Here is a 1,084,131-nt window from a genome sequence, read left to right as displayed (position 1 = left end):
TGTCCGAATTTACTTGCAGCTTTGCAAAGCTTGGGGGAATTGCGTTTCCAGGGAGAGGCTGTATAGTGAAAAGACTCTGGAACTGGCAAAAGCTGTGATTTCCAGACATGGATCCATTTGACTTCTTAAAGGACACGACACGACACCAACCAATCAACCAACCACCAGGTCGTCAAGAAAAGAAATCAAATCAATGCAAAATAATAATAATAATAGTAAATAACTAAATAAAACAAATGAATAAAATAAATATATCTCTTTTAATGAAAACAATTTCTGAACATAAAGTTCGAGTTCTTTCACACATTTCTAGATATAGACGTTTAATCTGATTTAAAGTATTAATAAAAAATTAACAAATTATTAAAATTAAAAACTAATAAATTAGTAAAAATTAGTAAATTTGTAAAATTATTACAATTAAGGAAAGGAAATCGTTTTTTTAGTGACCATGCCTAAGTTTTCGAAGATACATTTTAGTTCAAGAACTAAAAGAGGTTTAAAAGTATTCTGTTATAACTACAATAATAATTTATTCTACTCTTTAGTTAAATAACATCTCTGTCATTTTTTAACACTGAGACATACATATAATTAGTCTTAGCCACATAACATTAACAATAGCTTTTGAGAAATTTTAGAGGGATATTTACTTTCACACATGCACACACAGACACAAAATAAATAAGTAAAATTTTCAGATTTACCACCGAAATTTTACAGCTAGCCATTTCATAGAAAAGCAGAAAAATCTATCTTTGCAGTAATTTAAAAAACAAATAAATCAGTGATTAAAAATATAAACAGGAATATTTCTGAAACATCAAAAATCAGACTCAGCTACTCCATTTATTGAAATTAGGACAATATTTATCATAATTATCCTCACACATTCTATATTGATAAAAATCATGTCTCTTATTTACATGGGCTTCTATCAGTGGAACTTTATATCAGTATGGGGTTTTATAAATGTGAATTTTTACAAATGTGGACTGTTATCAGTGTGGGCTTTTATTCAGATGAGCTTTCATTGGTGTGGATATTGACGTGGGTAGTTACCATAGTAGGTTTTTTTTCCCGTGGGCTTTAGTCACGTAAGCTTTTATCCAGTGAACTTTTATTGAAGAACCGTTATTTGATATATGCTTTAAATCTAATTATGTTTTTATGCCTAAACATAAATTGTTTGTTTTCAGTGCACAAAGAATAATTCTATCTGACATATATTTCAATAATATCATTTTATACATACTTTGTATTAATAATATCGTACGTGGTGACATATGAAATCTTGGTCTGTGGTCTGGAAAAACTAAAAATAATCTTCTCATTAGTAATGTAGCATTATATAATTTATAAAAGCGACAGTTGCAAATCATATCGAATTAACATTAAGAAATGAAACTTTCATATGCTCATGAGCTGTGCTGAGATAAAGTATGAAGCATTTTATGTATTTCAACTTACATTACCTTTTTTAATATGTTTTTATGAGAAGCATCGAATTTTACGTGTAGACATAATCAAGAATAATTTTATCACACACACACACACACACACACAAAAAAAAAAAAAAAAAAAAAAAAAAAAAAAAAAAACATACTTCCTATTTATCTTCAGATATTACTTCCTCCTTTTTTTTAAATGCCATCTAGAAATTCGAAAGACATATTTGCAGAAAAATGGGCTTAAAATGTTTTTAAATTGTTAAACACTTGTGCCGAGGTTATGAATTCTGAATTTGAGATACGTTAAATTCAAAGGAAAGTTCTTTAAATGGCAAAACAAGGGTATTCATGTAAACACAAAACTCTGAGAAATTTTGGGTTTTCCAAAATTTGTTTTCCTTCTCTCTTTTTCATAAATATTTAAGACTCATGTCCCAAACCGCTTGTACTTTACATATATATTCACAATAAAATGCCACGAAATGTTTGCAGGGTAATTAAATGATTAGGTTTTGAAATTATTGCTCTTTCTATGTTTGATAACATAAACGAATAGTACGCTGGCAGAAAATTTATACAGGGTGTTTCAGCAAATTGGTTGCAAACTTTCAGGAGAGATAGATTACACCTAGACGATGAAAAATCACATAGCAATACACGGTCGGAAACGCTGTCTTGGCGCGGTAGTGACGACACAGAACAGAAAAAAAAAAAAAAAAAAAAAGGCCACGAACAACGTGATAAAACATGTTTTATTACGTTTAGCACAGCAGAAACCAATAAATAAAAACAAAAACAGACAACGATCGTCATTAAAGAAGGTGTTCGAAATTAGACCCCGGACCGTGATGCAGGCTTCTTATCTTCTGCGCATGGAAGATCTGTATCACGCATGAAAGATGCATGACGCACAGTTCCTACATCACGGTCCGGGTTGTAATTTCGAACACCTTCTTTGATGACGATCCTCTGTTTTTGTTCTTATTTCTTGAATTCCGCTGCCTTATTGTATTACAAATATTTTTTCACCCTCTTCGTGTCCTTCCTTTTTTCATGTTTTGTATCGGCATTACCGAGGGTAGAAAGCGTTTCCGACCCCATGCATTGCTATATGTGTTTCCCTCATCTAGGTGTACTCCATCTCTCCTGAAAGATTGTAATTTATTTGTTGAAACACCCTGTATATAGATGTAAGTTTGTATTGCTATACTCAGTACAACTGAGGACCAGAAGTACAAGTTAAATTTCACTTCATACAAATATTGACATTCTCTGTAACATTAATAAACTGCATAGTCTTTTTTTTTTTTTTTCAAACACATGCTCTACGTCATGAACTCCGAAGGCAAAGAAACTCGAAACATAAGGTAAAAACAGTCTAAAAAGGTTAATAAAGCATGCTTAAAAATCTCAAAAAAAAAAAAAAAAAAAAAAAAAAAAAAAAAAAAGCAGGTTTTTTTTTTTTTCACAGGAATCATAGATCAGTTCAATAAACGAGGAGAATACGTTACCTCATTCTTACTAGGTACTATTAATATGGCTACAGTGTTAAAATACATTGCATTAACTAAAACTTAGGTCTTCTTTCTCTGAAGCAAAACGGAAAATTGGGACTAAAATTTTATATAACAGAGTTACTCAAAATGTAGTCGCCAAAATCAGAATGAAAATCTATGGGCTAAATTAAAGATGATAAATAAAGAGCGACAAACGCTTATTTTATGAGTTGCACGACGATTGATGCTAATGACAGCATGACAAGGAAGATGGTTGCTGTAGATATGCAGAAACACATGGGTGGTGAATAGAAATATACAGTGCTTTCCTACTACATCGAATAAAGCAAATAAGGTTTTATTAATTTAATGCATTACCGAACAGAAAAGATACCAGTCTTAGTCATGCAAGAAGTATAGATGTGTACCTCAGGAACAGCCACATAAGGGCAGCTCTCTTTGAGGTAGGATGCATGACTTTCTACTTAAAAAAGATTATATTTATATGCGTTTCAGTTGTGGATGAAAAACTGGTAATTTCAAGGTCTTTCACCGTAGAATGTAGTTTAGACAAAAATATCCCGACAATGCCGCATTCCAAGCGGTCCACCCAGGTTCACGTCAGATGCTTCTGTCGAGCTGTGGAAGCACATCATAGGCGGCATGATGCTTGCCATAAGTTAGAATGGTAAACCCAGTCTCAATATATTAACTCAATATATATCTAACGCACAGCAAATGATTATTCACTCTCTATTTGGAGCTTTTGCAATTGGGATAACCTTATAACCTTTTCCCCTGCCATACATAATACTGAATATCTTCGGCAAAGTTAACAGTATAATGCTAACTACACAAAACGAGCAGTAATCCTATATTGACTTCTAACACGCTAGTCGCAGTTGAGCCTTATAATAAACCATTTGCAGATTTCAGCATGATAATAACTCTTATAACATTCATCGTTGAACGTTAGTTCCAATACCATCGTCTAGAGCAGGGGTTCTTAACCGGTGGTACGCAAGAGAAAAATAGGTGGTACGCAAAGAAGCAAAGTATTTTTATCTATTAAATTCAAAAATTAAACCCCAGCAACCTAATTCAGTTTTTTCTCTAACACTCGTAAATTTATGTGATCTGAGCTTTGTTCAAGAGTGGGGGTGATAGTATTACTTTGTAATGGTGGTACTAAAGGTTTTCAGTTTTTGTTTAGATGGTACGCGTTAGTCAAAAGATTGAAACCGCTGGTCTAGAGTCATCATCAAATAAGTATCGGCTCGGAGGTGTCTTGTGGCACCATCGATAAAATCTATATCCAGTCCTATTTCCCGTCACCAGTGCTTCCTTAACAACACTGGTGACAGGACTGGCTTCGCTTGGCTTTTGGAACACGAATAAGGAGCAATTATCGATAACAAAGCTGTGCTTCTAATTGCATTTCAGCATCAACATAAAGCTGCAGCATATTTTATTCGGTAGATAGATTGGTCGAAGTAACTGTCTTGCATGATTTTTGCTATTTTCCTTTATGAATCCTTGGATTTTTTTTTGATGAACCGGTCATTGACAGCAAATTCGTTTCGTGCATGGAATTCTCCACCGCCCATGCATGCGACGTATGTGTACTGAGCAATCTTACCTGCTGAAATATGCCTTGTCTGTAATTAAGATGGAAGCTGTTATTCTACTGCACTCTTCTGCTAGTTCCTTTTAGCAAAAGCAACCCTCGGTGGGCAATAATCAGGCTGCAATAGCTCTACACGCTGCTCAGTGTATGTTTTCCAATAATTCGAATTCAGGATCCCTTAAACGATGGTTTGGGGAAGATCGACACTAGTAGCTGATTGATGGTGTAATGATAGGTAGAATATCTTTTGCATGACAACGCAACATATCTTCTGTCACAGAGGTCTATGCCGTTCCTCCTCGATTCATGGCACGTCTACCAAAGTAACAGGTTTCATATAATGTTGGAAGCAGCATGCAAACATCTGGGAATTTAGAAAAACCTTTTGGGTAGTGTTAACGTACAGGAGCGCAGCGACTGGATGATTACAATCAGCAACTCCATATACTAGGTAGATATTTCTTTATTGCGCACTCGTGAAATTGAATATATTTGTGGGAAATTCCCAAAAGACGGTTTTCTGTGTGGCCATTCTGACGAGTTGCATCAATAACTCCTTCTGTAACGTTACAGTTGTGTTTCACCCTGAAAATTTTAAAGTACGAAAGTTTATCAGTTTATAATTTCATAGTGATATGCTGACTAAAATGCATAATAACTGATGATATTTGTCAAAAAAATTAACGAATTGCAAGATTGTGATAAACTTTAAAATGCTTTTGCGTTACTTCATGGTTATATCAATCACACTTTTAACTCTGATTTCATAAAATAATTCTTTTAATTTGTGACTTAAATCCATGCTACTCGAAAAGTTTTCAGATATCTCATGAAATATAAACTTTGTACGTTTTTGCATATTAATTTATAATGAGTTCTAAGAGGCTCAAATATAAAAATAAAATGCTGCATGGAACATTGCAGCCTTCTTAATGAAACTTTAAAGTTCGACTTATGAAACCAAAAACAATATTTTCAGTTTACTTTGTTAAATTGTAGGGTTTTTCTTAATTTGCATAACAAATTTAATTTTCGTATTCTCAACTTCTCAAACTTCCCCTCACATTCTCTCGCCAGGATGTAAGTTTAAAGTTAAGTGAAGTGCTATTTAAACGTGTTATTATCTCAGTTTGTTCAGAGCGTGTTTCATGGAGGCCCTCATAGTGACCACCAGATATCCAAAGCCTTCCATCGTACTTCCAGGAGCCAGTGGAGTCTGCGATGTCGATGGAGCTAACTCAGCTGCACCTTCGTTGTCAGCCATGCGTTCAGAAAAATTCGGATCCAAAGCTTTCCATCATACTTCCAGGATCCAAAGATACACCAGATATCCAAAGCCTTCCATCGTACTTCCAGGAGCCAGTGGGGTCTGCGATGTCGATGGAGCTAACTCAGCTGCACCTTCGTTGTTAGCCATGAGTTCAGAAAAATTCGGGCGCCGCTTATAAGATCCATCTCTACTTGTCCACATACACTAACTTAGATCCTACAATGAACCTGGCGAATTATCGCACAGACGTGAATTAAATACCAGCACAGAAGAAGGGTGCAAAATAACCCTTTATTGAAACAAACTACTAATTTAACAGAAAGCACGGACTTTCAGCGTTACAAAAACACCGTTCACTTACGGCGGTAACTAAACGTAGACTATAATATAAATCAAATCTGAAAAATAAACGAGTGCAAGAACGCACTTCAAAATTACTCCTAAAAGATGGACTCGCACAAATCTAACCGGCGTGATACTAAACTGATAAGGCTAAGAGGCTTACTAGCGTGACCGCGAAATAGCAACGAAACGTGCGCTAGGCTAGCGAAACACGCTCTGAATAAACTGAGATAATCACACGTTTAAATAGCACTTCACTTAACTTTAAATTTACATTCTGGCGAGAGAATGTGAGGGGAAGTTTGAGAAGTTGAGAATAGGAAAACTTAAAATAATTTTTTTATGCAAATTAAAGAAAAACCTACAATATAAGATATCTGTTTCGGATGATACGTAAATTAATTGCACATTTTTTATTTGTTTTTGACTTTATTGTACGAAGTAAAGGAAATAGTGTAATATCATATTTTATCATATTTCGGGTATCATATTTCAACAGAAATATTCATTTTGGCAGTTCCAGAATTCATCAAGACAATTTTTTTGAGTAACGTCTGTACGTATGGACAGAAAACTGTACTCCTTTTTTTCCCAAACGGACTGTAAGTATAGATTCAAAAGGGGTCGTGATGTCTGTACGCAGTCGCGACACTTAGCCGACAAGACACTTAACCGACACCAGTTAGCCGACAGTACATTTAGCCGAAACGGGAACTTAGCCGACATGGACACTTAGCCGACAGGATATTTAGCCGACAGGGACACTTAGCCGACAAGGACATTTAGCCGAAAATGAGTCTTGCTCTTCCCAATGCTTTCAGATTTCTAATGCTTTCATTTATCATTACTACTTTGTTCAACACATCATGCTACATTTATTCCCGTGTAAAGTCTTTTCGCTCTTCCCACTAATGAAATTTCCTTTTCCTGTCAGGAAGTAGGATAATTCACCCTACACCTCGGCACACTGGAACTATTTTTTTTTCTGAAATGTTATTTACACTTTATTGATCGTATATTTATTAATCTGGGATAGGTCTCCTGCCCAGGAATTTGACTCCCGTACGACAAGAATTGAATGGGATATTTAATTTCAAAATCTGAAATTTTTTATGTCATTTTCAATTTGCCTTGAGGAATCGATTAATTAAGTTAGAATAGTTTGAGGAAATAAGTTTAAAGCAAATGCAGCAAAACATGTGTATAATTTAATTGGCCGTACAAGAAACTCATGTGATGTCTACGTCAGACGTTTTTAAAAAAGAAAGATAATATAATAGGTTTATTTTAGTTAGGAGCTCTGTCAGATCTTATAATGGCATAAGCAAATTAACGCTCTAACGCATTTAAAATGCAATTAGAATTCATCCCGGTTAAGCTCACTATAAGCTTTAAGTGTCTCCTATCTTCAAACTTTCTGTACGATTAGGAAGAATTAAAAATTAGCTTGTAATTTTTTTCTTTAAGTACAAAAACCAAGTTACCAGGAAATTAATTGCCAATTAACTAAGAACGACAATGACCCTTCTTATTCATTTTGGTTAAATTCTTCCTAGGATTAGTGGAGATTAACTGATTTTAAGACAATTCCAGTTAATTTTAGGACAATGTTTCGGAATTTTTAGAAGTAGTAGATGTGAATGTACTTCTGTTGGCAGAAAGGTTTCCTCTTGGAAATACAGAATTTAACACCATTTTTAATAGTGATATATTAGTAAAATTTCAGCAATAAAAATCTAGATAGACATTATTTTGATTCTGTAAATATGATAAGAAATATTCCAAATTATTTTATATCGCATCATTATGATGGGTCACCCATTGAATAGAACCAAATATAATTGTGTAATATATACGTGAAGATGATTAAAATTGACGATTATCTGTATGGCAAAAGTCGGTGAAAATTCAAAAGAATTGGTTGTTCTGCATTTTGCAACATATTTCCTTCAACACGTAGGAGGAAATGGAGTGATGGTTAAGTTTCGCAAATTAAGAATAATGTAATTTCAAAATGCAAGGCTGAACTGAAAATGCTATCCTATAAAAAAAACATCAATAAAACCGGTAAATATTATTAATTACCTACGAATAAAATCTACATATTTTTTCTCTCAAACATGTTTTCTAAAAACGAACAATGAAATATTTTTAAATTGAAAGTTAGACTTTTATGTATTTCCTAGAATTCTGCAAAGTATTTATAGAAAAATATTTAAGTTCTAGCAGGACACGAATGAATAATCGTTCGCATGAAAATTTGTCAGTTTCCATCATGTATAATTTACCTACAGTACTCTGCATATTACGATGTTAATTTTTGATGCCATTTCATAGATCAACAGAGTAAAAAAGAATGGATGATTCAAAATTAATAATATATTTACAATTGTTAATCTGAAACTTATTATATTCTTGTCATCGATTTATTCAGTATAAACAACAAATTTGACACTATTGAACTTGAACCATTTCCCGAGAATTAATAGGCGTTAAAAATAAAATAACATACCTGAAATCATATAAATAAAATTACCAGAAGAAAAGAACATTTATATTTAGTTTTTAGCGTTGAATTGTTAAAGTGGTACTTTTATACAGTGAAAATGCTAGGTAATTTTATGAATTGAAAAATTTTTTAAAATCTACCTAAAATCAAATTAAGTAAACTATCGAATAGAAAGTAAGATTAAGTTTATTCGGGAATCGAACTAGGCTCTTTCTACTACATTTCTTCATTCTTAATTCATGTGCTAACTCTCTTTTTTGAGGCTTGATACAAAATTTCGTATATTTTGATATTTTTCTGCTATGCAGTCACAGATAAAATTTATAAAGAATGTATTTTGAAACAGGATAGTGGTCTTTGTAATAGCAAAACTTCAGATAACAATCTAACACCTTCAAGACTTTATCATTAAAATTTAAAAATATTTAAAATATATTTGAAAACTAAAGCATTTATATATTAGAAAGAAACTGCAACCTGATCTTGAGGTGCAGATTACAGTTGAACAGTTTAAAACAATCTTAAGCCAAATATTTTTGAAAAGCCTGCAATTTTAGAAATGAGTCTTCAGAAAATTTAAAGATATGGAACATAAAAACGTATGTATGAACATCAGCTGTTGAAAATTGCAAAGAAAAATATTTAAACAGAGATGTCCTATGACAGTATTTATTCTTAAATTAACACTACATTATTAATAATATCCTAAATAACTGAATATTTTATTTATTAAATAAGAAGGTGATTTACCTTCTTATTTAATAAATAAAAAATTCAGTTTTTTAGGACAAATTACTGGACATTTTATTAGGTCTGTTGTGCAAGAGGTTTGTAAAAGTATTTCCCTCAAATGGCTGTACTTCCTGTTTTCAACGACGGCGATATCCGCAAACTGTAAAACATAAAACAGCTTGAATGTGTTTTCATTTAGATGTATTAGCAAAATTAGCAAAATATCGCTTTAAACCAAATATTTTAAGTACTGTAAACTATTTTTCTGTGCTTTTTTGAAAGTTTAATCACGAATGCGTAATACCAATGTGCGGTGATAAATTAATGTACCCTTTTAAATAGGTATCTTGACTGTAACTCAGCCTTTAATTCTTAACCAATAAAGGCATTTGTTTACAGTACAATTATTATGCACAGCTAACCATTAACCATCTTTGTATTTGTAGCACATTCGTTAGAATGTGTTGCATAGATGAGGAAAAAACAACAATTTTCTGAATATAGAAACAATATATATGATCACTTGTGTTAAAGTTTAATAGCAGAAATCAAAAGTACAACATTGGTTTCCTTTTTGCTCCTAAATAAAGCAAATTTCAGAAAACTGAAAATATATATATTCCTTCACAATATTGGAATAACGATGTTCTCTGATCTATGTGGTCATCTAAACTAACTCTATAGCTGTGAGTATAAGAGAATGTTCTTCACTTTTCTTTAAATACTTACTGATAGCAAAATAAAAACTAACACATTTATTATTTTATCACTATTTTCTACATAAAATTTCAAACAGATATTCTAATGGAAAAGTACATTTTTTTTGGCAAGAGAATTTGGGTATATTCTACAAAATAAAAACGCAAAAATAAATATTTTTAAAATTAACTTGCTCATAGTTTTAGAGAACCTTTACACAAATCATTGACATGAATAGTTTCATGACATGAATAGTCCTAACATGTTCATGATTTGAAGAAAGATGTAATTAAATTTTCTAACAACTGTCTGGCAATAAATGTACAATCAAAAAGTGGAAGGAAAACTGAATGGATTGCTTGATGTCCTTCAAGTGCAATGGTTAGCACACTGAGTCAGCAAACTTGAAGGCATCTTTAATTTCATGTCCACAGACACCTTGGCTTAGTTGACGCAACACTGATTAAGCTTGTAGAGTTCCACTCCATGATTAACTTAGAATCTTGATCCCTATTGTCAGGGGACATATCGCCCCGTTTATATAACGACCTCGCAGTTCGCATATTTCACAAGTGCACATCTGTGTAGCCACCGAGGGAGTGGCTTCTAGGAAGGACCAATAGCCATCCAGTAATATTTCTGTCATCTCACATGAACTTTCGCGTGCTTTAAGATTTAAGCAAGATGATTGCAAGATAGTTGAAAATATTTTGCCACGCAGTTTTCTGTACAGTATAATTAAAGCACTGTCGATTTCTTCTGAAAACGTTCATTGTGAAGTTAGATAAAGTATAAGCAGTTGTGAAGATTTCACTACCTGGCTGAAAGAATTTATGCGAAATATTACTTAATAAATGATAAATAAGAGGAAGAAAGAAATATGTGAGAAACATCTGAACGCAAATGCTATCTTTGCGTAAAACTATGCATATAAGAAACATATTTACATCAATTATATACGTAAATAGAAGTCTGCACTTTTTATTGCAATCTATATGAAAAAGATGTTCTAGAATAATAGCCAATGCAGAATTTTATTCAAAATGAACTTTACTAATTTTCATTCATATACATTTAGTGTGTTAAATTTCACATTTAAGAACTGTTCACTCTTAAATGTACTGTCTACACAAGAAATACTCATCAAACAGAATGAATTTATTTTATTCACAACGAATATATTTAATTTAATCACCTACAACTTTTAATGTTACAATTAATGTTACAATAGTTAATGTTACAATATAATCAGATCATGCACAATATGTAATCTGAATCTTACACTTTAAAAATCAAAATGCAAACATTGAAATAAGAAAATACTAGATTCATTGTAACACTTCCAGTCTTTCTCACCTCAATTAAAAAAAAATCTATAGACTTGAATTACCTTAATCCACAGGTGTTAGTAAATGGATAATATTCGAGGCTGATTGTAGCTTGAGTCATTTTCTCGATGTAAAGAGCTTTGAACATCAATTAAAATATTGTCAGGGGACATATCGCCTCGTGTTAAAAATCGCGAAAGTGAAATTTCAGCGATTAATTAAACTCAGAAAACAAAAGCATTACGAAATTTTCTACTGTTACGCCATACATTTATAAATGCGAAACAAATGTAGATTAAAACGTAAACAACATACGCTCACATGCACGAAGATTTAGCGTCACAAGAAGCTCATTGGTCCATTTTCGAAACACCTCCCTCAATGGCTACACTGATGTACACTTGTGAAATATGCTCGCGGTCCGCAAGTGTTCTCAACTCATTTTTGTTTCTGTGGCTCTCAGCTCAGTCCGAGAAAATAACAAAATGTTGTGACTGTGAAAATATAACTAAAGGCAGCCTATTTTGTATAAAACGTGTGACCAGACACTTCAGAATTTGAAGAAATTAGAGAAAAGGTTCATGATATCAGATTTACAAAAGATAAGCTTCAGGTTTTCTGCCCTTTACTCAACAGAGCTTGAGGAACTCCATCCCTTTAACGGATGGAGTTAATAGATATTCATTGTGATTCACCTCAAAAGCAAAATCCTACTGAAGTGGTATCTTCGAATTTTACAAATACTTACCTGCGTGACTGCACAAAGCGGCAAGGTTGCATCATATAGGATTTCCAAGTTCGGTAGTTCTTATTAGTATGAGCAACTTTTGTCACTTATGAAAATGAGGAAATCTCCAGCGAGATCCACGTTATCTAACCTCTGCTTTGAAAATAGCTAATATGAGCTGCATGCCTCCAAGCTTTCGAAACCTATATACAAGAAAAAGATGTTACATGTTGGGAAAAAACAAGAAGTATACATGCACTATCCGAATTTTCTTATGGTCTTTTCATGTTTTAAAAGGTATTAGGTAAAATTTTAAAATTTTGTCACTTGTTAGATCTATTATCAAGCATAAATTAACTTTTATAGCTTAAGGCCCTAACTGTTGTGCACTGATGACCATTTGACTAACTTGAAGTATTGAATTTGATATGCCTGATGTGAATAACAATAAATTAAAAGGAAAATTTAAACAAATATTTCTATTTGACATGGCTTTGTATAAAAATATTTCCAATGGGGATTCAGAAACAGAAAATATGAATTTAAAATTTAAAATAACTTAATGATGGAGAGATTCACAACTGCTAAAGTCGAACAAGCTTCATCTAAATTTTAACGAAATTCGCTAATAATTCCATTAGCAAAAAATGCCCTAGCCGAATCAAGAAGCACTCGCCATATGGCCTAGGAAATAACGTCAAGGTAATATAGCTGCCAAAGCCGTTTCTAACATTCAAGAACTCTTTTCTTATATACACATATTTCATTTACACCCTGGTGAGAATGAGCGAAACGTAGAGGTACTAGTCTAGCTTAGTTAATAAGATAACGAGTTACATAAAAGTTACAAGCTAACTGGCTCTGGCTTTCTCCTTATAGTCACCCTTAAAGTTGGGTGGATGTAAAAAAAATTAAAATCATTAATATCATTTGTTACTGTGATGTAATGACTAGTACATCCAGATGGCAATTAAAAAGTCTGAGATTCGATCCTGGGGTAAACCACGGTTTATTGTTTTAGAATACCGGCTCACAAAAATAAATTAAAAAAATATGAAAAGAAAGGTTAAAAATCCAGAGTTTAAGTTAACTAACCCATCTGATTATTATTTAGACCTATATTAAAACTTCTCTTTACCGTTAGAATTCACCAAGGTGCAAATGAGTTAAGACCTTTTAAGGGCAGATTTCTTGAAAGTTTTAAATTTATAGCTTTGGCAAGCATGCTCGCTATTTGTATTTTCTCTCGCCCGGCTGTGCTGAGTTAGTATTCTGACATTAACGATTTTGCTACCGGAAGTTAAATCGCACAGTTAGAAGTTTTAGACAACGTTCAGATAAGTCAGTTATACTGCAGTCATCCGTTATGAATCCACTTTAATTCAAATTTTAGTTTGTTGTCTACTACCCAGCAGTGGTGGAGTTAGTTTAATTTGCACGCACAAGTTGTACATTTTGATAAATTCAAGCTTTAAATTAAAGTGCTGTTTAAAACTTTCTTTAGACTTTATATTACTTTCAAAGACAGAGTGGTAATTTGCCTCTCAGTCTAAGTAGAGTTTAAAAGATTTTACACAGTTTGATTTACACAGGAGATAATCCCACAAACTAATGCAACAAAAACTAATGAGCGTTAAAATAATGCAACAAAATTCATAAAACGTTAAAATGATACAACAAAAAGAAATCCTTTTGAAAACAACAATGCATAAGGCCACAAGAAAAGACTTATTAACTAAAAAGCAGGTAAAATATTTTATAATTGTAGCAATAAATTTTATTTTAAATTCCTGTTACTCTAATCTAAAATTATTAAAGGGATTGTTTCAATTACCCAGAGCAAAAGTATATAAGCAATACTTTTCATTTTAAAGTCATTTAGTATAACAACAAGTAAAAGCATATTATTGCACTCAGTTCTGATATAAAAAGACGAAATTCCTAGGATATTTATTGCAGTTAGTTTTCTTTTTCTATTTTGTGAGCCATACACTACCCTCAGTCAAAATGTTATTTTTATATATTTTCTAGAGTAAATGATGTTTTCCCGAATTGCGTTGAATTGAGTTTGTGTCCACTAGCCATTGATGAGCGCATACCCTACAGTATTGTCTCTATAAATCTTTAAGAAAACAGTAAGCCGTACAAATTCTGACTAAAATTACAAGAAAAAAACTAAAACTTACTCTCAGTACTTTCTACAAATCGAAAATCGTTTCCCCAGTGTCTTTTAGTAATCAGGGTTTTGGATTTTCTATTTTCTTTGCACTTGTTTCTTACGTCCGCAGGTTTCCGTAAAGATTTACTTCTGGCAAATAGCCAAGAATACTAAGCCGTTTCTGTAAAACTATCAACGAAAACATTGGGGAAGAATTGTGAAGTCTCGGTGTTAATCAACGGAGCTATTTCAGAAGTTCTTTTATTCAATCCAAAATTGTCAAAATGCATCTTTTAAAATAATGGAAAAACACACAAAAAAAAAGACCAACGAAGGTTCTTATTAATAAAAATTCCAATCAGAATAATGAAATTATAAACTTTGCAATTGAAAAAGTATTTAAAGTTCATTTTTACGTTCATTTTGTAATGCAAAACGTTTAATTTTTATGCTATGTTTTGATTAATACTTTGAGGAATAAGTGGTAAATGAATACAGTTACGTTTTTGTACATAGATATACTATGATTATGATGCAGTTGTATGTGTAATCGCTTTACTTTATCTGTAATGCATCGCGAAACAAATTTTAAGAGAAAGTTATGCCGAAAAATTAAGAATACGGGAGGAAGTGTAAATAGGTATCTCGGTAATCCGGCGAGAAATCGCCAAAGAGTCGCCAAATTTGGCGACATTTTGGTCCGGCCCTTGTAATATGTATTGAAATTGAAGAAATGTAATTGACAACTATGTTAGGTGTAACCATAATTCCACCCTCGTATTGCTTTCCAGTAATTTCGAGAATAAGAAAGTGCTAGAAATATCTCGGCGGCCGGATGAAAACTATTTAAGGCCGCATAGAAAGCACCTACTATCAGTTGTTTAGTTATTGTTGTGAGTTGTTAGGGCCGCGTGAACTGAGATAGTCCGAGTTAGCTTTGTCTTTAGATGCGCTTTGCATTACGTGGTGTTTAGTAGTTTGATGCGTAACTACTGATTGCACCCTGTGATACTGTGAACTTCTGTTCGAGTATTTCTGTGAGAAAATTCCAGAACTTGAAGTTTTTATTCTGATAAAATAAATTTTATTAACCTATCGTTGAACCTGTGTGCATTCAATCTATTACGAACCCGTACGCACACAATAATACATTCCAGCAGTTTCTTCATATTCTTATAAAAACAATCAAACGTTTGTGTTAATAAAAATTAACATTTTAAAAAACAAACGTTTTTCTAAAAATTAATATACAATTAAATATTATTATTAATAATTATTATTGATTTTATTATTAATAATTAAATGCATATAATTAAAGATCCTTTTTCAAAACCACGCACATTAACTATGTATATATAAGGTTTTTAAATCAGAATTACACTCGTATTTAAAAAAAAAAGTTGCATTAATCAAGAAAACCTAAACATAGTTAAGTTTCAAAACTTTTTGAATAAAGATAATCAAACATTTTTCTTCTTCATTTCTATATATTTCTTAAAATAATTTTTGGCAAAAATACATGCGTAACGAGAAAGAATGACATAAGGTTTCTGTGATATATGTGATACTATGACAATAAAAAAAATTAAAAAAAAATAAAATTAAATAAAAAAAAAAAAAAAAAAAAAAAAAAAAAAACTTTATACACCGTCTTTACAAAAGTCCTTAAAGGCCTTTGTTCCTCAGTCGTTCGATATAGACATATAATCCTAGTTGCAAAAATGCTTTAAATCGTAGTAAGGCGAATACGAGCCAGTTTTCTTCAGAAAAACCTCAATGCAACCCTTCTCTGAAGCAAATAGCAGTAGTGTTCTTTGCCATATTATCAGATAACTTAAACTAACCTACATATTTTCTGGTGATAGTGTTTTATTTTATTTTTTAATTCATGCCATATGTTCGCAAATAGGTTTACATTCCATGGCATAACATCAGTCCTTTTCGTTCGAACCAGCTTATCCATACACACCATTTTGTTCATGGTACCATCTATTCGAAAAACGTGGCGAACGCCATACTACGGAAATACACTCTACAATGTAAGATTATCACTCCCATCTTTAATGGTTTTCCTGGTGCATTTTGATTATATTATGAGCACTGAAGGTCGGCCAAAAAACTACTTCCCATCAACCCAAAACATATTTCATATTGTTTCACCATTCTAGAGTACAGTTATAACTATAATAACATATTCATTATATCTTCGAATCGTTTACAACATGGCACTCTTTGGGGCAGATGACTGCGCATTTATTATGCATATTTTAAAAACCGCATATTTCTTAGACTTCAAGAGTACCCCTTTTCATTCAACTGTGTAGATTGAAATGTTTCATCGCTACAAGACAAATTTTACATTCAAGAGCCTTGGCGGATAAAACTGTTTTTTCTCTGATTTCAGATAAGCATTCCTTTCTCGATGTTATTTTAGAAGGATTTCCCTACATTCGAAACAAAGTTTCTTCAGCAACATCCAATATATTTGACACGGTTTAGATTAATAAATCCATATCTGTGCATTGTTAAAATAGCTTGTAATTCAGGGGCATTGCAATTTTTTCGTCTACTTTTTTTTCTGTGTAATTTACGTAATGACAGTAATCATTTATTAAGAAATTTCAGATCAGAGAGGATTACATGTTTTACAAAACTTTTTATTTAAAAAAAGGAGGCGCGACTTCTTTCTCCTTCTAGAGCACTTTTGGGAATAATTCATTATGGCACAAATACACGACAACAGGTGGTGATGATACTTACAAAATCAATAAAGTATAATCCTAAGAGGCGAATAATAGGAAATTAAACAGACATTATTCTTAAATTTACGTAAAATGGTTTTACTCTGTATTTTTAAAATAGATTGAAAATACTTTCATTCAGTTCATTTACTCCAAAAAGATAACTAACAAATTTCAATATTTGCATCATTAACATCGTGACACACGTCATAAGGATTTCAGTTTTGGTCAATGCTCTGACAATCTGGAATGAAATGTTTTTGTAATGCACTGTAATTGTTTGTACAAGTATCTCTTTGAGCTGGTCACGAATATCAGTTCTTTCACTGCATATCTCATTTCCAAAGGAAGTAATTTAGGGGTGGAAGTACTATCAGGAATTCTTGCGAGCCATGAACTAGTTACATTTTTGCCAATCAACAGTTCTGAAAGTAAACAGTTCTACTTGTATCGTACATGATACGAATAATGGAGTTATGCTCCATTTTCTTAAAAAAGGTTTGCTACTCAGCATTTTTCTTTCCATGTTCTCAATTTAAGAGAACAAAAAGAACTGAACTAGATGTTGACTAAGGAAAGGAAAACAGGAAAGAGCGGCAAAGCTGTAGCAAATTTAGTGTTAACCCGGGTGAACCACCAGGAGGCCTGCTACATTACACCCCGTGTTAAAGAAAGCGTACGGTACTAGAGCAGGTATCCATAGCGAGCTTTTTAATTTCTACTTATCCCAACGGGCTATCTTTCTACTGTCTTTGATAGTGAAAACAAAGCCATTGTTATAGCTATTCAACAAATGTCGATTTTTAGCCACTCTTTTGTAAAGGCCGTCATATTATCAGATTCCAAAAGTGCGCTTCAGGCTCTTCTGAATAATCAAAAGAGTTCCAAAAGAATCTTACACTGTAGTCCTTTCCTTAAGACACTGGCACACAGAATTTTTTTCCAATGGCTTCACTGTGGAATTATGGGTAACAAAAAAGCTGATACATTGGCTAATTAAGAAACTTTGATAAAGCAACTTATTTATCGACAGCTTTCTTTTAATATGATTCATATACATCTATCTGGACATGGCTGTTTGCGAGACCATCTTTACAGAATTGGAGTGGTGGATTCCCCAAATTGTGTTTTGTGTGACTTCAATCAACCTATGAGTTTTGAACATTTTGTAGAGACATTAGGTTATTTCGAAGCAGGAGGCATGAAAAACGAGCAGTGCCTTCACCGGGACTTGAACCACGTACCTCTCGAATATGCTGACCATTACATCACGAAGGCACTCTAAGTAGTAGTAGCATAATAAAAGCCCACTGGACGAAAGCGCACGTGACAAAAGTCCACAAAAAAGACCCCACTGCGATAATTGCCCACGCGACTAATACCAACACCGACACAGATAAAAGCCCGCATTGATAAAAGTTCACGTAGATATAAGCGCACGCTGATAAAAGCCCACACTGACAAAAACCCACACCGATATATATGCTACGTTTAAAATTAATATTGTTCCCCTTTTTTCTTCAGCTTCACAAAGCAGATTCATGAATAAAGATAAAATAAAAAATAAATTAAATTAATAACAAATAATTGAACAATTAATTTAAATAGCGGAACGCATTTCATTTTGGGGTCTGGCTGAATTAAAATCCTATATGTACACTGGTGTGCAAAAATTAAGGACGAAGTTGAAAAATTAGCATATCAGCTGAACGAAGAGGTAGAGCGGACAGAACGACCAATTAGGAGATTAAGTAAAGTAATGTACGGTAGCACATGCGCAGATATGCAGGTAGGCGTAATGGGGGACTGTCTGAGTAGTATAAAGCATGTTGTCGGTGTAAGACCAGTATTTCTGGCAAAGAGATTGCACGCCCTATAGCAGTTTAAATCACACCGAGTTGCTGCCTCAGCGAGAAATAGCGAATAATCAATCTGTTAGACGACATCTGGATGCTTTTACCCGAGGTCGAATCACTGGGAAGTTGGAGGAAGGCCGCAGTGTGGCAAGTGTGGTTGCAGAGTTCGGAACTGCTCACAGCATCGTTTCATGACTTTGGAGACAATTTCAAACTACAGGAACAGCTATCCGGGGTTTAGTAGTGGTCGTCCACGAGGAACCACACCCGCAGATGACCGGTATATTGCCTTACAGGCCAGAAGGAACAGGCGACAGACAGCGGGAGAAATCGCTAGACACACGACACAGGCGACTGGACGACCGATATCGTGTTTTATCGTGGCCAGAAGACTGCACGGTGGTGGTCTGTTTGCACGACGCCCTATACGGTGTGTACCTCTAACGCCTGCCACTTTTTCAATAACGCTTCTTTTTATCCCTCTGATTTCTCTTTTAGTAAGTGTTGCTTACATTACTCATGTCCTTACGTATTGGGGATCTTACGGTATTAAATGTGTTGATTTGGAAAGCTTTTGTACAAAGTTATATTGAAAAAACCGTCTCGTCCTTAATTTTTGCACACGAGTGTATATACAACAGAGAGTCAATCAAAATAATACAATTAAAAACATATACATGTAAGTGTAACTTTGTTTTTATATTTACGTGACAAATGGAAGTGCCGTCGTATAAGTCCGACAAAGGGAGGTGAAAGAGAAATACTGGCCACACTGCTTCTTTTAATTCTACAAAATTATAAGGAGTATAAAATGTATGTAAATTTTCATCATATACAGAGAGTAATTTAAGACTGCAGAAAATTTTGAATATAATGAATTTAATATGGAGAATTAAAGCCGAACTTTTATTTCAACGAAAAAAAAGTAAAAGTACCGTATTCTATTATGATTAAGAAAACATTTGTGTGCGCTATCACAAATACTGTTTTAATGGTGAGTTAAAAGCACAGTTTCAAATAATCTAGTTAAATTTTGACAACTTGGATTTTACATAAATTAATTTCTTTCTCACTTGAAATTTCCTTTTTAATCATAATAATTATCACTCATAAAATTTTTCAGGAAGTCATAGCTATTTTGGATTTCTTGAAAATGTGTGCTGTTTTTAAGTGGGCAATCATCTTGTGGGCTTTTGTCATGCAATTTTCTAACTGGCCGCTGGCTATTCAGGCGGAAAACCATTGCGTTCCTTTTCTTTTGCCCCCAGCTGTGTGAAAAAGCAGTTAAAGAGAGGGGAGCCTTGTTTAATTACTTTATCCCCTATCGAACCTGGGGTGCCAAAGACGGCTTCAGAAGCATGGAGGTAGGAATGGTTACTTCCTACCTCCATGTTCAGAAGGGAGGGGGTGGCAGGAGAGAAATTAAAGGTTGGTCAGGAATAAATTAAAGAGAATTTTAAATGTTTTTTGTTACTTACTAGAAAATAACAATATCTGGAATTCCGCTTATAACTGAAGTTAACCCTTATATTGCATTTCTTTAGTCTAGTTCTTGAATAACGTTTTATCTAAGGATTTAGTTAGAATTTCAATTATTTTAAAAATTTCAATAACTGTTAAACGAAAAGAATTAAATATTTCTTAACCATTTTTAAAGATATAATTCACTGTTTTTGCAGTAAAACTGCAGAGTGGAAAAATATGCTAGTTCCTGATTCGATAGTGTCTCTAGTGTCTCTAACAACTTCTTGATGAATTAATTAAACATGTCTGTTATATCGAAGCAAAACCATTATTTAAAAGTAAAACTACTGAACTATTTTTTTAAAAAATTAAATTATTACATATATTAAAATTTACGTAAAAGTAATATTTTTCATTTTAACTTTCATATGGTTGAAAAGGCAACTATATGAAAGTTAAAATGAAAAATATGAAACCATATAAAAGTTAAATTATTCGAATAATTTTAGTAACGAAGGTTTCTGAACTCAAGAATAAGAGGGTTTAAGAACCATGAGCCCAACGTTGTAAGAAAAGTAATCTTGCACATTAAAAGTAACTTTTATTTCAATAAAAAATATTATGTTACTCGATTAACTGTAAACGCTTAAAAAACAGTTCATTTTAATTTACTGTAATTATTTATATACAAAAACTTTCAATGAAGCAAATTTAAACAGCATTTAGAAACTGAATTTCACTGCAACACTTCTTTTGTGGGTCTTATGCCGTTATTACATGCTGAATATTATTTCGCCTAGATTAAGAAAAAGAAACACATAACACGTAGAAATTTATTATTTAGAAAAACTATGAAATTAAGGTCATTTTCTGCACCTCGAAATACATTGTTTTTCCTATACGATTTTCGTATTCTGACAGCACAGAAATAGTGGCCACATAACTTGTAGGAGATATTTCTTATAAGCCTCGTGTGTTGGCGATCAAGTAGAAAAAAATGCATAATTATGGAGTTACGTTTTGAATAATTTTTTCCCTTATTGAATGAGTTCAAAAGTTTCTAATATTTTGTTTTCTAGCATGAAATGTTTCACCAGTTTTTAAGGTTCTTTCCTAAGAATAATTCATTAAGCGGAAGTTAGTAAGAATAAGTAAGGTATACTTCAAATTTGATCTTTTAGGTTCATTAGGTCTGGTTACCAAATAAACGTTTTTGAATTCAATATCAAATTTTAAACATAATTTTCTTTTAATTTGTGTCTTAACCTTTATTTTCAAAAACATGCACGTAATCCATCATGTAAGTTTAATATAACAAAAATTAGTATAAGAGAAGTGTGACAAATTAAATTATCTGTGCATTCAGTCACTATTAAAAACTAATTCTGTCTAGACTTTGGGTCCTCAATCAGGAAATAGCAATAACGGGAATTTCACAGTTTCAAGAATAATTTAGTCAACCTTTTCTTTACGTATTAAGTATTTAGATTTAGTTTATGAATATAAAAAAGCACTTTTGTTCAAATTTTGGTATTTACCAACATGTTTTATACTTGTTTAATTTAGATTAAAAATAATCCATATTTAAACAAACGCATATGTAGTTTTCAAGTTTTGGGAAGGAGAAGTTGAATGATCTTTTAGCAATGGTGAATAGGGCACATGAGGGAAAAACTGTTGAGAATCACTGGTCTGGACTGAGCCAACTTGAATTAAATATAGAATGTTATACTTTACGGATCTTTAGTTCTTACTGTAGAGTCATTATGTTGTTTTTTTATGCGGGAGACATGAAAAATAAGCAATGTCCTCTTCGAGACTAGAACCTGTATCTCCCGAATATGAGCCGATTGTACTAACCGTTACACCACAAAGGCATTCTGGAAGGAGGGAGGAAATACCTTATATGCTCCCCCTTTTAAAGACGACTGGGTGTTAGGGGACCCAGTCGTCAAATCTTGGTGTAGAAGAGTCATCATCCACCCTTTTTTTTTTTAGTTCAGGTATCATGCTGGAGACGTGAAAAATGAGCAATGCGCTCGCCGGGACTCTAAATTGAATCTCTTGAATACGCGTCGAGTGTGCTAACCATTACACCACGAACACATGCTGGAAGGAGGGAGAAACTACTATCCTGTTATGTATTATTTCAGCATATGCTATCAATTTTACTTTCCACTTCGTCACCCGAATGTAAATAAGTTAATAAGTAAACATGTTTAGGACGCAAATGAGTTAAGGGTATTTAAGGCGAAGCTTTTGCGATTGAAAGGGAATGCGAGAATTGGCTACGTCGACTTCTGCTGTCAGGGTTTAGCCATTTGCGACCGTTGCATTAAGTGCGTCACTAAGTTAATTGTCTGAGAAAGCCTGTTAGACTAATCTTGAATTCCTCTATTTAATTTATTACCTTGAAATGTTAAACTTATTAGTTGTGCTGATACTTTAGCAACTCAATATTTTATTGATTGAGTTGTTAAAATATCAACACAACAATTTAATTACTGTTGTATGATTGTACTGATACTTTAGCAACTCATTCGTCAATACTGAGTAGCTAAAGTATCAGCACATCTATACAACAATATTTAAATGTAAGCACTAAAATTCAGAATGTAAAATGCATAAATATGCAGAAAAGTAAGCTTTGTAAACAATTTTATAATGCTAACTTAATTTTGATAGTAAACACTGATGTAAACAGATCATGTTTGCAAACACGCCCTAAAAGAACCTCATCTACACCACGCCTTTATCTACTGCAATATGTAATGTCCTGAAACATGATGCCTGTACGCATTACAATAAATAACGCCATAAAACATGCACCTGTACAGCTATGTATCGCTATATAGTATATCATGTAATGTAATCCATTTTACTTTATCTAATTTAACCCCCGGCGGTGGCAGAACTTGCAGTGTTGTCTGGAGTCAAAATTTCATTATGAGTCGAAGACGTCAGAAGGTTGTTTTTCTAGTCAGTGTGTAGAGCTAATGTCTGCTTACTTCAGGTAAATACTAGATATCCCCTTCACTTCTACGTAACATAACACCACAAGCAGTGGTCTATATGTTAAGCACAAGGTGTACTCTTGTAAATAGTTCTCTTGGATAAAAAGTTTCAACCGTTATCCTTATTCTGTTGTTACTGAACATTAAGTTGATTAGGGAGTTTGGTTTGGTGTAAGTGAGCACGGCAAAGCCTCGAGGGCTATATGCCTGAGGAGAGAGATGACTTCATGGAAGACTTTCTAAGAGAAACTGGCTCGTATATATGGTACACATGGGGAAACCCATGAAATTCTCCATACAATCAGCCCATTTGAGAGACTCGTACCTCAGACCGAAGTACTAGTGTTTAGTTATTAACTATTTTTAAGGTAATATGGCTTAGATTATGCTTTTTTTGAGGTAATATGGTCGTCAATAGATATAATTCACTATGATTATTTTCTAATGGATAATGGAATTAATTTAATCTAATGCCAATTAGAGAACGACTATTTACAATAGGGAGATTTAAAAGCACTATAATTAAGTAATTAAGAACACTGTAATTTTTCCTTCAAACCAGCTTTTATATAAAATTAGCTGCTTTCTGTGTATTTTTCATGTTATATAACTAATATCCATACGTCTTGAACAAATACACAGCAAATGCAAGACAAATTATTAAAAAATTACAATTTGAAACATTAATACTAATTTTCTATTACTATACTATACATAATACTATTAATGAATGATGAATTTATATAATATGTATACTTAGAATCTAAATACGGTGAACTTTGAATCTGATGATTCTATAAATATATATTTATGTAGTTACAACATTTTATTAGATGTAATTATATGCACAGTTCTTTGTAATCTTCACAATCTCTAATAAAATGCTACATATTTATTACTATAGTTTGAGGTGATTAAATTTAAGTAGATATCTTGACTTTAAGAGTTGTTCCGTTATCCCCCCCCCAAAAAAATAAATTAAATTAAAATTAAAAACACTATTCCAAATTGCTGTAGATGAAATATTAAGAGGTTACATTTGGAATTCATTTTCTGACAGGGTGTCAGCTGACAGTTTAAATTTATTCAGAAATCTAAAAGAAAATACCTTTAGAAAATCGCCAAATTATAATTGTTACATTCAAAAAACTTTTCAGTGAGAAATATGTTTAAACTTTGATAATAAGCTCAGTCTAAAGTAAAGAATAAATATCTCTTAGCCAAGTTTTCATTGTGCTTAACTGTTCTAATATTCCTAAACTAAAAAGGAACTAAAGGACAAATTAAAAAGAAAGAAAATAAAATTCAAGTTTTTTAAATTAAAAAGTTACTAGTTTTAATAATGAAACATAATTATATTTAATCTCAGCTATATTACCTTAAAAATAGCATGTGAGAAACGCCACAATGATATTTTTCATTTTCATATACACATACCAAAGTTAAATAAGTAAATAAATAATAAAATGCAATTTCAGATTTATTATGGAAACGTTATAGCTAATCACTTAATCAGAAAGTTCGCTTTCAACCTAATAAATTAAACAAATAAAGTAGTGATAAAATATGCAAACAGACATGTATTTGAGACATTAAAATTCAGATTTGAATACTCCATTTATTATAATTAAAATTATAAATACAAGGTTTAGTAATAAAAAGAACATAAGGACTTATGATTATGTGCGCTTTTATCAGTGTGGGCTTTCATCAGCATGGGCTTATATCTCTGTGGGCTTTTATCAATGTGGGCTTTTATCAGTGTGGGCTTTTATCAATGTGCGCTTTCATCGCTGTGGGTATTTGTCGCGTAGTCAATTATCATAGTGGGCTTTTGTCGCGTGCGCTTTCGTCCAGTGGGCTTTAGTCTGGGAACCGCAATAAACTGAAAAGACGCATTTAGGGAAACTGGCTTTTCAACAGCATACCTTAGGGGAAGGGAAGGAAAAAACATTGTATTCTCGACCTTTTCGGGCGGTTGTGGACATTTGAATGAAAGAAAGTCTCAGAAGTTTTAGCCTTCAAAGGATTAAATAAGAAAATTTCATCCATTCAGATCACCAGATCACAAAAATTTCAAGAAAACTTCAAGAAATTCCGATAAGCATTCTGCACAGAATATAAATTTAGCATATTGCACCTAAACTTAATGCATTTGTAATCAGAACAGATAGTAATATTAACTGAATTAAGAAATATAATAATTATCAATAGAACTGCTAATGTAGCATAACATTAATAAGGAACATTTTATTTTGCTCAAAACATTCTTAAAGATATTAAAATGAATAAATAAATAAAGGGACTAAGTATATATTACGAAACCTGTTTTTTGGCTATAATTCATCACAGACATCACTTTATCCCTCATGCAGAATACTAGAATGCCATAAATTTTATTTATCACAATACTATTTCATTTCGCTTTGCAAGCGTCATAAAAATAGGACAATGGGAAAACATTTTCTGTGGTCTCTTGATAGTCTGCTTTTAGATCCTTTGTATTACTCGACAACAATGATCACGCTTTTTTGTTTTCTACCAAGTGTCTGTTCTCGCTATACAAAGGTTTGTTTAAGTGGGAATCCATACGAAAGAATCCTTTCAGCGGAAAGAGTTCGCAAGGTGACATAAGTAGGATGATTTTAAAATTGTTTATTACTAAGGAGCAATGATTTTCTCGTTTGGATTTTTATGGTAAAATGCTTCATCTTCATATCATAATGTAAAGTATAACTAATTAGTTAAAAGAAAAACACTTAAAAGATAATAAAAGGAAAATAAAGAGGAAACCGAACGAGGGAAAGATTATATACATGTTTGGATATGAAAACGTACATTGTTTTAAAGTTTGTTTGAGACAGCTTAAGGATTAATATTGAAATTAAATAACGGTAAACGCACACCAGGGATTTTTTAGCAATTGATATTATTTAAAAGTAAGTAGCATAGCAGTAGTAAGAAAATATATAAAATTACATTAGCACGTGCGTTAACTGATATGAAATTATTAACCACGACTTATTTATCTGTTTTCTTGCTGTGATCAAGGAAACAGGTACACAAGTGTTGCTTAGTAATTTGTTATCAGTAAATTACGTTCTTTTGAGCCATAGATTAGTCTCTCAAAAAGCAGTTTAAATATTAGACAATAAATAAGATTAAAATTTAGACAATCGTATGCGTAGATACCGACCATCTACCGCATGATCAAATTGCTGACAAAGAAGGCAGAATTGCTGATTAATAATAGCAGAGGAAGAACATAGAAGATGCACGGATTTGTGCTCAATTGCTATCTTAATTGATCGCATAAATTTACATCAATGAAACACATGGAGAGTTTACTATTCTTTCTTAACACCATGACACTAAAAATGGATCCATTAACACACTAATTCCAGGCATGCATACTCATGATCTGGCAACAATGCTACTTATCTCGTACCTCTTCTTCCACGAACTGTTAATGAGTATGCAGTGTACTTCTATATTCGGATTGTCGGATATTGTTGCATGGGACATATTTGACTCATATTGTTGCATGTTTATTTTCAAAGAATTCGCAAGTGCATCATCGCAATCATTATATTTCGTATGAGAAGAGTAACAAAATACGAATTAATAGAATATGCAAATATCAGTGATTCAAACTGGGAAGCTTTTTTAAGAAACAATTCGCTTTCTGATGGATATTGCACACATTTTTAGTTTATTTCTTTACAATAACGCACAGCGTTCGCATTATTTTACGAATAAACAAATTTAAGGTTAGGTCTTCTTTTATAACGTTTTTTACAATTCTTACTCCAAGCGCCCAGTATATGTAAATAACACATATTTGTAGGAGAACATTTGCAGTTGCTAATATAAATCGAGCAGACAAATACAAGTATACTTGTAGCTGGCGTTCAGTGCCAGAATGCTGTTACAATTTTTCCCGTAGTTGTCAGTCAACGTAATCACAAACAAAACGAATTTTGTTTCTAGAAATGATTTCTCCTAGAATTAGTTTAGGAACAGGTTTCTAGTTACGAAAGTGTTAAAGTGATATTTTTTGCTATCGTGCTACAATAATGTCAGTCATTGACTTTATTGTACCAATTTTGAGTCTTAAAATGTCAGTTAAATTTTTTGAGTCAGTTAGAAAGAAAGGAAGATCATGGAGCTCCTGACTTAAGTTTAGTAATATCAACTCTACTGCTTTACAGACCTTCTACTTCAGGATCTCGGTGCTAAGCACGTAACATAATTATGTGAAGTTACCAAATCAAATATTTTTGAAAAAATACTTTCGATGAGATGTTGAGGGAACCCTGTTGCTACTGATGGATCTGATAGCATTTTAAAGCCCCCATGCAAATGCCCACATTTTAAAGCCAAGTATGCAATGTAAAGATCAGCATTTAAAGGCATTCATTAAAAAGCAGTGTATCTAATCGACGCCTTAAACGTCATTTAGGCTTTGTGCATTTTTTATAATGCAATTTTAAAAATGATAAGCACTACTGATTGGAGGAGGGCGAGGTAATGATGTATAAAAACGTGCTAATTGATATAAAACGGGCAATATTTTCCCAGTGATGAGGCTATAATATTAAATTTTGCATTTGCGATTTTTTTGCACTGTACTACACAAAAAATGCTTCATTAAATTTTCTAATTGTTATATTAATTTTATACAATAGACATGGTGCTCTTAAAAACACTTTCCTGATATAAGAACCAATAGCAGCATATCCGCTAAACCAATCGAAAAGAAATTTCATATGTTTTTAAAGATATGCGCTTGAGATTGTGATGATTTAAAACAATGGAGCTGTCACAGTTAAGGTTACAATGAAGAAATTTCGAAATTTTCGAACTGCAGCTCTCACTTTTTCTTGCGGAAATTTATCAGCGCTCTGAAAAACTACAAATGTCCTTGGAACGATACAAGTATAACGGAAATTGCGGATGTAATACATTTGCAAAGAAGAGCATTGCAAAGGACTAATGACAATACAAGAGAAGAGAGGGCAGAGAAGAAATACTTTGAACACGGTGTTTTGTGATTGTTACTTCTACAATGTATCCCTGGGAATTACGCAAAGTGCAAAAGTGCATCAGTGCACCTCTCTGTGTTGTTACTGATCATTTACAATGCGATTTGCAAATGTTTTACGCCGGTAATTTTTCATACGTGTATCGTTACAACGTCATTATGGTTTCTCAATGAACTGATCGATTTGCTCAAGAAAAGCAGGTGTTGCCATTCGAAAATTTCGAATTTATTCCTTTAAAATGTGACCGCGAGAGCTTTATTGTTTTAAATAATCTCAATCTCGAAAGCGCATCTTCAAATAACAATCTCTGAAATTTTATTTTGAATGTTTAAGCAGATAGGTCTATAGAGTCAATATATGGGAGAAGTATTTTACGACACTGTATTTAAAATTTTCATTATACATTTTCGAAGTAGTTTATTTTCATTAAATTCTATTAATGAAAAAACAATTCTTAGAATTGTTATTTCATTAATAGAAAAAAATAACAATATAAACAAATAACAAATATTATAAAACAAATAACAATTCTATGAATATTGTTATATTTATTATTCTTATTACTATGAATTGTTCTATTCACAGTGTCTGTAATATTTACCTACTTTTGCTGCCGCTTGCCTCCGAATTCTTCGCAGTTTTACTAAAACAATGCTATAGATTAACAGGGTTAAATATTAGAATAACACTGTAACGGATATGATCTGTTTATTTGTGGAAGTCAAGAATTAATAAACGTCTCTTGTTTTGGTCATCTCATTTTATTCGGTATTTCAGTTTTGGGGAATTAAAAGGAATAAGTTGCATCAGCATCAGTCTAATACATCAGCCTACTAAGAAATAAGTAAAATTAAAAATGATAACGTAACTAATACTGAAAAATGGCCCTTTTTTTTTTTTTTTTTTTTTTTTAGCTAAACCATACAAGAGATGCAGTTTGTGTCACTACATGGAATATAATAAAAGAAAACATTTAACCTTCTTATACGCAGGGAAAGACACACAATCCCCATTCAGCATATAAGCGATGATTGCATCCGTTAATTGTTTCACAGATGTCTCTTTTGCATAAACACATATTAGAGTGTTCCTGTAATCTTTCCTACCATACTCTACAATGAGTGGTGGTCTACAAGGTCTCTAACATCACAAGGGATACTTACTTGCACGCGGAGAACAAAGTCCCCTTTCGCCTTCAACAGCATTTTTAACCCTAAACGGCGTTAGCGCAGAAGAGCTATTAATTTCGTTTTGTCATTTTGTGACGTTTCACTTTCCAAATTGTTGCCACTAAATATTAGAGCCCTGTATTATATTTAAAGAAATTAAATAATGAAGAATCTGCATAAATTTATGTATGTTTTTCGCATAACAAAGTTATCTAGAGCCATCAAATTTTGAATAACGTACGTCTCTCCCGAATATGGGCATAAAGAAGCCCAAATTTGGAATTTGAAATTTGTTTTATTATCTATTTCATATTTTGTCAAACATTAAAGAATTTTTAGATTAACAAACCTAACGATTTGAAAGCGAGCAAAGGCAACACTGTATAAAAAAATTATCTCCACCGCGCGAGACTGTATCGGAAATTCTAAAGATATGCTCTTTTTAAATTATCTTGCGATATTTCTGTTGAATTGAATTTTATGGTTTAAGTGCGAAGAACATGACATTTAATAAATAAAGGTAACACACAAAACGGTAAAAAAAAATCCCCTTTGGGGTTAATATAAAATCTTAAACTTTTTGTTTTTTTATGGTGATGTGTTTTTTTTTTCTTTACTTTTAGGCGAAGCTGTTTCAGAAAAAAATGATAACATTTCTAAATAACAATGAAACTAATTTTTAAATTATATAAACTACTGTTTAAACTGTAAATATATAAAATATAGATGTTTTATGAAAAATCTTGTCGCCACAAGTAATATGTTATCATAAACTGAAAGAAGTTCAGGTTTAAAAATAATGGAGTAGAGTAAATTATTTTAATTATTCTGTTATGAAAGGACACACTGTAACCATAGTGAAATGAAATGAAACAAATATTCAAAATTGCTTCCTTCACGATTTCAGCGTTCGATGTGGATGCGATAAATGACACTGCAGACATTAAATGATAGTCGTGTTCTGACCAAACATTTCCCAGCGTTATTGTAGAGGTTTCTACTGCATCTCAATGGCACCGATTTCAAAGAATTTGTAGAGATGAGCTATTTCCTTTATCGAAAGGCGGGCAGTTGCTGTTTAGCATTGGCTACTTCTTCAATGAGAGGACAAACAATTTACATCCATGCCCTCTCCGGGATTCGAACCCGTGTTCTTCGATATCGCAGTTGGCTACCCTAACCGAACACCCTTTCAAGCATGGTGAGAGATTTCTTCCACAGTTCCATTTGAAATCCTTTTTTATCCCCTTCTTCGCAGCACACACAACTCCTATCTCTTCAAATTTAGTAATAATCTTTTTGCATATCCTCTCTTGATATAAGCTGTTTCGTAAAACTTTCAAGCTTCGTCATTCTCCTAATAAAATTACTACCATTCTGATAAAAATACTTGATCAATAAATAGGTCGATCTTTCTTCGCTAAAGGCATGGCGAAGAACACTTTTACGACATTTACCACTGGTTTTTTAAAACACTCCAAGTTCTGTGATGTCTCTTATATTGCATGAAAAGTGCTGTCTGCCAGACGAAATTTGAACTACTAATTTTCATTACAATTTCTCCCCATGGTCTATATAAGGAATATACTAAGTTTGAACAAAATAAGTCTCCCAGATCGGGCTCTGTGTAAGTTTAAGTAGGGTAACTTTAATTATAACCATCCTGTATATAAAATGTTATTATACATTAACATAAAGTTTTAAAATTTTATAACACCTTACAATAAAAAGCAATGCAAAAAAAGAGTTATTTGTGAGTAAATATGGCGATATGCGCCCCAGAACTATGCGCTGATATAATAATTCCATGCGTCATGTGACGCAGATGACAAAATGGTCATGTCTTCAGTTAAGAAGGCTTGTTTTACTTTTGGTTAGCTCGTTTAAGTATTGCAAGCAGATGCATTTTCCAGAGACTGAGCTTAAGCTGTTGTTGCAAAATTTTCAAAATTGTAGGATATGAAATCTCACCTGGTTTCGTTTTTGATTTGTTTGGATGTCGATCGGAACACATTTAGTTTGTTCTTGGGTTATGCGAAGTAATCCAGGACTCATTTTTCTTAATCATTCCATACAATAAAATTGCGGTACCATTTGTCTAAATATTTCCTTCTAATAAATGATTTTACGAGGGTTCATTGAAATTTCGTTTCAAAAATTAGTCAGAAAACCTTTAGTCAGAAACATTTTCACGTATTCAAGAATAAATTCCTTAGTTTATACCTAAGTTAAAAAAATTCTCCCATGATTTCATTTATAGTACATTTTTTGTGTACCATGAACTTCTTTTATGGCAGCCTGCAAGATATGCGTGTGCATAATATACAATGCAATAATATACACACATATGCGTGTCTGCATATGTGTGTGTATATATATGCATATACACAAGCGTATTCGAAAAACAATAACACAAAATAGATGAACAGAAGATGTATTGCTGTAAAAGGGAAATTTCCTAGTTTTGAAAAGAATACATTTGTATTTTTTCATTGTATAAGAAAGAAATTGTTAAGTTAACAGAGCTAAATTTGGAGCAAATTACATTCTTCATGAAGAACAATATGTGAATATATTTATTAAAAATCTACAATGTGTTTCTTTTGTATTACAATAGCTTATCTTAAAACATAAATTTGGAAGTAGGCTTAAAGATGATATATTTAAGTGTGATAATTCATTGCCTGATCATGTATTTGGCATTATGCTGTTGTAATCGCTATCGTTACAAATAAAATAAGGGATTTGTAATTGTGAAACGTTGGAGTTACGAACATTTGTTTAACGAATGATATTTGATACAATTTCGTTAATATGTTATTAATATGTTTCGTAAACACATAATTCGTATAGAAAAAATGTGAATATTATATCACAGGGGCTATTATTTTGAGCATAAAATTCAACTGAAAATTTACTGAACATTTATGTTGTTATAAATAAGAACTATAATGCCCATTGCGAAATTTACTTTTCATTGAATTTGAGAATTATTATTATTTTTCCAGTTGTAAATGTTATATAACTAAAACTGTCACAAAAAAAATCTTCTTATCTATTTGTAATAACAAATTAAGGGGCAGATTTAAGACCAAATATACTTTCGAAATCAGGCATCAACAAACTGGGTATTTAATTTAGTAAAGAACCTACTTTTAGTTTTTAAAATACAAAATGCATTAATTAAAACCCAAAGTACAAATTAGCACATTCATTCTCAGGGGATAAAAAGATTGTTTTGCTCGTTTTTTATCTAATGTTTTAAGAATGTGGTAATAGAGATCCCTGAAAGGCAAATGTGCAAAATGAATTTCCGGAGAAAATGGCGAAAGGAATTAATTATCCTGAAACGTAATGAAGAATAATTACATCCCATTAGTGTGTTAGGATTCTAAAAGGTAGATGTAAATTCCCATAATACATGCATCACGGAGTTTAATTACCTGCAAGCATGAAATATGTGAAATCTATCTGATGAAATAAGAATATTTCATCTCATTCATATTTATAGATAATTAAACTACCTAATGCATATGGAACAAGGAAATCAGATTGTAATTCAACTGACTGCTGTCACACGGATTCGTGCTTTAGCGGTATCTGTCTAAAGTTTGCCACGTCGAAATCCTTCAGGCCATTTTAACTTGCAATATTTTTCTAAATCACGTTGAGCTGCAAATATTGAACTGTTTCGTATCATTAATACATCATAAATAATTCTAAATAAAATTCGTAGTATTTTAGGGATAGTATTTACAAATATTAGCGCATAGATGGGTTATTTTATATATACAGGGAAACCCCAGTTTACGAATTTAATTCCTTCCTGAAGGCTAGATTAATAGAAAGATAATAATCAAAGTCATGATTCACAATCATCGAATGATATATGTAAGAAAAGTAAAGAATATGCAAAAGATTAAATTAGCACTGTAAAATTAATTTTAATTATCTGTTCTAAAAATAGTAATCTCTCTGCGCTGCATCATTTCGAGATTAATTCATGTCATATGCCTCTTACATAATTTGATGCTATAAAAGGAACTAAAACTCAAACAGCCAATAGCAATTTTACAGCAGTATTAATTATCGAATAAAAATGCATCGAGATCCAAAATTAACTTGGTCTGAATTAAGATTTCACCCTTAAGGCATTTGCTTTCTACGCTTTGGCCTAGCTGGACTATAGTCTGTCAGCTCCTTGTTTCTTACTACAAATTTATCAAAAATGTAAATTTTTGGAAGGCATAAATAATGTGCCAACTTGTTTGTGGCTGCAACATATTTTCTGAAAGAAATGTTGAATTAAATATACCTCGACTGCCAAATTTCTTATTCATTGTGGATTGGAGTTTCAACATCTCTAAGCCATCAAAATTCTTGCTGTTCATTACGGATTCAGCTGCTTGTATTCAACTAACAAAATCTATTACACACACACACACACACACACACACACATATATATATATATCATTTGATGGTTGCGAATCATGACTTTGATTGTATATATATTATTGATTTGATTATAAATATATACATATAGTACTGTATCTCACTGCACATATTTGTATTTCAGTTCTTTAATTGGAAAATTAAACAATGGTATTTAATCACATGAGCTTGTATAACAATTTGATACCTAATGAGAAATATATTGCCAAGGAATGGTACTTTCTAGAATCTGCTTAAATTTTAAGTTACCTACAATGCACTAAACCAAATTTAAAAACAAAACTAGAAGAAACCCTAATTTTCAGGAAGAGAAACACTATTAACAAGCAAGCAAAAAGAATAAGGGACTTGAAAATTAGAAACGTAATATAGAGTTCAAATTTAGCATACTTGCTATTCCCTTAAAGCTCGCTTATCACTGATAGTAACACCATGCAGCTTATTATGACACGTATACGCATAGATGTTTTGCATGGAAGAAAGGATGAATCCTAGAATATAATGTAGTGAAGAAATAATAATATACAAACACAGTGTCGACCACCTCTTTACAATACTTTGAATGTTACCTATATCTCTCAGAATATAAATGAGACATCAATATAAAATATAATAAACTTAATAATACCCAAAATACAATAAATTATATTATAACAAAACGGACTTTAAAACATTTAGAAGTCTCAACCCACAGTTCGGGAATTAAGGAAATATCTCATAGCGTAAAATATTTTATTCTGCATCTCACTTTTAGTGCAATATAATCTCCCACAGACTTTATATAAATAAAATCTATAACATAATAGGTATTTATACTATATGTAGTTCTCGACGTAAAAAAGATTAATAATTAACTTTCGTACTGTAAAAATTCCATCTCTGTGAATAAGTATGAATATACTCCCACTCATATACATGTAATTATAAGTATCTATTTATTAAATAACTAATTTAATGAAACTAAATTCCTATAGAAAAATATCATTTACCTATATATATATATATATTAATAATTTGTTATTACAAAAGGATTTTCATATATCATCTCCAAGGAACATAAATTAAATTAGAGCGATGAATTATTGGAATAAATCTGAGTCAGTGTTTTAGGCATAAGTTATTTAGATTTCTATTGTAGAAAAAATACTTTAAAAACTGTATAGAAATACTATTTTGAACCATAAAAATTCTGAATAGTAAAATTAAAAAGCAAAATTTAGAATACCAAAAAGGTAGCTATTGTTATTAAGAGTACATTATATAATATAAAAATGTCACTTCATGCTGAGCATTTCCTGTATTTATAATACCAAATGAAATTTATATAGTGCAGTATTTAGCAAATATAAATAAATCTTTTACACAGCCTTATACATACACAGTTAAAATTACTATCATTGTAATTTAAGCGGATATTAGCATATATAGTCACATTTGTTTACAAACAATTTTATTTACGTTAATATTTATACAAACAAATAAATTTAGTGCAGAAACTTGTAACTACCATTTCCGCAGTATAACTAATGAAAGAAAATAATGTTTAAATATTAATATAACTATATGTGAAAGCGATGCTAAAACAGTGCCCTTACAAGACTCATGATTCGAAAAACTTTGGTTTTAGTTGTCTTGTAAAAACTTTCAATTACTTCTGCAAAATTCATACCCACATAAAAATTACTACATCTATATCAATTGATTATACAGTGAAACTTTGCTAAAACAATTAACTCCATAATTCCAGATAATCCCAGTTTCTTGTAGCCCTACAAAACTATCAGTGATTTTAAGTACTGTTATTTAATTATGTTCCTGACAAATGCGTCACTGTCAGAGGTGGTCATTTAAGAAAATAATCACTATTATGAGGTTTCACTTAACGTAATTTTTTCCAAATAAATAATTCATTTTGTATACTCCCAAGACCAGCACATTTAATATTACATAAACGCTACCAATTATTCACAAATCTGTTTCTATTTCAAAAGCAATTTATGAAAAAACAATTTGAAATTTTCTTCATCAAACTAATAATTATGAAAATGAAAATATGCATAAAAATGATTATATGTGTTTTAACAAAATAGCACAAAATACTTAATGTAACAATGTGGTTCTAGTCTCATACTTGTAAAGAAAAATAGACCAGAAAGTAAAAACAATGTAAGCTACTACGATAATCTAAATTTTCACACAATTTTAGTAAAGGAAAAAAGATTCCTTAGCTTGTATGTCTTGTCTACCTCATTCAAAAAGTAATAAACACATTAAATATTTCAATGTTTACTTCACCTTACCTTTTTTGTTCGCGAAATATAATTAGCAAAATTTTTAAAACAGAAAAAAAAAAAAAAAAAAAAAAACATTCTTTCTGCTCAGCCACATTACAGTAGTCGAAAAATTGAAAAGTGATTCATGCAAGATCATTTTAAGTGAGGTATATTCAAACTTATTAGTACATAATTTTCAAATGATAAAGCATCTACATGAAAGAGCTAAAAAGTATTTCTAAACTGTAATCAAAAAACAAATTTTCAAAAATACAATTTCAGTAGAATGCAAAAACTATATTTGTGCATCTGATGTAAACACACTGAGCCAAATTATCAAGTCTGAAATTATCACTTTTCAGTCTTTAAGCACATTGCTTTATAAGATAAAAGTAAAGATGGAAAACCAGAGCACAGAAACTCTATTTCAGAACTAGTCAACTATCAGCAAAGTTCTCTGAAATATTAGACACGATTACATGTGCATGGCTTTAGAGTTATTTGCTTTCATATTCACAGGCAGAGCTGGTATTTTATTATTTACTATTAATGGCCCACCAGCAGCCGAGCGGTAAAGTCGCTGAACACTGGTAGTTCGGTCCGAGGTTCGAATCCCGCAAACGGGCTGGCTGCATGGGTGTTTTCGTGGTTTTCCTCATGTGTAACGTGTATACGAGCCAGTTTCCCTTAGAAAGTTCTCCACGAAAGGCATCCCTCCTCTTAGGCAGATAGCCCTAGTGTGCTTTGCCATAATTAAATACACCACTAAACCTTATTTACTATTAATATCGAAACAGTAAAACATAGTAAAATTTGCAATATATTAAATCATATTAAATTATTTATTGCATTACTACAGCCTACTATCTACCACGATCAGAACACAAACATCGCATAACAACATTAACAGAACGGCGCAATATTGCTAGTTTGGGAAATTTCTTCTCATGGAGTAGCGGGGGAGGGAGGGGAATTTTTTTCCTCACGTTAGCGTTAATACGGAGAAAAATAGTTTCGCGATTGTGAATGAACGTGGTCGCCTTAAAGAGATGATGGTTGATACCGGTGTTTATTTGTAATATCAGAAATGTAAGTACGTATGTGTGTTTATTCAGAGAACCAACTCGTAGCAAAAACCACCTCCATAAGATGAACGCCTCTGAAAGAAACCAGTATTTCTGAAAACATAAGTATATTTTGGTATTGAACCTTCCCTCTGTAAGGCGACCATTCACAAAGAAAATTCTGCGAGTGTGGCTGGTCGCATTAAAGACATCCATTTCGTAGATGAAACCTCTCTAAGATGACCGCCGCTAAAAGATAAACGTGTTTCTGAGAACGTAAGTATATATTGGTATAGAGCAAAATCTCTGTAAGGCGACCACTTGCAAAGATGCTTTTTTATTTGCGGCTGGTCGCCTTAGAGAGACCTCGTTGTGTTGGGTGTGTATGATTACTGTTATTGTTTCCGACAGAAGTTTTTTAAAAATCAAATAAATAAGCATATTTAGTGAAACCCTCTCTAAAACGACCACCTGCGTTTCCAGGTTAATCTGATGGTCTTAAAGAGATCATATTTTTATTCTATTAATTTTATTGTTTACAAGAAGTCTATTAACCCTTTGCGGCATGGTGGGTCAATATATGTCCCACCTAATTAATATTTATTTTCTCAGTTAGCAATTTCCGTTAGAAATTTTCTAATCTTTTAAAAATAATCTATTTTAGTTATTATTTTTCTCAGTAGATGTTACTACTATACCAGGGCTTAAGTTTATAAGCAAAAAATATTCAAAACAGGATCACAAGAGTGATATCCATGCATCTCGCATTTTTCAATACTTTAAAAATTTTGGTATACAATTTATGATATGTATGATTCTTTTTAATATTCAAAGGTATTTTATTTTCAAAAATCTTAATTGGATTCAATATTTTATAACATTAATTTTGCACTTGAAATAAGTGGGTTAAAAATTGCCCCACCACACACTTGAGTTTCTGCTCAATAGATGGCAGTACTCACGATTATTTTTCTTTTCTTTTTTGCATCTACTTTTTTTCGTGATTGCGCGCGCTTTTACATTCATTGTATGCTCTGATGTGCTAAAATGTCTAGAAAAAAATTAACAACTCAGGAAGCTTTGGATCTTTTTGCTGAATTGCCATCCGATTGCGACTCAAATGCTTCAGATATCAGTTCTGATTGAGGTGAAATTGAAATCCAGGAGAGAATAACTGAGGTTGAAGTTATTGCTGAAGAAGAAAGGGAATTATATAATTTGTTTCGCTTTTTAAAGACACAGACCCATCTATGCATGTGGCTGCCATCTATGCATGCGGCATTGTAAATATGAATTGAAAGTATCTACCCAAAAATTTAAAAGACAAATTTATGTCAAGAGAATATATAGACTTTTCAGTTAGCGATGATTCAATTTATTGCATAAAATGGAAGGATAAAAGATCCGTTTCTATCCTGTCTTGCTTGGAAAAGGCAATTGAAATGAAAGAAATTAATAGAAAAGAACTAGATGGAAAGACAAAAAAGTACTGTGCCCAAACAGCATTATTTCATACAATAAGAATATGGGATATGTCGACTGATTGATCAACTGAAAGGACTATATGGAATAAACCGCAAAAGCAAGAAATGGTGGCACATGATTTTTTTTTTTTTTTACTTTTTAGATGCGAGTATAATAAACGCATTTATTCTATTTAAGTTTGTTCGCGAACCAGATCATGATGTAAAAACAATGAAAGATTTTCTTCTCTCAGTTATAGAAGGTCTAATGGCACTTGCAGGCAAGAAAGAGCTGAAAAGAAAACTTAAATAGAAATACCCAGTTCAAATAAAAACTAAAAACCCGTTCGTACAACCAGAAAAGAGACTAAAAAATGCAAGTCACACGCCAAAGAGAACGAGCAGGAGAAGATGTGCATATTGCAGCACATCGAAAGAAGAACGACGAACATTTTGGATGTGTGAAACATGTGAAGTGCCTCTATGCTTACAAAAGAATGAAACAACATGTTTTTCAAAGTTTCATGAAAAATGACTTTTTTCAATTTTAATCATATATAAATGTTTTTGAATCAAGGGCCAATTTTCATATTTTATGTAGTATCATATGTACGAGTATCAAATTTTAATCTTAAAATAATATTCAAGAAAACATTTTCTTTTGTTCCTAAAATTTAAAAATATTAAATATATATATGCAAAATGTGCATATGCAGAATTTTACAAGTCATGCATATATACAATAAGTACAAAATGCATTTTAGTGTGTTTATAATGAATATTTTAGAATGCATGCTTTATTTTGTTTATTTATTCCACATATGATTTTTTTTCCCTGCTATACACCAATATGCTATAAGACATGCGCTAGTTGCATGGTGGGACAAACGGTATCCCACCTTTTCCCATAAAAAATTAAAGCGCAGAAATTTTTTCAAGCCTTAAAGGCACTTAAGTAAATCCATCTGACTTATTCTAAGGCATTTTTTTAAAGATTAAAATATATTTTAAATATGCGTGTCGCAAAGGGTTAACGTCAGTTAGAAAATTAGCATAAACCCATATAAACCAACAGAGGGTTTATTATATTGATACCAGTAAGAAAACCAGTAAAAGTCAATATAAACCAATACAAACCAGCAAAAAGTTCTGACATTGATGTTGGTTGTATGGGTATCAATTGATACCAGTAACAAAAACCCACAGAGATCAATAGAAACCAGTAAAAGTTAGTAGAGACTAATAAAAATTCTATAGTTATCAGAAGAAAGTTTTACTGGTTTCTATGGAGCATTTTGAAACCAGTAAGAAAAACTCACAGAAAAAGTCAATAGAAACCCATAAAAAGTTTTACTGGTTTCTATGGGGCATTTTTAGCAGGCCAGACACACTATCAAACAGAAAATAATTTAGGAAAATCTAATTTAACTTGACTGTACCGATATAAAAGCCAGAGTAGATGATATAAATAGAAACTGACTAGGAAATGAAATATTATAAAAATTCGAAGCTACATTTCACAAAATCATCATGTAACTAACTATAGAGTCATCTGTCCATCTTTTCTTTCTAAGTGCTACTTGACACTGCGTGAGACTCGTTGGGTCTCGATTTGCCTCAAAATTTGCACAATATGATTTACTGTTGCCTATGTTTAAGATGTTTCTAAAGTGAGAGATGGCTTTGTCATTGAACATGGTTGTGCTATAACTTGTTACTGCTTTACCAGGTGAAAATTCCTTGTGCTTTGTTCTAAAAAAAATGTGGATCAAATAATTAGGGGCATTTTTCTTTCTTCTAGGGAGAGAGTATAAATGATATATGAATGTTCTGTAAAGTAATGTATGTAAATGTCCGAAAGTTATATAAATTTCTGGTAAGGACATTTTTCATGTGAGATCTCTATCTAGAATGTTATTTGAGAGGAAACGTAATTCACGCAAAGGGTTAACGTCAGTTAATCTATTTTAAAAACAGTGTTTGTCTTATCTTAAATGTTTATAAATCTTTTATTGGAAAGCAAATGTAATTTACTTATTACCTAATTTATAGTCACTATTTTAATTATAATCACAGTACTATCGAGCAAGACCATTTTACATCCATAGCAACTTTCAAAATTTGTATTCATGTTAAAAATGTTGCTTAATGGAGTTATCGTAAAATTTTTGGACCGTTTCTTTTATGTTACGGAACTCTAACATTGTTACACAATCCATTCGGCTTCGAAAATGTTACTACTGAGTGAAGCATAAAATATTTAATATATCTTGCACTCGTCTTGCTCATAATTGTTCTCAGAGTGTTTCTACTCATCAAAATGTATTTTAATTTAAAATTTTATTTCATATGTATTTGTTTATAAAATTTTTATTAATTAAGCAATAAACGCGTCTGTTAAGATCTTAATCCTTATTTTCATTTTTAGTTACACATCTCAAAGTGATATGAATTAAAATACATTTTTGTAATTAGTAAAATATATTTATTATGCTATAAATTACACGCTAATTAACAATCGTTAGAGTTTTTCATGTTTTCTAGCTTTATTTAAGCTACATATTAAAAATTTTCTTATTAATTAAAAGACGAATCGGAACAATATATTTGTATTTTCCCAGAATTCTCGTGTTTTTACATTTCAGAATAGGATGCAATGAAATATTCCATCGTGTGATACTGCCATTTTCGTCTTAAACGAGAAATATTCTTGAAACGTCAATTCTAATTTATCATATAAAACTTCTGCGATGAAGAGACATGACTGTTTTCATCACCCTGTAGGTAAAACCTTGGTTGAGGGAAAACGTTTAGCAACAGTGTTTGCCGTACCATTAAAAACAATCTCCATTCTATCCGTTATACTAATATTTTGGCTTTTACCATTACTCTCTCGCTGAGCATGCCATTTTATCTACGCGAGCGTCGAAAAATTCAGAAAGGATTCTCGAAGGGTGTCAGTACCAATATTTATCAACGAAAACTTTGATAAATGTATTGCGAAGCTTATTCCTCTAGGTTTTTCTTGACTACCCTTATCCATTGAATAATTTTGCTCTAGACAACAATATTCTGATCGCATTTCACCATTACGGGGCAAACTTTCAGTTCTTTCACTAATGGAATACTTCTGTTATATTTAAGGAAAACAATATTTTTTTTGGAAATTTATCACAGCTGTTTTCATTTCTGTTTTAGATCTCATTAAATCATAACACAGCCCTTGCCTAAGGGAAACGATAAGGAATTAAGCAAGGAATAGTATCTAGTCTATTTCATTAGATTTTCTATAAGAGATACAGCAGCAAAATGCAGTGAATGAGCGAAACATATGTAAAGATACTTTCTCACATTCATTTGCTAGATACGTGGGTTTAAATAAACACATCGAACAGGATTTCAATAGTTCGTGTTACATCCTTCTTTATCTGTAAATTCTGAATAATGGACCTTTAGTCATCTGAAAAAAATCAAGTTACATTTATACAAAGTATCAATACACATACTAGTACATAAACAAAGTAGGAATACGTGTACAAAGTATATAAAGTAACTAGGATTGATTGATTTAGCTTTGAAGGAGGTATTCACTGAAAACATAAAAACCTGCCTTGGAAAGATTAGCGCCTGAAAAGAACTGAAATAATTTGTGAATAGTGTTCCCGAGTGTATGCTCTCGGTTGCTAAAACTAACAGTATATTAGTTACAGTTTAGTCATGCTTGAAGCTGCAATGATGTCGGGGGGGGGGGGAACTGGAACTTTCAGTTTTTGCTTATAACAAGCTTTTACTTAAATTCATTTCTCTGCCTATTTTTTGACAACTTGTTTGGGTAAAATATTAAAATTAATTTCTGGTTCCCTTCTACAAAGATGATTTTATTAGATAAATGCAAAATACACTAAGATTATCTAATCGTATCTAAGGTCAGGATGCTTTTGTGGAGCACTCTCTAAGAGAAATTGGCTCCTACGGACGTTACACATGGGTAAAACCATGAAAATACCTATGCAACCAAGCTATCGATCGAGAATTTATCTTGCTTTGAGCTACTAGCGTTTAGGATTTTACACGCTCATCCACTAGTTAAACCTCTCTTTAATAAACTCATTATTCTTGAAATTTTTCACATATATCCATTTACGATGATAAAGCAAAGCATCAAAGCTTTCCACTTTTCGAAATTCAATGTAGATGTTTTAATAAAAGCCCAATTTGTATCACTTATATCCTTGTTTAGCAGTGAAGAATTGCAGTATTTCGAATTTTACACCATCAGGTAGATCAAAGTCTACCATTTAAAAATATTGAGAATTCCTGAAGGAATAGCCCAAATTTTGGTTCCATTTGGAAATCATTATAAAGCTGTTGATTGTTAACACTGATGAATTTTTAATTCAAAGTATTTAATGCCGCATTGTTAGCAGACATGTGACTCTGAGTAGTGCGATCGAATTTCTAAATCCAACACAAATTTAATTGAACTGAATGTATATTTATTTACTCGAAAGCATCGGAAGAACTTGGAGAAATGCGTCACGCTTACTCCGTTTTTGCGCTGGGATCCACCAGAGGGCGTCGGTTATGACAACTAACTCTTAGGAGTTTAACCCGGTTTCCATCGCAGGCGAATGGGGTGTCTGTATAGTCATGGATTTCCTCATGTGTGAGGTAAATACGAATTACATTAAATTTTAAAATTCTCTACGAAGGCATCGCTTCTCTTATGCAAATAGATTTCCTGTATTTTGTCATATTCGAATAACCATGGCCTTTGCTGCGCTGATTATAAAGAATAATTGTTCTGCTTTGCGAGGCCCTCGAGCCTACTAAAAAATATAAGAAAAGCTTATAAAAAATTTTCTTTAACCAGTTCAGCGTCCTACGAAACTGAAATATTTTTTTTCCCGTTCAGAGAGAAAGTTTCTGCATCTGAAACTTGTCCTTAAAAATATTCCTTCCCGCTCTTTCACCAGCTGTCAAACACAATAGAAAATCCACTTTTCGTCTCTCTACCCATGACGAAAAATTATTTTATATTTTTTAATCTTTTATCTGAAAATTAGAAAAGATGGTTCCCTAAAAGCATGCTGCTAACTCTTTCAAGACTAAAACCGCCCGCGACGTCCTTTCATTCAAACGACTTACGGCCGCCCGAACTGCCGAGATTGCATGCTTTGTTTCTACCCTCACCCTAAAGTACACAATAGTCTAACGTTTTCTAAAACGCATTGTATCAGTTCATATTTATTATAGACAGTCTTTTTGTAAAAGGATTCTTTTGTGACCCCTTGCCTTTATTCTTTTTTGACCCCCTTTGTGACCCCTTTCGTTAAAAATGATTTAATATATTCTAAGAGTTAACGGTTGCTTTTATTCTAGGAACTAGAAACGATATCATTTGAAAATTTCACACCTCTTTGTTCGTTACTGAAGGGCGGGGGGGGGGGGAGCAATTACTGTGAATCTGCAACGGAATTGCGGGAATTTAGTATTTTAAAGCAAAATGCTGAATGAAGGCCTTGGCCATTTAACAACGTTAAATAAGAAGTAATATCACTCCAACATGAACTGAAGGAGAGGCCGGAAATGCATTCCTATTTCCCGTCTTTATAAGTGGACTCACCCGTGATACGAACTCTTTATAGAGAGAGAGCTTTGCCAATTAAGCCTTCAATCACCTCATTTCATTTTTGTTGCATTCAGCGGGTTGCAAAACACGAATCTATGAGTGTCCCTTGGAGGTAAAGATCGAAGCCACATTTAACTCCAATGACTGTATGACGTTGCAACGTCTGGTGACATTTTTCATATAGCGTCTCTCGCGAGGAAAAAGTGAAGTGATTAAATATGCAGCTTAATCAAATGTACTAAAATGGGAAATGAAATATTTTTTAATCTGTCATTATAATCTTGATCATATGGAACTGAAATTAAAATTATTGATTCTCATAAAAAATTATATTATGGGATAATTTCAGGAACAAAAATAGTGTTAACATAAAACGATATCAAGATACAATAACACGCCGAACAAATATTAATTAGAAGTCAAACAACATAAATCAGCGTTTTATTTTCACAGAACTAGTTTCGATGGTTTTACCGAACCATTATTCTCCACTGCAAAAGCACAAACGAACGAGATAAGATATAATGATTAGATAAGATAAGAAAGCCTGGACTGGAGATAAGCCACTGGCGCCATCTGTCGATGAAACCAGACATAAATCATAATTTTTTTAAAGGCTGAAGGCAAAGATGGATTAGAATTAGGGTCGTTAACTAGAACAGAAAGATTTTTTTTTAATGTGAAATGCCTCTAGAAAATCCAGTTCACCAATGGAAGTTGTTTTTTTTAATAGTTTTGGCAGCAAAAAAAATTGAAAGTGTGATTTTTGGACCAACAATCTTGGGCAACAGAAGACTTCTGTATTTTCTTTTTTCTAACATATGCCTCATGTTCCTTAACGATAAATTTTAACGCTTTATTAGTTTGGCCAATGTAAATTAAGCTCCTCCAAACTATCCCTTGATGAAGAATTAAATTATTTAAAAGCAATAGCTATTGACAGGGGCTTTTCACCCAACATTATTAACCAAGCAATTAAAAAATTCTCATCTCAACACACCAAAGGACACACTCTTTGTTTTAGAAAATATAAAAATAAAATAAATAAAAATTCTGTTGTCATTCACTTCTTTCCATCAATTAGCTATAAAGTTGCACGCATTTTGCAGAAATTTAACTTTCGGGTCGTTTATTCTCCCATCAATAAAATTCCGGGTTCCATACTCAATGACCCTACTCCGGATATGAATTCCTGGGGTATTTACAGGATTCGTTGCCAGTGTGGCTTAATTTACATCATGTATTTTTAATCATGTATTCTTAGCCAAACTAAAATTTAGCGTTAAGGAACATGAGGCATATGTTAGAAAAAAGAAAATACACAAGTCTTCTGTTGTCCAAGAATGTTGGCCAAAAAATCACACTTTCAATTTTTCTGCTGCCAAAATTATTAAAAAAACATCTTCCATTTGCACACTAGATTTTCTAGAGGCATTTCACATCTTTCTGTTCTAGTTAACGACCCTAATTCTAATCCATCTTTGCCTTCAGCCTTTAAAGAAATTATGCTTTAGTTCTGGTTTCATCAACAGATGGCGCCAGTGGCTTATCTCTAGTTCAGGCGTTCTTATCTAATCATTATATCTCATCTCGTTCATTTGCGCTTTTGCAGCGGAGGATGATGTTTCCGTAAAACCATCGAAACTAATCCTGTGAAATTTGAAAATATAACGCTGATTTTTGTTGTTTGACTTCTAAATTAATATAAAACGATATATAAGAAGTGATATAAACGAAAGATAGATATATCCGAAATTAATGTTCTCTTTTCCAGCAACCTGAGCTACAATGCTATAAATGTACTGATTTCGAGTATATTTGTTATTCTTTTCATCACTTCTTTCCCGTACATCCTGAAAACAAGAGTGATATTATTCAGTTCATGTACATTTTTCTTTAAGAATTTTGATTTAAAAATCCGCCTTTATTACTAGCCCAACCACGATTTTATTTTTAGTCCCATATGATCAGTAATATTAGAACTAAACTTATTTTTCATTTAGTGCATTTGTCTAGACCAATGTACTTGGAAATGTTTTATAAATATATTTTATACTATTTTGTGAATATATAAATGTTCATTGTCATATTTTCTATCCAAGTATGTACAAATTTCATAAGATTTTATGAAAAGTACTACTAAAAAATCTGCTTATTGGTTGTAAGCAATTATCAATTACTGTGAATCTGCAACGGAATTGCGGGAATTTAGTATTTTAAAGCAAAATGCTGAATGAAGGCCTTGGCCATTTAACAACGTTAAATAAGAAGTAATATCACTCCAACATGAACTGAAGGAGAGGCCGGAAATGCATTCCTATTTCCCGTCTTTATAAGTGGACTCACCCGTGATACGAACTCTTTATAGAGAGAGAGCTTTGCCAATTAAGCCTTCAATCACCTCATTTCATTTTTGTTGCATTTAGCGGGTTGCAAAACACGAATCTATGAGTGTCCCTTGGAGGTAAAGATCGAAGCCACATTTAACTCCAATGACTGTATGACGTTGCAACGTCTGGTGACATTTTTCATATAGCGTCTCTCGCGAGGAAACAGTGAAGTGATTAAATATGCAGCTTAATCAAATGTACTAAAATGGGAAATGAAATATTTTTTAATCTGTCATTATAATCTTGATCATATGGAACCGAAATTAAAATTATTGATTCTCATAAAAAATTATATTATGGGATAATTTCAGGAACAAAAATAGTGTTAACATAAAACGATATCAAGATACAATAACACGCCGAACAAATATTAATTAGAAGTCAAACAACATAAATCAGCGTTTTATTTTCACAGAACTAGTTTCGATGGTTTTACCGAACCATTATTCTCCACTGCAAAAGCACAAACGAACGAGATAAGATATAATGATTAGATAAGATAAGAAAGCCTGGAATAGAGATAAGCCACTGGCGCCATCTGTCGATGAAACCAGACATAAATCATAATTTTTTTAAAGGCTGAAGGCAAAGATGGATTAGAATTAGGGTCGTTAACTAGAACAGAAAGATTTTTTTTTAATGTGAAATGCCTCTAGAAAATCCAGTTCACCAATGGAAGTTGTTTTTTTTAATAGTTTTGGCAGCAAAAAAAAATTGAAAGTGTGATTTTTGGACCAACAATCTTGGGCAACAGAAGACTTCTGTATTTTCTTTTTTCTAACATATGCCTCATGTTCCTTAACGATAAATTTTAACGCTTTATTAGTTTGGCCAATGTAAATTAAGCTCCTCCAAACTATCCCTTGATGAAGAATTAAATTATTTAAAAGCAATAGCTATTGACAGGGGCTTTTCACCCAACATTATTAACCAAGCAATTAAAAAATTCTCATCTCAACACACCAAAGGACACACTCTTTGTTTTAGAAAATATAAAAATAAAATAAATAAAAATTCTGTTGTCATTCACTTCTTTCCATCAATTAGCTATAAAGTTGCACGCATTTTGCAGAAATTTAACTTTCGGGTCGTTTATTCTCCCATCAATAAAATTCCGGGTTCCATACTCAATGACCCTACTCCGGATATGAATTCCTGGGGTATTTACAGGATTCGTTGCCAGTGTGGCTTAATTTACATCATGTATTTTTAATCATGTATTCTTAGCCAAACTAAAATTTAGCGTTAAGGAACATGAGGCATATGTTAGAAAAAAGAAAATACAGAAGTCTTCTGTTGTCCAAGAATGTTGGCCAAAAAATCACACTTTCAATTTTTCTGCTGCCAAAATTATTAAAAAAACATCTTCCATTTGTAAACTAGATTTTCTAGAGGCATTTCACATCTTTCTGTTCTAGTTAACGACCCTAATTCTAATCCATCTTTGCCTTCAGCCTTTAAAGAAATTATGCTTTAGTTCTGGTTTCATCAACAGATGGCGCCAGTGGCTTATCTCTAGTTCAGGCGTTCTTATCTAATCATTATATCTCATCTCGTTCATTTGCGCTTTTGCAGCGGAGGATGATGTTTCCGTAAAACCATCGAAACTAATCCTGTGAAAATTTGAAAATATAACGCTGATTTTTGTTGTTTGACTTCTAAATTAATATAAAACGATATATAAGAAGTGATATAAACGAAAGATAGATATATCCGAAATTAATGTTCTCTTTTCCAGCAACCTGAGCTACAATGCTATAAATGTACTCATTTCGAGTATATTTGTTATTCTTTTCATCACTTCTTTCCCGTACATCCTGAAAACAAGAGTGATATTATTCAGTTCATGTACATTTTTCTTTAAGAATTTTGATTTAAAAATCCGCCTTTATTACTAGCCCAACCACGATTTTATTTTTAGTCCCATATGATCAGTAATATTAGAACTAAATTTATTTTTCATTTAGTGCATTTGTCTAGACCAATGTACTTGGAAATGTTTTATAAATATATTTTATACTATTTTGTGAATATATAAATGTTCATTGTCATATTTTCTATCCAAGTATGTACAAATTTCATAAGATTTTATGAAAAGTACTACTAAAAAATCTGCTTATTGGTTGTAAGCAATTATCAATTACTGTGAATCTGCAACGGAATTGCGGGAATTTAGTATTTTAGAGCAAAATGCTGAATGAAGGCCTTGGCCATTTAACAACGTTAAATAAGAAGTAATATCACTCCAACATGAACTGAAGGAGAGGCCGGAAATGCATTCCTATTTCCCGTCTTTATAAGTGGACTCACCCGTGATACGAACTCTTTATAGAGAGAGAGCTTTGCCAATTAAGCCTTCAATCACCTCATTTCATTTTTGTTGCATTCAGCGGGTTGCAAAACACGAATCTATGAGTGTCCCTTGGAGGTAAAGATCGAAGCCACATTTAACTCCAATGACTGTATGACGTTGCAACGTCTGGTGACATTTTTCATATAGCGTCTCTCGCGAGGAAACAGTGAAGTGATTAAATATGCAGCTTAATCAAATGTACTAAAATGGGAAATGAAATATTTTTTAATCTGTCATTATAATCTTGATCATATGGAACTGAAATTAAAATTATTGATTCTCATAAAAAATTATATTATGGGATAATTTCAGGAACAAAAATAGTGTTAACATAAAACGATATCAAGATACAATAACACGCCGAACAAATATTAATTAGAAGTCAAACAACATAAATCAGCGTTTTATTTTCACAGAACTAGTTTCGATGGTTTTACCGAACCATTATTCTCCACTGCAAAAGCACAAACGAACGAGATAAGATATAATGATTAGATAAGATAAGAAAGCCTGGACTGGAGATAAGCCACTGGCGCCATCTGTCGATGAAACCAGACATAAAGCATAATTTTTTTAAAGGCTGAAGGCAAAGATGGATTAGAATTAGGGTCGTTAACTAGAACAGAAAGATTTTTTTTAATGTGAAATGCCTCTAGAAAATCCAGTTCACCAATGGAAGTTGTTTTTTTTAATAGTTTTGGCAGCAAAAAAAATTGAAAGTGTGATTTTTGGACCAACAATCTTGGGCAGCAGAAGACTTCTGTATTTTCTTTTTTCTAACATATGCCTCATGTTCCTTAACGATAAATTTTAACGCTTTATTAGTTTGGCCAATGTAAATTAAGCTCCTCCAAACTATCCCTTGATGAAGAATTAAATTATTTAAAAGCAATAGCTATTGACAGGGGCTTTTCACCCAACATTATTAACCAAGCAATTAAAAAATTCTCATCTCAACACACCAAAGGACACACTCTTTGTTTTAGAAAATATAAAAATAAATAAATAAAAATTCTGTTGTCATTCACTTCTTTCCATCAATTAGCTATAAAGTTGCACGCATTTTGCAGAAATTTAACTTTCGGGTCGTTTATTCTCCCATCAATAAAATTCCGGGTTCCATACTCAATGACCCTACTCCGGATATGAATTCCTGGGGTATTTACAGGATTCGTTGCCAGTGTGGCTTAATTTACATCATGTATTTTTAATCATGTATTCTTAGCCAAACTAAAATTTAGCGTTAAGGAACATGAGGCATATGTTAGAAAAAAGAAAATACAGAAGTCTTCTGTTGTCCAGGAATGTTGGCCAAAAAATCACTCTTTCAATTTTTCTGCTGCCAAAATTATTAAAAAAACATCTTCCATTTGTAAACTAGATTTTCTAGAGGCATTTCACATCTTTCTGTTCTAGTTAACGACCCTAATTCTAATCCATCTTTGCCTTCAGCCTTTAAAGAAATTATGCTTTAGTTCTGGTTTCATCAACAGATGGCGCCAGTGGCTTATCTCTAGTTCAGGCGTTCTTATCTAATCATTATATCTCATCTCGTTCATTTGCGCTTTTGCAGCGGAGGATGATGTTTCCGTAAAACCATCGAAACTAATCCTGTGAAAATTTGAAAATATAACGCTGATTTTTGTTGTTTGACTTCTAAATTAATATAAAACGATATATAAGAAGTGATATAAACGAAAGATAGATATATCCGAAATTAATGTTCTCTTTTCCAGCAACCTGAGCTACAATGCTATAAATGTACTCATTTCGAGTATATTTGTTATTCTTTTCATCACTTCTTTCCCGTACATCCTGAAAACAAGAGTGATATTATTCAGTTCATGTACATTTTTCTTTAAGAATTTTGATTTAAAAATCCGCCTTTATTACTAGCCCAACCACGATTTTATTTTTAGTCCCATATGATCAGTAATATTAGAACTAAACTTATTTTTCATTTAGTGCATTTGTCTAGACCAATGTACTTGGAAATGTTTTATAAATATATTTTATACTATTTTGTGAATATATAAATGTTCATTGTCATATTTTCTATCCAAGTATGTACAAATTTCATAAGATTTTATGAAAAGTACTACTAAAAAATCTGCTTATTGGTTCTAAGCAATTATCAATTTCTTCTAGGAAATTTGGAACCTTGAATATACAGACATTTATAAATTGTTAAAACCGAAATTCATTGCCAAGAAATAATGTGCACTTTTGTTTATAATATGTGATGGATCGAGTCACACGTAATTGTTTGTTTTTGAGCGAAATATTAAATATTAATTCAGAGATAAAAATGCAGGTGTAGATTACACTGGTGATACACTTAATCAAAAGAAATCAAGAAAAAATGTGCACATTTTTTTGTAACATGTGACGTAACGAGTCATACGTAATTGCTTGTTTTTCAGTGAAATATTCAATATTAATTCAGAGATAAAAGGGCAAGTGTAGATTACACTGGTGATAAACTTAATTTTAAAAAGTGTGGAAATTAGTAGCAAAAATCTGAGTAAGCAATTTTTTTTTTCTTTTTGTGAATCAACTAAATTTAACGTGCTTAATTTTTGTTAAGACTTTCTTTAATCTTCCCAACAAAAATACATTTTTTCTTAGGCGACTAAAATAGGAATAGCAATATATCTGAAAGGCGAAAATACAAATATATTTATAAGAAACAAATGATTAATGCCTGCACCATGTAAGGTAATTTTTTCAAGAGTAAAATTTTGCACTTCTTTCATAATGAAAAATACATCTCGAACATTTTAGATTAGGCGTAAAACAGTTGGCTGCTTCCAGAAGAAATTTATATCTTTGTATAGGGTGTTCGAATATGAATGATATGATTTTATAATGAAATAAAATTTAAAAAAATATTTCAGATACAACCAAATTTTTAAATTTTGAAGTAAACTTACATTATGTTCATTATATTATGACATTATGTTCTGAATTAAACAGTATTTAAATGTTACACATGCGCGGATTCGAGGAACCCAATTTCCGATGAACGTGTGCTGTTACCTCGGGATGCAACATCCTGTGTTTATTCTTGATGCTTCAAGGATTCGCGGTTAATTCTCAACGATTTATTTGAAATAATTCCCCAAAATGTAATCTAAAGGAGTTATTGCAACTTCTACTAAGCTAGTTAACAGTTGTATTTCGTGAAATTATTTTTTCACCAAATATTTTCTGAAAAACGTCGATAATCACTTTAGCAGTGTGACATGTGGCACAAGCTTTTTGGAACCACATGTCTAACAAGTCAATGTCGTGTAAGTTTGACCCAAAAATTTATTATCATTTGGTATCGCTCGCTAGTAACTGTAGCTACATCTCCCTCGTTTTGATAAAAAAATTTAAAAAAAAAAAAAAAAAAAAAAAAAAAAAAAAGGATCCGGTGATGTTTCCCTGCCAAAACCCACAGAATACAATGATTTTTTCCGAATGCAAGAGCTTCTCGTGCATTTATGATGGATTGTTTTTCGCACCAAAAATGATAATTATGTTTGTTAGCGTATCTACTCAAATAGAAACTAACTTTATATGAGAAGATAATTGTTTGCTCAAAACTAACCTTCTTGAATCATGTATTTTAGCCATGATGCATTATCAAAGGTTATTGAACACAAATGGAAACTAGCGATAGTGATAACATTATTGCCATTTCGTTTAAGATCATGTCATTCTTACTTGAATACATTTAATAAGCTGCAGTAAAGTATTTTCTGTTAACCATATGGAGAAAAAACATTTTAGAGTATTTAGCTAATTAAAATAAAAAATATACTGCAGTTATTAATATTATGTTTAATAAAGCACCATTCATGTACTTTTGCGAGATACTTGGCGTATTTTGTAATACCCAGTAGTCGTGAGTTACTATTAAACAACTATAACGATCTGTATACTATACTACTATTAACTTATGAAGCCAGGGGTGTATTTCGAAGCAAGAAACATAAACAATCAGGGAAGCCCTAGCCGAGATTCGAAACCCGGGCCTTCTAATTCTAGCTGAAAGTACTTCTCATTAATTATAGTACGGAAACAAGCGGTAAGCAAGGAGAAAATTCTTTACAAAATAGAATATTTTGAGGTACGTAATATTTCTGGTAAAGAATAGTAGTTAGGATTGTCTATAACTTAAATTCACTTTTCCCAAATCACCAGCAATATGTAAGACGTCTAACTGTTACAATGGTGATTAAGATAGAAATTTTGAAATTACAATCAACTTCGTATTTACCAGGTAATACCGAGGATAAAGGCCAGCTTAATTCAGAACACTGATTACGTAAGCGCAGTTAAAGTAATTTAAGAAAGAGAATAAACCCATATCATACTGATCACAAAAGTACTATTACAATTTATCTCAATTTTTCAGCAGTTTCGTCTGTAGAATAAGTTCATTTAGCTACGCAAGTTAAAACAACATTTAAAAAAGGAAAGACATAACAATAACATCATAAAAATGAACAAATTAAAGTAAAAATGACATTAAAGATAACTATTTTTAAGAGACCTCGGGTAAAATAAAATAGCCGATTTGAATTTGCTTTTTATCCTATAGTGCTTGTATATCCGAAATTATGTGCAATTAAATTGCATATAACGCGTAAATTATTATAATAAAAAATTATGAAATATAATCTTCTAACACTGATTTTTATTGTATTTCCCCCCTTTTTTTTGGTATTTTTAGAAGACAGTTTTGTTTTACGCTGATGGTTTGTAAAAGTATCTTTCCCATCGTTCCGCACTAAAAATAAATCTCACAATTTCCCCTTTCAAAAGCAATAGTCTGGTAAAACTGTCCCTGGTTAATCAGAAGTTTGCTGTAGATCAGCAGTATATGTCTGCATCTAACATATTCCATTGCTCAAAATTATCAGATATTACTATATCGCAGAAGCGAGCGCTTGTATATCCAGCATCACATTTCAAAGAACTGTATTTCCAAGTAACCCATTCTCTAACGAATCACTGCAGGATATAGAACAACAGATCAGCGTACCGCCCTTTCGTTGCTGAGTGATTTATCTGAGCAGTCATGTTACAATTAAGATAAATTAGATTTTCGCTGCAAGAATTCCCTTTCATTGCAATACAAAAGAGAACCAGAATAGCTAGAGGAAACAAATATAACTCAGGAAAAAATAGTAACAAATGAAAGATGTGGGATGGAAAAAAATAAATAGGAAACATCCATTGACATACATTAAGCACATTTTACATGTACTTCTGAAGATCTGTCCAGTAATATTTAATGTTAGTATAATTTTTCCTTAAAATTATAAGCATTTAAATTTATATATACAACTCAGCTTAAGATAATGAAAAAGTAAGTGCTGTAACAAATGAATATCTTCGGCAACGCGCTCTACCGACGATAGAGAGAAAATACTCAATTCAACGCACGCGAGCTGCAGAAGTGAGATGTGATTGTTTGAACTCACGCTCTGAACTTTAAAAAATATTTTATGTAATTCCATTTTATAGTTTTATCGTTTTCCTGTATGTTGTTGTTAGGTGTTAATAAAACGTCATTTAAAATTAATTCTTAAAATGCTAATTGATTCTTTTAAGGATTAATACAAAGAAAATTGGCTCCCAACTCGCGGCAGCAGTATGGAGTTGCAGAACGCGTTGAATTTTCTTTTGTTTCAGGATACTTCATACAGATGTTGTGATATCCACTTTATTGTCTTACATGAAAGGAATGGATCTTCTTACCCCAGAGATACATTGATAATATCTACACCGATGTGTATGATTAAGATAAGTAATCTTGACTTAAAACTAATGAATAATATTTGATTATTTATAGTATTAGAATTTTAATTGATACTAAGTTTTGTAAAATGTGTGAATTGTAAGTATTGTGAACCAGTAGTGTTTATTTACAGTTATTGCAAAGTTGATTTCTTTTGTATGACCCTAAGTGCTTAAAATTATCAACGATATCTAAGGACTGAAGGACGAATTTAAATACATTTAAAATTTAAACAAGTATAAAATTAGAATATTAGCTTTTAACAGCCATAGTGTGAACTTTAACTGGGACATTATACGACTGTGTTTAAATTTCGCAAAAGATAAAATGTTCCTTTTGGGTAGGGGGAGAAAAGAAGGTTTAAATCTTCTTGCCCTTGAACTAGATTTTGTCGTGGCAGACAACCTAAAAGTGGTACAATTAAAGGACCTCATAACGAAATCCGATAATTATGATGAAAAATCGGTGAAACATATGTTAACTAATATAATAGAAGAAAGACTTGAGAACAAGGAAGAACGTATTGCTCAAGAAAAACCTGCTAAGGAAGAGAAATTAGCCAAAGAAAAAGAAGACTTGAGACTTCAATTTGAAGTTCAGAAGACACCCCTCTCCACTACAGATGACAGGTGACGGAGGACGGGAATGGCTGATGTTTAACAAAGGTAAACAGGTCCCGCGCCATAGTGTGAACTTTAACTGGGATATTATAATTATATAAATATGTCTCCTTGATTCTAGTTTGTAAAGAATTTCCCCCTATCTAGTGGCAGCAACTGAGGTTGAAAAAAACCAGTTGGGATCTTGAGAGAATTTTACCTAAATATGATCCTAAGGATAATGACATGATCGTTACCAACAGAAATTGGAAATTTAATTGCTCGTGAGCCGGAAGAGGAATCAAGAGATTACTAAAAGATGAAGGAAATGCTTCGAAATAGATATAAGCTTACCGCTGATAAATTCCGACAACTGTTCGCTCTACATCGGAAGAAACTTAAAAAGTACTTGACGTGATTTCTACTTGAAACTGACCAGTTATTTTGAAAATTGACTTAGAGAATTAAACATTACAAAATTTGATGATTTGAAGTAGCTCATTATAACTGGCCAAATGAAAAAGAGAGTTTCTCAAGAAATAAGAGATAACTTTTTGGACATTTGGCGGAACTTAAACTCGCCTCTCTCCTGCAGAATTAGCAGAAAAGTTGGACACTTACGATTGTTTAAATAATAATCAAAGCAAAGTTGCAATCTCACCAACTCGAAAGAAAACTTCCAATTCGGAAGGTGGTATTCCAAAATCCGCACCAACGAAGAAGACATATACCAATGTAACAGATAAACCAACCCTCTCTTGCTATGGTTGTGGCGAAAGTTGGATTTACTAAATCAAAATGCCCAGATTGTCAGCACTCCACGAGTTCAGCCTCAGTTCGTTTTGACAATATTTATATACAAAAGTTAGGCAACACTAAGACAACTGCAGTGATGAATATCTCCATCAATGGAGTATATGGCACAGCTTGTTCGGATAGTGAAGCAAGTCATTCAATCGCTGGCAAAAAACTGTACCAAATCTTAAAAGAAGATGGGGTAAAGTTCGAGAAATCCTCTTGCCTTATTTGTCTCGATGATGGCAGCCAAACGACGAAATATGTTTACACAACTTGTGTGAAACTTGGCCTTGAAGGACGGACCTTCCCTTTGACACTGATAGCTCTGCCTGATGCTACAGGTAATCGAACACTGCCTAGAGAAAACTTCCTAAAAAAAGCTGGAGTAGTTCTAAATATTCGTTAGCAAAAGTGGTTTTTTGGTGACAATCCAAATAAATACTTTCCATTTGCTGAAAGAGATCAATCCTGTGACATGTTAACAAATCCTTGCCTACTACGTCCAGACGAAGGTGAAAATCTAACTGTAGAGCAGCGAAAACGATTGAATACTTTATTAGAAAAATGCGAAACTACTTTCCCTCCGGCGGAATAACCAACTCCTTACATCAAGCACCGAATTATACAGGTGACTCACCTAAAATGGCTACAACCTCTTATAGACTTTCTCCAGCAAGAAAGAAGATTTTGAAGAAAGAAATCGATGCACTTCTTGCATCAGGTATAATAGAAGTGTGCGATTCACCATACGCAGATCCGTTGTTTTAGTTCCCAAGCCGAACGGTGACTTTCGATTATGTATTGACTACAGGAAACTGAATTCTGTGAATAAGTCTTATCCATACCCACTGCCTCGTATGGATGAACTTCTTCATAATGCAAAGCAAACTAGATATATGTCTATCATATACTTACAATCAGGGTATCACCAATTTAAGATGTACCCTCCAGACAAAGACAAAAATGCCTTTGTATGTCATTTTGGAGTCTACAGATTCACAAGGATGCCTTTTGGATTGAATGCGGCACCAGCTACTTTCCAAAGATTAATGGATATCTTCCGTAATGGATTAAAAGTCAACACTCTTACTTATCTCGATGATATTATTGTTATGTCTTCTACTTTTGAGGAGCATCTCGAAGACTTGCGCTTAGTGTTTGATCGACTATTAAAATTCAAGCTTCATGCTAATCGAAACAAATGTCATTTTGCTTGTTCTAAAGTGAAATATCTTGGACATTATATCACAAATTCTAGAATTCAAATAGACCCTGCCAAAGTCATTCAAAAAATTACTGCATCAAAGAATGTGAAGCAAGTACAGAGTGTCCCTCAGACTTGCAGCTGGTATCGACGCTACATTCCTAATTTTGCAGAGATCTCAAGACCATTGAGTAATCTCACGAAGAAGTTATCCACTTGGAGACTAAGAGAGGACATTCCTAAGAATGCTGCGTAAAAGAACCAACAAGACAATTCTTCCTCTGGCTACTCACCGAGACGTCTTCGTAGCCAGGGGGGGGGAAGACAAATGAATATCATCGGCAACGCGCTCTACCGACGATATAGAGAAAATACTCAGCTCAACGCACGCGAGCTGCAGAAGTGAGATGTGATTGTTTGAACTCACACTCTGAACTTTAAAAACTATTTTATGTAATTCAATTTTACAGTTTTATCGTTTACCTGTATGTTGTTGTTAGGGGTTAATGAAACGTCATTTAAAATTAACTCCTAAAATGTTAATTGATTCTTTTAAGAATTAATAGATAGCTTATTATCCAGAATTACCTAATGCTAATGAAAATATTGTATAATTTTATATTGTTGCGTGCGTACGGGTTCGTAATAGAATGAATGCAAAAGTCCGAAAAAAATTAATGAAATTTATTCTTATCACAAGAAATATAACAGAAATGCTGGATTTTACCTCAAAGATATTCGTACAATATCACGAAATATAATCAGTAGCTATATTTTAACCTACTAAAACTTTAAAAGCGCAGAGAAAGCTAATTAGATCAATAAAAATTACTGCAGTTAAGTAAACAACAACTAATAAACAAATGAGCTCAGATGTTCTCTCTCTGGTGGTTTTTTATATAGCTTTTTAAATCGGCCGCGCGAGACAGTTCTAGCAATTTCTGGAAAGCAAAAAGAGTAGAATTACGTTTACAGCTAACATAGTAGTCAATTACATAATTACATTTATTCAAATTAAATATCAGTTACAAAGATAAACTTTTATTCACTGGTAAATGCGCGTGTTTTTGTATTTTTAATTTTCCGACGTCGTTTTCTCTTAAAATTTGTCACGCTCTGCATTGCATGGGGAAATAAAACAATTTTAATTATAATTCTACTAAAAATGTCTAACTAAATACTAAGTTTGTAACAATATATTTGAGAGAATGAAATGAAATATTTGGAATATATATCAGTCAGAAGTAAGAATTTATCAAACAGCAAGGCTGAGTTCAAAAACTGTATTAACCAAAATCTTGGAAATCATATCTGAGAAGTATATTAAAGCAAAAATGAAGTAAAAATTAAATTGCCATTCAGTAGTCGTCAAGCGTAGACTGTCAGTGGTGTTTGCTGTATTTTTTTATCTCGCCAAACTAGTGGTCTTGCTATTTATAGAAATTTGATAAGTGTAGTAGATTGTCAGGATATTAAAAAAAAGTTCTTGTTTAATGCACTAATAAAATGTTCTAAGACTACTTTATAGATAGATGAAGAATTTACTGTAGATATAGATGTTCTTATTATTATGACAGGCGATTTCAATGTTGACCTCAAACGAAATGAAAAGGCATTTGATTTTATGAAATAAATATCCAAGTACACCTAACAATTCATTTATTGATTTAACATTTACTAGGAATATAACTGAGACATCCTAAATGTGTCTTACTTTTGATATCATCGATTACTTTTACGTAGCATCATTTTGAATAAATAAATATTTTTAAAAAAATTCTGAAAGGTTTCAGATTTTAAATTACGTCCAAAGAGGCGGTTTTTTTTAACATTTTGTTTGTTACCTTTAATTATTAAATATAACGTTCTTCGCACTTAAACCGTAAAATTCCATTTAAGAGCAATATCACAAAATAGTTTTAAATTGAGCATATCTTTAGAATTTCCGATACGCAGTCAAACGCGCTGGAGAGAAAAATGTTTTTTCTGTATAACTGCGCCATTGCTCGCTTTGAAACCCTTTTAATCCTTTGAATATTTTTAATTAACAAACTCAATATTGAGTTTGTTAATGAAAAATTCGTTAAAGATTTACAAAATATGAAACCGATAATAAAACAAATTCCAAATTTCAAATTTGGGCTTCCACATGCCCATATTCGCAGTAGAATTACGTCATTCAAAATTCGATGGCTCTATGTACCGTTGTTTTATCACAATGAGAGAAATATACAAACATTTATGCAAATTTTTCGTTATTTAATTTTTTCAAATATAATGCAGGACTCTAACATTTGGTGGCAACAGTTTGAAAAGTAAAACGGACATTTATAGTGAACCAACGCAAAACTAAAACAATAGTCCTTCAGGGATAAAACAATAGTCCTTCCCTTTGGACTAAAAATAAAAAATAAAATAAAATATACGTTGTATGTAAGATCTTTTGTTTGTTTTATTTGCTCTATGACATCCTCGCACTTCCGTTAATAATCCTACGCATTTAAACACCAGCAACTCTGTAAACTAAAACAGAGAACCTACCGTCATTTTTTTTACCTCATTCTTTAATTAATTGATTCACAGCAATTTTAAGGCCATTAATGATATTTATTTAATTAAGTATTCTTCAATTTTTCTCACTCACATTCTCCTTCTCTGTCTCATAGATAGATAATGCCAAAGTTCCATTTCGAGCTTTCCTGTTAAATACTTTTTTCCGCTTTACATTACCCAAAACATTTCAAAATGGCGCGAGCGGAGGTAAAAGTTAGTGTCTTTTCTGTATTTATTGGACGTTAATTGGTTTAATTTTGATCAATTTTGTATTAATTTTGGTTAAAATTATTACCACTTTTAAAGTGCTTTTATTTCTAAGTATTATGTTTGCTTTTATAATTTTAATATTTGAATTTTACCAGGTTTAGGACCATGTATCTAGCATTTGAATTGACATTATTGATTTTAATTAAATTTTCAAAACTGTGTTGAAGTCTAAAGGCATAGGATATGGGTTTACGAGTGTTCTGAAGAAAAAATCAATAATAAAATTCGTCCAAAATTTTTTTGAAACTAATCATAAATTAACGAAACTTTTTTTGATATCGATTATTTAACGAGACTGAATTGTTACTATGATACCGCCCATTTTCTTGAAGAACTGCAGTCTCAGAAGAATTAATTTTTAATATATCATTTATTATTTCTTACTGCTGCGTGCGTACGTATTCGTAACAGATTGAATGCACAAGTCTAATACTAAGTTAATAAAATTTATTTTATTCAAAAGAAATATTTCAAAAGCCTGGAATTTTCCACAGAAATATTCGTATAAGTATCACATATTATAATCAATAGTTACATTTCAAACTACTAACAACGTTAACGACAACGCAATGCAAAGCGTATTTAAAGAGAATGCTAACTCAGATATTTTAGCTCGTGCGGAAATAACACCTCGCAAAATCAATAACTAAGCAAACTGGACTCATATGTTCTCTCTCTTGCCTTTTATAGTTTTCAACCAGCCGCGAGATATTTCTACTAGTTTCTGATTTTCGAGATTACTGGAAAGCAACAACAGTGTAAAATTACGGTTACAAATAACATAGTGGTCAATTACACTTATTCAATTTCATTACAAATTACCGAGATACCCATTTACTCAACGTTAAATGCACGTGACCCTGTATTCTTAGTTTTTCCGGCATAGCTTCGCCTTAAAAATTTGTCTCTCGCTACATTGCACAGAAAAATACAACAATTTTAATTATAATTCTACTAAAATTACCTATCTAAATGCAAAATTCGTAAAATTATTGTTATTTAAATTTAGCTACAGGCCGGAAAGCTTTTTAACATCTGCTTATTTTGCAAGGTTCCGGCTCTATGTGTTGCATTTAGCATTTAACATGATAAGCTTACATGATACGCATATTGTTCGTAATCTATTTACCCAATAAAGATATATTTTAAATAATATAGAAAAAGAAGGGGGATAATGACTGAATTTTATATAGCACTTTAATGAATTTTATATCAACACCCTTCAATATGATCACCATTACTTGTTCGGAGAATATAAAGCGTGTTCGATTTCTCTCCTGAGGTTATTAAGTACTTGCGGAATCACAGTAGCTACTTCTATAGTGATTCAATTTTTTAAATCATCGATGCTTCGAATCTCTTCAACATAAGCTCAGTTCCCCCACCAAAAAAGAAGTCTAGTGGTGTGACGTCTGGATAAAGAAGGGGGACGCATGAAATTGATCCAACTCTAACAACCCAACGATCTGAGAATGTTTCATCAAGGGGCACGTATACATGTGCAACCGTATAAGGGGCCCCTCATTCTGCTGGAAAAAAAAACATTTGGACGCATGTCTTCTAACTACGGTGCCGAAAACAATCTTAGCATGTCGAAGTAATCATCCGAATTAACAGATGATTCCGAGGAAGAAAGGAACCAATCACTTTGTAATGAGTTAGTACGCCTCAAACGCTTACAAAAAACGGGTTTTCTAATACATAAATCCTACGATTCTGAGTTATAATATGAACATGGATCCGATCATCTTGAATTCTGGTGAGTATTCTGTCATCTAGCTTTTGCTTGGTTTGATCTACGGTTCCCAACATGAAGAAAAATGTCAGGAATTTATTCAAGACTCCTTTACCGTACACTGAGGCCATTAGGAAAAGGATCTATGATTTAAAAATGGATCACCTCACTAAGTTCACAAGTGCGTTTAGAACTAGGGATGATTCCGAAGAAAGTCTTCGTGAAAAAAGCAAATCTTGAAAAAGAAATTGAATATTTTGCAATTTTACTTAAAGAACGTGAAAAGAAAACTAAAAACATAAATGAATCTTCTAAATCCATCGCTGAAAATAGTAAGGATGAAAAAGATGATAAAAATATTCCCTCAACTTCAAAGACATTAAAAACTAAGAAAAAACGTACTGTCAACAGATAGCGAAGGTTTTATTTCCCTTCGTAACTCTGTAAAACTTCCAATTACGGACAGTTCTCCAAAGGAAGCCCCTCAGGTTAACAAATTCTTCACTTTAAATAATGATGACCAAATGAAAGAAGAAACTTCAGACACTCAAAATTCTTAAATTAAAAACAACATGTTCCTCCTATTGTTCTCGATGATTTCACCGGGGACTGGGATGAGCTAAAAGCCGAAATCGAAAGTAACGGTATCACCCATTACTTAGGAAATATGAAAGGAGAAACTTTAACTGTTAGAATCTACGATTCTAATCACTTTACATTTATCAGAAGCTTACTGCAACAGCGTGGAATCCAATACCACACTTTTAAACCAAATCATGAAAACCCATTAAAAGCGGTTATCAAAAAACTTCCCAAGAATTCAAATACTGAATTAATCAAGCAGGAACTGCAACAAAATGGAATTCCTGTCCTTAAAGTTCGACAACTCACCACAGTAAAAGACGGCAATACATTGAAACTTCCACTTTTTCAAGTTGAATGCAAACGAAGTATTGAATGCAAAAAAGTCTATGATATTAAGAAATTAAGAGGATTAGACATTTTTATCGCCTCTTACAAATTAAAAAAGGGCCCCGTACAATGTCATAAATGCCAGCGTTATGGCCATACGAGGGAATTATGCCATTATACTACGAACCTTCGCTATCTGTTCGCATGAAATGTGCAAAGCCTCACGAAACTTACACCTATACTCAAAAGAAAGAGGACATCAAACCTGCATGCTGTGCCCTTTGTGGAGAAAACCCCGTATCGATTTATAAAGGTTGTGTAAAACACCCTAATAACATTCAAAAATTCATCGCTGCAGCAAAAGCCACAAAAGCAGAAGAAGAACGCAATAGATTTCAATATAAAGCTACTGACTTCCCCACCCTTTCAAAGGAACCAATTAAATCAGCTTGGACAACAAATAACTTAAACACTGATAGCGAAAAGGAAACTTCAGTCTTTTTATGGATTAAAACTCACATAAATAAGGCTAAAAAATTCAAAAAAAAATATTCAAAACAGCAAAATTATTGATGAGTAAAATCAAAGTAGCCATAGCCGCTTTTGACTATTTTACGAATATTGATTTGGAATTCTAGTCTAATTAGCTACAATTCCACAACTGTAACTTTGTAGTTTCACTCATTTAATCATCATCTTGTATATAGCGGCACTTCAACTTGTAGTTAGTACATACTTTATTTACTCAAGAATTTTCCACTCTGGACTTAGTGTTTTTCTATTTCGTACTCTGAGTACCGAATTGGTTCTCAGAAGCTACGCCTACAAGTTTTTTCATTTTTCATTTAAATATTATTGTATAAATAGTGCATCTTGTCTCATCTGTTTCATTGTGTAAATAGTGTCAATCTCATAGCTATGGACTAAGTTTTAAAGGAATATACATAAATTTATTACATTCTGAGTGTTTTTATCGTTAAATTAAGAACTTTTAATGAACTTTGCTGATTTTGATGTCGACCAACCAGGTGCCTTCTCAAGATCACATAACTTCTCTTCTGACTGCTTCCACGCCAGCGTAGCGCAAGCTACGCTGGCGTGGATCACATAAGATCACCTTATAAGAAATAGATTAACCCAAATAGATTTTCTCCCTCGTCTGAGGCGTTCCCGGCTGTCACCTTGACATCCGGAGGAGTAGGGACGACTTGCAGAAATTTAACAGTGGTTGCCTATTGCAGCGTGTATAATTGTCAAGAAAAAGCTGGTTGTAGCACTTCATTTCACAAATTAGAATTTCTACATATTTTTATTTTTGAAATTGAGATTGATTTTTAAAAATTTAGCATATTTATCAAGCATAATTAACGTTCCAAATAATTATAAAGCTATTACATGCTTTCAGGGCTGGATATTTTTTCAACTTTTCCAATGCTGTAAGGAAATTTGTAACTACTTGTTTTAGAAAATAATATTTTAAATCTGAACTATTAAAAAATTTCAAATTTCAAAGCAATTTTTATGCTTTTTATTGGTAAGTAAAAATACTAAAATATTTAAAAACGAATTTTTGAAAGTTTTGTTTAAAATTCTAAATTGTACTGCCTTTTTAAAATTATAGATGAGCATTATAGCACAATTTCTATAAAGGAATTTTGTTTCAATTATATTTCATAATACATCATAGTGATAAACACTTTTGACTCTTTAATAACTTTTATACATTTAATTCTAATATTAAAATTGTATTTAACCGTAATAATTAATTTTGCTTGTATTTTATAGTGATTATTTTTTTAAATTTATTTTTAGTTCTGCATAAGTTTTTTTTATTTACTGTTAATTTAATTTATTAGCCCAATGGGGCGGTAGCCTAGAAAAGCTGCTAGTTTCGAAGCGGCATTTTGCGCTGTTTTACTGTAAATGTCCGTGTCTCCTTGCAAATTGTTGTTACCAAATATTATCGCCCTGGATTATATGTAAAGAAGTTAAATAATGAGGAATCTGCATGAATACATGTATGTTTCTCGCACTGTGACAAAAACGACAGTATTTAGAGCCATCAAATTTTGAATAATGTAATCCTCCACCCGAACATGGGCATCTGGACGGCCAAATTTCGAATTTGTTTTAATCTATTTCGTATTTTGTTAAACTTTAACGAATTTTTTATTAACAAACTCAACGAGTTCAGAGCGAGCACTGAACGGAAAATAACAGTTTTATCTCCAGTGCGGAAATTCTAAAGATATGCTGTTTTCAAATGCATGTGGTTTACGGGCGAAGAACAGGATATTCAATAAATATAGAGAACACACAAAACGTTAAAAAAAGGTTCCTTTTGGGCGTAATATAAAATCTGAGTGATTCTAGATTTTATTTTATCTTTTTTTTCCCTTCATTACACTCAGAAAATTTTATGCTCTGAATTTTATAAATTACTAAAATAATTAATCCACTTTAATATTAATAAGTTAATGATGATATAATCAAATAAATGATTGTTTTGTAATGTTATTATAGTTTTGAAAATCACTGCCTGAAAATGGTCATTAAATTTTAAAAAAAATGATCAGATCTTGTTTAATTTTACCTTATTTATTTCAAAGCATCTCGTACTATCAATCTTATTTAATTTTACATTATTTGTACGCAAAATTAAGTTCATAAATTCTGTGCTTAGAGTTTTTACCGTTTTACCAAAGTAAAGATGTTTGTACAAGAATTACGCACGAAAAATTGCGCGAAATGCAGTAAAAAGTGCTTTAATGAGATATATTAAATCCTATTTGTAAAAAACTGTGGCTTTCATAATCTCATCGCTATACAACGTATCACATTTAATAATTAAAAAGAGTTAATGATATACAAACGCCATAGGTTTTCAATGTTAAAGTAAACATGTTCGTCCCTACTCTTTCTTGCTGACATGTCGGTGACGCGGGCCCCGCCCACTGGGTTAGTCTATCTCTTATAAGGTCCATGAGCGCAAGCCGAAGAACATCTTTCGTTCTTATTTTACATACTCATGAACTCTCATTTGAACTTTCGCCTCGTGCGATGATGTACTAGAAGTACATCTTTGTTTCTTTTAAAACCAAGCAAATGTTTAAATGGTTATAATTTTCAGGATACTGGTTAGAACTCTTTGTAGTTAATGCCAGCTGTAAAGTTAAGATCTAAGGTCCACAAATCCTACAGTTAGTTTGATTAACCTCTCCTCAAACATGAAATGTTGCTTCCTTACTGAATAAGATTTTCTGAAGAAATTTTTCATAAGTACTGATACTGTCAAGAAAGTCTATAGAAATTTTTCATAAGTACTGATACTGTCAAGAATGTCTATAGAAATTTTTCATAAGTACTGATACTGTCAAGAATGTTCATAGAAATTTTTCATAAGTACTGATACTGTCAAGAATGTCTATAGAAATTTTTCATAAGTACTGATACTGTCAAGAATGTCTATAGAAAGTTGCTTACGAACGACCCGATCAATGAGTTGTATTTGTTGAAGAATTTGCAATTTATGCGCAGTTAGATTCAACGTTCATGAACAACAAACAGTCCACCTGGGAATACCTGCTTGCAGGCTGGAATGGTAAATGGATTTACTGGGATTGCACGCAAACACATCTCGAATAGAGAAAACATTTTCATCACTGACGCTTGGCCTACTTGTACTTCCTCCGCGCAAAACAGAGCGGGTCTCACGAAACTGTTTAAACTACCTTTTAATTAACTGTTCTTTTAGTACAGGCTTATTAAATTTATGTCGGAATCGCCTCTAAACTGTTTTCGGAAATTTCGTTTCCCACAACTAGAGAACGCGCATTGTTTTTTCAATGCGTGACGTCATTTTGCCTGTAAACAAACAAGTTACCTATTGTCATTCCTAAAAATCAGAACAAAAACTAAAGATTATATCAGTATAAACTACTTCCTATTATTTTGTAGAATTACGTTTCGATTTAATTTTTTTATCCAGCGATTAAATTACGGAGGCCTCGTACAAATAGACAGATTTATAAATATAGCTGTACTAGTATCTAGTACAATTTATATAGTGAACTTTATTCTGTTAACGAAAAATAAATTTTTTAAGCAAAAATAATTCACTGTCTTGCTGTATAATATTTAGCAGATGAATTCTGGAGATTTATAGATTGAGAATCTAAAAAGAGTGTATTTATTTTTAAAATCAGAATTATCAGTATTTTGAAATAAGAAACGAGATGGTCCAAAATTCATAGTAATAACTACTTCACATTAAGGCACGAGATATCCGAATGAATCATACTATTCTCATACTTCTGTTTCTTAAGCTTCGTTTTAGCAGTACTCTGATATTTTGGTCAAGAAAAAGTTTAAAAATTATCTCCTCTTTTATTAACTAACTAGACTGGCTCATAAAGTTGAACGAACGGTTAAAACCAGTTCTTTTACGATTCATGGTGTCAAGTAAAGTTTATAACATGATGTCAGATAAGAACATGCAAGGTAAAATTTTGCTTTTAGTAAATTATCACATTTATTAATTTTTCGCATCGGTGTACTAGATTTTAATTTATTACGACTAATACAGTCTAAAATTGAATTTTAAATAATTTACTTTCAGTTACACTCCGGAAAGTTTTAATTTTTGGGAGCCCATTACTCAGCTTTAGTAATCTTAATTATTGAGCATTTATATTTAGTTCCTATTTGATTTGGTGCCAAATACCGAAGCTGATACTGGTTTTCTAGCAGCTCAGAACCGATCTGTTTCATAAATGTTGTAGGAGTCATGTCCCAATGTTTTTCTGAAGTTTAATCAAATTGGAATTTCTTAGAGACTAGTGATAGAGGACTACAAATCACGTATTTTGAATTTCGACCGTATTTTGAATTATTTTAATTTTTACTGCCGTTAATTGACCTTTGGTTTTTGTTACCTGAGTCGTTCTAAATAATCGTTTTTCCATCACTTCGACAATGAAGTATGCATGGTAAGATAAATACTGTTTTGCTTTCCATTATTTAGAGTGAGAGGGTAGGAAAGTTGTAACTAATTAGGGTACGGATGAATGTTTAAGGATGTCACTATGAATGTCAAGTTTGTAGGAAAGATATGTGTCTGGTCAAACTTAAAGATCAATCAGATGGCTATGATTCGGTTTGTCGCGAGAAAGGTGCCCGAAATTGGCGTTCATACGGACACCATCCAGGGCATGTGGAACCGTATTAAGCGCGTGTTTCGCAAGCGGGATCTTTGGAAGTCATCAGATGATATTTTGCATTCCTACTTTGTGGAGTTTATGTCACGTCGCCAGTACCGGCATCACGAGAAGTTGGATCAATTCTGGGACTACATGATTTGCATTATGTATCTGCAGTAGCTACCGAAGCCGACGATGAGACGTAGCCAAGAAGACACCGGGACGTTTTCGGCATTGTTTTGGATGACAGGCATCTTGGAAGCACCGCTTCTTGGCACCATTCTTGGTATCATAAAAATAGTCAAAATTATCAAGAGATTGTAAATTTTTACCTTAAATTATTCATTTAGAGGCTCAGAAATAAAGTTCAGATTTCGCTTGTCATATCACTAATCTCTTGAAGAATTTATTGCGAGAAATTTAACATCACATTTTTTATTCTTTCTATACTTTTATTAGTACTCTTATGTGCCTTTTTGTTCACTACAATAATTATTTTACTATCCATTGTATTTTTGCTTTTGGTTTTGAATTTTGATCTAGTTTTATTCTTTAAGATTGAATATTTGCTGTTTCGGAAAGAATATCATTTTAGAAATCAATTTTTATAAATGTTTCAGCTATATAAACTTTTCATTTATCACAGCTTTCAGCGCATATTTAAGGCTTTTTATGAACTTACTATTTTTCAAATACTAAATTTGAAAACCCTGATATTTTCTACATAATTCAAAACTTGATGTTATATACTATATAAATATCCAGTTTTGTAATGATGTAAAAATTATTATAGTTTTGGAAGCAAGGAAGTTAAAAACAAATTTCTCGCTCATCGTAATCAAACCACGGTTTTTTCAAATGCTAACTGGGTGTACACTGCTGGCCATTAAAATTGCAACACTGTGAAGGAAAGCAAATGCAAAAAAGATATTTATTGTACGTAAAACTGTACGGCATGAAGTTCAAATTGATCAAATTTGTAAGCAGTCTGAGGATTTACAGGTGTGCGAAATTAGTAAAAACAGCTGCCAGCCCTGGAAGAAATTCTCATCGGCTAATTTTATGTTACCAATATCTTGCATTTTAATATTAATTTTCCTTGGAGGAATCAAATCATGCGTGATTTTCGGTACTACTAATAGGTCTAAATGTCTCGCATAATTTTTATATTTATTGCTAATGCATGCCGAAACTCCCGATCGAATTGTAAACAAGGAAATCATTTAATCGGGAAATTACGATGTCTACCTTATCTGAGTGCAGTAAGAATCTATTGGCACAATCTCTACTTGTAAAGGAAGCTTACCCATACTATAATTAATAAAGCAGATAACGGTGCTTAAAAGAAAATTTTTTTATTTGTTTACCCTTGTTTCTCTAAAGCAGAGCATTACCGCTGTTAGACAGAAAGTCTGGCGCTAGGCGAGAAAGGACACTGGAACTACTCGCATTTTTTTCACTCGCTTTCGATGATTTATTTACTACCGGAAAATGGATTATCACGTGGTGTCTTTTCCCACGTACAGAACACGAAACTTTAGATTTGCAGTTTTTAACAGAATAAGCCTCTTACATCGGCAAAGAATACCCTTAAAACATTTTTCGACGTTTTATAATTGTTGCGAGATTTTTGAAAGCTGTTCACACTTTCGGTAAGGGACTTTCCGCGAGATGTGAAAAATAAATCTGCTTCTTTTGACATCTGTTGAGGCGGAAACCAACTTTCAGCTTCCCTTACAGATATATGGGCTGAAGTTTCTCGATATAATTTCTCGATATAATGTCTCAAACATTGTCTGATATTATTAACTGCTCCAAAGTTTCAAAATCAGACACTTTCCCCAATTTTAAGTAATATTCAAAATTTGTCGTTAATCGCGACACGAACTGCACATGGGACTCATTTAGGCATTGAGCCTTTTTTAAATTCTCTAAAACAAGAAGTGTGTTGTGGTGTAAGTTCGAATTCTTTTAGAACAATAGCTTTTACTTTTTCATAGCCACTTATATCGTCATCTCTAATATACACGATAATGTTCGAAGCCCGTTCCCCTAACAAGTTTAACAATATTTCCGCTTTAGATTCCTCAGGCATATACTTTTAACAAAGGAATCTAAGGAATCGGAATTTTCTCCTTTTGTTTCGGTTTAATCATTATTATCAATTTTGCTTTCAGCTCGTAATCCAGCAATTTTCAGTTCTGTTTTACATGTCTCCAATTTAATTTGTTTTAACTGTAATACTTTAGTTTGTTCAGATTTACAATGCTCTACTATTGAATTATCCAACTCTACGACCGAATCTGGATCATATTTAGAAGCTTCACTACATTTAATTGCTAGATTTAAATCTGCAACAGTTATCTTTTCACCTAATTCTATATTTAGTTCTAAAGCTAGTAGCTTTAAATCTTTTTTGAGTGCACCTTTTATCAACATTATACTCTTAATAAAATAAAACAAGATAACAAGATAATAAAGTAATTATTCTTTAAAATACACTCTTAACAGAGTACATATATACTATAAATTTTCTCAAAACTTTTACACAGTATCTCAATAATAAAATAGCATTTTATTTTTAAATCGAAACTGCTGACTTCCTTATTTCTTGTAATCCATAGCTCTCCGGCTCGACGAACCACAACTGTTATGCGCATATTCAAAATAGATTCAAAATGATATACGCGATAATATTCGAAGCACGTTTCCCTACCAAGTTTAACAATATTTCTGTTTTAGATTTATCAGGTTGTCAAATAGTAAATGGCTTAAATTAAATTGGGTTAGAGTAGAGAGAAGGGTACCCCTTGTATTATCGCGAAGTTGTTTCATTTATGGTAGCCTGAGTAGTTGAATGTTACGGAAACCCTATTATGACGTAATCGGTTGTATGATTGCGATAAATTCGTAAGGGATAGTGGTGTGTGTGTTGTTTGTTCTGTGGTTTAGACCGTAAAATGGCTGAATGTGGTAAGATTAATTTGAAGTTACTGTACGATTTGGAAAGAAAGGGGAAAAGAGCATTACTTGACCTGGTGTGTAAATGAAGGTTTATTTAGTAGCCATTATTAGATGCCCTGCTTGTAGGAAGGAAATGCGTATGGTCAAACGTCGGAAATGCGTACGGTCGGAAAGTCGCTACGGAGGAAATTTTTTACTCTTATTTTGTAAATTTAAGTGGCGATGCCAGTATACAGATTCTAGTTCAGATAATTTAAGGAAGTTTTTGGATGCTGTTAAGGAATTTTGCTTGACTAAAGGCATGTTAATTTGTAAATAAGGTAAGTGGATTTTTTTCTTTTGTGTAGCGCAAAGATGAATTTCCTTTCTTATGTTATTTCATTGTTTGATTTAAAATGTAGTTTATTGAGATTGCATTTTTTTGTTGGCTGCTCCTTTGACTTCTTAAGTGAATATAGTTCGATATGTGCATGGACCAAGTCAAGAGCGTGCGCAATGCCAAGTTTGTTCAATTCTCTGATGTTTTTTTAAGGGAAAATAGGTCGATGTGTACATGGATACCGAGTTCGTGCAATTCTTTGTCTGGCAAAAATCGGCGCTACACAATCCAAGATAACAAGTCAAAGAATTACACAAACTTGGTATCCATGTACCGCCAAAAATCGCCAATTTTCGCCAAAGGGTACCCGTAAATATATTTTTACCTTAAACTGATAGATTAAAACAGGAAGGCAATCTATCTAACGAAAGATACGTTTTTTGGAAAATTTTCGAAAAAATACATACACATATTCACGTTTTCACAGGGAAAATCACGAAAATGCTAACGCGGCCAGCCTTTTCAGCATGCTTCGACCACCGGTCAAGATACCAGTTTTCATTTATCATGTTAGCTACTGATAAGGGCTTCAGATGAAGAGAATATTTCTCTTTCAAAATCAAAATCTATAAAAACGCAATATAATGTGAAAAATATTGTATTTCCATTTGAAAACAAACTTTAATCCAAAAGAAACTAAGTTATGTTAGGATACTTTGAATGCAGAAAAGCACAAGAGGGCTGCCTACAGGGATTTCTTCGCGACACAGAATCATGAAAAACATCCCTGCAGCCAGCTTTTTCTCGTGGGATCAAATTTGGATCGAACTGCCAGTATTCAGTAGTCACTGGCGAGGCTGAAATTAAAATCACAAGTATGAAGAGTACAGTCAAAACCTGCTATAACGTTCCTGAAAGGACAAAAATGTTTTTCAGTGGTCGTTATATCCAATCTAAATTATCTCACAAAAACCAAATTTAAATGATGACTAAAGAAAAAACTGATTAACAATGTTAGAACTAACAAAAAAAAAAAAAAAAAAAAAAAAAGAGGAATAGTATAAAATATATTTAAAAATCGTACTAAAATTTAAATGCAACTATTATTATGCGTTGTTATTAAATTTGTTGTCCGTTCTTTTCCAGTCTCTCCACAGCATCAAATTCATTGCACTTTGTTTGAACCATTTCTCCAGACACTGGCAGATTAAAGCCTCTTTGAATGAAGAAACAATTCAGCAATACTTTTTCATATCCCTACGCTCTAGCTTTCTCACCTTTTTTCTGAGACTCATTTTTTCATGAGCGGAGATTATAAGTTTTTTTATATGATACTAAATATAGATCTGCATTGCATAAACTGTATTTCTGAAGATAAAGATTTGAATGCATCCATTTTGCATTTTGCGAACAATGTTCACCTTATCATCAATGCAGAAATTTTTGCCTTATACATCTAGCCATGCGAATAAATTTTTGATACAAAAGCAGTATGCAGAGAAATTGATCAAAGAATATATCAGAGATCTGCTTTTCTGAAAAAGATGTAAAAGGAAGAACATTTCGTCGCCTTCATGTCTGATCCAATGTCCAGTGAGAACTCAATCATTTTTCCCAGAGTATGTGTTTTTGCAACACAAAAACTCAATAGCCTATGTAAAGAATGTCTTGTATTGCGAAAGACAATTGAATACGAAATCCATATTCGGAGGGTAGATCTTGGACAGCATTCATCCTCAAATAAAATAAGCCGATAAAGGTGAAAACCTTTCACTCCCTAAATGAAGAATGAAGTGTAAAACCCTAAAAGTGGTAAGATTCACTACTTTCTTTTTGCACTGAATAGCGGAAATTTCAAAACTTCCAATCATGGAATCAATCTTGAATGGAGTTCTGTCTGGCAGCTTAGTAAAAGAATCTGAATGAAAACAGAAAACACATTTATGCTTTTGGTTTAGTTATCACTTACGCAATATGGCGTCCTAAGATATGCTTATTATATCCTCGTTCTCCTAAAGTTATCTGTCACACCTGTCTATCGTAGCTACTACCACTTTTCTCTATGTTTAGAACATAGAGAAAAGTGGTAGTGAATATAAAATCCTTATATCAAATTTTTATACTCTTGGAGATTCTCTATAAGAGTATTAGTGTATAGTATTAAGCGTGTGCCAAAGTGAATGACATTAAAAGTTTCGTTCGACTGTATGACTCTGTTTATGAATGGAGTAGAAACAGTGAAAACAAAACATTGGAGTTTCGATGAAAAATTATGAAAAATTGGGAACGAAATATAACTGAATATATACAGACAAGAAAGAGACTACAAAATGTATAACTCTCAAAATTTCTGAAATATATAAGATAATAATTTCAACTTAAGCTTTTTTTAAAAGAAAACTAAAGAAAATTTGTAATTAGAAAATAACAATTCGTTTAAAAAAGCATTAAAAAAGAGCATTTTTAAGTGTTAAAGGCACAATTTTTTAATTAACCTTAAAGACGATAGTGTTTGTTCCCAACATATACCAAGGACTATATGAAAATTAATTTAAACTGGCGAAAGTTCGTTAAAGAGTTCAATAAACTCGAGCAAGGTATTAGATATCCTCATTATTGCCTCATTATTAATGTTTGGGATCAAAATGACTTCGTGTGTTCAAATTGCACTACAAGGAGCATTTGTGTAATAACTGATCTACTGAAGAAACGACTACAAGAATTGTGAAAGTACGAATTTAGAGTGTATGATTTAATTCTTCCGAACCCAGATGTAAATATTAATTACAATCAACTGAAATTTTGTGAACTTATAGTAAATTCTACATTAAGAAAATAAAGACTAGAAATTTTACAGCAGCAGTGTTGTAACCAGGGCTTCGAACCGGAACTGAACGGAAAACCAGAAAAAGCCGTTATATTGGTCGGAACGAAAACCGGAACTGAACCAGAAAAAATATCGGTTATTTCGGTTGGATATATCTTCAGCCATTTTGTTACTGTAACCAACTTATCAATATTTTCTAATTTAACGTCATACTGCTTCTCGATTTCCTGTTTTGATGTTCAATAGTGCTTTTCTGTTTCAGTTTCGCATGAATCTATTTGCAGAAGGCAGATTTAATTCATTTGAATAAACTAGAAGTATAGATGATTTTTTAAGAAAAATCATCTGAAAAATCATCTACTGATGTTTGTATGTACCAGGGGTTCTCAACCGGTGGTAAGCAAGAGAAAAATATGCGGTACGCAAAGAAGCAAAGTATTTTTAACTATTTAATTTAAAAATTAAAACCCCAACATCCTGATTGAGTCTTTTTCTAACACTCGTAAATTTATGCGATATGAGCTTTGTTAAAGAATGGTGGTGGAAGTAGTACTTTGTAGTGGTGGTACTTAAGGTTTTCAGTTTTTGCTTAGATGGTAAGCGTTAGTCAAAAGGTTGAGAACCGCTGGTATAGACTGTTTAGATAGACAAACAGCTGCTCAGCTGGAATTGTCTAGTGTGGCTCCGCTTTATGAAAGAAAGGGATTGCGATGTACGCGTAATAATACCAGTCTCTAATCGGTCAGGAGACGTAAAAAGGCTAGCGACAGTCAGTATTAATTCATAGAGAGTAATTACAATGGTCAACTAAAATTAAATAATTCAATTTTGCTTTTCACGTCACAAACAAAAAGTAGAGGCTGTAAAGAATATTTGGAACAAATTACAATTTTGGAAAAATCCATTTTAATCATAAACGAGGAAACACAATCTTCTACTGAAAGCGACGAAAATGAAGACGATTTAGAGATTTTTTTTAAAAGTAAAGCATTGGCAATAAAAACACATAGCAACATCGGCAATAACAAACATTCCCTATTTCTACCGAGATTAACTTTAACTTTGAACTCATTTTAAGAATAATTTTGACAATGTACGAAGGATGGATATAAAACATAATATTTTAGGTTTCTGGGAAGAGAATGAAATTACCTATCCGCACTTGTATAAGATTGCAATAGTGGTTTTGGCAGCTTCAGCTATACAAGTTGGCGTTGAAAGGCCGTTTTCAGGTTTGAAATGTATTCTCCCAGACAACAGAAGTAATCTCAGTGAAATCACATTAGAAGATATACTAATAATTAGCGGCAATTTTCTTATGTTAAATAAATAAATAAACATATTTTTTACACAATTATTGCAAGGCCAAGTATACGATGTGAGCGGCAACCTATCTTAGAGATACATTTTGAGGCAAATATCACAGAAACTGTCCAATACTTCTGAGAAAATATATACGATTCTTTATCAATAATTATAATAGTATTCTTAAGATTATGGTTCTGTAAAACATACCAAATAATCATATGTGTAATACTGTTTATATTTCTTCCAGTATGCCTAATTTTAAGATTAAATAAAAATATTTTGTGTGTTAAATTAAACACTTGCGCTTTAATTTTTATTATTACAGCAAAATTCTGCTCGTGTAAAACACATGTTAATTTCATTTGAATTATCAGTTTCTAATGGTGTAATTTGTCATAAAGTTCTGATTCGGCGTTTATTTTTTAAAGAGTTTTAAATGATTCATCACATTCGCAAATGCTAACACCATTTCCTCATTTCTTTTCTAGACAGCCAGTAATGTATAGCAAATTAATTCAACTAATGGTAGAGCAAGTGTTTCTAACTTTAAAGTTACTATTATTTGAATTTTTTAAATTTTATTCTACAACGGTAGTTTAAGATTAAATCAAATATTTTAAAACAAATTCAAATCAATGAAGATACTTCTGACGGTCTGACGCAAAGAGTTAAAATGGCGAAGAAAATACTTTAAATAAATGATCGATAGTAGTGAGATGGTTGATTTACTTAAGTGTTCTAACTGTTTTAGAAACGAAAGAAATGTAAAAGCAAAAGAGTCAAGTAGACTGATGTGATTAGACGGTTATTTTAATGAACGTAGCATGTTTATGAAATTAATATTAAAGAAAACAATATCTAGTATGGGGTACTTGTAATTTTTTATTTACATTTCAGGTTACTATTTTGCATTAAAAATACTGTTGATTTACAGCATATCAGAAATTTATTAATGGTTAATTTTTTGTACGCGTATTTCCTTCTACATCATTCAATACTTACCGTTAGAGTTTACTAGTAATTTTTTTAATGTACGGATATACTGCCTTCCTTCTTCAATATTTTTCTTTGGGTCATTCAATTGCGAATTGGATTAAGATGAATAAAGTGACAAAGCGTGCTTTTATTGCCATAATACGTATATGAAGATTGCAGGTAATTCTCGGCCCACCAGCGGGCAAGCGGTAAAGTCATTGAACACTGGTAGTTTGGTCTGAGGTTCGATTCCTGCGAACAGGTTGACGGAATAGGCTTTTTCGTATTTTTTACATGTGCAACGTATATACAAACCAATTTCCTTTAAAACGTCCTCCACGAAGGCATTCCTCCCCTTAGGTAGATAGCCTCGAGGCTTTTCCGTAATCACATAAACCACAGCAAACAGGTAATTCTCACCCAATTGCATGCAGAGTTCCCATTTACCAGGAAGATTTTAAATGGTGCAGCAAACTATTCTTTATGATTACTGTGACTCATAGTCAGTTACTATTTCCGTTCGCATTGTCAACTACGCAAGTTCTCTTTCATGTTACCGAAAAGAGCATAATACGATGCATTAGTTCCTGCCACATTACCATACGTTGGTATTTCTGCAAGGAAGCTTGTGGAACATCAACTAAGCACAAAATTTAACGCATTTTCAAATTGTTATACAGTATCATTATCACTTTTCTTCTATCAGTATTCGTTTCATGTAGTACTTCATCGCATATAATTAATTTATATTTCCTCTTTAAACTGGTTATTACTTTATATTTAATAAAGATATAGACAACAATAGTGTTACTTAGTGGCATTTTAAAGTAGTCATCACCGAGATTATTGATGAGGAATTTAAGACGAAACTCAGCCTCATACACCAAGCTCTCAATTTCAAGTAGTGGACTTTCTTCCTGTTGCAGACTGTTTGCTCTAAATAATTCAAACATTTTCGAAGTTTTGAATTTCAAAACATTTACCACATATTGATCTATTAATAAATGGATAACTTATAAAGTTAAAATTGAATTACTAATGTCAGGTTAAATATTTAGTGCTGATTAATATTAGACTGAGATCACTTCATTCTTCTAATACTATCGGGTACAAAATGAAAGTGCATATTAAATTTGAAAGAATTAAAAACAAGTCTTATGTTCATCTGAACATTGATAATTTCACTAATCAATGTCCTAAATTCGCAGACTTAAAAAAAAAAACTGTAATTGTCTAAAAGTGTTTTCTGGGAACTTATCAGGTATAAGTTAAACTAAAAGGCAATAAAATAATCGCAAAGGGATTTTTCTGAGAAACGAAGATTTTTTTTTAAAATGCTACTGTTACTTAATATTTATTTCAAAAGTCAGAATATTTATTTTATTTTCCGATTGCTAACTATGGATGATAAATTTCTATCAGAACTATAAGAATCGTTTTATCAGAACTGAGAGGTTAGATGAATTTTGTGACACTTTTGAGCCGGATATCTCACATAGTGTATTTGACTGAATCTCTTATAAAACCATAGTGAATTATTTCGTCTAATTTGTTTTCAAAGAAAAACTTCAAATTTATTTCGGCAATAATTTTACTGAAATTAATCTAGAATCATCTATATTATTTATTCGCAAAAATGGAATAAAATTTTGCAAACACAAAATAGAAATTTTGATGTTAAATTGTTAAATAGTTTTCCTTTTATTAATTTAATGATATGGTTTCGTCAGAGTTAGTAATGTTCAAAAAAGCAGGACTCTTGGCAGTAGATTTTTGATTAGGCTAGGTAAATTCATTAAAGCAAAGTACACGAGGGCTATCTGATCTGCCTGAGGGGATCGTTACTATGTTGAGGATTTTTAAGGGACCATACTCATATTGACGTACGTTTGGAGAAAATCATGAACATATGCACGCAGCCAACCCTTTTGAACCCGGTTGAATTGCCATCACTCAGCAATAATCTTTGAACAAAATGCTTCGGTAAGACGTTTGTTAAGCTTCCTTGCTCCTCCTCTTCCTCTGAAACCATCACGATATAGAATTTCTCATTTTTAATTGTTCTCCAAATGGTGTTTCTGTAAAATGGTTATTTCTAAAGAATCTGTTAAGTTCTGTTCTAATGGTTTAAAAATAAAGACTCATTTTTAGGTTAATCGTCTTTCATTTGCTTATTTATTAAGTATATTTGAAATTTTCGTAAAATAAAATTTTCAAGAAAATGTAGAAGATTTATTTAAATTAAGACATTGAGATGAGCAAGATAATTCTTTAGTGTAGTGGTTGCAAACTGACGGTCTGCAGGCAGCATGCCGCCCCGAGGCGATTTTACATGGCCCGCGAATAAATTTATGTACTTCAATATCTCTATGTGTTCTTGCATTCAAAATTCTCTCAATAATAGTTAAATTACCAGTTCCATTCCAAATCATATTACCTTATACCATAATGCTTCCACCATCATGCTTTGCAGGTGGACATACATTTTTAGGATTTAGATTTGTTTCATTTTTTCTCCAAACAGTTTTGTTGCTATCAGATACCAAGAAGCAACATTTACTTTCAGCAGTGAAAATAGACTTTTCCGAAATTCGGAAGGCTTCTTTATATATTATTTTGCAAAATAAAGCCTTTTCTTACGATTCGTTTCACATATATACGGTTTTTTTTATTACACTCCTAAAACGCTAGTATCCAAATTTATGTAGGTAATTTCTTACTGCTCGAGGTGTAACACAAACACCTGATATTTCTACACTACTAATAAAAATGAAAATTCAGTCTTTCTGCTTTCTCTTGCTGTAAGAACTTTCGACCGCTTGTCCTCTTTCCGTCTTCGATACCAGCTGATATATATTTATTTATCACAGAATAAACAGTTGATAAATTTAATCTTAAAATTTTTATTTTTCGATAAATGTAGCCATTATTTCTTAAATTTACAATTCTATCACGCATTACTAAAGTCAAATGATTTTGCTTTCCCCACATTTCAAAATACTAAATTTATAATAAAAGAAGGAATTGGAACTGATAAGACTAATAACACGTTTTGAAACAAACTGCGTTTCTTTTTCTTTCACTTTCAGTATTTGAAGTCAAGTTTTAAGCTTTTTTATTGGTTGTTCAAATGCATGTTTGTCCTTGAAAGTTCGCATCATTTCGTTTCTCGGCGTTGTGACAAGATTCCGTGATAATTATTTTTTCTTTATTTTATTTTTCTTTATTAATTTATTTATCAAATGCATAAAAAGTATAAAACATACGCCCAGATGAGCAGCGCCCACGACTTGTCCAGAATCACACAAGCACATAAAGGTGTGACAGTCAGATTAAAACGAAGCAAATGAGCGCCAAGATAGTCTAAACTCAGCCACAGCTGTAGCACAAGGAGAGTCTGAGACACAATCGGCTTTTAATAGCATCCTCCATGACTAATTTTCAGTAGCACTAACAGCAGCATTGCGAAAGGATTTTTTATAAATCCTAATAAAGTTTAGCAGAGTGAAGACATAGGTCTTTGAAAGACCTTTGGAGAATATGCGTACCTTTTTTTGCCAAAAGGTCCAGCATCTCATTTCCTCAAAGGCCACAATGTGATGGCACCCACTGGAAAGCAGCCCTCGTCTAAAGTCTGCTCAACAGCTCCCTGCAGCTGACACTAGCACTGTATTTTCTTAGGTTACTTGCTAAGGCCTCAAGAGCACAACTTTTTTGCTTATTACATAAGCTAATTTGAACTAGTTATTATGTAAGAATTTAATTTTATTTACACAATTTGCAGTAAAATTTTGTACAAATCTGTATTGTTCAAATATATTTTTCCTTCATTGTACATGTGACCACGCCTTTTGTACCACAATTGAAATTTTATGTTTAAAGTATTTTTCTTATGATTTTTGATGTGCAACACTGAAACTTCAGGTACATCTTGTAGTTGCAATATAAAAGTCATTTTGCCAAGTTGCTTAAAAGTAGTTTGTTTATTTTGATCTTTAAACTATGCATATTTATTTCTAAAACATATACTTCATTTATATTGCGACCCGAAGTAAACTGAAATTTAGTTTACTTTTAGTTTCCAAAGTCATCATCTAGTATTGTGCTTTGTCCTATGAATTAACACTTGCATTAATTTCAAATTTTCTTTATCTTCAACATTTGAAAATTCGTATGCCGAAAGAAATAGATACCCCATGGAAGACATTTTAAGGAAAACTGCCTCTTATTTACATATCATATGGGAAAACCACGAAAACGCTCATGCAGCTAGCCCGTTTACCGAGACTCGAATTTCGGACCGATTTGTTCGGTTAGGCTACATTGTAGCAAAATAAATAAAAATTTTCCTAATCTTTCAGAAAGTTTATCTGCAATTTCAAAGAGTTCCGTTAGATAGTAAACCATTATTTCGTTACTTTGCATAATGTTTCCCTTCCTTTCTGAACTAAAACGAACTATTCAGTTTTCTTTCATAGCTTTGAAAAGGACTTTGCTCCGTCTCGACTTCCCACAGGAATAGAATAATTTTTATTTAAAACCCCGATCTTCAAAGCTGATTTTCCTAACTTGTCAATTTCTATATTGTAGTTCAAAATTTTGGTTTGCTTCTAATTCCAATAAAGCTAAGAAAAAGTAATTTCGCTCACCTTGTTTTCGCTGAATCTGAGAAAATTTTAATTACCACAGACCCACTGGTCTTGTGTCCATAATCATCTGTGACAGGATATGTGCATTGAGAACACAAAGGTTAGTGGAACATATAACGTTTCATTCATCTTTACTTTAAACATAAGGAAAATGGAGTTATTTAGAGTCTAATATGGAGGATAAGCATTTTTGAAAGCATGGAAAAAGTTTAGACATGTATCTTATACTTCAGGGAAGAACGTGGAAACTTTTATCGAAACAGAATAAAATATTTACGAATTTGAAATATTGTTTCAAGCTAACATTTGTCAAATCGCATAGTGAGATTTTTAAAAACGCTGACATGAATAATAAGCTAAAATTAGTTGGGTGGCATACGTTATAGATGAACAGAAACAAAGTTATACCCCAGACATAAAACAAGAATGGTGATAAAAATATTAAATTCTATTTTAAATGCATCATTGCATTAAAGAGCTTCGAATATTTAAAATCAGAATGATGGGTTTTAATATGATATTTACTACTGCAATTATACCATGAATAAATAATTGGCAACTGCTGAATAAAAAGCAATTGACTTGTTTAAAAATCAAATACATCAAGATAAGAAATTAGCGTTAGAACAGGACGAAGGAATTAAAATAACATTGTCATTGCTTAGCTGAATCATAAATACCTAGATTTATTTGATCTATTTGAACATATATTTTAATTGATGAGATTAAAATAGTGCGTGCAAATATCATAAAATAAAGCACTAAGCTATGCGCATTTTCAGTAAATTTTTTAAATTAAATTCGCACATGCAAATATCAGTTGCTCAAGTTGCAGTTATTTGACTTGCTCTATGATAACAGAACTAATATAAGAAACCATCTTTTGCCACTTAAAAGAATTTCTATCTATCCTCCAAAACTGAGAGAATTTCCCTACTCAAATTTGCTGGGTAATTTAAATATGTTTTTCCTTTCAATGAAAACTGACAAATAGCTAAAAATTAAATTACTTCATGATAGAAACTTTCATAATGATAAATAAAAAATAAGCTGAAACACAAGTGGAACGTTCAAGTAATATTGTTATAATATTTAATTTAACTGATTACAAACGAACTGCATTTACATTTCAACACGGATATTGTGAATGCAGGTATTGAAGTTTTCTAAGTAGCATACTTCCTAAATCAATACTATTTAATACTCGATTAATATTGTTAACTAGAGTTATTTATAACAAGTACTTTAAAGCAGAATAAAATTATCTTCTAATATATGGACATGAATTCGAAATTTTCAAGCAATTTAAGAACTATTCCCTAGAATATTCAATTAAAGTTGATTCAAATGCATAGTTTTACATCCTCAAACACAAGAAATAAATTACTTTTGCTGTGCGGGTATTTTTAAATATCAGGTAATCTCACCATCAGTTCATGCACTGAATTAATTGAAACAATGAGGATTCGAATGAGAAAAAATTAATGATTACACCTTCCAGATTTCGTCTCCAGTTCATTTGGCAGTGTTTCTATCAAATTAATTGCATAGTTAGAAATGAATGGTGATGAAATGGCCAAAATTGACATCAATTTTGGCAGTAATAATTTTTTTTTAAATTAGATTTATTGATCAGATAATCTTTATTTTCTACTGAAATTAAATTACAGTTTAAAGAAGGATTAGATTTGATCCTTTACAATTACATTTAGAAAGATTATTTATTATATTTTAAAACTGAATGACATTAGTTTATTAATAGACCACTGTTTCTTTTCTGCGTAATATATCTAAACCATAGTTTGCAATTCTCTTGGAACCGCAGTATTTCTAAACTGATTTCTACTGGCTATCGCATTTACGTGCTGTTGGACGACTTCGGGAAATATCACATTTAGAGTTTCAAAAACCAGTTTTCTTGCAAAATTCTAAAAAGTCGCGAAGTTGGCAAGAAATGGCCTAATATTGCCAAAACTGGGGGCAAAATGTTTCTCTAAGGTCCGCCAGGAGAATTTTTGCCTCATCTCGTGATCCAACTGAGCCGTTTTTATAATCTGTTGTAAACTTTGTTGAATTCAGTTGTTGGTTTGCTAATCTATATTAAAAGTTATTGAATTCAGAATCGCAAGATCTACTATTCTGTTCAAGATATAAGTACTTATGTGCAAAACATATGGCCACAAATATACACTCTATCATTATAATCCTAAACGTAGAAATTAAACACTTAAATAAATGAAACAATACCCACGCAACAATGTACAGAAGCAAAATTGCAATCAAAAGAATTCAGATATTTACAAAAAACAACAATGTTTTTTGTTGCTCTTATTTGCAAGAAAAACAAAATGTAGGCTTGCATTTAACGTCAAATGAGAATATATTACATTAGATTATTAAATAAATTTTTTGTCAAATTAGCCGAATTTAAATATCTAGAGACTGTTACATAAAGTAAAGATTTTACATTAAACGTACAGTAAACTTTTTATTCAGTTATGTTGTTTAGTAATAAAACGCAATTCAACACTTAACTGCATTTGAAAGTTTTCTGCTTGGAATATACAAGAAGTATCAGAAATGTAGCTACGTGTTGAAATATACGAAATATGTTGCTATATGTTGCTGTATGATGCGGCTGATGCTGTATGGCAGAATGATAACTAGTATATCCAAGATATCAACTGAGTATGCATGTTCAAGTTGAAGAGCAGTCGATCGCATACTAGACTGATAATAAGCCTGTGGGAATCGAAAGCTGTGATTATATTGCAGATTTGTTGCTGGTGATTGAGAGAAAATGTAGGAAACGACTCCCTGAACATCTCTGAAGTTGCTAAATTTTTATGTCAGTTTCAACTTGCCTTGAGCGATCGTTTTATTAATTTAGAATAATTCGAGGAAATAAGTTTAAATGAAATGCAGCAAAAAGTGTGTATAATTTAAGAGGCCGTAAAAGGAATTCATTAGGAGTCCACATCAGAATTTTTACAATTAAACTATGAAGCAAAAGTAAGTATGAGTAATCCTAGCAATCAGTCAACAAAAGTCTCCCAATCATTTGGATTGATTAGAATTGTTCCTAGTTCTCGATAAGCTCTATTCTGTATCGTTATTTTGATGAAAAGGCTTAAATGATGAACATAAGTCTTACCTTTCGTACTCTCCAGAGGAAGCCATCTGTCTTCAGTATCGTACTTTATCAGATATTCAGATTACGACTACTTCTCCCTAAGTGTCATAAGACGAAAGTTGCTAAGCGGCTTAGAATATATAACTTCCTGATAGATTACTACTTGTGTTTATCCATTTGATATGTGGCAAAGTCACGAAATTAGTCGTTTCATCTGGTTTATAACTTGTGTTAGTTATTATTTTTTAGATCAGTATAGACACATGTCTTGCTTTTTGCCTTTTGAAGAAGCATTGGATAAATTCCTACCAGTTCAAATTGGCACAACAATGTTTCTATTCAATTTTTGTAAATTTCAACAATTTACATACCAGCTTCATTAACATGTCGCCAGTATTATTTTTGATGTCTAACATTAGCAGTACAAGTATGTTGTTAACTTTGTTTAATGGAAATAAAAATTTTGTATCAGCCTTTCTTGGATGAGGCTGAGCTATGGTATATAATATTTGACTGAAAAAATGACGCTAGCATAGGTAAAATATGAAGCTAATTTTCCGTGTACATTTCCACAAAACTGATTTTTTATAGTTCCTGTGCTTGTCAGACAAATAAACGTATTTACTGAAAGAAACTTTTGTCAAAATTTTCGTAAAACGTAATTAGCCGTACTTTGGAAGTACATATCTACTGACAAGAGACATTTATTAATTTCTTAATTAAAATCCACAGTTATTATGAATCAGGTATAATATCAGACAGGTTAGATAAATTTAACTGAGCTAGGGAAGATGGCATTTAAATGTTAATATGCATACACTCATGCACATATTATTTACTCGTTTCTTATGTTTTTATGTACAGGCTCATGTAGTTTTTTACAAACCCCTTTAAGTATTAAATATTGATTTAATTAAATAAAGTACTTCGTAATAGAGATATTTCACATTATTAGTTTAGTTATGGCAGATCTGACTAGGCAAGAGAAAAATTTCCTTTCCAAAAGAAAAAGAACTTATTTATTTTCACCAAGAAAATGATATCAGAACTCTGTTTTTTAATAACAAAAAGCAGTTTATTCGAGAAGGGACTATCTTTCGCTCCAATCTTTCCTGATATTGCCGACATATATGTTTTTAACTTTTCGATGACACGTTTCCGGCAGACTATAGGTTATATTGAAAAATAAAAAGACTGAATTCAATTTTCCGACTTTTCCGATATGACTTTTTTCTGTAAAATAAAAAATACTATTTATTATTAAATTTCATCTTAATTGTAACTATTTACATGATTTTCAATACTTTTAACGCTTTCCTATTTTATACTATTAAAATCATTTGCTTAAAAAGTGAATCATCACTTGTATTTCATTTGTTCTTCACTGGGTAATTCTAAGTTACTGTTGAAAGTGAAGAATCTTAAGAACTAGTAAGCGAATAATCGCTTGAGTTCGTGTGACAGGAAACAACAAGATGGAAGGGTAAAAGAACCCTTTATTATTCAAAATAAGCTTTGACAGAACTCCGTCTTGGAGATGTACAATAAAGCCGATACTTGGTCTTGAACTTAAGAAACTAAGAATTAAACTAAACTAATCTTAACTAAAGAGATATAGCCGAAGCTATCAAAATTCTAACAGAGTTAACCCATTAACGTTAATAGACTGCGAAGCTAACAAGGGCCTAAAGTATGGCCGAGCGTAATAATTGCTTACGAGAGAGTAGTCTAAAAAGGCGGGCGGGTGCAGCCAGAATACCTGGTATCTCTCTAAGACCGGAGAACTTCGCGGTTAAATACCGCTCTTCCGCATTATGTATTCAGACGTGATTCTAAAACTACGTTCTAGCCGGAAGTGGTAAGTTGAAGTTAAGAACCGATAGGAAAGGAAATTTAACTCAAAATTTAACTGTTAATAAAATTAACATAATCCTTATAAACTAAGAGTCATGTATTACCGTCAATAAAAAATATTTTTTTTCCTTATCTCAACATTATCTTATCTTATTTAGTCTTATCTGAACATTCTGCTTTAAAAATTTACTCCTTGTTTTCATCAAAGAATTTTCATCAAAGAATATATATTACTTTTAAATAAAGGATAATTTGCATTTACTATTTAGAAATAAATGCAAAAGTTATCCTTTATTTGCAGGATTCTTTCCTACTTTAACTACACAACTGCATATTTCAGGTCTTGCGTCTAGTTCTAGTTTAAGTATCTAGTTCAACTAGAGCTAGAAACAGCAAAGTAATATAAATTTTTCAGATAAATAAACTCATATAAAACAATTGGAAAATAAGAAAGGCTTAGATAGATTACACTGGGGAACAGCTATTTCGTTGTCTTAGGTCTGTCACGTGTTTTTGACTAAACTTTGGCCTTTTGAGTCCGAAAATAACCTCAGATTTTGTCAATCACGTAAACCTTTTTAGCTACAAGATATCCCCTCTTTATCTCAAAAGTCATACAAAATATGCATATAAAGGAAAATAAAGGGAAAACTTACCAAATATACTGCTTACAAAGAACAATTTTATTCATACAAAAGCTATATATGTATGGTTATTGCAGATTAAGTTCTGTTCCGACAAATAATTTTATGCACTGAAATAATGCGCTCTCGTAACATCTTTAAAAATATAAATATCACTATTTTGTAAAGAATCTTATTGGAAACATTTTAAATGTCCTGATTTTATAAGTTGAATAGAAAATTTGTTCTTGCCTTGAAACTTGTACTCGTATCTTGTTTCAAATGTCAAAACTGCCTCAGTGTTTTTTGCTAGAGATTTTCGAATACAGAGTTTATTTCACTCAGGGAGTTTCCTAAAATCTGCATCAAAATTCTACTGATTCGCTGGCTTTTGGGCATAATTCTGGGATTTTCAAGGGAAGTTTAACTTGAAAAGTTTTTTTACCAAACGATAAAAATACATATTAAGGTACAAATTTTCCCTTATGGAGTATTCTGGAGTATTTAATCTATGGACATTCACGTTTGATGCTCCAACAATAGTCAGCCGTCATATATACATCCCATCTACCTTGGTACAGTGCCTTCATAACCTTCAACACTTGGAGGAATCGCTCAATTTGCTCATCACTGACTACACCAATATTCTCCGGGACCTTTTCAAGATGGCTATGTAAAGAATGCGATCTGATGTTCATTTTGCAACCAAGCATTCTGAAGGTTCCAAAAGTTGTTGAACAATTTCGCTGTAATTCTGTGTTCGTGCATTTCCAAGAAACGTTTTGGTGATATTTTTCAATGTCACCCGAGCATTCTTTTGAAGATCTATCATTATTCAATGAAACATCTTCAAAATTCTTAGTTTACATTAGTTTGCTGGCAAATATTTCCTTGCTTTGAGTGACTAGCTAGGGCAAGCCAAGGTTTGAGATAGGTTTTTTATTGTGAATTGTGTTCGCTTTACTTCGTGTCAACTGGCTGTTATTCTAATGCAAATTAGCGAAGTTCTGCTAATTTTTAGCTTGCTTAACAATCAAGGACTTTCGTGTCTTAAAAAATATACTTTTTCGGCTTTAATTTATCTTGTGCTACTATATAAGAAATGAGACGGAAGGCAAAGTCTTTCGACAGTCTTTCTTGGTTTCTAATCAGTTATCAGGTAATTTAAACTTAATAGCGCAATCCTTGATTTTAAATACTAAAATATTCTGAATATTACTTTGTTTCTCTTTCAAAGTCCTGGAAATTGTTATTATGATTATATTAACAGCGATTCGAAATTCAGGAGGTAAAGAAGATACTATTGCGATAATTTTTCTTTTTTTTTTTTTTTGTGTTGAAAATTTACGGCAAGCCTTTGCAAAAATTCTGCCGTAATCCTATGTTTATCGAATTTTACATCACGCTTGAAAATCGCTAAATTATTGGTAACCATATTCGCTCGTTTTGTCTCCAGTTCATTCGTAATAGTGGGCAATACCTATAATGGGCTAAATCCCGCCCTTTGAAAAAAAAAAAAAAACAGGGGGGGGATCAAATGAAGAAGATAGATATCTCTCTACCGTATCTGCAAATGATGTATATATCGCAGTTTTGATACTATATTGCGAATAGTGTATAATATGTAATGCCATGCAGTTACCATTTCAAATAAATTGGTAAAAATGACCGGAATGATTAAATTCAGTGTCCCATTCTGCGTCCTTTGCTAGGTGGAACATAATAAATACAACATACTATTCTGGTGGTGGGGGTGTATTTAATTATGGCAAAGCACACAAGCGCTATCTGCCTACGGGGAGGGATGCTTTCGTGGAGGACTTTCTAAGGGAAACTGGCTCGTATACACGTTACACATGGGGAAAACCACGAGAACACGCATGCAGCCAGCCCGTTCGCGGGATTCGAACCTCGGACCGAACTATCAGTGTTCAGCGACTTTACCGCTCGGCCACTGGTGGGCCAACATACTGTTCTTGTTGATAACCTTCATTGTACAACAAAAGGAGCAGTTAAGAATTAATCAGAGGTACATTGTTGCATGATCAGAGCCAGTACGAGAACAGTAATTACACATAGCAATATTAATAAACAGTCAGTGTTAATTATATTGTGCACAGTATAATTTAGAATGTGCCTTTAACAGTATAAAAGTTCGAAAACACGTATGCAAAAGAAAGAAATTAAATTTTGATAGTGAAACAAATGTAACATCCTTTGTAGTCGAACAAAAAGAATGAACTGTAGCTATATTAAATTTTCGAATCGGAAACAGGAATAATCAGTCATGCCTTAGTCGGTATTCAAACCACGAGTCTTCCGACTGCTCGCCAGCTATACTACCATACAGATCCACTGGGAATGGAGGCATAGTCGACCAAATCCAGGTGAGGGTGAATTATTCTCGACCGCAATTTAGTTGGACACTGTAGAGTTATTAAAATTTCCTGCAACGAGAAACGTAAGAAAGCTGCTGTGGTGTCACCGAGATTCAGACCACGGATCATCGGATTGCCAGTCGAATGTGCTACCAATTACATAACAAGGATATACAGGTAAGGAGATAATTAATTTTATTATTAGAAGGTGAAATTTCAGAGTAAATAAGGAAAATTCCAACCTTTTTCTTGAAAGCCTTTAGTAAGAATAAAGTTTTTGCAAATACGGAAAAAAAGAAATTATGGTTTTTAAAGAATGATCATTGTAAATTCACATATGTAATAGGATAGTTGACAGAATATGAGTGACAAAGATAATATAAAAAGGAGGAGAAAATTTTCAGTAAGTAACTAATATTATAGAAAAATCAAACTACAGATTGGTATCCTGTAGATTGTGTCAATAAAATAAAACAGACTGTTAATGCAGCCGTGATGGAGATCTTTCTAATTATTGAATTTTTTTTCTTTTCTAATGAATTGTAACAATAAAAATCAAAACCAGATAATCAAATTTAAAAAGAATTATGCATTCTTCAGTCTTACTTGGGCCTTAAATACATTTTAAACCTGACATTTTATACAACACAAGGACACCAATTATGACAATAAAAATTATTCGAGGGAAATGAAAATATAGCTTCTATCACTAAGCATTTAATTGAACCTTTAACACTCATTACATCGACCTCAGCTGATGTCGATATTACACCTTCTTTACATATATTAATGTGAATTAACATTGTCTACAGAAAATGTGTATTTTTTAAATACTTCCGATTAAATGATGCTTTTGGCTTCACAGGTATTTTAAACATATATAAATAAAATGACTTATTCATTCATTCTAATTATTGTATTTATTAAAAAAAATTCTCTTTTGAAACTATTTTAAATTTTACAACTTTATTTAATTTTATTTATTTAAATATAGTTATGATAAATACAAATAAAAATGTATATTCTTTTTTAGTCTTATAAATAAACAAGTTTCATGTTAAACTTCCCTTACAAATCACATAATTATGCCCAAAAGCCAAGGATTCATTAGAATTTTGGGGCAGATTTGAAGAAACTCCCTGAGTAAAATAAACTCTGTATTCGAAAATCTCTAGTAAAAAAAACACTGATGCAGTTTTGACATTTGAAACAAGACACGAGTACAAGTTTCAAGACAAGAACAAATTTTCTATTCAACTTATAAAATCGGGACATTTAGAATGTTTTCAATAAGATTCTTTACAAAATAGTGATATTTATATTTTTAAAGATGTTATGAGAGCGCATTATTTCGGTGTATAATTCATTGGTTATAAATATAAAAATGCTCTTAAAGAAATTGAAATAATGCTGAAAGCTGCAAATTGAAGACTCACTACATTTATGTAACCGCCGCATTATTTTTTAAATACATTACTAAATTATCAACATAACTAAGTACATATACTGAATATTTTAATTTACATGTTTCAAATACACAGTCTTTACATTAAAAATTACGTTTTCAACTAGCTCCAAAATCTCGGTGATGTGTGTTCAAACTAAAATTGTAGGCCTATATTAGTTTTTAAAACAAAATAGTAAAAAAAAAAAAAATAATAATAATGAATTGAATGTAATAACCTTTGTGTAGATTTCTTCAGTACTTGTGTTGCTTATTATATAAGTTATATTAATATTGTTACGTTATTTTCTTCCTTCACGTTCGTACGGAGTTTGTAGATTTGGAGTGAATAACGACGACACTTGATGAAGTATCGAAACACACTTTATTTAGTCAATATTAATCAGGACAGCTCCAAAGTCACTTTTTACAGTCGTCGAAGAACTACAATACACACGCTGTAACAATCAGCAATACAGCCTCCAGGTTATCAGGCTATAACTGTAGAGACAGCTTCCCTGTAAAACAACAGAGTACAGCTCCCGACTCTGCTCGGTCTTTCTCGGAACTCCACGTACTCTCTAGACTCTCCACGCTACAACTCGCGATGCCCTCGACGACACACAGAGCAGAGTTCCAGACTCTTCGGTTCAGTCGTTTCCGGAGCTCAACACGCTCTCTCGACGATGCATTAACCGCGATACACTAAGAGACTCTTTCGGTCAACGACCCACTCGGCACTCGCTGACCGACTGTCAACTCGATTGACTCCGCACGGATTAACTCGAGACACTAACTATCATGTACTGACTCCCTGCGTACTAGCAGGGTTTCTATAGTTTTTGGCTTGTGTTCGAGAACATTCTGGGCTAAACCGGTAAGAATTCGCTCCAGAAGTTTCTCGACCCGTCCATGGCATATCGCCGATTTTGTCGCCAAATGGACGATTTCTTGCTAAATGTGGCAACCGTACCTTCCCTTGTCATTTTATGGCAACCCTAAACTTGCTTTGCAGGGAAGCTATCTTACCGTGCGTGGACATTTCGTAACAATATATTTGTAGAAATATAGTCAATCTGTCAAGAACTCATTCGTGTTAGTTAAGTTAGGAAGTAAAATTTTCGTTTCATGCAGGAAATTTCACATACTTCTTTTTGCACATAAAAAGTTGAAAAGAAATTAAAATTGATGTAACCATACTTATAAGAGAAATTAGAAAACCAGTTTTCTATCAGTAACGTGGTAAACACTGAGAATCTTGTCTCTCTTTTGTTAAAATTATTAAGCTTCTTAATGATGTGTGCTTTCAACTTTGCGTATTTTAATGAAGGCAACTCTAAGGTTTGTATAAACTAAAATGCAGCTTCTTATGTTAAATCTCTAATACGGTTCTACTCTTAGAAACCAGAATATGTAAATAATATGAAGTTTAAATGCGGACAAAAAGCTTAATTTTGGGAGACTCGACTGACAACCCCAGGTCTCAAGCGAAGGTTGTTTGCTATTGTCTTGCCTTTAGCTCTGATGTTACCAGCTGCTGAGATGATTTCTAATGAAAAATTAAGTTAAAATTAAATGGTGAACTGGCAGAATCAGGCTTTAAATTTAAACTTTGATTTGTGAATAATTTGAATCACTACTTCTATACAGTCGCAAGTAGCAAAAGGTAATTTCACAGATTGTTTTAGTTCTGTAACTTCAAGCTAAATTTCTGCGCTGTAATTGCTTAGCGTTTTGGTTTTGAAAGGTAAGATGAAACGATAATTCATACGGCAACTTAAAAGGTTTGCAGTTATGTTCAGAATAATCTTTATTGAGTTACCTTACAATATAAATGCAAAAATCTATATAATGAAAAAGTTTTAACACTGAAAATAAATGCATACAATTTTGCATATTCAGACTTTAATGCCATAATTACGTTTCAGAATGCCATAAAATATAGTAACAGCCTAAAATGTAACTTATGATCAATATGTTAAGTTAACATTAAATTTAATATAAAAATTTTAATTGACTTAACTTTAACTTTCTGATTAAGCGTAAACTATTATCACATGTAAATAGTCTTCCTTGTGAAGTATTTCTTTGAAGAAATCATAAAAGTATATAAAACTGAAAGTAAATTATAAAGTTTTATAAAGTTTTGTTTTTTTCATAACATTCTGTACTTGCTTATATTCTTATCTAAATAAGATTTTATTAGATAATAATTTCCACTTCCAAGCAAATCTCCGTTTCACTACTGAAATTTAAAAACCTCAGTACTGTGTATTATAATTTTTGCTTTGAATGTCCGAAACACACTTTTGTAGGGAATTTCGATATACGACGATCATCCAAAAAATAGAGACCGTTAATTATACAAAATAGAAAACACAATATTTATTAGAAACAACAATTTTATTCATACCTGAAGCTTCCTTTTATTCTCTATGTAATCATCACCTTCATTTAAACGTTTTTCGTATCTATTCACCGAGCTTCAGAATTTCTTATACTCTTCTACCGCCAGACCTAAAGACTTCAATGAGCAATAGAATCTTGCAAGACATGCGTGTAACTCTCGAAGAATTGCATATTGAATTTCCACCATTTCACATTCTTTGTTTGGTGAAATTGCGTCACAATATTTCAACTGCAACAAAATATGCGCACGATGGGTTCCGTGGCAACTGAGTGATTAACACAAAACTCAGAGAATGGGCTCCGAGTTGACATTCTTATCATGATATCACGCAAATGAAGACGCCTTTCTTGATCGAATTGTGACTGATGATGAAACCTGAGTGTCTCATATCATCCCAGAGAGTTAGGGCCAGACACTTGAGTGGCATCATGCCGCGTCACTTTAAAAATAGAAAATTGAAACAAACACTCTCAATACGAACGGTCATAGCAACCTTTTTTGGGATAACCTTTAATGGTCTTCTTTTGGTGTATTTAATGCCAAAAGGCATTACGATCAATGCAAATTGTCACTGTGAGACTCTAAGAACGACGAGCCATCCAAAACAAGAGAGGAGGAATGCCTTTTGGAAGAATTGTGCTTCTTCACGATAATATCCATCCTTCTAAAGTTGCTGCAACTCAATAATTCCTAGATCGATTCGCATGGAAAATTTTTTTATTAAACACCGGACCTTGCTTCTAGCGATTTTTCCCTTTTCCCTAAGATGAAAGAGTTTCTGGGGGGGGTAACGTTTTGGAAGGGATGAAGAGTTGGATAATATAGTGACCACCTGGCTTAATGAACCGGTGGCAGAAGCGTATAAGCATGGGAATTCTGAAGCTGGGTGACCAGATAAGACATCTTTTGAAATGTACGAGATGATTATATGGATGAGTGAGTGAAGTTTCAGGTTGGTGTTGTTGCCTTGTCCATGAATGTCATGGAAGTCTCAAGATGGTTGGACTTGAGCACCCCGTGGAGTGGTTCCAGGATCTCCTACCACTCTCCTCTACCACCAAACCACAGGAAAGGACTTTCGGCTCGTTATATATTTAGCGTGTCCCCCTGTCACAAAGACTATGCATTTGTAAACATCCCTGCCTTCTACGGGATTCGAACCCGTGTCCTTCGCTACTGCAGCTGGCTGCCCTAACCGTTACACCGTCTCTGCGACTGAAGCGTCAGAAGCAGAATTGTTTTCTTCAACATATATTATACTTTTCATTTTCTATAACTAAATTATCTTTATTTTCTGGATGACAGTTGTACATCTATCTCCGTTTCAACTCATTCAATTAACTTGTGATTTCCAACAAAACCACTAGTAAATCCTGGAGGGTTCTGATCTACTCAAGAACGTATAAGAGAAATTAGAAAGTCATGTATAATTACAAGTCATGTATAATAAAAATTATACATGACTGCTTACAAGCTCATCTAATTATATTTCTAGTGACTGTATGTTTTATAATGGTAAACAGCAAATACTAATTATTTTCAATAATAATACCACGCAAAACTATTGGAAAGTTCAGGTCTAATGACAATAAATAGAATATCTAAGGATTGTAACATATAAAATAATCTTCCATTAGAAGACTATTACGAACTACAGTTTTTAGAGAGAGCTCGATTTGTAAAATTTTATTAATGAGTTTCAAGGATCCCCATTTCACATAAATTAGAGTAAACCCCAATTTATATGAAATTAAAGCTATCATTGCTAATTCCTTATTTTTGCTGTTGCAATGTAACAATCAAATGATGGATTTAGAAATATATTCTTAAATTCAAGTCAGGTAAAATGCACGGTGCAATTTTTAATATTAAACTATCAAGGAAATATTCATACTGGTTACCGAACTCAGACTGAGGAGGAAGTTAACAACGTGTCACATAAAACTGCGAAATTAGCAGTTTTGCTGTCTCTTCTCAGAAGAGGTGTTTGAAGTCAAAAATTTTCAAAAAATGGTGATTTGGGATTTTTGAATTTTCAAACTCTCTGCACTTTTAGCTTTGTAAAAATACAATACTTCAATCTCTATGAAAATTATAACTCTAAAAAAACTACTTTTACTTTATCATTGAATGCTTTAAATGACGATTTTTACATAAAAATTGCGTTTTTATCGAAACGTGATTTTTTTATACTCGGTGTACCTTTTCTCAGGAACTACTGCTCCCAGATATGTAAAATTTGTATGGCTTATTTATTATCTTTTCCAATATTTACTGAAATGAGCTTTTTGTGATAGTTTATCATAAAAAGAAAAAACAGTTTCACAACTTTTTTGTGAGTAAATTGCTAAATTTTACTATGCTTATACAATATTCTATAAATCACTCTACAATTCAAAATGTTTCAAAAGCTTATTTCAGTATAATGATAATGGGTGTACTTTAATTAGACAAAAAAATTCAAGCTTGTATCTACAGCAGATTTTGAGATAAGGTATCAAAAATGGGGAATTGAACATTGTAGGTGCAGGAGTTTCATTGCAAAATTTCAGTGCAAAAATGCTGCAGAGAATCAAGGCATTAATTTTGTCTTTTTGTGGTGTAGCAACCAAGGTATCATTCTAACAGTCTTGAAATCTCGACTTCGTGTCCAAATAAAAAGAAAACCGATTTTCTAAGATAACCTGTATAAAGAATTATCGCATTCTCGCGTGCTTTCTCTTGTTATCTAGCATTTGAAGAAAAGTCATTAACTCCTTTCATTGACTTTTCCAGTTTCCAACTCCGAGAAATTCTAATATTTCTACATGTGGTTTGAATCGTATTGAGTTATGTACAGAAGCTTTAGAAGCCATTTTGGAGAGTGTCTGACCTTAGGATACCTCACGTCCAAAACTTAGCGTTTGAAAGTAAGTCTCCTTCCTCATATTTGATTAGTCACTGAGTTCCTTCTTCCCTTTCACATGACATCGGATTTGTTATCATTATCCAAACAGGATCTCGATTTTATTAATTCCAATAAGATCAGTTAAATTTGAGCCATATTGATCTATGTTGCCTATAAATCACAACCATCGCCTCCTCCAACTCCTTCCCCACCACCCAACATTGATGACTGTATAAACATGTGAAAATAGCTGACTGGCTTGCACTATCAGATCTTACGTTTACTCAGTTACATCTTGCACTGGCAGATCTATTAGGCGTAAATAACGATTATTCCCTACCGCTGAATTCATCGCACACTTTTCCCGAGTCTTCAAGACACGTTAATAATCTCATTTAATTAATACATAGCTTTGATTACTCTGCAGTGAGTTTACAATCCTTTGCAAATTGGGATTGAGACTGAACATTTGAACGAAACTAGTTTCAGTTTTATGCACTAAAGCATCATTTAACACTAACCCGTGTTTCAAATGTAACAAATATAAACACGTGTTCGCGACTCAGAAAAAACTGCGTAAGGGAACACGTTTAAAACACGGGGCTTCAGTGCTACAATGACGAATTAGTAGCAAAATATGAATCATAGCTTTAACTAGATCTAAACATCCTACGTAATTTGCATATCTATTTTCATCCTTTTGTCTAGGAATCCTATTCCTTTCCGCATTGTTTTTATTTGGACTCGTCTTGAATAGATTTGTAGAATTGCATTATGTTAATTTATTTTAATGAAATGGAGAAATATATTGTTTTTATTTTAATTTTATTCTTTTGCACTGTAGTTTTACAGGGAATGTTTTTCTTCCTCATTACTTGACTTTGTGATGTAATTGAAAGTATGCGTGGTTAACGATCAGAATGTCAGAAGTTTGAAATCAGACGACAGCATCACTGATTTCTAATATTCTCTGTTTAAAAAATACCTAATCATTCTAATGCAATTCGTACTAGACTAGGAGTACATATCTTAAACATATTTGTGGAAAAAAGTATTCATTACAATAAATTATATTAAATTAAATTTTTACTTTAACTAAATTAATTAAAAACAAAATTTAGGTACTTAAAATCATTATTAATATTTTTGATGAACCCTAAACAACCTTTCTCTACTCGAAAACAAATATAGATATCATCCAAGAAACATTATAATAAATTAAATGCGTTCATTTAGTTATTTATCATGTGTGAAAAAGCATACTTCTATTAAGTGTGCGAAAATATATTTTTGAAAAACTTTTGAACTTCTTTTAAGAGGTCTTTTATTTCAAGTCATTTTACAATAATTATACATAAAAATCTATTGAAGTGCTACTTCAAAGCTTTAAACACATATCTTCTCCAGAAAAATTATTTGTATTTTTCGTTCTAAGCACGTACTTTGGAATAATGAATGGAATGTAGTTCCATTGGTAAAAAAAAAAAATAAATTTAGTATTTAAATATAATAGAATAAAAGAAAATTTATGAGTATCTTAAAGAAGCAAAAAGTTCAACATAATGAAAATTTAAGTTGTGTGAAATGTTTTCTTAGAGATATGAGAGACTATGATTTATGTTTCTTATAAATGACATTTCTATTAGATCTTTGGAATACTTAATATACTGCTGTCTTGTCTTTGAAGTGGCAATATGGCGTTTCCTAAAACTGCTCATGTTCAAATTTGGATTCCTTTCGTAATTTTGTAGTGAAATGAATTTGTTTTAGGTGTTAATCTAAAGGCAATTTTAATCGAGTAATTTAAGCTTTAGGCTAGCTATGATAAGGCTTATCTTCAGCCAATTTTCTTATGGTATGGACCATAGCTTCTCAATGAAGGGAGGGCAAAAAATCATTGGAGGCTTCAAAAAAGGTTTAAAATTTTGTATTTTAGATACAAAAATGATATAAGATGACGAAAGATACAAGAACAACAAAAGATTTAAAATTTTCGAGTGTGGCGCAGACCCCACGAAGCCATGGACCCAAGTTGTCAACAAGGCACTGTTCAAGCTGGTGGTGGTTCCATAATGGTCTGGGCTGTTTTTACATGGCATGGACTCGGTCCTCTGGCACAACTGAATCGATCATTGACTGGAAATGGATACCTTCAGCTACTTGGAGATCACTTACAGCCATTCATGGACTTCACGTACTCAAACAATGATGGGGTTTTTATGGATGACAATGCGCCATGTCACCGGGCCACAATTGTTCGCGATTGGTTAGAAGAACATTCTGGACAATTCCAGCGAATGATCTGGCCACCTAAATCGCCCGACATGAATCCCATCGAACATTTATGGAACATCATCGAGAGGTCAGTTCGTGCCAAAACCCTGCACCGTCAACACTTTCACAATTATGGACGTCTATAGAGGCAGCATGGCTCAATATTCCTGCAGGGGACTTCCAACGACTTGTTGAGTCCATGTCATGTCGAGTTGCTGCACTTCGCCGGGCAAACGGAGGACCGACAAAATATTAGGAGGTATCTCATGACTTTTGTCACTTCAGTGTATGTTCCATACTCATTATTATTCGCATCGCACTTTTAAGGGAATTCAGATCTCATTCAAATCAAATGAGGACACGAGTATATCATTTATTAATAAAAAGTCATTCTTATTTTAAAATAAGATCTTTAACTAAAAGTATCCGTATTAGCATGTTTCAAATTTTCTAACATTGTGTTTTCACTTAACAGACGTAATAACGAGGTTTTGTCTTAGCAAAATCTATCGGAAGCGATAAAATTTCAAAATCAAGCTAAAGACTATAAGTATCATGCTTTGTTAGCTTTTGTAAAGTGCTGTACCCTAAAGTTGAAGTACAAGTTTTCTTAGTAAACAATTTGAAACGATTTCTAAAAAGCATTTAATCTTAGGAGTAAAGCATTACATTTTTTCCTTTTTAATTTTTAAGATATTGAATATAAAATTTCTGAATTTTTTCTACATTGAAATATTTTTAATTTAAAAGAAAACTAATCATTTAATATAAATTGGCAACTTTTCAAATAGAAGTTGTAGGAATAATGAATAAACTGGTTCTAGAATTTCTAAGAAACATCGAAATTGATAGAAAGACAATTTTTAATTTCATTCTGAAATATTAAATTCCTTTTGTCGAAGAAAATGCATTTCGACATAATCATAAGTATATCAAATTTATGTTTTTATAATATGTACATGGGTTCGTAATGTAATAAATTTATACCTTCTTGCTTGCTCAGACACTTTGTAAGGTAGTTCTCCCGCCTTCTTAGCATGCCTTCGAAATGTAGTGGTCAGCATGCTAGATGCGTATTCGAGAGGTCCGTAGTTCGAGTCCCAGCGAGGACATTTCTCAATTTTTATCTCTCCTGCTTTCAAACTAATCCTAATGTCTCTACAGTGGCGCCCAAACTAAAAGGTGGTGAATGATGATTCTTCACCACCAGGATTTGGCGATTGGATCCCCTAAACCCGAGTCATCTTGTAAAGGAGGAAGTATATAAGGTATTTCTCCTGTCTCCTTAGCATGCCTTCGTGGTATCCAGTCGAGGGCATTGCTCATGTTTCACCTCTCCTGCTTTCAAACTAAACCTAATGTCTCTACAAATTTAATGTAGAAAACCACACAAAAAATACAAATACAGTGCAAGAAAATGGGCGACATGTTATATCTTTTTTACGTTATATCTCCTGTTTGCCGTCTCTAACAGGTATAATTCAAATATAATCAGATTTTACATTATAGTGATTTATTGGTAGACGATTATTTATGCCTATTACCATATATGTGGCCAACCAGCGGCCGAGCGGTAAAGTCGCTGAACACTGGTAGTTCGGTCCGAGGTTCGAATCCCGCGAACGAGCTGGCTGTATGGGTGGTTTCGTGGTTTTCTCCATGTGTAAGGTGTGTACGAGCCAGTTTCCCTTAGAAAAATCCTCCACGAAGGCATCCCTTCCTTTAGGCAGATAGCCCTCAAGGCTTTGCCACAATCACGTACACACACACACACACACACATATATATGTATGCTGCGTATAAGATAAAAAATATCTCCAATCTATTACACACAAACACACATACGCACACACACACACACACACACATATATATGTATATGTAGAATCGGCTTTTACTGTCTAATAATATGATGTCTGTAAACTTTCTTCTTTTGTGGCTGTCTAGGGGCTAATAAACTAGTCCAATTTACAAATAACTTGAATATTTAATGGAAACATGAATAGTTGCTAGAAACTACAAAATGATTACATGTGTAGAAGGATGAATTTACATAGATGATATTTACAGATAAAGAGAATCGACCGTCTTTTACATGTAAACATCTTTCAGTCGCATCATCGTCTTAATTGCGGAATCGTCCGACTTCTATCATCGGAAAAGTAAAAGATTTATTCTCACAGCTTGTCGTGTCATCCGATTATAATGAACGATGCCATCCCACAACTGCTCGGCCTATTCTGACAGAATGCGGCCTCGCTTTCTCGTAGTAATACCATCAACATCTAGGGATCTGAAAAATAAAATTTAAAAAAAAATTAGTATTGAGGGAAAAGTCGTCTTAAATGGTTTATTTCAGCCATCTTCTCTCATCATGTTAACATCTTCAGAAATAATGACTTTATATCTACTGTAATGCACTTTCAGTGTTCGATCATCTGTAACAGTCTACCTGAATGCATGTATTTCACAAACACGTCTTCTTTGATGTTGTCTGGAAAAATCCGTCTGGATTCGTCTTCGTATTTACGTCTTCTTAAACATCGTCTGAATACTTCTTCTGAATACATCTTAGATATCTTCAAGATTCGTCATTCGAATAAGTCTTCTCAAAATCGTCTTCTTTAAGCCGTCTTCCTTCATACATTTCATCCTTAGACATCATCTTCAGTCTTCTTAAATTAGTTCACGTCTTTAAAACAATAGTCCATTAGTCAAATCGGGAAAAGTCTAAATCAGAAATCATAAAAATCGGTAATTCATTATGAAAGATCGTCTGTCCATGGTTTCAGGTATTCAGCACAGGTACTAGTCTTGAAAGATGCTTCGGTAAAACCAACCTTCTCCACGTCGTATGTGTCATTAGGTGTCACCTTGGTGAATTTGTATGGACCTAAAAACTTGGATTTTAGCTTTATACCTGGCCCTAGTTGAGTGCGTTTAATAGCTACCATATCATTGATCTTGCATTTACGAGGGAATTTTCGACTTCGATTGTAAGTCTTTCTACTCTCTTCCTGGATCTTTCTGCTTTTTTGGATACAAATACAGTGCAAGAAAACGTACGTGGATTCTCTAGATTCGATAAAGTTCTTCTGGATTTCAGCTTCTATCAGTTCTTTGATCTTCCTGTCTTTATCTTCGTACCAAACAAAAGCTCGAAAGGTGTCGAATTGATACTCCTCTGAAAAGTCGAATTAATTATGTGTTGGATGTCATTTACGTGTTTGTACCATTTCGTAGGGTCATCTATAGCCAACTTAGATATGACCGATACGATAGTGGAATTCAACCGCTTTACTTGTCCATTGGCTCTTGGATATTTTTAGAAGATGTTTTGGAACAATCTACGGCTTTGTGTCCAAACAAATCGCATTTAAAACACTTAAATCCTTTACTCTTATTGTTACACGAATTAGATTTATGATCTAAACTTCCACAAATATAACACCTTGGTTCTTTAATCTTACTAGGTATAGTGTTTTATTTTTTGTGTGAGTACTTGAATAACCCTTATGTTTCGTATCTGGAACGCGAATTTTCTCATAGATTTTTAATTTCTCTTTGAATTCAGGAATAGTTTTACACCCATACGAAACAATTTTGTTACTACTCTGATCTGGTATCCCATTGATTACATAATCACGAATTGATGAATCATCAACAGAACCGCGATTGGCTATTTCACGCATGGCAATTAAATATTAGGAAAGTGATTCACCAGGTTTTAAGTGTCGTTTCTGTAATAAATTATGAAGTTGTGCACTGTTTATTTTAGAACCAAATACAGATAAAAGATTTTCTTTTAATTTGTCCCATGATATTATACCTTTCAAAGACCTAATAAATATTTTAGCAGAAGCAATTTTTTAGCAAACATAATTTTCTGTAATTCCGATAACTTAAATAATTTAAAAAGATTCTTCTAAATCACCAATGAAGGATTCAACTGGATATGTATCAGTGCCATTAAATTCAGAAACAGTTTCTAAGATATCACGAAAATGTAGGGAAATATTGCTAGGCATTATAATGTTTTCATCCACTGAGTTATTTATGGGAGGTCATTCTGACCGAACAGAATTAACATCAGCATTTTTATCAGAATCAAGAACACTTTCGTTTTCAGATAATTCATCATCGTCATCACTTTCGGATTTTAGAAGCTTAAAATCACACAGACTATCCAATATTAAATAACAGTTTTTATCAGAATTTGAATCATAATTAAGACGTAACAAATTACACACAGAAATAAAGCCATTTGCAGTAAGAGTTGTAAGTAATTTTTGTTTTGTTTCTTCAATATTAAAATCAGATGGAAAACCACAAACGTTACGCAATCTCGCTCTATTTTTTCGATCACCCAAAATTCCAGACACAATTGGATGTAAAAGTTTAATTGACTTAGTAAGCCGAGTCCTTAAAGAATTTGAAATTCCAGGAATAGAATTTAAGGTAGTCATCTTAATTCACAGTATTGTAGAACACTATTCTTAGAAGTAACAATGTGGAAATAATCGAAACAAAACTTACTTCTTTTCTTTTGTACATATTCCCCCCTTTCAAAAAATGGCCCATTGCTAGCATTTTTTTATTTATAGCTCTCTTAGGATATGCCCCTAATATCCTAAGAGAGCTATAAACTTTGAAATACTTTATTAAAGAACTTGATTTCATGCTTTTTAAATTAAGCTCCTAATTGAGTTATAATTAGTATTATTAATTAATTAGCACGCCACATTGCGTTACAAGCTTTTGCTTTGAGCTTAAATAAATTGCTTTCTTCACCTTCTTAATTGCGTTCCTTCCATCTGGATGGCCTGATAACGATGCATCGTGTAATTCATTTAAATTACATAATTCTAGAAATGCTGGGAATACCAGCAAGGTTTTTGCATCTTTTTCTTTATTGTTATTGTAAATCAAACGGTCACTGACATCTTTATAATTATTTCTCTGTTTCTCACTTTTGTCATATCGACGTATTCAAAAGTGCCGTGATCTTTTAAGTAAGTATCAATATCTTTTAAGCTTCAGATTCCCGTTCAACTCAGTATTTTATCTTATCTTGTGAATCTAAATCTTTAATTAACAAAGCACTTCTTATTTCCTTTCATTTATCATCCATTTTTGCATACGTCATCGGATCAGCTATATCTATAAATTATACCCCTGCAAGTATAATGTTCACCTTATCGACCTTGGAGATAGGTTTTGTGCAGAAGAGAGATGAGCAGTCACGGCTATGATCCACATACATTTTTACCGACACTTTGAGAAAATGTACACTGAATTACTGAACGGCTTGTATGCCCCCTAATGGTTCAAGTAACTGTGTCTAATCTATCCCGCACAAGTACTCTTTTTATTGCGAAATCAGACGCAGTCTGCAGATATGTCCATTTTACCTTTCGGGTTCCAAAATTTCAATACTAATACTTGAATCTAAGCAACCATCTCAAATCTATGTTTATCTTCGCTAACCAACTAATTCATCCGCCTCTGCTACTGCATGTGGTAATTTGTAACTCAAGTGACGAAGATCTTTAGTCACAAATTTCTATTTTGATGAGTCACTTTTAAACTTGCTTCTTAAAATAGTGTAATAAATTCTTGCACATCCTCAAATTGCCCATCAATTGTGTTATTAGTTACAACTGCGTATGGTCAGGTAACGTTGATCTTCCTCACAATTATATCTTTTGACTGCTCCAACATAGAAAATCTCCACAGAAACCACACAGCAATCTTAGAAATGTATACACTCTAGAGACTTTGTGATGAACGCCCCCTTCGGCGCATTATCAGGCAGTACATATCTGCAAATATCCAGCAATTATATGCAACTTGGCAATATTTACAGTCTGCCTAATATTGCGAATGATTTTATTAATTATTGGTATCAGTTAATTTGGATATTCGGTTATGTTACTTAATTTCCTGTAGTCAACAGCGAAACGCCATGATTTATAGTCTGGAAAAAGATAAATTATTATTATTCCACATCTGTGGTACTGCAGAGGTGCAAGCCTAGCCTGTACTTATATTACTTTAAAACCTGGCTTATTTTGTGATCAATAATTTTAATATTTCAACTTTACAGCTGCCTTCTGCTAATCCCAAGCTAGGCGCAGAAGAAAACAACTTCAAAGGCCTTCCACAAAACTCAGAATTGAGCCCCTATCATCAGAACGTATGGTTGCTTTATCGATACTCGCATAGCATCTACTGTATATCTGAATCCTTGTATTGGGACTGTTAGTATTTCTCTAGCTTGACATTCCTCTAGCTTGCAACCTGAGTTAAAATAAAACTAACTCTATCTCCAGATATACTTTAACGATACAAGCTGGATTCTACTGTGTTGCTTTAAATTGCTTTGAAACATCAACTCCTAGCATTAAGCACTCTTACAAATGATTTACAAATGTATTCAGTAAATATAAACTCGGATAAAGGATGAAAATAAATATTTCATAACACGTCAACCTGATGGTTCTACAAAACTTTAAAATATATCTGGAAACAACTTCCGCAGCTTGTATGAAATTCGGAACAAATGCTTAAGTGAGATCAAAATATCAAAATGCAAAGCAACATACGCTCACTCGGGTCTGGATTGGCTCTCAGTAGTTTGATGAAGCAGCGGCGATTAACGAAGTTAAAGCCGATAATACAGTTTAGTAGCAAGGAGGTATAATGAAGTAACTGGCCAACAGTAACTGCGAAAGGCACTCTCTCGAATTGTAAAACTTGTTGCTTTTATATATTAACTAAATTATTTTTATTTTGGCGAGAGTAGACAAAAGTAAAACTGGCAGTAAGGGAATAAAAGACAATTGTATCAATTAACAACAACAAAAAAAAAAACACTACCCATTTAAAATTCCTAATTATACTTTTATTTATTGATCGCTATTACAGTCGTATTTACGGTTTGCAGAATTTGTACATCTTTTGAATTTTCCATCCTAATTTTCAACATATACTTTCCGCTTGTCTTTATATAATTGATTGCATTATTGTCATAAACACATTTCGGATTCAGTAATTCAAATAATTTAATTCACTCAGATGTTTTGTGTGAACTGAATAAAAATGATAATATAAAAGAAATATTAATTATAAAAAGATTTTGCGATAATTTAACTCAAGCACATACAATTGAGTAAACACTGGCTGAAGTTGGGGACAGTGGTTGAAATATGAAATATAGTTTTCATATAAGAGTATAGTTTCATATAAGAGTTATGTATTAGCAAAGCTCAAGATATACATGAACAAGATGGAAGCAAGTATACATGGTAACCTAAACAAAGCAATTCTTCATTTTGGCAAAGTATTATATCACAGGCAATCACCGCATCAAAGCAATCATTGATTGTGACTGAAACATGAACCACCTAATAATACGTCGAAAATTAGACAGCTTGGGAAACACCCTTTTAGATGATACATAAGGATGAATGAGTATAATAACGCATAAAGAAAAGTCAGAATCTATTGCATTGCTGTATTTCCTTATACAAGTCAGCTATATAGCCTTAAGCGAATATCTTACTTCTTAATATTAAATATATATACGAAATGAGTAACAATAAATTATATTTTTCCATTCTTTTCATTTTCTTCTCATGGTGGCAGGAATACTTTACCTCTTCTTGTCTTTTGACAAATGAAATTATTTTCCATTTTTAATTAACATTACTACTTAATTGATACGAAATAAGCGTTTAACAGTAACATTTGGGTAACGTACTTGTAAAACAGGATTTATATGTACTGCTACTCTTTCTAAATGTTTCTTAGTGTTAAATTAGCATGTATCTAGCACTAAAAACATTTAAAGTCATTTTGATCTTCAATGTTTCAATGAATAAGATGAGAAAGGTCTGTGAAAAATAATTTATTGTCTTCCCTTCCTTGCAAACACACTACGAAATTTCTGCACAGGTCAAGAGTTCAAATGCATAGCTTGTTCTCGTATCTTTCCAAGAAAGGTGATATTCGAAATCTCTAACATTTCTTTCAAAGAAACAGGAAAATTCAGAGAATAACAGAGAATCAATGGCACACATCCAAAAATGAAATAAGATTAGAAGTAAATCGTCACGCAATACGAAGGAAACTCATTTTTCAAAATAAAGTTTTAATGTTTTTGAAAAATGAAGTTGAGCTCTCTATTATGGAACTTTCCCAGAATCTTATGTATATGTATATATATGAGAGGACTATTTGAAATACTTCATATCCATCTGGCAAAGTTATTGTATGTATTATTACGGTTATTGAACTCTAAAAGAAATTTATTATTAAATCTTGTCTGATACTTCAAAAATGGTTTATTATGTTTTAAGTATAACTGCTTTTCAAATGATATTTTTTAAATAAGACTTCTAAATTATTTAGAATAAATTTATTGAATATAAAAGAAGTGATTTAAACAGGTGCATATAGTAAGATGACGCAATGATAAAAATCAATCTTTGCATCTGAAGATTGAATAAAAAATAATGATAACGTAAATACTGTGCGACCTTGCATAATGTACATAATGTGTTTGAAGACGGGGCTAGATTCGAGGAACATTGTGTCCCATGGGTTAGTAGAGTTACAATTATAATATACTTTCATCCTGGTCCGAAATAGTTTATTATACTAAAAATCAGAGATTATTCCTTGATATACAAATAGCGTTTGATTGCTGAAAATTAGGCTTCGCTGAATAATAAGTGTTATACTGCTGGTCATTAAAAGTTTACACCGTGAAAAAACGCGATTCGCGGAATTGTATCCATTTAAAAAATACGTTAAAATGGAAGGATATTTTTATTTCAGTTTCGGGTAATTCTGCGGTACGGAACATGCAAAACAAAAAACAATACTCTGAGTATCCCTCCGTGCCAGCAATAGCAGTTTTTATATGGAGTCAACTTTGAATGATATTTTGAGATACTGCAGTCCGTACGGCTTCAGTTATATGCGGAGTACACCTGTCGTAGAAGCTGGTGGATATTAACGGAGTTGTCTCACTGATTCCGTTGAAATTTCATTCAATGAGGGATCTGAGCAAAGCTAAACTGAAACATTTTGTGTATTCAGGAAACGAAGAGTTTGTGAGCAACATGCGCTCTATCATTGTCCTGTTGGAAGGTGAGTTAGTTAAGGCCCCGAAGATACGGCACAGGCCTTGAGATTAAAACATCTGTAGTATAACGATAGCTAATTGCAGTACCAATTATGTAAACTATGTAGACCAGATATGTCAACGAGATATTTATCCAGTTGCGACTATCAAAAATGCATACTTCACCTTGGTGCCAATGCAACAAGTACATCCATCATGACGCTACAAGAAAAAGCGAAATTCGTTTGTAAAAAATGATGTGATGCCATGGATCGTTACAAGTTTTGTGTTCTAGCATCAAGGGAAGCCGAAGTAATAGTCATTTTGCTGACAATCTGAGACTTTGTTGACATATCGTCCTACTGTATTCTGATACTGGTTTCTGTGCAATATATCCAGTTTCCGGACCTAAGGTATGTGATGCGGTTTATAATCTCTAACATCGATGCGGACAAGCGAAATTCGTTTCGATGCGGACAAGCGCATCGGTTTCTGTCATTTAAACACTGGGGAATGGGGGTCGTTAGGATTCTGCATCTTTCTCTGTATGAATCCTCTAGATGCATCGCGTGCAAATTTTCAGTCTTTGAATTTCGACCAATGCAAGTAACTGTTTTGCTGTAGGATAATTGCCAATTATGGTGGACTACGATTTTCCAGCGATCGAATTATGAGAAGTGCTGGTACAGATTCCTTCTACACGAGACGTAACATGATCTCCAACTCAAAAACAATGAATAATTCAGAAGTCAAACAACAAAAATCAGCGTTATATTTTCAAAATTTTCACAGGACTAGTTTCGATGGTTTCACCGAACCACCATCCTCAGCTGCAAAACCGCAAATGAACAATGTTGTTTATTACTTACTTGGTTACCGCAAATGTTGTTTGACTTCTGAATTAGTATTTATTCGGCGTGCTATTGTGTCTTAATTAACAATGAATAAATTCAATCTGCGGAAGTTAAATTGGTATTTAATTTTGCCTTTTTGTATTGCTTTGAGATATCGTTACTCTTGCCTTTTATGTGTGCATGACGAAAATTGCTAATCATTTCCACGTGCCACTGCCTTATAATTGTAAAGTAAATTTCGGGTTTGCTGGATGCTTCTATCTTGTAGCAATTTTAATAGCTAAAAGCACACATTTTCATTATATTTTATTTTCTAATCTTTAGCCGCTGATAACGATTATTAGTTTCTTATTTTTTGATATTATGCTTAGTAATAATTGTGATGATTTCATTAAAAATCAAAGGAATTAAATGTGTAAAAATTTAAGACATATTCGTCGTTTAAATAAACCTGTCTTCTAAAAACGAATATATAGCATTAAGAAATAATTGCTTATTCTAAATAATATTTTAAAAAGAGTTTTAGGGAATTCAAGCCATGGGTTTTTTTTTTGAATTATTTGATGTTAAAGACTTTTTGCATTTTTTAAATGTATTTCCATGCTGTTTTATTATTTTTCTTATTCATAATCTCTTAGAACTTTCTCCAAGACAGCATCTTTCTCAAGCAGATCTGTTTACGATTTAGAAAAGAATCAGGCAACTGCAGGCAAAATATGAATTCCTTTATTGAATGGAATAATTTTATTACCACTTTTATTTTCTTTTTTGTGATTTAAATGCAGTTAAAAATTGAGTATAATAAATCTCACTAGAAATTTAAAGTCAAATCTGACTCAAAATAAAATATTTAGGTTAAAACAACGAAAAACAATTAAAATAAATAAATTTTTGTTCTTTAAAATTATTCATGTTTATTACAGAATTCTTAAACAATCACAAAAATTAACCAAGTAAGTAATAAATAATTAATACAATTAGGAAAGCTTAATTGATAATCAAATATTTTCTAGCAAACTGCAATTAATATCTTTTGATTAATTGTTTTATAAAGAATTACATAATTTAAAATAAAATTCAGAAGTAAGATAAGCGTTTGTTCAGACGCATCAAGTTTTATAACTAGTGTTTATAAAAAAATAATGTATATAAAATGCAAGGTTGGACTTTATTAGCTCTTTAACTGCATCTGTTTAATCTGCACTGGTACGGACAAAATTTTGTCTTACTCGACAAGTGCACTAAGGGGTCGGTGGACTTTAAAAATTATTTTTTTAAGTTTTTGTGTTTTCAATAAGAAATTTTTTTTGTATGAATATATATTATAAGATAAGTTTATAAAATATATATTCAAAATTTCAATTGATTTTAAATTACAAATTTTTAATACATGTAATTAACTATTTTAATTTAAGATTTAAAATGCTCCCTGCGCTCCAATTTTCAATATATTTTCCTAATTTTTGGTTTAAATTACTTATAAGGCTTGACAGAAGTATTTATTGCATATCCTTTACGGAATATGATGGATATGATATTTTTAAAAATGATTTTTGCGAACTTAAACCAATTTCGAAAAGTTGTTTAAACATCATCACAAGTTGAAACTTCTTAGTAACCTCATATCCAAAAAGGCATACACAGATCTACTATAACATATAACAAGGTAGTTTGTTCCAAATATCATTCATTTTTAACTAAAAATGAGACGCATGCAACATTTTCAAAACATACCAACTGCGAAAAAATTTGTTTTCAGAAAAATGAATTTGAAGATTTTCTTAAGACTTAACCTATAATACACGGTCAAGAGGAACAGCAAATAAATTTTAAATATGAATTTGTAAACATTTTTATTCTCATAATATTAAATATGACAAAAATAAACATATCGCAATTTGCTATGTGATTCGAAGTTATAGGTAGAAACAATTTATGCATTATATTCAATGAAACTTTAAAAATTTCCCCACACCATATGTTTAACCTTCATTAGTTACATTCATATTAGCGTTTAGTGCTTTACAATATTTTTTATTATCTTTTTTCCAAGCAGGTAAACTTCTCTTTTTGATTTCGTTCAAGCGACACTGATCACGCTTTTTTTGCAACGAGTAGAGAAAACAAGTTGTTTCCTCCTATTATACGCTTATAGGATTTACATACCCAAAGTGAAATTCATTAATAGTTGAGAACGCTGACTTTTCTAGCCTTTTTTAGAAATATGTAGAGACATTAGGTATTTTTTGAAACAGGAGACATGAAACATGAGCAGTGCCCTCGCCGAGATTCAAATAACAGACCTCTCGAGTACACACCGAATGTGCTGACCACTACACCACGAAGGAATGCTAAGAAGGCGGGAGAAATGCCATATATACTTCACCTTTTAAAGGGCGATTTAGGGGACACAATCGCCAAATCTTGGTGGTGAAGAATCATCATTCACCACCTTTAAGTTCGGCCACCACTGTAGAGAACAATAGGTTATTTTGAAAGAGAAATCATGAATGCCCTCGCCGAACTCGAACTACGGAGCTCTCGAATACACGCCGAGTGTGCTAACCACTACACCACGAAGGCATGCTAAGATAGCGGGAGGAATACTTTATAAGTAAACACGTCTTTCATTATAACTTCAGTAAATAACTGTTGAAATACATTTTTGTTTTTACATTTTCTCCAAAATTTAAAGGGCGAAGTTTATGTTATTTATACATTTTACATGCTTCGTTGAAAAATAGAATATTTGAATTCGTTTTTTTTTTTTTGCATACGATGCAGTTAAGTATATGCAATATTAGGAGCGTAAAAACCAAATTCAATATTTTTGTTGATTTTTAGCAATTTTAAAGTCCACGACGGCCCACAGAAGTTTAATCTCTGAGAACAAAGAGGACTAAATGGTTTATTGAAATTTAAGTGTTAAACTATATCGTAATTTCATCTGCCGCTATTCACAGGTTTTCGTAGCTCAAATATTCAAATAAATACAATTCAAATTAACTTTCTTCGATTGACCAGCTCGGCTGCAGCTAACGTCAATTCCAGTCTCATAGGCGAAGTTACCAAAGACGCAAAATGGTTACAAGCTTATTTTCATTCTGCTGGATGCTTCTGACGGAAGAAGTAGAAGATATGTAAATCATCTTCATCACCTTCCTGATGCTTTCCTTCCGTAAATATAACTACTTCACGTAAACCGTTAAGGACATAAATAATGCAGCTCATTCTCGTTTTCATTTTTCCAAATACCAGCTTCGTATGCCACGTAGATGACGGATACACCAGTATTTAAAAACAGACAGGCAAATATCATCCTACGCCCACCATTTTATATACTGCACAATTTTCATGAAGTTTTTAACACTGCTGTTGCATTCGAAATGTAGGGAATTAATGAATAACTGCGACAGTTACAGATGCCACTACACAGATGAAAACATAACGCTATGCATTACACATTTTACAATAAGTCTACGCGACACTTACTTCATTTACATAACATCACATGTGCATACAAATCATCACATACTGCTTGTAATAGCCCCCTCGTTTTTGATAGAGGTGTAAAAACTATGCTCTGAAACACGCGTTTAGGGTTGTGCAATATAGTTCTTTGCAAGTTTCTTAACATAGAGCAGATATATTACGCAGTACAATTACGCATCGAATTTGGTACATTAATAATTGCGGATTACACTACACAGATAGGAAAAGGACGTTGTAAATTACACGTTTTACAGTTGTACTTATATTTTACATAATTGTTTTCTGATATTAAAATATAAATAAATCATTATATAACAGAAGAAATTTCAATTCAGATGTTCTTTCTGATGTGAACAGGAACATCTTGATGTTTGGAACGGGTTTAAATCTAGTATTGAACTAAACATATATGACAAACCAAATTATCATGTTATGAAAATCATGGGAAATAATTTAGTCAATGAAGGAATAATTATGTGAGTAGGTTTACTACCTTTCAGTATATCACATAGTCTCAAAAATGGGAAATGTTTTATACCAGTACTATATACATGTGGATTTCCTTAGCTAGTTTAAATTTTCTATACTAGTTTGAGAAACTGGCAGATATTGTTTACAAGAATAGATTAGAATACCTTAGGTAGTTTATTGCATGCTGTAAAATATTACATGAAGTTGAAACTTCGAGCTAATCCAGCTAAACTATGCGAATACAAATATTTAATAAGAACTTTTGCAGCGATATTTCTGTAACTTGGCATTACGAATGCAGGTAGGAAGTTTGAGGAAATTTATCATTTTGTTAAAGGTTAAAATAGTAATTACTGATGGTTCTATGATGCCATAAGCACAGAATATAATGTAGGAAATTCGCGTATAATCAGGAATTATCTTGTATTAATTTTGATAAGCACTCCGTTTCTCAAGCAAATAAACGTTAAGTTTCGTATTAAAACTGGACAGTAAAGCGACTTTGGCTGAAGCAGATTTTGAATGAAATCTATTGATTTTGCGGACAGTGAGATATAGTACTTTGAGCTAATCAATTTTGAGAGGTGACTTATTCAAGATTAAAATGCAAATTAGTCAAATAATATTTTTTTTGGGGGGGTGGAGGGAAGAATTCTCAAAAAGAGCAACCTATGTTCCCCTCAGAATCGATATGACATTTATTTCAAATCTGGGCCATTCTAATTTGCCTTTTTGCCTACTTATACACATTTTACATTGATGTCTTTATGTTTCAGTGTGGTTTTAATGAACTACTCACAGAAGTGTAATGCTGACAAAATGAAATGAAGGAATGAAAAATTAGAGCCGGATGCTCATTTTTCTCTAATTACATTTTGGTAACGAAGTCATATATGCTACTTATTTTAAGACATATGAAAGGTTTTATTAATAATTGATACTTGTTTTGTTATCTTTTTTCAAAAATGAGCTTTTCAAAGCTCACCATCTAATTGAAACGATAGAAAGGGCCCTTAAATTCTGCTTTAAAGGTTCACACAATTTTGGGAAGTTCTGCGTTGTTCGAAAGAGGCGTCTAACATGGCGTCATAAGTTTTTAAGAAGATTTGTAGCGAGAAGGCAACAACGGAGATGTGAGATTAAGATGGCTGACGTGATTGCAAAATTGAAACTCTGTAGAAGTATTGATATTTATTTATTTTGTAGAAAACAATTATGAATTCCTTAGTATGTATGGCTGTAACTGATAGCGAGAAAGCTGCATCGACAAAATGAACATGAATGGGCATCGTGAGCACAACGTTCTAGTATAAATAGTATCCAGTTTGTGGGGGGTGTTTCGAAATTTCATGCATACCTATTATTGAGATAGTCAGGTGTGCAAACTTTCATCAAAGATCGGAATAAAACTGTAGATTTGCATGAATTACTCCCATACAAACAAACAAACAAATGTACATTCTTCTTTGCGTATATAGAGAATTTTAGCAAATACAGACAGTGTAATTTCACGGATCATTCTAATAATAATTGAAATGAAAGCTTTTAAATCGCTGAGTTTTTTTATGAAAAGTTCGTTAAATTAGAGTAAAATATGTTTATATTAAAAGGGTGAATCACGTGAGGTGGTTTTTTAGAACTGTTATAAGAGGGCATTCTTCCTGTTGTTTTGAAAGTTAAGTGTGTCAGATTTCATTAAAGCTAGGAATAAAAGTGTAGATCTGTATGAAAATCAAAGGCACGAATTCTCTTTTCATGGAAATTCTATTTCAAATTTGAAAATTTTGTCACGACCATTTCTATTCTGCATAACATAAATTTAATATTAGAATGTAACAGTACGCTGCTAATTACCATTATATTATGTAACTAGTGCATAGTATGTGGCGTAAGAATTTAGTAATTTTAATAAAGTTGCCTGTATTTAAATTACGAACACGTTGTTAAGGCGTTGAGTAAGTAATCTGTTAGCACATTTACAAAAATTACGAATTAAAATTAACGTAAATTATTTATTAAGAGGAAAGAAATACTACTGGATTGAAAACCTCAGAAATATAATACGAATTAGTAAGTTAAGTGTTCAAAAGACACATAAACTAACTAAATCTTTTCAAACAAATCCTCAGTTCTATCTTTTAGGCAGCATGCCTGCTATAGGAATATTTCAGGGGGAAACGGATGGTAGAAATGGTAGAATGGCAGAAGGAGCTCCAATGGCTTAAATGGCGTCCAGTTTGTGTTATCTCACCAATTTTATATCTTTTGGCTGATTTCTCCCAAGTTTACAGTTTCATTAAGAAAAACGCTAAATACTTCTAAAAGTATTTTAATTTATGTCGAGCAGATACATAATTAAAAATAAAATAAAGACCAAATTTATTTAGATGTTCACTTATTGCTTTTAAATTGATCAGTTTCCTATAGATTCGTTAAATTCAAAAGATAAACCAAGTATCTTATCTTTTTCTGAATGGCAACAGTCTGAGAGCTATTTAAGCGTAAGGTAACGTGGACGATAAAATGAAGACCTTACGTTTTGCGCAGTAGCAAGAACTGTCATTCATAGTAGAATGAATTCATAGTTCAATATTTATGGTAGAACAATGTGACATATATCGACTTCAAAATTTTTAAAATTCTACTGAGGTAATTTCTAAGATAAGAACCACGATAAATTATAAACATGAATTTTAAATTTCAGACTAAAAATACAGGAGTTTCATGTCTGGTCTTTACAAGGTGTTTGTTATAAGAAAGATGCCCAAGTTATATGTTCGAGGATGAATACTAAAGTTCAATAATGGCGGATGATTACGATGCTGCCAATTATTTTTTCAAAGATTATCAGGTATAAAAAGTGTAATGGATTTCGTGGCTAAGAGAGCGGATTATTTTTCATTCCTGCTATTAGCAGTCACTTCCTTGAAGCGGGGGAGATAATTGTGCGACTCAAACTCACAGCTCAGCAGTGGGAGTATGTTATGATGTAGCAAAGGTTACTATGGGAACCAACAATACAACAACCAAGTTCCTTTTCCGTTCGTAGTGGTGGGGGTTGGGTGGGGATGGAGTTGGGGGAAGCTCACAGACCTGCGCGTGAGCTGCCAGTTCAGAAGGAAGTGTCTCTCACTCACAGCAGACGCATAGCTGTGGGATGCGGGCAGATCCGCGTCCACGCCGTCTGCAGAGATATTCCTCCAGCAGCGGTCTTTGTTGTGTTTTTGTGCTTTTTGCCTCTGCGAGTAAGTTTGGATTATTGCATAAACTGAAGCAGCATCCAGCCTAAACGGCTGAAAAGAAGAAAACTGAAATTGGCTGTCCAATAATCTGCTGCAGGGAATATTGGTGAGTAGCTATTTGGACATCAGGAATTTTTTATTTGTGGTTTCAGATCTGAGTGCTTTTAAGACAGTGTTGTTTTGTCAGTTTTCTTTAATAGCTTCAACTTTTTTCCATTTCTAGATATGCTTGCCGTAATTTACTATAGAATGAATTATACGCTTTTATTTACATTTGTGAATAACAAATATGATGATATTACATATTATAGCTTCAAATTTGGTTGCAGTTGCCTTGATTTTATTTTAGGGCACATGACTAATACTGTCATGTAGGAACAATAATTAAAAGCTATTTTTTTGTATCTTTATTGCAAATAATACGATACCGATGTATAAGAATTCGATAAATAATTTAACATTAATTACGAAAACTGCCGATATTAAATCGCATTAATTTTATGTTATTAGATATTGCTTATGAAACGCTTATAGAATGCTCTTTTTGTAAAACTCCGGATAAATAAGCCACACAATGAACAAATTATCTTTAATGGTCTTAAAATTTAGTCATATTTTGTCTAAATTACTGAAATATTTCTTAGATTTTATGAAACTCTCCTTTTCCTTTAATGTATGCTATCAGATGCTAAAATTAAAAATTGTTTGAAAAATTTCGGAATTAGCTTTAATGTTTTCCTGTCTGCTGCAAGAGAAATATGCAGTTCACAGACACACTTTAAAAAGACCAATCAATTTACTAAGCTAATTATTTTAGTCCAATATGAAAGTTTCTTAAATAATTAAAAAACAGTACAATAAATTATTTTAAAATTACTACCCTTGGTATGCAAAACTATTAAGTACAAGACTTACATTATCAAATTTTTGCATTTTATATTTAATAGGGGGAAAAGTGTTTAACATTTTATAAGCCGCCATTTATTACTTCCATGAAACTGAATAAAATGTTGAAGCCAAAGCATTTTAATGAGAATAATGCATGTTTTCTAAACAAATTACTGCAGTATTTGAAAAGTATCCCCATGAATCATGCATATTCACAGTAACTAACATTTGTTCATATTATATTTCATGGATTATAATAACTGATCTGTAACCGTTTATGTGACTCATCATATCTGATCTGTGAGTCATCATGTGATCTGTGACCGTTCATGTGAATCATTATGATTCTGTAACTGTTCATATATTTATACAAAATATTACTCTGTATTTAAACTGTTTTACTCTTCAAAGACTACAAATGAAACACTAAGCAAAATACTTAAGGTAAAGAAGAAATAGTGACTAATAATAAATACAGAGTTTCGGTGCATTTAAGATATTTATATATTCTATATGGAGGAAAAGGAAATTCCCATTTTACACGCATGATCTAATTTTTCATCTAAAAGCAGAATACACATTATGATTTTTTTACGTTATTAATTTATTTAAGGAAAGATATTCTCGCACCGCAATTGAATTACTGTGTGATAAGACATACAAATTAAATAGTTAATTCAGTATTTTTAATACAGCGTTTTCTTTTTTTTTCTTTCCTAGTCAGTAGTTTGGTTTTAATTTTTATAGCATTTTTAAAATTTAAATTATAAGATGTTAGTTTAAACGGTCACTCAGTATTATTCTGCTTCTAGAAATTAATTCTTTCATTCGCGTTTTTCATTTTTGATTTGAAAGATCAAAAATAATTTTATTGCATATTCAAATGTTAGTGCAAAATGCAAGTTCTGTAATTTTCTTTAAATGCAAGCGAACAAAGTGCTTTGAGAAATAGTATATGCAAAGCTGCTATTATGTTTTATTTAAATAGTGGCAAATAAGCAGTATCTGTTCTAATTGAAATTTACCCTAGGGGCAATTAACATTTGATTAGCGTCTATAGTAGAATTTTATGTTTTTCCTAACGGGTAAAAAATTATGAAGTTCGAAAATGTGAATATATCGATTCTTCCTTTTTTTTTCATATTTTAAATCTCATTGGAATTTCTTTTATTCTTCTGAATTCGACATTCATTACTTAAGTTGCAGTACACAGTACGCACTTAAAATAGCAAACTAATATTTTCATAGTCTAGCTCTATAAAAATTATTTTGATGTTATTACTTATATCGTTAGCACTATTCCAGAATAGCGGATTGATATTTTTAACTACTTGCAGACATTTTCTTGTTGTTGTTGGAAATTTTATCTTATGCCAAAAAGGAAAAAGATTCCTACTGATGCATATACAGGAATTGTTATTTAGAAGATGTTACTTGACTTGAAAACAAAATCAACAGCAAATCTGTGAAGTACTTGAAGTAAAAATTCACAATTTTGGCGTGGTGGCAGATGGTAGGTCATTGAAAGTCAATATGTATACGTTGGAATCTGTATGTACTGAGAAACATTTAATATACTCAATTTCGACATTTTGAAGAGACCGAACAAATTATTGTTTAAATTTTACGTTTTTTGTATTTATAGGCGTTATGGTTATGCAATCAATAACACCTATGCATTAGTAAGGTTTACCACTTGTTATGCTGTTGCTACATATGCTGGAAGCTAGGCAGTAACTTTGTCGCGATGAAAATTTCCGCTATTAATTTCGCGAATTTTATGGTGTTTTCTAAGATTTGCCAAATAAGAGGTTTTTCCGCGAATGATGAATAAATCTGTAAATTTCTTATTTTCTAATATTATTTTGTACTTTCTATCAATTCTGTTTCCAAAATCAAACTAGAAAAAATAATTTTGAATTACTTTAAGTTCTGCTGGCCTTCTAGAAAAAAGTAGTTTTCTGGAGTTATATAAAGTCGCTTTTTGAAAATGTCGGAAGAAAAATTTTCATTGCAAAAAAATCTTTTTTTTTTAAAAGCGTATTACTTAATAAAAAATTCTGAAGTGAACAATACATGATTTCCTTCTTCGGCTTATTAAATTCTACGCATGTTTTGCTGAATTTCATTTACACTTTTTCCCTTGAATTTCATTAGAGATTCAAGGAAGGATTCTCATTCAATTAATTCAGTTTTAACTTCGCAGCAAGAAAAAATACGTAAAAACTCAAAATATCTTCAGCAAAAATTCTAAAATACAGAAAAACATGAAACGCCAAATACAGTAAAAAACAGTTTTTACAATTAAAATTAGAGTTCCTACGTAATAACAAGTAATTCGGCCGGCGGGCAAAAACACATTTTTTGGTGCACAAAAGGGAAAGTAGCCACCCAGACGGTATAATAATGGTTAGAGGAGCCTGACCTGCGAAACCGAAGGGTACGGGCTCAAATCCCGGAGAAGGCATAGAAGTAAATTTGTCTGTCCCTTCAATAGAAGGTAACGGTGTCCGCCTATTAGTTGCCTCCACAATAAAATGGCCACCACTTCTTGCCTTAGTTGTGGCTAATGCCGTCAAAGGCAAAGCTCGCAATTGAAAAAACAAAAAATGAATGGAAAGTTTACTTTTGGTCCCACTCGGCAAAAAGACACTGAAGTTGGTGCACAAACTGAGTTAATTTACTATTCTACTGAGAGTTTCAAATGTAAACAAATGGCGGCTTTGTTAGGCTCAGTACCACTTAAACAACTTTTAAATTGCTGATAATTCTACAACTCTTGCATGAAGATTAACTAAAGGCATAAAACCCTTAACCGGAACGTAAGAACAATATAATTTAATCACTTGTAAAGCAAAAATGTTCAACCAACATATCAGAACAAAAAACTGAGCTAACAGAGTGAGTATACATACGTTTGGTGCGCCTGATTGCAACCCAAAACGGAGGCGCACAACTGCATGTTATAGCAGTCCTATACGCAAAATTTCAACTTTGTGAGTCTACTCGTTTTTGAGTTCTGCGAGATACATACATACGTAGTTACGGACAGACATCACGAAACAAAAGTCTTCTGAATCCATTTTACAGTCCGCTTTGGGAAAAAGAGTCCTTTGTTCTGTCCATACGTAGATACGTCTTGAAAAATCATCATTCAAATGGATTCGACAGCTGTCAAAATGGATAGTTTCGTTGAAATATAGTAGCCGAAATTTTTCGCGAGTACAATGCCTTCTTTTCTTACAAAGAAGCGAAAAAATATGTATGCGAGGAGGTGTCGTTTAATGAAATGATAATCTTAATCTATAATAACAGTGGTAAACATATTTCCAGAATCTGACTGGTTTATAAATGCAGATTTCATGTAAAAATGTGAAGTACGATAATTATTTAACTGCGTATTAATTGTGTGCTCTGCAACTTCGTTTCTGATTTACATCTCCACACGAAGTATTGATATAAATTCTCAATAGCAAAACTATTAAAGAGGAAGTTTCACGAATTTTTTCTGATTATTTGATGGGCATGTGGAGAATTTTATTTTTTTATTGCAATGAAATTATTTCCTTGTTTTATATATATAATACATAATTCAGTTTTAAAAATGCAGTAGATCGTGAAATACTCAACGGTACTAGTTCTCGAAAAAACAGAATTCATTACTCACATTTAAAATTTGATTAACTTAATGTCACTAATATTTAGGAATAATTTAACATAATAAATATTTTTCATACTCATTATTGAATTATTATGCCAGAAAATGTCTTCGTTCTCCCATTTTTAATTTTTATTTATAATAAAATCACTAAAACTATTTATTAGGCAATGTACATCGTTTTATATAACAAAAATACAAAAAACTGTTATCTTGTTGCCCCACTTTTGAAAATGTTCCGACTTCAAACTCATATTGCTTATCATTATATTAAACAGTAACGGCAGATGCCTTTGTGAGAAAATATTATAAATCAGACTAATGTTATTCATATTATCTGTATTTTAGAAGGAAACTACCAACAGTTTTGAATAGCCATTTCATTCATCTTGTCCGTGTTCCTAGACTTTCCATTCTAATCTGAATTGAAATTTGAGCCAACGTAGACTTTATTTTTAGGCCTGATTTTGTATTCGTTCCCATTTGTTATTCAATAAGGTTATGTTTTTTTGTTATGCAACATGTATAAATATATATATATGATAGCTTTTATAAGAAAAAACTTTAAATATTAAAAACAAATCTGAAAGGATTTAGATTTTAGCGTCGCAGCAGAAATAAAAGTTTTTTATGCTTTCAGATTACCAGACTGCTCTTGAATTCACTATTGGTAACAATTTTTTTTTGTGTATGTCATTTTATCTTTATGATTAAGCATTCAAATGCATGGTTTGTTGAAGATGTATCCGCATGTCAGCTGTCCTTCTGGAATGCAGTGTAGTGTTTCTATATGACTGAAAAATTTTGCAACCATTTAAAATGGGAAATACTATTTCCTAGCCAGTTACTGCTGTGTTCTAGCATTCAATTAAACGCATTTCCATAACACAAAAATAACATAAACTCTTCAAGGTCTTTGTGTTCAGCACAATGGAATTCCAAATAAATAATTGTTTTTTTTTTTTCTTTAACACTTGTTAAAAAAGATTTTAGAATGAAGCAAAACCTCAAGAGCTAAGAATAAGTTTAAGATACTCATGCAGAAGAGTTAAATACATAACTGGTAAAAAAACATTCAATATCATTGTTTATGGTTAAGAGTTTACAGTTTGCCTCCCTTTCCAAACCAAATACAGTCATTCTGCTGAACATGCGGAAAAAAAAATCTGTTTTCTTAATTATAAGATTTATTCTTCACAATACCTTTTCTTTACTCAAGAGCTCAATCACTTGACATCGTCTGCTATTAATCGAAACTTTTGTTCAGCGTTTATAGATATTTTTTCCCTTCTTTCTTTCGCGAAAAATATTCATTTGGTAAAAATAATCAACTTAATATTGTAGTCATTTGCTTTTGGCCGTGAGGAACATCCTTAGCAGTTTGTTCCCAAAATTTTTATTTGTTCAAACTACGTCATGTTACGGTACGCTGTTACGAATATATCATCTCCTCGGTTTTGTCGAGTGTTGACCTTGACCGAAACATAAGGTTTTCATTCATTTTCCTCACGTTTAATCTGGTCTCAAAGTGTTTTTACTTAGGACAAGTGATCTTTTATTTATCTTTCAAATTTAATCAAACTGCAATTGCCTAACGAACGAGGGATTTTAAGACAATAAATGTATTTCTTACAATTTTAATTTCAATTTAATTTTTAATAATACATCTAATTGATATCAATTAAAATCTATACAGCGTTATTGTAACATAAAGACATTTCCGGCTTAATATATTCTGGACTCAGCACACTACAGACTGATTTTATCAATACATTTGAGTTTTATGTTTTCTATATATATTTTCTGTATTATCAGTTCTAAAATTGCTCGAACCTTCAAAGGTTGAATGAATCAAGTAAAATCAAATTAATTAAGTGAAAACATCATTATTCTTTTTGCTTCGCTAAAGGCAAGAAAAGTTAAAATAAGAAATAATAATAATAATGATGATGATGATGATGATGCAATACGTTTTATGGTATTTCGGATTTTATTTACTATATATCAAAAAAGTATTTTTATCATTTTTATTTAAAAATTTTAAAATATTATATGCATCTTTCTTCTGAATTTGTACAACTACCATTAACAAATACTGTACGAATTATGGCTTAATTATTCTTTAAGAATTGATAATGCTTTTTTTAAATACGGCTACTCCTGTAATGTAAAAACATAATGTGTAATGTAAAAACAAACGGGGGCTCGCATTTACTTCTTTGCCTCAATTTAAAAAATATCTTGGCATTTCTCTCGTATAATCACAATTTTAGCTTTAGATTTTCCCACATTCATAAAAATTCGACTGTTTAAGTTAATGTTACTAATACCAATTACCTTCGTCTAAAATTGCAAAATTTTAGTATCTCTACTCGGAATTTCTTTTCTGATTTCTTTTCACTGAATGCATGATGCAACGCTCAGTTTATCTTTCGCCTTTTTCCTTGATGTTTCTTATTCATTTGACTTACCGCTCCACTCGACATTTCCGGCCTTAAGGAAGTTTTGAACAAAAGAAATCTTTACGAGTTGCCATCGAAATTAATAGGTTTTTATGTGAAATCTAAGCCAATCTAGAGTTTGTTTTTGTGCCTAATTTTGTATTCGTTCACATTTGTTATTCAATAGCGTTCTATTTGTTTTTTATGCGTATATATATATCTGTGATCGCTTTTAAGAAGAGAACATAAATATTTTAAAAAAAGAAAAGAAAAGAAAGTCTGAAAAGGATTCAGATTTTACCAATTCCAGTTTACCAATCTGCTCTTGGAATCACCCCTGCTAAATTTTTTTGGTCATTGTAGCTTTATTATTAAGCATCACTTTCTTCGTACTAACGCCACATAAAATTCAAGAGTTAAATCACAAAATATTTAAAAATACTTTATCTATCGAATTCCTGATAGAGCGTTGCCATACATTGTTCTATGTTTGCTCTGTTATTTCTTTAAAACCTAGTAGGTCGAGCTGCCAAACGCTTAAAACAGTTACTATAAAAAGGAAGAAAAATACAAGGATTTTAATGGGTTTAGCTGGTGTAATTTCATAAAATTATTTACTATTTCTAATTAGACATCTCATGACTTAAATGCGATTTTATTTTAAGGAATTTTATTTAATGTATTAAAATAAGGCAAAAATATTTTTAATACACGATTTGCAAACATATAAGAATAAAGAAACTGAGATCACTGAGCCGAGTAACAGAGTGGGTATATATATATATGTCATAATAAAATCACAAGAAAAAGCCGGAGCAATGTCGATGCTTGCTTAGATCCATATTGAAGAAGAATTTTGATTGCGTAGTATTTAAAGAACTTGGCAGTCGAAGCAGTTTTAATTCCATTTTTATTTCCAATTGGTATTTGTGGCCACAATCACTTGGCACTCTAGCCGTGCCTTTCCACAGAAGATTTACATTTTTGATATTGTTGGGATAGAAAGCAAGCCAGCGAAATCACATCTTAGCACAGTAGCGAGCAAAAGCTGAAGTGCGTCGTTATGAAAGATGGAAGCACGCGAAGAGAAAAGTTTTGGTTTACAAGGTCAGTTTCAGTTCTTAATTATTACGTCATCAGAGTTGCGCGGGCCATAGAGTGATCTAGAAATGACGCAATGCAGAGAAGTTATTACGATTTTAGAATAAAGAGGAAGAATTAATGTTTTTAGTTATTCTGATTCATATAATTTTATCTTACATATTCCCCCCTTCAAAAAGAAAAAGGCGTAGCGACAGAGAAGCCTTTTTAAAGAGAAAGAGTTAAAGCACTAGCAAATAAAAAAGAAAAACATAAATCATAAAATTTTGATTCTATAAAAGTATAATTTATAAATATCAATTTTTTTAAAATAAATTTTTAATTTTTAGAGTCCTATTGAATTTTTCAACATTTCAGTCCAAAAGTCTTTTTGTTTGAGAGTTCACATAATCATAATTCTTCAGGGAAGGTTCTTGTTATTGCAGAATATCACAAAATAAACTTTTACATAATTATTACTTATAATCAAATGTAATGCACATAAATATTTATGATACTTATATCCATACTGATAAATTATAATTTAACATCATATAATAATAGGATTAAGATTTTCAGAATTTATGGTTTCACCGTTATCATCTTTCATTTACAATTCCTGATTTTACCAAACTGGAAGCCTCGCAATACTTCTAAACAAACATATCCATCAATAGGGCTGTCCTCTTGAGCTAACCAGTGTGTTTGTTCTCTGCACTAGTGGCCCAGGGTGCCTAGGCAGTTACTTGAAAAGGCCTCCGTTCCTTGCATAAGGTAACTGGCCTTTGAGAACTGCACTAATATATTCCACATTAAAAAATATAATATTATTAATATAAAAAAATTACACACACTCATAAAATGAGAGCCTCCAACATTATCTTGCATGAAGAGGGTAACAGGAACAACTGTACAGAGGTAATTACAGGCCTCTGTTGAAGGAACCCAGTACTTTCTCGACATACACTATACTTAACATACAATCACTCATAAATTTAACATGCATTTACCATAATTTCATATTACGTTTCTGTAATAATTTCACTTATTTTTTATACCTACTTCATTTTTAGAATAATTATAAAATTTGTATTAAAAATTCTCAACAAAATTTCAAAAACATAAAAACTTATCTTAATATCCTTCCCTATGAATAATTTAAATAGCTTAAAATTAATTACTTAATTTGCTTACACATAATTATGAAAAATTAATGAACAAGAATTTCAGATTTTCTGAAAACAAATTGCAGAAATTTTAACCAAAGGTGAAATATAAACTATAGAATCCGCAACACATTAAATAATTTAGTTACTGAGCTAGATTCACACGAATGTAATAATTTTTGAGCTGTTGAAAAAGCGGAAGTGCAAATAATTTTCTGTCGCACATACTTGCAAACACTAACTCAGATCGACCTTGAACCCGCTGTAATGCTTAATTCCTAAACGGTAATTCACTGATGATTTCTTTTTCACTAGGTATTCGAACTTCTCAATTTATCGAGAGATTACTTTCAATCTGTAAACACTACGCGTGATTATTTTTTGAAGCACTTGCAAAACACCACAGCAGAAGAATGATCTGTTATTTTTCAAACACTGAAAAAACAAACTTTATGATTCACTTCTTTCACATTATCTTGGATTTATCACAAAACGATGATTTAAAGAGCTGAATCAAATTTTCCATTGAGGTTTCAGGCTGCAGGAAACTATCCTGCCGGCTTAATTGTAATAATAAAAGCAAAGGAAATGACGGAACGCTGTAGATGCGTGATTAGACCCATATTGAAGAAGATTTTGATTGCGTAGTATGCTAGTAATGCTAACTTGGTAACATCTAAAGAACTTGGCAGTCGAGGCAGTTTTAATTCCATTTTTATTTCCAATTGATATTTGTGGCCACAATCACTTGGCACTCTAGTCGTGCCTTTCCACAGAAGATTTACATTTTTGATATTGTTGAGATAGAAAGCAAGCCAGCGAAATTACATCTTAAGAATAGTAGTAGCAGAGGGCAAAAGCTGAAGTGCGTAGTTATGAAAGAAGGAAGCACGCGAAGAGAAAAGTTTTGGTTTACAATTCGGTGATTGGTTGTCAAGAGGCATCTGGTATAAACGGTTACGTAAGATCGCATGACTAATTTGAATGACGCAATGCAGATAAGTTATTACGATTTTAGAATAGAGAGGAAGAATTAATGTTTATAGTTATATTATAATTCTGATTCATACATTTTTATATTACATATATATATTAGGAAGCCAATATAGCGAAAGTAAGCTTCGCAATAACAAAGATAACGACTTCTTTTATTATTGCGAATTAAATCATGCTTAATCCATTCTGGAATTTATTCGAGGAAATAAGTGTTTAAGATTTACTTCATAATTTTCAATACAGACATCTTGAGTTTAAATGTATTTTTGCCTTGTCACGAAGTTAGAACTGAATTAATTGAATGAGAAATACTCAATCGTCTGTTTTTGTTGTTTTACTTTGCAATTTCTTTTATACATCGTTTCAGATTTATGATAGTATTTGAATAGAACATGTGGCAACAATTAGATAATTCTTAAGATGATATATATTTTGTGCATTCTGAATTAAAAAATGAATGAAATGTAACGCTGTTAAGTGAACCTAGGGCCAGAGTGTCGCTATGGTAAACAAATATGATGCATTTAAAAATTCTATTGTGGTTTATGCGCTATCGACGAAGTAGATTTTATTCAATCCAATAAGTTTAAATGAAATGCAAGAAAAAATGGGTATAATTTAATATTTCGTACAAGGAAGTCATGTGGTGCACACATCAGATTTTTATTTATTGAAGAACTCCTTTTTTATTTCCTGAAATCTGAATATGAGTTATTTCTTTCACTATGTTCATTACTTTTATTGATTCAACCCTTATTCCTTATACTTTTTAATGAGACGTAAGAGCGTATGTTTAAAAATATGTTACGAATAAAACCTTCACATCACTTTTATGCAAAACGACAACCCTAGGTTCACGTTTTTTACTGCAACAGTCAGAAAACTGTAATACACAATAAAAATTCATGTATATGCATCACATGACGACGTCAGCTCCACAGTTCAGAATAAACTTATTAAGCTTGGCTTCCTGCTACAATGAATCATATTGATTATGGCTTTTATGGAGTTTTCTCGGGATTAAATTATGACGTCAGATTATACATAATAATAAGAATATATGTAATGCAATCGATTAAATAACATTTCAGCTCTTAAAATAGTATTATTTTTAAATCCAAATTTCAAATTTGGTCTTTCAGATGTCCATATTCGCAGTCATGGACGTAATAAGAGAGAGACTAACCCCGTGGGCGGGGCGCGCGTCACCGACATGTCGGCAAGAAAGAGTAGGGACGATCTGGTTTACTTTAACACAGAAACCTATGGCGTTTGTATCACATAACTCATTTTAATTATTAAATGTGATACGTTGTATATTGATGAGATTATGAAAGCCACAGTTTTTTCCAAATAGGATTTAATATAGCTCATTAAAGGACATTTTACTGCATTTCGCGCAATTTTTCACTCGTAATTTTATGTACAAACATCTTTACTTTAGTAAAACGGTAAAAACACTAAGCACAAAATTTATGAATTTAATTTTGCGTACAAATAATGTAAAATTAAATCAGACTGATAGTACGTGATGCTTTGAAATAAATAAGGTAGAATTAAACAAGATCTCATCATTTTTTTTAATTTAATGACCCTTTTCAGGCAGTGATTTTCAAAACTATAATAACATTACAAAACAATCATTTATTTGATTATACCATCATTAACTTATTAACATTAAAGTGGAATACTTATTTCAGTAATTTATAAAATTCGGAGCATAAAATTTTCTGAGTGTAATGAAGGAAAAAAAATAAAATCTAGAAGCACTCAGATTTTATATTACGTCCAAAAGAAACCTTTTTTTAACGTTTTGTGTGTTATCTATATTTATTGAATATCATGTTCTTCGCCCGTAAACCACATGCATTTGAAAACAGCATATCTTTAGAATTTCCGCACTGGAGATAAAACTGTTATTTTCCGTACAGTGCTCGCTCTGAACTCGTTGAGTTTGTTTATCAAAGTTAACAAAATATGAAATCAAGTTTAACAAAATATGTAATGGATTAAAACAAATTTGAAATTCGGCCGTCCGTTCGGGTGGAGGATTACATTATTCAAAATTTGATAGCTTTAGATACTGTCCTTTTTGTCACAGTGTGAGAAACATACATGTATTCATGCAGATTCTTCATTATTTAATTTCTTTACATATAATACAGGGCTATAATATTTGGTAACAACAATTTGCAAGAGAAACGGACATTTATAGTAAAACAGCGCAAAATGCCGCTTCGAAACTAACAGCCTTTCTAGACTACCGCGCCTTTGGGCTAATAAATTAAATTAACAGTAAATAAAAAAATCTTATGCAGAACTAAAAATAAATAAAAAAATAATCACTATAAAATACAAGCAAAATTCATGCAAAATTCATTATTATGGTTAAATACAATTTTAATATTAGAAAAGTGTTTATCACTAGATGTATTATGAAATATAATCGAAACAAAATTCCTTTATAGAAATTGTGTTATAATACTCATCTATAATTTTAAAAAGGCAGCATAATTTAGAATTTTAAACAAAACTTTCAAAAATTCATTTTTAAATATTTTAGTATTTTTTACTTACCAATAAAAAGCATAAAATTTGCTTGTTTGAAATTTTCTATTAGTTCAGATTTAAAATATTTTCTAAAACAAGTAGTTACAAATTTCCTTACAGCATAGGAAAAGATAAAAAAATATCCAGCCCTGAAAGCATGTAATAGCTTTATAATTATTTGGAACGTTAATTATGCTTGATAAATATGCTAAATTTTTAAAAATCAATCTCAATTTCAAAAATAAAAATATGTAGAAATTCTAATTTGTGAAATGAAGCGCTACAACCAGCTTTTTCTTGAACACACTGCATTAGGCAACCACTGTTAAATTTCTGCAAGTCGTCCGTACTCCTCCCGATGTGATCAAGGTGACAGCCGGGAACGCCTCAGACGAGGGAGAAAATCCATTTGGGTTAGTCTATTTCTTATAAGGTCCATGTTCGCAGTAGGATTACGTCATTCAAAATTGGATGACTCTAGGTATCGTTGTTTTATCACAATGCGAGAAACATAGTACATACATTTATGAAGATTCTTCATTATTTAAGTTCTTCAAATATAATACAGGGCGATAGTATTTGGTGGCAACGATTTCAAAAGTGATACAGCCTTTTAAAATGTTCAACGCAAAATCGCAAAACGAAAAACAGCAGTTCTTCAGGGACAAAGGTCGTTTGAACTAATAAGATAAAAAATAGTTAAGATAAAAATGCAAACTTTAATTTGTCCATTAATTGTCCATTTTATTTGAGTACTTCTCGTTTTTGACATTAAATAGTAACTGCTTAAAATAAATAGACATTTGAAAATTAATTCACCCCCATTGGTTCTTGAATCATCATCATACTTACATAATATAATGGCTCAGCTAACGAAGATTTCAAATTTAGGAAACGAAATTTATTATCAGCCAATGACGACAAATCTTAGCTACTCCAATTAGTATACAGTTGAACTCACTTTAAATTAATTTTACCGAATTAAAGATTTTTCTAAAATTTTAGCTCCTTTACCCAAATTTTGGTCTTGCTAAATTGTGCATTAAACTCAGAAACAGGATAGTTTAGAAATTTTTCTGTTTCTCGGGGCAACAACCTCCTGAAGAAGATACTACGAAAACTGTAAAATTGCCTTTTTTCCAAATTTTTACTTTAGTATTTCACCTTTCTCAATTTTACGTAGTAGCATTTCGCAATGCTGTAATCGTTTTTCGTTTTTTTTGTCCTACTTTTTTATGTGGCTGTATTTTGAATTATGGAGTGATTAATCTTGTTTTAAGTGCAAATTCTTTTGTTCGTGAAACATGAAGAAATTCACAAAGCATGGTATGTTTTAGAAACTTAAATACCATATTTTACAGTGTTACCTATAATGCATTGCAGATTTACCTGTAAAAATTCCTCTTAAACTCTAACACTATCATTGCATTATTTTTGCATGTTTTTCAAAATTTAATGAGCAAGCGTTAATTCAAGTGTAATGAAAATAGTTTTCCCTGAACCCGAAATCTAAGCAGGATTAAATTTTGATTTGATACGTTGACGCGGTTCGCCGACGTCACGGTTTTATCCAATCAATTATAATTTACAAATATTATTACCATGAATGTTCTTACTACGTAGACAAATAAAATTCTTGAATTGCTCTCATCAAAGTTAAAACGATTTAGAAAAGGAAGCATTTTTAATAACACAGTTCTTTTACACTTCTTTCTTTTAAAAAAAAAAATATGTTAACATGTTTTGAACGTAACATTAACAGACTTACTATAGCCTAAGTAAGTACTATAGCCTAAGTAAAGCAACTAGTTAACACAGTGCTTTTAATCAAATTGAGAATATTGCACATAATCAAATATAATTTATATTAATCAAGTATCGTTTTTATCTACACTAAAAATAATCGTAAAAGGGTAAAACGTAGGTTTTGTAGCATGCCAACGTTAAAGATAAGTTTGTTATGTTGTGTTTTATCTAACAGAAAATCACAAAATCGCAAAAAAATATATATATAAAAAATCTGGTGTGTACACCACATAACTTCCTGGTACGGAATATTAAATTGTACGCATTTTTTCCTGCATATAATTTAAACTTATTGAATTGAATTAAATCTACTTCGCCGCTAGCTCATAAACCACAAAAGAATATAAATGGGCTTTTGAAAATTCACTACAATTATTTACCATAGCAATACTCTGGTGCTAGGTTCACTTCACAGTGTTACATCTCATTCATTTTATAACACAGAATGAATATATATATATATATATATATACTATATATCATCTGGAAAATTATCGAATCGTTGCCACATGTTCTATTCAAATACTATAATAAATTTAAAACTATGCATAAAAGAAATTAAAGAAATAAAGAATAAACAGTTTTTTACAGATGATTGAGCGCTGCTTACCTAACGCGCATGCACTACTCGTAAACATTCTTCTTGTCCGAAACGTATGTACGTACAGATGCCACGAAAAAAAATCTCTTCTGAATCCATTTTAAATCAGTTTTATAATTTGTTTGGGGGAAAAAAGAAGTCCTTTATTCTGTCCTTACGCACAGAAGTCACACAAAAACATCGTTAAATTGCATTTGAAGCCGTCAAAATGGATATCTTCTTTGAAATATGATACCCAAAATTTTTCGCGATTACAGTACATCCTTTTTACTTCGTACAAGGAAGTACTAATAAATAACAAAGAATCTTTGCAATATTCTTGTCTGATGCTTATCGTACTTTAATTTGCTCAGATTTAGTTTTTGAACTATTTATGACAAGTAGTTAAATGTATTTATCAGCTGCATTTCTTTCAATAACAATAAGAGATAGTTACGATTTATAATGTTTTGTAATGTAACAAATACATAATAAACTGCATGCTTTTCTAAAATAATATAATTGGAAAATTGGAACTAATGAATTAAATTTAAGCTATATATTTTATTACAATTTTCGTGGAAAATGAAGCTTTCAAATTTACGGGACATATTCATATGCATTACTTTTCTATATAGTTTTTCTAGTAACTAGACTAAAGTTTATTATATTTAGTCATAGAATTTAATATAACATTAAATTCTAAGATATTTAAGTGTGCTTTTTTAATTTCTGCATCAAAAAAAAAAAAAAAAAAAGGAATTTGATTATTCTTAAAAATCAGGGTTTTTTCAATGATAATGAAATTGTAATAAATGAAACAGGACATTCAAATACATAAAATTTCTCAATAATGGATTTTGATTCTCTGACAGTATTATATATATATATATATATATATATAAATTGATAAAAACAAACAGAAATGAATTGTTTAGAAATAATTAGCCTTTTTAAATTATCCGCGTCCCTAAGATGCCTTCAATTCTAAATCGAATCTCGTTTTCGTGTTATTTATGTAATAAAAATTCTGCCCCTGAGATTCAAGAAAAATTATAAACGACTTCCCTCAAATTATAATGGTGTTTCATATTAGCTGCCTTATCTTAAATTAAGCTATCTTGTTATTAGTTATGATTTTTTCAAAGATTTCTGTATTTTAGAATGAAATATCTATACGGGATTCCCAGCCATATTTATTTCATGACAAGACTTAAACCTTATGCAGTTGTAAAATAAAGAGTTAATTTTAAACTGTTAAATTAAGCAGAATTTGAAGGGAAATACTTTCTGGAGGACCATACCTCACACAAAAAGTCTTCCTGTACTGGTTTCCTATTGTTTCAACACATGGCAATCCAAAAGCACACATCAGTTACCCCCCTAAATTAAAGACAGCCAGCTAATCATTCGAACGAAAATTTCATTCTAAATCCTCGGCCTTAGCCAGAGCCTCGGCCAGAGCTCAATGCTAATTATTTTCTCCTATACATGAGTCTGGCACACCAAAATTAATTTAATTGTAATTAAACTGTTCTGATTTGCATAAAGACTTATTAATTCTCTCTAATCTCTTTCGCGTTCTGTGATGACACCTGTAAAACTGTTAAAACGAAATTTAGGTAAAATTTAAAAAATTCCGCATTATGCAACATTTATTTGCGAAATACTGATTTGGAAATTATTGGAAACAGAAAATTAGTAATATGTGAATAAGCTTTTAAAGGCATTGTAATAGAAATGGAGATTTATTTACATTGCATTTAGGCAATGAGTAACCGAGAAATTATTTTTAAATAATTTACTTTATTTGGATTCCGATATCGAAGGTCATTTTCTTAGTAATGTATAGGGCAACACATTTACAGATTTATCCTAGTATACACAGCGCACTTTTTTTGAATGCATGAATAGGCACAAACGTTTTCAAAACAAATTTTAACAAAACATTTTAACTAAATTCAAGGGTGTAATAAAGTACATTTGTATGGAAAGTAGGATTTTTTTAAAACAAAAGACATAGAATATTAGGACGCAAAGTATTATGTATTCAAAAGCTTGGTAGATTAGTTTAAATCACAGAAGTGATCTAATTATTTAGAGTATGATTAAAAAAATGACTAGCAAGTCATCTTAATTAATCATTATTCAATTAGCTCATTTCTTTAAATAAATTCCCCCAGTTTAAACTTATGTGTGAGATTATTTAATCAGTGTTGGATTAGCTGACAAGTAAAGTATTATTAGTTTAAAGAAGTTACGTTTCGTTATTTTAATATGGCAAAACATACAAGGGCCTAAAAGGAAGGATGCCATCATAAAGAATATCGTGGAGTGTAAAGGTACACGTAGGGAAACACACGAAAACTAATCAGCCAGCCAGCTATTTATTCGGGATTGAACGCGAGTTGAACTTCAAATATCCAGCGTTGCCCAACAGTGGCCGAGCGGTTAAAACCGCTGAACACTGGTAGTTCGATCTGGGGTTTGAAACCCGTCGAACGGGCTGGCTGCATAGCCGCGTTTTCGTGGCTTTCCCCATATGTAACGTGGATACGAGCCAGTTTGCCTCAAAAAGACCTCCACGGAGCATCCTTGCCTTTCAGTGTAGTGCCTAAGGATGGAGCACGTAAAAAGGAAAATATATATATATATATTCAGAGGTGCTGGATATATATATATTCAGAGGTGCTGGATAGCCGTTTAAAAGAATACCATACTCATTAAAATAATTACTTTAAAATTAATAACGCATTTATTAAGCTTTAAATTAGTTATTAAATTTTTGAATCTACCAAAAAATATTATTATAAAATTATACGGTACTTTTCCGTTTCGCCGGCGCGAATCTCGCCAAGCAGACTTTGTTGGCGACAACACACAGTATACACATAAAAAATGTTAACAAAATGTTAGTTCTAAGAATTTTTTATTTTATAGGCATAAACATTTTAATATCCTTTAAAATTTTGGAAAAATCCAATAAATAAAGACAATAAATTTGTAAAAATACATTAGTTTAAGAATTTATTATGCTTTCATGGTTCAACATGCTGATGCCAGTTCATATCACGTGACCCCAAGTGATCTCATCTCACGTAAACTACGATACAAAAATCTAATTATCTCAGCAATTATCTACATTAATTCTAAGTTAAATCTTAATTTGGAAGTTTAAATGCAAGAATTATTTCAATTCGTACGAATAGCTTACTCAGAAATTATGTAAAACCGCAGTGCTTTACTTCGCTAGTGCATTCTCATTAGAATTGATGATTTTAACCCTTGACTTTGCCTTTTCTATATTTTCGCCTTCCGGTGAGCGGTGTGATTACATTCTAATTGACTTAATTACCGCGAATAGCCTTAGGGCGTAAAATTGTACTATCTGGTAAAAATTTTATGTAATTGTATGCCAGTAATGAAAGAACCAATCAATCTGATAAGAAATGGCTGCGACTTGTTTTGAAAATAAGGCACAAAAGTTTACCAGTGAGGATATTCCTTTTGGCATTGGTTGTACCATTATTGGCGGCTTTATCACCTGCGCCGGCAAAAATACCAATTATACTCATATATACCTCAGCTTTTACGCTCATATACCTCTTACCTCAATATTTCAGTTCTCTCATCAAATTATGATTTCTGTCAGATTGTGTTTTGAAGGTAATAAGAGTTGGATGTTTTTCATTTTCTGATAGTTGCGCATTTTTCAATCTTCCTCCTACACGTAACACCTTGTCAGTCGATACTTCCTAAGCATTTCTAATAAAAGTTGTCAGATATCGGTAAATTTGAGAGACGTGCGGCGTTTACTAAACCAGTTCGATTTTGAACGAGCAGAACTGGTGTCCTTTCTTTACATAAGCCTGATGTATTTTATTCTCCTTTTATGGTATAAAAATTACTCAGTTTGGGAAAAATCTTCAGTTTAGCATAATGCAATGCACGATATCAGTGCTAATCCATGCCTGCGAAAATTGTATTGATAGCATCGAATTATCTTGGATATTATATTGACTGCGTTTTATGCATCTGATTGACAAATCTTGGGATATACGCCACGTCCCATCCTATGCTTTAAGAATGTTCGTTTATAGGAAACTTGGATTGTTGTTTCTGAAGCAAAGTCAATTAAAATTTATGTCGGGTTTTAACGAAAGTTTCCCGCCACCGCAAATATCGACTGCGTAAACAGTTCGCGTTGGCATCTATAATCATGTCTTGTCAAACGATGTTTGGAATTTGGAAGAAAAAGACTTGCTTTAGAACACTTGTGAAATTTGTAAAACACTATCGTTATCATTAAGTGCTGGGTGTCTGAGTTATCGCGCTAACAGATTTGAACCACCATTTACTTCCAGTTCTGTTGCAAAATGTTGGCTACAGAATGTCACCAAATAATGTATACAACTATATGTACTAATGTTGTATCATATGATACTGTGAGGGTTTGGTACCCAAAGTTCAAAAACAAGAACTATGACATTCAAGAAGCAGACTGCACTGGCCTGCCTACTGATGTTGATGAGGCCTACCTGCGAGAACTTGCGGAAGGAGATCAGTATGCAACTACTCTAGAGCTTGCTAAGAAGTTAGATGTTAGCACCATGTCCATTAGTCGCGCTTTGCATCGCATAAACTTGACGTGCAAGTTCAATCGCTGGGTACCGCATGAGCTGCACAAACAGATAAGTACAGACTTGTTCTGGCCTGCAAAAATCTGCTCGAATATCAACGCAAGGACAAAATTATGGACCGGATCGTCATTCGTCTTAAAACGTAGATTTAATTCAACGACACAAACCGAAAAGATGTCCACAAAGGTAAAACCTTCGGCAGTAAGGTGCTCAGTGATATGCTAATCCGTCTTGACTTTGCTATCAAGGAAAAACGTTGAAGTGGATTCCGGCGCAAAAAGGTAATGTTCCATCAAGATAATGCAAGACCACCATGTGTCTACATTCACCGGCTGGACTCTGTACGGACTCAATTCGGATCTTTTGCCAGACCCACCATATAGCCCCGACATCGCTCCTTCGGACTTCTGCTTTTTTTTACATCTGCAGATACATCTTTCTAGTGCCATCTTTCATTCTGCACAGGACGTCCGAAATGAGGTTGATCTGTTTTTGGACTCACGGCTACCAGGTTTCTGGGCCGAAGGGTTTGAAAAACTACCAAAGCATTGACAGAAAATCATAAATTTGCATGATGATTCCTACTCGTACTAAATGTACTACTTTCATGTTTTTTTCCTAACTTTATTAAGAATGTTGTTTATAAATGATCTTTCTGTGATATTTTTGATTTGTTTGTGATATGTGTCACAAACAATAATCACTTAACACATGAACTGTAGTCCTTCACTTTTATTTCATTACACTAATTATAAATAAAATGTCAGCGAGGCGAAATAATTGATTCACAATAAGCGAGCCATTCTACATGGCTGCCACAAACACAATTCTATCAATCAATTATCTTGTTGCCACACATAAAGTTCAAAACTAAAGGAAGAAAAGCAAAAGAAATTTACGCTGTTTGCAACAATAAAATGAAGCAAACGATACTCACATAAACATCCTGAACCTCGTTGAAATCCCAGGGGATTTAAACAGTTGGAGCATTTTGAAACTTCTTAGTCTGTAATAAAAGATAAACATAAGAAAAATTATACAAAATATTATATGGGAAGCAGTTCATAGTTTTTAGTCTGAATAGGAAGAGGACTCAATTTCACGAGTGGTCGTTTTATGACACCATGACCAGTTTTAATACTAACAACTCTGACTCTATGATCTGAGCACGGATGAACAGCAATTATTCTCCCTAACTTCCATTTAAGAGGCGGAAGATTGTCTTCTTTGATGAAGACTAAGTGATTGACTTCTAAATTGTTTTGACTTTTTTGCCATTTAGGTCTTTGCTGAAGCTGAGACAGGTATTCTCGACTCCATCTTTTCCAGAAGTGCTGAAAAATAAACTGTCTCACATGCCATCTGTCAAGGTGATTGAAGGAACTATAATTTAGGTCTGGTTCAGGTATGGCAGTTAAAGACGTTCCTATTAGGAAATGACCAGGTGTTAATGCAGTTAAATCATTTGGATCAGCCGATGTTGGACACAATGGTCTAGAGTTGAGACAAGCCTCAACCTGCGCTGTCAAGGTCTGAAATTCCGGATAGGTCAGCACAGTATCACCAACAGTCCTTTTTAGATGTAATTTCATTGACGTTACTGCCGATTCCCATAGTCCACCAAAATGGGGAGATGATGGCGGGTTGAATATTCATTTTATTTTCTCTAAAGGCAAAAATTTGTGAATTTCTTGATTTTGCTTACATTGCAAAAAACATTTTCTGATTTCTTTGTCTGCACCTTTAAAGTTAGTACCGCAGTCACTATAAATCTCAAATGGTTTCCCTCTTCTTGCAATAAACCGTTTCAATGCACTTAAAAATGCCTTTGTTGACAAATCTTCTACCACTTCAAGATGTACTGCCTTGATTACAAAACACACAAATAAGCATACGTAACATTTAAATGATTTTTGTCCACGTCCTGCACGATGTTTAATCATGAACGGTCCAGAAAAATTTATTCCAGTTCGATGAAATGGTCGCGATTGTGTTACTCTAGATTTCGGTAAATCAGCCATTATTTGACTTGAAGTTTTAGCTCTAAGTTTGCAACACGTGATACAAGATCTTACTACTTTTCGGATAGCAGATCTAGCAGCTATGATCCAAAATTGCTGTCTAATTAAAGATAGAAGAAGTTCTGGTGCTGCATGCAGATATTTGACATGAAAGTGTCTAATTATGATTTCTGTCAGATTGTGTTTTGAAGGTAATAAGATTGGATGTTTTTCATTTTCTGATAGTTGCGCATTTTTCAGTCTTCCTCCTATACGTAACACTTTGTTGTCATCTAAAACTGGACACAAGGCTAAGAAGGTTGCTGTTTGTAGGTAAGTACTTTATCAACTCCAAACATTAAATTTCTTTAAGAAAGTGAAATCGCTGTATTATTCGGACAATACAGAAAGTTTCAGCTCGAATTTCATTACTAGATAAAAAAAATAAAAAAAAACATATTTCTTTCTATATATTCTACTTTAGAATTCGATATGAATCTTAATATCCAAGCAAATATGCGTTGTAACTTTGGAAATGAAGATATATTTGATATAATAGCAAGTTCCTGTACAGGTTCAGAAACTACAAATGAGACTGTTTTACGTGCATCTGGTAATGCCTCTTCATATATAAGAATATTTTTAGACAAGGCAATCTCACTGCATTTTAACCAAGAAGAACCATTCCACCACAATTGATGAGATAATAGTTCTGCAGGAAATAACCCACGTGAAGCATTTAATCAGCTGGATTTTCTTTTCCATCAACATGACTCCAGTTCTCAGGTGGTAAGATGTATTGTATTTCAGAAACTCTATTGGATACGAATACTTGCCATTTTTTAGGATCTGACCTTGGCCATGACAACACGATTTGTGAATCACTCCAAGTTTGCACTAAATCAAAATCTATAATTAATGCAGCTTTTACAGACTGAATCAAGCGTGTCAATAACACTGCTTCACATAATTCCAGTCTTGGAATCGTAATAGATTTTAATGGTGCTACACGAGTTTAACTGTTACAAGTTTAACATTAATGTCAGAGTCATTGCAAGTTTTGACATAAATAACTGCTGCATAACCCCTTTCAGACGCATCACAAAATCCGTGAAGTTCACATCGAAAATAATCAGGTAGCAGAATTTTCCTAGGTATATTCATAGAATTCAAAAGTTTAACTTCTCTACATAGATTTCTTCAATTTCGATCAATCTCTTCTGTTGCAGGATCATCCCATGACAATTATAATTTCCATAATTGCTGAAGGATCATTTTAGCGAGAATTAACAAACGGAGCTAGCCACCCCAATGGATCGAATAGCTTTGCTACGAATGACAAAATAATCCTTTTAGTCGGAACACTTTGATACTCTATTACACCGACATTACATTTGAATTCATCATTGTCCGGATGCCATTCCAATCCCAGAACTTTCAATGTTTTGTCTTCTATTATACGATGAATATTGTCGCTATCTGTGTTTGTTAAGCCAGAGGTTTTTAACAATGACGGTTCATTTGTAGACCATTTGTGAAGCTCAAAGCCACCCCTTTTTAGCAGTTGTTGCAATTCGTCTATCAATGCAATACCTTCCAAACTATCTTCTACACCAGTTAACATACCATCAATATAAAAATCTCTTAAAACTATATTCTTTGCCTTTGAAAAGTTCAATCCTTCATCAATCGCTAACTGACTCAAAACTTTGGTTGCAAGATATGGGGCAGCTGCAGTTCCATACGTAACTGTTTTCAAACGACAAACTTGTATTTGCTTATACGGGCTATCTCTCCATAATATTCTCTGAAAATCTCTGTCTTTTTCATGAAGCTTTATCTGTCTGTACATCATTTTAATATCAGCGGTTATTGCAATGTTATGAAGTCTAAATTTTAGTAAAATAAAGTTATCTTATATTTTTGGGCCTATCATTAGCGTATCATTTAAAGAAACATCTGTGGTTGTTTTAGCACTCGCATCGAAAACAACTCTCAATTTTGTTGTAAAGCTAGAGTTCTTCAACACGAAGTGATGTGGGATATAATAGTGTATGTTCTCTAATTCATAATCTGTGTCTGGCACTAATTCTACGTGTTCTAGGGAAAAGTACTCTTTCATAAACTGAATATACTGGTTGTAAATTTCTTTCATAGATAACAGCCTCTTCTTCAAGTATTGAAATCTTCTGTGCGCCATTTCACGGGAGTCCCTAGAATATCTCTATTATATTTGAATGGTAATGCAACTGAATAACGACCTGATGTGTCTCTAAAATACGAGTTTTTAAAATGTTCTTCACAAAGTTTTTCTTCATTTGTTAAAAGTTGTACATTTGGAAACTTTTCTAACACCTAGAAAGAATTTACTAACACATCTGTGTTTGTATTCAAATGATTTACATATACTGGCTCAAAATTTGTAGATTCAAAATTTTTAGTACCCGAAATTATCCATCCCAACCTCGAATTTAGAGAAAATGGTAGATCAGGACCACGTTTGACAATTTTTCCCGTCATTAAATGCAGAAATACATTTACTCCAAATAAAATGTCAACTGGTTGTGACTTTTAAAATAATGGATCAGCTAATTGTAAATCACTAAAGTTATCGAAGATGATTGATGGCAAAGATACATAGGGAATGTTATCTGTCACCTTGTCCAGTACAAATGCTGATGTTGATACACGAATATCACTTTTAAAATGAGAAGTGAATACTAAATCGACTTCCCCATTACTTATAGTATTAAAGTCTCCTAGACATGATACAGAAATGAAATTATCTTTCACTCGTAATCCTAATTTCTTCACACAATCCCTTGAAATAAATTATCTCTGAGATCTAGTGTCACATAAACATCTACACTTCACAAATTGTTGTTCAGAATTTTGAACTTTTATTAAAGCAGTACACAATAAAATGTGACTGGTTTGATTACTTTTTGCATTCGAATCATAATGAGAGGCACAAACTGTGGCTGAAACATCCTTGGGACTCGTTAATTCATCTCTTTTAGAGATAGATTGCGTAGGCGGAGATATACTGTTTAACTGAGTTTTATTCTTTGAATTATTTACAATGGGCAAAATACTGTGATGCTTCTTAAAGCAATGTTGACATGTATTTAAACTCTTGCATTTTTTGAGCAAGTGCAGAACATTATTCTTATTTTGAAACACAGATTTAGGTACCTTATTACTTGCTAACTCTGCTATTTTGAAGTGTTCTTGCATAGTGTTTTAGGAATTCACTTTAAGTTGTAAGTTTTGGAATATCATTACATTTTAACTGACGTTCCCACCATAATTTTTGTAGAAGTGTCTAATTTTGGCAAAATTAAATAAGTGTCACCAAAATTATTAATTGTTTGATTCAATACTTCTAAAGAACGAATTTCTTCATTAATACTATCAACTAAATTTAAAATAGCAAATGCTGATTCATTTTGAATAGTTGGTAAGCTTAGAAAATGTTTAATATATGCACAAATTTGTTCTCTCTTATTTGAATATCTTTCGTCTAACAGATTCTATGCTATTTCAAAATTACAATCCGAAATTTGAATGGTTTGAATAATGCGATATGCTTCACCTTTCAACGAAGCCTTCAAATACTGCAATTTTTGAGCATTAGATAAATTTGTATTATTTATTACACAAGCACTGAAAAGATCTTTAAAAGCTATCCATTCTGTAATATTACTACCAAAAGTCGGTAATGTTAACTTGGGTAATTTAATATTGTCAAGAACCTGTTTTGAAATTACACTATTAGAATTATTTTTACTATTTTGATTTTTTAATATTTTTTCACCTTTAAATTTCCACAAATAAATTTTATCTGTGTACTCCTGAACATTCTCTATTTCGTTTTCTAATTCTTTAGTATCTGTAATTAAACTTCCGATTTCAGAATCAAGCTTCCTTAACTCAGTTTCTTTTTGTTTCAATAATTCGACACATTCCTCTAGTTCTATTAAATTAATTTCATCTGCAGTTAAAATAGTTTCGATTTTCCTTACATAATTAGTAAAACTCCTGCGTAAAACAGCTCTTTTTGTTTTAAAAGTTATAAGTTCACTCATAATTGATCAAATCAAAAACAGAAATTGTTCTCAAATCACTTAACACTATTATTAAAATGAAATCGAAATATTTCTATGCTGTATTACAACATTTTTCTTAAAATCAGTTATAAACGAATTTTTAGTAGAATATAAATGTTCAAAATCCACTTACCTCACAAAGTGGAGTAAGTTTTCACCAACCATATGCATATTTGCGTTGTTACAATGCGCTTAGAACAGTCACTATCTTCACTAGCACTCCGGCTCGACGGACCAATAATAAATGATCTTTACTTAATATATTTCACAAACAATAATCACTTAACACATGGACTCTATTCCTACACTTTTATTTCATTACACTAATTATAAATAATATGTCAGCGATGCGAAATAATTGATACACAATAAGCGAGCCATTCTACATGGCTGTCACAAACACAATTCTATCAATCAATTACCTTGTTGCCACACATAAAGTTCAAAACTGAAGAAAGAAAAACAAAAGAAATTTACGCTGTTTGCAACAATAAAACGAAGCAAACGATACTCACATAAACAGTTGTATAGCGGAAAACTTTCTATAGAACCAGATATTTAACATTTTGTATTGCTAAGATTTTATAATTCCAGGTATCGATAAATACAGTATAAAGTTCGTAATAGTAAATACATTGTGATAATATTGTTAATAAACGAAATTGTCTTACTTAATGTATTACTTTGTGAGATAATAAAAATTGCAGATTTTAACGCGGACAATTTCTATGAAAAATATAGTTTAGTTGAATATCACCTGAAAGGCTAAAGTAACAGCAAACTTATAGTTTATTAGTAGGAAATGTTCTTTTATCCTGTTAAAAAATTGCAAAACAATAAACAATAGCCTCATAATAACTATAATGCTAAATTTGAGAGAATGCTTTCAAAAATGAAAGTTCTTTGGACAGCTACTAGACATAGATTCAAATTTGATACAGTAGAAGCAGAACTTCCAATTTGTGCAAAAATACAAACAAGGTGGTGATGATGCTATAGTAAGTTTGAAACATGATTATTTGCTACAATGTATAACAAGTTTGACTGGCGAAGCTGTTAACGGAGCAGCTTAAAATGACAAGAGGTACTGGTAAACATGCTTTCTTTGGGTGAGCAACAAGGAAATAGAAATATTTTCTTTATATTATCCTTGTTATTTTTAAGAAACAATATTTTATGATGCAGTAGATTTACTGTAAATAAATTCAGTCAATGGCGTAGCATATTCGTAAGACAAAGGCAGGGCATTCTTTTTTTTTATTTTAGAACTATGGAAACTCTTGTTATCAGAAATAGAAATACGTAAAGTTGTAATGTTTTAAAAATACAGGAGATAAGAGAAGAATAGTAATGAACTCGCTTTAGTTTGCGAACTCTCAATTAAATATATGAAGAAAGAAGGACTGTTTAAATTTTAAGATTCTTGTTAGAGGTTAAGCATATTGTTCATTCTGTTTATGTAACAAATTTCTTTTAAAAAAATGTAATGGCTTCAAGAATGAAAAAGAGTTTTATTAACATTTTTTAAACAACAATGACATTTGTTTGCCTTTGAAATTGTCTGTAGTTGAGTGTTATGGAGCCATTGCTTTGAGCTACAATGCCATTCATCAGGCGTGCAACCAACTATGTGTTAGCATTGGTTTAGGCATCAGACCTTAAATTTATATTTTATGTTGTTGGAAAAATAAGCAGTCCTTATTGTGTCACACTTCAAATTACTAAAACAATTGTTACTCAACAAATAGGGCGATTTAAAAACAGTAAATATACAAGTATTTCTTTACAATTATAACTTTATTTAGTTTTAATAACAAATCTAATTGGTACTATTTATGATATATCAAGTTGTCAGTTCTATGAAAATTTGTACTTTTTACAGTTAATAAAGGATGTTACTAACATCAGATATTATGTGTTAGCATTGGTTTAGGCCTCAGACCTTAAATTTATATTTTATGTTGTAGGAAAAATAAACAGTCCTTATATCTTTGCCATTCTGTGTCACACTTCAAATTACTATAACAATTGTTACTCAACAAATAGGGCGATTTAAAAACAGTAAATATACAAGTATTTTTTTAACAATTATAACTTTATTTTATTTTAATAACAAATGAAATTGGTACTATTTATGATATATCAAGTTGTCAGTTCTATGAAAATTTGTACTTTTTATAGATAATAAAGGGTGTTCCTAACACCAGATATTAAGCATTCTGGTACATAAGAAACGTTTTATTTTACCTAAAGGTTTTAATGTTAAAAACATTTGAATTTTTTCGTTTGAAATTACCCATGAAGTAACCGTTCTCAGTTGTTGCATAACCCCGAGATAAAATTTCTCTGCGTAAATTTAAATTTCCGGGTTTATAAACAGCGTTATCTGCAATCAAACAGCACTAATCCCGCATTCTAACATGGCGTATTCTAAGAAATATTTTCAGTATAAATCAATCGAATAAAGTACGCATTGAAAAATTGCTTAAAATAAAATAAGTTTGCTTTACAGATCCCGAAAATGTTACTTCAGGTTTAAAAACTGGTATTCAGATAATTTATCTTACCACCTACACGGTATAGTGGTTAAGGGAGCCGATTGCGATACCAAAGGGCCCGAGTTCGAATCCCGGAGAAGGCAAGGCTGTAACCTTCATATAAGGAGGCAAAGGTAGCCCACCTATTATTATGGCTCCTGCATAATACAGTGAACGCTAGTTTTTCTAGCCTAAGTAGTGGCCAAGTCGAAGTCGCCTGAAGGCTCGCTATTGGAGGGGAAAATATTTTCATCTCAGTTTTAAAAATATGTGTTACTTAAAATTTAATAGAAGTATAAACTAAAGTAGCAAGTAAATTAAATGCTTCTTTTATAGTTATGCAATAAGGAAGAAAAATAATTTTCTTGTTAGATGAAATAATCTTAGTTTTGGTAGCAAAGCAATAGATGATAAAAGTTTCAAAAGTGATATTTTCTTTCAGCTATTATGGAATTTTGTAGTCAAGGTACAGAAAAGAAAACAAACTGAAAAAAAATTAAAATTTAGCGTCAATTTAGAGGGTCTGTTAAGGTTTTTTATGATCTCATTGAACTCGCAGTTTACATCATAGTTATCTGCTCTTAAATCACACCCGCTGACAGAATTTTTTTGACTTTTTTACTTTCGGATAGGGCGTTAAGTGATACGATTAATACAAATTAAAATTCTGAAAAGAAAATCTACATAACCAGAATGAAAATACTTTAAGCAGACAAACAATGAACCTTAACGCTTCAATCTTGATACAAGTAAATGACCAGATGCCTGAAGCAGAGGGCAAAGATACAAATATGGAAAAATATAATAATGCGATTGATTTCTTTAGCATTTAAAATCCATTTAAAGATATTAATGCTGGTAGCACCTACAGGTTTAAAAGTGTTGTTTCATATGAAAACATGAATAATCATAGCGCATTAAGAGGTGCAACGGATGAAGGAAACGTACTTAAAGAACCTGAAGACGTTTTTGGGGGCAAATCTGTGGGCTTAAGCCGAGTTTTTAAGTGTGGCCTTTAAAAAATCTGAATGCTTGTGCAATAAGATGTCAAAAGAAGAAGGGCGTTTAAATGTGCCATAATTTTGTTTTTATTTTTTCGGTCTTTTCTCAGTTTTTCGTATTAGTGTTTAGTTTTCGTAACAGGATGACCATCAAAACTTTTTTTGTCTTTATAACTTTATAATTAAACATTGTTTTCTTCGTACTTGCATCACATTCAACAGCAAAATCACAAAACCTTTAAAACGGTATAAGTTTAAATTCCTAATACAGTGTTATGTATTACCATTAATTTATTCCCAGTCTTTTTCAGTTCATCGTATCAATGTTCAGTTTTCTTAAGATGAATTGCACACCTGTTTTTGCCTTTTTATTATTACCTTGTTGTCCTTTCAACTTTATTTATTAAAGATCACTTTACTGGCACTTACACTGCTTAATATTCAACTGGCAGAATCACAGAATATTTAAACAGCGGTATACATTAGAATTCTTCATAGAGTAGGAACACAAAATTCTTCTAATTAAAGTGGAAGTCTTCATAACACTTCTGAAACCAATTTTCTACTATGTCTTTCGGTTCAATTAACTTTTTCAACCCTTTAGGTTTTTTAAAAGCATTCTACAAAACTTGGCAGGTTTGTACATCACAAAACCAGAAGAACATGAAATATGATGAAGTGCTGGAATTCAATTTTGGGCCGGAAATATGGAAAGAATGACCTGCATCCGTAATTATTATCATATAAAAGCACTCTTGACTTATCTAAACAAAGTCTAGATTCAAAAGGAACGGTACTTATCATGTTCGAAAACCTCTCGTGCACTTATCTGCCTTTATTTTAATTATCGACAGAGTCTCTTCTTGGTGAAGAATCTTCTTACTTTTTTTGTAAAAGATTCCGGCTTGTTTTTCTGTTCAGTGTCTTCTCAAGAACAACCGGAAATTTAAGTGCCATTCGAACATTTCAAAAGAAAATGTGTTGCGTTTTTCGTTCTTGATCACTTTGCATATTTTCCTTGGAAATGTTTCATAGCTTATTCAAGAACATCATAAATATGCGATATTGAATAAGTCACAATTTTTATACTATAATACATCGTCAATCAAGGAATGTATATATAAAAATATCCAGCTACTGGAAAGAGACCATGTGATAAAACTCTTCGTTTATTTCAAGTCTAAAAGCCAGAACACAAACTGAACTTGCACTTTTCTTATAGTATGAGGTTAGATTCTGTAGCCTCCGTAATTGAAATAATTAAAAATTCAAATCTTTAAAACTTGAAATAATGTAATATTTACGAAAAATGTTTCATATTTGAAATACATATTCAGATTGATCTTCCTACATATGATTATAAATACTGTAATATTGTAAAGGTATATAAACTGTTTTTCATTAATTGCAGAAAAAACATCAATGAATGTTATTTCCTTTATTCAGAGACAGAACCTAATAAGTAAAAACAATTTTTTATTAGAAAAAACTTTAATACCTCATTTTAAACTTTCAAAGAATTTTGTTTTTATTTTAGGCCCTGTTCATATTTTAACAATGTTTGCTACCTAATAAAAATTGAATAAAGAGCTGAATTGCCTTTGTGATTCCAAAATTGCCTCAGTAGAGTAAAAATAAAACAGAGGTAGCTTATTTCAAATAATGCACATTTTGTGAGCGGACAAAAGAAAAAGATATCTGTGTCGTACATAAAAACATTTCAAATAAATATCCATGCTATTTTTCACTGAGCACTAAAAAAGGTGTACGAAGGAAACTTTTATGTCGATAAAATATTGGAAAACATCAGCTGTAAACAAAAATAGTCAGGTAGTAGGCGATTCCATTTTCCTCGTACATAAAAGCGCATACAAACGTAATAATTTTCAAAAGATATCAATTCATAGATATAGTTAACTAAGCTAAGAAAACAGAAGAACTGCTCTGAAACTGTAAAGTTGCTTAACTAATTTAAGTAATACATTTAAATCATAGTGATTTCGAAACTGCTTATGTGCTATTCAAGATTAATCATGTTTAGCTCATTCAGTTAAGTAATTTTCATATATGTACGCTAAATACAAGGTTGTTATTGCGATTTTGATTGTCACATTGGCGTGTTTCTCTTCTATTCTATTTTTCATATGTTAATTGTCTAGATGCGATAAGATAGCTTCACCGCAAGGGGGATTTAGGGTTGCCAGAAAATGTCAAGGGAAAAAAAATCAGGGATGCCATATTTGGGGCGAAATCGCCCATTTGGCGGTATTTGGCGATAAAATTGTCTATATGCCATAGAAGGATGAAGAACCTTCTACATCGAATTCTTACCGGTTTCTCTTAGAATGTTCTCGAAGGCAGGTCGAAAGCTATATAAACACTGCTGGTACGCGTAGTAGCAGCGTGGCCTTCGAGAAAGGCCATGGTATCAGTCAGTCAGTGTGTCGTTTAGCGAGTTGATCGTTAGTCTAGTGTCGAGTTGGTCGTCGAGAGTATCGCGAGTGTATCGTCGAGTGAATTGCGAGTTGTAGTGTGGAGAGTCTCGAGAGTACGTTCAGTTACGAGAACAACGGAACATAGTCGGGAGCTGTACTCTGGTGCTTTGCGTGAAGCTTTCTTCACCGTTAAAGCCTGATAGTCTGAAGACTGTCAAGACTATCGTCTCAAAAATGCGTAGAGTTCCGAGAACGACCGAACTGAGTCGGGAGCTGTGCTTTGCCGTGAAGGTTTCTTCACCGTTATAGCCTGTTAGCCAGAAGGCTGTGTTGCTGATTTTTCTAGAGTGTTTGTCGTAGTTTTCGACGACTGTAAACGTGTTTTTATAGTAATATTTGTTAATAAATTGCATTTTGATTCTACATTAAGTGTTGTCGTCAATTACTCCGAATCCACGAACACGTACAAAAACGCAACAATATGAAATTTTATAATCATTGCATACTCTGTGCATATTCTTAAGCATATAGCATAGTTTTCTAAATATGGGTACCTTTTTTTTGGATTATTGTTGCGATTATTTTATAATAAAATATTTTCATAGAATAAAATATACTTGGTAAAATGGAACTCGAAGCAAAGAAAAGTATTAAGAATCCTACATTTTCTCATGGTTATGCGAGCAGCATAAAAACATTCCTGAATACCTAACTTTTTATGGAAGTAGTGATATTTCAACTCGTTTTGAAGCAAAAATAAAATTCTGCATAAAACTGAATTTTTGTTCTCCTAAAGCCTTTATGTGTTTAAAAATTCATAAACATATACTGCGAAAAGGAAAAGGAGATATTCCATTTAAGCTCGGAAAATATATAAAAATAAATGTTATCAATAAAACCATACTGAAATGAAATTAAAAATCGATACTCATATGCTAGACAAAAATTTGAAAATGAATTAAAATTGCTTTTCGTCCATTTAATCATTTTGGGGGGGTATGAATATTTTTGTCTACAAATATTTAATTTGATGAATACAACTAGAATATAGAAACTTGCTAAAGTGATATTTTTGAAGATGGCTTTAATAAATTAAAATTTTCTCGCGTAATATGTATGCGATTTTCTTACTATGAAATGTAGTATGCCTGACATACGCTAGAAACACCAAATTACATTCCTAGTACCAGGAGTGTTTAATACTACTTAAACCTAATACACGTATACGTAATAAATTTTTCAAATGATTTACGCAGTTTTTTATGTAGTGTCTCTCTTTCGATGGGCTTGAAATTAATTAGACTAATTAGACTTGTCACCAGAAAATATGCACAAGAAAGTATGTTTCATGAAATCACCATAGCTTTGAAATCATTTTGGCACCCTGTCTTTCATGTCATTATCACCACTTTAACGTGAACTGTATAGTTCTGCTTTCATTGCTGAAGCACACACAAAATTCGCCTTTATCTAAATCTGGTGAACGTGGTAAATAGAAGAGAAACTAAAGACCGCATTGCTAAACAGAAATCTCGAAAATCTTATTCCTGCATATGGATGCTATTTTAAGGGTTGTCATGGGTGCTGTGTTTCTCTGAGTTTGCGATACTATAGTGTTATTCAACGAAAGCAATACTTTCCAGCAATTTCAGAGTTCCTTACGGAACGTTATGAATGGTGCACGAAATTTGTCCCTCGTAGTAGACTGTTTGCTTTGTAGCAGCTAGAATTTTCACGCGTCTGGTGCCGTCTATAACACTAGAAGAAACTCCAGGTAGCCATCAGGGAAGATTGGTGTTCCCAACTTTGAGAGTAACGTCAGCTTCCAGGTGACCGTGTCCAATCCAGAAAATACACAAGAAAGGAAACATATACAGAACTGTGTTTACCATGATGACCATTACCATGACCTTTATACTCTGACAAGTTTGAGTAAACTTTAACAGATGTTGTTGTGCTAATATACGGCAAATACGAAATGAGTAATGCTCCTTTTCATCTAAAAACTGTCTAGGCAAGGTCATCAGAGCAGACTTCTATGTTGTGAACTTAACGGTTTCGGGAAGATCCACCGCGCAGCCATATCATATGCATGATGCCAGTCATTTCCATGATACATAATATCCACACCTAACTTCCTATATCCTTTCCTACAACATACGCAGTATGGTGCTAAATCTTTTAAAATATCTGTCATTGGTCTGAGAATACCTTTTTCATTTAGTTCGTATTCTGTGTTTCCTTAGAACGTCAAAATATTGATTACTATTCATAGTCCTTAAAGTCCTGAGCACTGTGCACTACTGCGTCACACGTGTGCCGTAATTACTAACAATTTACAATGTTTCATAACTTTGACAATACAGTCTAAATAAAAATTTTATTAAAGCTTTAAAATTTTAAAATTAAATTAAAATTTCTTTCATTCATTTTCTCATAATTCCCTTCTTAAGGTAATCAAATGCAACAATTTTGTTCAACATCAATAAATGTAATAATTGTTATGACAATCTCTACTTAAAAATTCTTGGCAAGACAAATAAGACTTCTTGTCTCTTTCTCCCTATATTCTGTAGCTCTTCGCATATGAATGTAGTACACATTTATTTCAATAGTTTTAATTTTTGTATCACTTTACTACGTCATTGCATAAAATATTTATATATCTAAAAATTAATGAGAACGCATGCTATCATTTCATGTTTTCTGAAATTTATTTATATTTTCACTGCTCGGTTGACATCAACTGTATCTTTTTCTAAAACGTAACTGAATTTAATATATTCTATAATTTACTGTCGAAATTTTTTATTAGTTATAAATAAATAATATTTTAATAATTACTTCTTATTGATATACACTGAAGAGCCAAAACATTATGAACACCTACGCAATAACGCATTGAGCGATCTTTGTTTTTCAAAACAGCTGCAACTCACTTTGGCATGGATGCAACAAGTTCTTGGTAGATGACTGGAGACAGATTATACCAATTTCTAAGCAGCGATCACGCAAATTCGAGATATTCCAACATGGTGGTGCTGGAGACTGAGCTGTCGCTCATAACATCCCAAATGTGTACTATCAGGTTAAGATCTGACTAGTTAGGTGGACAGGGCTTTAATTGGAATTCATCCTTATGCTTCTCGAACCACCTCAATACGATTCGAGCCTTGTGACATGGGGAGTTGTCCTGCTGGAATATTCCATTTCCAGTTGGGAACAGACAGAAGGGTGTAACTGATCCGAAGTTGTGTTCAGATAGTCCTCAGCTTTCATGACCTGTTATACCACAACTAAGTATCCCAGATCCGCCCATGAGAACTTCGTCCAAAGCATAATATCGCCACCACCAGCCTGTGTAGGACCTGCTGTATAAGGGTGAGAGCAACTATTCTCCTGGAAGACCCTAACACGACCATGGACGTGATGAGAAATCGCGATTCATCCGACCAGGCAACTGTCTTCGACTTATACATGTTTCAGTCCCAATGCTCCCGGGCCTACTGTAGGTGTAGTTGACAAAAACTCTTGGTCAACAGAGGCAAACGAGTTCGACGTCTGCTGCGCAGTTCCATATTCAACTGTGTCCGCTGAACTGTGTGCTCTGAAACACTTGCGCTTGAACCTGCATTGTATTGGGCTGTCAATTAAACCACTGTTTGGTGGCGCCGATTTTGGTGTACCAAGACGGACGATCTCCAACGTCTTTTTTTTATGGCGCGTGAACGTCCAAAACCTTGGCGTCAACAGCTAGTTTCACCGTCATTTATCGACTTTTCATAAATACTAACAATTGCAGACCGTGAACAACTTACCAGTCGTGCGGTTTCAGAGATACTCGTTCCGAGTCTTTGAGCCATTACAATATGCCCTCTATCAAATTCGCTTAGATCAGCAGTCTTTCCCATCACTCGCAAAAGTAAGTGCAAGAATGATTCCGTAGCTTCTCTAGCAGCAATTAAATACCATTCCCACTTAATCACGTCATCTAGACTAGTTCATTGAGAAATGTGGTAATGGTCATAATGTTTTGTCTCGTCAGTGTATAAGACTAAGAGATTTATAGTATATTTATAATTTTTTATAGGCTGTATTTCTCCGACTCTAGAAGAAAACTGGATTTTTTGGGGTTCCTCTTATCCAATACAAAGGCACTCCGTTCTTGTACTTATCATATTTATTCCGTAACTTCGTTTATGCAATGCAAATTTCTGACACAGAGGCGTACATATAATCTTTGAATTCAGTCGTACGACAAGATGAAGAGTTCGATAGAATTCTTTTCCCCAGTTAATTTTTCCTATTTCTATATTAGAGTTGATAAAATTTGAACCTGAAAAGACTTCATTGCTGTTTATAAGCAGAATTCAAAGAACGCTGGATTCTAGTCATATGCTGGTTATTTATAACTTCTGGCTTAACTTGGCTTCCTCTCGCTGTTAAATCTTATCCCCTTCAGATGAGTTACCGCGTTACAAAATGAACTTAAGTTACGGGCTGAACTTCAGTTAATGTGGACAGAGATAAAAAGCAACTAAAGAGTTTTTGCTACTTAATTGTAGAATCTAAGTTATTGTTAACTGTCCACAACTACTTGCGGGGTTCTAATCAACACAAAATATATTTAAATTACAAGAACGCATTTAAAATTACGGAGAACACTAGCGCTGCCAATCCATTTTTTCTAAATATCGATTGCATTGCTTATTAGAATATAACCTAATTTGCAGGCTTGCCACTGTCGATATAAAAATAAGAACAGCAAAAAATAATTAATATTAAAGTAAGTAATTAATTAAATAAATACTTATGGAGGTTACAATGGGTAAGCCAAATTCATTATGGAGGTGCTAAGATCTGTAAATAAATGTATAAAAATGCAGTTATTTCCATTAATGAATTGCAGTTATTTCCATTAATGAATTGCAGTTATTTCCATCAAATGAGAAAGTTCATTTGATATTCAAAGTTCTAATGCTGAAGTTTTGAGATTAAGTTTGCTATATGCTTTATAAATCCATCTAGAAAAATTAGTCCTTCCTTATTAAAAAAACATTTAAATAATGTTTCATTTTAATTAAATTTTTTTTTCATATTTGTTTTCCAAAATGACCTTCAGAGAACTTATATCTCAATGATCTATGTGTCTTAATTAATAAACTGTAAACTAATTCTTAGTTACTTATTTTTCGTTATATAATAAAACTCATTATATAAATAAATCAAATGAAATTTAATTTCACAATTTAACATATGCATACAGTAAATCCGCCACCCACACGGGATAATGGTTAGCAACGCTGGCTGCCGTACCGGAGGTCCCGAGTTCGAATCCCGGATAAGGCATGAATGTTTGTAAATCTATAATGTCTGCGCGGCATAGGGGCACTCTAAATATACGTCGAGCAGAAAGTCCTCTCGAGAGGTTGAAGGTAGGAGAAGAGGGGTAGGAGACTCTCGGACCCGTCAGCCCGGCTGCTGTCCTTCAAACTTTTGGTCGGAACTGAGCAAAGTCGAACTGTTCCCTGCGTGGTCCCCCGGAGAGCAAGATTGTTCATGTCTTGCCAATGACATGTGCAATCTTGCTCTCCTTGCGACGATGGATTTCGTGGGCTTGTGCTGATGTTACCTTCAGACAAGTGAGATAAGTAACAACAACAACGTGCAGTAAATCCTCTTCTGTAAGGATTCTAAGGTAACCTCTAAAAGGGATAATTTATGAAAGTATAAACGAATATAATCACTGAATGTCACTTATTTAGGTGAGTACTTCTGTAGCATACAGAAATTGTATGGCGTATGGATGTTCTTATTAGGGTTAAAAGAATTATATTTTGTGCAGTTTTTCATGTTTGATTGTACATCGAACCATTGAATGACAGGGGACACAGTAGGAAAAAATATAGCAGATTACATGTCTTACCTAACAAAATAAAAATACACTAAATTTCTGAACATAGTTGACCCATACGGTTTAGATGAAGTAGAATATACTGGATGCTGCAAGTTAGGGAAAATTTTACTCCTCCGACTTCATAATTGTGTTTTCTCGAAACTTTCAGAATTTCTTCAACATAGACTGCCAAATATAACCATCTTTGCTCGAAAATATTCCCCAGGGTCAGCCAAGAGAGTTTCTACTTGTGTCTCGTTTTCTAAATTGGTTGTTTTCTCAATTTAAACATCGATCGATTCAGAATTGCAAGAACTATGAGGCGTATTCGGAAACTAAGTACCGTTTTGAAACAAAAAATAGTAAAACAATTTTTCGAATCCAATTTTATTTTTACATGAAAATACATGTCTTAAATTATTTTTCAACATAGTTTCCGCCAATGATCAAACACTTGTCATAGCGGGTGACCAGTTTTTGTATACTATCGTCAAAGAAACTTCCCACCAGTTTCTATAACCACGACTCCACAGCATTTTTCGTGTCATCGTCAGATTCAAAGCGCTTGCCACCAAGCTCGCGCTTCATGTGCAGGAACATGTGATAGTCGGACGGCGCCAAGTCCGGGCTGTACGGCGGGTGATCGAACTGGTCCCAATGAAACTGTCGAATTAACGATTGAGTGACACCAGCAGTATGGGGCCGAGCATTGTCATGGAGCAATAAAATTCCTTTACTGAGCATTCCTCTTCGTTTGTTTTGAATGGCACGCCTTAGTTTTGTTAAAGTCTCACAGTATCGTGCCGCATTAATGGTTTCATCTCTGGGAAGAAATTCAGTAAGCAAAACGCCTTTCCTATCCCAGAAGACAGTGCACATGATTTTTTGTGATGACATTGTCACTTTGAACTTTTGTTTTTTTCGGAGAATAAGTGTCTCTCCACTCCATCGATTGTTGTTTCGATTCTGGTGTGAAATGACACACCCAAGTTTCATCACCTGTCACAATTTGGTTTAAAAAGTTTTCTCCCTCATCACTGTACCGCGTGAGAAATGTCAGGGCACTACCAAGTCGCTTTGTTTTGTGAACATCAGTGAGCATTTTTAGAACCCACCGGGAACACAGTTTGCGATAATTCAAGCGGTCAGACACAATTTCGAACAAAACAGTACGTGAAATTTCTGGAAATGCCTCTGACAGAGTTGTCATTGTGAAGCGTCTGTTTTCATGAATTGCTTCATCAACTTTCCTTACCAAATCATCGGTGACAACAGAAGGCCGACCACTCCGAGCCTCGGCGTGGACATTTGTTCGACCTGCATTAAACATTCTTACCCACTTTCTCACCATTCCATCACTTATCGCGTATTTACCGTAAACCTCTGTCACTTGACGATAAATTTCGGCCGATTTAACATTCCTGGCGTTCAAAAATTTAATCACGGCACGAATCTCACAGTCAGCGGAAGAACTAATTGTCTTAAACATTTTGAATGTGCATAGCAGTATGAAAACACAACACAGAGCAACCAAAATGGCGACAATGGAAAGTCAGTGAACAAGAAAGACTAGTGCGCATGCGCGGGACGTCTACCACAGCGCTGCGACGGCGCTAGAATGAAACGGTACTTAGTTTCCGAATACGCTACGTATAATTTTATACACGGGATAAACATTTATAAGCGTAATAGAAGGCAATAAAAATTAATGACGCTAATAATTTCCCGAACTATTCAACAAACAATTGTAAAAATTGCTTGTTCGTAAGTCATCGAAACAAACAATCGTAAACATCGAAATTCTTCATGATTTCAAGCTGTTAAACAATTATTTGATTTATATATTTACCATACTTTGATATATAATGCCATAATAATTCAATTCTTGAAAACATTATGACGTTACATCTTGTAGTTAAATAGCTATCTTATTATCTTATTAAGGGATCAATTGAAATAACAGATGGACATATAGCGGGCACATTAAATGTTTCATAATTGACCAATTATATAATATTAGATTGTAATAGTTATGTGTAATTACACATTCAGATAAATAACTTTGGAAAGCTTCGTATACATTTAATTTATGTAACCTAAATCTCGCATTAAATTTCTCCTGTTACCAGCTTAGAATTATATACGAGACCTTTTGCTCACAAAATACGGTGTTTAATGATAACAATTATGAGATTTATTTTAAATGTAATTCATAAAAGACTATATTGTGTTCCCAAATGATACATTACGATATTAGAAGATTTTACATATTGGAACTCAATGATTTGCTACGACTTAAGACATATGGATATAATATGGAGACAATTTTATTTGCCTTACCCTAGAATAACTTTATTACAGTTTAAATCAGTTGTGCATTACTTCTCGACCAAAGTGAAAAAATATACCAGTTGCATTTGTTGAGGCCGAAAGATCATACTGCATTTATGTATTAGATGGAAAGGTGGTTTAAAAAATTCGGGTACGGTAGATATGGAAAGTTGGCATCAATTCATTTCCAATGAGAGTTTTCATTTGTCATTTTAAGTGATGCAGTTCATAACTTTATAGATGTTTTCGAAGTAAGAAACAAACATGAAACATCAAAATCAGAACAACGGGATCTCCCAATTACTAGCGAGAGGTACAGTTCATAAGTGCGCGAAGAAAAAATGCCACATTTCCTAATAAATGTAACGACAGAGATTCAAAAAACAAAGTGCAACGATTTGTCAAAGTATATATACAAAATTTCATAACAGTGGAAATAAAATATAGGTGTTTTAATAATATAAATAGTTTTAAATACCATACAAATTCAACTCAAGGTAAATCTTTAATTTATGGTTCTTTATGATTGCTTTAGAGAGTTTTGAATTCACCTGAAACTAGTTTCTTTTCACACATATCATCACTGTAAATCTATTTTGTCAATGGAAGCAGAGATTATAGAACACAGATCATCAGTATTTGCTGATGGTGGCTATATTTTGTAAAGCCTTATATGAATAAAGCTAACCCATTATGATGAAAGTCAGGCAGTTGTGCCATGTTAACCAAAACTCTTATCCAATCTCTTCGGTAGAAAAACGGGTACAAAATTATTCAATGGCATCTTTGTTTCATTCAAAATACCTTAAAAAGAATCCAAACATTTCCAGTTTTAGATGTATATCGATGGAATTAACAATAAAGGGTGTCCCAAAATTCACGCAAGAAGTAATTTTGATAAAAAAAACACAGGTTTATAATTAAAGATTTTAATTATTTATTGATTCGTGAAGTATACAGTATATGATTTATACGCAGCGGTTCTCAACCTTTTGACTAATGCGTACCATCTAAACAAAAATTGAAAATCTTTAGTACCACCACTACAAAGTACTATTACCACCAACATTCTTGAATAAAACTCAGATCGCATAAATTTACGAGTGTTAGAGAAAAAAACTCAATCCAGATATTGGGGTTTTAATTTTTGAATTTAATAGTTAAAAATACTTTGCTTCTTTGCGTACCATCTATTTTTCTCTTGTGTACCACCAGTGGTACGCGTACGACCGGTTGAGAAACCCTAATTTATAGAGTTCCTCACTTTTATCTTGCTGACTGAAATGTCGAGGAAACTAGTGAACTATTAAGCGAAAAATTGCTTGGTTTAAAGAACAGAAAGTGTAAACTCAAGAAGGGTTAATTACTCTTAATTCACTCAAAATAAGATTAGCAGTCGGCACCTTTCTTCGGGTGTACAGCAAATCCTCCTCCTCTTGCGCTTAAACTCAAAAGTAACAAATAAGAACTAACTAACTACTAAGAGATTTAGCCGAAGCTAACACAGTTCTAAAGTAGTTGGCCTGTAATCTTAAATAAGCCGGCGAACTGTCAAGAGGCACGAAATACGGCCGAGCGCAACAATAGCTTAGAGAGACGTAGCCCAAAGGCAAACGCATTCTACTCGGGAATCCTAACTCTATGACGAAGTGAATTGGAACTTGATTTTAATATTATTTTCCTCATTTGCATTCAACGCGATTCTAAACACTCATTCTGGTAGGGAGTTGTAAGTTGAAAGAGATAAGACACAAAAGGTTTATTAAATTAAAATAACTTTATAAAATTAAAATACGCCTTATAGGTTATGTATGAAATAGCGTATCGGGTAAATGGCCTTCACGGCTTTGCTGCACATAAACACTTTTGTTGAAGTTTTTCATGACCGCTTTGCAAAAATATGGTTAAATTACGTTGATACAGCACTTAGTTTCGTCCTTTAAGACGTGAGTGGTCGTGGTGGCATAAACCTTACACTTCAGAAAAACCTAAAAATATCCAGCGGCTTTAATTGCATGATCTCGGCGGTCAGCTCTAATCACGAAAACGGGAATCTACGTTCAAACAGGCAATGACTCAGGCAGTTTCTCGGGTTGTATGACATATGGAAGCGTCTTGTTGAAACCCCATGTCGTCCGCATCCATATCTTGCAATCTGGAGACAATCAAGTGGATTATCTTGTCGCTATTGCGAGCATCATTAACTGTTATTATCTGACCAAAGAAGAATGCAATGATGCCTCAGTCCCCAAATCCGCAACTGTAAGCACCATTTAACTGTTATTGTCTGACCAGCCGCATTATCGAAGAAAAAACGGTCCAATGATACCTCCAGCCCCAAATACGCAACAAGCAGTGATACGTTGTGAACGCATTTTTTTCTCATCAATTACTCGTGTTTTTCTCTCATCAATTACTAGTTTCAAAATCAAAGTGAAAATGAGTCTCACCGCTAAAGATGATTTTGTTCGAAAAATCAGCATCCACTTGTTGTTATTCCATAACTCACTAAACAAACTTTCTTCTTTGTGCGTGATAAGTACGCTTCAGTTGTCGAGTAAACTGAACTTTGCAAGCATGAAGATGCATATCTTCCTTGAGAATACACTGTAGAGAGCTTTCTGAAATGTCTAATTCTTGACCACAGTGCCACATTGATGTGCTCGGACTCTCAGCAACACTCTTGCAAATGTTGTGTTGAACTACTTGTTGAAGAACGGTGAGAGTGTTTAAGATCACTAACTGATCCAGTCTCTCTAAATTTTTTAATTGATCTCTTCAAAGTTGATGAAGTTATGAGTGCTGATGAATCATTATTCCGACCATATTCTGTACGAAAATTGCGAACTATAGCTACCAAGCCTTCGTCATTTTTAAAATGTTACTCAACAATAAAAACGCATTGTTCGTTCATGTGGCGCTGCATTTTTAATAACCCTGTCAGTCCTGCTGTTCCTTCTAATTGCCTTTGGAAACATCTGCGAATCCTGAATGAGAGCAGAGAGCTTACTGAAACTATGCTCGTGTGTGCGTGAAGAAGATACGACAAAGATGAGAAGGATTAAATTTACGTTTTATTTCTCACAACGTAGAGCCGTTTCCGCACTTCAACCTACAAAAACCAGCACTTATATTCTAAAACGTAGAAAATAAGAAGTAAAACTAAACTAAATAAGAACTAAGATACTTTACAAAGACTAGTAACGTGAAGATTGACCATTTAACTCCCCGTATGTAGTAAGCAGAATGCAGGAAACCACAATACGTCTTCAAGTATCAGCGAGAATTATGTTCTGGCTTTAAAGGCAGACATAAACTGGCTGAAAAGCACGTGCGTGGTAAGGCAGCGAAGAAACTCACTCTCTCTAACTCTTTTGGCTAAAAGTCATATCTTAAATACTTAAAAGTTTACTAGCTCATTTGCATAAACAAATCTAATCGCGCTTATTCTGGCCGGAAGTGGAAAATAAGAGAGGATAGCAAAGTTTTAAAATAAAATAAAAGTTAGTAAAACAGTCCTCTAAAAAACAGCTAAACCTTTGGTTCTAAACTAAGACTTCAAAATGAAATCTCTGTTTTTTTTTTACTTGCCAGAATATCAGTTTCTGGCAGAAACAGTATCTAAATCAAAGGGAAAAAGTTTTCAAACTAGCCAAACATACTTTGGGTTTGAAGAATTTTAATTTAAGCATAAGCATAAAATTGAATATTGTGTTATAGCTGTCATCAGAAAGGAGAAACAATAAAAAAGAGGAGTTTGTATTTTTAATAGTACATAATACAGCAAACAGTTCATAGTGTAATTATTAGTAAGAATAAGTTAATTGTTGATTTCTGTGCTTGAAACAATTTTCTGTCCCTGAATTCTATCACATTCGTTTTTTCCTGCACACAGAAACTTCGGTATCAAAGGTGACAACTGCAATTCCACTTCTTATTCAAAAACATTTTCACTAAAAGCACGTCATTAATACTATGATGATCTAGTAGCTTTGATTGACTAGTACAGGAGGAGCACACATCCTAGAAATTGAGGATGTTGAAACTCTGAGGAAAATATCACAGATACTGTATAATTGGGCCATAGAATCGAATAATATCAGAGTATTATAATTAAGCACTTTGCTTATGGCCGTTCTCGCTAGTATAGATAATCTTTTTAAGACATTATTTTTCAGCGCTGCAGCAAATGAAAAATATGAATTTAACCGGTGTTTTGACTTAGACCTAAAACTACTGGAATTTTAATTGAGCCAAAATAAAGCATTATTCTGGTCACACTAATAATGAATTTGCAACTAAATTACCATTAACGAATGTTAAGAAAGACAAAAGAAATTTTACTTCATTTATATGAAGTAGAACATTATATATCTCAAATTAAAAATAAATGCACAGAGATATGGACATTCCTTCTAATTCCAATAACTGAATACATTAAAGCTCTAGTTTGTATCTTTAAATACTAAAGAAGTTTAAAAGATGTTTAGACAAAGTGATCGCATAACATTCTACTGTTCAACTTAAAAGGTTTGCTTTATTTGTCGAGGGAAATCTGCACAAGGGAAGGGATGCCTTCGTGGAGAATTTTCTAAGGGAAACTGGCTCGCGTACACGTTACACATGGGTAAAACTACAAAAACGCTCATGCAGCCAACCTTTTTGCGGAAATCGAACCTTGGACCAAACTATCAGCGGTCAGCGACTTTACCGCTAGGCCACTGGTGGGCTTCAACTTAAAAGGAATAACTCTTCAAATACTTCACACAATTTTTGTTTTAGTGATAAAAACCTAGCTCGCATTTTTTTCTACGTATTCGGATATTATTATTTTTTGGCGGGTTGGTAATGAATATCTGTATTTTCTTGTTGAAAGAGTTAGTTGAATTAAAATTTCATTTATATTTGCTAACACTAATGACACTTTGCGAGGATGCAATACATTATAGACACTGATGGGAAAACTGTAAATATTAAACGAAGCTTCTTTGGCTTTCGTTATATAAATGCAGCCTCCTTTTCCCGTTAACAATCTAATTCTGTATATTATGTAGTTTAGTTACGAAAACAAGTTGCAGTCTGTCCAGTGGGTGCGTCATTCAGTGCATTATAAACAATGCCTGGTAATAAACATATAATTCTAAATAATAAATGTTGTCATCTGCTCATGTGACTTATAGCAGACCACACGGTTGCGATAAATATTTTGACACGGAAGCGAAATGGTTTCGTTTTTTAGAGTTTCTGTGTTATAGAGTATGTTTCTGAGTTATGTTGTATTATTTTTTAGTCGTGTGAAATACAGTAAACTCCCGATTAATCAGGGGCAGATTGACCTGGTTGCCGATAAACAGAATCTGATAAAAAAAAAAGTTCGTTTATTGGGGAAGAATGGCAAAATTGCCATCAGAATAAACAAATATTGCTAACTTTTAGTATTCTTATGAAAAAGCTTTCGCTGAGCGTCGCAAGTTACCAATCTGCTCTTCGTTCCATTCCTCCTAACACTTTTTCTTTTTTTGTTGTCTTTATAGCTTTATTATTGAACATCACTTTTTTTACTTACGTTAAACAACGAAACCACAAAAAATTTTAAAAGCAGCATAGAAAAACTGCATTTTAATAGCGGCATATGCTAAGAATGTGCTGCTCTTGCATATGTAAAATATTTTATATATGCTGCATTTTAAAAGCAGCATATGTTTATATTTAGTATTCCAGATACATTGCTAAGTGTTGGCATATATTTTTTCCGTCTTTTCTCAGTTTATTACGTCAATGTTCAGTTTTCTTAATAAGATGGCTTACAAAACTTTTTTTTTGTCTTTTTATTATTGCCTTTTTGCGTATTGAATATTATTTATTAAATATCACGTGCTTCGCACTTACGCCACATAGCAATCAACATCAAAATCACAAAATATTTAAAAACAGTATATTTTTAGAATTCCCGATAGAGTGTTAAGCATTGGCGCACATATATACATATATGTAATGATAGCAGAAATTTTGGAAGTACTATGCGCAGAAATACTAATTGCGTAGATACTTGATGCTTAGAGCGTCCATCCATTTTTGAAGAAGAAGCAGTTGAGCCGGATTAAATTCTTTTTTATTTATTTAAATTCTCATTTTGTGGCCACAATTCACTTGGCACTCTACTCGTGCCTATTAAAGAACATTTACAATTTTGATACTATTGCCATAGAAGAGAATTTAGCAGCGCGCACATGATTGCAGATTGCGTCTGGCCAAGATAGATGAAGGATTTTTATGACAGACAGATGAAGTTTCCTAATGAAATAAAAAATAAAAGAGGTTATAGTGAATTAAATTTAGAAGTTTGCTGTCATATTTTTTATATTACATATATATATATTTTATATTATCTATATTACATCTTTAAAAATAAATTATCCGCTTGCGACGCCACATAGCAATCAACATCAAAATCACAAAATATTTGAAAACAACATATTTTTAGAATTTCCGATAGAGCGTTAAGCATTGACATATATATATATATATATTATCTATATTATTTCATTAAAAACTATCCGCTTGCGCAGCTAACTCCCCCTGAAACAGTTAGCATAAAAATGTATATAATTATTTCAATGGACGTTAGCACATTTTTATTTATATCAATTATATTAAAAATTAGAGCGTTTAGTGCTTTTAAATAATTGCTTAATTTCTTACTCAGTAACGTTATAGATTAAATTTGAAAGTTAAATATCTTAGGCGTTACTGAATAGCAGCACACTGCTTTCAAATAACCCGAACTTGTTAATTAAAATGGAAAGATATCTTACATTTTTCTGAACGCAAAAGGAGACAAAAATATTTTACTTGGAACAGTGATGCCATTGCTCGCTTTCAAATTGCTGAGTTTTTAATCAAAAATTTATTAAATGTGTACAAAATATGAAATAAATTTTAAAAAATTCGAAATTCAAAATTCGGGCTTCTAGGCGCATATGCTCGGGTTTTCAAAATGTCGTGTCTCTTGTTGCCATCATTTCTCCACAATGCGAGGAACATACATACATACAGATTCTTTAAAAGTAATAAGTTTCTCTAAAAATAATGCATGGTTTATTTAAAAGTAATACATTTAAGTTTCTTTAAAGCATTACGTTTAAGTTTCTATAAAAAATAATACATAGTGATAATATTTGGTGGCAGCAATTTAAAATGTGTTTCGCATAAAAATTGAGTTTCGAGATTAATAGGACCTCTGGCTCTAAAAAAGTACATAAGTATGTAAGTTTATTTAAACATGGCAAAGTTTGTAGGTACTATCTTCTTTGCATCTTGATGGTTATAAATGCTAAGCTCGCGTTCCAATTACGCACCGCAGTGTGTGCAAACAAACCTAACTCCCATTACAAATTTACGCCTTACAGAATCGCTCGTTATTTGAGAAGAAAGAGTGGCTTAATTTCCGCCAAAAGTTTAAATAGAGGGAAGACTTTCTACAATAATGTAGTTCATATTCGTATAACACATGGGAAAACCATGAAACCCAACTATACAGATAGCCTTTAGGAAAGGATCAATTATTAGCTTTCAGAGAACTTGAGCTGTCCGTTAGTGGGGCTAAAGGAAAAGACGCAGGGACAAGGAAGCAATTGGTGCTACACTATTTAGGGTTTAACTATTCAAATAATTTTGCTCTATTGTTGCTTTTTTAGTTACTTAGAAGAGCAGAACAAGAATATATTGAGTGACAAGAAGACTCTTTGCAAGGGAAAGTCACGAATCTTAAAAAAAGAAATCTCTGCCCTGAAGCAAAGCAGTTATAAACAACTATTATACGTGAATTTGAACTTATGATATTGCTGAATTTCTCTTGTAGATGCTGTTTTTAATGCCATTTATAGGATACTTTCTTGATTTGCAATAATATTTGTATTCCCGTTACATAATGCTACATGCTTTTTGTTGTTAAATATTGATTTAATTTACGCAACTAAGTAAACTTATTCTTGAGATCAAATGGTTTAAAATTAAAGGTAATTTTATTATCTATTACTTATAATGTCATTATTTTAGTTATTCTTTTTTTTTTTGCTTTAAACTACCTCCAGATTAACCATGGTTTTGTTTTAACCGCGTACGTCATTTCCAGTGTATCCCCGGTTAACTGGAAGTCTACTGTATTACACATGTGCTCAAAAATTAAGGATGAGACGGAGAAATTAGCATAAATGCGTAGCAAGGCAAAATGAACGGACCGTAAAACTAAACAGAAGGTAGTCTTACAACAGGTACAATAGGCATGCACTTATATGACACGTGACGTAGAGGGAAAAGTATCGAAAGGGTATAAAGCACATAGGTGGTGTACGCTCAGCAAAGGGGTTAAAATCTTTTGCATGGTGTACAGTAATTTTAACGATGTTGAATTCTTATTATTGTGTTATATGGCCAATTGGTAATCCAGGAGACTTCATCTGGAAGACTTTACATGAGATGGCGCCATTGGAAAATGGAAAAATGTCAAAGTGTGATAAATGTGGCAGAGGAATTCAAGATCGCTCACAGGATCGTTTCACGAGCCTGAAGAGCATTTGAAACGGCAAGAAAGCTCCGCAGTGGTCGTTCATAAGCAACAATTGTGGTGGAAGACCGCTGTATTGTCCTACAGGCAAGAAGAAGTAGGCGCGACACCGAGGGAGAAATAGCAAGGCACTTGCAGCACACTAGTGGACGTCCGATGTCACATTTTACCATGAATAAGAGGCTTCACAAATGTGGTCTTTATCCACAAAGACTAGTGCAGTGTCTGCCGTTAACGCCTGCTCGTCGGAGACACCAATTTCTATGGTGGCGTGAACACAAGAACTGCCATTAGTAGAAGTTGGGTCCAGTGCTCTTTACGGGCGAACAGTCGATTTAGTTTCAAGAGCAGTTCTACGTATACACATCTGAACAGAGAAGGGAACACGAAATCCCCTTTCCAACATTGTCGAAAAGGTCCGTTTTAGTCCGTGCCAGAGTTATCATTTGAGGTGGTTTCATGTTTGATAGCCGAAGTGACCTTAACATTTTCCAAGGCTATTCAGTTACTGATGTCTGCAATTTTACCGTAGTTCTTTGCTTCACGCGTTTCTGCTTAGGGTATTTTGGATCCGACCTTCCTCTTCATGGTCAGCAATGCTACAACTCATCGTACAAAATGCTTCAAATCATCGTAGCCGTTTCAGAACTCTTGGAAAGTGAAGACATTCAGTGCATGGATTGGCCTGCAAGCTTCGAGGTTATAAATCCCGTAGAATACATATGAGACCTCCTCGGGAGATGCCTGGCCTCGTGACAACTACTCCACGGCTGAAATTTGCGCTACCAGAGGAAAGAGTCGCGATGTCTCAATTGCTCCTTGACAACCTTGTTCTCAGCATGAACAGACGAAATTCCTAGATTCCATTCAGGAGTGATCATTTACTCTTTTAAAGACTGGATTTTTCTTGCCAAAACGCATGTCACATGGACTTTTCTGTCTTCTGTTGTGCTCGGGGCTACTTTTTTTTTAATAAATTAAGACCTTATTTGGATGGTTTTGATCACTTGTCCCATACCTTCATATTCTGAGATTTTGTAGTATGTTTAGGTCGATGTGGAACATTTCTGCTTGACGTTATATTCGAAAAACCTTCTCTTTCTTAAATTTTCCACACCATTGTATTAATTAGTACACAGTACTCTAGTATGTTTATTTCGAAAGACTGAGCTATAAACAATATGCATAAACTGAAATAGTCTATCTATCTTGATTTAATAATAATCCTTAGAAATTTTCCTTTATTTTGGATTGTCTTGTTTAATAAACTCACTTCTCAGGATTTTAAACGTCTTGGTTTCTTTTTTCATTTACACATGTATAGTTAGGAGGAGAAAGAGCACTTAATTCACGTAATAAAAATTTGATTTGGAATTTTTATTTGTTTCTTTTTTGTACGTGTAGCAAGGGCGCCAGTTAGCATAGCATTCTTGCTGCACATAAAGAAACAAAAATCACATTGCCATCTAACGCTTCAAATGGCAAATATTTTGTATCTCCTCTTTTTTTTTCTTAAATCTTAAATTAAAACATACCTGAGTAAAAATTGCAGCAGCATTGATATTAATGAATTTTAATACAAGGCATTTTATTCACAAATGAAATTTACTTTAATTTGGCATACTATCTTACGCATAAGATGTCTAATAACGTCTGGTTGTGGGTAATGTGTATTTTTCAGTGAAAAAAAAGTATGCATTTCTGAAGATATGAATTATGTTTAACTTTTTGTCTTACATTTTCGTATTTAGGATGTATACGCATATATTTATTTAATTATAAAATAGAAAGCAAAGGTTAAAAATATCCTCTTTCTAAAATCATTTATATTTATTCAATTTTACTGAACAATTTAGACACAAGAATTAATTTCAAACGAGAAAATAAAAAATATTCATACTGTACCTTTTATTAAACGTATTCAATTATACATTACACAATTTTTCTCTTTTAAATTTAAGCCACTATCATAATTTTAAACTTCACTATCATAACTTAAATTGCTTTTAATTTGTTTTGGCAATTATTTTAACTTTATTTTCTTCCTAATACGTATGACGAATACGAGCAGCCAACATGAAGCCAGTGAGATATGTGTAAAGATATAACACCCAAACATGCTGCTTTTTATAAATAGTTAAATACCATATGCTATTATTGGAAACGAAAAGAAAACAAAGGGCGACAGAGCATATGGCAGTTCAAGGCATTAGAGAGCAGCTGTAAGCCTCAATTACAGCTCTGCACTTTCCAGCGCTGTCCGATAAACTCACTGCACTTGGCTCAACTACCAAAAATATTATTACGCGGGTAATGAGATGTCTTCCATAAGTCGGAGTGTACTTAAGCTAGGGACCATCTTTATATTACTAAATGCTGAAGCAAAAATAGCTCTGTCAACACCTTCGTAACAGAACTCAGGTATATTAGGTTCAGACTAAGTTGTGGAGGAAATGGGCGAAAGATATAGGACAGAAAACTGTGGATACTAAGTTCTCAGAAAATAAGAATCAAAAAGAGAAGAGTATACTATATTCTGCACAATAAACGCAGAAAAATCTGTCCTATAAGAAGACGTAAGAGAATACAGTATTCTACACTTTAAACACAAAACATTCTGTAGCATAACGGGTGCGCATTCTGTTAGCATTTATAGTGAGAAGTACAGATTACTTTGTTACTCTTTCATTTATATTGTAAGTTCTGTTATACTGTAAAGCTGTGCAATAAAAATTCATAAATTTATGTATGTAAGCTAATTTATCCAGAATAAATATTTTCCGTTTATTAAGGTTAAACTAGTCTCAGTCAGATTTATTGAGCACCTTGAAGGGAACCTCTTCGAAGTTCCCTTCAAGGTGATTAACATTCTGAGTTGGTGAATTCTGTGTCTTGGCAAAACCGGAAACATTGTCCATCGGAAGGAAAAATATGTTGCAAAATTTGTGCGCAAGTGGTAAAAGGTAATAAATGCATTGCTAGTATTTCTGATAATTAAGCATTTGTTTACGTGTTGTAACAATCCAAGTTTTTTTAAATTTTATTTATGATTAGTTACCGGAGGTATCGACCAGTTTATTGGCAACATTGATAGCTCAAAAGAGCATTTAGAATTGAAATATTTACTTAAGAGTTAATCAGAATTAATCCTATAATATTCTCATATGAATCCTCAATGCCTATAACCATTATGCCCTATATAAAATGATCTCACATATGACACCATCTATTTATTTGAAGGATGCAAAATTATACAAGGAAAAAAGAACTTTCATAAATGACAGCTCCACATGCATAAGATTAATCATATTAACGATATTGCATAAGGTTATTACAGTGACACTTTGTACAAAGAAAATCTTGCATTACGAACAGCTTCAAACATAATATATTATGGCGAAGTTGGATTTTAATTTCTGCTTAGGTATCTCGTAAATACTGAAAATGCATTTTCCGTTGGCTAAACAGAGACAACGGAAAATGCATCAATCAAGTGAACGAATTTCGTAATATCTTTCATTTATTCTTCCGAAAAAAAGGTCGATTCTTGTTGAAACTATTAAGGACCTTCTGATGAAGTAAGAAATATCTAGGCCTCATCCAAGTACTGAAAGTCCAACAAATTTGAGGTGAAAAAATTTTGGCAGATCTCTTCAGCACAGTGCCATACATTTTTGTAAGCCGATTGCAGTGATGAGGGAAAAACTAACCAGCTTAGACTCCTAAAAGGCAGATGTGGAAGAGGTTCAAAGACAATTCAGTTTGATACATCAAATGGGGATATGTGTGGCACTAAACTAAGCTGAAACCCTATTTCAATGTCAACATTCATGGTGTATGTAAATATTTTTAAAGAGATAAATAAATACATTTCTAGCTTTTTTAACATTTGCAGGGTTTCTAATATTCTCTGAAACTCATTTATGATATTTTACGATTTTGAGCCAAGCCTGAGAACGTATTAAATTTATATTAATCTATCTGAAATATCTCCCACAAAAATAGAATAAACTTCGCATAATAAAAACTATCCATCCTGGTACGTATAATGTTCATTATGTTAGGCAAGACTTTAATTAAATGACTAAGTATCCCATTTGCAAGTATTAAATAATTTTTTGAACATAAAACTCCATGGAAAAATCATAAGCAGTGTTCCCATACTTTAAAATATCATGCTCTTCATTTTTGACAGTTTAGATTTTCAAGAATCATTTAAAAAATCAAAAATCATCAAATGATGAAAAGAAATCAGATGGACACCGCCTCAAAAGCTGCCAAGGCTAAATACTAGGAGTTCGACTTTAAAAAATGGGCTGGCTGCATCATTGGTTACCATGGTTTTCCCTTGTGGGGGCCAATTTCCCTTAGAAAGACCTTCACGAAGTATCCCTTTCTTTACTTAGATACGACTTGTATGCTTTAGCATATCCAAATAACTTAACCGTTTAATCTTTTAGTCGTATCCCTGTGTTCATAGATACGACTTAAAAATTTTCATTTTTGCTCACGAACAGAAAAATTACAAAAGTTGTCTTCTTTCATTTCACATAGAGTTGTGAGTTAATCCTATTTCTGCATTTCAATTTTAATTGAATTTTTAGTCACTGCGAAAAGCGAAAGAAATAACCCTCATTTCATATGTTCAGCAACGTATTGCAAATCCTGCTTGTGCATAAGAATGCGTAAGTATTTTAACTCCAAGTGTAACGTGTCTTATTGTTTCGTAGAACCAAATGCTATACCTCTAGGCAACTTGAAGCAAAATATGTTTGACTAAACATTTAAATAGATTTTACGATTGTGCTGAAATAAGTTTGTTAGCCGCCGGCAATGAATCTGTAAATTGTCAGGAATTTTAGATTAATTCCAGACAGGGATCGAATAATAGACAATAAACACGACACTGAGACATTAGAATGAATGCTGCGAATGCATTTCTGATTCATTGTGTATCAAGAACTGCTGAATTGTAATCCGTCGATAGTTCCGGCACTTGTTTCTACTGAATGCCTTTACAGTTAAAATGTTAAAAGTAATAGAAGTGGTGTTAAATCACTATCATATTGTTTACGCATTTGGCCACGCTGAGTTCCTTTATATATACTGTTACTAAGGGATACATCTTCCACTCCGCGTCACGAATGTTGAAGTTAAGAAATATGTTATAAATGAAATTGTTAAGGTGAATTTAATATAAGAACTGTTCAAACATACAAAACTAGATGTAAATTTTCATACTCTTTTTCGAGTATTACTTGCAAATATTTTTTTTTGTTTTATTTCGGAGACCCACAGATGAATATTATTCCTCTTAAGAGTTGATATAATTAATATTTTAATACAGATTTAATATAAGGTACAACTTTTATTAAATTTTAATCGTACGTAGCAAAAAATAAATAAGCTCATTTACGAAATTTTGAGCTACCAATAATGTATTTGTCAGAGCATATATTTCATATATTTATTTATATGTAAGCATGTGTTTTTCATAGTTGAAAATTAACAAAAATAAATAGGAACCTGATTGACCGCTGAGGATTTACAATCGGTGATGAAGATAATTTCTCTTCAAGGTTAAAAACTAGTTCAGAATAGAAACGTCATCAAATAACAAGCTAGAATTAAGAAATATAAAGGTTTATAATTATTTACATACAAATATATGTGTTTTTATTTATGCGTCGAAGAAAAATTTAATAAATAAGAGGAAGAGACTAACATGACATTATTTACTGTCAAGTCTGGTCTCGCATGAAAAGTTTTGTCTGAAAACATATAGAGTCTTCATAATTAATTTATTTTTTATTTCATTAAAGTAATTTATTTAAGGATTAATTAATCATGTAAGAATTATTTGAAACAATTTTCAGTCTGAAAACTGAATATTTACTTTCCAATATATTGCGTAACCAACAAAAATGTGTTGCAAGTAATGACTTCAGATAACAGGAAATAAATATAAATTTGAATTTTTTTCCTTCAAGAAATTATTATGTATATTACGTGTTACTTTTTATATATGCACTGATAACTTTAGAAAGCACAATTTTAAATTTATTTAAAATAACTTCTTACGAATATAAAATTTTTAGTTCAAAGGGGCTTTGTCCCAGAAGGACTGTTGTTTTCGTTTTGCGATTCGGCGTTGAACGTTTTAAAAGGCTGTGTCACTTTTCAAACCATTGCCACCAAATACTATCGCCCTGTATTATATCTGAAGAAATTAAATAATGAAGAATCTGCATAAATGTATATATGCATTGTGAAAAAATATCGGTACCAGAGCCATTTAATTTTGAATGACGTAATCCTACTGCGGATATGGGCATCTGAAAGCCCAAATTTGAAATTTGGGATTTTTTTTATTATCGATTTCTTACTTTGTAAAACTTTAACGAATTTTTGATTAACAAACTCAACGATTTAAAAGCAAGCAATGGCAACACTTAAATCGAATTTGCAAATGAAACTCAAATATAAAGCCATAATGTTGTTTTATTTGAACTTGTTAAAAGAACTGCTATTAATTAGATAGCAGCTAACCTAGCTAGCATTTGAAAACAATTGATATTTGGGCAATATTATTTTGCAATGTTCATAAAACTAGATATTTCAATATTCCTTAATTTTGCATGGTATAGTTAATTTTGCATGGTATAGTTAAAGAATAAAGAGAAGCACAATGAAAAGATTAAAATATCTTATGTCTTTCGTGCCCAGGTAGGACGAAAAAAGTTATTAATCAAAAGAACTACTTAAAATTCAGTTCTTGTTTGCAATCTGAGTAATTTTAAAAAACAGTATCGCATTATTTAAATCAACACGGCTGGCCACTTAAAGGATAGGATCTCTGGGAATGAATTGTCGGATCTTAAGATGAAGTATGGTATTCTATGAAATGCAGTGAAAGTGCTTTTATTTGATTCAGTCTCTCACGAAGATTATTTGCATATGTTTTTTTCGTGGATGATGTCGTTCTTAACAGACTGATATTACATGTTCATCAAATTCAACTATTTCTTTGAAAATCTGCATACAATGGTCGTTATATGATCTACGCCGTTTGCTTCAGAGATTTAAAAAATCTGATGTGTACACCACATGACTTCCTTGCACGGAATATTAAATTAGACGCACTTTTCTTGAATTTAATTTGAATTGATTGGATTGAATTAAATCTACTTCGTCGACAGCGCATAAACCACAATAGAATAAATGCACTCTTTAAAATTCACTATATTTCTTTACTATAACGACACTCTGAATGCACGAAATTTATATCATTTGAAGAATTATCGTTGCCACATGTTCTATTCAAATACTATAATAAAGCTAAAACGATGTATGAAAAAAATTAAGCAAACAAAACAGAAAAGAAACAGTTTTTCACACACGATTCAGTATTTCTCATTCAATGAATTCAGTTCCCACTTCGTGACAAAGCAAAAATACATATCTATATTAAAAATTTGGAAGTAAATCTTAAATACTTATTTTCTCGAAAAATTCCAGAAAGGATTAAGCATGATTTAATTCGCAATAATAAATGAAGGCGTTATTTTTGATGTTGAGAAGCTTAGTCTCTCTAGTTTGACAACAAATCTACTATTCTGCTGTTTCAAATGTAAACAAATATGTCCGTCATGTTATTTAAAACTTAACCGCACTTAAACAGCTTTTAAATTGTTGATAATTGTACAAATATTGCTTCCAGAATTACGAAAGGCATAAAAACATTAACCGGAAGATAAAAACAACATAATTCAATCATTTTTAAAGAAAAAAATATACAATTTACAAACATATAAGAGTAAAGAAACTGAGATCACTGAGCCGGGTAACAGAGTGGATATATATATAAATATATTTATATACGTTTGGTGCGGCCGATTGCAACCAAAATACAAGGTGCACATCTACATGTTATAGCAGTCCTATATACAAAATTTTAACGTTCTGAGGCTACTCGTTTTTGAGTTATGCGAGATACGTACGTACGTTCGTACAGACGCCACGAAAAATTCTCTTCAGAATTAAAAGCAGTTTTATAATTTTTTTGGAGGAAAAGAGTCTTTTATTCTGTCCTTACGTACAGATATCGTGCAGAATTGCTTGAAACTTTTCGCGATTACAATACTTCCTTTTTACTTCGTACAAGGAAGTAAAAAGGAGCAGATTTTTTTAAAAAATCTTTCTCTTCTTATTACATCTAATAAATGAAATTGGAAGCCTCTTAAGATTCTTATCTTTTTTTCACAGCAGGTAGAGCACCACTTCACATTACGAATCATGCACAAGACGAATTAAATCGTTGATTTCCAGGATGGCTCATGGTATGAATAGACCTATCAAATGCCAGATAAGAAGTTTTTATCTTATCTTTTTCCTTTGAGCTTTTATCAAAACTGATGATTATGGTAAAGCTAATTTTTATATCTTTGGCCACCTCAATGAGAGAATAATAGAAGCAGTTTCGAATATTGACACAAGTAATAGCAGCTGTTGAAGTGTATCCCAGCTGGTAGAATACTTAGCGACGCTGACTTCCGTACTGATCTGGCCGGGTTCGAATACAAAATACATGGTGAGTCGAATATACTTTTGAGTCGCTAGTGTACAGGAAGAGGAATGTGAGACCCCAGGGATATCAAAATTCGGGCAGAGAAAATAACAAGTTCAGGTGATACCTTATGTATCTACCGGAATGCCCAGGTGCTGGCCCTGCTTCTACCTGTGCCTGTTAATGCTACACATAAGAAAATTATTAATATTGTCCGTGGTTATTTTGAACCATTTAAATATTTCATGCATATAATAGGCGCTTCACAGAGACGTTATGAGTTTTCGGAGACCTTCCATATCTGAATGTCATATACTGCACAGAATAGCTCAATATTATTGCATACATTTCATATTTTTGCTCGGATCACTTACTTTCGCTTCAAAATATACATCAACTTCTGTAGAACCAGAAGCTGAATTGAAGAAATCGGAAACGTGTAGATTCTTGACTCAGCATCATTTTCGTCTCTGTTCGGATTCAGACGGATTTTGTTGAAGTGCTTACAATTTTCATGCGATCAAAATTATTAAGTTATTCATATAGAAATAATTCAGAAATAAACTAAACGTTTGCTGAATGCTTTTTGTCAAACTTGTTTCGAAATCGGAGAAAATAAACTTTTTAAATTTATACTTTATATTACGAAAAATGCATTGTCGATCTGAAGATTTGCTAAAACAGAAAAACTATATTAGGATAGTTAAGCAAGCGAGTAGAATTATTTCCTTTAAGTATATTAAAAATGAATAAATGAATTGCTGCCATCACCTTAAAGCTTCCCATCCTACATTTCTCACATAAAAAATAGCTTTCTATGAAAACCTGGTTCAAAAAAACCTTGTTTCAAATACGTAGAAAGCTAATACATCGCCTGTCAAGAATTCAAATCAGAAGAAGAGGGCGGCATCCTGCCTTGTAAATGGAAAGGGAAATATTTATAAACAAATACAAATTTCATGTTTCTTCTCACGACAGTTATAAACAGCTTCAGACGCGGTTTGTGTAAATAAAAAGAGAACAAAAAACGCTCGCATACGTAGGAAAACGTTCATCCAATTTTGTTCATGACATATTGGATGCCTTCCAACGTTTGTCGTCGATTTTTTAACTAGACAAATATAGGAGCTCTTAAATCGAAATCAAGAATTCCAGCACTTGTTTTTTGTATGGGATATGTAAGCATCCCTTTATTCCGTCGTGTAGTTAAAAGAGAATAGTGCTGTAAGTAAAAGGTTTTCTTCTTCTTAATAACAAAGATAAAAATATTTATTTTAGATTGTTATTGTCAAGAGTGCATTACGTCGTAAATGGGTATTAAGTTTTTTGGAAACATGAAAAGGATTGCAATTACGAAAACAGGGGTTGTACTAAATGATATATTCTGTACCAATAAGTTATAGGTAACGATATATTCTGTATCAGTATATTCTATATTAATATGAAGTTAGATTTCATAGTTTTCAAAAGCGTGACTTCTTTAAACGTAAAAATGCCAAAACATGAATCTGCATCATTTTAAACATTTTTGTAATTGGAAGTATCAGTCAATGGTTGCTAAAAGAAAATGCCTGGTACATACAATAAATATCGAAATATCCCGTGTCTAATGAAACATTGATTATAATTTTTTTCAATATTCTCACTGAAATTAAAAATCACCTAAGATATAGATAAATATAACCTCACAGATGAATAAAATAGTCATTGCGTAAAACATACAAATAGTGTTTTTGCGGTCTATATCATGCCAGTTAAATGGCTAATGTAGAATATTCTGTTGATTTTCAGGCCGGGTTACTGTTACGAACTGTAGATTACTGTTTGTAGATTACTGTTACGAAATGTTCAGCCGCGGTAAGATAGCTTCCCCGCAAGGCGGGTTTATGATTGCCAGAAAATGGCAAAGGAAGACAGAGTTGCCATGTTTGGCGCAAAATCGCCCGTTTGGCGACAAAATTGGCGATATACTGTAGACGGATGGAGAACGTTCTAGAATGAATTTTTATCGGTTTGGCCTAGAATGTTCTCGAAGGCAGGTAAAACGTTATATAAACCCTCCCTGTACGCGAAGTAGCAGACTATTGCCCAGTTGGTAGTCTAGTGTCGAGGTGTCTCGTCAGTGTATCTCGAGTTGGTGCATCGAGAGTGCGCATCGTTTTAGCTATCGAGTATATCGTCGAGTGCAACGCGAGTTGTAGCGTGGAGAGTACGTTGAGTTCCTAGAACGACCGAACCGAGTCGGGAGCGTTAGTTTAGTGCTTTACCATCAAGCTGTCTTCACCGTTATAGCCTGATAGCCTGAAGGCTATGTTGCTGACGCTTTTAGCGTTTTTGTCGTAGTTTTTCGACGACTGTAAACGTGTTGTTGGAGCTGTCCTGAGTAATACTGGCTAATAAATTGTTGGTTCATTCTTCATCAAATGTTGTCGTTAAGCACTCCGAATCCCAGAACTCGTAGAAACGAAACAATACACAGAACTGTACTTTATTGTTTCCGAAACTTCTAGATCAGTGGCGTAGCTATAGACAAACAAGATTGGGCTATACTTAAGAGTCCACGCATTTTAAGAGACCATAACTTTTTGACTTTTGAATATTCGAAAAGTAATAATAAATTAATAAATTGGTTGCTGAATCTATCCTTGATATTTAATATTTAGTGATTTAATTTTAAATTCTGTGAATAAATTATGCTGTTAGTTATAAAGAATTTTTAGCCCAAAGGAGCGTTAGACCAGAAAGGCTATTAGTCTCGAAACGGAATTTTGCGTCGGTTCGCTATAAACGGCGTATCGCATTTTAAATTTTTGCCACCAAATTATCGCCTTGTATTATATTTAAAGAAATTAAATAATGAAGAATCTGCGTGAATGTATGTATGTTTCTCGCATTGTGAAATAACAATGGTACCTAGAGCCATCAGATTTTAAATAACGTAATCCTTCGCCCGGAAGCTCGAATTTTGAATTTCGAATTTGTTCTATTGACTATTTTGTAAAACTTTAACGAATTTTTTCATTAACACTATCAACGATTTCAAAGCGAGCAATGGCAATACTGTAGGGGAAAAAAATTGTGTCTAGCGATCGAGACTGTCTATCGGAAATTCTAAAGATATGCTGTTTTTAAATATTTTTAGCCTAAAGGGACATTAGCCCGAATGTTCTCAAAACGTGTATTGTGTGTCAATGAAAAAAAAAAACACGCCGCTTTGAGCGTAATATAATATAAAAATCTTTCAGCTTTTTTGTTTTTTAATATCTTCTTTTTATATAATGTAAAAATTTGAAAAACAATAAGAAAAAATTGAATTTTACAGCAGCCTATATCATTTGCTTTTAATTCCAGTGCTGCGTAATGAATCCTTTTCTTTGATACGAATTTGCTCGTTCGCAATACAGCAGCATTTTCATCAAATCCGCATGAGCAGTCTGACCAAAATTAACCAGTTTTGTTAAAAAAATTACTATCACGAACTAAATACATTCATTCTGGTTAGAATGCGCATGCGCATTTGATGCCAGGGTCGATCAGAGCAGTTACGTACCCCCCTCCTATAGTAGTTGTACTTAGTTCTGCAAACTATTATGAACTGCTTTATTAGTTGTTGTTTGGAAAAAAATTGAATATAAGAAATATTAAAAGAATTTATAAAATTCTGTACATATTATTAGTTAATATGGATAAGAAAAAATAAAAGAGTGGGTCACAAAAACGAAAAGGAAAGAAAGAATAGGCTGAACAAATTTAAAAAAAGCTCGCAAAATGAGACTACTTTATTATTAAAACATCATAACCAGAAAAGGATTCTTTAGTAGGCATCGTCTCTGACAGTAAGCTTAAACCTCCTGAACAAAAACTGTCGCTTCATTCGAGACAATTGATTTTCTTTGTAATGCTTGTGACGCTGCATTAATAAAAGAGAAAACTTTTTCCGTCAAAATTGTTAAGAATAAAACTTTAAGATTCCATTTTTAAAATTCGTTTGCAGTCTATTTTTCTTGCGCTTTCTTAAAGTTAATATAATTTCATTTAATGCTTTCAAAATCTCAAAGTATCTTATCTTAATTGCTATCAAAGTTGATAATCGCTCAGCCCACCTCGAATGAGTTAGAATTTTAACAATACTATCAGTGTCTCCAGAAGAAAATAAACTCCAGCTTTTTAAACTTTCTCCGAAATATGAAGAATTTCGAAATATTTACGTACCTCTCTTAGACCTTGCATTGCATCATTGCACGTGCTCGCCTCTAAAAATTCAGAACTTGTTCTCACACTAGATGAGCAACTGCCGTGTCACTACTAACTTGAAAGCTGCCCTCTAAAGAGAAATCCAAACGAAAGTATACAGCTTTTTTGTTTTGCTTTCATTTGAAGTTCAGGTGTGTGCAACGCTAAATCCAGCTTTTTCATCTGCTTCTCAGGGACCTCTATCTTCGTCATATAGGTAGGGGGTACTTAAAAACTTAAAAGAACACAGTTTAAGTTTAAACATGTAAATATAGTTCAGCAGGACATTCAAGGGCCCTGTAAGCCTTCGGGCTCATATGCTTATTTACGCCACTGACTAGGGATAACTAGTTTTATTTATACGTGCTTCGCCTTGCCAGGTTCATGCAATACACGGCCAATGCACCCTCAGAACAGTTCTGGGTAGAACCCCCTTCCCTTAGAGAACATTGACATCAATCGCCATACGGCGACGCTGGTCGTGTAAATGCTACCTGCCAGTCGCTCGGGCTGCCCGTCCCAGAGGGACATTACCCAGCGTACCCGGGACGCTACCTCCGGCCAACTAGAGCCACTTCGCTCTAGGACATGCCAGACCTACGGGCCAGCTAATAAGTGACTTATTAGCTGGCCGGGGGGGGCTCCTGAAACACTAGGTTCATAAATTTTATACCCCCCGTGACTGAGACTGCTAGGTACAGATCCTAGCCAGTAGCTTCGCAGAGTTCTCTACGTCAACCCACGGGGGACTAGGGATAAGTCTTACTTAGCCTCTGCGATGCTCAACCCCATGCCAGCGACAGACGCAATTCTGCTATCCTAGATCTGATAGAAATGTAGCTCTGATAAAAATATGTCGACGCATTCTAATGTTGCTATCAGCAGGGGAGATAATTCACAACATTTCATAGAGATTATATTAAACGGAAGTTCTTAGAAGATTCTTCAAATTTATTTGAAAATTAAATAATTATAGGCAGTTATTCAGTTTAAAGACCAATTTATTCCATAGAAACTGTAGGAACGAATATATTTTTAACATCTTTTGATTTCAAATTCTTTTATTAATTAATTTTGATTATATTTCATTATCATTGTTAGTTTGGGAGCAATAATTCTTTATTTTCTGTTATTTTATTAGGTCATTTTGTATTTGATTTGAACTCTGATGCTTATAGGAAAACTAAATTTCTGTAAAACAATATTTATTTTTATCCACTTTCTCAACTGTAACACAAAAAAAATGAGATGTCCGTCCGAAAACGAAATAAAATTTTTTTCATCACTCAATCAATTAAAATTATTTCTCACCTATACATTTATAAATATTACTCTGATTTTTGTTAAATTATCTTTATTTCATTTGCTAAGTAATTCTTCAAGGCAGAAATGTGCAGTAACTCAACATTTCACGATGCAAGTTTCTGCTGCGAAAGAATGAAATTTATTTCTTTATAAATAGCATGAGGATTAAAGCATTTCACAGATTTAAAATGTATAGAAGAAAAGAGAAAAGCGAACTTTGGTTAAAAAGATCTCATTGAAAACAACATCAGGAAAGGACATTCTATAGAAAGATAATCATCACAAGAACTGTCTCAGGGCAAAGAGAAATAACGATCAAAGGAACTGACAGCATGGAAAATCGATACGTTGAATTCCCGGCATTCTTTTAAAGATGCCCCTTTTTATTATTTTTAACATGACTAGTATTTTTCCATAGACTCGAGTGATGCACATTACGTTTTTGAAACTGGCAACCCGCCAGAGAAGAAATCGAACCCTTTTCCACCCTTTAAACAACCATTAACTAGCTTCATTCGTAACCGCACAATGGGCGGAAATAATATGTTTACAGGACATATTAGTTGATGCAGTGCTCGAGCTTTTAATAATCAGGGCTTTACGCGCATTATTATTATGCTGGATTACTCACTTTCTTCAGTATTTTGATTTGAAACTGAATAATGTATAACGATGAACAAAAAATCTTTCTCATTGTAATATCTTATATAATGAAAACTTGTTGTAGCTTAAGGATCATTATGACGTTAGATGGCCGTTTGATCCGTATTACTACCAACTGAATTTAGTCAGATAAAACTTATGGTGCAGAGTAATTTTCAGGGACAGTTTTAGTTTATTTGAATAGAAGCTTGGTGAAACACTATTCATATTTACGGTCCGGGTCGTAATCCAGAGACGCTCAGGATTTCCCCAAAAAATTTTAAAACATTAGATTAGGCATTAGAGCTTCATAATCTCACTTTAACGATAGGCCATTTCATTATTCAGTATACTTTATGCAAAAGATGTAGAAATAATAGAAATATGAAGAAGTTCACTGATTTTAACTTAAAAATTTAAATTAGCTAAATGTGAACCCTAGATTAGCCTTAAGTTGAAAAATTGTATACGCATTTCACGAGAATATTTAACATGTTTCGGTTCTTGAATGAATTGAAATGTTCTAAAATTATCCAGCCATGAAAGAAACTGCCATCAACGAGAAAATGAAAAGAAGAATCCCAGCAAGGAAATCATCACTAAGGGAAAAAAAAGATTGGTACAGAAAACGCATCTTCAAAATCAAATCTAGAAACAGCGAAAGAAGAAATAGAAACGTACGAAGCTCCACAATTGCCGAAAAGATCGAAAGAACAACTAAAAATATCCCACCAAATAAATTCTCTTATGTAAGCGAAAAAATGAAGAAATTTCCAATTAACTACGACATCTTGCAGACTTTTCCAGTAAAAGGAAAGGAATTATGCCTGAATAGTAGGAAAAGAAATCGAATCACTGAAGCGAAACAGAAATTGGGAAATCTTTCTAAAGGGGAGGGAAAAAAATCTTTCTAAAGGGAAGAAAGTTGTAACACCCACATGGACCTTTGGAAACAAACTATGATGCTGGCATAAAAATAAAAGTAAAGCTCATTCAACAGCAAAACATTAATAATTGATCATCATTAAGATGAAACTTTTGAGAATCAGTTGTAAAATGCATCCAATTAAAAACAGCATGAACAACTGTTATTCGAAACAAAATACACCTGAAAGTTAGGTATGTGATGGTTCGAAAATCTTAACCAAACTCCATTTCCCGCACCCCCACATAGACAAGAGACATCAGTCTATGTGTCTTGTTTATATTAGAAGGTATTTCTTCCGCCTTCTTAGCATGCTTTCATGGTGCGGTGATCTGCACGCTGGACGCGTATTTCTGAGGTCCGTAATTCGATTCCTGGTGATTCGACTGGCGTTGCTCATTTTCCATCGCTTCTGCTTCCAAAAAAATACTTAATGTCTCTCCAGTGGCACCCGAACTAAAAAGGGTGGTGGATGATGATTCTCCACACTCAGGATTTGGCGATTGTGTCCCCTAAAACTCCAGTCGCCTTTTAAAAGGGGAAGTATATAAGGCATTTCTCCCGCCTTCTTAGCATGCCTTCGTGGTGTGGTAGTCTGCACACTGGGCGCGTATTCCAGAGGTTCGAGGTTCGATTCCCAGCAAGGGCGTTGCCCATTTTTCATTTCTCCTGCTTCCAAAAAATACCTAATATATCTACAATATGACTGATGTAGATCTCTATTTTTTGATGTAGATCCCATTAGTGGCCAATAAGATAACACCATTGAACATTGTCAGTTCAACCCGTGTTCCAGTGTCGGAGGATGAGCTGGCTGCATGCTCTTTTTCGGAAATATATCTATGTGTAATACGTATGTGAATCGGTTTCATTCAAAATTTCTCCCCGAAAAGATCCCTTCTGTGCTTTGTAATTAAAACAATCCAACCCAATCTCTATTTTTTGGACTTTTCAGTCAATTAAACCTTTACCATGTTTCAGAATTCGTTTCCTCTTTGAACGGCTTTCGATTTCAGGCTAACTGGCTGCCTGCATGGGTTTTTTCTTTGTTTCCGTTATGTGTAACGTGGATACGAGTCAGTTTCACTTAAAACGCGCTGCAGAGATCCCTTCACTTAAGCAGATAGCTCTCGTGTGTTGCGTCACAAGCAAAGGACTAAAAAAGCTAATAAATTTCTTACATGTACAACTCAGATTAAGCAAGTCATTAAATATATTGCGATAATGCATTTATGACTAGTATTTTAAATACTACAGAATTCAAACAAATGAATAACAAACAACAACAATTTATAATTTGTTTATTCGCGTATCTTGCTAAAGGCCTTGCAAAATAGTTAAAATCCAAAAGAAATCAATTAAAATACATTGGATTTTACAAAATTAAAAAAGTTCATAGATAGAATTATACTTACGCACTAAATGAAACAGGATAGTATTCAAAACTGCATAATCTTTGAATAAAATAAACCGAAGTACATATTGAAATTAATCAGAAATTACGGCTAATACAAGAATATTTACAATGCAGTAGATTAATATAAATAGGCCATCATTAGAATACAATAAACAAGGATACATAAAACAGAACAGAACTGTGCAGTCAGTAGTGAAAAGGTTCTCAGAAGAATAAAAAAAGAAACAAAGAGTTTCTTTCGTTTAAAATTATAGGTAAATTTGACTGTCACGTACTGCTTTCTTTCGGCTTTTTTAGTAAAAGCTGGTAAAATGAAGACAATAATAAAAGAAACAGTGTAGGACTTTATATAAGAACTAAATTAGATTTATGTAATAGTAATGTAAACTTATTCTTTTCTGACTACAGGCGCTATTAGACAGCAATTGTTTTTCCTTGGCCAAAGATATCGAAGATGGATTTTATGAAATGTTACCGTAAAAGTATTGCTTTACATTACCTAATTATAAATTTCTAATCTTTTGGATATTACAGATGACATGAACAAATATATTTATTTATAATATACCTGATATTTAAATCATACACTGTTTTAGAGCCTTCCCAGGCATTGAAAGAACATATGACTTAAATATTAGGATTTATATACTCTACGTCACCCACAGGCATTTCAATAACATTACAAGAACCAACATTTTAAAATATATATGAGACAAATTATTAGAGTAGCCATAGTATTTGCACACCATAATATCGGACTTGTTAACATTTAGTGCATGACACATAAATCACCTTCTAATTTACTATGATTGCCTTCGCTTTAAATTTAGAAATGACAATGCATCTTGCTTTTTTACATTGAGAATTTATTCATTTGAAATACACTTGGTGGTTATGTGTAACAGATTTATTCAACAGCTTCTCATGCACTCGTATCTGTGTGCAACAGATTTGATAAAATCAGATATTTTCTGAGCAACACAGAGGAGATCATAACAGAAACTTGCAGATTCATAATCAAAATTGCAATGAAAACTGCCTACAGACTACCAGTTTATATGACGCTATGTCAAACATACTGCTTAATTTTCATTTTAATGTACTGACACTTCTTTTGTGTCATTAGAACAGAACGCTATAAAAGAGTATTTATTAAAATCGCTGACGATTAGCAGTAAGCAAGATAAATGATTTATTCTGAATACCCTTATTAAGTGAAATTACCAGTATTATATGTATCGCCTTTTCCAACCAATGGGGTAATGTTTTTCAATCTTTAATGTTGGCCTTTGAGAAGAGCAATGCTAATAATAGCTTTAATTATTTTTCAAAATATCTTGGAATTCTATTTGGCAAAATTGAACTGTTGTTCAGTCGTTCTTTGCCTAAATTTAATAATGTAATCCCTATATCATAAAATTATTTTATTTTTAAAAACTTTTTAAGCTCATTCGTGAATCACCATGTTCTGTGTCTTCATGTGTTCTATGTTTTTGACAGTTTATTTGAATCAAAAAGAGTTAACGAATCACTATGAATTTATGTGAATGTGCTTGGAATAATTATTAACCGTACACCCTTGAAGAAAGGATTTTTAGCATGAGTATTAATTAGTACTTAAGTTTTAATTTTACTTAAGCATAAATTAGTACATCAATTAACTACAAATGTTAAGATCTCAATTGGTTTAAATAACAAACATTTCCAACTTGTAATATAAAATTTCCATTAAATTCAATTATAACAAAGAGTAAAAATGTTTTAAATTATTATTAAATGAAAGACACAAATGCATGAAAGAAGACGTTATTGTTTCCATTATGTTCGAAAAACTCCGTTCTCAAACTTCACTGAGCAAATATTGGGTTATGACATAATATGAATTGTCGGCCGAAGAATAACGGTGTCAGAACTGATCTAGTCTTTACTTTGAAGTCACAATTATCTGTTAAGTCAAAACTAGAATAAAGTTTCCTTAATAGCAGGATCTACTAACAAAACAAAGATGTAACTAATTTTAAAATATGTTGAAAATTAAAGTATGTGAAACTTGACGTTGGTTCCAGAGTCAGAACCAATTTTAAAATATGCTGAAATGTTGACATTTGAAGTCACGTCAGATTCTTGGTGAAATTTTATTTTCTGTTAACTATTTTGTTTTTTTCGTTCTGTTCCTTAAAGTCATGTATTTCCAAATTGAAAATGAGTATTCATTTTCATGAGTACCGAAAATGAAACAAGAGAACCGGTTTACGAGGGAAGCATATAAAAAGTGTTTTTTAGATAACAGATATTACAAATCTGTTACCTAAAAATCTCTGATCAAATCAAAAAGGATTTAATTATTTAAGTATAATTTCTCTCTATCTTGAGTAGTTAAGAACTCAAAAAACTAAAGAACTCTTGTCAAACATCTTTCAGATTGCTTTTAATGTTGTTTATGTACCTTTGTGAAGACAATCATATCTGGGAAAATGGAAATCTTCTGCCAGTCATCACGTCATGAGATTTTCCATTTACCTTCTAAATCATTACAATATATTATTTATCAAAATAATTAACCAAGTCATTAAAAAGGTACGAAGTTCAAATTTTACAATTATTTTTAATACTGTCTATAAATAATGGATGGCAGCAAGATTGATTGAATTTCTTTTAACTTAAGCTTAAATTATCACTTGAGTTTATATATTTCTTTGATTATCATTTATTAAACGTAACTTTATACATATCTGTAATATGTCAAAACATAATTCAGTAGTTAGAGAACAAATAACAGAAATTAATATACTTCACCATCTATGGAAGAAATTAAATTCTATAACCATTCTAATTATGCTATGAAATAATTTTAAATAATTTTAAATGAAATGCTGCTACTAATCAAGAAATCAGATTTGCCGACATCCTACTCAAATTAAACATATAACGCATTTATTAGTTTTTCTTATCTCCGCATCCTCTGATCCTCATCTAAATTTTTAAGCAGACTTCCTCTCTAAAAGCATGATTTGCATTTAAATAGCATTTCTTCTTATATCAACATCGAACTAAAAATAAATTCAAGAATTTCAATGACTTCCATAATAAAAATAGCATTTGAGTACTTCCGGATTTAATTTTGAATCTGGTGCCCTCAGGCGAAATGAAATGCGACCATCAGCGTTTTCGATTTGAAGATGTTTTTCCTTCGTTATTATTTGGCCCTAAAATAGAAGTTCAGACGTATATTTTTTTGAAGGTGGAAAGTTCTCAGTTCTCGATAGATAAAAGAGGCAGATTTCGAATAAATAATCAAGAGGTGAAATTACTAGTGAAATAAATTGCCAACTGAACACCAAATACTAAAAGAACCTAGATTACAGATTGAAAGTTACAGATAAAAATGTGAAATATTTTAGTTATAGGACATAACTGTACATACGAGGACTAAGAGAAGGTAAAGCGGGATTTCCAAATAACTGGAAAATACGGTTGACTAGATTTCGTCTGTGTGGAATGCAATGTAATTGAGGAGTCATTTCAGGTTTCCTCTTGTCAGAGGTATATCAATTTTACACAGCTTTCCTGGTGCGTGACTTAGCAAAGACTACCAAAAGCCATGACACGTTAAATAAATAAACCAAGGGCGGTACATAGAATTTAAATTCTCTGTCCACCATAACTTAGTTGTTTTTTAATCCAAAAAGATATTTATTACGTGAATATGGTATGTTGTATGCGAATCAAAAGCCTTTATTTTATAAACTAAGAGCAATTTTTTATTAGCAAGTATACTCTGTAGTGAGTAAATTCGAGATATTTCTTTCAAAGTGTTGTTTTCATTTTAACACATGAACATTGAATGTTTTGTTTTTATTTTAATTTTACATGGGCATGATTCACACTAAAAGGGAAAATGGTGCTGGCAAATATATATGCCTTCGGAAGAACATGTAATGAACAGAAAATTTACATTAATCTTCTGGAACTTTTATTTTGGTAGTTTTTCAGTCTACAAAATTTGAGTGAAACTTTTTCAGATTGTGAAAGTTATTTTAAATGAATTTTTCACTTTAATTTTAGATTTTCTAAACCTGAAAACTGACAAAAACTTATATCTTTGCAATGTAAAATGGGTGATCAAATCACTGAAACTGATTGCATTCACCATGAGAAACATTTAATAGTATATGGTATAAGGAAAAGGTAGCTGATCACATTTTTATCTTGTGGTTTAGTACATATAGTTGATTATTAGAAGGTGTAGGTTTCGACTCCGGCCGGGAATTTTTCAATACTCGAGCTTACAAATCTTAATAACTGTACAGCAATGCCCGAAACAATCCTAGCGGTCGAGCTGTATGTATGCATTCAAATAGTAACTGTCATGACACTTTATGTACACAGACATACTTCTTGAAATACCATACAGTTAAAATTATATATATTAGAAGACAAAGCGGAAATCTAGAAAGTGTGACGGTCATTTTTTAAATTATGTTAAGAAAATACCATACACTTACTGCCTTTTGGAGAAGTTTAGCTTTTGGGAGCCAAACCCTGGCCGCTTGGAGAGTAATGTGTAATGGACCTTGCCCTCATCACCAGTTTTGTTTGACTGACTGGGCCATGCCTCCACTCCATTTAGTTATCTTATAATTGGAAGGGTGGAGCTAATGAATTAAAATCTAAGTAGTTGTAATGAGCATTGCGTCGAGCTGTGAACTGCAAAGTTTCCGGTTTGATATCCAGTGAAGGCACGGTTGATTTTTCACAATACCTGCTCACTGATACCTAACGATTTTAAAATAAGGATTAAGAGATTGTTTGAAACGTAAATTAAATAAAATTTCGAAATCGAACTATATCACTAGTTTGGTAAATTGTTGACAGTCAGTCAGTTCTTATTTATAGATTTATAGTGTATGATTTCACAGTTTGTAAAACACCGATATTTCTGGACGCAGATTTTTCTCAGTAGTAGAAACAGTAACTCATGGTTCAGTTGTAATCATAAATCTGCTCTGGTTGTATACAAATATGAGTAGACCTATCGATAATGTTTAAACGAATTTTCAATCACAGAAGTAATCTATAACCTGAATATCATCTTGAAGGTTGTACACTTTCATCCGAATTAATTTAGTGAGAAGTGAACACAAAGCCCTAATGCAACGCTCACAGATGAGCTACATTATATCTGTAGGAATTTCTCCATTCTCAGAGTAGAATATGATTTTTGTCCTAGCCCTCTGGACATCTTTCACTATGTCTATGGGGTCTTTTCTAAGAAGTAGCTTGTAACAGTACGTTTCATGTAGCCAGCTGCGTTCAAGCGCCGTTGCGAAATCTGATCCTTCAGCAGGCACTCCAAGGATGTAATAATATTAAATTAGAATTCCAAGGGAACTATATGCCATGTCGAAATCATTCCCAATCCAATTTCCATAGAAGAGATTATTAAGGAACACTTGAACGTCGATGGCATAGGGTAGAGCTCGATCTTGTTGCAGTATTGCTGATTTTTCTAGTCTTGTCAAATGCAGTTGCCGAATGAACCAGTCTTGAAACATGGAGACATATGCGTTCTGTTTGACAACTTTTTCAAAGAAATATAAATTAATCAAAAAACTAGCCACATTGTCTGCCCACAAAATAATACAAAATGATGTGTGGCAGATGTTGTTGAATTGCTTGTTGCTCTCTGTGTGCTTTTGTGACTCATCTTAATAATTAGTTGCGCAGTTTCGCCCTAATTTTGAAGGAGATGGTTCCGGAGGACAGGTCCGAAAGTTTCTCACTCCTCTTCACACCAACAATCTCTTGAGAGGACCTTTGGCTCGGTGTATATTGTCAGTTCTCTCATGCCACATACAGACACTAAAATTTACAAACATTAATTTTTTTCTAAGAGATTTTAACCCTGGCCCTTCGGTACGGCAATCAGCGTCACTTTTCGTTCTGGACTAATTTTCTTCATAATAATGAGAACGTTGAATTTCTTCGTAATAATGAGTTTTCTTTAAAGCAAAACAAAACATTTCTGCTAAGGATATTGAAATTCATTTAAAATGAAAATGCTATTCCTTGCCTGAACAATTTCAAATGGTTGGAAGAGGAACGTGCAAGCAATTTTTCAAGAGGGTATGGTTAAATGGTTCAGTACAAATCTATTTTCTTTACGTTTTGCAGTTTCAATCATGAAATCATCAGCTTATCTGATTTCTTTCATTAAGATTTTTCTGAAAATTTACTGCATGATGTCTGGACTACGCCTACATGCTGTTCTCCTCTAACATATCTGCCACCAGACTGCAACACAGACGCTTCCTGCATTTAAATTTCCTTTTCCGGGAGAAAAGGATAAAATAATATCAGGTTTAGGAGCAGAATCATTGAATCTTTGCGAAAACCGTTTCTAGTTATTTTCTGTGCTTTTTCTTTCGCTATCGTGCACCTAATTATTGGTCGACTTGTGTGTTATAGACATTTGTACCAATCATCCTGTACCTCACCAACCACTCTGAAATCAACAGAAACAGAGAATAAAAAATAAATTTAGGCAAGAAACAGAGACAGATAATCCGTAACCGATGTTAACATCAGGCATCCTATTCATCAGAAGAGACAGTACGATGTATTAAGACTATCATGTTCCCCTTCAAGCTGAAATAGTAATAAAAGATGTGCTATAATTGGATCTGATTTCCAGCGAAGGTTTTTTTTAATATACTGCACTCAATACTCTTTGTATTATTTTAATCAATGAAAAATAAAAAAATAAAAGAAATAAAATAACAGAGACTTAATGGTAGTCAAACTCAAAGTCGATCGCTATAAGCCGAATTACTCTTATTTGGATTCCACGGAATTGAAGTTTTTTCATATTTGTGACACACACTAAAAATAATGAGAAATTAGCCGACAGGTTATTAAAAAAAAGATAAAATTTGAAAATTTTATCTACTCAAATAGTCTAATTCCTTCAGAAGTACAAATTATTTTAATTGACGCTATTTAGTTCGCAGAGAAATGGAAGATAAATAAATTAAAACAAACCTAAGTGTTTTTCCCTATACTTTTCGCTCTGTTTCCTTCTCTCTGTCTTTGTATTATTTTATATTTCATGCTCTAGGAAATAAGATCTCGGTGAGAAAAAACGAAAATTCGAAATCTAATCATCTACTGAAAACTGTTAAAGAAAACGCAATTTTTTTACATTCTTTCAATTACCTACGAAGAATAAAGAAAGAAAATAAACCGAAATTTTCCCCTTAGGATAAGAATACATTATTTTACTAGTCACGAAAGAGAAGTCCTTTCACACACGATATTTCTCATCATGATAATTATTCTTATCTTTGTCTAATTTGTTAACACGAAAGAAATTGGACAACATGATTATATTTTAATTAAATTCTTCCATTCTTATACATGCAGTTTTTAAAAGCTTATTTTAATATTATAGAATGTAAAGGAAAAATTAAGAAAGCTGAATAAAAATCGGGGTAACAGGAGCGTAATCTGTGACTATTAAATAAGCATTGGGTACCTTCAGGTTTCCCTTTATTTTGCGTTTTAATGATTCTTGCTTCTTGAATGATTCTAAAATCGTTGTTTCAACTTTAAAAAAATATAACATGTCCTTATTTGATTCTTGATTCCCCTTATGCATTCTACAGTACATTTGTATTAATTTTAGAAACTTTTAACGTTTCAGTTCAACAAACCTAACTTTTTTATGACATATAATTAGATCCTCTCAGAAATTTTTAACAATGTTTTGCCACCAAACTTATTTTCAGAAATTTTGGTCCGTCCATGGATATGCTGAACTAAATTTGTTTTTCACATTTTTTCTTCGAGTTCTGCATACAGAACTCTAAGAACAAGTACTGCATACAGAACTCTAAGAACAAGTACTGCATACAGAGCTCGAAGAATTGTTAGCGCTGCCGGTCCCTAATTACGTGTGGGGAGGGTACCTAGGCGAGTTACCCTCCCCACACCTAATTAGGGATCGGCAGCGCTAACAATACATCTCTGGGGGCTTCCGGCCAAACGTACCCGTCGGGCAACCGAGCTGTCGGGGATCTACCCGTTGGACTATTGAGTTGTTGGACAATAGAGTGTGTGGTGTCCTAATGTGTCTTTCTCAACAGTTCAAGCCACCTCAAGGAGTGCTTGATAAATCAATGACATTCTACGACAAATCACATTTTGGTATGGGCAGCTTCTCCCAGGGGTAAATTTTTCAGCAGTGGAATGTCACTTCTCATACTGCTGTAGCAACGCAAACATTTTTTCGCAGATAAAAATGTACCTCTTCTTCCTTGGCCTGTTAGATAAGTTGATTTACACAGCATTCAAAATGTGCGGACTATGGTCAAATAAAGGGATATTGTATGATAATCACAAACATTTACTGTGTGTAAATAGCTTTCTATAAAATGTAAATTATTTCTGGGCCTATGTTAATACAGCTTTGGGGACTATTAATTCAACACCACTGTGCATACAGAAGACAATACAAGCTAAAGATGGGCACACAAAACGCTAACTATATCGGAGTTCATAATGTAAATTGCTTTGAAATGCTGGTCATTTGTTCCGTATTGCCTATTTAACAAACCTTGGAAAAATCAAAACTGTAGCCACATTCCTTCTGTGCATGTTGTTTTTTTAAGAACAGAAGTGCATCTGATGGTCTTCGTCAAGTAAGACAGGCGACAGGTGAATGCAGGGCCCGGACACCCGGACGGCTTAATATGACAAATCGGGTGTCGTCCGGTACCCGCACCTATTTAGAACAACACAACCCTGGCGACTTCCTGAGAGGGCTGAATCGGGAATATATTAATGGAGAATATGTGGTATTGACGTGGCCAAACAAGGGCGTGTGCATATATATGCTTCAGTATACAATTAATAAAAAGTTTCATACACAGGTAGATTGGTGGTATAGGTACATTGGATACATATGTATATTGGTCTAAGTGGTTAATGAGATAGGCAAACAATAAACACTTATACATTAAAAGAAATGAAACGTTGACGCAACTGGCGCAATAATGCAGAAGATGACAATTAATGAATACACGTAATCGTGTGTCATCCTATATGACTATACATAAACTACTAGAAATTATATGCATAAACACATACGAATGATGGCGATAAATGAAAACACATAATCATACATTATTCTACTGGACTATACACACATCAATAAAAATGATACATACACGCATATACGTTGACAGAAATGATACTCTGAAAATGAAAATTGTGTATCAGTGTGCACGATGACAATTAATGGTTACACATATTCGTGTATTACCTTACTTGGCTATACATATATATTAGTACAAATGATACACTTAAACACTTATACATTAATGGAAATGAAATACTGAAAATGGCACTTATACATTATACGATAGATGAAAACCAAGGTCAAGTTAGACAGCGATTATCAAAGGTACGAATATTACAATTTTCAGCCCTGATATTTGTTTATTTGTAAAAATATGCTGGTTGCTTTTAGAGGTGGCCTTATGTGGGAGATGATTGTCGAAAGAGAGTTTTCTGGAATAGGCTTATATCCACGACGGCTTGATTATAAAAAGAGGAAAAGTATGGAGTAAGAGAATTCAATACATTATTTCAAAATTTGTAACGTATTTTCCAGACGGCAATATTATGTAATTTACCAAAGCAACAAACGTATTTTCCTCATTTTCAGTGGCAACAATTCCGTTGACAAAATATTTGCAGTTTGAGTTTCATTTTTAATAATAAATTTCCACAACATATCCATTTATAATCTTCAAATATCATCACGTAAAAATAAAGCATAAAAACGAAATCATAATTATGATTGCAACAAAACCATGATGGATTGAAAATGATGCTGAATTCCCTGTATTAAAAATGAAATTTTAATAGGCATATTTTCTCTATTTAAAAATGCATTTTTGCAAGTTTGCCTTTCTGATAAAAAGATATGATCTTTGCAGGCATTATATGTATATGAGCGTGAGTAATCTGTGAAATTTACCCAACACTTTCTTGAAGATTTAGTAATAATATTACTATTATTATATCCATCCATTTTGTATTATTTCAAATTGATTATACGTTATGCTGTTGATAATAATCACATTTATGTTTCATTATTAATTTTTATTGTGGCAACCCTTCTTTGTGTAAATTAAACTTTAATATAAATCTGTGAAAGATGTTTATTCTGTATGAATTGCAACCGATACTAAACGTATAGTTAGAATCTAGTGATCAGTTGAACTTACTAACAATGTTTCTTCTCACTAAAGCAAAGTTGTGCATAGCATTTCTGCTGGCATCGGTGTGGATAGCTAGAACTGCATCCGTGTACAATTTATACTTCATGGTGGATATCTGTCTTGATAATGTAACTTCAATTATACTTGGTCAAGCGTTTAATTCAACTGGCATGATGAAAGCTTTTAGAAATGAATGGGAACAAGGTCCTAAGAACTGTACTATATCTTTGATTGCTCAAAAGCATGATGGAATTGTTATTAATGTTCAGTCTTTAAACTTTCAAGAAGGCTGCGAGAAGAACAAGTACTTACAATTCACCGATGGCGATGAAACAGTGAAACTCTGTGAATCGCATAACAGATCAATAAATAAAAGCGCGCTTACTTCAATATTTTACAAAAATGCAGTAAATATCAGCTATAACACAGGAGATGGAGATGCACGACCTGAATTTAGGTTTGTATTTACTGCATTTAAAAAAGGTCCATGTACTGACAGATACTCGTTCAGATGCTCTCTGGGCACGTGCATTTATAAGCAATTAGTATGTGACTCTAGAAACAACTGTGGTGACAATTCTGATGAGGAGATAGAAACGTTTATGTCTCGCTGTATGATGGTTAGGCAATCAACCTGGATGTGGTTGGCAATGGTCATGTTTCTGCCTTTCGTTTTGGTCGGCTGTGCGTTAGGTATGTGCGTTTTTCTTAAAAGAAGGAAGACAATGCGTTTTCATCATATAGGTTCGGTGCACAGACAATCAAGAACTTGTCATGAAGTTAGTTCTCCGTCGCTTTTGCAGTCTTCGCAAACAGCACCCCTAACGCAACAGGAAAAGTCATCTCCAAGTGCACCGTCTTCTTCAAGCTCTAGGGTACCGTTAGATAATAGAAATTCCTTCCAAACCACAATTCATCCAACCTTGCTGATTCCTGTAATTGAAAGCTCTAAATCATTTTAGTAATATCTGTTTTTATAAGTCCATCTAATCTCATTTTATTAATATTTTAGGAAGAAATACTGTTATTCTTTTCAAGTAAAATAATTGTTCTTATATAAGATCAATACAAAATTGCATGTGAAACTTTGAATTATTCGATCAAAATGCAAATTATTTGTTACAATTGCTCTAAAATGTTTGAACTCAAGTTTGTTTCTAAGTCTGCCAACTGTAATTACTCGAGTACTTATCACATTTCTCACAATTATGTGAGAAATTCGTCGACTATAGTGTCCTCCAAAACTGAAGTTAGTATTGAAAATATTTCAAGAACTTTTGTAGACTAAAGGCAAAGTTTGTGAAGCAAATGAATTCATATATTAAGAGAATCCTTATGTAAACCTTTATGATATTTCATACCTTATGTTCTTATATAGGAAATTCTGTGTTAAACTTATTAAAATATGGGATAATGTTTAATGTTCATGAGAAATCTTTAAATAAACTTTACGATATTCCATTCTTTAGCTTCTTATGTAAAGTATTATGTGTTCATCTTGTTAAAATATAAGATAATGTTTAACGCTCCTGAGCAATTATGACTTTTGATAGCATGCTAATTGATCCAGTCAACTCTTTATCTTACGGAGCATTTCCGGGAATGACGTCTAAGGCTAACTTAAAGTCACGAATAATCCAAAGACAGTTAGAAAATACACTAATGTGTAATTTATATTATTATTATTATTAATATAAATTATTATTACTATTATTAATTAACAGAAAAATACTAGTAAAAAATGTCCTGTATTTTCAAGAAATTTAATCTCGACAATAACTTTATTTGGATGCATAATTTTAGAAATATTAAAAAAAAGAGTAATTTTAGAATCATTACACAATAACCTATACTTTTTAGTGAAGCTGATTAATCTGCAGTCCGGTTCAGTTCCCTGAAAATCGAGACTTAAAAAATAACAGCACTTGTAAATATTTTCTGCTAAATATTGCGCATAAACTAAGACATTTTAACATTTTTTAAGGTAGTTATTGAAATTTCTGTGAGATTTCTTTTAAGAAGCTTTATTGTATTTAGTTCTTGGATTAAGAAATCAATGCCGTAATTTGCATCAGGTAATCACGTTGCACTGCTTTAATTAAAAATCTAAGACATCAAAACATACTGTACGTTAAATCACGTTACTTCCTATCCACTGACCTGCTAAGCAAGATGTATATTCGAAAATCAGATTCTGCAGGGTAAAAATATAACAAATATCTTTTTCTTAAAATCTTGGTAGCAATTTATTAAAAAATAGCTGGGATTTTATGCGTTTTTAACATGTGTTAGAAATCCATATGTTTAAATATCATAAAAAGGTTTATCACAGTTACTAACTGGTTAACTAGCCCAATACAAATATGCCAATTCCATCATTAATTTCTTGATAAACGGGAACACGTAAACAGAAAATTAGGAAATGTGAGAATTTATTTTTAAAACGTATTTAATATTCAATACTTTTAGTTTAGATGCATCACTTTTTACAGGAATGTTTCAGTGGCTAGCACTGTTTATGCTTTCTAAGACAATGTACTCAATGTATGCCTACGCTAACGAACTCCAGACAATTTGCCGCATTGCGCTGAGTGATTTTACGTTTTCCGCATACAAAGAAGCAATATTTTAATCATGTTTTCGATGCCACTGCAGCAGTTGTTGGCAGAAAAATCACTGTCTGTGTTCTTTTATTCTGAGAGCACAAAAGTTTTAATGATTCTGTACTCCACCTTTGGCATCACTTCAAAAACTTAATACCGCACGCCATTATTTTTTACTGCAGGGACAATTAAAAGCAAAGGGATTCATGCATAAAAACACTATCTTTTCTTCTCTTTTTTTGAAAATATGTAAAATACGGAACATTTGCTACGATTACTCACACACGCACAAATATATATATAAGGATATATATATATATATATATATATATGGATATATACATATATATGGATATATATAATTAAGTAACAAATAATTAAAAATTTAATGCTTTCTATTAAGAAACAAGAAAAACACACATAGTCATGCAAGAAAGAAATACCCCAATAAAAAATATAACGCAATAAATTCAAGGGTTTTATGAAGTGGAAACTATTTTTTAATTAATTAAATTTAAGATTTAGTTTAATTCGAAATTAAAATTCAGAAAAGTGAAAACTGTGTAATGCAACATTATACTAAGTAAATAAAGGCTGATTTGACGTATTTCGTTATCAAGGATGAACAGTTTATTTCAGATACGTCTTCCTTCATATCATAAATAAAAAAACGTAATGAGGCTATGTTTCTAATTGGATGTAAAGTAGTTCAAAGCGCGAAATTTCAAAAAAATTTAAAAACAAAGCAAATTTTAAAAACAACTAAAAGGTAATAATCTATACTATTCAAATTTGTGCGCATCTGTCTGTTTGCTTGTTTGTGGCATTATCTCCTCCGGAGCGGCGGAGAGTTGAATTTCACGAGAGGAACGCCCACGGATTGCAAAAATTTCGACCATTTTCATCTTCGTGCAACTTTAAATTGCGGAGGTATTAATTAACTCTGAAAACACTAATTTTCGACCTGATTTTTCTGAGTGGCAACAATTTCGCGCGTTGGAGATCAAAATCTGCTTTACTTCGAAAAGTGTTCCCACTGCTTGCTTTCAAAACGTAGAGTTTGTTAATAAAATATTTGTAAGTTTTACAGAATATGACATAATAATTTAAAAAAAGTGTCAGGGCTTTCAGATTATTACATAAAGTCATATTCTGACGTTGAAGAGAGCACTCGATTACATGTTACATCATTGTATGTCGAAAAACCTTTCATTAATATCAGCATTTTAAATAAATAGCTGCTGTTGGCAGCTATTTATTTAAAATGCCTGAAGTGTTTCTATACATTTGCTTTTCAAAGGTACATAGAGCTTATAAATTTTCCTTTGGCCGCTGCCCGCTCATATAGCGGGCTTGCTCGCTAGTTTATATAAAAGACATGCATGGGTACGTGTTTAGCATTTACGTGTTTGTTTGTAATTCCTGTTGCTCATTCAAAATTACTAAATTTAGTACATACTTAATTATATGTTTTGATTATTCCTGCTTTAACGCATAATTAATTTAAAATATTTGGAACTTAAAGACTGAGTTCCTTTATTTTTTTTTATGCTAAAGTGTTTGATTCCTGTAACAGAGCACTGACATTAACTAACAGCATCGAAACCGCTTTTTTAAAAGATAGAAATTTTATTAATAACCGTATTGCTATTGATATCTCACTCTTTTGTACTTATAAACTATCTTGTACTCATAAAAATATATGCAATGGCTATGCAGCTTCTAGAACATATTTCAGAAATTGTTATTTCAAATTTAAATTAAATTTGTGTATGGATTCCGGGGGATACGATTAATTATTGAGAAATGTAAACATTATGGACCTTATAATCATGAATTTTCTTCGAAATTTTTGTTTGGGAAAAGTGATATGAAATACATGACTTCAAGTCAGCATTTCTCAAAATTGGAATGCTGCAGTTCATGTTATGATTCATTTATTCCTTAAGGTATTACTAATCTAAAGACCTTACATAAATCTACTGTTAATAACCTACGGTTTCTTTCTTCTAACCGTCTAACACCATACTGATGGTTCGGGGATGAATTGAACTGTTTTGGCCCAAGGCCGAAGACGTTGGCTTCCGGAGTATCTTAGCAAATAAATGCAATTACTTCCGCAACATCGTTAAGAAAACTCTGAGCGTTATGAATGATTAAAAATGCACCCTAACAATAGTTTTGCATTACAAACAATTTAAGTAGGACCTGTTATAAACAAATTCAAATCAAACATTATCTATGTTTCTACTCGCTGCCTTCCTCATCCACAAGGAAAGGATCAGCATCACCAAAAAGATTTTGAATGATTTCTTTCCTGGCCCATACTGCGAGCTGTGTAGGCATTTGTTAGGGATAATTTTGCATAACTTTTGCAGAAGTTGACCTACACAAATACACTCTTTTGAAAAAAAAATCGAAGCACCAAGAAGCACTTTTGCGATCGTGATGAAATTTGGTATGCAAAACCATATTGACCGAACATGCAAATGATCAAAGTTTCAAGGCAAATGAACAGCGATTGGGATGGTAGCGGTATTTCTAGTGTACAGTTCGCAAAATATAAAAACCGGTAACAGAGACGGAAAATTTATCCTTTTTTTTTTTTCTGCCATTGTGATTCCGTAAAGACGCAACTAAAGATGCCATTACGACGATATCGAAGACCTTACAGACAACTAACCGATTTCGAACGTGGTCCCATTGTAAGGTTGCGTTAAGCTGGGTAGTCATACCGAGCAATAGACCGCCACCTGCAGTGTACAGACATTGCTGTGCAAAGATGTTGGTAGCAATTTGCTACAAGGAAATTGCCGACGAAATGAAGGCTCCGGAAGGCCAAGGAGCACAAACGCGAGGCAAGATAGGATGATTGTTCGCCAGGCCAGAACCGCTCTAACGGTATCATTGTCGACTATTCAACGCACTACAGCCACGTCTATGCCTCCCGTGGTACCATCCACTATCTCACGGCGCTTGTCTGAGGCGGGTTACGCTCACAGAGGCCTTTAAGACGTTTGCCTTTGAACCCACATTACAGTAGTGAACTCGGATGTCCACTACTGTGTTTCTCATTTATGAATCAAGTTCTCAGACTTCTCTTAATAATTTGGTTATAACAGTAATATTAATTTTAAAGGATAAAAAATATTAAACTCATTATCAATAATCTAGGCAGAAGAAAAGTTAAATATAATCGTTTCTTTTTGCAGTGGAAAAAAACAAGTATGCTGACAGAACTACTAGTAGAGTCGCAAATGAATCGGTTTACTCTTTGTGACCATGAAAAGAAATCGAAGGTTCTGAGTTCGCTTAACATGTTTTGACGTTTCGATCTATAAATGTCACTGACTTTTATCACAACTATAATGTCACCAAATTTAATTGTCTTCATTTAAGAGTTTACTAGTTATACTCCAGTTTGGTTCTTTTATAAACTTTAGTACTTAAGCTTACTAAACAGCGCAAGAAATCTTGAGAAAAAAAATAAATGAAAATTTTTAAAAATATGAAGGCTTTCAGATTTTACATTCCGCCCAAAAGGGCGTTTTAACGTTCTGTGTTATTATTTATTTATTAAGTATCACATTCTTCGCATTTAAAAAATAAAATTCAATTTAACAGCAGTATCGCAAAATAATTTCAAAATGAGCATATCTTTAGAATTACCAATAAACAGTCTCGCGCTCTGGAGATAAAAATTATTTTTTTCCGTACAGTGTTGCCATTGCTCTCCTTTAAATCGTTGAGTTCCTTGATCAAAAATTCGTTAAAATTTTATAAAATATGAAATAGATAATAAAACAAATTCCAAATTCGAGCTTCCAGATGCCCATATTCGGGTGGAAAGGCACGTTACTCAAAATTGGATGTCTCTAGGTACCGTAGTTTTATCACAATGCGAGAAACATACATAATGTTTATGCAGATTCTTCATTATTTAATTTCTTTTAATATAACACAGGGCTCTAATATTTGGTGGCAACAATTTGAAAAGTGAACCGACATTTATAGTGAAAATACCAACACGAAATTAAGAGCCCCTCTGGACTAACGCTATCAGGTTCAGTGTTCCTCCTTACTTGCTTTGGGAACATTAAATGACCTGACTCGGAACAGGGAGCTTACTAAAGCTATGTTCAATCAATGTGGGAAGTAAACAAGATACACAGGAAGGGTATACGAAACCCTTTATTTTTCTCTCTTTACAATGATTTTCGGACTTCGGAATACAGAGACCAACCACTTGTGGTCTGAACGTAAGAATATAAAATATTAACTAAACTCTAACTAAACTAACTTTGGATTAATAAACAAGTGCCTACTTGAAGATTGGCCGTATATTAACAGAAAGACCGTATGTAGTACAGAGAACTGTTAACACTACGATACGTTTAAAATTATCAAGAGGATTAAACCTCTGGCCTTGAAGGCAACCAGAAACCGAGTAAAACTGCTATGGCAAGCGGCCTGCTCCTAATCACTCCTTCCTCTCTCTTGCTTGGCAAAAAGCCAGAACTTAAGTACTTGGCGTTCGCAAGACAAATTTGCATAAATAAGTTAAAGCTTTTAATTCTGGCCGGAAGTAGAAAATAAGAAGTGATAGTAAAGATTTAAAATAAAATAAACGTTAGGAAAACTTAAGATCCTTACATACTTCCCGCCAGAGTTAATTAGTTTGAAACTGAGGTCTAAAACGACCTTGTTGAAAACTTTTAGCTTTAGAATCTAACGCGAGGCCAATCTTTTACAAACATTTCTCACTAGAAACTAGAAATTTTAAAAAAAGTCGTTTTTTACATTATCATTTCCATGGACAATTACTTTTCATCTGTACTGCATCTAAACAGGAGTTCTTAGTTGAGATCTGGTTCCTTCCAGAGATCTGGAAGCAAAACAAGTTTAATGAAATGTTACACAATTAAATGGAAAGTAACATGAAAACTTATATTTCTCTTAACATTCTTATTTCATTCATGACTTTATTTAATTCTCTCCCCGTGCTCTCTGACATGTGTTGTAAAAGAAAACACCAAACACGAACGTGTTTATGTACAAGTGTTCAACACTACCGCCTGCAATCAAAACACTAACGTGTTAAAATTCAACATAACAAGACCTCATAACACACCTTATATTCATCTCTAAACCCTGAGGTACTATTCTGAAAGTGGCTAACTCTGAAGTGTAGCGTCAGAGAGCCTAACTACATTCATTCAACCTTTAACACATATTCACAATAATTTTCTCTTTTTACAGTCACACGAATAAGTTAAAATTTTTTGGCATTAATTTCACTTTTAACATATCACAGTATTTCTTAACATTTAAAATAACAGTTCACATTGTATATAAGAACATATTAACATGCCGTTAATTTTACGCATTTTAAAACATACATTAGTAGTACATTGCTAACTTCAATTCTTTTCCAAGCAAGTGCCAATTCTTCTACATTGAAATACTACATTTCAAAAGTCTTTCAGACTAAAACTTCTTTCTTGCCAGAATCTTTTAAATAAAATTTTATACAATAACTTTTACAATATTCAAGTATTTACACATTCCTATTAGACATTAATTTTAGTTTTACTCGCGAGGAATTGAAAAACATAATACCAAAATAGGTAACAACTCATTTCTCGCTTTATTGGCGATAAAAGTAGACCTCACATGAGGTAAAACGTCTTGAATTCTGCCACTTGCATTAAGAATGAAAGATTAACTTAAGGTTGCAAAGTAACATAAAATTTTACTTATCTTTGTGATATTCGGACATTCTTTTTTCTGCCCAGTCCTGGAAGGTAGCAAAGACTAGCGTTTGGTTTATCTTCCTTCTTGTGCGGGTTCGCCCTTCAGTTCCTTCCTCTATGAGCTTTCTTTTCCTTCCAGTTCGGACACCCTTGAAGACCTTCTTTTTAGCCTCTGCCTGTGGTCTTGGCCGTTAGATGGCAGCTGGTTTTGGTGGAACCGGGAGACTTCTCTCTCGTTCCTGCTTGGATCTCGTTGCTGGCTGTTCAAATTTTCCTTGTTTCATTGCCTCCGCAGCTGGTGTTCCTTCAGCAATTCGTCGACATTTGCTGCGTAGACTCCTGTCCGATGGGTAGATCTTCCGTTTGGGAGCCGGGTTATAGTTGCCGTTATTTCTCCTGGCTCTCTTTGCATTCGTCGTACTTCCCTCTTCTCCATTCTGGGGGTGGTCGTGCGCTCTCTTTTCTAGTCGGTGGAACGGCTTCTTTTTCTTGTTACCTTCAATTTTCCAACGGGGAAACTTTCTTTTCAATTGCTCCTGCCTCCTAATGGCTTGCCCTTGTGATTGTCGTTGTTCCACCTCTGGAGTTTGTGCCTGCAGTGCCTGCCGTGCCGGATCCTGCAAAAGATCTTTAAATATTTGCATTTTATTACGTTCATAGAATGGTTTTATCTGGTCAATGTCTGCGGAGCATGTTTCACCATTCCTGGCTTTTAACACCACTACAGCCTGAGTTATTTTTTCTATGACATATGGTCCTTCAAATCGTGGAAAAAAATTTGGCGGTTTTATCTTCTGGTGCTGAAGAAAGTGAATGCTTAATTTTTAATACTTCATCTCCTACTTTATAAGTTACGCCCCGTCGTTTCATATCGTAATAAGTTTCTATTTTCTCTGTGCTACTTCAGTGTTCTTTTTTGCTTCTTTAATTAATTTTTCTATATCACCCATTTTAAATTCTGGGGCTGTTTGTTGAACATAAAATAATTTATCTAACGGCGTTATAATCTTTCTGCCTAAAAATGACTCAGCAGGAGTTTTGCAGTCCTGGCGAAAGCTAATTCATTGACATAGTTATCCCAGCTTTTACGAAAATTTTTAACATAACTACGGATAATTTTCACTATATTTCTATTGACCCGTTCCGCTATATTTGATTGCGGCAGATACGGGACCATTTTTAAATGACGTATGCCCAGTTTTTGGCACATGTCTTCAAATATATTACTTAGAAATTGAGGACCATTATCCGATATATTTTTTGGGGCGCCCCGTATTTTAAAATATATTTATTTAAAATAGAATCAGTAACTAATTTCGCGGAGGCTCCTTTTAAGGGAACAATTTCGGTCCACTTACTAAAATGATCAACCATAACAAGGAGATACCGACTTTTATTTAACTGACTTTTTGGGTAAGGGCCCAATAAATCGATGCCAATTATTTCATTTGGAAATTCGGATTTAATGCTATTTAGAAACCCGTCGGGCGGAAATTAATATAATTAACTGCTTGACATATAGGGCAGGACTGGACATACGCCCTTCTTAACTTTTGCAGTTCAGGAAAATAGACTGCTTCGCGTATGCGTTGGATAGTTTTTCGAATACCAGCATGAGAAGCTAAAGGGCAGTCGTGTAACTCCTGCAGGATATTTAATCTAAGACTAGCTGGGATAACAGGTCGAAATTCTTTGTTGGAATTTGTACTTTTTGTATAAAATAATAGACCATCTATTAGTTCGTAATGGGCCGCGCTATTTCTTATCGCCACAATATCTTGGTGGCTAAAATTTTCAGGATCCTTTAAATACTCATAAATGTTTTTAAATTCAGGATCCTTACCCAGTTCGGTTATTACAGTTTCTCGGGAATTTATTGTACATGCTGTGAGCATTGCCACCTTTACAGTATTACCTTCTTCATCTATTTTTATTCTGGATAGGGCATCTGCTACGATATTTTCCTTTCCGGGGGTGTGCTTGATTACCAGATTATACTCTTGTAACTTGAGTGCCCATCTTATTAACCTTGGGGATAAGTTTTTCCCTGAGTACAATCTAGTTACCGCCGCATGATCAGAATACACTGTTATTGGCGCCCTTCCAAAATAGACTCGGAACTTTTGCACTGCTAACAGAACTGCAAGTGCCTCTCTCTCGGTCGCGGAATAATTTCTTTGTGTTTGATTTAAAGTTCGACTAAAAAATGCCACGGGCTGCTGATTTTGCGAAAGTACCGCTCCTACCGCATAATCCGAAGCATCCGCTGAAATTTCTAAATTCTCATCCTTTTCAGGAAATTTCAAAACAGGGGCTTGCGTTAATGCTTGCTTTAATTTTTCGAAAGCACTATTAGCTTCGGCCGTCCACGAGAATCTTGCCTTTTTCCTTTTTAATTTTAACAATGGCTCAGCAATAGCTGCAAAATCTTTTATAAAGGACCTATAATATGAACAAAGTCCTAGAAAAGAAGAGAGCTTCTTCGCCGTATTTGGCGGCGGATACTTTTGCACAGCGATTATTTTTGATTCGTCTGTCTCGATTCCTTTCTGAGATATTTTGTAACCTAAGTATTTTAATTCAGAGACTGCAAATTTGCACTTTTCGACATTAACTTTTAGACCGGCCTCATTTAATAATGAAAACACCTGTCTTAAATCCTGTACATGTTGGTCCAGATTATCACTAGTAATAATGATATCGTCTAAATAGATAAATGTGGACTTTTCAAGAACAGGCCTTAGCACAATGTCCATACATCGCTGAAATGTTGCCGGTGCCCCTGAAATGCCAAACGGCATACGCAGGAATGCATAAGTGCCAGACTTGGTTATAAAAGCAGTCTTAGGCACATCTTCCGTTCTAACCCCTATTTGAAAATAACCAGTCGTTAAGTCTAAAGTCGTCATGTATTTGGTAGAAGTTATGTTCCTTAGAATTTCTTCAATAATAGGTAACGGATATACCGGATATACCGGATATTTAGTCAGGGAGTTTAATTTACGATAGTCAATCGCAAAACGCCACCTTTTTGGATGTGTTACTGGATAGTCATTGGTTTTCTTACATAAAACAACCGGGCTAGCATAACTACTTGATATGGGCGTTATGATCTTTTTACGAAACATGTCTCTAATGTGCCACTCTATAATTTTTTCTTTATTCTTATCATATCGGTATGGTTTGTGGCGAACTGGCAGTGAATCTCCGGTGTCGATACTATGGTTAGTAACTTGAGTAGATCCTGGAATATCACTAAATAACGAAGCAAACTCACTTAACACTTGTCGGATTTTTTGTTGCTCTTCCTTAGGCAGGTGGTCAAGGTTTAACATTGGTGGTTCTGTTTTTTCTTCTCAAACTGGTTTCATCATCAGCTTAAGGGACGCTTCGTTAAAATCCAGCGTTGCTTCTTTCTCTGAAAGAAAATCTATCCCTAAGATGATATGTGCTTGCAAATTCTTTACTATAAAAAACATAATCTTTACTTGTTCGTCCTTGATACGAACGTATAGCGGTAATTTACCTATGCACTTGCATCTTTCTCCCTGCGCAGCTAACACTGTCGTATTATCCGAATTATATATGCGGTATTTACGAAAATACTTCCTAAAAAAATCTTCTCCCACACAGGAACACTGCGCGCCTGTATCCAGGAGTGCGGTGGCTGGGATGTTATTCACCAACACTTCAATCTTTGGAAGAGTCAAATTTTTCACCATCACTGTATTTAACTTGAAGGAAGAGGGGTTTTCTTGGCCTTCGGTTTTCCGCACCCTCCCGTCAGCAGAAATCCGTTTTAGTTTAAATCTTGTTTTTTCCTTTCCGTGCTTTCCTTCTTTTTCCACTGGGCTTCAGACTTTTTTCCTGGATTACTATTGAACTGTCGACGTTCGCCGGTTGTTTTTGGATACTCGGGTTTCCTTGCCCACTGATTCGCTTTGCTTCCGTAGCCGTGTTCTTGACTTTGCTGAGGTCTTAGCGCACCAAATTGGTTTCGTTGTTCATACTGCCGTCATCTTTCAATGTCCGCCGTTCTTCTACTTTCAAACTGGATTGCTTGCTAGCTCAAATAACTTTTCCAGTGTAGTCGGATTCCTTAATTCAATAAAGTCTTGTACTTAGGGAAGTAACTTCGGCAAAATCACTTGAATTATCTCAGGATCCGGACGGTTTCCATACAAGAGTTTGAAGACGTGAATTTTTCTTAAAATAAAGCTTGAGGCAGTCTTGAAATTTTCGTAAGTATAGGTGGGACTTCCCACTTGACCCAAGAGGCTTCTGCCGATACGATACATTTGAACCAATTAAGTGCTTGGCCCCTCAAAGCGCTGGTAGCTAAGGTGACTTTCTGGAACTCATGCACGGGATACAGCATGAAGTGGTCCTCCAATTTTTCCAAAAAACTGGTTACCGGTCAGTTTCCATTAAATGTTGCTTCTGGTTTTATCGATGCGCGCATGGTCTGGACGATGTAACCAAATCCTTCCAGGGCGGCAGCTGGCATTTCTGGATTCTGAGCCGCTTCTGCAGGCAGCACAGGTTCTTCTTGAAACTCGGCCATGGTTATTCTTCTTCGTCGGGCGCCACTATCAGGTTCAGTGTTCCTCCTTACTTGCTTTGGGAACATTAAATGACCTGACTCGGAACAGGGAGCTTACTAAAGCTATGTTCAATAAATGTGGGAAGTAGACAAGATACACAGGAAGGGTATACGAAACCCTTTATTTTTCTCTCTTTACAATGATTTCCGGACTTCGGAATACAGAGACCAACCACTTGTGGTCTGAACGTAAGGATATAAAAATATTAACTAAATTCTAACTAAACTAACTTTGGATTAATAAACAAGGGTCTTTTTGAAGATTGGCCGTATATTAACAGAAAGGCCGTATGTAGTACAGAGAACTGTTAACACTACGATACGCTTAAAATTATCAAGAGGATTAAACCTCTGGCCTTGAAAGCAACCAGCAACCGAGTAAAACTGCTATGGCAAGCGGCCTGCTCCTAATCACTCCTTCCTCTCTCTTGCTTGGCAAAAAGCCACAGCTTAAGTACTTGGCGTTCGCAAGACAAATTTGCATAAATAAGTTAAAGCTTTTAATTCTGGCCGGAAGTAGAAAATAAGAAGTGATAGTAAAGATTTAAAATAAAATAAACGTTAGTAAAACTTAAGATCCTTACAACGCCCTTTGGGCTAATAAAAATCATTTAAAATAATTTTTGGCCTAAGATGAAAAAATTATTAATTTCCTATTCTTCCTAGCACAAGAGTTCAGAAATAAACCATATGTGAAATATGGGGGGGGACCTATGTACGTTTCAGATATCACGTTGTATTTTTGTTTGTTTCTCAGAAATTATTTGGTAAAGTACTATTTAAACAAATCGAAATACGAAATATGACTAATAAAAATCATTCAGAATGAAAACTCTCTATGCGAGGGAGTTGATTGTTGCTTTGTACAACATTTATTAACATTTTATTCGCTCAAACGAAAAGGTGGTTATTGGCTCTGATTGCTGTACGGAAGGGCCCGGGTTCAAATCCCGAAGAAGGCATGGATGTATTTTGTCCGTCCCTTTATAGGGGGCAACGATGCGCACATAATAGGTTGCCTCCATAATAAGGAAACCACCGCTTCCAGCCAATACCTGTAAACGGCTAGAGCGGACAATTTACTTATATATTGATTTCAGAGTTGCTTTTAATAAATGAGCTTACTAATGTATCTGCTAAACTGCCAAAAATGTATCTGAGAAGTAAAAGTTAGAGAAATGGTGAAGTTGCTATCCTTTTGTGCTAATGTCGGTTTTAAGCGGAAAAGTACTTTTTTTTTACTTCCTTGTACGAAGTAAAAAGGAAGTATTGTAATCGCGAAAAGTTTCAGGCAGCATGTTTCAACGAAAATATCCATTTTGACTGCTATCGAATGCAATTTAACGATGTTTTTGCGTGATATCTGCACGTAAGGACAGAATAAAAGACTCTTTTCCTCCAAAAAATTATAAAACTGCTTTAAAATTAATTCTGAAGAGAATTTTTCGTGGCGTCTGTACGAAGTACGTATCTCGCATAACTCAAAAACGAGTGGCCTCCAAACGTTGAAATTTTGTATATAGGACTGCTATAAGATGTAGATGTGCACCTCGTATGGTTGCAATCGGCCGCACCAAACGTATATAAATATATTTATATATATATCCCCTCTGTTACCCGGCCCAGTTATCTCAGTTTCTTTACTCTTATATGTTTGTAAATTGTACATTTTTTGCTTTAAAAATGATTGAATTATGTTTTTCTTATCTTCCGGTTAAGGTTTTTATGCCTTTAGTAAATCTGTATGCAATATTTTTAGAATTATCAACAATTTTAAAGTTCTTTAAGTGACGCTAAGCCTTTTTTTGATGGCGGCCATTGATTGTTTACATTTGAAACAGCAGAATAGTGGATTTGTTGCCAATCTAGAGAAACTTAGCTTCGCAACAACAAAGATAACGCCTTCATTTATTATTGCGAATTAAATCATGCTTAATCCTTTCTGGAATTTTTTCGAGGAAATAAGTGTTTAAAATTTACTTCGTAGTTTTTAATACAGATATTTTGAATTTTTATGTATTTTTGCCTTGTCGCGAAGTGAGAACTGAACTAATTGAATTAGAAATACTCAATCGTCTGTGAAAAACTGTTTTTTTTTTTTTTTTTTTAATTTTGTTTGCTTAAATGATATAAATTTTGTGCATTCTGAGTTATAATATGAACGAAATATAATACTGTTAAGTGTACCTAGCGCCAGAGTGTCGCTAGTGAATAAATAAACAAATAGAGTGAATTTTAGAGAATGCATTTATTCTATTGTGGTTTATGCGCTGTCGGCGAAATAGATTTCATTCAATCCAATAAGTTTAAATGAAATGCAAGAAAAAATGCGTATAATTTAATATTCCGTACAAGGAAGTCATGTGGTGTACACATCAGATTGTTTTTTTTTTTTTTTTTTTCTTTTCTTCTTTTTCGGTGACGAATATTTGAAAAGGGTTCTTGGAGAATAAACTGAATTGTGTTTGAGAGAATTGCAATACTAGAAATTATGATGCACTACCATTGTTTAAAGGTTTAAAGTAATCTTATTAAAAGTTCTGTAATCCATTGATGTAATAGTAAAGATATAAATAATGTATACCTACTACATAATTTTTCTGAAATTGTCCTATTTGCATTCTGCTATCCTACATTATAAATAAAACCATGTGTTTACGAAAAATGCTGTAAAAACTTTATAAGATATTTTCGCTCTCCTTATCACTTACAATTCGTAATTTAATTCGCAAGTCCGGTTAGAAATTGGAAGGTCAGGAGTTCGAATCTCGGCGGAAGCATAGCTGATTGCTACGCCTTTCTGGCTCCCAAAACTCCCAAACTGGTCTACAGTGGATTTTCAACGGTGGGGTGGAGGAGAATTCGTCATCAGCAGGGGGGGGGGGCTTGGCGATCGGGTCCCGGCCTCCGCAGTCACGTTTTAAATGGGAAAGAATGTAAGGTAAAGGTAAAGGTAAAAGTATGGGGGACACCAGCGATGTACCATAGGTCAACTGGTAATGCCTTCCCATACTAACTCTTTGGAAAAAAAGGGGGTGTAATTGCAAGTTTTATAAGAATTTGCATAGACTGAAGCTTTTTAAAAGGTCCTCGGTTTGCCTATTATGGTACATCGTGCAATTCCACAGTACGCCCCGCATCCAGTATTTACTAAAATAATGGTGTAGGGCATAAGTAGATTACAAAATAGTCGGAATACAATTTGAGATTCACAAGATAAATGGAACATCTAATTTGGTGCAACGAAAATAGGAGATAAACATAATTAATAAACAAATAAACATAATGAGATAATTATAATTAGTACTGGCAACACAATGTTAAAATGAATTGTTATAATAATGCTAAAGAGGTGGGTGTCCATGGGTTATTTCAAATATATTGGTTTATTGCAGTTTATCAATAAACCAATATATTTGATTTATCAAGTATCAAGCGCTATATTTGAAGTTGTGCGATACACCCGAGTAATGCAAAGAGTTGAATTTAAACATTTGATCTGTCTAACTGTCATTGGTTGTGCCCAAATTCCGGCTTCGTAATTTACCATTTTTGAGATGAATGTTTTTAGAAGAATACGTGTTATATGGGGTGATTAGCAGTCGAGAGATCCGGAGTTCGAATTCAGCGTTGCACATTTTGCGTGTTTTCTCCTTCGACAAGCATAATGACTGCAGTTTAAATGTGTGCATAAAAAGAATTAATTGATTAACATTCTAAAGCAAGTTTTATCTTTACTGGAATTATAGCATTAATTTAAAAAATCTCAAATTTCCTTTTTTATAATAAGGATGGTTTTTATTCACAAATCGAATAGTTATCAAAACTTCCATTCTCGACTTCTGAAAATTTCTTCCCGTGTGATAATGCGTAAGTCAGCCACTGGGCCTCTTATCATTGAGATAAGTCAGCTAGACAGTACTTGCTTACATCTCGTATTAATATATGTATTTTTTCAACAGAACGCTTCTAGTGTTCTCTCTACAACTCCCTCTACTACCAGAACGCGCCATTAAAATCTTAAAACTATGAAACTCAAAATTAATTTGAATTCAAAATTCAAAATTTTTATTTGGAAATCATCTTCATCAAGCGACGTCCCCTTTCTGGAATCTATCTGAAAATTAATCCGCATTATGTCATCTTATCCTTCTGTACTGCGGATGGCTCTCATCCAATCGTAGAACTCAAAATTTAGTTATCCTTCTTATAGACACCAGGTCTACATGCTTGAGACGAAATGAAAATCGGACAGCTGCAGTCTGAAATCTAATGGAATGCTGTCTCAGAAGACAGCTTATGGCATTACGCATAGATGATGAAGATAACCCTAATTTATAATAATAAAGCAAATTTCCATTTGAAAAATATTAAACGTTTCGTTTATGGAAGATACATTCACATACATTATCTCGTATATTGAGCATGTGAGTGTCTTGCTGTGGGTGCATGCGAGTGGGAATGTGTGTTTTCATGAGCCATTTCCTTCAAAATGTTCTTTTATTCTTATCACAGAAAAAAAACTTAAAGTATTTATCACTAATAAATTATGATTTTGCTTTCACCTTATACAGGGTGTTTCCAAACTAATGGAAGATAGTATACACCAAAGCAAGCACATTTCATCATAAAATACATGGTTGAACCTTAAAGCGTTTAGGTTCTGTAAGACGCCTTTTGTTTCTCCTTTGATCAGTAGGAATCTAGTACATTACGCATGTAAGATGCCCTACTAAAAAGAGATTTGAATCAGAGGGTCCTGGTCAGCTGAGGCCCAGATGATGGATCCATATTAAGCAATCAAATCATTTGCCTGGGAAATATTGCTCGAATACTGCATGCTTGGGGATTAAATAGAGCTAACATTTCATCATGCTGAAACCTCATTTCACGGTGAATGTCTGATGGTGCATTCTTCATCAAGCGACGTAAAATGGAGTACGTCTTTCTTCTAGATGTTCAATTGTAGATACGCTGTAGGTCAGAGAATGGGCTAATCTCTTAACATGCGGTCATGTATCCTTTGATAAAATGTGTTTATTTTGGAATGTTCATTCACCTATTCTATTAGTTTTAAATACCCTGTATAGATAGATATCTGACTGATACGATTGAACGGAAATGAAGAAGCAGATAGACGATACTGAAAATTTGTTTCCGTAACTAAGGTAATTAGAATAGGATATATTCAAATGACATTTTAAAAATTTGATAGCGATACATAAGTAGATACATAATCATAAATTTAGGCAGATTCCATTTTGAGGTATAAAATTCTGCCTTTATTTCTCTGGCAAAAGGTATAAAATGGCAAACAGAAAAAAAAAAATCAGAATAATATGCGTAACGTCATAAGACTGGATTAGATATAATGTTTTTCCTTCTCTAATTATTTTAGTAAAATATATATGAAAACCTCACGAACGTGATTAATTACGTAAATCCATCGTTCGTTAGTAGTTTAGTCATTCTTTTCCCTCTAACGATGAGCGATGCCAACACATACTCATTAATGAACCGTTTTGAGAACGCTACCCTTAAAATTAATTAAGGACACAAGAATTAAGTTAAACTTACAGAATAGATTGGAAACGAATTTATTTTATTTACTGGTGCCATAACAAGGGACCGTGATTATACGTAGTTATCTGTGTGTTTTCAGATGTTTGTCACTGTGTTTCAGTCACTGCAAGTTTTCTTGATGAAACTCTTCGTCACATATTGCGTAAGTTATTGCATTGCAGCCGAATACTTAATATATGTCACATAAATTTTTTATTAATTAAATTAACGAAGTAAATCTTTATAAAATTATAGTTATATTATGGATTTTATCAAATATATATATTATCGAAACTGCAATCAAAAACAAATTATTGAAACTATTCGTTGTTTTATATCTCTAAATTGTTACATCTTTATGCAATATCTGAAACGCCGTTGTTATGATGCTTTGTAAAACAAAGTTTGTTTACTACACGACTGATGACAGCTCTCAAATTGATATTTTTCCAGATCATATAGATGATTATTTAACGAAGTGCAGCATGACGTAGAATGAATACTGGGAAGCTAAACAATAAAAATATCTGAAATGAAAATATAACACGTAAAATTAGACACCATTAAATAATTTCTCTTTAAACAAAAGCAACTTAATTACTTAAACATACAAACATTGGTAATATTTTACTGCTTTAATAAAAAAATAGATGGACTAATCAAATACAATTCAGAGAGCGTGCATCACAGCTACTGATTTGTCGCAGTAGATCCAATCTTGCTTTATGCATTGCCATACGGGTCTAACGTCGGAGTTTCGGTATGCACTGAGGTCGAATACGAATCTCGCTCGCATCTGGTCCGCATGTCTCACACTCGGTTCGGTAACATTAATTATAGACGAGTTAAGACATGTGATTGTTTCACATCTTCAGGGACATTCCACAGCCGTCTTCCAAAAGCACAGTCTGCGACTACAAATCGCACCACGCATCCAGAACTTTCTCAACTCACATAAGGCTGCCGCTTTCACCTGACTGTTTCTCAGATGAATAGATCTGATCTACGGCATTAACGCACGCCGGCCTAACAAAGACCATCAAAAGCTGCAACAAATAAATCTCAAAATGCCAAACATTTCTTCAACTCTATACCACGCGTATGGAAGCGATTATTATTGCTTTAAGACACCCACACTTTTCACTGATCACAAGCAACCTCCTTGTCCAACTTACTCAAAATTTTAATGATTTCTGCGTTGTAAAGAATATGTAAAATAAACTTATGTGTATTGTAAATAATCCTTAAAATGATATCGTAATTTTAATGACCACCCGTGACGGAATATTGGCTTTGATAAAAATAAAATTTAATTTTCGGCTTCCAAACATTTTTAAAGGAATTAATTTTAGTTCCTGTTATCAAAAAAGCGTAATTTCTGGATTCATCGCCATTACTTACAAACACATACATATTTATTAATAAATAAACATACAGGGAGGATTCATGTATAGATTTTTTATGCTGAATAATTTATCACAAATTTGTGAAATACAATATTCAGTCATTCCTCCAAAGAACGATCTGAACATCAGCATTCGCAATAGTTTTTCCCTGCTTCGTTTGCATGACATAATTTAAAATTCTTTAACTGTACTGTCGTGGACAGAAAACATTATTCGAGTTACAAAAATATTATGTTTTTATAGACTTCCCTAACACATTAACATATTAAAATCAAAAACAATACAAATGAAGACTTTATATTAAACTCCTGAATAAATCAAAATCGTAAAAACAACCTTGTATTTAGCGTAAGTATATTGAAACACTCAATCGATTTCGAGGGAAGCTAAAGGTCCCTCCTCATCAGCAGAAAGAAATACCTAGAAAGAAGAAAAATAAAGGGGAAGGAGTCTCAGAAAGACGTGGTACTTATCAGCACTGCACGTGGTTATAACCAGATTTTTAATCAGAGTTATACTGGCCGCCTACTTTTACTGAGCCAGGCTATCTGATCAAACATGAACACAAAGGACAAGAAAATTAGCGAAGTTAAAAATAGGGAGCGAGTGGCAACTGAACCTTCACGCTCAAAATCTGAACTTCGAATAATCAGTGGTTCCAATAATCCAACGCCTATTTTCTCGACATTTTCTGTCAAGGAATCCTCAGATTTAGAAATAAGCCTCAAGCCAAAATCTCTACATAACATCATTATGCATAAGAATATCATTTTGTAATACCCAAAATGTTTGACGAAATTTGTATTTTCGTTAGCATGTTTATTTTTCATTCTTTTCCTGATCGCAAATGAAATTTAAATATGAACACAAAAATCAATTTGAATGTTCATCAAAACAACAATACTAGTCAATTGATTTTATTTATAACAGGTTTACAAGTACGCAGAATTTTTGCGTTTTCCATAATACTGAAGTGCGAAAGTTTCATATACGAATGTTTCTAATTTAAGGATCAGTTACAGAATTCAGATACCTACTATCCAATAGCCACGTTCCATAAAAGAATCCAGTATTTCCAACAGATAATTAATTTATTGGAGAAGTGTTCTACCGAACACTTCTTAATAATATTTATCATGTTATTAAATTTAATCATTTCATTGCTTACATTACAAAATTTCAATCAGTTTTAATTCAAAAACCGAAATTCTTTACAGTGTTTTTGCGTAACATGTAAAACATCTTATATATTAATTTATATTTTTATTTACAAAATTTGGAGAATGAATATCTTCTCTTAGTGTAATTTAAAAGGATAAATCCAACGATGGTAGGGTATTAAATCCAAGATGCATGGTTTTGCAATTTTTTTTTCTTAAAAAGACTTTAATTAGCTTTACTTGTGATTAGAAACCATGCTTCAAATCTAAAACCAGCCGGCCTTTGTATGTAAATGCAATTACTGGTCAAGAGCTATTCAGAAAATCCGATATGCTTGCTTTGAACATTTATGCAATAACTCCTTGATTTCCAGTTAACAAAGAAACTAAAGCAAAATAGAAGTCTCGATAAAACTGCACTTTTAAGGTTATTATGTTTGCTCTTTACAAAACAGAAAACATGATTCATTTTGAAAAGAGGCTTATTAGTGCTCCTTTCGAAGAGTTCATTTCGGATCTTTCCGGATGTAATTAACTATCTGTTTTATCTTGAAAAAGATTAAAAAACAATGTTAATAGAAGTATTCAAATACAGCCTGATTTACAATATTACCAATTCTATGGGGTTTTTTTTTGCATAATGGAAATTCATTTTTATGTGGTTATATATTAATTATACTGCTAAGTGATAGTTTGAGAATATTAGTTGTTGCCGAAAAAAATAACTTACATTTTCTTTATATCTTGCATATTTCTTCATATCAAATAATTAAAATGATTAATGAAACAGAAGTAATAATATACTATTTATGTAAAGAATAGACAAACTTATACGAAACTTTCCTTTTTAATTGAAGAAAAAAAAAAGTACGAAACATCTTTATAAAGGAAATATAATTTAGTAAGTATTAATTAATAACCTTTTAAAACATCAAAGTAATGAGAAAGAATGTGTCATTTTACTCGAAATTCGGGTTTTTAAGTGAGTTCATTAATGCATTTAGAAGTTTTCAAATTTAAACCTTTAGAAAGTTACATAATTTTTATTTTACACATTAATTTGGAAAGCTTCTTTAAATACATCAGGTTTTAAAAGTAAAATCTGGTGATTTTAAATTATGAAATTTCCTTTTTTTATGTCAAGGTATAAATAGTTAACGTTACGATACAGATATTGCATATAAGATAAACATTCCAGCAGGTTGCATCTAAAAACACATTTCCTCCATTTATGAATATAAAGAAATTAATAGTATAGATTTTAGTAAAAAAAGAGGTGCAGTGGGGGAAAAACATGTTTCCAAAAAAGCAGAAATATGTGTTTTATTCCAAAGAAAATTAAATGAAGTTGGAGAAGTAACAATTGGATTTTTAAAAGTACCCTCAAAAAATATTTTTTTTAAACTAATGTGTCTGAGGCTATTCACAAAGGAATGACAAATTAAATTTTCGTTGTCCAAAGAAAAAGGTTTTGATTCAAAAATTTTTAAACAAGATAAAATATCCACATGTAATGCAGGGACGAGCAGAAGAATACAAATGTGTGTTAATACATGCGGATCCCAAAGGAAACTTGAAAAGAACATATTGTCGCGTTATTTTCTGACACCAGTTGTTACGTTATTTTCTTCCTTCACGTTCGTGCGGAGTTCGTGTAGATTTGCAGTGAATAACGACGACAGCATTTGATGGAATATCGAAACACACTTTAGTTAGCCAATATTAATCAGAGCAGCTCCAAAGTAACGCTTTACAGTCGTCGAAGATCTACTATAAACTCGCTGGAAGAATCAGCGACACAGCCTTCCAAACTGTCAGGCTATAACGGTGGAGACTGCTTCACTGCAAAGCACCAGAGTACAGCTTCCGACTCTTCTCGGTCGTTCTCGGAACTCCACGTACTTTTGAGACTCTCCACGCTGCAATTCGCGATGCACTCGACGACACACAGAGCACAGCTCCCGACTCTTCGGCTCAGTCGTTCCCGGAGCTCAACGCACTCTCTTGACGCTATACACTAAGAGACTCTTTCGATGCACTCGACGACCCACTCGGCACTCGCTGCCCGGCTGTCAGCTCGATCGACTCCGCACGAACTGACTAACACGAGACACACTAACTCTCCGCGTACCAGCAGGGTTTATATAGCTTTTGGCTGGTGTTCGAGAACATTTTGGGCTAAACCGATAAGAATTCGTTCCAGAAGGTTCTCCATCTCTCCATTGGCATATCTCCATTTTTGTCGCCAAATGGGCGATTTCTTACCAAATGTGGTAACCCTGCCTTCCTCTGTCATTTTATGGCAAGCCTAAGCCTGCTTTGAGGAGAAGCTATCTTACCGCACCTGTATATTTCGTAACAATATATTGATGTTAAAACGGAATCCATATGCAAACTGTTTAAGCACTGATAAACCATGCAGAACAAATTGACGGAAACGTGTTATCATCATTTTCAACACCTGCTGCCTAAATAACTTAGCTATGTTTGTTACCAAAAAAATAAGGTGTTAAGTCTGATCTGTGCAATTAACTATCAATATAATAAATAATGAATGATGATGTTAAGTATGAATAAAATACTTAACATCAAATAAACAGACACAAAATTAAATGCTTCAAATTTATTCTATTTCAGCACTTGTGAGTGCTTAAGTTAAAAATGTATAAATATAATATTACCAGAAAACTGAACCTGGTTTCAGTACAAAGCTTCCTTTCACAAAGGATATAAATTCAAAAATTTATATGGAATCTAGGCAGCGAGTACAAGTTTTCTTATACCACTAGAGAACTTTGAACACACTCTGAACAAGTAGGAGTTAATCTCTGTCTGGAGTATTCCCAGCAAGAATAGACTTTTCTTCGATTGACAGGAGAACAGAAACAGGCAGAACTTTCACACTCCTATTAGTAAAATTCAACATTTTATAGTAAAAGCTGTTTGCTCAAAATCTACATAAATTCTGGAATGATCTAACCTCACGGCAAAAAGAGGCAGAAAGGAAAGACTTAAATAACATTTCGTTAGTAAACCTTAAGCATAAATGACACGTTCTTAGAAATTCGTTTGCTGGGTGGAAGTTTTCTACAAAGGTGTTTTTTAATAATACAATATTTAATACAAAGATTTTCTTACTAATACAATATTTAATAGAAAAATGTAAATTTTTGTTTACAGGATATTATTGTAAACTCTGTAATAATTACAATATCGCTATTTAGTACAATCTTTAGCCGATTGGATGTGTTTAGGTGAGCGATTGACAAGAGAATAAATAGCACGGGCAATATACCGGGTGTTTATAAAGTTTCGGACCCATTTTGATGTTTAATAACTCATAAAATAATGAAGATATAAACAAACTTATGGCATTTATTGATAGAATAACTTATATATTTTCCTTTTCAGGTTTGAATATCTTTACTTTTGTAAATATCGTCTGCGCATGTGGTTAATTTCAGATCATTTCATTTTCCAGTCTAAATATCTGTACTTTTTTAAATATCGTTTGCTTATTAATTGCATTTTTCTCTCTTTTGTCTTTTGAAGAATCCTTTCATCTTTCTGGCATTGTTAATCGCCATAATGTGCGCATATGGGGATCTGAAAACCCCCGTGAATACCGTGAGGCACAAAGGGATTCTCCAAAGGTTAATGTGTGGTGTGGACTAATGCACGACCGAATCATTGGGCCTTTCTTTTTTACAGAAAAGACGGTCTCATCAGTCGTATACTTAGACATGTTGGAAAACTTCGTATTTCCACAACTAGAAGAGCTTCAGCTACATATCTTTTTGCAACAAGATGGTGCACCACCTCATTGGGGTACCATCGTTCGTAGTTCTTTTAAATGACCATTTTACAGGAAGATGGATTGGGCGAGAAGGTCCAATTCCTTGGCCACCCAGATCACCTGATATAACGCCGCTGGACTTTTTCCTTTGGGGATTTGTAAAGAACAACGTTTACAGGAGGAGAGTGTCGAGCATTGATGACCTAAAAGCCATAATTACAACCGCAATAGCCTCTGTGTATGCCGACATGCTTGCCGGTACCTGGCGTGAAATTGAATATCGACTTGATATTCTTCATGCGACGAAGGGGGCACACGTGGAAGTTGATTGACAAGGGTCATGATACTTTTTGAGACTATATAACTATTTATGTTATTAATTTTAATCTATCTTTATTATTTTATGAGTTATTAAACTTCAAAATGGGTCCGGGACTTTATAAACACCCTGTATTTTATCTGAGCGAACTTTATGCACCGTCTAATTGAAATTCCTCGGCATCTAGTAACCTCATTTCGCACTGAAATATACCCAACTGTAATCTTCAAAGATCGCACGTTATAGTATTACTTTACTATCAGCCTCAAAATGATAGAAGTTTTAACAATCGAATCGTCCTTACTTCTTTTGTCTGTTTCATATGTCATAACGTTTCAACTCGAAAGATCTTGTGCATACGTTATGGAAGTTTGGATCATCACGAATGATGCGATGGACTGATCGACTGTAAATATGAGTATCGTAGCAGTCGTTTTGTGTTATTGTAGTGAAAATAATATTAAGAAGAGCTATATGTATTTAAAATATTTGTATGTAGTAAAAATACTTATATATTTTAATTTCTTGTGTAATGAAAAATGTGTTAATTTCATTAGGCTATGAGAAATACCTATTATAATTATTCCGGTGTATAAGTAATAACCAAATTTTGAATATCAATTTTATCAGCGATGAAATTATAACAGTGATTAAGAGTACATCACGTTGTTTCCGCAATAACCCGAATGATAGGGATAAAATATGTGACCTACAGAGGATAGCAAATTAAGTACTTACCCCAGACGTTGTGATAGTTGAAGAAGAAAATACAAGTTATTCATCCATAATTCACTCTATTTATCTTTCCTATCAAAAATTTTATTGCTGAGCTCACACAAATAAAACAACAAAATTAAATAATCAGATCATAACTATAGTCCTACTATAAATACAGAGCGTCCATTCGTTTATCGATACACTACAGAGCACTATCCATTTGCATCACTTTCAATAAATCACGAAATATCTGGAATCGAAGATATATGTAGACCAGGAATATACTTATCTTGAAAATTCTTTTGATTTTGAAGCTTCCACCAGTGAATTAATTTGGAGCAGTCACCACGTGGTGATAGACAATGGATGAGTCTTAAATTGCACGAAACGAGGTCGTAGGTGAAGAGACAGTCAGTGAAGTGACAGGCCGAAGCCCGTCCTTCACCCTTGAACTCCCAGCAGCAAAGAGAAAGAAACCGGTCCAACAACTGCCACCAAGGGCATGGACGAAACGATGACGATTCTTGAAGCGATAGTTTGATGATAGATGCCGGCTTGCTAGCACAGTTATGATACCCTGTTTTCCCGTATCACATTCTCCAACGCTCGACAATCTTTTTGCCAGCATCAAGCAATAATGGACACCAGTCAAAAGTACCCCAAACTGATGACGTCGATCTTTGTCATCTTAATCTATTTATACATTTTTAGACGGCTCATACACCTGTCACCTTATGAATTCTTATCTGGCAATGAAGCATACAGGTTCCACTTCTTTACTTAACACAAAATTTTCAGACTTCACCTTTACTTTTACCTGACGCTTTGTTGCAAAGATACCGATATTATGTCGAACAATTCCCCATATTTTGATAAAAGCATACAAATAATATCTGTCCGAAGCTAAGGATCAATATCTTTCATACCTGACATTTCAATAATATTAGATCTACAAGCGGTGTTAAATACAGTTCATCCGGTTTCTTATTCAATGGTTTAATACAAAGTTCGTAGCAGTCATCGTTTAGCTACTTTATTTATTGTCAGAGATTATTTTTGAAGCAGAGAAAATTTTATTGAATATATGGTAGTCGTTTTAGTTCATCAACCTTGTTTGCAGCAGTTATAAATAATTTATACAGATATGTTTTATGGAATTGCATTGTCTCAATAATATATGCAAATGTGAAATGAAAAAATTTAATAATATTTAAAACTATATAATCTGTTAAACGTGGTTTTAGTATAGAACTTTGATGTTCTGGAATCATTTAGTTTATTATAAGGAAATCAAAATTAAGCTTATTGAAAATACAGACTTAAAACTTTCTGATATAACATTAAGAAACAATTAAATTAATTCAACTGAAGGAAATGCATCATTTAGCTTGGGCAAAGCACATTAAAAATATCAATAAAAAGCTCGAAAATTCTAATAAACGCGTTTTAAATTTAAATTGTTCCTTGAGAAGAAATCACAGGAACATGAAACATTTTTATTTATTCATAAAAAGGGCATTTTTATTCTTTGAATAATCAAAGTTTCCATTATCACGAAGTTTTCAGCACAATGTTTCTGAAGTATTTCAGAGATGTTACACACTGTTCTTTCGATGTGTTAAAATAATTTCCAGCTAAAAAAATAACAAAAATAAACTAAATTTAGACAAAACTACTAAGTTGTCTTTTGCTTAAATTTCAGTAATCATGTCTTAGTAGAATGTTAAGTGAAGTAGATACGTGACTACTTTGAACGAGACGTAATTATCCTAAAACATAATTTGCTGATTAGGAAAGCAGATCAAAATAAAGTGGTTAAAAAGACAGTTGAACGCCATTACTGAAATTAACATCTAATATATGCTGAATTAGTCTTGTTCCTATCAATAACTGAAGTTCAAATTCCGTAAAAATAATTTTTCTTCTTCCCCGCCATGGTTGTCTCGCTTTTATGATGAAACCCATTTTAAGGGGTTTATTATTTTTTTATTCTTATTTTCTTATCAATTTCGAAAGTCTGTGTCGTACACATTACACATACATATTTTCATCATACATTTTTATGCCCTTTATTATTATTTTTAGACTGTCATTATTATTTGTAGACTTAAAAATTAATCCTAAAACTTTCTTTATGAAGAACATATTTTATCGAAATTGTTCTTAAAGAGCTTTTGATGGTAAAAAGCATTCTTAGCTGAAATTTACAATTATTTTTAGACCGTTACATTATGTTGACACACATGCAGCATAAATGTAAGAGAAAATTCTACCTTTCAATTTCTAATAGTCACTTATATGTCCCTTTTAATTTAATTATTTATCCTATCTAAAGCAAAAAATAATAATATATTTGTAATAAATCTTTCTGAAGTCTATCATTTTGAAATTAATTCACATCATGTAACTATTGTGCAATGCCGATAATGAAATTGTTTTATCTCATTAAATCAACAATGGTAAATCTGTACTATGTTGAGAAATTATTTAACTTCATTACACTTTATTTATACGTCTGTCGTGTAATATTCGCTTTTCTCATGCGTACTCATATAGCTGACATCCTGTCTGCCGCTTCTCTTCTCCAATTATTGTAACGCTATTACTATCTCATCGTGTGCTTGCAATTATGCAGTACTGGTCGCACAACAAGCACCTGTTTAGGCTGCGTATATTTGAATACTGTGTCAACCATAAATAAGTTAGCAACCATTTATGGCGTGTTCTTCATTGCATCCATCCCCTTGTCATCATCATCTACAACAGACTCAAAATTTCAGCGCATAATACATCACGTACTAGATTTGGCAATTAAGAATTCTCTAAGAAGTCAATAGCTTTTCAATGAGTAATAATTTACATACCCTCCAGCTAACTCCACGGGAGATATCTGTTGCATTTGGCGCTCGGTTAAGTGAAGAGAGATAATGAATAACAGAGATTCATTCTCTTCACAAACAGGGTCATGTACAGTTTCAAAGGTATTATCAAGTTTCATTTGGTATGAGAAATGTATAAAGATAATTAGGCACTTATTATCATCAAACTACTTCAAAAAAGCTGTTACAAAAGAGATTTCATATGTATTACGTTAACGCATAGAATCCTGAGATTACCACAGTTGATAATCTGTGTTTCAAAAGTACGAAAAAACTATCTTTAACCTTTTTATGGGGTCTCCAAGAAGTACTTTGTGAAATGTATTGAAAATACCTTTACGTAATCCAGTAATCTCAAAACGATCGAGGAAGCGGATATACGTAATGCTTGCAATTGCTTGTGTGAATGGAAAAGTACGCTAGAGCTATCTGCCTTAGGGAAGAGATGCCTTCGTAGAGAACTTTCTAACTAGTGTAGAAATATCAGGTTTTCTTTCAAGCCTTGAGACAAGTCCATTTCTTCCAATCCATCGCCCTGGAAGTCAACTCACAAATGATTCTTCGGAAGGTAGAATAGTTCCTATCTTCTTGAAACAAGATTTGCAAATTTGTGTCTTAATTTTTTCTTGCTAGATTTGAATAAAAAAAATATATTCATCCTATTCATTTATCCATATCAGTACCTATTGAAATATGTACTAATTTTAACACACACGAAAAAACATTTCATGATTGGATTATAATGGAATACGGTATTTAGCAAAGGTAAGGTTCACTAAATTTCAGCAAAAAAGATCCCAAGTAATCACGATTAAAACGAATATATGGAATTCTTTGCTGAATATAAATTCAACAGATATTAATAATTACTAAGCTTCTGCAGCAGCAAAAAATATCTTTATTACGGAGCATATTACAAGAACAATAACTAAAGTTTACATACGTATGTAGAAAATACTTACAGAAAGTACTTGAAAAGCAGACACTAAACGGTTACATATGCAGCAATACATCAACATCGTTGAGACCACGAGGCATGTTCAAAAACGCTTGGAGTGATGTACATCTCTTGGATAACGTCCTAAGTGCCTAGTGCCTATATTGATCTTGTAAAGCAACTAGATACTCATATATGCTTACGTTAAGCTTTCTCTGTAAACAATAATTCAGTAAATTGAAACTGGCGGATCGGGCAGGTTTATTTAATGTACCTATTGCCTTTGGTGGAGAAGGTCGCTTAATGGTCTACCTGCTTCTGTGCGTGAATAACAAAAATGCTAAGCCTGTTAAAATATGCCAAGACTTCATTATATATAAATCACATGCTTCGATGAATACCAGGAGGAACATTTCCACCAACATGAGTAAGTTATGTTAGAAGAAACCAAAAGTATCCACTGGTACGAAATGTCGATAGTAAGAAGTAAGGTACGACAAAGTAATAACCGACAATAATATAACGCACAATAACGAAGCGTAATATCGAAGGGTTCTTGATATTTAATCAGTACAATGGCAGAGGGATTGTCTATCACCCAGCTATACGGTTTCAGTAAATTTGGGATCCTGACATTTCGTTGTTGCATTTCCTTCTTGTACAGAACGTCAGTAATAAATATGCGATTTCTGATTGTTTGTTCCAGAGTCCATTGGACGAACGCTGACCGTGGAGAAAAACCTCCTGGTGCAAAGGTCTGCAAATACTGTGCCTGATAATGATACCATTCTTGTAGCCAAATGTTCTGTACAGACAAGCTCATAGAGTTAATTTCATTTGTGACATGTTTCAGATTTATCCTCGATCAGCAAGCACTTAAAACTTCTAGTGTTCACTGAACTTGGGAGTACATAGTCTGTTTCTGCGACTATGATGAAACAGTCTTCTATGATCGCTATCTTGGAATGTGGTTTATCGGATCACGCCGATTTGGATGTAACTTCAGAAACAGGCACTACTGCCATCTTCGAATTTAATTTTCTCTTCATACGAAAACAGCATGTTGTTAAATCCTCGTTATAAAAGTGCAAAATCTTGTAACTCTAAAATAAGGCTTCTCATCTTCACACATTTTATTTTTCCGCAGTCCTTGCAGTCCTCTTTTGACAACATGGTTTCAACAGTCTTTAATCATTTACATCTTGAATTTGCATATGCAGCCCTGCATAGCATGGTATGGGAAATGATAGCTTTTCTGCAACGGGCAGGTAACTAGCCTTCGAATCCTTTTGTTGCCGATCTTCAACACATAAACTGCATACTTCTCGACATATGTTCAACAGATATTTTTTGCTTGTCCTCAGACACAGAACGAACCTTAAAGCTTTTGGCGACTTTATTCTGGGACACTCTGTAAATAGATGCTAAGAATCTACACGTTACTATACAACTTCATCATGATCATTAGATTTTATTTTGGATATAATAGGTAAAGTACATAAAAAGTGGAATGAGAAACTTTAGAATCGATTTTTGTATGTTGTTATGACACTTATAGTATGTTACTACGAAGTACGTATACATTTACGTTTGCAATGATTAATTTTATTACATACATATGCCAGCCATTGCTATAATACTAAAGGTAAAAAGTCTTATGCGTTATTGATTGGCAGCAATGTATTTTTAGTTTTTGATTTTTATTTTTCCTGTGATGATTTTATAGTTAGCTGAAAACAATACTCTTCTTTGAAGAGTTATTAAAAAGAGCACTGAAACATTTCAACACTGTTGAGTTTATTGAAAAGCAATTCTCACTTTTAGTCATCTTGCAAATTTCGATTGATGGCATTACCATGGCAACCTCGTTTATTTAGCAATATGAATTTCGTTAAAACATACCAAATATATAAGATGGAGTAAGCGGTTTCAGAAGGCAGATTTAAGAGCATAATTCAATTTAACATTATGATAACCGAGGATGGAATGCATCGAATAGCCGTTTACGTAAAGAGGTGATTTAGTAGACCGTAACCCATAATGGGGCAGGAGAACATCGCCATAATACCTGCTCGCTTCAGGAATCATTATATCAGTCATAAATGGGCCATATCCAATCCAAGGGAAAACCAGATGCATAATTTCATCGGTTTTTGCTTCGAAGGGGCAAGTAGTAAGGTAATCTCCAGAATTGCCGAAAACTGCAGTATTGTGGCTTGTACGTAAGAGTGTCATTTATAAAACTAAATGCTGTGAACGTGATTATTTTAACAGAGGCTTATAGAATGTCGTCACTTATTTTTATAACAGATCATAACTTCGTAATATCAATTCATACAACACATATATCATATAGTTTTCGATTATTTATGACAACAGGCTGTAAGTAACATTTAAAAGATAAAAAGAGAGGCAAAGAAGAGTATAGGTATGTAATCCAGGTTTTGAAGGATTTTTAGGTGTAAGGTTTCTAAAACATAATTTCTGCTTTGCGTCAGTTGATTTCAAAGATCTAAGAAAAAAAATTCTAAAAATTCTGATTTAGCAAATCCAAGATCCTTTCGTCGAGAATCCTAGGAAAGATAATTAAATCCCTTAAAAAATAAAATTATTAGTACGCTAAAATCACAAATAGGGAATTTTCAGGTATTGTTTGTTCTGCAGCTACTTTATTAGTACTTAAAAGGAAGACTGACCACAGAAACCACAGAAAAGCTAAAAACAACATCGAATTGCATTTCAGGAGAAAGACCCATATTATGCAACTGTTTTCAATTGATTTAGAAAGTTTCATCGTTGGGGGAAAAAAAAAACTACGAAAATGTGAGGACTATACTGTGTCTGCGACAACACAAGAAAAAGACAGCGTCATCAAGCACAATTAAATAACAGTGTGCAATTAACAATTACATAGATACACTTAAATATTTTTATTTGCATTCTGTCTGTACGTCTACCAACATTCTCACTTTTCATCTAGATCACTATAGATTTGAATCCCATGTCTAAATGCTACATTTATAAGAATTATTCGTGTTTCAACTTAGATAATTTTAATGAGCTAAAACATGGCATAGCATATTTGTTAGAATATTATAGGCTCATATTTATGTATAAATAATTATTCATTTTTAATGCCTTCACCATTCACACAGTCATCAGATCCCTCCTTATTCATTATCTAGATCATCATATACATAGACACGAGCATTATACATCGCACGCTCTTACAATGTCGTCTCCAACACAGTTATGAAATTAACATGAAAAAGAATTTACATCCTTTTTGCTATTTTCACCTACACATGTTTTGCTTATTATTTTTTAAAGTTTCATTCTGTGCTGAAAAGAAAAAATGCATAGTTTCTGAGGTACGAGAATTTTTGTGCAGAGTTCATAACGGGACATTTTTAAATAAATTCAAGTTTAAGTTTTTTATGCGTTTTTCAATAAGCATCAGCTGTGCCAGATTCATGACTGAATTGAAGGTGAGATATATGCTTAATGTTATGCAGAAGTTTTCATGAAACGTCACATCGTTATCACAATAGGAAAAGACTCAAATTATGGATTGGTTCAGAATCTACTACTGATTGCATTCTTACAGCTAATATAACAACAGACTCATCTCCGCTTTTATCGATTTGCATGATATTCTGTTTAGAAGCAATCTGGTTCTTGCAAGGATTACGCTTAACCACATAAAGTAGCGAATGAATTACCAGAATAAAAAACAAAATTTCGATAGTTTCTTACGGCAACTGAATTGAATGACACTTCGACAGTCTTGATTTATTTCGAGCTCAGAGCTGATTGACAGTAAATGAGTATCTCTATCTATGTCTGTTTTTCTAGCCGACGGTGTATCTCCGTCAAAGATCCATAAAATCGTAGGAATTTTTCTAACAATAAAACCTCTATGTACGTTCCAGCCTTGAAAATGAAATAGATGTCTTCCTCTTTTTGAACCGGAAAACCAATAAATCAAGACAGATTTCTAAACTCCAAATCTACGATGCTAAGAATAAAAAATATCGCAGTTGAAAGATATATTTTAAAAATCCTCTTGTTTTTGTTAGATCTGAACTCTCTAATAGAATGGTAACATCACTGATTAAATTATCTTACTTATCTACACTGCTAGAAGGTATAATAAAGTGGTAACATTGTTGTTAGTTTCTGAAAGATTGTAATTTTCTCCTTAGTTTTTAGTTGTGATTTTGCAGTAGTTTTCTAGTAGATATTGATAGAACTTGTATATACTATAAAGAGTCAAATTTGGAACTTTGCATACACTGTAACCCGAACTAGTTGGAATAAGCTTGGAACCATGTGTATAATGTATGGTATTGTTAACATCCTCTATTAAATATAATAATATTACAAATATTCATCTTAAAAATTATCAGCTAAATATTATAAATGAAGTATACTTTAGTTCACATCAGTTAGAAGTATTGTTAAAAATACAATGAGCATTTAAATTGCAGAGAAATTCCTTTTTCTGTTTTTAAGTTGCTCACTCTACCAAGCAATTAAAGACACATAAAATCTGAAATATAAATTAAACCAAGTGGCGAAATAATAAGATTTAAGCAAATGTCAAAATAGTTAAGATCTAGCTTAATTTAAAGTCGAGGTCAAGATTAAAAAAGATTTCATATGTCACTTTGAGGCAACTCTATGTTGTACAAAGTGGTTCATAATTCCTTGTGGGATTACACCGATAAATTTAAAAGAGATGTTTGATATATGCAACCTTGCTTACTCGACAGACAGCCGATGGTCACTCTTATATTTTGCATTGCACAGGCAGCCAGTGTCTCTTAATTTGTTGAACCAAGCACGAATTCTCTTGCTTGTGAAATGCTTCTTTTTAATAGTTCATAATGCATTTCCAGCGCGCTATCATAACCAACTGGTGTTTAGCAAATTTTATATACTGAAAGACTTGTATTCAACAGTGAATGTATTGATTGGATTATACAGCCACCTAGAAGCTAAACTAGCAATTAGGCTACAGGTCTGAATGAAGTAAAAATTTGAAAATCCTTTTTATTTATTGTTAAGCACCTTTTTTCTTTATTTACATTACAGGTTATCCCAAATGAGTTTTCGGGCTTATGATTTATGTAAATGAGGTAGAAACGAGTATTTAAGCTGAAGTTTGGGTCACTTCAGTAGGAGAGCGGGTTCTGCAATTTCAGCCCCATTGTTGCTGCTAGTCTAAGCTTACTAGCCGTACTTCTAAGTGCCTCCTAGTATACGCCGGTGACCAACTCCGTTAGTCGATTTATATTTTCTGTTTTTGAGTTAAAGCCCAAGTGGAAGTTTACTGTACATCCGAATAAGGGCCACAGTTCTTAGTATTCTAGCTTACAAGCAACTCTTGTTTATCTAGGGTACTACAAAATCATAAACTCATATGCGTACTACGGGGCGAATGAGAAATTTGATTACTCAGTACCGTACCTTTTATAGGATACATTAAATCTTATTTTGGTTATAGTAAATTTGAAAAAAAAAATCTTTTTCCTCCTGTAGCTTCCCATTTTGTTGAAGTCTCTCAAATGAGGCACAGATGTCTGATATATCAGCAAAAGTACATACACTGAGTGTTTGTTAGATATCCTTAAAAAACCTCAAATAATTTGTAGAGTCACTTCATTTATCAATGCAGGAGAAGCGAAAAATGTGCATGTTCTCGCTGGGATTTGAATACCAGACCTCTCGATTCTAGCTGGACGTGTTATGCCATTACGCCCCCAATGCACGCGGAAAGAAGGGATAAAATAACTTACAAAGTACCCCTGGGGAATAAGGGCACCCATACGCCAAATTCTGCTCGTGAACGAATTATCGGGCACTACCTTTTAGGTCGGGCGCCATTTGTAGAATGATTAGGTTATATTGATGCAACAAATGTGAAATATGTGCAATGTTCGGGATTCGAACACTGGACCACCGGACCGCCAGTCGCAGGTGTTTACATCTCGAAGACACGCGGAAAAGAAGACATAGTACCTTATAAATTTGCTTCTGTTTTACAAATTTTCTGATACAAAATTGTGTATTAGTTGCATAGTTTATTTGTTGTGATTTTTTTAACTCTTTCCCGGAATTATGTACAATGAGTGTTATTATTACGTAATTTTCCCCATGTGTATTTCCAAGTTTATAAGCTGTATTCATGGTTCCATTAAATCCTAAACCCATGTTCCTAAATCCGTGAAACTGTTTCAATAATATGCATCGTCGGTATATAATCCAAAATTTATTTAAATGACAAGACGTAAAATATGCTCTTTGAAACAAACCTCTGTGTGTATATATGGCGCTAAAATTTATAAGCAATTATGTATTCTGTTTTACTTTAAAATTAAGTTTTCACAATAATCAGACGCTGCTCTGTGCTTTTTACAGATAACTAGCCGGATACGTGTTAATAATTTATTAATTAATAATTTAATTAGCGTTTGGTGTTTTTTGGTAGCATAAACTGGTATTCAAACATCTAACAGACTTCGAGCGATTTATCCCTCATTTGAAGATGAGAAAGACTTGAAGACCGGACTCAAAAAGGCTACAAAATAAGCTTATTTAATTTAATATTAAACTAAAATTAATTTATTTAACCAGAACCCTGATCATAAAATGCACGCCTTGTGCTTAACAAAGTCAACCAACTACTTGTCGCGAATACTTGTGGGGATAATTTAAAAGTAACAGTCAAATTCAAATTTAAACTCAATCTAGTATTCGAAGCTTGCATAATTTATTTAACGCGAAGTTGGCTCAAAACATTTACCGACGTAACAATATTGGGGAACTATAATGCAAAGCGGAAGACTTATGATCTGAACTAGCGAAACCTACGTTACCTCAAGTGGCAGAAACACGGTCTGTTTTACAATCCAAAACTCTCACCATAAATACTCTTATTTTAATAATTCTTAATTTGAATTCTGCTAGGGAAACGGACAGTAGAAGTGACAGTAAAGATCTTAATCGTAATAAGTGGTTAGATTAACGTAACGGAATATTAGAAATTCATACGGAAATTTTTCAGATTTAATTACGTTTAGTCTATCAGTCTATTCTATTACCTTGTCATATTCCGTAAGCTTTTTTCTTTAACCCTTTTGATGATATTTGATGATATACTTCAGATTTCGCTGTACAGGTAGAGAGAAAAAAGAATTTCACTACAGAAATTATATATAGTATATATATATATAGAGAGAGAGTATATGATGATGATGATGTTTGCTGCAGAATTGACTATTCTGTCCTTTAGAATCAAATTCTTCAGTTAAAAAAATAAATAAAAATATAATGAAATAAGAAAGGAAAAGAAACAATTGATATTTGAATTAATATCAGTACTGCCAATATATGATGAAACATATATTTATGACAATAACGTACCAAAAGTATATTTAAGAGTATCCGAAGAAAGGAAATAAGCTGATCCATATTTCAGTTTTTTGTATTTCATTGTTAAGTGATAAGATGTTTTACGCACTGAAAAATAAAATGACATATCCAAAATAATGTTAATAAATCGCAAATAAACTATGTTTACAACGAAGGTTTCTTTTTTACTCACAAAACAACAACAACAACAAAAAAAAAAAAAAAAAAAAAAAAAAAAAAAAAACTACACAACAGAATTTTCTGAAAACTTTTTTGTTTTGGTACATCAGACATTTAATGCTATGCAGTTTTCAAACTTTATTTCCTCCTTGAAGTTATAAGACGTGTGCATCATCATAACGGTGAGAGTAGAGAATTAACAAATGCATTAATTCATGAACCTTTACAAATATAAAATTAGTTAAATTCGTACAAAGTATAAGATAATTGAAAAACCAATTAGAAGTTCAAATTTCGGATTTCTGTGCATATTTTTGCATGCAGGAGTACTGGTGTTTAACATACACTGGTGTGCAAAAATTAAGGACGAAGTCGAAAAATTAGCATATCAGCTGAACGAAGAGGCAGAGCGAACAGAAAGCCCAATCAGGAGATTAAGTAAGGTGGTGTACGGTAGCACATGCGCAGATATGCAGGTAGACGTAATGGGGGAGTGTCTGAGTAGTATAAAGCATGTTGTCGGTGTAAGATCAGTATTTCTGGCAAAGAGATTGCACGCCGTATAGCAGTTAAAATCACAAAGAGTTGCTGCCTCAGCAAGAAATGGCAAATAATCAATCTGTTAGACAACATCTGGATGCTTTTACCCGAGGCCGAATCATTGGGAAGTTGGAGGAAGGCCGCAGTGTGACAAGTGCGGCTGCAGAGTTCGGAATAATTGCTCACAGCATCGTTTCACGACTTTAGAGACAATTTCAAACTACAGGAACAGCTATCCGGGGGTTTAGTAGTGACCGGTATATTGCCTTACAGGCCAGAAGAAACAGGCGGCAGACAGCGGCAGAAATCGCTAGACACACGACACAGGCGACTGGACGACCGATATCGCGTTTTACCGTGGCCAGAAGACTGCACGGTGGTGGTCTGTTTGCACGACGCCCTGTACGGTGTGTACCTCTAACGCCTGAAGGCGTTCTCTGTGGTGCCGGGAACACCGGAATCGGAGAGACAATGAATGGGGACGAGTACTCTTTACAGATGAAAACAGATTCAGTCTGAGTAGCGATTCTCATCGCATACTCATCTGGAGAGAGCGGGGAAGCCGCAATGATCCCTCGAACATCATTGAAAGGGACAGGTATGGAGATGGCGGTGTTCTCGTTTGGGGAGGCATCATGCTTGGTAGTCGTACAGACCTTCACATCTTCGACGCAGGTTCAGTCAACGGGACCCGTTATTGTAACGAGATTCTTCTTCCATATGTGCGTCTTTTTAGAGGCGCTATGAGTCCGCAGTTCCTTTTCATGGACGACAATGCACCATGTCATCGCACAGTAGCTGCCGAACAGCTCTTAGAGAGTGAGGATATTGAACGTATGGATTGGCCGGCAGGATCTCCGGATCTCAATCCCATCGAGCATGTATGGGATTTTCTAGGCAGACGCTTGGCAGCTCGTACCTTAACACCAGTAACGATTCCGGAGCTTCGATTGGCGCTGCAAGACGAATGGGCAGCAATGCCTCAACAACTCATTGACACCCTCATTCTCAGCATGGGCAGACGCTGTGAAACCTGCCTAGCAGTCAGGGGAGATCATATCCCCTATTAAAGACCGGATGTTTCTTGCTGGACACCCATCACAGGGATGTTTCGGCCTTCAGTCGCATTGCGCTCTATGCTACTTTTTCAATAAAGCTTCTTTTTATCCCTCTGATTCTTTTTATCCCTCTGATTTCTCTTTTAGTAAGTGTTGCTTACATTACTCATGTCGTTACGTACTGGGGATCTTACGGTATTAAATGTGTTGATTTGGAAAGCTTTTGTACAAAGTTATATTGAAAAAACCGTCTCGTCCTTAATTTTTGCACACCAGTGTATAGCTCAAGTTCCGAGGTTTTTCCGCAACGTGACGAATCCACGTACTCAACCCCTAGCCTCAACTTGTGACAGAGTTTTTAAGGCCGTTAAATATTAGGAGTTCAACAAGGTTTCAATCCTAGGCTAACGGGTTGCTTGCATGTTTGGGTTTACATGTTTTTTCCATGCGTAACGTGAGTACTAGGTTAGCGTCCTTTAGAAAGGTCTCCACGAAGGCATCCCTCCTCTTAGACAAATAGCCGTTGTGTGCTTATCCATGATCATTCAACGTAACCTAACTACATGCTCACTCACAGATCCTTCACTTTTTGATGATAGATATTACACTTTAGAGACATTAGGTATACTTTGGAAGCAGAAGTGAAAAATGAGCAACGCCCTCACCGGGAATCTAACCACCGACCTCTGGAATACGCGCCCAGAATGCTGACCACTACACTACAAAGGCACGCCAAGAAAGCGGGAGAAATACCTTATATACTTCCCCTTTTAAAAGGCGACTGGAGATTAGGGGCCCTAATCGCTAAATCCTGGGTGTGGAGAATCATCATCCACCATCATTTTAGTTCGGGCTCCACTGAAGGGACGTTAGGTATTTTTTGGAAGCAGGAGTGATGAAAAATAAGTAACGCCCTCGCCGGGAATCGAACCTCGTACCTGTGGAATCCACGCCCAGCGTGCTGACTAATACACTTCGAAGGCTGGAGAAATACTTTATAATACTTACTGTTTCCTAATAAAATAAATAAAGTTTTGGCAAAAATCTCACATTGTTTTGTGCCTTTTTATAGCTAAGTAAATTCCGATAAACATTTTAAAATCATCTATGCATCGAAATGCAAATATATGTTGAATTTAAAAAGATAACCTTTTTTCTATATTACCTGTATATTTTTTATTTTGTTTCAGCGGTTTATGAAGTGTAATATTTCAGCAAAAGCCAGAGCGAAAAAACACTTCTTATCTAGAAAGAGCCGAAACGAACTTCGCTCCTCTTATAAAGCGCAAAACATCCGGAACCATCCTCAATCGCATCAGATTAATGATCCTGATCCGCACTTTCTGCGATAATACCGCGTTATTGATCGCAATGTTCAGACCCTGCGCTGGTGCATCTATTTGTGCATCCCCCTTCCAACAGGCGCATACACCTTGCTTATGCAGATCAGTGAAAGGGGCTATTCAGCAAAGGGGAATCCATTCCTCTTTAGGCAATGCTTTATTAGCTTGCCTACAGCTAAAACGAGGATTTCGCTCTTTGCGGCTTGTTTAGGCACTTGCGGATTAACTGGGATCCGGGTCTACAAGTTTGGTCCGCTTCATTGGAATGCAAGATTGGTCTTCGCATTAAACTGGAAATTAGGCAAATCATATTTGCCTTAAGGGAGCTCTTACGTAAAGGAGATGCGAATAATTTCTGGAATGCCTGTAAAAGATCTTTTATAAACGACAGTGACAAACACTGTATCAGAGCTCTCCGTTAAGAAACTGTAATACAAAATATAATTGTGAATTTTTTTAAGATCAAACGCTATTTATTAACATATTTTAACACAAATACTATATTGGAGTTTTTAACCTTACTCGCACAATTAAATATATGTCACAAAATGCATTGACATTTAATACACACCTATTCATACAGCATCCCATCAAATTATAAGTTTATTTTAAATCAAATCTTTGTTCTTCTGACTAAATATATGTAATACTGAGTTTAGTATGGAAATTTGTAGCCCAAAGGTGCGTTAGCTCAGAAGTGTTTAAGTCTCAAAATGGAATTTTGCGCTGAATCACTTTTGAAATTGCTGTCACCAAATATTATCTCCCTGTTTTGTTTTTAAAGAAATTACATAATGAAGAATTTATCTCTTGAATGAAGAATTTGTCGGACCTCTGGAATGCACGCCCGGCGTGCAGACCACCACACCACGAAGGCATGCCAAGAAAGCGAGAGAAATACCTTATGTACTACCCCTTTTAAAAGGCGACTTGGGTTTTAGGGGGGTGTGGAGAATTATCATCCACCACCATTATAGTTCGGGCTCCATTGTAGAGATATTAGGATTTTTTTTTTTGGAAGCAAGACGGATTGAAAAATGAGTAACGCCTTCGCCGGGAATCGAACCACGGACCTCTGGAATGCGCCCAGCGTGTAGACCACCACACAACGAGGGCATGCTAAGAAGGCGGGAGAAATACTTTATAAAATAAAGTTTTTAATTTATTGCCAGCCTCGCATCTTACTGGAGCCTTTTCTTTCTCTGAAAATTTTTTGTAGTACTGTTCGTCTGGGGGTAGCTAGTACTTGTATTTCTTCTCAAACAGCTCCACCACTCAAAGTATACTGACGATATTTCTCATTCTTGGCTTTAGAACTTCATTAACAGTTCAACTATTTCCGTCCTTTACGTACATTCACAATGTATTATGTCACACGTATATTACTTAAATTCACAGTGTCACAATGTACCTTTACGTTTGTTAACTTTTTTCTGTGCATTATCTTAATCTGTAGATTCACACTTCAATATCTAAAAATCAGTCTCGTTTCAGGAAGCATATGTTTACTTTCAAAAAGTTCACTTTCATTTTCTTTTTTCTTCTTTTATTTATTTTAAGAACTCAAAAGTTTCGAGAATTTTTTATAAAGATTGATAAAGCGTTTTAACGCAAATTATATTTTAAACTTGAAGTTTTAAAATCCGTTATTACTTTAAACTGCAATTTATTACACAAATTCCCCTTCCAGAAATGTGTAGGAAACTCATTATGTACGTAGAACGCATACGTAGATTATGCTTTACTGATCCTTGAGGCAATAAAATGTGTTCCCGATCACATGATTAGTCATGTTACATAACTATAGAGTAGCAAACTAACTAAGAATAAGCAAAACAAAGAAATATTCAAAAATTGCTTGAATACATTTAATAACAAAGATCGTCAAGTCAAGTGAGAAAACGCAACAACAATATATGGGAATTTTTAATGAGAAGTTTATAACTCTTCAAGGAACATTCAATAATATATGATATATACAACATCAAAGTGAACGATGCTTTTCTTCACCTCTAAAATCTATATTTATTAGGGAAACGCATTATTTTTTGTTTCGTCTGCGGAAACATATATATCAAAGAAGAAGTTTTGTTATTTTATATGCTTAGATGTCACTTTCTATGAATAATTAAGAAATAAGACTAACAAATATTTAAAAATTATATTCAGAAGCTAGATCAGAACATTTTATGACATGTACAGATACATTTTATGAGTCAACACTTGCATCACACAGTGGTCAAAAGAGTGCACACCCAAGGCGCGTTTTCATTCATATTATAATTTTGGCTCCATTAATACCGATACTCATTAATTAATTTATACTAACTAATTAATTACTCATTAATACTAACGATAATAATAATAATAATAATCACGATACTCATTAATTAAATAAAGTGTTATCGACGTATGTGGAGCATAACCACACACAGGCAGAGAAAATTTCTTTTTTCAGGAAACCTTATGTTTTACCATGAAAATCCATATTTGTAGTTTATGGGCAATTTAGAACAGTTAAAATAACGAAAAGTTAAAAAATAAGATAAACAATATGATTAATTAAAAAAATCTGATGTGTACACCCCATGACTTCCTTGTACGGAATATTAAATTATACGCATTTGTTTCTTGCATTTCTTTTAAACTTATTGGATTTAATTAAATCTACTTCGCCGACAGCGCATAAACCACAATAGAATAAAGGAATTCTTTAAAATTCACTCTATTTGTTTAACATAGCGACACACTGGCACAAATCGTTGCCACATGTTCTTTTCAAATACTATTATAAAGCTAGAACGATGTAAAAAATAAATTAAGCAAACAAAACAAAAAAGGAACAGTTTTTCACAGACGATTGAGTATTTCTCATTCAATTAATTCAGTTTTCACTTCGCGACAAGACAAAAATACATAAAAGCTCAAAATATCTGTATTCAAAATTACTAATTATTAAAAATTAAGTAAATCTTAAACACTTATTTCCTCGAAAAAATTCCAGAAAGGATTAAGCATGATTTAATTCGCAATAATAAATGAAGGCGTTATTTTTGTTGTTGCGAAGCTTAGTGTCTCTCGATTGGCAACAAATCTACAATTCTGCTGTTTCAAATGTAAACAAATATGTCCGCCATGTTATTTAAAACTTAACCGCACTTAAACAGCTTTTAAATTGTTGATAATTGTACAAATATTGCTTCCAGAATTACGAAAGGCATAAAAACCTTAACCGGAAGATAAGAACAACATAATTCAATAATTTTTAAAGCAAAAAATGTACAATTTACAAACATATAAAAGTAAAGAAACTGAGATCACTGTGCCGAGTAACAGAGAGGATATACTTTATATAAATATAGTATTTATATACGTTTGGTGCGGCCGATTGCAACCAAAATACGAGGTGCATATCTAAATGTTATAGCAGTCCTATATACAAAATTCCAACATTCTGAGGCTACTCGTTTTTCAGTTATGCGAGATACGTACGTACGTACATACGTTCGTACAGACGCCACAAAAATTCTCTTCAGAATTCATTTTAAAGCAGTTTTATAATTTTTTTGGAGGAAACGAGTCTTTTATTCTGTCCTTATGTACAGATATCACGCAAAAACATCGTTAAATTGCATTCGATAGCGGTCAAAATAGATATTTTCGTTGAAAAATGCTGCCTGAAACTTTTCGCGATTACAATACTTCCTTCTTACTTCGTACAAGGAAGTAAAAACAGTACGAAGAGAAACTTTTATCAGATCTGCGTTCGCTTTCTCTTGTTTTTTAATTAATACCAAAATTGAAATTCGTTGGTATTAAAACGCTTCACATTGAGATTTACCACAGTGAAAACGCATTTGGAAATCATATATGCTCTCTGGTATACCGTAATATTTCGAATTCAAGCCGCAGTAGGATTTTAAAACTGGGAAATTAAAAAAAAAAAAAAAAAAAGATTAAAAAAACTGAAAGGTTTTAGATTTTAAATTACGTCTAAAGAGGCGTTTTTTAACGTTTTGTGTGCTATCTTTATTTATTAAATATCATGTTACGTACTCAAACTATAAAATTCAGTTCAACAGTAGTATCGCAAATTGATTTTAAAATGAACATATCTCTAGAATTTTCGATACTGAGTCTCGCGCGCTGGAGATAAAAATATTTTTTTTTTCTACAATGTTGCCTTTGCTCGCTTTGAAATCGTTTAGTATTTTTAATCAAAATTTCGTTGAATTGTTACAAAATCTGAAATTGATAATAAAACAAATTTAAAATTCAAATTAGGGCTTCCACATACCCATATTCGATGGAAGATTACGTTATTCAAATTTTGACGGCTCTAGGTACCGTTGGCATATTTCACAAGCGCACATCTGTGTAGCCACCGAGGGAGTGGCTTCTAGGATGGACCAATGAGCATCCAGTAATATTTCTGTCATGTCACATGACCTTTCGCGTGCTTTAAGATTTAAGCAAGATGGTTGAATATATTCTGCCACGCAAATTTCTGTAAAAAATTATTAAAGCATCGTCGATTGCTTCTGAAACTTTTCATTGCGAAGTTAGATCAAATATAGACAATTATGAAGATTTCACTGCCTGGTTGAAATAAATACAAACACATGTTGGATACTTCGCAAAATTATCGATGTGAAATATTGCTTAATAAGTGGTAAATAAGATAAAGAAAAAAATATGTGATAAACATCTGAGCGCAAATGCAATCTTTACATAAAACTATGGGTATGTGAAAAATATTTAAACCAGTTATATATGTAATAGAAGTCAGCACTTTTTATTGCAGTCTATATGAAAAAGATGTTCTATAATAATAATCAATGCAGAATTTTATTCAAAGTGAAATTTACTAATTTGCATTCGTATACATTTAGTGTGTTACATTTCACATTTAATAACTGCTCACTCTTAAGAGCACTGTCTACACAAGAAATGCTCATCAAGCAGAGTGAATTTATCTTATTCACAACGAGTATATTCAACTTATTTACCTATAACTTTTAATTTTAACAATGGATATAATCAGATCATATGTATTCTGAATCTTACACTTTAAAAATCAAAAGAATGCAAACACTGAAATAAGAAAACACTAGATTCATTGTAACCCTTTCAGTCATTTTCATCTCAATTAAAAAAATATACACTTGGAGTCTCTTAATCCACATAATATGCCGTGAACATCAATCCAAATATTAATGCGTGATAAAAATTTCGAAAGTGAAATGTCAGCGATTAATTAAGCTCAGAAAAAAGCACTGCAAAATTTCTACTATTACTCCATATATTTATCACTGCGAAACAAATGCAAATTAAAACATAAACAACATATGCTCACATGCACGAAGACTTAGCATCACAAGAGGAATAGCTGCTCATTGGGTCCATTTTCGAAACTCTTCCCTCAGTGGCTGCGCTGATGTGCACTTGTGAAATATGCGTACCGTTGTTTTACCACAGTGCGAAAAACATGCATACAATTTATGCAGATTTTTCATTATTTAATTTCTTTAAAAATAAGACAGAGCGATAATATACGGTGGCAACGATTTGAAAAGTGATACAGCCTTTTAAAGTTTTCGACGCAAAATGCCAAAACGAAATTAATAGTATCCTTCAGGGCGAATTGCTACATTGAACTAATAAAAATAATTTTTAACAAGTATTGAAAAATACCTACTATAAATCATTCGGATTTTTAAGACACGATTGTTGGAGAGCGATCGATCAGCAAAAATTAGTTATTAAGATAATTGTTTTAAATTTTAGCTCCATTCTAATTTGACGTCATAAAAAATATGAATAAACGTGCTGCTTGAATTTAAATTAATACGGATAAAAGCTTAAAATCTGCAGAATCACATCATACGAAAGACAGTTGCAACATTTTGAGTTTTTAGCTCTAATCACACGAAATTTTTCTGTGCTCCGTTATTCCGAAACAAAAGAGTTAAAAATCAAATCATATTACAATTTATATATAAAGAAGATTATATACTGTATTAAAATTACATATTACAGGTAATTCAAAACTATAGGGAATGTGTTTTGTATTTCATCAGAGTAAACAAACTAATAGAGTAAGTAAAATTAGAAGAAAATATAGAGAAAGGTACAGATAAAATAAGAATTGTTTAAAAATGAAAAAGTAAACTAAAATGAGGACGTTGATCCATATTTCCCTAATGACCGAAGACAAAGAAATAATACCGTTTTAATTGCGCAAATGAAAGGCTGAAATACAATTTCTAGAATATTTTAACTATTTTCTTAACATATTGCGACGCAAAATAATTAAATTTTAATTAATAAAATAATTAGTTAAAAATATTTTAATTTGAATTAATTTTACCCGAATTTACATGAAATAATATAACTTGAAATTTTTCGGTGCTCTCATTTGCACATTTGACAAAGAGTGAAGCATTATTTTTCTTATTGCATACTTTTAAATATTTTTTTTAAAATATCAGCGCAATCTTAAAATATTCCATTGAATACTTTTTATAATACGTCAAAACGTCATATGATATTTCTTCAGTTTTTAAACAAAAGTTCAAAATTCTATTATTCAGGTTTGTGAGAAAGGATATCTTGAACAATTTAACAAGATTTCATAAGGTAATTTCGCTCTCCTTCCAACATACTCTCGTAGCATACTCTGTGCGTATCTGAGTGGTCCAGATTCGGGTCCCGGCAATGGTATTGGTCATCTTTCATGTCTCCTGCTTCCTCTAACTGTAACACCTAATAACTCTTACAGTGACGCTCGAACTGGAAAGTGTGAGAAAGGTGATTCGCCACCAGGATTTGGCGATGAGTCTCCTGATCCCCAATCGCCCTTTAAAAGAAGGAATTATATAAAGTACTTTCTCCCTCCTTTGAGCATGCCTTCGTGGTGTAATGATAGCACACTCGCCGCGCATTTCAGAGGTCCAGGTTCGAGTTCCAGCGTGGACATTACTCATTTTTCATATCTCCTGCTTCAAAAATACCTATAATGACTCTATGGATATATAACCTGAGATTTACAATTGTTGTTTGGATATGCTAATCCAGTGCACCACAAAAGTACGTAGATGATTATGTTATAAGATAATGCAGGGACTTTACATACTTGGATTAACAGTTAAAATTTATTGCATGTATAGAAATATAATACATTACATAAAATCTATTTTTTCTCAGCCTATGAGTCGTTTCTGTATATTTAGTGTGTCCACAAAATTTTAGATTTGCTTTTTTAAAGGAATTCATTCAAATCTGCCAGCATTAAATGACACCATTTTATTATGATACCTCAATTTGCTTTTCCCAAGCATTATCTGCTTATGAGCAGAACTTTCTAGACCGGATTTTCTGTGCAAATTTTGCTTTGATCTATTGAATATCATCTGGCGTTAATTCCAGAGCTAAACAAAGAAGAACAAGAAAAGATTGTTGTAAAGCATAAAAATAGCAATGAAACATCTAGAATATTGTGTTAAGTTTAAGGGAAATAAGCATTAACACAAAACGCTGCATTTCATAGGTATGCACGATTTCGAGATAGACGCGAAAATGTTGATGATGTATCCTTGAGTAAAAGCCTTTCTCACTACCGGTAAAGACACTTTTTACAAAATATTCATGAAAGATCTTTAAAAAAAGAAAAAAAATTCGTTGCATTCAGCATTCGTTTCATCTGTTAATTGGCTGCAGGCTAAGAAGACTGAATTTCTGCATGTTCTGCTTTGATCCAAACAGAGGCCATTAACTCTTTGAAAACCAATGTTTTCGCTAACCTGTACACATAAATTACCAAACCGCCAGAAAAGGTTTTCGACAGTCACAGTAATTTCCTCCCCTCCCCATCCATTAACGCACAAAGAAGAGTGAAGATTTCAAATGTCATCCTGTCTATTTCCTAACAAATAAAGATAAGAAACCACAAATAAATCCTTTTAGGACAAGCTGTCTGCAATAAACTGATACAATGCATTTGGGAAAACTGCACCTGCTACTGCATACCTTAGGAAAAAGAAGAAAACATCATCGGAATTTTAGCCGTTTTGGGTGGTTGTGGTTGTTTGAATGAAAGGCTGTCTGGGGCGTTATGGTCTTCAAAGAGTTAATCCTGACTTTTTCAATTAAATTGTAACCTGAGATGAAATTTGGTTTTATACTTATAACTTTGGGACAAAACGACAGTCATGCTCGATCTAGTAATAGGCTGAGAGGAACATCGAACTTCTGCATGTCATACTTTCATAAAAAAAGGACACATTAATCCTGGCTTTTTCAATTAAATTGTAACTTGAGATGAAAATGACAGTCATGCTCCAGCTAGTAATTGGCGGAGAAGAACATCGAATTTTTGCATGTCATGCTTTCATAAAAACAGGTCACATTAATCCTGGCTTTTTCAATTAAATTGTAACTTGAGATTTGGTGTTCTGCTTGTAACTTTGTAACATGATGAGTCATGCTCAAGTTGGTAACAGGCTGAGAAGAATATCGAATTTCTGCATGTTATGCTTTCATTCAAACGGAAAACATTAATCCTAAGTTTTCAAATAAATTGTAACTTGAGCTGAGATTTGGTGGTCTGATTATAACCTTGTGACAAAATGGCAGCAATGCTCGAGCTAAGTTCACACCTGCCACAGAAACTATGGTTTCATAAACTTTAAGTGATGAAGCTATTTCTGTAGAAAGGTATAATTCCACAGGAAATTTATTCCTTTGGGACGACAGTGAACTTCATTTTTCATATAATGGACAAATTTCTAGCAGAAAAATTTGTTAGAATTCTTGCCCATTTCTCTTATTGCCAAACTTTCTTAATGCAAAATCTCATCTCCAAGATCATCAAGAAATTTTAATAACTGAAGAGGAAGACTCATTGAAGAGGTTTTTCAGAAAACCATAAGCAGTGATTTAAACAGTATTTTAAAAGTTGAATTGTAAGAAGGAATGAAGCAGATATATGAATGTACTAAAATTTGTCTAGAGGTACAAGGAATGTACATTAAAAATTAACAAGTACGAATATTATTTTCTTCACTTTCGATTTTCTACGAACTTAGTTCTAAACCTTTGGAAACTCACTATCAGGGGTGACTTTATATTTTCAGTATTTTTAATATGCATATGTTTTTTAAGAGTTTATTTTCATTCTGGAAAGGAATGGTACTGTTTTGCTTTTTTTTCCTAAATAAAATAAATAATAATTATAATTAAAAATTAAATAAATATATATAATAAAAATGATAGCGAAATAAAACATAAATTTACGAAGGCCTCTATGTTCAGGAAGTTATGATTCTTTATTTTATTCAGAAAATAATAAACATTAACTGTTCTTCCGTTTCGACTCATAAACTCCAAAACAAAATGTTTTACACAAAGGGATTTTTTTCTTCTTTTCTTTTAGTAATGAAATATCTTGCTAAAAGGAAGAAAAATGAAAAGAGCAAGAAAAAGATCTCTGGTTTTCATTTTAACCCTAAAAAAAGAAAAACAGAGCAACACAATTCTTTACTGTTATTTAGGGCATTTGAAAGACATTTTTGTAGCCTATTTTCTTTTACAAACGGCATGGCAGCTGAGAACAAATAAACATAACTGACAAACACTTTATTAGTTAACCGATTTAAAACTTAAATATTTTCGTGCTTTCAAGTGTTTGAACCAGACATTTTACTCTGAATTAAGCTGAGAATTGAATCATTTTAGTCTTTGCAGCTTGAAACGGAGTGAAATTATAGTCTCGTTTATACGAAATAGAACAGGAGATTTATGGTATAAATTTTCTTATTCTTATTTACAAATATATGTAATTATTAAAATATGTTAATATGGTAAATAACAATGTTGATTCATTTCAATATAAAGCAGAGAATGAAAATAGAAGGGCAAAAAAATTTTAAGATTTTTGTTTTTAATGAAAGAAAAGAAAACTTTACGAAACCAGTTTAAACAAAAGGAAAAAGAGAAATACACTGGATTTTAGAACAAGAAGAATAAATATATAATCGATAAATTTTTGCGTAGATGATAAATAAACTTTTACATATAGAAGTCTCAAAATATGCATTTAAGTTTTAATATTTCGCGATAGTTTACAAAATTTTACATTTAATGTTTTTTCAAATTAAAAAAAATTCTTATATGACCAACACATGATCTTCCGCCAGTTTCATGTTAACATATGGAACTGGCGGAATAACGAAAGACTTTAAGTAAACTGCCATTTCCGTTATATCGTTTGTAAATGAAATTTATTTGGTTTATAAATTTTATGACTCAGAGTTAATTATGACATTTCTTTGTTATTCCTTTCTCTCATAAAATGGACAGTAATAACTATACCTGCATACTGTAATGAAGTTTTAAAGAACTCTCTCAATTTTTTAACGAACAACAAACTTTTTTAGTCAAAACTTACAGAATAACTGGAAAAACATTTTTAAGCCCGCGTATCGTCTGCGGATATACTTTGCGGATAATCATCTGAGGTAATTTACATTTCTTTGTGGAATTATGTTGGTAGCGTAGCAACGCAAATACATTACAATACGTACACATCCGTTCTTATGCTTTGGTTTGAAAATATTCCATTGATCGTATCCTTAGGTCATGTAGTGTTTCGGATGCACAAATTAATGACGTAAACACAAATTGTTTAAAAGCTACATATTTTTAGAGCACCCGAGAAAGTTGCTCTCTTGTGCTGCGATACATACTTTTCAGTCTTCGCTTAGTTTATGATATCTGTACTCAATTTACTTAATAAAATGACCAAATTAGTATTTATCATTTAAGCTTTATTTATCAAATATCACTTTCCTTACATACAAGTTAGCAACAAAATCACAAAATCTTCAAATCAGGATATCTTTAGAATTCCCAGTATAGCTTTAAATTGTTGGCATACATTACTATTCGCAATATTATTTATATCTTCTATATTATTTCTTTAAACATAATATACAGCTATGACATTTGGTGGCATCATTCTCTTATTTGAAAAGGGATTGGACACAAAAGTGAAATGCACACAGAACTGAGCATTGAGACCAGTATATTTAATTGCTTCATAATGAGAGCTCTTCTTCGTATTGAGCTTATTCGTATTGAGCGTAACCCGATTAAAATGTTAATTAATTACAACAATTCAATGCTTTCACAGCTTTCTATTTATTCTGAGTCTGTGGTCTTTCTCTAGAGCAGGATTTCTCACCTTGGGGGAATTATCCTCTGGAGGGAATTTCACATTTCAGAGAGGAAGGAAGTTAGCTTTTTATTTACCTGCTAAGTGTTTTCAGTTTATGAGTATGAAAAACTACTTTTATTCAAATTTTGGTACTTATTATGATTTCTATATGCTTTTTCGTGCGTAATTTTAAAATGCTTTAAAATGTTATCGGAATTTAATTAAATGTCTCTATGTATTTTCTGAGTTTTGGAAACAAAGGGATAAATGAAACTGGTGAAACATTGTAACCATGGTGAAAGGGGTGCATGGTTAAGAATAGTTTGAGAACCACTGCTCAAGAGGCTGAAAACTCAATTCTTTATTCACTTTCATGAGCATCTGCATTTGATTTTATGGCAGGTCCAGTTTCCAAAAAGTTGTTTTGAGTGTTTTACAAGATTTTTGAAAGATCTCTTTTTTTTTTGAACACGTCATGCCAAGAAACTGAGATGAACATATCTGTCCATCGCAAATGTATTTTCATCCTAGTTTAAAGAGATGAATTACTGCTTGACTTCCAGTTCTAATTAAATAACATTTCGCTTAAGATATATGGAATCAGTCTAAATGTCATCACTTTTTTGCAGCATCTTTGATAACTGTAGTTGATAAGGACACTTTGCATTGGACGGTTCGTGTTCTCTTCACCAGAAGAAATTTGCCTCCGGATTTCATATATCTGTACAAGGAAGGTTTATAGTTCTTCACAGGTACTTTAATACTTGGCCATTTTGGTTGCTCTTCATTTAGTTTTCTTTTTCTTTTTAGCCTAAAGGGGCGATAGTCGGCAAGGGCTATTAATCTGAAAAAGGCATTTTGTTCAGTTTTACTATAAATAACTAATCACTTTTTAAATTGTTGCTACGAAATATTATCGCCCTGTATTATATTTAAAGAAATTAAATAATGAAGAATCTGCATTGAATGTATGTATGTTTCTCGCATTGTGAAAAAACTACTGTATTTAGAGCCATCCAATTTTGAATAACATAATCCTCAACCCGAAAATGGGCACCTGAAAGCCTGAATTTTGAATTTTTTTGTTATCTATTTCATATTTTGTAAAGCTTTATTGAATTTTTAATTAAAAAATTCAACAATATCAGAGCGTGCAATGGCAACACTGTACGGGTTAAAAAGAAACACTTTTATCTCCAGCGCGCGAGACTGTCTATCCGAAATTATAAAGCTATGCTGTTTTTAAATATTTTGCGATATTGCTGTTAAATTGAATTTTATGTGGTTTAAGTAGGAAGAACATGCTATTTAATAAATAAAGGTAACACGGAAAACATCAAAAAAAGTCCGTTTGGGCGTAATAGAAAATCTGAAAGCTTTCTTTTTTTCGGGGGGGGGTTGGTGTGTGTACTTATATGCGATTGAGACAGAAAGTAAATTAGCTCAGTGTTTTATGTGTGACGAAGTTCGCGTGGAGTTCTTAAAAGCAGGAATGAATTCGTTATGCGGTACATTCAGTACGCAAGGGATCACTGTGCCATCTGCAAAGTGAAGGATACTTTTCCCGAAATGCAACTTTTAGAGAGCATATTACAAAACAACTCTGAATAAATCACAGTTTCAGAGTTAATTTATTTTATTATTAGCTATAAATTTTGAGCCTAAACTTGTTTTGTTCCAATTAAAAGTATTTCTTCTTTACAGGAAAAACACACATTACATTTCTCTGCATCTTATCTCTGTCTCAGATGCTAATATTTATCAAAACATTTCAAACATTTTAAGCATTATTGGTACAAAAGAATGTAGAATAATAGAAGTAAAATGATTTTTAATGGTTTAATAATTATGATTCTTTTGTTATTTGAGCTTTCGAAAGGTTTATTTAAGTCTGTCTATAGTGAAAATACCATCTATTGAATTCTTTTGTGGGTTTAGAATATTACAGCATTTCTATTAACTTCATATTTATATATACAGTTAATTCCCAGTGTATTTAAAATTTTAGTCACTGGGATTATACTGAAATTACAGATATTGATAATCATACTACTTCCAAATGTTCAAGATAAAGATGTTAGAGATGAATATGTGTCTTAGTTTTAGAGACAAAGATATGTTTTTATCGCAGATAGAAAAACACTTCTCAAATAGAAAGAGACCCTAGTTAATAAATTTGTAAACGCAAATAAAACGTTTCCGAAGAAAATTAAGTTTTCTAATGTGATAAGTACGTATATAAGAAGAAAGGGAAAACAATGTACTGCTTTATGTTGTTGTTATCAATCTCACTTGTCTGGCAATGGTCAACACAAGCCCAAAAGATTCATTGTGGCAAAGAGTCAAATGCACCTGTCGTTGGCCAAAGCCTTGAGTACCTTACAGGGGACAGCCCGACTTTAGGTCATTTCCTCCCCCATTTCTGAGGGAAAGTATCCCGGCGGATAGGTCCGAGGGTCTCCCAGCGGATAGGTCCGAGGGTCTCCCAGCGCTATCATCAACCTATCATCAACCTCTCAAGAGTACTTTCGGCTTTCCACATATTTAAAGTGTCTCCATGACGCACAGACAATATACTTTTAAAAACATCCATGCCTTTTCTGAGATTCGAACCCGTGCCTTTGGGCAGTCAGAGTCATCAACCACTATCCCAGTTAGACAGCTTATTGCTTTACAAATCCTTAATATTGCCTAAGCGTAAATTCATAAATTTCTCATTCGTTAGGTTATAAAAAACATTCAGGTGATTTATTTTGCTAGGAAATTCATTATTACTGAATGCTAGACCCAAATTCTCAATATCTGTATGTGTGGCTTTGTTGTTATGCCACTCATACAAAAATTAAGAATCAGGGAAAAAAATTCCCCTATTTCGGATAGTCTTTAAATTGACACCACACTGAAAGAAAGATGACATACTTTTATTCCAACTAGATCACATGTGCAAATAAAGATTAAAACAGCCTTTCACATATCTGCGAAGAAAATGTTCAGATTGATTGTAAAAGCTTTGAAAAAAAGAAAGATCAAACAATTTTTTTTTCACTTTTTCGAGATTGAATGAAAAATATAAAAGCCAAGTAGCTTCTAGGTGAAACTAGAAACAGAAACAGTCATAAAGTAAAACTGAAGCTTAGTTCCAAAGGCAGAATAATCCTCCCTTCGGGATTAAGATCTTCATCCTAAAGATCTCTAAGCTGTCATCAGAAACTAAAAATTTATTAATCCGAAGTAAACAAAGAAGAAAAGGAAAAAAGAACTAGCTGAAAGTAATTCTTCTCTAAAAGATTTATTTAGAGTTTCATTTTATGTGAAGGTAAAAGTTAAGTAATTAATTTTATTTATGTGCTTTCAAGCTTATAAACCAAAAGATAAAATTAATTAAAAGCGAAATGCAAAACTATTGCGAAATATAGTTGTAAAGCATTCACCTGGTTAGGTTGCAAGTCTGATAGCTAAAGACAACTAGTCGTGCTGCAAAGCTGGTAGTTATTTCTGTTTTTAAACTTTAAATATAACATAAATGAAGCCAGTTCCAACTTTGTCATTTCAGCGGATAAGGTTTATTTGGTTGTTTACAGCGTTTTTAAAATCCTGAATTTCAAATCTCAGTCCTAGGCTTCATACAAAGACTGTCCGCACATTATTTAGATGATTTTGCAGCTGTGTTTTTTGAAATTATGAATTATCGTCTGCTATTTGATAGTTTTGTTTTCATGCAAAAGGACCGTTTTAAAGAAGCAATTAATGGAATGCTATATTTGTGCTCTTTCCGAAGAAACCTATTCGCACCTATTTATTCAAAAACGCTATGAAGACCGTGGTGTTTCGCTATCTAAAGCTAGACTACGTAATATAGTCAACAAGAACGGAAAAAAAACCCGTCAAAGTCAAGTGGAAAAATTGTTCTAAATACATGTCCTGGGAAAAAACGGATTGTTTCAAACGTGGCAATGATAAAATTCTTAAAGTTTGCAGAAAATCAATAAGTCAAAGGACAGTTACAAAATCATTAAAATGATCAGTATCAACTGCAAACAAAGTGTTTAATGCTGAAGGCGAAAAAATATAATGTGCATCATTTTCCTCCACGACATAACGCCGAACGCAAAACGCGCTGGAGAATTCTTTATGAGAAACATTTACCTCGACTAAAATGAAAAAATTGTGTCATGATATATAAATCTTGAGTGTATTTTAATGACTGCAATCAAAAACGATCCATTTATTATGATCAACTATCTTAAAACATGGTTCTAAGAATCTAAAGAAAATTTCTCAAACGATTTATGATTGTTGCTGGTTTCTCATATGATGTTAAATTAAAAATGAAGAAAGGTGGAGGAAAATGTTAAGATCAACTCAAAATATTATGCGAAACATATTTTATACCCAATTTTTAGATATGAAATTCCTTCTCTTTAGCTATAGTACCATCGATTGGTAGAACTGCATCAAGTCAAAGCAAACAGCCGCACGTTAAAAGCCACTAACAATTTCCTAGAAAATTGGAACGGGAAATACGTATCGAAGCTATACTCTACACCCTTACCTCTACTAAATCTTATGATGTATCACCAAGGGATTTTTGCGCTTGTGAACTTCTAAAGAGCGGATTGTTGAAATGTTGACCTAAAACCCTCGTTAGACTTTGGAAAGCCGTTCAAGAGAAACGGGATAAAATATCTCTTCCAGTATTACAAAAATGCGTTATTGTCTTGGAAATTACTGTGTAGAAAGCTTGTGAAGAAGTGTAGAAGATAAAGGTTATGAATTACAGCATTTAAAGCACAAAAGGTTTAAGTAAAATATTTCTGTAAATAAAATGAAAATTTTCTAAAAAATTATTCAAATAACCTCTGCAGTGATTAACGACTAAATAAAGAAATTTAGAGAAGACTATTTTTGTTGCACTTTTCAGGAACATTCCCCAGCCGTGAAGCGAACACGAAGAATAAAAGATATGGACCTTCCATTTCAATAGCGCAGCAGAGAGTTAACATAAAAAAACGCATTGGTTAAGTTTCTATTCTGACTTTCATTCTAAGCAGAAAGGTATTCAAAACTGATTTCCTTGTTTCTATATCTCAATGTGTAAGAGCAGATAGCTACGGCAAGAAGATTCTGATTTCAGTTCTGGTCTTCGCTTCAAAGGAGTTCCCGATTAAAAGGAAATCTTGAAGGGCAGATGCTGGTGTCCTACAGACGCAAGAGTTTCTGTTGAGAACGCTTACCTTTACATGTGCAGAAAGAATATCAAATAACTCTACAAAATGACTACAAGACTCTACAAAATGGTTCATGAAAAATATTCAAAAGCACGGTTAAAATTTTAAGAATAAAAATCTCAGTAGAAATGTTTGTCATAATATGGTTTATCGGCCTCCCAAGGTAGAATTATTATAGATACACAAAAGGATAGCAGGTATCTAAATTCAATCTTAGGAAGTAGAAAATAAAGACTATTCTAAGCAATTACCATCCAGCAAACTGCATGGAAATGCACAATACCTGCATTGCTGCTGTTATAGGAATGGTCACATACATACACTCTTACTGCTGTTATAGGAATGGTCATATAAACTCTTGCTCCTGTTAACTTAAATACACTTTTGCTGCTGTTAGAGGAATGGTCACATAAACTTCTACTTTCTTTCTTTCCACCGACAGCGAGGCAGCCGGTCCACTGGGTAGTTAGCATATCGGCCAGGTAGCCCCGCTGACGGAAATAACTTGAACAAAAGACACACTTATAAATACATATTGTGCTCAAGACGACTGCTGGGGGCAGTGCAAACAAATGCTGGACGAAGACGATAGTGCATGATGGAAGAAGGGTGCATTGCGGGCGTGAAGAACAATTCCAGTTACATATTTACAGAGTAATGGATAGGTGGTTACAAATACTAAAAGTAATAAGAAGTAAAATACTAGAAAGTAAAACAATGCATAAAATAAAAAAAGGCAAAACAGTGGAAACAATACATAAAATAAGGCAAAATACATAGTTCAAGGTTCATAATTCAAGGTTTACAGTTCAAGAAGATAAATATATACAGGGAATAAGAAAAGCCGAATAAGCTAACTTAAGATAAAATTAGTTCGCTACAGGTACAGAGCATACAGGGGCTGTGCTGGTGACGAGGATGGTGGCTGAGAATTACTCCAGCCTGTCTGAGATTATGCGTGCAATGTTTATGCAATCGCGCATGCGTTTCAATGCATTGCGATTTTTTGAAGTAGCTTCGGCCCATGCATGGGTGTGGTTTGCTACTGGTTGCCTAAGATGATATTTAGCGGTCTCTCTGCAAGCAAACAGATAGTGGTCCGGATCTCCTACCATCCCGCATGAGCAATGCTCGTTTTCGCGTCGTCTGAAGCGATGCAGGTAAGTCATGAAGGGACCATGTCCTGTTAGATACTGAGTGAAGTGAGACGAGCCAGATTTTAGAAGCCGGCAGACTTTTGGAAAAAATCTGTAAACTCTTCTGCCGGTGGTTTCTGTCTCCCACAGATGTTGCCAACGTTTGAGTAATTCTCTCTCGAGCTCAGCTTTTAAGAACGAACCCGGGAGAGGCACGTCAAATTTGCGAACGTGGGGGTCAGTTGCTGCTCTTTTGGCTATTGCATCTGCAATTTCATTACCCAGTATTCCAGTGTGGGCAGGTACCCACTGGAGTTCAGGCCTATAGTATTTAGGTGTTCTTAGTAAGAGTTTTTGTATGGCCCTGACGAGTGGATTTTTACTACATTTGCCTTGGATTGCCTGGAGGCTAGAGGCTAAGTCTGAATATATACTGGAATAGTTATTTTCCAGTGCGTAGACAAGTGCAGCTTTTAATGCAATCAGTTCAGCCTGAAAAACTGAGTTGTGGTGCTTAAGCTTTCTTTCCCAGGTCTTTAAGATCTGGTTCCCAAGTAGAACACAGTATCCGCTACCGGTGCCACATTCTCCTATGGAACCATCGGTGTAGATTGCAGTGGCGTTGAACCACGTTGGTGACCTGCAGTTAATCGAGATATTGAATTCGGCCGGGTGGCAAGGTGGCTCGGGAATGCTTTGCTTATAGTCAGTATAAACATAAGTCCTATCCCATAAACTTATTGTCTCTTTGAGTCGGAGCACTCGCACTATTGCACTCTCGCGCTGAGCTAAGAGATGCAGAGGCGGTAGTCCTGAAATCACGTTTAGAACATTAGTCATAAACTTCTACTGTGACTTCATAGAATACCTATTAACAACGTATGACAAGAAGAAAACAAATTATATTATAACTGGACCACTGAGTTATGCTTAAAAGCCAGATGAAATTAATTAAGCCAGATGAAATCCGTACTCTTTACCAATCAGTCGAAACATTTCTTGAACAATAATTCTGGATTTTGTTTTAATATTAGGATTGGTACTAGTAAAAGATCCAGTCAAGAGACAGTTGTTGTTACCACCGACAGGCACAATCTTGCACGATGAATTTCATAGAATTGTGCTGATGTTACTGTCAGACAAGTGGGATAAGTCATGTCAACAAATATTTGTTTATCTAACAAATAACATTCTATGCATTTCTTACATTAGCAATAAGCAGCCTGATTTTTTTATTTAAATAAAATTTAAGAAGGTATTATCAGTTGAAATAAATTTTTATGCATTTCAATGTTACAAAATTTGAGCATAATCGTAGGGAGGTGTACGTATCTACTGTATTGGAAGAAGATTATTTCTGAATAAGAGTAATTAGAAAAAGTGAAATAAACTTTCGTACGACATCGATTATGAAACCTTCTAAACGGAATAAAGGCTAAAAAGCTTTTCTGCTCTTAGTTAACATCGAAAAGATTGTTCTTAACGCCAGTCAATTTAAGCATATTTTTTTTTTCAAATTCAGCTGAAATAAAGTACATTGTTCCTAGCTCAGTTGCTTTTCAGATAAAGAGTTATAAGGTATTTCTTAGCGTGTCTTCGTGGTGTAGTGATCAACGCACTCGGCGCATATTCGTATCCCGGCGGGGGAGTTGCTCATTTTTCATCTCTCTTGCTTCGAAATAACCTAATGCCTTTACAGAGCGATAAATATTTAATGATCCAAAAATAAAAGTCAAAGAGGTTGAATCTTACAGAAAAGAACATTTAGGATACGATCTTCATCAATAGGAAGATTAATAGAACTTGCGCCCAAAGTGAATGGTTACGTCATATAAACCCATAACATAATGAATATTCTTCAAGCATTTAAACAGTTAATCATCGAAATGTTTAATAATTTTATTTGAAGATACAGTAGACGCAATATTTCCTGTTAAAATTGCTAAAAACAGAATTACGCATGAAATTCCCGGAATAAATAGAAAAAAGTATAGCGCTTAGCGCTTGATTTTATTTGGTAGCATAAACTAATATCAAACTCCTAACAGACTTGAAGCCAATTATCTCTGTATCTGAAGTTTACTACAGAGACTTAAGAAGGTTAAAGTAACTTTTTTATTAAATCAGAACTTGAATATAAAACGCTCTTCTCATGCTTAACAAGATCTACCACACTTGTAAGATGTAGCTTTAGGTAGAAGTCAAATTCAAATTAAAACTTAACCTAGTAGCCGAGGACTTCACAACTTAATTTAAAACTAAGTTGATTCAGAACTTCTCACCGGCGTAACAGTTTCAAAGATAGCAGCTATAACGCAAAACCGAATAATTTCAATTTTATCAGAGCTTGCGGAACATAGTAACGTGCCCTCAAGAGGCAGAAAGATGCTCTATCTTAAAATCCAAAACTCGACTTAAATACTTTCGAACCGATTTACTTCTCCGATGAGGAAACGGAAAGGAGAAACGATATTAAAGGCTGAAATTGTAAATAACTGGTTTACGTAAAATAATAGTAACCACATAAAGTCTTAAGTAAAATATGATGTTTGGACTTCTGGGCATTCGTTGTTAAGCAAGAAATGCTTAAAAAGAAACGTATATTACGTAAATTTTACTACCGAACGAAATTAGTTTTATTAATATAATACTCGGCACACTAAGTTACGCTTAAATAACTTTGACAACTGAAAGGACTGTACAGTTTATTTTCTACTTAAATGTATATTAATTAATATCAATATGCATCAAATAATTTAAGCTTCCCTGTATACTGCTTTAACGTTATACCAATTTCTTCCCTGCAAAATAAACATAAGACATACTCTATTCTCAGAATCTGGAAGGAATTATCTTTTCTTCATATGAATATTCTTCCCTAGTTTAAAATTAATGACACAGCGTTTACTTTTTCACCAAATTAACATTTTTATTTCAGAAATATAAATTTGAGCAGCTAAAAACTTTAAAATATCTGAGCAATAGCTGATTGAAGTGTAAGAGAGGCATTAATTTAAAATTTAAGCTTACATAGAGTGAAGCTTACGTAATCATACATTTTGAGAGCAATTGATATGGATCACTTTCCTTCAAATAGTATAAATATATTGTAATTTTATCTAAAATTAAATCAATTACACTGAATGAAGAAAGAAGATTGATTCTAATTTCTCTCTAATTCCATAGAGTTTTGACATTAACATCTTTAGCACATTTAAATAACCTAATAGCAAAAGGCTACACAGAGATATTTAACGCGAAGTTGTCTCAGACTTAACCGAGGTGTGTTTGAACTGTTCAATTATAATATAAGACAAGGATAGAAACTCTTATCTAAAGTGGCAAACCTAGTAGTGTGACCATGAGTGGCAGAACACGCTCTGTATTAACTATCTCAATACTTCACTTAAATACACTCGAACTAATTTTTGCATTTTGGCGCGAAAACGGAAAAAAACTTTATGTACTGCTGCCATGAATATATAACCCAAGCACTCTGAAGAAAAGAATTTCCGCTGAGGGAAATACAAAAGCCTTATTTTTCTCGCTCGAAGCCTCTCGTATAGTAATTTTTCAAAGATTACTGTACGAATAACACACTAGTTACATTATGCATTTTGGCAAAAAAATCATCTCTAATTTATCTATTAAAATTAATCAACGAGTTTCGGTTTCATAAACCGAGCGATTTAAGCAAATAAACCTATTTTTAGTCATATAGCTATTTGATATTTAAGATATATTTAAATGCAATATTATCTCACATTTTTTTAATATTTGCTTCATTATTGTAGTTTAGAAAAGAAGTGTCTAAAGCCAAAAGTTACATGCCTAGTACAAAAATGCTTATGTTTTTTATAAGATATATATAAGGTTCTTTTAATTTGAAGAAAAAAACCCAGTTATTTTGTATTATGAATCTATACTTCACGTCTCTCTTTCCGTTTTCGCACCAGAATGCAAATTGGTTGCAGAGTACTCAAATGAGGTTTTACATTGTTAAGACAGAGCATGTTTTGCCATTCTTGGTCACACTTTAGATAAGTTTGCTACTTTAGATAAGAGCTCCTATCCTTGCGTTATAGTTGCAGATAGTTCAAATCCACGCCGGTGAACTTCTCAGACAACTTCGCATTAAATATCTCTGTGTGGTTGCTTGCTTTTAGTTTATTTAAATGTAAGCCTTATATTTGACTTACTGATTTTCAGAATTTGGTCATAAATGCTGGTTAATGGTTAGCACCAGGAGTGTCTTCGGTTCATCTTATTTAATTTTAGATAAACTGTCTTTTACTCCCTTCCCAAGTTTCTGTCCACTTAACAATGAATCGTTTATTATCTACATAGAGTTTAACTTGGGAGTTAACCAACGGAGTTAACTTCACAAATACACCATATACTAAATTTTAATTTTTATATCACTAAATAACGTTATGCCAACTAAATCTGAGAGCAAAATCTTTTACTACCAAAATGTTATATATTTTATTATGTATAAAGCAAATAATAAAAATCTGATGTGCACACCACATGACTTCCTTGTACGGAATATTAAATTATACGCATTTATTCTTGCATTTCATTTAAACTTATCGGATTGAATTAAATCTACTTCGTCGATAGTGCATTAACCACAATAGAATAAATGCACTCTGCACTCTTTAAAATTCACTATATTTTTTTACCATAGCTACACTCTGGCGCTAGGTTCACTTAACAGCGTTATATTTCGCTCATATTATTTCAAATACTATAATAAATCTAGAACGATGTGTAAAAGAAATTAAGCAAACAAAACAAAAAAGAAACAGTTTTTCACACACGATTCAGTATTTCTCATTCAATGAATTCAGTTCCCACTTCGTGACAAAGCAAAAATACATAAGAATTCATATCTATATTAAAAATTTGGAAGTAAATCTTAAATACTTTTTTTCTCGAAAAATTCCAGAAAGGATTAAGCATGATTTAATTCGCAATAATAAATGAAGGCGTTATTTTTGATGTTGAGAAGCTTAGTCTCTCTAGTTTGGCAACAAATCTACTATTCTGCTGTTTCAAATGTAAACAAATATGTCCGCCATGTTATTTAAAAATTAGGCTTAACCACACTTAAACAGCATTTTAAATTCTTGATAACTCTACACATATTGCTTGCAAATTTCCTAAAGGCATAAAAACCTTAACCGGAAGATAAGAGCAACATAATTCAATCCTTTTTAAAGCACAAAATGCACGATTAGCAAACATATAAGAGTAAAGAAACTGAGATCACTGAGCCAGGTAACACAATGGATATATATATATATATATATTTATATATGTTTGGTGCGGCCGATTGCAACCAAATTAAAAGGTGCACATCTACATGCTATAACAGTCCTATATACAAAATTTCAACGTTCTGAGGCTACTCGTTTTGGAGTTATGCGAGATACATACGTACGTACGTACGTACAGACACCACGAAAAATTCTCTTCAGAATTGATTTGAAAGCAGTTTTATAATTTTTGTGGAGGAAAAGAGTAATTTATTTTGTCTTTACGTACAAATGTCACGCAAAAACATCGTTAAATTGCATTCGATAGGGGTCAAAATGGATATTTTCGTTGAAATATGCTGCTTGAAACTTTTCGCGATTACAATACTTCCTTTTTACTTCGTACAAGGAAGTAAAAAGGGAACCGTCTTTAAAGCTATTTTTCCTTTGCTGGCTACTTGAGATGAAAGTATCAGAAGTTAGGAATTTTGCTCAAAGAGTGTGAATTCTATATATTTTCAAACTAAATTAACTAATTCAAAATTTTGGAAGCACAGTGAAAAGCAATCAACTATGCAGCCAGTTACGTATGTTACGAAAAATTAATTTGAAAATTATTTTCGTCAAATGATGTAATTCTAATTCCATAATCGTTGATACAGAGGGGTATTGCCTCTAAAGGAATCCAAGAGCCATATTATTTAAATAATGATCAATTACTCGAAAACAAGAGGGGAAAAGCATCAGAATTATACTCTCACAGGATTAACCTATTATTAAATTAATAATTTGCGATTCATTAACATTTTAATGAAACTTCCTACACTGAGAAGAGAATTTATCTTTCAGAATACATACTGGAAGCGAAAGGCTCCCTCTAAATTGCAAAGGATAAAATTCTAATATCATGCACCTCGAGCAGAAAAATGGGAAATTAAAATATACCATCTTAATGTTTCTAGTAGCTTTCAAGTCCGGACATAAAGATTAAAATAATTAACGTTTGCTTCAGTATTGTTTTAACAACATTTGATCCTTGGAGGGTATAAGAAACTTTTCCTATCCTCCGAGCAATACAGAAATCTAAAAATAATTTTAAAAAGTTTAAGAAAAAGTCGAAAGGGTAAAATGCATATTGCATGAAAGACGAAGTTATTTTCTACATTTTAGCTACAAATACGTCAGGTAAAAAATCATCAGTGACAAAATTTATGTTAGTTATTTTTTTTTCATTTAAATGTTATGAAGATATTTTTGATTATAAGCAAGATCTGCAATTTACAACATATTATCACAAATTATTTTTTAATTAAATCTCCTGTTAATACATAATGGCCTGGAAACTTGTAAAACTATTTTTAAATTTATAAAAGATACACAATTTAATATAATGGAATAATTTTTTTACGAAAATAATTCCCAAAGAAGGGAGACGTCTTTTAAAAATACTTGAAGAAAAACTTTAAGGCGAATATTGTTTTAACTTGGGGATAATTTTGCGTCCGTGATAAACATATGCTTTTAAAATCTAATATGCATAAGGTATAGCATATATCTTCAAAACTGCAGAAGTTCGTTAGTCAGTGTAGCATAGGTTTATCGTTCAAAAAATCATTTTCCTCACCTTCATAACAATATTTTGCTAGAGTATATATTTTACACGAGTGCCATAAAACACATAATTCTAACAACATTAATTAGCCTATTGCAGTATCTTAATTTTACTTCTTGCGCCTGCAGTGATTTGCGTCCGAAATAAAACCAATGATTATTATGAACGTTTGTAGTAAATACACTGATGGCCACTTAAACTGCAACATCAGTAACAGTCTGGGGTTTTTACAGAGGTGCAAAATCAATAGAAGCAGCTGCCAGCCCTGGCAACTAAAACGGCCTTTACCAGGCTAGGCATGGAGTCGAACTGGGCTTCGATGACAGAAACGAGAAACTCATTCCATGCTGCTTCAAGTCTATACACTTCATTAACTGTATTAACTGGAGAGGGGTGACGAGCCAGTTTCTCAGCAACCCATGATCAGATATTTTCAATGGAAGACAGATCTGGAGACCTTGCAGCCAGGGCAGCAATCGAATACACTGTGCATCGAGGAAGGTCAGAACACGACGTGCAACATGTGGTCTTGCATTATCTTGCTGAAAGATGGCGTTTGGTAGGTTTCGAAGATAGAGCACAACCCACGGACCTAAGATATCAGAAATATACTGATCTGACCGTTCACATTCCCGTCGATCCGAACTTGAGATGATCGTTCCGTGTACCCAGTCGCTGCATAAAATATCACACCAGGTGCAGGGTCTCTATGCCGATATCGAATGAAAGCAGGCGACGTGTGGTCTTCTTGGAGCCTCCAGACAGGTATACGACCATCAGATTACTGCACGCAGAACCAGGACTGGTTTGAAAAGGCGATTGTGCCACTCCTGTATTCAGCTTTGTCGTTTGGGGCCACCAGATCCCTTTTTCTCTCTATGCTCAATTGTCAAGGAAGCCGAAGTAATGGCCGCCGTGCTGATAATCCACGCTGCGTCGTCGCACTCTACAAGCGGATAATTGGCGTGCTACAAACATTCCCATTTCCTGACTAATGGTCTGTTATGTGGTAGGTACGGTTTTGCAAGGCTGACCTCACAATATGCCTGTCCGCTTGGGCGTTAGTCATGGGAGGGCGTTCAGATCTTGCATGCTGTTCAGTATGACCCTCAGCAACACATTGGTTCCATATTTGTATGACAATGGTTGGATGTCGACCAGTGCGACGGACGATATCATGGAACAATAATCCACACTCTCGATAGGCAACGATCCTGCCTCTATCGAATTACGTCACTTGGTGGTAAACATTTCTTCTTATTCGACGCATAACACAATATTCTCAGAAAACACCGACCTTGCAAAGCGCTTATAAATGAAAAATTCACTACACAACTTTTCTTTTATGCAGTGCTTCAGACGTTTTTCTCCCTCCTGCATCGTTTAAATACGCTGAAATACTATTCATTTGCATATCCCACCCTCTTCTTTCTTTCACGTAATTTTGCAGTTCGTCAGATCATTCCTTCCTGGTGTTGCAATTTTAATGGCCAGCAGTGCACTAATAGTGCTTTTGTTATATAAATATTTGGTTATATTTTTGTTTATAAAGAGAAGCCACGCAAGGAGATTTTTTACATATGTGACTATTTATATCTACGATAATGGTTTTATACATTCCGCTATATTTTTAATAAATTTTAATCGAGAAACGCTTCCTGTAAAATGCTGCTGATCGTAGTGATACACGTAAGCAATTTTATGACTCATTTGCTGCTGTTACGACAGATGTCAGTGACATTTATTATTTAATAACGTAATATCTTTCCATTCGTGATTTCAAAACAACCTTTAATATTCAGAAAACAGTTGGAAATTAAAGAAATAAATTATTCGCTCATATTGCTACACGGCGCCCGCGACATTTTAAAAGACAGTTGTTTTATTTAATCGTTCTGGTAAGTTAATTTTGAATATTTATTTGTATACTCAGCGAACAATTATATATTTTCTTTTTTGAAAAAAATTTCTACTAATACACCGCGTCCTTATGATGTCTTCAGAAAATCATTTTACGTTTTCCGGTACTTAAGCCTTCATGGAGGATGAAAGTAAAAAATATGTTGATTTAATAAACTCCAAAGATGCTGAATAAATTGGAAGAATAATGTGTGATGATAATGATGAAGATTTAGATGAGAATCTTGAAGACGAATACAGAAGGCGAAAAGGAAAATGACATGCGTCAGGAAGATTCAGAGACGGAGGAAGATGATGATGAAGAGGTACAAGACAATATCATTAAAGAAGATAAGCGTGATTATTTTCTTGGTAGAGATAAAGAAACGAAATGAGGTAAAATTTCGGCTACAAGCAGCGTACGTTAGGGAAAAAAACAATTTACTTCGGAAACGTCTAAGAATTATACATGTTGTAAAAATGGCTCAAACTCCTGTAGACCTTTCACCGAGGAAAGGATGTAAGACCATTTAATGTTATTGAATTGAAAGTTTTCATAGCCTTCTTGATTCTAGCCGGAATTTTTCGGAGTTACAGACAAAATTTAGAAGATCTCTAGAATTCAGAGAGAAATGTAGTAGGAAAATTTCGTCTGCTAATGAATACGAAGGGTTTCAGATTTATTCTGTAATGTCCATGATTTGACTATCCAACCACTGGTGTGCAATGATGACAATCAGATACGATTACTCTTATTCGTGAAATTCTACATTTATCAGGCTATTTTGAAGCGGGGGACAATAAACATGAGCACTGCTTTCATTGGGACTCGATCCTGAACCTCTCGAATACACGCCGAATGTGCTACAATTACACCACGAAGGCATGCTGGAAGAACGGAGAAAATATCTTATAAAGTATTTGAAAAACTTGTACAAATTGCAAATAGTGTTATTTTCTGAGAGACAGTGGGATTTATAAGAAGGTCTAATTTTAAGCAAAATATCTCTAGCAACCCTAACAAGTTATTCGATCAAAATTTATGCTATTGTTGATGCTCAAATATTTTACTTATACAATTTAGAAATATAAAGTGGAATGCAGCGGATTAAATTTATCGCATTGGTAACAAACCATCAGACATCGTAAGGAGACATAGCCAATTGTTTATGGATCAGGCCAAACCGTAACTGCATACAACTGGTTCATCAGCATCGAAACATAAACAGCTGAAAACGAAACAGCTCAGCTATATGGAAATAAAATAATAAATCCAAAATTCGTATAGAATCCACCACAAGCCTGGGGAAAGCTGTCAATAGCAGTAGTAAATGTGTCGACTAAGTGCTGTTGGCGAAATCTGCAATCGATATTTTTTAATGCATGTCAGAAGCTTTTGCATTTAGTGTACATCTTCTCTTCTTTCGGGTTCATCACAGGAGGATTCTGATGAGAAGAGTGACGAATGGCACTATTTTCTTATTTGACATAACTGTTACGTCCATGACAAATCGAAACTAAATGTTATTTGCTTCTGTCAGTAATTCGATTAGCAGTATTTACTGTTTGACATCATAGTACATCATATCAAAATTAAAATATCAAGCAGATAAGTAGAGTTTCTTGTTTCACTGTAAACACTGCACTTTTTCTGAAATATTTTTAAAATCGAATTATATATATATATATATATATATCATTATTATTATTATTTATTACAATAATATAAGAAACAAAATATTATTTTTTATTAGGCAAAGTTTCCAAAGTAGTCACAATCAATCGATATCAGTTTGACACATCGCACCCGCTCTCGTTACGAGACGTAGCGAGCCTGCAATATATCATCAGCAAATTTGAAATGAAAATGCATTTAATAATATTTATTCTTTTCAAAACGTTTAGAAGAATGCGTGTTTGCATTTAGCAATTAAAAATGTATATTATTTTACAACTGTTTATATGGGATGAATATCTCTAAGAAGGAAATTTTTCACAGCAAATTATTTATTCTTAAATAATCTCAAACATGGTAGCATGCACTGCGCTTTGGAAATGAGGTTTTTAGGTTCTTTGTTGTCTAATTCAGACATGTCCTATCGAAAATGGGTACTAATTCATGTTGACAATCGTAATTATGAAAGAGCTTGCTGTGGGCCTTTCCCTGTCTGAGCTTTTAACGGAACATCCATTTCCTTGATGCGCTTGTATGACAAGTTAAGTTAGCATCTATACTGAAAGCGTAAAATGGCTAAGCAATAAATTACCTTGTATCTTGGAGGAAAGAGAATGTCTTCAATGTTGTTTCTGTTTCCTATCGACAAAATTCTGAGCCTATCTTCGAATGATATGTACTCAATCTGCAACATATTACGTGTACAGACATTTCCCGAACCATGAAACTTTATCCCACTTGCAATGCCCATTATTTGGGCACTAACTTTATCATGAGGGTAAAAAAACAAAAAATTTTCAGAAAGTTAGTGGGTAAATACTGAAAATTCGAGAAATTTTCGCGACTAGGGATAACACTTTTACTAACGGTTTCGTAGTCTAGGTTTTACATTTTGCGATGATGGATACGGCTTCAAGAAAGAAAACATTAATCTAGATACATAGGTGATATGTAAAACGTTTTGCATTACAACTTTAACTGCAATTTACATTGAAAATATGAAACCTATATTAAATGTTGTATTAAGTAAAGATTACCATTTAACTGCGTAATATCTTTCACATCGTATATACACACATTTTCGCCATTTCACAGCACTTTTTACAGAAAGATGACGTCGTTAGACATGAAATTCCTTTGTTGGGGGAAAAGCCTTGAAATTGACAGTAAAAGACATTTTCCTTTGTATTACACTTTTGTTTTTCTTTCGACCTTTACTCTAAAAGTTCGTCAAATTTTATAAAATAATTTATTTTAAGGTGAATTAATTATATATTTTGAATTTTGGAATACAACCATTTTTGTAGATAGTATAATGGAAAGCAATATAAAAAGATTTAGTTATAAAAATGATTTAACAATTACAGTAAAAATTAAAAATGTAATTTAAAAAATGTTTGATTATTTATTTATTTGACATTTGTGGAAAAGTATCATGGTCTGATATCGATATACCGTACAACATATTAAAAAATTTTCTGTTGTCCTTTTAGACGTTTGTAGTAAGTTAAATTTTCGTTTTTTTTTTTTTTTTTTTTTTTTTTTTTTTTTTTGCTTAGTGACCAATTATTTAATTTTTAGAAACATTTTCTTTTGTTTTTTTGAAAAATAATCATGTTGATGCACCACGACCTTATAATATTATGAAAAACTTTTTCACGTTGTTGTGCGCTTGAAGCTAAACACTGATGGAGAAAAACAATAAAAAATATTTTGATCTATGAAATCCCTCCAAAGATGCTGAATAAATTCAAAGAATATTGTATGGTGATAATGATGAAGATTTAGGAGATAATTTTGAAGATGAATCCGATACAGGAGCGGAAATATGAAGCTATATCGGATTATACGGAACTATCGCTGCTTGTGAACTGACCTTATACGGATTATACGGAACTATCGCTGTGTGATAGGTCTGTCTTGCCCGTTTTTAAAGTGTTGTGGTGTGTCTACAAGATTGCGTTTTATGCTAATTTGGGTTGCCTATTTGCATTCGGTGATGCAGCCTCTACCTCATATATATATTGCATATGTTAATTTCCCTTTTTACATTCGTACCTTTTCTTTCAGCATTCCTTGCTTATGTTTTGAGCACGAGCGTAATTGTATGTGTTTATACCTAATTAATAAACCGGAATAGATATGATAATCAAGGATTATATGTAATAACTTTTTGTTGCTATTAACGCCTAGATCAGCTCAACCAACATCGCCCCAATTCTACTGTAGATTATCTAAGGCATTCGATATTAAGTTACATTATTACTAATAATTACTTTAACATAAAAATATAACTGTAAAAATCTCACCTATCTTGGCTGAACAATCTATAATAGACACTAGATATTACAGTAAGCTGTACCTCAATAATTCAGCAAATTTATTATCTGAAGAATAATTTTATAGAAACGTCCGGTGGCGCAGCAGCAGCACAGGTCCGGGATTCGATTCCGGGCTGGGCAGGTATGACTCAGCCTTTCTTTCTTCGAGTGATGAAAATGAGTACCAAGTTCGCTTGGGGACTAAACACCGAGGGTCCTGCGACAAGCTGACAAATTGTCTAGGGTATATGGTCATGCACTCCGGGGCCCACGGCAAGAAGGCAGATGTCAGGGCACTGCAGGCCATGGCTCAACAAGGGTACTGTGCCATTGAGTTTAATATGACTTCATACGGATTAAAATGCTGAAATTTACATTAAATATGATTTTTTCTATTATAAACGGCATAATGTTGAAATATGTGACAGATACGAAATACGATTAAAATTTTACACATAGCTTTAATCATATATTTCATATTTCTCGCATATATAATTTATTATTAAATAGGTATATTTATTAATAGCCTAATGATATTGTTTAAATGTTCTAAACAAATATAAGTACTAACAGAATTTTAACATAAAACTATCGCATAAAATCTGAAAAATGTCTAGGAAAACTTTTTTTTCTGTTTATTTATTTATTTTGTCACATTCTGTAACTAGATTATTGTGTTGCTCTCAGACATGATGGATTAGGGAAGTATACATCATGTTCACAAACGACCTTGCCTGGCGTTTTATTTTTGCTACTGTCGGTCTCAAGCATATACTCCAAATACAAAATTGTTTTAGATGACGCAAAGTTTTGGCATTTTTGATTTAAAGAAATCAGGTTCGTAAAAATTACGAAATATAACATTTTGCACGTTCGTCCGGTTCTTATACTGTAGGATTCTCTACTGTGTATTTCTCAGTTGAAAGTGAAGAATCCTAAGAACTAGTAAGCGAATAATCGATTGAGTTCGTGTAACAGGAAACAACAAGATGGAAGGGTAAAATAACCCTTTATTATTCCAATCAAGTGTAGCAGAACTCTGTCTTGGAGTTGTACAATAAAGCCGACACTCGGGCTTGAACTTAAGAGACTAAGAATCAAACTAAACTAATCTTAACTAAAGGAGATATAGCCGAAGCTATCAAAATTCTAACCGAGTTAGCTCCTTCACGGTAATTCACTGCGAAGCTATCAAGGGCCTAAAGTACGGCCTAGCGTAATAATAGCTTACGAGAGACGCGTGCTGACTAGAATATCTGGTATCTCCTCTCCCTAAGACAGTAGAACTTCGCGGTTAAGTACCACTCTTACTCATTAGCATTCAAACGTGATTCTAAAACTACGTTCTGGCCGGAAGTCGGAAGCTGAAATCAAGAAGCGATAGAAAAGGAAGTTTAACTCAAAATTTAACTGTTAATAAAATCAATACGTTTAGGAATAAATAATTAGATAAATACGTTTATCTAACTATTTATTCCTTATAATAAATACGTTTAGGAAAATTTTATACGTATTATAAAAGTACAACCCAAAACGTTTTACACCCATATGACACGGAAATATTCGATACTAAGATCTAACATCATATTCAGGGTCATGGCACAAAGTTAAGAGGTAACTATTTGCATTTGTATGCAACTAAAACTAAAATATTAGTTTGAAAAAAGGTGTCTGATGTTAAGAGATTAATTGACTTCCATTTCTATACAGATGATTGCGAAAGGTAATAAGTAATGTAATTTGTTTTCAGAATGGAGATCTTATTCTCAAATCTCAAATCTCTCAATCTTACAGAATTTATATTCTAGGAACATCTGGCAGGCTTTAGTATTGAAGCGTTGAGAAGTCCTTCAGATATGGCAAATTTTGAAATGAATTACCTCGCTCATTGTTTTGTCGTATGGGAATATTACGGACCCGCATTACACTGATAGTCGAGTTTCGGCTACGTCTGATAAAATCCTACGAAGTCCTACGAAGAATAAAATAAATTTTTATCGACTCTTGAAATTAAACAGAAGACAACACTTGGACTTACAAACAAAACTCCGCAACTTGCGCGTAGTATTATTAAGTAACATAACTAGAAATTTCAAATTCAAGGTACCGCAGTCGAAAACTACATAAGTCGGTTTACGTGAGCTGACTCAACATTTATAATGACGCGTTTTAACGTAGGCTGGTGAAATGGCTAAAGCCGGAATAATCACTGGCAGGGATGAGTGGGAAAACGTAAACTACAGGTGACGTTGCCAAAAGTTCTAAAACTTAAACATTTGGAGTCCTCAACTAAATTATTCAACCAAATAATTTGCACCCTGGTGAAAACTACGGAAATGGAGAAGTCACAGTAAAGGTTTAAATCATAATAATTGGTTAATTAATATAAAATATTTTATAAGCACTTTTATGTATTCAAGGTATAGCATTTTCGGAAATTCAACTACAGACGGAAGGAAAGTATAAAGAGTTCGCTTTCGCAATTTTCACAAAATTGATTTCTTTAAATTTAGAAGTCCCAGAACAAGAATTTTTGAGTCATTTAAAACATTTTTGTGATTGGAAGTATAGGGTGTCCCAGAATTCTTTCCCTGATTACAATTATTCATAAGGCATAAAACATGACACATAGACAAATACATTTTATCTTGAATTGCATGTAACATATTCAAGTTTTGGTATATATACTTACTGTTACAGTCCAGAGACAGTTCCAGAACAGTCCAGAGACAATTCTAGACGGCATACCATAGACAGCTACCAGATATTGAAACAATAAGATGTGGTATGCTAATGTGAAGGAAACTGGCAGCGACTGTGATCTCCCTAGAACAGACAGGCTTGGACGTAGTAATTCAGATAGTGAGAGACACCTTCGTGAGAAGCCCCAAGATGTCAGTTCTCAGAGCCACATGTGAGTTGCAGATTCCTAAGACATCAGTGCACCGAATTTTACATAAATATCTTGTTTTCCGAAAAACCCAGATCGGCGTACAAAGTCCAGATCACTCTTTCCCTTACAACCATCGGATTAGAATGTTCGTTATGACTTTGCTGCTGCCATACCTTAATACTTTGCTGCTGTCAGAAATTGAGAAAGAGATTGATTATCTGTAACGTGTCCTTTTCTCAGATGAGGCCACATTTCATCTGAATGATGTTGCCAATCGACCAAATGCTAGAGTCCGAAAATCCCCACGTTATGTTTGAAACCATCAGAGACAACCCTAAGCTAAACGTGTGATGCGATTAATAAAACCATAGGACCTTTTTTATTCAGTGAAAAGACGATTACAGCCAACACCTATCTTGACACATTGCAGTTATTTATTGTGCCACCAGCAGGAATTCCGGACTTAATTTCCACCTCGTTAGAGGTGTGATGCTTCTCTGTCGAAATGAAGCAACTCCAATGATGGAACACAGCAATAACTTTTATTTAAAACTCAAAAATGGCGACATACAAACAAGAAGAGAAAACATATTATAACATTTAAAAATAAATTACATTCTTCGTGCGAGAGTCGCACCAGGCACTCGAGTCTGGTTTCAAATATTGCCATTCACAAATACCTTAATGTTCATCTATTTAAATTATTTAATCTACAAGATTTTAATATTATTTAAAGCTGTTACAACCTCTCCCCCAACGGAGAGACTTTTACCGAAGGGAAAAGTTCTGTAAATTTCGAAAGTTTATAAGCTCGGCTTGCTCGATTGCTTAAAGAGAAAAGGTTATTTCTCTTATAAATTTCTAAATTTCAGGCCAAAAAATTTTAAGTTTTAAACAATACTTTTACACCACATTTAAAAAGAAAGAAATGGAGAACGTTCAAATACATTAGTTGAGCATACATTAAACAATAAAATTAATTCTAAACGTGGTTACATGCACTAAGAGTTACATTACTTAATTCTACTCAGAACATCTACGTTCTTGTGCAAAGATCCTTTGCGATGAATGACCTTAAAATTATAAGGTTGTAATGAGAGTGCCCAGCGCATCAATCTTACATTTGGCGTTGGATTGTAGCCAGACCAAAGGATTATGATCAGTTTGAATCAAGAATTCTTGCTGACCATCCAGATAAAAATGCAGTTTCTTGATAGCGTAGATGATAGCAGCGCACTCCTTTTCAGTAGTACAATAATTCTTTTCAAACTTAGTAAATTTTTTTCTTATATACAAAATAGGATGTTCACGTTGTTCATCATCTAATTGGCATAGTACTATACCCATGCCATTGTCTGAGGCATCGGTTTGTATAATAAACCTTTTATCAAAATCGGGAGCATACAGAATTGGTTTCTTGCATAGCAACTCTTTTAAATTTTTAAAAGCTCTGTCACATATTTCAGACCATTGTATATTTCCTTTTTTTGTTACCCTCTTCAAAGCGTCCGTGAGGGGTGAAGCAATTTCGGAAAATCTCGGTATGTACTGGCGATAATACCCTACCAGTCCTAAGAAAGCACGTACTTCTGTTTTGGTTTTAGGTGTAGGATACTCCTTTACAGCCAGGATCTTTACTTCATCCGGGGTTCGTTGTCCTTGTCCCACAACATGGCCTAGGTATCTCACTTGATCTTGTGCAAATTTACATTTTGATGGTTTTAGTCGTAAATTTGCTTTCTGTATTCTTTCTAGAACAGAAGTTAAATTTTTAAAGTGCTCTTCAAAGTTTTCTGAGTAAATGGCAATGTCATCCAGGTATGGTACAGCGAAACCTTCGCATCCAGCCAGGACTTTAGTCATAACTTTGCTAAAAAAATATGGGGCATTTTTTAATCCAAAGGGTAAACGTAGAGGCCTGAAACTTCCAAAACTAGTTACAAATGTTGCATATCTTTGGGCTCTTTCTGTTAACGGAATTTGCCAGTAGCCTCTAGATAAATCTAATAGGGTAATATATTTTGCTTTTGCTACAGTTTCGATACGTTCTTCAATATTAGGCAAAGGATAGTATTCAGTTTTAGTAACAGCATTGAGTTTACGATAATCAATACAAGGCCGAGGATCCTTTGATGAAGATTCTATCAAAATCATGGGAGATGTATAGTCCGATTCTCCCGGCTCTATAATTTTAAGATCGAGCATTTTCTGTATTTCCTTTTTGAGAATTTCAGTCTGTCGGGGTGACAGTCTGTATGGCTTTATTTGTATTGGTTCGTTATTTAATAGCTCAATATCGTGACAAACTAAGTTTGTTAGTCCAGGATTATTTGAAAAACAACCAGAATATTTCCATAAAATCTTTCGTAAATCTTCTATTTGCTCGGATTTCAACCTTTTCTTGAGTTCATTCTCCTCTATGATGTCCGAGAAATTTAATATACTTGGATTGGAAGGTAAACGAGGAATGTCCATTTCTAAGTCTCCTTCCACTTCAGTTATCATATTAATCATTTCTGGTCTTTTGTAATATGGTTTAAGCATGTTAATGTGATATACTTGATTTGGCTCATTTTGTTCCTCGAAACTTACAATATAATTGGTTTCTGAAATTTTCTGCTCTATTTTTCCAGGTCCTTTCCACTGTACTTCTAGTTTATTTTGACGATTCGTTGATAAAACAAGAACTAAATCTCCTCTAGCAAATTCTCTTTTCACTGCGTTTCGATCGTACCATGTTTTCCTCCGTTGTTGAGCTTCTTTCATGTTTTCCACGGCAAGTTCTTGGCATTTCTTCATTCGATTAATAAGTTCGAAAACGTAACTGACAACATTATTACTTTCTTCAATCGGTTCTAGCCACTGCTCATAAAGTAAAGTGACTGGCGTTCGTAGGTTTTTGCCATGAACTAATTCTGCTGGTGTAAAACCAGTGCTTTCGTGTGTGACTGTTCTGAGAGCAAAAAGAACTGATGGTAGATAATTCTCCCAATCCGAAGTCGCTCCTATACATACGACTCTTAACACCCTTTTTAGCGTTCTATGGAATCGCTCAACGGAATTACGTTGCGGATGATACACAGAGCTTCTTACATGTTTAATGCCGAAACGCTCCAAAAATTCCTCTGTCAAAGCACTGACGAAAGAGGTCCCCTGATCTGTTTGGATCACTTTTGGGAAACCCATACGACTGAAAATCTGTAAGAAAGCATCAATCACAGATAGCGAAGAAATGTCTGTCACCGCTACAGCATCTGGATATTTGGACGACATACACAGAGCTGTAATAATATATTTTTTTCCAGTCTTCGAAATAGGTAGCGGACCAACGGCATCGGCATTTATTTTAGTGAATATTTCGGAAATTACTGGTACTAATGTCATTGGAGCCTTCTTTTTGTCATTTCCTTTTCCAGCGCGCTGACAAGCATCACAGGTTCTTACAAAATCTTCAGTTTCTTTGTAACACCTCGTCCAGTAAAAATATCTAGCAAGTCTGTCTTTGGTCTTTTTGACACCCAAATGACCAGAAGTTCCTTCGTGGCACATCTTTATAATTGACGGCTTGAGTTTTTCAGGTATAACGACAAGCTGTCTTTCAAAGCCCATTTTATCCGTCGTTTTTTTGACTAAAAGTTCTTTTCCTGTCAGACTATAGTTCTCATTTTTGCATGTACCTTCTTTAACTTCTTGGATGATTTTAGACAGTTCCTTATCAGCAAGCTGAAGTTGTGCAATTTCTTCTGAGTCAATTTTTACCAGTTTCATGAGAGCTTCATCTTCCGTATTTTGTTCCGGTAAATTATCTTCTTCTTCAAATACATCTCTGGATGCTTTATTTTCTTCCTTCATCGGTTCCAAGAGCTTCTCTTCAGCTATTTCTCTTTTCCTTTGAGCTCTAGTAGAGACAGCATTAACCTGGTGAGGACAACTATCAGGCTCCTTTCCTTGTTTATTCAACAGTGCAAAAGTTCGATTGCCTAATAAATACCTTCCTTTGTCGAGTTTATTTCTAATAATGGCAGCCTTAGTTATTACTCGCCTAAGATCGCAATTTAGTTCGATCTCAGCCAATGGTAAACAGGTTGGATTCAAGTCTAATGGCTGTTGCACCCACACATTTTCACCTGTCAGCATTTCCGGCGTGATGTATTTGCGACAAACTATATCAATACTAGCACCTGAATCCCTTAATATAGGAATTTTATGACCATTTACGTAACCCATACTAGTATAAGGTAATAGAAATTTATCCTCTGGTTTTGCACTAATTCTGTTAAGATTAGCAGGAGATTCAGTACTATTTTTAAGTTTTGGACATTGGAGCCTTAAATGTTGATAGGACCCACACTGATAGCATTGTGGCGTCTTTCGTTTTTCATATTTACCATCTGGACGTGGACTTCTAGGTCTATGAAACAAGCTTTGCGTATTAAATCCTGATGACATTTTGTTTTCAGTTTTATTTTTATTATCTGAACTCAATTTACCTTGAGTTAGTGCATTGTATCTTTCTTTCTGCCTATCCACTACAGGCTTTTTTTAAAGTTTCCGCAAACGTTTTCATAGGCATCAAGTTTTTCAGCTAATTTTTTAGATGAAATCATCTCTACCCACTCATCAAGAAAATGATCTCGAATTTCAGGAGGAACTCGACGCTTAAGTTGGTCAATCACCATCAAATCTAGCAACTGATCAAAAGTCTTAACTCCTAAACCAGTCACCCATTCCTTGCAATAATTTTCTATTTCATAATTGAAATCCACCCATGTGGATTCGGTACTCTTTTGATGTTTCATAAATTTCTGACTAAACTTTTCCGGGCTTAGTTTAACCGTCTTAACAATAAATTCTTCACGTGTTCATAGTCTTTAGCTTTATCGGAGGGTTCTCTAGCTATTAACTGGGTTACTTCGTAAGGAAGTAGTCCTAGTAAATGAGATACAAATTCTTCTTTATCAATTTTAGCCCATTCTGCTTGCCTTTCAAACAATAGCAAATATAGACTGATATCTCCTTTCTTGTCATCAAATTTCTGCATAAGGTGACGCAGCTCCGTTTTCGGCCGGATCTGTCCGGTATTTTGAGACTTTGTCTCTGCTTCAAGTCTTAATCTCTCTAATTCATACTGTTCTTTCCTTCTCCGCTCTTCCGCTTCCTCCTGTCTCCTACGTTCTTCTCTTTCCCTTTCCTCCCTCTCTTTCCGTTCTTCTCTTTCCTCTCTCTCTTTCCGTTCTTCTCTTTCCTCCCTCTCTTTCCGTTCTTCCCTTTCCTCCCTCATTTTCCGTTCTTCTATTATTGTGTCTAAGACTCCTTTGACGAATACTTCATCATAATCTCTACTTTCAACAATTTTCTGTTTTAAATCGACTATTTTCAAATCTGCAGTCACATGAACTCCCAGTTCAGCCGCGAGATTTTGCAAATCTTCCTTACGAGCTCTTCCTAAGTAAGACATTGTTTCTATGTTTAAAATTAACGAACACTGTTTTCTTTATATTTCCTCAAAATAGCTCAATTCAATTACTTTAATTAATTAATGCAATCAGGAATCACGCAATTAATTGCACTTTGTTAAGTACGTATACCTCAAAAATGAAATATTTAAATTATATGAAGTTCATTCTCTCTACCACATTAATTGTGATTAAAATAAGAATAATAACATAGAGCAATTTATATATCTACCGTCTGCACAACTAAAATGAATATTAAATATAATATCAAATACGGTAATAAAATAAGACAATTTAATATTAACAGGAAATAATAATCTGGTATCGCTAATATTGCGTTCAGTGATGAACTAATAAAATAAAGCAATTCTATATGAACAGGAAGTAATAATCTGGTATCACTAATATTATGTTCAGTGATGAACTAATAAAATAAAAATACGCACGATTATTCGATCTTGGTCGGTGCCTCCAAAATAATTATGACTGTGATGCTTCTCTGGCGAAATGAAGCAACTCCAATGATGGAACACAGCAATAACTTTTATTTAAAACTCAAAAATGGCGACATACAAACAAGAAGAGAAAATATATTATAACATTTAAAAATAAATTACATTCTTCGTGCGAGAGTCGCACGAGGCACTCGAGTCTGGTTTCAAATATTGCCAATCACAAATACCTTAATGTTCATCTATTTAAATTATTTAATCTACAAGATTTTAATATTATTTAAAGCTGTTACAGAGGTTAGATATCCGTGCCCATTTGGATACAACATTTCCGGGAATATGGATCGGGCGTGATGGTCCCATAAACTGGCCTCCGCGATCACTGGACGTAACGACACTGGATGTTTTCTTTTGAGGTTGTGTCAAGGGTCAGATTTACTAAAAACCAATGACCGACATCGCAGCATTATGGCGCAGAATTACTAAAGACATAACATCCATCCCTCATGTAATGTTGAGCAATACATGGATGGAAATGGAGTATTGCTGGATATCCTTCTGGCAACGAAAGGATCACGCGTAGAAATTTATTAATAATGTACACAAAAACATGAATATGTTACATGCAATTCAAGATAAAAAGTACTATTTGTCAATGTATCGTATTTTATGTTTTATGAATTTTTGTAAGGAGGGAAAGAATTCTGGGACATCTTATATATGCCAACCACCAACGATCGTGTAAGGATTATTTTAGAGACGGTGTATATCTGCATTCGTAAAAAACAGTTTAGTCAAAATAATTCGTGAAAAGAAGACGGTCCATATCTTGAACAATTCATATATAGAAGACTTCACCCGTTGTTAACACCTTCGTGTGGAATTCCTGCTTTTAACCTACTTATGAAATTGAAATTTGTAATGCTGTTCTATAAAGCTTTAGCCCATCAGCGGCCGAGCGGTAAAGTCGCTGAACACTGGTAGTTCGGTCCGAGGTTCGAATCCCACGAAAGGGTTGGCTGCATGGGCGTTTTCGTGGTTTTTCCTATGTGTAACGTGTATACGAGCCAGTTCCCTTAGAAAATCCTCCACGAAGGCATCCCTCCCCTTAGGCAGATAGCCCTAGTGTGCTTTGTCATAATTAAATAAACCAAACCATCTATGAAGCTTTAGTTTGTGATCTAGAACTTTTATACTGATTTATGAAATTAAAATTTATTTTTTTGGGAGAAGAATGTTTAGTGATAACAATAATTAATTAAACTAGTTTTCATGATTTAGGTGAACAAATAATTAATACATCATGTTAAAATTCTTTCCACAGTTATCTCAGAATTAGCGAACTGGGGGCCCGTAAATTACAATTTTGTGGCCGACCAACATGCTAACAAAATTTATTATTATTGACCGTGTATTTTACGAATGCGTGTATATTTTCACATAACAAAATTTCGTATATCACTTAGAAGTTACATTATAAAACTTTATGTTCGAGATGTTTTATGTCATATGATTAATATCTGGTGAACCTTTTTGCATGAGCGCCTGCAAAGTTATAATTAACTTCTCATTACATTTGTTGCCTCAAGATTTAAGAACATATTTTTCTTAAAATAGTTAAAAAAAAATTACTTAGTTCGTACGCTAAAAAGTTTCTTGAAAACTGTGGTTCCGTGAAAACATTAACATAAGCAAAATAAGGTCCTAAATACTAATTTAAAACTGGCCTTCCAGGAGTAGAGTCCTTTAGGTATTTGTTGAAGCATGAAAAATGAAAAATTGTCCTCGCTGGGAATCGAACTCCGGACTCCGATCAGCAGCCAGACGTGCTTCCAGTTGTCCCAAAAAGCCACGCGTCAAGTAGGAAAAAAGACCTTACAAAGGATATAGAAGTTACGGCTTCTGATCCCTGTATTTATAGCTTTAAATATTTTATTCCTTCTTGATTTATTTACTAGTTTCCATATATTTAATAGTTCCTATTTCTATTAATCTTCTCATTACATGAAAGGACATAGAATTTTTCACATAAAATACATTTAGCAGGTATACAGTGTTTGTCTTGTACGCTTTTTAAATGCTTAAAACCTATCCGAATATCTCTTAACTTATTCTTTCATCGTAGTAAAAAGAAAATCGTAGGGAAAATCCATCAACACATAACTCTCTCAAAGTGGTATGAAAATTGTCGTTATTCATCATCGTCAGATGGTCTAATATACCAAGAAAAGCTGAGCTTTTCTGTTAAGGCATTTTTCAAGACCCATATCTTTCAGGCTGATAACAAAGAATCTTAAATGGCAGTATTTTTCTGTAAAAGACGGCTCGAGTCTTGAAACTGTCTTATAGGATATATTTCTGCTTATGGTTAACTTATCATAAATGTTTCATCATAATTCCACATATCATGTTCAGAAAGCTTCTTTGAGTAAGCACAGGGCAAACACCATAAAGACAGTTTATTCACTAAACAAAACTACAAACTGACAGAAGTTTATTTTTTTAATGTTGATGACACAGAGCTCAAACATCTAGGACAATCGTTCTTTATCCACACAATATCCCGCTGTTTGAGAAAATCTGTATTGTCATTTTTCGCTTTAAAAATGAACTACTTAAACAGTTCTTTCAGCTAACCAAAAGAAATCAGAAGAAACGTTCTCTGTTGCGGAAAGAACAGCGGGATGCAAAAATAACATTCGCCTTATTTTTTATGAAGTAGTTGCAGAAGAATGTAACTCTAATTTGATTAGTTGTGATATATTTTAATTTTAGAATATTAAAAGATGTTTTAGAGCACACAAAGAATTAGCTATTTATATCTGAGAGAGGATAAAATAAACATTAATGTTTGATACTAATGGAAGGCAGACATAAATGTTGCAAGCATTACTGACTGTTCTGACCTTAAAGTGTCATGTTTTCTATAGTAGAATGCATGTACTACTTGTATTCAATGATATTAATATGGTAATAAACTACTTTTCTTTTCCTTACCCTACATTTCAGTCTTCTATATGTCCTATGAGTGCATACTTTATGCATTAAGCCCTCAAGAACTTTTAAATCATCCCGAACTTGAAAACAAAATAAACGTGCGCTCTGCTTACATTAATTCCGCTAGGTACTCATATCTGGTTATGGTGTCTCACTAATCGTCGCGTGAAGCGAACAGCACACAAGGGCAGCTGAAAGTCGCTACTGTCTGAAGCCATGTGTTTAGTTCAATTAGTTAAGAATCTTTGAGAGAAATGAGCGTATCAAAGATCATGCTTTTGTCGAACTTTGACTAAGCCATGAATAACACGAGTTAAAATTTTGAAAGCATTAAGAAAGTGTATGAGAATCTTTATTTGCATAGCAAAAAATGAAGGAAGGATGGAGGAAAAAAATCAAGAAATAAAGGAAGCCTTTGAACGTTGTTTTGAGGATAACTAAAAGACCTTTTCCTTCTCAGGATTTTAAGATTAATAAACAGATCTTTTAAACGGGTTGGCGTACAATGGAATTTGAAAGAAAACAAAATGACGCTTTCGTCATTGTACGCTCTATTGACAAATTAATGAACATATTTTGTATAGTATAATTGCAATTGCGTATTTACGTAACACAATTACAAAAGTATGTAGAGTCTTCTAGTATGTCTGTAGAGTCATTAGGATTTTTTTTTGAAGCAGGAGATATGAAAAATGAGCAACATCTTCGCTGGGAATCGAATCGATCTCTGGAATACGCGCCCAGCGTGCATACCATCACACTACGAAGGCACGCTAAGAAGGCGAGAGAAATACTTTATATGTTTTCAAATCATACACTGTAGACCCTGAAAAGACTAAGTAGTGAATTCTCGCTAGCTCTTGGATGAATAGATGACTGCAGAAGAAGGTATAAATAACCGTTTTATTTCAACTTAATAGAAAATGCACTCGCTCGGTGCTCACAATTTACCACCACTTGTGGCTAAGTAACTCGAACAGAAGAATTAAAATGTAAAATCGCAGTAAAGTAAGACGGGCTATACGACTAGCTCTTTATTTATCTAGACAACTACATTGGCTGCACACAGCAAAGCGGAACCTAGAATATCAGTATAATCTAAATTGAATGGCCAATTACCAACTATTCACGTACAAGGCTACTTCAAACACGCGGCATAATTTCGGTACTAACTCTCCTGCTACTACTTGTGAAACCACTGCTTAAATACTGATTCTGAACTCACTTCGAAATAGTATACACATCACTAAAATTTCCATTCTGGCAGGAAACTGAAATCGGAAGAGAATTGAAAGTTTCAAAAACTAAAAGTGGTTGTTTAGAATAAAATTCGGTTTTTACAAGTATTTGTAGAAATGCTATTTCGTAAATTAAAAGAAATTTATAGTACGATATATATGCAAACTCTGAACAGAAAAAAGTTTTTTTCCCCTGAAAAGAAAGAATTTTGGGTTAAATGGAGGGTATAACTTTGGTATTAAAATTATTGACACATAATATAAACGCAGTACTCTAAGCAGTATTTCCTACTAATTACAGAATGATTAGGTGATTTAAAAAATTAAAATATGCTTAATAAAATCATGGTATTTTTTGCTTAATAATTTTCCAAACTATCAATATTAAAAAATGAGAGGAGATATTTTTAGAACACCTTTTTCTTGAAAAGGAACAGGGTGTGCTGCCTTTGCAACATTTTTATTTAATCAGGCAAATTATTTTGTGAGTAATTTTGATTGTTTTATAAAATAATTCAACCAACTTTGTATCGGTTTGAACAGATATTAATTTTGAATTCCTGGCTTCCACTAGCGCGTGCTTCTGCTTATGAACATTCAGCTGCACAGCACTTTGCGTGCAGGCATGCATAGGAACCAATAAGATACAAAAATCGATTTGCGTTGCGAAAATTAATGATGCAGAGGGAGGGGTATTGATCAAGTTAGCAAGTTGTTTGGGGTGGATGGAATTATAAATAAATTACCTTAAATGGTCAACAAGCATGCTTTGTATTTTAGCATACAAGATGTAGTTTTGTTCCTTCCAAGAAATGTTTTAAGAAGATGTAGCTTGCTAGTACTTTATTTAAGGATAATGTTAACCATATTTGAAAATCCTGAACTTTTGATGAAATCAAATGGATCATTATTCTTAAAGGAAAAACGTGTGATTAACGTCTCGCTATATGTGAACTGAGAATAAACATTATGAAAATCTCTTATGGTATGGTAACCAAAGCGAAAGTCTACGAAGCTTGACTTAATGAACCTTCAGTTTATAATGCCAAAGTATCTTGCGGAACCCGATTAGGTGACCAATGTCTGAGGTTCAAAGTACAGTGTTCTAGTAGATTTCCTAGGTGCCCATTTCTCTGTTTTATGAAGGAAGAAAAAATCTTGCCCTTTTCTACGCATTAATGTTCCGGCGCATAAAAAGGAAATAGGATTTACTGAAATTCACTTTTTAATTCTATTTTAATACATTTACTAACATTTATAAATGAAAACTTCTTTTACTGGTTAATTTTAAATATATCTAATTTGTGGAATATCTTGTAGGATTAGTTGATCTGTCTTCTTCAATAATTATTTTTTGAAAACAGTTACGGTATTTTTATATGCATCATTAAATAATACAACAATTTATCCTTCACTCTTCACAAATAAATACAGAACTCATCCATGGAGTAGTTATAAGACCGGCCAAACTTAATGAGTTAAAATATAAATACCTAGTGATAGGCCAAAATATATTTTTACTATTAAATATGATTCTAAAAATATTAAAGATGAAAGTTTAAAGCTACGAGAACTGGCTTTGCGTTATTAGCAGTAGATGGTATTTCTCTTGCATCAAATGGGATGAATAGTTCCGCAGTCGAATCACGAAAACAGTTAGACGTAAGAGTAGAATCATAAGGCTGTTTTATGTAATCTATACAGCGCCAAAGCAGAAAGTCTCATGGCGTTAGTGCTACAAGCTGTACTAATTTAAATGATAATTTTAAACTGTAAAATATGAAGAATAATAAAGGGTAACTAAACCCTCCCTATTTGTGTCGTATCTTCTACGATTTCGACAGAGTTTAAAGTAAACTCATTGTTCTACTCAGTACATCAACATGTTTGCCAAAGCTATTAGGCAAAATAGTAGTCCTGATAAAACATCAGTAATAGTTTGTTTCATTATCAACTATTAACAGTACTACTCTGAGATCTTACTTAAAAAAACCAGTTGATTTTATCCAATCTGCTAATATTTTATACTCTAGAAAAGCAAAAATGGGCTGAAATCAATTAATGTTCCAAGTAGTGGCATTTTTATTTTGTATTTATTTTTAATTGCTTATTGTTTATTTATTTATTTCATCATTTATGTTTTGCTAATCTTGCTACTAAAGAAGTGAAAGACATTGGCTATTTCCTCATCCATGAAGCTGTATTGTTAAGAATCTGTCTCTCTTACGTCAAATAATTCTAAGGTCGATGCTCTGCCTCCCTCATCCCATTATTTATCGTCTATTGATCTGGACAGGCCCTGCCACTTGTTCTGGAGGAGGATCGTCTCTTTTGGGAAGCGTAAAATTTCCTGCTAGCCCATGGGATTTGGAGAAGGTGTGGTTAAATGTTACAGTGCGAGTCAGCGAGAAAAATAGGGGTTGTGTTCTGTCTGCTTACCGTGAAGTCAACTCACTGCTACCTAACACACACTTGAACTTCTTAATACACTAACAAAAAGGTACTTATGATTAAATAATCATATCTGTTATTGCTATTTAATTCACTTCTAACAAACTGAAGAACAATCACCTCTTTAAATTTCACAAGAATCTCTATATTCTTTCACTTGCTACTTACTATCTATCATTTTCAAAACCCGACTGAAAGAGCAGCACAAATATAATCCTAACAGTTTGAAAATAATAAACTTCAAATACACTTCTGGTCTGTTCGAAACATAATTAATTTTCTGAGCGTAACGCTTTAGCTTGCAGATGAACTTAATTTAAAACTAAAAAATCGGAATAATCTTAATTTTGATTAATACTAAGCAGGTACCAAAGATATCTCACAGAGGATATCGAGACACGAAAACGAAAAAATAAAAAACACAAGAGAAAATTCATTTTCTGTACATTTTATCGACATTTAAAAATAACTTAGCCTTCTTCCACAGCGAAGTTAATCCATCAAGATCCATTAAGTTTTAGTTGCAAAATTTTTACGGTAAACAACGTGATTCTATGTTCTTCGGATGAGGAATCATTTGTGGAGGATTTTCTGAAGCATGAATTCTGGATTATGGGTGCATTATATCGAAGTTAAAAAAAGAAGGATCAAATCATTCGGTGAGATTCTAATCAATGAGAAAAAAGAGTCAAATGGAAATGGCAGACACACAAGTTATAGTAATACTAATACTAGTGCAATTTTAACAATACTATAATCTTTTCCTTTAAAATAGGACCTTGAATGCCACTGCAACCCCCTCTCGCAATTTGAGAACGTAATTCGTGTCGTCATTACCACAAAGCATTTATCTTCTCCACGTTATTTCAAACTGTAGTTCAAGTCTGCCTTCATTTGCGTGCTTTTCATGAAACAAAACACGCTAAACGGTAAGAAAGTGAAGAGAACAAATCGGCCTTTTTTACGCAGCTGTTGTTTTCATGTTTACGAGTCAAATCGGGAGACTGAAAATAACATCAAAGTTTCTGTTTTAAAATAACAGGATACAGTGTTTTCTAGTCACATATAATTTTTTTAAGGAATCTTTGAGGCAATACCATATAGAGCGAAATCGAGCTGTCATCAGCTGAGAGTCACGTGACGATGGAAATTAAAATAACAAATAACATTTCAAGCATCGATATATTGTTATACAGTATATCCTTGGCGAGCGTTAGTTCCCTGGGTTACGGCATTAACACAGTGCGCATACGGCAAAATCGCGTTTCGCAAAGTTAACTTTCTATGAAAAAATTGGTTAAGTATAGTTCAGATTAAGACAGTATGTATAATTTATAGAAACTTCAAAATTAATTGTAATTAACAGGGGAAAATGAAACAAATGTTAATTGAAAGGATTTCTATTACTACTTAATAAGCAGGTACATGGTACAATTATTTCTTTTAATAGCTGGTGATTTTTGCTTGGTACAATGTCTTTACTCAAATCAGTCAACGTTTCGCAGTTAGGAGTGTAAAGTTTTTCAATACCTCTCATATATAGCCCTCTTCTTTCTTCGTTATTTCAATCTCCATTACAAAATAAAATAGTTCTTAAGACTCTTTTAATAATTAGTGTAACTTTTTGTGCTTAAAAGTTTTTATTTTCTTTACAATTGCTTCTTTTACCTGTCGCATGGTGTTATAAGATCATCCAATTCTTCGTCTGTCATTTCGCGATTATAATTCTGGACTAATTTATTCATTTCTCCTCCTTCGACACCTGACAATTCTTCGCCGTTTATTGTGTTTGCAATTTCTAAGATTTCCTTGTTTTCATTTTCAATCAGTGGAAATAACTTTAACATTGTTGACAACTTCTGGTCAACGCTGATGCCAGCAAGTATTCATTGTTGTTGAATTCACTTGTTCACATGCGACTTTAATTTCTATGCAGTGTTTTATGTTCAACTGCTTTCAAGGTATCTTTAATGCCCTACTTTCCTTCGTCTAGTACTACGTTGATTTTTAAAATGGGGGGGGGAGGTGCGAAGTATTTTATGTTGAATTGCGTCCAGAATGGCATTAGTATGCCATGCTTTCTTTCGTCTAGTACTATATTCATTTTTAAAGTAGGGATGCACCCCCAAGAGAGGTGCGACGGCATGTCGCGGGTGGGCGACGACATAGCGCGGGCCGGGCAAGTGGTATTTCACCGCTGACGCACATCCAGCCAGTCGCGTAACCCCCCCCCGCTCGAGTCTTAATTAGGTATGAATTCAGTCGGTCAGATATCATCTGGACGTCGAGATGTAACCAGAAATCAGTCGATAACATAAGCAATTCAGTTACGAATACATTTGATGTGAAAATAAACTGTTTTGACTTGTTGTTTATTTCTTTTTATTTTCATTATGAATTCGGCAAAAGAATGAAATAATGATGATTTATTAAATATGGTTTTGATACTATACAAAACAATGGTGTCGACAAACAACAATATGTTATTTGTTGCGAAGTATTCAGCAATGATTTCACGAGACCTTCTCGTCTGAAGAGACATTTGTCGACAACACATAGCAAGTTAAAAAAGAAGCCGAAGTAGTTTTCTGCTGCAAATGTGCAAGTTTGAAACGTACGAAACTGGATAATGCCGGATGCTTTGCTCAATCATTTGAAAAAGGGCTCGAAGCTTCGTATCAGTTATCGCTGCTCATTGCTAATGCTGAGAAAAGTCATATTATCGAAGAAAACTCATCAAACCCTATCTACCGAAAGCAGTTGATATTGCTCGTGGATTAGAAAGTAAACAAAAACATTCACAAATACCTATTTCTGATAACCCTGTGAAATATCATATTGATGATATGACCGAAGATATGAAAAATCAGTTATTGTTTGTACTGTGAAAGAATTAAATTTTTTCGCAATAGAGTTAAGACGACATTTTGCAACCTCTGGTAAGCTGCAAAATATTAGCAGCTGTTAGTTTTCGTTCGATACGTACAAAACGAAATAGTTAAGGACAGGTGCTGTTATCTACATAGGTAACGACTAAGCTGCAAAATATTAGAAACTGTTAGTTTTCGTTCGATACGTACAAAACGAAATAGTTAAGGACAGATGCTGTTATCTACATAGGTAACGACTACTTCAAAGCTAATTCATATAAGGACAGCAATCTCTGAATTCTCTTGCAAATAGTATGAAATGTCATGGCGAAAGCTGATAGGCCTATGGTACAGACAGCGCTCCCTCTATTGCTGTATTTCTTGCAGGACTCGTACAGATGATCAGAGGAAAAAATCTCAATCTTACCTCTATTAACTGTGTTCTACATTGTTAAACCTTGGCATCTAAGACAATTCCAAACGAACTTAATATTGCCTTAAATTTACGCATCGAGTGCTTTAAATATTCGACGTTTTACGGTCTTTTTTGAAGATTTGGGAAAATAATATAAAGCACTGTAATTTCATACGAAAGTACGCTGGCTTTCAAAACGAAATACGTTAGCAAGACTATTTTAACTTCAAAATGAAGTGATTAGTTTTTTGAAATTCAAAATTAAACTGAATTGTATGTGGAATTCGGAAAGCCAATTGTTTGAATTGTATTGGCATTATCTGTCAGATATTTTGATTCGTTCAACTCATTGAACTTGAAATAATAAGGCAGAAATTCGAACATACATAATTTATGATCGGGACGCCGTCATAGAATATACTGATAAGTTGCAACTCTGGGCAAGTAAAATTTTAGCCTTCAGTTATTCCTGCTGTACCATTTTATTTGGAATCCTGGAAATAGCAAGCTTTAACAATGTTTTTAAAGATACAGATAATAAGAATAAAATATCAAGACATTTGCAGCACCTCAATCGATGAATTCAAACGTTACTTCAAATCGAGTGATAATGGCATTTATAGATTGCGGAGGACTTGGAAATTAAAAACGATTATGAAGCCAAATATGACTTAAGAAATATGAGAAGATCGGTAGCCAGTTATTTTGGGTAAAATTTCTCAAAGTTTATTCCAGCATAGCAGAGCAAGTACAGCAACTGTATTTGCCGTTTTCGAGCACTTATTTGAGCGAAAGTGCGTTTTCAGCAACTGTAGCTATGAAAATGAATTATAGAAGTAAATTCAATATTACTAGTGAATTACGTTGCACGCTTTCTTCTATTCAGTCAAGAATTGAAAAATCTTGTCAAAAAATATGGAAATTCCTTCGTCTCATTGATTTGTTTTCCTGACCATATCTGTGTCCCTTTGAGGGAAGTTAATAGAGATGAAAAATATTCTAGTTAAAGGTTGAGAGAATTGTGAGAATTTGAAATTTATAATTTTCGATGATTAGTTTCTAGAAGTTCGGGACCGTGTCATGTTTTACAGCCTCTATCTCAAGAGAAAGACAGTCTAACACTGAACTCCGTGAAAATGACTGGAAAATTGTTTACAGAAGTACAGACAGAGTCTGTTATTGAAAATTATGTTAAGATTAATAACGCTCTCGGATAAGCGAGATAAAGACTGCAGTAGATGAGTCTACTCAGATTGTTGTGAATTTAAAGAAGAAAATATTAAATAAACAAGAGTTGCTTTTTCGTTTTGTAAGATCTATCTCTACTTGTCCACATATACTAACTTAGATCCCTACAGTGAACCTGGCAAATACTAGCACAGGCGTGAATTAAATACCGGCACAGAATTGGAGTGCAAAATAACCCTTTATTAACTCAAACTACATTAACAGAAAGCACGGACTTCGTGCGTTACAAAACACCGTTCACTTGCGGCGATAACTAAACGTAGACTATAATATAAATTAAATCAGAAAAATAAAAGAATGCAAGAACGCAATTCAAAATTACTCCTAAGAAATGGACTCACAGAAATCTAACTGGCGTGATACTAAGCTGATAAGGCCAAGAGGCTTACTAGAGCGACCGCGAAATAACAACGAAACGTGCGCTAGGCTAGCGAAACACGCTCTGAATAAACTGAGATAATCACACGTTTAAATAGCACTTCACTTAACTTTAAATTTACATCCTGGCGAGAGAATGTGAGGAAAAGTTTGAGAAGTTGAGAACAGGAAAACTTAAAATAAATTTGTTATGGAAATTAAGAAAAACCCTACGGTTTAATTATTTCACAAGTATTGGAAAATAGCTTGTTAACGGGAAAATTAAATTAGAAGAAAGAAAGGAAGCTTCAGAAGAAAGTTGTATTTACATTTGCTAATATTGTAAACGAACATAGTAGATATGTAGAGTGACAGTTGGTTCAAAAGCCGTACAAGATAGAAAAGAAAGACAAACATATTATTTTGATTTATTCGAAGAAGTGTGCTCCATCTTCTGAAGAGACAAAATCTGGACTGTGGAAGCGGTAGATCCTATTAAATTAAAAACTAAAATTTGAAATATATGAAAAGTTAACAATGGGGTACTTATTGTGGAATGCTCAAAGGAGAAAGACACTGATAATCTTTGCGAAAAAATAAGGGTGAACCCATTATTAATAGACGATCTGCAGACTAAATTACCTATAAAGAAGAAATAAAAAGTAATATTGTATGACAGAGATAGTGAGATGAAATCAGATAATATCGTAAAACGCCCTAGTACGGCGAAACGAGATTTTTAATGAAGAAGTTATTGAATTACTTATTATTCCCAATAAAAGGCGAAAATGGCAGATTGCATTGGGTTGCTTAAGGTTGCATCTGGCAAGGTTTAATGATGGTTTCAAATAATAGTAAAAGAATCTAAGTTTGACTAGATATTTTAAGTGCCAAGGTTTTGGACATCTTCAGTTAAGATATGATAAGCAGCAAACATGTGCTCATTGCTCAGGATCTGGGCATAATCATAAGATCGATTCCGTATGCATTAATTAGAAAAAAGAAATTTGAGGTATAAACTGGTACTTGAAGTTAGTCATTCAAAATAAGATTCTAAATGTGCATGTTTGAACGGAAAGTTGGAACTGTTTATTCGTAGACCGATTATGTTTCGTAAATAAAGTTCTGAACAAGATGTTATGTTTGTTTATGCTATATTATGTTTTGTTAAGTATGCTATAATGTGTTAGTATTATTGTACTGTTAATATCCATTTATTGCTCTGTATAACTTTTAATTGCGAGTTTCCGTTTGTAAAGTTGTACATTTTATTTATTAATGAATACATTTATTGGCGTCCCTAAAAGGTTTTTCATTTATTAAGGAGAGTTTGTGATTACACTTAAATTTAATTTATTGGAATAATTCCAACAAACCCTACATATGCCTTAAGGACCAGGCAGATTGAAATATCAGGCTTATCATATGTGTGTGAAAGTAGCATATTTCTATGCTAAAACCTTAATAAATTATGCTTTTTGTTCCTATTACACCCCATGCTTTAGTACTTTTTTGCAGAGATAAAAATATGCCTAACATGCTTGAATGTTTTTATGATCCCTTGATACATTCATTGGATTAAGGAAGTAGTGTTCGGTGGAAGAAATAAAATCTTTATATTCGAATGCAATATTGGTGGTCTACCGTACTGTGCTCTGGAGCATTATCGAGAATTAGGAGAACTTAAAACCTCAGGCTTTGTTGTTCTAAATAATATTTAACTTCTTTCACGAGAATTTTTAAACCAGTCATTAATGTGGACCATCGCAACGCGGCCGATGATTTGCAACATATCGTAAATTCTCCGCTTTGAACAAATTAAATGGTAACAATTAAGATAACGAGTAAACACATAACAGCTTTTCGCAAATTCGCATTTGGCAAGGATTTACTGTTCAATTTAGTTTTTCTAAGCCATGGTGTGGCACGCTGCTACGGTAGGCATTTTGGAAAGTAACACACAAAATTATATTATGTTATATAATTCTTTATAGCTATTTAAAATTTTCAAAAGTTTCAATAGCGTTTAACTATAAAGAATTCATTTAATATTCGGATATAAAATGAGAGAATACCCCTAGCTACAAAATTAAATAAGAGACAAATTTCAGTTTTAATTTATTCTACATAATGCAAAGCATGAAAAATTTTAATTTTTGACTATTTCAGAAACAATACATTATATTTCAGAAACAATACGCTATCTATTCAGTAAATATTCGTTATCTTCGGTAATATCAATATTCGTTCTTCATTATCAATACGATTTCTTCATGTTTCCGAAACTGCACTTTTAATTTCTCCTTGAGCTTTTATATCTTCCTCGAAAAAAGATGTAAACTGGTTAAAAAAGAAAATTACGAATACACAGGTATTAGAATTTCCATAATAAAGTATCAGAATAAATATGCATTGTATCATTGGTACATTTTTGCTCTAAATGTATCTGATATATAAATTGAACTCATATAAAAAGATTTCATTATAAAAGAAAGAGCAAAGTTTTTGAACGTATAGGAAGAGAGTTTTGGCAGTTAAACTGAGCTTCATAATATTTCCTTGCTCAGCTCTGAGAACTACTTTAGGTATGGCTTTAACCTTTTAGTTAGACGAGTTTGCTCGTGCAATTAGAATAATTGGAAGCTTGATAGGCTTGTGCTTTCTGGATTTCAGAGTTAAATTACTCTACATTATATATTAACTTAAGATCCCGTAGTTCGTGGAAACAGAACAGTAAATACGAGTGTGCAAATTGTTAAGTCGGAAATTTTAATAAAATGGTTATTTAAACCTTCATCTGAATAGGATTCGTTTTATAGGTGATACAATAGGTCGCCTAATTGTATCACAAGGAAGAACAGTTATTTTAGCAAGTATTATTTTCTCTATACTAGTGCCCAACGTAAAGAAAGATGCCTGGAACATTGGCTATTTTTAATTTGGCATCTGCAAGGCTGTAAGTGGGTGGAAAGCCATCAAGCGCCGTTGAAGGATTTGGTTGAAAATCGAACAACATGCGAATATCCATTATGGCAGCCATCATTATCTTCGATGGGATAACTTCAATTTTAACCTTTGTGAAAGGCCTTGAGAACTATTTTCTGTTGCACGTAATGGACAAGCAACTGATGATCGCTACAACTTTCGTTCTGAAAGGACAGGCTTTGTGTGAGCTTAAATTAATCGGGAAACATTTATTCGATGATAGCAGAAGAGAAACATTTAAATTTGATGTATTTAAGGTCGCTGCACGGAAAGCATTTTCCACAGTAAGAGACAGGGTTCGATCGGCGTCAGAGTCGTTCAGAAAGTATCAGGTACGAGGGGGAAAATTTAACAGCGTTAAATTGTATGTTACATCTGTCTCTTGTCCACTAGTCGAAACGCGTCCTTACAGCGAAATCAAAATAGCTAGGTAGAGGGCTACTCGTCCAGATGTCAAACCGGCTTCCATCATCCCAATGATTCTTTTTCCCTTGCATTCTGGCTATCATATTGTCTTTGACGACGATCTAACGACATTCTTAGTGAAGAGGAATTCCTCTGCAATAGCCTCAAGTACAAGCAAAATGCCTCTGCATACACTTTTTATGGGGCAGGAAGAACAATGTTCAACGCGTTCTGGTAGCAGTAGGCAATGCGCAATCTTGTTGTTTCTAATCATGTGCATGTGTTCCGGACACGTATCTTCATGCCAAGTTACGTTACCATCAGATTATTACTTATCGATCTCTCTTCAAGTTTTTGTGCCAGTGAATGAAGCGTGTTTTCTGGGGCCCTAAATCATTTATAGGTTGTTGAGGACTAGATGCAACTGAATGGGCGTTGCTTTGTAAAAACAAAAATTTGCGTGCAAATTTTTCTGATCTTAAATTAGGAAAAAGGAATAAATTAAGCAAAAACAAATTCACATCTGTGAGTTGATGAAGGGCTGCTGCTCTCAAAAAGCTTATCCTTAAATGTTTGGTTGAATTTGTCCTTAAATATTATAAGAAACAGACACACATTTTAAGTGGACTATTTCCCTAAAAGCCGTTTCTTGTTAATTCCCTTTCTCTCTTGTTTCGGGCGCCAAGAAGTGTAATGGAAAAGTTAGAGTTCTCCAGCAGGTGGTTCTCCAACAGATGGTAATCGAGTTGGATCACTTTAACTCTTCTCTTGGGATTGTTTTTCCTGATTAGTTTGAGAAGATATTTCGAGTCGCTCCTCTACGAATGTAAGTTGACGTCAGGAGTATTTGATAGTCAAGTTTAATTCAGAACTAACAAATGGATAAACAGCGAAAATATTGTTAAATTTTCACTAGTTATCCCCCCTTCATTAAATAGTGAAGAAAAATTTAGTATGAACTCACAATTAGTTTCTTTCTGAAATGTGAAAAGAGACTCATAGAGAAAGAAGGAGGGCGATTAGGTAAAGGAGGTGCGAATTGTATGGAGTTGTGACTGAACGGGCTTGTCTTGATTTGATACGGTGAAACATGACAGCCAACTCTTAAATAGCCGTTTGCAGAAGACTAAATATCTGCCTAAACTAATGGGAAGATGAAATAGCTGCCTAAACTGATTGTTGTCCGAATTAAAAATTTATGTATGGAATATATTAATTACATTTTTCTAATGTGCATCAATTAAATTCCAGTTGTACAGTTATTTTTAGAGGGATTACTGGAAACCCGATAAGTAAAAAGAAAGTATTGCCAAAATGTCCAATAAAAGCATTTCTAATTTTTTATTATTTAGTGGCAAGAAAATGACGAATGAAAATTGGGCGGAAAAATACAGAAATTATTTAAAATTCTAAACATTTTTCTTACTAAAGTTGCGTGTGTCCTCGTGCTGTGTAATAATTGAAAAGAAAAAGAAATAATGAAATAAAGTGTTAAATAATGGGAAATTTAAGAGTGATCATATATGCATAATTAACGTAAAATATCCGTCCAAATAACCATGAGGATAGGACAGATAGATGTATTATGTATGCGAGGAGAAATTTTTCAACGTGTAGTAAATTAGAAGATGAATAGGTTTCAAACACTTATAGTTAAAAATTAGCAGTGACGATAAAATTTTAACTAAATTCACTCAATATATTTCCAAATAAATAACGCCTTCAAGTGTTTACCGTTTTAGAAATATAAAATTCTTTAAAATTAATAAATAAATATTATTAAACCTTGTAATAAAATATTAATAAAATGTTTTCATTACATTTTTTACATGTCAGTATAAATATACCTTCCTGTTTAGCAAAATTAATTTTCAAAGCCCTATTAGTACTTTATTATTTTATTCAGCATAAAAATTTTAGTAAACCCATTTTTAAATTCTTATCAGTATCTTTTATTTTTATTACTTAAAAATTCTCATAGAAATAAGAATTAATTCTTACTTTTGTTTCTTCCTAAATGTTCTGGAGCGATATTTTATTCTTGTTTATCAATATTTTTTTGTTCAACTGAATGAATGCTGCCCAAATCAATACCAACGTTAACATTCACATCCGGGCATCTGTGAACTTAGAAGCGGGAGGGAAAATAATCAGTATCATCAAAATTGGAGAAAAATAATTAATGCTTTCAAATTATGTAATATATCTTGTAAAAATGGGTGAGGTATTGAAAAAAGTAAGAACTTCATGTAAATTCAGTACAATAAAGTACTCAACTGATCGGATCATATGTTTACTGCTTTGACTGCGATTCGATTATAATTTTAGAATTGTTAAGCTAACTTAAAAAACCCCGAAGCTTTGTGTTACACATAGCCATATAATTCCATCATCAGTTTGTTAAATTAGTCCTATGCAAGCTTTTTAGTATTTTATGAAAATTTACTTGATTAGCTAAAGTAAATGAAAACAAGATTAAACGTACATAATATTTTTTTTTAATTTGGGTGATTAAGTACAATATTTTTCCATTGGACTGACTGAGAATTTATTGCTGTTCTCTCCTTTACTAGTTCTAGGGCCCAGCAGCGGCCGAGCGGTAAAGACGCTGAATACTGGTAGTTCGGTCTGAGGTTCGCATCCATCGCACTGGCTGGCTGCATGGTCGTTTTCGTGGTTTTCCCCATGTGTAACGTGGATACGAGCCAGTTTCTCTTAGAAAGTCCTCCACGAAGGCATCCCTCCCTTTAGGCAGATAGTCCTCGTGTGATTTGCCCTAATTGAATAATCCCAACCCCTTCCCTTACTAGTTTTTGTTTAATTTGCATGTAGCTTTTATTCTCTTTATGTATGATTGTTAGTAAAATTTAACTAAAAGACTTCTATATTCAGTTTTTCCTTACATCTAATTTTATCGCTTCTTTTTTGAGATTTTCATTTCATTGTTTCCCTTATGTGCATATGAAAGAGTGTTTTTTTTTTCGAAAATTTATGTTCTTTTAAACATAATTAAAACATTTGCCTATAAAGGAAGCTATTGAAATCACTATTATGGTTTTTAAAATTCGGGTGCTTTCATAAAATTCTTATACGTTTCTTTAAGATTTTTGCCTTCCAGTGTAAACTTATAATACTCTTTTCGCCGATTATAGATTTTGTGTGCATTTTTATGTTACTTCTCTTATGATTTTTATGTATTGCATGAAAAAGGTATGCTTTTGTTTTGTACATTTTTTGTTCTGTAGTGTACAGTTAATTCTTTCTCTTATATTTACTGTGCCTTCTTACTCTCAGTCTTTCTGCTCTTACTATAACAATACATTTTCGCTGTGCCTGTAAAATTCTACATTTTATTAGCTAACGTTTTAGTCTCCTGTGTCCCAGTTTTTAATATGATCATCCTAATGCTTTGCAGCAGTCTTTTAAATGAAGAATTGTGCATAAATATTCAAGACAAAAATATGTAACTATAAATTATTATTTAAATTAAAAGCAGAATTTAATTTCTCTTTTTAATTTGGGCACTTTCTCTCTCTATTCTAAAAATAGTAATATATTTTATTAAACTGCCTCATTTCTAGATCAATCCGTACATGAGACTTAATAACGCTAATGTCGTAGCTAATTCGGAACTTAAACGGAAACTTTCTTTTAATAAGCTGCCATATTGGATAACTATGCTCTTTGCTTTTACCCCTGTTCTCGCGAAGACGCTGCTTGATGCTTTTTTTCCTATTGCAATAATATCTACAACGCAACTGTTCTGAAACAGGCACGGTTAGTGTGCCTAGTGAATTGCGGCTGCAAAATATTTAACTACAATAAAAGAGATATGATTTAAATCTGCCTATTGCGTCTGTATGACTTCCAAGTTTCTTCTTCATTCGCTATTTACTTTGCGTTATACCCAAATCATTACATATATATATATGACATTTTTGTTAACAAGCTTCAGATTACTGATAGCTTACGATGAGCATCATTAATGACGATAAATTCACATTTTCATTTGATTTCCCGTGTAAAGAATTAAGTCAGTAGACAGAGATATTTATCGGAAATCTGTAGGAAATATATTGTTTTGTCATATATCAGTGCCTTGAAAAGCTTTCGAAAATCCATTATATCAGACTATTAACAGACATAAGATACAAAGCCTTATAGAGGCAATTTAGACCAAAAGCTTAAAAAAATATAGTACTTGTGCTAACATCAGTGTGATTTTTCGTAAGAGTGAGGTAATTAATCTTAAGGCAGACATCACATTATCTCTTAAAACTTCTTATATAATTTTGCGAAAGTGATGTAATCTATGTTACCTTGTAGTCAAGATTCTGATTAGCATCTACTAATGGACTAGGAATGCCCTTGAATTTGCTAATTAGAATGAAATTTAGCGAGACTGCGTCTACAATTTGCAGTTTTTACATCTAGAGCGCTACAAATTGAGTCAACGAATGAAAATCTAACAAAACTAAGTGAAATCGTTTGAATATTCGTTTTCTGCCCGATACATTCCCTTTCTGTGAGACTATAAACAAAATACCTTAAATGCATTTTGTTAAAGAAGAAAGTATTAAATATAGAGACTAATTCTATCAATCTTAGAAATTTTGACAATACTAAAAACTTTCTGTTGAATTTTTTCCTAAAATAAATAATGAATAATAATAATGAAAATAATTTCTAGAAAAAATTATCATTCCAAATGCGAGTTGCTAATTCGTTCGTTTTAATAGAACACAATTATTCTCTCTCTGAAGGTTTTCAAGAAATTTTAATTTATCTCGTAACTTAGTTAAAAAATTAAGAATTATATTTTATTTTTTATTTTCCCTCCTTTTGTTATAAGCAACTGAAATATAGATTCAGTTAATATGTTAGTGAGCATTATTTTTGTGTTATTAAATGAAATGATGAATTGTATTATTAAGAAACTTCTCACATGTTTAGCTGATGATAAAAGAATATCAACGTATTGGCTTATTTACCATTGAAATAAGACATTACTCTGGCACATGCAACGATAACATTTCGTGTGAGGCAGACAGAAACTCAGAATAAAGGCGCGAGTTCGTAGATCACCCACATATAGGACCACATTATTGGAAAACCACAATAATTTTAGAAAATTATTAGACTTTAGTATAACATATATCATGCAGTCGAATTTGGTTACAACGGAACAACACCTATAATGAGCAAGAATTCATAAAAATTTTAATTTAAAACTATTTTCGGTTCCAAGTTTTCACTGCAGATACGAATAATAAAGATGTAAATGAGCAAATTGGTTTAAATCTGGTTCTGGTTGCAAATAGCCGTGATTTGTTTTCTAACCTGTGTTGTATTATACTAAACAATGAGTAAAATTTCACGCTCCAGCATTTTTAACCAATATGTAAATAAATAACACTATATTACAGTCAATTTATAAAACGCATTTTAAGTTCGTCAAAATAAACGTTAGCATAATTAAAAAAAAGGATTATATTAATGTGTAACATTATATACAAGCATAATTTTGCTTTATCGGTATAGAATACAACTACACAAAAATGCTGTTATTAAATGTACAGGCGCGGTAAGATGGCTTCCCCGCAAAGCAGTTTTAGGGTTGCCATAAAATGACAAGGAAGGCAGGGTTGCCACATTGGGCGACAAAATTGGAGATATACCATGGACGGATGGAGAACCTTCTGGACGAATTCTTACCGGTTTAGTCCAGAATGTTCTCGAACACAAGCCAAAAGCTATATAAACCCTGCTGGTCCGCAGTCAGTTAGTGTGTGTGCCTCGTTTAGCGAGCTGATAGTCAGTCATTGAGCGACTGTCTCGAAGTCTAGCGCCGAGGTGGTCGTCGAGTGCATCGAGAGAGTCTTTTAGTGCGTCGCAAATTAGTGCACCGTCGAGTTTTGTCTTAGACTGAGTCGAGAGCTATACTCTTGTGTATTCGAGTGCATCGTGTGGAGAGTCTCGACAGAACGTGGAGTTTCGAGAACAACCAAGCAGAGTTGGGAGCTGTACTCGGGTGCTTTGCAGTGAAGCTGTCTCCACCGTTATTGCCTGACAGTGTGAAGGCTGTGTCACTGTTTGTTCCAGCGAGTTTATAGTAGATCTCCGACGACTGTAAAAAGTGTTATCGGAGCTGTTCTGATTAACATTGGCTAAGAAAGTGTGTTTCGATACTTCATCAAGTGTCGTCATTATTCACTCCAAATCCACAAACCCCGTGCGAACGTGAACGAAGAAAATTACGCAATAACTGGTGTCAGAAGAAAAGAAAAACGTAACAATACATTTAAAGTGTAGCAATGGATTATTTAGAGCAGGGATTTTTAAACTTTTTTCAGTCGCGACCCCTTTTTATCCCTGCGATTTTTTCACGACCCCCAAAACGCCATATAATTTACAAAAATTTTGTGGGACCTCATAAGTATTGCGAAATTCCAACACACGCGTGAGTGAAACAGTCAATTTTTTCACTTGTACTGTAATATACTATTGCAGGTTTAGGTCATTAACTTTAATTTCTAATATTAAGACATAGAGCAATGTGAAAATTTTGACAGCGTCACGTGCAAAGCATTGAAAATGAACGTTTATATTATAAAAAGAATGCGTCGAAACGTTTTCGTTTTTTTTTTTCTTTGTCTATATTGTCTTATCTTTATCTATCTTCAGACACGTTGTGTAAAAATAGTTGGTAATTGTAAAATTATTATAATTAGTTAAAGAAATATACAAGCTGCTAAAATTTTTAAATTATTAAATTTTTTAATTAAAAAAATTGTCGCGACCCACAGTTTAAAAAACCCTGATTTACATAACAGCAGAACACTAGGGCTCTGTGCCTAAGGATGCCTTCCTGGAGGATTTGATAAGGATAAATGATTTGTATTTTATGTTACACATGGGAACACCTCCTCGCCAGAATTTGAACCCACAGCTGAACCACAGAATTTGAACCACAGACCAGTGTTCAGAGAATTACAACTGAATACATTACCAATAATAACAGCAATGATTTGAGCTCAAAACAGCTATGATGTCATTGTCCCTTGGTTCGTTTTAAAATATTTCGTATGTGTCGTATGATATTATGCAAAGAAAAGGAAAAGTAAATTAATCAAACCATTAAATCGAAACTGGAGTGCCTTAAAAAAACTGGAATGTTCAAATATTACCAACGTAAAAAATAATATCTTCACACCAGTTTCTTCCTTATTCTAAACTTAAAGATAAAAATTCTATAAATATTTAATTCGGTACTTACTAGGGTAAACGGGTTTATCATCAAAGATTCCATTTCGAGAATCCGTCTGATCTTTTGACAAGGCGCCAGTTAAATCTGCAAATATTTGGCTTAAGTAAGATTTTCAGAAGTCTAGAGAACGCTAAATCAGTCTTTTCTAACAGAACTGAAATGGTCATTCCTTCAGTTGACGGTTAACAGTAACTTTATTTAAAGTCAAAATTGCTTTGACATCCACGCACTGAAATTTGGCCATACTAACATAACAAAAATGTTTTTGATGCAAACCAATATTAAACGTTATCTTCATAACTCATTCATTTAGCTCACTATAATATTAAATATGTATAGGAGGTCTAAATATAAGCTGTTCTGATTACAAGATGTTTTTTTTGCTACAATGTGACAAAAATTCGTTATGAATAATAAAAAAGTAAACAATATCAGTGTGCCCTAAGTAATGAAAATAGCAATAAGTAAAATAATTACTGAGAACGTGAAGAATTATAGATGGCAGAAGGATATAATTAATTGAATTACCAGCTGTCCCCTGTCGTCTGGTAAGGGTGAATTTGTGACTAGACAAAGCAGACACTTTCTGGCAGCCATCAGATGAAGCATAGAAGTTACCTTGCTCATGTCGCGCTTCGAGCTAACATACTTGCTACTAATGTGGAATTGCGCTTATGATTGATTCGTCTTTGATTGTGCTGAATGACTCACATATGATGTTTATCTTTATTATTTGTGCATATGTGTTAAGTTAATGTATTTTTAATTTAATTAAAATAATAGATGTAAGACCAGACTTATCATCTTCATCCCTGTGTTTTCACATGTCTCTTTGTGGTGGTGACTCTAGTCTCGACTAAGGTAAGGCGTGACCTAAACATGTTAAAGCTAAAATATGTAATAACCGGTCTGTTCCAATGTAATGTAAAAGTGTAGAAAAATTACAGGCAGTCTAATTGAAAAACAGAAAATTATTTGATGCAATATCTTGAGATTCAGGAAAAAAGGTATTTTTTTTTTCAAAAATAAAGCACGAAGACGTTTATGAGGGTATGAAAAATAAATACAATAATAGGATAACTACTTAATTTTTTTGACACGGATGTTCACATACTTGCTTAACAACAATGGATGCATTTAAATCCAGTAATTTAAAGAAACTCCAGCATCAAAGTTTTTGATTAGCTAATTACTCCAGTATCAAAACTTGTTGACTAACTAATGACTCCAATATAAAAGCTTGCTGATTAGCTAATTACTCCAGGATCAAAACTTAGATGTAAATCAATCTATGTATGACGTACTAATCATACTTAGATAAAAATTAATATAAAAGCTGATTAGCTAATTACTCCAATATCAAAGAGAATTAGGCTTTTGATGTCACTGAGTACCAGCTACAACATGCGATTAACAAACTAGGACTCCGTTTAATAAAATATGCTAAATAATATGTACCTCGTCGAAAGGCGTATATATCTTATTAGAGATTCTTTAAAGCATAAACGCTTTTGCTTTGATATTAAGCAGCTGCTGGTTATAAATGAAACCACTATCTGCAAACCTTTAATGAGCCAACGGAGTACATTCCATGACAAATATGAATCACTGATAATGTGTCAGTGCATGGTACATAAAACCTGGGTGCATGAGACTGCAGTCGAAATAGTTGAAAAGAGATTGTTCTATCGTTTATTCTTTTAAAAATGAAACTATATTAATCATGATAATTACCACGTCCTAAGATTAAGCTTATCTTATCTTATGTAAATCTTATATAAATGTGTTTATAATAATACGCAAAATGACACATTTCTTCTCCTTTAAATAAAAAGTCATCTGAAATGACGAAAGATCAGAAAGTATTATAAGTGAATAGAGTAATCATACTTAGATGTAAATCAAACGTTTTTATATGACATATGTAATCTATGATGTTAAGAACAGGTTTTTCTTAATTACAATAATGTATTCTAATTTGTATTGACTTGTTACATTACCATATTTTTCTTTGTACAAGACGCAGTTTTTCTTTAAAACTTTCGTGTCCAAAATATCGGGACTTCTGGTAAAACGGTAGCACCCGCGCAACCAAGGACGAAAGATAGCGGACAACGCATACGGAGTACATCTTAGAATGTCATGGACTTCTCTTTCTTTGAAAAACAGAAACGCCTGAAATTCCTTTTGAGATTCACAACAATTTTCCCCACCTCCTGTTCATTAATGAACAAAGTAGTGTGAAGGTTTCAAATGCTATCATTTATAGTTCCTAACAAAAGGAGTGTTCTCCTAAGTCTACACTAAATCACCTTTAACCTAAAGATTAGGAACCACAAAAGAACTCTTTTAGGACAAGACTGTCTACAGTAAAAATGAATTCATAATAAGCATTTGTAGAAAAAGCTGTTGTTTACTTTAGGTACACAGATGAGATGGATGGGAATTCCGACTGTGATGACGAGTTGCATATTGAATAAACGATAATTTCAATAACTTTATATAATATTTTTCTCCTATTAATTTGTAATTTAGCAGGTTAATAAAACCGTCAACCACACAATTCGTTATTTTTTTAATTTTCCGGTTACCAAGGCGTATCTGATACCTAAAGGCATTTTATACAAGGGAAATACTGTTATTTAAGAATTGCGTTTTTTGTACTTTAGTTTCACAGTTTGTTAAGCAATTAAGGATTGATTAAATTTTAAAGATAAATTTAAAATCTTAAGCTTTACTAAATGGCAAAACTTTGAGAAGTTCTTATGCATGAGGCACATGAAAGATAAATTTTCTATTTCGCTCAACTTGCAAAGCTGATTGGATGGTATTTTCGATATACAGTAACGTTACATAATATTAGCAGGCCAAAAGTCTTCAAAACATTCTGCGAAGAACTTTTCTTACGTCAAATCCGACATTTTGATCACCAACAAAGACGAAAGCGCTGCGCGGTAGGATTTTTTAAAATTTTTTTTATTAAATGTTAGAGATTGGTGTCCTGCTGTCAGTCGAATCATCAATCAAACCCACACACGTTAACATCGCTTTCCTTGTAAAAACATAAATCTCTGCAAAAGTGAATGATTTACGGATTCAAATCAAATGAAACTCTTTCTTGCAGCGCTTACTCCATTTATTAATTACCGTTATTTTTACGCTGCTGGAAATTGTGTATGGAGTTGAATTCGTAAGTTTAAAAGCCTATAGCTTTTATTCTGTCGATAGATTTCGATCCAATGCCGAAAGGATAAGGAAAGATGTTAGTTTATTTATCATAAATGAAAGTTAGGCGTATAAGCTTTTATAAAAGACGTTACTTAGTTGTTCAGCATACAAAGGGACTAAAGGGAAAATAAGTCCTAGTAATATTTGTTGAAAGTGCGTTTCTGGATTGTTTTTATTTTATTTCTTCTAAAAAAACAAATATCTCATTTAGATACCATAGAGTAGAGATTTTATTTCGTATAAGTGACTTAATGCCTACTTGTATATGCTTTATCCGTACTAGTCAGAAAGAATATTCAGAAAATTACCTCGTAAAATCGATTCATATTCATTTTGAACAATAATTTTAAAATAACATACAGCAGTATTAAAGGAAATACCTGTTCTATTAATTCTGAAGAAGTTTATAAGGTATTTCTCCCGCCTTCTTAGCGCGCGTTCGTGGTGTAGTGGTGTACTCTGAAATACGTGTAGTACTATATGTACATATATATAAGTACTATATGTACATATATAAGTATATGGTGTACTCTGTGACTAGTAGTGTTCGTGGTGTACTCTGAAATACGCTGGGCGCGTATTTCAGAGTTCCGTGGTTCGATTCTAGGCGAAGGCGCTGCTCATTTTTCCTGACTCCTGCTTCCAAAAAAATACCTAATGTCGCTACAAGTTATTAATATTTAAAATATTTTTGGAATTTTTATACCGGATTAGTTGAGAAATAAACCTTCAAATTTTTTTTCAAGGTCAAACCTTAGGAATTTCCATTTACAGGTTTTTACCATCCATAATGGGCTTTAGAATTTTAAACCTATTTTATTTAAAAATGAGTTCATAAAACTGTTACTTAAAACTTCTCTATAAATACGTTTACTTATTGTTATTTCCGAATCGTCGGCAAGTTATTGACACCCAATTTATAAAATTACAGTATTGCAAAAGACTAGTGTTTAGACTAGAAGAGAAACACACTAATGTGACAATCAAAATCGTAAAAACAACCTTGTATTTAGAGTAAGTATATTGAAACACTCAATCGATTTCGAGACAATCAAAATCGTAAAAACAACCTTGTATTTAGCGTAAGTATATTCAAACAATCGATTTCGAGAAGTTCAGATTTTGAGCGTGAAGGTGCAGTTGCCCCTCGCTCCCTATTTTTAACTTCGCCATTTTTCTTGTCTTTTGTTTTACATGTTTGATCAGATAGCCTGGCTCAGTAAAAGTAGGCGGCCAGTGTAACTGTGATTAAAAATCCGGTTATAACCACGTGCAATGCTGATAAGGACCACGTGTTTCTGAGACTCCTTCCTCTTTATTTTTCTTCTTTCTAGGTATTTCTTTCTCCTGATGAGGAGGAATCTTTAGCTGCCCTCGGAATCGATTGAGTGTTTCAATATACTTACGCTAAATACAAGGTTGTTTTTACGATTTTGATAGACTAGTGTTTGCTCACTACTAAACGGGTTACAACGAAATTGAGAATTTTCAAATTTCAGGATCGTTTATTTAGCCACACTAACTTTTAAATTTTTCTGATCTACCTCAAAATTTTCAACTAACAAAATTAAATCCTTTAAACAAAACACTGTATTTTACTCTCAGCTAATCACTGCAAAGGAGCTCTCATCAACCTCAAATGAAAAAAAGAATCACAGTGACTTCCGAAAAATACCAACTTTTACTAAACAGATCAGCGCTAGCTGTAATGAACAACAAGACGATTCTTAACAAGGCAGTTAATTCAACGAATATGAATAGGAGAAGACAAGGTCCTCATTCGCCTCGAGCTACTTTAGAATCGATGGCAATATGCGGTGAAGCAAACGCGCAAAGGTGTGGTAAAACTAATTCTACTTTAACCGCCAGTTAAGTACAAATCATAAATCAGCTATATGATAACTTGCTTTTTGCTATTATTTATATCTTTAAATTTTTATTCTAAGATTCTTATTTATTATTAATATTAGTAAGATTATTATTAATTTATTTTAAAGATTTTTTTCCGCAATTAATAACTTTCTTACTTAAATATTTGGTGAAATGTTACTGTTATTTGAATACTTCTAATGTAACACAATATTAAATTATACTTTAATTTTAAATCTCTGTGTTATTATATTTTCATTAAAAATCATAAATGTAACACTTATATTTATTAAGAAAAAAACGTGTGAAGAGTAGCGAGAACTGAAGTCTGCAGAAGCCTTCGCAGGGGCCACCTTCCCAAATACTAACAGCCTCCGTGACTGCTTGATTTTTAGGTGAAAGGCGCGAGATTTGGTTATTACCTTTCAGCCGGCGGAACCTTTGAAAGAGCAGTCAAACTAAGACATAGGTAGAACTACAGAACTACTTTGCTGTTGCAAGCTGTTATTAATTCGAAATTTAATTAAGATAATTTAGAACTTCCGATTATGTTTTCAAGCTCCCTCGTTGTGCAAAAGAATTCGATAAAATTTTTATTGAGGGTTAACGTTTTTAAAGTGTTTCTCAATAAATTTAGGTTTAAAGATAGGAGTAAATTTGGAATTCCCTTCTGTTTATTTTACTCTTCTCAAAAGAAGGCTTTTAGGATTGTCCTTTTGTGATTAGCATTATTATCATGTGAAAAATTGATAGATATGATGAGGTTTGGTTTTTAGAAATTTTGGACAATCATCAGTTCTTAAAAGTAAGGTAAAGGATCTGCATTGCATAAGAAAACTTCATACTGAGATACTGTAAAATGTTTCTGGCTTCTTTAATAGTCTGGAATTTAAATTTAAAATTCATTTCATGAATTTTGAACAAAATTAATGCTAGCAACTTAAAGATGTGTCTAATATTAAAGAAATAAGAATTAAAAGTTTTATATAAAAAATTCACGTTTTCAAATCATTCAATTCTGATAGCTTCTCTGATGTTGTAGGGGGTTCTGGATCGCATTAGCAGAAGAATTTCAAGGCCTGAAAAGTTTGTGGAAGCCTTATATACACTGGTGTGCAAAAATTAAGGACGAGACGGTTTTTTCAATATAACTTTGTACAAAAGCTTTCCAAATCAACACATTTAATACCGTAGGATCCCCAATACGTAAGGACATGAGTAATGTAAGCAACACTTATTAAAAGAGAAATCAGAGGGATAAAAAGAAGCTTTATTGAAAAAGTAGCATGAAGCGCAATGCGACTGAAGGCCAAAACATCCCTGTGATGGGTGTCCAGCAAGAAACATCCGGTCTTTAATAGGGGATATGATCTCTCCTGACTGCTAGGCAGGTTTCACAGCGTCTGCCCATGCTGAGAATGAGGGTGTCAATGAGTTGTTGAGGCATTTCTGCCCATTCGTCTTGCAGCGCCAATCGAAACTCCGGAATCGTTACTGGTGGTAAGGTACGAGCTGCCAAGCGTCTGCCTAGAAAATCCCATACATGCTCGATGGGATTGAGATCCGCAGATCGTGCCGGCCAATCCATACGTTCAATATCCTCACTCTCTAAGAGCTGTTCGGCAGCTACTGTGCGATGACATGGTGCATTGTCGTCCATGAAAAGGAACTGTGGACCCATAGCGCCTCTCAAAAGACGCACATATGGAAGAAGAATCTCGTTACAATAACGGGTCCCGTTGACTGAACCTGCGTCGAAGATGTGAAGGTCTGTACGACTACCAAGCATGATGCCTCCCCAAACGAGAACACCGCCACCTCCATACCTGTCCCTTTCAATGATGTTGGAGGGATCATTGCGGCTTCCCCGCTCTCTCCAGATGAGTATGCGATGAGAATCGCTACTCAGACTGAATCTGCTTTCATCTGTAAAGAGTACTCGTCCCCATTCATTGTCTCTCCAATTCCGGTGTTCCCGGCTCCACAGAGAACGCCTTCTCCGATGGGCAGGCGTTAGAGGTACACACCGTACAGGGCGTCGTGCAAACAGACCACCACCGTGCAGTCTTCTGGCCACGGTAAAACGCGATATCGGTCGTCCAGTCGCCTGTGTCGTGTGTCTAGCGATTTCTCCCGCTGTCTGCCGCCTGTTTCTTCTGGCCTGTAAGGCAACATACCTGTCAACTGCGGGTGTGTTTCCTTGTGGACGTCCACTAGTAAACCCCCGGATAGCTGTTCCTCTAATTTGAAATTGTCTCCAAAGTCGTGAAACGATGCTGTGAGCAATTCCGAACTCTGCAGCCACACTTGTCACACTGTGGCCTTCCTCCAACTTCCCAATGATTCGACCTCGGGTAAAAGCATCCAGATGTTGTCTAACAGATTGATTATTCGCCATTTCTCGCTGAGGCAGCAACTCGGTGTGATTTTAACTGCTATACGGCGTGCAATCTCTTTGCCAGAAATACTGATCTTACACCGACAACATGCTTTATACTACTCAGACACTCCCCCATTACGTCTACCTGCATATCTGCGCATGTGCTACCGTACATCACCTTACTTAATCTCCTGATTGGTCTTTCTGTCCACTCTGCCTCTTCGTTCAGCTGATATGCTAATTTTTCGACTTCGTCCTTAATTTTTGCACACCAGTGTATTTTCGACTCAATTTTCCTCTGTGGCGTTGTGTCGTTGAAGCTTTCTTCTCCCAATTCAGATTCTTTGATTAACGTTGCCATATTTAAATTATTTTGCGCATGCTTTAGTTTGCATAATTTTCTACTCTGCTCAGATACATGTAACATAAATCCACAGAAGATAGAAAAAAGGTAAAAATAAACCGCTAGGAAAATTTAGAATAACTGTCAAAAATTGAATAATTCAAAACATTTCCAAAGCCTAAATGATCTGAGAATCATTTATTAAAACACTATCCGAATTCTCTTCAGGGATTAATTGAGGTCTACCGACAGTCTCATTATCCGCAGTAATTTCATATAAAACATTTAAAAGCAATGAAAAACGACTAAACGCTTAAATATGGGAATTAATACCTAACAAAAATACGAAAAACAACAAGAACAGAAAAAAGAAAATTTATTTCAACATTTAAGTCTCTTAAAAGCATATTCTTCTTCTATTAAAAACGCCATCTGAAAAATGTTAATGACATTGTTAGCTTTCTACAAAAAAATCACCTAGAACATAGTTATAAGCAAGAAATTAAAAATGAAATTTAAAAAATACATCATTTTGTCCCTGTATTGATTAATTTTTCTCTTGTTCTAAAGTCTCGGAATCTTTTAAAAATTCTACCTGAATATAAGTTATAATTGAGATTTCTTGGCCTTTTTTATATTATAAAATCTGATAAAATGATGACAGAATATTTTACACTATCAAATTTGTAAAAATAAGGACAAAGGTTTTTTTTAACACAATTAACTCGACTAAATTTTGTAGATATTCACCGACCTATCAAAATACTAATTAAGCTGAAAACAATTCCTCTACGTGTCCATAAACAAAAACGACGATTAAAATACAAAATACTTCTAAGCCAGATTAATAGTGTTGCGTGAGTATGGACTTGTAATAGATTGAATGCACGTACGTTCGATGATAGGTTGATAAAATTTATTTTATGGAACAAAACATTTCGGAGTTCTGGAACTTTCTGCAAAAGCAGTCGTACAACGTTTCACAGTATCACAGAGTACAATCAATATTTACACTTCAAACAACTAAAAACGTTAAACACAACGAAATTCAAGTGCATCTAAAGAGCGAAGCTAATCCGCAGATGTTTCAGTACTCCGAAACTCACGCTGAACTGATAACTACAAAAACAACTGGCAATTAAAACATCTGAGAGCAGATGCTCTGTCCGGTTTTATATAGTTTTCACCCAGCCACCGAGGTATTTCTAGTACTTTCTGCTTCGCGAAAATACTTTAAGGCATATGAGGGCCGAATACGGTTAGAGCATCAATTACAATCAATTACAATTATTCAATTACAATATTCATAACAGTTATACAGCGACCGGAACAAAATGTTGCTAAATTGTCGCCAAGTCTGGCGACTTTTGACTATTTGTCACCAAATTAGGCAACAAAAATTAGTCGCTAAAACCGTTGCCAGCTTGGCGATATCTCGCGAAATTAGCGAGATAGCCGTTTACTCAATGTTAAATAGACCCTGCTCCTGTATTCTTACTTTTCCGGCAAGCTTCAGTCCTCTATATATTATAAAGAAAAATACAACAATTCACATATAATTAATTATGTTAAAATGTTCTACCCTATGTGCAAAAGTCGTAACACTGTGTTTTCAGTAAATTATGAGAAGATTACACCGAAAAACCTTGCTCAACACGATTAGTTAATGCTAATTAGTAATCGTGTGCTTAATTAATTTCTTAATTAATTAATTAATCGTGTTTTCGCACGCTGAGCGAAATCGATTTAAACGAATACGGCAAACGATAATATCGTATTCGCTTAAATTGATACTCCAGGGTTGCACAGAGCACAGTTTGAAGGTCATTCATCTGTACTAATATGAAGGTGTCAAACTGAAGCGAATTTTCAAACAATCACAAGAAATTTTCATAAAATTAATGATTCCGCTTTTACTTAATGCGGTATGAAATCCCCTAGGGTTTGACAGAGTATAAGTTTTAATATTAATATAGGTCAATGATATTTATAATATTAATATCAATCAATGATAATCTTAATATAAGTATAGAACAATACCTTAAATCATTGGTCTACTCTATACTAAGGAAAATTGAAGCAAATTTTCAGAAAATCATTAAAAAATTTCGTCAAATTCATGAGTGAAAACAAATCTTAATAATAGGAGAAACAAAGTAATTTTTCTTGTGTAGATGTCGAACATGTAATCAGTGTCTAAGCTCCTTGAACAATCCTTGAACAATTTTTCTGAATAAATCCTTTTCTCAGACTGAAACAAGAGCTTACATATTCATGATTTCGGTTTTGTCTTTTGTATCAGAAAGTTTATTTCGCATTATTATAAAGGAAAAATTTGCATTAAAACATAGTAAAATGAATGAACACATAAAAAACAAAAACATGTTTATGCAATAAATAGTGTTCCTACAAGGCGGCGCATATGTGCTTACAAACGTAATGAAAATGAAATAAGTTCATCGTCCTCGATATTTTAAGAGTTAATATATCTCACAATATTTATACACTAAGCACTCTCAGTAATTATTAGCAGACTGAATAATTCCTATATAGTGATAAACTAGTTTCTTTTTAGATGCAAGTAGTCTAGACTGGAATGTAGTAATCCCTTGATCTTACGATACAAATTGAACCAAGTTTAAGTTTTACAGACGAAAGATGTTTGTTGCCATAAGCAATGCGTTTAAGGCAGCTTTAAAGGGGAAAAGAAGATATAAAGCTTTTTTGTTGGGTAATGTTTTTTTAAATACAAGTTCTGATAATTTTGGAATGTGTTTCAAATTTTTCTGCCATAATCTGTCAAAGTTTGCCAGTCTGTTATTTTTAAAAATACTAAATTTACAAATAAATATACTAAATTAATTAAAATTAGTATACGAGCACAGCAAATTTTCATATATATTTTATTAATATATCCGTCATTTTCTGCTCGCTGAAGTTATAAATGAATATATAATAACATAAATTATCATTGAATTCCGATAAATTCATTTTCAACTGTAACCGAACCATAGTATTTGGCATTATAAATAAATTTGTTTTATTTATTTTGCGTTTCAATAACTACCACTAACCAATTTTATTAAGCATTTATGTAGTCAAAATACAAAAATCTTCGATTTAAATGGTTCAACGCCTGATTTTTCAATTTACAATGATATCAAATCTATGTGCATTCTATGGAAACGATATTTTTCAGAATTTTTATCTTTACCCTAACGAGTAACAAACTGTTACACGTTCTGCGCAGATGAAAAGATCGCTTGAAAGAAAATACAGGATGCTTTTGTTCACCATGGGGAAATATGTAATTGAAAGAAAAGCAATACTTTTCTAAAAATAAGTATGCCTGTTAAATCTTCAACAACTTCCAAGTACACAAAATCTACCGCAATGTATAATATTCAAATATATTACTGTCATTAGTGGAAAACGAAATGAGAACCTTCTTAATGTAACTTCATTTTTCCCGAGAAAAGCTGAACATTTCAAATACAGTGACATATCGGTTTTGCGAATATAATTTGTTCTGAAGATCGTTCGCGGTCCGAAAATTTCTTAAACCTAAACTATTTTTTCCGAATAGGTATTTAGTAAATTTGTCCGTTCTCGGACCGCAGATTATTTAAACTTTATTTGTGCACAGGTACGTAATATAAGACTAATGAAAATTCTTAAATCTTAAGGTAAAAAGCAAAAGCAGATAAAATATGACGAAAACATAGAGAGGATGGTCATAAAAAAATTACCTCGTTAATAGAGGATGCTAATAAAAAATTTAAGGGTTCATATACCTCGATATATGAACCTTTAAAAGCCGTTCAACCAATCGAAATTTCAGATATTTTTATTTGAAGGTTGCTCTTAGTTGTCACAGATACGGTTATAGTGAAAAAATATCGAAATGTTCGAATGGAAACACCCACTTTTTTCCTAGCTGCAATTGATCAGTGCATTGAAAAATCATAATTGGCGTAGAAATGGTAGACGTATGACGAAAATTAACGGCGAAAATACATTTGTAAAAAACACCGTTGTAAAGAACCAATGACAAGACAAGAGAGGAGAGGAGAGTGGGGGAAAAACTTTTCTTGGAATTACAGAAGAACCCCAATCATCCGAACTCCGACTATCCGAATCGCTAGTTATCGGAATCGCTTTCAGAATTTTAGAATTTTTCAGAATCAACTGAAGAAGAGAAGGAAAAATAAGCTCAGGAAAAGGAAAGAACTGTACAGGGGAAGAGAAAGAGACAGGCGAAGATAAGGATGACGTGTTATTTGAGGAATTAAGAAACATTCTTTTGAAAATTCCTGGATGTTCCGCAGTTAGTGCTGAGGATACAGCAGGAATGAATGGTGTGTGATTCGTCATACCCTGGGTTCCAAATTCTAAATGATGATGAACTTATTGAGAGTGTGAGAGAAGAAAGTGTCGAGAAAGAAGATGACCTTAGTGTCGAAGTTTAAGCAGACACGGAACCATCAGTTATACCATCAGTTTCTAGTGAAGCGTTTGCCGGCCTTGAAACTGCGTTGAAGTGGATAGAGCGTCAGCCCGAGTGTGTCCACATGCAACTTTTCACTGCCAAGTGGATGCGCGACTTGAGTGTCCGAAAACGAATGAAGACAGTCAAACAGCTTATTTTGACCGAGATGTTCAACAAGCAATGACTTTCAGCACTTGTAAGTACTGTACAGTACGTTAAATAACAAGCACGTAAAAATGTTACCTTTTCATTTCAATCAATTAAAACCTCTTTTTCCTTAAAAAAACTTTTTTTCTCTCATTTTCAACATACCGTACAGTTTACATACAATACAACATGCAGTACATACAGTACAGTTTAAGGCCGAAAATGGTGGTAATTAATTAAATTGTACATAGACTGTTTCTTCGGAGAAAAATCCAATTATCCGAATGGGGTTCGTGCCCAATTGATTCGGATAACTGGAGTTGTACTGTAAAAGTTTTCAACGTGCTCACCTTCGCAGACGATAATGGGTTGCAAGCGGGAGATTGTTAACAACAATCTTTGTAATTTCGCGTTTTCTTTCAATTCCGAAAATATCACGGATTCGATGTCTACTTCTTAGACTGCAAATAACCGAGAACCAGAATCCACTGGAGTGTGATCGGGGGATCGCGGTAGCCACGGAGAGCGTTATGAACGGAAAATTCCGTACCGAAGGCTGGCTTCCTTATTTATTAATGAAAATTTTTGCCAGCTTTTAATGTATCTGATTTTGGTTTGGATGTATATTGGAAGAAAAGTAATCAAGATACAAAGTTTCATGGATCATGTTTTACATAAAATCAGGAAAATACCTCTTATTCATGACATTCTGAGGAACTTTGAAATTTCAGGGTTAAACCCTTAAATTTCACTCAAGTAACGCTCGGGGGGTGGGAGATGACTCTATCGCTAAAGTGCTGTTACAGCACCTGCCAAACATATAAGAATGCTGTTTTTCAGAATTGAAATATACCATAACATGTGAAGTTATGCGTATTCTCCTGCGATGTTACGTTCGTCACTGTTGTTAACAATCTCCCGTATATAGTGCGTTATCGTCTGCAAAAATGGGTATGTTGAAAACTTGTAATTCCAACAAAAGATTTTTTTTCTCTCCTCTCTTGGCATGTTATTGGCCCTTTTATAATCTTATTTTTTTAAATGGCCAGCCCTCAACCGACTAGATCACTACTAAGACTAGACTAATCGACTAGATCACTACTAAGGCCAGAAATGGAGGCACTTTATTATGGAGGCACCTAGTAGGTGGGCCACCTTTGTCTAGGGGCTCGGACAGTTACAGCTTTGCCTACTCCGGGATTAGAACCAGGGCCCTTTGGTATCTCAGTTAGCTACCCTAACAACTATATCTTCTGGCGATCTTCTTATGAACTTCTTCTTTGCAAATGTTTCACACCGGCAATTAAATTCGTCATACGTGTATCGTTCCAATGCCATTTGCGGTTTTTCAGTGCGTTGAACAATTCGCGCAGGAAGAAAAAATGGGTGTCGCCATTTGAAAATTTCGAAATATTTTCACTGTAACCGTAATCGTGAGTGCTCTATTGTTTTAAATTACCACAATGTCAAAGGCATACCTTCAAATAACACTATCTCAAATTTCATTTCGATTAGTTTAGCGGATAGGCCGGTAAGGGTTCCTATATAGGGGAAGTTTTTTTTATGACCACGCTGTATCATTTTACTGTACTCACAAAGGAAATTTTTATCTTTTCTTTGCCTGTTCGCATCTCTCGAATCCTGGCCCACCAGCGGCCGAGCGGTAAAGTCGCTTAACACTGGTAGTTCGGTCTGAGGTTAGAATCCCGCGAACGGGCTGGCTGCATGGGTGTTTTCGTGGTTTTCGCCATGTGTAACGTGTATACGAGCCAGTTTCCCTTAGAAAGTCCTCCACGAAGAAAGTACTCAATAATTTGCAAAATAAAAGTATTTATACGACAAATATTTTATAAAGTTATATGCTACTTATAGTAGAGTACATAATCAAGAAATGGCTAAATAGTTGAAAATATATTTCTTACTCGTTTATTTCCAAAAACGTTAAGAAAAGACAATTAACTGGAATAAAGAAATAGTAAATCTAATCTATATATAGATATTATTTATAATTACAGTTCATTAAGTAACTTGCGAAAACGCAAATTAAAGAATGGTCTGCAAATTCAAAACTCAAAGTCGGTAGAAGAAGTAAAACGTAAGATCCTTAGAATGTTTGAAGAAATAAATTTTCTGAGAAATTGAATATGAATATCCTCAGGAAGTCCTTTTGAGAATCAGACATCTTGGAGACATCTTTGCATATTCAGGGGAAAATGATTCATACAAGATATGCTCAGTATATTATATTAAGCACACTCCCCAACAACATTAAATTACGAAGTCCTCAAACATGTTAGAATTAAAGTCCTTAGAATATCTTCAGTTTATCCATGGGCACAGTGATGTAAACAGGAATTTCTATGGATATTTTGTGTTAAGAAGTTTAATGGTGAGAACAGACAGTGAAAATTGCTCTCCATAGTCAGTTAATTACACGAAATATTTAATAGTGTATTAAAAATTAGGCTGTGAATGAAAACGTAATGCTAGGTAACACAGAACAGGAACAAGGTGATGATCGGTTGTTTAGATGTATTAGATGTATTATCGGTTGTTTAGATGTATTAGATGTATTAGATGTATTATCGGTTGTTTAGATGTATTAGGTTGTTTAGATGATCGGTTGTTTAGATGTACTTCCGACAGTATGAAATGACGTTCGATTTAATAGTACATAAACAAAGGCATTTGGTAAAATCCTAGTATACGGTACGGCCTTGGCGCGATTTTGAAAATTGTCACCAACACTAAAATGACTCGTTTACTGCTCATCATAATATCGTCAAGTCCCGTGTGTATTGTGTACTAGTATTAAACCAGGCATCTGTATATTAAAAAAAAGGCGTTGGTTTAAGGGTAATGCAAACAGACATTTACTCTATTTAGTAACCTCCTGCACAATATTCAATAAAGAATTCAAAGAATATTTTGATTTCAAAAATTTGCAGGGAATAAGCATTGAAAATTATAAATATTTTATCCTATAAACTTACTGAGAATAAATCGCTAAAAAGGTTACACTAAGAGATCTACTAAAGAGGATTTATTTTGTTACAAGTAACACGTGTTACTTGGGTCCGTGACACTTAGCCGACGAGACGCTTAACCGACACCAGTTAACCGACATGGCCACTTAGCCAACAGGACATTTAGCCGGCACGGACACTTAGCTGATAGGCCATTTAGCCGACACGGACAGTTAGCCGACAGGACATTTAGCCGGCAATGACACTTAGCAGACAGGACATTTAGCCGACAAGTCATTTAGCCGACACGGACAGTTAGCCGACAAGACATTTAGCCGACAATGACACTTAGCAGACAGGAAATTAGCCGACACAGAGAGTTAGCCGTCAGAACATTAGCTGTCCAGAAATTTGTCAACAGGACATTAAGCCGAAAATGACATTTAGCTGACACGTACCCAATAATTATTTAAACTTACTATCAATTACAAAATTTCTCAACTTCTCCATAACTTCAATATTTAAGTCACTTTTTCATCTATCAATAAAATTCATTTTTCGATTCTTAAAGTTTTCATATGAGCTTTTAATTCTTGTGTAACTTAGCATCGTTTTATATATATCGTGCTGTTTGGTATAAAGTGGCCAAATTGAAAAAAGCATTGAAATTTCTCGTCAGGGAATATGAAATAATTTTCGAAAGAAAAAAGGAATTATTTTTATATAAGTACAACGGTCACATAGTTTTACTCAACACATCACTACATTATTTCCCTTATAAAATCGTTTCGCTCCTCCCGCTACGAAATTTCCTTTCCCTGTCATGAAAAATCTGAATAATGCAATAAAAAATTATTCTTATTCTTGAATTATATTTTTTATAGAAACATTGGCGGTGAAGGGTTAGTTTAGCGAATATATTTTATTTTGTTATTAAAAATAATTAAAAAAGAGAATTTTTAAGACAAACAAAGCTTTAAATTATTTGTGACCTCTATTATAGGCAGTTCATGCCACCATTCTTGAGATAAAAATAAACAACTCATATGATGTCATGGTAACTGACCTTTTTTTTTTTTTTTGGTCTCCTCCGCATCTATAGTGATGAAATGTGAAAGTATTAGAAATCTAAAAGCATTGGGAACAGCGAGACTCATTGTTGGTTTAAGGTCCTGCCGGCTAACTGTCCTGCCGGCTAAGTGTCCATGTCGGCTAAGTGTCCGTGTCGGCTAAATGTCCTGTCGGCTAATTGGTGTCGGTTAAGTGTCTCGTCGGCTAAGTGTCGGTTAAGTGTCTCGTCCGCGACCGGTGTTACTTACCATTAATCTGTAGTTAGAATGTTCATTACTTAACTGCAAATATAAATAAATGAAAAATTTATCACATGTTGTGTAACATAATAAATATAATACGTATACTTGCCTAGAAAACCACTATTTGAATGACGCATTTTTCCGAACTGAAAAAAAGAAAAAGGAAAATAAGAATTGTAGCTAAAATTATTTAACACAAAGAATTTTAAAATATTTTCTCAGTAAATCCGTATATCACAGATATATTCAGGGTATCTTTCTAGAAATATGAACAAAATCGATTTCCTGTATTTTTCCCATTTGACGAATACCTGCAGAAAGTTTGAAGTTTATTTTAGCAAACACCGTATTGTTTGCACCTAGCAAATTGGGATAGGTTTTTGTAAGTCCAAAATTGGTGAATTGTTTTTAAAAATTCAAAATCTCAGGATCTACTGCACCTAGGATTACAGGATCTTCATATAAAAGGTATGTTTACCTTTTTATTTGAATCTCAACCCTCTAATTGCAATATTTTCAAAAATAGATTGTTCAGCCTAATAGCATTTTATGCCAACTTATAATGTTGACTCTTTCAACATCCCAGTTGAGTACATGTCTTTACAATTTCTCTAAATTATTTTGAAGCGTCAAAGTGTCGGTCCTTCAGGTTAGGACCTCATTGTACCTATACAAAAGCAGTAATTAAGAGGCTTATTTTTGAACGACTCTATTGTATTTCAATCGAGATACGTTTCGACGACTTCTTACTGCATTTCGACAGTCCTACTAATTACTGTTAAAAGCTGTTTATATGCGTGTTCAGTGTGTTTTTTGTGAGAAATTGTATTTTGTACACTATATACTTTCATTTTGCATACTGTAATGTTTTAATTATCTGTTTTTACTGCTTTTTAAATAACTTGTTCATTAGTTATAGCACTTTTTAGGTCATAATGTTTTACAGTTTACTTTAAGTTTTATTTACGGTTTTTCTTGTAATGTTTCTGTTTTAATTTCAAATGTATGTTTTATTTACTGTAATTCCTTAGTCATGGGTGTAAAGGGTTACCTTCTGCTCACAAACTTTACCTTTAGTAAGAGACCTTTGTCAAACATTCTAATTAAGTGTCTCACTACAATATGTCAATTGCATATTACGGATAAATCTTTCAAAGTATGTCCCGTCAATCAGTGCTTCCAACTGATGGTGATCCTACACATTCACAAAGTATATTAGACGCTTCAAAGCTTCTGGCCTCTGATGTGCCCTAAGCGGAAAAGATTTCTACTTTGTACGATGATATAAGGCAGGTCGCAACAACAAATAAACGCACTAAATACCTACTGCCAACAGATCTTCGTGCTAGACTCTTAGACTCCCTGGCCGCACTTCAGACGCTGGCCTTAGAGGGTCCAGATTATACAGTCAAGCCTGCTAAGATCGATATAAGAGTAAATATTTCAACTACGCTTTGCTGTGAATTGGTTTATCCTCAGTCTTTCTCTACCCCTGCAACCTGTCACACAATTTGCAGGTACCACCCTCCTTGCCAACTGTCTCACAACCGACTTTTGCGGAGGTTCTACGAAATATAAGCAAACCAAGCGTAGTGATCAAATCAAAGTCTAAAAAACCTACTGAAGAACTCAGAAGAGAACTACAAAATAAAGTTCCCTTGGCAGAAATACCAATTACTGTCCAAAAAATTCAGCCAACTCCACAAGGAGAATTGGAGGTATTTTGCCAAACTTCAGACGAGATTAATCAACTACAAGAACATCTGCAAAAAGCAGACATAGACGTAGAGGTCAAAAAGCGACAACGACGACGCCCTAGGATAGCTATACATAATGTCCCAGAAAGCACAAAACCAGAAGAGCTCATCGCAGAACTTAGTTCAACATCAGGAACATCGGCCCACCAATACAAGCCACTCTTCCGATTACGAGAAGGACGTCCTAAAAGAGTTAAGTGGGTCATTGAATGCACGGCCGAAGGTTTCGCAGCAGCCACTAATACCAGACATATTTTTACAGCCTGGCAATCCCACGGAATCACAGAATTCTTTGGTATTAAGAGATGCTATCGCTGCCAAAAATTTGGGCACAGCCAAGACATGTGCAAATCCGCTAAGATCTTCTGTGGCTTATGTTCCGGCTCACATGCAACTAAAGAGTGTACAACAGAACAACCCTCTTGTATCAATTTTGGAGATTCAAACTGCAGATTCGGAACACGACTCAACTTCCAACATCCAGCCTATGCAATCGAATGTACTATCTACCAACAGGTAGTCGATACAATCCGACGAACAACAGAATATTAGAGAGATAAGAGAGATATCTTTCTATAATACTTCTGCAAGTCCGCAAACAACAAACCCCATTACCTCCTTGAATGTCATTAACTTAAAATCATCAGCTCAACACACACCCATAAAATGTTTGCAAATAAATCTTCAGCGAGAGCGTGCCGCAATGTCCCAAACGGCACACTACGCTACAGAAGAAAGGATTGATATAATAATTGGTCAAGAACCATACCACAGACGCGGCAAAATTGTGGGTTTTCACCTTCAATGGGAAACATTTCAAAAAGAGGATTCAGCACAACCGCCTCGAGCTTTTATTACAATCTGCAACCAGGCATGGACACCGATTGTGCTTGCTTTAGAGAGGGATTTTGTGGCTGTCTTACTGGAAATACTTAATCAGACAATAGCGTTAGTATCCATCTACTCCCCTTCTACAGAAGAAGCGGAACATACCATAATATGCATCCAACAGCTAATGCAATCTCATCGTATAGCGAAAATGCTCTTTGCTGGTGATTATAATGCCCATAGCACCACATGGGGCTACGCTGATACGACACCTAAAGGGCGTCATTTCGAAGTAGTTCTCAAGCAACAACTTTATAATTCATAATCAAATAGATGCGCCTCCGACCTTTGATAGGCTCTACTCGCGTGGTTGCCCAGACCTCACAGTTACTAGTCATCAAATGGCAAATTTAATACATGATTGGACAGTAGTTGAGGGACAGAGTCTATCGGATCATAACTATATACGCTATAGTATAGCAAGCAGCACTGCATCTAACATCATCCAAAGATGCAACCTACCAGGGCGGAAGGTCCGCACTTCTATTGTTAGTAACAGACTAACACCTTTCGTTACTCCAATAAGACATGCTGTAAGTAGAGAGACCCTGCAAAATATTACGAAAACATTCTATTAACAATCCAACAATTGTGTGATGAAGATCTCCCAAAGCGTACTACAAAACGAATTACCGCACTCCATTGGTGGAATGGTACATTGCGTACTCAACAGCAAAAATGTCGTGCTCTGCTCCGACGCCTCAAAAAAGAACGTAGGCAGCAACTAAAAACCACAACACTAATGATCTACCAACAAGAGCGAGCGTATTACAAACGCATGATCTTAGATGCAAAAATTAGCAGCTGGAGAAAGTTTTGTACAGAAACATTTTGTACAATTTCTATTGAATCACTGAATTGTAATGAACAAATAAAGTGCAAGTTATACTGTACTGTACATATCTAACAATTGATTTCTTTTCAAGTAAATGTAACATCAGTACTATAATAGGTACTTAAATGACTATACCATATAGTTAAATGTTATTAATAATATATATAGTATTATTACAAATCTGAGTATATATATTAAATCACTGAATACTTGTATCGTATCTTTATACTTCAGTAACTGCAGATAATTATTGCTTTACATGGTCTAAAGAAGCAGTATAATATCACTGTATTGCATCATTACATTATTTATAATATTCAGTGTGCAAGGTAAAACTGTGCAGTACATAATTTATAATTAACAGCTTTCAAGTAAGATGTAGCATCATTGCTGTAATGATTAATTAATGGTATAATTTAAATGTTTATGTCACTTGGCTAGTGAGGTTTATGATATAAATGGTATTTTTATTAATTTGAGCAATAATATTGAAACTTTGAATAATTATATAAATTTTTGTTCTAATAAGCGCATAGAATTGTTGTATTGAATCATTGCATTTGAATAATCGTATAGAATCATAGTATTGAATTATTCATGAGTAATCGTACATCATTGTATTGAATTATTTATTTGTATAGTATTTCCAATGTGCAAGTAAAATTGTACTGTACATATCTTATTATTGAATTGCTCTCTAGTAATATGTAACATCATTTCAGTAATAAGCACCTATATAAAAAATTATATTTTGATGTCAACATGGCAGATATGATTAATAATATGAATAGTATTATCATTAATTTAAGTAATAGTATTGAATCATTGTATATTTATAGTGAATCATTTTTTTAATATTCGCATATAATCATTGTATTTTAGAAATTGTATAGAATTAATGTTTTTATAGTGTATTTATAGTCTAAGTGCAATTATTCATTTAACTGTATTAATATCCAATTTTAATATAACTGTATCTTTAGTAGTAAGCTGTAATATAAAAGTTAACAATGACATTCAGAATAATTAGAGACTTATGTGAGATCTAAGCATTTTTATACTTCTCTACTATAAATTTAAGTTGGCAATGTATGAAATATAAGCATTTGTATGTTCTTCGGTGTTTGTATACTGAGTTTAAATGTTGAATTTTGCATTAGTAAATTCATGTTGACAATGTCGTCACTTATCAATCACAACAGTATAATATAATCATTATGTATGATTATATCTTCTTTATGCATTGAATTGTAAACTTTATATATAACTTGCTAAAATTACTTGCTAGAGTATTGAATTGTAATCTTATGTTTCACTTGCTAAAGTTATGTTCATAACTCATAAATACTGTGTTCACATATATGTAAACATTTTTAATATCTATGTCTTGTAACACTAATCAATGTGCCCTATGAGTGGATCTCGTGTGGCCCTAACGTGGGTCAGCTTTAGATAAGGGTGGACGTGGCTTTAAACCAATTAACCATAATGGTAAAGGGGTGGCGCCTACGTCCTCCGTCACTAAACTAAACTAAACTAAACTAGAAGTGCTATTAGTCTGGAGACGCACTTTTTGTTCGAATCACTTTTAAATTGCTACCACCAAATGTTATCACCAGGTATTATTTTTAAAGAAATTAAAATGAAAAATCTGTAGTATGTATATATATTTACCTCGCCTTGTGGAAGAAGAAGATTAAATTACTGAATAACCAACAAATACTGAATAACGTAGTCCTCCACCCGAACATGTGTGCGTGAAACCCAAATTTTGAATTTCGAACTTGATTTTTATTTATTTCATATTTTGTAAAAATTTAATAAATTTTTGATTAAGAGTCTCAGTGATTCGAAAGCGAACAGTGGCAACGCCGTGAGAAATAAAACATTTTCAATCTTCTGTTGCCATGCGGAAAAATATAAGATCTTTCTATTTTAATTTACAAACTCGGCTATTTAAAAGCATTGTGATGCCACTGGAAATAAAATACTTTTAAACTCGACGAGCTAGCTTGTAGCCATTCAGTAAAGCCTAAACTTTTAAATCTGAAAGCTTAAAAAGGTTCGTAATATGGAATGTTATTAACTAAGAGATTTAAAAGTAGCTCTTGCAATTTAAGAGTACTGTTTCTATATTTTAATATGATTTATTTAAATAAAAATGTATTAAAATGAGATGGTTAATTATAAGTAATAAATACTTTTAAGAAAATTACAGTAGCTGTACTCACTGAAATTATTATATACAATTTCTTTTTTATGATAACAGTTTTAGGAAGCTGGTCGTCTAAGGGGCTGCTTTTAAAGAAACAATTTAGTGAATATAAAAAAGTGTACGGCAACTATTATCATTCTACCTGGAATTCTAAAGATATGCTGCTTTTAAATATTTTATGATTTTGCTGTTGAAGTTTATGTGGCATAAGTACGAAAAACTTGATATTTAATAAAAAAGTTAAAAACACTAAACGTTATTGTTAAAAAGATAAACGACGTTGTGTAGTCCATCTTACCGAGGAATCTAGACCTTGATAAATTGAATAAAGACTTAAAAAATAGAAAATATATGCCAACACTTAACAGTGTATCCAGAATCCTAAACATATGCTGCTTCTAAAAATTTTGAGAATTTTTTTTGTTTAATTTTTTATGGCGTAAGTGTGAAGAAAGCTATTTTTAATAATAAATCTGAAAAGGCAAACAAAAAAGTTATATTAACAAGAGTTTGAGAGCATGAAAAAACTTCAACATTTTGGTGCGACGTTAAAATCTGATTTCTTTCAGATTTTTTTTAGCCCAAAGCGCATTAACCCAGTTATGCTATCAATTTCATTTTAGGACTTTGCGTTGATTCACTTTTCAAACTATTGCTACCAAATATTACAGCCCTGTATTATATTCAAAGAAATTAAATAATGAAGAATCTGCAAATCTGCATAAATGTATCTATGTTTCTTGCATTGTTATAAAACAATGGCACCTACAGCCATCGAATTTTGAATAACATAATCCTCCTGCGAATATGGGCATCTGGAAGCCCCTAATTTGAAAGTTAGAATTTGTTTTATTATCTATTTCATATTTTATAAAACTTTAACGAATTTTTGATTAACAAACTCAAGGATTTCAAAGCGAGCAATGGCAACATTGTACAGAAAACACATTTTTATCTCCAACGCATGAGTCTCCGTATCGGAAATTCTAAAGATATGCTCATTTTAAAATTATTTTGCGATATTGTTGAATTGATATTTATGGTTTAAATGCGAAGAACATGATATTTAATAAGTGACACACAAAACGTTAAAAAAAGCGTCCTTTGGACGTAATATAAAATCTGAAAGCTTTTAGAATTCTTATTATTATTTTTTCGTTATTTTCTCTACGTTCTTCGTTCTCGAACAACCTTCATCTGGATGCAAATTATTTTAAGTTGAAACAGCGAGCGATTTTTTTTTTTTTTTAGTTTGTCGAAAATACTAAGGCAATCATTCAGTATGGTTGCTAAACTTCAAAGGAAGAGCTGTCCGTCTGGCCAGTATGTGGATTAGGTGGGGAAGGGTGTTGAATTAACAATTGAAAGTTAGATTCAGTGTTTCACTGTTTTAAATACTTGTGTTACTAAAACGCTGTAAGTAACTGTTTAGTATTTGTTAAATTTTAGGCGCGCTACAAGACGTAGCTTTTAAAAAACATTTTGTAATGTTTTCTCTCTTGTCTATGGTACTGAAGTTTAGATATACTTATACGTGGTTATAATTACGAAGATTTATTAGAGCAAAAGGAGTCAACAAAAAGTTAAACAGGTGTAATTAGATTGTTAATAAGTTTAACGTTACTCCTAATTTTAAAAATCTAGATATTTTTATAGGAAACTACATATTTACGATTCACCAACCATTATCATGCTAATATTTTCGTAGAACTGTACAGGCGTTATGTTACTAATTTTAGCCTTTATAAATGCAGTCGCTTTTCACTTAATAAGTAGAAAATTAAATATCCGCTCATTTCTGAATAAAAATATAGATCTTAACAAAAGCATTCTCCAAAACAAAAAGCAATTTTCCTTTTTTTTTTTTTTTTTTTTTTTTTTTCAAGCAAAATTAAATTCATCAAATGTATTGAAAAGGAATTCAGTTTTTTGTTTTCCTTAAATTACTGATTTGATATAACGAAAGCTAGAATGTTTTGACTTTTTGCTATTAAAGCATAGTTAAAAAGTTAATTAAAACTTTAGTAAAGAATAAAAAAAGACCTTATTTTCAAGAAAACGTAAGCTATTTTTCTTTTATCATTAAAATATATACTTCAAAGTTTAATTTAAAATTTAAGCGGCACGAAAATTAATTTTTTAAGAAAACCATAAGCTGTTTTTCCTTTAATTTCTAACAATATCCTTTGGAATGTATGTTAATTTTTATTGCCAGTGCCCCTCTTTACGCTATTGAAAAAAATGTTTTTGTTATATAAATAGCAAGCATTTTAATGCCACAGTGCACATTTCTTATAACCAGCTCAATATAATAGGATTTATAAAAATAACAACGATACAACAAGAGCAACAGATTTCCTAAACAAAGTATTTAAACAAATATTTTTATGTTAAATTTTTATTAATGACGAGAATCAGAAAACACTGTATTTTTTAAAGTTTTTAAAGCTTCAGTATTTTTTTTATTACATAAAAGCAACTGCAAGCTTAAAAAAAATTGAAAACAATATTTTGAATATTTTTACCTTCAGTAAACATTCTGGACTTAACGTGTCGAGATTTGCAAGCATAAAATTATCACGCATGATGAAACTCTGAACCTGTTAACAAATTTTAATTTATTAATATTTCGTTCCATTTCATTTATAAAAAATTTTAACAGCATAAATATACTATTAAAGAAGCAAACAAAAATGTTTTAATTTGTAAATACTGGAACAATGTTTTTATATACTTTAATTTCTCACCACTTTATTCTCTTTTTAGGTGTAAACTGGATTTTTTTCGCACTGGTTTATTATCAACGTTTGCTATTTCTCCTTCTGTGTCAATGTAAGTTTTATTCTTAACATTATATTTATAATTTTAGTGTTCTTATCATATAATTACTGCCTATTTCTTCGTACAATTTTCTAGGAATGCATCTGATTTCTACTTAGCTTGTAGATTGTTATTACAGGAATAATTTGAACTGAATTAATTATACTAAAGTAAATTAAATACACTGCTCTTCAAAATAATGGAAAAGATTTTATTTACCAGTCTTAAGTATTCCTCAGTCAAATATATTTTCGCATCTTCTGACTCGATAATTCCTGCGAGCTAAAAAATGTAAAATAAGTGTTACAAACTCTTCGCTGAATTACACTTGTAGATCCATACAACTGTACTTACTAACGAATGCAAACCGTAATTTCTGCCTTTCTGTGTATGCGCTTCTAAACAATTAATAAGCAACAAAAAATAAAGTAGCGAAAAAATAAGTCAAAAATATTAGACATCTTCTAATCCCTGATGAAAAAGCTATAGGAATTTTATATACTGTTATTCAATAAATTCATTTACATAAAGCTATTAATCTTTGAAACTTTTCCTTAATTAAAAAAAAGGTTAAAATATACTGTAAAAATACTGTTATTTCATGAAATAACCAAGAAACCCTGATGTCTATTTTTATGGAATGAGAAATTGCTAAGCGTACCTATCATTAGCTAATCCAATTAAATCAATGCATTTCTGAAATCAAAATAATTCCGCAACGGAAACTAAAGGTATAGCAAGCGCTTTGGAAAGAAAAGTACATTTCTCCGTGAACATCTGTAGCAGTGGGTGGGAATTTTATGTCGGGCTAATAGCCAAGAGGCTAAAGCTACGAAACACTTGTAATTCTCCCAGGGTTGAATGGACTGCTTCCTTGGCATTTTCATTGTTTTTCGTAATGTAGTGCAAATGCAGACCACTTTCCTTTCAATAATCGTTCTTTCATAACTGAATAATCTTACCATTTAATAAATATTTATTAAGTTCTTTATTATGCCAAACTACCCTTTGGAGAAAATTTTAAGGTTGAGAGCTAAGCTCTTAAAAATCATAACAACTCGTTATGGAATTCTGAACTCAATTTAATGTTTCAAGAAAAATTGTCTGTTTATAGGAAGCGAAGACAAATCACAGAAGGAAAAATTCGTTTATCAAAATCGGTTTCTGTTCATAACTATGCATTAACTTGATTTGCATTTTGCGTACATACCAGAAATATGTTAATAATTTTAGTAATCTCAGGAAAAGGATAATATTTTTTAACTTCTACTCATTAATGACAGTAAAATATCTTTTGAAGTAAATTAATAATGAAACAGATCTGAAAGCTATACACTTATTCATTGCAATTAAGTTCATATACATATTAATTCTGCAAATAATTTCGTATCTTAATACAGTATGTTATATTCTTAAAGCAGTATAAAGGATTAATTACTTGATTCATTAAAGAAAAAATAAGTATTGAGTAGCAAAGGTAAAGCACTAAGGCAGAGAAAATCACAGTATTTATTTAAGTCAAAATAATAAGGGAAAATAGATGCCGGAAAGGCATTAAGTTAAGATTCAGATTTGATAAAGAATATAAATATAAAGTATTTTATATCTCAATTAAAATTATCCTTGTTTCTTTCTAGTAGATATTAGTTTCTACATTTTACTTACTTTTAACAAATGATCATAAACTTTTTCTGCTGATTTAACTGAGACTGCATTTGAAGATTTCTGAAAGAAAGATTTATAATTATGATGATAATATTTACATAAAATTTCATACCTATCAGAATGTTTTTAAATCCTCGGCATGATATCGTAGATGTCACGAATACATCCGTTATAATGGAACAAAACATATTTTAGGACATATTACAAGAAAACCGCCAAACCAATCGTTAGGAACAAGGTAATGTAGCTTGTTCCTAAAGATGCATATATGAAATAAGTTTCTCAGAAAATGACTACAGCTGACTATTTATGCTCATCGTAGTCTACTATTAAAAAACTTCCCTTAGTAGTTTTTCCACGTACGTGAAAATTGTAGTAATTAAATTTGGCTCTGGCAGGGCATTAATCTATTCTCAGTAGAAAACAAGTATATGAACTGGCGTCATTTGGGATGTCCGTTTCTGATTGTAGTGCAAACAGAAAGCATCTTTCTACCATCTGCGCAGAATACCCTACCTATGGCAAAGATGTATGGATTTCTTTCTTATTTCATAGCCTTTCGTATCACAGACATTATAATTGTTAAATTTCTCACTCTTTGCCATCTCCTCAGGATGGTTCTATGAAGTTATTGTTTTCGAACAATGCAAGCTATATTGAGCGATGCGACAGCCATTTGATATGTACCCAAATATAAATTCTATCAGTGTTCCCGTGAATGTCAGCATACGTGGAGCAAGTGCGTATATTACGATGGACAATATTTCGAAGGTGATTAAATAATATTTTTTTTACATTAAAAGCATAACTGACCTATAAGCATTTCCGGAGAAACTTTTGAACAAAGAAATATCTTATTGTTCTTTGAAATTGTGTCGTCTCGAAAAAATAACTCAGAGAGTTTCGTACATATAGAAAGCGTCTTCCCGTTTAAGTCATTTGCATACAGAATTATTGTATGCAAACACGTAACCTACAACGAAATGTCTATCTACGTAGTTAGAGGACAGAGGATAGTCTTTGATTCTCGGGATTGTGACAGATGATTATCAGTGAATGAAGAATGCCACTAAAGGTCGAAGACTCCAGAATTTGAAATTTTAAATCCTTTCAGAATCTGAAAATCTCCGGAATTCGTAGAAAGGCATAAACAGGAACAATGAAGATAAACTTCGGGACACGCACATACTTGTGGCTGTTCCAGGTCAAAGTGATAAACAGAAGGTACTGCAGTACGTCAGAAAGATAAAGCCAGCCGTATGAAAGAAATTATTTTCATATGCAGTGATAATTTTAAAAGATAAAACTGCAGTATGCAAAACGATTTCAACATACTGTAAAAACAAACTCTCTCTATTCCTTAACCCACAGTTTCTGCTCGGCAGTTATAGCATGAAGTCCGTTTCAAGGCTTGGATTGATCCTTCGGTGATTCCATACCTTCATTAAAAATATCTGCAGTGCAGAATTTCTTGATGAGCGCAGAGGTACAGAGTTTTTTTTATAGAAGAGTCTTATTTTTGGTTAGACTTAGAGACATCCGCATCTAGAGGTATGTTAGCAACATAGGAAATCCAGCATGCATCTTTCTGAGTATAAGAACGAGCTTTTTTATGTAATATGATTACTAAAAGTAACTAAAAATAATAGACTTTAGTAACCATTTGAGTCCACAAGAAATAGTCAAACTCTTACTGTATTTGTTGCTTTAGTAACAGGGCATCGTAAAATATTATAGTCTAAAAATACAGTTTAAGCAACACATTACCTAAATCTTTTTAGAATATGGATGTTACGTTTATCTTTCCTGTGGCCATAATTTCAACAACTTAATGCGGGTCGAGGAAGAGGATGTCTTAAAGATTATGATATTTCAGAAACTGTCTTATTATAAAAATATTAAACTTCACGTAACCTAACTAAAAGCTTTTTTTATATTGATGTAGAGTTGGAATTTTGCACTTCATTTTCTTACTATATGTATTTTCATATGAATTTACTTAAAGCAACAAACAGTGTCTTAGACAAACTGGCAAAGATTATTTCGACACGTGTATTCATCTTCCTTGTCAATTTTATTCATTGTCACAAGTCTGATTGGTATCAATAATGCAAATGTAATTTAATCAGTCATGACCAGGTTTAGGCATCATTTAAAACTACTACTGATGGGACCCTATTTTCAAAGTATTTATAAAAGCTTGTAAATCTAGAGTTTTCCAGAGGTAATGAGATGAATGGCACACAGCAAATAGCAAATCAGTCCCACACTTCCCATTTTGAACGTGATGGTAAATTTAAAATTATCCTGGTCTTGGGAAGTAGGAACAGTCTAGCCATAACATTCATCAAATCAGCTATCAGCGAAACATGTATGGAGTATGAATGGGTAATATCTTATGTCTCTTAATATGGTCTAACAGTTACCATTCAGCTGGTTGTATCGCACATAATCACTTTTCCATATAAATTTCCAGTATGTTTTATTTTAACAAATCGGCATTCGCTTTATCTTATATTTATGAAGATTAAGTCGTCATTCGCTTTATCTAATATTTATGAAGATTAAATGGGGAACTAATCGAAATATTGTTGAAACACTGCCCTTTTATAAATGAAAGCTGTAAAAATACATTCAATGTGTAGTAGGAATGAAAATCAATATCTGTTACCTTAGATATTACTATGAAAGCTTACTTGTATATCCATTATAGATCGGAATACTCTTGACGGTATCAAAAATCGTTAGTCGTATTTATTGAATAAAAGTTTTAATTCTCACTGATTTTAATTAATTGTTACATACATTAGTTTAAATTCCGCATGGTGCATTAATAATTTTTCATATGTTTTTGGTATGAAGGATTAGGATTTCATTTAGATTATTCACACAATTAGCCAATGAATTAGAAACTTTGAGATTTTCCTTTGAATGCGTACTAGCCCCTTCGCGCCGACTGTCACGTATACGTGCCAGCAACGAACACACTTACCTACCGGCCGACACGCAGGCGTGCCAGAGCATTTTTGCGTTTACTACCGACTGTCACGTATTTGTGCCAGTACCCTGGAACGTTTTTCAAACTATAATTTCTGCCACAAGATGGCACTGTATGTCCATATGGTTTCAGATACATGTACATTAGACCTTCTACTCGAAATGAGAGAAGCATGACTCACATACACGTGTTTTTGATTGTATAAACAAATGGGGAACTAAATGTTTCCGAATGGCGTGATTTATGACGACTCTTTAAATCGCACTTTATTCGCAAGTGGTAGTTGTTTATTGTAAGTAGAAGTTTTATATGCGCTAAAGCGTTGAGTATTTCGGTTTACAGTTCAGTTTTTAGAAAATAATTAGATCTTGTTAGACGTGAATTCTTTCTGTTTTTACCGTTTCAATGTCGAAGCGTCGAAAATGTTTAACAGAGCATGAAATAGCAGAAATGATGTAAAATATTTCAGATATTGATTCTGAAATTCTGATATTCTGATATTGATTCTGAAAGATTAACTGAAAGAAATTTTCCAAAACTTTGTTCAGAAGTGACTGATAAGAAAATGAGACGACGATGCTTCGTTTGTTCACATTCCCGGAAAAATCCTCCAAAACGGCAAATGAGTTATTACGAGTTCAAGGAACGTAACGTAGGACTGTGTGTAGATCCCTGTTTTCAAATTTTTCATACGAAAAGAGAATTTTAAGTAATATATTTAGTTTTCAGATGTATGATGTTAAAAGTCATAAAATGGTGAGTAATTAAAATAAAATGTGTAAAATATGCATTTAAACAAGAAATAAGGTAATTAAAGTATATATATATATATATATAAAATATCTATAAAGCATAAGCCGTTTAAATACTCTATAGAGCATTATTAAACAATGCGTTGATACTTCGGAAATTTCATGGATTTAGGCTTAGTAGCAAAAAAGCCCCCGGCCCTGGAGAGACACTGCCGGCCTCCGCGATAAGCGCGCGTTTCCGCTACCCGGCTCGAAGGGGCTAGGGATGAAGTATGCAATTTTTTTATGATGGGGGTTACGCGTGGTTAGAATGCTAGTATAAGTAAGGTGTAAGAGTGCTTTTCACGGAGAATGAAGTAAAATGAGAAAAAACGGCAAATCTTTCACCATTTGAAAAAGGGCTTATTGTTGGTGTCCGTTTAGCAAGGGCCTTGATTTCGACAAATCTTGACAGCAAATCTCACTGGGTTCTCAAAAGCAACCATATCAAAGGTTTTCAAAAGTTGGAATCATAAACCACAGTTCTTCTCTCGATGAACTTCGAGCAGAAGATGTAACTTTCGAGCACAGTTTTCGAAGAGAGTGATCGGCGTCTACTCCGACGAATTGTACGACAGAACAGGAATTCTACTATGCTTCAATTGACACAGATCATCAACCAAGGCTCTTCCCAACAGATTTCTGCTCGAACCATGCGCAGAGAATTGCAGAGGATAGGAATGCATAGTTGGGTGTCTGTGAGAAAAATCACTCATTTCTACCCGAGATGCAAGAATTCGTTTGCATTGGTGTCGGGAAAGACGACTAGACATCTGAGGATTAGAAACGAGGAATGTGGTCGGATGAATCACGTTGCACATCAGTGGTAATCCAAGTTTCGAATATGTGGTGGTTCATAGTATTACATAAATTTTCAATTAAGGCAATCAATAAAATGTAAATTGATTTAATTAAATATCACAATCTCAGAACTCTCACATCGTCACTGCGTCACATCTTCCATCAACTATCTGAACACACTCAATGGCGCTCTCAGCGCCCTCTAGCGTTACGCGGGTCTTACCACACGCGACACCTTATTTTGCACTGATGGAAGACGTCAAATTTGGCGAGAACCCCATGAAAACATGAATCTATTTTGCCTGACTCGCATTGCGCAAGGGTCTGGTGAGAGTATCATAAATTGGGGCATGTTCTGCTGGCATGGAAGTGGTGGTCTGGTGTTCCTGGAGGTTAAACAAACTGCCACGAAATACCTAGATATACTGGCAGATTAAGTGCGCCTTGCAATGTTGCATTTTTACCCTGATGGTAACGGATACTTCATGGACGATAATGCAACTATACATCATGCCGGAAGTGTTCAAAATTGGTTCGCTGAACATCGGGCTGCTTCCAACATCTTCCCTGGCCACCGCATAGGCCCGGATCTTAACCCCATAGAAAATGTTTGGCATATGGTGGATAGACATATCCGACAGCACTCTCCTCTTCCACCTAATTTACAAGATCTAAAAAGCTGCCTAGCCAATGTAGGGTATTCTCTGGACGTAAATGCACTCTAGAAGCACGTAAACTTGATGCCCAAACGAATCAGAGAAATCATCCGTGCAAAAGGTGGTCCAATAAAATTATGATCTTGGGTTTCTAATTCATTGGCCAGTGTGTGTATATAACTATTATTTCTTAAATTAAATATATATACATAATATCTGGTCTTAAATTGGACGCATAAAATTTAATTTTTTACAGGATGTAAGTTTTTTTTTTTTTTTTTTTTTTTTTTTTTTTTTTTTTGTCATCAAAGTAATCGAAAATTTTGAATAAATATTTTATGCTAACTATTCTGTGCCTACAAAACAGAAACTTATGAGTAACTATCTAGAATTATTCGTAATTATCTTCATCCTTCAAACTATTTAATCTACTTACTCGAAATATTACATTATTGAAATTAAGATTTGGATTCCGGATCAAAAAAGAAATATCCAGATCAGTGCTTTTATTTTGTGAAGGTTAACCGAATTCTGAATTTAAAGGAGTATTGTTTAAAAATGTGTAATGCATTGCGCTAAATATTGAACAAATATTGATTTTACTATCAGTTTCAGCTTCATTTTTCCTCAAGAAAATATGTTGTAAATTATTACTATAATAATTGAATACAAAGCAGCATAGAAAGCAAAGCATTTGTATTACTCGAAAATTATTCAATTAGTGCGTAATGGTCTAACTGACAGTTAGGAATTGCTATAAAGTAATTCATTACATTTAAAATATTTATGTATACAAATAAGAACAATTAAAAATTACTCTGTAATATTATAGGTTTTTTCCCATAGCTTTAAAACCTCTGAAAAGCGTTAGATTCAAAGTCATCAAAGGTAATTGTAATGTAGCAGCCAATTCAAAATATGGCACCAAATATTGCTCTGAAGATTTTCAAGACAGACAGTTGTTCTATTTCGCATTTGATATTCAACATGCATTATTCGAGAGAATGGGGGAACACTTAAATAGATGTATTAGTAGTAATACGTGTATTTAAGTGTTATTAAGTAATAGCTATTAATAACACATATTAATAGCTTTAAAATATATATGTCACGACAATTTGTGACGCATATAAATTTTGAGGGCTTAAATACATACAGTACAGCATCAGGTTTACGCATGAAGGTGATAATTTATGCAACACATGTAGAAATTCAAAAGTTAAATTTTCTAAATATGTATTCTCTATGATGAAAATACATACATTTTTACGTAACATTTTATTTACACTGCTGTTTAACTCTCATATAAACGAAGGTGAACATGTCTTAGCTTCACTTAGGATCAAGCAAGATGTAAATGAAAGCAAATATTAAGAAGTAAACCATTTCATACAATATTCTACAGCCTTTCAGAGTTGTTATTAATTTAAGAATGACAAATTAAAATATCTTACACTCTGCCCTTCACGTGAATCATTCGTAATTTCCAGGTCTTCAGTTTCTTCTCTTAACGCCTGTAAAAAATAAAAATTGTGTAATCTCCAGCAAACTGTATGATCACTCGTTCCAGTGTCATATGTAAATTTGAGCTCCTCTGTTCGGAAATTTTGAAAATTTGGGATTTTTTAAATAAATAAATTTCACATTGGATGAAGCATTTAATACGAATTTGTTTTTTGAATTACTCTAATAAATCTGAAACAATCTAATAACTAATTATAGGCTCTGTAACAATTCTGAAATTCTCTAATAACTAATTACAGGTTGTTTCGAAAATTTTAAAGATGTGTCGTTAATAAATTGTATTAAGTTACAATGAACATAATAATTACCATATAAATTTACCTTAAATTATTTCATTTCTTTAAATCAATATATCGTACATTATGATGCTTAAATTAATCGCCATTAAGTTACATTTTCCTTATTTTAGCCTTCTACTGAATTTTATAATAATGATTACATTTACATGTACCAACATCACTCGCTCCATATCTGGTGTACTTCGAAACCCACATTTTTCACTTTCATTACGATAAAGTTAAATCAACGATGTTGTTCCATTAGAAGAACTACACTCATGTCCATAAATTAAGGATAATGCAAAATCAGGCAAAGGAAGAGTTAAAAGCAAAACAAATTTGACTTATTTGTAAAGCTTATTTATTAAACAAAAGGTGAAAAGCAAAAAAAGATGCTATATGTTTGATATTATTAAAAAAATTAGCGATTTTTGCTCCCTGGAGCAAATTACAAAAAAAAAAAAAACCTATTTACAAAAAAAACAATATTACATGGTTGGTATGATTGTTAATACATTGTATGTCTCCCAGACGATGCCATACAGTCTGTACAACGCCTAGGCATGCTGAGTATCAAATTATCGATCTGATCTTGTGGGTTTTACACCACTCAAAAAGCAATGTTCTCCGAAGTTCCGGTAGACATGTAGGAGGAGGTTGAAGGGCTGCAACTCGTCGGCCACGCATGTCCCACACGTGCTCTACTGGATTCAAGTCCGGTGGGAATGCTGGCCATTCCATACGGGTGATATCCTCCGATTGAAGGCATTCACTTACGATGTTTGCACGGTGAGGACGGGCGTTGTCATCCATAAACACAAATTGTGCGCCCATGGCGCCCCGAAACAAACGTAAATGTTGTTCCAGAATGACGTCCCGTTAGATTTGGCTTGTCATGGTTCCAATTTGAACATGCAGGTCAGTTCTGGAACCCAGAATAATTTCACCCCTAACGAGCACTCCTGCACCACCGTAACAGTGTCGTTCAATGATGTTTTTTTTGGTGGTAACGGGTACCTGGAGCTCTCCATATGAAAGTCTGGCGAGAATCAGACTGCAAGCTAAATCTGGACTCGTCGGAAAACATCACACAAGCTTACTGTTGCAATGTCCACAATGCATTCTCTCTACTCCATGCTAACCGCAGGCGACAGTGAGTTGCAGTAAGTGGAACGCATCTGATAGGTCTACGAGCATATAAACCAATCTGCCCTAAGCGTCTGTACGCGGTCTGCTTTGAAATTGTCGTACCAGTGGCTTAAGAGAACTGACGAGACAGGTCTGAGTCTGTGCTCCGCCTGTTTCGTTTGGCAGTAACTGCCAAATACCGGTCCTCCTTCGACGTTGTAACTCTGGGGCGACCTGTGCTGTAACGTCTAATCACATTACCATCATCTTGGAATCGTTGCCAAAGCCTGGAGATGACACTCTGGGCAATTCCAAGTTCGTATGATACTTCCAGTTGGGTACGCCCACATTCCAGACGGCCGATAATTATACCACGTAAAAAATCATCCAAATGCGTCCGTTGTGTCATAACTATTCGGTTATTGCACTGAAATGCTTATAAAGCGCCTGCGAACAATTTTACTTCTTTGCCTGTATTCCTTATATATCACTCTCTTACACTATCGTCATTGTACCATCGGTGTCATTTGGTTACTTCCTGAAATTTGCATATGATTCTTGAAGATGTGTGTAGTGATTTTACAGGATATATTTATTTTAGAGTTCGATTTCCGCGTGACTCCGAATTATCCTTAATTTATGGACATGAGTGTATATCGGGGTTTAACGATAATTTCTCGCCAAACGCAAATATCGTTTGCGCAGACAGTTCGCGTTGACGTGTTTAATCATATTTTGGCATTTGAAAGAAAGAGATTTACTCTAGAACACTATTGTGAAATTTGTACGAAAAATATCGTTATCACTAAGTATAAGGTATGTGAAATGGAACTATCACGCTACTAGATTAGAACCATCATTTACTTCCATTCTATTGCAAAAAGTCAGCCACAGAATGTCAGAATGTCACTAAATCATGTGTACAGTTTTAGGTACTAATGTTGTATCATATGCAACGGTGAAGGTTTGGTGCCAAAAGTTCAAAAACAAAGACTATGACATTCAAGAACCGTTTGAACCATTGTAAGAAACCTTTTATATCTCAGAGCTTAACACATTAAAATTCAGTGTTAAATTAATACTATTTTAATCTTTAATTTTTTAAGGATTTAAAGAAGAAAGTGTTCATACCTGATTGGAGAACTCTTTAGTCGTTTCCTTTATTCCATTTTGTTTTAATGATTTACAGTACTGAAAGAGGTACACTCAAATTTTAGTTTCAAAATAAAAAGTGCATATATTCTTTACAAATTCTTTCCTCTCTTCCAAAGTACATAATCTTTTAAAAAATTAGACAATTTTATTTTTTGTACACATAAGAAAAACTTGACCCAATAAACGTTTAATAGTCTTTAGTTACATTATTAAATATTAGTCTTATTAAAATACTGAGTAGTTCAAAATCTCTTCTGATCATGCACAAAAATTTACAAATTCGTTGTTCGAAGACTGCTATTTTACATTATTTGAAAATGTTTTTTTATTGGTATGTTATGGAGTTATTGCTATAAGACAGACGATATTCTTATTGAGAATTATTAGATTCTCAAAATATAAAAACATGGCAATAGTGCAGTTTTCTCAAGGCATGAATATTATGAGAGCAAAAATAGTTTAAAACAAATTAGGAAGTTAAAGAAATACCATTGTTTTAAATTTAAATATTGTACGGTTGAAAAAGATAATACAACCTACTCCCATGTTGAGTTACCAAAAAATAAAATTAACTATTCAGTTCAACAAAATAAACACATATATGAATTACGACAAGTGCTGCACAGTAAGAAAAGGTTGATGTTAAGTAAAATATTACAACAAAGTCTTATACGGGTTATACTGGAAATATTGGAAGTTATATATATTATATTGGAAAGCAACTAAATCTCAAACATTGTGACAGTGGCAAAAATAAATTCGCTATTCATTTGAAATAATATGATATATCCGAATGTATGTGAAAAAGAATCTTAAGCTTTAGATACTTCTTCATTAATTAGGAAATGTTTCACTCATAGTTATGGAATTTAAAACTTGGATTTAGGAACTTTCACATACAATTTGAAAATCGTTTACATGGTGAAAAGCTGACGTCCAGACGGTATAGTGTTTAGGAGAGCATACTGCGGTGCCGAAAGGTCCGGGTTCGAATCCCGGAGAAGGATCAATGTTTGTATATGTATAGTGTCTTTGCGGCATGGAGGCACTCTAAATATATGGCGAGCTGAATGTGTGGTTTGGTGGTTCCCAACGGGAAGAGGGTTAGGAGACCATCGGACGCCCTCCCCCAGGTGCTCTTCCTCACAATTAGGGTGGGAAATAGAAGACGAACTTCCTTGAGGCTCTCTCTGGCAACCATTCTTCCATGAAATACATGGACAAGCGAACAACAAAACCTGAAAAAAATTCCAGCGGTAACCGTTGAAGAAACAACATGATTAAAATTAGAATTAAAGAATGCTCAGAAAATCTTCCTGCGTCAGAAATAAAAAAGGAGCCAGAGAATAAAGTCTTTCATACTGAACATAAAATGCGACGCGACATTCTAATTCAACTTATGCGTGGATGAGAAGTAAGAACAACGACAATTAGCAAGACAGTTACAGATGTAAAACATACCATTCTCGAAATGTTTCTCGTAATTAATAACGTAACGTAACCCGGATACATTGCGTCATACGTAATGCATTAAGATAACGTAATACGTAATCTCGTAATCCATGCTCAATAAGATCGAAACCTAAAACTGAGAGTAAGTATTAAGGTAAACGTTTGCTTCAAACAACTGTCATTATTACGATAAATATATTTATAAAAATTCAGTTTCGTAAATTTTAGAACTTAGCAAAATAAATTAAAAGACTGCAGTGTCTCCATACTCGGTTTAATGTGTTTCAATACCACGGATAATAACGAACGCTCTATTTAATATTATATTCATGTAATATGCATAATTAAGATAAACTTTAATTGATAAATTCAGGTCAGTATGGTCTTAGTGACTAATATCTAAGTGCCTAGTTCAGTGACTAATATGAGATGCAATAATAACAATATTTCTTCTTTCTTATACACAAAGGATTCTCATGTCATCACATACTTCGTAGCACGTGTTTCAAAATAGAAGAAAATAGAGGAATTCATAGAATATAAGCAATTTTGCAAATAATGAAACGATAAATTTCAATAAAAGCTAAATGCCTTTTATTATGGCAAGAAGGAAAAATGGCTTTATCAGCAACAATAAGAGATAGATGTGCCTCTGTCTAAGAACTCGTCGTGCTTCCGCCCAGAACATCATGTCCCTTTGTCGAAGGCAACCATTTTCAAATAATTAAACTCCTGAAAATGAAAAAATTCTGGGAAAGGCAAAAACGAATTCCAAAATTTTAAGGCCTTTCCTTGAGAGATGGTGATGCGTTTGTTCCTTTGATTTAGACGCAGAAATGATTGCCGCTCTTTCCACCTTTGCGAAAACCTTTTATTCCTGAAGAGCAGGTAATTATGGCTGATCCATTTCGAAATGAATAGCTTTCATCAAAAATCTGCGCTATCTAAGATATTTTTGTGCTTAATTTAAAATTCTCCAGGGATGTAATGCTCTTGTAAATTACGTTTACAGACACATATCGCTGAAAAAGTTGAAACCTTCAGTTTTTCAGCCTTTTCTCTTCATATAGAAACAGAGACCTGATAATCATTCAATACTCAGCATTTTTGAAAGACTACGAATTTTAAAATGCTTTTTTTGTTCTAGGCAAGCTAACTTTGATAAAATCTTTCCACTGCCCACTCAGTACTGTACGGGCTTATTTTATATGATATGAGAAAGATCGTTCAAACGAATCATTGTGACACATTACTATATTACTGATACTACATTACTATATTGATTATACTACATTAGTGAGCGCCCCAGTGTTAATTTACTTAAATTGTGAGTCCCGCGGTTCAAGCAAGCTGATTCTATCATAAATGTGAAACATGAAGAACAACCACCTCTCATCAGAGCAAAGGTAATGTGCATATCGTTAGACATTTCGCAGGGAACTACCAGGATTTTTCGGTACCAGAATTGCAAGAATGTGAAAGCTATAAGAAAAGAACCTGGATTCAGTAGAATGCACATGCCATATGTCTTCGTGTCATAATTGTGGATGAAACAATTTCCCAATGAACTGGTTTAACATAGAGGTGGCATGTCATGGTCTCTGAAGAGTCTTCATGTTTCCTTTGCTGATTTCATTTACGAGGACATTTTGAAAAATCGTATATAAGAAATTAAACCGACAAAAATAATCTAATTGAAGCACAGTATTCGTGACAACAGAACCTCACGTTTGCGTACCGTATATCAGTGTTTTCCAAAATCTGCATGATCAACTTCAAAAATGCTAAAGACACGAACGTGATATCCTGTGCTATTTAGCCTAGCCAGTTAATGTTGTATTTAATAATATATTAACCAAAGGTACATATCTTGAGTTTAGTTTAAAATATAGCATAATACTTGCCATAATAGCATAAACTGCAAAAACCGAAATTCCAAGAGTAAGCGGGATGTAAACCAGGATTTCATCCGTGCTTAAATTCCAGTTACCGAATGAGCCGTAGAGAACAACGTGGTAGAGAAACTTGCTGTATTCTTCGGGCATATTCAAACTCATGTTGATTGATAACAGATTTGCTGTCTTTCCGGCAATGGGAACACTCGTCTGCAAGGCCGATGACACCTCCACTATGGAGGAATTGAGAAAGGATTGAAAATCTCCATCGCTGGTCTCGCTTTTTCGAGGGAAAAAGATCAGCTCGGTTTTATTGACTGTTTCCGTTGGGGAGGTGAAGAGTTCTACATGTTTGCTTACATCAGTTGGAGAAATGTCCAAATCTAGACTTCTTGTCATTTCCTCATCGTTGCTGTCCTACATATTAAAAAAATATAATTTTTTAGCCTTCTTATTAATATATTATTATATCCTTTAACATTTGTTCAAACTACTGAAAAGATGCAGCTTATTCTGAGAGATAAGGATAGAAACCACATTAAGTCTAACAAAGTTGCTATTTTCCTAGAATTCTGTTAGTCATGCAATAATCAATGAGAAGCCTAAGCGGTGGATGTTCCTACACTCCTATTCTGAATAAATGAAACCTCTCATCTATTGTGGAGCAGCAGCAGGAGGTTGTATAGGGATGCTCATCAGTTGAATGCAATCGTAATTTATGGAATTTTTCTGAATTTAATTAACCTTATCCTTCAGGGAGCAAATTGCACTAAATTTACTCTAGTTTGCTATAAAAAATTATCTTACGCACAGTTTGTTTAATTAATCCCAACTAAGGATGCCTAAAGCTCTTGGAAAGGTGTTATTTCAGAGACCTCTCGAGTGCCCACTTTCATTGTTTCCAAGCACGAAAAACTGGATTTTAAGGAATTGTATAGCACGATTGAGTCCTCCTATTATCTAGGACGGAAGTCTGGGTTTTTAACTGAAACGTTCCGCATGCAACAGGCTTCAGGCACCTATATTTACCTATTTCTTGAACTGAATAGGAATCACGAATAATGCTTCATTAAATACAGAACTCATCATTTTAAAGGTTTTTGTTTTTAGGGAATGCATATTGAATTCTCAATTGAGACGAATTCATGAGACAATTTGAAAAACGAGAAAATTCACATTTTCAAATCTCGAATGTTTATTTTAAGAACACAGATTTAAAACTTGAATTCTTGCTATTCGAATGTTTTGAATCCTTGTCTAAGAAAAGCATTAAACTTTTAGCTCAAATTTTGTAAATATTAGTTTGATCGGTGACCATTTAGAAATGTTCATTTACGACTGTTGCAACTGGAGTGGACCTGCATCAGCAATATTATCTTGTGACGGCCGTCAATGATGTTTTCTTAAATTCCTGTAAATTCAGTGCTCCATATTTAGTGTTTATTTGTATTATATATTGGAATAGTCTCATCACCTGCACACGTTATTTGATTTAAAGACATTCTGAGACATGCAGATACTGGAACTGTAAATATCTTTTGTCAGATCATAGCGATAGAATGAACCTCAAAATTCAAGAGTTTTAATTATGTATTTCATTTCCTAAATTTCGGTTGTACGTATTTTTTAGCATACATAGGCGTATTTTTAAAACATGTGTTCTAAGCTTGGTTTTTAATTAAAGCAGATTCCAAATTTTTCTCGAGGTAAAATCTTTTGATTTTTAAACGTTAAATAATAATAACAACAATAATTAGTAGCAATAATAATAATAATACGAGATTCCAAAGTCCTTAAGGATTCTGAATAGAGAAGAATTCGTTCCATATCTCTATTTGTTTGTCTCATACCTGTCCATATCTCATTAATGAAAATCTTAGGTTGCCTTTTGAAAAACTGACTTAAATTGCAATTTTAAATTAGTTAAATTAGTTTAAAACTAGTCCAATGTCTTACACTTCTATACAACTAATAAAAGATATTAATTGTTCGAATATATAATAATCTAGTTATTACAGGCATTATTTATTTTTGACTTTATTTTATCACTGTTTGACTTCATTTTTACTAAATCTTTATTTACATTAAATAAACTATTGTGCTTCTTTAGAATTTCCTGAGACATGTAAATTAAAAGAAGGGCTTCAATAAGCAGCTGTGATCAATATTTTAAGCTAAAACTTACTTTTGTTTTTAAGCTAAAAAGCTAATAAGCTCATTTGTAGGCTTATTTAAGGCGGACAGAATTTTTATTTATATTAATAAGCATTGGTATCAAATAAAATTATAATTCAATTAAACAAACACTATGATGTGAAATTTGAATAGCAACCTAGTCCTCTTCAAATTTGAAAAATATTAGCTTCAAAAAATGTAACTTACTTAGACAAGAATCGTTGACAGTCGCAATATTACTGATCTGCTTACCAGCGGTATTATTTTATTCTAGTTTAAACTGCTTAATTTATGCAGTTAAATAGTCTCGTATTTCTTCTCTACTATTTCAAAGGCTATGTCGAGCGGTTTCAGAAACTTATATAGCTGGTTAGAGAAGCAGATTAAACAGAACACTGAAAAATTCTTTCGCAGATTATCTGAGAGCATTATCCTTTAACTGCAGTTAAATAAACAAGAACTAATGGATTAAACTGGAAATAGGGCGCAATTTTCACGAAATACTGCCACTCGCAGTCAACACCCGTGACGTTTCGAGTTTATGTTTGAATTTTAATCGGCAGCAAAGTAATTAAGAAACTTATCTGTTAGCCATGCTGTGGAACATACTGAAGCTTTAAGTTTGACGGCAAAAACTTTTGATAATTATGTTTATGTATACAAATGTCGCCTGAAGCTTGAGCACTTTTAGGAAGTAAAGGTAAAATAAAGAATTAGGAAAAAAAGTAGCTAAAGGATGTTATGTTCCAATGGTATCGGTAAAGGAACTTAAGTGAGGGAACCTTATTTATGCTTGGGAATTGTAACAATGAAATACATTTAACAAAAAGAGAGGAAGATATTAGACTATTCAGTAGAAAACAGGACAATTTGTAATAAAATGGCATGTACGATTGTTATCATTGGTGTGTCAGTTGTGCAAGGCAGTGACCTTGAACTTCGGGTAGATCGTATCAACTCTCAGGTCACCGAATACTCTCAAGATGTCACATTTAAGTCGAAATGTCCCGGAATATATTGAGCATATCCTAAAGATCTTGATTTTCAGATGTCCTGAAAACTTCATTATTTAGTATCTCGAGGATGTCATGTTTATATCGCTGTATCTCAAGGTATACGAATGTATCCACTCCTCCAATTGCTTAAGTCCTGAGAAAAGGAAGGCACGAACACTTTGTCTTTACTAAAACCCTATAGGAATAAATCCCAAGGGGTTAGATCTGAGGATCCCCGTGGCCAACAGAGCAAGAGCATTCCGTACGACTCAAAATGGAGATTCAGCGATGGGGTAGACTATCGTTCAGGTACTAGCGTGCGTTTTTATGCCAATATGGTGGAGCACCGTCTTGCTACAGAATAAGGCCGGAAACCACTTTTCTAGTTGAGAGAAAAACCATCCTGAGAGCATGTCTTGGTAAATGCACCCGTTAACCGATTTTTCTACGAGAAAAAGAAAGGGCTCAAAACACAATTGTTGGAAATGGAAACGTTCACGTTTGGTTCCCATGCAAAACATTCACCTTTGGAGAATCATGTTCATGTTTCATTATACCATGTGAATTTCGTGAATAATATAATGGTAGATTATGGCGATTAAAATACAGTACGCTTTTTCTCCTGCATGGACTATGCAGAAAATCTTTCGCTGTTGGCAGATAAAACTTGTATAATCTGTAATTTCAAAATTAATTTGTTTTGGCTTAATAAATCAATCACAGAATTTGTACTATGCTATTCTTTTAGCCCCATTCAACCCTTGTATTAATATGGCTGCAAACACCAGGCAGAACTAAAGTATATGAGTTCGATATGAGTGCACATATTCAGCACGAAAATATAAGTTTCAAAGGAGATCTAACTTATATTGTTCGACATAATTAAGCATATATAGAACAGATAAGATAATTTATATTATATTGAGCAATATAAGGTAACTAACATTTCTATAGCGATTAAGCATATGTTGACAGCACAAATTAAGCACCATTTAGTTCTATATTGCTCGTATAGCTGCCTTCTATCACCCCCTAAAGTTTTGCCCACTTGTTCAGATTCACCCTATATATTAATAATATTAAAACACGATAATATGTTTTTGTACACCATATGTTAGAATGAATTAATTGACAAAATGCATGATATAACAGTTGAGAAGCGGTAATGTTTCATTATCGAAGATTTTAAAGCAAGGCGCTTATTAAAACAATCCAATAGTAGTTCAGAAACTTGATACGACAAGACAGCATACGATTTCATCACTTTTACTGTGCAATATAAGAAACCCTAACAAAGTTAGATTAAAAAATCATAAAGACAAGGTTAAAAAATAGTCCATTTTATGTATTATCTTTATTTATTAAATATCATGTTCTTCGCACTTAAATCATATAAAATTCAGTTCAACAGCAATATTACTAAATATTTAAAAACAGCAAAACAGCCTATCTTTAGAGTTACCGATACACAGTCTCGCGCTCTGGAGATAATAATGTATTTTCTCTACAACGTTGCAATTTCTCGCTTTGAAATTCTTGAGCTCGTTAATAAAAAATTCGTTAAATTTTTACAAATATGAAATCGATAAAAAAAACCCAAGTCCAAATTTCAAATTTGGCTCCCAGATGCATATATTCCCAGTAGGATTACGTTATTCAGAATTGGATGGCTCTAGGTACCGTTGCTTTATCACAATGCGAGAAACATATTTTTGCAGATTCTTCATTATTTAACCTTTTTAAATATAATACAGGGTGATAATATTTGGCGGCAACAATTTAAAAAGTGAAACAACGCTTATAGTGAATCGACGCAAAATTCCAAAACCAAGTTAATAGTCCTTTTGGGTAAATTGCCTATTTGGACTAATAAGAATGGAAAAGAAAATAAATTGTTATATAGAGAAGATGAATTTGATCTGGATATTGGATAACTGGGTTTAATAAATAAAGGTGATGCTACTTAAGAAATCCCTTTTTTTAGAAAATTTATTAGCACAATCGTTTAGATATTTCGAAAAATTTTGCCTTCATCGAACTAAATTGCTCAATTTTATAGAGTTTCTGTCTTTTTGGAAGCAGAAACTGTAGACCCCACGTAGAAAACGAAATAGCGAATTCTTGCTATGTCTTTGAAGAACAAATACTACAGAATAAGGTTTAAATAACCTTTTTATTTGAGCCAAAATAACTAGATGCACGCAGTCGGTGCTCACAGCTCTACTTGTGGCTAAACTTAATTGAACAGAAAATAAAAATGTAAAAATGTAAAAAAAAAAAAAAAAACACAATACATTAAGATGGCTAACGACATTTTCCTTAGTTATCTAACCCCTAAATCGGCTGTACACAGCAAAGCCGAGCCTAGAATATCAGTTTAATCTGAAGGATGTTTAACACCAACTAGAAAGATAATTTCAACACGCAACAAAATCTCGGAACTAACTCTTGAAACGCAGCTTAAATATTGCTTCTGAACACACTTAGATTTTGTATACTACGTCCTTTAAAATTCAAATTCCGGCAGGAAACTGAAATCAGGAGGGAAAGGAAAGTTTAACTAAAAATAATTGGTTAGAATAAAATAAAGTCTTTGCATATTAACAACAGGTAAATATAAAGTAAATTCCGGGAATTGGCGATACTAAGGATTCCTACTAGGTAACGAATATTTACAAGCATGCAGGAGGGAGCATTTTGATTATTAAAAAGGTATCTATAAACCTAGCTTACCATTGTAAAAAAACCACTAATAACACAAAACTGAAAATGCTACGATATTTGTACTATGTACCACATGTGGAAGTCTCTAACATATAAAATTCTTACCTCAAAAGTCACTTGACTGCACAGAGTTTTTTTACTCTGCAAACATATCTCACCATATTGAGATATTGAGATATTGTTTTCTTGGGACACGATGCAATTCAGGGCTTTTACTTTGCGGTGAATGGCGCCCAGACGGTATAGAGGTTAGGAGAGCCTGCTGCGATACCCAAGGGTCCCGGTTCTAATCCCGGAGAAGGGATGGCTGTAATTGTCCATCCCTTCATAGGAGGTAACGGCCTTTACACAGCATTAAGTGCTTTCACAGTAAAATGGCCATCATTTCATTTATAAAATAAGTAATATGGCATAATGTCTCCTTACGATGTTTGTTCCAGTTACTGATATGCTACTGGTCCAAGAATAATGTCCAATGTATCAGTTCAGGTGTTAGAAAACCTGTACTCGTATAGAGGAAGATAAGAGAGGAAGGAAGTTCTGAAGAAATCGTGCTTCAAAATTCCTAAATCATATGCGAGTTCCGGAATTATTTTATTTGAAACAGACTTGGTTTTCAGTTAATTTTCCTTCTCAATTCAAGAAAATAAATGAATTGATTGATGTAACAAAGTTTGATTTGGTACGTTTTTAATCCATTATAATTTTAACATACTTTACACCTGAAAATTTTCTCCTTCTAATGGTTAAATATTTTCAGCTGAAAACATGTACTTACGTCTCCAACTTCCTTTTCCTTTTCAGCTTCGTCAACAACTACGCCAAAGGTATTTAAAAATTCAAAAGGTATTTCATTTTGATCGCCATCAGGAAGTTCACCCCATAAAAGATCTATTTAAATTGAAATTTAATAAAAATCTAAATTAACTATTACATATTCGAGTAAAACATGTGATGAGTGAATCTTAAAATAAAATTACTGAGAGAATTAATAGTGCCGTAACAAAATGGCAAAGAAAAACTCATTTTATTTATAGTACTGTGCATTTGTGAAGAATATCTGAATAAAGAAATCTTTAAAAGTGGTTTATTTATTATCAGTTTTGTACTTTAGAGCTTGTTTATTTTTAAAAAACCTATAAATTTACAGCCCCTAAATTAAGTAATTAACAACAAATTTATCGCGATTGCATTGTTTTTAAAAATTGAACTGCGAATAGAAAAACTAAATGTATTTATTAATTTTTAAAAAATTTTTAGAACTGTGTTACAGACACTACAATAACGCAGGTTTTCGAGCCGATATTCTAACGTCTCAGTAGATCAATTGTCCTTCTGTTAATAAAAACAAGTTTTAAATAGTTTGAGAATTAGAATATTTGAAATTTTTAGAATATTATTTTTGTGGAAATATTTTTGTTCGCGAAGAACAAAAATGGAATCATACTTAGAATCTTTTCTTTGAAATCAGCATAATATGAAAATAATAATAATTATAATTTTTTTACGAATTAAAATTTAGGACGTGTACCTTTTTTGTATTTCCAAAAGATTAAATTTGCGCTCATTTCTAAAAATAGTGCTGTTGTATCATGAATTGAAATAAAGTTGCTTATACATACGGGTAAATTGTTAAATAATTACTAAAATTATTGCAGCTATAGCAACATCACCAGAGGAAAACTTCAATTTGAATAATTCGCTTGCTCAAAAACTATGAATGAAGCAACTAATGGTAAGTTGCAATAAAAATCTGTTCATAACAAATTCAATTGTCATACAACAGAAAATTAGAGTAACAAATGGAGATATGCCATTCGAATCTTCAGATCTCGTGAATCTTGAAAAATATTCAAAATTTCAATTCAAGTTTTTGAACTATTTTCGTCATCCGATTCTTTTCAGTCCTAACATAGGTTTACCATATTTGCTCAAACTAGGTCAATTTTTAGAAAAGAGTCGCAGCAGAAAATAAAACCTACTAAGATAATTAATTACCTATGATTGAAAAAGCTACATAAAGAAGTTGTTAACAAAAACCAAAAATGAGATACAAGAAAATTTTAATAACTCAACATGTCTTACTATTAAAAGTTTATTAGTATGTATTGTTAGTGTGAACTTTATTTAAAACTTTTTCTATTTTTATTTTGAATCACAACCAAAAATTTACTGCAATTTATTACGCTGTTATTTCGCAGTTTAGTAAAGCTTCTACGATTGCTTCAACCATTTTTCCTCTTTCTTCAGACCGTGTAATATTCATTATTAAGAATAGTCTTTAGACCGGTGTTGATGTTCCTGGCAAGCTGAAAATATATTCTGTTATTTGAAAACGATTGGCCAGTGAAATACTTTTATCTTTGAAGTGGCTGAAAATTTGTATCCATTTTTCTTTACAACTTTTATATTTTCGAATTTCATAATTAGTCGATATGCTTAATTATTCGATAATTAATTCGATATGCTTTTGCAATTACTGTTTCATCAAAATGTTTATCCGGGATTTTTGTATTATTTACGACAGTTTAATTAATTTATTTCAGCTGAAGTTTCAATTTCAAACCATGTTAGTTCACTGTTTTGTCTAAATAAAAGTTTCTGCTCCACTAAAACTGTTTAGAAACTACTTTTTTGTTTGCTTCGTTCCAGCCTTTATTCAGAGGGGAATCCAACTACTGGTCAAACGCCTAAAACTTGCTGAATATTGGTGGCTCGTTCTAGGTTTGAGCCCATGCTAACGAGTTGGCTGCACGATTGTTTCCATTTATAACGTGAATTCGAGCAGGTTTGCCTAAGTATCGAGCCTAAGTATTCGAGGAGGTTTGCCACGCAAGCATTCCTCCCCTTAATCAAATAACTATTGTATGCTTTACCTCTACTCAAATAACCTAAACTTTATTCAGAGGAGGAAATTATATTCATTTGGGTTGACCGCTGAGCTTGGGTTTGAAACCGGCATGCAATCAACTATTCTTTTTTTCTGAATTTGGGAGAGCTCTAGACTGTTGGCTTTACTTATAATCAAGCTTAAAGCCGCCATAGCCATAGAATTTTACTCTTCGATTACATCGTAGAAGTAGACGCTAGTCCAAACTAGTGATAAAAGTTTTTCGACAAGTATATAGGAGATTTACTATAACGTGGTGTGAACTAGTGGCTGTAGGAAACATGTAGTTAACTTCGTAGTTAAGTATCTTAGTTAATTTGTTCCCGTTATTGTTTCCAATGAATGATATAAAAGATGTGTTAATGAACATAATTGCCAATGCCCATATATTTATTGATGGTATAAAAGTATTTCAGGGCGAGAAATGTCAAGACAATCATAAAACAGAATCAAATATTTAACAATAAATTCTATATAAAATACTTCAAGTAGATGAAATAAAATAAACAAAAATGAAAACAAATTTTCATAATACTATGGACGGTATTTTAATTCTATTAAGAACTTTCCAGGTTCCCTAAAATATTCTAGTGATGAGTGAAACTGTAGAATGTTAACTTACAATCTTAATTTGACAAATTTAATTTCCTAAAACTCAACCGTGATATTTTATTTTCCGATGTATAGCTGCATATTAAAACAAGTTTCCAAATCTGTTTAAAATGATCAAAAATAATAATTTTCGATTATAAAAAAATGCGATAGTATTCCCTAGTTGCATGCTTTAACTTGAAGGAAATGTCATAAATCGTAAACGGAAAATGTTATAGTGTATTAAAGGCTCTTAATCATAGAAAGTTTTTTAATATCTTGAACACTTCACTGTAAGAAAAGAACGGAACAACTTCAGCAGTTCTACAAGGCATAGAACTATTACATATATCATTTTTATTATAAAATGTTAATAATATGCACAATTTAAAGCTGTCTTACGATCTCTATATCATACAATTTCAGTAAAACTAAACGCAATATTAAGACAAAGTACAGTGTACTGAATAAGTAACTATAAGGGAGAGAACGTTGAGGATAAATAAAAAATGCGAGTTTAACACAAAATTTTATTTAGTTCTAATTACGTACGAAATGATAAGATTTGTGAATCCTATTAAATCATTTTCACTAGCATCAAATTACTGAATAAGAAAGGTCTTAGAAAGTAATGCTCTGTATGATTAGAAAACAACGTTATGGAAAGCAACACAACTACGAAAAAAATCTGAACATTTAAAAGGCCAGTATTAAGTATAACTTATCACGCACCTGGCAATATTTCCCATAAACATTTCATTGGTTTTGCTTGTAGGGTAGGTAAAAATATTATGTTCAGAACAACGAAATATTTTAAGTAGATATTACATGTAAAGGCGAACATATTAAATTCGATGATGCTTTTAATTTACACTCGTAAACTTATGTAAAGAAAGGAAAAGATAAGTTTGCTGGTTTGTTGTCCAAACAATGCTGATTTCAGATTACGTGCTTTGTTTCATTAGATTTCTAACAAAGCTGTATGCAAAAAAAATACACAATGCATTCCAACCCTCCGTTGTTGTAAAAGGTATGCAACAGTGAATGTACGCAACATTTTTAACACTTTCGTTGTTAGTTCTGTTTAAGAAAAATGCTACAAAGCTTCGTCTTCTATGATAGCGTCAAATGTATAAAATTTGTAAGGCCTTAAGTGAGTTAACACTATGTCTTGTAAAGTACCACAGAGACTGAGAAATGGGTCTAAAATACCCTTTTCATATTTAACTGAAATAAAAGTTAACAGAAGTGCACTACTCGTGCTTACGGATAGCCAGTATTTATGCAAATGACAAGTCAAGGATCAAAAGTATTGATTTTTGACTTACAAGCTTAAATTGCGAGAAATATGCAACGCATCTCAAAAGAATCAATTAGAAAAGTTGCCTACAGCAGGCGGGACACGCTCTAATTCTACTCTCTGAAATCTTCCTTTAAATACTACCTCCTTTCTACCTCATTTAAATACATGCGAGCTAGAAATTCACATCCTGACACGAAAATGGAAAACGAGAAGGGCAGGAAAGCAAATTAACATAAAATAACTGGTTAATGAAACTAAATGAAACCTTACAATATTAATCTCAAATTTAAACATTTAATGGGAAATATACAAACCGCACATCATATGCAAGTAAATTTACCTCAAAAGGCAGTCCCTTGTAGCAATACAAGTGCACATAATACAAGTGCATAGCAATATAATTTCTTTCCTAGTTATTAATTACACAGTGCCTTTATGATAAGTGGTTATTGCCACTTGCAAATTAAATGCAAGAAAACTTCAAATGCAACGTTTTCCATGAAGACATTTCTTATTTCGTATTTTTATATTTCCTTTATATGGCCATTAAATACAGTCTGCCATGATCATTTAAAAATAAAGAAATCTGTCGTGGTTCTTTAGACTTAGTATGTATTCTTTAAACTTTTTTACATGCATTCACATGGTTTTCTTTATATTATCCCTGTTTAGTTTTAATTAGCATCAGTTATCTAATCTAAATGTTTTCTTATGTAGAAGAGAATGCATTTATCGTATTTATTCAATTATATTTCACTGCATTGGATAATTCGCGCACATGCAATTTTATCATAATATAAAAATGACCTAATATTCTCTACTATTTGATGCAATTAATATTTAAAATTTTTTCTTGTGTATTTGAAAGCACTTGAACAATTTTGCACTAATATGCATAGCCTTTGGTGTTTCCTTTAAACTAAACAAAGCGAATCAAAACGAAACAGAAGATGGCAAAGAAATATATATTTTTAAACGTTTTGTGAAATTGGGTCATTACCGCTTACCCCTCAAATTCCGCCATCTTTTTGCAGTGAAAAATACTTCAATAGAAATGCTTAAATTACATGAATACGTAAGGTATTTATTTTATTTCATTTTTTTCAAGTTCTTTCTTTTTTCTCCATATATAAAAATGCATAAATTCCAGATTTTTATACGATTTTAATAATTTTATTTTTTACCAGCTGCGTTTACTTCAGTTCAAAACTACGCAATAATATTTAGATCACGTATCGTAAGATTGATTCTTGCATATATTCTCAAAAAATGCCGGAACTGTAGCTAGAGTAATTTGCGTAAATACTCGATCTCGCTCTACTGTTTTTTGTCGTTTCGTTTTCTTATATTTATGTTTTTTTACTGCTCCCATTTTTATTACTGCCTGAATTTTACTAAAGAAAATTTTATAAAGAAATAAATGCACCCAGTTTTAAATATAAGACACTATAGGAAAGAATTACATGATATTTTTTCAGAGCTTGAGAAGTAAACTATTTGGATCTATGTACCTCATATATAAGGTTACTAAACAAGTTATTTTCTCATATTGTAAAACAAATACCTTTGATTCTTACTTACGCGAAATTTCTCAACATGTATCTGATATAACTACCTTTTATTTACTGATTGATTGATTTATTCGAGACGAAAGCACAGACATAAATGTTATTTGATTTTGGAAAGCTGGAGATCTACCAGAATGTTTTCTGACATATTTTAACTCCTTTTAAGCTCAAAATAGCACATTCTAAATCTTTGTTTTAATCATTGCATAAATTAAATATTAATATTAAATTTATTAATTACAACGTGATAAATAAAATATTAATATTTAATTTATTATGATTTAATTTTACATCCTTAATTGCCTAATAGTTAGTGCCTTACTAGACGCATCTTCTGCTCGGCTCTGAATCTTGCTATGCTTTCACGCTTAGACATGATCTCATTCAGGTAACATTTATAAGGAATATAAATTCAGAAAAAGTAATAGGCATTTTACTCTATACTATTACGGAAAAAGTAATAGGGAAAAGTTCAATAATCTGAAACATCAGGGACTTCAGAGATTTCGAATTACGAATTGTATTATGTAAGGATTATGCTAATTTTATTAACAGTTAAACTTTGAGTTAAACTTCCTTTTCTATCGCTTCTTAATTTCAACTTACCTCTTCCGGCCAGAACGAGGCCAACTCCGTTAGAAGTTTGATAGCTTAGGTTACATCTCTTTAGTTAAGATTAGTAGTCTCTTAAGTTAGTAAGTCTTAAGTAGTTAAGTTCAAGCCCGAGTGTCGGCTTTATTGAACAATTCCAAGACGGAGTTCTGTTAAACTTTAATTGGAATAATAAAGGGTTATTTCACTCTTCTCACTAGTTGTTTTCTACCTCACGAACTCAAGCGATTACTTGCTTAGTAGTTCTTAAGATTCTTCACATTCAATTGTAACTTAGAATTACACAATGGAGAATCCTACTAGAATAATCTAAGATATATAAGACTAAAATTGCATAATGCAGAAAAATATTTTTTTTTGCTTCCAAGAATCAAAGAAATTGCATGCAATAACTTTCTCCAACCATATTCCATGAACCATATATATTAATAACTAAATAATTTTGAAATTTGTATTTAAAAATTGCTATAATCTTAAAGCGGTTTTACGTTTGATTGCTGTAAGAGTTTTAAATTTACCGAAAGATGTTCATTTCTCTCCTTCCCGCATTATATAACAGCTCTTCCCTTATTTCCCAATTTTAATTTGCAATAATTGCTAAATATAGGTGGTTTTTTTTAATATCGACATGTACTGGCCATGAAAATTATATTTATAGGATTTCCCCTCAGTCCTGTATTTCTGCTTTTTTCTAGGCATGTAAATACACTTTTGATTTCATAAAATATCTAAAGTTTCATTCATATTAACTCTATTTACAAGAGAACTGCAGGTTTGTCTCTTGAATTACCAAGGCGGGCATGTGATACTAGAGAGTCAATATTTGGACGTTATTAGAGACACGGATTTGCGAACTGACGCATAAGTTAACAATCTGCAACCCAGCAATCTTATCCAAATTTCCTATACCCAAAGGGCACTGCAAATTAGCCTAGAAAGGTGCACATCTTATGTAATTCAAGCTGATTCTGAAGTCAACATTGCCTGTCTGTTTGAAACATTAATATTTATTCTCGATATCACTCAGATCAGACAAGATAAGTGTAATAAATGTTTGTGACATGTAAAGTGTAACTTTCTTGTGCAATTTTAAGGGACGGCGTAAACGTTTCCATTTCAGGATGTCTCTGCAGCCTATATGTAAATTAGAGCTTTATGCGAGTATATAAACATGGGCATCTTGACATGGCCATCTTCACCAGGCATCACTAGCATTCGTGTACTTCCTGAAGGTGTGCAGCAAATACTCTAACGTTAAGAATGGCGGCGTTATTACCAAATGCATCCAACGAGATGTCACTCTTTTCTGGCTACGGAAGACCAACGAGCTGTTACTCTTTTCTGGCTACCGAAGGACAGAAACCGGTAGACAATCATTGGAGAATGTGTACGGAGAAGCATGCCTGTCAAAAACCACTATTGTGAAAAGTTCAGCGCTGGTCACAACTCGACTCATAATGCAAGTCGATCTGCGATGCCCTCCACATCCATTACTGACAACAAGCGGACCACTGATGATGTGATTGGGGTGGAACATCGCATGTTCATCCGTGCTCTCTCAAAGGACCTCTACATAAGGTTCGGTAGCGTACGACGCATTATCTGACATGAGTTAGACTACCGTAAGTTCTGCAGTCAGTGGATACCCTGCGCGTCAGATTCTAAACAAAAATCGAGTAGGATGGCTGTTTGCCTGAAGCATCTGATGTGTTTCAATGTTGAAAGGCAGCACATTCCTTGAGTGCGTTGTTGCAGGCGACGAAAGCTTGCTCCACTAGTGGGAACATGAGTCGAAAGCGTCGACTATGCAGTGGTGCTCTCGTCCCACGACGTTGAAGAGCCAGTCATCTGCTGGAATAGTGATGCTTACCTTGCTCTTTGATTTCCAGGGCCCACTGCTTGAAAGTCTTTGAAAGCTAAGATGGTTCCGGTCGGAGGAGAAGTGCAGCAAGCAGTTTCGGACTTCCTCAAGCAGCAGAAAAAGGAGTTTTACCTAACGGGTATATTCAACCTGGTGAAGCGGTAGGATAATTGCCTAAATGCTCAAGGCGATTTTGCATGACTGGCATACTAAGACTGGACCGTACAGCCTTCTAACGGAAATTCTGAATCGCCCCTTACATAATTTTATTTATCACATACATACATGGTGATGATTTCGGAAATTAACCTTTTGTATACTTTTGAAGACTTATTATTTTTTAATCTTATGCTATGTTAAATTTCCATCTGATGAATTTCATACATGCTAACATCACTTTATTGTTTTACCCTTTAAAAAGCTAAATGCTAGATTTTGCAATGATAAACAGGAACAATAAAACTTCTTTTCGAAAAATAATTTAAAAAATAAAATAAGCTCCCCTTGCAGGCATTTAATAAATTTTTGAGTAACTGATAAAACAGTTACATTACAAAGAACTTTAGAATTTTATATGTATACAAAGTAACACATTTATATTTTATATATTAAGACTTTTGTTAAAAAGTGAGAAATTTTGCAAAGGAATATACATGTGCACTCTAAATTTAAAAATGTATTATTTATTGAGAACACTTTCACACATTGTTAAAACTGAAATCTTCGAGAGCCCAGATATATATGCAAAACAAAAAAACAGACGGGATAAAGCTATAATTTTAATTTGCAATAGTCCCTTAATTTTCTCTATACTTCCTTGTACGAAATAAAGGAAGTATTGTAGGCACGAAAAATTCCGGGTACCAAATTTCAAAGAAAATATCCACTTTGACTTGAATGCAATTTAACAATGGTTTTGCGTGACATCTGTACGTAAGAACAGAATAAAGGAATCTTTGCCTCAAACGAATTATAAAATTGATTTAAAATGGACTCGAAAGAGATTTTTTTTCGTGGCGTCTTTACGTACGTATGTGTGTATCTTTCATAACTCAAAAACGAATAACCTCAGAACGTTGGAATTTTGCATATGCGTCTGCTATAATATGTAGATTAGACCTCCCTTTTTAGTTACAACCGGCAGCACCAAAAGTATATAAAATATATGCATATATATATATATATTGTTTCAAAAGAATAAGGTTAAATTAAATTTAAATAATTCTCTTGCGCCATTGCTGCATCTCTTTTTACGAAAAGAAAATGTTTGTTAAATGCATATATATATATATATATATATATATATATATATATATATACCCAGTCTGTTACTCGGCTTAGTGAGCTCAGTTTCTTTATTATTATATATTTGTAAATTGTGCCGTTTTTGCTTTAAAAATGATTGAATTATGTTGTTCTTATTTTCCGGTTAAGATTTGTATGCCTTTAGTTAACCTGCACACTATAGTTGTAGAATTATCAATAATTTCAAAGTTGTTTAATTGAGGCTAAGCCTAATTTTTTTACCATAAGAGCCACATTTGTTTACATTTGAAACTTAGCAGAATAGTGGATTTGTTGCTAATCTAGAGAAACTAAGCTTTGCAACAGTAATATAACGTCTTCTTTTATTATTGCGAATTAAATTATACTTAATCCATTCTGAAATTATCATTTAAGTTATTAAATTATACCACGTATTGACTCAGCATAGTGTCCACAACAAAGTAAGTCAGTTTCTACGTCTTCAGTGTCTTTTTGCCGAGTGAGACGAAAAGTAAACTTTCAGTTTCGTGCACCGAAGGATCTGCCTTCTTGCCCGCTGGCCAAATTGCTTGTTTTTGCGTAGAAACTTAAATGTAAAAAAAAAAAAAAAAAAAAAACAATTGTTTAACTGTATTTGGTGTGTTATGTTTTTCTATATTTTTTAATTTTTAATGTAGCTAATATGAGTTTTTATGCATTTTTGCCTTTTCGCGGGGTGAGAATGAACTGAATGAGAAATATATCTCTAATGAAATTCAAGGAAATAAATTTAAATGAAATGCAGGAAAAATGCGTATAACTTAACATTCCGTACGTGGAAGTACACATAAGAGTTTTTTAATTTGGTTATTTTCACTTTCTGTCTTAAAAACAGTAACTGATAATAAAAGATCTCTCTAAACTGAGCTCTTCAATATCTCTAACTAAACGCTTCAAAATTTTACATAATATTAATGACTTAAGGTACTTTGGTCACTGTTATTATCGACTTAAGGTACTTTGGTCACTGTTATTATCGACTTAAGGTACTTTAGGTCAATAATGATTTTAAATTTTCCGAATTAAGACTTAAATTAACCTTCAAGATAAAGCTGAACCACCAGTGAATCAGTTTTATTCAGAACGTCAAAGTAAACCCAGCGCACTTCTCTTCCGCTTCTTACATGTCAGCTTGCTGTCGGATGCTGCTTTATATCTTTAATAATTAGATTCTCTAAAAATAAGAAGGGTATGACGGAATTTTCGAACAGTGGTTGTTCCCTTCTAGACGTTTATGTTTAGAGGGGAACAACCACTGTTTACTCTAAACGTTTATGTTTAGAAGCTAGGTTATTATGTTAACCTAAGCGCTTATGTTAGCTCAGTATATGAATCATGCTTTAATAAAGATGATCATCTCTGCAAGTTTACAATTCTGTATTTAGATTAGGAACAAAGCACTGAATATTTATCTTCATCTTCCACGTCAACTTCTATTACTTTTTGCATATATAGAAAGAGATATAAAGCGAGAGAGAGTATCTTTAATTTTTTGGTTTTTCTAAAGATAATATTTAATAAAAAAATTATTCTGCACAGAAGTGTATAATAAATAATGGCAGAAACATGTTTTATTATTTAGAAAAATACTGAAAATGTTCCTAAAACTATTAAAGATCTGATTACATCAGAAGTTATTTGAATTAGATAAATTATGTAAAAATACAATAAAGATGTAAATTATTTTAAGAAATACTCCTACTTAACTAATTTTTAAGTATTTCAGTTAGTTAAACAGCAGCTATAAATTTTCGACAGATGTTAATTCATACCATGAGTGTCATAAATAAAGTAGGTTTTAAATGTGCTAATTTTTTTAAAAATATTTTTGGAAAGCAATGTACTTACTTTTTTAATATTCCGTTCGTGATGTTAGATTGTAATATGAAATCTTAAGATTGCAATTTTTTATGATTTTTTTAGCGTTTGCATTTTGTCTTACAAATCTTAATTAAACATTTATTGATTTTGTGTCCATGTTTTTAGAAACTACAGTACGAGTAACAGTAAATTGCTTTTAGCAGTTCATGTACTAATGCTGCCACCCGCTATGAACTTTGGTTTTAAAAGTAGCTTCCATGTACATGAGCCTAAGCTAGAAATCTGAATTATCGTAGACTTTTGTGTTGCAAGTAAAACCCATCAATCCGAAATTCCTATCGATTGTCTAAAGGCAACGCAATATGGCAGAATATTTTTAAATCAAATTCTGATTATTATCTTGTTTCACAAGGTCTCGTTCTAGACCTTCAAATTTCTCTTCGACTTTCTCTCAGTCCAAATTCTTTATTATTCTTTGGGTATCTTGATATAAGGAGATAGAATTGGGAAAGTAGGAAACAATGGCACATCAAGCGAAACTGGTTGCAAAGAAAACCACAGTAACTGACATAGATTTTAGTAGAAGCGATTTCAGCGATTGAACTTCATTTCTTTCTTCAGCTACGACGGTGTTTCAGCAGCAGCATCATTGAAGAAGCTCAAAAAAGCGATACAGTTCATTTTGTGAGGGAGCATTATAAAAGCTTCAATTCTAAATTTTTATCATGTCTCAGCAGCGATGTTTCGACTTCTACGGACGATTCGAAGAAGGCGATAAGGTTCAGTCTCTGAAAACGTTTTCATTAAAATAAAATCTACGTCAATTAACATTGTTTCTTGTGCATTGTGAGACAGGTTTCGAGAGTTAATACTATTACATCACTTAAAATTTATCTTTTGCAGAATGGCAACAAAAATATTCTTACTTAGACTATTCTAACAGTTGAGTTCTAAATATCCAATAAAGATGTGAGCTTGTTCTATCTCCATTCCATATTTAATTTATAGCCAAACACAGCAGTACTTAAAACCAGCGAAGTGGAATTTTATTACTTTAGGGCCATTTCACTGTAACAGATGTGGTCAGAAGCCATTTTTGACAATAGATCTCTGTTCTCTGAAATGTAAAAGTTTTCGGAAATTTTCAAACAGTGGTTTCCGAAACTTTACTTTAAAAATTGGCTTACGGAATTCGATAATAACAATGATTATTTTAGAAGCACATGTGATTGAATTTATTATTTAACATAAGGTTCATTTTTTATTTCACACGTTGGTCTATTTTCAAATTTACTTTTATAATGAAAGTATGAAAAATCACACATGCATTAAGTAAATACTTTCGAATCCTTTAAATTAGACAATGAAGCTATTCCACGATATTGCTGAATATTGCAGCTGTCTTCATATATTTAAAGAACGTTGCCAAAGCCCTGTGACATTGCGCTTCAGAAATGCCGGGAACTGAACTTGGAAAATATTTACTCTAACATTCGAAGATAAAAGTAATTCCTTTTTTAAAGCAACACAGAAACTCACTACATTTCAATTGCCTTTGCCTCAATTCATGGTTTTATTTTTAGACTTTAGTTTGTGTAGGAATGCTCGCTTTTTTTCTTTTTTTTTCACTTGTTCTCTTTCACTATTATTTATGGCTTGGACTGACAGATTAGTAGACGTAAGAGGTGAAAATGGAGGCATTTCCAACACCTCCTGCAATAGTAATGGTTTTTATTGCACTAACATTTTGCTTCTCTTGTTTTTTTGACAATCCTCAGCCAAAAGAAATAGCACCCTTTTAAACGGTAGTACCCTTTAACGGCTTCACTCTGTTATTTTAAATGATCTGCCAAACTGAATACCTGACCTTTATTGGAAATACAGTCATTTACTTTCCAGAGCCCTTTCAAAAGAATTGGAGGGAATATTTTTTCTTATTCAAACAGTTTTAACTTTTTGTGTTTCCAAATGAGCTATAAACTGAAACATATTCTGAAATGTTCTGTTGTAAACTTTTAAAATAAATCGTGAATTTGTTCATCCTGTAAATACTTTGGTTTGTACGATGCCTTTTTTTATTATGTTTAGCTGAGCCATGAATTTTGCGTTGTTACCTCTATTTTGCTTTTTCTTCACAAAGTCTCGAACTTTACAACGCTTAAGCTTCTTTATTCGAAAGAAAGGTAGGACAAATTTCTTGTAACTTTTTTTTAGCAAGAACAAGCTATCTTCACTTCATTAGAAGCGCAAACTACTTCTAAATGAAAACGAATTTACCAGATTGTTTCGATTAATCATAATTGAATTAAATAAATAAAATATTTTAAACTTTACTAACTATTAAGCTTTACTTAATCGCTTTACAGGTTTTTCTTTGACTCTGTGACATGTTTTCGCTCAGATTATATTGTTATACAAACTAAAACCTTCGTAAAATAATTTTAAAATAGTGAAAATTAAACTGCAACTGATTCCTCGGTGAGCAATAAAACGTCCAGCTGAGCGGTTCCGAATGAGGTCGCTTTTGCTTCTTTGAAGTTCGATTTTTTTTACTCTTTTGGGGTTGATATTTTAAAGGGGTCAGTGAAGATCACGAAGTTGACTAGAGGCACAATCGAAATTCCATTGATTACAAGAAAAATTATTAATAAAATTGATAATTAATTGTTATTGCTAAGAACATAGAGTGAATTAGAGTTTCAGAAAGTTTACTCTGCATCAGGTGAAGACCATCAGTAAAACAAAAAAAGAAGTGTGAACAAAATTAAGAAGAAAGTATTAAGTAAAGTGGCAATTATCAGTCGACGAAGAAGGTGAGTTTCTATTGAAAGGCCCAAAAAATCAATAAATAGAAGAGTCTAATATGAGTAAAAAATATTAAGGATGGAGAATGTCAGATGGACATTTGTGTTTTTCTCTGGGGAATGGAGAACACCTGAGAGAGTTGATGCAGTTGGTAGGATGAGTGAGAACTGAATAGAAGATTTCTGGCAAGGTTTTCGAATATACTTTTGAATTGTGTCTACTTTGAGATCACGATGGATAATTGTTTATCGATTTAAAGTTGTATCATGTAATAAAAAGGAAAGTACATAATGTAAATTTAAGGTTAAAAAGTAACTCAACTTTCAATTTCCATCCCACTCCATCTAACAAAAGATCCTATCGGGACATCTCCGTATAACAAGGTTATGACATCTAGCGACGGTCCCTGCTAGACGGGACTTTTCTGAGATACGAAATTCTGGTAGCACCGGTTTAAACGGGAGGATTCCTAGAAAAAAGAGCCCTACTGGAAGCGTAGTCCCGCTTAGCTACGGAAGCGATATACTGGCTACGCGGGATTCTTTGAAACTTCGCTGAAAATGCTTTAGCTGTAGCTCTGTCCCGCGTAGAGATCAACCAAATAGACGGAGTTCTGCTCGTGAAGGATCACATGATTCGAGTCTGAGCGATAATCGATTACTGTTTGGCGTTCAAATCTTTGTAGTAAGTGAAAATGGTAACCTAGCTACGTGGGTTTACTGGAAATGTGTCTGGGAATGAATAATGAGAATGTATTCTAAAATGTATTCCTGAATTCTTGGGAATGAATTCTGAGAATTGTCTTTTTCGACATCAAGTCCCTCGTAGCCGAAACATAATGTGATTGGAACTTAAGGCAGAAGATGCGGCATGCCCTCCGAAGGATAGCAAATAACCCTTAACGGCCAAACAGGGGCATTTACTTTGGCCGGAATCTTGACCATCTCAATCCTTTCGGAGGAAGAGTGATGATTGAGTCTACTTTCTTCACACCACGCAGGTGTAGAATTGCACAAATAGACTGCTGAAAAGACTGCTTTGCTTCGCATCCAAAGCGAAGGATAGAAATAAGAAGGCGGTTCGTGCATAGTATGCCCCCACAGCCGAGACTGCCAGAGTACTAATCTTAGCCAGTACGTTAAACGACCCAGAGGTGCTTTCCACGAAAGTGAGATAGCCTGCCACGTTCTTAGCTTTTCACTGCTTGTTTCCCTGCCACTCCATGCAAATTACTGTAGGATTTGTACATTTGAAAAAGACAATGACTGGAAATTAACACGTTCACTCTTACTCAACAACTTTATACGAAATGCATGCTGAGCAGAAGAATATTTATTATTCAATTAATAATCAATTTTCAGACTGTTTAAAATAAATGATGACAAATTTACTAATTAATTGATGCAAAAAATTTATGATGAATACTTACCGTGTCAATGACCTTCATTTGTCATATTTGAATTTAAATATTTAGAAACACAGAAAGATTAATAAATAAAAGAATAAATAAATAAAAGTCAGGTTTGAAATGCGCCTGATCAGCTAACATGGACCTACTATTGTGGCCCAAAATAAACAGCTTGATCGGCTAATGCCGGACTTTTCATTAGCTCGTGAATCAAATCGTTTGTTCGTGGAATTCTGCGTAACTGAATATTAATGTATTCAGTTAAATGAAACATTTCATTTTGTTGATATGGAACATCTTTTTGCTCCTTTTTGCTCCAAAACAAACCAGGTACTTATCTACCAAATATTGTTTTTCATTCATTAGTCTACCAAGCTGTTTGTTTAGGGGATTTCACTTAAATGAAGACTGAGCTAATATGTGTTAAGTGATTTTTCCCTTTTGAGACAGCTTGGGTTTCTAGTAGTCAACAGGAAAGTATAGTTTACTCGTTGCTGACCAATTCCATAGATAATCATATATTGGCGACATCAATTTTTTTTAATGTGTTTTTATTGTGGTGTGAAATCTGTGTGTGAAAATAAAGATTTAGTGATTCTTTTTAAGAACAGAAAAGAGGGGCAATTCGTATTTCGCAGTCCCTGTTTCGGATTGTTTTTATCACATTTGCTCGGTGTGACCACCTGTTATAGCATAGTCTTTTAATAGAGAAATGTATTTCACTTTCGATAACATTAGATTCCAAAGAATTCTTATAGCTAAGCGACGGAAGAAAAAAGTATAAATCCTTTCTACTAAATTTGGACAATGGTATTTCAAACTAAATTAAAAAATATGCTGCGCGAAGAACATAACACACTGTTTCAATATACTGTTTAGTTTTAACTTTTAGCACCTAATCCAGTAGACCAATTGTTCTGTCAATGGCGAACAGGAAAAGAGAAATACTTTAATTAGATTTGATTTCTGCGTTATCGTAACTTTAATAATGCTCTAAAAATTTAGCTGGTCGAGTAAGATACTGAATGATGCACCCCTGTGTGAATATATAGATAAGAGGTCAAGAAACACTCTAATACTGACCATCATCTAACAAATCGTACAGTATTAGACTACAGAAATAAGCGTGCATTACAGCAGGTCTCAAATGCAAAATTATTACATTGTACTGTGATTTCTTAACTAAAAATGTGTTCATCCTTTTTACTTTTTTGTAGGAAGTAAAAAGGAAGAATTGTAATCGCGAAAAGTTTCAGGCATTATATTTCAATGCAAATATCCATTTTTACCGATATCAAATGCAATTTAACGATGTTTATGCGTGACATCTGTACCTAAGGACAAAATAAAGGACTCTTTTCCCTCAAAAAATTATAAAACTAATTTAAAATGAATTCTGAAGAGAATTTTTCGTGGCGTCTGTGCGTACGTACGTATCTCGCATAACTCCAAAACGAGTAGCCTCAGAACGTTGAAATTTTGTATATAGGACTGTTATAGCATGTAGATGTGCACCTTGTAATTTGGTTGCAATCGGCCGCACCAAACATATATAAATATATATATATATATCCATTGTGTTACCTGGCTCAGTGATCTCAGTTTCTTTACTCTTATATGTTTGCTAATCGTGCATTTTGTGCTTTAAAAAGGATTGAATTATGTTGTTCTTATCTTCCAGTTAAGGTTTTTTATGCCTTTAGTAAATATGTATGGAATATTTGTAGAATTATCAACAATTTAGAAGTTGTTTAAGTGCGGCTAAGCCTAATTATTTTTTTTATGGTGGCCGTGTTTGTTTACGTTTGAAACTTGGCAGAATAGTGATTTGCTGCCAATCTATAGAAACTAAGCTTCGCAACAACAAAGATAACGCCTCCTTTTATTATTCTGAATTAAATCATGCTTATTCCATTCTGAAATTTATTCGAGGAAATTAGTGTTAAGATTTACTTTGTAATTTTTAATATACATAGTTTGAGTTTTTATGTGTTTTAACCTTGTAGAGAAGTAAGGACTGAATTAATTGAATGAGAAATACTGAAATGTCTGTAAAAATCTGTTTCTTTTCTTTTCTTTTCTTTTCTTTTTTTTTTTTTTTTTTTTTTTTTTGTTGTTGTTGTTGTTTGCTTAATTTCTTTTATACATCGTTTTAGATTTATTATAATATTTGAATAGAACATGTGGCAACGATTAGGTAATTCTTCAGATACAAGTTTTATGCATTGAGTTATAAAATGAATGTAATGTAACGCTGTTAAGGAAACTTAGCGTAGCGCCAGCGTGTCACTATTGTAAACAAATAGTGAATTTTAAAGAGTGCATTCATTCTATTGTGGTTTATGCGCTATCGTCGAAGTAGATTTAATTCAATTCAATGAGTTTAAATTAAATGCCAGAAAAATGCATATAATTTAATATTCCGTACAAGGAAGTCATGTGGTGTACACATCAGATGTTTTCAGTAGTAACTTAAATTAATTCGTCACATAATGTCAGTGATAAATACTATTTTACACTTCCTTTTTTTTATCAAATTCAACAAGGAACTCGAATGCTGCAATGTAGTTCCGACTAGATTTACATCCATTTTCGCAAACATCCATTTTCGCAATGAAAATGTAAGTGAATTTTCCCCAAAATTCTATAGTTGGAATCAGTCTTTCACATCCTTTGTTTAATACTTTTTCTTCCTAGTAAAAAGGTTCAATGCTTGTAAAAATATGCCTGTCAAGCTTGAACTTCTTGTTACGGATGTTGTTGTGGTGTTCTTGTGTTTCATTCTATTTTAAGACTCATAGCGTTCAATAAAAATTTTTTAATGGGAGTAAATAGTTTACATACACACTCGTGTGCAAAATTAAGAGAATTTGCAAATTATGCCTAATTTTACGAAAAGTTTTGAACCAAAGGTATTAATTATACTGTCGAAGAATTTTGCAAGTATTCAGAGTTTTATACGTAGAGTGCAGGTGCTTGTCTGCGGAGCTGTCATTGTATCTTTTCTGTCATTTTGGAAGGGCTATAAGCGCACGAGTGGTTTTCGGCAATTTTTGTGCTCATCCATATCGATAAGACCTGGGGTAGGTCGACCAAGATCCACAGTAACGAATGCGGAATGAGGCACTTTCAGCGCAGAAACAGAGGACAGCTACAGCTTCATAGCTCTCATGTGAGCTATTTGCTGAGGAATCCCAGTTTCACGGTCTACAGTTGCCCGGAAACTTAGGATGAGATAGGGCTGCATGCCAAAAGACTCGCTGTTTGCGTCTCGCTCCCTGCAGCATACAAGAGTTTTAAAGTATTAAATCTTAGTGGAAGTAACATGTGCTGGCTATATAGATATATCACAGTTTTGGAGATTTTTCAAGGGTTTTTGTCTTTTGGCCTCACTTTTGTTTTTCTTTTCCATTTTTTATACGCTGATATACTTATCTCATCCATTTATTAATAGATTTCGTTGATGTTCATATTGCTTTCTTCTCAAAAAGCTTTTACACTTACTTAAAGTTCATCTTGAATTTTTTTTTAAATTTATTTATTTATTTATTTATTTTTTTTTTTTTTTTTACCTACTTTGTCTGCAGTACTCCACCGATTCATATCTTTAACTTTTTCTCTCCATTTATATTTGATATTTTGGCGAATTTTGTATGCATATCCATAATTTTAGTGAAATTATATGAAAATTGTAGTACTTTTTGTATAATGTAACACTAAAGGGATCAGAACGCAAGCATTGCCACTAAAAATAGCATTACGGGATAAGGCCATTTAGCATTCAGGGTTGTGATTCGGGCGACTAATTTGTGCTGCCAAATTTCGAGATAAATCGTGAAAATTCGGAAAGTTTGGGGACCATTTGGCGATATTTTGATGCGAGCTTCGCTTTTGCATTGCGTTGTGTTCAACATTCTTAATACTTCGAAGAGGTACCTACCGATTCTGCTCCGCCATATTCAGAAGAGCTGTGCGAGTACTTTTTTGCGGAAAGTTGCATAATTGTGAAGTGTTTCAAAAATAATTTTCATCAAGCTTTCATCGGTTTTGTGCACTTTTAACCAATTATGAACCCTTACGCTCGGAACACTATTTTATGGAATTCTGAGAAACTATTCTTATTGAGAACGTTTCTTAGTTTTTACAGCTGTTAACTTGTAATCTTTAGAATAAATGAGGAAATGTTAACATAAGCTGTTACAATAGCGAACTTTGTTTAAAACGGACTAACAGTAAGCATTAATGAGCCTTTTAACTGTACATTATGCATATTTGGACTTATCATTTGTTTCTGTTGTGAAGGGTTTACAACCTTCGTTTACAACCTTTTACCTTCGGAATTACGGGCCTCGAAATTTTTTTTATCTGTCTTTGTTAATCCGGCACTGGGTTCGGCCACAATCCCCGATGAATGCTTAACAAGCAAGCATCTGGCTGTAAGATAAATAAAATATCTTAACATAAACATAAAGTAATTAACATAACATAATATACATAAAATAATTAACATAAAGTATTAACATAAACATAACGTCTGTTAATCTTAACATAAACATAACGTCTGGCTGTAAGATAAAAAAAAAGTAAATAAATAAACAAAACAAAAATTAACATAAACATAAAGTAGTTTCTGTAAACACAAATTAAAATAATTGACCTTTTGCTACGACTACTCTTTTAAGTTAGTAAATGAATGACTATACATAGAATTAGGAAAATATATAAATAAAATTGAATAAAAGTGTAATTTAAAGAAGTATTCACTTTTCCCCAAAATAATTATTTCCTAAACTGTAACTTGCAAGACCATAAAAACTAAAGTATCACATAATATCTCAAAAGTAAAACACAGCAATTCTATGGCAGGAAAGGGTGAAAGTCTGCAGAGCAGGCGCCGGTTATTTTTATGGAATTTAGGGAAATTTTCTCTGCCTAAATTTGTAGTTACTAATCTTTTCTAATACTATGATTTCCTGTGATGGGGGGAAAGAAGGGGAAAGATTAGGAACCACAACAACAACAAAAAAAAAAAAAAAAATTCCTGTACTAATTGAATGCATGTTACTATTATACATTTTAATTGATCAGTTTCTTTTAGTGTAATCAATACAATAAGAAAATTGAAAATTATTTATCAAATTGAAGATAATTGTTTTTCGAACTCATTCTGCTGTTTCTCCCGTCATTTCAGCTAAATTGCATTTTAATTAAATTTCAGTTTAGAATGGTTTTACCGTATCAGAACTGGAGAGAGATCGTCAAGATTCACTATTCACTCGGCGTAAACATTTACACTGAAAAGAAGCTAGACAAGGAGTGATCGCGTGTTTGAAGAGAAAGAAATGAAATTGAGACACTTCTTACAAAATCTTTATCATTTGCTCGTAGCACTTATCACGGAACACATTTGCGATATAAACGATTCTCATAACGGAACAATATTAAAGAACAGGGCTTAGAAAGAAGTAAATTCTGTGTCCTACACTCTTTTAATGGAAATAAATCATTTTTATTTCAACCGTTATTGCAAAGCTGACGAAAGAACCGTAAACAGTTTCGGATGATTTGTGCATTTAATTTATCTTAACTTTGTACAACCATAAAATCTTATACGTCCGCGCCAATAAAGTTATGACTGCTGAATTTATTTTCTGGTGTTTTATACCGGCGCTCTTCTCTGCTATTGACTAAATTTCTTGTCTGTATGCTCTAGTCTTTTTTTTTTCCTTCTTTGCTTCAAGCGAATTTCGGCCAGCTGCTGTGACATCTTACTTTGGTGAATTTTGTTTTGCAGTTTAACGAGTTCCTGAGAAGAAAATCGTACTTAATCATCCGCTGGGAGTTCTCGCTCTTCGCTCTAGCTAACAGTTATTTTAAGTTTTATTACCTTTCCCTCTCCAAACCTAATCTGGAATGTTTCGACATTTTTATCTCGGATAGTTTATGTTCTTCCACTTTGCTCTTTACATATTACTCAAACATCCTTCACAAATCTTTAAGAACTTTCCATACTTCTTAGTCTGAAAGCTATCAAATTTTTTATTATTTCGATAGCGACGTCGGTATCCGTCTCTTGGTAACATTACACTCAGAGGTTACATGCCAACAGGACTTTTTGGATTATCGTTTTATAAAATTTGATTTTAATTTTTTTCTACCAATCTTTCTGACAGCCAATAATTCTTGCTCGAAAATCATAAACTGCAAGCACCGAACTGGGATGATAGCTTCAAGGGGAATATTAATGCTAAATTTGATTGTAACAAGGAAAGGATTAATATTTATATACACGTCATGAACACGTGTTTTTAAAAGTCATATTCCTGTATTCTCCTTAAAGAAACAATGAACATCAAACTATGCACGATTGAAAAAAGCAACACTGATTTTGCTTTAAATAAATAAATTTAAACTTTTAATATTTGCTTCACTATCAAATTCTTCGGTTTTATAAACATTAAAAAACACATTTTTTACATTGTACATTATTTGAAGCAGGAGATGTGAAAAATGCGCAGTGCCCTTGACGCGACTTGAGCCTGGACGTCTCGAATACGCGCCGACACCACAAAGGCATGCTGCAAGGAGGGAGAAAATACCCCATATACACCCTTTTAGAGGGCGACTAGGGATTAAGGAACCCAATCGCCAAATCCTGGTGGTAACGAATTATTGTCCATCAGCCTTTTATAGTTCGGGCGCCACTTAGGGTCATTAGGTTACTTTGAAGCAGGAGACATGAAAAATGTGCAATGCCCTCGCCGCGACTCGAACCTGGTCCTCTCGAATACGAGCCGAGTATGCTTCCAGTTACACCATGAAGGCATGCTGGAAGGAAGAAGAAAATACGTATAAATTCTATTTCCGAGATTATAACAATATAACTAAGATTAATTAATATTCTTTTTAGCGTTTATATAAATTCTTAATAATAATAACTAATAAATTTATGACTTCAAACATGGAGATTGCTACCTAATAGGTGAAGTTTTAAGTATTGTTTGTACTGCTGAGCTAATAGTTGATCCCTTGTATCCTTTTAGTTATTGTGAGACCAATGTTTGTCTTGATCTGAAAATTAAAATACCCAAAGGAGAAATATCTCGTGCACAGATCCGCGTAATTGTTTATGAAGCAAGTAAGAAAATGTAGGCTAAAGATTATTGGAAGTATATTTTGGGAGAAATTCCAAGCTTAACAATAGAAGTTGTGCTGGTGCAAGACTCTATAATAATCTTTCAGCTTTTTACCAAGCAATTAAAAGGGGCAAGACTAGTTTTAGGAGAAAACCGGAAGCTATATTTGTAAGTTTTAAATAATTACTCGATCATAATAAAAGTTTAATATAGCTCTCATGCTGTGTAATCGTAGCACTTTCTTGCAGGTTATCTCTGAAAGCAAATTTTTATTTTCAAAACAAATCTATGATTGTAAGCAGCTAGTAAATACTCAGGCTAAGTTTTCAGTTTTAGAGCGGGTTCTCACTCGTTAGGGTGTTAAAAAAATAAAAGTACCCACCCCAGCAAAGTAGATAGCATTATCCTTCGAGTGCCAAATAAATTAATATAATTTTATTTTGCTAAAATACATTACACATTATATTTGGCAATGTCAAGTGGAATGTCATATTTGGAAATGTCTTTATGTAACTCTGGATAGTCCATGAATGGTTTCATATGTGTTGTTCAGAAATATTAATAATAATTTGCACATCTGATGGCTTGGAGTGTGCTACATGCCTGACATTTGCAATAACAACAATTCTTCAATAATTCAGTGCAGTCGAATTCATTTTATAATGTACGATTTTCTGCATTTCTAGGATAGCAAATATTTAGTAGCCCAAAGTAATGACATCTTATAGATATATGGAAAAACTTCGACTCCATGAATAGAATCGAAGTTTTCATATTAATTGATTGGTATATTGTCCCTTACATCATGGATCATGGAAGGAAAACTGGAGCAGAGTAAAAAAAAACAAAAGGTGAATGAGACTTTGTCTTCAGGTAAACAACTAGTTAGGATTTGAAACTACATCTCTTGCTGCAGAGTTATTATATTTCGCCTTTTATATACAATATTTACTCGCATATCCCCCCAGCTTTTAACACAAAGTGCTAAAACCGTTTTAAGTATTTGCGTAATTTTACACATCTTGCGTAATTTTACACATCTTCAAAGCGGTCATGAAGGTGATTGTTGCATCAGGTTCTTCTATTTACAATAAAATTAATGTAAAATTACTTACCTGCTGCATCTTCAGTGTTCTTGACGCCAGGCTTCTAATAATCACGTTTTCCAGTAAGAGTTTCTATTAGAACTAACAGGCCATGTTGTGTTTTACTTATTTATTCAAATAAAAAGCTAATATACACTATTTACAAGGTAGGTGATAATTATTTTAAGACAGTACATTTTAATTCTGAGTCTGAAGTTTCGTCTTTACGCTCCTCAGAGCGGTTCCAATCTAGCCTCGTTCTCAGAACTCAATTACAGAAAAAGTAAAGGAAGAGATGCCCGCCATCTAGTGGTAAGAATGTGACATCCTCCCACCTTTTGATTTTACCTCGATAAGATGGGAAAATCAAAACAAAATTTATCAATAATCAAACAAAAATTCAAGTACAACTTTCACAAATATGAAAAGTCACTAATGCTCTAAAAATTAATACTTACAAAGAAGGATTACACATCTAAATATTTTCTGCATTACATTCATACCATATCCAGATAACATGTTCCAATTGACTACTGTTAGGACAATTAAATTTCTAAAATACTGAAAAGAAACAAAAATTAGTATAGCAATTTAAAAATACGTAACAGGTTTTATAGTTTTACGTCCATATCTAGTTTGATAGTTTATAGCACTGTCACACTTATCGGCAGAGTTCTTTCTGTTCATGGTAAAGTCACTAAACAAGTTAGGTCTTATCACGTTCGAGAGGATAAATACGTTTCACAGGTCTTAGGAGTTCACTCGTTGCAGTTTTCACTTTGACAACACGTACTTCGTTGTCTTTCCCAGGATATATTTCTACAACACGATCTATTGGCCAATCTATTCTGTTCTCGTTGTCGCTGCGGACAAACACAAAGTCATTTTTGTTGATAGTTCGAGTAGATGGTTTAGATGGTTTTTGCACTAGGATAGCTAAATATTCATCACGAAATCTTTTGCGAAAATGTTCTCTTAAGTTCTGCAAGAACATGTATCTTTTTGTCAGATTGATGGTATAGTCTAAGTCTGGTACTCCGAAGTCGTGCACATCTTGTAGTAACATTGAAGGAGTTAGTGCCGTAAGATTATTTGGATCTTCTGAAAGGTACGTAAGAGGTCTTGAGTTAATCACTGATTCGATATCACAAAGTATAGTCAACATTTCCTCGCAAGAGACACAGGACTTTCCGAGAACATTTCTCAACATCTTCTTCACTGTTTGTAACAATCTCTCCCACCAACCGCCCCACCATGAAGCAGTTGGGGGATTAAACTTCCACTGTATTCTCATACTAGTTGAATGACATTCTATTTCTTTCCAATCTATTGATCTTAACAGATTTTCAGTTCCAACAAAATTAGTGCCATTGTCGCTGTAAATAATACTTGGACGACCTCTTCTGGCAATAAATTTCCTTAATCCCAAGATGAACGCATTTGTTGATAAACTTTCTATCAGTTCAAGATGTATCGCGCGATAGACTGCGCAAGTAAAGAGCAAGATCCATGCCTTTTTATCTTTCCTTAAATAAAGAGGACCGGCTACATCGACTCCGGTCACTTCAAACACCAGAGCATCTCGCACTCGATCTTCAGGAAGAGGTGCTGGAACAGTGTCTATATTCTTTGCGCTATATCTTCTACAGCGAACACACTTCATAAGAACTTTAAGTACTGTTTTTCTTCCTCTCAGGACCCAGAATTTCTGTCGAATATTGACTAGTACGAATTGCACACCAGCGTGGGATAGTCGCAACTGGTAATCTGAAATTAACCTATGAACTAAGTCATGATTTGAGAGCAATACAATTGGACAGAGAAAATTTTCTTCTTCCTATCTTCTAGTAATCTTGGTCTTTAACCGAATAAGGCCATCTGAGTCAAAAAAGGTACAAAGGTTTCTAACTTTAAGTTCTTTGCCAAATGCTTCTATCTATATTATCTTGCATATTTTCTTTTCTACGGTTTCTATCTCAGGGACCGTGAGTTCTCCTGATTGTTTAGAATCTGGTCTTCTGCAGTTGTTGATAAATCTGCATATCCAAGCAGTTATTCTTAACATTTTATGGTAAGATGAATATTTCTCAAAAAAATGTTCTACCCTTTGCGTATTTAGTGCAGAAATGACTGATTTCCTTTTTTCTGAATTCACTATTTCGATGTCCGGTATTTCCCTTTGTCTAGGCCATTTTTCCTAATTTTTCTTCAGCCAGTCGGGGCCCTCCCACCATCTAACTACTAAAAGTTGTTTAGCGGTGCAACCTTTTGATAGAAGGTCAGCTGGACTTTTTGTTCCTGCAATATGTTTCCACGTTTTTGGATCCGTCAGTTTCCTAATCTCCCTGACTCTGTTTTCCACAAAGACAGCCCAGCAATCTCTTCCCTTTGAATCTCGTCAAAACTGTTATAGAATCCGTCAAAAAATGCGTTTCTACATTTCGCTATTGTAAACCATTTAAAACAGAAGAGCATAGTCTGGCACCTATCGTGGCAGCTATCAATTCCAGACGAGGGATCGTAATAGATTTCAATGGAGCTACTCTAGACTTCGATGCCAACAGATGAACTTCAACTCCAGAATTCGTCACAGTTCTCAAGAAAACTGCAGCAGCATACGCTTTACTACTGGCATCACAGAATGTGTGAATGCTACAGAACTTCCTATTGTCCTTGCTGGAATGTATCCAACGTAGGAGGGATATTTCTTTTAAGAGAAAAAGCCTTTTATACCAATTCGCAAAATTTTGTTTTGTACTCTCGTCGACTTCAGTATCCCAAGAAATTCCTGTTTTCCATAGGTTCTGCAACAATATTTTAGGATACAAGAGAACAGGACTCACAATTCCAATAGGATCAAATATTTTGTGTGTTACAGCGAGAATTGTTCTCCTCGTTATTATACCCATTTCAATATCTTCTAGCCAATTCAGATTCAAAGTTAAACTATCTTTCTGAGAGTTCCATAACAGACCCAATACGGGTGAAATAGTTTCCTGTTTCAAGTTATCTCCGTTATGTAACCAACCTCGAAGATTAAACTTTCCTTCATACATTATTTCTCGAGATTTTTCGATGAACTGGATCATCTCGGATTCTTTGTCAAAACTGGCAACAACGTTATCTACGTAGAAGCTATGCAAGAGTTTAGCTATCATCTCCGTATCATATGAAGAATTTTTCATGTACTTTTGTAGATGGAATTATATAACAGCTGCCAAAAGGAAAGGACTACTCTTAATCCCAAATACTAGTATGACGAAATATTTTCGTTTTCTTTTGTTCCACATCATCCCACCAGAAAAACCGAAGCCAGTCTCTATCTTGAGGCTTTACACTGATCTGTAAGAAAGCCTTCTCAATGTCTGCTATAGCAGCAAACTTGCCTTCACGAAATCTCAACAAAAGAGAAGGAATTAGTTCTATCAAACTTGGTCCACACTCCAAACACTAATTTAGAGAAGGAGACGATTGTTTCCTCGCAGACGCATCAAACACCGGTCGAATTGGTGTTGAGCCATTTTCTTTGATCACCGGCCTATGTGGCAAATAATGTCCATAGTCAACCGCTATATTTTCTTTAACTTCTTCAATTACTCCTAAGTTACACCAGTCATTAAAAACTGCATTGTATGAAGAAAATAAATTTTGAGATAAAAGTTTCTGGGTGGTAGATTGCAGACGTTTCAAAGCTAAATCTTTGTGGGTTGAGAGTGGTACATGATTCTCCGCCCACGGAAGTGCGACTTCATAACGCCCCTCTTCGTTTAGAGATACAGAATTTTCGAACTGCAATTTTGCTTGCAAATCCCTTTCTTCTCTAGCCTTCTTTGTAACTGGATCTGTTATTCCGATAACATCAAGCCTCCACAGTTCTGACAGCATATGGCATCAGAAATATGTAAAGATAACGAAAGCGTGGAAAAGGAATTTTCTATTTCATAATTGTCAGTGTTCGCTTTCCCCATGACTGTCCACCCAAGTCTTGTACTTCAGCAACTAATCTTCCCCAAGGAAGAACTTCGATTTTACCTGTAAATAAATTTGCAGCAACATCTGGCCCTAACAACAAATGAATCTCTTGGGGGTTCTCCTGGAATAATCTGAAATTTCCATTTTCAAAAACATCACTGACGTAAATTCCTCTTCTTCTAAGTTCCCTAATCCAGTGTATATTTTTGATTTTAGGGACCGAAGAACATATTTTTCTCTCATCCAATACATTGATTTTGCAATTATACCGTTTATCTACGCTACCCAATTTTATTCTATAACGTTTATGTTTTTCCGAAACTTCTATGCCACCGAAAGTCCGTGGGTTACACTTTGTTCACCTAAGCTTCTTAATTGTAACTTTTCTGCTGCATACCTGCTTATGTATGAGTTTTGACTTCCGGTGTCAATTATCGCTCGAACAAATTGGTTATTCCCTCTTCCATATATGCGAACAACTAAAGTTTGCAAATATACTTCTGAACATCCTGCTTGATTTGAAAGTACTTTATTTTCTATCTGTTCGTCTTTTTTAATTTCCGAAACCTCGGCAGAAGGATTTTGTTTATTACACATAATAGTTGCATGTTGTTTTTTACAAATAGAACAAGTTATTTTTGTTCTACAATTTTGCGCCAAATGGTGTGGTTTGAGGCATTTATAGCAAGCACATTTCCTTTTTAAAATGTCCCTTTTTTCATGTAATGATAAGCCGGAAACGAAACTACAGTCATAAATCTTGTGGAATTGATTACAGAAGACGCAGTTCATATTTTCCTCCCTGCATTCGGATTTTGTAAACAAATCTGTAGTGGTCGGAATCTTTGGTTTATTATGTCTAGAGACCATATGCGCTTTTCGTTGCAGGGGGGGGGAAACTGTCTCCGATCGGATACTTTTTGCTGTTGCGAAACCGTTGACCTTGTGCGTTCGCGGGATGAAAGTTCTGCGTGTAAAAATGACATTAAATCTTTTATGTTATAATCGGTGCCAACATTTTGTGTTGTATGAAATTCAAGCGTTAATTCTGAAGGCAATAACTTCAAAATCATCGGACACAGCATAGCGCTGTAAGATTCCGATACAACATCTAACGCTTCCAGACATCTAATCTGTGTTTGTACTTTATCATACAAGTTACAAAATGTTTTTATGTCATTCGCATTTTTTAATGATTCAACATTCAGCAAATTATTCATATGCGCATTAATAAGAATGTCTCTCCTTCGAAAACGGTCGTGTAAGATTTGAATTGCTGAATCGTAATGTTTTGGCGATAACGGAAGTCCCTGAACGCAACTAGCAGCTGTTCTTCCTAAAGATGCTTTCAGGTAATTAAATTTGTCTACTTTGTTCAATGATTCGTTATTATGTATTGAGGACTCAAAACTATTCCAAAAAGTTAGCCATTGACTACTGTTCCCATAAAATACGAGAATCGAAAGTTTTGGTAATTTAACATTAGGTGTATCTTTTATATTTTGCTGAGTGTTCGGTGTATTTAAGTCATGATTAAGTTCCTTAATCCGTTTCTTAAGCCTGAATTTCCATAACGTTATCTTCTCACGATATTGTTCTGTAATTTCGAATTCATTTTCGAATTCATCTACACTCAGAATTGGTTCAACTTCTACATCGGCATTAGATAGTGTTTCGGTTTTAGCATTAAGCTGTTCTAACAATTCTTCGAGCTCATTAATACTACCTTCAGATTTGTTTAATTCACTTTCGATTTTCTTAAATAGTTTTGTAACGGCAGTTCTTAAGATACTTAAGATTTTCTTTTTTAATTTATCTACTTCTGCCATTATCTTTCTTAGATTCAAACACTTACACAAAAAATATACGTCTCATGAAAAAGAAATATTTAACTCTCACTTAGAAAACAAAATTATTCTTCTGCTGAATACTTCAAGAACAAGTATTAAAATCTTCAATTTTAATATTCAGCTTTTGAATTCACTTTATTAGACCTTTTCAAAAAATCTGGCGTCCCTGTTCGGGCGCCATAAAAATGTTGAATCAGGTTCTTCTATTTACAATAAAATTAATGTAAAATTCCTTACCTGCTGCATCTTCAGTGTTCTCGACGCCAGGCTTCTAATACTCACGTTTTCCAGTAAGAGTTTCTATTAGAACTAACAGGCCATCTTGTGTTTTACTTATTTATTCAAATAAAAAGCTAATATACACTATTTACAAGGTAGGTGATAATTATTTTAAGACAGTACATTTTAATTCTGAGTCTGAAGTTTCGTCTTTACGCTCCTCAGAGCGGTTCCAATCAAAGAATCCTTACAGATTCTTTGGTTCCAATCTAGCCTCGTTCTCAGAACTCAATTACAGAAAAAGTAAAGGAAGAGATGCCCGATATCTAGTGGCAAGAATGTGACAGTGATGAAGACGATGATAAAAGCAGTGCTTTGATCTATAGTTTTTTCGCTCCGGTTCAACTAAAAAAATATATCTGTTGAGTTTCAGTTTTCATTCCGCCAAAAATAACGGTTTTCGGTTCTAAATTAATATCATTTTATGCATTATTTGTACTAAATACATGACTCTATCATAAATAAAAAATTTGATTCTATCAATATTTAGAAGGTTTTATTCTTTTTTTAATTGGTACACTATGTGAATTGATACAATTAACCATCATGTACGATACGAGCGGTGAGCAGATAACATATGAAAATTGCCTCTAATTTTTAGTATATGTTCTAATGTGATTTCACTGAGATTACTTCTGTTGTCTCGGAGAATAAATTCCAAACCTAAAAACGCCCTTTCAGCGCTAACTTGTATAGATGAAGATGCTAAAACCACCATTGCAATCTTATACAAGTGCGGATAGGTAATTTCATTCTCTTCCCAGAAACCTAAAATGTTATGTTTTATATCAAGCCTTCGTACATTGTCAAAATCATTTAAAATGAATTCAATGTCAAATCTCGGTAGAAATAGGATATCTATGTGTTTTTATTGCCAATTCTTACTTTTTAAAAAAGTATCTAAATTGTCTTCATTTTGATCGCTTTCAGTAGAAGATTATGTTTCCTCATGTACGATTGAAATGGATTTTTCCAAAAATAGTAATTTGTTCCAAATATGTTGCACAGCCTGTACGTTTTGTGACGTTAAAAGCAAAATTTTACTGTTTACTTATAGTTGACCATTGTACTTACTCTCTATGAATTAATATTGATTGTCACTACCCTTTTTACGTCTCCTGACCAATTAGACAGAGACACGTATTATTACGCCGTACATCACAATCCCTTTCTTTCTTAGAGCGGCGCCTCGCTGGATACTTCCTGCTGAGCAGCTGGTTTGTCTACCTAAACAGTCTATACAAAAATCCGTGGATGATGGCATGCTGTGATGCGAAAAATATTACTCAGACTGATATTTTCTTAAAAAATCATTTACACTTCTAGTTCATTCAACTGAATTAAATCTGCCTTCTACAAATAATTTCATGAGAAACTGAAACAGAAAAGTACTAGTGAACATCAAAACAGGAAATCGAGAAGCAATGTACATGTAATGATGAAAATTATATGGAATATACATATATCTAACGGAATATATAGAATATACATGAAATGATAATATATGGAATGTGCATGTAATGATGATAATTATATTATTCAGGAATGCGGCTGATAAAGCACTGAGGCAATTCATAGCCATATAATTCTCCATATAATAATAACCATATAATAATATATAATATATATTAATATAAGCCATATAAAAAAAATTAATTTTAATATTAGGTGTATAGCTACGGGACAAAGGAGGTGCGCAGTCACTTGTATACTCCCTAAGGAGAGAATGCAAGGAATAATACACATAGTGTGAATTACCGGGTTGAGTACACAACGATGAACATTCGTCTGAATATGTTGTATTCTGCCCAGACTGCAAATATTGTCTTAGATTTTTTTTCTCCTGTCCTCATCTCCGGACTTTTAAAAAGTGCGAATAAATTTCGAATGGAAAAACTCTGAGAAGAAGGAAAGGAACCAACAGAGAATCAAATTAGGATTAATCACAATTAGATTTAGATTCTTTGGGATGTTCCTCCTTTTTATGTAATAACTAAATGTTAAGGAACCTAGTGTACTGCTAAGCGAATAATCGCTTAAGTTCAGTTACAGTAACCTAAAACTCACGAAGGGTTAATTAACCTTTACTGCTCAAAATAAGGATTAACAGATGGCCCCTTTCTCAGGACGTACAACAAAGCATCCACTTGGACTTGAACTCAAAATTATAAGAAATGAAAACTTAACTAATGACTAACTAAAAAGATTTAGACGAAGCTAACACAATTCTAAGTAGTTAGCCCCTAAATATCGAATTAGCTAAAGAAGCTATAAAGGGCCCTTAATATTACAAAGCGTAGTAACAGCTTAGAGAGATGTGACCAAAAGGCAAAAGCGCGCTAGTCAGAATCTCCGATGCTCTCTCCCGAATAAGGAATTTGTAAGCTGAAATTAGGAGAGATAAAAAAGAGCTTTATTTTAAAAATAAGTGTTATAAACTTAGGATTAAACCTTACATCTTCATCGGGTTAAAATTTCACATAGGGCTTATAAATATTTTTAAAGGTTTAAAGGGATTTCAATGAATAATTTGTCAAGTAAAAATTAATTAATTTTATTAGAAACAGAATTTCACTATATTTAACAATTTAAATTTGTTTTCACGATTGAATAAATTCTTTTTTTTTTAATTTAATTTTATTTATTTTCTAAGAGCTGAAAAAGGAGGAGAAATTTTCCTAGTGTTAAAAACACTGAAATTTCTGATACATTATTAAAACGCCAGGATTAAAATTACTTGCCTTAAAACGGGTGCCATATCTTTTCTTGTTTATGTTATAGTAATCATTAGCTTGCTTATCGGACACACACACACATGCACATATCCGACAGGCAATCTGGCAACTTCTGCAGCAGCTAGTTTGTTCCGCAAGCTACGTAGATAAATCCGTCCTTCTCCGTGAGAGAGGATTCCGGCAGATGAGGTTAGGACGCTGCGCAGGAATCTTCTATGATGCAACTCGATGTAATTGAAACAGAAAAGATTATAACCATTTCTTTGTGATGCTATTCTGTTTCCATGATGGACTGAATCTCATTTTCGTCTTACTTCCTTTCATTATGTGCATATCATCCTCACGTTTATTATTTCATTATTAGCTCTAGTATGCCACTACTTTCTTCATGATTAATCCTAACCTCATCCTACATATATATGTAAGATAAAAAAATATGTAAATCAGCTATATAATTTAATTTAGTAATAGTCTCTCAATTTTCTTTCGCTATTCTAAAAATAATAACATTTCTGGACTGCCATTTCTAAGATTAAGCTATACCACAGAGCTTCCGTAACACTTAGGTTGTAGTTAATTCGGAACTTAAACTCTGAAAACTGAACCCTTTCTAACCTAAACCCAAACCTCTCTCTTAACAGACTACCATATTGCATAAATGCGCACTTTAGTTTCTGCCTGTCTTCCGATTAAGACGTTATTTCCTATCATAGCAGTATTAATAGTATTCTCGAATAGGCACAATTAGTCCAAAGTAAATTGTAGCCACAATTGTCAATTGGAATAAAAAAGAATATGTAATATTTCTCGGCTGTTAAGTTTCCTAATCACTACGGACTCAACATTTTAGCATACGATACAATCAAAATTCTTCATCTTCAACATGCCATCTACATTGTTACTACGTCTTTTTCTTATTCTGCGTTTCTACGTCTCAGTGTTCCTACGTCAGTACTTCTAAATATGTCTATATAAATTATGCAATTGAAATAAACTTATTTCTGTTAATTATCAGTTTTCATTAATTTATTCCTCTTAGTTTTAAGGATTTTCAGTCTTACCCTAGAAGGAGTACGGAGGAAGAAAATTAAAATGAAAAATTGATGTATCGAGCTTTACCGACATTTTTCAAGGTTTAAAAAGAAGTTTTCCTATGTTAAAGTGGAAATAAGTCTAACAGTGAAAACAGCTTAAATCTTGAAAAGTTGTATTTTCAAATGAAGGAAAAAGAAACAAAGATTAGTAAAAAACCTTTTTTTTCTAAAAATGTTTTTAACGTTTGTATGCATGTTGAAGAAAAGAACATTTCACAGCTTGATCTTTTTTCTCGCATTTATCGTCCTTTTTCTCAAACTCATGTAAACATAATAAATCGAAGCTCCGTTCCATATTATAATTTTCAATTCCAAAATAACGTAACCGAGGAATGGTTAGTTATTTTGAACGGTGTTTTTTTATTTATCTAGCCCCCAATATGAAAAATAAAACTACTATATAATTGTATATTTGCTAAAAAAAAGTATTCATATGCTCTAAATCTAAATAAGTTGGGGAAAAAAAGGCTCATAATTACGTAGAACAAAATTTGGCGATATATTCTTACTTTCATTGAAATGAAATCATAATATTTTGCTCTTTTTTGCATTTTAACATTTTCTTAGCGCAATGCTAAATATCAATTCCTGGAAGTAATAATATATTATATTTTTACATACGTTATCAAAATTTTCAATTACTAAAATACTACACTGGGATGAATTTTGCCAAAGATTTTGTGATGGACTTCTTATTTCCAGCTTAAAAGTTAGTTAGACATAATATATATAAGTTAAAATTTGAGCATGAATATGAAGTAGTCTCTTAAGTCTTTTTTTATTCTGTTTATCACGCTATTCTCTTCTAAAAATATGTGTATACTAAATCATTCTGAAGAGCATCATTTTTAAGTTAATCACTATATCGTATGGTTTTTATACACTGTGGCAGACATTACTTACATATCGGCAAAATTTAAAATGAAGAATTTTATACAGCAATATGCAAAGTATTCAAAACAAAACTTTTAATTAACCTAGTAAAAAGGTGATAACATATCTTATCATGTCCAAAAAAAGTATAGCTTCACCATTATTTAACTAATATCAATATAGCATATAAACTTTCCTCTTTGTAGGTAATCTGCGGCTTCTCTTCATCTGCAGTCGTAAAATGCTATGACTATGTAAATGTACACTGAGCAACAAAAACAAACAAACCAACCAAAAAAAAGGGGGAGGGAAAAAAGGGGGCAGAGGGACAATTCTATATCTCCCGTTCTATTGAGCCGATTGACGAAATTCAACTTGCGTTTTTCATGTCTCGAAAGCGCGACTTAGTATATGTTTTAGATTTATATACAGTATTATTATAATATAGGTAGTTTGACACAAAATCGGACTTATTCTAAAATGGCATGCCAAATTTCTTTCATATTTCGATTCTACGACTTAAATTATGTCAAACTGCCAAGTTTTGTAATAATCGTACGAGTAGTTTTTAAAAAATTAGCTCTCCAAATTTTACCTCCTCAATGTTAATTGAATTTGATATAGATTTATTAATTTAAATGCGGCAATATAATTTTTTCATAAATTTCTCACAAAAAATGAGAGACTGAATATCTACGCATAATTTGAGTTGTAGAATCGAAATATTGAAAAAAAAATTACATATCATTTCAGAAAAAGTTCGATTTTGTGTCAAAATACCAATGTTAGAACAATTCCATATATAAATCTAATATATATCCTAAGTCGCGCTTTCGAGACATGGAAAACGCAATTTGAATTTTGTCAATCGGCCCAGTAGAACGGGAGATATAGAACTGTCTCTCTCTTTTTTTTTTTTTTTTTTTTTTCTGCGGAGTGAACGCTTATAATAACGGAGCCACTTACACTGGTTTAGTTGTACATGTTTACGTCAGTAGTGCTTTGTCTTTATCAAAGAGCTATTTCAAGCGGTTGTGACCTCATCATTTTTTTCACGCTATCGTCGTCTTCTATATCAGTTTCGAAATTTAATCTAATATTGCAAATTACATATATGTAAGATAAAAAAATATGTAAACCAGTTTTTAGAGATTAGGTAATTTGGAAGCAGGCAAAATGAAAAATGAGCAACCGCCCTCTCCGGGAATCGAACCGCGGACCTCTGGAATACGCGCCCAGCGTGAAGACCACCACACCACGAAGGCATGCCAGAGAGGCGGGAGAAATACTTTATAAGTTTTATAATTTAATTTAGCAGTAGTCTCTTAATTCCTGTTTTTTAATTTGGTTATTTCCTCTTTATTCTAAAAAAAATTGATAACATTTCTGTACTGTGCCATTTTTAGACTAATCTCTGTCGCATGGCTCTTAATTCCTGTTTTTTAATTTGGTTATTTCCTCTTTATTCTAAAAAAAATTGATAACATTTCTGTACTGTGCCATTTTTAGACTAATCTCTGTCGCATGGCTTGCGTAGCGTCGAGAACGTAGCGGATTCGGAACCTGAACTCAAAATTTTGAGAATAAACTTTTCTAACCTAAATCCAAACCTTTCTCTTGGTGAGCTTCCATATTGGATAACTGAACACTTTATCTTCTCTCTGTGTGCAGCGTAGACAGAATCAAAAATGTAAATGTCAAAAAATAGACACAATTAAAGTGCTAAGTGAACTTTATCCACAAATGCCAATTTAAATAAAAGTGGAATTTAATCCGCCTCGACTACCAAGTTTTCTAGTGATTAAGGATTTAACGTTCTACGCAACCAGAATTCTTCCTCTTCAATATGCTCTCTACGTACGTCCAAAATTTTCGGCGTTTCTACGTCTCAGTATTCCTACATCAGTACTTCTAAATTTGTTTTCAGTACATATATAAGTGTCGTTTAATATAATGATAATTTTTTAGACTTCCTAAATTTTTAGATAATTATCCTTTCCGTACAGTCCCGAAACAGTGCATCTTTCTCTGTCAAATTTTTGATTTAATTCATTCATTTCTGCAGTAAGTTTCGCTTGCATTAGTTAGAACGATAAAAAGAGAAATTTAAAATCGTATTCAACTATATATTCCGACTTAGATTTAAACTGACAGCAATCATGTCTTCACAGCCCTTTTATAGCATATACAAGAGATGCGAACTTTAGCTTTTAGGCAAACGTCAATGTTTTCAACTGACTTTCTTTCCTTGTTTCTTCTCTCTAATTTCTAATTTAAAAGTGTAAAAAAAATGTAGAATGTTACGCCTTGAATTTAAGCCAATGGGCGCTTCCTTCTCCTCAAAATGTTAAATTCGGCGAATGTTTTCCTTTAAAATACGTACGTTAAATAATAAACATGTTTATGTTAGAAATCTGTGTTTATTTCATAAATTATTAAGAACTTTTGAAATCTTTGAATGCAAGCGATTGGTGAGTTACCGTACAAAGAATTGCAGTCTACGTAAAGAAAAGTAAATCAAGTCTTTAAACGGCGAAAGATAGTAAAAAGGAAAAAAAAAAAAAAATGTAAAGTCTAAAATGTATTAGAAAAAAATTTTCTCGAATATTTATTCCATTGCTTGCGACTAAATCGAATTAATTAAACTAGAATGCAAAACTGAAATATTTTTTTTTTCACATTCGTTGCCGGTTGGACTCGCAAAATCGCGTGCGCTGAAGTTCTACGCTTGATTATTTTTAACTTTCACACGCTTTTTTAGAGACAATCCCCATCCTTGTTATATTTTAAGCCTCTTTTGAGTGATTACTCTTCCCTTCTAAGAGGCGAAAGCTTCTGTTATCAGCAAGCTACGTCGGATATGCGGCAGATGTCGTGGCGTTCGGTGCTGACATTTCATCTGTTCGTGATTGACGTTCCACATGTCAGGTTTCAAATTTATGCTGAACAGGAATCATGTTGCCCGTCGTTCTCTTTGGTTCCTAAATATTTTCTCCTCTTTATTTCATTTCTTTTAAATTCCAGCTGTGAATGGATATTAATTATAGTGTAATTATATGTCATGGTTTCTAAGCAGTTAGAAATCAGGGGATTCAAAACTGGCTATGCAAAAATGCATTGCATGCAATAATTATTTGCACATGAAAATCAAAAGCAGTACAGATACGGAAGCAAATGATTAATTAATTTATTTTATTAAAACATTTTTAGTTTCTAAAGGTCAATTAAGTTTGTAATTTAAATGAAAGAAAAAACTTGTTGCAATGATGCTTTGATCTATGAAAAATTAACAGCATTTTTCAATCCTAATTTTTTTCTACTACTTAGGCAGAGGTGATTAAAGGTCAATTAATTTTATCATTTAAATGAGAGAAGAAAAAAAAAACCTTTTGTAATGATGCTTTGATCTATGAAAAATTTACGGCATTTTTCAATTCTATTTTTTTTAAGGGGGGAGTACAACCTTCCTGCGTTGTTTCTGTTCTTTAATGTAAATCACTGAATTAGGAATTCCGGTATTTTCTGTATACGGCCATTTGCTTTAAACAAAAAGCTAATTTTTATGTAAGATAAAACTGAAAATGCAGCAAACACTGCTTTATGCTTATTTTTTTAAACATTTTTGCTTTCTAGTTCTGCTTACAAGCATTTTGTCTCTCGTACTTTCGTATTACATTAAACATGCAACAAAATTGTCGAAATTTCTTTTCTTCATTTTAACCTTTTCCTCCACCTTGTTAAAGTTAAAAAATAGCAGCTTTTATGTGTGTCTTACCAATTTTTTCAGTTTCTAACTGTAACACCGAAAAGAAAAAAAGAAATGAAAGGAATTAAAAAAACAGACAGGACGAGCTTTCTTTTTGAAGAAATATTTTCTTTTTACAGAACAGTTTTATGCATGAGAAATATCCCTAGACTTTTTCGGATTCATAACTTCCGAAACACGCAAAATGTCTTTTTCAGAATACAGTCAGACTGCAAGGTTATAAAAAGCTATGCCAACGGTTAAATACTTGATTTAGTTCTTTTAGAATTTTTAAGTGTTCATTAATTAAAAAACTAATCAAATATTTGCCCTTCTGAGATATGCAGCTGGTCAAGAGCATGACTGCGGACTAAATCTTTAATAAAATACAATAATTAATTCTGAAGTTGTAATTAGAAAATATCGATTTTAGGTTGCAACTGATTATGTAGTTTTTGCGGGATTATGAAACACAGTTTACTCTTTCGTCATGGCTGATAAGACTGTTGGTTAGTTGACGACTGGTGCGAAAATCAGAACTTGCGTCATGGTTAAAATATATATATATATATATATATTTTTTTTTTAACCAGAGGAACAGTCATTTAGAAGCACATTTTCCTTAAAACTGTTACAACACTAGAGGATCTAAACGCACCTCACAATTCCTATACACGAAGTTTACATTTAAACAATCGAAAAAGAAGGCGAGGCGAGAGACGTGGTTTATTGTAACAGCAACACGCAAAACGCCAGAAAAAGCCATGCGTACTCTCTTCGATCCTATTTATAGTCAGAAAGTCTTTGTGTTAATCCTGAACAGGGATTGAGCAAAAAATGTCGCATTGCAGAGAAATTGCAGGGAAAAAGTGACGTAATACGTGGCAGGGTGACGCAATGTGTATCTTTGCTGAGGGGTTGCGTTTAATAAAAATTTCTGAATTTGAAGGTCCTGTGTGCCAACTGATTCCAATTAATTTCAATAATTTTGTTTTATATTCTATATTTTACATCTATATTTAGTATATATATATATATATATATATATATATAATTTAGTTAGTAAAGAATATTGATTATATTATCTCCCATATATATATAATACATATATATTTGTATTTTTATATTTCTCTATTGCTTTTTAAAATTCTTCTGGTCTGAAAACGATTAGTTGATATTTTTTTATTACGAAATTTTGGGATTTCACTGGTTTTGATTTTATTTTTTTATGTCTTTGAGAATTAGGTTCTAAATTTCTTACTTTCTCTCTCTCTCTCTCTTTCTCTCTCTCTCTCTCTCTATATATATATATATAATGAGAATAAAACACTTAATGCATTTCATTTTCAACGCGGAACAAACCATTAGAAATAATATCGACAAGTAACTAATAGCATGAAAAGGAATAAAAACAGTAGATACCAAAAACTAAAGAGAAAAAGAAAAACGATTATTTATATCCTTAAGCCATATCGTCTGTCAGCGGGCTAGTGTAACATGAGAAAGAAAGAAATCAGCCCGTTTCTGAATGGATAGTGACATAAATTTACGAGTATAAATACTTCAATGCTTCAATTAACCCATAAAGTTCTAGTTTGTTTACGTGCCCTTAGCTACAAAACTTTAGTGAAGTGTCTAGAGGCTATACGCTGGTCTTCTTGCAACTATAAAATAAAACTCTAAAGAAGGGTTAACCTTTTATTCACTCAAAAAAATATGCTACAGACAAACTACTCTGGGACTTACAGAAAAGTTCCCACTTAGGTTTTAACTTAAGATAGAAAATAAGGAACTAAGCTTACGCAGAAGTTGTACAAAAATAACTGAGTTGGCCCGTAATTAAACCCGTAAATTCCCCGTAATTAAACGGATAATATAGCCTGGAAAATAACAGCCATTTCATTGCTGTTCTTAAAAGAACATTTCTTTAACATGTAAATAGTGTACATAGCAATTTCTGAATATTTCATGTAATTATTTTGAATTATGTGCATATATCTTTTCAATTAGCGCAGTAGTTGGCAAGCCAGCTCCTTCATGACATTAGATTCTCTGCTTTAAGCCACGTGACCGGCTAAACCTGACCACAACCCCGTCTACAGCTCCATCAAGTCTTGGCATTTTTCTCGCAGGAAGCAATGGGCTTCAAAGTTTTTCTCACCTTAGCTTATAACTCACGTGGATAACACAATTTACGAACTTTCTCAGACGTCAGGCCCAATTTGGGATTCACTCAGGAATCTGGAAAGAGCAAGGATAGGAATTCCCCGTTGCATGCCAGAATAATAACAATGGAACCAAAGTATCACAACAGGCACACAAGACTACGACAGAACGTAGTAAGAGAGGCTTTAAGGAATGATATGGCCCGAAGGCAGAACACGCTTTACTGAGAACTTCTAAGCTCTTCTGCGAAGTGACTGAACTTCCCATTAAATACTAGTTCTGCTTCATTTACATAAAAAGCGATCTTGAAATCTCATTTTGGCAGGGAGTTGTAGTTGGAAAACAAGAATTTAAAGGAAAGGGTTTCAAAATTAAACATATCTATTAGAAAATTTAAATAATCCTTACAAACCATAGAAAATTTACCTTAGAAATAGTGCCAGCACACAACCGTTGTCCACCTAGTTATACTCTTAATATGGAAATTTATCTTTTAGGAGCGTCAGCTATGGCTAAGTTCTGGCTAAATGTTTCACCAGTCACATTCCTCAAGCGATGGCCTTAGCACAAAGTACTACCACACATACTCACACACACACTACACATATTTGAATTTTTTAACAGTATTATTGTAGGGTAATGTAAAATTTTATTTACTAAATTTGTCAGAGCTAATTTTATTAGAAGTTATTTGTCTTAATTTGAATTTGAATTTTTGTATATTTATTTTTTTAAACTTCAATTATGTAATTTGAAGAATTGTATGACCATAAATCATGAACAGAAACTTTTGATATTTTTATATAATACTAAAGGTTAATTACCTTGCGTAAGGAACAGAGAATTTTATCTGCTATTGTATTTAAGCATCCCGTAGCTATCAGCAAATAGTTACGCTGATTCGCTTGTAGAGGACCTGCCCATTTTTCATAAAACTTTACTTTGTGATTATTATTGTGTTTTGTTAGTTTCCTGTGTATTAATTTCTAAAGTACATTTAATATGCTCTACGATAAGAAAACGTGGTTTGTTTCATAATCAATGAATAATTAATTTAAATATTTCATGGATATTTAAGATAAACATTTCAGTTTTATGTTGAATACAACAGATTTTTACAAAAGACTTTCACAACAAGAACTGCAAAATTTCCATTATAATATTCAAGCAATAATTTTCAAGAAACTGTGTACGTTTTCACTTATTTTGTGAAAAAATTAGGACCCCCAGATTGAGAACAATTTTTGTAATATTTGGAGAAAACCTTTCATGAACTTTCAAAACATATATTTTTAAAGAAAACGAAGTTAGAAACTTTTAAAAACTGGACTGCACATTTAATTTAGATACTATGTAATATTTTGTAAAATTTCCACATTACATTTCAATGTGGAGTTTTGTATGTTAAGCTGTGTAATGAAAGAAGTAAATGAATCAACGTGATCTGAAACAAACTGATTCTGCGGTGCACCACACAGAGATGAGAAAATCGTGAGTCCGGTCCTCGCAAGTTCTGCACTGTGTCTGTCATCAAAGCCTCTTGATTTTAGGAGGGCTGACGAACCAATGATCTTGTGTTTCCTCTGATATCGTTCCAGATATAACGAATCATAGGATGTAAAAAATTAAGGAGGCGTTGCTAATTTAGTCTGCAGCTCCTTTCCATCGGAACAACACGACAGAATGCTCTTGAACTCTCGACCAGCGAGACCCTCGTTAGCATATACCTCACGTCCCGAGGATTATACTTCACTACTATAATTGTTCTGTGCTGTCCATGAATTATATATAAATGTAAGAGCTTCTCGTAACTGTAATAAATATGTTTTTGAGTTCAGATATACAGTAAGTATTACGCAACCTCACAATTGTACTAATCATTCGTGGAGGCAGAAGCGCTATCTGCTGCCAGTCACCACAATTGAATTACTTCTTTCGTTACACCAGCCTCCTAACGATGACGCGACGAAATATATAAATAATCTTTTTTCATTTGCTGTTTTCATTTTTGGTATATATTGTTTTTGCGTCTTTTCATGCGATTAGTTACTTATCGATATTATTTTTAATTGCTTGCTCCGGGCTGAACATGGATGCATTTAAATGTTTTATTTTTATTTAACATTTACCAACAGCTGTTGCAGCTATCAGCGCATAATTGGATTAGGTTTCGAACTGTTTCATCTGCTATTTGAACTTTATAATTTTTTATGGAATGAAACTTTTAAATCTGGGATATAGTATTAAACGTCTGGTATTTATTGGAATCCAGTTTTTGAGTTTCAAACATTCCATCATTGCATTCATACTTCCGAATGATAGTTGAATGTTACGAAGCTTACGTTAAGGTTACTAGTTTAACATTTTTATGTCATCTCAAATTATCTGCACTTTTGCAAAAAATTTCTGAAGTTCGACCTTACCATGGTAAACTGGATATGACCATTGAACACTGGTTGTCTATCGAGTTTTCGTTTGTCGATAACTGAAAGAGCTCGCTGTATGCAGCTTTCGTAATTTTTTGCATATGTAATGTAGATACGAGCTACATTCCCTTTAAAAAATCTTTCTCTAATGTACCTTCTGCGGAAATTAACCCTCGTTTGATTTACTAGAAATAAATAATCTGTTCTAAACCGCATTTTAGGCCGTTATAAGTTATACAGCAGCTTTGAGTTTGGTTCCACATGAACCAGTTGTTTGTGTATTTTTCGTGACTTTTCCTATCGGTAATGTTAATTCAAAACAATTTTCCTTAACACGTCCTCCACGAAGACATGTTACATAAGACTCGCCTACTTTACAATAATCATTTAATTAACCAACTATTAATTTAGATTCCTAAAGTATAACTTTCCCTAATTTTCCTTTCCGGAATTCCAATTTCACGGTTTCGTTACTGCTTGAATTCCCTACTTTTCATTTACTCAATTGTAAGGACTATCGCATTCCATGTGCGTACTCTCGGAGTTTAAATAATTAGCCAGTCCATTCGGCAGTTAGAAAATCCGTAGTCCGAATCTCGACGATAGACAGCTTTCTTCTCACATTTCTAGATTTTAAAGAACTTTGTTTCCACAATGCCGCAAGGACTAAAACTGTGCTAATTACTTAGTCCCAATTTGGATTTGTTTCGACTACGTATTGTGCTTTTCTTCCGTAAACCTTCAAGTGAGGAAGAATGTACGGAATTATCGTATTTCCTTGCATGTGAATAAGTGGTCAGCATGACTATTTGGCAGCTGGAAGAGCCACGGTTTGAATCTCGTCGAAGACACACTTGATTTCTCACGTTTTCGAATAAACGTAATCGTCTCTACACTAGCATTTAAAATTTTGTGTGCATACAAGATTATATTTTGTTTCTTCTTAAGAGTATGAAAATACAGTGGATTAAAAAAATGAGATAATAAATAGTATTCGCCTAACGAAGTGTGAAAGAACTAAAACGAGTTTCAAGTGAAACAAAAACCGGGAAGGAAAAGCAGAGGTTAATAATTCACAGTAGTTCCCCCCTCCACCGCTGTTAGGCTGCTAAACGCATTATTCACATCATAAACAAAGATTCTGATGCATGAAGAGTTATAACAATTATCGCATTCCACTGTGTAGATTCTTGTTAGCACGTCTAGCCAGGACCAGAAGATCCGTGGTTCGATTCCTTGCTTTATAACATTTCTCGTTACAAAAATTCTAAAGATCTCCGTACATTTGGCTTCCGAACTAAAATGTGGGGACAATAATTCATTATTAACTAGACTAAGTCGAGTGAGTCTGGTGCCTTTTCCCTGTCGCTCTTTAAGCAGGGCATAGTGTAGGGAATTATCGCATTCCCCGTGCGTGGTTTCGGAGCATGACTGGTTAGCCCATCTAAATCGCAATTTCAAGATCTATGGATCGAATCCCGGAGATAGCAGTGTTTGTTTGTCATATTTCCTAGCTTTAATAACCCTAGTAGATTCTACGAAATTACTGCTGTGTTGGAAAGTGCGTTTTGGTGGTACAGTATTACTTACATGTAATTTTAGGAAGCAAGCGCATATTATCGAAATCGATATATAATGAAGTAGCGTTGCAACAGAATAGCATACTAATTAGTACACTGTTAGTTCATCAGTTCCTTTACTTCAAGGAGTTTAAGTTCCATTCTGCTTCGAGAGAAAAAAAAAAATGATAAAGCAACTAAATCAAAGCATTAATATTACTACTCCTACCTTTAAAACAAGCAATCATCTATCCTGATTTAAAATAGTTAGAAATTTTGTGATACTTGCATCCCTACTTATTAATACAGAAAGAAATGAAAACCAAAAACTTAATGCTTAAAAAAGCTAGAAAAATGGTAAGTGCATTTTTATAGCGTTAATTAAGGTAATTAATTATTAATCTACTTTGCAGCTTAGTCTCGGTTATGCTGAAGCTCCTCCTAAAAATCTAAAAAAAAAAGCTGGTGTTTAAAACTTTCGTCCTTTTCTTCAAAGCAGTATAAAAGAAAGTAAATTATCTCACAACAATGCGTAATTAAGATATGCAGTTTCATTAGGAAATAACTAAACTAGTAAATATTTACACACATTTAAATTCTTAATCATGTAAGTTCTTACTTAAATTTTACATTTAAATAATTATTTACGAGTTTTAGTAAACATTCTATAATGGGATTTTATAAATATTTATATGCACATGACGCTGATATAATAAACCTCTAATGTACAGCATGTGTCATCAAACTAATCTTTTCATTTATTATGTATTAAACATACTTTTCAGAACCATTCAAAATACTATCTAAAAGATTTAAATATAGCGTAAGCTTTCAATTATAATCTGCAATTATGGACGAACTATAAATGCCATCTCAAATACTTTAAAACTACAATAAAGCAGAAGCGTTGCAGACATTTCTCGTTAAAAAAAATTAGGAATGTAAAAACTTTTTATAATATTTAGGCCGATTTTCATAATTTAGTGAATACAATACCATATTTAAAGAGGGAAAAACACATTCAGTTTAGTTTGGGCTTTTTGTCTTACGCGCAATTAATACGGATATACATTTTAATTCTTTAGCATATTTTAAGTATAAAAATATAATGCTCTAGCTATATTTAAATATGATTCTCTTTTCTAACACTGACGTTAAAATTCATCAGCATGTTGTGAATGTGGCTCATTTTCTACAAAATCACAATTCTTTATTCGAATTGCTTTTGCATAATTGTGAAATCAAATGGACGTTATATCAAATGTGAAATCAAATGGTTGCCTATGAGAATTATTTACTGAATGTTTGAAATTGAAATTAAGGTAACTATGCAATATTTTCTACAAAGCACTTTCAGCAACTCAACGCAAAGTTAAACTCCTGCACATAGCCCACGAAATATGCAGATTTAGAGGACTGATAACATATTGCGCAATGGATGTATTTTGGAATTCCGACGCGTAATGTCGTTTAATGTTAATGTGGTTTCTTAGTGTGATCAGTATTCAATGGTTATGACTTAAACGCACCATTTAAGTGAAGGGCAAAAGTAGTTCTTAATTGGTAAATTTAAAGATGTGTAAACACAAATGAAGTTGCAGAGACATAGGTTATTTTGAAGCAGGAGACATGAAAAATGAGCAACACCTGCGTCTGGACTCGAACCTCAGACGTCTCGAATACGCGCCGAGTATGTTCACCATTACACCCCGAAGGCATGCTAAGAAGGCTGGAGAAATACCTTATATAACCTTCCTTTTAAAGGGCGATTGGGGATTAGGAGACGCTAATCCCTGGTGGTGGAAAATCATCATCCACCACCTTTTTAGTTCGGGCGCCACTGTAGAGACATTAGGTTATTTCGAAGCAGGAAAGATGAGCAATGTCCTCAGAGACTCGAACCACGGGCCTCTCGAATACGCGCCGAGTGTGCTAACCACTACATCACGAAGGCATGCTAAGAAGGCGGGAGGAATACCTAATAAGGTCATCCAAGCTCTGAATATTCCTTGAAGAGTCATATCAAGACAGCTTTTAAGGAATTAAATTAAGTAGTAGGCAGCCTAGTCAAGGACGGCCAAGAGCAACAATTTGCATCTGACGATATTGATCTGACTGATATTGCATCTGACGCAATATGCGTACTCATCTTCATCACATTTGTGCTTATTCTACACTTTGTGATAGTATTAATTATTAAAGAGATGTAAGCTGCGACATCTTAACAGGAAGCAAGCAAAAGTAGGCATATCTGGTGCACTGAAAAGAAAGCCTGGTAGCAAAGTCAAAAGATAGTGGTGTCCAATGTTAGTTTCAGTTTCGAATCATTGGATAAAGCGTTTTAAAAGTACCTGCACTATTAAGGTTCGCACTTAAAATCATACGATAAGGATTAATTTGGAAATAACGCAGTTTTGAGAAATTTATTATAAGTAGTTTCTATTTTTAAGACAGAAAGGGGAAATATTCATATTAAAATGGAAGGTTCAGAGACTACTGCAAATTAAAATTAGAATATTGTTTTATATGTTTTTTACCCTGCATATATATGTGCATGTGTGTCAGATCGAAATAAACAAAAGTTTTAACTTAAATTTTAAATTTTAAATAAACCCTTGGTTCTCCTTTTTAATTTAGTCATTTCCTTTTCTGTGGTAGAAATTGTAACTTCTTATAGCAAATCGTTGTGAACAGCGTTACTCTAAAATCAATATTTCTCAAATAAGACTTACGTAACGCTAATGACACAGATACTTACATAATACTTCAGCCAATAATAATTTTAAATTTGAAAATTGTTTCATCCAATAATAATTTCAGATCTGCAAGCCGTAACTTAAATTTAACAAATCAGAAAGAAGCTTAACCAAAGCTAAGACATTCTGAACCGTCGCATTTTCGCTTAGCGTACCTCGCTTCCAAGCGTACTTTTTTACTAGACTGCATTTAGATGGGAGCTTCTTAAACTGTGGGTCGCGGACCTGCAGCAGAGGGTGGACAAAAATTTTAGCAGTTTTGATATTTCTTTAACTTACTATATGATAATAATTTTACAATTACCAAATATTTTTACACGATGTATCTGAAAATAGATAAAGATAAGACAATACAAAAAAAGAAAAAAAGAAAACGTTTCGACGCATTCTTTTTGTAATATCAATGTTCATTTTACTTGATTTGCACGTAAAGCTGTTACTTCTTCTACTACTTATTTTAAATTTTCACATTGTTGTTCTATGTCTAAAAATTAAACATTTAAGTTTAAGACCTAAAACTGTAATATTATATTACAGTACAAGTGAAAAAAATTGGCAGTTTCACTCACGCGTGTGTCGGATTTGCGCAATGCTTATGGGGTCCTGGGGGTCGCGAAAAAATCTCAGTGATGAAAAGGGGTCGAGAAAAAATCTCAGTGATGAAAAGGGGTCGCGACTGAAAAAAGCTTAAGAAGCCCTGGTTTAGATATTAAAAGTGTAAAATTCTTTCAAGAACGAACTCGCTCAAGAATGGATTCGTTTAGCGCCCTTTTGTCCGTGATTCATCAGAAATTTTCATCTAGAATTAAAGCATTGTTTTGTCAAGAGAGAAGAAAATTGCCCTTCTGGCCATGATTGCAAGCATCTTCGTCTTCGCTTCCAAATTATTTCATATATCATTATTCATATATCATGTGTATATTGTTACATAAACAAACTAGCACATAGCGTTTTAACTTGTAGAAAATGAGAGAGACCTCGTTATGCTGTTCTCTCACTGAAAACATGTTTTTTATCTGTCAGCAGAAGGAAGGATTATTTTGAATTACTTCCGACTTCTTATTCCTGCAGTATATTCCTTTCTAAATAGCGCAGTCTCGCAGAATATACAAACTCCCTTCTATTGTCAATGAGGAATTCTCAGAGGACATTTAATAATTAACGTATGTCGTTGCTTTCCAAACTTTATAATTTAACGCAGTATTTGATGTTTCTTTTGCTAAAGCAGTTTGCCTAATTTTATCATTCATCGGAGCAATTAAACAAAAGAGGGTTATAGTGTTTTAACCTATTTGGGAGAATTAAAGAATGGATTAGTACAACGCTCGAAACATTTTATTGACGATTCTCTGAAGTCGCCATTGCGTAATAGACCTTTATTCGGCAGTAAAATGGTTCAAAATTTACAGTAATAGATTTACCTATAAGCTACACAAGGTATAGCCTCCCAAAAAATTAAAATGTAGTATAACAGACTTATAAAGGGCCTCATATCTTAAATACCTTAGGGCCTCATCAAGTCTAAATCCGGCCCTGAAAGATTAGATCAGCAAAGTTAATTCGAGAAAATTAAAAATCATTTTATATAAAGGGGGGGGGACTTTTTCTTCGCATATTCTAAATTCTTCAGTGATGGTAAACATGATATTTGATGATTAAATTTTAGACTTAATAAATTCATAAATCAATCAAGTTTTACATAGACGAGAAATTTGCCATCATAAATGCTAGTTTCAACACTATTCTTTTTGTTTATTTTGCATTTAAAGCATCACACATTTACTAAAACGCGTCGTTCTTCCAAATATCATTCATTTTTAACTAAAAATGAGACGCAAGGAGCATTTCCAAGACATACGAAGTGCGAAAAATTTTGTTTTGAGAAAACCGAATTTAAAATTTTTCTTCAAACTTACCTTTAACACATGGTCATGAGAAACAGCAAATTAAATATGAATATGTAAACACTAGATAATACTTTCAAATTATTTAAATTTTTTTAATCTCATAATATTAAACATGAGAAAAACATATCGCAAATTAGTACGTGATTCGAAGTCACAGGTCGAAACAATTTATGCATTATATCCAGTGAAACTTTTAAAATTCACTCGCATCATATGTTTTATCTCTATTTGTTACATTTACATTATCTTTCAATGCTTTAGAATATTTTAACTATTTCTGTTTTTTCCAAGCAGGTAAACTCCTCTTTTTGCTTTGGTTCAAGCGACGATGATCAAGGTTTTTTGCAACGAGTAGGGAAAACAAGTTTGTTTCTTCCTGTTCTACGCATATAACATACACATAACTAAAGTTGAATTCATTAATAGTTGTCAATATTGATATTTCTAGCCTTCGTTTTAGAAATAAACACTTCTTTTGGGCAAATATATAATTATTACATCAGTAAATAACTGTTGAAATACTTTTTTTTTTACATTTTCTCCAAAATTTAAAGGGCAAAATTTACGTTGTTTACACATTTTGAATGCTTGTAATTTCTTTCAAAATTAGAATATTTGAACTCGGTTTTTTGCATACGATGTAGTTACGCATATGGAATATTATGAGAGTAAAAAAAAAACAAATTCGATATTTTGGTTGATTTTTAGTTATTTTAAAGTCCACCGTCCCCTTAATGATGGAAAGGTATAATTGGTAGCTGTGTGTGCATTTTTGCAGTTACCTTTTTTTGGGTGTAACGTAAATCGTCATTTTTTCCCCTTTATAAAGTATTTCACGAAATCTCTATCGTGTTTTACTATTTGTTATAAAAATATTTAATATTTGTATGCTTCGTGAAAAATTATATCAAAAAGAATATTTTTCTGAATAAATACATACATATTTAAATCGTTTCCGTGGCATAAAATATGACCAGATGAAACAAAAATACATCTTTTGTGTTGAAATTTCAAAACATCAGATGTTTAACATTAAATTACGAAAAATAACAAAATACATCATCTGATTTGAAATTTGAGCAAGTTACTGCCATGCCGAAATTTCTTTTATGAATTCTTCCACAGTTTTGACTAAAATCTTTTTGTCCAAAATAGTGAAAAATTCTTTTAGAGAAAAAGTTATAGAGTTTACGGTTTCCTCTTTTAAAATACCATGAATTTTCATCAAATTTCGAAGTAACACATTTTTCTAATTATGTCTTCGAATGGATTACACGTATTAAATCTAGAGATCTTGAAACGAACAAAATAATGCTAAAACTGATTAAAAAATATTAATGATAGAAAAAAACTAAACTCTTAATTTTTCGCATTCAGTTAAAAAGAATTTATAACCTATAACATATTGATGCGAATTTTGCATATGTGTAAATAATTTTAGTAAAATTAAGCGTAAAAGTTTAGTATCTTTTATACAATAAATATAACATGAAATGCTTTAAAAAGCGAAGCTCTGCCGGAAAAATACGATTACAAAGGCTAATGTATTTAACATTGAGGTAAAGGGCTATCTCGCTAAATTGGCGAGATATTGCCATACAGACGATTGTTTTGGAGACCAATTTTTAATCTAATGCGCATGCTGGTGCAAGTTGCGTTTATACTTGATTCTTATCTATGATTCATGTGGTGAGACCAGATTAAAAACAAAAGTTGTTTTCAATATACGAGGAGTGACACACACACAAAAAGAGACTAAGTGTAGCTTGAAAAAAAAGTGGAGTTGGCAACAATTGATTTGGTGACGTCATGCTACACATCTCTTATAAAAGAGATAGACTAACTCAGTGGGCGGGGCGCGCATCACCGACATGTCGGCAAGAAAGAGTAGGGACGATCTGACTTACTTTAACACTGAAACCTATGGCGTTTGTATCACATAATCTTTTTAATTATTAAATGTGATACGTTGTATAGTGATGAGATTATGAAAGCCACAGTTTTTTCCAAATAGAATTTAATATATCTCATTAAAGCGTTTTTTACTGCATTTCGCACATTTTTTCCACGCGTAATTCTTGTACAAACATCTTTACTTTGGTAAAACCGTAAAAACTCTAAGCACAAAATTTATAAACTTAATTTTGCATAAAAATAAAGTAAAGTTAAATAAGATTGATGGTACGTGATGCTTTGAAATAAATAAGGTAAAATTAAACAAGATCTGATAATTTATTATTTTTTTTTAACTTAATGAACATTTTCAGGCAGCGATTTTCAAAACTATAATAACATTAAAAAACGATTATTTATTTGATTATATCATCATTAAATTATTAACATTAAAGTGGATAATTTATTTTAGTAATTTATAATATTCGGAGCATAAACTTTTCTGAGAGTAATGAAGGAAAACAAAAAGATAAAATAAAATCTAGAAGCCCTCAGCTTTTATATTATGCCCAAAAGGAACCTTTTTTAAAAGTTTTGTGCGTTACCTATATTTATTGAATATCATGTTCTTCCCCCGTAAACCAGATACATTTGAAAACAGCATATCTTTAGAATTTCCGCACTAGAGATAAAACTGTTATTTTCCGTACAGTGCTCGCTCTGAACTCGTTGAGTTTCTTAATCAAAAATTAAAGTTTTATAAAATATGAAATAGATTAAAACAAATTCGAAATTCGGCCGTCCAGATGCCGATTTTCGGGTGGAGGATTACATTATTCAAAATTTGATGGCTCTAGATACCGTCGTTTTTGTCACAGTGCGAGAAACATACATGTATTCATGCAGATTCTTCATTATTTAATTTATTTACTATAATACAGAGCGAGAATATTTGGTAACAACAATTTGCAAGGAGACACGGACATTTATAGTAAAACAGGTCAAAATGCCGCTTCGAAACTAACAGCCTTTCTAGGCTACCGCCCCTTTGGGCTAATAAATTAAATTAACAGTAAATAAAAAAAATCTTATGCAGAACTAAAAATAAATTTAAAAAATAATGACTATAAAGTACAAGTAAAATTAATTATTACGGTTAAATACAATTTTAATATTAGAATTAAATGTACAAAAATTTTTAAGGAGTCAAAAGTGTTTATCACTATGATGTATTAAGAAATATAATCGAAATAAAATTCATTTATAGAAATTGTGCTCTAATACTCATCTATAATTTTAAAAAAGCAGCACAACTTGAAATTTTAAAGAAAATTTTCAAAAATTCGTTTTTAAATATTTTAGTATTTTTTACTTATTTACACCAATAAAAAGCATAAAAATTGGAAATTAGTTCAGATTAAAAACATTATTTTCTAAAAGAAGTAGTTACAAATTTCCTTACAGCATATGAAAAGCTAAAAAATATTCAGGCCTGAAAGCATGCAATAGCTTTATAATTATTTGGAACGTTAATTATGCTTGATAAATATGCTAAATTTTTAAAAATCAATCTCAATTTCAAAAATAAAAATATGTAGAAATTCTAATTTGTGAAATGAGGTGCTACAACCAGCTCTTTCTTAACAATAGGCAAATAATGTTAAGTTTCTGACAATCGTCCCTACTCCTCCGAATGTGATCAAGGTGACAGCCGGCAACGCCTCAGACGAGGGAGAAAACCCGTTTGGGTTAATCTATTTCTTATAAGGTCCATGACACACCTCCTCCATGCGGCCAGTTTCAACTTAACCGACCACATCAGTGGGGAGTACTGCGCCACTGAGCGAACACGTGCAACTGCATTCTGCTGGAAAAACATTACTTTGATGGGGCATCCTGCTTATTCACCTGATTTGGCTCCATGCGACTTTTTTTTTTAATTTCCTAAAGTTAAATCTTAAATTAAAGAGAACCCATTTTAACTGAGCTGAAGAGGTTCATGCAAAAACGGAAAATCTCCTGAAGGGCCTTCCAAAATCCTCGTTCCAGGACTGTTACTAGCAATGGCAGCATCGGATGCAGAAATGTGTGAATGCTGAAGGCAACTACTTTGAAGGTGATAATGTCGCGGAAAACTTATTCCGTAAATACAATTATTTATTAAACCAGTGTCTTTTTTTTTTTTTTTTTTTTTCTTTTTGTGTGTGTGTGTGTGTGTGTGTCACACCTTGTATTGTTACGAATTTCCTGCGTATGTAAATAATTTTAGTGAAGCTATATGTGAAATTGTATATATATGTTTTTGTGTGTGTGTGTGCGTAATGTAATAAGAAAGTCTAAAGAAGCAAAGCTTTGGCGGAACAATAAGAATACAGTAGCAAGTCTGTTTAGTTTTCATTAAATGGCTATCTCGCTAAATTTGCAAGATATCGCCAAAACGTCGCCAAATTTTGGTCTAGTTCATGTATAACTGTAATTGGTATTAAAATTGAATAACTGTAATTAATCCCTATATGCAACTGTAATCGTATCCGGCCCTTATATGTAACTTTAACCGTATATGCCTTCTAGAAATGGAATGTAAACTGGTGTGCGAAACTTAAGCAACAATGTAAAAATTTAGCAGATAGCCATGAAATTGCAGAAAAGGAGGTCTGGAGATCAGTACAATGAACACATAAGTCAGTAGAAACGTCATGCGTATGCAAATATCAGGAACGGAATGTCAGAGGCGACGTGAACGTACACAAAACGCATGATGTCGGAGCGCGCAGCTCAACAGTAGAATAAAAGGAAGGACAGAGACGCAATTCGCTGCGAGTGCCGGTGAGTCAGTTCGTGAAATATGGCTAGAAGAAATCACCTGGACGACTTCACACGTGGAAGAATGATCGGAAAGCTGGAGGAGGGGCGTACTGTCACCAGTGTAGCTGCAGAGTTCGGAATCAACAAAAGTGTCGTTTCGTGCGCTTGCTGTTAGAAAGGTTGGTGGTGGCCGCCCGAGGACGACAACTGCAGGGAATGACCGATATATCGTCCTGCAGGCGAAAAGAGGCCGACAGCAGTCAGCAAGCGCCACTGCTCAGCAACTCTGTAGAGCAACGGGGTGACTAGTGTCGCGGTTTACTTTGGCCAGACGCCCTCACAAAGGGGGTCTATTCGCCCGCCGTCCTGAACGCTGCCTCCCGTTGAAAGTTGGCCACCGTTTACAGTGGTGCAGAGAGCACAAAAACTGGACAACTGATCAATGGAGTCGTGTCCTCTTTACGGATGAAAGTCGGTTCAGTACCAGAAGCGATTCTCAACGCGTTTTGATTTGGAGAGAGGTCGGAACCCGGTTTTATCCCAGTAACATCAAGTAAAGACACCGTAACGGTGGTCCTTGTCTGGGGAGGCATTATGCTGATCGGGCGAACTGAGCTCCACGTTTTCGACAGAGGGTCTGTAACCGGTGATCGCTATTGTGAAGAGGTACTCTTTCCCTATGTGCGTCTGTTCCGAGGTGCCATTGGCCCAGACTTAATTTTTATGGATGACAATGCACGGCCACATCGGACTCTTGCTGTTGAGGAGCTACTGGAAAGTGAAGATATCACTCGAATGGATTGGCCAGCGTATTCCCCAAATTTAAATCCCATCGAACATGTGTGGGATGCTTTGGGGAGACGCAGTGCAGCACGCTTACATCCTCCGGAGAAACCCAACAACTCAAACAGATGCTGCTTGAGGAATAGGCACTCCTACCGCAGGAAATGTTATACCAGCTGGTTCTGAGTATGCGGAGACGGTGCGAAGCAACAATTGCAGTGAGGGGAGGGCATATCCCATATTAAGGAACATCTGCTTGTTGTTCTTCCTCTTGGATAGACAATCATGAGTCACGATACTATGCGTTCAATAAAGCTTGTTTTTGTTTGATTCCATACCGTATGCATAGTATTCCTTTTTCAGCTCCGATGCTTTCGTCATCCTCTACGTACATAATATTCTCCTTCATTTCAGTATTTCATATCTCTCAGTTGATTTCTCGTAGAGTTATGGCAAAAAATCCTGCTGTTGCTTAAGTTTTGCACACCAGTGTACTAGAGATTTCTGGGCGGCCAGGGGAAAACTATATAAGGTCGAAGAGAGCATCAGTTCTCAGTTGTTAGTTCAGAGTTGACTTCGGAGTTTTGAGATCTCCGTTCACCTTTTTAGATCCGCTTTGCATTGCATTATGTTTAACGTTCTCAGTAGTTTGAAGTGCAACTACTGCTTATGCTTGGTGATGCTGAGGAGGGCTGTACGAGTCCTGTTGTAAAAAATTCCAGAACTTTAAAATGTTTCTTTTGAGAAAATAAATTTTATGAAGCTATCAACAGCTCTGCGTGCATTTAGTCCATTACGGACCCGTACGCACGCAACAATATTCAATCATTTTTGCAAAGCACGCATCCAAATTTTGACTTAAAAATACTTATTTACGAAAATGGAATTGAAGATGTTTTTCCACCACATTATAGATCGAAATACAAATCAAAACTCATCTTATATTGTTCCCGCAGGATCTGACATACATCAATGGAATTTGTATGATTATTAACTAACCTCCAATAATAAAGAGAGCTCTTATTCATTCTGAAACAGGCAATATTTCTATAGGAAGTAATGAAACTATATTGCTAGATGAAAATGTTTCAGATTAATGCTTATATGATTCAATTACATAATTTATTTTCCAACCAATTATTATTAGCTAAATAATAAAATTTTCTCTTTTTCAAATTGCGATTTTAAATAATTACAAATACGTATGCTTTAAACGACGTATCCACGGATGCTTTGTGAAATAAATTAACCACCTTTGTTTTGTATATAATTATTTCTGTTGTAGAATAAATTAGGGCAGTCATTTTGTCGGAAGAAGAAGCGAATTTCGAAGAGCAGTCACTGAATAAATCAAAAATTTTATTTAATTTTCACGGTCACAAGGACTCGTGCTAGAACTTCACTGATGGGAGGGAAGAAGAAACGAAAACAATATTCTTCTATACAATGATAAAACAATGACAAAAAAAAACTAGTATTTCATAAGTAACTAATATTTCACAAGGACCAAAAACTGAAATTCATAATTAATAACTTTCAAATAATCTTACAAATGCAACGAAGAATTTAAAAATTTTAAAACCAAAACATTTCAAACAAGCAAAACCAATACAATGATAAAACAATGACAAAAAAACTAGTATTTCACAAATAACTAATATTTCACAAGTAGTTACTTTAATAGTAACTAATGTTTCACAAGGACCAAAAACTGAAATTTACTTGTGAAATATTAGTTACTATATTAGTAACTAAATAAACATCATATGATCTACTGTATTATCCCAAGCTATCTAGTGCACTATAAAGCGGCGTCAATTCCAGGCAGGAAAAATCCATGTCTTTGTCGATATAAGTGCGCGAAGTTCTTAATTACTTTTGTGTGTTCTAATTAGTTTTTTTCAACTATGTTTTATAAATTCACTCACGTCTTAATTCATTGGATTACCTGTTTAAAGGTAAAGATTTTGATTTAAAATTTTTCATTCGAGTATTTTTTTTTTTACTTTCGTTTTCAATTCTTTTAATAAAATAGAATTCTCTTTATTTAAGGTTATTCTAATTAGAAATTACTTTATAATTTGCTTGCTTTGAAGAAGGGCCAGAACTTTCGGGTGAATTATTATAAATAAAATACATAGAAACGGTTCATCGTATAATTTTGGATACAGAAAATCAAGGATTATTGTAGAAGAGAGATTTCAATGTTACCCCCCTCCTCTGACGAAGTAGCGTTGAAGTTGATTGAATTCCTCTTCTGTTTTTGTTGATTTTCTTTAAATTTCATTAATTTTTTGAAATGAGGTTTTGCTTGTTTGAAATGTTTTGGTTTTAAAATTTTTAAATTCTTCGTTGCATTTCTAAGATTATTTGAAAGTTATTAATTATGAATTTCAGTTTTTGGTCCTTGTGAAATATTAGTTCTAAACTTCTTAGTTTATGTCTTTAATGATAATTTTTCTGAAGCTTAATGCGCGAAAATAGTAGGCATGTTTATATTTTGTTTTCAAAAGAATTGTTTTGTAATTACTTATCATTAATATATAGTTAATATATTAGTTGTTTCTTTTTTGAAATGTCATTATTCACTTGGTATTGAGAGCTTAAAATAATGTTCCACATACAAAGCAGCTCGATTCACACTTGCTTCAAATTAAGAATTTATCACGTATACTTTTTATCCGTAACTGCGAAAAGTAATAAGGACCAAAGGAAACTGAGATGTCCTAAATATACCTTGAAATATTTGAAAGTTTTAGCGTGACAGCTATAAAAATATTTTGAATATGCTAGCATTAATGATGAACTAATAAGATCTAATGAGCTTGTTAGTGATAAGGACACATCTCTAAAAATGAAAAAAACATAATAACATCTAAACTTCGTTTTAAACATAATCAAAAGCCTCTCATTAAATTTCAGATATAATTAGACATCTAAATCGAAATACCAAGCAGACGGTAAGAATGATTTTTGAAAGTAATACCCTAACAAAATAAAATTGGAAGCTCTCGTTAAACCTTGCAAATTGTTTGATATTCTAGGTATAAGATTAAAAGTTAATTTTAATTTTAGATTCCTTAGTATCATTCCTAACTCGTTCTTTTGTTCGTTTCTCATTCTTAATATTAACTCTAGTTTTAATTTACATGTGATTACAATAAACCCCCTCAACATGAACTCGCTTAAGGCGAATACTCGGATAATATGAACAAAATTTCGGTCCCAGCAGCGATGTATAAAGCTTTTAAAGATTTTGTTATCTGCTGTTCCTTTTGTTTCTCTGCTAGGGCTGCGTTCAGAACTGTTTCGTCCTGTGAAAACATCGCAGAATACAATCATTTTTTAAAACATAGCCAGGACGTTGCTAGACAGTTGCGATCATAGTGCAAAAAAAAAAAAAAAAAAGAACTTCAGTTGCATCATCAGTGAGCAATAAATGAAATTCTGTGCTCAGATGTGCTTTATTATTCTTTAAATGTTAAACTGTAAGCCTGATGTTAAATCATGAATAATTCTAAATTAATCAGGTAAAATTATTTTCCTGTCTGCTTCTTCCAGTGATCACCAGGGTGAGTTAGTTCTTCTGTTCTTTCTAAAACTCGGTAGGATATAACGTGCCAAATGAATAAGTTAAGTTATAAATTAAATTAATTGCATTTACACTACAATATTTACATAGCTTCACGGGACTTCAGCCTTTTGATCAAGGCATTATTAATCTCATGAAGAGGTTTTATTGTAAGCGACTTACGAACGTTGCTGAAATAGAGATGAAAACGCAAACATGAAATGTGTTTATAATTTTAATGAAAGCTATGGCCGCATCCTGGAAATTCGTGTCATCAAAACACATGCAGAACTGTTTTAGAAGAGCCTGGAAACCTAAAGAAAGACGTTAATCCTGTTGACAAGTTAGATGGTGACAATGATATCGCTTCATTTTGACTAACGGAATATTCTGCAAGACGTTGTGAACCCTGGCAGCTTGGGGGAGCTTGTTAGGGCAGAAGACAATGTTGCCGTGTGCGCTGTAGTGGAATTTGATGTGCAAGCAGGTGTGACTGAGGTGCAAGAAATGTCATCAGAAATGAGCGAAGAGGACAATATCATCATCATTCCGCCCATACGTCAAGAAAAGTTACACGTCTTGGACAGTTTAGAACGTTTTGCTGCAGTATCTGAAATGACCGCTAGTTTTACGGAAGCCATGAGTATAATTGGCCGTGAAGTTTCCAGGCATGTTCATTCGTGTCTACGACAGCGCAATATATAGGAATTTTTCACCAGAAACTGATTAGTGGGTACATTTTTTCAAGTTACAGTACAGTAATTAATAAAGTACTCTAGTATTTTCTATTAAGACACACATAATATACTCTAGTGCATGTTTGTATACTGTAAATAATTTAATAAGTAGAAAAAACTACTCATAATAAAATTCGAGTCCCCAGCTAGTACGAATTCTTTTAATACAAACTTTTGTTTTTTCATTCCCTTGAGATTGGTGTTAATGCGATTTACTGTTATCACATATTATACCTTGTTTTATTTCATCTAAAATTCAATACGCAATCAATTAATTAGCAGCTCGTTTAAAAAATGCTTCAGCTAATGAAAAAAATTTACAACTGCTGTATAACTGCGCTTAATATCTAGCCTTTTGCGTGCGAGAAATCTCATAACAACAAAATGTAAAAAGTGGGCGAAGTTCGGGAGAAACGACGTTAGGTGTAGCCGATGTTACCGACAAAACAGTTGAGATGTAACGGATGGCAATTTCCATAGTAGTTCCTTTAAACGTAGCTATATTAAAGTACAACGTTCTTCAATTAATTTAAAGTACAATTTATTACTTTTATCCTTTCCAACATAGGGAAAGAAGGAAACACAGAAGTCTTCTGTTGCTTAACATTGTTGGTCCGAAAATCACACTTTAAATTTTTCTGCTGCCAAAATTGTTCAAAAAACATCTTCCATTGGAGAACTGGATTTTCTAGAGGCATTTCACATTCATAAAAATCTTTCTGTTCTAGTTAACGATCCTAATTCCAATCCAAATTTGCCTCCGGCCTTTAAAGAAATTATGTTTTAGTTCTGGTTTCACCAATAGATGGCGCCACTTGCTCATTCTTGTCCAGGCTTTCTTATCTTATCTAATCATTATTTCCTATCTTGTTCTTTTGCGGTTTTGCAGCTGAGGATGGTGGTTCGGTAAAACCATCGAAACTAGTCCTGTGAAAATTTTGTAAATATAATGCTGATTTTTGTTGTTTGACTTCTGAATTAGTATTTATTCGGCGTGTTATTGTGTCTTAATATTATTGTGTCTTAATTACTAAGGAACTTGCCATCCGTTAGATCTCAACTCTTATCCGGGACACCGAAAGTCGTTGCTCCCGGACATGGCCGCTTTTTCCCATTTATGTTGTTGTTAAGATATCATTAATTTTTAAAATGCTAAATTAAAGGTTGTGTTCTTATTTAGACACTTAAATTAAAAAGCGTCTAAACAGATACGTGACCTTCAATCTTTTTTTCTTCCTTTTACGCTGCACAGATTTTTTGAAATTTTAGATTTTTAAAGGGACGCAAAAATGTAAACAATACGTTTAAACAGCGATTTTTAATTAATAAACAATGTAAAATGTTCAAATCTAATTTTAAAGTATAGATTCACGTTTCATTTTTTTTTAATTTTCTGCTGTTTTATTTGCATCTGGCATCTGTTCCATTACTTATAGTATTTGGGTTGTTGAACGACAACGCTTTATCGTTTGAAAGCTGTTTAGTTTCTTTTCGCGATATCGCTGTAGTTAGGCTCGAACCCACTACCAAAATGAAAAAAAGAGCCGGTCCTGCACTCTACCTCTGCGCTTTCATTTCATCTATTATAAACAGGTTATTATTCTTTACATTCGGCAAAGTTGATTAACGTCTGAGTGGCGTGGAAACCGGCTATCGGTGACGTTGTCAAATGCTCGTTATGAATATTATTTAGTTTAACCTCGATAATAATGTAATTTTTTTGAAGTTTTAGATTTTTTTCTTTGTATATGGCTAATGATCTACCTTGATGCTACACTTCAAGTACCTAAGTCATTTAGAAGTGGTCTAGGTTTTTTGAGTGAGTGATAAAAATGACGTTTACCAGATCTTAATAATTTCCTACGTCATGAGGAAATATCCTGTGTTTTGTAATATTTCTTGTGATAAGAATAAATTTATTAACTTTTTATCGGACTTGTGCTTTCAATCTATAACGAACTCGTACGCATGCAACAATATTGCGTAAGTCGACATCACAAGAGAAATATTTAAAGTTCAGACTTGAGGAAATAGGTTCACCTCTAAGAAATATACCTAAATGTTTATATGTGCTCTGTTTACTAAAGAATAGTATTAAGCTCAACAAGCTTGCCATGCAATATTTTCTGTCTTCTTTCTTTGTTATGGTTAACTCTCGTTCCATCTGTGGGATTCCAGTATCCCGTTTTCTACTCGCGGAAATATGGTCAATTTAGTAATAGCCAATAACATAATTTAGTTATTAACATCCTCTAGTGATAAAATTAGGAATCTCGTATTCGCTTGCAAAATTTCAAAAACGTCTTACAACACTTGCATTCACTAAGCAAAGCGTTTCGTGGTGCGAGGGAGGGCAAAATGAGGTGAATGAAAAGTATAATTAGATGGATGATAATTCTTCACCAGCTGCATAGGATCGATTGCGTCTTCTGTCCTTCGTAGTTGTTCTAAAATACTAGGAATAAATTCTTTAAAAATATTAGACATTATCTCGTTTAATTACAATACGTAAATGTAACGCACTTTAATAACTAAGCATTATTTGCTCATGCAAATAAAATTGTACAGTTGACTATAATATACAAAGCAAAGACTCACGAAAGATAATTAAACTTATTTATTATTACGAGGATAAATATATCATAAAATTCTTTCCGTATCCTTCATAACGATCATTAAAAGAAAATTTTTTATTCGTCTATAAATATATGGCCACAAAGAGAACCAAAACATCATTAAAAACTACGTTCAAACTCTTAAAGAGGATTAGCATTATTATTAGCAGAGATGAAGGGGGAAAAACGTAGATTCCTCTGCGTAATTATAAAAGTTCCTCCGGTTTTCATGTCTTGTAAAGTAATTAAGATTTTGGAGATGGCGTCTATGCTTTCAGATACGTCATTGAATGATTTTTTTTTTTTTTTTCCTTCCATTGGAATTTTATAAGATTGGAGTGAAAAATTGGAAAAGTTTAGAAACCTGCTTTGAAATATAATGACATTCAGTTACCTGAAAGAAGTCAAGCGCTCTTCTGTCATGGTTCTAATATACAACAGCTTATTAGAGAAGAAAGAATTAAATATTAAGTTATTTAAAACATTAAATGAATTTCATGGTAGGTTAAGTATATTCTTGTTAACGGAAAAAACAATAATGTAATTCATTTGCTTAATTATATGTGATTGATAAATTTCATTACTAAAGAAAATATGTGAGACAACTAATTGGCACTTTAAATGTTCATTAAAGAGCGTTTCAGATAAGAATGAGATAATATATTCATTAATAATGAATCATTAAAGACCAACATGAAAATAGCGATTACCTTGTCATTGAAAATCACAGTAGTTTCAGATACCTGTAACCGGATATAAATAAAAAAGCAAATGTCGGAACGAAATTGAATAAAATTTTGTTCCTTCATATGAAGGTCTAACCTTTCTTCTCCGGGTAAAAAATTACCAAATTGAGTAAACGTAAATTAATGAAACTTTCAAAAACGTAATCTTTAGCTGAAAATGAATATAAGGAAGGAGAAACTTTTTTTAAAAAAATTACAGAACATAATGCAAGACAAATCAAAATAACTTTTTTATTCATCTCGTTTGTTAAACGCTTCAAACAGAACTTGTCAAGGGAAAAGTGTTTTGAAGCCTTAAACCAAATTAATCAATGAATTCCAAATTCATGTTTCGTTCCTCTGAGTCATTTGAGACTCAAAACCGCTATTTTATATCAAACCTTCACTTTAAAACAACATTCAAATATTTCTCAGATCTTTTCTCTACATGCATTCGTACTCAAATAAGACCGACAATTATATAAAAAATCTAAATAATAGTAAAAAAATGTTGAAAAAAATATAAAAGGCCTAAAAAGGGGGAAAACAAACTAATTACATAAACTATATTAAATGAAGAAGAAACATTTTACATCAAGAATTAATAAAACAATTTTATTCTTCAAAACTGAAAAATGAGTTGTTCAGACTAATCACATAAAGCTTAAAATAAGGGTGGCTCCAATTACTCGAAAATTAGCATTTTGTGAATTTTAAATTTGGGTCAAAAGTTATTCATAAAAATAAGCTGCTGGAGCGATCTGAGTTAAATTGAAATTTTCTTTTGTAAAAAAGGAAAACAAAAAAATTAAGAAACAAAAGCCATACAAATGAATGCCGATAGGGTTGCCAGAATTTAGACGAACCTTGCTTAGGGGTTTACCAAAAAAGTCAAAGGGGGAAAATGGGATATAAAATGCACTTAACGTAGCAAACGCTGTTACAAAAAAAAAAAAAAAAAAAAAGGATTTTATAACTGAGGTACCTAAAGAAGATTTCTATGTTTAAGCGATTAGTCGATTAGCAAACAAAAGCAACAATTTATAGAATTTTCAACAGTTTGAAAATAGCTCGTAATTTGATAAAACACAAAACTTTTGAAGAAGAGGAAAAAAGGAAATAAATCAGAAAAAAAAAAAAAAAAAAGTCTAAATTGAAGTACATCGAGAAACTTGACATTTCTATCCATCAAGTTGCTCCCAAATTTAAGATATCAAAATATCTAAAATAATAATAATAATAATAATAATAAAGAAAGAAAGAAAGAAAAGAAAGTCGATCAAGAAATTTTGTGAAGAAAAATGCTTTAATATTTATAAGTGATTGGTTTTATGCGGAAGTACGCTGAACTCGTCATAGCCGTTGAATGGTATTTTAAATTTTATGCTAATTTGAACGGCACCGTTAAGTGTTATCATTCAACGTTTCATAACTATGTCCTTTTGCGTTTCAGAATAAAATCTAAGGGAAAATTAGTCAGAAAAGTAATGGTATGGCGTGTCGCAGACTAAGAAAGCTACGATTCTCAACTAATCTTTTTCGAGTTAATGGTTCCGATTATTTAAATCCATGCTATAAAAAAAAAAAAAAAAAAAAAAAGGTTCTTTTCGTCAAACAGCAACCATCAAAGGGAAAATATTTTGTTAGCTACCAGCCATTATCCGAAAGATGTGATCAACTTTTTAATCAAGCGGAAAATTTATTTCTTGTCTAAACCGAATTATATTCCCCCCAACATAACCCAAGACATAAATATCGAAAGGTTTGAAGACATTATTAAAAGTAAACATTCCAGTGGAAAAAAGAGATTTTTCTTTATTAAGGTAAATTTTTACAGAAACGGTCACAGCGCACACAAGATGAGTTAGAGCAAATCTTCGTAAAAGAAGCCAAAAAGGAATTTTCGCAGCAATATAAATGTTCGCATTCAAAACTAATTATATGAATAGCAATCTGATGTCATTTTCAATCTGCATTTATAATTAATTGTTTTAACATTAAAAAATCTCAGATTTGTCTCAGTCTAACGCTCTTTATTTGCTAGTTCGCAATGGAGAATATGCTAATATCCAACATTCAGCGTCAACTCTGTTTTAGAGTTTTCCCCTCAAATAAATCTAGTAACAACTTTTGTAAATAAAGAAAGCAATTTTTTTTTTTTTTACCATTGCTACAGATACAACTTTAAAAATTAAATGTCAAATATATCAGAAGTAAGTATACGTAATTATGAAAAGATATTTCTTAATTACACAATAACTATTTTTTCGATCTGAATAGATACTTTTCCATTTTGCTGAGTGGCAGCGCTAGAAATAACACAAGGAGACAGAAAATAAATAAATTAAATTGATGTAATGTAGTTGCAGTAGCTATATAATTTCAAAATTATTACAAGTAAGAAAACACCTTTCATCACACAGTAGATTTATGTGCATCCAGTTTTCGCTAATAATGTCTGGCCTTCCAACAAAGCGTAGAACACCTACTCTTTTTAACTTTTGACCCGTATTTAGTTTAATGTTTTATACAGATTTCCGATAGTCTCCAGTCCGTGAAAATATTCACCAATGACGTGATTTTTTTCGGGGGTGGGGTCTGTTAAAACGTGTGCCAGTATGTAAATGAAAGACACTTTACAAAGTAATATCATATCTAGATTTAAATTCCTATCGCATTCATGTTATCAATACGACAGCTAAATATATTTTCTAATATAGCTTTTCAGTATGTGAGGTAGCTGCTCCAGTTTCCTCTTGACAGTTGCCATCTTATTTATTTATCAGTTATGAACTAAATTATTATACAATCTAAATTTATGAAATCCTTGATACAGTAAATACCCGCGAGCGCGGTTTGCAAAACCAGATTTCGTATACATCCGTTTTATTACCGATTTCCATTTAATATGGCCAACGCTGTTTATTCATACATGATTCAGCAGTCATTAATCAGCATTTAATACTTACTGACATCAGTTCTGGCCAGAAATTATCAGTAATTTTGAAGGATTTCCATCGAATGAAAATAAAGCGAAAAAAATCGTACAAACTGCAAAAGCAGTGGCCGTCATGTGGTGGTATGCTCGCTTGGTATGCAGTTGCTTGCTCATGCCGCCATTTATTAGTACCAATGATACGTTCAGCAGCGTACGAGTTTCGCATGCCCATGAAGATGATAACGATTTGGAGATTCGATCCCAAGCCTATTAGGTGGCAGTCGAGTATCATACCGCTGTTGAAAAAATGCTCCTGTGCGACAGATTCTGATATTCGAACTGCTTTGTTAAGCGAGCATTTTCAGTTAACTCTTTGAGACTGCTACAGATAATACTGTTAACTGTTGGCTAAGATATGTTGAAAAAGCTTTTGTTTTTATTCTAGTGTCACCGCATGAATTATAAATAAAAATCGAATAAAAAAAATTGCACCAAAATGTACACTAGACAGGGCTAGCATACATAATTCATTCATTTTGAAAAGGCTATATTCTCAAAAGTATTATGCGTACACACATGAAAAAATATATGAAATCAACCACAAATTCATCAAGTTTTTTTGTTTTTTTTCTATTTCCCCAAGTTTCCCGAATCAGTAAGTGGAACGTTGCTTCACCACTGAATATCAGTTTGGTGATGAAATCTTCATCCTCCAATATTTCCTGCATGTTGACGGAAAAATCTAGTAGATGGGTGTAATCCTCCGGCTTTAATTGTTGTAGGAGCTGAATGCAATAAATGCAACCGTTGACGCAAAATCTTCCACACAGTTTTTTTGTGGTATTCCGAACATCTGGTCAATTAACAAGACGAACATCTGGACAACAGTGCTACAAAATGTGTGGAATGAGCCCGATTGTAGTCTGGACGTGTGTTGTGTCACCAAAGGGACACGAGGGTGTATAAACTTGGTGAGTTTGTGGTTCTTTTCATATATCTTCCATGTGTTTACGTGAAATACTTTTGAAAATATAGCCTTTTCAAAACGAATGAATCATTTATGCCAACCCTGTATGTTGATGCATGTATCATTCTACTGAAAATGATTTAGTGTATTTTATAATATGAAGTATATGAAGAAAAATGATTAATAGTGGAAAACGGCTGTTTTATATTATGAAACAGAAAATGAACCAAGTAGCATAATGTCTGAAAAATCAATCAGATTATCAGCATATATTTAATTGATGATAATATGCAATATAATCTCTTAATTATTTGGCTCTTCTAACTATAATTAAGTTTATAAGAGATATAGTTAGCTTAAAGATCTGCAGGGCATGCAACACAAACACAGAGCTAACAACACTGATTAGTTTGATATATCATTTCTTCCAACTCACGTGAATATAAAAGGATTACTTTTCCCGAATGTAAGCCGATTCATGTAGAGTAAATTTTTTAAAGTAATTTTTTTTTTCAAAAATTTACTCAAATTTCAAAACCCATAATATAAGTCGCAATGAAAAAGAAATTCTGTAACGTACAAGCATTGCCGCCATGAGAGCGCAAATGTTGCCAAGCAGGTAAATCGAGTGGAATATTTTTAAATTAAATCCGTAAAGTAAAACCCCAGACGCCAACGACGATAACCTTAACCCTGGTAAACCTATCTGAAGTTAGCACATTTCTTCCATTCATTTGGCTGTCTTGCGTATGATCTGTGGTACCTATGCTAGTCTTATTTCCCACGGCATTTTATTTTTTGCCTGAGCAGGAAGAAAATTTCTAACAACAGCATGGCTGTCTGACATTTCTCCGTAAATGAAAAACAAGTTCGAGAGGAAAAAACATCTTGAATCAGAGGAGAGGCCAAAATCAAAAAACGTAGCACACGGTCGTTTTTCCGTTTACCAGACGCGCAAATTTTGGTAACATAAATTTTCGTTTTGGCCACGACAGCAATATAAACAGTTAAGAAATTAAAACAATCATTTTCATATAATCAATTATTCATTTCACTTAAAACATTTTTGTCATAAACATAAAAAAAATTAAAAACCATAGAAAGTACTATATTTGGCGATTTATCATCTTCGCCCGGTTAACGAAAAAGTACTTACATTTCTAGAACAGCGATCCTCATATAAGCCGATGTAATTTAGCATTAGAGAAAGTTCTAAAAATTCTTGACTTATACGGGAATCTCTTCTCCTTTTAAGCTGAGAAATAAATTTTAATTATCCATGAAGAAAAAGTTTAATGTGTATTTTGAAAATACAGCAGTAATAATAAGCAGAAATAGCAATAAACATAAATATCAAGCAATCTCAATTTGTGGCAATAATTTTTCCTATTCATAACATTAAAATGCAGATACTTTCAAAACCCTTCTCATCTATCTTCCTCCCCCCCTTTTTTTACAACTCAACACAGTGTACAGCTTATTGAGTTTCTTCAGTTTTTAAATACTGTTTTAAAAGTGTTGTATTGAAATGCTATGACATTTTAAGTAGAATATAAAAAGTCATTGGCCCGATATCTAACGATTACTATACACAGTTTCAAATGTCCCAAAGTGTTTGCAACTAGAATAAATTGGCATTGATATTATTCATTAAATATTTTACATATGTTCATAACTCTGACAATCTTTAACCTAATTATTAATATCAAATACAAATCAATAAATTCAACGAAATATGATATATTGCTGAAGTTTTGAAGTTATTGAATTTCAATTTACTACTTCATTTTCGTGATAAATATTTTTTAAAAAAATTTACATTACACCCAAAGGAGCGTTTTCTTAACGTTTTGTGTGTTACCTAAGATTTTGTGTTTCTCTTAATGTTTTGTCTGTTTATTAAATATCATGTTCTTCGCACTTAAACCATAAAATTCAACATGAATATTGGGAAAAAAAAAAAAAAAAAAAGAGGAGGCAAAACGAAATTGGCAAATTGTAGACTAAAAATATTTCAAAAAACTGGAGATAAACATGCTTTTTTTTCGTACAGTGTTGCCATTGCTCGCTTTGAAATCGTTCAGTTTCTTAATAAAAAAATCATAAATGCTTTACAAAATATGAAATAGATAATAAAACAAATTGCAAATTTGGGCTTACGGATGCTCATATTCGTGTGGAAACGTACGTTATTCAAAATTTGATGGCTCTATTTACCTTTCTTTTATCACAATGCGAGAAAAATATATACATTTATGCAGAATCTTCATTATTTAATTTCTTTAAATATAGTACAGGGCTCTAATATTTGGTGGCAACAATTTAAAAAGTGATTCCCTGTTTATAGTGGATCAACGCAGAGTGCCAAAACGAAATTATTAGCCCTTCTGGGCAAATTGCCCCTTTGAGGTAATAATTTCAAATTTCAATATACAAACGGCTTAAAAAATTGCTTGTGTTCGCCATTGGAATGAAAAATTTAATAAAAACAAGCATAAAGAATAACATTTTTTTTTTTTAAATTTAAATTACTTTTAGATATCGTCCATTACACTTTTAAAGACATGTTAATGCACTTGACTCAATTATATAATTTAGGCAAAGCTATCTGCTTAGGCAGCATCACAGTCTGAGAATGTGACAAAGATGGAATTAAAAAATCTCATAACCTTTTCCTCAATTTCTCAAGGAAACTTCATAGTTTCTAAATTATCCACATTGCCCAGTTTCAACTTTTGGTACAATTGCCTACTTTTTGGGTATTTTTGAGTCTACATACAATAAAAAAATAAGTCACATATATATTTGTGTTTGTGTGATTTACTAGCTTTATATTTAATCATCTTTCACTAAAATGTCTACCGGCTGTAAAACTATATTAACTATATATGTTCTTGCTTTTTTCCCTTCCCTCAGAATTTTTTTTAAATACAAAATGTTTCTTTTTATTTATTTTTTTTATGAATATAACAGTATTTATGAGCTGTAAAGATAGCCAAACAAATGGTTTTCAATCAATTCACAAAGTCGTCAATGAGTTGCTGACTTTTTATGGGGTTGCAGATAATCAGAAAATACCAAACTTTAAACTAATCAAAACTAAAGTTTTTTTTTTTTTTTTTTTTTTTTTTTTTTGTTACTTCTACATAAACATTACAATCCGAGACATCTTTGCCAGATCAGGGATCCCAACTCGAATACTTTTGTATAAGAAACTTATACGACTAACCACATCATATAAGAAAACTATACTTTTGTTGTTATTAACTTCACATACAAATAAGGCAGACAACCTTTGAACTACTTAAGGAAGGCTGAGTGCTCTCAGCACAGTCCCTAAAAGAGGAGGATAATACAAATTCAAGTTGTTACACAATGGGGGCCTTAGTCCCCAACTGTAGACTTTTCACATGCCAAGTGAATTTTTGTAACATTAAATACTAAACTAATATTCCATTTTTAGCAAATTAATAATTTTAGTATTTTTTCAAATTATATGAATATTAAACTAACATTCTTAAAATATCTTTGAAAAAACACACAATTTTGGGTTAAATATGTATTTGTTTGCCATTAGCTTTTTGCACTGCCTTATAATTTAATTTGCATTATTAGCTATTATGCTTTTTGCAATATGAAAGTTGTTTGTATTATATATTTGCTATTAACTGAATTATGCTGTTTTAGATATAAATCTGCAAAATATAATAATGTAAATATGTTTAAATAAGATAATTTTTCCTTTTTTTTATTCATTAGCATATTGTTTAAATTTATGTTTTCTGTGCAATATTTTTTCTGTAACTTCTGTAGTCTTGAGTACCATATTTAGTTCTGCAAACTCTCAACAAATGCTTTATTAACTGTTGGTTGGAAAATAAAACTTGATGGTAAGAAATATTAAAATAATTATAACAATTGATAAAATACTATATATGTAATTAGTTAAAATGAATAAGAGAAAACAAAAGAGTAGGGCCCGAAAATGAAAAGAAAAGAAAAGAATGAGAAGAGGCAAGGGGAAAAAGGTCTCCCCAAAGTAGAGAATTTTATTATTAAAACATCATACCTGAAAAAGATTCTTCATTAGATATAATAGAGGCCCATCAGTAGCTGAGGGGTAAAGTCCCTGAACACTGGTAGTTTGGTCCAAGGCTTAAATCCTATGAATGGGCTGGCTGCATGGACATTTTTGTGGTTCCCCCCCCCCTGTGTGACATGTTAATGTGAGCCATTTTCCCTTAGAAAGTCCTCCATGAAGTCATTCCCCTTTCCGTGTAGTGCCTTAGGGCAGAACACGTAAATGACAATAATAATACAACCTACCAGCAAAGTTGAAGAGCCGGAACAAAGAACTATATTACTGGATAAAGTTTTCTCTTCTGGATGAAGTTGTAAGGCTAATAATAAACATACAGAAGAAACAGATAGGTGCACATCAACAAATATAACAAGCAAATTAGCAAGCAGAGAGTGGGAAAATTTAATGATAAGAATTAAAATTCCCAGTTCTTCCCAATTGCACATGAAAGCAAATGCTGTGTATGAAGTATGGAAAAAAAATTTGAGAACAGACAAAGATATCGAAGAACAAATCCAATAGAAGGCAAATTTTTGGAAAATGGTTTTTTAATTTCTATTTAATATTACACTTACGCTGTCAAATAAAGTGTTAACTTTTCATGGGTATAGGGGAGATATAAATACTAGACAAATTTTTATCACAGGTTAAATTTAGTAAATATCACAATGTTATGAAACAAGTTTTTTAAATACCATTAAGAAGTGTGATATATTTGAGCTCTACCATACTAAATGAATTGATTCAATCTGTTGTTTATAATTTAGAACAAGTTTTTGCAATACATGTATCTGCTTTTATTCTTTATTGGAGAATATTCAAGATATATTGAAGACCTATCAGAACTCATCGATTTTGTAATTTAAGAAATATTTCTTGAATTTGCTGTAAAAGTTCCTTCATCTGAAGAATTAAAAGAACATATTCTCATTTTCTTGAAAGTAAACAGAATTTCAATTAAAAAGTGTTATGTACAAAGAACAGAACTTATATTATTAGTGGCCTCAAGAGATAAATATAGCAAAAGATAAAGATACAATTTATCAAAATATAAAGATATATTATAATGGCCTCCAGCAAGAGATAAAAACTATTCAGTTAAATAAATGCAAAAATATGCACACCACTTGGCTCACAACTTAAAACCTCACCATTAATGAAGCTGCAAGTGCTTGTGAAGAAATAGCATCATTTTTTGATCTATTACAAAATACATATTTACTCTGTAGGAAAAGAATAAACTGATGAGATTTATTAACAAATTTTATAGTTGAATCAGAGAAAACTAAACCCAAATGGTTGATCAGTAGGAGATCCTAGCTTTATGAAGTAAAATTATGTTATAGTGACATTCTGAAAGTTTTAACAGAAATCCGCCTTAAAAGAAATTTTAAAAAAAGGCGGTTGGCGGAAGAAATGTGCTGCATATAAAAAGGAAAATAGCAAATTTAAATTTTATTGTTATTTGTATATTTGTCCATAAAGTATAAATTAAAATAAATTAATTTTAAAAAATATTATACAAAACAAATACACATCTAGATCAGGTTTCCAAAGAGGTCATATAGATCCCCTGAGGGGTTGATGAAATATAAAAGGGGATGAATGATGACCAAGGGGTTGAATGGGATTCAATACCTGACCATGAACCAGCTATTGATGAATATTATAAAATGATTTATTAGTAATATCAATAAAAGGATTTATTAGTAGGATCAATAATCAATTGTTTATTGATATAAAGTTATTATATAAACTTTTATATTTTCAAGCAATGGTAAGTGATATTCAAAACACACAGGTAGTTTAAGTTTTAGAATTTAAAAGTCATCTAAGAGAAATATCCACCTATGTTGTTACTGGTCTAATCTTACTGATTTTCTCTTGCTTTAGCAGATTTTAGTCAATTATTTAATAAGGAAAACAAAAGGCAGACAGAATATTTTTAGTATAGGTGCTTAAAAATTAAGCAAATATATGCTAAATATTATAAATAATGTATCAATACATCAAGTGCAACAATAATATTGAATATTAATTAAAATCAAACTTTTGTGCAATTAATGTCTGTGATTTTGTTTCTGAAAACTTGTTTATATCTTAAAAGTAATTATACAAAAATTAATAATACACAAATCCAGTAAACCATTTTCTAAACTTCTTTTCATATTCTTAGATCAGGTGTCTCTAAACTAAACTTTGTGCAATTCTGGGATTTTTTTTTTTTTTTTTTTTTTAAATTTTTAAGTGAAGATAGGTCGATGTGTACATGGATAAAGTCAAAGGAGTGCGCTATGCCATTTTTGTGCAATTCGGGGTTTTTTTTTTTAAGTGAAAATAAGTCGATGTGTACATGGATACTCAGTTTGTGCAATTGTTTGTCTTGTTATTTTGGCTTTGTGTAGAGGCGATTTTTGCCGCAAAAATCGCCGCTTGGCAAGCCAAAATAACGAGTCAAAGAATTGCACAAAATCGGTACCCATGTACCGCCAAAAATTGCCAAGTTTCACCAAGGGGTACCCTAAACTATACTTTTACCCCAGTTTCCATAAATGTGGTTTTAATTTCAATATTTTGCAAATAATCAATTGCCAAACATTGCAATGTATGTTAACTGATGCTTTTGCACAAATTTCTACTAATAATTTTTCATTAAGTATGAGTTACAATTTACTCCTGTCCATTATCCTTTAATTTTTATGACCAATGGTATAGATATACACACATACTTATTTTAAGTTTTGCCTACGGACCTAAAAATTTCGACCAAAGACACGGCACTGTCATACATTTATTGTCTCACCGTATCAGCTGCGCAGTTTCACACCAATATTCAGTGAGAATATTTCGAGGGGTAATCCAAGGGTCTTCAGCTTTCTTCCTCCGTCATCAAATTTTCGCAAGAATCTTCAGCTCTGCATGTATTTTGAGTGTTCCCTTGCTGCACACAAACTATACTCTCACAAATATTCATACCTTCTTCAGGGCTGGAGATAACTTGGACTCATCTGTACAGCACTTTCAGATAGACAGTCTTGCATGCTGGAGATAAAAATCTTTCATTCCATATGCTGATGCCACTGCTAGGTTTGAAATCATTGAGTTTTAATCAAAAATTCGTTAAAATTTTGCAAAATACACAATAGATAATAAAACAAATTTGCAATTCAAAATTTCGGCTTCCAGGTCCCATATTCGGGTGGAGGATTACATTATTCAAAATTTGATGGCTCTAGGTACCATTTTTTTTTTTCACAATGTGAGAAACATACATACAATCATGCAGATTCCCCATTATTTAATTTCTTTAAATTAAAATGACCACACGTCCTGATTTTGGCGGGACAGTCCCGCTTTTTTTAAGACTGTCCCGCATCCCGCCGATTTTTAAAAATGTAACGCTTTTTAGAAAACATCTGCTTTTCTTATTTTAAATGTATTGTTAAAATATATTACCTATTATTTATTAATTATTATAGTAAATATAAAGAAATAAAAAATACATAAATAAAAAAACACATAAAATGCATGCAGAGTAAACTAAATTAGGCGATGTAACGAGTTAGATTTACTCGATGGTGTTCGATCATTGTCATTATGTCTCGTCAAGGAATATGTATTGTTAACAGAGGAAAAGCTAGCATTAGCTTTCCACACCATAAGCCTCAATCTAAGTTTCAGATCAATTGATTGTATGTCGCAAAAGATCAAAACATTGTGCGACAAAACGTTTCATGTGCAAGGACAAAAACTGAAACAATTATTTGTAATATTTTTTCACTATATTCGTTTTCACAATTGCAGAAAGAATTAGATTAAATGCACATTTATATCCATATATTATGATGCTTCCAACCACAAAGATTTAAAAGTATTTCCCACAATTGTTAGACTTTTTGATCTAGAAACAGGAATTAAAATTAGAATATTAGATTTTATTTCATTGCCAGGTGAAATTTCACAAATAATTTTTGATTCAATAAGTACTATTTAAAAAAAAAAAAAAATTATTTGAACAATAAAACTATTGCCTATTCTGAGGATAACGCTAATGAAAATTTTGGTGGAAAAGCTAGAAGAGACATCAATGATGTTTTTACGAAACTTAACAAACGTTTGAACCAAAACATTATTGGAGTAGGTTGTGCAGGGCGCATTCTACACAGTACTATTCAAACAGCATCTTATTTCCAGTGGATCTTGAAAATATTATTGCAAAAATTTATTCGTATTTTTAAACATATATACTGTGCGTGTTGAAAGTTTGAAGGATTTATGTGAAAGCGCAGAAATCAAATATAAAAGAATTGGGTGACATTAAAAAAAGGAGGTTTTATGATTTAAAACATTAAAAAAAGGAGAAAAAGCATCATTGCTTTCAATCAGCAGAATATGTGGAAGAATCTTTTTAATTTATTAGTAACCCTTTTCCAAAGAATAATATTTGCGAAAATGATATTTTTGATGAGGGGTAAAAAGATATGTTACTGAAGAAAAAATTAAATGTTGGTTGTCTGCAAGTGTGGAAACAGACAAAATATGGATGGAGTTATTCCTTCATTTTAAACAGAAAATATTCCTTATGAAAATATTTTGAAAATTGCAGAACACATGCTCTTCCTTCCAGGAACAAATGCAGCAATAGAACATGTTTTTTCTAGTATCAATAAAATATGAACAATTGAAAAAACACAGTTGAACATTAAAACTTTAAAATCTGTATTAAGGGTAAAATATAATTTGATCAATTCATGTGAGAAATTTCACATTTTAATAAATGATCCAAATCTATTGCAAAGTATTCACTGGGATAAAAATATCACCATGAAATAAAATCATGATTTTTTTTAATAAAATTTTAAATTAATTAAAAAGCATAATATTCAAATGATAGTTTTTTACAAATATTTTTATAGTTACCAATAGTGGTACAACTCTGATATATGCCCTAATTTCACCAAATACAGTGACACGTGTTCTGCGCTGGTTTTTGGCACGATTGCGTGTTGTATGGCAACCCAGTTGACGTTGAAAAATATTTCGCTGGAGTTCGTTGGTTTTTCGTCATGCTCTGTGTCTGAGAAGCTAGGGGGGATAGATAAAATGGTGAAAGTTGTTGAATTGAAGTTCAGCAAAAGGAAATATCGTCGTGGTCATCCTGTTGAGGGGCAGTGGGTATTTGGAGGTGTGGAAACAGGGTCTGGGAGATTATTTTTAGTGCTGTGCATGATAGAAGTAGGGATTTGTTATTTTATTTATTTGTGAATCATAGTATGAATTTTCTGGATAGTGTGCCTGACTGTCATATAAATGCGATAGTGATTACGTGGCGACACGTTAAAGGCGGTATGAAATTGGTATTTCTGCTGTTCGAGAAAGCAATAATTCATGGTAAGTGCATTTTATTTTATTCTTGTTCTTATTTTGTAGAATGATATGTTAATTGTTTTTTTAATATGAATTTCTCTTGTTATTGTTGTTTTTTTTAATTGTTTGAAATTTATTTTAGTTATTTTGTTGATTAGTGCCTAACGTCTAAATTGTGCAATTCGTAGATGTTTTTTTTAGTAGATAGTTGAAACAGAATGCTGTGTACATGGTATTCTTTGAAATTTATTGTTCTTATGTTAATTTATTAAAGTGAGGTCTGTGTAGTTCGTAGATTCGTTTGTTGCCTAAATTGTGCAATTCGTACATTTTTTTAAAGTTTAAACAGGATGCTGTGTACATGGTATTCTTTGAATTTGTTGTTATGATAATTTATTAAAACGAGGTGTTCGTAGATTCGTTCGTTGCCTAGATTGTGCCATTCGTAGATGTTTCTTTAAGTTAAAACATATCTCTGTGTACATGGACTCTTGTCAAAAAATTTTGGTTAATTTTGGTTAGAAACTTTACGGTTTTGCTATCAAATTTTTTTTTTTTTTTTTTTTTTTTTTTTTTTGTTGTTTCAGATTTTTAGCTTAAATTGTGTGTTCAAAACGTGGTTTTTGGAGACATTTTAAGCTTGAAGTTCAAAATGTAGATAGCAATATTTAGATAATTTAAATATATTCAGATAGCAATATTTAGAAAAATTTACATAGGCAGGGTGGAGTTTCTCGCCAAAAATGTTTGGCGACTTGAGGGCACATATCAGAGTAGTTCCCCAATAGTTAATAATAAATATATTTTTGTATATTTATAGACAAGTATATGAATGTGTACAATAATATATATATATATATATATATATATACACATATATATTTAATTATTGGTCCGCTTTCATAACCAAATTACAATTCTCATTTCATTCCATTTGTCCCACTTTGTTTCAATGAAAATGTGGTCACTTTACTTTAAATATAATACAGGGCGATATTTGGTGGCAACAATTTGAAAAGTGATTGAACACTCTTAGTGATTCAATGAAAAATGTTATTTTGAGACTTTAACTCCTTTTGGGATAATGCCCCTTTGAGCTGAAAAAAACCTCTATATTAAAACTTCAGCATTTATTTTGAAAAGTATCAAAATAAACACACATAAAAACTTCTTTTCATTAGGTATCACATTTGAATTATGGTAAAAGCTGAAGGAAGAATGTTATTTCACAGTTAATTTTTAATGTGTTTATTACAGATAAATATTTTCAAAAGTAACAATGTGGAAGTATAATTATACAGTATGATAAATCTAAAATTCAATGATATAACAAAGTAAATTATGTACAAAAATTAATTATCCTCTTGGGAGAGTAATTACGTTCAACTAATACAAAACAATAAACTAATTAGTTTTTATAACAGTATGAACACTCTGCACTGTTAATGTTGACTCATATTTTACATCACTTGGAAAATTAATTTTGATATTACTACCAAAATATGTTGTTACACTCCGAGGATTTTACATCCATGGCCAAGCAAATATTCGCAAAATAATACTTATGTGAATCTTCATTATATGTGAAAAAATAATTTTTTAACTTTGAAATACAATCTAAAAAAAAAAATAAAATACTAATCTAAAAATACAATCTAATCTAAATCAGTTTTTATCAGCTTTCTTGGAAAGCTATTTCAAAACTCAATAATTAATTAAAATAGTTATCAATATTTTTATTGCTTGCAGTTAACACATTACAAACATTTGCATGAAAAATTAATATACTACTCTGTAAATTACATGCTATTTCAGAAATATTAAATGGAAATGAAAAAGCAAATCTTTCATTAATCTGTCACATGTCAGTTTCTAAAAATAGCAAAAAAAAAAAATTATTATGAAATTAAAATAATAAATTTATAAAAAAAAGTTTTGGTCCCCTTAAAGACAGTAAAATTTAATCGTATTCATTATAGAATGCTTAATTGCATAATTTGACAAAGTAATCTTTTCTTATATAAACATAGGATCATTATCAATTTTACAATGCTCAACAGTTACAAATAAAGAAGAGTTAAATAATGATACCTCTAATAATCAATAAATATCGTGCACTTTAAAATTTACAGCTGTTAACATTTTAAAAGCAGACCAGATTATTTAAATTTATAGAAAGATTTAGATTTTGCATATTTGTGATTAAAACACATTTAAATGTTTATCACATAGCAAAAATTTAACAAATATATTATTATTTTAAACGGTTATTATTGAAGCAAACAGAACGTTTCCTATTAACTTCATCTCCTATCAGCAAAAGAACCCTGTATTATCTTATGATCAGCTGCGACCTTTTCATTTTGGCACTTTAATTGATCAACTGCATGAGGTAAGATTGCCACTATCATTTCGAAACATTCTTGTGACCCCTTGACACTCCCAGGAAGGTTTATTATTAAAGTTTGACCTCGCATTCCACATACACTTCTCGAGAGAACTGAAAATTTGGATTTCTGGCAACATCCTAATATCATATGGGATGCGAGATGTGGAGCTTCTCGGTCAATAATTCCCTTCGTAGCCTCAGGAGTTACATCTCTTGGCGAAAAACCGGTACCGCCAACAGTAAAGATTAAATCTATATGTTTCTCATCAGACCATTGTTTCAGAACGTTCTGAATTTCGGATACATCGTCCGGTACACAGTGCTGTAACACTGAAGATACATGAAATGAATGCTGGCTTTTCAATAATTTTTCAAGATTCACTCCGCTTGAATCACTTTTTTCATCTCGAGAAACAGTATCACTAACAACTAAAACTCCAACAGAATAATCTAGCATTCTTTTCGTAGTTTCCATTGGAAATTAGAGAAAAGCGCCAAAACAAACAAATCACACGTGACACCAAAACGGTTGCAGCTAGCTCATCAGCGGACTAACCCGCAGTTGCGAAGAAAATGGCTCTTCAAACAGCTAGCAATGACGTCAATTTTTCTGTTGGTCAAAATTTGTTTTCTAAATATGCTTCTTCGATTTGCAAACTTTTCGTAGAAGAGTGTGGAATTTTATTCAATCAATAAATCCATTATTCCTCAATGCTTAAATATTGTTAATAAGGTATTGATAAATATTAATATACTATGTACTATGCATTAATGCACTTCCATCTCATGCACAATAATTATTTTTCTTGCTAAAGGCTTTTTGTGGCCATAACGATGTATCGCTCGACGGAGATCTTGATTACAAGTACAGTAAAATAGATGGAGCTAGCATGACGTCACACAAGTGAAATCAAGAAAATGTCAACAAGGTGTCAACCACGGAGTATAATGAACGCAGTGGCTAATCGCACCGACGGTGCGAATAGCTAACAGGCTATTCACACCACTTTCGCGCATGCGCACAATCAGCCCAGGTACCAGCATTTTACGCCGATTTCCATAAGGTAGGCGGTAGCGAGAGCGAAGATTGTTAACCCTAACTCAGCAATAGAAAGGGTTGTCAATTGTTCACCAGCAAGAGAATAATTTGCAAGTAATAATTATCGGTTACAAAGACGAAGTCAATCTATATACATGATAATGTTCAGGAAATGATTAGATAAAATAGGGATTTAATGATGGTTCTATTTGCAAGAGAGGATGTGTGATTAGTTAAAAAATATTTAATGTATTGACAAAAAGCTACAGAAATTACTTAAATTATTTTATTTAACAGAGAAATTTTTATGCAAACTTAGGCCCTAGTCTTATAGCATTGGACTGTCAGAATTATTATTCAATAAGAAAACTTAGTGAAAATTATAATATTCTTATATATTCATCACTTTTTCAGTATCCACTCATGTTTATAGGTTAAAATGCTATATTCAAAATCAAAGTTATTTATGAAATAAAACCTTATAAAATCTGATAAATCATTTGTGTGTGCAAATTTTTAAATCTAAAACTATTACATTAAATTATTGTCTTTTAAATTACATCTCATTATTTATTTCAATTTACTTTATTAATGTGTTTGTACTAATATTTCAAAGTTCTTTGAAGTACTTTTTGTGTCCTGAAAATGCCAAGTACTTCCATAAAAAAAAAATAAGCAGGTGTACAGAATTGTCAATAACCAGTATTATATGATGTATTCAATAGTTGATTTAATCGCTTTTAAATCATTTCATGTCTAAATTTTCTACACAGAAATCCTCTGTCTAATTTTTATTATCTTTTCTCTGGCGAATATTTTCAAAGAAGAATGAATTAAAGTCTTGAATGCGCAAAACTCATCTTGGGAGCTAAATGTATTCTAAAAAGTACAAAAAATGTAAACAAGATCCCCCCCACTAAATCAGTCATTTAAACTATTGCAACCGTTCAGGAAAACGATAAACATTGCGAACATAAAAAATCTACTCTTTTTTATACATACTTTAATAAAAAGAAATGTTCCTTCTTTTTATAAGAAAAGGAACCCATTTTCCTTTCTAAACTTTTGAAAGTCGCCAACGCTTAAAAAATGATAAACTACGCCAAGGTAGTAACCCGCTTTTAAAAAAGAAGATTCCGGCAGTTCGCGTACGTGGAATCCGTTACGGCACTGACAATTCAATGCGCATGCGTGGTTAATGGTGGTGCGAATAGCTTAAGTGGCTAATCGCACCATTGGTGCGAATAGCATCGGTCGTATAATGAAGGAGGTGAAACTACCTAGTAGAAAAACGGTCCTAAAATGTCGCGTTCACTAGATGGCGCTGTTGTTCCATCTTACAGTTCCAAATGTAAACATTTATTGAGTAGCCAGGCGGCGAAGCTTACTACCGAATGAGAAAATGTTTATGTTTTTAATGTCATGGACTGCGTTATTATCAACGTTATATATTCTGCTCACTAATGATTGTATTTTATTCCTCAAATTATAAAATTAATTTACAGCTTTCATGCTGTAAGGCTTGTAGTACTTTTTATGAATGATTAATTTGAAGATTTATGAATGATTAATTTGAAGATTTATGAATGATTAATTTAATGATTATTTTTCAGTCCCTCCCCCTTAGAAAAATTATCATATTACTAGTAATAATACTTGCTGTATATATGTTAAATTTAATTCGCGTCTCTCATTTTGTAAAATTCTTAGATACACAGCTTGATATAAACTAAGGCGAAATTTTAATGAAGCTTATAGAATTTTTTGCTTCAGTCAGTAAATGTTCTTTACTATCATAATAAGTTATTCTTTTTTATGAATCAGATGTCAGTTTTGATTTTGATATTTTTATCGTTTTCTCTTAAAAATTTCCATATCTCGGTTATTTGAGAAGTATGTTTCAAATTGATTTCAAAAGATTTTAAAATAGAATTTGAATTTGAATTCAGTTAAGTAGTCTGAACGCTTGGTTATGCTGAACTATATTATTCATAATTAAATATAAAGAGTAAAAAATATTGACTAATTCAATCTATCTTTAATTCTGTCCTACTTGAACTAACTTCTAACCAATAAATGCAGTATTTTAACTAAAAATATAATGCAGATCTTTTTTATTTTAAAAGTACATGTCCTCTTTTCTTTCCAAAGGAGGAAAATTCTATCCCATTCAAATAGCCTAAAGATGAGTTTCTTATGTTCAGAAAAATTTTATCACAGTTATAATGTTATGATATTTTCTCGCTGTTAAGTTTCAAATTGGAACATGTAGCTTTTTTGAAAAAAATGCTTTGCATGTGTTATGTTTTACTGGAAAAGATCCCCTATTTTTTATTTTCATTTATTGAACTGATCATTTACTAATAGACTCTAATTACATTTGTTGCAAAACTACCAGTTTAATACCAGAATACCTAATGTATGCTTGCTGCGGTATTTAAAAAATATCATTAACTATATAAAACTAAAGTCTGTTTTCTCTTGCAGTAATTATTTACTTTTTTTATTCTCAATTTAATATCTCTTTTTCAACGATTAAAAACTCGCAGTGAAAGAAACAAGTTCAATTAAATAACAAAAATTTAATAAAAATGTAACAGTAATTATATAATCCCGAAACAATTTTAGCAGTATTGTTTTATATTGTTACACAAGGGTGAGCTATAGGAGGCTAGAGTAATTTCGTTAAATTTGTGTTCAATTTACAAGCACCTTGTTCTTTTCCACCAGTAGTTGAACAGCAGAAGTCAGAAGTCACCAAATACTGCTAGTTTGGTCCTGGGTTCGAATCCCGCCTACAGGCTGGCTGCATGGTCAGCCATTCAATTATGTGATTAGGTGGCATGATTTTATAATATTCATAACGTATTTAATATGCTGAATTTATCTCATGGAAAATCAATTTTTCATTACACTTATCTGCTGTTATGTTTTCACTTAACCATGCAAGTAAAGTTAATTTTAAGCAGCACAGTGTTCATTTCCATTTATTATAAAAACCTACTTCAAACGGAAAAAAAGGGGAAATGAGTTAATCTTCTTTTCTGTAAATGAAATAAAGAGGCGAATATTCCATCATTCTTGAGTAATTCCAGAAATTTATTTATCCTTAAAATCTCAGGATTGCCTGTTTTCATGCACGAAATGCAAATGCACATAAGTGATGTGAAATATTTAACTAATTTCGAATTTAAAGTTCTGTGAAATATTTAACTAATTTCCAATCTATTACTTTTTAAATACCCTCTTATTTACTAGCAATCCAGACGTTCTGTAAAGTTATATAAATTCGTCTGACTGTGATCAGGCATGATATAAATGTTGCTCACCTTTGGAGCTCTAAATATACTTGGATTCTTGATTCCCAAGCTTTTATTCTTCTGCCTAACAGATGTATAACCACTGTTGCATCCAGGGACGAGGCAGGTTGCATTACAAGAATTGCTCATGATGGAAATTGATATCAAATCAATATTATCTGTATTGCTGCCTATGTCAAATCCTACGAAAAGTAGACAAGCTAACGATTGCAGCGCCCTCTATAAATAATGCGACAAAAGTGGACCATTTTTGGGAAAAGTTGTAATACCAGTTTCCCCTCCTTCTTTATACTCCGTGGTGTCAACTTATCATGGCCGCTATACTGAGTACGGTTAAGAAGACTTTGAGAGCAAATCTGAAGTACGCAAGCTCGGAAAAGTGTCTTTAGATATAGTTCGTATAAAATAACATTGAAACTTTCACTGGTCTTTCAGGATTTCCCATATATACATTTTTCATAAAATTACCATTTACAAATTTTCATGTACCTAGATTTTAATAAATTTGTAGCAGCTATTTGCAGTAATTATATTTTTTCTATATACTAAATAGAAAATCTTTTATGTTAAATATTAGAATTAGAACAGGAGACTTATAAAAAGTGTTGTAATGAATAGTGAACTTGTGGACTATACCGATTAGAATGACCGAACAAACGCAATCAGAAATTCGCTTATGGCAGCGGCCATGATAAGTCGTGACGTCATTCCGTGACGGTTTATGCCTTAATTTTCATTTCACCGGGCATAAGGGGATTAACTGCACATGTTTCTACATCTTGACACTCAAGAATAAAATACGTGTGTGGGACATACGAGGAAGGCTTACTCCATTTATTTTATACTCTTTGTTTGCATACTGTAGCGATCACGTGTGTGCTAGAGATCTCGGTGACTTCGGGTATGTATTTGCTTGCTCATGTTGCCATCTATTAGCACTAATGAGAAGTGCAGCAAAGCACGAGTTTCTCATTCCCTTGCAGATGATAATGACCTTACAATTCGATCGCGGGTCTGTTTCATGCGAGTGGAATTCTCGCATGAATATGCGAGAACAATAAAACTAGACTTCCGTGCGCTAGGTTCACAAATTCTGATTCTTTCAAATTTTTCGGGCGTTCAGTGGCTCTCGAGATCGATACATTACGCTTAGTATTTAAAGAGAGAGAATAAAGATGTTATTTTTGAACATTCAAGGAGATATTAATCTCGAAATGGGATTTTGCGTCGGATCATTATAAAGGGCGAATCACTTTTCAAATTCTTGCCATCAAATATTATCGCCCTGCATTATTGTTAAAGAAATTAAATAAGAAAGAATGTTCATGCATGTAAGTATCTTCCTCGCATTGCGAAAAAAAGACAGTGTGCCATTAAAATTTGAATAACGTGCTTCTCCACCAGAACATGTGCACCTGAAAGACCAAATTTTGAATCTCGAATTTGTTTTATTATCTATTTCATATTTTGTAGAGCTTTAGTGAACTTTCGATTAACAAACTCAAGGATTTAAGGAATAACACGTGAATAATAATTCTCTCCAACGTGCGAGACTGTCCAAAGGACTGTTAAACTGCGAGACTCTCTAACTTTAAATTCTAAAGATATGCTGTTTTTAAATAATCGTGATTTTTTTGTTGTATTGAATTTTATGTGACGTAAATGCAAAGAACGCGAAATTTTATAGAGTTAACACAGAATTTGGCATAAGTACGCGGAAAACGATGGTTAATACTAAAGCTAAAAAGAGGAAAGGAAGTAAAACATTTTACGTTATTTCAAAATTCTTATTCGCTATTATTAACTAATTCGTATTCTTTATTTACAGTAATAATACTTTATTTATTCAAAAGTAAAACAATTAGTCAATAATCGTTGAGAAACAAATTCCTCTTCTAGGTTATCATATTTGCATGCATTTACGATTTTAACAGTTTTTTTTTTTTTTTTTTTAATATTTTACACAGATACATGTCTTTTGCTTATTTTCAGAATACTTCAGTTTTGGGTAGAGTACATGAAGCGCATATGCAGTATTTTTAATAATCTTTATCATAATATAATCATATTATTTATTGTGTAAACGTAATAACATTACCAACTGAAAGATAATTTTAGAAAATGGCTTCTTAATGTAATCGATTATTCACTTCTCGTACTTCTAGAACTGAATGCAAAACAGACACATGCATCCCGTTTATGAAACCTGCTCATGAATATTGATTTATTGCATATATACTTTTACTGTAGTTGAGTAAAATTTTTATGATTTTTTATATTTTTAGTGAGAGTACAAATTATAATCAGCTTAATAGTACTATGCAGGTTGCTGTTTCTTAATGCGTGTGGAAATGTTTCAAATTACTTGAATTCTCGTGATCTGTTTACGTTTTCAAATATATTTTGACCACGTTACTTGTTTTTCCATCGCAGAAATAACGAAAACTTACATTAGTCACAAATAAACAAAAATCAAAATCTTGAGGCAAACGTTCACAAAAATTTTTCTTTGCGTTGATTATTTTAAAAGTAGAAAAACTTAGTGTGTAGAACTTCTATAAAGAGTTTGCTTGAAGACTCTTCAGAGATATAATCCCTGATTGGCCTCGTCATACAGCTATGGCGACATTGCAACTATAACTACTGGACATGACTGCTTGGCGGCGCCCTGGTATCGCACCTGGTATCCTGCCGCTATGCAGTAATGGTATTATAGCTAGGGTTCTATCTTATGTCCCGTGCATTGCAGTTTGTGGAAAATCTGAGACTGAGCGATAGTGGTTTGTGAGACTGCGCATGGGTCAATGACTTTTACTTCTATATTCTTTTGTTTATGTATTTTGTCGTCCTGTTCATTTCAAGTACCTTGCCATTGGAAATAAAAACATATTTAAAAAAAATGAATTGAATTACCTTGCCGAAAGTCGCATGCGAAGTTTAATAATATTTGATAAAGTTTGCTCCCTCAAAAACATTTCTTAACTCAACATTTTTACTCATTTGTTCATAATTTTTTACTTAAACAGTTTTCAAAGTTGTTCAAACAACAAATTATTTTGAAGAAAATAACTTATAATAACTAATATTTGTTTGTTGAATAATTTGTTTCTGAAATAGGCAGGTGACTAATTAATATTTTAGAAAGTACTGGGACTTTTTATTTGAAATCAATTAAATGGATGAAGATATTTCTTTTAAACTTATCATTTTAGAACAATATGCTATTTTTAATATATATATACGGTATATCGGATACGTTATACGTGAAAATTATGTATGTCGTGTGTTTTCATATTTAGAGCCAGGTAAATTAATTGGACGGATGAAATATTAGAAACAAAATTAAATTTAAATGTCAGTAGTGTTATGTTAGACTGAAGGAACCAACTTCCGTATTAATTTACCTACCCACTCTTGCTTCAGGTTGGTTTGATGATTATTACTTTGGGATTACAAGCGGGAAAAAGGAAACGTCGGTTTTTAATCTTTTCTCATTAAAAATGCATGTTAGTATCAAAATAATTACCATTTGCGTTTATAAATTTATTCCACGAATTTGTTAAACTTGTTTACAATTTAGAATATTTATTTCGTGTTACCTCGCCTTCCTTATAATGATTATTTTCAAAGTAGATGGAATATTTATTACCCAGAGGCTATACCTGATTTTTGAGATGTGCTCGAAATAAACTGATAGATAGCGAGACATAATTAAAATTCAGCAGCTGCACTTGAGCAATGCTGGATTTGTGGCTTATTATTTCCAGCTCCTTCGAGACTTTTCTGTCAAGGAGGCTCTTAGCAGCTTGCATTAAGATTGCAGAAAAACGTTTCTTCGCAGTTTTTATTTAGAAAGCAGTTGAAAGGAATTTAAGGTGTTAAATACAACAAAATATCACTATTATCCCAAAGAATCAAGTACTTTATTAGTCCCTATTAATTTAGTTTTGCATTTTGCGTCGATTCACTTTCTGCGTTGTTTCACGTTTCAAACTTTTGCCACCAACTATTACAGCCCTGTATTATATTTAAAGAAATTAAATTAATGAAGAAACTACGTAAATGTATGTATGCTTCTAGCATTGTGATAAAACAACGGTATCTAGAACCATCCAATTTTGAATAACGTAATCCTCCAGCGAATACGGGTATCTGGAAGCCCGAATTTGGAATTTCAAATTTGTTTTGTTATCTATTTCATATTTTTTCAGACATTAAAGAATTTTTCATTAAGCTTGGGTTGGCTTATTTAATTACGGCAAAGCACACTAGGGCTATCTGCCTAAAGGGAGGGATGCCTTCGTGGAGGACTTTCTAAGGGAAACTGGCTCGTATACACGTTACACATGGGGAAAACCACGAAAACGCCCATGCAGCCAGCCCGTTCGCGGGATTCGAACCTCGGACCGAACTACCAGAGTTCAGCGACTTTACCGCTCGGCCGCTGGTGGGCAATTTTTGATTAAGAAACACAACGATTTCAAAGCGAGGAACGGAACACTCTATGGAAAGAAAATAAATTTTTATCTCCGCGCGAGACTGTGTATCGGAAATTTTAAAGATATGCTCATTTTAATATTATTTTGCGATATTGCTGTTGAACTGAATTTTGTGGTTTAAATGCGAAGAACATGATATTTAATAAATAAAGGTAACACACAAAAAGTTTTAAAATGCCCCTTTGGACGTAATGTAAAATCTGGAAGCTTGCACATTTGTTACTATTTATTTTTTTAAATTTTATTTTATTTAAATTTTGCCATTCCTTTCGTGTTAGGCAAACAATGATGTATTTTTAGTAGCTTTTTTCACATACTCCTACTATATACCTGTATCAAAGAAAAAAAAAATAAGCCAAATTTAAACTTGTGCATATCATCAGTTTATTTGCTAAGGGCACATGAAACATAAAATGGTTCAAATTTTCGAATTTCCAAATATAGCCTTAACAAATAGAGTAGACTTGGATGATTCCATAAAATGTGATTTGCTTAGGTTTGGAATATATATTAGCACCTAAAATACGGCATTTAAAAATGTGAACACACAGTGCCACGCCTCCCTTCCATAAGAGATATAAGTTTTTCGCATTTTTCAGAAATCTTGCTCACTGAAAAGAAAAACTCCTCTTTTTATTTTACCCTATGGTTTATTCCCCTTCTTTCTCGAGTAACCAAACTACATTTTTCGATATATTATTCATTTATCTGATAGAAAACTTTAGTGCAAATGCACACATGGTAGAACTCAGAATCCATACAACAATTTTAACCATTGTTTATGGGAACTGCCTAAAACTGTTTTTGTCCCAATAGCTACTTGATAATAGGTGTTTTAGAAGTTGTAATTTGTTTTAAAGATGAGATTTAAAGCCACACAAAAGATTTGAGACATTTGTGAATTGAGCTGGGACATAGTTGGGACATTGAGCTAGGACATATTTATTGCAAAAAAATTGGTGAGGCTCGAGTTGGAGGAGCACCCTTAAGTTTCGTAAAACTCTCTAAATCAATCAGATTGAAAAATAAAGTGGTAAAACAGAGAAAACTGATGCAGAAAAATTTTAAAAAATGATTATAGTGCTATAAAGTTTAAAATAATGCATTTTGCCTTTTTCTATAAAATGTTTTTTTAATGCTTCGGTACAGTTTTCTAACACTCTGTTAAGGTAGAGTATTTAAAACTTCCCAAATTGTACAACTAACTTGTTTCTTTAAAAATACCTAACATGAGAGGAAATATTAAAAAAATAATAAAAAGATGAGTGGAAATATTTAAAAAATAATGAAAAGCATGTTATTAAAAATTTTGGGATTTTCCAAGTTTTTTTGTAAAATGTTTTTAATTAATCTTTTTAACCAAAATGAAAATTGCTTTTTATTATTCTCAAACAGAATGTTTTCTGCTATCATACCAAATTTTAAGGTGATGAACTCAGTAGGTTTTTAGAAATGTGTACCGAACAAAAATATTGTTAAAAAATTTCATCTAGCTATATAAAAAATTAATTAGCTCTTGTAAACTAATTTATATAGCTAAGTAAATTCTTTTCATTTATATATAAGCTTATTTATATATAAGCTGTATATTTACAGTAGGAAAAAATCTCAGTTTCATCTGCATTTTTAAATAAAGTACATGTTGTTGAATCTTTTGCAAAAACCGCTTTATTTTTCATGTCGAGTTGTTCCATGTACTCTTTTAAGGAAGCAAAAGCTACTTTAGCTTTATATTCAATACATAACAATGATGAAAGAAGGAAGAAAAATGATAAATTTAGACAAAACTGGTTAGTGAAATAGAAACCTCACTCCTGAACTAGAAAAAGATCTGACTTTACATTTCATTTTAGATGTATTATGAGTGATTCTTATAGATTTTCATGAATTATTATTTTCTCCGCTTGCTATACCTTACAAGGTATTTCTCCCGCCTTCCTAGCGTGCCTTTGTAGTGTAGTGGCTGGCCGGTATTCCAGAGGTCCGTGGTTCGATTCCCGGCGAACGCGTTTGCTCATTTTTCATTTCTGGCTTTTTCAATTAACCTAATGTCTTTACAACCTTCAAGAAAATTACAACTAATATCTTGGCGCTAAACTTATACCTTGGTGTTTGGCAGTATATCGACTTTGTGTTCATCTTCCGAGTGTGCCGAGATCTCTACCTCCTTACTTCCGCCAAACTGGGCTTCATTATCAAGAACACCAGATTCATCCGTTCAAGAGAACTTTTAATAAGCTGCGAAACAGTAGAAGATCTGCGTAACTTGAAAAATACACTGGAAAATATTCCAAAAATTCGCGATTCCATCACCTACTGGATTCATTCACAGCCAAAGCAACGAGTAATAATCTTAAACGTCCCAAATACGAGAGTAGCGAAAGATATTAAACTTCCGTTATTTAAATACTTCAATCAGCCAACTCTTGATGTCAGTCCGAGATGCCCCTCAAGAGGTCGGACACAGTCAATAGCTGGATAGTGCACATTTCTCCTACCCCAGCATTCAATTCCTGAAACACTCCAAATTGGTTTTAACCACTGTCACATCAAGGCTCACATAACATTGACTCGTTGCGAGTCAAGGTCTGGGGCATCAGGGTAAACACTGTTGTATCCCTCCCTGTTGCTCGATCTGTGCAGGAGAGCATATCTACACAGCTTGTTCAAGTGACAAGAAAGACCGCGCGAACTGTCAAAGCCCCAATCAACAACAAGGCTCAAAATTTGACACAACATATTGTGCCAAAGATCGAGACTGCTCAACTTACAGGCTAAAGTTAGCTGAGTTACTTTCAAGAGTATAATGTCGCAAATTTCGACACTCCCAGGCAATACCACGCATCAAAATCCTCCCACACAGCAAATAATTAATCTACGAAAGCTCCAGGTAAATCTTCAAGGAGCAAAAATAACTCTGCCACATGCGTTTAAAACATCCCAGGAAAAACATATAAACCTGATTTTCGCACAACAGCCCTATTTACCGTCAACGGGAAAGTTGGAGTTGTCAGCGGGTCTATTTTCTCTCCTCTCCACAAAAGCTAAATCAACAATAATCTATAATGGTCCTCTAACCCCTACTTCTGTCCTGACCATGCAACACACAGTTACCATAAAACTGGAAACTTTAAATGACTCCTTTTGTTTAACATCAGTAAACGCACCTCCTTCTGTAGAACTCCAAGATTCCCTGCTAGAATTGGATAACCCGGACTTCTCATCAACAAAACACCTCATAGAAGGAGATTTTATCGTCCACAGCCCATTCTGGGACTCTAAAGCAGAAATTGATAGAGGCAGAATACTACTTGAATTTTTACAAGAGCTTAATATTACTTAGCTTAATATTACTTACGGATAGTCAGCCAACTTTTCAAACAATACAGGCCCAAGGCTGGATAGACGTTATACTAGCGACGACAACCGGTATTGCACCTATGCTTTCTAACTGGAAAGTCATGGACTATGAATATTTAAGCGAACACTGCTACATAACCTTCCAATTTGCAAGAACTCAACTTCACTGTAAAGACACGTTTTAAAACAACGTACGGAGGCCACAGCAAATTTAAAGCTTAAGTAACAGCCTGCTCGCAGAATATTATACACTCCTTTGAAATCGCAAACTCTAATGAAGAAGTAAATGCCTCAACAGACAGTTTTATTCAAACAGTTACAGGTACAGGGTGACAGTTATTGAACTATATGAAATAAAACCGTGATAAATTCTGAACGGTTTTCGTGATGAAGTTTTGACTTCGTTTTTGGCCATCCAAGATGGGCATGCAACTTGATATTTTTGGCCATTTTGAAGTGAAAATGTCACGGTACAGCGTGCCTGAGCGTATAGCGCGATCGAAAAGTCTGTCCGCCCTGAAAGTGTGACTGTGGGGTGTGCAATATCCAGTCACGGAATAAACGGTGCGATATTCGTTGATGGCATGGTGACTACTGAACGATACGTGAGGGTTTTGGAAAGCGATTTCATACCCATTATCCAAAGTGGCCCGGATTTCGACAAGACGTGGTTCATGCAAAACGGAACTCAACTTCATCGGACCAAGAGAGTGTTTGACGCCCTGAAGGCGGACTTTGGGGACCGAATTCTGCCTTTGAGGTACTCAGAGGCCACTGGAATGGGACTCCCTTGACCGTCATATTCTCCGGATCTGAACACGTGTGACTCATTTTAGGGGGTCTATATTAAAGACAATATGTACAGAAATAACCTAAAATCCGTTACTGAGCTGAAAACTGCCATTCAGGAGGTCATCGACAGCATCGATGTTTCGACACTTCAGCGTGTCATGCAGAATTTTGCAATTCGTCTGCGCCATGTCATAGCCAAAGATGGCAGGCATATCGAATATCTGTAGTGACCTAAATCCGAATATCTGTAGTGACGTTTACATGTTGATTAAAGTTTGTGCACTCAGTAGTTTTTAAATAATTTACGTTTTATTTCATATAGTTCAATAATTGTCACTCTGTATCGGTACTTCAAGTTACAAACAAAAAGCCAATTAAAAAAAATTCAAGCTACATTGGTGGCACTGGCACTATTTCCTTAGGTTACAGCCGAAAACATCGCGACAAAAACATCGCGGACGAAAACGTCGCAGAGAAAACAACACAGTTCTAAAACATCGTGGTACAAAATATCGTGGTCGAAAATAAAGCTGTTGAAAAACTTTGCAGTTTGAAAACATCGTCGTCGAAAATATTGTGGTAAGAAATAAAGTATCTACAAATCATCGCATGACGATAACATCGCAGACATGCATTTTTTCAGGCTTTAATAACTGTAAATAGATATTCCCATAATAATTTGTGAGCGCAAGATGTAAAGAAGGATAATTTTTACTTTCACATTTTTTTTATTAACTAATAAATTTTTGCTGAAAAATTAAGAAGGAAACTTAAACATAGAAAATTAAATGCAACTTATAGATTATACTTTTTATGAAAAATTACCAGTAAAAACTTTATAAAAATGATTTATTAATGGCCTTTGTTAGTTAACTATGTCGGTTTAAAATTCTATTAAGTGCTATAAGTTGCATTAATTTTCTATGCTTAAGTTTTCTTCTTATTTTCTCAGCAAAAATTTATTAGTTAATATAAAATATGAAAAACAAATTATCCTTGTTTCCATCTTGCGCTCACAAATTATTATGGGAATATCTATTTACAGTTATTAAAGTCTGAAAAAAGCATGTCTGCGATGTTATCGTCACGCGATGATTTGTAGATACTTTTTTTTTACCACGATATTTTCGACGACGATGTTTTTAAACTGCGAAGTTTTTGAACCGCTTTATTTTCGACGACGATGTTTTGTACCACGATGTTTTCGAACTGCGATGTTTTCTCCCACGATGTTTTGTAGCACGACGTTTTCGCCTTGCGTTGTTTTCTCTGCGACGTTTTCGTCCGCGATGTTATCGGCGGACATCATTTCCTTACAATAGAATGGGGCAGAGTGAAGGCTCTCAGACCGTGGTACAAAGCCTGTAGATTTGAAAAGGAAAGGCAGGAAGTCAAACAACAATTTCCAAAGCGAAAGCGAGCTGCAAGCAACATATACGTTTAACAAAAACAAAAAGCCGGAGGAATTTGTGCACGACAACGATAGAACTTTATGGGTCAGCCTTCAGCCTAACCTAGGACAAAACTTTCATACCTTTGCTACTTTCCATATCAAACTTCCCGGGAGCTAATACGTCAACAGATGTAGTAACAAAAATCGTATCAGCTCTCTGTCCCCAAGAGAGGATAGGATAAATGCAGATCAGAATTCAGAAACTGTGGATATCTCTGACTCTGCACACAGATGACCTGTTTCGGATTTTCCAAGCTCAGCAGAAATAGAACACATAATTAATTTAAATAATAAAAGAGCGCCGGGTCTTGACGGCATGGATAGCATAATATTAAAGCAAATCCATTCTGCTGACAAAAATATAGTCAATTCATTTGTAAATGCTTGCTGGAGATCAGCAACATTCCCAAATGTATTTAAAAATGCAGAATTAGTGTTATTCTTAAAGAAGAACAAACCACAAGACACTCCGCACTCATACAAACCAATATGCTTAATACCTGCTCTCGGAAAGCTTCTAGAAAAGTTAATATTAGCGAGATTAAACTACCATCTGAGCAAAAACAAACTAATGCACCAAAACCAAATCGGCTTCATCACTAATAAATCCACAGATCATGCATTCCGGAATCTGCAACAAATAAATAATATCCCTTATCTGGGCTTTAAAATAGATAATAAACTCTCCTGGCATCAACACATAAAATATCAGAGACAAACTCATAATCCTATGCAAATATCAGAAACTGGCAACTCGGGATATCCCCAAAATTACAAAAACTATGGTACAGTAGCAGAAAAATTTCTACTACATGGCGTTTTATCTTGGGGCAAAAACCTCATTACGCATGCCCAAAGGTAATTATTTTTTTACAAAGACCTTTTTCTCCTGGCTATCACAAAGGCATATCGAACGCCCCCACAAACGCTTTAAATGTCATAGCAGGCATTCCACCGATGGCCATTGCAATAGAACAAGAGGCAACAAAAGTTAAAATAGCACGGCTGCGCCTAACCAGAATATTCAATAACACAGTACACCGCCGAATAGATTACGAAGAACATAAGCACAGTTTAGATCTGCATCCAAGCCACCTGTACACAGAAAACCAAATAGTGAGTTCTCGAATAGACCATTTCCCAATCCGAAAAACCATTTAGCCGAACTCCTGTTAATAATACAATTTTGAATATCTCTTGTAATTTGTTCAATGTTACACTAAAAGCGAAAAACTTTCTTATTTTAAGAATATTCGCATTTAATATACTCAGCACATTGGGTTTGCAAAATATCAGAAGCACTGAACTTAAATTGATTTCCGACGAACGGAGACGTTACAGTAATCAATACATCAGTTTTGTTTTCTTCTTTAAAGTTCGGGTCTATTGTTGGAAGACATTTGGGAAAATGATTGATTTTTGATGGTTTAGCATACATAATGCCCATCTGGAAGATAAAAGGTTCTGTCTGAATTCTTTGTTCGTTTTATTTACTGTGTGACTGAATTATTTGTTCGTTTTATTTACTGTGTATTTCTCTACAGCAGTCTACTAGTGAAGGAACTGTATATTTAGATTCCAGAGTACATGGTTGAGTTTGTTAAATGATCTGGCTCGATATACTTTATGAAATAATTTAATTCAATGCATCAATGGGAGGCTTTATTTCCGGCAGTGTAATTGTAAATCGTAACTGTAGTTACTGGCAGAAATGTATAATTAGAATAAACTTCTTCATATTAGCGGCATAAATAACAGCAAGTATAATGATAAAAACAATTCTGAAAGCTTTTTCAGATTTTATATTTCGCCCAAAGGAGAGTTTTGTTTTCCATTTACACATAGATCCACGTTTTGAGATCATTTGGGCTAACGCCACTTCGGGCTAAAAATGTTTAAAAACAGCATATCTTTACGGCTTCTGCTAGCCACTTCCGACAGACAATCTCGCCTTCCGACAGACAGTCTCGCGCGCTGGAGATAAAGATATTGTTACGAATTTGGTATTTAAAAAGCTAATGTTAGTTCAATTATAAATTAAATGGTTTTATTTCTCGCGCAGTGCAGCGCGTGACGAATATTAAAAGAAAGCTAAGCCGGAAAAAATTAAAAATACAAGAGCGCGTGCGTTAAATAAATAAATATCTCTTTTTGATTTCGAGAAAGTGCTGGAAAATTCTAGCGCGTGATTTTAAAATCTTATAAAAGGAGGAAAACATCTCAGTTTGTAGTAGTTGCTTAATTTATTGTTGTTTAGAAAACTGCTCTTGTTGATTGTAGCGAATTCGCGGATTAGCGTTCTTTAGCTGTTTTGAATTACGTTCTAATGGACATTTGAGTAGTTAAAAGATAACTACTGTGAGATATTGTAATACTGCATGATAATTTGAGAAAATTTAAGCATTTTTGTTGTGATAATAATAAATTTTTGTTCATTTTTCATCGGACTTGTGCATTCATTTAGTAACGAATCCGTACGCACGCAACAATTTTTGTTGTCAGAAGTGGGATTTGAATGCCAATAACAAGAGCGATGGAAGAGCAGTTAAGGCAATTGATAACAGCCTTTGCCTCGTTTAAAGAAGAAATGAAAGAAGAGATGAAATCAAGCCAAGGAAAGATGAAAGGGGCCGTCAACTCCGTTAAGGAAGAAATGAAATTGGGCCAGGAATCCGTTAAGGAAGAGATGAAATCTCTTAAAAATGAGATGAAAGCAGGTCAGGACGAAATGAAAAGAGAAATTACCTGCGTAATAGAAAATAAATTTGAGGCTATGGAAGGCAGAATAGACGCGGTTGAAACTAAAGTTGGACAAATAGAAGAAAGAGTTTCTTCGGTAAAAGAACAAGTAGAAGAAAGAATTTCTTCTGTAAAAGAACATATAGAAGAGAGAGTTTCTGCCGTCGAACAACAAATTGATGATAGGGTTTCTGCTGCCGTCGCCAAAGAAATTGACAGCCTAAAGAAGTGCATAGCGACGGTAGGAAACAATTCTGAAGGTTTCAAATTTTTATCGATGCCTGCTCGTTCCGTTCTGAAACTATCTACATATGATGGGAAGACCTCCTGGCAGGTGTATAGGACACAATTTTCTATCGTTGCGGATGCGAATGGATGGGATTCCCAAGCTAAGGCCTGTCATCTCGCCGCTTCTCTGAGGGCAGACGCAGCGGATACCCTGCAGACGCTTCCCGAAAATCAAAGGTTAGATTTCGAAGCTCTGTCCTTGGAGTTGCCTTGGAGTTGCGCTTTGGGGAGAAGTGTTTAAAAGACTACATCAGGCTCCAATTAAAATCTCGTCAACAGAAGCCTACCGAAACACTTCAGGAACTCGCCGCGGATGTTGAAAGGCTGTCCCATCTCGCCTTTTCGGAATGCCCGACAGAAACAAGGGAAATCCTGTCCTTGCAATACTTTATCGACGGCATCCGAGATACTGAAATACAGAAAGCACTGCGAATGGCAGATCTAAAGGATGTAAAAAGCGCTCTGTTGTACGCCGTGAAATTGGAGGCAGCCCAGCAAGCAACTCTTAGGGATCGCTACCCAGTCAGAGCTGTGCGAGTCCACGACCCAGGGGACCAACTGATGGCTCGTTTAGATGATTTATCCAGACAAGTCGATGCTTTGATACGGAGTAGCAGTGAGAACAAAGTGGCTGTAAGATGTTGGAGGTGTGGTTCTGAAGGTCACCTACGACGGCATTGGAGAACACCCCAGGGCACGGATAATAAAACGGATGAGTTGACAAGACCAGTGAATGCTTTAAAACGGAATAGTGGTGAAACGAAACCGACCCTAAAGTGCTGGAATTGCGGTGTTGAAGGCCACCTACGAAGGAACTGCAGAACTCCCCAGAGCACGGAAAATAAGGCATACGATTTAAACAGACAATTAAATGCCACGGGAAGGAAAAGGACTGACAAGAAACCAAAGTGCTGGAACTGTGGAGCTGAAGGCCACGTACGAAAGAATTGCAGAACACCCCAGGGTACGAAAATTGAGACAATTTCTGAGCAACGACGCAGGAAACAAATTAATGACCATATCAAGGAACGGAGGTTGCCAGATAATGAAAAAGCCCCAGTTTAAAGCGCTTCAAATTTCTGCAGTGAGAGGCGGCAGTAATGGACTTTTCATAATAGGACATATTAATGGAGTTCCCTGCAATATGACGATAGATACAGGAGCCAACGTTACCATCATTAGGAAAGATTTAGCTGAACAGTTTAAAGATAAACTTATTTGGACGCCATCCTATGTTACCCTTCAGACTGCGTCTGGTGATAAGATCGACATAGCTGGGAAGTTAAACCTGAAAATCACGTTTGGAAGTGCCGCCTACCATCACATGGCATATGTGGCGGATATTACAGATCCATGCATACTCGGATTGGACTTTTTAAGGAAATAAAATTTTTCCTTAGATTTCAAAAACAATAAGCTGCTTTCAGCATCTGATGGCATGACTATCCATCCTCAAAAGGGATCCTCGCCTGGAAATGTCGACGCCTTGTCCGAAAGATCGAGCTCGGAAAGCTGCCGAAATCATATCAGGGTCGAAAAGAAACGCAAGACTACCAGCTATTCTCCATCTCAGAAGTTCTTCGGTCAAGACCTTCGTCTGCCTTGTGACCGCCTGTTTAGTCGCCCTACGGATGCGCCTTCATCGCCTGAGGAACACATCCAAGATGCCCAGGCCCGGTTTGAGGGGATGCACCGTTCTGCACGAAAGCGAGTCAACTTGGCGACGGAGAAAACGAAGACCAGATGCGACACAAGAGCTACTAGACATAGATCCAACAAAGGAGACAAGGTGTTGTTGTGGAACCCGATTCAACGAAAAGGACTGTCACCTAAATTACAGTCACCTTCGAATGGTCCATATACAGTGCTGAACACGAATGACGTCGTGGTTCGGATCCGTGAGTCTTCGAACTCTTACGACAGGTTAGCTCATTACTATGGCCATAGTACATAATGTAAATAATTGTAAATAGTATCAGACCATGGTCCTTTTTGTTTTTAAATGTGTATTTGATTTGATTTGTATTTAGCATTTGATAGCATTTGATTTGTTTAAATTAGTTATTGCATTTATTGTTCATGTTGTTTGATATTGTGATGTAATGTTTATGCCTCAGTTGCATTTATGCCACAGTTGTAAGTTTAGCTTCCTGTCCAGGGATTGTACTGCCCGGGACGTGCAGTCCTTGGGAAGGGGGCAGTGTTACGAATTTGGTATTTAAAAAGCTAATGTTAGTTCAATTATAAATTAAATGGTTTTATTTCTCGCGCAGTGCAGCGCGTGACGAATATTAAAAGAAAGCTAAGCCGGAAAAAATTAAAAATACAAGAGCGCGTGCGTTAAATAAATAAATATCTCTTTTTGATTTCGAGAAAGTGCTGGAAAATTCTAGCGCGTGATTTTAAAATCTTATAAAAGGAGGAAAACATCTCAGTTTGTAGTAGTTGCTTAATTTATTGTTGTTTAGAAAACTGCTCTTGTTGATTGTAGCGAATTCGCGGATTAGTGTTCTTTAGCTGTTTTGAATTACGTTCTAATGGACATTTGAGTAGTTAAAAGATAACTACTGTGAGATATTGTAATACTGCATGATAATTTGAGAAAATTTAAGCATTTTTGTTGTGATAATAATAAATTTTTGTTCATTTTTCATCGGACTTGTGCATTCATTTAGTAACGAATCCGTACGCACGCAACAATATTTTATTTCGTACAGTTTGTTGCAACTGCTCGCTTTGAAATCTTTGAGTTTCTTAATAAAAATTTCGTTAAAGTTTAAAAAATATGAAATATGTAATAAAACAAATTCCAAATTCAAGCTTGGGTCTTCCAGGTGCCCATATTCGGGTGGAGGACTGCGTTATTCAAAATTTGATGGCTTTATGTATCATTGTTGTTTTATAATGCGAGAAACATACATACATTCATACAGATTCTTCATGATTTAATTTCTTTAAATATAATACGGGGTGATAACATTTGGTGGCAAAAATTTGAAAAGTGATACAGCCGTTTATAGGGATTCGACGCAAAATGCCTTTCCGAGACTAATCACCTCTCTGCGGTAAAGGCCTCTTTGGGCTAATAATAAGGGATATTTTAATTCTCTCTTTATATTCAATTACACAAATATCCCAATGCTTATAGAATAGGGCTGGATCTAATAATTCCATCCAATAAATTGCCAGTTTTTGTATCTTGGACATTACTTAGCAACTGCACAGAAAATCAACTCAAAATAGTTACGGAGAAATACGTCGCCTTTCTAAGCACATGAAAACTGGTATACGAATTCTTACACAAACTTCATCTACAATATAAGGTATTATGTTAATTAACGCAGTTTATCAAATTATTTTTGCTTTATTTTCACTTCGGATTTCGTCAACGAATGCGAATCAGTGAAAGGATCAATAAGAGTTCTTCAGAAAGAGAGCGCTTAGCAGCATACGCTGACTGTCACTCTGATTAGCTTTTCATCACCTCATCACCGGTGAATTTGAATCGGCTTAAGCTTCTGCTAGCCACTTACTTCGTGAACACTTAGAGGCGAGTCAAGATTTAGTTAGACATGTTGCTATTGTACTTCGATTTCTATTTAATTTGAACGTGTTGTTTTGTTATCTGAAAGTTAAAGGAGATCTATTTCTATTAAAATTTTGAATTTGTATAAGCGTCAAATCGATGTGTTAATTAATCATTTCTTTTTATTTTAAAAATCTAATTGAGTTGTGATATTTTTAATTAGAAGGCAGATGGGATAAAAAGCCATCTAATAGTCTGTACTGTTAGTTTGAGGTGATTTGATAATTTAATGTAACGCAGTAAACATAAGACTTTATTTATATTTTATTATAAATAAAGTCTTATGGTTACTGTATTTTACTTTATTTCGTTGGGACATATAAAACATTCGTTTAATTAGTGTTAAATACGCTTATTATTTCATTTAGGAAAATTCAGTCCTCTCTAATTTCCAGTTGCCTAAATTTTATGAATAGCTACTTTCCTCATTTCTAATGTAACACAATCCGTAAACTATCTTAAATATATATAACTTAAATTATGTATCGCGAATTTTATAAATAAGTGCAAAATTATTGCCTCATATCCGTTACCTGTAGCTAGATATGAAAGATTTTTAGTAAATTCTTTTTGTGTGGTTTTTATGTTTTTAGTAATGAAATGCGTTTAGTTATTTGCTTCAAGGAAAAGAACTCGTTATTTGCTTAAACAAAACTCTTGTGTGAGTTTAGCAAGGTATACATAACTAGCTATCGTTAAGTGACTTCAGTACTTTTTTCGGTACAGCGAAATATTTTATTGAAAAGAACATATACAGCTAGACGCTGAGTTAGCTGCATCAGAACATCAGTTATTCGGATTCCAGATATCTGGAACTCCAATCGTTTGGATCACTTGTTAATTTATTTACATTTTTAGCAAATTATTATACTAATTTAGAGAAGCAAAACACACTTATTTATTTTTTTTCTATTATAATCACAAATTTATCACAAATGTAAGGGAAAATTTGAATGCTAACTGTTACAGAGAATATTAAGTTTTTCGAAGCAATGAACATGAAAAATAAAGTGTACCTTCGACGGGATTTTTAACACTAATTTTGCTGTTACCAACCTATGGTGCTAATCATGAGTGCACGCAAAGTAGAATTCCTTAAACCATTCTCCATTTAAAGGACGCTTAGTGAAAAGAACAAATCCCAGTCGGCCAAGTCCAGAACCATTACGAGTTATCGTCAACCACATTTTAGATCTGCCTTTACTGTAAAGACTGTTAATTAGGTTTCTTGAAGTAAGAAAATAGAGAAATCAACTTTGTTACCTCCTTAATTCAGGAACATGTACTCTTCGGTTGCCAATGCAATATCAGTTTTATTATTTTGTGCCAATTTATTGCGTTTAATTTTAGCTGAGTAGAAATTGGTTATATATTTTGCTTTTAGTACTAAGTAATTTCTTTTCTCTCTCTCTCTTTTATTATGAGAATAATGGTGATAATAAAAAATTACGAAATAATAATAATAAAGCAAGATTATGTACTTAATCTTAAACTGTGTACATGGATAAAAGTAAGTTTTATTGTTGCATTTTAGTTAAAATTGAAGTTGCTAGTGTGCGTAGGCAAACCAAAAAAATAGTTCCAAGGTTTAATTTGAGGAAAAGAGTGTAGTTTCCATTGAGTTTTACGGTAACAATAATACTAAATTTTATACTCGCTGCCTTTAATAAAAGCGTCTACAGGATCAATCCTTTCTTTACTCAACTTTGTACCAGACAAGAGAAGTTCTTTAAGTAACTCTGATTCGAAACCTGCTAGGTTTACCTCATTCGGGAAAGACGAGCCTTGTCAGTTTTCAAAGCAAAGGGGAAAAATTGTCAAACACTGTACGATCCATCGTGCGGTTTTCTCAGGCGTATCGTAATTAAAAACTCGATTCATGAAATCTCCCTCTAGGGCGGAGGTTCCCTGAAATGAAATTTTCTATTACTGTATTTGACTGTATTATTTTCGTTGTCATAAAACACAATGAACGTAAAGGTAAAATTCTTTAACTTCCATTTCCGTACATATAGGAAGGAAGGCGACTCAATTTACCTGGAAATTTTTACTCTCCGGGTGGAAACATTAGGAGTTTTAGTATATTTCCCGTAGGATCAGTTTTACTGAAATTTATAAAACTCCAAAACAAAAGAAAAAGCATTTTTTTCCCTAGCTTCAAGTTTCTTTAAAGATCGAAAAAAAAAGTTCAGGTCGTTACTGAACTTCTTATCACGTGAACAGCAGCGAATGGTTCCAACCTTACAGACTGCCGCGTGTGAATCCCTTTTCTTTGGATCGAGGTATGCAAGCTCCGAGTGAACCTGGGGCACTATTTCTCCTTGGCCTGATCAATAAATTCCGGAGCTAGAGGGTTTCATTCTTAAAACCCGACTTTCCCGTCAAATGCTATATAAAATTGGAGAGGTTTTGCCTGTAAATTTGACGCTTTGTATCATTATGAAATATCTAATCTTTTTCTGTGGGAGTTTGAGAATTTAGAATCGCGGGTACCGGAACTTGGAGCGGAAAAAAGTATTACAAAATAGTTAAAGACTTAACTGATAACCTTTTCCCTAATTAAATTTGATATCAACATAATTGTTTCTGCTTTTGCTTCTTATCATTGTTACTACTTCCTTGTACGGAAGTAAAAAGGAAGTATTGTAATCGCGAAAACTTCAGGCATCATATTTCAACGAAAATATCCATTTTGACCGCTATCGAATGCAATTGAACGATGTTTTTGCGTGACATCTATACGTAAGACAGGATAAAGGACTCTTTTCCCCCAAAAAATTGTAAAACTAATTTAAAAGGAATTCTGAAGAGAATTGTCCGTGCCGTCTGTGCGTACGTACGTACGTACGTATGTATCTCGCATAACTCAAAAACGAGTAGCCTCAGAACGTTGACATTTTGTATATAGGACTGCTATAACATATATATGTGCACCTCGTATTTTGGTTGCAATCGGCCGCACCAAAAGTATATAAATATATGTATATACAGTGGCTCTCAAAAGTGTTCGTACACTTATGACTTTCATTGAAATAGGGCTCTATCCATTAATTAAAAGCAAACTTTCTGAATGAGATTTTAATAATAAGATCTATAATCTATTTGTAACAAAATTACATGAAATATTTTTAAAATATAGTGAAACGTTATTTTTAAGAAATGAATAATAAAAAAATGTCAAACATTCTATCTCACAAAAGTCTTTGTACACTGAAAAATTTTTGTATAAAATCAAAATTAGAATTATCGTTTGTCACTTTTAATTTTTGCATTGTGGTGGAATTAAAAAAATCGTTTGCTTTAATTTTTTATTGTTTACTTCATAATATTCTATTTATTATTGAAAAATGGGTCGCAGTCCTAAGAAATTACAAACAGCATTCGAAAATTGATAATTTTTCCCCATAGTAGTGATAAATCAATTCGAAATATCGCTAGATTAGTTAATTTATCCCGTTCTACAGTTCAGTATATGATAAAACGCTTTAAAGATGAAAATCGGAAACAAGGTAAGAAAAGGTCAACAGAGAAAGTTAACTAAACGTGATAAGAGATTTATTATTAGAAAATTTGTGAAAAACCCATGTTTGAGTGCTGTAAAAGTTTCTGCAGAATTTAATGCAAAGTTTTCTACTTCGCCTGAAACTGTTCGACGAGTTCTCAGAGAAGCTGGATTACATGGGCGTTCTGCCCGTAAAAAAAATTTTTGTTAGTGAGAAAAACAGAAAGCTTAAGCTTTCATTCGCAAAATCAATAATAAATACTTTCGAAACGTACTGGAATAATGTCCTATTTGCTGACGAAAGCAATTTAACATTTTTGGTTCCGATGGTTGAATAACTGTATGGAGAAGAGAAAATGAGGAACTTCATTCTAAGAACTTAGTTGAAACAGTTAAGCATGACGGTGGAGGTGTTCTTATGTGGGGGCACATGGCAGCATCAGGACTAGGTAATTTGGTGTTTATTGATGGCATAATGAATCATTATCTTTATTTAAATATTTTAAGAGACAATTTAAAATTATCAGCTCAAAATTTGGGTATTGGAAACAACTTTATTTTTAATCATGATAACAATCCTAAGCATACGGCTCTCAACGTTCGTCTATGGTATCTCTATAATTGTCCAGAGGTTTTGATAACACTACCTCAGTCGCCAGATTTAAACCCAATAGAACACATTTGGAAAGAACTGGAGGTTAAATTACGAAAACACTACATCAAAACAAAAAACGAACTCAAAACAGTCATGACGGAATAATGGATGAACATTGATACAGAAATTACAAAAAAACTAGTTAAAATATATTCCCAGAATTTAAAAGCTATTGTGGATGCTAAAGGATATCCTACTAAATATTAATTTAACGAAAAACGAAAGTTTTTACTAATAAGTCAAGATTTTTTTTTAAGTGTACGAAGACTTTTGTGAGATAAAATGTTTGTCATTTTTTGATTATTAATTTCTTAAAAATAAAGTTTCGCTATATTTAAAAACTATTTTAGGTAATTTTGTTACGAATAGACTATAGATCTTATTATTAAAATCTCATTCAGAAAGTTTACTTTTAATTAATGGATAGAGCCCTATTTCAATGAAAAACATAAGTGTACGAGCGTTTTTGGGAGAAAGTGGACATAGGGAAAACTATTAAAACCAACGAAACAGCCAACCCGTTCTTCTGAGATCGAACACCGGTCGAATTATCAATTTTAAGCGTTCTAAACCCCTCAGCCACTTCTGAGCTATGTTATGAAGTAATAATAGTAAATATAAGTGGATTTTTTTTTTTTTTTTTTTGGTGCATAGCCTGAGAGATTATATGCGCCAGACAGATGTGTAACCACATTAAGAAAGCAACTGAAAAATAAAAAACTACTTATCTGAAGAACGTTGTGTGTGACGTTTTTATTGGGTATTAAAATATTAATTTCCCATGGATAATAACATAACATGGCTGCGTACCATATATTATGTAGAAAGTTAAAGGCATATAAATGTTGAAAAATAATCCACTTATTTAATTGTACTAGTTATCAAATATAAGTACACATTATAGCAAAAGGAAAAATGAACGTATTTTTAAATATTTTTTTTCCAGTGTGAACGTATCTGTATACTATTCATTAAGTTCTATTTTAATGCAATGTTAATGCAATAAACGGAAATGGTAGTAGTCATAATTTTGTATTTGTTTTTAGATTTATATTTTAATTTATTATTATGGAGTACATTAAGAAGTGTATACATTTATTAGTTATACATTATTCAAAAATTTCTAGTAATATATTTTTTGTTTGTTTCAATATAACATATATTAAAGTCTTAAAACAAAATGTATTTTGCACACATTTGTTGCTGGATAATGCATTTATAGTGAATAAAATATTAGAGCATTGTAATACGTTCGAAGATTCTCGAAGAGAGGATTATAAAACTTAAAGCCTTTTGAGGAAACATCCTTATAATGCTAGAGATTTTATACACAGGAAACTTTTATTCGAGCTACCTATCTAAGAAGAATACCAGCTAGAAATATCGGCCAGAGACTTGAGATTAAAAAGCCGACGAGTTTCAAAAATTCTTCAGCAAAAAGCGTATGTTTCACTATTTTATTTTTCTCGTTTCCTTTTTACTTTTAGTGTGTAGGGTTTATATTTATTTTAACTAACATTTATTTTCAGTTTAAACTAGCGGAAGTATTCTGAGTTAAATAGAAAGGAAACGAGTTCGAGGTGTGCTGTTCTTACTTCAAGAGCGCGGAGGTAGTTAGCCAGAAATTGAGGAACCCCGCGTTTCGGCCTGTGTGCTTGCCTGGAAGTATTGTTAATCGTTCAACGTGATCTTCAAGTTTGCTGAATTAGCAGCGGTATTGTAAAACGCGGTGAGGTTAGTTACTTTTAGAGAGCCTCGTAGTTAGAGTCTTGTCATTAGTTTCTTTTCAGGTTCTTATTTTTATTTGACCGCCGAGTTGGCGTAGATTGTGAGCGTCAAGAGCACGCACTTGTAATTTATTACGTTGAATAAAAAGGGACTTAAACCCTTAACAAGACTCTGTCATTTATCCAGTTTCAACAGTCACCTCTTGGTTGCGTGCAAGTTGGAGGCTCGCAACGCTACATAATAAAATCAATTTACTAGTTTTAGACTTTCTTAATCATAAAATCTATTTCGATCTCTACATTACACAAAACACTGAAACCTGAAATACAAATTTTAACTTTTCATATGTTTTTTAATGCAATAAATTTTTAATGCAATGACCGCCGAGTTGGCGTAGTTTGTGAGCGTCAAGAGCACGCACTTGTAATTTATTGCGTTGAATAGAAAGGGACTTAAACCCTTAACAAGACTCTGTCTTTTATCCAGTTTCAACAGTCACCTCTTGGTTGCGTGCAAGTTGAGGGCGCGCAACGCTACATTGGCGCCCGAACACTTATCGAACTGAAATGGCCGAAAATTGGATGGAAGCCGCTGGACAACACCAAGAAATGACAAGCCAATTGGAAGGATTTGGATACCTGGTCCAGACTTTGAGAGCGTAAATCAAGCCAAACGTCCATTTCGACGGAAAAAATTCGGGGGCGGTATTTCTAGAAGGTCTAGAAAACCACTTTCAGCTCTACCCTGTTCTTGAAAGACAAAAAGTTGCCATCGCCACATCCGCACTAAGAGGACAGGCCGCACTATGGTGGAAAAAAATATAGGCAAATTTTTATTAAGGGAATTTGGAAGCCAGACATGTACATTTGAAAATTTCAAAAAATCGTTAGTAAAGGCCTTCCCCATAGTGAAAGATCGAGCAAGGCTGGAAGCCGAAATATATAGTTTCTATCAACGGGATATAGAAGAATTGACGGACTTTATTCTACGAAAAATTAAGCTGACGGATATGCTGTATTGAAAGAAACCCGATGCGGAGATTATTGAAATAATCTTACCAAGATTGTTACCCGCTGTTCAAGACTACTTCGAAATTAGAAACCCAAGCACATTGCAGGAGCTCTTCGAATTGGCGGTGAAGTTTCAAAATCGCAGAATAGCGGAAAAAGCTAGAGGGGCAACGTATTCTCAAAGTACCCGAAGGAAATCTTCAAATGAGGAAACCAGAAATGGAAATCGCTCTTATGGAGGAAAGAGCTATCAAGCTAACTCATCGAAACTCGAAGGTCAAGGCCCAAAAATAAAATTCGAAAATAAACATCCGTGTACCCAGAAGGCACAGATTGAAAGGAAAGCTTTAAACGAGTAGAGGGACCTGTGAAAGGGAGGGTCCAGACCCCGGAAGTTTTAAAAAACCCCTGAAAAAGCCATTTAAATGCGGTCATCGTAAAAAACTCACATCTACCAATTATACAAGTCCTGGTTGGCGATGTACCAGTAGAAGCCCTCATCGATACAGGAGCAGAAGGAAATTTTATGAGCGAAAATTTCTTCAAAAAGAATTTTTATAGGGTACGATTATTTAAAACCAAAAATACGGAAATTATAGCGGCGCAAGGAAAAACATGTCACTGCATCGGGAAATTATCATTAAACATACAGGTAAAAGAGGAAAGCCTCAAAGTATTAATTTTTGTAGTGAAAAATCTGCAAAATCCTCTTATTTTAGGTATGGAGTTTTTAAGGGCCGTGAGGGCCAAATTGAATTTTCAAGACAGTTCCGTGGTGCTGGAGATGGACCAGAGGGTGGTGGAACTTGTGGAGAAACCGCAAGTGGACCTTAGCCATCTGAATGACCATGAAAGGCAAGCCATCCAGCAAGTGGTGAGTAATTTTTCTAACTTGTTTTCAGAAAAACCGGGAAATTGTCAAATAGTTACACATAAGATACAATTAACTGCCGAAAAACCTTGTAGGACTAAACCTTATCGATACGACAAACAAAAAGACGTAATCATCGAAGAACATATTCAGGAGATGTTAAAGAATAAAATAATAACGCCCATAAATAGTGAGTACGCGAGTCCAGTCGTACTATGTAGGAAAAAGAACGAGTTTCCTCCTTCGGATAAAAGGGCTTGGAGGTTTGCTATCGATTACAGAAAACTAAATAGTATTACTAAATTTCCAGTTTACCCTTTGCCGGTTATAGAGGAAATTATTAGACAGATCAAATCGACAAGATACATGTCTACTTTGGACTTAACGTCTGGCTACTATCAAATAGCTATGAGACCCGAAGACATACATAAAACCGCGTTTATAACAAAATCGGGCACTTATGCATTTTTACGCATGCCCTTTGGGTTGTGTGGGGCCCCATCAACATTCCAGAGAGCTATGGACATTGTTCTAAAGCCTGTCCTAGGAAAATCAACTTTAATTTATCTAGATGATATAATTATAACGAGTAGTACGTTGGAACAACACATTAATGATCTAGAACAAGTTTTTAAATTATTAAAAGAGGCCGGTCTTACAATTAACGCCTCAAAATGCAAGTTCGCAACTAAAGAACTTAAATATCTGGGTTATAAAATTTCGCAAAAGGGTATAGAAACTCAAGATTAAAAAATAAAAGCAATCAAGAATTTCCCACCTCCCAACACCGCCAAGAAACTTTCTTCTTTCCTTGGGTTATGTTCTTACTATCGGTCTTTCATAAAAGATTTCGCTAATATTGTTGAACCACTCTTAGTAATCAAAAGAAAGAGAGGTACAAGTAAGTAAATTCACGTGGCAGTTAAATAGTAAAGTAAATTCACGTGGACAGCGGAAGCAAATACCGTATTTGAAAGATTAAAAGAAGCGCTCATCAATGCCCCCTGTTTTGAAATTCCCGGAGGGGGACGAAAATCTGGAAATTGCAGCAGATGCGTCGGACTATGCGATGGGTGCGGTTCTTATGCAAAATAGCCATCCTCTGGCATTTTTTAGTAAAACGTTGAATCAGACACAAAGGAATTATACAGCTACAGAAAGAGAAACATTAGCCGTATTAATGGCTGTACACAAATTTTGAGTTTATTTCCGCAAAGCGCCATTAACAGTCTTTTCGGATCATGCGGCGGTTGGTAGACTTTACTCGGGGAAAAACCTAACGCCCAGGTTAATAAGATGGGCTTTAAAACTCCAAGAATATAATATCAGAATAAAATATAAACCGGGTAAGGAAAACAATGTAGCTGACGCACTTTCTCGTATAAAACTGGACGATGAAGGCAATGAACTTAAATGCGCTGTGTTGACTTCAAAAATTTTAGATTCTAGAGATACGATTATTACTGAACTGAAAGCTGATTCTGAATTTGGAAATATCTATGCATATTTGAAAGACCCCGAAAGCTTTGAGCACACAGATATAGATGCGATAAGAAATAGAGCAGAAAACTATGAAATAATAGATAATTACGAAAACAACAAACGAAAATCTTGAGTATAAACCAGTCATCCCAGCCTCGCTTCGATTAAGCATTTTGAAGGAATTACACGACGCGAAAACAGCGGGTCATTTAGGGGTCAGAAAGACTTTAAAAAGGGTACGCGATGCGGTATATTTCCCGCAATTATACAAAATAGTAACGGCGTATGTCAGGTCCTGCAATCAATGTCAGTTAATAAATGATATTAATTACTGCCCGGCCGGGTACTTAAATAGCATTCGCGCTACATTTCCGAATGAAATTTTAGGCATAGATCTTCTTGGTCCCTTTCCCCAGAGCGAGTTAAATAAAAATCGTTTTCTTTTAGTAATAGTAGATCATTTCTCAAAATGGACAGAAATTGTTCCACTTAAACGCGCGTCAGCCAAAACAGTCGCAGATGCATTCTTACACAGATACATTTTAAAATACGGTGCACCGATAAAAGTCATTAGCGATAACGGAAAACAATTCATTAGTCAAATATTTGAAAACATATGCAATGGACTTGGCATTCGCCATATCAAAATGGTTCCGTATAGACCACAGGCAAATATCGCAGAAAGAGTTAATAAAAATATTGTAAAAATAATTCGAAGCTATGGTAGCACACATCACAAGCGCTGGGATGGCTACATAAATGAGTTAGCTTATGCTTTAAGAACGGCAAATCACGATACTACGGGAAAAACCCCAGCAGAATTATTTTTAGGCCGAAAGTTAATTACGCCTTTAGATAAATTATTCTTTGTGCAACAAAGAGAGCAAGAGTTTAAGCAGAAAGAAGTGCAAAAACGTATTGATCAGGCGCTTAAAAGCTCGGATACGGCAAGAAATAAGCAAAAAGCATATTATGATAGAAAACGCCGTGAAGCAGAGTTTAAAGTTAGGGATAAAGTATTGAAGCGGAAATTTTCTTTATCAAGTGCCTCAGATAATTTTACGTATGTAATTCAGGAAATCAAAGGAGTCGTATTATATCTTAAGAACGAGAGAGGGGAGATCAGTAAAGCAAGTCCCGACCAGGTGAAAAAATACTATAATCCAAATGATTTTGAAATCCTTAAAAGTTTCTTGCAGGACTCAAGTCTAAACGAAGTAGAAGGTTCAGAAATAACAACAACTGTTCCACCACCCAAGAAGGAGAGAACTGAAGAGAGACCTAGCCCTTCTACAATCCGGACGACGGTACCAAAAAGAAAAAATAAAAACTTTCAAACTCCAGCATTTCAGAAAAACAAGAATACAGATGCACCGCGTAAAGAAACCGTGGTAAAGAGCAAAACACCACCTACAACGGATCGCAGGAGAAATTATACATCAAGGAGAACGCGCCCAGGGCCAGAGAGTCAGGTGCCAGCAAGGCCGCCGTTACGGAAACTGAAACGGCTGCAGGAGGAACAAAAATACCAGGAACGACAGAAGAAATTCAAGAAGGACTCCAGACCGGAGGACGTCAAGACCAGCCGTCCCATGGAAAAACGGAAACGACAACAACCCGACGATTACTCCGCCAAGAGGCCAGCATGCAGAGGACGCAAAAGAAAAACTAATGTGGACGACACTCGGAGGTCAGTAAGGAGAAGATTGACGTCCATGAAACCTATAACTTGGGAAAAATATTGCCAGAAAAGAATGACGGAGTTTCAATCATCGAAAACTCAAAGATAAGTTAAAATCTTCTATAATTTTTTTTTTTCTCTTTTGTTCCGAAATGTTATGCATAAGTACGAAGTTCTATGTTTTGACGAAAGTCAATATGTCAAGGTTGAGACTTAGTTTTGTTTTACTTTATTTAGCTAAGGCAAAAGTATTATATATTTAAGTATAAAAGCTAAGAACAAGCATTTTCTGTTGGTCGAAAGACTAATTCTGTTATGTTAAAGCCAAAATTTGGCCGAAGATAAAAATAACTTCGTATTCTTGTATTAATAAGAATTTTAGTTTCAGTGCCGCCAGCTTGGCGAAGAATGAGTAAAGTAAAAATTTATTTTCTCTTATTCATTTTATGGTAAATTGTAAAAATCATATGTATTAAAATTTTGTAAATGTACGTAAATACTGAATATTATGTAAAAGTAGAATTTAGTCTAGAAGCATAAAATTTTATATGCTAAAAGTAAAATGCTCAAAAGCAATGAATTCAAAATTTAAGTATTAAACTGTAGATAAAGTCATGCTTTAGAGCGAAAGCCTGCATGTTTAAAGATGAATGAGGGGGAAGTTAGAATGAATGTGTTTTGTAGGGTTCTCCACCTACACTTGAATTTTTAAGAATGTTAAAGTAGCTCATAGACTTGTAGAATGTCGAGTAAGGTGTGTCTATTTGGTCGTTGAATTCTAACAAATCATAGTGGTTAGGGGAAGTGTTGTAAGACTAAAACACGAATATTCCCGTTTGACACCACACATGGTGGAGAGCCAGGGCAAAGTTAAATTAATGCTTGAAAAATTGAATGAATGTGAATTAAGCAATAACTAAGGAAAACGAATCGTTTAAAAACAAAAATTTATTGTGTCAAGAAAGTGTAAATTATAATGTATTTAGAAAGATACTGATACTTATTTCTTCCAGATGCTGGAAGGAAAAGACCAAGATTGATTGATGAAGTCCAGGAAAAGTTGCTGTAAGAAGAGAGAGTTATAAGTATCCACAGAAATTTAGTATACAATTTGTTACATAAGATTTTTTTTGTGTGTAAACGAGGTTCTCGAGAGTTAGTTCAGAATTATAGAAACTTACAACAGGTCGTTTGTAGGACCTGCTTCCAAGTTTTCCAAATTCTGGCAGCGGCAAATGTAGGGTTTATATTTATTTTAACTAACATTTATTTTAAGTTTAAACTACCTTTCCTGTCAAGCCTTACTTTTCCCTGGAACTGCCAATGCCAGAGTATGTAAATTTTAGTAGAACGCGCAAGGATTCAAATTATCAGCGGAAGTATTCTGAGTTAAATAGAAAGGAAACGAGTTCGAGGTGTGCTGTTCTTACTTCAAGAGCGCGGAGGTAGTTAGCCAGAAATTGAGGAACCCCGCGTTTCGGCCTCTGTGCTTGCCTGGAAGTATTGTTAATCGTTCAACGTGATCTTCAAGTTTGCTGAATTAGCAGCGGTATTGTAAAACGCGATGAGGTTAGTTACTTTTAGAGAGCCTCGTAGTTAGAGTCTTATCCTTTTCTTTTCAGGTTATTATTTTTATTTTACTGCCGAGTTGGCGTAGTTTGTGAGCGTCAAGAGCACGCACTTGTAATTTATTACGTTGAATAAAAAGGGACTTTACAAGACTCTGTCTTTTATCCAGTTTCAACAGTCACCTCTTGGTTGCGTGCAAGTTGAAGTCGCGCAACGCTACAAGTGTAAAGCAGAAATTTCAGCTTTCGTTTATGCATTTATTTCCTGAATAAATACAAGAAAATGTCTTACTATCACAAAAACTTTCAGTTTTCATTTTCGTATAGTTTGATCAAAAAGGACATTTTTTAAAAAATTTCATTTTGTTTTGATGCTGTTATATAACATACGTGTACATAAATTTTAGGACTGAATGTTTCTTAGCTAATTTAATGGTGAAGCATCAATTAATAATTCAGTTCTTATAAAAATAGCCTGATGGTTCATATCCATATAGTATTTTTTAAGGTGAAAATTGTAAGAATGGTGGTAGTTTTTGGGAAAATCATGCAATTCTTAACAATTAAAACATTCTCTATAAAATCAGTTCTATCAAGAAAATAAGTATTTTGTTTCGAATCCAAAGTTATAATGGGTAGATTTATTCCTGTGAAAGACCGAAATCTGGACAACGTCGGCATTGTCCGATGAAAGCTAATATCTAATCGAGTCGCTTGGTGTATGTCCGAAATATTTGCTAAATATCCTTATTCCTCGCTTACGCCGGCAACTGTCGCCATTCGCTATGTAATAATGGTGAATGTTGAATAAAAATATTTTTGTTATGTTTTTAAATCACACTTTATTATTAAAACATATTCACGTCAGAAATGGGAAAAAGCTAAAGTAACAGAACACATAAATAAACTGTTGAAAGTAAAACGAACAGTACATTCTGAATGAAAGAAGGAAATAACACCAATAATATACATACTTAATTATGTGATTGACGTATACTGTCTTATTTATTGCAACAACAACCGGTGATGGTTCAAATGTATAAGAATATAACCAAATTATTTGGTCTTTCACCAACATTCTCTAATTTCGGTTTTTCACGGTAATATATCCAGTTTTCAACGAAAATATTTATTATGGAATTTGTCAAAGAATAAATGCGGCTAAGGAAAATATCAGTTTTAAAACTCTCGAGTCAATAATGAGTAGTCCCTACAAATTTCTCCTTTAAAAATATGTATACTTTTAGGAACTAACTAACAGATTAACGTGACTAAAATGTTTATTGCATTAAAAAACATATGAAAAGTTAAAATTTGTATTTCAGGTTTCAGTGTTTTGTGTAATGTAGAGATCGAAATAGATTTTATGATTAAGAAAGTCTAAAACTAGTAAATTTATTTTATTATGTAGCGTTGCGAGCCTCCAACTTGCACGCAACCAAGAGGTGACTGTTGAAACTGGATAAATGACAGAGTCTTGTTAAGGGTTTAAGTCCCTTTTTATTCAACGTAATAAATTACAAGTGCGTGCTCTTGACGCTCACAATCTACGCCAACTCGGCGGTCAAATAAAAATAAGAACCTGAAAAGAAACTAATGACAAGACTCTAACTACGAGGCTCTCTAAAAGTAACTAACCTCACCGCGTTTTACAATACCGCTGCTAATTCAGCAAACTTGAAGGTCACATTGAACGATTAACAATACTTCAAGGCAAGCACACAGGCCGAAACGCGGGGTTCTTCAATCTCTGGCTAACTACCTCCGCGCTCGTGAAGTAAGAACAGCACACCTCGAAGTCGTTTCCTTTCTATTTAACTCAGGATACTTCCGCTGATAATTTGAATCCTTGCGCGTTCTACTAAAATTTACATACCCTGGCATTGGCAGTTCCAGGGGAAAGTAAGGCTTGACAGGAAAGATTGTTTAAACTTAAAATAAATGTTAGTTAAAATAAATATAAACCCTACAATTAAAATAGTAGTTTATTAATTCCCCCCCCTATGGCTGGCATTGGCAACCGGTATTGGCCACTACTAAGAGGACATAACCATTTTATTGTGGAGACACCTATTAAATGTCTCCACAATAAGGTGGTCACCAAAAGTGGCTAATAGGCGGCTATCGTTCTATGAAGAATGGTTAGGTTATTTAATTACGGCAAAGCCTCGAGGGCTATCTGCCTAAGGGGAGGGATGCTTTCGTGGAGGGCTTTCTAAGGGAAACTGGCTCGTATACACGTTACACATTCTATGAAGGAACGGACAATTTTACATCCATGCCTTCTCCGGGATTCGAATCCGGGCCCTTTAGTATGGCAGTGAAGCTCCTCTAATCACTATACCGTCTGGGCGGCTTGTTCAGTTATAAAAATGACAATAACATCCGTATTGCTTTAAATAATCACTCAGAAAAATTGAAAAGGAAACTGAAGGGTTGAGTAAAAGTTTCTGCTTCTATGAGATTACGGCAAAGCCTCGAGGGCTCTCTGTTTAAGGAATAGGATGCCATCGAGGAGGACTTTCTAAGGGAAACTGATTCGTATACACATGGAAAAAACTACGAAAACGCCCATGCAACCAGTCCGTTTGCAGGATTCGAACCTTGAACCGAACTACCAGTGTTCAGCGACTTTACCGCTCGGCCGCTGGTGGGCCTGAGTAAAATATTATAAGTATGATTGCTAATGTTAATCTGTATTGTTTATATATAGTAATTATTTATATTATTCTTTCTTATATATTACTAGAAGATGAATGTCCTAGGAATTTTACACAATGGCAAAGTTTCATCTCTGTTCGTCACCCCAACTGCAAATGCTGTATAAAATTGAAACAAAAGAAAAAAAATAAATAAATACGCAAGTAAAATTAACTATTATTTTCTTCGTTACAGTCAGATAAAAAATATCTAAGATTTAATCTTTAAAATGTATCAGGAGCAAAAATATATATATATATGTAATGTTTTCAGTTATTCCAATACATCGTGGGCGAATGGTGAGGCTATTCCATTACATGTTCTGGCAGATGGTTGAAGCACGGAGAGAAATGACGACTCAGGATTTTTCACTTTTAACAGCAAGCATATCTTTATTTTAATTTATAGCAGATGACTTTTTCCAGATGAAGTTAATCAAATAACTTATTCAGTAATTGAACTATTAGATACGACTGACTTTAAACTTTAATACGTCATAACGTTCTAACAAGGAAAGAGGAGCATAGCGGAAGCGTTAGCAGGACGAAGGCGAGAAGGCATCTGTGTAGGAGAACTTATGACGCAGCATTTATATGAAAGGTTATGTAACAGAGTAGCTTCTAGAAAAATGTAGAAAAACTTATGACGCATATATCAAGGCATTTTTATTCTGCAGTATAAAATTAAATGAGAAGCATACTTTTTAAAACTCTGATTTAGATTTAATTTTACATAATTCTAGTGGATATTGAGGGGGGGAGTCACCAGTTGGTGGTGGTTTCGGCAAACCTAATGTACCACTGTTGTCCCGAAAACGTAATATTTTCTATATTTATCAATTAATGACGCTAAGAAGATGGCATGATTATCGCAGAATAATGTAGGCCATTTTGATAATATGAAGAAGAATCAAATAGTGTATACTGGCAGTGTATGAAAAATATTACTACTTCAAATTTAACATAGTCCTGACTTTGTTCATTGTTAGGCGCCTTTATATTTTTTCATCAACTCTTGGATTCCCACGTTCCAAGCAAAAGACACTATTTCTGTTAACTTTTATTGTTGAATATAACAGCGAATTATGTCCGCTTCTTACTGACATATCCTAAATAATTTTCAATATGAATTTCTGCTAATAAATCCTGACTGCATATTAATTGAGGGAGCAACCACTAAGCACCGTTTTTTATGTCTTTGCCTGCACTAAGCAATTTGCCAGAGAGTGTCTAACATGTTAAATGTAAAGAATTGTCTTTATGGATACCTTCATAACCTACTGAAACAATACATAAGCTATCTTAGTAACAGCTCCTCATCTTGTGATGAAATTGAACGTTTCTCTTCTTTCAAAAAGTTCAAAAAATCTGCTAACGATTCGCCCTTTCTCTCTCTGCATGCATCCAAATAACTGACCATCTTGTCTTTGCTTGCTGCATCGAATATCCCATCATGGCGTCATACATGAAAACCCTGATATTTCAAGTAAAATCTTCTGTGCGTTTTAGTTTTTTTTTCCCTTAATGTTTATAATACTGTTTCCCTCCAAATAGTTAGTTTCTCAAATTTTAATCCCCAGTTGTCTAGGCTAAAGGCAACTGGGAACTCTCAGAACAAAAACGAAGTTCATTCTATTGCAGAGGATTAAACAATTTTGTATTACTTTACGCCCCGTAAATCTGTAGTATTTAAAATCATCTTAGCAATGTGAAAAATCTATTATTTCAATTAAAAATGCCGTTTAAAGTTTACTCAAAGCCGTTTAATGCCGTTTAATTAGAAGTTCTTTAAACGGCATTTTTAATTGAAATAATAGAATATAAAATAAACTAACAATATAAATAAAACTGTGAATTGAAAGATTTGGCGATTTTGAACATTAAAATTTTCTTTATTCGTTGTGTTTATTTACAATAAATATATTTCTACACCAAGGAATGGGCTACGAAATCACGGATCCTCTCATAAGCACTTCTAGAATTAATAGCAGATGTTTACTACTTGAAAATAACGGTAAACGGTATAAAGGTATAAATATAAAGGTAAATAACGGTATAAAGCTCTAATAAATAAAATAGTGTCAGCATACCGTATGTAATAAGGAAAACTTCGAAAATCATAAAACCGTTAATCCTGAAGTGAATGCGTAAACTATTTTAGGTAGGCCTATGTATGATGAATGATATTTTGGGGGCTTTGCTTTCCACAAGCTCTATTTTTGTACTCTGAAAGACGCTTTACAATGTTCCTATCAGGTTTTTATATACAGTGCTTCCGAAAATTAATAGTGAGATTTCACGAGGTCCGTATAAAGTATGTATTGTGAGGAATGGATAGAAATTGTTTTTATTTTACTCATATGTTAAAATAAATTTAAAATAACGAGTTTTAAGAATATGCACTATTAACAGTACTACAGAAGTCAAAATGCGATATTGTTGTTTCGGTTCATACTTTGGTGTTAAGCTTTAGATTGCTTTATAGCTTTTAATTTGGGGTAGCCAAGATTGTCAATTCGTTTACTGCAAAAGTAATTTTTGACAAAGCTCCAGAAGAAGAAGTATAGTTAATTAAGATTAAAACTACCAGAATGCCATGAGATATGTCTTTCCTGCAATCCAAAGTATTGAAAATTGACGCTAAAACTCATTTCGCATATGATTCGCTAAATGGTTCGGCGTTCTATCATTCATCATATTAGAAAATTTGCAACTCACCATTTTTCATTTCCATTTGTTCTATTTGTTGGAGCAGTATCTGTAATATGTGCAAGTATACACTGAAGCTGACATTAGTTTCAACAGAAAATAAAGCGCCCCAAATCACTTTATTCATCAGGCCGAACCAGACGTTGACCTTAGAGGACTTTGAATATGTTCATGGTCAGTCGTTGAGTTTCAGAATTCTGTGTTCGGTAACTGTGGCTAATAAAAACACATTCGCTTTTGAGTGACTGAATTATATAAAAATATTTCAGTACATTGTATATTACACGTACTTCATCCAAACCTCATGAAATTATATCATTTATTTTCGGAGATATATTTTCAGCGATGTTCTTTCTATTCCATTTTTGTATATTAGAATGAAATAATTTTAATCAAAACTGCTTTTTCTTTCATTTTAAAATAACGTGTTTTTCTTTTTACTACTGAAAAATTACGCACTTTACAGGGAACCCCTCCCCCCGAGTTACTTAACTAAACTTGGTTCCTTGTGTCTGACAATTATCGTCCCATCTAGTAAATCAACTCCAGCCAGGGAGAAGGTTTAAGCAATCTTTTTTCTTAAATTTTTAACTTTAACAGATTGCGCAGCTCGTGTTTACAAAAAAACCTCTGCAACTTACTGGATTTTTAACTAACAAAAAAATGTAAATTAAAATTTAAGGTAATGAACGCCAGAAATTTACAAAGCAAAATCCTGTGTAGCTTTTCTGTTATGAATAAGAAAACTAAAAAGTACGGCTACCAAAAGTGTAACTCCGGTCTAGGTAATTTTCCCGAAGATCAGAGTCTCGGCCTAAAATCTCGCTTTATCTTTCATAAATTCGTTTTTATGTATGTAATTTACATCCTGGTGGGAAATGACGAAAGTAGAAGTGGCAATACAAATAAAATATTAAGATAATGGGTAAATTAACATAAGCTTAGAGCTTTTGCTTAACCTTAAAGAGGCAAAAATTCAGCGAAATAAAAATACCAAAACTTATCAGTGAAAATTATCAAATAATACAGTAAAATATAATATCGCAGAGATGCGCTTAAATATTTACAGAGCTTCTGAATTTTACGTGCAGGGAAAGATCAGTATTTTTTCACATTTCATTGCATTATATTGTAGAAACTTTAGGTTATTTTTTTGGAAGCAGGTAAGATGAAAAATTAGCAACCGCCTTCGTCGGGAATCGAACCACGGACCTCTGAAATACCGGCTCAGTGTGCTGACCCTTACACCACGAAGCCACGCTAGGAAGGCGGGAGAAATACCGTATATACTCCCCCTTTTAAAGGGCGACTGCGGCATTAGGGGACCCAATCGCCAAATCCTGGGTGAGGAGAATCATAATCCAACACCTTTTCATTTCAGCCGCCACTGTAGAGACATTAGGTTAATTGGAAAAGCAGGAGAGATGAAAAATTAGCAGCGTCTTCACCGGGAATCGAACTACGGACCTCTGAAATACTGGCTCAGTGTGCTGACCACTACACCACGAAGGCACGCTAGGAAGGCGAGAGAAATACCTTATAATATATATAAAGATTTTTTACGCTATTTATTATGGTTAGATCATTTTAAAACCCCTCTTTAGTGTAGTAAGGGTATTTTTTTGGCAAACAATTAAAATCGTTTATTCCATCGATTTTGGGGTACCAAGTCCCCTTAAATAATAATATATTGATGAATTCTGCTCGCTTTTACCTTGATTACCTAACTTGTAACTTGCATTAGAGGTCAGTCAGTCATTTCATAATTGCATACCTACATTTTAAGATTCATAGCTTTACAGCTAATGATGAAGAGAGATTGCAGCTGAACAGAACACTAGTGAGAGATGGGGACAGAAGATCACATGTTACAAGCTTCAAATGATGAAATTATTTTAGTTTTAACCAATAGACATGGTATCGCTTTAATTAAATTCGTTATTAAAAGGTTCAGTTTTAATAAAATAGATTCTTTGCATGAAAGATCTTCCTCGATGAATGAACGTTCATTTGCCTAGGGCCGCCTGGGCATATTCCTATCCCAGTGTAGCAACAGTAATCATTTTCAGTTTAGAGTTGTCATTTTTACGTATACGTATTGTTTGATTTGTATGAGAGTCATAAATGTTTTAATTTTGAAAATGCCAGTCTTCAGAAACATTTATTATAAAATTTTAAGGTACAAAAAGGCAATAATCAAATTAAAAAGAGATTTTAGGAGTGCATTATAAATTAAAATTGGAATTTTAACTTACATGCATTAAATTATATTTTTATCTTATATCTGTTTGAGATATCCTATATTTTAGATTTTTATAGGGTCTGATGTAGAACTTGATGACAGATGACAGATCTTATGCACAAATACGAGTGGTGGTTTCTCTCATAGACAGTTCACCAACGTTTTATGCTTGGTAAAACATTCTTGACTGAAAAAATGCACAGATCAGCTGGTACAAAATGCAACCCATGCTTCAAAACGTATATTTGCATTTTCCCCAAATTTATATCAATGAATATATTTGAAGTAAGAAAGGGAAGCGGTGAGATATATATACATAAGTAGGATATAGTACTTTAGAACAAGTGCGTCGAATTACAATATCGACGTGAGTGATGCTATATTTCAACTTTATTTATATTGGATAATTAAGAATTTTTATTGTAAATTTTAAAATTACTGCTGGATAAAATACCTTTTGTCGTTGCATAAGTGTATGCGCCATGACTGTTAAATAATAATTGTGTGACAGAACTTTAAAATGAGCACTACAGCTGTTTATTATAAGCATGTTACTGTTTTTAAGATAGAAAAGAAAAAAAATAAAAATAAAAATAAGACTTAAAGAGACATTTTGCGATGCAGTGTAGCAACAGTAATCATTTTCAATTTAGAGTTGCCATTTATATGTGTATATGTTATTTACGTTGTATGAGAGTCATAAAAGTTGTAAAAATGCCGGTATTCAAAAAATTTATTATAAACATTTTAAAATCTATACGAAATAGGAATAACCAAATTAAAAAGAGATTTTAGGGGTGCATTATAAATTAAAGTTACAAATTTAACTTACATACATTAAATTATAATTTTTTCTTATATCTGTTTGAGATATCCTATATTTTAAATTTTTATATGGTTTCATGCAAAACTTAACATATACAACAACTATACATGGAACATGCAACAACTGTAAATACTCCTAACAGTTATGATCTTTTGAATTAATCTTTGATAACTCCAAAGAGCGTTCTATAAAACTATGCGGCATTGCTGTTATTGGCAGATAAATTTTGTTAATCTTTCGTTATTCCCTTATTTGGCTAAGCTATCGATCTTTCACTTAAAATAATTCGTTTTTTTTATAGCCTTTATCTTAATATCTTCAAAGTTATAATTGATTATCATCATCATCATTCATCGTCATAATTAAATTATAAAAAACGAATATTGCACAGTGCTGAAGAGTAATTAATTAATTTTGATCTTTTCATTTTTTTAAGCCAGATAGTCAGATTTATTTTAGAATATCTCGAAATGCATAGAACGATAGTCTGGTTTAAAGTCTGACTAATTTTAAAAGTATTATTTTATTATTATTAATAATTTTTACAATTATTGAGTATTCTTTCAAATCTTTTCTAAAAGCACATTAACAAATAAAAAATAAAGTTTCAGACGCGAAAGAACTCATGAATTATCACCGAAGGCAACTAATGTAACTGTATTTTTGAAGTTCAAAGTAATAAAAAGAATGTTATACATAAAATAATTTTTGAAAAAAAATACCTTAGATTTTAAACATTTTCTATCCTATGCATATATTTCATAACAATTTTTTTTATCTGAGATGAATGATTTTCCCCATGTGTAATATAAATATTTGTCTACTTTCTCTTAAAACAGTTTTTTTTTTCGAAAAAGTCCTTGAGTGCTTTATCATAATTAATCAGGGAAAGGGAAAGAAACAAACTTACTTAAAATGTTTTAAAAACTTCCAAGAAATATTTTACTTTCCGTTACAAATAAAGAAAAAAACATTTTCGTTTTCAATAGCGATGTCTATGTATTAGTATCTTATTTCTGCATCCAGTTACATACACGAAAAAGAAGATATAATAAAAATAATATGATATTTTCTATCTCTAGATTTAAAATCATCTAATCGTTTTAATTGAATACTTTAAACAATATCCTCAACACTCCTTCTATAGTTTCAATATTCGAACGCTCTTTAGTTATCAGACAAATACTTAAAAAGATAAAGATAATAAAGATAAAGCAAAAAGAAACACTTCTTTCTTTTTTTCTTATATCGCAGAACCTGAGAGCATTTAAATGTCCTGCATTCGATCTTCATAGATACTTATAATGAAATTCAAATTTAAAGTAAGTTGAAATGAGAAATCATTTTAACGTTATATGAATCATTGATCGGTAACGTTGCCTCAAACGTTTGAAATGACAAAAGTTCAGCTAGCAATTAAGCAGCTATATTATCATTTTAAAATCTTTTTTATCTGCCTTATCCCAATTATTATAAATGTATTGACTTCACATTCATCGATAATTGATTCAAAATACTTTAAAATTTCTTTTATAATACAAATTTGTCAGACATTAGCATTTCAGTAACAGGAATTAACCTCTTTCATAAAACAATTATCTCTTTGTTTTTGAAGCGCTATGTATGCTAAAGTTAAGAGACGTATATATCCTAATATAACGAATGAAATGCTGGATTTGCTTCTCAAAACACTATTCTAAATTTAGCCACAAGTTGCGTAATAAAATTGTATTAAAATTGAAAGCGATATTTTATTTGGCAGTGCTGTCTCAAGAAAATAATATTTACGTTTGGTTATTCGTTTGTTGACGGAGAGAACTGCAACAAAATTTGGTGTCAGTTATTCTTAGAAATATTTCGGAAGAAACAGCGTATATAGGGTTCAGATATTGACATAGTTATTTACTTCCAATCCTGATCATGACGCTCTTATGAAAGATTTATTACCTCAGAGTATTTGGGTTAATGATGCATGCAGGAACTTTGTGCTCTTGAGGTGGGCAGATATCAAAATAAAACGCTGAATGTATATTTAATGTTGCCGTAATGATTGGATTTATTGCACATGAATCAAACTGTACCTTATACACCACTGAAAAAATAAGAAATAAAAACCAAGTACAGCCATTAATTGTTGTCCCTTATTGCTTGCTAAATTATCTTCCAATTATCAGTTATTGTTATTTGGGGAAAATGTACTACAATCCTGCTACTGAAGATCATTTCAAATATGTAATTATATTTGATAACAGTCATTAAACATTTACGTTATGAATAATTGATACTCATCGCGCTTGATAGCTCTGATATCACTTGGCGTTTATTAAATATTCTAGTAATAATGAATTGTAGAAGACAGAAACAAAGAGTTCTGTGCCTGGAGGTATCAGAGTAAGATGCTGCTCAGTTAACCGAAAAGAGATAAGGCATCCGTGCTCTCACCTACTTCACCATTTGAATTGCTATAGTTGCTCTACTTCACCATTTGAATTGCTATAGCTACACTCTGGAGGTATATCTTTGGTTGACTTCGTGGGTTGGCAAATGGATTTTGCTTTTTTCCCTGTCTTCCACACCATGCTAGTCATAATTCATGTTAGTCATTCAACATGTTAGTCATAATTCTACGTTGTGTTTACATTCCAACGCAGTTCCGCATAGGATGGGGACAACCTGAACGTGACTGAGTTCGTCTAAACCAAGCATCATGTTAAGGACGAGCTAATAAGAGACGTAACAGATTAGAGCAGCGATTCTCAACCGGTGGTACGCAAGAGAAGCAAAGTACTTTTTTTAACTATTAATTTCAAAAATCTCGTGAAGAAAAAGAACAATTGATAGGAATTTCCTTTCATCGAACTCTAACTGAAGATTTCTTGTTGACTTTGAGCTGAACGGGAAAAAAATAATTTAAAGACATTTCAAATAAAGCTATTAAATTTTTGTTGCCATTTTGTACAACCTGTTTGCGTGAACAAGGATTTTCTTCCATGTTATATTTGAAAAATAAAGGCATAATAAAATTAAAAGTGAATCATAATTTAAGGTTAAAATTAAGTGAAATAAGACCAGCCATAAACAAATTGATCTCTCTTAAACAGGTCCAGATTTCACAGTAAATTTTAGAATCAAAGTATAACTTAAATTGTTTAAATTAAAATGGTAACCAATTTTTAATCTAATATTCTTTATGTGTGCATATTTAATACAAATAGCCAATAGGTTGTGGAAATGACAAAATATTTGTTTAATATTTCTATTCAGAAACGGAAAAATAATCATTGTAAAGTGTAGTCGTCGTACTAAGGATTTTCAGTTTTTGTTTAGGTGGTGCTTGTTAGTCAAAAGGTTGAGAATCGCTGGATTAGAGGATGACGCTGCCTCCGAATGCATAAAAATGTTTTAAGGTTTATTTTCACTAACATGTTGTTTTTGTATTAATTCTTTTCTGTACTTTTTATTTCTTATGTAAGCCTCCACCAAAATTAAACCACTCAAATTAATTTGTGTTAAAATAGCTATAGAAATTGTGATTTAGGCAGAGTACTGTGGCAGCACATTCAGTATTTGTGTTAATTAAGTTAAAGTTATATTTGTGCTTTAATGCTTTAAAAAAGACAATTAATACTTTTAAATGTTACTTTAGTTTTTGAAACTCCGCAATTATCAAAGCTATAGCTACAAGTTTCGGTCTAATAAACCTTTTAGCTTAGTTTTATCACTTGTCTGTGTTATTAAAATTTAATTGTCTTTAGTTGTAAGTACAGAAATTGTTGGAATAAAGATGGTTAAACAAGTACAATTAGATAGCTAATTAAATTCAAATTTACCACTTATGCGAATATACTCTATTCTTTCTAATATACCTGATTTGCTGGTATTATATCATTATGCTGGTATTCATAATATTCCTCGATAATCCAACGGAGTTGGCTATTTTTAAAATAGCATACATGCCTTAGAATAAACTACTCATAACTTCTCCAGTTAGCCGCTCAATTGTTTTCCTCAGTATCACTACCCTTAATTTAGGCAATTTAGAAAAAATTAACAACTTTACAGAGTACATAATTGTTAAAAATCAGCAAAGTTTATAACGATATTTAAATTTAGACAGTTGATGGACATGGTGATTTTGCTTTTAAAGGGAACAAAACTTACTATAACACCTAATTCAATTGGCGTACACTCAGCTACTCACTTGGCATTTGTTGGTAAGCGTAGGTAGGCACGTTGTCAACTTTCATTTACTTTTTCTATGCAGTTTAACTTTAAAGATGCTGAAGTGTCGAAGATCACCTACCTTTACTCTAAAAGCAAATGCCTTTTATTTGATTAAAATAAAAGCTCAGTGTCATAGCAACTAATCAAATAAGTGAGTCGTGGAAAATTACTTAGCTTGCAAAATCAAGTTAGATTTTTTTCCATTTGATAGACTTATGGTTTTTAACAAAAATAGTTTATAGTTACTTAGTTTTAGCTTTTCTATTGGGAGAATGTAATTTTAATTGATAGTAAAATATTAGTGCCAAAAATTGTATGTAACTGTACGTAACATTATGTAACTTCTTATTTTAAGAACTAGCAAATGTAAATATTGCATACAGGGACGGCCCTTTGGTTGCTGGCCCTCGGACAAGTTAAACTTCGGCTACCTTTTTAATACAATAATAAAAATTTTGGCACACACACATACAAACATATAAAAAATAAATAAAAATTAAGGAAAACTAAACATATAGAAATTAGTTCATTGTCTTGTTGATTTTTACATACAATGAGCAATATTGTTTTTATTAACCAACATTTACACAGTGTGAAAAAAATAGCTTACCTAAAACACGTATTTTCGAGCCTTTAGATCAGAAAATCTTTTCTTGGTACATTCTATATTTAATTTCTTTGCAGTATCTTTTTCTATACTTACTTACCACCAGTTGCGTGACTGTAGCGCCTGTAATATGACTATTAGCACTTGTACTCAGTTGTTGGAGCATTCTGTTGTCGCTAGAAACAGCCAAAAATCTCTATTAAATATTAAAATTTGTAGCGGAATATGTAAAATTATTTCGGAAAATGGGTATTTGTGACCTGTGGTTATTAAAGAGACCCTATGAAAACGTTGGCTGAGCTGAATGAGAATTTTTGCAATGTTTTATGCATTGTGATTCTGAATTTCCAGAGAATATTTGCTCTAGAAGTTAGTGATAACTTGGATATAAGAAGTTATTAAGATGCCATTTATACTGAAAAATATCACCTGGGTATATTAATGTACAGCATATGTGCTGTTCACATATTTGCAGAGTTTCTATGACAAGCAAATATTGCAGAGTTAATAATTGCTTGTCACATTCATGGTAGTCACTTGTGTTAATCACTTATTTGCAGTTCGCTTACAATTCACTTATGTAAATTCTGCCCAATCACTGAAGGTGACGCTGAGAAATTAACATCAGTGTTTAGAGTTGAAAATTTATATGTTCATTGAAAAACAAGTGCGGTTCACTCATACAGGGTGATCAGCAAATAAGCCCTGATTTCAAAATTAAATATCTCTACAACAAAGATCGATAGAATTATGCAGCAAACTGTATGTTTATTAGCAAAACTGTAAAAATGGTATACAAACGTTTAAAAAATTTAGTTATGAAAATCGTTAACAGATGGCGCTCTAATCGCAATGACCTATCAATAGCCTTTAAAATGTGCTTCGAAGTCGAAAGTGATCAGTACAACTGTTGGCTAGTGAAAAGAGGCTAGCATAGAAAGTGAAATAATGTATTCCATTGGACAACGTATAGTTTGGTTCTGGAATTTCACCAATTAGAACATAGTCCTACGGCAACACGTCGCAGTTTTCAAAACCGATTCGATGTTCCAGTTGGACCCAATGCGAAAACCATTCTCATGCTCTTCGCGAAATTCGAATGAACTGGCAGCGTGGCTGATGATCGAAAGGGAAATGTTGGGCCTAAGCAAACGATAGTCACTCCTGAAAATGCAGCCAAAGTTTCTGGATTTGTTCAGCAAAATCCTAGGAAAAGCATCCGATGGATTGCATCAGAGACAGGTTTTTAAAGTACACGAGCACACAAAAAATATTTAAAAATAGCCTACGGCTGTTTCCATACAAAATCCGAAGTCATCAGGCCATACCCATGAAAGCTGTGCAACAAAGGGTTGACTTTGCGAATGAGATTCTAACAATGATCGACAACGACAGATTTGATGTGAGCTGCATCTGGTTCATTTGAATGGCACAGCATATATCCAGGTTGCTCTATCTCAGAAAATCAAGTATACGTTCATACAATCCTTGATCTATAGCTTCTAAAACAGGCTTATAGATAAAAATTGTTCTTTTATTGTAGTTTCGTCTACACTTGTTCAAATTTCTCTAAATTCAAATCTTTCTATAAAAATTAATAGCTCTCTCGAGTATTACTTAGAATATGAGATTTTTCTGGATTATATTTATTTGTAACCTTGTTATTGCACTCATATTTAAATACCCTCCTTTGTTTGCTGACTTTGGTGCTTTTTTTATAGCCATTCGCATGAAAATCAATTAAGTAATCAGTAACACTATTCATTGATGAAACTGAAGCAGAGAGGCCTTCTACATAGTTTTGCTGACAACATTAACCTTGACTAACACATTATGCTAGACATTTATCATCGCTAGAAAACCGTAATCGTCAGTTTGTGTTACCAGAGCCTTTGCTTCATGTCGCACTACAAGACAAGACGCAGGCCTTTTGAAAGTTCACAAAGAGCTTTCGAAATCCCTTGATTTCATTTTAATGCTTTTGACACATTCTATTCTGCAGTTCCATCTGCTCTCTCATAAAGCTTTTGCAGTGAAGCAGTTAACATGTTTTTTAGTGCATGCCATAGCCCAGGAGAGGCAGAAAAAGAAAATACAGATGCACTGTATGGTATAAAGGAAAAAAAAAGTGGATACCAGACAACGTCTTTTACAGTCACCTACCACTAAGTTTAGGTTGCAACATACATGGCATATGAAACGGCCGAGAATTTTCTTTCATGATCTATGCCAGGACACCTTTGTTTTTCATTTCATGTCTGAATTATTATCGCAGCCCTAGCCTCTGCAATTCTGTAAGTCTAGGCTGCTGTCTCTCAGAAAATCAAGTATACTTTCATAAATCCTTGATCTGTAGTTTGTGTAGAAACATGCTTATAGCTAACAAAATGTACCTTTGCAATATCTTAACGAAAGCTGCTCTACAGGCCTTATATCTGGCGTACAGTCCAAAATAAGACTAAAGTATTTTGTCAAACTAGCTGCATTAAGTATATTTCCTGAACAGAATTTCCCAACGAACTGAATATTTTGTTCTGAACATTTTTAATACAATAATGAACGCAAGTTTCTTTAGAAACAACCAAGATCTAAAAATGTCTCATTGTGAGTTGTAAATAATACACCTGAAATTCCTCTGAAATCTGAATTGCGTTCAATATAATAAGTGATACTTATTAAATATGCTTAAAACTTTAAACCATTGATTGAGTTCTTTTTCCATTTGTGAATAAATCAATATTTATATTAGTCTGTAATCGCAGTGATGCTTCAAACTATATCTTTAGACATTCCATGTGATGTACTAAATTTACATGTATCTGTACGTATTTCATGAGCACGCTTTCCAGTCAGATTCCAGATTTTATTAGCATTGACTTACTAGGGAAGCAACAATTCTGAAACAAAAAGGAATATATTTTTATTAGTGCTTTCTGAATTAAAGAACACCTTCTAAGAAAACTCTCACCATGGTTTATTTTCTTATACATTATTGTCACAGAAAAACTGCGTTTATTTTCATCTTTTTGTAAACTGTGTTATTTATTAATATGGTGTGGCCTATTTATAATGATGTGCATTTTCATCTATTTATGATGATTTATCTGGCCAGTCTCTGCTGGATCATTGTAAAGGACAATTATTTTCGATGAGGTCATAGAGACATCAGGAGTTTTGAAGTAGGAAACACGAAAAATAAGCAATGTCCTCCCGGCACTCGAACCTGTTCCCCTCGAATACGCACCGAGTGTGCAACCGCTGCGCTCCGAAGGTATGCAGAAAGGAGAGAGAAACTACTTTATAAGGTTCCAAATTTATTTTAAGCATTCCCAATATTACCGGCTGTGAGTGTGACACAATTACGTAAATCTTCAACCGCATTGATCTTTTAATTCATGTGTGCAGTTACTTTTTTCCCCTAAAGGTACACTGTTTTAGTGGGTTTGATTTCACATTCCTAGACATATATCGGATGACCCAAAAGTCCATTAACATTTTGAAAATTCAATAATTTACTGAATAATTTAGATAGAGAGGTTAAAAGTGACACACAAGCTTGAAATGTCAAGGGGTTTTATTGGGGAAAAAAAAAAAAAAAAAAAAAAGAGAAAAAAAATGCTATCATATGCAGCGCTTCATATAATCACAAAAGAAATATCTAGCATAACAAATAATTTTTAGCAAAGACTGTTCTTTATAAAAATGCTCAACATGTCGGCCGTCATTCATGAACAATACTTGTAGCCGAGGGACAACGTTGTAAACAGCACATTACAGCATATCTGCAGATATATTGAGAAATTGACATCGGTTGTTGTCTTTTAGCATCCCCAATGCGGTCAGACAATTCCGGAAGACTCGTGATTTTAGGTAACACCATAACCAATAATTACACGGATTGAGATTTGGGGACTTGGAGAGGGCAAGCATGACGGAAGTGGCGGCTCAGCACGCGATCCTCACCGAACGATGTGTGCAAGAGATCTCTTCCACGTGTAGCAAAATGGGATGGAGCACCCTCCTGCATAAAAGTAACACCATCTAACAGGTGTTTATCAGCCAAAGTAGGGATGATGCGATTCTGTAACAAACCAGCGTACAGTGCTCCCGTCACACTGACAGATTCCTATGCGTAGCATTCATTTTCAATTTTTCTTAAGCATCCTTCTTTCCTTTTTAGAAAAAAAAATGTAATCAATTCAAAAGTCCTAAATATGGAGATAAAAATATTCCTCATTTTTTCTTGCGCTCTCAAATCATTATGAAACACATTTACAAGTTTTAAAGCCTAAAAAATACATGTCTAAAATATATTATCATCAAGTGATAATTTGCAGGTGTTTTATTTTTTGCGACGATATCTTAAAACCATGATGTTTTTGAATCGCTTTATTTTCGACGAAGAAGTTTTAGAACTGTGATGTTTTCCTTTTTTTCATGTCTTCCTTGATGTTTTGTACAACGATGTTTTCGCCTTGCGTTGTTTTCTCTGCGACGGGTTTGTCCGCTATGACTTTCCCTCAATGTTTTCGGCGGACACGTAGCTAAGACTGTCAAAAGCTGATCGAGTGACATCCAGATAAAAAAAGTGTTAAAGGACCTCAGATTAAGAAAATTATGATTACTAGTTTCACTTTTTAGAGAGAGGTGTTTTTGATGGCGTACCAGTCAACTGCTCAAGCTACCGGTTCAGGTTTGTCAGTACCTTGAGCCACTACTGATTACATATGTAGTAACAAAATTATGTCTGATAGATAAGATAGCGATGCAGCTTCTGCTAATACTGGAGTTTTCTTTTTCATTAAGCCATCGTGAAGTTTCATAGATCGTATTAAGCATAAAAGTAGAATAATAATAAAAATAAACCTGAAAGGTTTCAGATTTTAAATTACGTCCAAAGGGGCGTTTTTTAACGTTTTGTGTGTAACCTTTATTTATTAAATATCATGTTCTTTGCACTTAAACCATAAAATTTAGTTCAATAGCAATGTCTCAAAATAATTTTAAAATGAGCCTATCTTTAGAATTTCCGATACACAGTTCGACGCGTTGGAGATAAAAAGGATTTCTTTCCTCCGTAGAGAGTTGCCATTGCTCGTTTTGAAATCGTTGAGTTTGCTACTCAAACATTCCTTTAAGTTTTATAAAATATGAAATCGATAATAAAACAAATGACAAATTTGGGATTTCAGATGTCCATATTCGCAATAGGATTACGTCATTCAAAATTCGATGGCTCTAGATACCGTTGTTTTATCACAATGCGATAAATATACATACATTTATGCAGATCTTTCATTATTTAATTTCTTCAAATATAATGCAGGACTCTAACATTTGGTGGCAACAGTTTGAAAAGTGAACCGACATTTATAGGAGTCCGACGCAAAATGGCAAAACGAAAGTAATAGTCCTTCGGAACACAAATCCCTTTGGACTTATAATGAAACACTGCTAACAACAAGACCAGAACGCTCGCTATTCAAATATTTCGAGTGTAAATGTATTTCGAGTGTATATTTGCTGCATTTTATTTGCCAATTTAAGAGAAAGTGGCTGCTGTCTGCAAGTTATTTAAATGAAGTTAGACGTTAGATGAAGAAAGATTAGGCTAATGATCTTAAATTAATAATTGCTGTATTCCTCAATAGAGGAGCTTAATGTCTCTTTATTATTATGGTTTATTTAAATTTTAGGTTTGAATACTATTGCGATTCTAGTAAACTTTTCCATATTGTAAGGAAATGCATTAACTGCATTTGCTGAAGAATCTTACTGTGAACTGATATTAATTTTGAAAGGACGATTTCAGAAAATTTATTACGAAAATTTTATTACTCTTAAGATTAGAAAAAAGGAATAACCAAATTCAGATAAAACATTAAAGGCTATTAAAATTAAAACTGAAATATTGTTTGCATATACTAAGACTGAAACTTTATTTTTCACGCTTTATTTTCGACGCCTTTTTTTCGACACCTTTTATTTCGACGCCTTTTAGAGGCATGCTGAAAATGTGGCGAGTGAGAAAACTGCCTCATAAAAAATGAGAAAGGTGAAAAACGAAAAACAGTGTGTTAAATATTAATATGAGATTTGTAAAATAAAATGAATTTAAATGTAAAATTTTCAGATTTGCGTTACGTTTTAGAAACTTCTGGTACCAAAACTAAAATCTGCGGCAGCAGACAGCACATTCGTCTTAAACTTGAGTTGAAATATTTCTATACAATATTAGTGCGTTGATTTGAAAGAAAATTGTATTACGCCTTCGTAATATCCTTAGCTTATCAAAAAGTGATCCTACATATATAAGCAGACACGATGCAAGGAATTTGGGATCTTAAAACCTATGTGACTATCGAAATATCGGTTGTTGCTATTTTTTTGTCAAATGAATAAAATAATTTTCTTATCAGTAATTATAAGCTGAGATCATTTTATTAGATAAATTTTATCTGTTTTCCTCTTTCTGCTTGCATAGCATAATTTTATGCAGAAAAAGTTCGTATCCTTTGGTTTATACTAAATCCTGAATACATCCTCTTCACAGTACCTTGTTACCAAACGTGGCCTTCTAACGTTAAGGTGTTCTTTACTCTGAATGCAGTGTATTGCTGCTTATTATCTATTGTGATGGAAATATATGTCTTTTACTTAATTTCATTTCCGTTTGCATTTGCTTCGATCCATAGCCTTTCAGTATTTCTCGAAGAATATAAATTTCATAGCGAAACCGAATGTCTAACAAAAATATAAGAATATTAAGATATATTTCCGAGTCTTTTCATACTGAAAATAAGGATCCACCCAACATATGCTACTAATTGTGATAGATAGCTCATAAATTTTAGAACACACCTCTCTTTTAAGATTTTATTGTTTTCATAGTATTATTTTTTTTATTTTAGTTTTCATAGTATTGTTTTCATAGTATTAAAATCGTACACATGTGCATTAATAAAGATGAGAATAAATGACAGAATAGATCTACTTTATGACTTGAAATCAAATAATGATTAGGATGAAGTTATAAATCTGAATAAAACTTCGGACTTCAGCCTGAGACACATTCGTTTTCACCTTAATCTGCATTCAAATTCGTAATAATTTTTACAATTTTCGAAGGATGATAAAAATCGAATTTTGTATAAAAGTGTGTCCAAGCATTTGTGATTGCTTATTTTTAATATGTATCACTTAAGTAAAGGAATACTTTCATTTACATAAATACTGTAGATTATCCAGTAAAACGTTGCCATTTACATAAATTAACATTAATTGCTTTATATATTTACATAAATAAATATTACTCATTTATCTATTTTAAGAACCTGCAGTGCTCAACAAAGTAATTTAATGGTATAATGAATGAATTAATATGCTGCTTAGTAATACAACCTGATATATCAATCGTTTATAAGGTTTCATTTAGTTTCATTAACCAGTTATTTTATGTTAATTCGCTTTTCTGTCCTTCTCGTTTCCCATTTTCCTGCTAGAATATAAATTTCTACCTCGCATGTGTTCACATGAGGTAGGATTGGATTGGATTGTTCAGTTATGGCAAAGCACACGAGGGCTATCTGCCTAAAGGGAGGGATGCCTTCGTGGAGGACTTTCTAAGGGGAACTGGCTCGTATACATGTTACACATGGGGAAAACCACGAAAACGCCCATGCAGCCAGCCCGTTCGCGGGATTCGAATTTCGGACTGAACTACCAGTGTTCAGCGTCTTTACCGCTCGGCCGTTGGTGGGATCAAATGAGGTGGAAAGAACACTGTATTTAAAGGAAGGTTTTTTTAGAGAGTAAAATCAGAGCTTGTTTCGCCTGCTGAAGGCAGGATTTAAAGGTAAGTTTTAGAGCGTAGAATTAGGCTTGCCAGTACCTTGAGCCGCTGAGGCTGTTTCGCCTGCTGAGGACCACATTGCTAAGTTGATTCTCTCGAGAATAGTATTCTGCGGCGTTGCGTTATTCTCGTCATTAGGACTGTCCGTCTACTTTAGGTCAGGGCCAACTTGCACGTTTTTCTATCTGTGTAAAGCTAAATTACATTTACGTAACCTAATACTTAAGTAAAAAACACTGAAGTCAAATTTTTATGAAGTCAAAATCCTTATTTTTGATTTAATCCATAAATGCTGGCTAAACTGAAAGCACGAGTGGTGCTTTATGCTAAGATTTATTTGAGTTAAATAAAAGGCTGCTTTACATCGTTCCTTAGTCTATATGATACTTTACAAGACACAGTGATAATTTTTTTAAGGACATTGATGCTGTCAAAGAATTGATGATTTAAGACATTGATGCTGTCAAAGTTAATTTCGTACATTTGATACTGTCAAAGTTAATTTCGTACATTTTATGCTGTCAAAGAACACAAAACTTTATATGTTTATTTGCTCAGTTACACAACTCAGTCTCAAAATTTCTTATTCGTTAGTTTAGGAAGATTAATTATTCATAAATTTCAAGAAGGAGAAATAAGAATGCGTTTAATGTCGCACGAGGATTTCATTTTGATACTAAAAATCATAATGAAATTTAAAATGATCATCATTTAAAAAAATGATCTTGTCCAGACATAATCAAAACTTCTGTTAACGCTTAGTACTCATTTTGCAATCTTAAGATAATTGTTATGGTAATAAATCTGGTAACTAACACAGGTTGTGCGCATTGGTTGCTTTACCATGAGCCAGGTTTCTAATCCAGGAAAAGAAGTAAAACTTTGTTTTGTATTAAGATAAACAGACATTCAAAAAGCACAGACTTGTAATTTTTTTCTAGAAGTAGAAATCAGGAGGAGAGGAATATAAAAAATCTCAGATTCCATTCCTTTTAGTAATTTCAGTACTGGAGTGAAGTTTTCACTCCAACACAGAAACAACTCTCAGTCGAAATTCAGATGGAACAAAAAGACGATTTTAAATGGATTCCTGTATTATAAAGATCTTCTATTTATATCTCCAGATATAAGCAGCTACTTCTTGTAGATTATCGATAATTTATCTTCTTCTGCTTCACCATAATTAAGAAAGCCATTTATAATCTTTATTTATTTCCTTCGGAATTTTTATCGAAAGTCGTTTGAATGTTCCAGTGAAAACTTTACTCGGACACTGAAAAGACTGCAGAGGATGGATTCGAAAATTTTTAGTTTCATGTCGAGTTCTCAATTGTAAGAGATGATTATTTGCAAATAATTTTTATCAATTTCTCTGTAATTAAATAATCCAAACTTTAATTCCACGAGTTAAAGAAATTTATTGTAATTATTTATATATTTTATTTCATATGTTGCGCCATTATAAAGTTATAAAACTATTTATTTTAATTATGATCATTATGGTTGCCGTGTAATAAATAAGTAAAGGGTAAATTTAGAAATTAAAGTCTCTGGAATTAGGCGAATACTGCAATACTCAGCAAAGAGAAGTTCATATTGTCATTTAGCCAATTATTTAGTTACACGACTTAAAGAAAATCATCAGTCGCCAAAGAGTTTCACCTCCGAAGGTTCATCAAAGATAACTATTTATTCCTTCTGAAACTTCGATCACTTGTATTATCAAGCATTTTTTAGCGTGTTTCACATTTCCAGTCTCATCAAATGCATACTATTCTGATGGAAGAATGCAATTTTACCTTACTTTGCACTGAGGCCAACTTTTCGCTAGTGATATAAAACACCATTATTTATCACCAGTAATAGTGCAATGAAGAAATTTTTGTCCATGTCCCACTAACAGTATGGCATCAAGTGTACCTATCCTGTTCCAGGAATATGACTTACGCTATGTCCAAGAGCCTTATACATATTATTTCGGAACCTTATCCAGTCGAGTGACTCGAATCCTCTGGGAAGAGGTTGCTCAGTTAATCCTCATTAGACTGAACGTGTCAGTCGGAATGCGCACACATTCTTTTAAAAACAACAGCTTTCCCATAAGCAGTGAAATTATCTTGAGCAACTGTAAAGTCTTGATTAAAAATTAAGAGAAGCTGATGTCAATAACGTAAATTCTATTGCACAGCAGGTCATGCGCAGGAAAAAAGACATTTTAAATGAAATTAAAAAACGATAAACACATTTGCAGAGGGGGACCAGAATTACGAAACTGTACAGCATTATCAGACCATACCTTTTATGCTGTTCCAAAATATATTAAGAAGACGGAACGAATTTGCTTGACAATCTCATATTTTGACTGTTTGAAAAATAATACTAACTTCTACTAAAATTTAAAATAAAAATAATACTAACTACTAATAACTACTAAAATTTAAATTAAAATACCTCACTTGCATTTACAGTGAATCGTAAAATCTCAATACGATGTAAGTATTTTGTTGTCTTAAAATCGCAATTATTGAAGTAATTTTTAATCATATTTTGCGTAGTCATGGTTTTGATCCTAGTTTGCATATATTTTAAACAGTAATAATCAATAAATATTTTTATAATGTTATCCCTGTTGTGAAAAATGTTGAGGTAATTAATTTCTGCCGATTCTTTTGTCTTATCTTTAAATATTATTTCATAGATTATAAAAAAACTAATTAGATTTAGATTAAAATAAGAAAGAAAGTCGCATATTTGAACACGTTGTAATTTTTGAATAAAGCTGCACTTGAGTCTTAAATAAAGAGATAAGACGTTTCTACGTGCATTTTTCAGAGATATATTAACCTTATAATTTAGAATAAACTTAATTAATGTTTTTCTTATTTAACACTTAAAACTATAATGACGTCAGGAACTTGAGATAGTACAAAACAGATCTGAGTAACCGTAACAGGAACAGTGCTGTTTTTTTTCAAATGTTTTGCTATGAGTCATCTTCTTTATTTTTGCTTTTCTTTAAACAGTCTACGGAATGCTTTAATTAAGGTATGGACGTTGGAATTCTTCATTCTTTTGATTTTGTTAATGAAGCATTTCAAGGAACGGACATTAATACATTTCCTTTTTTATAATAATTATTTTTTAGGCTATCTTTACTTAAATGGGATGAACTATTTTATATTTCCGGAGTGTCTTGCATAGTTTAGGTAGGATAAAACTAGTTGCTTAATACTATAATCACCACTATTAGAAACTAAAAATATGGATATTTAAGAAATCTCCCGAATTTTAACCATTTTATGGAACTGCACTGAAATACGAAGATTTAAGCTCTTAAATTACATTTCAAATTTAATTATCAGTTAGAATTATCATAATAATTTATCAATGTTTAAACATTATTTCAATTTGTATATTTTTGCTTTCTCACTAACAAATAACTTACAGTAAAAAATGTGATTTTAATCTATTGATATCCATCAGACAGGGAAACTCGGAGCCAACCAACACATTTTAACAAAACCGCAGAAAACGAGAAAAAGCGTCTGGAAATAGGCCCAAGTATGCTATTTGTTACCCATGTATTATAAGATTATGTCTGGAAATTTACATTAGACAGGTGCCCTCCATTTACACCCATGCAAGCGATCCTCAATAATAAAGCTTGATTTCTATATAAACAATGCCTAGGCCTAGGGTGAAGAGTTTTATCCTTAACGCCTCATAAACATGTTAAGAATAATCATTCTATCTCACGGAAACAAGGAAAGGGTTTTGAGGAACCTCTGAAAGACATCTCTGCTGATGATCGCCTGAAATGTTTAACCTCCACCGCAATTAAAAATATGAAATGACCTCTTCTCTACCATTCCTCTTCCACCAAAAGGCGACAAATTGTGGCGTTGGGGCAGTATTTGAATATGTTTAATCGAATTCGCGCTACTTATATTGTAAGGATCTTAAGTTTTACTAACATTTATTTTATTTTAAATCTTTACTATCACTTCTTATTTTCTACTTCCGGCCAGAATTATAAGCGTTAACGTATTTATGCAAAGTTTGTCTGGCGAGCGCCAAGTATTTAAGTTGTGGCTTTTTGCCAAGCGAGAGAGAGGAAGCAGTTAGTCGAAGCAGGCCGCTTACCTTAGAAGTTTTACTCAGTTGCTGGTTGCCTTCCAGGCCAGAGGTTTAATTCTCTTGATAACTTTAAACGTATTGTAGTGTTCACAGTTCTCTGTACTACATACGGCTTCCTGTTAATATAAGGCCAATCTTCCACGTTTATTATTTTAAAGTTAAATTAGAGTTTAGTTTTATTTTTATATTTTTACGTTTAGACCACAAGTAGTGGGTCTTTGTATTCCGAAGTACGGAAGTTATTGTAAATAGAGAAAAATAAAGGGTTTTGTATACCCTTCTTGTGTATCCTGTCTACTTCCCACAGTTATTGAACATAGCTTTAGTAAGCTCTCTGTTCCGAGTCAGGTCCTTGCATGTTCCCGAAGAAAGTAAGACGGAACATTGAACCTGATAGTGGCGCCCGACGAAGAAGAATAACCATGGCCGAGTTTCAAGAAGAACCTGTGCTGCCTGCAGAAGCGGCTCAGAATCCAAAAATGCCAGCTGCCGCCCTGGAAGGATTTGGTTACATCGTCCAGACCATGCGCGCTTCGATGAAACCAGAAGCAACATTTAATGGAAACTCACCGGTAACCAGTTTTTTGGAAAAATTGGATGACCACTTCATGCTCTACCCCGTGCACGAATTTCAAAAAGTTACCTTTGCTACCAGCGCTTTGAGGGGCCAAGCGCTTAACTGGTTCAAATGTATAGGCAGAAGTCTCTTGGGTCAAGCAGGAAGTCCCACCTATACTTACGAAAATTTCAAGACTGCCCTAGTAAAAGCCTTCCCTGTTGTAAGGGATCGTGCGAAATTAGAAACGGAACTTTTCAGCATATATCAGCAGAGAATCGAAAATCTCTCAAGTTTGATTTTAAGAAAAATTCACGTCTTCAAACTCTTGTATGGAAACCGTCCGGATCCTGAGATAATTCAAGTGGTTTTGCCGAGGTTACTGCCCCAAGTGCAAGACTTTATTGAATTAAGAAATCCGACTACACTGGAAAAGTTATTTGAGCTAGCAATCCAGTTTGAAAGTAGAAGAACGGCGGATATTGAAAGAAGACGCCAATATCAACAGCGAAACCAATTTGGTGCGCCAAGACTACAGCAAACTCAAGCACACAGTTACGGAAGCAAAGCGAATCAGTGGGCAAGGAAACCCGAGCATTCAAAAACAGCCGGCGAACGTCGACAGTTCAATAGCAATCCAGGAAAAAAGTCTCAAGGCCAGTGGGAAAAGAAGGAAAGCATGGAAATGAAAAATAATTTAAACTAAAACGGATTTCTGCTGACGGGAGAGTGCGGAAATCCGAAGGCCACGAAAACCCCTCTTCCTTCAAGTTAAATACAATAATGGTGAAAAATTTGACTCTTCCGAAGATTGAAGTGTTGGTGAATAATATCCCAGCCACCGCATTCCTGGATACAGGCGCGCAGTGTTCCTGTGTGGCAGGAGACTTTTTTAGGAAGTATTTTCGGAAATACCGCATATATAATTCGGATAATACGACACTGTTAGCGGCGCAAGGAGAAAAATGTAAGTGTATAGGTAAATTACCGCGTATGTCCGTATCAAGGACGAACAAGTAAAGGTTATGTTTTTCATAGTAAAGAATCTGCAAGTACATATTATTTTAGGAATAGATTTTCTTTCAGAGGCACAAGCAACGCTGGATTTTATTGAATTTTATTGAAGCGTCCCTTAAGCTGACGATGAAACCAGTTCGTGGAGAAAAGGCTGAACCGCCGATGTTAAATCTTGACCACCTGCCTAATGACGAGCAACGAAGAATCCCACAAGTGGTAAGTGAATTTGCTTCGTTATTTAGTGATATTCCAGGATTTACTCAGGTTACTAACCATAGTATTGACACCGGAGATTCAATGCCAGTTCGCCACAAAGCATACCTGTATGATAAGAATAAGGAAAAAATTATAGAATGGCATATCACCGATATGCTACGTAAAAAGATCATAACGCCCATCTCAAGTAGTTATGCTAGCCCGGTGGTTTTATGTAAGAAAAATAATGACTATCCTTTGACACATCCAAAAAGGTGGAGATTCGCAATTGACTACCGTAAATTAAACTCCATAACTAAATATCCGGTATATCCGTTACCTATTATTGAAGAAATTCTAAGGAACATAACATCCACCAAATATATGACGACTTTAGACTTAACGACTGGTTATTTTCAAATAGGGGTTAGGCATGAGGACGTGCCTAAGACTGCTTTTATAACCAAGTCTGGCACTTATGCATTTTTGCGTATGCCGTTTGGCCTTTCAGGGGCACCGGCAACATTTTAGCGATGTATGGACATTGTGTTAAGGCCTGTTCTTGGAAAATCCACATTTATCTATTTAGACGATATCATTATTACTAGTGATAATCTCGACCAACATGTACAGGATTTAAGACAGGTGTTTTCCTTATTAAATGAGGCCGGCCTAAAAGTTAATGTCGAAAAGTGCAAATTTGCAGCCCCTGAATTAAAATATTTAGGTTACAAAATATCTCAGAAAGGAATCGAGACAGACGAATCAAAAATAATCGCTGTACAAAAGTATCCGACTCCAAACACGGCGAAGAAGCTCTCTTCTTTTCTAGGACTTTGTTCATATTATAGGTCCTTTATAAAAGATTTTGCAGCTATTGCTGAACCATTGTTAAAATTAAAAAGGAAAAAGGCATGATTCTCGTGGATGGCCGAAGCCAATAGTGCTTTCGAAAAATTTAAACAAGCATTAACGCAATCCTCTGTGTTGAAATTTCCTGAAAAGGATGAGAATTTAGAAATTTCAGCGGATGCTTCGGATTATGCGGTAGGAGCGGTACTTTCGCAAAATCAGCAGCCCGTGGCATTTTTAGCCGAACTTTAAATCAAACACAAAGAAACTATTCCGCGACCGAGAGAGAGGCACTTGCAGTTCTGTTAGCAGTGCAAAAGTTCCGAGTCTATTTTGGAAAGGCGCCAATAACAGTGTACTCTGATCATGCGGCGGTAACTAGATTGTACTCAGGGAAAAACTTATCCCCAAGGTTAATAAGATGGGCACTCAAGCTACAAGAATATAATCTGGTAATCAAGCATACCCCCGGAAAGGAAAATATCGTAGCAGATGCCCTATCCAGAATTAAAATAGATGAAGAAGGTAATACCGTAAAGGTGGCAATGCTCACAGCATGTACAATAAATTCCCGAGAAACTGTAATAACCGAAGTGGGTAAGGATCCTGAGTTTGGAAGCATTTATGAGTATTTAAAGGATCCTGAAAATTTTAGCCACCAAGATATTGTGGCGATAAGAAATAGGGCGGCCCATTACGAACTAATAGATGGTCTATTATTTTATACAAAATCTACGAATTCCAACAACAAATTTTGACCTGTTATCCCAGGTAGTCTTAGATGATATATCCTGCAGGAGGTCCATGACAGCCCTTTAGCTTCTCATGCTGGTATTCGAAATCTATCCAACGCGTACGCGAGGCAGTCTACTTTCCTGAACTGCAAAAGTTAACAAGGGCGTATGTCAAGTCCTGCCCAACATGTCAAGCAGTTAATTATATTAATTTCCACCCGGCCGGGTTTCAAAATAGTATTAAATCCGAATTTCCAAATGAAATAATTGGCATCGATTTATTGGGCCCTTTCCCAAAAAGTCAGTTAAATAAATGTCGTTATCTCCTTGTTATGGTTGATCATTTTAGTAAGTGGACCGAAATTGTTCCCTTAAAACGAGCCTCCGCGAAATTACTTACTGATTCTATTTTAAATAAATATATTTTAAAATACGGGGCGCCCCTAAAAGTTATATCGGATAATGGTCCTCAATTTGTAAGTAATGTATTTGAAGACATGTGCCAAAAACTGGGCATACGTCATTTAAAAATGGTCCCGTATCGGCCGCAATCAAATATAGCGGAACGGTTCAATAGAAATATAGTGAAAATTATCCGTAGTTATGTTAAAGATTTTCATAAAAGCTGGGATAACTATGTCAATGAATTTGCTTTCGCCCTTAGGACCGCAAAACATGATACAACGGGCAAAACTCCTGCTGAGTTATTTTTAGGCAGAAAGATTATAACGCCGTTAGATAAATTATTTTATGTGCAACAGAGAGCCCCAGAATTTAAAATGGGTGATATAGAAAAACTAATTAAAGAAGCAAAAAACAATACGGAATTAGCACAGAGAAAACAAAAGCTGTATTACGACTTGAAACGACGGGGAGTAACTTACAAAGTAGGGGATGAAGTATTAAAAATTAAGCATTCACTTTCTTCAGCACCAGAAGATAAAACTGCCAAATTTTTTCCACGATTTGAAGGACCATATGTCATAGAAAAAATACCTCACGCTGTAGTAGTGTTAAAAGCCAGGAATGGTGAAACCTGCTCCGCAAACATTGATCAAATCAAACCCTACTATGATCGTAATAAAATGCAAATATTCACAGATCTTTTGCAGGATCCGGCACGGCAGACACCGCAGGCACAAGCTCCAGAGGTGGAACAACGACAAGTACAAGGGCAAGCCATTAAGAGGCAGGAGCAAGTGAAAAGAAAGTTTCCCCGCGGGAAAATTGAAGGTAGCAAGAAAAAGAAGCCGTTCCACCGGCCAGAAAAGAGAGCTCACGAACACCCTCAGAATGAAGAAGGGAGAAGGACGACGTATGCAAAGAGAGCCAGGAGAAATAACGGCAACTATAACCCGGCTCTAAAACGGAAGATCTACTCATCCGACGGGACTCTCCGCAGCAAATGTCGCCGAACTGCGGAAGGGCCACCAGCGGCGGAGGAAAAGTTACAAGGAAAATTTGAACGGCCAGCAACGAGGTCCAAGCAGGAACACGAAAGAAGTTTCCCGGTTCCGCCAAGACCAGCTGCCATCAAACGGCCAAGACCACAGGCAGAGGCGAAAAAGAAGGTATTCAAGGGTGACCGAACTGGAAAAAAAGGAAAGCTTCTAGAGGAAGGCACTGAAGGGCGAGCCCGCACACGAAGGAGGATAAATCAAACAAGAATCTACGCTACTTTCCAGGACTGGGCTCAGAAAAGAATGTCCGAATATCATAAAGATAAGTAAAATTTTATGTTACTTTGCAAACTTAAGTTAATCTTTCATTCTTACTGCAAGTGGCAGATTTCAAGAAGTTTTACCTCATGCGAGGTCTACCTTTATCGCCAAAAGGGCGAGAAATGAGTTGTTACCGATTTTGGTATTATGTTTTTCAATTACTCGCGTGTAAAACTAAAGTTGATGTATAATAGCGATGTGTAAAGACTTAAATATTGTAAAAGTTATTGTATAAATTTTATTTAAAACTTTCTGGCAAGAAAGGAGTTTTAGTCTGAAAGACCTTTTGAAATGTAGTATTTCAATGTAGAAAGAATTGGCACTTGCTTTGAAAAGAATAGAAGTTAACAATGTACTACTAATGTATGTTGTCAAATGCGTAAAATTAACGGCATGTTAATATGTTCTTATATACAATGTGAACTGTTATTTCAAATGTTAAGAAATACCGTGATATGGTAAAAGTGAAAGTAATGTTAAAAATTTGTTATTCGTGTGACTGTAAAAAGACCAAATCATGGTGAATATGTGTTAAAGGTTGAATGAATGTAGTTAGGCTCTCTGACGCTACACTTCAGAGTTAGCCACTTTCAGAATAGTACCTCAGGGTTTAGAGTTGAAGTTAGGGTGTGTTACGAGGTCTTGGTATGTTGAATTTTTAACACGTTAGTGCTTTGATTGTAGGAGGAAGTGTTGAACACGTATACATAAACACATTCGTGTTTGGTGTTCTTTTACAACACATGTCAGAGAGCACGGGGAGAGATAATTAAAATAGTCATGAATGAAATAAGAATGTTAAGAGAAATATAATTATACATGTTACTTGCCATTTCATTGTGTAACATTTCATTAAACTAGTTTTCCTTCCAGATCTCTGGAAGGAACCAGATTTGAATAAAAGCTCCTGTTTAGATGCAGTACAGATGAAAAAATTGCGTGTCCTGGGAGCTGCTATTGTAAAAACAAATTTCTTTCTTTTAAATTTCTAGTTTCTAGCGAAAAATGTTTGTAAAAGATTGGCCTCGCGTTAGATTCTAGAGCTAAAAGTTTTCAACAAGGTCGTTTTAGACCTCAGTTTCAAACTAATTAACTCTGGCGGGAAGTATGTAAGGATCTTAAGTTTTACTAACGTTTATTTTATTTTAAATCTTTACTTTCACTTCTTATTTTCTACTTCCGGCCAGAATTATAAGCGTTAACGTATTTATGCAAAGTTTGTCTGGCGAGCGCCAAGTATTTAAGTTGTGGCTTTTTGCCAAGCGAGAGAGAGGAAGCAGTTAGTCGAAGCAGGCCGCTTACCTTAGAAGTTTTACTCAGTTGCTGGTTGCCTTCCAGGCCAGAGGTTTAATTCTCTTGATAACTTTAAACGTATTGTAGTGTTCACAGTTCTCTGTACTACATACGGCTTCCTGTTAATATAAGGCCAATCTTCCACGTTTATTATTTTAAAGTTAAATTAGAGTTTAGTTTTATTTTTATATTTTTACGTTTAGACCACAAGTAGTGGGTCTTTGTATTCCGAAGTACGGAAGTTATTGTAAATAGAGAAAAATAAAGGGTTTTGTATACCCTTCTTGTGTATCCTGTCTACTTCCCACAGTTATTGAACATAGCTTTAGTAAGCTCTCTGTTCCGAGTCAGGTCCTTGCATGTTCCCGAAGAAAGTAAGAAGGAACGTTGAACCTGATAATATAATAAAATGATCTAAATTTTTAATCTTTTTAAGTGTAAAGGAAAATCACAGGGTTTAATTCTTCTCCCAAAAGATGCGTAAAATATGATACCACCATCTCAAACATGAGTCTTAAATGCAGTCTGCAAGTTATACCCACAGTTTAAACTTAGTACCTGACGCCGTTCGATTAAGATAACTATTTGGAAAACCATATCAAAATATGTAAACCATATGAGGACAAAAAAATTAATTATTTTTATATACATGAATATTTTGTTTTGGAAAGATTTTTGAGACGTTTTAAAGAAAATAATTTAAAGAAGGGTCCTACACTGAAATGTACTTGGTCTCTGGAGACTGATTATTTTAACGATTATTTTCTCAACAGAAAAAATTGAAAATTCTTCAGTTTGAAAATACCATATGAGTGTAATTTTGCGGTGTATAATTAATTATAGTCATTTCCTAACGCATATTTTTTCACTTATTTATGTTAGGTAAAATTACACATTGTTGTACTATTCCATCATTTATTGCAAATTTTATTAATATTTTCTCAACTCCCCGTTTTAATTACGAAAGGATTTGTCGCTAGTAACACCATGGGACATAAGAACCAGAATGAATGATTGCATTGCCTGAAATATCAAATTTAAAATCAAACACAACTTTCCTCTTCTTAATGACTGTGGATTTTAAAATGTTTTATTTTGAATTTTTAAACAAATAGCGTACATTTTTAAAACATTAGTCACTGTTGATAATTTTAGAAAAGCTTGGGTAATTTAGAAGTTTTCATAAAAAAACTGCACATGCAATGTTTTGAAATATTTTAACCTCTCGACCCAGACTCAGATATTTGCAATTTAACGTGAAAAATATTCATATATTCCCCCCTTTAAAAATTGTAGTGAAGTAGATTCTAAGTTGAAATAATGCAATATGTGACACAATAAATAAAGATATATAATTATTAACAAATAATTTATAATCACAGATAAATAAATATATGTAATTGTACAGTAAGAAAATTAGTATTCCAAAAAACCTTCCATGATTCACTATAGATTATTTTTCGTTCCACAGTTTGAGAACTTCTGAAACAGAACATACTTTTTTTTGAGTGTACTCGTTTTTAATATCGAATGTAATTTTAGGTAGCATTACTGGAGGGAGTAAATTATTCGTTTAATACCTATATCGTAAAATCTTTTAAAAAAGTCTAATTTCTCGTGTATAATTCTGTGCACTATTACAACTAAAATTTCTTGCTAAGTTCCTTTCAAGTGGTGCATTTTTACCCTTTATAGCCTAACGATATTATATTAAATTTTTATTGTATGAGCGTAACGCGGTTAGTACATTAATGAATATAAATTCAGTAAAGAACTCGATAGGTTAAAAAGCGGCAGGAAAAGATAACGTTAAATATCCTATCAGTGAGACGGGAGAAAACTTTAAGATCAGCTATTTTTTTCCGTTCACTCTCAATAAAAACATTAAAGTTATTTCGTTAAAGGTGACTTTTCTGATTATCGAAAAAAATGTATTCTTTGTTAGCATGCATTAATTATTTTTCTTTCATTTTTCTTTTACTTTTCTTTCGTTTCGTTTTTCATTTTGTTATCAGATTTGAAAAACATTTCCCATTAATTGTTTCAGAAAAACATTGTAGACATTGGAAAACACATAATAGTGGAAGACAGATTATGTTAACTACGGGCGTCCACAGAGGGATGGTGGAAGGAATGAAGCTCTCCCTTCCCCCAATATCGAATATTTGTTTTGGATTAATTCATGTATATTAAAAATATTTTGCTTTGACGCAATAATATATTCTATATAGTATTGAGTTCCTGTGTTAAATTATTAAATACATTTTATTAATGTAATTATTTTTCTCCTGTCTTTTTCCCCACCCTTCTGCAAAATATTCTGCTGACGCCGAAAATAGAAATACATTTTGGATAAAGAAATCATTACCATTGCAATGAATGAGAGAAACAAATAAACAAAATTTACACTGGGGAGATGAGAAAAGTTATTTAACACATTTTCTAAAAGTTAAAGTTTATCAAAGAAGTACAAGGTAAATATTATTATTTTACGTACTTAAACTTACCAGGCAAAAAAGGGCAAATTAAGTAATCAGAGCTTTTTTTTTTTTTTTTTTTTTTTTTTTTTTAAGAAAACAATTGCAGCATCGGAACCTAGTTGGGAACATTACAGATAACAAAAACAACTCGTTTCGGTTGTATACTGTAATGTCATTGTTATGTTTGTTTATTTTAATCAGTTTTCTCTAAGATTTTGAAATGGATCTGGCATGCAAAGTAAATGAGCAACCATCCCACGCAAAACTCTTTTTCGTTTTTCACTCTACACATGTGACGCTCAGTTCGTCTCACTGGTTTTGCCAGGGTCCTGACCGCAGAGGGGAAGAATTCGGAGCACTTGGAACACCTGGTCGACATTGTCTTTTATCGATCTGTAAAGTGCGCAGAGCAACGGCTCAGATTACAATCCACCCCAACTCTTTCAAGATCTGGAATCTCCAGAGAAACGTCCGGGAAGCCTAAAAAAGTATTTGTTAGATTTTTAGTTTTCTTATAGATCTGCCTTCAAGTAACCCACACTGTTTCTACAACTTTCTTTTGCTGAAATATTTCTTCTTGGAATGCTAAAAGTTTTTTCCTCTATGAAATTCAAAACAGTAAGGACGGCGTGATATAGAAGTAACTATTTTTGTTTCAATATGCTAAGAATTAACATTTTTAAAACACTTTAGACTCTTGGGAAAACATAATTCAGATCTAATACTGTCAGTTTCTAAATGTTAAGAATGTAAAATAAGAAAAAGAGGTACAAGGAAACTTGTTTTTCTTAAATGCATTGGAACAAACTTCCTCATCCAAATGATATTCATGCTTGGCTGGTTTACCTATTTAAGGCAAAGCTCACAAGGGTTGTTTACCTAAAACGTTATACAGAAGCAGAGTTTACTTTTTTTAATTAAATGTAGGATTGATTTTTTAAAAATATTTTGCTACATTATTTACTAAGGTTTTCAAACCATTTTTGCAGCCAGAAATGTTCCCTCACTCTTTAGATTTGTTGGCGAAAAACAATTTACTTTTCCTTTCAGCTTTCTGTTAGCTTTGCAGCTACACACTTAAATTATTTACGTCAGAATCGGAATGTTTTGTAATCTTTGCTCGACAAATTATATCGTCGTCATTTATAAGTGAGACTATTTTGCTATAATCTGCTAGTATAATGGTGCTGATAAAGCAACGGCGGAAAAAGCCCAGAGTGAGTCACATGCGAGAGTGCGAAGTGCATGTAATGACAATAGGTTTTTACATTCCAGCATGCGGATAGATGTATATATGTAGTATTACGCTGCGTAAATAATTAAATTATAATATAAATATAAATTAAATTAATACATATAAATTAATAATATAAATATTAATAAATATAAATTTAAAATATAAATAGTAATAAATATAAATTAATAATATAAATAATAATAAATTTTAATAAATGAAGTATGAGATATAGCATTGTGAGATCAAATTATATTAAAAAAAATCTAAGATTTTAAAATTTTTTATTTCCGAATCTAGAATCCGTACAACTGTGCACTAGTGAGCAGTTAGAATCCTATTTTTCTGCAGCACAACGACTGATAAAAATATACAAATTCAGAATGCTGTTTGTTCTGTAAACTCAAAATTCGTAAAAAAAATAACAAGCCACGAATAGTCGCTTTCTGGAATTTCTCCCCATTTGTCTAATAGATTTAGTCAATAATGTTTAATTCAGTAAAATATTCACTCATTCACTCAGTAAAATAAAGACAAATCACAAACTGCATCTGAATCTTATTCGAGAAAGTGGGGTGAACTATTGCTTAAAAGCTATAGAACTATTGCTTAAAGCAGCTCGATGATGATCAATGCATTTCTAGAACTGAGAGGGAAAACAACTGTACATCTTCAATGATTATGTGGCAAATGTTGCTTGTTTCAATTAAGCAATAGTGATTTTATTGGTTTGTACCAACGATGATTTGAAAACTGCATACGAAATTGCCTGGATGTTTTATTAGCTCTGCTTGGTTTTCAAGTTTATATGATATATTTTATTAACAAACATAGACTAATTCATTCTATGTAGCAGTTTATAAATTCACTCAAATCCTCGCTTAATTTCGTTTACTGGCCGATTATTACTATCTGACTAAAATGAATGCCTAATGAATGAACAGTCTTAGAGAAACTGACGCGTAGATGTGTTGGATATGCGAAAGAAGCACGCAATGCCTTAACTGAAGATTTTGTGCAATTTTTATCGCTCTTCTTAATATAGTAATATATTTTTTTCTCTCTTCCGCGCTTTCTTATTTTTTTAACTTGTGTTTCATTATTCCTTAGTCTTTTAGATTTTTTATAGCTGCTTGTCTACAACGAGGAAATCACATTCAAACGCATCAAAATTTTATATAAAAATTCTTCTGGCTAAAAGCCAATAAAATATTATGAAAAAAAAAAGAAAGCCTGAAAGCTTTCAGATTTCGTATTATACCCAAAAGGGCGTTTTTTTAACGTTTTGTGAGTTACCTTTATTTATTAAATATCATGTTCTTCACACTTAAGGTAACTCATACACCTTAAAACCCATAAGATCTTCGAATATGTGACTGTTGCAAGAATTGGGATAACTTATTTATTTTAAAAGCAATTACTTCCAACGTTTTACTGCTGACTACATAATATACTTGCTTTCTGAACTAGTAATCAGAAAGTTTGTGTTGCTACAAATGTTTTTATAATTTAATCCGATTTGTGACAAAATTTTTCGTCATGTTTTTACCTTGCGCGCAAAGTTTAAAACATTTTGTGTATAATTTAATTCCATATTTAATATATAGCTTTTATAACATTTGGAAACTACTGTGAATCTAAAATTCTAAGACTTTCACGTTAAATTTTTATTTTAGTTTGAGTTGAGTTTATAAAATGTATTTTATTAAAAAAATCTGTAATGTTTTGGTCTATAAAATTTTTCAATATTAAAATATACATCAGATTTTTGGTTCAGTTAGAAAATGGTGCCCATATAAAGAATTCCGTCAAATTTCAAGTATGTACCATTAGCTATTTCTAAAATATCATGCGCGCAAGGTGGAAACATGGCGAAATATTTTGTCACAAAGAGGATTAAATTACAAAAATATTTGTGGCAACACAACTTTCTGGTTACTAGTTTCCCAAGCAGCTATATTGTGTAGTCAACTATAAAAGGTTGGTAGTATTTGCTTTTAAAATAAATAAAATATCCCAATTCTTGCAACAGTCGCATATTCGAAGATCATAAGGCGTTTGAGGTGTATGAGCCCCTTTAAATCACACAAAATTCAGTTCAACAGCAATGTCACAAAATATTTAAAAACAGAAAAACAGCATACATTTAGAGTTTTCAATACACAGTCTCACGCGCTGAAGATAAAAATGTTTTTTCCATTACAGTGTTGCCATTGCTCGCTTTTAATTCTTTGAGTTTGTTAATTAAAAATTCGTTAAAGTTTTACAGAATTTGAAATAGATAATAAAACAAATTCAAAATTCGGGGTTCCAAGCACCCATGTTTGGTTGGAGGATTGCGTTATTCAGAATTTGATGGTTATAGGTACAGCTGTTTTTTCCCAATGCGAGCAACATTCATGCATTCATGCAAATTCATCATTATTTAGTTTCTTTAAATATAATACACGGCGTTAATATTTGCTGGCAACAGTTTGAAAAGTGAATAAACGCATAAAGTGAAACGACGCAAAATGTTGTTTTGAGACTAATAGCCCTTTGGGTCTAATGCCCTTTTGGCCTAAAAAAGAGTGTGTTAATTTGGTTTCCAGCTGCATTTAAACAAAGAAAATATTTTCTTTCAGAAATTATTTTTTTTACTTCTTGAATAAAGGGATATTTCTCATTTTTATTTTCATCTAATAAACTTTCAATGTTATTATTATGTGGTTAAATGTATCTTGAATGTTCTGATTTAAAAATAATGTGGTAATATGTTCTGTCTAAAAATAATTTATTTATTTATCAAGTTAAAAAATGATAATATAAGTGCAAATATCAGAATAATTTTCATCAATAGCCTCCGTCAACTGATTAATTAGTTGAGTATATACCGAAGGAACAATATTTTAGCTAAGGACAACAAATTTTTGACCATGAAAGAAGTTTTCTCGATACGAATTCATGAAATCACTTCTTAATGTCTTGGATTAATTAGTTAAATTTTCAGTTTTACTTATTGATTGTTCAGGTGACGGAGCTATTTTTGAGACAAAATTTTGTTCATAAATTTAATTCAATCGACAAATATTTTATAATCTGCATCATCGTTTTCATTAAAAGAGGAAATAAGCGTCTAATAATAAAATAGGTAAAACAGATGAATTTTTTTTTCTGATTTTATCTGAAAACGACGAGAGACTTGTCTCAATTCTTTACCTCATTCCGTCATCAACACTTTCGTGGCTACGCATTTTGTCCGATACCTTGTATATACATTAGGTTAATTGAAAGCAGGAGAGATGAAAATATGAGCAACGCCTCGACGGGAATCGAACCACGGACCTCTGGAATACGCGTCCAGCGTGCTGATCACTACACTACGAAGGCATGCTAAGAAGGTGGGAGAAATACCTTATATACTCCCCCTTTTAAAGCGCGACTGGGGTTTAGGGGACCCAGTCACTAAATCCTGGGTCTGGAGCATCATCATCCACCATCCTTTTAGTTCGGGAGCCTTTGTAGAGACATTAAGTATTTTTGAAGCAGAAGAGATGAAAAATGAGCAGCTCCCTCGCCGGGAATCGAACCACGGACCTCTGAAATACGCACCCAGCGTGCTGACCACTACACTATGAAGGCACGCTAAGAAGGCGGGATAAATACCTTATAACCTTATAATATTCACCCAACTCTTGCGAGGAACACGGCGAATGTTGTGAACGAGTACGATCATAGAGAGCACTTAAAACCCCTCGTGCGCTTATATCTCCTTCCACAATCATAGCTCCGCAGACGTGTACGCTTAGGTATTTGCTTAAGTCTGAATATTTGCACAGTTCTTAGCGGTATAATTACTAGCTTTGCTTCAATACTTTTGTTATAATGGACATAATTTGCAAATTCTCTTAATTTTGTACACGGGTGTGTATTAAAATTCGGGTGTAATATTTTGCTTGAAAATTAATTTAAGTAATTTAAGTGTGATACTTATTTGTTAAATGAAATAATTTGATAAATTATACAGGGCGAAAACCTGACAATAAAATTATTTTTGCACACTTTAATGTTTAATAACCTTAACAGCGTTATAGGAATATTGAAACAGTTATGGCTTTTGGAAATCTAAAGATGTAAATAATTTCTCTTTAGTATGGTCCCACCAATAAAGCATGTCAGATGCTTAAAACGTGCAAACAGTTTATTCATAAATTAAACGTCTCCGCATAGCATTTGATATTGCTTAAGAAATATATGAAATATATTTTCTTTTTAAGTAAGCTGAGCATTTTAAATGTCCCGCATTATACCCTATTCAAAAGAAAAGAAAATTAAAAAAAAGTAAACTTTAAGCCCTTCTAGGCATTTAAACTTATTTATAACAAAAGTTTCATTAGCTTGAAAGCGATCTGGTCATTAAATAAAGATAATAGACGTGGATGTGGGCAAAGTAGTCAACTGATCAGCAGTAAAACTAAAACTTGCTTTAACTCCAGTTTGTTTAATTACCTCTTGCTCAAATAGTTTCGAAGAATAATCTAATTGATTAGGGTAAAGCAGCATGGTGACGGGCGGTATATGAGAAAGTTCAATGGATTGGAGAAATGTTTTTTCTTGAATACGTTCGAGATAGTTACTTTTCAATTTATTGTTTATTATAAATAGGTGTTCCTTTAGTATATCAGTAAATGTCCATAAAATTAATATACATAACATAAAGTTTTAATTTTAACTTTTTCAGATTAAGTGGGATCTGGATCACCCTTACTTAATTAATTAGCCCTTAAAAATAATATCATATAATTAGACTAGGATCCTAACTATAAGATGATTCTTTTTCTTTTCTTTTTTGCTTCCAGAACTAATTGTTACTTTATTTCTAATTCGTTTTATACTCGCTGAGAAATATTTTCTTTAATTCTTCCAGTAGTAAGGTATATTTTAATTTTATAACAGTTATTTTAATTTTAAAGTCTCTTCCTATCAGTTCTTGTTTCATTTACAACTCCGTAAGAGAACGAGTTTTTAAAACCGCGTTGAATGCACATGAGTCTCACAATGTCGTTATTACGTTGCTAAAGATTTCTTAATGTGGGGAGTTAATGTTAGTTAAAGTTCTTAATGTGGGGGATCTAAGTTAATCTTCGATCCAACGCAAACCTCAAGTATTTTAATTCTTTCACGGTTAATCCTGATGTCGTTGATGGTGATAGCTAGACTAATGCTGTGCTTGATTCCCTTTTTTTGGAACTATAAGTGCCTTGGATTTGCCTTCTGAGATGATAAATTTCAACGCATTGTATATATCATAGTACTGCTAAGAGGTTTGAGTTTCATGTATCTTCAAATCGTTTTTGGGTTTTCCCCTGATTATGAAGGCGACATCATCTCTTTAAGCTATTACTTACGTGCGCTCAGAGCAGATACTATCACAAAGACTGTGCATCTATAAAACGGACTGAAAGATGCAGTGTGATGTCACCAGAAGTTCGAAACTCTTAGATTAATACACATAATATAAAATAAACTACTAAGCACTGCAATCAAACTAAATGTATGAAATTGTAAGGTATATTTTAATTTTATAGCAGTTATTTTAATTTTTGAAACCCTTTCCCTTCAATTCTTGTTTTCACTTATAACTCCCTACCAGAATAAGGTTTTAGAATCGCGTTGATTGCAACTGAGTTAGAAAGAGTATTTAAAGCAGGTTCAACTAACATCGATAGAGAGTGCTAGAAATCCTTCTTAGTAGCACGTGTTCGTGCTACTAAGAATTCGGCTAATTCATTATTGAAGGTTTTACGCTCGGCCTTAATATTACATATTTTGATTATTCGCCGGGTAGTTTAAATTATGGGCCAACTACGTTCGGTAATTGTGTTTAGCTTCGGATAAGTCTCATTTAGTTAATTACAGTTTAATTTCACATTTCTTATTCTGAGTTAAAGCCCTAGTAGAGGCTTTCTGCATGCCCGAGAAGGAACCAACTATTATTCTTAGTTGAGTGAAATGATGGGTATTTTAACTCTTCTCGAGTTTACGTCTTTAGTTGTTTGAACTCAGCGACAAGTCCCTACATAATCCACTAGGTTCCTCGACGTTTAGCTTAAACAAAAAGGAGTGAAGAACCCTACACAGTGTTTCTCTTCTTGAAATTCTTCGTTTCATAATTTGTCTCAAAATGAATTTCTTCAAACTGAATGAGGGAATGGAATAGTTGTAATCTTAAACTATGTCGTTCTCATGTTACGTCTGTCTTCTGAAGTCCTTTGTAAATGTATGCGACTTGTAAAATAATGTCTCCAAAATTCGTAATAAATGCATATTTGAGTCGTGATTGTCTCACGAGTTTTTATCCATTTTAACACTGATAGGAAACAATACTATTACAAAGAGTTGAGAATTATAAATAGGTTCTTGGCGTGTATATAACTCACCAATAAGCTAGTGGGTAAGACCGTTAAACACTGACAGTTTATCTTGCATTCGAGTCCCGGCAACACCGGCGTTTTCGTGTTTTTTGCCAACTGTTTATGTGAATGCGAGCCAGTATTCCTTAGAAGCGGTTAAAATGTGCACACAAGGATCCATCCCCTTCGACCAAACGCTTTGTCGGGCTTGCTTTTACGCAATTAGTTACATCAAACCATCTTATATATTTCTAAATACTCATTCGATCGGCAAATCATGTATCCGCCGAAACTGCTGATCATCTAGAACTGTTCTCCATTCTGAATTCATTAAAGATGTTATTTATACATTAAATCCGTTACACAATTAAAATGGTACCCTTTGTATGTCCATGCTGACGAAGTACATTTAAGATATTGTGTTTTTCAACTGATATTTCAATAAATCAACTTCGTATTAAAAGCCATTTAACAGTATACGAATCCTTTTTTTCCAACCTGTATTGTTTTAATATCTGCACTGATAATTCAATATTTTTAAATCACTATCTAGTGTTTAAGCACGAAGACATCATTCTGTTGAAAGATGTATTAAAATATGAACAATTAATTGAATTTAAATTATTAAGTAATGTAACACAAATAAAAGGTATATCTTAGACCTGCATAATGTTGTTTTAATATTTCATTTTCACATTGCTTTCTAGGATTATTTAAAAACTATAGAAGTTTCCATTCCTGCTAGTATAAACCACAATGAAATAGCTTTGAAATAACCGGCTTCTTAATTTCATCAGAACATCAGGAAAACATACAGATGAACATTGAAAAAAGGTCTGTCTACCTAGCCATGCATATCCAAACAACTCTTGAAAAATACTCATCAGCTTAAGAATAATACGACTTGCTTGCTTATAAAGCTTTTATGATTTCAAAACTTTTCCCGTAAAAATTTTAAATTAGATTTCCAGTGCGTGTTGTAGTATTCAATATTAAAATATATTCTTTTATCTAATAAACGACTCGAATAATCCGCGGAGGAAAATGCGTCATATTTTTTACTGATAATGCCAGGTACTGAATTGCTGTGGAATTATGGCAAAGAGAAAATTTAATAAAGAGTCTAATAATAAAGTGAAAAGATGCATTCCAATAAAATCTAGACTAGTAAACCTGGTTTATTAAAGACGTAAAAGAAATACGAAAACAGGGCAAGTATCTGTGAAAGAAAACTCATAAATAATTTATTCTAAGATATGAGAGAAGAAAATTTGATTGGAAAAGCGGCGAAGCAATAATCGTTAACCGCCTTTAATAAAAGAAGCTACTTAATGGTTTTTCACCCTCTCTCTTACGCGCTTACGTATTTATGACAGAAATTTTACGGTTTTTGTGGTCTGAAACGTCATTTGAGTCCTTTAACACTAAAGAGTAAAAGTTTGAAAATTTAGTCATGAAAATGAAAAATTAAAGAAGTAGAAGAAGTCTGTTACACGAAACTTCAAAGTTAATAATCTTGCTAATTTAAAATACAACCAAAAAGCGGAGAGTTCCAAATGATGCATTATTGTCAATGAAGTCTTTTACATTTTCAAACGAAGAGCCCACAAATAATGGAGTGTAAACGTGTTTTCATTTTAACACATTATAAACTGCAGCACACGTAACTGATTAGTATTATTAAGATAAGAATAAGCGCTGTCATTTATTGTCACACAAAATTCTTTCAATAATATATCTAGCGAACTGTCTCGTCATCTGTCTGTTCTTTCTCTTTCTAGCTTGTTCTGTTTACACCAGTGCACGGAATGAGGCATGACATACACTGGTGTGCAAAAATTAAGGACGAAGTCGAAAAATTAGCATATCAGCTGAACGAAGAGGCAGAGCGGACAGAAAGACAAATCAGGAGATTAAGTAGATTTACGGTAGCACATGCGCAGATATGCAGGTAGACGTAATGGGGGAGTGTCTGAGTAGTATAAAGCATGTTGTCGGTGTAAGATCAGTATTTCTGGCAAAGAGATTGCACGCCGTATAGCAAATAAAATCACACCGAATTGCTGCCTCAGCGAGAAATGGCGAATAATCAATCTGTTAGACGACATCTGGATGCTTTTACCCGAGGTAGAATCATTGGGAAGTTGAAGGAAGACCGCAGTGTGACAAGTGTGGCTGCAGAGTTCGGAATTGCTCACAGCATCGTTTCACGACTTTGGAGACAATTTCAAACTACAAGAACAGCTATCCGGGGGTTTAGTAGTTGTCGTCCACGAGTGCCTTACAGGCCAGAAGAAACAGGCGGCAGACAGCGGGAGAAATCGCTAGACACACGACACAGGCGACTGGACGACCGATATCGCGCTTTACCGTGGCCAGAAGACTGCACGGTGGTGGTCTGTTTGCACGACGCCCTGTACGGTGTGTACCTCTAACGCCTGCCCATCGGAGAAGGCGTTCTCTGTGGTGCCTGGAACACCGGAATTGGAGAGACAATGAATGGGGACGAGTACTCTTTACAGATGAGAGCAGATTCAGTCTGAGTAGCGATTTTCATCGCATACTCATCTGGAGAGAGCGGGGAAGCCGCAGTCATCCCTCGAACATCATTGAAAGGGACAGGTATGGAGATGGCGGTGTTCTCCTTTGGGGAGGCATCATGCTTGGTAGTCGTACAGACCTTCACATCTTCGACGCAGGTTCAGTCAACGGTCCCGTTATTGTAACGAGATTTTTCTTCCATATGTGCGTCTTTTTAGAGTCGCTATGGGTCCGCAGTTCCTTTTCATGGACGACAATGCACCATGTCATCGCACAGTAGCTGCCGAACAGCTCTTAGAGAGTGAGGATATTGAACGTATGGATTGGCCGGCACGATCTCCGGATCTCAATCCCATCGAGCATGTACGGGATTTTCTAGGCAGACGCTTGGCAGCTCGTACCTTACCACCAGTAACGATTCCGGAGCTTCGATTGGCGCTGTAAGACGAATGGGCAGCAATGACTCAACAACTCATTGACACCCTCATTCTCAGCATGGGCAGACGCTGTGAAACCTGCCTAGCAGTCAGGGAAGATCATATCCCTTATTAAAGACCGGATGTTTCTTGCTGGACACCCATCACAGGAATGTTTCGGCTTTCAGTCGCATTGCGCTCCATGCTACTTTTTCAATAAAGCTTCTTTTTATCCCTCTGATTTCTCTTTTAGTAAGTGTTGCTTACATTACTCATGTCCTTACGTATTGGGGATCTTACGGTATTAAATGTGTTGATTTGGAAAGCTTTTGTACAAAGTTATATTGAAAAAAACCGTCTCGTCCTTAATTTTTGCACACCAGTGTAGTGTCGCCTAAAACACAAGAGAGTTACAAAACACAGGAGTTATAAAAGGAAAGTTTTTTAATTAATTTTTAGCACTTTAACACAGGATAAAAAATTTTGATTTTCTTCATGAATGTTATGTTTCTTCACATATTTCGATGTATTAAAAATGACAAAAATATCTGCCTTGAAAGATTAGTTACCATTTCCAAGATACAACTTGTTTACGGCTTTACACTGCATTGTTATACAATAATATCTACTCTGTAAACAATCTAAAAATTTTGAAAGCTCAGATGCAAAGCCTCTTCGACTGTCTTTTTGTGCTCAGTCTCTAGTGCCTCCGTTTTGAGCTTCGAGAAGAAATCCGCAAGCGTAACTGCATTTCACTTACCTCTGCACCGCTTTCTAAAAAGATAAAATATCCCGATGAAATGTATCTTCGTGCTCGTCATCTACTGAAATGTTTCTCTATGCGCTTTATCAACTATACCATAGGTTTTCTAGGAAGAAATCTAAGTAAGAGTGCAAACATTCAGTGACATTCCCAAATTCATCCATTGCAGGCGACTATTTAGCACGAAGAAGATGGGCTTCCCGAAAACTTTTTATACTTGCTTGCTTTTTTATTTCCAAGAAAAGGGGTTGCAGCTTGGTGAAAAGAAGTCGTTTGTGCTCATTACCAGCAAGGATTTGTTGACAGTTATCATCTTGTAAAAGCTACAGGATTTAAGGACGGAAAATATAAAAATACTTCCCTTGACTCGTGCTATACTAAACATCGGAAATTTCCACTCTAGTGCATGGAATCTGAATCAACCTGATCACTGGCCTTGATAAGGTACTTCATGAGTCTGAGTATGATCTACACTGGGAACAATAAAATGTTTAATGATTCAAAGAAGAGACACCTTCCAGTCGTTCTTTTTTTTCTGTGCGGTGACCATTTATTTATCTAATATTTTCTAGGTAACGCATGCATTCATCCTAGCAGTACTACTCGCATTGAAATCAGCAACACTTGGTTTATTCTAGATGAAACGAAAGGGCCCACTATCATTAAATCTTCCCAGATAAGCCACTGCTGCATCTTCGTCCATGTAGTCTAGAATTTAGACCGTATTCTCAGAGGACTATTAATATGTAATGCGTGGCAGCTGATTTGTATCATATATTAGTCGTTCATAAGATAACCTTGTATCTTAAAAATAGAACTAGTTAAGAATTTTTAATAATAAATTTGTTATTTTTCTCCTTCCTAATTGTAAAGTAGAAAAACTTTCATTTGCAAAATAGTTTTACTATTCAGTAGTGTAACAAGAAAAAAAAATTGCTTAGAAATGTTTCTTTAAAGCAAAGCTTGAAATGTGTTTAATGAGAAACAAATTTACAAATTATGCTTTAAAGTTTCGTGGATATTTGAAAGAATATTAATGAAATTTAATAAATGAAGTGCTCAATTTAAATTTTTGAATTTTAACTGAGCACTTCAATTTACTTATGTTTATTGTTTCAATGTAATTTGATAAAATATATTTGAGTAAAGAGGTCAGAATTTTAAGTGTACAACACAATGGTTTTAAATCAAAAAAGGGAAAACATAGTTTTGGACTGTCAAGAAAAGTTTAAAGGGCAGGAGGGGAGGAATATTATTTCAAGGGCTACCACAGATTAAGCACTAAATACGAAATGCTAAATTCTGCAAAAATTTATAAATGTAGCAATTAGGGTTTTTGTGAAATAAATACTGATAATACTGGCTAAGTGAATTTTCAATAATCGCGCTCATTCTTTTTAATGAATGCTTCATTTGGACGTTAATAAAACTAATATTTCTAAAATTTTGAGTTAACAATGTCTCATATTAGAATTAAAAATATTCGAATGGCTAAAAAAAGCACAAAATTCCGAAATTCTGAATGCCTTTCACCATTTGTGGTAGTCCCTAAATTGAATGACTTTTCCTAACTGAAATATACCCATCGCGCAAATATTTGTTTCGATGTCAATAAAACTAATTTTTCTATAATTAAAAAGTTCAACGGGTTTTTAGATCTGGATTCTAAAAATTTTAAAAAGCTCAATATTCGAATTTAAAATATCTCATCTTCAATTCTTAACTTTGCTTTTAACTGATTCTGAAAATGTTAAAGAATGGTGCATAATTTTTGTCTGAATTTATATTTGAATCTTATGTCATTGTCGAGTTACAGAATTTAAAAAAAAGCAATGGAGCTTCAGATGTAATATAGTACTTTATTTTTGTCTAAAAGCTGTAGAATTTAATAAATATTTTAGTTGCTTCAGGATTTTTTGCGTCCGTTAATTCCTATGCAAGCGGTAAACCGCGAACATAATGAGAAATATATAGTTTGTTACTTTAATGACCTAGTGAAGTTGTTTTGAAGAGGAAATCTTAAGATAATCTGATGGTAAAAAATTACATGGATTCATATACGGAAAGAAATTTTATAGGGTCTTGAACTCGAAATACCTTTACTAAGATTTCTGAGAAAATGTCGTCATTTTGTTTCAATGGGGTAAAGTCTTGGAATTTCTAGAAGGGCTGGTTAAAGCATAAAAGTCCCTTTCCTACTCGAGTCGCGAACTGCAAAAAATTAGTTTTATTTTCTTTAAAAGCAAAAAGTAGTCTTTTCTGCTCTTTTCGCCGAATATTAAAGCTCTGTTTTGCGATTTTCGACAATCTGTAGACTTTTTTTTGTTTTAAAAGACATAGCTACCATTTAAAGTGTTACCGAAGTCTTTACACCAATATTACACAATGTGAAATTTATACACCTTCATTATATATTTAGGTACAGCGTAACATTATTAATACTTAATGCACATTACATTCTAATATACTAAATATAACCGTTATAAGACTCAATAATTCATAAATATCATATGGATTTTTAATAATCAAAAATCAGTTTTCCGTTTAAAATGTAAGAGGAGTAACTGCCTGATAAACCTTTGTATTTCATTGTTGAATAGTCAATTTCAAGAAATCATTTTAAATTATTGGCAAAAAATCTATGCTAGCCAAAACATTTTGAGTGTTAATACTCATTCCTGAATTAGTATTTGGTATGTTAGGTTTTGAAGTTACTGATGTTGTGTGTTGACTTTATTGGAAATTGTATTATAAAGTGTTAAAAATGTTGCCATAGATTTGTATATAGTTTTTATGCTTTCCTTCATTTTCGTATATGGCTTCTAGTCACAAAGCCGTTTTTACTTCCTTGTACGAAGAAAAGAATGTACTGTAATTGAAAAACTTCGGGTATCATATTTTAACGAAAATATCCATTTTGACCATTCTCGAATCCATTTGAAGGATTATTCTTGCATGACATCTGTACATACGGACAGAATAAAGAACTATTTTTTCCAAAATGGATTGTAAAATGGATTTAAAATGGATTCAGAAGGGATTTTTTCCTCGATGTCTGTACGTACGTACATACTTACGTATGTATGTGTCTCGCATAACTCAAAAACGATCAGCCGTAGAAAGTTAAAATTTTGTTCATAGGACTGCTGTAGCATGTAATTGTGTACCTTCAGTTTTGTTACAATCGGCCATATCAAACGTATATATATATATATATATATAGAAAGAACAGTAAGAAATTTAGAACCAAAATACATGAAAGAAACAGAATTTAATATTAATAAAATCCCTAAATCTCTCAAAAAAAATGTAAAAAAACACGTCAACTCGGCAACCAAGGGTAAGATATCTTTATTGAGACTATTTTGAAGGACATGTGGTGGCCACATAGAATACACTTTATTAATTCTTTTACAAGGGTAAGATATCTTTATTGAGACTATTTTGAAGGACATGTGTTATTGTTTTGTGTGGAAAACTAGTTTTTGTCTACGTTACACAAAAAAAAAAAAAAACCTCCATGAAATCACACAGCAACATATTGTTCCCATCTTGGAAAATAGCATAACCTTAATTCCTTTCTTGGGAGCTATTATCAATGAAATAAAGAGTTGGACGTGTTTCGAAAATTATATCATATTCACTTCTTGATGAACTAGAAGAAAAATAGCTTCCTTACCTTATGTTTCTTAGCGTGAAGTGAAACAGATTTTAATAACCTGCCACAAGGCAATAATACAATATTTTTGTTGATCTTTATCATATTAAGTTATCTGACTGATTTGGTTTTAGATTATATTGGAAATAAATGTATCAGTCTAATAGTATAAACAGGAAGAAAATACTTGGCCTATAAATAGAAACAATACATTTGAATGGCAATACAACAGAGCTTCGTCAGCAAAATTTTTGAACCCTATTGTAGCAATTCGGGATGTTTGAATACCCTCTTACCTCGTGCTTCTGTTGTGGTATTTATAGCTTTACGAGTTTCATTTGAAATCGGAATTTTCTCTGTGCGTAGTAATGATGAAGACTAGTATTTTCGTAGAATCTTAATGTGAGAAAAGTGGGATAAAGAATGTAAAAAAATTGTTTAGAGTGATACATTTTTTAAATAATTTATTTTTTAAGATAAGCAAATCAAAAGTAGACTCTAATATACCCTTATCTGAAAAGGTTTCATTAAAAAACTTTGTTAACAACAAAAAAAAAAAAAAAACGTTTTGATGCTCGTTGCTACGTAACTAAAACATGTTATCTATAGTTGAATTTTCGAATATTGTTTTAGGTTTATGGGAGTAAAAATGTGCTAATTCAAATGCTTGGAAAAGACGCGTAAATTATGATCCTAAGCATTAAGAACTGCATATACTTTAAATATAATTATGCATATAAGGATTTGAATTGTAAATGCTAATTATGACCACATATAGAGGTTGTATGGTAACACAGTAACTTGAAAATGTGTAAGTATTCTTATCTACCGGTTTAGCATGTCTACTAGCTTTTATGAAAGAAGCAATGGAGTTCCTGCTCCGAAAAGGTTTCACTGGCACATTGCTATTCTAAACTGCTTAGCAAAATAAAGGCGACTCTGAAATAGATGAAAATAATAATGATTTGAAGAAAAAGAAAACCCCAAAGATCGTTATGTTAAGCGATTAATACTAAGCAAAAATAATTGGCGTATGGAGTAAATTTGCAGTACCACCTGATATTTGCTTAAGCAAGGGTAGCCTTGAAACTATGCAATAAAGAAGATCAGAACATCAGACTGAAAAACGAAACTCGAAAGTGAATTCTTTTTAGCTTATCAATACTAACCAAAAAGTCATTCCGTGTGGGGGGGGAAGGGATTTATTCTCTGCAGATGTTTCACATTCATAAAAATCTTTCATTTTTATTTAGTTAATGAATCTTGTTTTAATTCCTTTTTATCATCAGCTTTTCTAGAATTTTAGTTGTTTTTCGTTCAAATTTCAGTCAACAGATGAGGCTTGAGGCTTCTTTTTCTGTTATTTAGTTAGAATGTACTTGAATCTCTCTGTTGTTTTCAAGTTCAAGAGACTTGCGCTTTCTTTTACGTTAGTTTCACTTTCGCAGCTAAGAAAAAATATTCTGTTTAACCTCCGAAACTGTAGCCTTCCAAATTTAATTCACATTACTACGATTCCTTTCGTTAATTACTTGTTCTCTCATGTTGCTTATTATTGCACTTCGGTATTAGAAGCGAGGTGAACTGGATTGCCATCACAACTCCTTAACTGGTGGAATTACAGCTACATAATATGTCTGTTACTATAAGGATCGAAGAACACAATTCTCTCCAATCAACCAGAATTTGATTGTAAGGCGAATTCTTCACCATCTTCTTTTGATATGCTTCTAACAAGATTAAACAAGGATTCCTTTTAAAAATAAAAATAAATTGTATACCCACTCTTGCTAATGAAAGATATAAGTTGATACCTTTTTTTCAACTCTTAGATGGGAGAAAGAAATGAACCCCGATTTGCGGACTCATTAAATTCTGGCGTAACACCTTATTTGTTAAATGAAAGCCACCATGTGAAAATACGTTAACCTTTAGATCACTGAAAGCAAAATATTGCCGTCTACGGAACTTCATCTTTCTTCTTTATAAGAATAGCAAAATAAATGTTTCGAGAAAAGTCGTAAATCCTTATAACGCAAAATGATAATTAACAATTTCTAAATGAGTATTTTAGAAACTAATAATACCTGTTTCAATAATAGAGGAATCAATATTAACTACACTAGCAATTAGCGGGATCAGCCACCGAAATTAGTCATAAAAATAAAAATAATGATTCTAATTAATCCAGTTAATGTAATTTCATTGGATCCAAGTAGCATTATTTCTTAAAAATATTTAATGATTTTAATAAGTATTGAGTTTTTGATTACGGTGATTTGATCAGTCCAGTTTAAGAGAAGTTCTACAATGAGCTGTAATGAGTATTGCAGCTCATTGTACAACTTCTTTAATACAAGAACTGCTTTTAATTATTCTTCTGAAAAGAACATAATGCAAAATAATTTGTTTCCAAATACTTTGTGTTTCAGGGCTCAAAAGCATTTTATTGTTTGTTTAACAATTAATTACGGAACAAGAAATATGGATCAGTTCATTCCTTGACCTTCTTAAACCTATTAAGTACATTAATTTTGGTATACTATTCTGTGTTTTACTAATCTATTTAACAATACCGATTAATAGCTCAAATATCAATTGTTTCATTATACTTTGCTTTTTCATCCAAAAATTTGATGATGATAATTCTCTATTTTATCACATATATTATTTTGGCAGTAAATGTTTTTTTCTTACTACCTAAGCGACGAAGTCTGGAGAATCTTTCTCAAAGGACAGCTAAAATTAAAAAAAAAAAAAGAGTTAGAGAATAGACTAGATAGGCTACATAATGATTACCAGAGGATTTCTGTACGAATTATTAGCTTGAACTGACTTTAGCAAGATAATTTCAGCTAAAATTTTCAAAGTATAATATTATCCCTTAAAGGAGGATTTGTCTTTAAGAGTACAAAAAGGGTACGAGAATGCAAAACAGCACAAAGATGCTAACTCTGTCAATTACGGATTATAGAACGATAGCAGAATGTTCAATAAATTTTTAGAAGAAAGGTCCATAAATGTATTAAATAGATACGTTATGCGTTAAATTCATTTTTATTTAAATCAATAAGATAAAAAATTTTAAAAAAATATTATTAAGAACTGCATTTATCCCTTTCAAACTGTTTGCTAATCAATAACAGACTGATTATATATGTTACGCAGTGTCAAATAGCATCACACTGGCTAGTGGAAGATTAAAGTGACAAGCATTTCTTTTACGTAGCCGGAAAACATTTTTCATTTCGAGCAGTTGCAACACATTGCTGAAGCGGTTAATCAAAATTTCATTAAATTCACACAGAATATGAAATATGTAGAAACCAAATTTGAAATTAAAAATTCGGTCTTCGAAGTGCGTATGCACAGGTAGAGAATAATTTGTGTTTAAAATGTGGTGGCTGTAGATACGCAGTTTTCCCACAGTGTAAGGAAGAAATACACATATTATACAAATGTACATATAGAAATACAAATTCTTCATTCTTTAATAATACAGATAGAAACAATTTCAAGCAGCTATGCAGAATACAATGACAAGAACTGTACAGAAAAGTAAAGCACGAAGTGCAATGATTAGAGCTATATAGGAAAACAAAACACGAAGAACAAATCAGCGAATTATAAAATATAATTGACAAGTAAGTTAAGGAGTATGTAGAGCAGATTTCAGGTTGCTTACGAAAGCATGAAAGCAGTGCTTATGAAAGTTTATAAAAATTCATGAACAAAAGAATAATAATGGTAATAGTATAACAAGTGGGAGGAATGTTTGAAGGAATAGCACATGGTGTGAATATTGAAATATAAAAATCAATACCACACAGCAGCAAAGCGAAAGAAATTCATATATTTCCCCCTTTTTTAAGATCCGTAAGACAAGAGTGATATATATATATATATAATTAAAGTAATCATAATCAATATACAATGAAATTATGCATATGGCATATTAGGGAATGGCATAGGTACCATTAACTATGTCTCTGATCTCGCTTGTCACTCTCAGAAATTTTTAAAAAAAAAATTCAGATTTCTTTTTGAGCAGGTGGGCAGTAAAAACTGTGAATAGAGCGAACTCATAAGTCTACTCTTATGATATCCAGAATGATTAGAGTAAAGAATTTAAAATGTATGAAATAGAAAAAGCTGCATCCATTTTTATGTGTCTTGTGCATGTTTATAGTTATAGATAGATCTACAGATTGAATTCTCATTTAAAGGTGAGCATTTTTGAATAAAGATTATTTTAGCTTAATCATTGATTCTTCCAGCTCACATGCTTCTTAAAAGAAATATAAAACCTGATTTATTTTCTTTAGCATGTTAACGATAAGACATTTATTTCGGAATTAAATTTAAAACCTGAGCAGTAGGTATATCAATGACACATCCGTTTATTCAATCGGACAAGCCCGTTAGTGATAATTTATGTCTGAAAAGAATCTTCGGGATAAATAATGGCAGCGCTCTGACTTAAAGCATTTCTTTCCTTTAAGAAAGCGAGACAGCATTTTCCATGCAAAACATTTATTATTTAAATTTCAAGTCAGCTTACTAGGATTCTTTTGACGTTGAGTCGTTAGAATTCTTTCCTTGGACAGCTTTGTTATGAATGCTTCATCCACAATTCCGATAGTGCAGGATTAAAGTTAGTATTTTCCCCTGAAGTTTTAAGTATTAAGACCATTAGAATTTCTTTTGTTTTGTTATGCGATACGACATAAAAAGTAAAGCGCATTACAATTCTAAATTCATCTTGAATTAAAAGCTTTAGTAAGTTTTGCTAATACTGTCAGTGCAGTTCTGAAATATGGCATGGAACGTTTCGTAAGTGCAGTCTGAGTTAGCAACGAACGTTTGAAATGAATGTATGAAACGCAGTGCTTAATCGAAAATAAATAATTAAAATTATGTAGCTTAGATAAAGTGGAGGTAAAGAAAGAACTCCCACTCAGAAATCAGACAGAATTCAAATTTCAATTTGAGGTAACGTAAGTACTATAGGAAAGTCCTTCGCAGTTCTGTACATATAGAAATACAAGTTATATCTCACGAAGGCTAATTTTTGATTAGATACTGTTGGTTAATTATCTGTTCATTTGATGCCATTTAGTTAAATTATCTGAAAGCTTCTCAGTTAGGGAACAAGATTTCCATAAAATCTTCCATAGTTACTAAATCCTGTCAATTTTAGTTAATGCTTTTAATTCCAATTCTTTTTACTCAAAGGTTTAAAATTTAGTCTCAATTTAAGTTATTTAATTAATAGTTTGTATTTGATTAATAATCTATGATTAGCAGATTGGAATAGAATTATCACTTTTTTCTTTTTGCTTATTTCTTACCTTCCAAAAATGAGATAACATAAAGTTAAAAATGAGAAATATGCTTAACCTGCTTTTTGCATATCTCATGCTCACTCAGATGGGGTAACAAGTTCTTCAAAGCCAACGGAATTTCTATATAAATGAGCCTTAACACAAAATTAAAAAAGGGAACTTAAATTGGTGTAAGGATGCTTTAATTATAACTAAGATAAAACACAATGTAATTTGAAAGAAAAATTAAAACACTTACAAATTTAAAATATAAAAAAATTGCCTTAAACTTGACGAATGTTGTTTTCGAATAGTTCTCATATTACTAAATACTAATTACAAACTTTCAAAGCGTTTTGTGAAAGCAAACCTGTTTTATGAAATTTTGTGTTTGCTTTCAGTTTTCTGGAGAAAACTGATTAGGTTTCTATTCTTTCTTCAGTGTTTATATGATATCACTACTGGAGTTTGGATTTCTCTGTTGCTACTTCATGGAATTTCCTTGAATTTAATCCTAGCATGCTTGCAAAAAATAAATGTGTAAAATTATTTTCTAAGATTTCTGCATATTTCCATTTAATGCATTTAGTACAGAATTCGTTAAAAGAATAATAAAAAAAAGATGTTTCGTAATTGCTTTCAAACCACTCCTGAATGTCAACCTCCAGATCATGGTCATAATCTGTAATGCAGAATGCAAATGACGCTTTAGGTTTCGACACACAAAGAAGATACTTGAGATGGATCTGATGAATAAGGTTGATGGGGGAGAAGCTAAATACTGCATTGCTGAATATCAATATGGAAAACATGAGCCAATTATGTTGGAACATTTCTATGCAAAATCATTATATTTCTAGTGAATTTACTTCAGAAGTTGTACAGAAGCTCCATCAGCAGGTTTGTATCCCAAAAACTTGGGTCAAAACGTATCCTGGCAAATTTCCGTATTCTGAGTTCGTAAGACTATGGTGATCACTTTGATTTTACAGCATGCTGTAACAGTGAGGAGTTATCGATAACATTGGTTTCGATGTTTCTTCATTTATGACATCAGCTTTCTCTGATATCATCTGGGACAGGCATGGGCCATCCCCATTTTTCACGCATAATTTTTCCACTGATTCACCATTGATTTCCATTTGCCTAACAATCTTTGAAACTGTCAGTTGAATATTTCCCGTCCACATTACTCGAATTTAGATCACCATTTCTTCAGTACTTACATCCTACTGTGGCCTGATCTGAGATCATACTCGGCTGACGTGGTTTCCTGTTTAAACACGGCAGACCAATTTCTGAATATGGTATGGGTGCTTTATCACCAAAGAACGGAACCATACGTTTATGAGTAACTAACTGTATGCTCTATGCCTTCGTTTTACGAGAACTCAGCGACAGTACGATATTTGCAGTTGCAATTTTTACAGATATCACTTATTGACATCATTTAGCAGCTGCTTAAATATCAAATAATAAAATCTGCTATGTGTGCTCTTTTTTATATTTCCACAGGATACTGGAATCATATTACCACGTTTCGTCAGCCAACAAGTGTTTCATCTTGCTTAGGCTTAGAACTAACTGAACTCTACTCGTAAACAAACAGTTCAGTGTTGGTGTAACTTCCTTTTTACCATTCGCCAAAATAAATGTGAGAAATGACGATTTCTTTAGGTTAAATAGCAATATGCAGAAAGTGTACTTCAGCCGAAAACATTCTGCTTAAGGACCATTTATTGTTAATTCTCCACAATGTAATGCTCAGTTATATTTGAAAAAATAAAAACAAAATAATATAGATTAATTAACAGAGTGCACTGAGATTGCAAAAAGTAGATGATATAGACAAGCCTTGTTTTAGGAGGGGCTATTTTTTTTTAAACTATATCTGTCGGAATCAAAGGACAGCACACTGTCACCTTTCTCTTCATTTAGCGTTCCATTCTTTTCATTGCAGCATCCCTTGTCTGCCTAAGTTGGACACTGGCGTTACAAGAGGCAGTAGGAGTTACTTTTTCCCTTTGCGGAAAAAAAGTAGCATTCCGTCTCATTAGGATGTTTATATTTCGACTCAGCGTCGCCAGATACCATAAATACGAATTGAGAGCCAAATGAAAGAAATTACTTTTCATTATGTGAAGCGAAAGAACTGTGATCTTAGATACAATTTCATTTTCGCAATACATACTATACTATATCTTTTTTGGTATGATGTAATGATTTTTATTCCCCAAAATCATAACAATTCCTTTCTTCTGTAATAAGTAGTAAAAATCTGTAATGTAAAAGTGTTTTGATTAACAAGCGCTTTTATTTTTTGATTTTAGCTTAAAGAATTAATACCTATATTATACCTAAAGGGTTATTTTAATTTAATTTAACCTAGAATTGCCGTGTTAAATTCTCAACTGATTTATTTCTCGTACATCACTGTAATACGAATTGTCTACAGAAAGATGAATCTTCACACTTTCTCAATTTTATCTTTCAGTTGCAAAATGTGTTTTCAGTAGTTTTTCCCTTATTTTAAATTGTTTCTTTTATATAGCAATAACGATAATTGTTTTACAGTTACAGATAATTGTTTTAGTTTTTCTCCTTTTCCTAATATTTTTAATAATGTTCCATGTAATTTAATAATGTTCCATGTAAAAAAATTATAATAGAAAACAAGGGATACACTGAGAACAGAAACGAAACAAACTTCCTTATTTATGTGTATATACATATTTCTTGAAAATTTCTGTAAATATTTAAATTGCTTGCATTGTTGCTTTTGTACATTAATGAATTAATATACATACAATTCTGCATTAACTTTATTAATTTATTTGTTGCTTTCAAGGTGATAATTTTAATGGGTTTTTTTGTGTGCAAGTGAATTTGTGGCCACATGTTTTGTGTTATAAGTATTTACGTCTTATATAGAATTGTAGAATTTTCAATTTGGTGTCCAACACAACCATGCTTGTTTGTTTGATGACAAAATGGTAACTCAACAAAACTCAAAATATTAAAAAAAAAATACGCTCCTTAATGGCCTTAGCTGCATTTGGCAATTTCTGCCCAAATTTGCGACTTTTTGAAGGATTTAGGAAAACGCATTTTGGAAGTTCTATTACCGAAGCTTTCCGCATCTAGAGCGACACCATATAAATACGTCTCTAACAGCGAGGATGAGTCTATTGATAATCAATGTTTGGGTCTCGTCCCAAATAACACACACTAAATAAATTCGCTGGTTCGATTCTTTATTAATTCTCATAATTAATTACAATCACTCATTAACTCATAGCTGTGACCAGCCCTCTTACACCGTCGATGGCGATTCTCAAAACCGTCTGATCATCACATTACAGATGCGCATGCGTGGATTACATAACAGATGCGCAGGCGCGAACATGCCGCCCCGCGTTGCAATGCTTAGCATTCAACTATTGTAATTAAGATATAGCATAAAAAATTAAATAAGTATATCATAAACAATTTTGAATAAGTACTATTACATAAAAATCATTATGATAATTAGACATTTACCATATACATTAGCGTACAACTCAAAGCAATACAATATAACATTTCAGTTACATAATGACATTTTATGTGAAACACATTCAATACTGTACAATAACTATAAGGACAATACTCATTTTTGTATTGGTAAGACACATAATTTGGTAATTGGTCGTCTGAAAGTTCCAGTTTTAGTTTTTACATTACACACGCGAACCTTTCCATCTTTACCATAAAATACTTCTATTATACGACCAACCGCCCAATTACAACAAGGCAAATTATCTTTAATTAAGACCATGTCTCCAACTTGTATATTGTTTTTAGAACTTTGCCATTTAGATCGATTTTGTAAATGACTTAAATAATTGGAGTTCCATTTTTTCCAGATAATTTGTACTAATCTTGTGATCTGTTGCCACAATTTTAACCTGTTAATGTTAACTTCCGTGATATCTGGCTCAGGGATCGAATTAATTGATCTACCAATTAAAAAATGCCTAGGTGTTAGAACCTCTAAATCATCAATGTCCGAAGACAAGGGTGTCAATGGTCGGGAATTTAAAATTCCTTCAATCTGAATCATAATTGTTAAAAATTGTTCAAATGTCAATTTTGCATTACCTACGACACGTTTGAAGTGGTACTTAAAAGATTTAACTCCAGCCTCCCAAAGGCCTCCAAAATTAGGTGCTCTGGGAGGGTGAAATTTCCATTCGATATTCTCAGAACTCAAATAACCAGCTAAAAGCTCATCTTGTTCGTTCACTAGTTTGTTTAACCTTTTTAATTCTGCATTTGCACCTACAAAATTCGTAGCGTTATCACTAAATAGTGTTAAACTTTTACCTCTTCGTGCAAAGAAACGTTTCAAGGTAGCTATTAATGCTTCAGATGTTAGGTCTGTTATCAGCTCTAAATGAATGGCCTTAGTAACCATACAAATGAATATACACACATAAACTTTTTGATATGTACCTTTTCTCTGGTTTTTGTATATAATTAAGAATGGGCCACAGAGGTCAACTCCAGTACAATTGAATGTAAGATTAGCTGTGATTCTTTCCTTGGGTAAATCACCCATGATTTGCTGAGCTACAATGGGATTGGCTTTAAAACATATTATACAATTTTTTACAATTTTTCTACAAACATTTCTACCACTTACAATCCAAAATTTTTGTCTTATATGATATAACAAAGACTGAGGACCCACATGCAAATATTTTAAATGATAGTAATTAACTATTAACTCTGTTAATTTATGTTTAGAAGGCAGAATAATAGGAAATTTTTTCTCATAAGTTAAATTGCTATTTTTTAATCTACCTCAAACTCTCAACAGTCCATTACTGTCAATGAAAGGGTTAAGACCTTTTATAGAACTATTTCTTGGAACAATACCTGATTTTTTAAGATCATTTATCTCATTTATAAAATACTCACCCTGTACTAATTTTATTAAAGTTTCTTCAGCTGCTCTCAATTCTCCCACTTGTAAATTACCTACCTGCCTTTGTTCTTGCTTACAATTCTTGTAAAACCTAAAACAAAAACTTATAATACGAATTAATTTTAAATACTTATTACTGCAATTCAATGAATCATTAACAAAATTTTTCACATTCAGATTTAAACATGTAGATAGTTCAGAATCAGCACAGTTTTTAAGTTCATTACTGTCCTTTTCAGTAATTGCTTCAGGTATAACTAATAAGGTACTCATCCTTCATTAAGAAGTCAGGCCCGTTCCACCACAGTTGACTTAGTTGCAGTTTTTTGGCAGACATACCTTTAGATATGAGATCTGATGGGTTTTCTTCAGAAGCGATATGATGCCACTGTGCTATTTCAGTCAGATCCTGTATCTTTGAAATCCAGTTTGCAACAAATGTTTTGAGCAGGTGTGGCTCTTTGTTGATCCATGATAGCACAATCATAGAATCGGTCCAAAGGTGAATAGCAGTAAGCTCCAATTTTAACGATGATTTCACTCGATGCATCAGTTTAGCTAATAGCACTGCTGCGCAAAGCTCAAGTCTTGGGATTGTAGTCTTCTTTAGGGGGGAGACACGCGATTTACTGCATACCAACCTCACTGATGTACGGTTTGTTCCTGATGTTGCTTTACAGTAGATAACTGCTCCATAGGCGGCCTCTGAGGCATCACAGAAACCATGTAATTCAATCTTGATTCTATCCGGTAATAAAATACATCTAGGGACTTCAATGTTGTTAATTAGCTGTAAGGTAGTGGAGAATTCTTTCCATTCTTTAGCCTCCTTTTCTGGCAAAACATCATTCCAGCTCAATTTTAACAGCCATAATTTCTGCATAAATATTTTTGCTACAATTATAACTGGGGAAACTATACCTAATGGGTCAAAGATGCGAGATATGACGGATAACACTTACCGTTTCGTAACCTTTACGTTGTCTTCGATTTTAACGTTGAAGCTCAAACAATCTCCTTTTGACTTCCATAAAATACCTAATGCTTTAGATTCTTCTGATTTACCAAAGGGATATGTTTTGTCGTTTGTTTGACACAGTTCAGTAGCTTTACTACACCACTTATGGAGTAACATACCTCCACTCTTCAAAATGCCTATTAACTGATTTTGAAGTTCTAACGCAGAAGTTAGCGACTCAGCTTCAGATAGAATATCGTCCATGTACATGTCTTCTCTCAGTACAGGCGCTGCTAAAGGAAATTTATCTCCTTCGTCCTTTGACAGCTGTACAAGTGTTCTCATTGCTAAAAATGGTGCACTCACAGTTCCATAGGTAACGGTAGTTAGCTCAAAGTTTTCAACTGGCTTATCAATGCCTTCTTTCCATAAAATCCTTTGCAACTTCCATTGATCTGGATGGATAGAAATAGCTCGATACATCTTTTGTATATCAGCAGTGAAAGCAAAAATATATTTCCTGAATCTCACCATAATTGAGAACAAATCATCTTGTATCACACCTCCATTATACTGTATAGAATTTAGAGAGTTTCCTTTGGTTGTTAAAGAAGAAGCGTTAAATACTACCCTCAAGGGAGTCGACTTACTTTTCTATTCTCCCCTATATACTTCAATATGAGGAATGTAATATGAACCTCGTTCCTCCTCGCTTTCACTCACCTCAACCATATGTCCTAACTGTTGATATTCTTTTAAAAAATCTGAATATAATTTTAAATATTCGGGATTCTTTACTAAGCGTTTCCATAAGGAATTTAATTTACTCGTTGCAATTTGTTTAGAACTTCCTAAAGTGTCCGGATCCTCCTTTAATGGCATTTTAACAACGTACCTACCGGTTTTATCTCGTGTATAATTTTCTACGAAATGTTTCTCACAAATTAAAAATTCTTTGTTTTGGGGTTTATCAGTTTCAATATTTTCTAATTCCCAAAATTTTCTAAGAGTTTTATCTAAGTTGTCTTCTTCTTTTATCAACCCACAATGAACCCTGTTTTCAGTCTCTGTTGGAATACTTCCAGACACGATAAAACCAAAAACTGTATCTTGAAAAATAAGATCAGGATTATTCATTCGAATTTGACTCGGTTTCAAAAGTTCATAAAAAATTCCCGCTCCCAACAACATATCTACCCTTTCTGGAACATTAAATCCTTCATCTGCTAATTTTAAATTAGGAAGATCTTGCACTGAAATTTTAATTTTGCGCGAAGGTGTTAAATCAGCAGTTATTTTTGGAATTACTAAAAAGTCAAAATTCTTTATAAAAGTTCCTTCTTTATTACATATCGAAGCATTAATTTTATGCTTTATTGTTAAAGTAGCAACATTTATTCCCGAAACGGAAATGTTTGTTTTTTCTTTCTCTAACTGCAAATGCTCAATAAAATTCCGTGTCAAAAAGTTCGACATACTGCCCCCGTCCAATAGACACTTCACTCTGTGTTTTTTCCCCTCGTTATCAATTAGAAAACATACGACTGTTGAAAGCAGAACCGTACTCTGTTTATTCGAATAATTGCTAATAAATGCCTTTTGAACGAACTCCTGCGCATTAACATTCAAGGTCGATGAGTCATCTCGTTTGGGAATGTTGCAGTCAGATACATTTGTTTTGTTTTTATTTTGTTCCGATGAACATTCTTTCTCCTTTACGATATTATTTGCTTTCGGAAAGTGAATAGTTTTGTGGTGCCGTTTTTGACAAAAACAAGAATATTTCGATGGGCAATTTGATACTGAATGCATATGTAGACAGTTAAAACATAATTTATTAGATTTCACAACCTGTACTCTTTCTTGTACCGGTAATTTTAAATACGATGGGCATTTTGCCAATCCGTGAGTCTCGTGGCATAAAATACAGTTCTCTGTTTTAACATCTGATAAAAACACTTTAGCTACACTTTTTGAGCTATTATACTTACGATTAACATGCGAATTCTCAGTAAGAGGTTTTCCTCGTGACGTGAAATATAAATCTATTTCTTTACCTAACTCACTAGGTGAAAACCATGAATCACCTTGCCTCACTGCAATGTGAGAAGCTGTTCCCGTATCTAAAGATTGGTATAACCTATCTGAAACTATTAGTTGTTTGAGAGTCTCGAAGTCAGTTACCTTCCTTAATTTTAAATAATAATCCCAAGCAGTTACTAAGCGAGAAGCAAACTGCACATGAGTTTCATGTGGTTGTTTAACAGTTTTTCTGAAGTTTTCTAAACACGAATATGGTGTTGGCTGAAACTCCTTCAGAACTACTTCTTTTATTCTTTCATAATTCGCGATATCCTTATCATGTAAATAGGTTATTATATTCGAAGCTTTGTCTCCTAACAGATTTAACAGAATTTCTGCTTTATAGTCTTCCGAAACATTTTTTGTAATAAACGCTCGTTCTAATGACGAAAAGAAAAATCCCCAACTCTCAGGCCGTATAGGAATTTTTACAGTTAAGGTTCTGATACTTTTTATTAATTGATCTAGTGACTCTGATTTTGTTTCGGTTTCGCTTACACCACCAAGTTTAGTTTCTGCTTTAAGCTTAGCCAACTCTAACTCATTCTTTGATCTCTCAAATTTTATTTTTTCTAACTCGACAAGTTTTTGCTCTTTTTGCTCTTCCTGTTTTCTATTTTCGATAATAGAGTTTGCTATATCTTTTACTAAATCTTGTTTAGTTTTGAAAATTTCACTATTCTCAATAATATCAGTCAAATCTGCTATAGTCATTTTTTCGTCAACATTTAGATTTATTTCTAAGGCAATAAGCCTTAAATCTTCTTTTTTAGCACCCTTAAATAACATTGTTATTTATAACAGAACAAGCACAGAAAGTACAGAATTAACAAGAGAGGAATCACTTACCTCTGCAGTGATTCACTTTTGATGAATATCCGTATCCAAAATCAGCGATATTCGTTAAAAGAACAAGCTTGGAATACTGGCAAACACAAACACTCCTGTGTTCTCAAAAACGAAACACTACTTATTCATGCACAAACTCACACTCCGGTCGACTACGACCAGATATGTTTGGGTCTCGTCCCAAATAACACACACTAAATAAATTCGCTGGTTCGATTCTTTATTAATTCTCATAATTAATTACAATCACTCATTAACTCATAGCTGTGACCAGCCCTCTTACACCGTCGATGGCGATTCTCAAAACCGTCTGATCATCACATTACAGATGCGCATGCGTGGATTACATAACAGATGCGCAGGCGCGAACAATCAACACTGTGATTTTGAATTTCGAAAAAGGCAGTTAGGTCAATTTCTTTTTGGACTTAACTCTGTGAGTGATTTCGAGAACATACGATATTTCTCAGGCGCTAAGGAGAATTTGCTTAATATTAGCTTCATCTTCGAACTATTTACAGCCGTTTATTTTATTTATAACTAGCTGCTTATTAGCTCCTCCAGCTTATTAGTGTAAAAAACAGAGAAAAAATCGTTCCGCCTTTAACTTTGCCATTTTGTAATGTCAATCGCACTTCGAAATCCAAAATGTTTCTGTCCCTTACCTTGCCTCTTGGTGCGACTGCACAAGTTGCAAGTACCATCGTTTTTTACATTGTGAGAACTATACATTCAAACATGCAGATTCTTCCTTATTTAATTTCTTTAAATAAGGAATGGTGGAAATTATTTGGTAGAAACAATTTGAAAAGTGACACACCGTTTATAGCGAACCAACGCAATACATGTAACAATTCAATGAATTGTAAGACTCATTCACATTAATAAATTCAATTTCAAGTTGAATATTAGGACTGATTTTTCGACCTTGGGCTTAATGGAAATGCTAGTAAACGATTCAATATATGAACAAAGTTAAACGCTAAGGAATGACATATTATGAAAATTGCGAACTACAAATAATATACCACGATTCCTCCTAACTTGCAAAGTTCCTCCCAAATTAAGTACCAGAATCCTGCCTAGTTTACCTCTTTGAATACTTAGAAAATATGTCTATTGATTATTCAATCATAATGCGAATTATACAGAAACAAATTAATATATAAAATAAGTACGCTATAATAAATAGTTACAATTAATATCCACTTCCACCCCTTTTTGATTTGGGACTGCAAAAGGAGGAACCTTTCCTTTAGGGGTTCGCCTTTAATAATTTTCAGGTTAGAGACTAAGGAATACAAAGGAGCTTTTCCTATTTTCTTCTGACTGCCGCTATCCCTAAACTAGGGTAGGTCATGAAGTTACTATTTCATAGTCGAAGGATGGACTATTAACTTTTGCAAACACTGAATTTAGCTATTTCATGTGCTTCCAAGGGCCTCCTAGCTGAGTCATATAGTGAATTGCGTCACTGCACCATATATTACATATTTCCAGCGTCATTCTGACTAGAGGGCGCTGTGTTCGTCCCAATAGTCAGTGGCAGGCAGGATACTAAAGTTGTAGGACATGGAAGGCAGAGATGCCTAATAATATATCTCTAATTGATTGAAATTTTCATATATTTTCTTGTAAATAAATATTGTTATTGTTTACAAAACGTCTTATTATCTCTTGGATGCACCTTTAGTCTCACAGAACCATTAGATGCAAAATTGGTGCATCTTGTCCGCGAATGTGGAATATCGGAAGTAATTAGTCATCATTACTGGATTATATTTCTGAGAAGTTTGGATACTTTACGTACGCTTTTGGATACGTAACATTGCATACTGGACTGTGGAGGTAAGATCTTTTAAACTCACAAATTCTGAATTAATATGGATAAGCTTTCGAAAATAATTGAAAAAAGAAGTAAAGTTCGCGCTAGTGTTACTAAACTAGTTAAAAGAGTGCAGAAGCTCGATGAAGCTGTCGAAGACGTAAGTTCATTATCAGAACTCTTGGAACTATTAGAAACGAAAGAGCAGATCTTGAAAAGCCATGATTTAGAGGTGGAAGCACTCATAGACGATCCGGAAAAATTTTAAAGTGAATTAAAAGCTTCGGAAGAATACGATGACAAAATATTGTTAGCTAAGATTAAACTAAAGAGCAAAATTAAAGAATTAGCAGCAGAAAATGTTCAGTGGACTTCTTAAGTTCTTAACACATTTAGTGTTTCGGAAAACACCGTTACGGCTTTATAATAACCAAAGTTAGAAATTTCGCGATTCTTTGGTGATTCTGGCAAATTTATGGAATTCTTAAACTGTTTTGATAGCGCAATCGGTTCAAACAATCCACTTACGAAACTTGAAAAATTCCAATATTTAAAATCTCTTCTTTCTGGTCCTGCATATAACGTTGTTGCGGGTTTTGAATTAAATGAGAAAAACTATGACTCATGTCTTGAGCTCTTAAAACAAAGATATGGTAGAACTGATTCTTTTATAAATTCTTACATGACTAAATTATTAAGCTTAGAACCCGTGAGAATTTCGTCTAATGTTAAGGGTTTGCGTAAATTATACGATGAAATAGAAGTTAATGTAAGAAATTTCCGTTCATGAAATGTAACGGAGGGTTCATATGGGCATTTATTGAATCCAGTATTATTGAAGTTGCTACCACAAGATTTGGTGTTAGATTTTCACCGAAAACGAAACAGGGAAGTGAATTGTGAGGTTTCGGAAATTATTACGTTTTTGAGGAATGAATTCGAATCTAGGGAAATTGCCGAAACTGTGATGAGCTCCCTAAAAAGTTACGAAGCGAAACGATCCTTTTCCCAAAATTATCAAAGTGGTCAAACTTATCAGAAAAACTATTCAAAGCCTAAAAATATATCAACCGCTTCAGCGTTAAATACACAAATAAAAAATGTGTGTTTATTCTGTGACGGTCATTACGATTCCGTAAGTTGTAAAAAATTGGATGTAGAACAAAATTAAATAAGCTAAAAACTGAAGCTAGATGCTGGTGTTGTTTTAAAAAATATCACATGTCTCGCGAATGCAGGGCAAAAATATCGTGTAAAAATTGTTTAAGCAATTTTCATCATGAGTCAGTGTGTAGAAAAAATAAACCCGTTAATGTTACGATGAGAGGTTGTGAGAAGCAAGTGGAAAGCGAAACTGTTTTGAATGACTCACAATCTAAATCTAATAAAAACACCGAGAATATTTCTGTGTCTCATAGTAATATATGTACCAAAAATAAGACCTTTTTACAAACATGTACAGTTTTAGCCTGTTCGGATAAAAATTCAGTCTTAACTAATGTTATTTTAGACAATGGTAGTCATCGAAGTTTTATTTCATCTCGATTAGTTAAAGAATTAAAATTAAAGCCAATACGCTACAAAAGAATAGCTATTTTTGCTTTCGGAGACAAAATGGCACGTGAGAAGGAATACGGTATCGTTTCATTGACGTTGCGCAACAGGGATCAAAGTTCGAAATCGTACGGGTTAGAAACTGTCATAACGGAATATATATCTAATTTGTCCTTGAAAATTCCTGATGTATGTATTTGCAATGCGTTGAATGAAAGAGGTTTACCTTTGGCTGATTCATTTTCTGGCGACTGTCAGACGGATATACTTATCGGATGCGATTCATTTTGGGATGTTGTTTATGACGAGAGAGTAAAGTTAAATGAAAACATTACTGCGATAAATTCTTGTTACGGTTGGTTACTAGCGGGAGTGGAAGGAAGTAATAAATTGATTAATAATTTTGAAAATGTATGTTTAGTCATGGACTCTTCTTCCATTTTGTGCGATTTGAAAAAATTTTGGGAAATAGAAGAATTTCAGTCAGACAAACAAAACTTTTCTGAATGGGACAATCAATTGATTGAAAAATTTGAAAATTCTCTGGGATTTAATGGGGAAAGGTACGTTTGTAGATTGATGTGGAAGGAAAACTTGGGACCTGCAGTTGGGTTGAATTCTAATTATGAGGTTGCGAAAAAGCGTTTTGATTCGTTAAAGCACAAACTAAATAAAAATCAAGAAATTTATGCCAGTATAAACAAATTATATCGGATCAGTTAGAATGTCAGATTGTGGCAAAATGTGTTAATGAGGATAAAAATTCAGGATATTATATGCCCCACAGAGCGGTAATTAGGGATGACAAGGAAACAGCCCGAGTTAGAATTGTTTATGACTGTAGCAGTAAGGCTAATGAAACTAATAAATCTCTTAATGAGTCTCTAGAATCCGGAGTAAACCTTTATGCACATTTATTGGACATAATTCTTAAATTTCGAGAATATCAAATTGCATTTTGTGGAGATTTAGAGAAAGCTTTTCTTATAATAGAGATTGCGGAGGAAGATAGAAAATACCTTACATTTTTGTGGTTTCCCGAAGAGGTAGGTGATTCAACCGAAACTCTCCATTTAAATCGTCTCCCATTCGGTTTAACTACTTCGCCATTTTCCTTGGCTTGCGTTTTGAAATTTCACATTAAGAAATTTAAGGAACATCATCCAAAATGTTATGACATGTTAAATTCTTTTCTTTATGTTGGTGATCTCTGCTATGGAGCCAATACCGTTCAAGATGCTTATCATTTGACTTCTACGGCAATAGAGATATTAAAAGCAGTGGGATTTCATTTAAGGAAATTAAAAACTAATTGTCCGGAATTGTATAAACTTTGGAATGAAAACGGATATGAGGAAAATACTGACTTCGGGCAAACAACAGGTTTCTTGGGATTGAAGTGGGATCCGATTGAGGATAAAATTAAATTAGATTTAAGAGATGTTAGGGATTCCATTCATGTTAGAATCACCAAGCGTCACGTTTTGAGAGTTATTTCAAAGATATTTGATCCATGTGGACTGATCAGTCCCTTTGTAATCACTGTAAAAATTCTGCAAGAGATGTGGGAACGTGGTCTACAGTGGGATGAAATAAATGGAGTGGGATGAAATAAATGGATTGCCAAGTGACCTACAAAATAAATGGAGAACCTGGTGTTCTGAACTTTGTGAACTTGAATCAGTATCTATTGAAAGAAGGTTTTTTGAAAGTGTAGAAATAAGTGAAGTTTCTCTTCATGTGTTTTGTGACGCCAGTCCCAAGGCATATGAGGCTGTTGCGTTCCTAAGGTTGTTCGTCTTTTTAAGTTTAAGCATCTAAATGTAGTTCAGCAGGACATTTAAGGGCCCCCTAAGCCTTAGGTCCCCTATGCGACGGCATGCACTTATTTACGCCACTGCATAGACCGTTAAACTGCATTAGTTTTAGTGGGGCAATTTTTACACAAAAGATTTAAGTGAATGTGTTTAAAACGAATGTACAGTGGACCTCTTTTGGTAAATATATATGTACATAATTATATTTTTATTTATGTGGTATAATATTAGAAATGGTTGAGACCCTCCGATATAGACTAAGAACCGGGATCACACCCTATCTGGGCATTCGATAAATCCGGATAAATGTTTTTTGGCTAACAAACTTGATGTTACTTGATTTAGAAAGAAACAAACCCGGTTAACTAGAATGCGGACAGATGTAGCTCTTCTTCACTGGAAGTGTTTTATTTTTTTAATTTTTTGGAATCATATTTACCTGCAGTTATCCTAAAAGAACTTTCCAATTCAATATGCTGGAGCGTTCAATAATGCATAAGTTTTTTTTGTTAAACCGTTATGAGCTTCCCCCTAGTGAATATCTTAATATTTTACGCATAATATAAATTTGTGTATTCATTAAAATAGAATACATGTTATTAATTTGTCAAAATCATAATAACAATTTCTTGACAATAAAGATCTTTATTTAATCAGGCAAGAACCTCTTGAGAGCAATTGCTTAGAAAGCACCCTTATCTGATTTATAGCAGAAGAATTATCTGTGCGAATGACATCTTTCCAGGCAATAGATAACGCAGGCGTACGCGATAAGTCTTGCGGGTTTTATCTGCCGCATTACCTTTTCTTTATTTTAGCTGCTTCATTCTTTTTTCCACTTCATCATCCAGAGTAATTACACAAGGATTCAGCGGTTGCAGATAAGGGATTAATGCATCCTATTTGCGGAAGATGGAGCAGAAGTCTCAAATTAAGGGCATGCTTTATTCGTTTAGGACAAAGTAGTTTTTGAATTTTGCTAAGAATCTGTTGTTGCGCACTAACAAAACTCTAATTTGTCCCCTTTAAACAAAATAAATTAAGTTCACATGCTTAAATTAGATTATTATGCATATAGACCAAATTTATAATTTTTAACTATAACTGATAATATTACATTCAAAGGGGGATTTTCTCCTGGAAGGGAATGCAATCAGTGTTTTTGTTTATTCGTGAAGTATTTAGTTTTAGCTTACGAATACAAACAGAAAACTTCTTTTTATCTTCCTCTTTATAAACTTCTTTGGATTTTTGTTATCTATCAAGATTTTTTATATAGTTTCTTGTTTAATTTGTAAAACCATATTAAAACGAATCAACATCTATATAAATGTATGTAACATAAAACATATGTAAAATTTAAATCATAATTTAAACTAGCAATAGCCCCTTAAGACTTTAATATGGTATTTCCCTTTTCTATTTTAAAAGTAGAACCCTTTTCTGCAGTGCATCATTTCGAGATTAATCATGTAGTATGCATAAATCTGGTGATGATGTAAATGAAACTTAAACAACCAGTAATAGTTTTACAGTAATATTAATTATTCTTTCAAGTAGATTGAGAAATGAAACTAAATCATTCTGAATTAAGATTTCATGCTGAAAATAACTTCACTTGCTTTCTACGCTTCGGCCTAGTAGAACTGTTGCCTGCTGCTCTCTTCTTACTGCAAAACTGTCAAAAATTTAAATATTGTGAAATAGGTGTGACGTTGTGAAGTGGTGTGGTGAGTTGTTAATGACCACAGCATGTTTACTGAAATAAAGATGAATATTTAAGCTGCCTCGGTTGCCAGTTTCCTATTCGTTACTGATCAAAGGTCTGCGCTATCAGTATTTCTACACATAATTGCTTCTAGGTCATTGCTTTATTACATGTATATATATTTATCGAGTTATGGAAAGAAGAGTGGAATAATCTTCTAGCAATGGTGATAAGTGCGCATGGGACAAAATAGATTGAGAATCAACGATCTAGTTTATTTGACGAGATAGTTCAATCCATTTAGGATGGATGCTGAGTTTAAAAGAATCTGTTATATATATATTCATAAATATATATGTAATAATTTTGATGCGTAGTCGTGATGGCAAAGTGGCAAGACGAAGCGAAGATTTCGAAACTGGATTCTGACAAATCACCAATCTTTATTTTCACACATACCCAATTAATTTGCAGACACTTATTCACTCATAATTAAATACGATAAATTATTTACGTATAGCAAGGTAGAAGCTAGCCAAAAGAATGACGTAATTAATGCACCAACGTTATTTATACCAAGTCTGATAAGCACAGCTAATCTGTGAATGGTTAATTTTCGTTTTAGTTGCCCTTTCAAAGTAGCGTTATATAATATGGAAGAATCTCGAATTTGGGGAAACAGATGAATTTAGGGAGAGAGCGTCAAATCTAGAATATTAATTTTGCGATCTCCAGTTATTCTTGAAGCAGCTATCGTATTTTCTTAGGATCTTACATATATATATATATATATATATATTATGCAGTAAGTGAATTTATAATTTCTCATTTAAAATAAATGAAAGACATAATGCCGACGATATATTTTATTTGCTAAGTATTCAGCTCTTTGATTTGCAGAAATCCTTATTATTTAGGAATATCTTCTTTGATTAAGGAACACATTCAAGCGGTATAAGGAGACAGGTAGGGGCACTCAATATTCAACAGTTTCACAAAGTTTCACCTTCTTCAGAATTACAGTTGTTGATAGAAAAATGATAAGCTTCAGACAAAAAGTTCATGAAACAAAAAGCAAGTGCTGGAGAACGAAAAATATGCTTCTGATTGTTAGATATTATTGTGAAGTTATCATATTTTTCAATGGAGCGACATTTCATCGTTTAATTATTATTAGTTAATCAAAGTTTCAGTTTGAATACTTTTCAGTACCATTGAATGAATGATTTCAGTATAACTTTTACCATTATGCCCCTACATGTGCAATTAAAGCAATGTAAGAATTATGTCTTAGAGAAATAATTTTAGAATGAATCATATAAAATATTAGAAAGATATTAGCATTCTAAGGACATGAATAGGATTTGGAACCCGATTAAAATAAGGACTTTTGGAGTTACTACGAATTAAAACTTAGAATTTTATCTCATATATATATATATATGCAGGCATTTAATCTTTAATATTACTAAATAAAATAGCTTATTTGCTAAGACTAGTGAGTCAGTGAAAATGTTTGCCAATGCCTTTCTCTTCCGGTTCTTTAATGATTAACTTGGTATACTGTATAAAAAGCATATGATTAGCATATAGTGGAATATTAGGCTTTCAATTACCTCTGTAATTTAGTTACGCATGTTCATATTCTTTAAATGAATCATTAGCCTTAGTTTAATAAAAGATTTATAATTCATTCTTCTGTCCGGGCTACATTAGGAATTATTATTTGTCTCTAACTGCTTGTATTTTGCTTCAGTGTATTAGGATTTAATTTCTTCTCATTTATCATTTAAATCATTTAATTACTGGTTATGAAAAATTATCCAAAAAGACTGTAAAATGATTAAATTGTTTATCCGACTGAAGACGGCTTAGTTACCAATCAGTATCCTTTTTTTTTCCTTATTTTTAAAATTTATTTTCTTCTCCTTGCACTAAACCAATCCCCCCCTCCAGTGACATCAGATGAAAGGCTTCCGCTTGTCTTATTATTTATCTAATTTTACTTGGTTAAGTTTAGCAGATGTAAAAGTATTTTCTTTTTCTTTTGCTTGTTGTTTTCTTTATCAAATATTATATTATATGAATTTTTTTAGTCAGTGAAGAAGATTCATTACTGCAGTAAGCATAGCGTAACCATTACTATTATGGTAATTGCTAGTCTGGAATCAGCCTTTCAGCTATAACCAGATCGTCGTGAAAATAATGCCGAAGGCTCTTGGTTTAGAAGAGATGGAGCGAGAAGCCACCTAAAGGCAAAATCGAAAATGAGAAATCTTGAGAAACAATTTCAAATCATTGCAGAATATTCTGCTGTTCGAAAAGAAAAATAAGCCTTGGGTAAAATAAAAAGCTTTGAATAAATAGCTATGTACATTATTTACAAAAGCGAATGCACGGATAAGAATCTTGACAACAAAACGAATAAAAATCTTGATTAAAGCATAACTTAATCAATGAGACTTGCATTCCCTAGTTTTTATTAACAATCGTTTTAATGGTGTTGATAAAGGGCTTTATTGTTATCTATTTATTATTTATTTTATGATTGTTTTTACATATCCTGCATATACATCGATATTCTCCTTTTGTAAGGCATATATATCATGTCTTATTTTCACGTGAAAAGACGAACATCTAACATTTCAGTTAATGAAGTTCCTAAACCTTTATTAGGATATGCGTTACTTAAGCTTTTAATTTAATTCTGTTAAGCAATTTTTTTTTATTTTAAATACATTGGTTTCCAAAAGTTAAGTAACAAACAGAAAACTTATGATAACTCGAAAAGTATGCAAACGAATTGGACAAAATGATAATATTTATAATAACACTTGTAAATTAAAAACGCAATAAAATTTTATAAAGAATATTTACATACAAACATAAGAGAATATTATAAAGAATATTAATAGGAACATAAAATCTAATAAATTCCGATTTACAAATGAAATACAAAAAATTCTCAGTGAGTATGATTACTCCGAACAGCAATATAGACCTGGCAGAGATGTGTCAAGCTGTTTTTGATGTTGTGAATGAGCTGTATGGGTAGCAATGGCCATTGATGACATAAAGGATTATAAGCCCACGTAAGATTTGGGGAGAAGGTTCAAAGTCGGCAGTACGCCTCTGAAAGCATTCCACGTATACTGATACGCAGTCGCATGGACCTCCGACCTAAGGTTCTACACCAATCAGAGTTATATGTCCATGTGACGGAAACGAATCTACAATCCACCGCCAGCGGCATTCACTGAATCAATGATAGTAATATTACAATGCTAAATTGATAGTGTCATCTATACAATAATTGTTACATAATAATCTGTATGAAAATAAAAACCTGTCTTCTTCAATACATCATAACTTCATATTCTTATCAGTTACACACCTAATGATGCGTGTCCGTATTATTTTTGCAGTTATCCACAGAGTAAGTATCAATTCAGGCAATTGATAGTTCCATAGCCCAAAGTATATGATGTTGTGTAGGCTATTCTATGTTCACTTTTGTTAAATTCACCGTTCAAGTAAATACTACTTGTCCACTTTGATACATCATAACTTCGTGTCCTTAACAGTTAGCACACCTCATTATGTGCTTCCATAGCAATTTGCACACTGTGTTGCAATTATCCACAAGACAAACACGAAATTGCAATTGGGAATTTCATTGTAATATGTACACTATTTTACTATTATCCACAGAAGCAAATGTTTTGTAAATAATGACTTGGCTCCCAGATGATAAAAAAAGGAAACTAATTCTTAAATTTTTCAATACAGTTCTAAATTGTGCAAAACTACAGATTTGTTAAACAGTTCCAGTCAATACAAATTGACCGGTATTCCAACAATATAAAGCACATATTCTAAAATAAAACGTCTAATGGAAAACAGGAACTAATTCCCACTTAAAATAGACATAAAATACATAATTATTCAGCACATATTATATACCAATCATCATACCATAAAAATACACATGTTTCAAATGCTGCAACTAATTTTTTATTACAGTTAGAATATTTACCAATCAAACATACTACAAATGCACATGTTTAAAAAAAACTGCAACTAATTTTTTCATGGCAGTTCTATTATACAATTATAAATAGCACAAATAAACAATTTCAATCCATACAAATTGGCAGGTATTCCTACAACATAAGAACACATATTCAAATATAGCTAATCATTCTTGTAAAATGGCTATAATAGTGCCCAATTTCTTCAAATAATTATAAACATCTACAGAAAAACAGAAACCAATTCCCAATTGTAACAAACATGAAATATCCACAATTATTCAGTATATATTACATACCAATCAATTATACCATATAAATGCATATGTTTCAATTGCTGCAACTAATTTTTCATTGCAGTTAGTATAGTTATCAATCCATCATACTATATAAATGCACATGTTTCAAATACTGAAACCAAATTTTCATTACAATTAGTATATTCCAATTTGCCAGCTAATAAAATAAATCCTCTCTAAGTTGAATTGGCTGTAATAGTTCACAATGCTTAAAATAGTTAATGTACTGGAAAACAGAGACTTATACCCAATTGTGATGGGCACGATATACATACAAAATAATTAGATACAGCTCTAAATTCCTGTTCTTACTGAAAATGTAGATATTCTAAAAACTGTAATGATTTTTTTTTTTTTTTTTTTTTTTTTTTTTCACACAGTCAGAATATTCTAGTTACAAAAATGCAAAAATAATACAATAATAAACAAATGGCAAATAAAATAAAAAAAGGAACAAAATAATAACAAAAAAATTCAGAAATAAAGGCTATAATATTAACATACAAACAGACAATTCCCAAATGCACAACTTATTCCCATGTGGAAGTGCAGAGCACATCCAGTACTTAATAGTGCTAAATATTCTATGCATTGAAGTTAAACACACAATTATCATTATAACATGTCAGATGGGGAAAAAAAAATTAAAAGGCTACCCATAGTGCAAATATTATGCGAAGGTTGTTGGAAACGTATACATCTCATTGTAAATATTAAAAATTTGAGTTAATCTGTGCCGAAGAATTTGTCGTTTTAATAGTGTTTTAGTCCATTCACTCCAATATAAGTCAGATGGTCTTTGCAGATGAAATTCAGCGGTGAGTGGGCAAGAAAAAGCAAAATGGTCTGGAGACCCAATACTTCCACAGTGACATTTGTCATCTTTCTTAAGATGAAATCGGAATAAAAACGACAGAAAGGGACCGTGTCCCGTGAGAAAAGTTGACTGCGCTGCAGATGAAATCAAAAATGTTTCCGAGACCTTTGGCAAAAATTTAAAAGTTCTTCTGCCCGTTGTGGAGTGTTCCCACTTTTTTTGCCATTGCTGGAGTAAGTTCTGTTTTGTATATCTCTTAATATAAGAAAATGGTAAAGGCAATGAATATTGAGGAAGATTATTCCCTCTTACCGCTTCTTCTGCCAAATGGTCTGCCAACTCATTGCCATAAATCCTCCTATGAGCGGGAACCCAGCTCAATAAGGGTCTAGAAGAGGCAGGAAGGTTAAGAAGAAGGATTTTTATCTCTGCTACTATTGTATTTCTTGAATTTTTTCCCTTTATGGCCACCAGACTAGAAAGTGAATCACTGTAAATTTCCACTTGTGATGGAAATTGACTTGAAAGATGTACTGCTTTTTTTAATGAAAGTAGTTCCGCTTGAAAGATAGAGTTCGCTGGCCTCAGTCTGCGACGCCATGAATGCATTGGTTTGCCATTTTGAATTACACATAGTCCACATTCTGTTCCTTGTTCCGAATGAGATCCATCTGTGTAAATCTGGAATTGACTTTTTGACTCATTTGAGAAGGTTGTCCTTATTGCACATGAAATGTCATTTTGTGCTGGATGACACAGAAGTTCTGTGCTCCTAGTTTCAATACTAAAAGTATCGTATGAAATATTCCACAGTTTACTCTCTAGACGAAGACGCAAAACTCGAGCCAGCACCGCTTCCCTTTCTGCTGTTAAGTCCAACGGAGGAATGCCGGACAAGACCTGCAAAGCATCATTGGAAGTTGTTCTGTAACTTCGACCGATCATTAGAAGAAAAGATCTTTGATTAGAAATTAAGAATCTTTTCTCATGTGTCTTAAGAGAGTAGGCCCATTGTTAGCGGATGGAAAGTAGACACAAACGTTCGTTATTAAGGTAAAAACTAGAATTAGCTGGAACGTCAATTTCATTTTCAGAAATCAATTCCATATGACCAAGTTGTTGATAGTCCTCCATAAATTTGTGATATTGACTGGAAAGAGATTTATTCTTATTAAATTGACGTTCGGTGCTTTGTACACGATGTACAGCAACATCCCTTGATGACCCAAGTTCATTTCCCGATCTACGAAATGGAAACTTAACAAATCTACCTGTTGAATCACGAGAAAAATTCCACTTGAAATGATTTTCACACTCAATCTCCTCTTCTGTGTAATGCTTTATCTCCGAAATTTCTTCCAATTTCCAAACTTTTTCAAGCTGGAGCTGAACATTGGTACAACTAGCATGATTAGATACAATTGTTTGTGATACGCTTTTAGTCTTTCCGATAATGACCCAGCCGAATATTGATTCCAAGGCTGTTAACGAATGACCCGGAACAGTTAAACGTCCATGAAGCATTATCTCGCCCAATACATCTGCGCCTGAAAGAATATCTATTGGGCCAGGCTGGAAACAATTTGTATCTGCCAACCACAAATGCTTGAAAGATGTCAAAACAGATCTATCAACTTGAGGAATATATATTGAGGAAGGTCACACGTGATATTGGTTATAATTAATGCATTAACTGAAATGCTTGCGTTTTTATAAAATGGAGATGTTACTTGTAACTGAACTGAACCTGAAACCTTTCCAATTTTTTGCGAGCTCAGATCATTTACACTTATGTTTGCACTAGTGCGCTTTAGCTGCAGTAAATTTACACAGTGCTCCCGAATAAATGAGCTCTGGCTACCTGAATCAATTAGCATCCCGCATTTTAGTAAATCGCCATTAGTATCTTTAACGTAAACAATCGCAGTAGGCAATAAAACTGCTTGCGTAACAGGCACCGTGGCGTTATTGCTACTAATAGCAGAAGTTCCGTGTTCCATGGGTATATGACATTTTTCATCATTTGAATTTTTCGAACATAACACTGTATTATGTGGTTTCGAACAATACTTACACATGCCTGCACGGCATTTAAAAATGGAATGCGTTTTACTATCTTTCAAACAATTAGCACATAATTTATTTTTTTTAATAATATCCCATTTTTCTTTGATAGGGAGTTCTAAAAAGCTGTCACATTTAAATAACTGAGAATGAGAATTACTCTTACAATGAATGCACACATTAGCCACAAGTTGGGACGAGAAAGCGTATCTGTTACCTGAACCGCGAGTTTTAATTTCAGAAGGCAAAACTGCCTTCTCCCTCTGGCACTTCGCCAAAGAGGCAATAGCAATCGCTCTGTTTAAAATGAAACGCTTGAATTCAGCGAAAGCAGAAATTTTCTTGTTCGAATGCTCTATCGTCCACTCTTTTAGTGTTTCATGATCAAGTTTTTCTTTTAACAGAAAAATAATCATAGTATCCCAATGCTCTACCGGCTGTTTAAGAATTTTTAATGTATCAATACACTGTTGTGTTGTATCAATTAATCTCCGCAAACTTGAAGCTGATTCATGTTTTACAACAGGTTGTGAAGTTAATTTATTTAATGCTGCGTTTATTATTTCTATTTCGTTTTCATAACGTTCAGTAAGCGCTACCCATGCCTTTTCATAATTCGCGTTTGAAATTTGAACTGATTGTAGTAAAACAGCAGCTTCACCTTTCACAGAAAGCTTAAGATATTGCAATTTTTGACTGTCACTTAATGTACTATTATTTCCAACACTGGCAAGAAATAAATCCCTAAATGATATCCAGTCAACATAATTAGAAGTAAACACTGGCAATTCCACGCGAGGAAGTTTCAAGCCGTTTGCATTAGCATTTATTATATCTTTGCCTGAATTACTAAGTTTTCTTGATTCTTCCTTTAAAGTAATTTTTAATACATCTAATTTGGAAAATAGTTCATTCATTTCTATTTCATATTTACTAAACTCTGCGTCAGAACAAGTACCAAGAATGTTATCGTTTAAACAGTTCACTTCAACACCTAATGCACCAACATCATTTTCGTATACTTCAATGGCAGAAAAAGAATTTTCTAGATTTTGTAAACTATTTACTTGTGAAATTTAACGAGTCAACTTACCCTTAATGATTCGCTTTTGCTTTAAAATCGACTCCATATTCCTGCCGCTGTTTTCACAATCCAGACAAAATATTAATCCGTTTTCCTTACACGAAATGTCCTTCTATACCAGAACGTTAAAAACTGTCTTGACACATCACCCAAAGAATTGCGCTGGCTCACGACGGACCATGTTAGCGGATGAAAAGTAGACACAACCGTTCGTTATTGCGTTTATTAGACAGTGTGAAGAACAAGTTCGTACAATAGATATACAGGTAGTTTCGCGCTCGCAGGCGCCCTCTTGCAGGGAACAAAATCAAAATTTACATACGGTGCGAACACCCATATTGCTGAACAATATAAGATTATTCTTTCTATTACAGTCAAGTAACATATTTTTAAAATCCGCGATGAGATTCCCCAATTCTTACTAGCTGTTCGTTTCATGTGAATTGTCAGTGACATTACTTTTGTTCTGATTGCCTTCAAGTGAGTCGTCCAAGAAAGATTGGAGTCAATAATAAGACCTAGGTATCTCAAGCTTCCTACAAATTTAATAGATTTGCCTTGCAATTTTAAAAGTGGTTTGCGTTTGAGGGGTTTAGATGCCCCTATCAACATTGCTGGAGGTTTACTGGTAGAAATAACCACTTTGTGCCTTCGTGCCCAGTTTGCTAGAATATCCAGATAAGCTTGAGCTGCAGAAGAAATACCCGATTTACCTTAGATTACCCGATTTTTAACAATTAGCATAAAATCATCTGCAAGAGCTATGAGTTTACAGTCTGACTTTCCATCAAACTGTCGCAAAAGAGAGTCAGCTACTATCGTCCACAAAATGGGACCGAGACAAGATCCCTGAGGACACCATTTTTGTAATTCTTGATCATATTGTCCTGAATCTAAAGTCACTTGGATATGACGATCTTGCAGATAACTTCGAATGAGGTCAATGATATCTACTGGACACCCCATGCTCACCAGAGCGTCTAATATGTCCGGCCACCACAGGGAGTCAAAAGCTCCTTGTATATCGATGCTGATCAAAATCGAGTGCAAATGCTCGTTCCTATTCGATTGTAGTGACGGAATCAGGTCGTAGATTGCATGCTCTGTAGAGCGCCCTTTTTGAAATCCATATTGTAATGGATGTAATATACTATTTTTCTGTAAATAATACTGCAAACGCCCTAAAATTACCCTCTCCAAGAGCTTACCTAAAGCTGGTATTAAACAAATTGGCCGGTAGGATTGCGGTCTAAGTGGATCGCTGTGCTGTTTTAAGAAAAGTACGACTTCTGCTCTTTTCGATTCTTTCGAAATGTATCGGAGTAGCCAGCAGGTTTGAACGTATGCGATGATCAAGTCCGGTGCAATATTGAACAACAGTCGAACAACAACATTATCTAGGCCGTCTGGTCCGGGAGCCTTCTTTAAATTTAGGTGATTAATAATGCGTTCTAATTCCCAAAAAATTGGTAGAGATTTTGGGAAAGAGAAAGATGAAGCATGGTTATTAAATTTAAAACGTAACTCTCGCTGCGTTGAATCATCTTCTTCTGGTAAATCTTATTGGAAAAGCGATCTTAATACATGTGCTACCACTTGCTGTGAACTTGTAGCCGAAGGAAAAATTTGTATTGGAAGAGAACAAGTCTGGAAAACTTTATCGAAAGCAATTTGGAAAGCTGAGCCGTACTTTTGTTGGGTGTTAGTACAAACTGTTCTCCAAGACCATAATTTGGTTTCCCTAATTTTTTTTTTTGTACAAGGCCTGAGATTTCTTATACTCTTGAAATAATGAAGCACGATTTATAACTTCATAGGTGGCTTGTGCTCGTTTTCGCAATTTCCGTAACTTCCTTCGCTCAATTGTAAGTTCTTCAGTCCACCAGGAAGTTGCTGTACGCGGACAAAACCTTCTCATTTTGAAAGCATTTTTACAAGCTTGTATACAAAGTGCAGTCATTTTATTGTAAGTGTTATCCAGATCTGAAGTTGAGCTACAATCTTGAAAAGAACGGATTAATGATGAAATGTGAGGAGAAAAACAGCTACGAAATTTATCTTTTCTTCCAAAGAACGTTCTAAATCTTAATTTGCCTAGGGATCTTAGATTTGGAGATAAACTGAAAGTAATAGCTCGGTGATCGCTCAATGTAATGCTATCACTTACTGTCCAATCTTCTATAAAAGGAGAAATGGAAGGAGAAGTAAGAGTCAAATCTGGCCAACCCTTGGCATGTAAAGTATCGAAGGTTGGAGGAGCATCTGATTTATTAAGAAGAATCAAATTTTGAGAATCTATAAAGTCCAAAAGCGGAAGGGATCTAGAATTTTCATAGGGATATCCCCAAAGGGTGCTGGCAGCATTAAAATCTCCACCTAATATAGCATTTCCAATTGGGTTTTCCTTTAGATAATCTAATTCGTGTAATAATGCATCTATGTCCTTACTAGGCGGAAAATAAGCTGAAATAATTAGCAATTTTCCTTCAAGGGTATCAATCAGAATCGAAACGCTGTGCTCAGTTTCTTTCCACAAAAGTGGTGACAAAGGTCCATTGTACACGATTGCAGCCAAATGGTTTAAGGAAAGAAATGTTTTCTTAGAAGACAACGAGCCAATTAGTAAATTTTTATTCCACGTATACTCAATGAGATTAAGATCGGGACCGCTTGCCAGCCGTTTCATTTGGGCTGTTGCCTCCAACAAGAAATTGATACATGAGGTGAGCGGTGTGGGGGCGGGCAATATCTGTTAATAAAATAAAGGTATCGAGGTCCGGCAGCATGCGGTCGAACATTGTGATCCTGTGTGCGGTCTCTGTACCTCCTTGCATTACGAGTTCCATGTGGCCGCACATACATGTCTGTGAATCCATCTAAAGGTATTCCTTCGTATAGAGAAACACTACCTTCTGTACAGCTATTTCTTTTCCGTATGTTAAACTTAAGATACTGAGTGTTTGTTTCACTACAAACATTCAGTATCTTCCGTTTAACATACGGAAAATATAATATAATTTCATTTCATAACATACGGAAAATAAGAATTTCATTATAATTATAAGCCAAACAGGACTCATCGATGAGCAGAGCTAAACAGACCTCTATTGATTTGCAGTCAAGTTTACGGGACTAGTTGTGCCAAATTCAAATGCTCCGTTTGGTGGCAGGAGGTAAGCAGGACGTGAAATGCCGATTGTCAAGCATACAAACCTCTTTCATGCAACCTTCTGCATACTTTCATGGCTGACTGTTTTGCTTGTTATAGAAAGAAGTACGGGCTTAAGTTGGAGTTGAAATCTTGTTCCGACATGCTTTAAGTCGCAAATACCTGTCTTCTACAGAAGTGATTGTTCTTAGCCCGCCTGTTTTAAAGGTTGAAGCAGTAATCAGAAATTTGTTCCACAACCGGCTTGCCATGCAACGATCGACATTTAGCCATCTTGTAACGTCAGACTGTCGTTAAATGTCTTCTCGAATTCATATTTACACTTTGGTTATCTCGAAGCGTTTTAGTTTACCGTCGTTCATTCAACAGCGATTCTGTATTAAACAGCTAGTTTTACACCGCATCGTACATTTACGTAAAGCGACGGCAGCGACGCACTTTTGCATAATGCTGCTCGATGCAGCTTGCTTTTATTTGCAACATATCCTAATTTCGTAAATTCTAAATTTCTTTTAGTATTTTAACTTCGCTAATTTTTCATGCTCGATCAGATAGCCTAGCTCAGTAAAAGTAGGCGGCCAGTGCAACTCTGATTAAAAATCTAGTTATAACCACGTGCAGTGCTGATAAGGACTACGTGTTTCTGTGACTCCTTCTCCTTTATTTTCTTCTTTCTAGGTATTTCTTTCTCCTGATGAGGAGGGACCTTTAGCTGCCCTCGAAATCGATTGAGTGTTTCATTATACCTACGCTAAATACAAGGTTGTTTTTACGATTTTGATTGTCACATTAGCGAGGTTCTCTTCTAGTCTAGTTTGTGCTATCAACCAGCATTTTCGAGAATATTTTACCGTTTATTGTTTTACCACGTGCACCATTTTATTTACTTTTTTCGAATTTGGTTTATGCTATCAACCGGCATTTTCGAGGAAATTCTATTTTTTTTAATCGGTTTACCACGTGCACGATTTTGACTTTTGTTGCTTCTTTCCTCGTGGCTATTGGTTTTCAGTATTGGATGTTTCTCTCCTTTTGGAATGTTTTTGTCATATGTTGATGAAAATTGTCTTCATTATTTATTGGTGTTTTTTCATGTTATAAGTAATTTAATAGTAATTTCATGTTATAAGTAATTTTTTTCATGTTTGGACTTTCGGAATTATATTTCTTTTGTTCACTTGTTTCTTGCTTGTGCCCTTTTCACAATATGTCCACTGACAGGAACCGAATTTGTAAGTTACGCCTTAAGCGTACGAAATTCTTGAATCATCTACAGTTTCTACTTAAATGCAAACATCAAAATATCATTCCCAAGTTTATACATGTGAAATGTAGCCTTAAAGATTCCGTTCACGTTTCAAAAATTTTGCATAAATTCAAATTGGCACTTCTTCGTCACATTATAAGGGACACACGCAAACGTTTATATAAAACTGAATTTGAATTATATTCCATTTAAAAATTGCTAATTCCACTGAAAATTTTTCCTCATTTGAACATACATCCTGGTCTAGAACCGATACCGTTTGTCAACGGCATAAAAATGTGCTTATTTCTAAATTCCTTAAACTCACACACCAGTCGGATAGTCGCAACTATCTAGCTGATCTTCCCACTGTAAACGTTAACCCCATCGTTAATATCTCCAATAGGAATCTTTCGGAGGATCAGTTAAAAGTATTAAAATATAATTTCAACTTTTCAAAGACATCTAAACCTTCAATTCCTCAAATCATCGCCTCTATAGAGAAAGCGTTTAAATTCTCCAAAATTTCGGAAACGCAGAAGGATACAATCCGCCACCTAATTACTCATAACGTTAATTTTAAAAACAAATCTTTGGGTTCGAATCTTAGCAAAAAGGAAAATGAGATCTTACGTGAAATTCATTCTGATACTAATATCATTATCTTTAAAGCTGATAAGGGCGGACAGCTCGTTGTTATGGACAAACACACATATATTACTGGAGTCTCTAAACTGATAAATGAAGGCCCATACTGCTCGATCCCTAAAGATCCTTCAACTTCGGACCTCACGAAAGTAAAAAGTGCCATTAAATCTTCCCACATTCTGCCAACTCAGTTGAAGAAATCACTTATTCCACCTATTACTAATTGCGCTAGACTTTATGCTCTTCCAAAAGTCCACAAAACCGGTATTCCTTTTCGACCAATTGTGTCCAACATAGGTACTGCTTCATATCCTTTGGCCAAATATTTAGTTTCCTGATTTTCTCCTCTACTTGCTAACAATATTCACACTGTAAAAAATTCTGTTGAAGTCATTGATAAACTTAAAAATATTTCTCCACTTCGTTCCATTATGGTTTCATTTTATGTCAAATCACTGTTTACTTATGTTCCGGTCGAAGGAGCACTAAATTGTTTTGAAACTAGGCTTTGGGAATTTCACTTCACACATACTGAAATTAATGAGTTGGTTTCGCTTACTAAAGTTTCTCTAAGTCAAACCCACTTTGTTTTCCAAAATGCATGTTTTCGTCAAGTTGAAGGATTGGCTATGAGTAATCCTCTCAGTCCGGTACTTGCTGACATTTATATGCACTATTTTGAGATGAAATAATTTAATAAACTATCTTTTCGTCTTTGGATTCGGTATGTTGACGACACTTTCGCACTTTTTGACTGTTATAAAGAGGATTTATCCGAGATTCTATCTGTTATGAATTCAATTGATTCAGCCATCCAATTCACTCTTGAAATTGAATCTAACAATTCCCTCCCCTTCCTCGATATTCTTATAATCCGCAATGAAACTGATTTTAGCACCACTGTGTACCGTAAACCCTTTGCAGTTCGTTTACCACCCAAATGTCAAGTCATGCCACCCTGTTAAGCAAAAAATGGCTTCTTTTTACTATTATGTATTCCGCGCGCTTAAAGTTTGTTCCTCTGAATCTTTGCTTACCAATGAACTTAATTATTTGAGAGCAGTTGCGATTGACCATGGATTTTCTCCCGTGATTATTGATAAAGCCGTTAAAAAATTTTCAGATTCCCATTAAAGAAGACATTCCACTGTTAGAAATAATATTAATGACCTTGTCGTGCTTCTATTTTATCCTTCTGTTAGCTATAAAATTGCACGGATTCTCCAGAAGTTCAATTTTCAAGTCGGTTTCTCCCCTATTAATAAAATTCACCCTTCGATTCTAAAAGATTGCGTTTCTGTCTTGAATTCTTGGGGAATTTATAGTATATCGTGTCAGTGTGGTTTAAGATATATCGGCCAAACGAAAGGAGCGTTGAAGTTTCGTATCAAGGAACATGAATCTTATGTCAGAAAAGGCGAAATTAACAAATCTTCAATAGCATATCATAGTTGGATTTTAACCATAATTTTGATTTTGGATCTGCAAAAATTATCCAAAAGGCTTCTTCCATAGGTGAATTGGATTTTCTTGAGGCTGTTCACATTCACAAAGATTTAGCAGGTTTAGTTAATGATTTGAAGTCCAATCCAGTCCTTCCTAATGCCTTTAAAATTCTACTCTCTTAATTCAGTTATTTTTGCCGATAGATGGCGTTACCTCCTCGCGTTTGGTACTACCAGAGGGTATAAAAATCCGTTCGGTGGTTGCTTTCCATTATTTGAATTTCAGATTTTGAGCGTAAGGTGCATTTGCCCCTCGCTCCCTATTTTAACTTCGCTAATTTTTCATGCTCGATCAAATAGCCTGGCTCAGTAAAAGTAGGCCAGTGCAACTCTGATTAAAAATCTAGTTATAACCACGTGCAGTGCTGATAAGGACCACGTGTTTCTGTGACTCTTTCTCCTTTATTTTCTTCTTTTTAGTTATTTCTTTCTCCTGATGAGGAGGGACCTTTAGCTGCCCTCGAAATCGATTGAGTGTTTCATTATACTTACGCTAAATACAAGGTTGTTTTTACGATTTTGATTCTTTTAGTATATTTATTCGATTTTTAAATTTATTGTTTAACTTTTGGAAACCAGTGTATTTTATAGGCATAAAATTATCGCAAATATCTGTCATCTACAGAAGTAATATTATGCAAGTGTTCTCTTTTCTTTTCAAAATTGAATGTTACTCATTTTATATGAAATAAAAGATATTTTAGAATGATAAAATCTTAAGTGAAATAATGCACATGTAAAGAATACAGTTAAGTGTTTCAAATCAAAAAGCCTATGTTTGAAGCGAATCTTTTTTTTACGTACCTGATTTATTAAATTTACTTTTTCATTGCTTCTATTAATTACAAAATCTTTCGATACCATTAAGAAAGCTATTACTTTCATAAAGTTTCTGTCATCTATAGAGGTTTCTAAAATTATCAATTGTAATTAGTAGCTCTGAAGTCTCGCAATTTCTGGAACATTAAAACATGAATCAGTATTGTCCATCATCAAATAATCTTTCAGTCTGGGAATCCAGTTCAACTAGGATTTCGTGACTAAATTCTTCAGTGACTAATTACTTGTGAGAGAAAGCGAAGCTGCCGCGAGCATGTCTTAATTTTTTAAATTATATATAGGCACATATAGATATATTACAATAATATTAGAAGCAGATTCACTTAAATTTGCAAATGTCACAATTTAAAATGCAATGAACATTAAACAGAGTTTCATAATAAGTTGAATCTTTTTCTGCACCGAAATTTAACATTATTTCATTATAATTATGAGATTGATAAGAATTAAAATATTATCAGTTTACAGTTGTTCAAGAATTATAAGTTCTTTTTAATTCTTAGAAGTGATTTCAATTTATTTCCAATTTTAGGTTCCTAAGAGTGGATTAAACTTCAGCATTGATGAATTAGCTTTAGAAAAAATTTCCTATGAAGAGTAAGGTAAGTCTTATAACGGCTTAGTACATGTAAGTTGCAACATCTCTGTATCTAAATATTTTTGTTAATGATTTATGTTAGGTTAACGAAGCAAATAAAGCTTTTGTTACTTATAACATTTTAAATTTAAAAACGTGAAACACCGATCTCCCCAGAAAATTTAATATTATCGTGTTTGCAGAAATTTTAATTTACGAATTCTTTCGTTTTAAAATATAGATAACATAGTGAAATGTTTCATAAATAATTGCAAGTGGTATAGTTCAAGATGTAAGCTTGAAATAATCTAAAAGTTTTAAAAAAATTAAAAAGGAACTTATACAGAAAATCTTTCATTAAAAAAAAGAACTTCACGTGTAAAAAATGTCAGACATTTTCGCATACGGAAAACATATGGTCAATAAAATTACTTTATTCATTTGACCAACTCAGGTTACTTTACTCAATAATTTTATGGAGCTTTACTTTGACTTTTTAGGCCTCACTAGTTCCAGAGTAGTTAAGACCGCTAAATATTGGCAGTTCGACTCGGGTTTGAACGAGGGCGAACAGGTTGGTTGCATGTGTGGTTTTTCACGTTTTTCCTCATGATTAAGGTGATAACGAGCAGTTTCGCTTTGAGAGTCTTGCACGAAAGCATCACTTCCATATGCCTCGTATATTTGCCATACTCAAATAACATAACTTAACCTTGACCTTTTGGCCTCTGAAAACTGCAAGATGCAGTTTCTGTACCTTATATGCATTAAAATGGCGTATACGTTTATTAAAAAAACTAAAATCCGGAAATGCTAATTGCGCAGCTTATGTTTGACACACTTATTACGAACGGAATATAAATGAAGTGCCTGGACGCAATTTAAATGGAGATTAATAAAGATAAAAATGTTTTTGAAAAATTAGCAAGCAAAAAATTCTGCAAATGAGCTTAAGTTCGCCCCCACATTTAAGCTTCATGGAAATAGTTTTTGTTTTAGAGCTCCAAGGCAAATAAGTTCACTTGTCATTAACGTTTTTAGAATATAATTTAAGCCACCATCCAAGCAAATAATTGAATTCGAGTATTTGGGTATGCTACATTAAGATATCGGAAATTAATGTATGTAATGCTGAAAATATAAAAAAAAATGGTTCTTAAGCTTGAAGGTAAAATGAAAATTATTCTTTCCATTTTCTGACTACAATGATGTGACAAATTTTAATATTCGAAGTATAACAGTGCAAATTTTCCATATGTTTATTCCTTATAAGATGAATTTTAACAAGTTGCATACAGATGATATTGATGTGTAAAATGTAGTTATGTTTCCAAGCTTAAATTTAGAAGAATTAAAATATTTCATTGTATTAGCCATATTGCATATTTAAAAATGTTTTTCATTCTACGTATTTTTACAATGAAATTTGATAAAATTGTAAATTCATAGTGTTTGTAATATGTTTTGTTAACTACAATATCAACAAGAATTTGAACGCTTGTATAAAATAGAAGCAATTACAATTAGGTCTTGAATCGCCAGATGTATAGTTTTCTTTCTTTTGTTAAAAAATTTACAAAAATTCTCTTTCGAATTCAGTTTAATAATTTTTAACAGCATAACTTTGCCATACATTTCTTTTTCCTGTAAAAATTGTGCATTTTGCTTAAGATTAAACGTAAAAGATGAGAGCCATCCATTCAAAAATACGTTTGCGTTTTGTAAACAGCTAAATAGTATAATAATTTCTTTTGAATCATTTTCCAAATTATAAAGGGCAATTAGAAACGCATTAGGGAAATTCTGAATTTCAAATAAGCACGATATAATATTACAAAAAGACTATTTCTATAGACTCCTAATTAACAAGCCTTTCAGAGACCAAAGTTTAGGCTGGATAAATATTGTAGCTGATCAGTTTGATTAAAGCATACAAAATGTGATTTATAGGTTTTAAATAATATTAAAAATTTTATATATAACCTGTTTATTGCACATTTAATTTTTAATTAAAAAACCAACAAATCTCCTTTAATGTTATTTCAGATCATGTTTTGAAGCATATTCACACCTGTTTTTCATTCAGATAATTTTAATGGCAGGTAAAGAATTTATTACATACAAGATCTCCATAATGAATATGCGCTAAACGCTTTCAGAAGTTAATATTTTGTGTTTCAGTAACATTTTTGTGTTTAGCTTACTCGAAATCATTGTTTTCAATCAACGTATACCTAAAAATAACTAACCAAATTTACCGATGGAAAATGAACTTACAGTACCAAGAAGGAGGGCTGTTACATGAATCTGGAATAAATAAATAGGATCGGTAAATAAATAGATGAATTTGGACAAAATTTGGGTTGCGTGTTTACAAACCTGACAGATGACATGTATTCAGATTTTGCGCTGGGTGAGTAAGTATGGTGCTAGTAGCGCCACTAATGAACAGGCAAATCACGTTTACTTTAAATACGAGGCGTAAACTTCGCGTGCTTTATTTATTTTCAGGATTGCCCGTAGTGAGCGAGATTTGAATCACGAATGCTTTTATAAGATGAAAAAGATTGTATCAGTAGCTACTAACTTTAAGCTATTAAGAAGAGCACCATTTTAATTTAACTTAATTTTTCTGGACGATTTTATGCGTCGTCTCTGGGGGCAGCGCAGGTTTCTTCGGATTAGCAACATAATTTAATTCGCAGGTAAAAAGAACAGAGATTTGACAAAAGACCTTAATGGTGACTATAGACGGACTAGCTGCTTAGTGTTGGGTAATTAGTATTTTATCACGCCGGGATCATGATTGCTTTTGCGAATCTTAAGAAACTTTCTGAACATTGTGATTTTTGCATTTTCCAGCGAATAATAAAGAAATCTGATAATTTAATTTTTATTAATTATTGTAAGTTTTAGATTATTTTACATTTTTAAATAGTTTTCACACTTTACTAATTTTAATACTTTGTAATAATTTCCTATGTTTGAATAAGTGAACCAAGTAAAATGTGAAACATATGAAAAGGGAATATCGTACATAAAGCGTTCGCGTCAATCAAAATTTGTTGCACTTTTAAAATAGGAAATGATGACATTTTTCTAAGATGTAGGAAATAGACGTCTGTTTTCCATCAAGTCTAACATAAAGTAATTTTATATGACAGCAAACAATGCATTAAAAAAGAAAATTTATATGTCTACAAAGTATCAAAACATTGTAAGCACAACCTAAATCCTGATGTCATTCATGTATTGACATTTATAGCAGACTTTGGTTATCATCTGTTAGTTATATTAATATGAAAGTTATAGTTCCTATTCTAGTTATTTTTTTAATATGAATTTTCATCAGCGTAATTTTTTGAATAAATCTCCTATTGAAGATTTAATGATACACTTCGAGAATCTTAAATTGTTACCTCCTGGTTAAAATTGCTGTCATAATGTGTGTGTGTTTGTCTTAATATTGAAAAAATTCGAACGCCTAACTCTTTATGTGCTAGGCGTTCTAATGAGATTAATATACTGGAACATTTTATTAAAAATGTTTCGAATTTTAGGAAATCGTCCAATAACATACAGATTGCAGTTTCCAGTTTAAAATAAGAGTAGCCAACATTACATAAAATTAAAGTAAGAGTAAAAAAAAATTAAAAAGGTTTTGCGGCAATTTTAATTGGCTTTCCTTAAGAAATCAACCAAACTGTGTCAAATTTGTGTAATTAATATAATTTAGTTTCATCCTTCGAATCATTTAATTTAAAATGGTTACATAAGGTTTTAATTATTTCCTCTAATTAATAACGCGAATGAAAATCCTACTTTCATCGTATAAAGACGCCTGTACCTATGAGAAATTTGCCTCTTACTTCCTTGTACGAAGTAAAGGAAGTACTGTAATCACGGAAAATTCCGGGTATCATATTTCAAAGAAAATATCCATTTCGACGCTATCGAATGCAATTTCACGATGTTTTTTTGACGATGACGAATCTTTTTGTTTGACATCTGTACGTAAAGACAGAATAAAAGACTCCTTTTCCCAAAACGGATTATAAAATAGATTAAAAATGGATTCAGAAGATAGTTTTTCGTGACGTCTGTATGTACGCATGTATCTGTCGTGACTCAAAAACAAGTAGACTCAGAACGTTGAAAATTTGTGTATAGGACTGCTATAACATGTAGTTATGCATCTCCCGTTTTGCTAAAATCGGCCGCACTAAAATTATGTTACTTGGCTCGGTGAGCTCAGTTCTTTTTATTCTTATTTGTTGGCAAATTGTACATTTTTTGCTATAAAAGTGATTGAATTATGTTGTTTTTATGTTCCTGATAAGGGTTTTATGCCTTTAAGTAATCTGCATGCAATAATTATAGAATTAGCAACAATTAAAAAATATTTAAGGGTGGCTAAGCCTTTTTTTGCCATAGCAGCCATATTTGTTTACATTTGAAACTTAGCTAAATAGTGAATTAAGTCAGTTTCTGTATCTTCAGTGTCTTTCTGTCTTTCCTATTTTGCTATAATTTCCTTTCCAGTATTAAAGAAAATGCATGGAATTCTTCTGTAAAATATGACGATAATTTGAGACTGAATTTAAGCAGATTTGAAATTTGAGGTTAGCCTGTTTCCCTTCCATACGTGTTTCGCATATAACGAAACTAAACTTTGGAGTTAGATAGCCAACGCGTCAATTTAGCAACCCCGCTGCAATCACCTTGCCAACGTTAAGCTTCATCTTTCACTTGCTTCTTTCTTGAGAAAAAACGTATTATTTTGTTGATGTTTTATGAACGCAGAATGAATAATAGTATATGTATTCAGCAATTATTTCCATTTCGTAAATAAAAGATCTGGAACCGCATGAAGCTTCTGCGAAGTTTTACTTAAGACAGGCAAATGCCTTTCTTGAAACATTTCAAAAGTTGCAACAAGCTTATGGGGAATATTGTTTTAGCCGATCCTAAATGCTCTGAAAATTACGGCCCACTAACGGAGGAGAGGTAAAGCTGCCGAAAGCTCCAATTACTCATTTCTTCAAACTTTCTTCGTAAATTCCTGTAAAAGCGTGCCATTGTTTTTTTCTGAGTTAGTTTGTTAGTATGGGAAGGTATTACCAGTTGACCCACGGTATGTCGTTGGTGTCCCTCACACTTTTACCTGCACTTGTAACCTAGTATTTCGGTTTGAGGTTCGAATGGCGATTGGGTTGGCTGCACGGCTGTTTTTGTGGTTTGCTCCATGTGTAAAGTTTATACAAGACAGTTTCCCTAAGAAAGTTTCCCACGGAGGTATTCCTCCTTTTGTAGATACCCCTCGAACATTTGGTATAATTAAATGAAATCCAACCAAACGTGGAATGGTATCTAAGATACAAATCGGACAGAACATCACACAATGATCATCGAAAATAAGCACCCTTCCATGCCAGCCGACGACCTTCACGTCAAGGAACTGCGTATTTTGATTCGTGCAAAACGTTCTTTAACTGCCTGTGAGATGTTTGAGGATCCGTTCAACTGTAAACGTTCCTGTCATGCAATTTTCAAGGAATATCTGTTGATGCAGCGTGCAGCAAAACCTGCTCCTCATTTGTAGACGGACGAGTAAAACGAGAATCGTACAGCAGCTTTTCAGGAATTTTTATGTCATTAAAATGCGGGTCAAAACTCCCTAAAACATGTTTCAGCAGCTAATGAAACACAAACTGGCGAATATGACATTGAAACAAAATGTTGTCGTTGCAACGTGTAGGACAACAACAACACAAAAGACATATTCAGAGTCAACCAAATAGGAAACTAATGTTGATAGATTTTTTTGGCTGACAAGGAATTATTTATCACGAGTTCTTTAAATGAGATCAAACAATCAATGGGCACGTTTTCTTGGATGTTATGAGGTGTTTAACAGAAGCAGCAGGAAGAGGCCAGAAGCTTGGAGAAACAAAACAAGATGTTTCACTATGTTAACGCATCTGAGCACTGGCCGCTCTTTTCCTTGAATGTTCAGTCACACAAAAAGTAACTGTTATCCTGCAACCTACCAATTCACCAGATTAGATCCTTGCGATGTTTCATTTTCAGAAATGAAATTCATTTTCAAAGCTCACCAATTTAAAACAATAGACGCAAATTGAACAAAATTCGATGAGAGACCTATGTAATCCCATAAAAGTAAGCACAAAAGGCATTCTAACAATGGAAGACGCATTACGAGCAATGTGTAAATAGAGAAAGATATTATTTTGAAGGAGATAATTTTGTTTAAAAGGTACTTTTATTAATCATAGATTTATTTTAAAAGTTCGTTTTCTTTTTCAATATACCTTGTGCATCACTATTCTAATAATGAAACTTGGAACTCTAATCACACTGAAGTGTCTGTTCTACACTTGAAATTGGAGTCTATTAACCCAACAATACTTACTTCACATTACGTAAACATATTACTCGCTTCACAAGTGGGAAAGAATTAATGCCAAGACTTTCAGAACTTCTTTAATGGAAGTTCATTTATTGCGGGCTATGTTGAGGATCAAGAGTGAGCTAAATTGATAGCGTAATAACATCAAATCCATAGTGAGTTTTCTATCTAAATCACTATTATTCTTTCACAATTAAAAAAACCATAACCAGAAAATTAATTGTCCTCTCTTTTATGGGAGGAAACAGGAAAAAAAAAGAATATTCAAACTAAGACTTAAACTAACTGGAAAATCTTGCAACCATATTTATAACATAAAATTTCGGATTTAATAAAAATATAAGTTAAAGAATTAAAGTTTAAATGTTTGACTGTCTGATACACAATAATCCTTTTCTTCCATGATGATAAGCGGGGATAATACAAGCTAAAGACTTCAAACTAAAGTTTAAGAAATAAAAAGAACGTTATAAAAGAAACGAAATTTATTATTCTTAGGATTTAACAGAAAGGTACAAAAAATTTCTGAAAACTGAATTTACTCTGAGCCTGTAGCTATATTTCTACATTGCTGAAATCCACTTGATCAAACGGCTTTCTCGTTTATATTTACAAAGCAATATTTAGCCTTTATTAATTCACCCATTACAGAAATAACATCTAGATAAAAGCAACTGTGAAAAAAGGTTTTGTAGCAAACTGAGAACATTCACTGCATTATAAAGCTTACTATTCAATTCACCTAAGATAGATAGAGGTATTTACAATACCCTTTGTTTGAAGAAAGATGAAACTTTTTCTATGTACCACATTAAATGGATGTAATTTTGTTTTAGTTTCGTCAAATATTTAGATTTATTAGTCCAAAGGGACAATTGCCCAGAAGGACTATAATTTCATTTTGGCATTTTGCGTTGATTCACTACAAGCGTTTTTTCATTTTTTAAATTGTTGCCACCAAATATTATTCCCCTGTATTATATTTAAAGAAATTAAATAATGAAGAATCTGCATAAATGTATGTATGTTTCTGTGATGAAACAACATTACTTAGAACCATCACATTTTGAATAACGTAATCCTCCTGCTAATATGGGCTCATCTGGAAGCTCAAAGTTTGAAATTTGGAATTTGTTTTATTATTGATGTCATATATGGTAAAACTTTAACAAATTTTTGATTAACAAACTCAAGGATTTCAAAGTGAGTAATGACAACGCTGTACAGAAAAAACATTTTTGTCTCCAGCGCTGTATCGGAAATTCTAAAGATATGCTCATTTTAAGATATTGCTGAACTGAATTTTGTAGTTTGTAATGTTGCGCGGCCCCAACCTGCACGCAACAATAGTGGTGACTGCTATGAACTGGAAAGTACACAAAGTCTTGAGAAGGGTTTAAATTCCTTTTTATTCAACTTTAGAAATTACAGATGCGTGCTCTTGACGCTCACAAACTACGCCAACCCGGCGGTAAAATAAAAATAAGAAACTAAAAATGAATAATAACAAGTGACTGCCTACGAGGCTCTCTAAACGTAACTAACCTAACCGCGTCCTAAAATACCGCTTATAATTCAGCAAAATTTTGAATATTACGTTGAAAGATTTAACTATCTGCCGAGGCAAGCACACAGGCCGAAACGCGCGGTTCTTCAATTTCTACCTAGACACCTCCACGCTCTTGAAGCAAGAAAGCACACTTTCGAACTCGTTTCCCTTCTGTTTAACTCAGAATACTTCCGCTGACTATTTTGAATACTTTGCGCGTTCTACTACAATTTACATACTCTGGCATTGGCAATTCCAGGGGAACGTAAGGCTTGACAGGAAAGATAGTTTAAACTTAAAATAAATGTTAGTTAAAATAAATATAAACCCTACATTTGGCGCTGCCAGAATTTGGTAAACTTGGAAGCAGGTCCTAGAAACGACCTGTTGAAAAGTTTCCACAATTCTGAACTAAAATTTAAGAGCCTCGTTTACATAAAAAAAACTTTTTTCCCACAAAAGTTAGAATAAATTTCTGTAGACAATTATTTTACCCTCTCTTCTTACAGCAACCTTTCCTGGACTTCAGCAATCAATCTGTTCTCTTCCTTCCAGCATCTGGAAGGAATAATGATCAGTATCTTTCTAAATACATTATAATTTACACTTTCTTGACACTGAATAAGTTTTTGTTTTTGATCGATTTATTTTCCTTAGTTACTGCTTAATTCACATTCATTCAAGTATTCAAAGATGAATTTAACTTTACCTGGCTACCATGTGTGGTGTCAAACGGGAATATTCGTGTTTTAGTATTGCAACACTTCCCCTAACCACAATGATTTGTTAGAATTCAACGACCAAATAGACACACCTTACTCGACATTCTAAAACTCGATAAGCTATTTTAACATTCTTAAAGTTGAAGTGTAGGTGGAGAACCCTACAAAACACATTCATTCTAAATTCCCCCTCATTCATCTTTAGACATGCAGGCTTTCGCTCTAAAGCATGATTTTATCTACAGGTTAATACTTAAATTTGAATTCATTTCTTTTGAGCATTTACTTTTATTATCTAAAATTTTATGCTTCTAGACTAAATTCTACATTTACATAACTTTCAAGTATTTACGTATATTTACAAAATTCTAATCCATATGATTAATACAATTTACCATAAAATGAATAAAAGAAAAATAAATTTTTACTTCACGCATTCTTCGCCAAGCTGGCGGCACTGAAACTAAATTTCTTATTAATACAAGAATACGAAGTTATTTTTATCTTCGGCCAAATTTTGGCTTTAACATAACAGAATTAGTCTTTCGACCAATAGAAACTGCTTGTTCTTAGATTTTATACTTAAAGAAAATAATACTTTTACCTTAGCTAAATAAAGTAAAACAAAACTAAGTCTCAACCGAGACAAATTGACTTCCGTCAAAACCTAGAACTTCGTATTTACGCATAACATTTCGGAACAAAAGAAAAAAAATTTATAGAAGATTTTAACTTATCTTTGAGTTTTCGATGATTTGAACTCCGACATCCTCTTTTGGCAGAACTGCTCTCTCGAGTGCCACGTGCGACTCTCGCACGAAGAATATAATTTATTTTTAAATGTTAGAATATGTTTTCTCTTCTTGTTTGTATGTCGCCATTTTTTTTAGTGTTAAATAAAAGTTATTGCTGTGTTCCATCATTGGAGTTGCTTCATTTCGCCAAAGAAGTATTACAGTCTTAATTATTTTGGAGGCACTGACCGAGATCGAATAATCGTGCGTATTTTTATTTTATTAGTTCATCACTGAACATAATATTAGTGATACCAGATTATTACTTTCTGTTAATAATAAATTGTCTTATTTTATTACCGTATTTGATATTATATTTAATATTCATTTTAGTTGTCCAGACGGTAGATATATATATTGCTCTATGTTATTATTCTTATTTTAATCACAATTAATGCGGTACAGAGAATGAACTTCATATAATTTAAATATTTCATTTTTGAGGTATGCGTACTTAACAAAGTGCATTTAATTTCGTGTTTCCTGACTGCATTAATTAACTAAAGTAATTGAATTGAGCTATTTTGAGGAAATATAAAGAATACAGTGTTCGTTAATTTTAAACATAAAAAAATGTCCTACTTGAGAAGAGCTCGTAAGGAAGATTTGCAAAATCTCGCGGCTGAACTGGGAGTTCATGTGACTGCAGATATGAAAATAGTCGATTTAAAACAGAAAATTGTTGAAAGTGGTCATTATGATGAAGTATTCGTCAAAGGAGTCTTAGACACAATAATAGAAGAACGGAAAGAGAGGGAGAAAAGAGAAAAAGAGAGAGAGGAAAGAGAAGAACGGAAAGAGAGGGAGGAAAGGGAAAGAGAAGAACGGAAAGAGAGGGAGGAAAGAGAAGAACGTAGGAGACAGGAAGAAGCAGAAGAGCGGAGAAGGAACGAACAGTATGAATTAGAGAGATTAAGACTTGAAGCAGAGACAAAATCTCAAAATACGGGACAGATCCGGCCGAAAACGGAGCTGCGTCACCTTATGCAGAAATTCGATGACAAGAAAGGAGATATCAGTCTATATTTGCTATTGTTTGAAAGGCAAGCAGAATGGGCTAAAATTGATAAAGAAGAATTTGTATCTCATTTACTAGGACTACTTCCTTACGAAGTAAGCCAGTTAATAGCTAGAGAACCCTCCGATAAAGCTAAAGACTATGAACACGTGAAAAATTTATTGTTAAGACGGTTTAAACTAAGCCCGGAAAAGTTTAGGCAGAAATTTATGAAACATCAAAAGAGTACCTAATCCACATGGGTGGAAAATTATTGCAAGGAATGGGTGACTGGTCTAGGAGTTAAGACTTTTGATCAGTTGCTAGATTTGATGGTGCTTGACCAACTTAAACGTCAAGTTCCTCCTGAAATTCGAGATCATTTTCTTGATGAGTGGGTAGAGATGATTTCATCTAAAAAATTAGCTGAAAAACTTGATGCCTACGAAAACGTTTGCGGAAACTTTCAAAAAAAGCCTGTAGTGGATAGGCAGAAAGAAAGATACAATGCACTAACTCAAAGTAAATTGAGTTCAGATAATAAAAATAAAACTGAAAAAAAAATTGTCATCAGGATTTAATACGCAAAGCTCGTTTCATAGACCTAGAAGTCCACGTCCAGATCATAAATATGAAAAACGAAAGACGCCACAATGCTATCAGTGTGGATCCTATCAACACTTAAGACCCCAATGTCCAAAACTTAAGAATAGTACTGAATCTCCTGCTAATCTTAACAGAATTAGTGCAAAACCAGAGGATAAATTTCTATTACCTTATACTATTATGGGTTACGTAAATGGTCATAAAATTCCTATATTAAGGGATTCAGGCGCTAGTATTGATATAGTTTGTCGTAAATACATCACGCCGGAAATGCTGACAGGTGAAAATGTGTGGGTGCAACAGCCATTAGACTTGAATCCAACCTGTTTACCATTGGCTGATATCGAACTAAATTGCGATCTTGGGCGAGTAATAACTAAGGCTGCCATTATTAGAAATGAACTCGACAAAGGAAGGTATTTATTAGGCAATCGAACTTTTGCACTGTTGAATAAACAAGGAAAGGAGCCTGATAGTTGTCCTCACCAGGTTAATGCTGTCTCTACTAGAGCTCAAAGGAAAAGAGAAATAGCTGAAGAGAAGATCTTGGAACCGATGAAGGAAGAAAATAAAGCATCCAGAGATGTTTTTGACGAAGAAGATAATTTACCGGAACTAAATACGGAAGATGAAGCTCTCATGAAACTGGTAAAAATTGACTCAGAAGAACTTGCACGACTTCAGCTTACTGATAAGGAACTGTCTAAAATCATCCAAGAAGTTAAAGAAGGTACATGCAAAAATGAAAACTATAGTCTGACAAGAAAAGAGCTTTTAGTTAAAAAAACGACTGATAAAATGGGCTTTGAAAGACAGCTTGTAGTTATACCTGAAAAACTCAAGTTGTCAATTATAAAGATGTGACACGAAGGAACTTCTGGTCATTTGGGTGTCAAAAAGACCAAAGACAGACTTGCTAGATATTTTTATTGGACGAGACGTTACAAAGAAACTGAAGATTTTGTAAGAAACTGCGATGCTTGTCAGCGCGCTGGAAAAGGAAATGACAAAAAGAAGGCTCCAATGACATTAGTACCAGTAATTTCCGAAATATTCACTAAAATAAATGTCGATGCTGTTGGTCTGCTACCTATTTCAAAGACTGGAAAAAAATATATTATTACAGCTCTGTGTATGTCGTCCAAATATCCAGATGCTGTTGCGGTGACAGACATTTCTTCGCCATCTGTGATTGATTCTTTCTTACAGGTTTTCAGTCGTATGGATTTCCCAAAAGTGATCCAAACAGATCAGGGGCCTCTTTCGTCAGTGCTTTGACGGAGGAAGTTTTGGAGCGTTTCGGAATTAAACATGTAACAAGCTCTGTGTATCATCCGCAGAGTAATCCCGTTGAGCGATTCCATAGAACGCTAAAAAGGGTGTTAAGAGTCGTATGCATAAGAGCGACTTCTGATTGGGAGAATTATCTACCATCAGTTCTTTTTGCTCTCAGAACAGTCACACACGAAAGCACTGGTTTTACACCAGCAGAATTAGTTCATGGCAAAAACCTACGAACGCCAGTCACTTTACTTTATGAGCAGTGGCTAGAACCGATTGAAGAAAGTAATAATGTTGTCAGTTACGTTTTCGAACTTATTAATCGAATGAAGAAATGCCAAGAACTTGCCGTGGAAAACATGAAAGAAGCTCAACAACGGAGGAAAACATGGTACGATCGAAACGCAGTGAAAAGAGAATTTACTAGAGGAGATTTAGTTCTTGTTTTATCAACGAATCGTCAAAATAAACTAGAAGTACAGTGGAAAGGACCTGGAAAAATAGAGCAGAAAGTTTCAGAAACCAATTATATTGTAAGTTTCGAGGAACAAAATGAGCCAAATCAAGTATATCACATTAACATGCTTAAACCATATTACAAAAGACCAGAAATGATTAATATGATAACTGAAGTGGAAGGAGACTTAGAAATGGACATTCCTCGTTTACCTTCCAATCCAAGTATATTAAATTTCTCGGACATCATAGACAAGAATGAACTCGAGAAAAGGTTGAAATCCGAGCAAATAGAAGATTTACGAAAGATTTTATGGAAATATTCTGGTTGTTTTTCAAATAATCCTGGACTAACAAACTTAGTTTGTCACGATATTGAGCTATTAAATAACGAACCAATACAAATAAAGCCATACAGACTGTCACCCCGACAGACTGAAATATTCAAAAGGGAAATACAGAAAATGCTCGATCTTAAAATTATAGAGCCAGGAGAATCGGACTATACATCTCCCATGATTTTGATAGAATCTTTATCAAAGGATCCTCGGCCTTGTATTGATTATCGTAAACTCAATGCTGTTACTAAAACTGAATACTATCCTTTGCCTAATATTGAAGAACGTATCGAAACTGTAGCAAAAGCAAAATGTATTACCCTATTAGATTTATCTAGAGGCTACTGGCAAATTCCGTTAACAGAAAGAGCCCAAAGATATGCAACATTTGTAACTAGTTTTGGAAGTTTCAGGCCTCTACGTTTACCCTTTGGATTAAAAAATGCCCCATATTTTTTAGCAAAGTTATGACTAAAGTCCTGGCTGGATGCGAAGGTTTCGCTGTACCATACATGGATGACATTGCCATTTACTCAGAAAACTGGGAAGAGCACCTTTAATACTTAACTTCTGTTCTAGAGAGAATACAGAAAGCAAATTTATGACTAAAACCATCAAAATGTAAATTTGCACAAGATGAAGTGAGATACCTAGGCCATGTTGTGGGACAAGGACAACGAACCCCGGATGAAGTAAAGATCCTGGCTGTAAAGGAGTATCCTACACCTAAAACCAAAACAGAAGTACGTGCTTTCTTAGGACTGGTAGGGTATTATCGCCAGTACCTACCGAGATTTTCGGAAATTGCTTCACCCCTCACGGACGCTTTGAAGGGGGTAACAAAAAAAGGAAATATACAATGGTCTGAAGTATGTGACAAAGCTTTTAAAAATTTAAAAGAGTTGCTATGCAGGAAACCAATTCTGTATGCTCCCGACTTTGATAAAAGGTTTATTATACAAACCGATGCCTCAGACAATGGCATGGGTATAGTACTATGCCAATTAGATGATGAACAACGTGAACATCCTATCTTGTATATAAGCAAAAAATTTACTAAGTTTGAAAAGAATTATTGTACTACTGATAAGGAGTGCGCTGCTATCATCTACGCTGTCAAGAAACTGCATTTTTATCTGGATGGTCAGCAAGAATTCTTGATTCAAACTGATCATAATCCTTTGGTATGGCTACAATCCAACGCCAAATGTAACTCTAGATTGATGCGCTGGGCACTTTCATTACAACCTTATAATTTTAAGGTCATTCATCGCAAAGGATCTTTGCACAAGAACGTAGATGTTCTGAGTAGAATTAAGTAATGTAATAACTCTTAGTGTATGTAACCACGTTCAGGATTTATTTATTTATTTATTTAATGTATACTCAACTGATGTATTTGAACGTTCTCCATTTTTTTTCTTCCTATTTAAATGTGGTGTAAAAATATTTGTTTAAAACTTAAAAATTTTGGCCTGAAGTTTGGAAATTTATCAGAGAAGTTACCTTTACTCTTTAAGCAATTGAGCAAGCCGAGCTTATAAACTTTCGAATTTTTACAGAACTTTTCCCTTCGGCAAAAGTCTCTCCGTTGGGGGAGAGGTTGTAACAGCTTTAAATAATACTAAAATTTTGTAGTTTAAACAATTTAAATAGATGAACATTAAGGTATTTGTGTATGGCAATATTTGAAACCAGACTCGAGTGCCACGTGCGACTTTCGCACGAAGAATGTAATTTATTTTTAAATGTTAGAATATGTTTTCTCTTCTTGTTTGTATGTCGCCATTTTTTTTAGTGTTAAATAAAAGTTATTGCTGTGTTCCATCATTGGAGTTGCTTCATTTCGCCAAAGAAGTATTACACCACGATATGGAATTCATCGACGTCAGTCGTCTCCTTTGTGTCCTTCGAGTTTCGACCATGTTGTTTTTTCTTTTTCGCACTCTGTATGCTGTCCTCTTGGAGTGGTAGTCGTCGGGTTGCTGTGGCCCTGGAAGCGTTTTCCTCGATGCAGAATTTCTACTGCGATACGTTGTAACTGATCTTTTTCTCTTTACCAAAGCTTCTTTACGCGGCGGCGTTGCTTTCTTGTATTTTTTAAATGCTGGAGTCTGAACGTTTTCATTTCTTCTTTTCGGTACCGTCGCATGACTTGTAGCAGGGCTAGGTTTCTCTTCAGTTCTCTGCTTCTTGGGTGGTGGAGCGGGTGAAGTTACTTCTAGACCTTCTACTTCTTTTACGCTTGAGTCCTGCAAGAAAAGTTTAAGGATTTCAAAATCATTTTGATTATAATATTTTGTCACCTGGTCGGGACTTTCTTTACAAATTTCCCCTCTCTCGTTCTTAAGGTACAATACGACTCCCTTGATTTCCTGAATTACATAGGGGCCTTCAAATTTTGGAGCTAATTTTGCAGTAAAATTGTCTGGGGCACTTGATAAAGAAAATTTCTGCTTCAACACTTTATCCCCAACTTTAAAATCTGCTCCACGGCGATTTCTATCATAGTATAATTTTTGTCTATTTCTTGCCATATCCGAGCTTTCAACCGCCTGGTCAATACATTTTTGCAAATCTTTTTGTTTAAATTCTTGCTCTCTTTGTTGCACAAAGAATAATTTATCTAATGGCGTAATTAACTTCCGTCTTAAAAATAATTCTGCTGGAGTTTTTCCCGTATTATCATGATTTGCCGTTCTTAAAGCATAAGCTAACTCATTTATGTAGCCATCCCGGCGCTTGTGATGTGTGATAACATAGCTTCGAATTATTTTTACCATATTTTTATTAACTCTTTCTGCGATGTTTGCCTGTGGTCTATACGGAACCATTTTGATATGGAGTATGGCAAGTCCAGTGCAAATGTTTTCAAATATTTGGCTAACGAATTGTTTACCGTTACCGCTAATGACTTTTATCGGTGCACCGTATTTTAAAATGTATCTGTGTAAGAATGCATCTGTGACTGTTTTGGCTGACGCGCGTTTAAGTGGAACAATTTCTGTCCATTTTGAAAAATGATCTACAATTACTAAAAGAAAACGATTTTTATTTAACTCACTCTGGGGGAAAGGTCCAAGAAGATCTATGCCTAAAATTTCATTCGGAAATGTAGCGCAAATGCTATTTAAGTACCCGGGCCGGGCTGTAATTAATATCATTTATTAACTGACATTGATTGCAGAACCTGACATACGCAGTTGCTATTTTGTATAATTGCGGGAAATATACCGCCTCGCGTACCCTTTTTAAAGTCTTTCTGACCCCTAATTGACCCGCTGTTTTCGCGTCGTGTAATTCCTTCAAAATGCTTAATCGAAGCGAGGCTGGGATGACTGGTTTGTACTCGAGATTTTCGTTTGTTGGCTTCGTATAAAATAATAAATTATCTATTATTTCATAGTTTTCTGCTCTATTTCTTATCGCATCGATATCTGTGTGCACAAAGCTTTTGGGGTCTTTCAAATATGCATAGATACTTCCAAATTCAGGATCAGCTTTCAATTCAGCAATAATTGTTTCTCTAGAATCTAAAATTTTTGAAGTCAGCACAGCGCATTTGAGTTCATTTCCTTCATCGTCCAGTTTTATACGAGAAAATGCGTCAGCTACATTGTTTTCCTTACCCGGTTTATATTTAATTATGAGATTATATTCTTGAAGTTTTAAAGCCCATCTTATTAACCTGGGCGTTAGGTTTTTCCCCGAGTAAAGTCTACCAACAGCCGCATGTTCCGAAAAGACTGTTAATGGCGCTTTGCCGAAATAAACTCGAAATTTGTGTACAGCCATTAATACGGCTGATGTTTCTCTCTCTGTAGCTGTATAATTCCTTTGTGTAGGTTTTAACGTTTTACTAAAATATGCCAAAGGATGGCCATTTTGCATGAGAACAGCACATAATGCATAGTCCGACGCATCTGCTGCAATTTCCAGGTTTTCGTCCCCCTCCGGGAATTTCAAAACAGGGGCATTGATGAGCGCTTCTTTTAGCCTTTCAAATGCGGTATTTGCTTCTGCTGTACACGTGAATTTACTTTTCTTCCTTTTAATTACTAACAAGGGTTCAAGAATATTAGCAAAATCTTTTATGAATGACCGATAATAAGAACATAACCCAAGGAAAGAAGAAAGTTTCTTGGCGGTGTTGGGAGGTGGGAAATTCTTGATGGCTTTTATTTTTGAATCTTGAGTTTCTATACCCTTTTGCGAAATTTTATAACCCAGATATTTAAGTTCTTTAGTTGCGAACTTGCATTTTGAGGCGCTAATTGTAAGACCGGCCTCTTTTAATAATTTAAAAACTTCTTCTAGGCCTTTAATATGTTGTTCCAACGTACTACTCGTTATAATTATATCATCTAGATAGATTCAAGTCGATTTTCCTAGGACAGGCTTTAGAACAATGTCCATAGCTCTCTGGAATGTTGACGGGGCCCCACACAACCCAAAGGGCATGTGTAAAAGTGCATAAAAGCGGTTTTATGTATGTCTTCGGGTCTCATAGCTATTTGATAGTAGCCAGACGTTAAGTCCAACGTAGTCATGTATCTTGTAGATTTAATCTTTCTAATAATTTCCTCTATAACCGGCAAAGAGTAAACTGGGAATTTAGTAATACTATTAAGTTTTCTGTAATCGATAGCAAACCTCCAAGCCCTTTTATCCGAAGGAGGAAACTCGTTCTTTTTCCTACATAGTACGACTGAACTCGCGTACTCACTATTTATGGGCGTTATTATCTGGTTCTTTAACATTTCCTGAATATGTTCTTCGATGATTTGTTCTTTCTGTTTTTCATAGCGGTAAGGTTTAGTCCTACAGGGTTTGTCGGCAACTAACTGAATATCATGCTTAATAATTTGACAACTACCAGGCCGTTCTGAAAACAAGTTTGAAAAAGTACTCACCACTTGCTGGATGGCTTGGCTTTCATGGTCATTCAAATGGCTAAGGTCGACTTGCGGTTGTTCCACTGGTTCCACCACCCTCCGATCCATCTCCAGCACAATAGAACTTTCCTGAAAATTCAGTTTGGCCTTCGCGGCTTTTAAAAACTCCATACCTAAAATAAGTGGACTTTGCATATTTTATACTACAAAAATTAATACTTTAAGGCTTTCGTTTTGAACCTGTATTTTTAAAGATAATTTTCCAATATATTGACAAGTTTTTCCTTGCGATGCTATGATTTCTGTGTTTTTATTTTTAAATAATCGTAAACTATTAAAATTCTTCTTAAATATCACTCATAAAATTACCTTCTGCTCCTGTATCGATGAGGGCTTCTACTGGTACATCGCCAACCAGGACTTGTATAATCGGCAATTGTGAGTTTTTTACGACGACCGTATTTAAGTATCTTCTTGAGGGTTTTTTTGAAACTTCCGGGGTCTGGACCCTCGCTTTTACAGTCCCCTCTACTAGTTTAAAGCTTTCCTTTCAACTTCTGCCTTCTGGGTACGCGGACGGTTGTTTTCAAATTTCCTTTATGGGCCTTGACCTTCGAGCTTCGATGAGTTAGCTTGATAGCTCTTTCCCCATAAGAGCGTTTTGCATTTCTGGTCTGCTCATTTGAAGATTGCCTTCGGATACTTTGAGAATACAATGCCCCTCTAGCGTTTTCCGCTATTCTGCGATTTTGGAACTTGACCGCCAATTCGAAGAGTTCCTGCAATGTGCTTGGGTTTGTAGTTTCGAAGTAATCTTGAACAGCAGGTAGCAATCTTGGTAAGAATATTTCAATAATCTCCGCGTCGGGTTTCTTCCCATACAGCATATCCGTCAGTTTAATTTTTCGCAGAATAAAGTCCGTCAACTCTTCTATATTCCGTTGATAAAAACTATATAGTTCGGCTTCTAGCCTTGCTCGGTCTTTCACTATGGGGAAGGTCTTTAATAACGATTTTTTGAAATTTTCAAATGTATATGTCTGGCCTCCGAATTCCCCTAATAAAAATTTGCCTATATACTTCCTCCATAGCGAGGCCTGTCCTCTTAGTGCAGATGTGGCGATGGCAACTTTTTGTCTTTCAGGCACAGGGTAGAGCTGGAAGTGATTTTCGAGGCCTTCTAGAAATATCGCCACCGAATTTTTTCCGTCGAAATTGACTTTTGGCTGGATTGACGCTCTCATCGTCTGGACCAGGTATCCAAATCCTTCCAATTGGCTTGCCATTTCTTGTTGTTGTCCTGCACCTTCCATCCAGTTTTCGGCCATTTCAGTTCGACAAGTTTTCGGGCGCCAATGTAATGTTGCGCGGCCCCAACCTGCACGCAACAATAGTGGTGACTGCAATGAACTGGAAAGTACACAAAGTCTTGAGAAGGGTTTAAATCCCTTTTTTTTGAACTTTAGAAATTACAGATGCGTGCTCTTGACGCTCACAAACTACGCCAACCCGGCGGTAAAATAAAAATAAGAAACTAAAAATGAATAATAACAAGTGACTACCTACGAGGCTCTCTAAACGTAACTAACCTAACCGCGTCCTAAGATACCGCTGATAATTCAGCAAACTTCTGAATATTACGTTGAAAGATTTAGCTATCTGCCGAGGCAAGCACACAGGCCGAAACGTGCGGTTCTTCAATTTCTACCTAGCCACCTCCACGCTCGTGATGCAAGAAAGCACACTTTCGAACTCGTTTCCCTTCTATTTAACTCAGAATACTTCCGCTGACTATTTTGAATACTTTGCGCGTTCTACTAAAATTTACATACTTTGGCATTGGCAATTCCAGGGGAAAGTAAGGCTTGACAGGAAAGATAGTTTAAACTTAAAATAAATGTTAGTTAAAATAAATATAAACCCTACAAGTTTAAGGGCGAAGAATATGCTGTTTAATAAATAAATTGGTATTCACTTCAGGTCTAATGTTTTTTGCACCAATTTTAACGATTTCTATTTTATTGTGAAGACAGTGAAACACATACCCTCGCTTTTTGTATACATATTAATTTATAAGTCAAACAACAACCTTTTAACCTGTATCTTAACCTTTTGTATACAGTTTACCGTAATACAACAGTTCCTGTGGTAGTTACTGTTAGACAGTTATTGCCAGATACCGATGTTGTGAAGGAGATGCTATTCGTTACGACCTTGCCAAGCCTTCTTAAAACAATTCTAGAGTTTTCAAATTATTTCCGTACCGTAGAGGCTGTATGTCTTAAAATATTCACACAGTTGACTGCTTCCAAGATTTTCTGCTTAATAAAAACAAATAATTCTTTAGAAACAGAAATTTAATTTAAGCTGGTTGCGGCCTGAGAATAATATTTATAATCAATATTATATATCCTACTGTTATACAAGGTGTGAAATTAAAAAAAACGAGACTGGTCCAATAAATCATTGTACTTAATAAGCTTACTGTGACATGTTTGTAAGTTTTTGTTGGTCAGAAACTGCTTAACAGATAGGGCCGTGTGAGCGGCATCCATCTATCACACCACAACTGTGGCCTATTTTTTCCTAATTTTTTCACGAATTCTTTTTAGTACTTCAATGTAGTAGTATTGATTAACAGTTGACCACCGGGAACCCATTCAATCATGATTAACGTGCTGGGCGTCCAAGAGGGCGCCAAGAACTTTCATCATCTTCCACACTGGCCTTTCCCCCTGAAAACCGCTTATGCCATTCAAGCACACGTGCATGAGACAAAGTTCCATCTCCATAAGCTTCGGCTAACATTTGAAATGTTTCCTCCGTGGCTGATTTCTTAAATTTCATAAGAAACGTGATGTTGATCCGCTGTTCGGTCTTTACATTAGACTTTTTTCGGCAGAATGCAGTTGCATATGTTCACTCAGTGATGCAGGACTACTCAGTGGAGTGGTCGGTTAAGTCGAAACTGGCCGCATGGATACAGGACATGTGTGGCATAACGACACCAAAACAGTTGTTGTCAACTTCACTCTATTTTCACTACATACTTAGTCCCTTTTTTTTGTGTGTGTGTATCATACCTCGTTTACAGGGCGGTTATAATTGAGGTTCCACTTTCAAATGGTCATAAAAAGAAAAGTTCTCGACCAAATGTTATCAAACTTGTCAATCGTTTAAAGGAGGTCGTAGAAATTTATTTTTCTCGAAAAAAAAAACACAGCTCAAACACTAACAAAATTACCTTTAAAAGGCTTTAAAGGCAATAAAAGCTGAGTGCGCCACCCGTCTAACGGAGAAATTCGTCCGTGAAAACCACAAATTAGCGATTAGAAAATGTGAGATAGCAAATTTCTCGCAAAAGTGTGCGCATTCCGGAAATCCTTTTCTTACAGATCTGTAATTTGCGATTTTGAAAACCTGAATTCGGCCCTAAGACATTAAGATATCGGTTTAGGACGTTTTTATTCGTTTCTGAAACGAAACTGTTTGTGGGGTGACGCAAAACCCCAATGGCTAGTAATTGGCTTATGGCAGGAAGGAGCAAATGATTTATGCAAACAATGTATACACCGAAATGTCCGTAACATTCCTCCTGATATGCTGAGAGTTGCTGTTGAGAATGCTGTAATACGATTTAACTTGCTTTCGGAAAATGGTGGACGCCACATTGAACAGGCTTTGTAACACGTTTCAGAAACGATTAAGCACATCTTAAACACATGTTTTCATGTCTTATTTCGCTTAGGCGGCGAGTTTTTTTAACCTTTTTTTTTTTTTTTTTCCGCGGAAAATGAATTCCCATGACCTCTTTTGTAAGATAAACAAGTTTGACAACATTTGCTCCTGTAGTTCTTCTTTTACGACCATTTCAAAGTTGAAATTTAATTATAACCACCCTGTATATTATATAATAAAACCAGTCATTAATCCTGAACCAGTCAGGTACCTTTTCACATACTACAAATGAAAGCGAACTCACCAACGATTAATACAGGAGTCAGCAAAATGAGTTAAAATTACGGCGCTTTGGGTCTAAATCTATTTCTAAATTTAAATCCTTGCTCGTTATTTTAACTGACTTATTTAAATTTACTTTACAATGTAAAATTGCTTTTCTGGTGGAGTAGACGAAGCAGTAGAAATGCAGAAAAGTTAAATGAAAGAAATTAACATTTTCATTAAAATAAATCGAATCGAATAAAAATAAATATATTATAACCGTAGAAGCTCAATACGAATCGCACCTACAAATGAGCGTTTTCAACGCTCATGCAACTTTCCCATTTGGTCTTAACTAGTCTGCAGATTGTCAGAATTAAATAAAAATACCCACGAATTCTCTGACAAGTATTGTAAATTTTACCAGTTAATTTCCTAAAAATTTGGTGTAGTGATTATCTGTTCATCTACAATGAATAACATCTACATTGAATAATGATTACCTATTCCTCTACAATGAATAACATCTACATTGAATAATGATTACCTATTCACCTACAGTAAATAATATCGTTTCTCTGTTTGTAGTATTACATGTTTAAAATTACGAAAAAACGCATTCATTGAACATCAACAGTAACGGGAGAAAATAGAAATAAAATGCATTTCTATTGATTTCTAAGGTACAGAAAGAAATTCACTTTCAAAAATCAATATTGCCGTCAGCAGAAAAGCAAATTTTTTGCTTTAAATATTTCTGAGAAAATAATTTTTCCGAAATAAAAAGCACTTCATTGTTTATTTTCGTTTTTGTAATCACAAATCTGATATTTTTTCCAAAGAAGAATTTGGCAAATTAATGACTATAAAGCAAAAAGCGACGTAACTGTTTTCTTCAGGGAAAAAAGTTTTTTGTTGAAGATGGAAGTTTTGTCACTTCTTTCATGTAAATCAAAAACCGGCTGTTTTTGTGTTTTTATTCTCAATTTTAATTATTTCGATTTTATGGATAAAAAGTTTTTTAGTTTTAATCATTCAGAGCGCAACCTTACTACTTTCCGTTTGGAATTTTCTTGGATAAAGTGCTCTAATTAACTTCATAAAATTATGAGATGAAACCATCAAACATAGATATAAAAAAAGTAATCTTCAGTTTTACCTTCAAAAATTCGAATGTTTCCGGTAATACAACAGTTTTAAAATTATTACATTTAATCTCAAACAATCTAAAAGCCAAAATTAAGCAAAACAGCAGCTTTATTTTGGCGTGGACTTTGAACAAAACTCTCTATGGATTTCAATGATGATCAGACACAGGCGCTTCTTCTTCAGGAGCAAAAAAGAATTCTGAAAAGAAGATCTTATTTTGGGGTAGATTTTGAACAAAACGCTAACGGTTTCAGCAGCGATTAAGGCGCAGATTTCTTTTTCTTCAGGAGAATTCTTTTTTCTCTTGAAGACAAAGGGAACATTCCTAAAGGAAAACTATTACTAAAGGAAGACATTCTTGATTAGAAAGGAATGGTGTAAGGTCTTAACATGTGTAATACTAACTTAAAAATCCTCAAGGCCTTACTAGACTGGCAAAGGAAGCATCGCTCCGCCTGTAAAAGCACGACAATGTTCTGTGAAGGTTTAAATACCCCTTTTTATTAAAGCTTGAACTTAACAGAACGCACAACTTGAGCGTGCAATCAGACTCCACAACTTGCAGTTATTTCATAATAGAAAATTGAATTTAAAATTTAAAATGGATTCATATCCTGGGACTACAGAGTTTTGTGTAACTAAGCGTTGTATCCAAACTTCTAATGAAGTGATTTAACTTCAGCTAGCAAAATGGCTAATGCCGGAATACTACTTAACAGCACTGGACGAGAGAAAAGCACAAAATTGCACGTGTTTTCGCCAAAGGCTGTATACTTCAGACATTCAAAACCCTTGGCGTAAATAGTCCTGACTCGTTTGAATCCTGGTGAAGGTTAACGAAATGGAAAAATTTTAGTACAGATCCAAATAATAAAAATGGGGGAATTAACGTAAAATATATTGTAAGCGTTCACTGGCGTGTGTCATCATCTCAAGTAATGTCTGCGGTGTTGAGTCTGAAGAAGCAATGTTTTCTTTTGAAATCCATTAAGTTATAATGTCTTCAACGCCGATCATGCGAGCAGTAAAAGCATCATCTTTCAATTCACTTTCATAAGGGTTTTTTTTTTTTCTGCATTAAAACTGATCGCTAGTTGCCTTCCTTCGATGGAGTTCTTGCTTTTTAATTTCTGAACAGAGAGAAAGGATTTTCTAGAGAAAGTTCTTAATTTCTTTAACTAGCTGGTTGCTTCCTTAATTTCTTTAGAAGTTTAGCGAGGGTTTTTTTTTGTTTTCTCCTTTATTTTCTGCTTGCTCGTGGGCAGAAGAAAATTTAAAGACACTGTAGAGACATTAGGTATTTTTTAGAAGCAAGAGAAGAGAAAATTTAGCAACGCCTTTGCCAGGAATACTCCCTTTTTTAAAGGGCGTCTGGGAATTTTAGGGGACACAATCGCCACATCCTGGGTGAGAAGAATCATCATCCAACATCCTTTTAGATCGGGCGCCACTGCAGAGACATTAGGTATATTTTGAAAGCAGGAGAGATGAAAATTTAGCAACCGTCCTCGCCGGGAATCGAACCACGGACTTACGGAATACCGGCCCAGCGTGCAGAACCACTACACACGAAGGCACGCCAAGAAGGTGAGAGAAATACTTTATAACACATTTGCTGCTCGCACTTTTGCTTTCGTAGACACATAGAATGTGAGGAAATCATCCTTGGTTGGCGCAGTAGCCTACTGTTCATGTTCGAAGTTGAATACTGATCCTTTTTTATTAGTTTCTGGACATCTACACAAAGTACTCATATGAGGGTCTTAGAAATACTAAAAGGTGGGTTTGGATTCTTTTCTAAAAACCTGTTAATATTATCTGTTTGAATTTGATTATATTTCCAATTTCATATTGTTAATAATTCTCAAGGTTTTCTCTAATTAACGTGATTGCTTGACGCATTTACTGAAGTGTTTAAATTTTTCCTGAACCAGCAGATTGTGTGTACGAATCTAGCTGAGCTATTTTCTGTCTCCCCTCCCCCCCCCCCAAAAAAAAGAAAAAAAAATGTTTTATTATTTCTATAATTCGTTATTTATCAGAGTTATGTTAATGAGTAAATTATTAAAATTTTTGAATGTAATATATAATAACTTTACTTTGTAGTGACATTAGGTATTTTTTGAAAGCAGGATAGATGAAAAATGAGAAATGCCCTCGCCGGGACTCGAAGCACGGAGCTCTCGACCACTACACCACGAAGGCATGTGCTAAGAACGAGGGAGAAATAATTTTATGTAAATATAGATATTAGATTTTTCAAAGTTTATTTATAAACTGATAAAATTTGTTTTTCCTCTTTCATGCACTTAAAAAAACGCTTTATTTTGAATCTACTTATCAACAATGTGATTTACATTTTATACTGTACATCAAGTAATCGATTTATCATCTCCTTTTAGGTAATGATTATAAACAGGGTGGTTATAAAAACGTCCCCGTATATGAACCTCTAGCGGCCTATCCAATCAACCGATCAAAATGAAATTTCAGGTATTGTTATTTGCGCCCAAGATTAGGATGATTTAAAACAATAAATAGAGCTCTCCTAAAATAACTAAAAAATAGAGCGAACTATAGGTTGTAGTGCAAAATTTTCGAATGGTAACACCCGCTTCTGACCCTCACAAAGTTATGAGCGAATTCAAAAACCATAAATGGCGTTGAAACAATACACGTATGATGAAAATTGCCAGCATAAAACATTTGCAGTGAAGAGCATTGTAAAGGACCAATGACAACACAGAAAGGAGGCACATTGACGCCATTTGCATAATGGATAGGGATAGACAGTAGAAGCACCAATCACAGAATACTATGTGAAAAGCATTGTTTGTGGAAAATCTTTAATAAACAGTATGGGAAGATTGTTTCTGCAGCCAGGTGTTCAGACGTGCCAACAAGCTGATACTTACAGGAAAAGAACAATGTTCATTGATAAAGCTTTTTTGTCTGAATGGAAAAATGCTTCCGAAGCAATGTGAGTTTGTCGACAAAATCATAAGCTAAGACGAAACACATTCTTCGCAAAAACCGCACGTGATTTGCTAAAAACGTGTGAAGAAACTGGATGCACATGTGGCAGATCGCGGTCCAAGCGACCATGTTTTACTCTTCAAGCTGTTGCGGAAGTGCATAGTACGATTACTGTAGGTTCATTGAATACTACAAGAATTTTTGCTCTCAGTTTGGATGTGTCGAAAACAATAGTCCTCAAGCTTCTGCGATCTGCGAATGTTTCCTTATCGATTCTAACGCGTTCAGATGTTGCAATCCGGAGGCGAGCAAGAGCTTGTCGACTTTGCCCATTCCTTTTCACATTAGATATGATGAATAAGGTGGCCGCTGCGGATATTATGCACATATAAGGCACTTTTCCTCTTAACTAGAAACTTCGATTTCAAGAACTGTGTTCACTGGGGTTGACGAAAATCCTCACGTTGCGGAGCCAGTGCCTTTACTCGAAGGTAAAGTGACTTTGTGGTGCGGTATCGTATACACGTTCTTTCTTCGAAGAGATCACTTCCACAAGAATGAAAATGTGCTCCATCGTAAGTGCCCAGTTATACTAAAATGTTGCAGAATTGCAGCATTGAAATGTCGTTAATGACATTGTATGAATGCAAGATGGTGCTCTTCCACACGTCGCCAAATGTGTTCGGCATGCGAGGCAACAGAATTTTGGAGATAAAGTCATCTACCGTTTTACCGTTGACTTTGCAGTTTCATGGCCACCGCGATCCCCCGACTTTACTTCGATGGATTTCTAGTTTTGGCGTTGTCTGAAATCTAAGGTGCACATATCAGATCCACGAGATTTGTCATAAATGAAAGATGCCATAAAACGTGAGTTTATATAGATTACTTCTGCGATGTTCACTGTTGTCAGTAATCCCGTGTATGTTATGAATTATCGTCTGCAAAAGTGAGCATGTTGATAATTTGTAATTGTAATTATAAGTTCCTTTCCCACTCCACCTACGTCCTCATTTGTCTTTTACAATGCCTTTCTTCGCAGATGTTTTTACACCGATAATTTTCTTCACATGTATATCGTTCCAACACCATTTATAGTTTTTCAATGCCCTGATCAATTACGCTGGAAAAAAGGGCGAGTTTCCATTCGAAATTTCGAATTTATTCCATCGCAACTATATCCTTGATAACTCTATTGTTTCAAATCATTACAATCTCGAGCACAGTGGAGACTTGCATACTATATTAAGCAGGACAACTTGCGTAACACTCCTTAAAAATGTGTCTTAGGTGGTTGCACGTTTGCTTTAAAAGCAAAAATTATAAAATAAAATTATCATGAATTAAATAATCCGAAATAAATATTTCAAGAAACAAGGGAAAGGGGCTTCTCAAAATGAACAGACAATATATATGGCAGGTGACAGGTGAAAGCAGGTCCGGACACCTAATCGGGTATCGTCCGGATCCCGCAACTATTTGAAGGTATACTCCGAAAACAATACAAGGGCAAAGTACTACATGGCCATACAAGGGCAAAATAGAGATTTTTCTGAACATTTTCTTGGCTATATTACATGTTAACACATTGCTACACATACTCACTACATAGATTCAACATAGATTCTGAAAAATGTAATTGATTAAATAAGACATAACTTGATTATATAGAACCTAACTTAGTTATATAAGACAGACTTAAAATAAATAACTTGACACAAGAGATAAATAAATTATGAGCTCTTAAATAAAGAGCAAAATTGCACATTTGCACACAGAGATACACATTGTTTACTTTGTGCTGTACTTATAATACACAAAATACAGATTTAAAGACACAGTACAGCCCATATTACTTTTGATTTAATAACATTATGTTAAAAGTTCACTGTGGGTTTTGCTGTATTCTTAAAACATACCAAAAATAACTTTGTAATTAAACATTCTACTGGTCACATTGTACGTTAAAACATTGCTATATATAAAACACTCAATACCCTAAAACCTTTTTAATACATATTACATTCAACACTGCACTATATTTAGGACACCTTACAAAACTCATTTCTACACTTAATGCATTGTGTGTATTGGCTACATATTACCTTGAACATTACTCTGGATTAAATAACATAGGCACTGGTAGTAACTCTTTGTTATATACAACATAATTATTAATGCAAAAAAGCTTTAAAAAACTCTTAGAAGTACATATTGAGGGAAAAAATTACAGAATGCAAAAACATGCAATCATTATTTACTGCTGTGAATATCACATGCAAAGTACAGGCGTCTTGTTTGGCAACCCACAGCATTTTATCCATGAAGCATAATGCATTCTATACAGATGAATATTCATAATTGATTTGCTCAATATCTTTCATCACGTTAACTCTACATGTGCTAGATACATTAAATACTATATTTGCCATGCACTATGCATTTCACAATATGCACGCTAACACACTGCTATAATCGCTCAATACACTAAAATTTATAGAATGCAATAATATTTACCATATATATAACTACTATAATCATTACTACTATAATATTTACATTCTGTGCTCTTGAATATATATGGCAGCCAAAGGGTTAGGTTATTTGAATATGGCAAAGCCACAGGGACTATGTGCTTAAGAGGAGGTAAGCCATCTGTACCTGGAGACAGGCACTGCAGCAAAAGTGTGTGTGTGTGTGATTATGGCAAAGCCTCGAGGGCTATCTGCCTAAGAGGAGGGATGCCTTCGTGGAGGACTTTCTAAGGGAAACTGGCTCGTATACACGTTACACATGGGGAAAACCACGAAAGCGACTTTACCGCTCGGCCGCTGATGGGCAGCAAAAGTAAATTTAATTTCGGAATTAGAAGAATGAGACTTAGGCAAAAATTGCAAAATATCCTAATAATGTTTAGTTTATTTCTTATTGAACGTTTCGATATATTTAAAAAGAAAACCCTTTTTATATCAACTGCGTTTATTGTTGAAATGAAAGTTTCACCTTACATGTGTGGCTAACACAAAACGTTTAGACAATAACGATCTAATATAAAATAATTTCAAAAGAATTCTCAGATCTTTTAATCAGATGTAAGCGTTTTTCATTCAATCGAATTAAATAGACGTAACAAATAAAGCTTCTACCAATAAGAAAATTCCTGCTAGGAATTCATGTTATATTTTATTTCTTACAAACATTCTTTCTGAATAAATTTAAATCTTCGCCGTTTTTATTTATGTAAGTGCACCGAGGATTGGGAGCGAATTTAAGTGTTATTCATCGAATGATTTTGAGGAAGAAGACTGAATAATTTATGAAGAATTTGAATTCCAGTCTTGAGGATTTTTGGAACATTGCGTTCTATTTCTCCAACTCTGAAGCTTTATGGCTTACTTTGTGGATAAAACTCAAATGTCAAAGGTAGTTATTGCAATGAAAACGACGAGTATAAATACTTCACTCCTGTGGAATACAACTCCTTCAAAGGATTGCAAAAGCAAATAAAATTACACATTTATTCTTCTACATAACTCTAAAATGTTAAATTCATTTTTGTGTAAGGGTTTTCTCAGCATAAATTCCAACAGCTATGTTTATTATTACCCGTTTGTTTAACTTTTTAAGCCCATTAAGTCTCATGAACTAAATAAATTTTCAATAAGTTTATGGCATAGTAAATTATTACTTTCAAGACTGGTAACATAATCTGTTCTTCGGCTGTTGCTAACAAAACTTACTGTAACTCTTGAAAACAGTCGAACAAATCATCGTGTTTATTACGCTATAAAATCGTTGGAAATTTATTTACTTTCATTACTTTTCCTTTTTTCTCTACTTATACAGTCTCTTTATCGTTTAAAAGTAAAATATCTTTAATTTACAACTTTTATTGAAAACCTTTACGCAGAACATAATTTACTAACTGAGACATTGTAACTGAGAGTTCAAAACTAGCTTTAGAAAAAAAAAGTATACATATAAGTATAAGGCGTCCTAAAACAGCGGGGGAATAAGAATATTAGTGATTAGATCTCATGAAAAGAGAGATTAAAATATTTAAAAAAATCTGAAAGGTTTCACATTTTAAATTACGTTCAAAGGGGCGTTTTTTAACGTTTCGTGTGTTACTTTTATTTACTAAATATCATGTTCTTTGCACTTAAACCATAAAATTCAGTTGAATAGTAATGTCGTAAAACAATTTTAAAATGAGCCTATCTTTAGAATTTCCGATACACAGTTCCGCGCGCTGGAGATAAAAAGGTTTTTTTTTTCCCCATAGAGTGTTGCCATTTGCTCGCTTTGAAATCGTTGAGTTTATTAATCAAAAATTCGTTAAAGTTTTACAAAATAAGAAATCGATAATAAAACAAATTCCAAATTTCAAATTTGGTCTTCCACATGCCCATATTCGTAGGAGGATTACATCATTCAAAATTCGATGGCTCTATGTACCGTTGGTTTATCACAATGCGAGAAATATACATGCATTTATGCAGATTTTTCATTATTTCATTTTTTTTAAATATAATGCAGGCCTCCAACATTTGGTGGCAGCAGTTTGAAAAGTGACACGGACATTTATAGTGGTTCAACGCAAAATCGTAAAGTGAAAACTCTAGTCCTTCAGGGACAAAGTCCCTGTGGTCTAAAAATAATAATACCTCTCAATACAATAAATGCAGTGACTCAATAACTCAATACAATGAATTAATATAATATGAAAACATCCGTAATATAATCTAAGACTTTGCCTAAACGTGTTTAGTTTATTTGCCATAATTTCTTCGTGAGAATGTCTGCAGTTCTATCGTCAGTGAGAAGATACGAAATTTATCTATTTTTATCTAATTTTGTAGAGTTTGTATCATTTAGAAACGCCTTCGAAAATGATATTTGGTGTCTTTATATTTAGTTCTCCTACTCTCTCTGTCCCTATTTAAAAAATTTACACAACTTTGATTATCCTCATAAATAAACAATTTCGTTTCTGTGGAAATTTTACAAAGGTTATCTAAGCTAAACTACGTTTCTGCTCTAGTCACTGACATAGTCACGCAATGCTATTTTCTGCAATTCCACTACGGCTATTGTCTACAATTCCACTTAAAACACGGTTTGATATATAAAGTCCACTGTTAGATGTCCTATCAGTAGACTTACCAAACCCTTCGGTTTGACCAAGACTGTCACGGTTTAATGATTGTGGTTTGAAGATTTTGTCATCAAAATTTTAAAATACAAGAAACAAAAACAGTATAGCCTCTGGTAAAACGGTGATTTGGAAACTAAAGTATCCCAATTACTACACTCACTGCAGCCAATCTGAATATTTTGCATCTAGATCTAACTACGGTTAGTTTATCTAGATGCTTTTTATAGGATGTGGTCTAATATTTATGTCTATATATAATATATAATATATGAATGTGGTCTAATTTAGATATTTCCATCCAGGTATATTTCCACAGAATTTATAATAGCATGTAGCTATTGAGATCCAGTTACTTTTATTTAAATTCTTAGATATTTTATTTGAATTAAACAGTGGTACTTATACTAGCCACATAAATGTTGCGCATGTCTTTATCTTAGCTGAGTTCAAATTGTTTGTCGTCATTAGCGACTATTTTGTAGCGTAAAATTAATTTAACTTTCCAAACAGAAACTGTATATAACTATTGAACTGTAACTAATGAATTAAAAAAAGGATTATCCGTATTTGAATAACATTTGTGATTGTATTGACCAAGTTAAATGTGAAATGTACGTTTCAGAATTTTGTGCAGTGTGTTTGTCTGTGGGAATTTAGACATTCTGTTAACTAAACATGGATGAAAATTTTCATGAAGTAGAAATTTCAAAAGTTATTTGGTCAATTAACTATGAAATTTTAGAACAATACTAATTGTGAAGAGGATTAAAAACAATGTTTCAGTCACTTCAGAAATAAATCATCACTGAATCTTGTGGAAATAACATTTCCATCATGCCTGACCTGCACCCGATAAAAAAAGGTCGATGCACCTGATAAAAAAGTATTCTCAAAAATGGATATCATATGGTCTGAAGAACGAGGTAGAAGGATTGAATCCATCATAAAAGCTTACAATGCTTCAAAATTAATAGAAAACTAAAATGGAGTCACTTTACCGATGCAATTAAAAGACGTTTTATAGAACGTTCTCAATAGACATTGTATAAAACGTGTTACGTTTATGATCACGAATTCACGATTCTATTTTTCACGAGTTGGGAGAGCATCAAATTAGTCAAGAATATACTAGTATAATCAAGAGTCAATATACCATTTTCACGTAAAGACTCAACTTGAAAATAAGAACTTCCAGTTGAAACACAGAAATATTTAATAAAGAGCTTATGTACATTATTTACATTATTCAGAACACAAAATTTACAAATAATATAAATTTCCCATCATAGGGCCAAGATTAGTTTATCAAGAACAATTAGTATAATTGTTGATTACTGCTATGCGGCCAAGAAACGAATCATTTCAAGCGTCGCACTCAAGCTTAACTAAAAGAGTTATTACATTCTTTCTCTGCCGCCAGTCACGTGACCTAGTCGGCGACAGACGATAAATAATAAAAGACAAATTGGCTCCATCGGAAGGGAAAAGAAATAATTTCAACAGACATAACTATTAATAACTTTCTAATAATAAGGTAAGTACAGCTGAATTATTAAAAATTAATTTTAACTTATTTTTAACAGCAGTTTTATTCATGTAACCCTTTTATTCATGGCCCTTTATTCATGGGCCCTTTTATTCATGTAGCCCTTTTATTCATGAATTATTGAAAATTTATTTTAACTTATTTTTAACCTTTTTAACTGTCATGCCCGAGATAATCTCGGGCACAGCACTAGTGTTCGAAAATGTCACGCCCGAGTATTACTCGGGGTAATTTTTTTTTTGAGTGCATCGTATTGTTATACCCGAATATATATCGGGAGACCTTTATTTCGGCTTCATCTCTTTGTCAAACCCGACTGTATCTCGGGAAAAGTTAATGTGCGCTCAGTTCAATAGATGACAGCACTTTACTGAAGATTTCAAAGGTTAGAGGTTATTTGGTTCAAGGTGCATGGGATCTTTTTTTTGTAAAATAGCGTCCAGTTCTTTGAAACGTTATATAGATGATTTAGATTCTTCAACCGAAGATGAAGGATGTGTGTTTGATGAGCAGTATTCATGATACTTCCATGGTCAGCCTCAAAAATGAAAAATGGTGATATACTCAAGCCGAAGATTGTTTCTAATTACGGTCTAACTATGGGTGGTGTAGATCACTGTGATCAGGAAATATCCTTTCATCCAACAATTCGAAAACGTCAAATAAAATATTATAAAAAGATATTTTTATATTTACTAGACAAGGTACTCTGGAACTCATATTTGCTCTATAAAAATGTAGTTGGGAAACGTATTACATTTTTAGAATTTCGAATCCAAGTTGTAGAAGAGCTTTGACATAAATATGATGATGCAGCTTCTGGACAAAAGAATGTTGGCAGACCACCTACAATAGATAACCCTGCCCGTCTTACTGAAAGACATTTTATATCTCATTTTCCTCCTATTCCTGCGAAACGTGAGCCTACAAGACAGTGCAAAGTGTGTTGTTCGAAAAAGGATAAAAATGGGGAAAAGATAAGGAAGGAATCACGATTCTGGTGTAGTGATTGTGGAGTTAGTTTGTGCTTGGAAAAGTGTTTCCAGTTGTACCACATAAGACTGAATTACTGAACTACTAATAGGTATTCACTTATATTTATTTATGTTTTAGAAAATAGTTATTTTTTTTTTATTTTTAGAAAATAATGCTCCACTAGAAGCGAACTTTGCAACTGCCATGTTGAGTGACAGCTGCCTCAAAGAAAATATGCCGTGACTACAAAACTTTAAAAATTTTACCCATGTATGTCAAAATATCAATTTTTAACTACTTAAGTATATTTTATTTTGTACTAAACATTTGGTTTTTGCAATAAAAAAATTTCACAATTTGTGTACCCAAATCATCAAAATAACTTGACAGTTAAAGGTTAATATCATAATATATAATATGATATTAAACATCTGTCTGCTTGTCCGTTGGTCGAATTGCTTGAAGTTTTGCGTAGAAAGTTTTTTTTTTATTGTTTTAAACTGTATTTCGTGTTTTATGTTTCATGTATTTTACAATTTTTAATGAAGATGTTGTGAGGTTTAACGCATTTTTGCCTTGCCGCAAAGTGAGAATTGAATTAATTGAACGCGGAATGTATCTCTAATGAAATTCGAGGAAATAAGTTTAAATGAAATGCACCAGAAAATGCGTATAATCAAAATAACTTGACAGTTGAAGGTTCATGTAACCATTTTATTCATGGCCATTTTATTCATGGACCCTTTTATTCATGTAGCCCTTTTATTCATGAATTATTAAAAATTTATTTTAACTTATTTTTTAACAGCCCTTTCATATGTAGTCCCTTTTATTCATGGGTAGTTATCCTAGTAGGCTTTATTTTCTGTTCTATGTTCTCAAATCCGTCTCGGTTTGAGGGAAAAAATATTATGGTGAGCCATAATATTTCTTCCTGCAGGATTTTACCAGCAGGAATACAAGATTTTTTTTTACCAGCAGGATACCAGATTTATTCTACCAGCATGATTGTTACCATAATCTGTGTCCATATCGAATAACAAGAACTTATTATTATTTTTTTTTCGTTTGCATTTCAGAATTTAATGTGTCCTTTGAATACGGTCCATTCGTCTTCGGTAGATTCCGCCAACTTTCTTGCTAAGACATGTCTATGTAATAGCTTTTTTAACATTCAGGCCGCTATTAAGGGTTAGGTATAGTAACGATACGATTGAACGTCTATTTTATCAACTTTCCTGAAAGATTTCGAACATCTTTTTGTTTAATATCGTGGATCTATAAAAAACATCCATGTCTTACAAACATTCGTATAAATACTCTTTCAGCTTTATGAAAATATAACTTGACGTGTCTTTGTAAAAGATTCCATTATTGTGAACCTCATAATGCAGGCCTGAATAGTAATGAAGATTTACAAATTTTTCTTCCCAAATGTTCACCAATTTTGATTTCAAAATTATCAACAAATTCTCTACACGAACTGCAACGAACTCAGCTGACTTTATAGTTATGTACAAAAATCTTTCTTTATCCTGCCTGTTATCCAAAGATGAATCGTTTTGGGTAAAATATGTAAATGAAAAATAAGAGAGGATAGGAAAAATAAGATTTGATAGAAAAATAAGAAACACATAGTCAAGGTTGTAAGGATTTTAAGTTTTAACTAACGTTTATTTAAAATAAAATAAACGTTAGTAAAACTTAAAATCCTTACAACCTTGACTATGTGTTTCTTAAATATTTTTGTAATTTCACTATTTTTAAACTTTGTTATGTGTACCAAACCTAATGTATAATATCAGAACGCAACTGCAAGAGTTCGTTATAATGTATTGTTTTAACTTACATCCTTTTTACGAAATCGGTTAATTAACGTTCTTTAGCTGAATCATCATGATTTCTAACAAACAACCCATGCGTTTTTCTTACTTGGGTATTATGAAGAAATCTAATGGAAAATTGCCATGCTTTGAACAATTGATGATAAAATGTAACAAAAAGTGGCATCCATGTACACGAAAATTGCGTTCCAAGTTAATGTAAAAATCATGTCATGATGCGTTAAGAGCCGGAAGAAACTTTCTCCAAATGACGTAATTTCTTTTCCCTTTTCATAGTATACACAGGGAAAAGCTAAGTATGATGTATTCTTGAGTGAGAAGAGGGGAAGACAATGGATTAAACTTTCGAAGTAGCTTCATTATAATCTATTGTAAGGAAAATGCAGATTTATTAAGGGAAAATAACATTGTTTGCACATTCCAAACACTTTGCACTTCGGTAAAGAGCTTTCTAATTATTGAAAACATAATTAAAATGAGAAACACCCAAGAGTAATTTATTTAATGTTTATATTAAAAATTTTTAATTTCAATAATATTTGTAAGAAATAATTTTCTATAACCTTAGCAACGGTTGGGAATTTGAATTAATATAAATATCAAAGCATCAAATACTAAAAATAGCAGTAAATGTGAAGCATATTGATAGCAATATATAAAAGCATAGGACTGCATGCTTTTACTTCCTTGTAGGAAGTAAGAGAAGTATTTTAATCGCGAAATATTTCTGGTATCATAGTTCACCGGAAATATTCATTTTTACCGCTCTCGATATCATGTTTAATAATGAATCCATGAATAATGTTTTTACCTGACATCTGTACGTACGACAGAATAAAGGACTTTTTTTTTTCCAAAACGAATTAAGAAATGGATTTAAAATGGATTCAGAAGAGATATTTTCGTGACGTCTGTACGTATATATGTACGTGTGTGCACAAACGTATCTCGCATAGTTAAAAAAAAAAAAAAATCTTCTATAACTTCTATAACATGTAGTTGTGTACCTCCCTTTTTCGTTGCAATCAACCGCACCGAACGTATATATATATATATATATATATATCTGTATATATATTACGACTGTGTTAGCCGGTTCGGTGAGTTCCTATTTTTATAGTTATATGTTGGTACATTGTACATTTATTTCTTTAAAAGTGATATAATTATGTTATTCTTATGTCCTGGTTAAGGTTTAGGTTTTTATGCCTTTAGTTAATCTGCATGCAATAGTTGTAGAATTATAAACAATTTAAAAATTTAAGTGTCGCAGTTAAGCCTAACGACGCGGCTATTACATTTTGAAACTCAGTAGAGTAGTGAATTAAATTAGTTTGTGCATCAGCTTCACTGCTTTATCGCCGATTGCGGCCAAAAATAAACTTTCAATTTTGTGCACCGAAACATCTGTCTGCTTGTCCGTTGGTCGAATTGCTTGAAGTTTTGCGTAGAAAGTTTTTTTTTTATTGTTTTAAACTGTATTTCGTGTTTTATGTTTCATGTATTTTACAATTTTTAATGAAGATGTTGTGAGGTTTAACGCATTTTTGCCTTGCCGCAAAGTGAGAATTGAATTAATTGAACGCGGAATGTATCTCTAATGAAATTCGAGGAAATAAGTTTAAATGAAATGCACCAGAAAATGCGTATAATTTAATAGGCGGTAGAAAGAAACCACGTGGTTTCCGCATCAGATATTTAGTATATTAAGTTACAAATGCAAATTTAAATTGAGAGATGCGCCGTATCCACAGAAATCTTTATCCAGCCTTTATTTTCCCAATCATTAGCCATAGATTTGCACTTTCAGTTACAAAAGTGTTTTAAATGACGCAGACACATGATTCTGTATTTTTAAATTTAGAAATCAGTTTTACAAAATTTGACTTTTTTTATGTTTATTCAATCTCAGTACCTATATTTATAAAAAAATTGTGCTCGCTGTATAAAAAAAAAAAAAAAAAAAAAAAAAAAAAAAAAAAAAAAAACAGAAGTTTGGCTTCTGTACGACAAAAATTAATGTAGATATTTATTTACTATAAAAATTGGGAATCATATTCAGAAGCCGTACACAAATTAAAGAGCGATTGTTTTGCATTTGTGAACTAAAATTAAACTACCGTTTAAGAAAGGGTTTCTGATGCTACGAGATTGCGTAATGAGTATTTCTATGCAGATTTTTGTGAAAAATATTGATCTATAAAGGTTTTCTTCTTCTTTTTTTACAAAAGTTATAAGATATTTATCCCGCCTTCTTAGCATGCCTTTGTGGTGTAATGGTCAGCACGCTCGGCGCGTACTTGAGAGGTCCGAGGTTCGAGGGCATTACTCAGTTTCATTTGCCTTGCTTCGAAATAAACTAATGTCTCTACAGTGGCTCCCGAACTCAAGAAAGTAGTGGATGATGATTCTCCGCCACCAGGATTTGGCGACTGGGTTCCTTAATCCCCAGTTGCTCATGGGTATGTAAGGTATTTCTCCCACCTTCTTTACATGGCTTCGTGGTGTAGTGGTCCGCACACTCGGCGCGTATTCGAGAGGTCCGAGGTTCGAGTCCTGGCGAAGACGATGCTCATTGTTAACCTCTCTTGCTTCGAAATCACCTAATGTTTCAACAAAGTATATCTTATTCGTAGAATCTTATAAGAATTAGTGTTCTAGATTTGGTTTGTTTTGTTTGATTACGGCATAAACACTCAAAGGATATCAGCCCAGGAGGAAGGATTCTAGGAGTATTTTCTAAAGAAAAACTGGCCGGTATAGACGTTACATACGGTGAAAACGCCCATGCAGCCAGGCCGTTCACCGGGATTCGAACCCCAGAGCGAACTACCAATGTTCAACGACTTTATCGCAATTCCAGTCCTAGAAACACTCGCTACTTCTTCATTTGCGCGTAGCCAAATCGCAATATGGTTTTTATTAATTAAAAATGAAAAAATATTCGTACTTTAATGAATATTTTACAATTACAAGATTATGGTACTAAAGTAATAAAACTTCATGAGAATGTTAATAACTTATTTTTAGATTTTGAGAAATTACAATTTGATTGCGTTAAAATTCTTTCGACGTGCCGAATATAACAAAACAATAAATAAAGACACCAGTAATTCACAAAATAATTTGAATTCTATTTAAAAGGGAAAAAAAGTCAGCCTCGAATTATTCTAATTTATGTATTAACCGACCCCTCAATGCAAATTTCAAATGACATCAAATATCGCAAATTTTGAAATTAAATATTCCGATCTGACCGACGGAGTTAAAAGGTTTATTATTTTAGTTTTTTCATAACGAGTACAAAATTTCTTTAAACATAAGCATACGAAAAAACGTGTATAAAGTATCCAATAAAATAGTGATCCATAATGAGTAAAACGTTGAATATTGTATTTTATATAAAATGAATATTTTAACATTAAAAATCCGAAAACGTGAAGCTTTGAATCATTTAAAACACTTTTGTAAGTGGAAGTAGTATACGCCTTTTGTAAGTGGAGGTATATGCCAGCGGTTGCGAAAATAAAGACGAGGTAAGAATGTTTGTAAACAAGATATATGTTAGTTCCGTCATCGGAAAGCGGAAATAGAATTTTGTTTTATGATACTGATTGAACTTTAGGTAACTTGCAACCGAAATTAACTATGAATAAATTAATCAGCATTTTCCCGAAAGATGTACTTCAAAGGAAAATATCTTGTTGCTTTAAGGACCAAGAGAACAATCATAAAAAATAACCAAGATTTAGGTACATCAAGAAATCCATCGATGTGTTAAATAGTTTAAAAATTGCTGTTTTTTATATGAATGTGATTACATATTTTTTATTTCAAATGTCAGATATCTTCGTGTCTTTTTATTTGAGAGTCACATAGCAATTTTTAAATTCTCCTTTTTCATACGAAGTTTCAATTATTCTGTTTCATCGACTACGTTAAACTTAGAAGCACTATTAACTGAAGACTGAAGTTAATACGCTTTTAAATTAAGTTCTGGAAATGGCTAAATATCATCGCTTTGGCATTACGCAGTTAATTTGTTCGAATAAAAAAAGATCCAAGCAGTATCTGATGTATAATGAGTTCAAATGAATATCTTAACCTAAGACAGGCGCGAAATGCAAGAGCAAGGAGTGCTCTCAACGCACAGAAAATACTAAAAAATGTGGCGCCTTCAGCTAAAACTTTACACAGAATACTGTTATTTAATCTCGATTGATCTGACTTCAAGCGCTTTAATAATAACTTCTGAAGAGAAATTTCCTATCTTGCTGTTACTGTTTAAGTTCATTGTCAACAACAGAAGTTCATAGATAAAGCTTTTAAAGTTAAATTTCAAAATTTGTACTCCGTATTTAACTAACCATAAATTTGGCCAGTTGAACAAAATAAGAAGCGTACTTATCAGGCATTTAATATATCTTGTTGAGTACATGTCACATGAAATCGCATACTTTTTTGAAGCAAATGCCTTTGGAATAATCTGAATGCCAAAGAACAGTTTATTTTCCACAACTTCTTTGAGGCATGACTGGCTGCTCAATATTCCACTACCTATTATAAAAGCAAGACTCTGAGAGTATTCTGCACTGCGATGCATGAAACCGAGAAACAAGTCACTTCCAAATTTAGCCGTTTCGATTCTGTCAGCAATCAAGGCCTCATCTATCATAATATCCATCATATCTAGATACATAATTCATGTGAAACATTATAAGCTTTCGTTTTCTCCCACTGAAAGTGTTGACGCCTATTGCATCAAAAATAAAGTCGAAGTTGCCAAGAGCCAAAAGAAAAACCTGATTTGCTGGTGAAGGGGATCAGCAGTGATAGTAGACATATGTCCATTATTTTTGCGATGGGTTTCCAAGTAAATTAGTCAGACCAGGGTTTCCAAACCCTATACCTAATTTGATAAAATTAAACAAAACAAATTGCGTTAAACGGAATGTGTTAATCATTACTTATACTAAATCCGATAAATATAATATATCAGAAGTTTGGTGGCCTTTACTATCCTAGTATCAGAATTAAATTGTTTGAGAAAAAAAATGTCTCGTTAAATAATGTTCCAAAAATTTTGTGAAATGACTTTACCAAAAATTAAGGAAAAGTGATTTTACCTTAAGAGAAAACTGAACGCAACAACAGTGTGGCGAATAAGCCCTCTAAAATAAACACAAAAATTGAATGGCTGAAGCAAATAATTGACTTATATCTGAATGGTAAAAAATCTGTAAATATTTAACCAGGAACTACAGAAATGTAAATGAAAAAGTTTAATTTTTTTAATTAACCTTAAATTTTCGATATTATTTCGAAACTACTGGAGTAACGTTTCCGTAACTTATATATAAGGAGATATGGACTCAAAAATCATTCAAGTTATGGGAAAACTGGGCTCGGGTGTATCTAGAAAATTCCTTGCCTGATTTCATCTGAATTCGTGAATCCCAAAAGGACTTATTTGTTTAAAAAGAGTTATTTTCTAAAAGAAAACCGAACTCAGGATTCCAAAATATTCTTTGCAAAATTTCTTGATATAATTTTGCTTAGAGAAATCATAAACTTCCGACTTGCGATTTGATTGGGTGGAAAATAAAGCTTCTTAACGTATACCTAGACTCAGGCGTTGACAATCTTTTCTGGTTGTGGGTCAAAATCAATCAAAATGTGTGCAATAAGAAAACGTTTGGTAACAATGATATTTTCATTTTAAAACAGTCCTTTTTGGTGAATAATAACATAAATTCTATTGGAAAAATAATTACAATACGCTTTAAACATAAAAATTAAAGTTATAACTCTGATTATTATAAAAACAAACATAACTGAATCAGATTTATTTTTCTCTTTGATATCAGTGATTCCCCTGATGCTGAATTTATTGCGTCAATTTAGTCAAATCTGGCTTATAGTTAATTGTCTTAAGAAAAATACAAACATCTGGACTTCATAGTGCAGCTGCTCCTGTTTTTGATTAGACTATATTTCATATGTGAAAATACTTGCTCGCATTTATAAGTCGAGATGAAATGCGGACAAAGTGGCAAAGCTAATTATTTTTTCAGAGATGTAACCTTCGTAGGAAGAGATGCCCCAACACGTTGATATCAGGAAAAGATCATAATCTTCTGATTTTCCCAGATCATTCCGCAGTATCTTCAATTTATCTGTAACTCTGAACGTTTAAAATCAACCATTTGTGAAAAAAACTGTGAAATTTAACATACTTAAATACCGCAAATCGAAACCTTTTCTACTGTTTCATCAAGCTTTACTATAAAAGGAATTACTTCGCCGTGTTTCTTAGAAATTTGAAATCAACTTTGAAATTTACTTTTAACGGATGTACAATATCCAGCTTTCGAATACATTAAAATTGTTCTTGTCGATATTTTCTTTTACATGTTGCGCTTTTAACAAGAAACGAAATTATTTCTTTTTTATAACTGCTTCAAGTAATATTAGTTTTAAAGAAAAGCTTTTCCATTTCTCATTCATTTTCAAAATTGTTTGCTTATTTCCTTGGATTCGTAGCTTGAAACCATTATAGTGATTCATTATGTCTGTTAACAACAAAAGTCGTAATATCCGTTCTTGATCATTGAGCCCGAGATCCTACTCATCGATTTCGTAAAGAAATAGGTGTACCTTATCAAAACATTTCACAAACTTACTTAACCATTGTATTTGCCTCTACTTAACCATTGCATTTCCGAATAACTATTTGCATCTAACTACTGTATTTCCACTGTATTTCCAAATGAAACAGAAAATCTTATTTTTCGAATCAATTTCAACCAAAAATCTTTGAAGCGCCAGTGTACTAATACTGATCATGCAATTATCATTTTACAGGCTCAACAACCTTTTCCATTACATCTTTAAGTTGCTGCATAGGTGCCTCTGTAAGTAAACTTTATTCATGTATATTACAATAAAACGGCAAAAGTGAGCGGCCAAACCCGTTTTCCAATGGTTTCACAAATCAGCAATTTTTCTCTCATACCTGGAGCACCATCAGTTGTTATGGAAAACAATTTACACTTTATGTCCAATACTTTGTCCATTTGTGAAATGAGTAAACTTGACGAAACTTGTGAAATGAGTAAACTTGACGAAACTTGTGAAATGAGTAAACTTGCACTTGACGAAAAATGTCATCCTTTAATCGTGTGATTCATAGAAGCAAGATCACAAATTTGTTTGATTTTTGAGCTGTTTATTAATGCATATCTAATAGCAATCGCAAGCCAACCCATATTGTTTATATCGGTGCTTTCACTGAATACAATGCTAACATATTTTACCTGTTCATGATTATTTTTGGCCATACCTTCACTGCGATGTTGCACTGAAGCTGAACTCTTCAGATGTTCCTACATTTGACAGTTTATGCATATTTTTATGTTTCGAAGGAAAGTGTAGTGCAAAAAGTACATATTAATTTGTCGCCATTTTCGATAGATCCATACTTTTCTTTCCAAGCATCTTGAAATTATATCTTTCCGTTTGTCCATGATAATAATTTGTTTTAAATAATGATAATTATTTCACTGCCTAACAGTATATGCGTCACAATTCTCTTGCGCTACTGAACAATTCCTACATATGAGAATGAACTAAGAGAAATGAGAGAACGACGCCAATGTTGTCAGAAGTCTGTTAACGAATAATAGATTGGCATTACCAAACTTATCGATTTCTCCATGAAAATATACTACAATTTTTATTTTCTGAAAGTAATTTGTTTTTTATTGATGCTCAGATTTTTTTCCAAAAATAAAAATCTGACGTGGATAGCATATGACTTTAAGATTTAGAAGCTTGCATGGCCTATTAAATTATACACTATTTTGCTGACCTTCATTTAAACTTATTTCCGTAAATTATTCTACCTTTATTAACTTATCTCTCAAGGCAAGCTAAAAATGATATAAAAAATTGTAAATTTTGAAAATAAATATCCCGGTTATATTTTGTCGTTTGGGATTCAAAACTTCTTCTCATTTGTTTTTTCATAACGAATATAAAAATCTTAAATGCATAAGTATATGGAAAGGGTGACCACATTAAAAGCTAGATTTCGTTACTTGTCGAAAATTATTATTACTGTTTTTAATTTTATATTCCCTAAAGAAGAATATTTTATTTTTCATTTAAAACACTTCTGTAACCGAAATGATACGACTACGACCAACGGTTGCTAAAATAAAGGTCGGGTAAGGACTTTTAAGACAGGTAAGGGAGGTAGATATATAGTGGAAGGTAGCCTAATTTGGACCTTAGCCTTATTTGGACCGCTATGATATACAAAGACTGATGATATCTGCGAGATTTGAGATAGGCATTTTGTTATACGTAGATGTAGAAGAGGTTAATGCAATTGTGTTTGTAAAGAAACGTCTCGTCGTTACATTGAGAAAAGTGTTATTCTTTTGGATAAGAAGAAAATCTGTTATTTCGACACAAGTGTAAACGCAGTTAATTCGTCTAAACGTAAGTAATTACATGTTACCATAACAAAACTTGCTTATGTGTCTACAATTTGCAATTATAATTTTGCGAGGTTATGTTAGTTTGACGTTTCTGTACAATATCAAGCATTAAATATTCAAGTTTCCCAAGTTGGACCGAAAACAGTTGCCGAAATTGAACCGTGACATTTTTTCATGGATAAATTATAATTAACCCTAGAATGCTACCCTTCTAAAAACTTACGGGAATGGCAACCATTCGTCTCCGAGACGAAGTACGCGTAAGCGTGTATAAAACTTATTTTAAAAGCTAATTGGAGAAATATTGCAGAACCCCTGTTTCACCTTCTAGTAGTGATGATATGAAGATAGAAGTGATAACGAAAATAAACGATTTAGGACAGTTCTTGGAAACATATCACCGCGAACAAAGAAAAATCGAAATTCAACTGGCCCTTCGTCTTCTCGCAGTGCACCAATAGCCCAGAAAGCAGTGGAAATAACAAGCAGCCCTTACAAATCACTCTAAAACTTTAAAATAATATAAACTTTAAAATATAGTTACACTAAAACTTTAAAAAAAGAATCAGTTCACCAAATCTTTAAAAAAAGAATCAGTTTAACAAAATGCAGAAACATAAAAAAAGAAACTGGTGATTCATGGTTTTGTATATTATGTGAAGAAACCAAGGAAGAAGAAATAATAACAATGCATGAAATGTCAGGCTTGGATACATACTCGGTGTGCTGAAGTTAGTGTTACAATTAAAAGGTTCTTTTGTTGTAATTGCCGTTAAGAAAGCTCATGGTCCAATTTAGGAAACTAGCGGTCCAAATAAGGAAACCGGTTTCCTAAATTGAACCAATGGCATTTTTCACCGTTATAAATAATTTTGAAAATTTAATAAATGGTTCTATTTTGAAGGTACACTTAGTAAGTTTATTTTCTACTATGTAATTTTTATTGGCACTTCTTCCGTCCTATATAGTGAAAAATACAAAATTGTTCCAAATTAGGCTACTCTCCCTTACGTTCGTTTGGTATTTCCGATTTGAATAAAAAACACAGGGGTGTACAACTCGATATTTTAAGAGTGCCATGCAATAAATTTCAGTGTTCTGGGCTATCATTTCTTGAGCTATGCGAGAATATTCATACGTACATATATACACTCTGCGGAGGAAAAAAAAAGACAGTTTTATATCTCTCGTTCTACTGGGCCGGTTAAGGAAATTTAACTTGCGTTTTTCATGTCTTGATAGTGCGACTCATTATATATACTAGATTTACATATAGCATTATTCTAACATAGGTATTATGACACAGAATCAGACATCTGCTGAAATGACATACCGATTTGTTTTCATATTTCAATTCTATAAAATTTATTTATATAAATTTTACCTAACTTTTAATTTTGTAAAATTTGGTGCGAAACTTATCGTGAAATTCAAACATTTACTTTGGTGCCCTTTTTTTTAGTTTCCGCTAAGAATAATATACTTGGCGAAATTCTTAAGTTATGCAAGCTACTTTCCTTTCCCTTTCATTATGCACAACAGGAAAAAAGGCGCATCATTCATTCTTTCAAATAATTTTCTTTATATTATATTTTTTAATCACACTTGCTATTTTTAGATTCGTAAACCACATTGGGGGTTATTATTACTTAAAACAAAGACGCCAGATTTCAAAACCCTCCGATATGTAAATTCATGTATAGCTTAGGAAATTTTGAATAAAAAACTGTAATTTTTGTAGGTATGCTTAAAAATACATCTTTAAGACGGTGGTAAAACTTTTATAGGTTATAATGAAACAAAATTTTAGAAAATATTTTAAAAGTTACTAAAATACAAATTTTAAGAATGAATCAGAAAATATCTGGGAATTTCATTTAAATTTCAAACTGTGAAGGAAGGAATGGAGTAAGTTTAATAAAAAAAGAGATATTTATAAATATATACTGAATTCAATTAACACTGAAGAGTTAAAAATTTATAGAGCTAATGCTTTAAAAGCTGCTTGTGCAATTTTTACAATGCTTGGCACTTTGGCTTAATGTAATTGTAGAATCGAAATAGTATGTCATTTCGGAAGAAGTCCGATTTTGTGTCAGAATACCTATGTTAGTTGCTTTTGAGAACCTCAATAATTTTATAAGATTCGCAAATGAGTCGTTACTTATAAACTGATAAACTCTGATGTAGAGAATGGTTTTGAATTCTTGTATATGATAAACCTAAAAGCGATTTGCACTTATTGTCCTAAAACCTGCTTCAGGTAAATTTTCAAGAGCATTATATTTTCATTTATATAAATGTTAACACTTACTGAAATACTGCTTACTTTATTTAATTTTTGCAAATGCATAATAAATCAATGGGAACACAAGAAGTGGTGATATTAATGCAAGATGTCAAGACAAAAAGTCATGATTGCTAGCAGTTGCTTAGCAACTAATGGCTATAAGCATATCCTGCTTTCTGCGAAAAGGGAAAAAGGCTTTAAATCCCTTAATTAATGCATAGTAAATAATAAGAAATTTATCAGTATTTTATGAACAGTGAATGCAATGTAATAGTGTAATATATGTAATACGGATATTTATAGACGGCATTAGGATTTTCGAAAATGGAAACATGAACATTAACTTAGTCTAACCACAGTTTGAACCTCGGGTCTTTGAGTTACAAGCTGGACGTGAATATCACTTACACTATGAAAGCACATATGGCGAGATGCGGTAATTTTAGTATAAGAGTGCAATATAACTGAATTACATAAATTTCAAATAGTAAGTTTTTAATTATAAGTTTCTTTCAATTCCATGTCAATGATCTTGACAAAGATGTTGCGATATAAGTTGGATTTGGTTTAAAAAAATTGTCTTTTAATCATGTGTCACTTTAATTCCCATTTGGAATTCTGTGAGGTTCTTTTCCTAAGTCAACTTAAATCTTGGTTTCTGCTGAGTTTTATCCTCCCACTTATGTAAATAACAATTAAATCAGAGCAACGTTTAAAGACACTTTTGTTTAAACTTTAACAATGGCGATTTGTGCTTATAAATAAAAATACGTTGTTGGCGGGATCACAGGCAACAAAAAAGTGAATTTAAAATTCAAAGTGATTTATGATGGAGATCCTCAGCTGCAGAATCCTATTAAGTTAAAACTTAAAAGTCATGATGTACCTATTAAGTTAAAACTGACAGGCTAAGCTCAAATAAGGACTAATTAAAGGCTAAGGCATTTCAGCTTAATTTAAGCTAAATGCATCGGCTAGAAAAAGGATTGACATCAGATAAAGTAAAGTAAGATAAAGTAATTTGTCGAGGAAGTATCACAACGGTCAGAGTCGGTGCCAAAGCTTTCTCTCTAACTTTCAAGAACTCTGTTCTTAGATACTCTGCCTCATTTACATCCTCGTGAGAACTAAGTAATAGTAAAGTTCATATAACACGATAATGGATTAATGAAAATAAACTTAAAATTTTTTTCAATACTGGTAGTGCTCTAGAAAAGTAAGCATTAATGTTGTTAATCTGTTCCAATCTCGCCTTTCTCACCATACTTGTGAATATATTTATTAAAAACAGAGTTCCTTTCTTTGTCATATTTTTCGCTCGTGATTCTTATTTGAGAGCCTCGTCATAATACCTATAGAGATAATGGATAGATTAATAAAATGAGAATTTCGTTTCACCTGGTGACTCTTATCTTAAGACACAGGATGTGTTTATTACTTTCTTTATATTTTCACATTGTAAGGAATTATTGCATTTCCTCGTGCATGTATAACATGAATAGCAGTCAGAAAACCAGCGGCTTAAGTCCCGATGACAGAATAGCTGTTTTTTCCCTTTCTCCAACTCCGAATAATCTAATAGATTTGTAGAAGCACTCAAACCAGTATGTGGTAGACGATAATTCGGCATTACCTAGATTTGCCTCCCTGGGTCTCGTTCTGCTTTTCCCTGTCGCTCTTTAAGTGGGAGAGAATATAACGAATTATCGCATTACTTTGTATGTTTTCTCGTTGTGCAAAGAGTACCTGGAAAGGCCAATGTTTTGTATTTCCTGCTTCAAAAAATAACTATAACACTTTAGCCTGCAGTTGAGTGCAATCAAAAAGCGGAGGTTTTTAACGGTACTTAGCGAGATCACATAAACTCTGTTTGACTGAGAGATCAACACCTTTTCTTAAAATTTAAGGCATTAATGACCAGCGATCAGACACAAAGCTTGATAAGATAATATACTTCAGTTCCACTCCGTCGTGAATCTTTGTCAGTTCCTGTTGTGAAACCTGTTCAATGGCTTCCCAGTTCTGAAAGTGAGAAAATGAAATAGAAGTGGCTGGAAAGTCTGAAGATATTTTTCGACTTTCATGAAAGTAGTAGAAGCTTTGGCCCTTAACTTACTGACGAATCGGGTGCTATATTCTGGATCAGACGAAAGTGGAAAGAATTTTTTTCCGTGAAAGTCAGAAAGCAGGAACACAGTTCTGGATTATTTTATAAAGCTAACGTAGTAAAGGCTAATTTAATTAATTACGATTAAAAGGTAGAAATTCTTGAAAGTGAACCTCTTGAGGGTTAAATCATTCGCAGCAAATTCAACTAGTGAAATTTTACTTATTCTGCATACTGTTTTCATGACACTATTAATTAAATTTTGAGTCGAATTATATTAATTTTCTATTTATGAGTTTCTCTTGCGTATATGTTGGTTTTGATTGCCCTTTTTTGGACAATGTATAAAGACAGATGTTTCTGTACGTCGTCTGTCAACAATATATATATTCCTATGATAATCGTGAAAAAATATAAAAAATGGCTGACGCTTTGTTAGATTGCAAGCACAAGCAAGCTTGAATAGAACATTTTAGTAAACATGATACATTCTGCAAAAAACGACGAAATATAACAATAATGTTTATAAAATTTTCATAAAAGAAATGAAAGTGCGGTAAAATAAGTAAGTTGTACAGAAAGTGTGGAAAGAAGTGCAATTAACATGAACAGGGGGAGATAACTATCAGAATATGAAAACAAAATTCTGGTAAAGGGTTTAACTATTTTATATTTTCTTTTTAAACATTATTTCCAATGAAAAAAAAAGTATAAAAATTAAATAGGTGAGAAAAAATCAATGGTGAAAATTCTCTACCAGGTATGAGAATATGAAAGAAATAATGCGAAGCATAATTATAGTAAGTGAATGTTAAACGTCATAGATGCGTCAAAGAATCGATAAAAAATTAAACATATTTTGTTGAAAACTGCTGAGTGAAGAAAGAGATGAAGAACAATACTGGAATTACGAATGAAATTTGCATAAGGGAGAAAAATATTCAACTGCCGATGATAACACAGCATCTTCTATTAAACTGAATATAGAAATCCTAATCGTCAAGCAAGAAAGTTATACGTAAGCTATAGTACACAATGAAATGAAAACATTAAGGAAAGGATTATTATTAGAGATAAAGAGATGAAAGGGAAAAAATCAAAATAAAGGACTAGTAGGAATACAGTTATGAAATAAAAAATATGAAAAGAAAGAATAATAGGGAGAATGGGAAATGAAATAAAGACGCAAAATATGTAACAAAAATGATAGAGAAGAAAATGGGCAGAATGGTAATAATAGTGTAAGGAAAAAGAGAAGATAATGATGATTAAATGCTGAAAGATGAACTGGGATATTCTAAGAGAGAATGTTTAGTGGAAATAATGAACATTAGAGAATGTTACAAAGGCAGCTGACAGTTGATGGGGAATGGTGACACCATTATTCTACCAGGAGGTTAGGTGGTTGTCTCCCTTTCCGCATACCCAGCATTAGGAGATACATCAAATAACATTGTAAGATATTTTTGCCGTTGTAATTCGGAGCATAATTACATAATTTACATATTTATTATACTATTTCAGATACTCAAATTACTTTACAGCATAATATGTACTTATAATTGTACACAACACAAATACACTTTACAAACTTTACAGAAATCTATAGATGTATATTGCGAGACATCCAAATACAGTAGCGCAGAGTAGTAGAGGAGAATTAAACATAAAGAAACAAACTTAGTGAATACTAAATTCATACATTCCTATTAACCAAAAAATTCAAATAAAACTAACATAGATATAGATATAGATATAACGAGGTACAGGGGCGAATTTTGTACGTTTTGTTGGTAATATGGGAGATCCTTGCCTTCAGATGGCATTGTTTTACTATAAATCTGCAGAAGACTTGTGTATTGTTACTGGAAATTTTAAGGTGGTGCTCTCTGGTAAATAAGCAGATGGTAAGATAATGGTCTGGGATACAAGTATCTTCACAGACACTGAGGTTGGGGTTGCTTAAAATATTAGGGAAAGGGACCATGTCCTGTAATAAATCTTGTTAATTGCGGGAAAGGGATGTTACGTTTGTCGTCTTCTTTGTAATGTTCGGAGGCCTTGTTTACATTCATCCCACTCTGCTTGTACCCAAACTGTGCCTTACAGTTGTTCAGTTATTCCTTCAAGTATGAGTGTGGCAAAAATGCTGCCTGTGGATAATGAATATTTCTACTTTTGGCCTCCTTGGTTAATCTCTCAGCATTTTCGTTTCCACTCATCTCAAAATGCGCTTTCATCCAGGAGCGCATGATATTAAAATGTTGATGCCTCTGTAAGTCTCTCTGGATTTACGTAACTAAAGGGGATGCGTGGCGATGGATGAATATGAACAGAAGTAACAATATGCTATCTGTATGGAGGCGAAGTCCTGTAGGTTTTGCTCAGTGAGATACTGGATAGCCCAGAAAATAGCTACAGCTTTTGCCTGAAACACAGTGTGTTATCGATTAATCGCTGCTTGAATGGGAGCCATTCGTGTATATAGTCGGAGTATTGTTCCTAGCGGTGCTAAAATGGTGCAAATGAAAACTTACACCTTGCCTTTTAAGTATTGGATTAACATGTAGCGTCGTCGCTGGCATTTTGTAGTTGTTTGGGTTATGCCACTCATCGAAGAAGCTTGTGGGAATTCCGACGAAGTGCTGATTGGATTACTGCTTCTTACTCAACACTAATATGCAATGGTGTTAGACCTGCCAAGAAATGAGCTGATACAGCTGCTGTCGTGTGAAAACCCTTATGGACAATAAGCGCAAACGCTGAGAAAACACAAACAGCACAAACGTTGAGAAAGTGTTTTACTTCTTCCTGTTGAATCGGATAGGCTCTGACTGGAGCACATATGTAATCCTCCTTTTCATGACAGTTGAGTAGAGAATCTTTTGAATATGCAAACCTAGTCTACACTTGTTTCTTTGAACCTGTCGCAGGTTTTGCGAAATGTCATTAGTACGTTACAACGTTTAGTTGCTTGATGTGAGGAATCCAAATCAATCTTCCATCCCACGTAAAGCTCAAGTGTTTTAATTCTTTCACGATTAATCCTCATGTTGTTGATGGATTCATAGACTAATACTGTCCTTGATTCTCTTTTTTTGAAATTAAAAGAGCCTTGGATTTGTCTTCTGAGATGGTCAATTTCGAGGCACTGCAGATATTATAGTACAGCTAAGAGGTTTGCGTTCCATGTCGCTTCAGCTTGTTTCTGGATTTGAAGATTAGGCATTAGGTACTTTTTTGGAAGCAAGAGAGATGAAAAATGAGCAACCGCCTTCGCCGGGAATCGAACCACGGACTGCTGTAGTACCGGCCCAACGTGCAGAACCACTACACCACGAAGGCACGCTAGGAAGGCGGGAGAAATACCTTATATACTTCCTCTTTTAAAGGGCGATTGGGGTTTTTAGGGGATCCAATCGCCTAATCCTGGGTTTGGACAGTCATCGTCCATCACCCTTTTTTAGTTCGGGCGCACTGTAGAGACATTAGGAATTTTTTTAGAAGCAGGGAAGATGAAAAATTAGCAACGCCTTCACCGGGAATCGAACCACGGACCCCTGGAATACCGACTCAGTGTGCTGACCACTACACCACGAAGGCGCGCTTGGAAAGAGGGAGGAATCATCATCCACGACCCTTCTAGTTCGGGCTCCACTATAGAGACATTAGGTATTTTTTGAAGCAAGAGAGATGACAAATGAGCAACCGCTTTCGCCGGGAATCGAAACACGTACCTCTGGAATACCGGCCCAGCGTGCAGAACCACTGCACCCCGAAGGCACGCTAGGAAGGCGGGAGAAATACCTCATAGGATTATGAAGATTTTTACTTTTTGGATTATGAAGGCGATATCATCTGCATAAGCTATTATTTGCGTGTGTTCAATCCAGGTACTGTCACAAAGACTGTGAATTTATAAAATGGATTAAAAGCTGAGGTATGTTATCACCAGAAATTCCAATCTTAATACACATAATATAAAATGAGCTACTAATCACTGCAATAAAGGTGAATTTATGAAGTAATTAGCTAAAATGAAAACGAAGAATTGCATAATTATGTACGGCAATAAAGAATAACATTATTATTTATTAAAATTTCACTAATGATGAAAATGCTCTGACTTTGATAAAAAATGAATAGGATAAAATAAATTATAAAAATTTAAAATAATAAAATTCTGAATGCGAATAAAATAAAATAAATTATAAGAGATTGAAAATATATCGTAGAAAACCAGCGTGAAACACTCTGAACATCGAAATGAAGAACGTAAAAGAAAAAAATTAAACGAATTGTGAGAGTGTAAGAAATAAATTTGTAAAACGTGGAAGTTTTTGACAGGAATCTGGGGAAAACAATCGTGCCTGGCAAGGATTCTATATTTCGTGAGCTAGCTGGACGTGCTAAATATTCATGACACAAGACTACGGGCGGGAGAATGGGATAACTCCTTTCATCCTCCCCCACACATAAAAGACGACTGAGGAGAGGCACTAGATCCCCGTCGATCGAATCCGGGGTGGTGACGAGATATTACCCACCATACATTAATTCGGAAGCCATTGTAACGATTTCAAATCCAAGAAATATAAGACATTCACAGTGTCCTACACAAAATTCGAAATATTTATCTTCTAAATGCTAACTGTGCATATTAACCACATACACTAAGAACGTACACACGAGCAAATGCGATTATTGCTTGCGAGTGGAATAATGAAAATAAGAAAGTGAAATTTGGAGAGGATATATAAGTAAGTAATATGTTAATGAAGAAAGTTTAATGAAGATACAAGAGCAGTACGCAAAATGCAAAGACTGACCTGAAAGGAAGACACAGGAATTACATGAAAAGATTGCATTTAATAAACAGAAGCCTACGGTCTTTTCTTTATTAATCTTTACTGCTATAGTTCGCACTGCATACTATCAAATTATAAATGAATCTGACTGCTTAGAACGAATTTCAAGTTATTACAAATATATGTGTCCAAACATAATTTGAGTTCAGCAACTGTTAAGGAATTATACTACCTACATAATGACAGTAGAAATTCTCAAAACAAGACAAGTGTGTGGATGAGTAAATGTGAAAAAGATCCAAGTAAACGAAGAATATACGAAGCAATAGGTACTATAGCTATGGAATTGCGCAAATATTGAACGGTTTGTCTCAATTAAAGTAAGAATAGTTGAAAGGAGTTACCAAAACTATTGATTAAGAAACGCTCTACGGAATCTCCAACATATCTTGCAATCTCAGCTTTCGTGAGTTATCAATCAGAAATAGGACGGCCGCTGGGGAATATCTGTCAGATACAGTAGCAAAATTCATCGGAAATCAATACGGGAGAAATTCTGGAGCGCTCCGGTATCTGGTTGTCTACCTTTATTCAAGATTATCGATACCTTAGCTATGTCCCTTTTTTCTTTTCTTGGAAAATTCCAGACACAGAAGCAAAACTACAATTTCAATAATTTTAAAGTTCTGGAAACTGAATGTCATCGCCAATTTATTACGCGGTAGATAAAGAAACCAACAGTTCTTGAATTTTTTATAGAAAAGAGAAAGTTGTTTTAGCATCTAAAAAGTGCAGTAGAATTTTTTTCTAAACAAACAAGCAAGCTACAAAATTATTTTCGAGGAGCGTAGCTTCAATTTGTATGTTCTTGTAGTCTTTTTATTCTTTATAAAGCATCTTTCCCGATAAAGATATGCGCTCTTTTTTTTAATATTGATATTTTGGAATTTTACTTATGTATCTGAATGTATCTTAATTTTATAATTTCTTAATGTATCTGATTTTTATAATTTCTTAATATATTACATACTTGGAGTAAGAAATAGAAGCCGCAGAATGCATGTAGCAGCACAGCGGATAAACCTAGAAGAAATGCATACTAAACATGAATCCTAGGGGAAAATGTTAAATTACTATTATGGTTTTAATTTATCGCTATTGGTCTGTCAAAATTTCGGTTTGCAAATTTAATATTATTATTGAATGAAAGAACGTTTTTGCTATTTTAGCATTTTAGTAGATGCGTCGTGAGCGTTATATAAGAATCACATGGTAAGAATGATTTTAAAATGACGCTGTTCCCAGAGATTTATTATAACCATATTTCTGTTTCTGGGATTGAAAGCGAAAATAAGCAAATAAGAGACCTAAGGGATAGTTAAATATCAAAGTTAGGATTTTATTTTACATATTCCTTATGCGACGCATGTACATGTAATATAAATTATGTAGATAACTTGGCATTAGAAAAACAGCTGCGTGGATACGTAAGCTGAGATAACGGACAAGAAATCTTTCAGACGTGCCCGCTAATTTAAACACTTAATTTTGTTTTTATAATAGAGCAAACTTTGACATGTAGGAAAACATTCGCACATGATTATGGGTGCGTGATATAACTCACGGTTTTGCATATCTTACGTATCGTTAAATAGCGGGCGAAGCGGAACGACAAGGATACTTGGTCAGCACTAAGCAAGGCGAAGCAAGGGAAAAGAAGCTGCACATTAATAGCAGTGATATTTAAAGCCTTCATTTCTTTGTTTAAACACTGGATCTGGGGTTGGATACGAGCTGCTACGATGCAGGAGGATTGCATATGCAAGCATGAAACGAAAAAACGCAATCCTGGAAGTTAAAGCAGTTACTGTTTTTAGAACAGAAATGGAAGATAGCAAAGGGTAAAACCATGATAAATTTTGAACATAATATTTTTGACCAATTGTTGCAAATTTTAGAGTTCCACTGAAATTTTTAATCCAATTTTGAAAGTTTGCAAGAAATAATTAAAAAATTTCACAGTTCTTAAAAACTTTGCTTGAATATCATAATGTAGTTTTTAAAGTCCTTGTCTTGATTTGGTTTTGTAGAAACTATTGTATTCGATATACAACCCAAAATTTTCTTTTTCACATGCATAAAATTTTATTAAAATTAATTATTTGCTCTTTATAAACAATTCACCTTTTCTTATGGTCAAAAACTGTAAAATGAACTTTAGAAATTAATAAACATACAAATTACAGTACAATAACAGAATAACTTTGATACAAAAATCGGCAGGTTCTCACAAACGAATCAGTATAACTAAATTCTGATGCTTAAATACCATGGCAAGTACACTGGTTATCATAAATTAAGGAAAAACCATAAAAATAACGATAACCCCCTCAAAAATAAGCCAAACCGTGTAAAATTTGAATATGTTGCCGAGTAGCTGAGTAAAACTGCAATATGCAAATTAGAGGTGCTACACTCGGAATACGTCATCTGCCAGGAGCATAAAAGTCCATGTTTGAGAGAAAGCCCACATAATTCACTGTGGTAGTGACATCAGAAATCTGAGAAAGCCAATTCGTAACAATGACCTCCAAGCATCATTTGCCTGCAGAACTACGATAGAGAGCCATTGGGAGACTAGAGGCAGGACAAAGTCAAACAGAAGTGATCAGATGGCTAAATTTGAGTCTTCTGTTGTTCATAGAAAGCAATTTCAAATCACAGATTCGGCACCTAGGAGGTTCAGCGAAGGTCGGCCAACTGCTACGACGAGCGTCGATGACCGATATTTGACATTATGTGCACGCAGGAATAGAAACGCTACTCCGACTCTTCTTAGATGTTTCCTTGCTTCAGCCACTGGAAGGTTAGTGTGAGCGTCAACTGTGCATAGAAGGCTTCACGAAAGTGGTCTGTATGCTAGGCGACCAGGCATTTGCGTGCCGCTCACGTTACGCCATAGGAGAGATCGTTTGCAGTTGGCACGACAACATGTTCACTGGACGCCTGATTAATGGAGGGCTGTTCTCTTTACGGATGTGTCCCGGTATAGTCCAGAAAGCGATAGTAAGCGTTATTTGATATGGAGAGGAACTGGAACCCGTTACCATCCGTCAAATATCCGTGAACGAGATGCATATGGAAGAGGCAGTGTCTGTGCTTAGGGTGGCATCTCTTTGGGTGAACGCACAGACCTCCATGTCTTTCCAAGCGAAACCGTGATTGCTCAGGTTTATAGAGATGACATCATTGATGCTTATATGTGCCCATATGCCGGGGCAATAGGTGATGCTTTCCTGTTACAGGACGACAGAGCAAGACCACACAGGGCTCGCATCGTAGATGATTTTCTTCAACAGGAAACAATTATACGCATGGAGTGGCCAGCTCGATCCCCGGACTTGAATACTATCGAGCACGTTTGGGATGCTTTAGGAAGACGTCTAGCTGCTCTCAATCCACCCCCTCAGAACCTTGCCACGTTTGCAACTGATTTGAAAGAGCAATGGCAAAACATTTCACACAATATCACAAATATTAACATTCCAAACTTTTATAATATATTAGTTTTATCATTATAACTTTTATTTTTAACATTACTTGTAATAGTATTATCACAATTAATATGTTACCCAAATCCTCATTAATTGATACATTGATTCACTAGTGGTTAAGTTGACGCTTCGGATTTACTTATAAAAGGTCTTCATTCTTTGTAACGGCAACTCGCCTTTTTCAACTGTGCTCAATTCGACTATATTAAAAAAATTAAAACCACGCCCCGTTATATATTAAAAAATAAATAAAAATAATAATTATATACAAAAAAGGTTAACTATTTTTAATAAAAAATTAAAACAAAAAAGGTTAATTATTTTATTTAAGGTTATTTTTGAATTTTTTACTTATTTTATGAAATCAAATCATTAAAGTTGAGATTTCTATTACCATAAAATTTTAGTCTTATATCTTCACAAAACAGATTAACATTTATAATTTTTTTTAAATTCAATATAATATGAGCATCATTAATTACATATTCCATTCAAAATTACATCATTAATGAATAAATTATTTACTTCATAGTGATGAAAATATGTAAATATACGGTATTAGCAAAATAATGAAATTAAGTCTGCTGACAAAATTTATAAATAGAAAACCTTTTTAAAGAAAATTTTGGATTATTAAGCTTTCATTTCATCAACGCTAATATTTTAGGATTTTTCAAAACAGCAAAACCAAAATATTTTTAAAAAGTACTTGATGTGAACTTTAAAGCTCGTAGCAAATTTTTCAATTCTGCATCACTGAAGTAACTTGTAATTTTACTTATTAAAACAAAATAATTATCGGATTGTATTATTGGTAAACATCATCTGTTAATCGTAAATCAAAACACAGAAATGTGAATTGGATGAATATCGCTTATCAGACAATTGAAAGCACTTTGTGTAAATGCGGAGAATTGGCGCTCTTAAAATCGATGCTAATGCAAAATCTGCTGTTATATGAAATCACTGATTATTTAGAAAACTCCTTATTTTTCACTTCTAAATACTGAAAAGCTGGCTGAATAAATTTTCCATTCCGCATCTGAGCATTCCTGTCCGGCTGATTAAATTTAACGTAGGGAAAGGAGTATGGAAGGAAGGTTTAAAAATCTTCCTTCCATACTAAAAAAGTAAAGAGAGCTATTTTTTATGTCGCAATAACACGCTAATGTTGCTACATTTATACCGAGTTTCATTTTCGCAATAACACGCTAATGTTGCTACATTTATACCGAGTTTCATTTTCGAAATAACACGCTAATGTTGCTACATTTATACCGAGTTTCATTTTCGCAATAACACGCTAATGTTGCTACATTTATACTGAGTTTCATTTTCGCAATAACACGCTAATGTTGCTACGTTTATACTGAGTTTCATTTTCGCGAAAACACGCTAATTTCATTTTCGTCATCGGCTAAGGTGTCATCCAGGAGCTTACTGTTAATTGAGTTCAATCAATTACTACGAGGTGAGTTACTCAATCACATTTAGAGAACCGTTTTCAGTTAACAACGTTTCCATAATTTAACTCTGACAAATATCTAGTGAGGGAATTAGTAAGGGAATTAGCGAGCAACTTGCAGCTTCTCTCTTGAACTTCGGTTATCTAATTGCGTAATTTGTAACTTTGGTTAACAAATATATTTGAAAATTATTTAGTGTGCCTAGCACTTTTTATTTGCAAATTAAAATTTTAGTAAACTTTAGAATCTTCTCCTCTGAACTTTATTTCTTTAACGCTATACCTGAGCCACGTTTCGAAAAGGAGAAGTAGTCAATTGAATGTGTTTTTCGTGAGGCTCTCGAAGACAACTGTCGGTCGGCTGACCCCCAAACTCAAACTTAATTTGATGGGAGATTTTTCGAGTTCGCTTTGCTATCAGATCTACTAGCTACACTCAACATGATGTCCAAAGATGCATTTCCAAAAACCTGGCTTCCAGAATATGTAATTGGTTAAACTGCCCGATAACCAGCTCTTCTGCTAAGACCTACGCGAAACAGAGCCTGCGCAGTGACACAGTTTCATCAGCGCCATAAACTGTACCGGATGCGTAATGGCAAACCACACATTGAGTTGATCAATTATAACGAATTACGCTCAGTGCACATGCTCAGTGGCGTACCATTGGTGTGAGAGGAAATAAATACTGGCGACTAAGCATAAGCAACCCTGCACAAGTCTGTCCGTCATGTAGATCTTATCGACTGTTTACAATAGTATGGAAATTTGTTTCTGTTTATTGCTTTTGCTTCTCTTTTATTTCAGTTTAGTTTATTTTGTGCATAAACATTACATTTAATGTCATTTATTTATAATAATTTCTTTGAATTTAATCCAGTGATTTAAACTGGATTTATTCCTTAATTTGTTAAAATATATACGAATGAAACGTATGGCAAATAATCGATCGCTTTTATTCCTCTGAAGTATAATTAATAAATATTTAGCTAATATGTTTTGCAATGTTTCCTGCTTTGTAATCCTTCTTAAACGAAAATTTGCTAATTTACATTCGGTATTTACACTCTAAGTAATGAAACAACTTACAAACTAACAAGTTTTAAAAACCCGAACTGTTTATTCCCAGATAACAGAAAATCAACAATATACCGTATTTATCCTGTTTTAAAATTGCGCCAAATTCCCCTCTGGGCATGCACAGAGTACGAAATTCGTTTAACATTGTCAACTAAATGTGCAGTTTGCCATTACGCGTCCCCGGATGGCTACGCGGCAGAGATCATCTAGTGAAGTGATCGGCAAACTCCTCAGGCAACAGAGTCTATTATCAACAGTTCAACGATTGAACTCTCTTTTGAGAGCCACATTTTTAAACTTAAATTTTATAGGTAGGGATATGGTTATTCACTTAGTTGGGGTACTTTTACGTTGTATTTTACGAAGAACATCCTAAATCTGATCAACGTACGTCCGCTTCCAACTATCTTATCCACACTTATCTTGTATATTCGTTTCATGTATCTTCTTTCGTTCATCCTCTCTATATGTCCATCCATTCTCAATTCTCAAAACTACATTTTTTTCTTTCACTCCACAACACTCCCTAAAATTAACTTAATACTTCAATTTTTAAGTCGTAGCTAAACTATATGTCGAATAAAACTTGATATTACACTTAATAACGGTACTGTTTATTGATGAAATAAAATTGAAATTATATAACATAATAAAATTGAAATTATATATTGATAAAATGAAAATAAAATTGTAAGGCATCAAAAAACTTAAATCATGATCATGACGAACAAACACTAATGTGAACAATGGTCTTACATCTTTTTGAATTGTTTGTGTAACTCAGCTTTGTACGTTGTTGTTTTTAATTTTAAGCATGATTCCAAGTTCTAAACAATAAGACAACTTCTCAGCTTACTCTTGATAACGTTCATGCTTAAAAATGATTGTTCGTATGAATATGTAGAACACAAATAAGTAAAGAACAGCAAACGCTACTTTTTACAGCTGATTATATGTTAGGAATACTATTCCATTTGTTAAAAATCAATAATTCCTTCTCCAGGTCTTTCAAAGCAGACCACTTGTGCTGTGAACTAAGTTCACATTTGGGTTTCTCCAATGCTTCTGTTTCATCACTATGACGTTCAAATATCAAGCTCTTTGTTATTTAAATCCAGCAAATGTGTATTAAAGTTGCCAATGCCAATATTAAAAGGAGAACAATTTAATTCTGTTACAGTAATATTAAGAGTTATTTTAATAAAAGATAACGTCGTTTTGTTGTTTCTGCATTCCTGAAGCCTGATGAGAAAACCTTCGCTCATATTTAAAACTGTTGTTTTGAAATAGCAAATGTCAGTATCAGAATTCTTTTCTTGCCGATGTTTCAACACGTTTGGAAAGTGAATAAAAGTTTCTTTTTCAAAAGTTCGAGCAAAAAGGGATAATTCGTTTTCAAATGAAATAACTTCTTGGCCACTGTAGGTTTTGATTAAGCTGATTTATATAAGGCGAGACGTCTACCATTAAATGAAATTTTTGGATCCACTGATCGTTCGTTGGTTCTGGATAATAAGCGCCTTTTGAAGGAGAAATGCTTTACCTTTTGTTAACAAGGATGCTAAACGTTTCAAAATGTTTCCTCTCGATAACCAGCGTGCTTTGTTATGCAGCAGAAGATCTGCATACTAACTGTCTGCTTCAACTAAAAATTCTTTAAACTGGCGATGATAAAGAGCTTCAACTATAATGGAGTTGATAATCTTAATCACCAATTTCATATTTTTGCAAAATTCTTCTAGGAATGTCTGCGAACAGAGCGTTTCTTGATGAATGATACAATGCTAAGTAAGTGTCTCGTGATTGATCGTTTGTTCCAAAATAGTAACAAACAAGTTTTTTACACCGGTTATACGTTTCGCCCCGTCTCTCGCAACAGAGACAGTTTTATCGAGTAAAATATGATGTTTTTTAGTGCATCCAATGACAGCATTTGCTATATCCTCTTCACATGTTTGATCTATGAGTGGCAATAATACAAAAGTTCTTTTTTGGGACCTGTAGATGAAATAAATCATATAAAAAGTGAATCTTGCTTTGTATCATTTATGTCAAAAAACTCCTCAACTGTTATTGGTAAAGCTGAAATGGATTTAAGATCTTCGACTTTCTAGTTGGTTATATTCGAAGACATTTTGACTGTTCTATCTTTCACTGTTTTAGGAGACAACGGTAACTCCACTCTTTTTAGAGTATCCGCTTTGTTCTTAAAATTTCTAAATAGATCTTCAGATGCATTTATAAAACAACTTTTTATGTATTCGCCGTCTAAATATGATTTCCCTCTTTTAGCAATCTCTTGACGTTTCTCAAAACTTGCAATATTAACTATATTGGAAGATTGCATCCTGTAATTAAATACAGAACTTGATTTTTCTTGACTCTTCTGAAATTCCTCAACTGCTTTCTTGCTTGCATCATCGACAGGATATTTGGTACTAAATGACATGTGTTTAGTTGTGGAAAACTTAAAAGTGGGAAACTTAAAATGTCACAGAGGATTTTATCTTTCATTTTTCTTTGCTTCTTCTTTGTAGCGATGCTGTTACGAGAAGGAATTAATGGAGCCAGAAATAGCGAAATGACTGAGACCCAGCTAATAGCAGTTAGGTAAGAAAACAACTGTATTCCGGGACACAAGGAAAACAAGAAATGCTAGCTTACAACCATAAATTCATTCGCCGCCTTTTTGAGCGGATATTAAATAAAACAGGGTGAACCTATTGCCTTAACCACTCCACAACAAACCTCCTGACTGATTGGCTCACAAACGTAATAACTCTCACCCAACTCGTGAGTGAATTGTGCTCTGCATTCGTTGTCAATGAGTCGCTAGCCAGGTTAACATGAGTAGACGATTTCTAACGTGTAGAGTTTTCAACAAGTAACAGACGGTGAAGTGTGAAAATCTAGGATATGCAATTATATTGGCATATTAGCATTTCTTATGCAGGCTAGAGTTACATTACTTCATCATATCTTATTCAGATCCAATCATGTTGGCAGAGGACTATAGACAGCGAGGTGCTATACCTAGCTACCTCTAGTCAAATTGGGATAGGTGGAGAAAGCTCGGTCATAAATCGGCAGGGTCGCATCGGGTCAGGAACGATTTCTTATATTGGAATTCACTCATGTTTCTTTAGCATGAGGCCTACTATGGAAACATTGGAGTTTGCAGGAGAATAGTGCTCTTTGTGATAGAAACACTGCATAAACACATGCGTATCGAGGTATCAAGGCAGAGACACAATCGGACGCGGATATAAATGTTATTCCTGTCGGTACAATTGTACTGAAATCAGTAAAATGGCCCATTTATCAATACATCAGTAAAAATCTTACTAGAATCAATATACTATGGCAATTTTAACTTGATTCACCAAATAGCGTAAAAATGAAATTTCGTGTCAAAATATCTGAGTTTTAGTTTTTGGATATTTCGAATTCAAAGCTTTTTGGTGTTATATGCAACCTAGACATCGTCTGTGTATTTCATGCTACCTAAATTCAGTTGCTTGGAAAATTTTTGTTTCAGACATTAAAAAAACTTCAAATTTAAAATGATTAGAAGCTAAAAATCCTGATATTTTGAAACTAAATTTCATTTTAACGTTCTTTGGTTTCTCATTCAAGATAAAATTGGCACTGAATGGCATATTAATTCAAAACATTTCATTTGGTAAAATTGGCATGTGACAATTACTACGGCATCACAATTTGATGTCTAATCAAAACGCCGGAATTAGTGCAAAAAGGTTCCTTAGAATCACACTGGCGGATATGTATTCGGTTGTTTTCATGGCTGTTTAAAATTTTACGGCCTTTGTATTGTAATTTTCTTGCTTTTACGTTCCCAATACCGCACATGCGCATATTTTACATGCACATGTGCTATTTGTTGAAGAGCCACAGTCAAGGAGCTCATGGAGCAACATCTGGCTCGCGAGCCACGGTTTGCCTACCTCTGATCTAGTGTACCTGTTTCGGCTAGTAACCCTTTAGGGTTAGGAAATACTCGTTTCTTAGAAACATTTCTTCTAACGCTGTCCTCTGCTAGATGTGGTAACAACATAAGAACCCATCACGGCTCCTAAAAATTGCTAGAGCTCGAGGTGAGTTACTCATGAAATTTCGATAACGACTAGATTTACTGTAGATCAACATGAAGTTTAAGGCCACAATGACAGCCAACTTTTCCGAACCATTACCATTGATAAAAAAGCAATTTCTTCACACATACACCATCAAATTAGTTTGCCGCCCAAACGGTATAGTGATTAGTAGAGCCTGCTGCGGTACGGAAGGACCCGGGGTCGAATCCCGGAGAAGGCATGGTTGTAATTGTCTATCCCTTCATAGGAGGCAACGGTGGCCAGTTATTAGGTGTCTCCAAAATAAAATGGACACCACTTCTGGCTTTAGGCGTGACCAGTGCTGAACAATGCGCGCCACTGGATTTAGAGGGAAAAACTAGCCTATCAGCCAAATAAAAGTTTGTGGTGGGAGAGATCTTTCATTCTACTCTAACATATATTCCAAAATATCTATTTTTCAAAGAAAAGTTCTCCTCCAGTGCCTTTCCCACTTTTAGAACCGTTTATTGGTGGACACTTTATTCATGGGCACATGATCCGACGTGGCCAGAGTGATGCTTAAAAGTGGACTGATGGTGATGAAAGATTAGACCGCAGTACCTTGGAAATTGAAATAATTGCTACTTTTTTTACTTACGTCTTCAGGGTGCATGTGGTTGCACGTACAGGTAAAAATCATAAGATGAAGAGTTCGAATCCAGGCAAAAGACTAGACTATTTTCTCTGATTACCTGCCTTCTAAAAATTCTATGTAGCTTTTACATGTGCAGACCGATAAAAGTGTGATAAACAGTAACTTATGGCCATGAGGATTTGAATACTGTGTCTCCTCTCTCAAATGTTGCCCTTTAAGTGGACGATAATGTAAGGAATTGTCATTTTTCATGCTTCGTATCTTCCTGTGTAAATGGTAGCAAGCTTAGCTAGCAGTAGGAAAATCCAATACAGTCCTAATGTTTGTATCCCTGCACACATCCCTGAATTTTATGTTTCTTGCTTCGAAAAGCCTAAAAGACTGACTGTACAAAGTTTCTGAGAACCCGGATTATTCTTGATGATCACATTTCTATCATGGAACACCGTAAACGAATTCCACTCCATTATAAACGATAAACGAATTCCACTCACTTGTTCAAATTTTATACCGCGAAGAAGTGTGTAAAGAAGAAATATATAATTTTACGTATAAAACTGACGGGAGATTAATTTAAAGAACATGAAAGGGTACCTGAACATCCCTTGATCTCAATACCATTGACGCTGAGGACAGAATTGGGAAATATTTTACTCCTCCACCGTCATAAATAGAAATAGCCTTCACTGTTTTACAAGAATGGCTAAAAAATACCTTTCATGCTGATCAAGATTGGTACAGATTGTTTTCAATAAAAAGTGCTGCGACCTCCAGAAGAAGGCTTATGTCATATTAACACAGTATTACCCTCTGAATACAAATAATTCACTTTCATTGTCCAAGCCCAGCAGCATTGGTCAGTATAAGAACATGCGATTTAAAGTCTTAAGTGGGAAGGACAGAATATAGGATAATTTAAATAGATATTATAGATTCGAATAACGAATTTAATAATACTCTGCAGAGACTTTATCGGAGTCTCGATAAGAACTATTTTTGGAGTTGGTTTTTACATTACAAGATTTGCGCGAAAATTTCCGAATTTATCCGAACCAAAGGGAAATGAAATATGACTTCAATAGGAAAAAACATGATCTTCTGAATTTGCTGTTGACACTTCCAATCAATTTTACGCGACTACTAAATTTACTGATTATAAATTTTGTATAGTTTAGCAGCAGTGATCCGATAAATCATAACATTCACGAAAAGTATCAAATTTCCTGCATTAGTGTCTGATTAGGAGAATCAAAAGTCCAGCATAATTTTATATTTCTACTCACAACACGTGCGTTGCTTATGAATAAATATCTTGCATTAACTCACAGCTGCTGCGTATTGATAATGCATAAATAATAGGAACTTAATAACTATGATCTGGTAATTCTTTTTCATCTGATTAATGCTGTTTTTCTAGCGCTTATATAAAAGTAAAGTTTTCGTATTTTTAAATAAACTTCATCACTTTCATATTTCTGGCAGATTACTGGACTGAATTTTAATTCGAAATTATGTCCATTAGCTTCATATGATTGCCTGAAGATCTAAGATAAAAGGATATATAGACAATTTTTGGTACTAATACAAAAACTGTTGAAAGAGTACAAAGTACGATTCCTTAATTTACAAATAATATACCAGTTAAGAGTATATAAACAGTTGAAATAACTGGAATTTCGTTACAATGGAATGAAACGTTTTTTTAGGCGAAATATTCTTAACAAAATTTCTCGTGAATTAATAAAATTAATGTCGTATTTAATAATTAAGACTGTTAGAAACCAATCTTAAGGATCTAACAAGGAATGAAGAGTTTATACTATTTTATTGAATAGCTATTTTCAAAAGTATCTTTAATTAACTCTCGAAAGATTGTACAGATAGTTTTTGATTTACTGAAGAGAGATTAATCGAGCCCTGTATTTAGAAAAAAAAATTGTTACGAGACAAAGGAAAAATTACTCTAACAGACCGCTAGCGGAAAACAAATCTGTCTACTCAACACAAAAAGGAAAAGAAAAATATATGGTATTAAACAAGTGATAGGAGATGATAGCAAGGTATTTAGGAGTTGTTTTTAATCCACAGCAGTGTGTAATTTAGTTGTAATTTTTAAACGTATCTTTAATTAACTCTCGAAAGATTGTACTGATAGTTTTCGATTTACTGAAGAGAGATTAATCCAGCCCTGTATTTAGAAATAATTGTTTGTTACGAGACGATGGAAAAATTACTCTCACAGAACGCTAGCGGAAAACAAATCTGTATACTCAACAAAAAAAAAAGGAAAATATATGGTATTAAACAAGTGATAGGTGTGTTTGTGTATTGAGAATACGGCAAAGCACATTAGGGCTATCTGCCTAAGGGGAAGGATGGCTTCGTGGAGGACGTTCTAAGAGAAACTGGCTCGTATACACGATACACATGGAGAAAACCACAAAAAATTCAGTATTTAAAGACATCTGTAGCAACAATAATTAAAATAATAAACCAATATTTATAGTTTAAAAAAGCTAAAACACATAATGTTCATCAGGTTTTGTCGAGGTATGTGGCTCAACGCAAAACAATTTGTAGAACTCTATGTGAAAACTATTTAGCAGTAGATAAATAGTTTTCACACAGAAAAAACGTAAAGTTTCTAACCAAAAATATTTGACAAGAATCCATGTACACAGCGATATGTTTTAACTTAACAAAAAATCTAAGAACTGCACAATCTATACAGTGAAAGAATCTACGAACTACTCACAACTTGCTTTAATAAATTAACATAACTACAATAAATTTCAAAGAATACAATGTACACAGCATTCTGTTTAAACTTAAAAATACATATACGAATTGCGCAATCTAGGCATTGCGCACAAGTCAACAAAATAAATTAAAAACAATTCAAATAACAGCAGAAATTCATACTAAAAAAACAATGAACATAACATTCTACAAAATAAGAACAAGAATAAAATAAAATGCACTTACCATGAATTAATGCTTTTTCGAACATCAGAAATACCAGCTTAATACCGCCTTTAACATGCCGCCACGTAATCACTATCGTTTTTATATGACAGGGAGACACACTATCCAGAAAATTCATACTATGGTTCACAAATAAATAAAATCACAAATAATCGCAAATCTCTATTTCTATCACGCACAGCCACTAAAAATAATTTCCCAGACCCTCTTTCCACACCTCCAAATACCCACTGCCCCTCAACAAGATAGCCACAATGATATTTCCTTTTGCCGAACTTCAAGTCAACAACTTTTATCTTCCCCCCCCCCCATCTTCGGCTCAGGCAAGGCGTCGTCTTGCAATGCAGGTTCCCGCGCAGAGCGCTACCCCGTGAATAACATTGTAGCCGAATTTATAACACAAGAAAGTTGGAAGTTTTTTTAAACACGGTCCACAAAAGTACTTGGGAGTGAGTGAGACACAGACGCGAACCAACGAGCTCCAGCGAAAGATTGTTCAACGTCAACAGGGTTGCCATACAACACGCAATCGCGCCAACAACCAGCGCAAAACACATATCGCCACATTTGGTGAAATTAGGGCGTATATCAGAGTTGTACCCTGGGGTTCTATGGTCGCGTAGCTGCTGACAAACCGAACATCACTCGCCAGGATGCGAAGCGTCGATTGCAATGGTGCAAAGCTCACCGTCATTGAACTGTGGACACGTGGAAAAGTGTTCGTTGGAGGGATTAATCTCGCTTCACAATCTGGCAGTCTGATGGACGCACCTGAGTTTGGCAGATGTCCGGCGAACGCTTCTTAAGTGACTGCATTGTGCCGACTGTAAAGTTTGGTGGTTGCAGCATCATGACCTGGGGTGGTTTTCATAGTTTTGCCTGGGTCTTCGGTGGTTGGAAAGATGAACTCTGAGATGTATGTGGACATTCTGGACAATGCAGCTCTCCCAACTCTGCGGGAATATTTCAGGGAAGGCCCATTTCTCTACCAGCAGGATAACTTCTCCATTCGCACATCGAAACTAGCATAGCCATGGTTTCACGAAATGGGCGTTCAAAAAGCAAACTGGACTTCTCAGAGACCCGATCTAAATCCTATGGAACATATTTGGAACGTATTAGAACGCAGATTACTTAGCCAGCTAAATCGAACATCGTCACTACCAGCGCTCAATTCAGCTGTGTTGGACGCCTACAAGTCACTTCCTATGGCCACCTATCAAAAACTGGTGAAAAGTCGCAACAGCCATTTGCAGGGTGTCATCGATGAAAAAGGGGGATCAACGTCACATTATGTCATATGGCTCAAAAACATATGACTCAGAATTTTCCAACCCCTTACCATACCACTGGGTGACAGGATACTTTTGGCCAGATTGTGTATTCTGTCGTACATTAGATTTTTCTGCTTATTTTTGAAAATTTTTACAACGTTTACTACCACACATCCAATAAAAATGTAATGGTAGCGTTATTATTGTTACATCACATGGTCTGATCTTCTGCGGTAGCTAAGAGTCTCTTAAGTTGCTAAAGTGTGTTGTAGAACATAGAACTGTATGCTTATAAACATAATTCAATATACTAAATAAATAAACTATATTATTCATTTGATATATTTTTGAGATAAATTATACACAGATTTTAAAATTATTTTGTATTCCTGGATATTTGATTTATTTGGATATGTATAAGGAGCGAATTGAAACTGTCTCTGCCGATAAGAAACACTTCAGGCATATTGTATATAGCTTGTGTAAAAACATGATTTTCTGGATCAAGCTGATGTAGCTTCATTTATAGAAATAAAACTAATATCAAGGTTTCATCAATGAAATTTTATAATTAGCGTATATTCCAGATACAAAGCACTAAAATAAAACCTTTTCTTATACAGCTTGTATTAGAATCAAATAAAAGGGTAAAAACCTTTCTCTATTCAAATATTTTGACCGACGTATTTATGCATCTCGCAAAACAAATAACAGTAATCCAGTAATCTTACGTGCAAAAGCTCCCATTTAAAAACGATAAGAAAGGAAATATTTCTAACAAATAGAAGGAAAGCTCCTTCCTCTTTTCTGCACGAACATTACTAACAAAAGGCTTTCTAGGAAGTTACAGAAAGTAAATCTCTGGGAGGCTTGGAATTATTTACATTAAAGTTGAATTTATGTGTCGCTGTAGTAACTTTTACTGTGAATCATAATTATTTTACTCGCAAGAAACGTAATGCCGAGTTTTATTTTAATTTTTTCTTCTTTTAAATCTATTTGTAATTTTAACTTCAATGCACTGGTATGCACTGTTGCTTATTTTATTTTAATTATTTATTCAATAACTTTTTATTAAACTTTCATTATGTTCATTATGTGCTTATTTATTGCACATTTTGTTTGATCCATTACTGTGTTTATGTGTGTATTTTATGCATTATTTCGTACAGGCTTTTAATTCTAAATCTATTAATGTTGGCATTTGGATAACAGATAGTAACGAATCGAATGTATGGGCTAGAATTAGATTATGGCGACTATGTTTCTCACTACGGTGATACGATTTGGTGAATTTTCGTAACATGACGATGTTTTCGAAGCTCTAGAACTGATTTTTCAGAGAGTTTTTCAGAAGTGCTTACACACCTTTTGAGCTGTTGTTTGCTCCTATGTCGTGGCTAGCTCCTGTGGGTAAACTGGATCGAGATGCGTAGCTCATTTTGCACTGCTGAACGTTTTGATTAGTGATCCTTCCTTTTTCATTACAATTAGTCGCACCAAAAATATGGATAATTGAAAACAGAAATTGTAAAGCTAACAAGTAATGAGACGTAAGACCTATTTGGTCTTAAAAATTTTTTTGCGCATAATGCTGCAAAAAGATATGAAATACGTAATAGTAGGTAGAAACATTGCAGCGATCTTGCTAAAACGTTACCAGCTACAGCTCCTGGTAACATTTTAGCAAGATCGCTGCAATGTTTCTACCTACTATTATATATATATATATATATATATATATATATATATATACTCTCTTACCCGCCTCGGTGAGCTTAGATTTTTTATTTTTATATGTTGGTAAATTGTTTATTTTTTGCTTTAAAATTGAATTAAACAATGTTGTTCTTATATTCCGATTAAAGTTTATATGCCTTTAGTTAATTGTTAATCTGCATGAAATAGTTGAAGAATTATTTTATTATTATTTAAATATGTTTAAGCCCCACTAAGTATAACGAAACCGATATGTGTTTACATTTGAAAACTCTTACTAGAATAGCGAATTACGTCAGCTTCTGCACCTTCAGCGCCTTTTTGGAGAGTTTGCAGAGTGGGCAAAAGTAAAATTTTAGTTTTATGCACCAAAAATTCTGCCTTCTTGTTCGTTGCCCGAATTGCTTGCTTTTTTCGCAGAAACTCTAATTTGGATTGTAATAATTGTTTTTTAAAACTGCTTTAACTGTACGTGGTATTTTATCCTTTATGTTTTTTTCCTTTATGCCTTCCCGTGAAGTTAAAATGAAAGTAATTGAATGAGAAATATGTCTCTAATAAAATTCAAAGAAATAAGTTTAAAGGAAATACAGGAAAAATGTTTATAATATAATATGCCCTACAAGGAAGTCATGCGGTGTTCACATCAATTTTTTTTACACTAATATACTTTTATTGCTGAAGAAAAATTTCATATAGTGAAATGAGTAGACATGTATAATTAGGTAAGGAAATATTAGGATGAAAGCGATGGATAGATGGATTGTAATTTTTGTCATGTTTGTTTGAAAGTCGTTTCAAATAGTGTTGTGGGCGAAGATGGCAGCCTTGACAATCTGCAGAGTAGTATTATCGTAGAGGACATTCAGAGAAAGGGGTGCCACTGCCCAAAGAGTTGACCTTCTGCCTTTTGGTCCGCGGAAGGTATGTTATTTCCATTCTACTACGCAAAGGAAAACTAATGAAAGCATTCCCCACCCGCCAACAGGAGGCACGCGCTCTAGGGGTTACAGGCTTTCCCAAGAGGCATTAAACAATGAAAACATTAAAGAAAGATTAAACATACATTAAACAATACATACGTAATTAACAAATGTGAAGAAAAGAAACACTTGGAGGTCTCATACGTAATGCAAACTTGTCAGGACATGTGTTTCTCTTGATTTGCTTTGGAAACATGGTATGCCCTGAATAAGAACAGGGAGCTTACTCAAGCTATCTTCAAGATTTGTGAATAACAGACGACACAAGCAGGAAGGGTATACGAAACCCTTTATTTTCAATACTTTACAGGCACTTCCGAACTTCGGAATACAGAGACCAACCACTTGTGATCTGAACGTAAGAATATAAAACTATTAACTAGAACTCTAACTAAAAGCTAACTTTGAATTAGTATACAAATGCCTAGCACTAAGTCTGGCCTTTATTTAAAAAGGGTATGTATGCCGAGCTGCTGAAACTACAGTACGTTTGCAAATATCAAGAGGGCTAAACCTCTGGCCTTAAAGGCAACCAGCAACCGAGTGAAAACTCGTAAAACTGCAGTGGCAAGCGGCTTGCTTCCTAAAACTCCTTCTGTCTCCCTAACTCTTGGCATCCCGCGAACGGGCTGGCTGCATGGGCGGTTTCGTGGTTTTCCCCATGTGTAACGTGTATACGAGCCAGTTTTCCTTAGAAAGTCCTCCACGAAGGCATCCCGGCCTTAAGGCAGATAGTCCTCGAGTACTTTGCCGTAATCTAATTAAATTAATGAAATGAAATGAACCCTAGCTCTTGGCAAAAAGCCACATCTTAAATACTTGCGCGTTACAAGACAGTTTTCATAAACAAGTTAAAGCATTTAATTCTGGCCGGAAGTAGAAAATAAGAAGTGATAGTACAGTTTTAAAATAAAATAAACGTTAGTAAAACTTAGGATCCTTACATACTTCCCGCCAGAGTTAATTAGTTTGAAACTGAGGTCTAAAACGACCTTGTTGAAAACTTTTAGTTCTAGATTCTAAATCTAATCTTTTACAAACATTCCTCACTAGAAACTATCTAACCTAGAAATTAAAAAGTCGTTTTTACATGATCAATTCCATGGACAATTACTTTTCATCTGTACTGCATCTATAAACAGGAGTTTTTCTTAGTTGAATCTGGTTCCTTCCAGAGATCTGGAAGGAAAACTAGTTTAATGAAATGTTAAACAATCAAATGGCAAGTAACATGAACACGTATGTCTTTCTTTTAAAACTATTCGTATTTCATTCATGCCATTATTTAATTATCTGCTCGTGCTCTCTGACATGTGTTGTAAAGAGAAACACCAAACACGTGCGTGTCTATGTACAAGTGTTCAACACGACCACCTGCAATCAAAACACTAACGTGTTAAAGTTCAACATAACAAGACCTCAGAATACACCTTATATTCATCTTTGAATCCTGAGGTACTATTCTCAAAAAGTGACTAACTCTGAAGTATAGCGTCAGAGAGCCTAATTACGTTCATTCAACCTTTAGCACATATTCACCATACTGCGCTCTTTTTTTCAGTCATACCAATAAGTTAAAATTTTGGCATTACTGCAACATTTTTATTTCTAACATATCACAGTACTTCTTAACTTTTAAGATAACAGTTTGCATTGTACATAAGGACATATTAACATGCCGTTAATTTTACACATTTTAAAACATACATTAGTAGTACAATGTTGTTTAACTTCTTTTTCTTTCCAAGCAAATGTTAATTCTTCTACATTGAAATACTACATTTCAAAAGTACTTCAGACTGAAACTTCTTTTCCTGACAGAAACTTTTAAATAAAATTTTATACAATAATTTCACAATTTTCTTAAGGTACCTTTCTCAAAGATTACGAATGCTTTTACATTGTTAAAGTATTTACACATTCCTATTATACAATAATTTTAGTTTTACTCACGAGTGATTGAAAAACATTGTAACAAAATAGGTAAAACTCATTTCTCGCCTTTTTGGCGATAAAGGTAGGCCTCATATGAGGTAAAACTTCTTAAATTCTGCCACTTGCAGTAAGAACGAAAAATTAACTTAAAGTTTCAAAGTAACATAAAGTTTTACTTATCTTTGTGATATTCCGACATCCGTTTTGCCGCCCATTCCTGGAAAGTGGCGAAGACTACAGTCTGGTTTATCCTGCGTCTTGTGCGGGTTCGCCCTTCAGTTCCTTCCTCAGTGAGCTTTCTTTTTTTTTCTGTTTGATGACCCTTGAAGAACTACATTTTAACATCTGATTGTACTCCCGGACTCATGACGGCAGCTGTTCTTGGCGGAATCGGGACAATTCTCTCCCGTTGTTGCCTGGATCTAGTTGCTGGCTGTTCAAACGTTTGCTGCTTCCTTGCATCTGCAGCTGGTTTTCCTTCATCGATTCTTCGACATTTGCTGCGTATACCCCTAACCGATGGGTACATCTTTCGTTTTGGAGCAGTGTTATGGTTTCTGCCATTTTTCCTGGCTCTCTTTGTATTATTAGAACTTTTCCCTTCTTCATGTTGGGGTGGTGGTTTCCTCTCTTTTCTGGTCGGTGAAAGGACTTCTTTTTCTTGTTACCTTCAGTTTTGCAACGGGAAACTTTCTTTTCGTATAGACTTCTCTACTCATGGCTGGCCTTTGTGATTGCTGTTGTGCCACCTCTGGAGATTGTGCCTGCCGTGCCGGATCCTGCAAAAGATCTTTAAATATTTGCATTTTATTACGATTACAGAATGGTTTAATTTGGTCAGTGTTTGCGGAGCAGGTTTCACCATTCTTGGCGTTTAACACCACTACAACCTGAGTTACTTTCTCTATTACATAAGGTTCTTCAAATCGTGGAGAGAATTTTGCAATTTTATCTTCTGGTGCTGAAGAAAGTGAATGCTTAATTTTTCACACTTCCTCCCCTATTTTATAAGTTACTCCCCGTCGTTTCATGTCATAATACAACTTCTGTTTTCTTTGTGCTACTTCAGCGTTCTTCTTTGCTTCTTTAATTAATTTTTCTTTATCACCCATTTGAAATTCAGGGCCTCTTTGTTGAACATAAAATAATCTATCTAACGGCGTTATAACCTTTCTGCCTAAAAATAATTCAGCAGGAGTTTTGCCCGTCGTGTCATGTTTGGCGGACCTAAGGGCGAAAGCTAATTCATTGACATAGTTATCCCAGCTTTTATGAAAATTTTTAACATAACTACGAATAATTTTCACTATATTTCTATTGACCCGTTCCGCTATATTTGATTGCGGCCGATACGGAACCATTTTTAAATGACGTATGCGCAGTTTTTGGCACATGTCTTCAAATATATTACTCACAAATTGAGGACCATTATCCGATATAACTTTTAGGCGTGCCCCGTATTTTAAACTATATTTATTTAATATAGAATCAGTAACTACTTTCGCAGAGGTTCGTTTTAAGGGAACAATTTCGGTCCACTTACTAAAATGGTCAACCATAACAAGGAGATACCGACTTTTATTTAACTGACTTTTCGGAAAAGGGCCTAATAAATCGATGCCAATTATTTCATTTGGAAACTCTGATTTAATGCTATTTAGAAACCCGGCCGGGCGGAAATTAACATAATTAACTGCTTGACATGTTGGGCAGGACTGGACATACGCCCTTGTTAACTTTTGCAGCTCAGGAAATAAACTGCTTCGCGTACGCGTTGGATGGTTTTTCAAATACCACCATGAGAAGCTAAAGGCGAATCATACAACTCCTGCAGTATATTTAAACTAAGACTAGCTGGGATAACAGGTCGAAATTCGTTGTTGGAATTCGTAGTTTTTGTATAAAATAATAGATCGTAATGGGCCGTCCTATTTCTTATCGCCACGATATCTTGGTGGCTAAAATTTTCAGGATCTTTTAAATAATCATAAATATTTTTAAATTCCGGATCCTTACCCAGTTCGGTTATTACAGTTTCTTGGGAATGTATCGTATATGCTGTGAGCATTCCCATCTCTACGGTATTACCTTCTTCATCTATGTATACTCTGGATAGGGCATATACTACGATCTTTTCCTTTCCGGGGGTGTGTTTGATTACAGAATTATACTCCCGTAACTTGAGTGCCCATCTTATTAACCTTGGGGATAAGTTTTCCCCCGAGTATAATCTAGTTACCGCCGCATGATCAGAATACACTGTTACTGGCGCACTTCCAAAATAGACTTCGAACTTCTGCACTGCTAACAGAACTGCAAGTGCCTCTCTCTCAGTCGCGGAATAATTTCTTTGAGTTTCATTTAAAGTTCTACTAAAAAATGCCATGGGCTGCTGATTTTGGGAAAGTACTGCTCCTACCGCATAATCCGAAGCATCCGCTGAAATTTCTAAATTCTCGTCGTTCTCAGGAAATTTGAAAATAAGGGCTTGCGTTAACGCTTGTTTTAATTTTTCAAACGCACTATTGGCTTCGGCCGTCCACGAGAATCTTGCCTTTTTCCTTTATAATTTTAACAATAGTTTTAGCAATAGTTGCAAAGTCTTTTATAAAGGATCTATAATATGAACAAAGTCCTAGAAAAGAAAACAGCTTCTTCGCCGTATTTGGCGGAGGATACTTTTGAATGGCGATTATTTTTTATTCGTCCGTCTCGATTCCTTTCTGAGATATTTTATATCCCAAGTATTTTAATTCAGTGGCTGCAAATTTACATTTTTCAACATTAACTTTTAGACCGGCCTCATTTAGTAATGAAAACACCTCTCTCAAATCTTTTATATGTTGGTCCAAATTATCACTAGTAATAATGATATCGTCTGAATATATAAATGTGTTATTTCCTAGAACAGGCCTTAGCACAATGTCCATACATCGCTGAAACGTTGCCGGTGCCCCTGAAAGGCCAAACGGCATACGCAAGAATGCATAAGTGCCAGACTTGGTTATAAAAGCAGTCTTACGCACATCTTGTAATTTTACACCTATTTGAAAATAACCCGTCGTTAGATCTAACGTAGTCATGTATTCGTAGAAATTATGTTCCTTAAAATTTCTTCAATAATAGGTAACGAATATACCGGATATTTAGTAATGATGTTTAATTTACGATAGTCAATTGCAAAACGCCACCGTTTTGGATGTGTAACTGTATAATCATTGTTTTTCTTACATAACACAACCGGGCTGGTATAAATACTTGAGATGGGCGTTATGATCTTTTTACTTAACATATCTCGAATGTGCCACTCTATAATTTTTTCTTCAGTCTTATCATATGGATACGGCTTGTGGCGAACTGGCAGTGAATCTCTTGTCTCGATTTCATGGTTCGTAACTTGAGTAAATCCGGGAATATCACTAAATAAAGAAGCAAATTCACTTACCACTTGGCGAATTTTTTGTTGCTTTCCCGTAGGCAGGTGGTTGAGATTTAACGAGGGTGGTTCTTTTATTTCTTTGAGCACTGGTTCCATGGTCAGCTTAAGGGACGCTTGGTTAAAATCAAGCGTTGCTTCGGCCTCTGAAAGAAAATCTATCCCTAAAATTAGATGTCTTTGTATATTTTTTACGATAAAAACATAATTTTTACCTGCTCGTCCTTAATACGGATATAGAGTGGTATTTTACCTATGCATTTGCATCATTCTCCCTGGGCAGCTAATACTGCCGTATTAACCGAATTATATATTCTATATTTACGGAAGTATTTTCTAAAAAAAATTCGGCCACACAGGAACACTGCGCGCCTGTATCCAGGCATGCGGTGGCTGGAATATTGTTCACCAAAACTTCAATCTTTGGAAGAATCAAATCTTTCACAATAACTGTATTGAGCTTGAAGGAAGAGGGATTTTCTTGGCCTTCGGATTTCCACACCCTCCCGTCAGTAGAAATCCGTTTTAGTTTAAATCTCTTTTCTTCTTTTCCATGCCTTCCTTCTTTTTCCGCTGGCCTTCAAACTTTTTTCCGGCTTATTATTGAACTGACGACGTTCGCAGGTTGTTTTTGGATACTCGGGTTTCTTTGACGACTTGCTTCCGTAGCCGTGCTCTTGCCTTTGCTGTGGTCTTGGCGCACCAAAATTGGCTTCATTGTTCATACTGGCGTCTTCTTTCAATGTCCGCCGTTCTTCTACTTTCAAACTGGATTGAGAGCTCAAATAACTTTTTCAATGTCGTCGGATTGCTTAATTCAATAAAGTCTTGTACTTGGGGAAGTAACCTAGGCAAAATTACTTGGATTATTTCAGGATCCGGCCGGCTTCCATACAAGAGTTTAAAGACGTGAATATTTCTTAAAATAAAGCTTGAAAGCTTTTCGATTCGTTGCTGCTATATGCTGAAGAGTTCCGCTTCCAATTTTGCACGATTTCTTACGACAGGGAAGGCTTTTTACTAAATCACTCTTGAAATTTTCGTAAGTATAGGTGCGACTTCCCGCTTGACCCAAGAAGTTTCTTCCTATACATTGGAACCAATTAAGCGCTTGGCTCCTCAAAGCGCTGGTAGCTAAGGTGACATTCTGGAACTCATGGACTGGATATAGCATGAAGTGGTCATCCAGTTTTTCCAAAAATCTGCTGACCGGTGAGTTTCCATCAAAGCTTGCTGCTGGTTTCATCGATGCGCGCATGGTCTGGACGATGTAACCAAATCCTTCCAGGGCGGCAGCTGGCATTTCTGGATTCTGAGCCGCTCCTGCAGGCACCTCAGCTTGTTCTTGAAACTCGGGCATGGTTGTTCTGCTTCTTCGGGCGCCACTGTCAGGACTTGTGTTTCTCTTGATTTGCTTTGGAAACATGGTATGCCCTGAATAAGAACAGGGAGTTTACTCAAGCTATCTTCAAGATTTATGTATAACAGACGACACAAGCAGGAAGGGTATACGAAGCCCTTTATTTTCTATACTTTACAGGCCCTTCCGAACTTCGGAATACAGAGACCAACCAATTGTGGTTTGAACGTAAGAATATAAAACTACTGACTAGAACACTAACTAAAAGCTAACTTTAAATTAGTATACAAATGCCTAGAACTAAGACTGGCCTTTATTTAAAAAGGGTACGTATGCAGTACGCCGAGCTGCTGAAACTACAATACTTTTGCAAATATCAAGAAGGCTAAACCTCTGGCCTTAAATGCAAACTGCAACCGAGTGAAAACTCGTAAAACTGCAGTGGCAAGCGGCTTGCTTCCTAAAAATCCTTCTCTTTCCCTAACTCTTGACAAAAAGCCACAAATATTTGGGCGTTAGCAAGACAATTTGCATAAACAAGTTAAAGCATTTAATTCCGGCCGGAAGTAGAAAATAAGAAGTGATAGTACAGTTTTAAAATAAAATAAACGCTTGTAAAACTTAGGATCCTTACAAACTAACCACACCAATGAAAATGGGTTCTATCAAAGCAAATTTTAACAAGTTTAATATATGATATGCAATATCAAAGAATTCTGGATATTACATACATAGAGATTAATTAAGACGGTTATTCTGCATATTTAGATGTTTGTAGTTTTAAAACATTTATTAGGATTGCATTATCAAAGAGCTTCTGAACAACAGAAAATAGAAAATCTCTTAACAGTACTTGATTTTAAGAGTCGAAATTTATAACACTTTTTTTAGTCTCAGAGCTAGTCATAGTTGTCTCACCATTTCTCGAGTGATGGAATTTTGACAAGTCCTTGTATCCCATTGTATAGATAGAAAGTATAAACGCTTTTGTGGATTTCATATATCTATTACTTTGCTGGTGGTTAAATAGTATATGGAAAAAGAACTCGTGACAAAACGGCTTATTGTCATGCTAAGATTGCAAGACTGGAGACTCGTGATGAAATAACCATGTTATTGAAAGATTGCTTTACATCTTTTTGGGCCCACCAGCGGCCGAGCGGTAAAGTGAACACTGGCAGTTCGGTCCGAGGTTCGAATCCCGCGAACGGGCTGGCTGCATGGGTGTTTTCACGGTTTTCCCCATGTGTAACGTGTATACGAGCCAATTTCCCTTAGAAAGTCCTCCACGAAGAAGGCATCCCTCCCCTTAGGCAGATAGCCCTAGTGTGCTTTGCCATAATTAAATACACCACACCATTACTTCTTTTTGAAACACCTGGAAAAAGAATTTATCTTTCCTTTCGCAACAAATTATAAAAATGCCAATATGAGAGTCGAGAATAATGTTAGAAGCGTTTTTATTGATTAAAATGTCCTTCATTTGTTAGGCAAGCTTATTTATCGATCAAATATATTATAAATTATCTATAACATTTAAAATCATACTGATTAATAGATAAGTATAACAAAATTAAACCGAAAATAACACTCAAGTGTGTTGGTAACTGGCTTCCTACTGTCACGCATCGTCAACATTTATTTTCTGAATAACGGTCATCAGTGTGGACAAAAACTAAGCGATGATGGCATTTTAAATTAAAATTAAACCAATGGGTCGACTATTATTTGGGTTGGAGATTATAGACATCAGTCTAAATGCAATAATTTTAGAAGATTAGAGTAAATTAAGCCAGATTTTTAAAATAAAAATTAAACATAAGCACAGTGGTGCCTGTCAAGATCAGTAACCTTCAGAGTAATGGTCTCTGCAAGTAAACTAATATTTCATTGGTTTGATCCAATGGGTTAAATTCACACAGAATCTAGAATTGAAATTTAGCAGAAGAATACCAGTGCCCTTCAAGGCTGTTTGTCACTCAAGTGACCATAAGGCGTTATGGTGACTCAGGGTCTACGCACAGTTCTCTACTAAGGGGCAATGCAGTAAATTTACGTAAATTTTGAAATTAAAATTAAAACGAAGGAATCATCGTGCTTCAAGGCTTTGGTAATCGCCACCTATTAATGCTGTTTTCAGTGGTAATCTACAGATTGAGGGTCACATGAAATCAGCGTATCCGAACACCCGGGCGGCTTACTAGGACTATTCGGGTATCGTCCGGGATCCGCAACTGTACAACGCAATAATTCTTTGTCGCCCTAGAAGCCCGGCGTCAGGAGCTTAATAGAAACTTTTGCTGGTGCTGTACTATATTGAAATTTGAGCATTTTAAACTGATATTTATACATTTTACAATAATTGTAATTTACAATACAGTAATTGTATACTGATGCACTCACTGCAGCTGTTGCATAAATATTATACATTAATAATTAAACATTAACGTGGTGCATTTTATGTGCACCTAGGCTTAAACACTGGGAATAAATTGTTACAATAATATTTTTTTTGCACATGCGTACGTTATTGCACGTACATAAACATTCCACACTAATACTTAAACATTGGTTACAAGCCAGTTCTACAATGACACGTACATATATACATAAATAAATACACATAAGTTACCCTGGTGCATCTCTTCTGCTTCCAAAAATTACCTAATGTCTCTACAACATTTTAAAACTTAATGGTAAGCCTTTGATGTATTATACTGTAATCTGATACCGTGAAACTTCATTTTATATTTTGCAGCTTCACATTTGTACTTTCATATATCCGGGATTAGTGCATATGAAAAGAGAATGAAGATTATATTTCTGAAGTTTCCGGGAATAATAAGTATATACCACTAGACAGAAAGACTTAAATTCGAATATCTATTGAAAGACAGCCTTTTCGCCAAAGAAAAACAGCAACAGGTATAATATTTAGAATAAGAATACATATGCACAATTGGACTGACAGTAATAAAAATATCAACACATAAATATACAATTCCATTTTCTTTTTGCATATTGATTTTCGATTATCTGATATTTGCAGGAAGTTATAACATTTGGATTTGCTACATTTGCGCTAAACACTGTTGAATACCTGAAAATTTGTTGTTTTATATAATATTTTAAACTTTAAACTTTGACTCGACTTATCTCATGGTGCCGGACACACTGACTCAAAAATATATATTCATATGAACATTCATATATTGGTAGTACTATTTAACATTTAGGTTCGCGTTGTGAGTAACCTATGCAAAAGGAAAAAAATCAATAACCTAAATTCAATAAAACTCCATGTTTCATAAAAGCCTTCCGGCTCAAACAAATGGAGGGACATGACAGACCACAGTAACTTATACACTAAATTAAACAAATGAAACATAGAATATATATCAAACACATTTATTAATTTCTAGAATATTCAAACATATGATAATAGGTAAACTGATCAGTCCTCTAGAAATTAACCTTAAGATGTAAATTAACATATATATCATTTTAAATCTTACACTCATGTTAAGTGTAGGTGTACTAATTTTTTTTAACATTACATAACTCACAATGTAGGTTGTTGTACCAATTTTCTAATTATTCGTTTACAGGTATATTAAAATAACTTGTCATTACTTAAATCTTCAAATCATTTCGTTTTCAAGTACATTAATATAACTACTCATTATTTAATTCTTCTGTTCACTTCGTTTCACGTATATTAATATATGTATCATTACTCGGTTACAGTTTAAATAGAAAAGACAGAAAGAAATCACTCACAGGGTGAAGTTCATACATCAAACTCCTATTTTCTCCCGTGTGCCATCATTGACGGATAAATACGGAGTTTTAAATAGTTCAACAGATAGTCCTGCTTATTTCGTTGACTGATTAATACGGAGTGTCAATAGTTCAAGAGATCGTCCAACTCATTTCGTTGATCATTCGAAGAAATCCACAAAACCCAAATCGTGCTGCTTGCCGCAGACAGGTCAATGATACACACTGCATTCAAGAACACTTCAATCAAGTCAAAACCCCAGGAAAATATTGGTATGAGGCAGCCTTTCTTTTATTCAGGAACGCTAACGCCTCAACAAAATCTAGACCCAAGGAAGACACAGGTATCGGGATGCTTCTTTTAAATCCCTAACAGTCTTTATCAGGAACGCTTCAATAAACCAGGAAAAAACGCCTTGAAAGGACCCAAACTGGAAAGGCACTAGGCAGGATAAACAAGAAACCCACTGGTATCTGCATCACCCTGAGAATACCTATTTACAATTCTCGGAAAATTATAATGCAGAAACGATGATGCTATAAATTTTTGCGATGAGTTCTAGCGCCCTTTTTTTTAAATGCAATTTCTCATCTGATCAAAGCTGGGAATCCATAGCCGCAGCCCGCTGGTACACGCCGCTCGCTGCAAGGCAAGACCGCAACAGGGCAAACGTCCCGATCTTTTTTTTTTCAGCTTAACTTCACATCGCAGGACTCGCGAGAGAAAGACCCGCAGGGGTCAAGCCCCACATTTTTTTCTTTTTCCTTCTTCTTCAAAAATCAGAATCCGAATGCACTCTAGCCTGGTGCAAGCACTCAGGAAATCTCGGTTTCTCCACCTCTGTGAGTTCATAGGCTTTCAAAAATCATAAAATTAAATTCACACCAATGCCGGAATTTTACGTTATCTAAAGTGAGAAAATTACACACTCATGACGAATCAAACACCAGAAAATCTGACAATGCATTCCGAAAAACATCTGTACACATAACGTGAGAAAAAAAATGGACCCCTCAACTAACAAGCGGAACTAAGCTTTACGAGAATCCAATTACCAGCCATCCCCACTGTCTTGAAATAAGCAAAACTGCAACTTTAACAAAGCGAAGGCAAGACGATTTCCGTTTCACGCGCCATTAGTAAAAAGGCGACAACACAGCACCCTACTGCCTCCACTGTTAGTAAAAAGGCCATAAACCAATAAACCAGATGGTTCTTGCAACCGTTTCCTGTCGGTGTTACACTACTTTCTAGAACTACCAGTTAAATAAGGCTTTAACAATTTAAAAATACTTTTTTTATTCCAGATTAAAGTATACATGAATACAAATAAAAATATTAGAATAATAATAACTTAAAACACATATTAATAATTAAAATTCGCGACATAACAACACATATACCTCTCAAATTGTCACAGTGTGAAAGTATTTACTGCATCAAGACTTGATACAATCAATTCTGTCTTATACTGCTTTTCTTGAGAGGTGGTAGGTGAAAATAAGTAACATATGCACTCGTAAGTTATTTTCTGTATTTGCTTAATGATCATAAATATGCCATTATGAGGAGAAAGACATAAATTATGTAAAAGATTGGGTTCCTTACTCACATGTTTGAGATTATATTTGTTCCAAAGAAAAGGAAAGTAGACCTTTAAATGAGATTAATTGTCAATAGCTGCCAGTCGTCGATTGTAATTATTCATTTCTTTGAGATAAACTAAGCCATAAATGAGGATACAAAAATATTAGTGGAGAAATGTAGTGGAAGTACTTGTAAACGCCATTTTATTTTGTTATATTTATAGAATCTATTTTATTAAGTTATGGATATAGGCTCGGTGTGCTTGCAGTGGACAAATTTGTAATTTTATGTTAAACCCCTTGTCCCTTTTGGGTTATTTTTTCACTTTGATCTCTTGACTGGTAAATATGTAATATGCAAAAAACGTTCTAATACAGTGTGTGGCAGGAAACGAATGCAGCATTTCGTTTATTATTTTTTCTTTTAAAATTTATAGAACGTATTGTATATATAATTGTTTACATAAGAATTTAGTTTCAATTCAGAAAATAGGCATATGGCAGTGAGTTTCTTCATCAGAAGCTTCAGAATTAGTTTCGTAAAACTGTACTGATCTTTGTTTTAGGCTGGAACTAACAAAATCTCTTAATAGCTGTACTGTTTTTATACGGTTAGTTTTTTTTTTTTTTTTCCGTTTTAAGTATATTATGCTTTCTTAGCTTTCTTTCTGTTGTTGTCACATTCTTGCCACTAGGTGGCGGGCATCTCTTCCTTTACTTTTGCTGTAATTAAGTTTCGAGAACCAGTCGAGATTGGAACCGCTCGGAGGAGCGTAAAGACTCAGAATTAAAAATGTACTCTCTTAAAATAATTATCACCTACCTTGTAAATAGTGTATATTAGCTTTTTATTTCAATAAATAATTAAAAGACAAGATGGCTTGTTAGCAGTAATAGAAACTCTTACTGAAAACGTGATTATTAGAAGCCTGGCGTCGTGAACACTGAAGATGCATCAGGTAAGGAATTTTACATTAATTTTATTGTAAATAGAAGAACCTGATGCAACATTTTTATGGCGCCTGAACAGGGACGCCAGGTTTTTTGAAAAGTTCTAATAAAGTGAATTCAAAAGCTGAATATTAAAATTGAAGATTTTAATACTTGTTCTTGAAGTATTCAGCAAAAGAATAATTTTGTTTTCTAAGTAAGAGTTAAATATTTGTTTTTCATGAGACGTATATTTTTTGTGTAAGTGTTTGAATCTAAGAAAGATAATGGCAGAAGTAGATAAATTAAAAAAGAAAAGAAGTATCTTAAGAACTGCCGTTACAAAACTATTTAAGAAAATCGAAGGTGAATTAAATAAATCTGAAGGTAGTATTAATGAGCTCGAAGAATTGTTAGAACAGCTTAATGCTAAAGCCGAAACACTAGCTAATGCCGATGTAGAAGTTGAACCAATTTTGAGTGTAGATGAATTCGAAAATGAATTCGAAATTACAGAACAATATCGTGAGAAGATAACGTTATGGAAATTTAGGCTTAAGAAACGGATTAAGGAACTTAATCATGACTTAAATGCACCGAACACATAGCAAAATATAAAAGACACACCTAATGTTAAATTACCAAAACTTTCGATTCCCGTATTTTATGGGAACAGTAGTCAATGACTTACTTTTTGGAATAGTTTTGAGTCCTCAATACATAATAACGAATCATTGAACAAAGTAGACAAATTTAATTACCTGAAAGCGTATTTAGGAGGAACAGCTGCTAATTGCGTTCAAGGACTTCCGTTATCGCCGAAACATTATGATTCAGCAATTCAAATCTTACACGACCGTTTTGGAAGGAGAGACATTCTTATTAATGCGCACATGAATAATTTGCTGAATATTGAATCATTAAAAAATGCGAATGACATAAAAACATTTTGTAACTTGTATGATAAAGTACGAACGCAGATTAGATGTCTCGAAGCGTTAGATGTTGTATCGGAATCTTACAGCGCTTTGCTGTGTCCGATGATTTTGAAGTTATTGCCTTCAGAATTAACGTTTGAATTTCATAGAACACAAAATGTTGGCACCGATTATAACATAAATCCGAATGCAGAGAGGAAAATATGAACTGCGTCTTCTGTAATCAATTTCACAAGACTTATGACTGTAGTTTCGTTTCCGGCTTATCATTACAAGAAAAAAGGGACATTTTAAAAAGAAAATGTGCTTGCTATAAATGCCTAAAATTACACCATTTGGCTCAAAACTGCAGAACAAAAATAACTTGTTCTATTTGTAAAAAACAACATGCAACTATTATGTGTAATAAACAAAATCCTTCTGCCGAGGTTTCGGAAATTAAAAAAGACGAACAGATAGAAAATAAAGTACTTTCAAATCAAGCAGGATGTTCAGAAGTATATTTGCAAACTTTAGTTGTTCGCATATATGGAAGAGGGAATAACCAATTTGTTCGAGCGATAATTGACACCGGAAGTCAAAACTCATACATAAGCAGGTATGCAGCAGAAAAGTTACAATTAAGAAGCTTAGGTGAACAAAGTGTAACCCACGGACTTTCGGTGGCATAGAAGTTTCGGAAAAACATAAACGTTATAGAATAAAATTGGGTAGCGTAGATAAACGGTATAATTGCAAAATCAATGTATTGGATGAGAGAAAAATATGTTCTTCGGTCCCTAAAATCAAAAATATACACTGGATTAGGGAACTTAGAAGAAGAGGAATTTACATCAGTGATGTTTTTGAAAATTGCAGATTATTTCAGGAGAACCCCCAAGAGATTCATTTGTTGTTAGGGGCAGATGTTGCTGCAAATTTATTTACAGGTAAAACCGAAGTTCTTCCTTGGGGAAGATTAGTTGCTGTAAGTACAAGACTTGGGTGGACAGTCATGGGGAAAGCGAACACTGACAATTATGAAATAGAAAATTCCTTTTCCACGCTTTCGTTATCTTTACATATTTCTGATGCCACGTTGTCAGAACTGTGGAGGCTTGATGTTATCGGAATAACAGATCCAGTTACAAAAAAGGCTAGAGAGGAAAGGGATTTGCAAGCAAAATTGCAATTCGAAAATTCTGTATCTCTAAACGAAGAAGGGCGTTATGAAGTCGCACTTCCGTGGGCGGAGAATCATGTACCACTCTCCACCCACAAGGATTTAGCGTTGAAACGTCTACAATCTACCAACCAGAAACTTTTATCTCAAAATTTATTTTCTTCATACAATGCAGTTTTTAATGACTGGTGTAACTTAGGAGTGATCGAAGAAGTTAAAGAAAATATTGCGGTTGACTATGGACATTATTTACCGCATAGACCGGTGATCAAAGAAAATAGCTCAACACCAATTCGACCGGTGTTTGATGCGTCTGCGAGGAAACAATCGTCTCCTTCTCTAAATCAGTGTTTGGAGTGTGGACCAAATTTGATAGAATTAATTCCATCTCTTTTGTTGAGATTTCGGGAAGGCAAGTTTGCTGCTATAGCAGACATTGAAAAGGCTTTCTTACAGATCAGTGTAAGGCCTCAAGATAGAGATTGGCTTCGGTTTTTCTGGTGGAATGATGTGGAAGAAAGGAAAACGAAAATATTTCGTCATACAAGGGTAGTATTTGGGGTTAAGAGTAGTCCTTTCCTTTTGGCAGCTGTTATAGAATTCCATCTACAAAAGTACGTGAAAAATTCTTCATATGATACGGAGATAATAGCTAAACTCTTGCGTAGCTTCTACGTAGATAACGTTGTTGGCAGTTTTGACAAAAAATCCGAGATGATCCAGTTCATCGAAAAATCTCGAGAAATAATGTATGAAGGAAAGTTTAATCTTCGAGGTTGGTTACATAACGGAGATAACTTGAAACATGACCCGTATTGGGTGTGTTATGGAACTCTCAGAAAGATAATTTAACTTTGAATCTGAATTGGCTAGAAGATTTTGAAATGGGTATAATAACGAAGAGAACAATTCTCGCTGTAACACACAAAATATTTGATCCTATTGGTATTGTGAGTCCTGTTCTCTTGTATCCTAAAATATTGTTGCAGAACCTATGGAAAACAGGAATTTCTTGGGATACTGAAGTTGACGAGAGTACAAAACAAAATTTTGTGAATTGGTATAAAAGCCTTTTTCTCTTAAAAGAAATATCCCTCCTACGTTGGATACATTCCAGCAAGGACAATAGGAAGTTCTGCAGCATTCACACATTCTGTGATGCCAGTAGTAATGCGTATGCTGCTGCAGTTTTCTTGAGAACTGTGACGAATTCTGGAGTTGAAATTCATCTGTTGGCATCGAAGTCTAGAGTAGCTCCCGTAAAATCTATTACGATCCCTCGTCTGGAATTGATAGCTGTCACGATAGGTGCCAGACTATGCTCTTCTGTTTTAAATGGTTTGCAATGGCAAAATATGGAAACGCATTTTTGGACGGATTCTACAACAGTTTTGACATGGATTCAAAGGGAAGAGATTGTCTGGGCTGTCTTTGTGGAAAACAGAGTCAGGGAGATTAGGAAACTGACGGATCCAAAAACGTGGAAACATATTGCTGGAACAAAAAATCCAGCTGACCTCCCATCAAGAGGTTGCACCGCCAAACAACTTTTAGTAGTTAGATGGTGGGAGGGCCCCGACTGGCTGAAGAAAAATCAGGAAGAATGGCCAAGACAAAGGGAAATACCGGACATGGAAATAGTGAATTCAGAAAAAAGGAAATCAGTCATTTCTGCACTAAATACGCAAAGGGTAGAACATTTTTTTGAGAAATATTCATCTTACCATAAAATGTTAAGAATAACTGCTTGGATATGCAGATTTATCAACAACTGCAGAAGACCAGATTCTAAACAATCAGGAGAACTCACGGTCCCTGAAATAGAAACTGTAGAAAAGAAAATATGCAAGATAATACAAATAGAAGCATTTGGCAAAGAACTTAAAGTTAGCAACCTTTGTACCTTTTTTGACTCAGATGGCCTTATTCGGTTAAAGACCAAGATTACTAGAAGAGAGGAAGAAGAAAATTTTCTCTGTCCAATTGTATTGCCCTCAAATCATGACTTAGTTCATAGGTTAATTTTAGATTACCATTTGCGACTATCCCACGCTGGTGTGCAATTCGTACTAGCCAATATTCGACAGAAATTCTGGGTCCTGAGAGGAAGAAAAACAGTACGTAAAGTTCTTATGAAGTGTGTTCGCTGTAGAAGATATAGCGCAAAGAATATAGACACTGTTCCAGCACCTCTTCCTGAAGATCGAGTGCGAGATGCTCTGGTGTTTGAAGTGACCGGAGTCGATGTAGCCGGTCCTCTTTATTTAAGGAAAGATAAAAAGGCATGGATCTTGCTCTTTACTTGCGCAGTCTATCGCGCGATACATCTTGAACTGATAGAAAGTTTATCAACAAATGCGTTCATCTTGGGATTAAGGAAATTTATTGCCAGAAGAGGTCGTCCAAGTATTATTTACAGCGACAATGGCACTAATCTTGTTGGAACTGAAAATCTGTTAAGATCAATAGATTGGAAAGAAATAGAATGTCATTCAACTAGTATGAGAATACAGTGGAAGTTTAATCCCCCAACTGCTTCATGGTGGGGCGGTTGGTGGGAGAGATTGTTACAAACAGTGAAGAAGATGTTGAGAAATGTTCTCGGAAAGTCCTGTGTCTCTTGCGAGGAAATGTTGACTATACTTTGTGATATCGAATCAGTGATTAACTCAAGACCTCTTACGTACCTTTCAGAAGATCCAAATAATCTTACGGCACTAACTCCTTCAATGTTACTACAAGATGTGCACGACTTCGGAGTACCAGACTTAGACTATACCATCAATCTGACAAAAAGATACATGTTCTTGCAGAACTTAAGAGAACATTTTCGCAAAAGATTTCGTGATGAATATTTAGCTATCCTAGTGCAAAAACCATCTAAACGATCTACTCGGACTATCAACAAAAATGACTTGGTGTTTGTCGGCAGCGACAACAAGAAGAGAATAGATTGGCCAATAGGTCGTGTTGTAGAACTATATCCTGGGAAAGACAACGAAGTACGTGTTGTCAAAGTGAAAACTGCAACGGGTGAACTCCTAAGACCTGTGAAACGTATTTATCCTGTCGAACTTGATAGACCTAACTTGTTTAGTGACTTCACCATGAACAGAAAAAACTCTGCCGATAAGTGTGACAGTGATATGAACTATCAAACTAGATATGGACGTAAAACTGTAAAACCTGTTACATATTTTTAAATTGCTATACTAATTTTTGTTTCTTTTCAGTATTTTAGAAATTTAATTGTCCTAACAGTAGTCATTTGGAACATGTTATCTGGATATGGTATGAATGTAATGCAGAAAATGTTTAGATGTGTAATCCTTCTTTGTAAGTATTAATTTTAGAGCATTAGTTACTTTTCATATTTGTGAAAGTTGTACTTGAATTTTTGTTTGATTATTGATAAATTTTGTTTTGATTTTCCCATCTTATCGAGGTAAAATCAAAAGGTGGGAGGATGTCACATTCTTGCCACTAGGTGGCGGGCATCTCTTCCTTTACTTTTGCTGTAATTAAGTTTCGAGAACCAGTCGAGATTGGAACCGCTCGGAGGAGCGTAAAGACTCAGAATTAAAAATGTACTCTCTTAAAATAATTATCACCTACCTTGTAAATAGTGTATATTAGCTTTTTATTTCAATAAATAATTAAAAGACAAGATGGCTTGTTAGCAGTAATAGAAACTCTTACTGAAAACGTGATTATTAGAAGCCTGGCGTCGTGAACACTGAAGATGCATCAGGTAAGGAATTTTACATTAATTTTATTGTAAATAGAAGAACCTGATGCAACAGTTGTCATTTTCTATTTTATGTTTTTCTTAGTTTTTATATTTTTGTGTAGCTATTTGTAGTACGTATTATGTAATTGCTGTTACTGCAATGGATCGTGACTTTCAAGAAACTCTAAAAGAGAATAGGTTTCGAAGATTTCATCGTCGCGGGAAATGTATAAACTCCAAGTTCCGATGTTTCTGCTATAGACGAATTTTCGGAGTTAGATATCTCTATTTTCAAAGGGCATTAATTGCAAAGGGTAGTTGCAAAGGGCATTAATTTGGACAAAAGTGATACTTCTGGACATATGTCTTAATGTAGTTACAATGAAGATATACTACTTATCATCTAGGAAGGAAGAAAACTATTTAAAGAACGCGTCGGTTCCCTATTTATTCCTTCCAAAGCTTAAGGGTTTCTTAAAATATGATATTATACCCACCATACTAAGAGTTATAATTCTGATTAAGGTTATAAGCCTCTTCTGCATGACATGCTTCTACTTGAAATTGCAAAACAGATAACTAGATCCAAGCTTAAATTTATCGAACTTCCTTGAAAATATTTTATAATTCGCGCGCTATTCGGCTAGAAGGCATTGTCTGTGCTAGAAAAGTCAGTGGCAGGCAAGATGTAATTACTCTCGCCCTACATACTTTTAAGCTCATTCCTTTTTATTTACAGTAATTTATCTGAAAGCACCAACGGAAAAGATGTTTTCAATGATACTTCAGTCCCCAATAAATTATTTGAATATCATTTTTAGATGCTTTTATTGATATTTCAGTTCTAAGAAAAATATATCAAATGTAAATTAGCAGTTGCTTTTTGCTTAAGTATTCATGTTCGATTGATTCCACTGCCACTCATCTGAGTAGTTTTTAATTTTCATATCCGGGGTTGCATAGCTCATTCCTTTTTATTTACAGTAATTTATCTGAAAGCACCACTGGAAAAAAGTTTTCAATGATACTTCAGTCCCCAATATATTATTTGAATATCATTTTTAGCTGCTTTTATTGATATTTCATTTCTAGTAAAAATATATCAAATGTCAATTACTAGCTGCTTTTTGCTTAAGTATTCATGTTCGGTTGATTGAACTGACACTCATCTCGAATAGGTTTTAATTTTCGTATCCGGGGTTGCATGCGATGAACATTTCATTCTTAACAATTCTGGACGTGTGTGCGGATAAGCTGCTTTAAAGAAAAGGCAGCTTTAAAATTTTGTATAATTATTCTACTTGACTTCCAAGAAAATATCGATAACTACACACATAATATAAAAGAATCTACTACTACGCACATAATATAAATACACATAATATAGTATACACATAATATAACTACACACATAATATAAAGCTGGGAATGTATTTTTTGAAAATGTCAAGAGAATTAACACTAATTCGGACACTAGTTTACTGTAGAAGTATTTTGGAAATTTCTGATTTTTAATCAGAAAATACAGCCACATGTAAACAGTTGAAGTAAAAATATTGCTAGAAATACCATTTCATTAATTTTTTTCATATAATCTTTTCTATCAACCATGTTGGATTTTTAGAATCATGTTTGCAAAAATTTGTAGAAGTTCACTTTAAAATCTGCAATACATTCTACAACGCAAGAAGAAATCTCATTTTTATGTTTGTTTTAGTTTGACTGGGGAAAGGTTTCGAATTAAGATAACAAGAGAAAGGCATTCTCTTGTTGAATTGTTCTGAACAAAGTTTTCGCTTGTTTACCCTACTAATGGCTTACTCTTCGATCTTTCCTTCTGTGAATTTTTTCAAAAGCGTTCTTGAAATTTCACCTCAAAAAAAGATTGTGAAACTTCAAAGCATAAAGCAAGCTTTACTTAGCTTGCTAAGTAGCCACACTCTGCGGAATTTCGTGCATTTTTTTAGAAACGATTATTATTTTACTTTAATTCTCTCTTCACAGGAAACCGACGATGCAAAACACTAATAATATATACCCAAACCTGATATGTATTATTTATTTTTAGCGTTCTGTAATTTTAATTAAGGACACTCTGATGTTCCAAAAGATATCTTCACAAAAACAAATCAAACAAAACCTCAAATTTTCACATAGATTTGAGAAAACAGTATTATGACATGCATTTACTAAAGAAATTCGAAACACTTTAACTCGAAATTATTTCAGACTGAAGTCAGACTGACTCCGAGTCGTTGCACAGAATACGCGCTGGCAGTTGCCACTCAGTTTCTTAAAATACAATGGTTTTATAAAGCACACTTTAACAAGGTGTTAATAATAATGTTCTTAAGAATTAGAAAATTAGAATGCTTAATGAATTGCATTAAATAAATATAAGCTATTAGTGTTTAACTAGCATTTGTTGTTTTCTTCTGTTCGAGATCATACCTTTTTAACATTTGGTTTTGTATGATAAATATCCAAAATAGGAAATTTAGTTATACTAAGAGAATAATAATTTATCTGCTGATATTGAATATATCAAGCTGCTCTGCCAGTCCATAAATCAGTATTTTACCAGATTTTAATTATTCTAACACTTCGCTTTTAAGGCCAAACTGTAAATCACAATGATTTAGGAAACAAGAATTGTTTCAAGACTGGTTGGATGGTGCGTGAAAAGTGCCGTCCATGTAACTTTTATTAGTATAATGAGAATTTTTTAAAGCAATCTTATCAAATATTTGGTATATCTTATCTTAAATTTGTGTTAATTCTAAATAATACGCCGTCGCATGGGCTTCTTGAATCTGAAAATGGCATGTTACCGGTGTTCTTCATTCCACTTAATATCATAGATTTAAAGTAGCCCTTTGTTGCGAATGATCACGGATATTAAATTTTAACAATGATGACATCACTATTAATTCACGGAAAAAGGAAGATTGTTATGACAATACAAACCCATAAAATCCCATAGTTTTCAATTGTCTGCAAACAATTTTCAAGTGAATATAACAGCAAGAGCCTTTTTTGCAGTTCAGCATCCCTACCTAAAAGAAATTCGCGGATGTATAAATATATCTTTTAAAAACAATTAAATTATTCCTAACGTATTAACTGCTACTTAAAATTGCAATTAATTAAACTCTGATTTTTATAAAGAGGCTTTGCATTTCTAAAGGTGAGCTGCAAACCGAAAAAGCTTCAAATTGTGTTACGACCCTCGATAGAGACAGAAGAGCTCGAGTAAATGTTACATTTCTGCCCAATTATTTGAAATGTTGCTTTTGTATAATAGTGTAAGACACAGAATGGCGCGATATTTTTTGAATCTGTGATGAACAATTGTGTTTAAATGCCATTTAGCAACTAAATTTGCTTAATTATTTATTTCAATCTTCCTTTTCAACCTCTTATTCATGAATCTCTGTTAAATAATTAAAAAAATAATGAACCTAAGCGTTTTTAATAATAAGGTAATGAATATCTCAAGTGATAAAAAACCTTTATGATAAAAACTGTTATGCTGCTCAGAGGGTTAACCAAATTTTCTTCACTATATATAACAAAGTTTAAATTGTATAAAAAGATTCATAGTAGTATATTTATAAATATGGAATTTCGCTAGATTTTTCATCATAAAAGATGTTGGGAAACACATTTTTCAGTCTGATGCGATATGGAACTCAGATCAAAAATTTCGATAGATAAACTAATTCTCTCTCATTAAATCAGCAACAAGCCACGCAGAATTTAATGATATTCGTCTTTCTACTCAAATGGTGGTAAAAGCTCAAGTTCCTTCCAGTATTTCACCTATATTCAATTTTAGAAAAAAAAATATCATAATTGATCAGAAGTGAATAACGCAACAAACAAACATATATAAATTTTGTAAAACTTGCAAGTGTTTCATTGGCAAACTTGAAAACGAGCAGGTGCGACACTTTTCGAAATAAAGCAGATTTTTATCTCCAGCGTGCGAGACTGTTGCCACTCCGAAAAATGGGGGCGAATATTAGCGTTTTCAGAGTTTTTAATTAACATATCTGATTTTAGCTACTTTTTTTGGAAGAAATAGATGTCGATCTTTCCCAGGAAAGAGAAAAGAATTGTAGAAAGTTTGGTGACGATAGCTACAGTACTGACTGGGTTAATCGCGAACAAACAAACACACAGACATTCTTCTTTATATATATAGATTGAAAACTTAAAGTTTGAGAAATCTTGTTTTAAAAATTACCATTTTAGTTAGCAGTTTAGGTACCAGGCTACGCTTACATAATGAACAACTGAAAGTAAACTTCATACGTGCTTACTGATAAAAGTGTAACTTAAAAGACAAAAATCACATACAGACAAATATAAGACAAACAATGCAAGTGTGAGGAAAGCGTAGAAATATTTAATCGTCTTTCCTCCTATGAACTAAAAACTATTGTTATCTGTGCTATTACGAACATCGTGCACGTCGCGTTTCTGTGAGATTGTGTGGATGAGAGGTTATTTTCACTCGTGCTGAGAACTACAAATAGGAAGCGTTCGTCCAAAACCTCAGCATCGTCACGTGATCTGTGAGATGAGTATCTTGCTCCAAACAGCCTCCGTGATCGGAAACTGAAATTCACAAAACAGGAAGCAATATTTCTCCTTTGAAATTTTTGGATCGAAAAATAACGAAAGTGTTCTCGTTCAGATGATGGGAAATAAACGCAGAAAATAAAGTATGAACCGAATACTAGACATTCTGATAAATATTTCAATGTTGTTTTAGTAGATAATATACGTTTCTTGTTTGACAGATATAAAATGAAACAATTTTAAAAACACAGCTTTCTTATTGAAGATATTTTAAACGAAATATTTTCAGTTTTGGGAGCATGGCATTAATAACAACAGAGAATAGTAGCTAGGCTGTTTGTTGGGTTAGCTGACACAAATGAAAACAAATCAATGTTAAAATACATTTTTTCTGATAGTTTTGCCTTTAAAACAGTAAAGTAAAATAAAACCTTCCAGCGTCATATTTTTCTCTTATTTCATCAGTTTTTCCCACGTAATACACAATTATATGTATGCAATATAATTATAATAACACAAAAAAGTAGAAGTTATATATTAAACGATTTTAATCATTTCTTTTTTTTTTCTTTCGGCAAATTGTATAGAAGCAAAGAAGATGAAATTGCATTATACATGAATATTCATCAATACAATTCTGTAAGTGTCATAAAAATAGCATTGGTAATTTGTACATTAAATAATTGTCTATACACCTAGTTTAATTATGAATGCTATGATTTTAAACCATTTGTGATAATATTTTTCTTTAGTTACACATTTAAGATAGTTGATACACTCGGCGCGTATTCGAGAGGTCCGTGGTTCGCGTCCCGTCAAGCGCATTGCCCATTTTTCACTTCTTCCCCTTCAAATAACCTAATGCGTCTGCAGTGGCGCCCGAACAAAAAGGATGGTGGATGATTATTCTCCACCACTAAGGTCCCCTAATCCCTAGTCGCCCTTTAAAAGGGGGAGTATATAAGGTATTTCCTTCGCCTTTGTGGTGTAGTGGCCAGCATACTCGGCGCGTATTCGAGAGATCCGAGGTCCGACTCCGGCGAGGGCATTGCTCATTTTTCATCTCTCCTGCTTTCAAAAATTACGTAATGTCTTTAAAAGTTCAAGAACTCCGACAGACGTAAAGCGAATTATCCTGCAACTGGAATAACTGCAAGCCATGGGAAGGTTTTAATAACCTTTTTTATGAATAAAGAATTTAGAACATATACGCACTTTCTTGCGCTCACAATGTCAGTTACAGTTCGTGATGATGTAACTAAACGAAATAGTCAAATTAAAATCAAAAGCGTTGATCAGTAGTCAAAGATTACACAATATAAATCTTTAAGCTGGCAGAGTAATTCTAGCCGGAACATCAAAATCAAGCTGTCGGCAGCGAAAAACATAAAATTAGAACTATCAAAGCCGGCAGGAGCTAAACGTAGGGTGCACGCGCAGGCCAGAAACATGTTCTGATTTTAAATTAAAAAGCGTCAGTTTAACTACGTTAATCGCATTTTTATTCTGGTGAAAAAACGGAAAGGAGAAGTTATGGTAAAGGCTAAAATTATAAATAACTGGTTAATCTAAATAATAAGCTTACAAGGACAGAAATAAAGTCAACCGGAATGAAACTAACGCATTTGACTCTTACAATGTATCCTAAAATTATCCTTAAATAAATGTGTTTGAACATTTCGAGAATAAAATCAAATATTTGTATTATTGTTACGAAATGTCCAGGCGCGGTAAGATAGCTTCCCCGTAAAGCAGTTTTAAGGTTGCCATAAAATAGCAAGGAAGGCAAAGTTGCCACATTTGGCGAAAAATCGCACGTTTGGCGACATGTGGCTACAAAATTGGCGATATGCCATGGACGGATGGGGAACCTTCTGGAACGAATTCTTACCGGTTTAGCCCAGAATGTTCTCGAACACAAGCCGAAAGCTATATAAATCCTGCTGGTCTGCAATCAGTGAGTGTGCCTCGAGAGTGCGAGATAGTCTCGAGGTAGTCAGTCCGTGCGGAGTCGATCGAGTTGGCAACCGGCCAGAGAGTCCCGAGTAGGTCGAGTGCATTGAAAGAGTCTCTTAGTGTATCGCGGTTAGTGCATCGTCGGGAGAGTGTGCTGAGCTCCGGGAACGACTGAACCAAAGAGTCGGGAGCTGTGCTCTGTGCATCACGAGTCGTAGCGTGGAGAGTCTCGAGAGTACGTGGAGTTCCAAGAACGACCGAGCAAAGTCGGGAGCTGTACTCTGGTGCTTTACAGTGAAACTGTCTTCATCGTTATTGTCTGACAGTGTGAAGGCTGTGTCGCTGATTGTTCTAGCGTGTTTATATTAGATCTTCGACGACTGTAAAAGTGTTTTGGAGCTGTCTTGATTAATATTGGTAAATAAAGTGTGTTTCGATATTCCATCAAGTGCTGTCCTCGTTATTCCTTCCAAATCCAAACGAGTCCTGTACGAACGTGAAGGAAGAAAATAATGTAACAACTGGTGTCAGAAAAAAAAAAAAAGTAACAGTATACTATGTAAGACAAGCTTTTTGTATCCTTAAGTTTTCTTGTTAAATCTAACAAGAGTTAATGAAGGTTAACAACTGGCCAGTAAAAAAGGCGTTTTAAACTGCTTCTTCGTTTTTCCACTCTTTATTGTAATAACCCAAAGGGCGTTAGCCCAGAAAAGGTATTAATTTCGTTTTGGCGTTTTGTGGCGTCTCACTATAAACGGTGTTTCACTTTTGAAATTGTTGCCACCAAATATTATAGCCCTGTGTTATATTTAAAGAAATTAATTAACTAAGAATCTGCATGAATATATGTATGTTTCTCGCATTGTACCTACAGCCATCCAATTTTGAATAATGAACGAATTATTCACCCGAATATGGTCATCTGGAAGCCCAAATTTAGAATTTGTTTTATTATTTATTTCATATTTTGTAAAGCATTTATGGGTTTTGATTAGGAAACTTAAAGATTTCAAAGCGAACAATGGCAACACTGTACGAAAAAGAAACAACATTTTTATCTCCAAAGCGCGAGACTGTGTATCGGAAATTCTAAAGATATGCTCTTTTTAAACTATTTTGTGATACTGCTGTTGAACTGAATTTTATGAGTGCGAAGAACAGGATATTTAATAAATAAAGGTAACACACAAAACGTTGAACAAAAATCCCATTTGGGCGTAATATAAAATCTGAAAACTTTCAGATATTTTTTCTTTGCAGTTTATTTATTTTCGGTGTGTGATTTTTCTTTTTTCTTTGTACATGTTAAGCAGAAACGAAGGAAAATGAAACAAATCGATGCACGTACAGTGGCAATAAAATAATTACTTAATTAATTTAATAAGATATATATATATATTCAGAAACGTATCCATTCTTAACATTATACAACATTTCAGAAAAACAGGAAATGATTTCATTTTTATAATTAAAAATAAAATTTGAACTGTATCACGAATTATTGAAAAAGATGAGGAAAATTTCTTTAAAATGAGAAATCAGAACATATCTTATTTCATTCTACTTATCTAGTCATAAAACAAACAATATCAGGAAAAGAACTACAAAAAGTTTCGAATGAAAGCTGAATGCGATAAAAAAGTGTTTAAATAACTTTCAAAAATGCTAACATATTATTAATATTCTTCAGTCTGGTAATAACAAAAGAAATCATTTGCAGAAGGTTTCATTATGGTCTTGAACGATCAAAGTTCTCCCGGCACCGAATAAAAATAATTCTGCTATCAACAGTAATCAGGTTCTAATGCTACATCAACGTGGCAATGGAGTATCATTAACTGTTAAAATGGAAACAGCCGTTGGAAATTAAATCAATGAACATTTGAGTTTAGGAGAATCGTGAGAAATGGAACAGTACTAAAAAATGTTTCAGTAATATAAAGAGGGAAGATGCAGTTAATTTAAAATCTCGTTATCTGTTCTCTGTTAAGAGATTAAGTACTTTAGTGTGTTTGGAAATTAAATTTTAAATTGACTCTTAATTGTGATGGTAAATTTCAGCGTTTTTGGTATAATTAAGCAATCATAAGTTTTGTTTATTTTCCTAAATTCCGCTAACAATTTTATAGAGCCTTTAAAAATTATGTGAATATATAATATTGCTTTTCTATTTTATTTTATTTATTACGTGCTCTGCCATTTGGCGCTCCAAGGGAAGGGAGGGATGCCTTGTGATGGACTTGAATAGAAATTGGCTCGTATCCACGTTACACATGGGAGAAACCACGAAAGCGCCCATGACGCCAATCAATTTGCTGAGGCTTGAACCACAGACCGAAATGCCAGTGTTTAGCAGCTTATACCGCTCATCCGTTGGTGGGTGGATAAGATTGCTTGAAAATTAAAAAAAAAAAAAACCATTGCGTTTAAGTTTGGGATAGCATGAATATAATTATAGTTAAGTTTGGGATAGCATGAATATAGCAAATTTTTTTATTATTTATTCTTTCAAAATTTTTATATTTTATCGAAGAGAAGAAATTTTAGTATACCGTTACGAAGTTTTATGAAACTACATTTTTAATTTATATAAAGTTAAGAGGCTTGGCTGAAAATAAATGAGACAGATTTTACTGGGCTGTTAAGAAAGGACGGGGGGATGGCATCTCTAGGAGTGACTTTTTGCTGCTTAAACGTCAATTTCTTGCCAGTTGGTTCCAAGCACATACAGAAAGCCAAGTTCTAACGAAATGGCTAAGTGTTTGAGCATGGCTAGTAGCATTTGTCTTGAGAAGAATGTTTTATAAAAACACAACTGTTTTGGAGGAGTAAAATAATAAAATAAGGAAGACAAAGCATAGAGAATGAACAACGCACAGGTCGTACATGAACGTCTAGCACTTCAGCCAATGTGGATAAGGTGAAAATTGGTGTTGACTCACACAGATATGTAAGTTTTAGACTGATAGCAGCAACTGGAAATTCCAAATGCATTACATACGGAATCATCACGGCAGAACTGCAGAAAGGAAACGTTTGAGCCAAACTTCCACCAAATGGCAGAAAGCAAAATCTTGTGTCGATTTCTGATGAGCTTCTGGAACGTGTAAACAGTGAACTTGATTTCATTGAATCAAATCCAGACTGAAAGAACACCACTTTGCGCACGTTAAAATTGTGGAATTGGTCGTGACGAGTGCTTTGATAGGGGATCCCGGTTTAAGGCTTCCAGGTGCGATGCCAGCTAGAACACCTAACAAAGGTGTATTCATGTTAAAAGAAGTTATTCGAGGAGGTTTAAGTGCATTCAGGTATATCTTTAAATGAAGGAATTTTTCGGAATCATTCTCATTACGTTGCGTACAAACCTTGTATATTTTAAGGAATTAAATAATGTTTAAGGAATTATTTCCCCAAACTGATGAACATTATTTTCTAAAAATAACAAAAAAAAAATAATAATTTGGCATAGATTTCTAATAAAACTCTATTGATTTCAAGGAAGATTGCAATATATCTCTGAATTTCTAATGCAATTTTTTTTTTTTTTTTTGTTCTCGAAAAATGAAAATTGGAGAAAAGTGTCTGATTTCGGTTTCAGCCTTACTGTAAACATTTCTCTGGATTAAAAAACGCTGACAAAACTTTGTATGACCAAAATTACGTTCTGCACATCTGAAATAAATCTGCCTAGCTATAGTATTTAAACTGCGAAAGGGATGGAAAATTCTTACTGTAAATATTGAATCAACAGTGTCTGTTCAGCCTACTTCAAATTAAATTTCTCCATTAATGCACATCATATTTTTGCTTTTATTCCCTTTTTTCTTCTTTTTGCTGCTCATTGTGCTTTTAACATAATGATAGGATTACGGATGCTGATGTAATTGTGAACTACATGCTGCGGTTCACCATATTTTTCTTTAAGTCTGCAAGAACGACAGTGGTTTTGTCTCATATTTAGTGGCGAATCTCATTACGATCATTCTTTGAATACCTGAAGGTGTCATGGATGAGAAGCTTACTTTAATATTAGGGAATAACATTTGCATTAGTATTCATTAATTTCAGAAACTATTTAGATTCTTTGCTTTGTTCTTGAAATATTGGCTTTTCTATTTCCAAAGCAGACATACAAGATGAGATCTAACAGTTCTCTAGTTATTTCAAGAGTCAAGAGTACAAATGTGCGTACTTTAAAATTTCTTGTATCAGTTGTAAATAGATTTTATTTTTGGTGGAGATATAAAAATAGATTTTATTTTTGGTGGAGATAAAGATAATTGAAATTTGCATTGAAAATGGGATAATGGGTGTTATTTTATTGAATTCTACAATATAACACGCCTTTTCCGCTGGAAATAATAATCTATTTAATAATGTGAATGTGATTGTGATCAACGTCAAAGCAGGGAAATGCGTCGCAAAAGTTTGAACATATGTTCTTGCCTTTGCCCGTCGTGTTTCATAGGAGTAAATTCTTTATACGTTGTGGCTAGTGTTGATCCCAGCTGCTTTTTATTAAATTATTAGATAAAAATACTATTTTTTGTGAAGATTAATATATTATATAGCTAAGATAATGCATTTTTAATTTTCTTTCTCTTAACTATTAATCAAAATAATGTCCAGAAAAATGCTACTGAAAATGAGTGATATAAATATAAAAAAAAGAAAGTTGTCGCAGGAAATAATCAGGTAATTTAAAATGTAGAATGAACACTTGGAAAAAAAAAATTCTGGATGCAAGAAATAATCAGCCAAATAAAGAATAAAATTATACAAATCATAGCTTAAAAACAGCTAAGAGTTTTAACAGTGCCAAATAATATAAGAGCTAATTACAGAAAAAGTGACTTAAAACCATTATCAACAGTAAGAAATACATAGCTAATGAAAACTCTCTTAAATGAGTCATAGAAGTAACTAAGTATATATATGATATGACATGCATATATGTTAATACGTGTTTTTTTAATTAAAACACATATTGGGTGAGTGAATTTTTAATGCCAAAGTATTCAAAGGGATTTTTTAAAGAAGGGAAGTAAAAGGATTTTATCTAGCTAAATTTAATTACGCGTTCGCAAAATTGAAACCAGAGTGGTTATTTCCTTTTCTCTTTGAAGTGGAAACGAGCATAAAACGAATAAAACGTCACCTAAGTAACCATATTCTTTTCTCATCGGTCTTATCGCATTCCTTATTTTGTAAATTAATTATAGTTTATATAGAATTGCAGTTTGATTAGTCTATATAGAATTCCAGCTTAGGAATTGTTGAGAAATTTGCTTTCTCCCTTACAGTGCTGAAGAGGTGAAAAGTTCAATGCCATGTAATCTCGTGGTAGTCAGTACTGTGTGAAGACAGTATTGTCCTAATGTTCCCATCCGGAGTGTATGTCGTCCTGGTTATCGATGTAGCAAGTAGCCGTGATTCTCTACAGCGTGGTATGGCGATTTGATACATGGATCCTAGGCAAGGAATAAAGTTATTGGAGACTAGAGTAGGAATCTAGCAGAGAATCACGGACAACATTTATATGAAGTATCTCATGGAATTACAGCCAAGTACCTGCCGACCTAAGTTTAATTGCCCAGTAGTTTCTAGTGAAATAACGCAGCAGTTTTCATTGTTAAATATATACCATTCAAATTAATCAACTGTTATTAATCATATGTTTGTTCTCATATCTCATAGGCTGACATGCTTTCTTCATCTATTTAGTCAAGCTCAATGAAATCACCATTAAAAGTGGTTCATTTACATCAAGTATGGCCCTTTGGTAGGCGAGCTCGTTTTCTACTACGTATTTCTCTCAACAACACGCACACACACAAAAAAAAAAAAAACAACAGGAACCACCAGTTCTTGCAGTTAATGAATATCTGATAACTACCTTTAACATTTATTTATTTGACATAAAATAATTCTTAATTAAATTATAAATATACAATTGGAAACAGATGAATATGCTTTCAAGAGTATGCGTTTATAAAATAAAATTCTAAATTTAGTTTGTAACAATCCCTTAAGTCTCCTCTTTAATTTGTTATTTCTCCTTTTTATAAAAATTCTAACATGCTTAAAACAAATCTTTCTCAGTTATGTCATTTCAAAATTAATCTTTGTCATGTGCTTCTAATACAGCGTTCATGGCAAGTATACTTTTCTAACACTCCACTAATTATAACTTAAAAATTTGCGTATCGAAATTGCAGTTACTAATAGCAATAAATTAAATCCATAATTATATTACTCTTACCTAATCTCCATATTGGAGTCTGCTTCTCCCCTTTTCTATGCTGCTTAGATATAACTGCTTAACATTTCTAATCAAAGTATGCTGCTATCAAGATTTTACGAATTGCAAATGTAATTTGTTCAGAAAGGGCGCTTAGATTAAGGAAATAAAGCTCCAGATTTGATTCTGAAATATGTTTTGTAAACAATATAAGAAAGTGTTCAACCAAGCATTACTATTGCAACTTCTTCATACACAAGATCCAACATCATACATCTACGTCATACACACACACACACACACACACACACATATATATATATATATATAATTTATTTACTAAAGAAATTTTGATTATATTATCTCCTAATATTAATTTTAGTAGAAGTGTCTAAACAAAATGAATTAAAGATCATACAACATAGTATATATATGTAATGAAACTGTGGTTTGAAGGTGGCAGAGTGGAAAGCATGATGACGCAATTTAGCACAACATATCTTGAAAAATCACAATCTTTATTTTTTCCATGCATATCAAATCATCCTTTTTCAGATAAGATACTTCCTAATTATATTTGAATACATAACTTGCATTTTTAATTAGAACGTCATCTTAAGTAAGCAGCAGCATGGTATAAAAGTGTCTTGTCAGCAGGAAAGCTATGCGGGGAAAAGGAAAAGGTTATAGTACTTTCATAGCAAGAAGGCTGAAGTTTCAGTTCACAGTTTTGGTTTAGAATTAATTTGATTGAACGAGAGGCATCTGCATTGAAACGTTACATAAGATAGAAAAGTCTGAAACCTGTGAGAAGAGATGAATTTAAGGGCAGATTACCAAATTTAGAATGTTAATTTTGAGATCGTCAATTATTTTTCTGAAACAGCTATCATATATTGTTATATCTTACATATCCCCCCTTCAAAAGAAAGTTGAGTGAGCAGGGTGGAAGAACAAGCATTAGAGCAGCAAAATGTGAAAGATATAATTTTGAAAGTACAAACATATTAACTTTTAAACAAAAAATTATTGTCTTAAAATTTTGACCGATATTTTGAATCAATTTTGACATTTCACTGAATGTCATAAAATTTTGAATTCAATAATAATTTTAGACACTGTACTCTTTTAAAACAATTGCACATTTTAGTGTTCTGTGATAAGGATGTCCAATGAAATTTTGTAAAGTTCTTGAAAGTTCCACATGGTAAAAGTTCAAATAAAATTCTTTCAAATTTTTGTGGATGAAAATATTTCTATTATATTACAAATTAAGATGCCAATTTTCATATTATTTTATTATGTTTTTCAAGGAAGGCATTTTAAAATATAAAAATTTTGTAAAACATCATTCATAAACACAATTTAAATTTTTTCACTATTATTAAGACATTTAAAATTTACTTCTTCTTTACAAAACTTGAAGACTCCACAAATTTATCTAAATACTAGCATTTCCATCATATTGGTTTATCAGTTGAGCAAACTTGTGTTTAATATTCTTCACCAGTGGCCAAAAGATTTGCCAAATTAGTTGTTACTGTAGAAAAGACCTCCGTTCCTTCTGTAGAGGCAACTGGCCTTTTTTGAACTGCTGTCATTCTATATGAATATTAAAAACACACTCCATTTTATGAAAAAATAAAAATACCTAGATTAAAAAAAATGTATTTTTTTCATAAGGTGAGAGCCTTCAACGTTTATCTTGAAAACATTAAAGAAATACCAACAATTAAAAATTTTTAAACATTAATTTCATTCTTAAAATATAAATTCAAAGAAATTTAAACAATAGTACAAAAATCTTATTCACATTAGGAACCTTCCCTAAGTAAAACCCTCAAATTCTTTACCTAATTTTTATCAAATTCAATAATTTCTTTTTCCTAATTCAGAAATACAAAACTACATTTTAAATATATCATAATATTTTTGAATTATTAACATTGATCTTAAAATGATTAAAGCAAAATATTACCATCAATAAATCATAATACAATTAACTTACAAATGCAATTTTTTAAACGTAATGTACTCAATTTGGAAATTAATATCACTTCCCTATCATATTTTATGACTTTTGATAATATTGCATTCTTTGAATAAGAAGTATTTGCCGAATAAAGCACTGAACACGCAAAAGAGCACAAAATACTATTTCACTCATGAGGTTGCTGACCTTCAAAGCACTTCGGATGTTTTTCTTTTTACGCGATGATCGGAAATGCATAAACATTACGAATACTCGAAGCGAGCAAGAAACATTAACCATATTTCACGATATTGGAGGCACTGACCTTGATTCGAAATACTTTTCACTTTTGAACTCAGAGACACTTGATGATTTTAAAGCATTTTTAAAATATGCCGTTAAATCATATATTCTTTGGTTAAATCACACACCGGAAATGAATTTGATGATTAATTTATTTAATTGATTAATTTGATTGGACGAGAGGCATCTGCATTAAAACGTTACTTAAGATAGAAAATTCTGGAACCTGTGAGAAGAGATGAATTTAAGGGCAGATTACCAAATTTAGAATGTTAATTTTGAGATCGTCAATTATTTTTTGAAACAGCTATCATATTTTGTTATATCTTACCTTAATTTGTAATATAATAGAAATATTTTCATCAACAAAAATTTGAAAGAATTTTATTTGAACATTTAGTTTGTAAAAAAATGTGAACTTTTACCATGTGGAACTATCAAGAACTTAATTAAGACACAATAACACGCCGAATAAATACTAATTCAGAAGTCAAACAACAAAAATCAGCGTAAATTTGCAAAATTTTCACAGGACTAGTTTCGATGGTTTTACCGAACCATCATCTTCAGCTGCAAAACCGCAAATGAATAAGATAGGAAATAATGTTTAGATAAGATAAGAAAGCCTGGACAAGAATAAGCAAGTGGCGCCATCTGTTGGCGAAACCAGAACTAAAACATAATTTCTCTAAAAGCCGAAGGCAAATTTGGATTGGAATTAGGATCGTTAACTAGAACAGAAAGATTTTTATGAATGTGAAATGCCTCTAGAAAATCCAGTTCTCCAATGGAAGATGTTTTTTGAATAATTTTGGCAGCAGAAAAATTGAAAGTGTGATTTTCGGACCAACAATGTTGAGCAACAGAAGACTTCTGTGTTTCCTTTTTTCTAACATATGCCTCATGTTCTTTGACGCGAAATTTTAAGGCTCTCTTAGTTTGGCCAATGTAAATTAAACCGCACTGGCAAGGAATCCTATAAATACCCCAGGAATTCATATCCGGAATGGGGTCCTTGAGTATAGAAGTTGGAATTTTATTGATGGGAGAGTAAACAACCCGAAAGTTAAATTTCTGCAAAATATGTGCAACTTTATAGCTAATTGATGGAAAGAAGGGAATGACAACAGAATTTTTATAATCTCCTAAAATAAGAGTGTGGCTTTTAGTGTGTTGAGATGAGAATTTTTTAACTGCTTGATTAATAATGTTGGGTGAAAAGCCCCTGTCAATAGCTATTGCTTTTAAATAATTTAGTTCTTCATCAAGGGCTAGTTTGGAGGAGCAAACTTGAAGAGCACGGAAAACATAGGAATAAAATGAAGCTAACTTTTGTTTAGTCGGATGACATGATTTAAAGTGTGGTGGAAGGCAAACCGATGAAGGTTTACGGTAAACTGTAGTACTGAAGTTGGATGTGTTACGTGTGACCAGAATGTCGAGAAACGGAAGAGAATTGCAAGTCTCAAGTTCAAAAGTGAACTGAATAGCAGGATCAATAGAATTCATTGTTGAAAGAACTCTATTTAAATCATCTTTATTACCTTCAAACAGGGTAAAAGTATCGTCTATGTAGCGGAACCATGCCGGGAAGTTTAAAGTTTCAAACAATTTTGATTCATAATAATGCATGTAGATATCAGCCAGGATGGGACTGAGGGGGCTTCCCATGGCTAATCCCTCAGTTTGCTTGTAATATTTATTTTGGAAAACAAAATGTGTTTGTTTCAAACAGAGTTGAGTGAGAGAAATTAGCTCATCAATTTCGATGCAAGAGAAATGAAATTCGCGAAGTCTGGTTTCTAGACATCTTAATGCACCCTCCACTGGGACATTAGTGAATAATGATTTTACATCAAAAGAAACCATGAGTAAATTACGAGGAGAAATGTTTTTAACCTTTTTTACAAACTCTATTGAATTTTTTATGGTGTAAATGTTATTGTCTAATAGAGTGGAAAATCTAGAAACTAAATATTTAGCTAATGGATACGAGGCAGTACCTAAATTTGATACAATAGGGCGGAAAGGAATACCACTTTTATGAATTTTGGGAAGAGCATATAATCTGGCACAATTCGCAACAGATGGGATAAGCGAATGTTTTAAGTTGCTTGAAATGATTTGCGAAGATTTGATCGCAGTTTTTATTTTGGATAAGTCCGAAGGTGAAGGATCTTTAGGGATCGGATAATATGGTCCTTCGTTTAAGAGTTTAGTGACACCATCGATTTAAGTGTTCTTATCCATGACGACTATCTGGCCACCTTTGTCGGCCTTTGAAACGACAATATCCGGGTTAGAATGAATCTCGCGCATTGTAGCTCTTTCTCTCGCGGTTAGATTTGGTTTCAAAGGTTTATTATTGAATTTCACATTATGAGCGATAAGATGCCTAATCATTTCTTTCTGTGAATCTGAAACTTTACTGAACTTGAAAGCTTTTTCGATAGGAGCCAAAATCTTTGGAATCGAGGGTTTACAGGTTTGTGAGAAGTTAAAATTATATTTTAGAATTCTCTCTTGTTCTTCTGAAAGACTAACATTAGAAATATTAACTATTGGCTTGATGTTTACAATGGGAAGATTTTTTGAACTACTTGAACTGGAAGACTGTAAAAGAAGTTTTTCGAATTTAACTGCAAGGGTGTTTTTATGACGGTTAACTGCATTCTCCGTTCTAGACCAAGACTTTTGTTCAAGGGCAGTGAATTTTGGATATGTTTTAGCGAGTTCCAGATGAAGCTTATAGAGTTCATGTTCAATTTTGGACAATTGTTGACGTGTATCCCTTATCACGGACCGAAGTAAGGCAAGTTTGCAATTTAACAGAATTCTTGAAACGCGACTCGAAGGTTTTTGATTACATTTGATTTGAATAAAATTGGGGATCAATTTTTTACATTTACATTTAAGTAAAAAGTCAAGATGATTCAGGAATTTTTGCCGTTTCAGGCGTAATTTAGTGAAACGATTAACGGATGAAGGCATGATAAACAATGCAGAAAATCAAACTAAATTAACTGAGCAATAATAAAGTACACACAAAATAGCAGAAAAATCCCTCACTGAAATGAATAGAAAACAAAATGTTTGTAAGCAAAATGCATGAAATCAGACAAGCAAAGCACAATATCCAAATGTACAAAACATAAACATAACTTGAAAATTGCAAAAATGTACTCACCGAAACTCCTACAATCACAAAATGGCGGCCACACCACGTGCAAAAAAGAAAGCAAAAAGTAAGCCTGTTTGCGGCTTCTATAATTAAGACACAATAACACGCCGAATAAATACTAATTCAGAAGTCAAACAACAAAAATCAGCGTAAATTTGCAAAATTTTCACAGGACTAGTTTCGATGGTTTTACCGAACCATCATCTTCAGCTGCAAAACCGCAAATGAATAAGATAGGAAATAATGTTTAGATAAGATAAGAAAGCCTGGACAAGAATAAGCAAGTGGCGCCATCTGTTGGCAAAACCAGAACTAAAACATAATTTCTCTAAAAGCCGAAGGCAAATTTGGATTGGAATTAGGATCGTTAACTAGAACAGAAAGATTTTTATGAATGTGAAATGCCTCTAGAAAATCCAGTTCTCCAATGGAAGATGTTTTTTGAATAATTTTGGCAGCAGAAAAATTGAAAGTGTGATTTTCGGACCAACAATGTTGAGCAACAGAAGACTTCTGTGTTTCCTTTTTTCTAACATATGCCTCATGTTCTTTGACGCGAAATTTTAAGGCTCTCTTAGTTTGGCCAATGTAAATTAAACCGCACTGGCAAGGAATCCTATAAATACCCCAGGAATTCATATCCGGAATGGGGTCCTTGAGTATAGAAGTTGGAATTTTATTGATGGGAGAGTAAACAACCCGAAAGTTAAATTTCTGCAAAATATGTGCAACTTTATAGCTAATTGATGGAAAGAAGGGAATGACAACAGAATTTTTATAATCTCCTAAAATAAGAGTGTGGCTTTTAGTGTGTTGAGATGAGAATTTTTTAACTGCTTGATTAATAATGTTGGGTGAAAAGCCCCTGTCAATAGCTATTGCTTTTAAATAATTTAGTTCTTCATCAAGGGCTAGTTTGGAGGAGCAAACTTGAAGAGCACGGAAAACATAGGAATAAAATGAAGCTAACTTTTGTTTAGTCGGATGACATGATTTAAAGTGTGGTGGAAGGCAAACCGATGAAGGTTTACGGTAAACTGTAGTACTGAAGTTGGATGTGTTACGTGTGACCAGAATGTCGAGAAACGGAAGAGAATTGCAAGTCTCAAGTTCAAAAGTGAACTGAATAGCAGGATCAATAGAATTCATTGTTGAAAGAACTCTATTTAAATCATCTTTATTACCTTCAACCTATCGATATTTCCTATCGAAAAAGCTTTAAAGTTCAGTAAAGTTTCAGATTCACAGAAAGAAATGATTAGGCATCTTATCGCTCATAATGTGAAATTCAATAATAAACCTTTGAAACCAAATCTAACTGCGAGAGAAAGAGCTACAATGCGCGAGATTCATTCTAACCCGGATATTGTCGTTTCAAAGGCCGACAAAGGTGGCCAGATAGTCGTCATGGATAAGAACACTTACATCGATGGTGTCACTAAACTCTTAAACGAAGGACCATATAATCCCATCCCTAAAGATCCTTCACCTTCGGACTTATCCAAAATAAAAACTGCGATTAAATCTTCGCAAATCATTTCAAGCAACTTAAAACATTCGCTTATCCCATCTGTTGCGAATTGTGCCAGATTATATGCTCTTCCCAAAATTCATAAAAGTGGTATTCCTTTCCGCCCTATTGTATCAAATTTAGGTACTGCCTCGTATCCATTAGCTAAATATTTAGTTTCTAGATTTTCCACTCTATTAGACAATAACATTTACACCATAAAAAATTCAATAGAGTTTGTAAAAAAGGTTAAAAACATTTCTCCTCGTAATTTACTCATGGTTTCTTTTGATGTAAAAACATTATTCACTAATGTCCCAGTGGAGGGTGCATTAAGATGTCTAGAAACCAGACTTCGCGAATTTCATTTCTCTTGCATCGAACTTGATGAGCTAATTTCTCTCACTCAACTCTGTTTGAAACAAACACATTTTGTTTTCCAAAATAAATATTACAAGCAAATTGAGGGATTAGCCATGGGAAGCACCCTCAGTCCCATCCTGGCTGATATCTACATGCATTATTATGAATCAAAATTGTTTGAAACTTTAAACTTCCCGGCATGGTTCCGCTACGTAGACGATACTTTTACCCTGTTTGAAGGTAATAAAGATGATTTAAATAGAGTTCTTTCAACAATGAATTCTATTGATCCTGCTATTCAGTTCACTTTTGAACTTTGGACTTGCAATTCTCTTCCGTTTCTCGACATTCTGGTCACACGTAACACATCCAACTTCAGTACTACAGTTTACCGTAAACCTTCATCGGTTTGCCTTCCACCACACTTTAAATCATGTCATCCGACTAAACAAAAGTTAGCTTCATTTTATTCCTATGTTTTCCGTGCTCTTCAAGTTTGCTCCTCCAAACTAGCCCTTGATGAAGAACTAAATTATTTAAAAGCAATAGCTATTGACAGGGGCTTTTCACCCAACATTATTAATCAAGCAGTTAAAAAATTCTCATCTCAACACACTAAAAGCCACACTCTTATTTTAGGAGATTATAAAAATTCTGTTGTCATTCCCTTCTTTCCATCAATTAGCTATAAAGTTGCACATATTTTGCAGAAATTTAACTTTCGGGTTGTTTACTCTCCCATCAATAAAATTCCAACTTCTATACTCAAGGACCCCATTCCGGATATGAATTCCTGGGGTATTTATAGGATTCCTTGCCAGTGCGGTTTAATTTACATTGGCCAAACTAAGAGAGCCTTAAAATTTCGTGTCAAAGAACATGAGGCGTATGTTAGAAAAAAGGAAACACAGAGGTCTTCTGTTGCTCAACATTGTTGGTCCGAAAATCACACTTTCAATTTTTCTGCTGCCAAAATTATTCAAAAAACATCTTCCATTGGAGAACTGGATTTTCTAGAGGCATTTCACATTCATAAAAATCTTTCTGTTCTAGTTAACGATCCTAATTCCAATCCAAATTTGCCTTCGGCTTTTAGAGAAATTATGTTTTAGTTCTGGTTTCGCCAACAGATGGCGCCACTTGCTTATTCTTGTCCAGGCTTTCTTATCTTATCTAAACATTATTTCCTATCTTATTCATTTGCGGTTTTGCAGCTGAAGATGATGGTTCGGTAAAACCATCGAAACTAGTCCTGTGAAAATTTTGCAAATTTACGCTGATTTTTGTTGTTTGACTTCTGAATTAGTATCAAGAACTTTACAAAATTTCATTGGACATTCTTATCTCAGAACACTAAAATATGTAATTGTTTTAAAAAAGTACAGTGTCTAAAATTATTATTGAATTCAAAATTTTATGACCTTCAATGAAATGTCAAAATATCGGTCAAAGTTTATGGCAATAATTTTTTTTTTTAAAAAAGTAAATATGTTTTGTATTTTCAAACTTATATCTTTCATATTTTGCTGCTCTAATGCTTGTTCTTCCACCCTGCTCACCCAACTTTTCTTTTGAAGGGGGGATATGTAAGATAAAACAAAATATGATAGCTGTTTCAAAAAAAAAAAATATTGACGATCTCAAAATTAACATTCTAAATTTGGTAATCTGCCCCTAATTTCATCTCTTCTGAGAGGTTCCGGAGTTTTCTATCTTACGTAACGTTTTAATGCAGATACCTCTTGTTCAATCAAATTAATTCTAAACCAAAACTCTAAACTGAAACTTTCCCATTCCCAGCCTTCTTCCTATGAAAGTACTATAACCTTGCCCTTTTTCCGCGTTAGCTCTCCTGCTGGTAAGACGCCTTTCATCCATGCTGCTGCCGCTTACTTGCTTAAGATGACGTCGTACTTCAAAATGACGTCTAAAAAAGGATGATTTGATGTGCATGGAAAAAATAAAGATTGTGATTTTTCATGATATCTTGTGCTAAATTGCGTCATCATGCTTTCCACTCTGCCACCTTCAAACCACAGTTTCATTACAATAATATGGCGCAGCCGATTTTCGACCCTACAGGCGTGGAACTTCAGTGCAGTTTATTTCACCTAATCTCACATCGTTTAACGAATGGATAAAATGAAAAAGGTAATTATTCATCTGAATTCCCAATTAAGCCACTACGGTCTTCTTGGTCATCTACGCAGTATCGTAAGCTGTTGGGCGGTCCACTGCTTTCATCTACGCATTTGAAATCATCACATATTTATAAAACGATTCTTATGTACTTTCCCTCGTCTCCAAAGTTATTCGTTTTATCAAGTGCTTCTAAAGTGATTGATTTTAGTGTTCAAATTGATGTGTATGCGAACTCTTAAATTCAAGATTTTGTGATTGGAATGCTAACAAGCTCAAAAGCGGCAGCAGCATGGATGAAAAGCGTCTTACCAGCAGGACAGCTAACGCGGAAAAGGGAAAAGGTTATAGGACATTCATAGCAAGAAGGCGGAAGTTTCAGTTCACAGTTTTGGTTTAGAATTAATTTTAATTGGACGAGAGGCATCTGCATTAAAACGTTACATATATATATATATATATATAATTTATTTACTAAAGAAATATTGATTATATTATCTCCTAATATTAATTTTAGTAGAAGTATCTAAACTAAGTGAATTAAAGATCATACAACATATATATATATATATATTTACGAGTTTGCTTTTACTAATTTATAATTGTTTCTAGATGTTGAATGAATTTAACTTTTTGCTTTTTTGCTAAGGAACGATAGATTCAAATGAATTTTCTAGCTTAAGCTTTTAAATATTCCTCTTATTTCTAAAATTTTTAAAAAAATTTGACAGCCCATTGCGCAAAATTCTTCACCATTACGGTCTTTCTAATTCATGTTGCCTTGCTACTTTATATATATATATGTAGTGTAAATATCATGACTTGTAAAGATCGTGACTTGTAAAGATCGTGCCTTAAAGAGAACGTGAAATATAAATAATAGGATAAGAACTTGCATTTTACGGTGTGGCAACAAGAGGAGAGTTCGGAAGATTTTTGTATATTTTGTTTTGGAGAGTTTAAGATATTTTAGTACTTTAATAGTTGTAACAGTTTTAACTGTAGTAGTTAAGAGTTTAAAATTTTGATAGTTAAGAGCTGCAGCATTTATTTTTTGGGTTCTGTTTAAAATTCAAATAAAAGTATTTTGTTCATTCTGAAAATTTAGCTTTGTTCTTCCTACAAGATTCAATATCCATTATATTGAAATAAGGAAAGGATCTTTACTGGCGCAGCCGGCAGGATCGGGGTTTCCCCGCATATAATTACGAACCAAAATAACTCAGGTGAGAGCTCAATTTACTTTGTAAACGTAAAATAATTAATTAAGATTATGAAAAGTTCATTATTGTTTCCGTCATGGAATCTTAGTTTATTTACTTGTCGAAATAATGAATACGCCAGTTTTCAAATGAAATTTCGTTTGACTCGCCAGAGTAGGTGAACAACACATTAAGTATTGATTCCACTGATTGATTTTCGTGCCGAATAAAATTAAATTCATTGTGAATTATATTTAAATAGAAAAATAAAAAAATTGCTTTTTATAAAACTAAGAGTCTATTGACTGAATAAAATCAGAAATCAGTACTTGGCGTCAGCCAGCTGCTACAGTGTCACACATAGAAACGACTTTTTTTTGTTTACCCAACGAAAGAGAAAACCGCAATCAGGGAGTTCATACTTTAACTAATGTTAAGGAGAAATTAAAGGACGCATTAACAAGAAATTAGTTTTTTTAATTAAATTTGCAAAGAATAAGGTTTATTTAAAATCGAGACATGGCTTTTATGGGACGTGGGAAAAAAAGAGGATTTGCTGGTTTTAGCTGCTGAATTAGAAATTCAAGTAGATCCAAGTATGAAAATCGTGGCGATAAAAAATGAAATAATTCAAAGTGATACATATGACGAATCATTTGCTCCATACATCATTTGCTACATACTTTTAACGATTATTGAAGAAAGGAGAAAGAAGAGCTCGAGGAACAGCGAAGGAAAGAAGAGAAATTAGGAACAACGAAGGAAAGAAGAATTAGAAGCACAGCAGAAAAGAGAGCAAATGGAGTTTGAATTGAGGAAATTCGAAATTGAATCTGGTGTTCGACTAACACAAACTCCACCAACAAATGAAAATGGACATCATAATTTTGATTTAATTAAGCTTATTCCCAAATTCAATTTAAGACACGATGATATTGTGATTTATTTATCCTTATTTGAAAGACAAGCTAAAAGGACAAAGATTAATCCTAAAGATTGGGTTTCATGTTTATTGACTTTAATGCCATCTGAAATCATTCAATTAATTGGTAAGGAATCTGAAGAAAATTTTGAAGATTATGAATACATTAAGGTCATTTTGTTGAAGAGATTTAAATTAATCCTGAAAGCTTCAGAAGAAAAATTGTGATGCACCAAAAGAGCGCTGAAAAATCATGGAGAGATTTTCGCTACGAAATTAAAGTTATTTTGAAGAATGGATCAATGGTCTTGAAATCACAAATTTTGCCGCGTTAAAAGACTTGATTGTTACTGACCAAATTAAGAAAAGAGTACCCTATGAAGTAAGAGACCATCTTCTTGACGACTGGGCGAAGTTCGCTTCTCCAACCAAATTAGCTGATAAACTTGACGAATATGACAGTGTTCGTAATATCTCAAAACGGACTGGTGGTAATCCATCAACAGACAGGACTAATGAAAAATGGCAACCTCGTTCTCCACTTCCAGAAAGAGATTTCAGAAATAAATCGCTGTCCGCTGAGAACACGCCAAGAGTGTACCCAACCCGTTAGAGTGACGAACCAAAAAAGCCTAGTTTCAAACTAATTTGCCATAATTATGGAAAAGAAGGTCATACATCTAAGTTATGTACCAAAAATCGGATACCAAGAAGTGGTCCTGCAACAGCACAAAACAACTTAATACAAACACAAGCACCCCTTGCAGAAAAGGAAAAACCAGAAGTGCTAACTGCCAAGATCTCTATTCCTGTCTCAAAATCAGTGGACGTGTCTAGAAACATAGATGAATTAAAACTTGTCAAAGTTAAATGTGCAGATATTATTCTAAATGGAATCGTAGACACGGGAGCACAAATTTCAGTAGTCCGTGAGAAATTGGTTGACAACATACCTTGCGAAGGAGAAAGTAAAATAGAGATATCTTCTGCTTTTGGTGAAAACGAAATTACTCCACTAAAGATTTTCCAGATGAAAATTGACAATGATTTTCACGGTAGAGTGTCCATTACGTGTGCTGTTTCAAAAAAGCTAGTTACCGACTTGCTATTGAGTTCCTCCGCTTATGAAACGCTCTGTGGAAATATTGAACTGTGGAGCAGTGATCGTGATTGGGATGCATCCCCCTTAGAGTACAAAGAGACAGATGATGAATCCTCACCAGTTGAAGACAATACTACAAATTTGGCTGTTGTTAATCAGATTTCCCAAGAAAACATAGAGTCTCTGAAAACAACGAACAGAGTAAGACTAGAATTTCAAGACACATCAATAACAAGACGAAACTCTGAAAAAATGCTTTGAATGGGCAAATAAAAATCAAAATTCATATACTTTCGATGATGGCATATTACTTCATTCCGAATATATCTGTGGTGAAAACATTAAGCAAGTTGAAAAAAGAAGAAACCTTTAGAAAAAAGAAGGGAAGTCCTAAGAATGGCACATGAAATCCCTCTTGCCGGCCACCTCGGTGAGAAAAAGACAATTCAACGAATCAAGTACTCATTCTTTTGGCCTACTATTAAGCAAGATGTTAAAAAATTCTGTGAAAGTTGTAAAGAATGCCAATTGAGGAGAACAGTTACGTACAAAGATCGAATCCCAATTCAACCTATTGTTAGACCGGAAACACCCTTTGAAGTATGGAGCGTGGATTGTATCGGGCCATTAGAACCTCCATCCAGGAGAGGTCATCGGTTTGTGATATGTGCAGTTGACCTATGCACCAGATGGGCAGAAGCCACCCCCGTCAAAGACATAAGTGCGAAAACAACATGCAACGTTTTGATGAGGCTTTTTACTCAAACTGGATTTCCAAAAGTGATTTGTTCCGACCAGGGAACTAATTTCACAGCCAAACTCACCCGAGCCTTTGAGAACTTACTTGGTGCGTCTCCACGATTCTCCACTCCAGGACACCCCGAGAGTATGGGTGCTGTCGAGCGTTGGAATAGAACCTTAAAAGACATGATGAACAAAAATATCCAAGAACATGGCAGAAACTGGGATTTGAATCTTCCCCATCTCCTGTTTGCCTACAGAGAAGTGCCACATAGCACCACTGGTTTGTCTCCCTTCCAGATGGTATATGGAAGAATACCACCAGGACCATTATCTTTGCTGAAAGAGATATGGACAGGTGAACGTAGCATTCCAGTTACAGCTTCCCGTTCAATTGAAAATTATCTACAAGACCTTTTAGAAAAATTAAGAAAAGCTCATGACATTGCATCAGCAAATTCCAAAATATCTCAAGAAAAGTACACTTCAAGATACAATTTACTTTCTCAAGAAAAGACTTTCAATGTTGGGGACAAAGTCCTCGTGTTAATGCCATCATCATCACATAAATTGCTCAACACGTGGCAAGGACCAGCTACCGTGATCAAACTTACCAGGCCACACTCTGCCAAAATCGAAATGGAAAACGGAAGTATTAGAGAACTCCATATAAATAAGTTAAGGTCTTATATTGCTCGTGTAGATCACGTTGGTATCATTTTTGACCAAGATGAAGAGTTTGGATATATATTATGCACCAGCAGATCTTATGAATAAATCTGCTGATGATATCTGGACCCATTTACAAAATTTGAAAGTCGACTTAAAATATTACCAACGGGAAGGACTATTTAAAGTACTAAAATCTTGTGTAGATGTTTTCAGTAGCAAACCTGGTCAAGCCAATGTTGATGGTCATGTCATCAAGGTTACAGAAGAATGTAATCCAAAAAGATTGAGACCCTACCGTGTTCCTGTTTCACTTCAAGAGGAAGTCGATCGTCAAATTAAAGAACTGTTAGAATGGGATCTTATAGAACCCAGTGGCAGTGACTGGGCACATCCTATAGTATGTGTTGCAAAAAAGAATGGCGGCGTTAGACTGTGCATAGACTTCAGGATTTTAAAATAGCTTCACAGTTCCGGACGCCTATCCGATGAAGATTGCTAAAGATTTACTATTCGAAATAGGGAAAGCCAAATTCATAACAGTTCTCGATTTAAAAAAGGGATATTGGCAAACTCCTATGAAATAAGAAGCTAAACCCTACACAGCATTTATCACTCATTCCGGCTATTACCAATGGAAAGTTCTCCCTTTCGGTTTGAAAAATGCTGCAAGAACCTGCCAAAAATCGATGGATAAGGTGCTTGCAAACCATAAGAACTACTGCCGTTCATATATTGATGATGTAGCAATATTTTCTGAAACTTGGGATGGACACCTCTATCACATCGACCAAGTGTTTCAGACACTGAGAAACGCAGGTCTAACCGCAAATCTAGAAAAGTGTGATTTCGAAAAGAGTCACGTGAAGTTTCTAGGACACGTAATAGGTTCTGGCACTCACTCTCCAGATCCTGAGAAGGTAGAAGTCATCAGAAATCTGTCTAAGCCTACCACTAAAAAAGAATTCAGAAGTCGTTTAGGGCTAGAAGCTACTACAGGGATTATACCCAAATTTTTCTGAGATTGTTTTACCTCTAACAAACCTTACTAAACAAAATATATGTAAGTCTCTAATAAATCAGACTGGATCAAATGTAAAGTAATAAACAGAGGAGCGTTATTCCACACAACGTTTATTGACGAACACCAAAGACGAACTGATACATATACATAATTATGACATCACACTTTCTTTTTACAAACATACACTACCGCCATCTATTGGCAATCTAAGGATATACAATCCTAAACTTAACACTCCCCCCATGCATCCGCAACGGATGCATCAATTTTACTGAACTTCAAGATTATAAAATCTTTCAATTGGTCTTCTAACAACACACTTATCCAACTGAATCTCACAAGATCTAATTCTATCATCTCTTCCGTGAAATAATTCCTTAATCCTACCTATCTTCCAGTTACAGCGTTTCACATTATCTTCTCGTACAAGTACAACATCATTAATTTTAAACACGGGAGAATTCTTTGGAGGTTTTGAAAACATGACTGATCTTAATTCTAACAAATATACTTTATAAAACCTTTTCCAAAAATGCTCTAATATTAATTGCCTATGCTTCCATCTTTTAATCAACTGTGATCTTGTAGATTCTAGTTTAGATTCAGGTGAAGGTAAAACAGTCAATCTAGATCCAGTTATAAAATGAGTTGGTGAAAGAGGATCAGGTTCATTTGGTTCATTGTATACATAAGTTATAAGTCTAGAATTAATAACAGCTTCAACTTCAACTAAGACAGTATACAGTTGTTCATAATATAAAGAAACTTTACCTAAGATACGTTTTAAACAAGTTTTTACAGATCTTACTAAACGTACCCAGAATCCGCCCCACCAAGAAGCACCTTCTACAATAAATTTCCATTCAAACTCATTTTTCCCAAGGAAATTTAGAGCTTTTTCATCTTTACACAATTTATACAAATATTTTAATTCACGATCAGCAGTTTTAAAGGTTTTAGCATTATCAGAATAAATAACTCTACAAATACCCCTACGTGCAAAAAATCTACGTAAGGCTTGAATGAAACACTCTGTACTTAAATTCGATAACAATTCTAATCAACTCCTCGAGTCACTGCACAGGTAAACAATGAAATATACACTTTTGTACCATCCTTTAAATACAAAGGGCCAGCGAAATCTATACCACTTACCTCAAATGGTTGAGCTTTCTCACTCGGTCAGCAGGAAGAGGAGCCAATATCTCGTGTCCAGCTTTAGCATTATATTTTTTACAAAATCTACAATCATGTAACACAGATTTTACAAAACGTCTAGCTTTTAAAATCCAAAATTTCCCTCTTACTTGCACTAAAGTTTCATTTACACCACTATGAAGTACCTTTTGATGACAATTCAAAATAATTAAACGAGAAAAATAATTATTTGGTAATTATAGGCTGAATTTCATCGACATCTAATGATGATTTTACTAATCTACTTCCAACTCTTAAACAACCTTTTTCATCCATTACTGGATTTAACCCAAACAATTTGGAATTATGAGACAATGGTTTTTTACATTTAACATCATTCAATTCTGCAGAAAAATACTCACCTTGTGGTAAGATAATCCAATAACACATAGCATCACATATTTCATTTTTGGTCAGAGGACCAATCACTCTATTCTGTGACTTTAAATTATTGATGAATCTAAATACATATGACGTTACTCTTAAACGTTTACCTAAGTCACTACAGTTTTCTATTTTTAACACAGGTTGTAAAGGTTGAACACTGCTAGTAACTTGAGTCACAACTCTTTCTTCAACGCTATCTACTATGTTACAATGCTCGTTCACTTTACGCCAATTTAGCCATGAAGCCATGGAGGTCCATGCCACCACACGTGATCTACTACAAGATCACTCACTTTAACACCGCGTGTGATTTTATCGGCCGGATTATCTGAGCCAGTACAATGATGCCACATACTCGGGGGTGTTTTGTCTTGAATTTCGGAAACTCGATTTTGTACGAATGTTTCCATCGCCATGGTGAGTACTTTATCCAATGAAGCACAATAAGAGAATCTGTCCATAAATGAATCTTAGCTTGAGGAAAATGCACACGGACTGTAATTACAAGTCTTGCACCTAACGCTGCTCGAGTAAGCTCGAGTCTTCGTAAAAATAATTTTTTCAGGGGAGCCACTCTGCTCTTGGCTATCACTCAACTTGCTCCAGAATATTTTAAGCTACGGAATTTTACGTATACTGCTGCTCCGTAAGCACTTTGAGATGAATCACAAAAACAATGTAGTTCCAGTGTTTCAGGCGTTTCATCAACATCACGAGGTATCAGGAAATATTAGGTAGATCACATACGTAGTTGCCTATACCATTTGTTCCACTTGTCTTGCAATTCTGGTGGTATAATTTCACTCCAATCAACACCTTTCAGCCATAAATCCTGAAACAGAACATTTGCTTGAATAACATATGGAGCAAGAAACCCAACAGCATCGAAGATTCTTGAAGCGGCTTTTAAAACACAAAGTTTTGTTTGGTTATTTGACTGGATGAAATCAATAACGTCTTGAGCATTAAAACAGAAGATATCCTTAATTGTATCCCATTGAAGTCCAAGAATCTTTGAGGGGGTATCACAGTCAGACAATTTAAAGCTAACGAAGTTGTCACTTGATTTATATTGGTTCTTTACAGTATCCGAATTAGAATTCCATTTGGTCAAAGTCATTGATGCCTTTTTCATTATATCATTGGCTTTATGATATATTTGTATAGCTTCCTCCTCCGTATCTGATCCACAAATAAAATCGTCCACATACATGAAGTTTTCTAACATTTCTACAGTTATGGGATAGATGTTTTCAAATTTCTTTAAATGATGCTTAATGCAAGCGCTCAGGAAAAATGGACATGATTTTGCTCAAACATTTACACGACACATCCGATAAACTTGAATTCTCGGATTGCTCAAACTTGAATTCTCATCAATCCACAAAAATCGCATTGAATCTCGATCTTCAGGTGCAACAGAAATTTGCAAAAACGCTTTCTCAACATCTGACGTAAATGCAATTCGATTAAGTCGAAAATTTATTAAAACTTTCAAAAGTTCAGGACGAAGATTTGGTCCTTGTAGTAAATTATCATTTAGAGATTCATGATTTTTTTCCTTTGAAGAAGCATCATAAACAATGCGAAGTTTTGTAGAATTATGATCTTCGCGGATGACAGCACGGTGAGGTATATAATAAGTTCGTCAACCAGATGGAGTACCAAGATCGACCTTTTCTATGATTTCTTCCTTAAACTGATAGTCAATCACTTCTTTATATTGCGCATAAAAGTTCACGTTTGATTTAAATTGTTCGATCAGATTTAAAAATCGTCTTTCTCTCTTCTATACTTACGTTTAAACACGCATCATGGATTTGAAAGTCTGGTGAAGAAAATTTGCCTTGTATACACCACCCAAACAAAGTTTTCATCGCTATAGCATTTCTGTTTATCCTTTTTATTTCTTCGCTTGCTATTTTCCACATACTGTCCGCGCCGATTAAAACGGAAATATGATACATTCCATCGGCGCCACCACAGTCTGTCAAAGAGATGCCGAATGCTTGGAGGTTGGATTTGATTTCTACATCTGGTACTCGTATATCGGCATTTGTTATGACTGGTACTTGGATGACTTCGAGATTTAGGGATTTTTCAGGGTCATTAATATTTCGGAGCGTAATTTCAACTTTCTTTCGACGCCAGTGCTTCGCGTTCTTCTCACCGAAAGTATGCAGATTTAAAACAGTTTCTCCTTTCACTGGTAACTGTAATTTTCTTGATAAATCTTTTCGAATTGTAGAGATTTGGCTACCGCCGTCAAGAAGACACTTCACAATACAATTCTTATTTCTGCCGTCAGCCACAGCATACACCATTTGAAGCATAATGTTAGATCCAGTTTTGGCAGAAGAATTTTGAACAATTTCCGCCGATGTTTCAGTTTCCTTATTTTTTACACTGGAGACAGCTGATACGGGATTTACACACACACTTTCATGATGTTTACCGCGGCACTTTTTGCAGAAAAACTGTTTGTTCTTACAGTTGACAGCTAAATGTTTACATTCAAAACACAGAAAACATTTTCCTGTACGTTTCAAAATGTTGCGTTTCTCTTCAGAGTTCACCTCAGTACATTTATATTTCGTATGATCTTCTTTGTCACAAAATATACATTTGTATCCAATTGTTGATAAAGCTGAAGCAGTCGGAACTTTTGGTTTATAATTCCGATAAACTTTCGTGCGTTGTTCATTTTGAGGAATGTATGGTTTCTGATTCGTTTTCGCAGAGTTCATTAAACTTGTAGCTTCTCGACAGTTAACTTCCTTTTTTAAGAATTCTATAAGTTCTTTCATATCAAATCCTGCTTCCATTTTTCGACTTCGATTAAATTCCAAATTTAATTCCTCTGGAAATTTCTGCAAAATGATAGGACAGAGAATATTTCCATAACTTCCAGAAGTAATGTTTAACGATTCTAAACTTCGAATGTTGATTTCGCATTCATCGTACAGCTTATGCTGTGCTTTAACATTTGAAATGTTTCCCACTGTTTCAAGAGATAATAATTTATTCATATGCGAAGTGATAACAACATCTTGTCTTCCAAAACGTTCTTTCAATATTTCTACTGCGGAATCATAATTCTGGTCACTTAAAGCGAAACCGGAAATGGCAGCTAAGGCATTACCGCCAAGTAAGGATTTTAGGTACGCAAAATTTTCAGTTTTTCTCAATCCACTATGATTATGAATTGTATTTTCGAATTGGTTCCAAAAGTCTAACCATTTACACGAATCTCCGTAATAAGTTCCTATTTGCAGACGTGGTAACTTCACTGCTTTCGTTTCAACTGGAAGAGCAACATTAGCCGTTTCGTTCTGATGAACTGTTCTAGAAGATTCCGAATTCTTCTTCAAAAACCGTTGCATTCTTCCTCTCCATATAACAGTTTTATCCTGGTATTCTTGACTTAAGGTAACTTCATTTTCAATCTACTCCGAAGTTACTTTCGTTTCTATTTCTGAATCTAAACTTTTCAGTTCGTTGATTTTTTCAATTAACTGTTCAAACAAATCCTCGATTATTTCAATTTTCTCATTTAACGGAATATTATTTCCTAAATTCGTTTCGACTTTGGTTATCAGTTTCGTAGTTAATTGTCTTACAACCGATCGTTTCTTTTTCAAATTTTCAAGAACGCCCTCCATTTTCGAAATATTCAGTCTGTCGATTTTCTGGTTCGTAATAATCCCGGTTTGCAGGCACCATAAGCAAAATATATGTAAGTCTCTAATAAATCAGACTGGATCAAATGTAAAGTAATAAACAGAGGAGCGTTATTACACACAATGTTTATTGACGAACACCAGAGACGAACTGATACATATACATAATTATGACATCACAATTTCTTTTTACAAACATACACTACCGCCATCTATTGGCAATCTAAGGATACGTAATCCTAACCTTAACACTTACAAAGAAGAGTGTTCAAAATAATATTCCATGTGACTCTGAAAAAGAAGCAGCTTTCAACAAACTTAAAGAAGAGTTAATTAAAATGCCATCTCTGCATACTCCGGGCATCAGCAAGCCCTTTCAACTCTATACGGATGCATCTGCTTTCGCAATTGAAACGTGTTTAGCTCAAAACGACGAACCTGGCAAAGAAATGCCCATAGCATTTTTCAGCAAGAAACTAACGCCCTGTCAACAACGATGGTCAACCATCGAACGAGAAGCATTTTGTGTCATCGAAGCCTTGAAAAAAATTGACACATGGATTTTCAGTTCCAAAGTGCAGATTGTGTCTGATCACAATCCCCTCACCTACTTGACCCAAAGCGCCCCTCATGGTGCTAAACTGTCTCGTTGGGCCTTAGCGTTACAACGGTATAACATGACTGTGACATACCGCAAAGGAAGTTCACATGGGAATGCTGATGCTTTGTCAAGGTTAGCAGTTAACTCTTTCTCTCTCAATGAACTCTGAGCAGCATTGTCTCTACGGTGACGAATGTGCTTCTTGTGGAGGGACTCGTAAAGATCATGACTTGTAAAGATCATGACTTGTAAAGATCGTGACTTAAAGAGAACGTGAAATATAAATAATAGTATATGAACTTGCATTTTACGGTGTGGCAACAAGAGGAGAATTCGGAAGATTTTTATATATTTTGTTTTGGAGAGTTTAAGATTTTTTAGTATTTTAATAGTTGTAAGAGTTTTAACTGTAGTAGTTAAGAGTTTAAAATTTTGATAGTTAAGAGCTGCATCATTTACTTTTTGTGTTCTGTTTTAAAATTCAAATAAAAGTATTTTGTTCATTCTGAAAATTTAGCTTTGTTCTTCCTACAAGGTTCAATCTCCATTATATTGAAATAAGGAAAGGATTTTTACTTATAGATAGATAGATAGATATGTACAAATAAATTTTAAATTCAAATTTTTTTAATTATTTAAATCAATAAAATACTTACACTCTTAATAAGAGATATTTTAATAAATAATATAATTTTAAAGTAAATATAAGAAATTGGAATAAATTTTAAATTTTTAAATTTTAAGTGTGAGCAAAATTGTGATCCAAGAGATAAATTTAATCTTACAAGTAGATATATTGGTGACCTTATGATTCTGGGGTAATTGAAACTTCTGAAGTTTATCTAAACTGGCTTAATAAAACACATTCTAGTAATAACGGTATTTTTACTGTGACCTTGAACTTCTCCACTGTAAAGAAATTATAAATTTTTTTATAAAAGAGACTTTTAACTTTCCGACCGTTATACTGATACATTGGAATTACAACATGTCTATAAAATAGTCGCTAACACCAATATCAACTAAATTCTGAGAAGTAAAAATATTTGCACGAAAGAAGAAATTCGAAACCTAAAATTACACTTGATGATAACAATATTCCTCTTAATTGTAGTCTTTTTTTAGAAATTAAACATTAGTTCGTTATAATTAGTATTGTTACTTATGATAGGAAATACTCCAACCGAATTTGGGGCCTTTTTACTGAATGTCTCAGAATTGTGAATATCAATGCAAATGTGTAAATAGTCCTGTAACTAACAAAGGCTATTTCAAATCTACTCCTGTTATACGCCAAAGAGACAAATCCTTTTTTCTGTTACTCACTTTTCCCTCTTTTCACAACTTTTTTTACTCAGTTATCCACAAAACACAAAATCCTGTCCTTTTTACACATAATTAAAATTTATTGATTTTGTTTACATATACTTATATGAATTTAAGTAGCATTATTTAAATATTTTTAAAAAGTTTAACTTTTGATGTTTCTTCTAACTTCTACACACTTTTAAAATCATTTTAAATATTTAATCTTTCTGCAATTAAATTTAATTATAACAAAATAACTTCCAATTAAATTTCATATGTTTAACACAACGTTTACTATCACCGACTATTTCATTTTTCAGTTTTACAGGTTATATCTGTACAACTCAGTTCTTGCTTTTTATTATTTCCATTTATGAAACGTTCTTCTGAAACTCAACTCGATTCTATACGTGTAAATAGCACTCCTGAAATTCTCGAGGAGAAACTCTATATGGTTAAATTACTTCATTAGGGTTTTATTTTAATTTTCATATTCCATTCGGATTTAATTAACTGAAATTATTGATTTAGTTTTAATTTTAAATTTCCCGACTTTCAGGCATATCTCATTTTTTAGGATTTAGTTGTTAATTTTTTCTTTTGTTTCATTTTAGACTAAAAGCCTTCCATTTTTTCGATTTTTTCCGTAATTTAAAACTTTTTTGCATAAATTGTTATTCAAATTTATTTTCATTTTACTTTTAATAAAAAACGTTCCTATTTATTTTACTTTTAGTAAATTTCTTCTAAAAAAATTCGTTTCCTCAAAATTTTGACTTCAAATACATTTTAAAAATTTGAAATGGTTGCTTTTGATTTATAAATATTTTAGCAGCTTCATATGCACTAAAGTTACTGCTTTCATGTTTTTTTCCTATCTATATTAAGAACGATTTTTGGCGGAAAACTTTCGTTACTACAAGATATATGGAAGAATTTGACTTCTTGGATTCCGCTACTTTTCTCTTTCAAAATGCTTTTTTTTTTTTTTTTTATAAAATTACCATTTTTTAAGGTCACAATTAAACATTACTACTTCTAAGAAAAACAAGCAACTGAAATATCATTTCGAATAAAAGTGACCGTCTTTAATGGATTCTATTAAAACTTATAAGGTAAGGTTTTGTGGTTACACTGCCTGCATCCTGAGAAATGCAACCAGTAAACAAGAAGCTACGTAAATTGTAGTTGAATGCTTCCTGTGGCCGCAAGCTTGATTACTGTAGAGACTGAAGGGATTTGACAACTTGTTCTGAATGAGTTTTCCTAACATGTCCCATGAGTGCTGTATTTTGTGCTATAAACTCTAGTCATCTTCGAGGATACTGCATATATCAGTTGTTTCATTTTCTAGCTGTATTTCTACTAAGGAGTTCTGTGTGGTGATATTTTACCGGGTATAATTATTATAATACTAATTAATTGGACAAGAGAGTGCATAGAATTGCTTTCTAGTGACAAATATTCACGGCACATAATCTGTAGTGTTTTGCCATAATATTTAAACATTTTAAAGTTCATTTTATTGAATATTGGCATCACAGAATAATAAAAATAAATTATTGACTATTACAGTATTAACATACAGGAAAAGCACTTCTTCCTAAATTTTTAACTTTTATGAGTTTCGATAACCTTTTATCTTTATATTTTTTAATTTATAATATTAAGAAGGAACAAACTATGCTTATTTATTTATTAAAAGTTTGACTGCATTATGAAATTTTCGAAGGAGCAATCTAAAAGTTAAAATTAATATGGATAACTTTATTATACTATAACTGGATATTTATTTGTTCATTTATTTTGAGTCATAAGTAAATGCGCATTCTGCAACAGTAAACGATTCATTTTTATTTAACTGAATGTTTATGTTTTGCTTCCACAATATATGAAATATTATATTTATATGTTTTCATACCTTTCAAAATATTAGAAATCTAGTTAGAGGTTCAATAATTCCAATGTGTGACGAAATTTATTGTTTGAGAATTATTCAGTGGATACTCTTCTTATATCAAAAAAGACATAAATAAGCGTGTATTGTAGTAATATACATCTTTACTTATTTGGCAGTTATTAGACAAACGCTTTTTTACTTATTACCATGTTACAGTTTTGCCATAAGATTTTGTATCACTTGATTTCGGTAAGAGTTTATAAAAATCGGTAAGAGTTTATAAAAAACGTTTCGGGCTGTTCCTTTCTGCGAAAATCCCTTTATCGTTAACAATTTCTGAGCAATACTGCTGAAATTCTAAAGATAGTCCTTTTTTTGTTTTTGGAAACATCGTTTTCTGCGAGCTGCATTGTAAAAGCAAATTGCAATCCGGTAATTAACTTCTAATTTTCTTTTAACGTGAATCTTCGTATGTGAGGAATGACAGTACCAAAGGAAGAATTTTCTAGAATGCAAAACGGGTGCATTTAGCATAGTCTTCACATAGTCTTATTCTGAAGTTTAATTTGATGAGTTGGATTATGTTCTTCTTCAAATTTAGGGTGTGCTTTATAGTATTTACTTAAAGACTTTAAATGCAGTGTGTATTTTAAATTTAGTGTTTAAAATCTTCAATATATTGCAACGTAGCTTCTTCAGGGGGATATTTTAAGCAATTTGATATCAAAGGTGTTCAACCAGGGATGCAGTAATATCTTGGAATGCATATGGAAGAAAAGTACATCAGCTTTAAAGTTACTAAAAGTAAATTGTTAGTTCGTATTCGTTAAAGAAAATTTCATTACTTTTGATGAGCACTGAAATGGGATGCCTTTTCTTTCAGAAGCAAAGTTATTTTCTGTAAACTTCATTAGCAACATACGGAATAAAACCCATCAAGTTGAACTTTATAAATTTTAGAAATTAAGTATCAGACGAGAGTTGTTTAAAAGTTTTATATATTCTGAGTGATCCTATTCTGAGTGATCCTCCGTCGAAATACTTTTCTAGAGAAGACAGAAATATTTAAGTTGTAGAGTTCCTCACTTTGAAATTCTCAGTTACTGTTGAACGTGAAGAATCTTAAGAACTGATAAGCGAATAATCGCTTGAGTTCGTGTGACAGGAAACAATAAGATAGAAGGGTAGGGTAAACTAGCCCTTTATTATTCCAACTTAAGTTTAACAAACTCCGTCTTGGAGTGTACAATAAAGCCAACACTCGGGCTTTTAAGACTAAGCGAATAATACTAAACTAATCTAAACTAAAGAGGTATAGCCGAAGCTATCAAGATTCTAACTGAGTTGGCCCCTTAACGTTAATAGACAGCGAAGCTATCAAGGGGCTAAACTACGGCCGGGCATAATAATAGCTTACGAGAGCGTAGCCTAAAAAGGCTGACGCGTGCAGAAAGAATACCTGGTATCTCTCTCCATAAGGCCCAAGAGCTTCGCGGTTAAATACCGCTCTTCCTCATTATGTATTCAAACGTGATTCTAAAACTATATTCTGGCCGGAAGTAGTAAGTTGTAATTAAGAATCGAGAGGAAAGGAACTTAAAATTTAACTGTTAATAAAATTAACATAATCCTTACAAACATAATCCTTACAAAGTATACCTTCATTTGTCTTTCCATAAAAGCAACCAAAATCATATATTAAATTTTGCGGAATTTTAGTAGTCTCATATGCATATTTTTTACTTGCAAATAATGCCGTCGATTTCTAATTCGTACACTTCGAAGAAATTGCCAGATTCAGAAAATGAAGAATACTTGAAAACTCGATGCTTCTGATTTATTTTTATACATCATCGCAAAGCAATGCAGTAGAACTTCAATTATCAGGAGTAACTTGGGTCTTTGGACATCCGCGTTTCAAGGAAAGGTTCGGATCACTGGGTTTTCGTTTTTCATCTTCCCTAACGTTTGGAAAAGAAACCGTGAGTCCGTCGACCTATTGCGGTAGTATTCCATTCGTTTTACCATTTATCACTTATATATTTATTTAGCAGCTGTCGAAGATATGCCTTAGGTAGTTTGATGTCAATAAATTATTTTCGTTGTGCTAGGGCAGGTTCTTTAGCTAAGTTGTCGGCGATGTCATTGCCATCATTGCTGCTATAATCCTTAACTCAGGAAATCGTTATCTCAGCTTCGGTGAGGATCTTTGATATTTTATTACTTTCATAGTCTACAGGAGACTGATTTTCCGCATTCATAATTAAAATTATGGCAGACTGGCTGTCGGAGATGATGCTTATCTTTAGCATATTATTTGTTTTTGCTATATTGATGGCGGCCTTGAGAGCAGAAAGTTCGGTTGGTGGATGCTACTGTTACTTTTTTTAATTCCAATCATTTGATGTGTGAGCTTAAATTTTCTTTTGCTGAGAAGAAAGCCACGCATTCAATTTTTTTTCCCATTTTTGATCCATCAGTTTATGTTACTATCCCCATGCTTTTGTTTAAACAATTTTCATTGTGGAATTTAATTGTTGTTTGGATTTCTTCTTGATGTTTATCTAGAGAAGGAGGACGTCGTTCAGAGTTTTCTTCTACGTATGTGTAATTTTCAAAGGTAATGTTATTCCCGAGCTGAGATAGATTGCTTCGTCTATTGCTTGCAGGTGAAGAGCTGTGGTGCTGGTTGAGATGAGGGCAGTGCTAGAAGTTGTTCGGGAAGCTCCAGTGATGTTGAGGGTGAATTGTCTTTGAATAGTTGTAAGCATATTCGTTTTTCGCTTCTTCATGAGTAAGGCCCAAACTGCAGCACCGTATGTCACTGTTTTAGTGGCAACTGTTTTTTAAAGTATTTTTGTGATGTGTGAATTCATACCCCCCGCTGAATCCACGCATTATTTGTAGGGTATTACCGATTTGATGAGTACGGAGTTTAATTTATTCAAAGTGCGCAAAGGTTCTGTTTATGATTAATCTGGATACCAAGGTACTGAAGAGATTTTACGGTCTTGATTTTACCTCCGTCAGTTTTGGTAGAAAGTTGTTTTGTGAGATTTTGGCCTAGCTTGTGAATTGCCATAACTTGAGATTTGGGAATTGAAATTTATGTTTTATTCAGAAGTCTTGGAATATATGAACTATTGCTTGGCAATTTGTTTGAAGGACGTTGTATACGTCAATGCAACGTCGTCAGCAAAAGTTGTAATTTTCGAGTGGCTGAGCAATTTTTGATTAATGGTTTCATTGAACGGGATTCTAAAGATCTGTGCTCCCTGGTCCTCCTCCACGTAATTGTTTTCGAGTGATGATTGTGTTGTTATGAATACAACATGGTTACTGTCTTGAAGAAAGTCTCTGGTGTCATTAAAGGTATTAGCTTGGCATTAAATGTTACAAAGGACTTGAAGGATTGATAGCCTCCATAGCGAATTGAAGTCCAGGTTGAGAACTGGATTGTTGCGTATTGATTTTCTTGCTATTAATTTGATTTAAAATTGCTTGTAGGACATAAGTCGTCGAGTTTTCTAGCTGAATACGAACTTATAATTACTAATACGGCCACTATAATGAAAATGGTATTTCAGTCTTTCAATAACACAACGTTCTAGAGCTTTACCTAGAGATGGAAGAAGATTTATGGGACGATAACCATTTGGATTATCAGGAGATTTGTCTTCCTTCAAGAAAAGACTAATTTGCTTGGTTTTAAAACAATCTGAAAAAGGTGTTTTCAATGCATTTATTGCATAAAGCTAGGATTGTCGTAATTAATATGGTGTATCATTTTTAATTATTTGAATGCATATACCGTCTGGGTCTGGAACTATTTCATTGTTAACCATTTTGATAATTTGGAAAATGTCTTGCTTTATGAACGGGAGGTCATCATACTGTTGTTCTCGCGAAGATTTTTTCATGTTCGGAGTCTTCAGAGTTATTGTTGTTTAGTACTACTACACACAAAATTGCGTTTGAGGGTTATCTGTGAGGTGTCTCCGTTATCGTTACTGTTGGAAGCATTAATTTTGCGAACAAATGGAATTGCGTTGATTGGAATATGTTTTTGGTGGCTGTTCTATATAGCGAATCCTAAACATCTTGATTATTGCTGCAGTATGTGTGTCAGGCTTTGAATTTAGCTTCAGTGGTTAGACGTTTGTAGTTTTCTTTTTTCCTTTTGAAAATTAAAAGTATTCCATTTCTTTCCTCATGGTTTTCTGTGGATTTCAGTTTCCTTCCTTTATGTAATTCAATCGTCCATCAGTTTATGCTCGCCATTGCAATATGAGATATTTTTTGAAGGTGTTTTCACAAATGACTTGCACTCTCTTATGACTAGATCTGCTGTGACATTGTTGATTTCTTCTTTTATTTGAAACCTAACTATGTAATGAATGATGACCTCGGCATGTTGATTAAGTTGTTGCATAAATTTCCTTGATTCATTTTTGTTTCTTTTATATCAGATGACACTTATGCTGACTGTTGGTTCTGATGTATCGGATATTACATATTTGTGATCTGACGATATTAAGGTAAAACATGACCAATATTCATCCATCGTTTCGTAAGGTTAAACAGCGTTTAGGATAACAGAAATAACCATGTAATTTAACTACAGTTTTACGATCAATTACAGTATACATATGAGATGAGAAGGTCAACTATGCCTTATATAACAAAACATTAGAAAATGTCAGATTTTATTCTCTCTTCCCACTTATTTGTCCGCTGAACAGTTAAGAAAATCACTAATTCCTTAATTTCCCACCAAAAGATCCTTATATTTGCATTAGAATTCCATAGCAAGGTAGAGGACGACACTCCAGTCATACTTTTATAATCCTCAGTGTCTTTAAAAGCTTACGTGTTCACTATCTTCTTTGGCCAGTATTTAATATCTGCATAAAGAGTTTTCAGATGGCATTTTCATAATAAGATGTCATTTCATACTCCGGAAGTTGAAACTCGTAGAGATTCAACACCCCAAAAATCGATCGCTTTTGTTTCCTAGACGATATTTTTCGCTGCTTGAATTTCAATGATTATCTTTCGGAATTAATCTTATAATTAACTTAAACCTTCTCCGAAAAAGAACAATTCAAGAGGGAAGGATCAACAACACAAAAGGGAGTTGGTCTTGAACACAAAAGAAAATTGGCCTCCTTGTTTCCAGAGTCCTTAACTTCCTTTTGAGCTCTAATAGATAATCACAATAAAGGCTTCTTCTCAAAAAGGCTGGTTAGGAGAAAAATATTGAAAATTTATTCTCTCAACTCTTTACGCTCAATTGGCTCTTTAGGTTTAAATAATAGTTTAGTATAGATAATGTTGAATGTTTGAACTTGCTTCATAAAATATGGATGTCCATGATAACAAATATGAGCCGATATTTTTTAACAGCTTATTTTTCTTTTATGCAGAAAACTTGCACTATATCTATATATTGAACTTCGTGTCTCTTGCTCCAAGAATTAAACACAAGTAAGATGCGTTAATATTCAACTTCTGTTACTTATATAGGTTCAACAATAATTTCAATTTTCCCAAACGTTTGAGCAACAGATCTAAATGAGATCACGAATTAAAAAGCCAAAAAATTTTATATAAATATTATTTTATCATCTAAATTAATGTCAGACCATCAGTTCGTAAATCTTTTTTCATACCATTTCTCACAAAAATCAGGTATTTAGATCGCGAAGAAATTAATCTTCTCGTAATATCAACAGTCAAAGAATTCTAATTATACAAATTTGGTGGAAATTTTGGCTCATTTAAATATTACATTAGAAAAATTTCACTAATCAACATTAATTTCTTCAATACGTTAGGTTTTTGTGTAGCGTAAACAGTGACATTTTAGAATAAATACGAACTGCTGCCCAAAAAATAAATTTAGAGTTATCTGAACATAACAGTTTCGTTTTAAAGCGAACAACTGTTCAGTTTAGGGTAATCACACAATTATTTCATCGGATGAATGAAAGCGCCCAAATAATATTAAAATTGAATAAATTTTCTAAAATAAGTAATTCATTGTTAACCTTCCACCACGCGCGCTTGGCAATTTTACATGAGCAGGCGCGCGTCGTATTTTTTACGACATCCGTTATTTTACCGTTTGGGGCACGAAAAACGACAGAAATGAGTGAATATTGATAATAAATTTGTTAAGAAATAAAATATTAATCTTATTATTGAAAAATACAAATGATATCACATTCAAATATAAGTAAATTATTTTTAAATTCTTATGCTAGTGAGATGGAAATGCAAGATGTATTTCATTATAGAAAATTTTAAATTTATTATTTAATAATTGTATTTCAAAATCGAAGCTAATTTTAATATTCATCAAAGACAAGTATAGACAATAAAAAAGGAAAACACCTTGGTAGAAAAAAAATTAATTTAATCATTACTTACTTCTGCAAAGAAATTTACTTCTTACTGGTTACCAAAACGCACTTTAAACTAAACAATTAACTCTAAACTTTTTTATTTATTTCTAAAAAATAAAAATAAAAGAAAATAAGGAATGGAAATCGCTATTGTTCTCCTATCCAAAGGTCTCTTTGTCTTCCTTTTCTTCATCAGATAATTCTTGAAGAATCCGAGCAAAACAGGCTGGTTGCACGTATTTTGTTTTGCCATGAAAATCGACATAAAATTTACAGAGCCAAATGTATTCAAATTAAAATAAAACATGGTAATTAGTAATACAAAAAAATTACAAAATATTTGAGAAAAAATATTTTCCGAATTTTAAAATATGAAGACGCGCGTGTCGTAACTTTTATGAAAAGGCTGCCACGTAGCACAAAAGCCCAGTTAAAAAAAAAAAAAAAAAAAAGTCAAATGACTTCCTGTTGGCCCATTCCATGATGTGGGAAAGGGTAGAAAGAAGGAATAGAAATGATCTTCAAGTGTATCAGCTTCGATATGTGAAAAATGTGCATTAAAAACTGAATTTGTCGTAGATTTTGCGCATACGCGCGTGCTGGAAGGTTAACACATTTTTTTAACGGAAGCTAAATCCTACATATTAGTTTTGCCTCACTTTCAACTGATAAAGAAAACACCTAAAAACCACTCTCACATTGTCGAATAGAATAAAAATTAATCCAGTAGTAAAGTTTAATGTATATGTTAACCATAAGCAGCGCATTCCATTTCTTCTGTTTGTTACAGAAATTTTTGAAAGTCTGTTCAAAGTTTCTCGCTGGTGTTAACCGAAATAAACCTTTCTGGAATTTTTTCATGATCCTAACTGGATGTGCCGAGGTAAATAAGATTAGAGGACACGTTCTCATCAGTTCCTTTTTCTATATTTTTGATAACTTATCTTACGCATAGAGTCTACAGGAAACGAGGTATTAACGAGACTAGACATGCAGATACTTTCAGACTTGGAAACATGAGAGTTCATATTCATGGCATCATTTCACGGCTCACATCATCTTCCATCAACGCTTTCGCTTCTATTGATAGCAGATAATATCTGCGAAACTTTTAATGATTAGTTTAATACAGAATTACAGAGGATGGGAAGCACATCCTACTAAGCTATTTTCTAACCTACTAAGCTATCTTCGTGGATTAGTGAAAAAGTCTAAGTAAATACCAAGGAAACCCTTATTATACACACGTATGGTTTATACAATAGTAAATTGACATCGAAAATCGAAATTCATGCAAAAATATCTACATTTTCTTTCTGATTCTTTTATTCCTCGCTTGCAAAAATTCATTAATTAGAACGTAATCATAAACATAACTCCTATTCCATTTCAATGGCAAAACTATTCGGTATCTTAATAAAAGGTTGGATTATCTACTTTGATTTAATAAAATCTGCTGGAAATTCAATGCACAGCCAGTAATTTACAGTGCCATGTAAAGTTTACCTCTAAAATAAAGCCTTTGCTTTTTCTAATAATTATTATCATACAGTAATAAAATTTGTCAGTTTCAACCTTTTTTTCCCTGGCTTCATATGCGACGTCGTATGACCTACGAACCTTTTTTACGTTTCTACGTAATGATTTCTTTACATCTTCTACTTCGTTCAGAACTTACCTTTTAAATTTCATATTTTATCTCATGAAATTTTCGTATTTTACCTCTAAATACGTCTTTTATGTTCAAGAAGCAAGATACTTCTAACCCACTTTAAAAATCTGGGATTATTTTCTTCCTGTGTATTTGACTCGGGTATTTTAAGGTAATTTTCGGTATTTTTTCTTGCGTAGCTTCTTCTGATAGGAATTATCTTAACGAGCTGGGAAAGAGTCTCATCTGTTACACAGTATACTTAAGATATGCTGCTGTCCTGGTAGTATCAGGACTATTACGTTTTATGGCAACTTATCGAACAGTGCAAAACCAGAGGTAGTATCATAGAATGTAGCCACTGCTAACAGTTTCGTCACTTAAACGTAAAAATTGACCACTCGTAGTATAGTGCCTCAAAGGCGTTGAAAATCATAGTGCTCTAATTTGTCCATTTAGAAACGAAATATCCCCAAACTACAGGGTTATTCTAAATGAATATCGTGGTTTTAACGCTTTGTAGTATTTATTACGTAAAATTATAATTAATACATAAAATGAAAGAGCAACTCAAGCAATTATACCTACACGATTACAAGTGTTCAATGTGAGCACCTTTCGTCACACGATCAAGCCTTGGTTCAACTAACCGTTTTTAGTCCCGCACTCTTCCTTTTGCAAAGGCAGCCGGTATTTTCAAACTGATGATGCCATCTACGGATGTTATTATCATTTGAGGAATCATATCTGAACCTCGGCTACTTGCAGTCAACTAACGTACGAGTCATCAGCTCCCGTTACCGCGATGAAATGCACAAAAATTTGCAGCAGAATAAAATTCAGGAAAATTTAGTAAAATGCAGCATGAATCTTTTTTTTTCTCGTCCGAAGAATCCCATGCTTTCTTTAAGCGTCAGCTACGTCGACCTTCTACACTCCATCACAAGAAGCCTCATTCACCCGCCGGGCGTCGTCGTCAGAAAAGAGGAAAACCAGTTCTATGAGAATTTATTCCCGCGTGCGGCTATTTGATGACGATTGAATAGACGACCATAAACTTCAACAGTGAGAAAATTGCGTTCTCACAATCAGTTATTTAAATTTCAGCTTGCACTATCACTTCTTTCCATTTCTTCACCAGCATTCAAATCAGTTAGAGAGTATTTAAGCTGAGGATTTTGGATTGTAAGACAGAGCGTGTTTCTGCCTCTCAAGGCAATGTTACACTCTTTCTACTGCCATAATTTATGAACAATGTGTAGCTTTTTTATGTCCACAGGACACATTATGTTTATCTTAACCCATAGAATATCTTCTCAGAGTCAACTCTAGGACACTTTGCATAAATATTTATTTTTTTCCTAATTACTCAAAATTGCCAACAGTTATTTTAATATTCACTATTAAACATTATTTAATCTTAATAGTTAATTTCAGACACAGTGATAATTCTCTCTACATCTGTTGATAGGTTAGATAGTTTATGCTACCAAATCAAGCTGAATAATTCTTAAAAATATTTAAAATTAAGATGACATTTGTGCACGCAGGTATTGCGAAAAATAAACTCATTCCTGTACCAACAAAATCAAGGAAATATTTACCAAGTTATAAATCTCGCTAAAATAAAGCTCGTTGCTCTGCTAAGAATCTTTGTTTGCCTGTTGTGATTAGTTTATGTTGGACAGACAAGGTAATCGATCGAGCCACAACGAGCAGGTCATCTATTATCTGAACTATGCGTTTCTGAGTCTGAAGATGTTTGGGAACGAGGAGAATGCAGGAAATTCTGATTCCGAAAATATGACAGATGTTAATGGATTGCAGGAATGTACAAATACCAGAGTTAATTTGTGTAAGATGAGGTTGTAGGGTTTATATTTATTTTAACTAACATTTATTTTAAGTTTAAACTATCTTTCCTGTCAAGCCTTACTTTCCCCTGGAACTGCCAATGCCAGAATATGTAAATTTTAGTAGAACGCGCAAGGATTCAAATTATCAGCGGAAGTATTCTGATTTAAATAACAGGAAACGAGTTCGGTGTGATATTCTTACTTCACGAGCGCGGAGGTACTTAACGAGAAATTGAAGAACCCCGCGTTTCGGCCTATGTGCTTGGCGGGAAGTAGTGTTAATCGTTCAAGTGAGCTTCAAGTCTGCTGAATTAGCAGCGGTATTGTAAAACGCGGTGAGTTAGTTATTTTAGAGAGCCTCGTAGTTAGAATCTTGTCTTTAGTTTCTTTTCAGGTTATTATTTTTATTTGACCGCCGAGTAGGCGCAGTCTGTAAGCGTCAAGAGCACGCAATTGTAATTTATTACGTTGAATAAAAAGGGACTTAAACCCTTCGCAAGACTCTATCTGTTATACAGTTTTCACAGTCACCTCTTGGTTGCGTGCAAGTTGGAAGCGCGCAACGTTACAAGGTTGTTAACCTCATTGATTTCTATCTGTAATTTTTGAGCTGTTCTTGCGCTTCCTTAGCTTGTACTTGAAAAAAATCATAGATAGCTTTTTCTGTTATAATATTTGATTTTAAAACCTTATTGCATTCCGGAATTCTATCATGAAAGCAAATAAACTTCTTTAAAGGTTTCGCTGCACTGGATTTCCATTCTAAACTATTCCAAATAAAGCAGACCGCGTTTCTGATCATTTTTAAAATTTAATTTTCTTGTTGCTGTTAAAGTTGCTGTTTATTTTGTTATATAACTTTCTTTAAATTTCATTATTAAAATTATTTTACTTAGAACATTAATTCGTAAGAATGTCTGCTTTGTCTGCAAATATATCGTATTTTTCTTTTGGTGTATATAGACTGAGAAGTGTCTAATTTCTGTATATTTTAAATATGCTTTCTTGTTGAGAGTATATATCTAATTTTTAATAAGGTTTGTAATTGTTATTGTAAATTATTTGGAATTTTCAAGGATTTACGTGTTTACATAAAAGAGGATGGCGAGAAAAAATTAGGTTAGTTGATTAAAGCAGAAACCCCCGAATCATTAAAAATTTTGTTTATCGAGTACTTTGGCTTTTAGATTTACTAAATAAGGCAAAGCATATTAGAACCATCTGCCTAAGGGAGGAATGGTACTGTAGAGGAATTTTTAAGGTAATCGGGGTGATATTCCTATTATCCATTATCAGGTTCAATGTTTCTTCTAACCTTCTTCGGAAACATACAATGACCTGACTAGAACAGAGAGCTTACTAAAGCTATGTTCACTAATTGTAGTAAGTAGACAGGATACAGACGAAGGGTATACAAAACCCTTTATTTTTTTCTTTATATACAATGACTTCCGTACTTCGGAATACAATGACCCTCCACTCGGGGTCTAACTTAAAAGATATCAAAATAAAACTAAACTCTAATTTAACTTTAGAATAAGATTGGCCTTATAATAACAGAAAGCGTATGTAGCACAGAGACTGTGAACACTACAATACGTTTAATTTATCAAGAGGATTAAAACCTCTGGCCTGGAAGGCAAAGTAGCAACTGCGTAACTTCTAAGGTAAGCGGCCTGCTTCGAACTCACGGCTTCCTCTCTTCTGCTTGGCAAAAAGGCCACACTTAAATACTTGGCGTTCGCCAGACAATTTTGCATAAACTCCTTCACGCTTATAATTCTGGCCGGAAGTAGAAAATAAGAAGTGATAGTAAAGATTTAAAATAAAATAAACGTTAGTAAAACTTAAGATCCTTACATACTTCCCGCCAGAGTTAATTAGTTTGAAACTGAGGTCTAAAACGACCTTGTTGAAAACTTTTAGCTCTAGAAACTAACGCGAGGCCAAACTTTTACAATCATAACTTAACTAGAAACTAGAAAATTTTAAAAGAAAGAAATTTGTTACAATAGCAGCTCCCGGAATATACAACAATCTTTTTTCTTTTTCATCTGTACTGCATCAAAACAGGAGCTTTATTCAATTCTGGTTCCTTCCAGAGATCTGGAAGGAAAACTAGTTTAATGAAATGTTACAGAATGACATTGCAAATAACATATAGAATATACTTTTCTTAACATTCTTATGTCATTCATGACTATTTTAATTATCTCTCCCCGTGCTCTCTGACATGTGTTGTAAAAACACCAAACACGAATGTGTTTCTGTCTATGTGTTCAACACTTCCTCCTACAATCAAAACACTAACGTGTTAAAATTCAACATACGAGACCTCTTAACACACCCTAATTTCAACTCTAGACCCTGAGGTACTATTCTGAAAGTGGCTAACTCTAAAGTGTAGCGTCAGAGAGCCTAACTACATCATTCAACCTTTAACACATATTCACCATGATTTAATCTTTACAGTCACACGAATAACAAATTTTTTAACATTACTTTCACTTTTACCATATCACGTTATTTCTAAACATTCAAAATAACAGTTCACATGTATACAAGAACATATCAAGATGCCGTTAATTTTACACATTTGAAAACATACATTAGTAGTACATTGTTAACTTCTATTCTTTTCAAAGCAAGTGCCAATTCTTTCTACATTGAAATAATACTACATTTCAAAAAGTCTTTCAGACTAAAACTTCTTTCTTGTTAGAATGTTTTAAATAAAATTTATACAATAACTTTTTACAATATTTAAGTCTTTATACAACGTTGTTATACATCAACTTTAGTTTTACGCGCGAGTAATTGAAAAACATAATAAGAAAATCGGTCACAACTCATTTCTCGCCCTTTTGGCGATAAAGGTAGACCTCGCATTAGGTAAAACTTCTTGAAATCTGCCACTTGCAGTAAGAATGAAAGATTAACTTAAGTTTGTAAAGTAACATAAAATTTTACTTATCTTTGTAATATTCAGACATCCTTTTCTGGGCCCAGTCTTTAAAGGTGCTGCAGACCGTAGCTTGGTTGATCCTCCTTCTTGTACGGGCTCGCCCTTCAGTGCTTTCCTCTGGAAGCTTCCGTTTTTCACCACTACGGCCACCCTTGAACATCTTCCTTCTGTCCTCTGCTTGTGGTCTTGGCCGTTTGAAGGCAGCTGGTCTTGGTGGAACCGGGAAACTTCTGTCGTGATCCTGCTTGGACCTCGTTGTTGGCCGTTCAAATTTTTCTTGTACTTTTTCCTCCGCCGCTGATGGCCCTTCCGCAGTTCGGCGACTTTTGCTGCGGAGAGTTCTGTCGGATGAGTCAATCTTCCGTTTCACAGCCGGGTTATAGTTGCCGTCCTTTCTCCCGGTCTTTTCCACATACGTCGTCCTTCTCCCTTCTTCATTCTGGGGGTGTTCGTGAACTCTGTTTTTTGGACGGTGGAACGGCTTCTTTTTCTTTGTACCTTCAATTTTTCCGCGGGGCAATTTTCTTTTCACTTGCTTCTGTCTCTCATTGGCTTGCCCTTGTACTTGTCGTTTTCCCACCTCTGGAACTTGTACCTGCGGTGTCTGCCGTACCGGATCCTGCAAAAGATCTGAAAAGATTTGCATTTTATTACGGTCATAGAATGGTTTTATCTGGTCAATGTTTGCGGAACAGGTTTCACCATTTCTTGCCTTTAACACTACAACAGCGTGAGTTATTTTTTCTATAACATATGGTCCTTCAAAGCGTGGAAAAAATTTGGCAGTTTTATCTTCTGGTGCTGAAGAAAGTGAATGCTTAATTTTTAGTACTTCATCCCCTACTTTATAAGTTACTCCCCGTCGTTTCAAGTCATAATACAATTTTTGTTTTCTTTGTGCTACTTCCGTATTCTTTTTTGCTTCTTTTATTAGTTTTTCTATATCACCCATTTTAAATTCTGGGGCTCTTTGTTGCACATAAAATAGTTTATCTAACGGTGTTATAACCTTTCTGCCTAGAAATAACTCAGCAGGAGTTTTGCCCGTTGTATCATGTTTTGCGGTCCTAAGGGCGAAAGCAAATTCATTGACATAGTTATCCCAGCTTTTATGAAAATTTTTAACATAACTACGGATAATTTTCACTATATTTCTGTTGACCCGTTCCGCTATATTTGATTGCGGCCGATACGGGACCATTTTTAAATGACGTATGCCCAGTTTTTGGCACATGTCTTCAAATATATTACTTACAAATTGAGGACCATTATCCGATATAACTTTTAGGGGCGCCCCGTATTTTAAAATATATTTATTTAAAATAGAATCAGTAACTAATTTCGCGGAGGCTCGTTTTAAGGGAACAATTTCGGTCCATTTACTAAAATGATCAACCATAACAAGGAGATAGCGACTTTTATTTAACTGACTTTTTGGGAAAGGGCCCAATAAATCGATGCCAATTATTTCATTTGGAAATTCGGATTTAATACTATTTAGAAACCCGGCCGGGCGTAAATTAATATAATTAACGGCTTGACATGTTGGGCAGGACTGGACATACGCCCTTGTTAACTTTTGCAGTTCAGGAAAGTAGACTGCCTCGCGTACGCGTTGAGTAGTTTTTCGAATACCAGCATGAGAAGCTAAAGGGCTGTCATGGAGCTCTTGCAGGATATTTAATCTAAGACTAGCTGGGATAACAGGTCGAAATTCGTTGTTGGAATTCGTAGTTTTTGTATAAAATAATAGACCATCTATTAGTTCGTAATGGGCCGCCCTATTTCTTATCGCCACAATATCTTGGTGGCTAAAATTTTCAGGATCCTTCAAATACTCATAAATACTTCCAAACTCAGGATCCTTACCCAGTTCGGTTATTACAGTTTCTCGGGAATTTATTGTACACGCTGTCAGCATTGCAACTTTTACGGTATTACCTTGTTCGTCTAATTTAATTCGTGACAGGGCATCTGCTACGATATTTTCCTTTCCGGGGGTATGCTTGATTACCAGATTATATTCTTGCAGCTTGAGTGCCCATCTTATTAACCTTGGGGATAAATTTTTCCCAGAGTACAATCTAGTTACCGCCGCATGATCAGAATATACTGTTATCGGCGCCTTTCCAAAATAGACTCGGAACTTTTGCACTGCTAACAGAACTGCAAGTGCCTCTCTCTCGGTCGCGGAATAGTTTCTTTGTGTTTGATTTAAAGTTCGGCTAAAAAATGCCACTGGCTGCTGATTTTGCGAAAGTACCGCTCCTACCGCATAATCCGAAGCATCCGCTGAAATTTCTAAATTTTCATCCTTTTCAGGAAATTTCAACACAGGGGCTTGCGTTAATGCTTGTTTTAATTTTTCGAAAGCACTATTGGCTTCGGCCGTCCACGAGAATCTTGCCTTTTTCCTTTTTAATTTTAACAATGGCTCAGCGATAGCCGCAAAATCTTTTATAAAGGACCTATAATATGAACAAAGTCCTAGAAAAGAAGAGAGCTTCTTTGCCGTGTTTGGAGTCGGATACTTTTGTACAGCGATTATTTTTGATTCATCTGTCTCGATCCCTTTTTGCGATATTTTGTAACCTAAATATTTTAATTCAGGGGCTGCAAATTTGCACTTTTCGACATTAACTTTTAGACCGGCCTCATTTAATAAAGAAAACACCTGTCTTAAATCCTGTACATGTTGGTCTAGATTATCACTAGTAATAATGATATCGTCTAAATAGATAAATGTGGACTTTCCGAGAACAGGTCTTAACACAATGTCCATGCATCGCTGAAATGTTGCTGGGGCGCCTGAAAGGCCAAACGGCATTCGCAAAAATGCATAAGTGCCAGACTTGGTTATAAAAGCAGTCTTAGGCACGTCCTCAGGCCTGATCCCTATTTGAAAATAACCATTCGTTAAGTCTAAAGTTGTCATAAATTTGGTTGATTTTATGTTCCTTAAAATTTCTTCTATAATCGGTAACGGATATACCGGATATTTCGTTATGGAATTTAATTTACGGTAATCAATAGCGAATCTCCACCTTTTTGGATGCTCCAAAGGATAATCATTATTTTTCTTACATAAAACCACCGGACTAGCATAACTACTTGAGATAGGCGTTACGATCTTTTTACGTAGCATATCGGTAATATGCCATTCTATAATTTTTTCCTTATTCTTATCATACCGGTATGGTTTTTGACGAACCGGCAATGCATCTCCTGTGTCAATACTATGGTTAGTAACCTGGGTAAATCCTGGAATATCACTAAATAAGGAAGCAAATTCACTTACCACTTGTCGGATTCTATCTTGCTCGTCATTAGGCAGGTGGTCGAGATTTAACCTTGGCGGTTCAACCTTTTCTACACGCACTGGTTTCATCGTCAGCTTAAGAGACGCTTCATTAAAATCCAGTGTAGCTTGTGCGTCTGAAAGAAAGTCTATTCCTAGTATTAAGTGTGCTTGCAAATTCTTTACTATAAAAAACATCACCGTTACTTGTTCGTCCTTGATACGGATGTACAAAGGTACTTTACCTACGCACTTACATTGTTCTCCTTGCGCCGTTAATACTGTTGTATTATCCGCATTATATATGCGGTTTTTGCGAAAATACTTTCTAAAAAAGACTTCTGCCACACAGGAACACTGCGCGCCGGTATCCAGGAGTGCGGTGGCCGGGATATTATTTACCAAGACTTCAATCTTCGGAAGAGTTAAATTTTTCACCATTACTGTATTTAACTTGTAGGAAGAGGGGTTTTTGTGGCCTTCGGATTTCCGCACCCTCTCGTCAGCAGAAATCCGTTTTAGTTTAAATTATTTTTTCTTTCGGTGCTTTCCTTCTTTCTGCACTGGCCTTGAGACTTTTTTCCTGGGTTGCTATTGAACTGTCGACGTTCGGCGGCTGTTTTTGAATGCTCGGGTTTCCTTGCCCACTGATTCGCTTTTTCTCCGTAGCCATGTGCTTGAGTTTGCTGTAGTCTTGGCGTACCAAATTGGTTTCGCTGTTGATATTGGCGTCTTCTTTCGACGTCCGCCGTTCTTCTACTTTCAAACTGGATTGCTAGCTCAAATAATTTTTCCAGTGTAGTCGGATTTCTCAATTCAATAAAGTCTTGCACTTGGGGTAGTAACCTCGGCAAAATCACTTGAATTATTTCAGGATCCGGACGGTTTCCATACAAGAGCTTGAAAACGTGAATTTTTCTTAAAATAAAACTCGAGTTTTTTTCCATTCTTTGTTGATATATACTGAAAAGTTCTGTTTCTAATTTCGCACGATCCCTTACAACAGGGAAGGCTTTTAGTAGGGCAGTCTTGAAATTTTCGTAGGTATAGGTGGGACTTCCTGCTTGACCCAAGAGACTTCTGCCGATACATTTGAACCAGTTAAGCGCTTGGCCCCTCAAAGCGCTGGTAGCTAAGGTAACTTTTTGAAACTCGTGCACGGGGTAGAGCATGAAGTGGTCATCCAATTTTTCCAAAAAACTGGTTACCTGTGAGTTTCCATTAAACGTTGCTTCTGGTTTCAACGAAGCGCGCATGGTCTGGACAATATACCCAAATCCTTCCAGGGCGGCAGCTGGCATTTCTGGATTCTGAGCTGTTTCTGCAGGCAGCACAGGTTCTTCTTGAAACTCGGCCATGGTTATTCTTCGCCGGGCGCCACTATCAGGTTCAATGTTTCTTCTAACCTTCTTCGGAAACATACAATGACCTGACTAGAACAGAGAGCTTACTAAAGCTATGTTCACTAATTGTAGTAAGTAGACAGGATACAGACGAAGGGTATACAAAACCCTTTATTTTTTTCTTTATATACAATGACTTCCGTACTTCGGAATACAATGACCCTCCACTCGGGGTCTAACTTAAAAGATATCAAAATAAAACTAAACTCTAATTTAACTTTAGAATAAGATTGGCCTTATAATAACAGAAAGCGTATGTAGCACAGAGACTGTGAACACTACAATACGTTTAATTTATCAAGAGGATTAAAACCTCTGGCCTGGAAGGCAAAGTAGCAACTGCGTAACTTCTAAGGTAAGCGGCCTGCTTCGAACTCACGGCTTCCTCTCTTCTGCTTGGCAAAAAGGCCACACTTAAATACTTGGCGTTCGCCAGACAATTTTGCATAAACTCCTTCACGCTTATAATTCTGGCCGGAAGTAGAAAATAAGAAGTGATAGTAAAGATTTAAAATAAAATAAACGTTAGTAAAACTTAAGATCCTTACACCATTAGGAAAAAGCGTAGAAACGCTAATATAACTAGCCCGTTCACCAAGTTTTGAAACCAGGTCAAATTACTAGCCTAAGAGAATCCATATTGCATATTTGATCCCCGATATACATCTATACTTTGATAGTTTCCTGAATTACTGTATGGAAAGGCACTAGTAAATTACTCTCGAATTTAAATGATAAACTATATTAGCTAACGAGCAAAGTTAACTGCAAAAGAAATAAATTACATTTTAAACTAAAAATTAGATTCATTTCATTTCTTACAAGCAAGAAATTTTCATCCACCATATCCATAAAAGGCATTTTTTAATTGATGATCTAAAAAATGCTAAATCCTCCTCCTCTCGTAAATTTTGAGTATTCGATTAGTTATTAAAAAAACTTGTAAAAATATATTTTGTTCAAAATAATTATTTGTAACGAATATTATTGGCCGAATTTATTTCTCGTTAATTGAAATTAAGAGGGCCGGCAAAAATTATTCATGAAAGTTGGTTAAATATTCTTAACAGTACATCCCAAGTATCAGAACTGTGACTTACATTTTAATAATAATACGTAAATATTTACAACCATTAGAGTTCCAATCATTTAACTTTGAAAATACAAAATTTACAAATGCAAATCAAAATTTGATTCCATACTTGATAGAAAGTAATACCATTACTATGCATTATTTCCTCATCGTATCGTAACTGAGTCATTACTATTATTATTACTTGATTCAGTATGCATAAAAACAAAGTTTTTTATACTTTTTTCCATACTTTCAAATTGTAGTATTTGCAGTTTTATGTTTCTTCTTTCCTCACGAACTGAAAGTTAGGGGCATTGCTTAAAAGTATTTTCCGTTTTTGTAACAGCCCTCATTACCGCAAATATGTCTATGTCTTTAAATTTTTATATTCAGTTTGAAATGCCAACGAAGAAAAATCTAAAAGAATGACTGAAAATGCTGTTTCAGCGAAATATTTTGCTTAATCATGGAGATAAATTTTTTTTATTTCCAGTTTAAAATATTTTTCTTGTAATATTGCATAAGCAAAAACGTACGCTTATAACCTATAAATGAAATTTTTATTTTATTTTTTCCTTCAACAAAAAAAAAAAAAAAAAAAAAAAAAAAATCAATTTTTATTTTTTTAATCTATAAAACGGTAACTAATCTCTTCTTATGAATATTTCCAAATGGATCGTTAATTTCCATTTACTTAAGCTTTTCACCATGTACAAGATGTCCTGTATTTGAAGGAAAAGGAACTTAAATATTTAAATTAATTAATGCTCCAACTAGTAAGGGATTCTTCGTGAGAGTAAATAGAGCAGTTTTTGTAAAATCAGAAAATTAAGATAGTGAAAAATATAAATCACGATCAACTTCATAATCTATATTTTATTGAAAATATGATTTGGACAGAATATAATGTACTTATAGAAAATGAAGTATTTTAATCTACGAAGTTCGACATTTGTAGAATTAGCATATACCGTAATCCAGTTAATGTCAGATAACTGTGTAGAATCTTTAAGAGTTTCAAGAAACCAGGAAGTCGCAGAGATCAGTCATGTTCTCTCCAGAATTCGACATTTGTGACTTCTGATTGCTAGTCGGGCGTGCTTCATTAACACTATGAAAGCACGCACTGGAAAAGACGACATTTTCTTCCTTTTTACCCCACTTAAAGGATTAGTGTGCAAGGAGGAAAACCCAACCACCAAGTCCAAGTGTGACTTATTATGCTTTGTAAAAATATATTTTAGTCGCGATCTACTTAGGAAGTTTATTAAGCTTTTTAAGAGCCCTTCGATACGGAGTGATCGAGTCGGATGTGCTATTTCTTTCACCGCGAACGCACATAATCGTGGAAGTCAAAAATTCTTACTGCTGTAGTTAAATAAATGTGCTCAGTGTGAAGCTACTATTTTAATAAATATGCCATAGTTTGTAAAAATATTTTTTATCTTTACGAGATTTTGTTTCATTGATTTTAATATCAAAGATGAATTAGCATGTGTTCGAGAGAAAACTCTGCGTGTATTGGAACTGTGTATAATGCACCAAGCACCACGTGGGATTACACCTACACTTCTCTAAAAGGATCGGAGCTTGAACATTACATTTAAGCAAGCGGTCTGGTCATACAGAACACAGCAGATGCAACCCCAGTATTTAAAACTATAACTGGAAGGGGCTGGGATGCTTATTTTGTTATAGAATTACGTATTTTCTTTTACGTACACTGCGAAAAAAAGGGCTCATTCTATTGGACCGATTGACGAAATTCAACTTGAGTTTTTCATACCTCGAAAACGCGACTTCGGATATGTATTAAATTTATATAAAGGATTGTTCTAAGTATTTATATATAGGATTGTTCTAGGTATTATTATAGGTATTTAGACACAAAACCGGACATTTCTGAAGTGACATGCCGATTGTTTTCCTTATTACAATTCTACGACTCAAATTATGCCAAAGTTTCAAGTTTTACAAAAATCGCAGGAGTAGTTTTTAAAAAATTAGCTCTCAAAATTTTAGCTCTTCAGTGTTAATTGAATTTGATGTATATTTATTAATATCTCCTTTTTTATTAAACTTACTTGATTCTTTTTTGGAGAATTCGAAATTTAGTTTTATTCAAAATAAAATTCACCCATTTTTTATCATTTATTTTAAAAATTTACATTTTTAAATAAATTTTATAAATTTTTTGAAACAAATTTGTATATAACTCATGGAATTTTTACTATCATCTTAAAGTAGATGTATTTCTAAGTATACCTGCAAAAAATTAGTGTTTTTTATTCAAAATTTCCTAGGATATACGTGAATTTATATAGGGGCGCGTTTTGAAATTTGGCGTATTTGTAATAAGCGATAATAACGCCAAATGTGGTCTACGCACTTTGTGTTAAAATTATTTGAAATAACGAACGATGCTTTTTTTCGGCTCGTTTACAATTAAAAAAAGGAAAGGGAGATAGGTTGCTATAAATTAGGAAGTTCGCCAAATGGATTCTTCTTGGCGCAAACTAAAAAAATTGCGCCAAGATAAATTTTTAAATTTCTCCATGCATTTCTCACCAAATTTTACAAAATTGAATACTTAGGCGTAATTTGAGCCATAGAATGAAAATATGGTAAAACATTATCATGTCATTTCAGAAAAAAGTACGATTTTGTGTCAAAATACCTACGTTAGAATAATGTTATATATAAATCTATTATATATCATAAGTCGCGCTATCGAGACATGAAAAACGCAATTTTTTTTAAGTCAATCGGCCCAGTAGAACGGGAGATATAACACCTGTCGTTTGTCTCCCCCCCCCCCGCAGTGTACATCTCATTCTCAAGGTTCCTTTCTCCTTCAGAATCTTTTCTTCCTCAGACGAATTAGAAGATTGCATTTTTTTACATTCTTCTCAAAAATCAATCAGTTATTCTGTTATTCTATTATTTTGTTAATTATCAAAGCTTGATAATGAACACCTATTTTGTCAAATTTAATTTTTTTTTTTTTTTGTTTTTTTTTTTTTTTTTTTGTTTTTTTCAAAATTCGAGCGAGTTGCTTCAAAGAAATCTTTTACATTTTATTTTTTAGACAGACAACGCTTGTATGCTTTCCCAAAATGATTAACCAACCAACTAACTCTTAGATTACTATTAAAATTTGTTACTCAATGCTATGCCAATAGGAAATATTTAAAACAGTGGTATTTCGAAAATATGTTCCAACATATTTTAAATATCTTTGAGAATTCTTGAAAAATTAAAATGTTTATACAAGTAAAATTTTGTATAACACGTAATATTAAAAACTGAAGCAAAGCTAAAAAATTGCATGCAGTAATTATTTTAATTCTTGCGTGATTCCTCATAATATCGCGATAATTATTCATCGTAATATAATCCACAGTACGAAGTGTTAGTAATTAGAATCATTGAATGAAGCTCTCCATTTTAACGCATTATCAGATCAAGCTTATAGAGGATTAACAATCAGCTGTTTAGTTGCAGTAACAGGAATTAAGCTCTTAGTGATGTAGTCATTGTATAAAGGCTGCTGCTAGTATTATAAACATAGGAATAAAACACATAATAATTGTGCGTCAAAATTTCGTAATAGACAGCTTTATAATCCTGCCATTTGTAAATATTATTATGGTTACTCAAGGAATATAAAAGATCCTTTCATCTAATTATTAAACCTTATGAAGTTTATCTATTTTACCAGTAGCACACTCGGCGCGTATTCGAGAGGTTCAGGTTCAAGTCCCGGGGGATGGTCGTGACGGCATTGCTCATTTTTCGCATATCCTGCTTCAAAAATAGCCTAATGATTCTACAGTAGGATCCGAAATGAAAAGGTGGTGAAATATAATTCGTCACCACCAGGATTTTACAATTAGGTCCTCTAATCCTCAGTAGTCCTTTAAAAGAGGGAGTACATGAGGTATTTTCTTCCTCCTTCCAGCACACTCGACGCATATTAGAGAGGACCAGGCTCGAGTCCTGCAAAGGCACTGCTTATTTTTCACGTGTCCTGCTTCAAATAAACGTAATGGCTCTACAAGCTAAAACTAAGAAAAAGATTATATCACATGTGGATTAGGTACATGCTATTAATTATGCCTTCCTGTATGCGGTGTACAAAATGTGCATTAGGTACACTGCATACAGGAAGGCATAATTAACAGCATGTGGTGTAAAGTTAACCACAGATCTCAAAATTTATCTAATAACATAATTACAAAAGAAGCATACAATTTAAAAAGTTTTTAAAACGTCACGGTAAACAATATTGTCGTGAAACTTAGAGATACTTTAGTGCAGATGTGGAATTATTTCCCAGCATTCTTTCAGCTGAGGTAGGCTGTTACAGTAATGACTCATTTAGTAAAATGAAGACGTCTGTAAAAGTAAAGGCGTTTTGTGTCTTAGAATTTAGCAAAACGATGTCCGTTAGAGTGGATAATTTAAATTTCGTTGAAGCTTCAAAAATTATCTTCCAAGCAGAAAATATATCCTGAAAGAATGAATGTTTCTGAAACTTAAAAGTCCTGCATAAATTTCTGAAAAATATCTGAAAAGACATAATAAACATGCTCACCACCCATTCTAACACATTCCAAGGAAATTAGCAGCGAGGATGAGGACTTAAACTTAAGTGTATACTTATTTTATTACTTCAGTTTACACTCAGAAGAACTTAAGTTTATAATACAAAAGTTTTTGCAAACGTGGATAAAACTGTTTCTACAAAAATAGCATTTGCTGCTTCGCCCGAATGAGCTTTACAAAACACGTACGCATTCTCTACTATAGACATGGCCACTTTGTTTAACGAGACATGCGATACCCGATGATTTCTTACAATACGACATGGAGTGATAACTTGGTTGCAAAATCGTCTTTGAGATAACTTTCACTGCGTCTTTTTATTCTAATTATTCAAACTGTATATTTATTTTCTAATAACCCTGTGTTATTAACATTGTTTTATTATGTACACTGCTCAAAAAGAAAAAAAAAAGGGGGGTAGTTCTATAACTCCCGTTCTACTGGGACAATTGACAAAATTCAAATTGCGTTCTGCATGTCTCGAAAGTGCGACTTAGGATTATATATTAGATTTATATATAGCACTATTGTAACATAGGTATTTTAACACAAAATCGGACTTTTCTGAAATAGCATACCAATTGTTTTACATATTTCGATTTTACAACTCAAATAACGCCTAAATATGAAATTTTGTAAAATTTGGAGCGAAAATTACGGAGAAATTCCAAATTTATGTTGGCACTTTTTTTCGGTTTGCGCCAAGAATAGTTCACTTGGCGAACTTCTTAATATATGGCAACCTAGTTTCCTTTTCCGTGAGAGGAAAAAAAGTCACCATCGTTCCTTTTTTCCAAATAATATTCTTTATATCATATTTTTAATTATAACTGTTATTATTTTAAGTAATTTTTTCTTTTTCGAATTTCATTTTAATTGTTTAAGTTGTATGGTTTTTTTCTAATACCTGTTTTAAAAATTTCTATTTACCTATTCGAACTGCGTAAATAAAGGTGCAGCGTTTATTTTTTTTCAAATAGTTTTCTTTATATATATTTTTTGTCATAGCTATTATTTTAGGTAATTTTTAAATTTTTATACTTTAATTTTAATTGTTTGTTTTGCATTGTCTCTTCAGAGAATTGTTTTAAAATTTTTTATTTATTCCTTCGAACTGAGCATTTTAAATATATTTATTAATATAAATTTCCCAGAATTTGATTTTATTTATTTGAATTGCGTTTCTTTCGAAAGAATACTTTGCAACCCAGACTATGATGCGTTTGAAAACTGCGTATAGTAAAAGAGAAAATACAGTAAAGCACAGTTAACACGCGTTTCAATGTTCCGTTCACAAAAGATATATATAAATAAGAGAGATGTATAACCGACATTTTAACTTAGGATGACTTGCATACACTGCTTTATACAGTTTTATCATTGTGCCCATTGCTTTACACAATTTTATCCTACATTTGGTTTCTTAAAATGTTATTCATATTTTAGTCAAATATTTTATTTTTGAAATCGCAAGAATAAAATATCATAAGATTAAAAAGTTTTAATTAAAAAAAAAAATACAAATACTACATTTTGCGCAAAAATTTATTTTTTCTTCTCTTTTTCTTCAGGCATTCTACTTTATTCTTGGTCTTTTTCTTTAGGCAATCAGCAAGTATATTAAAAAGCATCCAACTTACAATAATTTTAAATAAAGTTATCGCCTTCATTTCATAAAGGCCCACAAACGTCCGAACGGTAAAGTCTCTGAAAACTGGTAGTTCACTCAGAGGGTTCGAATGCCGGTAAACGGGCTGGTTGCATGGCCGTTTTCGTGGATTTTCTCATGTGTACCGTGTATGCCAGCTGGTTTCCCTTAGAAAGTTCTTCACGAAGTATTTGGTCAGAGCCTTTATCAGTTTTTAGAGGGTCGCTGAACACTGGTAGTTCGGTCCGAGGTTCAAATTCCGCAAACGGGCTGGCTGCATTGGCGTTTTCGTGGTTTTCCCCATTTGTAACGTGTATACGAGCCAATTTCCCTTAGAAAGTCCTCCACGAAGACATCCCTCCCCTTAGGCAGATAGCCCTCGAGGCTTTACCGTAATTAGATAACCTAACCTAACCTAACAGTCTTTAGAGGCTAAACATTTTGAAGGTATGAGATGAAATGAAAGACTAATTTCATCAAGACGTTTTGGTTTATTTAATAATGACAAAGCACACTAGGGCTATCTGCCTAAGGGAATGGATGCCTTCGTCGAGGACTTTCTAAGGGAAACTGGCTCGCATACGCGTTACATATGGGGAAAACCAAGAAAACGCCCATGCAGCCAGCCCGTTCGCGGGATTCGAACCTCGGACCGAGCGACTTTACCGCTCGGCCGCTGTTTCATCAGGAGGAAAATAAAAACATTTTTAGGTGACGCCCACATACATCACTGGATAAACTCCTAGAAAAGCATGGGATTCTCCATTTATGATACGATATGATGTTCTGTAACGTAATTTAATTTTATACAACCGTATAGTCTAAAACCAGTCGCTCTTCACTTTAATCTGCAATGATATCGTTTTTGTCTTTTCTGTTAACACAAGCTCAATTGATGGTATTTGCTGGTGTACACGTCCAAGTGTTTTCTCTTTGAACACCTAAATTCTTTGAAGTATCCTGAAAGTATATTCAAATGCGTCCAACTTTTTGAAACATCTTGGTAAGTCTGACAGCCAAATTTTCCTGCAAATTTTTGCTCACTTTTCTCTCTAATTTTCTTCTTTCCGTCTACAGTTATTTTCAGTGCTCACACAAGAAAATTAAGATTTTTCTATTGCTAGACTTCCATAAATTTTGCATTCTTGTCAATGTTTTTAAAATATCAGTTACATGAATTGCGTTTCAGCTGAAGACAGCTTTTCATTTTCTAGTCATTTTAACTGTAAATAAAGTTTAAAGCGAAGTCCAAAGGATAAATATTTTAATTAAAAAATTTTTGATAAATGACAAAGAAATAAAACAGTCCAGCAGGGTGTATTCTGTACCACCGAGCGATCCGATTCTTATATCGGCTGAAACAATCTAAATCATATTAAATTAATGTTTTTTATACAATCTATAACGCGAGAGAAAAATTAGCTTCTTAAAACATTCTTTCTAAGACGATTAATATAAAAGATTATATTTATATATATATTTTTAAAGCTGAGACTTGAACCAAACTGTCAAACTTTTAAAGTTTAATTTACATGGTGGTTATAATTAAAGTTCCAATTTGAAATGGTCATAAAAGAAAAACTACCGGACCAAATGTTATCAAACTTGGGAATCGTGTAAAGGAGGTTATGGGAATTTATTTTCCGCGGGAAAAAAGAGTTCAAAATCTCACCATCAGGGCAAACATAGCTCTGTATACAATATTGGTAAATGAAATAAGGCATGAAAACATCGGTTTAAAATGTGTCTAATAGTTTCCGAAACGTGTTACAAAGCATGTTCAATGTAGTGTCCAGCATATTCCAAAAGTTAAATTCTGTTACTGCATTCTCAACAGCAGCTCTTAGCATATCAGGAGGAATGTTACGGACATGTCATTGTATCATATTTTTCATTTCTGCCAAATTGTTTAGATTATCACCATAAACAGTGCTTTTGAGATAACCCCATAGCCAAAAGTCACAGAGGTTGAGGTCTGGTGGGAAGAGGAAGAAGTGTCGGCCTATAAGACGTTCTTTCGTGAAATGTTGCCTAAATAACTGTGCGACACACGTGAGATGGGGCCAAGCCCTGCATAAAAATCGTAGTATCTAAAATGCCACGTTACTGCAGTTCATGTATCACGAAACATTTTAACATTGACTCTAAGTGAGCTGCAATCACAGTGGTCCAGCTGTCGACTGCTCTTCAGAGAAAAATGGTTCAGTTATAAAACTAGCTGTCATTCAACACTAAACGGTGTGGAATGACTGCTGTGCAATCGAATGCAGTAGGAGAATACAATGGAACTAGATAGATAACATGAGGGATTTCTTTGGCGCAAATCCATTAAAAGCGTTTTGAATCAGTATCTTCATGTTTTAGGGCCGAATTGAGGCTTCAAAAATTACAAATTAGGGATTCTGTAAGAAAACGATTTCCAGATTATACGCACTTGTGCAAGTGATTTACTATCTCACATTTTCTAATCACTAATTCGTGGTTTTCACGGACGAATTTCTCACTTACACGGATGGCGCACTCGACGTTTATCGAATTGAACGCCTTTAAATTGTAATTTGCTTACTTCAAAGTTTCTTAAAGGTATACAACACATTAAACCCGTGTAACAAAAGCTTAAGTTAGATTTCGACCAATATTTCGTTTAACAATATTGCACACAGCTCCATTTCCCTCCTGGTGATGTGGTTTCGAACTTTCTTTTTTTCGCGGAAAATAAATTTTCATGACCTCCTTTACACGGTTACTAAGTTTGATAACATTTGATCCAGTAGTTTTCCTTTTATGACCGTTTCTATGTTGAAATTTAATTATAACCACTCTGAATATTATTAAATTTTAATTTTAAGCTATGCGTTATATATATACCATGCGTTAATTTTTCGCTTTTATGGAAAATAAAAAATCGAAGCAAATATACTTAGGATAATGGACCAAAACTGAAAAAAATTCCCCTCCCTCCGAAAACCAAATATTGAAACTTCGACCTTCAATTTATTGGGTTATCGAAATATTTAATTTGACTTATCTTCTAAGTCCTAATTCCGACATATAACAGTTCCGTCAAAAATTCCGAATTACTTAAGCTAAAGTAAAAGATTTAGTATATATTCACTGTATGTTAATAAAGTAATCAGAGTGTAATAAAAATAGATTATAGAATTTACGCTGATGCGACTTTTTGTCTGACTGCACAACATGTAATGGAAGAGAAGGCTTGTAGAGATCTGTTTTTGACAGGCCTCTAAAAGTAGATGTCATACTCCTTTTGTCTCTTCAATATCAAAAACCTTTCCTTTGAGAGGCAACTTTAGTTTTTGTTAAAGAAACAAAATCACAAGAAGACAAATTTGAAGAAAATTGCAGGACGATTGAATACACATACTTATTTTCGGAACTCAAGCGGTTCTCCGACTGGTTATTGAATAATGAAAAAATGCATTTTCATGCAATACAAAACTTTTGGAATAGGTTTTTTGACTGAAAACGTAAGATTAAAAGTCATCTGCTTAATTCACAGCCATTTACAAGTCAACTACTCGGGCAATTGCAGAATTGTTTTGATCCTGAGTTTGTAAGACAAACCTAATATCACTGGATTTAAACACTTCTTTAATATTCCAAGAACGTTCTTCCTTCTTTAGCTCATATTCCAAGAATATTAAGAGAATACAATTATTGCAAAAGAAATTGAATATTCATTTGCACTACGGCTTGGAAGTTTACTAATGTGTTAACAAAACTTAAATTTTGCTTTTTGTGTCTAAGAATACAATATTTTAAATATTTAAAAATAAAATATTAAATTGGAGATTTAATTGAGCCTCACCAGTTGCCTAGCATTTGAAGATTGTTAAATACTAACTGTTTGTTGCGAAGTTGAAGATTGTTAAATACTAACTGTTTGTTGCGAAGTCTAACGCAGGCTGCATGGTTGGTTTTCGTAGTTTTTTAGGTTCTCTTTACAAAGGTTCTCTATGAAAGCATTTTAATCAAATAGCTTCCATGTTCTTTCTATGTTCAAATAACAAACTAGCCTAGTTTAAGCGCGATTTCCAAGTGAAGTTACTAGCAAAAATCGAATACTCATTAAAAATCATGTAGCTTGCCAATCGGGAGTAACATGAAAGATACGGCCCCAATAATTGAATTGCTGTTACGGTACGCTGTTTCTAAACCTAGATGGTCATTCCTTAATTAAATAGCCTACCAGCGGCCAAGCGGTAAAGACGCTGAATACTGGTAGTTTGGTCTGAGGTTCGAATCCCGCGAACGGGCTGGCTGCATGGGCGTTTTCGTGGTTGTCTCCATGTGTAACGTGTATACGAGACAGTTTCCCTTAGAAAGTCCTCCACGAAGGCATCCCTCCCTTTAGGCAGATAGCCCTCGTGTGCTTTGCCATAATTAAATAATCCAATCCAATCCAATCCTTAATTAAATATAATTGATTTGTAACTTCTACTAGAGCTGACGGTAAGAATTGAAGTGTAAATAAATAATATCGTGTGTAATCTTGATTAATATAAAATTAAAATATTTGCATTCAAACAGAAAGATTTTTAAATGTTTGCAATTACTTTATAAGAAGGATTTATTAATAACCGTAATAATTACTTATTATGTTACTGATGATTAGGATTCAGTTCTTGACAATTACATTCTAAATTGGAATTTTAAGGATATAATGAAAATACGCTACGCATAAAAATACATTTTAGGATAAAATATGAGTCGTCGATTTTTTATGTTTAATAACTTCTTAAATCCATTTAATAAACATCGTATCCTCGTTGTTAATTAAATCCAGAATGTTGGGTGTCGTTTATATAATTATTCTTACTTGCCCACAGAACCTGCTGACTTATTCAGCCATTAAGTAGCTGCAGATCATTTCTACATAACCATTTAACTTCCATTAATTCAGTCTCTAGAGGAATGTATGTTTATATCATAATTCGAATTTTATAAAAATGATTATTCTAAATCTTATGTTTCTATAAAAATATACTGTTCTTAAAAAATATGGATGATAGTATCAGCCGCTCTTTCATCCACCTTCATAAGCAACAGTTTGTTTAGAAATAAATTATGCAGTTAATGTCATAAAATATTTTCATAAAATTCAAATAAACATCAAACTAAAATTCTCAGTTTTAGACAATTCGATTTAAACGAAGTTATTTCAAAACGCGAAAATATGTAAATTCGTGTATATCTTAGAAAATGTTGAATAAAAAAGTCTAATTTTTTGCAGATATGCTTAAAAATACACCTACTTTAAGATGCTGGTAAAATTTTCATAGGTTATAATTCAAAATGTTTTTCGAAAAATTTATAAAAATTATTTAAAAATAGAAATTAAAAAAATAAAACACAAATGGGTAAATTTTACTTGGAATGAACCTAAATTTCGAAATGTGAAAGGAAAAATAATAAAAGTTTAATAAAAAAGAGATATTAATATAAATATAAATATTTACCAAATTCAATTAACATTGAGGAGCTAAAATTTTGAGAGCTAATATTTTAAAAACTACTCGTATGATTTTTACAAACCTTGGTATTCTGGCATAATATGAGTCGTAGAATCGAAATATGGAAAAATATTGATATGTTATTTCAGAAAAAGTCCGATTTTGTGTCAAAATATCTATGTTAGAATAGTGCTATATATAAATCTAATATATATCCTAAGTCGCGCTTTCGAGACATGAAAAACGCAGTTTGAATTTTGTCAATCGGCCTATTAGAACCTGAGATATAGCACTGTCTCATTTTTTTTAGCAGTGTACATGCATTGTTATATTTTAGGATAGATAAACAAAGTAAACTAATGGATACTCATCTATTAAAAAGCTATATATTATTACGAGCATATAACTTTTATTTCTTTCTTCGGAGAAAATCAAAACACACATATACATCATTTTTAAGAGCCCACTCGATCTGAGAAGCTTGAAAAGCTAAATATACTAGAAACTGAACGACCCATAGTGCCTGTATGAGATAGTTAAACCTTTTTCAAAATTTTTATTTTAAAATTCATTTCGTTATACTGTATTTTTACTGTGCACTGAGAAAATAATAGAAATGAATCTATTTTAATTTGTCGTCTGAGAATCCAGAGAGCTGTCATTTCTAAAATATTGACGAACCTTATTAACTAGTTCAGTAGTGAAACAACGTACTCGTACATCTTACTTCCGACGTTTTAGGAACTTCCAGGGTTGAATCTTTTATTTAAAATTTAGATATCTGTAGCTATATTTACTGCTCTCTTAATTATAAAATTTAAGATTATCTGACTTCGAATGTTTAGTTCTATGGAAAAGATTGTCGCTTCAGTCAGACATGATCTGATTCTAAAGCTGAGTTGAATGCTAAAAGGAAAACATAACATAAGAAACTTGACGGAACAAACCATTGTCTTAGTCGGGGATTCTGGCCATTCATAATCTACACCCAGATTACATCAGACACTCGCAATTGCCTCTTCGACCCGTACTAGATAATACTCGGCCACCCAGGATTGATGCAATGGATTCTAAACATAATCGGCCTGTTATCCTCGTAACTGTTATCTCTGGTTCCGTCGATACTCGGCGGTGCAACGACTATGGCGGTCTCGACAACTTGAAGACAATCGGGAATATGCAAATCATCGATGACGAATATTTAACACTCAGAATAAGATCGGAGACATGGCAATGCCACTGCAAAATGCACCCTATAAAGAAAGAACTCTCTCAGTATAAGTAATGATTTATATCATTAATGTTGCCCATCTGTATGTGGAAGTTTCAGATCGGCTATTTAAATGTTAGTTGTTAAATGCACTGCATATAACATTTACAAATGTGAAACGTATTCTGTACTTTAATAGGTTCATTCCGCACTTTGCTCACAAATGTTTCTTTCTTTTAGTCAGTCTGGAAACTATAATCCACAGCAATTACATTCTCTTTAAGTATACTTTCATTAAGATTTTCGACTCTATCTGCGAATTGTACGTAAAGAAAAACATGTTCTTAAATACTCGAAGGGGATGCATATGGTATTTATGCGGGGAACAGAAAATCCAAACAGCGTCATTCACGCAAAAAGGGGAACTTTCCAGCAATCATGTGAAGTATTTCTAGTGAGCGACGTCCTAATATTCAGTTTACTTCTGAGCGGGGAGATGAGTTTTGTTTTCGCAAAGATGATGGAGAATGAGTTTTATGACAAAAGATTTCCATGCCTATCTACATCAATAGAATATCGAAACCTTTTCAATAAAAGTAAACGATAACAGTTTTCCACGTGTTTAATATCATTGGAAAGTCATTACTAAACTTTACAGGAAATTGATTGACTTAAAAGATGCTCTTGGTCTTACCTGAAATTTCATGATATATATATATATATATATATATAAAGGCAAACCCATTTACTTGACCATAACTAACACAAATTTTTCTTTCCTTTTCATAAACTGGTTGTATATTCTAAAACTCCCACAGTTTGAGAAAGTGTGCATTTAGAACAAAGGATAGATTTGGCGTAAAATTTGAATTTCATACTTTGTGGCTTTCTGCTGTGCGTATTTAATTCAGATGGTACTTGCGTGTTCAAACATTCTCTTCTTCAACCAAGCGTTGAGTCAGTTAAACCATTAATCTAATGTTTCTTCTAAATTTTTTATTTTACTTTTATATTCATTCTCTTCTGTTTGGATATATTTCATTATAATTATGTGTGTAGAAATGCGGATCACAGTGATGCAAATGTTAATAAAAGTCTAGTTTGTGGCAAATAATTGCAAAAACGTATGCTTCTTCATCAAATATCCCAAAATGATTATTGCAAGGAAACTAAGGTGCACAAAACACCTAAGCTCATAAACAAATTTAGCATAGAATACCTGTTTGAATTAGCTCAGTTTTAAATCAATTATAATGATGTTTTGTTATTGTTACGCATTTCTATCATTAAACCAGCTACCATTAGATTTAGACCCATGAAAAATTATGCCTACATATAAATGTTCTTGTTATTAATCTAAGTGAGTAAATTGCAAGTTAATTGTATGAATAAAAATCTGATAGTCTAAGGTTTTCTAGTCTTAGCTGGTTTTATGTTCCTTGCTCTGGTGAAATATATTCTTCACATTTAAATCTACGATTTATAAATTTCTGACACCTAATACTTGCAAGGCTTTAGAAACTTATATATTTAGATCAAAATTAATGCATGCAATCTAGCTTTCACCTGCTGCAGTAACAAGGCTTCTAATCTTACTCTCTATAATTGTAAATTCATTTAACAGTCCAGGGGTTGGCTACTTAGAAGGCGGTTGTTCTTTTTAGACCTGCACATTAGATTGGTTTGTCGCCGCATTTCTTTCCCCAAGTTGCAACTTGTTTCGTTATTTAAACTAATGTGCAACCAACCCAACGCTGACGGAAGTAATAGAAGGTAAAAAAATTACTAACATAAAATATAATTTTTTGTAAAATTATCCTTACTAAAGTATATGCACTTTGAGCAACAGTGATGACTGGGCGAGTTTCCCCATATCCATCCCAATTCTGATAAAGGTAATACTCACGGGGACTAATACCGAAAGTCTTATACGACTTTCCTGTCCAAGTCTACGGTACCGCGTTCTTCTACCATCCAAATTCCGGGTGTCAAACGAATAAACTTTATCTTTACTCAAAGACTCTCTATAGTAAAAATGCTTAGGACTTAACTATTCGAACTCTAGTTATCTGTATTAAATAGAAAACACCCGTTCAAGATAAACGTAAAAGGTCAGTAACATAGTTCCCATTTATAAGTCTAATACATAGCTACTGTAATGCAAAGTATAATGTAAAAAAAAATTCCACACAAAAAAGAACGTGTCGAGCACGAGAGGCGTAATAGAGAGTAACTGACTGCACTTGCCCTAGAGAATTCATAACAAAAATTCACCATGTCTAGAAAGACTAATGTAATATGAATGCCTTTGTTTTGACTATTATTAGAAAAGAAATATTGCTTATAATTTAGCAGAAAACGACTCTGTTAATTAACAAAGAACGAAAGGTATATAAATAGAACGTAATTTTCATGATGTTTATAGGCAGTGTACTGCATTAACTTTCTTCATTACCTCCTTCCCTAAATTTAACGCTTGAAAACGAAAAGGCGGAAATTATGCGATTCGTAATACTTTTAAATGGAAAAAAGTACGCGAAGACAATATATGAATTAGATATTTTATATTTTTAATGTTAGTTATTTTTTCAATAATACTTATTTTTGTTTCCATTCTATATGTTTCTGCTAATCCCTTGTATTGCGAATAAAAAAAATGTGCTGTTAAGCTTACAAGAAATAATCACATTTTTCTGTGCGTGTGTCATGACATAAGTGGTCAGCGGCAACTCTTTGATATGAATCCTAAAGGGGCATTAAATGTTTTCCTACGATTCACGCACAAATTTGTAATTTCTGTATGGTGGTGACAGAAGTAAAAATATGAAGAACGATAATTTATTATCATTTTAATTTGCTCGATAACGTCAGGGAATCTTCCCCGTCGCCATTTAAGTGGGGGAGAATACAAGGAACTATCGAATTTTCTCTCGTGCACTTGTATGTATAAGTTCTAGCTGGAGACGGAAAATTTGTGGTCAGAGTTTTGGCGTGGTTATTGGTGATTTTTCCCATTTCTGGCTTCGAAATTCTTGACCTCTCCAAAAGCACATAATATTGTTTATCTGGAGATTCTGATTTAAGCTGAAGAATTATATCATTAAATTTTAAAAACGAAGACAATTATCACCAGTTCGGATTCCACTGCTGTAGTCGTTAGAGGTGAATCTAGTAAGAAGGGCAATGGAGTGACATTTGACTTTTGCAATTACTTTAGGTTACCCGGGCAAGAAGAGACATGTCTCTACATAGATTATAAAGATGTATTGATCTATCATTATTGACATTAACTAAGGATTTAATCCTGATGTATTGTACCTCTATAATCTGTGTCTGTTTCAAGTCTCTTTTTATATCCATGAAAGGGAAGGATGATTGGAGAATGATATGGTTTTAAAACAATCTGGGAACAGATTTCAAATGAAGGATATGCGATGAAAATAAATAAATCTGAAAAACTTAAGTAACTGATCATTCTTGCGGACAATCCACTTCTTGCCTGAAGTTTCTAAATTATTATGCAGAATTGAAGTTAATAGCGCGTACCCACCACTGTCAGCTGATTCACCTTGTTCTGCATATTCATCTGAATTAATTGAGAAGCTTCTTAAAACTATGAACGCTGTCATACCTTTTTATGCTATTTAAATGAATAAAAACAAAATAAGTAAATTAAAGCTCATGAATGAATTAATATGAAGCTTAATTTTACTTGATTGTAAAGAACAAGTAATTTGAATATTTTGTCTTCTGAATTTCTAATGAAAAAGTAATTAGAATTTTACTCTTGTACACAAAAATTGTTGTTACAGTCTCTTTCCGCAATAAATAATGATTTTTTTCTATCATCATCTTTCAAATGTTCAATACAGCGTGGGTAAAGCAGTAGCATGCTTGAAAGAGCAATAAAGATGACCACAAAACAAAGAAACAATAGAAAAAAGAAAAAAAATATCATTTCGATGATTATTGTAATAATGCAATAAACTGGTCATAATATACATTTTCTTTCAGCGGATGCTTCGAAAGATCTCCCTGAACAGAATGGGTATAAATTGAATATATTATTATTTTCTGCATAGAAGACACTGTTTCTTTTGTCCACATTTTCTGCTTTAAACTTAATCCAATAATGAAAATTCAATTTTAGGAAGTCTGCTGAAAAGCATTATGTATAAATTGGTTCTAGGAATGGAATAAGCCCTCATTTTATTTGGAACGTGCTGTGTTGCAAATATAAATAAGTACTTTTTTCTTAGTTTCTGTCTGTTGGGAAGTTGCAGAACTCATTTGGTTGCTTTTAAAGTATTGTTATGCAGTTTCGTACCGGAAGTTTTCTCCTCAGCACTGCGTAATACAAATAGCAACAACTTTTCTCTCCGTTGCTATGGGAATATGACGTCATGACGGACTGACGTCAAGAACCCTTTTATAATATACAGTCGAAAAATGGTTCCTGTAAGCAAGTATTCTTTTCTCTTGAGAGAGGGAATTTTTTAGACATGTTTTCATTTGGTAAATATCACCTGATGAATCGCATTAAAAAATTGCTTTCTTTTTTAGGAACAGATATTTATTTATTTAGAGTTTCGGTAAATCTAATTTAGTAGATAAAACGTAAATAAAACATAGAAAATCTCAATTAACTAAGCTTCGCCTAACCAAATGCCAGATTAGCAGAAACAGTGGAAAACATGTCAGTCAGAAAATAAGCTCCCAAATGCTTTCTAATTGTTTTTTGCTTATTATACATAATATATGGCAATATAAAAATATCTTATCTCGAAAAGTTGTGTTACTGCAATTAGTAGGAATAACACGACTTTTCGATGTAAGATATCTTTATATTGCCATATATTGTGTATAATAAGCATTGGTATTGTAAGAATCCGCAATATAGTCTGTCTTTCACCATCAGCCCCGTTTAACAATGCTATTCTTCTGGACAGTTGCGGGATCCGGACAATACCCGAATAGTCAGTGAAAGGCCGCCCGAATGTCTGGACTCTGCTCTCACCTGTCACCTGTAGCTTCTTTTCAAAAATCAAAACATATTTTAGAATGAAAACACGTCTTTAGAGTTTAGTTCTCAAATATTTGTGAACTAAGAGATAAATCAGTATCCCTGGGAAGGCTTTGAGTATCTAGATTCATCATTAGGTTATGGAAATCAAGATTTGCGGTGAACTAAAAGAGTTCTCGAAACTATACAATCTGCGAAAAAAGGAAATGTGAATTTTCCATCTAATCTTGAAGAGTACATACGAACCAATTTTGCACTGCAAATAAATCAGTTTTTTAAGAAAAGCAAATCGAAAGTGATAATGCAGCTTTACGGAAGTCGTTATGAGACGATTTGTGACAGATTTGCCAACAAGCACTTCTTTATCCAAACAAGCATTACCAATATAATATGTAATGATTGGTTTCAAGTAGATCAGAGACCACCTGATCCTGTAATTTAAAGTGACGTTTTACTACGGAGGCCAAACGTTCATTGTAACAGTTCCTTAATTCTGTGTTTAATGAGGTAAGTCACACACATTTCACACCAAGAATGATAATTGCAGAGCCATTTTTTACCATCAGTAGACACTTCTGGCAGTTTCTTTGCACCACCTCGATCGCGCCCACGGTGCGTAAGCTAATCCGCGGGTTGCATGCTACGCTTCTAATGATTTAGTCTTCTAAAATTCTACGCAATGACATTTTCATCTCTTTTCTACTTAATTTTACATGCAAACTATCGAAATCAATAGCACAAGTGCTGATTTATTGCTGCACTGTACATACGCGTAATACGAGTGATTGTACTAACGTTCAAACGTAAGTTGAAAATACAAGGTATGTAAGAAAGCACGCGTAATGGCCGAAAAATATAGTCTTATCACTTCTAGCAATGTTAATTTAGAATTCGAACAATGACATGTGAATGTTGTTGAGATAATTAGACTGATCACAAGAGGGAGCATAGAATATTTCCCCCTCTAAATTTTTATTTGAAAATGAAACATGTCAATCATAACCAACAAGAACAAATCCCGGTTTTGGCGCATTTGTAGTTCTGTTTGTAATTGTAATGTTTTAACTTCTACCGGAAAGAGGTGTTTCTTCCGCCCGACCCCTCCCACTGCATCCGGCAGATAGAAGGAGCACTGCAAAATATCAAGATCTTGCCTGCGTGATGCTTTAAAAAGAAATTTTTGTCTTTCGGTTAAAAGTATTCACCCACTCCTGGATTAGTTAAATCTTCACCGGCATTCCAGACCAGTTTCTAATATGTCCAAGAGCGATCACACGTGACACTGTTGTCGATATCCTTCCATGACTAATTCAATCACTCGCTCTCTGTTTGTTGACGCATGACTGGAAGATGTGCCAGTATCCGTCTCAGATTATTGGGAATTTGTGTATGTACTTTGACCATATCTGCCCTGATGTGCCTCAAGGCATTTTCAATAGACTGTCGTCTATACAATGCTGCGCGATCCCTTTTTTTATCTGCATAAAAGTTGTCCCAACAACATGCGCAATTTGCTTTTTCAGCTTCTTTATGAAAGAATTAAGGGCCTTTTTGCTTTAAGACTGTAAGCATCTTTTTCATTGCAGATAAAAGTATTCAGCTCCTTAAGTCATTTCTTAGAAATGCTTTCAGAACACTTTTTTAAATGAAAAACGTGTATTTTATTTATATAACGTGTTTAGTTAAACAATACAACAATGTGTATAACGTGTTTAGTTTAACAATACAACAATGTGTATAACGTGTTTAGTTAAACAATACATTATATAACATGTTAAAATAACACAGTATGAGGACTTTCTGCGCCTATTCTCATTAACAGAATTACCATTTCATTACAAATCCTCTTTCATTTATTTCACTGAAGAAAGTTACGTAATATTTTTGGTTTAAATAGTCTGCAGTGCAACTGAATTATAATTATATTGAAGCAATAATGAAAATGACACTATTGAAACTGTATTTTCTCGTTCATTGTTTTGATAAATATATTGTTTTAATTTTTTATTCAAACGTTTCCGTAAATATATAAACGATCCTTATTTTGTAGGTACTGCCTCCACTTACCAGTGCGCTGTAAGGAGTCAAACTGTTAAATATGTGTTAACTTATGCTTTTGCATCTTTATCCGGCTGTATCACTTACAAGTTTGAATCATCCCATGGTAAGTGCTAGAATTCCATAACTGTTTCTAATGTTTATGGGATGTCTGCATGAAAATTGTCTGCATGCATGTTTTTAGATATTGTAAAATCTTAAAGATTTTATAATATCTAAAACACTGAAATGCTTTAAATATTCTATTTTGAATAAGATTTGAGTCTAAAAATGGATGAGGCTGATTTTAAGATCCTTAATGTAAATGATAACCTGAAATAACTGGCAGTTCTGTAATTTTTTTAGCTTTAAAATTACTTACGGTGGTGATTAATGCACTTTTCAGAACTGATTTGCGTAGGGAAATAAATATACAGGAATACAGTAGCAAACGGAACCCATCTATTACAGTTATATATGCATACAGGAAAAAGATGAGAAAGGATATAAATAGAACAAAACGATAACTCTTATCAAATGCTGCAGTAAATGCTATAAGCGGCTATGGTCTTCTTCTGTACAGGCTTTAATCCTTTAATGCGGATTTTGCTATTTTGATTTTTAGAGAAGAAAATTTTTCATAAATTTTTCAATTTATTTACTTGCGCCTGGGATTTATGTTATGTGCTTTATGTGTGTGCTTGTTGCTGTAAACAAGAATTAATTTCTAAACAAAATGCTGGAAAATCATAACAGATCTTTAGAAAGGATGAAAAAATAAATAAGTAGAGAATAAATAAATTTTAATAAATAATTTAAAATGATAAAATTTAACAAATAATTAAAATAAAAAAATTTATAAATTGAATTTTAATTAAGGACAAATAGTAAAATAAATCGTTAAAATACTCTAGCTTGTCTTACTGGCGGCTTCTGCTAGAGTTACAATTTTATTCAAAATCTGAGAAGTGCAAGAACCGAACTCCAATATATTTTAGTTTAATTTTAGATGAGCCGTGAGCTCCTTTCTTTACGCAAACGTCTTAGAAAGTGTAATTGAATTAAGTTTAGTGATCTCGATGAACACTTCTATGGACGATAACACGATTTACAGAAACATTATGTCCGAAGCAAACGTTGTTTTAATCCATTCCTTTAATCTAAAAGTCATTTGAAAACTAATCCGCATTATGTGATCTCATTAATTATGGGAAGCGGTGGTTAGCTCTTCTCCAATCATCGCTCAAAATTTAAACAAAAGATTCAACTCTATAAATACTCCTTTGATGAAATGTGCAGTGCCTTTGCGCCTACGTTCCTCTCACTGTGGTAAGGCGCTTTGCTTTCTTTTCCGTATTATCTATTGTCTAGCGATGTAATCAGTTATATAAAATCGTGGGGTGCTTGTCTCACTCATAGTGATATGTAAAAGAGAATATGTGTCATCAGATATATTCATCAAGCAAACAAATTACGCGGAGAATCTACAACTACTTTTGGGTTCCAGATTCCATTAATCTATTACCAATTCTATGTGCATACCACTCATATCTATAATCATGTCAGCCATGATAAAAATAATTAGTGTCTTCTCTCCCACGCATTATAAAATATTATATATATATATATGCGTGTGTGTGTGTTTAACATCAGATTTTTAATGCAGTTACTGATAAACTGGCACCAAGCGTGGTCGTTCTGTAGTGAACTTTCGCCTCTTCATGAAGTATTTGTATGAAGTAACAAAAGCAGTTGCTGGCAATTGAAGCGACTGGTTATTATTTGCTTAACATAAAAAACCAATTCGGGATAAATCAATTTTGCTTCTGCTTCATTTTGACTGGTTGTTTGAATTTAGGTTTAAAAAAATCTAAATTATTATTTACTGAAGCTTATGTAAGTGCCTACGTCATTAGCAATATGTAGCAATCGTATAAGAAGGAATGATTTTGACGCAATTTACAATAACTTATTATAAGTATTTCACAGTTTTAAGACAGAAAAGGCAAACAACCAAATTAAAAAAGAAGATTTAAAGATCTATTGGAAATTAAAGTTAGTATTTTATTTTACACACCTCCCTTTGATAAAAAGTCTTAGCGGTTGAAAAGCTTTCGTAGAGAAGAAAGCATTAAAATTTAAAAGCAATATTATAATATGGAAAATATAAATTATGAAATTTCGAAGTAAATGTTTTATATATAACTGCAAAATATAAATTTTGGCTATTATATCTTTTAAAATAAATTTAGTTTTTAGAGTTAGGTTGAAATTTCAACCCTTAGTCCCATTTGAAAAAGTCCTGTTTTTCACAATCCAGGAAATTACCCAGCTTGACACTTACAAAGAAAGAGCTGATTTATGCAAGTTTTTGTTTCGTATACCTAAGTTATAGGAAAATTATATGTAAAGGGCAATGTAGGACAAGGCCTCTTTTATCTGTGTAAACAGCAACACACTCGCGTTCTTTCCTTAACCATAACCTCAAACAGAAATGCTTGAATGAAAAATCATATTGTAGGTTTCTGATAAACACTACTTTAAATTTCCATTTTTGATGCAAAATATTGATTTCAGAATATCTGTAAGACGTACGATTATGGTTGCGCAACTGAACGTTTCGAGGCAGGACAAATCACTCAAATCGACATAGCGACAGGCATGTCGAAGAGTGTTATCATTCAGTTTTAGAAACCTGGGGAAGGTTGAAGTGCTGTCTAAAGACAGTGTGGAGGCCATACGAAGACACAACACTCCAGAAGGGAAGACGTGTTATCCTAGTAGCGGAAAGGACAAAAATTTTACTTCTGGCCAGAAAGATGCAATCCTTACCAACGCTTCCGGCTTTCGCGTACCTGCGAGAACCATTCTTTGCAATTAAAAGCTGTTGGCTTATATGCTTCTTGCATGCATTCCTCTACGAAAACACCGTAGTAAGGAACGATTACATTGTTGTAAGGAGCATATTCATTGCTGACAGCAACAGTGGCCAGAGTCATACGCTCTTTCCCATCAATAATTATTCTTGACATTGACAAGTGTGAAGAGAGGAATTCGTTACCATTGCTAGAATATCCAGGAGACTAATCGATATGGACGAGGGGTAACTGTGTGATCGGGTATTACGCGAAGGGCAGAATTACTGTTTAAATCTTTGCCGGAGGTACAGTGTTATCACGTTAGTTATTGCACCGATATTGTCCTAGAATGTCCGTCTTTCCCGTCCTTGTTCAGACTATCTGTTTGTCTGAAGTATCCAACAAGCAGAGAACGATAATGAGCGCGTGACATGGTCAGCATATTCCCAGTACTTAAATCCCACATAGCATTCCTGGGATTTTATTGCTCATAGACAAAATCCTCCTTGAACCAACCATATAGGAACTCAAAATCAACCTGGAAAACTGAGACAAAATCTCCTTTTTCTCGACAGTTTAGTGGACAGTTTGCGTAAAAAATGACAACTATGCATCAGTGTCCGAAAAAGTCACATTCCATACTGCAGTAATCATGGCTCTCATTCAGTCAGAAAAAACATTTTTAGTAACTGTTAAAAGTATCTGCTGGGGGCATCTTTTTTTCCTATGTTTTTCTACCATAGGGCGATATTGGTATCATTTGAATAATAATGATACTTCAGGAACTCTGTTAGATATGTGGCAGGTCACATTTTCTTGTACGATATTTTTCATATGACGAAAAATGTCTTTGTTTCTGAGCAGTTTTCAAGCAGTGCAATATGAGTTTTCACAGATGGCTTTTCAATTTTATCCAGAGACTACCATACATATACATAAACAACAAACCCCACAGTTACGAAATTGTAATTTTTATATTTATAATGTCTGTATTAGCATCATAAATATTATAATAAGTTATTAAAATTATACATACGTTCTTCTTTATATTTCAGTCTAATTTCTTTGCTTTATAAAACTCAGAGATTTGGGATTCCCTAACAAAATATTTTTATCAAAAACAAGCAAATTCACTTTAACTGACTAATATGTTACTTCGTTAGTGTTGTTATGTAGAGAAATTATCTGATAGCGTTATAAAAATTAGGTGAATGATTTTATGATTTATGGAAATCTTAATTTTTATTTGATTATGAATTATTTATTTTAAGGCTTTAATTTTGGGGAAAGACAGATGCTTCTGGGAATATTATTTAGTTTAAAAGAGTATTATTTATTTTCCTCTATTTGTAAATCTTGTACAAACTTTTATTCATTGTGAAAGAAGCAGGGAAAGGGAGGCAATTTTCGCCAAGTCATGATTTCGCGCGCTTTAGAATGTTCGAGAAAGAATTTTCATTGTTAGTTGACCTTAAGAGAGGAAAGTACGTGACGGAAAGGTCAAAGGTTGCTACTTGTCTTTCAATGTAAGTCATTCAGGTTTTGGCGATTGAGGGTCCGGTTGTTGGCTAAGTGAAGAAGGGCGCGCATGCGCGATCACCCTTATTTCCGCATTCTGGAGTTGAAAACGAAGATTTTGCCATAATTAAGGGGGCGATAAGTGAAGCCATAGTGGGAGCCCGTTTTGGGAAGGAGATGAAGGAAATTCGAGTTGGATACACACTTACTTTTTGACTCACTCTCTGACGGACTCGCTGATTTTCGGGCTTGCTGGACAAAAATGTAATTACGAAGAGAGATGTTTTCCGGCGGGGAGCGGCAAATATGCTCCCCGGCCGCGTTTGGTTAAGAGGCGAGACACACTTACTCTTGACCGGAGAAAGGAAAAGATTTAGTCGGCATCGAGCAGTGCTTCCGGCGGGGAGCGGCAATTATGCTCCCCGGCCGCGGCTTTTCTCAAAAATGCGAAGAAAAAAAACTGTTGAGCGAATAACAAAAAAATTAACAGAGAATTGGGTCTCTATCTGTATCGGCAAAAGTCAGGACGATGTCCTCTGAACTCCGACTTGAAAACAGAAGGAATTATGTCACCTTAGTCAACTGGAAGCCTGCGTTAGCCGTTCTCTAAAATGCCGAGCTTAATTGTCTACGTTTTCCTTGGTGGAGCTTAGAGTCTGGGCAGACAGCCGTGCGGTGTAAGCTGTTCTCTTGCTTCCAGTGGGAATAATTTTCTTCTATGGAAAACAGTAGCAGGCGTAAGATTTGACGGTATAGCTGATGTAATTTATTGTCGTGCCGATTCGAGTCTCTGTCTTGCGGATTTGCCAAGTGACGTAAGGATAGAGCTAAGATATGAGCTCTCCTCCACTTCAAGATGTCCCCTCAAGATAAGTATTATTTTTTTTTGGTGTGTTGGAACTTTAGGCAAGTTTTTTCAAAAACGTTCTTAGCAGTAAAAACAACGTCGAATCTAAAATTTAACTCTCAGGCCATAAATTGTTTCCCTTTCCTTTCTTTTAAATCACCAGACGAACCTTAAGTTTTTTTATGAATTTAAATGAACAGACTCTCAGATGAGGTTAAGATTTTTCTTATTGTGTTGTAATTGAATAAACTGATATTTAATCTGGAACCTCTTACAGTATGTTTTCTTTATATATTTAATATGAACTTTTCCTTTATATCTTGTATATGTTTTATGTTTTCGATCCTCTCACGGCGCGGTCCCGGAATGCATTTTTTTCACAACGCAAAAATGCTGTACACGTTTCACTATACGATTACTGCCTTTTACGGCAAGTAGTTTCATATTTAACATTTAACAATATAGGAATTTCAGATATAACATGGTACCTAGAAGTAAAACTATTTAACCTTGGTGTCGAAACTTTCTTCTATATAACATTGGTGCCGTGAAGTAAGATTCATAACATTATTTCCTGGCGTGAACTTAAGCAATTTAACAGTGTTTAAGAAGTTTCGAGCTGTTACTTGAAAAAAGCCTTCATTATTTACATAAGATAACTGGCCTTTTGAATACTGCATTGAAATATTCCATAATTAAAAATATCTGTAAAATTATAGCTTATTCATTAGGCGAAAACAATATGTAATAATTTAGATGTTGATGGCATGTGCTGCTAACGATGACGGCTGATTCATAATGAACTAGATGCAGTTGTGGCAGCTTGAACGCTTTTTATTTATTTACAAAGCGATACTTTTATTGTAGAAAAATATATTTGATACAAACACAGTTAAATTGGCAGCACGCGCTCGTTGTTGAGTGAAATTTTACAATGTGCATGGGGTGAATGCGACGACAGAAGCACATTTCAAAAGTATTTGTTTTTCCTTCAGCGTTATACCCATTTGTCGCTAAAAGCTTCAGTAACAACGCTTAAGATTATTATTGGCTGAATTGCTATGTAGATACGTTATTAGTGCTATCAGGATCAATGTTCCGTCTTACCTTCTTCGGGAACATGCAAGGACCTGACTCGGAACAGAGAGCTTACTAAAGCTATGTTCAATAATTGTGGGAAGTAGACAGGATACACAAGAAGGGTATACAAAACCCTTTATTTTTCTCTATTTACAATAATTTCCGTACTTCTGAATACAAAGATCCACTACTTGTGGTCTAAACGTAAGAATATAAAAATAGAACTAAACTCTAACTTAACTTTGAAATAATAACGTGGAAGATTGGCCTTATATTAACAGGAAGCCGTATGTAGTACAGAGAACTGCTAACACTACAATACGTTTAAAAATTATCAAGAGGATTAAACCTCTGGCCTGGAAGGCAACCAGCAACTGAGTAAAACTTCTAAGGTAAGCGGCCTGCTTCGACTTACTGCTTCCTCTCTCTCGCTTGGCAAAAAGCCACAACTTAAGTACTTGGCGTTCGCCAGACAAATTTTGCATGAAAACGTTAACGCTTATAATTTTGGCCGGAAGTAGAAAATAAGAAGTGATAGTAAAGATTTAAAATAAAATAAACGTTAGTAAAACTTAAGATCCTTACAGTGCTACATAAATGATTACATCATTAATTAATCGTTACATCATTAGCGTTACGTAAAAATCATTCGAGAAGGATTCATTTTAAAATGACACAATTAAGAGAGATTTATTATAAGCAGTTAGTATTTTAAAATGGAAAAAAAACAACCAAATAAGGAAGGAAAATTAAAGGGCCTTTTATAAATTAAATTAGCATTTATCTGATCTTTATATATATATATATATACAAGGGGTGATCAAATGAAAAGGTACGAAACGACACGGTGGGTACAAATGTAGATTTTATTCAAAATATACACCATAGGACTGAGCACAACGATCCCACTGATGAACAAGCCGCAGGATTCCTTGTTCCCAAAATTCCTGTGGCCGTGACGAGACCCTGTCCTTCACAGCGTCCTTGAATACGTAGTCCGAGTTGAAGGGTTTCGCTTTCATGTGCTTCTTCAGTGGACCAAACACATGGAAATCACAAGGCGACATCTCCGCACTGTAGGACGGATGGTCCAAAGTCTCCCACTTGAACTTGGCCAGTTCCATGTGTGTGGCTTTGGAGACGTGTGGACGCGCGTTATCACGGAGCAAAACCACACTCTCCGTAAGCAGCCCCGGTCTTTTGTTCTTGATGGACCTGCGTAGGCGTCGAAGTGTCTCACAGTACACATCTGAGTTAATGGTTTTTCTGTGCTCGAGGAATTTCACAAGTAACGGACCATGAACTTCGAAAAAGACGGTGAACAACACTTTACCTGCTGAAATGTTTAGGGGTGGTGACGACGCATGCTTCCACTGCATGCTGTTCCGCTTTGTCTCTGGCTCGTAAAGATGGCACCAGGTCTCATCACCTGTGACGATCCTCTCCATGAAAGCGGAGTCTTCCTGATTACCGAAACAAATGTTGCAGTGCTAGCCCCATACAAAGTTCCTTTTGCTGGTCGGTGAGCTTCTTCGGAACCCAAGCGGCACACACCTTCCGATATCGCAACCTGTCGTGAACCACATGTTTCCATAGCTGACATCCACCTTCACCTGTCGCAACCGTCCACATGTTTCCATAGCTGACATCCACCTTCACCATTCGCAATATCACATTTGTCACATTCGCAATGTGACATGCCGATCACTTCTGACTAGGTCGTCCACCTTGTCGAGATCGCTCGTGATGACAGTCTGGCCTGTCTCGGGTCATCACCCACAATCTCACGGACTGCACGGAAACGGGCACTCCATTTTCTGACAGACTTGTCAGAGACACATTTCTCCCCGTAAACTGTCATCATCCGGCGATGGAAAGCTGCTGGTTTCTCACCTTCCGCTGCCAGAAATCGGATAACACCTCGCTGCTCCTCAGTCGTCGAAATTTGCAACGCGAACGGCATCCTGGCCTCATACGGACTGCCGCATCATTTGGACGCCGCTTTTGATAAGAGCTCTGCTCTCTCCTGAGCATGCGATCGCCCGCGCATGCTCCGATCCCAGTCAGAGATTCCAATCGCATCCCAAGATGTCTCGCTACGTTCTCCCATGGCAGAATACGCAAATATTTAACCGTTACGTTTTTACGTCGTTTCGTACCTTTTCATTTGATCACCCCTTGTATATATATCAAAAAGAAAGGACTGTGGAATCCAAAAATAAAATAAAAGTAAAAAAAAAATTAATTTGAAAAGTATAAATAGTAGCCTGGTACGGTTTTCACAGAACTACTTAAAAAGGCATTGTAATTTTTAGTAAGGAAAAAGCTTATTGACGAAATAGTTACACTTTTTCCGGGCAGATAATGCTGTAACGTTCTCAAAGAAGTGGTGTTTCGTACTGGACTGTGTGACGAGTACTGAAGCACACCGATCTAAAGTGACGTCATGAGCTTGCAAATTGGGTGTTTTAACAAATGGAAATAAATAAGGAGTGGCGTAATGTGGCTTTTATGAAGCGTATGCACAACTACCGCTTTTGGGTGGGAGAGAGCATAAATGTTATTTGGGAAACCCCTTTATATCTAAATCGAAAATGACAACATGAGGCACTTTCATATCGTTACACGTCTTTTTTTTGTTTGTTTGAAAAATTCAACAAAGACTAAAACCGTTTCTGTCTCAGCGAAGCGTTATTTAGCACTTTTAAGGTAACAGAATCATTTTTTACTTGTAAAAGAGAAAAGTTATCTATAATCCAACACGCTGGATTGAATTGCCTTCGCTTTTCCAGCAACTACTCAGATCGCCATTTGAAGATAACCGTGTCCTTAGCCATTCTTTCTTGCAAGAATGTCCACATCTTACATCTTGTAGCTTCTGGTTATGGGTCTACTTAAAACCAAATGTATACAGACGATGGCCATCGCCAATAGCCACAGTGAAATACGTTATTCGCCACCTACGTTATGAACAGTGCTGTTCTATTATAGAAACTTTTGTGCCCTGATCGTTATAGAAATTAGCGATGCTGGCTGCCGTATCGGTGGGCCTTAGTTCGAATTCCAGAGATTATATGTAAATATAGAGAATCTGCGCAGCATAAAGCATGTTAAATGCTGGCAAGCTGAATGTCTTATGGACTAGTTGGATGGTAAGAGATTAGAGATGGGAGACACACAGATCCATTTTTTCAGGGTGCTGTCCATCAAAATTGTGACTAAGCCCTACAGTTAGTTCTATGGAATATTACGTATGCAACCAATGGTGATACTCTACTTCCCACTTCTTCTCGAACATTTATTAATGTTGTGTTCTATACGAACTTCTGACACAATCGATACACTTGTGGATGAAAATGACTGAGAAAGTGACTTGGCAAAAAGTCCTCATTTTCGTCTGGAATCATACAATATTAATAAAACTTTAAATAAAGTTTGAACGAAATTGAAATATGGTATTTACTATTAACAATTTACTTTCTGTATTCAGTTCCAGTTAAAACTTCAGTTATGATTTTGTACATTTCATTTTAGTATTAAAGAATTAGATATAAAATGTACCCAAAATGAGCAGAAGAAGAAAAAGTATAACATTTAGTCACAACAAATCATTAAAATTTGTATTTTGTTACCCAAAATAAATTATTTTTAAAATTAATTCCACTCAAGTAATTTATGTATCATGTGCTATTTGAGTAAGTGACTCATCTAAACCATTAACGATTTAACTCGTTTTCAGACGTATTACGAAACATATGAAAAATCACCTAAATAATTTTTATCAATTTTCATTAATCTATAATGGGAACATAAGTAAGTAAGAGACTACTTTAGAAAAAAATTGCTGAAGTTACCGGAAATAAGGTAAATTGAGACTCTATAATTTAAAAAAAAGTATGTTTTCAAGATCTCTTAACTGCTTACTTGAAACTTCGATATTTAAACCTTGCAAAATGCCTAATTCAATTAGAATTAGGTACTACCTGCTTTTAAATGCATAAAGCCACTAAAACATGTACTAATTTCAAATGTACTGTAATATTCGAATTCATTAATTGATTTTCGCATCCCCAGTTCCGTAATTAGTTCCTTTATCAGTTAACAACAACTACGTTAAAAATAAAAGAACTAGTGAAATCATATTTCGCTTACCGCCTACGTCCTTTCTTATATACACAAAGCAGAAACTCTCAATTTGAAGTTATTAAAGGCGGAGAAAAGCGTGTTTTTTCCTTAAAACCATTTTTAAAAAAAATGTACGATGATAATTTATGTAGACAGTTTTATATTGATTTGTTTGTGAAAGAGACTTATATTCCTTTCCTAAATTGGAATATTTTTATGTAGCAAAAAACTTGAGATCTTTACAGAAAGAAGAATTAGCTTTCTCATTGCCTATAAAAATGAAGAATAAATTGAATAGATTGCTTTTAGAATAAATTGCTTTTTTATGCAATCAAAGAAATATTTTCTATTATGTTCCTTTTAGTTGTTCATAAATGGTAAAATAATTACAAATTTTGTATTCTTTATGTGCTTATTCATAATCTTAGCCCATCTCCGGGTGATAAAATGGCTATAGAAAACTGATTGCTAGTCGTAAATCAAGAATACGGGTTCGAATCCTGCACAGATATTGTATATATCCTACGGATGCATAATGGAATAAGTAACATTTTCTGAAAACACGCTTCCCGAGTATTGGTTAGAAGGAAAGTTATTATTTACGGTATAACAATTAACTAACAGTATTATATAACAATGGCAAAAATGGTAATTCGATGCTGTGTCTTGTGTAGGTCAACCAACCAGACAGAGGAGCACTAACTAGTAACGTAAATACGTAAAACTTTTAATAGGAAAACTGATATAAAAATTGCGGTCGACGAGGTATTGAAACTGCTGTCCGTCTGATAACAATTTATAAGGTATTTCTTCCATCTTCTTAGCGTGCCTTCGTGGTGTAGTGGTCTGCACGCTGGGCGCGTATTCCAAAGGTTCGTGGTTTGATTCACTGCGAAAGCTTGCTCATTTTTCATCTTTCCTTCTTCCAAAATACCTAATGTCTCTACAGTGGCGCCTGAACTAAAAGGTGTTGAATGATGAATCTTCACCACCAGGATTTGGCGTCTGAGTTCCCTAAAATCCCCAGTCACCCTTTAAAAGGGGGAGTATATAAAGTACTTCTCCCGCCTTCTTAACGTGCCTTCGTGGTGTAGTGGTCTGCACGCTAGATGCGAATCCGAGAGGTTCGTGGTTCAATTCCCGGCGAAGGCGTTGCTCATTTTTCAAGTCTCCTGATTCGAAAAAACCTAATTTCTCTTTAAGTTTAAGACTCGGGTATACGTGTATTGTACTTTCCCTTCTCTTCACAGGTGTAATATCTGTCACCCTTTGTGATGCATCTTAGGTAACAGTATTGGTGATAAGCCTAAATGGGTGACAGATTTAGCAGATCCAGAAGTATGTTTAAGAAATAGGTGGCCAGTGATTAAAAAAAAATAATATTTAAGATTCATAATATCAGTATTCTTGGATGATTTTCTGCTTAAAAGGATTGGAATTCATAGAAGAAACTGCTTTTAAAATTATCTTTTTGCAGTATTAGAATGGCAAATAAATCTTTTGTACTTTTTAGGGTTTCACTTGGTAATGTTAATTACTCCAATAACTCTAACAGAGATGAAGAGAATTATCGCTATGTCTGAAACAAGGACAAAGTGTTGAGAAGGTTAAAAATAACCTTTCTTTAAGGACACAAGAGAAATTTCCTGTGCTACAGTAAAAGCCACAACTGGTGGTGATGCAAATAAATAGAACAGTAAAATTTAAGTTAAAGTGAAACAGCAATCAAAGACTATACAATCATTACCAGATATTAGGAGTTGAAGGAGCGCCAAAATTTAAGTGACCGCAAAGCCCAATAATTGCTACTATCAGAGCTAACAGGAAACTTAACAGTAGCAGCGTATCCCGGAATGACAGTAACACGCTTGTCTACTCTTTTGCATTCTGGTGAGGAATATGGAACGAAGAAGTCATAGTAAAGGCTGAAATTATAAAAAACTGGCTATTTAACAAAATTCCTTACATCCTTTTGCCAAAAGCTCTATAAGGATTGGATTGCTCAGATTATGGCAAAGCATGCGAGAGCTCTCTGTCTACGGTAAGGCATTTGTAAGGGAAAGTGGTTTGTATTCTCGCTGTAGATGAGGAAAATTACGAAAAATTTCATGTTCCCATTCGTTTGTTGGAATCTGAACCCGTGTCATGCAACAAATGTATAGCTCTGCCGCTGGAGGGTTAAAATCAAGTAAGACGTAAGTGAAGTTATCCATAAGTGAAACAAAGTGAAAAACACGGTTAAAAGGAAAACTATTTTGTAACTAAGTTAGTTGGTGAAATGTTTTCGTACTGCCTTATTCGTAACGAAAACTTTGCTTATCGAAGCAACCAAATCATTCCAACATCAAAAAAAATCCCACTATCCACTATCATTCCAAGTATCCAAGAAACCCTCAAAGGATCAGTTGCCTAATATACTCACAGCATAATGAATATTAAAATAATGCATATCTTCTTGTAAATTTAGATAGCATTAAAACTACTAATCTATCAAAATAGTAGGACTTAGTTTTCTCTGGTAAAACGGTACGCATTAATCATCGGTAATTCTAATGATAATAACTATGTTTTCATAATTTTCTTTTTGAGATTTTTGATTTGGAGACTTGAAATTTAAGTGTATGATTTAAATACTACTAACGTTATTGAGGAAACTTTCAAACCTTTGTTAATGACCTGATTACTTGGTCAATGCTTTTATGCATAGTTTAGTTGTTGTAAAAAATTATCACTATCCAGCAAACATATGTGGATATATTTATATTTATACAATGAGCAAGATATGTTTATGATGTCGTGGGAGCAATCAAACAAAATATGTTGTTGAAAAGAAGTGTATGTTTTTAGAACACAAAATTAATCGTTAGAAAGTTCTGCAACTTTCACACGTTCTCTTGTTTCTCCACATTTCGCGTAACGTATTCATCAAACCACCATTCCTTCTAATTTTGGGAATTACTAAATTCTCGCTCTACTACAGAAACTATCTATTGTATCATATAAATTGTCAGTTTGAATACGTTTGACTAGTTTACACAGCATGATGTTTTCGATTTAACTTTCGATCAGCAGCAGAATATTTCTTAACAAATTACTAGTATTTAAATGTCATACATATACGTCTTAATAGTTTGTAATAAACAAAAAGCAAGGAATTGCAAACATTGCATTTCCTTGCCTTGCTCTCATGAAATTGTAAGGTATTTTATTTTAAGTAACCAGTTATTTTATGTTCCGAATGTATACTATTATTTCTCCCTTTCCGTTTTCCTGCCACATTGCAAATTTTTAGCTCGCGTGTATTTAAGTAACTACTGAGATTGCTTTTTAGCAGGTGTTCCGCCTGCATAAGGCCTCGTTACTACTTGAATTTCTTCGATAATATTCCTGGCTACGGCGTTGCCTCAATCTTGCAAATACTGCTCTCACGCCGGTGTAGGTTTAAGCCAACTTGGCGTTAATTATACTTGCATAGACTTTTTCTATTTTCTATTTGGACTTTGTTTTAATTAACATTCCACTTTTGAGCTAAGCCATTTATGTTTTAATTAACATTCCACTTTTGAGCTAAGCCATTTACCCTGGCTGGGTTGTAAGCCCGGGAATGCCTTCCATTCAAATATCTAAGTTCTTAATAAAGGTCTTTTACATCCTTCTTACGCTTCTGTTTGCTTAGCTAGACATAGCGATAATTGGCTTACATCTAGCAATTAGAGTCTTGACTTAGTGTATGTTACCTAAAGGAGTGAGACTGTTCGAAGTATGTGGTCAGCAGACCCAGCTGGCAAGTAGGCAATCCTTGATAGGAATTCTGGGAAGAACATAATTAGTTCTTCACGTTTCCAACTCTCAGGAAAAAAAAGTGATATCGGAATCATAACTGTTATGAGCGATAATTTTCTCACCACCTGGATTAAATCAACTAAATCTTGGGCATCTCCCCAAATCGTCATTTAAATGGGAGAGAATGTAAGAAATTATCTCTTCCCTGATTCGTAATTTTGTGGCATAGATGATAATTGAAAGGTCTATAGTTCGAATCATGGAGAAGGCATGTTAGATTTTTCACATCTTTTGCTCCGTAAACTCTAATGATGTCTTTATAAACTTTTACTGACGATCACTTTGCAACATCATCAGAATCCTTTAACAAATACCATCTAAGTGCAGAAATTAATCTTAGACACAAAGAAGAATGTATGGGAAATTACGGCGTTTATTTTGTTAGATATTCTCAGTAATTACGTTATGAAACAATTAGTCTGAGGGAAATAATATGGATTACAAACATCATCAGAAATGTATCTTCTAAGATATCAATTTATAAATGCAGCCGAACACTGGCAGGTAACAACTTAATTTAGAAAGCATAGACGAGATTAGATATTTTTTAATAAATCAGATTTAGTTGAATTTCCAATTAGGGCATATTTTATATCTAGAAATTGGGAATTTGTAAAAACTTTTAAATTTATCAATAAACAATTTTACGGATTATTTTTAACAAATTTTAAAGCATTATGACATTTCATTTCGCCCAATTTTCATTATAATTTAACCTTTATTTCAGACTATAGCAAATTCAGTACTGAAAGAATAAAAGAAGTAAAGTTAATAAAACCAGATAAAATAGCATTAAAAATATCAGGTATACATTAAAGTTATCTAAAAACTCCCTCGAAATAGATATTAATAAAACTTACACTTTTTCTTTCTTATTCTGTTATAAGTTTCTATTACTTAATTTGCCGTTGTTATAAATTACCTAAATACGATTTGGTTGGCTTTAGAAAATCCTCCACAAACACAAATATTCACTCTGGCCACCTTTTGAAAACAGGGAGAGTATGAAAGCAAAAACGGTTTTTTTGCGGTTTTTCTCCCATAAAAAATACAAATATATTGATGTAAATTTAGGAAGAACAAGTATTTTATGCTTAAATATTTTTAAATGTTTAAATTTTAGGTATTTAAAGAAAAAAATATACTTATGTCTGTGCAAAATAATAGTGGATTCCCAGAATTAGGTTGTTTTGTTAAAAACACTCTGTATTTAATTTTTAAATGTATGATAAAAAATTTATAATCAATAAGGAAATTTAATTTTTAACAAAACTGCAATATTTTTTTTTACCTCATCAAGTAATGAATAATCATTTAAAGTTTCTTCAGTTTACAAAAGATCTCGGAGGCAATATTTTTTCATGTATTTTCAACTTCTAATTATCCTACGTTGTCAGTTTATTGTAATTACTTTGAAGCAAATTGAAAATTATATCGTTTTTTATTTTCATCTTTTGCATCTTTTCTATTATTAAAAACTGCCTTGCTTTTTCTTTTCTACATGCATTATTAAAATTTTAATTTTCACTTAATCTGTTATTTTATTCACTTGAGCAATTCTCCTCTTTTGCGTCCGAAATGCGTCTGCTTTATGCAAAAAATTCGTAGTTGCTTGGTAATTGGTTCCTTCTATTTTTTAGAATTCGTTTACTTTGCTTCACTGGTTTTAATTATTGTCTCAAGTATCCCACTTAGAATAGGGTTCCTTCATTTCTTTCTCCATTACCCGCCTTGAGTAAAACTTTGAATTATTGCACCATTTGAAAATAATTTTAAATTATTTTGATATTCGATTCTAATGTTACATTTTTTCTACCGCCCGACGGAAAATTGGTTAGTGACTCTGACTGCCGTAACGTAGCTCCCGGGCTTGAGTCCCGGAGAAGGCGTGGTTGTAAAATGGTCTCTCCTTTCATAATGGGTAACGGTGACCGCCTATTCGGTACCTCCATAATGAAATTACTAACGCTTCTGACGTTAGTTAGTAGTGGCCAAAGCCTAAAATGGCTACTGCCCGCTATTTAAAGAAAAAACAATTCTTTTCTTTCGTTATAATAACTCAGTCACAATTAACTCAGTCTTTATAACAACTCAGTAATTCCGATGATCTAGAAATGAATATGTTCTATATTCAACTATAAAATGCAACATAAATGTTTTCTGTAATTATTGCTATCAGTTATTAGATTTTACCATTTAATACTACATCACATTGAATTCTTCCTCCGAAATGTAAGAGGAACTCAAAAAAGAAACTTTCATTTTTGAAATTATTTTACAATGGTCTGTATGCAGGATTCATATATGCATAGATAAGTTCAAAGGTTTTTTTTTTATATCGGATTCTTTGTCTCAGAATCAGGTTCCTTTACATTAAATTACACATTTTACAGTGTTTCGCGAAAGAATCAAAAAGAGGAATGGAACTATTTTAGGACTTCCCTTGTAGCAGTGCTTTAGCAGCACTTCTTCATGTCCTCATTTGAAGAAAAACTTTTATTTTGGAGTAAGCTGCAATTCAGTAACCATTTATCAGTGATCAGAATGTCTCTAAGAGGAGAAAGGGATGCCAAAGTCGCAAAACCTGGACTGTAGTGCAATGGATGACTGTTATTTGGCCGGATGAGTCTTGCTTCCCACTATTTCCGACTTCTGAGTTAGTTTACGTCTGTCGAACGCTATCCGAAGCGTATGGTAGAAATGTTTGCTGCCGAGAGTGAAACATGGCGGGGGTTCGATCATGGTTTGGGCAGCCATATCGTGGTACTCGATGAAAGCCATCATTACTGTGGGAGTTCGCATAACTGCCTAGAATTAAGTAACCATTTTGGATGATCACGTCCATCTCATGGTACAAATTGTTTTCCCCAATAATGCCAAATTCCAAGATGGACTTTAATCCAGGACTGCTTTTCTGAGCATGAGGGGGGGGAACATTCACATCTACCATGGCCACCACAGTCACCAGATATCAAAATTATTGACCCTTTATGAGTTATTTTTGACAGAAGTCTGCGTGAGCGCTATTGATAGTCATCATCGATAACTGAACTTGACATTTTACAGCAAGAATGGTACAAGATTCTATTGCAAAGCATAACAGACATCTATTAGACCTCTATTTATCCATTCGAGAAGACTACAAGCTGTCTTGAATGTCAATGGTTTTCTACACTTTATGTATATATATATGTGTGTGTAAGATATAATAAAATACTATGGCTACGCTAAATAATTGGCAACCTCAAAATTGACTATTCTAAATTTTATGTTCTCCCCCCAAGTTCATCTTTTCTCCCAAATTCGAGATCTTTCCAAAGTCATATGACGCTTACATAACGCTGCTTGCAAAGAGAACTAAAACCTAAAATTAACCAATTGCAGATTAGCTGTACATATGCGCCTGCCTAGTTTAAATACTGCTTCACGAACAATTACGTCACCTTTTCTTAATTTCTCCTGCCTTGCAAAATATCTGTGCTCTGCAAAATATCTGTGCTTCCTTTGTTCTTTACCTAAGATAACGTAGTATTGTTTCTTAACCGGTGTACATAAAAATCATTGTAGTTAAATATGATCTAGAAAAATAAATATTATGAACCTTCGAATTAAGTTTTGGCAGCTACATCTTTATGCCTTTACACTCAGCCGTTACGACTGCTAGATGTTAAAAGTACTTTCTTCCCTCTTAGCATGCCTTCGTAGTGTAGTGGTCAGATGGATCGGAGCGTATTTCGAGAGATGCGAGTTTATATTCCTGGCGAGGGCTATGCACATTCTTCATAAAACCTGCTTCAAAAAAATCTTAATCGCTCTACGACTTAACATTAATTTAAATACATAGAAGTCGGTTCTCATTTAGTTTAAAAAATCTTTCTTAATTTCATCTGTTCCTAGAGGCTGCTACATAATTTTCAAACATATTGTATAATTTTGCATTGCTAATTTATGTTTTCTGTCAAAAATTCATTCTAATTGTTACCTTTTAGTTTAATGAAAGATTGCTATTTTAAACATAAAATTTCGTCTAATTTTAAGAACAAATTTCCCTAAATTTTTAAAATTAATAGCTAAAAATTAACATGCTTCTTCAAGTGCAATGAGATTTAAAAAATAATACATTATGAAAGCATGATAGTAAATATATATATTTCATAATATGCTAGTATATATCGCTCTTCTTATCGCTCATCTTCATTAAATTTTCGACAATGCCTTTCGAATGTACGTATTCGGATGGATGTTGTTTCTGATGCCGATTTGCGTTCATTTAAATTAAGTTCTTCACTGGTTCTTGGTTGTCAGTCCTGTGATTATTCAGGGAGTTAAGCTGGTGTAGAAGTAGCCGATGTAGACAATATATTTAAGACAATATATTTAAGAAAAGCAGCAAACTAACATATGTTTAGATTTTAAATTAGAAATTTGAATTAAATTCCTTTTCAGGAAAAACCAAAATGTTCGCGATCTTTTTTAATTATTCACAAATGCATTTATGAAAATTATCATCAGCGTTCTGAAAATAACACTTCACTATAACTGAATGAAATTTTCCGAAGTTCTAATCAAACTATAATTTGCATGTTCCCAATATTATATGCGAAAGACAATGCTTATTGTATACTCCTACCTTTATTGCCACTTATTAGTATTTGAATTTGAATAAAGAAATCCTTTCACGGAATAAAAGCGGAACTCTTTACATTTTTATGAGCAGTGACAAATGGTTTTTTCCTGTTTTCATAATACAACTGTATTCTTGTACACTCCAGTTGCATTCTTGTCTGTTTACATAGTGCTTTCATAATACAATTGTATTTTTGTACACTCCAGTTCCATTCTTGTCTATTTACATATTATAACTATATTCTTTCTTTTTAATAGTCCCAGTATTGTTACAAATACTATTAAAAAATTGTATTGTATTTTAAATGCACTATAAGATATTGCACAATAAGTATTATACTCGTAACCTCAAAGTATACATATGGTATTATTATCTTACTGAATTACAAGCTACATATTAAGTATTCTAATCTGGTTATATATCAAAAATATTGTATCGAGCATTGTAATAACTATTGTATCAAACTATTAGCATTGTATCATATTTCATTATAATTACAATATAAAATATTTGCACTCTAAGTACTGCATTATATTCTAACTAGTCTATTAACTTAATTTACTTATTATTTTAATTCTTGCATTAATTATTGTATTAAGTTGGTAGTTATGTAATATTATGTTGAGTTATAAGCTCTACCCTAAGAATATGTGATGCAACATATTGAAATTATGAACATCGTATCGCTATGTATGCTTTAGTATGGAACTGTAAATTAAATTCTTTGCAATACAGAAACTGGATTATTAGCATAACGTTATAAGTAGTCTTGATTCAACTTGGCGTTAACTATTTTATTGAATTACATGCAGAATTTTAGACTTTAGATTTTAGATTTAGTTTATTGATTATATTGAATTATATGTCGTGTTTTGCATATTGCACAGAATTATTAATATTGAATTGATCATAAGTATTTTTTATACATTATATTGGTATAACTATATTGTTGCATTCTATCGCATATTGCACAGAATTAATAATATTGAATTGATCATAGGTATTTTTATACATTGCATTTGTATATACGAGTATATACTGTTGCAAAATATGTCTTTTTATCCTCAGTATTGTACTGAAGTGTTGCTTTTGTGTATTGTATACAAAGTATTGCATTTAATTCGCTTTAGTTATTAAGAACATTGCCTTATAGGCATCATACTATTAAGAATACATATATTGCACTTCTTTTTATACCCTGAGATACGTATTGAATTAAATATTGTATTAATTATTTTACTGAACTAGGAATTGTGTTAAAATACTGTATGAAAGTTAAAGTAGTATTTTGGTCTCTTTTTGCTTTAAATATTCCATTAAATTATAAATAGTATCATAGACGTAGCTTATCGATTTTATACTGTATTATATGTCTTGTATTGCATATTGCATAGAATTATTACCAATTACTTGACAATATGTATTTTTCTACATTGCATTTGTCTATATACTGTCACATACTCTATTTATTTACTCTTAGTATTGTATTGTACCTATTGTTGTGTCTTGTATGCTAACCCTGTAAGCATGTTAATTTACCTATTGTATCACATATCTTACGTATTTGCAGTACATTATATTATATCGTATAACCGTATTGTATAATATATATATTAAATTGTGAGCTATGTATGGATGTGTATCATCTTATATGAAATTGCAATGTTGTGAGCATCGTATACATAATAAAATTGCACTATAAGTCCCCTGCAATACAGGAAATGTGTAGTTGGTATCGTAATATAAATAATGTATCATTAATTTTGCATTAACTTTTGTAATTGAATGATATAGCATCCATTATCTTACGTATTAGTTGTAAATCATATTGTACTGTATAATGTATTATATAATATATACATTAAATTGTGAGCATAGTATAGATATGTATCATCTTGTATAAAATTGAATTATAAGTTCCCTGCAATACAGTACTGTATAATATATATTAAATTGTGAGCATCGTATAGATATGCGTCGTATAAAATTGCACTAATATAGGAAATATACAGTTGGTATAGTAATATAAATAGTGTTTTATTAACTTTGCATTAACTATTGTATTGAACAATATGGCTTATTGATCTTATATTGAATTATCTATCTTGTCTTGCATCTCGTACAGAATCATTAGTATCGTTTTACCTTGTATTAGTATATATCTGTATATGTGTATGTATGTATATATGTGTGTATGCGTGTATATATAGTTGTATAATGTATCCTCTTTACCTTGCATTGGTATTTATATAGTTGCATAATGTATTTATGTATTGTATCCTTGCTTTGTACACTAACTATTGTATTGAACTTACCATCAGTATTAAGATCATTACATCATCGATATCATACTATCAGCATTATTATCAGCCTAGTATGTAGCAGCAGTAGCAGTTTTGTAATATTTAGCATTGTATCAGTTTGTAGTACTGTTTGTAAGTATTCTAGTAGTAGTTTTGTAGTATTGTAGTATGTAGCAGTAGTAGTTTTGTAATGGTGTTTACTCCTTTGGTTTTCTATTGTTATCGCTATCTGTATGTGTTTTGTTCTAATTATGTCTATGTGATTCTAGTATTTATTCAAAACTGGCACATGCACTTTTGTAATCTTATGCTTTGTCAAAACTTCAAATGTACCCTTTATTTATCTATTTATTTATTTATTTTTTTTGAGCCCTTGTCTGGCCATGTATTTGTTGAACTTTGACTCAATAAATACTAGGCCCGGGCGGTTGGTGTGAATATGCTTCTGGGGGCTTCTTTGGTGATTTGGACTGCCACCTGGATGGCCTGGTCGCTGGGTTTCGGTGTATGGTGCGAGGCGCCTGTGTGGTCCATCTGGCTCAAGATAGAGGTGGACGTGTTGCATATGCCAATTAACCATTACGGTAAAGGGATGGTGCACACGTCCTCCGTCAACTATCAACTATCATGATAAAATATGCAGTGTTGAGCCGGATATGTTTGAGAGTACGGACGTGTCTCGTTTCGCTCCTGTTTTTTCGAAATTTTCTATTGGAAATTCTGCTGCCGAAAGTGCGCCGTTGGTTTTAAAGTGTGTATGAATATCTGCTACATGCGTGGATACTTTGTTTATGTGTGTGTGACCATTTTTTACGGAGATATAAGTGTTTTAGTGCAATAACAAAAGATTATAGGCTGCTGCAATTTCAGCGGACTTCTGTTCACTTACCTCGCCGCCTTCCCTACGGAAGGTTCCCGCCGGCCAAACACGTGGCACCGAGGTAGGCTTAACTTTTTGCTTGAAATTTTCTGTCCAGAGATTAGACAATTGTTTTCAAAAATCCATAACTCTTCAAATTTTAGTGATTTTCATACCGGGTTTTGTTCAAAATGTGTTAAATTTTAAGTTCTATCTTTTTGTATTACTTAATATAATCTTATATTGATATTTAACGAGTTAGTATATAATAGCTATGTTTTTATGCACTTATGCTAAATTTCACCCTGTATTTAAATAGGCTTAACTGTATTTTCATATGTATTTGCTCCAAAGGGTTTGTCCTTTTGGCAGTTGTTTTTCGCGAAATTTTTAACATTGTCGAGAAGTTGAACTTTTTGTCGAGATCCAGTTCTCGTCATTAGACTATTGTCGAATCTCACTCGACAAGTGTTCGGTTTTCGTTTTTTGACATTTGTATTGATTAAAATAGTGTTTTAAGTATATTTCTTGATCTCTCAACTGTCTTATAATATTCCTTAAGCATTGTTTCACTTTATTTTATGTTTTTTTTATGTAATTTAATTAATTTTACTGGACTTAGTTGTTTCATATTGTGAAGATTGAAATCTATAATCTCTGCCTATATTTAGTGTCTTGCTATTATAACTGCTGATAATATACCTCGATATGTATTTGAGTCAGTTAAAATTTTAGTCATTCTGCTGTCTAAACATTACTTTGTGTATTTTGATTAGTTATACAGGAATTTTGCTTGTATTATTCTCTGTTATCACGTGTCACATAGACATTTTAATCTGATCGTTCTTAGTGACTTTTGGACATTGCACTTTTAGTCTATGTTTTACTACTGCTCTTTAATACTTTATAATGTCCCGTAAATCTGTTTTAACAACTGCCAGAGAAACATCACAGGGGGCTACTAGCGCACCCGATTTGTTAGACTCTGACTTACCTTATGCGGATAAAATTACACTACTCTGTGCTGATATACGCAAAGTAGCTACCACCAGCAGAGGTGGCAGAATCCTCTTATCTTCGGATCTTCGAGAGCATCTGTTACAATCTCTGACAACTTTGCAAACTTTGGCCTTACAGGGGCCTGAGGGCTTACCTATTCCAGAATTGGTGGACGCTGAAGTCAATACATCTACCATAGTTTGCTGTGAAGCGGTTCGACAACATTCTTTCCAGTCACCTGTTCTCCCATCTACAGCTGATCAGGCTTTGGCTCCTGCTCCATCTTTTGCGGATATTGTTCGACGACCTAAAAAGCCTAGCCTTATTATTCGTCCTAAAGCTGACACTACTAGTGATACGCTTAAAGAACAGCTTAATACCAAAGTTCCGCTCTCACAACTTAAAGTTGGAATAGATCGTATTACTAAAATAAATAACGGAGGTTTGGAGGTCTTCTGTCAAACACCTGATGATGTTGCGATACTCGAACAAGAACTCACGCGCTCTGATGTACCAGCAGATGTCAGTAGACCAATCAGACGAAAACCAAGAATTGCTATCCATGACTTGCCGGAATCAATCACACCGCAAACAGTACTTTCAGATTTCAGCGGAGCCACGGGATTGCCAGAAACAGCATTCACGATGCGATTCCGTCTCAGGGAGCGACGGAAGGGATACATTAAATGGATTGTTGAATGTGACTCCCCAGGTTTTGCTGCGGTCATGCGTCGGCGAAAAATTTTCGTCGGCTGGCAAGCTCACAGAGCCACTGAATTTCTTGGAATTAAAAATGTTACTCCTGTCAGCAATATGGCCATGTGCAAACAGAATGCAAGAGTAAGCGAAAATACTGCTCCTACTGTGCAGGAGATCACGGGCTCAAAGATTGCACAGCTCAAACACCTGAATGCATCAACTGTGGCGAAGCCAAGAATCGTTACGGTACCAGATATGACTTCGCCCATCCCGCCTACCACCCCGATTGTCCAGAGTATCAACGTCGCGTCCAGCTCATCAGGGCAAACACAGACTACTAACTTCAATCCTTATAGTCTAGCATCAGGTAACTTAGTATCTGATTCTTCATTGGATCATATACAAAAAGATCTTAATACCACTCTTCTGCAACGAACTTTACCGACGGAATGTCTACAAATAAACCTTCAACATGCTCGAGCTGCGACGGCACAGACTGTAGAATATGCTACTTCTGAGCATATTGACTTCATCTTAATCCAGGAGCCGTATTGTCTAAATGGTAAGGCGGTTGGCTTTCCACGGCACTGGACACTATATCAAAAGGAAGATCCTTTACTTCCACCCCGTGCAATTATTGTCAAATGTAATTCTTCCTGGTCTCCTTTACTTGTCACTGCGCAGCGAGATATTGTTGCTGTTCTTCTGGAAGTTCATCACCTGACAGTCCTTCTGGTTTCCATTTATTCCTCACCGTCCTCAGAAATCGAACCTGTGCTCTCTGCGATGCAAGATTTACTGACCTCAATTCAAATTCCAAATTTGCTCTTTTCTGGTGATTTTAATGCTCATAATGTTTCGTGGGGATATGCTACTACGGACTTAAAGGGTAGACTTCTGGAAGATTTTATATCCAGTTTTAATCTCGTGAAACATAATTCACATGATGCTCCTCCGACTTTTGATCGTCAACATTCACATGGTTGGCCAGATTTGACTTTGTCTACTTTGCCTATGGCCTCTCTTCTTCAAGATTGGCGAGTAATTGAGGGTCTAAGTCTATCAGACCATAACTATATACGTTTTTCACTCGCGGGAACTACAGCCACCTCAATCATACGGCGTTATAATTTACCTGGCCGAAAGGTCAGACAGTTTACTGCAGCCATTCAAGCCAATTTGGCCTCTTATCATTCTCGTCTTCAATCTCTGCATTCTCGTGAAGATCTACAAAATTTTACTAGTGATCTTATGGCTACCATTCGAATAGTATGTGATAGTGTTTTGCCTATTCGTACCACTAAGAAGTTATGTACATTAAATTGGTGGAATGCTCAGCTTCGTACTCAACAACAAAAATGTAGAGCTCTTCGACGTCGGCTAAAGCAAGAGCGTCGAAATAATATCAGCTCCAATACTCTGCTTCTTTACCGACAGGAAAGAGCATGTTACAAACAAATGATTATACGTGCCAAATTAACTAGCTGGCGCAAATTTTGTTCTGAGACAACATCTGTTTATGGTATTCATCATAAGATTGCGACCGACAAGCTGTTTAAGCCAGCAACTTTCCATCTTTTACCTACAGTTAGTCCTAATAGTCACCTGACTGAATCAACTCTATCAGAAGTCCTTGATACGGTTTTTTCTACAGATGATTCTATGACTCGTCAGCCGAGAATAATCATAAATGGCAAGCGTCTTCGTATTAAACGTGAACTTAAATACCTTGGAATTATTTTCGACGACAAACTCAATTGGATTCCCCATGTGTTAGATCTCAAGAAGCGTACTGCTGTGATTGCTCAACGCCTTAAACTTATGAAGGGAATCCACTGGGGCTTAAATCCACATCTTCTTAAAGTTTTATATGCAACAGTAACTGAAAAGATTGTTTCATATGGTGCTGCAATTTGGGCAGCACCAATGCAAGGACGCAAAGTCCGACATTTAAATAGTATACAGAGACCATTTCTCTTAAATATCACTCGTGCCTTCCGCACATCACCAACTAACGCCCTCGCAGTTGCAGCTGGAGTCTTGCCTTTACCTATTGCGGTTGAAAAGGACGCAGCTTATCAGTTGATTAGACAACTTGGCTGTTCAGTTCAGTTTGGAGATCACTCTTTCTCCTCCCATGATTATGAAGCAGCAATAAACAGAGAAGATCAACACCCCTCCCTCTATGGTACGGGAGTTAAAGTTAATCTCAAACCGAGTCATTAAGTTTCTCATGCTGATCTGGTCTTTTATACTGATGGCTCTAAATTGGAAGATCAGGTTGGCTGTGCATATATAGCCATACTGCAAGATCAGACAACTCTTGACCAGTGGAAATGCCATCTGTCTTCTTTTAACAGCGTCTTCCAGAGTGAGCCTATTGCTATTCGACAAGCAATACAAACAAACATTAATCATCGATATTCACATTCCTATGTTCTTACCGATAGTCTCGCCAAATTGTATGCCATTTTAAATCCTCTGCATTCATCCCCCATTATTGTGGACATTCAAACTAGCTTGTCTCGACATAAAAATCTACACATTTGTTTAGAATGGACAAAAGCTCATGTGGGGAACTACGGTAATGAAACTGTTGATAGGCTTGCTAAAGAAGCAGCACAGAATCACGAGATAACACAGACCTTGACGGTTTCACGCCCAGTATCTAATCTAAAGCGTCACTTACTTCTCACAGCCATCTCCTTGTGACAAAATGCATGGAGTTCGGAGAAAACTGGTCGCCGAGCATTTGCCTATGTCCCTAAAGTAGATTTAGATCGATTAATCATGCCACCACAGCTGATCTTCTACATTACGGGCCACGGGCCTTTTCCCTTATATTTCGAGAGACATGGACTCTCTTCCTCAGCACTCTGTAGTTGTGGACAACTGGGCAATCCAGAACACTATCTAATCGATTGTCCACTTACTACTGAATTCCATATTCCTTTTCCACCAACGGATAGGACTGCCTTTAGTCGTTTTTTGATTAAGCAACGGCATCAAGTCAAAAAGATAGTCCGTTTAATTGACAAACTGATGAATCTGGGACTTGATCTTTGTGCCTTATAATATCGACATATGATTCAACTTCTTCAACTGCTTGTATATATTATAACCCATCTACTTTTATGCTCTGAAGTGTTTGTAAACATTGTAATCTATTGTAATCCATCTGTTATAAGTCGCTGTGTACAGCAGCAGTCAAATATTTGTATATTCTCTCTCAGCATCTTTTTCTAAGTGCAACCAGGTAATATTTTCTATAACAGCTGTCCTTGTACCTATGGTACATTTAATACCATGTGCTGTTTAGTATCTGTATATCTTGCATTTGCCTATTTACCGATGAATAATAATGTTATCTTTTGCATATGCACATTTATTATCAAGTGCTGTTAAATATCTGTATATATTGAATTTGCATATTTATCTGTTGCATATGTATTGTCCTAATAGTCTTTTTGTTGTCCATAGCAGCTATCAATGTACTTATGGTACATTTTTTACCAGGTGCTGTTAAATATCTGAATATATTAAATCTGCATATTTACCTATGAATAATAATGTTATTGTCTTTATTTTTATCTTTTGCCCATGTATTATCAAACATATAACTGTCTGTATTCCCTCATAATGCACTATGATAATATCTACATTGAACGTATTTTGCGTTTTTCACTGTATAATAGTATATAATATCTTGGCATATCTAGTTGGGCGTATTAATGGTACATTGTTTGCCAGTTGCTGTTAAACATCGGTATTCCATATACTTGCATATTTGGCTATACATTATACTGTTACTGTCTTCTTTTCATCAATTGCCCATGTAATATCATACATTTAATTCTCTGTGTAATAATAACACTAAATGTATTGGGGTCGCTAGAGATTTTCATTGTATAATATATCCAACCATTATCCATTGTTTTAAATATATCCATTGTATTTATACCAACATTGAATGTATTTTGTGTTTTTCACGGTATAATATATGTTCATAATTTGTGGCATACTTAAATGTTCATAATTTGTGGCATACTTAAGTCTATATTTCATCCTTTGCAAATGTATAGTAACACATTTAACTGTCTGCATCAATTTATTTGCTGCATAAGGATCACAAGTGTCATGATAATTTTAAATGTATATTTGTGTTACCAACACTGAATGTATTTTATATTTCTATTGTATAGTATTGTATAGTATCTACTGTATCGTATCGTATTATGGTATTGTTTTGTATTGTATAGTATCTTATATCAGTTGGCTTTATACAGGTTAAATATGTTAATTTTTATTCATTATAATCGTTTAATTAGCTTTTGTATTGTATTGTATTGTAGTATTGTATAGTATTGTATGGTATCTTATATAAGTTATCTTTTATGCAAGTAACTGCATCAATTTATTTGCTGCATTAGGATCACTGGTATCATGACAATTGTAAATGTATTTTTGTGTCACCAACACTGAATGTATTTTGTATTTTCATCACTAGTGTCATGACAATTTTAAATGTATTTTTGTGTCACCAACACTGAATGTATTTTGTATTTTCATTGTATAGTATTGTATAGCATCTACTGTATCGTATTATATTGTGGTATTGTATCTACTGTATCGTATTGTATTGTGGTATTGTATAGTATTGTATAGTATCTTATATCAGTTGGCTTTTAGTACAGGTTAAATATGTTAATTTTTTTTTTTTTTGTATTGTATTGTATTGTAATATTGTATAGTATTGTATAGTATCTTATATTCGTTAACTTTTATGCAGGCTAAATATGTTATTTTTATTCCTCATAATCGTATAATTAGCCTTATTGCATGTTTTTCCCACAATACCACGTGATCAAGTGTATTGTACCGCTATTGCATTCTGTTACATTGTATTCTTTTATTTTTATTTCTTTTGGTATATCCTCTGTGTATTGCTGTAATCATTTACATTCATTATTTCACTACGTTCTCTATTTTTATGTTATATTGTCATTAAGTCTAATTCTACTGTCTATATTTTATTCATTGTATATTATTGGGCTGCCCAACATCAGACTGTACTTTAGCTTATGTATATTCTATATTTGTGTGTATTACACCTTTGAAAAATTTTTGCTTATTGTCCAAACTCGCCCTTTTTGGCCCTGCATGCTTTTGTTATTTTATTCAATAAATGTGGGGCCTGGGCGGTTGTTGGGACTGTCTTTCGTGGGCATTTGGTCTGTTGGACTGCCCCCGGGTTGAATTTGGCTCTGGGTTTGGGCGCCCGGCGCGTGGCGTCTTGTGATTCCTCTTTAGGCTCTAGATATAGGTGGACGTGGTGCTATACCGATTAACCTTTTGGTAAAGGGACAGTGCCCACGTCCTCCGTTGCTTATCGCTTATGATAAAATATGCGGAGTCTCAGCATATATCTTTTAAGAAAGCGTTTGGCAAATAAACTTTTTATAGACTAATGACAGCTCCCTCTTTTTTAAGATCTAATTTGGGTTACAGTGCAGTGATATCTGAGACAATCGAGAGATTTGCTATCACAATCATTACGCATTTGTGTGTTTTAATATTCAGGATCACCAACTCATATAACTTGCTCCTGAGTATTAGAAGACTTGCGCTTCTGTAAATCTGCATAGCTTATTTAGGAATAAGTTATTAATGAATTTGTCTTTACATATGCTATACTTTTTCATCGTTAAAGAAGACTGTTTGTTCTTTGTCTACCGACCTTTACATTTCTTTAGGTTTAAGGCGTACACAGAATATTTATAAATTGTTTTAAAAGAATCAATATGATATGGCTAATCCGGTCTGAACAAAGCTGTAACGTTTGCTTCGGCTGTCAATCCAACGCATCCTGAAAAGCAAACCTGCTGCCTCTGTTGATGCTTTTTTATTCAATGGAAATCTTTGTTCGCTAAATGCTTGATACTGATATTCTGAACATGTGCTACTTCTTCTGAAAATTGCATGGATCTTAAAAGACCTATATTATAATGTCCATGACAGAATGCTAATGACGTCAGCAGTAATGCTTAAGCTTGTGGGGAGAGTTTTCAAACTAGTTTTTTCTAGCGCAGAGTTTAATACTTCCCAGAGAGTAAATATTGTTCATCTTAATGCCTACTATCATTCCTGCTATTTTGTTGATACAATTTAGAAAGACCTAGTATAGTGGCATACTGTTATGGAATTATATAAAATCTAATTTATAGAATATTAGGGATCTGACATTTTCAAATGAACATCGTATAATTAGATATTGGTTTAGAAACGTTTTTTAAAACTATTGTCATATATGAAAGTAGCTGTAATGGACTGAAAGTGATTTATTGCGTATATAGCATGATGACACTTATAGACTGACGTTGTTGTAGATTAATGAGAGATACATTTTGAGATACATTTTCTTATTCGGACATTGTCATCAGCACAATATGACCCCAGTCTTTATAACATTCTTTGAAATTTATATCTTAATACATGGAATGGATGACAGAGAGAAAGATGAGCAACATCATCCTAGCAAGTAGCAAGCAAAGCTGAAGAAGTATGAATATGCATTCAGCTAAAGCCTGAGAGAGAATTAAAAGTTCCGATTCTCAACTGAAAGCTTTAAAGCTTTAATCTGATTGGCTATAACATATCTACATTGCTTCATATTACGGATAACATGAAAGATGATGACATGACTTAAGATAACATGAAAATGATAGATTCCGAAATGACGCAGCTTAAACTGATGTTATAAATAGTTACTATTTTTAGGACAGAAAGGGGAAGTACTCAAATTAAAATGAAGAATAAAAGAGACTATTGCCAATCAAAGTTAGAAGCTTGCTTTACATATTATATGTCTTACATTACTTCCCCTCGAAATAGATTTATGCTAAATTTCCCAGTAATCCAGTAATAAGTTTATGTTAAATTCACAGCCACCTTTATGTGCAAATGTCCTCATGCTATCTGCGCAATAAACCATCTCAGACCATTACAGCTACCTCCATCAATACATATACATGTCGCTCAGAATGTATCCCAAATATAAGGATATCATAACCTGATGTTGCGTCTGATATGTGTGTATTATCTGTTATGCATAATCGGTTCCATATATGTATCAAAGCATAAATAATAATAATAACTCAAAAGAAAAGTTCACATTTATATTTATTTTCGATCTGCAATATAAGTTTACCTGCAAAATTTTGGTACCATTGTTAGAAACATTTTCTTGATTACACTTCACAGTTCAAACGTACTGATAGCAAAATATTATATTTTCAAGCTAATCTTTCTTTGAATAATTCTAATATGCTGAACTATAACTATAAAAACATACTTAAACTATATATATGTTACGAAAAATTTCCAAATTCCTAGAAGAACTTTCAAAGTGAGAATAAACAATGACAACCTTCTTTCAATTATATATTAGATTTTACTTTAACACAAGGAGGAAAAAAGTACATATATTTTTCTGTAGTCATTTATGAACTATATTATTCTATATTCTATAGTCTATATTCATTTCTTGTTACAACTTGATACGCGAGAGCTTTTGATTCTGGTAAAGTTTGAAATCTTTGAGAAAAATATCTAGATACTGAAACTTAGAAAATATCTTCGCCACCGATTTTAGTTGCTCATCAGTTATAGAGTTTTTTCCTCAGACTTTCTAATTTTCAACTGCGAAAACACTGTTCACATATTACTGATCATATATACACATACACTGTTCATATATACACCCAATATACCAATTATTTTCATCGCAAAGATTGAGGGTATTTGTATTTTGACAAGTGTGAAAATATTTGTAGCTATTTTTTAGATCCTTGATTAAGATTTGTATGACACTGGTATATTAATTAGCGTAATTTGTATATTTTCTGGTATGTTACTCACATCACATTCATTTTAATATTAACGAAAAGAATGTAAATTTGCATTAAAATCAGTAAAATAAATAAATCCATTTTTCAAATTATTGTCGAACAATGGTATTTTTCCCATATTTTTTACGCTTTTCTTTTAAAATAATAGAAAATGTAAGAATATACATTTTCTATTATTTTAAATAGAAATACAGGACAGGAAATATACGAATTATTTTGATTCAAGATTTAATTACTAAAACGTAATTTATATAGTTTAACTATAAAAAGTTTAATACAACCATACATGTCAAATATAAGTTTATTCTTTCTTTGCAGCACTTTATTTAGATTATTTAAATGGCAAAAAATTCTAAATCTGTTATTTATGTAACATTAGGTTTATGTAACATTAACTGATGGTTTTATTTCGTTATTTATTTATTCTTGTGTCATGAAAATTCTGATTTCATTTATAACGTTGCGCGCCTCCAACTTGCACGCAACCAAGAGGTGACTGTGAAAACTTGTATAAAAGATAGAAGCTTGTGAAGGGTTTAAGTCCCTTTTTATTCAACGTAATGAATTACAATTGCGTTCTTTTGACGCTTACAAACGGTGCCAACTCGGCAGTCAAATAAAAATAATAACCTGAAAAGAAAGTAAAGACAAGATTCTAACTACGAGGCTCTCTAAAATAAATAACTCACCGCGTTTTACAATACCGCTGCTAATTCAGCAGACTTGAAGCTCACTGGAACAATTGCCACTACTTCCCGCCAAGCACATAGGCTGCAACGCGGGGTTCTTCAATTCTCGCTAACTACCTCCGCGCTCGCTAAGTAAGAATCTCACTCTCACCGAACTCGTTTCCTTCTATTTAAATCAGAATACTTCCGCTGATAATTTGAATCCTTGCGCGTTCTACTAAAATTTACATATTCTGGCATTGGCAGTTCCAGGGGAAAGTAAGGCTTGACAGGAAAGATAGTTTAAACTTAAAATAAATGTTAGTTAAAATAAATATAAACCCTACACATTCATTAAATTCATAATGCATTTTCTCCCACCTTCCAGCATGACTTAGTGGTGCAGCGGTAGCACACTCGGCGCGAATTCGAAAGGTCCAGGTTCCAGTCCCGAAGAGGACATTGCTCATTTTTCACGTCTCCCACATAAAAAATACCTAATGACTCTACAAATCAAAAACAGAAAATACTGTTTACTTTTTTAGTTACGGTTTCAATAACTTTATATATCTGAAAACGTTTAAACCTTATTTACATCAGAAGCATGACTAAAGTGTGTTTGTGGACTGTATAAAATTTCGGCGGGCACCGCATGTGGCCCTCATGCCGTCAATTTGAGACATACAGTCTTAGAGTGTAGATACCACTGACATAGAGTACATTATATTATAAGAATGTTAAAAACTTAAGCTATACGAACACTTCGTCTGTGCCGAAGGTTATAATATTGAAAATGATGTCATTTAATTGCGAAAAACTTTTAATATGCCATGCGGATTAAAATGTCTTCGGATATCACTTTTTCATTCAATAAGTTTTCCCGCTGGGATAATATTTAACTCCGGATAACCCTGCTTAGAATGAATGTCATCTTGACGTTCATAGAGCCCATTTCTTAAAGATATTTATCGAAACACTCATAAAGAGATGGAAGTTTTAATCCGTTACTTAAACATGTGACAAGCTAAGTTAATCATAGGAGTTTACATTAGGATCCAAATTACTCTATTTTTAGCCTTACTAGACAGGTTCGCTTTACTTTATCTTTGGAGTCTTGTACGTATCTTTGGTACAACAACAATATTTGAAAGAACACTCTTTCACATAATCGGTTTATATTTTCTAGTCTTACTAGCAGTGGTATATCATCTAAATTCTGAGAATAATCAATTTAATGTAGAATTCTTGAAATTAATGAATTATACACTGGAAATAATTTTGATGTTGTAATTAGCACTTATATTAAAGACTGTAACTGACATTTAGCCAAAATGTAATATTTTCTCATTTGGGGAATTTCACATGCTAAAATTCTAAAGTAAAAAAAAGTGTATCACTCAGTTTTGTTAACTGGTAGACATTTTCCAATAATTTTTAGCCCAAAAGGTCATTCTCGTAACGGCATTTTGCATCGAATCTAAACGGCTGTATTACTTTTCAAACTGTTGCCACAAAATATTATCTCCCTCTATTACATTTAAAGAAATTAATGATACTCAACGATTTCAAAACAAGGAGTGGCAAGACACTGTACGGAATAAAATATTTTTATCTCCAGCGCGCGAGTCTGTCGATCGGAAATTCTAAAAATATGCTGTTTTTAAATATTTTTAGCCCAAATGCTTTCGGAACGTGTATGTATGTGTAAATGAAAAAAAAATGCCCCGTTTGCGCATAATATAAAATATGAAAGTTTTCAGAATAATTTTTTATTATTTATTTTTGCTTCTTTTATTGTTATATTAAGGGCTTTTGATTCTCTTATGATGCCTTATCATCATATAAACTATAAACTGTTTCCTTCTTAATTTTTCAGCAAAAATTCATTAGTTAATGAAGAAATGTGAAAGTAAAAATTATCCTTCTTCACATTTGCGCTCACAAATCATTATGGGAATATCCATTTACAGTTATTAAAACCTGAAAAAAAGCATGTCTGCGACGCTATTGTTATGCGATGATTTGTAGACACTTTATTTTTTACTACGATATTTTCGACAACGATATTTTTAAACTGCGAAGATTTTGAACTGCTTTATTTTCGACAACGATGTTTCGTACCACGATGTTTTAGAACTGCGATGTTTGTCTTTGAGATGTTTTTCCCCACGATGTTTTGTAGCACGACATTTTTGCCTTGCGTTGTTTTCTCCGCGACGTTTTCGTCCGCGATGCTTTTGCCGCGATGTTATCGGCGGACACCGTTACCGCAAACCATCAAAGTAAGACAAAACTGTTTACGAAGATACTAAAAAAAGAAACTGCGTTACATAACAGCAGTAATAGTAGATGTTGTCATGATAATTGTTAGATGCCTTATGAATAATTGCATGTAATTTAACTGTGCTTAATCCGGTACGTAAATATTACTATACCATCCCTTAAAAGCAAATTATTCAGTCTTTCAAATAAATCAGCTTAGAATTTTCTGTTTCGCAACAAGTCTATTTGAAATGCAAGAATAATGTAAACAAAAGCAAACAACATATGCATCGTTAAGTGAGGAAGAAACATACACAGGGACAGAAAGAAATAGACAAAGAAAGAGAACGTGCTTTAAGTGAGAGAGAATTTTGAATACTCATTTAATATACGTAACTAAAGTAACTTATTATCCAGATTAAACTGTTGAAAAGAATGTTGAGTTGTTAACATTTTTCTGTTCATAATAACATAAATTATCCTTTTTTCCTCTGTTGTTTAGCTGATGTATACTATTAACTATAACAAGCAGTGGAAATTCATGTTTTGATTTTAGTTATGTTTCACCATTTAATGTATTAAATTAATTACCTTTGCAAGGCTAAGAATAGGTGAATGTTTTTATAGCAAAGTATTTATTTTCATTCGGTAATTACAACAGTTAATTTAAAAGGAAATTTTTCTTTGTTATATAAATGGATCTTGATTTACAGTTTCTAGGATAAATGATGCTTTTAATTTGCTGTGAATGTATCAGCTGAAACTGTAGTATAAGTTATCTAATATCATTTGATAAACTAAAGCCTGGAATTTATTTTGTAGGGTTTCCCTTATTTTGCATAACAAATTTATTTAAGTTGGATACCTTTCCTGAACTCATCAACTTTCATCCGCATTTTCTCACCAGGATGTAAAGTTAAAGTTAAGTCAAGTGAGTATTTAAACAAGTGAATTTCTGAGTTTATTCTGATCGTGTTTTCAGTAGCCAACGCACGTTTCGTTACTATCTCGCTGTTAACTCTAGCGCCTCTTGGACATTTAGGATTATGGTCACTCCTGTTAGGTTTTTGTTGAGTCAACCTATTAGATGTCACTTAACGTGCTAATCCAGCGCTACTCTATCTTAGTTTTGAATTGTTTGACGGTGTTTTTGTAAAGTATGAAAAGCGTGCCTTTATGTTCTCATTTGAATTAATAAAGAGTTACTTTGACCCTTCTTCTCTGCTGGTAATTCATTCACGTCTGTGCGCGTGTAAATTCACCAGTTTCATTGTAGAATCTAATTTAGTTTATGTGGAATAGCAGAGACTAATCGCAAAATTTTACCAACTTTCATCCCAGTACTGAAAGTTTTCAGTCTGAAAAATGCTAGAAAGAGAATAGACAACGTAGTTTAAAAGTTTATTTATTATAATTTCTTTGGACTTCTAGAAGTTAAAATGCAGATTTATTACTCTGTATACTGTATGCTTTTAAAACGTTTCCAAGATTAATAAAATTGATAAACTTAGTTCTTCTATTTATTGTAGAACTCATTTTCACTCAATCTTCTTTGTCTCTTCATTGCCGCTTTCACAGCATTCGAAACGGCATCTGTAAATTATGATCCATTATTCAGGTTCTCATCATTTTATAAATAACTTTATCCTCCTCTTTACTTTAGCGTCACTAGTTCTGTTTGCCCAGCGGGCAGTACTTACTCAAGGGAAATAGAGGAAAATGAGTTGTTGGCACACCCATTCATTAAATATTCAGCTTTTATTTCGTTTTTAGTGTGTTTAGTTGAACTAAGAAATTTCTCTGATGTTTTTCTCTTTTAATATATCGTTTCAGATTAAGGGAAAATATGTCAGAATTTTCGTCTCCATCAGTATTCTATTTAGCTTTGCCTTGCAAGTTATACATGGATCTATTTGACATTTGTAAATTCTATAGGTGTTTAGCTATTTAAGAATTACTTGTTGTAAAACTATAAACGTCTGATCTAAAGAAGTTAGCTGCAAGTTATCACTCAGTGTATGCTTAATTATTAATCAGAATATAAACTAACTCACAACAGAAGTGAACTAACCAACCAGTAATGTAACTGAAAAGTCAAATCTAACTCAGAACTTTATTAACCATTACTTGTGACAATGCATCTAAAAGCAATAACAAAATAAATGCTCCGATTTTCAATCGACTTTAAATTATAGTGCTGAGCTGGTTCATTATTAGTGTAATTTGATTACAATTCCCAAGCGTGTTTTCCGCAACTTATGCATAGTGATTACAGATTCTGATTTCCAGCCGGTTTTCTTACTCAGTTATCTTAAACTAACCGATATTAGGGGTATTACGAATACTGAAGCTTAAGTTCATTTTATAACGCTAAAAATGTACAGTAATGATTAATTAAATAAATAGTAATTCAAATAAAAATTATTAATTAATTAATAATACTTTAAATGAATATCGAACTTGCATAAGAGTACTTTTTTAAGAAACTCCGGATTGGCATGAGGATGCCGCAGATTAATTTCAAGCTAGAAATTATCTTCAATTTGCGCCAGCTTCAATTATGATCAGGGCATGCTTATGTCTTTTCAAAATGTGGCTGACTTTTCAAAATGTGGCTAAGGGCTTGGTCGGACACCTTTAGGTAGCAGTTCTGGATACTCCATGGTGAATCAATATACATGGAAATAGCCGGATTTCCGAAAGCAATGTATGTCGACGAAACATTTAGTAAGAAAATTATTTTTTTTAGCACACAAGTCGAACCTCTGGTTAGAAACTCGAAACTCTGGTCGAAACTCTATTTTCTGAAGCTCTATTTTGAAATTTTAATACATCCCTCGTATTAGAGCAATTAAGAATAATGGCTTCCCTTGAACTGCAAAACTGAATAAAATTATTGAGAGTAATTCCAAGTTATTGAATAAACGGAAGACACGTTTTAGAACCTATTTCTGTAGGATAATAGAGGATAAAGTCTTGTTGCTAAATACACAGTTATGAAGAAGTGTCTAGACGGAAGGGAATTATGCGAAATGAAGCAGGGTTTCAAGAATTTTATAAATAGAGAAAATACAACCTGTCTCGACTAGCAGAAAACAAGATATTTGAATTTTGTCACTAGGGATGGAATATTAATTTCTGAGATGTTAAATTAACCTTATTGCCGTTTTTATTTAGAGAGATTAAAATATGGAGAATTTTTTTTTTTTTGATCGAGCTACTGAGGTTTTTATTTAATTAGATTTATGTGGTTGCATTTCTGCTTACAACAAATATCTGACCACATATGGAAACTTTGGAAATAATAATAATATAATAAAGGAGTACTGTTCATACAGTTTTATTATGTAACGAGTAACGCATCAAACCCATAATTCCGAAATTCTGCGTTAAACTATGATCAAGATTATGGCCGATGTTTTAAAATCACTTTGCCTCAAAATTCTGTTGTTCCCGCAATAGCCATTGAAATTCTTTGTAAGTGGCGAAAGTGTGCATTCGTTCGAAAGGGCGAAATCAGTCGGCCGTTTAGCACTCTCATCATGGAGACTGTTCTCAAGGGTTCTTAGCAGGGGTGGTGGCAGATATTTAACACACAAGGTAGGGGTAGAGGACACAAACGTATAGTCAAGCTTTACTTAGAATCAAACGTACACCCTTGATTATAGGCTAGCAGTTTTATTGATAAAAATCGTTGTAATTCCGGAGATGTTACAGTTTTTAACAAGGATTTTTCCAATGAGAAACTGGATATGGCTTTCCACGATATGAATTTTTCCAAATAACCTGGCCTGGATGGGAACCATAGATACATGTCGGCCAATTTGAGTCCCTTGAGCAAAGCATTTCTTCTTGATAATTGTAACAGTTCTCGCAATGTTAGAGGACTCCCCAGTGATTGCAAAGATACCCTTATCATCCCCCTTAGAAAACATTAAAAACAGGCCAATGATCCAAACAGCTTTAAGGCCTATAGCTTAAAGCTGTTTATAACGTAAAGCTTAAAGCTTAAGCTGTTTATAGTTTAAAGCTTATAGACAGGACTGTTTTGCGAAGACTTACTTTTTATTTTTATCAAAATAAATTACTTCTTCCTGAACAGTATAGCTTTAGAAGGGAACCATTGCACGATGAATAATGTTTTATATTTTTGTCAAATGGTCAGGGATACCCAAAATCTTAAGCCTACAAATCACACCATGGCTGTCCTTCTGGACCTGTCTAAAGCATTCGACCTGGTGTCGGAAAACAAACTCCTTTCTAAACTTTACAACAAATTTAATTTCAGGGGGGAAATCTTGTCGTGGAGAGCTGACGTTTTAAGTTCCACATATATTAGAGTGAAATCTAGAGACAGCGTTGTTTCTGAAAGACAGGGTATTTCTCAAGGATCCGTACTTAATACCACTCTAATCCCTCTTTCTATTGCTGGTATCGAGGCTGGGACTAACGCCAATCAGTGCTATGGGCTTATATGCTGATGATGTTATTATCTGGAATAACAATTCGTGCATTACTTCTGCACAGCGCAGAATTAATTTTTCCCTCTTTGATATTGAGACTTTTGTTGAAAAACACAAGTTCGTTTTTAAACTCTCAATGTCTGTTTCCAGCTTTTTTACAACTAATAGACATCTCTATAACCTAGAACCTGACATCTTTCTTCTAGGCAGGAGACTGAACTGTGAAAAACATTCTTAATATTTAGATATGTTCTGGATCAGGAAATTCTTAGCCGTGCTCATATTGACAATTTGGTTTTAAGAGTTAAACAGAGACTAAGGATCTTAAAATTTATTTCTGGTAGAGTCTGTGGTGCGGATACTCGAACTTTGAGAAACACATACATTGCTCTTATTCAGTCTATTTTAGAATATGGTATACAATATATCAAGCTGCGTCTGTCAGTAATCTTGATAAACTGGAAAGAGTTCAGCTTTCTGCTGCCAGAGCCATTATTGGTCTCCACAGTAGCTGCCCAAGGGACATATTTCTGTACGAAGTTAACCTTCAATTCCCCTCAGACTCTGGAGTAAATTTCTTCTGGCCAATTATTTTGCTAAGTTCATTAGTTCCGGTGATCAACATAGAGCTTCTTGTTTTGTACATAAATAGAATAACAATCGTCGCCTTAAGAGAGAAAGCCCGCTTAGCCATACCGAAAGAGAGGAATGGTTATATAGTGAAGTTAAACATATGTCTCTGGTATGTGGTAAAGAGATTTCTTATTTTGTGATCGAGTATTTTTAGGACAGATCTCTGCTCGTACAATAACAGAGGTATAAGCGATAAGCGATAAGCAACGGAGGACGTGGGCACTGTCCCTTTACCAAAAGGTTAATCGGTATAGCACCACGTCCACCTATATCTAGAGCCTAAAGAGGAATCACAAGACGCCACGCACCGGGCGCCCAAACCCAGAGCCAAATTCAACCCGGGGGCAGTCCAACAGGCCAAATGCCCACGAAAGACAGTCCCAACAACCGCCCAGGCCCCACATTTATTAAATAAAATAACAAAAGCATGCAGGGCCAAAAAGGGCGAGTTTTGACAATAAGGACAAATTTTACAAAGGTGTAATACACACAAATATAGAATATACATAAGCTAAAGTACAGTCTGATGTTGGGCAGCCCAATAATATACAATGAGTAAAATATAGACAGTAGAATTAGACTTAATGACAATATAACATAAAAATACAGAACATAGTGACATAATGAATGTAAATTATTACAGCAATACACAGAGGATATACCAAAAGAAATAAAAATAAAAGAATAAAATAGTCATCAGTGTGTGACTGGAAGTACTGATACATGGGAGATGCGTAAAGCATTCAGAATTCGACTTAATTCAGAAGACTAACAACTGGATCGGGATACATTGCATAGCCAAGTACATATAATTGACAAAGCAACATATTGAAAGTCAGTGTAATAAACTAGATATTCGCTATGACAAAGTCATGTTACAATACCGCAGGTAGTGATGTGATACAGAAGAAGTAGGTAGCGTACAATATAATTTGATCTCGGTACGCATTCAATCCCTATAGTACAACAATAGTTAGGAAAAAGGAATATGTTATACAAAATATATTTAGCATGCAACTGTGTTTAAGATATACAAAGGTCGATACATTGGTTACTACCAATTATGATACAGGATTCGTACCAAACTTAGTAACAGAATGCAATAGCGGTACAATACAATTGATCACGTGCTATTGTGGGAAAAACATGCAATAAGGCTAATTATACGATTATGAGGAATAAAAATAACATATTTAGCCTGCATAAAAGTTAACGAATATATGATACCATACAATACTATACAATATTACAATACAATACAATAAAAAAAAATAACATATTTAACCTGTACTAAAAGCCAACTGATATAAGATACTATACAATACCACAATACAATACGATACAGTAGATACAATACCACAATACAATACGATACAGTAGATGCTATACAATACTATACAATGAAAATACAAAATACATTCAGTGTTGGTGACACAAAAATACATTTAAAATTGTCATGACACTAGTGATGAAAATACAAAATACATTCAGTGGTGGTAACACAAAAATACATTTAAAATTGTCATGACACCAGTGATCCTAATGCAGCAAATAAATGGATGCAGTTACCTGCATAAAAGATAACTAATATAAGATACCATACAATACTATACAATACTACAATACAATACAATACAAAAGCTAATTAAACGATTATAATGAATAAAAATTAACATATTTAACCTGTATAAAGCCAACTGATATAAGATATTATACAATACTAAACAATACCATAATACGATACGATACAGTAGATATTATACAATACTATACAATAAAAAAATAAAATACATTCAGTGTTGGTAACACAAATATACATTTAAAATTGTCATGACACCTGTGATCCTTATGCAGCAAATAAATTAATGCAGACAGTTAAATGTGTTACTATACATTTGCAAAGGATGAAATATAGACTTAAGTATGCCACAAATTATGAACATATATTATACCGTGAAAAACACAAAATACATTCAATGTTGGTATAAATACAATGGATATATTTAAAACAATGGATAATGGATGGATATATTATACAATGAAAATCTCTAGCGACCCCAATACATTCAGTGTTATTATTACACAGAGAATTAAATGTATGATATTACATGGGCAATTGATGAAAAGAAGACAGTAACAGTATAATGTATAGCCAAATATGCAAGTATATGGTATACCGATGTTTAACAGCAACTGGCAAACAATGTATCATTAATACGCTCAACTAGATATGCCAAGATATTATATACTATTATACAGTGAAAAACGCAAAATACGTTCAATGTAGATATTATCATAGTGCATTATGAGGGAATACAGACAGTTATATGTTTGATAATGCATGGGCAAAAGATAAAAATAAAGACAATAACATTATTATTCATAGGTAAATATGCAGATTTAATATATTCAGATATTTAACAGCACCTGGTAAAAAATGTACCATAAGTACATTGATAGCTGCTATGGACAACAAAGAGACTATTAGGACAATACATATGCAACAGATAAATATGCAAATTCAATATATACAGATATTTAACAGCACTTGATAATAAATGTGCATATGCAAAACATAACATTATTATTCATCGGTAAATAGGCAAATGCAAGATATACTGATACTAAACAGCACCTGGTATTAAATGTACCATAGGTACAAGGACAGCTGTTATAGACAATATTACCTGATTGCACTTAGAAAAAGATGCTGAGAGAGAATATACAAATATTTGACTGCTGCTAAAAACGACTAAAGGCAGTCCTATCCGTTGGTGGAAAAGGAATATGGAATTCAGTAGTAAGTGGACAATCGATTAGATAATGTTCTGGATTGCCCAGATGTCCACAACTACAGAGTGCTGAGGAAGAGAATCCATGTCTCTCGAAATATAAGGGGAAAGACCCGTGGCCCGTAATGTAGAAGATCAGCTGTGGTGGCATGATTAATCGGTCTAAATCTACTTTAGGGACATGGGCAAATGCTCAGCGACCAGTTTCCTCCGAACTCCATGCATTTTGCCACAAGGAGATGGCTGTAAGAAGTAAGTGACGCTTTAGATTAGATACTGGGCGTGAAACCGTCAAGGTCTGTGTTATCTCGTGATTCTGTGCTGCTTCTTTAGCAAGCTTATCGACAGTTTCATTACCGTAGTTCCCTACATGAGCTTTTGTCCATTCTAAACAAATGTGTAGATTTTTATGTCGAGAGAACCTAGTTTGAATGTCCACAATAATGGGGGATGAATGCAGAGGATTTAAAATGGCATACAATGTGGAGAGACTATCGGTAAGAACATAGGAATGTGAATATCGATGATTAATGATTGTTTGTATGGCTTGTCGAATAGCAATAGCCTCACTCTGGAAGACGCTGTTAAAAGAAGAGGTATAGTTGATAGTTGATAGTTGACGGGGGACGTGTGCACCATCCCTTTACCGTAATGGTTAATTGCCATATGCAACACGTCCACCTCTATCTTGAGCCAGATGGACCACACAGGCGCCTCGCACCATACACCGAAACCCAGCGACCAGGCCATCCAGGTGGCAGTCCAAAAGACCAAAGAATCCCCCAGAAGCATGTTCACACCAACCGCCCGGGCCTAGTATTTATTGAGTCAAAGTTCAACAAATACATGGCCAGACAAGGGCTCAAAAAAAAAATAGATAAATAAAGGGTACATTTGAAGTTTTGACAAAGCATAAGATTACAAAGGTGCAAGTGCAAGTTTTGAATAAATACTAGAATCACATAGACATAATTAGAACAAAACACATACAGATAGCGATAACAATAGAAAACCAAAAGAGTAAACACCATTACAAAACTACTACTGCTACATACTACAATACTACAAAACTACTACTAGAATACTTACAAACAGTACTACAAACTGATACAATGCTAAATATTACAAAACTGCTACTGCTGCTACATACTAGGCTGATAATAATGCTGATAGTATGATATCGATGATGTAATGATCTTAATACTGATGGTAAGTTCAATACAATAGTTAGTGTACAAAGCAAGGATACAATACATAAATACATTATGCAACTATATAAATACCAATGCAAGGTAAAGAGGATACATTATACAACTATATATACACGCATACACACATATATACATACATACACATATACAGATATATACTAATACAAGGTAAAACGATACTAATGATTCTGTACGAGATGCAAGACAAGATAGATAATTCAATATAAGATCAATAAGCCATATTGTTCAATACAATAGTTAATGCAAAGTTAATAAAACACTATTTATATTACTATACCAACTGTATATTTCCTATATTAGTGCAATTTTATACGACGCATATCTATACGATGCTCACAATTTAATATATATTACACAGTACTGTATTGCAGGGAACTTATAATTCAATTTTATACAAGATGATACATATCTATACTATGCTCACAATTTAATGTATATATTATATAATACATTATACAGTACAATATGATTTACAACTAATACGTAAGATAATGGATGCTATATCATTCAATTACAAAAGTTAATGCAAAATTAATGATACATTATTTATATTACGATACCAACTACACATTTCCTGTATTGCAGGGGACTTATAGTGCAATTTTATTATGTATACGATGCTCACAACATTGCAATTTCATATAAGATGATACACATCCATACATAGCTCACAATTTAATATATATATTATACAATACGGTTATACGATATAATATAATGTACTGCAAATACGTAAGATATGTGATACAATAGGTAAATTAACATGCTTACAGGGTTAGCATACAAGACACAACAATAGGTACAATACAATACTAAGAGTAAATAAATAGAGTATGTGACAGTATATAGACAAATGCAATGTAGAAAAATACATATTGTCAAGTAATTGGTAATAATTCTATGCAATATGCAATACAAGACATATAATACAGTATAAAATCGATAAGCTACGTCTATGATACTATTTATAATTTAATGGAATATTTAAAGCAAAAAGAGACCAAAATACTACTTTAACTTTCATACAGTATTTTAACACAATTGCTAGTTCAGTAAAATAATTAATACAATATTTAATTCAATACGTATCTCAGGGTATAAAAAGAAGTGCAATATATATATTCTTAATAGTATGATGCCTATAAGGCAATGTTCTTAATAACTAAAGCGAATTAAATGCAATACTTTGTATACAATACACAAAAGCAACACTTCAGTACAATACTGAGGATAAAAAGACATATTTTGCAACAGTATATACTCGTATATACAAATGCAATGTATAAAAATACCTATGATCAATTCAATATTATTAATTCTGTGCAATATGCGATAGAATGCAACAATATAGTTATACCAATATAATGTATAAAAAATACTTATGATCAATTCAATATTAATAATTCTGTGCAATATGCAAAACACGACATATAATTCAATATAATCAATAAACTAAATCTAAAATCTAAAGTCTAAAATTCTGCATGTAATTCAATAAAATAGTTAACGCCAAGTTGAATCAAGACTACTTATAACGTTATGCTAATAATCCAGTTTCTGTATTGCAAAGAATTTAATTTACAGTTCCATACTAAAGCATACATAGCGATACGATGTTCATAATTTCAATATGTTGCATCACATATTCTTAGGGTAGAGCTTATAACTCAACATAATATTACATAACTACCAACTTAATACAATAATTAATGCAAGAATTAAAATAATAAGTAAATTAAGTTAATAGACTAGTTAGAATATAATGCAGTACTTAGAGTGCAAATATTGTATATTGTAATTATAATGAAATATGATACAATGCTAATAGTTTGATACAATAGTTATTACAATGCTCGATACAATATTTTTGATATATAACCAGATTAGAATACTTAATATGTAGCTTGTAATTCAGTAAGATAATAATACCATATGTATAGTTTGAGGTTGCGAGTATAATACTTATTGTGCAATATCTTATAGTGCATTTAAAATACAATACAATTTTTAATAATATTTGTAACAATACTGGGACTATTAAAAAGAAAGAATATAGTTATAATATGTAAATAGACAAGAATGCAACTGGAGTGTACAAAAATACAATTGTATTATGAAAACACTATGTAAACAGACAAGAATGCAACTGGAGTGTACAAGAATACAGTTGTATTATGAAAACAGGAAAAAACCATTAACATTAGACAACCTGACATAGATCAGATCCATAACTGTGGAGAATGTGCATAATTTTTGAGAGTTTTCTGATAAGGTACTTCTGCTTAATTAAAAATTTACTAAATGCTAGTTGATTATCCACAGGGAAAGGAATGTGAAATTCCTCCGTTAACGGGCATGTAGTAATATAATGTTCAGGTATGCCTAGAGTTCCGCAGACACAATATTCACTATTTGCAATTCCATGCTTGTAAAAGTAGCTTGGAAATGGACCATGCCCCGAAATATATCTTACTAGTTGATGATTTGTTATCTGACGACATTGATCCACATACGTAATATGATTGTACGTTCGTCGACCAGTTTCATCAGTATCCCATTCTAGTTGCCATTGGGATATAACTTTTAAAAGAAGAGCTCGTTTTAAGTGAGATGTTGGCCACTTAAGAATCACTTCTTCAGCCTCGGCATCGGTATTTTCGGCAGCTGATTTGGCTAACTTATCTGCCAAAGTATTACCGTGATCCCCAGCATGGCCCTTAGTCCAAGCTAGCATGATGTTATTTCCCACTTGATTACGAAGTTCACATTGGATGTCCGAGATAAGCGAAGAAGAATGTCTGGGGTTTTGAATCGCTTGAAGCGACGAAAGACTATCAGTGATAATTATTGCCTCCATAGCACCACTTATTTTACAGTGTTGAACTGCTTTGAGGATGGCTAGGGCCTCCGCTTGAAATACACTATTATTTCCATGGAGATGACCCAGCCACTGATAAATTGACTGACCATTATGAAAGGCTACAAGGGCACAGCCTGTCTGTTGATCTATTTTAGATCCATCAGTGTAATATTGAATGCTTGGGATAGGTGGCAGTGTTACGTCCTTAAGGAAAATCCGAAGTCCTGTTCCTTGAAGGACTGGATGCACATCCAAATGTTGTGAAGGTTGTTCATAGTGCAATGGTGTGAAAAGTTCATCAAATAGGATGAAAGGTTTTTTCAAAACCTTGACGGATTGTATTGCTGCTTCCTGCAGAATACGTAGATGAAGAGGGATCAGTCCCGCCATGACATTTAATGCACTGGATGAGGTAGTACGAAACGCTCTAGTTATCTGTAAGGCAAATTGACGCTGGAGACTTTGCAAGTGGCGCACTTTGCGACCCTGCATGGGTTCAGCCCATATAGCAGCCGCATAGGTGACCATTCTCTTGATAACGGTGAGATAAAGAACCTTTTGTATATAGGGACTAATTCCCCATCCACGACCCTGCATTTGACGCAATTTACATGCAATTATAACAGTTCGTCTCTTTAGTTCCAAAACATGCGGCATCCAGTTCAGTTTCTCGTCAAAGATAACGCCGAGAAATTTGAGCTGCGGTTTGATAGGTATACGTGTACCATGAATGGTGATTCGAGGCCGTCGAACCAAAGATCCTCCTTTTTTAGGGATTAATAAAATTTGCGATTTTGGTTCGGAAATTGTTAATTTAATTCTAGAACATAAGTTATAAAAGAGATCACAGGTTTCAATAGCATTTCTTTGCAACTCTTCTCGAGTTCGTCCTTGAATGATAAAAACTGTATCATCTGCATACGCATATGCCCGGATATGTGCTGGCCAGTTTGCGGCAATAACAGAATTAAATGTTATATTCCATAAATCAGGGCCAGCACAAGAACCCTGCGGACAGCCTCTGTTTTGTTGTCTTGTAATAATGCCATGATTAGTGGAGTAGATAATTTTTCTTTCCGACAAGTAACTTTGAAATGCAAGAAATAAATTCTGAGGACAATCAGCTTGTCGAAGTGCCTCCAGTATTGCAGGCCACCACAGTGAGTCAAAAGCATTCTTAAGATCTATACTGATGAAAGCACTGTGGTGACCATTGTTGCGATTACGATGTATATCTTCTGTAATTTTTGATAATGCTTGTAGGGTAGACCTACCTGGTCTAAAGCCATATTGGTGATCACTTAAAAAGTGAATTTTGTGAAGATAATGTTTTAAACGGTAGACAATAATTCTTTCATAAACTTTCCCCAGAGCAGATAATAGACATATAGGTCGATAAGATGTGGATAATTGCGGATCTTTGCCTTTTTTGAGAAAAAGAACCACTCTTCCAGCTTTGAAGATACGAGGAAATACACCATTAAGAAATAACTTATTAAAATAATCACAGAAAAAGAAGATGTGGGAATTAATGATTACACGAATAATAGAATAGTCAATCCCGTCGGGGCCTGGGCCCCGTTTTTTTTGGAATACTTCGAAGAGTGGTTTTAATTTCTGTAATTGTAATCTGTGGATCATCCTCTGTGTTAGGAATAGAAGTTTGCTGCCTAATTGACAAGTGCTCTGGGGAGTCATCTGTAATATCATCCTGAGGAAGAACTGATGCTAGAATATCATTAATAGTATTTTCTATTGGGCTAGACCCAGCAAGTGATGATTCTGAAAGATACGTTGATGCAGGCTGGAAAAGCTTATCTCGAGCGATCTTATAGGGTAAGCCAAATATTTCTCTATTTGATGTGCAGTATTTTCTCCAAGCTTCTATTTTGCTCTGCATAATCATCCGTTTATACAGAGCACGCTCTCTTTGAAAAACTTGAAGAGTATTAGATGTTATTCCATTGCGTCGTTCAGATTTTAATCGTCGCCTAAGCGCACGACACTTCCGCTGCTGTATGCGAAGATCAGAGTTCCACCAATGTAAAGTATGGAGCTGCTTGGTAGTTCGCTTTGGAAGTATTTCGTGACAAATATCTTGAAGATTTTGCATTAAGGACTCTGAAAAACGTTCAATATCTTCAGATATGGTTAAAGAGTTGATTTGGTGACGAAGACGATTAAGAGTTCCACGAACTTTTCGACTAAACTGATTAATTTTCCTGCCAGGAAGATTATAACGAGGTAAGATAGGTAAAGAACTATGTTGTGTTACTTCAAAAGTGATATATTTATGGTCAGATAATGAAATCTCATCTCTGACCGTCCAATTACTTGTTAAGTGAGAGGTATTGGCGGATGTAAAGGTCAGATCCGGCCAACCCACAGCATATAGTCTGTCGAAAGTAGGAATTGTATTCGTGGCATTGAGTAATACATAATTTTTAGAAGATAAGAAGTCTTCCAACAGACGGCCTTTGGGGTCTGTTGTTCGATAGCCCCAAGCAACAGAGTGAGCGTTAAAATCGCCGCTGATAATCTGATGTTTATTACCAAGAACTCTTGTATAGTGTTCCAGGAAAGAGATTGTAGTGCTGATATCATCTGAGGGACTGGAGTAGATCGAAAATAATGCTATAGTAAAATTTTCTAATTCTAATAAAAGTGCTACTTGATCTTTAGTAATAGTAATAATTCATGGAGAGAATTGAGGGTTACAATTAATTATTGCTGAGCATGGAGAATCTTCTGAATTTTCTTGATGATATACAGTCCATAATAAAGGAAAACCAACCACTTTGCCATGTCTAGTATATGGCTCTTGAACGAGAAGAAAATCAATTTTGTTGCTTAACGCAAACTCTATTGCCTGGGCAGTTGCAACTTGAGCTTTCTGAAGATTAATTTGCAAGAATTTGATGTTAGGAACAGAATTACATGAAACATTATACTGGGCATCTCTACTCATAGGTGGTGATGCTTCGGATTCTGTCAATATTACTTTGGTAGCAGTAACAGGTGTTGGAGTTTGCTGCGTGGTCAATCGGGACTTGATATCTGCTGCCGTTGTTATAATCGATGCAATTGATGCATGCTGCTGTATCGGCATCGGCCGAACAGTCCTTGGTATCGTGTTGTCCAGCACACAATGCGCAATAGTGGACGCTGCGGCAGTCTTTTTGCAGGTGCCCAAAACGTTGGCACTTGAAACATCTTTTGACATTAAAGTGCTCAGTGATAAGGTGGCCTTGCCAGCCGATGTAGATGCGAGGGTTGCACATGAAGGTTTGATATGCCCTTGGGCTGCACTCGGCAACCCACTTGACATTGCGTCGCTGCTTTAGACGAAATATAAGTTTAACTTCGTCACTAGTGAGGCCAAAGTCTTCTTGTATGGTAAGCTGTAAATCCTCCTGTGTCAGATCTGGGGATAAATTATGAATTGCAATAAGGGGTTTTTTTGTTGTGGGATTCTTTACGTTAACAAATGTAGCTGCGTGATCAGACGTTAAAGTAGCTGCTAATTTTTTCCGATCTTCTTCTGACTGGCAGACCACCGCCAATCCACCCCGTTGGATAGGTTTGATCCGTTTAACTTGAACTCCAAGTTTCGGCAAAGGAAATTCCTGGGAAAGTTTATCTCTAAGCTTCCTGCTAGTTGTGTTCTCTTTTGGATATATTAGTAAAGTAGGTGTAAGAACTGACGGAAGGGATTGCTGTAATGCAGATGCGTAAGAGTGTCCAGGAGCTGGAGAAGGCAAAGCAGGGGGATTTGGAACTAAAGGAACTTGCTGCAGAGATGAAATAATAGGTGGGTTATGAATAACTTCACAGCAGACCACTGTTGATGTATTCACCTCAGCCTCAACTGTGGCTGGTTTCGGGATGTAATCCGGGCCCTGAAGAGCCAATTGCCGTAACGCATCCAATGTATGGAGCAATTTTTCTCGTGGTTCGAAAGGAAGTGTATACTTTCCTCCTCGATAGAGAGTTGCAATGGCACGAATATGATCGTATAACAAATTAACTTTGTCACTATAATTGTTATCAGTTGCAAGCAATGCAGTAGGATCAAAGTTGTCATTCACTGGGTCATCCGTAAACGAAACTGATTGTTGAGGCATAGCGATGCGTAAAAGAAGAGGTATGCAGCACCCGGTTTATCTTAGACAACTTGCTTTGGAAACTATTAATAATATTCCTGGTAATGCATTGATAATAGCAGAGGTGATGGCGCTATCTTGGGTAGCGTAGTGTTTATCAAGCAGGGGGCGCTGGGATCCGTAGAAGAAACCTCGACAACTGCTCAGCTTTACGTGCCGAAATCATAGCTATTGAGGCCTCATAGCCCTGAGGTTTTGTGCTAATGAGGGTGTTAATTCTGACATGTGGATTCTGAGCAGTAGCCAAAGTTCTGTGCATCACCTGGCTGAAGGTTGAATTGTGACAGTACGACTGTTAATATTGTTCAACACTTGCCCCGCTTGAGTGCTCATAATAAAATTTTCTTCCAGTGGCTATCATAACAGGTAGATGTTTACGGTAACAAGATTGCAGATCGACTGGCCAGGGAGGTTAATCTTAAGAGTTCTACTGATGGTGGCTGTCTTTCTTTCTCGGAACTCGCCTCCGAGGTCAAACTAGAAATTAACTCCACTTAACTCCCTATTTTATGAGTGGTACGATTGCAACTGTAATGGTGCTGCTATGATCATGTCAAACAGTAGATGTGAATAGACAGCTTTCGCTGGATTCCGCAGTGGTCATCTTCGTGCCCAATGACATGTGTCGGGCCTTAAAGTTTACCCCTCATGCCTGAAATGCAATTTGATCCAGGTCACTCCTGCCCATATTTTATCATGCATTGGTTTTCTGAAAAGCCAACTGGAGTCCGGTCCGGATGCGGTTTTTTCATTTTTTGAAAGTATATGGGTTCATGGACTTGATCTATATGTTGCTGTCGATCGAGTGGGTTAAGAGATAACATAGGATAGCAGTTCAAATTCAAAGAAGAAGGCTGGCCAACTACTTCTTTGGTCTACAGCATCCAGGCAGCTTGGTGCTCGATCTGTAACAATGGAAGGTGATTCAGATCAAGGTTGTATTAACTGGCATGAAAACATTCGGAACCTCTTAGGTTGTTTGGGAAAAATGGGAGGAATTAAAGGTATTTTACCAATGTGATCTTGTAATGTAGTTGTTAGCACGTGAACTTCGTAATTTGTGCATTCCAAAATTTAAATGGAACTATCAGTCATTTTCAGTGGATAAATTATCAATTTTCGAAAGACTTTTTGCTCTCTATTTCTAATTCTTTGCCACAATTATGATAGAAATAATACAATTTATATTTTTGCTCTCTATTTCTAATTCTTTGCCACAATTATGATAGAAATAATACAATTTATATATCAATTTGGTGATAAAGACCATTTTTATTTACTATTTAGATTATAAATAAATGATTCCGATTTCAAATTTGCTTTGGGAGAGACAAAAAAAAAAAAAAAATGCCAAATTTTTAATTATCTGAAATATTTTATGTGAGTATTCTTTAATTCCATACACTCCTGCTGCTAAATTTTAAGAGACATTATTTTGACAGTTACACTAATAATCCGAAGTAGGTGTGGAATTTTAATTTAACTAAGATCAGGAAAAGTCTCTAAAGAACCTAGAAGAATATTATTTTAAAGTTAAATTATTACTGATCACAGGGTGTGAGGAAATAACTGCAAATGTGAAGAAAAGAAATGTGAGAACAAATTTAAGCACAATGAGACATCCAGCGAGAGGAGTCACTAAAAGCAAGTAATTGGATCTTATTAGTTAAACCGCCGGTAAAATCAGTTAAGCTGAAAACCACTAGTTCAGTGGGGCAAACCAGACGTAGGAAATAGGAGCATACCAATTATATGATAAATCGGTTTACTTCGCCTGTGAGTAACCAAAAAAACTTACTTTGTGGTTTAGTTTTTTTCTTCGTCTTAAATATATATCCTCTTGTGTTATATTACTGCAAAACGCCAATATAACGATGGGAGTTTTACCAGAATATGAAACGCATAAATTTGTTTCATGATTGGTGTATGTTAACCAGCCATTTTTTTTTTTTTTTTTAATACACGGTAAAGATGATTTGAAGGTTATGCATCGTAAAAAAAATTAAATCATTTCCCAAATATTCGATGAAAGAAGCTAGTGATGAATTAGGAAAAACTTATAACCGGAATTCTGCTTTAAATATGTCATACGTACACTTTAGCTTGTGGGGTTCCAAACTTTTATCTAACAGCTAAGTGTGTGGGAACCTCGTGAATTGGTAAGCGAATAATCGTTTTAGCTCAGAAACAAAAACGTAAAACTCAAGAAGACTTAATTACCCTTTATTTCTCAAACTAAGAACTTACAGTCGGTTCCTTCTCAGAACGTACAGCAAAGCCTCCACTTGGGCTTGAACTCAGAGTAATAAGTTGTAAAACTTAACTAATGCTTAACTAAAAAGATATAGACGATGCTATCAAGATTTCTAAGTAGTTGGCCCCTAAATATCCATTAAGCTGGCGAAGCTATCAAGGGCCTGAAATACGGCCGAGCGTAGTAAACTCGAGTCAGAAGCTCTGGCTCTCTAACAAGTCAGTGGAACTTCGACTTAAATACCGCTTTTACTCATTTGCATTAAACGCGATTCTAAAACACATGTTGATAGGAAACTGTAAGCTGAAATTAGGAGGGACAGGAAAGTAGCTTTAACTAAAGATAACTGTTAAAAACTTAGGATAAACCTTACAAGCTATAGAATATTTTTGCCAACGCTATGCTGTTAATTTGCTACTAATTACACAACTGCTGTTTCACAAATTTTGTATTATTAACTTGTTTCTCGTTTGATTAAAAATGTTTTTTTAAAATTTCATTCTAAAATCGTAAGCATTCAAACTGTATAACATTTCATATAAAATGAGAACGATCATAACTTTATTTGAATTTTACATCTTGAATGAATAATACCTTTTCGTAGAAATGCTAAAGTATGAAAAGTTTCAGTTTTAATCAAAAAAATACATTCACGCGTCACCTGATGTGTCGTTCATTTTATGCCTTATCAAAACTCTAAGGGCAAATGTTAGTTCAGTTAAAATATGCTTATTACCTGATATAAGAATGCGAAATTGTGTTTCCTATCAGTAAATTAGTCTAATAGTCTACTCTTCCTAGTCACTGTCCTAGCAATTATCGTTCGGACCTACACAAAATGAGTCATTTGATGTTTTGCTGTCTGTTCCTTTATATACCAAAGAAAGGTGTGGAAATTATTTTGATTAATTGATAGATGGCGCTAGCGTTGCGTGTGAACGCGACGCGACGTGCCTTCTGAATTTCCATAGACTCTCCATCGGCAGTTCGATAGATGGATGTCTGATGCTTCGCACACTATTTGATTAGAAACACTTCGGTTCCTATTTAAAAGATTTCGTTTTTCCATTATGAAAGCATATAGATTTGTTTGTCAACTAAACCACCATGTTTTGATCAATGATCTGTAAATATTGTACATATTAAACGTTACATTTAAAAGTGATTGATGTCGATTTATATATCTTAGAATATTTTGAAACAACTGGTGCATAAGGCCGTAAAGAATTGGATTTAGCACATTGCAAGTGTGCGAAGTCAGCAAAAGGTAAGACTAAATTTTCTAATTTGTAGAGTAACTATGGCGGAAGAGTCTGTTGCTAAATTAAAATCGAAAAAAAAGCTATCAGGACCAACGTGTCCAAGATTCTAAAAAAAATCGAATCGGAGTTGAATAAAGAAGAAATTGATACAAGTACATTAGAAGAAAATTTAGACAATTAATCATAATAATAGACAGAGAATAGAATAGACAGAGAAAACTCTGAGTCGAAAACTCTGAGTTAATTAGATGCTCAGATAGAGCGTGACTTGAAATCAGAGGCGGAAGAGTTCGAATCAGAAATTCTATCTTGTATCGAAGAGAAAATTCAGTTATGGCAATTCAGAGCAAATAAAAAATTGAAATAATTGTGTAATAATTGAATAAAGTAACAAATTCGGATAATAAAAACTCTCTTAACGAAACTAATTCTAAAATCGAAAGCAATAAATGTACGCGTCTGCCAAAATTAACCATCGCTAAATTCTATGGAGATTAAATCCAGTGGACAAGTTTATGAAACTCTTTCAAGGTACCAATCCACGGTAATGAATCTTTAACAAAGATCGAAAAATTTAATTATTTAAAATCGCACTTATGCGGCTACGCTGCAAACGCGATAGAAGGTTTTTGTATTTCGGAACCAAATTATGATGAAGTTATCGAAATACTTAAAAACAGGTTTGGCAGGAAAGATATAATTATAAACTCACACATGCAAAAACTCCTGAATCTTACCCCAGTAACCAAATCCAGTGACACTTTAAAACTTCGCAAACTTTGTGACACTATAGAAACTCAAATACGCAGCTTGAAATCAGCAGAAGTCACACCGGATAAATACAGTTATATGTTGATTCCAGGCATAATGAAAACTCTGCCCTCTGATATAACTTTAGAATTCAATCGTAAAACAGATTCGTCATCTTTCTTTAATGTTGACGAATTATTGCAGTTTCTTCTTTCAGAATTGGAAAGTCGCGAGAGAAGCCATCTTTTGCTCTCCACTCATAAATCAGAAAACACTTCCTGTGTTTATAACGAGAAGGGTGGGAAAGGGAGTATCTTCCATTTTACTCAGCAGCTGCTGGCGCCGGTTAAAGAAAACAAAACTACTAATTGCTGTCTGTTTTGTAATACATCCAAACATGTTACTGAAGACTGTGAATCACTGACAGATGATGAGAAGAGAAATTTATTACGTAAACATGCCAAATGTTACCTTTGTCTGAAATCAAACCACCGAGAAAAGCAATGTCGAAGCGATCTCGTCTGCTCCAAGTGCAAAGGTCGACATAACCGTTCAATATGCTTTCGCCCTGAGGAAGAACGAAATGAAAAAAATAAAAGTATAGATGATTCGCATGTTCTTTCAGCATTCTCACGCAGCAAAATTAAAACTATTTCGCTTCAAACGTGTTGCGTAACACTTCGAACGAATACGCAGTCTTTTTTAATTAGAGGTCTACTGGATTCAGGTAGTATGCGTTCCTTCCTAAGCAAAGAAATTGCGGATAAATTGAAGCTTCCTGTTATTCGAACAGAGACTCTTTCGGCATTTACGTTTGGAAATAAAACACCCATTAGAAAAACATTTGACGTTGTTAAGATAAAATTACAGAACAAGGAAACACCGAATTTGAAAATCGAAATTGAAGCTCTCGTGACTGAACAAATTTCAAGTTCTGATTTACCACCTCCTAATCTTGATAGACATATTTTATGCAAACAGTTAGAAGGTTTACAACTCGCAGATTCTTGGGATTGCAAAGAAAAAATTATTCTTTTGATAGGAGCTGATCATTATTATGATATAGTGTCTGGGAAACTTAAGCGTATAAATAAACATTTGGTAGCTGCTGAAACGTTATTCGGTTGGTCCCTGCTAGGTTACACTAAAGGTACAACACACACGTCCACAGCCTTTAATATCATAGTTGAGGAAGATATAACATCTGATCAGATAAAGAAATTTTGGGAGCTTGAGAGTTTAGGTATAAAACCTGAATATGAATCATCCGCCCCATTAGACAATACTATAATGGAAAAATTCTCGTTACAAGGCTAGGGTGCCATGGAAGTCTGATAGACAATATGAGTTACATGACAATAAAGTGATTGCGCTGAACGATTTGGGAAACTTGTAAAGCGATTTCAGAATAACCCTGAACACTTTTATTCGTACCAAACAGTTCTACAAGATTATTTACAGCAAAACATCATTGAACCAGTTCCAGACTACTACATTGAACCAGTTCCAGATCACTACGAATGATTTCTCTGTGAGGCAAATAAAATGTGGTAGTGAATCTCAAACCACATTTTATTTGCCTCACAGAGAAATCGTTCGTAGTGATCGAACTACTAGTAAACTACGTATCGTATTCGACGCGTCTTCACATGGACCTGGTGAAATCTCGTTAAATAACTGCTTGCATATTGGTCCAAATTTGTATCCTGACATTTTTGAACTTCTGTTGGCCTTCAGGCTTCATCCTGTAGCATTTACAAGTGACATAAAGCAGGCTTTTCTTCAGATAGAAGTAGATGAGAAAGACAGAGATGTAACGCGTTTTCTGTTTACTAAAAACCCATTCGATGAACCACAAAATTTTATAATTTATCTGTTCACACGTGTGTTATTTGGCATAAATAACAGTCCGTTTTTACTGGCCGCAACCATTAAACACCATTTGAAACAATATGAGAAAACCTACCCTGCCACTTGCGAATTTCTAAATGATCACATTTATGTAGATGACATCATTGGAGGACACCAAAACGTTGAACTTGCTTTCAATACCAGTTTAGAATGCGTTAACATTTTTAGAGATGCTAGTATGATTCTACATAAATGGCACACCAATTCTCAAGAACTGGGCAAATTATGGATTAAAGAAGGTATTGAATCCGAAGAATCTAGTCATGTTTCGGAAGCTAGAAATCCTCTATTGAAAACGTTAGGAGTCGCTTGGGACAACCAAAGTGACATAATTTACTTTGATATAAAAAATTTGATAACGTTTCTATCAAAACAAGTTAATACTAAACGTTTTGTCCTACAAGCAATAGGACGAATTTTTTATCCTGTAGGTCTATTATCACCGTTTGTACTTAGAATCAAAATCATATTGCAGCAAATTTGGACACTTGCTTTAGATTGGGATGATGAACTACGAGAAAATTTATGTTCTGTATGGAAAACATGGTGCAAAGAAATTTCCAATTTGGATGAAATTGGTATTCCACGATATTATTTTTCTACAATCGGTAATAGTGATGTGGAAAGGATTGAACTGCACTGTTTTTCTGACGCTAGCAAAACGGCGTATGGTACAATAGCGTGTCTGCGTATAATTTCTAGCAGTGAGCAAATATTTACGGGTTTTGTTGCTTCAAAGACTGTCATTGAAGAAGAATTAGAATACCGCACGAACATTAATGATATTTATGAATTTGTATGCACAGCAGTTGAAGAAAGGCTTATAGACATCTCAAAATATAGTAATTTAAGAAAATTGTTGAGAATAACTGGTTGGATGAAGCAATTCATTGGTAAAATTAGGAAAACAAACCATTTGTCAGGTCTATTAACGACTGAAGAAATAGTAGATGCCGAAAATTATTGGATTCGATCTGAACGAGAACGTTTTTATCCCAAAGAAATCGAGTCTCTGAAGAAAGCGAATAATGTCGAAAAGAAATCCTCCTTATATCTTTTTAACCCATTTTTAGACCAGAACGGGATACTGAGAGCGGGTGGCAGATCAGAACATTCTAGTTTGTCACATGAGGGAAAACATGCAGCAATTCTTTCAAGAGACTCCTGGCTAACGAATTTGATTGTGGAAAGTACACATGTTAAAATGATGCATGGAGGAGTAGCAAACACCTTAGCTGAAATTCGAAGTTGCTTTTGGATCCCAAAAGGACGTCAATTTGTCAAGAAAATAATAAAAAAGTGTCTTATTTGTAAAAGATATTCATTGAAGTCTGCTGACCAGACCACTTCTCAACTTCCAGAAGACAGAATTAATGAGGCACCACCATTCTACGTGTCTGGCATCGATTTTGCTGGACCGATTTACGTAAAAAACATCGAAGGAAGTCAAAAAGCCTATGTAACATTATTTACATGCGCTATCACTAGAGCCATACATCTGGAACTTGTACCGAACCTCTCTAGAGATTCTTTCTTGATGGCATTCAAAAGATTCACATCTAGGAGAGGCAATTGTCGAGTAATTTATTCGGACAACGCGAAAACTTTTAAAAAGGGAAAAAAGGAACTCGAACATTTCTCTAAACTATTGTCGAATGAGAAATTCCAAGATTTTCTGTCGAATGAAAGAATCAGCTGGAAGTTTATAATAGAACGAGGGGCTTGGTGGGGAGGCTTCTACGAGAGATTAGTAAAATCAGTAAAAGACTGCTTAAGAAAAATTCTCGGTAAATCTTTACTAACGTTTGAAGAATTGTCAACGGTTTTAGCACAAGTGGAAGCTGTTTTGAATTCTCGTCCTTTGACATATGTGTACAATGACCACAAGGAACCGTTGCCACTGAAGCCAGTCAATTTTTTTATTTTTGAAAACAAAGATTCTACATCACCTATCAACTTTAATTCCATTGTTAAAGATGGCTCTACCAAGTCCTCTCTGACCAAAAGAAAGATTTACCAAGATTTATTGGTTAGGCAATTGTGGACTTAATGGAAAAAACAATATTTGATGGATCTTCGGACAGCTCATCAATTAAAAAATCCTAACGTTTATGATGATCTAAAAGTTGATGATCTTTTGTTAATCGAAGGCAACAATAAGTGCAAAATTTTATGGAATTTTGGTAGAGTGATAAACGTTTTTCGTGGTCGTTACAACAAAGTTCGTTCTTGTGAACTAAAAACTGCTGATGGAACAATAATAAAACGACCAGTTCAATTATTATATCCTTTAGAACTTTAAAAACATTTTTTATTGTTTAATAATATGAATATGATTGAATATGTTTTTTATGTAATTGTTTATTTTACTAGTTTAATTTCGTATGCTTAGATTAAGAATAGTTTAGATTTACTCAAGTATTGTATTTGATAATTAACATACCTTTTTTTAGAATTTAGTATAATGATTATAATTTGAATATATTTTCTATTCATTTAATATACTTATCAATTGTTTTATAATTATATGTTAAAATACTTATTGGTATAAATTAGATTGTTGTTAAATTGATGTGAACTCTTGACGGAGTTCAGGTGGGAAGTGTGTGGAAATTATTTTGATTAATTGATACATGGCGCTAGCGTTACGGGTGAACGCTACGCGACGTGCCTTCTGAATTTCCATAGACTCTCACCGGCAGTTCGGTAGATGGATGTCTGATGCTTCGCACACTATTTGATTAGGAACACTTCGGTTCCTATTTAAAAGATTTCGATTTTCCATTATGAAAGCATATAGATTTGTTTGTCAACTGAAGCACCATGTTTTGATCAATGATCTGTAAATATTGCACATATTAAACGTTACATTTTAAAAGTGATTGATGTCGATTTATAGATCATAGAATATTTTGAAACAAAAGGCTTCCATATTCTGCTGAGAGCTAGAAATTACTTTCAAAGGAATCGTTTAAGCTTTGAAAGAAATATCGTAGAGTAAGTCGGAGGTAAAACAATGCATAAGAAAATTATGCACAGAGATGAAAGATGTATAATTAAGAAATGTGTACAAAGGGTGCGTCAATTTATTAGTTTATGGAAATTGCTTTTAGAAGAGAGTTTCGCTATGTGTACAATACATAGAATGAGACTTTAAAGTAATGAGAGAATCTAACCTTAATATTCAATTTATCCCACATTTTTGCGTGTATTATTGAACAGTATTTTAATGAAATGTAAAAATTCGTTGTGTAATAATTCTAGCACCATTTCCATAGGGGACTAGGACTATTTGCATCGGCCATTTCCCCGTCAAGACATATTTTTCTTTACACGACTGACTTATAGCTTGCCGTATTATATAAGCTGATTTAAACTAATAACTCTGTTTAGTTTGAAAATTTAATTTAATTTGATAAATATTTTATGTATAATATATAATTTTTTTGCATAATTTTATACAGATACACTGTTACATATGACATATTAATTTCAAGAGAGTAAGATACTGACAACATGAACTAGCCGAATGCAATTTGAGGAAATTTTGACGAATCATGTACCACATAATTTTAAAATACGTAACATAACTTCTTTTATATCAGAAGTTTAGCCCCAGTTCTCTTTGATACTGACTTAATTTTTTAACTAACTATGTGTAATTTCTTTATATCTCATACTTGTAAATAACTATATATATTAAAAGCAACCTGTATTAAGTATACAAAAGGTACACAGAATTTTTAAACTAAATAAATTTAATATGAGTATAAAAAGGCAGGATAAAATACAGTCATGTAAAAAAATTATGTCTTGATGGCGAAACGGCCACGGTGAAATGGCGACAGCCAAATAGTCCTAGACTCTTTCCATAGTACATTCTTCTTTAAGTAGCTCAGTGTTTTCACATTTCTTTGAAAAATGTGGACTATTTTTATCCGTTTAAAAAACATAAGACTGCAGATGTTCTTCCTAAAATTCCTTCTGAAAACTATACAAATTGCCTATTAGTGAATTAATAAAAATAATAAGGTATCTTTTTTATATTTTAATTTTTTTTAAAGGAAAAGTGTAAGCGTAATGTTTAGATGAGTGAAATTATCTCTTGCACATGATAATCACATTATAAGATATATGAATTAAAATATTATTCCCAGGATGCAAGCAAAAATTAACAGCTGAGTTTTTCTAAATATTTGGAAAGTTTTGATACCAGTCCATATTCCTTGACAAAAGGTTGCCGCTACACGAAATGTTGTACTGCCCCACTTGGCTTGTCGGTGTCTAACCCGATTGTTTTGGAACTGGACATACATAACATAGACGCATAGATTTCAGATCAACATAAATATAAAAATACTCATACCATATTATATTTTAAAAAATAAGTAAATTTTAATACATTTAGCAGAAAACAAAGCTCTGACTCGAATTATCTAACTAATGTCTCTCAATGTTAATCACGGTTGAAATTTCGACTCGAATTGTGGAAATTTCAAAAGTGATTACAAATGGGAGACATTACTTCGTTTCACAGTACTGCAAAGTAAAGAAACAAACGAAACTTTTTGCAAGCTTTACAATGTTTATAACAGTTACAATAAAGAGCGATAAATACCAAATTATATCCAATAACTATGTCAATAAATCTTTATCGTATAAGAAAAGAGAACAAAATTTCCTACAAAACTCTGTATCTGATAGAGACGATTAATATTTAACCAATGCAGAAGAAGGGTTAAAATTGACCGAAGTTTCCAGAATCCCGATTTGCGGGCATTTACAGCCAACCACAAGCATTATTTGGCGGCATACTTGGCCATCAAAGTGACGTTTAAAACCTCCATCCTGACTGTTCTACAGAATAATTTTATGCCGAAAGAGAAGAGATTTGACTATGCAGTGAGGAGCGTATAACATCCGGAACGTGGATTAGGTAACGAGTTGTAAATTAATCCGTTTCACCACCTAATCGAGATTTACGGCTCTGGCTGCACCTCATTAGTCTATCCAATTTTCGCAAGAGAGAATCTGGATGTAATTAAATCGCTGTAGGTTTCACATTATTCAAGGAGATTTCAGATGCTTCATTAACATCATTTTCTGGGAAATAGCATTTTTCCGTGAGTTAATGCAGAAATAAAGAAAGAAAAATAGAGAAAAACGTTAGACATTGGTAACTTTGTAAAAATTTTAACTTAAACAACATCGTTTCGGAGCTGGTTGGACAAAATGTAAATAAGATTTCAGAATCGCGTACCAATTAAAAGCACACAGGGCAGAGTTCCATTAGTGTTTTTATCATTAATGAATGCAGTACGATAAATTTATTACACATGTTTTGAAATTTAAAGATAATGAAACCTAAATTAAAAAAAAAGAAAACATAAAAGGTTGCTATTTTGTTATTCTCATGCTTTGATTTCATTTTGTTTAGATTAGATTATTTTTAAAACAAATTTAAATTAGAAGGTTTCATTAATATGCGCGTATCTAGGCAACAGCAAGATATAGTATAGTCACTATTATTACTGTTAATCACTCATAAAAATTAATTTCAAAAAATGCATTTACATATTCTTGACATAACTCCAAAACCACGAATCATAAAAATCACTGATTTCAGAAAATATCATTCAGAGGTTTAACATTTTAATTTAAATCGAGTTATAATATAGGGTAATAAAAACGACAAATTATAGTTATCCTGCCTTGTTTATCTAAAGGCACTTCGGGATGGGATATTAATCACCCCAGTGGTTGCCATTCTTAGGCCTGCTGCTGAAGCTCAACACTGCAAACAATTAGTATTAGAAAAATGAACTAAATTATTTGAATTGTGTACAGATGTACACAGGGAACATTATTAAAGTCCATATTATTATTTCGTACATGAGCATTATTAATATATTCATTATGTAGATATGTACACGTAGAAGGCAAAAGTTTCTTAAAATAATATATAAATAATGTTCAAATGTTTGCCGTAATACGAGTTTGATGACGCTTTGGATTTGATGAGTATGGATCACTAAATAATTAACTTATAAGGTATTCCTCTCGCTTTCCTAGCGTGCCTTCATGGTGTGATTGGACGCATACTGGGCGCGTATTCCAGAGGTCGTGATTCGATTCCCGGTGAAGGCGTTTGCTCAATTTTCACTTCTCCTGTGTTCAAAAAAATACCTAATGTCTCTACAAGCTTAATCTTATATTACTGAAATTTTGAGAAATAATGGCTTTTAAATTATTGAACTGAGCGCAGGTTTTAAGGTGATATAACAAATATACATTCGCAGCAGAATTTCGATAGATAATCCTCATTTTACTTATGGAAACGCTCACAATGTGAAGAACATTTTCCGTCGTTTGTTAAATCTTGCTTAAGAAGAGGATTCAACTTTAAATTTTACAAGGACATTTTGAGTTGTGCTGTTGGACAATAAGGACGAATCTCAAATTGCATTTCAATATAACATGATAAGATGTGGAAGCTAAGCAGGATAAAATTTTCTTGCCACGCTGTTCGGACATTAGAATAAAAGACATTTATTATTCAAGAAAATATAGAAGATTTTAAAACATGCATCAATAAAAAGGTATTCTGAGAAATGGTAAAATGCATATGAATGACAGCAGGCAGCATTTAGGAAGGTGTCAGTGTGGAATATGTCCACCATGGTGTACGATGCAACTTTCCGCACATTGTAGCCATGCTTTGAACAACATTATACAGCAGCTGTTGAGGTAATTGTCTTTGGAAATAATTTTTTAGTCCTCGTTTCATCAATAGATGATGCCAGTAGCTTAACTCCTGTGCAGCCATTCTATCTTATCTTATCTAATCCCTATATTTTATCGCATCCTCATCTTTGGCAGCTGAGGATAATGGTTTGGTAAAATCATCGAAACTAGCCCTGTGAAAATTTGCAAATATAACGCTGAATTTTGTTGTTTGACTTCTAAATTAATTATCCTTATACTTTATCAATGCACGGACGAAAGTTTTATCCCTTCTTAAATGATATTTCGACCAACACGTCGTCTCAACAGAGCATTCCACACATTTTCGTTTAAGTTTAGATCTTAAGAACGTGCTGGCCATACGAGGCGTTGAATATTCTCTTTGTCTAGACAATCCTGAACAGTGAAAGTTTAATGAAATGGTACATTATCATTCATGGAAAGGAATGTACCACCGAAAGCACCATGAAAAAGGGGTACATGAGGTAGTAGAATTTCATCAAGGTGTCGTTGATCTTCATCAATATGCTTCTGTGTTCAAATCATAGTCCCAGTTGCAACCACATGTAGGTTTGAGCAGCCATTGATCATAATGGCTGTCTATACCATGATATAGCATCTCGGATATGTCTTCTTCAGGCGACGTACATTTAAGACTACATCTCGCTTTCTTTTGGCTACACGTTCCAATTGCTTTAAGCGCTTTCTACAGAATGAGTTGAATTCCATGGCATCATCTCTTATTTTTTGCCCTTTTTTGATTTTTTTTCTATGATTTTGCCACAGGGAAAATTATCTATGAGTGATGTCGGGAAGACATACAGAATTATTCAAGATAGTATACCATATCCTTTCCGTGAAACTTTCACTTCATACGACAACTGCCCGCACGCATCAAATCCTTTAAATCTTTTATCAGCGCAGTCGCGAAATAAACAGGCGAGGAAATGCTATTTGCATAGGCACACCTATTTTAAATAAACTCTTACTTATTTAAATTTTTGACATTTTGCTCCCTTTGATTTTGTGGTTGGTGTATTGTCTGTCCTAAGCCGTCGTCCAGCCGAGTATATGTATGCCTGTCAGTATCTTGATGATTCCATTTTTCTTGCCGTATTATAAAGTAGTTATTATTTTAAATGCATTCGTTTCCATGATGTACACTGCTTAAAAAAAAAAAAAAAAGAAAGACAGTTCTATATTTTCTGTTCTACTGGGCCGATTGACAAAATTCAAATGGCGTTCTTCATGTTTCGAAAGCGCGACTTAGGATATATATTAGATTTATACATTATAGCAATATTCTAACATAGGTATTTTGACACAAAATCGGATTTTTTTCTGAAATAACATACCCATTTTTTTACATATTTCGATTCTACAACTCAAATTACGCCTAAGTATGAAATTTTGTAAAATTGGGAGCGATATTTACGGAGAAATTCACAAATTTATGTTGGCACTTTTCCTTCAGTTTGCGCCAAGAATAGTTCACTTGGCGAACTTCTTAATACATGGCAACCTATTTTCCTTTCCCGTAAGAGGAAAAAAGTCACCATCATTTCTTTTTTTCCAAATAATATTCTTTATATTATATTTTCAATTATTTTAAGTAATCCTTTTTCGATTTTCATTTTGATTGCTTAAGTTGCATGTTTTTTTTTTTTTTTTTTTCCGAATAACTGTTTTAAAAATTTCTATTTACCTATTCGAACTGCGTAAATAAAGGTGCAGCGTATATTTTTTTTTCAAATAGTTTTCTTTATATATATTTTTTGTCATAGTTATTATTTTAGGTAATTTTTAAATTTTTATACTTTTATTTTAATTGTTTGTGTTGCATTGTCTCTTCAGATAATTATTTTAAAATTTTTTATTTATTCCTTCGAACTGAGCATTTTAAATATATTTATTAATATAAATTTTCCAGAATTTGATTTTATTTATTTGAATTGCTTTTCTTTCGGAAGAATACTTCGTGACCCAGACTACGATGCGTTTGAAAACTGCATATATTAAAAGAGAAAATACAGTAAAGCACAGTTAACACGCCTTTCAACGTTCCGTTCAGAAAAAAATATATATAAATAAGAGAGATGTATAACCGACATTTTAACTTAGGATGACTTGCATACACTGCTTTAAACAGTTTTATCATTGTGCCCATTGCTTTACACAATTTTATCCTACATCTGGTTTCTTAAAATGCTATTCATATTTTAGTCAAATATTTTATTTTTGAAATCGCAAGAATCAAATATCATAAGATTAAAAGGTTTTAAATTAAAAAAAAATACTAATACTAAATTTAACGCCAAAATTTTTTTTTCTTCTCATTTCCTTCAGGCATTCTACTTTATTCTTGCTCTTTTTCTTTAGGTATTCTGCAAGTATATTAAAAAGCATCCAACTTTTCGAAATATCTTGTGTATTTCTGACAATCATTTTAAATAAAGTTATCGCCTTCATTTCATAAAGGCCCACAAACTGCCGAGCGGTAAAGTCTCTGAAAACTGGTAGTTCACTCAGGGGGTACGAATCCCGGGAAACGTGCTGGTTGCATGGGCGTTTTCGTGGATTTTTTCATGTGTACCATGTATGCCAGCTGGTGTCCCTTAGAAAGATCTTCACGAAGTATTTAGTCAGAGCCTTTATCAGTCTTTAGAGGCCAAACATTTTGAAGGTATGAGATGAAAGGAAAGACTGGTTTCATCAAGAGATTTTGGTTTATTTAATTATGACAAAGCACACTAGGGCTAACTGCCTAAGGGGAGGGATGTCTTCGTGGAGGACTTTCTAAGGGAAACTGGCTCGCATACACGTTACACATGGGGAAAACCACGAAAACGCCCATGCAGCCAGCCCGTTAGCGGGATTCGAACCTCGGACCGAACTACCAGTGTTCAGCGAATTTACTGCTCGGCCGCTGTTTCATCAGGAGGGAAAAAAACGCCTTTAGGTGACATCCACATACAATACTGGATAAACTCCTCAATCTTCAAATAATTCGACTGAGAAAATCATGGGATTCTCCATTTATGATACCATATGATGTTCTATAACGTAATTTAAATTTATACATCCATATAGTCTAAAACCGGTCGCTCTTCACTTTAATCTGCAATGATATCATTTTTGTCTTTTCTGCTAACACAAGCTCAATTGATGGTATTTGCTGGTGTACACGTCCAAGTGTTTTCTCTTTGAACGCCTAAATTCTTTGAAGTATCCTGAAAGTATATTCAAAAGCGTCCTACTTTTTGAAATATCTTGGTATGTCTGACAGCCAAATTTCCCTGCAAATGTTTGCTTACTTTTCTCCCTGATTTTCTTCTTTCTTCTACAGTTATTTTCAGTGCTCACACAAGAAAATTAAAATGTTTCGATTGCTAGACTTCCATAAATTTTGCATTCTTGTCAATTTTTTAAAATATCGATTACATGAATTGCGTTTCAGCTGAAGACAGCTTTTTATTTTCTAGTCATCTTAACTATAAATAAAGTTTAAAGCAAAGTCCAAAGTATAAATATTTTAATTAAAAGATTTTTGCTAAATGACAAAGAAAAAAAAATCAGTCCAGCAGGGTTTATTCTGTACCACCGAGTAACCCGATTCTTATATCGGCTGAAACAATCTAAATCATATTAAAAGTCATGTTTTTTATACAATCTATAACGCGAGAGAAAAAATTAGCTTCTTAAAACATTCTTTCTAAGAGGATTAATATAAAAGATTATATTTATATATATATTTTTAAAGCTGGGACTTGAACCAAACTGTCAAACTTTTAAAGTTTAATTTACATGGTGGTTATAATTAAAGTTTCAATTTGAAATGGTCATAAAAGGAAAACTACCGGACTAAATGTTATCAAACTTGGGAATGGTGTAAAGGAGGTTATGGGAATTTATTTTCGGCGGAAAAAAAAAAGAGTTCAAAAACTCACTACCAGGGGAAAAATGGCACTGTATATAATATTGTTAAATGAAATAAGACACGAAAACATCTGTTTAAAATGTGTTTAATATTTTTCGAAACGTGTTACAAAGCATGTTCAATGTAGCGTCCAGCATTTTCCGAAAGCAAGTTAAATCCTGTTACTGCATTCTCAACAGCAGCTCTTAGCATATCAGGAGGATTGTTACGAACATGTCAGTGTATCACATTTTTCATTTCTGCCAAATTGTTTAGATTATCACCATAAACAGCTCTTTTGAGATAATCCCATAGCCAAAAGTCACAGAGGTTGAGGTCTGGTGGGAAGAGGGGAAGTGTTGGCCTATAAGACGTTCATTCGTGAAATGTTGCCTAAGTAACTGTGGGACACACGTGAGGTGGGGCTCAGCCCTGCATAAAAATCGTAGTATCTAAAATGCCACGTTACTGCAGTTCATGTATCACGAAACATTTTAACATTGATTTTAAGTGAGCTGCAATCACTCACGGATGGCGCACTCGAATTTTACCGAATTTAACACTTTTAAATGGTAATTTGCCTACTTCAAAGTTTCTTAAGGGTATACAATATATTAAACCCGTGTAGCAAAAGGTTAAGTTAGATTGCGACCCTTATTTCTTTTAACAATATTGCATACAGCACCATTTCCCCCCTGGTGGTGAGGTTTCGAACTTCCTTTTTTTTGCGGAAAATAAATTCTCATGACCTCCTTTACACGATTACCAAATTTTGATAACATTTGATCCAGTAGTTTTCCTTTTATTCCTCAATGTGGAACTTTAATTATAACCACTTTGAATATTATTAAATTTTAATTTGAAGCTATGCGTTATATATATACCATGCGTACATTTTTCACTTTTATGGAAAATACAGAATCGAAGCAAATATACTTAGGATAATGGACCAAAACTGAAAAAATTTCCCCTCCCTCCCAAAATAAAATATTGAAACTTCGACCTTGAATTTATTGGGTTATCGAAATATTTAATTTGACTATCTTCTACGTCCTAGTTTCGACAACAATTCCATCAAAAATTCCGATTTACTGAAGCTGATGTAAAAGATTTAGTATATATTCACTGTATGTTAATAAAGTAATCAGAGTGTAATAAAATAGATTATACAATTTACGCTGATGCAACTTTTTGTCTGACTGCACAACATGTAATGGAAGAGAAGGCTTGTAGAGATCTGTTTTTGACATGCCTCTAAAAGTAGATGTCATACTGCTTTTGTCTCTTCAATGTCAAAAAACTTTCCTTTGATAGGCAACTTTAGTTTTTGGGAAAGAAAAAAAATCACAAGAAGACAAATTTGAAGAACATGCAGGACGATTGAGTACACATACTTACTTATTATTGAAGATTGTTAAATAGTTGCGAAGTCTAACCCAGGCTGCATAGTTGGTTTTTGTAGCTTGCTATGTTCTCTTTACAAAGGTTCTCTATGAAAGCATTTTAATGAAATAGCTCCCTTGTTCTTTTCTATGTTCAAATAACCAACTAACCTAATTTAAGCGCGATTTCCAAGTGAAGTTACTAGCAAAACCCGAATACTCATTAAAAATCATGTAGCATGCCAATCGGGAGTAACATGAAAGATACGGCACCAATTATTGAATTGCTGTTACGGTACGCTGTTTCTAAACTTAGATGGTCATTCCTTAATTAAATAGCCACCAGCGGCGGAGTGGTAAAGACGCTGAACACTGGTAGTTCGGTCTGAGGTTCGAATCCCGCGAACGGGCTTGCTGCATGGGCATTTTCGTGGTTTTCCCCATGTGTAACGTGTATACGAGCATGTTTCCCTTAGAAAGTCCTCCATGAAGGCATCCCTACCTGGATGGGGGCAGATAGCCCTCGTGTGCTTTGCCATAATTAAATAATCCAATCCAATTCTTAATTAAATATAATTGATTTGTAACTTCTCCTAGAGCTGACGGTAAGAATTGAAGGGCAAATAAATAATATCGTGTGCAATCTTCATTTATATAAAATTAAAAATATTTGGATAGAAAAATATTTGCATTCAGACAGAAAGTTATAAATATTTGCAATTACTTTATAAGAAGGATTTATTAATAACCGTAATAATTACTTATATTACTGATGATTAGAGTTCAGTTCTTGACAATTACGTTCTAAATTAGAATTTTAAGGATATAATGAAAATACGTTACGCACAAAAATACATTTTAGGATAAAAAATGAGTCGATTTTTTATGTTTTAAAATTTCTTAAATTCATTTAATAAATATCGTATCCTGTTAATTGAATCCAGAAAGTTGGGTGTCGTTTATATAATTATTCTTACTTGCCCACAGAATCTGCTGACTTATCCAGCCATTAAGTAGCTGCAGATCATTTCTACATAACCATTGAATTTCCATTAATTGCGTCTCTAGAGGAATGTATGTTTATATCATAAATCGAATTTTATAAAAATGATTATTCTAAATCTTATGTTTCTATAAAAATATACTGTTCTTAAAAAATATGGATGATAGTATCAGCCGCTCTTTCATCCACCTTCATAAGCAACAGTTTGTTTAGAAATAAATTATGCAGTTAATGTCATAAAATTCAAATAAACATCAAAAGAAAATTCTCAGTTTTAGACAATTCGATTTAAACGAAGTAAAGTAGCAGACGATAAAACGCCGAAGGTAAAAATTTACTCTTATTAAAAAAAAAAAAAAAAAAGATAGAGAGAAATTTAAAAAAATAGTTAAAAATTTGAATAATATCATCTATAATTTAAAAAAATAGCTTTTCATATAGTATTAATAAATAGTTATTACGCATCATTGAAAGAAAAAATGTTATATAATTAATTCTCCGTAAAATTTTACTTGAAATTTAGGGTTAAAAATAGCTGTGGCAATTCACTGTAACAAAACTCCATAGAACACATTTGGCGTTATTATCGCTCAAAAAAAAAAAGATTCCAAATTTCAAAACGCGAAAATATGTAAATTCGTGTATATCTTAGAAAATTTTGAATAAAAATTCTAATTTTTTGCAGATATGCTTAAAAATACACCTACTTTAAGATGCTGGTAAAACTTTTATAGGTTATAATTCAAAATTGTTTTCCAAAAATTTATAAAAATTATTTAAAACTAGAAATTTAAAAAACTAAAAAACAAAAAATGGGTAAATGTTATTTAGAATGAACCTAAATTTCAAAATGTGAAAGTAAAAATCAAAAACGTTTAATAAAAAAAGAGATATTAATAAATATTTGCCAAATTCAATTAACATTGAGGAGCTAAAATTTTAAGAGCTAATATTTTAAAAACTACTCGTACGATTTTTACAAAACTTGGTATTCTGGCATAATTTGAGTCGTAGAATCGAAATATGGAAAAAATTGGTATGTTATTTCAGAAAATGTCCGATTTTGTGTCAAAATACCTATGTAAGAATAGTGCTATATATAAACCTAATATATATCCTAAATCGCGCTTTCGGGACATGAAAAACGCAGTTTGAATTTTGTCAATCGGCCCAGTAGAACGGGAGATATAGCACTGTGCCTTTTTTTTTTTTTTTTTTTTTTTTTTTTTGAGCAGTGTACATGTGAGATGATAATTCACATTAGTAAAAGTACTCGCTGTTGCTGATGTACCATTTTCTTTGTTACTTTGCGCTCTTGTTATTTCGTGATCTATATGATAGGAAAGATGTTGTTTGAATAGTTTGGAATAACTCTTGCATGGATGCTTTGTGTATTGGAATAGTACCAAAACTGTTGACGATTTTGAGTACGCTTTGGCTACTTGAAAAACGTCTTAGTTGAATCTTGTGGAATCCTGATATTGTCTAGCCACATAATGGTCTTTTTTTAGTGCAATGTAATCCGCTTGTAAAATAGCAGTCGCATTATTTAATCGATACATTTCTGTATTGTGGAGATATTATTATGGACTACAAATACTAGATTGTGAATGGAGTATTATTATGACATTGTGGATTTTGAGTATAATTATGACATTGTAGGTATATTATTATGGACTACAAATACTTTCCTAGATTCATATCCTTTGTCTTGGTAAACTATGGACTGTAGAAGGGTAGTTTTGAAAAACATTTTATAAGCTTCGAATGCAATCAAAATATAGTTCTTAAAGCTCTTTTTATTATCTTCTAAAGGAAAACATCTAAGAGTTTATGCAATATTAGCGAAACACTCTGTATACCTTTTATCACTTTAAAATCGTACTTTGTTTTCTTTAAACTTAATCATTACTAGTTCCATTAATAGTTAAGATGCAAATATATGTAAATTCATTAGGATTATAAGTCTACTTCTTTAATATTAATAATTCTATTAATTTTTAAAAATTTTTCATAACTATAAATAAATGGAGAAATTGCAACGTTCACTCTCTGGACATTTCTTTTGCAAATCTCCTGAAAATAATATCTCCCTTTTGCACAAAACAGCTCTACTTAACACACGATTTTTTTTTCAAGGTAAATCTTGCTGGGACTGGAAAAGAGCCTTTTTCTTTCGGAACCACCTTTGTGGGAAATCTCTTGTTGCATTAAATCACTCTCTTTCTGAGCTTTCGTTCTTCTAGCTATAAGAAACTGATTAGTTGTGGGACAAAAATTGTCTCAGAAGTAGTAAATAAGTTGGCATCAAACGCTGAGATTTTCCTAGCGACGCTATTCATATATTTTCCTTGATTACACTAGAGTCTTCCAGACATATCTTTTACGCGTTCATTGGCTCAAACGAGTCGTATCTTTGGCGTTAATATCATATTTGCAACAGAAAATTTAAGTAATAAAGATGAAATGTACTTCTTTCAGTTTAAACCGTAAAAAAGGACTGAACGGAGGATATGAATAACGTGGCAATAAATATAAAGAATACAGCTAAAAGCTATATATTTCACGATGATATCATTTAGTAATCTGTCTACGTAATATAGCGCAAAATTACAGATAAATAAAGGTATAGCTCTTAAATAAAATTTATAGCGTATATATTTATAATAAATTTATAGAGCACAAATATATAAGCTATATATTGCTTTACTAAGTTTGGTCTTTGCACACTAGATTGTATGGAATATGTAAAATGCGCCTTTCTTATTCATTTCTAAAATGATATAGCAAATATTTTTAAATATAAAATAATATAACATATTATTTTAGCTATATAATATAGCATATTATTTCTAAAATAATATAGCGTATATTTAAAGTATTCTTCTCTTTAAAAAATATATGCTATAAAATAGTATAGCATATATTTTTTAAAGAGAAGAATAGATGCTGTCAAGGTATGCCTGGATTTATCCTGCCTAGAATTAAATACTCTGAAAGCATTCAGGGAAGATTTAAATTTTTGTACAAATCTATTTCTCGTAACACAGCCAGCTTATTGACTAAAATATGCCATTAAATATGCTTTTGGATATATTGAGCTTTTACGTTCAAGCGTATTGCATATTCTTTAAAACTTCGGAAATTTGAAAACTCATAGTTTCATACACAAATTATCTTCTATTGGTGCAGTAAACGTTACTTACGTTTGAAAGGAATGAATCTGGGAAATGAATATTTTACTAAGCAGTACTTCGTAAATAAATAAATTACGAAACTCAGCACCAGATGTTAAGCAAAATACTGTAACTTGGCGTAATGAAATCTTTGCTTAATTAATTAATTAACTATGTCAAAATGCTCAAGACTAATCCACTTTCAAAAGAGTGAAATTATTAATAATTTCACAGAAAACCGTTTTAAGAGACTTGAAGGGAATTTATACCATTCTCAAGGGAGAAGTCATTAAAACTAATATCCTACTTTAAAGATTCGAGGATTAACATCTGGGAAATAATCACATGTTAGTAAAACTGAGAACAGATAAATAAAGTTATTTTTATTTCAACAGAAGACGTTTCAGATGCTGTGAACATTCTTTAGCCATAAATATATAAAAGATAAGTACCATAGAAATTCTTTAATTTTTGGATTAATGAGTAGACGAATAGCATTAGTTTTTGCAGAAATAATATCAGCAGACAAAGAATGCTTAATGTATATATATAATGAAAGGCACTTATCTTTCATCTTTCTTATGATGATTGCAAGCGTCAGATAAGCTGGAGTCTTCATGATAGTGAAACCGACAAGCACATTTTATTAAAAATATTTACCAAAGTGATTGTTATATCTTCTGCCATAATAAAATATTAATCTGAAAATGCTTTAACGCATAAGAAGTGTAACAAGAGCACTCATTTACACGTAAGAAACGTACCATTAAAAACTAATTTACTGCTCACATTATTTGTCTAACAAATATTTCTGAACTCAAATCACTTTCAGTTATTTACTAATTATTTTTTACTTACATTTTATATAATGTTCCTCTCTTGCTTTTTACGCAAATACATTTTTTTTTTTTCCTTTAACTGACCTGTCATGAAGGGAGCTCTGAAGCTGATCACAAAGATTTGTAATGCCATGTATTATGTAGTCTTTCAAGAATTTAATAAGGGCGTCTATTGATTAGTGATAAAAACAATTTCCATAAGGGCTCCAACATTATCGTCTTTAAGATGCCAAGAACAAACAGAATGTTTAATTCCTTTTCATGCTAGAAGAATTTGATTATCTTGATGTTTAGTGAATACTAATTTGTTTCCAAAAGGCCTTTTCAAAAGACACTGGGTTTAATTCCATTTAATGTCTGAAATAGATTTAAAATGTTTATGGCTGTCTAACAGACAATGTATTTTCTTCTTAAGGTATCATCTGAAGATATCATTTAAAAGCGAAAATGAAATAAAGGCCTTGTAAAATTTTAATGCGTTATCTCAAGAGCAAGGGTCTCCAAACTACGGTCACTCAAGTAAATGTCATCAATCCGGCCAGCGACAGCTAATGCCTTATTTCTGTTATTGTTGCTACGAAGAGTTGGATTAAAAAACACAGAATAATAACAACTCGATTTTATTTATTTGCTAGGTAAAGCTTAATGACAAGTGTCTACTTGTAAAAAGTACTAATGAGATTTATGCAATTGCGATTTTCCACTGACAATAGTTTGTAGTTGTGGACCAATTTTACTTGTACCAATTTTTAAAAGAGATTTAAAATACTCATCGATTAACTTAGATCTGTAAATATTCTTTTGGAACTTCATTTTAGAGAATGTTTTCTCACACAAGTAAGTAGTACCAAAAACAGAAAACAGCCCTCGAGCAAATTTATGCAAATTATCAAATTGTGCCACTAAAAGACTCTTATAAAATTCTAACAAAGATGAATTTTGATATTTTTTCTTAATTATATCACTGCATGGCAAATCAGTAATTTCCGTTTGCAGTTCCAGGGCTAGGCTTTCAAAGTCAGTGTCAAAAGGATTTTGAAAAATCTTAATTTCATTCGCAATGACACAGCAAAGCCTGAGAAACGAGTATCAAAATTTCTCTTGAAAGCACTCAAAGCTTTGATTGAAAAATCGACGAGAAATTCAGTCTCAGTAATGTGGCTGAATTAATTTTCTGATAATTTCTTTCGATTTCGGTATCTTTGAGACCGTTTTCACTATGAAGTACCATTGTAAGAGATTTAACACTAATACACTAATTTAACCAAAAATGTTTTATTAAATATCTTGAATAGATAATTTATTTTAAAAGTCTCTGATACACATAATCGATGATATGAAAACTCAATTTATCTGTATCTTTTGGACCTCAAACCATCAAATAAGCATACATCAAATAAATGAGTGAATCGTTATATTTTTAATATAAGTATTTGACTGTAATTGCATTAATGTTTTCTTGTTTAACCATTAGACAGGCAAATCGGAAACTAATGCATTGTTGGCATGCAGAGAATTTCCGAGTATTTACGAAATTTGAAAAACATAGTTTTTTTTTGACGCTAAAAAGTATCATTGTTTTACATGAAGGGAAATGTAAACGAGATAAGAGCTTTTGTACAGTATCTGAACACCAGATTGGACCTTACCTAAGAGCTCCGCTGCATCTTTTTCCTTTTTGTTTTACAAACACTTGTACTAGCAATAATTATATAGAAATTCATTAAGCAAATGAGGGAAATGTAAAGTAATCTTAGGTATCAATGCTGAGTTACTTAAGCTTGCAGTTACTTTAGTTAAGAGATTAATTACTGTGATTGTGAAATTTGTTTTCTTAATAGTATATTGGCTATTTAAATTGCATTGTGAGTCAAATACAACTGCTTGATATTGAATAGAACTGATTACCAGAATAACAATATTGTTGAGTTGGTAAGCAATGCTAGTTCTTCCCCTTTCAAGTTCAGAATCATCCTATTTTGCTTTTTCCAATTGAGGATCATCGGAAGTTGTGTTAAAGCAGACGTAGAATCATGTACCGTGATGTCACTTAATAAAGATTTATACTTTTTTATTTTTTAAGTTTAAATATAAATATTTTTAAAATTAATGTGAATGAAGAAAATAGAAGAAATGTAATGAAAATTGCTTAAATTCGCTACAAGCTTAGTTAGTTCTTTGGATTCAATGTCTTGATTTATTGTGCTAGCCAAACTGTTTGATGCCAGATTTTGGGATATTTTCCGTGCTCTCGCATTGTTTTACACGGATAACACAAGTGTTTTCTTTCTAACAATAGCCTTTACATTTTCCAGTTTGTTCTCCAGATTCGTCTGGAAACTTTACAGGGTATTTGAAGGCTTCAGTTCAAGTTTATGAAGAGCGGCAAACGGATTTTTGATTGACAGCTTTCAAAAAAATGCTTTTTAAAAAGAAAAAAAATATAGTTTATTGTGTTTTTCAAAAGTATATGTCGCTGCTTAATCCACTGCAAACAAAGCATAGTACTTTCAATGGCGGATTTTACAATCAAGATTATGGAATTTATGTCTTATTGATCGTATTGTCAAAGTGATTTTTGACATATGAAACATATTGCATCAAATGTCTTAAATAAGCTTAAAACTCATCGAAAACTTTAACTTGAATATTTATGCAAACTCCTTCATAGGTGAAAATTCATTATTATGCATTAAAATTTTTGGCTAATCATACATGCTTTGTGCGTACCTTTATCTCTTAAATCATTATACCGTAAAATTATTACTCGATGAAATTACAAAAGCTTAAAAGTATTCCGGAATATTCAATGATAATACACTCATGGACAAAAAAAAATAACGCACCAAGAAGGAGTCGTCAAAATTAAACGAAATTTTACATACGTAATGACTACTTTGATATAAGTAAATGATAAGAAAATTAAAGAAAAAGGATAATTTATTTCAGAGAAAAAGAAAGGAGGAGTTAATACTCCGTTGGACCCCTCTAGAGCGAATGCACGATGCGATACGATCGGGCATTGAGTCATACAAGTTCTGTATGATATCTTGAGACATTTCGTTCCATATTTGCTGTAGTTTTGCCTTTCGTTCGTTCAAACTCGTGGGATGCCCAACTCGTCGTCCCAAATGATCCCAGATGTGCTCGATTGGAGACAAATCTGGGGATCGGGCAGGCCAAAGAAGGGTAGTAACAAAGCGGAGATAGTCTTGTGACACCCTTGCCGTATGAGGCCGAGCATTTTCTTGTCGAAAATGGCTCCTGGGAGCCTTTGCATGAGTGGCAACACATGTGGTTGTAGGATTTCATGAACATACCGCTGGGCTGTCATGGTGCCACAGAACAATACTAGGGTTAACCGTGTATTGTAGGCAATGGCACCCCACACCAGTTATGGGAGCGATGTGTCGCTGTACAGCAAAGGCAGGATTGAGGCGTTCACCACGGGCTCTCCACACACGAACACGATTGTCATCACTGCCGAGCTGGGAAAGACGACCTGGGTCCATTCCGCTGCAGTCCAGTTTCTTCGTGCTCGACACCACTCCAAACGGAGGCGTCGATGGGTGGCCATCAAGGGCAGCACACGTAATGGGCGCCGCGATACCAACCGTCCTTCAGCCAAGTGAAGGTGCTACCTGTGCCTGGATGGCGGCCGATGAAGCAGTTGGCTGTACGCGTGCATTTCTTACGATGTGGCGGTCTTCTCAACAACTGGTCTGTCGAGTGCGTCCTGAGCCTAGTCTTCGTGTACATGACATCTTTCGGGTCCACTGGTCCCAACACCGCCTCACAACACAATCAGAGCAGCTTAATTGACGAGCTACTCGCCTAGCTGACCACCCAGCTTCCTTCATCCCGACGATTCTCCCCCCTCTCAAACTGCGACAACTGCTCTTCTCATATTGTCTTCGAGCACGACGTAATGACATGGCTACCTCAGCTCTTCCTTTGTAAATGAATCAGCACACTCAAACAAGCTTTGGTTACCTGTTTTATACTATACAGAGTTCAATGTATAGTATAATACGTTCAATGCCCTCTAGCGGCTATGCGTAATGTGCAATCACGCTGCATTTCTAATCATTTGCATATCTCCCCGACATGTACCTTCATTGCAAGTTTCGTTACGATCCCGCAATTATTTCTTGGTGCGCTAATTTTTTTGTCCATGAGTGTATAAACTGAGTACTCAGTCCTTCAGTTGCATTTTGCAGTGACTTAATTCTTATTACGATAAAAAGTTGACATTTTATTATTGTTTTAAATTGTAATTCCAATTAGTTCTCAATTGGGCAGCTTCAATACTATAAACGTTTAACGCCGGGAAGATAATAGATATTAGTTTTCAAGATTTGTACATTGCTAGCATGGAAAAGGATTAGATTCTCCCCGACATCATTTTCTACAAACAGAACAAAAATGTTAATTGGTTCATAAACTTAACAGGCAATATAAATGGCAGACCTAATCATTAATTATCTAAAATTAGTATATGACTACGTAATAAAATTTAGTACCATTTTTCTCTACAAAGCAAATATACATATTGAATAATGTTTTTAAATCTGTCTATTTTATGCATTTTCATTTTACTGTTTCCTCATCCCCTTCCTTTGAATTACTTTTCAATTGGTTATAATACACTGTAATTAGTTCTAAGAAGGATTTCCAATCAGAAATTGTAAATTTATATGTGTAATTTTGTAGCAGATTCAAATTATTCAGAAAATGAAAAATAAGACAATGTTTAATTGCATCACTCATAGTACTTATAATTGTTTCCCTAATTTAGGCATTCTTAATGGACAAAAATTCAAGAATAACTACTAATCCGACGCCTTGACCTTTGCTTTTGCGACCAACAACCGTTTCAATATCGTCAAGACGATGACATCAGGGTACCCTACAATGTGGTCTCGTCGTTCCATTCGAAGCCTCTAGCACTAGAAAGGCCCCGGCACCTTACCATCTCAACCAATGCCGGCGAGGAAAGGTCTGCTAGCACCCCAGAACACTTTCCTGGACACCATTGCCACAAGGTTTGATGGAACGCGTAAGTACAGGCTATCTTAGCCATAGTTTTATTTTAAAACCGTAATGTGCATGTTATCATGTGATGATAATGGATTATTTTACTGTAAACTATATTTTAAAAAAATGGGATTCTTTTTATTTAACTTGAATGGAATGGAACTGGTGTAACATTTAATTATATAACGTTGTTGCCACTTAGATGCATGGTATTTACAAAATTGAGCATAAATAAATCCAAACCTCCTGAACACTTTTAAAATAGCTTTGTGTAATCATATTATAGTATATTTTAATTAATTAAATTAATTAATTTATTTTATTTTATTTTACTTGTAAGCCCTATTGCGACCTGAGAAATATGTTTCATTCATGACTGTGAAAATAAAATACAACTTGAAAGACTAGAAAGATACCTAAAGTTGAAAATTTTTTCTTTTCTCTTTCTTTTGTATTTTTATTTACTTATTATTTATTTATTTAATATTCGGTTGCAAACTCAGTCAAGAATAATTCGCAAATGCAATTCTGTGTTGTTTTTTTCTTCCTCGAGAAAGCTCTGACATTGTTCTTTATTGCAGACATAAGGAGGCAAGATTTTCTTCTGGAAATTACTGATGAATAATATAAAAGACCTAAAGCGCTATACCATGAAACATATTTTATCTGTTTTCTGCTGCTTATTCGTCTCTTGATAAAAAAATGACATCATAGACGCGCTTGATACCGCATTCAGAAGGAGCTTTTCCTTACTTTTGTTGCTTCACAGAACATTCTATTGTTCCCAAGGGTTTCATTCCGTGGTGGGCGAGATGTGGCAGGTACGGGATGAGAGGAAATGGAATATTGCTGTATGGACTACATAACAAAATAAATTGCTTCGTCCCTACATTGAGGACGTTTAACATCCAATATAGTATACTTAACTTTTGATATGTTGTGGAGCTTTGACCTCTTTAGTGAGTTTCATGAAAGGTTAAGAATATTATTTTGTAGACGTGCGATATTTTATTATTAGAAGGCGTGTTGCATAAAATGCAATATTCTTTGGTTAGTATGATTTAGTTTAAGGTTACATTTCTTCTACACATTGCATTCAAATATGAATATTAGGTTATTGCATGTAATACTGAATTTGCTACATTGTCTAATTACACGTTAAATTGTTATGCCTTAAAACGATTGGGAAAGAAATAGAGGTTTGAAAAACATAATTCTTAAAACTATTGTATAAAATTGTCTGAGGTATTATTTCTTCAAGGGCGTTATGCATTACCTAGGCATAAAATTAGAATTTTAGAACTTTTACCCTTATGACCCTAGTTGTGATATTTAGAAAATGCTTCAGCTTAAACAAGTGTAATTTTCCCACGCATTTGGCAGTCTACTTATTTACTAATGCTTAGTTTCACGGTTTTGTCTTAATTAATTTGTTATTATATTTTTTGTCTTTAGTTTCTACTTTGCCCTTTCCCACACGATGCTAATTAATTAACTTATTTAAGCATAAAGGTCTTGAGCACAAGAGAGAATCTAGCATCTGTTCTGGCTGTTGGTCTTTTACTTCTCTCTGCAAATGATTTACTTTAGGCTTTACTTTGTCGGCGATGATTGCTTCATAACAGATTGCGAGCCTGAGTCTTAGTTCGCGGGCGCTTTATTTTGTATTTAATGTTTTAACTCCATATGAGCATTTGTTCTGATTACTATGGAGATTTGATTTTCTCCTGCTGCTAAGGTTATGTTACCGTATGGCTGACGAGTTAAAAAAATTTGAAAGCTTTCAGATTTTGCATTACGTCCAAAGAGACTTTTTTATAACGTTTTGTGTGTTACCTTCATCTATTAAATATCATGTTCTTTGGACTTAAACCATAAAATTTAATTTAACAGCATATTCCATCTTTAGAATTTCTGATACACAGTCTCGCGCACTGGAGATAAAAATGTTTATTATTCGGGAGGGGGTACTGTGTTGCCAGTGCTCTCTTTGAAATCGTTGGGCTCCTTATCAAAAACTCATAAATGTTTTACAAAATCTGAAATAGATAATAAAACAAATTTTAAATCTGGACTTCCAGATGCCCATATTCGGGTGGAGACGTATGTTATTAAAAATTTGGTGGCTTTATTTACCTTTGATTTATCACAATGCGAAAAATATGCATACATTTATACAGATTCGTCATTGTTAAATTTCTTTAAATATAATACTGGGCTCTAAAATTTGGTGGGAAAAATTTAAAAAGTGATTCTCCGTTTAATAGTGAATCAACGCAAAATGCCAAAACGAAATTAATAGCCCCTCTGTTAAAATTGCCTCTTTGTGATTAAAACGTATTTTAAACCATTTTTTTTTTTTTTTTTTTTTGAGTTCTGTTATTCTGCTTAGAAGTTGCGATTCTGTTTACGGTTCTATGATTCAAAAGTCGTTTAATTGCCTTTACTGTTCCAGGAGTTATCTAAGCTAAAACGTTTGATTCTCATTAAAAGATTAATGGAGTTTATAGAAGAGCCAACTGTCAACAATGTTGCTCATACAACAGAAGCGCTGTTTATGACCAACAATGTTGCTGTAATGTTGCAACAATGTTGCATCCTCAATGCATTCGATGCATAAAACAGTGGCTTTATATGCATCCAATGGTCCACCTAATTGCAAGAGCTCAATTGTTATCCATCTGATCATAAATCAAATTATAACAAGCATAAAAGATATCAGTCAATAAAAAATGATTTTTCAGATAAATCTTGGGAAGATGAAAATAGTCCTTCGATTTGTGAAAGTGAAAAGATATTTAAAAACGAAGAAGCTGTTCAGCCTAAGCATAGAAGGCATCCTAAAGGCTTTCCTGATATTTAATTGGCAGATCTTTCTGAATCCGTAATCAGTTGTACAGCCTTTGATAAATCTGTATTTCGAAGAAGGCTAATTAGGGCACTTCCTAAACGTACAAATCGCCCAGGTGCTAGTACACTTAGCAGAAAGAGTTATTCTTTAAAGGAATGTTTTAGATTATTTAGACAGAGCGTGTTTCGCCTATTGAAGGCGGCGTTGCTATTTGAAATCTACTATAGTTGTCTGTCTTCGGCATTGCTATTGATTTTTTCACTAGTGCTGGTCACGCCGGTATAGCTTGGGTTAACTTGCGGGGTATTCATTTCTGTGTATCCTTTGGCTAACTCACGACTTAACTTAGTTTTAATCTGAATTCATTACTTTTGAGTTACGCCATAAAAGGTGGCTGGGTTTGTAAGCATAAAAAGTGCCTTCTGCTAAATTATTGAGTTTAACAAAAATCTTATTAAAAGGATCTACACCTTTCTTACATTCCTTATTAAGTTATTGAGTTTTCAGTAAGAGGATCTTCTATAACCTTCTTACGTTCTCTATTTTCTTACTGGACATAACGATAAATCTCTTAAATCCGAATAGAGTCTCGATTTAGTGTACGAGTCCAAGAAGGTGAGGCTCTGCACTATCACTTATGTTCAACAAATTAAAATGTTAGCCATTCGCATTGCTTATGCAAATAGGTACACATATATATGAAACTAGAGATCTTTAAGAAAAATTCTTAAAGTATTTCTTTCAAGTCATTAAACTATCTTAGAAATATTGTTAAATATAAGAATAGAGCAGAATAATTAATTATGCATATGAAATAATATCGAAAACACTATCTGCATAAGGAGAAGAAACGAAAGGTAGAAAAAGGGAGAAATGTAAAATAACATTTTGTTATTCATATTGTTACGTTTTTTCTGACACCAGTTGTTACGTTATTTTCTTCCTTCACGTTCGTACGGGGTTCGTAGATTTGGAGTGAATAATGACAACTCTTGATGAAGTAGCGAAACGCACTTTATTTACCCAATATTAATCAGGACAGCTCCAATAACACGTTTTACAGTTATCGAAGATCTACTCTAAACACGCTGGAACAATCAGTAACACAGCCTTCACACTGTCAGGCAATAACGGTGGAAACAGCTTCACTGCAATGATCCCGACTCTGCTCGGTCGTTCTCGGAACTTCACGTACTCTCGAGTCGAGTGCATCGCGAGTTGTACTCACGCTACAACTCGCGATGCACTCGACGACACACGAACACAGCTCCCGACTCTTCGGCTCAGTCGTTCCCGGAGCTCAATACGCTCCGACGATGCACTAATCGCGATATACTACGAGACACTTACGGTGCACTCGACGACGCAGTCGGCACTCGCTGCCCGGCTGTTAACTCGATCCTCTCCGCAGGGACTGACTCGCTAGACGAGACACACACTCGATGAGAGACACACGCTGACTGACTGCGGACAAGCAGGGATTATATATAACTTTCGGCTTGTGTTCGAGAACATTCTGAGCTAAACCGATAAGAATTCGTTCCAGAAGCTTCTCCATTCGTCCATGGCATATCGTCAGTTTTGTCGCCAAATGGGCGATTTCTTGCCAAATGTGGCGACCTTGCCTCCCCTTGCCATTTTATGGCAACCCTAAAACTGCTTTGCGGAGAAGCCATCTCACCGCGCCTTTATATTTCGTAACAATATTAATTGTGTGAAGTATTCATATTAACTGTATTAATTGTAATTGTGTAAATTGTAATTTTATTTAAGTTGTGTAAAGCATGCTAAAATAAATAGAGTGAAAATGAATAAAATATGTTTTAAATAATTAAATATATTGTTGCGTGCGTACGGGTTCGTTATGAAATGAATGCACAAGTCCGAGGAAAAATGAACAAAAATTTATTATTATCACAACAAAAATGCTTAAATTTTCTCAAATTATCGTGCAGTATTACAATATCTCACAGTAGTTATCTTTTAACTACTCAAATGTCCAATAGAACGTAATTCAAAACAGCTAAAGAACGCTAATCCGCGAATTCGCTACAATCAACAAGAGCAGTTTTCTAAACAACAACAAACTAAGCAACTACTACAAACTGAGATGTTTTCCTCCTTTTATAAGATTTTAAAATCACGTGCTAGAATTTTCCAGTACTTTCTCGAAATCAAAAAGAGATATTTATTTATTTAATGCACGCGCTCTTGTATTTTCAATTTTCTGGCTTAGCTTTTTTTTAATATTCGTCACGCGCTGCCCTACGCGAGAAATAAAATCATTTAATTTCTAATTGAACTAACATTAGCTTTTTAAATACCAAATTCGTAACAATATTTACATGAAATACTTTGTACTTTGTTTATTTAAGTTTAATTAGACTGCATATGGCGAGTTCCATATTAACTACAAAACAATAACACAAAACTACAAAACATGACTACAAAACAGTAATTGAAATGAATGCATAGCTGTTCAGTGCATTGAGATAAAATAACTTTGCTTTGCTTCCCAATTAATTTTAACTTGTTTTTATATTTTATACATGTGATATTTTCCGTGCGGTTTGAAATTTAATCAAGCTGTGAAATTCCTTATCTTCTATCAAATGGTATAATTTTCATATTAAAATTCATTTATCATCTCATGTTGTTACTTTTTAACTATTATTATTTTTATTAAATCAAATTATTTACGTTAAAACTGAATTAAATTTTATTTTCAACCTCCCCAATTTAAATTATATAATTTCTTTTTCTGGTCTTAATTTATGGCTTATTGTTTGATATATTTGTTTTATTTCTAATTGATTATTCAGTTGTTTCCATTTGATGAATTAACCGTGCATTTATTTCCCTTTTGTGAGCTCCTTAATAATATACGCTTTTTCAGACTTCAGATTTTAATTTTCATCTATGTTCTTTGATTCTATCTCACATTTTAAACTATGGATTCAAGTTCTCAATTAAACAAAGATTTGATTAAATCCTAAATTGATTAAATTTTTCTGCTTCATTTGAACAAAACACTCAGCATTATGTTTGTACATGTCTTTAATGCCAATGTAATCCTTTTCAAAACTCCATTTGCTTTGTGTGGATTAAATGTAAGTATTATTTCAACTAATTAATTTGCATAATTTCTATTTTATTAAGACTTTAATATGCAATAACACACTATTTCTCTAGTCTCCATTTACAATCGGAAGCAACAACCTATAAATAATATAGGTGTTAAATAATGGGAATGTCTTAATGCAGGACAGCCTTCCTTCCTGTGCTGTTTAAAGAACTAGTAACTCTAAGAAAAATGTTGGAAATAATTGAGCGTGTAGGGATTAATATTTATTTTAACTGGCTAGTTTAATTTTTAAGTTTAAATTAAAAATGAAACTTTTCTACTTTAGAGACATTAGGATTTTTTCGAAGCCAGAGAGATGAAACATTAGCAACGCCTTCGCCAGGGATCGAGCCGCGGACCTCTGGAATACCGGCCCAGCGCGCATAACCACTACACCACGAAAACGCGCTAGGAACGTGGGAGAAATACGTTATATAGTTCCCCTTTTTAAAGGGCGACTGAGGTTTTCAGGGGACCCAAGCGCCAAATCCTGGGTGGGAAGATTCATCCTCCAAAACCATTTTTTTAAGTTCGGACGCCACTGTAGAGACATTAGGAATTTGTTTTTGAGCAGGCAAGATGAAAAGCCAGCAACGCCTTCGCCAGGAATCGAACCACGGACCTCTGGAATACCGGCCCAGCGTGCAGAACCACTACACCACGAAGGCACGCTAGAAAATAGGGAGAAATACCTTATACTATAAGCCTTCATTCCCTAATTGTCAAATCCAGAATTTTTTAATTTGGTAGCGCGCGTGATGGAATGTAAATTCTACCTTGTGAAGAAAGAGTTTAAAAACCGAGGTTCAGTAGGATTGTTAGAGAGAGTTATTCTATTGCCGTCACTTCTGCGTGAGCTTGTACTGGCGAAGTTATTGCTGGTTTACGTGACTTAAGTGCATTTACTTGGCTTACTAACTGCATTTGCTGGTTACGTGGCTTACTAACTACATTTGCTTGCTGCCACACTTTCAACGTGGGTTTAAAACACAGAAATTATCTGAGCCCTGTAGCTTAGTTCTACTACTTGTGAGCATTTTCGAATTTTTAGTTTAGCTCTGTGATTTCAGTTACCGCACAAGGGAGGCGTCAAGTTGACGCATTGTAATTTTTAAAGAGTTAATAAAGCTTACTTTTAACCCTTCCCCTGTGCAGTTACTACTTTTATAGTTCTCACTTTGAAGTTAGACAACTGGACCCTACACACTAATCTGATTTTAAGTTATTGTGTAATGTTTAATGGAAATCACTGTTTGAAGTTTTTGTGCTTGCTTCATGAAATGAATATCTATATCCGTAAAGTCTGCTTCTACTGATCATTTCGATGAAGGTTAGAGCTATTTAATGAAGAAAAAATTAAGAGCTTTTCTAATTAAAGGGTCCAAAGTTTGATTTTTCATTAGAATACGTGGCGGAGTCTATTTTTGAATAGCTTGACTTTATACAACGTTTGTGCAATGTGTCCTATCAAGACAGTATAAACTTTGTAGGGCGACGTTCACTAATTGGAGTGCATAAAAATTAATTCAAGAAATGTATCTAGAGTTTTCGAGGAATTGGGAAAGAAAATTTGCTTCTTGTGTACACAAAATAGGCTTTGTTGAAAATATGAATATTGGTAACATACACGAGAAGATGCTCAAAATCATCATCTTGCATCTTGGTATCGTACTGTAGAATGGTAGACAAAGAGTAGTAGACATGAGGTAGTCAGAGATTGCAGTTGGTGGACGAGCAACTAAATATCATCATGAAGTAAATGTAATTCCATACATTTCGTATGATCTGATAGACAAAATACAGTGTGTCGGGTTTGGCGATTGTGAAAGTCACGTAAACGTATCCCAATTTTCAGTCTAACTAGCTGTTTATTCCACAGCCAGTAAATCATGCATAAGAGAAATCATCATTTTACTCGTCATCATAGTGGCCTCAGCTTACTCGAACCATGAACCAAGCAGTTCCGATAATCAATATTCTAGAGGAATTCTGTTAGTTCATCAGGCAGAATTACAAAATCCCGTGAAAGTTTGAAACAGAAGACGTGCTAAATAATGCGATCACACAGTAAACTGAATTACTCACTTTTCAGCCAGCATAGTTACAGACTCTATGGACGGGCTGCATGATGATTATTGAAGATCCCGTCACCTATTAAACATGCTCCATCCATCCACAAGACATGTCAGTCAAAGCATTGTCAGATTCATATTGATGGAACAGCCATTTAAAAGTGTCTACGCGTTGTGGAAAGTCATTTAAATGCAGATTCTGTAGTCAAATGGGAAAGCCTCGCTGTCCATAATAACCTGTACATAGTATTTCTAATTGTATTATACTGCCTGCTGAGGGCAAGTTTCCTCAACTCTGGATCGGCTTTAATCATGGCATTAGCGCAGCTATCTGTGATAGCGATAAGACCACCGTTACTGCCTTCAAGTTATTCTGTTATGGACATTGTGAAGGATTTTGATCGGGAGAATATGTCCAGTGTTTTAGAGTCTGTAAAGACAGATTTTGTATGACTGTATAATTGATTGGAGAAAGATAGTCCATCCCATTTTGTACAGCAGTACTAAAATTAATGCGTATATATTAATAATATTTTATTTTACTTACTATTATGTAAATTATAAATTATTAAATACACTATTCAAGGATAAAGTGCATATTTCAAAACTTATTAGTGGTTTATTTCATCACCGTACGAAAAATTGCTATTATTCTAAGCTTTCAGATGACTTTTTATACGAGTCAAAAGATCTTTATTCTTTTTCATAACCGAGAACCTATCGCCACTGAAAAAAGGTAATTTTTTTAGTCATATTTTTTCCTCCACATTTTCGTTGAAACGTATGGAATGAAGACGCATGTTTCTAGAGTAATTTTGTAGACTACGAGAAAAGGATTTTGCATTACAGAGTTTATGTGATATTGATGGGATATTCTTTGTAACTCTGTGCAATTTGTAGTTGAATCCTCTTCTTATTAAGAATGATTCCTATAGTGAAAATCTAAATTTTCTATCAAATACTAAGTGGGTTTTTTTTTTTTTTTTTTTTTTTTTTTTTTTTTTTTTTTTAAGCACGTGATGATTATTCTCTAATTTTCTAGTTATTTTTAGTTTTGAAATCTTTTCCTTTAGATTCTTGTTTCAACATCCTATCAGAATGAGATTTCAGTATCGCGTTTTATGTAAATGAGGTAGAACCAGTATTTAATGAGAAGTTCAGTCACTTCTGTAGAAGTACTCAGAAGTTTTCAGTAAAGCGTATTCTGCCTTCTGATCACGTCTTTGCTTTAAGCCTATCTTACTGCGCTGGAACGTAGTCACTGTTATTATCCGCCGGTCAGGTTTAATTACGGGCCAACTCAGTTAGTTATTTGTGTCCAGTATCGGCTAAAGTTTATCTGGTTAGAATTAGGTATAGTTCCTTAATTTTCATCTTAAGCGCAAGGGGTGTCGCCCAGACGGTATAGTGCTTAGGGAAGCCTACTACTGTACCGAAGGGCCCGGGTTCGAATCCCGGAGAAGACATGGATGTTTGTAAATGTATAGTGTCGGTGCGACACTCTAAATATGCGGCGAGTCGCAAGTCTTCTCGTGTGAATTGGTGGAAGGGGATAGGGGTGGAAACCCCCCGGAGTGCTCTTCCTCAAAATTGGGGGGGGGAGAAGTCCAACCTCTCTTCGGAGTATGCTCTGGCAACCATTGTTCCATGTAATATGGACAAGACGACAACAACAACAAGCCCAAGTGTGGCTTTCCTGTAACCTCGAGAGAAGCCGTCTGTATATTTTTTTGAGTGAATAAAAGGGTATTTTAACCCTTCTTTTGACTTGCATCTTATACTTTCAAGAAGACAGCGAATAGTCACCAGACAACTTCATTAAAGTTCTAGTAGCCAAGGACACGTAAATTAACTAGAACTTGATAAGCATTTAAATTTCTATCTTAAATATCTGTTGTCTATTATTATTATTATTTACATGTTCTGCCCTAAGGCCCTACACGGAGGGAAAGGAAGCCTTTCTGGAAAACTAGCTTGTATTAACACGTTAGACGTGGGGAAGAGCAGGAAACCGCCCATGCAGCCAGCTCGTTCGCGGTATTCGAACCTCAGACCGAACTACCAGTGTTCAGGAAGTTTACCGCTCGACCACTGGTTATTTGATTTCATTCTCTCACCTTTCTTTCAACAAAAAACCGCTAAGGAAAGAGTTACTGTTTTTGTATTTTTTATTATGAAATATTATAGTACGTAATCGTAGCTGCAAAAAATAGAGTATTCGTTACTCATAGATTATAAAAATATCATTTGGTAACATGTAAGCAATCTAAACATATTTTAGAATATTGTATTAGTAAACAGACAGAAATGCGTTTATAAAAAACAAGTATATTATTTTTGAAAAAAAAAACTGCATCGAGAACCAGAGATGTAATTTCTCATAGAAAAATATTTCGCAGCACAGGAATACAAATTCTGCTGCTGCATATTTATGATTTTTATTTTTATCCTATCACACACAATCGTAAATATTAAAAATAATCCCTAAAAATAAAAAAATAAAAAAAAAACGAAAATAAATATTATTGTCGAATAAATCAGTATTTTTATCGCTTTACTACCATTTCCTTTTCTGAAAAGATATCCGTTACATCATTACGTAAGGCCAGCGGACCGAATTAAATTAATGATATTATTCTAGGACAGAAATGTGAAGCATAATGGTTTATGTCAACGAAGAAACAATTCAATAGATATGGAAATTTTTTAAACATAAGACGCATTTGAAATCAGTTAATGTTTCAAGCCAAGTTAAATTTTGTGTCACTCGTTGAATCATTATTTGGAATGTATTCCAATTAACTCATTATTTTGTGCCTTGATTAAATGTGTGGGTCAAAATGTTGATGCTCTTCTCATTTTAACGAAATTAGATGGTTCCTGAGAAACCTTTCTTTGATCGACTATGAAATGAAATTTTAGATCATTAAATAAATAATATCTGCCTTTCATAAACATTATATGTACCTACGCTAGTATAATTAAGTTGTAATAAAATACCTTATTCTTCCTTGCGTATTCTCGTGGTTAAATAGCTACAATGTCTAGTTGGCAACTAGAAGAATTGTGGATAAGATTTCGGCAAAAATAATTCTGATGTGGATGCTACATGACTTCCTTTTACGGCCTATTAAATTATACACATTTGTTGCTGCATTTTATTTACTTATTTTCTCGAGTTTCATTCGAGATATATATTTCTCATTCAATTTATTCAGTTCTCACTTGACGGCAAAACAAAAATACATAAAAATTCAGAAAGCATCTTCATTAAAAGCTGCACAAGACAGAAATCCATAAAATAACAAATACTGTTAAAATAGTTAAAAAAGAATTAAAACAACAAATTGGCTTATTCACTACTCTATTAACAGTTTTGCCGCCCAACTGGCATAGTGGTTAGCGTCGCTGAGTGCCGTGCCGAAAGGCCCGGTTTCGAATCCTGGCAAAGGCATGGATGTCTGCAAATGCATAGTGTCGGTGCGGCATGCCAGCACTCCAAACATGCGGCGAGCCGAAAGTTCTCTTGTGTGGTTTCGTGGAAGGGGAGAAGAGTGGGAGACCCTCGGACCCCTCCCCCGGGGTGCTTTTCATCAAAATTCCCACCGGAACTGAGCAAAGTCGCATTGTCACCTGTAAAGTGCTCAAGGCTGTTTCCAACGATAGGCCTATTGCACTCCTTGCCACGAGGAATTTTTTGGATTTATTACTGTCAGACAATGGGCTGATGTTACTGTCAGGCAAGTGAGCATAAGTGACAACAACACAACTAAAAGTTTATAATGTAATCAAATATGTAGCTTGCTTGTTAGGCTTAACAGCGCCACTTAAACTTCTAAATTGTTGATAATTCTATGTCTGTTGCATGCAGATTAAGTTACCGGAACATAAAAATAGCATAATTTAATCACTTTTAAAGCAAAAAATGTAGAGTGTACCAATATATAAGAATAAAAAAAAAACTAAAATTGGCGAGCAAGGTAACAGAGTGGAAACATATGTATGTACGATTAATACAGCCGATTGCAACGGATAAGGGAGGTGCACAACTACATGTATAGTAGTCCCATAAACTACAAAATTTCAACGTTCTACGGCTACTCGTTCTTGCGTTATGCGAGATGCATACATACATACGTACATACAGACGTCAAGGGAAAAAATCTCATCTGAATCCATTTTAAATCCAATTAACAATCCTTACTTGGCAAAAACAGTCCTTTATTCTGTCATTACGTACAAATGTCACGCAGAAAGTCGTTGAAATGTTTTTAAGAGCGGTTGAAATTGATATTTTTGTTGAAAATATGATACCCGGAATTTTTATCGATTACAATAATTCATTTACTTAGTACAAGGAAGTAACAATTGATTTTTCGTGTCGGGCTCTAAAAAACAATCTCAATAGTGGCGAAGGAACTAAAACGCGGTGGACAATAATTCGTCACCACTTCGATTTAATTAACTGGACTTCGTGTCTCCTCCTAGTAATTTTTTAAATGTATAAAAAAGTAAGAAATCATGATATTTCCCCATGTGTGCTATGGGGGTTGCACATTAGCACATCCACTTGGTGATGGGAAAATGCATGGTTTGAATTCATAAAGGTTACAGTTATTTTATGTATTCTATGTTTCGAAAATATTACTCGTCTCTATAAGATAAACTAGTAATGATAATCATGATGAAATATATTTCCCAGATAATTGCGGCATAGTTATACTACACTGAAAGACAAATTTTGTAGCAGAAACATGTCTGTAGTGCATAAAATAGAATAATATTGAAGAAATTTTCATTTGTCATTATAATTAACAAGAAATCAAAACATCTGTTGATGTAATATACTGATATCTATTTCTGTTTCCAATATGCATGCAGATTCAAAATGCGAGTCCTGAAAAAAGATGGACCTGAATTTAAACAATTTCATTAACAAATCATTTGTGATATTTTCAAAATTTCTACTGCAGAGTAAATAATGGAAGTTAAAAGTTCTTTATCACATAATTGACAAAATTTAGTGTGCTAATAATTCGTGGCTCCTTGCGGATATCAAAGTAATATTCCCTTTCCATCTACGTACACCGCGCAACTCCTAATTTGACTGCACCAAAAGCAGCAAATGTTGCGCTTTGCAAAATACGGCTGTTGCGCTACTTTTGGTCAGTAAATTACCTCAGTTCACACTTTGTTAGGAAATGAGTGGCAATGCCTTGGTTTTCCGCGAGCCAAATATTGTGATTAGAACAGTCAGTTGAAAGGTTTTAGAAAAAAAGCAAGCTTATAATGAAGTGTTTTTTTTTTTTTTTTTTTTGTAAATAATTAAACGATATCTCTAAATAAATGTTAATGCATTTAAAGAAATTTCTTGCTTGTCATTTCATGCGAGCCGTCTCAGCTGTTCATGTGATAGAAAGAGTATTTTTAGTTGAAGAAACCGATAGCGGCTGTGTCCCGTAAATTTCACTGACTTTGTTACTTCCCGTTACTATCCCGTTTGGGCAGCTTTCTTGCATAGTTACCAATTTTATGCGAAATGGCAAGATAAAGACGGTGGCGTTATTACCACTGTGCGAGGGTTTTACGTATTCAAATGTTACCTTTCTTTTCTCTACAATTTAAATGTGGACACCTTCTAATTAATTGGGTATATAAAGGTTGATTTAACTATCAAATGACTAATTTATGACTGAGCGTAGTGTAATAATTTAAAATAAAATTCATCTCTTTCGATAGCCTTATATTAAAAATGGGGAAATTATCTAGTAGGAAATTTGCCGAATGTTCGCGATGTATTTATGCCACTTTCCGTCGAAATAGGTACTCTGTGCTCTGTATGTTTTCTAACATAAAGAGGCAAGGAAAACTGTATTAAAGGCGCTGCTAACTTTCTTTTTTTTTTTTTTTTTTTTTTTTGTTGTTATTGTAATTACGACACAGTTGTTCGGAAGAAATACAATTCTGCCCATTGCCGCAAAATATTAATAAAAGGCGGTTCCACAATCAACTCTTTCAGCAATTCTCTATTCTCATTTAGCTAGCCGCAACGCAATACTTCATATTTCCTTCTACGCAATTACTTCATATTTCCTTGATGAAATTCTTCAGATGATTTAAGGCGAAAGAATCAGTGGATAGGTTCGCTAGCCTAAATTAACATGGAACTCTCACTGTTACCGTAATTTAAATAACTGTCTTTGAGTTTTCCGTGTTATGTTGTTCGTATAGCAGGATTGCTGAAATAAATAATTCTAAGAAATCATCATTTTCATAAGCGTGCAGTGTAATTATATTGAATGCCTTTTCACGTTTTTATTATCTATTTGACAGTAGAGATTTCTTGAGTTACAAGATTTCATCTTTTGTGGTGCATAAAATAACTCGCGATTTATTCGCAGAGTTATTTAAAACAAGTAAAACAATCTGAAATCTTTCAGATTTTATATCACGCGCAAAGGGGCGTTATCTTTATTTATTAAATATCATGTTCTTTGCACTTTAGCCATAAAATTCAATTCAACAGTAATATCACAAAATAATTTTAAAATGAGCATATCTTTAGAATTTCTGATACAGTCTCGCACACTGGAGATAAAAATTATTCTTTCTCATACAGAGTTGCCATTGCTTGCTTTGAAATCGTTAAGTTTCTTAATAAAAAATTCCTTAAAGTTTTAAAAATATGAAATAGATAAAAAATCAAATTCCAAATTCCAAGTTCGGGCTTCCAAATCCACGTATTCTAGTGGAGGGCAACTTATCGAAAATTTTATGCCTCTAGGTACATTCATGAAGATTCTTCATTATTTAATTTTTTTTAATATAACGTGGGGCTCTAATATTTGGTGGCAGCAATTTGAAAAATGAATCGACATTTATAGTTAACCAACGCAAAATTCCAAAACGAAATTAATAGCCCTTCTTTGCTAACGCTCTTTGGACTCATAAAATCCTCGCTGAATAAGGTCTTTCAAATTTTTGGTACTTTTATTTCACTTTGACACAACAAGACATTTAAAATTATTTGATATATTTTTGCTACCTAAGCATCATAAAATAATCCGCCTTTCCTTGTTCCCTAGCTAAACACATCACATTCGGTTGCAACTGCAAGCTGCCTGTAGGTTATTTCTTAAGCATTTGTTTTCTACGTTCTTTTTTCCTGCCATTGCCAAACAGACTAATGAATCTGCATATTTTAAGCTATTTTCTCAAGTGTGCTTATATTAAAAGCAATAAGCAACTCACAAACAAACACATGAAAGCAAGAATTAAGTATTTGTTAGGCTTTGCTGTAAAATGGCGTCCATGCTAATATCTGGAGAGTTATTTATTATTATAATGATGCTCCTAGTTACATACGCTTATTTTAGCACTTATATTTTTGTTTATTTTATAGTGTGCACTTCATACTTGTTACCCGCATTTTCTTGTAAGATTAATTTGCGTTTCATATATTCCGTATTTTATTCTTATAACACGTATTTTATTCTGTGGAAAGGAAATTGTATAAAGTAATAAATACATTTTCTCACCGCACTATGTAAGATTTATGTTGAGTTACGACATGCGACATGCGACGGAGGACGTGGGCACCACCCCTCTACCAATACGGGTTATCGGTATAGCGCCACGTCCACCTTTATCTAGATAACCATACGTGTTCATTGTGCTAATATACTAACACATAAACATACATACAAATTTGGTACTTAATACAGTTGCGTTAAAGCTAATTAATGTTAGACACTGGATAATACATTGCCATGTTACAAGGTGTATGCAAAAGCATGGATACGGTAGCATATATACATAACGTGTGTACTCATATGTTGAGTACACTATGATCCTTTGGTGCGCAATGTTATGCTGGAATAAGTAATTAGTACAGTGAATTAAAATTTAGACCCTAGATTAGTACTGTGTGGTACAGTGTCTTGCTACTGAACTATTTGTACTGTTTCCAATTAACCACATTAACCAATGTACAAAGATATTAAAACACGTGTATTAGGTACACAGTAATTAGTAGATACCCAAGCGTTAGGTAAGTGCTACTTTAACATACATTAACAATAGGTACTTAATACAATGCTGAACAGATAATTGGTGCAATTAATTTTAGAATGGGGCTCTAGTTAGATCTTTGCGATACGGTGCCGTGTTACAGGATAAAATGTGCAGATGCATAGTTACATTATCATATATACAGAACATAAATTCATATACATATATACAGACATTTTGTGTACAGAAACATTAGGTACATGATTATTCAGTGCGTAATAGATGTATATTAACTATACAGTGCCAATATATGTGATAACACTAGTAGATACATGGGTACAATTACATATAAACAAGGACGTACACAATTACATATAGACAAAAGCGTATATACGCTTATATTTGGTACATAATAGTCATTGGTGACATAAACATTTGGTACTTACTTCATATACTTACGTAAACTATAGATCCATAAAATAATGTTATAACTAGTAATAGGTGCTTATTAATTTCATAATAGGACACTAGGTTGATATTTTGCCTTACTGTGTCACGTTAGGTAGAAATGCATGCGGGTGCATGGGTACAGCTTAATATTTACAATGCTATACCTATTTACAATGCTTATATCATTCGATTTCATAATCAATAGGTACATGGAACATTTATATACATGAGCAGATGGTACATTGCAAAGTGCCGTTGAGGATAATTGATGCAATTAATTTTATAGTATTTTAAAAATAATGCATTTATACGCAATTATAAGGTGCATAATTGTCATTGGGTACTTATACATTAGGCGCATAATACATATACATATTCATATATTAGTTTCTTAATACAATGCTAGGGCAAGTAATTGGTGCTGTTATTTTTACATCTTACATGATGCTGTATCTTGCATGATGCTGGATGGATAAACTAATATATAGTGTACTAATATACATATACACAACTTTTAGGCACATAATAATCACTAGATTCTCAGACATTAGGTACATGGTATACATATACATATATAAACAGATGGTTCATAATACAGTGCTATAGAAAGTAATAAATGCAGTTAATTTTGTAGTAAGATTCTAGTTTAACACTATGCGAAACGGCTTCATGTTACACAGTGTTAAATGCTCACGCATAAATACAGTAATATTTCTACTTGTTAATACTATATATATAAAAATATACAAATATTTAGGTGCATAATTAACATAAGATATATAATTATTAGATGCAGTATGCATATACGTACATAATACATAAGATATTTAGTACAATGCTGGATCAATTCATTGGTGCTGTTAGTTTTAGTGTAAGATCCTAGTTCGACGCTGTGTGGTACAGTGCCATGCTACAGGATGATATGCGCGGAGCCATGGATTCAGTTATATACATACTTAAAACACGTATACACAATTATTAGACACGCAGTAATCATTGGATTTATAAGCATTATATACATGGTACAGACGATACATAACATATAAACAAATATATATATATATATAATATATATAATAATAATGCTATAGAAGTTAATTAATGCAATGGATTTTTTAGAATTAAGACTTTAGATTAACACTATGCGGTAAAGTGTCATGTTGCGTGATGTTATATTTGGATGCATGGTTACATTATCATACATACGAGGATATATATACATAGTATTAAGCATATAGTAATCATTGGGCTCATAATCTTAATGCACATAGTACCTTAGTCTCGTAGACTTGAAAGTACGTAATAAGGTTCAATTGGTGCTATTAATTTGATGATGCTAAATAATATTAATACAATAATGCAGCAATGATTAATATAGTTAATGATCAATACAGTAACATTTATACTAGAACATATATATAAAAATACAAGGCGCATAATTACATTGAGTATAGAATCATTGAGTGCATTATACCTATACATACATAAAACATAACTACATGGTGATGGTACTTAAGATACATTTATAAACAGGTACAGATGGTCCTTATTTACATATTGCAATACAGATAATAGACATAATTCGTTTGATTGGAATAATGCAAATTGATTAAATAGTTGATTCTTGATATATTACTAAAAGTGTTGGATACTCCTTACGATAATTCACAGTTATTCTGTGGTGTTGGTAGTTGGTACTAGACACTGACTTACTATTCGTCTATATGGCTAACTAAGTATGGCACAGGTCTGTGTCAAGGTCGGCCAGTTTCTCCATTAAAAGCCTTATTTTTCTAACCAAGTGCCTCTGTTTTATCAAAAATTTACAGAAAGCTTGTCGATTGGTCGACGGAAGGTTGATGTGTAGCCCTTCTGTAAGGAGACAGGAGGTCAGATAATGCTCCGGAGAGCCAGTCTGTCCACAGGCGCACTGGCTAGTGTTACTTATCCCGCGTTTGTTAAAGTACTCGGGAAATGGTCCGTGACCCGTAATATATCTTACCAATTGCAAGTTTTCAAAATTTTTGGTAGTGTCCATGTAGCTGACATGGTAATAAGTCCGCCGGCCGGTATCGCTGTTATCCCATGTCTGCTGCCATTTCCCGATTGCCTTTAAGCGCAATGTTCTTTTCAGATAAGATACTGGCCATGGGATGTTGATTTGTTGAGTTGTTGCTCCTGTGGCAGCTTCTTTGGCTAGATGGTCAGCCAACTCATTGCCGTGGAAGACGGCATGCGCTTTGATCCATTCAAGTCTTGTATGGAGTTGGGAATGTTTTTGCAGATCTTCCTGTATTCCCTGAATAATATCGGATGGGTGGTCAGGGTTTCCTATTGCGTATAGTGAAGAAAGACTGTCTGTCTTTATTGTAGCGTTGCGGGAGTGGTGGGATTGCAGGTAGCGGATTGCTTGCGCAATTGCCACTGCTTCTCCCTGAAAAACGCTATCAAATTACCTTAGTTGACCCTTCCATTGATCGCTGATTGTATCTTGCAGTATGACCACATAGGCTTTTCCCACGTTTTCGTCTATCGACCCGTCAGTGAAGATGGTAATCTGTGCTGGACGGTAGGCCGTAGTGGGATTGGTAATTATGCTTATTCCGGTGTCTTTGGCTGCTGAATGGATTTTCAGAGGGCAGCATTTAGCTTCATAGTCCTCTGGATTAAAATATTCTTCGTCAAAGGTCTTTTAAGCTGCAGGACGATTTGTCTTGCTGCCTCCTCTTCGACACGGATGTGTAGGGGAAGGAGGCCAGCCAGCACGTTGATCGCGTCTGAAGAGGTCGTGTGGTAGGCTCTGGTGATACCCAATGCAAAGGGTCTTTGAATAGTAGAAAAATGTTTAATTTTCCTCCTTTGCATTGGGTGAGCCCATACTGCTGCTGCATAAGTGACTATCTTTTCCACCACTGTGGTGAAGAGGACCTTCTGAATATGGGGATTGAGGCTCCATTTGTGGCCATGAAATAATCGCATTTGCTTCGCTATTGTCACTGCTCTAATTTTGATGTCCTGGATGTGTGGTATCCAGGTCATCTGGTGGTAGAACGTAAGGCCCAGATATTTTAGTGGATTGACTGTTTGTATCCTCTGATTGTTGATCTTAATGGTAGGTCTTCTTGCGAGAGAACCTCCCTTTTTAGGTATTAATAACACTTTGGATTTGTGCTCTGTAATTTTCAGTTTAAGGTTGTCACATAGGGCGTAGAATTGTTGGCACACTTCGTTACAGTGAGTCTCTAATTCTCTTCGGGTTCGACCTTTCACTATTAGCGCTGCGTCGTCTGCGTAGGCGTAGATCTGGGTGTGCGCTGGCCATGTAGCTGTTAAAACTTCGTTGAAAGTTAGATTCCACAGGTGTGGACCAGCGCACGACCCTTGTGGACAGCCTCTCGTCTGCTCCTGTTCTATTATGCCTGAGTTGTGAACTGCTAGTAGTGTTCTATCCTATAGATAGTTGCTTAGCATTTTATACAGGTTGCTCGGACATTTTGCCTTCCGCAGAGCCTGTTTGATAGCCGGCCACCATAATGTATCACAAGCTTTCTTGAGATATATGCTTATCATGGCAGTATGGTGGCCGCTATGTCGATTCTCTAAAATTGCTTCTCTAATGTCGAAGAGTGCGTGGACTGTAGAAGTGCCCGTCCTAAACCCGTATTGTCTCGAGCTTAAGAATCCTTGCGTGTGTAAATGGCACCGTAGCCTGTTCATGATAATCCTTTCTAGTACCTTACCCATTGCCGATAAGAGATAGATAGGACGAAAGGATGTGGCCTCGGCTGGGTTCCGGTTCTTTTTCAGAAATAAAATAACTTGCCCTATCTTGTAGGGTTTTAGGAATATACCTGCTGCCAGAAGCTTGTTGAAATAGTCAACAAAGAACTTAGGGTGCGTTTTGATCGTTGCTTTGGTGATAGCATAGTCCATCCCATCGGGCCCAGGGGCTTTCTTGCGCGGCAGAGTTACAAGAACTTTTTGAAGTTCATTAATTGTAATATCCGGTCTGTTGGAGTGTCCCGTGTGGTTGTCGTGAGGAGAGCTTGTTCTGCTGTGTCCTGCAGTACATCGTCTTTGCAGAAAACTGCGTTTAGGAGCGTACTTAGGGTGCCCCCTGTGTACTCCTGACTGTTGGTAATTGAGAGAGGGATTTGTAGCTGCGAAGGTTTAAAAATTTTACCGGTTGCTATTTTATGGTGAATACCATACGTCTTTTTTGCTTGGGTGCAGAATTTCCTCCAGGAAGTAATCTTAGCCTGAATAATCATCTTTTTGTACCGCCCCGCTCCCTTTGAAATATGGTGAGGGTGTTGGACTCTATCTCCAACAGTCTTTCGCTTTTGAGTTTTCTTCACAGTGCTCTGCACTTTCGTTGCTGTATTCTGAGCGCACTCGACCACCAGTTAATGCTTAGGAGTCTCTTAGGTTTTCTAAGAGGGAGATTTTCATTACATATGGCTTGCATTGTTTCTTGTAATGTTACGGAGAAGTCTTCTAATTCTGCTGCCGTGTTAGCTAGTTGGAGCGAAGGTTCGAGGTGCATTAGCTGCACTTTAATTTTCTTCGTAAATGTTATTAATTTCCGGCCAGGAAGGTTATAGCGTTTGATCTTGGACACGGAGGTGGTCTGCGATATAGAGAAGGTAATGAACTTGTGATAACTGAGGCTCTCTTCCTCTTCGACTTTCCAGTCCTGCAAAAGAGGTGCTATGTGCAGAGTGGTCAGGGTGAGGTCTGGCCATTCCTGCGCAAAGACCTTGTCGAATGATGGCGGTGCATCTGCTGTATTCTGAACTATTAGATTACTTGAGGATATGAAGTCCTCTACTTCTCTCCCTTTCGGGTCTGTAGTTCGATATCTCCAGGCCGTATTATGTGAATTGTAATCGCCTGCGAAGATCATATTTGGGATTTTAAATCGATGTATGATACTTTGGATGAATCTTGTCATCGGGCTATTATCCGCTGTTGGAGGAGAATAAATCGACGCTAAGATAACAGCGAAGGAATGTACTTCTAGGAGCACTGCTACATGATCTTGATCGAGTGAGATAGATGTTGGAGACAGTCCGGATTACAGCTTATTATTATAGCTCTTGGTGGATGGTCGTGATTGGAACTTTGAAATACTGTCCATTGCAATGGAAAACCTGCTGCCACTCCTTCGCGAGTATATGGCTCTTGACCTATGATAAAGTCTATTTTATTAACAATTGCGAATTGAACTGTCTGAGCGACCGCAGCCCTGGCTCGCTGCATATTGATTTGTAAAAATCTGATGGGTTCTTCGTTTGAGTTAAACACTGTGTTTGTCTGAACGTTTTGTGCTTGTTGACTTTCGCAATTACGTGGTGTATTGTTATTAATATTGGATGATGCTGCGGATGTAGGAAGTTGCTCGCTGGTATTCTGAGCATTCAGTTGCGTAGGCAGGGTGCCTGCAGTCGTGCATGGTTCCATGTCTATCGTTTGCGTCACGGCAGTTAATATACATTCTGTAGTTTTGCTTTGCAGTTTTTGACAATGTGCGGTCCGGCGCAGTAGGCACAGGAGTTCTTCTTACATGTACATTTATTCTGGGTATGCCGAAGCTGCTGGCACTTGTAGCAGTGACGGATGCCCAAGTACTCTGTGATTGCGTGTGCCTGCCAGCCTGTGTAAATTCGTCTTGCCCTAAGGGCTGCCGGGAGGATGGACGGTTGGCACTCCAAAACCCATTTGACTCGCCTTGGGTTCCGTTCTCGGAGTCTGAAGAGCGCTTTGATGCCTTTGAATGGGATTTCTGCCGTTGCAGCGATTTTCTCGATGAGTTCCTCGGGCATGATGTTGTCCGGGACGTTATGAACTGTGCAGCGTAGTTTCTTCTTTGCCGTCTTTGCAGATCAATCTCAAGGATGGCATTTTGTAATTTCTCTTCTAATTGATCTATCTCCTTAGTTGATTTGCAAAAGACCTCTAATTCTCCTTTCGATGTTAAGGAGATATGCTCCTACGCAATTTGTAGGCTGCTAATCGGGGCTTTTTCTTGGAGCTCCTTTCTGAGTTGTGCTTCTCTCTTCTTACCGGTAGGCTTTATTATTAAACTGGGCCTCTGTGTTAGTTTCACTACTTCTGCAAAAGAGCGTGGGGGTGGCTCCTGTATAACTGCTGATGTTGCTGCGTCAGAAACTGATGCACTCAGTGCAGGAAGATCGTTCTAAGTTGTAGAAATCTGTGTGCGTACTGCTTCGCAACAGACGAAGGTGGATGTTTTGACTCCAATTTCAATTGTCTCAGGCTTCAGTGTGTATTCCGGGCCTTCTAGAACTAGCCCTTGTAGAACTTCTAACGACTTTTGTATGCGTATCCTTACGTCGTTTGCCAAGAGGTACTTATTCCTTCTGGATGTCGCCGAGGCCTGTCTGATATCTTCTGCTAATGCTACGATTTTCAAAGCGTGCGTCCGATCTGAAGAAAGTAAGGCAAAAGGGTCTAGTATGCCATTGATAGGCGTATGGTCTTCTTCAGTCGGTGCAGTAGATTTTCGTTGCATGGCAAGAAGCACTATTCAATATTGCAACACTATTCAAAATTGATGTCACACAACACTGATTCTTAACATTCAAGAAAATGATAAGAGAGGTATGCAATTCTGTTTGAAAATGCAGTTGATTGCACAGTTCAGTAATAAAGGGAATATTATCAAGATAGCAAGCAGTACTGAAAAAAAATAGTTCAAAGTTCGGTACAGGATATTACTGTATTAAAGTTCCGTCAGTGTCACAGATAGGAGTAACTCAGTTAAGTGAGAAATATGTTACACTGTGGACTATTAAAAACCTGGTGTAAAAGCTGTCACAGTAAATAAAGAACTTGTTGCTTTGATGCAGATTCTAATGTGTGTGTGGCCTACACTATATTAAAATAACACTATCACTATAGCAGTACAGATAACAGAGACAAAGTGACACTGTAATTAGGGTAGGATGTGAGTAAGTAATTAAATTATATATATGCATATAAGTAATGATGCCCGTAAGAGTTAACACAGAGCAGGCAAATGCGTGTTTGACGCAAAAATGAATTGATGCTAATTAACGAAGTCTAATGCTAATTAAATGAACCTGATCCTAGTGGAGACATATTTAAACAGTAAAATAACTATAAAATCATAAGCAAGTAGTAACTATTGTTGTAATTATCTATGAGTCCAAAGTTCCTTGGAAAACCTTCTATTGGTTATTAATTAGCGTTATTAGGTAATTAAAAATGAGAATACTAAACTATTGAAGAAGTTATATGAACTCCTACCTTGAGCACTATAACTTCATCTGTTTTTCATCTGTGCAAAACATCATGGTAATCCAAAAGGCACAATAGCTGAAGAATAACACGCTAATCACACAGCTGCACTAATTACACTGTACGGAGAAACACTGGGAGCACTGAATAATATAAACATTGGTAGTTGAGGGGCGAATCTCTCAGGCACTTAATGTAGCTTACACTATTGAAGTAATCGGACAAACGTAAATTGATGTATGGAAATATGCAAATTCATTCACTATGCGCTGCATACATAGCTGTCACTCATCACGGAATTTACCAAGTCCGAAAAATTTCAGATAAAAATAATATCTTCTGAACTAATTGTCCAAATTTCACCAAATTTTGAAACTTATGTCGCTCTCTTAGTGACTAGAACAATGATGCTGGAATTGAAGACGTGACTTAATTATTTCCCGCGCAATCACTATGTTGAGTTACGACTAATCTTGCTTGTCCTATACCAGACAAAGCCCACGAAATTCTTTGTGGCAAGGAGGCAAGATTACGCCGGCCGCAGGCAAGAGCCTTGGCCACCATATAGGCAAGAGCCTTGGTCACCATATAGACAAGAGCCTTGGTCACCATATAGACAAGAGCCTTGGTCACCATATAGACAAGAGCCTTGGTCACTATATTGGTGACAGTGCGGCTTTGTTCAGTTCCGCTCCCAATTTTGAAGGCGAGCCCCCCGAGGACCAAGCACCAAAGCGTTTTATTACGGAGTACCTTTGCAAACCAATGCAATTAACTCGATAAGAGGGGAACCGGTACTTTCAACATGGTATATCTGTTGGCTAAAAGGCATGTCAACAGCACGCGGTGTTCCTAGGTGGTCACCTTCCCAAGAACTACCCGCGCCCGATGCTGCTTGATTTTGGTGATCAGACGGAAAAAACTGTTATTCATCACTTGCTGCTGAAGGGCGAGACAAAATCACTTCCTAGAAGGTAGCAAACAATCTTCTCAACAGCCGCCAGTGAGACTCGAACTCGCGACCGCTGGTTTACAAGACCAGTGCTCTAACCACTGAGCTATGGTAGCACAGCACCCCGTTGTGACGGATGCGAGAGTTTCTCACGCCTCTTCCGCTACCAACAGTATTTTTGAGAGAATTGTACACTCAAAGCATATTTAGAGTGTACCCATGCCGCATACATTTACAAACATCCGTGCCTTCTTTGGAATTTGAGCACGGGCCTTTCGGTCTGGCAGACAGAGTCACCATTATTCCGTTCGAGGTCCACGTAGGATTTATAAAATGCAGATCTCAGTTTTACATAATTGAGTGCAAAAAAAGAAATTTGCTGATGCGCAATTTTAGATATTTTTTGCATTCAGCATTTTTTAGTCCTCGAAAAGATACATTATCACGTAATTTTTAATTTTAAAATTGCAGACAAATACTTTATTAGAAAACTGATTCCTATGCAAAATTGTTATTCAGAAAGTAATATGCTACCAAAGAGGAGGGAATTATCATGAGAAGTTCGAAACACTTTTGTTTTTCTTTTATTGTTTCATTATGATGTAAACATTGAAAACAAGCTACGAACCATAAAATTATTTTCAGCTAATTAAAATGAAGATGCAAAAATCTAATTAACTAGATAACGCACCAAAAATTTAGTTTGGTCGTAAATGTCTCTTAATGTTTTTTTTAATAATATTTATTTTCTGCACTGCTTGTTTCAGAATGAAACTTTGGTATCATTTTATGTATTGTGTAACATAACATTTTTAAAACATATAAGAGACCTTTGAAAATAATGGCAATATTTCAAAGTATTAGCTGTTTTATAAGCTCCGTTGCGATATTTCAAGCGATCCGCTTGAAAAATGTTATTCTCAAATTTCGCTCTTATACGTTTTTGTTTTGATGCAGTACACCACGCATTGTCATATAAATATATTGCTGAGAAAGGCGTATAAATGTAAATAAATGTCAGCGATTTGAGGAAATGTTATCATTCTTTCTAACGAAATTTACATCAAAGATGCCATTTGGGAATAGGATATAAAAGTGTCATTTACAAGACAAATTCAATAATGTCTTCCTATTCTTTCATTGGAAAGCGGTTTGGCAGTCTTCAATTAGTCTGGAATCTTCGTCTGCGAAAAAATGTCTCTTACCTAAAACTCGCTTTCTTATTTCGCATTAAAACGTAAACGAATAAAAAGAATTTCCAGACTTCAATTAAAAACAAAAACGCTTTCTTTCGTGTTCGTTCATAAAACTTCATGAAGCTCATCTTCATTTCCTTCTACGAAATTTATTAAGAACAGAAAAAAGACAAGTTTCTACGCAAGCTTCTTTCTTAAAATTTTAATTTTCTCAGGCGAATTGTTTTGTGTATTTCCTGTTTATCCTTATTCATTTCCTTTGTCTGCTAGGAAAATTTTTTTTTCCCGTATTTCTAAAGCGGGGAAGAGAATTTAAGATATATTATTTCCTAAGTGAAATGACGAAACCGAAAACAAATTTTGAGAATTCCGCCCATGTAATCCTGTTCCATATAAACAACATCTGTTTTGTAAATATATTTGTTAAAAAATAAATAAGCATGATTCCTGTTGCTTCCCTACGAAGCTAATAGAGAGGCTGAGGTGTTTTAATACCTCATTTGTATTATATTAGAGTCTCTGCATTCAACTTTAATCATCGCTGCAATTGAAAGAAATGGAAAAACAACTAAATGAAGCAAAAAGGTCTTGCACATTTTTTTAAATTTATAGCAAAGCACATCTGTAAGTAATTTTCTTTCTCTAACAGCTCTTAATCACTTATATTTTCATAAAATAGTCATCTTTGTCCAAATTCTTGCAATTTTTATCTGTAATTTTACAATAAAATAGGGTTTCACAAAAATTTGTAGTTTTTCCTTTCATGAAGTGTTTCATATGTTCAGCATCTTAATCAAAGCTGTTAATCTTAATAACCAAAATTGTAAGTTTTCTATATTTTTTATCTCTAAATTAGCTTCCAAGCCTTTTAGAATAAATCAGTTGTTAGCAATGGCTGTTTATTTCTGTCATCATGTCTCACTTGCTTATGACCAGCTGTAATGCATGCATCAGAAGTTTTCTCGATTTTAGTGAGAGGTTTCTCGAGATAATGTGCCAAGACGTTCTCGAAATGATAAATGCTTCTAACATATACAGTAGAATAGCTGATTGATTAAATTCCTGTCATCCAAATGTTTACTTGTCCACTCAAGTTTCCTAAAATGCAAATAAAAATGAGAAAAACAACTTAGCTTTGTGATAATGAAATTGAATATGAGATATGGGCATGGATGACTAAAAATGATTTCATGAATGATAATTAAAAAAGACTTACGTTTAAATAAAAATGAACTAACGACTGGATGCCATTGCAGATGATTCTGATTTTGAAAATTTAAATGATGCTATGAGCGCATGACTAATTTATGATGAATGAGAAATAGGGGGAAATAAACGCGATTGCAATACGGTAATGATTCAGAGAGATCGAATATTGAATCCTTTGAGAAACATCTATTCAGTAGTTGGAGCTGCAGAAGACAGACTCAATGTCTGAAACGACTCCAGCCGCGGCAGAATGAAGAAGAATCTTTTCTTTGAAACAAAAACAGGTCAAGTTTGCTCATTTACTACTCGGCAATATGATTAACGAATTTTTAATTTATATGGTTTGAAATCTTTAATTATTGTAAACTGTGACTTAACGTTTGACAGATGTAAAGTGATTTATTACTAACTATATAAGCAAGTAAAAATATTTGAGAAAGGTGTAAAAAGGCTCTTTTATTTTAAACTCAAATAGATGAACGGAAGACACACTTACAATTCTGCCAGCATTTATGGCAAGAAGCTCAAATATAAATAACTAATAGCCAAAGGCTACACAGAGTAATTTACACGAAGGTTGGCTTTGAACTTCACCGGCGTAAATACAAACTGTCGGCAAAAATAATGCAAGCCGAAAACAGGAACTCTTAGCTTAGAATAGCAACCCTATTAACGTGACCTTCAAGAGGCAGAACATGCTGTGTTATAACAATTTCTAACCCTGAAGTAAATAAGCAAGAAATAATTTGCATTCTGGCTGGAAAACGGAAACAGAGATGTGGCAGTAAAGACTGAAAACATAACATAACTGGTTATGTAAATTAATAATGATAATAATAATATTTATTCTTAGCCTGCCTCGCCTCTCATTGGGCACTACAGGTCATTCGTTATTAATTAATTACAAAGCAAATTACATTTATAAATACAATTTGATGTTGGTTTTTCCAACTTACATTGAATAGTTATATTAGTGAAAACAAGTTTGAATAGGAATTTGAATATATATATGAAAAAGTGAGTTAATTACATATTTATATAAGGCATGCTGCCTTTTACATATTGTCAGGTTTTAACCTGGTATAACTTGTATGATGGTCTTGTTGTCATTGACGAAGCTGACAATCTGTCTTACTTCGTGGAGACCGTAGAAATCCGTTAGGTAACCTCGGAGACCTTTACTTTGGAGTAGGGCGGTGTTGGCTGGAGATCTAAGCGACTTGGTGAGTGGGCATGAAGTGATGTAATGGACGACATCTGCTGTGCTGGCGGGTGATCCACAACTGCACTTGACGTGTAAATGTAGAAACCTCTCTAAATATTGGGGGAACCTTCCATGATTGGAAAGGGCCTGAATCGTGTAGTGGTTCGAGTAAACTCTTGAGAGCCTGACGATCGGGAAGATTGCGAAGGTGTATCTTCCGGTGTCCCCTTGTTCCCATCTTTCTTGCCATTGTGACATGAAAGCCTCTTGGATGTGATGCTTGGCTGCTCTCGTGGAGATCGGAAGGGAGATATCTAAGTCTTGGCGAGATATGGCTGCCTTTGCGAGAGTGTCTGCCCGTTCGTTCCCTCTTGTCCCTTGATGACCTCTTACCCAGTGAAGGGTGACTTGCTTTGTATTACTCAGAGTAGAGACAAGCTCTTTTAGAGATTGAATATGCGCTGGAATCTTGCCTGTCTTATTCATACTCTGTAGGACGCTCATACTGTCTGTGTAGACAGAGATCTTGTTAAAATCTGAACTGCTTGCCCAGAGGGCTGCTTTCCTAAGTGCTAGGGATTCCGCTTGCAAAACTGTGTGGCATGATCGCTGACTCTGAAGTGATCTTGAAAGATTTCTTGACTATTGTGGAAAACTGCGAAAGCAGCGACTACTCTTGTGTCGTCTTTAGACCCGTCGGTAAAGATCTCTAAACCCTGATCGGACGGGGGATGTTTGTCCCATCGGAAGTCTCTGAGGAAGGCTGGATGTAGGGATGTTGTACTGAAGCATGGTTCTAAAAGTGCTTTCTGAGGAGGATGGAACCCTCTAATGTCGCTGATTCTTTGAAGTGCAGAAGTCTGTATATGACTCGCTCGAATTCCGTTTTGAGATCTAATGGGAGTGTGCCGGCTAGGATCTGGAGGGCGGCAGTGGAGGTGGTAGTAAAGGCTTTTGTAATCTTTAACAGGGCGATCCTCTGGATTTGTTGTAGTTTTTGTCTTTGTCTTACTGTGCCCTGCATCCATACGGGGCAGCCGTAGAGAATCATTCTTTCGACTCCCCTTAGGTACAGGTCTTTAATTAGTCTACCTTTTAAGTTCCATTTGGACTCTATTATTCGGTTTAAAATATTTATTATCTTGCAAGTCTTGTTCCTTATATCTGATAGGTGGGAAATCCACGTTAGTTTGCTATCCAATAGGAAGCCGAGGTATCTAAGAGTGCCGTGGTTCTTTAATGTTTGGCCGTGCCATTTTATCCTGGGGGGGACTGTTAATTATCTTGTTGCCCTTTGGAAAGATTATCATCTTAGTTTTACTTATGCTAAAATCTAGTTTATACTTTGAGCTCCACGCAGAAATGATGGAGAGAGCTTTCTCTGCTTTTCGTTCTATAATAAGTCTGTTACCCCCGTTAATTACTAAGATGAAGTCGTCAGCATAAGTTTGAAGACTTGCTGTGTCTTCCAAATCTAATTCTAAAGCCGTATTAGCCATGATATTCCACAGGTTCGGGCCGATGTTAGACCCCTGTGGCGCTCCTCTTTGGTAAGTGTGTGTGATGTGAACACCGTCTCTTTGGTAAGTTATAACTCTATCGTGAAGATAGCTGCTTAGTAGCCTGTAGATATTCTTGGGGCATTTGAGTCTTATTAATTGTTCCTTTAGACCTGGCCACCAGAGCCTGTTAAAGGCCGAGGTGGCGTCGAGAGCTATGACGCATGTGTGTAGCCCATTTGTTTTGTTCTTGTTGATGATCTTTTGCAGGTTCTCAAGGGCATCTATCGTGTTTTGACCTTTTCTAAATCCGTACTGTGCTTTGTGCAGTAGGTTGTTTGAGTCTAAGTGATGTACTAGACGCTGTGTCAGAAGCTTATCAAGAACTTTGCCCCAGGACGAGAGGAGGCAGATCAGCCTATAGGCGCTGGGTCTTTGGGGTTCTTTCCTTCCTTTTTGAAGAGAACTAACTCTGCATTTTTCCTTGCACGTGGAAAATATCCTGTATGAAAGCTGGCGTTGAAAACTTGGGTTAAAAGATCCTGATTGACTAGTCGCAATTCATCTACGAAGTATATGTGAAGCCTGTCCAACCCTGGCGCTTTGCCTCTGTGCTTTCTATTGCTTGTCTTATCTCTATATTCGTAAAGTCTACATCATGTGGAGTGTCTATGGGACTCGTTGCTTTCTGTCTTATTAGTCTGTGCGTCGGGAAAGTGGAAACTTAGAATTTCTTTTAATGTATCTTCGATGGTGGAAGTTAGGGTGCCGTCGCCCTTTTGGATGGCACTTAGTTGGAGGGGACCTAATCTTTTGCCCTTGGCAATATCATAATAAGTGCCAAAGGGGGATGTGATCTGTAGGCTTTGCCAAAATGCGTCCCATGAAGCTCTTTTTGCTTTGAAAATTAGTTTCTTATATTTAGCTTGTTCGATCTTATATTTAAGACGGAAATCTTTCCTTATTGAATCAGGAGCCCGGTGGTAACGGCGCCTTAGGGCTCGTACCTTCTTTCTTTGGATGTTTAATTCTTTTGTCCACCATGGATTGCTTCTGTGGTGTCGGATTTGGCCTACTTGCGATTTCTTTGTTGCATCGTATGTCTCCTGAATGAGGACGGTGGTGTCTTCTATTTGTCTATATCTTTTATATTTCTTAATCTGCTGTGGCTGTTATTTTGAAATTTACTTTTTATCGTGTGTCTGAATTCTAGCCAGTCCACCTGGGAGAGTTACATTTTAAGATTTAAGTTATGCTCTTCTTCTATATTTGTTATTTCGTAGGTTATATAATTATGATCACTTAGGTTTGCTTCTTCTATAACTTTCCAATTTATGATTGCTAATTGATTATGTCTTTTGAGGAGTGTCAGGTCGATCCAGGAAGTCCCTCTGGCTCCTGAGAATGTTGGGGGGCTTTTCGGATCGTTTAAGATACTCATGTCCGTGGTAGCCAAGAAATCACATACCTTGAGTCCTCTTGTATCTGGGTGATTTGGTCTCCATATTGGATGTTTAGAATTAAAGTCCCCGCTGATGATGATGGGGATGTCTGTTTGATTCGCTATTTCACTTTCTAATGTGCTGAGAATTGTATCTATGTCTTGTGAAGGCGGACAATAGACCGATATCATAATGAATGGGGTACTCCCCTCTATCCTAATTACACATATTGACTCGTTGCTGTACAGTTCTAATGCTGGGATTCTGCTATCTGTTAAGATGTTTGCTGCTTTTGCCCTATTTTTTGCGTAATACTTCCTATAGTGTAGTCGAAAACCACGTATTTGGTCATCTTTTGTGTAGGGCTCTTGAATGCATGCTATTTTTATGTAACTATTTGTTTCTAAGTAGTCTCTTAAGTATGTAGTCGCACCCCTTGAGTGCTGAAGATTTATCTGAATTGCTGTGAAATTACTCATAATTTATTCTTTGCTTATACCTTTGTAATTCCTTAATGAAGCATGCGCAATGTTTACTTCTACTATTGTGGTTTGTTTCCAGTCCTGTTTCGAATTTTGTATTAACATTGTGGCAGTTAATGCATCTAGGAGTTTGTCTGTTACACTCATTTTTGAAGTGCTCTTCCGATCCGCATCTTGTGCACCGAAGATGTGCTGTACAGTTTTTTGCTGAATGGTTATAGCCTAAGTATTTTGTGCATTGAGAAACTTGAATGAATTCCCTGACACTATTCCTGGTCCACTGTATATTAATTTTCTTAGTCTCCGTTATTGCTTTGAAGCTGGTCGGATCTATAGACGCTACCCAGTTATTACTGAATCTGCCTTTCATATGGAAAAGTATTGCTATCTCAGCGTTTTCTATCCCTGGATTTTGAGTTAAGATTTTCTCTTTTATGAAGTCCTTATCAAGGTCTTTGTCTACGTTGTATATTACTATCCTAGGATTGACTTTAATTGGTCGTTTAGTCTCTACAATCTCTTTTAACTTAGAGTTTTCTTTTATCGCATCTTCCAGAATGTCTAGTTCCGCTTTCTTGTCTACTTTTATCAGAACCCCTCCTTTTCTTACTTTTCTAACTGCTTTGACCCCGACTTTAAGGCGTGCTGGGTCTATGTTACTAACTACTTTTCCCCGTACCTCTTCTGATGTCATGTCAGATTTGGGATAAACTATCGTGACGTATTCTTGGGTGTTTTGTGCTCTCGTCTGTGATCTGGATCTCGATCTACCTCTTTGTGCCATGCTGGCATATGTGGACTTTGCTATACTTGTAACGCCAGTTATATAGTCTTCTATCCATTTTGTATTCCCTAATTGTCCTTCTAAGTTTGCTATCTGCATGTTTATTTTGGTAATTATATTAAGAACTTTAACAAAGTGCTCCTTTATCTTTTTTGTTACCTTTTTGTGTATGTCTGGGGAATTTAAGATTCCGTCTAACTCCGTCAAGTAACCTAAACTTTCTTGGACGCTAAAATGATCTTCGTCGAATGTAGACCCTCCTTCTACCTGCGTCTCTGTCTCTAATTCTGTGATATCCTGCTCTGTTTGTGGAGCTGCATCTGATGACGAGTTTTTTTCTCGGCTGTCTGGCCTTTTAGACCTACTTGACAGACCTCCCCTATCTTTGCTTTTATGTCTTATAGACTGCCCTTCGCTGTCCTGACTTTGATGCCTTTTTCGCTCCGTGTTTCGTGTTTTAGGCATACTCACTTTGTATCTGCACTGCACAAGTATCCTTGTAAAAATTATATGAATAGTTAAAAATAAACAAAGTTTTGAATAATTGCTGAAGTTAGCGTGCAATTAAAAAGTTATATTAAATGGCAACTATTATTTAAATTTCAAAGAATTAGTAAATCAACATTTTAACAGATTCAGAGGAACAATGGTATATTGCAATATAACTGTCTTATATAAAATTATAAGTTGAAATAATATGAAATCAGGCAGATGAAGAATAATTAAAATAATACAGGAGTATTAAAAATTAATAACTGACATACGTTTTGATTACAAATATTAAATACAACAAGTAAGTATAGGAAAATATTGAAAATACTAGATACAAATGTAATGTGTAAGCAACTTATCCTAATCTTTCAGGGTCTTTTCAAATGTTGTATAAGCAGGGTGTCTCAGTCCAACACTTCGAAAAAACGATGGGAAAAATCCATATTACATCCAAAGTAGGAATATTAGTCCAAATAAGAGAGAAATTAAAGTTTCAGGAGCTAAAATGTTGAATCCAATATGAAATTTAACGCACTGTTGTTGATGAATAAAACGTTTTCGGCAAAGTCTGGAAATTCCTGATAAAATCCAAAATAATTATCTGATCCTTTGGAAAATGGTACCAAAATGCTCCTCCCAAGAAGGGCTCTTGAAGAATCCAAAATATTCTAAATTACTTGAATATTTCCGCAGATAAGAAAATCTTATTGAGAGCAATAAAAATAGCCAGCCAACAGTTCAAGTTCCAACATAACCCTATCTATGTAAATTAAATAAAACTCATAATTTTTTATAAACATATTAGACATTTCAGTCTTTAAGACTGCGCCATGCTTATCTGAAATAACCTTTATAATGGCAACCTTATAAAATTATCAGTAGTTTTATTTGTACAAACTGTTGTAGGATATTTTCTTATTCGATAGTTTGGGATAATCGCTGTTTCATTGGTATTTGTTTTAAAAAATTTCTAAATTTCTAACGTTTCTTTTAATTTCTAACGTTTCTTTTAATTTCTAACCTTTATTTAATTTCTAATAAGTCTTAACAGTTACAGATATATGGCTATAGCTACAATCTAACTAGTTTCCGTATTTCACGATTTATCGCCCATACTAGCTAGAAAATATGTTTATTTGTTTCATATGTTTATTTGTCCCTCCTACTGTTTATAACATAATAGAAACCGGTATAGAATTTCTGCAACTGGCAGAGCCAAAACTATAGGTTACACCAAGAATATCAGCAAATCAGGGTGTATTTGCCTTAAAGTGCTCAGAAGTCGTCAAATGAATTATATATGTCACTAAACGCCGTCTCCAATATTGCTTTTTTGTTCTCTGTAACTCTTGAATAGATACTCCATTTTTAGCTGTAGGATTATATCTGCTTATCTTAATATTTCTTTAGCGCTTAGCGGACACAAGGGCAGAAAACGTATCGTAAGAGATTTCTACAGCAGTACAAACGTTCTGCTAGGTTGCTACTCCTCGAGGTTCTTTCATTACATATATCGACATTTCGTGCATCTTCGTTAAATTTTGATTTTTCAGTACGTGTAATTAAATTTACTTTCTTATGCAATGTCTAGGGTAAAACGAAAGAATAAAGCAAAAGAAAGGGCAGTTAAACTTAAATGCAGATTTAAGTTAAACTCGTAAAATATTAAAACTATCAAAAAGTATAATAATTTATTATAAATACACAGTAAGATAGAAATACTTTATAAACACGAGATACCTTTATAAAACATGAACATTGCAAATTATAAACGTGAAATTATTTTATTTAAATTAACTTTACGCATCTGTAACTGAGAGTCATTAAATATTACGAAATAGATATATTTCAAGGCGTTTTGTTTATGCAAGAAAGCTTTAAAGATAATATAGATTTAGAAGCTCTACTGCGAACTTGATGATAAACTCGCTTTAATGTTACTTTGAGTTTCCTCCTGCAGCTGACGCTGAATTTATTCCGAAATTAGTTTCTCTACGCCGTGGAAAGTAAACATCAATCCCCATTCTACCGAAGAAATTGCCGAGCTGTGAGAGCTAACAGCTTGAGTGCTGGTTTTAAAAGCTAAATCTGTAACGATTATGTTCTTGAACGATCTTGCAATAGCATCATCGCCCTAGCAGTGGCTTAGCCTCTTGCAGGAGCCCTTTCAGTGAGTTGAAGCTATGTGTGCTTATTGATCCTTACGATGCCTGAAAGTTGTTCTTTTTTCGTTTTGTTTTAACTGAGGCAGTTCTGCAATGAGCCATAAAAGAATTTGCATTTTAGAACAATAGGTTTCTGCAAACAAAAGCTTGCAAGATCGAGCAGGACTTAATGATTAAACTTTTCTTTTTCCGTTTAAGAATTTTTTTTTCAAATTTAACACTGTAAAAATTTTTAAACATTAGGAACGTAAATAAACAAACGACATATATTGGGATTCTATCACTAATTGAATTTAAGTAATTACAGCTTTCCTAAAATGATTCAGAAACACTTGTAAATCTTGACAATAACATTCTGAAAAGTGAGCCTGTATTGGTAATTGTAATGGTGGTTAATAGCTTAATAAAATACCTTAATAATGGTTTTTCTGCTTTTTGAGTATAAGCATTGCTTGCTGATTCTCCAGTTTATGGATGGCAGGATTGCCAAGGATGAAAATTATCGAAATATAAAACTATATTTTTTAAACTAAAAATGTATATCGAATCTCTAAATAAGACATCAGATATCCTTTACGAAAGTTAAACAAAATTCTGCATCAATACAAATATACATGAAATGAATTAAAATTAAATTTAATCTCACTAGAGCTATAACAAGGCGGAAGTGTGAATCACGTGCGTTTTGAATGTAAATTAAAAGCATATCGTTCATGAATGAGCTAAATATACCTCTAGTTTCCTGTTTCTCTGGAATATCTCAAAATAATATGTTATATAATGCACAGCTTCCTGATTCCTTTGCTTTCTTTTTGTGCCCGTGGCCTTATGTCGTCTTTTCAGAAACATTGAATTTACATACACCGAAGGCTTTCATAAACTCAAAAGAGAAGCCTGCTACCAACGTTTCAAACCCTAAGTGTGCTACAATGCTCTGGCAATGAAGTGATTATGTAGAGTAAATATTAAACTCATCTGTAAAAAGCCGTGTTCACACTGACTTGTGGAAATTGAAACGTACTTCATTGCGTTTGGAGAAGACAATTAAAAATTCATAAGATATAATAAGCTCCTCTTTTCTGAAAGTTATTCTCAAAAACTCTCCAAGGGTTGCCTATAGAGATGACCAGACATTTTAATAAAATTTTATAATTTATCTTTTATTAAAATTTGAAGCTGGATTATTTGTCTACATTTTAAGATCCAGCATCTTGGCTCAGAAAGAAGTAAACTCATGTTTTATACACGAAACATTTATTTACATTATTACTACTCATAACCAATCATTATATTAGTTTGGTATAGTAAACGAGCTATCAAAGTATTTTTAAGAGAACAATTTTAGTGAACATTCGTATCTGTTATTTCTAAATCAAGACAGCACAGCTGTTTGTAAGTAAGTCATGTTACTGTAGAGAGAGCTCTTGAAATAACTGAGTGCTAAATAAATAGTGTGAATTATTTTTAGTATTGTAAAATCGGGATAAATTACTTGAAGCTTTCCTGTTTAATTTCCTCAGGTAGATACGTTTTGTTCTACCATTTGTCACTTGCTAGTTAATTCGAAACATTATACTAGTAGAAATTGAAATATTTGTGATCACATTATGCATTTATGTAATTTGTTACTTCTCCGATCAAATTAATATTTTTTGAAAGCTAGATCTCTGAAAGGTGCTAAATTTATATACAGCAGGGTTCTATCTCAGTTTTCAGAATTCCATAGTGAACACTGTTACCTAGTAAAATGGCGCCTGACAGATTTTTTATTATTTCGTCATAGGGCAAAAAGTACTGCAGTTATATTGATGAAAGTGATGTCAAAATAAGCAGAAAAAATTTTTAAATGAGCCAAAGTTTGGAAAATCACTTTTCTTTTTGAGATTTTAAGGTTATGAGACCCCTTAAGAAACGGAAAACTGCAGCAAAAGTAGCTAACAGGTTGTTGAAATTACGTAACCCAAAGCAGTGAAAATACTTAAATTTAAGCTTAAATAAATAAATAAAATAAAAATTTATATATTAATATAAATGTGAATCATAGATAATTATCAAGCATAATAAACCTAAAATTTATGTATGAATTTACAACATGTCCTTACAGTATACTGTATTCTATTTTCAGATTTATTTATTAGTTTGAATGCAGTATAAAAATAAAAATAAATTTTTTTTTGTGGAGAGAACGACATTCTGACACGCGATGAAACGGAGTGAAAGAGAAATAAATGGTGGAAACTATTTACATATATCAGTCATTCTACATGCATCTCGCTGCAAAATTTATTATTAAAAATATTATGTAAGTGTATGTAATGAAAAATATATTTTACCGTGATGATGACAGGTAATGTTATAGATGTATAAGTTCGTGCATAAAGATATAGCCGCAGTCGTGACAGGTTTAACGCTTTTTTATATCTTGTTGAATAAATGTTCGTGAAATACTACACCCACAGGTTATTTTTGCATGTTTTGTTTTGTTGAAATATATGCGTAGCAAAAACGTGAAACACAAAACGAAGTTTCAGCAACATAAGAAAGCAAAAGAAGACACACAAAGACGCCCAATGTGAAAGTAAGGTTAAGGAAAGTACTGTCGTGGGTTTTACTTGAATATTGATTAATTAAATTTATATTTTGAATATTGAATATTATATATTTGAATATTGATAAATTAAATATTTGGTTCTCAGATTTATGTATTTACTACTCGGCTGAAAATTTATGTAAGCCATCCTAATCAAGGTTGTGTAAAAATCACACGACAAGGATTAATCTGAAAATTACAGAGTTTATGCAGGTTCATTGTAAGCAGGTTAATCTTTTTAGAATAGAAAGAGGAAGCAGAACCAGAAAGTAGACGTAAGGATCTACTGCAAATTAAAGTTGTGATTTTATCTTATTTTTTCTCTTATTTATTGCTTTGCCACTTTTGAATTCATCAAATTCCTTCATTGTTTCATATTGTGAATGAATGCTATTTGAACTATCGACAGATGCATGACAATTCGTGCATAAAGATGTAGCCGCAATCATGACCGATTTAACACTTTTTTATATCCTGTTGAATAAATATTCCTGAAATAGGCAACACAAAATTCTGATGAACTTAACTTCCGTTATTCACATTCTTTTCCATTATTTTAATATAAATTAAAGTATTTGTAATATATGTACATATATATACTTAAAGACATAAATTATTTATAAAAAACATTTTGCAATGAAATAATTTTAAAAAAAACTGCAGTTACACACTCAGGTGGTGATTAGCACACATAGTTGCCCATGGATTAAATCATTTACAAGCGTATTAAACTTCCCCTAGCATATGCATTAAAATCAAATCTTGTACTCCTTAATCTTAGGTCTGATTAACTCCTAATTTAAGTCTGATGCTTTTACTCAGGTGTAATCTTTACGAAAAAATTATTAATAAAATCTTTTGAAACTTGTGATTCTTCACTTTAATAAATAAAATAAAAATTTATATATTAATATAAATGTGAATCATAGATAATTATCAAGCATAATAAACCTAAAATTTATGTATGAATTTACAACATGTCCTTACAGTATACTGTATTCTATTTTCAGATTTATTTATTAGTTTGAATGCAGTATAAAAATAAAAATAAAATTTTTTTGTGGAGAGAACGACATTCTGACACGCGATGAAACGGAGTGAAAGAGAAATAAATGGTGGAAACTATTTACATATATCAGTCATTCTACATGCATCTCGCTGCAAAATCGCTGCAAAATCACAAAAATCAAATTTTGAACTCAATTTTGTTACCTGCAGCCAGATGTAAATGTCAGCTGTAAGCTCTGTTGTATTTCATTTTCAATGACAGTTTTGAAGTCGCTGCCACCATATTGTATATTTTAAATCGCTTATCTTCTATATGGTTCAGTATTTTAATCAGGAAAATTGAAACATTTACATTCCGTTCAACATCTCTCTAACTATAGCTTTAAGAGCAACGTCTTTAATCTACACTTGAACTATATATCTGAATTGTATTTATATACAGTTTTACATAATTAAATAAATTTCATCACTTTTAAGACCCAAATAACTTGAGTGATTATGTAATTTCATATAGTGTATGCTTAAGTCTCTAAAATATGTTGCCATTTGGTATATGACAGTATTCAGCAGATAATTCAATTTGCATTCCAAGTATCTTAACCTAAATTTCCATAAATTCTGTCATTTAAAAGTATTAAAAATGATTTTAGTAACAATCGTAGAATAAATACTAGTCACGATGATACTTACATATTGAAAACATCATTCATTGTATCCCAATTTGTTAACTCAACATGACTATTTGACGCTACAGAATTATATAATATTTCTAATAAAACATTTACGTTCTTTCTCCTAAACATAAAAAGGCGCAGTGATATTAAAAATAAAATGTCCCGAATGTTTGGGTTTCCGGCACATAGATTTGAAAATGTTTTAAAATAACTTTAATATTAAGTTGCATGAGGAGTGTATTTATCAAAAATAACCAGCGTTTCCAGCAGCTTAATGAGAGTGTTTCAAGCTTTTCTCCCACTTTCCGTGAGACGTATATCAAAAGGGTTTAAAAGTATATTTAAACCATCATAAGGAAAGAAAAAAGAAGTAGATTTTGTTTTTATTTTAATGACTATGTTATTCAAATGGCCGTGTACCTGGAATTTTATTCCTTCACCGAGAATGGCCGAAAACCATCAGTTATTTAGCTGTCTCATCACCGAAAACTTTGACCAGGGTTCACCATAGCAGGCGACCGAATTGGATGTCGCTGGTTTGATAAGGAACGCCTTGAGAAACAGATTCGAGAGTCCTCTATCCTTTTTCCTATCATCAATTTCTCAAGGAAATCTCGGCTAAGACATCAGTGCGCTCCTTCATGCCGCAAACACATGGCAATCATTCCTGTCTTCTAACCCTGGTACAAGGCTATGGCAACTGGCTTCTTTAACACCATGCCAAATTGTTGCATTTAATGAATATAATCATCTAATAATCATTTTATATGTCCAGACGTTCAATCATTTCTATTAAATTAATTACAGCATCTTAATGCAAATTATTTAGAACAACATACAATATATCAATAGACTGGTAAAATATAAAATTTTAATTTGATGTATTTCATGTTCCTGTAAAACTTGGCATGCTCTAGTATAGTCAATTACGGAAACACAACAAATAAAACAGGCTAAGAAGCTTTAAATATACTATTCTAAAGTAAGAGAAGTTTCGTATCGGTGTTTCTTTTAATTCTCTTATGTTCATCACTTTTTAAAATAAACTTGATTTATTTTTTTCAAAATATCGATTAAAATGTTTCTAAAGATTGCTATAATCTAGTGTAGGGTAGTACTTGCTCACTAACGTAATCAAACGAACTTGCTACTGATTTACATATTAGAAGTGAACAGCAGCTAATTTTCGCAAGAAATTCATCCATGGAGTTTCCCTCCCTCTGGAAGATAGCTTTCGAGTATTTTGTCATAATCGTTCTACTAATCAGGAATAACAAGCAATATATAAATGAAATTTTGGCAACTGAACTGGATTTCATTCGAATCCCTAAATGAATTTATTTCACAATAAGAGTATTGTTCTTTTAAAGCAAGAAATTAAACAAGTGTTAGTCTATTATTCAAGCTTCTATTCATTGATTTAATTGAATTTGAGTAAAATACAGCCCGCTTTCCATTTTCAGTTTTATTTTTACATATTAATTTTCTTTAGGAAACATTTATTGTTGAGGGAAAATCCCGTTGGCTGCAAACCCACCGGGGGCCCAGTAGTAAAGACCGCTGACTATTAGTAATTCGACCTGGTTTGAGTTCGATCCCAGGCGGATGCGCTGGCTGCATAGTTGGTTTTCCTTGTTTCTTCCCATTTGTAAAGGGAATACGAGTCAGGTCTCCACAGAAATTCCTCCGTGAAGCATCCCTCCTCTTACGCAGATAGCCATCGACGGTTTTACCATATTCAGATAACCTAATATTTTGACTATGATTTAAAAGAGTCCTATTCTTTGTCTAATTCTAAAATACTTCACCTTAAAGTGTAAGGATTTATGTTATTCTAACCAATTATTTTTAATTTGACTTTCCTTTCCCTCCTGATTTCAGTTTCCTGCCGGAATGTAAATTTGTATGACGTAGTATTCAAATTTTAAAAGAGTTTCTGAAGCAGTATTTAAGCTGCGTTTCAAGCGTTCACAAAAGAGTAGTAGCGAACTTAGTTCCGAGTTTATGTGTATTTGAATTTAGCTCTCTAGGCGATGTTAGACACCTTTTAGTTTATTCTGATAGTACTCTACTCGGCTTTGCTGTGTGCAGCCGATTTAGCGTTAGTTAAGCTAAGGAGTCAGTCATTAGATATCTTAATTTACTAGTGATTTGTTACGTTTTTATTTTCTGTTAATTTACGTAGCCACGAGTGGTGGTAATTTGTGAGCACAAAATGCCTGCATCTGTTTTAATTTAGTTTAAATAAAAGAGTTATTTAAACCTTTCTTCTGCAGTCTTTATTCTTCAAGACATAGCGAGAATTCGCTACTTCTTCTTCTACATAGAGTCCAAGTCGTATGCTACCTGAGAGAACACGGAGACTCTATATAAGTACAATTTTTGAGAATTATTCGTTTTAGATTTTGGAACATTAAAATCTTAAAGTCGGGGATTCTAATGCTGCCGTCAAATTTTTTAATTTATTTTCTAAGTTTTAATACATTTTTAATGCATTTTACTGCTTAACGCTTAATCATAAAGTGAGCAGCTCGTTAATCAATAAATTAAGTAGTATATACGTGTCATGCACATACTCTATGCTACCGACCAAACCTGCCGGAAGAACAGACTTATAGCTGAAAGCCAACGACTTATAGCGGAAAGGAGAGAGAAGAAAATCTGGCAACGAAAAGAAGAAGCGTGCTTGATGCGAGAAGGACGGCATGCTCGTGTGAAAAAAACAGTTTATCTGAAAGGAGAGGGGGAAATCTGGCAACGAGAAGAAGAAACGTGCTTGATGCGAGAAGAACGGCATGCTCGTGAGAAAAAATTTGAAATTAGTTTGACTGTATTCCGAGAGAAAAGTCCTTTCTTTTTTTGTTAAGAGCTGAGAGATGCAATGTATTACTGGTGCGTTTGATGTAAATGTGAATAAAAGCAATACTTTGTGAAAAGTTAAACTGTATTTACAAAATTAAAATATAGCTCATGTTATTGTTAAACCTGCATAAGTGTCCCAGTTTATTTCCTGCAAATAGAGTTGACTAATAACATTCATAAGTGGATAGAAAAGAACCGACAAAGATGACATGATCAAAGGATTCGATTGTATGACAGTGGTGGCAGCTGGTCGGATGTATATTTGTCGACTCGGAAAAAGCTCAAGTGAATTAATTCCTTACGAATGCTGCGAAGCTTATTAAGTGGAATAGTTATCTTCTACCAGGTTCTCTCGTTAAGTGATTTATTTATGTTTTTGTGTTTATGAAAAATTTGCTGTTAATGTAAAGGTACACTTGAACAAGTATTTTATAAGACAAAAATTATCAGTGTTATTATCATATGAGACTTGAATTACCTTGCAAGTGCATTTATCTTTTATTATATGAGTGAATGATCATTAATTTAAGTAATGATTGTGTTTTATTTGTGAGATATGATTGCATTAATTTTCAAATGCTTATATATAAACATACATGTTTTTTTTTTATTTATTGAGTATTTGGATGTTGTGCATATTTAATGCAGGTACTAAATGTTTATGATTCAACAGCAGTTAAGGATTTAACTTAATATACAATTTTATGTAAGGAAATTTAGTTTTAATTTTCTGTTATTTTAATTAAGTTGAACATAAAGTCGCATAATGACATTTTTGGCCAAATCTAGAAAGGCTGATCTAGTCGCCCTTGCACAAGAGTTTGGTGTTGAAGTGTTGCCTACATTTAGGATTTTGGACTTGAGGGAAAAGATTCTTGCTAGTGAAAGCTATGAGGAGCAAGTAGCAAAGGATCTTCTGAGTGTTATCATTACAGATAGGGAGGCAGAGGAGAGGATTGCCATTGAGAAGTATAAGGTAGATTGCCAGGCTCGTTACTCGAATAGGAATACTACACCCGAACGGGGGGAGAATGGGAAGGAAAGATCAGTAGAAGAGTTAACGAGGACAATCAGATTATTGACAGTAAAGGTTCCATGTAAAGCAGATGGCTGGGACTATTTTCTCTCCAGTTTAGAAAGAGCTTATGTCAATGAAAGTGTCCCTGATGAGTATAAGGCCAAAATTCTGATTTACCTTTTGGGAGATAAAGCGGCAAATTTATTAACATGATAAGCGAGGATAAGTATGGGAATTATGAGGAAATAAAGGAAACTGTGTTGAAAGAATTTAAACCTTCACCTCAGGTGTGCCTGGAGAATTTCAGAAAGGCAAGACGAAGTTCAGAAGAGACCTTTGGCCACTTTTCTACTAGAGTTACTGCCACGTGGGAAAATTATGTGAAATCAAGGGGGGTGACAGACTTTGAAGGTCTTAATCAGTTGGTGGTAGCGGACAAAATCTACCAGACCCTTGATACGGAAACTGCAGTACACATAGGTATAAGGCAGGGAGACTCGTGGTTCAAGCCAAGAGAGCTTGGAAAGGAGTGTGACATATTCTTTGCGGCCGGCTAAAGGGAAGTCCTACAACGTACGTAGGGAAGCTTGTGAAACTAAGATTTTAAATTAGGCAGTAGGTGAGAAACCTAAGGTCGAAGAAAGACGAGGCAGTCGGCATACGTCAGAAACCATAGGGAAAACCACAGGGAACGTTAAAGGTTTAACATGTTTTGTATGTGGTTCAGCTTCACATTTTAAAAGGCACTGTCCTCAGATTAAAGGTTCTAGGCAGTATAACAGAAATGAGGAAAAGGATAAAGCCAGGGTAAACTGGGTAAAGAAAGATCAGGATAATGATATCCTAGAGGACAAAGTTGTGGTAGCTCGTGTGGATCCTTTGAGGAAGTCAGGGGATGTAAACGACTATAAGCTGTGTGAGTTGACAAGGGTTCCTACTAGTGTAAATGGAACAATAGGAAAGGCCCTCGTTGATTCAGGAACAGAAATTAGGGTGGTTAAGAAAGAGTTAACTAAAAGTCTCCAACTGAAGGAAGGATCTAGTATATATTTGAAAGGTATATTTGGTCCAGCTGTTAAATGCCCTTTGGTAAGCATTCCACTGAGTATTACTGTAGGAGAAAGTGCCAAAGTTACACATCAAGAGATTTTGTGTGCAGTTGCAGAATCGCTGGCAGAGGATGTGTTGCTTCCTCCGGAAGTATTCACCATGTTAGGAGATCGGTTATATGACACAGGTGAAGGAGTGGAAAACTTACCTGAAGAAACCACAAACATCCCAGAGGTTAGGAGAACGGAAAAGTCTGTGAAGTTAAACACAGGGAAACTAGAAGGAAACGCTAGTATGGGAAGGAATCTCAATGAGAAAGGGAAGGTGGAATCAAGTGAAAGCCAAGAACCTCAGCCAGGAAGACTATGTACAGCGGATGTATTTAGAAGAGAGCAGGAGACTTGTTAATCTCTGGTAGGAGCATGGGAGAATGCTCAGAAAGGAAAGGGGAATTATTATACAGTGGATAACTTTCTCTTTCATAAGGACAAAATTCTTGGAGAAAGTGTGGGGCAATTAGTTGTACCTAAGAGTCGAAGGGAGGAAGTCTTGCAGTTAGCACATTGACCGGTGTTTAGTGGCCATATGGGGGTAAAGAAAACTATGGAGAGAATTAGATACTCTTTTTATTGGGAAGGTCTGAGGTTAGACGTTCAGAAATTTTACGAGGCATGTAAAGACTGCCAGTTTACTAGACCAATTAAAACTGTTGATAGGACACCAATCACCTCAGTAACGAGGCCAGATTTGCCCTTCCAAATTGTAAACATTAATGTGATAGGTCCGATTGATCCTCCCAGTTCTAAGGGTCATAAGTATATATTATGCTTAGTTGATCAGCATACCAGATGGGCAGAAGCAATACCTCTAACTAGCCTCTCCGCCAAGTCGACTTGTGAAGAGTTATTACATATTTTTTCAAGAACGGGTATTCCAAATGTAATTGCATGTGACAATGGAACAAATTTTAAAGCAGATTTGACTCAAGAATTTGAGAGACGAATAGGGGCCAGTCCTAAGTTTTCGACCCCTGGATATCCTTAAGCTAATGGATTAGTTGAACGGTTTAATGGTACTTTAAAAAGAATGTTGCGTCATGTCATCAGAGAAGAAGGTAGATCGTGGCATTTGCAAATTCTTTATGTATTGTGTGTGGGCCTATAGAGAAGTACCCAACTCAACAACTGGGGTGGCTCCATTTCAACTCATGTACGGCAGGACACCTCAGGGACCTCTGTCGATATTAAAATCATCATGGACAGGGAAACTTGAAAATTTACAATTAGATGCAACTCCTCTTTATACAGATTTACAAAATCTAAAGGCTATGTTTGAGAAGGCAGCGGAGCAGGCAAAGCTCACAGCTAAAATTCAACAAGAGAGGACAGCACACTATCATAATTTAAGGGCTACCATAAAAACATTTAAGGTGGGAGATAAGGTGATAGTCTTGATTCCCGATTCTAATAACAAGCTTTATGCTAGGTGGCAGGGTCCTGCAAATATATTGGAACAGAGAAGTTCTCACTCATTTGTACTACAAATGCCCGATGGGACCAAAAGACATGTTCATCAGAATAAGATTAGACCTTATGTAGTTAGATTCGAAGCAGTAAATGTTATCTTGGAGGGGGAAGAAGAGTTTGGGGAAATTGAATCTATACCTGTCAACAAGGGAGAAAAGAGTTTTTCTGAATCTCTGGAAGGATTAGAAATGTCTAATTTAGATTCAGTCCAAAGGAGTAAACTTTTAGGGCTACTGAGGAAATATCAAACATTATTTACACGTCCAGTGCAACCAGCACGAGTAGGTACACACAAAATCGAACTTATTCCTACTGCTATTAGGAATAAACCCCACTGCTATGGAATACCCATGGCATACCGCAAAGCAGTAGATGAGCAGATACGTGTGTTGCTAGAATTAGGATTAATTGAACCTTCTGAGTCAGAAATTGCTCATCCTATAGTTTGTGTGGCGAAAAAAGATGCTACAGTTAGAATGTGTATAGATTTTAGATCATTGAATGCTGTAACGAAAACTCTAACATTTCTCATGAAAGACATGCAGGAATTGATTTTTGTGGTGGGTGCAGCAAACTGGCTGACAAGCATCGACCTTCGAAAAGGGTATTGGCAAATCCGAATGGATGAAAAGAGCAAACCTTTGATTGCATTTGCAGCATGTAATGGAATGTACCAGTGGAGAACAATGCCTTATCAGGCAGCTTATCAGGAGCCTCAGGGACATTCCAGAAGGAAATGAATTGTGCTTTGCAGGGTCATAGTGATTATGCTCAGGCATATATAGATGATGTGGTGATTTTCTCGAAAACATTTGAGGAACACTTGAAACACATTTCTCTGGTTCTGGAAACTTTAGAAAAAATAGGATTTTCTGTACGTTTGGACAAATGTACTTTTGCAGCTAAAAAAAATCAAATATTTGGGGCATATAATTGGAGGAGGCAAGCATGGTCCTGATGAAGAAAGGGTCAAAGCAATTAGAAAACTCGTCAGGCCAGTCACAAAAAAAAAAAGATGTGAGATCGGTTTTAGGATTAATGGGATTTTATCGATCTTATGTTCCCAGTTACGCAGAAATATCGGCACCATTGACAGAGTTGACGAAGAAGAGGCAAGCCAATATTGTTCTATGGGGGAAGTTGGAACAGAATGCTTTTAACAAATTAAAGGATACTTTGTGCCAAGTGACATCTCTGGCCACGCCAAATATAGGAAAGCCATTTCAGATCCTTTGTGATGCATCCAATTTGGCGGTAGGTTGCTGTTTAACCCAGATAGACGAGAGTGGTAACTATTGTCCTATTGCATTTGCAAGTCAAAAGCTTTCTCAAACTCAGAAAAATTGGGCAAGCATTGAGAAGGAAGCTTGGGCAGTCTTATTTGGCTTGAATAAATTTCATAAATGGATCTATGGGGCTCAGGTAGAAATTATAACGGATCACAACCCTCTCAGATATTTGAATGAAACTACTCCTCGAAGTCCCAAATTGACGAGGTGGGCTCTGGCATTGCAGAAATGGAACTTACGGATTAGTCATAGGCCAGGGATCCAGCACCAAAGTGCAGATGCACTCTCACGTCTGGATCAAATATGATATGATTAATATAATTTGATAGTTTTTTTCTTTTTCTTTGTTTATTTGTATGATTGTAATAATTTATTGCTTGTTCTGTTTTGTTTTATTTAATACTGTACGAGGTTGGTATTGTGTAAAAGTAATGTACAGAAAATTTGCTTGGATATTGATTAATGAAATACGTCCCAAAGAAAGGACAAATTTCATTCTTGGCAGGGGCGTCTCATGCACATACTCTACGCTACCGACCAAACCTGCCGGAAGAACAGACTTATAGTTGAAAGCCAACGACTTATAGCGGAAAGGAGAGAGAAGAAAATCTGGCAACGAAAAGAAGAAGCGTGCTTGATGCGAGAAGGACGGCATGCTCGTATGAAAAAAACAGTTTATCTGAAAGGAGAGGGGGAAATCTGGCAACGAGAAGAAGAAACGTGCTTGATGCGAGAAGAACGGCATGCTCGTGAGAAAAAAATTGAAATTAGTTTGACTGTATTCCGAGAGAAAAGTCCTTTCTTTTTTTGTTAAGAGCTGAGAGATGCAATGTATTACTGGTGCGTTTGATGTAAATGTGAATAAAAGCAATACTTTGTGAAAAGTTAAACTGTATTTACAAAATTAAAATATAGCTCATGTTATTGTTAAACCTGCATAAGTGTCCCAGTTTATTTCCTGCAAATAGAGTTGACTAATAACATTCATAAGTAGATAGAAACGAACCGACAAAGATGAATTGATCAAAGGATCGATTATATGACAATACGTATCAAAGGGATTCCTGTAAGAAAGAAGAAATTTAAAAGCTTTGCCAGGAAATATTCTCCAGAGATAAAAGCGATCACCTTTTATTTGCTGTTTCGTCAATGTCATCTGAGTGAGTTACCGTACTTATTTAAATCAGTCTGCAATTTTACTTTTATTTTTAAGGCGCATGCTAGTCAATTTTATTCATAACTTCAAAACTGTGCTTCAAACTGTGCTCTGATGTAATAAATAAACTTTTGTAAAATAATTCTTTGGAAGAAATATGATTAGTCAAGATTGAGAATAATTTATTTTGATTTTAAGAGCTGTTCTTTAACAACAGCGTTGCTCCTTATGTAGTTAATATAAGGACGTAAGTATGTAATAGGAAGGAAAACAGACCAATTTTAAAATTTAATTTAAGCTTGAATGTCTTAAACTGGAGTATATTTTGAATAAAATTCTATCGGTTTCCTGAGTGATCTTACATAGATCCTATTTTTTTTTTTTTTTTTTTTTTTTTTTTTGTAAATTTCATTTCACAAAGGTAAAAAGATCATTAGTAAACTATTACTAGAATTAGTCGGCGGAAGAGCCAAGAGAAAACGAAGATCGCGACATCTATTGAGAAAAACATTAACAAAACAGAGAAAATATTAAATATTATAACTTCAGAAATGTTCAGAAGAATAAGACTGGATCTGATGTCATTTAATAAAGAAGTTAAAATTTAATGATTCTAAAAGCTTTCAAGCATATCCACTTCACGATTTGGGAAAAAAAAGAAGTTAACAATAATTTCGCAGAATTAAAACATTAATAGTTTTGATTCTGCAAAATGTCTGTTTATTGAAAAAAATGTCTTCTAAAAGGAAAAAAAAATAATAAATCCAATAGCGTTAACTAACTAAACTATTTTAAATGTTTCTTCTGAAACTGTGAAACGAAATTTTTATTGGGTAATTTAATATTCTTTATGGAAACGCAATTTACTAAAAGAGAACTTAGTACACCAAACTAATACCTGCCATATTAATTTTTTTACAGCATTTTACTAGAGCATGTTGCTTAGCTATCATTATAATAAAAAATATTATATCGCTGCTTCCTTTTTATATATCAGCGCATGAGGCAACATGTTATTTGAAATTCTAAAGTATTAATTATATTTTTATATATATTTTTCATTAGAATTCAATCTGAAATATTTAGATCTATAGATCTTCTTTGTTTGAGCCAAATTTCAATATATTCAGTTAGATCGTTCTGCTATAAAAGTTAATGTTAACAAAATTAATCTTATTGCAATGACTAGACAGCATAACTTTGTCAGTCTCTCTTTTTGAATGCATAAAAATCCACGTCATATGAAAATAAATAAGCGGTAACTAAGAGCTTTCTTTACAGTTATATATTCAGGAGACATCTCCAAGTAATGAATTCTTCTTTACTTAATGAACTAAGGGACATTAAAGGAGATATTCTATAAAACCGCAGTTTCACTTTTAATTTAGCAAGACCAAGTTCATTTAAAAATGGATGCACTTAACATTTGAAATGTTTCTTGTAGTTTATTTGGTAGCTCAAAACTACCTAAAACGAAATCCTTACCATCTCGCTTCTAGAGATTGCGGTTATTTTAGCGCGTTACGAAACTCATAGCAAGAATGTGAGAACTGTCGTAGAAATTTCTGTCTTGGGGGGGAAATTAAACGCCTGGAGATCAAAGTGAAATAGCTAATTATCCGGTTGGTATTCCTGACTGAAATTTTGGAATTCTGTCTGTTTCAGCGTATATACGTATGAATATCTGTGACTTAGTTAGTCTTAAGTATTTCTTATTAAGAAGAAGAGATAATGAAGTAACAGAATTATGTGGATGTAGCAATTAAAACTTCAATATGAAAATCTGAGTAATGAAATTAAATATTACTTTTCTTAGTTCTGTGTATATAATCTGTAGAATTGTTTTTAGTTTTTAAGATTTTTATTGGTAGTTGTGCAAAATACCCTGAAATCGAAATTGTAGCAAAATCTAAAATTGTAGTCAATCGGTGATAAAATTTAAACGTGACAGAAATCCCAAAGTGCTAGTATTATATATATAAAGGAATATAAAAGCGTTTTTATTGACACCTAGTTATCATACATTCCATAAACTGTTACCCGACTGGGTCCAAATAAATGACCTTTTTATATATGCAGTTTTCTAGAAAAGCTTTTCCTTCTCTTTCCGTAAAGATCTGTTAAATCTCATACAGTTTATTGTACCACGGAATTAGGTTATTTAGGAAATAATGTCTTTAAAACAAATACAGAATGATAAAATATTGTTGAGAAACGATTATTTGTAATATAAGAATATATATATATATATATAGTGACAAATGTGAATTAAATGGAAATAATGACTTCATTTTAGCAATATCATTTCCGAAGACAGTCACTTATTCATGCATTTGGCTTACAAAATTGAGGAGAAATTGCTGAGTTGCTTATTTCTTTACTTTTTTAAGTGGCGAAATCTGTTGGGAATGTTTTTTTCAGTTGAATCGGAAATTCTAGGCATACCACCTAAAGGCATCCTTACCATTATAATTATATATACCATGAAATATTGTAGCAGTTCTGGTCTCAATGGTTGGCCAGGTACTGGCTCCAGGAAACGTCCAAATATTGGCAAGACAGGAAAGACTGTGCATCTGCCTGAGGTAGGAGGTTTTGCTTTGAAGAGAGCTCGATCTGCAAGGACTTCTACTACCTTGACGAATACTTATGGTCTCCAGACGCAGCACTTTTCATTCTTGTTAATAATGAGTGTAAACACATTGATGACTCAGGGGTGACTGCCAAAGTAAATATACGCATATCAGCCCACTTTAGAAAAAAAAAAGCTGAAAACATTATGCGCGCAATGTGGCTATGCCCTACAATGCAATAAAGGGTCGCAGACACTTAGACGACAACAGTTAGTATACAGGACATTTAACCGACACGTATATTTAGCCGACAGTACATCTAAGCGATACGGACATTTAGCAAGTACGACACTTAGCTAACAGAGACATATTATTTCTCTGTCTAATAATTTAGACATCATTTATTAGACAGAGACACCGATGGGACACTTAGCCGAGAGGACTATTTAGCTGTCAGGGCATTAATCGACACGAACATTTAGACAACAGGACATTTAGGAGGCACGGACATTTATTCGACAGAACACTTAGCCGACGCTTACATTTAGCCGACAAAAACGTCAACTAGATGGCCTATCGTCTAAAATATCTTATTGGCTAAATGTCCTGTCAACTAAATGTGCGTATCGATTAAATGGCCTGTAGGTTATATGTCCCTGTCGGCTAATTATCGAATTTAATAGCGTCTTTATTTTTATCAGTCGTAGTTATCGTTTATCATACTGGCGTTAGCCTACGCATTTGCTAAGTTGGAGAATGGAGTCGTTAAGCAAGCCACGTGAGTTAAATATCCTCAGCGCTTTTAGGAAAGGTTAAGCAACCATACATGGATAAAAATATCATTGAATAGGAGAAAACTTATTTCTAACCAGACTTGTGTTAAAGCAGAGTATTCTGTTATCCATTTATATGCGATGATGTAAAACTAATAATTCTAGCATTGTGGCGTTCTTTTGTGTGGTGATTCAGGGTAAATAGGCGATACCACTCAACTTTGTTATTAACTGTTTTCCTGTCTCTCGCTTTGTCGCGCACTTAGATTTGGTATCTTCTACTATAACCTTATAAGTATTATAAGGTATTTCGCCCGATTTCTTAGCATGCCTTCGTGGTGTAGTGGTCAGCACGACAACCAACGACGTCGGACCAACGACGTCGGACGTGTGTCAGTTTCGCTCCTGGTTTTTGTGCTTTTTCGAGTGTTCAAAGTGCCGCCGGAAGTGCGCCGTTAGTGTTAAAGTGTGCGTGAATGTGCAGTGCATCGATTGATATATCGTTCATGTGTGTGCGCTAAGTATTTCTCTGTGAAATTGTGTTTTTGTGTTATTCACAAAGGATTTCAGGCTGCTGCAATTTTAGCGGACGGAAGGTTCCCGCCGGCCAAACACGTGGCACCGAGGTAGGCCTAACGTTTTCGATGGAATTTTTCTAAGTCCAGAAATTGGTCAATTTTTTTAAAACATTAATTTCTAAGCACCTAATTATGTTATTTTTACATGGTTTTCATCAAAATGATCAAAATTAAAAGTTCTTTGTATAATATTTATATTACTGTATCATTGATATTTAACGAGTTAGGTCATAAATTTTATATTTATGTCTACTTCTGATTTACCTTGCACCCTGTATACTAGGCTTAACTCTACTTTTAATTTATGTTAGCTCCAAAGGGTTTGTCCTTTTGGCACTTCATTTTTGTCAATATTTGAACATTGTCGAGACGCAGAACTTTTTGTCGAAATCTTGCTTTCTATCACTTATATTGATAAAAATAGTGTTTTCAGCATTTTTATTGACTTTTTGACTGTTTTATATTATTCCTTATGAACTGTATTTCTTACGTCATATAATTGTTTCTATTAGACTTTATTGTTTTATATCGTTATAACGGTGCTTAACATCATAGTTTTCTTTTACTTTTGCTTGAGTTCTTATATACTTTGTGTTATAAGTGATATATATAGATTTTTATTTATATGCGATATATATAGATTTTTATTTATATGTGTAACAATGTCACGATCATCTGTTGCACATGTAGACACAGTATCTATTGAGGACTTTGACCCATTTGAACTGATTACTACCGAACAATTGTATAGTGATAAAGTACTATTGTACACTTGTATACACTCTATTGCTACTACATTCCGAGGTGGTAAGCATATTCTACGATCTGAATTACGAGATAAATTGACCCAGTCTTTAGACGCTCTCAAAGAGCTTGCCTTACAGGGTCCGGATTACATACCTCCGCCGACTACAGCTGACGCGGAAGTAAATACTTCTACTTTGGTGTGTTGTGAACTTCTTCATCAACAACCTCTGCCAATTGCAACTACACACGATTTCACTATTCTCACGCCTGTTAAATCTTTGGCTTCTGCCTCGACTGTAGCACCTGCATCATCTGCTGTCTCTTCAGCCCAACCACCTTTTACTTTTGCAGAAGTGGTTCGACTGCCAGTACAACCTAGCATTATGATAAAATCCAAATCAAAGAAAACAGCTGCTCAACTGCGTCAGGACCTACAGGTTCACGCACCGCTTAATAAGCTTCAAGTTGCCGTCCAACGTATTTCTTCTCTTCTCAAGGTGGTTTAGAAGTCTTTTGTCGATCTCCATCTGACATTTCTCGCCTTGAACATAAACTTCAAGATACAAATCTGGACGTTGCTGTAACACGTCGCCAGCGTCGTAAGCCTAGGTGTGTGATTCGAAACGTTTCTGAAGATCTTTCATCTGACAATTTGATAGCTGGATTAAGTGCAGCTGCTCATATACAAAACAATGGAATCCGACCTTTGTTTAAACTTAAAGAACGTACTCCTAAAAGAGTACGCTGGATTGTCGAATGTGACTCCACCACTTTCCAGGCAGTCATCGCAGTTCGAAAGCTCTTCTTCGGTTCCGATCTCGGAATTTCTGGGCATCCTCAGATGTTACAAGTGCAGTAATATGGGCACACGCAGGAGCGCTGTACATCACCAACCGTGTTCTGTGCCTATTGCGCTGGCCCCCACAGTCTCAAAGACTGTCACGCCGAACTACCGGAGTGTATCAACTGTCGAGACAGCAACCACCATCATGGCACCTTGTATGACTACCGACACCCTACCTATGCTTCAGAATGTCCATCATATCAACGCACAGCAGAATACATTCGAAGTATCACCCAATACTAGAAGTACTTCTACCAGCGCTTCTTCTACAATTCCTAATACACTGCCTTCACACAGTAATGCTAATTCCTCTACTCCTTCTGGTGTCAAAAGTTCTGCCATGAATCTAGATTTTACTCCAGCTCTTGAACGTATTAATTTTATCCAGATCAATTTACAAAAATCTCGTGCTGCTACTGCACATGCTGTTGATTACGCAGTTAATGCTAAAGCCGATATATTAGTTGTTCAAGAACCCTACACGAGGGATGGTAAGATTGTGGGCTTTCCACTACGCTGGTCGATATATCAACATGTAAATAAGGCAGAGCTTCCTAGAGCAGCAATCGTAATTCTTAATCCCTTATGGTCTCCACTTGTTTTCAAGACTGATCGTGACCATGTGGCTATATTACTGGAATTAATTGATATTAAAATTATCCTTTATTCCATTTATTCTCCACCAACAGCGTCATTGGAATCAGCACTTCTATTTCTAGAATATATCCGGCAACATTACCCAGTGCCAAATAATATTATAGTGGGCGATTTAAATGCCCATAGTACAATATGGGGTTATCCTCAAACAGATGTTAGTGGTCATCTTCTAGAGGATTTTCTTAACTCAAATAACCTAGTCCTTCATAACACTATTGATGCTCCTCCGACCTTTGAACAAGCTTCTACATATGGATGGCCTGATCTTACTATATCCACGCCTCCAACAGCTGTCTATGTACAAAATTGGACGGTTGATTATATTAGTGGTCTATCAGATCATAAGTATGTTCTCTTTCAATTAGAGCATACAACCAGTACATCTATTGTCCGTCGCTATCGGCTGCCTGGGCATAAAATTGCTGTCTTTCGTCGTCGTGTTACTGCATGTCTTCGCAATTTAGTTCCACATTTGCATCGTTGCACGACGTCAACGGAGTTGAATGAATTCACAGTCCATCTAATGACATCGATACAGGCAATTTGTAATGATCTTTTGCCGCAACGACATACAAAGAAATTGCAATCAATTACCTGGTGGAACTCTTCCTTAGGACAACAACAGCAGAAATGCAGATCTTTGAGACGGAAGCTCAAGCAATTGCGACGTCTCGGCACCTCAGACCGCCTTTTAGAAGTTTACCGGCGCGACCGCGCTCGATTTGAAAAAATGATTCTACAGGCTAAGCTTCAATCTTGGCGTGATTTTTGCACCAATAATAACCACCGAAACTTATGGTTTACATCATAAGTTAGCATCGGATAAATTATTCAAACCTGCGGTTTTGCATTTTCCTCCACCATCACAAGCCTCACCTACGATCTGCTCTACGGAGGAAATGATTTCTAACCTTCTGGATGACATTTTCCCAATGGATGATGCTTCAGCAGATACACATCTTCAATCTAACATTCGCCGGAATACATCTCCTCCTAATAATACACCAGATCCCGACTTCACGCTTTCAGAAATCTCTTATGTAGTTAATCATCTTCCAAAGAAGAAAGCACCTGGATCGGATGGTGTGGATTATGGCATTATTAAAGTTATTATCCTATCTAATTTATCCTTCTTCCGTGACTTCTTTAACAAGCTTTTCCGCACTGGTACTTTTCCACCTGAATTTAAGGTTGGTCAAGTTATTCTCTTTTTGAAGAAGAAGAGGGATGCCCGTCTCTCAACATCATACCGTCCTATTTGCCTTTTGTCTGCTATGGGCAAGGTGTTTAAACAGCTGATAGTACAACGCCTTAAACATCATCTTCATAACACCAATTTTCTTTCCAATCGACAGTACGGTTTTCGTGCTGGTAAGACCACATTGCATGCTCTGAAGGATGTTACCGATGCCATATATACGAATAAACTGGCTGGCTACCACACGGCCTTTATCAGTGTCGACTTGAAGTGCGCCTTCGATACCTTGTGGTGGCCGGCCATTATTCAAGCCTTGCAACAAGCCAAGTGCCCTGTTAACCTTTTGAAGACGGGGTGGCCATTATAGTGGCCATAGTCTTCTCTTTGAAAAGACGGGGTTGTCCACTTTAGTGGCCATGTCGATCTCCCCCATTTTCCAGGCTGAAAAGTGGGGTGAAATGTCAAATTTGACGTCACTGGGGCGTCAAATTTGACAACCACTTATCTCTTTCAGAGGTCTTCCTTTTGCTACATAGATGCACCCCTCTGAGAATCCATTAAACTACACACAAGAATCTTTGTTGAAATAGGAGGTGTTTTTTTAAAGGGGGAAAAGCATTCGATCCAAGATTCCCCGTCCTTTGGTAGCTTTTACTGCTACCAAAGCCCCGACCTCAAAAGGTTAATCTCTTCCAGACCTTCAGCAATTATTTGTCGGAACGCTCTCTTATTTTTGTCCATAATAATGGTCAAGTCCATCGTTTGCAGAATCGAGGTTGTCCACAGGGCTCCTGTGCGGGCCCTGACTTATGGACCCTCACTTTCAATCAAATTCTAGCTGCCCAATGGCCTGCACATACATCTACTTATGCCTATGCCGACGATGGCGCTTTTATTGTCCGTGGCAAAACAAGAGAAGAGCTTCAACGCCATGCTCAAGAAACGTGCAACCTTTTTTCTACACTATGTCTAAATATAAATCTACAGATTTCTGAAGATAAATCTTTTATACTCCTAATCCCGAAAAAGGGTGGATCTCTGGCACGTCGACCCCGCATCGATATTAATAATAAAAGAATAAAGATTGTTCGTCAGTTAAAATACCTTGGCATCGTCTTTGACGATAAATTGAACTGGGCTCAACATCTTTTGCACATTAAAAAGAAAACTTATAACATAGCATATAGGCTCCGACAGATGAGTGGTTTTCAGTGGGGACTTAACCCCCATATACAAAATCTTCTGTACCAAACGGTTATTGTCCCTATTGTGACCTATGGGGCAGCGGTTTGGAGTCAACCAATGCAGGGCCGTAAAGTAAGGTCTCTCCAATCAATCCAACGTTCTTTTCTTCTGAATATATCTAAAGCCTTTCGAACGACTTCAACTAGTGCCCTACAAGTAATAACTGGTCTTCTGCCTCTCCATCTCCGAACGGAACAGGAGGGAGCACGACAACTACTTAAATTGCTAAATCAACAGGTCATCTTCTATGGCGAACATTATTCTCCTGAAGATTATGAACGACCCTACAATCGACTACGTCTACATCCAGCTGCTTATGGACTTGGTGTTCATGTAACATTACGTGAATCTACTCAACTGCCTGATGGTGATTATTACATTTACACTAATGGGTCAAAAATAGAAGATAATACTGGTTGTGATTTTGCAGTTTTGCACCATGGCATTTTATTGCATCAATGGAAAGCACATCTCCATGGACATAACAGCGTGTTCCAGGGAGAGGCCTTTGCCATCGTCAATGCCACTAAATATATTTTGGAACATCAAATATTGAACTGCTGCATTCTAACGGACAGTCAGTCGGTCTTGGCTGCTGCAATGAATCCTGTGTATCCATCAATAATAATTTCGCAACTTCAAGAACTACTTCGATTAGGTACTCACCTTAATATTCAAATGTTTTGGACACGTGCTCATATGGGCACAATTGGAAATGAACTTGCTGATGAATTAGCTAAACAAGCGGCCATGAACGATGATGCTATTAATTATCCTTTAGCTTGGCCCATATCACATTTTCTTCGGAAACTGCACCTACAGTCAGTTATGCAATGGCAGGTCCTCTGGGATGCAGAGGTTACTGGCCGCAGAGCGCATTATCACCTGGGCTATGTTGATGAGACTCGTCTTCTTGCCAATTCACAATTGGTAAGATATGTCACAGGTCACTGGCCTTTTCTCGTATATTTTGCCCGCTTTAACATCACATGAACTGATCAATGTGTTTGTGGCCAGGCGGGTACGCCTGAGCATTATGTATCCTCTTGTGAACTTACACGAGAACGGCATATCTCTTTTTCTGCTCAACATCAGCAGGCTTTTAGTAAGTTTTTAATCAAACAACGACATCTTGTTCGGAAACTGACTGCCATCATGTCAAAACTTATGCATCTTGGTACCGACTTATGTCAACCTGTCTAATTACTTGCTGTTCCTACACCTTCTATATTAGATGTCAAATTGTTTCATTTACTGCATTTATCAATTAATTTAGCTGTATTGTTAACATATCCTTTGCATTTTGAATTAGTATGTTGTCATTTATTGTCTAGTGTTGTTTCAATACTGTTAGTAATACGAATTATGCTGCACTATGTAACACAATTTATCTGTGATTTCTATTACTTGCACATCTTATTTACTGCATACTGAATTTGCAGTTTCTTCTGTATTGCATTTGTACTCATATTTATATCATTTGTATTAGTTAAGTACTGGTTCATCATAAATGCATCTGTTCTGTACTGAATTTGTGTTGCATTCATATTTAATAGTATTTGTATTTCTTATGTGCTGATTTATATAGATTACATTGTTACATACTGAATTAGTAATGCATTTGTCGTGTCCTGCCCTTATCCTCATATTATATTCTTCACTTTTATAATGTGCTGATTCATCCTGATTGCATATATTATGCACTGACTTTGTATTGTCTATTATATACTGAATCTGTATATATTTCTATTCACAGTATTTGTTATGTGCTGAATTCTATTGATCACATTGTTATATACTGTATTTGTACTGCATTTGTAGTGTACTATCTACAAATTTGTAGTGTGCATTTGTAGTGTACATTTGTAGTGTACTTATCTTTCTATTTATATTATTCATACTAGATATGTGCTGATTCATCTTGGTTGCATTTATTACATACTGAATTGTATTATCTCTCATATACTAAATTTGTCTCGCATCTGCGCTGAATTTTCATTACCTGTTATATATTGCATTTATATGAGTTCATCTTAATTAGATTAATTATGCACTGAATTTGTATCACTTATTATATTTGTATCACTTGTTCTATACTGAATTTATAATGCATTTGTATTTATTTTATTAGTATTTGTTCTGTGCTGTTTTATCTTGATTGCATTTGTTTACCTGTTATCTATTGAATATTGTCGTTTGTAGTGTACTCTTTATATTTATATTATTCGTATTGGTTAAGTGCTGCTCCATTCTGATTGCATTTATTACGCATTGACTTTGTATTACCTGATTTATACTGACTTTATATATATATATATATATATATATATATATATATATTGTATTGTATCGGTTATGTGCTGATTAATATTAACTGCATTGTCATATACTGAATTGTTCTATACTGAATTGGTAACGCATTTATAGTGTACTGCTCTTATACTTACTCATATTTCTATTACTCACATGCACTCATATCTTTGATTTGTATTTGTTATGTACCCATGCCATTACTTTATCCTCCCTAATGTACTCTGGCCTATTTAATATATTTAATTTTGATTCAGATTTAGTATTATTGTGATGTCATTAACTAGTAATAGGCCTATTCTGTCTTATCGTGATGCCCTTAACTTATAACACGCCTTCTGTGTTCTGTACTCATTTTCCTGTAACTTGCTTTATCTTGTAATCTTTACCTCTTATTGTTAAATTTGTACAATCCTTGATATACTCGTATTATTAATGTACTTTACTCAATTGTATCTCTCTATGCCTTTGTTTGGCCATGTAAATATTTCTTTAACAAATCTGACGCCGGGGCGACGGGTGTGGGTCCCCTATGGGCCTTTGGTTCGTTGAACTACCCTGGGTTGATCCGGCGTTGGGCTTGGTCTCTCTGTGCGCGGCTCTCGTGTGGCCTCTTTGGCTGCTCTAGATCATGGGGGGCAATTATTATCTCATCATTAAAGATTCTAAGAGCAATTTTGTATTATTAACTCCTAAATATAAAACCGCTAAAGGAAGTTTACAAAATAACTTCAGTGTTAACTAAAATAATACCTGACTGCATTCTGTGGACGAGATCTAATTTTGTGTAGAGGCTAGAAATGAGCTTTTGATAAATAAAAAAAAAGATTATAATAATCATTTAAGGAAAATTACAAATAATGTTAATTTTATTAATTAATTTTATTTCGAAAATAATCAACGTATTACAATGACCGGTATGAATATTCAATTACAAACTGGAATTTGTTTGAGCGCTTCAGAAAATATACATTTTAAATTCAAAATGATATTTAAGAAGCGAAAAGTGTAATATTTATTTTTATTTTCTGACTTTTAAGATTTTTTTCAAGTGGTATTTTAGACAAAAAACAATAATCCTAACTCTGTCTATTTTAATTTGTTGACAGTAATTGAAATTTGTGAAAACGCTACATTATTATTGCTGATTTTTAAAGAATATACTGTAATACCTTCGTGTACGTACTTAATCCGTTCCAGATCCATGGACGCATACCAAGTGAATGTTTCCAATAAGAAATAAAGGAAAAATAGTTAATCCCTTTTTAGAAAAATTTCTATTTTTATCATTACTACTAAAATACACTTACTACTAAAATACAAATGCAGCGGTAGAAATCTCTACTGTACATAAATGAAATGTTGAACATAATACTGTACATTAATGTTGTTCTGCTATCCAGATCAAAAGCAGTTTTTCAACATGCTCTAAGGTCTTTTGTCTTTGTTTGGTAGCAGATTGCAAGCCCTTTGCTAGTTAACCGATTTAATAACGTCTTTTTTCAACAGTCATAGACAACGGCACAGTATGAAACAGCCGAACTGCCATACGCATGTGGCCTTCGTGCTTTTCAACAATTCCTTTTTTCACCTTAATGATGATCCTAAAAATTTATATGGTGCTTTATTATTCTGTTGAACTTTCCTAGAAATCATATTTAATGGATTTATAAAAACGTACGTTGAAAAACAAAACAAAAATCACATGAATATGCAGAGCTGGATGTTTACCGAATAGTAGAAATAGGCGAAGTGATGCACATGAGCAGCCGTAGCATTGTGACATTTTTTTAATTATAAGGTAAATTTATAATTTAATATTTATTTAAAAATTCTTAATGAATGGAACAGGTATCTGACTGTTATATAAAGTGTAAAGGGAAATAACAGTTACATTTCTTGCTTGGAGATGAAGCAAAGAATTTGGGGAATATTCCAGAAAGAAGGGCGATTTCTAAAGAATGCTTTCTTTCTGGGAATTATCGAAGATGATTCCTAGGCGTTGAATATGGAAAATTCGCGAAACAGAGGCAATTTGACTTTTTAGGAAATATAACCAAAGCTATGGTTGTGGGAATGTGGCCGTGACTGAAAGCGTTACTTTACGAGGAAAGAACGACAAGAATGATAGACCCGCGGCAGTTAAATTCTCCTAGTCCGGTTGCCGAGGTAAAGAAACAGAGACAGAGTGAGAACTGTGGACGTACAGCAGCGGTCATCTTAGAACAAGGTGGAGGACACGAAAAGGGTGAAGTGTAATGATCCCAAATGCTCCCTTTTCTACGAGAGAACCGAAGTAAATAGAGTAACGGCAGTGCACTGAGAGAGCCAAAATGAGCTGCTGAACCCTTTCGAAATCCCTGCTTAGCTGAGTGGAGATTACAACAAGAACGGACTAGCCGGAAGGCAGTAGCAGCACAGTAGACAGGGAATCCCAAAAGGCTCCGTTTCTATAAGCGTCGTTTATAGGAGATAGCAAGATAGCGAAAGTTAAGCAGGGGCTGAAGTGAAAGTTTCTTCACCTCGTGGTCCGAGCTGGTAGTGTTCTTGGGAGTCAACCAAATCATTCCTGAGCGAACAGAAAGCTGGAGAAATCTTTCTGACATCCTCAACATGCGAACTAAATCAGCGAATCCTGTTGTACGTATCCAAATGATCAGAAGGTTGTTGATGCGTGTTCCTTGATCTATTGCACCAAGATATCTTACTATACATTTATTTACAATTTATTTACAAGTCGTATGCCACCTGGCATATTTACAAGCGTTATGCCTCCTGGCTTGTACATGATAGACATATTCTGCCACCTGGCATGTGAATTGATACATCATACTAGTTTTCTGCCACCTGACAGATACGATGCAATTACCTCAATTAGCGGTAATACGCCCGACATTTTGGCGTGTCCGCTTCCCTTACGTTCTGTAACGCAACTAACTTTTTGTGCGGTGCGCCCTCTGGGCACAAATCACCGCAATCACCGAGGAGGCCAAAACATCCTCCCCCCCCCGATGAATTACATTCATCTTAATACAATCTTCAATATATGCAAACAAGTAAATGAAAAATATAGAAACTGAAAATATACAAAAACCTTCAAAAAGTATAAAATTACATATCACACTTACCAATCTTCTAGCAAAACATCTTATATCTTACTATATTGAAACGTTAACTATGAGGGTTAAACTAGAGCAAACAAATAAAATTATTAGTACAATAAGAAATAAAAAAAATAATAAAACATATTCAATATAAACCAAACACTTAAGTTAATGTTCTTCAACTGGTAAAAGACACAGTTTGGTAATAGGACGTTTAATGTCCCCGTGCACAGTTTTTAGTCTAACCACTCGGACATTATTGTCTCTTCCAGAAAACACTTCTATTACTCGCTCGAGTTTCCAGCGTAATGAAGGCATATTATCTTCTTTAATGATAACCAAGTCATTTAGACGAATATTTCTGCTAGGCTGTCTCCATTTGCTACGCTGCTGTATTTGGCACAGGTACTCTTTAGACCACCGCTTCCAAAACCATTGGAACATCTGCTGTGTTAGTTGCCATCTTTGCAATGGAGACACTCGTACTTCGGTTAAATCTTGTTCCGGAACAGCTGTTAAAAAAGTCCCTATAATAAAGTGTCCAGGAGTCAAAGCTGTCAAATCATTGGGATTCAAATCATTGGGATCAGTGGAGACCGGTGTTATTGGCCTCGAATTTAAGCATATTTCAATTTGTGCAATTAGAGCTAGAAACTCTTCATAAGTCAAAATTTGAGTTCCAACACATTTCTTTAGATGCAGCTTCATAGATCTAACAGCTGCCTCCCATATACCACCATGATGTGGAGCAGCAGGCGGGTTGAATATCCACCTTATGTTTTCATTTGCTAACCACCTTTGAAATTCTGAAGCCTTCCGTAACTCATAGGCGGTAAGCATACCAGATTGCTTTTCACGAACTGATTTACAGTTGTTCACGAAGCGCAGAACATAAGCCATTATTCCCACTACTTTGGTTAAATTTCCGTACAGTTCAAGATTTAGTAACGGTTCTGTAGATTCCACAAGTGTTTTCAAAGTAACACATTTTCGTTCTTCACTAACGTTTTGCAAGTCAGCTTCGGTATTCATTTCGTTTATGTGATGTCGAATATCTACTACTGCCAGGGTGGCCCAGAAAACCAATCACTATCATTAATTAGAGCTTCAGCATCCATCCCCCTCGTAAGTTTATCAGCAGGGTTTGTCTTCCCACTGCAAAAGTACCAGTTGTTTAAAATTGTTTTCTCCTTGATTTCTACCACACGATTTCTAACAAATTTTTTCCACTCGTTGGCAGATCCCTTGATCCAGTGAATGCAAATTTGGGAATCAGTCCAGTAAAATATATTTCCGTTATCCAACTGCGGAAATATCGATTGCAAATACGAACCTAATCTTGCAGAAATTAATGTTCCCAAAAGTTCAAGCCTAGGGAGTGTTACCCCTTTTAATGGAGCCAAACGGGATTTCGACATTATGAAACTTGTTTTACATTTATTTTTCTTCTTAAATCTAAAATATGCTACGGCACCATAACACTTGGGACTGGCATCAGAAAATATGTGAACTTCTATAAACTTCCAACACATATCACTGAAGTACTGTCTGGAAATTTCGAAAAACTTTATTTTTTCAACTTCTTTTAACCATTCCTGAAATATGAATTCTGTATCAGGGGGAACACTTTCGTCCCATTGAATACCCTTTTCCCACATAGTTTGCATTAAGAGTTTAATTCGAACAGTAAATGGATTCATAATTCCTAAGGGATCAAAGAGCATACCACATGCTGCTAAAATGATGCGTTTAGTTACTTTGAGATTTTGTAACTTCTCAAACTGAGATACATCTATTTTCAAATTATCATTGACATTGTCCCAGATAAGACCTAAAACTTTCAACGGTACCAAAGAGTCTTCAGATGTTTCACGAGAGTCAATTCCATTAAGTTTCCATAGTTCATTCAACTCAGGTGAGTTTGAAACTCATCTACGTAAATTCATACTGGCCTCGCTAAGGATGAAAATCATGTCCTTGCTTAAATGTAAGGCCTTTGCTACATTAACTGTCCCAGAAATTAAATCATCTACGTAAAGCTCTTTTAACATACTGCATGCCTCTTCGTAGGCATCTTCATACTTTTTTAAATGCAGTCTTACTGTAGCTGTTAATAAATAAGGTGAGCACTTGACCCCGAAAGGAACTCGATTGTGTTGGAGAACTTGTAAGTTGGAATATCTGTGATCGAGATTTGACCCTTCTTCATTTATCCACAAAAACTTTAAAAAATCCCTATCTTCTTTAGCTAAGCCTACCTCTAAAAATGCACGCTGAATGTCGGCACAAAACGCAATTGAATGTACCCTGAATTTAATGATAATCTTTAGCAAATCAGGATTTAATTTAGGTCCGCTTTCCAAACAATCATTAAGTGATAAATTTCCCTTACTTTTAGAAGAAGCGTCAAAAACTATTCGAACCTTTGTAGAATCCTTCTGCTCGCGCACTACCGCGTGATGAGGCATGTAATACCCCGTTTTCAAACTACTATTTAAATACGTATCTACCCGTTCCACTATACCATTTCTCAAGTGTTCATTAATTATCTCATTATATTTTAAATATAGCTCTCTATTTTTCTGAAACTTATTATTTAAAAATTGTAAACGCTGTTTCGCAATTTCATAATTGTTATTTAAACCTTCAACACCCTCTTTCCACAATAATCGAGTTTCATACCTTTTATTCTTGTAAGTTGTATTTCGTTCAAATGACTCTAAAATTTCCTTATCTGATAGAGATATTTCTTTATCCGAACATATCCCAATTGCTTCTAATTCCCATAATTTTTTAACTCTTTCATAATCTAAGTCCTCATTTACAACGGTTATATGATTAACTCTTGCGTCCTTACACTTTGATCCTTCGTCCCTGCCTTGAATCACAAAACCGAAAGTGCTTTCTGTTGCGACTAATTTTTTACAAATCTTCACGTTTCGTTCTCCTAAAATTTCCCAAATATAATCCGAACCTATTAATACTTGAATTTCGTCACTCGTACCAGTATCTGCTAATTCTATTCCCTTCTCAAACGCCATCTTTCGTATCCACCGAGAAGGAACTTTTACTTGCCCTAGTGTTATAGAATCAATGACTATTGCGTTAATTTTTATCTTTTTACTGGGATGGCTTACATTTTGCAATACGATTTCTACGATATCATACAAGCGCTCTTTTGCATCTTTGCATCCAAATGTGAAAATAATAAGCGCTTCTTTATGAATAATTTTCAACCCCAGTGAATCAACCACTTCTCGTAAGATGAATGACTTTGTTGACCCTGAATCTAGCATACAACGTAATACCTTTTCGTTCCCCACTTTACACCTAACTGTTGCCGAAAACGTCTGTAAAAGAGCGGAAGTCGGTAGTTTAATTTTGTTATTATTTTCATTACATAAGAGCGAAAGAGAAGCTTCAGGGATTGGCGTTTGTTTTGTCTGATTGGAAGTATCCGTCTCTAAACCTTTCGATGCGGCGTCACATATTAACGAATTATGTAAACCTTGGACATTGCAAAGTCTGCATTTTTCATCTTCATGAGCACAGAAACGCCTTGGATGCCCTTTCGAAAAGCAAATAAAACATAAACCTCGAACCATTAATGCCTTTCGGCGAGCCTTTAAATCAAGTGCGCAATCATGATTCATATGACAAGCAGATAAACAAAATATGCAGACATTTTGATTCTCTTTCTTAGGCGGGGTAGAGAACTTTCGATTTTGATTAAAATGCGATTTTTGAAAGTATTTAGAAGGAGTTTCGCTTTGACTAGTTAATACCGAAGCACCTTGCTTATTCGTACTGTAATCATTTCTTTTAGAATGCACGTAAGATTTATTTTGATAACCTTGATGGGAACTTTTGTTTCGTATTGATGTTTCATTTACATCAAAATTCTTAGAACGCGCTAACATCATTGATGTTTACCTACATTCCACTTCAGTTTTCAAGAACGTTAGTAGTTCATTAACATCGAAATTTTGTTTATCACTTCTTTTCCTAGTGAATTCTAGAGTTAAATTCTCGGGTATTAATTTTAACAAAATAGGGGATAATAAATGTCCATAAGAACCACTAGTAACATTTAAAGAATTTAAATTCCTTATTTGTATTTCTATCTCGTATTAAAGCTTCCTCAAAGAAGCCGTATTTCCGGAATATTTTACAGGTTCTAAACTCAACAATTTATTCATATGCGCATTAATTAGCAGGTCATCTCTGCCGAAACGGTTTTTTAGTATATCAACAGCCACCGTATAGTTTTCACTAGTAAATGTTAATCCACTAATAGCATTTAAAGCTAAACCTCCCAAAAGCGATTTTAAATAACAAAACTTGTCAACCGAACTGAGACTTTCGTTTTGGTGAATGGAATTACTAAACTGATTCCAGAATTCAAGCCAAGAACAAGGATCACCGTAATATTTTGAAATCTTTAATTTTGGCAATTTTAAAGTATTAACTTCACAAGTTTTCAACTTCGGAGATATAGTTTCCTCACTAGAATTTCTAGATTCAACTTTACACGCGTTTTTTCTTAATTTTTCCTGAATTTTACATTTAAAACTTATAATTCTTTCCTGATATTCCTGCGCGGAAATTACTTCTGTTTCCAACTCCTGTTCCGTAATTATAAGTTTTTCAATCTCAGAATCGTATTGTTTCAACAACTGCGATTTTTCAAGTAACATTTCGAGTAATTCTTTTAATTTCTCATCCGCGGTTTCACCCTCTTCTAACAATGCAGAATCTATTTTACTCATCAACTTAGTAGTTAAGCTACGCGTCACCGTACGCAACTTCTTTGCCTTATTCATAGCCTCCATTTTACCATTAGATTCTATCAACTATAATAATCACCAAGATTTTTATTCAACAATTCTATTCAAAACTGGAAAAATGAAAAAGGGCCTACCTCGAATTTCTTCGCGTTAAATCCTGGCTTTTCAGTCATGAACTCACTAATTTTCTTCGTCCATTCTTCATCTCCACAAATCAAGTCCGGTGTCACCAGAAAAAATGTACGTATCCAAATGATCAGAAGGTTGTTGATGCGTGTTCCTTGATCTATTGCACCAAGATATCTTACTGTACATTTATTTACAATTTATTTACAAGTCGTATGCCACCTGGCATACTTACAAGCGTTATGCCTCCTGGCTTGTACATGATAGACATATTCTGCCACCTGGCATGTGAATTGATACATCACACTAGTTTTCTGCTACCTGACAGATACGATGCAATTACCTCAATTAGCGGTAATACGCCCGACATTTTGGCGTGTCCGCTTCCCTTACGTTCTGTAACGCAACTAACTTTTTGTGCGGTGCGCCCTCTGGGCACAAATCACCGCAATCACCGAGGAGGCCAAAACACCTGTGATCAGTGTCATAATCCGTGTTCTCGTTAAGGACATTTTGGACTATCAGTTCGTTGTATTTTAAAGCTCATGAACTTAATATTACTTGCAGATATATGACTTAATATGTGTTCTTTCACATATGCAAAACCTTATGCTTACCTTTTCCTTTAAAATGATTTTTTTAATTGATAAGTTATTACGCATATTTTAAATATAACATTCCCCTTTTTGTGCTCTTTTAAAGGAAAAGGAATAATGAATGTTTGTATGTGTAATTATGGCAAAGCCTCGAGGGCTATCTGCCTAAGAGGAGGGATGCCTTCGTGGAGGACTTTCTAAGGGAAACTGGCTCGTATACACGTTACACATGGGGAAAACCACGAAAACGCCCATGCAGCCAGCCCGTTCGCGGGATTCGAACCTCGGACCGAACTACTAGTGTTCAGCGACTTTACCGCTCGGCCGCTGGTGGGCGAATAATGAATGTTAAATAAACTAAAAATGGCATTTAATTCGCAGTTCTACTGATAGGTTGTACGGATATTTCAAGGTTATATATATTTATATTGATATGGATGTACTAAATACAATACAGAATTTTTCTTTATCGTTATTTAAATTAAATTAAATTAATTACAATTTCTTTTATATTTAAAACGACAACTAAGTTTTCTGCATAAAAAATTGGTACCGTGATGTAAAAGTAACATTACCTCGAAAGAGGTAAGCTACTGTAGTGCGAGCAGTCATGAATCGTCGAACTCGGTTCATATTCAAAAATATATTGTTACCAAACAAAAGCTGTCGCGCCCAAATTGGACGTATACCAAATTTGACGTACTTCAATCTACACTTACACCCACGTACCACTCTTTGCGTCATTGAGCTGAATTATGGGGTGAAATGTGAATAAATAATCTTTTGATTTTGTTTAAATGATGTCGAGACCTATATTACAAGCATTTAAAAGGAAAAAAATCTGAAAAGCTTAAGATTTAAAATTTCGTACAAAGGGGCATATTTTAACGTTTTGTGTGTTACCTTTATTTATTAAATATCATGTTCTACGTACTCAAACCATAAAATTCCGTTCAACAGCAATATCGCAAAATAATTTTAAAATGAGCATATCTTTAAAATCTCCGATATTCAGTCTCCGCGCTACTGGTAGAAATGCTTTTTTTTCCTTACAGTGTTGCCATTGCTGGCTTTGAAATCCTTTAGATATTTTAATCAAAAATTCGTTGAAGTGTTACAAAATATGAAATCGATAATAAACAAATTTCAATTTCAAAGTAGGCCTTCTAGATGTCCATATTCTATGAAAGATTGCGTTATTCAAATCTCGATGGCTCTAAGTACCGTCGTTTTATCACATTGCGAGAAACGTACATACGAGTACATTTATGTAGATTATTCATTATTTAATTTCTGTAAATATAATACAGGCTGATAATATTTGGTGGCAACAATTTGAAAAGTCTTTCGCCGTTTATAGTTTTCAACGCAAAATGCCAAAACGAAAGTAATAGTCCTTCAGGGCAAGTTGGCCCGTTGGACTAATAAATTCAGTAAACTTAATAATCAGCTGTTAAACGAGAAAGATATATCATAACTGAAGCACAAAAATTTCTTTTTTATTAAAGTACCTAAATTTCATTCATTACATTTTATATTACGTAAATGATATTTTTTTGGATATCAATTTTTTTCCTCTTTTCTCTAATGAAACTGTAAAATTTCCGAAAAGTCTTAGTTGACAAGAAATTATAAATTTAGTATTCGTAAAATGAACAGAATAATAATAAAAATAGTATTCCCATGCCAATCAATGTTTCGCTAATGTACAACTTCTTTCAATCCTTCATATAAAATATACGGTATCTTCTTACTGTAAAACGGTTTTCTTTCCCTACACACTGTATTCAAGGTGAAGTATACTTTTCAGAGAACAGCGTTAATCTTTAGCACAAGAATTATGCATTATTATATCAACTTATGTACTATTTTGTGTAGTTACTTTACAAGTAGAATTTTCTCTTACTAAAAGTTAACTTGATGTAAATTTATTAAGAGAAGTTTAAAATATTTCAATTCACTAAACCAAATAATAATTGTACCTCAGTATGCGATATTTATCCGTTCCAAATCCTGGGAACTTTTTTAATAAGAATAGATAAATTATTTTTCAGATTAGTTACTGAAAATGATTGTTTGGTATCTTTTTCTGTATGACAGTAATAAATAAAAAATAAAAGAACATAATTAACCCGTTCTTATAAAAAAAACCCTATTGTTATATTTATAACTTTGTCTAATACTAAAATACGAATGCAGTATGGGTGAAATATATACTGTACGTGATGAAATACTATACATAATACTATAAAACTTTTTTCTGTTGTCCAGAACAAAGGCAATTACTCAACATGCTCTGATATAAATGGTATTTTTCTGGTAATCAATGCCATCACCTTCGCAATATTAGTCTATAAATCAACATCTTTGTTTTTCACAATCACAGATACCGTCGTTCTCAGCATGCGATCTGCAATAGCCAAGTCTCGGATATACACTTTATATATTTCATCAACGTCATTTTTTACCTGCAAGGTGATATCAGCTTAGATAACTCTTCGTTGTTAGACTCTTCTTATTAACTTCCTTGAAATTCACTGTTAACGAATTTGCAAACAATTTACGCGAGAAAATACAAAATCAAGTGAAAATTCAAAGCTACAATGTAAAGTGTTTAGTGAGTAATAGCCTAATCCGCGACTGCCCATGTGCAACAGTCATACTGATGCTCATAGTCAGTCGTAGCATTATCTCGAAAGAGGTAAACAAGAATAGTGTGCGCAGTCCTGACTCATCGAACTTAAATAGTATTCCAAACAAATATCGTATAAGCAAACAAAAATTTCCGCGAACACGAAAATAGAATGCATTTCAAACTGGACGTATACCGAGGTATCACTGCGGAATATACTTGATACATGGTATCATTGTCAAATATTATAATACATATATATTTGTATAAATTCGTTTTTATTATAGACAGTCTTGTTTTAAAAAGGTTTTTTTGTGGTTCCTTAATTTAAGGTTAAAGGTAACATAAAGTATGAATTCAGAGCCCAATGTAAACTCCTTTGTTAGTAACTAGAAATGATATCATTTAAAACCTTCGCACCTCTTTGATCGTTAATGGACGGGAGGGATTGTTGTGAATCTTTAATGAAATTTCAGACGTTTCGGTGTTTTAAGCAGACAGATTAGCGAAAGCCTTGGCTTTCGAATAGTTGACGAATGTCTGCTTGAGCTTGCAAATGGAACACTGGGAATCGGAAATGGAACACTGTGGAACACGTGGAAATGGAACACTGTGGCTTGGGACTTGATATAATTGAAATAACAGTATATTTCATATGCCAAAAACGATTTGGTCACTGAAATATTTGAGAAAACCCACTCCATTTAATATAGTGCAAAAGTAATCATAATGAACCTTTCACTCTTCTAAAGAACATTCATATTTGATAGAAAAAATAATCAAATCCTTTAATAGTCTTGAAGACGAAGCTTACATTTACTTGAGCACTGATGAAATTGTGACAGAAGATGAGATGAAGCGTTTGAAGTTTCGACTTGAAAATTTAAAAAGCGTCAATCCATCAATCCTTCCTTAGCATAACTAGTTTTAAAAGGTGGGACTATCGTTATGCTTCTAAAAACGTTAATACAAACGGTGGTTTATGTGGATAATTGCTTAATGAGGATGATTATTAAGGACATGCAGGTTAGGTTATTTGAATAGGGCAAAACCATGAGAGCTATTTGCCTAAAAGGAGAAAAGTCTTTCAGAGGAAATGTGGCCCATTTTTACTTTACTCATGGAGTAATGGGCGAAAACCAAACATGCAATTAGCCCTGTCGCTTAAGTTAAAACTCACACCAGTATTCAGCAGGTGGTCTCAGGTGGGGCACATTAACAGCATGCATGAAACGTTTTACAAATTGAAGTGATTACGGGTTCGGGGGAAGGGTAAAGTGTTCTGATTCCAATGATTGTGACATCTTGGTTTTGGAATTACCTTTCAAACTAAAGAGGAGATAATTTTCTCTTAAGCCTGAATTTGCAGTGACCATAAATAAATCCCAAGGAAAATTCTTGAAAATGTTTGAATACATATGTATCGCTTTTAAACATTGGCAACTTTACATAGCATTTTCCAGAGTTTATATTATGATTTTCAAGTACTCAGCTTGCCTTCAAGGCAAACTCTTGTTTGGAAACAATAATTCTTATTCGAAACATTGTGTATAGTGAACTGTTTGAATAAATTCATGATTTATTTTGTTCACTTTACAGCTCACTGTTGTGGAACCGTTGAGTTACATTGTAAAATAAAGCAAACAATAATTGATCTACCTTCATTTATCATTTATTGTCGTGCCAAGTCATGTAAATACATACAACTTTTAAAGTTGGATACATTCTTTATTTTTTCATTCCTTCATTGTCATTCCCTTATAATTCGTACCGCAGCGAGTTTCACGCGTTCGCTTATTCAAGCCGTTAGAGAATCGGGAGCTTACGAGTTTGGGGAGAAAAAAGAAGGTATGTGCCTAAAATAATTAAAATTTTTGTCATGCCCGACGGTGACTAAGCGGTAAATTCGCTAAGCACTGCCATTTCGACGCGGAATTAAAATGTGACGAACGGGCTTGGTGCATAGCCCGTCTTGTGGTTTTGTCGGTGTGTAACGTCAGTCATAGGATAATAGGATAACGTCATAGTCATAGGATAGCGTCAGTAATAGGAGTCATCTTCCCTTTAAATTCTATCACGAAAGCATCTGTCACCTTAGACACATAGTGTCCGAGTACTTTGCCGTAATCTAATTAACTTAACTATGAAACAATGTCCATATTCTATGAAAGATTGCGTTATTCAAATCTCGATGGCTCTAAGTACCGTCGTTTAATCACATTGCGAGAAACGTACATACGAATACATTTATGTAGATTATTCATTATTTAATTTCTGTAAATATAATACAGAAAACAATAAACATAAAAGAGAAGTTCACACGATGATGAGGATTTTCTTCAAGTGCATGCGGTCTTAAGGTAGTGGCCTTCCAACACTATCTCACAAATGGGATTGTAAGGGTTATTTTATATTTCTAAGAGTTATTTTATTTTTTAAACATGCTTTACTATCTATTCGCGTTTCTCACCTACGGTTCCCTACCAGAATAAGTTTTTGGTATCGCGTTGTATGTAAGTGAGAAAGGCAATGTATTCAAAGGAAGGTTTCGCTTATTTCAGTAGAAGAGCATAAACGTTCTTAGTAGCGTGTGTTTGTCGTCAGGCTACTTCGTTGTTTAAAGCCAAATCTTACTACTCTGGGCCATATTGTACGGGTCTGCCAATATTCGCCGGTTAATTTAATTAAGGGCTCACTATGTTAGATAGTTTTGTCAGCTTCGGCTAATTTCAGTTTAGTTTAGCATTAGATAAGTTTCTTATTTTCTCATCTTGAGTTAAAGTCCAAGTCGACGCTTTTCTGTAAGCCCTGAAAGGGGGCCATTTGTATTCTTAGTTTGAGATAATAAAGTGTGAGTTTAGCCCTTTTTTGGACTTTTTCATTTACACGCTAGGACTGAGCGCTTAGTGATCTTATGAAAATAATTGTTCCGGGTTTTCAGCTTAAGTTCTCTCTGAAGCGCTAAGTGTTTCAAGAAATATATTTCTCCCGCAGCAGCCTTCTAGCTCAAAATAAATGAAGTTTATTTCGAGTTTCGAAATAAATGAAGCAGTTGCGATTCCCTGTTTGATATGGAAGCCAAACTGGGAATGCTTTGATAATAACTGGATGAATGGCACCTGAGAAAGTAGAACGATTTTAAGCAAGTTTTAGCTGCGAGCTGACTGGAAAGTTTGATTTCCTATTATCAATTAGATTAAAATACTACAGCAAGAGTTCAAGAAAATTAAATAATTTATAACTTTTATTTAGCGGATGATTTAATTAATATCACTTACGATGTACATCTTTAAAAAGTCCCTGATCTTCAATAATTACACATTTAGAAGCTTTTTAGACTTAACGTAGCAAGAATATCGGCTACATCAAAATTATCTGTAAAAGGACATTCGTAATTAATTGAATCAGAAAAATAAGTTCGAAAACTTAATATCTCTGAAAGCTTCTTCAGGTGAAATAAAAAAAAGTAGGAAAGCAGATAAATAAATTAATCTTTCTTAAGCGATTATTCGGTAATCGATCATCTACCGACTCACGATATCCGACAGTCTTGTCCCATCCTGGGAGATGATGGATAGTGCGATATCTGTACAGGATCATAGGAAAACCGATGGTTACTTTTTCAGTCAATTCTTCAGGCACAGAAAATAAATTAACTTATTCTGATATGCTACGATCAGCAGTTAATCTTATAAACAGAGATAAAAAAAACACCAAATATTTACGCAAATGGTAATCTTGTGATAATCAAATGTGATGGTACAATAAATTCTAAACTAATGATACTGGAATAAATATTTATGAATCATTTCACACTTTTGATGTAGAAAACTAATGTCTGCTTAGAAACCATAATTATGAAGGTTTTGTTTAACGAAATACATTTGGCTAGTTGATGATGTAATGACGTTGTAAAATTTTAAATCCTGGCAAAAGGAGAACCTTAGACTGGCGTATATAAAAAAATAAACTGTATAGATTTCGAGGGCAATCCAGCTGAGATTCAGTTTCTTCAACACCAAACATGTTTTGCAAAAGTGGCAAGAGTAAGAAGCATATTTATATAGAAACCTAGATTCGAAAGTGAACGTAACACCATCTATTGAGAGAAATTGTTAAAAAGCATGATAAAGCTATCGTAACAGAGTTTTGAAAAGGCCTAGAAAGGAAATAATGTTATTAAATAAAAGAGATAATTTTTTGTGAAAGTGGAAGGCTTTAATGAAATCCAAAAATCACCACCTGAAACAGTTGATGAATTAAAGTTCCATGCAGAACATGAAAAGTTTAGTTAATTGGTATTTCCTTGAAACACAGCTGGTACACTGGATTTTATTGGAGTCTTTCGCATTTTGCAAAATTTATCTGCTTTAGTCAATAGCATTAATTCTAATCCAGTTCTGACATCCTACAATGCCTACATTCGCCATTAGTCTGGCTTAGCACGTAATACGAGTTAGAATTTACACATTGGCTGGAGAAAGAGCCTTTGGTTTATTATTTGTAATTCCATCACTAAGCAATAGGTTTTAATTACAAGTTTAGCATTCCCCTGGCTATTGTAGAAACGCGACAAATTGTATATTCATTATCTGTAATTGAATTTGTAAATAAGAATTTATTCTCTTGAATCAGAGAGAGATAGTTTGAAAATTTTAATTTAATTTTAGTAATTGGCTATCGATGGCATTCTTAAATATTTTAATTAGTTTATTTCTTTTATGCCGTTATTTTATGTTAAAAATTAGCTAGGTTCAAGTAAATAAGAATACCTATCTATAAATAGTAAATAGCTATCAAGTAAATAGGGTTTATTTTGATATTAGGGTTTAAAATTTATATCTCAAACTGAGCACAAAACTTGAAATTAAAAAATGTGAATTTATTTTTAGGCTGCAATACAAAACTTTCATTTCTCCTGGTGTCGTATATAAGATGACAAATTTGAAATCTCAGAGAAAATTTTATGTCTGAAATATTTTAAACAATGATTATGAGGATTAACTTTCGAATAAAAATTAAATAGTTTAAATTTCATATCTAGTCCATTATTTCTTTCAAGCCCTAATCGCTTCTTCGTGCAGAATTTGTAACGTTAGAATTCAATTTTTTTTTTAACTTTAAAAGAGTTTTTTCCACTTTTATCTCTAAGATTACTCTCTTTAAATTACTAAATTTCTTACACTCTACTGAGACAGTCATACGAGTTTTCGTCCCGACTGTGAAACCGACAAGTGAAACAGAAGACAGTTTAAATAACTTATTTTGTTTAAAACATAAAACTAAGCAAATGGGCATCTCCTTACAATTTGATTCTCCACATCTTTCTGGTTCGGAGTAAGAGAAAAGTGAATTTAAAATTTTAATTAATTGTATGCTAGAAACTATAAAGCAAGTAGCCTAATAAGCATTGGCTGAAAATACTACATGCGCGATACTTCGGCTGGCAAAATGGCTGATGTCGGATAACTAAGTAGCAGAACTAGGCGAGAGAAAAATACCACAGCGAAAGTCGCAGCCGACAGTTTAAACATCAGACATCTCTGTTTAAATCTCTTAATCATCTCTGTTCAAACATACATCTCTGTTTAAATCTCTTAATCTTCTCTGTTCAAACAGATATCTCTGTTTAAATTCTTAAGAACACTAAACTAAATACTTGCATCTCGTTTACGTCCTGGTGAGACGCAACGAAAACATGAAGTGTGAGTATAGCTCCAAATCACCAAATATGGGTTAATTAATACAAAATATACTTTACATATCTAGTAAAAGCAATCTTAATTCTAATATTGCATCTTGTTTCCAGTTGTTTCATAACAAAAGTTGAATATAACCGGTATTTGATTGTTTATGATTATTACTCATAAACAATCTACTAGGTTTTTTTGTAGTAAAGATTTTCTTTGTCTTTGTAGGGTATTACAAGCAATAATGTATTATAACTATCTTAAACACAATTACTTAACACGTTATTTACTTCTTCTGTTAGTAGCAATGATTTGCTATCAAAAATCGCATGACATATATTTAAAAGGAATGCTCTTCATTAAATAATTCAAGTAATTAATCAAAAAATTCATAGAAAATGTGATGATTTAAGAAATTTCATTTGGACTTCGAATTTGAATTCCAGTTTAAGACCAGAAAAAGTGTTAATCTTAAAGGTTGCTGTATTAAATTAATGATTTAAAAATTAATGTCCCAAATTTCAAGCAATAAAATTAAAGCGAGCGTCTTGAAATACCATTGTCAACCGGCAGGCGAAAAATATTAATTTGCTGCTTTAATATTCTATCATTAATTAATGCTGCATGAGAGCATTTTCTTTTATTTTAATGAAGGAAGACTCAGTTATTCAAGGCATAGTTGTTTATTCCGTTCACTAAGTCACTTAAGTGCGAGATTTGCAAGAAATATCCCCCCAAGTGAATTTGAAAGAATGTCTACTTTTCCAGTACAGGAAAATCAAGAGCCTGAGCCATAACTGGAATTGTATCTGTTTCCCCTCCTCAAGTCATCCCTAGCAGCAAAATATCACATATGTACAAGGTGTGACACTCCAATAAATCATAGTAGTTACAGAATCAGTTCTCCGTGACATTATCACCTTCACAGTTGTTCTTTTCAGCATTTACACACTTCTGCATTCGGTGCTGCCATTGCTGGTAACAGTTCTGGAACAGGTTTTTGGAAGGCCCTTCAGGAGATTCTCCGTTTTTACTTAAACCTCTTCAGCTGAGGTAAAATAGCTTCCCTTTAAGCAAGATTTAGCTTTAGGAAATAAACAATTGTCGCATGGAGCCAAATCAGGTAAATAAGAGGATTCCCATCAGAGTAATGTTTTTGCTAATTAGAAATTGCTTGACAGATAGAGCCATGTAAGCTCTTGCATTGTTCTGGTTGAACAGCCATCACGCCACAACTGTGGCCTATTGTTCCTAATTCTTTATGAATTCTTTTTAGTACTTCAATATAGAAGTGTTGATTAACAGTCTGACCACTGGGAACCCATTCAATCATGATGAACGTGCTGGGCGCCCAGCATATTCATCATCTTCGACACCGTCCCTTTCCCCTGAAAATCGCTTATGCCATTCAAACACACGTGCATGAGACAAAGTTTAATCTCTATAACCCTTGGTTAACATTTGAAACGTTTCCTCCGTGGCTGATTTTCTGAGTTTCACACAAGAAACTTGATGCTGATTTACTGTTCGGTTTTTACATTAGGCATTTTTCCAGCAGAATGCAGCTGCGCGTGTTCACTCAATGATGTAGTACTTTCCACTGGCTTGGTCGGTTTAGTCGTAACTGGCCGCATGGATAGAGGAGATGTGTGGCAGGACGTCACCGAAATAGTTGTTGCCAACTCTACTCTGTTTTCCAGCTACACAGTCTATTTTTTCGTGTGTGTGTCACACCTTGTCTACAAGTGTCTCAGTACCAAATTTACAGAGTTGTGGGAAGGGTACATGCACCAAGATACTTTATAAGGTATTTCTCCCACTTCCGTAGCGTGCCTTCGTTGTGTAACGGTAGCACGCTGGGCCGGTATTCCAGAGGACTGTGGTTCGATTCCCGGCGAAGGTGGTTGCATATTTTTCATCTTTTCTGCTTCCAATTAACCTAATGACTCTACAACTTTAAAATCGTATATCAATGCAGGGTCGGAAATGCTTTTCTGACGCAGTAGATGGCATTGGTTTGGCCATTCAAATAGGAATGTTTCATTTCCAGCATGGCAGTGGGGGAGTAGAATGAGTGATTATATGAAGCCTGAGTTTGCCGATATGCATTTCGTAAATGGGACTGCTTAGATGTTATATTGGATGAACAGTATTTAATATTATAGCTACATTTGTTATCCTTGAGACCTAGAATACGTAGGAACTATATAGCGACTTATTGCACTGTTCTCGTACGTAAGTGACAAGTCCTAAGAATTGCTAAATTTACCCTTTATTCCAACTCAAAATTAGTAACAAATGGCCGCTTCTAGGGCTTACAGTAAACCTCCACTTGGGCTTGACTCAAGATAGAAAATAAAAAATTAATCTAATACTAACTAAACTAAAACCAGCTGAAGTTACACAGATATAACTAACAGAGTTGCCCTTTATTAATGATGAACGGCGAAGACTAGCACGGCCGAATCGTAGTGAGAATAGACTTTTAGCAAAATGTGACTAGAAGGAAAACACGCTGTCCCATAGGTCTACTATGCTCTTCTAGTGAAGTGAGCGAAACTTCACCTTAAACACTTATTTCTGCCTCATTTACATAAAACGCAATCCTGAAAACCCATTCTGATAGGTAATTGTAGGTGGATAACAAGATGGTAAAGTCAAGGCTTGTTACAAAATAAAAAAATAAAAAAAAAAACTTTTACAAAATTAAAATAAACGCCTACAAGTAGACTGGGCTTGATGGTCTAGTACATTTGCCTGCTCGATTCACCGAAGCAATCCTGCCTAGATTACTTCTTGTGGAAACCTTAAAAATACACTGTTCGAGGAACTACTTTCACGCATCGCAGTAGCTGCTGGAAAAATCCGAGACATGCTCGGAAGTTTCCAGAATATTCGAAATTCCACGCATAGGAGAAATAAAGCCTGCATTAAAGCTCGTGGAGGACGCTCCGACCACCTTCTTTGACCTCTGTTACTTTTATGAATGCACATGTATTACTAAAATACGTTTTTATACGTATTACCTCCTATACGTTTTATACTACCCCTCCTATAAATCTAGGCTTTTTACTTAAATGCAACACACTGGAAAATACTGTCGTATAAAATCTTTCTCCTTAATCCTTGGATCTCAACTTTTAGCTTTAACGCTATGATCAATTTCGGTTTAAAAACAATTGGAGCACGTAAGCTTCTGAAACATAACTTTAAAATATTTATATCTGTTCCTTTACTAAAACGCAGAATATCAGAGCAAGAAAAGCGAATGTTCTGAATTTGTCTGAATTTACAAATGCAGTGTTCTACCAAAGGTAAATGAGATGAAGTTTTAAACAAATTCCACTTAACATAAAAAGTTAAAATTTAATATTTTTACAAAACTTACTTTTTTATACATTTTCAATTTGAAACAGAGTTGGCAGAAAGAAATGTTTCTGAAATAGTTATAAAATCTTGTATTTATAGTGCTGAATTCGTAACTAGTATATCTTCATTAAGAAAGGTCAGAATATAAACTTATAAAAACCTTTACTCATAAGAAATTTATCTTTCAATAAGTGTACTTCTGCTATTAAATATAAAACGGAGATCATTTAAACAAATTCCACTTAACATAAAAAGTTAAAATTTAATATTTTTACAAAGCTTACTTTTTTATACATTTTCAGTTTGAAACAGAGTTGGCAGAAAGAAATGTTTCTGAAATAGTTATAAAATCTTGTATTTATAGTGCTGAATTCGTAACTAGTATATCTTCATTAAGAAAGGTCAGAATATAAACTTATAAAAACCTTTACTCATAAGAAATTTATCTTTCAATAAGTGTACTTCTGCTATTAAATACAAGACGGAGATCATTTAAAGACCTAGTCAAATACAAAATAAAAAAATTAAGCATAAATTCACTGTATGATAAAAACATAGAAATATAGCATTAATCTAATTCTTATTGTATGAGGATGTTAATGCAAGTTTTTCCCTAAACTATAAGACTGAACCATCACATCCAGTATGATACAATATAAACATTTCACAACTTTCTGTCCTGTTATAAACATATGGTCCATTTAAATAATGTATAATTACTTATATCACAAAAGAAAACAAATCCAATACAAAAATATCCACAGTTTATCCTCCCCCCCCCAAAAAAAGTGAAATTACAATATATAAAGAATAAATCATAAATCTTTACGGAATAATAAAAAATATGCATTAGAATAGTAATGAATAATTGATAATGTATAAATATTTTACAATGCAGTATACACGAGGTACGTTTGTTGTCCGTACAATAAGCGCATTAAGTACATGTGGAACCATACTAATTTTAAAATAATTATGATACTAGATGCATATAGTACAATCATTTAAGTATCAGTTAATCAGTATGTTTAACAATTATCAATTAATAAGCAGCTTTATGTGCTTTGAAGCATACTGTGCAAGTTAATAAAAGGCAATGCACTGGTACTGATGTTTACTATATACTCATAATTTAATTACAGTATTGTTTGCAATGCATTTTTGCAGCATATTAAAGTCAAAATAGTTAAAAGAATTACACCAAGCATATTTACCTCATTTTCAGGTGAGTTTCCTCTGTAATATATGTTTTAAACAAGCTGGTGGCATTTTGATAAGCAAATAAAGAAGCACTCTCTAGGAAAATAAAATGTTCTCTCAGCGCAAGAAGCAACATATATTTTATCTGAGAACAATTAGTTTATTTTTAGATTCACTTAACTGTGCTTTTATTATGACTAGAGGGAGGTCATTGTCGTGTTGCCGTTTAAGTAATCCTTTCAAGCAATTTAGCAATTCCATTGCCGTGGTGTCATTCAATATCCTTTTCAAGTAAGTTCTGTTGTTGATAGAGAGCTCTTCGGAAAATGTGTTGCAAAACATTTTTCTGTAATATACTTTATTGAGAGGAGAATATCTAAGCTTCTTGAAAGACATACGAGTATGTTATACCACCTCCATATCCTCGCTTCATTTTCTATTCTTAGAATTTCTCGTATCAAGACCACCGTATGGTCTTTGGATGCATACATATTAAATTATGCCACACAAAGTTTTTAATATCTTAAAAATACCCAATAAGCATTGCCTCATATGTGTATCTCATTTACTTTCTTTAAATATATATATATATCTTTTATATATATATATATATTCTCAACCTTTCTTTGTAAAAGCTTATGAAACCTGGATTTTTTTAAGAGTTTGTTAGTATGGGAAGGCACTACCAGTTGACCAATGGTACCCCCATACTTTTACCTGTACCTATATATATATATATATATATATACTGTTGTATGACCTTAAATTCATTTACTGCGTAAACAAGGTACTACTACTTGAGCAATTGCTGCAAAGTAAGTTAATAAATAGGAATTCCAACATATCCAAAAAAGTAATTAACAATACAATAATAAATCAAATACAACGAATTAAAAATATCTGCACAGATACAATAGATTTACAACGCGAAATTTTGTTCCTTATTAAAATTCTCAAAAATAATCTAATACCCAATCAATCTATTAGCCATTGCCTTAAAAGACTAGGCGTTAAATACTCACTCTAAATCATTTAACTGATAGGGATATGATAATTTGTTCCTAAATCTGAGAAGGCGGTATAAGTTGGATGACTATCAGTTGAAGGATTTGTATATAGTGTAATTACTCAGTCGTTTTTAAATATTTAGTAATAAATTTTACATATATATATATATATGTAAAATAAAATTATATGAATCAGAATTATAATATAACTAAAAACATTAATTCTTCCTCTCTATTCTAAAATCGTAATAACTTCTCTGCATTGCGTCATTTCTAGATCACTGTATGGCCCGCGCAGCTCTGATGACGTAATAATGGGGAACTGAAACTGCCTTTATAAACCAAAACTTTTCTCTTCGCCGTGCTTCCATCTTTCAAACTACGCACTTCAGCTTTTGCTCTCTACTGTGCTAAGATGTAATTTCGCTGGCTTGCTTTCTATCTCAACAATATCAAAAATGTAAATCTTCTGTGGAAAGGCACGACTAGAGTGTCAAGTGATTGTGGCTACAAATATGAATTGGAAATAAAAATGGAATTAAAACTGCCTCGACTGCCAAGTTCTTTAAATACTACGCAATCAAAATTCTTCTTCAATATGGATCTAAGCAAGCATCGACAGTGTTCTGTCTTTTCCTTGTGCTTTTATTATGACAATTAAGCCGGTAGTTTAATTGTTTTTCCTGAAGTTTCCTGCAGCCTGAAACCTCAATGAAAAATTTAATTCAGCTCTTCAAATCATCGTTTTGTGATAAATCCAAGATAATGTGAAAGAAGTGAATCATCAAATTTGTTTTTTCAGTGTTTAAAAAAAAAACAGTTCATTCTTCTGCTGTGGTGTTTTGCAAGTGCTTCAAAAAATAATCTCGTGTAGTGTTTACAGATTGAAAGTAATCTCTCGATAAAATGAGAAGTTCGAATGCGTAGTTAAAAGGAAATCATCAGTGAGTTACCGTTTCGGAATTAAGCATTACAGCGGGTTCAAGGTCGATCTGAGTTAGTGTTTGCAATTATGTGCGACAGAAAATTATTTGCACTTCCGCTTTTTCAACAGCTCAAAATTTATTACATTCCTGTGAGCCTAGCTCAGGAACTAAATTATTTAATGTGCTGCGAATTCTATAGTTTTCATTTCAACTTTGGTTAAAATTTCTGCAATTTGTTTTGAGAAAATCTGAAATTCTTGTTCATTAATTTTTCTAATTTTTCATAATTATGTGTGAGCAAATTAAGTAACGAATTTTAAGCTATTTAAATTATTCATAGGGAAGGATATTAAGATAAGTTTTTATGTTTTTGAAATTTTGTTGAGAATTTTGAATACGAATTTTATAATTATTCTAAAAATGAAGTAGATGTTAAAAATAAGTAAAATTACAGATACGTAATATGAAATTAGGGTAAATGCGTGTTAAATGTATGGGTGATTGTATGTTAAGTATAGTGTATGTCGAGGGAGTTCTGGGTTCCTAAGCAGAGGCCTGTAATTACCTCTGTACAGTTGTTCCCTTCACCCTCTTCAAGTAAGATAATGTTGGAGGCTCTCATTTTATGAGTGTGTGTAATTTTTTTTATATTATTATTATTATATTTTTTTATTATGGAATGTATTAGTGCAATTCTCAAAGGCCAGTTACTTTAATGCAAGGAACGAAGGCCTTTTCAAGTAACTGCCTAGGCACCCTGGGCCACCAGTGCAGAGAAGACACTGGTTAGCTCAAGAGGACAGCCCTACTGATGGATATGTTTGTTTAGAAGTATTGCGAGGCTTCCAGTTTGGTAAAATAAGGAATTGTAGATGAAAGATAATAACGGTGAAACCATAATTTCTGAAACTGTTACTCCTAATATATTTATGATATTAAATTATTATTTATCAGTATGGAAATAAGTATCATAAATATTTATGTGCATTACATTTAATTATAAGTAATGATTATGTAAAAGTTTATTTTGTGATATTCTGTAATAACAAGAACCTTCCCTGAAGAATTATGATTATGTAAACTCTCAAACAAAAAGACGTTTGGACTGAAATGCGGAAAAATTTAATAGGACTCTAAAAATTGAAAATTTATTTAAAAAAGAATTTGATATTTATAAATTATACTTCACAGGACAAAAATTTTATGATTTATTTATTTTTATTTTTTTTTTACATTTGCTAGTGTTTAAACTCTTTCTCTTTAAAAAGGCTTCTCTGTCTCGCTACGCCTTTTTCTTTTTGAAGGGGAGGAATATGTAAAATAAATTTATATGAATCAGAATTATAATATAACTAAGAACATTAATTCTTCCTCTCTATTCTAAAATCGTAATAACTTCTCTGCATTGCGTCATTTCTAGATCAGTGTATGGCCCGCGCAGCACTGATGACGTAATAATGGGGAACTGAAACTGCCTTTGTAAACCAAAACTTTTCTCTTCGCCGTGCTTCCATCTTTCAAACTACGCACTTCAGCGTTTGCTCTCTACTGTGCTAAGATGTAATTTCGCTGGCTTGCTTTCTATCTCAACAATATGAAAAATGTAAATCTTCTGTGGAAAGGCATGACTAGAGTGCCAAGTGATTGTGGCTACAAATATGAATTGGAAATAAAAATGGAATTAAAACTGACTCGACTGCCAAGTTCTTTAAATACTACGCAATCAAAATTCTTCTTCAATATGGATCTAAGCAAGCATCGACAGTGTTCTGTCTTTTCCTTGTGTTTTTATTATGACATATATATATATATATATCTTTAATATCTGACTTAAATACAAGTCAACCCTTATTCTTTGCCCCATTGTGCCTTATTCATTTAGCTTTCGTTCAGCCGTTTAGCTTGTTATCTTTCGCAATGCGATTCTCTGATTATTGCTTTAAGCATCGTGATTGCTAATGTGTTTTCACCCTGATTTTCAACTGGGAGTAGATACTGTGCTGTGTTAATAGTTACCCAATATGAGAAACAGGCGGGCTGCCGATGATCAGTTTTGATCCGTTTTGTCGCTTCCGTCAGTGGACGGACCTATGCCTGGACATTTAGTGATTTCTTTATCAGTGCAAAGTTAGAAACGGTTTCTTGCCACGTTCATAATAAGATTTAATAGAACGTAAACTTCATATAACCATGATTAACACTCATGTTGCCCAATAAATGTTTCTGCAGTCATATAAGACATAATGATCGTTGATGAAATCAGAATACTGCTTTGACATTTGGAATGCAACTACAATTTAATATCAGGTGGAGTGGGAACGAACCAAGCATAAGGCATTTGTTGTATCACAAAGACAGCACGTTGAGAATTTGAAAGATTTACAAGAAACTTTGTAACACTTTATATCGGAAAGTTGCTCCCTATATCATAAAGTTAAGTTAGTTAAATATACTGCAAAGTTTTACTTACAATGCTGTATTGCTGAATTAAACGTTTTCTAGGAATGGTTTTATTTGTATAGGATGATCCTAAAATGTCTGGCAAAAATGTAAAGGCTTGTAGGGAAGATTGAAATAATCAGATTTTATACAGAAATTAGTCTGAGGAAATGGCCGGTTGAGCTGGTAAAAGGCGTTGTTGCAATTAATAACTTAAAGCAATCTCCCTGCGTGAATTGTCTTTCCGTATGCAGAGTTCTAGCGAAATACATCACTACAAAACTCTCCTACGTGCATTTTATATACAGGGCTTCAGATAGTAAGGGAGCTGTTATCCAAAGAATAAACACAGTGCGATTCGCGAGTAGACACTTGTTGAACTGCTAAACGTTCGATCCTATTAACCGGAAGCTACGTAAGAACTAATATCAGAAATTATTTTAACTCTATTTCCAAAGCAGATGGTCTACGAACATTCACTCAGATGACTATCTATAGTAGCCAGACTGTCAGTAGCAGCTAGAAATGTGTATGAATATATTTTCATCTTTGGTAATGTAAGCCAATTCATACGCCACCGCTCTGAATATTGTATTCCTGTGTCGCAGTTTTGAACACCTACTGTAAAAGGCTGAATCATTGATCTGTATTCTTTTGTCTTTACTTCTCCTTCTTGCTATTGTTCATACCAGCTCTATGAACTAGTACTTACACGTCCCATTTCCGTACATACACTTGTGCTAAAAAATAAGCAACAAGTGCTCAAAGAAAAGGCACGAATGTAAAAAAGAAACTTAAAAGAATTAAATAAGTTATATATGAGAATGCAATTTACATGTGAGTATACAAACATACAATTTACATGTGAGTATACAAACATACAATTTACATGTGAGTATACAAACATACAATTTACATGTGAGTATACAAACATACAATTTACATATTTACAGATTGCATCGTCGAAAACAAATTATGACGAGGTCACATTGAATTAATTATTTACTACGTTATGGCAATATTTAGATATTTGCATCAGAATCCATTGGTGACAGTTTCCTTTTTTCGCCAACTTGTGTTGTAAGGTGAAGAACTGATTTCATCAGACAACTGTTGTCAGCGGAGGAAAGTATTGCGTCAGACAACTAACGTCTTCAATTCTGTTTGCCTGGGTAGCTGAAGGTATTTCGCGATTGGTTGCCTTCTGACGCTGGATTTTTTTCATTGGCGGCAAAACTTAACTGTGGAACTTTATAAAAGGCGATAATTTTTGTCCACCGGAGAGAGAGGAGGAGGAGGAGATTGTGAAGGTGCCAGATGGAGATGCTGCATGGAAAAAGACGGTAAGAATAGGGTGAAATGCAAACGTTTGGAATTTATCGTGCAAGCTTTCTTGGTCTCCCAGTGTGTATGAAAGAAGCGAGTTTTCTTTCTCTTTGATGCTGTAGCTACAAAATTTAAGCTAATCTCTTTTTTTCCCGGTTTTGGCATTTTCGCCCGGCATCCCGATGAAGAGTACCTGCATGTGATTGAGCTGAAATATACCAAGTCTTCGAAGGGCTCTGTGGAAGAATTGATCTATCCTTTTTTTCTGACTGAGGAGGCCTCATATCGCCATGTGACATAACGGATTCAAAAGACGAATATCTCTTCAACATTGTTAGTGTTCAATAAAGCAAGAATTAAATCCATTTTCACGTGTTTGTCACTCTCTCGTTACGGCGGGCTATAGACCTGGATCTTGTCCTGGGGTAAGTTGCCACTATATTCCTGTTTATCATAACATGTGACGTATACTTTTGCCACCACAACCAACGAAATAAACTTTACCACACAAATAGGCAAAATTAACATAAAAAACAAACCCGCAGTCACACGAGAACGCTTTGAAAAGAGTCATTTCGGACTTATGCGTCAGTTCACAAGGAACGATAGTTCCGTGTAAAACAAGATAGTCGAAAGAGTGAGCTGAAGACATCATTTGCACGTTGAAATGCGTTGTAGAGATGTCGGGATGCTGCAAGCTGGTGCAAGACTCTCCGCTGCCGCCAGAAAGCCGAATATACTTCTAGTGTCATCAATAGGCTGTCCAGTCGTTACGAAAGGAATCAAAACCCCTGTAGAAATCATGTGTATAGACGCCAGAGGATTACCACAACGGCAGACGATCGCTTTCTGTTGTTAAGTTTAAGACGCCGTGGATTACTAACAGCACGACGGCTAGTATTGGATACCTGTGCTGCTGCAGGACGGCCCATATCGCTCCAAACTGTGTCCTGTCGACTGCATCAATATGGATCGTACGCCCAACGACCTATGATTTGTGTTCCTTTGTCACTATCGCTTGTCAGAACGCGATCGAATTAGGCTCGTGAATATCGCAGTTGGACACCACAGCGGTGGAGCTACGTACTCTTTATATATGATTTTCGATTTAATATCTAAAACAGTTCTCGAAGTCAGTGATAGGGCGAGAGGCAGGGATACGTTATAGGGCGCCAAACGTCGTCGAAAGAGGCCATTATAGAGAAGGAGACTTGTATGGGCTAAGATAACAACGAATGGCCGTGCCAACCTTTTCGTGATTTCTGGTGATTCCGTCACAGATGTCGGATATCGTATAGAAATTCTACACCCTCTTCTGCGTCCTTTTATTGCTGCAATGGATACAGACATATTAATGTACAGTATGCCCCGCCCGCATAGAGCTCGAAAGGCGCGGAGTTATTTTGGAGAGGAAAACCATTCCACATCTGCCGTGGCCTGCTAGATCATCGAATCTGAATCCCCAGAAGCATGGGTGGGACATGTCGGAACGACGAACAGCAGGTCGCAGTGTGCTGCCAGGTACCCTCCACGAGCTTGGACAGGCATTACTACAGAAATGGGCACTGCTGCCAAAACAAGCGATCAACGACAGTCAGCCTCCTCGCCGTTGTTCAAGTTTTCAAGCGTGCATTTCAATTAGAGTGTATCATACCCGTTATTAATGTGACGCTAACACTGCATATTTTTCTGACCCATTTTGTCTTAATCTAGTAATGCTACACCAATATCTTGAATCAATTTTACTCATATTCATTAAACAGTTTTATTCTTATTCCGTGTTTTGCCTTTGTTGCTTATTTTGTAAGTAGGCGTGTACATTTCATTGCCAAAATTTGCTTATTTTGTCACTTCTAGGTGCCTATACATTTTTACTACATATTCTACAATTATCCCGTATAAAAAGAATATTAATGAGATATCATTTAAAATTTGAATAATGAGCATATAAGCTATTTATTCACATACTGATAATTAAACATTACGTTACAACTATTGTAAATGCATAATAATTATGTTTTGAACAGGTTTTTCTCAATACGTTCTGTTTTCATGACTTTCGAACTTTCTACGAATTTTCTGTAAAATCATTTTAGTTGTAATACTTACACTGAGGAAGACAGGAATATTAATGCTATATTATAATTCTGCGACTATCATTTTCCATAATTAAAGGGTACAATCATTATTCTGTAAAATAACGGGATCTTCTCAGTATTCAGTTAATTTAGAAGAATAAGACTTATAGTACAATAATCATTATACAAATTATACGCTTCTAGTTCTATGAAATCGCTTACTTTTGGGCAAAGTACATAATATGTATCTTGCCTAACAAGTTCTTACTCTTGTAGGCACAATACAAAATAAGAATTTGAAATCCTCCATTTTTATACAAAGTGTTTACACATTTTTGGAAATATTCATTAAAATCTTAAATCTTTCTTCAAATAATTAATGTAATAATAACGATAATTAATTCAAGGGAAATGTATTCGCAAGCTGCGTAAATTTGTTCCAGTAGCCGCATGCGTATCGCAGGACACCAGTATGAGTCCTCTGATTTACTATATTCGATTAAACAAACAAACGATTGTAATTTTAGTCGACTTCATGAATAACAGTGACGAATTACTGCACATTCTTTCTGTATGCATCTGTCTTATACAACAAGTTACAAACTTTCATATGTAACTTGTTGTATAAGACAGATGTATACAGAAAGACATAAATTATTGCGTTTATACAAAAGTTTTTATTATGATATTTGAATTACTCTGTAAGCTTTTTGAAGAACATCTTGTCGACTGGTTCTCTCTTAGAAATGAAGATTTACTTTAGTTACAAAAAACGAACTCTTTTATTTTGCCCTATCTGGCTTAGCGATAAAAGCTTGAATTGGAACGTTCGTAATATCACGCTTGGTCACGTCAGCTTTTGTCGCGTTTTATGGTCCGTGAATGACTGGAGTTCTTGATGTCATAGAATTTGGCGCAAATCAATACGGATTGACTTTCTTCTTCATCTCCTTATTATCTGTTGTGATGGGTACAGATATATAAAACAATGAATATTGTAAACCGAAAACTATCCTTAAGGCATGCAACGTAGGAACCTAAAAGACAATTATGTTAAATTCAAGAATTGTGGCTACTTGATGTTTATTGTCCTCGCGTTAATTCAGTAGAATAGTGTTATTAATTCGAAAATCAAAGCGAGATGTATAAAGTGCCCTTTTGTCCTTTGAATTACAATTAGTTGACTAATATCTTTGCATTCCATATATTTTATTATCATACACACGGCCCATCGCTGGCCGAAGGAATAAGATCATTTAATGCTGACAATTTGTTTTACGTTCTGTTACCGATCAATTATACTGATGTTGTAACTTTGTTCAAATATTTACTGTCTATTTCTTGTATATGCATTTAAGTAGTTGTTTCATCATTGTGATATAAAGTCTATTTATAATAGCCATTTCGGCGTTTGAATAATCCTGAGTCAGAAGTGACGTGTTTAGTATTTGGATACTTTCCCGGATTGCACTTGTTAAATATCATGCGGTACTTATTGAATGTATCTGAAAGTTTGCAGTTCCTTAAATATTCTTTTTCGGAGACGGGATAATGCAATTTTCTGGAAGTCAGCGTTTCTTATCTTGTGTATATTCCCACATAGCACAAAAACATCCTTGGGATATCCCAAGGATGTTGCTCGCGGGATATGCGCACATCCTCAGGACATCCCGGAATATCCCGCGAACCTCCTAAACACCTCCTCCCGAGTGCTTAATGTCACATCCCGGGATATCCTCAGGACATCCTAACCAAGTCCCATCGACAGCGTGCGGGATGTTATTAGGATATGAACTCCTGCTTACATCCTCAGGACATCCCGGGATATCCCACAAACCTCCTAAGCACATCCCATTATATCCTAAAAACATCCTATCTATGTCCCATCGACAGCATATGGGATGTTAAGATTTAAAGTCCTACTTACTACATCCTCAGGACATCCCGTAATATCCCAATTTCCTCCTAAACTCATCCTCCTGAGCGCTTAATGTCACATCCCAGTATATCCTTAGGACATCCTATCTACGTCCCACCGACAGCGTATGGGATGTTATCAGGATTTGAAACACTAGTTACAATATCCCTTTAACCTCTTAAATACATACTCTCAACTGCTTAGTGTCACATCCCAGTATATATACAGAGGAAAATTCCAGTGAATAAAACTGAAAATTTTGCTTTTATTTTTAAGATATTAAAAATCTTTTGATCATTTTTAAACATCCAATAGCCCCCAAATTGAATTATTCATAATTAAATTATTTTACAAAATCAGTCTCTAATTTCAGTTAATTTGTATTAAAAATTGAATAATAAAATTACCCATTTAATAATCTTTACATAAATGAATCATCTTTCTTTAAAACATGTAAGGAATTTACAGTGATTTGATGACACTGTTGGGAAATTATTAAAAGGAATAAATTGTATTTTTAAAACTAAATCAATTCCTAGCCTCAGAATAAATAAATATGTTTTCGTAACATGAGAATGCTGCAGGCTTTTTTATATATTTAATATTTAGTTGTAAAAATTTGACATTATGTTAACAATTCTTTATATCATTTAAAAGGTAACTCAAGAAGCTCTTCTAAAATTCTATCTTTCTGCTCACACAATTAAAAAAAAAATCTGAAAGGCCTTAGATTTTAGCAGTCACTCAAAGAGGCTAAAAGTTTATGAATGCATAGATTATCAATACAGATGGGGCAGTGGAAATAGCAAAACATTTTATAAGATACTGACACCAGAAAGTTATATGTCTTCTATATATTTGAAAAATGAAGAAATATATCATGTAATTATGTAGAAATATTAAAATGTTTTCAATTAGATATATCATGAATTAAATGCATTTTAAATCAATCAGATTAAAAATTAAAAAAAAGCATTGTTAAGAACTGTGTGTAATGCTTTTAAATAGCTTGGCTTGTTAGTCAATAATATATTAGATTTTAAAGGTAAATATGTTAAATTTTGTCAAATGGCAAGACTTGAAGGAAAAGCGAAACAAGTTTACGACTGACGATATGAAGTCACATTTCAAAACTAATAGCCCTTTTAGATTAAAAAAAAAAGTTCTGAAAATAATTTGCAATGGTTCATTGGTATTATTTTACGCAAAATTCAGTAAAATGAAATTTACCCGTTGAAATCAGCACCAAATTAAACTTTGTAAATTCTAGCGCATGTTAAAGGTTGTCTCATCCAGAATTTTATTACTAACCATTCATTTCAGAGCAAAATAAAACAGTAATTGCCATTTATATGACAATCAATATCAAAAATTTAAATCTGCATTTTACGCAACATAGAAAAACTTAAAAAGATCTACTGTTTACCATGCAATTAAGGCATTTTATTCTGCTATCAACTCTACCAATTATTAATTCCATTAAGTATATTCAGTTTACTCTTTCTGCTCAATATATGCAATGTAAAATTTTCCATAAATTTATTAATTCATTTTATTTTGAGGTGAGCTTTTATTCAACTCTCAATGTCAACGAGAATGTTTAGTTCATTTTTTATTCGGTCTCAAAAGAGAAATCAAAATACGTGGATTTATGTACGTGTATTTATGAATCAAAATACATGAGAAATCACAGTGAGAAAAGCACTGCTACCTTAAACTGTGATTATATATAACAAATGCAGTGAATTATAGTTAAAAAATAGTGAAAATATTTATATTTCTGAACTATTTCATACATAACATTTTCAGTTTCGCATATGTGGCAATTTAAGAACTTTTTTATGTATACCAATTTTTTGAAATATCTGCAAATTTTTGCATCTTTAAGGAAAGCTTATTCTTTCACCTGTAGTATATAAGTAATGGTAATTTACCAGATAAAATTACTTAATGGGGAATACAGAAAAATATCTAACCACTTACCTTTGTGACTTCATCTGCAAAGAGACTAAAAAAGTAGTTTAGCTAAATCTGCTATAATAAATATTTATAATAATGCTAAATTATGCAATATCTATTAATATGACAAATTTTTGTAAAGCTATTTATTTGGATGAAAAATAAACACATTCAGAAATTTATGGCACTATATTATGATTAACAGAGGAAAAACACTTTTCAAAATTCAAAATAGTTTTTATTAATCCAATTTATCACATTTTATTTGAATTCATGATAAACAATCTTATATCCATGTATTCTTATGTATATAAGAACTCTTGATAAATTGGATCTCTGTCATTGCCTTTCACAGCACCTAAAATAAAAAAACACTCACAATTACTATATGTGAATATAATTCATAATTAAATTTAAACAAATGACTATTAGAATGCAAATTAAAGGAAGCATTTAAAATATTTTAACATTTAGTAGCTATAAACAGAGTAGCAATTATTTGATTTTTCGATTATAGCAAAATAAACATGGGGGATGCCTTTTAAAATTTTTTATGTCAGAAAATAAACTCAAACCACCAGCTGAACATATGAGCAGTTTTATCAATCAGCCACTGGTAGGTAACCTGGATACTGAATCAACATATAAAGTTCCCAAGATAAAGAGAGAAACAAAATTATGATAATCACATCTTACCTATTCATAAAACTATTTTAAATTTAATGTGTAGGCAAGTCCAAAAAGAGTGAGAATGAATTTATTTTGCAACACAAAGTAAAAAGCAGGAGCAAAAAAAACTTCTCATGAGATTGGCAAGTAAAAAATAATTAACTGCATCTGGTAACATTTATCTGACAACACATAAGTAATTGTTAGCTATGTGCAGAAAATAAAATATGATCAGGGGCGTAGCTAGAGGGGGGCAAGGGGGGGGCATCTGTCCTTGGGTGCAGAATCCAAGGGGCACCAAACTGATGTTAGAACATTTTAGAATTAAATGTTTTCCATCCTTGGAAAGCAGTAGGGGGCGCGAAATCTTCAGTTGTCCCTGAGTGCTGAAAACCCTAGCTATGACTCTGAATCTGATCATGTTAATGCAATTTTAAACCTTTGAATTTAACCGCAGAAATTTACCAAAGAAGTACTTGTAACAGTAGTAAATGAAGATGTGGCTAATCTTTACTGTATGGTACACCGTGGTTTCTGTCTGAAAAAAAATCGCAAAGTGGTATTAGTTGTTTGTGAAATGTGGAAGCCCATTGCGTCAAATAAGTTTTTCGGTAACCTTAATGTTGATAATGTTGGCAAAAGTAGCCTTTGGGGGAAAAAAAACTTTTTTTTTGTCAATAAAAAGGAGTTATTTCTGCAAATATTGCCAACGTGCTGTGATAAATTTAGTTTTGGGCTACTTTTTTTAATAGTAAACCTTTTGTACGGTACCAGGTTTTTGGTTCTTACCATTCTTTTCAATTGCTGTGTTTGGTTGCACGGAAGTGGTATGGTCTTGTATTTTGAACATGCTATTTATTATTTTGGTGTGGGGTACCATCGTTTGAGTATGTCTGAGGTGACTAAGAGACGAAAAATTTAATTGAATTGCTTACCTGGAGGATGGTGGTGGGAAGCCTAAACATATGCATGTGAAAAAAAAGGTATGTTAAAAAAATGACGTTTCATTTATTTTTTTGTCTCTGTGTTTTAATTTTTGTTAGAAGATTTGTTGTTTAATGTTTTTATGTTAGGAAATATGTATTTTTGGTAACTTATTCCTCTCTGTTTGTGTATTTTTGGTTGTCTGTGTGTTAAGACAGTGGCGAATTTTTTCTGGTAACTATGATATTTTTAACTTTCTGATTTTCTTAAAGTGAAAATAGATCAATGTGTACATGGACAAAGTTAAGGCAGTGCACAATGCCCAGTTTGTGCAGTTCTCTGTTTTAATAGGTCAATGTGTACATGGACACAGAGTTTGTATATGTCTTTGACTTCTTATTTTGGTTTTGTGTAGCGGCCACCTTGAAATTGGTGCCGATCCTCTCAGGTGACGATCTTGATATAAAAAAAAGAAACGATTCACCAAGAGTTACAGTAGAGTAAATTTTTACCAAAGATGTTCTACCATAATCACCATTTCAGTGGTTTAAACACTAGTGGAGCAGTATGCAGAGATGAAGATTTGAGTTTTGTTTACACAGCATGATGGTTTAGGCACTCCATCCATTACAGTGAACAAAATTATAATAAACATAGCCACAATAATTGTCTATAAATATTGATGTATAACACTGCATTAACTATGAAATAAATATTTTTCTAGATTTTAATTTTTTCTTTTCTTGTTTTACATTTGGATTACCTATCAAAAAGTAAGGAATTTTGATATTATTACAATATCGGAGTTAAAATAACAATTATTGGACATGTTAAAGTAATGAAAATTTTAAATTAGGTTAAAAAGTAACCCTTAATGTGGCATATTTTTGAATTAAACTCTATCGACATTTAAAACAACAAAACGTCCCTCTTTATTAAGGACTTTAATTAACTAATTTTAAATGCGGAGCTATGAATGGATTTTTTCCCTTGCATGTTATAATAACTGAAACAAAATTACTCTGATACAGTCAAAATTCCTAAATGCAAGTACATAAAATTTACTTTAGCAATTTAAAGAGATGAGACACACTGAACACATGAATAAATTTCTATCAAAGAATAATTTATTAAATTTGGCCCGTTCTATGGTAAACTTTAACCATTAGATTACATTATTACACTATGTTATCAGTTTGAAAAGCAAGTCATATGCCAGATCTTGGATGTAAAAGAAATGCACAAAATAATATACAGATTATTGAAAAATGATGTATACCAATGTTTATAGATATGATTAAATGTAACAGAAAATTTACTGTCACAACCACATTTTTAAGTGAAATGTATTATTTTAACATTTTACAATATTTAAGGTATGGCATTAAATGCAACATTATGTGCCTGAATATAAGTTAGTAAATTAAAAAATAATAATAATAATAATCAAAGAATGAATGTCATGAAAAATTTCAAAAACAAGCAGAATTTAATTTAGAAGACCTTTAGACACTTATGATAAATAAATTTGAGAATTCTTCACCCAAAATTAAATTAGAATTAACTAAAACCAGTTTGACTGACCTTCTACAAAATCCTTCAGCTGCAATTTTTTCTAGCTTGAAAACCAAATTCTTCTCCACATGGTAATAACATCTTAACCAGTTGAAATTCCTGCAGAAAGTTTGATAACACAGTAATAGAATTAATAGAATAGAAAAATTAACACAAAAGTATAGAACATCATTTAAAGTTAACATTATTACAAATTTTGGTGCTTTCTGACTATCTGCAAAGCTGTGAAAATTGGCAAAATGGTTAGTTTATGGTTCATATCTACTGCTCTGTTCACAAGTAGTAATTCAAATAAGCACTTTATAAGAAACAAGAAATTTTAGGATGCACACACACAAAAATATACACATTGGGTCAATATTCACATATTTTTCATCCAATGGAATACTATTCAGAAATAAAGATTAAATATAAAGCATGTAAATACATGTGTGGTATGCATATTCATAGTTTGCTATTATCGTGTGCATACTCTTGCTGTTTTAGCATAAGTTGAAGCTGTGAGGGCAGATGATAAGAAAGTATCAGAATTTTTCATGTATAAGAAAAGATTGCCCTGACAATAGTATCTCAATTGTTTAGCACTGACATTTACATAGCGCATTAGAAATATATAGTAATATATGTATAATAAAAAGATAATTGCATATTATTAATTCATTTTTTTAAATGCCAAACTTTAACAATTCTTTCACATATAATTAAACAGAATTCTTTCACATGAACATCTAAAATCCATTCTTAACTAAAGAATAAATAATAAAACCCTGTAAATTTCTTATCAAGCCCATCATTTCCGAAATGTCTACTTCTGAAAGTTCCCAGCATTTCTCAATATATTATTAAATTACTAAACTAAGCATCAATGATCGTCATGTTCGCTAATGTGGCAATATCTTTCACACTTCTTTGTTACCACAAGTAACAAGTAGGCTTCAATAAATCTTTAACTGTTACATGCTACTTTTGTCTAAAATTTGTACAAATAATAAAATTAAATGAGCTCTTCATAATATGCTCAAAGAAATAATTTTGTATGAAAATTTGTATGTTATATATTGGCCTGATTAATGATTCAGGAAATAATTCGGGTTTTCAAAGTGCTTCTAATAATTCAAATTTCAGCTTGTGTCAAAATAAAATCTATAACACAAAGATAAGCAAATTTCCTTATGAACAATGCATTTTAACATTATTCAATCACTGGCAATCACACAGTACTGATTGCTTCAATAAACATTACTGTAACTGTGTTATTTAAAAGACTGTAATGTTTTAATTATTTCCTTAATTAAAACATTACAGTCTTTTCCTTCTTCTAACACCAAAAGAAAACCCAGATAAGAAATATAAAAATATCAGTAAAAATAAATTATATTATTGAATGACACTTTACATTAATTACACTTATGCATATATTATTTTATTATAAATTATTTCAAAATCAAAGAAGAGAAGGGGGAGAAACTTTAATATTGGCATTTCTAAAATGATATAAACATTAATCATTTAGTACAGTTTGTTATTTCCTGCAAAAAGAATTCACTTTTCTGGATAGCATTTATATTTCCATCTCACTTTCAATGAAACATTAAGAGAAATGCATATAATTTAAACACCAGTTTATTTTATTTATCAGACAGATTATGTCAACTCGAAAAAACCTATCAGTAAAATTCGGTAGTAATAATTCTGAATGTTAGGTAACTTGCAAGATTCAACAAAAATTATAAATACTTTTATTATAATGACAATACTACAGTAACATGAACATAAAATTAAGCTGCATATAACTATGAAATAAGCCAGCATATAATAATGGTGCATTGGTTTCTAAAACAATGGGCTCGATGAAAAAATACATGTATTATGGTAGCTATTCATATTCTTCAGCTTTCCTAATATTCTCACGTTCACTTTACACAACTAAAGTATCTAAAATACAATAAAAATGCAAACAATATTTATGAGAAAATGTTAAAAGCAATCATAAGCATTTGATTGAATGACCATATTTTGTCTTCCTGCAAGTCGAATCTTAAAATGATATGCAGTTTGAAAAATGCTTAATCCTTTTATAAAATATTCAAAAAAGATTAAAAAAAGGTACTGTTCTGTTATCAGGACCGGGTTCAGAATTGTATTTATGTATGCTTGTATATTTGTATGTTTCTGTGTCTACATATACACATCTATGCACATACTTACGAACACAGGTTCATACATTTCCGATTCTGGTCCCAATAACAGAACAGTACCCCCAAAAAAACTTGAATTACAAACTAGATTAAGATAATGTTTCAACTATACATATTTTGGACAAAACAATGCAAACTCTTATTTTTATACAATTGTTCAAACTATTTAACATAAATTTATTGCTGCAATAAAATAATAAGCAATCTGATCACACATATTATTTTGAAACTGAATGCATAAACTAGACTAAAAAAATTCAGTCATAAACATTTGGATAGCAGGGCAAATTAGATATTTGAAAAGACAGCCAGCCATTGAGATACACGTAATTCACGACAGAATGGTAACAATTCATAAAGCTGTGAAACATTTAACTGTCAAAATGACATAAATAACATAAATTCGAAAAGCAAAAAAAGTAAACATACAAGTATTGCAACTGAACTTACCTTTCATGCAACAAAAAATATCCATACAAGTTAACCTCATGGCGCAGCCATTTTGGATTTCGTTTCAAATCAGACAGATGTTTACGGATTTGCGGAAGAATACGAGGACCTAGTAGTTTGCCGGATACAATGTGCAATGATGCGAAAGAATATAGTTCTGTAGAACTTCCTACATTATTCCGTAATAAACAGTACTATTTTCTAATTTTTTTCTTTATCTAATTAATTAATTAATAGGGAAATAGTTAAATAATGCCGAATTCATTTTTAATGAAATGTAAAATTTTGCATGTATGGGACGACCACCTTCCGTCCAATATTTCAGAGAATATAAACAAATTTTGGAATCTGTGAGTATCAGTAAATAAATATATAGAATATCGCCTCTCAAACGACCACTTCTGAAAGTGACCAATAGTTCTGAGATTATCAATAAATATTGATATTAAGCATTATTTCTATAAGACGACCATCTCTATATAAGACCAAAGTTTCTAGAATCTTGGATAGTCATCAGAGATGTATCTTTACTGCGAAATTATCGCACGACTGTAATTCAATATCAATAACGGATCGCGCGATTGAAAAACATTTTCTGTCCTGTAATTAGAGGAAAAAAATTTTCCTTATGAGGTATTTCTCCCGCTTTCATAGCGTGCCTTCGTGGTGTAATAGTTCGGCACGCTGGGCCGGTATTTCAGAGGTCCGTGGTTCGATTCACGGCGAAGGCGGTTGCTAATTTTTCATCTCTACGGCTTCCCAAAAAAATCCTAATGTCTCTACAGTGGCGCCCGAATTAAAAAGGTGTTGGATGAGGTATATCCACACCCATCGCTGAACCCTGGTAGTGCGATCCGAGGTTCGAATCCCGCGAACGGGCTGGCTGCATGGGTGTTTTCGTGGTTTTCCCCACGTGTAACGTGTATACGAGCCAGTTTCCCTTAGTCCACGGCCAGTCCCTCCACGAAGACATCCCTCCCCTTAGGCAGATAGCCCTAGTGTGCTTTGCCATAATTAAATACACCACCACCACACCTAGCGTGTCTTCGTGGTGTAGTGGTTCTGCACACTGGGCCGGTATTCCAGAGGTCCGTCCTTCGATTCCCGGCGAAGGCAGTTGCTAATTTTTCATGTTTCCTGCTTCCAAAAAAAATACCTAATGTCTCTATACCCAAATTTAAAAAAAAATTCGTTTCCGTAATTAAATAATTTTTATAAAAAAATATATGTTATTTAGAATTTTGCAAATATTCTAGAAAATGCTAATCCATTGAAAAAAATCTTTTCCACGACTAAATAAATTTTTAAAAACGTCACAAAAAATAGCAGTTAAAATTAATAACAAAATAACAAGAATAAATCATCAATCATATCAATATTTTTAATGTACAGCATTTAGAAACAACTTAGTAAAATACATATGAAAAATAAAATAATGTGCAAGTTTCAGATGTGCAATGTCCAAAAATTAAAACTGGTAAATTTAAGAACAAATATCCTCAAAATGTTTGACAACGAAAGTCCTCCGGACAATGCAGAATGAATGTCCTCAGGATGTGAAATTGGTGAACTCCTCAGGACATCTGAGAATCAACATCTTCAGGACATCCTGTCATATCCCGGGACATAGCGACTTAAATAAGACATCCTCAGGATGTTAAATTACGATCTCCTCAGGACATCTGAGAATCAACATCCTTAGGACATCCTAAGTATGTCCCGGGATATTGCGACTTAAATAGGACATCCTGAGGATGTTTTGTGCTATGGGGGTTAGTTATGCTTTTTGTCCTCAGTCATTCTTGTCTGAAGAGCTTTGTTTGTTCTTCAGAGCTTGCTAACCAATGCCAGTTTGTAAAGTCTTCATTTACTTGCCTTAGTCTTGAAGTTCAACATTTACTCAATAGGCAATACATAATTTATTCTTGTTTTAGAGATCTATCAGCTGCTGCATGCAATATTTTTGAATAGTATAAGTGCTTTAAATTTCGCTCATTTAGTAATTTCTTCACATTTGAGCACACTGTTTCTGAAAATTATGGTAACAATCGAAAATTGCATGATTCTCAAAAGATGCTAGAAAAGAGAGAAACATTAATTTAAACTGTGTATATAGAGAGGTACTTAATGCCATAATGGAACAATACAGCAACACAAGTTTAAAACATTAATTCTTGTGCTGTGCAAGCTTTTAAAAAAATATAAATAATATAATACAGCAAATCTTGAGGAAACACAAGCCTAATGCAGAGTTTGCTCGTTGCAAAATGGCGGAATGATTTCGTAATGAGCCTCATATCAGTATTTATGAATAAATCATTTTTTTAACTCTTCAACTCTTCTCTAAAAGAGGATTTAACATTTAACTTTTGAGGGATCCTGAATGAAGGTAAACTTAATCAAACTGCTCCAACAAGCATACCATACATGAATAGTAGCCACTCCCTGAAACAAATATACTTCTCCAGAACCAATTAAATTCTGCGTACCATAGCGCTATAGTCCCTGATAGCGACTTGTGTTCTGAAAGCGTCCCAAAGAAATCTCTTTTCGAGATAAAAAAACGAAGAAAAGCAATTTTTACATTACGGAAACATTAGGTTATTTGGAAGCAGTAGGCATAAAAACTGAGCAATGCCCACGCCGAGACTTGAACCATGGACCTCTTGAATACGCGCCGAGTGCGCTGACCAGTACACTACGAAGGCATGCTACGATGGCGGGAGAAATACCTTATATATTCCCTCTTTTAAAGGACGAATGGTGATTAGGGGTCACAGTCGCTAAATCCTGGGGGTGAAGAATCATCATCCACTACCTTTTTTAGTTCGGGAGCCACTGTAGAGTCATTAGATTATTTTAAAGCAGGAGACATGAAAAATTAACAATGTCCTCCGCGGGACTCTAACCACGGACCTCTCGAATGTCCACGGAGTATGCTGACCACTACACCACGAAGGCATGCTAAGAAGGCGGAAGAAATATCTTATAACATGATACATTGGTTCAGAAACAGAGCAAGACCTTGTATTAAAACCAGTGATAAAATTTATGGCATATAAAATGCTCTTATAACTGAGGGTTTGAGAGGAATATATGTAATTTCTCATACGGTAAAAAATCCCTTCTCTGTACAATTTGCTATATTTTGCAGCGATTTTATGAAGAGTTCTATGTATGTAATCTAATTGGGGCGAATTACTTTATTTCTCAGCCTTGATCTGATGTTGTATTCTTGGTGAATTCATACTATTATTAAAGCCAGGTTGCAAATGTCTTGGAAATTTTTCTATAACAACCAACCTATTTTCCTAGAAAGAACATAATCTGTCTTTCGATACTAAATTTCTAACCAGCCTCAAATATACGAATGGCTTGCATTGCAGCATATTATTGAAACGCTTGTAAAACTCCATTTCACTTAGATACACAGCTGGCCATTAAAACTACAATACCATGAATGAAAGCAAATACAAAAAAGATATTTAATATATGTAAACAGTGTGGCATGAAGACAAAATGATTAAATTTGTGAGCAGTTTGGGGAATAACGGGGGTGCGAAATTACTAGACATAGCTGTCATCCCTGGCAGCTAAACGGCCCTTACCCGGTTACGTATGGTGTAGAACTGGGCTTTGATAACAGAAACGGCTAATTCATTACATGCTGCTTCAAGTCTATGCCACACTTCATCAACCGTATTAACTGGAAAGGAGTCGCAGGCCAGTCTCTGTAAAACCAATGACAAGATGTTTTTAATGGATGACAGATCTGGAGACTGTGCAGACCAGGACAGCAGTCGAATATATTGTGTATCGAGGAAGGTCAGACCAAGACGTGCAACATGTGGTCTGGCATTATCTTGGTGGAAGATGGCGTTTGGCAGGCCTCGAAGATAGGGCACAACCACTGGACCTAAAATGTGAGAAATGTACCGATTTGCTTTCAAATTACAGTCAATCCAAACTAGAGATGTGCGTGTCTTGTACCCTATGGCTACCCAAACCATCACACCAGGTGCAGGCTCCTATGCCGATATCGAATGCAAGCAGGTGACGTGTGGTCTCCTTGCAACCTCCAGACACGTATACGGCTATCAGAATACACGCAAAACCGGGATTCGTCTGAAATGACGACATTGTGCCACTAGTCTATCCAGCTTTGTCGTTTGGCGCACCAGAGTCGCCGTCTCTTTCTATGCTGCATTGTCAAGGGAGGCCGAAGTAATCGTCGCCGTGCTGATAATCCACGCTGCTGCAAACATCAACGCACCGTAAGAGCGGACACTGGGCGTGCTGCAAACATGCCTGTTTCCTGAATAACGGTTTTGCAGGGCTGACTTCACAATATGTCTATCCTCCCGGGCGTTCTTCATTGGAAAGCACTGAGATCGTGCATGCTGTTCAGTATGACGCTCAGCAACTCAGTGATTCCATATTCGCATGACAGTGGTCTGATGTCGACCAGTGCGACGGGCAATATCACGGAACGATAATCCACACTCTCGATAGGACATGATCCTGCCTCTATCGAATTCTGACACTTGCTAATAAGCATTTATTCTTATTAGATGATATTCTGAGCAATTCCCGACCTTGCGAAACGCTTTTCGAATGATAAATACACTACTCAACTTTTCTTTTATGCAGAGTTTCAGATGTCGTTTCTCCCTCCTGCGTCGTCTAAATGCCCTGAAATACTAATCATTTGCGTATCCCGATCTCTTCTTCCTTTCATGTGATTTTGACGATCTTCATATCATTCCTTCATGGTGTTGCAATTTTTATGTCCAGCAGTGTATTTTAAGAACCATAATCCATAATCATGACTTTGTTCACAAAAACCATAATGTTTCAAACATATCATATTTTACTTGCTTTGATAATTATCAGCAGCTCCCGCAGCTCCACTTCTAAATTCGCATCTAAATGCTAGGCTTCATAAAAGAAGTATATAACAGTCCTGGTTTCCTGCTAATCATACCATTCATACGCTACCAAAAGCAGGAAAGGTGATGATGCCACAAACAAACAAGCAGATGTGCACAGATTTAAAATAGTATAGATAAGTTGATGTGTTTCTGCTATTATTAATACTTTTCCAGGAAAGGAAAATCTAAATCATGGTAGATTATAATAACCTTTCAAAATGTATTCTAGAATCCAATTTTATTTTTTTTAATTTAGTTATTTCGTATTCCTTGGAAGTTTAATTTGGTTTTGAATTGTTTAGTTTGAATATCTTGACAGTTTTATCAATGTCTCGTATACTGCATTTATTATTCCAGCTCTTTTCTATGCCTCTGGAAATCACTTATCAGAATGCTAGGCTACTTTGTTTCATAGAAATTTAAATAAAGTTTTGGAATGATTTTACCTGACTATTTTCCACCTAAGAGCTTATGTCAGCCACAGAGGATATATGTCACTGATTAAATTAGGTCATATTATTCAAGACTTTCCTGGATTGGGAAAATTTCGATGAGTTATGCTTAAGCATTTGATCTTCTGATTGGAAGTTAGATTAATTATTTAATCTTTTATAATTATAAGCTTCATTAAATGTTTAGTGTTTTAGAAGTTTAGGATTTTAATTAATTATATTGTAAGGTGTATTTTAATTTTATAACAATTATTTTTAGCTTTGAAACCCCTTTCTTTCAATTCTTGTTTTCCACTTACAACTCCCTACCAGAATGAGATTTTAGTATCACATTAAAAAGCTTCATAGCCAATGCACGATATTCTATGGACGTAAATGCACTCCAGAAGCCTGTAGACTCGATGCCCAAACGAATCAGAGCAGTTAACCGTGCAAAAGGTGATCCATTAAAATATTGATCTTGGGTTTCTAATTCATGGGACAGTGTGCGCATATATATATATATATATATATATATATATACATTTTTTTATTTAAATTAACAATTTATATGTTTTATAAATTTAACAAAGTGTAGAAAATTGTGATAAACACCGAAACTTCAATGAAAGTAGATTTTATATTCATAAACTAAAATTAAATACTTAACAGGTAATTCCCCCGAAACTATGAATTTCTCCCCAGAAATGAATACCTCCGGTTTGAGAACCCTTCTTGTAGACGCAGAATGATTGAATGATTATTTTTTATAACCTAAAGTAGGAATATATTCAATTCTTTCAAATTTCAGTTTAATTTAGAAATTCAATTCCATACTTATTTACGCCCGTAGGACTGATACTAATGAAGGATTAAATCTTTTGGGGTTAAAATTCCATCTTTTGTTATAAACAGCATAATTATTTTATCTAATTAAAACTATATATATTTTAAGGAAAGTTATTCTTTCTCCTCTAATGAATAGCAATAACTATAAATGTAACTTTTAACAAGATGAATGTATCACAAGTTTACCGCTAACAACATATGTAATCTCTGGTGTAATAAAACTAAATGTAAAAATATAAATTAATCATCAAATGGATTCTCAAAGCTGCTACGAGACTAAGCCTATGACGTCTGGTTAAGTTTCATAAAGGAAAAACGAAGATTTTTTCTTTGGAAAATATTCAGATGGTTTCTGTATGTGATTAGTAGTATTAATCTGATTCTATAAGTTATGAAGTAGGAAAAAGTATCAATACATTAAATGTAATTTTCCATATTTCAATGCAGGCATTTTTTATTTGTTCAAAGGTATGTGTAGCCACAGCTATCAAAATTATATTTACTCTCTTCATCGCATTTGAGTTCTAATAGTTCTTCTTGGCAACTATTATGAACCTCAGCATTAAGTAAAAACACATTCATCCAGTCATATATCTTCAAGTTTAAGACATTCATTTTTCACCATCCGATTTAAATTCAATAAAGTGACCACTAAACATTTCACTCTCTTGTGGAGCTACATTATCTTTTACCAATGGCAATTCGGAAAACTGATGAAATTTTCTCTTCAGTAATTTACGATGAAGAAGTTCATATTTATCAATAAATAATCACATAATAACTTTGCAGCTGAGAAGAGTTTTATTCGCTCCTTGGAGCTGCAAATTGCTTCTAATAAATCTTTTAAAAGGTCTGCCAGGTAAAAAAGCACCATTCTTTATTGTTTTTAATGACTGACAAAGATTGGTCTCATTAATGCTTTCAAGAAACGTATGATACTATCAGACAATGCTGCAATCGAACCTTTGTATTGTAGGGTTTATATTTATTTTAGCTAACATTTATTTTAAGTTTAAACTATCTTTCCTGTCAAGCCTTACTTTCCCCTGGAATTGCCAATGCCAGACTATGTAAATTTTAGTAGAACGCGCGAGGATTCAAATTGTCAGCGGAAGTAATCTGAGTTAAATAGAAGGGAAACGAGTTCGAAAGTGTGCTTTTTTGCTTCACGAGCGTGGAGGTGGCTAGTTAGAAATTGAAGAACCACGCATTTCGGCCTGTGTGCTTGCCTCGGCAGTTTGTTAATCTTTCAACGTAATATTCAGAAGTTTGCTGAATTATCAGCGGTATCTTAGAACGCGGTGAGGTTAGTTACGTTTAGAGAGCCTCGTAGTTAGTCACTTGCTATTATCATTTTTCAGTTTCTTATTTTTATTTTACCGCCGGGTCGGCGTAGTTTGTGAGTGTCAAGAGCACGCATGTGTAATTTCTAAAGTTGAATAAAAAGGGATTTAAACCCTTCTCAAGACTTTGTCTACTTTCCAGTTCTTAGCAGTCACCACTATTGTTGCGTGCAGGTTGGAAGCGCGCAACATTACAGTATGAAAAAATAACCTTAAAAAGCTCCTTTATTGTCCCGATATAACAATCAAAACATTCTGTCACGTTTGGCATTGGGTTTGACGTTGGTTGCAGCTTTAATTATTACCCTTAATGATGAATGGAGCCATGTACTTAAATGATTTGCTAGAAAATGTTGTCTACGTGTTATACAATGAATACATAAAATGTTTGCCAATTCTTTTTTCCAATAAATACTATATTCACGATAGCGACCTACCGTTGGTGCTGTTCTATCAGTAGCGCATGTAGCAGTTTTGCTTAAAGGTATATTATGTTTTGTAAAGTATGATTTTACAGCGTTAAATAATGATAATCTTATGGTATGTACACTGCGGGAAAAAAGGGAGAACAATCTCCCATTCTGCGTATCTCCCATTCTACTGGGCCGATGGACGAAATTCAAATTGCGTTTTCCATGTCTCGAAAGCGCGACTTAGGATATATATTAGATTTATATATAGCTTTGTTCTAACACAGGTATTTTGACACAAAATCGGGCTTTTTCTCAAGTGATATGCCAATTTTTTTTTATCATATTTCGATTTTACGACTCAAATTATGCCTATATATCAAATTTTGTAAAAATTTGTGCGAAATTTATGGAGAAATTTTAAAATTTAGCTTGGTGTATTTTTTTCAGTTTCTGCCAAGAATAATTTACTTGGCGAACTTCTTAATTTATAGCAACCTATTTTCCTTTTCATTTTTCCATTGCAAACGAGCGGCGAGGAAAAAGTCATCGTTCATCCTTTCAAATAATTTTAACAAAGTGCATAAACCACATTTGGCGTTATTATCGCTCAAAAACAAGATGATAATTTTCGAAACGCTCCAATATTTAAATTCATGTATATCTTAAAATTTTTAATAATAAACTCTAATTTTTTGCAGGTATGTCTAGAAATGCATCTACTTTAAGACGATGTTAAAACTTTTATGGATTATAATTCAAAATTGCTTCGGAAAAACTTATAAAAATTATTTAAAAATACAAATTTTTAAAATAAATCATAAAAAATGGGAGAATTTTATTTAGCCTAATTTTTGAAATGTGAAAGGAAGAATTAAATAAGTTTAATAAAAAGAGATATTATTAAATATACACCAAATTCAATTAACATGGTGCTAAAATTTTGAGAGCTAATTTTGGTAAATTTAATATTTATAATTAATAATTTAAAATTTGGTAGTTTGGCATAATTTTAGCCGTAGAATCGAAATATGGAAAAAAATTGGCATATCATTTCAGAAAAAGTCTTGTTTTGTGTCAAAATACATACATTAGAACAACGCTATATATAAACCTAATACATGTCCTAAGTCCCGCTTTCGAGACATGAAATGCGCAAGCGGAATTTCGTCATTCGGCCCGGTAGTATGAGAGATATAGAACTGTTCCTTTTTTTTCTTTTATGCTGATTTTTTTCTTTTATGCTGATTTTTTTCTTTTATGCTGAGAATAACATTTCTTTGTGTACTATAATGTTTTCATCAAAATAACATGCATGTAACATCAGTAAAACATTATTATTTGCGATCACTCCTCCAATTGTACAGAAAATGAAGAGTTTCGGAGAATATCCGCAAGTTTAATTTCAACTTTATTTGTCATTTCTTTAATTCGCCCCCTTATTATGCTATCACTTGAAAGTAATAGTTTTAATCCTTGGGATATATGCTGATGCATTACTCTTGAGATAATTTATTTTATAGAGGAATATTTTTAAGTTTTCTTCAATATTACAGCTTTTACCACTTTTTGCAATTAACTGTGATATGCGATAAGAGGTTGTTAATTTATCTTCATTATTGGCATATTGTTTCTTGAATGATGCAACTCATGTTGGGCGATTTTGAAATTTTTCATATATTTCTTCAAAATATCCAACGGGCAATGGGATCTTTTAGCAAGGTTTCCTCGCAACCGACGTGGTTTCATTGCTTCATTCGATAATGTTTTATAGCATAGTAAACACACTGAAAGCTATTCATTTGCAACATGTTCAATGAAACCTATATTCAGATATTCCGCTTAATAGCCGTAAGCGTAATTTGTTCTTTGAAACATGGATTACAATTTGTAAAACCTATTTTAATCCGTAGACATGTGCTTACTTTCACACATCTATATAGTTACTACTCTCATCAACATGAAACAAAAGAAACTCAAAACGCTTGAGTGATGATACTCTGAGTCAAAAATAAAATCTAAGTGGCTACATTTAATAAATATATGGAAACAAGAGACGTTTGCGCTCAGGCAAACGGTCAAGTAGATAACTAAACTTTCACTGTGTATGTATTTGTAAATTCATGCATTATGTGAATGCGATTCGACCTTTTTTTTATCCTTTTCATTAGACAAAAACCTCTATCACGCACCCGTGAAAGCTTAAATCGCCCACCAGTGAGGAGTAGCGACCAGGTTCGTTCTGTCTGTTCTAGAACCTCACTAGGTGACAGAGAATAAGCTTCGACATCAAGATAGAAAGAAAAGCTAGGAATCTAGCCTGGCTAATTCTAACCTAGCTAAAAAACCAGAACCTAGGCTAATGGGCTAGCTTAGTTTTATTAGAAAATGCTAGTTTTTCTTTTAATCTTTTTTTTTTTTTAAAGCTGAAACGTATTTTAAATTAAAGACATCTAGAAAGAAAATGTTTTCTTATTTAATATGAAAACAGGTTGCGGAAAAAAGTTTACAAAAAAAAATGTGTTACATAAATCTCTGTGGTAGCAATGTCAAACGTGTTCTCTAGAACTGCTTGTGCAAATGCAAATGAATGCTTATGCTTTATCAGAAATAAGCATTTTCTGATATTCTTAGAATTCTTCATGAGAGTTTTTATCATATTTTGGAATGGAAACCCGGGACCATGTGCGTTTACCGAATGCCCATCGCCTAGATCGCCTGGTCGCTGCAGGGTGCCTAATCCACACTGGCATAACTGGGCACATGTCATCATTAAAATCGGGTAAAATGTGTTTTACCTTCATGCATATGAATTATATGTATAATACATTTATTTTGTATAAATGCAATACTGTAGTCTATAATCTACTTATGACCTTGCTGAAATTTAAAGAAAAAATAAATACAAATTTGTTGGTGTATTTACTTTTCTGCGGTCTCCTCTTCCCTTGCCAGGATATATTCTGAAAAATTAATTTAGCTTAATTTGTACAATATACATTTTAAAAGGAAACAGCTTAATTCGTCGACTACATCTTTGAATAGCTTAACTCATAAAATGCAGCTTTTAGCTAATTCAAAAATAAATAATTAAAGCATTTCTTAATTAACAACTGACTGAATTACAGTTAGAAACAAATATTGTATCTATCTTTGGAAAGAATAAAAGTTTCGCTTTCTAGAGCTGCAAGCGAATATTCAGTAATTAAATGGTGCGGGCATATGTGATCTTTTAAAGAGCTTTCAAGCACTGTACGGAAGTAGATATCAATTAACAGAGTAAGCCTTTTGTAAATAACTCCGGTCGCAAGATAACAAAGCTGGTAGGCGCTGACATTGAATACTTTACATTAAAAGCTAATGTTATCTCCCACCTAATTGTATTTGTTATTTGTACTTCCCACTGTTTGAGGGGGTGTCATGATAAATTTTAAAAGACAAATGAAAACAGCACTGAGTAATAAATTAACAGAAGTTAGTTAAATAAACTTCTAACAACGTTCTTTTCTTCTGTTAGAGTTTCAATTACATTATACTGGCTATTTTTATAATTATACTGGCTATTTATACTCCATTTTTATAATTAAAACAAAACTAATTGCATTCAAACAAGAGTAAAAACAAGTAAAAAGAATTTTCCGAAAAATATATCTATCACATTATAATAAGGTTTCAAAATTACGCATTTAACCAATACTAGAAAAGGATTATAATTAAAATTTTCACTTGTCTTTTGCTGTAAGTGGGCGGATCTTAAATTTTCTAGATCAGAATCCTAAAAGGTTCGTAAAACCTTAGAATCTTCTTTTCAGTCTCAGATTTCTGGAATCCTTCATGTACCAATAAAAGCTCCTGTAGGGGCCAGGTAATTAGTGCGACGGGGCTTCACAAGTTTGGTCTATGACGAGTTTTATCTGTAGAGCCCGACACACTTGTACCTGACCTGAATTGTACGAATATAAGGTCCATAATCGGTGTAGTTGCTAGCGACGTTTACTGACGAAACGAAGGGTTTGGGTTCGAATTCCGGAGAAGGCTGGTTGGTAGGGGAAGAGGGGTGGCAAATCTCTATCGGGATTCTTAGTTTGTTTATTCTTTATCGTTGTTTATTTTTAATTTATTCTTTATCGGGATTCCTAATTTGGGAGAAAACGTAACAGATAGCTAAGTGCAATTATACCTCAATCACCTGTGACACTGTAAAGGTGCTTGCTTAGCTTCTACTTGGCACCTGTACGAAAAATATGCCGTCCTGTTTGATATAGTTGTTAGCGATGCTGGATGCTAAATCGTTTGACCCTAACTCAAAACCTGAAACAAATCCATGGATATTAGTAAGCGTCTGCTTGGCATGAGAGCACTTAAAATACTGGAGAGCCGAAAGTCTTGTCTAGTGGTCTGGTAGTAAAAGAAAAGGGGCAAAATATTCTTGGATCCTTCAATCCGAGGTATTCTTCCTGGAAAATTGAGCTGCACAGTTAGGACAGTGAGACTAGAAGTGAATTTATCATAGAGTTTTAAAAATACTTCTTTATGTACTAGGAAGATAAAAACTAAACCTAGGAAATTAATTTAATAATTAATGTTCTTGAATCGTGAGTTTTATCTTCTGGAACGAATCTGGCAGAAATATTTGAGTTTGTGTCAAGTTTCTTTACATTTTTCAGAATCGTTTTAAATGAAAGCAAACGTAAAGGACGTAAAGAGAATATTATTTCAAAAGTAAAGGCAAATAAATACTAAACATGGTAAGCTATGTAACGAGTGTGGCATTCAGGGTCATCATGAGTGGAACTGTTGAAGCACCCTCCTTTTATGTCTGTGGGCGGGGGCGGCAGTTGGGAAATATTTTTATTAGCTGTTATTAAAACTTATCTTCCTAAATATTTAAGTTAAAACATTTCACGGTCCTCGGTTTATTATTAAAAATATTAGAACGACGAAAAAGTGCAAAAATTGAACATTTTAAATCTCGAATTTTGTTCAATCAATCAAAATGTGTTGTGTTCGAGGATTCGAATGTTCCTCTCTGCTAAGAGTGTACATAAATATCTGTTGCAATGTTTGGAATAAAATTTGACTTTTCGGTATTATGCTTGTAATCAAAACTAAAGAAAACAATTAGAAGTTTCATAAATTTTAAATATCACATGACAGGTTCGTAATGGAGCAACCACCCGTTCCTACGAATTGTTTTGTCCAATATTTATTTTATTTATTTAACATGATTTAGAGGAGAAAAATTTTAGTTATTTTTCTGCACGATTTATTTTATTCTGATAGAGCTCGGTGACATCTTTTAAAAACTCCTGTTTTAATTTAGTTTATTAAAGTATTATTAAGCAAGAAAAATATTTCTAGATTTTTTCCCATAAAAGTCGAGATATCAAAAGCGGTATCTTTGTTATTAATGATACAAATGATGCCGCTTATTAATCGTATCAAGGTACAACAGAAACCTTTTATCTGATTCAAATCGCGCGAAAGCATTGCGGATAATTAATTTTTTTCGTATAACTCAGAGTAAACGTATTCAGCGGTTAGATGGATAAATATATACGCTTTTTAAATAATTAGATAAAAACACACACCACCAGGCGTTTATATTTGTGCACATTATATGAAAACAATGATTTAATTTTATCCTCTAGGATAAAATTTAATTCCTAGGATCCTCTAGGATAAAATTTAATTCCTAGGATCCTCTAGGATAAAATTCCTCTAGGATAAAATTTAATAAAATTAAAAATTTTATCCAGGATAAAATTTAATGCGTAATTTTCTCCTTCGCACATTATCTCACATTAGAGTAGTCCCGAAGAATATCCCGTAGTCCATACGTAATCTCAGAATTTTGAAATATATTTGATATAATCTCTAATACTGCAGCTTTATGACGTTTATGTAATATTTTTGTAAAGTCAAAAACGTGTGAAATAATCATGTGATTATTCTTTGTGAGTATATTTTTAGGGAGCACTTAACGTCCAGAAAAAAGTGTAAAAAGATTTCTGGAATTCCAACCCCGCTGCGTTCGGTGTTTGTAAAATAAATTCAAAACTTAAAATCATGTGAACAATTTTAAATGAATAAATGACTTTTTGAAAATATTGTAAAATCGAAATAGGTAGGCGAGAACATATTTTAAAGAAAAACCTATGCACACGAAGAATAATTTTCTCATAACAGATTATTTAATGAATGCACAAAGCATAATTTTCTCATAAAAGATTGTTTAATGGAATGTTGTATTAGAAATGATATGAAGTATGCCCAAAATTAAACTGTTTTCCGATTAGGGAAACTGAATTGAGCGAAAGGGAGCGAGAGGTTAAAGCAATCAAAACAACCATGTTTCTTTCAAATCTATATTGTGAATAACTGAATTTGCTTCGCTGAGATTAATTGAAATAATACAGTATATGTTTGGATAGTAAATACTCTAGTCTTTCTTGATAACCGCCTTTAAAAGTGAACGGTATTTCAGGGATCATAAATAAACATTGGTATTGAACATTGCTGATGATCGGAATGTCTGAACTATAGCCTTCACAGGTGATCGAAATCGTTTGGAAACATGTAGTTGCATTATAACATGTGATAAATTGGATAAACACACCTAAATGTACTGAAACTATAAGATTATGATCTAAAAATACTTTTTCTCGGTCCCTGAAATTATCTTCGACTTATTGGCTCCCGTTATTTTACTACATGCTGTATGGGTTTAGCGGATTTTCACGCAGTTCACAATTTACATGTTTAAGGGGATGGGGAAGGATAGCATACACTTTCTGAACGATTTATTTTAACACAACGCCATTTAAACTGTACCTTATTTTGGGATTTTATAATGAATATTTAACATTAATAAAGATGCATGCATAAGAAAATTGTTTCTAGAGTTTGCATTCGTAACAAGAAGTTTGCTTTTTTGCTTATAAAACCCCTTTTATCCCAAGTGAATCACAGAGCCATTTCGGATAACACATTTTTTTCGATATATTTTTGGAGAGATTAATACTCATTCCGTTATTAAACAAATTAATTATATAAATATATATTTCTTCCTTAAATATATTTTATTGGAAAGCTGAAAATGCCAGTTCCAACCGGTTAAAATGAATTCAAAACAAATAGCAATTTCAAAATAAGCTGCTTTACATAAATTGTAATTTGTATTAAAACCCTGCTGAATGACTCAGATTTAAGGTAAGAAAAATAAATCGCAGACGGAAAATAAATATTGCCATTGGCTCGGGTCCAACGTCGTTGTCAGTTTTTAGCATGATGAAGTTTACTTTAAACCTTTATAACGGCGTACATATTTAAATAGCAGAAATAAAAAGAAAAGAAAGCTTATTGAATTATTATTTCATTTTACGAAGTTGGCTTTCACTGTTTCGAAAGACAAGCAATTATTTCTCCATTTTTCACCAGGTTGCTAACATTTTTATTTTAATCATATACCAAGAATAATGGTTGAAATGGAACTTCTGCCAAATACAGTTTTACGTCTCAGGCAGATGGTTTTTAACAGGTTTTGATCTTTCCTTGTATTTTATGCAGCATTATCCGTTATAAATGATAATAAGATACGGAAACATAGCGTTTTTGCTGTCGTAAACGTCATTAAAAAAGGCTTATTACGATTTTTCATTTTTCCCATGCTTACATCCTCATGTAATCAGCGATGAAAAATATTTTTAAGAAAGGACTATATTTCTATATCGTAAAAAATATAGAAATTGCTTAAATGATTTTTTTCCATGGATGAGATAAATTCCGATGACCTCAGAGGTCACGTGACATATGTATAGCTAAATGTAAACAAAAAAGGCAATTTCTGCTTTTATTCTCAACGGAATGCTCCCACTATTTGCGGTTTCATTGAATGACATGTATGTATGCAAGAGATCGTGAATATATATCAAATAAAGAGTGCTTAACCATTATTTTTTAAACTGTATAGTATTTTCTGGTTTTAGTGATAACCCTGTTGGTAGAGAATCAATTAGCTATTCTGAACTATCACTTCTACGTGCTGTTTTGTAATAACCAGGACTTAGAAGAGAAGGGCTAGCTCATAGAGCTTTTCCCCCTGAAGCAGAAAGTGAGAAGTGATGACGTAGCCATGATGACACTGAGCGCGCCAATATAATTCACAGCTTGGAAATTAGCGTTTTTGAACCAGCGTTTAAAATGAGCTGTGTGTGAAAGATAGCTATAATCTGGAAGAGGCAATGTTACTGCTTTATGCATTTTAGACTGAACCATTAAAAATTTAATAATGCGTACTCAATTTTAAAATAATAGATAAAATGTGCTACTCTTTTAATATAAAGTTCCGTGGGGTTTTTTTTATTTTTATTTGCAGGTTTTTTTATTTAATGCACGTTTATTTCTAATCATTTCTTTATTTGCATGCTAACTGAGAGAATTTTTATACTGCTTCTAAGATAACTATAATAGTAGCTATTTAAATTTACTCAGAAAACAACTTTACATTGGCATAGGTTTAAACATATATGACATATATGGCAACATTTCTGCTAACCTACGTTTGATTTTTTTGCCTAATTGTAAATTTTACATTGTTATAATTCTCTTCCGATTCAATATAATAGATATTTTTAAATAATTTTGTAATTTATACTTATATCTATATTACAATTAAATAAATGTATATAAGATTGTTACCTTAATTTTGACGAAATAGCTTAGACGAAACAGAGTACCTAAAACAGTTATTTAATTTTTCAAAAGTGTGAGTAAAGGAAGCAGGTCTTTTTATGCCAATTACTTTGATGTTTTATACTATTACATTTTATCTAGAATGCTAATCTAGCACAAAATCTAATCAATAATTAGTTACAAAGGATACAATAAGAATAACTTTAACAAGTACTTAACAAAATTAGTGTGTTAAATACTTGTTATTCTTGTTGGTACTATTTTGGTACTATTATCGATTAACTCATAGAAGTCAGATGCTTTCTGATTTCCTTTGGGGTAGAGTATACCTTTTGCGGTACTTTTTGAAAATAATGTTTTCTCTGGAGCGACTTTTTGTCTCCCGTTTCCCTTGACCATTAAATAATTTGGTTTTAGTTTGTGACACAATTTGATTTCTTCTCAATCTCTATTTAAAACCTCTTTAATAATATCAAAATTTAAAACAGTTACATCTTCTAAAACAAATCCTCTATCTAAAACGCGGTTTCTCAGTAATTTGAGGCAGAGCGCGAAATGAGACCTCTGATTAAAACAAACTGCACATTTTGAAAAGAACCAACTTAGTCCAGTTTAGAGTCATAGCAGAGTTTTCAATCTATATGCATTTCGTCGAAACTGAGAACGCATATTTTTTCTACAGAATACAAATATTCGCCTGTTTCCTTCTTTAGAGTAAGAACATTACTTTGAATTCTTGGACTACACTAAAATTTAGAAAACACTAAAAAATAAAATAAACACCATTTCTTTAATTTAATAATACTAGGTAAAGATATTCCAATTTTTTTCTTAATTTTTTTCCTTTCAAAAATCAGCTTTAAGATGACAGAGCTCTTATGACGATGCAACGTGAAATATTTTCACTAGTCCACCTGATTTTTTCTTCATTTTCAGTAATGCATTAATCTGCGTCTTTATAAAAATAGGCTTTAGACATTTTTCCAAATTCTCCGATTTGTGCTCCTCCCCCCCAAATTTCGCTATCTGAGATTTTAATTTCTGATACCAATTTCTGTCTAGATGTCGTCCACCTTCTTTGTCGCTAAACAAACGTTCTAAAATTTTTCTTTTCTCTATTTTTCAATACTTTTATACAATTTAATACAATTTTCTAAGGATATTATTTTGTTCTTCAAATTATCAATGCATTCTTGTTTATCCTTAAACATTCAGGATGATCTACATTTTCATTTGTGAGTTTTATTTCAAAATCATTAAAATTTGATTTATTATTGTCATCATCAATTTCGATTTATTATTGTCATCATAATTTACTTTCGGCACAGCATTCCATTTCAACAGTTTCTTTTTGTAGCTATACAAACAAGCGATTTTTCATATCTTCATAAACACTGCATAGAAAATGTTCGCTGCAGATTTTTCCGCTGTTCACATTAATAGAATCTTCTCTTTGACATTTGTGTATCCATTCTTTCGTCAAAAGCAAACTCTCATTTGGATCCTTTGGTACCATGAAATAAAATATCTCATCCTTTCATACTTCTGTAAGTGCTACGGCACGTTACTGCAGCGCAAAATGCCATATTACGTAAACGATACTTTACAATATAAGAATTTAAAATAAAAACTGACTAAAATTACATATATATAAATTATTTTAAATATATACATTGTTAGAAAACAGATATATATATTATTAAATTAATTTGGGATATGTAACCTCTAGAAAATCGTCTCGCAGCTCAATAAAACTACTGTTTTAAACGCGGGAAATCAGGACAGGTGGCATCACAGTGACGTCAGATTATTTCCTCTTACGTCCCCCCATTACGCTCGCGTCGGCGAGGATTCGAACAAAGAAATGAGCTAGCCAGCCCTTCTATTTATCCCTGGTAATAACAAAATCAATTTAGTAAACGTGTATGGCGGAAATCCTCATTGCAGTAAATGGAAACATTCATCACTAAACCATCGCCATAAGTATACATAATTTGATATGCATATTTTACATCTTTTCTAGTCAAATATTATTTTACTCTTTTTTGTCTGATTTCCTTTGAATTTCCAAAACATATTTAGTCAAACTTTCGTGGAAGATCTATCTAGTGAGTTCGTTCGCACAATGATTGCCTTTAAATGTATACTATAAATAGATTAATTGTCCGATTTAAGACAAACATCCAGAATTTATTATTGGCAATAGCTCTACTTTCTAAAAATTGTGTTTTACTGTCTGTAGCTTCCCGCAGATGGTATAGTGGTTAGAGGAGCTTAATGCCCGTGTTCTACTGCTCCTGTACTGTTCGTATACCGAAAAGCCCATTTTCGAATTTCGTAGAAGGCATGGTTGTAACTATACGTCCCTCATAGGAGGTAAAGGTGGCCGCCGATTAGGTATCTCCACAATAAAATGGCCATCTCTTCTTAGAAGTGTCCACTGCTGAATAGGCAAATGCCCGCCATTGGATTAAAAAAGAATTTCTGTGGCTTCAGAGCATGAAGAAGTATTTATCACATGCTGATAATACGATGTACTCATGCTCATGGCTTCTTCCCTACGCAGCCTTTGAACTCAAGTTTACCTGCATATGTTCATGTTAATTTGAAGCTGCCGAAAGTTACCTTAAAGTACAATTGCAAAACTTTTCATACATTTCATAGTACGCTAGAAGCATTCATTATATTGACAGAACACATTTTGAAAATATAAAACGGAATATGACATTGATTTGTTCCAGAGATAGAACACCCTCCCAAAGTTTAATTTATTTGAAAGTTCTTTTTCTTAATTAATGAGAATTGATTTGCTTCACTGTTCTCTCTCTTTCTTGTTTTTTAATGCTGAATATGATAAAATCAACCAAGAGATATCCTATATATGTTCTAGCTTTAATTTTTATTCCTCTTATGAAATACTTAGATGTGATTTTTCTCAAATCAAATGGAAAATGGAAATCGGAATGGTTCCTTTGCAGCTTGCGTTTAAGTTAACTTCAAAATGGTCAAAAATAGTTATTTATTATACCAGTTGTTGAATTTTTAGGATCAAACCGACTGTCATTTATAAAATCCATAGTTCTATTTGGGAGAGCTTTCGATTTCTATATTCGATTCAGATCACTACTTCAATTAAATCTTAATGACTTTTATTTACACACATTTTTTATATTACAATATATACATAATTTGAGATTAATTTCAAATCAAAAGATGCTAATTATCCCCCTTCGTATCAAATTTTATCGAGAGAAACCGACTGAGCGACCGTTGCCACTGGCTGAAGAGAAACTTTCGCTCATTACGCGTTTGAGTTGTAACATTTCTTCTACCTTTTGATTTTTGACAAAGTATGAAAAAATCAAAACAATTGTGAAATGAAAATTCGAATACGAATATAAGATGAGTAATTTAAATCTTACCAAAATCAACAATTTCACCTAGGCGTAACAAATATCTTGAATATTTTTAACTTACTTAATATTCTGCAAACTTACATTCTTTAAACAACAGGCAAAAAATTCTTTTCTGAAAAATACTAACAAAGAGATTAATTCACTAAACTGTAAAATCAAATTGTATACAAATTTTTAATTCAAAGAAAGGAATAAAGAAAACAAATAATAGTGGTATTGAAAACAAAATTAAACTAATTAAAGTTCTTTGGTTTTACAATTTTTCTTCCATATCTACTAAATGTTTTTATCAGAATTTTCAAGTCCAAAGTTTTTGGTATCAATTACTAAATCATTCCTTTTACCAGTATTTCTAGAAGATGTGGATTATTCAGTAGTTTTAAGCTCGAAGATAGATTCTTTATTGTCTATCTCCATTGAAAATACTCTTTGAACTAGTCTTAACAGTTCACCACTAGATATTTTTACTTTCACCACTCTGATGTTGTTGTCTTTTCCTGGATATGTTTCGATCACACGACCCATAGACCAGTCTGTTCGTTTCCTTTTATCGTCCTCTACAAACACTAAATCACCTTTCTTCATGGTTCGCGAAGGTACAGTCTTTGGTCGATGTACTAACATACCAAGATATTCATCTCTAAATCTTTTACGAAATTCCACACGTAACTTTTGGTGATATCACCATCTTTTCGATAAGTTGACTTTATCCAAACTGTCCAGATCCGGAACACCTTCAGTTCGCACATCCTGAATAAACATAGATGGAGTGAGTGCACATAAATCGATGGAATCTTCTGACTCGTATGTTAATGGTCTGGAGTTGATATTTGCTTCTGCATCACATAGGATAGTTAATATTTCTTCATATGAAAGTAATGCTTTTCCCAGGACTCTTCTCAATAATTTCTTGATCATCTGAACCAGTCTCTCCCACCAGCCGCCCCACCATGCTGCGGTTGGTGGATTTAACTTTCACTGAATTTTCATTATCGAAGAACTCCTGATAATTTGGTTCCAGTCAAAAGATCGGAGCAAATTCCTTGCCCCTATAAAATTTGTGCCATTATCGCTGTATACTACTCTAGGCCGTCCTCTTCGTGCTATGAATCTTCTAAATCCGACAAAAAATCCATTAGTCGATAAGCTTTCAATTAATTCTAAATGAACCGCACGATAAACTCCACAAGTAAAAAGCAAGATCCAAGCTTTTCTATTTTCTTTTAAATAAAGTGGTCCTGCTACATCAACACCTGTCACCTCAAATGCATAAGCATCTCTGACTCGATCTTCTGGGAGAGGACAAGGCACTGTATCAAGAGCTTTCGCCGAGTGTCACTTGCACCGAACACACTTCGATATGACTCCTTGTACTGTTTTTTTTCCTTTTATTATCCAAACTTTTTGACGAATATTAGTCAAAAGAACTTGGAACAAGTTACCAGCATGTAAAAGTTGTAAATGGTAGTCTTGTATCATTCTTTCTACTAATTCATGTTTGGATGGAAGTACAATAGGGCACCGGAAGTTTTCATCATCATGTCTTTTCAAAATCTTCGTTTTCAATCTTATAATCCCTTCTTCATCTCTGAAAGTAAAATGTCCCTTCAACTGTTCTTCACTAGAGAATGCTTCTTGTTGAACAATCTTCAATAATTTCTTCTCAGAAATGTCCAATTCTTCAACACTCAGGGTTTTGCCATAATTTCTTCCTCCATGTCTACAATTATTTATGAATCTTAGAATCCAAGAAATCATTCTCACAATTTTAAAGTAACTTGAAAAGTAAATCAGATACCATTTTTCAGCGTTGATATTAGCCAAAGTCGAAATAATGTTCTTTCGCTTTTCTTTCATAATTTCTTCTTCGTTAGTAATCAGTTCACTAGTTGGCCACTCTTCCTCGTTCTTCATAAGCCATTCTGGACCTTGCCACCAGCGAGATTTCACAAAACTCTTAATCGAACACCCTCGTGATGGTATATCTGCTGGATTCGAATTTCCTGGAATGTGACGCCATTCAAATTCCGATGACAATTTTCGTATCTCTTTTACTCTATTTGCGACAAATGGCGCCCAATGGTCATCTCTTTGGACCCAAGAAAGAGCAGTACTCAAATCTGTCCAATAGTTCCTTGGAACGTTGTCTAATTTGAGTGTTTGTAAAGCAAGAGCTGCGAGTCTGACTCCTGTACAGCAGGATAATAATTCTAGACGATTTATGGTCATTTTTCTTAATGGACTCACTCTGCTTTTAGCGAGAAGAAAATACACCGATACATTTTCAATTGTTTCTTTTCTTAAATAAATCATACATCCATAGGCTTGTTTACTTGCGTCACAGAACGTATGAAGACTAAGACTTTCATTTTCGTTTATATCTAAAGCACTTGGAATTCTAACACTGGATAAAAGTGACAAATCATCAATCCACGAATAGAATTCTTTTCCTAAATCTTCGGGTATATTTGTATCCCAACCAATTTTTAACAACCATATCTTTTGTATGAGTAGTTTAGGTGTTAGCGTTATAGGGCAGAGAAAACCCATGGGGTCGAAAATGCGACGTACCGCAGACAATATATTTCTTCTAGTAAGATTCACTGGTTTGTAAGTAGCAGTCTTCACCTCACAGAAAAGGCTATCATCTTCTTTATCCCACAAAATTCCCAATACAGGAGTAGGTTCTATACTGTCCTCAGATTTCAAAAGAGAAGTGTGCTCCCACCCTCTCAGGCAAAATCTAATATCTGTTTCGATTCCTCGATGAAGCGCGTAAGTGTCTCTTCATCAGAAACAGATGTAATGGAATTATCTACGTAGAATGATTCCTTTAATTTTTCCGCTGTTTCAGGATATTTATACGAATTTAGATCAATGTGATGGCTTAATACATCAGCCACTAAAAGGGGACTGCAATTCAATCCAAAAGCAACGCGTTTATGTCTAAAAACTCTAAGTGCCTCCTTGTCAAAGTCTTTCCACCATAAAAATCGTAAGAAATCTCGATCACTCTTATTCACTGACATTTGCAAAAAAGCCTTTCTTATGTCTGAAATAACTCCTATTCTATTCTTGCGAAATCTTAAAATTATAGGAATAATTTGTTCCAGCAAATTTGGACCCTTTTCTAGACAATCATTAAGTGAGCGCGAATTTTTGTCTTTACAGGAAGCATCAAAAACCGGTCGCAATTTCATGGTCGAAGTTTCTTTGAATACCGCTTCATGTGGTAAATAGTGACACTGATTATTCATTTCGTGTTCAGGAACTTCTTCTGTAATTCCTTTATTTAACCAATCTGTGAAAACATTTTCGGAATCCTCGAATTTGCGTTTTTGTATCTATATTTATGAATTTTATGAACACAAAACCGGTGTATCGTACTGTTTAAACGCTGTCTAGCAATATCAAAATTTTGACTTAAAGAGTCCTTTTCTGTTACCCAAGGCAACTGAACCTCATACCTTCCCTCTTTAAAGGTAACAGTTTCGTTAAAATGATTCAATTCGGCAATTTCCATTTCCTTTCTACATTTTGTTTCAACAGGGTCTTGAATCCCCAATAAATCTAATTTCCACAAATTTTCAATCTTCGATGTGTGAATTAATAAAGTCACTGCGACGGCATGAGTTACATTTTCCCCATCTTCAATACGGTCAAATAGTTTTCCCATTGAAATCCAACCCATTTTAGTTTCCATTGTAACTAATGATGAAATCAAAACGTTCAATTTTGTCTTTTACTAATTTCCAATAATTATCAGCTGCAATGAGTAAAGATACGTTGTTGTTATTTAAAGATTCGTGATTAACATCCGCTAAAATTATTCCCCTTTCTTTTAAGAACTCCTTAATATTTTGCGGAGGATAGTCTAGCTCAGCATTCGATATTTCATCAGTCTCTAAAACCTGAATAATTAATTCCTCGTTATCAAAAATATTTTTTATTTTTACTTCTACTCGCGCACAGTTCCGTTTGTGAGGCACTTGAGATCCGAAAGTATGAATCATTATTTCTTCCCTTCCCACGACTTTTAATCCCAGTTGTTTAGACAGACTTTTCTGAATATACGAGCGTTGACTAGCGCTGTCAAATAAACAACGAACTAATTTATTGCGTGACCTACTTTTAAGTTCTACTGTCGCCGTCTGTAAAAATATTTTAATCTGTCAATGCTAATGTGATTGCACGCTGAATTTTCTACACCTTTTGATTGCGACGCTTCGGGTTTTTTCTCATTTTTATAACAAAGGGTTGCATAATGTTTTTTGTGGCAGTATACACAATACGTTTTCTCAGAACAATCGGAAAATCGATGACCTTGAGCTAGAGAAACATAACATCGAGCTTGTAATCGCAGAACATTTCGTTTTTCATTTACACTCATATTATACTTTTCACTATTATGTGTGTTATTTTTTGCAAAAAATACAGTTTTCTTCTTTTACGGGAGCTAATAATTCTGCCGTCGACGAGGGATTAACTTTGGAGATAAACTTATTGTTTGTGTATTTATAATTACTTTTGTGTTTGTCAAAGTGTTTATTCTTTCCGTTCAATGGAACGAATTTCGGTTCCGGTTTGTTAACTGCGTACGTTTGTTCGCGGCATTCAATTTCGTTTTTCAAAAAAGCAATTAAACCTGTAACATCAGATTCCTCTTTTGGATCACGCTTTCGGTGATATTCGAGAATCAAATCATGAGGCAATAATTTCAATAACATCGGATTTAACAAGTGTCCGTACGAACCTGAAGTTACTCGTAAATTACTTAAGCTTCGAATGTTTATTTCACAAGCGTCGTGTAATATTCTTAGTGCATTTAAGTTAGAAGAATTTTTAACTGGTTCTATGTCCAAAAGATTATTCATATGTGATTTTATAATTTTCTCTGGTTTTCCAAAGCGTTCTTTTAAAAGTTCTAAGCACGAATCGTAATTGTGTTCGGTTAATTGAAATCTTTCAACGATATTATATTCTTGCCCTATCAATAATGATTTAAGGTATACGAATTTTTCAATCTTGCTTAACGCTTTGTTCTGATCAATCGCAGCTTGAAAACTGTTAAAAAATTCTAACCATTTTCCTGCAGCTTCTGACAATTTTGGTATATTTAACTTTGCCAATTTCATAGCCGATGACGATACATTTATTTCAGAAACAGAAGTGTTCAAAGAATTTGCATCTGATGCATTTTTCACAGACAAATTTTCATTACATTTATTTAATCTTATGTTAATTCTAAACTTTGCAGACATAATTTGTTTATTGTATTTATCACTTGCAGAAATATCTTTTTTCAAATTCTTTAGCATCATTTAACTGAGTTTCGATTTGTGAATTCAACATTTTCAACGTGTTTTCTCTTTCGAGAATAGTTTCATTCATCTCCTGCAATTCCTCAATGTTTGTGTTTTCGATATTTTCTGACAACAAAGATTCTATTTTTGTAATTAATTTCGTAACGCTACTACGCTCATTCGCACGTTTCTGTTTTAGTTTGTCTAAAGCTTCCACCTTTAAAATTGACTAATCACAATATTGAAACTCAGTTTTTTCCAAATTTTCAAAGAAAAAGGAATTGCTTACCTGTTTACAGGTAATCCAACTGCTAATCTTCTAAATTCTAATCCAAACGTCCCTTGGTGAAGGCACCATTAAAATATGTCATTTCTAAAATCCATAGTTCTATTTGGGAGAGCTTTCGATTTCTATATTCGATTCAGATCACTAATTCAATTAAATCTTAATGACTTTTATTTACACACATCTTTTATATTACAATATATATATAATTTGAGATTAATTTCAAATCAAAAGATGGGGATTATCCCCCCTTCGTATCAAATTCTATCGAGAGAAACCGACTGAGCGACCGCTCTCTTCTAAGTTCGTTTTTCGACTCCCCGTTGCCACTGGCTGAAGAGAAACTTTCGCTCATTTTGCGTTCGAGTTGTAACACCGACTTTCTTTCAAAATTATTAGATTTTTAGTTGTTTTGCAATGTTTAAGAATTATTTATTTCAGTTACGATTATGGAATGATTTCTTAATGATTTTTGTTGCAATGATAGATCAGTTATTAATAGGCAGAAATTATATAGTTCAGCTTCTTACCGTATTGGGAATTTTCATCATCCTTATCGTGTACTTTTGTGGTGTAAATAGTAGTATGTCAGGCTAGCAATCGGATGATCTGGAATTCATATGTCGGTGACGGCATAGCTAATTTCCAACTGTTTTTCACTCCAAAAATTCCTAAACACTCTACAAGGGAAGTCCGATTAAAATGTACTGGACGATAATTCACTACTGCCTCCATTTGGCTAATGGGTTGTCTGTGTTTTCAGTCGCCTTTTTGAGTGAGGGAAAATATAAGGAATGTTCTCCTTTCTAAGTAAAACTGATACCACATCCAACTGATTAATCGACGAGTTCGGAGTTTGAATCTTGTCGACAGTATTGTTGACGTTTTCTTGTGTTTTGCTTGGTGTATAAGGTATTTCTCCCAATTCCCTAGCGTTCCTTTGTGGTGTAACGGTAGCACGCTGGGCCGGTATTCCAGAAGTCCTTAGTTGGATTCCCGGCGAAGGCGTTTGCTATTTTTCATCTTGTCTGCCTCTAAAAAAATTCTAATGACTCTACAAGTGGCGCCCGAACTAAAAGGGTTGTGGATGATGATTCTCCGCACTCAGGATTTGGCGACTATGTCCCCTAAAACACTAGTCGCCCTTTAAAAAGGGGAGTATATAAGTTATTTCTCCCACTTCCCTAGCGTGCCTTTGTGGTGTAACGGTAGCACGCTGGGCCTATATTCCAGAGGTCCGTGGTTCGATTCCCGGCGAAGGCGTTTGCTATTTTTCATCTTGTCTGCTTTCAAAAAATACCTAATGTCTCTACAGGTGAAGCTTAAAATAATATATGACATCATCTGAGAATATGCGACGTAGTCCTACAAATGTAAAATTGTGGAAGAGAAATTATCAGTATCTAACTAAATTACGTAGCAAAACCTTATTAATTACTTTAAGTATACAGCTCAAAAAATTAATTATGGATTTTATATAGCATCAGATATTTAAAGGGGCTCGTACACCTTAAAACCCTTAAAATCTCTAAATATGATACTATTGTAAGAATTGGGATAGCTTATTTATTTTTAAAGCAATTACTTCCAGTTTTTTACAGCTGACTACATAGCACAGCTGCTTTGTGAATTAGTAAGCAAATAGTTTGTGTTGCCACAAATTTTTTATAATTTAATCTTCTTTGTCAGGTAATTTTTTATATGTTCATGTAATACTCCCACCTTGCGCGCACAATTTAAAACGTTCTGTTATATATTTTAACTTCATAGTTAATATATAGCTTGTATAGCATCTAAAGGCTACTGTGAACCAAAAATCTTAAGAATTTCATGTTAAATTCTCATTTTATTTAGAACTCAATTTATACAATGCATTTTAATTTTAAAAAAATTTAATATTTCCATGCATAAAATTTTTGACTATTAAAATATTCAATATATTTTTGGTTCAGTTAGATGATAATACTCATATAAAGAAGTCCATCAAATTTCACGTGTGTACCAAGAACCGTTTTTAAAATATCATGCGCGCAACAGTGAAAATTCATGTTTTGAGATAATCAAATTTTAATGTAAATATTTTTTTAAAAATACTTTTCTTGTTATGAAATGAATAAAATGCTTATTTTCTGAGTGATATTGTAATATTATACAATTTCCAATAGTTGGTATAAGCATAATTAATGTAAAATAAGCTACATTCATCAAAGTATAACATATCAACTAAAAATAATTTGAAACTTCAACGCAATCAATGATACAACTAAAGTTTTTCTTACAAATTGGAACTTACTTATAGGCAAATGTTTCAGGTAAAGTTCTCTGTAATGTATTATTGTATATCAAACATATAAATCATTTAATAGTTCTTCCACAGGGTAACTTTAGCATACTTTAAATGCTATGTATACAACTGCGAAAAAACGTATTTTAAGAAAATTGAGTTTTGATGCAAATACTTCAGTATACAACTTTCTAATAATAAAGTGCATGGTATATTTATTTTCAAAATGATATATTTAAAAAGTATAAATCCTAATAAATTGCATAAGCTTTTGTTAGTATGAAACACGTTAAATTTACCTTACTATATACATTACCATGACAGAATGATAGCCGTATATTAAAATACATGTAGCATATTTGCACAAATAATTTATTTTTATATAACCACTTTAGTTAAATAAACTCAAGCATTTAAGCATATGATTTGTATTATATTGTATAATATATATATTACTTAACATGGGTGAAAAAACCTTTTACGACTTACTTCAAATTGCACGCTAAACTGCTAAAATTTTATTTACAAATTAAAACCCACCAGCACAATAAACATCCCCATCATTTTTTATGGAGGCCTGCACTTCTGACATTTTTAGTTGCCTTTTAAGTTTACGCTTTTCTTTTGTTTCTGACAAGCATTTCTTTTCTGCATTATCTATTCTCTTGTTATCAATTTGTAAAAATCCTTCAATAGAAAACTTACTTCTAAAAAGCTGTAGCTCATTCATTACAGAATGTCTACCAACAGACCCTTCGTTAAAAGCAATTAATGCTTCATTTACTGCAATTTGAACTATCCTACTACCAGCACCACATGTCTTTGGACAAAATTTCCAAATTAAAGAATTAAATGATTCATTATTATTTTGTGTTTTGCCGCCAAGGCAACGTCTCAATAACGAAGGTTGTGACAAATCTATAAAAACTGGCTTTATTGTCTCCATTACAGCGATCGGTACAGAATTTATATGCTTATAATCAGTTTTATTTTGCTTAGCTTTATTGTATTTGCACCATGTGGTTTCATTTGTAGGACAAAAGTCATGAATCCGCTTTTTATCACTCGATATTTTGTGGTAGTAAATTGCCCAAATGGCTTTTCTCATATCACTAACAGACTCATTATATTCTCTAATCGCATTACCATAATACGAAGTTATTTCATTTATTAACTTATCTGTTAGTCTCCCTTTCCCAGAAGTAGGTTTACCGTCATTTAATTTTACTTTTTTTCTTTCAAGTTTTAATTTGCGTAGCCTTGTTCCCATTCGTTTTAGAATATGCCCAACACATTCAATTTTTTCTATAGTTAATGAACCATATGGTTTGGCGTCAGTTATACCTGCAAAAGTTTTTGCATCACCGTCACCAATATAAGAAGTATATTTTACACCTCTTTTTTCCATGGAACGTGAAAAAATGTTTATCATTCCATTCACTTCCATTTTTCCTGAAGAACCAACATGAATCTTCAAACAGGCCTTGTGTTCACTTACGCCATTTCCTTGAAATGACTCGCAACCTTTGCAATATAAAGACAGTACTTCTGTATCGATTACTTTGTTGCTTTCGGACCCTATTACGGAACAGACTCCAACCAAAGACGTATGTCCTCGAGTCTTCCACGTATCGTTTCCACTTACAGTCACATTTAACGACGAATTTGAAAGAACTGCTTCTGTTTGCGCAGCTTTCTTCATTGATCTTTCCGCAGCATGTGTTGTCGCAGACAGAATATGCTTTACATGCATATTTTAGGAACGATGTGCAATCACAGGAGGGAGATCCATAACGCAGCAGAATTTCTGCATAGCAGCTTTCCCTTGACCATGAGTTCGCATTGCATACGTAAATCTTCTGTTTAGCTCTGATATATTTTTTCGGACACCCAACATATTAGAGTTTCTGAAAGTTCTTTTACATGAACACTGAGCATAGTAACTCAAATTTTGAGCTTAAACCATGATGAAATAGTTCACTTAAATGAACATTACCTTTACAAATTTTACAACATAAATTATTTTCAATAAATTGAAATAGAATATCCAAATCAAATAGTCTATAACCACTAAAATTAGGCTCTAAATTATCTTTATCTCTTGGTGGCAAAACAGTGTCACTATTTAATTTTTTAAACGAAGAACTGACACCACACTTCTTATTCAATGTAACATTATGCTGATTTCCCTGGAACTTTCTTTTCTTTGGTCGAGTACCAGAAGATCTTTTATTTTTTACATCTTCTTCACAATTTTCCATAATTATCAGGTGATAATAATATTAACAAAAACTGCAATGTTATAATAAAAACACCTTCAAAAAAGTCAAAAGAAATTTAGAAATCGCAAAAGAGCTTGTAAACAATCACGCTTCACGCTAATCCAAAGCTGGATTAAGATTTCAACACACAGCTTAGAAAAAACTCAAGCAAAAATATAAATTATAAAACGAGTTAAGTTGTCCAAAATATGTTTACAAAAAATCCGTGTTGATAGCCCTTGAAACCCAAACAGACAGCCTCATTGCTGACGCAGCTGCGCCAGCCCTTTAAATCAACAAAATGGCGCCTGACTGATTTTTTATATTTGGTCATAGAGAAAAAACTACTGCAGTTATATCGTTGGGAGTGGTGTCAAAATAAGCAGAAAACAATTAGCTTTAAAATGAGCCAAAATTTGAAAAATCACTTTTTTTGAGATTTTAAGGTGTATGAGACGCCTTAAGCAAATCGAGTTGCGTGCAATCGTGTGTTCTTCCTTACTGTTCTATATAACAGCCGTAACGTTGTATGGGAAACTCAATTTTGTGTCCGATTCTTTGTGAAAAAGCTAAGATCTTAGCTCAAAAGCCGGGTTGTTCATCCTTTAAAGCAGGTAACGGCTGATTAAGAAATTTTAAGTGCAGGCGCAGTGCCCGTCAAACAGACCTAAATGCTGAGCAAGCAATGACTTTCAGCACTTGTAAGTACTGTACAGTACGCTATATAACATGTACATAGAAGTGTTGGCTTTTCATTTTAATTAAATAAAACCTTTTTTCTTTAAAAATAGTTCTTTTTCAACATTTTCATTGCATACAGTAATTAATTGAAGTTCATGTAAACCCTTTCTTCGGGAAAAAATCAAATTATCCGAATTTTTAATTATCAGAATGAGGTCCTGTCTGAGTTGATTCGGATAATTGGAGTTCTGTATTTTACATGGTTAATGGGTACTTCTGCATTCTCCTCCTTTTATTTTAGAACCTGCCATGGTGGATGAATTGGCAACAACTGCATCGCAAGCAACTGAAAGAGAATATTTGTTGTTCACCATAGAGTTAAATGCAATTCATTACTTAGTTTTTATTTCGTTTTATAATTTTGAGTTCTGAAAAAGGCCCTTAGTTGCTTATACTATTTTGTATATTTAGCTAAGTTTGGTTCATTCATGTTTGTATTCAATATTTTTCTCATATTCACTAACGTTTCATAAGGTAATGCATTAAACATTAAAATTAAATACAGTACCTTTTCTAGAAATCTGAAATATTTCTGAGAAGGTAGCAAAGACGCTGTTATAGAACTAAATTCAACGGATGTTTAATTTACCTTTTTTATTAAAAAAATTGAATTATTTAAAATCATAAGCCTTAATAGGCGTATGCAGCAAATACAAACATAAAAACACGAGACATTTTGAAGCTACATATTAAAAAACAAATTAGCTAGTTAATAGTAGTTTATGAGGTTAAAGAAAGATTAGTTTATGGATGGATTTAGCGGTTGATTTCAGTGTGTTATTAGTGTCTAGTTTAAGGCATGGAAACCCTCGTTATATCCAGTATTTAAGTTCAGCAGGAATCGGGTTTTGCCACTTCTCAAACTTTTACTAAAATCAGACCACCAGCCAGAGATCACAGGAACACCAAATAAAATGAGATCCGGTACTTTATTGTGTAACTATATCGCAATATTAAAATAAAATTGTTAAATAATGCAGCATCGTTAGCAGTTATTAAAATAGATACTAATATCGCATACTGAATGAATGCTTTAATTTTCTTAAAGAGCGCAAAATGGAAAAACCTGTCAAACTAAGGAAGAAATTCTTCACATCAAAATGCGATCCTCTCGGGAAAAGGAATTTTTATAGGCTGAACTCATCTCATCAAAGGGGTTTCAACTGTATTAAAAACCAAAATAACAATGTGTTTTTATCGAAATGTGAAGAATTCTAATCAAAATACTGACCTTTCGATTAACCTCGGTATCTGCCTAATTTCTATTTTTATTTACTCGTTTTTCATTTGTTTTATTATTTCACTTTTATGATTGTTTGAAAAATTCGTTATTAATTTATTCATTTCCATTTAACTTTCAAGATACATTAATTTAATTTTGATTTACCTATAATGAATTTGACCTAATTAAATTATACTTCCCACTTTAATTAATTATTCATTATTTGCCGTTTTATTACTAGCTTATTTATTTTTGTTAACCTCTTTGTTCTCGAAGGCTTTTCGTAAAGCCTTTCTAATTTTAGAAATTAAAATCTAGTTGCAATATTAAAACAAGCTGAGACCTTTCTGCATATAAGAGATCAAAAGAAAGCATCTTAATTATGGAAGAAAATGACATTGTCTGCGAAGCTCTACGAAGATGCATCCATAAAAATAATAAAATTTTAAATAGCTAGATAAATTATATACAAGAAATTCCATTTAGAAGCTTTGATCAATCTGATGATCAAATAAATAGTTATATAAATTTAACTTTTCCCAAAGAGAATGCGCATTAAAAAATCATGAATACAATTAATTGAAACCTGTTCATAAGTTAAAATAAATTTACCAAAAGCCTGATTATTACAATAATTTTGAATTTACGAGGTTTGAGAATGCAGAAAAATTTCTTTTTTGAAGTCAATGTTCATCAAAAGTTTTAATGAACATTCAGCATACGCTCTTATCTAATAAACTCTACAAGCTGATACTGGTACTGTACATTTCACTGTGAAATCAATCCGATGTGTGATGACTTTAATATCGCAATAAGTCCATTCTAGATTATATACTTAATTAGTGATCTTTATTGATAAGACACATCATTTCAGAAAATGTAACATGTACGCATTTTACGCAAATTGTTCAAGTACTTAAGAAAGAGAGATTTTAGCTTAAACCTGCATGTTCCTTTACGTATTCATTAGCCGTTTTTCACAGTTATAAAGATGCTCATGCAGTTATCGATCGATCTAAACATGACATTTCCTTTAAATACTCAAGAAAACTTCTTTATGTCATCTGAGAAAATACAAATCGACTTTGATTCGGTTGAAAGCATCTAAATAAATATCCACACGATTTATAATTTAGAGGAAATTTTAAGAAGACATGCTTCTGTCGGCAAACTGTACAATTTAAAATCCTGTAAGCATTCTCCTCTTGGTATTCACTTAGCTATTATAAATTGACGGTGTAGTATGCAACTACATGTAGCCATCGTTCAAATCGTCAGTTAGAGGGTAGTCAGTTTCAACTGACTATAAATATAAGAAATCTAACCCTCATCTTAAAAATAAAGATATCGACGATATCTTAAATGCTCAGATCTTCATGGATGCCAAATTTAAATATCACATGTCACTTCTTATTCTAACCCTCCGAGCGGCCTGGAATCTTTCCAAAAATTGTAAGCTTTCCAAAAACGCTAAGAGTAAACGGTATTTTCTTGATCAAATTGCAAAATGCACCTCAGGCTTTGTGTTTTAACTCAAGGAATATTTTAAGATGAATGTCCGCGTACTTAAATGGTAACACGAGAAATGCTTTTCAATGTATATATGCGGACTGGACGTTTGGTTGGTTTTAAATCAATACGAAAGTAGATTCTTCATTAAAAATTAAATATTTAGCATGATCTTTAACTTTCTGCTTTCTCATTACTTCTACCGGATGAATAAACTTAGATTGCATGACCTCTCACCTAATAACTGATCATGGAAGTTTATGAATAAAGATTAGCTTGGTTTCTCCTGAAACTTCTGTTACACATGTTAAAATTCAAATGTAAAATTTACCATAAATCTATTAGCGACGACTTGTAGGTACAGCTAAAAAGGAAAGAAACTGACTGAAAAGAAAAGGACTTGCGTAACTTCTCATCAGCCTGCAATTACAGCTGCTAGGCAACATGCTAAAACTGAAATGTGATTATGGTGAAGGATTCTATTCAGTTCTACTCCAACAGAACGGAAACTTAACTAAGTTTTTAATAGTTATGGAGCAGTCAAACCTTCGACAGCTCTAATCACTACTTTTTAGTGCCTGCGACAAGATAGCTTCTTCTAGAATAACATTCCACTGTGTTAATGGTTAAAATTGAATCCTAGCGTTAAACAGTGCCGCTTCCTGTACACTTTGCACAGTCATCTGGCTCAACAATGTATTGTGAAAAGACAAGAAATGTAGAAAAAACATTAATATAAGTCTAATATCTGGAGAATTAAAATGTTTTAAGGTTAAGAAATTAATGCGTGAGATTTAAATTTCAGGTATATTAATGTTTTTCCGACATTTTAATTGTCCAGATAATACTCAGTCAGAACTCGATTGTATTGGACGAGTACTTGATGAATACTCGTAAGTTACTCGGCTGAAAATACCGGCAGATACGATGCAGTGTAACAGTACTCAAAAGAATTATCTACTAGCATGTATCTCAACATAGTATGTCACCATTTAAAGAACAGTATTAATATTATTTCCTAACATTTTCTTTGCATAGCTAATTAACAGCTTCTTTTAGAGTGAGCTGATATGCGTACCATCATTAAAATGACAGAAGAGAACAAAACGTGAAATGTAATTGATTAGTACAATGGTCATCAAAATCAAAGGATAATAAGAAAAAATATGCTCACTAAGTTAATGTTGCAAACAATTTCTAGGGTTGTAATTATTTATGTCAATTTAAAATACAATTGAACACAAAATTGCAATTTCGAGCATACGTTAGTGCCGGAAATATGCAAATTCAGTAATTGACAATATCCCGATGGACGAATGTTGGAATTCCGGTCTGTAGTTTTGTTTAAAATGAATGTAGTTTCTGATAGTGATCAGTATTCAGTATTTATGGCGCAAAGGCATCTTTAATTGAAGGTCAAAAGTGGCGAATGATTGGCAGAATCGGGGGAAGTCAAGCACAAATGGAAGTTACCCAATATTTGAATTATCAGGTTCCATGTTCCGTCTTACCTTCTTCGGGAACATGCAAGGACCTGACTCGGAACAGAGAGCTTACTAAAGCTATGTTCAATAACTGTGGAAAGTAGACAGGATACACAAGAAGGGTATACAAAACCCTTTATTTTTCTCTATTTACAATAATTTCCGTACTTCGGAATACAAAGACCCACTACTTGTGGTCTGAACGTAAGAATATAAAAATATAACTAAACTCTTAACTTTGAAATAATAAACGTGGAAGATTGGCCTTATATTAACAGGAAGCCGTATGTAGTACAGAGAACTGTGAACACTACAATACGTTTAAAAATTATCAAGAGGATTAAACCTCTGGCCTGGAAGGCAACCAGCAACTGGGTAAAACTTCTAAGGTAAGCGGCCTGCTTCGACTAACTGCTTCCTCTCCTTCGCTTGGCAAAAAGCCACAACTTAAGTACTTGGCGTTCGCCAGACAAATTTTGCATAAATACGTTAACGCTTATAATTCTGGCCGGAAGTAGAAAATAAGAAGTGATAGTAAAGATTTAAAATAAAATAAACGTTAGTAAAACTTAAGATCCTTACAGAATATCCCTCAAAATGTCATTTCAGGAGTTTGAAGCCGCATTTTAAGAACTGGATAAGTTGACAGACAGCCTGATCAAGGGCAACCAAGTGCAAAACCTGCATCAGAAGACCGTTTTCTGTCGTCGGCTTGGAAAAACTGCGAAGCGACTACAAGATATTTGGTTTTAGACATTCAGGCTGCCACAGGAACTCGAATTAGCAGTTGTACTGCTATACGAAGGCTTAACGAGTTTGGACTGTATGCGAGAAAACCAATGGTTTGTGTCGCACTTACTCCAGTTTCCAGAGGCGACTGTTTAAAATATCGTCGTCGTCATGTTCAATGAAGCCAAGACGACAAGGCATTGTTTACTGAAGAGTCCAGACATAATCTGAAGAGTGATTTTGGACGTATTTTGAGACGGGGAGAGGAAGGAATATGCAGCTTTCTCTTTCCAGTGTCAGTGAAATATCTAGTTTCAGCGACCGAGGTTTAATATTTTGGGGAGGAATTATGACAAGTGACCGCACCGAGCTATGTATGTTTCAAGGAGGTTCTGCAACCGCTTGGAGATATGTGGACGAGTATTTGAATTCGAAGTTAGATTGTTTAGGGTTGCTGTTGGACCAGAGCTTTTGCTAATGGATCACATATGTGTTGTCAGAATACTTGCAAACCGAAGATATCACTCGAATGGACTGACCACCGTACTCACCCGACATGAACCCCATTGAACATGTGCGTGATGTCTTCTCGCCGAATCTCAGCCGAATCTCAGCTCACCGAATTCCTCTCCGTATCCTCCAGGAGCTGATATTTTCAATTTTAGAAGAGTAGCGTTGAGTTCTACAAAACGTGACCAGCCTTTGGTAAAATCTATGAAATCAAGATGTGAGGTATGTATATCTGTCCGAGGTAACCATACGCTATATTAAGAAACACTCTTAATACTCTTAATACACTATATTAAGAAACACGCAAGAGGTTAATTTTTTCCATTATTTTTCAATTTTCATAGATTTGGTGTTAATTTCAATATTTTTGCGAATACTCAACTGTAAAACGTTGTAATTTATGTTAGCTAATGCTTTTGTACGAATTTCTGTTAATAATTTTTAAGTACCAGTCACGTTTTTCTGTCATTATCCTTTAATTTTGATGACCAGTGCATTTTGAGATACAGATTATTTAAAATAAGATATTATTAGATTTATTTTTAAATAAAAAAAATGTGCAAAATGTTTTCAAATAATTACCTTGCTGTTTTATTTAGCTTTGTCTTAAACATCATTGAGATATTCAAATAGCTATTTAAGAATTCTTACAAGAACTTAGATGCTACCGCAAAAATGAAATTCACCTACGGCTTTTAAAATCACTTGTCAGTAAATACAGACTCATTTATTCTACTGTTTGAGAGTATCAGTCTTACTTTTGAAGTGAGAACTATAACCCTACGTTAAAACGTATAGAATATGTTTGTGTTTATAACGGATGCAATAATAATTTGAAATTTTAAATAAAAATAAATGACGGTGTATGAAGCAACAGTGTTTACCACTCATTTAAATCTGCTGGAAATGTATTGGTTTGCATCGGATAAATGTTTAATAAATTTACAACATTTTTATTTCAAATGAAGTTTAAATTCCTTTTATTTTGACGGCATAGTACTGCATGGACTCAAACTATGTTAGGTCTAACATTTGGAACATTTTTAACAAACTATGAGTGTATCAAATTTCAAATTATTATTGCAATTTCATCTTCCCAGACGTTAAATAATGTGAAATGAAAAGCTTCCTCCGCTTTCACATTTTGGACCAAACTGATTGTTGCTGTCTTAATGATTTGGAAAGAAAACTAACACCTCTTTCGACACAGCTATTAATCTTGCAGTAACTGACCCAAGTTTCAAATGATGAATAAAGTTTTCTGTGTCTGCGTAAAATGACATAACAATTTATTTTCTGCGAGTATCCCTGTGCTAGTTAATCGCATCATGAGTTTTGTGCATATTATAAAATATATATAAGAAGACAACAGTAAAATATTTGTACACTTAATCCCAAATTAATTATTAATCATTTCCTTACTCTTTTTAGCAATTGCTATTTCTTATAATTTTTAAAACTATTACTACTACTACTTGATTTATTATTAGTAGTAAATATGGTACTTTTCCGTTTCGCCGGCGCAATCTCGCCAAGCAGACTTTATTGGCGACAACATACAGTATACGCATAAAAAATGTTAACAAATGTTAGTTCTGAGAATTTTTTATTTTGAAGGCATAAATGTTTTAATATCGTTTAAAATTTTGAAAAAAGCCAATAAATGAAGACAATAAATTTGTAAAAAGACATTAATTTAAGAATTTACTATGCTTTCACTGTTCAACCTCCTGATTCGCCGGTTCATATCACGTGATTCCAAGTGATCTCATCTCACGTAAACTGCGCTACCAAAATCTAATTTTCTCAGTAATTATCTACATTAAGTTAAATCTTAATTTGGAATACAATTTTAAATGCAAGAATTATTTCAATTCGTACGAATAGCTTACTCAGATATTATGCAGAACCGCGGTGCTTTACTTCGCTAGTGCATTCTCATTAGAACTGATGACCCTTGATTTTGCCTTTTCCATATTTTTGCCTTCGGGTGAGTGGTGTGATTGCATCCTAGTTGATTTAATTACCGCGAATGGCCTTAGGGCATAAAATTGAACTATCTGGTAAAAATTCTATGTAATTTTATGCCAATATTGAAAGAAACAATCAATCTGATAAGAAATGGCTGCGACTTGTTTTGAAAATGAAGCGTAAAAGGTTACCAGTGAGGTTATTCCGTTTGGCATCAGTTGTAGCACTGTTGGCGACTTTATCGCCTGCGCCGGCAAAACGGAAAAGTACCGTAAATATAATTGACTGTCTTTATAACTATTATTTTTGTCACATGTAAGCAATGTATCTTCTGGGACGAAATACTTCTTGGTTTTTAAAAAATTCAAATACAAAGGATTAATGGTTACAGTTGATTACATTGTTTTTTTATCATAATTTTGTTATCCATTCCGAAAAAAAAAAGATAATTCATGAAAATACCGAAATATCAAGGAACGAATAAGGGACAATTAATCGTTACACATAAAAATAATGGATGTAAAAAACTGGCACTCCACGAATATATCAAGTTAATTCAGTTTACAGCGAAGCAAAGACGTGAAATGATGTATTACGCAAAAGAGGTGATAAGTATTCATTATAACAATATATATGACATAATATTTAACTGTGCGTATATACGTGTGTATATATGCGTGCATGTGGATGATACCATTCCAGAATTTTAACTTATATAAAATTATGGCAATATGAAAAAAATCCCTAAATTTTTTTGTCCCTAATCCCTAAATTCACTACTTGTAACTTTAAAGAATTTTTCCTTTTTATCAGTTCCTCACTTCTTTTAACTAATAGAACCCTGCATCCTGCAAAAGACATTATTCAAAAGTTGATCACTTTATTATGAATAAAAATGTTCACATGTTCAAAATAAAAGCTTATTTTAATAAAATTAATTAAACGAGCGCCTTAATTGCTCGCCTGATATCTCTATGATATCTCTGATGAAAGAAATTCACATGAATTATCAAAGTTAATGCTTTGCCATTTCATTAAACCTGGAGTGCGAAAAAGTATAAAAATTCCATAATATAAGGAAATACTGTGAGAGGCATTCAAATAAAGGATGCTTTTCTCATACAGTCGGAAACTGAGTTTATGAAAATTAAGTGTTTTTGTACAATCTCACTCGAAAGGGAGCTGATAATGTTTCTTCATTGCTGAAAGCAAGAAACAGATTTGAGTTTTGTACCTACAGTCTACATGCCATATGCATTTCTTTTTGATTGACTGAAAAGCTAGTTCGGAAAGAGCGGGCTTAGTCTCTCTAGAATAGTATCACAGTCATAGCTGTAATTTTAGGTCTTTAGACATGTCAAACAGAACCAAGCCTGCTCAAGTCACAAAATGATAAAAGACCTACTACTATCTAGCATAAACTGATTCTGAAGAGAGATTACAGTGATACTGACTAATTAGTAGTATTATATGATACTAGCTAATTAGTTAGAATGCAATGATGCTAACTAAAGGCTTTAGTTAAGAAGTTAATTTAGTAAATATGAAATACTAACTGTATTAACCTAGACTACACTATGTTCTGCAAGGTAACTCGCTTTCATACCTATCTGCCAATGCTGGAAGGAACGGATCAAGAAAACCCCCACAGGGAAAGACTACTCTTTATGCAGGGAGACACGTAATTTGTTTCCCTGTCACTTATTCTCACTATATAGTTCATCTGAACGTTTTCAGACAATATCGTACATTATCTGTTTATGACTGAATTACTATTCTGCCCTGATAAATAGAAATTTAAAGTTACTGTCCTTTTCAGTTTATCTGTAAAGAATGTGAAATACAGTACTATCAATCAGACTCAGAAACGCAAATTGCTTTTGGGAACAACAATTCGTTAAAGCGGAATGGATGGGGTAACATTAAATGGCTTAGCACACTTACTTAAGTTTTAAAAATGAAATTTAAATTTTTTGCCTAAAATTCTTGATGTCAGACATTTTCGTGATGCTGTTGTTCATACTCTTGTTAGCCAATATTAATCCTTTTCTGCACTCCGATACATTTGTAAGATTTTCATATCGGAGATGTTCAGAAAATTTTTCTGGCCCGCCAAATTCCTGTAATATAGAATGAGATTACTATACTGTCGAAGTAATCTCATTACTATATTACTTCCTGTAATATAGTAATGAGATTACTTCAAAAAAAGATGCTAAATGGCTATCCACAGTCGCTTACGTTTATGTGTTACGACTCACCGTTTTTGAAAATGTAAAGAGTTTACAGATGGCCTGTTATGATTATGTTCCTGTTACTTTTATTACGTCTTAAGACTCCACATTAAATGTACGTTTTTATAAATATGGCTTTTAGGCTATATTTTATGTCCATACTTTCCTTGAGACCTCATTTTTACTGTACGCATTTTGTTAAATTTATTCAAGCCTATTTCATTTTATAATATGTGTTTACTACGTATCTTCTATTTAATGCATACCATCTTCTTTCAAAATCATCTTATGGATTTGGACATGAGTGGAATTAATGGTAACTTAATAAAAATAATAAATTAATAAAATGACTTAATAAAATTAATAAAATTACTAATACTTGTTGTAGATCAATAAATTGGTTTTAACTCCCTCCTTTTTAATATGTTTAACTCTTATTATTATTATTCCGGAATTCAATTTACAACTGCACACTAGCCATGTAAATTTTGTCCTTATAAATTATAGGAAAGAAGTGAGTTGTTATTCATAAGTCAGTCTCTTATTTTGCTGTGTGTATTACACATGAAATGACTCTTTTACACATCATTTAGTGTTGTAATACTTTTCTTCCTAAAAGTCTCAGTCACTGTATATGTTTTTATGCTCTATATGCATAACATAAGATATTACGAATAGTCTGCAAATAACTTTTAATCAAATATGAAATGATGGGATATCACATATATCTAAATGATAATATTCACCCAGCTACCAGCAGACTCTTTGAAGAATTCTCGGGGGACCGAGCCCATTTTTTTTTTTTTTTTTTTTTTTTTTTTTTTTTTTTTTGAGCAGTGTACATGTTAAAAAAACTGCAACTGATTTTTCATTACAGTCAAAATAATAAATTTCTACTATACAATTATAAATAGCACAATTAAACAATTTCAATCTATACAAGTTTGACAGGTATTCGTACAATATAAGAGCACATATTCAAATATAGCTAATCATTCTTGTAAAATGGCTATAATAGTGCCCAATTTCTTCAAATGATTAAAAACATCTACAGAAAAACAGGAACTGCCGTAGCGATGGGCCCGGGTCCGAATTCCGGAGAAGGCACGGTTGTAACTGCCCGTCCCTTATTAGGAGGCAAGTCCCTTATTACAATAAAATAACCACCACTCCCGGCCCTTGTAGTGGCACAAGGCTAATGGCTATTAAATAAAGCTCCAGGCCATTAAAAATCAATTTAATGAATTTTAAATAATAGCTCATCTTAATAAAACTTTTCTTTTACTTTATTTTTTACTTGTTTCATAAATTACCTTTTTTGACAGTTATGTGGATTAGTACACCCGGGCCAGTTTCTTTGCAGCTTATTTCGTTAATTGCATACAAAAGTACCTAAAGTTCATTAATACAAAAATAATAAATTAATTAACTAATGAAAATGACACTTAAACAATGCCAACAATTGAATATTTCACAAGAACTGAAACGGCAGGCATTATTTTGTTTAAAGAGGGATAGGCAAGTTAATGAAAGCTTTTTTCCTTAAAGGTTCTCCTGTACACTGCCCGGTTTAACTGCAGCTCTACGAAACTATTTTGACAGCACCGGAAATTAAATCGATCATTAACTCAAAGAAAGGGAAATTATGTGACAATTCTGATGCATCTGCGTCATCATATCCCGTTGTGATGATCCTACACGGGCGGAAAGGTGTAACCAAAGTGAAAGGGCTGAGATTTCTTTGTTTCAAATAGCAAATCAACTGTATGATCAAGACTGTAATGAAAAATCAGTTGCAGTTTTTTTGCTATTATATTTACGTTCGCATAGCGATTATTCAATTATCTTCTACAGGCATGTTTCGGAAACTTCTGTTACTGTCTTAAAATTCAGCAATGAATATTTTGTAATTGATATAAGTATGGAATATTTAATTGGGGATGTGTAACTGTGTGAGGAGAGCCGCGAATAATAAGGCTCTAAATATATGCATATGTTATTAAAGGAAAAGCGTAATATTTGTCGATATAAGGAAAATTTTCGGAATTATGTTGCTGCCCAGGGTAGGTTTATGGTACTTCATGAAAATAATCATAACATTTTTCATTACAGCAGATTACGAGAATAAAAATAATTTCTTTGCATTTTTGTTTGACGAAATAAAATATTTTGAAACGAAAGCATTATAAATTAATTTACTTTAAAGAACAACAAAATAAAAAGGAGCAAAGTATTCGATTTTCGTTTATATGGTATTTCTCCCGCCTCCTTAATATGCCTTCGTGGTGTAGTGGTTAGCACGCTCGACGCGTGTTCGATAGGTCCGTGGTTCAAATCCCGGCAAGGGCACTGCTCATTGTTCATCTCTCCTGCTTCGAAATAACCTAAGAGTTCTACAGTGGTGCCCGAAACAAAAACCAAAGGTGGATTTGGCCGATTGGATCTCCTAATATTCAGTGGCTTTTTAAAAGGGGGAGTATATAAGGCATTTCTCCCGCCTTCTGAGTATGCCTTCGTAGTGTAGTGGTCAGCACGCTCGACGCGTATTCGAGAGGTTCGCGGTTCGAGTCCTGGGAAGGGCATTGTTCATTTTTCATTTCTCTTGCTTCTAAATAACCTAGTAGCTCTGCACGTTTCATGACGAAAAATATTGATTTTGATATTACCCGAAACTGCCCTCGTTTCTGCAAAATATAATGTTCCAAGGAAATTAACATTTGAAAAACACCAATCTTCAAAAATGAAAGTTTTTGTTTACGACATAAGACTGTTAGGATAATCATTTGAAAAACAAAGGAGAAATTTTCATTAGAAACTCTTTACTTGAACCAAGCAAGGAACAAAGAAAACAAATTTAAACATCATTCAAAAATAATGTATAACTTTACTAAAACTTCCAGATAATTGTTTTCGTCTCGGGGATTATAAAATAACATTTTAATGTTGATAGTGTTGTCTGTTTCGCAGGAGCCAGATGATTTCAAACTATAATTAGAAAAATAACAGTTCTTTCAAGCAAGATGGATAGCTATAAAACGACCAACTAGAAAAGTACAGGGAAGGCAAAATTCTCCTCAACTTGCGGAGAATAACGCAGACCATCAATGTAGCTCACAAAGTGAAGATCTAAGCAGTAATTACCGAGCAGAAACTCAATGCTATCAAAACACTAAGAACTTTAACTGAACTGCGTCAATGTTGCTTACAGATTCACAATTATGACTCCGTAAAGAGCGTAGTTAATCACCATTGGAAGCAAGCTTCGAGAAAAATCCCTCCTAGGGCTCCAAAAACTTTCAAAATATCCAAAAATTCGAATTATCATTCAGTTGTGAAAACGTCGTCATGCAAATTAAGCTGACGTTATTCGGCGTCCGGTTTGACGTTTGTAATTGCCACCAACGTCAAGTAGTAAAAGGTTCTGCGTTCGGTCCACCGATCTACATTTTTAGCCAATACAGCTTGCGGTCTATAGGTCTGCTTTTAGTTTAGTGCGCGGTCCAGCGGTAAGAAGTGGTATAAAATATTTAGATACATAATTTTTTCCATTAAATTTATTAAAAGGTCAGATATATACGTTACGCACCTTATTACATTAATATTAATATTAATTGTTACACCTTATTACATTAATGATTAATATGCTTACGCATCTTAATATGCTTACGCATCTTAAGGTACATTTATTTAAAAAATACGCAATTAGAAAAATAGCAATAGAAAGAGATACGTAACTCGTAGAGGTTTTATATACAGCTGTAACTGATTTGTAAAATTCTTTAACTTCATCGTAGAGGTGAAAATTTATTTTCGTAAATACTATGAGATATTCAATAAAAATTATTATGATAAGTAGAAACCATTAATAAAACAACAATTTATAAGCATTAAAACATTAAAAACATCTGGTGCACAACACACTATACCTGCACCAAAACTTGAATATTTGCGTCATTTAAAACATTTTTGTAACTGGCAGTATGCACCTAAGAACAACGGTTGCAAAATAAAAACTGAGTTATAATTTTTGTAGACACAGCGTATAATAAATAAACAAATCATGTAAAATTATATCTTATAAAATAAATATCATAAATCATATCTTATAAAATTTGCTTGAATAAATAATGAAGTAAAATAATACAGATAATAAAAATACGTAAAAGATTATTCGGAAAAAGCACAAAAATTAAAAATATTTTTCAGTTATAATACAAACATTATTCAGTTACTAAAATAGCATATTTATACTTTATTAGCAGTTTCCATGGTAAGAAGCAAGTTTCAATACGATATACAAAATAATTGCTTTTTTAACGATTTCCTTCGCGTGCCTTACAGTGAATAGAATTTAACTTGTAAGACATTTTCTCCTTCTTTTCCGCACGATCTCATTGTGTAACTGGAAGCACTCTCGACGCGTATTGGGAAGTTCGGAGTTCGAATTCCGGCGAAGGCACATTACATATTTTTCACGTTCCAGCATCAGTATAACAAGCTGTTTCGTATGTTCTTAGATAGTTTGCTGCTAAAAGATTAAATAACATTCTTGACTCCTTCATAAATAATTGTGCCTACATTTGCATGGAAATAACCTGTGTTAGATTTCGAATCAAAAGGATAGTTTCTCTATATGAAAGCGCAATGGAAAATTTTTTTATTTTATTGTTTTATTTCCAGGGATATTTATGAGGCGCATTTAGGAATCTTTGGTGAATATCAAACACCTGATAATGCTTTAATCAATCCCATCTGCTTTCATGAATTTTACTTATTTCTCTTCCTCTCTTAGCAAAAACTGAAACTGCAGCAGATTTTAGATAAACGTTGATACTTAATTGTATTGCTTCAAAACATTTGACATTTCCTTATAACTGCTAATTTCCAACACATCCTAATGCCGCTAAACATTAATTAATGAAAATATTTCACTAATATATTAGTGTTATTATAATCCTGTCTTATATCTCCAAATACAATATATAACAAATTATAAAAGTGTCTGATAAATATAAGGAATTATGAGAAAGAATGAGAATAAGAATAACACAGGTCACAAAGATTTTCTGTATTTTCATGTGCACAGCAAAATTTCTTATCCACATTGATAAACAGATCTGAATATGCTATTCTATGTGTAACCTCTTCGTGAGATTTAGGTTTAGGAAGTGTGAGGCCCTAAGTTGAATATTAAACTTATTACTTGAAGCAACTCTTTTGAAAAGTTTGAAGGTTATCATAAAAATTGCATATTTTTCTAAGTAGAACTATTGTAAAATATTCAAATTATCTTTTAATTATTCTGATGTAGTGAATTTATTCTTGTGGTTATAAAACAGATATTAGTTTTTTGAAGGAAAATCAGTTCAGAACATTTCTAAACCGTTTCGTGTTTGATAGCAAAGTGACTTGATAATCTTCAAAATTCACTTTTAAAATGGCAATACGTACGAAATCCATCCAAACGGTCAAAATTAATTTTTTCTTATCAGACAATAGCAATGTACATCGCTCATAAGTCACAGATATTGTTTTCCTCAGCAGGGTTATTTCATTTATTGCTCAGATATCTGGAAACCGGACCAAGAAATCGGTTTGAACAATAAAGATAGCAAATTTTAATGTGTTCTACATTCATCTGGGCAATTAGGGTTAAAATCGGACCACATGGTTAAAACCAGACCACGCAGCTGGACATTTCAGGAGTGTTCCTGCCAATTAAGTTTAATGTCACAAGGTCAGACGTGAACATTCCATTGTGCGCAAGTACATAAAAGAGACGGTCGAGTCAAATTTTTTGTGTTCAACCTCAGGCCTTATGCACACATTTTTATTGGAATAATAACTAAATTTCCCTTCTGAATTTCCCGGCTAATCTCAGGAGCTACATTCAAGCAGCATTCCAGCGTCAGAATTTGTAAGGGTGACCTCCCAAGTGACTTCCAGTGACCACTCTGGTCTCGTTCCCCTGTTCACTTCCTATAGGCTTCCGGTTGATCGCCCCTTATGTAGGCATGGGCCTACCTTCTCTCCTTTTAGTTCTGTCTAAAGAAATCCCTATGAGGTTTTCGCACGAGAACGTACCCCAACCGAGGATTATATGAGGTGCCGGAAATAGCACGATAGTGTTAGGCGCTGGCTGTGGCCTTTGCTAGTAAAATCATAGATGTTTTGCTTCTGGAGATAACGGTTTGCCTCGTGGAAACGAGTTTCTAACAAGCTGCGTGAGAGGACAATGTGTTAAAGTCGTTTCTTTGACGATTTTGATTGTAAATAGTTTTTTCGTTTGCCTTTTAGCCCAGAAATAAAGGTTTTCCTGCCTTTAGCTTCTCAGTCCTGAATTTCCGAATAGTCTGTAATATTAGAGAGCGTTTAACACAAATTATCTTCCATTCTAATAACAGAGAATCTATTCCAAGCTGAAAGTATACGCATACGACGCTCTTACTGATCGCTCTTCGCAGTTCACCTTTCACCAATCCTAGGATAGAACAGAGCTCTTGTAAAGCGCCGCACATTCTAGGATCGTCGCACACTCTAAGCGTTGACTTAGAGCAGAGTTCGGATATAGTTTCAAGTTTCCAAATTTCACTAGCCTTGCTTTCTTGCCATTACGGTTTAAGTGATATACTTTTCTACCTATCAAAGTTTTTTCAACTAAATAACTAAAAATCAAATTTTTCTTAATTTATTAATTAATTATATAATGCAGAATTTCTTGAATTTTGCGAAATTCCTCTTCTAACTAATTTGCTGAAGTTGAACCAAGAAGAAAAATAAAATCTGATCAAAAGTAATCTGCCTTATATTTTATGTACCTGAAATCGTAATAAATTGCTGTATATTTCATGCTTTGGGCAGGTCATTTAAGCTTTGACAAATAAAAATTTATGTGATTGGCGTATTTAGATTAGGGTTTGGTGCTGCAGCTGTACATTTTTCAGTGAAGATGGGGGCCATGGCCAGTTGATATAGATTTAAACTTCTCCGTGCCATATGCTGTTAATATTAAAAAACTGCATTTCTAGATTTATTATAAATACAAATCTATTGCATTCTGCATGAAGCAAAAAAGGCTAACACGTAGATGTGAACAGAATTTTAACTGAAGACAGAAGCTGCATCAAATTCATTTTCATTGATCTGAGTTTATACCATTTAAGTCAAGCTAAAATTACAATGATATCCAAAGCTTGAATAAAACTTGAATGTGATGTGCCAGGATTAATGACGTTATTCCAAAAGAAAAACAAGATAATTTTATGTTGGGTATTGTGCTTTTCATACTGTCTTGTTTGTCAGGAGATTAAAATACTTTTCGAATATGTTTCGGTGTTTATTTTAGGACCATATAACTTGCATTAGATGTAGTTCAGTTATTATAATTTTAAATAAATCCGGGCTTATCTTTAAAGTATTGAATAAATTGATTCCTAATTCCTAATGTAAATCTTATTTAATTTGCTTATTATCTTATTAATATCCACATAGCAATTTACGTCGTATTACCTTCTCATCACATTTCTTAACTTTGAAAGCATAGCTATCAAAACGAACACTCTTATTTAAATTTATCTAAGCTCCGATGCATTTTTGACACACATTTAACTTTCCTTATCTGGAGACAATTTTACACGTTTCCTTAATTTGCGCCGTGTTTGTACTATAAATTGCCCAAGTTTATAATACATATATTAAGAACTCCCGCCCTGATGTCTTTTATATTTCCATTTTTAAAGCAAATATTGGAACAACTGGCGCTCTTAATTAGAAATCAAATATTGTAATTATGGATAGAACTACTACCTAGATATGAGTAAACAGACATATTAAGTGCATTTAAATAAGTGGCCTACCAATGCAATTTGTATCATATGTACCCAACACTTCTCAGTAGGCTCACTTTCGAATATGAAAGCTGCATGTGTAACCAACATTAATTTCAACAGTTTAAAAAATAAAATAACGAAAAAAAATGAAGGTTCAGTACGGGATATTCAGTTTTAAACATAATATACAACTTATTTGAATTTCTTTCGAGAATAAAAACTTTGAACCTTGTGTTTTCAGAACAGAATAAATTTGAATAAAAAATAGAATTATTTTTTAGTTTGCTTTACTCTGAATAATATTAAGAACCTATATATCTGATGTAATTTGTTTCATCACCATGACTATATTAATAAAGAATTCTTGCGCTGCTCTAAAGTAATATAAAATATTATAAGGGAAAGTTCTTTTTAGCTATGCGTTCTTTTGATTTCTAAAGTACTTTGTTTGAAGAAAAGACATAACATCATAGTTTTAGTCCAAAGGGAAAATTTGCCCAGAAGGATTATTAATTTCGTTTTAGCATTTTGCGTAGATTCACGATAAGCGTTATTTCACTTTTCAGATTGTTACCACCAAATATTATCGCACTGTATTATATTTAAAGAAATTAAATAATGAAAAATCTGCATAAATGTATGTATGTTTCTCGTATTGTGATAAAACAACGGTATCTAGAGCCATCAAAATTTTAATAACGTCATCTTCCATAGAATATAAGCTCCTAATTTGAAGTTAAAATTTGTTTTCTTATCTATTTCATATTTTGTAACACTTCAACGAATTTTTTTTTAACAAACTAAACGATTTCAAAGCGGACAATGGCATCACTGTACGACAAAAAACATTTTTATCTCCAGCGCGTGAGAATCTGTATCGGAAATTCTAGATATATATTATTTATATAAATTCTAGATATATATTATATATATTATTTTGTGATACTGCTGTTGAATTGAATTTTATGGTTTAAGTACGTAGAACATGATATTTAATAAATAAAACTAACACACAAAACGTTAAAAAATTGTCCCTTTGGACGTAATTTAAGATATGAAACCATTTTGATTTTTTTATTTATTTTTTCTTTTCTTTTCCTTTTTTTTAAATTCACGCTGTTTTTCAAAATTAATTTTGTATTCACGAAAATAATCAGGTTTTTTCTAGAACCATATTCTGAATTCACAGATTTAGATGTTATTAATTTAAACTCCCAGAAAGATTTAAATCACCCACAAAACTCAGCGGTGCGGAAAAAATTTAGAAAATGAAGAACTGGGACCCAAGAGTTCCAGTTTGTTATAATGTATTTTCAGCTGGAGATATCTAAACGTTAATCTTCTAATCGTCGAAACGGAAGCAGAATAACTGCTGGAATAAAATTTAATCTTTTTTCGGAAATAGGAGCGTCTTTTAGGACATAAGCTCCAGACCCTTCCAGAAGGAAACAGAATAAAGTAATCGTTGCTTTTAGTAGCTACGTATTACCTACTGTAAGGACTAAGCCATAAAGAATGTCTTCCCATACTCTTCTTATCTGTGCAATGTCAGGCTAAGGAAAATAACTGCTCGTCTTACATGGAGCTATTTATGTTTTGAGTGCATTTATCGTTCGTGGGACAGACAGCAACGGATTTCAGCCTTGCTGTCCATTCAGATCTGTTACTTCAGGAGCGAAATAGCTATTGCGTGTTTTATTATTTGGCGAAGCTGTGTGGCATATAATATAAAAGATAAGTCTGTGAAATAAGACCTGATTTAATTATCTCATATGAAGCGATAAGATGATGGGTGGTTCGTTTCAGTACTCTCGCAGTAAATACTGGACGTTTATGGCAGTCTGCAATAGGATTAAGCAGTTCTTTTCGAGACATAAACAACGCAGTCTTAGGAATATTTTGCCTTACGGTAACATGTCCAGTGTTTTCTAAGTATGTAAAACTGTATGTGCATGTGTGTCCATTAATACAAATTAACATATTTAAAATTAACCAATCAGATTTAGTACGGTTAGTTAAAACTAAAAATAAATATTCTAAATAAAGTTGTATAGATGTTTAAATACCTACTGTGTGTAAGTGTGAAATACAAATCAGTTCGGACATCAACAAATTTTAACCACGAACCTGCTAGATGGATGCTATGTCAGGCGGCAAGGGAATTGCGGTGATTAGTTACATTATCCTTCTCTTTAAGAGCAAAGGCGCAAATCCAACTTATGGTTTCACTGAAACAACATTTTAGATTTTACGTTAGTATCTTTTATTTCCTATGCAAACTTAATGTACGTTTTCCTCAGAATTACTAGTTGACAATACCATTCGTTAGACGAAAATGACATAAATCTCTGTCCTTGGAGATTACATATCAGTTTCCTAATTTACATTCACAGTGCTGAGATTCAAATTTCATTCTCCTAATTTTGCACAATAGTGAGTAAAGTGTAAATTCAGGTAGTATAATATTTAGAATTATAGTTGGTGAATCTGACTGAGATGTGACATATCCTTTCGTCAGTAAGAAATTAATACTATAATGTAAGTTGAAAACAATACACACGCATACACACAAAAAAAAAAGGCTTGGGCTGATGACATATGCAAATCAGTTGAACAATACTCAAAATATGACGTAAGAGATATCTCAGAAAGAGAATTGTATCCCCTTGACACTTAAACATCTATCACAGTGAGTTCTCATACTACTACGAAGATACTTAAAACCTGTTCCTAGTAAGTAATCCCACTTTCCCAAAGCAGCGGGTTTTACTACATTGAGGATCTTGACAGGGACTTGTCATAAAATAAGTTTAAAACCTCCTTTGTTTATTAGGGATAATTATTACGGTGAACGTCTTTAATCATTTCGTTATTTAAGTGCACGAAATTATTTTCTTCGTTTACCAACATAAATGTTTGTGAAGGTAATTTTAAATTTTATTATCTCTCTCATATATGCAAATTGAAAATAAATTTGTAAACTCCAATACCATTAAGTATTCTCCCAATTTTTTCTATTGGTGAAGTAAAGAAAACTCAATTCTTAAAAGTCCTTTAAATTTAGATTAGTCGATTTTAATTTTCTATGCCATAAAAACGCCATAACACACAATTCTTGATGTTAATAGCTGCTCCACAACAGTACAACCATCAGAAATAATACTGAAATCTTTCACTTGACTAATACGATTACACACCATCCTACATCTAGCATCTAATGAAAGGGCCCACTACACCTTTCTGCGACATATGTCACGGACAGATAATGTCCTCCACCCACGCACTACAGCACTTCTATTCTTCCTTAAAATTAAATTCACCATGTCTCGCCATCGAATTTCATTCTTCGAATAAAAGAAGATCCATTAAAATACACGAAAATGAATCATCTATTTTTAGTAAAAAAATTATTAAAATAACGATTCGTACTATATAGGTGGAATTAAAGTTTCTAATTTCTAATAAATCTAATATTCGACCGTAGAAGCTGAAATGAATGAGTACCCTTGCTAAAAATACTTATTGTGGATTTTTTTCGTAAACGGAAAGATAATATTATTTGATATTGATCATATTTTAATGGGAGAAATTATCTAAAACTTTTAAGAAACGAAATTTTAAAGAGTTTGAATTTAAAAGATTATTATGTTTGGATGGTTAAGATAAATGTCATCTTATTCTTTCCATGCTTTTATTTTGAAGCCAATCATATTCTTTTACAGTTTTAAGGAATTAAAGGCATGCTTGCTGTACTTTTACGTGGTGTAGTTCCCAGCACAAGCAGCTAAAGAGATCTCGGGTTCGATTCCTGATGAGGATGTGGTTAATTTTTCCGAATTTCTCCTCATAGACTCTTAAAGATTCAAGAAGATTAACCCTTGCTGTATTACACAGTAGATTTATAAAAATTTCCGTATATATTTGCAGTTTTTATGTATGTGCACACTCAGAGTAGAGTCAGAAAGAAACTGAATACGGTACTAAAATCATTTTAAAGTGTCCGGGAAAAAGTTATGAAATTTATTTCCTCAAATATCAAACTTAGAAACAGATTATAGGCCTTTAAACAGGTGACATTCAGCCTCACTTTTAAGTTAGTTTTATACAATCGCTATCCATATTTCTAGGGAGACTAGTCACGAGTTTTCTGTTGATCAGTATAACACACTGAGTAGTTTATATCCAATGCTATATTTTCTTTATAGCTTTAACTTTCATTTTTAATAATATATATTAAATAGCATTTTGATTTTGAAAATGGCATGCTCCCCTTCGTTGACATAAGTAATATTATATGTGTTCCTACTAAAATTTTTAAAAAAGGGGAGGGACAAAGAAAAAGATATTTTTAATAATATAAGTTTTTACTTAAAATAATCAATGAACTAAAAGCAGGAAGTTACAGGCGCCGGTAAAAGTTAAATAATTAGATATTAAATAAAGGATCTTTTTGGCTTCGGTTTCTCTTTCAAAGAGAAAAAATACCTTCTGTTGCCTTAATGAGCAAAACGACTTGCATGATGGTTACTTGAAGAAGTATATTGCTTTAAAAGAAAAGGTTTCTTTGCGCGTGATTGTCAAAATACCCAGAGGAACTAAAAGTTAAGGAAAGTAGGAAATATAGCAAACGAATTCATTGTAGGAGGACAGAGACAGCGATAGCTTTGAAAAACATAATAGCGAGACTTGGAGCATGGCGCTATTTTATTATTTAAACGGCCTGTAAGGAAATTAAAGGGAGAGAGACTGTCTACTAATTATTTTCTACAGAGACATTTTGTCAGGCCATGAGGATGTGTTGGGGGCTTCCCACACATACGTATATGACGAGCAAAATACGCTAGTTGCCTTTTCTTAGGGCCAAGTAGAAAAAAAATGTGCGATGCCATGCATTTAGGTCTGCATGGCTATAACTGTTTTAAAAAACGTTGTGGGATGACTGAAATTGACCGATTAAGTGAGGCGTGGCTGCACCAGGTGGCTTTTCATTGATAATTGTCAAGCGTGATTTTAGTAAAGATATTGTTGAAAACGAGGCCTTTTGCTTTTTTGTTCAGATGAGGAGAGGGAACGATTGTAAAGAGTGATGAAAAGAGAGAGAGAACAAGGGAAGAAAATTTCTAATAGATATTCTTGTCATAATTCAACAATATGAAAAGAAAAAGGAAAGAAAGAATTTCGAATGATAACTGATAGAAACGTGTGTTGAATAGTGCTGTGAAGAATAGTGCTGTGACCAAAATAGTGCTGTGAAGGTTCTGAAATATGTGTGAGGTAAAACAAAATACGGAAGACTTCTCGACCTCCTAGAAGATGATTAGCTGAATTCAATGATTTAGAGCAGAGGTCTCCAACCTTTTTGTCCCTAAGACCACATTTTAGATTATCTGTTGGACGGCGGCACCGATAAAGTTAATAATACGTGTACATTAAAAAAAAAAAAAAAAAAAAAAAAAAAAGATTGGTCGCATTTCGCTTTGTGTTGGTATATGTGTTGGACGCAGTTTTTATTTCATTAAAAATGAGAAAACTTTCACATAAAATTTTATTGAAAACTAAAACATTTTATTGTTATTCCACAGCGGCGGGCATACGTTAAACGATCGGCGGGTTCCATGGTGCCCGCGGGCATAGGGTTGGAAACCCCTGATTTAGAGTAAGATAAAAGGGAAGGACGGGTAACTTATAAACACCCCTGTGACAAAAATTGAATGATCTATGTAATGTTCTTGTTATAATGTGTATAACGCGAAGGGAATACCTAAAAATGGTTGATCCGTAGAACCATGTTAATGAGTGAAGGAAGAAAAAATGCTCATGAGCATTCAAATTCCAGACTTAGCGACTTAGAATATCGGCTTCTGACTGTATCAAGTGCGATGTTCAGCACGTTGTGTTCCTCTTTAATGCAGTATTGTAAAGAGACCGTTCCGGAATGATATTAGTTCACAGCTTAGAATATCGGCTTCCTACTGTAACGACGAATAATGATCCGAGCAAGTGTTTCTGTCTATGAAGGGTTTTAGACTTTTCCGAACAGATATTTAGTGTGATGGAGAGAACAGGACTTGTAAGGGCTGTACGAGACAGTGTTAAGAACAGGTAACATAAAGTCATTTTCAATATGACTTTAGCATCGTGTAATTTGTTTTTTAGGAACCACGAAATCTGCTCATGTAAATACTCTTCACCAGCCACTTGCATGCAGCGATGATTACGTATAAGTAGTAATACGTAAATATTTATGAAGAAATTTAGTTCCAAAGTTAAAATAATATCATTATTTGTATATTGTGTATTTTGTATATTCATTCTTAAATTAAGTACTTATAAAAATGAATATATAGCTAGATATGATTATTTGTTTCTCTACCTACGACAGTACAATAAAAAAATTTTAATTGTTTTATCAAATCTAACTTGGGTTTAAGAGTTTGCGGCTGTACTTGATTGTCAAACTGTTTATTCCCAAGTGATATTAAAAAAATAATTCTTATCAGTTTTGCACATGATTAATTAGCACTCATATTTTACGGTACAACATAATAACATAAAAAATGAATTCTCGTAGGAAATGAAGTGAAAAGAATTTTCACAGAAAATACGACAGTTGTGAAATCAGTTTTGGAAGAATCGAAGCATTGTTTCCTCAAGTAAACTCATTTTTCACAGAAAATAACACAACCATGTATTTTTTTCTCTCTTACAGACAGCAATTTTGTGCTCGGCAATGCCCAAGTGCCCAACTTGTATCCCATCGTCTATTGCTCTGATGGATTCTGCGATCTGACTGGCTTTCCCCGGGCGCAGATTATGCAAAAGGGCTGCGCCTGCACTTTTCTGTACGGACCCGAGACCAAAGAAGAACACAAGCAGGAAATAGAGGCGGCCCTTGAGAACAAGATGGAGCTCAAACTTGAAGTTCTATTCTATAAGAAAAATGGTGAGTTTCTTATGATATTTCATCATTTTGTTGTATTCAGTGCCCCTTAAGATTTGAAATCAAGCATAGAAATTACATTTTTCCCGAAATAATTTGTTTTTATGAAAATAATGTCTTTAAATATCACATAGTACACTTTTCATATTGGTGCGAAAACATTGTATATCCCCTTTCATACATAAAACTACGCACACTTCACAGCTGTAACTTTCTTCTTAGGATGTAAACTGATTATTCCACAGATGCACACATATCCAACCAGATAAAAATTTATTAAAAATGGTTAATCAGATTTCAAAACATTTTGTTTTCAAACGTATTATTTATACAAAAGATGACACGAGAAAAGAACCCAACCTTCACTAATTTCTTTACGAAATTCAAATGTCGTATGTCTGCTCCGTTGGTCATAACGAAACATGTCCAAGCATTAATTCAGTCCGTACTTTCAGTAGCATACCCTACCGAGGTCTTCTATTCTAACATACAGTGACTTTGAATCCTTTGAAAGTGCATTAAGGACTGAAATTTCATACACACACCTACTGCCAGTTAACACTTGTTATCATCAGTTCTGCTATGGTAATCACTGTGTCAGCGGAAATGTTAGAATACATCTCAATTAAACTAGGCTATTGTTTGGTTATAGGATTCATGGAGCATACATAGGATATTTGCAGTATCAAAACAAACCCTGACGTGTTATAGGCTCCTTTCATGTATCAGTTATTGTTGTACATTCAATACTTTTAAAGCCGAAAAACATGAAAATTCAATATTTAACTTCTCCAGGATTCGAACTCTAGGCCTTCTTGTGCTAGCCAGAAGTGCTTTCCAGTTGCACCATAAAAGGAACACACTAAAGAAAGAAGCACTTCACAAATGTACTTCTAATTTGCAAAGCACGTCGCTTAAATGTAGCAAGAAGTGTTTTCTTTTCAATTAATATTGAAGCTCAAGTGTTCCAAGAACGCAATTTTAGTGTGCAAACACGTAATGGATGCCTCACCTCTGCCCAAGCTTGTTGCTTTTATGAAAAGTTAACAACATGTCTGCTGCTGCTAGATAGCTTCTTAGGTACGTGTCTGGGATCCATAACTCTATTGGCTGAATCGGTTGACGACTTATTGATGTATAAATAGTACTTAACTACTATACAACTGTTGCATTGCTTATTATTGTGCATTTTCATTACTTATTATTGTATACTTAATATTATAAAACTTTAGAAAATTATAATTATTACGCACTGATTAATTGCTGAAATTGAGAAAATATTAAACTTAAAAGTTATTGGTAAGTTTCTTTAGATAAATAAATAACATACCTAAATTTCTACAAATATTTGGGAACTTCTAGATTATAATCATGATTCATGGACGAAATTTTGCTATTGAAACAAAGGAAAAGACCATCAAAATACGTTACTTGTTAACAATAAAGAAAGAAATTAATAGTCTAATGCTCACAAAAGTATAAACTGCTCAATAGGCACATTTTGATTAAGACTGAAAAGTACTTAAGATTATTCGAAGCACATTTAGCTAACCCTGAATACTTTAGGCCAATCGAAAGGTATTAGTTAGGTTGCTGAATTCCTTCCAAAATCAGAGTCACTTTCATTTGTTAAGTGTGTGAAAAACGTATATTGTCAAGTCTACTGTATGGCTGTCATGATCACCACATGCATCCTCTAGAGAAATGCATTTTCATGTTTAAAAGAGTTAAATGAAAAACCAATTAAAAATTTGCTGATATTGACCGTAAAACATTTTTGCTAGCGATAATATAGTTAAAAAATTTATAGAGTACTTCTATCTAATAAACGTTTAAAAGTGTTCGCATATTAAAGCATAAGTCACTGGCACAAGTTATTTACATGAAATCCAAACATATGCTGTCGTTTAGCTATGATTTTTAAGAAGATCACCAATAGATAGACAATGAGTTTAGGGCATCTCTCTATTTGGGTGCCTCCTGTTTTCTCTGACCTTGTCAGGAGTTCTGATGTTTTGACTATCTTGCGCAACTTTATTTATTGTTTAAACTTTTAGCATGATTAGTTTTGTATATTTGTGCACTATTAGTTTTTTATGTGTCACTGTACTATTATTTGTACTATTTTATCTATACGGGATTACGTTATGTATTAATGTACTGTATTATTGTTGCATCACATCTCTTTTACTGATTATTTATATTATTTGTATTATTTTTATGCATTATTTTATATTATTATAATTTATTTTCTTTTTAGTAATAGTAGTATCATAGCTTTTTTATTTATAGTTTATCTTGGTATTCTCATTAAGTAGTATTTGCATTATTATCTATATACCTTTTTATCTCCAGAGCAAGATATTATGTATTATTGTTGCATTATCTCCTTTGTATTTTTGAGTTATTTACTTACGTAGACCTTAAGGAGAAACCTTGTGGAACATACTTGTAGTACAACTGTCTGTGCGATGAAAGCATGCGGAGATCCTGCAAAATGCGATTTGATGAAATCTCATAATCAGACTATAGCGACAATAGCCGAGTGGCATTACACTCCGCTCCGGTTTTTACGTCGTCGCGAGTTCGATCCTGATTCGTACTCTTATCAAAACATTTATTCAGGACTTCCATATATTTACTCCTTATCGATCTCTTGTACCTTAACGGTCCTCGTTCTTTACTTTAGACATGCTTAACTCTTCATTATTCAGTTTTTCTTAACGAAGTTGTGGCGGTTATTGCTGTTTTCAGCAACGGTACTCCGGAAGCCAACGCCTTAGTCCTTGATCGTTATCAGACATCTACTCCAAACAGTTTTCTTTGAAAAAATGCATTACTCTACAGTTCCAAACATGCCAATTAAGTTTTTTTGAAATGATAATATACGCAATAAATGTTGATAGACAAATGAAGCGATTGCGACATGTTTTGCGAATAAAAGATATAAATTATGCTACAAGATTAAGTTCATGACAACTCGGGAGGTATCAGCTTTGGTACTCCATGAAAAGTCTAAAAATGTTTTAAAGCAGCAACTTACATCTACAGAAAATTTTTAAATAATATTTAATTTTAAAAGATAATATAGGATTTTTTCATTCAAAAGGGACATTAACTCGTATGAAACATTCATTTTGAAGACAAGCAAATTGTTTTGATACACTTAGACATTTAATAAGCACATGTTCTCCATCTTAGGCCGTTTAACGGCAACTTAATATGGTTTTCTCCAGATAAAATGAGAATTCATTTTCTCAAAAATGGAAGCAATAAGCCACAATTTCCAAATCTGATTAAATTATTCAAAAGTGTTTTGACTTTATATTATGGTCATAACAGTTGAGATTTACCTTCCTATATTTCTTTTTGGTTCCCGCAGAGAATCTTAATAACGCCAGCGTAAGTTTAAGCACTGTATTACAGTATACCCCAAGTAACTGATCTCAAACACAAATGGCTCGAGGGCCGCATGTAATACCTGTTTTTTTTCTGTACAACGTTGCCATCACTCGCTTTGAAATCCTTGAATTTGTAAGTAAAAAATTCGTTAAAGGTTTACAAAATATGAAATCGATAATAAAAGAAATTCCAAATTTCAAATTTGGGATTTCAGATGCCTTTATTCGCAGTAGGATTACGTCATTCAAAATTGGATGGATCTAGGTACCGTTATTTTATCACAATGCGAGAAACATACATACATTTATGCAGATTCTTCGTTATTTAATTTCTTCAAATATAATTCAGAGCTATAGTATTTGGTGGCAACGATTTGAAAAGTGATACAGCTTTTTAAAGTTTTCAACGCAAAATCGCAAAACGAAAACAATAGTCTTTCAGGGACAAAGCTCCTTTAGACTAATAAAAATATCACATAACAACAAAATTCAAATTAAAATTTATTTACTATTTGATACCTCCAAGATATTTTTGTTGATTAGACTTTGTAATTAAAATATATTGATAGCTAAATATGAAATATTCAGACTGACATTAATTTCAAAACATTTTTGCATGTTTGATAAATCATTAAATAGTTTATTTTAATTTAAACTAAAAATAAACAAATTGCAAAGCTTTCTGAGTTTTCAGAGAACATTTAGCCTGATCATTGTCTAAACTACTATGAACTCATACTGACTAGGCAGGCAGGACGTATTCACAAAAAAAAAATTTTGATTGTGCAATTTGTTAGCCCTACCTATCACAATAGGCTTGTCCATAGGTATGAGGGCTACTTTTAAGAATTTTGCTTTAATTTAATTTTAAATAAAGGTAACACAGAAAATGTTAACGTCATTTCTTTGCTCTCTAAGACTTTTTGCGCATGTCCAGTTACATAATATTACATGCGAAAGGGAAGAAATACTATTTCACAAACACATTCTTGGAATTACATACTCATATCTATATGCTATGCGGTTTTCTATCTCAATCAAAATAGCCCCTGCCCCCCCTTTTTGTTTTGCTTAGCTGATATTCACCGTCGGTGATAAGCTGATGAATAATTTTGAATCTTTCCATTCATTCCATTATTTCCATTTTATTCATTAAGTGACCATCGGGTTATGAACGCCATGAACGCGAAAGACGTGATTTAGCGCATGTGTCTTGTTTTACTCGCGTAAGTCTCTGAAGACGCTGACTTTTCAATGATGAAATTTGTGAAAATTAGCCCTATATTGATAAGCTTGTATCTAATGTTAAAAAATGTTCTTATCATATCATAGGCAATGTTTTAAATTTCGAACTCGAAGGAAACTTTATGTACATCAGATCCTATTTCAGGATCCTAATTTCAGCTGTTAAGGAGTATCAGCAACCCCTATACCGACAACGTTAAATTGGCCATTTTCGATGTACCTTTTCTCAAAATGTGCTAGACATACACGCTTTAAAGTTTTTGTGTCATTAAAGTATACCTATCTGATTATACTGAAATGAGCTTTCGAAACATTTTGAATTTTAGAGTAATTTACAGAAAACTTTGTTAGGCATAGAAAAATTGAGCCCTTTTCACACACACACACACACAAATTATTTTTTTTTCTTAGTTTATCACAAAAAGCTCAATTCAGTAAATATTAGGAAACCTAATCAATAAGCATAAAAAATTTTAGATACCTGTGAGCAGTAGTTCCTGAGAAAAGGTACATCGAGTATAAAAAAGTCATGTTTGGAGAAAAACGCGTTTTTATGTAAAAGTCCTCATTGATCAAAGCAGTCGATGAAAAATTAAAACTAGATTTTTTACAGTTCTAATTTTCAAAGATATTAAAGAAGGGTATTTTTGGAAAGATAAACGTGTAAAGAATTTTAAAATGCAAAATTCCTAAATCAAAATTTTTTGAAGATTTTTGGGTTCCAACACCCCTTAAATCCTTACAAAAGCAAAGTATGGAACTTGTAGATATGATAAATTACTTTAATGAATCTGGCGTCGTCTTAGAAAAGGCCACTGTCCAGGCAGGAAAGTGGTTAGTGACACTGACTACCGTTCCGAATGGCCCGGGTTTGGATCTCGGAGAAGGCATGGATCTAATTTGTCTGTCTCCTTCATAGGAGGCAACAGTAGTACTCTAATAGGTCCCTCCATAATGAAGAGGCCACCGCTTCCGGCCTTAGTAGTGGTGAAAGCCTATAAACAGTTAGAACCCGCCACTGAAAAAGAAACCGCTAAACGCAAAGTTACAAAATTTAGCATTATTTTGGCTAAAATTTGTAGATTCTGAACTAGGCTGAAAATATCCACCATCTTGACAAGAGAAGCAGCCTCTTTTAAACTAAGGATAAGCAATGCACTTTTTTTTTTCAAAGTATGTTCTAATAACTGTAGTAGATCTTGAAAGAAGCTTCTTTCACGATATAAAACTTTTATACTTACAATAGAAGCTCTTACTTATCAGAAACCATCAGAAAGCACTTAATAATTCAGCGAAATGGTAATACATTTGTGTAAGGTTGAACATTCGGAAGAAAAAAAATGAAATTCAAGTGACAGGTATGTGTAATTATTTTAATCTCTTTGTCAGCTGTTTTCAATTTTTTATTTCTAGAGGACTTTTGTATTTAGTTTCCATTTAAAATGCATATTCTAGCCATTTAAAGGCATTAGCAGTGAATATTTAGGACATCAAAATTAGATGGCTACTTAGTGCTTGCACAAATATAACGTTATGATTTATCATCAACGATAAATTTTTCCCCACTTTCGAATGAAAACAATTATTTATAAAATTTAACTCATATCCACTCTCTAATTTCCTGAACATTTTTGTATTTTGGAGCCTGCATTTTATTATAAAATTTTAATTAACTTGTTGAGCAGAGCATTCTGATATTTTCAGTTTTCTAGTTATGGACAGAAGTGTCTCGTTTCCGTTGCTTCTTACATCAGCATATTTATAAAAATATACTATTTCGTTTTTAATAGTTTCCTCTAAAATGATGTATTATCTATTTTATGAACGTTTTGTAATTGAAATTGTCATTGTTTGAAGAATGTGAGTAATTGTTGCCAACAGCAAAGACAAATTTGCATATTCAACATTTATTGGATCATGTATTTGTCTTAACCGGGGCACACTGTAGTTTTTCAGTCATTATAATAGTCTATATTCTAAGATTTTTATTTAAAAGTTCTTAAAAACTGAAATCTTTTCTCCTTCCTATCGGTAAGGACATAATTTCTCAGACAGAAAGGAATCGCAATGTATTTCGAATAGTTTAAAATAGATCCATCATTTGGAATGCTCTCTAAATTTTACAGAATCAGTGATAAAATGCGGATATGGTTACCTTCAATTCCGGAAATGGTGTGGCGCAAATCAGTAGTTCTAATCGGAAATAAAGTCTCTCATCTTCCTTCCATATCCGGGTTTCACATTTTTCGGAAATACTTTCATCTTCTGTTGTCCAATGTGAGCTTTTTCGGAAAACGAAATTTTGATTTTTCAATTTAATTTACATTATGGAATGCAAGTACGCTTATTTGGAAGAAGGAAATATTAAAATAAGTATTACTTTTATAGTGCATAGATGAACGTACTTAAAATTATCGAGACAAAAGAGCTTCAACAGATAGCTGCGGATTTTATCAAATGTAACCTTAGGAAAAGTATTAGTTACAGGATCAAAATCTATTCTAAATATCTTTTTGAAAGAAGTATATTGTATCAGATTTTGTAGGAAATATAATAATATATGCAAAGAAGCAGGTAAATAAACTTCACACCATTGGCCAAAAAGCTCAACATTAGTAGTTATTCCCGAGTTCGAATCCTGGTGGACGGACTGGCAACATGGGTGTTTTTCCTATTTTTCCCGATGTTTAATGTGAATAAAGCGCCTAGGTGGTTCCCGTGCATAACGTTGTAGAGACATTAGGTTAATTAGAAGCAGAACACATGAAAAATGAGCAATGCCCTCGCCGGAACTCGAACCTCGGACCTCTTGAATACGCGCCGAGCGTGCTGACCATTACACCACGGAGGCATGCTAAGAAGGCGGGAGAAATACCTTATACATTTTAGTTCAAGCAACAGACGTATTTAGGCATTTTCTGGGATACGTACATTTAGTGTATCATCTGCATTTAGTGCATCATAATTTCTGTTTTTCTTAGTGTTTAGTGTTTCTTGTTATATATGTATTCTGTAGGTGTAGTTTTGTCACAATGTATTCTTACGTATGTAAATTTAGAGCATATTTGTATTTCTATTTGTGTTCTTGCCATCGTACCCATTTTGTAAAACGGTTGGATAAAATGAGCTGAAGCAAATGGCAATTTCTGGCTTTTCTTTTTAGTTCTTACAAATAAAACTGTAAACTATAATGCCATCCAATTTTGCAATTAACTATAATATTTCATGTTGCGGCGGAACACACAGAGATAAGTAAGTCGTGTTTGCGGTCCCTGAAATTCACGGCTCCTAGCCTTTAGGTACAGAAAGAAAGAGGCTCAGCCCCCATCCACCTAATCGATTTGATTTTATGACTTTTCCAGGGGGGCGCCAAGTTAAAAACCACATAATAAAATACGACCATTAGGATATAACCTAATGGACTTTAACGGCACAATAATAATTAAAATAAATAGAATCAATGGTTAGAAAGCCTTTAGGTGTCACACGACATGTTTTTGACATCGCAGAATCATAACTTCATGTCTAGTGTCAGTAGATTTTAACTTTCTACACAGTGTCTGTCGCCAAAGCCTGTCGATTTCAGGAGGGGTGATGAACCAATGATCTGATTTTTCCTCTGATATCGTTTCAGATATAACGAATCAGAGGATGTAAAATGCTACTGTAAAATTAAGGAGACGTGACTAATTCAATTTGAAGATTTTCACCATCGGAGTAACATGAGAGAATGCTCCCGAACTCTAGAGAGACCTACAATGCTCGTGAGCTCTCGACTAGAGAGAATTTCGTTAAGAGACTCCTCATACCACGACGACTATAATTCATGTAATACCTATCGATGTTACCTATGAATTATATATGTGTGTGTGTAAAGGAGTTTTAGCTATAATAATAAATATGTTTAAAATGCAGTAGGAGTACGCAACTTCGCAACCTTACCCAAACATTATAAGGAGTCAGATACGCTACCTGCAGGCACTCAACACAGAGTAACCTGAGAATCACTCCCACATTAATGACCTAACCCCCCCACCCAATGTCAACAAAATATTGTGTACTTTTGGAGCAATATTTTGTAATATTAATGCAATATAATGAATTATGATTTGCAACAATTGCCGTCTGACTGCTGGCCTAACTCTTATTAAGGTTCGCAGATAGATGATTTATGCCGAAAAATAAATCGTCAAACGGAACGGTGGTGGGCCAGTGAAACAACCGCAAGTGGACCTTAGCCATTTGAATGACCATGAAAGCCAAGCCATCCAGCAAGTGGTGAGTACTTTTTCGAACTTGTTTTCAGAACGGCCTGGTAATTGTCAAATTGTTACGCGTGATATACAATTAACTGCCAACAAACCCTGTAAGACTAAACCTTACCGGTATGATAAACAGAAAGAACAAATAATTGAAAAACACATTCAGGAAATGTTGAAGAACCAGATAATAACGCCCATAAATAGTGAGTACGCGAGTCCAGTCGTACTATGTAGGAAAAAGAATGATTTCCCTCCCTCGGATAAAAGGGCTTGGAGGTTTGCTATCGATTACAGAAAACTTAATAGAGTTACTAAGTTCCCCGTTTACCCTTTGCCGGTTATAGAGGAAATTATTAGAAAGACTACGTCTACAAGATACATGACTATGTTGGACTTAACGTCTGGGCTACTATCAAATAGCTATGAGACCCGAAGACATACATAAAACCGCGTTTATCACAAAATCGGGAACTTATGCATTTTTACGCATGCCCTTTGGGTTGTGTGGGGCCCCATCAACATTCCAGAGAGCTATGGACATTGTTCTAAAGCCTGTCCTAGGAAAATCGACTTTAATCTATCTAGATGATATAATTATAACGAGTAGTACGTTGGAGCACCATATTAAGACTTGGAAGAGGATTTTAAATTATTCAAAGAGACCGGTCTTACAATTAGCGCCTCAAAATGCAAGTTCGCAACTAAAGAACTTAAATATCTGGGTTATAAAATTTCGCAAAAGGGTGTAGAAACTCAGGATTCAAAAATAAAAGCTATCAAGAATTCCCCACCTCCCAATACCGCCAAGAAACTTTCTTCTTTCCTTGGGTTATGTTCTTATTATCGGTCGTTCATAAAAAATTTCGCGAATATTTTCGAACCGTTGTTAGTAATTAAAAGAAAAACAATAAGTTTACGTGAACAGCAGAAGCAAATACATCTTTTGAAAAGTTAAAAGAAGCACTCATCATTGCCCCTGTTCTGATGCGTCGGACTATGCCGTAGGTGCGGTTTTCATGCAGAATTGCCATCCTTTGGCATTTTTAGTAAAACTTTAAATACAGCTACATTAGCCGTATTAATGGCTGTACACAAATTTCGAGTCTATTTCGGCAAAGCGCCAGTAACAGTCTTTTCGGATCATGCGGCTGTTGGTAGACTTTACTCGGAGAAAACCCTAACGCCCAGGTTAATAAGATGAGCTTTAAAACTTCAAGAGTATAACCTAATAATTAAATATAAACCGGGTAAGGAAAACAATGTTGCTGACGCACTATCTCGTATAAAACTGGACGATGAAGGCAATGAACTCAAATGCGCTGTGTTGACTTCAAAAATTTTAGATTCTAGATAAACAATTATTGAATTGAAACTGATCCTGAATTTGGACTATCTATGCGTATTTGAAAGACCCCGAAAGCTTTGAACACACAGATATCGATTCAATAAGAAGTAGAGCAGAAAACTATGAAATAATAGATAATTTATTGTTTTATACGAAAGCAACAAAAGAAATTTTTGAATATAAACCAGTCATCCCAGCCTCGCTTCGATTAAGCATTTTGAAGGAATTACACGACGCGAATACGCGATGCGGTATATTTCCCGCAATTATACAAAATAGTAACTGCGTATGTCAGGTCCTGCAATCAATGTCAGTTAATAAATGATATTAATTACAGCTCGGCTGGGTACTTAAATAGCATTCGCGCTACATTTCCGAATGAAATTTTAGGCATAGATCTTTTTGGTCCTTTCCCCCAGAGTGAGTTAAATAAAAATCGTTTTCTTTTAGTAATTGTAGATCATTTTTCAAAATGGACAGAAATTGTTCCACTTAAAGCGCGTCAGCCAAAACAGTCGCAGATGCATTCTTACACAGATACATTTTAAAATATGGTGCACCGATAAAAGTCATTAGCGATAATGGTAAACAATTCGTTATCCAAATTTTTGAAAACATTTGCACTGGACTTGGCATACGCCATATCAAAACGGTTCCGTATAGACCACAGGCAAACATCGCAGAAAGAGTTAATATAAATATTGTAAAAATAATTCGAAGTTATGTTTGCACACATCACAAGCGCTGGGATGGCTACATAAATGAGTTAGCTTATGCTTTAAGAACAGCAAATCATGATACTACGGGAAAAACTCCAGCAGAATTATTTTTAGGACGGAAGTTAATTACACCACTAGATAAATTATTCTTTGTGCAACAAAGAGAGGAAGAATTCAAGCAAAAAGATATACAGAAATACATAATCAGATATACAGAATCAGGCGGTTAAAAGTTCGGATACGGCAAGAAATAGACAGAAACTGTATTATGATCGAAAACGCCGTGAAGCAGATTTTAAAGTGGGGGATAAAGTGTTAAAGCGGAAATTTTCTTTATCAAGTGCCCCAGACAATTTCACTGCAAAGTTGGCTCCAAAATTTGAAGGCCCTTATGTAATTCAGGATATCAAGGGAGTGGTATTGTACCTTAAGAACGAGAGAGGGGAAATCTGTAAAGCAAGTCCCGACCAGGTGAAAAAATATTATAATGTAAATGATTTTTAAATCCTTAAAAGTTTCTTGCAGGACTCAAGAAGCAGAGAACAGAAGAGGAACCTAGCCCTTCTACAAGTCATTCTAGGGTCCCGAAAAGAAGGAAGGAAAATGGTCAGACTCCAGCATTCAAGAAGTGCAGGAAATCAACGCCGCCGCGTAAAGAATCCTTGGTAAATAGGAAAAGACCAGTTATAACGTCCCGCAGTAGAAAATCTGAGTCAAAGAAACCACTTACAGGGCCAGATAGTCAGGAGCAAACAAGGCCGCCATTCACGAGAAAAGAAAGATAGAAGGAGGAACGAAAAGATTGCCACCAACAGAAGAAATTCAAGCAAGATTCCAGACCGGAGCCCGCCAAGACCAGCCGTCCAGGGCAAAACGGAAAAGACAGGAACCTCAAGACTATCACCCCAAGAGGCCGGTGTACAGAGGGCGAAAACGAAAAGTCACCATGGAGGAAACTAGAAGAACCCAAAAGCAAAGATTGACGTCCATGAATTCCATAACTTTGGATCAATTTTGTGAGAAGAGGATGTCGGAGTTCCAAGCATCGAAAAGTCAAAGATAAGTTAAAATCTCCTATAAATTTTTCTTTTCTTCCGAAATGTTATGCGTAAATACGAAGTTCTATGTTTTGACGGAAGTCAATTTGTTTCGGTTGAGACTTAGTTTTGTTTTACTTTATTTAGCTAATGCAAAAGCATTATTTTCTTTAAGTGTAAAATCTAGCAGCAAGCAGTTCCTGTTGGTCGAAAGACTGGTTCTGTTATGTTAAGCCAGAATTTGGCCGAAGATAAAAATAACTTCGTATTCTTGTATTAATGAAAAATTTAGTTTTAGTGCCGCCAGCTTGGCGAAGAATGAGTGAAGTAAAATTTTATTTTTATCGTATTCATTTTATAGTAAATTGTAAAAATCATATGTATTAGAATTTTGCAAATATACGTAAATACTTGAATGTTATGTAAAAGTAGAATTTAGTCTAGAAGCATAAAATTTTAGATGCTAAATGTAAATACTCGAAAGAAATGAATTCAAATTTAAGTATTAAACTGTAGATAAAATCATGCTTTAGAGCGAAAGCCTGCATGTCTAAACATGAATGAGGGGGAATTAGAATGAATGTGTTTTGTAGGGTTCTCCACCTACACTTGAATTTTAAGAATATTAAACATAGCTCATCGAGTTTCAGTATGTCGATTAAGGTGTGTCTATTTGGTCGTTGAATTCTAACGAATCATTATGGTTAGGGGAAGTGTTGTAATACAAAAACACGAAGATTCCCGTTTGACACCACACATGGTGGAGAACCAGGGTAAGTTAAATTCGTGTTTGAATACTTGAATGAATGTGAATTAAGCAGTTAATTAAAGAAAATAAAACGATCGAAAACGAAAACTTTATCCAGTGTTAAGAAAGTGTAAATCATAATGTATACGTATTTAGAAGATACTGATACTTATTCCTTCCAGATGCTGGAAGGAAGAGAAAAGACTGATTGCTGAAGACCAGAAAGGATCCTGTAAGAAGAGATGGTAATTTTATGTATCTACAGAAATGATTCTAATTTTTGAGAAAACAGTTTATTTTATGTAAACGGGACTCTTGAGTTTTAGATCAGAATGTGGAACCTTTTTCAACAGGTCTTTTCTAGGACCTGCTTCCAAGTTTACCAAATTCTGGCAGCGGCAAATGTAGGGTTTATATTTATTTTAAGCTATCTTTCCTGTCAAGCCTTTACTTTCCCCTAGAATTGCCAATGCCAGAGTATGTAAATCGTAATAGAACGCGCAGATTATTCAAATATTGGCAGAAGTAATTGAGTTTAAATAGAAGGGAAGCGAGATTGTAAGTGTGCTTCTTGAATCACGAGCGTGCAGGTTGCTTGGTAGAAAGTTTAAGAACCGCGCGTTTCGGCCTGTGTGCCTATTTTAGACAGTTCGGTGAATCTTTCAAATTCTTAATCAGAAAGTTTTCTGAATCTCAGCTGTATCTTAGAACGCGGTTAAGAGAGTTACGATTATAGAGCCTCGTAGATAGTGACTTCGTTAGTTATTCATCCTGTCATTTATTTTTAGTTGTACTTTTCTATTTTCGTTTAACCGCCGGGTCGGCGTAGTTTCTGAGCGTCAAGTGAACGCAACTGTAATTTCTAAAGTGAAATAAAAAGGGAGTTAAACCCTTCCTAAGAGTCTGTTTAATTTCCAGTTCATAGCAGTCACTACTACTATTGCTGACAAGTTGGGGGCCTCCCAACATCACAAGATCTTATGGAGGATATTGTGATATTTATTAGTAATTACATCTATCAATGAAAATCTGATCTAAAATTTACTATTCTGCCAAAAACATTATAAGTGTACGACATATCTTTGTGTGCAAACCTCACTACAATATTTCAAATGTGTTTATTTTCTAAGTTATTTCAAAAATGCCTATGGAACGTCGTATGTAACAACATCTTAAATACTGAATTTTTTTCTGAAAACGCTAATACTTGACGTTTCTTTTTTATTTCAAATTTGTAAAAATTATCAGTAATCTTACATGTTAATTTAAACAAATAAAAGAAAAGAAAACTGTATCGAGATGAAAAGATTTTTTTATTATGGAGTTATTTACCATGCACCTGTTATTTACGTGTATTACCATTAAATGCAGTCTCTCTTACTGACTGCTAATATTCTAGGTTATAAATATGCTCGCTCCATCAGTTTGAAGATAGAATTTACATAAACTATAACATTAAAATCAAGTAAATACCATTTAACTTTTGCGATGCTTGGTACAAGCGCAAATACTGATTGCTAAGAACGGGAACGTCAAAATAAAATATCCAGTAAAGGTAAACCTAACTCGTATTAAATCGTTGCGTGAAGCAGAAGACAGCTAAAAACGATAATATAAAACTGATGTTTCCCCACAGAAGATCCCCTTTGTAGTTTTGTAAGCCACTAAAAAGTAAACAATTAAAAAACGTTAATCGACACATATTATAACTATTCATGTCTTTAAAAATAAGAGCTTGTCATCAATTTTTTCCTTTCATAACATAAGTGCCCTTGGGGGCTAAATTAACTGCCAACCTTTTGCTAAATTAATGGATAGCGTTACAAAACTTTAAATTAGTTAAAAATATAATAAGACAGAAATCTATAAAACAAAATGCTTCGTAGAAATAGAAAAAAGTAAAACTGCAGACATTAGCTCTTTACTCGGCAATCTCACTTTTGATTTCAGAAAAAAGCCCAATGAATGTTTCACAATTGTTTTTCATGTAGTCTATTTTTTGCTTATTGAAGCTTCGAGGTTATCAGGGGAAAAACTAAATTATTACATACAATATAGTGTACAAACTGTGTTCCAAGGTACCCTTGTTCTTCATACAACTTTTCTGTGAAGTTCAACAATTCAGAATTCGAAAGAATTTTTAAGCACCATATAGCTAAGAAAACTAAACCTTTAAATTTTATGTTTGGAATTATCTTTCCAATAAAGACATATGTAACAACTAAACCTGTAATATTTTTATTTTCGATGTTATTGTTAATTAAGGCCTCACTGGTGGCCGAGTGGCTAAATATCACTGAGTACTGACAGTTTTATCTCAATCGTTGCCCAATCAATGGCATGGCTGCATGGTTGGTTTTCTGAATACACACCAGTTTCCCTTGCGAAGTGCTCCACAAAGGCATCTCTGCCCTATTAGTGTTGCACTCGTGGGCTTTCTCATATCGGAATAACCTAACTTACGGTTAGGTAAAATTGTATGAAACAGATTCGTTTCAATCAGATAATTAGAGATGAATCTAACCGTAAAGTTTTTCGAATCTGTATACTTAAATTTCTTAAAATTTTAAGTATCCTTGACATTAGAATACTAATAAGAAATAAAATTCAGACACCTTAGAAATGTTTAATTAAAGCAAAATTTTAAAATTTTCCTTTAATGAAAACCAAATTTATAACTACACTTTTGAGAATATGCCTACATTTATTAGCAAATACAACAGAAATTTAGTAAAAGAAATGCTTGTTTAAAAATCTAGAATCTGTATGCTTATTTTCTCAATTTCCGTACTAAGAAAAATATTTAACTAACAGATCAAATGTTTTGAATTTTCAGAATAATTTTATATCAAACAAAAATAGAGTCAGAAGGGAAATTGCTTAAAGTGTTATTACATATAAATAGCAAATACCAAACGCTAAATTCTCATTTTTAAATTAATAATGGGACACTCAGGACTGCCACAAGATGATATTTTTGAACCCAACGTCTACTGAAATTTCAGCGATTGCCTCATTTTCTTTGAGAGAGTTTCTATTGGAGGTGAAAAAAGCAAAGGTTACTATCACATGACTCCAAGATTCTTCTATAAATTCTTTCGTTACTATACTACAAGGTTTCTTTGCTGTCGTGTGACGTCAGTGACTCCTACTCTGCTCAGTATCAGCTTCCCTACTACTTTTTCGTCTTTGTTCCACTTTTATACGTAAGTGGCGTCAGCGTTGGAAAGAGCTTAACTTCGTTTGTATACCAATCTTTGAATAAAACTAATCTTTCTAAATTTTTAAATGAAATGTTTAATATTCTGTAAGGCTAAAATTCGAAAGATCGAGGAATTCAGCTTTCCGGATTTCGAATCTTTTTCAAGACTCGAAGATTCAAATGCTCTGTCCTTAGGAGTAATGAACGTGGTTTCATTTTCATAAAATACGCGCAACAGTGTTTTATTTTTAATGTTTTTTAACAATGTTTTTTAATGTTTTTTCATTTACTAAAGATGGTTTGGATTTCGGAAACATTATTAGTTTTATGGGGATTCCTTTAGTAGACAAAATTTGAATACCACTGCAAGAGCCAAAATTGAAGCCAGGTAACGGGATTTCAGATTTTAAGTTCGAGAAATTAATCTTCTTGTTTGTTTTGCTGATAAATGTGAGTATTATGTTCATTTGTGAATGTGGAAACCCCATCAGCGTAAATAAAGAATTTATTATGAAGTCAAATGAATAGCAAACTAAGAACTATCCCAAATAAAATACAACCAGACCGAATATTTTAATAAAACAGCACTTTTGTTAATGCGTATGTAACACAGATTTACATGTAGCCATACTGAATTGTGGCACATGTGAGTGAACTTACTGTACAGGAAAAATTACTGAAAATGTTTTTTCTCCTCTTGCAGGCGTAGATCAGTTTCTTTTGCCCTAGCCTGATACCTCTTTTTATAAGTTTTCATAAGGTAGCTTTGATTGGGGTGGAACAGAAATTAAACTTAAAATTTGTGTCGATAGAGATATACTGTAATAGAGGTTTGCATACAGGAGCAGTATAACTAATACATAATAGAGGTATAACTCGACAACAAAAGAGCTCTTTGTTTTTGTTTTCTTCATTTATATTCTATTATCTTCCTTGTGTTTCCGTCATCTTCTGTTATCTTCAATACTATGTTCATTTATTGCATGTGTTCTTCACTGACCTTCTTGTGATATAAAAAATATCATTCATAAGATTCCTCTCATCTTTGAATTTAAAAATCGTAACTACAAAAAACCATTTCCCTATCACTATCAAACAAATCAAAGTAGTATGCTTTTCGGTTCCGTTTGGGCATACTTATATTTGGAGTGATTTATATATAGACATTCTCATCATATTTGTTGCAAGGTGGCTTAATTAAAGTTTCAGTTAACAAAATACTCAGTTGAAATAATTTGCCCCGTTATAATTCGAACCTACCAACTCCGAATTTAAAGTATAAAATTGTCTCTTTCTAGGAAACAATTTTGGTAATCCTTATCAGTGTCTTTGCGAAAAGTTTTCTATAAACATGGATATACTAGGTTCAAAAATCTCAAAAGAACATTATGTTAATTAGTGCTGGAAATTTTAAACACAAGTCTTTCTACAATCTTGTAATTTTATGTTTCTGAAATAATTCTGCCCCGTTGTTCTAGTGAATAGCTTTGCCTCGTAGTTCTAGTAAAGTCTAAGGATATAAAAATATCTTCTGTGTTAGTAAGATTTAATCTACTTTTTATCTTAAGAAGGGAAAAACTAGCTTTTTTATGACATGTTTTTGAGCTCGAATAATTTTAAGGATTCAGACCTTTCTTCATCCAGCTTATCTTTACTTTCAACAGTCAACAGCAGAAGGTTTATTTTTTCGTTCAAAACGCATTATTTATCCCCTTATTAAACCAATGTATATAAAGGGGAATTTGCTTTTAAAATAAAATTATTCTTTTGATTTTCTTCAATTGAAAGTTTTTAGCCGTGCGTGAGTATTATACTCATCATAAGTATTTAAGTTATTTACTGATAACTGATTATCCAGCGGATAATGGAATACCTACTGAATTATCAAGTCTAATTTAATTAGCTAAAATTATTATTTTTAATGTGGTGAAGATAAAATCCATGGACTTAAATTTATAAATACTAATTTTAATCAAAATACTCCTTTCCATTCATAATATATATATATATTCGAAATGTGATTTATTTCTTTCGCTTTGAATTTCTAACAAACTGATTAATTACTAAAGCTATCAAAATTTTAGTTAGTTGCATTACAGATCTTAAAAACTATAATTGCAAAGTTGATGCTTCTCGTACTGTGCATGAAAACATCACTTATTCAGAAAATAACATTAAAAACGCTGTTTGTAACATTATACGTAGTAGCCGAGTATTCACGAGGTAAAAAAATATAAATCCTTTAACACTCGGAATGAAGTTTTGTTCTCATTCTTTATCGCTATTAAAAATACATTATTATAATATAAAAATATCGTACATTATCCGCTCTAGCTCTCAAAATGCAAATTATACTTGTATGCATCATTTAAATTGATTTTGAAATCAGCTTCCTCTTTCCAGGCCTCACGCCAATGTATCCCTTATTTATTATTACCTAAAAATAATACTAATAATATGCAATTATAATAAATAAATGATGTAGTGGAATATTATATAATAATAATAAATATGTAATGGTAATTATAATAACAATTTAAGAAATTTAGCAGTAATTTATTATATTGAATTATTATTATTTGTTTCAATAAATCATTATTATTATTATTACATAATTTATAGAAATTAATGTCATATACATAACTAACTTATAACTTAACTGTCATATACTTAAGTATTAGCTACAATTTTTACATAATTATCAAACATTTTATCAAGCATATACAGTTGGGTAAAATCTAATTATTATTAAGCAATTCAACATTTTTATCTTTAATCTAATTAATATGTGGTGCTACAAAATGAGTTCAGCTTTCCATTATATTCAAGTTATAAAACTACCTATTGTCATGTACATTTTAATGCAGTTAGCTATTTTAATGTCTGAAATAGTTATTTATCAATATCAGGCTAATCAGTATTGATCCAAGTCGTAAAATCACAAGAATTCGTTTAGTTTATGCGTTTCGAAATTTTCATAAATGTTTTATGTTTAGTATAATGTTTGGATTTCAAAACAAGATTATTTTTATGGGTCTCAAGAACAGATCTGTTTATATATATATATATATATATATATACAGAGAATTGAGGTAATGTAGTGAAGCTTTTTGAACATTGTGTTTTCTGAAAGTGAAGCATTCTATGTAATTATGATTCATGCTCAGCCGTAGCTTATTTAACTTCTAATGAACTTATTATTGGTACTAAAAATAAGTGTTCTATTGATGAATTTCAACAATGCGGCGTAGTAAGAGTTAAACTGGTGTGAAGAGAACTGGTATACTTAGCTGCATACAGTATATATGATTGGCTAATGGAAATTATTATAATCTTTGGAATATTACTCGCTTAATTCGCCAACATTTTTAAAGAAACATTTCCAATTTTTCGGAGTCAAAGGACAAGAGATTTAAAACGGCATATTCAGATATTTGTTAACTAAAGCAATGTAGGTAGTTATTTTCCTTATGAAATACAAAGTATCTAAAAAACGAGTTCTAATAAACGCGTGCGACGAAAAGGAACACATTTTTAGTGAAAATAAAAAGGTAAAATTGTGTATTTTATAAAACTAATAAAATAATTCATGAGGTATATGCAAAATAATCCTATTTATAGTATTCCTGCAAAGTGTGTGATTGCTGCAAGGAGCAAACTGGTAAACCCAGCTTAAAATAATTTACTTCATCTATAAGCATCCAAAATAGTATGAAATACATCCAAAATAGTATGGAACAGCCTCTCTTAATTACCTACACTGAATTGTATCAAATTCTGTGCTTCTCTTTGCAATTTTATACGATTTTATATGTTTTTATCATATCATAAGTAATCGTAGTTCAATAGAGCTATCTTCAATAGAACTTGACTGGCTGATTACTAACAAACGCAAAGTTAGAAGAGATTCTCTGGACAGGTCGTTTCTCCATTAATATCTAATTAAAGCTGATTTATAGTCTTCATGAATTTACTCGCTTTGTGAATGAAATGGAATGGTTATTGAGTGATTAGATATGTAAAAAGAACACTAATAATATGCAGTTTTTGAATAATATAAAGCCAACGTTTGCAATATATTTACAGATCTGATTTATTAAAATTTCTGTATGAATCTGAAACAGAAAGGAAGCACTTCAGAGCTTTCATATACTCATTAACACTCTGCCCCACAAAAATCGTACAGCTTTATATCTCCCATTCTACTGAGTCTATTGATGAAATGTAACTTGCATCTTTCAAATCTCAAAACACTTAATTGATTTCGTCTTCCACATTTCGATATTTAAGTTAATTCCAAATGAAATTCGCGGACATTTTCTGATTTATTTTATATATTTTTTAGTAATTTTTTCAACTTTTAGAACTTTTGCAACAGTAATTCTTGATGCATTCCTTGAAAAGCCTGCAAAAATTTTGAGCTTTTCATTCAAAATCTTCCAAAATATACACAAATTTATGTATACGTGCATTTTGAAATTTGGTATATTTATTATAAGCGATAATAACGTGAAATGGGGTTTATACTTTTTTAATTATTGGAAAAAATGGACAATGTACCCTTTTTTCCGCTCGTGCACATCAAAAGGGAAAGGAGAATAGATTCTCGTAAATTAAGAATTTCGCCAAGTGGTGCAAACTCAAAAATGTGCGCCAAGATATTTTTTTTTAATTTCTTGGTAAGTTTCTGAACTGATTTTACAAAATTTAACATTTTCACATAATTTTAGTCGTAGACTCGAAATATGGAAACACACTCTGTGTCGTTTCAGATATTTGTTATAGGATTTCAGATATTTGCTATATTGGAAAAGGACGATTTTGTGTCAAAATACTTATGGTAGAATAATATTATATATAAATTTAATATATATCTCAAGTCATGCTTTCGAGACATAAAAACGCAAATTAAATTTCATCAATCGGCCCTCTAGAATGGGACATATAGAACTGTCTTTTTGTGTGTGCCGAGTGTACAAATGTAATTCTAATAAAATATTTTTGTTTTATTATAGAATAGACTGAACTTATATGTTCTCTCTATACATTATTGTTATCATATATTTTCAGCTACAACTCCATTCTGGTGCCTGCTAGATATTGTTCCAATTAAGAATGAGAAGCATGAAGTGGTTTTGTTCCTGGCGTCACATAAAGATATCACTAAAACTAAAACAGACGAGATGGAGATGGATGAGGATGGAGAAGAGAATCGTAAAATTTACTCTTTTTCTTCCTTCTTTTTGAAAACTTATGCAATGATGCCTTTATTTCTAAATTAATTAATCCCTTTATTTCAAAACTTGCGTTAATTATGATTTCATTTCTAATTTTCTGCCAACTAGAAATTCATGAATACATACATTTTACATCCCCTTCATTTCAATCGTGAATTTTAATGATGGCTCTAAGCGACATATTAATTCCTGTTATTCAAATATAACAACTAAGAAACCAAAGCTGAGACGTGGTTAACTCAAAGAAACTAGAAAAATTAAGAACGACGAGTATTAATAATAAAATTGGCTTATCAGTGGAGATTATTGGCTATTCATCAAATTCAGTGACAAGAAGAGCACACACACACATGCATAAAGTTATGAAACTTCCCATAGCTTTACACTCCTTGGTACTAATTGTTATGCAACTATGTCGCGATGCACATAGCGTTTTCGTAAATACAAATTATTTACACTTCTGGGATGGAGTTGAGTTACAGAGCTAAAACCTATTTAATTAACACTGTTTATGTACGCACTAGTGTACACTATTCGAATCACGAATGTCGCTGCCTACGCATCTAACTATCTAACAACGTATCTAAATGCCACATCTAAATTTCTGCAAGCGATGGTTCAGCTATAATTCTATGATCAAATACTCAATCTAGGCTTTAAAGGATTTATTAAAATACTAAAATTAATCTAATTTAGAATCTAGAATCGAATCTAATGTTACATCTCATGAGCAGCGTTTAAGCTGCGTCATAACAAATCGAAAGTCAAGTTCTCACTGTTGCCATTTCGAGGCAGAGAAAAGTTTGTTTCTAACCAAACCGGAACATCGGCATAGTGAAAGTTTCTGGTCAAACCGGAACATCCCGGCCCCCGTTGGACGATTGTCCAACATCATTTGGAAATGGGAGTGGACTGATATTGGAGACGGCTCGACGAAAGATTCCATCTGAAATTCTGACGTCTACGACTCGTACTAGTCCATTTGGACCAGGAAAGGTTTCCTCGATGCGAGCTAGTGTCCACTTCATGGGTGTCTTGTTTTTATCCTTTAACAAGACTAGTTGTCCTGCCTTGAGATTGGATCTCACTTGATTCCATTTTGAGCGGTTCTGCAAATGATTAAGATATTCCACGCTCCAACGGTTCCAGAAATTAGCTCTAAGTTTTTGAATTAAGGTCCATCTAGAAGACAAGGTCAAAGAATCTACAGAATCATTCGGTTCGGGTATCGACAAAAGTGGAGCTCCTATTAGGAAATGACCTGGAGTCAAAGGCTGAAGATCTGTTGGATCAGCCGAAATAGGTGATAGAGGTCGAGAGTTCAAGCAGGCTTCTATTTGTGTAATTAATGTATACAGCTCTTCAAAGTTTAAAATTGTCGTTTTCGCGATCTTTGTCAAAATTCTCTTCATTGATTTTATATTAGCCTCCCGTAACCCGCCAAAATGCGGGGAGGAAGGAGGAATAAATCTCCATGTTATACCTTCTTCGGAACTAAAGCGCTGAATAGGATCCGATCTACAAATTCTAAAGAGTGTATCAAGAGCATTCTTCGTTCCCTTGAAGTTCGTAGCGTTATCACTCCAAACAATGGATGGTTTAGATCGTCTGGCAATAAACCTTCTAAGACATGCTACAAATGCTTCAGTAGACAAATCCGATACTACTTCTAGATGAATAGCCTTTGTACTAAGGCAAATAAATATCGCTATGTATGATTTTAACGTAACTCTAGATCTTTTCAAATTAGGCTTGGTGATAACTGGACCTGCAAAGTCCTGCCCTATTTTTTCGAATGGTCTAGTTATTACAACTCTATCTCTAGGTAAGTCTCCCATCATTTGGTTTATGGTTTGGTTCCTTGTTCGAGAGCACGTCATGCATTTACTTATAACGCGTCTAACTCTATCTTGTCCGGAAGGTATCCAGTATAATTGTCTAATAAGAAAAAGTGTTGTTTGAACGCCCGAATGAAGAGATTTTTGTATTATCACAAAAATCTCTAGATTATTATCAATCTATGAGTAATTCAGTGAAATGATGTGTTTTGGGTAAAAGAAGTTGATGTTTCTGGTCTTCTGAAAGATTGGAGAAACGTAGTCTCCCACCAACTCGTAAAAGTTCATCTTCATCCAGAAATACATTTAAGGATAAAACCTTACTATTACTTGAAACTGATCGTTTCGACTGCAGGCACTTAATTTCAGCTTGAAATTCAGAATGTTATACACATTTGACTAGCACCTTTGTTGCATTCTGTAGTTCAGAAGCACTCACAAAAAAGTTCTTTTCTTAATAGTGGATTGGTTCTACAGTTGTTCGCAAACCTTAAACACCACGCAGTAGTTCTAATCAATTTGCTGAATGACGAATACCTTTTAATGAATTCGTTCTCTATGGAATTTTCACCTGTGACTGTTGAGTTCACTACAGCTCCCCTTCGAAGTTCAAGCTCTTCATGATCCTTGAAATCTCTTACTGATTCTGCAAGTTTAGGCCACAAATAGATGCTCTGTAATAGCCACTTAGGTCCATGCCACCACATGTCACTATTTCGTAGTTTAGATAACGTTATTACTTTCGTGGAATTTGTCTTTGTTCCTCTGGTCAGCATATCAGCCGGATTTTCATCTCCAGGGCAATAATTCCAGGACCCAGGTGATGTTTTCTCTCGTATTTCCATTACTCGATGTTGGATGAATGGCGTCCATTTATTTAAATCGCCCTTTATCCAATGTAACGTAACAGAAGAGTCTGACCAAAAATATACATTCATCTGGAGTCTTTTCTCTAAATGTTCTTTCACATTCGAGGCTAATCTTGCTCCGATGAGCGCCCCCATCAGCTCTAATCTTGGAAGGGACAGCTTCTTCAGTGGAGCTACTCTGGTTTTGGAAATGACAAAACTACTTCCTATTTCACTGTCCGTCGTGACGTATCGCAGGTATATCACAGCTCTATATGCCTTCTGACTTGCGTCGGTAAAGCAATGCATTTGAATATCTCTCAATTCAGACTTGTTAGTCTTTCAGAAGTAATGTCGCGGAATTTTTACATCCTGAATTGCTGACAGTTCATTAATCCATTTTTTCATTCTGTTTTCAAAGTCCAATGGTAACGGATCATCCCAGTCTACCCCAAATTGCCAAATTTCCTGCATTAGTATTTTTGCCGTAATAGTGAATGGACTTATGAATCCAATGGGATCGTACAGCTTTCCAATGGTTTCAAGAACTTCTCTTTTTGTCATTAACTTTGTTTTCCCTTGATTAGTTAAATTTTGTGATTCTATCTTCAGAAGGTCTTCCTTGTAATTCCATTTATATCCCAATACCTTCTGTTCCAGAACTTTCTGCATTTCACCATTTTCGTATTCGTCAAAATCTTCCTGCAGATTCCCACAATTTGTTTTCCATTTTCGCATGTTGAAACCAGCAGCCTTCAAAATATATCTAATATATTCATATATGAGTTTGGCTTCGTTTTCGTCTTCATCTCCACCTATTAAATCGTCTACGTATAAACATTCGTTCAATAGTTTAACTGCTTTCTGATTTGTTTCTTTAAAATTATTTATGTGATGTTTGATAGTAGCGGCAAGCAAAAATGGGCTGGATGTAGCTCCAAACAAAACGCGAGTCATCCTAAGTATTTTCGTGCTAGGTTTCCCATCTTTATCTGTAAGGTTATTTGCTCACAAAAATCTTACAGCATCCCTATCTTCAGGTGACAGAGAAATCTGAAGAAAGGCTTGTTCAATGTCGGCAGTAAATGCTAAGCTATGTGTACGAAATTGTATTAATATCTCTAACAATGGTGGATTTAAATTAGGACCGGAATAGAGACAATCGTTTAAAGAGTATTCATTTTTCGAATGGCTGGATGCATCAAATACAACTCTCACGGGTTTGTCAAGTCGGATAACTGGCTGGTGAGGCATGTAATAAATTCTTCCTGTTTCCTCAGAACTTAGATCAATTTCCTCAGCTATACCCATTTTTAAATGCTGTTCTATAACTGAGTCATACTGCTGATGAAGCAGTGGATCATTTCTTAACCTTTTAACCAGTTTATTAAAGCGAACTTCTGCATTTACGTAATTCGTTTTTAATTCAGACGAATGTTCATTCCAAGGGAGTTTAACCTCATATCGCTTTTCTTTAAATTTGATAGTTCTGTTAAAATTCTCTAAAATGTCATTATCTATTTTACTAATTTCCTTCCCTTGTTCAATTCCCAATGTTTCTAATTCCCAAAACTGCTTTAACTGTGTTGAGACCAATTTGTCGTCAACAATAATGTCCATGTTTAACAATTTACCGTTAGAATCAGTCTGGCCTTGAAGGCAGCATCCAAATATTTGTTTCGGAAGCTATAAGTTTATTTTTAAAACGTTTAAGTCTACCAGTTATTACTTCATGATAGTAATCTGCTCCGATCAAAACAGCAATATTTTTATCACTGAATTGACAAGAATCAGCTAATTGTAATCCTATTAACTCTTTGTTAATTTTGGAAACTGGGATATCAGGGAAAGGCAAATTAGTTGCACATATTTGGTTAGTTTCTAAAGCTTCAATTTCTATATTTAGGGATGGTTCACTTCTGTTTTCTAGTTTGACTTTAACAACATTGTAAGTTTGTTCTGTTGCCTGGTTAACCCCAAAGGCAAATACGGACAAAGTCTCCTTCCGAATAACAGGTAATTAACACTTCTCTGAAATGTCCCGAATTATAAAACTTCTCATCGATCCATTGTCTAATAGAATACGAACTGGTTCTAAATTATCCTTCTCAGAAAATGGACGTATCATCACAGTACACGTTTGTAGCAATGCACTGCGCGAAAGTTTAGGTTTTTAATTGACTAATCTGAACATCTTCTTTACCGGATGGAATTGTCGACACGACCTAGTTTTTCTCCGATTTGGTTTACAGTTGGAAACAAATAGACCTATTGTGTTTTTTATTACATATTTCGCACATTTTTCTTTCCTTACACTGCTTAATTTTATGCTGAGATTTTAGGCACAAAAAACATCGAGCTTGAGATTTTAAAATATTTCTTTTCTCCTCCACGGTTTTAATTTCGCAGCGCTCTGAATCGTGTAGTTCGTCACAATATATGCATTTACTGCTAGCGACTGGAGCAACATATTCATACGTTTTAGGCCAACCTTTTTTCAAACTGTTTACTGCGCTTGTTGTTTACATTATCGTGAGCGGAGTGGAGACGATCGTTTGATTTATGCCTCCAGTTATGAATCATTTCCGCTCGGTGTTTTGTTTTTGTTTCTCTACTCTCATTTAACTGCGTAGCTCTTTCGCGGCTTTCTATTTCTTTACGAATAAATTCCATTAATTCGTTAACGTTCCATGTTTGGTCACTGTTTCTACTGCGACTGTATTCTAATGTTATCTCTGATGGAATTAATTTTAGAAATATTGGGCAAAGTAGACTACCGTAAGTTTCTGATACGACGTTCATTGACTTTAAGCATCTAATTTGAGTTTCACACTGATCATATAAATTCCTAAGATTTTCTATATCCCTTACATTTCTAACAGAGGAAAGATTTAACAGTTTATTCATGTGAGCATTTATTACCAAATCTTTTCTCCCAAACCTGTTAATTAACACTTCTATAGCTGAATCGTAGTTCAGCTATAGAAGTTATCAGTTGTAAGCGAGAGTCCGGAAACGGCATTATAAGCTACCCCACCTAGTAATGATTTTAAGTTACTGAACTTATTTATTTTCAATAATGAGTCATTGCTATGGATAGCTGCCTCGAATTCACTCCAAAATTCCTGCCAATTGCTAGAATCACCAAAAAATTTAGCGATAGTCAATTTTGGAAGGCGAATAATTTCATTATTTTCAAGTTTGGAATCTAAAGCGGTTTCATTAGGATCCGAATTTTCGAGTTTGTGTAATTCTCTCAATTTTTTTCTTGCTCTAAATTGCCACAGTTGGATTTTTTCTTCATATTCTAGAGCGAATGAAACTTCAAGTTCAAATTCATCCTCTGGGACCTTGAAATCCTGTTCTATTTGAGTGTTTAAATCACTCAGAGTTTTTGCCTTTTCGTTTAATATGTCTAAAGTTTCTTCTAATACATTTATACTAACGTCATCTTTGCTTAATTCTGTCTCAATTTTCTTTAGTACCTGGGACACTGCCGTCCTTAATACTTTGCGTTTCGATTTAAGCTTAGCGACAGGATCTTCCATAATTACTTTAAAATAGAAAACTTATCCTACCTGTTTTTCGCAGGCTTCGCACACTTCACACCGTGCTATCCATACTTACGAATCCATATTTTCGAATATTAGCCGACTTCCCGGCATATAGCACCAAAAAATGTTTATGTACGCACTAGTGTACACTATTCGAATCACGAATGTCGCTGCCTACGCATCTAACTATCTAACGACGTATCTAAATGCCACATCTAAATTTCTGTATTGCCATTGCTCGCTTTGAAATCCTTGAGTTTGTTAATCAGAAATTCGTTAAAGTTTTACAAAATATGAAATCGATAACAAAACAAATTCCAAATTTCAAATTTGGGCTTCCAGATGCCCATATTCGCAGTAGGATTATGTCATTCAAAATTGGATAGCTCTAGGTACCGTTGTTTTATCACAATGCGAGAAACATACATACATTATGCAGATTCTTCATTATTTAATTTCTTCAAATATAATACAGGGCGATAATATTTGGTGGCAACAGTTTGAAAAGTGAAACGGACATTCAGAGTGATTCGACCGAAATTACAGAACGAAAAGAATAGTCCCTCAGAGACAAAACCTGTTTGGAGTAAAAAGTAATTTTTTTAAGCCTTTTGAAACTTCTCTCGGTTACACCAGCCTTTCATATGAAACAGCTATCTTTACTTGCTCACTCGCGGATTCTGCAGTACCAGATTATAACATTTATTCACACTGAAGCGTAGCGAAGATAGTTAATATTGCTTTAGTGAGATTTTACCATTATCTGTGCATTCATGAAAGAATTCTAAAATACTGATCTTAACCTTGCGTTATGGTTCAAGAAGGTTACAAAGCTCACAATTTCAGGAAATGAATGTTCCCGGTTTTTTTATTTTTAAATTTATATCTACTTTTTTCTACATCCCTGATTTACGCAATCATCTTTCCTTAAAATTAGGGGAAAAAGCAATCTCAGATTAACATAAATTCTAAATGAAACTCTATAGATTTCGAGGGCGATCAGACTTGGTTTATTCTTCTGAAGGCAAAGCAAAAATTTAAGACAACTTTTTTGGGGGAAGAAGAAGAGATCTCCCTAAAAGTTGATTCTTTTTTTCGGTATAAATGCCAATCTAAGATTACGTTGCTGAATAATTTGTGTGTTTCTCTTTTATTTAGGCTCTTCTGTGTATTTATTGACTGGCATATCATATCAGTCTCTAATTATTATTCGGTTTACTTTGCTGCATTTCACATCCGCGTCACTTTGATCTGTTAAATCCATCGCCATTTATCTAGCATATCTTTACCAGACTTACCTATAGATTTTCCCTGCATTATAATAAAACTGTAACACCAAATGATTCAATGATAGCAAAGTATTAAAATAATCATACACAAAAGAAAAAGCAATCGACCAGATAAACTAAATTAACACAAATGAAAACTTACAAATAAACAAACAAACATTTAAAAGTAAGTTGGAAACAACTGGTTTATGTAAATCTTAGCTAGGCTTCAGCTTGAATGCACACAAACTCAACATTAAAATTGTAAGAATAAGACTGGAAATGAAAGGGATAGCAAATGAAATATGTCTCAGTGGTGCTAACAGTGACATTCTAAGTGGGCGGCACTGCCCTCAGTAGGCGCTGGAATGGTCTGAGGGGCGATTAATGCTCCAAGCTTAGAATAGTTGAGAGCTTTCAACGAAAGATTAAGAGCAGCTAGCTGAACAATTGCCCGAGGATTCAAAGAGGAAAGTGAAGCTGAATCTGCAGTGTCGGTTAAGACCCTAACAGCGCAAGTAATACAAGAGGTCGTTGCACTCATTAACCCTATTCCACCAAGTTATTTTAGTTACATAAATGGTCATGTTGTTAGAGCGATTCAAAATCACCGCAGGAATACCTTGAATAAGCGACGTGGTTTTTCTTTTATAGCAACATTCAACAACGCTAAAAACTGAACAGAGAAAATTCTGTTACCATCGCAATTATTCAAAATAAAAGAGGCTAATCAGGCTCATATTTTTATTTTTCTAAAAGCAGCGAAATAGTTTTTTTTATTATTTTCCCATCTTAAATACCTAACAATTTTTATTCCACAAATTTCTTAAATACATTTTAGTATCTTATATTTACTGCTGAAAATCTACTAAAAAATTGAACTGCTTTCTGAGAGATCCCGTCACATGTTTGCTTTAATTTAACTCTGCCATTCACTAAGAGTATTGATTATGTTTTGTTCGACAGCATATATTTTAACTAAATCAAGCCGATTTAAAAAGAAAAGAAAAATGTCACAGGAAGTCAAATAGGCATGTTCTTTTAACTTTTGTAGGTGCCACAATAAATGGAACGGTAATAATTTATTTTAAAGCCTACAGTTATCAAAGAAAGAAAGAAAATTAATTTTTTACTCTAAACACCTTTAAGATTCGGCAAATGGGATTATAACAGAAATGCATATTTGGATATTTGCAAAATAAGAAACTGCTAAGTTTAAAAATTTACAAACGCAATAAATTATCTATACAAAGGGAGAAGATTATTTTTATTGCTGATTCTGATAAAATGGAGTGAACATGAAGTAAGCACGTGCATTTTCCTATTTTATTGGATTTCAGAAAAAATACTTGCTAAGCTAAGCTAGGAAATGCATTTTCTTTCAGAAATGCATGAACTGATGATTTTGTAAACTTTTTCTACTCTTCCTGATGTCAACCTGCAGCCGAATAAGGCCCACGAATTTTGTCTTGGGTTGAATTTGGATTGCTTTATAGGTGACTGTAAGGAATTTCCAACAGCATCCCAATTTTCAAGTTCTACAGGGAAGCGGAATCCAAAGGTCTCCCATTCTTCTTTCCCTAACACAAACCTCTCGAGGGAACTTTCTAATCGACTGCTTTTAAGTATTCCCACGATCCAGTGACACTTATGCACTTACAAACATCCATGTCTTTTTCCAGTATTCGATCTCAATCCCAAGGGTATAGCGGTCGGCTCTCCTACCATCAAGCCAATGGGATTTCAATAAGCTTCAGTATTAACAAGTAAAAGTGACAGAAATGAAGAACGTTGCTCTGTTTGGCGTAACATTTGGCGTGCCGTACCTCCATATAGCTAAAGAGATTACTGCAGTTTTCGGTAAATGTTAAATGGAGCTCAGATAACGAGTAATTTGCTCTATCAGATGTAAAAGATAGCACAACATTTTGAAACAGGTTAACGCCCATTTAATAATATTACATTAAATTAAAAAATCTGTTAACTTCCATAAAATTTTCCTAAAGCTCAGAACAATGAAATGTTTTTCTGTCGCAGAAAAGTATAATTTATCTTATTTTTGTTGAGAAATGCAAGATATAGGAATTTATTTGGATACTTGAAGCAGGTTTACTGTAGATATTCAGGTACCATATCTGGTTTCTGTTAATAGATCCTTTTAACGTCTCTGCTTGTAGTATCATTAGGATGTCTGAAATTGGAAACACTGAAAAGGAGCAATGCCTTCACCGTGGCGCGAACCTTGACCTCTCGAATACGCGCCGAGTGTGCTACCGTTATAGCATGAAGGCATACAGAAAGGAGGAAGAAAATACCTTATATACTCCCTCTTTTAAAGAGTGACTGGGAATTAAAGGACCTAATCACCAAATTCTGGTAGTGAAGCATCATCACCCACCGTCTTTTAGTTCAGCCGCCAGTGTAGAGTCACTGGACTTTTTAATTAGGGAACACGAAGAATGAGCAATGTTCTCGCCGACACTCAAGCCTGGACCTCTCGAATACGCGCCGAGTGTGTTGCCGTTACATCACGTATGCATGCAGAAAGGAAGGAGAAAATACCCTATATGTTTGTTACCAACAGCACAATATACCACTTATACATGATAACTGGTATCATGTGCCGTCATGTTTATTACTCAAACTGTATTGCCCTTCCGCCTACTTCAAGTTCCTGTGATTGTAAAAAAGGGAGGAAGGAATTTTGAAAACTCTGCTCAATTGCAAGCTGTCAATTTTCCGATTTTTCAAAAATTGAAAATTATGTACAAACATGGAATTGCGCGCCCCCCTCCAACCCACTGTTCTCTGATTTCAAGATAAAGCCCAACACTCAGTTGATTTTGCTAATGTGAAAGTTACATAAATACATAATAAAATAGTTAGAAATTAATATAAGCTATTAAAACATAAGAATTGTTTATTTTAAGGTCTCAGATTATGAAACGAAGTTTCATGGAAACGAAGTTTCATAATATGCTCTTTATTTATAAGGTTATATATGCTCTTTATTTATAAGGTCTCTGATTTAAGACACATGCATGGCACGTAGTTCACCAGACTTTAACATCTGTTGCATCTAATGAATATATATATTTCAAATACAAAAGGGTAATAATGAAAATGCTAACTTCTGTGCGAATATTTATTACATTTAGAAGAATACGGTTACATATTTTGAATGTTAACTTAGCAATTATTTTTCATTTCAGTGACTGAAAATCAGGTGGAACTGGAAGGTTGTTTACCATCAAATCACTATCAAAGACGAAGGAGCAGAGCTGTTCTTTACCAGTTGTCAGGACACTACAGACAAGACAAGATGAAATCTAAACTTAAATTAAACAATGTAAATATCTTGCCTTCACTTTTTTCTGTTTACCACAGTCAATTAGAATTTATTATTCCAGCTCATTTTCTCTAATTTAAACTGTAATTAAATGGTTATTTAACAAAGGCGATTTAATTTTGCACTTATGATAAATTGTAATTTTAAAATGAAGAAACGTTTTCGCTGCCATTTCGCTTTGCGTATATTATATTTATATATACATATAGTCTTCTGAGTTATTATAAGAGCTCATGAACTCTTCTGAGCTGATGAAAAGGTTACAGTAATGTTTAAAACTATCATAAATGAACTAAGATGTTTGTCTGTGAATTTTCTTAAAATATGTAAATTAACATTCTTGAGTTCGATATTTATATATGAGAATCAAATACAAATACTGGAATGGTAGTAAAGACATCCGTTGGAGTCCTCTATCAATCCTTATATGCTTTACTGCTTGAATGACACATGTAGCAAGTCAGATACCTTTTCCTTCACATGGTGGGATCACTATTCAAAGCCACATTCTCATATTTATAATTTTCTGACTATTTTTGATACATGCCTGGTAAATAATAGCATTACTGTTTATCTCATAATTTCACAGAACAATATTCAGCATTATTATTATTATTGTTAATAGCAGTAGTTAAGCTACTACTATTAATAATAACATTACCGTATTGACTGCATTTATATTTTACCCCGAGAACTTGATAAAAACTTAGCAACTGAAGATCATTTATTGAAAATTATATCAGTTTAAGAAGAATTAAATTTAACTTCGGAACTTCAAAACGTGACATGAATTTATCACTTTTTGTAGACTTTTCTCAGAAAAAAGTGAATAAATAGTACAAAAAGTGATAAATTCATGTCATGTAGTCCCTTTTCTTACAATTTAATTCACATTTACATCCACTATCCACTTTTAGATCTGAATCGAATCTGCGACCAAAAATGGCATAGCATTAAAACGATTGCTAAGCTTTTTGCAATTAGCAAAAATTCACAAAACACATTAAAACTGACAATATACAACGTCACAAGAAAACTTAAATAATTATTAACAAATCCGTAACAGAAAAAAAAATATCCTTTGAGAAAAACCAGGCTTTAACAGGAAATGAGCATATGAGCATACGTTGCAAAAATAGCCGTAACACAAAATTATGCAGGATGATTCGCAATCACGTGGTCAAACGTCTGGGAGAGGTAGGTTCGTCAAAGACGAATCGGTATTGGATAACAGTTACAAATTCGGAAACGCCATCGTTACGTAAAGTTTGATTTGATTTTAGTTTATTTGAGAACGGAAAAGCTTGCGACTGCTATCTGCCTCGTCATGTGGTAATATGCAGACAATAATAGAAATTAAATAGCAATACCTATGTGAAGAACATTATTTCAATCATCAAAATGTAATTATTACGATATTAATGGAGGTAACAGAAGGAGGTCAAAGTTTCGGCCACCAGCTGTAACACTAGCATGACATCAGCGGCGAATGGAATTACGCACGTTTTAAAATATTTCAAATATTTCGGGTGTCTCTCGAACGACTGCGGTAGCTTCCTTTCTTTTCATCGACGGCGGAGCGCAGTTAACATATAAGCCAGGTGTCCCCACTGATGGAATTAACTTTGCTACAAAAATTTCTGGATTACAGGCTCCCCAGGCTTATGTTTGGCGGAAGGTCAAATAAACTGTTGCATTTCAGACCTTTTCAGAAGTTAGCGAAACACTTTGGTTGTGTTTTGTGTAAGACTAGTACTTTAAGGAGTAGTAAGGGATGCAAAAAAGAGGGCCAAACAAATCAATGGTTCAGCGATGGAAGAATAGTGCAATTCGGGCAAGGAGAATAATTTCAGTGTCAACGTGTACGGAGATAGATTGATACAACTTAAATAATGTTGATGGGCTTCTCCAATGTGAACAGTTAATGGATTCTATAGATAATTACAATATAGGTAAAGATATGACTGTGTGACATGGATAAATTTGGTACGATCAGCTACGTAACACTTTGAGTGCGACAATTAAAATTTAAGAGAGTTATTGATATAAAAAGATAAAATAATACATTAAGTAATGTAATATACACTATTATTCAAGATTGAAATTAGAACACATGACATTTTAAAATTTAAAAGATAACATTAATTTAAAAGATAACTAATATATATATGTAATATATACAGGAACAGGAATTTTGATGGCGTAGAAGTGCTGATCCATAATGACTAGGAAATTGGAGACGAAGGCAGATTAAATCTTCAGTTTTATTTTCAGCAACATGTTACGGTTACACAGAAGTCCAGAAATATCCATCCGTAGAATATATATCAAGTCCGTAGAAAATAATTCCAGAGAAGCTTTTTCCACGCAGAAAATATCCTACCGGCTAATTAATAAGCTGTAATACTTTGGCAGTCGGGCACAGGAATGAAGCTTGGCATGAAATGACACAGAAGAACTTAAATTTATAGCTCCATATCTTTATTCAAGTCAAAAGGCATATTATCATTCTGATTAAATTCACTGCATCATAGTATTCTAAAAAAGGGAGGCAGATGAGAGCGGCGGCATAGATCCTAACAGGAGTAGAGACAGAAGCGGTCTCCCTGTGCTTTGCTTTTCGTCGGCTATGAAATGAGGTGTCTCCAAGTGTGCAGTGTTGAAAAGTGTCATCGAGTGTGACTTCACGTTTCGTCTAGTGATATGCCTACCCGTGAAACTTTTTCAGAAAAGTGCATTGCGATTCCCTTTAGTATTTTCGTATAATGTGAAAAAATTCTAGTCATGTGAAATTATATTCAATAATCAAGAGTGGTACTTCAGAAATGGAGACAAGAGCTAAAGTCGCGATGTCAACAAATACGCAAGAATCAATAGCCACTATCTCCTAATTAAGGCGATATAAAGTAAAAATAATTATAACTAAACCGGGAAAAGAAATTGAGAAACAAAATATAAAATAATGATATTGAAAGTAAACATTAAAAAATTATTTTGGATTTGTTAAAATTACAAAAGATTTTTTAAGCAACATCACCCCTTGCACGGACGTGCATCTCTGCTGGCTGTCTAAGGTGATGTTCTGCAGTTTCTCTGCCAAACGAACACATAATGATCCGGATCTTAAGCCACCCAGCATGAGTACTCACTTTCCCGTTACGCAAAGCGATGCAAACAAGTCATGAAAGGCCTATGCCCTGTTAAAAACTGAGTAAAGTGAGGTGAGCCACTTCTTAGAAGCAGACCTATTTTGGGGTAAATTCTACGGACTCTTCTGTCAGTATTCTATGTTGCCAACGTTTCAACAATCCTCTTTCAAGCTCGGCTTTTAAGAATGAATCAGGGAGATGCAGATGTGTGCAACAGAAAAAAAAATGTCCCACAGTCGCTGCGCCATGATATAAGTTTGCGCATGACAGAACCCCAACACATTTCATTCATAACAGTCGGAAGCACTTCAATGTGAACACATTCTCCCAGTTTATTTACCTGCGATCACATGGAAGGTCTAGTGCATGATGGACTACTGGATAGTAAGGTAAATATTCCGCCTGCTTCAAATTAACTTCCTGAGTGCGGATACATAAATCAGAGTAATATGGAAGTCCAACTCTGCCAAACACTAATATCTGCGCTTAAGATTCCCGCGCATCTATGTTTGTTTGACTGCATGTGTCTTTTCATGGTTTCTGTATTTATAATATAAAAACGAGTGATTTTCTACCAATAATTTTATTCATAAATCCATTTCTCTCTAGGAAAAGAACCGCAAAACTTCATCATTTTGGCACACTTGGACCAACTGATCTATTTTGATCTTTTGGCAAGGATAACTATCCAATTCGGGAATTCAGTCAATGATATATATCTGAATGTTACATATCCATATGAAAATTGTATCTTTAAACTAACTGTGCTTAGAATAATTCCGAAAAGAAAGAGCTTGCAATTTCATTCCGTGTACTGTGCTCTGATTAATTTTATCTAATTTAAGGCGTATCATGATCATAGTACCAGCGTTATGAATTAACGTTTTTATACTTGAATACAAATAAAGATTTAAACCCCTAGCGTAGATAAACTTAAAAATTAGATTATTTTCTTTGCTCTCCAGAATTTTAAAATTTAGAGTATTTCATGACATTGGCAATGAAGATTAGCTTTTGCTTCTGGAGGCACATCGATATAATAACAGAAGTAAGCAACGTTCCTTCAATATTTATGCCTCGAAAATTTCCTCAGCAAATTATCCTTTAATTACATTCCTTTTCATTCATCACGCTCCAACTAATTAAATTTTTATGGCGTCGCTACTAATAAAGAAAGAATATTTTCCATTCAGGCATTTCAGTTTCACTTCCGCGATGAAATCATTCTGCTTGATTCAATTTTTCACTGCAAGGCCTAAATGCTGAGTCTTTCATTGTTCGTCTGGGAAAATAATGCGTGCCTTTTCTGTATTATTTGGAGCAAATGAATTTTAAGCTTCCTGTTAATCTTAATTGCATTTTTCTCTGTTCCTGTTTTTGTTATCTAGAACTTGCTGCATACGACGGCTCTACCGGAATACAAAGCCGCAGCTATTAAGAAGTCTCGTTTCATCTTGTCTCATTACGGTGTGTTCAAGACGTGCTGGGATTGGCTGATCCTCGTCGGAACTTTCTACGTCGCTATCGTTGTTCCATACAGCGCTACATTTCGAGACACGGGGGAGACTCCTTTGTTCAACAAGACAATCATCACTGATGTGATTATGGAGTCTATTTTTATCGTTGGTATGGAAAACAATTTAGTTTTTTTTCTTTATAGGTATTTTTGCTTTAGTAACAGGGAAAATTTTGTGGTAATTCATTTTTCCTAATGCCTTTAAAATTTAATACACCTTACTCGTATATGGTATATGAAATCGTAGAAAATAATAACTTCTGAATCTAACTAGACTTTTTTGGGGGGAAACGGTGAGCGATTCTACTAATATGATGTACACTGCGAAAAAAGGGACAGTTCTATATCTCCCATTCTATTGGGCAGATTGACGAAATTCAAATTGCGGTTTTCATGTCTCGAAAGCGCGACTTAAAATATGTATTAGATTTACATATAGCATTGTTCTAACATAGGTATTTTGACACAAAATTAGACCTTTTTTAAAATAACATACCAATGTTTTTCTATATTTCGATTCTACGACTCAAATTATGCATAAATATTAAATTTTGTAAAATTTCGTGCACAATTTACGGAGAAATTCAAAAATTTATCTTGGCGAATATTTTTCAGTTTACACCAAGAATAATTCACTTGACTAACTTCTTAATATATGGCAATCAATTTTCCTTTCCCTTCCATTATGCCGGAGCGGAAAAAAACACCTCGTTTCTACCTTTTTACATTGTGTATGAGCGGAAAAAAAGCCACTTCGTTCTTACTGTCAAGTAATTTTAGCAAAGTGTCTAAACACATTTGATGTTTTATCGCTTTCAAAAATATGTCAAATTTCAAAACGCACCAATATATAAATTCACATATATCTTTGGAAAATTTGAATAATAAACGGTAATTTTTTGCAGGTGTGCTTAGAAATACGTCTACTTGATGGTAAAAATGCTATAGATTATAATTCAAAATTGTTTTGAAAAATTTTTTAAAAAATATTTAAAAGTACAAATTTTAAAAATAATGAGTAAATTTCATTTGAACCTGACTTTCGAAATGTGAAATGAAAAATCAAATAAGTTTAATAAAAAAGAGAGATTAATAAGTATATACTAGACTCAATTAACATTAAGGAGCAAAAATTTTGAGAGCTAATTTTTTAAAAGTTATTCGTTCGATTTTTACAAAACTTGGTAGTTTGGTGTAATTTCAATCGTAGAATGGAAATATGGAAAAAACTAGGTATGTTATTTCAGAAAAAATCCGATTTTGAGTCAAAATAGCTATATTAGAACATTGATATATATAAATCTAATACATATCCTAAGACGCGCTTTCGAGGCATGAGAAACGCAAGCTGAATTTCGTCAATCGGCCTAGTACAACAGGAGATATAGAATTGTCCTCCCCTTTTTTTTGTGCAGTGTACCAATAATTTGCTTATTGGTTATTAACTTTGTGCACACTTGCGTAATAATAGAAAATCATTTCTTCTTGAAGTGAAAGAAGTAAATAATCATCCTGCTATATTTAATTTTGTCCCCACCTGGGTATAAATATGAAATTTTCGAAACCTATATAAAATTTATTTGTTGAAAAGAATTCATTAAAAATTCCTAAATTTTGGCATGTATGTATTCTGAGAGACATTCAACTATAAAAAGGAATTTTCATGCCTCATTCTTATAAACTGTAAAAAGTTAAACGTGATCATGATTCACTGGGTAAGCGCATGCCTATTTCAACTTTTCAAAAGCTGTGCTAGTTTCCTCTCTTTCCATCATGCCCTCTTAGCTGTAATCAGCATGTTGGAACAGGAGATCATTACGTCGCAGTGGAACAAATCATCCTTAGATTTTATTGTAGTTTTGACTAACGAAAGTTTCGTTTTGTACTTATTTGAGACTTAAAGAAAATGTAATTTTGAAAGTAAAGTGCGTCTCTCAGTCTAGAGCAGTGTTCCTCAACGTGGGGCCCACGATCCATGGGAAAGGCAATTCAGTTGTTAAGGGGGTCAGTTCGAAAATGGGCTCATCCACAGTTTAAGGGGATTGATCTTATATTTATTTCCTTCAGCCCTTAGCAAAGTGAATAGTGCAAGTAATACAAAAGTTCTTCAATATTCGGAGGAATATTTTCGTGTACATCGAGTATGAAACCCGCTGTACAAAATGAACGGTTACCTTTTTGTCTTTAATGCCAACAATGCCTCACCAACGAATCAATGAAAGGAGGTCCTCTTGATGTATATTTCAAGGCGAAACATAATCTCATATTAATTCAGATCTGAATATTTTCACACTTTTAAGAAAATCTTTGAAAGAGAGTAAAATTAAAATCTCTGTTCACTGCTCGCGATGCGACTGTTAATAATAAGTAATTACTAATACTTAAAATATAATAGAAAAAAGCTTTCATTGAAATAATTTTGAACTTGAATTTCACTTCTCTATTATATGTTTTGAAATTTGACTTATTGTGTTTGCTCGCAAAATTTTCTAGTAATTTCTTCCTAAAACCTATCTTTCAAATTTCTTTCGTAAACATTTCAATTTTTGAGTATTAAAAATTATGCATATCCTAGGAGGGAGCATAAGAATTTTAGAAAGGATTAGGTCGGTCATAACACGAAAATGTTTGGGAAATACTGGTCTAGACTATGTGGTTGATGTACGTTTTTGATGATGAAAGTCGAAAATTAGCTAAAATCTAATGAACAAATTAATGATTCTGTGCAAGAATGGGTTAGCATGTAATCAAAAACCTTTTATTGTTCTGGAATTAAAGAAACTTCATGTAAACAAGAACAAGTGTCTTTCAATGGCAGTTGATTACAAAGAGAAATAGACTGCAAGTCGTTTCACTGTATTCAATAGCTCAAGTTTCTCCTGTTTATACTTGAACGATGCTATTAATTAATTATTCCAGAAAATATTATGTAGAATTATTTGCTGATAAGTATTAGACTAGAAAAATATTTTTAAAAATATTTTTAATAAGTGTTAAGCAAATAATACATTATGTTTCTGAATATTCAATAATAATAATCTATTATTACGATCATTTTCTAAAGATTTTATTGCAAAGTAACAGAACCCGGTGATGACGTTTCTGCGTTTGGAATGAAGTTTGGACAATAAGACATTAGCTAAATTTGAAGAACTTTTTCTTTCTTTAAACTATAAATCAGTTTATAGTGTTCAGTGTGACTTAGAGCAGAAGAAAAATTGAATTAAATATGGCTTAAGGCTGATGAAAATCACATTTTAGCTATGACACCCTTGCTAAAATCAGCAATGAGCTGCAAGGAAGGAACCTTATTATAAATTTTAACAATACACTAAGCTTGCTGTTGTACGTCGCATTATGCTGCGAACACATATGTTCGAAGGTTGCAGATGTAACGAAAATCTATAATACAATACTTATACCTTTAGGCAAATTTAAATTTAAACTGATAGTCGAGCAAGTTAATTAAAAATGCTCATAATTCCAGAAATATGACCAACTAATGTTTTCATTATTATTCCATCAAATAATAATGAAACAGATGATTCTTAATGTTTTCAGAGATTGTTCTCTTAGAAATATGGTAGAAAACATATTAAAAGGGCTACGATAATTTTTCAGATAATTAGAAAAATTGTATTTAATGTCAATTATAAAAGAGCTACTTTACTGTTTTCCATATACGACACAGTATACTACAGTTGTTGGATTGAAATCTTCTGTTGGTTAATTTATTGAAGCGTTTGAAAAGATCTGTAGTAAATGGGAAACGGTTCATGGAATAAAGCTATTGCACAGCCTACTAATCCAGTTCCACTGAAAGAACAAATAAAATGCTCAAGTCGAAGCTTTTATGTATAAACACATTAAAAATAATGTTTCTTACTTAGTTAGTACTATGCACTAGAGATCAAAGAATCTGTTTCAGATGCATTTTCCACAAGCCACTTGACAACCCCCCCCAGAACAATTCAAGGACTTCTGAGTAAAAGAAAATATCATAAATTTTAAAGCAGACTTTTATCTTTTTTTTATGTTTCATCAATACCATCTACCCATTAGAGCTTTTAAGAACATTGAATCAATATCTAACAGTATGTATTTTCATTTAGCTTTGTACTACAAAGAGAAGTTACAAAAATGAATAATTTGTTTTACCTTATATGCATTCTTTCTGATATTAAAATTATACAAAAGCTTCTGCAATAACGAAATGCATGCGATTTTTACAGATATTATCCTAAACTTCCGAACAACCTATGTGAACAAGAAAGGCGAAGTGGTGGCGAAGCCGAAATCTATTGCCATCAACTACGTCAGGGGCTGGTTCATTGTCGATCTCCTTGCTGCCTTACCTTTCGATCTCCTTTATGCTGCAAACCTCTACAGTAGAGTAAGCAAATATTTTTCATATATTGCCTACGTATAAGTAACACTTTTTTCCAACTATGTTTCTTTTCTAATATAAAGAAAAATAAGTAAATCTGCGCACTTTAATTATGTAGTTTTTTTTGGGGGGAGTAGGTTAGTGAAACTTGGCAAAGTACGCCAGATCTATCTGCCTAAGGGAAGCATTCATGAAGGATTTTCTAAGGGAATATGAGTTGTATTCATGTTACACACGAAGAAAAACAACCAAGCAACTAGCCCATTCGTCTCCAATCGAACCCAAATCGAATTCTCAGTATTTAGCGGTCTTAACCACTGTCACTGGTGGTGGTCTTTCATCATAAAGGAGGTAAGAGCGAAAAGGAGATAGAAGTGGAAGATTATTGCATTAAAACCTTTAAGTTTTAGCAACGGAATAATCATCTTCCATAACTTCCATTCGTAAATGTAGTCTTACTCATGTGTAACGTAAATACTAATCAGTTGAAAGTGTGGCGGCTGCAGAGCGGTTGTTGATTTATGGCACTCTATCTCTGGGCTTTCGATGTTTTAGCGGAGGTTTGCTCGTAGCAGCATCGATGGGTCTAATTGCGATGGGAAGTACTTGGAAGACCGTCAACGACAGAACTTGAGTCCGTGTCGTGAGAGCGGAATACCTTGTAACAAAAGAACTCTTCTGTGACGAATTCAAGTAATTCAACTCTACCGTGGGTCTCGCTAGAGACGTAGTTTGTCAGTTTTCGAGAGGAGGGCAGGTGGAGGATGTGCGTATTCCTATCACGTCCGAATCACCATTGTGGCGGCTTCAAAGCGGATGTTGATATATGAATCTCTGGGCTTTCGATGTTTTAGTGGAGGTTTACTCATGGCTACATCTACGGGTCGAATCAGAAGCGATGCGAAGTCTTTGGAAGACCGTCAAGCACAGATCTTGAGTTCGTGTCGTAATTACGAACTACTTTACTTTGTAACAAAAGTGCTCTTCTTTGACGAATTCGAATAATTCTTTCGAATTTGAGAATGTTGGCGGCTTCACAGATCAGTTAAGACTTTAATCTGTAGAACAACATCGCAACTAAATAACTATCCAAATAATTTAAGTCTGATGATACTAATGTATAATAACAAAAAACGTATATACATTCACAAAGACAAATTGCAAATATTCCAGATTTTGACTAATTTCCGAAATAAATAAATATTCTGCTAAATGCCTTAGTAAAGTATAAAATAGTAAATCAAAAATTGGTATTTTATTTATAGTCTTTAAATTGGCTACAGATCTAATATTCAAACTCATATACTTTCACTGTGATCGCACTATTTCTGTGCCTTAAAATTTTGAATTCCGTACTCAGCTAAGTTAAGCGTTGAAAGGAATTCACATAATGTTTAATGAATTTTTAATAAAATCTGATCAATCTGATGAACTCATATCTGCTGAAATCTAGATAAACGTTTTACTATTAGTAGTAGTAGTAATTAAATATTAAAACTCTAAAATTCCGTATCATTTAAATCCTCCTTATAATTCTTGTTAGTTTTATTATCAAACTCTGTGTATCATGCACAGCTAGTGTGTTGCAATAACGAAATTAAACAGATTCGATGCCTTAATTTTTCAGATTCTAGAAGAACTTTACTTTGAAAAAACATAGCATAGTTAAGTAAAGTAACTACTAGTTTCATCTTTACTTGAAAATGTTTAATTTTTATGTTATGCAAAAAACAGGAAGTATTTATATAAATTGTAAAGCATAGGAATTATATAAATTGCATCAGTTTAAAGAAGTCTAAACTAAGAACCTGGAAGCCCCAAAATTGCCCTAGTGGGTAAGGCCGTTGACTAAGAGAAATTCAACTTGGGTTCGATCCTGAGCGAACGAGCTGTCTGCATGGTTCGTTTCCGTGGATTTCAACATGTGAAACGGGAATATGAGTAGATTCTCTTAGCAGGTCCTCCGCGAAGGCAGCCCTTCCTTTAGGCAGATATCCTTCACGTGATTTGCCGTATTTGAATAACTTATCTTCTCCGAACTTGGAACTTATCTCTCCGAATTTGAATAATTTATCTTCTTCGAACTTATTAGTGGTAAATATCACGCAATGGAAAATCGCCATCAAATTTTACACTTGAAATTTCAGCAAGAGCAAAAAAATAATAATAAAAGAAAAATCAGACACACATTGGTTTTACTCTTCTGTAATTTCTAGCCTATTAAATATGTCATCTTCATACTGAACGCATGACTAGTAAGTGTTTAGGCTGTTTATTTTTCGATTTATCGCCGATGAAGTCTTATTAGCTACCGTATTTGACGGCATATAAGACTTTTTTTCCTAAATTTGGTCTCAAAAAAGTTACCTGCGTCTTATACGTGAAGGACACAGGTTAAATTTCAATACTGAATGCTATTTTTAGCCCGGATAAAGATCTAGACACACATAATTTTTTCTACATCTACATGTGTGTGGCCTTCTAAATAAGGGTGCGTCTTATATGCCAGTGCGTCTTATATGCTGTCAAATACGGTAATTACAAACAACTGAGAAAAAGATAAAACCACATACCATTTAATGGAAATTAGACTTATAAACCAGATTTACACATATTGAATCACAAATTCTATGACCATGCGCAATGCAATCAACTTCCGACTAATTGGGGAGGATTAACCGGGTCATGTGCGAAAAGGTTTTTATTTAATGCGGAACGACGAGAAAATAATGATCACAAATCATCAGCAAAACACAACTGTATACAGAAAATACAAAACAAAAAAGTAAAAGAAAATTACGAAGTTAATAATAGTGATAGAAGATAACGCCTTAGCATTTAAAGTTATTTTTATCCATAACATACGTAATTTAACTGTATGTAAACAGGAATATGGTCTCATCATTTTAAAATTTGTCAGTAAAAGTTCCTTGCTGAATCTTAAAAACAAATAAAATGTGCAGCCAATAATTCTGAATCTAAAAACATGAGTAATGTAAATATGAACACTATATGCACTAAAAATAATGAAGATACCTAGACAAGAGCAGAATGAAGCTAAGATTGAAAAAGGATGCACGATCTCGAGAAACAGAAAGAATACTTATTTAATTTACGGAACTTAATGAACTGATCCTCCGTACTAAACTCTTTAGAAATACAACGTAAATTGTTAACAGCATTTTCTTATTTTGTTTTCTATTTCTGCTATGAATTTGAGTAACCTTTGGACGTCTTTTCTGGTGTTACATTCTTTTATCATTAGTTAACTCCACATTAAGAATGACTTGAATTTTTGTCAGTGAGTGCACACTAAGAATGACTTGAGATATTTAGTTACACCTAACTGATTATGCTGGACTTCTGATAGTTGCGAAACAGCGTGTAATTCTTCCACTAATTCATATCACAAATTATAAACGAAGATTAATTTTTCAGCTACCTCACTGAACTATCTAATTACTAGCACCGGATGAGCAGAGTGCTCCGAAATGCTTAGCTCTCGAAAGTCATTCAGCTGAGCTGTATCAGTTTTGACGCTTCTTGATTACAGCAACAAACAAAATTATCTTCATACTTTCTACAAATGTCACTTTTCTGAGTTGTTTTGCAACAGTTAACCTTCTTGATCACCTATTCATGTTGAAATCAAAAGTAATAAAAGAGACCGGGATTTTAAAACCAAATTGGTTAATAACTTGAAAGAAACGCAACGCTTTTACAGACCGATTAATTCTGATTAAATATTCTGATTATTAAATATCAGGAATTAATATTGATTAATACCTTCCATAAAAATTTATTCTAGGATGAGAATTTAGAATTTCCTTTCATTTCTCAGTATCTGAAAATTAAATTAGTGTGCTTGTTTACATGAACTGATTTTGAAGAATGATCATCTAATTTATGGGTATGATAACATGCACGTATGTAAATTTATTCTGCTTACAGATTTTTTATTTGTTTACAGAATACCTTGATGCACCTTTTAAAGTTGACTCGCCTCCTACGGTTAGCGAGGTTGCTTCAAAAAATGGACCGCTATTCTCAGTACAGCGCCATCATCCTCACCCTGCTCATGCTCATGTTTTCCTTAGTAGCCCATTGGATGGCGTGTGTCTGGTATGTAATAGCTTTGGAGGAGATCGAAGCGAACCCGTCCAACTGGGATGTAGGTGAGGATTTTCTCTGGTTTTCAGTTTTTAGGAAGACTTAGTAAGTGTTTCTACGTTAAATAACATGCCTTGTTATTTTTAAAAATTTCATATATGCATTTTTGAACACAAAGTACAAACACTATAAAAGAAGCACCACCTATCTTTTGAAATGATTCGTATAAGCACACAGATATACTGTTTCATACACAAGCATCTAATGTCTTTAAAGTTTATTATTTTAAGGCCTATTAAAATAAGCTTATAGAAAGAATTAAATATAGTACTTTAATTTTTCCAAGCAGATTTCACATGCCAGAGTACGAAACTCCTTATAGCCTTGTTGGTGGGATATGAATATCTGCAATATTATACGAAGCATGGTTGCATTTAGTAATGTCTTTATTATGCCATGTTTATTGTACATTGCATTACAGTATAATAATATTACATTCTATCGCGCATCATTAAATTTTATAGTCTTGTATGATTATGTTTGTAAATGCCAAGTAAAATTACTCAAAAAGCAGAGGAAGATCTTTTATGGCAGAAACGTGATGCAGAGTTAGAATGCGCGAGAATTCCTGCCTATACACTATGCGTGCCATTCTTTCTGTAATGAATAATACAGAATGCTCCGAATTCATACGCTGGACGATATGAGGTTTAAAGATATTCAATATACGGCATAATTACAAGATTCAAAACTGGAGCTACTGTGCGCTTGAGTTTAATCAATGTATTGGAACAATATTCTGCTGAAAATGGTATTACGTGCATTTGAAACACAAATAAAAAGAAAAGAATGCATTTAAAAACATATAAAAGGTGCTTGTGTATATAATAAAAGTGTAGAGTAAGTAAAGTCTTTTATATGTGTAACTGATGATGGAATTTTATATATGAAAGTGTAAATATAAAATGTAAAATGTTTGTATATGAAACAATATATCTGCATGCTTATACGAACCATTTCAAAAGGTACATGTTACTTGTTTTATAGTGTTCATATTGAAATTTAAAGCAGTTTAATGAATTTTACACACAAATGAAATTTGGAGACGCACAAATAAGATATAGTTCATGTTTATATGAATAAACATGAACTATGACCGTATTCTGGATTGAGTTACTAACGTCTGACGAGAAACTAAATTATGATGCATAAGTGGGTACAATATGATACGTTCCCATGCAATGGCTAGCCTGCAATGCCATTAGATGACAAAATATTATCAAAGGCAGCCAAATAGCGAAATATTTAACACTGATCTTCTTCTTTTTTTTTTTTTTTTTTTTTTTGTGCATAAATGGGAAAACTGTACTTTTTTACATAAAAATAATCTTTACATGCACGAAACCTTTAATCGCTTCTGCTTAAAATGTGAAAACCTGCAAAAAGACGTCAAATTGGATGTTCTGTAATTTAATATTTTATTTAAGTTAATTTTTAACTCTGAACAAAGCTCAGCAGGCTGAATCTTACAATTAATTTCGCCACTTTTAAAGCAGTTTGGCGTCCGAAGCAAACAACAGCGAAAGGCCCTCAGTGCGGAAATACTGTAATCTGTCATTTATAGACTATTCTATACTTCCGGATATAAAAAGAACTTTTAAAGGCATTATGTTGTATTTTCAGTTATCCTATTGTATATCCGCAAAGAGAATAAATATTAATTGCAAGACTAATAAAAATTTCTGAAAAGCCTTGTTTGAATCTAAAGAAGGAACTTAGTATTCCCACCTAAACAGTGAAACGAAAGTTAATTTTTCAATTACTGAGGCTAGAATCGGCATTCGTATGCACATTTACAAAATGTTACCAATGATAATACTGACACTAACTTTAAATTTGCAAAACTTTTATTACTTTTTGTGCTATAATGCTGATATCTTATAAGAGCTTTGTCAAATTCAAGTTATCTTTCAAATATCGTTTTAATGTGTTGTTTTATTTTCAGGTTGGTTACACCAGCTAGCAATTAAAATGGGATACAATAATGTTAACGAAACAGATATCACAACTTCTTATATTACTGCCCTCTATTTTACGACAACTAGTTTGACCAGTGTGGGTTTTGGAAATGTTTCAGCCAATACAAATGCAGAAAAAGTGTTCTCAATACTGACCATGCTCATAGGAGGTAAGCGAAAATTAAAATGAAAGTTCTTTCGAATATTTAGCTGCAATGAAGTATTGCGAAACCAAAACATGCTAGGAGCCAAAACAAAAATGAAAAGCATGCATTGTAATTTTTGTAAAAAGCTTTCGCAAATTTCTCAAGTAAAAAAGGTTTATCACATATATGTTATTGGTTTAAAATAAAGTCAGCTTATTTTATTCGAAGATTGTGATTCTTTCGAAGATTTCGTTGATATTAATGCTGCCGACCATTAGCATAATATCATTTCAAGTCAATATGTTCATATCTTTACATAATTTTATAAGTTACTATTGTGGAATAACGTAATAATATTATCATCGGTGAATTCATTCATGTGATTATAATTCACCGTATATAAACAACACCCATTTTATTGCAAGATTAGCTTGTACATTGTAGACACATTAGGTATTTTTTGGAAGCAGGAGAGATAAAAAATTAGCAATCGCCTTCGCCAGGAATCAACCACGAACCTCAGGAATACCGGCCCAGTGTGCAGAACCACTACACCACGAAGGAACGCTAGGAAGGCGCGAGATTAATACCTTATGTACTCCTCCTTTTAAAGGGCGACTGGGGTTTTTAGGGGATCCAATCGCCAAATCCTAGATGAGGAAAATCATCATCCAACACCCTTTTTAGTTCGGGCGCCACTGTAGAGACATTAGGAGTTTTGGAAGCAGGCAAGATGAAAAATGAGCAATCGCCTTCGCGGGGAATCGAACCACGGGCCTCTGAAATACCGGCCCAGTGTGCAAAACCACTACCAAGTCACGCCAAGAAGACGGGAGAAATACCTTATATAATCCCCTCTTTGAAGGGCAAGTGGGGTTTTTAGAGAACTCAATCGCCAAATCCTGGGTGTGGAAAGTCATCATCTATCACCCTTTTAGTTCGGACGTCACTATAGAGACATTAGGTTAATTGGAAAAGCCGGAGAGATGAAAAATTAGCAACGCCTTCACCGGGAATTACCGGGACTTCTGGAATACCGGCCCAGCATGCAGAACCACTACACCACGAAGGCACGCTAGGAAAGTGGGAGAAATACCTTATATACTCCCCTTTTTAAAGGGCGATTTTTTTTTCAAACGCGGCGTATTGAAACATCGCCTAATACTTTCAAACAAGTGATTTCCATAAATGTATAAATACAGTTGAGCAAAGATAGTCTCATGTGGATAAATTCTGGCTTGCTAGCCCCCGGATACTAATTTCTTCCTTTATTAGACTGTAATGAAACTGGCGGTCACAGAACAGCCCATGAAACACATCATGCTTTACGAGTGTAAAAATACGATAGTGCACCGCTTGCTGGAAAAACTGTGGAGGAAGTGAATGGTAAAGCTGTTTTTGATATTCAGAAAAGCTAACGACATTTCTGTACATTTCAACGAGATGATAATAGCTTGATGGATACTAGCCGCTGTTTCCTCGCTGACGTTTTTGTTATTTACGTGTTAGCTGCAGTTGACAGAAATCCATATTGTTATATCATTATAGCATAATATAAATTCATACGTATTATTTACTTCTTAACATCATTACTGTGTAATTACTATTATCAATGTTCATACCAGATTATGTGGTAGGTAACTGTATGTATATGGGTAACATAACAGAACATTTCAACCAATATTGTATCAATCACAAAACATAGTAGATGAGTAGTTATCATAGTGTAACATAAAAACAAAATATGCAAACAATTCTAAATTTCAGGATATTTGCGTTGTGAAATGCTAAACCCATTCTATGACTAAGGTCCAGTGTAAAAGAATTAATTGCAATAATTACAAGGCTAAGTAGGTTAAATCAATCTAACGTTTATTAATGTGCAAATAGTATGAATAATTTACATTTTTAACAAGGGTGGCGAGAGGTCGGCCTTAAATCTGAAGAAACAATTGAAATGACATACCTGCTTACAAATTTAACAAATTCACCTTTCGGATGCATCAAACAATATTTTGGGTACTTGATACAGGCGTCGCAAACTGGAAATAACAATTTCGTCGGTAGAGGTTTCTGTAATAGAAAAAACAATTTAAAATTAATAATGTGCAACACCTTCGGAGGCCAGGCCCTCCGCCCCGCAACCGCTTCCAACCGGCAGGACCCCGGTCATCCCCAAAACGCTGGTCATTCTGCAAGTCTGGTGCTACTACGCCTTCCTTCGGGGTAAGTTGTTTAATTTTTTCGTCTACTCAGGAACACCGTCTGCTGGTCCCCGCTCTGCATCTTAGAAGACATCGAAAAATAAAAAAACGTCTGCTTAGTCCCTTTCTTCAAAAAAAGCTAACGAGTCATTCAAAATGGTTTCCTCGTCTTCTCCTTGAAAAACTCTGCGCATCCACTTTAATAGCTGGCGCATTTTTTGAAAATTCGGCGTAGAATGTGATCAGCAAGAAGCAGAACCTGCAACCCAAACAGAGAAATGTTCACGGGAAGGGGTTTCCCGACTACCAGAAGAGCCAGTTATCTCCATTCATCCATTCAACTTCCAAGGCCACACCAAATCTGTCAACAAGCTCCGCAAATGAAAACAAGGGGGGGAATAAACTAGCCTCGCTCGAGGTCCCAGTCGACCATGTAGAGCTTCTAACCCAACGAATATTTTCCCCTCCATAAAATACGCTGTAGAACCTCTCCATGCTCGCCTGTCCAGCAAAACAGGGTCCTCTTTTCGGGCAACTCCATATGGTGTAAACATCCAACACGTCCCCCGCACATATGGTTTTTCGCTTGGGTGAAAAGAATTTTGGGGTGCAGTAAATCCTCTGATAAGAGATTTCCGAGAATGAAATCCAAGCTGACGGCAAGGGGTGAAAATTTTCTGAACCAAGTTAACACAAAAATGACTTTGGGAAATTAAAAATGAAACTACTAATTACACAGCAATATAATTCATTAAAAAAATGTCAGCACTATATAAATTTTTTCTTCAGCAGCAATTAAAGTATACACACTTCTTATCCATATTGAATTACAATTACAATAGATTTTTCCTACCGCCAGTCAGAAAATATGTATTCGTTTAACTTAAATATAAAGAGGGATAAAAATTAAGTTACTTAAGGTTAAGAAAAAAAAAATTAGCACACCAAAAGTGCAGCAACAAGGCTTTAAAATAATTAAAGTTAAAAGTTAAACAACCTTAAGGGTCAAAACAACAAGATACAAAAACCAAAAATCTTAAGTCCCTAAACTCAAATTAAAATTAAACAACTTCAACTCAAGAAAACTTTTAAAGCAACCTAACCTAAATTTAAAGTTTACAAAAGTTACAGTTTAAACTTACAACAAACAACAAAACAAAAATATTAAATTAAAACTTCAATTACAGATCAAAACTGAAATAATAAGCAAAAAACTTAAGCTTGAAAATAAAATGATTAATACATAACAATATGCAACTATTGAAGAGTTGTCAAAAGAGGCTCGTTTATCATCATCAACTGTTCATCACTACATGAAGAAACATGGAATCAAGTGTGAGCTTGTCAGATGTGTTTCCGGTCTACTTAGACACTAATATAAGGAAAAGTGTGAAAATCTACAGTGATCTTCATTCACTTGAGCTTGTTCCTCCAGTACTATTTATTCCAAAACTTCCAAAGCTGCATTAATGTAAAAGAATATAATTCTCACGAGGCACAAAAGGATTTTCAAAACGTTTTCGCCAATAAACGCCATATAATTAGCCAAAAGGATTTTTTATTTGCATGAAAAACCTGTTACAGTGATGGAAGACGAATTTTTTATTTTTCCGAATTATGCGTCAAAATTGACGTTATTTATAAAATGACTTTGAGTTTCTTTTCTTCTTTTTGTCTAAAACAACAAGTATTTGTAATATAGTATTTTAAATAAAGTCCCTTTTACTGACATGTTATTCGTTTCCACCTAGCCCTGATGCACGCTGTGGTATTTGGTAACGTAACGGCCATCATCCAGAGGATGTATTCCCGACGCTCCCAGTACCACACGAAACTTCGAGATCTGAAGGACTTTTTTAGGCTTCATCAGATCCCCAAGCAGCTCAGGCAGAGGATGACAGATTATTTCCAGACTACCTGGTCGCTTAACCACGGTATTGACCCAAACGAGGTAGTCTAATTATTTTTAATTTCATATGCAAAAGAATACCAAATACCATTATTTTATACTTTGCTAAATACACTATGTTTCTCACCTAGATAGTTATGTTTATATACTATGTTTCTCACCTAGATAATTAGGTTTATACACTATGTTTCTAACCTAGATAGTTATGTTTATACACTATGTTTCTCTCCTAGATAGTTATGTTTATACACTATGTTTCTCATCTAAATAGTTATGTTTATATACTATGTTTCTCAACTAGATAGTTATTATTATACACTATGTTTCTCACCTAGATAGTTAGGTTTATACTAAACTAGCTTTACCCGCGGCTTCGCTGGCATTCATGTCCTTAAAATAAGTTTCAACTCCGCGTAGATTTAAAAAATACACTCCTCGTTAAATTTCAAAATAAAGAACATTCGAGCGCCTTGAAATGATAAAACAAAATTTTTTATCGCACACAGTAAAATGTAAATGCAATTTTTCAAGCAACAATAACATAAATATATAACAGGAATGAAAAGCTCTTTTAAAAATTACAAAATAAAACATTAAATATATCACAAAAGTCGAAATGTTGATAATAGTTTCAAGTCGGTAAGTTGATTAGAAGTTATTAATTTTAAAATGATTTTCCACGTGTAAATCCATGAACTTTGACTTTTCGCCAACCTAACGGTCGACCACATAACCAGCTCCTCCCCCCCTTCCATCGCTTTCGAATCGCAGCCTATCAACAAAGAGTTAACAATAGCAAGCGGAGTAGTGTTTCACCTGTGATTAAGCTGGAAATAATTAAACTACAAAAACAATTACACCACCATTGTTTCCTATCATTCAGAGAGCGACAAAAGTTACTAAATTTCGAGAAATATGGATAATTAGATCCAAAGTTATAATTTTTATGACCAATTCATTGGACCCACACGGGAAGACTCAAGAAAAAATCCCTAATGTCGCTATTGAGTCACATTCATTTTAGCGTGTTCAGAGTTTTTAATTAATATCTCAGCTGATTAAAGCCGAATGAAAATGGTATCGATGGATTCTGACGAATTTTTGGAATCAGCGGGTATGTGTTTCGAAATTCGACTAACCGCCGTTCCATAGATATTTGTGAAATGCCCGTACTTGGCCCGTAGCCAAATTCCTTTAATAGGGAAAAACCCAAGAAAGTAAGTTAAAAATTTAGGGGAAAAGTAGTTTTTAATTAATGTCTCGGCTAATTAAAGTCGTACGAAGAAATTTTATAGCCTATAACCTTTTCTAATATATAAAAAAATATTTCTTGAAAATTTCATGATGATCGATTAAGTAATTAAAGCGTGAAAGCGTAACAAACAAACAAACTCACATTCGCATTTATAATATTAGTAAGGATTAGTTTTACAAAATGAAGTATATAAATAATTTATGAATTTTTCAAAAAATTTCAAGAAACATTCAAAATAATGTAATTAAGTTATAATAAATTATCGTCCAGAAAATCTTGTGCTGTGTCCATTTCTAATGTGTTTAAAACATGCTTTGTTTTAATATTTGTCCATATAGTTCATAAATTTCAAACATTCATTTTCAGGTGCTCCGAGAATTTCCCGATGAGCTGAGGGGAGATGTATCTATGCATTTACACAAAGAGATTCTTTCCTTGCCCATCTTCGAGAACGCTCCTCAAGGCTGCCTCAAGATGCTGTCCCGGCATGTGAAAAGCAATTTCTGTGCTCCGGGGGAGTATTTGGTGCATACGGGAGACGCTCTGACCAACATTCATCTTGTCTGCAATGGCTCTATGGAAGTCCTGCAGAATGGAATGGTGGTTGCGATACTCGGTAAATGAAACATTTAGGCATTTTAATGTTTTTATATGATTATGATATACTTTCTAAGGTACTTTCTCCCTCCTTCCAACATGCCTTCGTGATGTGACGGTAGCACACTCGACGTGTATGCGAGAGGACCAGGTTCGAATCCCAGCGAGCGCATTTCTCATTTTTCACGTCTCCTGCTTTTTAAAAAAAAACACTAATATCTATACAGTGGCGCCCGAACTAAAAGTGATGGAAGATCCTTCTTCACCCTCGGGATAGGGCCATTAGGTCTGCTAATTCTCAGTCGCCCTTTAAAAGGGGGGTGGATATATGAGGTACTTTCTCCCTCCTTCTAGCATGATTTCGTGGTGTAACGGTAGCACACAGCGCGTATTCGAAACGTCCAGGTTCGAGTCCCGGCGAGGGCGTTGCTCATTTTCACGTTTTCTGCTTAAAAAAAAGCCTAATGTCTCTGCAGTTTAGCCAGTCATTTTGTAAAATTTCTTCATACTCTCATGAAACATTTTTTTGATCTTAAATTTAATAATTTGCTTGTGTGGAGGCTCGGCAACCAATGCTGAAACTCGTACTGAAATGCAGAACCACCTAGCCGCAGCCAATATGTGGATCTGCATTTCCCACTGCTGAAGTGTAAGGTTCTAGTTAACTTTCTAAACAATAATCCCACAACTTTATTTACGTTACACCGATTCTTTTTGTGCATTATTAGTTTCTTTGCCATACATAAAATTAAATTTTTTGATGCTTGAAACAAAATAGATGTTTGAGGGAACAAAAAGATGTTTAGTTAGCCTCAGACTTTTACTAATACACACAGCTAAGATGGAAGATAATTTAGAATTCATGATAACATGCATCAAGTAAATTATGTAAATTTGAAGCGAAAGAACGTATTTAAGTCTTAATTTTTTAATGTTTATGGTACAGTTAAGCGTTTAGAATTTTTAGGATTTAATCAGCATGTGACATGGATTTGTAGTTGTTACCAAGATTGTAATGTAAGAAGGAACTATAATGTGAGAAAATGGTTTCTGCTTGACGTATATATTTAATTTTAAATAATTTTTCAAAACCTTGAGCTGGAAAGAAGTCTGAACTGAAACCCTTGTTATTAATAATTATATATTTTTAAGAGCAGGTGAGTACTGATGTTTAATTGAAGAAAAATATTCGAATTTGCTTTTTCTTGCATTATAGTTCATTAAAGAACACGGAAAAGAAATAATTTATTTTAAAAGTTAAATGTAAACAATTCGAAACTGTTATTAAAATGAAAAGGTTTAATGTGTATAACTATTGTCATAATGATTAATATAAAATTACAATGCATGTTTCTACATTTAACCATTTTGTACTCATGATACTCATATCCTGAGTTGTTTCGTTACAGGCAAGGGAGATTTAGTAGGATGTGATATTACTGTAACAGGCCCGGATCAAGTGCTGAAATCTTCGAGTGACGTAAAGGCACTCACCTATTGTGATCTCAAGTGTATCCACATTCCAGGATTGATGGAAGTGCTCAAACTTTACCCAGAGTTTGCTCAGACTTTCTGCCATGATATCCTACATGATCTCACCTACAATCTGAGGGAAGGTTACGAAACTGAGGTTAGCTATCCTGATGAGATCTTCCAAACGTTATTTCTCCGCTTATAACTAAATGGCCAAAGCATGTTACGGTTTATTTGAACTTTAACGCTGGCACGTCAGAGCAGATAATTTAATAAATCTGACAATAACAGTCTTAAAATAAAGTTTAATATCAGTGAATGTAACAGAAGGAACTTTTAATAAGCAAAATGAGCAGCATTTGTACTATTGTCACGATACAACACACCAGGTTTAGTTGCTCTTACCCCAAAAAATTATCCGAAAATCAAACCTAAGATGAAACATATGACATGATATGAATGATTTGGAACTTGGCGTTGGCGTAATAGATGCTTAAGCGAAGAAACCTGGCTATACAGACATAGCCGAATTCAATATAATTTTATTATTGAGGAAAGCAATTTTGCATTCGCAATATTTGGTTCAAATACAGACGAGCGTCTTATGCGAAAGACGGTAGCCGCAAAGCGTCAGGCCAGGAAGAAAGTTTAAGCGAAACGTGTCGCATCAATTCAGAGGAAGAAGGAAGGGAGTCAAAAGTGTCAGTTCCAGTTAAAAAAGTTTGGTTCACAATTTAGTGATTGGGCAAGGGATATCTGCATTAAGCGTTACGTAGGTTCGCATGATTAATTTGAATGACGCAATTTAAACTTACAGCGCTATTTTTAAGATAGAGAGTGGAAGTCTCCAAATTAAATTAAAAACAAAAGAGGTTATAGCCAATTAAAATTAGAAATATTTTGTATCTTACATATACGTACATCGTGTTGACCCAAGTCCTAATCGGCCTTTATTTTCGCAACCGCTGATCCTAGATCTACAGAATGAATCTGAACAATAGGGCAGACCTTTAGGGGGTGATAGAAGGCAGCTATATGAGCTATACTCGCGTTTTCATTCACAACCAAACTGGCATTAATTTACCTTGGAATACAAAAATATAATACCTTGGAAATGGCTGGCAACAATGCCTTGAATCTCACGGTGAGGATATGTGTAAGACATCGCATCGAAGAAATGAAGCCAATTTTGTTAACCCATGATATTGACTTATCTAAATGTGTTCAATTATATTTATTGCTGTATAAAATAAATGCATTATCTTACTTAGAAAATAAGTCGCAGTGAATGTCTTACTGTGTATTGATTCAAAGTAATACGAACTTTAATGTAGTTAATTAATAATTTCCATTTTTTTATTTCAGATGGATGAAGGAAACGGTGCTCCGTCTCTGACACTACCTTCGATATCTGAGGATGATGAGAACAATGACAGCGAAGGCACAACTCCAGCGTCACCCATGTCTCCCTGCCTGACAATCAATAGAAATAAATATGGAACCGGGTATTTTCATAGTACTCACTTTTACAAATAGTTGAACTTTAACAGGAAAAAAAAATAAATTGGTGAAATAAAATAATAAATAAAAACTTCCACTTTGGAGGAAAGTAACTATGACCACAATGATGAAACAAAAAATTACGTCCAAAATGCCCTTATATTTATTCAAAAGGTTAGCGGAAAATACTGTTATGTGTGTGCGGGTTCGTAATGTGATTGAATGCACACGTAACCGATAGCTAGATAAAATTTATTTTCACGAAAGAAACCCTTTACAGTTCTGAAACTCTTCACAAAAGTATTCATACCACACATCTCATTACGACAGAGCACAATCAACAATAATCATTTCAAACTACTAAGAACGTTAAACACAAGACAATAGAAAATCCTCAAAACGTAAGCTCCAAGAGTGATCTCTCTGCGCTAAACTCTGAACTAAACTAACTGATACACTCTCCGGTCTTATATAGCTTTCCCCGTCCGACGAGATACTTCCAGTACTTTTAATTTCTCGAAATGGCTGGAAGAGGTACACAGTAACAGTTACAAACAGCCGAATACAGTTACAATTACACATAGGTATTATAGTTATATAGAAATTGAATCAAATGTCGCCAGTTTGGCGACAAAAATCAGTGGTCAAAACCATCGGCTGCTGGGCGATTGGCGAGATAGCTATTTACCTCATTGTTAAATGCATCTACCCTTGTACCCTTACTTTTCTGGGGAAGCTTTGCCTTTTTAGGGTCTTTTATGCTATATTATACAATAGGTACTACAATTTACATAGAGTTTTATTGAAATTATTTACACAAAAATTCATAACAATACTTATAAGGCAACTTTACTTGAAATATCAAAATTTATTATCTGCTCAGTTTTGAAATAGCATGTGTTGGAACATATACACTTGGTCAGGCGCTCTTGAAGTTTTTAGAGACACAGAACAAGTTTTTCATATATTCAGAGAGTGGCTGTCTAATTATTTTGGATATCTTTAATTGTCTAGAAGCATCGTAAAACATGAAAAAATAGCAAAGTCACCAGATGAGAACCATTGCAAATAAGGTTGTTTTGGCATGATGGAGATCTATTTCTGGGCAAGAAAACCCATGTCTGTGCTAACAATGCCATGCTGAATGCTGAACGTAAAGATGGAAAGATTCTTTCATTTCATTTCCTCTACAAAAGGAACTATTCCGTTCCACATGATAACACTTCACACATTTCTTCAGCAGAGATTGGAAGCTCATTGTAAGAGTCAAATGCAAATATTGCTAGATTCACGCACGTGATATTTACATTTTCTCGAGCATTTGAAGCAAAGGAATACGTTTAAATATGATCGTCGATTATATTTTACAATGGGTAGCTGCAAGAGTTCTCATATTCAGCAAAAGAAAGGAAATTTTTATTAAAGTATTGAGGATTTCTTGAGATTCATTAAGCCTTTAATTGCAAACTGTGGCTAATTCCAAGCACATCAGACAGGAAGTAACAAATCTAAAAAAACATTCTAAGATTTAAACACTTTTTTAAGCATTTCCAAGCTTACATTTTAACCAGTTAAAAGACATGCTGGCACTATGAACTACTTAAATGAAATTATTCAGACCACTTTGAATTCCGTGAAAAAATTTCGGACCACTTTAAACCAACAGAAGATTAGAATTGAAAGAAATACACTGGTGTGCAAAAATTAAGGACGAGACGGTTTTTTCAATATAACTTTGTACAAAAGCTTTCCAAATCAACACATTTAATACCGTAAGATCCCCAATACGTAAGGACATGAGTAATGTATACAACACTTACTAAAAGAGAAATCAGATGGATAAAAAGAAGCTTTATTGAAAAAGTAGCATGGAGCGCAATGCGACTGAAGGCCGAAACATCCCTGTGATGGGTGTCCAGCAAGAAACATCCGGTCTTTAATAGGGGATATGATCTCCCCTGACTGCTAGGCAGGTTTCACAGCGTCTGCCCATGCTGAGAATGAGGGTGTCAACGAGTTGTTGAGTCATTGCTGCCCATTCGTCTTGCAGCGGCAATCGAAGCTCCGGAATCGTTACTGGTGGTAAGGTACGAGCTGCCAAGCGTCTGCCTAGAAAATCCCATACATGCTCGATGGGATTGAGATCCGGAGATCGTGCCGGCCAATCCATACGTTCAATAACCTCACTCTCTAAGAGCTGTTCGGCAGCTACTGTGCGATGACATGGTGCATTGTCGTCCATGGAAAGGAACTGCGGACCCATAGCGCCTCTAAAAAGACGCACATATGGAAGAAAAATCTCGTTACAATAACGGGTCCCGTTGACTGAACCTGCGTCGAAGATGTGAAGGTCTGTACGACTATCAAGCATGATGCCTCCCCAAACGAGAACACCGCCACCTCCATACCTGTCCCTTTCAATGATGTTCGAGGGATGATTGCGGCTTCCCTGCTCTCTCCAGATGAGTATGCGATGAGAATCGCTACTCAGACTGAATCTGCTCTCATCTGTAAAGAGTACTCGTCCCCATTCATTGTCTCGTATATAGTATGCAAACTGCTGAAAACTACAACACGTTTAAAATAATGAGAGGACTAAACCTCTGGCCTTAAAAATAGACAGCAGCTGGATAGAAGCTCGTGCGAAATGCAGTGGCAAGGCGGCTCACATTCTCTTTATTTAACTCTGCTCTTGGCAAAAAGCCACAACTTAAATACTTTGGCGTTAGCAAGTACAATTTGCATAAACAAGTAGACGCGTTTAATTCTGGGCGGAAGTGGAAAATAAGAGACGATAGTATAGTTTTAACACAAAATAAACCTTAGTAAAACTTAAGATCCTTACAAGCTGCCAAAGCACAAAAGAACTAGATAAGATATAGTGATTATCTTATCTAATCCTATCTCTTTCATTTGCGCTTTTGCAGACGAGGATGATGTTTCGGTAAAACCATGAAACTAGCCGTGTGAAAATTTGCAAATATAACGCTGACTTTTGTTGTTTTACTTTTGTTGTTATACTTGTTCAGCGTATTATTTTATCTTAATAAACTATTTACTTTTCTAATGTAAAATACTTTTAAAAAAAAAGAGAATATTTCAGTTAAAATAGATAAATATACAGATACTTTCACTCTGCATGTATATAATTCATCTGAGCTTTAGTTAGGAAGAAATTTAAATGTATATTTCTTATTACTTTGATAATCATGGCCCTAAAATAAGGGAATAAAAAGTATGTTTCAATTTAAACATGGGAATCACAATCAAATATATTGAATTTAGAAATAAAGAATGATATCAGAATTCCATATATGATTGCTTCCCGAAAAAAAGGAAGCAAAATCTATCAAAGACATAATATATGATTTTTTAATCTTGTTCTAGATCAGAAATTCTTTTAGCTTTTTGATCAGAATGTAAACTTTCCTATTTTTTTTTATTCTGCAATCTGATACAAGGGGAATATCAAATGGTATGCAGCAGAATGTAAACTTTCCGCTTTTTTCATAGTGCAATCTGATGCTTCATGAATATCAAGTGGTATGCAGCAGAATGTACATTGTTACTTTACTGAAGTTATAGAAAAATTAATACGAATGTTTATTTCGTATCTTTTCATGTTTACGAAATATATTTTTCATGCTTTCACCTAAAAACTGTAAACAAATTTTCTTCCAGCTATTCTGCTAGGGATTTATGTTTCATATTTTTCAATTCTTTTTCGGCAGATACCAATGAAAAATAAAACAAATATTTTATCATCAACTACACTATATTCTCTATATGTGTTATATTATACTTAATTGTTTTGTCGATTTAAGCAACAGCTATTAATAGTCTATATTGAAATTTTTCGTATTTATATTACTTAAATGAATTGCAAAATACTGCAGTTATTATTTTTGACATATATGCCATTTTTATCATTAGCTGATCTTCTATAACAGAGACAATTTCAGAATATACTTGACATAAAAGATTCCCTTTTCATTTCAAAGTAGTTGTTTCAGACAAATATGGATTAAAATAAACTACCTTCTTCCAGTTCTTTGGCATTATATAATTTAATAAAAGTTAACTTTTATGTTACTAATTTAAAACAGTTGGGAATTTTTATAGTGATACACATTCATTTATATAAAGGACCTAAAATAACTAGTCTAATAGAGATTTTCTTTCAAAGCTTTGACCGTCTTCAGTAGTCTATATTGACGAGTTTTATACACGCAAGAAATTCAATTTGAATCCAGCAATGAAGGTATCATTTTGAAAATCACAAAGACGACCAGACAAATATTTGTTTCACATAAATTTATTTTATAAGCTTGTGAGGATTTATTTATTTAGTTTGACTAATAGTTAATTTTGAGTCAAAGCAATTTTCCTGTCGCTCTCCATGCCAGAATGTAAATTTGTTACCTTACGCTTATTCAGATTATGGAAGAAAGAAATGCTATTTAAGCGAAGATTTCGGAAGCTGAATTTAGATCGTGTTCTGCCTGTTTAAGGCCACGTTGTTACCGTTCCTTAATAGGGATATGATTATGTGGCGTTGAATGCTTCTAGCCATTAGGCTTGTCCTGTCGGCTTATATGGGCCAGAGCCTTCCTGCGCATTTACTTTATTATGTGAGCTGTTAGGCTAGTCTAATTTAAGTTTTGTTTAAAGTTCAACATTATTTCAGTAAATTAAGCCAGAAGTGTTGGCTTATGTAAACCCAAGTGGGTTTGAATGTTATTTCTTTGTGGTCCAATAAAAGAGTTATTTAACCCTTCTTCTGATTTCGTCTGCCTATTGTTAAAGACCTGAAATAAATCTAATACGGTCTTTTCAGAGCTCGTGAATTTATGCTATCTATGAACGCGAAACTCAGTAAGCTACCAAAAGGAAAAATTTCAATTAGTTTAGAATCTATGATCAAAATTTACCCAAAAACCATACATGTTTAAATTCCTAAATACGTTTTTTTTGTGTGTTAAAATCCCTGAATTTGTGTGCCTCCTAATATTCTGGGCCTTCTAAATTATTTTAATACATTTGCTCTACCGTAAAAGAGGTATGCATATTAGCTGAGATGAAATGAGTTATTATTTAAAAGTTTGACTCTTCTCTAAATTATTGCATGTCAGATCTTGAACGTTGTGGCAAAATTAGCGTCATATTCTTTGGTTTTGATTTAGTGAAGAAGTACGTTTGGATGAAAATGGTTGCCTATTGTAAACAACTTATTTATAAATATCACCCTTTCTGTAAATGTCTTGTGCCTCCTTAGTTTATAAATAAGAGTGAAAAATTAAATTATTATTGTATATTATTCATTTAGATTCATGTTGGATTTTTATGTTTATTACTCCTAAATTAAGCCTTACTATAAAATCTCTGAATGCTTTAAATTTATTCAGAACTCTCATTCGGATGTTAGAAGATAGAATTAAAGAATGAAAATGGCTTTTCTTGCATATTGTTCCAAATATTAAGCGATTTATTTCCCGACATATTATTAAACTGAAAGATTTTATTTATTAGACTAAAAGATTTATGTTCCCAATCAACTTCGAATTTTATTAAACTGAAAGATTTTATTTATTAGACTAAAAGATTCTTGTTTCCAATCAACTTCGAATTTTACACAACAGAATGATTTTATAGATTCGTAGTTGTGATATGGTAAGCTATCAACAAATTTAAATAAAATAGTACATGATTTCAATAAATATGTTTCTTTAGTTAGAAATAGAATTTACAGTTCAGCAGTTCTGTTTGAAAAAAAAATGACCAAATTATTTGATTACAAAATCTTGATATTACGGTTGGTTCCTGTTGCTATATTATCAGCGTTGTCCATCTTGCTAAAGGTAATTGTGATTTGATTTGAAAATTCTCATAAACTCTTTAATCGAGGTTGCATTTAACCGAACTTACAACTTTACTTTTGGCAATAAATTGAATACCTCAAATTATTACTTTTATAATCTTTAAATATTAAATATTTATTTCTTTCTTATCCAATTACGCAAAGTAATTTTTCAATTGATTATGTTGTCATATTTTAGTGATGAAAACTGGGAAAATAAAGTTCATCAATTCAGAAGAACATTTCAAGGTCACCGTCCAACTGTGAGATTCGAAAAGCTTAGACCCGCAGCTACGCATCCAAACTTAGGTAAGTTGAGCATGTTCACCAAATTACGTTAGATGCACATGTTTTTATTTTATTCTTCCTTTGCCTGCTATTTTTAAGTACATCTATTTACATATAGTAGGCTAGAATTTTTTTAAAAAGTGTAATTCTGAATAATATTTATATCCCGAAACGTATACACCGACACGTCTCTGCAAACAAACAAAACAAAAATAATAATCTGATCTGCACATCACATGACTTCCTTATATGGCCTATTACATTATACACAATTTTTGCAGCATTTCATTTAAACTTATTTTTTCGAATTTCATTAGGGATATACTTCTCATTCAATGAATCCATTGCTCACGTCGCGGCAAAGCAAAAATACATAAAAACTCAAAACATCTTTATTAAAAATTGTAAAAACATAAACAACCAAATGAAGTTAAAAAAAAAACAACTTTTACAATAACAATTAGAGTGTCTACACGAAAACAAGCAATTCGGCCAGTGGTAAGCAGCCAGATTTTTCGGTGCTCAAAACTGAAAGTTTACTCGTCCCACTCGGCATAAAGACATTGAAGGTGCAGAAGCCGACTTAATTGACTATGCTACTGAGTTTAAAATATAAACAAATGGCTGTTCGTTAGGCTTAATTCGCCATGTAAACTCTTAAATTGTTGATAATTAATTCTACAACTATTGCATGCAAATTAAGTAAAGATATGAAAACCTTAACCGGAACATAAAAACCATATAATTCAATCACTTTTAAAGGAAAAAATTCAGAATTTACCAGCATATAAGAATAAAAAACTAAGCTCACCGAGCCAGGTAAGAGAAGGGGAATATATGTATTTATATACGATTAGTGCAGACGATTTCAACGAAAAACAGAGGTACACAACTACATGGTATAGCAGTCCCATATGCAAAATTTCAACGTTTAACGGCTACTCGTTCTTGAGTAATATGAGATACATACCGAGCAGACGTCAAGAAAAAAAAATCTGTTCTGTACATTTAAAATCCATGACAAAAACAGTTCTTTACTCTGTTTGTATGGTTTCGAGAACGGCTGAAATGGATATTTTCGTTGAAATACGATACCTGAAAGTTTTCATGATTAGAATACTTCCTTTACTTCGTAAAAGGAAGTAAGAATAAAGAGACAAAAGCATGATATATAATTGCAATTTGGAACCAAATATACCTAAATTCATTCGTGCTGCATGTTTTTCTTTCTTCGTTAGATACATTCATTAAAATCTTGTACATTTTAGGCATTAGCAGCCAAATAATTTAATATACCACTTGTTTTCTATCTCTACATATTTTATTTTAGTTTTTCCTATAACATTCAATGAAATTATATTTATAATAAACTTTAATGCAAGGCTACGCTGAGTAATGACTACGACATTTAAATTACAAGTAACTTTAAACTAAATATTATTTAAGCAAATGTATTTAATATTTTATAAATGAGGTAAAATCTTGCTAAATGATGCAAGTTGTTTCTATAGTAATCCAAGCATATTAATAAAACACAATATGTTATAAAATAAATTTTCCTGTTTAAAGACAACTTTAGCAAAAATTAATAAAGGGAATGAAACCAAATAAATTTCAAGTGCAGGTTCTGGAAGGCATGGAAAAAACTCTTTGAAAAGAAATTAAGATAAAAAATCGCCAATAAGAGAGATTTTGTCTCTGTTAGAGCCGAAAATGGATAAGCAACTGCAATGAATTCCCAGAAAATGGACTACATTTGATTTCGCTGATGCTTCAGTAATAAAAAAATGCACGTATAGAAATAAATGATAGACAGGACGAAACGCATAGAAAATAATCTTTAACAATCTTTTATGAATCATCATTGGGTCTCCGGAATTACGTGCGGCATTTCTGATGTTCACCCCTTCCCTGTATACAAGATACTGCCGCCCCGGTGTACGCCGTTCTCTATTACTGAGCGTAAACTGTTAGTATGGATGTTTGTAATAGTTCGTCTCATCTTCTCTTTCAAAGAACTGAGGTTTTTAACAACCAGTTTTCACAAGAGATTTAAGCTACCCTTACAGCCAAAAGCCATATGGGAAGATGTCCAACGAACAAGGCGGCAATTCTTGTAGTAAAATATTGGTTGATATCTCTTTCATTACCGAATTGTTGAAGTAAAAGACTCTGTGTAGAAGAAGAATATGGGACCACGTTCCATTCTGAGTAAAAACAGTCTAGTCCAAATACCATATGCGACAATTCAGGAAAGACAAAATGTTTTAGTATTTGCCGATATTTCTCACCAGTCACGCCACAATTACAAAACATGTAAGAGTGTTATTCTGTATTATTTTTGTCCTATTATGAAACTGCTCGTAAATCTATACCATACGGTTACTTTTGCAGGATCAAGTGGCACTAATAAATCACTGTAAGCCTTTCAAATGCTCAAATTTGGCAGTTGTGAATATTAACGGAACCATTCACTTAAAACTGAGCCTCGTCTTCCCGCGATATTTCCAAAACTAATAACTGTCGATTACCATTCAGTCAAGAAACGTTAGAGCGAAAGACAGGCGCTTATCATAATATATGATTCATAATTCTTGCGCACAACTGACCTTATACGGATAGAAATGCAACATTTTCCGTAAGATTTTCCCGAGAATAGCATAAGGCATATCGCTTTGGCAAGCTATTGCACAAGCAACTGGATCACTGATTGTTTCTGTGCTATCGAACAATGCAGTAGCAAATTATGTTACTGCATCGTCTAATACTGCTTTTTGTTATCTTCTGGCTCCAATCCCTGGCAATCCAGTTTCCTCGAATTTTGCATCATACCTCTTAGGCCTATAAACAGACATTGGATCTTTATGTTCATTATGAAGCCTTCTAAATTCCTCAACACCCAAAGCTATATTGGACTCAGTAAATGTAAAACAGTTTTATGAGTAAAGCACGTCCAGATACGTAGGACATATATATTAAGCACGAATCAGTAGTGAATTAAAGAACTCCTAACTCAAAGTTCATTTTACACTTTTTAACAGGAATAAGCGCTGCTGTCACATACTAGAGACTTTTCATAATATACCTAACTTGTGAGCATTTTCTCGAGCGCATGTGTCAGATTCTCTTCTATCAGCTATTTTAAGTACTATTTTTTCCCGGAATTCGTTTGCCCATACTTCCTACAGTCTACGTAGGAAATTTGGTTTCATTCCTTTCATTAGCTTTAGCTGCAGATGCCTTCAAACAAGAAAAGAATTATTTTATAACCATGCTGTATATCTTCTTAAATTAATACATTTTTGCAGAGATCCATATTTTTATATTTATGTTATGAGCACTATCAGTTTCTAATACATAATTTACTTTAATAGTATAAAATATAACATTAATATTTTTAATACATCTATCAGTGTATTAATATATTGTTACTATTTTGAAAAATTAAATTACTTTAATAGATAATAAGAGCGAAATTATACTGAAAAATTCTTTGAGAATCTCATAGAATTTCCTTGACAAATTTATAAGGTATTTCTATTTCCTTTCCTCGTGCCTTCATGGTGTAATTAGAAAAATAGTCCAGCGTTCGAATCCCGGCAAGGGCACTGCACATTTTTCACATCTCGAGCATCAAACACCCAAATGGCTCTCCAAATTCATAACGAGAAAATATTTATGTATGTTACATGTTATTTACGTAAATCAAACTGTATATAAGTGTAATATTTTACAGAAGTTTATATAAATTAATATTGTGAACGACTTTCTACCACTCAATCTGTTGATTTGAGTTTCAGTAAATTTTCTGAAGTCTCAATGATCGCGATTTTAAATTTGCTATGCTTCCTGCGTTGCCACTGCAATTATGTTAAGGGATTCTGGCTAAACAATCTTCCAAATACTTTCCAATATGTCTGAATTCAGCTAAGTTATATTCTGACTACTCTCGTTTAAATTCTTAAATTACTTTTGGTTTAATTTTGTAATTTTTTCCATTTCAAGTAACCAAGTTTTTGTGTTGATAAAATCGCAAAATTTGTATTTTATATCTGCAAGAAAGAATTTAACGAACAATTAGCGTTCGTATAGCCATCTCATTAGCATTTACGCTGTTCGATGTAGATGGGTGTTTATGAATCCTGCTTCATAGGAGGATAAGTACCGTTGAAAGTTTTGCTACCTTTATAAGTTGCATCATTAAAACGTGTTTTGAAAATATTTATATTCCGAAAATGCTCAGGGCTGTAATAAGGGTTTGACATAATGTCTGTGCTTGCAAAATCTTAGGGAAAACTTTATAATGGGTAATCTCATTCCTTTAATAAACTAACATCCGTTCAAATATTTCCTTTAATAACTGTAATATTTGAAAATATCAATTTGGCTTGAGAGACATAATCATGTTTCACGATAAAAATATGTGGCCGAAATCAATGCAAATTTTAAATTTTTAAATAAAATCTTAAGAAATTAACTAGCTTTCCTGCTGTTGTTTACAGTCTCACATTACTTAGTTTCATTTCTAAAGTATGTACTTTTCAGCTGAAGTGCTTAAGAATTTGTTGCATATAAAACTATAAAATATGCATTTTTAATATAGAATCTGCATTTTTAATATAGAGTTAGGGAAATTTCCTTCGCAGACGTTTATGTTATGTTTAAATGCAATATATTTTAATAACTTCATAAATATTTCTGATTTTTAAATTGTTAAACATAGAAAATGCCGTGGTTCGCAAAACAAATATTTATTACTGAGATATGCAGAGTTACATGCAGAGATACACAAGCACAGATAAGTAAGTACAAACAGAATAATACAAGCAGAGATAAGCCAAGTTCCAAGTACCTCTGCATGCGCCGCTGATTAACTTGCAGGATTTGCAAGTTTTGTTCCGGCTATCTGAGTTAGTTGCTATAGAGCGCTGAAAGTAGGAGAATACACGAGTGAGATCTAAGTCAGGATTGCACATGTTGAGAGAGCGTGACTACCTTGTCACGTGAGAAGTCGTTAATTCGTTGCGAGATTTCAGGTTAGAAATGCTGAAGAAAACATTAACTGTACAAATTTGCAGAAATAATTACATAAAAGGGAAATTTTTCTAGTAATCATCAGAGTCACAACATATGGAATAAACCAAATTTCATCACATAATACAGTCTAGCAGTCCTGTAAGTTGAAGTTCTGAGTCCATGATAACGTGGTGGTGGTGGGGGGGTGTAAACAGAATCATGGTTTCATTATAACAGTCGAAGATGTTTCAGAAAAGCTCTTACTTTAGTAAGAGTTACAAAATAACAAAATAAATGCAGAACAAATGTTAACACAAAATACATATATACAAATTCAAAATGTCTATCCCAGAGTATACTTAGAATAAGTCACATATCACGTGAGCGGAATCCGGCATTCTGATCTGCTTAGCGTAAACTTGTCCAAAACTGATGAAAAGAGTAAAATAATTAAATAATGGGTTGCAATAACGAAAAATCACTATTTTTCTCATGTTCTTCAATATGATAAATATAAGGAATACCAGAAATTTCAGTCCTAAAAAATGCAGAAAGTCCTACAACAAGGCTGAACATAGAACTCAAGTTCTTAGGTCACGTGGGAGGTCACTCTCCCAGGCGCTGACTTTTAGAAGTGCTTCTTGAATATTGAAGAAAAGCAGTATTCTGGAGTAAAGTAAACGAAAAAAGAAAATAAGAGTCAAATCACTATGTACATATCAAAATTTCCACTAACTTGGTATTAGGTGGGGAAATTTTCGTTTCCACTGAGTATGTAGGCTGCGAAAGGTCGAAGAAATCGATCATCGGTGAGAACTTCATAATGAAATGATTCATGAAGTTACATTCTTGCGCATTTTTGAAGAATTTATCGTTAAGTTTTCGCAGATGTACCGCGATGGTATCGATTTTGAGGTCCTCATGGAGGGTCTTGTTGCGGACATAATAGTGTGCGTTCGTGATAATACGCAGGAGTTTATTTTGAACGATTTGGAGTTTGTTTACATCTGAGTCTTTGGCTGCCGCCCAGGCAGGAGATGCATAAGTCAAAATAGGTCTAATTGTGGAGAGATAAACAAGTCTTTTCTTCCCCAAATCCATTCTAGAGTATTTACTGAGTATAGGAAGCAAAGACTTGATAATTTTTAGTGCAGTGGTTCGAACATTGTTGATATGGTCAGTCCAAGTAAGACGATCATTAAGAGTGACTCCGAGATATTTGGCACGTTTCACTATAGGAACTCTTTCATTAAAGAGGAGAAGGTGATTCTCCAGTTGCTTGTTTCTTTTCCTTCTGCGAATGATCAATAATTGATATTTTTGAGCATTAATCTTCACTTTCCAATTCGCGCACCATGACTCGATACTTGGAATGAAGGCTTGTAATTTCTTAATAGCGAAGTTAATGTTCGCAGACTTAACTGCCAGGGCAGTATCATCTGCGTAACATGCAAGGATAAAGTCGTTACTGTTGGGTTTAGGGAAGTCTGCAGCATAAAAGAAATAGAGTACAGGGCCTAAACAAGACCCTTGAGGTAGTCCACTTTGCATATTACGTTCTGTGGAGTAAGCTCCTTTCCCTTACACTTTAAAAGTCCTGTCCGAGATGAATGAGAGGATGATCAGAAGAATTTCTCTTTCAAAATTAAGGTTGATTAGTTTTGCAATGAGTCCCTCATGCCAGACGCGGTCGAAAGCTTTCGCTACGTCCAGCATGAGGCTAACAACATTCAATTTATTATGTAAAGCAGCTCCAGAATACTCCGTAATACGAAGAAGTTGTTTTGCAGTCGAGAGCTTCTCTCTAAAGCCAAACTGCTCTGGCGGAAGAAGTTGAAGATAATTTTTCATTCGGCTGAGAATAATTCTTTCAAATATTTTACTTAATACAGGCAGTAAACTAACGGGCCTGTATCCGTCAGCTTGTGAGTGGTTTTTTCCAGGTTTTGGTATTAAGATGACCTTAGCAGTTTTCCATAATTTGGGGAAGTATGAGGATGTAAGGCAAGCATTAAAAATACTTGCTATTATTCCGATAGTGTTTCTGGGAAGGCATTTCATAGCTTTATTTGTGATGCCATCTATTCCCGGTGCTTTCCTGGGATGAAGTTTCTTGATAATTTCTTTAATCTCAGCTGGGTTGGTGAATTTAATTAAGTTTCTAGCAGTGGGGGAATATAACCAGTCTTTGACATGTGTCAATTTGCTATGTTCAAAGTCCTTATTATTTGGCCATTCATTGGGTGTAAATTGTTCCTCTAGGTAGGTCGCAAACACATTTGCTTTATCCTGATGAGTGACTGCGAGAGCTTCATTATGGGTAAGAGGGCGATTAGTAGTACAGTGAGATTTAAGATTCTTAATTAAAGTCCATAATGACCCATCTCTAGTGTCAATATTAATTAATTTTTCGAACCGTAATTCTTCTCTATAATTTTTTATGTCTTTCTGAATTTCTTTATTAAGTTTATTGATTTCGCGTTTCATTCGTGGGTCCCAGGTCACGTGATAGGATTTTCTCATTCTGTTACGTTGTCTAATCTTGATGCGAATGTAATTAGGGAGTCGAAGGCTAATATCTTTAAGTGGTTTAGTGTCATTTGCTTCTGAAATATCACTTTTAATATTTTCAGTAAGTGCAGAAACCGCATTTTCAATTCCTTGCACTGTGTTAAGGTTATAGAGAGGAGTAATACGATCACTCATAAGATTTCCAAAAACATACCAGTCAGTAATTGTGTTAAGAGTACGAGCTTCAGTTTTAGTAATTCCCAGATAAGCGATAACGGGCAGGTGGTCAGATGAAAGTTCTTGAAGTACTTTAGTAGTAATAGGAATAGTACTGGTAGACAAAGCGATGTCTAATATATCAGAGTACTCGGGTCTATCTGGACGATAAGTATAATCATTTGGTGCATGAATTACAATAGGATTATTAAGTATGTAATTATATAAAATTTTGCCCTTTGCATTGGATCGTCGACAGTTCCAGGCAATATTCTTTGCATTTAAGTCTCCTGCAAGGACGGTCGGGATATCACTTGGCAAAAAAGCATTTAATAAGTTATCACTAAGCCACATTTAATCACATTTAATAAGCTATCACTAAGTTATTAGGCGGGTTGTATAGAGCACTGAAATAAATATTTTTAAAAACTGGTAGCGTCACACAAACTGTAACTAGTTCCCAGTTTAAGTCTCTGCTTTCCTTAATTAAACATGATTGTAACGTGCGTTTAACGTATATACAAACACCTCCACCACGGTGACTAATTCTATCACACCTGTAAAGTAAATAATTTGCAATCCTGAAACGGTGACACTGTTGCGCATGCGTTTCGGTAATCACAGCCATATCAATATCATGATACTGTAGAAAATTATGAAGTTCATATAAACGGTTCTGGAGGCCATTGGCATTCCAGATGACAAAACGGATGGGATTCACAGCATCCATGAGAGATACAGGGGCTAATCCAGAGCTTAAGGCTTCAGCGTATGATTTGTTTGTGATGATTCGATCTGTGAATGGTTTCGGTTGAGAGAAAGTTTTCGTCTTAGGAAAGCTTTCACATCCTCTGTAGTTTGCTGTGTGTCCTTCCATAAGGCAATTCGCACACTTTGGAGGAGTAGTTTTATCTTTTTTGCATGTGAAAGATTCATGCTCCTCACCGCAGCGAACACAGCGCGGGGCGTGATGAGAATTACTTTCAGAGTGGTGGAATCCTTGACAGCGAAAACACTGTAAGGGCCCAGCTCTTCCTTTATAACCTTCGACTTTGATTTTCATTCCAAGCACAAGATGTTCATGGAAGATGGCATTGCTTTTTTCCTCTCTTTTTAAAGTCACAAGGAACAGTGGTAAATTTATTATTTCTCCGTCACGGCGACGCTTCATTTGGTTGACTCTGATAACACTATATCCTTTTTCTCTGAGTTCTTCCTCTATATCTTCCGATTTCATATAAGATGGGAAGCTTCTGATGACTGCTTTTACATATCTGGTCTCTGGCAGCTCGTAACAATGATAAAACACACCTGTATATTTGAGTACTTTAATGATTTGGTGGTAGATGGTAGGATTGTGAGCATGTATTTTAATTCCTCCGCTAATAAGTTGTCCGTAGTAATCTCTGTTAATGGAGAGGTTATATCCGATTAATAAGGCTTTGAGGAACATGAAATGTTTCCTTTGGTCTTTAATTATTATCGGCAGTGTTCTTTTAAAAGGTGCTGCATCCAGATTGGCTGCGTCTTGAGCTGGAGATTCGTTAGGGACCGTTTCCATATTTTCGGAAGTTTCATTTGCAGTCGTCTCCGGAGGCAATATTCTCGACGAATCAGAATTATCCGAGGAGTTGGTTTTCCGGACGGGCTTTCTTAGACGTATAGTGGTGTCTCCTCTGGGTCCTGTATCAGAATCGCTGCTATCCTCGTCTACGGCTTTATATTTTTTGGAGCCTTTCTCATCAGAACGTGCTGGGCTGTTGGCTCTTCGAGAGTTAGGTTTGATCTGACCAAGAGTCGGAAATTCATCATCAAATATTTTAGCAGCACAGATATTAGGCTTCGGTGCAGCGGCGGTTCTTTTCTGGGTGATCTCATTTTCTATGAAAAGTTTTAGTCTTTGAAAAAATAGGTGATCCCTGGCATCTTCTTCACTAAGAGAACCATCTGCTTCCTCTATGCACTGCAGATTCGTAATTTCAGCGCTAATGAAATCAATCATACGTTCCATGATGAAACGATGAGCAAAACAGTCAGGTGAAATCAGAGTTTTGACGCTGAACCTATAATGAAGTAATACACAATAGTATTTTTATAAATTTATAGTCCTTGTCAAACAAAACAATTCAAAACTTGGCTAAAAACCCTAATCTAACTCAACGAACTGGTTTTTAACTGAACTCAACTACTACTACAGCAGCCTACCCAGAGATAAGCGGTTACAGAGGTCATATATATAACTTTATAACAGATCATGGTTTGACAAATCATAAACAAGACACAATAAATAACCAATCAAAAGTAACATAAAGAATGGGATTAAGTTTCAGAATAACTCGGACCTGGCTGAAAGCTAATGAATGTATCGGACGTGACAGAAAGCTACACTTCCTTTTAACCAGTAAGAATGCGTTTACAAATATCTCAATATAAATAGATGTTAGCATTAGTTTGATGAACTAAAAACTTCTTAAATAAACTACAACTAAAAGCCTAACTTAGTTTGCTGAAATCGATTTTATCATTAGTTAGCTGATTTTTATCACTTATAATGCATAATTAATTAATTAATCCTACAAACATTATACGGAAAATTAAGATGCAGTAAAATGTCAATCTACAAAAAGTGCAAATAAAAAATTTTAAATATTGAAAGTCTAAATTATTTAAATTCTGAAATATTTATAAATACCAACTGATTTTATGGTTCAAAGATATAAGTTGTTAAGGGAAAATTTCATTGAATTCCAGTCATGAAACTTTAGTTTGAAATAATAAATGTCACAGAGTTTTATAAAATATAAAAGTTTCAAAGAATTCACAGCATTTCCTTATTCAAATTACAATGCCAAATAAGGCATGTCTTGCTTGATTAGGGCAAGAAAGCTTCTTGATCTCTTTGGAAGTCATGTAATTTCTACATTTCGTTTGAAACTGCTCCAGTGTTTTTAAAATATTTTAAAACACTTTCTATAATATTTTCCATATTGATAAATTTCTCAGTATAAAACTATAAAAATTGTTTTCATCATCACAACAGTAAACCAAATCAGAAGTATAAAATATGTTGCATGCTGAGCATATTTGTTTTCCTGAACAAGCAATATTTAGCTGTTTGCAATATATAAAAACATGGATTAGCTACAAATGTTTCACAGTTATATGAGCCTTATTTTTAATCAAAATTGTGTAGTGCTCTATTATTTTAAATTACTGTTATTACAGATCTGGGTTTCAAATATAAAGCTATTAAATGCATTTGAAATGTTTTCATTTTTGAGAATGCACTCAAGAAAATTTTGCATCACTTTATGTTTTGATTGTGTTTTGGAAAATATCTCAGTGTACTTTTGTCGTTTTAGTGCATGGATTTAAGATATAGTATATTTAAATAGTTTAGTACCTTTAGGCTAGTGATATAACTTCCGCTTACATTTTTTAATCTTAGATTTCTGCTAGATACATGTTTTAGTAAATGTTTTCTGATATTATATGCATATTTTATCAGATCTACTGCAGTTAATTTTATTGACATTTCCAGAACATTTTTATGATATTTTTACTTTTAAACGAATTGTAGAAAACGTTTTATTTTGCGGTACCTTGTTAATTTGTTTTAGGCCATTGATCATTAGCATGTACTTTTATATGAAATATATTTTATTACTCAGTACTTTGTCAGTTAAAATACATTTATTTCAGTTGAATACTAACTCCCATTCATTAACTTTTCCCATTACATTAATTGCTAATATTTTTATGTTCAGAAGTACTGCATTTCTCTAGCCCACCAGCGGCCGAGCGTAAAGTCGCTGAAAACTAGTAGTTCGACCCGAGTTTCGAATCCTGCGAACGGGCTGGCTGCATGGGCATTTTCGTGTTTTCCCCATGTGTAACTTGTATACGAGTCAGCTTCCTTTAGAAAGTCTTTCACGAAGGCATCCTTACCCTCAGGCAGGCTTTGCGGTAATGAAAAGAAACAAAACTGCATTTCTTTAAGTTTTATCATATATTAATGGTACGGTTTTGTTTTCTAAATTCGAAAACTCGGCACGAGTGCTAAATAAGTTTCTTTGAACAAACTTATCAGCTTAAGACAAAAAAAAAAAAATCCTTACTTATTTATATTTTTATTATAATTTTAAGTCATTACTTCTTGCGTTATTATCAATCCATAAGATAACAATTTTTTGAATAAATTCAAGTGTATTTTAACCCATATGTTACCAACTATAATCGGGTATAAAAAAGCACGAAATTTAATCCCATAAATATTAATGTAAATTAAGCTAAATATAAAATTACCAGTTCTTAAAAAACATCTGACTGAAAAGAATATTGCAAACACATACATCGCATTTACAAATAATATGCAATAAAAATGACTTTATTTCTTATTAGCTAACTAAGCTTGAAAATAATTTCTGTCTTCTGGTTGACGCAATATATCAAATATGAAAGAAAATAATGAAATATATTTGATCTTAAATCTTAGAAGAAAGAAGCTTCCGGAATACTAATTTATTTGGAAGTAGATATTTATTTGAAACTAATTTTACAAACAAACGAAACAACCGACATTGAAACTCGGTAGTACTGAGTTTACCATCTTAAAACTTTCAAATAGTTTAAGAGACATTTATATTAATATGTTACCTGTGGAATAATGTTTCGGTATTTTTATATATTTTAGACGTAGAACTTTGCTACCTTTCTGTGTTTCTTATTCTCAATTACACAATTACTTTACTGCATTTATTCTGCATGGCTACTTCGCATTAGATATGGAATGAAATCTTTTGCCAGCCTTATAACACGCAGCTTTTGTTTCTCGCCTCACACCATCCGTACTCTATTCCTAATAAAAATTTTCTAAAAGTAACGTACACAGTTTCATCTTACACACCTAACATAATGTTACAGAAAGCAACCCTCCGCACTGGTGGATGGCTAGATACAGACATTTGGATGCATTTAACATGCAAGGTGAGTTTAAAATAAATGTAATATATACAAAAGTAATAAACGCTTTATTTAATGCAAAGTTCTCAAAGTAATGTTTAGGAAAACTGAACTTTCTTAATAATTTAAAACATTTCTAAATATTTGCTTACAAAACTTTTTAAACAATATTTCAGTAAGAATTTTCTCAATCTTCTTAAAGTTTTAGTGTTCAGCATTCTGATTTTTCTGTGAAATGCTTATTATTTTCATTGAAATAGTTACTTCGAAACTATTAAGTACATTTCATCACCTTAACTAATAAAACATTTTTTCAGCATGATTAAAAATCATCTGAATAAAATAATTATTTGTGCTTGACAAAAAATATTTGCCCAGTTTTAATATTGTAACACAATGTTAATTAGATATTATGAATTATAGAATTATATTTTGTTTCTAAAGAGTTATTATACATTTTGACATTTTATTATTTCAAAATTCTGAGTTCTGAAACTCTACCAGTTTTAAATTAAAAAATGTTATACTGTCCGCATTTTATCAAGGATTTTAAACAAATTCTTACATTGAATTGTTATGTCTTTTGTGACCTATGGTTATAATTAAGGCATTTGTGACCTATGGTTATAATTAAGGTATTTGTGATCTATGGTTATAATTAAGCTACTTGCAGACATCTCAGTTTGATTCTAATGGTCGCATATTATTGAAACTTTTCTGTATGTTTATTCAGAGCATGAGGAATATATTTCCGGAAACGACGAAGCCCATATTTTTTACATCAGAAGTTTTCAATAAGAAAATCATGCCAGTTATAAGAACGTTCTTCTTGTGTTTATAGGAGGAAATCCAGCAATTAATAAAGACTTTTTTTGATAATGGTTTCTTAATAGAAGTTAGAGCGTAGGCTGATGAAGTTATTTTTCACAACCTTAATAATATTGTAGCTGCTGAGAGATATAAAGTCTATCGAAAACAAACATGAGTAAACAAACACTAAACTTTAACATGTAATAATAAAAATGTTTATGTGCAATTGCTGCAAACGTCCTTGCTCGTTGCAGCACCAAACTTTTGTTACAAGCGCTAGATCTGTGAAATGGCCTCTTCCTTGCATGTTGTCACACATTTTATACTGGTGTTTATGTAAGATATGTGCGATCTAGCAATTAAAACCTCAACATTTTTCTTTTAAGTTGCGTGCTAATATTTCTCTTTGTTTGGGGGACAGAATGGCTTCTGAGACACCAGACACCTTGCCATGGAACATCCTATGGAAAGATGAGACTAGTTCTAATTTGGAACTGGTTGAACTGTCACATATAAGCTTATGTGGCACAAGGACAGACTTCAAATACCAGTACCATTACTGCATGCTATACCATCGGGATAGCCAACAAGGCAATCGCAATCGACCGCTCAATCGCGAAGCCCATTTTGATCGATGGCATACAATGTTAAAAACAGAAACCGATTACACGGCACGATAAATACAGAACCAAGCTTTTACTTACAATTAGAGCGGCGTTAGGGTTAGAGCGGTACAACGCACTAGAAATACAGATGTGAATGAGTTTTCAACTGCAATTATTACTCAGCACCCAGGCTTTTGTTAAGTACAGAAATCTGACAATATAGATATTTTGATACATTAATAGGTCGGCATCATCGTGAATTTTATCACGCTATTTTCGGGCCTCCAGTAATCCCCAGGTGGAGAAGCCACGCATAGAGTGTTACTTAAAGAAAATCCTTAAATGAAGAGAAAAATGAGGCCTTAGCCTCTTGGATTGACGAAGCAACCAAGATACTTGAAGATGATTTTTGGAAGTATGGGACCGAAACAAAATACTCAAGTATCACCTAATGTAGCAAATATATTGATTCTTGTTCGCATCTACTTAGCTATGTGAATCGGCATTTTCCTACTTGAAGTAAAAAAAGACTAAACAACATTCTAGAATATATTAATGACCCTCATACTGAAGACTCTTTAATATTATATTTGTCATGATATACATCTAATTATCATTCCTTGATTAAAAACATGCAAACTCAATTTTCTCATTAATTAAAAGTAATAAAATATTCTTTTTTATCTTACTCCTTAACGTTTTGCTAACATTGTCAAGTTTGCTTAAGTTTACCTGGATGTTAAATTTTAGTCCCTTAGCTGTTTGTTTTGTAACGTCGAATACGTTGTGACGTCGTGGATGCTTCAGTGGGAACGGAATCAACACTGATAGTGGTGATGCATCACTTTTTAATAACACAACATATCACAGATACAACATTAATACATTTAGAAAATTTTAGTAGATATCCGAGCTGGTGACACGATCAGAGACGTTAACGAAGATGGTACTCGTCATCACTCGACAAACAAAGTCTCCACACCTCAGCTAGCTGGCGGAGCTTCCCAAAACTCTTCTGACCGGCGTCTCACAGAAATCTCATCTCTTTACGCATGCGTATTCCTCAGTTAAGTCGTTGCCATTCACAGTTCTTTAAAATATGAATTAAAAATGAATTATAGTCCTCGTAGTGTGATCTCTAGTCGAGAGCATCATAGATCTTTCTAGTAGAGAGTTCAGGAGCGTTCTTTACAGACTAACTCCTTCCGCCTCCAGATTTTGTTTTCCTCGGACACAGAGGAAACAAAACGTTTTTTTAAGTTCCTACGGGATAAAATACAAGTTCAGACTGGCGTTCGCTACACACAAACACCTTCCGCCTCCAGTTTTTGTTTCTCCGGACACAGGAGAAGTAAACCTTCACAGTTCACAGTTTATGTTCTCAATAGATTGTTCAACATTTTACCAGTTAATTTTAAACCACACTGTTACAAAGGCTCTCCACTCTCATAACCAGGCCATCATAAAAAGAACACATTTAAAAATACATATACAATATATGCAAAACCAACACAAAAATTTTTGTCTTTAAGAATAAAGCTAACAATTTACTATGTAGTATGAAATTAAAAAAAAATACAATATACATAATCAAATAACAAGACAATTTAAAAGAATTGATAACTAGTCTATTTAACTGGCATGTACAGAGTTTAAACTTAAGCAGCCTACATTTAAGTTGTGACTTCCCTTTTTATGATGTATGGTAAAATTATAAGATTGCAAGGCTAAGGCCCAGCGTAACAATCGACCATTTCTACCTGCATTATTTTTTAGCCATACTAGGGGATTATGGTCCGTTTGAATTGAAAATTTAGTCTGCTCATCTAAATACCCTTTCAATTTTTTTATTCCATACAGAATTGCAGCACACTCTTTTTCAGTGGTGGAATACTTCCGCTCACTATCAGTAAATTTTTTACTGAGATACAATATGGGATGTTCTTCTCCTTTATCATCCTTCTGGGCTAAAACAACACCATATCCTTGATCTGATGCGTCTGTCTGTAGTATAAATGGTTTAGAAAAATCGGGTGCATGTAGCACAGGCCTACTAGATAGCTTTCTTTTAAAGATTTGAATGATTCATTACATTCATCATTCCAAACAGTTTTACCCCTTTTGTTATTCCCTTTTAACAAATCTGTCAAAGGTGCGGCTATAGCAGAAAACATAGGTAAATATTGTCTGTAGTATCCAGCTAACCCTAAGAAAGCTCTAATCTCAGTTTTAGTTGTGGGAACAGGAAAATTTTGAACCGCTTCGATTTTTAGTTCTGCTGGAGAACGTTTTCCTCGACCTACTATGTGACCGAGATATTGCACTTCTTCTTGTGCAAACTTGCACTTAGAGGGTTTAATAGTTAAATTGGCTTTTCTTATTCTTTCTAAAATTTCATGTAAATGTTGTAAATGTTCCTCCCACGTTTCAGAAGAAATAGCAATATCATCTAAATAAGGGGTCGCATATTTCTCACATCCGCACAATATTTCGCTCATCATTTTACTAAAATAATAAGGAGCATTTTTAAGCCCAAATGGCATTCGCAAAGGCCTATATACGCCAAAATTTGTAGCAAATGCAGCAATTTTCTGAGCCCTAGGGGTCAGCGGAATTTGCCAATAACCTTTAGTTAAGTCTATCAAGGTGATAAATTTGGCCGCTGCAACAGTTTCAACACGTTGCTCTATATTGGGGATCGGATAGAACTCAGTACGCGTTATTTCGTTTAACTTTCTGTAATCAATACACGGCCTAGGATCCCTACCTGGTGCTTCAACAAGGATCATGGGTGAAGTATACTCAGAGAGTCCTGGTTCAATAATCTTGTATTTTAACATTTTTTCAATCTCGACTTTAAGAATTTCGTTCTGTCGATTTGTCATTCTATAAGGCTTATGCTGTACGCGTTTGTCACTAATTAGTTCGATATCATGTTCGACTAAATTTGTTTTCCCTGGAATATTCGAAAATATAGCAGAAAACTTAACCAACAACTGTCCCAACTGCACGATTTGTTCATCACTAAGTCTTTCTTTAAGATTATCTTTTGCTATTATTTCATTAAAATCAAACACATTGGGGTCGGTTAACATATAAGGAAAATCCTCCTCTAATTCCGAGGGTTCAATTATCTCCTCGTTGTCAAGGAGCACCATATTCAAAAGTTCAGGTCTCTTATGATAAGGTTTTAACATATTGATGTGATACACTTTATTCCCTTCCTGATTCCCTTCAAAACTAACCCCATAGTTTGTTTCTGATAATCTTTTCTCTATTTTTCCCGGCCCTTTCCATTGAGGAGCGAGTTTATGGGGTTGGTTCACTGCTAATACTAATACAGAATCTCCTTGCTGGAATTCCCTTTTCACGGCATTTTTGTCATACCATTTCTACCTTTTGTCTCTCACCTCTTCCATTTTCTCTGTAGCTAATTCTCTACTTTTCATTAACCTATTGATTAATTCGAAAACATATTATATTATGGTATCTTCTTTTTCCTGAGGATCTAACCATTTCTCATACAATAATGCGACAGGTGTCCTGAGGTTGGTCCCGTACACTAATTCAGCTGGACTAAATCCTGTACTATCATGCGTTACTGTCCGCAGAGCAAAGAGAGCGGCAGGTACTTGTACTTCCCAATTTGGGGCAGCGTCAATACATAATACCTTTAAGACCCTTTTTATTGACCTATGGAACCGTTCTACAGGATTGCTCTGGGGGTCGTAAACCGAACTTCTGGAAATTTTTATACCAAACCTCTTCAAAAATTCAACGCTTAAGCGACTCATGAAAGATTTTCCTCGATCAGTTTGAACCTCCCTTGAAAAACCCATCCGACTAAATACCTGCACTTACAACAGATTTCGACGTTATATCCGGTACCGGGACGGCGTCAGGATATTTAGATGCTAAGCACATAACTGTAATAAGATATTTATTACCTTCAGTAGATGTAGGCATAGGCCCGCAAGCATCTACATTAACCTTACTAAAGACTTCAGATATCACAGGTACTATTACCAACGGTGCTTTCTTTTTGTCACTTGCTTTTCCTACACGTTGACAGGAGTCGCATGTTTTAACGAATTCCTCAATGTCTTTATAACAATTTGGCCAGAAAAAATGTCTTAGTAACCGGTCTTTTGTTTTCAGAACTCCTAAGTGACCTGAAGTTCCTTCATGACAAATTGCTTTAATTTGCTCTCTGAGGTTTTCTGGAACAACAATTAAATGTTCTCCTCCTCCTAACTTATTTACCTTCTTTTTTACTAAAACCCCATTTTTAATCCCATAACTTGTTTTACTTCCGCTTTTTACTAGTTCTAATAAAGGCGCAAGTTCTTTACTTTTTTGTTGTTCATCAATAAAAGTACTTGAGTCTATTTGAATCGCAGGACTTGTGGGGACACAAAGGTTGACAGGAGGCAATATCTCTCCGTTTTCTGACCTCTCATGAGCATCGTCCTCCTCTTCCAATTCTAACTCATTCTGCTCAGAATTTTGATTCGTCTCACATAAATTTTCCGCTTCCTTTAATTGGCGTGCTTGAGATCGAGTAACGACCGCATTAACATTACCGACATACGACGAATAATTTTTCTCAGTTCCCTGAGAAGAGCCGCTGTCTGGTTGCCTAATATATATCGTCCTTGGTCTAAGTGGACTCCTATAACAGCTGCTTTGGTGGTTACTGTACACAAATCGCATTCAATATCTACTTCAGCAACAGGTAAACAAGTCATATGATCATCCAACAAATGTCGAACCCACACATGTTCCCCCTTCATTCTATCTCTGTCTACATATTTCTGACAAATAATATCTACCGTTGCTCCTGTATCTCTTAGTATAGGTACTTCAAAACCATTTCCTCTTCCATTTAACGTATAGGGATCTAATAGATTCTTCTCTGATCTCCCGCTTATCCGATACAAATCTGCCTTTTGGGTTTTAAAATTAGGGCACTGAGGACGTAAATGGTCAAAAGATCCACATTCATAGCACTGGAGTCTTTTTTTCCTATCAAAATTCGAGTCTGACTCTTTCCCAACATTGCGTGCATCATCATCCTTTATAAATTGTGTACCTTGAGGGTTTTTTCTATTTTTGAAAACTTTACCAGTGGACTATGGAAATTTCCTGTTATGTTTTACCACCAATCCTCGAATTCCATATCACAGATTATGTTCTTACTGCATTAATATAAATATTAACAAGACATAGTGCACAATAAAAATTAAGCTTTATTTAGGAATATCGCGCATACTCCCCGACAGCCTGCCTGTTTCGCTCTGCTCGCTAATCGTAAGAAACTTCTCCTCTAGGGTTGCCACACTTATCGGAGGGCGCAAGGCGCGCTCCTTATCGCCATCACCACAGAGTTTCCCCCCAGTTCCTTTAATGGCTATTCAAAGGAACGACATAGGTTATGAAATTATCTCAGAGTATCCGTACTGTCGGGTATTTTTACATGATTACAAAATTAAAATATAAAATTAGAAAAGATCAAAATGAAATTCAATATATAACAAGGTATTGACACATATAATAAACATGAAATAAGAAATATGTTAAGATATGAATTTTAAAAAAAATGTTTTAAATTGTTATGTAAGAAGCAAGTTTCTTAGGGAAGTGAACATGTCTTCCCGATCTGGTGACAGTTTGTGTCTTAGAGAGTTCGTTTGCAGATTTATTCTGCTGAACTGTCTTTAAGTCTTTATTTGTTTTCAGTTCAGGCAAATTAGAATCCGAAAGCAAATAGGCTGTTTTCAGACGGTCTATAGACACAGTAGATTTCAGACCGTTAATATCAATTGTGAAAGTTTTGTTCGTTCTAGAAAGAACTTTATGCGGACCTGTATATGGTTGGCACAGAGGTGGCTTTACTCGATCGACATGTAAGTATACATGCGTACACGACTTTAAGGTAGCACTTACGTAACATTTTTCTTGGCAATGTGCAGATGTTGCTATTGGATTCAATTGTTGCATTCTATGCCTAAGATTCGTGATAAATTGTGTGTCATACGGAGATATCTTAGATGACGTTATCATATCACTAGGCAGCTTGAGAGTTGTGCCGTACACCAGTTCAGCACAAGATGACTGTAGATCTTCCTTTACGGCTGTCCGAATACCAAGCATAACAACTGGTAGTGTTTCAGTCCAGTTATTGGTCTCGTGAGCCTTGAGAGAAGATTTTAAATGTCGATGAAATCGTTCAACAATGCCGTTTGACATTGGATGATAGGCTGTTGTTGTGATTCTGTTCGTACCCAAAATGCGCGCGAATTCTGCAAAAAGTGCGGATCTCATTTGAGAACCTTGGTCTGTTGTTATGATCGATGGGCAGCCAAAACGAGATATCCAACAGTTGAAGATGGCTCTGCAAATGGTTTCCGTTTTCATATCCGGGATGGGAATGGCTTCAGGCCATCTGGAGAATCTATCTATTAGAGTCAAAAGGTACACGTTGCCTTCTGATGGAGGTAACGGTCCAACGATATCCATATGGATTTCTGAAAAACGTGCATCAGGAAAAGAGAATGTGCCCAGTGGTGCTTTAGTATGCCTAGTAATTTTCGATTTTTGGCAAGATTCACAGGATTTCACCCAATTTTTGATATGACGTTTCATATCGGGCCATACATAACGAGAACAAATAAGCTTCGTAGTAGCTGCAATTCCTGGATGTGACAGATTATGCAGATGATTAAAGATGAGTCTGCGAAAGGAATTCGGAACAAATGGACGAGGAATGTCTGTTGATATGTCACAAAGAATATTACCATCAGAATATTGGCACGGTTTAAATTCCAGTTTCAAAGATGATGTGTTGTTTTTGAGAAGGTCTTGTACCTCCGGATCATGCCTTTGAGCTTCCGAAAATTTTTTAAAATCCAAAAATGGAGATTTTGTTATGGAATCAATTTCGATTCTTGAAAGAGCGTCAGCAACGACGTTTTTTGAACCTTGCACATGCCTAATATCAGTAGAGTACTGAGAAATAAAATCTAAATGGCGCAATTGTCGAGGTGAACATTTATGAGGGTTCTGTTTAAAAGCGTATATTAACGGTTTTTGATCCGTATAAATTATAAAATTTCTGCCCTCTAACATGTGTCGGAATTTCTTAATTGCAGAATAAATAGAAAATAATTCCCTATCGTACGCGGACCATTTCTGTTGACTTTTACTGAGTTTCATAGAGAAAAATGCTATAGGTTCCCATGTTTGTTGAGACAACTGCATAAGTGTGCCGCCTATTGCGACGTCTGAGGCATCTACCCAGATGCTTAGCTGGGCCCCGGGAATAGGGTGTCTCAAAAGGGTAGCCTGAGCAATGGCATTTTTGGTAGCAATAAAGGCTTGTTCAGCATTCTCGTTCCAATTTAATTGTGGGGATGAATCCTGAACACGCGAACGAGATTTCTTTTTATTCATATAGCCTTCTAACAATTTTATTAAAGGAGAAAGAATATGTGCTGCTTTAGGTATGAAACATCTGTAAAAGTTAAACATGCCTAAAAATCGGCGAAGCTGAGTGAGAGTGGTAGGTTGAGGAAAATCTAAAATACATTTGACTTTGTCAGGAAGAGGTTCAATTCCGTTTTCACTAAGGTGAAAACCTAAGAAATCAATAGATGTTTGACCAAAGGTGCATTTTGAAACATTTATGCAAAGTCCATATTCCTGAAGTTTGGAAAATAAAGCTTTCAAATGCCTGCAATGTTCCTCAGAATCTTTAGAGGCTATGAGCAAGTCATCGACAAAAGCGTAAACGCCTTCTAAATCCCGCGTGACTTCATCTATAAAACGTTGAAAAGTCGCAGATGCATTGCATAAGCCGAATTGCATACGGGTACTTTCGAATAAACCGAATGGTGTGCATATGGCGGTTTTGTGGATGTCGGCTGGGTTAATTGGTATTTGATGGTATGCCTTAATCAGGTCGACATGACTAAAAATTTTAGTACCGTGCAATGCAGCAGTAAAATCGGCTAAGCATGGAATAGGGTATTTGTCTTTTATCGTTTGAGCGTTCAAGGCTCGATAATCTCCTACAGGTCTCCATTCCAGACTTCCCTTTTTTGGAACCATGTGAAGTGGGGATGCATAATTGCTGCTCGAAGGTCTCAAATGCCCCAATTGCATCATAGTTTGAAATTCTTGTTTTGCTATTTTTAAGCGATCTGGAGCTAACCGACGAGGTTTTGCAGCCACAGGTGGACCTTTAGTTATGATATAATGAACGGTGTTGTGTTTAACAGGTTGGTTAGGATCTGGTAATCTAGTAACTGAAGGAAATTCTTTTAAAATTTTGTGATATGGTGTATCATTAAATACAGATTTTACTGAATAAATGCTTGCATTTTTCACGCAACCGACGGTTTTAAAATGCGTTTTTAAATCTTTGAGACATTTGTTTCTGACATCAGGCACCAATTCAAAGAAATGGAGAAAATCTGCTCCAAGAATGGGTGTACTAACATTTGCTATAAGAAAAGTCCATGTAAACTGTCGTCTTAATTTGAAATCCAAAGAAAGTGTTTTTTGACCATAAACATGAATAGTAGAAGAATTAGCAGCGAAAAGTGTTTGTTGGGACGAATTCCGTTTTTGAGAATTATTTGCTGGAAGTAAGGACACGTCAGAGCCGGTATCGACCAAGAATGAAAGGTTTGTTCTACGGTCACGAACGAACAGGCGACGTGAAACTTGAGGCAAAGAATAAGTCGCCTCTATTCTTTGCTGGTTTCGTTTCCCTGCCATGAACAAGGTTTTGTACATTTGTCATCTCTACACTTTTTCCCAAAACGTCTATGATACCAGCAAACAGAATAATCTCTCCTTTTGGAATTGCTTCTTTCCTTATTGCGATCTCCGCGATTTGGCGAGCGACCACGAGAAAGAGAAATGCGATCAATACGTTTGTTTAATTTTTCTATTTGTTTAAATAATTTATCCTCAAGAGACTGATCGACTGTGCGAGAAACGGCACAAGTCCCTGGGGTTGGATTTACTTCTAAAATTCTGTCGGCAATTTCTGCAGCTTTATCTACAGTTAAATTGGAAACCGCTGCCAAAATAGACTGAACAGTCGAAGGCAAACGTTGAAGGAATAATTCTAACATTAAGTTATCAGGAACATTTAAAGATTCTGCTCGACGCTTCATATTTCTAAGCAAATCGGAAGGTTTTCGAGAACCTAATTCTTCTCCAGATAATAATTGGCGAATTTCTTGCTGAGAAGATTCTCCTGAACGATTTATTAACTCAGTTTTAAGCTTTGCATATGGATCAATAGGGTCTGGTTTCATAAGTAAATCCCGTACTAGTGATGCGATATCTGGAGGAAGATGAGAAACTACATAATTATATTTATTAATGGATTCTGTGATAGGTTTTGGGGTGGCAAGAGCAAAGGTACTTTCACACATAATAAACCATAAAGATGGGTCTGATCGGTTATAAACCGGAATTTGGACGGCATGAACATCAGACATTGTGCAAGGTTTTTAAGCCAAAATAAAAGCAAAAATTTTACTAAAGAAAATGAAATTAAATGATAAGTAGAAAACAGAATTATAAAATGATCTATAATTACTACTCATCTGTGATCCGGAGGACGAAAACCGATGTAATCCATTACTTCTGGTTTGGAGATCTTGAGTGATGGCTTGTAGTCAAAACCGAAAGTGCTTGAGAACTGTTCATACGATTTAACACAGTCCGGGTTACCATTATGGAAATTTCCTGTTATGTTTTACCACCAATCCTCGAATTCCATATCACAGATTATGTTCTTACTGCATTAATATAAATATTAACAAGACATAGTGCACAATAAAAATTAAGCTTTATTTAGGAACATCGCGCATACTCCCCGACAGCCTGCCTGTTTCGCTCTGCTCGCTAATCGTAAGAAACTTCTCCTCTAGGGTTGCCACACTTATCGGAGGGCGCAAGGGGCGCTCCTTATCGCCATCACCACAGGACTGAAAAACACCCATTTGTCTACCTGATATTTTCGTTTTCATTTCACCCAATTTCGTTTTCCCAACCATCGTCTTTTTCGCATCTTCAAATTCCTCTATTTTACCCACCAACAGTTTTGGTGAAGTGATCGTAGCCCATTCATCTATAAAATGTTCCTTAAACTCATTAGGCGTGCGCCTTTTAATCTGATCTACCAACATTAAATCCTTGAGTTGCTCAAATGTTTCGATTTTTAATCCCTAAGCCACCCATCTAAAAATGTCTTAATTTCGTGATAAAAATCGTACCACGTAGAATCCGGATTTTTTTTAGTCTTAACAAGAAGTTGCCTAAACTTCTCCGCACTTAACTTAAATCTTTTAAGTAGTAATTCTTTAATATGTTGGTACTCTAGCCTGTTCTTCAGCCTCCTTAGCAATTATATTATTTACCTCAACCGGAAGGACACCAATGAGATATGACACCCATTGATCCGTGGGCAATTTTAGAACTTTAGCTTGCCTCTCAAAAAGTCCTAAGAATAAACTGATATCATCAGTCTTTAAATTAAACTTGGGCATTAGTTTCTGAAAATTCTGATTAAATACGGTTTCACCTCCAGGTTTAGCAGATTCGGTGTTCTGTTTTGCTTTAAGGCATTCTAGTTCTAACTATTGCTTTTCAATTTCTTTTTTTTTGTTGTAGTATCTGAAATTCCCTCTCCCTTGCTTCCTGTTCTAACTGTAATTCTTTCGCTCTTGTTTGCTTCTCTAAGTTTTCCTTTTCTATCCTATCAGTCATATTACTTTCTAACAAATTTTTAACAAATTCTTCCTCATAATTTTTACTATTCGTTATTAATTGTTTTAAATCTATCACTTTCATATCTTCTAAAGCTATTTCCCCAAGTTCTGAAGCGACAAGGAATAGATCCCTTTTCTTAGCTTTCCCCAAAAATGCCATTTTCGCAAAAGTAATTATTCAAAACAACATAAGAACTCAAATAGTTATTCGCAAATAATACACATAAAAATATATCAGAGATATAAAAAAACACTAACTTTTCTTCTTTCTTACAAAATTAGGCAAATAAAAATAAAAGGTTAATAAAAGCATTAATCATTTTGGATTTATTTCCATTCAAACATAAAACGAATAAACAATCTTACTGAATACTTCGTATAAAAAAAATAATAACAAATTCTTTTCATTTAGTACAGCCAGACAGAAAAAAAACCAGAGTGGCGCCAATAAATATAAACACCTTTAATTAACTATCGTTTTCATGACAGCCACTTCCGTTAGCAACCACATGGCCAACGCAAATACTACGTAAATTCGATAGGCGCAGGTTTAAATCAGAACACTATTAGAACATTTCTTTACTGCTCAAAGTTTTAATTTTTATACAATGAAATGATAAAAATTTAACATTCTACTTATCCGAAAAAACACTGGTTAAAATACAGCACTGGTGTGCTTTCATGAGAAAACCAAAGTAACAAGTTTTTTTAATACATTCAACAACTTATTTCTTTCACAAGAATTTAACATACATTTTCTTCTAATGACTTAGAAATGAAAATTGCAATATTGCACTGATGTGCTTTCACATATACACAAAATAAACAGTTCAGATTCTATCACACCAATTTATAACGAAATGTTAAACATAAATACACTGATGTGCTGTTTATTTACGGGAATGGATTTTCCCCATTATCATACTAAAAAATATCTCGTTAGATATATAAATGCAACACTTTGATTGTTTTAAAAAACCTTATGCACTGACGTGCTATAAAATGCACTGATGTGCTACGTGTTAATGGGAAAATGTTTTCCCGAATATACCACAAAAGGAAAATATCTTGTTAGATATACTATAAACCAAACACATTGAGTGTTTAAAACTCTTATGCACTGATGTGCTACTTCTGCTTTGTGAATTGATTTCCCGAATAAGTAATAAATAACTACATTATACACTTCAAGCCTGGAAATGAATATTGTGGAGAACACATACCTGGTCTCTTGTCACACAAATCTCGGTTGGAACCTCCAATTTTTATTTTCTTTTCGTTTGTGACGTCGTGGATGCTTCAGTGGGAACGGAATCAAGGATTTTCATCCGCAGAGAACCCGTTGGCGCTTCGGGAAAGAACCCGTTCGCGCCGTTGCAATTTTTACTCGCCAAGGGATGAGCCGAGCCGTAAACGTGATTTTTAGAGCATGTAAATTCAAGTTAGCAGACAAAACAAAATATTAAGCATATGGTAGTAAAAATTCACAGATAATAAGCATGTAGATGTAAAACTAACCGGTTAAACGTGATATACGAAAAATAAAGCTGTATTTTTCATAATATATTTCACAATACAAATAACCTTCAACAGTAATCTAATTTTTTTTTTTCAGTAGCATTGTTGAAAAAACTAAAACTTTATACATTTTATTATTTTTCAAGACTAATTTGAACTGTATTCCTTACACCAGCTGTGTTTTGCTAATTTTGATGATCATGGGGATGCATCAAACTACTCTGTCATCTTAGATAATCAATATTTTTTATTTCAATTTAATCAGCTATTTATGTCACACCTGCCATCCTCGGAAAGGTTATTGTTAGAAAAGCATTAACAATACAGTATCTTGTTAAATTTTACGCCATAAAAATTGGAGCCGTGAACCGGCATCTATCGACGAAAACTTCTTTAATTATAACGAAAATATTTCTATCTATTCGTTGTTAAAAAATTCAGAAAAATAACGTGGAAAATCAGAAAAAATAATAATAAATAAGAGAAGAAGAATATAAAAATCCAAATGCGAACAACGACAGTGATAATTCAACAAAATGAACGCAAGACGAATGGTTGCAACCTTCAAACAAGCGAATACGATGATCCGATAGGTTACCAGGTTTGAACTATTATCGCCAAAGTTGGCGATGTTTACATTTACCGGGTTCTCTGCGGAAGTGCTTCCGGAATCAACACTGATAGTGGTGATTCATCACTTTTTAATAACACAAGATATCACAGATACAACATTAATACATTTAGAAAACTTTAGTAGATATCCGAGCTGGTGACACGATCAGAGACGTTAACGAAGATGGTACTCGTCATCACTCGACAAACAAAGTCTCCACACCTCAGCTCGCTGGCGGAGCTTCCCAAAACTCTTCTGACCGGCATCTCACAGAAATCTCATCTCTTTACGCATGCGTATTCCTCAGTTAAGTCGTTGCCATTCACAGTTCTTTAAAATATGAATTAAAAATGAATTATAGTCCTCGTAGTGTGATCTCTAGTCGAGGGCATCATAGATCTTTCTAGTAGAGAGTTCAGGAGCGTTCTTTACAACGTGTATAATAATAATTTAACATATTAAGTACTTATTACCCCTCTCGCCTTCTTTAAAATACGCCTATGACAAAGAATCGATCTCAATGCGTTTCCTAGACCAAAGTAGATCTTTTGTGCACAAAAATTTTCCACCTCTGCTGTAGATTGATTACTTGACAAAATAGAAAATATTGGCAATTTCGAAAAAATACTTGTTGCTTGAAAAAATACTTGTTGTTAAAGACTTGCAATCAAGCATTTACTCCACAGTGTGAAGTAAATGCTTGATTGCAAGTCTCCATTCGGTGTTGGTTTACCATTTAGTAATATAAAAAGCATTTTTATTCTATCATAGGGCTTGCCATTTCAAACAGTTCATTTTCAGTAGCAGATATTTTGTATCTTTAGTTCTTGGAGACTTTTTCTTAGCCTATCATTGCTGCTGAACTTGAAAAAATATTTCAAGTATTAAACTGAAATCTATATATCAAGACCAAATCGCAATTCCTTTCTAGTCACGTTATTTTTGAATTTTTAGATATCTGTTTCTTGACTTTCTGGAACTTTAATGATGAGCTTTTCGAAATATTAGACTGTAATCTGAAATTTTCGAACTGCATTACTTTAGCGAATATTGCATACAAATAATATTCCAAATTAACAACCGACTGTAACAGATGGATATTTTTATTTAGTTGTGAACATTTTGATGGCATCTTATTTACCATGCATTACAGCGTGAAAAAATACTAAAGTACGGCTAATGTTGAAGATCGTCAATTTTGATTACCAAAAAGGCCAGAAAGTTGGAAATTACAGCTGGATATGAATTAAAATTACAGCGGCGATAATCGTAAGACCACTTTTACCTCTGCTTCTTGAGAAAAGACGAATGAATATTTATCTAATATCACATCTTTTAATCATATTCATTCATATAAAATAAATTTAGATCACTGAGTGAGTTCTTGTAAAAAGATATACATTTTTTAAATGATGTTGGTGCATTCTCTAAGTAATCTGTTTTCTGAATTTGAACCTCATCCTTTCCTCAGAGCAAATTTTTACAGTTATTATCAAATCCTTTTCAAGATTTGTCTCCTACCGAAATGTTTAATGTTGGTTGCTGCACGTATTTTTTAACTGGTGCTAAAACTTGCTTACATACACATTTTAAATGAGACTAATTTTGAGTACCACGTCCCGAAGCAGATTTTATGATTAATCATGAACATGTTTAGTCCAAAATGACGTTGTTCCGAATGAGCTTAGTCTCGAAAGAAATTTTGCCTTTTTCACTATAAACTTCTGTATAACTTTTCGTTTTGTTGTCACCAAATATTATCGCCCTGTATTATTTTAAACATATTAAATAATGAATAATCTGCGTGTATGTATGAATGTTCCTCGCATTGTGAAACCTCGATGGTATCTATAGCTATTAGAACTTGAATAATGTAGTCCTCCACCGAACAAGTAAACCTGAATTTTGAATTTCGAGTTATAATAAAAAGTATTTTTATTGGCAAACTCAACGATTTGAAAGCAAGCGGCAGCAACACTATAGAAATACATTTTCATCTCTAGCGTGTGAGACTATATCGGATATTCTGAAGATATACTGTTTTTAAATTCTTTTGTTATTTGGAAGTTGAATTGAATTTTATGTGGCGTGAAAGGGAAGAACATGATATTTAACTAATAAATTTAATACAAAACAGTAGTAACAAAAAGAGAAAAATGTTTTGGAACCATTTTACTAAGAAAGCTTAACATTGATATGATGAAGAGAAAAAGAGAAAAGACTGAAAAAAATGTAGAAAAATGTATATCAGTACTCAACTATTGCGAAAGGTGGTTCTAATTCTAAATGAAGTGAAATATTTCAACAATCTACAAAAATAATCATTTTATTTACAAAGCAACTTTGGTTGCATCGAAGGTTCACTGCTAACTAACTGCGTCGCAAACTAAAAACTAACATTCCTTTTCAGAAGCGAAGCGCCCTCTAACGGCGATACATAAATCATTTGGGGGATTTTTCCACACTCCCCACCTGATAATTTCTGCAAAAATTATCACTATTTCAGCATACAAATAATAAAATATAAGAAAGCAACTTACATATCAAATACATTCAACTGATGTAAATATAAACTGCAAAAGGAAATTCTATAAAATAAACAAATATAGTTAACTGCATCAACTCAAATGTTACTCAATACGTAAATATTAATTCAAATTACAAACAGTAAATTATTAGTAATAACTAAACTAATTATCTAAAATTAATGTTAGTGAATATGAAATACAAGAAGTAAAATTAAAAGGTTACAAATTTAGTTCATTTTCAGTCTGATAGTTCAAGGGGGTATATCAATTGCACAGGTCTCTTAAGGTCCCCTTTTTTAGTTTTTACCACACATGATCGTACAAGACCATCACGTCCTTTGAAGACTTGAATTACTCGACCTAAATCCCAGAGGAACTTAGATTTAGTTGTTCTTTCAAGTAAAACTATATCACCAATTTTAAGATTTTTCTTGGCTTCTGGTGTACCGAAGAAGTGAGCATTTCTTAACTCAAGGAGATACTGATTTTTCCATTTTTTCCAGAACTGTTTTATAAGTGTTGTCTGATATTCTTTTCGTTTTATTAGACTCTTTCTTGTTGGAGAGTTATTCAGGATCTCAGCAAAGTTGTATGGATATTCATCCTTATGTCCGATCAATAGAAAATCAGCCGGTGCAAGCGGTTCAGGTTCATGTAAATCGTTGTAAACGTAGGTCAAAGGACGTCTATTCACAATATTTTCGACCTCTGTCAACACAGTCATAAATTCTTCAAAATTCAATTGAGCTCTGCCTAATATCTTTTTCAACGGTTCCTTTATGGTTTTCATAAGGCGTTCATAAAAAGCTCCCCACCATGGAGCAAGCTCGACGATAAATTTCCAAGTCAAGCCTTCATTTGCTAGAAATTTTTGAAAGTCTGTACCTTTAATTATGCTGTAAAAATACTGTAAATCTTTGGCAGCATATTTGAAAGTTTTCGCGTTATCTGAATAAAAGGTGCGACAGTTTCCTCTTCTCGAAATGAAACGTCTGAGAGCCAAAATGAATTTGTTTGCAGACATGTTGGAAATGAGTTCTAGATGTAACGCTCGTGTAACAGCGCACGTAAACAATACGATGTATGATTTCTGAATGTCGTTTCCAGACCTGATGTAAATTGGACCTGTGAAATCCACGCCTGTAACATAGAAAGGTGGAGTTTCAACAATTCGATCTTTAGGTAACTGAGCTGTCATTTGTTTCGCTGGTTTTACTGCGTATTTCCGACAAATTAAACAGTTCCCTAAGACTTTCTTTACCAACTGACGGCCTTTAGGAATCCAAAATTTCTGTCTTAGTTTGGCTAAAGTTGCTGCAACTCCCGCATGCAGAACGTTATTATGTTCCCTTTTTACAATTAATTCAGTAAATTTGGAATCTTTAGGAAGAAGAACTGGATGCTTCTCGTCAACTGTATATTCGGTTTCATCTAATCTTCCCTTAATTCGAAGAATTTTATTTTCATCAAGAAACGGTGCCAAGCTGAATATATCAGAGCTTGGAGAAATTGACTTGTTAGATTGAAGAGCCTTAATTTCAGGTGTGAAGAAATCCATCTGGGCTTTACGAACACAAAAAATTTCAGTGTCCTGAATTTCAGAAGCACTTAATGTTCCACTATTAGCAGGCAGTTTTCTTGCCTTAGCAACGAAACGTCTAACCCATGCCATAATTCTGAGATATTTCAGCACATTACTGAATTTTGTTATATCCAATAGTTGATCATCTCTTTTCACAACAACGTCATAAACAGATATCTTACTACGGAGTTCTAGTTGCTTATCGTTTCCCACGTCAAACTTCGGTTGAACTGGCCAGTCTATATGTTTGTTTTGCAACCATTCTGGTTCAAACCACCAAAGTGAACAATTTCTTAAATTAGCAACAGTAGTTCCTCGTGATATGATGTCGGAGGGGTTATCTTTCCCACGGCAATAATGCCAATTATTGCTTTCAGTTAGTTTCTGAATTTCATAAACTCTGTTTTTGATGAAAGATTTAAATCTTTCGGGAGATCCCTGAATCCAAAAATACGTTATTTGAGAATCAGTCCAGTGGAAGGGGATTACTTCGTATTTTAAAGATTTTGCTATTTTATCACTCAATCTAGCGGATAAAAGCGCACCCAAAAGCTCCAATCTAGGAAGTGTAAGGGATTTCAGAGGTGCAACTCTACTCTTGGAAGCAACAAAAACTGTTTGAAAAGTTCCATTGTTCAAAACTATTCTCAGATATACCACGCATCCATAAGCTTTCAAACTAGCATCAGAAAAGCTATGGAGTTCTATTTGTTTCACATCTGCATCTAATATTCCTTCTAAATAGTAGCGGGGAATTCTGAGGTGGTTCAGTTCTTCAATTTCTTCGTACCAGGCTTTCCATTTATAACTAAGATCAGGTGGCAGTTCATCGTCCCAATCAATTTTGGCAGACCAGATTTCCTGAATCAGACACTTTATTTTTATAGTGAAAGGGCCATAAAATCCGACAGGATCAAAAATACGGCCTGCGGTTTGCAATAGAAAACGTTTTGAGTTGATTGACGAGGAAATGAAATTTGTCAAGTGCTGAGTGTCAAAATAAAAATTATCATTATCCGTATCCCAGTTAATTCCTAACACTTTGATCGGGACAACTTCAGGAGATTCTTGCATCGAAAATTCTTTGCGATGCCAAATATCTTTGAGTTCTTTGGAATTAGTATGCCACTTATGTAGTGACATGCTAGCTTCATTAAAAATGTTCACAATTTCTAAACTTGTTTTCAGGGCTTGTTCTAAATTTTGTTGACCACCAATAATGTCATCAACATACAGGCAGTTGTTTAAGAGTTCTACTGTTTCAGGATATATTTCTGAATATTTTTTAAGGTGATGCTTAATAGTAGCAGCGAGAAGAAAGGGACTAGATTTTACTCCAAACAAAACTCTTGTAAATCTAAAGATTTTCAAACTCTCATTGTTATCATTAGGATCATCTTTCCAAAAGAATCGTGTAACGTCCCTGTCTTCTTCATTTAACTTCTTCATTTAACTTGTGTAATGTCCGCTGTAAAGGCTATCGAATTTTGTCTAAATTTTATCAATAAATCAAAAATATCAGGATATAGGTTCGGACCAGTGTATAAACAGTCATTTAGAGAGAGTGTTTTTGGTTTATGGGCTGAAGCATCATAAACTATTCTTAGTTTGCTTGTTGCTCTATCATTTCTGATGACTGCTCTATGAGGTAAATAAAATAGGGTTTTATCATTTTGATTGTCTTCTTGAACTGGTTCAATAATATGTTTTAACTCGTAATCCTTTAAAACCTCTGTGTATTGAACAAACAAGGAGTTATCAATTTTAAATTTGTTACTCAATTTCTTAAATCTTTCAAATGCTATATCCCTATTATCTTCCATTAAATGTTTTGAATTCGGTTTCCAAGGTAATTTTACTTGGTATCTGTAGTTCTTATACCTGATATCAGATTCGAAAGATTTCATAATTTCTAAATCAACAGTTTTGTCGTTTTGAGTATCACTTTCCAAACCCAAGTTTTCTAGCTTCCAAAACTGTTGTAACTGATCTGATATCAAGTTTTCATTTACAATTACTTTCATAGTTAATAATTCACTATGATCTTTATTTACTTTACCCTGCAAACACCACCCAAATAAAGATTCTGTGGCTACTACATTTCTTGAAATTCTTTTAATTTTACCAGTAATTATAGAATAGTAGAAATCTACCCCTATGAGAATATCAATTTTGTCACTTTTTCTACAACAATCTGCTAATTGTAGATTTTGTAAAATTTTATTTTTCTTAGCAAAGTTCAAATCTGGAGGAGAGATAACAGTATTGGATATATTTTCGGTTTCAAGAAGCTCAATATATATATTAAGATTAGGATCGTTTACATTTTCTAGTTTTGCTCTAACAACATTAAAGGTTTTTTCTAACGCACTTTTATCACCAAAGGAATAAACAGAAAGTGATTCTTTTCTAACAATCGGAAGTTCCATTTTAGTAGATACATCTTTGGTTATGAAAGATCTCATTGAGCCATTATCAAAACGAATTCTGACATTTTCAGATTTATCATTATTTCGGATCAATGCAGAAGCCGTTTGTAATAATATTTTATTAGATCTATTTTCATCGGAATTATATGACGAAACAGCGGAAATAACGCTCGAATCCGACGTTTTCTTTTCAGGTTTTTCATTATCTTTTTTCTGATGGAATGAATAACAAATGGCTTTCGAGTGTTTATTAAAGCAGAAGGCACAGTTTATTTTTTGTTTACAATTTTGGATCCGGTGAAACCGACCTAAACATAAAAAACACCGCGATTCACTTTTTAATATCTCCTTTTTCTTTTCTACACTTAAAACTTCGCAATCCGTAGATTTATGATTTGTGTTCCCGCAGAACAGACACTGCGATTCGGATGACGCCGCTAATAACTCAACTGTAGACGGCTTGCTCGTTATGGCTGGAGAATGTTTATGTTTGAAGGGCAAATGCTTTTCCAATCGCGAATATTTTTCTCTAGAATTATAATTAACAGAAGCCGCGCGTTCTCTACTGAATACTTCGTTCCTAAAAAAGGCTAACAAACCTTTTAAATCCCAATTTTCGTCTTTAATTTTTCGGCTATAATCAAGAACGAATTCATTAGGAAGTAATTTCAAAATTAAAGGCGTTAAGAGATTTCCGTAGGTATCAGAGTCTATTTTTAATGCTTCAAGATTTCTTATCTGTACTTCGGCGTGATCTAAAAGTTTTCTTAATCCGTTTATATCATTAGGATTTCTAACAGGTGAAGTACTTAAGAGTTGTCCTAAATGCGAATTAATTAAGATGTTCTTTTGACCAAATCTGGAACGTAACAGTTCAAGAGCAGCTTCGTAATTATTTTCGATGAGAGCGAAACCAGAAATAGCTTTGGCGGCTGAGCCACCAAGAAAGCTTTTTAAGTAAATTAATTTTTCTATTTTTGATAAATTCGGATTTTTATCAATCGCATTTTCGAACTGACCTATGAATTCTAACCAATCCGAAGAATCACCATAAAATTTAGAGATCGTTAATTTTGGAAGACGAGTTAATTTGTTACTTTCGTTTTGGGATTCTGTAACGGTTTCATTAGAAATGTCTCTATTTGCATTGTCCGAATTTTCCAACTTATTCAACTCTTTCAACTTTTTCTTTCCTCTAAACTGCCACACTTGAATTTTCTCTTCATATTCTAAAGCGGATGAGATTTCAAGTTCAAATTCGTCTTCTTCGACTTTTAATTCTCGTTCTATTTCAGCGTCTAAATTGCTCAAGGATTTTGATTTTTCGTTTAACTGGTCTAAAATTTCTTCTAATACATTTACATTTATACTACTATCATCTTTATTCAGTTCGGTTTCAATTTTCTTTAATATCTTGGACACTCCGGTCCTCAATACCTTTCGTTTCGATTTCAGTTTAGCAATAAGATCTTCCATATTATATAAAAATAGAAAATACAGGCTTACCTTGGCTGTCTTCGCATAAAATGATATCCAAAATTAAAAAACACAAACTTCTAAATTGGCCAAAGGTTCTCGGCACCGATGCGCCATATTGCGAAAGGTGGTTCTAATTCTAAATGAAGTGAAATATTTCAACAATCTACAAAAATAATCATTTTATTTACAAAGCAACTTTGGTTGCATCGAAGGTTCACTGCTAACTAACTGCGTCGCAAACTAAAAACTAACATTCCTTTTCAGAAGCGAAGCGCCCTCTAACGGCGATACATAAATCATTTGGGGGATTTTTCCACATCAACACTGCATCGGAAAATCAGTGGAATAGTGCTATGCTGCTTTCAGATGTTTTGTAACTTTACTATTGAACTGTATATAGCGTAAGTGCGAAGAAAATGGTGTTTAGTAATAAAACTAAAAGGACAAAAAGAAATGAGTTAGCAGGAGGGACTGGAGAGCAGACTGGTAGACTGGGAGCTCAGCGAGAACGTAAGAAATCTTAGCAAGTCCTTTTCGGTGATCATTAAAATCTGAACCTTTTCAGATTTTTTTAAATTTAAAATTGTATCTAAAATTATATAATAACGTTTAAGAGTATATTTAAGCCGCACTCATGATTTGACATATGCAATGATATATTAACGCTCCCGAACATTTCTAATGAATCTCAAGAGCAGCGTTATTGCAACAGTTAGTTGCATACTGCTTTTGAAATTCTATTCTGGAATATGTTGCAAAGTGAAGAAGCTTTTCACTTTTGCGATGTTTTGAAATTCACGTGGAATGCAAATATTATACAAGGATTAGCATAACAAATAATGTATATGCAAATTTGGGCACAAATTGCATTATCTCTAAGAGATTTATCAAGTATTACAGATGTAATATGCATGTTCAGTACCTCACTGAATGGGTTGCATAACAGTTTGTCATCTTTCTTTGGCGCTAAAAGATTGTATCTTAAATAAATATAAAAATGGATATCTGAAAACAGCGAAATTTATTAGTTCATAAAATCATTCAGAAATTTCATCTAAACAAAAAACAGCGAACCTTGTTTATTTCAAGAAGTTATCAAAAAAGATTTTCATAAGGGAAGAATTATACAACGAAGTCATCAAGAAATTTTGATCCAAGCAAAGAATGAAGCATATAACACTTCATATGCACTTGAATTATACAATTTACATAACATTGTACTAACATAATGTTTCTTTATTAAAGTGTATTTGAATTATAGTGAATCTGTAAATTTTATTGCCAATTCTTTTGCTTTCAGAAAGTTGGGTACAAAATTAAACAGAATTTGTATACCTACTGAATATGAGAAAGTTATTTATAACTTAGTACGGGATTTGTAATTTGTTACGTTTACTCAGAATGACATTGTTGAGTAAAAATAGTGATTTTTTCCGTTTTATATATAATAAAACTCAATCTGAATGAAATTGCCTGAATCTAATTATATATAAATTGTTTGGTAACAAATCCATTCCAATAAATATAGTTCAAAAGAATGCTTTCAATAATTACTAGAATGCAAAACTAATTGAGAGAATTTAGTATCCAACTGCAAAACACAAATTTTCTTTCACTGTTGCGATTTAATAATTTTAAAACGGGATTTTATTTAAGTTAAATGCGCTTTAACAGTTTATTGCTTCGCCATTCACTCAATTACAAAAGTAACTATTATCCAGATCAGAACAATTATCATTCCTTCGTAATGGCAACTTTTCCCTAAAGTTTGAAGCAAATTCGTACACGAGTAGCTCATATAAAAACAACATATAATTCACATTTAAGTGCTTTTAAAATACTAAAAAAATTTTTTTCTTTCTCACCCATACTTATTTAGGGAAATTATTAATATAATTTGTAAAAATGATTATTGATGATCATAATATTAATCACTCGAATTAACCAATCCCTATGCTAAATACATATACACTGAAGCGACAAAAGTCATGGGATAGCAATATGCAAATATACAGATGGCAGTAGTATCGCGTAGAAAATGTATAAATGCGAAGTGCTTCGGCAGGGCTTTCATTTGTGTTCAAGTTATTCATGTGAAGAGGCTTTGACGTGATTATGGCCGCACGACGAGAATTAACAGACTTTGAACGCGGAATGGTAGTTGGAGCTAGATGCATGGGTCATTCCATTTCAGATACGATAGGGAAATCAAAATTTCGAGATCCACAGTGTCAAGAGTGTGCCGAGAGTATCTAATTTCAGGCATAACATCCCACCATGGACAGCACAGTGGCCGACCACCTGCACTTAACGACCGAGACTAGTGACGTCTGCATAGAGTTGTCAATGTTCACAGACAAGCAACACTGCGTCAAATAACCGCAGAAATCAATGTGGGACGTACGAGGGACGTGTCCGATAGGACAATGCGACGAAATTTGTCTTCCTTGGGCTATGCCAGCAGAAGACTGACTCGAGTTCCTTTACTGACAGCACGACGTCGCCTGCAGCGACTCTCGTGGGCTCGTGAGCATATCGGTTGGTCCCTAAACGAATGGAAAACCGTGGCTTGGTCATATGACTCACGATTTCAGTTGGTAAGAGCTGATGGTAGGGTTCGAGTGTGGCGCAGACCCCACGAAGCCATGGACCCAAGTTGTCAACAAGGCACTGTTCAAGCTGGTGGTGGTTCCATAATGGTCTGGGCTGTTTTTACATTGCATGGACTCGGTCCTCGGGTGCAACTGGACCGATCATTGACTGGAAATGGATACCTTCAGCTACTTGGAGATCACTTACAGCCATTCATGGATTTCACGTACTCAAACAACGATGGGATTTTTATGGATGACAATGCGCCATGTCACCAGGCCACAATTATTCGCGATTGGTTAGAAGAACATTCTGGACAATTCCAGCGAATGATCTGTCCACCTAGATCACCCGGCATGAATCCCATCGAACATTTATGGGACATCATCGAGAGGTCAGTTCATGCCCAAAACCCTGCACCGTCAACACTTTCACAATTATGGACGTCTATAGAGGCAGCATGGCTCAATATTCCTGCAGGGGACTTCCAACGAATTTTTGAGTCCATGCCACGTCGAGTTGCTGCACTTCGCCGGGCAAAAGGAGGACCGACAAAATATTAGGAGGTATCCCATGACTTTTGTCACTTCAGTGTATATGTGTGTGTGCATTTAGCATAACAACTGTATATATATATATATATATATATATATAATTTATTCATTTAGCATATATACATAGATAGATAGATAGATAGATGAATGCTTAAGTAATCACAGATATTTGTTTTAAAGAAACGGTAACAGAACAGTGAAACACATTTCAAAAATACATTTTTGAATTACTCCACAGCAACTTAATCATATCGCTTTCAACTAAAAGAGAAAAATAACTATTTGAATAAAGTACTTTAAGTCTTAAAACAAAACGTTCATCTATTTCAAAAGTTTTCGAATTTTGCATTAGGCTAAGCCAAATATAATTCAAGCAAAATTGTCACATTTTGCCATAATTAAAATTTGAATTGTATCGTATTTTTTCTTAATTAATAATTCAAAGCAATTAGAACAGTATATTACATAGTGTTAACATACGTGTTAAATCTACGGTTTTAGCAAAGCTTGCTTTAAGATATCTTTCTTATGATATCTTTAAGCTACCTTTGTTCACGAAACCTTTGCTACTGAAATTTACTTTTCGGTGCCCAGTCTACAGTTAGTATACAGTAAGCATAAGTAAAATGCATTATGAATGTATTTTTATCATATATGCGGATACTTAAATATTATTGTCAAAGCTTTGCTTTTCAGTTTAAAGTGATGTCCGTGTTGAGTTGCATTTATATTAGTAATTAACTGCTAAATTGATTCTATTTCAAGTTTTAGTTTAAAGTAATCCAGATAATTCTTTTAATGCAATATTTATTAATAGTTACAATATTTATTATTGGATCATATACTAGTAAATGTAATACTAGTAAAAATTTAGAAGTTTTGGATGTACAAATTTTGTATTAAATGCAATTAATTTTAATGATAAAATATTTTACAAGACAGCTGAATTTTCACTGCATATGTTTTATAAATTAATTACTTCAAACATTTTAATATCTTTAAAATATTTCCTGCAGTCATATATATTATATATTCATGAACTTATTTCCTATATATTCATGTTCAGTTTTGAATACTAATTATTAAATTAATTAAATTTCAATTATTTATGTCCAATTTAGAAACAACACACTAAGAAGCAACAAATAACTTTGTACACTCCACATTATTAATATGCATTTTATTGTTATTTTTCTAAAGTGCATATAGCTTAAAAGTCTAATTTAATCAGTTTAAAAATTTACTAATATTAATTAATTGCTTAAAATGTTTTAACTATACAAAATGCCACTGCAGATAAGAATATAAAACAAATTGGTCAAAATGAAATAAGTAATCTTTTGTCGAGAATAATAAACAAAACTCCTTATATATTCTAACCTTTGTAAATTGTGTAATTAAGATATTTAAGTCCTCCATGAAGTCCAATAATTAGTACATTCCACTCTCTAAGCAGTTACTGCTACCTTGATGTAATAAATATTTCTTACTCATATTTGCTTCTATTTAAAGATTGTATTTAAAATAAAAATGAATCTTAGCAATAATGCACTGTAAAATATTTAATAATACCTAAATTTATGTTTTACTACTGAAGTATAATTTAGTTCTTTTCAGATAAATTAAGTGCTATTAAATAAAAATAATGACAATAATTGTTAATTTATAAAAATCTGTACAGGTAAGTGAAGACTTCTACTGAATTTTTACTTAATATTAAAGTTACTGATGAAAGCTACAATGTGTCTATTATAAGTATATTAAAAATTGAATAAAAATTCCCTCTGTTAAAAGACAAAACAGTGTCTGATTTTTCCCCCTTACATCATTCATTTGAGATATCGTGGGGAAATGTATAATGTTCATTTTAAAGCAAATAAAAAATATGAATTTCAAAACGGGATATTTTATAATAGTTGTATTTTCATGAATAAGATGCTTGCAAACTTAAATGAAATTTAATTTATGCATATTGTGTCTAATATCAGTAAACAAGTATTATTTCTTTTGCCGGATCGTATTTAAATTGTTAGAAGGTGTATTATTTATTATTTGGTTTATACATGCATATTTTCCATTAGGAAGATCATGGGAAATTTTCGACATCAGGGACGAAATCGAGATGACCAAGAACTCAGTGGAGAGGCTAGATTCCCAAATGACCTCATTGACCCAGGATGTGGCTACCCTAAGCCAAGAGGTCAGAACAACGCTGGCCCTTCTACAGCAAGTATGCGAGCGTGGAGGGGCATTTCCGCCCCAAACTACGCAATCCTGCGAGTTCCTGCCCATCAGGCAGCTTCCGACCAATCCATTCCTGCCTAGGCGATCCTCCTCGCAACCTTTGAGGATTCCCAGCACTGGAGACTTGGAAGACCTCGAAGAAGAACAGACCCCGTCCACCGTCAATTCCGAAACCCAGACTGACTGGTACCTGTTGGACGAGATTATCAACAGGAGACCGGATCCGGGCTCACCTCCGCCCAACTCTGGGTACTCCTCGTGTTCCTCAAACGAGGACAGAGTTAGGTTTCATATTGGACACTTTTCGTCTACCAGTGTAACACGAGAGGACGGGGATTATAGTGTGGACGATTCTGTGTTGAAAAGTATTTCAGCAAAAGACACCAGCTCCCACTGTGGAAGCAGTGGACAACATTATGTTAGGACGGCAAGGTTTTGGAGCTCTGCCGATCCCGAAACATCTGTGCCTTCATCACGTTTCAGGAGTTCGATGAACGGAAACCGCGATAGCAATGCGCGAAGTGACGTTCCCGAGCACATAGTTGACATTGATGGTTCTACGTCCATTCGACGTAAGCTGTCGACAGAACTATAGTTCATAATTTCTCTTTAGGCCTTCATACTTTGCACTCAGAATATCTCATTGATCTTCGCTCAAGATTAGCACCCAGATTAGATTTCGCTTCTCTTCAAGTATTAGATGTATTCCCTCATACGCTGAGAATTTAACAGGTTACGGTATTCGCCTTATAAACAAATAATTGGCAATTTGTATTTTCTTTTTTGCGGAATTTTTGCAAAATACCGACCCGAAATTTTGTGATGCCCCCCCCCAAAAAAAGCATTTTCATAGCAAACATCTATTTCTTCCATCACATATCACTTAAAAATTAAATATTAAGTATCCCCTGTAAATCGAAGTGAATGATACAAAACTGGTAGCATTTTGGATTGCTTTATTTAATATAACATTACTGCTTAGTTGTAAATATCCATCATATAATCTATTATAAACTAGAAATGTTTTACTTAATGTCTAATGAAATGCATTAAAGTTTTAACTGCGCAAAGATCCATGAGACATTCTGACTAATGAGTAAAGGCAAGGTCTTTCTTATCAATTCTTCCATGAATAAATAAATAAATAAATATATATATATAAAACTTTTCCTCGACCACAATTTATTCACTTCCTTAACACTAAATGTTATTTTAATACATTTATATTAGGTCGCATATAAAATAAATATAAGTAGCATAAATCTCATTTTTCGAAAAATAAAATCTAATCTGTAATATGAAGCAATGACGACAGAATATAAGTAATACTATTTAAAAGGCAACAGAGCCTCTGTTTTTCATTTTCGAAACAATCGTTTTCCTGCGTACAACATTAGCCATTTCTGATCCCGTATGAAGTTCTGCACAAATAACGCCATTTTTTTTCTGCATACATACTTTATCGCAGTAAACATTTGCAAATCACGCTTGCATCGATTGAAAGGAAAAACGTTTATGTGAAATATATATTAATGATTAGCATTATCATCTTTTTTTAACTTTCAACCTGGCAACGCTCTAATTCTTCGCAAATAACCCTCAGCTTAGCATCATTTATTTCGTTGCTAGTTGCAATAAGTTTATTTCTTTTAGTTTTCTTCTGTTCTTTCAGTTATATTTTCTTGTTCCCGTTTTGATTTCCAGAATTTTCAGTTTGAGTTAAATTTCCCTGGTCTACCAGGGTAATAGAGTAAAAGATAAAAAAGTGAACAAGAGAAGTTTCACCGAAATTTATGAAGCTTTACAATACATTAAATCTCTCCATCCTTTCCTTAAATTAAAAGCAATGTGAATCATGAAACGTTTCAATTCTCGAGAAGCCGTATTTTCAGCGGAGGCTGAATTTGACAAAACGAAAACACGATATATGCCTCTATTTTTTTGTTTGTTTGTTTGTTAAAAACAGTTTCTTAATGAAGTGCATTGTCGTTAAAATTTAAAAATGCTTATTTAATTACAGTATATTTATTTGCAATACCTCTCTGTTCTAATTGCTTTTCCTTGTGCTTCGCTTTTGTATTCTCTTTCTTTAAAATAAGATAGAGGATCTACTGTACTTATTGAGGCTTACTTATTACATAAATATAACAGGAGCTAAGAAATGAATTTATATGTATATTTGTCGAAACGCGCTATCAATATAAATACGAATATTCAATTCTCGATGTTTTCATTTAATGACTCTCCATCACTAAAAGCATCATATGAATACATGTTCATATAAACAGCGAAAGGTACTTTTTGGTTTCGCCGGCGCAAATCTCGCCAAGCAGACTTCGTTGGCGACAACATACAGTATACACATAACGAATATTAACAAATGTGAGTTCTAAAAATTTTTTATTTTAAAGGCATAAACATTTTAATATGGTTTGTAATTTTGTAAAAAGCCAATAAATTTGTAAAAAGACATTACTTTAAGAATTTACTATGCTATCATGGTTCAACATCCTGATTCGCCGGTTCGTATCACGTGACCCCAAGTGATCTCATCTCACGTAAACTACGCTACAAAAATCAAATTCTGTCAGTAATTATCTACATTAATTGCAAGTTAAATCTTAATTTGGAATACAAGTTTAAATGCACGAATTATTTCAATTCGTACGAATAGCTTACTCAGAAATTATGTAAAGCCGCAGTGCTTTACTTCGCTAGTGCATTTTCGTTAGAATTGATGAATTTAACCCTTGATTTTGCTTTTTCTATATTTTCGCCTTCGGGTGAGCGGTGTGATTGCATCCTAATTGACTTAATTACTCGAATGGCCTTAGGGCATAAAATTGAACTATCTTGTAAACCTTCGACGTAATTATATGCCAGTATTGAAAGAAACAATCAATCTGATAAAACATGGCTGTGACTTGTTTTGCAAATGAGGCGTAAAATATTACCAGCGAGGATATTTCGTTTAGTATCAGTTGTACAATTATTGGCGACTTTATCGCCTGCGCCGGCAAAACGGAAGAGTACCGTTATATCTTGTGATAATGCATACTTGAACACTAATTACACAAATATAATATGTTGGAGCTAAGAAATAAATTTATATGCATATTTGTCAAAACGCGCTATCAATACAAATAAGAATATTCAATTGTCGATTTTTTCATTTAATGACTCTCCATCACTAAAAGCATTATATTAATACATGTTCATATAAACAGCAAAATTCCGACAAACAAATTTAGTATATTAAAAACAAGATTTGAGATTTGTGCTACTTATATGTATGTCTTTATTTAAAAAGCCCGAGAAAGGGTTTTTCAATTATGGTAATTTGAAACAGTTTTAAATATTGCAATTATTGTGCATTTTAAAAAATAATCCTGTCTACAATGATCCGCTTTTACGTAGGACGTTGGGATTGATTACGAAATTATATTTTTCAACAAACATAAAACAATTTTAAAATATTAATATTATCCGAGCCATAGTACATTAAGTTACAGTATGCAAGGAGAATTATACAACGCTGAATCTTGTCCAGCTTCATAGCTGCTTACATCCGTTTGGGTAAAAGTTTACAAATGGGTGCCCCTTGTTTCTTGGCGATTCTTTTTTGACGCCAGGATCGGCTCCAGGAGTGCACAATTTCAAGATGGCCACTACACAAAACCAAAATAAGAAGTCAAAGAATTGCACAAACTCGGTGTCCATGTACGCATCGATCTGTTTTCACTTAAAAAAACATCCTAGAGTTGCACAAACTAGGCATTGCGCACTGTCTTAGATTTGTCCGTGTACACATCAATCTATTTTCATTTAAATAAAATTAGGAAGCTAAAACAAAGTTAAAATTATTATGGTAACTAGAAATGAGGTTTCATCGCCAAAATGTTTTAAAAAAATCGTCGCTAATCTAAGGGGGACTCAGTTCTACACTAGAGCCTCCGTTTTTAATACCTATCGCGAATTTTAATTATTATATTGTTCTGAAATCTTTTTATTCTGTCATTTCTTAATGACTTGAAATTTCTTTTTATTATTCTTAAAATAGAGAAAAGGTTCTTTTCTGATGTACTGTAAGGAATTTTACCCACAAAACAATTTTAAATCCCCTGTATACTACCTGATTGAAAAATCCTTTTTCTGAGCATAATTCATTGTCTGCCTCCCGTCAATACTTGTGCATAAATTTCGGTTATTATCATGTTCACAACATATACAAAGCCCAGAAAATTCATATCAAGTTACCTCAGATTTTGTTATTCCTAACGAAAGCTTTATTAGCTTTCAATCAGAGCCTTCAGATGCGCTAATAATGTTCAAATTTCAATTCTTCGAAGGGATGCGGTAGATTTCATAGAATGGTTACAGCATCCATCGAAATCACAAAAGTTAGTTACATTTTTCCATAAAATGGCACAAACTAAATTAATATACAAAAGCAAAGCATGATTTTTAAAATTTATAATACATTTTTGAAGTGTGTTGTATAAGTATATTCTGAGTAGATGAGGGTATGCGGATTAAGAAAAACAATGTAATGTATTTAAAAAGGATATGGTATTTTGCCTTTCAATTTCTGAAGTTCCCGATCTTCACACAAAATGAATCCTATAAAAGATGCAACTCTAAATTGCAAAGGACTTCCTCGGAATGTTTCTGTCAAAGTAACGTTTTGGAAAAAGAGGCCTTTTTTCAAACCTAATTCTACATTTTATTAGTAATTGATAACAATAAATGCAGAAAATCGTTTTTACATGGTCTATGATAAATTTGAGTACTTTTTAAAAATCATATAATCCAGAAACTGGAGAGTTGTATCAGAGTGAGATTTGCATCTAAGATTTAACACAAAGACGAAACGTTTTTTTTTCTGAGTGAGACAGACGGCATCAGATACATTTATTACAGATCTCAACTAATAGCAGACTGTATACTGAATACCAAAAATTGTCCGAATTTAAATCTTTTAAGAAGATGTGAAACTAAGAGTTCATGATGTTCTACTATATTATTAATAATATTGTAAAATACTGGCAAATGAAAACGAATGCTTCCTGCATAGTTTTATTTTCCCATCTTTATAATGTGATACTAATAGCATCATCTACCCAAAAAAATTTGAACCAAAATGTATCTTGTATTAAAAAGAAGTTTTCCTGTATGTTTATGGAAACCGTACTTTAATACTCCAGTTTTTGTATGACTTTTTAAAGGCATCAAAATTTACAAGAGACACTGTATATTTCTAATATAAAGTTATAAAAAATGTTCTCCAATATACAGTAAGTTCGTCAGAGGATGGATTCCATTATATCTTTAAATTTATAAATTACTCTAAAATTTTTATTTTGTTATTCATTATTTCCACTTATAAAACAAATCATAATTATCATTCATGAAAATCATCTGTAATTCCTTAAATATAATAATTGAAATTATTATTAATAATTAATCAATATCTATGCTCATAATTAGAATTGCTATTAATAATTATTATTGATTTATGTTAAACAAATTTATGAGTATAAAACGGGTTATTATATTCTGCAACTAAAGAAATGCGCTTGCTGAGGCCATTCATATTACCCTTTTTTCAATCCACATATAATTTTAAATTGTACTTTAAACATTGACTATACAGTGATCAATCCAGCATTAAAAATTGTGATAATGTGAAAGTCTTTTCATTCGCTAAATGAAATTTAATCAAATGTTTAACACCTTGTATCTAACAGATTCCTAGGAAATGAAAGAAAGGAATATTTTTAGCTTCAAATATTAATAACTAAAGATAGAAGATATAGCAGCGTTTATTCAGGCGTTTAATTTAATATCAAAATATTTCTGTATTCAGGAATGAAAATATATTAAATATTCTTTCCTTTTTTCCAAATATAAAATATTATTTTTATGATGCTAAAGATAATACTGTGATGTAAAAATAACTATTTTCTCCCCTTTCCTTATCTAAACGAAGCCTTATGTGACTACTTATAACAAATGGTACTTAATATAAAAACCTTATTACCAGTGCTTTACTCAAAGTTATTCAGCAAATTCTGCAATAGAATGTGCTGTAACTGTAATATATATTAGTAAAAATGTATATAAGTCATTTCAATAATTTCAAATTAAGAAAAACAATATTTCATGTATTACATCTGTATGAAATTTCATTTGAAAAAATTGTGTGTAACGCTTAAAAATATATTTATGAATCATAACAAATAAGAAAATTGAATTATCTGTAGTAAAATAGCATAATTGAATAATTCAAATTTTGTGAAAGTGTAATGCTTAACCCTTTGCTGACGGCTTACGCGTTTTCGCATCTAGGTAAATGCAGACACGAAAACAGCCCTCACTTACACGTGCATAAAATATTCTACCGTTGAAAACTATGAAAGCATTTGATTTTAATGATAGTTGGAGGTTTTTTTTTTTTTTTTTTTTTTTTTTTTTTTTTTGTTTTGTTTGTCTACTCCAAAGGTTTAGATATATTTTCCCATTTTTATTTATTTATTTTTCTATTTTCAGACTTTATTTTTTTTTGAAATTTTAATGAAAAGCAAGAGCAGTTGTTTCTAAAACAAAGAAAAACTCTTTTTTTTTTCCTCTAGAAGGCTTAATAACAGAAGTTCCGTTTGTTTGGATGCTTTTCGGGGGGGGGGGTTGGATATATTTCAGCATTTAAAATAGCATGTTATGAATTACAAAGTGGTTGACTGGAAAAGAAAACTGAAGGAGAATGTGGTTCTCTTTGGGAGAAATTTTAACGGTACTGATATTTATACTTTTCTGCGAAAGTATGCTTCATAATAAATGCAATAATTATGACCTTAATCACACTAACATAATTATTGATTATTCTAAAACCATTTTTTAGGCTTTTTTTCTGTTCGTTGGTCTTACAGAAAAAATTATTGCAGTAGTTCTCATCATTTCATGCTCCATCCAAATGTATCGTTTAGTTAAGTTAATATTTGCAGAGGCAGACAAAATTATAGATGTAATAAAATAAAGATAATATAATAAAGCGTACTCCTATATCGGTTAAAATTTTCATTTATTAATTACATATCACGATGAACACTAAAAACGGCCCAAGCAGTTCAACAAAACTAATAAATATTTTCCTGAGTAATATTAGGTATGAAAGAGTTCTTATAATTTATAGGAGAAATGTTCATACAAGGTATGTTAGCGCAGTCCTCAGGTAGATGAAAGGTGCGAGCGGGTTCGGACACCCGGGAGGCTTAGAAGGAAGGAGTTTTCGGGTATCGTTCGGAATCCGCAACTGATCATAAAGAATCCTCAGGTACGAAGGAATGACAAGAATGAATACATAAGACCTACCGTGCTGCTCTTTGCAATTTACTTATTAGAAATTAAGAAACAAGAATGGCGCACTTAGCCATTTTATTACTAGATATAACGACTTTTCCAAAGAATTTATTGCGGACCATCAAATTATTTATATACCGCAAGCTGAGAACGGATAATTTGGAGTAAAACTGTTGACAATAACCTGTGTCCCTAGAGTTACAACGGCGAAACTCCTCGACCGGTAGCAAAGGGTTAAACACAGATTGGTTAAATGTGTTGTTCATTGTTGATTGAAATATGTGTAATTTTTTATCAAACTGTGGTAGTTCTGCTTTCAATGAAAGCATTGTGTTAAAAGTTGTGCACTGAATTGTTTTGATAATATGTATTTTTTCGACCTATAAAACAATTTGGTGACAAATACTGTTTTTTTATTTGTGAGATATTGCAAATAGCTAATGAAATTATTCCAGTCGATAAGATTTCTTATTTTTTTGGAAACATTTTAAAATTTTAAATTATTTGCTATGTTTGTGAAATGATGATTTCTTGAATTCAGAAGCATGCATACATTTAATCATTAAGATGAATTTAGCTACATTCTGAGTCTAACAGTTTGGAGTATCTAACTAACTGAATAACGAATAGTGAAGTTATAAGTTTTTGAGACATTGATTTGAAAGTAAACCAGTTTGTTTCGTAGTTCACTGAATAATACTGTACTTATTTTAAAAATTTTGGGTAAAGTTCTAGCTCTAATTATTATACTTTCGATAAATTCTTAAATATTACGATATTGAATTTGAAGAAAATATAATCAAAAAAGAAATCATTAATATCAAATTAATCATTATTATCAAAATAAAGTAGCAGTAATTAAAGTAATTGTTTTTAGAAAATGCCATTATTTGTTATCAAACTGTTTATTAAAGGCGTAGACTTTGCAAAAATAGCATATTATTATTATTATAGGTATAGAAAGCGTAAAGAATAATAATTAGTGAAAAAAGGCCGAAATGTTTTTGAATAAAAGTAATTTGACTAATTATGGCTGTTTGCGATTATGTTATTTCACTTTTAGTGCATTATGTGAAAGTAGAAAACTTTTTGCAATCATGGAAGTTTACGGGAATAATTAGCATGGTTTTGCGTAAGAAAATGAACATTTTCATCTTTAAATTGCTATAAATTAGGACCAGTAAGGAAAATTTACAATAATTATTGTCAGAATTCAAACATATATAGCTTATATACTTGCTTATAGATAAACTAAAGTAATCTGCTACCATAACATAATGGTAATTTTTACTTAGATGCATAGGTGCCTACCTTCCTTCAACCTCATATCATAAGATAAGCTTCTAAAATCCGCCAGAATTATGATATGAACATACTGGTGTGTAGTATTATCAAATTGATTGATCGCATTTCAGATGACGTTTTTCTAAACATAATATACACGTAATGACGAGCAGGGCCCGAAATGAAAAAATAAACTCTTAACTTTTGCTCGTAAATATCGCATGTAATTTAGTTACACCAACAACAACGGTAATCAGATACTTTCGATGTTTGTTCTAGTTTAACGTTTCGTAGTATCTTCAGAATAATCGTATGAGTTTGCTGACAAAGGTGGCATGAATTCAACCAACACTTTTAACCATTAAATGCACACACTTGCGTTTGCCAAATGTTAGCAACAGCAGGGGCTGCAGATTTACTCAAGTTAAATGTAGTAAACATGCCACAGTGATTTATTTAAAAAAGAAACATTTTACAAGTATCAGAGCGATATGTTTTAATACATAAATTCCTAATAATTAGTAATTTTTGTGCACTGTACTTTTTCTGATATTTTTAAGCAGCTTCTTTGGATATACTTCATTGCCCAGGAATTAATGCATTTGAGCATAAATAGTTATTTTACTGCGAACTGAACATTTTGAAAAGGGTTACGATGGTTAGGTTCATTAAACATAGCCCCCTTCAAAAATATATTAATTGCGCACTAAAATTAAAAATATATATATATATATATATATATATTAATTGCCCACAGTAAAATCACTCCTAAGAAGTTCAGAAAGTAACCCCATAATATTTTCATCTGCTCTGCCTAGTAAATTACCGTAAAAGGTAATTAGTTAGCTTAAATCAGGATAATGCCGCTTATAGTTAATGTGTTCATCTGTTTATTCGAAATTCTTTCTGGATGGGGTAGGTTTTGCCGCAGCGCCTGTGCTTATGGACTAATTTAACCTCGAGGAAATAGGCCAGTTGGGGCACACCAAATTACTTTAGACTATGGCTATCCTGCCGCCGATGAAATAATAGTTTAAGGTAATTTAACCACCATTTATTAATACTATTTTAAGGCAATTGCATGAACCTTTCGATAGTACTGAAAAACTCAAGACATTTTCTTAAAGTCTTTATTAAATTATTATAAGGTTCATAAACACAAAATCATGTTCATCTGATAAATTAAGTCAACCATTTTGACAAACCATTTAAAAAAAGCACACAATTTTTAACTAGTTAATCGAAGCATATTCTATTTTTGTCACGTGATGACTGATCAGGCGAGGATTCTTTTTACCTAAAAATTAATTGGTAGGTAAATGATGGAATGTAAACATACATAAACATTAAATTAAAATTTATTTAATAAATTTCAGATTATCAATAGGATTATGAATATTTCCTCTATAGGGGCCAACACTATTCTGAAAGATAACAATTTCTTATTATTAGTTTATTCATGTATTACGACTTGAACTAATGCTGAGAAATAGCTATACACAAAATAAAATGCTTGCAATAAAACTTAAAATCCGAAAACGTTCAGATGTCATGAATACTATTTGAAACTTTTAAAATTATTATTTCTTTAAAAGTAATGAAAAGCAAAGTGTAGAATCTATAATAATCGCAGACAGCTAATTCTGATAATTGATTTATTTTTCTACTATTGTCTATCTTGTTAATCCTCAGATGTATATGCGCAAATAATTAGCTCCACTTAAAAATTCACTGATTTTTCCTGTGAAAACACTGTGCAAAAAAGAAATGAAACTATTTATAGACTTTGTCGAACTATGCATTCCTGTTTTTAATATTGATAACTTTTTGCCTGTTTCGAGCAAATAAAACCAAACTGAAGCTCTTGTTCAAATATTTGCTGTGTGCATATTGTGTAGAAATGTAATCTTTCATAAAAGTATTATGCTCCTGATATGGCTGGTCTTATCTTTATTTTTGACTCTTACATACGAGTGTTATATATTTCTACATCTCAATTTCTTCGTTTACTGAATGGGATCTGGCAAAGTTCGTACTTATGCAAACTTAATGCATTTATTACCATAAAATCAGGCCGAGCATTTCCATTAAAATGTTGGTATATTTCTACAATTAAAGCAAGTGCAATATCTTATTTAAAATTCTAACAGCAATGTGTAGTATTTAATATTGCTTTATTTAGTTTAAAGTTCATCATTCAGAATAGGTATGAAAAGCCGCCAAAGAAAGTTGAATTACGAAGTACCGGTTGAAAACCAAATTTTGAATTTCTTTTCTTCTTTTTTTTCTGCGCGCGCGAATTTGACAAATCTTTGATATTATTCACAAATAGTATTTTGGCCTCGCAAAATTTCAAATTTTATGTGATCTTAATCCATATGTATTTCTCTTTCAAACGAAATTTGTTTTATCGCTGTATTTCGAAAACTGAATTTTTTTAAAGAAATTTCACAAAATGGGAAAGAGGAAAAAACTAATTACAACGCAATTTTACAACTGTTCTACCGCATCTAGTTTTAACTATCTTATCAAAAGATGTAAAGTTAATGTCTTTACTAGCATGAATATTAAATTGTTTTTGCTTAGGTGAAAACAAGTTCTTATCATACATCACTTCCAGAGGATACAATCGTTGCAGAGGACGGATCAATTCACCTGCAGCTGTTTTCACTTTTGCAACTCTAATACAGTTATCTAGATTCTGGAACAATTCCATAACTCGACCCAATTACTATTCCACCTTTTTTGTTGTCACTTTCTGCAAGCACACTATATCCTAAATGAATTTGTCTTTGAGTAATTTTGTTGTCTTCGTTGGATTTGTCTCCGTTGGATTGGATCGGCAGACTCAAATATTCATCTCTGAATCTTTTCCTGAGACCATGTCGTACTCTCTATTGATATCTATATCTATATCTATATAGTGATACTGACTTCATCTATATGTTCCAAGTCTGGAACATGCAACGTACTTATATCTTGAGTGAACTTTGAGGGGGTTAAAGGCCATTTAATCTAACTGTAAGTAATTTAACGGTTGACTACAGCTTACGTATCGCAAACAATGGTAAATAACTCCTCATGTCTCAAGCAAGCTCCTTCTATTTTTCTTCTCTGAATTTTATTCACCTTTTGAATAAAGAGTTCCCATCATCCTCTCCAGCACTCAGCTGTGGGAGGTGGATTCCGTTTCCATCTAAACTTCAAAATGGAACATTCTTGGACACTTTTGTTTTAGTGTAGAGAACGAAACAGTTTTTTTTATCTCCGACCAAATTCCTACCAATTTTACTATATATAGACTTTGGTCGTCCAGGTCTATACGTGAACCTACTGAATCTCAATTAAAAAAAAAAAAACTATTGGTGAAAACTATTTGTATGAGCTAGATGTGTATGGCCCTATAAAAGACACAAGTGATAAAAATATCTAGTTTTTTGTCCGTGCTTTAGGTGCAGAGGTCCTGCTACGTCCACTTCAGTTACCTCAAACATCAAAGGATTTCGAACCCTATTTTCAGGCAGGGGCCTGGAATTAGTTCGATTTCTCTACATTACATCTTTTGCATTGAATGCATTTTGCGAGTAATCTTTGAACTGGTTTGCGTTCTCTCTTGAATTCAAAACCGTTGACGACTGTCTGCCAAAACAGCTTAACTCCAGCATGAAAACGAATTCTATGCCGTTTTTGATATGGATTTCTAGAATCCTGAATAAATTTCATTATCCAAGCTAGCAGTCGAATTAATTTCAAATATTAAGAAAATAAAAATAAGTACCATTTTTCGTCAGTAGTAATTAAGGTAACTATGACAGTTACTCTCCTTTTTCTTTCGTTAGAAACTTCTTGCGTATTTAATTGAATTTTAGAAGCAGGTCAAATTTCTTCAGGTTGTTGAAGCCATGGTGGGATCTTCCATGATCTAGAAGCCAGGTTGTAGTTTCCAGGGATATGCTTCCATTGCTCCTATAATTTTAAAATTCGTGTTTCCTTCACTGGGTTTTAACTAACGTTCCCCAATGATCTCCATTACTGAACCAGAATAAAACGGTTAAAGGGTCAGTCCAACAGGTACTTGGGATCATTTTTAAATCCATATCTTCTTTCACTGTTGCAACAAAGAGAGCTCCGATCAAGCTTGCTAACAATTCTAGTTCGAGGTATCATTATCTTTGTTAAAGGAGGTACTCAACCTTTAGCTTCAATCAAATGAACTTTTACCTCATTCTCACATTCGCTTCGCAGAAGTATGATTGCATAATAAGCAGATTTGCTCGCGACAGGAAACAGAATCGGTCGCTTTACCTGCGCGAAGCTTCCAGAAGCTGCAATTTATGCGAGCAAACAAATGTTTTTTGCAGCAATCACTTTATCTATGAAAGAAGTCTGTGTGAGTCATGCTAAATGTCATGTCATCTATCATGTTAAATGAAGCCAAGAAAGATTAAATATCGTTTAAATCAGATATTATGATTCTAGTGTGAACTATGATTCTAGAGGTCTTTTGAGTTGAGAAAGCGAAAAATAGGCATCTTGCAATTCCTCCTTCAACTTTGAGTGCCGTACAGGTTCAAAGAGCTCAGTTTCGAATCTGGAAGAAGGCATGGATGGCTCTAAATGTATAGTGTCTGTGCGGCATGAGGGCAATCTAATTATGCGGTTGGCCGAACGTCCTCTCAAGTGGTTGGTGGTGGGGATGTTTAAGAGTGTGAATGTTTGACAATTTATCGCAATGTTTGTCCTCATCCAAAACTGCTGATGTCAAAATAATTGGAAACAAAAGAATATCACACGAATGAATTAGCAAGTGGGCTCATCCTATTCAGCATTCACATTATGAATTGAGCCGCCATATTGCAGCCCTGTAAATGTCATCCTTCTAAATGTCTCTACGAACTGAAAAGAAGACTTTCAGAAGAATGTCTCATGCAGTTCGGCAGAATTCGATAAACAGTTTAATAAATTCAATGATATCTTGAACGATTGATGTTTATATTTCAGTCAAAATTAATAATATACCATATCAAAACGTATTTGTTGCAAAACAGCAATGATTATTTTTCCATCACTCGAGTAATCCTGGTTCTTACTTTTCACTTCCTAACACATCCTGTTTCATGAATCTCTGTAATGAAGTAATGAACACTTCGACCATAACAGCAACTGCATGGCAAATTAGACATCGGGACACACGAGCAAAGTTCACTGCATTTCAATAACTTACAAAAACTCATATCGGAGATGCCAATCTGGCGATTAATTATTCATTACTTTGCTTTCATCACCACATGACTATCAACTCATGCTTGAGAATGACTCACGCAGTGAGGCCGCAATATTTTTTTAAATATTATTACTGAATACAAAACATCTTCAGGCGAAATGAACAATAATTCAAAATTTTGTATATCAAAAATAAAAATACGACACTACAGTATGACCATGTTAAGTGATAATGTAAAACATAAATTTTTTTAAATATTATGATTCTAACAAGTTAAGAAAATATGCAAATAAATATTCGAGTTCAGTTGCCATAAACTATGGGAAAAAGAGAGAGTTTCATAACAGGACGTTTTAGTTCACCAGTGGAAGTTTTAAGCTTTGCATAGACACCTGGATAGATTTCGACAATTTTCTCAAGCTTCCATTTCAAAACATAGCAGATTTTTATTTTTAATTAACACTAAATCTTCCACATTTAAGTTCGATTTATCTTTTACCCACTTTGGTCTTTGTTGCAACTGCGAGCGATAATCTGATAACGAACGATTCCAGAAACTTCGGCAAAGAGCTCGAATTCATCTCAACCACTCGGTGAGAGAAATTTTAGAAACTGCTTGCTCATAATCAGGTACTGTAATGGAATGACCAGGCGTAAGTGTATGCATGGCGTTAGAATTACTGGAGATCATTCGAACTTTTCATTAGAAAATATCTGGATACCAACAGTTCTTTTAAAATGCCCTTTCATTTCAGCTTTCGTAAGCCTTTTACATTCGAAGCATACTTCACAAGCTTGTGAGTTTATAAAGTATTTCTTCCGTCTTCTTGTCATACCTTCGTGGTGTGGTGGTCTGCACGCTGGGCACGTATTCCAGAGGTCCTTGGTTCGGTTCCCTGCGAAGGCGTTGCATATTTTCATCTTGCCTGCTTCAAAAAAATACCTAATGTCTCTACAGTGGTGCCCGAAATAAAAGAGTGTTGGATGATGATTCCCTTTACCTAGGATTTGGCGATTGGGTCCCTAAAAATCCCAGTCGCCCTTTAAAAGGGGGAGTATATAAGGTCATTGTCCATTCCGTGGGTTACATTTTAAATATGATGCCAGTCAGATTGTAAGGATCTTAAGTTTTACTAACGTTTATTTTTGTTTAAATCTTTACTATCACTTCTTATTTTCTACTTCCGGCCAGAATTATAAGCGTTAACGTATTTTATGCAAAATTTGTCTGGCGAACGATAAGTACTTAAGTTGTGGCTTTGTGCCAAGCGAGAGAGAGGAAGCAGTTAGTCGAAGCAGGCCGCTTACCTTAGAAGTTTTACTCAGTTGCTGGTTGCCTTCCAGGCCAGAGGTTTAATCCTCTTGATAAATTTAAACGTATTGTAGTGTTCACAGTTCTCTGTACTACATACGGCTTCCTATTAATATAAGGCCAATCTTCCACGTTTATTATTTCAAAGTTAAGAGTTTAGTTTTATTTTTATATTTTTACGTTTAGACCACAAGTAGTGGGTCTTTGTATTCCGAAGTACGGAAGTTATTGTAAATAGAGAAAATAAAGGGTTTTGTATACCCTTCTTGTGTATCCTGTCTACTTCCCACAGTTATTGAACATAGCTTTAGTAAGCTCTCTGTTCCGAGTCAGGTCCTTGCATGTTCCCAAAGAAAGTAAGACGGAACATTGAACCTGATAGTGGCGCCCAACGAAGAAGAATAACCATGGCTGAGTTTCAAGAAGAACCTGTGCTGCCTGCAGAAGCGGCTCAGAATCCAGAAATGCCAGCTGCCGCCCTGGAAGGATTTGGTTACATCGTCCAGACCATGCGCGCTTCGATGAAACCAGAAGCAACATTTAATGGAAACTCACCGGTAACCAGTTTTTTGGAAAAATTGGATGACCACTTCATGCTCTACCCCGTGCACGAATTTCAAAAAGTTACCTTAGCTACCAGCGCTTTGAGGGGCCAAGCGCTTAACTGGTTCAAATGTATAGGCAGAAGTCTCTTGGATCAAGCAGGAAGTCCCACCTATACTTACGAGAATTTCAAGACTGCCCTAGTAAAAGCCTTCCCTGTTGTAAGGGATCGTGCGAAATTAGAAACGGAAGTTTTTAGTATATATCAGCAAAGAATCGAAAATCTCTCAAGCTTTATTTTAAGAAAAATTCACGTCTTCAAACTCTTGTATGGAAACCGTCCGGATCCTGAGATAATTCAAGTGATTTTGCCGAGGTTACTGCCCCAAGTGCAAGACTTTATTGAATTGAGAAATCCGACTACACTGGAAAAGTTATTTGAGCTAGCAATCCAGTTTGAAAGTAGAAGAACGGCGGACATTGAAAGAAGACGCCAATATCAACAGCGAAACCAATTTGGTGCGCCAAGACTACAGCAAACTCAAGCACACGGCTACGGAAGCAAAGCGAATCAGTGGGCAAGGAAACCCGAGCATTCAAAAACAGCCGGCGAACGTCGACAGTTCAATAGCAATCCAGGAAAAAAGTCTCAAGGCCAGTGGAGAAAGAAGGAAAGCACGGAAATGAAAAATAATTTAAACTAAAACGGATTTCTGCTGACGGGAGGGTGCGGGAAACCGAAGGCCACGAAAACCCCTCTTCCTTCAAGTTAAATACAGTAATGGTGAAAAATTTGACTCTTCCGAAGATTGAAGTGTTGGTGAATAATATCCCAGCCACCGCACTCCTGGATACAGGCGCGCAGTGTTCCTGTGTGGCAGAAGATTTTTTTAGGAAGTATTTTCGGAAATACCGCATATATAATTCGGATAATACGACAGTGTTAGCGGCGCAAGGAGAAAAATGTAAGTGTATAGGTAAATTACCGCTGTATGTCCGTATCAAGGACGAAAAAGTAAAGGTGATGTTTTTCATAGTAAAGAATCTGCAAGCACATATTATTTTAGGAATATATTTTCTTTCAGAGGCACAAGCAACGCTGGATTTTTAATGAAGTGTCCCTTAAGCTGACAATGAAACCGGTTCGTGAAGGAAAGGCTGAACCGCCGATGTTAAATCTTGACCACCTGCCTAATGAAGAACAGCGAAGAATCCGACAAGTAAGTGAATTTGCTTCGTTATTTAGTGATATTCCAGGATTTACTCAGGTTACTAACCATAGTATTGACACCGGAGATTCAATGCCAGTTCGCCACAAAGCATACCGGTATGATAAGAATAAGGAAAAAATTATAGAATGGCATATCACCGATATGCTACGAAAAAGGATCATAACGTCCATCTCAAGTAGTTATGCTAGCCCGGTGGTTTTATGTAAGAAAAATAATGACTATGCTTTGACACATCCAAAAAGGTGGAGATTCGCAATTGACTACCGTAAATTAAACTCCATAACTAAATATCCGGTATATCCGTTACCTATTATTGAAGAAATTCTAAGGAACATAACATCCACCAAATATATGACGACTTTAGACTTAACGACTGGTTATTTTCAAATAGGGGTTAGGCCTGAGGACGCGCCTAAGACTGCTTTTATAACCAAGTCTGGCACTTATGCATTTTTGCGTATGCCGTTTGGCCTTTCAGGGGCGCCGGCAACCTTTCAGCGATGTATGGACATTGTGTTAAGACCTGTTCTTGGAAAGTCCACATTTATCTATTTAGACGATATCATTATTACTAGTGATAATCTCGACCAACATGTACAGGATTTAAGACAGGTGTTTTCTTTATTAAATGAGGCCGGTCTAAAAGTTAATGTCGAAAAGTGCAAATTTGCAGCCCCTGAATTAAAATATTTAGGTTACAAAATATCTCAGAAAGGAATAGAGACAGACGAATCAAAATTAATCGCTGTACAAAAGTATCCGACTCCAAACACGGCAAAGAAGCTCTCTTCTTTTCTAGGACTTTGTTCATATTATAGGTCCTTTATAAAAGATTTTGCACCTATTGCTGAGCCATTGTTAAAATTAAAAAGGAAAAAGGCAAGATTCTCGTGGACGGCCGAAGCCAATAGTGCTTTCGAAAAATTAAAACAAGCATTAACGCAAGCGCCTGTATTGAAATTTCCTGAAAAGGATGAGAATTTAGAAATTTCAGCGGATGCTTCGGATTATGCGGTAGGAGCGGTACTTTCGCAAAATCAGCAGCCCGTGGCATTTTTTAGCCGAACTTTAAATCAAACACAAAGAAACTATTCCGCGACCGAGAGAGAGGCACTTGCAGTTCTGTTAGCAGTGCAAAAGTTCCGAGTCTATTTTGGAAAGGCGCCAATAACAGTGTACTCAGATCATGCGGCGGTAACTAGATTGTACTCAGGGAAAAACTTATCCCCAAGGTTAATAAGACGGGCACTCAAGCTACAAGAATATAATCTGGTAATCAAACATACCCCCGGAAAGGAAAATATCGTAGCAGATGCCCTATCCAGAATTAAAATAGATGAAGAAGGTAATACCGTAAAGGTGGCAATGCTCACAGCATGTACAATAAATTCCCGAGAAACTGTAATAACCGAACTGGGTAAGGATCCTGAGTTTGGAAGCATTTATGAGTATTTAAAGGATCCTGAAAATTTTAGCCACCAAGATATTGTGGCGATAAGAAATAGGGCGGCCCATTACGAACTAATAGATGGTCTATTATTCTATACAAAAACTACGAATTCCAACAAGGAATTTCGACCTGTTATCCCAGCTAGTCTTAGATTAAATATCCTGCAGGAGCTCCATGACAGCCCTTTAGCTTCTCATGCTGGTATTCGAAAAACTATCTAACGCGTACGCGAGGCAGTCTATTTTCCTGAACTGCAAAAGTTAACAAGGGCGTATGTCCAGTCCTGCCCAACATGTCAAGCAGTTAATTATATTAATTTCCGCCCGGCCGGGTTTCTAAATAGTATTAAATCCGAATTTCCAAATGAAATAATTGGCATCGATTTATTGGGCACTTTCCCCAAAAGTCAGTTAAATAAAAGTCGCTATCTCCTTGTTATGGTTGATCATTTTAGTAAGTGGACCGAAATTGTTCCCTTAAAACGAGCCTCCGCGAAATTAGTTACTGATTCTATTTTAAATAAATATATTTTAAAATACGGGTCGCCCCTAAAAGTTATATCGGATAATGGTCCTCAATTTGTATGTAATGTATTTGAAGACATGTGCCAAAAACTGGGCATACGTCATTTAAAAATGGTCCCGTATCGGCCGCAATCAAATATAGCGGAACGGATCAATAGAAATATAGTGAAAATTATCCGTAGTTATGTTAAAAATTTTCATAAAAGCTGGGATAACTATGTCAATGAATTTGCTTTCGCCCTTAGGACCGCAAGACATGATACAACGGGCAAAACTCCTGCTGAGTTATTTTTAGGCAGAAAGATTATAACGCCGTTAGATAAATTATTTTATGTGCAACAAAGAGCCCCAGAATTTAAAATGGGTGATATAGAAAAACTAATTAAAGAAGCAAAAAAGAATACGGAAGTTGCACAGAGAAAACAAAAACTGTATTACGACTTGAAACGACGGGGAGTAACTTAAAACGTAGGGGATGAAGTATTAAAAATTAAGCATTCACTTTCTTCAGCACCAGAAGATAAAACTGCCAAATTTTTTCCACGATTTGAAGGACCATATGTCATAGAAAAAATAACTTACGCTGTAGTAGTGTTAAAAGCCAGAAATTGTGAAACCTGCTCCGCAAACATTGATCAAATCAAACCCTACCATGATCGTAATAAAATGCAAATATTTTCAGATCTTTTGCAGGATCCGGCACGGCAGACACGGCAGGCACAAAATCCAGAGGTGGAACAACTACAAGTACAAGGGCAAGCCAGTAAGAGGCTGGAGCAAGTGAAAAGAAAGTTTCCCCGCGGGAAAATTGAAGGTAACAAGAAAAAGAAGCCGTTCCACCGTCCAGAAAAGAGAGCTCACGAACACCCCCAGAATGAAGAAGGGAGAAGGACGACGTATGCAAAGAGAACCAGGAGAAATGACGGCAACTATAACCCGGCTCTAAAACGGAAGATCTACTCATCCGACAGGACTCTCCGCAGCAAATGTCGCCGAACTGCGGAAGGGCCACCAGCGACGGAGGAAAAGTTACAAGGAAAATTTGAACGGCCAGCAACGAGGTCCAAGCAGGAACGCGAAAGAAGTTTCCCGGTTCCGCCAAGACCAGCTGCCATCAAACGGCCAAGACCACAGGCAGAGGCGAAAAAGAAAGTATTCAAGGGTGACCGAACTGGTGAAAAAGAAAGCTTCTAGAGGAAGGCAATGAAGTGCGAGCCCGTACAAGAAGGTGTATTTGGTGTATTTAATTATGGCAAAGCACACGATGGCTATCTGCCTAAGGGGAGGGATGCCTTCGTGGAGGACTTTCTAAGGGAAACTGGCTCGTATACACGTTACACATTGGGAAAACCACGAAAACGCCCATGCAGCCAGCCCGTTCGCGGGATTCGAACCTCGGACCGAACTACCAGTGTTCAGCGACTTTACCGCTCGGCCGCTGGTGGGCCCCCCGTACAAGAAGGAGGATAAATCAAACAACAATCTACGCTACATTCCAAGACTGGGCTCAGAAAAGAATGTCCGAATATCACAATGATAAGCAAAATTTTATGTTACTTTGCAAACTTAAGTTAATCTTTCATTCTTACTGCAAGTGGCAGATTTCAAGAAGTTTTACCTCATGTGAGGTCTACCTTTATCGCCAAAAGGGCGAGAAATGAGTTGTTACCGATTTTGGTATTATGTTTTTTCAATTACTCGCGCGTAAAACTAAAATTGATGTATAATAGCGATGTGTAAAGACTTAAATATTGTAAAAAGTTATTGTATAAATTTTATTTAAAACATTCTGGCAAGAAAGAAGTTTTAGTCTGAAAGACTTTTTGAAATGTAGTATTTCAATGTAGAAGAATTGGCACTTGCTTTGAAAAGAATAGAAGTTAACAATGTACTACTAATGTATGTTTTCAAATGCGTAAAATTAACGGCATGATAATATGTTCTTATATACAATGTGAACTGTTATTTTAAATGTTAAGAAATACCGTGATATGGTAAAAGTGAAAGTAATGTTAAAATTTTTTTTTTATTCGTGTGACTGTAAAAAGACCAAATCAGGGTGAATATGTGTTAAAGGTTGAATGAATATAGTTAGGCCCTCTGACGCTACACTTCAGAGTTAGCCACTTTCAGAATAGTACCTCAGGGTTTAGAGTTGAAATTAGGGTGTGTTACGAGGTCTTGGTATGTTGAATTTTTAACACGTTAGTGTTTTGATTGTAGGAGGAAGTGTTGAACACGTATTCATAAACACATTCGTGTTTGGTGTTCTTTTACAACACATGTCAGAGAGCACGGGGAGAGATAATTAAAATAGTCATGAACGAAATAAGAATGTTAAGAGAAATATAAATATGCATGTCACTTGCCATTTCATTGTGTAACATTTCATCAAACTAGTTTTCCTTCCAGATCTCTGGAAGGAACCAGATTTGAATAAAAGCTCCTGCTTAGATGCAGTACAGATGAAAAAATTGCGTGTCCTGGGAGCTGCTATTGTAAAAACAAAATTTCTTTTTTTTAAATTTCTAGTTTCTAGGCAGAAATGTTTGTAAAAGATTGGCCTCTCGTTAGATTCTAGAGCTAAAAGTTTTCAACAAGGTCGTTTTAGACCTCAGTTTCAAACTAATTAACTCTGGCGGGAAGTATGTAAGGATCTTAAGTTTTACTAACGTTTATTTTATTTTAAATCTTTACTATCACTTCTTATTTTCTACTTCCGGGCAGAATTATAAGCGTTAACGTATTTTATGCAAAATTTGTCTGGCGAACGACAAGTACTTAAGTTGTGGCTTTGTGCCAAGCGAGAGAGAGGAAGCAGTTAGTCGAAGCAGGCCGCTTACCTTAGAAGTTTTACTCAGTTGCTGGTTGCCTTCCAGGCCAGAGGTTTAATCATCTTGATAAATTTAAACGTATTGTAGTGTTCACAGTTCTCTGTATTACATACGGCTTCCTGTTAATATAAGGTTAATCTTCCACGTTTATTATTTCAAAGTTAAGAGTTTAGTTTTATTTTTATATTTTTACGTTTAGACCACAAGTAGTGGGTCTTTGTATTCCGAAGTATGGAAGTTATTGTAAATAGAGAAAATAAAGGGTTTTGTATACCCTTCTTGTGTATCCTGTCTACTTCCCACAGTTATTGAACATAGCTTTAGTAAGCTCTCTGTTCCGAGTCAGGTCCTTGCATGTTCCCAAAGAAAGTAAGACGGAACATTGAACCTGATAAGATGATTCCTCCCTTTGTACATCACATTCATCTAGGCGGCGTTGGAAGCTTGCCATAACTCGGCGTAACATATTCTCATGGACATTGCCGACGGCAGTTCTGATGCCATCCTTCAACTCAAGAATGGTGGCACAACGTGTTCGGAAAACTTCTTGCTTCAGGTGGCTCCTAAGGAAAACGTCTGCACATGAAAGATCAGGTGAGCGAGGCGGCCAGGAAATGTCACCAAAACGAGAAATTACTCTACCTGGAAATGTCTGTCGCAATGGTCCGTCCATTTAGAACTTTCCCATGACGTCCCAAGTTGAAATGTTTTTGAAATAGACGCTGGGTAGCAATAACAGAGTAGTTATTCTTGAAATAATTTTCAGCAAAGGCACGATGCTGTGCACTCCACCGATCCATATCACTGTCACACTCGAAATGGCAGCTCATTAGTACACGAATGCGGCACGAGCTCGCGCGTTTTCATGCAGTACGTCATTGCTAAGTCAAATTACGCTATGAATGCTGTATAAGGATTTACGTGATCTTTTATTCAAGCACATCGCATTGTTCTCCGGTAAAATTCAAATGCCAAGTGTTGGTAAACACAAAATTCGTTTGTTACCAGGAGCCAAAAGGAAAAGCTCCCTATTTTGTAATATTAAAACCTGAAGTAGACGAATAGAATGAAGAATTAGAGAACAGAGGTCTTGTTGAGCCAGGTGATGCTGAAATAGCATACCCAGTTGTATAGTGTTGCCAAGAAAAGATGGAAGTATGCGTTCATGCATCGACTTCCAGTTGTCGAATACAGTAACAAAACTTGTCGATTTTTCACTGGAGAATATGATATCTAACTAACAAATTAGACTTCCTCAATAATATCACTTCTTCAGACGTTTTAAAATATTACTGTAAGATATCCTTAGGAGAACAAAGCCGTGATTTAACATCAGTTCAGACATATCACTCACTCTTAATATCGCTAAAACGTCGTGCTCTTCGGATTACGAAATGGTGCTTCTACTTTCAAAAACGTGATGAATCATGCTTTAAAGCAGAGATTCCTAACAAGGTCGGTAATGGTCCCCGGAGTAAACAAAATTTTAAAGAATGACGAGGTGTCGGCATACATGGAAATGATAAGTATAATTAAGATCCTTTATTACAAAAAATAAAACAGATAACTAATTGCTTATTAGTATAAAGCTGTATCATGTAATAAGGAAAAATCATATAAAATAATTACACGAAAAAATACGCTAAAATTATTTAATAATTTCCTAAATCAATAAAATTGTTTCAAAGTTATAATTTTTCTTTGTTACAAGTAGTACAATACAAAACGTAAGGGTAACTATATTTTACAGAGTTTTATAGTCATTTTTATTACAATCATAGAATTTTTCTTTGAAGTTGACAACACCATACTGATGCAATTAATTAAATTCAAGAAACACATATTTTGCTTGCCTGATTTATACTCATTGTTCAATGAAACACAAATCGTGGGTGGAGACTTCAAGTCTCATTGAAGCTAGAATGATTATCTTCGGTTTTCCTTTTAAAATTTACTGCTTTATAACGACACAGAATCAAAAATGGTTCCATTACTTTTAAGAATTCAGTGCAATTCCTCTTTAATGAAGCAAAAATACGTATATCAAGAACACAAACTTATTCAGAAGATATATGTTTATATACTACCCAAGTGCTAAATTTAAGAGAACATATTAAAGTTCGTTTCAAAGACTTCGGCCAAGTTAATAATGCAACAAAAATTTTGGGACTCTCTTATAAGGTATTCCTCCCACCTTCTTAGCGTGCCTTCGTGGTGTAGTGGGTCAGCACACTGAGCCGGTATTTCAGAGGTCCATGGTTCGACGTTGCTAATTTTTCAATCTCTCTTGCTTCAAAAAAATACCTAATGTCTCTACAGTGGTGTCCGAACTAAAAGAGTGTTGGATGATGATTCTCTTTACCCAGGATTTGGCGATTGGTTCCCCTAAAAATCCCAGTCGCCCTTTAAAAGAGGGAGTATATAATATATTTCTCCCACCTTCTTAAGGTGCCTTCGTGATGTGGTGGTTCAGTAGGCTGCGCTGGTATTCCAGAGGTCCGTGGTTCGATTCCCGGCAAAGACGTTGTTAATATTTCATCTTGCCTGTTTCCAAAAATATAAATAATGTCTCTACACCCTCTCTAACAGACCGCAGAGAATTTTGTAGAACCTATATTGATGTATCTATTTCTTTTCATTTGACTGGAACTGACATCATAAGCATTTAAATGTTATTCTAACCTTAAGTTTACTGTGAGGGTACCAGGATGGGCTTTCGTGGGTTCAGAGATGAAATATTTAGGACACGTGACATCAGTCTGATCCAGAAAACCTGTGATCCATTGAAATCATAGAAACCTCTAAAACCAATACTGCTCTAAAGAGTGTTCTAGGACTTTTTAATTATTATCGTGAGTATATAAGATATAATGCCAAAGTAGCTTGTCCAACGAATGAGCTGACTGAAAAAAATATTCTGTGGATCATTTCACGGCCAGTTGTTGAGGAAATAGCATTTCATACCTAAAACGCCGAGTATCTGAATTGCCGAAACTTTACATACTGATACTACACTCCTGTGCATAATTAAGTGAAATTTTACGCATTATGTTGAACTTCTGCAAAACTAAAGAATATATTTTGAATATGTATTTATAACAGAGAAAGAGATGTATCATTTAAAATTCAATTTATTTACACATCAGTTAAGCTCACAGTGCAAGAATTTTTAAAATCCACGTTGTGATGTCGAACTGAAAATAAGTCTAATATGTGGTATGGTCCCCACTCAAAACCAAATACCTCGCGCAGCGTGACAGACAAGTTGGACTAACGGCAAGTTAGAGGCAGTTAAGAAGTCCTTGTGGCAGTCAATCACAGTCCTACAGCACGGCAGTTTTCAACATCGGGATGGCTCTCGGAGAGGGAGATGGAAGTAAATTGCTTCGCCAAGAGCATCATTATCTATATATATCTATATATTAATGTGCGTATATCCTTACTTTCCAGCCAATTGTCGATCAACTGAGCCGTATGTGGATGAATGCTGTCGTCCATTAACAGAAACGCAGGCACAACTGCACCCTTGCAAAGACGAACAAAAGGACTCTAAGATCTCCTCTTTTGCAGACTCCCTTAGAATAATAAAAATACTTCTTTAGTAATAAAAAGGTAATCACAGAAATTAACTTAATTTGTATGATAGATACTTTGTCGCAAACTCTATGAATGTTTTTTCCAATCCTAAATATAATATTAAAATATGGATTAATTCCATCTAATTTACTTAAAATGCTAATTAAAGAATGTAAATTCCATGTTTCAAGAGTTTAACCTTCATGAGCTTCTCTGCGTACTATCCAGAAGATTTTTCTTTGACTCATAGCAGTGTGGGAACCTTTTTCAAGCACAAAGTGTGCGGCCGTGGAACATAAGGCCTACACAAATCACTACGTCTCCGCCAACATAATGATCCTTTTCCCTGATGAACATCGTGTTTCAGACTCCCTGCAAATGCAGTTACGCCAAGAGTCAGTGTCTACGCTGAATCTCAACACATCTGTAAAACGCACAGTGCTCCACGGAAGTCTGGTCCATGGCGCATGTTGTCTGTACCATCTCAAACGCGCTTTCTTGCGTGCTGCAGTGAGTGGGAACTAAAACCGCGGTTGTGTCAGCATTCATCACTACCTCATGAAGCTTTCGGGCAGTTGTAGACAATGAAACTTTGTCACGGTAATCATGACAAATCTGAAAATATGGCAAATCAGGTTCCAGCGGCAGCATTTAAGTTATGGGAGAGTTGTAAACCTGTATCAGTTTCTGTTTCGTCGTGCTGAAAGTACCCAATAACGGCCCTTATTCATCGTTGTGGACCTTGGTTGATCGTTTCCACGTCTTCTCGATACGTATCCTGTGTCCTGAAACTGTTCCCTCAAATTGCAGACGACACTAGGCGTTACACGAAGTTTTATAGCCACCTGAACTTACAACTGAGCTATGTCCAATCTATTGACAATCTATCTCATTCCGTCGCCCATACGTTCATGGTTACTCATTTTACCTGACACCTTATAAAATTTACCCAACTGTTGCGAGAAACACGTTGAATGTCGTGAAAGATTATGAGCGCACAAATCGCGGAAATCCTCTCGTGCTCTTATATCTCTTCCACAATCAAAGCTCCTCACGACACGCATGTTTATGCTTACTTATTCGACACTGAATATTTGCATAATTCTTTAGTGGTATAATTAGTACCTTTGGTTCAATACTTTTCTTATAAATAGATATAACTCGTAAATTATTTAAATTTTTTCATACGAATTTAGTACGGAGTAAGATACAGCAAAGCCAATTTGCACCGTAACAGATCTTAAGTCAAAAATTCTCTGTCTCAACAGAACTGGTTGACGGTCCAACGTAGTTGTGCGGTAATTAAAGATGCATAAGAATGATGTGTATCTGGAACAATCATTGAGTTTATTGCCTATTACAACACACTCTTGTATGGCTAAGAGTCCACATCACTCTCTGCCAAATCACTGTGATGGGCAGCGGCAATTCAAGGTTACAGTATTCCTATTTCTCATTGCTCTGGGCTACGATTTAGAAAAATGCTGATAGCTTTCAAGACAGTTGCTGAATGAGCTGCATGAGAACTATGTAACTAAACTTGTTTAGTTAATCCGGAATTCTGAGGAGCTACGTTTGGAGTCTCACCTTCTTTGGTATCATAATCTAGATGACTTCAGTCTCTAGGAAAAACTTCTAGATCTAACTAGGAATGACTTCAGTGAATTATCGCTATGTCTTAAAAATTACAGCAAAGTCTTGAAAAAAGTGTGAAAGAGGCGTTTATTAAAATCACTAGATTAACAGAAGGCACTACCAGTGCTCACAGAAACATCCAACATGTATGGCATAACTCAATGTAAAGAATATCTAAATAAGTAAATCGTAAGTTAGTTCAAAGGCTGAAGAGACAAAATGCGCTCAAGTTGGCTTAGATCTAATATCGCCATGACAAACCTAATTGCGAGAATAACACAATGCTCGAAAGAGGCTGTTATCAAGAGATTCAACTAGTAAAGTGCCCTTCAGCAGGTGGAACACGCTCTGATTTTACCTTTAAAATAAACCTACCTTTAAAATGCTAAAACTTTCCTTTAAAAGTTCTGTCTTTGAAGACGTGCGAACTAGAAATTTACGTTCCGACAGAAAAAAGAAAAGCGAGAAAGACAGTAAAGGTAATTAACATAAAACGTATTACATTTTGATTTCCAAGATGAAAGTCTTTTTCTTAAAACATGAGGGTTGATTTTATTCCAATCCTCCTTCACAATCTTTTTCAGGGTTCATCAAGTGTTTTGGGATGCCGCACATAAAGAGCCTGTTTTAAAAGTCCAAATACAGAGTAATCCATAGGAGATACATCAGAAAATGTGGGTGGGATGCATTTAAAGGGAATAGTTTCAATTCCTCTTTCATTTTTAATTTTTTTCAAAAAATAGAGCAGTAAATTTCAAGGTATCGCTTAGAGACTTTTCCTAATGGAACTTAACACAGTAAAGATTGTTTAAATAATGAGATGGAAATTTTTTAAAAATAGGTTTTAAAACATATTTCTGATAGTAATCCAAATTAATTTTGACATTTTTTTCTACTTTCCTTATTTTAAGTTTTGCTTAACAAGAGTGTAGGGTTTATATTTATTTTAACTAACATTTATTTTAAGCTACTTTCCTGTCAAGCCTTTACTTTCCCCTAGAATTGCCAATGCTAGAGTATGTATATTGTAGTAGAGCGCGCAGTATATTCAAATTTAGCAGAAGTAAGTTGATTTTAAATAGAAGGAAAACGAGTTTGTAGGTGTGCTTCTTGAATCGCGAACGTGAAGATTGCTAGATAGAAATTTAAGAACCGCGCGTTTCGGCCTGTGTGCCTATCTCGGCAGTTTTTGCTGAATACTTCAACTGCTTAATTAGTAAGCTCGCTGAATCTCAGCTGTATTTTAGAACGCGGTTAGGTTAGTTAAGATCTCATAGCCTCGTGGTTAGTGATCTAGCTATTTATTCATGCAGTCATTATTTTTCAGTTTTACATTCTGTTTCTGTTAAACCGCCGGGTCGGCGTAGTTTGTGAGCGTCAAGTGGACGCAGCTGTTATTTTTAAAGTGGAATAAAAAGGGCTTTAAACCCTCCTTACGTGTCTGTGTAATTTACACTTCGTAGCAGTCACTACCACAGTTGCTGACAAGTTGGGACCACACGATACTGCATTTGGCGCCCGAACATCTTACGAACTCAGATGGCCGAAAATTGGATGGAAGCCCTGTACAACTCCAGCAGCAAGAAATGGCGAACCAGATAGAAGGGTTTGGATACCTGGTCCAAACTATGAGAGCATCTATCAAGCCAACAGTCAATTTCGACGGAAAAATTTCGGTGGCGATATACTTAGAAGGCCTTGAAAATCACTTCCAGTTATACCCTGTGCCTGAAAGACAAAAAGTTGCCATTGCCACGTCTGCACTAAGAGGACAGGCCTCACTATGGTGGAAGAGTATAGGGAAGTTTTTATTAGGAGAATTCGGAGGCCAAACATATACCTTTGAAAATTTTAAAACATCATTATTAAAGGCCTTCGCCATAGTGAAAGACCGAGCAAAGCTAGAACCCGAACTTATAGTTTTTATCAACGTAATATGGAAGATTTCACGGACTTTATTCTGCGAAAAGTTAAGCTGACAGACATGCTGTACGGAAAGAAACCCGACACGGAGGTAATTGAAATAATTTTACCAAGATTGCTACCTGCTGTCCAAGATTACTTGGAAATCCGAAATCCAAGCACCTTGCAGGAACACTTCGAGTTGGCGGTCACGTTCCCAAATCGACGAATAGCGGGAAAACCTAGAAAGGCATCGTATTCTCAAAGTCCCCGAAGACAATTCTCAAATCAACAGACCGGTAACACAAATCGCTCTTATGGAGGAAAGAGCTATCAAGCCAACTCATCGAAGCACGAAGGTCAAGGCGCAAAAAGCAAATTCGAAAAAACCGTCCGCGTACCCAAAAGACTAAAGTTGAAAAGAAAGCTTTAAACGATTAGAGGGGCCTGTAAAAGCGAGGGTCCAGACCCAGACCCCCGAAGTTTCGCAAAAACCCTCAAGAAGATACTTAAACACGGTCGTGGTAAAAAAATTCACAGTTACCAGTTATACAAGTCTTGGTTGGCCGTGTACCAGTGGAAGCCCTCATTGATACAGGGGCAGAAGGTAATTTTATGAGTGATAAATTTTTCAATAAGAATTTTAATAGCTTACGGTTATTTAAAAATAAAAACACAGAAATTATAGCCACCCAAGGAAAAACCTGTCAATGTATCGGGAAATTATCAATAAGAATACAGATAAAAGATGTGAGGCTTAAAGTATTAATTTTTGTGGTGAAAAATTTACAGAATCCAGTCATCTTAGGCAGGGAGTTCTTAAAGGCCGCGAACGCCAAGCTCAATTTTCAGGATAATTCCATCATGCTGGAAATTTATCGGAGGGTGCTGGAGCTAGTGAAAGAACCTCAGGTAGACTTGAGCCATTTGAGTGTCCATGAAAGCCAAGCCATCCAGCAAGTGGTGAGTACTATTTCAAACTTGTTTTCAGAACGGCCTGGTAACTGTCAAATTGTAACACATGATATACAACTAACTGCCGATAAACCCTGTAGGGCTAAACCCTACAGGTACGATCAACAGAAAGAACAAATTAATGAAGAACACATCAAAGAAATGCTGCAGAACCAGATAATAACGCACATAAATAGTGAGTACGCGAGTCCAGTCGTACTATGTAGGAAAAAGAACGATTTCCCTCCTTCAGAAAAAGGGCTTGGAGGTTTGCTATCGATTACAGAAAACTCAATAGTATTACTAAGTTCCCGGTTTAACCTTTGGCGGTGATAGAGGAAATTATTAGAAAGATTAAGTCTACGAAATACATGACTACGTTGGACTTAACGTCTGGACTACTATCAAATAGCTATGAGACCCGAAGACATACATAAAACCGCGTTTATCACAAAATCGGGCACTTATGAATTTTTACGCATGCCCTTTGGGTTGTGTGGGGCCCCGTCAACATTCCAGAGAGCTATGGACATTGTTCTAAAGCCTGTCCTAGGAAAATCGACTTTAATCTATCTAGATGATATAATTATAACGAGTAGTACGTTGGAGCAACATATTAAAGACTTGGAAGATGTTTTTAAATTATTCAAAGAGGCCGGTCTTACAATTAACGCATCGAAATGCAAGTTCGGGACAAAAGAACTTAAATCGGGTTATAAAATTTCGCAAAAGAGTATAGAAACTCAGGATTCAAAAATAAAAGTTATCAAGAATTTCCCATCTCCCAATACCGCTAAGAAACTTTCTTCTTTCCTTGGGTTATGTTCTTATTATCGGTCGTTCATAAAAGATTTCGCGAATATTGTTGAACCGTTGTTAGTAATTAAAAGAAAAACAATAAGTTTACGTGAACAGCAGAAGCAAATACAGCTTTTGAAAAGTTAAAAGAAGCACTCATCAATGCCCCTGTTCTGAAATTCCCGGAAGGGGACGAAAACCTGGAAATTGCAGCCAACGCATCGGACTATGCCGTAGGTGCGGTTTTCATGCAGAATGGGCATGCTTTGGCATTTTTTAGTAAAACTTTAAATTCTACTCAAAGGAATTATACAGCTACGGAGAGAGAAACATTAGCCGTATTAATGGATGTACAGAAATTTCGAGTTTATTTCGGCAAAGCACCAGTAACAATCTTTTCGGATCATGCGGTTGTTGGTAGACTTTACTCGGGGAAAAAATTAACGCCCAGGTTAATAAGATGGGCTTTAAAACTTCAAGAATATAATCTAATAATTAAATATGAACCAGGAAAAGAAAATAATGTCGCTGACGCACTATCCCGAATAAAACTGGACGATGAAGGGAATGAACTCAAATGCTCTGTGTTGACTTATAAATTTTAGATTCTACAGAAACAATTATTGCTGAATTGAAAGCTGATCCTGAATTTGGAAGTATTTATGTTTATTTAAAAGACCCCGAAATATTTGAACGTACAGCTGTCGCCGCAATAAGAAGTAGAACAGAAAACTATGATATAATAAATCATTTGTTTTATACGAAATCAACAAACGAAAACTTTGAATATAGACCAGTCATCCCAGCCTAGCTTCGATTGAGCATTTTGAGCGAATTACACGACGCGCCAACATTGGGCATTTAAGGGTCAAAAAGACTATAAAAAGGCTTTATATTTCCCGCAATTATACAAAATAGTAACTGCGTATGTCAAGTCCTGCAATCAATGTCAATTAATAAATGATATTATCTACACCCCGGCCGGGTACTTAAATAGCATTCGCGCTACATTTCCGAATGAAATTTTAGGCATAGATCTTCTTGATCCTTTTCCCCAGAGTGAGTTAAATAAAAATCGTTTTCTTTTAGTAATTGTAGATCATTTTTCAAACAGGACAGAAATTGTTGCTCTTAAACGCGCGTCAGCCAAAACAGTTGCAGATGCATTCTTACACAGGTACATTTTAAAATACGGTGCACCGATAAAAGTCATTAGCGATAACGGTAAACAATTCGTTAGCCAAATTTTTGAAAACATTTCCTCTGGACTTGGCATACGCCATATCAAAATGGTTCTGTATAGACCACAGGCAAACATCGCAGAAAGAGTTAATAAAAATATGGTAAAAATAATTCGAAGCTATGTTATCACACATCACAAGCTCTGGGATGGCTACATAAATGAGTTTGCTTATGCTTTAAGAACAGCAAATCATGATACTGCTGGAAAAACTCCAGCAGAATTATTTTTAGGACGTAAGTAAATTACGCCACTAGATAAATTATTCTTTGTGCAACAAAGGGAAGAAAAATTTAAACAAAAAGACATACAGAAACTTATCGATCAGGCGATTAAAAACTAGGATACGGCAAGAAATAGACAGAAACTTGACAATCGAAAACGCCGTGAAGCAGATCTTATTGTAGGTGATAAAGTGTTAAAGCGGAAATTTCTTTTATCAAGTGCCCCAGACAATTTCACTGCAAAATTGGCTCCGAAGTTTAAAGGCCCCTATGTAATACAGGAAATCAAGGGAGTCGTATTGTACCTTAAGAACGAGAGAAGGGAAACCTGTAAAGCATGTCCTGACCAGGTGAAAAATTATTATAATCAAGATGATTTCGAAATTCTTAAAAGTTTCTTGCAGGACTCAAGCGCAAAAGAAGTGGAAATTCCAGAATTAACGCCGCCCGCTCCACCACCCAAGAAGCAGAGAACAGAAGAGGAACCTAGCCCTTCTACAAGTCATTCTAGGGTCCCGAAAAGAAGGAAAGAGAATGGTCAGATTCCAGCATTCAAGAAGTGCAGGAAATCAACGCCTCCTGGTAAAGAATTTTTGGTAAACAGGAAAAGACCAGGTACAACATCCTACAGTAGAAAATCTGCGTCGAGGAAACCACTTCAAGGGCCAGATAGTCAGAAACAAACAAGGCCGCCGTTCATGAGAAGAAAGAGACAGCAAGGGGAACGAAAAGATTGGGACCAGCATAAAAAATTCAAGAAAGAATCCAGACCGGAGGCCGCCAAGACCTGCCGTCCAGGGGCCAAACGGAAAAGACAGGAGCCCGAAGACTACCACCCCAAGAGGCTGGCGTACAGAGGGCGAAAAAGGAAAGTCACCATTGAGGAAACTCGAAGAAACCAAAAGAGGAGGTTAACTTCCATGAATTCTGTAACTTGGGAACAATTCTGCCAAAAGAGGATGTCGGTGTTCCAAGCATCTAAAAGTCAAAGATAAGTTCTATGTGTTGACGGAAGTCAATTTGTCTCGGTTGACACTTAGTTTTGTTTTACTGTATTTAGCTAAGGCAAAAGCATTATTTTCTTTAAGTGTAAAATCTAAGAGCAAGCAGTTCATGATGGTCGAAAGATTGGTTCTGTTATGTTAAAGACAAAATTTGGCCGAAGGTAAAATAGCTTCGTATTGTTGTATTAATGGAAAATTTAGTTTCAGTCCCGCCAGCTTGGCGAAGAAAGCGTGAAGTAAAATTTTATTTTCTCTTATTCATCTTATTGTAAATTGTAAAAATCATATGTATTAGAATTTTGTAAATATAGGTAAATACTTGAAAGTTGTGTAAAAGTAGAATTTAGTCTAGAAGCATAAAATTTTAGATGCTAAAAGTAAATGCTCAAAAGAAACGAGTTAAAACCTAGGTGTTAAACAGTAGATAAAATCATGCTTTAGAGCGAAAGCCTGCATGTGAAAAGATGAATGAGGGGAAAATTTAGAATGAATGTGTTTAGGGTTCTTGTGGTTAGGGAGAGTGTTGAAATACAAAAACACGAAGATTCCCGTTTGACACCACACATGGTGGAGAACCAGGGTAAAGTTAAATTGATGTTTGATTATTTGAATGAATGTGAATGTAAGCAGTTAAATAAGGAAAATAAAAGGCTCGAAAACGAAAATATTATAGAGTGTTAAGAAAGTGTAAATCATAATGTATTTGGAATATACTGATACTTATTCCTTCCAGCATCTGGAAGGAAGATGAAAAGATTGATTGATGAAGACCAAACAGCAGAGAGGATCCTGTTAGGAGATATTGTATTCTAATCGTCTACAAAAACGATTGTAAATTTTTTTTAGGCAAAAGTTTGTTTTATATAAACAAGGCTGAGTCTTAGGTTAGAATATGGAAACTTTTCAACAGGTCGTTTCTAGGACCTGCTTCCAAGTTTATCTTCTGTTTCTGTTAAACCGCCGGGTCGGCGTAGTTTCTGAGCGTCAAGTGGACGCAGCTGTTATTTTTAAAGTGGAATAAAAAGGGCTTTAAACCCTTCTTACGTGTCTGTGTAATTTACACTTCGCAGCAGTCACTACCAGAGTTGCTGAGAAGTTGGGGCCACACGATACTACAAGAGAAACCAGTTATAACCATAAAACCTTCAGAAAAAAACTTTCCTTGTTTTATCTGAACCAAAATATTAAGTCTTTTACTCCTTTATTCGGTAGTAAATCGATCTTTTTCTATTGCAATAAGATAAGTATATCCAAGTCTCATCAATTCTAACTATACAATGCCATTTTTTACCTGTAAAATAATTTTCATACAGCAATCTGCACATAGTCTTACGCTCAAAAACATGTTTCGGCGTTAGAAACTGCTTTTTAAGGGGCTGGACTGTTCTTTAAAATATGAGATGCGACTTTAGATTTAATAAGAGCTGTACGCTGCTCAAAAAAAAAAAAAAAAAAAAAAAAAAAAAAAAAAAAAAAAAAAAAATGGGACAGTTCTATATCTCCCGATCTACTGGGCCGATTGACAAAATTCAACTTGCGTTCTTCATGTCTCGAAAGCGCGACTTAGGATATATATTAGACTTATATATAGCACTATTCTAACATACGTATTTTGACACAAAATCGGACTTTTTCTGAAATAACATACCAATCTTTTTACATATTTCTATTCTACAACTCAAATTACGCCTAAATATGAAATTTTGTAAAATTTGGAGCGAAATTTACGGAGAAATTCACAAATTTATGTTGGCACTTTTTTTTCAGTTTGTGCCAAGAATAGTTCACTTGCCGAACTTCTTAATATATGGCAAACTAGTTTCCTTTCTCGTGAGAGGGGAAAAAGTCACCATCGTTCCTTTTTTCCAGGAGTAGGAGTTGGAGTTGGAGTATTTAATTATGGCAAAGCACACTAGGGCTATCTGCCTAAAGGTAGGGATGCCTTCGTGGAGGACTTTCTAAAGAAAACTGGCTCGTATACACGTTACACATGGGAAAAACCACGAAAACGCCCATGCAGCCAGCCCGTTCGCGGGATTCGAACCTCGGACCGAACTACCAGTGTTCAGCGACTTTACCTCTCGGACGCTGGTGGGCCCTTTTTTTCCAAATAATATTCTTTATATTATATTTTTAATTATAACTGTTATTATCTTAAGTATTTTTTTCTTTTTCGAATTTCATTTTAATTGTTAAGTTGCATGGTTTTTTCGAATAACTGTTTTAAAAATTTCTATTTACCTATACGAACTGCGTAAATAAATGTGCAGCGTTTAATTTTTTTTCAAATGATTTTCTTTATATATATATATATATTTGTCATAGTTATAATTTTAGGTAATTTTTAAATTTTTATACTTTTAATTGTTTGTGTTGCATTGTCTCTTCAGATAATTGTTTTAAAATTTTCTATTTATTCCTTCGAACTGAGCATTTTAAATACATTTATTAATATCATAATATTATTAATTATAATATTATTAATATTATTAATATTTATATTATTAATATATTTTTCAGAATTTGATTTTATTTATTTAAATTGCGTTTCTTTCGGAAGAATACTTTGAAACCCAGACTACGATGCGTTTCAAAACTGCATATATTAAAAGAGAAAATACAGTAAAGCACAGTTAACACGCCTTTCAATGTTCCGTTCAGAAAAGATATATATAAATAAGAGAGATGTATAACCGACATTTTAACTTAGGATGACTTGCATACACTGCTTTAAACAGTTTTATCATTGTGCCCATTGCTTTACACAATTTTATCCTACATTTGGTTTCTTAAAATGTTATTCATATTTTAGTCAAATATTTTATTTTTGAAATCGCAAGAATCAAATATCATAAGATTAAAAGGTTTTAAATTTAAAAAAAAATACAAATACTAAATTTTACTCAAAAATTTATTTTTTCTTCTCTTTTTCTCCAGGCATTCTACTTTATTATTGCTCTTTTACTTTAGGCATTCTGCAAGTATATTAAAAAGCATCCAACGTTTCGAAATATCTTGGTATTTCTGACAATCATTTTAAATAAAGTTATCGCCTTCATTACATAAAGGCCCACAAACTGCCGAGCGGTAAAGTCTCTGAAAACTGGTAGTTCACTCAGGGGGTACGAATCCCGGGAAACGGGCTGGTTGCATGGGCGTTTTCGTGGATTTTCTCATGTGTACCATGTATGCCAGCTGGTGTCCCTTAGAAAGATCTTCACGAAGTATTTAGTCAGAGCCTTTATCAGTCTTTAGAGGCTAAACATTTTGAAAGTATGAGATGAAAGGAAAGACTGGTTTCCTCAAGAAGTTTTGGTTTATTTAATTATGACAAAGCACACTAGGGCTATCTGCCTAAGAGAAGAGATGCCTTCGTGGAGGACTTTCTAGGGGAAACTTGCTCACATACACGTTACACATAGGGGAAACCAGGAAAACGCCCATGCAGCCAGCCCGTTCGCGGGATTCGAACCTCGAACCGAACTACCAATGTTCAGCGACTTTACCGCTCGGCCGCTGTTTCATCAGGAGGGAATAAATAAAAAAATAAATAAATAAATAAATAAAAATAAAAATAGAAAACCATCTTTAGGTGACATCTACATACATGACTGGATAAACTCCTGAATCTTCAAATAATTCGACTGAGAAAATCATGAGATTCTCCATTTATGATACGATATGATGTTCTATAACGTAATTTAAATTTATACAACCATATAGTCTAAAACCAGTCGCTCATCACTTTAATCTGCAATGATATCGTTTTTGTCTTTTCTGTTAACACAAGCTCAATTGATGGCATTTGCTGGTGCACACGTCCAAGTGTTTTCTCTTTGAACACTTAAATTCTTTGAAGTATCCTGAAAGTATATTCAAAAGCGTCCAACGTTTTGAAACATCTTGGTATGTCTGACAGCCAAATTTCCCTTCAAATTTTTTCTTACTTTTCTCCCTAATTTTCTTCTTTCCTTCTACAATTATTTTCAGTGCTCACACAAGAAAATTAAGATTTTTCGATTGCTAGACTTCCATAAATTTTGCATTCGTGTCAATTTTTAAAATATCAATTACATGAATTGCGTTTCAGCTGAAGACAGCTTTTCATTTTCTAGTCATTTTAACTGTAAATAAAGTTTAAAGCGAAGTCCAAAGAATAAATATTTTAATTAAAAGATTTTTGCTAAATGACAAAGGAATAAAACAGTCCAGCAGGGTTTATTCTGTACCACCGAGTGACCCAATTCTTATATTGGGCTGAAACAATCTAAATCATATTAAATTAATGTTTTTTATACAATCTATAACGCGAGAGAAAAATTAGCTTCTTAAAACATTCTTTTTAAGAGGATTAATGTAAGAGATTATATTTATATATATATTTTTAAAGCTCTGACTTGAACCAAATTGTCAAACTTTTAAAGTTTAATTTACATGGTGGTTATAATTGGGAATTTATTTTCCGCGAGAAAAAAAAGAGTTTAAAAACTCACCACCAGGGGAAAAATGGCGCTGTATACAATATTGTTAAATGAAATAAGACATGAAAACATTTGTTTAAAATGTATTTAATAGTTTCCAAAACGTGTTACAAAGCATGTTCAATGTAGCGTCCAGCATTTTCCGAAAGCAAGTTAATCCTGTTACTGCATTCTCAACAGCAGCTCTTAGCATATCAGGAGGAATGTTACGGACATGTCATAGTATCACATTTTTCATTTCTGCCAAATTGTTTAGATTATCACCATAAACAGTGCTTTTGAGATAACCCTATAGCCAAAAGTCACAGAGGTTGAGGTCTGGTGGGAAGAGGGGAAGTATCGGCTTATAAGACGTTCATTCGTGAAATGTTGCCTAAGTGCGAGGTGGGGCCCAGGTGAACACGTGAGGTGGGGCCCAGCCCTGCATAAAAATCGTAGTATCTAAAACGCCACGTTACTGCAGTTCATGTATCACGAAACATTTTAGCATTGACTCTAAGTGAGCTGCAATCACAGTGGTCAAGCTGTCGACTCCTCTTCAGAGAAAAATGGTTCAGTTATAAAACTAGCTGTCATTCAACACTAAACGGTGTGGAATGACTGCTATGCACTCGAATGCAGTAGGAGAATGCAATGGAACTAGATAGATAATACGAGAGATTTCTTTGGCCCAAATCGATTAAAAGCGTTTTGAATCAGTACCTTCATGTTTTAGGGCCGAACTCAGGCTTCAGAAATTACAAATTATCGATCTGTAAGAAAACGATTTCCAGATTGTACGCACTTGTGCGAGTGATTTGCGATATCACATTTTCTAATCGCTAATTCGTGGTTTTCACGGACGAATTTCTCACTTACACGGATGGCGCACTCGACTTTTATCGAATTTAACGCCTTTAAATGGTAATTTGCTTACTTCAAAGTTTCTTAAGGGTATACAACATATTAAACTCGTGTAACAAAAGGTTAAGTTAGATTCCGACCCATATTTCATTTAACAATATTGCATACAGCTCCATTTCCCCCCTGGTGGTGAAGTTCCTTTTTTTCCCGGAAAATAAATTCCTATGACCTACTTTACACGATTACCAAGCTTGATAACATTTGATCCAGTAGTTTTCCTTTTAATCTTACCGTTTCAATGTGGAACTTTAAATGTGCCCATACACCTTAAAGCCCTTATGATCTTCGAATATGTGACTGTTGCAAGAACTGGGATATTTTATTTATTTTGAAAGCAATTATTTCCAACGTTTTACTGCTGACTAGATAATATAGCTGCTTTGGGAACTAGTAACCAGAAAGTTTGTGTTGGCACAAATATTTTTGTAATTTAATCCGCTTTGTGGCAACATTTTTGTCATGTTTCCACCTCGTGCGCATGATATTTTTAAAATATCTAATGGTACATATTTGAAATTTGACGGAATTCTTTATATGAGCACTATTTTCTAACTGAACCAAAAATCTGATGAATATTTTAATATTAAAAAATTTTATGCCCGAAAATCATAACAGATTTTTGAACAAAGTACATTTTATAAACTCAACTTCAAATAAAATAAAAATTTAACATGAAATTCTTAGAATTTTTGGTTCACAGTATTTTCCAAATGTTATAAAAGCTCTATATTAAATATGGAATTAAATTATGCAACTGAACGTTTTAAACTGTGCGCGCAAGATGAAAACATGACGAAACATTTTGTCACAAAGCGGATTAAATTATAAAAAAAAATGTGGTAACCCAAACTGTCTGATTACTATTTCCGAAAGGAACTATGTCATGTAATTAGCTGTAAAAATGGAAGTAATTGCTTTTAAAATAAATGAGTTATCTTGCAACAGTCACATATTCGAAGATCTTATGGATTTTAAGGTGTATGAGTCCCCTTAATTATAACCACTCTGTATATTATTAAATTTTAATTTGAAGCTATGCGTTATATGTACACCATGCGTAAATTTTTCGCTTTTATGGAAAAATAAAGAATCGAAGTAAAAATATACTTAGGATAATGGACCAAAACTGAAAAAATTTCCCCTCCCTCCGAAAATCAAGTATTGAAACTTCGACCTTGAATTTATTGGGTTATCGAAATATTTAATTTGACTTATCTTCTAAGTCCTAGTTCCGACAACAATTCCGAATTACTTAAGCTGAAGTAAAAGATTTAGTATGTATTCACTGTATGGTTATAAAGTAATCAGAGTGTAATAAAAATAGATTATAGAATTTACGCTGATGCAACATTTTGTCCGACTGCACAACATGCAATGGAAGAGAAGGCTTGTAGAGGTCTGTTTTTGACATGCCTCTAAAAGTAGATGTCATACTCCTTTTGTCTCTTCAATGTAAAAGAACTTTCCTTTGAGAGGCAACTTTAGTTTTTGGAAAGAAAAAAAAATCACAAGAAGACAAATTTGAAGAACATGCAGGACGATTGAATACACATACTTATTTTCGGAACACAAGCGGTTCTCCTACTGGTTATTGTATAATGAAAACATGCATTGTCATGCAATACAAAACATTTGGAATACGTTTTCTGACTGAAAACGTAAGATTAAAAGTCATCTGCTTAATTCACAGCCATTTACAAGTCAACTGGTCGGGCAATTGCAGAATTGTTTTGATCCTAAGCTTGTAAGACAAATCTAATATCACTGGATTAAACACTTACGAGAACGTTCCTTCTTTAGCTCATATTCCAAGAATATTAAATGAAAGTTAAGTTATTGCAAAAGAAATTGAATATTCATTTGCACTACGGCTTGGTAGTTTACTAACGAGTTAACAAAACTTAAATTCTGCTTTTTGTGTCTAAGAATACATCAATATTTTAAATATTTACAAATAAAATATTAAATTGGAGATTTAATTGGAGCCTCACCAGTTACCTAGCATTTGAAGATTGTTAAATACTAATTGTTTGTTGCGAAGTCTAACCCAGGCTGCATGGTTGGTTTTCGTAGTTTGCTATGTTCTCTTTACAAAGGTTCTCTATGAAAGCATCTTAATCAAATAGCTCCCATGTTCTTTCTATGTTCAAATAACCAACTAACTTAGTTTAAGCGCTATTTCCAAGTGAAGTTACTAGCGAAACCCGAATACTCATTAAAAATCATGTAGCTTGCCAATCGGGAGTAACATGAAAGATACGGCGCCAATAATTGAATTGCTGTTACGGTACGCTGTTTCTAAACTTAGATGATCATTCCTCAATTAAATAGCCCACCAGCGGCCGAGCAGTAAAGACGCTGAACACTGGTAGTTCGGTCTGAGGTTCGAATCCCGCGAACGGGCTGGTTGCATGGGCGTTTTCGTGGTTTTCTCCATGTGTAACGTGCATACGAGCCAGTTTCCCTTAGAAAGTCCTCCACGAAGAAATCCCTCCCTTTAGGCAGATAACCCTTGTGTGCTTTGCCATAATTAAATAATATAATCCAATCCAATCCAATCTTTAATTAAATATTTGTAACTTCTACTACAGCTGACGGTAAGAATTGAAGTGTAAATAAATAATATCGTGTGCAATCTTGATTAATATAAAATTAAAAATATTTGCATAGAAAATATTTTCATTCAGACAGAAAGTTTTTTTGAAATATTTGCAATTACTTTATAAGAAGGATTTATTAATAACCGTAATAATTACTTTTTATATTACTGATGATTAGGATTCAGTTCTTGACAATTACATTCTAAACTAGAATTTTAAGAATATAATAAAAATACGCTACGCACAAAAATACATTTTAGGATAAAAAATGAGTTGATTTTTTATGTTTTAAAACTTCTTAAATTCATTTAATAAACATCGTATCCTCGTTGTTAATTGAATCCAGAATGTTGGGTGTCGTTTATATAATTATTCTTACTTGTCCACAGAACCTGCTGACTTACCCAGCCATTACGTAGCTGCAGATCATTTCTACATAACCATTGAACTTCCATTAATTCAGTCTCTAGAGGGTTGTATGTTTATATCATAATTTGACTTTTATAAAAATGATTATTCTAAATCTTATGTTTCTATAAAAATATACTGTGCTTTGAAAATATGGATGATAGTATCAGCCGCTCTTTCAGCCACTTCATAAGCAACAGTTTCTTTAGAAATAAATTATGCAGTTAGTGTCATAAAATATTTTCATAAAATTCAAATAAACATCAAACGAAAATTCTCAGTTTTAGACAATTCGGTTTAAACAAAGTTAAAGTAAAGTAGCAGACGATAAAATGCCGAAGGTAAAAATTTACTCTTACAAAAATTTACTCTTATTTGAAAAAAAAAAAAAAAAAAAAAAAGAAGAAGAAGAAGAAGAAGAAAGAGAGAAATTAAAAAAAATAGTTAAAAATTTGAATAATATCATCTGTAATTTAAAAAAAAGCTTTTCATATAGTATTAATAAATATTTATTACGCATCATTGAGGGAAAAAATTTCATATAATTAATTCTCCTTAAAATTTTACTTGAAATTTAAGGTTAAAAACAGCTGTGACAATTCACTGTAACAAAAATCCATAAACCACATTTGGCGTTATTATCGCTCCAAAAAAAAAGATGCCAAATTTAAAAACGCGAAAATATGTAAATTCGTGTATATCTTAAAAAAGTTTTGAATAAAAATGTCTAATTTTTTGCAGATATGCTTAAAAACACACCTACTTTAAGATGCTGGTAAAAATTTTATAGGTTATAATTCAAAATTTTTTTCGAAAAATTTATAAAAATTATTTCAAAATAGAAATTAAAAAGTTAAAACAGAAAAAATGGGTAAATTTTATTTGGAACGAACCTAAATTTCGAAATGCGAAAGGAAAAATAATAAAAATTTAATAAAAAAATCTGATGTGTACACCACATGACTTCCTTGTACAGAATATTAAATTATACGCATTTTTTCTTGCATTTCATTTAAACTTATTGGATTGAATTAAATCTACTTCGCCGACAGCGCATAAACCACAATAGAATAAATGCATTCTTTAAAATTCACTTTGTTTACCATAGCGACACTCTGGTGCTAGATTCGCTTAACAGTATTATATTTCGTTCATATTATAACTCATAATGCACAAAATTTATATCATTTAAAGAATAGAATATCTAATAGTTGCCACATGTTCTATTCAAATACTAGCTAGAACGATGTATAAAAGCTAGAACGATGTATAAAAGAAATTAAGCAAACAAAACAAAAAAGAAACAGGTTTTTACAGACGATTGATTATTTCTCATTCAATTAATTCAGTTCTCACTTCGCAAGAAGGCAAAAATACATAAAAACTTAAATTATCTATATTAAAAATTACGAAGTAAATCTTAAACACTTATTTCCTCGAAAAAATTCCAGAAAGGATTAAGCATGATTTAATTGGCAATAATAAATGAAGACGTTATCTTTGTTGTTGCGAAGCTAAGTTTCTCTAGATTGGCAACAAATCCCCTAGTCTGCTCTTTCAAATGTAAATAATCAATGGCCGCCATCAAAATAAAGGCTTAGCGGCACTTAAACAACTTTAAAATTGTTGATAATTCTAAAAATATTGCTTGCAGATTTACTAAAGGTATAAAAACCTTAACCGGAAGATAAAAACAACATAATTCAATCATTTTAAAAGCAAAAAATTTACAATTTACAAACATATACGAGTAAAGAAACTGAGATCACTTAAGCCAGGTAACAGAGTGGATATATATATGTAGAATCGGTATTTACTGTCTAGGAATATGATATCTGTAAACTTACTTATTAGGTGGTTGTCTAGGGGCTAATAAACTAGTCCGATTTATGTAAAACTTGAATATTTAATGAAACATGAATAGTTGCAACAAACTACAAAGTAATTACATACGTAGAAGGAAATAGATGAGATTATTTACAGATGAAGAGAAGGAATCGTCTTTTACAAGCAAACATCTTTGAATCGCGTCATCGTCTTAATGGCGGAATCGTCTGACTTCCATCATCGAGAAAGTGAAAGATTTATTCTCACAGCTTGTCGCCTCATCCGATTATAATGAACCATGCCATCCTACATATATAAATATATTTATATACGTTTGGTGCGGCCGATTGCAACCAAAATACGAGGTGCACATCTATATGTTATAGCAGTCCTATATACAAAATATCAACGTTCTGAGGCTACTCGTTTTTGAGTTATGCGAGATACGTACGTACGTACGCACGTACGTACATACGTTCGTACAGACGCCACGAAAAATTATCTTCAGAATTGATTTTGAAGCAGTTTTATAATTTTTTTGGAGGAAACGAGTCTTTTTATTCTGTCCTTACGTACAGATATCACGCAAAAACATCGTTAAATTGCATTCGATAGCGATCAAAATGGATATTTTCGTTGAAATATGCTGCCTGAAACTTTTCGCGATTACAATGCTTCCTTTTTACTTCGTACAAGGAGGTAAAAAGAGATATTAATAAATATTTACCAAATTCAATTAACATTGAGGAGCTAAAATTTTGAGAGCTAATATTTTAAAAACTACTCGTACGAATTTTACAAAACTTGGTACTCTGTCATAATTTGAGCCGTAGAATCGAAATATGGAAAAATATTGATATGTTATTTCAGAAAAAGTCCGATTTTGTGTCAAAATACTTATGTTAGAATAGTGCTATATATAAATCTAATATATATATTCTAAGTCGCGCTTTCGAGACATGAAAAACGCAGTTTGAATATTTTGTCAATCGGCCCAGTAGAACGGGAGATATAGCACTGTTCCATTTTTTTTTTTTTTTTTTTTTTTTTTTTTTTTCCAGCAGTGTACGTAGCTTTGTTGGGAATGCATGCTTAGGCCTTTACCAGTGAAATGTAAACTTTGACGGTTCTTTCCTTTCATATTAATTATGTCACTTATTTTATGCGTAGAAATATTAAAACCATGTGTTTCATTTTTTTAATAATTGAATAAAAGTATTTCTCTTCAGACAACGCAAAAATATAGCCATCGATCCATTGTTTAATTTTCAATAACATTTTAAAGAAAGGAAAATTTTTAATGCTGCAGACGATAATTAAAGCTTATGCCAATTTGATGCCAGTCACGTTTGTATTTTAAAACTAAAATTTAAATGCATGGGAAATATCAAACCGTTACAAAAATGTGTAAACACCCTCTGTATATATATATACATATATAAAAATTATAACTTATAATTACCTAGTTTACTTATATACTTGCATATATTTCTTGGATATATATATATATCGTTAATTGCTTATATATTCCTTGGATGTCTATAATGGGCGTGTGTGTGTATAAATAAACATATGTCAAATTTAGGAAATATTTGTATATACTCGTATAACCAAACATTGAGAAATTTAAATTAAAGCAATATACATTATTAAAGTAGCATATGCTGCGATACTAATTAAATAATGAAGAGAAAATAAATCAGATCATGAAAGGGGGAAACTAACAGGATATATACATATCAAAATTAAAACCAAAATGTTTCAAAACTGAAAAAAGAAACAATAAAACAAAAAAGGTATAAAATATAAAAAAAAAAAAAATTAAAATTTCCTTGCTGTTAGCAGAGAACAGCTGAAGAATTTTCAACAGAAGCACGTTTCTGAATTATATCTAGATGTTCAGTGGTGGCCAAAATTGTGAACATTTTTGGAAGTTTTCATGTTTTTGAACTTTGTATGCTTATGGAAAACGTTACGTTTCACAAAATGCAAACTTGTATATATCATTTTAAAGAGAATTAATTACTGAATTCAATACAAAACACAAAATTCAATTATTTGCAATACAAAAGAAGTTAAACGTAATAGTTATCGATATACATTAGATAGTGATGATTGCAG

At 33.7% G+C, this 1,084,131-nt stretch overlaps 3 protein-coding genes and 2 non-coding genes across 5 annotated transcripts; 3 read left to right on the top strand and 2 right to left on the bottom strand.

Moving 5' to 3' along the window:
* Window positions 1–115,458: 115,458 nt before the first annotated feature.
* Window positions 115,459–1,049,272, top strand: Elk (Eag-like K[+] channel). The gene is made up of 19 exons (XM_085810949.1): window positions 115,459–115,660; window positions 318,458–318,523; window positions 537,409–537,478; window positions 703,126–703,239; window positions 781,886–782,146; window positions 935,558–935,791; window positions 956,818–956,961; window positions 967,705–967,841; window positions 972,379–972,616; window positions 976,739–976,899; window positions 980,864–981,068; window positions 983,009–983,191; window positions 987,123–987,322; window positions 988,902–989,151; window positions 990,542–990,762; window positions 991,971–992,110; window positions 998,162–998,271; window positions 1,010,917–1,010,979; window positions 1,038,537–1,049,272. The coding sequence occupies exons 5-19, from the start codon at window positions 782,071–782,073 to the stop codon at window positions 1,039,292–1,039,294; spliced, it is 3,120 nt and encodes a 1,039-aa protein (XP_085667075.1). The 5' UTR covers window positions 115,459–115,660; window positions 318,458–318,523; window positions 537,409–537,478; window positions 703,126–703,239; window positions 781,886–782,070; the 3' UTR covers window positions 1,039,295–1,049,272.
* Window positions 191,529–193,028, top strand: LOC118182657 (uncharacterized). The gene has a single exon (XM_035352072.2). It carries the CDS (start codon window positions 191,620–191,622, stop codon window positions 192,568–192,570), a length of 951 nt encoding a protein of 316 aa, XP_035207963.1. The 5' UTR covers window positions 191,529–191,619; the 3' UTR covers window positions 192,571–193,028.
* On the bottom strand, window positions 417,281–417,841 carry LOC118182498 (gephyrin-like). The gene has a single exon (XM_035351883.1). It carries the CDS (start codon window positions 417,839–417,841, stop codon window positions 417,281–417,283), a length of 561 nt encoding a protein of 186 aa, XP_035207774.1.
* On the bottom strand, window positions 806,911–806,983 carry TRNAT-UGU (transfer RNA threonine (anticodon UGU)). Its single transcript has one exon. It is a non-coding gene; the product is annotated as a tRNA-Thr (tRNA).
* On the top strand, window positions 907,266–907,337 carry TRNAI-UAU (transfer RNA isoleucine (anticodon UAU)). The gene has a single exon. It is a non-coding gene; the product is annotated as a tRNA-Ile (tRNA).
* Window positions 1,049,273–1,084,131: the final 34,859 nt, after the last annotated feature.

The sequence above is a fragment of the Stegodyphus dumicola genome, chromosome 2 (assembly GCF_044657685.1).
Source record: "Stegodyphus dumicola isolate Sdum_Otavi_A_Nest chromosome 2, ASM4465768v1".
Lineage (NCBI taxonomy): Eukaryota > Metazoa > Arthropoda > Arachnida > Araneae > Eresidae > Stegodyphus > Stegodyphus dumicola.
This window is presented reverse-complemented; position numbering and strand designations above follow the sequence as displayed.

What these genes read in the sequence shown, in the direction of transcription:
- LOC118182657 (XM_035352072.2), top strand. Translation starts at nt 191,620, where the DNA reads ATGTTTCTTCTCACTAAAGCAAAGTTGTGCATAGCATTTCTGCTGGCA.
- LOC118182498 (XM_035351883.1), bottom strand. Translation starts at nt 417,841, where the DNA reads ATGGAAACTACGAAAAGAATGCTAGATTATTCTGTTGGAGTTTTAGTT.
- Elk (XM_085810949.1), top strand. Translation starts at nt 782,071, where the DNA reads ATGCCGGCGAGGAAAGGTCTGCTAGCACCCCAGAACACTTTCCTGGAC. An exon ending in CTAAACTTAAATTAAACAAT is followed by an intron (nt 967,842 to 972,378) that starts GTAAATATCTTG and finishes TTTGTTATCTAG; the next exon opens with AACTTGCTGCATACGACGGC. An exon ending in ACGGTATTGACCCAAACGAG is followed by an intron (nt 987,323 to 988,901) that starts GTAGTCTAATTA and finishes ATTCATTTTCAG; the next exon opens with GTGCTCCGAGAATTTCCCGA.